This window comes from Pelobates fuscus, chromosome 3 (assembly GCF_036172605.1).
Source record: "Pelobates fuscus isolate aPelFus1 chromosome 3, aPelFus1.pri, whole genome shotgun sequence".
Lineage (NCBI taxonomy): Eukaryota > Metazoa > Chordata > Amphibia > Anura > Pelobatidae > Pelobates > Pelobates fuscus.
The window spans coordinates 33,452,372-34,605,804 of NC_086319.1; the positions used below are offsets into that span (position 1 = coordinate 33,452,372).

General features: G+C 40.9%; 7 protein-coding genes and 1 long non-coding RNA gene across 12 annotated transcripts in view; 3 read left to right on the forward strand and 5 right to left on the reverse strand.

Moving 5' to 3' along the window:
* The window catches only part of LOC134600717 (uncharacterized), a 92,085-nt gene extending 4,238 nt beyond the window's left edge, over positions 1-87,847 (reverse strand). The window contains exons 1-13 of the mRNA XM_063445102.1: positions 87,815-87,847; positions 85,272-85,497; positions 85,023-85,118; positions 76,709-76,792; positions 54,891-54,998; positions 50,270-50,354; positions 42,229-42,290; positions 36,876-37,064; positions 34,663-34,745; positions 29,430-29,542; positions 27,834-27,980; positions 22,231-22,333; positions 21,178-21,225 (exon numbers count right to left, since the gene is read on the reverse strand). Coding sequence (XP_063301172.1) covers positions 21,178-21,225; positions 22,231-22,333; positions 27,834-27,980; positions 29,430-29,542; positions 34,663-34,745; positions 36,876-37,064; positions 42,229-42,290; positions 50,270-50,354; positions 54,891-54,998; positions 76,709-76,792; positions 85,023-85,118; positions 85,272-85,286 — 1,133 coding nt within the window. The 5' untranslated portion in view covers positions 85,287-85,497; positions 87,815-87,847. The remainder of the gene's footprint in view (positions 1-21,177; positions 21,226-22,230; positions 22,334-27,833; positions 27,981-29,429; positions 29,543-34,662; positions 34,746-36,875; positions 37,065-42,228; positions 42,291-50,269; positions 50,355-54,890; positions 54,999-76,708; positions 76,793-85,022; positions 85,119-85,271; positions 85,498-87,814) is intronic.
* A 64,062-nt stretch (positions 87,848-151,909) lies between these two features.
* LOC134600718 (uncharacterized) lies at positions 151,910-167,440 on the reverse strand. Its single transcript, XR_010090357.1, has 3 exons — positions 167,253-167,440; positions 155,157-155,285; positions 151,910-151,974 (listed from the first exon to the last, which is right to left on the reverse strand). It is a non-coding gene; the product is annotated as an uncharacterized LOC134600718 (long non-coding RNA).
* A 10,287-nt stretch (positions 167,441-177,727) lies between these two features.
* On the reverse strand, positions 177,728-193,765 carry IFRD1 (interferon related developmental regulator 1). Of its 2 annotated transcripts, none has more exons than XM_063446877.1 (12): positions 193,451-193,765; positions 186,029-186,133; positions 185,854-185,935; positions 185,066-185,190; positions 184,076-184,233; positions 183,749-183,799; positions 183,504-183,667; positions 183,094-183,202; positions 180,342-180,476; positions 179,659-179,787; positions 179,186-179,281; positions 177,728-178,311 (listed from the first exon to the last, which is right to left on the reverse strand). In XM_063446877.1, exons 1-12 carry the CDS (start codon positions 193,485-193,487, stop codon positions 178,225-178,227), a joined length of 1,278 nt encoding a protein of 425 aa, XP_063302947.1. In that variant the 5' UTR covers positions 193,488-193,765; the 3' UTR covers positions 177,728-178,224. The 2 variants fall into 2 exon arrangements, with proteins under 2 accessions (XP_063302947.1, XP_063302948.1); XM_063446878.1 differs by lacking the exon at positions 193,451-193,765 and adding an exon at positions 188,644-188,708.
* A 1,919-nt stretch (positions 193,766-195,684) lies between these two features.
* Positions 195,685-277,565, forward strand: LOC134602220 (uncharacterized). 2 transcript variants are annotated; one of them, XM_063446882.1, is made up of 14 exons: positions 195,685-195,823; positions 218,321-218,570; positions 237,628-237,762; positions 237,862-237,924; positions 245,858-245,980; positions 248,167-248,280; positions 248,367-248,524; positions 249,842-250,484; positions 260,662-260,804; positions 266,947-267,007; positions 267,344-267,552; positions 269,379-269,565; positions 275,093-275,188; positions 277,002-277,565. In XM_063446882.1, exons 2-14 carry the CDS (start codon positions 218,355-218,357, stop codon positions 277,140-277,142), a joined length of 2,289 nt encoding a protein of 762 aa, XP_063302952.1. In that variant the 5' UTR covers positions 195,685-195,823; positions 218,321-218,354; the 3' UTR covers positions 277,143-277,565. The 2 variants fall into 2 exon arrangements, with proteins under 2 accessions (XP_063302952.1, XP_063302953.1); XM_063446883.1 differs by lacking the exon at positions 195,685-195,823 and adding an exon at positions 217,713-218,012.
* ZNF277 (zinc finger protein 277) lies at positions 277,542-342,680 on the reverse strand. Of its 2 annotated transcripts, none has more exons than XM_063446885.1 (12): positions 342,619-342,680; positions 316,832-317,036; positions 315,244-315,332; positions 305,938-306,020; positions 293,481-293,572; positions 291,303-291,413; positions 290,022-290,154; positions 284,686-284,753; positions 284,325-284,421; positions 283,710-283,752; positions 281,277-281,451; positions 277,542-278,060 (listed from the first exon to the last, which is right to left on the reverse strand). In XM_063446885.1, exons 1-12 carry the CDS (start codon positions 342,641-342,643, stop codon positions 277,874-277,876), a joined length of 1,308 nt encoding a protein of 435 aa, XP_063302955.1. In that variant the 5' UTR covers positions 342,644-342,680; the 3' UTR covers positions 277,542-277,873. The 2 variants fall into 2 exon arrangements, with proteins under 2 accessions (XP_063302955.1, XP_063302954.1); XM_063446884.1 differs by having other exon boundaries at positions 342,613-342,653.
* A 990-nt stretch (positions 342,681-343,670) lies between these two features.
* On the forward strand, positions 343,671-696,638 carry DOCK4 (dedicator of cytokinesis 4). Of its 2 annotated transcripts, XM_063446880.1 has the most exons (53): positions 343,671-344,804; positions 456,080-456,163; positions 458,053-458,093; positions 460,387-460,442; positions 473,931-474,027; positions 475,914-476,062; positions 484,402-484,486; positions 488,188-488,339; positions 510,508-510,589; positions 513,171-513,231; positions 514,035-514,167; positions 514,475-514,563; positions 526,690-526,815; positions 534,381-534,505; positions 536,594-536,756; positions 542,129-542,235; positions 543,859-544,015; positions 546,002-546,099; positions 546,195-546,278; positions 547,206-547,306; positions 550,094-550,175; positions 550,911-551,081; positions 580,474-580,666; positions 583,939-584,066; positions 586,089-586,223; positions 595,738-595,836; positions 608,881-608,975; positions 616,588-616,663; positions 619,337-619,437; positions 620,424-620,482; positions 621,365-621,513; positions 625,388-625,473; positions 632,418-632,444; positions 633,514-633,609; positions 640,080-640,140; positions 642,734-642,827; positions 644,391-644,539; positions 649,425-649,511; positions 650,067-650,171; positions 651,781-651,922; positions 653,544-653,710; positions 654,183-654,269; positions 658,835-659,011; positions 660,085-660,168; positions 663,696-663,815; positions 664,195-664,316; positions 670,182-670,302; positions 677,304-677,385; positions 677,809-677,918; positions 684,264-684,336; positions 690,369-690,482; positions 692,814-692,875; positions 695,095-696,638. In XM_063446880.1, exons 1-53 carry the CDS (start codon positions 344,768-344,770, stop codon positions 695,509-695,511), a joined length of 5,898 nt encoding a protein of 1,965 aa, XP_063302950.1. In that variant the 5' UTR covers positions 343,671-344,767; the 3' UTR covers positions 695,512-696,638. The 2 variants fall into 2 exon arrangements, with proteins under 2 accessions (XP_063302950.1, XP_063302951.1); XM_063446881.1 differs by lacking the exon at positions 632,418-632,444.
* LOC134600719 (electrogenic sodium bicarbonate cotransporter 1-like) lies at positions 576,088-579,239 on the reverse strand. Its single transcript, XM_063445103.1, has one exon. It carries the CDS (start codon positions 579,226-579,228, stop codon positions 576,259-576,261), a length of 2,970 nt encoding a protein of 989 aa, XP_063301173.1. The 5' UTR covers positions 579,229-579,239; the 3' UTR covers positions 576,088-576,258.
* Positions 696,639-1,151,758: 455,120 nt separating the features above from the next.
* LOC134600720 (C-C chemokine receptor type 5-like) overlaps positions 1,151,759-1,153,433 on the forward strand; it is an 18,826-nt gene continuing 17,151 nt past the window's right edge. The window contains exon 1 of the mRNA XM_063445104.1: positions 1,151,759-1,151,882. Coding sequence (XP_063301174.1) covers positions 1,151,873-1,151,882 — 10 coding nt within the window. The 5' untranslated portion in view covers positions 1,151,759-1,151,872. The remainder of the gene's footprint in view (positions 1,151,883-1,153,433) is intronic.

Sequence of the window (1,153,433 nt, forward strand, 5' to 3'; positions counted from 1 at the left end):
CAGTCATACCGCACAACACACGACGCTTACAGCATGACGCACCTAAAACAAACACCCCCACGACATCATTTCCTTACCCCATATCACCCACAGACACCCTGTAAAGCAACACCAAAACCACACACACGGCAACTCATACAGACTGGATGCACTCCGCTGACAGAGACCTTGCCTTAAAACAGATGTACTAGGATGTATGTTTTCTCCTCTCACTATCTCTGTGTCATGGATAATGCATCATAGCATCACAGTGATTACGTGTTTAAAAACTTATGTATAGGGAAGCTTCCTCTTGCTTTACTATATACCCATATGATCAGATTAAGCTAGACATGATTATCTAGTTTGTTTATGTTATGTTATTTTAATAAGAGGCAGCAAAAACAATGTGCAGCATAGTCAGCTAACAAGCTCAATCAACATGCATCTCACAGGGGCTAGCTAACATTTCACCGCTGAATATTACTTTAAGATTACTTTCTCTCCTTAACTAAGCTTTTGCTAGTAAGCAGTGAGCTTATCGGCACATTTTAGTTTTTATGCTACCCCAATTCAATTTAACTCAAAATTTGTATTATTCTTATTAACTATACTACAGTTATTATTATGACGGCAAAGATCACACTCGTCTGTTTGCCACTTCCAAGATTACCACAACTGCCACTCTGCATAATCTTTTATTGCAAACCATGAGTATATATCCTGTTTAAAGAAAAATGTGCAACTTAATCCTGTTATGATAGTACGTGTTTCACCATGCCTGCTCCTGCTATTGTGGCAGTGCAGGCCTGTTTGTAAACCCTCTTGCACGAAAAATAAAGAATTATAAAAAAAAAAAAAAACACTTCTTCATAAATGTGTATCAATTCAACTGTTAATAGCTCCTGACTGATTCCTCTTCTGTAACTGTCACTAGTCTAATACTATCCTTACCTTTTTGTGTCATTTTACCCCACTCCCTCTAGCATGTAAGCTCATTGAGCAGGTCCCTCAACCCCTCTGTTCCTGTGTGTCCAACTCGTCTGGTTACAATTACATGTCTGTTCGTCCACCCATTGTAAAGCGCTGCGGAATTCGATGGCGCTATATAAATAACATAATAATAAATAACATTATTATAAATAAGTTGTGAAAAATGAAATTAAATGAACAAATCCACATCTCTTTATCCTACGACTGGGCACGTCCATCTTGGGTTCCTGTCAATCGTTGTTATAAGCGCTGTCCTTTGCCCCTGGCAGTCAGTATAAAGAAATCATATAAAGGAGAATAAACATGATACAATATTTCTGTACTCCTTCAGCAATACTATGTGTTCCTTCAGCAATACGATGTGTGCCCCAGCATTGCCTGGACATAACTGGGTTGTCTTGACATTTGCAAAATATTTTATATAAATGTAAATGAAAGCAAAGTTAACATGAATGTTTAATTTTGTATTTTTTTTTTTTTATTTTTTTTTACATTTATGCAATGTTGTTCTTTCTAGAGAAGTTATGATTCCTTTTTAATGGGTTTTCTGGTAAAACAAAAATAAATAATAAAATGAGCACCTTGTTTTGTCAGAAGATATTTTATTTTGTGCAAAGAAAAATAATTTGTCAGAATAATTCACCAGGGAATGAACTGTCAAGAATTCAAAGCACATAAATAGATTAATGGGGAAACAATATCAGCTCTGTTTTTATTCAGCTAGTTTGGTCTAAAAGTTGAACTTCACTTTCAATTCCCAACCATTAACACTACAGCGAATAATCCTGTGGAGTTTATTCATTGAAAACCAAATTCTAATGGTCTAAAAGCCAAATGGCAACATTTAGGGCAAAAAAATGCTCGTTTGTAAAAAAATTCTCCAAATATCACTATTTGAATTTTAGTTTGGATTACGCAACTCAATGTTCAATTCACTATAGACTAGAGTGATTAAACCACTTTGTGTATATTTGCAGAGATTCCCAAGAGGGAAGTCTGTTTTGCCCGTATATATTTCATTTTTTCCACATAAATTGTTTGCAGATTGGAAAAAAAACCTTTGAAACTGGGTACATCCAAGTCATTTGCAGCATTCACTAATTGCTACTGAAAACAAATTGAATAAAAAGATAAAAACATTATAAAAGCTATATATATTGTTAAAAAATGACAGTGAATTGCAGGCCAATTCGCAATATGTATTCTTTTTTTATGTAGCTTGCTTATAATAGACCATCAGCTCTTGAAGATAATTTCTTATTCATTGGCGTTACATTATAGCTTCTAATGCTTGCAAAATCATCTTTCACTGTTACTGAGACTAAAAAGTCAATCTAAAAACAGCCTTAAATTATACTCTTAAATATCCTAAACTATTCAGAGAAGGCAATATCACGGAACACAATTTGCGGAGAGGCATTTGCGCTAGATAGAATTAGAATTTGTCTGAAAAGGTAAAGATAATAAGCTGTTGTCTCTTATCAAGGTAGCACAATGTCAGATGACTTTGCTACACAGAGCACTTTATCTCTTGTTGCAGAAAATAGATAGGCAATTGATAGTGCCACTTGCAGCAAATCAGAGACTTGAATTTGTCATTCATGAGACACAGAATATCCTTAAATAGCCTAGACTGAAGCCATTATTAACAGGGAAACATGGAATGAAATAAAATAAAATTTGCACTTATATATGGGAGTGGATAAAGCCAAATAGCCAAATAAATGTTTTATTTCTTTTTTTTTTGGTTCAACCCACAGACAGGACACAAGACAGCAAATAATATGGTCATCCATAGATATAGTATGATGTAAGTTATGGACTGAGTTTTTATATTAGAAGAGATAAACAAATAATGTTCGAATACACCTTGAATATTTATTACCTGGACTGTAGTATCATCATCCCTAACCTCAGGTAACATTTTACAGAAAAATGGACAATGTATGCTAGGGTACTGTAGAGTATAATGTGTTTCGTCAGTAAGCAAAAAACTAGATATTGTTATTAATAATACAATCAAATTGTAACGAGTATATACCCCTACACGCAGGATCCAGCCCTAACAGATGACAGTACAGAGGAGAGATACGTCTACCGGACCTTAGAGTGGCCGGACTCGACGTAATAGGATAAGACAGAGTCAGGAACGATCCGAGGTCAAGGGCACAAAGAGACAGCGTAAACGAAAACTAGCCGGGGACTGGTACACAGGAATCAGCAAGCCGGCAAACAGTACAGAATAGGATAAAGCGAAAACGAAGTCAGAATACAAAGCCAAGGTCAAATACGGAGAAACACAACTGAACACAACAAGCACTAAAGGGAACTGTAGCAGAAACCACGATAGGGCAAGGAACTAAGGGAAAAGGGTAAGTATAAGTAGCCTTCAAACTAATGTGATTGGCTCCTGTCACTTCCACTCCCCCAACAGGTAAGTGTATGGGGTGATTGGCATGACAGGAGCCAATGGGAGCCTTTTTGCAATTTAGGCTCCCACTGTCTCTTTAAGAGCGCGCCCGAGATTCGCGGCGCGCTCTTAGCTGCAGGCGGGACACGTGACCGCTTCTCGCGGTCACTGCCCGCCTTCCTGTCAGAACAGTCGGACGAGCCGCGCGCGGCTCGTGCAGCCGCAGGACCGCGCGCGGCTTGAAGAGAGGACCGCGTCCGGCCCCCGGATAAGGTAAGTACCGCTACAGTACCCCCCCCTGAGGACACGCCCTCCGGGCGGGCAGGACCAGGCCTGGCAGGAAAACGCGAATGGAAAGAACGTACAAGGCGGGGAGCATGAACAGCATCCGCAGAAATCCAACTGCGCTCCTCAGGCCCATAACCCTTCCAATGTACCAAGTACTGAAGCCGACCCCTAAGAAAACGAGAGTCAATAACAGCAGATACTTCGAACTCCTCATGACCCTCCACAGAGACAGGAGGGGGAGGGGGAGTATGCCGGGTATAGCGGTTGTGTACGTAAGGCTTCAACAAAGAGGTGTGAAATACATTGGGTATACGCAGATTCTTAGGCAGACCCAAGGCATAAGAAACGGGATTAACCTTATGTATAATGCGATAAGGACCAATGAAGCGGGGAGCCAATTTCATAGAAGGCACCCGGAGGCGAATATTCCGTGTGGAAAGCAAAACCCTGTCCCCCACAACATAGGAAGGAGCCGCTCTGCGATGCTTGTCAGCCTGAGCCTTCTGGCGGGCAGCAGAGTCCACCAAAGAACGCTGAACTTGCTCCCAAGTATTACGCAAACCAGCCAAATGCTCATCCAGAACTGGCATGCCCTGAGAGGAGAATGCAGCCGGAAGAACAACGGGATGCTGGCCATAGACAACGTAAAAAGGGCTTTTGCCGGAAGAATCATGAGTGGCATTATTCCGAGCAAATTCAGCCCAAGGAAGCAGGTCAGACCAATTGTCCTGATGGTGAGACACAAAACAACGGAGGTACTGCTCTAGAGACTGGTTGGCACGTTCAGCAGCTCCATTAGACTGGGGATGGTAAGCGGAAGAAAATGAGAGGGAAATACCCATCTCCGAACAAAAGGCTTTCCAGAACCTGGAAATAAATTGGCTACCCCTATCGGATACAATAGATAAGGGAATACCATGTAATCGAAACACTTCTCTAGCGAAGATAAGAGCCAATTCCTTGGAAGTGGGCAACTTGCGAAGAGACACAAAGTGAGCCATTTTGGAAAACCGATCTACTATCATTAGGATGACTGTGTTACCATTCGAAGGGGGTAATTCAACAATAAAATCCATTGATAGATTAGACCAAGGTCTCTCGGGAACGGGCAACGGATGCAACAGCCCACAAGGAACTCTACGAGAGGTTTTCATACATGCACAAGTAGTACAAGCACTTATATAGTCAGTAACATCCTTACGTAAGGTATCCCACCAGAAATACCGAGAAACGGCTGACACTGTTTTGGAAATACCAGGATGTCCAGCAGTCTTAGTATCGTGATAAAGTGACAGAATATCCCGTCTCTCGGGAATGTCAACGAACAATTTATCATTAGGCCTCTCGCTGGGTGCCATGCCTTGTTTCGCTTGTATGGCCTGCAAGAGGGACGAGGAAATAGACAATATAGTAGTTGCTATTATCCTGTCTGGGGGAATGACAGGAGTGACATCAATCTCCTGTTTGTCAATAGTCTCGAATTGTCTGGACAGAGCGTCCGCTTTAGTGTTCCGGTCACCTGGCCTATAGGTGATTATATAATTAAAATGAGACAAGAACAGTGACCACCTAGCCTGCCTTGAAGACAATCTTTTAGCTTCGCTAAGGTAGGATAGGTTCTTATGATCTGTAAATATGAGAATAGGATCCTTAGTTCCTTCTAGCAAATGTCTCCATTCTTTGAGTGCTAAAATGATAGCAAGGAGTTCGCGATTACCCACATCATAATTCCTCTCTGCCTTGGACATTTGTTTAGAAAAGAAGCCACAAGGATGCAATGGCTTGTCAGGAGACTCTCTTTGGGATAAGACAGCACCTACCCCTATATCGGAAGCATCAACCTCAAGTATATATGGCAATGAGGGGACAGGATGCTGTAAAATAGGGGCAGAGGCGAACGTAGTCTTAAGAAAGTCAAAAGCCTGAAGTGCCTCAGTAGACCAGACACGTGTATTGCCATCCTTTTTAGTCATACGAGTTATAGGCGCTACTATAGACGAAAAACCTTTGATAAAACGTCTATAATAATTAGAGAACCCCAGAAAACGCTGGATGGCTTTCAGACCTTGCGGCAGAGGCCATTCTATGACTGCAGCGAGCTTCTGGGGATCCATCCGAAAACCCTCGGCGGAAATCAAATACCCTAAAAACTGGACCTCGGACTGGTCGAATAGACATTTTTCTAATTTGCAATAAAGACCATTAGCAAGAAGGGTCTTCAGAACTGTTGTAACATGTCTGTGATGAGCGTGAATGTCTGTAGAATATATTAAAATGTCATCCAAGTACACAATAACAAATGAGTGAATAAAATCCCTTAAGACATCATTAATAAATTCTTGGAACACTGCTGGGGCATTGCAAAGCCCAAATGGCATGACGGTATACTCATAATGACCTGACCGAGTGTTAAAGGCTGTCTTCCATTCGTGGTCCTTTTTAATACGTATCAAATTGTATACTCCTCTAAGATCTAATTTGGTGAATACCGTAGCATGTTTGAGCCTGTCAAACAATTCTGTTATTAGAGGTATAGGGTAAGCATTTTTGATGGTGATCTTGTTAAGACCTCTATAATCAATGCAAGGTCTTAAATCACCTTCTTTCTTTGATACAAAGAAGAACCCCGCTCCAGCCGGAGAAGAGGATCTTCTAATAAATCCCTTGTCTAATGACTCTTTAATGTACTCCTCCATGACACGGTTTTCTTGAACCGATAGGGGGTACACCCTGCCCTTAGGAGGTATAGTACCAGGCAACAAATCAATAGCACAATCGTAGGGTCTGTGAGGCGGTAATTTGTCAGCCTCTCTTTTATCAAAGACAGTCTTTAAAGTTAAATACTGAGAGGGTATAGTCGTAGATAAAGGAGGAACAGTAGGAACGTTAATAGAATTCACAGGCGTGACTTCAATAGTACATGACTCATGGCAGGCTTCACTCCATGATTTTATCTGCCCTGTCTCCCAGTCAAAAATGGGATTGTGGGCACGTAACCATGGATACCCTAACACCAACTGTGAAGAGGGAGAGGTGATGACCTGGAACCGAATGGTTTCATAGTGTAGAACCCCTGTGTACATGTGTAGCGGTGCAGTCTCGTGAGTAACAACAGGAGATATCAATGGTCTACCATCTATGGCCTCAACGGCCAAGGGTATCTCCTTCTCTCTGATGGGAATATTGTTTCTCTTTACAAAACCAGAGTCTATAAAGTTCTCGGCTGCCCCAGAATCAACCAGGGCGTCTATGTTTTCAACTATACAACTCTCTCCCATATGTAAAGAAACAGGGAGAAGCAGTCGGTTAGGAGGCAAAGTAGGAGACTTAGAAATCACACCCAAGGCCAGTCCCCTATAAGGTCTTAGGTGCGAGAGTTTTCCGGGAGCAGAGGACACTCCTTTACCATATGGTCTCTCTTACCACAATATAGGCAGAGTCCCTCCCTTCTCCTATGTAATTTCTCAGTATCTGAGAGTTTGGCAACCCCTAATTGCATAGGTTCCTCTTCAGGTACTTTAACACTCTCCGGTATATTAACTCTGGGTTGAATAGGTGTAACAAAACGTCTATTCCTGTTCTTAGTATAGAGCCTGTCACGAATCCTATTATCTATATCGATGAGGTAGTCAATAAGGTCCTCTAAGGCAATAGGAAGCTCCTTAGCTGCTACCTCATCCAATATAGAGTCTGATAAACCTTCCATGAAGGCCGTAGTTAACCCATTATTGGTCCAATCGACCTGTGAGGCAAGGGTACGAAACTGTATAGCGTAATCAGCCACAGACCTAGAACCCTGTTTAACCCTCATTAATGCTCTAGCGGCATTCTTAGACCTTTTCATAGTATCAAAAGTTCTGCGAAAAGCTGTTAGGAAACTGTGAAAGTTATGCACCATAGGTCCATTAGCCTCCCAAATAGGGTTTGCCCATTCAAGTGCTTTGTCGGTAAGTTGGTGCATAAAGAACCCAACTTTAGACCTCTCTGTGGGAAATGAACGTGGATACATTTCAAAATGAAACTCTATTTGGTTAATGAACCCTCTGCATGTCTTAGAATCCCCTCCATACCTAGGAGGAGGCGTTAAATGTGCTGTAGCGTTAGGCATAGTCGATACTTCAGGAAGCAGGGGTGCAGGAGGGTTAGGTGCGGTTGCTGGAATGGTTCTAGCTAAGAGCGTCTGGAGAGCCTGAGCTATTTGATCCATACGGTGATCCTGCTCTACAAATCTAGCCTCATGGGTCGCCATCTGTTGAGCTAAATCTGCGGGGTCCATGGCCCTATCGTAATGTAACGAGTATATACCCCTACACGCAGGATCCAGCCCTAACAGATGACAGTACAGAGGAGAGATACGTCTACCGGACCTTAGAGTGGCCGGACTCGACGTAATAGGATAAGACAGAGTCAGGAACGATCCGAGGTCAAGGGCACAAAGAGACAGCGTAAACGAAAACTAGCCGGGGACTGGTACACAGGAATCAGCAAGCCGGCAAACAGTACAGAATAGGATAAAGCGAAAACGAAGTCAGAATACAAAGCCAAGGTCAAATACGGAGAAACACAACTGAACACAACAAGCACTAAAGGGAACTGTAGCAGAAACCACGATAGGGCAAGGAACTAAGGGAAAAGGGTAAGTATAAGTAGCCTTCAAACTAATGTGATTGGCTCCTGTCACTTCCACTCCCCCAACAGGTAAGTGTATGGGGTGATTGGCATGACAGGAGCCAATGGGAGCCTTTTTGCAATTTAGGCTCCCACTGTCTCTTTAAGAGCGCGCCCGAGATTCGCGGCGCGCTCTTAGCTGCAGGCGGGACACGTGACCGCTTCTCGCGGTCACTGCCCGCCTTCCTGTCAGAACAGTCGGACGAGCCGCGCGCGGCTCGTGCAGCCGCAGGACCGCGCGCGGCTTGAAGAGAGGACCGCGTCCGGCCCCCGGATAAGGTAAGTACCGCTACACAAATAGGGGGAGGTATGTATCACTCTGAGAGCATGATGATTGTCATCACTGTACAAAATTAAAGTAAAATATTAGGTGGTTGACAAGGAAATGTAAACAAACTTGTGGTATTCAAGTGGAACACGCAGTAGACCTCTATTCAGGGCTCAAGTAGTAGTCGGAGACCTTTGAGGAGAAAATGGGTTTATATTGGCCGGGTCCCAGTGGTGAGGTGACTTGGCTGTACGCGGTCCTACTTGTGCAAGTGAGTCCAATGGAAGACCAAAAGTGTCAAGAACTCCAGAACCAGACACGCTGAAAGAACACAGACACAGAAAGTGCTGTACCGGTCATTAGAGGACCGGGCTGAGCACACAGAGAGAAGTCAGTATACAAGTCAGAGGAAACCAGAGAGACAGAATAATCGATAAGACAAGCCGAGGTCAGGGGTTAGAGAGAGCAGGATAAACGATGAGACAAGACAAACTTTTGGTAACCAGATAATCAGACAAACGGACAGAGTATACGCGCTATTGGGATATCAAAAGACCACAACAGGGCAACAAGGAACGGAAGAGGTGAGGTTAAATATGTTTAGGGAGTTTCTGATTGGCTAGCTTCCAATCAGAATTAACTATCACACGTGGAATGTGTTTGGTCCTCCCACTGTGAGTAGTGACATTATCAACAAGCGCCAAGTCAGGTAGCTGACTCAGGCGCTTATTTAAGGATACTGCACGCTTGCATGCACCGTAATAAACACTGCTGGTAGGACTGAACATAACCACGATGGCGCGGAGGTATGGGAACCTGCTGCTCGCGGTGTTCGACACAGAGAAGTCGCAGGGTGTGGGTGCAAGAAGCCGCCGCTCGCGGCGGAAGATTAGCTGAGGGTAACGCGAGCGGTGAGCGGCCAGCAGAAGCAGCCACTCGCGGGGACCTGACAAAAAAGTTGCCAGAATTTCTGTCGCCCCCTGAAGATCCTGAATTGGGTATGAGGATTCACTATAGAGAACAAGTAGCATACGTGACATTCGCCAATATTTGATGTTGTGCGAATGAAGGAGAGATGTGAAATGTTGACACAACCTCCACAATGCCAGGGTACCACCAGATAAATCCGCATAGGAGGTAAGGGACATAGTCTGAAAGTTATAGGAAGAGTGACCCCTGATGGCAGCCAAGACTGCAGCTTTATCTCTGCTGCTCTGGAAACAAACCACCAAGTCTCTTGGCACTGTAGTTGGAGCTTTAACGAGTCTGGGGAGACATCAGGGAAGAAACCATGAAATCCTATGGCCCTGGTTTATCTAGGAGATAACAAAGCAACCACAAGGTTCCTCGGGAAGTGGAGCAACTCATCTTCTGAAATATCTGCTGAGATGCCCCTGATATTTAGATTATTGCTTCGTCGCATATCTTCAAGTGTAGAAAATGTTTGTTCAAATTTAGTGTGCTGTTGCTGCATCTCTCTCTTGTAGTGCTTTCTGTAGCAAAGTTATTTATTGCTTCAGGAGTCATGTTCCAGGGCCCCCAATCGACCTGTCAGGCCTGAATAGTTTTCTTGAGGTCCACCAAAAGCTCCTTCAAAATGGCGCTGGAGACGAGTCCAGCTTAGATGGTGCTGGCTTTGGCATATGTGGAGCAGGTATTTATTCGACCTCAGCTCCCAAGGACAAATCGTCTGACAGGTCAGAGCAATCTTCTGAGTAGGAAATCATTTGGGGCTCAAAAGTGCTATGTGCCTGCCGCAGGAGATCGACAATATTCATACTCAATTGCGGCTTCTTAGGCTTTTGTTTTTTAGTTTTATAACAGAAGCTGTATTAGCTGACCTGGGAGTCCCAAATTTTGGGTTAAAAAAGGTATAATGTTGATAGAATTAGGTATCCGTCACAGAGCTCACAGATCTTGCGACAATCCACTTCAGTAGCTAGAGTCTGTCCCCCCAGCACAGCCAAATTTGCATGCTTTTATGTTAAATCACTATGCATTCCCTCACTTTCATTCTAAACACTCTGCTAACAATACAAGAATAGTACAATACGAACAAACTGGCATACAACGAGCACTTGGCATTCTCAAGAGATTTGCTAAAATCTTTTAAGAGGAGCTGTGGGGTTTTTGAATACATCATGTATATTATTATTTTTTTTTAACATAACTCAGTTTTATGCATTTGGAAGTATATTAAAAAGGATTCTAGTTAGTGCTATCACACTGTTCACCGGATTGTGCGGTAGCGAAGTAAAAACACACTTGTCCTGCAGTGATGGCACTGTTTCGGTAAAGATTTTGGAAGAACTGATATTCAGATTATACTATGCACTATCTAGCACTATGTTACCTTCTACCCTGAGCCAGTATCCAATTTTTGTGTAAAGGATGAACAAATAAATAAAATGCTAAAATTCAATAAATTTTTAGAGGGGTTTGCTTGATATTTGATAATAATACTGACTTTCCCTAAGTAAAAGTGCACAATATTCTTTCCATATTTCAAATGAACAAGAACTCAGTAGGTCCTCTGCAAATACTAGAAATAGCTAGAAAAATCTTGTATCTGTTTCATGTGCAAATAAAAAAAAGTATATATCTGTCTTGTTTGCCCTTATTCAACTTTATGTTTTTTATTTTGTATTCAGTATTGGTGTGATGACAGCATCTGGTATTGCCACAATCTCTCACATCATCTTTGTGTCTATGTGTCTCCTTATATATTTTTTTTTCCCCATGTGTTTTTATTTATTTATTTATTAACTGCGGATTAGTCATACATTTAATGGCATTCGATTATATTTTGTTCATTTCTGCTAATCCTAATGGATATGATGCAGTTCTATTAAAGTTAAAGAGCTCTATAACTCTTTTCTTCATAGATCATAAAACATAAATACTGTGGGTATCTTAAAGAATTGAAAATTTGGGAAAAAACTAAAATTTAAAAAGAAAATACACACAATAGCAAAGGACTTAACCAAACCATCCTCCTAAATAGCAATTTCTTTAGTTCCAATAGATACATTCCATGGGTTAAAAACTCCTACCAAAAATTGATTATAAATTATGAAATCCCAGTGGATCAAATTAATTATCTTCTCACTCATATATCCACCATATTGTGCTTTATTCTGGGACAATAGTCAGTAACCATGACAACTTCAGCATTCATTTGTCAATCAACACACAATTATAAATTATGATTGGAAAGGAGAATTTAATAAGGTGTCTTTAATTCTGGATGAGAGAGTGGTTTTAGGTAGAACATGCGCAATGTAGACTCACTCCTGTCATCAAAATATGTTTTTCCCTGATATAAAGGAATGGTTAATAGCATACATTTCTCGGTGGAAAAGCAAGCATCAAAAACCCGACTTTTGTCAGGAACTACACAAGGCTGACTGCTCTCTTGCTTTTTCTTAACCCCTTAAGGACCAAACTTCTGGAATAAAAGGGAATCATGACATGTCACACATGTCATGTGTCCTTAAGGGGTTAAATATAGCACGGACCTCGATGTATACACATTTCAACAGACTATCTTTCCTTCAGGAAATCCTCAAAGAAGAAGGCAAATAAAAATACCCTGCATGCTACATTGATCACAGGATAAAACTGTTAAGGTGTTTTCATTTGTCCCAAAGCGAGTAATGCACATATTCCACAATCCCCCACTCACTTGGCAGGAACTTGCTGTATATACACCCTGTTCCAAATTATTATGCAAATTCTATTTAAGTGTCACAAAGATTAAATATTTTGTTTTTCAGTTTAACTCATGGATGGCATTGTGTCTCAGAGCTCTTTTGCTCACTGAAAACAATCTCGGACACCTGTGATAATTAGATTGCCAGGTGAGCCCAATTTAAGGAAAAACTACTAAAGGAGGGTGTTCCACATTATTAAGCAGAGCACCATTTTCATGCAATATGGGGAAGAAAAGGGATCTCTCTCCTGCCGAAAAGAGTGAAATAGTTCAATGCCTAGGAGGTATGAAAACATTAGATATTTCACGAAAACTTAAGCGTGATCATCGCACTATTAAGAGATTTGTGGCTGATTCAGAGCACAGACGGGTTTGTGCAGATAAAGGCACATTGAGGAAGATTTCTGCCAGATCCATGCTTCGGATCAAGAGAGCAGCTGCTAAAATACCATTACATAGCAGCAAGCAGATATTTGAAGCTGCTGGTGCCTCTGGAGTCCCATGGACATCAAGGTGTAGAGTCCTCCAGAGTCTTGCAACTGTGCATAAACCTTCTATTCGGCCACCACTAACCAATGCTCACAAGCAAAAATGGCTGCATTGGGCAGAAAAATACATGAAGACTAATTTTCAAACAGTCCTGTTCACTGATGAGTGCCGTGCAACCCTGGATGGTCCAGATGGATGGAGTAGTGGATGGTTGGTGGACGGCCACCCTGTTCCAACAAGGCTGCGACGTCAGGAAGGCGGTGGTGGAGTCATGTTTTGGGCCGGAATCATGGGAAGAGAGCTGGTTTGCCCCTTTAGGGTCCCCAAAGGTGTAAAGATGACCTCTGCAAAGTATGTGGAGTTTCTGACTGACCACTTTCTTCCCTGGTACAGAAGGAAGAACTATGCTTTCCGTAATAAAATCATCTTCATGCATGACAATGCACCATCTCATGCTGCAAAGAATACCTCTGCGTCAATGGCTGCTATGGGGATAAAAGGAGAGAAAGTCATGTTGTGGCCTCCATCCTACCCTGACCTTAATCCTATTGAGAACCTTTGGAGCATCCTCAAGCAAAAGATCTATGAGGTTGGGAGGCAGTTTATATCCAAACAGCAGCTCTGGGAGGCTATTCTGACATCTTGCAAACAAATTCAAGCAGAAACTGTCCAAAAACTCACAAGTTCAATGGATGCAAGACTTGTGAAGCTGCTATCAAATAAGGGGTCCTATGTTAAAATGTAACGTGACCTGTTAAAATGTTTAAAAAGTTAAAATGTTGGGGCGGGGCCGGGCCGCCAAGCTGGATGGTCGCAAGACAGACCAGCTCCTGCAAATTCTAAACCACTAAGCCACAAAACTACGACTTTTGGCCCTTATACCTACCGGCAACAGCGGCCCTCGATGGGCAGAGGGCACTGCATCCAGGGTGAGGCTAGCTCAACGAGTTTTAGTCCCCTGGGGAAGAAATCTCCGCTACCAAGCTGAGGCCTACCCGGCGGTGAGTGGAGCGGACGGCCGCCGCCCCACTATCCTGCCTACCAGCGCCCAGCCAGGAGCTCAGACCCTCGAGGACCAGCTCCGTTCCCCCCCCCCTCTGGACCGGCGGGGGTGATCCCGGTCCTCACCCTGGTGCCCCAACCGCTACGACAGAGATGGAGACTGAGGCCTAGCAGCGCTGCAAAACTGATCTGCAACCTAAGTGCCGACCCTAAGATGGCGGATGCCGCGCAAATCAGCACAAAGAACAGAGCGCATGAACGACGACCCACCGCAACCAACGTGGACCAGAAACACCAGCCGATCTGACTCCCACAAAAAACAGAGGCAAGCATACACCCTAGCACCCTAACGGGACACCTACCTCTGGCAGCTCCACACAAGCTCTCGGCTCCGTGAAGGAGATGGGCCAGGAACCGGCAGCAGAGCAAGGGGCACAGCAAGCCAGCGTTTGCCCGACAGCAGGATCCATCAGCCCGCACTCCGCGACACGCCACTCTCCGTACACGCCGGGGTCCAGGTCGATCGAGCTGGTTGCCACATATTACTCCCGGACTGCCAAGCAACACACGATACCCAACCCCGCGGGAGTCACAACACAGGCAGACTGTCTGACAATGGCGGGAACGCGCGGAGCCCACGGAGGGCATAAACTAAACAGTCACAAGCAGACTCTCTGAAAATGAACCTACTAGTCTTAACTTGTATTAAACGGAACATGGTAACATTGATATTTCACCTGCCATAAAGCGCCAACCTTACTAACTTCAGTCTTGTGTAGCTATGGGGGTCTAAGGGGTGATGTTATATCTTTTACTTCTAAAGCCTGTATCCAGCAAATAGTAACCAAAAATGCCTGCATGTAATCCAAGCTTGTACTTAATATACCAAAAAATGTGCACTGCCTAACAAACCCTAATTGTTATCTATGCTAAGAAGCTCCAGGAATGCCGTTGGGGTACCTAGAGCCAGTTTGTAATCCTTATCTGCACTGCAAAAAAAAAAAATTAAAAAAAAAAAAAAAAAGTTAAAATGTTGTTAGAAGTTTGATTGAAATAGCTTTTGATTTCAGTAAATATGCTGCAAACACAACAAATAACAATTTTCAGTTCTTTACAACCTATAAAGTGTTTTGAAACTTACTGTGCGAAATAATTTGGAACAGTGCATTGTAAGTTTTTTATGTTTAAAAAACTACTGCTATCATTAGGAGGTTTGTTCAATACAATTTGAATTGTACTCTTAATAGTTGATAACATGAGAATTATGCTGACTGTTATTTACATCGATTATTTAGGTAAATAAGAAAAATATAATTTGCATAATAATTTGGAACAGGGTGTAGATATGTTTGGCTTAGAGGGAGCTCCATTCTTTTTTTTAATAAATATAGTTAGGGAAATAGTAATGGTTGTAGCTTAGGGGCAGTTGTAGCCGCAGTAACACTCTAATACAATAGAAGAAGTGGAGAACTTGCCCGGAAAGTACAATCTAATTTCTTCCTTCTTTCCCCTGTTTCACATACTGGCTTGGGACCATGGCCAACAGCTTCAGGGGGGCAGCAGCGTTGACAATGGAGACCTTTTGATCTCCCTGCCGGTTAGTTGAGCAGCCGGTGCTCCAGCTTCATTAGGGAGTGCCTAGGCGCACGTCTATGGTGGGGACTTCATAAGTGGACTTCAGGGTGGATTCATAAGTCATTCAAGTTCTTATGGATGTCTCAGAAATCCTAACTTTCCCTTGTGATGTGTCTGCGTAGGATAAATGCTGCTGTGATATGTGCAATTTACTGCTGTTACAAGCACCAGAGTAAATGGAGACAAGGTGGATAAGTTTTTACAGCACTGACAGATTCCTTTCATGTGATAAAGATAAAACATTAGGCCAAAAATAAAAACTCTACCCTATCAATATCACTCCATTGCAGTGAGTCCCCAGGCTCTGCTACTTTACTTCAAGGCTCGTTAGGACTACAACCGTGATCTCAATGCATAATTTCGATGTAGCTGCTCCTCTAATAATGCAGTCATTTAATCTCATTACAAGACCTTCATGCACTCTCCTTTCTATTTTCACACAATCTGATGCTGCAGAAGCATATAGGCACAAACACACACATCATATGTGTCTATATGCTTGTAATCTGAAAAAATATGTAACACACGTATTTATATATATATCCATTGCAAACCGGCACTCAAGGGCCTTCTTTGCAAAAAAATCCTTTATTATGGCATGATGCCCAGCAAGTCCACATTTCAATTTATCTTGTAAACTTTCATGAGGATATAAAAGATATATAGATGCAATTTTTTTTTTTCAGATCACAATTCTGTATTTTCCAAACATCCAAGCGGCAGTCATCGCAAATGGCAGTTGCCCTCTCCTCTCTCACAGCACAGGTAGCTGGACCGTCTACCAAAGGCCATGCTCCAGTAATGACACACCTTAGTGGGCTTGATGGAGCTTCATGATGCAATTTGAAAAAGTTAAAAAGAAAATGCAGTCCCCACCCCCATTGGCCTCACTTCCTTGCCTTATAAAGGCACAACTCCACCCTGAGCTCCTTAGTGTTTGCCTGTCCTCAGGACCGATAGGTCAGGTAGCAGGGTTCTCTGCATGCCTTTGGCAGAATGTTAAGCTACTCACATTTCTCCCGGAAGGCTCCATCTGGCCTTTGAGAAGGATTGCTTGGCCTGGATGCTTGGCCTTCTTTTGTCACAGCTTATGGAATGCACGCCAAGCTCCCGTGTTCCACTACTTTTTCAAATCCATACAATCCATGTCGGGTGCTGGAACAGGCATAGTAGACGTGCAATTCGGACGAATTTCAGGCAATTCGGACATTCGGATACTTCCAAATGTCCGAATAGCTGAATTGCCGAATTTCCGAAGTTCCGAAGTTGCCGAAGTTCCGAAGCATAGTATTGCCGATGTACTAATGTACCTACCTTCCCAGAAGAATGAAGAATGTTACACTGTATACAAGTTTAAATAAAAAGTATACAAACATAGCCAGGATTCAGCTGTAAGCATTTGCAACACTTACAACAATCAATTCATATAAAATGTAAGTTACTTAGCCTGTCAATGGAATGACAGGAATGAATAAGTAGATAACTCCCTAATTCCCACGGTATTAGGGAGCTATCTACTAAAAGGCTGAAAGACCTAAATTGGTCTTTCAGCCAAATTTACTAATACTAAGTAAAGATTACTTAGTATTAGTAAATTATGCCACTACTCGCGGTATAATTTACTAATAGGCCCCCCCTATTATAATTTAGGGCCCCCTCCCACCGCTCGGGGGTGGGTACTGGGGGGGAGGGCAATAGGTCCCCCCCTTGAAGTAATTTAGAGCCCCGGTGGGGGCCAAGGGGGAAGGACAATAGGTCACCCCCCTTTTTTTTTTACTTTAGTGCCCCCTCCCGTCGCTCAGGGGAGGGGGCCGGGGGGAGGACAATAGGTCTCCCTTTTAGTTTAAAAGCCCCTACTCGCGTGGCATGGGTTATCTACTAAGCTGCTACAAGAGAAGTCCCGAAGTGTCGAAGTACCGAACCGAAGTTCCGAATTGCCGAAGTCCCGAATTTCGGAATGCCGAACCAAATTTTTTTCCACATGCACATCCCTAAGGCATAGGTGCATCGTACACACAGCTGACAGGCAATATAGGTGTAACACATCCTGGGAGTGGTGTTGCATTCCACTTAAAAATCGCAGAGTGCAATGCACATACACAAAACGATCTCTGCGTCTGGTGCAATTTTTTAATCTAAAGCCAAATCAAAGGATATTTAAACCCATCAGAAGCTATCTGTGACAGAATAGTTACCAGTGTGCTCTCGCCAGAGACCTATTGCTGTGACCAAGTTGCATTTACCTTAATCGTCTATGTTTCTTTCCTAAATAAGTTTAGTTTTAGCAGTATTTTTTTCTATTTACAGCCTATCTGGCCACATCATCTTCTGTGTGTTCCACCAGGTCATGTCCTACACACAGTGAGGCAGTTGGGCAGGGTTATTGATACACCTATTCCTTATGACTCTTCTGTCACTAAAAGCTTTTTTCCCTAAATAGTGTAAAAATTAGCTTAGCGTGATAGAGCTTCATGATGCAATTTGCATCACTCAGCACATGCCTGCCCACAAAGTACTCATCCTAAGTTACACTGCAAATACAGCATTCAGACGTTGAAACTCACATACCACATCACACATACACACTTCCCCACCACATTAGGTATCCTATAGTGTCATATAGTAATAATGTTTATTATAAATAAATATAAAGAGACATCATAAATACCTATTGCTGGCGTATCCACGCGGCATCAGGTGTTATCAGCTGGCCTGTACGCCTGTCAGGTATGGAAATCTGAAGGGCGTACTGTGCTTGCGCGTGGCCAAAGCTCTTATCAGCTGGCCTGTCTGTCCATCGAATATGGAAATCTGATGGACGCACTGTGCGTGCAAGCGACAGCCCCTGTTAAAAAAATAACCATTCTGGCTCACATTAAAGATTCATTAAAACAAAAAATATATGTGTGCCGCCAGTCACAGTTAATTAACCTCCCTACTCACTGATAACCCTTTTCCCTCCAGCCCCTGCCAGCCAACCTCGCTACCCACTGTTAACCCATTCACCTCCAGCCCTGTTAATCAATCTCCCTACCCACTGTTAACCCCTTCCCTGCCAGTATTATCCGTCCATCCCTCTGGTAACCTCTTCTCTGCCAGTCCCTATTATCCTCCCATCCCTTTGGTAACCCCTTTGAACGTATTAGCTTTAATTTAAGCTTAACATGTTTAGCTGCCTGGAATATCCCTTTAAAGAAGTGTTTGGTACACTTGTTTTAGTTAAGGCACCATTGAGCCCTATAAAAGGTATATACATACTGGGTGTATGTGAAATGTTCAATCAGGCATATTATTCCCAAAGTGTCAATTGTATGTCACATTTGGATTTTGTGCTCTGGAAAAGCTCATTACTAACTCAGAGTCTTTCTCACCCTACAGATACGAATAAGGTATATCAGGTGGGGATGGTATTATATGTGATTCAGGAGCCATCCACAGGCTCCTGTATGGTGGGTTTTCTATGTGAAATTGTCATCCTGCCCTGTGTTTTAACTTTGGTACATCCCTTTTGTGGGCGCATATTTCATTTTCCATAGTACAAGCGGGAGTCATGAGTTCCCTACCTTTCTACTATGGATCAAAAATAACATATATATATATCTCCTTTCAGTAGTATGTTATTTACTGGGGAGCTCAGGGTGGATTTTCACTTTATAAGGCTGGGAGGGGGGAGGAAGGGGAGGGAGAGACTAGGAGAGGGACTGCATTTTGATTTTTAACCTATTCAATGCTGTGACAGAGGACAACTACCATTTGTGATGACTGCTGCTTGGACTATTGAAATTTGAAATTTACGGTAAGTAAAATCTAGTTTTCAGTAGGTCGCCTTTTTGCTACAAAACCGTTCTATACCATTGCTCAATTTTCTGTTGTGTTGACTCATGTCCAATCAAGTACACATTCACACCTTGGGGCACATCAGCATGGTGTCAGCATATAAAAAATGAATTTTTAAATTGATTATTCTACATCCTTGGTAAAAGTAGTAATTAAAAAAGCAAAGCCCAAAGATAGAACCTGCATATAAATATTTTACATAAAACGTCTTGTTTTTTTAAGGTGCAATCAACACTTTCGGAAATTGTAACTAAAGAAAACATCTCTGATTTGTGTTTATGTTGTTTTCATGGGCTGGTCCATTGTATTTTAATTGTGTACTAAAGATTTAGAAAATCCAGTTCGGTCCTGGCACTACCAGGGCACTAGAGGAAGACAAACAGATACATTGTTTGTTTCTCCACCTATACTATTTTAAATGCCAGAAAAGTGCAGTGCTTAGCATAATGATCAACAAGCTGCCAAGATGGAGACATTTAATTCATTATAGCGCTAAATGCAGTAGTGTTGCATTTCTCTACATTCAATTTTGATTTTCTGGCATTAAAAAGATGCATTTGTTAAATATAGAGGATAAGTAAACAGCATATCAAAATCTGGGGTGACATAACTACAAAGAAGGTAGGAAAAATATTTTATAAAATATGTGTTTACTCTTTAAACCTCAAGTTATTAAACTTTATCCGTTTGTTGAAAGGTGATGCTCTATTTTTCACAAGAATTTGACACTTTAGGCAAATATAGCTGAACCGGAAAAATAGCTAAGTTGCAGATTGTTTTTTTCATCAATTTGTTTATTTTATCGTAAAATATGCAATACTCTTGGCAATGTAACCTAATTCCAGGTCTAGTGAATAACTCAATTTGAATAACACAGATGAGCCCTATGCATTGTGTTAATCTCTGGCACTCAATTACCATCTGAACTATACAGAGAATAATCTTTGAAGAGTTAATGTAGACAAACATGACTAATTAAGTTGATCACCTGGATTACTGTACGAACATGTCTTGGACTTACACAAAACATATTCCGGACGTCTGTTCGGCACGCTAAAATATACAGTAATCTAGAAAATAATTGGATTTTTTTTTTTGGTAATTTCCATCCCTTTCATTAACTAACATCTGTGCTGCAATGTTCAGGTTTGGCATTGTTTTCTATTTGGGTCAAATTATTTAGGTTCATGAATAATAGATGGAGCCGTTTCACGCTATTTTCATTCTATAGCTTAAGCGTGAATCTTATGCAAACCCATTGTCACAGAATTGTCTGTCTGTCAACTATGCATCATATTCTATTTTTCTGTATTAATGCAATTGACACAACACTCCACACTACTTATTATTCTTATCATTGTAAACGTCTTATTTTATGGGTATAAACAGCTGTGTTTATGCCTCTATGAATTTCCTGTTTCATTATGAATTTGTCACCATGCTGTGTTTGAACGATAGGCAGACCAAGACGTTGTGGCTACCAGCTGGTAAAAGATGGCTGCTATTGTAATAATGGTATTCGTCAAAACACTGGACATTTTTATTATAGCTGGGTGGACAGATTTTATATTCATGGGGTAAGTAAAACAATATATAAATTGTTTACGCAAAAAATTATTAATACTCTTTACAATTTTAATGTGGAGATGTAACAATAAATTAGAAAGAAATGATTACAAATATTAATGTAAAACAGGAGGTTAATAAGTACACTGTCTAAACAGACTTACAGTCTGTTGGTATAGCATTCACCAGTAAAGGTTTCTCCTGCAAATTATTTATTTGTATAATGCATTTTATGACCCTTTTAATTTAAACTCAGATACTTAACTTAATTTAAAAATTTTTTTTTTACATTTTCTTTGCCACAAAAAAATGAAATACTTTCTTATTTACCTTTCATACATTCTTGCTGGACTTCTATGATGGCTTGAAAGGAAACCGCTGGCAGAAAAAAAATAAAAATATATATATATATATATATATATATATATTACATTTTAAGAGTAAGATAAGAATCATTGATTATTTTTCTGATATAAAAATTAATTTTACTTGTTCCCTTAGCACCAATTTCTTATATAAACATATTATTTTCAGACATATTGACATTAAAGATTAAGAAGGAAAGCAACTAAATAATATTAAGTCAAGGAAAAAGATGCTTTTACAACCTTCTTGGACCTTGTCACTGAGACCCTTACAACGGAGACCCTTACAACGGAGACCCTTACAACGGAGACCCTTACAACGGAGACCCTTCAAGCTGTTTAAGGACTGTTTCAGTGTTGGTGCTTGTTGTCTCTTCCAGTCTGAGTTGGTCTGACAAATCAAAAGTTCATGGTTCCATCATTCCAACCCATGGGCACTCAACACATCAAGGTAAGTGTTAAACTGTCTCGTAAATGGTTTCACAGATTACAGATTCCCACTGGACAGTAATGTGTCTCAAACAAGTTTCATGATGTCCCGAGTAAGTTATGTTTCAAGCACTAGAAACTCAAAACTTTTAAGAATGTAACAATATTAAAGGTCGCCTCTACATTAAAATGTGGAACTTTTGGTCTAGAACAGAGTGTCTTGACATTCCGATGGACTGCCCATAATAAAGATTGTCCGTACACTTAATTGAAGCATTAGCTATTAACATGTCTACAATAACTTGTGTTTCAATCCAAATAACTGACTAAAAGATGATAAAATATCACAGTAATGACAGAAATAAATCAACTGATCAGTCTGCTGTGTTACATTAATATAAAGTAGATTAAAATACAACATGACACATTTTAGGAGCAATAAAGCAGAAATATATTTTGCCAGGGTTACCTGGCTACTGATCTAGAGACAAAAATCAGAGGTCTAATTTAGGACACTTTATTTAAAACATTAGAGCATCAGATAACAAAACTATATTATTATTAATTATTATTATTATTATTAACTTACCTGGATGAAAATGAATAATTTCTTTCTGATTCTGCTGTAACTGAACAGACAGCAGCTGTTTTAGCTAAGTGTTTACTTGAATATGTTTTTGGTCTGCAGAGCCCTATAAAGAAATTATAAGAAGTAAATTTTATAAAAAAAAAATAAAAAATTATAGAAAAAAAAAATTACTTAAAAATTAAGATCCTCCACCCAGAATAAAAAAAAAACAAAAAAAACATGATTTGGTATTTATTTATTCATTTATTTTACAGCATATCCATTAAAACAGACTTTTAAATCTGCCTTACCAGAAAAATAGATAAAGGATCATAACCCAATGTTTAACTGGAAATAGGAACAGGGTCTAATCCAGGTTTGTCAGGTCCTTGATTTTAGCATCATACAAACAACACAGAGCAAAATTTGACTACATATGTTATTTAATTGTTTTATTTGTGTGCCTTGGTTTGATGTCATTACTAAGTTCAAAGGTAGAGCTAAAAGAGAATCTATGTTTTATATATACACCACAGGGCAATATCTTAGAGTATTAGATACATGCCTTTATAGATGTAAACACATACAAACTACAAGCATATTCGGCACTTAAGACAAATGCAGAATTGAGGCTATGGGCTAGAAGGGAGGATAGGGCAGCACAGATGGAAAAGAGAATTTCAGCTGCCACCAGTGAGAGCCTTAATCCTACAAAAATCCATACAATACGAATAAACGTTATTTATAGTAAAAAAAAATTGTAATGTTAATGCAAGAAGACAGGCGGGTACAGACAACGGCCTTTTGCAGTTTGCAATTTGCACATCAAGAGGGCTTACTCATAGGTAACATCTAGCTTCTGCGTTTTTTTGTTGTACCAAACAAAGTGTATTAAAACTGCCTGGATTTTAATGTTGGGGCTCATTTTTCTACAGTTGCAATGTAAGAACAGGCACTAGCCAAATAGAGCTTCTTTTACGGTTTATATTTTGGTTTATTTTCATTCCAGAACATGGATCAAATCCCAGACAAACTGGACTTCCAGGGATTTAGTGCTTTGGCAATATAATTCATATACTCTCATTTAGAATGATCTCACATTATTAAACATGGGTCTGTACATTTGCAAGATGTCACCTTCACCCTTTGTAATTTTTGTACCATGTTCTGCAAGTATAGTTTGGGTTATTGTTGAAGCTGGCCATAGATCAAAGCATTATCTTGGGGGGAGGGAGCAATCTCTTCTCTAGATATCCACAACTCATCACTCACACAGGAAAACAAATTCACTGGTACTTATAGAGGCCAAAAGATTAGATATCTGACTAAACCTTGTAACAAACAATATTCAGAACTGGAGTTCTTCAGCACAAAGGGATCTGATTGTAAAGGTGGCCCTTGTCCCTTTCTGAAATATTGTGGTCCCTCACTGTGACATTTACATGTTTTTTTTTATAATTCGGATGATAAAATATATACCGTATATACTCGAGTATAAGCCGACCCGAATATAAGCCGAGGCCCCTAATTTTATCCCAAAAAACTGGGAAAACTTATTGACTCGAGTATAAGACTAGGGTGGGAAATGCAGCAGCTACTGGTAAATTTCTAAATAAAATTAGATCCTAAAAAAAATATATTAATTGAATATTTATTTACAGTGTGTGTATAATGAATGCAGCGTGTGCGTATGAGTGCAGCGTGTGTGTATGAGTGCAGCGTGTGTGTATGAGTGCAGCGTGTGTGTATGAGTGCAGTGTGTGTGTATGAGTGCAGTGTGTGTGTATGAGTGCAGTGTGTGTGCATGAATGCAGTGTGTGTGTGCATGAATGCAGTGTGTGTATGCAGTGTGTGCAGGGCCGGTGCAAGGATATTTGCCGCCGTAGGCAAAAAACATTTTGCCGCCCCCTCCCCCCCCATATGTCCTGACTTCCCCTCCTCCTCCCTCAGTGGTCCTTACCTCCCCACCCCCGTGTTCCTTCCCCCCCCCCCCCAGTGGTCCTGACTCACCCCTCCCCTAGTGGTCCTTATCCCACCCCCTCCCTCTCATAGTGGTCCTTATCCCCCCCCATCCCTCCCATAGTGGTCCATATCCCCCCCCATCCCTCCCATAGTGGTCCATATACCCCCCCTCCCTCCCATAGTGGTCTTTATACCCCCCCCTCCCTCCCATAGTGGTCCTTATCCCCCCCCTCTCCCTCCCATAGTGGTCCTTATACCCCCCCTCCCTCCCATCGTGGTCCTTATCCCCCCCCTCCCATAGTGGTCCTTATACCCCCCTCCCTCCCATAGTGGTCCTTATCCCCCCCTCCCTCCCATAGTGGTCCTTATCCCCCCCCTCCCTCCCATAGTGGTCCTTATCCCCCCCCCCCCTCCCATAGTGGTCCTTATCCCCCCCTCCCTCCCATAGTGGTCCTTATACCCCCCCTCCCTCCCATAGTGGTCCTTATACCTCTTTTTTTTTTGTTATTATTAATTTTTTATTATTATTTCTTATTTTTTTATTATATTTTTTTTTCGTCCCCCCTCCCTGCTTGATACATAGCAGGGAGGGGGGCTCCTTCCCTGGTGGTCCAGTGGCAGTTCAGTGAGGGGAGAGGGGGGGCTGGCAGAGCTGTACTTACCTTTCCTGCAGCTCCTGTCAGCTCTCTCCTCCTCCGCGCGGTCTGTGCAGCTCCCTCTGTCAGCTCCCAGTGTAAGTCTCGCGAGAGCCGCGGCTCTCGCGAGACTTACACTGGGAGCTGACCGAGGTGCTGAACGGACGGCGCGGAGGAGGAGAGAGCTGACCGGAGCTGCAGGAAAGGTAAGTACAGCTCTGCCAGCCCCCCTCTCCCCCCAGTCTGTATTATGGCAATGCAAATTGCCATAATACAGACTCTGACTCGAGTATAAGCCGAGTTGGGGTTTTTCAGCCCAAAAAATGGGCTGAAAAACTCGGCTTATACTCGAGTATATACGGTAGTTCGTCTATGGACTCCACTGACCTAATACATTGAAGATAATGACCACAATAACTCTTTGTTGTGCAACTACTTATAACCCCTACAAGCCATACAGAACGCCACAGCACATGTCAATATAGGAGAAAGGAAGGAACCTCATCTCAAGTAATTACATGGCTCTCCATCATGCATTGTGCATCCTTTAGACTTGTTACCATGGTGCACAGAACACAGTCTACCAGGAAAGATGAATGTATTTAATGCTCCCTCTAGACACATTAATTGGAAGGGGTTTGTAGAGGGGGGCAGGGGTTTTGTGGGAGGAGTATGGATTTATAGGGGTGGCAGGGTTTTTTTGGGTCGGTGGAAGGGGTTTGTAGAGGGGGGCAGGGGTTTTGTGGGGGGGAGCATGGATTTGAAGGGGCAGGACAGGGGGATTGTGGGGGGAGCAGGGATTTATAGGGGGTGACAGAGGTATTGTGGGAGGGTGGCAGGGGTTTGAAGACGGGAGCAGGGATTTGTAGGGGGTGGCAGGGGTTTTGTGAGGGCTGCACGTAAGTTTTGTGGGGGTGCAGGGGTTTGTAAAGAGGGGGGGCAGGGGGTCAGCAGATTTTCATTCTTAATGTATTTTGATATATATATATATATATATATTAATATCAAAATACACTTGGGAAAATTTTATATATATATATATATATATATATATATTATTGAAAACATAAAAAATCAATAGCAGGGGGTGAGGGGTGCCAATCACAGCATCCGCCCTGGGTGCCAAATACTCTAGGTACGCCCCTGGGCAGGGCCGTCTTTAACGTGGGGCAAACGTGGCAGCTGCCCCGGGCCCTGTCCCTGCTGGGGGGCCCAAGGCAGCTGCCCCGTTTGCCCTCTGCCTGCAAACTATAGGGGCCTATCGGGTGGCCCATGTACTTAGGGCCACCCGGTGGGCCTGTGTCAGCAGAGGCCCGGTCGGGTGCTGTGGCGCTTTAACAGTGTGACTGGGCCCTTGCTTTTCGGCAGCACTGGGAGAAAGTGACAGCGCACGTCACTTCCTTCCACAGAAACAGGAGCCGCGCGGGAGGAAGGAGCTGTTCTGGAGGGGGTCAGGCCGGGAGAGAGTGAGAGCTTAACTTCCAGCCACCCCAGCCAGCCCACTGGACCCCAGGGAAGCCACCCTCCAGGAAAAGGTAAGAAACTGGAGGGTGGTTATCAAATTTTGCATGAGTGTGTGTGTGTGTGTCAGTATGTATGTATGTATGTGTGTATGTCTGTCTGTCAGTGTATGTCTGTTAGTGTCCAGTATGTCTGTCAGTGTATCTGTATGTCTGTGTGTGTGAGAGTCTGTCAGTGTCTGTGTGGTTCAGTATGTATGTATGTGTGCATGTCTGTCAGTGTATGTGTGTATGTCTGTCAGTGTGTCAGTATGTATGTGTGTGTGTGAGTCTGTCAGTGTCTGTGTGGTTCAGTATGTATGTGTGTATGTGTGTTTCAGTATGGCTGTCTGTGTGTGTCAAAATGTCTGTATGTGTGTCTGTCTGTCAATGTCTGTGTGTATGTGTGTTTCAGTATGTCTGTCTGTCTGTGTGTATGTGTGCCAGAATGTCTGCCTGTGAATGTGTGCCAGTATGTCTGTCAGTGTGTCAGTATGTCTGTGTGTGAGTCTGTCAGTGTCTGTGTGAGTCTGTCAGTATGTCTGTGTGTGAGTCTGTCAGTATGTATGTGTGTATGTGTGTTTCAGTATGGCTGTCTGTGAGTGTCAAAATGTCTGTATGTGTGTATGTCTGTCAGTGTCTGTGTGTATGTGTGTTTCAGTATGTCTGTCTGTGTGTATGTGTGCCAGAATGTCTGTATGTCTGTCAGTGTGTCAGTATGTCTATGTGTGAGTCTGTCAGTGTCCGTGTGGTTCTGTATGTCTGTGTTTGTCAATATGTCTGTCAGTGTCTCTGTGTATGTGTGTATCAGTATGTCCGTCTGTCTGTGTGTGTATATGTGACAGTATGTTTGTTAGTGTATCTGTATGTCTGTGTGGGTGTGAGTCCGTCCGTGTCTGTGTGGTTCAGTATGTCTTTGTGTATGTGTGTTTCAGTATGGCTGTCTGTGTGTGAGTCTGTGTCAGTACGTCTGTCAGAATGTGTCTCTGTATCTGTATGTCGTCCATTTGTGTTTGTGTGTGTGTATCTGTATGTGTCAGTGTTTGTATCTGTATATCTGCATGTGTGTCAGGTTGTGTATCTGTGTGTCTGTATGTGTGTCAGTGTGTGTGTCGGTGTATCTATATGTAGTCAGTGTGTGTACCTTTGTATCTGCATGTATGTCAGTGTTTGTTTCTGTGTGTGTGTCAGTGTATCTATATGAAGTCTGTGTGTATCTGTATGTTCTTGTGTGTATCTATATGCAGTCAGTGTGTATCTGCATGTGTGTCAGGTAGTGTTTTTGTGTGTATCTATATGTAGTCAGGGGGCCCAAGTAAATGCTTTCCCAGAGTCCAATCAAAATTAAAGACGGCCCTGCACCTGGGTATTGCTATTGTAAAAGTAAATGAATGTATGATCTCTGAAGATGGAGCCAAGAACTGCTTCATTCTCCCCTCATCATTATGATCATGGAAGCTCTAACAAGGTACGATATTTAGAAAAGATCTCAGAAAACACAAAAAGAGTGAGCATCACAATAACTTACCCCTCATTTGTGATCTCAGGGCCTCACCATAGTTAATTCTCATTTCAAGTCCATACTTGTTTGAGTAAGTAGTTGCAAAGCCACAACGAAAAAAGGGCTTGCTTTGGACTCTATGACACACTCCCTTTTCTTCATTAGTCTGCTTTGCTGAGTGCACAATGAAAAATGTTTGATTGTTGTTGTATATAATTGAAATATAGTAAGTATTTTCCAATTTATTGAAAAACACTTTGAAATAAGTTTTAATTCCTAACAATTCGCATTTTACTAAATAACTTCAAGAGAAGTCCTGCTGATATGGAAGAATATATAGATTGTGGCACTGTTAAAATGAGCACTATGTTTTAGAGGGTAACTCCCAACCATCATAACCACTAAGCTTTGTTGGCACTGTTTACCAGTGATAGGGCAAACTGCTTTGCAATAGGTTGCCCTCTTACCTGTCTCAACCGCTAGGCGCCTGTTCTCTTCTCTAGAAGATTTACGTCATCCAGCTTCAGCAAAGCTGCGGAAGTCAGATGACGATCTTGACGCTCATTCCTTGGCTGAAAGTGTCATTGGACCGCTCTCAGCCAATGAAGGAGCTTCTGTGCATAGAAATATGCACAGAAATGATATTAAACAGCCTCAAACTCTAGTTCTGAGTTGGCTAATGACGCACCAATGACGCTAGGTTAAACCTCTTGGCAGCAGAGGGGTTAAACGCTGTATATTCAGACTACAGGCACCTTGGCCAATTCAATTATCATAGTGCTTGAAGTTCCCTTTAAATTGCGTCCTAAAGGAAAATAAAGAAAGGATTATATTATTTGTAGGGACAGTGAGTCTGGAGTCTGCTTCATGCCAGGCCCTCTCAGCCATTCACTGACCCAGTCCTAAGTATGAATTGATATGGCACAAGGTGGAAGTATTGTTTTGCCCGAGCATCTATGCTAAATGGCGAGTAAGCTGATAAGTCGTGATGTGTGACACGGAGCCCATAGACCACCGGCAACAGGTCCCACATTATAGTACCCTACAATATTCCTGCAACATTATGGCCTTGATTTAATATTTTTGGGTAATCTCATCCAATGATTTCATCTTTTTGTATAAACTTTTCAAATTATTTATTTCATATATAAACAAAAATATATAGATAGCAAAAGCTAAATAATAAAATATTTTTCAAAACAATAAATCATTTTAAAAAATTTCCCTAAAAATATAAAAAAAAACATTAAAAAAATGTACCCAAAAATATTAAATTGGGGCCTGCATTTCTTAATAAGTTAAAAATAGTCTCCACATATAGTCATTAATTTTACAGAACAATGGAAGGTTAATCATTAAACATAGTAATTGGACAAATGACTTTCAAAATAATTCAAAGTCAAAATAGCCGAGCTTGAAAGCAATATCCTGCTTTACTGAATAGGACATGATTTCCGGATCAGCTAGTTTGGCCTATATTTTGCAAACTGTTTGATTATTTATCACATTTCACTGTCTAGTGAATAGACTCTCACCCCCCCCCTAGGTTCATGTAACATTTATTGTCTTAGAAGACAAATTACTTTGCAGTTAGTTGTGCTGAAATCCAGATGATTTACTTACCATCGGCTGATGTGGTTCTCTTAGAATGGGTTAAAGCATCATGTACTGATACATCAGCGGGTGGTAGCCGTACAGCCATCACGGTGTGAGGCACATTTAGAGACCACAGAAACCTAGATTTAAAAAAAAAAAAAAAATAGAAAAAGAATTTACATCAAACTCGTAAAAAAAAATTAAAATAACAATTTTCGTGAAAAAGACAGCAAAGAAAAGCAGGATAACAAAAACATTGAAAAAACAGTTTGCAGCATGTCGTTAGGGAAAAGTTAAAATCTCATAATTAGCTGACGGAAGAAGAGTATGATATTAACTTTCAGAAACTGGAACGCAGTTATGAAATCGTTTAAACAAAGACAAACAGTGGAAAATAAGTATTACAGCGAAACATGGGGACCGGGGCAAGGAGATTTATCAAGGCACATCCAGATTCTATTCTGGGGCAAAGGGGCTCAATAAGGTGCAGCTACTATGGAAACCAACTTAACATTTGTTAACATTTAGCACTTTGTAGCCATAATATCACCTGGTTGCCTTTAAGGAAAGTATAGTATGTTACAGTTAGTATAGTATAGTATACTATAAAAGGTTAGCTATTTACTAAGATCAGATTTATACAGACTGCTTAAAAAAATTAGCCACATCTACTGTTTAAGTGGACAATATTATTTATGTAATGACTTGAACAGCTGTGTAAGTAAAATATAAGCAGACAAAATATATAATATAATTAAAATGAGGGAGGGAACTTAAACAAAGAAGCAGTCACGTAGTTATCCGATAATATAAGCTGTCTAGGGAGGAAGGTTGGAGAAACATGTAGGATCCTGCTACTAATCAGCAAATGGTCTCCCCTTTTCCCATAATCTGTATTCCCCTATTCTATCAGCTGCTGCGTGTTGAGGGCTAGCATAATATGCAATGGTCCTCCAAGGATTCTATTTACAAGACCTGTCTTGTCACCCATAGGGAGTAAGGTGAGTAAATATATGGAGCGAGGCTCCCCAGTAGTCACATTTCCTTTAATTTAAGATGGAGTTGTTGAAGTTATGAGCCATTCATTCATTCATTCATTCGTTTGTTCATTCATTCATTCATTCATCTGTTTTAAGTACACCTTTTAGAGTTGCTATTTATCAATTTCATCATATTTTTGGTTTGCCTCAATGTATTCCTGGTTTCTGCAGCAGGAGTAGAACTGAATTATACCCGTGGCAAATCATGTATTACCTGGCTATTGAAAATATTTCCGCTCTCACTGTGAGCAGATGTATTCACAGCCCCTTGGCACACTCTTTCCAGAGAAAATTATGATAAATAAGATCGAGTTGTTCTGCATGATCTCTGTGGCTTGGTTGCTAAGCACCACTTGCAGTTAAAATCATTTGAGTGATAAAGAGACAGTTAAAAAAAACAAAAAAACAAGGTACGCTCATCTCTGAAAAAGAAAACTAATACGTTTTGAAGTTGAAACTCGACATAGCGTGTGAAGATGAATTTTTATATGATTAAATACTCTAGTCTATTTTTTTATTGTTTTGTTAAGAGCCATTCCACCGAATGGGTGCCATTCCTGTCCCCAGGGCATTATATGTAAAATATGGATGGAAATTAACTATAAAATATGTTTTATTATTAAACAAAGCTTCCTGTACATTAATCTAACTGCAAATGTAAAAATAATAATTCAACTCAGGCAGGAAGGAAACAAATCAATGACCTCAGTGAGAGAGAAAAGCACAGACGTCACAGAACGTGGTGGGAGACTTACCATGGGATCAAGGAGAAGAAAGAATCTCTACAACCCTCGTCATCAAAGGGCCAGACATCCCTGATCCGACAGAGCTGTTTGGTGTGTTGCAAAAGACAGACACAACAATCAAGTTTTTTTTGTCAGCAAGGAAGTAGTTGAGAAAGCAGTTTTAGAGATGTCCAATGATGTTCTGTCCATTATGAGGATCCATCAGGCAGTGACTCTAACCCATGGAGAACTAACATAAAGGGATGTCAGCTGCTTGTGCAAGATGACACAAAGTCTGAACTGTGAGTGTTTTAATGCAATCAATAGATGCTCCCACATCACCCACAGATGTTCGGGGGCAAAATCCTGAAGTTGTTGGCAAATGGTGTGTGCTGAAGATCAAAGGTGATACTTTTGTGTCATCACAAATACAAATGAAACACATGTTGAGGTCCGTTGTATGCAAAAGATCGAGGTCGACAGGCTTTTATGGCTAGTTTGAAGACATTCTTTGGTGCTTGTTTAAGGACATTATGTGTATCATCCCACCCCCAAGGTCAATCACAGGTTGTCTCATAAAAAATTCTGAAAGAAATCTAGGCCGAACTAGAGACGGCTACTTAGAAGAGGTCAGTCAAGATTGTTTTCATGAGTCAAGCGGCACTGTCATGCCGAATCCCGTTTTTTTTTTTTAACCCCCCTCCCGCCTCCACTACATCCAAATGACCCCTTAGTCGGCCCCAAATGCCCCTAAGCCCCCCATATTACCTATGTATTAATCTTTATTTTCTGCCCCGATCTTTCTTCAGGGCGCTGCCATCTTTGTGTGGGTAGATGAAGTCCCTGTGGGACACGTCATCTGCCCATACTAGATAGTGCTGAGATTCCCGCACATGCCCAGTGAAACACCTGGACATGCGAACGTGAATTTCATCTATTCATTCATTCATCAGACAGACGAATGAATGAATAGAAGAATCAGACGAACAAACTAATACCGAGTATCAGTGTTCATTTGTTCGTTCAGTTTTTTACAAGGAGAGAGCTACCGGCACGCAGCTCCCTCCTTGTAATATGTAAAGATAGAAGCGGCAGGGAGCTGTGCTCCCCGACACTTCATAAGCCCCCAATGTCCTCCCACACTCTATGGGGGTCAATATGACCCCCATATTAGCATAAAGGAGATTAAAATCTCCCGAATGCCCCTACTCGCTATACCGCGAGTAGGGGCATGTCTACTAAACAGCCTGTGGCTGCTCACTGTAAAAAAAAACCCTACTATCCGGCCCCCACCCCTGCGTGGCGGGTGGGGGCCCTAAATAACAATAAGGGGGGGCGGACCTATTGTCCTCCCCCCCAGCCCCCACCCCTGAGCGGTGGGTGGGGGCCATTTTACTTTAGGGCCCCCACCCGTCGTTTAGGGGTGGGGGCCAATAGGTTTTTGTTGTTTTTTTACAGTGAGCAGCCACAGGCTGCTCACTGTTTACTAGACATGCCCCTACTCGCGGTTTAGCGAGTAAGGGCAGAAGTTACTAACACTAAGTAATCTTTACCAATTAATAAGTAATCTTTACCAATCTTTAACCAATTTAGGTCTTTCAGCCTTTTAGTAGATAGCTCCCTGATACCGTGGTAATTAGGGAGTTATCTACTAAGCGGCTGCAAGATGCAGCCGCGGCACGAATCAGATCGGAGTTTCATTCATTCAAATGAAATTCCGACACGAACAAAATGCCGAATTGCGTTCTAAAACAAACGAACATACTGTTCTCATTCAGTTAGAACGCAATTCGGCAGTTTTGGCTAAAATGACAGGAAGCATCGTGGGAACAGGGAGGAAAGGTAAGAATTATGGGAAAATTGCTCTGACCAGCGGAAATAAAGCACACTTTGCCTCTCCGCTGGTCAGAGCTGGTCAAGCGGAGGAAACCTCCATAAGGCAAAGAGTCCCTACTTTGTCTTATGATTTTAAAGAAAACTATAGGAGACAGGAAGAAAAAAAGAACAGATCCTGAGAGAGGGGGAGAAGAAGAAGATATTGAGGAAATGTAAGTTCAGCATGACAGTACCGCTTTAATGCAATTTGGCTAAAACACTGTTGGATGTAGTTTTCGCATCTACCCATCTGCATGTGAAATAGCATTTATAAGTCAAGAAGATTCAGTGTGGAAAAAAAGATAAAAAATGAAGTTTAATTTGGAAGATTTACAACAAGAAAATGGCACCGATTTGGTGGAATGACCCGTAAAGCAAATTAAATCAATATAAATGGCAGCTGAATTTTTTATAGAACACTGCTTGAACGCTATAATAAAAATAGCACAAGTTGCTGTTATAAAATCTGTAGCCAAAAAATTAAAGTATTTACTTCACGAAAACCTTTTTTCAAAATATTCCAAACACCGAATGGAATTTTACCGTCCTATTATGAGGCCTGGGCAGTCTTTGTTATGTCTCTGAAGCGATACAGTAAAACCGTGGAGAATGGCTAAGGAAGTAATATTTTATTTTAGCTGAAATGTGACCTGCTAGATGGCCTTCATGGTATATGTGTGCTACCGCTAGAAGGTAATAGCAGAGGAAAAGAATTACACAGAGGACATGAGAAATGATTATGCTGTTTAATTCATATTGACGCTTCACAATTCTAAAAAAAAATATTCTGCGTGCTTGGATACATATGGTAGATAGATAGATAGACAGACAGGCAGACGGACGGACGGATAGATGCATGCTATATTTCATTATTATTGCAATGTATGTTTGTTGTGATTAAGTGAATGGTGTTGTTTGTAAAGGTGTTTATATTTCTGCTAATTTCTTCAGAGAGGCATTTGACATTTAACCCCAGGGGGAGTACGTATCGTATGCAAAATAAATTAGTGTTTAGATGTGGCCCCTGGGGTGGAGCATTCGTAGATCAGGGCGGGCCAGAGCTCCACTCCTCAGTTTATATACACCTGGGAGATATAAGGTCCAGGCCAGGAACTGTCTTCCACCCATTGCTCAACCGCAGAAAGGGAAATAAAACTCTCCCTGGTAGACAGGTATGGGAGACCTTTGTTTCTCCTTCAACGGTTGGGAGCAGCAGGCTGACTTGTGACTGAGTACTGGAGTGCAGAGCGTTGACAAGAAGCAAGGTTGGTGAAACCTGTATTTTGTTTAAGTTTAATCTTCGATAGAGAGTGAATGGAATGTTAGTAAGAGCTCAGACGAGATAGGAATTTGTTTGCAGGGATTTCTGTTATATTATAATTTCTTTCATTTTGCTGCTGTCTCCTGAGCACATTTAAATAATAAAGTGCCTGAGTTTATGTTAGATCATAAGACTGCGCATGTTTATACCCTAGAGGACCGTGCTATTTGCAGTACAGGATCACCGTGCTTAATTGTGCCGTAACATTCTATAAAATGTCTCATACACATAATAATTTTCCTGGTTATTCACATGCTAAATAAACTGCATAACATGTTCTGCTGGCCAGCTGCACTCACCTGTCATAAAACAACAATATTTCAGGGCTGTTGAAATCCTTTACAGCCAGATACCTGCTGGAGCCACAGTGGATTTTCAGAGCCTAGAATTGTAGATGGAGACTGTGAGCAGAATTTATTTTGTATAGACAAACATCCAAACCTTCAGCAAACATGTTTATTTGCAGTAATGTAGAAATATAAAAATATATATATATATATATATCCTGAAGTGGTGTCCCTAACATATAATATTTCAAGAACTGGTAGCAATGTTTCTCTAGTCCACAGATACCACACTTCCAAGTTCTCCCATCGCTGATACAATTCCATACGACTTCTCAAGCTCTCTGCCTTGTGAAACCACTGGGTTCCTTACTTCTTGCAGTAACACCCTAACTCCTATCACATTTAGCTTCAGAATACGTTCCATTTGTATACTTGATGAATCCACACACTTTTCTGATACTACAATTATAATATCCCTTCCTAGTGTTAGCACTTGGCATCACAGCTTCAGCCATAGTACCGGTACATGGTACTTCTGCCTTTTACGTTAACATTTTAACTGCTGACTTTAAAATAAAATAGAAATGCATTCCTTTAATGGACACTCCAGACCCCTAAAGCACTTTAGCTTGCTGAAAAGCATTATGTATAAAGAATGTATCCTATTTGTTTTCATTTTGCAAAAAGTTCAGATTTCGAAAGGCACTTTTATAAATTATACAGGTTACACCACCCTCACTGTTCAAGCAGACAACAGGCCCTGTTTCTTCCTGGTTTGGTTATCTGTGATGCACTGAACTCAAGAGGCAGCAATTGCCCTGCCTTCCAAAGACTTCTCATTGAGCTTCATTGGGAAGTCTGTGATTGGACAGCCACAGAAAGTCTGGGCGGGGTTAGAAAAGGAGGGTTTACAAAGTCAGCAGACAAGAAATCTGCAGGTTTTGCAAGCTGCAAATGTATAATGAAATTCATGCAAGTTATCATTTGGGGTATATCTACTAAACTGTGATTTTTATTTTGTTTTTGGGAAGTGGAGTATTAAATAATACTACACCCCCTACATTGTATCCAGATATTTCCATATTGTTTTGCTCTGCCCAGTCTTTGATATTCCTTCCATTGCTTTATCAGACTTTCCTTGAGATTCCATCTCCGTAAATGTTCACTATAATAACAGAACGTCTAATACATTTTTTCAGATTCTTCTAATTAAATTTACTGTTTGCAAGTAAACCATCATGTCTTACTGTGCAACGTTATACATTATTACTGCAAAGAAAAAACAATAATGATAAACGTCTATTAAATTTGCCAGAGTTCTTGTCAAGCCAGAGATAGAAGCACAAGAAAAAAGTCATAAAACCAAGTGGAATTTTATACTGCGGAATTTTTGAAAATTGAATTTGTTTTTTTTTAAACTGACAGAATGCAAGACAGCTCAGCCAGAAGAAATGAGCAAAGGAAGCCATCGATCGCCAGGCATATGGCTTGCAATCCGTGTCTGCGAATTGAACTGGTGGCAATGTTCTGCAGCCAGGTGACAGGATACAATTAACCCTTCTTTGCTCTGGGTGTGAACTTTGAGTGACTATATGCACCTGTCTGAAAAGCAAATTAGCAATGAGGTCTCTGTACACTAAGAATGGGACAACGTGAAACAAAACATGTCCATGTTTTGTATACCAAGTGAAGCTACAATAATTATAACTGATGCATACAATCCCTAAAATGTCAGACTAAAACAAGATTCGTGAAGAAATGGATAACAAATGTAAAATCAGATTAAATATTTAAATAGATTAAATATTTGCTCTCACGTGTAATTTTCCAGGTCTGCACGCCTATTTAGGAGTTTGTTTTCCATTGAAAATGGGCAAATATTTTAGTGCCTTTTCAAATAAGTCTTACATTTCAGTTTTTAAATATTTGCAACTGATATGTGTGTTTGCATATCAGTTCAAATAGATATAACTAAAGTTATTCCAACGAAGCTATAAAATAAACCGAAGAAACATAAGTCATGATATCCTGTTCAGCCAGAAAAAGGGGAACTGCTGCATGGGTTGACAATCTCAAGGTTTATTGTACCATGGCTATCATTTATTTCGGATTTACATTGTCTCCAAAATGTCTCAGTGGCATTTTATTTCTATAACTTGCTTCACTGTTTTGTATCTCAGGTGAGGGACATGACAAATTATTAAGCACATCCGTAACACCGTTACCTTCTCTATCTTCTTATTACGTGCAGAACAGGTGCTGTCTTCCGACGCGATGCCTTTTTGGATGTTGTATTTTAAGATTCGTGAACACCAATGGAAAGGGTTCAGCCACAGACCGTGATTCAAATCCTTGATAGCTCTCTCTTCCTCGTGCAATGTATTCCAGACCAGAGCCCGGATGCAATAAACATCCTGAAAAAGGAAGTTAAAAAAAAAAACAATTTCAATAAAATGTTTGGTTTGCTTTGTTTCTCATTGTAGTGAATATTTCAAAGTGTGACCCTTTGCACAGAATAGAAATGCAGATGAACTGTGCTCTATATAGATAATACCATTTATCTTCAACGAGAGGCTACCTGTATATCGCCCAGACACTGTTTATTGAAAATGTAAAGTTAAAAGAAAAAAAAGTTTGCTGAAAATGTTTTTGTTTTTTTTCAGTTTATAAAAGTTCTTATTTCTGAAGAGTGTTGATTTCAGTATTAACACCCTCAAAAACACCTCCCCGTTGTCACTCGGATAGCCAGGGAGGAGTTCTCTGTTTCCATTAGCTCCCAAGAGTTAATGGAAGTAGCAGGCACACTGGGCTAGTGTGTGCGTTCATTCCCCACTGCTCAATGAGCTGTACTATAGCTCATTTAGAAGCATTTGAAAGCCAGATGAACTAGCGCTATAAGTACAGAGGCTTCTCAATGAGAAGTCTTTTATTGGCAAGTTGAGTTGTGGGCTTGCAAAGGCTGCAGACAGCAGATCGTCAGCTTTAGCAAACGGATTTATTTAATTCAACCCCCAAATAAAATGTACAGGAAAAAAATACCTATACATGTTTTTTTTATTTAGCAGTGTATCTACTAAATAAAATAGTGGGTGGGGGGGAGCGATTTCTCAAGAAATCTTTATGTAAAATATGTAATGTAGGCACTAGCACTGCTTGCAGGAACTGTCTCCAATTTTAGTATACTATTTAGAAAATAGCCTTGCACATGGTGAGAAAAATTCGACTTGGCCGAACCATTTTTTCTGAAAATAGATTTCGAGTAGGAAACTGAATCACAGGAACAAAAAAGTGAAAAAATGGACCGATCAGTATGTTACAAAATATATACATAATTATGTATACGTTTTGCAAAGTTATTTTACCGCAATTCGGTTCACAGATCATGTGAGTAAAAGTAACCAATAGAGGGAAGAACAGGAGTAGCAGAGAGAAACCAGTTCAGCTGGTTCAGCTGGTCCAGACACAAGGCGGCACAGACACCGGTGTCAACGCAGATCACAGCTGGACCTCAAGTGGTACTCGGGAGGTACAGAGGGGAATCCCACCAGTGGTGTATGCAGTGCATCGCCAACCTTTCCCCGGGTTCAGGGTCCTGAGACTCATCAACCCCATAAGGACTGTACTCTGCCCACGAGGGACATAAGCTGATTTGGGCTCCGGGCTCCGGGTGCCTCACCTTACTCTCTTGATGGTGTCAATATGGGGCAGCTGTAGTATTTCTGGCTTACATGCTGCTTTTGGCACACTATTTACTGATTATTATTGTCTCACTTTTAAAGGTCAACCCTCATCATTAGCACTAGCACTTGCTATTATTATTATTATTATTATTATTATTATTATTATTATTGTCTCAACAATAGGGGGGCCTCCTAGGGGAATTTTCTTGTTGTACTCTAAGCTTCTCTATCTTGTTTATTACTATTTAAAAAAAAAAGTGCTCATTTTGACATTCTATGCTCTATTTACAGCTATTACTATCGTATAACGCTATTCAGAATGTTTATGCTTGAATTTTATGCTTTATGAATTTAAAAAAAAAATGTAAAAGAAAAAAAGTACTTGGAAACCAGGGAGCTCAGACTACTGTGCTGTGAAGTACAAATCAATTTAAAGGTCAAAGTAAAAAACTGAAAGTTCAGTTGCTGTGCCTCCCTGCCTCCCCCTAGTGGTGCATTACATCTCGTGTTATTACCATACAGGAGAGGAAGAGCAGTGCAGACCTTTCCATTCCTCTTCAAGCAGGCAGTGTGACCAGTGGTGTATTCTGGTTTTGTGCTGCCCTAAGCATGACAAAACTCAGGCACCCCCCACCTTCCAAATGTCTCTCACTGATGCATGTGCTGACATACACTCACTTACAGAAACAGTCATTGTCACACCCACTGTTTAACCAACACACACTTTCAGTGAAACATACACATTCACAGACATACACACTTACTCATTCACAGTTACACACACGCACATTCACCAACAGACACACATATACACTAACTGACAAGATACACATGCATACTCTCTGACAGATGCTTACTCAGTGTCACACACACACACACACTGGGACACACATATACTCACTGACAGATACACATACATACACTCACTGACAGGCATATATACACTCAGTGTCAGACATACACATTCACTGACAGACACGGATACACATGCATACACAGACATTGACAAACACACATACACACTCACTGACAAACACACACTAACACACTCACAATTGTTTTTTGCTTACATTTTGGTGGATTTTCCCTGTGGTCCAGTGGGGCTGCTGCTGGCTGGGCTGGCAGGTGGTGGAGGAGACAGGCGCACAGTTCAGGCTGGTGTCGAGAGAGCTCTGATCCTCCTGTTCAGCTCCATCACGCACATCTCAGTGATGCTGGAGTGACGTCATATTCCGGCTCCAACATCTTTGCGGGTTGCGCAAGGGAACTGAGGAGATGCCAGTCTCAGGGGGGCCCTGAGGGGGCCAGCTGGCCAGCTCTCTTGCAAGAGGCTGGCAAGGCATTTGCCAGGGCGCTTAGGGGGCGGCTTTTTTTGCCACCCCCCGTGAAAGTTCCGCCCAAGGCAAATGTCTTGTCAGACATTTTTGCCTCCAGTGTGTCTGAAAACCAATACTACAGTGTGTGTTTTTTTTTTTTTTATGTATTTATTTATTTATTTATTATTTGTTTATTTTTTAAAATATAATTTACTTTAATTGGGAAAGTAAGAACGGAAGGGGGCTAGGAAAAGGTTACTGGATAGGGTAAGGGGACGGGGGCAAAGAAAAAGGATACTGGGGTACAAATGAGGAAACTGCAAAGGATGGAGATATGGCTGAATGAAGGTATGAATGGGAAGGGAGTTCTAGATATATCTAGAGAAATAAGAGATGGAGGTATCGCTGGGGAAAGAAGAAAGCTGGCGGTATTACTGAGGAAAGAATGAAGTTAGAGCTATGCCTGGGGAATGAGAAAAAAAGAGCTGGAATTATGCCTGGGGAGAGAGAATAGCTGGAGGTATGGCTGGGTGGACATGGAATTTAAGCTATGGCTGGGTGAACATGGAATTGGAGTTATGGCTGGGTGGAGGTGGAATTGGAGGTATGGCTGAGTGGACATGGAATTGGAGTTATGGCTGGGTGGAGGTGGAATTGGAGGTATGGCTGAGTGGACATGGAATTGGAGTTATGGCTGGGTGGACATAGAATTAGAGGTATGGCTGGGTGAACATGGAATTGGAGATATGACTGGGTGGACATGAAATCAGAGTTATGGCTCGGTGACATAGAATTTGAGATATGGCTGGATGAACATGGAATTAACCCCTTAAGGACACATGACATGTGTGACATGTCATGATTCCCTTTTATTCCAGAGGTTTGGTCCTTAAGGGGTTAAAGATATGACTGGGTGGAGGTGGAATTGGAGGTATGGTTGGGTGGACATGGAATTGGAGATATGGCTGGGTGGACATGGAATTGGAGGTATGCCTGGATGGACATGGAATTGGAGGTATACCTGGGTGGACACGGAAATGACATTATGGCTGGGTGGACATAGAATTAGAGGTATGGCTGGGTGAACATGGAATTGGAGATATGGCTGGGTGGACATGAAATTAGAGTTATGGCTCGGTGACATAGAATTTGAGATATGGCTGGATGAACATGGAATTAAAGATATGACTGGGTGGAGGTGGAATTGGAGGTATGGTTGGGTGGACATGGAATTGGAGATATGGCTGGGTGGACATGGAATTGGAGATATGGCTGGGTGGACATGGAATTAACCCCTTAAGGACACATGACATGTGTGACATGTCATGATTCCCTTTTATTCCAGAGGTTTGGTCCTTAAGGGGTTAAAGATATGACTGGGTGGAGGTGGAATTGGAGGTATGGTTGGGTGGACATGGAATTGGAGATATGGCTGGGTGGACATGGAATTGGAGGTATGCCTGGGTGGACATGGAATTGGAGGTATACCTGGGTGGACACGGAAATGACATTATGGCTGGGTGGACATAGAATTAGAGGTATGGCTGGGTGAACATGGAATTGGAGATATGGCTGGGTGGACATGAAATTAGAGTTATGGCTCGGTGACATAGAATTTGAGATATGGCTGGATGAACATGGAATTAAAGATATGACTGGGTGGAGGTGGAATTGGAGGTATGGTTGGGTGGACATGGAATTGGAGATATGGCTGGGTGGACATGGAATTGGAGATATGGCTGGGTGGACATGGAATTGGAGGTATGCCTGGGTGGACATGGAATTGGAGGTATGCCTGGGTGGACACGGAAATGACATTATGGCTGGGTGGACATTGGAGGTGAGTGGGCAAAGAATAGAGCTGGGGGAATGACTGAGAAGATAATTGAGCTAGAGGTATGGATAGGGAAAGAAGTGAACTTGAGGTATGAAAGGCAGGTGACTGGGGAGGGAAGAATGGGACTGTAGTTATGTTTGGAGAAGAGAAGGGGAAGTTTAGGGTGAGAGAATGTAGTGGCAAAAATATGTGTAAAATACATAAGAAGAGAAAATGGCAGGGAGAGGCCATATGAGGAGTCAAAATCTGAACAGCCCTGCACATACAGGCACTCCACTCAATTACACACATACTGACAGTCCTCTATTCCAATCCAGATACGCAGAAAATCCATGCATATATCTCTACATTCCATCCACTGACATTCCAAACAAATACATCTCTTTTATTTACATCCAAGCATACAAACATGAAAATCCACATAGTTACATGCCTGCATTGACACACAGTGACACTTTGCACAAATACACCTCTATATTCTGCAATATCTTGTGGGACTCTGTTTGTACCCATACATAAATAATATAACATTACAGAGCCCCGCTGTATTAATACACACTGTATAAAGGCATTTTCTTTAAAAAAAAAAAAAACAAGGTTAAAAAAAATCTTCCAGTGTCCCTCTCAAGACTGTGGTCTGGATTCACCCCTTTTATATACACATATATACATACAGAACATGCTGTTATGCTAGTTTACAATGTCGTTTCTCTCGATTCTCAAAAGTAATAATGAGCAAACCTACAGGATTGGAAATATCCAGAGCAATGGCCCTCTCAACGTCCTTCCGTGCTTCCTTCATTTCACCTAAAATTAATCAGTAAAGGTCCAATTAAATTAACATATCCTGGAAACATAAAGTATAACAAAATAAGAAAGTAGTATTATTATATAATATATTGCAATGTTTGAAGTATTTGGTGCACAAGACACATGCAAAAAAACTTGAACTAACTGAAAAGAATCTGTAAAAAAAATAGCTGTGAGCAAAGCAGGTACATACTTTTTCCTAAAAGATTCAAAGGAACACTATAGTGTTGGAAATATATTCCTGTATTCATAACACTATAGCAGGTGTAGGCAACCATCAGCACTCCAGATATTGTGGACGACATCTCCTCTCATGCTTTGCCAGCATTATGCCTGTAAGACCATTATGAGAGATGTTGTCCACAACATGTGGAAGACCAAAGGTTGTCTACCCCTGCCCTATAGTGTTCTCCTCAGTATTTAGATTCAGGGACCCCCTAAATCTAAGAGAAAAAAAGGGTATTACATACCCTGTATAAAAGATAATGTCTGTGCAACTGCCCAATCCCCTTCCCTCCACCTCACACCAACACTTCATCCTCTCATTCGATCCAGTGCTTCTCACAACGGAGCATTGGGAACATAACTGTTCCTCCAGTCAAATGCTCTTTATGGGAAGCATTTGAGGAGGTTAGCTGTGAGAGCTGAATCTGACTTGGTTCGTCCATGGAAGCTCCTCAAGTGGCTGTAAGGAAGACAGTCACTAGAGGTGCTTTTAGCTGTGCAGTGGAAGCATTGCCAATATTGATGCTGGAACGATGCACGGCGACATTTCTACCTGAGCAGAATCACTCTGCATCAAAATGGACACTAGAAGGACGCACAGTGTTACAGTGAGTGCAAGATCAATGCCAGGAAGGAACAGAAACCTGTCAAGTGGGAATAGGTGTGTGTGTGTATATCACTATAGACATGTTTGCACATGGGTGTATCTCTGTTTGTGAAAATATATAAATGTACAAAATCCAGCAATGCCACTCCTAAAATTGGGCTCTGGATCAGAATAGGCTTCAGTCAACTTCCTTAGATGAAGATCACTGCTAAAGGGGTGTGCATCACTTTGAGACAATTGTCCTATTAAAAGGCTTAGGCTTTGAATGAGAGAGTTACCTCACTCTGCAGACTAGAAAAAACAATTAAATGTGATTTAAAAAAAATATATTTTTAATTTTCTGCTTCTTCTTTCTTACAACTTTCACATTCCCTCCATAGGATGCACTGATCCAACCAATCAGTGACCTAGCCTCAGGAATGCTGAAAAAGTGCATTGGGCATGCCTGACAAATTTACACATTTGCAGTTGGAAAATCTTTTCACGTTGCAACTTCCTGAACATGGAAGAGGAACGCGAGGCTGATCAGTGTGATTCATGCTGGCTCTGGTTTGGGTTTCTCTTTCCTGTTGCTGCACAACAGAGCCCTGTTTCTGCCAACGGAGATGGGGATAGGTCAGCTGAGGAAAGTTTCTCCTAGTTGAGAGGTGTGCCCAACAATGCAATTTGACCAAGTTTTATAGTAAGTTTAAAAATGAAAATGTTTATTACACACTTTTCGAATATATTTATTTTGGTTAGTATATTTGTAATAATTGCTGGTTTAAAAAAATAATTGCAAAAGTACTTAACTAAACAGTACATAAGTACTGTACATAAATGTATAAATACATAAATTAAAAAACAGTAAAGTGTTCACAGTGCTAGTGAGTAATGACCCCACACTTAAACAAACATGAGATAATCTCCTTGTGATCTAATAAAAGGAAAAATATGACTTCATAGCATGGTATGTAGGGCAAAAAGTGATGTAAAACGATAGATATAAACCACTCACATGGCATAGGGCCGTAACCAGACTCTATATAGTTAGCTCCTTCATGGACTGATCTCATCACAGGTAATAGTGCAGATTATAGATACCAGCCAATATATCAAAAAAAGCATTCATTTATTTAATACCAAGCATAAAAACAATAAAAAAGGGCTATTAGCTTAATTAAGGTGAAGGAACAAGTGTAATATATACAATGATTTTCATAATTGGCTAGCCAGCTTAAAAAGGCACTAAAAAAACAAAACCGTACCGGAGTCTTTTGGTTTCTCTGAAGAAATAAATGTCTAGTGACTCCAATGTATAGCTTTCTAATAAGGTGGGATAGTGTGGCAGCCTTCCCAAAGACCTATTTGCTCTGGAACCTTACACAGCAAAATGTATAAACAGAATTAAATAATTGGAAAGCTGCTCAAATCTGTAATAAATAAATATAATAGCGAATAAATCCCTTTCAAATAAGATTGTAATTAACAAAATGCAGAGGAGTATGAAGGCTTTAGGGTATCTCCCCAGAAAGATTTGGGGGGCTGAAGTGCTCACTCCTTCAGCTGCGGAACTCCCGGACGCTCAACAAAAGGACTTCAGCCGGAGAAATGTATAAAACCATTTATTTTAACAGGTTAAAGTGCTGACGTACCAAATTAAAGTGCTCTTTGTTTTGGTACATCTGCACTTAAACCTGTTCAAATAAAAAAATAATTTGAACAATCTAATTGGGGAGGCACCCTAAAGCCTTCATACTCATCTGCACTTTGTGTGTGCAATGCTATTTGCAAGGGATTTTTTTACTTAACAGTGTTATACTATTGGGAATTTATATATATATATATATATATATATATATATATATATATATATATATATATTTTAGCTGTTTACTCATTATTTTGTTTTGTTTGTACAGAACCTTTAACAAGCCTATTTGAATTTACCAAGTGCTTTTATACGCATATTATTGCACGTGACAGTATGTAGGATAGGATATTCCCATAATAGTTTACAAACAAATAGTATAACGTTCATTCAGTGTAACACATGACAGGAAGTGAGGTAATATGTTCTCATGGTTACTGAAAAAATTAAAATGCCTAGAAATAATCAAGGTATATATCTACAGAACAAGTGTTTAATATAATCCATGTATCCATATTTGCAATTAAACATTATTATTCATCTGAGTAGGTTCTATATGTCATTTACCATTAAGTAACTCAGAAATGCAGACCACAAACTCAGAGAGACTATCGTGATTATTTACTAATGTGAGAATTCCCAGAAAGATAATTCACAATTAATTTCAAATTTAACAGGGTTATATACTAAAGTCAGAATTCAAATATAATTTCAAATTTAAGGTAAGAGTAGCCGACCTGACTTAGAGCATTTTTTCTATTCAGCTATTTTGACCTAAAAGGGACATAATAGTCGACAAAACAACTTTAGCTTAATGAAGCAGTTTTGGTGTATAAATAATGCCCCTGCAACCTCACTGCCCTTCTCTGCCATTTAGGAGGTAAATCACTTTGTTTATGCAGCCCTAGTCATACATCCCTGCATGTGACTTGCACAGCCTTACTAAAGACTTCCTGTAAAGAATCAACTAATGTTTACACTTCCTTTTTGAAAATTCTGTTTAATTTAGAATTTCTTATTTCCTGCTCTGTTAAAGCTTGGTTTTAGTCTTGATAAAGTATCTGAATAAGAAGAAACGCGTTGACTTTGTAATCCCACTTTCATTTGTTCCAGATCAAATGAGATTGCTCCTTTAAGGCAGACGCGGCCTTTTTTGAAGATACCAGCCGCCGCACACCACAAGATCTCGGCTTTGTGTGCTCCCCAGACGTGCACCCCCAGTACGGTACAGATTATACATACCGTATATGCTCGAGTATAAGCTGAGTTTTTCAGCACATTTTATGTGCTGAAAAACCCCAACTCGGCTTATACTCGAGTCAATTGTCTGTATTATGGCAGTTTACATTGCCATAATACAGACAATGGGGCTGTGTAGGAGGGGGCTGGCAGGGGGCTCTTACTTACCTCTCATGCAGCTCCTGTCAGCTCCCTCCGCCTCCGCGCCGGTCCGTTCAGCACCTCTGTCAGCTCCCAGTGTAAGTCTCGCGAGAGCCGCGGGGTCATAGTGCGGCCGCGAGACTTACACTGGGACTTACACTGGGAGCTGCACGGACTGGCATGGAGGAGGAGGGAGCTGACAGGAGAGGTAAGTAACAGCTCTGCCAGCCCCCCTCCTACACAGCCCATCCACTGGACCACCAGGGAGTGAGAGCCCCCCTCCCTGCCATGTATCAAGCAGGGAGGGGGGACGAAAAAAATAATAAAATAATAATAAAATAAAAAATAATAATTAAATCAAATAAAAAAAAATAATAAAAAAATTAAAATAATCAAAAAAAATAATAAAATTGCCCACCCCCCCACCAAGGCTCTGCAACATACACACACACTGCACTCATACACACACACACTGCACTCATACACACACACACACTGCACTCATACACACACACTGCACTCATATACACACACTGCACTCATACACACACACACTGCACTCATACACACACACTGCACTCATACACACTGCACTCATACACACACACTGCATTCATACACACACACTGCATTCATACACACACACTGCACTCATACGCACACTACACTCATACACACACTGCACTCATACACACACTGCATTCATACACAGACTGCGCTCATACACACACACTGCACTCATACACACACTTCACTCATACACACACTGCACTCATACACACACTGCATTCATACACACACTGCACTCATACACAGACACTGCATTCATACACAGACACTGCACTCATACACACACTGCATTCATACACACATGCTGCACTCATACACACACGCTGCACTCATACACACACTAGATTCATACACACACTGCATTCATTATATACACACACTGTAAATAAATATTCAATTAATATAATTTTTTTAGGATCTAATTTTATTTATAAATTTACCAGTAGCTGCTGCATTTCCCACCCTAGTCTTTTACTCGAGTCAATACGTTTTCCCAGTTTTTTGGGGTAAAATTAGGGGCCTCGGCTTATATTCGGGTCGGCTTATACTCGAGTATATACGGTAGCTCTTGTCTTATACACTCTAGCCCAGACGGCTGACTATATTAGGATTACAGAAGGTGCAGTTTGTATCATACATCTGAGTAGAGCTCGCTGAGGATTTTAGCTTTGACAATTTCCTTTTATCGTTTAAAACATCAGCATCCCTTGGACTGGTGTAGGGGGCCCCCCACAAACTCAATTTACTTGTGTGGTCCATTGCTGATTGTTATATATATATTATTTATTGGATGTTATCCCATTGCTATAACTGGTGTATTTGATTGATCTTTGAGGCTATTACATTAATGTCTTCTACTGTATTCATTTCACTGTAAATACTCGTTTATTGTTTTTGGGGGGTATATTTTACAGTTTAGCGCCTGCTGGCTTTTTTAGTCTCTGGCTCACATTTTTACCTACACTTGATACATTTACATCACACAGGCATTTGTTCTGTAGTTATTTTGACGGCATTCCAATTCGGATGCCACTGTGTTAATAATGTATCTTTGTTTGATCAGAACTATTATTGTTTTGAGCCGAGGTGTCTTTTATTCATCGATACTATTAAATATTGCTTTATATATATATATATATATATATATATATATATATCGTATTTATCGGCGTATAACACGCACTTTTTCTCCCTGAAAATAGGGGGCAAATGATGTGTGCGTGTTATACGCCGATATACCATATTTTTCGCTCCATAAGACGGACTTTTTTTCCCCTCAAAAGTGGAAATAGCTGGCTATATTAAATCAGCGATCTTTTCAGTCTCTTGATATGTTAATCTTGAGATCAGATTATTTCCTCAGCTATTCCCTGCTGTCATATCACCTACTAAGCAATTAGGGTTGCAGATTTACTAATTTAGTAGTGTTACAGACTGTTTTGTTTTTTTTAGTTTTTTAACTCTTCAGCTTATTATTGCTGTCTGATGAGACAGACTGTGAAATTAACTATCTAGCTCCGCTCTCTAGTCCGAAATATTACTGACAGTTACCAGCTTTTCATACTGGAGGGCTAGACGTCCTGTATCTGCATCACAGATCCGTCTAGTATGTACTTTTTAACCCACAGTTTTTTGGTGTTTATATCACAGCACACGCATATTTTGTTTAATAAAACTTTATTATTTTTTCTGTTCATCAAATAAGTATTGGTTTACCTGGTCTACAATAAGTCCATTGGCTACCTTGATATCCTATCTATGCAAATATTTGCATTATACATTAGATACATCATTTCTTGTCTTTTACAAAAGTGATTTCACTCCTAAATAGTAGAGAATTGAGCAGTGAAACGTCAGGGGCATGATCTATACACCAAAACTGCTTCATTAAGCTAAAGTTGTTTTGGTGACGATAGTGCCCCTTTAAATTCACTTTGATTCCACATTAAATTCTCTCTTTGGTGAATAACCCTGATAGTATTTATTTTGCAAACTGAAATTGCACGGCCCTGTGCGGCTTTAATTTTTATTGAAGAATATAACCCACTACAGAGAGCTTGAATATATTAAAAAGCTCAAAGGCACTAATTCACAGTGGACCTTTCAAGCTGTTTTATTGAGGAATATTAATGCGCCCGTCTTTATGATTATTGCAAAAAAATAAAAAAGTATTTGAAGTCTATCTCAGCTACAGTTGCTTTTTGTTAAGCTTTCTTTTTGTTTAGTGGCAACCTTATCTTAATCTGCTTCAGTTTGTGGTCTGGTAGTGTCAACACGCAAAATAAATAGTCAAGTACACCGATAACTAAACATATTCAGTGTTATTCACTAAACTGAGAATTTGAGGTGAATTCACACTGAATGTGATCAAAACAGCTGAACTGACAGAAAATCTTTAAGCCTGGTAGGTTTCAGTTCCGCTGCTTTGGCCTTAATTTGAAATCAATTCGGAAATCGCCTTGAATTCTCAATTTAGTAAATAAACCTGATTGTTTACTAATGAATCAGATGTTTGAACAACTCTTTCTCAGACAAGTAATAACTGCTCAATAAACATTAGCCCTCGGAATGGTAAGAATCACCTGGCATGCATATGTATATGTTTAAAGGATCACTATAGTGTCAGGAAAACAAACTGTCAGGAAAACCTTAGGTCCCCCCCACCCTCAGGGGCCCCCTCCATTGTCGCTGAAGGGGTTAAAACTCCTTCAGCCACCTACCTTAAACCAGTGCCGGGCTCCCTCGGCGCTGGTGACCTCTCCTCCCCCGCCAGCTCCCGAGTGAAGCGGAATGCGCAAGAGCCGCTCGCCCATTCAAACAGTCCATAGGAAAGCATTTCTCAATGCTTTCCTGTGGACGTTCTGCACGCTGGATGTGATTTTTGCATCCAGCGTCCGGGAAGCGCCTCTAGCGGCTGTCAGGAAGACAGCCACTAGAAGCTGGATTAACCCTGCAATGTAAACATAGCAGTTTCTCTGAAACTGCTATGTTTACATCTGAAGGGTTAAAACCTGGGGGACCTGGCACCCAGACCACTTCATTGAGCTGAAGTGGTCTGGGTGACTATAGTGTCCCTTTAACTCATGGGCAACAGGACAAATTAAATGGACCCACTAGGCTGGATAGCTTTATGAAGAAGTTTAAAAAAAAATAAAAAAATGAATGCAAAAAAAAGTTTCCTGCAAATATGCAGCTACTCCATTGACCTGGCAGATTATTCTCAGTTTACCCTGTAGTAGATTGTGGTAACTTGAAAAACGTGACTGGTGTTACATATTTGCTAAACATAAGGGATTAAGTAAACATACTATTAAAATTCTTGGGACGTGACAGTTGCCCATTTAAAAAGTGTCCTCAATATATTTATAATTTTATATTCAATATGCATCTTTTTTTTTAAGTGTTTATATTTATTATTAAAAATGATACCAGTAGATCTTGGCTTAAAAATTAATAAATACTTCAATCTTTTATGGGACTTTGAAATTCTAATATACAGGGCTATTAAAATGTATCAGAAGCAAGCAGGCATATTCATTTATTCCGAAATTGGTTTTACCTTACCACATTTCACAAGGGCGAATGCTCTTCTCGCTAATACTGGCGTTTCAAGGCAGGATCCGTTAATGCAGCCAACAGTACACACTTTCTGCAAAACGCATTTATCAAAGGTTATTTTATTACACAAATTAAACATTCCACCACAGCAATCACTTATAGCAAATACTCATATTTTAACTAATAATGGAAGTCTCTGGCTGTGGTCATTAGCCCCTAACGCCTTAGTTGTTACTTATTTCAAATTAAAATTCTAATTTTCCCCCCAGCAGGTACTGACTGGGGATGAATAACGACTCGCCCCACACCGACCGTGCATCATTTACTGCTGGATACTCCTATAATTGTATTGTATTTAAAAACATTGTAAACAGAGGGAGGGCATTTAATAGGGAATGAGGTTGGCAGCATGTTGAAATGAATCCATTTATTTAAAAAAGAGAAGATGAAAGAATAAAGCTTATAAATGGGGAAGAAGAGGATCCCATGAGTGCATGTGGAATGACTAATAATTGCGTAATAATGGGGAAAAAAGGATAGAACAAAAAATGCAATACCAATTTCTATGTACAAATAAAAAAGTGCTTTTATCTTCATCTTTAAATTGACATGGCAGACTGATGTTGTTGACCGCCATTTTCATGCATTACTTGGATTTTGCATTAACCAATATGCAAAAAGTACTTTGAATATACTGGGGGGGAAAACTTTCACATTTCACTCTAATTTGAGCTATTACCAAACCAGGAAGTGGTTCTGCCATCCCTGAAACGTCTATAGCTTTTAATAGAGGTGAGGGTTATTTACTATGAATCCCTGCTAAACAAGTATTTATGGGCATAGTGGGAACAGCCCTAGTTTTCAGATTACAATTCATAACAAATAATTCTATTTACAGACCATAGGTGGGGGGTGAAGGGGGTAGGCACACAAGATGGCTGGACATGCTTAATGGTAGCTCTTGCTAACTTGAATCTATCTTGAAAGCAATCTGCTTTAATCCTGCCACAGGTCAATAAGCAATAACCGCAGACTGCTCTTGGGGTCATGATCTCAGGGCCTCCCACGAGGTCCGAATCGAGTAGGCCTTTGAACACTTCTGGTCACAGCTCTAAGCCAAGCTTACCAAACAGGCGCAGAGACAAGCAGCTGTAGATGTCTCCTGACAGTCCACTGCAGCAACTGCATCGAGGCCTGCACCGAAGCACAATGCCGAGAAGCAGTACATGAAGAAGCGAAGAGGGAGGATGCAGAAGGCACCCTGACTCAGGAGACACCACCACACAATCCGCAGACGCATACGTTGTCCCAAGCGCAGCTCACACCCTCGGTTAGTGAGTAACAAGCCGCTGGCGAGAAAATCCCAAGACTCTGTCCGGACCATCAACGGCTTTCGGATGTGGGAGAACCCAGGGCTTGGCTTTGCTGGACACTGGTGCTGGTGGGGTAGCTATGCGGGGAAACAGTCTTTTAACACACCACCATGAAGGCTGAATTACTTAGTGGGCATAGGCTGACCACCCTTCTTGAGAGCAAGACTAGGCTACTACTCTCTTTGGGCCTCAGGTCTCAGGCTGGCAGTGTAGTGCACCCTGAACCATCATCCACCCACCTTACACTTTTCGTTGTTGACCACAAGACTGTTTAGCTCACATCTGTTTTTCTTAATAGATGGCACCATTGGTAACATAACCTACGGTAGCTTTGCATGATTTATATAACCACTTTTCTTTTCTTTATTAATACTACAAAAACTGTGCTGTATGCCACACTAAGGATTTATACTCTCTGTCATTATTCTACTTGTTGATGCTATTGTGGCAAGGCAAGCTTGTTTGTTATATCTGAAAGAAGGTGGACATATATAGTATAATTTGTGTTTTTAGGCCTGCAGCATGTATACTGTACTGAAAAGACACACATACTAATAGAATTTTGTGTTTAGATATCTTATTATTCAGGGCTTTAACGCTGATTAGATGATGCATTACTAAAAAGAAAAAATACATGTAAACAAAAATGATATTTCAGCAATTGGTTGAGTGGCAGTAAACTGTGCCAGTTTATAACAGTAACTGAACTTCTTCTTCCAGAACCTCTTTCACTTCTCCTGCCACGGCACCATATGTCAGATTATGTGATGTCATGTGATGTCTCTCCCTTGCCATCAAAGATCCTATTCCTGTGTCTCTGCCATTTCTGCCCTTGACAAGTGTAGTTCTGGCACTTTGGCAGAAATTGAAAATTGCCATTGTCTGGAATCTTTCCTGTGTTCCTGCATAGATTGGATATCAGGCCAGATGTCGAAGTACACATCCACCACTATACACATTCTATGGATTTTTAAATAAATCTAAATTCTCTTATTTTTTCCCCAGGCGTAGCTCGCAGCATTGATGGCCACAGAACTCCATAAGACCACAGTCACAAAGCTTGCTTGTTGAGGAGGGAAAGAAAAGAATTTAGAAACATACAAGAGGTAAGGGGGTAAGAGACAGAAGGAGTAACATGGTTTAAGGAACACACAAGAAAGTGAAAGGGTTTAAGAAACTAAGAGACACACAAGGTTGAAAGGAGGAGTGGGGGATTAAGAGAAACACACAAGAAGGGATGAAGATACACACAAAGGAATGAATAGGTACAAAAGTAACCCATGAAAATTTTAAAGGATGTGCCAACATACATTCCTACCCTGGGTGACAAGTGACCTAGTTGTGCTTCTGCATTTAGAACATGTTGCAGAGAACAGAAGAAGCAGATGATTCTTTGCAGGCTGAGATTTGTAGCATATGTTCAATATTCCCACTACTTAATTGTAAAATCGCATATCAAGCTTCATGTTGACATTTCTAGCAACACAGGTTTCGGAGCACTCAAGTCCAGCTGTTCATTGTGGTTAAGATTTTTTACATGGACAGTGGTACCAACTGCAATATAAATGCCTTCTATAGTTGACAATACATATTGCTGGTAAGATGTTCCTCAGAAGAAGCGGCAAATCTTTGGCTTATTAGAAATTATATGGAATAATTTGGTGGGTGTAAGAACTAGAACCTTCGGAGTCTTTATCTGTCCTCAATTAACCATTCAGCTAAAGGAATTATGAAAGAAAATGTCTTCTACATACTAGTGTGAGTCTTGGCCACATGTTAGCAGCTGTACACAGTGTAGAATGTTTTGAGTTGAATGGACAATTTGATTGCCTTTTATGTACGTCTTATTTTTTTTTCCTGAAATGATTACATGTAGGAAATTAGTCTGAACAGAAAGGCCACATGGACGAAACGTGAATTGCCCGAAAAACAAACAAAAAAGTTTCAGGAAAACAGATTTTGTTTTGGCCGTGCACAAGTCTACTGTTTACAGAATTTTTGTTCTTTAGTAAGATAACACATTGATTCACTCATCTTCGAAAAAAAGAAATAGATACTATATTTCATTAATATTCTGCTTGTGTAAAAAAGTCATATGGAAGTTACATGATGTAGGGATGCAGGCATCAACTCCGCTTCAAAAGACTAGATACTAAAGAGACAGTGCCTAAGGCATTGTACGATGTCTCCATTCACAAACTGTCACAGATTTGTCTATTTACTTTAATCAATGTCATTTTTAAGTATGAAAAATATTTAGTTTTTTTTTTTTTTTTATGCTAAAGTAATGGAAAGGCATCTGTATTTTTGCTTTACGTTGGGAATTCTACTTAACTTTTGCAGAAGATGATTTCTATCACAATACTGTAATATGTTGTGTCACCTGGAAGACTTACATGGTTATTTCCCAAAGTGACAATTCAAAGTGAATTCAAGGTGAATTTAAAATCTAAGGCCAGTGTAGCCAAACTCAAAGGATTCTACAATTTCAGCTACCTTTTACCTTAAATTCCCTGTAAGTCAAGGACTTATTATATGATAATATTACTAAGATGTTCTCTCATAACTTTCCTTAACGTTCCACCATTTCCCATGCGTGACATTTTAGGCTACTCACACTTTTAATCCTAGAGTTCTAATGTTTTCTCAAGCTTGTTTAACCAATTCAATATATGATATTCTTCCTCTAGACCAGGGATTCCCAGCCCAGTCATCAAGTACCCCCTACCAGTCCAGGATTTAGGGACTACCCTGTTGTGTCTAACATTTTATTTTTATTTTTTTATTATTATCTTTCTAAAAACACCTTAGACACAACTGGGCAATCCCTAAATCCTGGACTGTTATGGGGTACTTGAGGACTGGGTTGGGAACCACTGCTCGAGACTGTGGGTTCATGACCAGAACTACATTATGTAGTTAAATGTATCTGTTACATATTTGTCTCATTTGTTTATGTAATTTGGGCATTAAGTTCTCGTTAACCCACTAATGAGCCAAACATTTTACACATTGCTGACTGCTTATGCTATAGTTTTACAAATAAGCAGACCAACTTCTTTGTTGCCCGGCACTAACTCCTTTGGTCTGTGCAGAGCAGCATCTAGTTCAATTCTTCTTATAGAAACACATTGTGGACACAATTTGACAGCTATAAAAAAACATATATAACATAGATACTAGTAAAAAATAACCGATATAACATCTGTGAGTTTCAATAAAGGAGCACACGGTTAGTTCTGGATTAAACATACCTTTCCGATGTAAGACGCTTGCAACGCTTTGTTATACTGGTGTATGGCTTTTCTGTGTTGGTTTAAGTTCTGAAAAGCTATTCCTAAATGGATATAGCTTTCATAGAGCTGCGAAACACATAACATTTTCATTATTATTACTACATGTATAAACTCCCTTACTGATGTTGCAATCAGTCTTATCTTATCTTATTTACCAGTTACTGTCCTTACATCTCATCCCACTGTCAGTTTGTCCACTGGTTTCCTATATCCTTTAGCATTAAATTCAACATCCTGATTCTACAAGAGTTTCCCTGAACGTTCGTACCTTGCTAATCAGCAAATATGTCCCAATGTCCGTCACTCTGCTCTAATAATTACCTTTTCCTCCTTTCTCACACTAACTCCAATTTCTTCCAACATGACATACATGGGACTGCATTCCTTTGTCTCTAACTATTTAGGAACTTACTGAAAGCCAGCTTCTTTCAGGATGTTTTTCAGATAAGCATTTAATTCCTTTCTGTGTAATAGTCATCCCATTTGTTTTGTTGCGCTATTTGTCTTCATCCTATTACCTTCTTTATTTATTTCCATAAGTTATGTATTTATTAAAAGGGGCAACTATAGTGTCAGAAACACAAACGTGTAATTCTGAAACTATAGTTCTAAAATCTCATTTACTCACCTTTTTCCAGCATGGGGCTCCTTGCATATGGCACCACCCCTGTCCCACCTCTTTGGCTGATATCAGAATTGATGATCTCAGCCAATCACAATGCTTTCCCACAGGAAATCATTGGGTTGGCTTAGATCGTCAATTCTGATTATCTCAGCCAATGAGATGTGGTTGGGGGCAGAGACGAACACTGCCTTGGTCAGTTAGCATCTTCTAATTGCTATTATTATTATTTTATTATTTATATAGCGCCAGCAAAATTCCGTAGCGCTGTACAATGGGTGATAGAGATGAAATGAAAGTTCGGTATCTCTATGGGGAAAGTTCAGCATCTCTATTCAGAGCGTGGAGACGCTGAACATCAGTGCTACACACTGCACACTGTTTTTTTTGTTTTTTTGTAATTTAATAATATCATAAAGTGGCCCTTTGTAACCTCATACATCTGCTTGCCATTTTTTTGTCTTTATTGCAATAAAAAAAAAATATGCACATTAAATTTCAACGCTCATTAATTAGTTATTGTCTACTAGAACACTGGAATCAGTGACTACGTATATTGTTAATAGTGTATGAAACACTCAAGACAGCATATAGTGTACTTTCATACAGTCAGCAACGGCAATTAAAGAGAAAACGTTAACATAAGTAAAAAAAGTCAGAAAGAAGTTTGCTGATTATGTATTACTTGGGCCAAAGTCGGAAAAATTGCTTAACACAAATTATCCTGAAACTTGAGAGAGTCAAAGCAGAAATAGAATAGTGTTCGCATCCTTATTTGAATAAGCAAAATTAAACCATCCTAAAATACAAGCTAATGACGGAGAGATAAAAATAAAACTCCCCTGCAATACAGAAGACACGCACATATATATATTTTAACATTTTCTCTCCCTTGCCTTGAGCAATGATCAGTCCTACGTTTCTGTGGTTTTGCATCCCATCAAAATATGCAACAATTTTTTTTGTATTAAGCAGTTGAATTATATATGATGAACATGACCACGTTTATCTCTTGCACTTGCTAACTCAAATGATAAAGATTCCTGGATGTCCATTCAATATCCTGTATTAAAGGGACACTATAGTCACCTGAACAACTTTAGCTTAAAGGGACACTCCAGGCACCCAGACCACTTCTGCCCATTGGAGTGGTCTGGGTGCCAACTCCCACTACTCCTAACCCTGCAAGTGTAATTATTGCAGTTTTTTTTTAAACTGCAATAATTACCTTGCAGGGTTAACTCCACCTCTAGTGGCTGTCTATTGGACAGCCACTAGAGGGAACTTCCTGCTCTACAGCACAGGAAACCTGTGCTAGAGCGTCGCTGGATGTCCTAACGCTGTGTGAGGACCTCCAGCGTCGCTCAAATCCCTATAGGAAAGCATTGAAATTCATTTTCAATGCTTTCCTATGGGGAGACGTAATGCGCATGCGTGGCATTGCCGCGCATGCGCATTAGGTCTCCTCGGCCGGTGGGCGGGATCAGTCTCGCCCACCGGCCAACGCAATACAGAGGAGGAGCGTCGCGGAGGAGGAGACAGCGGCGAGAGACATCGCCGCTGCCTCAGGTAAGTGACTGAAGGGGTTTTCACCCCTTCAGTAACCGGGGATTGTGGTGTGGGAGGGAGAGGGACCCTCAAGTGCCAGGAAAATGGATCGTTTTCCTGGCACTGGAGTTTCCCTTTAATGAAGCCGTTTTGGTGTATAGAACATGCCCCTGCAGCCTCACTGCTCAATCCTCTGCCATTTAGGAGTTAAATCCCTTTGTTTATGAACCCTAGTCACACCTCCCTGCATGTGACTTGCACAGCCTTCCATAAACACTTCCTGTAAAGAGAGCCCTATTTAGGCTTTCTTTATTGCAAGTTCTGTTTAACCCCTTAAGGACACATGACATGTGTGACATGTCCTGATTCCCTTTTATTCCAGAAGTTTGGTCCTTAAGGGGTTCATTAAGATTTTCTTATCCCCTGCTATGTTAATAGCTTGCTAGACCCTGCAAGAGCCTCCTGTATGTGATTAAAGTTCAATTTAGAGATTGAGATTCAATTATTTAAGGTAAATTACATCTGTTTGAAAGTCAAACCAGTTTTTTTTTTCATGCAGGCTCTGTCAATCATAACCAGGGGAGGTGTGACTAGGGCTTCATAAACAGAAACAAAGTGATTTAACTCCTAAATGACAGTGAATTGAGCAGTGAGCATTGTGAGCATTAGCGCACCCCATAGGAAAGCATTGAAAACGATTTTCAATGCTTTCCCATGGGGAATTGAGCGACGCTGGAGGTCCTCACACAGCGTGAGGACGTCCAGCGACGCTCTAGCACAGAAAACCTCTGCTATAGAGCAGGAAGTTTCCTCTAGTGGCTGTCTGATAGGCAGCCACTAGGGGAGGACTTAACCCTGCAAGGTAATTATTGCAGTTTATAGAAAAACTGCAATAATTACACTTGCAGGGTTCAGGGTAGTGGGAGTTGGCACCCAGACCAATGGGCAGAAGTGGTCTGGGTGCCTACAGTGTCCCTTTAATACACTTTAGCTTATTAAGCATGATTTATTTGTCTCCCACATTTGGATTTAGTGTAGGACCCACCGATATTGTGGTACTGTGAAGTGGTGGGCTTAACACAATATGGCAACTGAATCCCCATATTTTGTCTTCTTAGGTGAATGAAGTACCCTGATAAGATTATTAGTGTTATGTGCGCGCCGTAATTTAATCTGTATCAAATCTTGAATCGGTGTCAGAATATATGATAACATATTGACTAGGCCATGTGGTCTTTATCAATTTAATAAAGACCAAGTGGTGGAATCAAAAAGTTATCATTGTTTATTCTGACTTCGATTAAAGATTTGATTTCCCATTCTAGTGCTCGGATCTGTTATTTTTGCATTGAATCTACTATGGGTTTTGTCACCCTTGGTCCACGGTCGCCCCACTCCCTATTTTGTGAGTTCCTTGTTCATTGATGATACTTGCTCTCTCTCTCTCTCTCTCTAATTTGTTCAATTAAGTTTAATTAACAAGGACCAACAATTCTCCAACTCAACAATTTTTCATGGGTTAGTGAATACAGCCCAAAGATTTATAAAATAAAATCACTCGATAGATAAAAGGTAACTATGTGTGCTAATGCGATTTATGATTCCTGTTCACTGTTATTACATAGTACGAGTATTATTTACCATACCTTTACAAACCTCAAACATAAATAATATTACATAATATATTCTGAGAATTATGAAAAAGTCAGTTCTAAACAAACTCTATCAACTTTAATTTAAAAAAAGAATGGAGCATTCAATCTTCTTACAAGTAAATCTCCGAAGGGAATGTTTGTTAGACATGAATTATTCATTAAATATATAAATAAAATAAAATAATGTAGAAATGTTTCTATCAGCGGAACATCTAAGCATGGTTCTGTCTGTCTTCTGTTGCTTTCATAATCCCTTCACCGCAGGAGGATCTTGTTATGAGAAAAGCATACTGTTCCAGCAGGGTAGGATCAAACCTAAGTAAAGCCATTTGCTGATCAGATTTTAAGTGACAGCATACGGATCTGTGTGTTTCCAATAGAGGATGGTAGTGTGAGCAGCCTGTAAAAGCCAATAAATGCCTTACAGTTACTATTTTACCGTCATGGGTTTGTTTTTCCAATCTACTGATAATCTTATGATTCTTGAGTCTACCTGACATAAATATGCACCCTTTCATTATTTTCGCAAATATGTACACGTTGATTTACTAAGCCACGCGGCCGCTGAAATCATTTATGCTCAGAAGTCAGTTTAAATGTCTTATTTACTATCGCGTCTTACAGCCTTCTGAGCAAAAATCAGCTTAGCCGGCTGATCTATTTGTCCAGCGTAGGTGCAGGCTTTACATTGTGCTGGGAAAATAGACATCTTCAAACCGTAAAAAGATTACATGCATAGATTTTGCAGGAACCCAGCATGTATCCAAGAGATAAAATTAACACATTATCGGTTCTGCAGTGGAATGCACGGAAAGGGAAAAGAAAATTGTCTGTGAGACAGCCGGACACTGACACAGTCAGTCTGTTCTCTCTCATACAAATAATACAATACACAAAAAGTGTGCTCCATACCCATTTCTATATGTTAACGGGTGAGACGATCCCCAGTTTTCTAGCTCTGAAAGGAGTTAATCCCATAGGGGTTTAACTCTTCATACCTAGGAGATTTGCAATTTATGAACCTTGGATAGGTTAACTATATATGTGCTCTTAAAGTGATACGTGCCGGACGATGTGAGAACCTTGTATGTGCTTAGAGAAAGCCAGTGACTTCACAATCCCAGCCACTGGCTTTCTCTAATTACATACAAGGTTCTCACATCGTCCGGCACGTTTTACTTTATATATGTTACTTTCATTTTCAGTGACACAGTAGAGTGTAGTTCACTGCTCCTTGCTCTGGCACTGAAAGGGTTAACTGTTGTGGCATTAATCTGGTCTCACTAGGCGTAGCATTTACACCACAAAATAAACATATAGTAAATAGTATACGGCATAGTTGTAACGAGTATATACCCCTACACGCAGGATCCAGCCTAACAGAAGACAGTACAGAGGAGAGATACGTCTACCGGACCTTAGAGTGGCCGGACTCGACGTAATAGGATAAGACAGAGTCAGGAACGATCCGAGGTCAAGGGCACAAAGAGACAGCGTAAACGAAAACTAGCCGGGGACTGGTACACAGGAATCAGCAAGCCGGCAAACAGTACAGAATAGGATAAAGCGAAAACGAAGTCAGAATACAAAGCCAAGGTCAAATACGGAGAAACACAACTGAACACAACAAGCACTAAAGGGAACTGTAGCAGAAACCACGATAGGGCAACGAACTAAGGGAAAAGGGTAAGTATAAGTAGCCTTCAAACTAATGTGATTGGCTCCTGTCACTTCCACTCCCCCAACAGGTAAGTGTATGGGGTGATTGGCATGACAGGAGCCAATGGGAGCCTTTTTGCAATTTAGGCTCCCACTGTCTCTTTAAGAGCGCGCCCGAGATTCGCGGCGCGCTCTTAGCTGCAGGCGGGACACGTGACCGCTTCTCGCGGTCACTGCCCGCCTTCCTGTCTGAACAGTCGGACGAGCCGCGCGCGGCTCGTGCAGCCGCAGGACCGCGCGCGGCTTGAAGAGAGGACCGCGTCCGGCCCCCGGATAAGGTAAGTACCGCTACAGTACCCCCCCCTGAGGACACGCCCTCCGGGCGGGCAGGACCAGGCATGGCAGGAAAACGCGAATGGAAAGAACGTACAAGGCGGGGAGCATGAACAGCATCCGCAGAAATCCAACTGCGCTCCTCAGGCCCATAACCCTTCCAATGTACCAAGTACTGAAGCCGACCCCTAAGAAAACGAGAGTCAATAACAGCAGATACTTCGAACTCCTCATGACCCTCCACAGAGACAGGAGGGGGAGGGGGAGTATGCCGGGTATAGCGGTTGCGTACGTAAGGCTTCAACAAAGAGGTGTGAAATACATTGGGTATACGCAGATTCTTAGGCAGACCCAAGGCATAAGAAACGGGATTAACCTTATGTATAATGCGATAAGGACCAATGAAGCGGGGAGCCAATTTCATAGAAGGCACCCGGAGGCGAATATTCCGTGTGGAAAGCAAAACCCTGTCCCCCACAACATAGGAAGGAGCCGCTCTGCGATGCTTGTCAGCCTGAGCCTTCTGGCGGGCAGCAGAGTCCACCAAAGAACGCTGAACCTGCTCCCAAGTATTACGCAAACCAGCCAAATGCTCATCCAGAACTGGCATGCCCTGAGAGGAGAATGCAGCCGGAAGAACAACGGGATGCTGGCCATAGACAACGTAAAAAGGGCTCTTGCCAGAAGAATCATGAGTGGCATTATTCCGAGCAAATTCAGCCCAAGGAAGCAGGTCAGACCAATTGTCCTGATGGTGAGACACAAAACAACGGAGGTACTGCTCAAGAGACTGGTTGGCACGTTCAGCAGCTCCATTAGACTGGGGATGGTAAGCGGAAGAAAATGAGAGGGAAATACCCATCTCCGAACAAAAAGCTTTCCAGAACCTGGAAATAAATTGGCTACCCCTATCGGATACAATAGATAAGGGAATACCATGTAATCGAAACACTTCTCTAGCGAAGATAAGAGCCAATTCCTTGGAAGTGGGCAACTTGCGAAGAGACACAAAGTGAGCCATTTTGGAAAACCGATCTACTATCATTAGGATGACTGTGTTACCATTCGAAGGGGGTAATTCAACAATAAAATCCATTGATAGATTAGACCAAGGTCTCTCGGGAACGGGCAACGGATGCAACAGCCCACAAGGAACTCTACGAGAGGTTTTCATACATGCACAAGTAGTACAAGCACTTATATAGTCAGTAACATCCTTACGTAAGGTATCCCACCAGAAATACCGAGAAACGGCTGACACTGTTTTGGAAATACCAGGATGTCCAGCAGTCTTAGTATCGTGATAAAGTGACAGAATATCCCGTCTCTCGGGAATGTCAACGAACAATTTATCATTAGGCCTCTCGCTGGGTGCCATGCCTTGTTTCGCTTGTATGGCCTGCAAGAGGGACGAGGAAATAGACAATATAGTAGTTGCTATTATCCTGTCTGGGGGAATGACAGGAGTGACATCAATCTCCTGTTTGTCAATAGTCTCGAATTGTCTGGACAGAGCGTCCGCTTTGGTGTTCCGGTCACCTGGCCTATAGGTGATTATATAATTAAAATGAGACAAGAACAGTGACCACCTAGCCTGCCTTGAAGACAATCTTTTAGCTTCGCTAAGGTAGGATAGGTTCTTATGATCTGTAAATATGAGAATAGGATCCTTAGTTCCTTCTAGCAAATGTCTCCATTCTTTGAGTGCTAAAATGATAGCAAGGAGTTCGCGATTACCCACATCATAATTCCTCTCTGCCTTGGACATTTGTTTAGAAAAGAAGCCACAAGGATGCAATGGCTTGTCAGGAGACTCTCTTTGGGATAAGACAGCACCTACCCCTATATCGGAAGCATCAACCTCAAGTATATATGGCAATGAGGGGACAGGATGCTGTAAAATAGGGGCAGAGGCGAACGTAGTTTTAAGAAAGTCAAAAGCCTGAAGTGCCTCAGTAGACCAGACACGTGTATTGCCATCCTTTTTAGTCATACGAGTAATAGGCGCTACTATAGACGAAAAACCTTTGATAAAACGTCTATAATAATTAGAGAAACCCAGAAAACGCTGGATGGCTTTCAGACCTTGCGGCAGAGGCCATTCTATGACTGCAGCGAGCTTCTGGGGATCCATCCGAAAACCCTCGGCGGAAATCAAATACCCTAAAAACTGGACCTCGGACTGGTCGAATAGACATTTTTCTAATTTGCAATAAAGACCATTAGCAAGAAGGGTCTTCAGAACTGTTGTAACATGTCTGTGATGAGCGTGAATGTCAGTAGAATATATTAAAATGTCATCCAAGTACACAATAACAAATGAGTGAATAAAGTCCCTTAAGACATCATTAATAAATTCTTGGAACACTGCTGGGGCATTGCAAAGCCCAAATGGCATGACGGTATACTCATAATGACCTGACCGAGTGTTAAAGGCTGTCTTCCATTCGTGGTCCTTTTTAATACGTATCAAATTGTATGCTCCTCTAAGATCTAATTTGGTGAATACCGTAGCATGTTTGAGCCTGTCAAACAATTCTGTTATTAGAGGTATAGGGTAAGCATTTTTGATGGTGATCTTGTTAAGACCTCTATAATCAATGCAAGGTCTTAAATCACCTTCTTTCTTTGATACAAAGAAGAACCCCGCTCCAGCCGGAGAAGAGGATCTTCTAATAAATCCCTTGTCTAATGACTCTTTAATGTACTCCTCCATGACACGGTTTTCTTGAACCGATAGGGGGTACACCCTGCCCTTAGGAGGTATAGTACCAGGCAACAAATCAATAGCACAATCGTAGGGTCTGTGAGGCGGTAATTTGTCAGCCTCTCTTTTATCAAAGACAGTCTTTAAAGTTAAATACTGAGAGGGTATTGTCGTAGATAAAGGAGGAACAGTAGGAACGTTAATAGAATTCACAGGCGTGACTTCAATAGTACATGACTCATGGCAGGCTTCACTCCATGATTTTATCTGCCCTGTCTCCCAGTCAAAAATGGGATTGTGGGCACGTAACCATGGATACCCTAACACCAACTGTGAAGAGGGAGAGGTGATGACCTGGAACCGAATGGTTTCATAGTGTAGAACCCCTGTGTACATGTGTAGCGGTGCAGTCTCGTGAGTGACAACAGGAGATATCAATGGTCTACCATCTATGGCCTCAACGGCCAAGGGTATCTCCTTCTCTCTGATGGGAATATTGTTTCTCTTTACAAAACCAGAGTCTATAAAGTTCTCGGCTGCCCCAGAATCAACCAGGGCGTCTATGTTTTCAACTATACAACTCTCTCCCATATGTAAAGAAACAGGGAGAAGCAGTCGGTTAGGAGGCAATGTAGGAGACTTAGAAATCACACCCAAGGCCAGTCCCCTATAAGGTCTTAGGTGCGAGAGTTTTCCGGGAGCAGAGGACACTCCTTTACCATATGGTCTCTCTTACCACAATATAGGCAGAGTCCCTCCCTTCTCCTATGTAATTTCTCAGTATCTGAGAGTTTGGCAACCCCTAATTGCATAGGTTCCTCTTCAGATACTTTAACACTCTCCGGTATATTAACTCTGGGTTGAATAGGTGTAACAAAACGTCTATTCCTGTTCTTAGTATAGAGCCTGTCACGAATCCTATTATCTATATCGATGAGGTAGTCAATAAGGTCCTCTAAGGCAATAGGAAGCTCCTTAGCTGCTACCTCATCCAATATAGAGTCTGATAAACCTTCCATGAAGGCCGTAGTTAACCCATTATTGGTCCAATCGACCTGTGAGGCAAGGGTACGAAACTGTATAGCGTAATCAGCCACAGACCTAGAACCCTGTTTAACCCTCATTAATGCTCTAGCGGCATTCTTAGACCTTTTCATAGTATCAAAAGTTCTGCGAAAAGCTGTTAGGAAACTGTGAAAGTTATGCACCATAGGTCCATTAGCCTCCCAAATAGGGTTTGCCCATTCAAGTGCTTTGTCGGTAAGTTGGTGCATAAAGAACCCAACTTTAGACCTCTCTGTGGGAAATGAACGTGGATACATTTCAAAATGAAACTCTATTTGGTTAATGAACCCTCTGCATGTCTTAGAATCCCCTCCATACCTAGGAGGAGGCGTTAAATGTGCTGTAGCGTTAGGCATAGTCGATACTTCAGGAAGCAGGGGTGCAGGAGGGTTAGGTGCGGTTGCTGGAATGGTTCTAGCTAAGAGCGTCTGGAGAGCCTGAGCTATTTGATCCATACGGTGATCCTGCTCTACAAATCTAGCCTCATGGGTCGCCATCTGTTGAGCTAAATCTGCGGGGTCCATGGCCCTATCGTAATGTAACGAGTATATACCCCTACACGCAGGATCCAGCCTAACAGAAGACAGTACAGAGGAGAGATACGTCTACCGGACCTTAGAGTGGCCGGACTCGACGTAATAGGATAAGACAGAGTCAGGAACGATCCGAGGTCAAGGGCACAAAGAGACAGCGTAAACGAAAACTAGCCGGGGACTGGTACACAGGAATCAGCAAGCCGGCAAACAGTACAGAATAGGATAAAGCGAAAACGAAGTCAGAATACAAAGCCAAGGTCAAATACGGAGAAACACAACTGAACACAACAAGCACTAAAGGGAACTGTAGCAGAAACGACGATAGGGCAACGAACTAAGGGAAAAGGGTAAGTATAAGTAGCCTTCAAACTAATGTGATTGGCTCCTGTCACTTCCACTCCCCCAACAGGTAAGTGTATGGGGTGATTGGCATGACAGGAGCCAATGGGAGCCTTTTTGCAATTTAGGCTCCCACTGTCTCTTTAAGAGCGCGCCCGAGATTCGCGGCGCGCTCTTAGCTGCAGGCGGGACACGTGACCGCTTCTCGCGGTCACTGCCCGCCTTCCTGTCTGAACAGTCGGACGAGCCGCGCGCGGCTCGTGCAGCCGCAGGACCGCGCGCGGCTTGAAGAGAGGACCGCGTCCGGCCCCCGGATAAGGTAAGTACCGCTACAATAGTGCACTATATGGTTTTTCTATGCAGCGCTCATATCCTTTTATTAACTGACGCCACAGCCAGGTTTATGTTAACACCCAAATCTTAGGTGTCTGTATATATGTATACTGTTCAAATAAAAGCACTCCAAGGATTTCTACTATGTTATATTTTTTGTCAATCTCTTTTTTTTTTTATTGAGGCTTATGAATGATAGACAGAGATAGAAATACAACAGTGACAATCGATAATAGCCTGTAGATATAAAGCATTTTTTTTATAATAAAATAAAATAAAAATAAAAATAGAAACACAAGTATATAGTTACATGAGTAGGATACTAGCAAACACATGTCAATAGGGTAAATTATGCTAGGCTAGTATGATAGCCTAGTGTAGATCTACAGCCTCTGAAATGTAGGTCAGCTATACAGGTTCATTCACCATATGGCAAATAGAAGTAAGAATAGAGGCCGAGTGTAAGAACATAGGACTATGATGAAAATTTAAATTAAAACTATAAGGCATAGGCACACATATAACATCAAATTAAAGTAAAACTAAATGCGTGCTGCTTGGTCTGTCCCTGAAATATTGCTCTTTTGAGTAAGCCAAGTCCCCAGAGTAGTCCATGCCGCTCATCCTATGCTAGTCCTAGAGGTTTTCAGTAAGAGCTCGGAGTAAGGGCCATGAAGCAGCTGCTGCTGGGCCCCACCAAGCTGTGAGTCCGCCATCATGACCAATTCGCTGTTTTTCTAGTCCCATATGGAGATGCAAATCCAGGAGCAGCTCTCAGAGGTATCATCTCGTCGCCGTCTCCTGGTCCCGCGGTCCTGGCAGCCACTCCGGGTAAAGGGATTCCTGTGTCTTTGCCGTTTCAAGCTTGAGGAAGTTTCCCCTCCTGCCCGTTTCCGAAAGGGCCTGAGTGGGATCGCAGCATGAACTCTCACTGTGTAACCAGGATGAGGATGGGAAGGCTGTTGTTGAGATTTCCCCAATCTTTATTTATTCACATAGAAGTTAACATGACGCTCTACAATTTTTGACGTTTCATTCCCAGTACGAGACTTTCCTCACGACAGACATATTTTTTATTTTATTGAATTCGGCTACATAGTTTTTCTTTTTTCATTAAAAAATGATTTAAGGGGGGCGGAGCCTGACAGCCAAGCAGAGCAGTCGCACAGTAAATGGGCTCCTGGGCTAAAAACCTAAAAACGGCTAAAACTATCGCAATTACCTACATACAACTGGCTTTTTAGCCCCAGTAACAGAGGTATGCAATGGAGACAACGCTAAATCGAGACCCTGAGCAACACTGGCGACCGCATCCAGAGGAGGGACCCGAGGCCTACCTGCGGCCTATCCGGGCGGCATGGGGGAGACGGCCGATCCCCCAGCCGGCTGGGGCCTGTTGCGCCGGGGGCCTGCCCAGAGCATCTTCTCCCCCCCCCACCGGTGGGGGTTATCCCGGCAACCAAAGCAAGTGACCTAAAGCAGAGGTACCAACCCCAGCACACAGACACAGCCGGGCCATAGACGCCCAAAATGGCGGACGCCATGAGGGATCAAGCACCCGAGTTCATCCTGCTCCCACTATCAGAAAAGATAGACCGACTTTTTGCGGACTTCTGGGCAAAAATAGACAGCCGCAGGGGCGACCCGGAGGGGGTCCCAGCGGCGTCAGCTCCATGGGACTCCACAATGAAGCCTACACAGACGACACAGACCCAGAGGGAGACCAGGAAAGCAGGGAGACGGAGGCGGGAAACCCGATGCAGGCCTCAGCACACCAACCCTCGACCATGGGTGAGTCACCCAAAGCCTAAACAGGGGCTCACCCTGGGACCCCCCCAGCACAGCAACCCTCATAAGCGCAAGCAGAAACAGTGGGCACTACGAACATCGGGCAATCACTCACCTCGACGACCACCACTCGCTCCTCAGCAATAGCCAGCAGCTCAGACAGAGCACAAAGTTGTAAGATGGCGGCGGAGGGCTCAGCACTCACCTCTCCCACGCAAAGCTAGAAAGCTGAGGAGATCGGTGAAGCCAAGACCCCCTCAGGTGCCCAACGTAACAGGGGTGACACTGCTCCAACGGCACGGCCCAGCAACTATACACGAAAACCACCGCCCCAGGTATGCAGACAAGGCCTCCAGAACAGGCATTGGCTGAAGCAGACTGGACTGACACGTTGCACGGCTCACAGCCTGTGACCCTGCTCATAATGCAGAGACTCTCATTACCCGGAGGCAACAACAGTTTACTAATTTTTTTAATTTTTTTTTTGTGAATATGATTTTTATTTTCGTTTTCATTTTCATCATGTAACGAGAGTTAGTCAACTGTATGCATTCTGGGACTCGCAGGTCTCCTTTTATACGGCAACTGGTGAGGCGCAGGCCTCTGAATCATTTATTTGTGTTCGGTTTCCGAGTTTTTAACTAATTTTAAATGTGTGACCAGAAGCCCAGTATATTTGTTTCCCTCTCTTATAGTATCATAATAATGTCTCCTGAATCCCTCCTGTATAGATGACAATGTATGCCACTCATAACTCTTACCTCGCATGTTCTGGTTACTTTTGTTTATTCTTAGGGAGAAGTAATGTTAAATCTGCTCCACCCTAGACCTAAGCAGTATAATTGTAAGCTAGAGAGCCCAGGAGACGTGGCCACATGCTTTAGTAAATACGCCCTAATATGCAATGTTCCTGTTTAGAGTCGGTTACCACACCTAGCCAATATACCTTGATCACAATAACTGTGTATGCTGTTAGTCTGGGTTAGATATATACGCCTCTAACTTAAAATGCAGCCTTGACAACGGGTGCCAGGCCTCGGTGGCTTAACCGCTATACATAACCTTTAATCCAATCTACTTAGCACGAGATGCAATCGACTAGTATCATATACACTAATCGCATAGTCAGCCTAGCTCGTCAGTTATGTTTAACCTAGATCAAAGTTTACAAGCTAATGTTTTACTTTATGTCTGACTAGTATCGTTTAAACAATGTGCAGTAATTACAAATGCCATACTGACGTTATACATATTACAAATGCGCTTGTCCAAGCTGTTGTGGCCTCATACAGGCCCGGACTGGCCATCGGGCACACCGGGCAAATGCCCGGTGTATGAAAGTGCTGAAACAGCACACTCAGCACTCTCACACACACCACTCTCACACACACCACTCTCACACCCATCATCCACAGCACTTTCACACTCAGCACTCTCATACACAGCACTCTCACACACAGCACGCTCACACACACATCACACTCATCACACAGCACTCTCACACACATCACACACAGCACTCTCAGCACTCTCACACACACATCACACTCAGCACTCTCACACACAGCACTCTCACACTCAGCACTCTCACACACAGCACTCTCACACACATCACACACAGCACTCTCACACACATCACACTCAGCACTCTCACACACAGCACTCTCACGCACACATCACACACAGCACTCTCACACACATCACACTCAGCACTCTCACACACAGCACTCTCACGCACACATCACACACAGCACTCTCCCACACAGCACTCTCACACTCAGCACTCTCACACACAGCACTGTCACACACAGCACTCTCACACACACATCACACACAGCACTCTCACACACACATCACACACAGCACTCTCACACACATCATACACAGCACCCACACACACAAATCACCCACAGCACCCTCACACACATCACACAGAACCCTCACACAAATCAATCACACACAGCACCCTCACACTCAGCACCCAAACACACAGCACCCACCGCACCCTCACACACATCACACCTCACATACACATACTGCACCCCTCACATACACACATAACCCCCCCCCGACACACTGCACCACACACATAGACATTACTTCCAAACATATTTATATAATATATATATTTTTATATATATATATATATATATATATATATATATATAATATTCACACACACACACTATAGCCTGTATGCACACTCTTGCTACATCCCTTATACACACATTCTCTAGCCACATATGCATTACATTACACCACAAACACAACACGACTAAAACCGACCTTATAACACAATACCACACCACAATCAGCTCACACACACAATGGCAGGCTCCAAAAACATGCACAATACTCTTTCCTGGCAGTGCAAGCATGTTATTAAATTTGCTTGCGCTGTGCAGAACAAATACAGGGCTTTTTTCTCATGCTAGAGCTCTTCAGCAGAGCTCTGCGCATGGTCTGCCCTGGAAGAGCATTGAACCAACATGCTCACTTTGAGAGGGGCCGTGTTTGTCATTAATGATGACAAAACACACTCTCTCTGCCCCGCCCCCTTCTTAGTGGGCCGCTGTGATAAAAAAATGCCCGGGCCGAATTTTTTTCCCAGTCCGGCCCTGGCCTCATAAGTTTACAAACTGATGTTTTAATTTGTTAGACCATAACCACTTAAAAAATGTGCAGTAATTATAAATGCCATACAGATGTTAAACATGTTACAAATGTGCTTGTCCTAGCTGTTGTGGCTATCCAAGCAAGATGTACAGCTCGCACAAACAAAAATAAAGAATACAAAAAAAAATAATTATTTAATCTCTACTACTGATCTGTTTATCACTTTGTCTGCGTAGTATGGTCCTTCAATGGTTATTTTGTCTTGACTGTCAGTGGTTGGCAACAACCTTCACTCAACAGCTGGTTCTAAGCCCTTATGCAATCCTGTAAACGTAGCTCTATTTACCTCACTTCAAACCATCCAACACAGCAATAATATACATTATAACCCATTTTCTGCCATCTTTCTTCAAAAACAACTCCAGTTCAGCAGAGCACTTTTAGTCTGTCTGCATGGCAAGCTTTTATGTAAGCTTGTATTAGATCTTTAGTGAGTTGGTGCTAGAAGGACTTCAATTCAAATTCAAAATGAGAAAATTGCAGGTGCACTAGAACCTTCTCACCGCATCCTATTTAATACACAGGATCTTGTTATTAACCGCCCTTAATGGCATTCTGATGCCCAACTATAATACAATCTCAATGCACATTTTTCATGTCAGTATGTGTAGGTGTGAGTTTCCCATGACCCAATTCTGTTCTCTATGCAAATCAATCCGACCCAACTCGGAATCTCTAAATCTATTACCAGGACAGAAATGATCATTCCGATTATGATTTTGTATTGTTGCAGCTGCAAGGCTGCGTAATAGCTGCGCTGTAAGTTGGCGCCATATAAATGCCAATAATACCAGTTCGCAATTATCTTCTATAAGAGTTTTAGTAACAATTATACATTCAAGAAACAATACTACAACTGAAACTGAGAAACTGTCTGACCCAAGGTACATGTATATGGCTGAAGGATACTGGCATAGTATAAAGGTTTTTTGTTTGGTTTTTTTTTAGATACCTCATTTTAAAAAAAATCTATTTCCTTTCAAAACTTGATGAAAGGATTGTTATATTAGAAGATGCTTTTTTTGTTTTTCTTTATGCAAGTCCTTTAATGGCGCACACAGCTATTTACTAAGTGAATTGTTGGGCATTCAAAGTCACTTCAAAGTGAAGGTCAAAATTGAGGTAAAATGGGCGAACTTGGGTAATTTTCAGCTATATTGACCTAAAATTCTAAATTCATTTTAAACTCCTGACAATTCATACGTTCAGGGCCGTCTTTAAGGAGGGGCAAACGGGGCAGCTGCCCTGGGCCCAGTTACTCATGGGGGGCCCAAAGCAGCTGCCCCGTGGGCCCCGCTGCCTGCAATAATTATTTTTTTAAAAAATATTTCCCTACCTTATGGGCCCGCGGTGCTAGTATTCCGGCTGCACCGGGGCCCGCGCACTAAGGGGGCCCACCGAGTGGCCCATACCCTTAGGGCCACCCAGTGAGCATGTTCCAGCAGGGGGCCGGTCGGCGCTGTGGCCCTTTAACAGCGCGACCGGGCCCTTGCCTAACGGCTGCATGGGAGGAAGTGACGTCCGCGAATCACTTCCTCCCACCTCACAGACATCGGGCAGCGCGGGAGGCTGCTGAGCCAGGATCCAGTGAGGAGGGGAGCAAGCAGAGCCAGACTCCCAACTACCCCAGCCAGCACACTGGACCCCAGGGAAGGAAGCCTCTTTCAAACGTAGGAAACTGAAGAGTGTCTGTCTGTGTGTGTGTGTGTGTGTGTGTGTCCGTATGTTTGTCTGTGTGTCAGTATGTCTGTCTGTGTGTGTCAGTATGTCTGTCTGTGTGTGTCAGTATGTGTGTGTGTGTGTCAGTATGTATGTCTGTGTGTGTCAGTATGTCTGTGTGTGTGTGTCAGTATGTATGTGTGTGTGTGTGTGTGTGTCAGTATGTCTGTGTGTGTGTCAGTATGTATGTCTGTGTGTGTGTCAGTATGTCTGTGTTTGTGTGTGTCAGTATGTCTGTGTGTGTGTGTGTGTGTGTGTCCGTATGTTTGTCTGTGTGTCAGTATGTCTGTCTGTGTGTGTCAGTATGTCTGTCTGTGTGTGTCAGTATGTGTGTGTGTGTGTGTCAGTATGTTTGTCTGTGTGTCAGTATGTATGTCTGTGTGTGTCAGTATGTCTGTGTGTGTGTGTCAGTATGTATGTGTGTGTGTGTGTCAGTATGTATGTGTGTGTGTGTGTGTGTGTCAGTATGTGTGTGTGTGTGTCAGTATGTCTGTGTGTGTGTCAGTATGTATGTCTGTGTGTGTGTCAGTATGTCTGTGTTTGTGTGTGTCAGTATGTCTGTGTGTGTGTGTGTGTGTGTCAGTATGTATGTGTGTGTGTCAGTATGTCTGTCTGTGTGTCAGTATGTCTGTGTGTCAGTATGTATGTCTGTGTGTGTGTGTCAGTATGTATGTGTGTGTGTCAGTATGTCTGTCTGTGTGTCAGTATGTATGTCTGTGTGTCAGTATGTATGTGTGTGTGTGTGTCAGTATGTATGTCTTTGTGTGTGTCAGTATGTCTGTGTGTGTGTCAGTATGTCTGTCAGTGTGTGTCAGTATGTCTGTCTGTGTGTGTCAGTATGTCTGTGTGTGTGTGTCAGTATGTTTGTCTGTGTGTCACTATGTATGTCTGTGTGTGTCAGTATGTCTGTGTGTGTGTCAGTATGTCTGTGTGTGTGTCAGTATGTATGTCTGTGTGTGTGTCAGTATGTCTGTGTGTGTGTCAGTATGTATGTCTGTGTGTGTGTGTGTCAGTATGTATGTGTGTGTGTGTCAGTATTTCTGTGTGTGTGTGTCAGTATGTATGTCTGTGTGTCATTATGTATGTGTGTGTGTCAGTATGTCTGTCTGTGTGTCAGTATGTCTGTGTGTCAGTATGTATGTCTCTCTGTGTGTGTGTCAGTATGTATGTGTGTGTGTCAGTATGTCTGTCTGTGTGTCAGTATGTATGTCTGTGTGTCAGTATGTATGTCTGTGTGTGTGTCAGTATGTATGTGTGTCTGTGTGTCAGTATGTATGTCTTTGTGTGTGTCAGTATGTCTGTGTGTGTCAGTATGTATGTATGTCTGTGTGTGTGTCAGTATGTATGTGTCAGTCAGTATATGTATGTGTGTCAGTTTGTGTGTCTTTGTGTGTGTCAGTATGTCTGTGTGTGTGTCAGTATGTTTGTCTGTGTGTCAGTATGTCTGTCTGTGTGTGTCAGTATGTCTGTCTGTGTGTGTCAGTATGTCTGTGTGTGTGTCAGTATGTTTGTCTGTGTGTCAGTATGTATGTCTGTGTGTGTCAGTATGTATGTGTGTGTGTCAGTATGTCTGTGTGTGTGTCAGTATGTATGTCTGTGTGTGTGTCAGTATGTCTGTGTGTGTGTGTCAGTATGTCTGTGTGTGTGTGTGTGTGTGTCAGTATGTCTGTGTGTGTGTGTGTGTGTCAGTATGTATGTCTGTGTGTCAGTATGTATGTCTGTGTGTGTGTGTCAGTATGTATGTGTGTGTGTCAGTATGTCTGTCTGTGTGTCAGTATGTATGTCTGTGTGTCAGTATGTATGTCTGTGTGTGTGTCAGTATGTATGTGTGTGTGTCAGTATGTATGTGTGTGTGTCAGTATGTATGTCTTTGTGTGTGTCAGTATGTCTGTGTGTGTCAGTATGTCTGTCAGTGTGTGTCAGTATGTCTGTCTGTGTGTGTCAGTATGTCTGTGTGTGTGTGTGTCAGTATGTTTTGTCTGTGTGTCACTATGTATGTCTGTGTGTGTCAGTATGTCTGTGTGTGTGTCAGTATGTCTGTGTGTGTGTCAGTATGTATGTCTGTGTGTGTGTCAGTATGTATGTGTGTGTGTGTCAGTATTTCTGTGTGTGTGTGTGTGTCAGTATGTATGTCTGTGTGTCATTATGTATGTGTGTGTGTCAGTATGTCTGTCTGTGTGTCAGTATGTCTGTCTGTGTGTCAGTATGTCTGTGTGTCAGTATGTATGTCTCTGTGTGTGTGTCAGTATGTATGTGTGTGTGTGTGTCAGTATGTCTGTCTGTGTGTCAGTATGTATGTCTGTGTGTCAGTATGTATGTGTGTCTGTGTGTCAGTATGTATGTGTGTCTGTGTGTCAGTATGTATGTCTTTGTGTGTCAGTATGTCTGTGTGTGTCAGTATGTATGTCTGTATGTATGTATGTCTGTGTGTGTGTCAGTATGTATGTGTCAGTCAGTATATGTATGTGTGTCAGTTTGTATGTCTTTGTGTGTGTCAGTATGTCTGTGTGTGTGTCAGTATGTTTGTCTGTGTGTCAGTATGTCTGTCTGTGTGTGTCAGTATGTCTGTCTGTGTGTGTCAGTATGTCTGTGTGTGTGTGTGTGTGTGTCAGTATGTTTGTCTGTGTGTGTCAGTATGTCTGTGTGTGTGTGTCAGTATGTCTGTGTGTGTGTGTCAGTATGTCTGTCTGTGTGTGTGTGTGTGTGTCAGTATGTCTGTGTGTGTGTCAGTATGTATGTCTGTGTGTGTGTCAGTATGTATGTCTGTGTGTCAGTATGTCTGTGTGTGTGTCAGTATGTCTGTCTGTGTGTCAGTATGTCTGTGTGTCAGTATGTATGTCTGTGTGTGTGTGTGTCAGTATGTATGTGTGTGTGTCAGTATGTCTGTCTGTGTGTCAGTATGTCTGTCTGTGTGTCAGTATGTATGTATGTGTGTGTGTCAGTATGTATGTCTTTGTGTGTGTCAGTATGTCTGTGTGTGTGTTAGTATGTCTCTGTGTGTGTGTCAGTATGTCTTTCTGTGTGTGTTAGTATGTCTGTCTGTGTGTGTCAGTATGTCTGTGTGTGTGTGTCAGTATGTTTGTCTGTGTGTCACTATGTATGTCTGTGTGTGTCAGTATGTCTGTGTGTGTGTGTCAGTATGTCTGTGTGTGTGTCAGTATGTATGTCTGTGTGTGTGTGTGTCAGTATGTCTGTGTGTGTGTGTGTCAGTATTTCTGTGTGTGTGTGTGTCAGTATGTATGTCTGTGTGTCAGTATGTATGTGTGTGTGTCAGTATGTCTGTCTGTGTGTCAGTATGTCTGTGTGTCAGTATGTATGTCTGTGTGTGTGTGTCAGTATGTATGTGTGTGTGTCAGTATGTCTGTCTGTGTGTCAGTATGTATGTCTGTGTGTCAGTATGTATGTCTGTGTGTGTGTCAGTATGTATGTGTGTGTGTGTCAGTATGTATGTCTTTGTGTGTGTCAGTATGTCTGTGTGTGTGTCAGTATGTATGTCTGTATGTATGTATGTCTGTGTGTGTCAGTATGTATGTGTCAGTCAGTATATGTCTGTGTGTCAGTTTGTATGTCTTTGTGTGTGTCAGTATGTCTGTGTGTGTGTCAGTATGTATGTATGTCTGTGTGTGTCAGTATGTATGTGTCAGTCAGTATATGTCTGTGTGTCAGTTTGTATGTCTGTGTGTGTGTCAGTATGTATGTCTGTGTGTATGTCAGTATGTCTGTGTGTGTCAGTTTGTGTGTCTGTATGTATGTCGGTGTGCCAGTCAGTATGTCTGTGTATGTGTCAGTATGTATGTCTGTCACAGTGTCAGTATGTCTCACAGTGTCAGTATGTCTGTCACAGTGTCTCTGTGTGTGTGTGTGTGTCAGTGTGTATCTGAATGTTGTCAGTATGTATGTATCTGTGTGTGTGCCAGTGTGTATACCTGTGCATGTATCTGTATGTAGCCAATGTGTGTATCTGCATGTGTGTCAGTGTTTGTATCTGCATTTGTCAGGTTATGTATCTGTGTGTCTGTATGTTGTCATTGTGTGTGTCTATGTATCTGTATGTTGTCAGTGTATCTGCGTGTGTGTCAGTGTGTGCATCTGTGTGTCTGCATGTGTGCCAGGTTGTATGTCTGTATGTGTGTGTGTCAGTGTGTGTAAATGTGTCTGTATAGCTGCATCTGTATGATTGTGTATATCTGTGTATCTGCAAGTGTTTCTGTGTGTATATGTGTATCACAGTGTGTGTGTTTGTGACAGTGCATGTGTATTTGTGCATACATCTCAGCATTCAACACTACACGCAAATACACACCTGCATTCAAACTTCAACACTACATATAAACACACCTCTTTTTTTAAACAACAAAATTATATATAAACACACCAGTGTATTCATAAACAAACACTACACATAAATGCATTGTTGCATTTAAATGCCATCTCCACATACAAACACACCCCTACATTCACACAAACATACTCCATACAAAAACATGCTTACACTCAAACACACAAATACTGCTCAGTGCTAAATACAACCCTGCATGCATGGGAAAATGGTAGCGCCCCAGCTGTCAAAGCATTGTTGGAGTTGCATGACAGACCGGGATCTACCTTTTGCCCCCTCTTGCCCCAAATAATTCATGCACCAGAGCCCTCTCTACTTTACGCCCGCCTCTGCGTTGGGGTGGGGGGGCATGGTTGCATGCCAGGGAGGGGACGACAGGGTTCAGGGGGCCCTGCATACGTTAGGGCTGTATTTCCCCAACACTGCTACCAAACTCTACATTTTTAATTCTAATTACCAGTTGGTTGTAACTAGGTTCCAGGTCCGCATTCTTGGAAAATATTTGTACGTTTTTCAGAAGTTTTCCATATTCTTCGACGGTCTATAAGTGATATAAAATTAGGAAAGACAATTTTAGGAATTCCATAAAAATAAATACATGACATTGTTACCTAAGTTTTAGATATCTTATTATTAGATATGCAAGGCAATTTATTTGTTCATATCTAAACATACAGTATATCTGTATACAGACACCCAGAGATTAAAGAGCTTACTAATTGAATGATTCATATTTGTAAATAAGTGGTCTAATATTCTGAGCCTGCCAATCACAAATGTAACAAAGGAGGATGGAGTGAAGATTTATTTTCTTGGTTCTAACATTTGTTTTTTAAAGTGCTACACCCGATTTATTGAAAAGCTGCACTCTTAAAGGGATACTCCAAGCAGAATAACAAAGTATGCCCTTTTGTACATGTTACAGTACATGTAGATCTGCCATATTTTGAAATACTTTCAGAAATATAGAATAAAGTTATGGATTTGAAGGCAATTTGTGACTGTGAAAGTAGCAGGCATGCTCACACCGCAAGGCTCAGCCAGAGAGCGTGAAACCAAAACAATGAAATGTATTCTTAAAAAAATGGGGAGCAGCAGCAGGAGTAATTTAATTTGAGAAAAAAAAACTACAAATTAGTAAAACCATACTAAATCAGTTAATCAATGTTGGTGGATGTGACACTGGCTAGGCAAGAGGAACTTTTTTTCTTTATTCACTGGACGATGACGAGTCCAAATGTCCCTGTCTAGTCGGCCTTGTCAACATCTGGCAGTATGTAGGTTTGTAGAAGTAGAGGAGTTGTCAGTGGTGGTAGGTAGTGAGAATCAGATACAATACCAGTAGACATGCTGCCTGCAGTAGTACTTAATTGTTCTGCTTCTTCCCTCAGTAATAAAGATTTGTGGTATCTTTTCAGATATAGATTCATACTTTGTACGTGTTCATACGGGCACTAGTGAGATGATCCACCACTCTCCCCCTACTGCAAATATCCCTTATTGGAGGCACACAAAGTGATCCTAAACTTTGCCTTGGCTCACTACATTATCCTCAACCCTTCACCTTGTGGCTGCTGAAGATGAGGGTAGATTATCATCAGTGGCAGTGGAGGCTGTTGCAAAACTAGCCTTTTGGTTTAATAATGCTAATGTAAAGGGTGGTGTTGGTGATGGTAATAATGACAATATATTGTGGTAGTGAATGCTTGTGGTAGTGGTTGCAGATGATGTTCCAATTGTGTCCATTGGATGAGAGAATTCAAAAGCAGATAAAGATGGACTTACACAAGGCGGAGAAGATGCATGATGAGACTGCACACTAGCTGAAGAAATTAGTGGACTGCTGCCTGTCTGTAGCGGAGTGCAATATTAAAATCCACGATCTCCGCTGGTTCCACAGGTAAATCCACAGTCAGCGCTCAAAAGTAAGGCAAGTCCCCAAATCCTCCCAATAACCGGACAAAACACAGTTTTGCCAATACTTGAAATGCCAATACTTGAGTTTTGGTCCTGGGGGTAGGCCACTTGGCCACGGCTTCAATTTTAGCCGGCTCGGGTTTCTGCTGCCCACACCCTACCCGGTGACCCAAATACTGCACCTCTGCCATCCCGATATGGCACTTACTGGGTTTCAGGGTTAGCCCTGCCTCCCCAATACGATCTAGGATGGCCCCTATATGCTGTAAGTGCTCCTCCCAGGTCTGGCTAAATATGGCAATGTCGTCTAAGTACGCACATGCATAACTTTGGAAACCGTCCAGTAGCCGATCTACCATCCGCTGAAAGGTTGCCGGAGCGTTCTTCATCCCGAATGGTATGACCCGAAATTGGTACAGGCCGACTTGGGGATGGCATCATCGGCTAGGGGAATTTGACAGTATCCCTTACACAGATCTATGGTAGTGAGATACTGGCCCCGGGCCATCTTATCTAGCAACTCGTCTATCCGGGGCATCGGGTAGGCATCAGACACGGTTTTGTCATTTAGCCTCCGGTAGTCGACGCAGAAACGCGTTGTGCCGTCCTTCTTAGGTACCAGCACTACCGGCGATGCCCAGGGGCTATCGGAGGGCTCGATAACCCCTAGCTGCAACATTTCGTCCAGCTCAGTCTTCATATGTGCCCTCACTGATTCGGGGACACGATATGGAGCCTGCCGCATAGGTAGCTGTCCCTGGGTTTCAACTCGGTGGGTGGCTAGCGGAGTGTACCCAGGTAAATTGGAGAAGGTAGCTCCTTTAGCTACAATCAGCGCTTGTACCTGGGCACGCTCTTGCGGGCTTAGCCGCTCCCCCAGTTGAACCCCCTTGGAGGGCTCTGTCTGTTCCTCCGGTTCTAAGAGGTCAGGTAGGGGCAGATTCTCTTGATCCTCCGAGGCAGAGGCGCATATCGCCGCCACATCCTCTATCCTCTCATGGTAGGGTTTGAGCATGTTCACGTGGAGCATGCGTCTTTTCCCTACCCCTGAGCAGTGGCCAATCACATAGGTGGTGTCACACTTCTGTTCCACCACCTGGTATGGGCCCTGCCAGATGGCCTGCAGCTTGTCTGTGCGGACTGGTTTTAAAATCAAAACCTTTTGTCCTACTTGAAAGCTGCGGTCTCTGGCCCCCCTATTGTACCAGCGGCGCTGGCGTTGTTGGGCCGCCTGGAGATTGGTGCGCACGGTCTGAGTTAGTGCCTCCAGTCGGTCCCTAAACTCCAGCACGTAAGATACAATAGGGGTCCCATCGGGACTACTCTCCCCCTCCCAGTGCTCCCGGATTAAGTCTAGCGGGCCCCGTACCCTCCTCCCAAACAGCAATTCAAATGGGGAAAACCCTGTGGACTCTTGGGGTACTTCTCTGTACGCGAACAGTAAATGGGGTAAAAACCTTTCCCAGTCTCTATGTGCCTCTCCAAATGTGCGGAGCATCTGTTTCAGTGTACCATTGAACCTTTCGCATAGGCCATTGGACTGGGGGTGGTACGCTGAATTTACTATCGGTTTAATGCCACATAGTTTCCATAATTGCTGGGTGACCTCCGCGGTAAACTGGGTGCCCCTATCGGATATGATCTCTTGGGGAAACCCTACCCTGGAGAATACCTTCATTAGGGCCTCTGCCACTGTTTCGGCATGAATATTGGAGAGGGCTATAGCCTCGGGATACCGGGTGGCATAGTCTACTACCGTTAAAATGTACTTTTTCCCGGAGGGACTGGGCTTTGGTAAGGGCCCCACTATATCTACGGCCACCCGACTAAAGGGTTCTTCGATGATGGGAAGGGGGCAGAGTTTGGCTTTATGGCGGTCTCCCCGCTTGCCTACCCGCTGGCAGATGTCACAGGACGTGCAGTACTGTCTCACGTCCTTAGAAATCCCTGGCCAGAAGAAGGCGTGGGTCAACCTATATCGAGTACGGGTCATCCCTAGATGTCCAGACAGGGGGATGTCGTGTGCAATCCTAAGTAATTCCTGCCTATACTTCTGGGGTACCACTAACTGTTTAGTGTTTACTGTGACCGACCCTCCTACTTCCCGTTCAGCAATGCGATACAGTAGCCCTTTTTCCCACGTGTATCGCTCCCCCTCTGACCCTGCCCGGTCAGTGTGTACCCGGTCCCTGTATATCTGTAGTGTGGGATCTGACTTCACCTCGGCCTCAAAACTTAGTCGGGGTATCCCAGGATAAACGTGTCGGGTGGGGGTCTTGGTCTCTTACCTGAGCCTCAGAGTGTGTTGGTGGAGCCATGGTGCGAGCCTGTTGCCGTGTGGTCACTGGATGGGCTTCCTGGTAGGGAGCCTGTGGGACAAAAGCAGAGGTCATCTGGCCCAAATCGTTCCCCAGAACAACATCTGCCGGTAAATTCTGCATTAGTCCCACTTCTACTGTCCCGTCTCCCGCACCCCAGTTCAAATGTACTTTCGCAGTGGGCAGTCGGTATACCGCTCCCCCGGCTACCCGGACTGCCACAGAGCCGCCAGTATGTGTCCCCTCGGAGACCAAATGGGGTGCTATCAGGGTTAAGGTAGCTCCCGAATCCCGCAGCCCCTGAACCTCTTTCCCCTCTAGGGTTACCAGCTGCCGGTGATGCTGCCGGTTATCGGTGGCTCGGACCGACATTACTTCATGTAATATACCCAGGGGTTCCTCTGCATGAACACTCCACAACTCCTGAGTGGTCGGTTCCCTTTGATAATGATGGGCAGCAGCCCTGGGTACCGGGTTTGGGCGCCCCTGATTCCAGGCGGGCTTGCCCCGGTTTTGGGTACATTCCCGGGCCATATGCCCCCATTGTTTGCAGGAGTGGCATTGGATGTTAGCCCGCCCGTTATACCTGGAAGGTGGAGGTAAATTCCCTTGGGAAGGACGAAACGGGGGGGCTGTGTGCGCTGGAGGTGGTATAGCGCTAGGTAGTCCTGTGGGTCGGGGGTAGCTTTTGGCTATAGGTCCATGGTGTCTCCGTGCATCAAAGTGTTGGTCGGCCAATCTAGCTGCTTCAGTTAGGGTGAGGGGTTTCCTGTCCCGCACCCATTCTTGTGTCTCAGGGGATAGTCCATTAAAAAACTGCTCCAACATCAGCTGGCGCAACCCTTCCATGGTGGTGGCTTGGCTGGCCTGTATCCACCCTTGGGAGGCCTGATCTAGTTTGGCGCCCATTCAGCGTGCGAATCTCGTTCTGGTTTGCGCAAGTTTCTGAACTTGCGTCGGTATGCCTCTGGAGTAATGGCATACCTCTCTAATATGGCTCGCTTCACCTTCTCGTAATCCTTGCTGTCCTCACTGGGCACAGCACGGTAGGCTTCGGCTGCCCGACCTGCTAGCTTGCCTGCTAGCAGTTGCACCCATACTGTCCGCTCTAACTCATGCAAATCACACAGTCTCTCAAAGTCCTGCAAGTACCCATCTATCTCGTCCTTTTCCTCGCAAAATGCTTTGAAGGCCTGATACGGGATTTTGGCTTTTACCGGGTTGTAGAGGGACCCGTTGCGGACTCTGCTCGAGCCAGTGTGTGCTGCGGGCTGTGTGCCATTACGTATTCCTGCACATTTGCCATCACCAGGTTCATCATGGCATCCGATACAGGCTGCGACAAAAATGCTAGCCTGGTCCTCATTTCTCTCTCATAGAGCGTTTCTTCCATAACTGCTGGGGGTGTAGCGCTGCGGCCTCGGTCTCCCTCCATCAGTTCGGCAATTAGGGTAGCCTTGGTTTTGTTGCTGGCTATCTTACCCCTGACTTCCAGCAGTTCCTTTAACGTTTGCTTCTTCAGCGTAGAATAATCTGTCTCCATTCACTTTCGGTAGTCAGTTCTTTCGCTGTATTCTGCTTGCCATTTCCTCTTCTTATTCGGCAGTTATAATTGCACGAATTGCGCTTTTCGGCTGTAAGGTTGGATCCCGTCGCTTACCACCAATTGTAGCGGAGTGCAATATTAAAATCCACGCTCTCCGCTGGTTCCACAGGTAAATCCACAGTCAGCGCTCAAAAGTAAGGCAAGTCCCCAAATCCTCCCAATAACCGGACGAAACACAGTTTGGGAGTCAACTAACTGGCTTTATTCACAGCTGGCATATTTATACAGTTCCCCATGCAAGGGGTTTCCATACAGTGAATCCAGGGGATTTCTCCCATCATGCAATGTAATTTTCCCAACAGGCTGTGCTGTACGAGAAGGATACTCCCACTAAAATGGACGATTAAGTGGATTATCCCCTCGTGCAGCAGAACTGACAATCTGTATTAAAATAAGTTTTTTACGTTTTATTCGACAGATTTAAGTGACCGAACGTTCGGTAGATAGCTGGGATCTGAGCGCATCTTTTGGGAGAATACCGCTCAGCTCCCAGCTGAACTGACCGAACGCCGCATAAAATACACTTAGCCATCGAGTTCGGTTTAAAACTACCGAACACCGATGGGGAACACAATGTGATGAGAGCGGAACTCCCGAACGCTCTGGAAGTCCGGCGGTGTTCGTATCATTGAGTAGCCGTTTTTAGTACCAGGCGCTTGACGACCGAACACCGCTGGAGAGACAAAGGATCCAAGATGGCCGACCGCCGCATGGTCGGTAGTCGAACGACGGCCACCTAGAAGAGCCTTTAACTACCGATTGCAACATTGTTGCAATCGGTTAATGAGCGCCACACGACTCTAAGTGTGTGGTCCACCTGGGGAGCCCGCATTCGGTTGGCGAACGGCCCGGATAGCCGCAATTCGTCAAACGAAGGGGTTGCGTGCTGGTAGCTTAGGGCTGCCAGCATGCGAACGGTCCTAGAGAATACACATACAATATAGAATATACAGTCCCCCCTTACAGCCTACGGACAACCTCGATATATCACAGTCCAGAAGTGGCTAGGTTTGCCACACTGTCCTTTCCAGACACTCCCCTTGTCATTCCTCTGGCTCATACTTGAGTTCATTCTAGGCCAGAGGTAAGTAAACTATGTCTGCAGTGGTGGGGGAAAGAGCCATATCATCACCAAACTCATAACCACCACCAATGCCAGACATTGTAAAGGTTGTCTCTGGTGGTAGCATCACACTTGACCCTGCTGATCTCTACTTTAATTGATATTTGGGGTTTTGGAAGGGCTAGTGCACATTGCCTCCTGAGTGGTGAATCGGACGTAACAGACATGCTACGCCTACTATCCTGAAGCGGAATACAACTACTTATAGTGGTGGTATTCCTGCTGGTGGTGGTGAAGATGTCCGCAGTCCTAATAGCCAAGGAAGAGGCGTTAAGTCACTGCGAGGCCATGGTGCTACTGCTGATGGTGGTTTGGGTGACATGACCCTTACCCTCCCGCAATTTCTCTTTTTAATTAGGATGTACCATTGATGATCAGTTTGTTTTTATTATTCAAATAAATTGGGCTATGAAAGTGTACTGTGCAATCAAACACACTTGTCCAGTAAACTACCACACACTGACTTGCAATTTGCAATACACAAACTGTGGCACTGAAGCACTGTGCAATTGCAATTCAAATCAATTGTCACTCTATCTCTCAAAAGGAATAAAAAAAAAAAAACACCTTTAGTGATGCTATACCCTGCCTGCAACATTACTAGTGCTGCTGCACACTGGTCTAAACACACAGAAAAAAAATTGCAAAGCACAAGCAGTGGCACTAACGCACACTGCAAGTCAAATAGTTCATCTCTCACACCAAATAAATTAAAAAAAAATCAGTTAAATAATTATATTTAAATAATTTAAATCAGTGTATCAAAGTTGGTGTAAATGGCATTGGCATGAGCTAGCACAGCACTAACCTAATCACCTACCAGTCTCACACTAAGTAGTAGCTTGTATCATGTAGCTCAATGATACAAGCTACTACTCTCACACCGGCACAATGTTGAAACATATAGGGTTTTTTGATCTGTGAATTAAATCAACTTTTTGTTGCTGTTCACTCACCATCAATCTTTTTTTGTTCATTATTTGTCTCTTTTCGCCACCTTTTCAATTGATAGGTGATACAGCCAACATCATTGGACGGTCCTCTTGTCCATCATGGCAAGCCCCCAAATCAGCTTCTTATCCATTCTGTCCTCTTTTTTCTGGTGCCATGAATGATACTCTCATTCATTAAACAAATTAAATGGCTCATTCGTTGCCCGTGTCGTTTATTTTGTGATACGTCCATATGGAGTTTCGAAGCCTCCCAAAATTTGGACTACTCGCTATTTGTTCAAAACTGAATGCACAAGTCTAGATTACATGAATTCTTCAAAAGTATCCAATTCACATGAAGTATCCCAAAAATTTACAGATATGAAATGGTATGGGTTTTGGTATTTTTGTTAATTTTCACTAGCTGTCTGATCAATTTTGATTCGAAGGAAGACCCAGGGCTTAACAGCTCCAATGAAATTCAAGGTGGGTGAAAATGAGGGAGAGAAAGGGGCGTACTCACGAAAATACTAATAAATCTAAATGGAAAAATGTTGGCAAAGATGTCTGATGGGGAACAATTCTCCAACTTTATATTATCCATTCTGATCTTAATTTGCTACAATTTGGAGCTTCAGTGTTTAGTGAATAAACCTGAAAGAAGGAAAAGTGGAGAGAGAAAAGAGAAGGTAGGGAGGGGTCAGACAATAGGTGGGTAGTAAGAGGCACTGTGGAGAGAGCAAGGTAGAGGTAGCAGGATTATTGGAGAGTAGAGAGGATAAAGTTAATGACAGATGGGGGAGTTTGTGCATTGCTCTGTGAGCAGAATGATTGGGAAACACAAAGTAGCAAATAATCAAAATTCAATACTCTACCTTGTCCCAGCACTTGCACCTCTCGCTGTATATGGCTGCACACAGGTAGTTTTGGACCTCACTCTCCATAATAGAGGATGGCTTCTGAAGAAGTATCTGGAGTAAAAATGTATTAGTGATAAAGTAGAAAGCGGGGAGGATTTGTTCAAGAATAAAGCTTGCAATCCAAGTCTTGTAAGAGAAGGTCAGTGATGTTATTGGCAGGTCAAAAATAAGGGAAGAGAAGAGGTTTTTAGAAAAAAATCTCACCTGGGGTACCTTCATTGAGAGTTCAGCCTTAATCTCAGTTAACAGAGGTAGATGGTCATTCGGCTCCTGGAGATGTTCTTATGCACTGCAGGTCCTGTGAGTTACTGACATTACAACGTCAACATTAATGGCAAATAAACTTCCAACGTCTCCATAGCAAGACTGAACACCAAACAGCTCACAGCGTGCCTCAACCCTGCCCTGGCCTGGTCACTGATTGATTTCACTGGGAACACAGAAAGAAAATGGACTTTGTTTGTTTTCTGTCTTACTTTAAGCCACAGTACACAACTAATTAATGACACTTCACTGGTCATCATCCAAAGGCCAATCTATGTAACATGCTCTCCTCAAAATAGAAGAGGTCAAATGTTCCTACATGAGTGGAGAATACAATGTCCTGTATAAAAGTAAATGCATTTGTTTTATTCATAAATGTGAAATAGTTGTACTATAGTGTATACTGCTTTTATAATTACTATTATTATTTATGTAGCGCCAACATTTCTCAAAGTGCTGTATGTTCGGAATATAAAAAAAAAAAAAAACTACAAACAAGAGAAGGTGTACAGAACAGTAGATCAAAAGGGTCCTGTTAAAATAATCTTACTTTCATTATTTTTATTATTATTTAGAATTTTGAACATGCCAATATATTAATTAGCTCTGCACAATATCAGATAATACAGGCATGCAATATACACATAATGGCTCAGAAAAGAAAGGCATACCTCCCAAAATTAGGCGACATTAATTCAGGACAGGGTGGTGAGCAGGTATCTAAAGGGACACCAGTGACAGCCATAAAGAAAGCAGATTGTCCCAAAGAAGTCAGCCTGCATTAAATGACCCCACACAGGGCAGACAATGCAAATCTGTATAGTCCCTTATGCAGACCTCATTAGGTGCTTGCTAGGGACAGTTCATATGGGTCACAGAGGACTGGACAGGACACAGAAATCAGAATATGTATTTATCTTTTATTGATTCATTATCTCATACATTTTTCAATATATCTCTATGAGGAGATTGGCCAGGGTGTCATTTGACTTGTTCCTTTCCTATGGGGAAGCATTGCGATTAGCTGAGATCAACACTTCTGATGATGTCAGCCAAGGAGTCAGATCAGGGGCAGAACCAGCACCTACACAGTGGAGTAAAGATAAGATTTTACAATACTTTAGGAGGGCAAGGGGAGGAAGCTGAGGGGGCTAGATATTGTTTTAAACACTATAGGGCCAGGAATACATGTTTGTGTTACTGACCCTATAATGTTTCTTTAAGCATTTGTCATCTGAAATTCCACACTAGGCTATCTAAAGCCAGCTATGATCATACTATCTCTTCTGACACACTGCGAATTGACCCCAGAGAATGAACGCTCTCTATCTAAAATCACGTGATGGAATACATTTTAGAAAAACATGTGTGGTTCATTTGAGGTAAATACCAATTACAGTGCATAAAAGCTTCTACACAAAAATGATAAAATATGATTAGAATATGTTATTTGTAAAATGTGAAGACATTAGTGTAAAAATCCACTGGGTGTGTTAAATGGAACAGTGATGAATTGTTAGCTACAGAGCATTTTATTTGCTAATAAATACACATAAATTAAATTAATGGCTTTGTGCACTGGAATACCACATTTAAATTCAGACAGTGCTATTTCTCAGTATAAATATGTATTAAGACAAAGAAAAAATATTTATTTTTTTAATTTTATTTTTTAACAAGTGTTCATCTTTGCTGGCTTTCCCACATTATGTGACAATGGCAATTAATTGCGTATGGTATTTTGTAGGTGACATATTTCCGAATCTAAGGTTAATGAAGGGTTGTTTATAGAACAGCTAGCTCCTTAGCAGATTAAGTGAATGCGCCTTGGTCATTTTTATTCTATTTTGTAGTTAGTTGAGAACAGATTGTGTTCAAACTAAATGTGAAAATATTACAATTTAAAATTTATTATACATAAAAGTCTGGTATTTCTTCATGCATGACAAGACACTTTATGCAAATAACCTCAATTAACATCCTTCCTATCCGGCTGCCTTGAAGCAAAACTTGGCAGGTGCAATGGAAGCACCATAACTACTGCAGCGTAATGTTCTGGTTATGTGGCAAGTGTCTCTGTTTATCAAAAACAAAACATTATATTCTTTTTTTTTTTCAAAAAAATATCTTGATAAAAAACTGTTCAAGTACGTGTCTTTGAGTGTCAGACCCTAAACACTTATTTTGATGAAAACGTTTCCTCTGCTGGTACCCACGGCCCAGACCGTCTGCTCCCTTCCAGATACTGTAAAAAATTTATTTCCTTATTATCTATCCACAGACGTCAAACCTCATGAAGCATTGAGAAGCTTTGAGTTCTGTTCTGAAAAATATGAATTATCTGCAAGATAATTGTGGCAGGACCTCTAATATTTTTCAAGGCATTTGGTGGGGTTGGTACCCAAAGACTTATTCACCATTATTACTATATACTCTGTAGTGGTTATAGTGCTTAGAGGTCCCCTTTAATTTAAACCACTTACGGCTGTCTGACCTGTGTCTCACTTAGAGGGTCATGTGCCGAATCATGAACTGTCAGAATTTAAACGTGAGATCAAAAGTGAATTTCAAATTTTAGACCAGACTAGCAGAACTGGAGCAAACTCAGTTTGGCTATTTTAGTCTAAAAATTGAAATTCACTTAGAAAGTACTTTTAATAATTGATTTTTCTTTTTTCTCCCAAAGAAGATAAGGTTGAAGGAAATCCATTGAAATGTCATAGGAGTGTCCTCGGGTACCGTGTTGATGTATATTGCAGCACATGAGTTATTAGCGAGTGCTTATCATTCATTGTTTTTCATATATAAGTAGCAGGCAGAGAGTTGTGAACAAATGCATGCTCAACTACATGGATCTATTACAGACTGGCGCTAATGCTTACAGCATTATCTGCCCTAACTACCCTGGTATAAGTATGAGATAAACCACTGCTGCTCAGCAAAGGATTATATGATACCGGCCGTGCTCATGTTGAAGCAAATCGGAGGACTTGATTGTAAGAGAACTTGCAATATTCGATGTGGAGTGTCCCTTTAATCTCCTCCTAATATTCCATCTGCAAACCAGGGTTCACGTTTTATGTCTCTCATCTCTCTCTCTGGCTTGCCAGTCACATCAAAAGATACCTCTCTTGCAACTGTCACTAGTCTAATACTCTCCTTACCTTTTGTGTCATTTTACCCCACTCCCTCTAGCATGTAAGCTCATTGAGCAGGGCCCTCAACCCCTCTGTTCCTGTGTGGCCAACTTGTCTGGTTACAATTACATGTTTGTTCGTCCACCCACTGTAAAGCGCTGCGGAATTTGTTGGCCTTATATAAATAATAATAATAATAATACATATGAGGAAATATATTGACTGGATGATCATCGTATTGTTTTGTCAGGTCTAACCAAGATGGAGATAAGCCCAGTTCAAGGTTATGGTTGGCTGTCACACATGGATACAAAGTGTGTGAAGGGAACGTTTTGTTTGAGTAATTGTCAAGGTCAGGCATGTGGCATACGTTTTCATTACGGCACGCCTCGGAGAAAGTAAACGTGTCATGTATTTATTGTGGTATTGCTTTCCTAAGGCATTGCTTGTGTTAAATTTACCATGTTCGACATTGGTTCTGTGTTGTTTTTTTTAAATGTATTTTACCAGCACTGAGAGCATGAAATTCTATTGATTTTATTATGATTATTGTTATGGGTTTTTTTTTTTTTGTAGTGTGTAAGATTTACAGCTCGTTTTATACTAGTGCGTAATTTGTGATTTTCAGCCGTACACTAGTAATATATTCTACCTCTTATCCACATTTAACACGCAGCATTTTACTGCTCGGCGGTTTGATGTATATGATGGTGTGTACGCGTGTGTTTCATCACACTGTCATATCTGTTGTTTTTCCTGTATAGTCTTCATGCACCCTGTCATGTATGTGTCATGTCGTACACTATTCATACACTTTAATACTTGTGCTAAAACTATAGAACTAGTCCAGCGAAAAGCTTTATCATGTTAATTTAACTCCGGCAGGAACTCTTAATATTTTATCAAATTCGCATGAATATATTTTACGTGTATGTCAAATACAACAATTACACCATTCATCACCTCATTGAAACTCAGCAGCTTTCCTAATTTTCCAATTCACTTTAATTTTCAATTTGAATGTTAATGTTTTCCTCCCTCATTACAGTTTGTTATTATTGCATGTATATAACATAACGGACTCTAATCGCTTCCCATTAATAAGACATTGTCTACGCTTCTATTAGCTAACAATGTGTTACCATCCATTTACCATTGTGAGTAAAAAAAATGTGTTTGAAATTTTGAATGCTCACAATAGTTTCTTTGCCCAAATGTCTTATAACAGCATTGTCTCCATTTAGATAACAGTCACAGGGCTCTGTCTTCCCTTCTGTGCACATTGTGAATAACATAATTACATTGAACTGAGTTGAAAATAGTCATTTTTCGAAATTACACCCATTACACATAATGCATCTTTTGCTTTTTTTATCCAATAGTCCAGCCTGGCCTTTCGGCAAAGAAAAATATGTAGTTAAATATTTTATGCAAATCTCCCAGTGCCAAGTAGAGATGTTACTCTCCGTAAGAGCTTAAATCGATGGAAATCTCAGTCAGGTTTTGAAATGCAAAATGCAGAATAAAATGATATCCAACAATGCACTCACACACTCCACTCATTCTGATCCCCAACAGAAAAGGGGCAATAGCGGTAGGACAGAAGAACCGATGGACAGGAGCACAAAGACGTGACTGTCTCACATAAAGCAGAGGTCATGGGAGATTTGTTGTATCACTAAACTGATCTATCATGGCAAATGGGAGAAATGCATTTGTCCTGGTGCTAGACGACCTGTTGTTGGTTAATCTGGAGCCCGGGTGCAGGGAGCTACTAACTCTTGTATACTTAGCAACTAAAGAAACCGGGTAGTGGGTGAAGTGCTTTAGGACAGAGTAGAAACACAAGATATGAATACCGAAAAGAAAATGGTTCCAGGACCTTAGATGCTAGAGTATGGCATGATTAGACCCAATCTGTAAGCTAGGGCAGTGGAGAAAGGTGACTAGTCCAGAGAACAAGCCAGTGGTCAAGTTACCAGTAAACAGGTATGGGTATTAGGAATGGCAGGATTTGTGCGGGGACTAATTTAGCACTGTGTTGGTTTGTGCATGAGCTGGTGGCCCATAAATGTTCTCAATGTTCTCAGGACTAGCCCACCTGGATATCTCTCAGTGGACTGTGATATCTGGGATTGACCAGGCTTACCTGTTATGATGAGCATGAATGATGTCCTTGGGGGTGTTTACAACTGAACACAAAGTGAGACAATATAGTGTTCATGACATTCATAACACAGCAAAGTTATAATTGGTGGAAATCTATAATATTTCTCTAGAGCTCTGTGAATTGTCTGTCATGCTGCACGAGTCAGTGCACAGGTCAATGCAGGGTGTCTCCAAACAAATTTCCAAATTTATTCCAAAAGCAAAAAAAAATAAAAAAAATAGATCAATACAAAAAAATTTATTTGGTAAACTAGAAAATGCTCACCATGAGCTCAGTAGAAAGAGACAGCAGACAAAGTATTTCCAGGTATGCTTGCTAACTGTACCTTCAGATGCTAATAACAGCCTAACATGTTTAGTGGGTCTCCACACTCTAACAAAGGCTCTTTAATAAAGTGTTTGCAGTCTTGAGCTCTCTTTGGGGGTACCATAAACAAACAAAATTCTAAGTGTGACAAACGCACCTTACCCTGGACGTTTACCATGAACTCCTGGAGGAGTGTGGAAGCTGGCCTCCTGCCCACCGACTGTGGGCCATATACATTGTGCCAAACTCACTATATTCCCTTCTGTTCGCAAGACATTTCTCTCCTAGTTCGTCGTATATAGTTTCCCAAACAGAAATACATTTCCCCAGTTCGGCAGTTACAATCTACCGAACACCAACCAACCCTGGCTCATTAACCACAAAGAAACCATAGACTTAAGTGCTCTCCCTGTGTGGCCACCGTTCGTATAACCAAGCAACACGTGCTGGAGAAAATGGTGGCCATCTTGTCGCACGAACGCAGGCAGCGGGACTTAGTCGTCGAGTGTCTGGAACTATAAGTCGGACACTCAACCTTGCGAACACCGGTAAATTCACACGAACACCTGCTTCTTTCCACAACAAGCCAGGGTAGCATTGTTCAGTAGGATTGTTCGCACGAACTAGGCGAACAATCGCTACCTATGAGTCAGGGAAACTGACAGTTTGTTCGTATTGGAACTCCCGAAAGGCTGTGTTCGTGGGATCTGAGCACTATTTGGACAACTTGGGTGCTCAGATCCAGGCTATCCGGGGATCTGATATTTGTAGGGTTTCCTATATGTGCTATATGTATTTTTAATATTTTATGTTTTATATTTTGTGACTCTAGTGCATGGGAGATAATTAGTTTAAGCAAAGTACACTAAATTATCTCCCAGACACAGAGACTCCTGGGCGTGTTGTGGGAGTGGTTTACTATGTTACTGCTATGTTACTGCTAGAGACCCCATGCTGGGAGTCTGTGTCTATAAGCCGGCCACTGGGCCATAATAAACTAGTCTTAAACCCTTCATCAAGTCTTGGCTGATGTTTGGGTAGCTCAGAGCTTTAATCACTGCTTCACTTCGGATTTGAGAGAGCTAGAGCTGATCTACTCAGTCGGAGTATAAGGGATCCGTTGGGATGGGATGTCTTGTACAATCAGATTATTTGTCTTGTTTCTATCTCACGGATGAATTTTTTAATTTATCATGAATTTAATCATTATGAATACACTGTTTTTGCACTCGAATATGTATATTTATGAATTTGGTGTGTAATTGACTGATTGTTTTTATTTAATTAATTAATTTTGCACATATTATGTTAATTGTGGTTATGGTTGACACCCTTTAAATAGGGTATTGTGACACGGAGGTGATAGCTTGATAAAGGCATCTGTGTAGGTCGAAACGTTGCAGCTTTTGTTTCAGTAAAGCTGCCTTCCTGCAGCAATCCTGAGTGCCTGGACCTAATTTATTTTATTTGTACATGACATCTGAGCCAAAGCTTGTCGGCCCTACTCTGGCACCTGAATAAGCATGATGGCTGGTATCAAAATGAAGACTAACCACTCAACCTCCCTTTTGTATTGCTGGAACGCGTCTTGAGAGCAGGGTCATAGTGTTTCGGTAAATGATTAATTAAAGGGGCACTCCATTGTTTCTCTATTAAACAACTATATAATAATAATAATAATAATAGTAATAATAATAATTAATAATAATTCACATTTGAAATTTTTGCATTTGCTGCAAATCCCCAGATTTTGCAGCACTAAACCATGAAACGACAGATGCTCACTTAAATGTGTATAGCACTACGAGACCTATTCCTTCGGCAGTTCTACACCGGACATATGAGGGTTTGTGAGACAACATGCAATTGTCAGCTTTCTGCTGTAAGAAGGCAAGAGCTGAAATACAATTCTCAGAACGTTCAGCATTACCTTTCTTGCAGAGAAAAGGTAACGGGTGTTACAGCAAGTGGCACACCCACAAACTAGATAAATGGCAACCACCACCGTGCTGAAAAAAAGAGTAAATAATAATTTAAAAAAAAGATAAAGCAATGCAATATATCATTTATATTTTTGCTAAATGATGCATCCATTGCTTAATGGAATATCTGTTAGTATGAATCTGTCATAACATTTTGCTCTCTGTAATGGAGGTGTCTAGCGTTTGATGTCTGCTGTTTCTGGCATGGGTAATAGGTGTCAAACCAGGTAACGCAGTAAGCATCAAGCACAATCATTGCAGTCTTAACAATCAAATTGTAAAGGGACACATTTTAACAGACTATAGGAATTAGTCCATACCTGTCTTAAACTGTCAGAGCCATGGATACGGAATACAAGGCGCACTAACAGTGACAGCCAAGGACGGTGAAACTTCGTGTGCCCTCTCAAATTAAAGCTAGACTTGTGCATGGCAAACTAATTTAGCACGTCTAAATTGATTCTTCCAGAAAAAAAACAAAAAAAACTTCTTACAAGTAAATTGTTTTTTTTTTTGGTTCAGATGAATTTCGTCCATAAGATCATTTTGGAAAAACCAATTCAGTTGCACAAAAATGGCATTAAAATGCACCTATTAGTCTAGTCTATTACCGTTCTGTATAATGGCAGCACAGAAAGACTCCATAGATTGTGATATGCGTGTGGATATGCTATGAAATTGGATTTTTAAAAATGGTATCAACATTTTAGATATTTATGTTCCATATTGCCTAGTATGTTCCCATGAGTCATTCTGAGATGTGCAGTTAAGGTTAATGTTTATGTGCTCTTAGCTGTAAAAATATCAATTCAAAGTAACTGCAAATACTCAAAACCATCACTCTTATTGCGAGAGATAAATATAATATAGAATAATGAGCAGACCAAACAAAAATTGTTCAGTTCACAAGAAGTAATGGATCTTTGGAATGTGAATCGATTTGCTACCCTGATGAGTGCAACATTGAACTGTTACAATTTATAGAAATGTAATGAGGTTGGTGCCACATTTCATATGGTTTGGATGTATAAATTCTGTCAAAATGAACTTGTTTCCAAGCAGGCTTGTCCATAGGGGGCTCTTGAGGCAGTACCCCACCAGTTTTTATGTGAGAAAAAAAAATATTTCAATCCGGGCACAGAGTCAGTTGCCCATGAGTGGCAACAAAATATAGGCCACTCTATTCAGGGGCCATCAGTGGCTCATAGCACCAGGGGGTTGGGTTGCAGTGCCCACTGGAGAGAGAAGCAAGAAGCCATTTTGGAAGTAACACAGAGAGCACAGTAGCTGCTCCTGGCCCCTGACAAATGTAAGGATAAACTATTATATTTTTCCCTCCCTCAATAGTGACTGCCTGAGGGCTGATTAAGCAAGGGAATTTACTCAAAAATATTATTAAATATAACTAATATATATAAAGCCAGTGAAGCTTGGAGCGGGAGACATTTCTGACACAGAGCACTGTGCTTCCTGTCACTAACAGTTTTAATAACTCCTACTGCACATATCCACCGTCTTCTTTAATGTGCTCAGTCACAATACAGCTGAGACCACTGGCTAGTTGAAAAGTTGAGAAGCTTTAAACTGCAGGACTGGAGCTGTGACTCTGAGGACTGATCTGATTCTGATTTGAATAACGTTATCAAAGCAAGATCACTACTGTAGATGAGATCATGTAAGGGAGAGTTAAGAGAGGGATGGGAAGATAGACACAAAGCGAGAGAGAGCTAGATCATTATACAGAGTCATGTACTGTGTAGGGATATCTTTATTGCAGCTCTGTGTAATACATTACAGTGATCCTGGTTGTGTGGGATAGGTATATTATCTCCTTATTGTAACCAGCTCTGTGTGCTACTTCTCTTTTTTTTTCTTAGCTCTGTTTGTGTTATGTTTCTCTCTGGATATTTTATAGATTTTGTATATTGTGCCCAGATTGTTTTCTTGTAATGTGCTCAGCTCTCTGTATTGTTTGAGTATCTCTCTACTGTATAGGGAGTTATACAATTCTGAGGGAGGAGTCTGAGCACCCACCATCTAAAAACTTCACCAGCCACTACTGCTTCCAAGATTTCTCTGTTTGTTTCAGACCATTCCTGTGGTCCTCACGAGGGCCTTCTCTGAATCCATGAATTTGGCACTGATCATGTATGCGTGGAAAAGATAAAGGCCTAGAATTAAAATGGGTCTTTTTGGTTGCCCCAAGGCCTTGGGGTGGTTGGAGATCCCTCAATCATTGGATACTACTGAGCAGCACATATGGCTCTGATTGTGGAATGACATTATGTACGTACACATAAGATTTGACCACACCTTGAGAGAATGATGATGGATGAGTTGATTCCAACTGTAGTATGGCTAGATGGCGGGGAAGTACCCGAGGCAGCTAGATCCCATCCGTACATAGGGGCCACTTTGGAGGTTTGGAACTCAATCCGAACTAGATTTGTCCTTTGCACAGTCAAAGGTCTCCTGTATCCTGTTGCACATAATCCATTCTTTACAGCTTTTAGTTTTCTTGGTAGAGTTGATAACTTGACAATTCATCACCTGACTAACATGGGGCAGTTGTCACCCCTAATGGACTTTCTTTATGATAGGGAGCTGACCCCTCTGGAAATCTTCCAGTTTTATCAGCGTAAACATGTTGACCACTTAATGCATCTTCAGGGAGACCAGCACAGGCCTCTCACAACCTTTTGGGCAGAGCCCTTGTGAGAGAATAGAAATTTACACTTTTCTAAATTAACCTGGTAACACCCCCATGGCTGTCAATCAAACACCCGGTCCTTTTACTTTCTGGTTTCGTTAGCTCAATGTAGCTGACCTCAAGAGGCAGCAATGGCCCAGAGCACCTGATTTACAAAGACTTCTCATTGAGATGAATTGGAAAGTCTGTGATTGGCGAGCCACAGAAATTCTGGGTGGGGTTAGAAGGGGAGGGCTTGCAAAGGCAGCAGACAAGAGAAATATAGGTTTTGCAAGATGATTTTAGAGATATCCCCAATGATAATATACATAATTAATTGCATACAAGTTTTAATTTGGGGGTATATCTGCTTGACAGTGATTTTTTTTACTTTATTTTGTATTTTGGCAGTGGAGTGTCCCTTTAAGCGCACATTGCTCAGACAATCACATGTAAAGTGTGCAATGTGCATAGTGAACCTTTTATCGTGCTCTGATGGAGTTGTTATAGCAATATTTTTTTTTCTTATTTCGCCCAAATCACAAAATGATAAACACAAAAGTGTGGTCAGTATCAGAGAAGGCATATATGATCACCATGCTGTATTTTGTTTAAGTGTAATCACAATACTTAACGGATGCTTATTCTTTGTAACATCCTAATCAGGTGAAGATTCCACAGGGAAGACAATTAATTCCCTGCTTATTTTGTTTTTATTATTTCAACATATAGCTATAGCTTTCCCCCATAATTCCATGAGATTTTTTCATCCTCCAGAGAAAATCTTAAAATATAGGTGTTTGTATCACCTCACCATCTAGATTGGGAGTGATACCATAGGTAGGTCTTCATTGAGTATAACACATAGTAAGGATTCTTTTTCAATTTAAAGGGATATTATGGGCACCAAAACAATTTCTGGTTTATAAAGCAGTTTTGGTGAATAGATCATGCCCCTGCTGTCTCACTGCTCAATTTTACGCTATTTAGGCATTAAATCACTTTTGCTTCTGTTTAGGCACCCTCAGCCACAGCTCCCATGGCTGCGACTGTCACAGCCTGCATGAAAAAATGGTTTCTGATCTGACTTACTCTAGAACTTTTTATCTCCTGCCCTGTAAATTGAACTTTAATCACACACAGAAGGCTCATGTGGGCTGTAGCAGGCTGTTAACAGAGCAAGAGATATGAAGTGATTATAATTTTTATGGTTATTAGTGGCATCTATATAGTGCCAACATATTATGGAGCGCTTTACAATAAATTCTAAATTAAACACACTGTGCAATAAAGGAAGTTTAAACGTTAGATCTATCTTTACATGAAATGTGTAGGGAGACTGTGTAAGTCACATGCAGAAATGTGTGACTGGGGCCTTTGTAGAAAATGTGTGTGTTGCACATATACATTGATGTGTGGGGACATGGAGGCCGATACAAGAAGTAGGAAAGGTTAATGAAACCAGATAGTAGACAATTTATCTCACTTGAAGTCATGACAATAAATCTGTTCAACATAAAGTTTATCTGGTGACTCCATCATTTCTTGTTCAAATAGTGACAGAAGTGAGATCACTGACAAATAATGTCTTTGACAATGACATTGCTTAAAACTGGCTGAAATTCAAGAGAGAGTGGGAAGTGTACATCAAAGCAAGACTTTCAAACAAATACAAAAAAGTACTAGGTTTTACTTCTCTCAATTCAGCTGGTTCGGATGCTCTAGGTAAATATGAGTCATTTCACTTTCAAGAGAGTGAGGACAATTTGATGAAATATTCTCACCAGAACAGAACATGACAATAGACAGACCATTTTGCTCAAAAACCTGACAAAGAATTTAGTCCTAGGTGGCCACATTGAGACTGCTGGCTAAAAAAATGTGATCTTGGTGCAAACAGATGAACTAATACGTGACAGAATTGTTTGTGGCCTCCACAATGATGTCGTTCGTGCTCCGTCATTGAGGGAAAAAGACCACACTGGATTCAGCCTTAAGAATAAGTATGTTGTTTGAGCTTCCTGAAAGGGCCACTAAGGAACTCAAAAGAGAGGCAGATTTGTTTGTGATGCAGCAGAATAAACGTAAATGCAGCAACTGCGGTGGTGAGCACGCTACTGAACTCAACAAGTGCCCGACTTTTAACAACATATGGTGTAACTCATTAAAAAAATTGTATCACTTTGTGAAGTGTTGTAAATCCAAGCCTCAGAATGCAGGTGCGTGGATAACTCCATCTAGTGGAACTAAAAAAAATGAAGTGGAAAGTGAGGATCACCAATTTAATTTTCATTGTGAAAAGGAGAACCTCATTGCAAATAAAGGAGAAATATTCACCACCCTCTCAACAACCTGAAACATGCAGGTCAAACTGAATATTGACACTGGTGCTAAATGCAATGTTATGTCTTCATCCACATTGCAGTGCATTGACCCCATTGCCCAAATATACCAGTCAAATAAAGTAAACCTGATAGTTTATGGCAGTCAAACAAATCAGACACTGGGCAGGGGGCATATCAGGGGGCAAGTTATTATTCCGCATAGTGGATAGAAATGTTAAAACCCTGTTAGGCTTACCGCCATGCGGTTAAATGTCATCCAAGTCAACTCAGAGGTACATGCTGTCCAATAACAGACTCCTGAGATGACTGAATATGAGGACCTGTTTTGTACTGACACCACTGGTAAGCTTCCAGTCATGTATCACATGTGCCTGGAAAAATCAGTGCATCCAACTATGTGTACCACCCCGAAGAATCCCACTGGCTATGAAATACAAAGTTGCCAAAGAGTTGGAAGAGTTGACTAGACTGAGCGTCATCTCAAAAGTGGAGTAGGCAACCACTGAGTGTCTGACATGGCAGCTGCAGTCAATAAAAATGGAACAGTAGTCACATGCATTAACCCTTTGTACACCTTAAGAAGGCTCTCCTGAGACCTCACCGTCCATTAAAGATTGTAGAGGAAGTGATTGATGATATACCACCGGCAATAGTCTTCAGCATTTTAGATGCTAAATATGGATTCGGGCAAATCCCTTTGGATGATATCATTAATGCTCATAACATTTATGACCCCTTTCAGAAGATGCAAATTTTTACCAATGCCATATGGGATTTCGACTGGAAGTGAAGTCGTTCAGAGATGCATGGAATAGCTCGGTACTGGACAGCAATGTTAAATAATTGTATACCGTATATCTCGATTTGAAGCTCTTATGTTGAGGAACACGACAAAGTTCAAATGCCTACTAGACTGTGTCACAGCCATCAATCTGCAGCTCAACCGGACTAAATGTCACCTTCTCACAGAAAAAGGTGCTAAGAATTATGGAAGTCATAGTCCAAAATGTAGTGTGAAAACAGGGATAGTTAATGTGGGAGAATGATTTGAATAATTTTATTGTAAATGAGATTTTGTAAAATGAACTGACAGAAAGTTCCTGAATAATACAAAAATGTCCAAGTAAACGAATCTGCTGGAGGTTTTTTTACTTCCGTTCTAAGTGATCTAAATTTTTCTTTTTCCAGCAACTATTTCCGCAATAATTTGTACAGGGTGTGGAAGTTTTAGAAATGCTTGCTATTGTTTATAGATTTTGTTTGTCGGTTCCTTTTTTATTTTTTTCTACACTATATGAATATTCATTTCAACCAGATGTTTTTTTGTCAAATATTCATGAGAGACTATGAAATTAGACTCATAATGTAGTTTAAAAAAATTTGCATACATTGTGACATTTAGAAATATTGAAGAAGAAAAAAAAAACAATTTCTCAAATTAATTGCTGTTTCATGTCTTTGAAAAGTACAGTAATACTTCACCTACTTTTCTTTTAACTGAAATCGCAGCATGAGATGTCTTAGAAAAAATTCAAAGTTACCAGTGACTGTACTTTGAGACTTTTTTTCAATCCTGTAACGGACTGTTTTGCACACAAGAGGTTCAAAACCGTTTAGGCGATATTCCCCTTTCCAATGCACAGGCAGCTACTGCAAGCACCAGTCTCCCGAACTGCAAACTACACGAATCCTCCAACTCCCGAGCAGGAAACACACGAACACTGGAAACAGCTGAACAGGAAAAGCATACAATCAGCTTACACTCCTGGCAATCAGCATACAATCCAATTCCCCCAATAACAAGACGACACTTCGTTTTGAGGTCAAGCAGAACTGACTGTACTAGCACATACAGTCTATTTTATTCCCAATCCACAAACATAGTACAACCCACAGGGTTTTACAGAACAACCAATCAATCCATACAATACACACAGACACTCCCACACAAAATCCTCCCCTCTGCCTGTGATATGATTACTGAACACAATGGGTAATCTCATTATCACAGGCAGAGGAATACAGTTTTTACACAATATTTATAACTTTTAAAATATACATGTCACAAACATAAAACATACATTTTCATAATCAGCATGCGGGAAATAAACACATCCTTTAGGACCGACCACAAGCACATTTTCATGCCCAAAACAGTTCCATAGATTTGGGCTGTGCAGTCGGTCTATTTCAGGCTGAAAAAATGACTAAGTCCCATTCGAACGAGCATTCGAATCTTCAAACGGGACTTAGTCTCTGCGGCTGCAAAATCACTGTGGGAGAAGGTAAGGCTCAGCGGTGTTCGCGGACTTGTGTAGCCGATTTCAGTTCCATGAATTTGGCTACACATACCGCTGACCGCATGGAATGAACCAAGATGGCCGCCGCCACGTGTTCATTTTTCGAATGGCGGCCACTTCAACTACTTCGGCACTTCGACGGCATTTGAAGTGCCAATTTAAAAGTACAAACCCTTTCTCTGGGAGTTAAAGGGCCAGCAGCAGCACAACAAAAATCTATTATACCCAAATCTTCTATTTCAAGGGCCAAACCTCCCAGGGACCACAATCACAGGGCAAGCAGTCTTCTCCAATGCACAGTGGCGAGGTTGGTTCCGCCACAGTCTATTTCAGGCTGAAAAAATGACTAAGTCGCGTTCGAATCTTCAAACGGGACTTAGTCTCTGCGGCTGCAAAATCATTGTGGGAGAAGGTAAGGCTCAGCGGTGTTCGCGGACTTGTGTAGCCGATTTCAGTTCCATGAATTTGGCTACACATACCGCTGACCGCATTGAATGAACAAAGATGGCCGCCGCCACATGTTCGTTTTTCGAATGGCGGCCACTTCGACTACTTCGGCACTTCGACGGCATTCGAAGTGCCAATTTAAAAGTACAAATCCTTTCTCTGGGAGTTAAAGAGTTAAAGGGCCAGCAGCAGCACAACAAAAATCCATTATGCCCAAATCTGTTATTTCAAGGGCCAAACTTCCCAGGGACCATAATCACAGGGCAAGAGGCTGGCAAGCAGTCCTCTCCAGGCACAAGTGGCGGGGCTGGTTCCGCCACAAATCCCAAGTGCAGTTTTAAAAAAATAAAAAATAAATAAAGAGTAGAGATATATTGTAAGAGACAAGACAGATCAGCTATGTAAGTTATTGCACATTAAAAATGCTTTTATTCAAATAAATTGTCGATCTTTTACCGTGCTAGATTTTTTTGCCCTAAAAGCAAAATCTTGCATATTTTAAAAATAATAAACTGAATATTATTTTTTATCGCTATGTGTGCGGAAAGATGACCATGTGCCCTAAACACAAAATTGTAGTGAACTTAAATCAATTTGTAAATTTTAAGTAAAAATCTCCAAGCTGTATTAATAAGATTGCAAATCTTTTCCAAAATCATCAATACGGTTAGCCACTTTTACAATTCACTTTTCAATTAAATTCAGTGTCTAGTAAATGCACAGCCGGGGGTTATCTTCACCTCAAAGATGCATTTTATCAAAACTTGACACCACAGCGTGACTGGTAATATTATACATTAAATAAGAAATGTAGAACTTTACCAAAATAAAAATACCCACTTGATGTAAAAAAAAATGCTAACCTTTTTAAAATGCATAATGTTGATATAATTTGCACCAGGCACCCAACACCTTGCCAGGAATGGGAACAACAACAAAATAAAAAAACATGGGAAAAATGTTATTGCACATATAGTACAGACATGTGCAGGGCTAGACATTTTGGCTCTGCTGAATATTTTTTTTCCTGAAGATGCCCAGATGTTGGTTTGGCTTGCCAAACAAACCAAAAAGATGCAAAAATGGGCCGTAGTTTTTGCTAAAAAAAAAAAACCTATTCATAACATAATATTGTGTATATATTTTGCAATACACTGATAGGGGCATTTTCAGATCAACTGAAAAAAGTAACCAATTCAGGTAGACACAGGAAGAGCAAAAAAAATCTATATTTATATAGTTGTTATGGTACTTTTTGAAAGTAAACCAAAATGTTCAAATGTCTATCTGTTCCTGTCCAAATCAATAAAATTAAATTGCGTATATACGCTGAAGTAATTAAGTCTGACACACAAGGTTCAGGTTAAAATAACTTCGAGAAAGTTTATTGGCAAGTGAAGAAAAAGCGGGCGCGCAGGCCCTTTTAAGAGGCATTTTGCGTCATCATTGATTATTAGAATATCAGCAAATAAACACCATCAATTGGATTAATTGTTAAGTGTCGGTGTTAGTGTCTTACCTATTGGTTCAAAAATAAAAAGGTTAGTCCCGTGCCCACCCATCAGAGGTGGGATTATTCTGGACACGGGTGGGGATAAGGGGGTCCTAAACGTCATTTTACACGGTCAATGATATCAGGCTTCATGTCCAGGTGCAAGGTCTCTTATGAATAGAACATTTCATTACTACTGTGTTCTCGTGGCCTTCAAACTATACTATCTTACAAATTCTAAGGAGTAGCCAGCAAGTCTTAAGGAGTAACCAGCACCTCCTGGTATTTGTCCTTGTAGAAAAACACAGTCTTTGTCTACTGTACTAATTGGGTTGGGAAGTTCAGTCACGTAATGTAGTTTTAAAATGAACAAGTTAAGTCATGAGGACAAAATGGAGGATTGAAAGAGTCAGGTTAGGGGGACAAAATGGAGGAGGAAGTCACAGTATAAAGTTAAAATGGAGTTAGTACAATAATTCAATACAAGTACAATAGTAATTTTTAATAATTCCACATCAGTCCCCCCTATGAAATGTTAGATTCTAAGAGATAAAAACTTTATTATGTTAGTATCAGAAGACGTGTTAACCCAAAGGCACAGAAACCCCGTGGCCGCTAGCTAGGTGTTAATGCAAAGTGCAAGTCTGTCCCTAGAGCTGACCCTAATAGGCTAACTCATCCATCAGTATGGCTCTCGAACACTTCACACCCACGGGTATCCCATGGCAGCTAACCCACCACTTCTCCGCACGGGGTCTTTACCATTCACTGACAGATGCTGTCCCTAAGCTAGTCCCTTCCTAGAATTCCTGCACTTTATCAACGAAAGGGAATGTTTGCAGCGGCAGACAGGGTGAATTGATGTCTTGGAATTCTTGGTCATCAACTTCGAGATGGGTGAAAGTGGGTGCCGCTTGGTCAACAGTCTTCATGAGGGATTTTCTCAGACATGGGAGGATACAACAAAAGAGAAGAGCAAAGATAAAAAGAAAAATTAGTATAGCCATACCAATCTGCATTAAAGCCTTTTGCCATCCTGTCATCCAACCAAACCATCTTTCCCAGGGATCTTTTATCCCAGAATTCCTTTTTAACTCTTCAGACAGGTCATTTAATTTTTCTATGGCTAATGTAACTTTACCATTAGGGCCTGTGTTTTCTGGGATATATGTACAACATGTCATGGTGTCGGGCAAAATTTTACAAACCCCTCCTTTCTCGGCTAAGATCATATCTAGGGCCATTCTATTCTGAAAAGTCATTTGGGATGTGGCCTGCAGCTGTTCGGCCAACCCCTGGAGGGCGTCTCTGGTGTAATTAACAAAACGCTGTTGGTTGTAATAAATATAATTTATCCAGTTTAAATTCTTGTTTGCGGTAACTATGGTAAAAATTGATTCAAATCCTACAGCAACCTCATCTCTTGCTTTAAACTCATTGGGTACCCCCCTAGGCACCCCAATGGCATCAATGTAAATGTGAGGGTCAAAACTTCCTTTTACTGGGGCTTCACGTTTAACCTTAGTGTGGCTGGGCTCATGGGTGTTGAGGTGTGTGTCAGAGATGATGTGTATAGGCATAATGGCCTTAGTCAAAGTACACTCCCCCCACCACTCTGTGTCCATTCTGGATCTTAACTGTAAATCCCCACACAACCAGTAAATATCTCCTAATGACCTAGAGTGATGCTGCAGTAAACGTACAGGAACAGTTCGATATGTAGCACAATATCCTTCGGGAAAGTTTCCCACAAATTTACCAATCCCATCGTCCATGGCATAGCAAGTGTAATTACCTTTATATATTGTAATACCATCTGGGGGTTTGACAACCTGGGTTAGGAGAGGATACTCCTTTGTCCATGCAATACATATGGACCTGTTAAAATTATATTGATAGGCGAAAAGGCTTAAAACACATTCTTCTATATCTACTGGTAGGATTAAAGGCACGGTACCCAGGTGAGGCCGGGCACCGCCACACACATAACATGCAGTTCTATTATGCTTATTAGCATTGTATTTCATCCATTCTAACCATAGATTTACATCATTAAAACCTGTTTCAGCGGCCATGGTATCTTCAAAAGTGGGGTTAGCAATGGCCATCATGTCTTGAAAGGTCTGGATATGAGGTTTTAATGGGTTAGGGACCATATGGGTGGCCCCTTGCCACTCAGAAGAGTTGCACATATCTTTAAGGTAGAAATGCCCTAACTTTTTATAGGAACCTTTTTTCCAATACATTCCCATCACATACTGGTCTGCATCTGTTGGGCTTGGATGCTCAATGTTAAGAATTAATTTCATTGGTGTACTCCCCCCAGGCTTTCTCAAAGTCATCCTCTGGAGGAGGGATCTACCATGATCATCTACTTTAGATACGGCACTTTTTGGTTTGTAACCCCAGGCAGGCCCGGCATTCCATCCCGCCGCCCCCCAATGGTCACAATTGTGCCCCCATTGCTTGTCAACTACACAAACATATGGGTCTTTCGAATGAGGGATATCTCTATAGATGCTCTGGATTTGTGGTGTGGGAAATGGGCATTCTACAATGTCACAGTAGTCAAAGGTATAAGTAGCCACCTGGGTGCACGATGAATTATACCAGAAGGTGTACCCACTAATGTCTTTGGTAATGGCTACTTGCTGGGCCTTCATAAGGCTAATTAAGGAGAAGATGTACCAGAGATACATGTTTGTGCGATATTCGCTTCCTCTGGGGCAGGAGATTTCTTGCAGTGGGAAGCGTGGACCCAATTTGGCCTACCGGCCAATTTGACGGAGGTTGCGGTAATCAGGAGAACTTGGAATGGACCGTCAAATCTTGGTTCTAGGGTATTTTTCCGCACAAACTTCTTGACCAGGACCCAATCTCCGGGAAGTAGGTTATGGGAACCTGTATCCAATTCGGGATCTGGAATTGAAGAGAAAACTTGGGCATGTATTTTGTTTAGGACATTTGCAAGTTCAGTTACATAGTCTACTAAAACATCTGATTGGAGTTGCAACTGCTGCGGATAATAACAACCTAGCCTGGGTGCTGTCCCAAATAGAACCTCATATGGGGACAGTGAATGCTTCCCTCTAGGTGTGTGTCTAACACTAAATAAAGCTATTGGTAGGCTTTCTGGCCAGGGCATCTTTGTTTCTTGTGACATTTTTAACATTCTGGTTTTTAGAGTGCCATTCATGCGCTCCACTTTACCACTACTTTGTGGGTGGTAAGGGGTATGGAAGGCTAGAGTCACCCCTAGGGCAGTCCAAATTTCTTTAGTCACAGTTGCTGTAAAGGCTGGGCCTTGATCACTCTCAATGACTTCTGGGAGTCCGAATCTACATACAATATCTGTAAGTAGGCGTCTTGCGGTTGTTTTTGCAGTGATATTGGCCACTGGGTAGGCTTCTGGCCAGCCTGAGAACATGTCCACTATTACTAGTGCATATTCATGGGGCCCACTCTTGGGCATTTGGATGTGGTCAATTTGAATCCGCTGGAAGGGGTACATGGGCTTTGCCAGGTGTTTCGCAGGTACTTTAACTGGTCTTCCTGGATTGCATTTTGTACAAATGACACAGGCCTTGCAGAAGCTATTGATCAATGTTGTGATTCCAGGTGCTTCATAATACTTCTGTATGAGGGCGGCCATCAATTCTTTTGACAGGTGTGCAGGCCCATGTGCCCATTGGACAACTGCTGGATACAAATTTCTGGGAAGACAAAATTTGAAGTTGTTGTAATATATTCCGTCCTTTTGGACAGCTCCTTTCTTTTTCCATTTCTGGATTTCTTCAGGAGTGACTGCAGCTTGCTGTTCTTGTAAAATTCGCAAATCAGTAGGAAGAGTTTGCAGAGCAAAAACAGGGACTTCTTCTTCTTCTTGTCCGGACACTTCTTCATCCACTTCCTGCAGATCCCTGGCCGCTAGCTTAGCAGCCTGATCAGCTAAATGGTTGCCCTTTGCTTCATCTGTATCCAATTTCCCATGGGCCTTGACTTTCAAAACGGCCACTTCTTCGGGAAGTAGGAGGGCATCCATTAGCTCCTTGATTGCAGTGCTGTGTTTGACTGGTGTACCGGCGGTGGTAAGAAATCCTCGTGTCTTCCAAATTAGGCCGAAGTCATGTGCCACACCCAGAGCATATCTTGAATCTGTATAGATGTTGGCACGTTTTCCTTCGGAAATTTTGCATGCTGAAGTCAGAGCCTGTAATTCAGCTTCCTGCGCAGACATTGCTGGCGGTAAGGATGATGATTTGATGACTTCGTCTGTTGTGGTTACGGCATATCCTGTGTGATATGTTCCTCCTTCATCGGCATATCTTGATCCATCCACAAACAGGGTAAAATCCTGATCTGGTAATGGATTCTCATGCACAGTTGGTAAGTGCACTGTTTCCATTTTCATCTGTTCAAAACAGTCATGAGGTGTTTCTGGGTCATAATCATTCTTTATGACCAGGTCTTGAAATTCCTTTTCCAGGAAATGGCGTGGCCATGCTTCCAGAAGGTCAGTTGTTGGGTATTTGGCAATACCATTTTCTTGTAGCTGTTCTTCATTCATGGTGGCCCATAGTTTTGCCATGGGCCCAAGATCGTTCCATGACCTTGTATTCAACTTGGTAACAGGAATATGTGGGATAGCGGTATCCCAATGGCGGTAGAGGTAGTTAAGTTGTTGAGGTAGCTGGACCAAGACCATGCTATTACCTTCAGAGTCACAATAGAAGTCTTGTGCAGTGAGCTTTACATCGGTCCAGTGGTAAAGCTCATCTTCATAGCAAGGTTCGGGAGTAATGTTTGGCTTGTACCACATGGTACAGAAGGCGTAATCCGGGCCTTCACAAAGAGGTGTCTCATCTTCATAAAATGACAAATGTGGATGCATGACTTTCTTGATACATCCACAGAGCAGGTAGATGTAGGTTTCATCTGTGATAAATCCATAATAGATACCCCCCTCAGGGAGTGGAAGAAGAGTGGACGGATTAAGCACTTGACATCTTTGGATGGAAATGTTATCAGGCAAAAGAAGATGACACTGTAGGCGCAGGTGTCTGGCTGGAGACACGTGCTTGAGCTGGACTTGGTTGATAATAGCAGAAATGTCATGAGGGGCCAAAACAACCAGAGGGTGGCCAAGGACCAGGTCCGAGGTTCTCTCAATGAGCTCTCTTGCGGCAAAAACAGCCCTGAGACAGGAAGGAGTCCCTCTGGCCACAATGTCTAGTTGACATGAGAAATATCCAATAGGCCTCTGGCGGCCTCTTAAGTCATTCGTTTGGGTGAGAACTCCTGTTGCGTGGCCTTGTCTTTCAGAGACAAATAATTTGAAGGGTTTGGAGTAGTCAGGTAGGCCCAAGGCAGGAGCAGAAGCAATGGCACGTTTTAAAGCACCGAAATTGTCCAGAGCTTCATTGGTCAGACAGAACGGGTCAGACTTAAGAGCATCATAGAGAGGTTGCATAAGCAGAGAGGCTTCTGGGATCCATGCTCTGCAGTAGGAAATGAGGCCTAGGAAGGCATGAAGAGACTTTGAAGTCCTTGGAGGTGGAATGTCCAGAACAGCCCTTACCCGGTCCCGAGTAAGATGTCTGGTACCTTGAGATAGGCAATGTCCAAGGAAGATCACCGAAGATTGACAGAATTGTAGCTTGATGAGTGAAGCTTTGCATCCTTGTTCTGCCAAATAGCAAAGGAGACTAATTGAGCAATTTTCAGTAGTGGGTATATCAGCTCCACAGAGTAACAAATCATCCACATACTGGAGCAGAACAACTTCTGGGTGCTCGGCTTGCCATGGGTCAAGGATGGTACCCATGGCCTTTGCAAATTGACTTGGAGAATTTTGTGCCCCTTGGGGCATGACAGTCCAGGTATACTGTTGCATCTCATGAGTGAAAGCAAACAGGTATTGACAGGATGGGTCCAGTGGAACACTGAAAAAGGCATTGGCCAGGTCAATAACTGTGAAGAATTTTGCAGATGGTGGGACTCCAGAGAGCAGAGTATGGGGATTTGGTACAAGAGGGGTGTCCAGGACGGTAGCTTCATTGACAGCACGGAGATCCTGAACCATCCTGTACTTCTCTGGCTCACCCTTTGGAGTTTTCTTTTTCACAGGAAATAACGGGGTGTTGCATTCAGATTTACATTTCACCAGGGCACCCTTCTCCAAGAGTGCCTTGATGTGGACAGAAATTGCAGCAGACTGTGCTGGTTTTAATGGATATTGTGGTTTTCTTGGTAACTTAGCTCCTGGAATGAGCTTTACCACCACAGGGGGAACATTTAGGTGACCTATGTCCTCTGGGCCTGAGGACCATAACTTGGCGGGCACCTGTGTTTTTAATTCCTCTGGGAAATTAGACCTTAATTCTGCTGCTCCCTCACGGGGCTTTTCTAAATGCAGCATCAGAGGCAAGGAGCACAGGGCTGAAGTATCTGATACAGATAGAGGTGTAAACATTTCTATCTGTCCATCCGGGGTAAAGGTGATGGATGCTTGCAGGCGTGAGAGAACATCAGCACCTAACAGGTTAATCGGGCATGTGGAGGATACTACAAAGCGAGCGAGCAGGCTAGAACCAACTCGTAGTGGAGTTGTTAAAGGGCTATGTCTCGGCTGGCCATCCACTCCAACACAAGAGACATCAATATTTGACAGGAAAGATGGGTCTGGCAGGTCTTGTTCTCGCAGAACACTACGGGCTGCACCTGTGTCAACAAGAAATGTGGTGGGGTGGCCTTCAATAGGCAAAGTCACTGTGGCAAGTGGCCCCCCTTTATCCCCTGTAGACACTGCCATTACAGGGGTTACAGACACAGGCTTGCCAGTTTCCTAATCATCCGGTTCTTCAACAATTGGAACCTTTTTCACGGTCTTGGGGCCTGGGGCAGGCTTGGAGAACTTTTTGGGTGCCCCTGGTTCCCTTATAGGTTCCGGGCAGTCACTTCTGTAGTGTCCCTGAGCTCCACAATTAAAACAAATTACATCCTCTAACTTGACTCCCTTGGTGCCAGAGGTGATGGGGGTAGCGCGGGCCACCATGAGGGGAGCTGGATTGGATCTCCTTGGGGTCTGAACAGATTCCAAACCTCTAGCAACTAGAAGCAGGGTATCCAGGGGAACAACCTTATATTCAGGGCGTGCAGCAATGATTCCCTTACGTATAGAGTCTTTAACACCTTGGACAAACGCACCTGACAGCATTTGTGAATGAATTTTGTCTGTAAGATCAAATCCCAAATCTGTAAACATTTGGTACAGTCTTGCATGGAACCTTTCTACTGATTCTCCTTTGTCTTGAATAACATCAGTGAGGCCAGCAGCCTGATCTGCAAGTTTGTCTTTAGCCCATTCTCTTAATTGGGTGCAAAAGGTTACCCCGGAGGGGTAATCAACATCACTGGAAAGTAGATCTGTACTGAGGTGACGGGCCATGCTCGGCCAGTATGCATCCCCTGCTTTAATAGCACAAATGCTCAGCAAATCACGCCATGCGGCGGAATAGGTCTTTTGAATTTGAACTATCCCTCGGTAAAAAGGCATAGGCTGTTTTTCTGGGTCGGGGAGCGATTTCATTAATGCGCTAGCTTGAGTGGGGTTAAAGGCAACATATTTAGGAGGGGTCCGTTCACCCCGGCCCTTGTGTCCAAAGGGATCATCGATGGAACGATGAGTTGAGGCTCCTGCGGCGGCTCCTGCAGCCTCCGACGAGTCCTGGGATGAACTATCTTCATCTCTCTCATCTAATTCTATGATCTGAGCTTTCTTTCGTGCAGGGCCCGGGTAAGGTGACAGGACCGGAGGATGAGCGGGGGTCCCAGATGCGGGGGTGGCTAGCGAGTCATAACCGGGGGATAGGTAGTCACCGGGAATTACCGGCATCAGGGCTGTACTGGGGGCCGCCATATTAGTGGCCGGAAAGGGTATTGTATTAGGGTTAAGGGAAGAAATGGCGGCCATGTTGGATGTGGGCACATCCGGAACAGACTGTGTCGGACTGGGCATGACCGGGACCTGGGGAGTGGCTTGGGGAAGGGGTAGTGGATATCCGGGATAGGGCAGAGTCATGGGATACGGGAAGGGGTAGGGCCAGGCTGGGGAGGGGAAGGAGGTGGGGTATTGGACTGGGGTGGAGATGGGAGGGGACGGAGAGGGATTGGTAGGGGTGGGTGGAAGGGGAGGAGTCGGGGCGAGGGTGGAAGAGGTGGTTAGTTGGGCGGATGAGGAGGGGAGGGGATCATGAACGGAGAGGGAGTGTAGGGAAGGAATGGCAGATGAAATGTTAGGGAGAGGTACAGCAGGTAGCGTAGGGATGGATGAGGATGATGGGAATGTTAGGGACGGGGAGGGGGAAAAGAAAGATCCATCAAAATTCAGGACCGGGCAAACAGGGGAGGTGGCGGGATGGGTGTTAGGAGGATTGGGAGTGGGGAACATAGTCAGCTGGCTATCACCCACTGCTGACTGAACCTTGGGGATAGACGTCCCCTGGGCGCCACTTTGGGGCGCTGGCTGAGGGTAGACCCCAGCAACACAATTCTGATGATACACAAACAATTTCACACCTTTGTGATTTATTTCTTCCTCAACCCAACCTTCTAGCTGAATAGCCTTCGCTACTCTGTACCATGCTTCAGCAGTCTTTAATAAACCATTATCTGTATGCTTGCCTTTCATTTCTGCCAGTAACTTGCGCCAACTTTCTGGTTGCAATCTTCCACATGTCGGTACAGCAATTTTACATACTTTTGCAATCTTTACAACACCTTTAACCATCTCCTCACCCTCTCTGTTTTCTACCAAATCACATGCTAACCAGCCCTTACTGGGCTTACCCAAATCCTGCCCCATAATCCCCCTACCCCTATACCAGCGTCCTAGATATAGAGAGAGAGAGAGAAAACTGAACAAGAACGTCTACAATGCTCGACTGCCACCCGAGAACCGTAGGACTTTCTCAGGTGCGTCTTCCCAAAACGTAGACTAGTCACTGAATCCGCCTACCCGGGGTGGTAGACACGGATTGGAGCGAGGTGAGAAGTGTGTGACCAATCACTTCTCTTTTAAGAGGAATGGGAGTGGATAGTATAATAATATAGGAAGTATAGAAAAGATGAAAGGCAAGGAAAATCCTTAGAGACAGACACAGGAGTTCATGAGACTCCTAATTAGACAAACAAGACAACAATATAATTGAAATACAGTGCATGCATCACAGTACAAATGAAATCAACAATAATCCCTTTCCTTTTACATGTGCTTACTCCAAAGTCACCTCCCTCAACCTCGTAGTGTCCCCGCTCGGAGAATGACTTCCTCAAGTCTCACTATCACAATTAAATAATCAGTGGACCTTCAACTCAACTAGAGCCGAATGGTCCGGGTCAGGACGTCCCCAACTCAACTAGAGCTGGATGGTCCGGGTCAGGACGTCCCCAACTCAACTAGAGCTGGATGGTCCGGGTCAGGACGTCCCCAACTCAACTAGAGCTGGATGGTCCGGGTCAGGACGTCCCCAACTCAACTAGAGCTGGATGGTCCGGGTCAGGACGTCCCCAACTCAACTAGAGCTGGATGGTCCGGGTCAGGACGTCCCCAACTCAACTAGAGCTGGATGGTCCGGGTCAGGACGTCCCCAACTCAACTAGAGCTGGATGGTCCGGGTCAGGACGTCCCCAACTCAACTAGAGCTGGATGGTCCGGGTCAGGACGTCCCCAACTCAACTAGAGCTGGATGGTCCGAAAGCGCACAGTGAAGCTAGCTAGGCTATCAAAGTGACACAAAATTGGATCACAGGAAACTATGATTCTACACAGATCCCACAGTTCCACAAACTTCTTTTTCCATACAGCCACAGCCACGAGGCTCCTAAAAGAAGTAAACAGGCAAAGAAGACCCCCAGGAACACATCCACAGGTCAACCCCCCTTTATCCCAAAAGGGGTAAAATACAAACAGACAGACAAACTGAAGACCCAGGCAAGTCCCCTCAGGTCCACCCCCCTTTATCCCAAAAAGGGGAAAACAAGCAAGACAGAACCCCAGGCAAATCCCCTGCAGGTCCACCCCCCCTTTATCTCAAAATGGGGAAACAGGCAAACAATTCAAACACACCCAGGCAACAGATAGACTAAAATGCAGGTAAACAAGTGGGTAACGAGGCACCGGGCAAGATATTACCTGTCTTTGATGTCCTCCCGGGAAGCAGTCACAGACACGTGGACGGGTCAATCAAAGGGGCCGGAACATACCGGTGGCTCTGCAGAAGTCTCTACCGTGTACCTGGAGGTGATCAATCTCCTTTCCTTCCCCCCGGATTCCTCCGTCCACCCTTGTCTTCCTTAGGACGGCTCACCGGCCGGACATAGCCCGATGCCCCACGTTGGGCGCCAAGTTGTTATGGTACTTTTTGAAAGTAAACCAAAATGTTCAAATGTCTATCTGTTCCTGTCCAAATCAATAAAATTAAATTGCGTATATACGCTGAAGTAATTAAGTCTGACACACAAGGTTCAGGTTAAAATAACTTCGAGAAAGTTTATTGGCAAGTGAAGAAAAAGCGGGCGCGCAGGCCCTTTTAAGAGGCATTTTGCGTCATCATTGATTATTAGAATATCAGCAAATAAACACCATCAATTGGATTAATTGTTAAGTGTCGGTGTTAGTGTCTTACCTATTGGTTCAAAAATAAAAAGGTTAGTCCCGTGCCCACCCATCAGAGGTGGGATTATTCTGGACACGGGTGGGGATAAGGGGGTCCTAAACGTCATTTTACACGGTCAATGATATCAGGCTTCATGTCCAGGTGCAAGGTCTCTTATGAATAGAACATTTCATTACTACTGTGTTCTCGTGGCCTTCAAACTATACTATCTTACAAATTCTAAGGAGTAGCCAGCAAGTCTTAAGGAGTAACCAGCACCTCCTGGTATTTGTCCTTGTAGAAAAACACAGTCTTTGTCTACTGTACTAATTGGGTTGGGAAGTTCAGTCACGTAATGTAGTTTTAAAATGAACAAGTTAAGTCATGAGGACAAAATGGAGGATTGAAAGAGTCAGGTTAGGGGGACAAAATGGAGGAGGAAGTCACAGTATAAAGTTAAAATGGAGTTAGTACAATAATTCAATACAAGTACAATAGTAATTTTTAATAATTCCACATCATAGTCATCAAAAATATACCATATAAATCTATATTTTTTTTATATTTCTCCTGTTTTATCCTCCTATGCAAATGTTAAAAGTAACTTTTAGTGCCTGTCCCTAAATATAGATTTATATATTTATATGGTATATATGGTATAATCATCTTCTTTTCCCATCAAACATTCAAAATATTCACACACACACAAATATTCTGCACTGCGTGGTACAGTTAGACTGTAATTCAGGTATATTTCATCTCAGAATTCAAACAGCCATTTAGCCCAAATTTGGCTAAATTGCAGTTTGGTCCTAAATGAACCCCAAATCTAACAGAATCCTCAATGAGCCAAATCTGGTTTCTCGGAGACACCTAGCAAAAAGATTCCCGTAAGATGTTAAGGATTTTCGACAAAGTGTGAATTGTCATAAATTCTATTTAACGTAATCTTCAAATGTAAGGCCAAATTTTGAGTAATCAATATTTTCAGTACTTGTATTTTGACTTAAAGGGTAATATTGACTTTCACAATTCTCTATTCACCATGTGAATAAAGGCAGCTGAGTGCACAATCAGAGACTTGTATTGCAGACCACAAGTAGAATTCCTAGCATTAGCAAATATTAACGGGTGAGTCTAGGGAACAAAAAACACATTAGCTTGATGGAGTGTAGCTATAAAGCAAAATTCTAAGTTTAAAATGCATATATTTTTTCACCAATTTTAAAACAAAGCAGTTAAAATTAAAAATGGGCATGTATTTATTTTTCAAAAATATTTTCCTTACTCCCTATAATCGTACCTCTCCTGCAACCAGGGCCGTCTTTAAGGAGGGGCAAAAGGGGCAGCTGCCCCAGGCCCAGTTACTCCTGGGGGCCCTAAGGAAGCTGCCCCATGGGCCCCCTGCAGCACCTGAGGTAATCAGGGGTCCCCAGCCCTTTAATACTGCTCCGGACCGGGCCCCTGTAATATGGGGGGTGGCTGACTACATACTCACAGCTAGCCCCCATCTCACACACTGCCCTGTGAGTCTCTTTGTTTCCCGGGCATGCTGGGAGGAAGTGAGGTCAGACCCTTCTCAGTGCCGCTGGGGAGGGGGCACACACCACACAGGGAATGCAAGCATTGTGGAGGAGAGGGACTGGGGCAGCTGAATGCAGACTCCCATCAGCCAGGGCCAGCAAGCTCCCACTGGACCCCAGGGAAGCCACCCCACTGTACCCAAAAGGTAAGGAGACAGGAGGGGGGCTAAATATGTTTTGTTTTTATTCATCAGACAATACTAACACCCATGTGTTGGTGTTTGTAATGAAACACACAGGGGATAACTACATGTTACAAATCCTAGAAGAACCTGACAGTTCCCTATTAAATATAAATAAATAAAACATTGACAAATATTTATTTTAACTATGTAAGAACAGAGTTGAGACATTATATTGGCCAAGGGTGTTGGGAGTTGCTATCCAGAAGCTGCTAGATTAAAATATGTAAATTGACACTTATATATGTGTGTGTACATGGGTCTCAGTAAGTGCGTGTATCTAGTTGTGTGTGTGTGTGTGTGTATCTGGCTGTGTTTGTGTCAGTGTGTGTGTGTGTATCTGGCTGTGTGTCAGTGTGTATGTATACCTGTGTATGTGTACTAGTGGGTCAGTGTGTATGTTTACCTGTGTGTATGTATGTGTCGGTGTGTAAGTCTCCATCTGAGTGTGTGGTAATGCATACATCCCAGCATTTTAATGCCAACACTGTACACAAATACACTCCTACATTCTATCACTAGCACTGTACACAAATACACCCCTGCATGTGTACCTCTGTGTATGTGTGTATCCGAGTGTGTGTACATATGTGTCGATGTGTGTGTGTGTGTGTGTGTCTCTGTGTGACTGTGCCAGTGTGTGTATGTTGATGTGTGTATCAAAGTGCATGTATCTGTGTGCCAAAGGGTGTGTATATGTGTATGTGTGTGTATATGCCAGTATGTGTCAAGGTGTTTATGTGTGTATCTGCGTATTAATGTGTATGTTTATATGTGTTAATATGTATGTACATACATCCCAGATCAAACAGAACATGGAAACACACCCATGCAAACACAAACATTACATATAAACAAACCTCTTTGCTGAAACACCAATACTACACACAAATGTACATATGCATTTAAAAGACAACACTACATCCAAACACACCAATGCATGCAAATGCAAACAATACATGCAAACACACCCCTTGTATTAAAACGCTAAAATTATATTAAAACATCAACTCTACAGACAAAAGCATGCCTGCATTTAAAAGCCAACACTACAGACAAACACACACCCCTGCATTCAAACGCAAACACTTCACACAAGTACACCTCTGCATTCCAATGGTAACAGCACATACAAATACACCCCTACATGCACACATACACTCTATACAAAAACATGCTTACCTTCAAATGCACAAACACTGCTCACAAATACAACCCTGCAAGGATTGTAGATCCCCAGCTGTCATAGCATTGCTTGACTTATATGAAAGATGGGGATTTCTCTTTTCTTCCCTCTTGCGATACAGGGAAGGCCTGAAAAATATTCTTGGGCACTCTATACATTAGTTCTGCTGCTTAGTTGGAGTTGAGGTTGTGATTGCATGCCCGGGAGGTGGGGGGCCAGAATCCAAGGGGCCCAGGCAAATGTTTGCCCAGGGTCCAATCAATATTAAAGACGGCCCTGCCTGCAAGTTGTGAAGCTAAGCTGATTCAACCCCTTTTTGCCCGGCACTAACTTCCTTGTTTTGTTTGACAGTGTACTATTATCTTCTATAAAAACGAAAATACATGACAATCTATACTATACTAATCTACATAACATTATTCCATCATTAAACAGGAAGTACTTTTGCTTCTTCCAGTGAAGTTTCTCCCTTCTAACTTAACTTTATCTAATTTCACACAGGAGGTGGCTTTGCACATCAGGCAATTAAGAGAGTGGGAGATAAGAACTTCTAAAGTGAACACACTCTGCAGTGTGAGAGACGACAGTAATTAAGTAAGACACAATGTACTCTTTGCATTTTTTATTCTCAACAACATTTCTGTAAAGGATGAACAAATAAATGAAAAGTAAGACATAAGTAACTCACAGCTTTTAGTTGTCACAATCTACGAAACACATTACTATTGTATCCTATGTTTAGGTTTGAAAAAAATGTTTGCTTTTTTTTCTTAAAAGAAGTTGCTAGTTGATGCGATTAAAGATGAGAGAAAGACCAGCAACTTGACAGGTACTGCACCTAATTGGCACTTAGTAGTATGTACTACGCTATTTAGTGAATAAACACCACATTGCATATCATTTTTATATTTTTTCTATATTTTTAACCTTGAAATTAATGCCCCAATTTAACTCCCTGTAGTAAGTTCACATTACATACATTGGATATCATAATAATGTTGAGTTAGTTTATTTGAATGTAGTCAATGACATTTTTTATGACAATTAGAGATATATTAAATTGGATCGCTCTTAAAAGCAAAAGCATTCGCAAACTTGGGGGGGTGGGGTGGAGGATAATAAATAATTTTTTAACATTATCTTACAGATCACAGTATTCATATAGTGAACTATTATCCTTACAGCTCTACTGTACAAATATTCATCTTTTCCAAATATTATTGAAGAATTGTTTGTGGGCGTTTGTAAATACCAGTGTGACCTATATTACAGAGTGATTTTGCTATTAGAGCTCAGAAATGGCATAGCAGGGAGAAAATAAGATAACAATCCAATTTGTGGCATTTTGTGTGATATTACCTTCTATACTTACCGCTCCGTGATCCTCTGTTAACTGCATTCGGCTTGAGTCATGGCGCAAATGCACCTTGATGATTTGCATTAACGTTTGATGAATATTAATCATAGCTTTTAGCTTATTTTCTGAGTAGCATGACCTGGAGACATCAACTTAAAAATTAAATGAGCGTTCGGGTTGAAGAAGTGACTAACATACTGATTAAAAAAAAAAAGAAAGTAAGATGAAAACTTTATGTAAAGCAAACAGAAAAATGTAGCATATGATGACAGTACATTTAATAAAGCACATATGAAGAACGTTTATATGGCTTTTAAAGTCACTATTACCCAACTTAAACAGCTCTGTCACCTTTTGGGGTGTTTTCATATTTTGCAAAGACCCAAATGGTGACTGCTCCGCTTGCATTCCAGTGGCCTTGGGTTGCATCTTCATCCACAAGGTCCTCTTCAGCTCCCTCATCTGCCAGTAGCCAACATCAGTCAACAATGGTGTCCTTGGAGGATCCCTGAACACCATGGAATCCTCCATAGAAAGAGACATTTCCCTCTAAGCCATCACTGGTGACAGTTCCGGGCTTGACAAGGCTTGACAAAATATAGCTCCAAATCTTTTGACTGAGTTGCATTTCATACCAAAATTATCTTTTTAAAATTCTAATTTCTTTGGTGGAGGGAAGGATATGACAGAGCCACTTCAATGTTACCTAGTTTATTGGCCTTAACAGGATGAAAAGCTAAGATTGCTCTGTCTGGAAACAAATCTGTGAATATTTAAGATACCACAGCTGCCACTTCTGTCTCAGGTAATTATTCAGCCATTGTATAGTTTTGTTTGAAATTATTATTTGTAGATTTATCAGCACTCACACCTATGGCTTCGCTCTTCACAGCTTTACATCTTTCTCTTTTCCCAACTAACGTACAAGATAATGATACATTTTTAACGTTCTCTCAGTTCGCTCTAAAACCTCTCAGCATTCGATGAAAATAATCAGTCCAAAGCAGCCCTCTTTAGAGGATTGCTCATTTAACTTCTGAATGGTACTATACTTTATTTCAATAATAAGAAATACTTTCACAAATATGAAAATGAATACCCCCTCCTCTGAGCAAGGCCTTAATTCTCCACCTTCTCTACCAAGCCACGCAGATACCTAACTAGCCTCTTGTTAAATGAGCTATTGTTCTGGGCAAAGTGATATCAATTCACCTGACCATTCAGTGGGTCAAATAGGCACAGTTTTTTGCACATCCAAACTCTCTTTTCAGAAACATTCCCAGAACCTTAGGATTTTACATAGCATTTTGGTAATGATTATTCATATCCCTTCAATTTGTCACAGGCTCACCTGCATATTGGTTTCAGTACATCCAAACCAACTCTCTCTCTTTATACAATAGTATGATAATATTGTTCGCTGTCCACTTCCTAACTCTCCTTTAAATGAATCATGCATCACATATCTGGAGGCAGTGTCCAGCCCTTACCTCTTTTTAGGAAAAGACGCTCTTACTGATCAACAAGTGTACAGGTATAAGGTTAACACAGTCACTGTTAATCCTCCCAGACGTGGCGAATCGCCCTGTTAGATATCTAATATTTCATATTTTAGTGGCTGCACTCTCACTACTTGCACGTAAATGGTTATCTACCTACATTACACAAACGAGTAAACTGGAAATTGCTAGAAAAGCCCCAATGTACAACCTCTTTTGGCAGATAGCCTGGAATATGTGGGATTCATCTCCTGGTGTGCCCCCATGATCAAGATACACCCTAAGATTTTTGGAATCTAGGCCCTTACATTGAGCCTGATATTGCTCTTATGAGCAACATAGCAGTAACCGATGGTACCCTCTCCCCTCCCATCCCCCCCCCCCATACTTCCCACCCCTCACCACTATACTTCCCACCCAGACACATTTGGCACATTTGGCACATTTTGACACGATCATGTGTGACGTGAGGTATCTTAAATCCTCTACAAAGATCGTGAACTGTGCAAGATGTATTAATAAAAAAAAAATGATTTGGAAAATATTTCCTACCTGGTGAAATACTTTATAGCCAATCCACATTACATAAAAACGACACTCTAAGGACTTCTTGGTAAAGAACACAAATTGCTAGTTATTTAGTCAACTTTCCAGTGTGACAGCACCGAGCTTTGTGTTCTTTATCAAGAAGTCCGTAGAGTGCCGTTTTGATGTTATATATATATATATTACTATTGATAAAGCGCCAACATATTCCGCTGTACAATGTGTGGACTAACAACAAGATGAGTTGAAAGCACCAAAACAGAGAGTGTTGGGTCCCCTGCTCAAACATGCCTACATTCTAGAGGGAGTGGGATAAAGTGGCCCAAGAGGTAAGGTGGGAGGGAGGGAATAGGATCAAGGGAACAAGTGTGTCAAGCTAAAATACTGCAGATACAGATCCTACCATTATGATCACTTCAAATCACTTTAACCCTTCAAAGGAAGGAACATAGCATATGGTGCCAGAAGTGCATCGCCAACCCCTCCCATCCCCATTGTATGGTTTTCGGCCTTGTGAGGGCTTAACTCGTCGGCTGAGAGTGATCATCTAACATTCTCAGGCAATGCGCTAGCCCTGAGCTTCTAGCTTTCCAGATGGCTGGTAGGATGAAGTGAGCAGCTGCCTAGGGACTTCCAATTAACATATATTCGTGTCAATCTTAACATAATATCCCTACTCAGATTATGCAACTTCTGTCATATGAACCTGGAGGAATATAAACTAAATGATATTTTACAGCAATAATAAGAGCAGCCATTAGAGGCATCCTTCTGCCATTTCTCACATTTTGTTGCTGTTACCTCAAGAAAAGGCAAAATCAACAAAACCCTGCACATTAAGATGCAGTAATCCTCAGGTACAAAGTCAAACCATTCTAAAATTATATAGCTCCTTACAAAAGGGGGGTGTGGGGTCGCCAGGACACTCCTGTCACCTTAACCACTACAGTGTGCTGTGGTGGTTATGGTGCTTGGGATGTTTATTTAAGAGGTTATTACAGTGGAACCTCGGAACTCGAACTTAATCCGTTCCAGAAGGCTGTTCGAGTCTCGACATGTTCGAGAACCGAATCAACATTTCCTGTAAGAATTAATGTAAAATTGATTAATCCGTTCCAGACCCCCAAAATTACAGCATTTTACATTTATATGTATGCACTAAAAATGCAGCGATCACTCTAATAATAAGCACCTTACATTTATTTGAGTGGTTCCTGCCTTACAACTTGCTAAAAATTTACTGTTGGCCATTATCACAATTATTTATAATAATTGTCTGACTTGAAAATGAGACATGGCTCTTTATTGTATGTTCAGGTACTGAAGATCATTTGTGTATCGAGACATTTGGCTCTTTGTTGTATGTTCGGGTACCGAGCCATTTTTAACTTATGGCTCTTTGTTGTATGTTCGGGTGCCGTAGATCGTTCGCGTACAGAGACATTTTTTACTCAAAATATTTGTTCGACTTCCGAATTGTTTGAGGACGGGACTGTTCGAGTTCCGCGGTTCCACTGTATTTTAGATCGTAACCATTCAGAGCTGCCGTCCACAGCCTAATGATTAAACTGGGCTAATACATAAAATAGATGTTACAAATGTATTGGTAATGTGTTAACTGCCACCACAAACGTATTTTAGCAATATTTTGTTCTATTTACTGTGTAATCACCATTCTAGTTTTCAACATTTTTATAATTTAGAAAATGAAGCAGAAGGGATGGAACCTCAGTTTAAGGCATAATAAATTGCTTTATAAAGGAATATAAAGGGTTTTTAATGTCCTGATTGCTTAGAATAACATTTAAGATGATAATCCTCTCTAGCATGGAGTAGAAGGCCCCTTTAGTCTCAATTACACCCTTTCCTCTTTATCTAAAACATCAGGAGATCTCCATCATATTCACTCTGGACAAATATAACTAGAGTTTAAATCCAGGATTGTATGAAAATTAATTTTCTCCTGTGCACAGAGAATCATTACTGTTATTATTTGTCTTGTTAATAAAGGTTTTATTTTACAATTAGGAAATGCATGCTGTTTAAATACACCGATGTTAGTGGCTGCGGCCTGCCACCTAGTGGAGACGTGTTTGCATGCTGTTTTTTATATTTCCTGGCTTTCACCCTAAATTTAATCTGATATCTAGCTGTATCTAGTTAAAAATAGCCAGTATCTAGCTGTATTTAGTTAAACATATCCAATATCTAGCTGTATCTAGTTAAACATATTGAGTATCTAGCTCAGGGGTAGTCAACCTTTTAATATCTACCAGACACTTTTTTATCTTTGTTGATGGTAAAATTTCCTTACCGCCCACCGGTCCCGCAGTAGCTAATTTTAGTGCAAGTGCAAGTGCACGTTTTATCTTAGAAAGTAGTTTAAAAAAAAAAAGTACTTGAATGTATTTATTTATTTTTCCTATTTTTCTATTTTCTATTCATCTTTTATCTAAGTGTGTGTGTGAAGCGTGCTGTGAGTGTGTTTGTGTGTGAAGGGTGCTGTGTATGTGTGTTTGCGTGTGAAGTGTGATGTGTGTGTGTGTGTGTGAGGTGCAAGGTGTGAGTGTGTAAAGGGGGCAGTGTGTGTGTAAGGGAGGCAATGTGTGTGTGAAGAGCACAGTGTGTGTGTGAATAGTACGGTGTGTGTGAAGAGTGCAGTGTGTGTGTGAAGGGTGCAGTGTGAGGGTGGTGCTGTGTGTGTGTGATGGGTGCTGTATGTGTGTGAAGGGTGGTGTGTGTGTGTGTGTGTGTGTGTGTAAGGTGCTGTGTGTGTTTGTGTGATAGGTGCAGTGTGTGTGAGAGGGCATTTTGTGTAAAGGGTGCAGTGTGTGTGTGAGGGGAGCTGTGTGTGTCTGAGGTGCAGTGTGTGTATTATAGGTGCTGTGTGTGTGTGTGAAGATGCTGTGTGTGTGTAGGGTTCAGTGTGTGAAGAGTGCAGTGTGTGTATGAGATGGCAGTGTGTGTGTGAGGGGGCAGTTTGTGTGATGGAAGCAGTGTGTTTGATGGGGTGCAGTGTGTGAGGGGTGCAGTGTGTGTATAATACGTGATGTGTATGTGAGAGGTGCTGTGTGTCTGTGAAAATAGTGTGTGTGTGTGTGTGTGTGTGTTTGTGTGTGAAGGGTGCAGTGTGTGTATTAGATGGCAGTGTGTGTGTATGTGAGGGGGCAGTGTGTGTGTGATGGGAGCAGTGTGTGTGATAAGAGCAGTGTGGGCAGTGTGTGAGTGAGGGGTGTAGTGTGTGTGTGTATGTGAAGGGTGCATTGGGTGCTGTGTGTAGGTGGGTGAGATGTGAAAGTCTATCTTAATGTCTCCATCTGCTTTCTTCTTACCTACCTTACCTTTTACCAGGGAGGGGGAACATAATACTAGAAGCCCTGGTTGTCCAGTAGTGGCATGTTCAATTTAGCCTGCAGCTCCTCTGGCTACAGGCTGACTCTCCTGTCCAATGGTGAGGAAAAATATGCAAACAAAAACAACAATATATGTGAACACAACCCAGTGAAAAAAATATATATGTGGTTCAAAGCAAACCAGGACTTCCCTTAATGTTTTAGGTGAAGTATCCCGATAACTCCCCGAAGACTTCCTCTTGTCTTCAATAGATATATGCACATAGAATAGGGGAAGATCTGCTAAATGTAAATACAATAAAGAAACATAGCGTTTAACTGTGTGGGGACTGGCACTGATTTATAGTTACAATTGGTCACTCACAGATTTGCAGAATTAAAAAGCCTTGAGTGGTATCTTTCAGTGTCCAATATGTTGTCCCTCCTCACATGTTCCTCACAGAGCAGAATGTATGTATCTCAAAAGAAAAAGATATATACACGAATGTAGTACACTTCCAGAGTTAGGTAAAAAAGTATTTAATGACTTACATATAAGTATAAAACAAACGGCTTGTCACCATACACGTCCTACGCGTTTCGTCCTAGGTGTGGACTTCCTCAGGGACTTGGTGCAGTAAAGTGCAAAAACGTAATAGCAGCATTCGTGTATATATCTTTTTCTTTTGAGATACATACATTCTGCTCTGTGAGGAACATGTGAGGAGAGACAACATATTGGACACTGAAAGATACCACTCAAGGCTTTTTAATTCTGCAAATCTGTGAGTGACCAATTGTAACTATAAATCAGTGCCAGTCCCCACACAGTTAAACGCTATGTTTCTTTATTGTATTTACATTTAGCCAGGGCCGGACTGGGGATACAAAGCAGCCCTGGAAAAAAATTTTATGCCAGCCCCATAAGTCACTGCGCAATATATTGTCGCATGTAACATGTAAGGCTATGTCTTGCCATGACAGATGATTGAGTAATATATATATATATATATATATATATATATATATATATATAGCTTTTTCTAATATAAAATATTGGTCCTTTCAGAGTAAAATGTTTAATTATACAGTAAGCATACTCACATGCAGACACTGACATCTCAATGACACACACAAGCTCATTGATACACACCTTCATAGACAAAGAATCTCACTGATATACATCAGCTCACAGACATAAAAACACAAGCTTACTCACTAGCAGGCACACACATGCAAGCAAGCTCGCTCACTCACTAGCAGACGCACACACACACACACACACACACACACACAGCTTAATGTCGTGGTACTGGTATCTATAGCATGTCTCTACAGGCTTTTCAACGTAAACACTAACTTTTCCGAGAAAAGGCAGTGTTTACATTGCTTCAAAGTGACACCGCTACTGACAGTCACTCAGACGGTCACTAGAGGTGCTTCCTGTGTCAGTGCAACTACATTCAGGGCCTCCACACTCTGTAGGTGCTGAACGTTCCCCATAGAGATACATTGATTCAATGCATCTCTATGAGGAGAGGCTGATTGGTGTAACATTTTGCAACCAATCCAATGGCAAAGCATTGGATTGGCTGAGATCATCAAGCTTGATGATCTTAGCCATAGAGGCAGGGCCAGGCGAGGGGAGACCAGCACGCTGCGTGGGGAAAAAAAAGGTGAGCAAAAACACTATTTTTAAACACACATATACACCATGACAGACACAGAAACACACATATACCATGACACACACACACACACACACACCATCACAGGCCATGACACAGACTGACCCACACACACACCATGACACAGACAGACAGACACACCATGACACACACGCACATATACCATGACACACACACCATGACACAGACAGACGCACACACACCATGACACAGACAGACGCACACACACCATGACACAGACAGACGCACACACACACACACACACACCATGATACACACACCATGACGGACAGACAGACACACACCCCATGACTGACAGACAGACACACACCCCATGACTGACAGACAGACACACACCCCATGACGGACAGACAGACACCCACCATGACGGACAGACAGACACCCACCATGACGGACAGACTGACACACTCACCATGACGGACAGACAGACACACACACACCATGACGGACAGACACACACACCATGACAGACAGACACACACACCATGACGGACAGACACACACACACACCATACAGACAGACACCATGACACAGACAGACACACACACCATGACAGACACACACACACACACACCATACAGACAGACACCATGACACAGACAGACACACACACACCATACAGACAGACACCATGACACAGACAGACACACACACACCATACAGACAGACACACACCATACAGACAGACACACCATAACACACATTAATACTACCTGCCAGGGGGTCGTGCAGTGCAGACGGCTGTCTGTGCTGGTGGCCGCTGGGGAACTTGTGCTGGAGTCTGGCGGCCGCTGGGGGAGGTCTGCTGGCGGCCGCTGGGGGTCTGGTACTGGCGGCCGCTGGGAGAGGTCTGCTGGCGGCCGCTGGGGGTCTGGTACTGGCGGCCGCTGGGGGTCTGGTACTGGCGGCCGCTGGGAGAGGTCTGCTGGCGGCCGCTGGGGGTCTGGTACTGGCGGCCGCTGGGAGAGGTCTGCTGGCGGCCGCTGGGGGAGCAGGCTGTTCTGTCTCTGCTCCCCCGCCCTCGCGCGCTTCTGCATGAGACCGGCGCCAGAATATGACGTCATATTCTGGCCGCGGTCTCATTAAGCGGCACGCTGGGGCGGGAGAGCAGAGACAGAACAGCCTACTCCCCCAGCGGCCGCCAGCAGACCTCTCCCAGCGGCCGCCAGTACCAGACCCCCAGAGGCCGCCAGCAGACCCAGGTGTCTGCCCGGCCCCAGGTGCCGACGGCCCACCGGGAAATTTCCCGGTATCCCGGTGGGCCAGTCCGGCCCTGCATTTAGCAGATCTTCCCCTATTCTATGTGCATATATCTATTGAAGACAAGAGGAAGTCTTCGGGGAGTTATCGGGATACTTCACCTAAAACATTAAGGGAAGTCCTGGTTTGCTTTGAACCACATATATATTTTTTTCACTGGGTTGTGTTCACATATATTGTTGTTTTTGTTTGCATATTTTTCCTCACCATTGTGACACAATCATCATGGCAACTCATTCATTTGCAAATATACAAAGAGGTAGAAATGTAAGATTTGAAAAAATGTTCCACCAAAATACAGACAATATCCCTTTAAGGGATTCTGATAATTACTACTTCACCAAATTAGAACGCCTAATGGTGAAAGAAACAAAAAAGTGGTGGGAAGATTCTTATTTAGAGGGTTATCTCAAAGAGGGATTAATCCCCAGAGGATTGAGAGTAGAGAAAATCCCAGCATGTGGCATAGAGAATGAGGAATTCCTAAGAAAATGGGACTCAATTTTAGACACATTCTCTCAAAACCTCATGAAATTAATAATTGAATTTGAAAAACAAGGTAGAGAACAAATAGAGCTAGACATAAAAACACTGGAATCTGAGGGTAGTCAAAACATAGAACCCAATAAATATAAAGAAAAGGAACAAGACATTTGCAATACAATTAACAATCTGGAAGAAAAAATTGCAGACACTAAAAATAACAAAATGAAAAGAGATAGACGAGACAAAACCTTTAATACTTTTTCCACTAGTAATAAAATTAAGAATAAACACAAACGATTTTTTGATAGAGATAATAGAAACTTCGAGATATCACAAAAAAACACCCATTTTAGAAAATTTGACACATATAAAAGAAATACCTCACCCATTCGAACAGGAAATTCCCCAATTAATCACACACGAAATTCACCTACTAAAATGAGGAGATTTACTAATAATTACACACGAAGTCCAATCATCACAAGACGAAAAACATTCACTACAAACATTGTCCCACAGACTCAAAATCCCACCAAACAAAGGGGAAGAAAAGAATCAATCTCCCCAAATCAATGTGACACTCCCCCTAGGAGATCCTATGCCCAAGCAACAAGAACCAATCTGGAACATCCAGACGAAAGGGAGGATCTTTTTTTAGAGGGAGGGACCCACAGGGATGGGAGAATAACCCAATTTTTCAAACCACGCCACAACCATCAGGGAATTACATCAGACATTCACCCAATTTCCCCCAAAAGAAAAAGAATAGAGGAGAACCCTCGGAGAGAGGACTCTCTAAGACAAAGACACTAGAGAAACACTATGGAATTTATAACAGATGTTGAGTTATGTGACACGGATTTGAAAGCCTTAATCAAAGGCCTCAAATTTGCACCAAATCAGAAAATGAATTTTTTCAACACCTACATTGATGTCCAGAAATACATCCGTAAAATGACACTCAAGAGATTCTTTTTAAAGAGAGAGATAGAAGAAAATACACTTACTAAAAGTTTAGATGAAACCAATTTAGAACAGAAACAATTTAAAAAGAAATCACATTTTTACCCAGTAGGAGATAGAGGTCTCTTCTTAGAAACATTTAACAGCATGGTATGCCATGACCTAGAAGAACTAGGAAAAGAAAAAAACTCAGGGGAAAATAAATATAATATGAGCAAAGAAGAATCAGCAAGCATAACAAAACTAAAAAAATGGACACCATAGTAATAAAAGAAGCTGATAAGGGGGGAGCCATAGTCATTATGACGAAAGAATATTATATGAATGAGGCATACAGAATTTTGGGAGACATAGAAACTTACATCAAACTCACAGGAGATCCAACAAAAAAATTTAACACCATCCTAGGACTCCTGTTGGACCAGGCTTATGAAAACAACATAATCTCTAAAAATAATAAGGAATACCTCTTTAATAATTTTCCAATCATACCCATTTTTTATTTTCTCCCCAAACTACACAAGAACCCAATAACACCCCCGGGGAGACCAATCATCAGCGGCATAAACTCTGTATCCGCTCACCTATCAGAATTTGTGGATCACCACCTTCAAAAATATGCGCAAGAAGCACCTTCTTACCTAAAAGACACTGCCCATGTCCTAAGAATTATGGAGAATATAATTTGGGAACATGACTATGTTTGGGTGACCCTAGATGTCACATCATTATATACAATAATAAAACATAAGAAAGGCTTGGGTGCAGTGGAACGAATTATGGAGAAAGATGAAAACATATCATCAAATTTTCAAAATTTCATCTTAAATAGTATCCATTACATCCTTAAACATAATTATTTTTTCTTTGATTCATTTTACCTCCAAACCACTGGCACAGCCATGGGGACCAGGTTCGCCCCCAGCTATGCAAACATATATATGCGGGATTGGGAATCCAACCACATATGGAGTGGGCATAGCTGGGTAGCGAACCTGGTCCTATGGAAGCGTTTTATTGATGACATTATTTTAATTTGGCAAGGACCACAGGACGATCTGTCATCATTCATAGATTACATTCACCGAAATGACTATGGTTTAAAGTTCACACATGAAGTTAACACCACCACCATTAATTTCCTTGATTTAAACCTCTTTGTAGAAAACAACCAGATCCAATCAAAATGTTTCTTTAAAAAAACTGAAGGTAACAGTTTTATCCATAGAAAAAGTTGCCACAAAGATAAATGGTTGGAAACCATACCGAAAAGCCAGCTAATACGAGTAAGAAGAAATTGCTCGAAAAATTCAGATTTTAGAGAACAGGCTGAGCATTTAAAAAACAAATTTGTGGCAAAAAAATATGAAACAACACTGTTAGACAAAGAAATTAAAGAAATAGGAAAAAAGAATAGAAGGGATCTGATAGCCCCTAACCCCAAAAGACATTTTAAGGATAACTATATTTTTTCTTTCACTACCCAATACAACACACAACACTGGAAAATAAAAAAGATCCTCAACAAACATTGGGACATTCTGCGTCAAGACCCCATTTTAGGTAAAGTTTTACCAAAAAAAACACCAGTGATTTTTAGGCGAACAAAAAACCTAAAAAATGTATTAGCCCCAAGCTATGCTCTAAAAATTCCACGTAAAAGTATAACCTCGAATATTAGTGGCTTCACCCCTTGCAATTCTTGTAAAGCCTGTAAAAATCAAAAATTTATACAAAAAAGAGATTTTACAAGCTTCACTACAAAAGAAAGATTTAAAATAAAATCTAATATTAATTGCAATACGAGGAATGTGGTCTATATGTTACAATGCCCCTGCGGGAAACAGTATGTGGGGAGAACATGTAGAAAACTAAAAGAGAGAATATTGGAACACCAAAACAATATTAGAAAGAAATCAATGAAACATATAGTACCACTACATTGCAACACTTGCAATAAATTTGACTGGCAGAGTTTTATGTTTTTGGGTGTTGAGCAGGTGGATCCATATTGGAGAGGAGGAAATTTGACCAAAAAACTCTCTCAAAGAGAGACTTTTTGGATCAGTAAATTAAAAACACTTCAACCTCTTGGTCTAAACTTAGACATTGATCTGTGGAGCTTTTTTGAAGACTAAATAAATTATCTTCTTTCCGTTTCTTGTGTAGTGTATGGGTATTATCACACTTCTCTCTCATTCGAAAAAATTGAAGATTCAAATCATATATTTTTTATTCTTAATTTCATTTTCACTCTATTTTCATTTTATTTTCACTTTATTTCCTACATCCCAACATCTTTATACATTTTTATTTTCATTTTATTTTCATTTTTACTTTTACTTTTATCTTTATCTTTATTTTTATATTTATTTTCATTTTTATTTTCATCTTTATTTCACTTTTAATTTTATTTTTTATTTTTATTTTATTTTTTATTTTTATTTTTTATTTTTTATTTTCACATTTATTTTTACATTTTTTATATTCATCGATATGTTTATATCCATTAGTAATTTTTATTACATATATTTTTTTACTCTTTGTTTATATTCATTTTTTATATCCTGGATTTCATTCAATTTAAAGACAAAATTAACTCCATCTACCTTTAAGTAGAAAGAGACAGAAGCGTGATACAAATGGGTCTCACTAATCACATCAATGTGTATAGATAATAAATATTGTATGACCAATGTACATTAGATAGTAGTAATATTGATATTTGTATTATATAAGATCTTCAAATAGTAAGAATGATATATGTATGGAAACTTAAGAATTGTATATATACACATGTAGAACAGTTGATTCATGTTTGTACATGAATCTTCATTTTTTATTACATTTTACTTTGTATAGCGAGATGTATCCATAAACCCTGTAATTACAGACTGTATTATGAATATAAATCGCAGTAGGAACATATATTCTTGCTTATTTTATTTCATTTATTCAGAGTAGTACCATCCAGAGTTCTCTTAACTGTTTTCTTTTTTCCCCACCCCAGTTTCCTTTATTCGCATACACATGTTCTGAGTTAACACGATAGAATAAGAGAGACTTGCAATGGCCGCGACCCACTTCCGGGTCTGTGAAACGCAAGATGGAACGCACACGTTGGACGTGATGACGTCATCAGGAGAAACATCGCGGCACACGTGATGACGTCACCGGGTTCCATGCCGCGAAAATCGAAAGCCAGCTGACGAACATTTGGGACTCATTGGGGATGTATATAAGGACTGGGAGGGGGAATATGCTTTATGCTGCTATTACGTTTTTGCACTTTACTGCACCAAGTCCCTGAGGAAGTCCACACCTAGGACGAAACGCGTAGGACGTGCATGGTGACAAGCCGTTTGTTTTATACTTATATGTAAGTCATTAAATACTTTTTTTACCTAACTCTGGAAGTGTACTACATTCGTGTATATATCTTTTTCTTTTGAGATACATACATTCTGCTCTGTGAGGAACATGTGAGGAGGGACAACATATTGGACACTGAAAGATACCACTCAAGGCTTTTTATTCTGCAAATCTGTGAGTGACCAATTGTAACTATAAATCAGTGCCAGTCCCCACACAGTTAAACGCTATGTTTCTTTATTGTATTTACATTTAGCAGATCTTCCCCTATTCTATGTGCACATGACTCTCCTGTCCTCCTGCGAGCACAGCACTGTATCGGAGTGTTGCCATGGTAACACGCGGCAATGCTCCGACCAGCCTGCTCGCGGGAGGAACACAGAGCATCCCAGGCTCTTCTCTCCCTCTGCTGGAACTAAGTGCCAGCGGGCTGGTGATCTTCTGAGCAGCCCAAGAGGGCTTACTGCAAAGCTGGCTCTGCATGGGCTGGCAGGGGATATGAAATTATCTCCTCTGACGACCTTGGTCAATGGCCATCAAGGCCCACCAGGCGTTTTCTGCAGAACCCACAATTGCCACTTGAAATCCCAAACCGCCCACTAGTGGGCAGTAGGGACAGGGTTGACTACCCATGATCTAGCTGTATCTAGTTAAACATATCAAGTATCTAGCTGTATCTAGTTAGAAATGTTAGACATGACTAGTATCTAGCTGTATCCAGTCAGTTTTACCCAGTATCTACCTGTATCTAGTTAGATTTACCCGGTATCTAGCTGTACTTAGTAAGATTTACCCGGTATCTAGCTGTACATAGTTAGATTTACCCAGTATCTAGCGGTATCTAGTTAGATTTACCCGGTATCTAGCTGTATCTAGTTAGATTTACCGGTTATCTAGCTGTATCTGTATTACATGGTATCTACCGGTATCTATTTAGATTTACCCATTATTTAGCTGTATCTAGTTAGATTTATCTGGTATCTAGCTGTATATAGTTAGATTTATCCGGTATCTATCTGTATTTAGTCTTATTTACTGAGTATCTAGCTATATCTGTATAGCCCGGTATCTAGCTGTATCTAGGTAGATTTACCCGGTATCTACCTGTATCTAGGTAGATTTACCCGGTATCTACCTGTATCTAGTTAGATTTACCCGGTATCTACCTGTATCTAGTTAGATTTACCCGTTATCTACCTGTATCTAGTTAGATTTACCCGGTATCTACCTTTATCTAGTTCGATTTCCCTGGTATGTAGCTGTATTTAGTTAGATTTACCCGGTATCAAGCTGTATCTAGTGTGATAAAGTGAAGGCAGAGAGGCCATTTAACCCCAGGGGGAGTATGTGTAGTTTGTGTTGTGAGCAACACTAAGCTAAGTTTAGTTATGGGCCCCTGGGGTGGAGCATTTGGAGAGCAGGGTGGGCCAATGCTCCACTCCACAGTTTAGTGTTTTTTGGAGAGACATAGATCCAGGCCAGGGTTTTTTGGACTGTCTCCAACCCACTACTCAGCTGCAGATAATCAGCTGTAGCAGTGGGAATAAACCCCTCCCTGCTAGGCAGGTAAAAGGGGGGGATTGCTGGCTTCCTACCAGGAAGCAGGTAGGAGAGAGGCTGTTCTCTCCAGAGAGAGAGTCAAGGGGACTAGGCACTGGGAGTGCAGAAAGGGAAGCAGTTAACCCCTTAAGGACACATGACATGTGTGACATGTCATGATTCCCTTTTATTCCAGAAGTTTGGTCCTTAAGGGGTTAAAGGACCACTATAGTGCCAGGAAAACATACTCGTTTTCCTGGCACTATAGTGCCCTGTGGGTGCCCCCACCCTCAGGGACCCCCTCCCGCCGGGCTCTGGAGAGAGGAAGGGGTTAAAACTTCTCCAGCGCTGGGCGGGGAGCTCTTCTCCTCCTCTCCTCCTCCTCTCCTCCCATTCGGCTGAATGCGCACGCGCGGCAAGAGCTGCGCGCGCATTCAGCCGGTCTCACAGGAAAGCATTATCATTGCTTTCCTATGGACGCTTGCGTGCTCTCACTGTGATTTTCACAGTGAGAATCACGGAAGCGCCTCTAGCGGCTGTCAGTGAGACAGCCACTAGAGGCTTTGAGGGCTGGATTAACCCATTTATACACATAGCAGTTTCTCTGAAACTGCTATGTTTATTAAAAAAAATGGGTTAACCCTAGCTGGACCTGGCACCCAGACCACTTCATTAAGCTGAAGTGGTCTGGGTGCCTAGAGTGGTCCTTTAAGGCTGGCTTGGACCACTGGGAGTGCAAAAGAAAAGCAGTCAAGGCTGGTTTGGAGCACTGGGAGTGCAGAAAGGGAAGCAGTCAAGGCTGGCTTGGAGCACTGGGAGTGCTGAGAGCGGACAAAGAACTAGGTTGGTGAAACCAATATTGTTTTGTTTTAGTTTAACCCCTGAGAGATAGGGAACCTAATGTTAGTTAGTGCTCAGACGAGCTAGGTTTTTGTTTATGGGGATTTGTGTTATATTTATGTTTTCATTTCATGCTGTCTCCTGTGTGGATTTACAAATAAAGTGCCTGCAGTATATGCAATTACAAGGACTGTGCCTGTTGTTTACCCTAGAGGACCGTGCTACCTGCAAACAAGGATCACACTAGTTAGATTTACCCGGTATCTAGCTGTATCTAGGTAGATTTACCTGGTATCTAGCTGTATCTAGTTAGATTTACCCGGTATCTACCTGTATCTAGTTAGATTTACCTGGTATCTAGCTGTATCTAGGTAGATTTACCTGGTATCTAGCTGTATCTAGTTAGATTTACCCGGTATCTACCTGTATCTAGTTAGATTTACCTGGTATAGCTGTATCTAGTTAGATTTACCCGTTATATTGCTGTATCTAGTTAGAAATTTTAGACATGACCAGTATCTAGCTGTATATAGTTAGATTTACCCGGTATCTAGGTGTATCTAGGTAGATTTACCCGGTATCTAGCTGTATCTTATTAGAAATGTTAGACATGACTAGTATCTAGCTGTATCTAGGTAGATTTACCCGGTATCTAGCTGTATCTGTATTACATGGTATCTAGCTGTATCTAGTTAGATTTACCAGTTATCTAGCTGTATCTAGTTAGATTTACCCAGTATCTACCTGTATTTAGTTAGATTTACCCGTTATCTAGCTGTATCTAGGTAGATTTACCTGGTATCTAGCTGTATCTAGTTGGATTTACCCGGTATCTAGCTGTATCTAGTTGGATTTACCTGGTATCTAGCTGTATATAGTTAGATTTACCCGTTATCTAGCTGTATTTGTATTACATGGTATCTAGCTGTATCTAGTTAGATTTACCAGTTATCTACCTGTATCTAGTTAGATTTACCCGTTATCTAGCTGTATCTAGTTAGATTTACCCGGTATCTAGCTGTATCTCGTTAGATTTACCCAGTATCTAGCTGTATCTAGGTAGATTTACCCAGTATCTAGCTGTATCTAGTTGGATTCACCCAGTATCTAGCTGTATCTAGTTGGATTCACCCAGTATCTAGCTGTATCTAGTTGGATTTACCCGGTATCTAGCTGTATCTAGTTGGATTTACCCTGTATCTAGCTGTATTTGGTTAGATTTACCCGGTATCTAGCTGTATATAGTTAGATCTACCCGGTATCTAGCTGTATCTGTATTACATGGTATCTAGCTGTATCTAGTTAGATTTACCAGTTATCTACCTGTATCTAGTTAGATTTACCCGTTATCTAGCTGTATCTAGTTAGATTTACCCGGTATCTAGCTGTATCTAGGTAGATTTACCCAGTATCTACCCGTTATCTAGCTGGATCTAGTTATATTTACCCGGTATCTAGCTGTATCTAGGTAGATTTACCCGGTATCTACCTGTATCTGGCTAGATTTACCCGTTATCTAGCTGGATCTAGTTAGATTTACCCTTTATTTAGCTGTATCTAGGTAGATTTCCCTGGTATCTAGCTGTATCTAGGTAGATTTCTCCATTATCTAGCTGTATCTAGTTAGATTTACCAGTTATCTACCTGTATCTAGTTAGATTTACCCGTTATCTAGCTGTATCTAGTTAGATTTACCCGGTATCTAGCTGTATCTCGTTAGATTTACCCAGTATCTAGCTGTATCTAGGTAGATTTACCCAGTATCTAGCTGTATCTAGTTGGATTCACCCAGTATCTAGCTGTATCTAGTTGGATTTACCCGGTATCTAGCTGTATCTAGTTGGATTTACCCTGTATCTAGCTGTATTTGGTTAGATTTACCCGGTATCTAGCTGTATATAGTTAGATCTACCCGGTATCTAGCTGTATCTGTATTACATGGTATCTACCTGTATCTAGTTAGATTTACCAGTTATCTACCTGTATCTAGTTAGATTTACCCGTTATCTAGCTGTATCTAGTTAGATTTACCCGGTATCTAGCTGTATCTAGGTAGATTTACCCAGTATCTACCCGTTATCTAGCTGGATCTAGTTATATTTACCCGGTATCTAGCTGTATCTAGGTAGATTTACCCGGTATCTACCTGTATCTGGTTAGATTTACCCGTTATCTAGCTGTATCTAGTTAGATTTACCCTTTATTTAGCTGTATCTAGGTAGATTTCCCTGGTATCTAGCTGTATCTAGGTAGATTTCTCCATTATCTAGCTGTATCTAGGTAGATTTACCCGGTATCCAGCTGTATCTAGGTAGATTTACCCGGTATCTAGCTGTATCTAGTTAGACTTATCTGGAATGTAGTTGTACCAAGTTAGACTTATCCCATATCTAGTTTTATCTAGTTACACTAATCCCGTATGTAGTTTTATCTAGTTAGACATATCCAGTATGCAGCTGTACTTAGTTAGCCTTATTCAGTATCTAGCTGGATCTAGTTAGATTTATCCAGTATCTATGTAACTGGATCTAGATGTACAATCAAAGTGTGTGAGTAAGCTATATAGGGGAGAGGTGAGACTGTGAATCGTGGTCTGGTTGTAAAGGGAGGAATTAGCCATATAGATGTAGAAGGCTTATGCCTTTTTAAAGAGATACATTTTAAATTACTTATATAAGGACTGGAAACTAGGGGAAGTTAAATTAAGGAAGGACTTGTGTAAGCAAAAATGCATTTGCCCACTATGAGCAAACTCTGGGGAAAATTTACATTGGATACAGAAATAAAGTTTCTTCAATGCTCCCATAACTCCCAGATCAACATGCAAATGACCACAGATATCATGTGTCGGACTCCATCTTGCTTTTCTGCAGATACCCTTAGCAACAGAGCATTATTTTAACCACAGTCTTTAAACCCAAAGCATTAATTGTCTACTAGGACCACTGACCGGTCCACTGTGGGATTCCGGTCACTGGTCCTTCATTCACCTATTCCTCATAACTCCTGGTTAAATTAACAACTCTGTTAGTATATGGATTGAATTTAAATCATTGCTTATTGAGAGACAATGTATTGGGCAGTTTTGTTCAATTATAGTAGACTCACAGCTTAGCGAAGAGCTCCCCAAGTACCATAAAATATTTTCATTACAGGCGTTGTCGAGGCATCTTTCTTTTCTCAAACTAGGGGATGACTCATAGAATTTTACTGCAGATTACAATTCGGTTGCAAAAAAAAAGAAAAAGAAAAGGCTGAGGTTGTTAATAAATTACTGTACTAAGAAAGCGAGCTATATTGCTTTTTTCGGATGATGAAAATTAAATGGTAAAGCATAAAACTGCATAGTATTTAAATTGTCTGTGGAAAGAACAAACCGATTTTTATAACGGTTAAGAAGTCTTTTATTGAGCCAATGAACTGTTTGTTTATTTACAGGATATAAATAGAACATTTGCTGCAGCTTGTCAATCAACATATATATAATTTCCTGTATACATAGTATAGAATTATAGCATAGAATTATAGCGTATAGCACAAGGAATCAGTGAGTGTCTCAGTTATTGTTATCGATCTATGAAAAGCAAGAATGCGGTATAGTGGGCCGTCTATGGGAAATCACAGTTCATGTGGATGAGCTTGACAGCCCAAAAAAGCAATGATGCCACTTGTTAATATCATTCTCAGCAGCCTATGCTCCTTTTTCACAATTTACAGGAATCCTGCAGGTGCATAAAAAAGTACGATCACCATGGTACAATATACTGATTTTTTAACTTGTTTTCTTATGATTGTTAATTTTTTATATATTTAATAAAAAGAGGTGGGATATAATTATACATGATATTAAAATCAGTGCATCCAGAATTCAAGAAAAATTGCTGAGTGCACAGTCTGTATCATACTAAACAAACGTTGTAACTCTAAAGGATAGAATAAGCCAGTTTTAGGACTTACTGTGGTCTGAGTTTCATGAAAAGCTGCGAATAAGGAAAATTATCTAGCTACCACATTTGTTATGGGTGAGGGAGGAGGAGAGACTGATGAAGAGCGTTTTGCAATTCTTAAGTTAATGGGACACGTCACCCAAACAACTTTAGCTTAATCAAGAAGTTTTGGTGTATAGATCATGCACCCGCGGTCACACTGCTCAATTCTCTGTCATTTATGAGTTAAATCACTTTGTTCATGCAGCCCAAGGCACACCTCCCTGTATGTGACTTACACAGCCTTTCTAAACACTTCCTGTAAAGAGTCATCTAATGTTTACACTTCCTTTATTGCAAATTATGTTTCATTTAGAAATTTGTATGTCCAGCTCTGTTAATAACTTGCTAGACCTTGGAGGAGCCTCCCTCCTATTTGTAATTAAAGTTTAATTTACAGAGCAGGATATAAAAATGTTTAAAGTGGGTAACATCTGATTGAAAGTAGAACCATTTTGTTTTCATGCAGGCTGTGTCAGTCACAGCCAGGGGAGGTGTGACTAGGGCTGCATAAACAGAAACAAAACTGATTTAAGTCCTAAATCGTAGTGAATTGAGCAGTAAGACTGCAGGGTCATGACCTATACACCAAACCTGCATCATTAAGATAAAGTTGTTTTTTTGTGACTACATTATCCCTTTAAGAAACAACTGGATAAAGTGCTTTGTTAAAAAGGTGTTACAAAAGGGAAAATGTCTGTAATGTTACACTAAGCACTAAATACCACACAACAAAATATACAAATATTAATTTTATTTTCCTTTCTCCCGTATCCCACTTTCCTTTCCCTACTACTTCACTATATCCTCTTTTCCTCCTGCCTGATGGCATCCTCTCCTCCTACCTCAGAGACAATATTGTCCACTTAACTGGTTTCTGTATGCTTCTCTTCAGATTTGTTCTTTGCTCATTAACGTCTGTGACTTTTTCTTCAAAGTTGTTTTTATCTAAGGTAAGTATCATCACTATCTGGGGCTGTTCCTACCCGGTGTATAGTTTATTGTTTCCTGTGACTATCACTTGTTTCTGCTTTGTACAATGTACAATTTTACACGAATAAAGATTTTCGAAAAAGAAAAAGAGCAAGCTATATTTTTATGATGACAGTGATGATTTGAAGGCGAGAAAGTCATGTGTGAAGTGAAGGACAGAGAGTCAAAAAAAATAATGTAAATAATAAAAAAAGTTAATTGTAATGGTGGCTCAGTAAAACTGGAAGAAAGAAATAAAGAAAATCTGTTTTGAAGAGAATCATTTCAACAAGCCTTTATTTTTCCTGATCAAGACAGCGTACAAGTAATTAGTGATACAATGGGAATATGAATGACATCAGCATATAAGGTGCCCTGCGTACCAAAACATGTCATAAAGTTGGCAAGAGATGTAGTGTGAGCTGAAAACAGAAGGGGGGCCAGAAATGCAACTTGAGGTACTCTAGATGAAATGGGTAGCAGGAGGGAGGTAATGCTAATTAAGGAAGAGCTGTAAGATTGCTGGCAAAGGTACGATGAGAGACAGAAATAAACAGAAATAAAGTGTCAAAGAGGCCAAAGTCATGGTGGCTTTGAAAGAAGTGCTTGGTCCTTAGTGATGAACATTGCTCAGATCAAGTACAGCTGGACCAGTGCCTCATGCAAGGTAGACTATGGAGGACACTATCAACCCTTAATACTGGACACTATAATTTTATTGTATTTTAACTACGTGTATATTTTTTAAACAATGTATCTTTAACCACTTTGTCATTGTAACATACCTGGGCATGCTTGTTCTTTATTATATGTGTGTATACATTTGTGTCTGTCTGTATGTATGTGTGTGTGTATATATATATATATATATATATATATATATATATGGCGAAACCAACCTCGCCACGTGTCCTTGGAGGGGGCTGATTGCCCGCCTCTTGCCTTTGGACTATGGACCAGACTTTATGGGAATGTGATACCCCAGATAGCCATACCATGGAGCCTATTCATATAATGAAAGACTATGGGAAAGACTTTAGCTCCATGGCAATTGTACTGTGTGAGTAGGATCTGCGCGCTATTCGGTAGTTTTGTGCGCGCAGATCCCAGCTATCTGGGGATAGGTGAAATGTCTGTGTTATGTGTAAATGTGCAACCATGTGGTTAATGGAGTCTGCCTCTAGTCCTGGATAATTGGATTACTTCTCCAATTAACTCCAGGGCAGAAGGGAGGAAACCAGGGTGCATTGTGGGGATGTTTTTCTGCCAGCCAGGAGGGACAAAAGATACTTTTAGTAACATTTGAACCCCTGGTCGGATTCATGCCATTTTTTAATATGTTGTTCCCCTGAATGGATTGATTGTGGATATGTATTTTTATGTGAATGTGATGTATGGTTTTAAAGTTATGAAAGTTGTGTAAAAGTATATTTTACACTGTATGCATAATGGGATTATGTGTCACACTAAGGGGAGGGGATGTGTGAGAGGTAACATCTATGTCATTGGTTCTTTTATGCCTCCCCCTGGGTGTGGCCTGTATGTGTGAGTTGGAAATAAAAGCCAGGCTGGATGAGCCAGTCCAGAGTTCCTGTTTAACCCTCAAAATGAAGTGTCGTCTCGTTCTTGGGGGGAATTGGATTGTAAGCTGACTGCCAGGAGTGTAAGCGGATTGTATGCTTTTCTTGTTCAGCTGTTCCAGTTCGGAGTGTTATCTTGTATCCAGTTCGGGAGTTTGGTGTTCTGCAGTAGCTGTGCCTGTCTCTCAAAAAGGGGATTATCGCCTAAACTGGGTTTTATCCTCTTGTAAGTGAAACGGTCCGTTACAATATATATATATATATATGTGTGTGTGTGTGTGTGTGTGTACGTGCTTATTCATACATAAATACATATATTTTGTAGTTTGTCTCGTTCTGCATGCTAAATGTAGTTGTTCCCTGCCTTACTCATCATTGTTGGTTTGTTAACTTAAATGTCATTCAACTATCTGCTTATCTCTAAAGACTTTCTCTGTTATTTCTGATCCCCCCCCCTTATTTTATTGATACCCACCCAAACGGTTTTGCTTGACCAATCCTCACCTCCTCTGTGCATTTCCGTTCCATTGTTTTAATGCAGGCCTTTTTTCACCCTGTCATCTCTGTCTTCCACAGTCTGAGTTTTAAAACGTTCCCTGCTGGAAACTAGAACATTGCTCAGAGGCCCGCCCACCCCTCCCTTTACCACCCTACCCCACCCCAAGCTCCTTGCTACATTTATAGATAGAATCTCACACACAACTTTAGATGATTAGAAATGACAGTTGCAAACATTGCCAGTAATCAGCTCACTCTTTCATTCCCTTTCCTCAAAGTGCCTACTCGTAGGAGTAATGCTCTATTACTGAGACCTCACTTGGAGTATTGTACACAGTACTGGAGACCCTATCTTCAGAAGGATATTGATACCTTAGAGAGAGTTCAAAGAAGGGCTACTAAACTGGTTCATGGATTGCAGGATAAAACTTACCAGGAAAGGTTAAAGGATCTTAACATGTATAGCTTGGAGGAAAGACGAGAAAGGGGGCATATGATAGAAACATTTAAATACATAAAGGGAATCAACACAGTAAAGGAGGAGACTATATTTAAAAGAAGAAAAACTACCACAACAAGAGGACATAGTCTTAAATTAGAGGGACAAAGGTTTAAAAATAATATCAGGAAGTATTACTTTACTGAGAGGGTAGTGGATGCATGGAATAGCCTTCCAGCTGAAGTGGTAGAGGTTAACACAGTAAAGGAGTTTAAGCATGCGTGGGATAGGCATAAGGCTATCCTAACTATAAGATAAGGCCAGGGACTAATGAAAGTATTTAGAAAACTGGGCAGACTAGATGGGCCGAATGGTTCTTATCTGCCGTCACATTCTATGTTTCTATGTTTCATCTCTTCTCCTTTTCTCTCATCTCCCTCAGCATCAAAATATCTCCTTACACCCACTTCCCTCAACAACACAATCACATTAACATTAATCCCTCTGTGCTTCACTCCCCCCTTCTCTCATCTCAAGCCCTGCACTCATTTCTCTATTCTCCCACCCATATAAAACCCATTCACACCTCCTTTCGCTATCTCTCCTCCTACTTCTAGCAGCTGGTGATGTCTCACCCATCCCGGGGCCCTTCACCTCGTCTGCTCACACTAAGACAACCAGAAACCACACAAACCTCATCCAAATACCCTGCAGTTTATCCTCCTCTACCAACTTTCAGTTTGCACTCTGGAACACCCGTTCAATCTATATTAATACTAAATCAACAGCTATACACGACCTTGTCATCTCTAACTCACTCACAATTTTGGCACTCACTGAGACCTGGCTGTCCCCCTCTGATACCACTACTCCGGCTTCTTTATGTTTCGGTGGACTACAATTCTCTCACACTCCCAGACTTGACTGTAAAGGAGGTGGTGTAGGCATCCTTCTCTCCCCTCAATGTACCTTTCAACCTGCCCTTTCCTTTACTTCCTTTGAAGGTCACACTGTCCGCCTTTTTAAGCCCATCATCTATCGCCCCCCCCCCCCCCCCCCCCCCAGTCATCCTAGACTATTCTTTGAACACTTTTCTTCCTGGCTACCCCACTTTCTATCCTCTAGCACTCCTTCCCTCATACTTGAAGACTTTATGATCCCAATACACAACCTCAACTGCCCTGATGCCTTCTGTCTGCTCTCTGTAACCTCCTCCTCTGGCCGCACGCAGTTGTCTACTTCAGAAACTCATACAGAAAGAAACACTCTTGACCTCATCTTCACCAATCTCTGTACAACCTCTAATCTCTCCACTGTTCCATTTCCTCTATCTGACCACCATCTACTAACATTTGACATCAGCATACCCCGTACCCAAATTTCACCACCTTCAACTCTCCAGTCTTGCAGAAACCTCAACTGCCTTGATCTCCAGCATTTCTCCACAAACTCCAAACTCACCTTTTACCCATCTCAAATCTAACTTGCCCTAACTCTGCAACCTCACTCTACAACTCCACTCTCTCCTCTCAACTCGACATCATGGCACCTCCTACATTTAAACTATTCCCTCGTATCTGATCCGCACTTTGTCTCCCTCTCTTGCTCTTCCTCTCAATCTTCCAATCTTACACTTAAACTATTCACATTTATATAAGTTCTTTTAGTTTTTTTCACATGTGTGGGTGTCCTTATGTCTAATACTAATAAGGTTGTACATTGCATTTCAAATCTTTTAACTGCTGTGAAATAGTAGATACTCTGTGGGTAATCCCTGTCGGCACCTGGCTGTCTTTATTTTGAGGTATGTTCCGACTTATTTTCGCTATTTAAATAAAAATAATAATTATTATTATAGAATAACACACAGCATTTGCTACAGGACTTAAATCATCTTGGAGTACACAAAGATCTAGTTCTGTTTGATATGACATTAATCATCTCCTTCGTAATTAGACGCAATTTACACATTTTTCCTTATAATCTAGAGGTTAAATAAGTTTATCAATGCTTGCGCTCATCTTTTCCTGCACATTTTTTTGCCTGGTTTCCTTAAGCACTTCACAGGCATTGAATTATTTATTAGTTTTACATGTTTTTTTATGAAATAATCCCATGCTGTTTGGTAATAATTTAAGACCAGCAAATCTAGTATTCTTGAATTTTAACCCTTATTGCAACAATTTTTGTATCCACTAAAAAAAAAAGCTTTAACAGTGAATAAGGTATTGTCTATATTATGTGACCACAATCAATATCTATAATATTCTATTGTCCTATATTCTAAATTCCTAACAACTTATTGCCTTTATCAGCTACAATAAGTCTTTCTGGTACATGCAACATATTTCATACTGATCCATACTGATATAATACTAAATATATTTATGTCCTTATAATTAGAGGTTACACATGACAAACTTGTAAATGATGTACTTGTTTTAAGATATGACAGTAGACTTTTTAAATTTTGTCTAAAAAAAAGACTGCAGTTTATTCTTCTAGAATAATTATCTGCTTGCAAAATTACTGAACGTTTACTAGTGTGTAAGATCAAGATGAAAAAGTAACGTGAAGGCGTTATATGAAAGGATAAATAAAAACACCTACCCTCATCTAAATGAGAGGGCTTTATCAAGGTGCGGTTGTTGTCATTCCTCGAAGTAGGGGATAAACATGAAGAGAGAAAAACACTAAAAAATTGTTTATGGTCAGAGTATAGAGCAGATTGGGGGAAATATCCTGAAAATAATGAAATCTTTAATAACAGTCATTTAAAAAAGACAAACAACAACAATACAGATTTAAAAACTCAGTGGTTACAAAACCCGTCCTCAAGGTAACCTTACCAGTCCAGGATTTAGGAAATGCCCACATGTGTTTAAAGTGTTTTCAGTAAAACAAAAAAACACAACTGGGTAATCTTTAAATTCTGGACTGGTAGGGATGCCTTGATGCCTGGTTTAGAAACAGCTGGGTTTGACCCATCAAATGGTTTGTTTCGTTTTTTTGTTTTTGTTATTTAAAATCAAATGTTGATGTGTATTTTTAACATGTGACTGTTAATAAAGATTTAATTGTTTCCAAGATTTTATTTTTTTCCCCTCTTCTCACTTTCTACCCTGGCCTTAAGACCAGGTGGGTTTTGTTTAGTTTTTTTGTTTTTTTCACTAATGTTTAAGGCTCCTTCACACGTGAGTGGTTCAAAAATAAAACTAAATTGCTGAGTTTTTCAAGTTCTTCCACGAGTTTGTCACCTCTTTCCAGCTTTCGAGACATTTCTGTGGCTGTAAAATTCATCTGCACTGCAAAAAAAAAAAATATTTCTAAAATGACATTCTTATATTATTCTTATCTTATATACAAAAATACTTTATCTATCTATCTATCTATCGATCGATCTATTGCAATGAAGCAATCGATTAATTTAGGTGTAGATGCCTCGAATGGCACTAAGAAAACAAGTGAATTAGCAGAAGAATACAGGGTAAAAAACTGTCCATATGATGGAAGGAAATGACACATAGGAAAAAGGGGGCCATAAATAACACAAAAAGGACAAGTATTGGTCAAATAGGGCAAAGGGATTCACAAGAGGGACAATAGAGGCCAAATAGGACACTTGAAGGAGCCTCAAGAAGGACTAAGGGCATGAAAAGGGACTGGACAAGATATTCACACAGATAGAGGAAGGTCGTCATTAAAGGGAACTTGTTGACACGTTTTGGATGAAACTTAGAAAAGGGAGGCCAATCAAGAGACAGGGGTCTAAATGAAAACATGGTTGTTGTTTAAAATGTTATTGTGATCCTGTCTTTTTATGTTGATGTGTGGTCGGTTACAAGTTGAATCTTCCTTCGTAGAGTGTAATACAGTTTACGTGGATGACAAGTTCACATTTATTTTTCATAAAATGTTTTATATGTAACTATTTGGGAGAATCATCAGTGGGTTTACACTGGAGTCACTTGATGAAGTCACCTGATGGTTGTTACTGTAAAGACACTGCTAAAACTTTTCAAATTAGGCCTCTTTTAAAGATTTTTTACTGTTCTGAAATTGGGTTTTAATTTCATACTGTACATGCATGTAAGCATGTTTTTGTTTTTTGTTTACGTTTTTTGTTTTGTTCGTCTAATTCTCTCTTTGCGTTTGCATACTTCCCAGTTAGACTCAGTTTGCCTTTTTTCTCTAAACAGAGCTTAGTGAAGGGATTGCTGGGTGGTAACTGAAGCAACCCTAACTTTGAAAGGTAGAAAGATGGGATTTGTATTGGGTGGATTGAGCAGAGCAAGAGAGGGTGCACTCACTGGCTAATCGAGCTAACACTCTTAACCCCTGAAGGACACATGACATGTCTGACATGTCATGATTCCCTTTTATTCCAGAAGTTTGGTCCTTAAGGGGTTATTAAACACTCTTACTTAGAGACGTAGATATACTATCTACGTTTCTAAGTAAGAGTGTTAGCTCGTTTAGCTGAATTAATGTGTATGAGAATAAATCTGTGGGCAAAGTCCTTGCTTGAATTATGTGTCAGAACAATATGTGAGCAGGTTTCGATTAATATAAGTGTAATCACTGACAGTTACACAACTCATCTGGACAATTGACCTAATTCCTTTAAATTACTAGTAAATTTAGGGACTTAACATGTACTTTAAAAGCAAATTAATAAAATATAATAAATAACCAGCATAATAATGAATTGTGTCCTCAAGATTCTATATAAACAAAGGGGGACATTTAGTGTTACTGTCCTTCTCACTCCAACTCATGCATAAGGAGAAGAATGCTAAATAATTGAGCAATTGTCTCGGGACTCCATACAAAATCACAGAGGAGCTGGTTATCTGATCTTCTCGCAGCACATGTGTTGAATATATTCTGCAAGAGTAAGCTTCATGAGTTTTTGTTCAACCTTATTAAAGGCACCACAATAACTTTAGCTTAATGAAATTGTTTTGGTGTATAGATCATGCCCCTTGCAGTCTTACTGCTCAGTTATTTGCAATTTAGGAGTTAAATCAATTTGTTTATCCAGGCCTAGTCACACCTATGCTAATTTCTCTCTAATTTATGCTTTCATCTTCCAAGTAAATCCATAACCCCTAACAGCAGTGTCCAGTGAAGCAGGAAGTCAATGGGCGGGATAAAAGGGTGTGCCACTGGCGTGAATCACATGACAAGACCTGCCAAAAGCGGTGATCATGCCCAAAAAGTTGGCATGTTTGTCCAAAGAATTGGAAGGTCAGCTTGGCATGAATGCATGTCAGGCTGCCTGCCAATCCTGCAGGCTGTCCAACTAAGGGCATACTATGCAGGCAGCACCTTGAGCTTGACATAAATGTGTCTAATGATGCGCTCACTCCCAGGGCCAGATTAAGAGCACACTGGGCCTGGTGCTGACAATTATGATGGGCCTACTTACGGAATCTTATCGACCAAAAACACTAAAACAGTCATTCCTCCCAAGCGTTATGTATCTGATGGAGATGGTGCTGGAGGGAAACTCATAGGATGCAGCTATAAGAAAAAAACATACTCTATGCTAATCTCTCTCTAATTTATGCTTTAATCTTTCAAGTAAATCCATAACCCCTAACAGCAGTGTCCAGTGAAGCAGGAAGTCAATGGGCGGGTTAAAAGGGTGGGCCACTGGTGCGAATCACGTGACTAGACCTGCCAAAAGGGGAGAACATGCCCAAAAAGGGGACATGTCTGTCCGAAGAATTTGAAGGACAGCCTGGCATGAATGCATGTCAGGCTGCCCGCCAATCCTGCAGGCTGTCCAGCTAAGGGCATACTATGCAGGCAGCACCCTGAGCTTGACATAAATGCATCTAATGATGCGCTCACTCCATGCTTTCTAAGGACTGTCCCCTAGAACTCGCCGGTCCACTTGTCTCCTTACCTTCTTACTAGCAGAAGTTCCTGGAATATAGTCTGAGACAGAGAAAAGGTGTATGTAGTGAGTGTAGAAGAAAGGGGACATGCCACAGTGTTAGAGAGACCAACGTCTGCATTACCTAAATTAATTTTATTGTCAGCCAGTCCACACAAGTTTTGTTCCCATACATCCCTCTTAACCTTCCAAACTTAAAGGGACACTATAGTCACCAGAACAACTACAGCTTATTGTATTTGTTCTGGTAAGTAGAATCATTCCATTCAGGCCTTTTGCAGTAAACACTGTCTTTTCAAAGAAAATAACTCCACTGGCCACTCCTTAGATGGCTGCTAGAGGTGCTTCCTGGGGCAGTACTGCCTAGTGTGCAGCACTGCCATTCAGTGTGTCCACCCTCTGCATGCAGACACTGAACTTTCCTCATAGAGATGCATTGATTCAATTTGTCTTGATGAGGAGATACTGATTGGCCAGGGCTATGTTGGACTTGTGCTGGCTCTGCCCCTGATCTGCCTAGTTGACAGTCTCAGCCAATCCTATGGGGAAGTATTGTAATTTGCTCAGACCACCACTTCTGATGATGTCAGCAGACAGTCAGTTCAGAGGCAGAGCCAGCAGCTGCAGACTTGAATACAAGTTATATTGTACTATACTTAGGGAGGCAAGAAGGGGCCAGGGTGGTGGTTTTAACATAATAGGGTCAGAAATACATGATTGTGTTCTTGACCCTATAGTGCTCCTTTAAGCAATAGTATGTGAAGAGTAGTTAGGGTTGCCACCTTTCTTGGAAAAAAATACCAGCCTTAATCATTTGTATAATCACAAGGAGTGACAGAGAAAATTCTATAAAATCACCAACAAACTACTCACAGTTTGATCTGCTGTATAGATGGATTGCTCCCAGTGTCTCAGTCTCGCAAGTCACCCAGTGTCTCAGTGTTCCTATGTACCACAGTGTCAGTGTCCCCATGTAGCCCAGTCCCCTAGTCTCCCAGTGTCTCAGTGTCCCCATTTCTCCCAGTGTCCCAATGTCTCAGTGTGTCCCAATGTCACTAGGATACTGGGGACACAGTGAGACATGGGGACACTGAGAGACATGGGGACACTGAAACATTTAGGGAAACTGGGAGACACTAGGCACACTGAGACACTAGGAACACAGACACTGGGAGACATGGGGACACTGAAACATTTGGGGACACTAAGACACTAGGGACACAGACACTGGGAGACTAGGGGACACTGGCTGGGAGACAGACACTTGGGGAGACATGGGGACAGTTGTGGACATAGATATGGGGACACTGGGACATATAGGGACACTAGGCACACTGAGAGACGTGGGACACAGACACTGGGAGACTTGGGGACACTGAGACACTAGGGACACTGGCTGGGGGACATGGGAACATAGTGTATCTGTGTCCCAATGTCTCAGTGTCTCCCAATGTCTCTATGTCTCACAGCATCCCCATGTGTCTCAGCATCCCCATGTGTCCCAGTGTCCCCTAGTGTCACAGTGTCCCCATGTTTTCCAGTGTCCTCAAGTGTCTCAGTGTTCCCAGGTCTCCCAGTGTCTGTGTCCCCCATGTGTCCTAGTGTCTCAGTGTCTCCTAGTGTCTGTGTCCCCTAGTGTCTCAGTGTCCCCATGTGTCCCCTAGTGTCTCAGTGTCCCCTAGTGTCTCAATGTCCCCATGTTTTCCAGTGTCCCCAAGTGTCTCAGTGTTCCCAGGTCTCCCAGTGTCTGTGTCCTAGTGTCTCAGTGTCCCCTAGTGTCTGTGTCCCCTAGTGTCTCAGTGTCCCCATATGTCCCCTAATGTCTCAGTGTCCCCATGTGTCCCCTAGTGTCTCAGTGTCCCCATGTGTCCCTGCTGCCTTTCCCCCCATCCCTCAGTTAGCTGAGCTGTGGAGCTGCTGTCTGGACTGTCTGGACTGTCTGGACCACGGATCAGTGAGTAGTAGAGAGAGGCAGGGATATGCTGTAACTTCTTATCCCTGTCTCTCTCCACACACAGTGACCCCCTACTGGCCGGTGCTGGTATTGCAGAGTAATCTCAATTTATTCTGAGAAAATTACCTGCATTTGTATTGCCGGTATTACTGCAATACCGGCACGGCCAGGCAGCCTCAAATACCGGCTGTGCCAGTAAAAAAACAGTCAGGTGGCAAAAAGGTAGTGTGTAAAAAAAAAAAAAAAAAAAAAAAAAGATAGTGTGTAAAAAAAAATATATATATATATATATTTTTTTTAAATGAGCCTATTACATGGGCCTGGGCCTGGAGCTGCAGCTCCATCAGCCCCTATGTTAATCCAGCCCTGCCATCTAGGTCCCTACGCTCTCCTGAAGACCTACGTCTAACCTCTGTTCGTACTCCTACCTCTGATGCTCACCTTAAAGACCTATCTAAGGCTGCACCGTTCCTATGAAACGCCCTTCCCCTCTCTGTAAGACTTTCACCAAATCTCCACTCCTTCAAAAAATCTTTTAAAACTTACTTCTTTAGGAAACCATATCAATTAAACTGTGAACAGCTTTCCCTCCCCGCACCCTGATTCCTCTCCTGAAACTTTCATCAAAACAAATCACTAAGCCATAAATAAACACTATCCTAGCAACCTACTTTTCTACCCTACCCTTACCTTTCGTGTCACTATACCCCACTCCCTCTAGCATGTAAGCTCATTGAGCAAGGCCCTCAATCCCTCTGTTCCTGTGTGTCCAACTCGTCTCGTTACATATACATTGCAGTTAGTCCACCCATTGTACAGCACTACGGAACTTGTTGGTGCTTTATAAATAATAATAATAATAATATCCTTCCAAGTGTAAGTCTTCTTTAATAATTCTTTAAAAACACCTTTCTTTCCAGATGGAAGTCTATACCTGCTATCCAAACCATTCACGCAGATTCTGATAAACATCTGCTTCTCACAAACAATTATCTCGCCTCAACCGTAATTTTAAATCAATATTAAACACTCATTCTGAAAATCTGAAAACAGATTAATAAAAACATTAAAAAAGATTCAACACAGTAACGAAGTGAAAAGGCTGTGTGCTCAGTGGTTCGCTATTAGTTTTGGGTATATTTACGATATTTAATGACTATTTATCTTCGTAAAGTGCAATGTAGGAGTTTTTCTGGTAATAGTTACCTGCTGTGCTCCGCTGATAAGACATGCTGGTAATTCAAGCTATTATTTAAACCAACCTTAGTTTAATTTAGCTCGGCCAGCGAATGACTTCCTGCCATCAGTTTAACAGCCGTTTAGCTGTGTGTTATTGTGTCCGCGTAGTGGAGGGGGTTCAGTTACTACTGCGATTTATTTTTATAGCGACTTGTAATAAGCCATATCTGCAGTATTACACAAAGCTGGCTTTATGCCCAGTACAGAAAAGAAGTTCAGCAAAGCCACAGCATCCCTGTCATTCAGCGGCTATATTTGGAAGATGCATGCCTACACACTGCCTTGTGTACAAGTAACTCAGTGCTTCAGCTCAGAATTGACATTTTTGCAATATTCACAGAAAATCCACACATTATCCCTGCGTTCAATCTCCTATTACTCTCGGTGCAGAAACAATGGCTATACTAAGCATCAGCCCAAATTCATAAACCAAGCAAAACCAACCTCCCCTCTCCCCCCCCCCCCCCCCCCCAAAAAAAAAAAAGTTAACTGCACACTATAACAAACCCCAAGTGTTAAAATATTTAGTTTGAAATTATTTGGATATTCTTCGTTGCTCCTTGTGTTAAATAAAAAGGTTGTATGTTTTTATGGTTTCTGACAAAATATGTTATGGGATGTTGCAATTTAACCCCTTAAGGACCAAACTTCTGGAATAAAAGGGAATCATGACATGTTACACATGTCATGGGTCCTTAAGGGGTTAAAAGGGCAGGTTTGTATTTCAGTGTAGGTTCATAAAACATATATGTGTATAGCTAATAAGCCGCATGCTCTCTATGGTAGATGGTTATTCAGTAAAGTGTCCGCATACAATTTTAGTTTGTAAAGGTTTGGACTGATATATATCCGGACTTGTTGCACGTCAATAGCTGTGTTCAATATTTGCAATTACAATTATTTATATAGTGCCAAAATATTCCTCAGCGCTGTACAATAGTAATCAAGACAAACATTTAATCCAAACAAAACATGTATGATATATGGTAAAGAGGGCCCTGCCTAAACAATCTTCTAACCTAAAGGGTAGTGTTTCAGTGAGTGTGTGTGTGTGTGTGTGTGTCAGTGAGAGTGTGCCAGTGAGTGTGTGTGTGTCAGTGAGTGTGCTTGTCAGTGTGTGTCTGCATGTGTGTCTGTGTGTGTGTCAGTGAGTGTGTCAGTGAGTGTGTGTGTCAGTGAAAGTGTGCTTCAGTGAGTGTGTTAGTGTGTGTGTGTGTCAGTGAGAGTGTATCAGTGTGTGTCAGTGAGGGTATGTCTGTGTGTGTGTCTGTGAGAGTGTGTCAGTGAGTGTGTGTGTCAGTGTGTGTGTGAGTCAGTGAGAGTGTGTGTCAGTGTGTGTGTGTGTGTCAGTGAGAGTATGTCAGTGTATGTGTAGAGAGCATAAGGGGGGGGGGGGGTCCGGCCCCTCTTTGATTTTTGCACCAGGGACATGTGATTCCAAGTTACACCCCTGTGCAGGAATAAATGAAACCCATACTTATAGAACTTTTTATCCTGAAATGTGATCATTTGGACTGTATTGATATTCTTATCCAGGAATAGGCACTTCTGCACTCCCGATGTTGTGGACTACATCTCCCCTAATGCTTTGCCAGCGTTATGGCTGTAAGTGCATTATGGGTGATGTAGTCCATACCACCAGGAGTGCCAAAGGTTGCCTACCCCTGTTACACTGTTTATACTAAACCTTATCGAATAGGGCTGTAACACACAATAGAAGGGTTCTACTCAAGGGCCCTATAGGTTCATTTATGTCACAGTTTAAGCATGCATAACATGGCAAGCACAGGTGTTATTTGGTATATTCAATAAGGAGGTGAAATGACACATTTACTAGTCAAGAAAGCGAAAGAAACAAGTAAATATTAGATTCACAGACTGCTCGGATCCTTGTGTAACGCCATAGTTTCTTGGCCTTTGATCCATCTGGCTGTAACATAACAGGCAGAGGTATAACAAAATAAAAAGCTCTTTCAGGTCGCTCAGTCTGTGTGAGGTTAGCAGCTACAATAGTCGGAGTGGTGTCATGATTGTGCTTGCTAGACAGCTGCACCACTCCCATACAAGAGTCGTAAAGATATTGCCATGGCCTTGACAGTAACGAACCTCTTCATTTCCTGACGGCTTGCTACTTTTAGTTTTTTAGCACAACCTATTGTTCTGGGTGTGCTTTTCCTATGAAATATGCTTCTACCTTGCTCTTACACTTTCTGTAATTCCTTGATGCATTTGTAACAAATAAAATATCTCTATTCTACCGTACAATTTTATCTCCTCTCCTCCTTTGTTCCATATTGAAACAGAAATTGACCATCTAAGTCTCACGATAGGTTACAATGTATTGATTTAAATGCCAAAGGTGGATAAGCAGTATAACTAGAAACACTTTATTTGGAGCATGCAGACATTTAATGTAATGTCCACAAATTACTAATGGCAACGTGTATAAAAGGGCCTCTGGACCCTAACCAGAGATGTCGCCTTTGGTGATGTTTGCAAGATAAAGACCCCTGAAAGTGACAAATCCATTTTAAGGAAAAAAAAATACTGAGCATTAAACTTACCTAACAAATACAGTACACATGATGACAGTATGATTGTGAGTACCAATGTCATGATAAGCACTGTCGTCTTCTCTTTCCGGAATCCTGACTAAGCACAACGGAGAGATCTCCTTCTTCAGACGATTCTACTAAAAACGGACAAATGGCACCATTACTTTTAAAGGAACAGAGTATTCGTGAGGTTAGTAAAAAAGTTCTAGTGCTAATTTTTAAAGAATTACCTTTTGCTCAACTAAATCCCTTGCTCAATTTTATTGATTGCCTTTGCTCTCAGAATAGACTAGCTGCCATGATAAACAGTTTTCTCTTATAGGAAACAATTTACTTACTTCTAAGATAGACTGTGTGACCAAATGCATACAGTTACATATTTACATTTTGTGCTGCCCGCCCAGACTGGTCTATGCACGCACCACAATGTACACCTTCTTCACAGTCTCACTTAAACTCTCTCCTTGTAAGTGTTTATGTAGTGTCTGTGAATGAGTATGTATGTGTGTATGTGAATAATGAATGGGAATGCGTTTGTATGTGTGTCATGTGTACATACATTATCATGGCAACTAGAATGGGAGTACTGGCATGGAGGTTTTTGTCAAACCATTGTTCTCGAAATTAAGAGTGGTAGATGTGTATGTGTCTGTTTGTAGGAGTGAGACAACAGGTAGGAATTGAGTAGAGCGTTTCCTAGCAAGGCAATGTGTGAATTTGTGAATTGGCTGGTGGCCTGTGCACTCAGTGCTTAATGGACCTGGATTGGACCACAGCAATATTTCCGAGTGGACTACAGTATCTGAGTCTGCTAGACTCCAGTAAGTGTGTATTATATACCTAAAGTTGTTTGTGACCACAGATTGAGATGAAACGCTGATCGTGACATACATAAGACATGCACTTGTTATTGGGGGCAATGGAGTCCGTGGGAAACAGTGTGTGCATTTCGTAGGCATGGATAGATCTGTGCATGTCCCATCATAGTGTGCCGGTCATAATGGTGGAAGTTGCAGGGATATTTATGATGTAACAGCTTGCAACTCCAGCAGTCTTTATCTGTCAAAAATGTGGCAAAATTTACATGAATAAGGGCCATCAACACTGAGACCTGTAAAAACTCAATTCATTTGTATTTGCCTGCAGGACAAAAGTTTCCAGCCCTGACTATGTGTGAGAATTAATATGAAAGTCTGCATGTAAGACATCTGTCAGATTAATTGTGAAGATATGACTATGTGTGTATTTTTCTTTTTTCTTAGTAACAAAGAAATATATATATAAAACAGTTCTGTCACTTAAGGATAAAATCTTTATGAAATAGTAATGTTGACTGAATTGAAGTTTCCTTGAAATTCCATTGCAAGTGAAAGATGTCAAAGCCGTGACAAAGCCATGTCTGACAAAAGTTAGACAAAAGGCTCAGCTTCTACTGTCAAGTTTTCTCAATTCACACCACACAGGTATGATGTGTGTACACACACACACACACACACACACACACACACACACACACACACTGGCTGTACATATGAACCCCTGCATTCACACACATGGAAATACTCCCCAGCATTCCAAAACACAAACATACACACTCTACACAAAAACAACCCTTTATCCACAAGCACATAACCATACACACAAATATACAAATACACCCTTTATTCACACACACTTACATAGAATTGCGTATGGGAATATGAGATGGTATAAGTAGTAACATGGCATGTGTGCCTTCGATAAGGAATATGGGATGTCATGACATGTTGGATAAGTTCGCAACGTATGCGTTCGGTTTCGGCTTTATTGCAGTTAGTCTAAATTTAGGCCAATCGGTAGTTTGACTGAGTTTTTATATATCTGCAAAATGCAATATAGAGGTATAACCGAGAAACTGACTAGCTCAATGGACAAGTGTGTTCCTTTGCTTCGGGATTCAAAGTTCTGCCCATGACCCCCCCCCCCAAAAAAAAAAGATAGGTAGGGGACAGTCACTAAATGCTGATTTTATTCACAGATTAAGTGAGAAGTGACCAACAGAGTGAAAAGAAAAAGGTGCAATAAATAATATATTTAATAAGTAAATATAATATATGGTTCTAGCTACTGCCAGCAAAATCCACCAGCTCAATCCACCTTATCATTATGCTGATCGAAACTAGCTCACAAATTGGACTGGATTGAGACCACCCAATCTAAGGAGCATAGGGCTTCCCTGTTTCTTCTATATAGTGTGAGTCCTATGTTCAGTCTCAAAACTCCTAACAAAAGGCCCTTATTTATTAAACTTTCCAATGTATTACCTGGTATTATTTGAGGATCCTGACAATAATTTTTCCAAAATGCATTTTTTTTTTACCTGTTTATTATTACATATTGTTTTCCTTTTATTTTAGTTTTGTTTTTCTAAAATTTTATACAGGCTTCTGTGATCACAGCGCTACGGAATATGATGGCGCTATATAAAAAATAAAATAATAAAAGCAAATAATAATAATAATAATAATAAGTATTGTAACCACACCAGCCATTGTATCTATTTGCTTTGATTAAGACAATAAAATGTTTTGAGGAAAAAGACAGATAGACAGTTAGATAAGCAGACAGATATAGATGATAGATCGATAGATAGATCGATAGATAGATAGATAGACAGACAGATATAGATGTTTTTACTGCTTTTACTACTTCTCTTGTTTCCACTATTGGTTACTTTGGAGAAAATCCAGATGAGCCGAACCATCGTATGAACAAGTGTCGCAGATCAAATTTCCTATTCTGAAAAAATGGTTTGGCCGAACGATATTTTTCCACCATGCACACATCTATTAACTTACATTCACTGCATGCTATATTATCCATCTCCAATGTCATGCCGTCTCATATCCCTTCCCAACACAACGTATCTTACCTCCACATTCCATGCCATCTTACCCGCCTTCTTAGACCCATACATTCTCTCATTCACTATGTCATTATCTTCCACCCCAATTTCCTCAACCTAACTTGTGCTATTGGTTTAATGAAAGCCACTTCCTATCACATTTATAATACAACTTTAATAAAAGTGATCTGTGTATGGAGCAGTAACTAGTGCTCACAAAGACTGTGGCAGTTAAGAGCAACCAAGGCCAGTTGGAGAGTGTCTAAGAAGGCACATGGGGCTAAGCAATAGCACATGTGAGGCTCCAGCCCACAAGCCCCACCCTTAGCAATACCACCAGGTAGGACTGAGGAGCAAAGTAGTTTATTAGTAGGTTCTATTATTCTAGCAACGTGCAATTTACCTGACTTTGTCCCCATTATGTAGTGCACTTACCTAATACATCTTGAGTGTCATTGGTACACAGTTTAAGTTTGTTTAAATTGTTTAGAGAATCAGCTACATACAGTTTTCTCTCTTCACTAATCTCCTGGAAGGTGATGTTCAAAGGTTTATTCATTATACCTAGAAGTTAAGCACTTTTGTGAAATTATCAGCAGCAATAAAAGGCAAGACACTGTAAATTAATAAAAATAAATTTCAAAATAGTTTCGTATTTATGGTATTTTGTTCCCATTAGTTTCTTTTTCTTTTGCATGTCATAATCTGTACACATTAGTGTATATTAGTATATTTGTCCAGATTTGGGGAGTATCACAATCCTAGAAGATGCATGTCCTTTGGTTGCTACAGGTAACATATTACAAGGAGCACATCACTCTTTTGCAGATAAAATGTTTTAAAAATCTGTATGCTGAGCCAGTAAGTGTTTGATTTTTCTCTTTACCCGGCCTAAACAGATACACAGACAACTTTGTGCAAAAGTATAAACATTATTGGAGTGTTTTCATCAAAAATATATTTAGTCATACGTACGCTATAGATTCATGTGCAGGGCTGGTTTAAAATTAGAAAAAAATCTAATTTGTATTGATTTATATCACTTTAGTATAAGCCTCTCATAAAGTTCAATTTAATTTTATTTCTTTTAAGTTTTCAATGTTGAATACTTTGTCCAAGAAGAGTCTAGGCTACATGATACAGAAAACATTTTTTTTTCAGTATAAATTCAGATGGGTAACTTAGGAGAGAAAATCCACAGTTCTCAAGGGGTACGCTGTCTTATTCTCAGCATGGCATACCCCTCTTATTTTGCAAATGGCAAAAATGTAAAAATACTGCTTTGTTTCCGAAAGGCACTACCTATCTATGAAGATAAACCCTTTGAAAATATATAACCTGTTTTTAAACTAAAAAAAAGCACAACATGATGAGATAATTATGTTATTATTTTAAAAGTGACGAGATATTTCACACTAATTCTTTATTGGTTTTAAGCAAACATTCAATTTGAAATACAATGTCGGTGACTGGTATATCCAAGCTTTATTGATCTACTATGGTCCTTCCAGATGCTTTATAAAAATATTAACATTTTGCTTCCTGAGATCTATAAGCAATATAACCAACATAATGCCTTAAAAGTAAATAAAGCTCTGGGGCCTGACGGTATCCACCCACGAGTACTTAAGGAGCTAAGTGGGGAAATAAGTGGACCTCTGTATTTAATTTTTCAAGATTCTTTTGTTTCAGGTATTGTACCGGAGGATTGGAGGAAGGCAGATGTTGTTCCTATATTTAAAAAGGGTTCAAAATCCTTGCCTGGAAATTATAGACCTGTGAGCTTAACTTCTGTGACTGGGAAATTATTTGAACGGCTATTAAGGGATAATATTCAGGAATTCATTGGGAAGAACTGTGTTATTAGCAATAATCAGCATGGTTTTATGAAACATAGGTCATGTCAAACTAACCTAATTGCATTCTACAAAGAAGTAAGTAGAAATATAGATCAGGGTGTTGCAGTGGATTTGATCTACTTGGATTTTGCCAAGGCATTTGATACGGTTCCTCACAATAGGTTAGTCTTCAAACTAAAAGAAATTGGTTTAGATGAATATTCTTGTTCTTGGGTAGAACATTGGCTTATGGATAGAGTACAACGAGTTGTCATAAATGGTAAATTTTCAAGCTGGACAAAAGTGGTAAGTGGTGTCCCTCAGGGTTCTGTTTTGGGACCGCTTCTATTTAACATATTTATAAATGATCTTGAAACGGGCATTGGAAGCCATGTATCAGTGTTTGCAGATGACACAAAACTTTGTAAAGTAATAAAATGTGAGCAGGATATTGCCTTGCTGCAGAGGGATTTGGATAGATTGGGGGACTGGGCACTAAAATGGCAGATGTATTTAAAATTTAATGTAGAAAAATGCAAAGTTATGCACTTCGGGGTTAAGAATGCACAAGCAATTTACACCCAAAATGGTAGTGAACTAGGGATAACCACACACGAGAAGGATTTGGGAATTGTTATAGACAATAAATTAGGTAGCAATATGCAATGTCAATCTACCGTTGCTAAGGCCAGTAAGGTTTTGTCGTGTATAAATTCTCGAGATGAAAATGTAATTTTGCCTCTTTATAAATCGCTGGTAAGACCACACCTTGAATATGCTGTGCAATTTTGGGCACCTGTTCTAAAGAAAGATATCATGGCACTAGAAAAAGTGCAGAGACGAGCTACAAAATTGATAAAAGGAATGGAGCATTTTAGTTATGAAGAAAGGTTAAAAAATTTAAATCTCTTTAGTTTGGAAAAACAGCGCCTGAGAGGGGATATGATAACATTATACAAATATATTTGGGGCCTGTACAAACCATTATCTGGAAATCTATTCATAAACAGGGCTATACATAGGACACAAGGTCACACATTTAGGCTTGAAGAAAGGAGATTTCATCTAAGGCAAAGAAAAGTTGTTTTACAGTAAGAGCAATAAGAATATGGAATTCTTTGCCTGAAAAGGTGGTTTTGTCAGAGTCTATACAGATGTTTAAACTTCAATTGGATAAATACTTGCAAAAACATAACATACAGGGATATGATTTCTAATTAGTGGGGTAATAGCTGCTTGATCCAAGGAGACATCTGACTGCTATTTTGGGGTCAAGAAGGAATTTTTTCCTAGTTTGTTGCAAAATTGGAAGCGCTTCAGACTGGGTTTTTTGCCTTCTTTTGGATCAACAGCAAAAGCATATGTGAAGAAGGCTGAACTTGATGGACCCAAGTCTCTTTTCAGCTATGTAACTATGTAACTTTGTTTCCAAAAGGTCTCCATTTGACGTGTAAAGGTCTATGGCACAGGACTTCATCTAAAGCAATTGTCACAATGTAATTAATGAGTGGCCGATGGCATCTAAGTATCATAAGAATCTATCGCGGTGAAACTTATATATTTCTTTATACTCAACATTATTTAAAGTTTTAAGATATCCTATTTGAACATTGACTGTCATTTATCAAACAAATAGAACTCATTCTGTTGATATGACTTAAAAGTCTAAATGTTATGGTGACTTTGAAATGTTTGATCCAGTGCTACTTGCACCATCTCCAAATGATATGACTACTTTGAAGTATTATTTGGATATGCATACATATTGATTGCTTTCATTTTCTTGACTGATTTGTTCTGCACACAAAAAGAGAGAAATTCTCAAGGCAAACAAGTTAATCTAGCACAAGCTTTGGGGAATATCAGGCTATCTGAAAGCAGTCAAGTGAAGCTACCATGACTGATGAAGCTATAGGCTTTTCGTGAGAGCTGTGGGTAAACATCAGAAACATATGGGAAAATCCGTGTGATTGATGCCAAGATCAAACTGATGTCGTCCAACGAGAGGAAGAAAAATGACATTATGAGATAATGGTGATTAGGAATTTATTCTGATAAATGGCAATATATATCAAGTAGAAAGACTTTAATCTGTTCATAGCTTTACTAAAATGCACTCTAAGCAGTGTGACAGTAATAAAAAGTAATATGTGAAATGATATATCAACAAATTGTTCTATTCTGCAGTGCTGTACGAGTTAGTATTTATTTATGCTCGTGTTTTTCGTCATTCTGCACGTTGATGCACTAGAACCTGATGCTGTTTAAACTGGCGCAGTAGCAAAGTTATGTCAAAAATGCAATTCACTAAGTGGGATAAGTTTCTGTCAATGCCTAATGTAAAGGTTTTTTTTTGGCTCACGAGAACTCAATAAGAAAGCACTGAAAATTGTGACATCTGTTGGTATATTTTATATGTTGTGGTTTCATTGGCACCAAAAAAAAAGGTTTACTGGAGTAAATGATGAGACTAGTGTGATCAGCCATAAGGTCTTACAAGGCAAGTAACGCCTGTAAAATGAATTATTCAGTGCCATTAAGTAGAGTAGAGTGATAGACTAACTTCCCCTGTGGCCCACTCTTCTGAGGCCTACGGGGGTTAATCCTTAAAGGATCTATTATTGAATCTGCCCTTGAACACCCAAATGCCTAGGCTCCTGGGTCATTATCTCGGTATTATGTAAGATGTTCCTGTTGATTTAATATTTGTATCTATGTGTACAGCTATATATAGTATATAAAAGCTATTCTCACCTTAAATGCACAGTCTGTGCGGAGCTCTATATGGGTGCAGATGGATTTTTTTTCTCCAATGCGTTTTCCTTCCTGTTTTTTTTTTTGCAAATGTAGTCTAGTTATTTTCTTGATGGGTTGATGAGTTGTAATATTTTTGTTATTATTTGTCCTCTTTTGGTTGAAGAAAGAAAACCACATAAAGAAGATCTTCAATCAAGACTTCAAATGACAAGTAGAAAAAAATTATTTTTACAAAATGCATTTCCTTGCCTCTATTGAATTTTATTAGTGTCTGAGGGATAAGTAGCAATATTTAGGTGTGGCTTGAGGTCCCCTCAAACAAAGGCAGGGGTTTCACCGCATGGGCTGAGCAGACTGGGTTCATGTCATTATAGTGGTTATTCTTATGGATTCATTTTATTAAGATGCCATAATAAGGCACAGGGTCTGGGCATCTCCTGGGGCTTTTAACAAGTCAACATTATAATCTGCCAGATCCTTTAATTGAGCCATTCATTGTAATAAGGTGGCCCTAGAGACTGAGCATCTTTTAGACCCCTTTTTATAATACACCACCTCACACCTTCCCCCCCTCCCCCCATCCCAACCACTGTGTGTATATCTGTGTGCCAGTGTGTGTGTGTGTATCTGTGTGTCAGATATACAACTGGCACATACAAGCACAGATGTACACACCTTGACACACACCGGCACATTAAAAAAAACAAAAACGGCACAATTGTAATTTTTTTTTCGGGGGTGGGGAGTTTTCCACGATGTTGATACACTATGTCAAAGGGTTCCACGGGAACAATTTATTGGGAACGCCTGAACTAGATAATACAGAGGAATTTCTCAGGATCACATAAGCATTATAATTTAGTGCTAGCGTACAAACATCTCCATACATGTGATAATAGAAAATGTGATACATGTATTAATACTGTTACTGTATAAAGAAATTACAGAAACATGCTCAGAATGGGGATAAATCTTCTACTCGTATTTGTGATTTTTTTTGTTTTGTTTTATTATTGAAAGTCTTTGTAAAAAAAAAGGTTACTGAGTTATAACAAGAAAATTGTATCAAGCAGCGTTATTACATCTATGGAGACATGGACACTTTGTCTTCAAAGCTTAGGAGGTCCTCAAGCAATTGCTCTCTTACTGGGGAGTTTATGTAGATAAAGCTTCATATTGGGTACTAATGACATGGGCTTGCATATATTTGGTATTTTCAGACATGAGGACCATGTGGGTCTATGACATTTTTATCATGCAGTATAGAATATGAAATAAAAAATAAGACTTTCTGTGTCTGCCCGATCCTGGTTACTGCGAGAACACAGGTGGGTTATGGTCCTGGTGCCTAAAAGGAAAAGTGGATGGAGAGTTCTGATGGTTCTGGCTGAAAGATTTTGTTCTCAACCAGTGAGTCAGAGCAAATACAGCAGAACCACTGAGGAAATTAAGATATAATTAAGAAAATGATTGCAATAGTAAAGGTCTTTTTTGTCATGTAGAGATCTGTAGCGCTTAGGGAAAATATTATAGTATTAGGTGGGAAGATTGGTGGTGGTTGTTGGGTAAGTAGGTCCAATATGAATACCTGTGAGTAAGAGGTGGTGAACTTAGAAAGCTAGATGCAAGACTAAGGTAGGATTGGTCCGTTCCAGAGAGGCCTGAATTCTACTTACAAGAAGCTCAAAAGAAAAGAACAGGGGAGCCACTTTGGGCATTAAATTGTCATGAACTGAAGAGCGATAGAGATGGCAGAATCCCAACTCAGGCTGAAGATGGATTCTAAAATCTTTGGACATATTCAGTATGTTCTTGCTTGCATACAATGACTGTTCTTTTTGGAATTATCTGACTCATGTGAAGCCAGGAATAAAGCAGATGCATATCACCAAAGAATCTCAAGACAACCACTTATTAGTAAAATGGCACTCCACATTCGAGTCTGAAATCAGAAAAACTGTCATGATTTTTATTTACCTCCTTTATCGTCCCCTTTTCTCCTGCCTTTGCTGCCTTTTTGAGTGATCACTCGTTATCCTACCAAAGATCTGCTCAGGTTAATTAAGGAGACGGGAACACTGCCGTGAAAGCTGCCCAGCCATGCACTCCTGATTTTGGGTTTTATAACTTCTAATTCCGACCCAAGAGCATTTAAAATTGCAAATAATAACAATAACAAAAATACATTCATAAAGAAAAATGTAAAGATTAAATAATGCTCTGGTTGCTAAAAGAAAAATCTAGAACAGATCAGGGCACCAAAACATACCTTTTTGTTTTCCAGTGACTACTTAACTGTCTTGTTACAGTTAGAATATTCGCTTCCTTCAGTAGGGTAGACGGGAATAATAAGAAACTATATAAATAAAAATGCTACAATAGGTATACGTTTTAAACATTCCAATCTGTAGTGGAAATGTTTCCTTGTGGATCTGGTGGGACATTTCTGTTTTATTTTTATTTTATATTAATGTTTAGTTTTGCTATTATCTGAGCCTCCGGAGATTTAGTGTGATAATTCATTTCTATTGTGAAATCTTGGTGTACAATATAACGAAGCCCAACTTTTTTCGGCAGATTTACATCAACTTTATTATGATTTAGCAGACAGGAAAGATTTAAAAGAAAATGTTTTCAAACTCTTTAAAGCAAACTGCATAAATTCATTGCGGATTATTGATTTTATCTTCGGCAAGCCGCCTCGCAGTAAATATTTAAGTCACATCCTTGAGTGAATTTATTTAGTAATAAATCTTGAAAACTAATATTATTCCTCAATTATTAGCAGACAACAATAATGGAAATGCTTGGAATAAAAATATAATAATCCTGAATGCATTTTATCTCTCCAATTTATTTCTTAGGAGGACCGCGTCTCATCCACAAACACAGGCTGGAGCATCGGCCCTATGAAATAATGAAACACGTACAGGAATATTTATTTTAATTTAAAATTTAAGGCCAAAGTAGCCAACTTGGAAAAAAAAAGTCCTCTATGCTTCCAATTCGGCTACTTTGGCCTTAAATTTTAAATTCACCTTGAATTTTCCAACAATTCTCACGTTAGTAAATATCACAGTCAGGGTTATTTATTTAAGTGAGAATTCAGAATGAATTCAAAGTTAATTTCAATAGTTCAAAGCTGACTTAGAGACTACTTTGACCTTAAAAATGCCCAATTCACTTTGGATTTACCTTGAAGTTTCATTTAGTGAACACTTACAGGGGTATTTACTAAAGGGAGAATTGAAAGTCAATTTCAAATTTCAGAATTCAAAGTCAATTTCAAATTTTAGAATTCAAAGCCAACTTTAAAATGGCAGGAGTCTGTATGTTCAGTCTTTCTGCTTGAAACGCTGTACACCTAGAGATATACTCCTGTTGTGTCCAGGCTGCCGAATGTCAATTCCGTGCAGATTATTGTATACGTCTGTTGTCAGCGCCCTCTGTGTGCTGGCAGCAGACGTGACAATCATGTTGTCTGTAAGGGGAAGCTAACTATCCTCTCACTTCCTTTCTAAATAAATAGAATTTTTTTGGTTTGTTTTTTTTTTTAATGAAAATTCTTCTCTGCCTTCTCACTCCCCATTAAGAGGAAAAACAAAAAACAAAAATCTCAGAGGCAAAAAAAAGATCTTGTATTGGAAGACAGAGAAGGGCCTGCCCCGACACTGGATTATAGGTAAGTTTAATAGCTTTTTTTGACTTAGTAAACTAAATCTACTAAGGAACATGCTAATATTAAAAATAAATATATATATATATGTATTTTTTTTAATGTATTTTTTAAATTCCTTATTTTATTCGTGCATAGGATAAACAAGCAGGTTTGCACTGCCGCACAGCTGGTGCAAACCGATCATCAGACAAAGTATAGCAGTTGTGTGATATCATAAAACATTGCACGTTTTTGTTATTGAGAATAAGCTAGATTAAACCTAATGCCTATATGTCATATAAGTGAGTTTGAAGTATTGAGGTATGTCATGGGTAACCTAGACATAAGGGTGTCTGAGCAAATCAGGTATCTTAAGTAGGTAACAAGCTAGGTGGTCGACTGTGAGAACTTGTGAGTGAAACCACTGGGGTGTGATTCACAAGATTGGAGGTATCTCTCAGTAGGTACAGGAAAATAAAACATAACAAAACATAGTATAAGGAGAAGACACAGCATGGTCTTAGCATCTTAATATAGCCTCGACAAGGTAAGTATTAGGCCCCTATCTGCCCAAGTGGTTCTAGCACACACAAGCCAGACCAGCTAATCTGAGCAGAAACAGTTATCATACATTTGTGTCCTGATAATAACATGTCATTAATGATACTGCCAAACAGGCTAGAAATTCACAGGGAAATAACAACTGAACTGGACACACTAGCATATTGCCGTACTGCCTATCTTATATACTGCATAAATTATATACTAAGGTAAGCCATAAAAGTAAACTAAGGCAAAAAATAAAAATAACAGCATTGTTGATGGTGAGGTATGAAGGTGTAGGTTGATGTGAGCCAGCAATAGGAATATCCTGGAATAGCACTGGTCATCTGCCCAACTGAGAGAGTCCCGTGTCAGCCAATGCCTAGATTCGGAAAGTCACTGAGAAGAACGGGAAGTGAGGCAAGACGGGAGTGAAGTAGGGCATCCATCCAGCCCCAGGCCGTGATGAAAGCCCACATCCTGTAGCCACGAACTCGGTTACAGGAAATGGCGATAGTTTCCAGTGGTACGTCGCCGCAAGCAGCCGTGTGTCCTCCGCCTCCATGGCCAATGCAATGGGAGTAGCTCCCCTCTGGCCCTCAGCCCAGTAAGGCCATATTTGGGTGACATAGAAGCTTGTGAGAATGTTTTGCCCAGAGGGGGCCCAGTCACCTCACCCCTCTCGTCTTCCTGCTTTTCTTTCTGGTTCGGAGTCTGTGCCATCTCAGAACGTGCTGCTAGTCATGCCCAGAAGCGAAAAACCTCATCTAAGTGTGATATCATGTGCTCAACTGTATCATGTTGGGCCTTCATGGGTTGTGACCGCTCACATGCATGAAGTGATGGCACATCCGCCATCTTTGTGCAGTATGTTGCTGTTGTGGTGCACTTGTGCAGAGTTGGTTGCTAGAAGGCAGCTGTGGTAAGTTGTGCAAGTCAGCGGGTCAGCGGGTACTGGGATAACCCCCACCGGTCCAAGGAAGGAGGCAGCTAGTTTCGGGGATCACACTTCCAGCCAGAGAGCCGGGAGAGCGGCCGACTCTCCTCGGCCCACACTCAAGTAGGCCGCAAAGCTTTGATTCGGGCAGGCCAGTGAAGGGGAAACTCACAAGAGGTATCCCCAGGTACACTGGTGCCTCAAGGGAATGAGGGTCAAGTACTGTGGTCCAAAAGATTCGAGTGGCCCGGGTATAATCCCTAGTTTCAGTGCCAGACACAGGAGCTCCTGCTGAGAATGTCTGGTCTGCTTGTCAGTCAGGCTCCGCCCCCAAATATATGTATTTTTAATGTCCGTGTTCTCTTTTAAATTGACTTTGTCAATTTATTTTATAATTATCCTCATATTGTTTCATCTAAAACTCCCCAGTTTTACACTTATCTCTTTCACCATGAACTTTAATTTTGTTTCATTAGATGCTACAGAATTGTATTCTGTAAACATGAGAAGGACAATCATCTGGACCTGTAAGAGTGCATATGTCTGATGGCTTGTGCGAGGGGGGATATGGTGTTCCGATAAGCTCAACGGCATGTTTGTCAAACTCAAAAATTCCCAGTTGCAGTTTACCACCAAAGATGACCCACCGAGATGGAATGTCTTCAAGGTGCGATCCGTCAGCGAGGTACTGCAATCAAAGGGCATGTACACTATTTAATGCATTAAATACCGTGACATAGGACCAAAAAAAAAAATGAGAAAAGAGGGCGTGACGAAAGAGAAAATAACCTGTCAATCAATGTGCGTAGAGTGACGGATTATGGGAAAATTAATTTGGCGACGAGGGTGAGAGCTTATGCTTTTGTTTTGGAGCAAAGAAGATCAAACACCACATGCAAACTCATACAATCTACGCATGCATAAAACGTGCAAAACACACAATGAACTTTAACACATGCATTATTTACTTCATGGAGAAACTCTGCACACTGCTTATAAATAACATACATTACACAGAGAGGCCAACACATCACATACATAGCACATATCACACTCTACACAGGTATTACGTACATCACACAATTCACATGCACAACAAAATCAGTTCCTATGCAAGTCACTGACTGCACACACACATAACACACATCACACTCATTATATCATGTGCATAGCACAGCATTCCACACATGCATTACACACCCATCATACACAAATCAAACACTAGACACGCAAACCGAACTACAGACACCATTTATCACATATGCACAGCACACATAATACAAATTAATAATGATCTTGCATAATCATCACCCACTCTAAACATGCATAATTCCAGTCAAATACACAGATCTCACACATATCAATATACATGTCAATTACAAATACCACACATCAATTTTACATATAACACACACACACACGCGAATCACATACATTACCTATATATCTCTATGGGCTGTGGATAAATCAACATATGTAATGCATATACTGTTTTCTTTTTTGGAGGAGGGAAAATAGTCTGCAAAGCCTAGGCAGCACACAATCAATATATGTTTTATATATAGATCACAGACCCTAATTTGGTGCTTGCACGATAGGTGCTGCTGTGCTAGCATGTAGTTATGTAACTGGTGTGAAACATATGGATGCAGAAATATATCAGTTTTCTATGTGAACCCAATCCCCCCCAGTGAATCTCAAAATGTGACAATATTTACAGAAATGGAATATTTCAGGGATTTAATACCGTTGGACAATGCATTTTCCAACCTATTCATTATTGTTGTGCTGTTTAGCTTGAATAAATTGAAGCAGTTAGCTAATGTTTATAACTACAGATAAAATGTCTCTCACCTATTTAAATTTTTTTTTAAATGCCAACAGAAAATAAAATTAAATTCAATTACAAATAATTAAAATTTATATAAATATATACATTAAATGTAAAAATTTAAATTACATAGATACTGTATTTTAGTGATCGTTCACAGTTTTACAGGAGTTGACATATGATCAAATCATTTTGAAAATATTGCATTATTAACAGTCCTTGCATTATTCGACTTAAGTCGTCAATCTGTGTTCGCCTTAATAAATTAGTAGGTTTGATAAAGAGAAGTACTCTTAAAACACAGTACTCTTAAAAAACAGTTAATCCTGTTCTATTGAGTGTATTCTAAATCCTAGCAAGAAAACAGTTCTTTTTATGTTCAAATAGAAGCTGAGGAATATAACGTCTCTTATAAATTAAAGTAAAGTTAGACGTGAACAATTTCAAAAGACTATCTTTCAATGAAAACACACACACGGGGCTTTTCAAAGTCTTTGTAAGTTTTAGGACAAAACAGGCACTCTGAAAAAAAATGATGGAATGGTTGACATTTTTCTTTAACTCTGTTTCTTTACAATTCCCAAGTGAATATATTCCAGCGTAAATCAGACGATTGTCTATTCTTTTAAAGATTAAAAAAATCTTGGAAATCTAATTTATAACTTTTTAAGTTTGCCTTCCGTCGTTGGGAGTGTTATAGAGAGATTTAGTTTAAAATATTTAACAACAGAAAATTCCAAATAAAAATATGCAAATTAGCTACTTGCAATTGTAACGTGTGAACACCCCTTAAGAATGCAACATCTCCTAAAATATAATTTAAGCACAATATACGGCAATTATTATAATATGTAAAGGAATATGCAATCACATCCTAGATACTTTCAACACACACATGAATAAGTAAACTCTGACATATCATTTTCCTTCTTCTATTTCTGGTACATGCAGAGTACAAAATACTTACCGTGTTGTAATGTAGTCTATTTTAGAATTGTGGGCGATCCAAAGTGTAAAAATAAATTTAAAGAAATTGCATAAAAATGCATAAACATAAACAAAAAAATGTAATGCAATTTATAGAATTAATGTAGACCTACTCATCTACTGTCAAACTATTTAATCTGCTACTCGCAAGCAATAGATGGTTTATTTCTGAACAAAACTCCCAGTGCCTCCAAAGTTATTAATAGACAGCCTGTAAGATCTCTCTGGAGTGCTTGTAATCATAAAACATGGACAGGACACAGGCATATAATCTTCACAAAAAGGTCCAGAAATAGATTTAGAAATATTTAGAAACTTTTGGCTGATAGACAATGCATTCCAGCCTAATTCAAATTTCATATACGTTTCTATGTTTGAAGATTTTTACAAAAAATAAATTATTTTAGAAAGGAGCTGTTATGTTCCAGGATTTTGATATTGTGTTTACCTATCCCTAAACTTAAGACATATGTATTTGGTGAAAACAAAAGGTGTGAAAAATAAAATTAGATGAGAAAATACAGTGTTTACATTGAAAGCTAGGAACACCTCCACTTGCAGTCACTCAGAGTGAACCAGAGGGACTTCGGAATTGATGGAGGCATAATATGCCTCCATCCACTCAGATCTGCTGTCAGCAGAGCACAGGGCAGCACTGTGCACAGCATCCTGTGATTCAGTGTCTCCTCCCTCTGCATGCAGACAGTGAACTTTCCTCATAGAGATTCATTGATTCAATTCATCTCTATGAGGAGATGCTGATTGGCCAGGGCTCTGTTTGAATCATGCTGGCTCTGCCCCGATCTGCCTCTTTGTCAGTCTTAGCCAATCCTATGGAGAAGCACTGTGATTGGATCAGGCTACCACATGTCAGCAGACTGCTTGTTTTTCTGAGTCTAACAGCATGCAGATTTACAGCTTCAGGCTTGAATACAGTAAGTGTTTACTATATTTATGGAGGCATGAGGGGCCCAGGGGGGGTATAGGGTGGTGTTAACACACCCATACATGTTTGTGTTCCTGACTCTATAGTGATCCTTTAAACAATATTTTTTTATTTCTTCTTTTAAGTAGCAATGTTTACCTTGGTTTTGCCTTTTCTGAACAGGATTAGTTTGTCATATGCTAAATCTTTAATATAAAACGTACAAAAAAGTTAAAACGAGTTCTAGGTGATGTTTAAAGTTTTATTCCTGGCTAATCATTGGCAGCTTTACAATAGGGTTAGGTCCGCCCACATGGCTATTAAGGACAGGAAAGAAATTATAAATAGGACATCCCCTCTGTGAGCCCCCAGTCTTTTTTCCTGTCCTCTTGGCTTTGGACAAGGTGTCAGGTAAATTGATTTACCTATATCCATTTATTATTTTAGTTTACCTTGGCCCAAGAGAGTTCAGCCTCTCTCTCATGGAAGCCCCTAGTATGTAACCACGTTTAAGGAACAGCCCCTGGGTTAAAGGGTATTCTTAGTTCCAGGAAACCCTGTGAAATACGCTGTGATCCTATGGGTAGCTGTGTATGAAGTGGTACCTGTCCAATTTTAGAAACTTAATTCTGCTATGATCCTATGGGTAGAGATATGACATGTGAAACATTTACAATATTTGGACTTTATTTATAAGATATTTCAAGGATTCTTTTCCTCCTACATCCTTTTTAATTCTGCTTCGTTTGTAATATATTATTTATTTATTATTATTATCTTATATTCTAAGATGGATTATATTATTTCTTTTATATGGGGGATCTCCTTTGAACTTTTGTTCTTACATTCTATTTTATAGTTTTTCTCTTACCTGCTTGCAGCTTCCAGCTCCATGCTTTGCCGCACTGATCCTCCATTTTGTTTGACGTCCTTTTATGATTTCCGCTTCCTTTCGGCAGAATTCGCCTTGCATCTTTGCGCATTTGGTTCCCGAATGCAAATTTTCTTCTCCGAAGGTAAGTTGTTTTTCAATATTTTCTCAAATAAATTTTTTTTCTATCATTTCCGTTAATTTCTACATTAAATCTTAATTTTCTTTAGCTGCCCTTATTTCGGCATCCAGATCTTCAAAGCGGTTCCCTTCTAGGCATTCAACGTAAGCTTTTTAGCCTTTTTTTAGCCAGGAAAAAGAGTGCAATCATAAGTATTCTTATTGGACTCTTTCACATATTTTGCAGTGTCCCTGACCATGTGCCATTAAAGGACCACTAGAGGCATCCAGACCACTTCAGCTCAATGAAGTGGTCTGAGTGTCAGGTCTGCTATGTTTACACTGAAGGTTAATCCAGCCTCTAGTGGCTGTCCCACTGACAGCCGCTAGAGGCGCTTCCGCGATTCTCACTGTAAAATTCATTTATACTACCATTCATTTGGTTTTAAATTTATATTATAGAAGGACGTTATCTTTTGGTTTTGACATAATAGATCTATAATTTCAAAACTGTGTCTTGGTTTTATGCAGGTTCTCTAATTTTTATTATCCATAACAAGATGGGTTTCTTATTTCCTACAAGAGTTTGTGTTGTATTAGTCTAGCCTTGTTCCTGATTACGGAGCCAGTACCTATACCCAGGCTCCTTTAAATGTGAGTGTTCTCTCTGTTATACTACATATTGGATTTCACTTTTTAGTATTTTACTTTTAATTGTACCCTTTGCTTTTTCGCCCTTTTACATGTACTCAACACCAAACCTTTAACCAAGTAACGTTTGGTAAGTTTTGTATTTGCTTTAGCGCTCCACTTACGGGTGTAGGTTTCTTTAACTTACACCGCTTTATATTTCTTATGATTGTCTTGTGGATAAGAGGATATTTCCACACAAGTGTATAGAGCTGCTTTCATTCTTATTATATTCACGTTTTAGTACTTATTGTCACACATATCCCTCAAGAGGGAAACTTTGGATTAGCCTTGTTCCTTCTCTAGGTTTTGCTATCATGGCCTTAATTCCTATCAGGCTCTATATTTCTCCAGGATATTTCAGACATTTGAAAGCCTGGGGGTTGCTGACCTAGAATCCTCTATGGTAAATTAACTTGTCTGAACAAATTTTATGACAATATCCTAATGATAACTTGTTTGGCTTTTCTAAAGTCTTCTAAGGTTTATGCAGCTCAATAATGGTTTTTATAACTATTAGCTGTTTTTGAACTCTGTCCCTCCCTCCATATATGCTGCTTGGGTATTCCCCATGAGTAAATGCTGCCATGATTGATCAGGAATAAGGAAAATTGGTTCATACTTAGTGATTTTCTTTTCCTAAACATTATTCATGGCAGCATTACGTTCCCACCCAACTTCTATAAGAGTTGTGAAGTTAGTTACAAAGACCTGCCTGATGGGGAGGGGAAGTCCTATTTATAATTTATTTCCTGTTGTAAACATCGAAGTGGGTGAAGCTAACCCTACTGTGATGCTGCCATGGCTGTATCCAGGGAAAGATAATTACGGTAAGTATGAGGACATTTTCTAAATTCATTAGTGTAAATTCCAGATAAGCATTGGTTTCCTTTTCAAAGCTGCCATATTCATTGTTTTAGTGCTACTTTGAAAATACGCTTTCTGGATCCTAACAGACGCTGGACGTCATCACGCTCTGCTTGAAGACATCCAGAGTCAGATTGTTCCCCATAGAAAAGCATTTATTCAATGCTTTCCCAAGAAGAGGATGTTGGAGGAGGTGAAGTCGCGACCCAGCACTAAGGGACAACGGTGCTGGGGTAAGGTAAGTAAATAAAGGGGCAGGGGTTCAAGGGAGGCAGAGAAATCTATAGTACCAGGAATACAGCTTTGTATTCCTGGCACTTATAGTATCCCTTTATCTGGGAGCAGCTGAAAGGGTTAGCATGTGGTATCAGCTGAAGTAGGCAGCAGCATTAAGGATAGCCAATCAAAACGTATTGGTCTTATATCTTTGGTAGATTTATAACATCTATGGTAAGCCTGATCAATAAGGATGTTTTTTTTTTTTTTTTAATAGAATGGTGACAGGGTGGTATAGAACCCTTAAACAACTTCATTCCCTTTATTCCCCTTGGCGAGTGCTGGAGGTGTCCGTGTGAAGCGGGCACTCAGGAACACGTATTGTGGCACTGTTTAGCCATTACTCCTTATTGGGAACAAGGTATTGCAGCTATATTTATTATAAATAAAACAAAAGTTCCTATTTTGTCCTCACCGTCTCCATTACAGGTACTATGGGGTTGGCCCAATGTCCTTTCTGAGATGTGTAAACTGCATTTGTTATAGATACTACTGGGAGAGGCTGATGCCTTGATCTCAACCTATTGGAAATGAATTCAAATACAGACGGTGGAGCAGTGGGTGTCGAAAAGTGGAACATGCTAGTGAAATGGTGGCATTACACTGGGGGGCTAGGGGTTGTAAACAAATATATTAAAATATGGGCCCCGGGGGCGGAGCCAGCTGAGGAACAGAGCAGACACGTTTTCCCTGAGCTCCGAGCAAAGTCAGCCTAAACACCTACTAAATTTGGTGAAAAAGGCGACTTTTGTTGACAAAACCCTTCATCAGTGGTGCAGGAAGAAGTATGGGTCGGAAAAATAAAATACCTAAAGGTGATTGGACCCCGACAAGCCGAAACATCGGTGAACTCCTGCGGGGAGCCCAGAGGGCCGCATGGGACAAGATGGCGCTGGAGGGAGACGAGACCTCTTACTCATCGGGAGACAACCCGTTCGACATGGGAGAGGAGCTACCCCACGATCCCTCAGCAAGCCCCGGCCGAGCCGGTAACTGCCGCCCAGCTAAAGGACATGCTCGCCGAGCTGCGAACGAACATGGCGTACTTCAAAACGGCGGTTGAAAATGCCACCGCACGGATCACACTCCTGGAGGCCACAACGAGCACACAGGACTCCAGACTCACCGTGGTAGAGAGCCAAATCGCTGAAATTATAAAGCTGCAACTGACTACCACGGAAAGAGTGGACGCCATGGAAGACCAAAAAAGGCGTTACAACGTTAAACTCCGCGGCATTCCAGACTCGATTGACCTGACGGACTTACCACATTATATCCGCAGGCTGCTCAGCACACTGCTACCACCCAAGGAGGCTAAAGCGGTGAGATTAGATTATTGCGCCTATTCCGTCTGCCGAAACCACCCACGGCCACATCCACAGACCTCATCATCCGATTTCAATCAATGTCTGATAAGGCCCTCCTGCAAAGGGGAAAGAGCCCATTACACTTTGAGGGCTCATCTCTAACGATGTTCCCAGACCTCACCCGGAACACCATTGCATGGCGCAGGTCACTGAGACCGCTACTGCAGCTTCTTCAATCAAAGAACGTTTCATACCGCTGGGGAACGCCTAAACAACTGATGTTCACCTACATGAACATTGCCTACAAGGCACGGAACTATGCAGAACTAGACACTCTCATGCGCAAGCTTGGAATCACAGGACTGCAGAGTGTGGCCGGTACGGGACTGACTCACTTGGACCCCTCTGCCATCGAGGAATTCATACCCCGCACGGCGAAACGCCCAGGGCCAGAGAGACTGACCTGAGGATGATAGCCCGTTTGGCTGCCCTTCCTTTTTGCATAAAGGACACTCGGGTTCCTTCCAACCCCACCACCGATGGACGCTCAGACACCTGACCTACCAGGCTCATTTGAACGTACTCTGTTCCCTAGCTGAATAAGTTTACCAAGTTGTTTTCTCATTTTATTTTGGTTCAATGTTTTTTTATGTCTTAATTTTGTTTCTCTAACGGCCAACATGCTCAGACTGTCACGAGCATTACCTACAACGAGTTAGCTCCCGTTAACACACACATCCTTTGCACTTCTAAGCATGGGCACACCGTGTAAGAAGCAACCCCCACCCCCCCCCCATCCTGCCCTAGACGACATTCTTACTGACACCAGGAGGGAGGTTACCCCTGACAGGGAACTACACGACCCACATCAGTGACAACACATATGCACCCTGGGGACAATACTAGACGAACCACGCTCCGACACCACTCTTTATTCACCTAAGCTGTTCACATAGACAGCCTTAAACGCACTGGCACAATACTTACCTTTTCTCACGCCTAGCTGACGCATAGGGAGTCTCGTTGTACCACTCTAGGATCCACTCACCCACTGTACAAGATTGTGACCCCCAAATGCTGTCATGCTGGCTGAGACCCTCTCACGTTTGACCTATTCTGTTTTTGACTTTTCAAAAAACCAAAACCAAAAAAAAAAAACAGTGCAGTATGAATAACCTACTTTATTTGAATGTGTGCCTCATTATTTATTTATTTATATATATATATATACACACATGCCTTTTGAAATTTGTCTACCTCCTACTGCATTGTCAAAAATAAATGTAAAAAAAAATATGGGCCCCTTGGTTGGATTATTGGAAAGAATATCTATGAGCAGGGCGATTATGGTAAATCTATTAAGGCGAATACCACACTTATCACTAAAGAGGTCCTATACAATTTGGTGTTACCGTGCACATTTATTTAACTGCAATATGAGATTAAAAATAATGCAATGTTGTATTAGTATTTTGAATACTTAGGCCGGTGTCATTCATTGTTTTTTTTTTTTTTTTTGGAGTAAAGCCACAATGAAGTATCATTAACAACTGATCTAGAATATATACAGTCAGATATATTTCTCATTACCTACCATCTATTCCGCCCCTCCCCCTCCTTCTGGCCCCTTGCTTAGTTTCTCTCCTTTTTGTCATCTGCTCCAGTAATATTATACACATTGTGAAGTGTACTTCTGTTGGATAATTGTTTTTTTTTTTTTTTTTTTTTTAATGCATAGTGAGATGGACTTTTTGCCCTCTATTGTAGTTTCTTGGAGAGGAAAAAAAACATATCAATGCAAATAGCAACTACAATGAGTTGTCGAAATTGCAGTGCTTAGAGTTTTTAGGTAGAGTCTTTCCGCACTGTTAAAAAGACTCAACCACATTGGGGGAGAGGGGACCACACAGCCGTAAGGTTCATAGAGATTCTACAACTAGAACATTATCCACTATTTTATCTGTCTGATAACAGACTTTTCCTGGCATACAGCAGCAGTACCTGTGGGTTTGTATCCTCTTGATGGACAAGCCGAATGTAAATAAGTAAATAAAAAATTTTAAGTAGTCCCTCCTACTTCCCCTCTAAAAATCTGGACTTTCCCTAGGACCGTCAGTATTCTTTCTTGTCCCATTTGGGATGGACACGCTGACTGTTCCTGGAAGTCTGGTGAGGCGCACAGGCTGCTGTCTGGGGGATTGGGCCAATAGCTAGGGGAGTTGGTGGATGTGTTGGGTTTCTAGATCAGGCGTCAGGGTTTCTGATAGGTAGTCGTGGGAGGGTCGGGAGTTGGGATGTGGGGAAGAGGTTAGAAAGCGAGGGGGAGGGAGAAGTAGAGAAAAATTAAATAAAAGGGGGGTGGGTTGGCAGTAATGGTGTTAGTTTGGGTGGGGGAGGGTTGTGTAATTGTGTTTGATGTGCTGGGTGTGTCATGGTCTTTTTAGCCTGTCTGTTCATTGATCCTGAGGTCCCATATTTTCTGCACGTGTTTAGTGGTATCATGTAGGATTGCTGAGAGTCTGTCGATCTCCACGGCCTCTAAAACTGGATCACTGCCTCACGTAGTGGGATAGTTTGCAGAACAGTGGGTCAACCAATGGCTCTTCTGTGCAATAATTCTTAAGACTTAGAGCAAATTTTGAAACCAGCAATACTTTGTTAAAAGTGGCACAATTACTTGAACTTCTTAGACAGACATTTATAGATTAAGTGAAATATAAAATGGTGAGAGCACTCTAAAATATTTAAAATTTACCAATACTTCATAGGGCTTATTCCTAAAAAATGAGATAAAAAGACCATAGGGTAACACAGTAAAACACTAATATTAAAACACCTCTTTTATGGTCAAACTCACATTTGTCTGAGTCACTTAAAAGCTGACTCAGACTAAACAGCAGAGAAGAGCATCTGTGTTGGTGGATGTCTGTTTAGAATTCGGGATACTTCCTTTAGTGCCACACGGTAACCACTCCAAAAGACCCAGGATGCAGGATCACTTTAAGGTTGCTTTATTTGCACATAACAAATTCAATAAAAAACAGGATAAGTCCACCAAGAATATCGCCACCTGACGCATTTCGGCCTTCTTCAGAAGCGGTGATTCTGCTCTTCTCCATTCTGTTGCTTTTAAATCTAAAGTTTTGGCGCCGTTTTCTCTCCCCTCCGGTAAAACACTTCCGCATTCGTCATCAGTACTCGACAGACCTGTTCGGCGCATCTGTTTGGCATCCTTGCGCCATGATGTTGGGGCGTGATAGTAATCCCAGGGGTTGCCGGCGGCCATCTTTGAAAGTCCGCTTGCAATACTATTTGCCAGGACTGTTCGTTCCAAAGTTCTTTTGGCAATAAATTCAATATTAAAATGTATATTTACACAAATGTTAGCATAAATAAGCAGGTTAGTTAGGTTACATCCCTCTATATAAATGAATAAAATAGTTAGATTACACAAGTAAAACTTATATATAGTACATATTAATACCATTTCAGCTTATGATGGATATACCCCAATCCTCCTAACAGAAAAAACGGGGGGAAAAAAGGGGGGGGAGGAAGGAAAAAAATTCAAGAAAAAGGGAGACATATCAGATAAAATATCATTAATATATTTAAAAATATTTTAAAATATGTTTAAAAAATTAAATATATTAATTACAAACATTAAATACACAAGTTTATTTCAAAGTCGGCGTTTAAGCCATTGGGTATCAGGGTATCTACATTAAAAATCCACCTCATCTCACTTTTACTGAGGAGGTTTTCTATGTCACCTCTCCAGTGGGTTTTAACTCCTATTCCTATAAATTCTATTCCACTGGCATTGCCACCATGGGCATCCAAAAAATGTTTGGATACACTGTTGTAAAAATTTCCGATTAATATTATAAATGTGTTCCCCAATACGGATTTTCAAAGCTCTTGACGTTTTTCCAATATATTGGTATCCGCAGGGACACGTAACCATATATAATATTTTTGGAATTGCATGTTAAAAATGATTCTTATATTCTTGTTTATTATGAATGAGGTGAATTTCGTGATATTCTTATTTTTATTAGTTCTTAAAGTGCACCCTCTACATGACATGCAATAATGAAAACCTCTCTCTTTTAAAAAACATTGACATTGGGTTATTATTCCTATTTTCTTTGTCTAAAAAACTCGTAGTTAAAACCTGTTTTAAAATTATATAGAGGGAAGTAACCTAACTAACCTGCTTATTTATGCTAACATTTGTGTAAATATACATTTTAATATTGAATTTATTGCCAAAAGAACTTTGGAACGAACAGTCCTGGCAAATAGTATTGCAAGTGGACTTTCAAAGATGGCCGCCGGCAACCCCTGGGATTACTATCACGCCCCGACGTCATGGCGCAAGGATGCCAAACAGATGCGCCAAACAGGTCTGTAGAGTACCGATGACGAATGCGGAAGTGTTTTACCGGAGGGGAGAGAAAACGGCGCCAAAACTTTAGATTTAAAAGCAACGGAATGGAGAAGAGCAGAATCACCGCTTCTGAAGAAGGCTGTAACGCCGAAACGCGTCAGGTGGCGATATTCTTGGTGGACTTATCCTGTTTATTGAATTTGTTATTTATGTGCAAATAAAGCAACCTTAAAGTGATCCTGCATCCTGGGTCTTTTGGAGTGGTTACCGTGTGGCACTAAAGGAAGTATCCCGAATTCTAAACAGACATCCACCAACACAGATGCTCTTCTCTGCTGTTTAGTCTGAGTCAGCTTTTAAGTGACTCAGACAAATGTGAGTTTGACCATAAAAGAGGTGTTTTAATATTAGTGTTTTACTGTATTACCCTATGGTCTTTTTATCTCATTTTTTAGGAATAAGCCCTATGAAGTATTGGTAAATTTTAAATATTTTAGAGTGCTCAACATTTTATATTTCACTTTGTCTCACTTGTATATGTGTTGAGTGGTGCACATAGGTGATAGCAGCACCAGATTTTGACTTTTCCCAACACTGTTTTTATTGTAATACATTTATAGATTGTTTATTGTATTGATTGGGTTCAAACATATAGATGCCTTATGCTTAAAGTCTAACCAAACTTCTAAATTAAAGAAAATTCAGCGTGACCATGCAAGATCCCCAAACATTGCTACTAAAAATGTTCATTTCTATAGTTTAATTAAGCTAAACTGTGTCAGCATGTAAAATAAGTAGGGAGGTGTTCTAGAAACAAACAGGAGGCCTCCATTACAATGGCTAGGATTGGGAATGAACAATCACAACTACAGGTTTCTATACCTTTGGTCACAGCCTTAGTCAGTTGGACCTGACCCAAACCTTAAACCTCCCCCTTGTAACCGGATGTTAGTTTAGTGTTACATGCTCAACAAAACAGACTTCAGATGGCCAAGGCAAGATTTTTATTAACACACAGCTGAACCTTTAAAAACAATCACACAGTGAAAATGCTAGTGCTGTGTTATTTGCAGTTTATACGAGGCTATTCACTATGCAGTCTCTCTTTAGAGATTTGGATCTGAATACAAGGTTATTTACAGTTAATGAGCTTTGTAATCGATTAAAATGTGTACACTACATTTTATAGTCATAAGTATATACAACACACACAAATACAGCTAATCACTGTGCATATGTATTTTATATTTACAGGGTTAGCAAGTTCCTGATCAGCGTGTAGTATGTGGGTAGCTTACATGTGTAAATATACCAATAGAAAAGTGATTAACACAATAAATAGAGCCAAGATCAGGTGACTAAAATTAGCAAGGGTCACTGGCATAGGAAACATCAATACTGCTTCACAAGGTAAATCACTTTACTTAAATGTATCACAAAAGTCTGAGCAACTAGGTTTATTTTGGGTGAATGTGCACACAAGCTGGATCCTATCCTGAATATTTAGAACTCGCCAACATCTGCTCTCTTGTCACGTAGCTTGCTTCTAGCCTTTGTGCGGGCTTTGAATGCAGCAGAGTTGTTCATGTGCTAATAAGAAAAAAAAATAGTTATTAAAAAAAAGTCACAGAACAGCACAAATACGATTCAGTATTTTTCTTCACTTTGGAAAAACACATTTTCATTAAAACTTTGTTTACTTTTTAAAACCTCTGTATGGAAAATTGTTCTCTGCAGACTACTATACTTGATTATGCAAATAGCGATACTTTTTTCCAGGCAGCAAAACAGCAAATTCAGCAGCTACTGAACAAATGCAAGTAGAAAGACAGATAAGATGGATAAGTCACCTTGGCTTTAGTTTACAAAAAAAATTTCAACAGGGTGCTGAAGACCGTTTTAAAAAAATATAGAAGAAGAAGTCTTTGAAATGGTATAGTAATGTTTGGAGTAAATAAAGGAAACCAGGTAGATCTTGATTCTACAGAGCCATCTGAAATGGGATGGCATAATTTAAGAGGTTACAGAATGTATTAAAAAGGTATTTGATATATTAACCCATGTGTTGTGCTTTTTTTAGTAGGTATGGGAGAGTATAACTGCCCATTGAAACATATTCTAGCACTAGGGGGATGAGTATAGAGCTTCAATCAAGTTCATCCACAATATTGTAACATGGGAAATAGAGACCAGTCCATCATGTCCAATGCCTTCTCTGAATGGAAAAGAATGGTCGAAGTTCCCGATGCTTTGCGTGTATAAGATACAAATACCACTTGATCTGAGTGAACCAGTTCCATTATGAGTGGCATAAGGTGGTTGGCTAGGATTTTTGTAAACCATTTCATATCAAGTTTAGAATGGTTTAGTTACATTTAAATTGGGATTCTTAGAGGCTTTAAATAAAACCATATAGGATTCACAGATCTCGTACGAGTTGATTGCCAGGATCTATAAAACTTACCCTTTCATCACGAGAAATTTTCATCTCCTCCATAGCAGCTTTATCCAAGAGCAAAGGAGGACCAAGTTCAAAAATACTGCGCAAGAACACATTTGTCTAAAGAGAAAAATACATAAAGTCCATATCAATGACATTCGAACAGTAAAGTCATGTTCAGACATTTAACACATTTTAGTTTGCTTTCAGGTTGTGCAATCTGACGGTTCTGTTAAACAGGTTTAGATCTTGTTATAAAATGGGCCCTTTGCATTTCAATAGAGTTTAATAAAGTATAAGGAAGAAGGTCTAGCATGTCTAGGTATTTCCTGGGATGGAAAATTACTTCAATGTACGTAACCCTGCAGCACAAGTTGTCACAGTTTCAAATCAGGACTATAAAATCACCTGGTGACCATTGTGGTCTTAAAGCAACAGGAAGAGCACAGCGAGGCTGCATGAATTGTTACTTTAATGGCCATATCATTTGTCCTTACCAGAAGATGATATTGCATGCCAGATCCAAACAACTCTTTGAATATGCTATATGTAAGCCTCTTCACCCAGCTGTCAATATGCATTCGCTCTCTTCCAAACCGAATTGATTCTGATGAAAAGTCACCTTCCTGTTAAGAAAAAAAAAAATGCTCTGTCAAGTCCAGATGTGATATTTAACACTTTTTGCAAAACTAAGCTGTTGAGGCAAGTGCTGAGGCATGGTCAGAGACCCCTCACTAGCTTCACTGTTTTCCATCACTATAGGGAACGTTTCCGCAAGGAGGACAGAGTTCGATATATTTGCAGAGTGCACTTTGAAATCTAGATGCTTTGTTTCAGATTAGGTTCCTTACAATCATTTTTGTTTTTATACATTTGAAACTAGGACAAACTAGTTCTCAGACGTCTAATTTTTAAACCAGTGTAATGCAAGAAGAGGAACAAAATTTCCTCTACATCAAAAGAGCACAAATTAAATGGTTACATTTTACACAATTTCAATCTTTTCCCAGAAGCAAAAATTATATGCAAAATCCCTTTTGATTAAAGGCTAGACAATTTACAGGCCAGGTTTTAGGTTTTATTTTTATTTAGAAACATAAGAAATTTGACAATTTATAAAAGTCGTTATATTTTAAAATAAGGATAAAAAAAAAAAAAAACAGTCTGACAGACACTCTACCTCAACTGCTTTAAGGACATCACGAAAGACAGATCTTTGCTTCCTTCTGTCTACTTTTGCCCGATGTTTATTGCAGTCTGTTGCAAGGGCTTTCAGTGTTTGAGTAAGAGGCTCCAAATCTTCATAGAAAAAGTCCTAGAAAATGGGAAAAAAAGTTAGTCCTGCACTCCATTTTGAATGCACATGCGTAAATACTAAGGGAAAGTGCACAACCACCACTAGAGTGTCCAGGGCTCTGGATTAAAGTATGACCCAACAGACTATAGGATTTCAAGTTCTTTATCAAATCACTATTTTTCAGAACAGTTTCAAAACCAAGAGGAGAGGTCAAGGGACCATAGATACTACATGCACATACTGGCATTACAGTACTATTAGGCTCCAGGTGGTGTCCTTTGGTTGTTAAAGCCATTTTAGCAGTTGACCAAAACAGGTAACCAGAGGCAGCCACAAAATTGTAAACTTGGAAGTTCACATGCGCACTAGCCAAATCAATTTCTTCCATATTTTCAATGCCATTTGGCTGAGCCATCAGCTGATGCATTCCGCCAATGAATGCTATCCAAATATGGATTAGATAAATTCATATTACACTTGTGGATAAACCTGGGTACTGCAGAGTTTTGGGTCAAACTGTTTGAAGACAGTTTAAGAATTGGAGATAGCATTCAACATTGAAGAAGCACTATCAGCATGTAGCAGTTATAGTGCCCAGACCACTCCTTTAATTAAATGTGCACTCATGATCTGTGAGAAGCACTGAAACATCTGGAAAATATGCAAAGTGATAAACCCAAAAATTTCTGATTGCTGGATGACCACACGTCTCCGTATTCAGAAACCATCCCACACATCTTTCCCACAGGCGCTGTCCATCTGGGCCAATGCGGATGTGTTTTACATGGAGCTCACAGTGCAGTTAGGAAAACAGGTCACCATGAGAACTGTTCAAGAACGCAAACGGCAAAAAGGTTAGCCAGTTTTCATGAAAACACTACCATCTAGAAGGCACTTCCTGCAACAAAGAAAAATAATCTGAGAAAAACACTTCTTTAAAGTTAAGCATACCAAGATCAAAACTGAGAAAACAGATGCCAGTCCTCAAACCAAAAGCCCCTGTACAATGCAACACAATAACAGCATGTCTTCATAAACAATTCAGTGATGATGAAAAGTTGAGACAGGGATCAAAATTTCCAGAGTTTATATCCAGCCCCCCATGAGGGGAAATTTGAGGGTGGGAAGGATAGCCTGGACTACTAGCTTAGGGATTGGGATAGGTAGAGGCACTTGCAGTTTAACCCCTTAAGGACACATGACATGTGTGACATGTCATGATTCCCTTTTATTATAGAAGTTTGGTCCTTAAGGGGTTAAAAGTCACCAGCCCTCTCCCAACTCTAGCACCATGCAGAGAGTACATCACATGCTGCAACAGTATGCATAGCCCACCACAGAGGAGAGAGGAATCACAAGTCCTTATCTCCACCATAAATGTAGATATGAAGAAAACTTGATACATGTTTTCTGTAATAAAGGTTTTAAAAATCAGAAGTTATGCTACCTACAGGAGTGCCTCTTCCTTTGCAGTTAATTTGTCCATTACCAGAGATCACACAGGAGGCAGTGGTGGGTAATTTAGAACAAACCTCCAAGTTTATGAATGTAACAAACTTCTAAGACATGACAATGTGAATGCAACATCCCACTTTGTGGTATTAAAGGTTTATAAAAAGGCATATTGGCATAGCCGGTATTATGAAAGTCAATTCTTATGCCATTTGCAGCATGTATTTTGTAAATGTATATTTGTATCTATTTTGTATACATGTTTAAAGGACTGTTGGTTTACATTCACAGCGATATTTGTTGTAACCAAGGTAGTTTAATTGCTATACATCTGGTAGATTGACATTGTTTTACTGTTCCCCAGCTCATTTAACTGCATGCTTTTTTTGGAAAACCAAAGTTTAAGAAAATAAAAAAAGAAAACCAAGTGTTTCAGAAAGTCACATTAATACTACATGCATGACAATACATTCAATGTTTAAAAACTAGCCGCACTAGATGCTTTCAATCACTAGCAAAGTGGTCCTCTTAATACCCTTCTGGTAAAATACTTTTTATCTGCTCTCATTCAGGTGGTATGGCATGTTTTAAAGGGAGCTTTAAAGTGACCAAAATTTAAACGTCCCATTGAAGTAATTATATAAATGTTTAGGAGTCCCCTGGTGCGCTCTTTATTCAGCATTAAACAGTTTTTCAACGTAATCTTAAACGAGAGTCCTCCGCAGCCCTAACCCTCTGTGCTGTGTGGGCAAATAAGGAAGCATTAGCAGAGGCAACTGAGCCGACAGCTTTCAGCCCACAGTCCCAACTGCGAGCAAGTGCCTGGGGCCTCCAGGCACCAACCAATCTAATGATATTCAATAGTTATAGCGCCTACAGTGTGTCCCTTTAAGCTGCCAAAAGTATATTCAATAACAAAATTGTTATTTTGGCAAACCATTTACAAATTCCACTTTAGAAATTTACAGCTATATAGCTCAGAAGACTAAAAAAGAAAAAAAGTAGGAAATGCAAAATTAAGCTAAAGCATAAATTACAAATGTGGCTTCCAGTAACTCAAGAGAAATGTTTTAATATTTAACTGTAGATCAGTGCCAATAAAGTTTACTTTATACAACAGATTTATAAGTTAGCACTAGGCTGATAACCCTGGTCAGTACATGCCAATAGATTAAGTACTTACTGCATCTGCTTCCCGTGCCAGCTCAAACAAGAGAGCCAGAGTCTCCCCAGCTGCAATCCTCATGTTCACATCATCACAAGATAACAGCCTTGGTAGTTTGTTCAGATGTCTGTTAAGAGTGAAACAGATTCATCAGCATGCAGAACGTTAAAATAAGACATTAAAAAAGTGTGAAGTATGACTTTTCAACAAGTTAAAGGCTTTCCTGGTGTAACTACCCCCCAAAATAATCTATATTAAGTAAATTGATCAAGAAATAAGGAGTTTAGGTAAAATCATGAGAAGGAAATGGCAGTGTATCAGGTAGCAGCAGTTGTGGATGACATGCTCGTTTCTATAACCTTTTTAAGCATTCTATAGAAGGTCATGGTGCTGCATCATTCCAGCATTTCAAGAAGCAGTTTACTTACATATCTAGTTTCTTCTTTACTTCACTGGTATGGCAGATAGTCAGCAACAGAGCCCACGATTGGAGAGCCTGGATGTGAAGTGCTGAACATTTATCAGCTCCATTTTCGGAATGATATTGCTTGGTGAAGACATTCTCCATGCATTCCATCGTGGAGTACAAATCCTGAAAATCACAATTCACACTTACTACAAGAACCCAACAGCAAGGACTCCCGCCCTACACATAATACAGCTCCGTTCTTACCTCAATATCATCACTGGCAATAAAGCAGCAAAGACCCAGATAGGTTGCACACTGTTGGGGAAAAGAAGTTGACTTACATTATTTTAAAGTTTGCTACAATAGAAGTGAACACACGTGAAGCATTTAAAAGTTTAAAGCGGCACAGTCACCCCATTAGAGGACTTTGCAAAGATCCAGCGGTGACATATCTGCAGGAGGGTGGATTTCTGTACTGGTCCCTTGTGGGAGGCAGTGAAGTATAAGAAATATTTAGCAGAAACCTTCCAATTCTAATTGAATGCAAGGCAGTTTAGTAATATGTAATGGTTGATTCAGAGCATTACTTACAGCTTGGCGTGCCTGGGTGTTTGCACTTCTGTCACAAATTATTGTTCTTTGAATTGGTGCCAGAGATCGGAAAACCTCCTCGCATTCGAGTCCTGCGCCAAGCTGACAACATAGAAGGCAAGCCAGAGATGCAGCCACGCACTGCTCTTCGCTTTTACCTGGAAACCGACACATGCAGGTTATTCTTCCACATAAAATACAGTGCAGCAACCGTTACTTTGCCAATGACAAAACTAAACAAAAAACACCCTGTTCTTCAAGTGTCATATTTCCCACTGTCCAGGTCCCAACATTCTCTAATGCAGGAGCACAGTTTGCAGATGTTCTCCATTAGGAGAAGGCACAAAGCAATGTAGATGAATACATGTGCTCCAAGTTAACTACCTAGAGAAAGCCATGGAGAATGACTGTTGGGGAGCTGCAAGTTATTGAGTGCAATGATGTCTCCCACGCAAAATCATTTCTCCCTTGAGGACCAGGTTAAATCTAGCTCTTCTGTCATACCTCCTTAGTCCACAAAGGCTTCAACACGTAGACTGTTCCTAAATGATCAATTAATTTTACCTTTATTTAGACTTAAAAAGTTATGCCATTAAATTACTTAGGCTGAAAGGACCACTCTAGGCACCCAGACCACTTCAGCTTAATGAAGTGGTCTGGGTGCCAGGTCCAGCTAGGGTTAACCCATTTTTTTTATAAAAACATAGCAGTTTCAGAGAATTGGTTAAGCCTTCCCCCTAATCCTCTAGTGGAGGAGGAGAGCTCCCCGCCCAGCACTGGAAAAAGGTAAGTTTTACCCCTTTTCAGAGCCGGGCGGGAGGGGGACCCTGAGGGTGGGGGCACCCTCAGGACACTATAGTGGTCCTTTAACGTGGACCTATTACAGGCAGGCAAAACAACAAGACAAAAAAAAGTCTTAACCATTAATCTGTCTTAATCTGTGACACCAAGGATATTTAATAGGAAGCAGTAAATTGGTTAAAATCTTACCTTTTTTCAAGCAACGCTCAATGCTATCGGTTAGTGTTATTCTCTGTTCTAGAATAAAGTCACTTAACAACTTGGACGACATCCCAACCTTCAATCCTTCAAGTGCAGCTTGTCTGGTCTTTGCACTAAAGGAAGTGGAAGAAAATTTGCAGTGTTTATTGCTGGTCCCATAGTAGCGCATATGTGTATGGCTAAATATTGCCCGTAACAAAAAAAACAAAACCCATACAAAAATAAAGTAATCAGATTATTTAGCCAGAAAGAATCTTAAACCTGAAGGTCTTTGATAGAGACATTTGCTAAAAGCTCCAATTCACCTCTAAAACTGGATATGAACATAAATATGAGTCTATTGCAATTTAAAATCATTTATAAGTTACAGTGTTCTAAAAGAAGGAATGCCACAGTTTGTCTCAAGTAAACCCCAATGAAAAACGTTGACCTGAACAAGCAATTTATAATTCTCATGCGCAGTTTCTAAACCTTCATTCTAAGAATTATAGTCAAAGTCAAGTAAAAAAAAAAAGGATGTAATGGATGCAGTCAAGATTCCATGACATCACTGAACAAGTGGGAACCTTCATTAAAAGTTCCCAACCACTTCATTAATAAGATGGAAGTTTCTAAACAGGATTGCTTCATTGTGGATGGAGATCAACATTATGTTTAAAAACCAACAATTCCAACTAGAGTTAATGAATGGAGCTGGAAAATTCTCTAAATATGCAGCTACATGAAAACTGAAAAGTGTTCTTGTGGGGTTTCTACAGATGAAGCAGATGTCATACCTCTTGTCCGTTGTGAGTTCAATTAGTCCTTTCATTTTGAATTCAAAGTCTTCCTGAGCTGCTTCTTCATCAACCTCTCCACCTACACGAGAAAGCATACAGATATGGTAAATTATAAAAAATGGAAGCCAAGGAATTTTTCTTCATTCCCCTTCCAATTATTTTTTAGACATACCATCTTCAGCAACGCTGGCCACATCGCTGAAACTACTACAGCGACTCATTGTTTCGATTGAGGATTCCTCATCACTAAACGGCTGTACATTTTTTGACCGGCCACCTAAAATTAAAAAAGAAAATTCAGAACAAAACACAAAGCTCTAGAATTTGATATGATAAAGGTTAGTCCCTTTATATAACAAGGACGAAAGGTTTTCAATGGTGTCAAGCTGCAGACTTCAGTAGGTTTAGGATAACGCCCATAAGTATCAGACAGCGTAAAGTGAAACTCGCTTCCTAGCCTTTTAACACATTTATCCCCTACATGTAACAAATTTGTAAAAAAACAACAACAAATAAACTTCACCCTGCAGCTGGGTGCTGCCATTTTAGCTGCCTGTCAATTGTTAATAGGATTGTCCTTTGCAGCTGGCAGTCAGCAAAAAAGTTTATATTTCTCATTTTAATGTGTGCCCTGGCTGTGCCAGGAGGGAACTGGTTTGTGAGGTTATTTGCTAAATCTTTAGCATCACAGGATTTACACAAGTTGCGTAACTTTCAATAATCACACATCAGAGGTGCCTAAACGTTAAACTACAACTCCCATGACCCTTGGTCATTCTAAGAGCATGCAAAGCATCATGGTACTCGTAGATCAACATCTAGGGATTACCTTTTGGGCACCTCTGGTCTATATTGAAGAGAAGGGACTGCTCCTTTCACACACCAAATTGCAGATACATTCACTACTCTAGCAAAATCCTGCAAATCTCCTGATTTGTGCAAACAAAAATGTGTGTTTTAATTCTATGAATACATTCCAACCAACTGGATTTTTTTAAATCATGGCAAGCTCTAGCACAGGGATGTCGAACATGCGGCCCCCCAGATGTTGCTGAACTACAACTCCCATGATTCCCTGGCTTATCTGTTTGATTGAAAGAATCATGGGAGTTGTAGTTCAGCAACATCTGGGGGGCTGCATGTTCGACATCCCTGCTCTAGCATGACCATTCCCATGTCCAACGATCGGACAATAGACAGGTTTCCATTTATGGTCTCTGGAGATATTACTGCAGAAACAGCTGACCCTGGCACATTTAGAAGAGGATAGCATCTTTGAACACTAGCCTTTGAATAATTAAACTATTGGCAATAACAATGCAAGCAATACACTTAGTGGGAATTTCACGTTTACCTGTAAAACTGGAATGTTTAGTCTAGACTTCAGCATATATTGGAGACACGTTCATTAAATAGCTGAGTGTTAGTTGCTGATTTGCATCATCCCTTAGCATTATCAGTTGTCATGCAGTATTGTAGTGGGCAGGAAGCACAGAGATAATGGCAAGCTAAGGTCATTTTAGCACATATCTACATATGCACACCCTGCACACAGTATGCAACTAGTAAAAACAGTGACATGTTAAGAGGTTTCTCAACATTCACTTTTAGTTAAAAATGTAGCTGCTTACAGTCTGACACCACCACATTGGGGCTAGTTATTCTTATAAAGACCCATCAATTGACTGCATTAGGACTGACCATCTTAAACTGGAATACTTTGTTACAGTCCATCATTAACAGTACTACATATGTAATTAGTATCTTAATGAATACATCTATTGTGGCCCATAGAAAACAGCCTGAGCAAACTTCAGAATTAGAATCCAATCCGCAATTCCAACCATTGCCAAGTCACTGTAACCTCTAGCATTAATACCATCAGTACACAAAGAAATATTAACACACTATGTACTTCATACAGCTACAAGATTTGCATGAATCCATCAAGCGTTCCTAGATTCTTATTTGTTGGGTTACTGTACTTGCAAAATATGACATTTAACAAATCAAGAAAACAGTTCAAAGAAGCTGCACTATGATAAATATAGCAAATTTAAAAAGGAGTCATTAGTCCACGTTTATGATCTAAAGGGTGTTTAGGTTTGAAGTCAAAGTGTTTTACATAGGAGTCGTTTGCTGACTAAGTGTACACACTAATCCAGGGTAAGAAGGCAAAAGCACTCATCAATATGCTGTAGTTCGTCACTAAACAGGTAATCGGAAAAATCTCAAAATACATTTCTGCATGTATTAAAGTCATGTTATCCGAAGAATTATACAGTTTCTCCTTAAAAACTAAAACTAGGTACAAAAAAGTAAACTAGTAACTTGTTAAAGAATTTCCTCTTTTCAAATGTTTTATTGAAAGTTTTAAATATGATAAAAAACAAACAATAATTACAACATCAAACAAACCAGGAAAAGGGGTAAAGATAAAAGTACTATTAGTCATCCAATACTATTTAAAAATAAATTTTAAGAAATTACCATTGGTAGTGCCTTACTTATTTAACAACCTTAATGCAGTGCAAAGTGAAATAAAAGAAATTTAAGACCAGTTTTTGGATTGGCCATACACCAAGTTTTTTTAAATAACCAATACTGTAATAGCCACGAACTGAAAAGGTAACACTTCTTGCTTTTTAATTCAAATTTTACATCCATATTCATGGCCATCCCAATTTGTAATTACCAATATTAAGATCAGCATAAGCTTTAGGTATCCTTAATGAGACCCACCAGGCATTTAAACAGCTGAGTAACGTTTAATTATTGCATACTCACATAGAGTTCATTCCAGTAAAGAGCTAGCTTCTGTCATCAACTATGAACACACACAAACTATGACAGGCACATCAGCTGTTAGCACCAAGCCCCTTTATCTCACCCAGTCAAAGAGCATGAGTAAGCAGACTAATGATTAGCAAGCATCTATACCGCTGCCTTAAAGGGACACCAAGCATCATAAACATTACATTGGTTATGGTGCCAACAGGCAGCCATCATTATACCTGGTTCAAAGTCAACTGTTTAGAAAGTGGTTATTGTACTTTGAATGGGTTTTCAAACATGAATGGCATTAAGAGACAGCACCCAATATCTGTAATATTAGCACTGGTTCAAGTAATATAGCTAGAAACACTGTTTATGTAGATGTGTTTTTAATTGCATCCCATAATAAATAAATAGAAGCCCTTAAGAAGGGGCTTCTACACTATAGGCACTCAGACCACTTAATCTCTTTAAAGTGGTCTGGGTGCACAGTCTGTCCCCTTAATCCTGCAATGTAAAACATTGTAGTTTTAGAGAAACATCAATGAATACATTGCAGGACTAAGATTGCCTTTAGTAGCAGTCTAGCACTAGCCACTAACGGTGCTTCCTGGAGGGTCACAGAGTTTGACTCTTAAGCAACACTATGTGCTCACGCTCTGCAAACCAGTCAGCTAATTGTCCTCAGACAATCGTCAGCCCTGCCCCACTCATGCAATAGTAGTAACCTAAACAAAGCAAGAAACACCAACATTACACCTTTAATGTTCTAGTGTTTCTTTGAAGGATGTAAAATAAATGTACAGATGTCAATGAAAACAAACTTTAGTGACCAGAACTACAACTTTATGAAGTTATAGCGTCTATAGCATGCCCCTGCAGGTGGTTTAATGTAAACACTACCCTTTCAGAGAAAAGCAGTGCTTGGAGACGCTAAACATTCCCCATAGAGTTTTACTGATTCAATGCATCTTTAGGAGATACTGATTGGCCAGTGCGGTGCTTAGCTGCACAAAAGCATGTATTGGCTGAGAGTCAATTTTGATGCTCTCAGCCAAGGAGGCTGATTGGGGCAGCACCAGCAGACCCACGCAGCGCTGGAATAAAGGTGAATAAACTCACCATTTAAATTAGACAGGCAGGCTGAGGGGCCACAGTTCTATTACAGCTATAGTGACAGGAATACACATTTGTCTTCACGTCACTGTTGTGTTCCTTTAAATGATGACACTCAATAAATTCTTATGACAAGCTTTTATGTCTGACTTTATGCACAAACGCTTATGGGATTCGGGATATTTTAACAGTTTTTGCCTAAGGACCTAGCGCAATATATTTTATTACCCACATCATGACAAGTAATTTATAAACACACGCACTTTTAGAGTTTTTCCCCCAAAGTAAGAATTTTATAGAATTCTAATGGAATTACCAGTTTAAGGCCAATACCACTGAGCTTCAAATATTCTCCTACATCACTACTTCAGCAATTCTGTTATTTTGACCTCCAACGTCCTATATTGGGCCTTGTAAATACTGCACATAATTCCCAGTTTAGCAAATAAACTGGATTGGTTCTCAGCCTATCTATTTCATTCATAGAGTCATAGGAGTTGTAGTTCAGCAACATCTTGAGGGCCCCCAATTACTTGTGAAATTAATTGCATGTTAAACCCTACTGATAGCACACAAAAGCAAAGATTAAGTAAGCAAAGTAGAAAATAGGTTTAATTAAAAAAAAAAACTAACTGATCAGAGCTGCTGCTTCAGAGATCAGCAGTGATGGGCAAGGAATATTATATATTAGCCCCATGTAAAGACATGACACATAAGGACAAGATACTATGACGATTTACACCTTATAGTAAAATAATACCATCATGTAAACGTTAAAAGAACACTAGTGTGTTCAGAATACAAAGTTTTATTCTAACCAGACTGTGTCCCTCTGCCACCCACCCCCTACACATCCATGTAAAGAGATTATATAAAGCATAAACACTTTCCTGACCTTTATCTATTCCATAGTGGTTTGAGATGCAGTTTTTTTTTAGCTGGATTAGGTCCCACCTACCCAGACGCCCGACTTTGAATTCCCCTGGTAAATCTATAATCTTTCCCATGACTTCTTGAATGTGTCACCAATAAGTGTGAAAAAGTTGTATTCCTAGCACTATAGTACCCTCTGTACCCACTCCCAAAGCTGAGAAAAGGCTAAAGACAATTTTGTCACTTCTTGATTTAAGTGCCGATGCCCCCTGGTGCTGGGCCATGCTCCGCCTGTCAACAGGCAGCGGAGGTGACCTAATGACCATGTTCTGCTATTGCATTAGGCCTTTCCTATAGGAAAGCATTGCATAAATGCTTTCTAAGGAGTTTTCAACACGCTGGATATCTTCAGACAGAATGTGAGGCCATTCAGTGCTGTTTCACCATGTCAAACTACATGAAACTGCAGGAAGTGCCTCTAGTGGCTGTCTGCTAGACACTGCAATGTAAACTTAGTTAATCTAAGACTTCAATGAGATGAAGTGGCCTGGGTGCAAATAGTGTCCCTTTAAATTTGATTTGGGATGGGGATAAAATTTGCATCTGAAAAAGGTATATTTACATACACTGAAGTTGACACTTATTTAGAAGCTATGCAATGATTTAAACGTTGCAGGACATTTATAACAGTTGGATGCATTGTTTAGGTCTGATGAAACTATACATTCAACTAGTTTTTGTTTGCTCATAATTTTCATTGATTCTGGACCTACACATGTTGCTTAAAGGACCACTATAGTGCCAGGAAAAGTAACTCATTTTCCTGGCACTATAGGGTCTCCCACCCTCAGGGCACCCCTCCTGCCGGGCTCTAGGGTGTGGAAGGGGTTAAACATACCTTTTCTCCACCGCCTCCTTTCCCGTGCGTATTCAGACAATCCATAGGAAAGCATTCTCAATGCTTTCCTATGGACGCTGGCGTCTTCTCACTGAAAATCACAGTGAGAAGCACCTGGATTAGCCCATAGGTAAACGGTTTCTCTAAAACTGCTCTGTTTACAGCAGAAAGGGTTATTCCTAGATGGACCTGGCACCCAGACCACTTCATTAAGCTGAAGTGGTCTAGGGTGCCTATAGTGGTCCTTTAACTACAACTCCCTTGATTCTCTGGCTATTTCATTCAAATAATCAAGGGAGGTTTAGTACTGAAAAACTAGAGCTCCCTCATTTAAAGTATAACTTCTAGGGTGAGATGGTGGTACAGGAAATCCATTTCCCTTAAATACATTCTATTCTGACAAGTGACCTACACAAATAAATAGTGCATGTGTCAGCCCCCTATATAAGCCACCAAGCTTCCCATTTAAAAAAAAAAAGAAAAAACATCTCCCAAAGAGAAAAATATGTCTCTTCCAAAAGGACACACTCCTGGTGAAAGGCATGACCATAACTTATATGGAATAGAATAAAAAAATCCCCTAAGGAAAAGGAAAGCAGAGACAAATCCTTTAATAAAATGACTTAAGGGGTTCTCACTGCTTTCCTCTTCATTGGGGTATTATTTTTCCATTTTAAACATCCCATTTCTCTGTGCAAGTATGAGGAAGAGTAGAACACGTTTCAAAGCTCTGGGCAGCATAACCACTACAGCTGATGATGCTGGGGCAAAAAGTATATCCATGCAAGTCAAGGAGTGTTTATAATGCTGCCTACCCTGGGATTTTACAATGCACTTTTTTAAACTTTTCCAATCTGCTGCTCTGTTAAAGTGACACAGGCACTAGAAACATTCCTGTTCATAAATATTGTAAAACACTACAGAATGTGTTGGCGCTATACAAACAGCAATAATAGATTTGATATAGTGCCTAGAGTCCCCTGGTACAATCCCTTTATTCAGTATTAAAAAGGATTTTGACAGAAACCCAAAAACGTTTCCACGCAACGTCATTAGTTACAAAAGACTTAATTTGCAAATTAGCAAAACAATCTATAGAGAAGGAAGTAGAACCCCAAATTGCACAAGCATGTGAAATGCATTTCTTATTTTAATTTTTTATTTTAAAGAGTCCATGCCCTGCTCCCCACATCCAAAAAAAGGAAAAATCTCTAATGCAATGCAGGTGTCAAAATAAGCATGTTTAGGTTTTTTTGATTTTATTTATTCTCTTTTAATAGCCGCAACCCACCCACAGATTTTTAATTCTCAAATTTTAAAAAGCCATAGATTGTATATTTCCAGTAATGAGTACAATGCTCTACAGTCTATAAATAACCAGTGTGGTCAGTGTCTCAGTGCGTGTCTGAGTATCAGTGAGTCAGAGCTGGGTATCAGCTGGGGAATGGAGCTGTATGTGCCAAGGTTATCAGCCATTGTATCCATATGGGGGCTAATGGAGCAGGGCTATACAAGGCCTGGATTAAAGGGCCCAGCCATGGCACACAGACCAACACTCCACGTCAGCAGCCCCAGCCAGGCTTGGTCCCTTTAAATCCTTCAATCCCCCCATGGCTCCTGCCTGACCCCCACCCTGGATCAATCTCAATCCCCCCTGGTGGGATCTGTAACGGACACCAAGCAGGAGCAGCTCATACATGGAGCCACGCCGGCCCTATCAGTAGCCAAACCCGCTGCTACTAGCCACAGGTCCCTCACACACGCCCGAATGCCGGTAAAGACCGGCTGGCCGGCGCGCACAGGCTCACGGGACTCGTAGTTCCGCCCAGGGAGCGCGGGCCACGCGAGTCTACCCACAGCATGGCGCGGCTGGACTACAACACCCGGCAGCCCCCGCAAACACCGCAATCAGGCCTTCCCCCCCTCACTTACCGGCGGCGCGGCTGCTCCTCTTCTTGGATTTCGGCATTTCGGGCCGGTCGGCGCTCGCCCCGCTCTCCCGGTGTGTGTCTGTCTGTCTGTCAGTCAGTCAGTCAGTCAGTGCGGGCCTCGGGCTCAGTAATAATCAGCCGATGGACGAACACTTTTTACTAAAGCGTCTCTCAGGGATGAGGTCTGAGTGTCCTATCGGCAGGGCTGCGGGACGATTGAACGCGGAGAAGGCGAGCGAATCTGCGGTGACTGGCTGTGAATCGGGACGACACATTTTATCTCTGAGAAACCTCGGGATTGATCGCAGCGCGCCACGGCTCGAGCATATATACCGCCAGCCCGCATGACGTCACCAGGGGGCGGGGGCAGGCGGGCGGCGTTACCAATCCGACCAATCGGAGACAGGCACCGAATCGGCCATCTTGTGTTTGGGAAAGCTGCCCACACAACAGTCAGGGTGGAAAATAAAATGGGGGGCCATTCAAACAAAATGAACTTTAGATTCAGACATTTTTTTTTATTATTATTATTTTTTTTCCTGTTTCTTTTCCAGTTTTGCTATTTTGGCTTTACATTTTTAAATTCACCTTTTGAATGAATAACCCTAAACATGAATTACACATTTTAGGCTTGGAGCTCTACAAATAGATAAACATAGCAGGACAATGTTTCCAATGTTGGCATATATACTGTACCGGGAAAGTCACCTTGAATACTCTAATAGGGTTATTTACTAAAATGAGAATTCAAAGTGAATTAAAACATATCTGACTTTATCGAATTTTTGGAAATTTGACTATTTTGACCATAACATTGAAATTCCACTTGAATTCACCTTGAAGTCTCACTTTGATGAATAACTCTGTAAAATGCATACTTTTAGAACTACCCTGATAGGTAGAAAATACTTGGTAAATTTCCCAAATTCAGCTGTTTCCTAAAAATTGCAGTCTTCTCAGTTCTCTGCAATTTATACTTGTTGGATAAAGTCCATGGAGAGGCGTTTGTTCAGAGGTGTAGCAGGGCTCTGAGGCACCTGGGTGGGCACAGTCTTTTATTTGTGCCCCCAACCTCCTCCCCCATGAAAAATGTAGGTTTCCCTGGCGTCCAAAGCCCACCCACCACTTTCTGATCCATACAATTACTAGCAGACTGGAGGGGGATGCACTGGCTCACAAGCACTACCCTATTTACACATTCACTGAAACACACCTATTAACACACAAACACTGGAACACAGACACTGACCCATGCAAGCACACACAGACAAACAATCTGTCCATACACACTGACATACTGATGTGCGCATGCACACACGCACTGGCATGTGTTATGTGTTATTATGTGTTATTCCGCAGTGCTTTACAATATGTGAAATTTAACAATAAATTAGACCATTACAAAATGTTACAAAAACAATAGGTTGATGAGGACCATTCTCAAACGAGCTTACAGTCTAGAGGTGTATGTAGGTATAGCCCATCTTAAAGGAGGTGCAATATATAAATATTATGTATACAGTATACTGATAGGTACATTTTGGTGCTATTTGGTTCACAGATCAAATGAGAACTAACCAACAGAGAAAAAAAGAGGAACAGTAAAAATAAATCTACATTTAAATATATGACACAAAAAATCAGACAAATCACAGTTTGTTTGAAACAGAATCCACGAGGTGTATCAACTGGATATACTCCAAGAGAGCACGGTCACAAACTGATACATTTTCTATTTAAATGTTGTTGTAAAAGCTATGGGGAGAGGACAACGAACTCCTTTAAAATAGATTTTGTTTTTCTAACATAAAATAATACATGATTTTAAAAGGAACATCCTAATGAGGACCCTCTAAGCCCACACCCCCACACACTTCTGGATTGGATCACCCCCGTACTCTGATTTCTATACCCATGATCACACTTGAATATGATTTTCACATACTGCCACGGGGCACGTTCAAACCCTAGTGACAAAACAGAAATTATAAACATTCTCCCACCCAAAAATAATTTTCCACATCTTTAGTGAAAAATCTGTTAGTTCTTATGTATTATGACACTAATGTAACAGTACTTGATATAGTCCCATATGCTTTATTCTAAGCAGCTCTATGTGCGTATACTATTGATATTCTGTTTAATCTCTGGGTGGAGTAACATCTCTAAGGCAACTTGGTGCCAGGAGACAGCACTATGAGAACCAGGTATAATAAACAGTTCTAACATTCCTGTATTGTCAACCAATTATAAAGGATGGTGCATAACTGCATTAAAGCCACGTTTTGTTACTTTCTTATTAGGTTTAATTTAAATGTATACAACTGGAGAGAAACGACAGGTGATCCTACAGTTTCAAGAAGAAGCTCCTAAGGTAAAAGTATAGAATTGCAAACTAATTATTTTGTGTTTTTTAAAAAATATGGGGCGGGGAGCAAATGTACCTGTATATGCTGTTAACTTAAAAGTAATGCTGGGGGTTCTGGACTGATAACATAAGAAAATTCAGTTTCATATAGTGATTATTGGAGACTGTAGCTACAAAGTATATATACAGACTGTCAGGGTAATTTACAACATCTGATTATATCAGATTAAAAGGGTCAGTCACTTCCCAGGAATTAGCATCACTAAATAAAACATTAAACGTTACTTATAGTTTGTGTTAACCTTCTTTTCACGAGATGTTTCATTTTCTTTTATATTCAGCTGAGTTTGAAAAAGTTGTATGGATCTGGATGTATTTCATGTAAATAGAATTGTTACTGCTATCTGACTTACAAAGTAAAATATATCCCCCCCCCCCCCCCATATGTTAAACTACAGATCAGGTCTATACCCAGCTGTTTTTGATAGGTCAAAGAGGTCCAACTCTGAATGTAATGTCCAGGAGCTTGTATTGCTTGTGGGCTCTACAGGTGACCTTTAATATACAATTAGTCTTCAAACAGGCTGATCAGGAATTACAACATGTATGCTAAGATATAACAGCAGGACTTCTTGGTTTTAGTAAAAGCAAAAAGGTGATTGTCATAATGTCTTACACATTGCACAAAATCCAAGTTTCATCTTTCATCCAATCACATAACCCGGTCACAAATACATGAGCATTGATGTACTGTTGGTCCAAAATGGAGATTTATTTTACTTTAATTGCTTTATTTACTTTTACAGTTTTCTTGGTATAGAATAGAATGTCATCAATGGATACATTGTATATATGTATGTATGTATGTATGTATATATATATATATATACATATACAGTGGGACCTCAGTTTACAAATTTAATGCGTTCTCCGAGACGTTTCTTATTGCGAAAAATTTGTAAACCAAAACGCGGTTTCTCATACAAAAGCATTGAAAACCAATTAATCCGTATTGGAGGTGAGAAAAAAAGTCAATATGAGCTGACATGGAAACCAACCCACAATGCAGAACACACAATAAAAGGCATGCAAATGACGAATCTCAGATCCCTACCTTTCCACAGCTTCAGAAATGCACCAAAAAGTCCCAAAACAACTGCAAACAATTTCCAGAATGGCTCCAAAACTCGATGCAAAAGCCGCACCAACATCTCCACACGCGACGCCATGTGCTACCCACAGGCTCCAGCATGCAGGGGGCGGTGCTATAAACCTGAAACTTGCCTTGTATTGCTAAACAAATTTGTAAACCGAGGCATTATTTTCAATGGATTTTCATTTGTAAACCGAAAATTATGTTAACCGAGGCGTTTGTAAACCGAGGTCCCACTGTATATATATATATAAAACAAGTAATCAATACATTTACAGGTTTGTTTTCTAATGTAATGTAGTTTAATTGTACTTTCATAATTTTCCAGTATATTATTATATAGAAATGGCTGGAACAACATACAACTAAATTAAAACGTCACCCCCTTCACCTTTATAAAATGTGCAGTTCTGCTCACCTTTCAAATCAATTAAGCCAGAATTAGGATTTACTTATTGGTTGGTGCTACAAACCTAGCATATGATGACCCTGGTACATGGGGTTTACATAACAGACTCCAGTTATACACATTTAAAGCGGCACTGTCATGCCGAACTTACCTTTCCTCAATCTCTTCCTCTTCTCCCCCTCTCTCGGGATCTGTTATTCTTTTCTTCCTGTCTTCTTTAGTTTTCTTTAAAATCATAAGACAAAGTAGGGACTCTTTGCCTTATGGAGGATTCCTCCGCTTGACCAGCTCTGACCAGCGGAGGAGCAAAGTGTGCTTCATTTCCGCTGGTCAGAGCAATTTTCCCATGACCCCTAGCTTTCCTCCCTGTTCCCACAATGCTTACTGTCAGTATTGCCGAACGTGCTGTCACTTAGAAAGAACGCCGGCAAAACTGCCGAACTGCATCCTAACAGAATGAGCACTGTTTCTCCATTGGTGTTAGGATGCAATTTGGTACTTTGTTTGTATCGGAATTTCATTCTAATGAATGAAACTCCGATCCTATTCATTGCCGCGGCTGCATCTTGCAGCCGCTTAGTAGATAACTCCCAAATTCCCACGGTATCAGGGAGCTATCTACTAAAAGGCTGAAATACCTAAATTGGTCTTTCAGCCAAATTTACTAATACTAAGTAAAGATTACTTAGTATTAGTAAATAATATGCCCCTACTCGCTATATCGCGAGTAGGGGCATGTGTAGTAAGCAGTGAGCAGCCTATAGCTGCTCACTGTAAAAAACAAAAAAACCTAATAACCCCCCCCCTGCGCGGCTGGTGTCCTGCCCTCACCCCTGCGCGGTGGGTGGGGGCCCTAAATAAAGATGGGGGGGACCTACTGTCCTCCCCCCTGACCCCCACCCCTGTGCGGTGGGTGGGGGCCCTAATAAAACAATAAGGGGGGGGGGGACCTACTGTCCTCCCCCCTGGCCCCCACCCCTGAGCGGTGGGTGGGGGCCCTAATAAAACAATAAGGGGGGACCTACTGTCCTCCCCCCCTGGCCCCCACCCCTGTGCAGTGGGTGGGGGCCCTAATAAAACAATAAGGGGGGGGGAACCTACTGTCCTCCCCCCTGGCCCCCACCCCTGCGCGGTGAGTGGGGGCCCTAATAAAACAATAAGGGGGGGGACCTACTGTCCTCCCCCCTGGCCCCCACCCCTGAGCGGTGTGTGGGGGCCCTAAATAAATATAGGTTACTAGGGGTCCCAAGCCCCTAGTCACCCCCCCCCCACCCAAAACAAACTATCCCCTACCTACCCCCCTCACCCTAAAAATAGTGAGGGGGGAATAAAATAACTAACCTGTAAAAAAAATAATTAAACTTTCCATTTGACGTCTTCTTTTTTCTAAAATCTTCTTTCTTCAGCCCCCAAAAAGGCCAAATAAAAATCCATCATACCCGTTGAACTAAAAATAAAATAAAAAACCCGAGCGCAAAAAAAAACCTGACAAAAAAAAAGAAAAAACCCGAGCGCAAAAAAAATAATCCATCATCACCCATGGAGGGCTCCGCGCAGACTGAGCTCCGCAGGGCGGGGGAAGGCTTATAAAGCCTTGCCCCGCCCTGGAATTAGGCTAAGAACACTCTGATTGGTGGGTTTAAGCCAATCAGAGTGCTCTTTGTCATTTTACACAGCGTGGGAAAATTCCAAAGAACTTTCCCACGCTGTGTAAAATGACACAGAGCACTGTGATTGGATGGCTTTCAAGCCATCCAATCACAGTGCTCTGTGTCATTTTACAAGCGTGGGGAAATTCTTTGGAATTTTCCCACGCTGTGTAAAATGACACAGAGCACTGTGATTGGCTGGCTTGAAATCCATCCAATCACAGTGCTCTGTGTCATGTTACACAGCGTGGGTGTCAGGATCGGGACAGGGATCCAACACGCAGAGTACAAACAGGTACAGGGTACGTATACGGACCTTAGAATGGCCGGACTAACGTAAGTAGTAAGTAAAGAATGGTCTAGAGACAAGCCGAGGTCGAGGGAACGAGAGAGCAGGTAAGCGAGAGACAAGCCGAGTCAAAGGGTAATAGAGGTAAACGAGGTAGAACAGACAAGCCGGGTCAAAACCAAAGAAACTAACAGAATACAAGAGCACTGAGTGACTAGACAAGCTAGAACCACGACAGGGCAATGAACAAATGTAGAAAGCCCTATTATATACCCTGGTTCCAAACAGGTAATCATGCCCCCGACGAATCCTCATTCGTGCTTGGGGCTTGATTGACAGATCGGGTTGGGTTGTCGTCATGACGTCGGCTACTGAACGCCGCGTCATAAAAGGAAGTGGATCCCTCGCGGCCGGCGTGTAAATGACCGAGGGAACCGCGAGGAACGAGTGATTCAACCCTTTTGCGAGGAAGAACGTCCAAGTGTCTCACCTCCACAGAGGTAGAGACAACAGGTACCCTGACAGTACCCCCCCCCCCCTCAGAAACGCCCACCGGGCGGAAGGAACCGGGACGAGATGGAAAACGGGAGTGAAAAGCCCTGCAGAGGCGAGGCGCATGCACATCCTCCTGAGGTATCCAAGACCTCTCCTCAGGACCATATCCCTTCCAATCAACCAGATATTGTAACTTCCCCCGGGAGATACGAGAATCGATGATGGAATTGATTTCATACTCCTCTTGTCCCTCAACCTGAACAGAGCGAGGAGAGGATGCAGTGGAGGAAAACTTGTTACATATTAGGGGTTTTAACAAGGAAACATGAAAGGAGTTAGGAATGCGTAAGGCAGATGGAAGAGCCAGACGATACGCAACTGGGTTAATTCGAGTCAGGACCTTGTAAGGTCCAATGTAACGAGGAGCGAATTTCATAGAAGGAACCTTCAAGCGAATGTTTTTGGTACTCAACCATACCCTGTCCCCTGGAACAAAGACTGGAGCCGCCCTTCTATGTTTATCAGCGTGTTTCTTGAACAACATGGAATTATGCAGAAGAATTTGTCGAGTCTGATCCCACAACTTCCTCAAATTGGCAACATGAACATCAACCGACGGTACTCCTTGGGAAGGAGAAACCGAGGGAAGAATGGAGGGATGAAAGCCATAATTCATGAAAAAGGGGCTAGAACGAGTAGAATCACAAACGAGATTGTTGTGTGCGAACTCTGCCCAAGGAATCAGACCAACCCAATCGTCCTGGTGTTCGGAAACGAAACAACGCAAATATTGTTCGATCTTTTGATTAGTGCGTTCAGCAGCTCCGTTAGACTGGGGATGATAGGCAGAAGAGAAATTCAATTTGATACCCATTTGAGAGCAGAATGACTTCCAAAAACGGGAAACAAATTGGGAACCTCTATCAGAAACAATTTCGGAAGGTATCCCATGTAAACGAAATATCTCTTTAGCGAATATCTCAGCCAATTCAGGAGAAGATGGAAGTTTAGGTAAGGGCACGAAATGAGCCATCTTAGTAAACCTGTCAACCACCGTGAGAATCACAGTCTGTTTTTTAGAAACAGGTAAATCGACAATGAAGTCCATAGCCAAACAGGTCCATGGTTTCTCGGGAATTTCCAAGGGATGCAAAAGCCCACATGGAAGCGTCTGAGGTCGTTTAGTCTTCATACAGACCTCACATGCTTCGACGAAATCCCTAATATCTTTACGTAAGGAGGGCCACCAGAAATCTTTGGCTATTAAGGAGCATGTCTTACGAATGCCAGGATGCCCAGCCACCTTACTATTGTGAAAGCATTGTAGCAATTCTAGTTGGAGTTCAGCAGGAACAAAATACCGTGACTCAGGACTCTGTCTAGGAGCCAGATGTTGTAGCTTCATAATCTCGGCAAGCAACGGAGAATGAATCCTGAGGCTAGTGTTGGAGATAATATTGCACTTGGGAACTATAGAAGACAAAACCGTCTCAGATATAGTAGAAGGTTCATGTTGGCGAGACAAAGCATCGGCCTTAGAGTTCTTAGAACCAGGTCTATAAGTGAGTACGTAATTGAAATGGGTGAGGAACAAGGACCAACGAGCTTGTCTGGCGGATAAGCGCTTGGCCTCCCCAATATAAGACAAGTTCTTGTGATCCGTCAGAATAGTAACAGGATGCAAGGTCCCCTCCAATAAATGTCTCCACTCCTTTAAAGCCATGATAACAGCTAGTAGTTCCCTGTCACCAATATCATATCTGCTTTCAGTCCCAGATAGTTTCTTGGAAAAAAAAACACATGGATGTAATGGTTTATCCACGCCTAACCTTTGAGACAAGATGGCACCTATACCTGTCTCTGAGGCGTCTACCTCGAGTAGGAAAGGTAAAGTTGTATCGGGGTGAACTAAAATTGGTGCAGAAGCAAAAAGTTCCTTAAGTGTCTTGAAGGCAACGAGAGCTTCAGTAGACCAAGTCTTAGTGTCAGCCCCCTGTCTGGTCATATTGGTAATAGGAGCAATAATGGAAGAGTATCCTTTAATGAAGCGCCTATAATAATTGGAGAATCCAATAAACCTCTGAATGGCCTTGAGACCCCTGGGTAATGGCCAATCCAAAATAGACTGGAGTTTATCCGGATCCATTTTAAAGCCTTCCCCAGAAATCACGTAACCAAGAAAGTTTATCTGAGATTGGTCAAAACTACATTTCTCCAATTTGCAGTACAACCCATGTTGTAGGAGTTTGCGCAATACCCTTCTGACTTGTCTGTGGTGGGTCTCAATTTCTCTAGAGTGTATTAGTATATCATCCAAATATACAATAACACAATCCTGTTGAAATTCCCTAAGAACTTCATTGATCAGATCCTGAAATACTGCCGGTGCATTACAGAGCCCAAAAGGCATTACCGTGTACTCATAGTGCCCATATCGAGTATTGAACGCTGTTTTCCACTCGTCTCCCTGCTGAATTTTCACCAAGTTATACGCCCCTCTGAGATCTAACTTGGTGAAAATCTTGGAACCCTTTAAACGATCAAAGAGCTCAGTAATCAAAGGGATTGGGTATGCATTTCTGATAGTTATTTTATTCAAACCTCGGTAATCAATGCAAGGCCTTAACGTGCCATCCTTCTTATTCACAAAAAAAAAAAACGGCCCCGGCAGGCGAGGATGATCTCCTAATGAATCCCTTGTCTAGATTCTCACGGATATACTCCTCTAAGACTAAGTTCTCCTTAGTGGATAAAGGATATACATTGCCCCTCGGAGGCATAGTACCAGGTAGGAGATTAATCTTGCAATCAAAGGACCTGTGTGGAGGTAAAGTATCAGCATTCTTCTTGTCAAAGACTGCCTTTAGATCTATATACCGAGATGGTATTTGTAAGTCTGTAGACTGGGTGGAGTTAACCGGTGTATTACCTACGCAAAGTGGTGAGACTTTCTGTAAACACCTGTCCTGGCAACCCTGACCCCATGAAGTTATCTCCCCTAGCTCCGGAGTCTATCAATGCCATAGTCTTTATTACTCCCTTCTCCCATGCTAAAGAAACAGGTAGTAAAAGCCTGTGATCTTTATAGTTGTGTATAGAGGACAAAATAGAAACACCCAAGGCCTGTCCTCTAGAGAAACTTAGGTGCGAGCGTTTCTCGGACGATTAGGACAATTTAGGCGAAGATGCCCTCTTACTCCACAATACATACACAACCCCTCCTTTCTCCTGTACTGTCTCTCTTCTTCTGAGAGGCGAGTATTGCCTATCTGCATAGGTTCAGAAAAAACTGGGATAGTGGTTTGAGGACTTTGAAATAAAGGAGCTAGTTTAAAGGAAGGTCTACGAATATTATCTCGAGTGTTCTGTCTCTCTCTTAAACGTTCGTCAATACGAGAAATAAAAGAAATTAAATCCTCCAAATTTTCAGGAAGCTCTCTAGTAGCCACCTCGTCTAGAATTACATCAGATAATCCGTTTACAAATACGTCTATATAGGCCTGTTCATTCCACTTAACTTCTGCCGCCAAAGACCTGAACTCTAGTGCATAATCCACAAGGGTTTGGTTATCTTGTCTAAGGCGCAATAGTAATCTAGCTGCATTGACCTTTCTACCTGGAGGGTCAAAAGTTCTTCTAAAAGCAGCGACAAAGGCATTATAATTATAGACTAACGGGTTATCATTCTCCCACAGAGGATTGGCCCATCTCAGAGCCTTATCAATGAGGAGTGTGATAATGAATCCAACCTTTGCCCTATCTGTAGGGTAAGAGCGAGGTTGTAATTCAAAATGAATACCAATTTGGTTTAAGAAACCACGGCACTTCTCCGGAGAACCACCATAACGTACAGGAGGTGTAATACGGGAAGAAGCACCTACAATGGCTACTTCTAGACCTGAACTTACAGAGGAGATGGACGTGGCTCGCATCTCTTCCGGTGGATTACTAGATCGAGATAATAAAGCTTGCAGCGCTAGAGCCATCTGGTCCATTCTGTGATCCATGGCATCAAATCTAGAATCGGAAGGACCAACCTGAGTGTTTGTACCTGCAGGATCCATTGGCCATGTCGTAATGTCAGGATCGGGACAGGGATCCAACACGCAGAGTACAAACAGGTACAGGGTACGTATACCGGACCTTAGAATGGCCGGACTAACGTAAGTAGTAAGTAAAGAATGGTCTAGAGACAAGCCGAGGTCGAGGGAACGAGAGAGCAGGTAAGCGAGAGACAAGCCGAGTCAAAGGGTAATAGAGGTAAACGAGGTAGAACAGACAAGCCGGGTCAAAACCAAAGAAACTAACAGAATACAAGAGCACTGAGTGACTAGACAAGCTAGAACCACGACAGGGCAATGAACAAATGTAGAAAGCCCTATTATATACCCTGGTTCCAAACAGGTAATCACGCCCCCGACGAATCCTCATTCGTGCTTGGGGCTTGATTGACAGATCGGGTTGGGTTGTCGTCATGACGTCGTCTACTGAACGCCGAGTCATAAAAGGAAGTGGATCCCTCGCGGCCGGCGTGTAAATGACCGAGGGAACCGCGAGGAACGAGTGATTCAACCCTTTTGCGAGGAAGAACGTCCAAGTGTCTCACCTCCACAGAGGTAGAGACAACAGGTACCCTGACAGTGGGAAAGTTATTTGGAATTTTCCCACGCTGTGTAAAATGACACAGAGCACTGTGATTGGATGGCTTGAAATCCATCCAATCACAGTGCTCTGTGTCATTTTACACAGCGTGGGAAAATTCCAAAGAACTTTCCCACGCTGTGTAACATGACACAGAGCACTGTGATTGGATGGATTTCAAGCCATCCAATCACAGTGCTCTGTGTCATTTTACAAGCGTGGGAAAATTCCAAAGAACTTTCCCACGCTTGTAAAATGACACGCTTGAAATCCATCCAATCACAGTGCTCTCTGTCATTTTACACAGCGTAGGAAAATTCCAAAGAACTTTCCCACGCTGTGTAAAATGACACAGAGCACTGTGATTGGATGGAGTTCAAGCCATCCAATCACAGTGCTCTGTGTCATTTTACAAGCGTGGGAAAATTCCAAAGAACTTTCCCACGCTTGTAAAATGACACAGAGCACTGTGATTGGATGGCTTGAAATCCATCCAATCACAGTGCTCTGTGTCATTTTGCAGCCAGGTCCCTCTACTTTTAACCCTGCAACTCATTTTTCACTGAGGGTTAATCCAGCCGCTAGTGGCTGTCTCATTTACAGCTGCTAGAGGCGCTTCCGCGCTTCTCACTGTGAAAATCACAGTGAGAAGACGCTGGACATCCATAGGAAAGCATTGAGAAATGTTTAGGGGGACCAAATGACCCTATAGTGCCAGGAAAACAAGTTTGTTTTCCTGGCACTATAGTGGTCCTTTAAGTGGGAACCTCTGTAAAGGGGGACTTTTCAAGCAGTAATTAACAGCAGAAAGTGGGAGAACTTGACCTGTTAATTATTTAACGCAATAAGCTGCAAGTCGCTTTGTTGCTGATGACGTTTAGATTTTCCCCTAAAGTACCCTGCATGCATATTAGGGACCTTTGGTACTATCTGAGTTGGAAAGTACCAAGAAATAAAAATGCAAGCACGTATAGATACACTACAATTTAAAGGTGAGGCCTGTCGCTATGTAAGAGACCTTCTAATTGCAATATAACATTCATTTGATTATCCTCTACATTGAAAAAAAATTAAACATGAAAGTGATGTATATAAATCCCATAGACATGTATAGTTTTGTTTTATACAGTATGTTTTGCATTTTGTTGCATATAAACCTTTTATGGTTGTCACTGAAGTAGTAAGCGATAAGACAATCTCTGATTGGAGATAAGTTCTATCTATCTCTTCACTACCGCTTATCTCTGAGCTGCATATCTACTTTACACCCAGATATAATATTGCACTCACCAATGTTAATTTTGGCAGCAATTTTCAATTTATTTTTAGTCATAAACTTTTGACTGAAAAGACATTTATTTTTATTTTTTCAAATGTTTTTTTATTTTATTATTAATCAAGATAGTACAACAGGATATAACATTTCATAAGACTAGCATGTTCCAATATTTTAACGATCACAATAGTTCAAGCAGTATATCAAGGCATATTATCGTGCTAATATTTATAACACAGAAACATATGTAAGTTTATATCTTGGGGACATATAGGAAATTATTTAATTTTTTTTTATATATATATATATATACAAATACAATCTGAGCAATTGAGATAGAGCTGGAGTGATGTGAAGAATCTGTGATGAATTACAGATAATGTAGAGTAACTCACAGATAATATCTTGTAGCAGGCACATAAAGGTTTCTTTATAGGGTATGAACCTTCTGTGGTAATTTCAATCCATAAACCATATGGAAAATGGAAGGAGATAAGCAAACATAGTGTATTCCTTTAAAAATTAAATAGCTTTATTTTCAAAATGCACTTACAACGTGGATTCTTTAAGCTTGCATATGATAGGATGTGTGTCCAGACTCAGGGTATGGCGAAACTTGATCCTCTGAGTTCGGTAACTATATAGCAGCTTCTTGGTCCACAAAACAGATAATAAAAATGAATAACAGAAAAAATACAATCAAATGAATAAATAAAAAGTCACTATGTCCTTCTCTCCTGGCCCTATGCATTTGGTCCTTCAAACGGACTTCCTCAGGGAAATCCGATCATGAATGCTGCTATGATGTGAATTACTTCCGTGTTTGTTGATTGCCGGCTTCTCTTCATGTTCCGATGTATTGGGCAGACTAGATGGGCCGAATGGTTCTTATCTGCCGTCACATTCTATGTTTCTATGTTTCTATTCTATGGGAAAGGGCAGAGGGATATGTGGAATAAAAAACATCTAATGATATAAAAATATAACAAAATATATTAAAAAAATACAAATATAAAAAATATATACCACATATAAAAGGATGTTCTAAAAAGAGGGTATTATAGGAAACAAACCATGTCAAAATCCACGTTGAGTCCAAAAGGGCTTAAAGTTTTCAACGTGAATATCCAATACCCTTCCCTCTGTCTTAATCTCACAGTTGCGTCCCCTCCTCTCTCATCTAAAGTGACCGTTCTAAGCCAGTGCACAAATTCTTTTTTAAATTAAAAGCAGGGCATGCATTACAGTGGACAGGTACAGAATGTGTTGTGATTTTCTTTCTAATATTGTTACAATGTTCTAAAAACCTTGTTTTTAAGGGTCTGGTTGTCCTCCCCACATATTGCATACCACATCCGCATGTTAATAGGTATATAGCAAAATCTGTTTTGCAATTAATATAATCATTTATTTCGAAGCATTTACCCGTTTGTTTACTTTTAAAACTTTTTGGGGGTAAAAATTGACACCCTTTACACTTGCCACATTTATAAAAACCCTTTTAAAATCGTTTTTTCTTTTTCACTACGTCTAAACGTACTCGGAGCTAATATGTTCTTAAAATTTCTACTTTTCTTAAAAATAATTTTGGGGGCTGGAGGTATTATATCCTGTAAAAAATTGTCCATTAATAAAAGTGGCCAGTGTCTTTTAATAATTTCTGTATTTTAAAAGCTTGTGCGTTATATTGGGTTATAAAAGAAAAGCCAAGTTCTTCCTTTTGGTTAGTATGGTTATTTTTTGTTTTGAGAAATTCATTCCTCTTTTTCTTCTTAATCAAATCTATTTCTTTATCTAGAAAGGATGAAGAATATCCTTTCTCTATAAATAATGTTTTGGGCCGGCCCTGACACCCCCTCATTCCAGAAAAATATTTCATTATCAAATGTATGCACACAGCTCAGCCACTGACAGAACAGAATTATCTGAACAGCAAAGCAGCCTGCATTAGAAGAAGTGGACACCAAGTGAGACATATAATAAGGACATCATTAGCTGTTTGTGGTTTCTCCAACTGTCTGCAGTCAGGCTGTGAATTAAAAGCAGCTCACTCACTGATGCTGGGACTAAGATGTGTTCGTACATTTGATAAGGAAGTCTTTCTGGCAGGGGTCAAGTCCTGGGGGGAAAAGTGTGGGAACTCACCCGAGATCCCTCCCCCCCCAAAGATACACTTGTATGGATAGACGCGCGCACGCACACACACATACTGATGACATTCATGCGCACACACTCTGACAGGCTCACACACAAATACACTCACAGACAAATACACACACACTCACAGACACACAGACAAACACACTCACAGAAAACCACTCACAGACAAAGATACATACACTCACAGACAAAGACACATACACACACTCACAGACACACACATACACTTCCAGACACTCACAGACAAACACTTCCAGACACACACACTTCCAGACACACACACGCACAGACAAACACACTAACAGCCACACACACACATAAGCTCACACTCACAGACACACACACTCCCAGAGAAAGATACATACACTCACAGACAAAGACACATACTCACACTTGCATACACTAACAGACAAACACACACACTTCAAAAACACACACTCACAGACAAACACACTAACAGCCACACACACACACACACTCCCAGACACACACTCACAAACAAAGATACATACACTCACAGACAAAGACATACACACACAAACACACACACTTCCAGACACACACACACTCACAGACAAACAAACACACTAACAGACACACACACATAAACTCACACTCCCAGACACACACACACAAACACTCCCAGACACACACACACACACATACACTCCCAAACATACATTTTTACAAAATGCTTAAATGTCCACCCAGCCTCCCTACCTGGAGAGCTGGCGTGGACTTGTCCCTGGGGTCCAGTGGGGCTAAAGCCCGGCGGGCGGCTGTGGTGGCTGATACACGCGGCGAGGCAGCTGCTGGTCTGTCTCATCTGCTCCCTTGCGGGCTGGGACATCATATTCCGGCTTCTGTAGACAGCGCGCGAGGGAGCAGAGGAGACAGACCAGCAGCTGCCTCGCCGCGTGTATCAGCCACCACAGCCGCCCGCCGGGCTTTAGCCCCACTGGACCCCATAACAGGGGGAACACGGGGGTTTCTGTAGGAGCAACGGGAACGGCGTTCCCGCTGTAAAAAAAAGTGCAGGAACGCCGTTCCCACGCGTTCCTGCAGGACTCGAGCCCTGCACACACTCATTCATTGACAGAGAGACACACACAAACACACTGACAGACACACACTAATAGTCACACACACACTAAATGACAAACAGACTCTCATTGATTTGACAGACACTTACAAACATACACTAACAGAAGCACATACACGCAAACATGCACTAACAGAAGCACATACACACACACGTGCATACACTAACAGAAGCACATACACTCATACGCACACACACATGCATACACTAACAGAAGCACATACACTCATACACACACACGTACATACGCTAACAGACGTAAATACACTCATACATACACACACACTGACACAAACACACACATACACTAACAGACATAAACTAACAGACATACACACACAGACTAACAGACATACACACACATAGACTAACAGACATACACACACACACACACACACTAACAGACATACACTAACAGACACATACATACACTAACATACACTAACAGACACACATACACTAACAGACACACATACACTAACAGACACACACATACACTAACAGACCTACACATACACTAACAGACATACACTTACAGACATACACACACATACATAGACTAACAGACATACACACACATCCACTAGCAGACATACACACACATACATACACATACACTAACAGACACACACACATACACTAACAGACATACACACATACACTAGCAGACATACACACACACATACATACACATACACTAACAGACATACACACATACACTAGCAGACATACACACACACACTAGCAGACATACACACACACATACATACACATACACACATACACTGACATACATATATAAAAATTACTAAAATTAACATTTCCCACCCACCCAGCCTCCCTACCTTTTAGGAAAGCTGGCATGGATGGGTCCCTGGGGTCCAGTGGGGCTGCAGTGAGGCGGGCTGCTCTCTCCCTGTCATGGGGGGGCCACCTGACTCTCCCCCCTCCCCCCGGCGGGCGGCTCAGCCTCTCTCTCTGTCACACGCGGCGAGGGAGCTGTGTCCTCTCTGCTCCCTCTCGCCGCGTGGGTTGTCTGCTGATGCAGGGAGCCGGAATATGACGTCATATTCCGGCTCCCTGCATCAGAAAACGGCACGCGTTGAGAGGGAGCAGAGAGGACACAGCTCCCTCGCCGCGTGTGACAGGGAGAGCGGCTGAGCCGCCCGCCGTGGGGAGGGGGGAGAGTCAGGTGGCCCCCCCATGACAGGGGGAACACAGGGAATTTGGGGGCGGCATTTTTTGCCGCCCCCTGAGTGCCTGCAGGGGGAACGGCGTTCCTCCTGTGAAAAAAGTGCAGGAACGCCGTTCCCAGGCGTTCCTGCAGGACTCGAGCCCTGCTTTCTGGCATGAGGAGGCATGGCTAAAGAGGCAGGCTTATGATGTGCTTGATGCTGACATTACCCAATTTGAAATGTAAGATTTTATATGTTTTTTTAATAAATAATACTTTGGATATATTTCTAAAATTGGTGTTTTGCCTGCTCTATTTCCCTCATATTTTGAGGTTCAAGCTCCAGCATTGTGGACTTCAGAGGAAACTCCTCCCTAAGCGCTTTTACCTGAGCCAGTTTATTCATTAACAGGCTCCAACCGATGTGAGTGGGACCATTAAGACTGCTGTATTTGATTTATTTTACACTGCAGTATTATACTATGACCTTTTTTGTTTATTATGTATAGGAGCTATGTTTATAGAGACCTATTACAATAAGGTATTTACCCTTATCTTATACATATACCTTGGGATATACCACTAATATATTACTGTGTGTATTTATCACGAGCGCTGCACACTTTCTTGTATTTTTGTGTTAGGCTTATGATGCAGCATTCTGCAAAACATAATTTTTTTCCAGCAAAAATTTTAAATGCAAAAAATTACAGCATATTAATGTGGCCAAAATCTATCAAATGCATTAAATCTGTATTGTTGCGCGAAGTGTCCCTTTAACATGTTTTCATATGTAATTCTGTCCCCAGAAGTAAAACACTTGGTCACTATGTTGCTGTATTCTATGCTTGTGTAGCTTAGATGTAATCAGTGGTGTATCCTGGTTTTGTGCTGCCCTAGGCAGGACAAAACTCAGGCGCCCCCCCGCGCCACCCCCACCCAACCCTTCCCCCCGCCCCGCCTTCTAAATACACACACACATTCACTGACAGATACGCATACACTAGCTAACAGAAACACACACTCGCTAACAGAAACACACACACACTAACAGACACACTCACACTCACTAACAGACACACACAGACACACACTAACAGACACACACTCACTAGCAGACACACACACTCACTAACAGACACACACACACTCACAGGCAAACACACTCACATTAACAGACACACACACACACTAACAGACACACACACACACACTCGCTAACAGAAACACACACACACTAACAGACACACTCACACTCACTAACAGACACACACAGACACACACTAACAGACACACACTCACTAGCAGACACACACACTCACTAACAGACACACACACACTCACAGGCAAACACACTCACATTAACAGACACACACACACACTAACAGACACACACGCACACTCACTAACAGACACACTCACTCACTGACACACACAGACACACACTAACAGACACACACACACACACACACACTAACAGACACACTCACTCACTGACACACACAGACACACACTAACAGACACACACACACACACACACACTAACAGACACACACACTCACTAACAGACACACTCACTCACTGACACACACAGACACACACTAACAGACACACACACACACTAACAGACACACTCACTCACTGACACACACACACACACACTAACAGACACACACACACACACACTAACAGACACACACACACTCACTCACATTAACACATTTGTTTTTTATTTACCCCTCCCCCCCCAGCCTCCTTACCTTTGGGAATGCTGGGGGGGGGGGAGGGGGTTCTCTTCCTCCCTGGGGGTCCAGTGGCTGCTGGGCGGGCGGTGCTGGCGGGCGGCTTGCAAGGGAGCACTTCCCCTGAGCACTCTGCTCAGCTCCCTCGCGCGCCGCAGAATGAGGCTGGGAGCCGGAATATGACGCGCGCGATGGAGCTGAGAAGAGTGCTCAGGGGAAGAGCTCCCTCGCAGGCCGCCCGCCAGCGCTGCATGTCAGTTAGCCGCAAGGCTAACAAGACATTTGCCCTGGGCATTTGGGGGCGGCTTTTTTTGCCGCCCCCTGGAAAATGCCACCCAAAGCAAATGCCTTGTTTGCCTCGCGGCTAAAACGTCCCTGGATGTAATCATGTTAATTATAAGTCCACATGTTAAAGGCATAATATAGTGCCAGGAATACAAAGCTGTATTCCTGGCACAATCGCTCCACCCGCGTCCCCCCTCTCTTGTCCTCCTCCCCCTCCGCATTAAAGGGTTAAATCCCCTTTATTTACTTACCTTATCCCAGCAATGTCCCTCGGTGCCCCACTCTGAAGTCCCGCGCGCGCATTAGACCTCCCCATAGAAAAGTATCAAACCCATCTCTAGTAACATAGCTGTTATCTATCGCCCCCCCTGGTTCCCTCGTCTGTCCCTCAACTATTTTTCTGCTTGGCTTCCCTACTTCCTTTTCAATAATATCCCTTCCCTAATTATCAGGGATTTCAACATTCCCATTAACCCACCCTTGACCTCAGTAGCTTCCAGACTCTTTTCTATTACCTCCTCCTTTGGCCTATCACAGTGGGCTAGTACTCCAACATGTAGCTGGCAATACCCTCGATCTTATTTTTCTAATGCATGCATTATCTCTAAGATCCACAACACTCCATTTCCTCTCTCAGATCACAAATTTGTTCTTGAGAGCCTGCTCACCCAACAGCCTCAACCTAACCCCCCTCAACTCTGAAGGGACCTGAATTCCAGCAACTCTCAGCTGATCTCCATTCCAAACTATCATTCATTCCTACCTTCTCCTGTCCCTCTCTGGCTAACTCCTCATATAATGCTACCCTCACCTCTGCCCTGGATGCTACAACCCTGCTCCAAATATGCACCTCAAGGAAGATGCACCTCCAACCTTGGCACTCTAAGTAGATCCACTACCTGCAGAGATGCTTCCATTTAGCTGAACGCTGCTGGAGGAAGTCCCGCACCTTGCCAGACTTCCTCCATTATAAATTGATTTTGTGTTCATACAGCACAGCCCACACCCTTGATAAACAATCCTAACTTTTCCTCTCTCATTAGCTCATGCTCACGCAATCTCAGGTGTCTCATTAATACCTTCAACATCTCAGAACAGGAGATTGCTGTGCTTCTCTTCTCCTCTCATCCTTCCACCTGTCCGCTTGATCCAGTACCTTCCCACCTTATCAGATCTCTCTCCCCTTGTCTTGTACAATCCTTAACACACAACCTAAACTGCTCTCTTTCCCTGCTCCCTTTAAGCATTCTACTGTTGTACCCATCCTAAAAAAGCCATCCCTAGACCCATCTTCCCCTTCCAACTATCGTCCCATATCTCTGCTTCCTTTTTCCTCACAGCTTCTAGAAAGACTTGTATGACTCACTTCCTAAATTCCAACTCCCTCCTTGAGCCTCTTCAATCTGGCTTTCACCCCTCCATTCTACTGAGACTGCTCTTATTAAAGTTACAATTGACCTAATCACAGCTAAATCCAAAGGTCACTACTCCATACTAATTCTTCTTGACCTCTCTGCCACCTTTGACATTGTGGATCATGTCCTTCTCGACACTCTTCAATCCCTCGGTCTCTGTGACACTGTCCTCTCGTGTTTCTCCTCCTATCTCTTCTAACGTTAGTTCTATGTCTCCTTTTGCAATGACACCTCTTCCTCTCGCCCTGCCTCAGTTGGAGTCCCCTAAGGATCTTTTCTTGGTCCCCTTCTGTTCTCTCTTTATACAGGGAGTGCAGAATTATTAGGCAAGTTGTATTTTTGAGGATTAATTTTATTATTGAACAACAACCATGTTCTCAATGAACCCAAAAAACTCATTAATATCAAAGCTGAATATTTTTGGAAGTAGTTTTTAGTTTGTTTTTAGTTATAGCTATTTTAGGGGGATATCTGTGTGTGCAGGTGACTATTACTGTGCATAATTATTAGGCAACTTAACAAAAAACAAATATATACCCATTTAAATTATTTATTTTTACCAGTGAAACCAATATAACATCTCAACATTCACAAATATACATTTCTGACATTCAAAAACATAACAAAAACAAATCAGTGACCAATATAGCCACCTTTCTTTGCAAGGACACTCAAAAGCCTGCCATCCATGGATTCTGTCAGTGTTTTGATCTGTTCACCATCAACATTGCGTGCAGCAGCAACCACAGCCTCCCAGACACTGTTCAGAGAGGTGTACTGTTTTCCCTCCTTGTAAATCTCACATTTGATGATGGACCACAGGTTCTCAATGGGGTTCAGATCAGGTGAACAAGGAGGCCATGTCATTAGATTTTCTTCTTTTATACCCTTTCTTGCCAGCCACGCTGTGGAGTACTTGGACGCGTGTGATGGAGCATTGTCCTGCATGAAAATCATGTTTTTCTTGAAGGATGCAGACTTCTTCCTGTACCACTGCTTGAAGAAGGTGTCTTCCAGAAACTGGCAGTAGGACTGGGAGTTGAGCTTGACTCCATCCTCAACCCGAAAAGGCCCCACAAGCTCATCTTTGATGATACCAGCCCAAACCAGTACTCCACCTCCACCTTGCTGGCGTCTGAGTCGGACTGGAGCTCTCTGCCCTTTACCAATCCATCCATCTGGCCCATCAAGACTCACTCTCATTTCATCAGTCCATAAAACCTTAGAAAAATCAGTCTTGAGATATTTCTTGCCCCAGTCTTGACGTTTCAGCTTGTGTGTCTTGTTCAGTGGTGGTCGTCTTTCAGCCTTTCTTACCTTGGCCATGTCTCTGAGTATTGCACACCTTGTGCTTTTGGGCACTCCAGTGATGTTGCAGCTCTGAAATATGGCCAAACTGGTGGCAAGTGGCATCTTGGCAGCTGCACGCTTGATTTTTCTCAGTTCATGGGCAGTTATTTTGCGCCTTGGTTTCTCCACACGCTTCTTGCGACCCTGTTGACTATTTTGAATGAAACGCTTGATTGTTCGATGATCACGCTTCAGAAGCTTTGCAATTTTAAGAGTGCTGCATCCCTCTGCAAGATATCTCACTATTTTTGACTTTTCTGAGCCTGTCAAGTCCTTCTTTTGACCCATTTTGCCAAAGGAAAGGAAGTTGCCTAATAATTATGCACACCTGATATAGGGTGTTGATGTCATTAGACCACACCCCTTCTCATTACAGAGATGCACATCACCTAATATGCTTAATTGGTAGTAGGCTTTCGAGCCTATACAGCTTGGAGTAAGACAACATGCATAAAGAGGACGATGTGGTCAAAATACTCATTTGCCTAATAATTCTGCACTCCCTGTACTGCCTGTGAAGAAAATGGACTTTATCCGACCTTTTCTTCTATGTTTATGTGTTTGCTAAATTTTTCTGCCTAAAATTGGTTATTAGTTCGGCAGTTTGAAACTACCGAACCCCGACCCCCTCCTGGCTTGTTATGTTCAAAAGTGCCGTTGATTAAGTGTTCCCTGGGTGGCCGCTGTTCGTATAGCCGAACGCCACGTGGAAAAGAAAACGGCGGCCATTTTGTTCGCACGAGGGGAGTCAGCGGGACTTGGTCGTCGAGTGTCTGGAACTAAAATCGGACACTCGACCGCACGAACCACCGCTGAAAACTACCGAACTCCCGCTTCTCCTACTTACCGAACAGCCAGACGAGCGGCATTCAGTAGTTATGTTCGTGCAGGCCAGGGGAACAATCGCTACTATGAGCCAGGAGGATCTATTCGGTATTTTGACCGCTTTTCGCCCTTTTGCCAATTGACCGACCACACACGCTGAATTCGTGGAACTGTTTTGGGCAGGAGCCTCGTGTGTGGTCGGTAAAACAGGACTTCCACACTTTTCAAGAACCCCTGAACCGATCTAGGTGAAATTTGGATATGTTTGTCTCCCAGATCGGGGCTATCAGGGGATATGTATTTTGTGGGGATACCTTGTGGGGAAAGTGTGTGCCCTTTGCCTGGAGATAATTGATTTATTCCTTAACTTATCTCAATATCTCCCAGGCAGAGGGAGGGCGTGTATTAGTGAAAAACTGTACAGTGATTGGTGAATGTATTTGTTTGTTATGGGACGTCTTCTTATGGGATTCCCCATAAAAGCCAGCCTGTTTCAATAAAGCTTAGTTCTGTTACACCCTTCATGAAGTCTGGGCTCATGTTTGGGAGGAATATTCTACTTACTGGGAAGGATTGTCTTGGAAGCTGTATTCATCTCTACCCCCATAATCACTAAGGCTCAGCTGTTGGGAAAGGAACAGAAGACCACAGTACCATAACCACTGCAGGTCTTAACACTGCCTCTCTTGGCAAACTCATTAACTCCTTTGGATTCTGCTACCACCTGTATACCAACGACACCCAGATATATTTCTCCTCTCCTGATCTCTCCTCAATGGTCCTACAACGTATCACTGCTTGCCTTTATTCAATCTCTGATTGGATGTCCTCCCGCTTTCTGAAGTTAAATCGCTCTTAAACTGAGCTTCTTATCTTCACCCCTCATAATGCTGATCCTCCTCCTTCGCTTTCCCTACAAGTTGATGGTACTTGCATCAGTCCAACCTTGCAAGCTCATTGTCTTGGTGTTATATTTGATCCTGTCCTCACCTTTGTGTCTCATATCCAGTATGTTGCTAAAACTTGTCGATACCACCTTAAAAACATTGCCCGCATCCGCCCATTTCTCAAGCAGCTTGTTCATGCTTTGGTAATCTCTCGCATGGATTACTGTAATTCTCTCCTAGTTGGTCTCCCCAGAAGCTGAACTGCCCCGCTACAATCAGTAATGAATGCTGTCGCAAGGCTGATCTTGCCCACCCGTTGTTCCTTCCATACCTTGCCCCTCTGTCGATCCTTACACTGGCTTCCTGTATCCTAAAGGTGTCAATTCAAAGTACTAACCCTTACCTATAAAGTTCTATCCAACTCTACCCCCTGTTACATTACTTCCCTGATTTATAGATATGCCCCTTCTCGGTCTCTCCGCTCTGCTGGTGACCTTCTCCTTTCCGCTGCTCACTGCCTCACTGTTAACTCACGCTTGCAGGACTTCTCGCGAGTGACTCCCTTCCTTTGGAACAGCCTGCCTACCCCCATCAGACTCTCCCCTAGTCTTCAATTGTTTAAGATGTCCCTCAAAACACATCTGTTCAAAAATGCTTCCAGAGTAACTTAGTTATGCTTATCCATATTGGTCTCTTACTCTCCTAAAGAGCCACACTCCACTCTGACCTCCAGTCCTGCTACTTTTCTTATTTGGTGGCTGTCACACTTGCTGCCCTGTTGTGTATTTGTACCCCACCTCCCCTAGACTGTAAGCTCGTTTGAGCAGGGTCCTCATCTACCTATTGTTCCTGTGTCACTGTGTAATTGTCTCATTTATTGTTAACCCCCCCCCCCCCCCTTCATAATATTGTAAAGCGCTGCGGAATTAGTTGGTGCTATATACATACCAATAATAATAATAAGAGTTTTTTCCTATGGGGAAAAATCTGACACTGAATGTCCTCACGCAGAGCCTGAGGACTTCCAGTGTCAGATACCTGACCAAAGGTCCTTTTCGATCCAGACAGCCACTGGAGGCGGACTTAGTGCTGCAATGTAATGAGCTGCAGTGGTTTTGGTGCTTATAGTGTCCCTTTAACTCAACTCCATGACAAAAAAAACCTTGATTACTTACCACGTACACTTAAGCAGCTCAAGGAAAATATCCGTGCAGAAATTCAAGCGCTGGAGCCTCAAACATTAACTAATTTAATGAACAAGGCAACTGAAAGAGATCGACTTTTTGAAGCTGTAAATGGATGAGATGTCATCTTCCGTACCTAGTCAAACAAATCTCTGTACGGTAAGCAATCATTGTATGAAATATCATTGAAATTGGTTCATTAATAAAAAACTAAAAAACGATTGACTCCTGAAACCCGACTGAATTTTAGCCCACCCTGTATTTGCAAAGTATTTAGAAAACAGGCATGAGCTTTATCTTCTCCAGCATTATCTATGCTTCTTTTTCTCTGATTAAAATTCTGATCTATACAGATTGTGCAGGATGTGTATTTTTTCATCATTGTGTAACTCACTGGGAGACAAAACAAACACATTCAGAATTTGTTTATTTAGATGTTTTAATGATCCACTGTTAATGTCTTTCAGCTATTTAATCAATATTCACTGTGTTACATAAAACATGGGTACTGGGGCTTCCAAAGGGCATTCAGCTGAGAAGCATGCATCAAGAGATAATGAGGACCTACCATCTGCTGTACTGAATGGTTCTGCATCCACCCTCGCTGATAACAATTCCATTGGAAAGCAGAGGACTCAATCAAAAGTGGAGGATGATGAGGTAGCAGAAGACATAGAACAAATGGTACAACATTTTAACAGACCAGAGGACACAGAGGTACGGTTAGTTCATTTAGAATGCATGTAGACAAGGTGTGTGCAGATCATATTATTCAAAAATATGATTTGTTTATCCACTTAGAAAAATATATAAAATTATTTGTGCTTTAAGGTTACACTTATTCAAGAAAGTTGGGTTTTTTAGGAGAACAAGATGTGGAAAAGGCCGAACATTTGTGACAACAATTTACGAAAAATTAGATGTCAAAGTTTTGGTGATATTTTGATAAATCTCACCCGGTTGTGACAAACTAAGGAATGAGAACAGAAACAAGACATTATAGGGTCCTTGTGGGGTACAATATAGATGGTGTTTAATTTCCCAAGAATCCAAAAAGAAATCGTCAAATGCATAAACTGTATACAACTAAACCAAGGTATTATACACAGTATGAAAAATGTTAGACATCTTGGATCTGTGTAAGAGGTGAAATTGAAACAAACTTTGTCAGTCTGATTTGAAACACAGATAGACTGCTGTACCAAGGGATTACACAGTAACTAAATGTTTGCCCAAAAAATGTAATTGTCATGGAGGGCAAGTTTAGGAATTCCACGAAAATCCTTTAGTCTTTTCTGCAAACATTGGAGGTGCACGTGCAAAATAAATTCAAAGTGCCCCTTTCGAACCTTTTTGCTAAATATCTGACATAAGCTGTTAACAATAGTAGACTAATTTTACCAACATTTTCTAACCTTTACCCTTATGTCTTACATCTGCTTACTAGTAAGCATTTGATTTTTGTTGTGACAATTTGTAAAAAGGTGCTTATACCCTGTTTTCCTGAAAATAAGAAATCCCCTGAAAATAAGCCCTAGCCTATATTCAGGGGATGCTCGTAATATAAGCCCTACCCCAAAAATAGGCCCTAGTTGCTAGTCACTAGTTCACAAATCCATATTCGGGCAGTTTCCCCGAACATAGATTAGCAGGATTCCATTCGCGAGTGAGCTAATATATGTTTGTGGAATTTTCCCCGAACATAGATTTGCAGGATTCCATTCGCGAGTGAACTGGTCTATGTTCGTGGGAATTAATACATTATATGCTCTGTTTATTACTTCTCAGCAGCGTCTGGACTCCACTGTGAAGTGGAGATCAATAGGTAAACCTATAGTTTGTGGTTGCACCCACTGAATGCCAGTGTGCAGAGACCCACTCCCATGTGTCTCATTCCCTCTCCCCCAATCTCATTCCCTCCCCCCAGCTCCTGCATGTGTCTCATTCCCTCCCCCCAGCTCCTGCATGTGTCCCATTCCCTCTGCCCCTCAGCCCCTCCATGTATCCTATTACATCTGCCCCATCAGTCCCTCCATGTGTCCCATACCCTCCCTCCCTCCTCCTTTCCATGTGTCCCATACCCTCCATCCTCCCCTACATGTGTCCCATACCCTCCCTTCTCCCCTACATGTGTCCCATACCCTCCCTCCTCCCCTACATGTGTCCCATACCCTCCCTCCTCACCTACATGTGACCCATACCCTCCCTCCCTCCTCCGCTACATGTGTCCCATAGCCACCCTCCTCTCCTCCATATGTCCCATACCCTCCCTCCTCCCCTACATGTGTCCCATACCCTCCCTCCTCCCCTACATGTGTCCCATACCATCCCTCCTCCCCTACATGTGTCCCATACCCTCCCTCCTCCCCTCCATGTGTCCCATACCCTCCCTCTCTCCCTCCTCCCCTCCATGTGTCCCATACCCTCCCTCTCTCACTCCTCCCCATCATGTGTCCCATTTATCCTTCTCTCCCCCCTCCCTCTCTCCCCAACCCCATCATGTGTTCTATTCCTACCTTCTTCTCGCCGCTGTTCCCGGTCTCACAGTGAGCACTTCCTCTCAGACTGCTCGGCCACACTACACGCAGGCAGGCAGGGCGCAGCATAGCTCTCCTGCCGGACACCCATTAACCGTGGACCTAAGCCAGTGCACCTGTGCACTGGCCCAAAAAGGTATCCAGGCGGCCCACGGTCACGGGGTGCCCGGCTGCGGCTGGGCCCCCTGGAGTGAGGAGCCCAGTTGCAGCAGTGACCCCTGCGACTGTGGTGGGTATGCCACTGCCATTGTGCCATCACCTGTGGTATTTACTAGGCTGGACACAATGTTTCCAGACTAGAAACTGGATCTTCTGTTAAAAATGTGTATATTATGTATATGCATCTTTTAATTTTTAATTGGGGGTACAACAGCTTGCAAAAGCTACAGATCTCTTGTCTGCAGCTTTTGCAAGCCCTCTCTTTCTAACCAAGCCAAGACTTTCTGTGGCTGTCCAATCACAGATTCCCAATGTAGCTAAATGACTAAAGCATGTCAATTTACCCTGAGCTATTTTTCCATTCACACTTGACCAGAAACACATTCGGCTGCAAAATATATTTATGCACATGTAAAGAAAGTCTCACAACAGAAAACACACATTTTTTAGTTTTCACCCCATTGAACCTTTACCTTACCCGTTCCCAGTGCTGCCATCAGAAATTTTGGGGCCCCTGACACAGCTCAAGGTCTGGGCCCCCCGGCGCCTGCACCCGAGTCCCCCCCCCCTGAGTCCGCCCACAGGGATGCAGTGTCTGCAGGGCCGGTGCAAGGATTTTTGCCGCCCTAGGCAAAAGTAAAGTTTGCCGCCCCCCCATGTGACATCACAGTGCCCCACCCATATGATCTGCCATGTTAACTAACACAGTGCTGCAGTGCTGCAGTGCCGCCGTGTTTACAATAAAAGGCCTGCAGGGACAGGCTATAGACACCAGAACCACTACATTAAGCTGCAGTGGTTCTGGGGACTATAGTGTCCCTTTAATGTGAGGTAAATTAAAGATTAGTGCCACGAATAATATACTAGATTGCCTACTTACAACCAGATGAGGATGATGATGGGCTTCAGCTGCCGTCTGGCTCCACTGGTCTGGTGTAGAACAGGCTCTCTGGAGGCGGTTTGTAACTGTGGTCACAAAAATCAATGTTCTGGGAGAACGAGAAGCAGCTCCATTTTTTGAGGGCCCTTTACACAGCTCAAGGTCTGGGTCCCAGGGTCCACCTTCATGTTCCACCAATGAGTTTGTTCACAGGGGTGTGTGTGTGTGTGTGGGGGGGGGATGTCCTGATGTGTGTAAGGAATGCATTGTGTGAATCTGTGTTTGTATGTGTAAGGGCTGCAAGGTGAGTTTGTGTATGTATGGGATGCAGTGTGTGTGTCTGTAAGGGATGCACTGAGTGTGTGGAAGGGGTGCATTGTGTGTTGCTGTGTGTTAGGGATGCATTGCTTGTGTATGTGTGTCTGTGTGTAATGCATTGTGTGTTTTTCTGTGTGCAAGGGGTGCATTGTGTGTGTGTGTGTGTGTGTGTGTGTGATGGATGTCAATCTCTCCCCCTACCCCGTCAATTTCCTTCTTCTCCCCCCCCTCCGATTTCCTTCTTCTCCCACTCCCTCTCATTTCCTTCTTCTCCCCCTCCCTCTCATTTCCTTCTTCTCCCCCTCCCTCTCATTTCCTTCTTCTCCCCCTCCCTCTCATTTCCTTCTTCTCCCCCTCCCTCTCATTGCCTTCTCCCCCCCTCCAATATCCTTCCTTCTCCCCCTCCAATTTCCTTCCTTCTCCCCCCTCCAATTTCCTTCCTTCTCCCCCCTCCAATTTCCTTCCTTCTCCCCCCCTCCAATTTCCTTCCTTATCCCCCCTCCAATTTCCTTCCTTCTCCCCCTCCAATTTCCTTCCTCTCCCCCCCTCCAATTTCCTTCCTCCCTCCCCCCTCCAATTTCCTTCCTCCCTCCCCCTCCAATTTCCTTCCTCCCTCCCCCCTCAAATTTCCTTCCTCTCCCCCCTCAAATTTCCTTCCTCTCCCCCCTCCCTCAAATTTCCTTCCTCTCCCCCCTCCCTCAAATTTCCTTCCTCTCCCCCCCTCAAATTTCCTTCCTCCCCCCTCAAATTTCCTCCCTACCTCTCCCCCCCTCAAAAGTCCTCCCTTCCTCTCCCCCCTCAAATGTCCTCCCTTCCTCTCCCCCTCCCTCAAATTTCCTCCCTTCCTCTCCCCCTCCCTCAAATTTCCTCCCTTCCTCTCCCCCCTCCCTCAAATTTCCTTCCTCCCCCCTCAAATTTCCTCCCTTCCTCTCCCCCCCTCAAATGTCCTCCCTTCCTCTCCCCCCCTCAAATGTCCTCCCTTCCTCTCCCCCTCCCTCAAATTTCCTCCCTTCCTCTCCCCCTCCCTCAAATTTCCTCCCTTCCTCTCCCCCTCCCTCAAATTTCCTCCCTTCCTCTCCCCCCTCCCTCAAATTTCCTCCCTTCCTCTCCCCCTCCCTCAAATTTCCTCCCTTCCTCTCCCCCTCCCTCAAATTTCCTCCCTTCCTCTCCCCCCTCAAATTCCTACCTCTCCCTCCCCTCCCTCAAATTTCCTTCCTCTCCCCCCCAAATTTCCTTCCTCTCCCCCCCAAATTTCCTACCTTCCTATCCCCCCCCAAATTTCCTTCCTCTCCCCCCCAAATTTCCTACCTTCCTCTCCCCCCTCAAATTTCCTACCTTCCTCTCCCCCCCAAATTTCCTTCCTCTCCCCCCATCAAATTTCCTCCCTTCCTCTCCCCCCCAAATTTCCTCCCTCCCTCTCCCCCCACTCCTCAAATTTCCTCCCTTCCCTCCCTCTCCCCCCACTCATTCAAATTTCCTCCCTCTCCCCCCCCACTCCCTCAAATTTCCTACCTTCCCTCCCTCTCCCCCCCACTCATTCAAATTTCCTCCCTCCCCCCTCCCTCTCCCCCCCACTCATTCATATTTCCTCCCTCCCCCCCTCCCTCAAATTTCCTGCCTTCCCTCTCCCCCCCACTCATTCAAATCCCCCCCCCACCCCCACCCACTCAAATTTCCTCCCTTCCCTCCCTCTCCCCCCCACTCATTCATATTTCCTCCCTCCCCCCCTCCCTCAAATTTCCTGCCTTCCCTCTCCCCCCCACCGCCACCCACCCACTCAAATTTCCTGACACCCGGTGACCCGGCGGGCGCGCGAGGGAGCACTCTCCTCTGAGTGCTTCCTCTTCAGCTCCCTCGCGCGCCGCGTACTGATGCCGGAGCTGGAAGATGACGTCATCTTCCGGCTCCGGCATCAGTACGGTGCGCGAGGGAGCTGAAGAGGAAGCACTCAGAGGAGAGAGCTCCCTTGCGCGCCCGCCGGGTGTCAGCAGGGCCAGCCTCTGGGGGGCCCTGAGGTGACCGGCTGCTGGGCCCCCCAGGAGAAGAGGCTGGCCCAGTGGGAACATACCCGGGTCGCAGGGCCCCCTGCGACCCGGTATGTTCCCACTGAATGTGGGGCCCGGACGACCTGAGCAGTCCGGGCCCCCCAGGACCGCCGGGCCCATGACAACCGTTGCGGTTGTCATGCCCTGATGGCGGCCCTGCCTGTTCCCCATTCCTTGGCTCCAGGAATGATTGTGTGACTGGACCATTGTTTTGTTAAACCCATTATAATTATCTTCTGTCTTTTGTGACCTTCTGGATTTCCTATAACAGAAAAAATAAAATGATGACACTAATGCCAATACACATATAAGTGAATGAAAGAAAATATAAAGTTGCAACCAATAAGTGTTACATCACTCAAAACACCAATTTAAAATCAATAATAATAAATCAGTGCACTAAACAATTGTACTTATGTAATTATACTATGTGTTTTCTTCATTCATGGAAAATACTATAAAGAAACAATCTTCATAGTGTAATACATATAGTATGTGTTCCACACCCCATTTTAGAGAAACTCAAAAATGTAGAGTGGTTCAGCGCTACTTCACATGGGGGGATCAGATAATTGGTATCCCAAATGCATTAGGACATTTACGGCGGGACATCTTAGATTCAACATTCTCTGTTGTTGTTTGCATATGATATCAAATATTAAGACTTTAAAATTTAAATACTACTCCAGACATGTGGGCTTATTTAAAGAGCTTTTCTCCACCCCCTTGTACCCGTTGTAGCTTATCTCACCGTTGCTGTCACTGGCAAAGTGGATCTTAACATGGTCACATACTGACTAGTAGTGTGGGAATTGCATTTTTAAGCCTTGCAATACACTACCTCTGCAGTCTTAGAACATACGATTTAGCAATGTACCACCAAACCCTCATATGTCATCAGGTCTCTTAGCCTAATATGGACACCAGGGATTCTTTAGGCGTTAGTTGACAGAATAATTAGATATAAAATCTTAATTTCAAGTTGTGACGAAAGTAACCTTGTCACTGGCTTTTGGAGGGGCCAGCCTCCTACCCTGTTATTATGGTCCTGTGACGAACTGAACCTGGTCACCGGTTCTTGGTGGGGCCTGCTGGCCAGCCTCTTGCCTCAGGACTATGGGCCCTGCAATATACCTTGCCTAATGTACTTTAAAAGGCTCTGTTTATGTGAAGTGTGTACTTCTGTACTCCAGACAGAGAGACCGACCATTAGCCCTAATTCTCTGGAACTTTTTTGGGCATGGGACCACGTGCACAGTGGGTCACAAATAAAACTTTCAGGAAATTCCTGAACCCCTGAACTGATCTGGGTGATTTTTCGATATGTTGGTCACCCAGATCAGGGCTATCAGAGGATATAACATTTGTGGGGTTTATGTATTTTTTAGGGTACTTTTGGGGTGTTTTTTCTGTGCTTGGAGATAATTAGATTAGATTAGTACAGTTCCTTATTCAATTATCTCCAAGGCAGAGGGGAGGGATTGTGTGTTTGTATATGGGAGTGTCGTGCATTTAACCATTGTTGTTATTGGTCTGTGACTTGGTGCTGCAGTTCCCCACAAGGTCCAGGTGGGAGTGCCCCTTGCATGGGGACTTGCATATAAGGCCAGTGGTGACTGCCATTAAACAGAATGCTTTACTCCTTCATGAAGTCTTGGCTCATGTTTGGGCTTGGGCGCTCGCAGGAATTTTTCCGGGGGGGGAGGCATAATTGTAATGACATCCATGCTTGGTCCCTTTATGACATTGTCATGAAAGGGAAGGAGCATAGTCATTATCACATGAAGCCAGGGTGAATAGCGTTTTCACAACTATGGTGTCAGAAATACATGTTTGTATTCCTGACACTATAGTGTTCATTTAAGCAAATTAGAGGAACATTCTGGTCACCATAACAACTTCATCTAAATGAAAATACTATGATGCCAGGAGGCCCCTGGGTGCTCTCTTTCCTTTAAGGGGTGAAACCGCTTTCAAATGGTTTAACCCCAAAAGGCTTCCTCCAGCTCCAGATCTCCAGGTTGCTTAGTGGTATTCGGCTTTTGAGTGTCAGGAAGTGCAGATTGACATCAGGCATGGGTGCCGCTGATTGGCTAGAGTGGTCAGCTGACGCTCTAAGCCAATCACTAGTTCCCGATTCATTACATTTTTTTAATTTTTATGAATGGGGAGCTACTGATTGGCTCAGAGTGCCAGCTAACCGTTGTAGCCAATCAGCGGCACCCCTACCTAGCAGCCCTCTGGGTTTCCTGACACTTTCCTGGGTTTCCTGACACTTATGTGAACACATTAACACTGATCTGTTTTTTACCTGGGGAGATGAGAAGGTACACAGTTTCCTGCCAGGCCCAGGTACCAAGGCCTTATGATGTGGTGTCCAGAATGAAGTGGAGGGATCACTTCACTTGTCCTTCCTGCTCCAATCTAATTTTCTTCTCCATTTGACACAGTCTTCTTTTTCTTCTGATACTGTCTTCTTTCCTCCTTGGCTCCTTCTGCTCCTTTACCTTTCTGCTTATTTTGCGCCCTTCTGCTCCTTTCTCTTTCTGATCCCTTTCTGCTCCTTGCAGACCCTTCCTTCTCCTTGCTGACCCTTCCTGCTTCTTGCTTCCCCTTTCTGCTCCTTGCTGCCCCTTTCTGCTCCTTGCAGACCCTTTCTGCGCCTTGCTGCCCCTTCCTCAGGGCCGGATTAACATAGGGGCTGATGGAGCTGCAGCTCCAGGCCCAGGCCCATGGAATAGGCCCATTGGTTTAAAAAAAAAAAAATTTTTTTTTTTTTTACACACTACTCTTAGGGTTGCCAGGTATTTCTCATGTATTTCTTAGGGTTGCCAGGTATTTCTCAGAAGTATTTCTCAGGTATTTGAGGCTGCCTAGCCGGTGCCGGTATTGCAGTAATACCGGCAATACAAATGTCTGTCTCAGTATAAACATAAATTATTCTGCAATACCAGCGCCGGCCAGTAGGGGTCGCTGTTTGTGTGGAGAGAGGCAGTGATAAGAAGTTACGGCATCTCCCTCCCTGCCTCTCTCTACTCACTGATCCGCGGGGGAGCAGCTCTGCACAGAGAGTCCAGACAGCAGCTCCAAGACATGGGGACACTGAGACATTGGGACACTGGGGAACATGGGGACCCTGAGCATGGACGTCCGCAGGAATTTTTCCGTGGGGGGGTGGGGAGGGCATAATTGTAATGACATCCATGCTTGGCCCCTTTTTGACAGTGTCATGAAAGGGAAGGAGCATAGTCATTTTCACATAAAGCAAGGATGAATAGCGTTTTCACAACTATGGTGTCAGGAATATATGTTTGTATTCCTGACACTATAGTGTTCCTTTCATCAAATTACAGGGACATTCTGGTCACCATAACAACTTTATCTAAATGAAAATGCTGTGATGCAAGGAGGCCCCTGGGTGCTCTTTCTTTGAAGGGGGGAAACCGCTCTCAAATGGTTTACCCCCAAAGGCTTCCTTCAGCTCCAGATCTCCAGGTCGCTCAGTGGTATTCGACTTCTGAAACAGAGTGTCAGGAAGTGCAGATTGACGTTGGGCATGGGTGCCGCTGATTGGCTAGAGTGGTCAGCTGACACTCTAAGCCAATCGCTAGTTCCCGATTCATAAAAATGTTTTACGTTTTTATGAATAGGGAGCTACTGATTGGCTTAGAGTGCTAGCTGACCAATCTAGCCAATCAGCGGCACCCCTACCCAGCGGCCTTCTGTGTTTCCTGACACTCAGTAAATAAAAGTGAACACATTAACACTGATATTGTTTGTTTTTACCTGGGGAGATGAGAAGGTACAAAGTTTCCCTGCCAGGCCCAGGTACCAACGCCTTATGATGTGGTGTCCAGAATGAAGTGCTCCAATCTCATTTTCTCCTCCTTCATTTGACACAGTCTTCTTTGTCTTCTGAGGCTCCTTCTGCTCCTTTACCTTTCTGCTACTTTCTGCTTATTTTGCGCCCTTCTGCTCCTTTCTCTTTCTGATCCCTTCCTGCTCCTTGATGGCCCTTCCTGCTTCTTGCAGACCCTTCCTGCTTCTTACTGCCCTTCCTGCTTCTTTCTGCCCCTCCCAGCTTCTTGCAGCCCCTTGCTGATCCTTTCTGTTCCTTCTGATTCTTCCTGCCCCTTCCTGCTCCTTGCTGCCCCTTCCTGCTCCTTGCAGACCCTTCCTGCTCCTTGCAGACCCTTCCTGCTCCTTGCAGACCCTTCCTGCTCCTTGCAGACTCTTCCTGCTTTTTGCAGACCCTTCCTACTCCTTTCTGCCCCTTCTTTCTCCTTGCTGCCCCTTCCTACTCCTAGCAGAACCTTACTACTCCTTGCTGACCCCTCCTGCCCCTTGCAGACCCTTCCTGCTCCTTGCAGACTCTTCCTGCTTTTTGCAGACCCTTCCTACTCCTTTCTGCCCCTTCTTTCTCCTTGCTGCCCCTTCCTACTCCTAGCAGACCCTTACTACTCCTTGCTGACCCCTCCTGCCCCTTGCAGACCCGTTCTACTCCTTGCTGACCCCGCCTGCTCCTTGCTGCCTCTTCCTACTCCATGCTGCCCCTTCCTACTCCATGCTTCCCCTTCCTACTCCATGCAGACCCTTCCTGCTCCTTGCAGACCCTTCCTGCTCCTTGCAGACAATTCCTGCTCCTTGCAGACCCTTCCTGCTCCCTCTTCCTACTCCTTGCTGCCTCTTCCTACTCCTTGCTGCCTCTTCCTACTCCTTGCTGCCTCTTCCTACTCCTTGCTGCCCCTTCCTGATCCTTGCTGCCCCTTCCTGATCCTTGCTGCCCCTTCCTGATCCTTGCTGCCTCTTCCTACTCCTTGCTGCCTCTTCCTACTCCTTGCTGCCTCTTCCTACTCCTTGCTGACCCCTCTTGGTCCTTGCAGACCCTTCCTACTCCTTGGTGACCCCTCCTGCTCCTTGCAGACCGTCCCTACCCCTTCCTGCTGCCCCTTCCTATTCCTTGCTGACCCCTCCTGCCTCTTGCAGACCCTTTCTACTCCTTGTTGACCCCTCCTGCTCCTTGCTGCTCCTTCTACTTTACCCTTGCTGACCCCTCCTGCCCCTTGCAGAACCTTTCTGCTCCTTCTACTTTACCTTCCTCTATGCGGTCTCCCTCACCCCCCATCCCTCACTTACCTGCTCTGTAGGCTGCCTCTGTGCTGCTCCCCTGCACTTTTAGTCATGAGAGAGTAGGGATAAGCTGTAGCTTCCTACTGGCCAGCGCTGGTATTGCACTGTATTCTCACACTAAAATGAAAAATAGCAGCACAAGCTGAAAAATCCGGGGGGGGGGGGAGGAGAGAGGCAAGTACCCCACTTTACCCTCCCCATTCGGCCGCCCATGACCCTGAGACACTAGGGACACAGTGGCCCCATGTCTCCCAGTGGCCCCTAGTCTGTGTCCCCATGTCTCCCAGCCACTGTCCCTAGTGGCTCAGTGGCCCCATGTCTCCCAGTGTCCCCATGTCTCTAAGTGTCCCCTAGTGTCCTACTGACATCACGACACTGGGAGACATGAGAACACAGACTCTAAGGGACACATGGGGATACAAACACTAGGCAACACTGGGCGACATGGGGACACTCAGAGGCATGGAGACACAGGGAGACACAGTGTCCCCTAGTATAAAAGAAAAAATCTCAGGCACTCACTGTGATAGCTTTAAGCAGGTTTATTGGACACCGCAACATTTTGACCTGTACCCAGGTTTTTATCAAGTCTCCAGTGTCCCCTATATATCACAGTGTCTCAGTGCCCCATGTCTCCCCGTGTCCCCTCGTGTCTGTCACCCAGTGTCCCCAAGAGTCTCAGATTTCCCAGGTCTCCCAGTGTTCCCTAGTATCTGTGTCCCCATGTCTCCCAGTGTCCCAATGTCTCTCAATGTCCCCTAGTGACATGGGGACACTGGGAGACCTGAGGACACAAACACTAAGGGACTGGGAGACATAGGGACACAGGCATTCCCCCTTTTTGTGTATGTTCGCCCTTTCGGCCGTTCTGGTTATGTGATTTGTGTCAGTAGCCCACCCTTTTACCACATCCATAGACTTCCTGCTTTACTGGACACTGCTGTTATGGGGTATGGGTTTACTTGAAAGATGAAAGCATGAGCATTAGCAAAGGGTATGTGTTTTCTCATAGTTGCATCCTATGAGTTTCCCTACAGCATCATCTCCATCAGATACATGACGCTTAGGAGGTAGGAATGTTTTAGTGTTGTTGGTCAATAAGATTTTGTAATTAGGCCCATCATAATTATCAGCACCAGGCCCACTGGGCTCTTAATCCGGCCCTGCCCTTCCTACTCCTTGCTGACCCCTCCTGCCCCTTGCTGCCCCTTCCTGTTTCTTACTGACCCCTCCTGCTCCTTGCTGACCCTTCCTGCTTCTTGCTGACCCCTCCTGCTCCTTGTTGACCCTTCCTGCTCCTTGCTGACCCTTTCTGCTCCTTGCTGACCCCTCCTGCTCCTTGCTGACCTTTCCTACCCCATCCTGCTTCTTGCTGCCCCTTCCACTCTTCCTATTCCTTGCTAATCCCTCCTGCCTCTTGCAGAACCTTTCTGCTCCTTCTACTTTACCTTCCTTTAGGCTCTCTCCCCCCCCCCCCCCATCCCTCACTTACCTGATCTGTAGGCTACACTCTGTGCTGCTCCCCTGCGGATGCAGTCAGGAGAAAGAAGCAGGGATAAGATGTAGCTTCCTATACCTGCCTTTCTCCATTCAAAGCATGGAGGTATTGCAGTTTATTATCACACAAATTAAAAATAGCAGCACAAGCTGAAAAATCCAGGTGGGAAGAGGGGGATCAAGTGCCCCCCCTTGCCCTCCCCTGCGGACGCCCATGTGTTTGGGGGATTGGAGAACTACATACACTCTGGGGATTGCTATAATCACAATACTCCCCTGAGTAAAATCACTAGCTCTTATAAGAGCTGTTCCTGCTACGCTCTCTGGACTAGGAGAGGTCTACCCACTGGAAGCTGTGTCCTGGTCTTGGGTCCAGGGTGGGTGGAGGACGGCGAGACCCCCAACCAAGCTGCGGCGGTTCGTGGGGTTTACGGTGGTTATGGTGTTCAAGTGCAGTGCGTATGGTGCTCGCAAGTACTAGGAAGCAGCGATTGATGGAGGTACTCGGCCGGTGTGCCAGGCAGTCCGTCACACAAGTGTTCCCCCTAACTATCATGGGTATTCCCCTCTTGTGTACCTACAACCCTAACCCCAAGGGCTTGTATGTAAACCCAAATCATAAAAAAAAACAAAAAAAAACAACCTTTCCGCACTATAATGATATTGTTCTGTTATGAATTCAGACCCAGTAAAGTACCACCCAAGTAAAACTTGTCGTTTTGAATTAATCATTTTTGGCAGCGTTTTCTGTAATGGATTCCATTAAAAAAATATAGCTCACTATGCTTCTGTGCTTCTGTTATGACAGTTTTCCAAATAACATATTGACTCAGCCTCTAACCATTTACCTGTTGTTTTTTGGCAATTGTTCTTCTTTTATTACAATATCATTTCAAGAAAAACAAATGAGAAAAACGACCATCTGTTATTTCCAATTCAGAATACTTATGTTCAACTTGCAGAAACATTCGGTCCGCATGATTTAGCAGTAAAACTTTTAGTTTTCACATACCCATAAAAATGCAAACTGCCGCAAATCCCCCATCTATATTCTGGGTATTAATATTTCAGAGAGCTCACTATTTAAATAAACGAGTCGGAAAAGAAATGCAGGTCACTCTGCAAGAGTAGAAAATAAGAATTCTTGCTGCTTAAAAAAAATAAAAAATAAATATATATATATTAGTATAGACAAACAGTGGTACGGGGATAATTTGTCTGTTAGGAGGCATAAACACAAACAAGGGATGTGCTTGATATTCCCAGATGCACCATATTGCCAAGCTAATTCCCCTCTATTTAGGTCACTACATGCAAGTACTACATTATCTGTTGAAGAGTAAGATTGTCCTTTATCTTTTTATCCCTACCTTAAAAATGTTTTTGTTTCATTATTACATTAATGTTAAAGGGACACTATAGTCACCTGAACAACTTTAGCTTAATGAAGCAGATTTGGTATATAGAACATGCCCCTGCAGCCTTACTGCTCAATCCTCTGCCATTTAGGAGTTAAATCCCTTTGTTTATGAACCTTAGTCACACCTCCCTGCATGTGACTTGCACAGCCTTCCATAAACACTTCATGTAAAGAGAGCCCTATTTAGGCTTTCTTTATTGCAAGTTCTGTTTAATTAAGATTTTCTTATCCCCTGCTATGTTAATAGCTTGCTAGACCCTGCAAGAGCCTCCTGTATGTGATTAAACATACAATTTAGAGATTGAGATACAATTATTTATGGTAAAATACATATGTTTGATCATAGCCAGGGGAGGTGTGGCTAGGGCTGCATAAACAGAAACAAAGTGATTTAACTCCTAAATGACAGTGAATTGAGCAATGAAATTGCAGGGGAATGATCTATACACTAAAACTGCTTTATTTAGCTAAATTAATTTAGGTGACTATAGTGTTCCTTTAAAGAAGCACTCCACTGAATGTATTTTTTTTTATATATATATTTGTATTTTATTGAAGGTTTTATCATTTTACATATCCACAACATAGTTACAGGATCATAATTCAAAAACAGAAATACACATTGAGGTAAAGGTGTTCAAAAGTAAATAAAGGTTAGGGTTACAATGTTTTATTACATAGAGAGGATTACATAATACAGTTTAAATAGTAAAATGCGTTGTTAGCGTGTGTCCGATGTAACTGGCATGGAGTGAGAGTGCATGTAGCGTGCACAAGTTCCTTGAATAATACTGTATTGTTTGCAATGATATAATAACAACAGTAACAAAAACAAACTTGTATAAACAAGAGAATAAAATGGCAGGGTTGACATGCGTGAGCCTCCATGATGAAGCTAAAGGTATAAGTGTAAGATGCATTGCGGGGGTTGGGCAATGGCCACCCTTTCTTCATGACTGTAGAAGCAGGGTGGGAGGGGGCGACTGTCCCACAGGGTCACAGGGTCGTGTTGGAGGACGATAGCATAGACAATTTTGGAGGTTGTCATAACAGATGCAACTAGCAAACAGGGATGATAAACTATATACATTTGGGGAAAGAAGCGCTAAGGCCCTGTCTCCCTTATGGTGGGTCACTGTGTGGCCTGCAACTTCTATTATCCAAATTATAAAGTGAAACCCAGTCTGCCCAAGTCGTTTTGGAATTGTTTAGTTTTAGTTGGTGAATCAAGGGACATACGTTCATATATGTACAATTGTTGGAACTTATCTTTGAGCTGCACGAGGGATGGTCATGGGTATACATGGGACTTCCCGTTTCCTGAGATCAGGATACTCTTTATTTGCAGGTAAAGGAATTTGTCTTGTTTGGGCCCTCCGGCCCTCAAGCAGGTGACACACCTGTGATATTCCTAGTTTTTGTCAGCCATCAAGAGACAACGTCTGAGTCGTTGCCTTAAGCACATTCAATGGAACCCTAGGGTAGAATTTAGATTTCCAACCCAACAGTGTCGTGAAGTTGTCCCAAGTTTCTAAAGTCAGCCCCGTTGGAGGCAATAGGCTGAGCTCAGGTCTGTGGAGGGGTAAGGGAGTCCACATGTAATCTATCATGGATTACCTGTGGAACTGATCCCCCTCTATATCCACCCATTGCACCTGTCCCTGGGGGGGGCATGAAGGGTAACTCGTGCTGCCAGTAAAGTAGCTTTGTAATATAGTCCTATGTTTGGGAGACCTACTCCTCCACTAGCTGGGTTTTCTGTAGGAGAGAGAAATGGATCCTATGTCTCTTTTCCCCCATATAAATTAGCTACATATTGATTATAGGGATTTGCAAAGTGAGCTGGAAATCTGTACTGGTAGGATTCGGAAAACATACAGTATGCGTGGTAATGTCATCCTTTTGAAGGGAATTAATTTTACCCAGCCAGGTAAGGTTGGCAGCTTACAATTTGAGAATGTCATTTTTGCACATTTGAATCAAGGGGACAAAGTTACATTTTATAATGCCTGCCAGGGAGGAAGTGATCTTAACCCCTAGGTAGGTGAGGGAGGAAGTCCTCCAATCGAAAGCGTGAGTGGCTCTCAATTGCATAACTTTCTCCTGAGTAAGCCCTATGGCCAGTGCCTGTGTAGTATCTTGGTTTAGGCGGTAGTGCGAAACCTCGCCGAAGTCCCTTAGTAAGGATAGGAGATGGGGGCAGGGCCAGATAGTGCTATGAAAACATCATTGTCAAAAAGGGCGAGGCAATAGTCCCTCTCCCACAATTTGATTCCTGTAATTTGTTGGTGATTTCTTATTTTTTGTGCAAATGGTTCTAGGGACAAGATGTAGAGTAGGGGGGGAGTGGGCAGCCCTGGCGGGTCCCGTTAGTAATGGGGGATGTGTTGGACAGGAAGCCCCCATAGGATACTTTAGTAGATGGGGTCGAGTATAGTGCCATAATCCCATTTTTGGTCTGCTAGGGGAAATTGAAGCTTGATGAGGACATGTCTCATATACAACCAGTTCAGTCTGTTGAAGGCCTTTTCCTCATCTAGTGCTAGGAAAAGGCCTTCAACCCCATTTACCTCCATTCCCGCTAAGATGTTCAGCAACTTTATAGAGTTGTCCGAGCCCTGCCTACCCCTTACAAAACCTGTTTGGTCGTTATGAATCAGTTTGGGTAGTAGTGGGTTTAATCTGTTGCTAATGAGTTTTGCATGAGTTTTCGCATTACCATTGAGCAGAGATATGGGCCTAAAATTCTTGCAATGAGTCGTTATGTGTCAATAAGTGGGCCACCAACATTTCCTTGGGAAGAGATCCCTTTTCTGCACTATGGTTGATTAGGGCCAGAAGGTGTAGAGATGATGCGGGAGAATGTGTGGTAGTAAATATTAGAGAGTCCTTCAGGGTCCGAAGCTTTAGGGGCTGCAAGTGAAGCAATCAGAGCGGAAGAGTTCCACTTCTGTAAAGGGGTTCATGAGGTACGCAATGTCGTCTGGGAGCATGGGGAGCTGTAAGTCTGAGAGAAAGGCCTCTATTCCATCAGTGGTCGGGGCAGGGTCGGGGAAGGGGTTTGTGTGTCCTCCCTCAGTGCACTGTAGTATTTTGCAAATTCGTTCACCAAGTGTTGTGGGTCTATGATCTTTTCCCCTTTAGAGTTTTCAAGGTAGGTGATCATGGAGGCGACAGATCTTTTTTTAAGCTGGCTAATTTGGCACCCTGAGGCAAAAAAGCCATGTTTCAATTTCCTAAGAAAGAAGGTTGTTTTAGATATTTCTTGGTCCCACTTTATGTGCCAGCCAAATTTGATCTATTGGAGAGTCAGGTACTATGTTTTCATTAAAGTAATTGTGCAAGTCTTTTACAATTTGCGATACTATGGCGGGGTCAGTAAGGTCAGTAAGGAGGTGTTCATTCAGCCTCCAGCTGCCCGAACCTCGGTTAGCAAACTGCTCCCTCAGGGATAGGGTGACCGAGGCATGGTCGGACCAGGTGATCAAGCCAATTTGGGAGTACTCCACTTTGGGGAAGGAGGTAGAGGGTATCAAAAACCAATTTATTTTAGAATAGCTATTGTGTGCAGCTGTGTAGCATGAGTAGTCCCGCTAATTTGGGTGTGACAACCGCCATGGGTCGATCAAGTTATGCGTCATAAGGGTTTGGCAAATGCGAGAAGATTGAGTAGCTCTTCATTTCAACCTACGGGCCACTAAGCTCCGATGCTGGGAAGAGTCCATCTTACTATCCAACATGAAACTGGTGTCGCCTCCAATAATCACCCCTTCCCCAAAGAGTATGCTGTGACCAGAGCAAAAACATTTCCCATAAATTCACACTGATTTTCATTAGGGCCATAGACATGAATGTGAAGGGATTATTATTTACATAGCACTGTAATACAATATACCGTCCCCTTTTGTCACTGATCTTCCGTACCAAGGAACAAGCAATCGATTTACTAATCAGAATGGATACACCCCTTTTCTTAGAGGCATAGCAAGCATGGAAGTCTATGAGAAACGCTTTAAAGTTATCCCCGGTATCCGTATGTTATTGCGTCTGTCCTTATCCTCATGATCGGCAACTTTTTCTTCCAGGTGTTTTAGCTTTTGTTCCAGCGAGGAGTACGCCTCCGCTAGGGTGTTGTGTGCATCAACCAACTCCTCAGTCTGCTCTTCTAGGTGCGCCATCTGGTCGCCCAGAGACTGGATGTTGGACCGAATGTCGGAGGCAATCTTTATGAGATCGGAGTGGAAGGTAGACTTCAGGTCAAGCAGGATAGTCTGCAGCGTAGCATTGGTGACAGGATTCACCAGTTCTGTGGCGCTGTGTGCTCCGTCGCTCAGATCAGATCAAATTTTCTGCCCGATTTCGATGCCATTGGTGTCAGGCAGTTGGTACCAACTCTTGATGCCGTTTTTGGTAGCTTATGCTGGTGCACCAGGCTGTGTAGTTAAACGTCCGTTCTCGTGTGCTGCTAGGACACGCCCCTCAAACAATATATTTTACATGCACAACGTGCAGCACTGACGTTCAGTGATTGCCCAGTGCGGCTTTGGCTCTGCCCCCACCCTGCCTCCTTTGCGGAGTATTGACGATATCAATACATGAAAGCATTGGATTGGCTGAGATCATTAGGCCTGATTATCTCCGCTAAGAAGTCAGAGCATGGGCGGGGCCAGAGCTTGCAGACCTGCACGGTGCTGTAATAAAGGTGAGTAAAATACTTATTTTGGGGAAGGAGGGAACACAGGTGGCCAGGGGGCCTAAATAGTGCTTTTAACACTACAGGGTCAGGAATACAGGTTTGTATTCCTGACCCTATAACGTTCCTTTAATTACATTTTATTCGTCTTATTCATTAAATTCATAGAAGAATAATTTTAGTGTTTGAATTTCTAATAAGAACAGTTGTGAAAGAATTTTATAGCCAGAAACAAAATGTATATAAACAGTTACTACAGTTTAAAGAGGCTGTTGTGAGTTTTATAGCTGTGGAGCTCTGTGTCTGTGATACACATTCTGAACTCTTGGAAAAGAGTGACATCACAAAAAGGGATGCCAATAAAGAGGGACTGTCTGTCTCTCGAAAAGAGAAACACTTGGGAGATACAATATTTAGTGTCATTCTAATTCCTTACTCTAATAGCACTAAACAAGCGAGTCAGTGATAAGTTATATTAATAAAGCCGATATGCCGAGTCAGCACAGAACACTAATAACTTGGGTGTAGCATCCCACTCCCTAACTTACTCATCTATGTAAAAATTACATTTATAGAGTATGAAATTAAACCGTAGGGTATTAAATATATTTCCTTTATTTTTTGCCTGTTAAAATAGTTGATTTTTTGTAATCGCTTTAAAATGTGTATAAACTCAAGTGTGAAATATCTAAAAAATAAATAAAATAAATAAAATGTATCCTGTAATACATTCACATACATTTCCTTTATCAAGGATGAAGTCAGGATACATATATATATATATACATATATATATATATATATATATATAAATGATACTGGCATTCTATGTTTCTGCCTTTGCTGTAATTCCCTAGGCTTTGCAGGTTCTGCAGTGTGCTCTGCTCTAACCAGTCTCCACCAATCGCAATGCTCCCCACATTTTGTATGGCAGTTCTGAGCCTGGTCCACAAATCCGTGCACTGAATGTATTTATGGGTGTAGCTGGCGTTTCTGAGAGTTGTAGTTCAGCTGTTGGACACAATTTCCTTTATAAGTATTCATAGTACTTTGACAATGAATTGTAATACATTCACATACATTTCCTTTATCAAGGATCAAGTCAGGATACAGAGAACACTCGAAACAGAAGACGTTTCACTGATGTTTGAGAGCTTTCTGCACAGAAATGGAACCCTTTACACCTGTTTCACTCAGAACGGAACCAGGATGTACTTTGATGACGAAAACGTAAAACAAATCATCTGGCTAAATGTTACATTTCCCTTAAACTACATGTTTAATGTTAAATGTTATTTTTTAAACTTTATTTTTTCCGTTTTATTTTAGGGTATTGTGCCATTTCCTGAGGAGCTATACGGTGAAGGAAAATTTATTAATACGCAAAACAAGGTATCTTTATACTTACTCACTATGCAACGCTGAATACTTTCAGTTATAGCTAATTTTATTAAACTTGCAAATCATATGCACCTTTTTACTAATTGCTCACAATTAAGTGTAATGCTATACCGTTGGTTTGAAATGTACATCACATGTGAATCTTGGTATTCCTATCCATTGGGGCAGAATGTGCCCTTAAAAAGACCCACATTTTTACATTTAATGGTATTCCTAAAAGACACAGGCGGCACTCACTATTTTAAAAAATATTCTCCAAAAGTGCTGTGTTCAAAATATGTCAAATGTAAGGATGGGATTGGGGTTCTTTGTACCTGGTGAAAAAATGGTTAATTGAAACACTGCCTTTTGTTTTTAATTTGGTGTAATGAAATCCACTTTGGGTAAGAATTTTGCCATGTATTTAGGGTTTCTCTTGCTACACATTATTGGGACTTGACAGAGTCTAGTTCTGCAGCACTGGAGGTGAAACTGTACAGCTAGGGTTGCCAAAATGTAGATCCATAGATGTTGCAGAGTTACAGCTCCCATCATGTACGGACAGTCCTAAGTCTGGCAAACCATGATGTGAATTGGAGCACTGTAACATATTGGTATCTGCTATATGATCCCTATTGTAGGATTACCGTTTGCAAGCACAGTGCATACCCACCCTATGTATAATATATGTCTGTGGTAGATCAAAATGTGCAGAAAATGACACAAGTGTGACTTTGGTACCATTGTCTTTACAATAGCAATCACACACAGTATAGAAGGCACGAGGTTCTATATGACTTTGTGCCAAGTGCATCACTTTATTACACAGTAAAATATCAGGAGGTATGAAACTCAAAGTCAAAATCTATGAGCTAAAGTGTGTGTGTGTTGGGGGTGGATGGGTTGGGGGAAGAGGGGCTGGCACGAGAATGCCCTATTTGCAAAATACAAGACATGGAGAAGACCCATTGAACTGTATGAAACTGAAACTGCAATTTCATTATAACGAACAGCAGATCGAATCACATATACCTGGTGCATAAACATGTACTTGGCATGTGTCAGTTGCACTGCTTTTATCGATGTGGCCCTTTTGGACAACTTCCCTTGTTTACGGCTTACTTTGGTGGAATTACATTTTAACCACACTTTAATTGTTAGCACATTGCATCATCCTAAAAGAATGAAAATATAGAAAACAAAATGGACGGGCCTCTCCACAAATCACTGGATGATGTTCAGTTTTCAAAATGTGGCTCTTTTAATTAAGTGTAAACCTTTTTAGGCTATTTATTAAATGCAAATTATTTCAACTAGCATCTGGCTGCCCAAATAACCTATAACTCTACACAGCCCTGGGTCCACATAACACCACCCCCACGTAAACCTATAACGATACTCCCCAAACAATATTCCTACATCCTGTACCAGAGAAATCTGGCTGCAATTCATCTGTGAATTGGTTAAATTATTGTCATATTATTGTCACTGTAGCAAATAGGTCCACCTGGAATAAGGAAGTATCCATTCAGCACAATGTAGTTAGCATTCAGTTGATGTAGAATACAGTGAACTTAACTGGAATTCCTGGCTAATCATGGCAGCATCACTTATGGGTAGCTCCTCCCTTAGCAGTCACAGGACAGGAATTAATTAGATTAATTAATTAGACTGATAGGTATAAAGAGTCCCTCCTCCCCTTACACCACAGTCTTTTTTCCTGTCCTTAGCAAGTTCTACAGGACTTTTTACTTTTTATTTTATGGCCACCTTCCTGCGTTTGTCGTGGGTTCGTTCCAAATGAAGTTCAGCCTCTCTTCATTTGAAGGACCCAGTAAACAGCCTGCATGAGCAGGACTAACTGGGTCAGGTTCAGAGTAAGTACTGAACTGCTGCGTGGGATGTATATCTAGTGTTTGAGGGAGACACTGTTCTAAGCTTCCTGGGGTTGGTTATCCTTAAAAATTTCCCCTTGTTCTGGAAGTGCCCCTAGTAATTGGGGTTGAAATCCCCCCCTTACCTTGCTGGCAGTGCTTTGGGGATCCATACTGCTGTCTGCCTAATGAAGGGTGCTGTTGTGTTCTATTGGGAGTTGTGTTTTCTTGCCTGCACGCCCTGGGTTGCCCCTGAGGGCTTTCTGGGAGTTGCTGTCCTTGTGGGGGCTGTGTTCAGCTCTTCCTCGGCCAGCGTTGCTGTTTTGCCGAGGTGTGCGTTCCAGCCGCGGAATTGCCGAACCCGGAAGTGCCTCGCGCCGGCCGCGAGGCTTGGAACGCATGGCGTGCGTTCCAGCGCTCTGCGCATGCGCGGACCGGGCGCAGAGGTATTTAAACAGGGGAATACTGACACTTGCCTGTCAGCTGTTCGGAACTTCTGATTTTCGGTCTGTATTTCGCCAGTTCTCCTTCTTGCTGTCTCCTGGCTGCCTGGAGTGTGTTTTCTGCCGTTATGAGGTAGGATTGCCTGTTTCCATGGTTTTTGCTGGGGGCTTTGGGTTTGCTTTCCAGTTTGCACTTTTGGACTTATTAGGAATGTGTTTCTGATTTGCCTTTGTTCCTTTTATAGTATGGATTCTCCCTCCGCCTCTGCTAGATCCCTCTCTAGAAAACATAGGTGAGCCATTTATTTTGTTCAGGGGGGGGGGGTTGTTAAAAGAGTGCCATGCTGAGCCTGTAATATATGTTATATATGGCTTTATTTCAGCCCCAGCAAACAGTTGGATTCTCCAGCGAGAAAATCCAGAGAAAAGACCAACAGATGCATCAATTGTTCATCACCTGCTCCACCTGGAAGGAACCTCTGCAGGGAATGCTTGTCGGAAGCGGCTAATGTCCCCAGTAAGACTTCACCGCAGGACGACCTTAAGCTTTGGATTTCCCGTGCAATTGCTGAGGGCTTTAAGTCTACCACGGGATGTGGCGGCCCTCCTAAGAGACGCAGAGCGGAACCTCAGTCTTCCAGCTCTGAGGAGGATCCGGACCTGTGGGAGGTCTCTGATGAGGGGGAGGAGGAGGCTGACTATGCCTCCAGGTCTCTGGACTCTAAGTCTGTGGATCGGCTTATTACCCTCCTCAGAGACACTCTTAGCCTCACGGAAGAGAAGTCTGAATTGAGAGAGGCTGACAGGTTCTTTGAGGATTTGAAACCTAATAGACCAACGTTGCCAGTGCATTCCTCTATAAAGGACATGATCCTTCAGGAGTGGAATAAGCCGGAGAGGAAGTCCACCTTGAAAAACAAGTTCGCAAGGACTTATCCTTATTCTACCATGGACTGCTGCCTTTGGAATTCGGTTCCCAAGGTTGATGCCGCAGTGATCCATATGGCTAAAAAGACCACGCTTCCTATAGACTCCATGGCATACTTAAGAGAACCTATGGAAAAGCGTATGGATGGTGACCTAATTAAAGCCTATCTGGCGCTACGGGCCTCACGAGTTTGGCTCGCTAATTTGGAGGAAGATATTGATCAAGGTGTCCGTAGAGAACATCTCCTGGGAAGTCGCAAGGATTTGTGCCTTGCTACTGAATTTTGCTCTGAAGCCTCCCTGGACATCACTCGCATGATTGCCAAAGGTATGGCCCTATCGGTGGCCTCCAGAAGGGCTTTATGGCTTCATTCCTGGGGGGCGGACTATGCCTCCAAAGCGTCCTTGTGTGGTCTACCGTTCCAAGGGGACCTCCTGTTTGGTAAGATCCTGGAGGATGCCATTCAGAAAGCGGCTGATGGGAAAAAAGCGTTTCTTCCACAAGTCAGCAGAAAGGGTTTTTCCTCCTCCTGGAAAACCAGGCGATTTAAGGATCGGTCCTTTCGGGACAGTAGAAGCTACAAGCCCGGAAGGGAGTATTCCAGGAACTCTTCGTGGAAGTCCTTCTCTCACTCCTCTTCCAATAAGGCTTCCAGAGGTAGAGGTGCCAGGACCTCCGGGAAGACCTTCTGAAGGTCCTCTGGCCCATCCGGGTACGGTGGGTGGAAGACTGCAGTTCTTTTACCCGGTGTGGGCCGCAAATGTCACAGACGAGTGGGTCACCTCAATCATAAAAGAAGGCTACAGGATAGAATTTTCCTCTCGTCCACGTGCTGCCCATTTCAGAAAATCAAAAGAAGGTGTTGGAGGAAGTCCCTTCTCACGAAAGATTCCAGGGGATGTATTCCACTGTGTTTTTGGCCCCAAAGCCCCAGGGAAAGTGGCGTCTCATCCTGAACCTAAAAGGAGTGAACGCCTTTCTAGACGTAAGGACATTCAAAATGGAATCCTTACAGACTATCCTAAAGTGCGTAAAAGCAGGAGATTGGATGACCTCCATAGACTTAAAAGACGCCTACTACCAAATCCCTGTAAACAGCAATTACATGCAGTTCCTTCGGTTCTGGGCTTTAGGAAGACATTTCCAATTCCGAGGGCTTCCGTTTGGTCTCAGCTTAGCGCCAAGGACTTTCTCGAAGGTCCTTGTCTCTCTGATTGCCGTCATAAGGATGAGAGGTATCGAGATATTCCATTACCTGGACGACATACTCATCGTAGGGCCTTCACAAGGAATAGTGGAGCTTCATACATTAATGGCAATGAACATCCTGCAAGATCACGGGTGGCTTCTCAACATAGAAAAAAGCTCCCTGATTCCATCTCAGACCATCGTGTTCCTCGGAGCGGTGATAAATACAATTTCTGCTCATGTGTTTTTGTCTCCAGAGAGGGTCATGAAGTTACAAGACAAAGTCAAGAAGCTCCAGGTTCTTGAAAAGGCCTCGGCAAGGGAAGTTATGAGTCTCCTGGGTTCTTTGACGTCTACGATAGGTTTGGTGAAGTGGGCCCAATGGAAGTTTCGCCCTGTACAGAGTTGTTTTCTTCTCCAGTTCGACAGAGAAAAAACGGATTGGGATCAGGAAATTTCTCTGCCCCTGCCAGTAAGAAGAGAGTTGGACTGGTGGAGGAACGGGAAGAACCTAGCAAAGGGTTTTCCCTTGGAAGAACCTCCGTGGACCGTTATTACGACGCATGCCAGTTCTTCTGGTTGGGGTGCCCACCTCGATTCCTCATGGACTCAAGGGTGGTGGACTCGAGAAGAAAGTCGGCTTCACTCGAACCTAAGAGAACTGCGAGCTGTTTCCAAGGCCATTCAGGTGTTCCTTCCAAAGATCAGGAATTCCTGGGTGTTGATCAAGACGGACAACCGAGCGGTGGCCTCTTATGTAAACATCCAGGGAGGCACAAGGAGCAAGCGGCTCTTAAAAGAGCTAGCTCCTCTAATGGTGATGGCCATGACCTATCTCCAGGGACTGAAGGCTATCTATCTCCCAGGCTCGGAGAACGTAGCGGCGGATTTTCTCAGCAGATCAGAAATTCTCCCGGGAGAATGGAAACTTCACCAGTCAGTTTTTGCTTGGATCACCCGTCGGTGGGGCATGCCCCAGATCGACCTGATGGCCTCGTTCAGGAATCGCCAGGTGGAGAATTACTACTCCCTCCACCCAGAGAGTCAGGCACTGGGCCAGGATGCTCTATCTCTTCCTTGGTCGTTCGATCTGGGGTATGCGTTCCCTCCCCTACCCATGATACCCAGGTTCCTGAGAAAAGTTTGGGCAGAAGGGAAAACGGTTATTGCCGTAATCCCGATTTGGCCTCGAAGGCCGTGGTTTCCCCTACTGTCAACGCTGAGCCAGGAACAGCCTCGGCCCCTGCCTATATTGAAGGATCTGCTAACGCAGGGTCCAATATCCCATCCTCATCCGGAACGCCTCAAATTGGGGGTGTGGGTCTTGAAAAAGAAAGACTTCAACAATTAGGCCTTTCAGAAGCAGTGGTCAATACTCTCTTACACTCAAGGAAGGCTTCTACGTCTTCATGCTACCATAGAATCTGGGATGTGTTTCAGGAATGGGCTTCGGCCAAGCGAGTTGACTTCATACGCCCTCGCAACACTGAAATCTTGGAGTTCCTGCAAGAAGGTCTGGATAAGGGTCTTAGCATCAGCACTCTTAAAGTTCAGTCTTCGGCCCTGTCAGCTTTGTGCAACACCTCTTGGTCATCAGACCCATTGATCTCCAGGTTCTTCAAGGCAGCTTTCAAGTTGAGACCACCTTCGAGATCCACTACCCCTCCTTGGGACCTTCCGCTTGTTCTCGACTACCTGACTGAGGATCTATTCGTTCCTCTTGAGAATTTGGATGCTGTCCTCCTAACTTACAAAACATTGTTCTTAGTAGCAATTACTTCCGCTAGGAGAATTTCAGAGATCAAGGCCTTCTCCACCCTGCCTTCTTGTCTCCAATTCTACCACAATAGGGTGTGCCTGAAACCTAATCCTGCATTTCTGCCTAAAGTGGTCTCTCGTTTCCATCTATCTCAAGAGGTGGTCCTGCCATCCTTCTACCCCAATCCATCTTCACCAGAGGAGATCAAGTGGCGACGTTTGGATGTCATGAACTGCCTGTCTATGTACCTTGAACGTTCTGCTCCTTACAGGAAAACTCACCAGCTTTTCGTTTTGCCTTCAGGGGCCAGGAGAGGTGAGGCAGCTTCTCTATCTACATTGAAGCGTTGGATTGCTCTTGTAATCAGAAAGGCTTATCTCAATAAAGATCGCTCTCCTCCACTGAAGATAAAGGCTCATTCAACCAGAGCATTGTCAACTTCCTGGGCTAATTGGGCAGAGGTTCCATACGATGACATTTGCAAGGCAGCCACCTGGTCTTCCCCGATGACGTTCATGAAACACTACAAACTTGATGTGGATGCTCCTTCCACCTCATTTGGGAAGAGTGTCTTGTCTACGGTTTCTTTGTCCCGTGGATATTATATTCAGTCATAGCATAATAATTTGTTCTGTGTGTTTTTATCATAATTTTATTCCCACCCTAATTTTGTGAGCTTGGGTATTACCCATAAGTGATGCTGTCATGATTAGCCAGGAATAGAGAAAATTTATGCCAAACTTACCGTAATTTTCTTTTCCTGGCTATTTCTCATGGCAGCATCAGGGTTCCCGCCCATTTTTTATTTTCAGCTTTATAATTGGACTGTGGTGTAAGGGGAGGAGGGACTCTTTATACCTATCAGTCTAATTAATTAATCTAATTAATTCCTGTCCTGTGACTGCTAAGGGAGGAGCTACCCATAAGTGATGCTGCCATGAGAAATAGCCAGGAAAAGAAAATTACGGTAAGTTTGGCATAAATTTTCTCTATTATACCAACCGAACTGGAAATTATATTTTGCTTCATCAAACTTGACATTTAATAATTAGACAGATGTAAAATAGTGTAGGGACCAAAATAGATCTTGCAAACACTCCTACATGACATTGGCTATCCCAAAAACAATGTCCACTTTCATCACAAAGATGTTTGTAATGGAAATTACTGGGGATTAGTGACCATGCCCCAGGGTTTACCAGTGGGATTCATCTGTTACAGTATATGTAAAAAAAATATCCATTGTAATGTAAGACATTTATAGGAAAGTAGGCACACAGGCTCATGTGTCTTCCTTTATAAGAGCAGGTGTATCTGTCAAAGTGTCTGATTCATATGTGTAATGCGAAGAGGAACTAAACAGTTGCACTGCTGTGACTCTGTAGGAATAATTTGATAAATGATCCAGTAATTCATGGTGCAGATGGATAGGGGGCTTCATTTTGCACTCGGCAAGACATTACTTAGCCCTTCCTAAAAATCCATCCGCGATATTCTATTCAAGCCTATACGCTTCTCTGTCTAATTAAGTTTTAGCTTATTTAATTAGCAATTATTTGGAAGAATTGCAAGGCAATGAAATGAAGACCCCCTCTTGTCGGGCATGTTTAAACTAATTTACCCAAGCTATTTATTTGTTTAAAAAAAAGCCACGCTCTATGAGTAATTAATTTAGAACGTTTATCAACTGTGCCAGTCCTCTTAGTAAACAAGCTTATGTACAATAATCTGCAATGTGTATTATGTTTTGCAGCCCGACAAAGCGGCTGGTGACATTAAACAAGATATTAACGGCAGCTCAGGTTATTTAGAAAATGAGCGCACCAGCTCCTTCTACATACCAGGAAAAGGAATGACTATGACATATATATTTGAGGTAGTATACTTTTTTTTTTTCTTTATTTTTTTTACTAATAATAATTTAGAAAAATGTTTTTAGGAAAGATCATTTTTACAAAGTACAGATCATTTTTTTAACCCTTTTACTGAATCTGCAATGAACAAAAATATAAATAGTAATTCTATCAGCCTATCAGACTATCTGTATATCTATCTATCTCAAATGGAAAGTAATGCCATTGAAGGGTTTTGGAGACCTTATAAGAAACTACAAGACCAAAGGTCGAATAGCTTATAAATGTCCCCGGACCCCCTGTGATGGCATTATTTTCCATTACATAACTTTTATATTACATTATATATTTAATAGCAACTAATAGAAACTAATAGCAATTTTGATTTAATCCATTTCAAACCTGACACTATCTCCAATCTGTGGTAGATATGATGCTTCAGTGAATATTGTACTTGTACATGATATAATCCAGAAAAGTAAATATTTAATAATGCTGTTAAACTTTAATCACCACTGCATAAACAAACCCCATTCTCCACTGTGTCAAGAGTGCGACGTACAGCCGAAATGTCGATCTTCTAAATCCTTTTGCAGCCCTAACCCAAAATAGAATCTTAGAAAAGCTGGTGAAATTCCCTTCCCAGATTATTTGTTAAACATTTTTAATAAAACCTATATAAATGTACGAAATTTTGTTTTTTGAAGTAGCTTTCCATTTTGGGAAATAAACAGTAATTTCGATGACCAGTATTCGCTGACACAACATCAACCGGAGCAATAAAGTATATTGAAAATGATCTTATTTTGTGCTTTTCCTTTTTGGCTACAAAGTAATAAAAACATTAATGTATGCATGTGCCAAAAAAACACTTATGAAAGTACATTACAACATAGAAAGTGTTTATAAAAAGCACCATAAGCACTACTTGCCACTGCAGTAGCTATGGTGCCATTAGGCTGTGGATGCTGTCTTTAACCGTGGGTGCGGTCTTTAATGGTTTGACCAAAACCAGGGATCCCTGGGGCAACACCAACCCTGCTGCCTGCTCGGATCTTCATCATTGATTTCATCCTTAGCCATTAATTGGCTGTCTGCATTAGCTGAACCATTCCATTCGCTTATACCAGTAGATATACTTTGTGTTTCTAATTTAGCTTTCTCGATATTTGTGGTTGAAAGTTAACTTTGGTCTGTTTCTCTTTGCTTGTGCTTGTTATTGTGACCTTGTGTTATTTTGTAAAAACACCAATTAAACTTTAATTACAACATTTCTATTTCTAATGCAGAAGTGAAACTATTGCATTAGCAATAGTCAAAGAGAAGGGCATGCCATGTGGACTTTCAGTTTTGCTTAATGTGCTTGATAATGCCTTGACTAAGAACCAAGGACAGAGCCATTACACCACATCAGTATATAGGGAATTAAGGTGCTTAGACTGCTTCCTTAAAGAGACAGCTTATTGTAGTTGTTCTGGTGAGTATATTCTGTCCCAGCAAGCATAGAAATGCAGTGTTTACATTACAGCCTAGGAACACCTCTAGTAACCACTCCTCAGGCGGCTACTAGAGGTGCTTCCTGGGTCATTGACACACAGTGTGCAGCAATGATATTCAGCATCTCCACATTCTGCATGGAGACGCTGAACTTTCCCCATTCAATGCATCTCTATGAGGAGATACTGATTGGCCAGGGCGGCGTTCGTCTCCACCCTGGCCCTCCTCCTTGGCTGAGTTCATCAAAATTGAAGATCACAGCAAATCCAATGCTTTTCTATGGGAAAGCATTGAGATTGGCTGAGATCATCAATTCTGATGATGTCAGCCAAGGAGGCGGACCAGGGGCAGAGCCAGCACCAGGAGACTTGCGCAGCACTGGAAATAAGGTAAGTTTTATAGTTATTTAAGTGGGGCAAGGTGGGACAAGGGGGGGATTGGTGCTTTTTTAACACTATAGGGTCATGAATACATGTGTGTTCCTGACGCTATAGTGTTCCTTTAAGTTGTATAGAAATATGATTGTTGTATAAATCAAATGGAACTGGAACTAAAGTTTTATTACAGCCTTCTTGAATTTAATAAAAAACAACAAAAAAAACTATATAACTAAACATATCTTTCTGTGAATTCATCAATGATTGAAAAACACTCTTCTTTCATAGAACTTAATTAATACCAGAGGTAAAGACATGTTTTTATGTGTTATTAGGAAAGAACAAATGTTTGCAAATATTTTGATAGTGATTCTGGTGCCTGGCTTATTTTACCCTTGCTTTGGGAAGCGAACATGGATTTTATAAAACACAGAGTGGAGCAAGTGAAGGTAAATCTATAGTATAATATTTTTATATAGTAGGAAATAATATTAACAAACACGGTTCTAATGGATCATTTTCTCACTTCCTATAGGACGCATTACCATCCATAACGGACTACAAGGAAATCCTGGCTGCACTAAGACTTTGTAATTATGATCCTGATGAAGTCATTTCGATGTTCTATGCCATGTTTGGGGACAGTCTGGCTGCCATACCTGAACAAAACATTGAATCATTGAATTTTACTCGGTATGCCCTGTCTAAATATATATATTTTTTTCCCGCACAGAATACATGAAACCAGTGCTAAATAAACTATCAAGAACGTCTGTTTAGCTTTTTCAAAAATCAGAAGGATTTTTGTTTGTATTTTTTTAAACTTGGCTACAAGTAAGGTTGTTCACTAAAAGTGTGAATCGTCTGGGATTCAAAGCCAATTCAATTAATTAAAAACTTTAGACCAACTTGTAAAAATTCAGCTATGTTTTTGGTTCAGTTATTTTGATCTAAAATTTGTAGTGCATTTTGAATCCTGATAAGTCACACTTTAGGAATTAACCCTATTTGTAGACTACCCGAATTGGGTGGGTGGGTGGATGGGAATTTTGAGGTGCTGCAAGAATTACTTGTGAGTTGCAAATTCAAACCCCATAAAAAGTCAAAACCCGTCTGTGAATGTAGTACACAGAGATAACTTTCATCATTATTTCGTGCAAACTTGTACTACATTAGTACTACATTTATTTGAAGTGACAAAGTTTTGTCACTTCAAATAAACTCTGCGTAAATATTCTACATCCCATTTCTCTTGGTCCAAAAAGATGTTCTCCCGTGGGAAAGACATGGTCATCTATCAAATACAATAATGTTTTTGCAATTAATGGTCGTGGAAAATGGATGAACAATAACCTTACTGGTCAACACAACTATAACAAACTATTTTGAAGGAATAGTTTAGATTATCCGGAGGTTAGATGTATTAAGGGAGTTCAAAAAGTAACAATATATTTGCTGTAAAAGTAAGTGGATTCTGCAAAAGCATATAAAAATGACCAAATGAGAGGCTTAGTAGGAAAGCACTTTAGGCGATTAGTTTGAAAACAGAAGAATGATATCTTTCTCTTTGCCTCATAATATTTAATACCTGTCCAGTGATGATTCCATTGTCCTCAAGTACCACCTACCAGTCCAGGATTTAGGGATTACCCTGTTGTGTCTAAAGTGAGTTTTTTTTTATCTTTCTTCCTAAAAAATACCTTAGACACAAATGTGTAATGCCTAAATCCTGGACTGTTGGGAGATACGTGAGGACTGGGTTGGGAACCACTGATACAGGACATCCTGTGTCTTAGGTTTGAATGTTGAGGTATATCTGCCTTGACGATATCCACCTCTCAATAAAGCCTAAGTGACGAGGAGTTCTTTTATCCCAAAATCTGATTGCATGAATTAATGGTGGGAATGTTTTAAAATTATTTATCTGTTCAAAAAGATGATAACACTTTCCCTGTTCTATAACACTGTTTTTTGTAAAAAAAAAAAAAAGGTTTCTTTTTCTGTTCAAAGGGATGTTTATGAAAAGGAAAGGCAGATTGAAAATTTAAAAAATAAATTGAAGGAGCGAGATAGAGACCTTGAAAATATGCGCTTAAAATGTAAACATCTAGAAGAAGAAAAGGATCATCTCATTCGTCGCACAGAGGTGTTACATGATCAGGTTGATCAGTTACAATCTGAACATGAAAAGTTCTTAAAGGAAATATCTGAAGTTCAAAGAAAAAGTTCAGAAACGCCTAATCCTGGTCCTAGCATATTACCTCTGAAAAAAGAAGTATTTTTAAAACTGATAAAAGAAGCCCATGAAATTAATGTTTGTAACCACCAGTTACGGGTGGTTGCTGTACATGATCTATCGGACATGGGTCAACAGTTGAAAAATGTTCAAAATCTAATGGTAAACATGAAAAAATCTAATCATGAGTTGGAGGCAATCCGTGCTCTTTATCAAAGGGAAACCCTGGAACGGAAATTACTTTATAACCAGCTTCAGGAACTTCGAGGGAATATTCGTGTGTTTTGCCGCTGCAGAAGAGATGATGGAAAAGGGGAACATCTAGCATTTCCTTCTGATGAAGACATTTTGGTAAATCATAATGGAAGCAAAAAGAGATTCCGATTTGATCAAGTCTTTCTGCCACAGTGTACTCAGGTAAGGCATTTTGAATTTGTGTCAATCTTAAGGGGACACTATAGTCACCAGAACAACTACAGCTTAATGTTTTTGTTCTGGTGAGTACAGTCAGTCACTGCAAGCAGTGTTTCCATTACTGCATAGGAACACCTCTAGTAGCCACTTGAGATGCTAGAAATGCTTCCTGGGTTAGTGCTGCACACTGTGCAGCACTGACATTCAGTGTCTCCATGCTCTGCATGGAGAACTACAGTTAGCTCCTGACAGAGTACCACTTTAAATAAAATGTAATAAAAAAATAAATACAATTATTTCTATGAGAATAGCTCATGTTCCCATGGGAAAATGGCTCCAGATAAGGTACAAACATTCATTCTACATTACAGCTGGCTCTCTGTATATGCTGTTAACATTAATGCTGGGCCTGATTGACTGAGATTGCTGCAATAGGTAAGGTTTTTTTTTTACTTTTAATGTTCTAAGGCAAATTCTGCATTTTGTTAGGATAGCACTAATTATGCAGCACTGTGTAAGTCTTTGAAGCTATTGATGTGCAAGTCTGCGAGCAATATTTTATGAGTTTGTGCAGCTACATAAGCTGGAGTAAGACTAAAATAGGCAGACATTTAAACCACTTAGCAACCCACTTTAAGCACCTGACACCAAAGTTCCTCTTGCTCTTTCAACCACTCTCTCCACCCACTGTACCATGGCAATGTGAGACTGTAGAGGTGTATTTGTATAGTGCGGCAGTGTGTGACATTTTCTTTGCACCATCTTCCCATTTTTCGCACTCCCTATTCTCTTTGCTTTCTATCCATTATCGCTGCACACCCGTTTTGTGCGCCACCTTTTTTGCATTAATTGTATAAATAGCAGTTATTGTTGTTATTAATATTTTATTATTTATATAGCGCCAGCAAATTCCATAGCGCTGTACAATAGGTGGACTAACAGACACGTAATTGTAACCAAACAAATGGATGCACCGGAACAGAGGGGTTGAGGGCCCTGCTCAATGAGCTTACATGCTAAAGGGAGTGGGGTATAGTGACACAAGGGGTATAAGTAGGGGTATTGAAATAGGTTGCTAGAAAAGTATTCACTGAGAAAGTATTTTTGACAGTTGCAGGAGAGGAGTAATGGGAGGTGGGTGAAAGCCTGCTAACAGTTTAATTTGATATGCTTTCCTGAAGAAGTGTGTTTTCAAAGCTTTTTTGAAGGAGTGGAGTCTCGGTGAAAGGGAAGGGAGTTCCACAGAGAAGGTGCAGCCCTGGAGAAGTCTTGGAGGCGAGCATCAGATGTGGGAGTATGGACAGAGGATAGGCGAAGGTCTTCGGCAGAGCAGAGGGGTCTCGACGGGACATATTTGTGTATTAGGGAGGATAGGTAGGTTGGAGCAGCATTATGTAGGGACTTGTAAGCAAGTTGAACCCTATATCTAACTGGAAGCCAATGTAGGGACTGAAAGGCATGGGAAGTGTCATCTAATAAATGATAATGAAAGCCAAAGGAGCTGATGAGTTTACCAAGGGAGGCAGTGTAGACTGAAAACAATAGGGGTCCAAGGACAGAACCTTGGGGAAAAGCAACAGAGAGGGGTTAGGGAGAAAAGGCAGAGCCAGAGAAAAAGGTAGGAGGAGCACCAGGAGAGAGCAGTATCTCGTAGTATCACTGAGATTAAGGAGAATGAGAAGAGGCTGTTGATGATCAACAGTGTCAAACTCAGCAGAAAGATCAAGGAGAATTAGGATAAAGTAATAGCCATGAGATTTAGCCGATAAAGTAATGGCCGCGAGAGTGCGGAGCGCGGAATCCAGACTGAAGCGGGTCAAGGAGAGAGTTTGATTCGAGGAAGTCTGTCAATCTCACATACACAACTCTCTCAAGGATCTTGGAGGCGATTGGCAGTAGCGATATAACGGCAGTAGTTGGATGGGGAGTTGGGGTCAAGGTTGGGCTTTTTCAGAATTGGCATTATAGTTGCATGCTTGAAAGGTGAAGGAAATGTGCTGGAGGGATTTAAAATTTTAGTGAGAGGAAGAGCAAGAGAGGGAGACAAAGTGAGGATGAGATTTGAGGAAATAGGATCAAGGGAACAGGTGGTGGGGTGGGAGGACCAGAGCAGAGCAGAAATCTCTTCCATTGTAGTAGGTGCAAATGAGCATAGAACAGTGGAGTGAGTGGGGTTGGGTGATGTATTGGAAGATGCATTAGAAGGGGAGGGAGAGTTGTTAGAGATCTCTTCCCTGATTGTAGAAATCTTCTTAGTGAAGTAAGTTGCAAAATTTGAGGCGGACAGAGTGGTAGGGGGAGCAACAGGGCAAAGGAGAGCATTAAAAGTGTGAAATAGGTATTTGGGTTGGCAGGATAGTGTGCTTATGAGGGTGTTGAAGTAATTTACTTTTGCAGAGGAAAGAGTCAGAGTGTAGGAGCACAGCATAAATTTATAGTGGAGGAAGTCCGGTGCAGAGTGAGACTTTCTCCAATAGGGTTCAGCAATTCTGAAACATTTTTTGAGGTATCGAGTCAGCTTGGTGTTCCGGGGTTGTAATTGGAAGCGCTTGCTGCGCTTAAATGTAGGAGGTGCCATGATGTCTAGTTGAGAGGAGACAGTGGAGTTATAGAGTGAGGTTGCAGAGTTAGGGCAAGTGAGATTTGAGATGGGTAAAAAGAGAAGTTGGAGTTTGATGGAGAAATGCTGGAGATCAAGGCAGTGGAGGTTTCTGCGAGACTGAAGAGTTGAGGGTGGTGAAATTTGGGTACGGGATATGCCGATTTCAAAGGTCAGCAGATGGTGGTCAGATAAAGGAAATGGAACATTGGAGAGATTAGAGGTGGTACAGAGATTGGTGAAGATGAGGTCAAGAGAGTTTCCTGCTGTATGAGTTGTTGAAGTAGACCACTGTTGTCAGGCCGAAGGAGGAGGTTACAGAGAGCAGATGGAAGGCATCAGGGCAGGTTGAGGTTGTTGATTGGGATGTTAAAGTCGGAAGGAGTGCTAGAGGAGAGAAAGTGGGGTAGCCAGGAAGAAAAGTGTTCAATGAATAGTCTAGGATGACCGGGGGGCAATAGATGATGGCAATTCTTAAAGGAGTGGGCTTAAACATGCGGACAGTGTGAACTTCAAAGGAAGTAAAGGATAGGGCAGGGGCAGGATAGGTTGAACGGTACATTGAGAGAAGGATTCGTACACCGCCTTTACAGTTGAGTCTGGGAGTGTGAGAGAATTGTAGTCCACCGAACCATAAAGAAACCGGAGTAGCGGTATCAGAGGGGGAAACCAGGTCTCAGTGAGTGCTAGTAGTGTGAGGGAATTAGAGATAAAGAGGTAATGTATGGCTGTTGATTTAATATTGCTACAGATGGAACGGGCGTTCCAGAGTGCACAGTGAATGTTGGTAGAGGAGGATAAACTGTAGGGTATGTGGATGAGGTTTGTGTGGTTTCTAGTTGTTTTAATGTGAGCAGACGAGGTGAAGGGCCCTGGGTTGGGAGAGATGTCACCAGCTGCTAGAAGTAAGGGGAGAAATAGTGATAGGAGGTGTGAATGGGTTTTATACGGGCGGGTTCTAGGATGAGATTGGGTGGGAGCAGGAGAGAAAGAATAGATAAATTAGTGCAGGGCATGAGATGAGAGAAGGGGGGAGTGTAGCAGAGATGGACTAACGTGGATGTGACTGTGTTGGTTTAGGGGTAGTTTCTTGGTCGGTGTGTTATCGGTTTGTTTCTTGGTCGGTCTAGGTGTTATTGTCGTGTGTCGATGTAATTTTCCCACGGTTACCACGAGAATGTTTTTATGGAGCCTCGCAATCTGGCGGTCAGCTTGTCCATAAGGTGGCATTCTTTAATTTAATTGAGTACTGCATGGTGGGTCGCATCCAGGTTTGGGCCAGGGCCCGTCTAGCTGCTAGGGTGATTTTGTTGATTTTGTTGATCAGCTGTTGTTCTGGTCTGGTCCAGCTGTCAGAGAGTTTTGCTAACAGAAATGTCCATGGGTTCAATTCGACCGGTCTGGATAGTATTTGGGATGCTAGTGTTTGGATGTCTTCCCAGAAAACTCTAACCTTGGGACAGAACCACCACATGTGAGTGTATGTCCCTTTTGCTCCACAGTACCGCCAGCAGAGGTCTGTGGGTATCTTTTTCATGTGGTGCAATTGCACCTGTGTGGTATACCACCGGAACATTGTTTTATAAGATTGTTCTTGCATTGTAATGCATACAGAGGTTTTTGAGTTGGCCTCCCAGATATCTTGCCAGTCTATACCCTCTAGTGTCTTTCCTAGTTCGGTTTCCCATTTATCAGTGTAGTGTAGGTTGCCCCAGTTTTTTTGTGGTGGAACAGAGGTGGGAGTGTAGTTGGGTGATCATGCCCTGTTGGTACTTCTCAGTGTGGCAGATTTGTTCGAAGAAGGTCGGTTTGGTTTCGGCGGCAGTTTTCACTGTCGTCTGGGTAGCGTAGTTTCGGAGTTGGAGGTATCTGTAGAAGTCAAATGGGGTTAGGGTGGCTCTAGTTTTTAGCTCCATGAAGGACACCACAGAGTCGCCTATGTATAATTGGTGGACTCTCTGGAGACCGGAGTATTCAAAGCCTCTGAAGTCTCTTGGTCTCATGGCCGGTATAAAGGCTCTGTTGTAGTATATCGGGGTGAGGGGAGAGGGTGAGGACATGAGTTCATATTTTAGGGCAAACCTGTCCCACAACTGTATGGAATTGGTGATGGATGGGCAGGCTGTACTTGGTAATGCTCTACGTTCCCTCAGGTCCATATATAGAATTGTGGAAGATCTGATTTACATAAGTCTACATAAGTAGGGACTTATGTAGATCTACATAAGTAGGGACTCCAGATCCACCCATCACCTAGTTTCTGCGGGGGGGGGGGGGGGGGGGGAGGGGGGTGCCATAGGGCTATTTGTGCTAATTGGGCCATAAGTTGTAGTAGTAGTGTGAGGTAATCCTAAGCCTCCTCTCCCCTTGGGGCGGTAGAGTATGTTGCGGGATACCCTGTGTCTTTTGTTCTGCCAGATGAATCGGTCTATTGCCTGTTGTAAGGGAGTGAGGTCTCGTTTTGTGATGGGAATGGGCAGGGCCTGGAACAGGAATACGATTCTGGGTAGAATATTCATTTGAACAGAGTGTATTCTCCCGATCCAGGAGATGGGTTTATCCACCCAGGTCTCCATGTCCGTTATGAGTGTGTTACTCATGGGCGTGTAATTTAGTTTATGTAAGGTAGAGGGATCCGCTGGTAGTTTAATGCCTAGATACGTGAGAGATGTAGGCGAAATGTGGAGGTGGTGGTCTAGGGTGATTTGGGCAATGTCCGCTTGAGAGATGTTCATAGGGAGTGCGCTGGATTTCTCCATGTTGACTTTGTAGCCTGAGATTGTGCCATAGGTCTGGAGGAGTGGGAGCAGTGCGTGCATGGATGGAATGGGGTTGGTCAGAGTGAGAAGGACATTTTCTGCATATCCAAAAACTATCCTTCTATCTTGCCTTCTATCTTGGCCCCTGAGATTGATGGGTGTTCCCTGATTGCCTGGAGGAGTGGTTCCAGGGTTAATACGAAAAGTAGGGGGGACAGTGGACATCCCTGTCGGGTACCGTTGCTTATGTTGAAAGGCGGGCATGTCGCTCCTGTAATTTTTATTTGTGCTGATATGTTAGTGTATAGTGCCCGGACTGCTGTAATGAATGGAGGGGGGAATTTTAAGTGATCCAGTAGCGCGAACATGTAGGGCCATTTTACGCGGTCAAAGTCTTTTTCGGCGTTTTGAGAGAGGATTAGTGATGGTGTTTTAGTTGTCGCTAGTGTCAAATTTATGTCTATGTTTCAGCGTGTGTTCTCAAAAAGTTGTCTACCTGGGATGAATCCTACCTGGTTGGCGTGGATTAAGTGTGATAGGAATGGGTTTAGGCATTTTCACTTTTTGATGTTATACATTGAACATTTTATTTTTATTTTTTATATTTTGTTTGTAACAAATATAAATTACTATAAGCTAGGGAAACCCCGATCCCTGCCCAAATGCTAAGTTTTCCTCCAATTATAATTTATATATTTATTTGTGTTTTTGCTAATGCAAGATAGCAAGTTTTGCTAAATGTGACAAATGATTTCCCCATCACTGCTCATTATGCAAAGTCATGAAGCCGCAGATAAAAGCCGTAATCTTACCTGTTCTCTTTTCTGCAGAAGTTTCGAATGTAAGAATACAAAATAGCTAACCACAATATCAATGGCTCATGTGTTTTATATATATACTGACTTTTAAACTTCTGAACACATCTGACCCTTGTATTCTGCTCTGTGGGGGTCTAATTTTACACCATAACCACTGCGCAGCAGGGATTTCTGGGACAAGTATTTTGTCTCCTTTGTCCCATAAAGATAAGTGGCGCTATAAAGAGCCATACAGCATCCAATTTTTATGGCACGAGAGGCCCAGAACCAACTACTTCTTAAGCTCCCTCAGCCTACCTCTGCTGCACACATTGGATAGAATTTATCCTGATAAGGTTATGGTGTACGTTTCACACTTTCAATGCGGCTGCAGAAGGGTCAGTCTCTTAGTGCCAGGGAAAGCATCATTTCTTTTGTCAAACCATTTTTGTTAAGCAGCCCGTAGGCTCATGGCACTATAACTCCTACACTGACCTGTGATTATCTTGCTGAGATGCCCATATCTATGTTTCAGGTTTAGTTAAGATTTAGGCAAAAGATACCGGTATAAGCATTGTAAAAAGGGAAGGCATTATTTAATATATCTCAAAAAATCGTAACCTGAAAAAAAAGCATTAACACACAGAGTTTATAATATTATATGCTGTATTTATAAGTATATACAGTTCTCGTTAAGGCTATAAATACAGCATGTTCGTATGCAGTTATACAGCATTACTTTATATGCTGTTTAATTGGGGTTGGGGAAGGCAAGAGTGTGTCGATTCAGTTCATAGATTCATCACCCACAGGTCAATTATGGTTACAGAACATTCCTCCCGTGAGAATTCTAGTCTAAAAACAACTGGCAGTTACAAACATATTTACTGCAGAGCTCATACCTGCGCTACACAATACAGCACGCACAGTGATTTTCTAAATTATAGCTTGTGTGGTCATTCGGTTACTCCGCATCTAATGTGATTAAGTCATTGCAAACATCACTGAAATAATCCTTTAGTTTTTTTCTTTTTACAAAAAAAAAACATGTTTGTGTACCGTTCGCTTGCTCTACTCAGGGCCGGATTAACATAGGGGCTGATGGAGCTGCAGCTCCAGGCCCAGGCCCATGGAATAGGCCCATTGATTTTCAAAAAAAATTTTTTTTTTTTTTTACATTTTTTTTTTTTTACACACTACGCTTAGGGTTGCCAGGTATTTCTCATGTATTTCTTAGGGTTGCCAGGTATTTCTCAGAAGTATTTCTCAGGTATTTGAGGCTTCCTAGCCGGTGCCGGTATTGCAGTAATACCGGCAATACAAATGTCTGTCTCAGTATAAACAGAGATTATTCTGCAGTACCAGCGCCGGCCAGTAGGGGCCGCTGTTTGTGTGGATAGAGGCAGTGATAAGAAGTTACGGCATCTCCCTCCCTGCCTCTCTCTACTCACTGATCCGCGGGGGAGCAGCTCTGCACAGAGAGTCCAGACAGCAGCTCCAAGACATGGGGATGCTGAGACATTGGGACACTGGGGAACATGGAGACCCTGAGACACTAGGGACACAGTGGCCCCATGTCTCGCAGTGGCCACTAGTCTGTGTCCCCATGTCTCCCAGCCACTGTCCCTAGTGTCTCAGTGGCCCCATGTCTCCCAGTGTTACCATGTGTCCCCATGTCTCTAAGTGTCCCCTAGTGTCCTAGTGACATTGGGACATTGGGAGACATGGGGACACAGACTCTAAGGGACACTGGAAGACATGGGGATACAAACATTAGGGAACACTGGGTGACATGGGGACACTGAGACACTAGGGGACAATGAGAGACATGGAAACACTGGGAGACACAAGGAGACATGGGGACACTGGGCGACTTTGAGACCTAGGAGACATGGGGCACTCCCAGTGTCCCCACATCTCCCAGCCAGTGTCCCTAGTATCTCAGTATCCCCATGTGTCCCTGGTGTCTGTAGTGTACCAGTGTCCCTAGTGTTTCCTAGTCTCCCAATGTCCCCTAGTCCCCCAATGTCCCCATGTCTCCTAGTGTCTCAGTGTCCCCTAGTATAAAAGAAAAAATCTCAGGCACTCACTGTAATAGATTTAGGCAGGTTTATTGGACACCGCAACGTTTCGACCTTTACCCAGGTCTTTATCAAGTCTCTAATGTCCCCTAGGTATCAGTGTCCCCTATGTATCAGAGTGTCTCAGTGCCCCATGTCTCTCAGTGCCCCATGTCTCTCAGTGCCCGTAGTGTCTGTGTCCCCTAGTATAAAATAAAAAAATCTCAGGCACTCACTGTGATAGCTTTAGGCAGGTTTATTGGACACTGCAACATTTTGACCCGTACCCAGGTCTTTATCAAGTCTCCAGTGCCCCCTACATATATCACAGTGTCTCAGTGCCCCATGTCTCCCAGTGTCCCCTCGTGTCCTAGTGACATGGGGACACTGGGAGACATGGGGACACAGACACTAAGGGACTGGGAGACATGGGGACACAGACATGCACCCTTTTTGTGTATGTTCGCCCTTTCGGACGTTCTGGTTATGTGATTTGTGGCAGTGGCCCACCCTTTTACCGCATCCATAGACTTCCTGCTTTACTGGACACTGCTGTTAGGGGGTATGGGTTTACTTGAAAGATGAAAGCGTGAGATTAGCAAAGGGTTTGTGTTTTCTCATAGTTGCATCCTATGAGTTTCCCTCCAGCACCATCTCCATCAGATACATGACGCTTAGGAGGTAGGACTGTTTTAGTCTTTTTGGTCAATAAGATTTTGTAATTAGGCCCATCATAATTATCAGCACCAGGCCCACTGGGCTCTTAATCCGGCCCTGGCTCTACTGAGCATTTTTCATCAGCTATTCCAGGATTGCCCAACTTAAGAAGTTAATGAAAACAACTGCAATTTTGTTAAGAATTATAGAGAGAAAAAAATAAAATGACTTATGTTAAACAGAATGATAGATTAGTAACTATATAACTTAAAATGATTTTTAAACTATTCACTACCAAGTTCTTTTCGATAATAACACGGGCACGGCAAATCATCGTAGAAAGTAAAAAGCAGTTTCATGTTTATATTTCCGTGTAGGGATATTAATAAATGAAATAATGTAAACATACACAATTTATTATTTTTCCTTTTTTCGTTCATTCTTTACAAAATTTCGGGGGTTAAAAGGTTTTACAGAGTCTAGAGTGTTTTCATAAAATAATAAATTAAATCATAGTCACACATAGGTGTGTGAAGTAGGTATGAGCAAATAAATGAATAACATTTTTCAAATCCTCTGATTACGGGTATTTGTAAAGAACATAGCAACATTTCTGACATTGCAGTATTGTAAAAAAATAAAATAAAAATAATACCACCAGAATGTAAAATTGGCTATATGTTGCCATTATTTCCACATACAGTGCCTTGCAAAAGTATTCACCCCCTGGGCATTTTTTGTGTTTTGTTGCCTCACAACCTGGAATTAACTTGGCTTGTTTGAGGATTTGCATCATTTAATTTACAGAACATGCCCACAACTTTGAAGATTTTTTTTTTTTTTTATTGTGAAGCAAACAACAAATAGGACAAAATAACAGAAAAAGTCAATGTGCATAACTATTCACTCCCCTAAAGTCGCTTTGGATAAGTCTCTATTAACTTGCCACATCTTATCACTGGGATTTTGGCCATTCCTCCTTGCAAAACTGCTCCAGCTCCTTCAAGTTGGATGGTTTGCGCTTGTGAACAGCAATCTTTAAGTCTGACCACAGATTTTCTATTGGATTGAGGTCTGAGCTTTGACTAGGTCATTCCAACATATTTACATGTTTCCCCTTACATGTTGCTTTAGCAGTGTGTTTGGGGTATTATTAGGCCCCGACATGTCTCCATGCTATTCTCATCCCTACCCTCTTGTGTTTTTTTAGATCCCATAGATGTATTTCAGCAGTGTCCCCAATGTATGTACCTTAAGAAAGCCATTCAGTGAACAATTCTAACACTACATGTTTCTCTTGTTTGATAGGAAGATGTGTATGAAGGGACTCTACCTATCATTAAGTCTTGTGCAGATGGTTACAATGTATGCATTCTGGCATATGGACAGACAGGGTCGGGAAAGACATACACTATGATGGGAAATGACCAAAAACCCGGTGTCAATATCAGGTGAGAATGTATGTGTTAAGGAACAATGACAATCTATACCTTCATGACAATATGTTCTGTTAGAATCCTATCTTGGAAACTGGAGTATCTCACTCATAACGACAGCTTGAGATGGGGCTGTGATATGGTATGTAAAAATGACAAAACATAAAATCAACTCAAATCACTCATAACCTTACATAATGAATAATTACATTTAAAAAGACAATCAGTAGAAGAAATAGTAAACATTTATAGTAAGCCAGATGACGCTCTCATTCCTTATAAATTATATACTATTTTCAGCTAAATAAAATTAAAATGTATTAAGTGTAATATAATCTAGCTTATGTAACACTTATAAATTGAAAACAATTGTGGAAAGTTTAGCATTAAATTAAACAATAAATATCACTAATAATGTATGTGGACATTCTACTCCTGCAATCTGCCATTTTCTTTTAAAATGTATTTTAATTGTCTGGTGGACCCCAGGTAAGTTTTAAACCATTCTTAAACATCTTAACTACTTACCCTGGGAGTCAAGCACGTCACATCTGGCTGCATAACCACTACAGCGGTACTGTTCCTTTAAAGAGTTGTCAATTTACATCACTATCCATTTCACTCCTGGCACAGCCAAGGTACACAATGCAAATGTGGAGGTGAAACTGGAACATTGATTCTGTTTTTCCTATTTTCTCTGTGTTCTGACTGACAGATATAAAGAGCAGAGTTTGGTTAGATAAGATGTTGGTTCCTAGCGTTGATAAAAAAATATGGCTTCACATCATGACGTATGGGTTCATCCCCAAAGTGTTGAAAGCAGCCCAAACAGAAGAAGGCAACATGTAGAGCCATCTGGACCTGTGGGACTGTACCCATCATCACAGGTGCACCTGCTGCAACTCTCATAGTGATATCACTGTGCTTTGGTAAAGTTTTATAAACTTGTCTGGAAAGATACAATGAAAAACTCTACCATAAACGTGATTAAGCAGATTTTGTGAAAAGTAATGATTCAGGCTAGATAGGAGTTAACCCTTTTGAGTGTTCATTAAATAACATGCTTTACGGTGACATTCCAGGCGTACGCACATACGTGCACACTGCCTCCTGGCATCTGATGGGTTAAATGCATAATTTAAGGCAGTCAGTAACAATTTTAGAGATCGACAACAGATAACTAGTTTATTAAAGGTGCCACAGGATTCATTATGGTTTCTGTTGCCAGGGGCTCCATCTGCTAATATATTCCCAGAAGGATTCTTTCTGCAGACAGGCCTGGCTCCCTGATGCTAAGATTGTTATTAAGAGCGGGAGAATGCTTGCAAAACAGAATAGAAAAAACAGAATCTTTTATATGCTAATTCCAAATGATGACTTCTACAGACTGACAGTAATTAAGCAGTTATAACAAAAATCATTCATAGTTGCAGACTGTGCATTTTACAGGTCAGTGTAAAGTTACGCACGTTTCACGATGACAGTGCTAATCGGGTAAATGAACATGACTGTAGTACTTTTGAACATGTTAATCTGGATATTATAGCAGCAGTGGGGCTTTTTATAGCAAAGTATGTTCATAACCCCACCTCTCATAGAGAAAGTTCTGCTAGACCTCTAAAATTAGGGCTCTGGAGAGTGGACAAGGGAATTTGTACATTTAAAGGGACACTCCAGGCACCCAGACCACTTCTGCCCATTGGAGTGGTCTGCGTGCCAACTCCCACTGCCCTTAACCCTGCAACTGTAATTATTGCAGTTTTTATAAACTGCAATAATTACCTTGCAGGGTTAAGTCCTCCCCTAGAGGGCACTTCCTGGTCCATAGCTCAGGTTTTCTGTGCTATAGCGTCGCTGGACGTCCTCACGCTGTGTGAGGACCTCCAGCGTCGCTAAAATCCCCATAGGAAAGCACTGAAAAGCATTTTCAATGCTTTCCTATGGAGAGGTCTAATGCGCATGCGCGGCATTGCCGTGCATGCGCATTAGGTCTCCCCAGCCGGCAGGCGAGATCAGTATCCCCCACCGGCTGATGTAATGAAGGGGAGGAGCGGCAGCGGACATGGGGGACATGTCGCTGCCTCTGGTAAGTGACTGAAGGGGTTTTCACCCCTTCAGCAACCGGGGATGAGAGGTGGGAGGGAGAGGGTACCTGCAGTGCCAGGAAAACGGATTGTTTCCTGGCACTGGAGAGTCCCTTTAAGGCCACACTGCGGAGCAAAGTTTTTTTTATATTTATATATATATATAAATACATTTTAAAAAATAGCGGACTTGGGAAACTGCAAAGCTATATGTCCTACAAACTCCAACTGGCCACCCTCTCAAAAAATACTGCCCTTAAAGGGCACCTGTCATGCCTCAAATAATGTATACTCATTAGATTGAGCATAAGATTTTATCAATACATAGATACATCTTTAAATACATAGATACATATTCTAAAATAGTTTCTTCTCCCAGCTGTCAGTCAATGCGTCGGTGTGCCGAGGCTTGACTGACTAGGGAAAGCACAAATTACTTCCCTCTCCTCTCTCTTTACATAGCAACTGAAGCACATATACTGCAGTTGCCATGGAAACACCCATGCCGGAGTTTCTCGCGCTTGCTAGGGAGTATAGGAACGGAGTGAAGTGATGTCAATCAGGTCAGATGCCGGCAACAAAGCCAGCGTGCCGACGTCTCTAACGAGACCCCCCTGCGTGGGGATGCGTCCCAAGCACGGCAAATCAAAGAAGGAGGAGGAGGAGCCTAGGTGGAGCAGAGGACGGCCAGGAGGTGGGTGTTATACGAAGAGTAGCAACCACGAAGAGGCGCTGGAATGGAGGAAAAGTGAGAATCTTTATATTTTACATTGAATACACCACATATCTTTATGTATTCAATGTATATCGGAGTGATTTCAGGTAAGTTGATTATCGCTTAACATCAAGCATTACTAAATGTACCCTGATCTACACATTCCATCTATGATGAGGCTGCCTGTAATGTTCCTTTAACCTTTCACCTTCAAATTCAAAGCCTGTACCAAGTAATTAAATATATTACTGAAACAGTAAGTTGTTTATTCTTCATTTTTGTATCAGCCAACAATAACAAAAGATCCAAGGCATCAGGTTAGATTAAAAGAAAATAATTCAATGTTTGCTGCTTTGATAATTAAATAATGTGATATAAACATCACTTAAAATATGTTCTAGATCAGGGGCAGGGGAGGGCTGGCACCCTTAGGCCTGGGGGGCAAATCCAGTCAAGTGGCCCATTGCACCAAGAGGAGAGTAAAAACACCTTTCCCATGTGATTGAAAGTGTGTGTGTGTGTGGGGGGGGGGGGGGGGGGGGGGGGGGGAGCAGTCACCTAAACAGACAATCAATGACAGGCACACACACTTGCTGATTTGGCACACACTAAAAAACACACACTCACTGACAGGCACACAGACACACACAGAAAGACACATTGTTACAGGCATACTGACTCAGACAGACAGACATACTGACACACACAGGCATACTGGCTGACACAGACAAATTGGCACACACACAGAGACATACTTGCATACTGACACACACACAGAGATACATACTGGTAGTCACACAGACACACACAGAAAGACACACTGTTACAGGCATACTGACTCAGACAGACAGACATACTGACACACACACACACAGGCATACTGGCTGACACACACACAGACAAACTGGCACACACATAGACAGACATGCTGACGCACACACAGACAGACATACAGGCACACACATAGACAGACATACTGATGCACACACACATACATACTGATGCGCACACACAGACATACTGACATACTGACGCACACACACAGACATACTGGCATACTGACGCTGACACACACAGACATACTGACACACACAGACATACTGATGCACACACACATACATACTGATGCGCACACACAGACATACTGACATACTAACGCACACACAGACATACTGACATACTGACGCACACACACACAGACATACTGGCATACTGACGCTGACACACACAGACATACTGACACACACAGACATACTGACACACACAGACATACTCATACACACAGACATACTCATACACACACCCCCAAACTTTACACTTTTAAAACCAGTGGACAGGGGCTGAGTAAGGGGACAGGGCTGTAGTGGGGGACAGGGGGTGGTAGTGGAGGGTATAAGCTGTAATTGGGGGTTTAGGAAATGTACGGGGGGATAGGGGCTGAAGCAAGTTGATGGCTACAATTTGGGAAAGGGGCTGTGGTGTGGGTAATATGGGTTGCAATTGGGGGAGAGGGGCTGTAGTGGGGATGTTATGGGGCTGTGGTGGGGGACATGGGGCTGAGGAAGGGGGCAGGAGCTGAGATGGGGGAAAGGAGCAGGGAAAGGGTGGGACAGGGGCTGACCAAGGGGACAGGGGCTGACCAAGGGGACAGGGGCTGAGGTAGGGGACAGGGGCTGACTAGGGGGACAGGGGCTGAGGAGGAGGGACATGGGGCTGATGAGGGGGGACAGGGGCTGAGGTAGGAGCTGACTAAGGGGACAGGGGCTGACGAAGGGTAGGTGGGGACAGGGGCTGAGCTGTGGACAGGGGCTGAGGTGGGGACAGGGGCTGAGATGGGGACAGTGGCTGAGGTGGGGACAGGGGCTGAGATGGGGACAGGGGCTGCGATGGGGACAGGGGCTGCGATGGGGACAGGGGCTGCGATGGGGACAGGGGCTGAGATGAGGACAGGGGCTGCGGTGGGGACAGGGGCTGAGATGGGGACAGGGGCTGAGATGGGGACAGGGGCTGAGGAGGGGACAGGGGCTTACTAAGGGGACAGGGGCTGAGGATGGGGTACAGGGGCTGAGGAGGGGGGACAGCGGCTGACTAAGGGGACAGGGCTGAGGAAGGGTGACAGGGGCTGAGGTAGGGGACAGGGGCTGAGGAGGGGACAGGGGCTGAGGAGGGGGCAGGGGCTGACTAAGGGGACAGGGACTGAGCAGGGGACAGGGCTGAGGAGGGGAATGAAAAAACACTAAAGTGTATTTCCCCCCTCCCCGAGTCTTACCTTAGGCCAGGGAGGGGTGGACAGCAGCCAACAGGAGCAGCAACCAGCAGCAGCCAGTGAAGTCGTCCTCTCCTGATGATGTCAGGAGGAGGGCCGTGACTTCCTCTGCTCTTCTCCCAGACTCCCCAGCGGTCCTGTGAGAAGAGCAGTGGAAGTCACGCCCCCTCCTCCTGACATCATCAGGAGAGGCCGGCCGACTCCACTGACTGCAGACGGCAGGAAGAGTGAGGTAAGTTGAAAAATCTGACTCCTCAGCCAGAAGCAGGGGATTCAGATTTTTCCTTTTTTTGCTGGGTGTGGGCGGCCCTGGGTTTAGGGCGGCCTGGGGGGCAATTGCCTCCCTGCCCCCCTTCCCAGCCCGCCCCTGATCAGGGGTGCCCACAAGGTAGATACCCAGATGTTGTAGAGCTACAACTCCAAAGATGTTTTGCATGTAATTTAAAATGACAGAGCATAATGGCAGCTGTAGTTTTAAAACATTTACCTTTTGGGTACCTCTGTTCTAGATCATTGTCACAAACAAGGATTCTGAGAGAGTTAATGGCAGCGAGTAAAGAAAGTGCTCAACTTTAAGTCGAAATAAAAGTGTGCTGTTTAATTCGTTGTCATAGTAAAGTGTAACATGCACAGGGGGGCAAGCTATAACTCTAAACCAAGTGCTTCTTTATTCAAAACCTTTATTTTACCTGTTTATTTCAACGATTTGATTTAATTCTGATGTGTGTAACCTCCACATCAGCTGCTCGTATGAAAGTGGTAAGATTCTCTTTGGTAAAATGGTCATAATTGATTTTACATCTCCAAAAAACAAAATCGGTCAGTACAACCTCAATATGAAAAGGGTCTGACCTACCGCACAGCCCATTGTCAGAGAAAATACGGTTCTGTTAACATATAACGTTTTCAACCAGTTGGCAGCAGTGGGATGAGATTTGTGTGAAAATATGACATTGTTTATATGGTTTTATTTATCAGAACAATTGCTGTAAAAAACACAAAAACAAACAAACAAACAAAAAAAAGCCTGTTTCCATATAAAGAACAAACCATGCCATTTCATCTTTTTTTTTTTTTTTTTAATGACCATAGGAGTATCAGGGAACTCCTACGCATTTGCCAAGAGAGGGAAAGAATTAAATACACCATTAAGGTAAGTTATAATGAATCCCATTGTTGTCATTTTTTTTTAAATCAATTGTTTTCTTTCTTTCCTTTCTTTTTTTTTTTTTTGAGTATATTCCAAAAATAGCTTAACTCAGTAGGGTACTTGCATAAATTCTGAATGAATGCCTTGGAAAACGTAGATCGCAAACTCTTTGAGTGTCAAGGTTGCTCTTTACTGGCATAGGTGATAGTGTGTCCAACAAAGAGTTTTGATTGGTTAAATTGAACCCCCACAATTAAAACAAAGGAATTTAAGAACTCCCTCTGGTTCAGTGGTAATCAAGGCCCTGCCCTGAATGTATATTTTTCAATAATTAATTAGATTTCAATGCTGGAAATTTACAATGAAACCCTGAGGGATCTTCTCTCACAAAATGGTAACACACAACTGGAGATCAGATCACAGGGGAAAACCGTTTTTATGCCTGGATTAACTGAAACGGAGGTACTGACGGAAAACGACATAAAAACGACCATGTCTCTGGGCGAGAAGAACAGGACAGTAGCATCAACCAAGATGAATACTGAAAGGTAATTTGGATTTTTTTTTTGGATATTGCGTGAAATATTTAAGTTAGTGGCATGGTTATTCAGAAAATATAAGTCACAAATAAAAAGCATTTGTGTTAAATAAATATAAAATTTATATTTTAAAGGTATTTTAAATAAAGACTTAGTATATTTTACAATTGTGCATGTTTTATTGGGAAAATTCAAACATGTTCATAGTGAGAGATCTAGACCAGTGTTCTCCAACCCAGTCCTCATGGACCACCAACAGTCCAGGTTTTGTCAGTATCTCCATTGAAATAAAATGGGGAAATACAGAAATCTTGGACTGTTGCTGGTTGATGAGGACTGGATTGAGGAACACTGATCTAGACCACCATAATTAATACATTTGAATTCATGGTTTTTTTAAGGCATATTTGGGATTGGGATCTTCTGAACTCCTAATTATACATTTTTTATTGTTCAGGTGAGAAAGGGAGCAGGTGTCTGAAGGTATTCCTTCACCCACCACCCTTGAGCAAAAGGAAGTGTCCTTTTATTTTAGAAGATCCTTTGGGCCAGCCATTTTTTTTATCAGGGACAGGGAAACAAGCAAGGGACAGCAATGGCTTTATCAATTCTTACAATGTTGTCCATGATGTAGACGTAGGAGATGCCATGCAAATTTTGCCATTTACAGTCAACAAATGTATCATGGGATTACAGGTTTATTCATAAGATTGAACCCCAGAAACAGAGAAATGTGTAATAATTAAGCTAAATGAACTAGTTTCATGAGTCTTTTTCTCATGCTATATTATCAGGTTATAAATATGTTTAGAAATGACATATCTGAACAACATTGCACATTAAATTCACATGAAACTGACAATATCTGTTGAATTGTGTCCAAATACACATAGCTGATACACGATTCTGGACTAGTGAGATAATGGTATACATGTGAAGTTGCGAGGTGCATATGTGATAAAAGTAAGATTAATAAACCATATACAGACAATTTTGAAAGGTTGGCTGTCATCATTATTCAGTGTAAACCACACATTATATCTGTTGATCAAAAATGTAGAAGAGTGACAATAGGATAATATATCTTATAGTAGGAAGATCCCAGGTGAATAAAACACATTCAAAACTGCTTAATTGTTGCAGATCCACCACACCCACATTCTAAATGATCTATATGCATTACAGCATAGAATATTGTCTTTTAAGGGTTAATCTAGGTTAAAATATAACCATATATTGTAAACCACTGCTTTTTGGCAGTAAAGATAGTAATAGCAAGACAATGGAAGTCGCATCTTCCTTTCCAGAGGAGTCAGCTTGTTAATCAAATTTTATTCCAACTTCGAATGGAAAAAGATTTACCGGTCTCCTCCATACATCTTATAAATAAACAAGACCAATACATTAATTGGATTCGAATTCTGGAAAATAAATGAATTGATTTCTAGTTTTCGATAGATAATTACATTACAGTGATGTTTTTTCTAATGTTTAGACTGACCATTGCCCATACTTATTCTGACAGCAGTTCTAAAATAAAGAATTTATCTTTTTATAAAGATATTCCCAGCTGTTTAGTTGGGGAATTAATCTTATACTCTAGATTAGAACAGTTGTAATAAATGCAAATTATATGTTGTTATTGTCACACTTGTTTTTGTCTTGTATGTAAACTGCACTAGTTTGTCATATGTACGATAAAATGAGAAAACATTTTTCAATAAAAAGATAAATGAAAATAAATAAATAAAATATAACCATATGATTGTATTGCATGATTAAAGACACAGAGAGGAGTCTTTGTCTGAGGATTCATTGGTTGCTTTCTCTTAAAGCTCACGTTCTCATCTCATGGTGATCTTACGAGTAAATGGGGTGGACAGTGTCTCCGGAGTTGTCTCTTCTGCAATGCTTACGTTATGTGACTTGGCTGGCTCTGAACGTATTTCTAAGACTGAAGCAACAGGCCAACGTTTGGTGGAGGCTGCAGCCATAAATAAGTCTCTGACTGCGTTGGGACAGGTATTGCTAGGCATTACTAGAAAACATTTTGTGAACACAGTTCAGATATTAAAGAGAACATGAAAAATCATGAGGTTTTAAATGTCAAGCAAAAAGTTCAAAGTAAATGCTACAAATATACAGATTTGTATTGTCTGTTAATTAATGTGCACCCTTCTGTGCTGATTTAAAGGGACACTATAATCACCAGAACCACTACATTATACTGTATTTGTTCTGGTGGGTAGAATCATTCCCTTCAGGCTTTTTGCAGTAAACACAGTCTTTTCAGAGAAAATACAGTGTTTACATTACAGCCTAGGGATACCTCCACTGGCCACTCCTCATATGGCTGGCATGGACAAAAAAAAATTGGTTCGGAAATTCGGATAAGTAAAAAAATTAGTCTGCTTCAGCAATTGAGACCAATGGCATTCGGTTTGGTTCGTCACTTCGGATATTCGTAAGCATCCAAATTTCAGAATGGCATGAAATTCGTATGAATGTACATTCGGGATGAAACGAATTGCACATGTCTACTTTATATAAACTATATAATATTTGGCTAAGGATGTTTGTCTGATGCAGTCATGTGCAGTAGAGACTGCGCGAGACTGCATTGGACAAAATTCCATGCCAGGCGGCGAGGGAGCAAAGTACTTACTGTACTCTTGCAGCACAGCTCCCTCACACGTTCTTCAGGGTCCGCTGGCAGCCACGATGTGACGCATACAGGATATTACGTCACTGAACAAAAGGAATTAGCTTATTGGTCAAGATTCCTGTCATCATTCACGTAATTTTCTCTCCCTCTCTCTTGTGTTGACTCTTTTCAGAAATCACTTTGGCACTTCTGAACTACCGAACTTCGGACATTCATAAGCATCCAAATGTCCGAATGGCATTAAATTCATACGAATGTACATTCTGACGAAACAAATTGCACATGTCTAGCTACTAGAGCTGCTTCCTGCGGCAGTGGTGCACAGTGTGTCTGACATTCAGTGTCCACCCTCTACCAGCAGACACTGAACTTTCCTCATAGAGATGCATTGATTTAATGTATCTCTATGAGGAGATGCTGATTGACCAGGGCTGTGTTTGGCTTGTGCTGGCTCTGATCTGCCTCAACAGTCTCAGACAATCCTATGGGAAAGCATTGTGATCGGCTCAGATAATCACTTCTGATGTCAGCCAACCATGCATATTAGGGGCAGAGCCAGCAGCTGCAGACCTGAATACAAGTACGATTTTACTATATTTAAGGGGCGAGGGAGGGGAGTAAGGAGGGATAGATGGTGATTTTAATACTATAGGGTCAGGAATACCTTTGTGTTCCTGACCCTATAGTGTTCCTTTAAAATACATTCATGCTTACCTGATAAATTAGTTTCCTTCTGGTTGTCACAGTCGGCAAATACCATATTTGTAGAGAAATGTCTTTTAATAAAGATATACACGTCATTTGGAGCTTTTACTAACTGCTGACCAAGTTGAGAAGAAAACTATACTTTAGTGATTTGTTTAACCCCTTAAGGACCAAACTTCTGGAATAAAAGGGAATCATGACATGTCACACATCCTTAAGGGGTTAAAAACAAACCTTTACTTTTGCTGCTTATTGTAACCGATCCCTGTACCCACAGGAACATGCTTATAGTGGCCTTTTTAGTACCTGTTTGAATCACTCACCACCACTCAGTACAACTGAAGCAAAAGGTGTACAAATCTGTCTGCATTTTCGTTTGTCACTTTATAAAATCTACAGCGTTATTCACTAAAATACAAATGGGCTCATGCTGGTTGGGGTAAAACCATTCATTAGGGTATGGATTCATTCACAATATGTACCAATATGCAGATTGTGCAGAGCATGCTCTGAATGGGCCTGAATTAGGTCAATATTTCAAACAGATCGATTACTTACCCTGTAACCACATGCATTCACCCACCAACCCATATGCTATCATCACCCATTCACATACATCCCCACACGGTTATACAAATGACATACAACACATGCACAATATAGGAGTGGACAAATAAACTGGGGATGGGGGGAGGAGGGGAAGGGACAGGCTAATTAGTGACACCAATAAAATGCTGCACCCAGATGTCACTGACACTTCGTTCACCCCCTCTCTGAGATAGCCATTCTATATTTAGTTGCGAAGATTCTGTAAGGAAGGTTTTACGTACATACGGTGTGAGAAGCAGTGTTATTTTTAGATATTCAGTATTTGTTTAATTTGGCTTGGTATGAAAGGTCTTCCAAATTACACTAAGCATTCTTGTAATTATCTAGGTAAACACAGTTGCAGGGTATCAGCATCTCAATCATCCAAGAATCTTGTGTTAAATTCTTATTTACCTTGTGAAATAGTGCCATCTAGTAACTTAATAATGTACAATTCTTTTTTTTTTTTTTTAAACCCTCATATGTTTAGACTATATTAATAGTTGTGATAGATGTGTGAATGTTTTTTTTAATTTTTTATTAATTTTTGTATTTTGATTAATTTAGTTTTTGGGGCCCCCTTATTTACAAAAAAAAGTGCAAAAAGCTATTAAATTAACCTATAATCCTTGAAGGGACACACTCCTTGCTGGTCCACAATCCTTATGATAACAGAGACCTATTACTGAGCTATGATCTTTATATCCAATCATTTTATTTATTTTTTCATAGAGAAGCATTAAATTCCGTACTTGTCTATGAGAAGCATTGGTCACATTTGATGTCATCATGCAGTGTGTGATGACACCAAATATGAAGACCTTTATATATATAAAAAAAAAAAAAAAGCCTTGAATACGGAAGCACTTCCGGTGTGATAGCGCCATGTTTTCAGCCAAATGTGAACAATGCTGTTTTTTTTTAGAAATGGCAATGTTTTACATTGTCCAAGAAAAAGGACAGGGTGTTTGAACCAAACTACTTTATTAATATTCTTAATTCTTTATTAATATTAATTTTAGTGCATTGAGTGTCTCTTTAAATATGAGAGGAGAAATGTTTCTGAATGAGGAAAACAGATGATGGCCCTTTAAAGTGAGCTGTCTACATGTTATTGTGTATATTTTACAGTCTCTGATTCAAATTCTGCCTCTAGTTACTAGCGAAGTGAAAAATGTATCATGCATATGTCAACAAATTCCAGATCTGATCCGAAGAGCCACACTGCGTTTGCAGCATTGTGAAAGCAAGATGTCATCTTTGCAAACCTTCTAAATTATAGATGGTGTGTTTGCATTCTCTTTTCTTTATACCCGTTTAATAATATAATGCTGTTTTACAACACACACTGGCATACAATTTGGTAAACTGAAAATCCAGCAAAACATTTGCTCATTCTTACCTTAAGCATGTGGCCTAGAGTGGGCATATTGCTCTTTGAAAGAGTATTCTACTGCACAATACCATCAAATAGACATCTCAAGAATTCTCTGTTTTCATATAGGAACAGAGAATGGTGATGAGCAAGATAAGGGTGTATTTTATGTGAAAAAAATACATGTTTAAGTAGATTACAATTGCCAAAATATAAAATGTTAATTGCTACAAAAAACAAAACAAAAAATATTGAGATGCTGAACTAAAAGATATACGATACAAAATAAATCGTGCACATGGTGTGCTGGAAACTCTCTGCACTGATCTAGCCAGGCAGAGCAAGGCTTGGCTCATTGGCTGAGAGCACTCAGCTGACTCAGTTAGTGGGCGCCGCACCCTGTCTAGGAACGTCTGGCTCTCTGGAATTAGTATTGGAGTTGGGAAGGAGAGCCAGCAGACCCCAATTAAGAAAATCAAACTATTCAAATGTTGATGGAATAATCTGACTCCTTACAAGGGGGGTCTGCCAGGGCACTCCAGAAACCATAACCACTACAGCACACAGAATTGGTGTAGGTATTCCATAATCATGTCCGGTTTATCCAGAAAGTATCCAGCCATGTAATATGAAAAATAGAGACATTTATTGAAAAATATACAAGAAACATTGTCCATAGGACAATGACGCCTCAGTCCCCCTTCAAAGTAGGCCCCTTGAGACCTCACACAGTTCTCCCAGTGTTTCTTTTTGTGAAAAGCCAGAAGTCGCAAGGAGTCAAATATGGGCTTTAGGGGGCTGAGTCACCTGGGTGATTTGTGTACACTTATTTGCACTGCACTCATTGTATCGTCCCCGAAAGCCATCTGAATAGTTTTCGCAGATGTATGGTGAGCAGAGAGTAGGCACAATTGGCCTATAAACACCATGCAAATATGAATTTAATTGAGATTGCTAATGTAGAACTTCCACATCAGAAATATGGCAAGCTTGAGTTGGGACACCAGTACCTTATGAACCCACCAGTTTTGGTCTAAAAGCTTCAAAAAAGGTTTGACCCTTACTAGAAAAATTCAATCAATACTTCATATATGAACGTATGTCCATAGATGGGACAACACAGGGTTCAACCTTTATGGAGACATGAAAACCATTGGTAGACTACTGTCTACATCCACCTAAAAGCTCTTTTTATATCAGCACCTTATATTACTAGGGTACTGACCCCCACCCCTCCTCACTAATGACAAAAAAATGTGTGACCCAGGCTTGGGAAATGCTGGACAAAACACTGGGACCAAATTGGTCTGGTGTGACCACGACAGGATAATATGGTGGCAATGGTAGGACACAATTAGACTACTCCACTGTTTCTCCTCCTCTCGTTGCATTAATGTTTCCACATGGAACATCACAATACCATAATTCAAGACACTTATAGACATCCCAAGCTCACTAGCACTGAGTGATATAATTAACAATCGACCGGTGACACTTGTACACATGCAATATTAACACTATGTATATATAAACCCATGTAGGTATTTGGTGTTGAAAGTACTATCTGTACAACAAGTCTAACATGCCAGGCCTTAACCTCTGTCCAGAATATATATTTAACTGTACTGTGGTGACAGTTTAAAGATATTGAGGAGATCTCACTCCTGTGAAAGGCGAGCATAGACTAAAAATATATCCATGGATGTACCAAGATTATGTTTTAAATGATAAACGCAAATTGTAGATAAAAAAAAGCAAAAAATAAAAGCTGGTGATAGGTAATTATTGCGAATTGAACAACAAACTTCATTTAAGTATGGTATTGTATATTGGTATTGAGCTGATAACGTAATGTTATTGCAAAACATTATAGATTTCTTTCTACCTCCCCTTTTAATTTCCTATATCCTTACACTACTTATAATAATAAAATACAAGGTTTGACCCAGAACCAAGGGATACTAGCAGTATAACCAATGCAATTATAGTTACATCCCCCCTCTCATAATATTGTAAAGTGCTATGGAATCTGTTGGCGCTATATAAATGGCAATAATAATAATAACTGCATGTAGTGATTATGGTGCTTAGACAGTCCCTTTAAATTAATACGTTACATAACAGAGTTTCAGGAATAAACTCGTATGCATACGAATCAGGATATTTTCTTACAACATTAATTTAGTCACATCCCCTTAATCACTATTTCTTCACAGGTGTTTACAGCATTGAAGAGTAACTCGCTACACGTACCTTACAGAAACTGTAAACTTACTCATCTTCTCCAGCCATCTCTTAGCGGCCACGCAAAGGTAAAATAACATTTAAACGGTAACACTTGTCTTTCTATCCTATGCTAATCAACAAATGACGTAACACATTCAATCCAAACAACATGTATACTTGTGGGAACTTTCGTTTTACACTGAAAAAAATAAAAAAATAAAAGTAACATTTTTAAATCTAAAATCTCATTTGACCTTTTTTGCTCCAGAGCGTTTTTTTTCCCTTTAGCCTATTGAATTTTTTTTTTGGCACCCCGTGTGTCCTTCTGCATATCTAGACCCACCTTCTTAGTCTACACTATATAGTAACCCTTGTGTATCAAAGTTTATGGCTGCATTCTAGTGGCAAGAGATGAATGCTTCGAAACACACTACAGGTATTCATTGCAGACAGCAATAATCAGCTATAGAGTGTTCCTTTAATGTCTAATAAACTACAAAACCTCAAATGTTGGCGATTCTGAGACTTGGTTACTTATACATTTTATGTTTCACACCGATTAGGGCACACAATGTATATTCAGATTTTATATTATTTTTATAGATTTTATATTATTTTATTAATGTATATTCAGATTTTATATTATTTTTAGAGATTTTATATTATTTTATTTCTGTATATTCAGATTTTATATTATTTATAGGTGTTGCCAATTCCACCTCACATTTCTTTCAGTATGCAAATGCTTTCTGATGTAACAGTTGAATTAGAGTCTTAGACACACATTATCTCATAATTTACTGCACTGCTACTCACGACCACTGGAGGGGCTATTGTACTCATAATTTGCACGCAAATATTTTCTGCTACAGTATAAACTAATAGCTGAGGGAAGGCTTATACAAATGGAAGAGGTTATTAAGAATCGTTCTTTAATTAGATCTTTATGGTCTACAATTTTAACGCCTACCAGACTAATGAATAATAGGGTTACTCTTTTATGTGTATACTTAAAAAATAATAATTATTATTTAGCATACTCGAATGGGCATTGCTAATCAGGTCCCCTCCATTACACAGTTAAAAATAAAGCAATAAATGGACTTAAAGTCCAGCACCAGACGAACCCACCCCCCACCTGGTCTGCCTGCCCCATCTGATATCACTGCCTACCTTGCATAGTCCAATCAAATGCTTCCTATTGCACGGCAGGGGGACAGGAAAACAACACACACCAAAATAGGCAGGGTAAACATATAGCGTTAGAAATACACATCTGAGAGAAACACTGGAAGCAGCCAGTAATGCACAGCTTTGAGGTGAGACACTGCAAGTTGTCTGATATGCACTGCTTAGAGGAGGGGAACTCCCACAAAATAGAATCTTAAATGGACGCTATAGGCACCCAGACCACTTCGGCTCATTGAAGTGTTCTGGGTGCAGTGTCCAGGTTCCTTAAGCCTGCAATAGTAATTATTGCAGTTTAAGCACCTTCAATAATCTACCAGACAACCACAATAGGGACTTCCGGGTGGTTAGGCGATTTTTGGGCGCCTGACGCTGGACATTCTCATGCTATGCATGAGGGCATCCAGTGTCACCTAAAACCCCATAGGAAAGTATTATAAGATGCTATCTATAGGGGAAGTTCTAATGCGAGCTGTGCATGCGCATTAGGAGCAGAGGAGGAGCCTGAATAAGCGCCCAGGGACATCGGCGCATGAATCAGTTAAGTGACAGATGGGGTTTTTAACCACTTCTGCACCGGCGAGGCACTATAGTTTCCCTTTAATAAACTTATTCAGATTCCAGAGTGTATCTTGGAAATGTGGGTGCTTTGCAATATTTTACTATATTCATAGGTTTGCATAAATATGGATTTCTTTATTATTATTTCAGGCATGTGTTTTTGTGAACATTAGTCCAGATATAAGAGATGTTGGAGAAACCTTAAGCTCACTTCAGTTCGGCTCATCAATTCAACAAATAGCTCTAGGCAAGCCCATTCAGAATACAGCCTCTGTGAAGCCTAGTCACTGACTACATGCACCCAGAAAACAAATCTATGCTGACAGGATGGAGTATGATGGCTCGGTCATACAGCAAGGAGACATTTTCTAATCAGATACCGTTGGTTTTATACATTGTGTAATTACCCCAGTAATTGATCTAACGCAGCTGCTGACAATGTAGTGAATGCTGGTGTCTCAGGATCAAGTCTTGAAGGAAATTAAATATACGACAGATAAAACACAGACACGAATATCAAAGAACTCCTTTTGTAACCTTATAGTTGTAAATGCATAATAACAAATTATATGCAAGAGGGTTTTGATTTCTTCTAACTAAAGAATGACAGTCTCAGAATATCCAGCTGTGCTAATGCAAATGCAGTATGACTGATAAAGAAATGTAAAAAATGAAAACGCAAAGCAGGTGTGACATTAAAATCTGTCATTTTAATTGGGTGACTGCTTTCTTGACGGCTATTCAGGCCTTGCTACCATGTGCTAGATTTAAGCTGCTGTAACCTGCACAGCAGGCAGTCTTGACTTTAAATGAATACATGTGCTATCAAATAATGATTCGGGCTAAATAAAGGTACACCCTCGTATGGGGTGTATCCCAGAGTGCAAATCAAGAGCACTGCAAAGCCAGGAAAATTTGCAGTGTTCTATTTCTCAACACAGGGATTGCTTTCATTGTTCGTTTTGTATGCCTCCTTCAAAGGCAAACAGAAGATTCCGCTCCGGAGTGCAGAACTTGCAGATTTAACTTCTCAAAGCTTTGTCACGTAGAAGCTGATTTAATACACTGGTCTGCCTGAGCTCTTCAAGCTTTGAAAGATCCTCTCCAATAACTGGGATGTCTTCATTTTCATTCTCCGCTGTGAGTTCTCCTTCGCTGTCAGACAGGGTGCACAAAAGGGAGTCATTTTCGTAGGTGGGAAAGTAATACCTGGATAATGAATAGAAATGATCATTTTCAGATTTCAACATTCTAAAGTTATATATTAATATTTGTTTATACTTGCCGATTTCATTATGATGTTTATTTTATCACTTGCGTTATAGTAAACCAAACGTGAAAACTGGGGTCATAAATTATCTTCTATAAATGGTTAAATTCAGTTTCTGAAAGCAGATGGTCTGGTTTTACTTCAATCACTGTCATCCAGATGAGTAGAGAGTTAATGATCTAGACCTCTGTAGAGACAGACCTCTGTTATGCCACAATTGCAGGGAAAGACAAATAAGCCTGGAAAGCTCGACAATTATTGGAAAAAAAAAAAGATATGAATGGCCAAACTATAGCTTTTGTAAACAAATTACTTCTTAATCTCCTTTATTAAACAAAATATAATTTGATGCACAATGCAATAGTGAAAAAGCTGCTAATTTGTTGGTCCTCTGTATAAGCACATTTAGCATAACCTGCATCACTGGTCAGAAAGCCAAGACTTCCTGCAGAAAGCACAGATTTTGGATTTAAAGGAACATTTTGAGCACCGGCATAATTTAAACTGTCTAGGTTACCAAAAATAAGCCTTATTTAATTGGCTTCTCTATAGCTCCCTGTGAGTGTGAATCTTATATTTATTTTTTCCCTGGGCGCTCGTTTTCACAAAATTCATAAAAAATGGACATAGAAGAACGAAATGACGGCACACAGATATTCTGGCACGAAGGAGAAACGATAATAAATATATGTAGAGCACCAACTTAGGAACAAAAGAAAATCAGGGAGGCATAGCCTTTTATAGTAATTCCAGCACCACCTAGGGAGCTCACATTAAAGCATGCCGTTTTCTGCAGTCAGAATGATATATTATTAAATCTATAAGTAGAATTGGATAACCAACTCTTAAATTTTTTTTTATATATTGAAAAATAGGACCTTAAAAGCTACAACAAATTTTCTGAAGGGTTCCTACAAGCACGAACTAAAGGCAAGTGGCAATGGAGGGAGAGTATGATTATTAGGATACAGGGGGCATAAGGAAAGGAAAACCAAAATAAATGAAATAAAAAAAACTAATTGAAAGGACCGCTGTAAGTGCATTGAATAGGTTTTGATATGTTTTGGCCTCATTTTTATGCTGTGTTGGCTGAGTCAGCTCAGCCATTGAGAGATCAGTGTGACCTGAGCTGCTCACTTGACCCCACCAGTACAGGCAACCAATGTCACCTTAATTATCTGTATAGTATGTCAAAACCATGCTAAGGGGAGTGGGTACCAATAATTAAAGGACTTGGTTTTAGACTGCAATGAAATCTGCAGCTTAGCTCCTGAGTATGTACTCAAAATATATCGTACAAGTAAGATGATTTGTGTAAAGAAGGAGCATGGCTAAAATTCTACGCTGCAAAACAAATAAAAAAAAAAAGATTTAACGAGCAAAAACACAAGAATATAAGGCCAAAATCTATCAAATGTATTTTCTCTATGTTGGTGCCGGAGTATGACTTGAGTGTCCTTCTCAAAGTGTATACAGTGACAACTGAATGGAGTCCCAAGGCGGTGTAGCCATTCGATGACCGCTAGTACCACCCCTAAAGACCTTGTGGATTGGTCTATGGTGCTTGACTATACCACTCTTCATTTCTGGACCCGCACTGAATGTATGATATCTGCCCTTGCAGCTTATAATAAACCCGTTAATGGTACAAGCGACAGTTTTGTGCACAATCGTTGGCATCTCGCTAGCAATCATAGAGGCCCTTACTGGAACTATTAAATTATAAATATCGAAACGCTCTTTCCTGAAGCATGTAAAGGGTCCATCAAAGTTGCTAGGCAGCAACATTTTACATTAATGCTAGTTCCGACAAGGATTGTCCACTTCCTTTCATCACATCATTATAGTGCGTACCCGCAAATCGTCTGCTGCATTTGTGTTATGAATATGGAGTCAGCTGTGAGACTCTCACTGCTGCTTAGAAAGTAAGAAACCAGCAAGCACGCCATTTAATGAGCTCTGACAGGGGACTGGATTACATTGCTTTTGAAACATTCATTATGGTTTTACAGCTTTCCGTTACATTCTGATATTATATATGCTTAACTTATCAAACCTTGTAATCGCTAATATGGAGATTAATAATGAATGCATTAAATGTGTAGAATCCAGCCTACTTTCTCTGGATACCAGTTTTTAATTAAAGCAATAATGGATTCAAGTAGTGGTAGTCTTTGTGACTATATATTGAACAGTGATGTCCGCTGTAATCCACTGAAGCAGACACGTTCACTTGAATTTTAAGGTTTGTTGTGGCCAACTGAATCAGGATCGTTCTAAAATATTCTTGGTGACTTCCCAATTATTTAAACCATTACATTTATTTAAAGAAACAAATTTCTTTAAATTAGTAATTCAAATAATTTAAAATAACTTTGCTGTACATTTATTATACACTTACAAATACCCAAGAATTAGGAGTTCTTAGTAAAGAGCCCTACTAGAAAAGAGGGCAAGAAATTTGGATTCTAAAAAGGAAACCATGAGTGGTATGCATATAATAAGAGTAAGGGGCTGCATTACAATGTCGAAGTGCAAAAGAGTACCCTTATACAAATGCATGGAAAACACAACCAATAGGTGTAGGGGTGTGTGTGTGTGTGTGTGTGTGTGTGCGCGCGCGTTTGTTTTTAGAATACATATAATACAGAGATGAAGATCTTTTGGAACCAAGAACAAAGCTTCCACTTAGTTCGAGCAAAGTTGTTACGAAACCAAAAGATTAGTCTTTGGCGATATAAGGCATCTTCACTAAAATACTCGTGTGTGCTCATATTTGCTTCTAAAAAGATTTAAAGTGGTGTAAGGCGGTCACTGGACATTTTACTACACAATGAATCCTAATAGAGAAACTTCAGCATATAGAGAATAGAGAAATCTCCAACACATATAGATGAAAATGTATACTTGCCTAAAACATGTCCTGTGACACAGTGCTTTCAAATGGAAATGGCATATGTAGCTGTTATCATGGAGCAGACATTTGAATTATAAGAATCTATAGATAAAAAGTGACGCCAAGCCATGCTTAGCATGACAGGTGCAATTTAAAAGACTGTGGGTGGGACCGCACGCCACTGTGTGTCAATGTGACTTGACAGGCCGTGGGTTGACATGACAGTGATTTAACAGGCCTGGCCAGCTGGATTACTTACTGTGGTTGGTCCCACAAAGATCTCTCAGGGAGAAGGCTTAAGTGTTTGTTTTCTTCCATATGTTTTATAAGTTCGGGTTTGGAAGGGAAGATCTCTTGGCAGCCATAACATCGACACTGATGGATCTGCCTTCTGATAAAGTTCACTAATTTGACTTGCTGATAGAACTTCAAACCTGTCAAGTTGAAAACAATACAAGACAGTGTGAGCACTGATCGGACTGCCAAAACTCAAACGGGCGCATCAAGGGCACGCACAGATAATACTAATGCAAATCAAGGTTGTTCTTTGTTAATTTTATTTAACAGAATGTGTAAGGATATCCTTATAAAACCCCTCGGCTTCTCTTCTGTAACACCTTCCTTCCTGATGTTAAAGAACGATGCAGAGAGATTATTGTACTAATTAAAACAGAAACAATGTGTAACAGAACGTATTTTACAGCATTTCATAAAAAGCTTGATACTAATCCTGCTGTGCGATCTTCCCGAGATGCGCAAGCTCACAGAACTGCACTTTAAATGGATTTTAGAACCCGTATATTTATATTATCTTGCATCCAATCATTTGCTATTCTTTCTCGTTTTTGTGAAAAATAATATGATGTACTAAAAGTTGAAAAATAAAATCTGACTAAAAAAACGCCCAATGTTTATCATGCCAGAACAGTGGCTTACCAATAAAATTACCATTAGCAAAAAAAAACCACAAGATCTATTTGAGTATATGAATTAAAATTCAAGAATTTTCTCCCCCCAAAACAGTTAACCTGCAGAGTGTTTTTTCTATATGATTTTTATTTTCATAACAGCAACTCTCTGAGAATGAACACTCTATAAGTAAATGGAAACAAATCCCCAACGACTTTTCAAGTAGCTTGCTAAGAACAGTGCATACTGCATTGAAGCAAGGTGCGTTAGTAGTGCAGAGTGGACAGGCAATGTATAAAAATAAGTGTCTAAAGCCAGCAGCAGAAAGATCTGTACTTCACACTGTCACCTATAAAAACACACACAAAAAATATAGATATACACTGCATTTTTTTAATGTTAAGGTCTGACAGTCCAATAAGAACAAGCTTGGCAATATATTGGATTTGCATTGAGCTCAATTTAACCAGAAGTACTCAAAGGACCTTTTCAGCTATACTTCCTCCTTCCTGTGCATTCACACACTGTAATGTGACAGGTGATGTGACCATATGCAATTGAGTCTGCCAGCCCATCTCACTGAGGGAAGCTGTGAGAAAACTGATCGCATCTGCACAAGAACTACTATCAGCTTAGGCGACAGTTCTAAGTGGTAAATAGGTTAGCTATCAAGTGCTGAACTACATATCCCACAAACGTGTGCCCAGCAGGTCTATGAAATATGCTCAGATATAATTTGTTTTGCATATTTTTGTTAATTATCTGAATAACACAGGGGTAGCCAAACAAAAGTTTTACCTTCAAGGCATCATGAGAGCATTCGTTCAGCTTCATATCTACTTCATGGTCACCCTGATACAATGTATTACAATAAAACAGGGTTCTACATCATAGGGTGGTTCTTTAAAATCTTTACGGCCAGTTAAGTAAAAATGTTTGGGAACTAAACAACAAACTGTAGACCAAAGTATTAGAACTGGTGAAGAAAAAAAATATATATTTATGTGTAGCCTCTTCTAATAGCAGGAGCTAAAAGTTTCTCTTTCCAGGAGCTGTGTGAGACTGTGAGAATGGATTCTTGACAAGCTTTCAGCCTTAACACTATAGTCCAATTTTTTTTAAGCTTAATTAAACTAAATTTAGCTTTGGTGTATAGATCATGCCTGTGCAGTCTCACTGCTCAATTTAGGAGTTAAATCACTTTGTTTATACAGCCCTAGTCACACACACGTGACTTGCACAGCCTTCCTAAACAGTTCCTGTAAAGAGACCTCTAATGTTTAAACTTAATTTATTGCACAGTCTGTTTAATGTAGAATGTCTTATCTCCTGCTCTGTTAATAGCATGCTAGACCCAGCAAGAGCTTCTTGTGAGTGATTAAAGTTCTAAAGCAAGTTAACATCTGGTTGAAAGTGAAACCATTCTTTTTTTTCACGCAGGCTGTGTCAGAAACAGCAAGGGGAGGTGTTGCTAGGGCGGCATGGACAGAAATAAAACAGACCTAACTCCTAAATGGTAAATAATTGATCAGTGAGACGACAGAGACATGATCTATACACCAAAGCTGCTTCATTAAGCTAAAGGTGTTGGATGCCTATAGTGTCTCTTTAGCCAGATACAGTTATAATAAAACACACCATGTTGATTAAATAATGGCAATTTGTATATATATCCAGTGCAAAAAAAAGAAAAAACACACACACAAAAAAAAACTATTTCCACTATAAACAGAAAAGGCAGTTCTTCAAGATTTGTGGCTCTTCAAGAAAGAAATTTACTTACCTAGATCTGACTTCATCTTGAGTAGATCAAATTGATGATTGTTCTGTGCAGAGAAGAGGCAATAAAGATCTAGTGAGTGTCACAAACAAAGCAATTCAGAGTGTTAACATATCTCAGTTCTGATACAGTCTATATTGGAAGTATTCAGGAGTATCTATTTACAATCTCATCAGAAAAGAAACACAGGCATTTCAGAAAGTCATGCAAAGCCTCTGGGTAATTAGTGCGTTTTATCTACAGGTCATGCTGTGCCCTGAATTTGTACACCAATTACCCAATTGGTGCCATTACATAGCCTTGCAAATATAGTCATTTAGCAGATGGGCTGTGCTAGAGTTTATTTAGAGAGATGGAGGGGTGTTTAATAGGTTTCCACATGGGAAAAATATGTAGGGCATATTTACAAACTTTATTCCTTGGAAAAATAATTAATTCAGATCACAGAAAAAAAAAAATATATAAATATAGGCCAAAACAGACATTTTTGCTGTGCTGTTTAATTACCTACATGGAAGTGAAACCCATAACCTACATATGTTGGATAGTTGCAATTTAGGAGATTTCTTGGGAATAAGATTAATTTGTTCCCGTATTCTCCCACACACACACACGCACCTTCATGTGGCAAAGTAATTTTTCAGTTGTTTCGGCCTGTTTTTCGCAAAACAAACAAACTGCACAAATGGGGTGCTCCTCCCAGTCAGACCAGTCTCTGAAATGGACCAAAAAAAAAAAAAAAACATTTCATTAGTAACTGTTTAGGCTGTGAAATAGACTACATTATAGCTTTAAAATTGGGTTTACAGAACTGTGAAAAACACAATTACATTCCATAAATGTAACATTGTAAAGCTTAATTAAAAAGTTAATAGAGACACTGTAGCCATTAAATACGAAAAACTGCAGCTAGCTCGCTTCTATTGCAATACACAACGCCTGATTGTACACAATAAGATATAAAAAAATATATTCATACTCCTCATTAGTGTCCACTAATTCACGATCATCTTCAGACTGCACATCCTCCCAACTCTTACCAAATTCCTAAAAAAACAGGACACGATAAAGCAAAAACAAAAGAAAAAGAAAGAGAGAAACAAAATTACATATAAGGTTAGACAATCATATTCTTCTACTTTGGGCCATATTTAATAAGTAAAAACTCCTTATTTCTTATGTTAGGCAAAATGTGTTACAAATGTGAACTCAACTTCACTCACTTATCTGAACAGCACCATATCACCTACCTTGGTTTATGGTTTACTCCAACCTGAGATGTTCCAGGCAAATTATGAGACTAGGATCCTGCATTTAAGGTGTCTACTGAGAAATTGACCAAAATCGCTTTCTTTGGCCATATTTAAGGAATCAAGATGACCATGTTAGCTTCGTTGCTGTATCTGTTAAGACCTATCTCTTTGCCTGTAGAACGTTTTGATACCTTACCGTTTCATTTAAAGATATATTGAGTCCCATGGAAAGGGTTGTAGAGTAGATGTTCATGGAACTTACTACAAAAGCTTTACGGTAACGGAGCCTCTGTAGCACATACTGTTTCTTAATTATCAAGCAGCCCAGATAGCCATACTGGCTCAGGTCAACATTACTGGCAACAAAAAGTAGCAGTGGTTCCCAAACACTCTGCACCCTATCTTGCCGCATTCTCTGAGACTCCGGAATAAATAAAGAGTGGTATACAGACCTCTCCCCCAGTGGGAACTATATTTATTGTACTGCTCTACAATCCATTGTTTCCTGTAGGTATAAAGGCCCACAGATTTTACCAAAAGCATACAATAGAAATTCACGGGCTCCCCACTACCAAGATTTGTGCTCTGTACAAGTACAGTCATATACACAAGAGTTCCCTTATGTATCAAGCACTTTCTATGAGATCACTTCACCTGGAAGCTTCACTGTTGCACATCAGGTCTGTCCTATATAGGTCCCATTAGTGACCTATTCCGCAGCATCTCATTATACTCACTTCTGAGAGGTTGGATTGACTTAAATAAGACTTTACATCAGGATGAATGGAAGGATATCTATGACAACATTCTGTACATAACATACTGTACATTAGTGAGGGTAAGTTGCTACAAGGTGATAGCGAGATAGTACTTTCATCATATCAGTTAAGAGCATATGTCCCAAGCATATGGTGTCTTCATGCTTTAGGGCAGCAATGGCGAACCTATGTCATGCGTGCCACAGCTGGCATGCCGAGCCCTCACTGTGAGCATGCAGCCATAGGTCGCCGGGGGGCACCAGATTTGAGTGATCCGGTAGGAGGGAAGGGCACAGCACTCCCCCTGACAGTCACTCTGAGTAGCATGGCCAGGCAGCGCGGACCGCGGTACAGGAACTTCTGTTTCCTGTACCCAGCCGGACTGAAAGAAGGTGCTCACAGAGAGCACTTCCTTTCAGTCCGGCTGGTTACAGGAAACAAAAGCTCCTGTACTGCGGTCCACGCTCCTCTCACACCTCACCCCTCTGTCAATCCTTACACTGGCTTCCTGTACCCTACAGGTGTCAATTTAAAATACTTACCCTTACCTATAAAGCACAAACCAACTCTAGCCCCTCTTACATTTCTTCACTGATTCATAGGTATACCCCCTCTCGGTTTCTCCGCTCTACTGCTCACGGGCGGCTCCTTTCCTTTAGAACAGCCTGCCTACCCCTGTCAGACTCTCCCCTAGTCTTCAATTCTTTAAGAAGTCCCTCAAAACCCATGTTTTCAGGATTGCTTATGGCCCCCAAGAGTAACTTCTATCTCTCAAACCTCCTCTCGCTCTCTCCTATAGGGTCACACTCCACTCTCACTTCCAGCTCTGCTACTTTCACACCATGTCTATTTGCTGTCTTCCTCAATACCCTTCCTATTGTGTTTTTATACCCCACCTCCTCTAGAATGTAAGTTCGTTTGAGCAGGGTCCTCAACTACCTATATTTCCTCTTACATTTTGTTATTGTCATTTGGTAAATTCCCCTTTTATTGTAAAGTGCTGTGGAATAAGCTGGCGCTATATAAATACCAATAATAATCCAATCTCAACATTTTACACATGGCAATGTGGCACAAATCTTAGTCCATGCCACGTTATCCTCACTCTGGGTTCCTTCTCATAACTAGGAATTGTATGGCTTCAGTACAACCACTTGTGTTCCATACAGATGATAATTAGTGATGTCGCGAACGTAAAATTTTCCGTTCGCAAATGGCGAACGCGAACTTCCGCAAATGTTCGCAAACGGGCAAACCACCATAGACTTCAATAGGCAGGCGAATTTTAAAACCCACAGGGACTCTTTCTGGCCACAATAGTGATGGAAAAGTTGTTTCAAGGGGACTAACACCTGGACTGTGGCATGCCGGAGTTTTGCATGGCAAAACTCCCATGGAAAATTACATAGTTGATGCAGAGTCTGGTTTTAATCCATAAAGGGCATAAATCACCTAACATTCCTAAATTGTTTGGAATAACGTGCTTTAAAACATCAGTATGATGTTGTATCGATCAGGTAGTGTAAGGGTTACGCCCGCTTCACAGTGACAGACCAAACTCCACGTTTAACGCACCACAAACAACCGCAAACAGTCCATTTGCACAACCACAAACTCCCCATTTGCACAAGGTTGGATACCAAGCTAGCCATGTCCCGTTCCTTGTCCTCACTGTCATTGAAGGTCTCTTCCTCCACCCAGCCACGTACAACACCAAAGGTCCCCGAAAGGTGACAACAAGCCCCATGTATTTTTTTTTTAAATGTACACTACTGTTACACCAGGTATGAGTTGCACTGGTGTGACACTGTGCCCTGGCAGGCCCTGAAACGCACACGTGTGAAGGAAACTGACTGCTATTATATTACAGTCAAAAAAGTTTTTTTTTTTTTTAAATGCAAGCTATTGTGACACCAGATATGAGTGGTGGCACTGGGCAAGTGGGCACAGCATATGCTGTGAGACTGACACACACGCTGGCAGGCAGGCCACTGCAATTAGATTACACAGAAAAAAAAAAAAAAGGAGACTGATGTTCTAGCCCTAAAAAGGGCTTTTTGGGGTGCTGTCCTTACAGCAAAGATCAGATGAGTCCTTCAGGACTGTAGTGGACACTGAATACACTAGCCGAACTATCGATTTCCCTATTAAATCAGCAGCAGCTACACTGTCCCTCCTCTCACTAAGAATGCAGCTTCCGGGGGGCGGGGCCTAGCTGTCATGGAGGAAAGACGCACTTCGTGTTAGCTCCCTCAATATCTCACTTTAAGCAGCTATCAACAAGCGAATTTCACCCCAGAAGGAGATGACCCAGCAATGTTGCTCCTACCTGACCGACCCGACATGCTTAATAGCGGTCAGCAACTCGAGTCTTACTTACCTCCGCGTGGCAAGTGTGGCCTGGTGCTCACCGGGCGGGAGAGGCGGCCGATCTCCCGATTCTGGGATGCCCAGGAGCAGCTACTTCCCGGCAGGAGCTCCGTTACCCCCCCCCTCGGACCGGTGGGGGTTATCCCGGTCCACCCCTGAGAGGCTGTCTGGAGCTAATGGACGCACAGAGCACAGCTGCCCAGGCTGACATACTCATCTGCGACTCTCCCAATATGGCGGCAGCCGCGTGTCCTCCTGGTACCAGCAAAGCATGGCAGGATATTGAGTCTAAGTTGGACAGACTCTTTAATCAATTTTGGAAGCAAATAACAAGCAGGAAGCCCCAACAAGCTCCACCACAGCCCCAACAGTCTCCACCACAGCTAAGCAAAGCAATCCCCATTACAATCCACCAACACAAAAGGCGTCGAAGACGGGACCGGAGGAACAAACAGAAATGCAGAGCCTGCCCCACGTCAAGCACTCGCCTCCACCTTAAGCCACCACAATCCCGCGCCGGACGTGAAGTACCACCGGGACAGATCCAACCACCCGACAAAACAAGCTTCCACCACCTCAAGCCGCGAACCCGGCACCCAGAGACTTCCCTTCGGTGTTCCAGGTATCAGGGACTCCCAGGGTCTGCACCTGGCGCCCAGAAGGGATCGGATGAGCACAAGCAGTAAACAGCAGCCTGCCAAGCATGTCCCACTATAGCCGATCCTCCACACCATGCCTTTGATCACATGAACTGCTCTCTGCACATTAACTAATCGTAAAGTAGCAAGCGTTTAAACATGTCATTATTTCACCTCCTAAAGAGTTTATTGTCGTAGTTCCTTACATGCCTTTACCTTAGCCGTTCATGTATTATGTTATTCACTAGTTTCATCCCATGGGGCGACTCACACTTGATTTATAACTAGTGGTGGAGCTGCGGATATAAATACACAGTTGATAACATGCAAGCTACACCCTAAACATGACAGCCATCTTTCACAACAATGTACTGCTATATACTCATACCCTCAGTGCAACTAGCCATGATATACGCACGTTCAGCCTAGCATGCTCAAATATAACACACTTCTGTCTAAAAAAAAGAAAAAAAAAATGCAGCTTCCGAATGAATCTAAAATGGATGCTGTCCAGGAGGTGGGAGGGTCTGGGAGGGAGGGTCTGCTGCTGATTAGCTGGAAAGCGTCTGCTGACTGTGAGGTACAGGGTCAAAATTTACTTAATGATGACGAATAGGGGGTGGACCGAACATCGCATATGTCCGCCGTCCGTGGCGAACGCGAACAAGCTATGTTCGCCAGGAACTATTCGCTGGTGAACCGTTCGGGACATCACTAATGATAATGATCTGTTTTTGGGAAGAACATGACAGCTCACACTGGTTTGCAGCTTTTTAACTTACTTTTTATAAAAAAACAAAAGACTTAGTTAATCTACTTTCTATACTTTTGGAGAGTGACAACCTCCTAAACCGAGAGAACACAAATCTGTAAATTTGCTTTTTCCTTGAATTAACTCTACTATCTAACAATGTATATTAGCTATCTCCAGATACCTACAGAAAGCGCCACTTAGCCTGTCAAAACTAGAATCAATTTCCAGCAATAGACCCTGGATGGAAATCTAGTTATTTACTGAAATTAAATCTTCATGGCTATTTTACACTACTTTATTCTTAACTAGAATGGTAAAATGTCCAGGTATGACCACCTCACGCACATTAACAAAGTTGATCATGAAAGAAACCAGGCCCTTGGAACAACCTTACATTACAAGTTAGTACATTACACAAAAAGAATAATCATTTCACATAGTGGTTAGATTGGTGAGACAAGAAATTACAGTGCATCAATATTGTAATGAAATTGGCTACATAATACGTCCACTCAGCGAGCACATCACAAAGCGATTCCTACCAAATAGTTAATGATGTAGAACTTGTCGTATTCATTATTCTTGGCATTGATTCTGCGATGTTGCTTTTTCCTCATGTGATCCTTTAGTGTATTTTTATCTCTAAAAGTTTTTTCACAGTACAGGCACTGCAGGCTAACAAATAGAAATAACGATAATTAAAAAAACAAACAAAAAATAAATCACGTTGTAGTTATACTCCCTCCCCCCGAACCCTAAGGTAAAAGCTCACGGTGATTTTAAACTGTAAGCTTAATTTTTTTAGGATCATACCTGAGCGAGATATCGAAACCTGACATGTTAAATATCTAACAAAACAGGAGCCCACCCCTGGGCATATCCATTGCAAGCATTGTTTCATTAATTGAAAGTCTTTTCTGTAACACCGCTTACTCAAATACCTAATTGTTATCAGAATGTTTTATTATCATAAACCATGCTTAGCAGCACACACCCATGCATCTTTCAACAGAAGGTTTTCTAATGACTGTCAAGCTTAAAATATGAATGTAACTATAGTTGATCCTATGATATTTTGTTTTAAAAGATATACATATGTTTAGATTCTATAACATACATATGTTTATACAACTGTTTTTCAAATGAGGATATTTCCTCAATGTTTGTTACCTTTTACCGATTTCTTTGTTTTTTTGTAAATCAATAAAAATTATATATTGAAAAAAACAAAAAAAAAAAATATTGATAGCAAATAAGAATTATATAGGGATATTTTTTTATAAAACATAATTATAGTTTCCCCAGAGATCAGATCAGAGTGGAACAGTGTTAATCAGCCAGAAGAAAAGAAGTGGTAAAGAAAACTTGCACTCTAAAGTCTTATGCAATAAATAAATAAAATCAGCATTACTTCGCTATGATCTCTCCTTGATGGCCAAAGTGTGAACCTCATAAATGTACATTCTATGCAGGTTTCAAACTGTGCCTCCAAGTTCCACTTAGTTACAATTTTTATTGAGGCAATATTGGACTGAATATATGTAAATACATGCAGGGCAGGGTCTCTTGATAAGAAAAGGTTTTCAACCCCCCACCGGCCCACTCCCAAACTCGCTACATGTTCCATTAAAACACAAACTCATTAAGAGTTTTATTAAAACAGACAAAGACTTTACATGTCGCTATACATTTTATGGTTTTCTAGAAATCTAAAGTGATTAATGCAGGATTATGTAACATGTTCTAAAGGCTACACATCAATGTAATAGACACTAAATGTGTCAAACAACCAAGTAGATAAACGAATGCAGCGATCTTCATACCTGTCCAATTTCGTTTGTAACGCATCTAAAAATTCATTGCAATGCACAATATTATCTGGCAGTCCAACGTTGAAAGAGTGCTCTGCATTCATGTGATTGAAAAGGTATGATCTACAAATAAAAAGAAATTGAAATACAAACTAACATTTCTCGATGACTGAATATTTTGTGCTGATGAGCACTTGTTAATATATAGATTAGTCACTGAACTGCCATTATCTTCTATAGCTCGATAAAATAGCAGCCAGTGATTAATCTATGAACACCTTAAATAAACGTATCAATGCCCCTTCTGTTATAACAGTTAAAAGAATGTAAGCTCATTGAGCAGGGCCCTTCACCTCTCTGTTCCTGTAAGTCCAATTGTCTGCTTAAAATTACATGTCTGTTAGTCCACCCAATGTACAGCGCTACGGAATGTGATGGCGCTATATAAATAATAAAATAATAATAATGTGTGCAATCTGACCTCTAAGTAAGTAAGCAAGTTAGGTATGTTGTTTTTTTTTTTTTTTTTTACCCTGAAAGGAATGCCAAGGATGCAAGCACTTGTATACCATTACTCTGCAGATGTTCTAGCATGTATGAGTGCACTCAGTACATCTTAGGGTGAAGCTATTATCCTAAACCCAGCTTTGGGGCGATTCTTTTTTTAAAGTAACTGATGGAACATTTGCTCCGGACTGATCCCACCCACACAGGCATTTCAGATCCAAAATGCCAACAGATTCCCCCTGCATGAAAGATGCAAGACAATATTATAAAGTACACCAGCGTTAATCTCGTATCGTAATCTTAAACGTATGATTTGATTGATGGGGAATTATATAACAACAGCCTTAGAAACTGTAATCAGCGCCTGTATCATTATGCTTTGGAAAAACCACCCCTTTAAAATGGCAGAACCGGACATTGCAATTCAATGTATTTCACACCACGGCAAGCTTGCCTTAAGAAATCCTTGCTGTCAGATGTAATGCACTGACTGCGCTGTTATACAGACCTTTCACATGGTTTTATTGTGGACATTCTATTAATAAATAAACTGTACAGTATAACGCATTGGGTTTGATTTAAAGTACATCTCTACTGCTGATACTGTAACCACTCGGACATTGCAAATTCCAAACAGGAGCACCTAAATTGGGATTATACTTTGCCACAATTAACCCTGGCAGAAGATTTTTCTCTGTGGACACATTTTGGGTTTGATTAAATTGATTTTTTTTCTTGTTTTACATTTGTTAAGGATTAACCCTATAAGTGCTAGGATAATTATTTGTATTGTTTTGTCAGTCATTGAAGAAAGTGCTTTTGATGCTATAGCCGCTAGAAATATATTTACATTTTACTCTTAACTATATTGCAGGTTAAAGGACCACTATAGGCACCCAGACCATTTCAGCTCAATGAAGTGGTCTGGGTGCCAGGTCCCTCTAGTTTTAACCCTGCAGCTGAAATGCTATGTTTCACTGAGGGTTAATCCAGCCTCTAGTGGCTGTCTCACAGACAGCCGCTAGAGGCGCTTCCGCGATTCTCACTGTGAACATCACAGTGAGAAGACGCTGGACGTCCATAGGAAAGCATTGAGTAATGCTTTCCTATGGGCGGTTTGAACGCGCGCGGCTCTTGCCGCGCATTCTCATTCGGATCTGACGCCAACAGGAAGAGGAGAGTTCCCCAAGCTCCAAGGGAGCCGGCGCTGGAGAAAGGTAAGTTGCTGAAGGGGTTTCAACCCCTAGCGGAAGGGGGGCCCTGAGGGTGGGGGGACCTAATGACCCTATAGTGCCAGGAAAATTAGTTTGTTTTCCTGGCACTATAGTGCTCCTTTAATTTGAACTTTCTTACTACTAGTTCTAATTTGTGCACTTTCTATAGCTTGTAATCAAGACATGCAGTAACCCCAGATAATTGTTTCAGAATTATTTTGGGCCTGGTCAGTGAGGTTAGTCAATAGCCAGTGAAGGACAAGTAAGCAGTAAGTCCACGTTTTGCCATAATTTCATGCAACAAAATAAACTCAGTAGAAATGTCAAATTACAGCAATTTGGGATACAGCTAGTGAACAAAAATAAAAATGGAGCAAGGGCGAACATTTAATTATTTCTTGTTTGTTAAGCATAGGAAGTCACAAAGAAAATGTAAAAGCATAAAATACATAAATCAATAAAGTCAAACCTGTTCCCTTTAAATTCCTCACTGCAAAACATACACAGCCGCTGAAAGCTTGTATCATATCTTTCATGCTGCTGTTGTTCCAAAATTTCTTTCTGTTAAAAATAAAAGAGTCAATATAAAGAAGTGTTATATAAAATGATATATAGCATGCGAAAACCATTTCCTATAAACAAGTATATATTCATACGCATGTCTAGGTGATAACAATAATCCTAATATGTCAAATGGATTGCATAGGGAATCATTAGAAAACTAAATTAAAGGGACAATGCAGGCAAAAAAATTAATAAAAAATAAAAACTGTTAAAAAAAAGTTTGTCTAGTAACAGGACAAAATGACAGCCAGGAAGAAGTAACAATGTTTATTTATTAAAATCTTAATATCTACTGAAATCCGCTAAATTAATAAAGGAAGACAAAAAGCTTCACACAAAGCATTTAAGCAAGATAAAATGCTTTAGGGCTCTGCCTCTGAATTGTCCGTTATTGTTATTTTTTGGGGTTGACCAACTACAGAAAGAAATCATAACAAAACAAAACAAATAATGGACATGTAATTTTATACATTATGTAAAAATATATTAAACTGAACTATTTACAAAATAAAATAAAACATATGACACAAAATGTAGATATTCATAAAGCAATTCAAGCTGAATTTTAAACACGGCGATTCCCTGAGCATTTTCTATCACCCCAATAATATCAAGTTCTATCAGTGAAAGTGTTAGATCTAAAAATCTGTAACTCAAGCCTTGCTTAAAATGCAGCTTCCATTCACGATCTCAGCAAGGGACCGAGGGAAAGAAAGAAAATTTGTCAGGCAGTTCACATTTACATTGTGTTTTCCTTCAAGCCAGCAACAGAGGAGGAACGCGCTTTGAACGGTTAGACTACTTCTCTGGCAAAGTAGGTTTATCAAGGAACCACTAACACAGTGAGAGTTAAAGTAACATTACCATGACTGCCAGGCTTTAGCACCATTGATGTGCGGTTAAACACTGTAGAACACCTATAGGCATGATCAAAAAAAAAAAAAATTAAAGTTGTTACAATAGGATATTTAAGGTATCACATTGTAAAGCCCCTCACGTAAATACACTTATTTCCTCATACAAACTGTTGAAATTTTTTTTCACATATATTGGCCATATTTGTCACTTTGCCAACAGAAGAAGAATAATTTGGAAATGTTACCACAGATTGTTGGGCCTAACGAGTGATATGCCTGTAGGAATAAAGAGGGCTTAATCACTAAAGTACAAATTGTCAGGAATGTAACCCTTTAAGTACAGCGGCAATTATCCAAATTCCAAACCAAAATCTAGAATTTGAGCAACCATAATTTACCTATTTCATATTAAAGGGACACTATATTCACTAGAACAACTATACAACTTATTGTAGTTGCTCTGGCGAGTATAGTCAGTCCCTGCATGCTTTTTTCAATGAACACTGTCTTTTCAGAGAAAAGGCAGTGTTTACATTACAGCCTAGCGATACCTCCCCTTACTCCACCTCCACTTTCCTCATAGAGATTGTAACGGATCGCCTGGCACCCCGACTTGGTACCTCCGTTAATGGATGCTCCTAGTGCTTCCTGAGGACTCCAAGCACTCTGGCAGACACCACAATCACCGAATCCGAGAAACCTTTTAAATTCTCCCAAGCATATGAATGCTGTAGACCATTGAATAGGAACCATACGAATAGGCTTGTACTCCTAGCAGTCAACTGGAACAGCATACAATAAATCCTTCCCCCAATAATGAGACGACACATCACTTTGAGGGTAAAACAGGAACTCTGGACTGGCTCATCCAGCCTGGCTTTTATTTCCAACTCACACATACAGGCCACACCCAGGGGGAGGCATAAAAGAACCAATGACATAGATGTTACCTCCCACACATCCCCCTCCCCTTAGTGTGACACATAATCCCATTATGCATACAGTGTAAAATATACTTTTACACAACTTTCATAACTTTAAAACCATACATCCCATTCACATAAAAATACATATCCACAATCAATCCATTCAGGGGAACAACATATTAAAAAAATGGCATGAATCCGACCAGGGGTTCAAAAGTTACTAAAAGTATCTTTTGTTCCTTTCTGGCTGGCAGAAAAACATCCCCACAATGCACCCTGGTTTCCTCCCTTCTGCCCTGGAGTTAATTGGAGAAGTAATCCAATTACCCAGGACTAAAGGCAGACTCCATTAACCACATGGTTGCAAAACAACATAAAACACTTTAAAATACATAAAGTCACATTTACACAGAACACACAGACATTTCACCTATCCCCAGATAGCTGGGATCTGCACGCACAAAACTACCGAATAGCGCGCAGATCCTACTCACACAGTACAATTGCCATGGAGCTAAAGTCTTTCCCATAGTCTTTCATTATATGAATAGGCTCCATGGTATGGCTATCTGGGGTATCACATTCCCATAAAGTCTGGTCCATAGTCCAAAGGCAAGCAATCAGCCCCCTCCAAGGACACGTGGCGAGGTCGGTTTCGCCACACTTCTCCCCTTTACCCCCCAGACTAACAGGGTACTTGACCTCCTGCCGGTCAGTGCCCTTGTTAGTCCAGCAGCCCACCCACAAGACAGAAACAGCAGAGCAGCCCACCCACAATAAACAGTTACTACACCTGGGTGAGGGAGAATCTTGTCCAGGTTCAGGTGCCTCACCACGGCTGTGTGGGGGACTGGTAGGCTGCCTTGGTAGGTTGCTGAGGGGGCAGAGACCAGCGGTACTCTGTCCTGTTGCCAGCACTACCACGGGAGTAGTCTGGTTGGAGCCTGGTTGCTGGAGACCGACTGTCTCCCCTTTAAATACACCGCTCTGCTGCTGGAGACCGACTGTCTCCCCTTGAGTTACACCGCTCTGCTGCTGGAGACCGACTGTCTCCCCTTGAGTTACACAGCTCTGCTGCTGGAGACAGACTGTCTCCCCTTTAAATACACCGCTCTGCTGCTGGAGACCGACTGTCTCCCCTTTAAATACACCACTCTGCTGCTGGAGACCGACTGTCTCCCCTTTAGTTACACAGCTCTGCTGCTGGAGACCGACTGTCTCCCCTTTAGTTACACAGCTCTGCTGCTGGAGACAGACTGTCTCCCCTTTGGCTAAACAGCCCTGTTGTGGGGGGGCAGGACCGACCGTCCCTACCCCCTGTGCTGGAAGTGCAGAGACCACGGTCCCATCTGCACAGGTGTGGGGCTTACAGTCTCCCCCTGGTACATTAAGCTGCCGCTGGGGAGAGGTGGTAACCAGCTCCTCTCCCATTAGAACACTCTGCCGCTGGGGAATGGAGACTGGGCTCTCTATTCCCTGTACATTAATGATCCGCCGCTGGGGAGAGGTGGTAACAATCTCCTCTCCCATGCATACTTCCCGTCTCTGCGGAGGGAGACCGACTGTCTCTCCTCCCAGCACAGAGTCCTGCTGTGGGGGAAAGGGGGCTGGGCTCTCTATTCCCTGCTGGATACTCTGCCGCTGGGGAATGGAGACCGGGCTCCCAATTCCCAACAAATCACACTGCCGCTGGGGAGGGAGGACGGCTCCTTCAGCTCCCTGTAACTTGGGCGCAGAGACCACGGTCCCATCTGCGCTGGTGTGGGGCTTACGGTCTCCCCTTGGTGGGTTAGGCTGCCGCTGGAGAGAGGGTGTAACAAGCTCCTCTCTCTGAACTGTAACCTGCCGCTGGGGATCTGGGCCGACTGCCCAGCATCCCTGTAGGGCCGGTAGAGAGACCTCGATCCCATCTCCACCTGCCATCTGTGGGTCTCTCCAGGACCAGTCTATGAGGTCCCCTACTTCTGCAACTGGTAGTGAAGCAGGGGGTACCTCTGCCGCGTTTTCCCAGCTATAGGCTAGCAGGTCTGGGTCTGCCACCCAGTTTTCCCGGTCTGCGTCCCTGCTCTGCGGCTGGCAGGAATTTAATAGTTCTACATAGTCCATCTCCAGCTCTCGTTCCATGGCAGCGAAACGGCGGAGGTCTTCTCCCAGTCCAATAGATCTCGGGCCCTGTATCATCTCACCTCGGTAATGAAAGATAGCCCAGTACCGTGACTCTGCTGGACTGCCGAAGTCGACATCCTCCACTAAGGCTTTCCACAACAGGCCAGGGCTTGTGTAGTTCTCCCCCTCTGGCTGGATGCCCTCTGCCCTCCACGTCTCTGGCTGGACAGTGCACCACCACAGTGCCCGGTATGAGGCGTCCAGGCTCAGTTCCCTTTCCACGAGGTACTCGAGTTGTCTTACCCGCTGCCCTCCAGGTTGATCTCCCAGAAGTGGCATCCGCCAGGCCATTTGTTCCTCCAACTGGTATGCGACACCAGGAAGGCGCTGCTGCCGTTGATACTGGACTTCCTCAAGGGCATCGTACCATAATTATTTCCGGGCATTATCTCTCCATTCTAATTCACTCTCTTCCTCAGGTGTGTGTTGCCCAGGGGTCTACGAACCCCATTTTCCCAAATCTTTGTGTAGACAGGGACGCTGTAGGCACACTAGCGTCGCCCTCAATTTGTAAATCCAAACGTACTGTGTCTCCGAGCTGCTTTACCTCGCACTAGGACGCCATCCCACCGCTTGCCACCAATGTAACGGATCGCCTGGCACCCCGACTTGGTACCTCCGTTAATGGATGCTCCTAGTGCTTCCTGAGGACTCCAAGCACTCTGGCAGACACCACAATCACCGAATCCGAGAAACCTTTTAAATTCTCCCAAGCATATGAATGCTGTAGACCATTGAATAGGAACCATACGAATAGGCTTGTACTCCTAGCAGTCAACTGGAACAGCATACAATAAATCCTTCCCCCAATAATGAGACGACACATCACTTTGAGGGTAAAACAGGAACTCTGGACTGGCTCATCCAGCCTGGCTTTTATTTCCAACTCACACATACAGGCCACACCCAGGGGGAGGCATAAAAGAACCAATGACATAGATGTTACCTCCCACACATCCCCTCCCCTTAGTGTGACACATAATCCCATTATGCATACAGTGTAAAATATACTTTTACACAACTTTCATAACTTTAAAACCATACATCCCATTCACATAAAAATACATATCCACAATCAATCCATTCAGGGGAACAACATGTTAAAAAAATGGCATGAATCCGACCAGGGGTTCAAAAGTTACTAAAAGTATCTTTTGTTCCTTTCTGGCTGGCAGAAAAACATCCCCACAATGCACCCTGGTTTCCTCCCTTCTGCCCTGGAGTTAATTGGAGAAGTAATCCAATTACCCAGGACTAAAGGCAGACTCCATTAACCACATGGTTGCAAAACAACATAAAACACTTTAAAATACATAAAGTCACATTTACACAGAACACACAGACATTTCACCTATCCCCAGATAGCTGGGATCTGCACGCACAAAACTACCGAATAGCGCGCAGATCCTACTCACACAGTACAATTGCCATGGAGCTAAAGTCTTTCCCATAGTCTTTCATTATATGAATAGGCTCCATGGTATGGCTATCTGGGGTATCACATTCCCATAAAGTCTGGTCCATAGTCCAAAGGCAAGAGGCGGGCAATCAGCCCCCTCCAAGGACACGTGGCGAGGTCGGTTTCGCCACAGAGATTCATTGATTCAATGCATCTCTATGAGGAGATGCTGATTGACCATGGCTGTGTTTGGCTTGTGCTGGCTCTGCCCCTGATCTGCCTGCTTGGCAATCTCAGCCGATCCAATGCTTGCCCATGGGAAAGCATTGTGATTGGCTCAGATCATCAATTCTGATGATGTCAGCCAAGGAGGCAGAGCCAGCTGCAGCAGACTGAAATAAAGGTAAGACTTTACTCTATCTAGGTGGGCAGGGAGCTAGATTGTGTTTTAACACAATTGGGTCAGGAATACATGTTTGTGTTCATTTAAGTGCTCCCATTTAAAGGCACACTATAGTCACCAAAACTACTTTAGCTTAATGAAGCCGGTTTAATGTATAGTTCATGATCCTGCAGTCTTACTGTTCAATTCTCTGCAATTTAGGAGTTAAATCCCTAGCCACACCTGCCCTGGCTGTGACTCGCACACAAAGAATAAAAAAAAAAAAAAAATGGTTTCACTTCAATTAGATGTAACTTACTTTAAAAGTTCTTACTGTCTGCTCTCTAAAGTGAACTTTAATCATACACAGGATGCTTCTGTTGGGTCTAGCAAGCTATCAACCGTGCAGCGGATAATACATTTTAAATTAAATAGAATTTGCAAAGAAGGAAGTATAAACATTAGCTGACTCTTTACAGGAAGTGTTTAGGGAGGCTGTGCAAGTCACATGCAGAGAGGTGTGACTAAGGTGCATAAACAAAGTGATTTAACTCCTAAATGAATGAGAATTGAGCAGTGAGGCTGCAGGGAAATGATTTATACACCAAAACTGCTTCAATAAGCTAAAGTTGTTTTGGTGACTATAGTGTCCCTTTAAATGCTCCCACACTTATTATATATCATTTTGTTCAGGAGAAATGGGGCTTTAATTTCAATCAAAAAAAAGTGTGAGATATTAAGAAATTGGGTTATTTTCCAAGTTCTGCATGGCATTTTATCTGTGAATGTCACAATACTGTTGGATTTCATGGATATCATTGCCAATATACATTTTCCCGCTCTAAATACTCATATTTGTGTTCAGCGGGTACAACAGTCTCAGAAGTACACAGTACCTCCATGGGCAAAACATGTTGCATGACCATTTCAGTCTTCATACCTGGAAATTTTGACTAAGTGACTTGCTGGGCCACCTTTGAAACAGTATTGCACCAATAATTTCCAACATTATGGCATACCATTTTCAAAAATAGGCAAGCCAAATTATTTCAAATTACGCATTTTAAGTTGTTTGGTCTAGCCACTTTATCACAAGTGCAGGCCCCATTTAGTTGTTATACTTTTATTTGTGTTTTTTCAACCACATGAATTCCATTTTCACAGAAAATATCAAAATCATGATGTGTTAAGTGCAATAAAGTCTAAATATTGTTATTTAACATTGGCTCATTGAAATAACAGTACTGGCTTTCCAGGTTTTTTTGTTTAACTTGACAAAGTGATTTTCTGGACTTTTGTTGCGCCTTTGAGGCAGTATGGCAGCTCAGGATGGAAAATTTCCCCCGTGATGGCATATCATTTTTGAAAGTAGGCATCCCAGGGTATTCCAAAATAGGTATTTTGAGGTGTTTGCTTTAGTGACTTTTTTAATTGCCGCGTGTAACATAAAACAGAGATAGGCCAAGGTCAGGGGATCCAGAAATCAGAGTAATCGATAAAATAAGCCAATAAGTTTCGACAGGCAGCTGACAAAGAGTAATCAGGGCAAGCCGAGGTCAGAAAACCAGAATAACATCACATACTGAGTGTTCTGAATTAATAGTTTAACTCTGTATGGAACACTTTAAAATATTCAACCATGCATAGGTCAGGTAGAGACAAGCAGTAAATGCAGTAATATGTAGAGTCCCTCCTAACTCCTTTTGTAGCAGACTCTACACTTTTTCTGGAGTGACTTTTTGTGGACTTCCACAGTGTCTTTGGACATCTTCACATTGACGAGGAATTATGGGGCTGGCAAAACAATATATTGGACAACAGCTCAGGGTGAACTCCAGGAAAGCGTACAGCTTCTTTGTACAGTATACAGAAATGATATACTGCAGTCTTGTTAAGGTAGGTGACAACTTTTTTTATACCAGGTCTTTGTTTTACGGTGAACCGGATATAGCTGAATACACTTGTCCAACAAATCTACTCCCCCCCATACACTTGCTGTATTCAACAATGCACTTTGGCTTCTTGATTTGTGCATTGCTTCTGCGGACTGACACGGGTACTGTGCTCTTATCATGAAGTGTGGACAGCATGTACAAGTCCTTTCTGGCCTAAATGGCCAGCACCTCTTTATGGCGCAAAGAAGTGGTTGTGCCTTTGCATATTTTTTTAACTTCTGAGGGAAACCGTTACGGTACTATGCCCCATACGCTATTAAAACCTATGCCGTTTAGAACTTAATGACAAGTGCTAAGGGCGTTATCGAGTTAAAGTAAAATTAAAATTTTAGGCTGAAGATAGCTGAATTGAAAACAAAGTTGACTTTTTTTTTTTCCTCAACTCTAAAATTTGACTAAAATTTTAAGTTTACTTTGAATTCCCAACAATTCACACTTTACTGAATAGTTACTTCCTGACCATGAATCCCTAACTAAGGCAGCGGTAACCAATCTGGGTACTCCAGGGGTCTGTGAACTACCTTCCCATTATGCCTTTCCAACATACTTGAAAAGGCCGTAAAAAAAGAAAAACCAAAACAAAACATTGTATACTGAGTAGGCTAGCAATGATCACAAAGTGATGCACGCAAATTAATTCAGCAATAAGTCCAGCAAGATACCTGGAAAATATGGTGCTTAAGTCACACCAGTATCCTAGCATTTGTATACATTACATATACCCCATTCCACAACATGTAAGAAAAATAAAGCATGGAAAAAATCAATGCATTATGCAAGATCATTCACATTTATTTCCAGCAATTAAGTCTGTTGTTTCTAGTTCAGCCACTTCCTCTGAGACATTATTACGATCTGCATGATTTTTCCAGAAAAACACACATTTGGGAACTAAAAGATTATAGAACAAATGGCACCTGGCAAGACGGCCTTTAGAGTTCCGAAGCTGCTGTAATTTGTAATATTAGCTACTGGCTAGGAAAGAAGCAATATCGCAGGTGAACAGCAGATGGAGTCATCAGAACTTTAAAAAAAATAATTTAAAAAAATGCACAAGCGCCTACAAAAGCATTAGTTGAAAGGTTCTATTTGATCTATTTTAATATTCACTGGACTAAAATATAAATGTAAAAAATATGCTTGCAGTTGTCATAGAACTCAATACAAATACGAAAACGTTGAAGATTTTGTTCGAGGGATCTTCTTCCTGCAGAGTAGGTTGGTGTGTTCATAATGTGTCCAGAGACTATGGACCCTCAGCAGTAACTGGGTTAACCTAATGAAAGGGATTAGTAGGATTACGAATTGTGAACTCAAGAGTGCGGCACTCACCACCGCCCAACCGTACAGCCCAGTGGAATTTGTTGGCGCTTCATGAATGGCAATTAAGATAACTGGAGCATCAATTAGCATATACAAAACAAGCATGCTGGGTAGGCAATGTCTAGATTCAGCAACAGCACAGATTAGTATTGCTCTCTGTTTTAACATTACAGTTCTAAAATATTGCAGAAGGTTTAACTGGGTTCCATATAGTGTGTGATTTGTTAACCCCAAGGAATGGGTGTTAACATTCTAAAATAATATTTGCTTAAAGGACTTTAATTTCATCTTTCTGTAAAAGGATAAGAAAGTTCTTTTTTGGGACAATTATTAAGAGTAAAATCTTTCTGTTACTTTTATTCTGGTGTAAAAAAAAGTGTAGGTTCAACAACTCCCATATGTTTGAATGGGAAAATCACAGATTTTAAACCGGACACTGAATGCATCCAGCAGATTGGTGCATATTTGGTCTGGTTGACCGAATTCCAACCAGGATTGGCTTTAGTAAATATAACCTCTGTAACGGTTTACAAAAATTCAAGCAAGAGTTTAATACTCACCAGCCAACGTAAAGTCAATTTGATACTTTTCTATGCACAAACATTGATTACTCCATTTGCTTGAAATATAAGAAACTGAGGCCTTTTCTAAATATTTTACGATTGCACACCACTTTGTAGGCAGTGTTCTGAATGCCTTGAACTATTATAGAAGTAAGTTACATACCCTATTATGATTAAAACAATAGGTAGACACATCATTTCTCCATTTCCAAACATTGTATTATCTCATTTGTGGACGCCCTAGAAATTAAAGGATTACTCCAACCTCTATGACCATTTCTGCTTTTTGAAGTGCTCATAGTGGTAGGAGTCTGGATGTCAAAGGGAGGAAGGAGTTCCTGTTTCCCCTCCTTCCCACATGGATAGCAGCACTCTGTAATACCTTCCTCTATCTATCTTGTTATTAACTTTTTAATTTTTTATTTTTTTTAAATTCCCCACCCTCCCTCTCTCCCGTCCTTCACCATCTCAAAACACACACCTGAGCCAGTGAAATAGTCCAATCAACATACCGTACCTCTCCTATCTGCAGAGTTTCTTCAGATTTCCTCTTAACTATATAAATCTCCCTCTAGAAGCAATGGACGCGATTTTGGTCTTTGCTATTACTGTAATTTCATTACATGATTTATGCTCAATTATCCTATGTTTTTTTGCCATTTTGACAACTTAACCCCATAATAATTAATAATCCATTGCCATCCAAAAACATGTATCACTTGCGGATTTTAGAGTTCCATATTTGAAAAACTGCCTTCTAAATTATGTACCATCAACGTCTGACTGATATGGACAACACAAACATCTTAAGGTCGGATTGACCATCAATGTTCGAGGAACACGATCTGGGATGCACAGAATCCACTTAACGGTCCATGCACGGCCTCAGACTATGGAATCACGGTCCCACCAATTCTACAGGTTTCTCTGAACATGCAGCCAAGCTTTTAGAATGTCCTAAGAAAAGATTCAAAGAACCTATGAATTACCCTGAACAATGTACCACTATACCAACTACAATACATTTCCCACTAAAAGGACACCCTTGTTTATAGGCTTTAGGAAACATCGCAAGAAATAGCTATTTTTCCTGTATCTAGCTCAACTCTTGATTTGCCATTATAATTAAGTACAAGTGTGTAACGCTGAAATGTACAATATTCACAAAATACAACATAACGGAAGTTTAAAACAAATCTTAAAAAATAAAACAGAACTAAAGTATTCTCTTTTTCAAGATAGAGGTTCCTGCTGACTGCTCAAAAAATGAGCTGTCTGTTGCTATAGGCAACCAAATTTGGCTAGACAGCTTCCACTATACTGAAACTGGATGCAGCTGGCTACAATTTAATGAAGAACTAGAATATATTTGACTAGAAGACATGGTTGTTAAATTGTGAAGCTGAGGCCGAGGTGTGAGGTGTAAATAATGTATGCTTGGCTGGTGCAGACTGCTTGCATTAAGTACTGTGAATTGTCAAGTTTACCAGCATAAGGTTTCATAAGCACATAGCGTAGCAAATGCAAATGTATGATTTGTAGGACAGAGTATTAAATAAAAATTAAGTAAAAATTTTTGGTTGGCGACCCTTTAATATGCTTTCAACCTAACTGAAGAGACAGTCCAAGCACCATCAACCCTTAGAATCTGGTAAAATCAATAAGCCCTGCCTCTCCTCACTCTGTGACAGCATAAGGAAGCAGAGATTCACTCTGACCAATACAAGATCATGTACACACTGTGTGCATATACTGTACTACTGCTTTGCTACTTTAGCTGTCTACGAAAGAGCCTACAATAATGCGTGTCTGTGTAAAGCTCAATTTCTGGATATAATATCTATGAAAACACTAGGTTAGTTTATAGTAAAGGTCTGACGGAGTGAAATATCACTTATGAAAGGTTAGGGGAGTATGTAACATCATAGTGAGGAATTGTTTCCCTAATGGTGTTAAGATGCAGGGAGGAAAATTATTAGCTCACTTTTAGAGACGTTAAAGTTAAATTTATTGGTGAGACATTCAAGAAGTCATGGCAAAGAATATGGATTTACCAGGGGAATCAGAACTCGAACGACTGTTCAGCTAAGAACTCTATCACAAACAACTATGGAACAGAAAAGGTCAGGAAAGTATTGGTAATCAAGAACATCATTAGGGGGGAGAGACACTGTTTAGTTTCTGTGGAAAAGCAAACTGGAGGTCTCAGAGAATCTAGGATGAAGAAGTCCAACAGGATACATACAAGTTACTGCATTCACGGAGTCCTATCTACACTCACTTTTTTCCCTTCCATCTTCCCATGCGAAAATAGCGTTCAAACAGTATTTTTAGGTCTAGAAAGGTTTCATGGAAAAATAAAGAATACCTCTTTAACAAAGCATTGGAGACAGTGATACAACCATATACTAAATTTGCAACTTCCAATCTTCCAAATTTTATCGGCATGTCAAATGTTGCCTAATTAGATTGTAAAGGTTATAAGACAGATCTGATTAAAAACAACAAATACTGTGTACCTCAAGCTATAAGGCCAACTGCAAAATACATGTGTTTTCCCCAAATGTACAGGCTTGATGCATTATTCTACACACACATAATTTAATACCATATACCAACTCCTTTCCTCTTCAACACAGACCAACGAAGTGTGACGAATGTATCCAAGCGTTCAGTGCAGCTTTGGCAACCCGCAGCTGTGTTAGTGACAGGTAGAAGGTGCTTTGAATGTTAGTTTTGTAGCAGGCTGTTCCGCCATGATGTAAAACGTGGCATATATTAATCCACTTACCAGCCTCTCTTGCTGCAGCTGTTCCCGAAGAATCCGGTCCTCGGGTAAAACATCACAAAGAAGAAAATAGTCTTCTTGCTGGTCTAGTACAAAGATTGAGGTTACAGTTAAGAACTATTTAAAGTCACGGGCCCAGGTTTGCAGTTCACACAGTGAAGATTAGAAATATGACATTTACGCTTCAGTTTGTGCTTATCTGCTCGCAAACTATTTACAGGACGCTTGAAAGCAAGGAACATCTCCTGGTAAAAACACTCTGAATAAATAGATAAAAACAGCTATTGCCATTGCTTCAAACTTAAGAAACACATTATTGGCAAAGCTTTAAGTGTCAACAGAATTATTATTATTTAGAATCTCTATTTAATACATTTGCATAATTCCACTGGAAAAAACACATATCAAGTGGTTAGGAATAGATGGCGGTGTCCAAAACAGGTGATTACTCCGAATGCTGGGGAAAAACACACATTACCATATTCATATGCAGTCTAATAAAATAATATGCATAGATTAATAATAACATGTGTGCACAGCACTGAAGGCATGCGCATAAAATTTGCTAACAAGCTATATTCAACGCATAGAGATCAGGAGCGACACAGTGCTGGGACCTGTGTAACGCTCATGGTGTCCATGAAATCGCTTAAAACACCAAGAAAACCCATGATGAGAGACTTGTACCTGGAAAAGGAGAAAAGCTATCCCAAATATGTAGTAAAAGAATAATTTATTAAATATCAGTGTAAATGTATAAGCGTTTCTTCAATACAGAAATCAGAGCAAAACCATAGGCTGACCACTATCCAACTGTGTATGCCAGCGATTCCTATGGGACCCAACATTGCGTCCATGTGTTCTTTTAGTGCATCTCCAGGGGTTGGAATATAGACTCCAGGTAACTGTCAAAACAGGCTACTTATTGTGGCATCACGTTTTTTCAGACCAATATAACAAAGGGGAGAATCTAGTAAAAGAGCTGTTTGGCCCCCGTCTTATTTGTCTGTTTGTTTTTAGAACTTTATGTTTAAAGGGACACTATAGTCACCTGAATAACTTTAGCTTAATGAAGCAGCTTTGGTGTATAGAACATGCCCCTGCAGCCTCACTGCTCAATTCTCTGCCATTTAGGAGTTAAATCTCTTTGTTTATGAACCCTAGTCACACCTTCCTGCATGTGACTTGCACAGCCTTCCATAAACTCTTCCTGTAAAGAGAGCCTTATTTAGGCTTTCTTTATTGCAAGTTCTGTTTAATTAAGATTTTCTCATCCCCTGCTATGTTAATAGCTTGCTAGACCCTGCAAGAGTCTCCTGTATGTGATTAAAGTTCAATTTAGAGATTGAGATACAATTATTTAAGGTAAATTACATCTGTTTGAAAGTGAAACCAGTTTTTTTTTTCATGCAGGCTCTGTCAATCTTAGCCAGGGAAGGTGTGGCTAGGGCTGCATAAACAGAAACAAAGTGATTTAACTCCTAAATGACAGTGAATTGAGCAGTGAAATTGCAGGGGAATGATCTATACACTAAAACTGCTTTATTAAGCTAAAGTAATTTAGGTGACTATAGTGTTCCTTTAAATTTCAGATGAGGGCTCCAAGTTAATTTTACAATCGAAGAAAGCAATGGTAATAAGTAGTACATAATTTGGGCTTTGTTAAGAACCACTGGTATCTCCCTCTCCCCCAATTTGCAAACACATTCAATAATAGATACTTAAATTACAGGGTGAGCCTTGTGGTCTCCTATTGCTGTCCTAAGGTAAATAGTCATATCATTTTTTAACGGTTCTCCTGATGCCTCGACCCAATCTCTATTTCAGAAATATTTCCTTCCGCAACAGATATATCAAGAATAGTTACCCTTCACACAAGATATTTCTAATTTCGTCCCTGTATCAGTTGAAGCGCTTGTTCAATTAATGTCTTCTAAAAACCAGACAGAATTGATGCCACTAAAGTGGAAGTAGGAACTTCTGTATTAGTGGTTTAAGAAATGGAGGTTGGACTGGAGCTGTACAGCTAACTGTGAAACGGTTAAAAAATTTTGGTTACTTACTGTGGGATGGCTGCAGTGGACTCCTGCCACCATAACCACTACAGCAGGTTATGGTGTGTGGACTGCTCATTTAATACTATTCTTATTTACTTACTTACTGCCTGAGAAAATCATCTGATTTTTTTTTATTTTTTTTATTTTGGAAAATAGAGATAGTACTGCTGTAATGGGAAAATTATTAACAGTTAAAGGAACACTCCACTAAATATATATATAGCCTATCGTGATGGCAAGTCGGACAAGCCAGTGGCCCGACATTTCCTAGAATCTCAACATCATTTGACCTCATTAAGATGTGTAGCAATTGAACATATTCCTTCTCTTACACAGGGGGAAGGGGGATAGAGCCAAACTCCTGTTACAACGGGAAGCTTATTGGATATGGCAATTGGAAACCATGTCCCCGAAGGGTTTGAATGAAAAGTGCTCATTTTCAGCATTCCTATAGTTACACCATGCCCTTCATATCAGATGGTCAACAGGTTTAGTAATAATCATATCATCGTCCTTTCTTTTCCTACATACCTATATGACCCCATACTTAAGATAAATATGGTTAGCAGAATTTTAATATTAGAGGCCCTTCCTTATATATAGTTTATTTTTTTCGTATTCTTTAGACCAATTTTCTTAGTTTTAAAATCATTTTCTTGAAGGACTAATTATATTTGTACTTACTTTACTTCAGGGGAACTAGGAGTGTCTTCTTACTTATATAGCCTATACTGTACTTAATATGACTCACATATAGTGACAGATCTGTATATCAATATTTTATGACATCTGTCTACATTATTACATATTTTTTTCACTTACTCACTTTATATTTTTGATTTTGAGACACACATTTTGCACCAATAGAAGAGATTTGTTCAATTCATTATATATATATATATATATATATATATATATATATATATATATATTTACATTTATGTAATTATTGCCTCTAGGTATATTTGTATTCATATGCCTATATTCTTTATCAATATTCCTGCTGTATAGCAGTAGTTGATGGCTCTGATTTAGCCATCATGATAATATTTCACTGAACAGTATTAATTTTTTATCTCTACTTATCATATCTTTTTTATTATTTTTCACATTTTATATGTCATATTCACTATGTAAATATTGTCTTGCTCTTTATATCTTCAGATATCTATTCACTATCTTTGGCGTGATCTTTCTACCTAATGCTTATTTATTTGGAGTATACCTCTTGGTAACTGCAGACTTTATTCTTATATAGAGTCCTCTCTGTTTTATTTAAAGGGACTCTATAGTCAACATATAAAAGCAAGAAAGACAGGTCCCCCAGCCTTCCTTCTTGCTTTTATATGTACTTTCTGCCAAAAAAAATATTTGAGTTTTTTTTATATTTAAAACTTACCTCCGTTCCAGCGCCGAGCTCCCAGCCATGCCGCGCCCCCTTTTTCGTCAAAACGACGAAATCGCGGGGCCCAATAGGACGCTTCTCTGAGAGAAGCATCATCGCGCTGTGGTGCGCATGCGCGGCTTCGCGCTGCACCAATCGCGTTCTTCATAGAGTGGCATTGAATGCCGCCCTATGAAGACGCTCAGCGCCTCTACCGCGCATGTGCGCGGAATGCGCGTTCGCAGGCTGAGCTGTCTGACTGACAGCTCAGCTCGCTGTCTATGCCTGCCCCCTCCTACATCCTGTTAGATCGGTGTTCAGATCAGATTCTGAACACCGGCAAGGCAAAGGCAGCAGCAGCCACTACACTGCAGAAAACCATTTAAAAAAAACTTAATTTAATAGATATATATCCCCTAACATTAAATCTAATACTATTTACTGTGTATACACACTAATATATATTGCACACGTTTAAAAAAAAAAAAAAAACAGTATATGAAGTGTGTGTGCAATATATATATATATATATATATATATATATATATATATATAGTGTGTATACACAGTAAATACACTTTATGTGCATTGTATTTATATATATTGCACACACACTTCATATACTGTTTTTTTACACGTTTGCAATATATATATATATGAGCGGCGGGTGGGGGCCCTAAAATTAACAATAAGGGGGGGACCTATTGTCCCCTCCCCCCAGCCCCCACCCCTGAGCGGTGGGTGGGGGCCCTAAAAATACCAATAGGGGGGGACCTACTGTCCTCCCCCGGCCCCCTCCCCTGAGCGTTGGGTGGGGGCCCTAAAAATAACAATAAGGAGGGGACCTATTGTCCCCCCCCGGCCCCCACCCCTGAGTGGTGGGTGGGGGCCCTAAAATTAACAATAAGGGGGGGGACCTATTTCCCCCCCCGGCCCCCACCCCTGAGCGGTGGGTGGGGGCCCTAAAAATAACAATAGGGGGGGACCTACTGCCCCCCTCCCCCCGGCCCCCGCCCCTGAGCGGTGGGTGAGGGCCCTAAAAATAACAATAAGGGGGGGAGCTATTGTTCCCCCCGGCCCCCACCCCTGAGCGGTGGGTGGGGGCCCTAAATACAAAGGGGGGGGGGGACCCTAGTCACCCCCCCTTCCAAAAAAAAAAAAAATTCTCCCAACCTACCCCCCTCTCCCTAAAAATAATGAGGGGGGGGACCTTTAACTAAAAACCTGAAAAAAAATAAATAAGATAAAAACAACTTACCATTCGTTGTTTTCTTTCTTCCAAAATCTTCTTTCTTCAGCCCCCAAAAAGGCCAAATAAAAAACCATAATAACCGACGAAATTAAAAAAAAAAAAAATCCATGTTCACCCATGGAGGGCTCCGGGCAGACTGAGCACTGCAGGGCGGGGGAAGGCTTATAAAGCCTTGCCACGCCCTGCAATTAGGCTAAGAACACTCTGATTGGCTGGTTTAAGCCAATCAGAGTGCTCTGTCATTTTACACAGCGTGGGAAAATTCCAAAGAAGTTCAATTTTCCCACGCTGTGTAAAATGACACAGAGCACTGTGATTGGATGGATTTCAAGCCATCCAATCACAGTGCTCTGTGTCATTTTACACAGCGTGGGAAAGTTCTTTGGAATTTTCCCACGCTGTGTAAAATGACAACGAGCACTCTGATTGTCTTAAACCAGCCAATCAGAGTGTTCTTAGCCTAATTGCAGGGCGTGGCAAGGCTTTATAAGCCTTCCCCGCCCTGCAGAGCTCAGTCTGCGCGGAGCCCTCCATGGGTGAACATGGATTTTTTTTTTTGCGTTTTTTTTTTTTTTTTATTGCGTCGGTTATTATGGTAAGTTGTTTTTATCTCTTTTTTTTTTATTTTACAGGTTTTTAGTTAAAGGTCCCCACCTCAGTATTTTTACGGGTGAGGGGGGTAGGTAGGGAGATTTTTTTTGGGGGGGGGTGACTAGGGCCCCCTCCCCCCTTTGTATTTAGGGCCCCCACCCACCGCTCAGGGGTGGGGGCCGGCGGGGAAAGTAGGTCCCATCCTTATTGTTAATTTTAGGGCCCCCACCCGCCGCCCAGGGGTGGGGGCCGGGGGGGGGGACAGTAGGTCCCCCCCTTATTTTTAATTTTAGGGCCCCCACCCGCCGCCCAGGGGTGGGGTCCGGGGGGGGAAAGGAGAGTAGGTCTCCTCCCCCCCCCCTTCAACCACTATTGTGGCCAGAAAGAGTCCCTGTGGGTCCTCCTCTTCGGTCTTCAGCTGTCAGCTCAAGCCACTCCCACAGCAGAGCTGACAGCCTCAGCACACAAAGCGCGTTCACAGTGCTTTGTGTGCTGATAGCCCGTCTGAAGTATTCACCCATGCGTGAATACGTCAGACGTGAACGAGGCCTTTTTAGGGCCTCTGAACTCGGAAGTCCCTCTGGTGGCCGTCTGATTGACTGCAACAAGAGGTGTTCCAAGCTTCCAATGTAAACACTGCATTTTCTCAGAAAATACAGTGCTTACAAGAAAAAGGCTGCAGGGAGCTGTAGCACTCACCTGAACAACCTCATTAAGCTGAAGTTGTTCAGGTGACTATAGTGTCCCTTTAATGTTAAATCAACTCCTTTCCCTTTTAGCTTGTTTTTTCTTCCCTTTAGCCCCTGTTCACATGCCGGTTGCTACGGCGACGCCCTGTTGTTGATTGTTTTGCACTTTGCAAACAGGCTTATTTTGGTCCATATGAGACACCGTAATTTGGTGATTCAACCAATGGGACGTAAGCGTCCCTGGTTGCCCCAGTAACGTAGTTGTCAAGCCAATGAAATTAGCCTCAGATGATTAACTGACCAGGAAGTACCTTTGAAATTAATGGGCGGGCATAGTAAACTCGGTGGCTGAAGGCAATGAAAACCAGCTGATTGTATGTACCACATGATTACATGTCCTATATACCGTATATACTCGAGTATAAGCCGACCCGGATATAAGCCGAGGCCCCTAATTCTACCCCAAAAAACTGGGAAAACTTATTGACTCGAGTATAAGACTAGGGTGGGAAATGCAGCAGCTACTGGTAAATTTCTAAATAAAATTAGATCCTAAGAAAAATATATTAATTGAATATTTATTTACAGTGTGTGTATAATGAATGCAGTGTGTGTGTGTGTATGTGTGCAGTGTGTGTATGTGTGTGTGTATGAGTGCAGTGTGTGTGTGTATGAGTGCAGTGTGTGTGTGTGTGTATGTGTGCAGTGTGTGTGTATGTGTATGTGTATGAGTGCAGTGTGTGTGTGTGTGTGTGTGTGTGTGTGTGTGTGTTGCAGTGGTGGGGGGGGCAATTTTATTATTTGATTTTTTTTATTTATGATTATTTTTTTTTATTTTTTTTATATTTTTTTTCATTATTATTTCTTATTATTATATTTTATTTAATTATTATTATTTTTTTTATTTTTTTTCTCCCCCCCTCCCTGCTTGATACATGGCAGGAAGGGGGGCTCTCCTTCCCTGGTGGTCCAGCATTGGCAGTTCAGTGGGGGGGCTGTGGGGGCTGCAGAGAGCGTTACTTACCTCTCCTGCAGCTCCTGTCAGCTCTCTCCTCCTCCGCGCCGTCCGGTCAGCTCTTCTGTCAGCTCCCACTGTAAGTCTCGCGAGAGCCGTGGCTCTCGCGAGATTTACACTGGGAGCAGACCGAGGTGCTGAACGGACGGCGCGGAGGAGGAGAGAGCTGACAGGAGCTGCAGGAACGGTAAGTATGATCTCTGTAGCCCCCACAGCCCCCAGTCTGTATTATGGCAATGCAAATTGCCATAATACAGACTATTGACTCGAGTATAAGCCGAGTTGGGGTTTTTCAGCACAAAAAATGTGCTGAAAAACTCAGCTTATACTCGAGTATATACGGTAAGTCTTTTCAGTTTTATGAATGTTTGCGTCCTGATGAAAGCTCCCCAGTGGAGCTGAAACGTCGAATTTTTCTTCCGCAATAAATGGAGAAGTTATCTTCTGGAAAACCTCGAGTGCCGGTATTTTCACTTTGTATATATTTAGTAGATATATCCCTCCAAAGAAAACACATTTCTTTTTTTCTGCATGTTTTTTTTCAGCGTGTACATGAAAAAGCAGCATGTAAAAGCTGCAGCCCTGTTGTCTGCAGTTTTTGCTAAGCCCTTCCCTTTTTCCCAGAATACACCAATCAAAGGCTTCTCACTGAGAAGCCTATGTCCCGGAGCAGCTAATTCACGCTCACACAATCGTGGCTTTCCATAGCTTCTCAAGGAGGTGTACTGTACCACACCTGCTGCTTTCTATAGCTCTTTGGAGCCAATGAAAATAAATAAAAAATCTCCCTAGCTTTCAGACAGCTGGTGAGTCGTTTCAGCAACATTTCACAAAAGTGCTGATTTCTATTGGGCGAAAAAAAAAAAAGTCAGTATTTTTTTAAACGGTTACAAATATGACAGATTCCAGACACCAAGTGTCTGGAGTATTCCTTTAACAATAACCATAAGAAATTTTAACCAGGAAGAATATATTTAGGCTGCACTACTTTTTAAGTACCACCTGGGGTCTAAATGTTATTTGCACAAGCAAACCAATATTAATTTTAAAGTAGGTCACAAACTGTATAATAGAATGGACTGTAAGAGGACACGGGAGATGGAAGAATTACAGGCAGCTAGGCGATCTTTCAAAGACACCCAGTGGATACATTCCTGCCGCTGAGAGATGTGATAATATAATAACCAATCTGTCTGAACAGTCTTCTCCCAGAATTAAAGGAATTCACATGCAATATGAATATTTTGGCAGGAAAAGTCAATTTATAGAGATAATTTTTATGCAAGGTTGCATACCATACCCCCACCCCCACCATTCCTCTTAAAGGGACACTATAGGCACCCAGACCATTTCATCTCATTAGTGTTCCTTTAACCATGCAATGTAAAAAATTGCAGTTTTAGAGAAAAAGCAATGTTTACCTTGCAGGGTTAATGACTGCCTGTAGAGGCCATCTCTAAAACAGTGCACTTCCTGCAGTTTCAAGGAGTTTGACTTTGTGACATGACGCTTTGCATGAGAACGTCAAGCAAAACTCCATACCTAAGTATTGATTGAGTCCATGCTTTCCTACGAGGAAATCCCAAATGCGTGTGTGGCAGACATCAGTAGAGGAGGAGCGCAACCCAGCGCCGAAGAACATCGGTGCTGGAATCAGGTAAGTGAAAGAAAGTAGTGTTGTTTTTTTTAACCATTTCATGGATGGTGGGGGCGCAGGAGTAGAGCAACACAATAGTGTTAGGAATACAAAGATATATTTCTAACACTAAAGAGTTCCTTTAATTTTGCTTTGGTTTTGGAAACTTCCATTGAAAGTGATGTGTTGCCTAGGCCCTACCTCATGTTACTTGGTCTAACCTCACCTGTCTATCTTTCATTAACCCACTTCAAAAGCAAAATTATTTTGCAGTATAAAACCTAATCCACAATGTCTCACTCACCCTCGTTTATGACAAACAGCCTGTAGATGATATAATAAATGTGAAAGTGGCTGAAAATGTACACTCATGCCCTGCAAACAGTAAAGGAAGTTTCAATGGGTCATACCATCCCTACAGTCAGGGGGAGGGTGGAAGTGACTGTAGTATACCAGATTGAAGATAATTTTTTAAAGGATAAACGATTAAGCGAAAAATAAAAATTTAGTACAATTTTTATACTTGTCCACAAAGCAATATTTACACAAAATTGCTGTGTTCTAATATATTTATATGCTAGCTATGCATCCCTTCTGTCACATAAATGTTTTGCTAATATTTTTTCAATAAAATAAAATAAAAATAAATAAAAAAAGATCAGTAGTTAAGTGTTCAAGCGCTTACCTAATGAAGCTTCAGAATTGGTCCTGATCACAGAACAGAAGTCAGTAATTGGCTGCTCTGAAAATCTTTTCTTCCAATAAAAACAGTACCTGGAAAACCAAATGCATGCACATTTATTAAAGCAGTTCTGTCACCAAAAACTTACGGTATCTAATCTGCTGCGATATAGATATCAGTGTCTGAATTTCTTTTTATTTTGTTCCTGAATGCTCTATTTTTTATATTATATATAAAGAAAACTAGGGACTACATTTCTTTATGCATATCAATCAAGTTGACAATGAGCAGAGCCTAAGCATGGTTCTTTTTCAGATGCCAATCAAACCCACAAGAAAAGGAAAACCAAAAGTAAAGAAAAATTAAAAGACACTTATCTCTGATTGTAACAAAGCGTACTTATTGCCAGTTTTAGGGGTTTTACAGGTCACAACCCCAGAAAAGAAAAAATACGGTACCAAATAACTACACTGCCGGAATAGCCATAAGAAAAGAAATACTATGTGTAAATATATAAAACTATATATATATTTGTATACACACACAAGTGTGAATAAGTGTGGAAAAATAATGCCATTGAATGGCTCTGGAGACATCATTATAAACAACAAGACCAAAGTATTACCTTAATAAATGCTTCACCATTATGTACCTTCAACCGCTTAAGGACACATGACATGTGTGACATGTCATGATTCCCTTTTATTCCAGAAGGTTGGTCCTTAAGGGGATAAAACTCCATGATATTTTTAGATTAGGGTTAGTGTAAGTTGTAAGACAGTGTAGGGGTTAGTGAAAGGGTAGTATAAGTCATAGAGTTAGTTTTGTGTAGAGTTGTGGCTTGGCGCAGTTTAGTGGTTAAGGGTTTACGATACTGTAAATTAGTGTGAGTAGAAACACACTCAGAACCTTTAACATCACAACTGTCTGAGAGGCTGGGAGAAATCCTTACCAGAGATGGTGTAGCCAGCAGTTTTCTTAAACAGCCTTTAAGAAGTATCTGCCACCACAGTATACTGATACAGCCCACGCCAACACAATTCATTTAGCCCTGCTGTAGGCAAATGTCAGGGCTGCTGGGAAAAAGCTTCTCCACAGCCCCTTAGTGTGTCACTTTGTACGCTTCCTCTAATAATGTCTTATTCCCCCCAGCCCCTACGTGTGTCTCTTTTTTACTTTCTACAGTCACTCCAAGTCTCTCTCTCCTCACGCTGCTTTGTGGTCTCATTCCGTACTCTCAGCGAGCAGCTTCCTGTCACACTGGGTAGAGGACACAGAAGATCCTCCACCGTGGTCCGTGCGGACATGCTACAAGTAGCAACTGTCTGTGGGCCACTCTCCAGCCGGTCACCTGGATATTGCAACCCCCAGGCCGGTAAGCCCAAAGGCACATGTGCCGCCTTAGGATGGACAGGGACAATGCTTAAATTAGATGCTTCAATGAGATGAAGTAGTCTGAGTGCCTATAGTGTCCCCTTAAGAAGCAATGACACATTTGGGTCAGGATTTGCCTAAACACTGTGTTTACATTGTCAAGTAACTCAAAAACATCTGAACTAAGATTTATTTATTTTTTACATTTTGAAATTACCTCTTGAAATTTGCGATCAGTTTAACATCGGCTATGACGAGCTGGTGCTGCATAATCAGGTGTTTCAAAAGATCATTCTGCTGATCCGTCTGGTAAGATTGTTCACAGAACAAGCACGGCATCACCTGAACAGCATTTCCTGCTGAAGTTACGGCACTTGGACTTTCTGGCAATGACAAGGGCTCCAAAATACAATCCTTACGGTCTGAAAAACAATTCAAATAGCACATTTATTTAAAGTGTACTGTCATCGCCCCATCCCAAATGAGTGTTTCATACATATAAACATTTTATAAAATATTCACATTTCAATGACATTCCAACACATTCAAAATATACTATGAAAAATGTTGTACTAACTTGTCCTAGTATTTTCCTACGCTTGACAAAAGAAGGAGCTCCCTTTTGTCAAGCCTTGTCAAGTTAAAGGCTCTGTCTATGAAGAATCCTGCACCCTCCTCCATAGACCGCAGTGCATCAATAAAAAAAAATAAAAAAAGAAAAGCTGGAATAATGATGGTACTTCCCACAGAGCAGGATCCAGGTGTACTCTAAGATGTGGACACAGTGGCTGGTTTCGGATTTTAGAGCAGACTTTCTATGAATGCTCTTATGATGCTTACATATGGATTTCCTAATGGCTAGGATTCTCGTTCCTATGGGTATACTTATTCCACATAAACTTGGGCATACCCGTAACCCTCTGTCTCTCCCTACCCCCTTGGTTTCCGGGTTGCCGCACTGCTACTATTATTTCCTTTTTTTGTATGATCATTCTAAAAAATCTAGGCTGCTAGAACACTTACTATGGTATACCTTCCATGCTTACGTATCACCAGATTGCACTAAATGTGACTGCCTTCGATACGCTCTACTCATACATCCAGTAAGCCTAGGGTATTAAGTGACCCTTAATCAGTGATGATTTGGTTGCACTATTTTATTTTTTCTTATACTGTGTTATGTTCCTGTTCACCAAGTACAATTATATCACTTTGTAACAGCACTACGCAAATATACCACTTGGCTTCTATTTATTTGTATTGTGTAAAGCTTGTGAACAATTATTTCAACTCTTGTAAAACCTCAATAGTGTTTTAGTGTTGAATTAATTGCAGGGTGGGTTTATGTCATGCAGTATCAAACATGGTGTAGGATCCATTATGGAAAAGGGACACTGCAAGCACCATAACCACAGCCTGTAGGAGTGCATTGGTGCATCGGTAAGATGTCAGTCCATTTTAGCATTAACATCTAAACCTGGCTAAAAGGTTTGCACCTGACATTTTCAGCCCTAATGTATCCAGGCATGGGGGTGATCTTATTTCAGCGACAGGTTTTGCAAATCGCTGCAGTTATAACATACTACGCAGGGACTCACTGATTGGGAATGGTTATGATATTTGGAATCATTTTGAGTTCTCTGCAAATATTTTTCTAAATAAGACTGGGCATGTGTAACTCTTACCTTAACAATAAAAAAAAATAAAAAAATCTTGGTAACAGATTGTTTCTACATAACAAATGTTTGTGTCATGATGGATTCCACTTAAATAGATCCATCATGCATGCTGTCGCATTTGATTTCTTGCATGGCTGAGCTGAAATGCAACCGGTTCTAAAAACCGTAAGAGAAGAATTGCTAGAAATATTTCAAAAACCCATATTTGTTCTAGAAATCTGTTCCTGCTCCTGTCCAGCTGTACTATGCCATGTGGAGCAGGGATTGCAAACATGTTTGTTTCTGCAATTAATTAGACGGTAGGAATTATATCCCTGCTTGGAAAGCAGACTCCTGACTTCAAAGTGCTCTGCATGAGGCTCCTCCGCAGGCCATCTTTTCAGTGTGGAGCTAATTGGATGACAGTCACCGAAAGTCAGGAAAGGTCAGATGACAAACTGAATGTGCCATAAGGTATACAATATATAGCATTTCACTAAGCTAGGGGGAAAAAAACAAAAGCCATCAAATAGTGCGATGACTTGAGTCCCCAAATTGTGTCCCAATACTATTTCAATAGGTCTCCAATGGTTCAAACAGGCAAGTTATATAAAATAAGGCCCTGGGCAACTGCCCACAATAAATTGGTTCCAGTGGCAGCATGGCCTTTGGAGACCCCTTTGACATTAGGAATAGTATACTTTTCAGAAAAAGAATGGTCACTGTTTAAAAAGGAATATGTTGCACTTAAGTGTGGCACAGGATTATTCGCTAAAGTTTAAAATTCACATAATGTAACATTTTAGGCTCTACATAGAAACATGGTGACTTAAAAAAAATCTCTCTAATTTGGCCTATAATTTCAAATTAACTTTGAAATCACACTCTAGTGAATAAGCCTGAGTTGTCTGGAAATGTAAACACAGTAACTGGCATTGCAAGATATATATCTGAATACGTGATTGGTACTACACAAATAATCATCAGAAAGAACACTTTCGGGAGCGTGACTCCTGTCAGATACAATATATCTCTTTAAATTACTAACCCAACTTTACATTTATTTTGTATTAGGTTAGAAAGTTAGGTTAAAGCTTTTTACATTAAAGTAACATTATAGGGTCAGGAACACAAATGTATTCCTGACCCTATTGAGTTAAAACCAAAATCTAGCCCCCAAGACACCCCCTAAATATAGTAAAATATTACTTTTGTTCAAGTCTGCAGCTGTGGTTCTGCCTGCTTGGCTGACATTATCTGAAGAGTTGTTCTGAGCCAATCACAATGCTTCCCCATGGGATTGGCTGATACTGTCAAGGAGGCAGATCAGGGGCAGAGACAGCACAAGTCAAACATAGCCTTGGCCAATCAGCATCTCCTGATAGAGATGAATTTAATCAATTGATCTCTATGAGGAAAGTTCAGTGTCTGCATGCAGACTTCCGGCTTCACTGGACACTGCTGTTAGGGGGTATGGATTTAATTGAAAGATGAAAGCATAAATTAGAGAGATATTAGCATAGGGTATGTGTTTTCTTATAGCTGCATCCTTTGAGATTCCCTCGAACACCATCTTCATCAGATACATGACGATTGGGAGGTATGATTGTTTGAGTGTTTTTGGTCGATAAGAGTCTGTAATTAGGCCCATCATAATTGTCAGTACCAGGCCTACTGGCTCTTAATTTGGTCCTGTTTACCCGTGCTAGTGACCGAGGTAAAATGTAGAAATATGCTTGCGTACACAGAAGATTTCAGGATAACTGGTCCACTTTGACGTTTGCCCATTCATATTTCCACCAGACTCACTTTGAACCACATGTGTTTTTAAAACCAGTATACAATCACAGATCAGAAAGATACACAGTATCTCACCATCCACAAGATACGCCGATGACAAGCCTCCTTCAGGGAGCTATGCATTCAATACATTGTGCTGGTGAAAAATTGTGCAAGTTACATATTAGCGTAAAGATGGCATCTACTTTGTCAAAGACAATCCAAGCAATCTGATGTGGCAACTCAACAAGGTTGATGCCCGGCCACAAATAATATATACAGCACATGCAGAACACACACTGCTCTGGACATCTTCGTAGCAGAAGTGTACAGCTCTAGTTTTTTAACGTTAAATAGTGACATTGTGTTCGCTATTATTTGATGCTACAATCTTTGATCTTTCCTTTGAGACAAAAAAAAGCAATGCAAAAGCAGTTTTCTCTAGAATGAATGGCAATACTCAATCTATATTAAAACACATTCGATAAGATAGAAATAGCTTACGTTATACTTCACAGGAGATGCTTTTACTGGGCTATAGTAACAGGTAGCATCTAATAGTCTTCATTAGCTATATATAACACGTTTTCACTGCGTGGGAGCAATAGTTGATGATTTATCATTAGAGCAAAGATGTGTTGCTATGGGGAGCTAAAGAACTGTCAACAGGCAAACCACAGAAAAATGCGAGAAACTTCAATAAACAATTAGGACTGACAGTTTTTAGCATTCTGAAAATGCTCCATGCCTCTATGCAACCACAAGGCCTTACAAGCCATTAACGTTTGCCAATGAATTCAACTGAACTGCAAGTAAATGCATAGTTTAAAGGTTCTGATAATCCTCACAGACCATCATAAAAACTACAAAGAACGACAACAGAGGTGGCTACATGCTAGGAAAAGTGTAATGTCCTGCAGTTCATTTTTGCATAAGCAGACTCCAATAGAAGGGGATTTTCATCTGTCCCAGTGTCTCTGCACATAGTTGTTTAGAACTGCAGAGATTTACAAAAAATGCTGCAATTATTATAAGACTGACTCTTCACTGGTGGCAGGGATTTTTATTTCCATTTTTGCGGTCCAAATTGTGAGTATGGCACACATACCCAATGCAAGTACCTATCACCCCTGTCTGGTCCACAAAGGGACCCCAAGCTGTGGATGTGTACACACTGGAGAATGCACCATGAATAAACTGTGTAAACCAAGCATGTCAAACTCAAAGTCTAGCACGGCCCAAATAAACAAGGTTTAAGTTTATGTGGGCAGCAAAAAACTAAGAAATAAAAAATTTAATTTTCATAGAAACTTATTTTGAAAAGTACAGTATATATATATATATATATATATATATATATATATATATATATAAAAACAGCATCCCCTTCTAGTAAACCACAGCTCCCCCTCTACACTGAATCCCAGTCCCCCCCTTCTAGCCAACAAGCAGACTCCACTCACATTGCCACTGCCAGTATGTGACTCCGGAGTTCGGCCTCTGGTATACCCCAAATGGAGCCGTCCACAGCCTGTGCCAAAGCGGATCCTCCCGCTACTTCTTGAAACCCTGTGAAGGTGAAGCACGTTGAAAATCACATTGGAATGTGATGTGGCATTGCGTGCCTCCGTGCACCTCCAGGTCTTCCACTGTCCACCGCGGCCATCGCAACACTGACTGACACACACACACACTCACTGACAGACAGACAGACAGACACACATCCACACATTCTTGCACATACTCACATCATTGTATTTATCCATTGGGTCCAGTGGGGATCTTCTATCTAGAAATCTCGTTCCTGCTCCTCTCTGCTCCCTCACATGCGCAGTTTGCAGTTTAGTGCTGCCAGGTGCCGGTATATGACGTCATATTCCAGCACCCGTCATCACTACAGATGGCGCATGCAGAGGAGCAGTGAGGAGCAGTGAGGAGCAGGAAGACTGAACTCCCTCGCTGCCGCCAGGGACCTCTCCTCTCCGGCCGGGTTAATTTTAGCAGAATAGGCACCTACAATGTGTAGAAAGCAGGTGCCTACTCTGCTTTAACACTAAACATGTACTCGCAGCTCGCTGGGCCGCAAAGATACCATCGTGGGGCGCGAGTTTGACATGCCTGGTGCAGCTTATTCCGCTGCTCTTTCAATCAAATTTGATTAGTTCTGTTTCTGCCTAAAATTAGAGACTGCGCAAAGGTGATCCATGCATTATTACCGGTTTACTACAGTAAATAATTGCACGGATGGCGTCACCAGATCATCTTTTACAGAGTTTGAAAATATGATCTGCCAGTTTGGGTAACAATCTCATCCACATATACTGAATACCACTGCATAATAGTCGCCACCCTGGTTTTTTAGTCGAAAAATTGGTTCAAATCCAATTCATCATGTTATAGTCGCATAAATGACCATTGCTGTTTTTGTTAAAAACTGATGGCAAACATCCTACTGATCTCATACTTAAGATCATTATTACCCATCAGTTTATTGTATTCTCGTGCATTTTATTTACGCAAGGCATTAGGAATGTGTATGGTCTTAGTTAAAACGACAGGAGGACAGGGATCAGCATCACAATTGGAAAACAGGGATCAGGATCGGAGTTCTTGTAATAAACTCTGATCATGTAATATGCATGTTCTCAGCAACTATAATATTATCAGCAACTATTAAAAAGCTGTTAAAAAATACAAATAAAGGTTCACATAATGGTTGCACACCGCATTATGGTCGCACCCCCGTTTTTGAGAAAGGAATTAGGCATAAAATCAGCGACTGTTATGCGTTAAAATATGGTAATTTAAAGTGATTAAAAAAACTGCATAAGTGTTAAAGAGGCAGTGAAAGACACGATGCTGATTTGCATAAATATTTGTAATTGGTTTTCAGAAAAAAAACAAAAAAACAAACGTTATTTAGGTTAAGCGAGCACCGTTTACTATTATTCAACACAGAGCTACTTATACCTAGTGAGAATAAAGCTGCCCATATTCTTCTAGTTTCAGGGATTGTTTTCAAACACTGCATGCCATAGACAAACCACCTTCTGCACATAGCTAGGTCCTCTTGGTGTGATTATTTAAAAAAAAGTGCTAATAGTATATGGAGATTCCTAAAAACCTTTATTTCCCACAGCGTACTAAACAATGTCTGACATGTAGATTGGAAGATATCCTTTCTGGAGGCGATATTACTAACAAAGCGACCATGTGTTATATATAGAATTTACAACAACTTGGCAAAGGATAAAACTTGTCAAGTATTTAAGAAACCACATAGAAAAATATGTACAAGGTGCAAAGTGGTACAAGGCGTCTTGATATGGAAAACCACTATGTGTTGCGGTTTGAACTATGATGGCAACATCTTGAAATGAGATAACTATTATCTTGTATTTGTATCTGAGGTGGCTCAAAATATAACCTTAACCCCTTAAGGACCAAACTTCTGGAATAAAAGGGAATCATGACATGTCACACATGTCATGTGTCCTTAAGGGGTTAAAGGGACACTATAGTCACCAGAACCACTACAGCTCAATGTAGTGGTTCTGGTATTTACAGCCTGTTCCTGCAGGGTAAACACGGTCTATTCAGGGAAAAGGCAGTGTTTACATTGCTGGCTAGTAACATCTCTAGTGGTAGTCACTAGATGGACACTAGAGGTGCTTCTTGGGTCAATAATACACTGTGTGCAGCACTGTTTCACGATTCGCATGGAGGCACTGAACATTCACCTTCAAGATGCACTGATTCAATGTATCTCTAGTAGATGCGGATTGGCACGGCACAGCGTTTTGCCACTCACTGCATGGTTTCCTATAGGAAAGCATTGAATTGGATTGATGATCTCAGCCATGGAGGCGGCCTTGAAAGGTCACTATAGTGTTTCCTTAAATGAAAAGCTGTAACACATTTTAATCTCACAACATTCTTTTAAGAACAGTCTCTAGAACTTAAAAGAACACTATAGGGTCAGGAACACAAACATGTATTCCTGACCCTATAGGGTTAAACCCCCCATTTAGGTGGCTTGTCCTCCCCTTAGAAAGGGTTAAAATGAGAGTTTACTCTCCACTGGACCACCAGGGATGGCACATGGCAGCAAGGATCCCCCCTCCCTACATAAGTTCAGAAGGGAGGGGAGATATTTACTAATATGCCCCCACCTCCACAATTACTCCAAACATACAGCACCTACACACATACAGCACACACACAGCACACACACACAGCACACTCACACATACAGTACACTATCCGCACCCTCACAAACACACACAGCACCTTTACAAACACACAACACCCTTACACACAGCACACTAACAGCACTCACACAAACAGCACCCTCACAGGACAAACACACACAAACAGCACCCTCACAAACACACACCAACACCCTCACCCACACATTACACTAACAGCACCCTCACACACACACATCACACTAACAGCACTTGCACACACACACAGCAGTGTATGTATGTGTGTGTGTGTGTATATATATATATATATATATATATATATATATATACACACACACACACACACACACACATATACATGTGGCGTATGTTTGTGCTTTAGGGTGCACACCCTGATGCAATAGGTTGCGCACGCCTATGACTACACTGTTTCTGTGGAACTAACTTTCCTTCTCCGTTAGACTTTCACCTAGTCTCCACTTCTTCTTAAAAAAAAAAATATTGAAAACTCACTTCTTCAGGAAAGCATATCAATTAAACTGTCAACAGCTTTCCCTCACCACACCCTGATTCCTCTCCTGCAAATGTCACATAACATTTTTTTTTAAACACTATGCCCTCAATGAATACTACTGTAGCAACCTACTTTTCTACCCTACATTTACCTTTTGTATCACTCTACCCCACTCCCTCTAACATGTAAGCTCACTGTGCAGAGCCTTCAACCCCATCTGGTTACAAATTCACATCTGTTAGTCCATCCATTGTACAGTGCTGCGTTATCTGTTGCAGCTTCATAAAGGATAATAATAATAATCAAAATCATAATAATGGTGCTTGAAGTGTTCTTTTAAGGCTTACCAGTTGCTTCTATCTTGTGATACATACACCACCAAATGATTTTTTTGTCGTTACTGCACCTTGACACTAACCTTCTAGATCTGCTAAACTCTGTCAAGTCGTTTAGTCTACCAACTAAAATGGTGTTTTACTCACAATTGTCTGCAGTGGTCTATAACCAAAAAGGTTATTTCTAATTGCAGAGCTCACTTTTGGCTTCTTGCTTCATAATGTACCACACTTGGTTTTTGCTACACCTAATATTATGCTTACGACTTGGACCTACATATTTTGAGATTTCGCTTTCATTATGGCCTGCTGAGAAACATTACTAAGCATTATGACCATTTCATTTTTCTGAAGTGGTTTTGGTACAAAGACCCCATCCATACAGCCTTTCAAAAATAATTTTCACTCTAAAAATAAAAGTTTTGTATGTGCCACCTCTCTGGGCTGTCAATCAGCAAGCGGGTATATACTCTTTCTTTGTGGCGTGTGTAATACTTGTGTCTAACATCACACTAACTCCAGACGCAGTGGCCAAGCAGCACAGTTTCACTCTATGGTTATGACACATTGTTTGGTAATGCTTTGCTTACAATAGAAAACTATTTGACTGGACAATGCCAAACACTATTAAAGGGACACTTCAGACACCATAACAACCACAATGAAGTTTTTCTAGTGTAAGGAGTTTGCAGGTGCCAGCTTACCTCAAGTGGTTAGACCCCCAAGTCTGTTAAACCCCCAAGTCTTCAATCTGGAACCCATCAACTTTGCCCCTGAACTTCTGCTCTAGTCAGCTTACGCCCTCAGACTATAAGTAGCCCCCCCATTCACAAAACTGAGTAAAAAAGGTACTTTTTCACTCTAGTTTGTGAATAGGAAGCTACTGGCAGGCTGAGGCCTCAGCTTATAAGTGGCGCATGGTCAGAAGTTTCCCGATTGAAGCCTCGGACTGGAATGGAAGTTAATAAATACATATTTTGTTTTGGAAAAATGTATTATATGCATAAAAAAAATAAAATGTATAATAATATTCATTTTCGGACATAGCGTTTCTGTTTAAAGGTACTGATTCTTCTGATGCTGATACAACAACAATGCTCGCTACGACTGATGCAGCTCTAAGAGCTGAAGAAAGAAGATGGTGGTATCTGCGAGAGAGAGAGATCTTCTTATTCTACCATATGATAAATATTAATGACAATTAATTACAGAAATATATTTTGTATCAAAGTTAGAATAACAACTACATTTTTTCAACAACATTTAAGTAGGCATCCTCTTTTCCAGCTAAGGTGTGCTATACCAGTTAACCACATCCTTTAACTACAAAGTTTTATATACATATCACACCTCCGCGAAGACCCCTTTTTAACAAACCAAACGGCAGTGTATTGAGGTTTGGCGCTATAACCGCAACAATTGCCCCACAACACATATTGTTCCAAGACCATCCTATTATCATCAATTATAAAGCACCAACAAGTTTTGCAGAGTTTGATATTTTAAAGTAAATGGTGTAATTACAAAACCTATTGTGGCAGATATACAGATTGACGTTAGATTTTAAAAGTCAACATTGCAACCTTACATTATCAGATACCGCATGGAAAACAGGCCACAAATATCCTAATATGATGGACTCACAGGTCCAGGCAGAAAACACACATTCTTAATAACTTGCCTCACATACTACAAGCCTTTTCCCATCATGATCAATCAACTCTAAACTGAGACAAAGAGTATCCAGGGTAGTATAAGAATGCTGTAATCAATAAAGTTGTAAAGTTAGAGCTCTACACACATATAGACTGCACAAACCATAACAGACAACTTCCTGGATCCAAATGGACTGAGGAAGCCTCCACAATCAGGTTGCATACAGTAGACCATGCACCCAGCTTACATCAAGGAAAATATTTATATTCTTTCTGGAGGCGATATTACTAACAAAGCAACCATGTGTTATATATAGAATTTACAACAACTTGGCAAAGGATAAAACTTGTCAAGTATTTAAGAAACCACATAGAAAAATATGTACAAGGTGCAAAGTGGTACAAGGCGTCTTGATATGGAAAACCACCATGTGTTGCGGTTTGAAATGACTGTATACTATGATGGCAACATCTTGAAATGAGATAACTATTATCTTGTATTTGTATCTGAGGTGGCTCAAAATATAACCTTAAAGGGACACTATAGTCACCAGAACCACTACAGCTCAATGTAGTGGTTCTGGTATTTACAGCCTGTTCCTGCAGGGTAAACACGGTCTATTCAGGGAAAAGGCAGTGTTTACATTGCTGGCTAGTAACATCTCTAGTGGTAGTCACTCAGATGGCCACAAGGGGTGCTTCTTGGGTCAATAATACACTGTGTGCAGCACTGTTTCACGATTCGCATGGAGGCACTGAACATTCACCTTCAAGATGCACTGATTCAATGTATCTCTAGTAGATGCGGATTGGCACGGCACAGCGTTTTGCCACTCACTGCATGGTTTCCTATAGGAAAGCATTGAATTGGATTGATGATCTCAGCCATGGAGGCGGCCTTGAAAGGTCACTATAGAGTTTCCTTAAATGAAAAGCTGTAACACATTCTAATCTCACAACATTCTTTTAAGAACAGTCTCTAGAACTTAAAAGAACACTATAGGGTCAGGAACACAAAGATGTATTCCTGACCCTATAGGGTTAAACCCCCCATTTAGGTGGCTTGTCCTCCCCATAGAAAGGGTTAAAATGTACCTTATTTCCAGTATGCAGGCACTGGTCCTACCCCATTCCGTTTCTTTGGCTGAGATCATCAGAATTGATGATCTCAGCCAATCTAATGCTTTCCCACAGGGAAAGCATTTGATTGGCAGAGATCATCAAGGTGGCTTGGTGGTGCCAAACGTCGGCCTGGCCAATCAGCATCTCCTCATAGAGATGCATTGATTCAATACATCTCTTTAAGGAAAGTTCATGAAGATGCTGAACGCTCCAGCAAGCACCTGGCAATGTTTATGAATATATATTGCATGCTCAAAAATCATTTTACTCACTTAAGACCACTTCATCCTAATGAAGTGGTCTGGGTGCACCGGTCCTGTCATTTTAACTATTCAATGTAAAAAAATGTAATTCTGTAGAAACGGCAATGTTTACATTGAAGGGTTAAATACACCTTTAGTCGTTGTTTTCCTGACCACCACTAGAGGTACTTCCGCCCCTGGAACAAACTCGGTTCTACAATCAGAGCCTGCTCATTGCAGCATTTGATTTGAGGAGTGCGGCATTAGGTCGCGCATGCGTATCTCATTCATGGACGAGATTGTGGAAGACGTCAGCAGGCATTCTGACATCTTTGAAAGCAGAGCAGGCAGCTGCAGTAGACAAGCATCGGGGCTGAAAATGAAGTGAGTTATAGGACGCTGCACATGGGCTGTCAGGTTGCAGCGTTACCACTATATAAGTGCAGTCACTGAGGATAGGCCTGTCCACACCAGTTTCAATTTCATATCTACAAATGTTGGGGGGCATGCAGTTTGTCATAAAATCATGATATGGTGCCCACAGATTCACAGCAATACAATATTATATTCCAATTAGCTAGACAGCAGATAAGGGGCAAGGCTGTAGGCACTGGGTGATCCTCGTTTTTTGTCAAACTGCTCCAAAATAATATTCCACAATCCAGGGAGGTTAACACAGGCTGACTATTTACAATGTAATCACTACAGGTTACAGTGCATAGTGTTCATTTAAATAGAGGGATAAGGCTTTCCCACATGCCAATACAGCTTTATTATTATGAGTGCATTGACACTTCACACAAGAAATACACAACAACATTCAATGTCACACATGCGGTTACACAGAAGCACAAACACTGTTGCATTTGTGCACACATACAATGATAAGACACACAAATAAGACCCCAATAAACCCTGCATTAAACATACAGACATCCCACAATAAATTCAGACATCATACAAGATAAAAAGGAGATATTCTAAGTTACACACGAGCAGCTAGATTACAATAATGGATGACAACTGACAGAAATTTTAGCATTCATACATTATGAATCGAGGGTTTCCATGAAAAAAGGTAAGGGCAACAGTCACTTAGCCGATCACAGTCAACTATTTTAAAGACTGAAGTAGAAGCAATAAATTAAAATGCTTCTAAAAGGTTCCCTGGATCTGTGCTTTGGGTAATTTTCATCGGAGAAGAACAAGTCTCATTAGAAGTTGACCGAGTGTTCTGCTGTTGCCTTGGAGCTTTCTGCCTTGTTACACATAAGAGAACAAATTACTGGAAAGATGAGAAAAATGATAAAAACAGACTTGTGTTGCTTTGCCATAGAACAGCTAGCTCCCTGTCTTAAGGGAACAGTATAGTGTTAGGTATACAAACATGTATTGCTAACGCTATAGTGTCCTGCTAACTATATACCGTCAAAATTATTCAACCCCAATCAGGTTTATGGTCAAAATGTACACACTTTCAGCTCTTTGCAATGAACAAATCAAACAAAAGCTATTGAAATAGCTAAACACAATGGATTCTTCAAGTGGTTTCCCTAAATTAAACTTATAATGAATTCTCCAGTCTCAAAATTATTCAACCACTTCATGGCAAACATTTCTAGTACTTTGTAGAGCACCCTTTTACTGTTATGACTTGCTGCAAACAAGATACATAGCCAGGCACCAGCTTCTGTCAGTGTTCCAGACGAATTTTAGCCCATTGCTCATGGTCTCCAGTTCAGCATGCTACAACCGCCTTCTTCAAATGTCACCAGAGATTTTCTATGGGGTTTAACTCAGATGACTGTAATGGCCAGGATAGAGTTTTCCAGGACTACTTCTTCAACCAAGCCTTGGTGGAATTTGAGGTATGCATGGGATCATTGTCTTGCTGGAATGTCCAATGACGCCCAAGCTTCAGCTTCCTCACAGACGGCAGGACATTCTAGGATTTCCTGATACTTCAATGAATCCATCTTGCCTTCCACATAAATCACGTTTTCAGTGTCAGAAGATGCAAAGCAGCCCCAGAGTATCACAGAGCCACCACCGTGCTTAACTGTAGGCACACCAATGATCTAATGGGCAAAAAAAATCCAGTTTTGTTTAATCAATCCACAGGACAGAATTCCAAAACTTCTGAGGCTTATTTATATGATTTTAAAGCATATTGGAACGGACGTTTGGAGTTCTGGCATTTAAACCTTCTGTATTTAGTACACGCTTTACTGTGCTCACTGAAACCTCAGTGCCTGTTGCCACCAAGTCTTGTTGCAGGTCATTTGAAGGTTTTTCACAACATGCCTTCTCAGAAATCTGGTTTTAGCTATCGATAGCTTTCTTTTTCTGCCACCATTCAGGTAGTGTAACCACTGTTCCTTCAACTTTGAACGTGCGAACTATGCTTCCAACGGTGTCTCTAGAAACATTCATTGCCTTCGCTATCTTTTTGTATCCGGTTCTTTGTTTGTGAAGGACGATGATCTCTTCTCTTAACTTGGTGAACCATTCTTTTGAAGTATCCCTTTTTCTTAAATGCTGACACTCAACAAACCCCTAGCCAGTTTAGGTGTTTCAAGTGTTCCAGTTCAAGTACACCTGGGGCAACGAATGAAGCCCTTGATTACTTGAATCAGGTGTGCTTGAGACAACACCTGTTTTGCATATGTGTGCTGGTATTCTATTCAGGGGGTTGAATAATTTTGAAACTGGGGAAGTCATAAGTTGCATTTTCAGTTAAATTTAGGGAAACCACTTGAACCATGTGTTGTGTCGAGCTACTTAAATTGCTTTTGTTTGATTTGCTCCTTGCAAACAGCTGATAGTCTGTAAATTTTGAGAATAAACCTGAATAATTATTGACAACTGTACGTGCTCCCCCACTCCACCCTGCCATTTGAGGGTTTGAAAGGCGAGTATTACTTAACTTTCAGACTACACCAGTGATGGCTAACCCTGACACCATAAATTGTTTCTGGACTACATTTCCAATGATGCTCAGCTGGCTTTTAGAGTCTAAAGGCTAGCTGAGCATTATGGGAAATGTAGTCCAGAAACAATTGATGGTGTCAAGGTTAGCCATCACTGGCCTACACCATGCTGCTCTCCTAGCTGCTGATCTACCTCTAGAATGTGCCAATCAAATGCTGCTTTTATGATTTTCTTGATAGGATTGGTGCTTCTTTGATTTCTTATCAGGGCAGGCCCCGCTCCTAGTTTTCAGTAGTGCAAGGATGACACAGGAAGTGGAGTTGGAACAATGACCAATTTGTCATGGCAGTATGAACTACCAGGAGCCTTGATGTTGGTACTTGCTCACACATGGTTCCCTGTTGCTGAATTTATTCTAAAGGCAGATGCTCAGATCCAGCATCATTCACTAACCAGCAAGCCTAGCTATGGTCTTCTTCACCTGGTGGCTGAGCGTTAAATGGAAACTCTAGGCACCCTAAGTATTTAATTTAAATAAAATGGTTATGGTGTCAAGAGGGTCTCTTTAAGTTAACATCCCCATCCACTGTGGCTCACTACGGTTTGTTTTCACACTCACCTATGATAAGTGGTAGAGTGGAAATAATTATCACTACATTTCACCAAAGGCACATTTTCTTACTAAAGGCAATGAATATGAATATATACATACAAATGACACAAAGTATCAGTCAAATAATCTCACTGTTACAAATGCAGTCCTTTACTTGAATTATAGATTTTTGCAACCATCTATAGTGACACTACATCAATGACAGTAACATTTGATGAAAAGTGAAACTATATAATTTATTCATGACAATCTTTATAATTACTAGCCTGTAAGAGACGGTAAACGTTTTTACATGACTTTTTCCTTCTGTAATATAACAAACGCTATTTATAGATTCCAAGTAACTGGCATTTATTTTTACACTTAGATGTCGTTTTTACCATTATGGTACTTCTAGTTTGTTAACCCTGTAAGTGAAACTGACGTTCGGCAAAACAACAATGTTTTCATTTCAGGGTTTAAAGGGACACTATAGTCACCAGAACACCTACAGCTTAATGTAGTTGTTCTGGTGAGTATAATCATTGCCTTCATTTCATGCAAACACTGTCTTTTCAGAATCATTGCCGCTAGGGACACCTCCAAGTGGCCACTGGAGGGGCTTCCTGGCCCAGTGCTGCACGGTAGGCAGCACTGCCATTCAGCATCTCCACGCTCTGCATGGGGAAGCTGAATTTTCCTCATAGAGATGCATTGATTCAATGCATCTCTATGAGGAGGTGTTGATTGACCAAAATGGCATTTGACCCCGCCCCCTGTCGGTTTTAGCCAATCCAATACTTTCTCTATGGGAAAGCACTAGATTGGCTAAAAATCGGCAAATCTGATGACACCAAGGGGGCAGGGCCAGTGCCTGGCGCTGGAAATAAGGCAAGTTTTAAATGCTTTTAAAGGGGCTGAGGGAGGGCAAGCCACCTAAACAGTGGGTTTAACACTATAGGGTCAGGAATACATGTTTGTGTTCCTGACCCTATAGTGTTCCTTAAAGGGAAACTCCAGTGCCAGAAAAACGATCCGTTTTTCTGGCACTGGAGGGTCCCTCTCCCTCCCACCCACCAATCCCCGGTTACTGAAGGGGTGAAAACCCCTTCAGTCACTTACCTGGGACAGCGGCGATGTCCCTCGCCGCTGTCTCCGCCTCCGCGACGCTCCTCCTAATGATTACGTCGGCCGGTGGGCGAGACTAATCTCGCTCACCGGCCGAGGAGACCTAATGCGCATGTGCGGAAATGCCGCACATGCGCATTACGTCTCCCCATAGGAAAGCATTGAAAAATCATTTCAATGCTTTCCTATGGGTTTTTGAGCGACGCTGGAGGTCCTCACACAGCGTGAGGACGTCCAGCGACGCTCTAGCACAGGAAACCTGTGCTAGAACCCAGGAAGTGACCTCTAGTGGCTGTCTAATAGACAGCCACTAGAGGTGGAGTTAACCCTGCAATGTAAATATTGCAGTTTATGAAAAACTGCAATAATTACACTTGCAGGGTTAAGGGTAGTGGGAGTTGGCACCCAGACCACTCCAAAGGGCAGAAGTGGTCTGGGTGCCTGGAGTGTCCCTTTAAATCACTCTAGTAGATGTCACTCAGGCAGCCGCTAGCTGCGTTTTCTCTTTAAGAGCTAGGCAAAATACTGCTATTTTAAAAACATGGTCTCAGAGAGACCATCTGATTGTCACAGAGTGTGATTCTTCTGTCCATGTGTGCTATAGTCTCCCTATGGGAAAGCATTGGATTGGCTGAGATGGATGATCTCAGTCAACGAGATGGAGCTTCCCTGCTGGGACCGGCACTGTGTGGCACGCTGTAGTGTTTTTTTTAAGGGACTGGAGGATAGGTGAATATCTGATGGCTTTGGGTAGGGAATTCCATAGGAATGGGGAACCCCCTCCAAAAAGTTCTGCAGATCAGAACAGATAAGAGAGAGTCGGTTGCAGAGCGAAAGGAATGAGAAGGGGTGCAGTTATCAGAAGGAGAAAACACCCACTGACAGCATTAACAATCTCTTGCAGTCAATCAGCAACGGCTTCCTTCATCCTAAAATTACTTTATCTGCAAAAATGTTATTCTCTAACGTGAGAAGTGTAGGCAATTCAAAGTGAATTTTAAATTAAAGGCCATGATAGCCAAACTGGAATCATAGCAGACTCGTCCAATCTTTTGCCTATCTTGGCCTTAAATTTCAAATTAATTTTCAATTCCTGCAAATTCTCATTTTACTGCATAACTCTTTAAATAAACTAGCTCATCTGCCCACATCACAAGGTTAAGCTATGCCAATTCAAGTGCATTTGCATTTGCACACACTATAAAAACTACACAACCTTACAGTTTTCCACTATGTGCAGCCACAATTTTATTAAAGACACGGAGGCTCCTATTATGCTTCTCTTTCTTTAATTCTCCCTCAGCAGCGAAGAGAGATATATGCAAAAGAGATAAAAAAGAACAAATAACATAAGCATATTGACAGTGCTATCCTGGGTATCCACCCCCTTAGTATATAAGGTGTAGCACTTCCTGTTTCTTCCTCTTTCTTCGCTGCTCCCTCAGGAGATAAGTACACCTTTTATCTATAATGTGCTCTGGTGGGATTTTTCTGTTATTGTGCTGTATATAACCCGTTTTTTTACTTATATTGGGATAGACTTTAACGTTTATTCCCCTTTTTTCCCACTAGTTTACTCCATTATCTGTTTTTTACTGTGCCTTTACTATATCTCTTGTGTGACCGTGTTGCCCTCCCTTCCACCTTTGGGCTTATCTGTTTTCGCTCCCTCCCGCCCCCCCCCCGGTCACTCCATACTGGTTTCGCCGACGGGACTCCACTGTCTCCCCCACGGCGCTTCCCGGCACTATTTTCAGCACCGGCGGCCGGACCTACTTTCGGCCGCGCGGCGATTTCACTTTACTTTCGTTTTCGCCGCTCGCGAGCAGCGCGCATGCGCGGTAGCTCGCGGCGGCCATTTTATTGGTTTCTGGTCGCCGGGTATGGCGGCGGCCATCTTATGATCCGTTTATCGTGCTTTGGTTCGTTCTTGCACGCTGATTTTGATCCTCTCATCTCTCCAGGCGGGTACAGTGTCTTCCTAACCTTTTATTCTTTGGAGCTACCCTCCATCTCCCTGTACCTTCCCATCTTGTACCTGGGTTAATCAATCCTAGTACTCTAGTTCACCTTTTAGCTTCATTTGTTATTTTCTCACTTGCATTCATCCTGCTACCATGCAATCTGGGGATAAACTCCCTGGCAAACTTAGCCCCTCTATGGCCAATGCTATCCCTGACCCCATAGTTGACCCTGGGGTCATGGGCTCGGAAGAATTTCAATGCCTCCTGGACACCACCATGTCCAACTCTATTTCTAAGGCCATATCATCAGCCATGGGAGCTATGTCCTCTACCATCTCAGACTCCATCGCACAAGCGCTCAGGCAGGTCCAGCCCCACACTACCCCTGCCTTGACTCATACCCCCCCTGAGGGGACCTTGTCAGGACGCAAGGCTTCAGGCAAACGCAAGCACTCACAAGACCCCCCCCCCATGCAGGTTGACCCTGCTCTGATTGACACGCCTCAGGCTGTCCATGATGGCGCGCAACAACCGCGCAATAGAGCTTCTGGGCGAGCTACGGCTACCAGAGACTGGAAACGGGCAAGAGCCCAAGATATACTGTCTGATTCAGACGAGGAGGGGGAAGAGGGGTCTGACGTCCCGTACTCTGATCCGTACGAGGACGAGCTCTCAGAGGGCGAAGGCCTGCAGGGTAAACAATTCCCCTTGGCGCCAACACGTACCTCGGCGCACTCAGAGGCGCCCGGGGCAGAGCCTACAGGCGACCCTAAAGAGGTTCCGCTATTTGACCCTGACAACTTGAGACACCCACGCTCTGCTGAGTGGGAACCACCCGTACACATCGCCCAATACCTGGCCCTCAGGGTACGCAAGTCCCTCTCTCAGGAGGGCCGTAATAAGTTGAGAGCGGAATGCCCCCGACCCATTATACCTGATGCTGTGGCAAAAACCCCAGAAGTGGACCCCCAATTAGTCCAGTTTCTAGCCAAAACCGGCTGGAAACCTAGAAGGGGATTGGACTATTCCCTCCGTAATTGTCAGGACAAGTTCCTAGACACCCTGGGTCCTGTCACTAAACTGTATGAACTGCTGGAAGCAGCTCAGTCGGGTGAGGCACTATTAGACTTTGAGGTGGCATTTGGCTGGCTCCAACGCCTGGTCTGCATGATTGCAAACGCCAATACTGCCATGTCAACGGAGCGCAGGAAGGCTATCCTGATGAAAATTGAGCCCAAACTGGCGAGCATGGCCTCCACTGAGCCAGGGGCCGCGGCTAAGGGTCTATTATTCGGCGAATCATTCGTCAAAGACCTAGGCTCCTATGTCAAAACCTTCACGGCTCTGGATAAAGCCCAATCATCCATAAAAAGGGTCTTCCACCAAAAGGTTTTCGGTGGGGCCGGTAGAGGTAGGAGCCGTCTACCCGGCCGCAATCCCCGAGGTTTCTCCAGACCGGGCAGAGGCTCCTTCAACACACAGAGGCAAAGCCAGGAACGTTCATATACACCATTCTTCCCCTCTCGAGGAAGAGCTTGGAATGCCCGCGGCGGCAGAGGTACAACCCCAGGAAAACGCCCTTATGGTGAGTACGATTTTTCCCCATTTTTCCCATATAAATGTGGGGGGCAGGTTGGCTTTGTTCACACAGACTTGGGCCACAATCACATCCGACAGCTGGGTGTTACAGACTGTAGAGGGTTACCACCTAGAACTGACGGGTCTTCCCTTTCAGGAATCCCCTCCACGGGTACCACACATGCCACAGTCACACCGCGACCTCATCTCCGCAGAGATCGAGGTCCTTCACAACAAAAATGCCATAGAGGAAATCCCTCTAGATACCCCAGGTTTTGTAAGCAACCTGTTTTTAGTACCAAAGAAAGGCGGGGGTGTCCGCCCGGTTATCAACCTAAGACCCCTCAATGCCTTTATCCGATACCATCATTTCAAAATGGAGGGCATTCACTGCCTCCGAGACCTCCTTCTCCCAGGAGACTGGATGGTGAAACTCGATCTGCAAGATGCGTATCTCACGATCCCGATAACTCCTACACACAGGAACCTATTACAATTCCAATGGGACACAAGGAAGTGGCGCTTCTGCTGCCTTCCCTTTGGTCTATCCTCCGCCCCCTGGTGCTTTACGAAAGTATTGAAACCAGTGGTTACATTCCTCAGATTACACGGAATTCGTCTCATCATCTACCTAGACGATATCCTCATACTGTCAGAAACGAGATCCCTTCTACTATCACATCTGTCGTGGACTCTGCACCTCCTACAGAACCTAGGCTTCCTAGTGAATTGGGAGAAATCGGTACTACAACCATCTCAGCGGATGGAATTCCTGGGATTCCGAGTCGATTCGGTACAACAAATTCTATGTCTCCCTGCGGACAAGATGGCCAGCATCAAGAAGGAGATCAGGAAGATAAGACACCGTCCAAATATCTCCCTGAGACAACTAGCCCGAGTAATCGGATTACTAGCGGCCTCCATACAGGCGATCTTCCCGGGACCACTCCACTATCGGGCGTTACAACGCCTGAAAGCTTCTTGCCTACGGAACGGGCAGTCGTACGAGTCCAACATCACTCTAGACGAGGAATCCAAGGAGGAGTTGGACTGGTGGTTGACCCACATGGAAGCATGGAACGGACGAGCGATCTTCGGTTCCACTCCGGATATAATAATAGAGTCGGATGCGAGCTTACATGGCTGGGGCGCGCGCTGCGGCTCCATCCCCACAGGAGGCAGATGGTCAGTAGACGAATCGTTCCTCCACATAAACTCACTGGAACTACTGGCAGCCTCATTTGCCATACGCAGCCTCACTCCCAGGAGCGCCTCTTGCTCAATCCTCCTCAAGTTGGACAATATCTCGGCGGTCAGGTACATAAACCATCTGGGAGGTACCAAATCACGCATCCTGGCGGTTTTAGCTCGAGACTTCTGGCATTACTGCTTACAAAACAATGTGTCGGTGACCGCGGAGCACATACCAGGCCTAGACAATTACGCCGCGGACTGGAACTCCAGATACCTGAGGGATCTGGGGGATTGGAGACTCCAACCGAAGGTCTTTTCCAAGATCGCACGGCTATGGGGTCCATTGAGTGTGGATCTCTTTGCATCCAGACTGAACACACAACTTCCGCAATTTTTCAGCTGGCGACCGGATCCGGAAGCCTTGGCAACAGATGCCTTTCTTCAAGACTGGACCGGGGGACGAGCATACGCCTTTCCCCCGTTCAACCTGATTGCTCGGACTCTGGCGTACATTCGACGGTTCAAAGCAACAGTAGTTTTGATAACACCATGCTGGAGATCTCAACCCTGGTTCCCTCACCTTCTGGAAATGGCAATCGATTTCCCACATCTACTGCCGGATCACACGTCCCTGTTAACCAATCCGGATGGGGAGAACCACGACCTGATAGAACGGGGAATACTCCGTCTCATGGCATGGCTCCTTTCAGGGGACCCTGGGAAATCAGGGAAGTTTCGAGAACAACTACCCAACTTTTGGCGAACGCATGGGCACCAGGAACTCGGCGCACATATGCTGCGGCATGGAGAGTTTGGTCCGATTGGTGCCTGGAAAAATCAGTGGATCCCATATCAGCTCCTGTGAAGACAGTACTAGACTTTCTCACTCATTTATTCGAATCGGGCAAGGCGTTCCGTACAGTCAACATCTACAGATCGGCTATCTCGGCTGGTCACAATAATGTAGACGGAAGTCCTCTCGGACAGAACCCCCTGATCTGTCGCCTGCTCAAAGGCATACGTTTTGCACGGCCTCCAAAATCCAGATACGGGTCCTTTTGGGATGTCAACATTGTGTTCAAATTCTTAGAAGAGTGGCCCGACAACTCGGCACTATCACTTAAACATTTATCCGCTAAATTGCTCATGATTTTATGCTTACTATCCTGTAAACGAGTATCAGATGTACGAGCCTTAGACTGGCAAGCCCGCACATTCACTCCGGAGGGGGTGTCATTTGATATTTCACGAAGAACTAAATCAGCGACTAAGCATGTTTTCTATCCACGCCTCCCGAACCAACAAAAGCTGTGCCCAGTACTGTGCTTGAAAGAATACGAATCCCGTACTTCTTCCCTCCGACCACCAAACGAAGGCCCATTGTTTATTTCTCTGAAAAAACCGCACCTCCCGGTATCTACACCTACGCTTGCCCGTTGGGCCAAGTGGTTATTAGCTTCAGCAGGGATAGACGTAACAGTTTTCTCGGCCCACTCGGTGAGAGGTGCTATGGCTTCTAAAGCATCGACGATAGGATGTCGATTAGAGGATATCCTGAAGGCCGCAGACTGGTCTACGGAATCCACATTCCGGAATTTCTACTTTAAACCAATCCAACATTTTTCGGAAAGAGTTATTGCTCAGCTTTGAAAGAGCATAATAGGAGCCTCCGTGTCTTTAATAAAATTCCTAGATTTTACTATTAACATGACGTAAAGTCATGATTTTATTAAAGACACGGAGGCGAGTATTATTCCCTTCCCGCCCTCCCTGGGTGGAGGGATTGGATTTAGCAAGGATATCGACCTCGAGCGGATGTAACCGTAAGTTCAAACTGCCTTTTGCAGGTTTTCCTACATCCTTCAGGTAAGTGGCTCTACGTGCTACTGTGGACATAATCTGATAGATATTTAGGTTTGACGACATGACTATAATGCTGTACACATTAGTTATAACTGTTGTGGGGGTATATGATACAACCAGTCATCAACCGAATATTACCATATTTTCTCCTTTCATTTTAGCCTGAATTATACTGTCATGGTGTTGAAGTACCGTTACTAAGTTCTACAGTCCATCATCAAAGAATGGAATTTTGACTACCGCCCACTGTTCCTGTTCGGGCCAAGTTTATCGTTCAGTTATGGATCTGGTCTTCGGATCGCAGAAGAAAGAGGAAGAAACAGGAAGTGCTACACCTTATATACTAAGGGGGTGGATACCCAGGATAGCACTGTCAATATGCTTATGTTATTTGTTCTTTTTTATCTCTTTTGCATATATCTCTCTTCGCTGCTGAGGGAGAATTAAAGAAAGAGAAGCATAATACTCGCCTCCGTGTCTTTAATAAAATCATGACTTTACGTCATGTTAATAGTAAAATCTAGGAATTAGAATTCATAAAAAAATAAAAAATAAACCCCAGGATTGTGATGAAGTGATTTGGCAGGGTAGTCAAAGTTGCCCCATAGTTTCTATTGCCAAGTGCAGGGTCTTCATTTATGCCTTTTCATGAAATAAAAACAACTGCCATATAGCAAACTACATATTCTCAAACTGCTGGGCAGGCGATTAAAGGATGTGTTCAGCACTTCATCTAAAAGCAAGTGTAAGGCCAGTGTGTTGGAATGCATTTTTGCTACTTCCTGGCCCAGAGGATTAGCAGAAAACTCAGCTGAAGTGTTACTCCAAGCACCAGGGCCGCCATCAGGGCATGACAACCATAACGGTTGTCATGGGCCCGGCGGTCCCTGAGCCCCACATTCATTATGTGCACATATATATATTTATATAGCGATTTTCGCTATATATATGTGCACAGAGGGCCCCCTGCTACCTGTACAATGAAGAGGGGGCCCAGCAGCACACTCTGTCCTCCTTTCCAGCTGCTCTCTGTCTTACTTTCCTGCACCCTGCGGCCGCCAGAGCGTTGCCACGGGTTACTATGGCAACGCTCCGCATAGCACGCAGGCCTGTCTCGTGAGAGTTAGTCAGAGAGGAGCTGGAAAGGAAAACAATGTGTGCTGCTGGGCCCCCTCTTCAATGTACCGAGGCTGGCTCCCTCCACCATGCCACTGGATCAACACGGTAAGAACCAGGGAGGGGGGAATAAAATTGAAATATACACAAATAAATAAATAAAATAATACTCCCCTCCCCCCTATTTTACACACACACACTGAATCCTTACAAGCACACTCTGCACTACACACACACACTACATTCACTAAACACACTACTTTCACTACATTCACTAAACACACTCTGCACTACACATACACTACATTCACTAAACACGCTCTGCACTCACTATAAACACTACATTTACTAAACACACTCTGCACTACATTCACTAAACACACTTTGCTCTACACACACACACTACATTCACTATACACATTTTGCTCTACACACACACACACTACATTCACTATACACATTTTGCTCTACACACACACACTACATTCACTATACACATTTTGCACTACACACACACACACACACACACTACATTCACTATACACATTTTGCACTACACACACACACACACTACATTCACTAAACACACTCTGCACTACACATACACTACATTCACTATACACTCTCTGCACTCACTACAAACACTACATTCACTAAACACATTTTGCACTACACACACACTACATTCACTAAACACACTTTACACTACACACACACACACACTACATTCACTATACACACGTTTCACTCACTACACACTACATTTACTAAACACACACGCTACATTCACTAAACACACTTTGCACTCACTACAAACACACTACATTCACTATACACACTACATCCACTACAAAAACACACACTCTGCATTCACTATACACACACCTACATTCACTACACACACACCTACATTCACTACACACACTCTGCATCTAATGCATGCATACAAACATTAAATACATTACACAAAACGTACAATCTGCATCCACGACACACACACTGCATCCACTATACACACTGCATCCATGACACACTGACACACACACTGCATCCACCACACACATTCTACATCCACTATACACACACACACACACACTTTATCCTTGTGGGCGGACTCGGGGCTGGCCCCGGGGGCCCAGATCTTGAGCTGTGTCAGGGGCCCTAAAATTTCTGATGGCAGCCCTGCCAAGCACCATAACCACGTCAAGTCACAATCAGATAAACTGTTGCGCCCTGAGACAAGTAATTCCCTTGTGAATTTGTATTAAAAAGATCAGCTTCATTTCACGACTATAATGAACAAATAAACAAAATTGTATCAAAAATAATATAAAATAAAAGTTACAGAAATATGTATATAATCAAAACAGAGATCCGGGTACACGGTGGAAGGTGGAAAGAAAATGCAAGTATCTGGCTGCCCTTCACGTATACCCAGACGTCTTCTGATGGTTCAAAGATCCAGTCTGTACAGTATTTGTCAGCGTGAAACGCCACCTATGGCTCTTGTCAATAAGCTGGAAACTTTGCTTCCAGATTGGCTAGATACATTTTATTCAAACTTTATAACCACTTCTTACCACCATACCGCATGCATGGGGCTGCAGTGCAAGCACGGTCAGCAATTAGCATACCACCCAAGTTTTTAAATTTGCAAAGTGCAACTCTTTCATTTTAGGGGTGTGATTGGTGGTGTGGCCAGGGGCAGAGCTACTCTGAGAAATACATTTTAGGGGATTTACTAATGACAATTTGTAGCTACAATGTAATTTAGAACAAAAACAATGTATCTTATTTACACAGACTGATTTCTAAACACATTTATTGTTGTTTAAAGACACCTTATTGTGAATATTATTGCTGTGGAGCTCTGTTACACACTAACAATATGGAGCTCCTAGAAAAGAGAGACAGAGGGATTTGTGCTAATAATAGGGACTGTCTCTCCTACATAGGGACACTTGGGTGGTGTTATTGGCTCTCCCCTTGTAAGCTGTATGGCACTGACACTGTGTGCCCCTTTAAGACCATGGCCCCCATTGCTAGCCAGCAGCCAATTCCCGGACTGTGCCAGTGCCCGCAAAGAGCTGCTGCCCATGGCATGCCGACTGGCACCAACAAGTACCTGAGCTGCTGGAGGCCGCGGCCATATTGTCCTCGCTTCCGCGTGCACCAAAGAGTGGGCGGGGCGACGGCAGAAATAAAAAACAAAAGGCAGGTTTCTGCTCTCTCTCGCTAGGACACGCCCCCGGCAATCCCTGATTGGTTCCTATCTTGCGGGCTACTGCGCTTACTGACGCGTGACGTCAGATAAGCCCGCCCACAGATTTGCATAGCCTGGGTCTCCCGGCGTGCATAGCGGTGACAGCCGCTGTCCACACGAACTACGTTTCCCGGCATGCCCCGCGCGGGCAGCTGCTGCCCGCAGCGTTGGTTTAAGACACCGGTTCCTCAGAACAATGAATGCGCTGTGTGAGCAGACTGCGATAGCGGCACTCCGACAGCAGGGCGCATGCTCGCATCCCAGCCACACGGGGCAAGGGCACTAGGCTGTGCTCCACTGACAGAGCGGTGACAGGCACGGAGCAGGGAGCACTGAATGCAGAATACACACTCACTGACTGACTGACTGGCACTCACACTCACTGACTGCCACTCACTCACACTGACTGACTGGAGAATACACACTCACTAAATGCAGAATACACACTGACTGACTGGCACTCACACTCACTGACTGGAGAATACACACTGACTGGAGAATACACACTGACTGACTGGCACTCACTCACACTCACTGACTGGAGAATACACACTGACTGACTGGCACTCACACTCACTGACTGGAGAATACACACTGACTGACTGGCACACACTCACACTCACTGATTGGAGAATACACACTGACTGACTGGCACTCACTCACACTCACTGACTGGAGAATACACACTGACTGACTGGCACTCACACTCACTGATTGGCACTCACAATCACTGACTGGCACTCACTCACACTGACTGACTGGCACTCACACTCACTGACTGGCACTCACTCACGCTCACTGACTGGCATTCACTGCCTCACACTCACTGACTGGCACTCACTGACTGGAGAATACACACTCACTGACTGGCACTCACACTCACTGACCGGCACTCAGACTCACTGACTGGAGAATACACACTCACTGACTGGCACTCACTGACAGGCATTCACTGCCTGACACTCACACTCACTGCCTGGGTCTGATTCCAGGGGTAGCCGGCCACACAGACAGATACCCAGACAGAGGGTGAGCTGAGTGTGGCAGCATACCAGGCATTAGTCAATTGGAGGGCTACCCTCATTCACAGGGCAGCAGCTGGCACCGCTGGCACACTCTGCCACCAGCCTTCCTGAAGGAAAAGTGGGCACCTTCACTGGCAGCTCTTCTTCTCCTGCACCAGTCACTCATAGCTGGTATCTCAACACCGTGCCACCACCAACAGCATTCAGTGCCCACACAAGGACCATCATCACTACCCACTCAGGGACCTTCATCCAGTGAACACACAGGGACCATAATCACTACCCACACACGGACCATCTTCACTACCCACACAGGGGATTTTCTTACAGTGCCCACCTAAGGGAGTACTTGCATCCAGTGCCCACACAGGTGACCTGCATACAGTGCCACACAGGAGTACTGCGTCCAGTGCCCACACAAGGACCTTTACCTAGTGCCCGTTTAGAGACAATCATCACTATCCACACAGGGACCATCATCAGAGCCCTCAGGGGATATTCTTACAGTGCCCACCCAGGGCAGGACCTGCATCCAATGCCCACCTAGGGCAGGACCTACATCCACTGCCCAACCAGAGGACTTGTATCCAGTGCCCACCCAGAGGACCCGCATCCAATGCCCACCTAGGGTAGGACCTACATCCAGTGCCCAACCAGAGGACTTGTATCCAGTGCCCATCCAGAGGACCCGCATCCAGTGCCCACCCAGGGGACCTCAAACCTGTGCCCACCCAGACCTGCCGCCAGGATCAGGCTGGATTGTATGAGCTGATCCCCGCTTTCCTCTCAGCACCTCTGCCTGCGGGGTGGAGGATACAGGCACCCACTACCCTCGGTTACTGACAGAAGGGGGGATTTAAACACAAAGGCAGGCTGGAGGTGGGGAGAGGAGGAAGCTCTGGCTCTGTCACTGCTCCTCAGGAGGGGGATGATGCTGAGCTGCTGCCTGCCTTGAGCCTCAGCAAACAAGCTGCTACCCTGCAAACATGTGGATCCCCACTGAGCACGAGAAATACGGCGTGGGTGAGTGTGCACTCACTGGGTCATCTTCCCAAGCTCCCCCTGTGACCCTCTTACCCTCCCTCCCCGGCTGCTTTATTCCTGTTTACTGCCATGCAGCAAATCAATTGCATTCAATGGGGGGATGACACAAATAGCTGCACTGATTGCTGTCTGCATGCATTAAAAGTCCCAAGCATTGAGATCAGCACTTCTACTCACTGAATGCATGGGGGATCTGGGTGCACAAGTAAACATTCTTATTAATTCTAATATTCCTGTTTCTAGAATCTAGATTATTATATTGCTACATTGTATGCATGTGTGGATGTTATGGCTGCAAGGCATTGCACAGTAGGCATTTGAATTGCAGCCAGGACTAAATCAGGCAATATTCCCCCAGTATATACATTTATATGTAATTCAGGCCATCTGAGTATCTCTCCATGTCAGCTGTCATTCCTAAGGAACATTCCTGCAGAAGCTTAGCTGATACATTAATGATGTATGTTCTGGTCTCTGGAACTTTAATGACTATATAAACAAAGGCTGTATGGGGGGCTGGTAGGGGATGGATATTAACTGATCTGGTATATTGAGATTGTTTGACAAATAGAAATGGCAGGGGGGTGTTTGCTAACCCACTACTGTAAGCTGTACCTTGTTTAGCAGAGAGAGTAATTGGATTTACGGTGCAGATTGTAGGAGTCTCACTTTTTTTTTGTTTTATCTCTATTTACCAAAAACCTGAACGTTAAACCCTGACAATATATTTTTGTTTTGAATGATTCACCATTAACACCAAACTTTTGCTTTTTTTTTCTTGTATAATCAAAACAATAGTGTCTTTTGTACTAGATGTTATTTGTGTTTATGCTTTGCTATCACCCTGTTATCATTTTTTGCACATTCCATTTATATGTTGTGGCTTCCAAAAAGATAAATCTGTAATAAAAAAAAAAAATGTTTTTATGTAATGAATCTTGCTTTTTTAAAATGATTTATTTTCATTTTTAGCTTTTATCTATGTTGCCTGCTGTCATCCATCTGCTTTTGCCTGTGTATAATTCTATGTATATATATTCACATCCTGTCTGTACCTTTTCCGTGGCATGTTTGTCCTTGAGATTCTGTACGTGGCCTAACAACTTGGCTGTCTTTCATTTTATAGATTGTTTATAACATGGAATTTGCACAGAAATATAAATTTGCTTGCCTTAGGCGATTGAAAATTAGTGTTTTCTCTCAACCAAGTGCCCCCTACTACAGTTTCTTTGTATCCATCTCTTTTCGCCTTTTGTTATTGCTTTTGTTTGTTTGTGCTGAGGGAAGTATTGTGATTGTTGACATGATGTGAGGTCTTCCATGGCACGTCATTTTCTAAGCACCGCCTGACTCTGTCAGCGAATGGACCTCTGAAACCATCACAAGCATCTTTTGTACCTCGTGGTACATATTATCCGAATATATTACTGCTTGCTTTAGTAGGGGAAACAATGGCTGTATATCAATTTGCTAGTCCCATGCCCCATTAATTTTTGTGGCGCTATAGCGGTTAATCGTGTCTGAAGATAATATACAGATATTGTCAATATCCACTGCTCCAATTCTGTTGAGCTCAAGCCATCTGCTTTCTTTTGTTTTGTTTTGTTTTTTATTCTTTTTTTATTGTCGCTTTGTGATGTTTTTTTTTTCTAATCCAGGGTTGTTTTGTTTGTTTGTATTATGAACTAGAATAGAAAAAAAAATATTCTCTTTTAGCTGCTAACTTTGATTACATTTAGTTTGTTTTTCTCTTTTTTAACTTTAAAACACAGAATTGTTTCTTCTTTACCTCTAAGTCCATATTATTTAACAGTCACAACCGAGAAATCATGCAAATAGTTGTCTGTTACTTACATCTTTGTTTCACAACAGCATATCTTATAATTGGACCAAAATTATGTGTGTGTGTATGTATATATATATATATATGTATATATATATATATATATATATATATATATATACCTACATACATACATACACGTGGTATATGCAATAAAAAGCTTAGTTTTGAGAAATAGATTTAAGGAGAAAAACAAAACAAAAATATTGGTGCATGCACTTTAGAAAAGGAGTTGAGTTTTCGGTTGTGAAGCTGCAGTGTACATATGATTCACATTTAATGATATCGTGAGGATTCCAAAAATAGCCCCGTTTGAACTTACTGGTTGTTTGCTTTTAATCATTTGTTATTTTAATGTTTTGCATTACGTAGTCTGTCACCAGTAATTTCTGGTTTACCACACGACAGCAATAAATACAATTCTGTAACATTAGTTTTATCGAACATATGAAGGAAATAACATTAATTTATTTGCATGGCTTTCAATTTTACTATATTAGTGCCAATATGACAGCTAAACAGCTGTCTCTTCTTCGCTAAACTGGTGTGGAACGTTTCCTACTAATTGCACGTTTTGGGCCCGTATATCTGATCTGCAATAAAAGAGCCGAGTTTCAGATACTGTCAACTTGGCTGTTTTGACCTAACATGTACAATCTTCTTGACAGTTCTCAACAACTCCTGATGTGATGTGTAATCTTCAATATATTGCTTCATCTCTTCGCTACGGTGAGAGTAGTAACCGCACAAATAGAGGGAGCTGTAATCTCTTTGGCGCCATTGATTCTGCATATCAGACCTTTTACACCTCTATTATCCATTCTAAATATATGCTTTAACGTTTTAAAATGTTAATATGATTTGGACGATTGCGGTTTAACAATTTTTACCCAATAAATACAATTTTTTGTTTCTCATACTAAATTTATTTATGTATCAGCCCCCTTTTACGTCACACTTTGCATGCGGTTATGCAGAAAGTTTATTGAAGTGCGCACTAGCGCAGTGAAAGATAGGAGGAAAATCATATGGGTTCCTGATCTGAAGCAGATTAAATTGTTTATTTGATTGTTTATATAAATAGTAGCTACCAGCACACATTGCTCTAATTGCTAGCAATTGTATATATTTTATGTATAAAAATATGGTCCATCTTGAACCTGTCAATTAACAATTGGCATAGAGTCCCTGCCACAAGTTCAGTGATGAGAGAGCAGGAGAACCCTCTGACAGGCGTTATCCTGGTCTGTGTCACAGCAGCTGCAGTGCATCCACTGTAGTTGCTGTAATTATTATCCCTCTAGGAGTCACATTTGGCAATTTGCTAGAGGAATAAAGATTTGCAGTGGCAGTAGGTGATGTTCTCACAGGGAAGACAGCATTTACATTTTAAAATGGAGGAACTTACTGCTTTGGGAGGTGTTCACAAACAGGGACAATACATTTAGAATGGAGTGAGGCATAGGCAGAACTGAGGGGTGAGGGTTACATAAGTAAGGAGGTAAATAGTTGGTTAAGAATTAAAACAACAATGATTTACATACTAACACTGTGATAAATTGCATTTACTGTTTAAATTGATGTTGTCAGTTAAAAGTAAATCTGTCGTGTCACATTAAGCCTATATGTTTTCTGACATTTGGAGATCCATTGATCAGTAGATATTTTATTTATAAGCTATATTCTGACATTTAGAGTACCATCGATTGGTAAATTCATGTTTTATTATAAAATAGCACAATAAACTCTCCAGGCACCCAAGGTGTTAACGCCGCAGGCAGTTTCAATTGAACAAAAGGAACAGCAACGTTTCGACCTGCTAAGAGGTCTTTGTCAAGCTTCACATCATAAAAAAAAACCATGAGCTTTGGTTCTATGAGCCAATACTGCAGAACGCAATGCCATTTTATAATAAAACAATATTGCAAAAATGGTGATAGGAGGCGCACTCAATCCCAGCAGCCACCCAGTGCTCCGAAGCAGGACCAGCAATCCCACAACTACAAAGTTTCTTGTGCTGCTTTGTAGTTGTGGGATTGCTGGTCCTGCTTCGGAGCACCAGGTGGCTGCTGGGATTGAGTGTGGCTCCTATCACCATTTTTGCAATATTGTTTTATTATATATTGACATTGCGTTCTGCAGTATTGGCTCACAGAACCAAAGCTCATGGTTTTTGACGATGGCAAAGTTATTCCTTTATTGCAGGATCAACTCTACATTTCACCCTAACCAGGCTTTAAAAGCTTTGAGCACTTTACATTAAACAGCACAATTCCTTGTGAATATATTCAGACGAGAAGGAGCTGTCTGGTATATTTGGTGCTGCTTGTATGTGAAATCTGTTTTGTGACTGGCCAGCTGTTTGTTTGGAGCATTATACAGCCTAACTACTACAATCTGTTTGATACTTAGCTAGACGTTATCGGAGAAACTTCCAGACCAGAACCAGCACCATGCTGATCCACAAGGTCAAAACTGCAGTCCATGGCTGGATTCTGGTCACTTTTGATTTCATTTGGGTAATAACCAAATGTTTTTGTTTAAAACAAGCTGTGTTTTGAAACAATGGCTATTGCTATTAGTATCTGCAGAAATACAGTACAAAAGCTTAAAACAGGATGCCTGTCTGTGCTCATTTGCATGTCAAGCTGGGAACTCTGGGAGAGAACATTGACTTCTCGAGCTCCTGTACTCAAGAAGGACTTATAGTCCAACTTGAGATATATAGGTGATGCATGACAGTAAATTCTCATATTTTTTGACTTTGCCATATTTTGTACAATTCATCTCTTCACTAAGAGATCTATGTGGCAAGTTATTTTATTTACTTTACAGTTGGATCACTTATATTCAGGGTTACATACTAAGCTACAATTGTTGTTGATTAACCAAGGAAGTTCACATTTTAGGGTGAAATAAATTAGCTGGAAACCGCAGGATTTTATTTAATTTCCCCCAAAAATGTTTTAACTACCTTGTCAATTCCCAATAGATCCTGGTTTAGTGCATAATCCTAAAGTGTTAATTCTCAGCAAATTCAAAGTTAAAGGGACACGGTAGGCACCCAGACAGCAACATCTCTATAAAGTGTGATGGGTGCCATGTCCCCCTTATTTTAACTCTGAAGCTGAGAACATTGCTGTTCTACAGAATGGCAATGTTTTCATTGCAGGGTTTAAATGTCTCTAGTGGGTGTCACACAGACGGCCGCTAGAGGCGCTTCTAAGGAAATAGAAGAGTAAAGCTCTGCTCTTTCTATCAGATGGTCTCAGAGAGACATTTTGATTGGTGCATCGTGGCATTTTGCTGTGCATGCGCACTAGCCTTTCAATACTTTTCTATGGGAAAGCATTGGATTGTCTGTGACCATCGATCTTAATCATGGAGGAGGCATTTCCATGCGGAGATCAGCTCTGTGAGGGAGAAAAGGTAAATAAAAGTACTGTTGTTTTTTTTCCCCCCTGCAGATGGGAGACAGTCACCTAAACAGCCACCAGGGCACTATAGTGTTAGGAATACACATTTGTATTCCTAATGCTATCGTGTTCCTTTAATGTAACATTTTAGGCCATAATAGAAAAACTGAAAACTTTCTCCAGCCTAACTATGCTTTTATTTTGGCTACTGCAGACTCAAATTTACATTTCACTTTGAATTCCTGACAATTAAAGCTTTCCTATAGACTGTAAGCTCGTTTGAGCAGGGTCCTCTTCCACCTATCGTTCCTGTAATTGTCCTATTTATAGCTAAATCCCCCCTCTAATAATATTGTAAAGCGCTACGGAATCTGTTGGAGCTATATAAATGGCAATAATAAATAAATACTGAAATAGGGAATAACCCACAAAGACTAATTGCACTGTAATTGCTACACAGAGTTATGGAGTGCAGAATTTCCCTTCAAGTTTGCATTCTTTTACGTGTTATGCCCTCTTCAACTATCCCATACTTCCAGATGGTGTCTTAAACATATTTCTTTTGAAGTTGGGACACTAAAATATACTTGCTGTTTCCAAGAATATGCAGCTGCCATTGATGTGTTGGTAGGTTTCTTCATCTAAATAGGAAACATTAAAATATAAAAACTGTAACAGATAATTGCTCTGAAAATGAGAAATCTTCATTTCTTTTCATTGGAAGTCTGTACTTCTGTTTATAGAATTACCTTTTGTTACCACATTTGCTATTCCTATCATGGATTGAAAAATTGGATACACAGACACCGCGTCCACAGGAAGTATAAACTCAGGACGGATTTTTCTTAAAAGTACAGATGCTTCATGAAACAGAGAATAATTATATCTGTATGTACCATTTTTACATTTTATTTTTAGAGCATTTTATTTAAGGTGCTTTTGAAATAAAACAAAAATACATCATGATTTTATTTTTAATGTAATCTTGGTAGTCACTGGCTGACTGGCGCTTCTGTGCTGTATATTCTCTTGAGTCAAAACAGGTTATTAGTGGTGTTTGCCGAATTCCCCTGAAGTTACACAGATACATATATTGATATAGCTAGTTTTCCAGCTCAAATAAGAGAAAACAGGGTATACAGACACAGGTTTACAGAGAGACATTATAATCTCACATATTCGATTTAATCACCAAGTTAATGGCTTGCAGTGATGTCTCAATCCCACCATTCCAAACCTTGTCATCAGCCGTTTTACAGTCATCCACTTGGTACAAAAAGGGTCCATTAAAAGATCACTATACTGCTAGGAAAACAAACTCGATTTCCTGACACTAAACCATCCTTAGGACCCCCCACCCTCAGGGCTGACCTCCCGTGGCACTGAATGGGTTAAAACCCCTTCAGTTACTTACATTAATCCAGCACCGGGCTCCCTCAGTGCTGGTGACCTCTCAACCCACTCCGACATCGGCTCCTGAGTGGAGCGGAATGCGCATGCGAGGCAAGAGCCGCGTGCTCATTCAAACAGTCCATAGGAAAGCCTTTCTCAATGCATTCCTATGGACGTTCTGCACGCTGGATGCGAATTTCGCATCCAGAGTCGCAGAAGCGCCTCTAGCGGCTGTCAGGAAGACAGCCACTAGAGGTTGGATTAACCCTACAATGTAAACATAGCAGTTTCTCTGAAACTGCTGTTTACATCTGAAGGGTTAAAACCTGGGGGACCTGGCACCCAGATCACTTCATTGAGCTGAAGCGGTGTGGGTGACTATAGTGTCCCTTTAAGTACTCAGGTTTAAGCAATCACAGCCCTACTGAAAATAATTATTGCCTCTGTAAGAGGATCATCAGACACTCAGTGAACTCAACACCAACATTTTTTAAACACTTTTCTAACCATTAATCAGTACCCTAAATATTTCTGTTTGTATGTAAACAGAATGAGCACATGCAAAAAACTCCCCTGACTTGATGACGTGTAGAAACAGTGTTATAACTAACTTGTCAATTACTGAAACATTCCTAAAATATTATTGAATACCACCTATTTGAAACACACACACTGCAATGTCCATATGGATCATAATAGTCTAAAGGCACATCTGTCACCTATTACAATCATCAATGCACTCGACTGTGCATTGAAAGTGGAAATCCGCGTAAAAGAGCCATTGTTTAACTTTTTATTTATTTTTGCTGTTGTTTTTAACATTTTATTGAGGTCAACATTGAGGAAAATCATGACTTAGGCCCGGTTTTAAAGCAATAATGCTTTATAACTTCTCCTCTAGAATGTAAGCTCATTGAGCAGGGCCCCCCACCTCTCTGTTCCTGTACGTCGAGTTGTCTGGTTACAGTTACATGTCTGTTAGTTCACCCATTGTACAGCGCTACGGAATCTGATGGCGCTATATAAATAATAATAATAATAACTTCGGCATCGCCAGCAGTTAAATAGTCCATATATTTTGAATTGTGATCTGCTTGAAAACGGTCATGTGAATCTGGCTGTAAGTCTGACAGTGGTATTGATCAGATACTGACTTTGTAATCCAGGGTAAATACTCTGCAGTAAATCATAAGATATTTGGAATTCTAAGCTGGCTCCTAAACTATGGAGGAGAACAAATGTTGCTGAGCTGAGTATAAAGTTTTGCTCCAGTTATGGTCCAAAGCACGTCTGTCAGGGCAAGTCTCCCATTTGCCTGCATGTAAACGAGAGGCTGGTCACGTCAAAGTTTAACATATTGTATTGGAAGGTGCTACAATGAGGAGGTGGAGTATTTGATCAACATTTTATCTATATAGTGGAATATTTTTGGAAATTGTTTGTATTGTAATTTAACACTTGGGGAAAAAGCAAGCTGTTCTGAAAAAGCAGAGCCTCGGTTATCATTGCGTGGTAAGAGGCTTGACTCTCTGATGTCCTGTTGTCAAGCACCTGAGATACAGGTGAATACATGATAAAGAGGTTTTTCACTAAATTGGGAATTGTGAACAATGGTATAAGGAAATTGAAAACATTTAGTTCAAAATAACCTAAACCTAAAATTTAAAAAACAATACTCCAATGTTAGAAACCAATACATTTATTCCTAACCTTGGAGTGTTCCTTTAAATGCATCACAATGCGTTTCATTTGGTGGAAGACAATTATTTTGCCTGGTGGAATTAGTCAATGAAACGATAAAACAGCCATTTCATTGTGTAGCGAGAGGAAGCTTCACACCTGTGGCTTCTAGATTCACATCAAAACAATTTTCAAGATTTTTTTTTAACGGTCTGCTTGCTGCAAGTGATATTACCAGAGACTTGGGTCTTGCAAATAGAAATTGGCTGAATGCAGTTTGGCATGATTACCCTTCTAAAAAAAGGGTTTTCACTTTAAAGCAGCATTAATGATTTATTCTGAAAGTCTTGAGACTTTTTCTACACATTAACTCAGAATATTGTTTGGGATGGCTGAAAGGGGCACTCCAAGCACCATAAGTACCACAGCTCATTGTAGTGGTATGGTGCAATGCATCTTTGGATGCTATCCCTCCAGTTTTCATATTTTTTGGAGCAATACGTAAAAAAAACAACAAAAAAAAAAAACAACAAGGCTCTCTGCAGATCTCAAAATCTGGCTCCTCTGCAACTATTTGGATAGTGCAAAAGATTTGCTTCCACATTGTTTGTCCAAAACTATCCTACTTTGGACGGAAAATATAAACTGCAAACTTAGGCCCCCAGTATTAAGGCACTGTTATCAGAAATTTAAACATCAGATTGCTCTTTAAAACTGCTAAATCGCTTTACGACTTTTCTTTTTAAATCTGTTTGGTCATTTGTATTTTATATGACATATTTTATCGTTTTGTTTTTTTTTTTTGTTTCATTTTTATAGTTTTTTTTTTTTTTTTTTTTTTTATATTTAGCTTTTGCTTTTCTGCATAGCAGGCAGTTCAATGTATTATTTTTACTGTTTCCTGCCCCGTGGAAACCTTTTCTGACTGGCGGCAATAAATGCGTGCCAAGGTTTTGAAAATCAGGATTGTGAGATTAATACCAGTGTGTTGAAAAGCTGTCTCTATGTTAGTTACTGATAAAATTTCATAACTTTGGAAGATGGCAAAATATACATCTGTTTGGAGAATTGTATTAGACTGAGATTACGGACATACTTTTTGTTAGTGACAGTGTCACTTTAAATATGCTTCAGGTAATATGAATCAATATTGTATAGCTGATAACTTATTGTATGATCGGCTTAGTATTGGCAGATTTATCCTTCTATGTTTTAGGATTTAATATAAAGAGAGTTGTTGATTTTGCCTTTACGTTTGTTCAGAGGACCCTGACATGGAGTCACTTAAAGCAGTAGAAAAATAATGCCCTTGTGTTTCTTCCATGTTATATTTTCATTTATTTAAAAAAAATTTCAACAGTTTAACACAAAATGTGCGCTTGTTCAGAATTTTCAGGCATCCATAGGGCTCCAAAGATTAGTTGTTATTACACTGCTGCTAGTATATAAAGTGCTTTAAATAACTGTAAATGAAATGCTCCTATCCAGTGCTTTGATAGGCGGTGTGTTCCCCAATATAATTTAAGAGGGATCTTTTTGAGAAACTATCAATGTTTAATTTGGCAGACGACCCATATTGTTACTGTAGCATGCACAGTTGGCATTATTCCAGCTGTTGATGGAATACCTTGACAGTTACCACAGTAACTACTGTGTGGATTTGTTCCTATGGGAACTAGTCTTCCATTGAGCCTAACTGTAGGCAATGCTTCCACCCCCATACTGCTCATTGTGAGACGGAAGCATCACTATTGGGGGGGGAAGAAAAAAAGTACAACAAAAAAATGGACGGTAAACTCAGATTAAGAGGAATTAAATCTCTGTCCAATGATTTTTTCTTTCTTACTGTTAATATTCCCCAGGTTTCAATCTGGTTTTGGTAGTATGTCTTGTGTAAATGATAGGCTTTATGTTTCTTGGATGTTAGTCTGCATCTTTTAAGTGTCTGCTTCTTTTTGTGATGTGTTATGTGTTTTGTTTGTTACATTTGATATGCTTTTGGGAAATGATCTATAAGTTAAACCACTGTGGCTACACTCAAACTGAAACCGTTTCAATACATTTCTGAATTTAGGAAACATCATCTCTTTTTTCCCCCTTCACTATTGGTGTTATTTAGTAAGACAATACACAGGCTCTGTTGTTATGAACCTGAGATGATAAAGTTATTTTATTTTTCCTTATAGTATCTATTATTCTACGAATCCTGTGGCTTTCTCACTTTTCAATTTGAATTTTGAGATTCCACATAAACAGGGTGTTTGTGTGGTCAGCCAGCAATGTGTGAAATTCATTGTGTAAATAAATACATAATTTTTTTCAAGACACATTTCACAGATAAGCAGATTACTTCACAGTAATCTATTTTTACCTCCCAACCTTTCTAACAGCCAAATTAGAAGGAATGAGTTTGTGATTGTCAGGGAGAATATTTACATAACTCAATCGTATATTGATAACCATTTATGTAATTGGATACACCATTTAATTTACAAACTGATTATTATTATTTATTTTTTCTTTACAAAACTAATTTATAAAATCACCAGGAGATGGAAAGAAAGGAAAATGTGATAATTTTGCTGCTCTCACTTTAACCCCTTATATCTCAGTCATGATGAAAGAATGCAATTTGCCTGTCTACCTTTGGATGCTAGTTATTTGGGATAAACTACATTGTCAGGCTCCTCCTGGTTGCTAGATTGTTCTGGAGACAAAGTGGGGACCAATCATGTGTACCATCTGATAGGGCGGACCTTTTTATTTGAAATATTATTTGTGTTTAATTGCTTATTGACGCTGCATACATTGTTCATAAGATCCTGTCCTAATTGTAAACATAAAATAAATGTTTTTGCAATAGCGCATTCCGAGGCAGACAGGAAACAAGAAGACTCACTTGCGTTGCTTCCAAATTTCTTGTGCCCCAGAAAATAGGTTTGGCAATACACTTGCAACTTACCAGTACCTTGCACCAAACCTGGGCGATGCTTATCTAAACGTCTTTTATGCTGTGAGGCATGTTAGTTTTTCTCATGGCTGTAAAGGAACACTCCAGGCATCGTTGATTGAAGTGGTTATGGTGCTTGGAGTGTTTCTCTAATGTCAGAATGTTCCTAGAAATAGCTTTTGGAGAATTTGTGCATGCTCCCATGTGTGATGGACGTTTGTTTTATTGTAGTGATGTCTGAAGAAGGAAAGCAATGAATAAAAAACAAGCAGCATTTCTTTTTGAATATTTGATCTTGGCTGAGAAACCTTCGGCACTGACATACATCATGATTTACTTCATTTGCTCCAGAAATACATTAAAATGCATATCTCCTCTGTTTTTATAACATTGCCTGATGGTTGTAAAAGAAGTGTAAGATAAATACGTGTGTTCTAACCTTCTGTATCTCACACACACACTTTGAATTCTCACTGTAGTGACCAACCCTGTAAATGTCCTTATTAGAATGAATTAGAATTAAAAGAAGCCTTTTTAGACACAATGTGTCCAGTCATAATCATAACAAAGTCATTTGGTATATTATATATATATATACATATATATATATATATATATATATATATATATATATATATATATATATATATATATATATATATACCTTAAGTGGAACGCTATAAATGTTGAGGAATTACCTCACAGGGTCTTGATTGGGTCGTATACATCACATACAGATATGGAAGATAATAATATATAATATAGTGCAGATTGTAAAACACTTGTGCAATTTCAAATGAGGTAGATAAATGGATCATTTACATTTTCTAGAGCCTATGTTTTGGCTCTGTAAATTGGACCGGTATGCATCCCACCACTATTTCCTGCTAAAAAATTTCTCTGGGAAGATAAAAACAATAGGAACATCCAATGTGTAGTATGTAGTATTGGATGTTCCTATTGTTTTTATAATAATTAATTAATAATAATAATGAATTAATGCGATTTTACAGCAGAGAAGAATTAAAGGAACATTGTAGGTACATAATCACTTTAACCGGCCATGGTGCCTGGAATGTTGGTCTGGTGCCTGGAGTGTTGGTCTGGTACTTGGAGTCTGGAGATTTAACCACTCAAGAATTAACATTATTAGAAAAAGGCTTAAAATTCGCTCCGACTACTGGGATAAAACCTTTTGACCTCTTTTTGGACAACCAAAAATTTCTAAAGAAGCTAACAATAAAACGTTTTTTTGAAAAACGCAATTTGAGTAAAACAAATGAGAATTTTCCGCTTACACATATAGACACCACAGATATATCCGAAGGTCCCTTAGAGGACTGTCCCAATGTTTTTTCATCTTTGAAAAGAAGGTCCAATTTTTATCCATCGCATGAAAAAGGAAAGTATTTGGAGGTATTTAATGATTTAGTTCAGAATGACCTCGATAAAATCCATTGGAAACATAGCGACTCTAAACACAATTTAACTAATAGAGAAAGACAGGCTCTCAATCACCTAAAAAAGAATCATAATTTAGTCATAAAAGAGGCCGATAAAGGGGGGGGGGCGGTCATCATGAGCAGAACATACTATATGCAGGAAGCCTACAGAATTCTAAAGGATGAATCCACCTATAAAAAACTTGTACAAAACCCCACCAAGTCCTTTTTGGAGGATCTTAGAGCTTTACTCCAAATAGGTCTAGATCAAGGGATTATTTCTCCCAAAGAATTTCAGTATATCTTCAATCCAACATGTAAGATAGCGATTTTTTATTTCCTTCCTAAGATCCACAAGTGTTTGACGACCCCTCCAGGTCGGCCAATCATTAGTGGGATCAACTCATTATCTTGTAACCTTTCCGAATATGTGGATTTTTTCCTTAAGCCTTTTGTTTCTTTATGTCCTTCCTTTATAAAAGACACCACTCATATTCTCCAAACTTTACAATCTTTTACCTGGAAATCTTCCTATATACTAGCCACGGTGGATGTTACCTCCCTGTACTCCAATATCCCCCATATTAAGGGTTTGGAGGTTATCAGGGACGTTCTAATCCAACAACATACTTTAAGTTCCAAGCAAGTTGATTTTTTGGTGTCCTGCATTCATTTTGTTTTAACCAAGAACTTTTTTTGGTTTGATTCGAATTTTTATTTACAGCAGTGTGGCGTCGCCATGGGGACGAGGTTTGCCCCCAGTTTTGCGAACTTATATGTATCCCATTGGGAGGATTCATGCATCCAATTGGGACCACATCCGGGGGGTAGCCTCGTCCTATGGCGACGCTACATTGATGACGTGCTCATTATCTGGGAGGGAGAGGAACAAGGTTTGAAGAATTTTATTGATACTATCAATTCAAATCAATACAACCTAAACTTTACTTTTAATATTAGTACCACTACCATAGATTTCTTGGACCTAACTCTATACATAGAAAATGAGATTCTCCATACCAAAACTTTCTTTAAGAAGACCGATTGTAATACCGCTATAAAAAAGACTAGTTTACACCATCCAATATGGCTCAATAATGTCCCAAAGGGCCAAATAACTAGAATGAGGAGAAATTGTTCTAATGTACAGATGTTCGAAGAACAATCAAAAATAATACAAAACAGATATGTTGAAAAAGGTTATAATGCAGATCAAATAGAAAAAGATATTATAAAAATAAAAAATAGAGAACGTGCAGAATTTTTAAAGGATAAAGATAAAAATAAGAATAAAACCATAGGATGTAAAAATCAAACTACTGACGGCTATAGGGAGTTTGCCTTCATTACGAAGTATAGTTCTCAGGCTAAAAGAATTGAAAAAGTTCTCAAAAAACATTGGGCCATCTTGAAAAAAGACGACATCTTAGGAGATAAGATACCAGAAAAACCTGTAGTCATATATAGAAAAGCAGACAATTTAAAAAATAAATTAGCACCTAGTCTTTTACCAAATTTGTTGAAAAGTCCAAAATTGAATTTTCTCCAGTCACAAAAGACGCCAGGCTTTCATAAATGTGGGGCATGTTCCACATGCACCCACCAAAAAAGAAGGACTATATCCTTTACAGGATCTTACACTAACCAAACATATAACATAAAGAAATTTGTACACTGCACATCCACATACGTAATTTATCTTTTACAATGTGGATGTGGTGCCCAGTATGTGGGTAGGACCATCAGAACTTTGCACACTCGCCTTCGAGAACACTTTAACAATATTAGGACACATAAGGTGGAACATAGTGTCCCTAATCATTGCAACTCCTGTAGTTTGTTTCAATGGTCGACCTTCGTCGCCATTGGAATAGATCAGGTCACAACAAATTGGAGAGGAGGAAGTAAAACTAGTGACCTAGCTAGGAAAGAAGCCTTCTGGATCTACACGTTAAATACCCTAAATATGGGCCTCAACCAGGATATTGATCTAGGGGGGCTTTTGTAGTCTATATAATATAGTGATTCTTTTGAGACATTTTTAGTTTTTTAGGGTATATTTTGGTTTTATGCATCTAGTATGACTATTATTCTGTATTGTCTTTGTATTTTATTGTGTTAGTTTTTGGATGTATTTGGGACACCTATATATTTATATTTGTACTTTTATTTAATATGTATGGTTTACTGATGGTTTTTTCTTGTTCTTGTTTCCATTTTTTATTATTATTTTTATTCCTTCCGTTTTTATTTATTCTTTGTCCCTCATTTTTTGTTCCCCCCCCGTTTGTTGGGCTTGAGCCCATACAGTCTTTATCTGTTTCCATTAGTGTTCCGTAGTTCCGCCCTGGGCGCTCGGCTTTTCGCTGCAACCTTTTGGTTGCCGGAATTGCCGTGCGTTCCACGGTGGAACGCGGAAGCGTTTTCAGTCCTAAGTGATAGGACGGCAAGCGTTCCACAGTGGAACGCGGAAATAGCTCTTCCTTACACAGACGGCCGGAACACGTCATCACGTCCGGCCAATCAACAACCGGCAAACACGAAACCCGGAAGTAGGTTCTCCGGTTCGCGGCAAAACGAAAGACCTTGAAGCCCTATATAAAGAAAGGACTATAGGACGTTACTGCATATCCCTGAAGAAGTCTAGAAGACGAAACGCGTTGGATACCAGCTAGAGACTTTTATATGTTTTTGGCTTTGCTTTTTATTGTTTATTTTACCACAGAGGGATTCCGTTTTTCTCCTGGGTACCACTTGTTTAGTGGAGACAAGCTGCTTTTACCTTTTATTGATGTAAGTGCATTTTGTACTAATAAATTCTCTTTTTTACTGCAATACTGCTCTATATATCTTTTTGCCTTTGAGGATTGGAGGTCTTTGCATATGCTGCTATACTACATCGCATACCCATCCTGAAGGAAACGCGGTTTTGTAGACATACCCTTTGGAAGGGAGACAGGCGCTGATCTCCAGTATAATCTTATATCCTGGAAATTGTTGTGTCATTTTATACACAGGTCGTATTTTTATGATATTTGCTCTGCTACCCCTTTAATCTGTACGGTCACTTGTTGGTGCAGTACAGATTTTCCCCTTTGTTATTATTTTTTGGGTGTATGTGAGGTACACTTTTGGGTGTTTAGCATTGCTCTTTGGTTCTTTTGGGATAAAATACAGTACATTTCTCTTTTTTATATCTTGGAGTCTGGAGTGTTGGTCTGGTACTTGGAGTCTGGAGTGTTGGTCTGGTACTTGGAGTCTGGAGTGTTGGTCTGGTACTTGGAGTCTGGAGTGTTGGTCTGGTACTTGGAGTCTGGAGTGTTGGTCTGGTAATTGGAGTCTGGAGTGATGGTCTGGTACTTGGAGTCTTGAGTGTTTGTTGGTCTGATGCCTGGAGTGTTGGTTTGGTACTTGGAGTCTGGAGTGTTGGTTTGGTACTTGGAGTCTGGAGTGTTGGTTTGGTACTTGGAGTCTGGAGTGTTGGTTTGGTACTTGGAGTCTGGAGTGTTGGTTTGGTACTTGGAGTCTGGAGTGTTGGTTTGGTACTTGGAGTCTGGAGTGTTGGTCTGGTACCTGGAGTCTGGAGTGTTGGTCTGGTACCTGGAGTCTGGAGAGTTGGTCTGGTACCTGGAGTCTGGAGAGTTGGTCTGGTACCTGGAGTCTGGAGAGTTGGTCTGGTACCTGGAGTCTGGAGAGTTGGTCTGGTACCTGGAGTCTGGAGAGTTGGTCTGGTACCTGGAGTCTGGAGAGTTGGTCTGGTACCTGGAGTCTGGAGAGTTGGTCTGGTACCTGGAGTCTGGAGAGTTGGTCTGGTACCTGGAGTCTGGAGAGTTGGTCTGGTACCTGGAGTCTGGAGAGTTGGTCTGGTACCTGGAGTCTGGAGTGTTGGTCTGGTACCTGGAGTCTGGAGTGTTTGTTGGTCTGGAGTCTGGAGTCTGGAGTGTTTGTTGGTCTGGTACCTGGAGTCTGGAGTGTTGGTCTGGTACCTGGAGTCTGGAGTGTTGGTCTGGTACCTGGAGTCTGGAGTCTGGAGTGTTGGTCTGGTACCTGGAGTTTGGAGTGTTGGTCTGCTACCTGGAGTCTGGAGTGTTGGTCTGGTACCTGGAGTCTGGAGTGTTGGTCTGCTACTTGGAGTCTGGAGTGTTGGTCTGGTACCTGAAGTCTGGAGTGTTGGTCTGGTACCTGAAGTCTGGAGTGTTTGTTGGTCTGGAGTCTGGAGTGTTGGGTCCCACATCACAAGTAAAGGTTTAAGGTCACCAGCTGCTTAAAATCTGGCTGCCGATGATGAAATGGTGAAGCAGGAGACAGAATTATGCTTCCATCGTACGCCATACCAATTCATACCAGAGATTGGAGTTGTGTCTGGCTGAGAGTGCTCAGCTGACATTTTCAGCCAGTCACTGCCAATGGTATGGCATGGAGCAAAGCATAACCCCTCCATTTCCATATCGTAATTGGAGGCTGGGTTTCAGGCTGCAAAGGACCAAGAATCTCTGCCAAATAGTGAGTAAACTATTTAGTAGTGCTGTGGACCCCCGGACTCTACGCAATTCTTATAAGTGGTTATGATGCCTAAAGTATTCCTTTATGATCTCACAACACCATATGATGGTTACAAATTGCCTCCCGCCATCTCCCCCTCCCCCCCACTTCATTCTTCATACATAGTAAGTGAGACCAAGCTAATTGCATGTTTCCAGAGCCCTGCCTAACTCCTGGGCCCTAGGTGGCCACCTAAGGTTGCCTTACTGTTAAATCCGTCAAGCTCTGTGCTACATTCTTTTAGATGTTTCACATGATGCACCAGTGTTTGTCATCTTTTTTTTTTTTCAAACTTTGTTTTTTTTTTTTGTGTGTGTTGAGCTTCGTATTCATTGTACTATTATTTAGAAAGCCACTGATACTCTTCAAAGTAGTTACTATAATACTAATTATGTTTTCAAACATTTCTGTGGTTGTTTGTCTTAAAGAAATAGGCAGGATGAGTCAAAAGTCAGGCGCTAACAAGATACCTGTAAGAAGCTTAATGTTAGATTATTCTAATTACCATTACGTGACAACGGGTGTGCCAGTGAGGTACATTGCACTACTACTAATCAGCTACTACTTATCTTTTTGTTAGGTGCATATTTAAAATGTCCCATAAAACGCATATACAGTGATTTTAGAAGGTTCTGACTGTGGATTACAACTGCCATTGTTCTGCTATTATCACAAACAGATCTAATAATAGTTGGAGTCTGCACCTTGCCCAGCTTTGTTCCAGAGCAAGCAGGATAGCTTTTTAAGATAGCTTTCAGGGTGTTGAAAAAAAAAAAGTCTTAAAAAGATTTCAGGCTGCCTGTTCATAAGGCCAACGGCGCTCAACAGGAAGCCCATAGCAGTTAGCCTACTTAATAGGAGGAAGCAGGAAGTATCGTTTTCCTGCATAGTGATGCTCCTTTTAAAAAAACAAATGGCAGGGGCCAACCTCTACATTCTTTTCTGTCACAGCCATTTATAACCATGCAAGATTCTAAATCGCAAACTATATTTAGCATTTACTGCTCCTTTTATATCAGAACAATATATCAGCCAATGTATCTAATACCAACGTATTTTATAGATTCCAACGCTCCATTTCCTAACTTAATATAAATGAATGATTAAAAGGTCCTCAGCCGTTCAATGTCTCCAGACCTTATGTCGGTGTTTGTAAAAATGTGTGCCTGTATCTTTTATATTTATTTTGTAGTTTGTGTGGCGGTCTCCATCTCTTGTTTGCAGACTGGGAAAGCATTTGAAATGTGTAATCGGTTTCAGCCTTGTGTGGCATTAATTGCTGTGATAACATTTCCTCTGCCAAATGCTTTGGATCTCCCCCCTTTTCGTCCTTGCTATTTCTGTCTCGATGTCCCTGCATGACACAGATGTTGCGCCACTCTCTGTCTGTCTCTCTATTTCTTTGTGTGTGTGTGTCTTTCTCTCTCTCTCTCTCTCTCTCTCTCTCTCTCTGTGAACCTTACATTATGGCTTAGAACAACACCCCCCACCATAAAAATATCCTTTGTTGTTCTGATATAGAGGAAACTCTCAAATATGTCCGCTTCCCTTTGTAATTTTATGCCAGAATTGCCCTCCTTTATGCAACATGCTAATGTAGCATTTATGGCATTTCTAATTCTCAGTTGTTCATATGGGATCCTTTTGGGAAATCGGGCACATCAGAGAAGCATCAATGCTTCAGGTATCTGAGAGAGATGCTGCCATGTTCTGAATGTTAATAAAAACAATCTCAAAACCAGCTGGATTATCATCATTTTTCTTAACTATCCTGAAATCTCTGCTTCGGTTTCCTCTTGTAGCTTCCTCAACACAGGACATTTTCATTGCTGCCACTTTTCTGACCTCCTCAGCTGTGCGTGCCGTCACATATGCATGACAGCACAACTGTAGAGGATAGATAATCTTTATCATTTTGATCCAATTCGGCAGATAGTGTGAACTGTGAACTAAACCTTCCATCCGTTCTTGCCGATATTGAATTAAGAAAAGAAAACAAAAAAAAACGTGTGCAGATTCATGTTAGCTCCCTATATTTTTGGAAGTGAGTTCCTAGCAGGTTACTCCCATCTTTCTGGCTAGACATGTGTTAAAGGGAGATATAAGAGAGCGTAGGTGTAGCTTCGTCAAGCGGTCATCGTGTTCTTGTTCAATGCGGAGACTACGTAGTCTTTGTTCTTGGATAAGTGCCATAAAACTTGATACCCGTCAGACACAGGTCATACACGAGCAGCTTCAGAACTCCCAAGTGGAACTGAGAAGCAAGGTGGTTCATGTAGATAAATTACACCATTGCAGAAAGCTCACAATCTGAGATATAACAGACTCCATTAATGTGGCAGACCTGTTACAATTTCATAGATATCTATTTGCCTCCTTATGCTTCACAAGAGGATGCGGGCAATTGTTTTTAACGATTCCTATTGTATATCTGTAAAACTTATATATGTCATAGACCTCTATGACAAAGGATTGACTGACAGAGTAGGGCAGAACTTTCCTACATGCGGTTCTTAGGCTCTTCAGCACAGCAACCACAACCATGACTGTATTGGCATCACGGAGGAGTAGTCTCCTTTTTGAGAAGGTTGTTCCAAAGCAGGGCAAATAAAATCAGAATGTGGGCAGCAAACAAGTGGCACAAAAATATAATCACCAATTCATAAGCTGGGTGGGAGCGGATTTCCACTAAAGCGGACCTGTCACTGTAAACAGGGTATCGTCATATCAGGGTTTTTTATCCGCCTATATTATTTGTTCCTTCCTAGTCCTGCGTGGCTCCGGGTGGTTGGTGGGAGGAAGTTACCAGGGCAGTCACTTCCTCCCAGCGTCTGTGAGCATCAGAGGGGGCCCTGTCATGCTGTTAAAGTGCAACACTCACCGGGCCCCCTGGAGATTCATTTCCATCAGGTGGCCCTAACAGCATGGGCCACCCGAGGGGTTACACCGCGTGGGCCGGGACCGCAACACCTGGGTGCGGCTGGGCACCCAATCGCAGGGGTCCGCTGGGCGTCTGGGCCCCCTGGAGTGACGGGCCCAGTCGCAGCTGCCAATCCTGCGACAGCGGTAGTTCCACCACTGCATATTGCTATATTTTAACTTTGTGTCAGTTACTGCTATAAACTGAGCCCTTAAAAAGCATTTGCACTTTTCTGTCCGCATTGAAAAAGCACAAATAGAGAAACAATTGGGGTTACATACAAAGAGTAATAGCTGGGTGAAATTCTAAAAGTGGAGCAATCAGTAGAAACATTCCATTGGTTTCCATGGCAACTATTCCACCTTTCGAACTTTGTCTCAGAGTTGCTCTTTATACAGAAAACACAATGTCTCCTCCTCCATTTCTGTGTGTGCCATGGCTGTTTCAGGAATGAACCGAACTACGATGCATTAATATACATTTAATAGAAGACTGAGCACTAAATGAAAAGGGTTAACACAAGATAATGGTGATTTTCAGTGTTTTAGTAGTGTAATTTTCAGAAAAGTTTTAGTTAGTCTTTAAGTGGGTCATCATTTTGGTGCTACCGTCTAAAATATATTGGGTTCTGTTTTTTTTTACCTCTGAGACATTTTAACAAATACAAATGCAAGGCATTCACCCCAGATTTGTTGGTAGGGTGCCAGCACCTGCTTTCTCTGTACATGTCAAACATCAGGTTTGAAGTAAACAAGTCTGTATTATTTAGTCATTCAGCTGTCAAGTTTTCTTTCAAATTGTGCATTCATGAAAAAACATCAGGTTTTTTTTTTTGCTGTCTATTTTGCCAAGATATAGAATACATCTGAATAATTTCTCTAATACATCTATATTCGTTCCCATGACTTACACTGAGAAGTTTAAAATCTAAATTTGAATTTTCTACAAATTTTAAAATTTTTAACTCCAAATCTCTTTCAAACATATCCTGTTTCTTGGCTGTTTAAAGGCTCCCAAAGCCTTTAAGACAGGACTATTGATATGTCACAGCCAGACTATTGCATTATTATGGGGGCACAAGTGGACCTTAAAGAGTCCCAGTATACACTGATCCCAGTTTTTAGGTGGTCTTGAATTTCAATTGAGAACTCCCTTTCCTTTTCCGTTAGATGCTCACCCAGTCTCCACTCCTTACAAACATCATTAAAAACTCACTTTTTCACAAAAGCGTATCAATTAAACTGTTAATGGCTCCAAACAGATTCCTCTCCTGCAACTGTCATTTAAAAAAAAAAAAAAAAAAAAACACACACACTAAGTCTTCAGTGAATATTATTCTACCAATCTACTTCCCTAATACTTCCCTTACCTTTTGTGTCACTATAACACACTCCATCTAACATGTAAGCTCATTGAGCAGGGCCCTCAACCCCTCTGTTACTGTGTGTCCAACCTGTCTGGTTACAATTACATGTTTGTTAGTCCCCCCAGTGTAAATCACTATGGAATTTGTTGGCGCTATATAGATATAATATTGATAATAATAATTATGACACCCTGAAATAAAGCATTTTGAAACATTTATCCCGACACTAATAAGCAGAGCCATATAGTGTCCAGGAGAAATGTTTGCCATTTTTTTTTACACAAGTAAATTGTGTGACTTGAGGAGTCAGACTGAGGAATGTAACTGAGTTTGAATTTGTGGTCCTTGCGAACCTTTAACTTCAATATGTTACCATTTGACATATAATTGTTACATATACCGTATATACTCAGTATAAGCCGAGTTTTTCTGCACATTTTTTGTGCTGAAAAAACCCAACTCGGCTTATACTCGAGTCAGTGTCTGTATTATGGCAATTTACATTGCCATAATACAGACTGGGGGCTGGCAGCGAGCGCTTACCTCTCCTGCAGCTTCTGTCAGCTCCCTTCTCCTCCGCTCTTACACACACACTGCACTCACACACACACTGCACTCACACACACTGCACTCATACACACACACTGCACTCATACACACACTGCACTCATAAACACACTGCACTCATACACACACTGCACTCATACTGTCAGGATCCCGCGGGCGGCTGCGAGGGGAGGCTGCAATCCGCTCGCGGCACTCACCCTCCAGCCGTCCACGGTCCCCTTCCTGCCAGGTGTTCGGCGGGCGGCATCCTCCCAGCCACGGGTGCCGCCCGCGTCTTCTTCCGGGTCCCCCAGTGGCAGCATGCATGACGCTGCACGCTGGGAGACCGGCCAATTTGTTACACGCCGGGGTCAGTCACCTGACCCGGCGTTAAAGGCACAGTGCCTCAATCACAGTGGGAGGTTTAGATATCTCCCACGTGTGATTGTTAATTCTGATTGGAAATTAGCCAATCAGAATTAACCTTCTGGTTTATATACTTACCTTTCCTGTTCCTCCCTGCCCTGTTGTGGTCTTTGCTTTATAGTATTGATTCTGAACGTGTGATTTCTGGTTACGTACTCTCTGGCTTGTTATACTGACTTTGTGACTTTCTCCTACCCTTTGACCTCGGCTTGTTTCTCGTTATTCTGTTTTCTGGTTCCCCTTACTCGGCTTGTCTCCTGACTATTCTGTGTGTGCTTAGCCCGGCCACTCTAAGGACCGGTACTGCACACTTTCTGTGTGTGTGTCTGTGTGTATGTTAGCGTGTTGGGTTCCCCGAATCGTGACATTACAACAGGGCCATAATGGAACCTGCTGACATACCACAGCTCCTAGTTAATCAGGAGGCTAGAATGGATGGCTTGGACCACCGTATGGATCAGTTTGCTCAAGCTTTGCAAACCATACTGGCTCGCACTGCACACTTGCAGCCTGCCGTTCAGGAGGTTGCTGCTGCTGTGCCCGAGCCCATTCCCACTCCGGCACCCGTTCCTGCTCATGTAGTGCATATGACGCCGCCACAGCGCTACAGCGGTGACCCGGCATTGTGTCGTGGTTTCCTCAACCAAATCGACATCCATTTGGTGATGAATCCACGTTCCTATCCCACTGACAGATCTAAAATAGCCTTTTTGATAAACCACTTGTCAGGGAGAGCTTTAGCATGGGCTAATCCCATGTGGGAGAATGCTTCCCCAATGTCCTTTGCAGACTTTTTGACCGCTTTCAAACGCACATTTGATCAACCCGGCAGGGTTGCTTCTGCTGGCAAAGCTCTGCTTAGGGTCCGACAGGTTAACAGATCTGTAGCGGATTACACTATCGAATTCCGCACTCTAGCAGCTGAGGTGGTTTGGAATAATGATGCCCTCGTTACAGCCTTTCAGGAGGGTTTGGCCGCTTACATCCTGGACGAAATAGCCTCCAGGGAATTGCCTGTCCTTCTGGATGATCTTATAGATTATATCATCCGTATTGATAATCGTATTAGAGAGAGACGTAGTCAGAGGCGTATGTATACTCAGATGTTACCTGCTTTACCCAGTACTGCGTTACTGGCATTACCCCCTTCTAGCCAACCTCCCCCTGAAACCTTGCAATTGGGTGTTACTGGGTTAACTGAGGTAGAAAAATCATACCGAAGAAGGGAAGGGTTATGCCTTTACTGTGGGAAAAGGGGACATCTTCTAAGAACCTGCCCTGAATTGCGGGGAAAACTGCAGCACCCAAGGCCTATAGAGGGGTCGGCCTCGGGTGTTATGTCGTTTACCCCTCACGTCCCCATTACTAGACCGTTTATTACGGTTACCCTTTTTGTTGGTAATACTACCGTGATTACCAAAGCCTTGATAGATTCAGGGGCTGCTGACAATCTTATGGATGAGAGTTTTGCTAAAACCGCATCTTTGACTCTGATCCAAAAGGTCACTCCCTTGGCTGTGGAGGCCATAGATGGTAGACCACTGGAGAAACCTCTGGTGACCCATGAGACCAAAGAACTGGTTATGTCTGTGGGTGCCTTGCACAAGGAAAGATTGTCCTTTCAAATAATCAACTCCCCTACAGCCTCTGTCGTTTTGGGCTTCCCCTGGTTGGTTAAACACAATCCGATGATTGATTGGGGTTGTTTGGAGATTCTCTCCTGGGGGAAATCTTGTCAAAGGGAATGTATGACTCGTGTTTGTCCTGTTGGCTTGCTTAATGTACCCACAGCCAAACCACTTTCTGTTTATGTTCCTCCTGTGTATGCGGACCTAGCTAGGGTGTTTGAAAAAAGGGAGGCAGACAAACTACCCCCGCACCGTGAATATGATTGTGCCATAAACCTCTTACCTGGTACTATGCCACCTAGGGGTAAGGTATACCCTCTTTCTGAAAAAGAGAACCAGGTAATGGAGGAGTACATACAGGAAGCCTTAAGTAAAGGTTTTATCAGAAGGTCCTCCTCTCCTGCTGGGGCTGGTTTCTTTTTTGTTGCAAAAAAGGAGGGTGACCTACGGCCTTGTATAGACTACAGGGGCCTGAACAATATAACGATCAAAAACGCCTACCCTATTCCCCTCATCACGGAGTTGTTTGACCGGGTCAAAGGTTCTAAATACTTCACTAAATTAGACCTCAGGGGGGCTTATAACCTTGTTCGTATAAAGGAGAATGATGAGTGGAAAACAGCATTCAATACACGTAGCGGACATTACGAGTATCTAGTCATGCCTTTTGGACTGTGTAATGCTCCCGCTGTGTTTCAGGACCTCATAAACGATGTCCTCAGGGATCTATTGCATGTCTGTGCCGTGGTGTACCTTGACGACATCCTTGTATATTCCCCTGATTTGCAGACACATCATAATCATGTTAGGATGGTGCTTAAAAGGTTATTACAGAACGGACTTTATTGTAAATTGGAAAAATGTTTGTTCGATCAGACCTCGGTGCAATTTCTAGGATATATAATTTCCGAACAGGGTTTCAGTATGGATCCTGCTAAGTTAGAAGCCATACTATCCTGGCCGCTTCCCCAAGGACTTAAGGCTATCCAGCGTTTTATAGGATTTGCCAACTATTACAGGAAATTTATAAGAAACTTTTCACCACTTATCTCCCCTATAACGAAGCTGACTAAGAAAGGTCTACACCCTAGGGTTTGGACTCCTGAAGCCCTTAAGGCCTTCGACACTCTCAAGAAGGCATTTGCCTCTGCTCCAGTACTACGCCACCCTGATCCTTCTCTTCCCTTTGTTATGGAAGTGGACGCTTCTGAATCAGGCGTGGGAGCAGTACTGTCACAGAGGTCATCGTATGACGAACCCCTCCATCCCTGTTGCTACTTTTCAAAAAGGTTATCTGATCCAGAAAAAAATTACGATGTTGGGAACAGGGAACTATTAGCTATTGTGTTAGCTTTTAAGGAATGGAGGTACTTATTAGAGGGTTCTAGACACAAAGTTATGGTCATAACAGATCATAAGAACCTCTCCTATATAGCTGATGCTAGAAGGTTGTCCGCCCGGCAGGCTAGATGGTCTCTATTTCTTTCACGCTTCCAATACGTGATTACCTATAGACCTGGTTGCCGTAATGCCAAAGCTGACGCTATCTCTCGACAGTATGAACCTCTAGAATCTGTTAACCCGACCCCTGAACCTATTGTACCTGCGTCTCAGATAATAGCTGCTACCCGTTTGGTTGTTTCATCTCTTGTTCTTGATAATATTAAGACATACCAAACTCAAGCACCCCCTGAGACGCCTGTCGGCAGACTATACGTTAAAGTGAATGACAGAAAGAAGTTGTTAACTTTATTTCACACCGCCAAAACTGCTGGTCATCCGGGGGTTACCAAGACTTATAAGGGCCTCCTTCAACAGTTCTGGTGGCCTTCACTCAAGCGAGACGTAGTAGATTTTGTGCAGGCTTGTCGGGTCTGTACGCAGTGTAAGTCCCCTAATGTGAGACCCCAGGGTCCCCTGATGCCTCTATCGATACCCAAGAAACCATGGACCCACTTATCCATGGATTTTATTGTAGACCTTCCTCCTTCCGATGGTCAGACAGTGATATTAACTGTGACGGATAGGTTCTCTAAAATGGCGCACTTTATTCCGCTTAAGAAACTACCTTCTGCGATTCAGCTTGCTCAGGTGTTTGCCAAGGAAGTGTTCCGCTTGCATGGGGTACCTGAGGATATTGTATCTGACAGGGGTCCTCAATTTGTCTCTCGGTTTTGGAGGGGTTTTTGTGCTGAGATGGGGGTCTCCTTGTCGTTTACTTCCTCCTATCACCCGCAATCTAATGGTGCAGCCGAACGTGCTAATCAGTCTGTGGAATTGTATTTGCGCTGCTTCACTAATGCGCACCAGGATGACTGGTCTCGCCTCCTTCCGTGGGCTGAATTTGCCAGGAATACGGTGTCTCATTCGTCTACTGGCTTAAGTCCTTTTGAGGTTGCTTATGGGTTTCGGCCTTCCGTCCTTCCCGGTGCGTTCTCCGACAAGGGAATGCCCGCTTTGGACCAGCACCTCGCCTCTTTGCGGAAGATGTGGGATCAGGTCCATGTTGCGCTGTCCCGTTCAGCGGCTGCTCAGAAGAAGTTTGCTGATCGCCATAGGGGTGCGGCCCCTTCCTATGTTCCGGGTGATAGGGTATGGTTGTCCTCGAGGAACCTCCGCCTCAAGGTTCCCTCGATGAAGTTCGCCCCCAGGTTCCTTGGTCCCTACAAGGTGTTACGTAGGGTTAACCCCGTTTCCTACTCCCTGGACTTGCCCTCTTCCATGCGCATTCCGAACACGTTTCACGTTTCGCTTTTGAAGCCCTTGCTTTGCAACAGGTTCTCTCGTCCCCTCGGGCGGCCTGTTTCCCCTCGCGCTGTCCCCAGTGATGTGTACGAAGTGGCTGCCCTTCTCGACTCTCGTGTTTCTAGGGGTCGGCTGCAATATCTGGTGGATTGGAAGGGGTACGGCCCTGAGGAGCGATCTTGGGTTTCGTGCTCTGATCTGCATGCTCCCTCTTTGGTCCGCTCCTTTCATGCCCGGTTTCCTTTGAAGCCTTCAGCTTCCCGCCCTCTGGGCAGTCTTCGAGGGGGGGGTAATGTCAGGATCCCGCGGGCGGCTGCGAGGGGAGGCTGCAATCCGCTCGCGGCACTCACCCTCCAGCCGTCCACGGTCCCCTTCCTGCCAGGTGTTCGGCGGGCGGCATCCTCCCAGCCACGGGTGCCGCCCGCGTCTTCTTCCGGGTCCCCCAGTGGCAGCATGCATGACGCTGCACGCTGGGAGACCGGCCAATTTGTTACACGCCGGGGTCAGTCACCTGACCCGGCGTTAAAGGCACAGTGCCTCAATCACAGTGGGAGGTTTAGATATCTCCCACGTGTGATTGTTAATTCTGATTGGAAATTAGCCAATCAGAATTAACCTTCTGGTTTATATACTTACCTTTCCTGTTCCTCCCTGCCCTGTTGTGGTCTTTGCTTTATAGTATTGATTCTGAACGTGTGATTTCTGGTTACGTACTCTCTGGCTTGTTATACTGACTTTGTGACTTTCTCCTACCCTTTGACCTCGGCTTGTTTCTCGTTATTCTGTTTTCTGGTTCCCCTTACTCGGCTTGTCTCCTGACTATTCTGTGTGTGCTTAGCCCGGCCACTCTAAGGACCGGTACTGCACACTTTCTGTGTGTGTGTCTGTGTGTATGTTAGCGTGTTGGGTTCCCCGAATCGTGACACATACACACACACACTGCACTCATACACACACACTGCACTCATACACACACACTGCACTCATACACACACACTGCACTCTTACATACACACTGCACTCACACACACACTGCACTCATACACACACTGCACTCATACACACACACTGCACTCATACACACACTGCACTCATACACACATACACTGCACTCATACACACACACTGCACTCATACACACACACTGCATTCATACACACTGCACTCATACACACACACTGCACTCATACACACACACTGCACTCTTACACACACACTGCACTCTTACACACATACTGCACTCATACACACACACTGCACTCATACACACACACACTGCACTCATACACACACACTCAGGGCCGGCCCTAGGCCCTAAGGCGCCCTGTGCAAAAAATCTTCACAGCGCCTCCCCCCCCCCATCATACCCCTTTATCCATGTACTGTGTGTGTCAATAGGTGTGTAGTGTAGTGGTAGCTGGGGGAGCAGTGGCAGTGTAGTGGTAGGTAGGGGATCAGGGGGCACAGTCGTGGTAGGTGGGGGATCAGGGGGCACAATGGTGGTAGGTGGGGGACCAGGTGGCAAAGTGGTGGTAGCTGTGGGAGCAAGGGTAATGTATTGGTAGGTGGGGGAGCAGAGGTAAAGTAGTGGTGGGTGGGGGAACATGGGGCACAATGGGGGAGAAGGGGTATTGTAGTGATAGGTAGGAGAGCAGGGGCACAGTGGGTAACTGGGGGAGCAGGGGTAGTGTAGTTGTAGGTTGGAGAGCAGGGTCACAGTGGGTAACTGGGGGAGCAGAGGCACAGTGGGAAGGTGGAGGAGCAGGGGCACAGAGGGTAGCTGGGGGAGAGGGGGCACAGTGGTAGTAGCTGGGGGAGAAAGGGCACAGTGGTAGTAGCTGGGGGAGAGGGGGCACAGTGGTGGTAGCTGGGGGAGCAAGGGGCACTGATAGGCTAGGTGGGGGGGAGGGGCACTGTGTGGAGTGGGGGGAGCAGGGGCACAGTTAGGCTAGGTGGGGAAGCAGGGGGCACAGTGGGTAGCTGGCGGAGCAGGGGGCACAGTGGGTAGGTAGGGAGCAGGGGCACAGATAGGCTAGGTGGGGGGCAGGGGGCACAGTTAGGCTAGGTGGGGAGCAGGGGCACTGTGGGTAGCTGGGGAGCAGGGGCACAGTTAGGCTAGGTGGGGAAGCAGGGGGCACAGTGGGTAGCTGGGGGAGCAGGGGCACAGTTAAGCTAGCTGGGGGTGAGAAGGCACAGCGGTGGTAGCTGGGAGAGTGGGGGCACAGTGGTGGTAGCTGGAGCACAGTGGTGGTAGCTGAGGAGCAAGGGGCACAACGGGTAGGTGGGGGAGCAAGGGGCACAGTGAGTAGGTGGGCGAGTAAGGGGCACAGTGGGTAGGTGGGGCATAGTGGGTAGGTGGGGGAGCATGGGGGCATAGTTAGGCTAGGTGGGCAGCAGGGGCACAGTGGGTAGCTGGGGGAGCAGGAGCATAGTTAGGCTAGGTGGGGAAGCAGGGGGCACAGTGGGTAGCTGGGGCGCAGTGCACAGATAAGCTTGCTGGGGGCGAGGGGGCACAGCGGTGGTAGCTGGGCTAGAGGGGGCACAGTGGTGGTAGCTGGGGAGAGAGGGCACAATGGTGGTAGCTGGGAAGCAAGGGGCACAGCGGGTAGGTGGGGAAGCAAGGGGCACAGTGTGTAGGTGGGAGAGCAAGGGGCACAGTTATGGTAGCTAGGGCACAGTGGATAGGTGGGGGAGCAATGGGCACAGTTAGGGTAGGTGGGGAAGCAGGGGGCACAGTTAGGGTAGGTGGGGAGCAGGAGGCACAGTTAGGGTAGGTGGTGGGCAGGGGGCACAGTTAGGGTAGGTGGGGAGCAGGGGGCACAGTTAGAGTAGGTGGGGGCAGGGGGCACAGTTAGGGTAGGAGGGAGCAGGGGGCACAGTTAGAGTAGGTGGGGAGCAGGGGGCACAGTTAGGGTAGGAGGGAGCAGGGGGCACAGTTAGAGTAGGTGGGGAGCAGGGGGCACAGTTAGGGTAGGGGGAGCAGGGGGCACAGTTAGAGTAGGTGGGGAGCAGGGAGCTCTGTTAGGGTAGGGGGAGCAGGGGGCACAGTTAGAGTAGGTGGGGAGCAGGGGGCACAGTTAGAGTAGGTGGGGATCAGAGGGCAAAGTTAGGGTAGGGGGGAGCAGGGGGCACAGTTTGAGTAGGTGGGGAGCAGGGGGCACAGTTAGGGTAGGTGGTGGGCAGGGGGCACAGTTAGAGTTGGTGGGGAGCAGGGGGCACAGTTAGAGTAGGTGGGGAGCAGGGGGCACAGTTAGGGTAGGGGGGAGCAGGGGGCACAGTTAGGGTAGGGGGGAGCAGGGGGCACGGTTAGGGTGGATGGGGGAGCAGGGGGCAGTGTGGTGGTAGATGGGGGAACAGGAACTCCTTCCTGCTTCCCCTAACTTACCAGAGGGTTCTGCTGCCTGTAGCTCCGCCCCGCTTCCCTCCGATCGGCGTTTAACCCCGCCCCCTTTCTCTCACTGAGATCCGAGTGGGGAGTCTGGGGACTATCAGTGAGGGCAGCATTAAGAGGCAGGGGGGCGGAGCGCGGCCACGCAACACAGCGCAGCCTGTATTAGGGGAGAGCTCTGAGCTCTCCTTCACAGGCTGTCACTAGGAGACAGTGCGAGCTGTGTCAGCCACAGGGCGCCCCCTGGTCCATGGCACCCTGTGCGGCCGCACAGCTCGCACACCCCTAAGGCCGGCCCTGCACACACTGCACTCATACACACACACTGCACTCATACACACACACTGCATTCATACACACTGCACTCATACACACACACACTGCACTCTTACACACACACTGCATTCATACACACTGCACTCATACACACACACTGCACTCTTACACACACACTGCACTCTTACACACACACTGCACTCTTACACACACACTGCACTCATACACACACTGCACTCATACACACACACTGCACTCATACACACACACACTGCACTCATACACGCACACTGCACTCATACACACACTGCACTCATACACACACTGCACTCATACACACACACTGCACTCATACACACACTGCACTCATACACACACTGCATTCTCATACACAAACACACTGCACTCATACACACACACTGCACTCATACACACACACTGTAAATAAATATTAAATTAATATAATTTTTTTTAGGATCTAATTTTATTTAGAGATTTACCAGTAGCTGCTGCATTTCTCACCCTAGTCTTATACTCGAGTCAATACGTATATTTTCCGTTATGTTTTGAATTGCATACAAACCTCTTACCTGTCTCTGTTTTTCCTGTGTTCTTTTGCCCTTAGTTGTAACAAATATCTTGTTTAGTCGTCCAGAATTCACGAACTGAAAGCGAACCTGTGTAAAAATTATATACCGTAAGTCCATGTTAAGCGATAAGCCCACTTTAAATATAATTATAGGACAGTGTGATAATACATTGACTTCCAGTCCTTACATTGATGTAGTTTTTATTTGTTACTGTTTAGGTAGATGGAGAGATCAGCAAATCTTTATGTAAAATGAATCTCATAGAACTTGCGTACCTTTCTCTATTTCACTATGACTATTTGGGTTTATAGAAAGCACCATAGCGAAACAAGAGAAACCGAGAATGCTTGGATGCAGTTAGTGATGCACATCCTGTACTAAAACAGAATCATCAATGTTGCTGACATCGTAAACATGTTGAGTACTTTATTCCAACTGTTTCTTAAAACCATAGTAGCATACATTAACCAGTATTAGAGTAAAGTTTGTCAATATCTATTTTTTTTTTACAAGATCTATAGGATAGAAATCTAAAAATGGTTCAATTTCCGGAGCTCCACAATCTGGAGTCACCTTTTACCCCCTTGGTGCTTTACCTTAAATAGTTACTCCAGGCACCATGACCATGTCACTGATTTGAAGTAGTCTACGTGCTTCGGGTCCAAGGTGTGTGAGGACAACCTTGCACTTCAAAAAATGGATTTGTAAAATTAAACGTTTTAGAAAAGAAAGGCTGCAGAGAAAGTTTCTTTGCATCCTAACGCCTTCAGACCAAAATGGTTCCAAAAGTACGCATCCAACGATACAAAAGGCAGTGATGGTACATTTTCAAGGGGTTCTGTCAACAGCAATAGTCTATGCACCATTATAAAGTATTTAAAAGAATTGTCATGGTTACTCACTAACGTGAGAATTCAAAGTGAATTTAAAATTTAAGGCCAAAGTAGTTGACTTGAAAGCAAAGCTAACTTAGAGAATTTTTCCAGTTCGACTCTTTGACCTTTAGTTTAAAGTGAACCTGTTGTGAAAAAAAAACAACTTACCTGAAATCTCTCACATATACATTATATACCCCATGTATATTAAAGGGACACTATAGTCACCTGAACAACTTCAGCTTAATGAGGTTGTTCAGGAGAGTGCTACAGCTACCCGGAGCCTTTTTCTTGTAAGCACTGTATTTTCTGAGAAAATGCAGTGTTTACATTGGAAGCTTGGAACACCTCTTGTTGCAGTCAATCAGACGGCCACCAGAGGGACTTCCGAGTTCAGAGGCCCTAAAAAGGCCTCTCGTCCGATGCATTCTGGGTGAATGCATCAGACGGGCTATCAGCACACAAAGCACTGTGAACAGGGACGCTTACGGTCCACAATAGTGGTTGAAGGGGGGGGGGGGGAGACCTACTCTCCTCCCCCCCCCGGCCCCCACCGCTGTGCGGCGGGTGGGGGCCCTAAAATTATCAATAAGGGGGGGGACCTACTGTCCCCCCCGGCCCCCACCCCTGTGCGGCGGGTGGGGGCCCTAAAATTATCAATAAGGGGGGGACCTATTGTCCCCCCCCGGCCCCCACCCCTGAGCGGTGGGTGGGGGCCCTAAAATTATCGATAAGGGGGGGGACCTACTGTCCCCCCCCGGCCCCCACCCCTGTGCGGCGGGTGGGGGCCCTAAAATTATCAATAAGGGGGGGACCTACTGTCCCCCCCCCGGCCCCCACCCCTGTGCGGCGGGTGGGGGCCCTAAAATGATCAATAAGGGGGGGGACCTATTGTCCCCCCCCGGCCCCCACCCCTGAGCGGTGGGTGGGGGCCCTAAAATTATCAATAAGGGGGGACCTACTGTCCCCCCCGGCCCCCACCCCTGAGCGGTGGGTGGGGGCCCTAAATACAAAGGGGGGGGGACCCTAGTTAACCCTCCCCCCCCCCCCAAAAAAAAAAAATTATCTCCCTACCTACCCCCCTCACCCTAAAAATAATGAGGGGGGAACATTAACTAAAAACCTGTAAAAAAAAAAAAAAGAGATAAAAAAAACTTACCATTCGATGTTTTCTTTCTTCTAAAATCTTCTTTCTTCAGCCCAAAAAAGGCCAAATAAAAATCCATAATAACCGACGCAATTAAAAAAAAAAAAAAAAAAAAAACGAGCGCCAAAAAAATAATCCATCTTCACCCATGGAGGGCTCCGCGCAGACTGAGCTCCGCAGGGTGGGGAAGGCTTATAAAGCCTTGCCCCGCCCTGCAATTAGGCTAAGAACACTCTGATTGGTGGGTTTAAACCAATCAGAGTGCTCTTTGTCATTTTACAAGCGTGGGAAAGTTCTTTGGAATTTTCCCACGCTTGTAAAATGACACAGAGCACTGTGATTGGATGGATTTCAAGCCATCCAATCACAGTGCTCTGTGTCATTTTACAAGCGTGGGAAAGTTCTTTGGAATTTTCCCACGCTTGTAAAATGACACAGAGCACTGTGATTGGATGGCTTGAAACCCATCCAATCACAGTGCTCTGTGTCATTTTACAAGCGTGGGAAAATTCCAAAGAACTTTCCCACGCTTGTAAAATGACACAGAGCACTGTGATTGGATGGCTTGAAACCCATCCAATCACAGTGCTCTGTGTCATTTTACAAGCGTGGGAAAATTCCAAAGAACTTTCCCACGCTTGTAAAATGACACAGAGCACTGTGATTGGATGGCTTGAAACTGTCAGGGTACCTGAGGTCTCTACCTCTGAGAGGGGTAGAGACTTAGTTGTTTATCCGTCTAGACACGCCATATCTTCCGTTCCTCGCGGTCCATCCAGTCATTCTAACGCTGGCCGCAAGGGATCCGCTTCCTTTTCTAACATGACGCTCGATACGTGACGTCTTGACGCTATCCCGAGCGACCTGCCACTCTGTTGGCTTTATCCTATCAGCACTCAGCTGAGGCGTGCCTTCTCTCCGGACTCAGGGTATTTAAGCTTGCTTCACTCGTCAGCTCATTGCCCTGTCGTGGTTCTAGCTTGTCTAGTCACTCAGTGCTCTCGTATTCTAGTATTCTCTTTGGTTTTGACCCGGCTTGTTGTACTATTCTGCTTACCTCTGTTATCCCTCTGACCCGGCTTGTCTCTCGCTTACCTGTCTTCTCGTTCCCTCGACCTCGGCTTGTCTCTGACTATTCTCTGTACGTTAGTCCGGCCATTCTAAGGCCCGGTATACGTACCTTCCTACTGTTAGTACTCTGCGTGTTGGATCCCTGTCCCGATCCTGACAGAAACCCATCCAATCACAGTGCTCTGTGTCATTTTACAAGCGTGGGAAAATTCCAAAGAACTTTCCCACGCTTGTAAAATGACACAGAGCACTGTGATTGGATGGCTTGAAACCCATCCAATCACAGTGCTCTGTGTCATTTTACAAGCGTGGGAAAATTCCAAAGAACTTTCCCACGCTTGTAAAATGACAAAGAGCACTCTGATTGGCTCAAACCCACCAATCAGAGTGTTCTTAGCCTAATTGCAGGGCGGGGCAAGGCTTTATAAGCCTTCCCCCGCCCTGCGGAGCTCAGTCTGCGCGGAGCCCTCCATGGGTGAAGATGGATTATTTTTTTTTGCGCTCGTTTTTTTTTTTTTTTTTTTTTTAATTGCGTCGGTTATTATGGATTTTTATTTGGCCTTTTTTGGGGTTGAAGAAAGAAGATTTTAGAAGAAAGAAAACATCGAATGGTAAGTTGATTTTATCTCATTTTTTCTTTTTTACAGGTTTTTAGTTAATGGTCCCCCCTCATTATTTTTAGGGTGAGGGGGGTAGGTAGGGAGATAATTTTTTTTTGGGGGGGGGGGAGGGTTAACTAGGGTCCCCCCCCTTTGTATTTAGGGCCCCCACCCACCGCTCAGGGGTGGGGGCCGGGGGGGACAGTAGGTCCCCCCTTATTGATAATTTTAGGGCCCCCACCCACCGCTCAGGGGTGGGGGCCGGGGGGGGACAATAGGTCCCCCCCTTATTGATCATTTTAGGGCCCCCACCCGCCGCACAGGGGTGGGGGCCTGGGGGGGACAGTAGGTCCCCCCCTTATTGATAATTTTAGGGCCCCCACCCGCCGCACAGGGGTGGGGGCCGGGGGGGACAGTAGGTCCCCCCCTTATCGATAATTTTAGGGCCCCCACCCACCGCTCAGGGGTGGGGGCCGGGGGGGGGACAGTAGGTCCCCCCCTCATTGATAATTTTAGGGCCCCCACCCGCCGCTCAGGGGTGGGGGCCGGGGGGGGCAATAGGTCCCCCCCTTATCGATAATTTTAGGGCCCCCACCCACCGCTCAGGGGTGGGGGCCGGGGGGGGACAGTAGGTCCCCCCCTCATTGATAATTGTAGGGCCCCCACCCGCCGCTCAGGGGTGGGGGCCGGGGGGGGGACAGTAGGTCCCCCCCTTATTGATAATTGTAGGGCCCCCACCCGCCGCTCAGGGGTGGGGGCCGGGGGGGGGACAGTAGCCCCCCCCCCTTATCGATAATTTTAGGGCCCCCACCCGCCGCACAGGGGTGGGGGCCGGGGGGGACAGTAGGTCCCCCCCCTTATTGACAATTTTAGAAAGCGAGCTGAGCTGTCAGTCAGACAGCTCAGCTCGCGAACGCGCATTCCGCGCACATGCGCGGTAAAGCGCTCAGGTTCTTCATAGGGCGGCATTCAATGCCGCTCTATGAAGAACGCGATTGGTCCAGCGCGAAGCCGTCCCATTGGGCCCCGCGATTTCGTCATTTTGACGAAAAAGGGGGCGCGGCCTAGCGGGGAGCTCGGCGCTGGAACGGAGGTAAGTTTTTAATATAAAAACACCGAATTTTTTTTTTAATCAATGAAAGTTCATATAAAAGCAAGAAGGAAGGCTGGGGAACCTGTCTTTCTTGCTTTTATATGGTGACTATAGAGTCCCTTTAACGATACATGGTGTATTCAATGTAAAATATAAAGATTTACTGACATTTACTCTGCTCCAATGCAGCTTCGTGGGTGTTACTCTTAATGTAACACCCCCATCTTGGCCGCCCTCCGCTCCACCTCTGCTCCTTCTGAAGTCTTCTTTGATGTGCCCTGCTTGGGACGCAGTTTGAAACACTAACATATATCCAAGTAGCAATTTCAGCTGAAATTACATGAAAATAACAATCAATTTATTTGCATTATTGCTTTAAACTCAATTTATAGAATACATTTTCAGGGGAGTGGGCCACTTTCAGGCTGATATAGTGCACTGGCCTCTAACATGTATGTAGGATGTAGTGTTTAATATAATACATTTATTGGTAAAGGATCTATTAATTATTCTCACTGTTTGAGAAAAATGTGGTTCGTGTTACGCTGCAAATTGAGTGAGTTCTAAGCAAAGAAGGAAAAACAAAGCAGGAGGGAAAAAATATATTTATTTACCAGCAACAGTTACCTTGACATGACAACATAAAATAAAATGTCATTAATCTGCCAAGACATGTTTTGAGTATAGAAATTATTCGCTCTGGGCTTGTCTTATTCACCCTGCACATTTATTGACTTGGGTTGTTCTCTACGGAACCTCACAGTTGCAGGGTTATTTATTAACCTGGTTTAAGTGTTGGAAGTTGACCAGTGAATTTCAAAGTTAAGGTCAATATAGCTGGATTGGGGAAAAAAAAAATCTAATTTGGTTATTGTGGCCAACAATTTTGAAATTCACCATTCATTTCCTAACAAATTCTTGCTCAGTGAATAATCTTTAATGGTTTAATCTTGTAATGCTTCCGAAATCAGCAACTTCTTAGAACAGCATGCCTTCAATCTAGTGTCAAAACCAAGCGCACCCTGCGGACCTTTATTTCTCCAATGATATTGTCTGTCACCAGCAGACACCAAATATTCTCAGATCTGACATTAGCTGATAACGCCACTATTTAATTTCTGTTACGTTTGCTGTTTTTCAAGCTGAAATGCCGAACATACAGATTCCAAGCACCATCACCACTTCAAATCACTGAAGTGGTCATGGTGTTTGCAATAGCCCTTTGATAACATTTCTAAGATAAACCAAGATCAGATAGCAAAGTGAGTGTGATTAAAGGGTTACTCCAACCACCATTATTATTTCCTCTCTCCCCTCACCGGCTCACAGCGTGCATGTGCTCTGAGCTGGTGAAACAGTCCAGTCAAATGCTTCTCCATGCTCTATGAGAAGCATTTGAATGGACCTTCCAGTGGCTGCAGTGACATGAAGTGGTAGTAGAAAGCCATGCCGGGAGCTTTGCAAAATGCTGGGTCTCAGGCAAGTTATTGCTAACATTATTTTAGGGTTAGGGGGAGGCTAAAGCAAAATGCCCAGTAGGCCATTATGTAAGGAAACAAACATATATAAAAAAAAAGGTTTGGGGTAACCCTTTAAACCCTGTTTAAACCTCAGACCCATTTTTTTTTACCCAGCAAGCAGTAAAAACAAATTATAAAAGACTTTGGTGCATAAATCAATTGAAAATGAATAAGAAACAAAGTATTTACATAGAAACTCTTGAAAGTACATAAAAGTTCACATCAAGAAGGCTTCATTGAGAAAGCACTTTGTTAGTCTAAGCAAACAGGCAAGAGAGCAAATATAACATTAACGATGAAAGACTATATTGTTTTAAAATTGCGGTCTCTCCACACCCTTTGAGAAATATTCCACTGTGGCAGTTAATTTGCATTTTCAGACCTCTTTAAAATTAAACGTCTGATGTCCTCAAACCACTAACTGTATGCACTGCTACATAAAATGCTCTGTGACATCCTACAGCAACAAGAACCTACTCGCCTTTCTTGCTGTTTCACGAAGGGATCTTCCTAAATGTATTCTTTGTGATAACTCAAGCTAGAAGAGGAAGCATTGTCTCATTCTTAATGTCTCTATTTAACTTGGCACATAATAAATGTTTACGTATGATGCGTACGAGAAGGCTTGGGGGTATAATTGTAACAATGTAAATGTCAGCGATAGCAGAAGGAAAAAAAAAAAAAAACAACAACAATTTTCTGTCTGCAATAAGACTGCAAGTGCCAGAGCTCTGTTATCCTTGAGAGGCTACCGTGATTATTTTTAACTAATTAGAAAAAGCGCTGGTAGCCTGACACTTCTGCGACAAGATGATCCCGTACTGGGCTGCATTGTAGCGCTGAACACACTATTCATCTTAACAGGCAGCATCCGCAGTCGTTCATGTTTTATTTCTATAATATTCAAGCAGGGCACCTCTTTCCTGAAATGTATTGCTGAATAAGAATTGCTCTGTTGCGGCTCTTTACATCCCGATAAATAACATTGCTTCGCAACTTTTTGTCGGGATGTCTAGCAGCAAGCAAGATTAAGGAAACACTCTAAGCACCATAACCACTACAGTCCTATTAACCACTATACACACTACAATAGACACTTTGACAACTTACCTGGGGTCCAAAGGAGCTGGAATCTCCTTCTCCACCGGTATTTGCTGAATTATGGAGCTTCCAGGGGTACAGCAGGGGGTGGCCAGCGCACAGTGAACCCCCAGGTAACTTGTCATACTACTCACAAGCAGTTTGACTACTGACCTGCGAGGGCGCCAGTGCACTCCTGGCAGTATAAACTCTACAGTGGGCTGTAGTGGTGTTGGTGCTTGGCGTGTTAAAACAGACGTGATTTATTGAGCTAAGCAGGGCTTGCTAGTATTATTGCTGGGCATCCCACATGGTTACACTTTACTTAGCACCTACGTCTTATTTCGATTTGTTTTTTCAATTGCTTATAAAGCTGACTAAGAAGTGTTTGGTCACAGTCGGCTTGTGCTTAGATAATTAAAGCGTTACATCATGGTGGGTCAAGCAATTTAGCTTAAAAGTTAACATCAAGCTCGTATCGGATTTAATTGGATTGTTGCATTAGCATTGCATGCTTAGTGTGTTTGGGAAGGCGTGTTTATGCTTTTATTAAAGATATTAAGTTCATACTCCATCAGTAATCATAAGTATTGTATCCATACTGCTTCTACTTTTTAAGAAAGTGGCTGCTGCTAACTCTGAACTTTACATTACAATATATAACATTTGCTTCTTAAACAGACACAAAAGGTAAAATTATAGTGTTGCTGGATTGATGTAAAATGGACATGCACTTATTAGATATATGCCAGTGCACATAGACTCTCTCCAGAAAGCTAATTGGGGTTTGTACATGCGCATTCAGAATCCTCATGTACACTCATCAGCGGTGGTTGTTTTGGGGCTATTTTGCATTATCCCCCATACAGGGAAAGGTTCTCGTTCTTCCGTTTTTTGTTGTTGTTGAGTTATTCACTATTTCATGATTTTCAAAAATTTAAGGTGAACTTTAAATGAATCAAATTCCTTTCCCTTAAAACAGACAAATTGAAAAGATTTTAAGTATTTTTTTTTGTGTGGCTTTAATGGCCTACAATTTGTGGTTCACTTAGAATTCTCTGTGAACGAAGTAGCAGGCTTCCCCGTCGTCCCGATTTTGGCAGGACAGTCCCTATTTCATCACTTAGGGCACTAAGACCATGCAGCGGGCGTAGAAACCGTGCTCTTTGCATGCTCCGCTCTTGGTGAGCCAGCCTGCTTGTTTGACAGACGGACTGACCAGCCAGATCTGTGGGCTGATTCACCCCCTTTCTGGGCGTGACTGTCCCCTTTAGGAAGCAACTGTGATCTGCTTTGCATCACTAGCCTGCTCCCTTTTAATCTTGCATGTTGGTATCCTTATAGCTGGTATGAAGTAGTTGCAGGTTGTCGCTGATCCAACAGTCTACCATGGTAGATCCTAGCAGGCCACAAATACATGTAAAGAAATTCCTTGATAAATTATTTGATTGTGTCTTCATTTTCAAGGGAATTATGGTCACTCCCCCCCCCCCCCCCACAAAAAATACAAAATTAACGCCAAAATAGTCGAGTTGCAACTATCGCATAGTTGGAGAATTTTTCCAAAATCTTTGTACATTATTTTTCCCAATACCCTAATTTTATGATTGAAGGGTTATTAGTTCTTTTTATTATTATTATTATTATTATTATTATTTAGATTACTATGGATAAGGGAAGTAAACCACTACCATGTAGCGCCTAGCGAAGTTTGGCATTACTGGTATAGGTGAACTTACCCAGTAACTTACCCAGTAAGGCGGACAATGGAACGCCTGACGCGCGTTTCAGTGCCCTTACTAGCACCTTTGTCAGAGGCCAGAAACGTGCGTCAGGTGTTCCATTGTCCGCCTTTGGACATCACTTTTTGCCCACATATTTCACAATATGGCACTATAATGGATTACTTGTATTTGTTCTATGTTTAAATAGATAGGTTTATTTCTCTACCACTACTAGTTAGCCAAGTGGATGTAGTGGATTATATACAGTTATTAACAATGTTGCTATCTAGACTGTTACTAGTCTGTCAAGCAGCTTTTTGCTACTTTTTTCCTGCATACCCGCTCTGACTATCTGCTCTGTCTATAGATATGCCGTGGGCACTCTAAGCTCCACGATATCTATAGTCTCTTTCCTTATTTCTCTGATATGTCATGTTTATATTTTTGATACTATTATATTAGTCCATATTATATATATTCTTTGGGACCCTCTTTGTAGGTATTTAGTATCTCTACTATTTAGAGGATTCATTTAGTGGTAGTTTATTGGGTTTTTACTCATACATCAATTCCCCCTCTTTTCTTATTAAGATAGAGCTATTATATATAACAGAGAACACTTAGAGCATGATCTATTAAAGCTCAATTCAATGTACTATTCTGTCTATATATACTCATATATAAATACTATGGGTATTTGATAATATATTTTTTTTATCTATTTTTTAGTTTTATTGTCACCGGGAGATTTACACACATTTTTATTTTTTAATTATATATATATATATATATATTTTTGTTTGACTACTTCACTATCTGAAGATATATGCAGTTTGATACATCTGCTTCTTATATTTAGAGTACATCACAATTGTTAACTTAAATTAGGTTTTTACAAGTATAAAATAATAACTAATACTAATAAAAAAGAAATAAAAAAAAATTATATATCTTTTGGAAGAAAAAAAAAAAAATTGCCAGTGGAAGAATCTGTCCAGAATTGTGACTTTAACACACAATGCATACTTTGCTTAATGCCAACTGTTTTTCATTAGGCTTTTCCATTGTTCGTCCGTTTCCTTTGTCCCTCCTGTTATTTCCTTTTGGTGGTCTGCACTAGAGTAAAATCATCATTTTACCACCAACATTTTCTTCAGTCATGTTACTATTACCAGGCAACATTAAACCATGTTAGTTTGCTGCCTTTAAATCAAAGGAGAGTTGTTGGGGCTTTCCCCCCAGCCTTTTGATATAGTTGCTGTTGCTTATAGGTGCCATACTTTTGCATAAAATTGGTTAAAGTCGTGTCTTAATATAGTTGCCAGCTAATAAATATAACCCATGAAGCAGCACCTGTGCGTTCAGCTTTGTTCAAGGAGAGGCGGAAACATAACCTTCGTTACAGAGAAAGAGGAGTTTTTCGTTCTTACTTTGTGAAACGATTCTAGCACAATTAAGGGCATATATAGTTTGTGTGCAATTGGCGAGTGAAAGTTCAGAGCTGGCACATAGCAAAACAACTACGACGGACGCGCACATATTCTTGTCCTGGCTGGTTGTAAATCACAATTCATGGCTTCTGAGTGAGGACTGTGCCTATCAATGTATCATTACCAAAAGGTCATTATGGAAAGGGACCTGCCAAGTCAATTTCCATGAGTAATTTCATTTTATCCTATATTGAGTTCAGTTGAGTTCCCCTGGGAGGGAGTATATAGTATGGCCCAACATAATTGCTTTATAGTCAGGCTTACATTCTCGTTGACTGATAAGGGGCGTTTGTATTAGAACAATGTAGTAATATATTCATTTAGTAAATAATTGCTACTGACAGTAAATTGCAAAATGGTAAACATTTATTTTATTTAGTTACAATTTTGTTCAGTACTAATTTATTTGTGCAATGTAGTTCAGTTATGTTTAACCTTAAAAGATAAATACTTTTACAGGTATGTAACTGTATGTAATAGACCCCCTCTGTTCTTGTATTTTAATCTCATTCGGGTTTGTTCTTCTTCAGGAATACTGAATTTAGCCCATTCTTCTTCTTATAATTACTTTTAAACTACCAACTTATTTGGGTCTTATTTATATTGACTGCTAATGAGTCAGACTCGAATTGCAATATCCTTGACCTAAATTTGTTGACCTTGGACCTTACTTTGCTTCTGTATTACAAGTATTACTCAAACTTAAAGGGTCAGTCTCAGCAGCTGAACCATTTTCACTTAATAAATTAATTTTGGTGTATAGATCATGCTCCTGCAGTCTCACTCCTCAAATCCCTACTATTTACAAGTTAAAGCTGATCTGTCGTCACACGGAATGACCAAGGGGTCAATGCATCTGCCAGCCATTTTAGAATCCTGAGATCGACTCACAGTGCCTCTAGTCTTCTTTCAATTTTCTAAGATGTCGGCACCCAGAAATGTTATTCTTAAAGACCCTGTATGCACGCGTCCAGCTATGGGCACACTAAAACTGACCTCAAGTAACTTTTGTGATTGTCCGAAAGTCAACATTGAGGAGCAGAGACGCACCACTACGGAATGTGACGGGGTGCTGTAGGGAGGTAAGTACCTGGATTCAGGGCCAATGACAAAGTTGACAAAGGCCGTGGAGTTTTACTAAAGCTTCACCCTTTGTCAACTTTATTCAACCCTTAAATTATACATAAGGAAAGATAGTCCCTTGTTTTCCTTATGTATAACTGTGAATATAAACATATTGAAAAAATGATAGGGGGTATCTTAGGGGGGTTAGAATATGCTAACAATAAAAAAAAAATGACATATCTATTTTTATATCTGCAGCCCATGCCACACCTCCCCTGGCTAAGATACACACAGAATCCTGGCACATTTCCTAAAAATATCTGTTCATAAAACAGAGTGTACTTCTATTTAGTTTAGATGTCCTTATCTCCTGCTCTAATAAGTGCCTGGTAATGCCAACAAATAGCAGTGCTACCAGCTTATCAAGAGGGATTAGATAATTAAATAGAAGTTATTAAAAGCTACAATTACAATTGTTGATCTTGTTTTAACAAAACATGTTAGACATACGGAAACAGTAGGTAAAGAAGGCCATGCCCAAACAGGCTTCTAATTCTTCTATTTATTTTTTTAATAGCTTCTAATCATGTTCACTGTGTCCACAGTGCTTCTCTGTGAGAAGCATTTGATTGAACAAAGGAAGTTAGTGCTAGGAAAAAGAGAGAGGTTCAGCTTAGCTGCAGAAAAAGGAAGATTATATAAATATAGGAAAACCTGTAGGTAACTCCACATTGCCGTCCATACACCCCATGGGGACGACTAAATTCAGGAGAACCCGCGGGCCCGCAACCCTTCTATTCAGAATGGAGAGATCCATGGATACATGGCAAGGGCTCCTTATAAGGCTGGGGACGATGATGCGAGGATTTGGAAGCATTGTGGCTCAATCTATGATTAAAAGTAGAATATACATCAATATTTACCCTGAGTTAGAGAACGGTGGAAAATAATCTGGAGTGGGTCTGACCTTTCTGACATGGCCTGGTATAGTGACTACCTGTCTGTTGTGGGCTGCATGTGGCTTGGATGACTGTTAATACTTGCTTAGTAAGCAGAGCAGGGATATGATATCATGCTCAGCGTTTTCTTGTATTATGCTTTTCTTTATTTTTGTATACCTTTACCCTGTTTTCGCACACCCAGTGGTACTAAAGCTTTTTGGTATTAGCTATATACCTTAATTGCTTCAGCTTAATAATGTACAACCTGAAGCTGACATATCTGACCAGATGGATTTCCACTTCACTGGGTTTATGGGAGTATCATGAACTGTAAAACGTGATTCACATTATCCAGCAGTCAATAACAGAAATCCCTAGGCAAACACACAGCAATATTAAACAAAAGGCTTCATTTATAGTAGTGGCCACGGAGTGATGGGCAATGCCAAGATGCATACCGTTAATTTCACGTAAATAATCTAAAACAAAGATTTTTCCAAAATAAATAAAGATGCAGTTGGCAGACTCCTGGTGCTCCCAGAAACAAATAAATTGTGACGAAAGATGAAATCTTAATTGAATTGCTTTATAAGCATGTCAAAACCACAAGTCCGTATGATACAGATGGACATGGTGAGAGCACTCCAAGTGTAGGCAGACTTAGAACCAAGCAATCTGGCTTTTATCCAAATGCTTTGTCCATTTACCTGTCTGTACATCAGACTCTCTTTTTTTGCCGTTTCAAGGGAATCATTTTTATGTCTTTGTAGAATGGGGTGCACATGCGTAAATAGGGATACTTGTGTCTTTGGATTAATTACAGTAGTTGCTGCGTGATGTCCCAGATGTTTATTTAGGAGACTTCTATGATGTCTTCGGCATTAACTGCCCAGTGGTAAGACAATGTCTAATGGTTGCACGAGGATTTAAGGGGCAAATGCCCCCTGGTTTATGGATCATTATTGATGTGAAAAGGCAGCAGACGTTCTGTTAATAGAGAATACACCCAACTTTATTGATCCCACACAGCTGCCTGTTCTGTCCTTGGGGTAAGCAAATGTAACAATGATCTAGTAATTAACTCCTGATTTCTAATTACAAGCGTGTGATGGTTTGTAAATAGTTTGCATACTGTATACAGTGCAAAACATTTATTTTTCTGTCAAAAACTGGTTTCAATTGGCCACAGTAATTGATAATTAAATAATTTTCAGAAAGGACAATATTTTACCAATAGAGCGAGGGTATATTAGACAGATCATGAAAAAATAATATATTCTTAATTTAGCATTGAGCAAGATGTACGTCTTTTTTTTTTTCCTTTTGAATCACTGCCTCATTCCTTTCATTCATTTTCCAATGAATTGTATCAAATCATTGTATTATGCTGGGCTGTTCTTAAGTAGAAAGATGATTTTACAGAACCAAGATTGCATGTAAAATCTTGGTCTCTTCCTAAATGATTTTGAAAGTACTGGATCAATACATAAGGCAGGGTTGTTCAACCTTCGGCACTCCAGATGTTGTAGACTACATCTCTCATAATGTTCTTAGAACCATAATGCTGGCAGAGCATCAGGAGAGATGTAGTCCACAACATCTGAAGTGCCAAAAGTTTCCTACCCCTGCCCTAAAAGTTACAGATCCTGCAAAATAGGGACTTTAATTAATGAGCATCTTTTTAAGACTTGTCTAATTTAGCTATTTCTGGAATGCTTAAAGGGACACTCCAGGCACCAAAACAACTTTATCTAAATGATCATACATAGTTACATAGGCTGAAAATAGATGTGTCCACCAATTTCTGCCTTTCTCACATCTGTGTTTTGCTGTTGATCCAAAAGAAGGCAAAAAAAAAAAAACAGTTTTGAAGCACTTCCAATTTTGCAACAAACTAGGAGGCCCACAGGCACTCTTACCTCTAGGCGTTAAACTGTTCCTGAATGGTTTAACCCCAAAGTTGCCTCCAATGATGATGTCCCCTTCTCCTCCGTTGTAGCGGGCCTCCTAGCAACCCTACTGACTGACCTTGCTCAGCCCTGTCCTTCCCTAAAGGGGGACAGTTAAAATACCGAAAGACCCTTTTCCCACCCAGTAATCGGACGACACACAGTTCTGCGGGTAGAACAACAACTTCCTTGACCACATGCGGCTTTATACTTTCCCCATGCAAGGGGTGGATCACATATAATGACAATGTCCCCTCCCAGAGGTTGTATAACGGAACTGGAACCCCATTCCCTTTGTCCCCTGTTCCTGTCACTCCATGTCCCCAAAGAGTGTCCCCACCAATTTCAGGGACCCCCAGAACGGTGCCCCTGGGTGAAACCAAGCAAGGGAAGCGTCTCCTTTCGGGACACAAATGCTCCCCCCGGCTGCTACTTGTCTATATGAACGGCGGCCACACAGTGGAGCACTCATTAATTACTTCACACTTATGTTACAAGTTGTCAACGTTCTAATTGATTGATGCGAACATTCCAAGGGGCACTGGGGAGGTCCTCATTTGGGAACAGAACGAGGTGGTGAGCAATTCCAAATGGCCGCCATCCAGGGGAGGCATGCACCGAGGCTCCCCTTGCGGTATGTGGTTTTTGCACCTTATTACAAGGTGCGAAGAATGCATTCACTTCGTGTAGGCCCTCCGGAATGGGGAGCAGGCACATTCATACGAAAAGTACAGGAAAATACACAAAATATAACACTGTAATTCACGAACAGGCAGCAGTCCCGCCACATCTGTCAACATCCGACTTCTGAATTTTCACATTTAGGAAGTGTGGAGTGCCGTCGGGCAGGGGTGCTGCTGATTGGCTGAGAGTGGTTATCTGATGCTCTCAGCCGATCAGTGATTCCCATTCACTAAACTGACTTGCAAAGAAATGTACCTTTTTGCAAGCCAGTTTAGTAAATGGGGAGTCACTGATTGGCTGAGATTGTGCTGACCGCCAATCAGTGTCAACCTTGCCCGGCAGCACTCCACTGAAGCCGGATGTGACCAGGTAGGAGGGGACAGCACCGCTGGAGGCAACTATTCGAGAATGGTTTAACCTCTAGGGGTAAGAGTGCCTGCAGGGGCCTCCTGGCACCATAACAACTTTACTTAGGTGAGGTAAATCCAGCACTGGCATCTTTCATCCATACACACACTACTTTAATGTGTTTTTTTTTTTACTGTTTAATAGTGTCATGTTACTCTGAAAAATTCCAAACGAAAGTCTTTTATTTAAGTCCATGGAAGATGCAAAATGCTGTCTGTATCTGAACAGTAGTTAAATGTCACAGCTTTGTGACACAAAAGCAAATCCAGTAAGGATTTTTCTCATTATTTAGAGATCCAGTCAACCATGAATTTCAAAATTGGACTCATCGTTCCATAAGATTTTAAGTCACTGGTTGACGCCTCCTGCATCATGGTATTTTACACAGTGCAAGCTCAATTTTCTAGCTTCAACATGCTGTGCAGCAATATTTCTTGAAATGTTTTCTATTGGTTGAAGTGTACTTTGTACTTTTAGATCACAGCGTCTGATTCTGAGCAAGGGCTTTGCTGTATCTCCAATAGTTATTTTTGTCTCTCAACTACTGCCATACACATGAGACAGAAAAGTTAATTTTTTTTCTTCTTCTTTTTTTCTTCTTCAAATTATGTTTTCAGTCTTCTACTGACCTTTAGTTTAGTTTTGCATTCTGGTGAGGCTACACAGAATTATTACAATTATTTATATAGTGCCAACAGATTCAGTGATGCTGTACAATAGGTAAACAAGACAAACATTTATTTCTAACAAAACATGTTTGACAAATGTGAACAATAGGTGAAGAGGGCCCTGCCAAAACAAGCTTAACCCCTTAATGGTCGTTAACGACCTCGGACGTACCTGGTACGTCCAATAGTAAATCACCACTTACCTGATCGCTGGTGATCCACCGCCGGCGACTGCAATCCTGGGCTCTGCCTGGGAGCTCAGGTAGACCCTCACTGCCCGATCCAGCCCTCCCATGCCATGTGTTCACGGGGTCCTTGCGATCACATGGCCGGAACAGCTGGCTTGTGCAGTGCCTGCAGGGGGCCTATTTGAGCTCTCAGGCAGTCCCCCTAATGCCTGCAGAAACATTTTACAAAGTTTGTAAAACTTAAATAAAATTTTAAAAAGTAAATAAAAGTACTTAGATCATATATATATGTACTCTTATATACACATGCATAACTCATTATTAAAAGTGTATTTTAATATACACTTAGAATAATGTTACATTTATATATATATATATATATATATATATATATATAATAATCCTTTAATAAATTGAATTTAAAAAAAAAAAATATTTAAAAAAAATTATATACCGGTTTAAATTTCTTCTAACTGTATTTTGATATCAATACACATATATATTAAAATCAAAATATATTTAGAATAATGTTATAAATACATTTAATCTAAAGAATGCAGACTTACACATTCAAATATTCAGTGATGCTCTACAATAGGTAAACAAGACAAACATTTATTTCTAACAAAACATGTTTGACATATGAGAACAATAGGTGAAGAGGGCCCTGCCAAAAAAAGCTTAAAACCTAAAGAATGCGGACTTAAACATTAAGTAAATATATAAATATATTTTCATGTTGTGTTTTTTTTTTTTTGCAACTTCACACTGCACCTTTCACCGAATCTCCAATATGACCTGCACAGCATGTTACTCTTACAGGTAACATGATGGCCTATATATTTAAAAATATATGTAATTTTACTCCCAGACTAGATCCTTTAATATAAAGAAATGTAAACCCTAATCTCAATCCATCACTTCCAATCAGTGTTTGATTGGGGCTTTTTTTCAGACAATATTACTTGACAATCCAAATATTATAAATTTTTTATCTGTCAATAACATTGCCAAAGAAAACATAAAGCAGGGCTTAAAGGAGCACTATAGTGTCAGGAACAAGGTGTCCTGTCTCCCTTTGAAAAGGTATATTATTCATCTTTTTTGCAGCGTGGCAGCGGTTTCGCTGTGGCTGGTCATGCCACATTCTGCTTCCATGGCTGAGATCATCAAATTTGATGATCTCAACCAATCCAATCATTTCCCATAGGAAAGCATTGGGAGGCTATTGCGCATGCCCTCCAAAATGCCGCGGTGCACCAGTCTGAGTGACTGCCACTAGAGGTTCTGAGGCTGTAATGTAAACTTTTCTCTGAAAGGCAGTTTTTAAATTATAAAGATTGCAGGGACAGACTATAGACACCAGAGCCACAACATTAAGCTGTAGTTGTTCTGGTGACTATAGTGTCCCTTTAACTCTCAAAAGGGTGAGTTTTTTATGATAACCACAAACACATTTTGTTGCAGGCATAATTGTCGAGATAAGCAATGATAATAGGTGATGTGTCTGCCATTAACCTGTTACAAATGGAAACTGAGATATTTGTGGTCCTTGTGGGGTTGCAGGCAGCTCTCTATCTGAAGTAGTGGAGGCAGAAAGCGACCCCAGATATCAAGTCAAACTATTCTAAAATGGTTTGAACAATTACATTGGGGGTACAAGAGCAATCCTGGCACCATAACAGCTACTGTGCACTGTAGTGGTTATGGTGCTTGGAGTATTTCATTAACAGCTCATCAGAAGCTGTCGACATGCCAATAATTAGCCATATTGTGATCAGACCCATATTTTGTGTACAGGTTTATCTTCCTGTTGTGCGCAGACATATATTTTACCATAAGCATAGAAATAATAATTTTGTAGTAAGTGGGTAATAACATCTAAAAGCCATCATAATATGATTTATGGAAAATGGTTACATATTGCCATGTTTGGGTAATGGGAAATAAAACATGGAGATAAGACGATTTACTTGTTTATTTTTTATATCCTGTTAATATCGATTGCTGTTCTCTTAGAAAGTGTTGGTTAATGTCCATGCCTAGGGACAGTATAACTGGTGTACAGAGATTCTGCTCTTGACATTGTTCTGCTGCATTACCCAAGATGCGTAAATGTCATGAGCGAGCTGTTGATATTGTTTAAGCAGTCGAAGGAGAATAGGCTTGCGTCTCAAGCTGCTTCCACCCTGGGGGAAATCTCTCCCTTCTATTAAGCTCTCCCTATGAATAAAGCATTAGAGTACCAGATCAATCTTTATTCATTCAATGGCCTGTAATTTCAAAGCTTTAACACAATAACATGTGTTAATGGAATCAAGAATGTTGGTATTTTGTTACCAAGGTAGTAAACTGTAACTGCTTTTTTAGCTTTTGTAAATTCACCTTCTGCTTCCTTTTCAAAGCATATCTTTGTACCATAGTCTGTTTCTGTATCATGTAGATGTATTGGTGTAATTTAGCATAAATGCGTCTCTGAATAATTTGTGTAAATCTAGTTTCAACCTTTGACGCAACATTCCATTAACCAATTATGGGCTAGATTTTTTATTACAGTGGCTCAACCTTGAATAATTAATTTCCAATCATGTAATTAGGGGTATTTAACAAGATACTCTCCTTTTATATAGTAAATTTTTTTTTGCTTCATACATCACTATATATATTTTTTCATTATTATTTTCTGATTAAATTAAATGGAAAGTAAAACATGAAAGTAACTCAAAGAATTATGAGGTCTGTTTTTAATATTTATTGTTTGTAGCTTACTCTTTGGATCACCTACCTCAAAGGTGGTTCTCATTACCCCCTCCCATGGTCTCTACCTTGCTTTCTGGCCCAACTATGACTCTGGTATTCCAAGTTCATCACCTGGATAGTCCCTCACTAAATGTAAGTCTGCTCTTTGCTTACCTTTAAAGTGGTTATGTTAGCATCTGAGGTCTTTGCATAATGTGCCAAGACCCTCGATGGTGACCACTCTGTTAACCAATTGGTGGCCGAGGGGTTCAGAGAAAGGTGAGTTATACTTACCTTAACCTGTCATCCTGACAGTCCTCTCCATCTTCTGCCATTTCAGTGACCAGGAACCAACGTCAGTTGTAAACTATTGCAAATACAACCTGAAGTCTGTAGAGGATCCATTCGTGGTGACAGCGGAGGGGTTGATAAGCTTTGAGAAAAGGCTGCTCACCTTTTGTCAAACTTTGTCAAGCTTATGAAATATACTAAGGCTAAATAATGCCTACTTTGTCATAGTATCTTTTGATTGGGCTGGAACTTCAATGAAATGCTAACACAGTCAATGTGAATGTTTCATAAAGATATTTTCTTCTGATGGGGTATGAGGGTGGTGACAGATTCACTTTTTTTTTTTTTTAAATAGTATTTATTTAAAATATTTTTTTTCATAAGAGACAATACAAAACAACAATTACATACAAATGGTAGGAAACATTACTGCCATTTGGAGGATATATCAGTGGGAATTTTCTTTACACATTTCGCTAACCAAAAACAAGACAATACATTTAACTTACATATCTACTTATACAAGACAATGCAGCAAAGGAGAGAGGAGAAAATGCATATCGAGTAAAACTGTATATCTTATATTATCCAAAGTATAGACAATCTAACAATGTTTCCCTTTGAATTTGTAATAAAGTTAATTTTGACAGACATTTTCGTCCAAATAGTTACTTTTTTACTTGATTTCTGTTTATTCAACATCAATTCCATTTTGATCTGAAACTTAAGCTGGGTGACAGATTGACTTTAAGAACCTTGTAGCATATATGATTGCCTGACTATGCCATGTGAGGACAAGCAATATTTTCTCATGACACGTCCAGTATGTTCCAATATTCTTCAGCCCTGTTGGTCAAGGTCCATATTATGTTTCAGTCCATTGTCTTGGTCCAGCTCTATCCTTGCTTCTTTTCTTACTTCTGTTTGTAGTCATGTAGAACAATCTAGTGAAGTCATGCCATACAAATAATCATGTTGGTAAATAGCAATACCTCAGCATCCAGGCTCCACACTAGACTAGAGGTGTTTTATTTTTAATTGAAGACACGATCATCACAAAACTATACAATACAGAAGGAGCAAGATAAAAATGTATGTTAAAAACAATTAAATGACTGAAAACATTTGTAGACATCCTCACACATTGAGGGGGCATTACCTCAAATCCAGATTTATAGCAAAGAGAACAGTCTGGGCACTCAGTGGTTAATCCATTGCAGACTTTTTTGGAGATGAAAAGTCAAGTTTTTGGCGTAAATTAATTTTTGTTGTCTCACAAAATCTGCATTGGATTAACCAAATAGTGCCCTGACCTTTGTCTTTCCAAAAACAAAATCCAAGTCACAGGAAAGCCCTAGTCTGCAATAATTAAAACCAGGTATCCATTGTGGACTTTAAACGATCTTCACAATTGGATAACTGTTGAAAAATACTGCATTCTGGAATTTTGCAATCACGCCGATTGTGAAGAAAATGTATTATTTTTCAAATAACAAAAGTAAAACCCAAACATGACCTACATATTATTACTACGTGTAATTGATACATTGATTTCATTGTTGCCACTTTTGTGGCCAAAGCGTTTCTTTTCTTCCTCTGGAATACCAGCATATGTCGTCTTCCTCATTTAGCTCGGAAATGTTTTTTCTCTGGAAAACCCATAGTAGTATAAGTGATAGGAATGTTAATGACGACCTTCCCCCCTCCATCTGGAAGAAAAACAAGATTTGCTGGCACAGGCATAAAAGGGACATTCACTCTACCACATACAGTTTGATATTGTTCCACAGTAACCTTTTTCTATTTCGATTTAATTTACTCCACCTATACAATGCTAATACCAATTGTAGCCAGCCTAAAAAAAAAATGAATTGCCTATCTTTACTGGATACATATTATTTATGGGAAGCCTTCACCAAATAGATACCAATATTGTTGCTATTAAAACCACCTTAACAATGGTAGGAATAGTAAATGTGTAAGCCAATTAAAATTATTATTTAATTTTTTTTTTACATATTTAATTATTTATTTAGTTTTTTGTTTTTGTTACTCATACATACATTTACATACATTACATAATGTTTACTATTAAGCGCTTCATACTCTATATGTTTCATAATATAGACATTATTCTTTCATTTCTTAATTTTCCCCTCTTTCTCCCCATTTTCTTCTTCTTTTCCTCTTCACAAATATACTTTTGCCTTTTTGGATCTTATGATTTTACATCGTTATATCCCTATTTTATTGTATGGGGCGTAACTTTAGATATGTATATGTGTATATACAAAATTATACACATCTAAAATTAAACATACACTGCACGATGATGAGACAAAACCAAAAAAAAAAAATAATAAATAACACAGCATCATATTTTTTATATTAACCTTATTTCGTTGTTACACACCTCCATGTATTTTTATTCTATCTCTCTTTTGATCTTTTTTACCCATTTATCCATCTTTGATCATTTTTGTTTCTTATATTAAAATATCTGTTTATACCTTGCTCCATTTCGCATTGATTTATAATTTGGGAACATTCTAGATCATTTTAATGGGTCATAGTACCATTTATTTATTAGTTTGTATTGTGTCTCTATTAAATTAAGGCAGTGGATGTCCTTTTTTTTTTTTGTTTCAGCATTTTTACCCAATCTTTCCAATTTCTGTTTATCTGTAATTCTGTATTCCAGGATTTTATTGATAGTATAAAGATTTGATCTCCATATAAAGAAATTAGACGTGTTGCTTTTGTTACCATCTTGCTACTATTTTCATGATTTAGTAATTGAATAAAGTATTTAATTCAATCACTAAAAAAATGTATTCTATAAGTTGTTAAGAAATTCCTAACTCTTATAAGAAACACTTTCCTTTAAAGGTAAACTCGTCTGTTCTCTCAAATGTTGAAATGTTTTTATTGTGTTATTTCCAATAGAAATAAGTGGGGGCTCTTAAACTGAATGCGGAACCTATTGCCCGCCCGGCCCCCACCCCTGAGCGGCGGGTGGGGGCCCTAAATGACAATGGGGGGGGGGAACTTTTGTCTTCCCCCTGGGCCCCACCCCTGAGTGGCACAGGGGTGGGGGCTGGGGGGGGGAGAACACTAGTTCCCCCCCATTTTCATTTAAGACCCCCACCCACCACTCAGGGGTGATGGGTGGGGGCCAAGGAAGACCCTATGTCCCCCTTTTTACTTTTATAGCCCCCACTCGCGGGGCACGGATGGGGGCTCAGGGGTGAAACTCACCCCGCCCCCCCAGTTAATAGATGCCCCACTGTAGGGGCATTTGTAAGGAGGGGGGATTTTTTTCTTTTTTACAACAGTGAGCAGCCACTGGCTGCTCACGGTTTAGTAAACATACCCCTACTCACAGCATAACGAGTAGAGGCATTTGGGAGATTTTAATCTCCCTTATGCTATTATGGGGGTCTTATTGAACCCCATCGAGTGAGGGAGGACACTGCGCCCTGCCGCTTCTATTTTTACATATAACAAGGAGGGAGCTGCGTGCCAGTAGCTCCCTCCTTGTAATAAAACAAACAAACAAACTTCGTTCATTCGTTTGAAATTTCTATTCATTTATTCGTCTGTCTGACGAATTAATGAATAGATGAAATTCCCGTTCGCATGCCCAAGTGCTTAATTGGGCATGCGCAGGAATTTCACAGCGCTATCTAGTGTGGGCAGATGTTGTGTCCCACAGGGCTTTCATCTACCCACACAAAGATGTCGGCGCCCAGGACCTAGGTCTGGGCAGAAAATAAAGTTTGCTTAGGGGCATTTGGGGGGAACTAGGGGCACAATTAGATGTAGTGGAGTCGGGAGGGGGGTTAAAAAAAATGGGATTCGGCCATGACAGTGCCACTTTAACTTGTTTTTTATTGAGGTTCCAGAAAATCCCATTGATGTCTTCTACTTGCATACTAGCTGTTTCTATATAGTACCATGGTTCATCTCTGACTTCTTTTCTTAAAGTATTTATAATATGATGTATTCCACATGAATCCCTAGCCTGAAATATGTTAGGAAAACCCAACCCAATTTAATTTTAAAGGGCTACTCCAAGCATGTAGACCACTTGGTGGTTTGATGTGTCTATGGTAAAAGCACACTGTAAGTACAGAGTTTCATACTGATACATTGCATATACCTGGATATTCGGTGTTGCTGCTGGAATTCCACATACAGCAGTTTTTATTGCCCAACATGAAATGAGTGTTCCGGGCTTGCTAATGTTAATTCTGTGCATTTTCATTGCACAGAGGTTCATTCATTGGCTGAGAGTGTTCAGATGGCGAATGAATGAACTATATGATTGCATTCCTGCTTCTGTAGCTCTGAATAAGCTGGCTGCCGGTTCAGCTGGGCTGACACAAGACGTGATGCCCGTCGAGACCCAGGTAAAATGAAAATCATTGCAAAAAGATTTGCCTCCTTGCTGGGGATCAGCACCAGGGTAATCCTGCTGTAGTGGTTATGAAACTCGAAATAACATTTTGAATTAAAATTGCAGCCTGGCATATAGCTCCAGCGGTGTATTTGTCGCCCCCACTTACTCATGCCCTAATGGTACTTGTTCTCTTGTGGAAATCCCCCAGAGGAGAGTGGAACTTGTATGACCCCTGCAATCACATACCAGATTCTGTGACTAGTCTCTTTCAGGAATAAACATCACTGAGACTATATAAGCTCGTAGAAGCTGCACACTGTTTAAATTAGCTGGCACTGCATTTATATCTCTGAAGCTTTCACAAGCACCATCTACTGATACGTTCTGTGATTTCTGCAAATTGCAGCATTTATAATTTACTGAAGGAAGTGAGGCAGGACAGGATGGACTCCTTGCAACATTTCCATGGTGCTTAGAATGTCCCGTTGAATCTTTTAGTCATTCTCTGAAGCTAAACACGTATTCGAAGAATATAAATGATTATATTTAAACACTAGATTTTCAAGGTGAGAAACGCATCTCTAAGCACTTGTGAGTGTCAATTGGTAGCGTTTCAGCGTATTCTCAAGCTCAATGATCTTGCATGCTAATCATGCATATTTATGATGGTGTCTCTCGAAGAACTGATGTGAAAAATACTTACTCCACTCTGTATTTTACTGAATCTATTTATGCCACTAATTTGAATTCTCAGTGGATGTGATTACACTTCCAAGCAGTTTCTGCGTAAACTACTTTTTTTCTGTGTGACAAAATGAGAGGTGGTTTAAATGTGCAAAAAATGACTACTTTGCAATTCAGTATATCGATTCACAAAGTGAAAAGAGTGCTGTTTGGAAATACAAACAATGATAATAAGTATCAAGTTAATACAACATTGTATCAGTGTAGCAAAACAAGGAAAATGATTCATAAGGCCTGTTCGCCTTCGTCACTCATTGTCATTCGGTAAGTCAAATTGAATGTCCAAAAATACCATTATACAGACAGCATTATTTCAGCTTAAACCTTTTCTGTCGAAAGGAAATATATGCCATCCCTTTGTTTTCGTGTGTTTATTTAAATCCTAGGAAGCTTAATGCTGAGTTATGCTATATTTCTGCATTGTGAAGGACAAATAAACCAGCTGGCAGTGTCTGCAACTGCACATGATGCGGAATATGTATATGTACTAAAAAAAGTGCTTTGTACTCAGTGAATCTAATAAATCAATGTCTTGTTAGTAGTATAGTGCATGGCTATCAATGGCCAAATTGGGGGTGTGACTGGGGGTGCGGTCATTTCAGGTTCTTTTTAGGTAACGTAATGGTCATTTATGTAAAAGACTGACTCATTGTTCTTAAGAAAGATCTTGTTAAGGTTATTGTTTTATACATGTTATAGGTCCAACACATGGCTGTCTATTACTGTGAAGCTCTGCGATACATTTATGCACTTTACATTACTGAGATTTTTATTGATGCAGTGCTTGCTGATCCTCCCATACACATCACATTACTATGAATTTAACTGGCGTAGAGTTTGCTGATCCTCCCATACACCTCACTTTACTGTAAATGAAATGTACACTATGCCTCAAAGGACATTGTACACAAAAAGAGGTGGAATACCTTCAAGGATGGTCTTCAACTTTACCAAGACTCACTGTGTGTCTTTTTGTTTCAAATATCTACTTAGACGAGCAGTTTATTGCATGGGGTGTCTAGGAGACCTTTGGTTAGAATTCAAAAATGACTCAGACCTGAATCTCATTCTAAAACATGATTTTTGTATTTCCTTTCAAACTATGCAATTTAAATTCTGCTGTGCTTGTGGTTCTCCATTGCTTGAAATATTAATTTCCGTACACTCGTACCCTAGGTAACATCATATTTTTTATTCAGTAAATCTTCTTTTTTAGGAATTTAGGACTCATCTTAAAGGTTACCTGAGCAAAATGCAGGTGTGTGCTGGTATTCTTTGTTGTTGTGGTTCAACCAAAACCAACATTCGACGAATTGGAAATGTTTCTATTACGTTCTAGTGGGTATACCGACAAACCCTAGAATCTTGGTTTAAGATCTGGGCTGGGAACCTGTGTTAAGTAAGTAACTAACTGAATTTGCTCAAGTACATTCTCCTTTACTTTCAATGGTAACTCAGAATCTGAGCTCAGTGGAACCTTGTTGCACTAGCATTGATGTTGGGTCCATGCAATCCATTTGCATTGGCCTCAAATCATGCTCTCTCGCTGGAGTTTGGACTTTAATAGCGTACAACCATATCTTCATAATGAGCTTTTTTTATTTTAATATATTATTTTTTGTTGTTGTTGTGTTTGTGTCTGTGAATCTTTAGTTATTAATTATCAATTCTCTGTTGGGATTAATTAGCAAACTCATAAATCTCTCCCAATGGTTTTGCTGGTGCAAAGCACCACAAGGTACCCCTGTTTAATGGGGGCAATTTAACATGTTAACATTTGTATGTTTTCTTTTGAGAATTGTGTGTCTTGCTTTCCCTTTTCTGATGTTTCATTCATGATAGTAGACACCAGCCACTTGTTCGTCTTTGATGAAATGCTCCAGTGTATTCATGTATAAACAACGTTCTTGTTGTCCAGTGTCACTGGAACCTCGAGGTGCACAATGATTTGACTTCTTGGTGTATTTAGAAGCAGTAAGTTCTTTAGTGTATGAGTTCTGTGTTCCCTAGAGATTCACAGCCAGTCAGCTGTTTTTGTTCCCCTTTCCATGCTTGTGGCTCTTTCCTTCCTTCCTCTCCCCATCACCATGCCTTTTTCTTTAATTTTACTGCAAACAGCTGCTTTCACTTCCTTTTTATTTAATATGTAGGAGACTGAACATAACTGACTTTTGATAACTCTCCGCATTATTAGTAAAACTTGGTATTTTTTCTAAGGGTCTCTTTTTTTAAAAGTAACATTTATGCAGGCATGTTAAGGTCACACAAACATGTAAATAGTTTTGGAATAGAAAACGAATATAGAAATATTAATAAGTAAATTATATGGAATAGCCGTACATAAATGTTCTGGACAATCTGGACATTATCATTGCACAATCTGCTGACTCTTGGGTGTTGCTCAGTCAAACAATTTTTAAACGGAAAATGCTTTTAAAAGTGATTACATGTATAAAAAAATTATAGTCATACTTCTCTCATATTGCTTTGGCAGGTGGTCACCTGGTTTTACCAGTATTTGCTTCCTCATACAAATTAATTATTTGCCCTTATGTAGACCAGTGCCTGGGGAAAGCACTATGAGAGAGTCTTTGCACCAAAACCACTACAGTCAGCTATAATAGTAGTAGGTTTGATGCTTAGAGTGACCTTTTGAAAACTACGTGTTGCACACAAGAGCTCTGTTGACTGTGTTTTCACAATAATTTGGGAATAAACACAAATATCGTTGTCCCATTCTTTTTTATTATTATTATTAGATATTTGTTGTGCATACAATACAATGATGGCATTGACAATGTAGTGAGTGTCTTCATATTAAAGGCATAATGAATACAATTGCATGGTTTACAGCAATACTAAACAAAACCGCACATTTTCCTTTTTCTAAATATGAACTTGTTTTGTCTGGTTAGCATTGGTTTAAAGACAATGTAAGCACCTCATTGAGCATCACGGGTATAGTACAGAATAACAGTAGTAAAACTTGTAAAACTTGAAGGATAACGGTGTAGGTATCTATGTCACACAGTGTGTATGTTGAACTGGTATGTGGTGTGGGTGGTCGAGATTACCAGTAAGGTCCATTCCACCGGTCCTGGGAAACTTGACCATATAATGTACTTGGATCTGAGATCAACGGTAGCGTCCATTGACTCTTTCATAGTATGTTAATTGCCATATTAGTTGCTGTATCCTTCCCCCTATGGGGCTCAATTCAGTGTTGTGGGGAATATTCTGGTCTCTTGGTCTACATAGGGTGCAAATACGTTAAAGACTCTTGCAGGGTCCCTGATGTTGAAGACAGAGCAAATGGAACAATAAACCAGAGTGGGTCGTTGTCCCGTTCTTTTATGTCCTACTCATATTTCTATTGGTTCTAGAAGCAGTATTAGCAAGAGTGCCAAAGCTTACGTTCTAAATGATCAGTTTGCCCAGCCACTGTAAAAACTCCGGGAACTTAAATATCCGGTTAATGTTTCCATGATTTAAAACACTACTGAGTTTAATGTTCCTTTTAATTGCTTTTTAAAGTCCTCGAAGCTCAGATTAACTCATGACTGATTCCATAACATACTACAAAATCCTGACCTGGTACTGGCTTCTTGAAGTCTGGCCAGAAAATCTTACCTTTAGTCTGATGCACTTTTATGTGTTTCCTCTTGGTGAAAAGGTGACTGGGTCAGCAGCAAGCATTTTAGACTATTATTTTTAAGTCTTTATATCTGCCAGGCCTGAGCATTTGTCGGCTCCTGAAAGATAACCTCATTAAGTGAAAAGACACACTCACCTTTTGTCTCAAATACATTTTGTTTCATTTGCTTTTTTTTTTTTTTTTAATGAGAGAAATGTACTGAAACTGAAAACCATCTTTTTCTCTAGGGAATTTTTTTTGTTGTTGAACTTTTGATGTAGTCACCCCTATCTAGAAAAAAAAAAATACAATGGAACATTTCTGTCTTGTAACTTAAGAGAATTCAGAGGGAACCCTATCATTTTTTTTTTTTTTACTGTGAAATCGATGTTTTGTTACCGTTGCAGCACTGTGATTTTTTTGATTTTTTTTTTTTTACTTTCGGATCATGCATTTCTCTTGATGATAACCAATGTTATTATATTAAAGTATTTGTGTCACGGAATAACTGAAATATTTATGTGATCTAGAATAGCAATAAACTAGCACAGCCCTCTTTCTCTCAGCTATGCTCACGTTACTTGGTTTAATTGATGCTGTATGATAGCATCATGTTCTGTGATCATGTAAGCGATGTCAATAGGATTATTTAACACCTGGTTATTTATATGTACTTACCAGTAAAATAAAGATAATTCAATTATCTTCTACTTGGGTTTTAGTCACATTTATTGTCACCCCGAGAGGAAATGAGTCATAATCTCTAAAGAATAGTCACGATCCATTTGGTAATATGATAATTCCAAGAAGTTTTATAAATAATTCTTGATCTTTTTTTTATTGTAGTTATAAACTGGATTAAAACAATAACTAGATAACCTGTACCGTGAGGGTAAGTGTATAGAGCTCATGGTCAGAATCTCAGTCCTAGAAGGAGTCCAGCTCTGGCAGTGGACCTTGGAAGGGAGTGATCATGTGAGAGCACTGGAATAGAGTAGATAAAGTCCAAGTCAGTTGTCTATGTTACATGCAAAAGAGGCAACAAAGAAGTATTAAGAATGTTATTACATCCTCCGTCCTCCATCCTTTCATCTAATGTATAGTTGTTGATGATTTATCTGGCATGGGTCCAGCAGTGCTTTGTCAACCCCCACCATTCATCATACCCGATATCAGTCAGGTGGAAACTGCATAAACTCCTTCCTTTTACATTTCCCATGTGTGGGCTGGCCTTGCGTGGAACTAAAATAATTGAAGGGGTCCACGGACCCCCTAAAATCAAGACAGGAAATTCCCACACCTCAATTTTGAAAGAGTATGTGTTAAAGAATGTGAACGATTAAGCAGGTAGACTTGTTTGGCTCGTAGCTATGTGGCTCGCAAATCTGTGTTCCTAACACTATAGTATCTCTCTCCCTAGTAGTATTAAATCCTGTATTTGCAAAAATATATATTTTAAAAAAATTATGTTTTTATCTTATGCCAATGCAGAGACTGTCTCGGTGCTGCTAACCTCTCCTCCTATAACAATGTCATAGAGGAGGCCCTTCCTCCTCCGTGAGGTTCCTATCCAGTTTTTCTCATTGGAGTGTAGCGCATACATTCAACATTCCCTACAGGAAAGCACTGAGTCAATTCTTTCCGTGTCACGTGATCAAGTTTTACACGGCCTGTGCCTCAGAAGTACTGTACCTCTAATGGCTGTCAGTATATGATATCTCTTTAGAGAGGGAGATTACCTTGCAATGTAAACAGTGCAGTGTTTGACATTGTCTGGGTAAGGGAACAGGGACACTGTACCCAGACCAGTTCATTGAAATGAAGTGATCTGGTTGACTATATTGTCCTTTTAATATATTTGTCTAGTTTGCCATGAATAGTGTCATGCCAATTGTTATAGGATGCCAGGGGATGGCTAGTACCATGTCATGAATATTGTCACTCCTAAAATATAACTCTGGATACCCAGAACCATTGGTACTAAAAGATCAATGTATCTACTCCTCAATATATGAAAATGTGAGGTAGGGCTTCCATAACAATGTTTTATAATAAAAAGGACACGGGGGTTTTGTGGCTTCATATAGCCATTGAACTAGATTCAAATTTTCTTTCATCTTTTCTTTTTTTTAACTCTCAAATTGTGTGAGATTTTAATTGTGTTCTTAATATTTGTCTACATTATTGAGATTATTCATGAAAAGGATGTCGAATCTCCTTTTTTTTCAGAGATTATCTTCCTGTATAAATCTTGTTACCTGTATTAATTAACCTGTTAGGCAATACTGTTGTTCTAAGTGTGAAGATCGAGAATAATTTTTTTAACACTTTTTTTTTCTATGAAGTGTAGCAGCTTTGGTTGCCATGGCAATAACATTTCTATGCATACAGTAATTTTGTTGTACTTACATGAACCCTTTAGTGCCTCACCGTATAAGTAGTCAGTTTGGTGAAAAATAGATGATAATCATTACAGAATGATATATTTAGATAGATATTATGATGTGCAGTTTTGTTTATAAATATTTAGTGATCGAAGGAAAACGTGACTTTTATAATTCTGTCTCACCTCTGTACTTGAGTATTTAATTAATACATATTTTGACATCAATTTACAGAACTTTATCTTTTTACATTTTTAGAAAATCACATCTGCACTGTTCACTGTGCATACTATTTTATTTGGCAATTGCACACATCTCCTATTGGGTATGCAGAACAATTCTATGGTGCTATTATTCTAAATTCCCTTATATTCTGGTTAAAGGGCAACTGTCAAGTCACAGGATTTTAAATATTATGTTTACATATCCTCTAAATTTAAGAAATATGTATTTTTTTAGCTGTGAAAAAATGTTATTATAATTAGAAATCCACACCTCTATCCTGCAAATGGGCAACTCCGTCTTGGCTCAATGTCAATATCTGTATAATTTTTGTATTTTCCACCGGGCAGTCAGCATAGAGAAAGCATTGAGAAGTGGATACATACAACAATGTGTATCCTGGCTGTTCATGGACTGAATAGGAATGTGATACAATTTGCTAAATCTTTAAATATACATTTAAAACAAAACAGAGCGAACCCAACATTTCAAATAGACAAACAGGGACACCTTAATTTTTGGAGTGGAAATGGGGATGTGGCCAGGGGGATGGGCTGTTCTGAATTTACAATGTAATATAGAACAAGATCAATGTATCTTATTTACATAATAAGTACCAGACAATGAGGATCCAGGTCCACAGGCAAAAGGATCTGTCAATCGCCAACAGCAACAGTAAAACAATTAGTCTTGCTCAATTCTAATCTAAATAACGTGAACCTTTATTAATGGTGTCAAATAAACAAGGGGGCTTTTCAAACGGCTGTGTGGGGCAGAAATGTCCCCCGTTTATGTGACATCATTAAGGATCAACTTATTTTGAGTAGGGCTGTACTGGAGTCCTTATTTCTATTATACCTTACACAGATTGTTTTCTAAACACCTTATTTGTAGTTTAAGGGCGCATTACTGTGAGTAACATCATTGTGGAACTTTGGTATTAATTCGGACAAACCAAACATGCAGAGTCAAAAATAAACAGAACTATAATTCCTTGGAACCAGAGAAAAATAGATGGGTGCATTGGCGCTATTGGTCAGAGAAGCAACTACTCCAAAGTGCCTAAGAATCACCAAAAAGCACTATAGATATACATCCAAAAATGAAACAGAATTTGAGGGAGGTGCAAGAGATGAACAAGTGTTATACTTATATTGGGTGAATCTCAGGATCAACCTAAAAATACAAAGGTATACATAGCATAATACTGTAACACTTTTAAATAAAAATAAATCGGAGGTAATGGGTCACTCACGATCTGTAGAGCCTTCGAAAGCAGGCTCTAACTATGAAGGCTTTTGAATAATAAGCTTATTCAAGCTCTCTCCACTGATATTTGGTAGCAAGATACTTCTCCCACACCCTGAATACCACAGCAGAATTCAATTGAATAGAAAAGTTTTTACTTTCATAAAAAAAAGGCAATAAAACAGAGCACAACGCGTTTCAACCGTAACAGGTCTTCCTCAGGTGCATAATCTGACAAATACATTTCATTCTAATTTATACATACAGATGAATTAAACAATCCGAAACACATGTTAATTGGAAAACCATATATGGTCTTTCCGTTTAACCTCCGCCATATTGGGAAGGTCAAAATTCGCATTTCCTACAAAAACTACTACAGTGCACATGTATTAAACATTATAAGCATCATTACACAATATATTATATATGGACATTCTTGCCAGTACTGTATATTTGTTCGATCTTCTTATTTTTTACGGCTTTCGTGGACTCTTTTTTCTCTCATCTCCCTCTATCCGGGACTCCAAGATGGCGGTGGGGTGACTTCCTGTTGTTCTGACGTCATCACGCCGCTGTGGTTAGTTTCAGCGTTTGGACGTACTACGTGATCGGAAGGATCATCATATTACATTCTTTGATGCAAAATAGGAAGTCCTTTATGAAAAAATGCCATTTTGGAAACTGGCATGAAGTCCTCATAATTTTAACTATTAAAAAGGAAACTAATGAATAAAAATAGATTAATAATAACATATACCTAAACTAATTGCATAAAAAATAAAATAAAATTATTATACAAACTTCCCATAATAAGGAGAGGTTAAATTTAATCATATCAGTTTGAAAATATATATATTAAATGTTTGAATTAAATAAAATTAAATTAGAGCTGCCATCTCGAAATCCACATTGAGTCTGCCTGGAGACAAAGTCTCCAAATTAAATATCCATCTCATCTCACAACGATTTAGAGCGGACTCAACGTGGCCCCCTCTCCAATGACAGCTAATTTTTTGAATTGCATGGAAGGTAAGCCCTGTGGGGTCTCCTTCATGGACATTAAGAAAATGAGAAGACACATTATGTTTTAGAAAACCTCTCCTTATATTATAAATGTGCTCACGTATCCTTGTCTTAAGGCTCCTAGATGTTCTGCCTACATATTGCAGCCCACAAGGACACGTGAGCAAATACACCACATTTAGCTGTCATTGGAGAGGGGGCCACGTTGAGTCCGCTCTAAATCGTTGTGAGATGAGATGGATATTTAATTTGGAGACTTTGTCTCCGGGCGGACTCAATGTGGACTTCGAGATGGCAGCTCTAATTTAATTTTATTTAATATTCCCCATGAGTGCTGTTAAATTTTACCCGGTGTGTGCTTAATTGCTCCTTGTGAATGGTAATATGATGTCTCTATTGTCATTAATAGCATTGCTTTGCCTAAGGTTCCCCACCCCTAAAGTGCTTGTGATACCTTGCTCTACGCACATTTGGCTGGTACTTATTACATAGTGATGGGAGCAGCTGTTGTCATTATATAAGAAGCTAACTTAAAGGGATCCTATAGTGCCAGGAAAACAAAGTAGTTTTCCTGGCACTATAGAGTTAATAGGTCCCTCCCTCGGGGCTCCCCTCCCGCGGTACTGAAGGGGTTAAGACCCCTTCAGCCACTTACCTGAAATTAGCACTGATGTCCCTCGGCGCTGGGTCAGGCTCTGCCCATGCTTCTCCCCGCCAACATCAGCCGGCCAGGGAGACCTAATGCGCACGCGCGGCAATGGCTGCGCATGCATTAGACCTCCCAATAGGAAAGCATTATTCAATGCTTTCCTATGGGGAAAATCTGTTGCTGGAGGTCCGTGAGAACGTCCAGTGTCAGATAACAGACCAAAAGACAGTTTGAATTCTGGAAGCCCTCTAGTGGCTGTCTGTTAGACAGCCACTGAGGACAGACTGAGAGCTGCAATGTAAACTAAGTGCAAAAGGGTCACAGCACCCAGACTACTTCAATTAGCTGAAGTGGTCTGAGTGCCTACAGTGTGCCTTAAATAAATCAATCAAGCAATTTTGTGTTTCAGAGACTGGTATCCTGTTCATGAAACAGATCTAACCCACAAACCATTCCACAGACTAACAATTTCTATTCCCATCTCTTTGTGCAGTAAATAGATTTCATATTTTGTTAAAGTCTACAGGATTCCTAAATAGATCTTGGGTCATGTGCTATAATTTTCCCACACAAGTGGATGTTTTTTCATATAAAGGACATTAAAATTGCAACAACAATGACTACGCACAAAGTGTAATATGTCTCCAGTTCTGTTTTATTATTCGAGGACCACTCTTTATTGCATCGAGTACCTGATTTAATGAAAGCTTCCCACGTTCATCTGTCTTCGTATTGTGTCTTGTTTCCCTGTTAAAACGGTACATTAATCTTTCTAAAAGAAGTTATTATGTTTATCTCGAAAATGTTCAAATAAGATAATCTTAAAAAAAATAATACCATCTAATGTGAGAATAATTATAAAAAATGGAACCGTGGTATCCATGCGGCCAAATATTGAACATCAATTTGTAGAGGCACTGTTGGGCAAAATGACTGTAATCAATATGGGTGACCATAGCTGACTCTGTTGTGACACAGTTAATATCTGTTAGCGCAGTGATTTATTTCACATTAACACTTGGAGCTGTCCAATTCAATGGAATTATTGCTTCTCCTTCAGTCAAAATGAATCACTGCTGTATTATCGATCCATTTTACTCAGCACCATTTAAACCCGCCTCATACACATCACGTGAGTGCTGACTGTATTCGTTAACTCTTTTGCTGTTTTACTGTTTTTGCTTTGCACCTACCAGAATACAGTGTGTGTGTGTATAAATATAAATATATTGAATAATCTTGAGGCTGTAAAAGTCACTATAAGTTGCACTTTCAGTTGAATTTGATGAAACCACTTAAAACATTTGTTATTTTGAGCTATTTCAATTGCTTTTGTTTGATTTGTTCATTGCAAACAACTGAAAATCTGTAAGTTTTGACAAACTACCTGATTTTCAGTGGGGGTTGAATAATTTTGATTACAACTGCAGTGTAGAATATAACCTACCATGTGGCATATGTAATAGTAATAAGTACCACTCACGTGGCTATATGGATACTCCACTAAGGTGGCCACTTCACGGGCCTGGATGATTCACAAATGGTCCACAGAAAGCGGACACAAGCAGGTACTCTAAGAAGTATATATTATTTGTTACAAATTTTGCAGAGTAACACAATGAAATTAAGTAAAAATATTGATGTGCCAGTTAAAAGATAAAAAAAAATCACCACTGATTGTCCCACAGGACACAACGCGTTTTAGGTAACTTAAGGTGCTCATCTTCAGATGCAGGCTAGTCAAAACATGTTGTGTCCTGTAGGCTGGTCAGTGGTGAGATGTTTATATATAGCCTTTAGGAGAGTATATATTTTTGTATACCTATGTTATTTGTTATCCTGTGGGGTTGACTACTTTATACATTTTGCTTGTTTTTGTTTTCATTTTTTGGTTGTGAGATCCATTGTATTGTTTAGCACTGCATGTGCACTTTGTTGTTAAATTTACAAAAAGCAGCTGAGCACGGATCTGTTTTTTTGTACTAGGTCCAACTTTGACACACTGCGTAAAACTCTTCAGGGTGTTGTTGGTATTTTATTGGATAGATATTTAAACACATTTGACAATCCGGAATGGAGAAAAACAATTGAAAGTAATTTATCGAATTCTATGACTGGTTATATTATTTAAAACAAATTATTATTGTCAACCTGACGTTTTGAAAAACAGATCTTGCAGATGAGCTTCTGAGCTTGGACCAGTGTTGCTACAGTGCCATAGATGTGGTGTATTTACATTTTTGCAAAAATGTGTGGTACAGAGTCGCACAGCAATTCATTATTAAAAGGAGGCTAGGTGACTGCTTTATGGCCCCCCTCTCTGCTTAGATAATCTTTATGCCTCGAAAGAAAGCTGGTTAACAAACAGGAAGTAGAAAGCAGTTTTAAATGAATTTCCATTGTTATTTAAATTTTACAATTTTAACTTAGGGCATTGCTTTTTATGCAACATATTGATGACAATGAACTTGGCATTAAAGTCAACGTTTCACATTTTGAGGGTGTCTCCAAAAGTTGTAAGTTTGTACAACACTCTGCATTTAGTCTTTAAAGAGAAGTTTTAAATATTTGGTAAACTGGGTGAAAAAGTGGCAGGTATAAAGGGATCCATTTGGCAAAGTAAAAACAACCCACACTACTTGTTTTCTCAAATTCAGTCACACATGGGGAGTCCTGAATTAAATATATTTTTGTGCGTGGGTACTTTTAGACTGAAAAGAAAATATGCATGTGGAAGGATTTTGAAAATGCTATTTTGACACTACATAAACAATTGTGTTTCATGTTGTTAATTTTGAAAGTGTTCAGAGAAAATTAATAAAGGGAACAATTATATTATAAAGTGTGTCTATTGAAATTCAGTTCTGATTGCATTAAATAAGTAGCATATGAGATGATTTTATTACAATGTTGAAATATATTCAAGTCCAGTACAAGTCAAGTCAAGTCAAGTCCAGTACAAAGAGCATGTTTGATGCAATTTGTTTTCTTGTTGACAAGGAATTAACGAGAACGAAACAGTTCTACGTTGAACCAATGAAAGGGCATTCTTTGCAAAGAAGAAGCAGTGTGGTGATGGCACGCTATGTGCCTGTCAACTGTCTGTCACATGTGACCTGTTTTTATTCATCTGGGTCAGTACAAAAAGGAATTATTTGCACATTTCTAACTCGATTTGCTTTATTATTTTTTTTGATTGATTAAACATGGAATTGCAGAGAACCGACAATATAATAGCAAACCTTGCACCAAAATAAACAAGTTGTTTTGTTGGCAGAAATTCGCCTTTTTCTGGTCTATTCTTCATAATTTCTGTTTTTAACATATAACCATCTCTGACACAGCTCCTGTAGTTCTATAGAACTCTGGGATATTTGCGGAAACATTATTTCTCTAGTCTCTATGCCCAAGAAGGGTTTCTGATAGTTCAAATTGAGATATGCAGGTAATGCATAGCAGTATTCGTTTGTATCTGCACTATAGGGTTTTATTGTGTTTGATCTCATATTTGATATCATCACAAGCTTGTGGTGTGTTTGTCCGTATATAGTCTTATATATTTATATTTCAAAAGTGTTGGCAGAGTTGGTACAATGGTGGTCTTAAATATATCCAACGTCATAAGTTTGACTTACAGAAACAAGAGATGGTGTGGTTTTTGCTCAAAATAGCTTATCTCTCAGGATAAGATATCTCCACAAAATACCATTATTCCATATACCTGCTGCTTGTTGAAGTTGCTAGCCACAACCCCGATCTGTCCCGCCCTAAGGCCTCTGACGATAGGCCAGTATCCCAGGCGGCTGTAAGGCCACGAGAAAAACCCACCAATTGCAGCAGAAAGGGCAGTATCCTTGTGCCCTTTCTGCTGTACTATCAGGCAGCCCAAGGTCGTTGGTGCTAGCGACTTACAGAGCATCTACACAACTGTCAGCCTGCAAAAAGGTAGCTGATTCTATTCTCAGAGGCTCTTTGATATTATTGAATTAAAACACACAGGCATAATTATATTTTATGCTTATCATTTATTGTATGTAACTGAAGCTTGACCTGTAATTTCAAACAGGACTTCCTAATCAAAACTAAGAATAAACATCTAGCCAGGATGTAAACAAGGTCTTAGAACTTCCTATTACGTAGTTATAAACAAGAGCAATCCTAAATTCAATGCACTAACTGCCCAGAGAGCATTTCATGTTGTCTGCTCTAAAATTTAACACAAGGGGACTACCCTACATTATTTGTTACCTTTTTTATTAAAATTAGAATGCGGACTATATTAGAACAAATGAAATTCCACCTTTTGACAAAAAGTTAGAAAAGCCTGTTTCCTTGCAGAACACAGTCTAAAGAAGTTCAGAAAAGCATTCTGTATGTTGACATTAATTAACATTCACCAAGCGTAGGGTTAGAAGGAGAACGAGGGAGCCGGACTGTTTGTGAGGTAGTCATGGAGAGATCTCCAATTTTGTTTCAGGACTTTCTTTCAAAAACATTGTTATAAAATAAAAGACCCACAAATGGAAAGAGAAATCCAATGACCATTATGAATTTCGGGAGCTTCTTTTAGTTAAAGCAGTGTGTGCTAACAATATCCTTCCAGGATTTGTGATTGTAGAGAGAATCACAATATGTTTTTTTTTTTTTTTAACAGTTGGAAATCTAGAATAGGAAATGGGAAAACGTCATTAAAATCAGCCAAGCTTTGACAAGTCGCCATTCATATTTCCCACTTTGTATGTGAAGAAGGGAATTAACCGGCATGTGAGAGACATTTGTTGCTTCCAGATTGGTTGATCCTTCTTAACCATGTAAAGGGGCACTCTAATGCCTCGTTTCCACTGAGCGTATCGGTTCAGGTCGGTACAGTTTGGAAGGTTTAGAATGGTCCAGCCCATTCTGGTGAGCGTTTCCACTGCAAGTCAGACCTTCTGGGGCCATGCGGGGTTTATAAAAAATGCTCTTCCTGTCCACCAAGCAATGGATTGTATAGTAGCTCCGCCCTAACCGAACCGTTCCATTTTCTATGGCCCTACATCTGAAGCAGGACCCTGAATGGATCGGTACGGTTCACTTATATGGACTACTTTCATAATGGAAACACCCAAAATAGCGAACCGTACCGTACCGAACCGAACCGATCCGCTCAGTGTAAACGAGGCATAAGTGATGTAGATTAATTTAGAAATAAACAAATATGTTTAAATGTCTATCTGTTCCTGTCCAAATCTGAGATGATTAAATTGCGTATACGCAGAAGTAAGCTCACACTGACACATGGAGTTCAGGTTAAAAGCACTTCAGAAAATTTAATACAATCTGGTAGGAAAACAGTTGTGCAGATCTTTTTAAAAGCAAAATGACATCATCATTGAATATCAGATAATAACAAATAAACATCATTGATTGGATTAAACATTATGTGACTAACTTCGTGTCCACCCACCAATATTATTAATTGGCTCAGGGGTTTGAGTGACCAGCTAGGTGTCCTCCCACCGGGAGGTGGTATTGTTCTGGACAAGGGTGTGGACAGAAGGCTCAGGCGCCATCTTTCCCAGCATGAGGTTTACTCGGTGGAAAGGGGGGCTTGAGCGTCATTTTACACAGTCAGTGATATCAGGCCTCATGTCCAGGTGCAAGGTCTCTTATGAATAGAACATTTCATTACTACTGTGTTCTCGTGGCCTTCAAACTATACTATCTTACAAGTCCTAAGGAGTAGCCGGCAAGTCTTAAGGAGTAGCCAGCACCTCCTGGTACTTGTCCTTGTAGGAAACACGGTCTTTGTCTACTGTATTAATTGGGTTGAGAAGTTCAGTCACGTAAGGTAGTTTTGAAATGAACAAGTTAAGTCATGAGGACAAAATGGAGGATTTGAAGAAGTCAGGTTAGGAGGACAAAATGGAGGATTGTCACAATATAAGGTTAAAATGGAGTTAGTACAATAATTCAATACAAGTACAATAATAATTTTTAATAATTCCACATCAGTCCCCCCTATGAAATGTTAGATTCTAAGAGATAAAACTTTATTATGTTAGTATCAGAAGACGTGTTAACCCAAAGGCACAAAAATGACTGGAGTAACGGTTCTCAAAGTCTTCTTAGTTCTTCAGAGGGACATCATAAATAGACAAGCTTACATTACCATATGGACTTGTGTTATCTGGAATATAGGCACAAGTAGTCATGGTGACAGGTAAACGTTGTTGGTTGCAATAGATATAATAAATGCAAATCAAAATATTATTATTATTATTATTAGCAGTGACGGTTGGGAAAATGGACTCAAACTTTCCTTTTACTGCAAAATCATCTGGTACCCCCCTTGGCACACCTATGGCATCAATATATATATATCAATCAAACTTTCCCTTTAGAGGGGTGCTCCTCTTTATGTTCTGAAGCATGAATGTGGTGTGTCAAGAGTACCTTGTCATGTATTATGTGTATGGACATAATAACCTTGGCTAGGGCGCATTTGCTTATGCATTGTAGTATTAAACCTGTCCCACGCTACATCAGCGTAGGTGGACTCGGATCATTTAGTCAATATTAATATCACCACAAACTCAGGATGGGCAAATAATCCTGAGGAAGCTTGGCGTTTGGATCTCTTTAGCTTCACGAGGTCTCCTTTTGGGGTCCTCGGCTTTCCATCGATGGCAGGTGGTCAGGCATTATTATGGCCATCAAACACCTACTTGCTGGTATCTTTTTATTTAACAAGTCATTTTTTCTTTAGAGTCAAAAGTGTGTCAAAATCAACAAATGTTACTTCTCATGTTGCAGAGATAGAGAGAGTCTTGAATCTGGGACAATGAATCCACTGAGTGATCTCTGCAACTTTCACAATGCATTACTGGGTATATGGTCTTGGATGTCACATTGATGACCGGCTAGGCTTCTGGCCATCCTGACAAAATGTCTATGATAACTAGTGCATATTTGACCCAGTAGCTCTTTGTCATCTGGATTCTTGAAAGGGATATTGAGAGTTAGCTAGGTGCTTAGGGGTATTTTAGAGATCAAAGAGTTCATGAGGATCTTGGATAGGTATAAAGTTCCATGGGCTCACTGCCCAGTACATGTTTTTGGGTAAACAGAGCTTAAGAGCGTTGGAGTACAGCCCGTCTTCAAGGGTTGCCCCTTTCTGTTTTTCCAGCTTTGTATTTCTTCAGGGTCAGCAGCTGCTTGTCATTCTGTCAGAAGCTTGAGATCTGTAGGTAGGATCTACATGGTGAGTATAGAAGTTTCTTTAGCGGACACCCTTCTGTCCACTTCCCTTGGTGCACTTGTGGCTTGGTTGGCAGCTTTTAGTCAGCTGAGTGGTGCTTCTTATCTTCCAGATTGATCCAAAATAATGTGCTGCACCCAGGGCATGTCTTGAGTCAGTGTAGATATTGGCATGTCTTCCTTCAGGCATTTTGTATGCCACTGAGAAGGCTGTCAATTCAGCGTCTTGAGCAGATGTGAGTGAGGAAAGTGAAGGTGCTTGACGTACCTGATCTTCTGTAGCAACAGCAAATCCAGTATGGTACCTTTCCTCTTTATCCGCAAACAGAGTGGAGTTAGGATCTGGTAAAGCTACTGCATGCTCTGTTGAAAGGTGTCTTGTTTCTTCTTTCATCTGTTCAAAGCAGCCATGAGGAGCAGTAGAAGAGGTTTCCTCACCTATTTCTGTGTGAGATTGGGGGGTATTTGTCTTTCTATTCACAGTTCTCTTGCTGTCCCCCCTCTGTAGAGATTTGTAAATTGAATGTTCATGTTTTGTTCTAATGAGTCAGGTTCCTTTCATGAGATTTCTGGGGACTTAGTGTAGAAAAAACATGAGGGACAGCCACCTCCCTTACAGGTGTCTTACTTCCATGGGAATCTGGGTCAGGACCGCACTATTTCCTTGAGAGTGCCCAAAACAGTTCTTTCATGTCTGAATAATTTTAATTTTTCGTTAGTGTGGTATTCCCCCCTGGGAAGTGGCGGAAGAGTGGCCAGAGCAACTTTTCTTCAAAATATAATGTTGTCAGGTAGAGGCAGAGTCGTCTATGAGTGGAGGAAATTGGTAAGGAATAAGAAGGGAGGAAGCATATAAAGGATACAGATATGGTGGTGGGGAGATGGAAGAATGAGTAGCGGATAGAGTGAGAGGGAAGAAGGTGGAGTAGGAGGAGGAGAAGGAGGAGTAGAGGAGAAGTAGGAGGAGAGAGGAGAAGGTGGAGTGGAAGGAGAAAGTGGAGTAGAGGGAGGAGTAGGAGGAGGAGTAGAGGGGAAGTAGGAGGAGAGAGGAGAAGGTGGAGTAGAGGGAGGAGTAGGAGGAGAAGGAGGAGTAGAGGGGAAGTAGGAGGAGAGAGGAGAAGGTGGAGTAGAGGGAGGAGTAGGAGGAGAAAGTGGAGTAGAGGGAGGAGTAGGAAGAAGAAGGAGGAGTAAGAGCAGGAAGAAGGAGTAGGAGGAGGAGAAGGTGGAGTAGAGGGAGGAGTAGGAGGAGGAGTAGAGGAGAAGTAGGAGGAGAGAGGAGAAGGTGGAGTAGAGGGAGGAGTAGGAGGAGGAGTAGAGGAGAAGTAGGAGGAGAGAGGAGAAGGTGGAGTATAGGGAGGAGTAGGAGGAGGAGAAGAGGAGAAGTAGGAGGAGAGAGGAGAAGGTGGAGTAGAGGAAGGGGTAGGAGGAGAAAGTGGAGTAGAGGGAGGAGTAGGAAGAGGGGGGGGAGTAAGAGCAGGAAGGAGGAGTAGGAGGAGGAGAAGGTGGAGTAGAGGAGGGGCAGTAGGGGAAAGTGGGGGACTGCAGATGAAGGGGAGGGATTGGTGGGAGGAATAAGCGGGGGTGGGTAGGTAAGGGAGCAGACAGGTGATGTAGCAATGGAGGAGACATCAGAAATCAAGACTAGGTAGAAATGCAATGGAGGCTGCAAATAGCCCATGTACAACAACTATTAACTGGCCCTATGCTTTCCCTAGAGAAAAATAATAAAAGGCTAACATGCTCATCTTGTCTCCACAAGCCTCGAACGTTTCACTCCCATGGGTGGCCCATGATGGCTTGCCCACCACTTCTCCACACGGGGTCTTGTGCCCGCGGAGACAGACGCTATCCCTGACTCTAGTTCTTAATTTAATAATTTATATCTAACATCTCAAAATGTAATTTCTACTTATATCACAAATATACATTATCACAATTTTATGTCTCGTAAATGGGATAAAGTTTATTCTACTCTTCACTGATAATGTATCTTTAAAACATACGAAATAGACAAATAACATTGTCTTCTGGAAAATAAATGGAAAAGATAATGGAGATTTTGTTAAGCTTATAAATGGCTATACATTAATTCACATTTCTTGTACTCCAGTTTCTGGCTGTTAATGACAATGTACAATGTAATAGAGCAGCAGGGAATGCTAGCAGAATGCTTGGTTGCATTGGGAGAGGTATTAGCAGTAGGAAGAGGGAAATGCTCATGCCATTGTACGGAACACTGGTGGGACCTTACTTAGAGTACTGGATACAGTACTGGAGACCATATCTTCAGAAGGATATGGATACCTTAGAGAGAGTTCAAAGAAGGGCTACTAAACTGGTTCATGGATTGCAGGGTAAAATTCACCAGGAAAGGTTAAAGGATCTTGACAGGTATAGCTTGGTGAAAAGACGAGACAGGGGAAATATGATAAAAGCATTTTTAAATACATAAAGGGAAACAACACAGTAAAAGTGGAGACTATATTTAAAAGAAGGAAAACTACCATAACAAGAGGACATAGTCTCAAAAATAGAGGGACCAAGGTTTAAAAATAATATCAGGAAGTATTACATTACTGAGAGGGTAGTGGATGCATGGAATAGCCTTCCAACTGGAGTGGTAGAGGTTAACTCAGTAGAAGTGTTTTAAGCATGCGTGGGATAGGCACTTGCTGCTAGTAACAGATCTAGAATTAATATACTATAATGCCCAAAGTCTCAATTCCTACGCATATGCAATAATAAAATATCTGGGCTTACAACAAAAATTATGTTAGTCAGTCTTTAAACTTGGCTTATTCATTTGTTCAAGAAATCTTGGTTTATTAGAACTTTCTTTTAGTAAATGTTCTTTAAGATAACCCTTCTTTCAGCATGTTATCAATCTTTGTACACAAAGCTAAAACACACTTGTTACTTATACGTGAAACGATAGACATATATATTCTATCTACATATTAACCAATACTTGTCACAGACACCTTCCTGACACAGGGAAACTAATAGCAGGATAATCCTAGTAACCGTAACCTTTTTGTTCATAATATATGGGAATTAAGGAAGACAGCATGTCTTTAAGATAGGATGAGCATGACACAATACACGGGCGGAAAATAAATAAATAAATAAATAAAATAAATAAATAAACTCACGGAATGCAAACAATATACCTACAGCCATTAATCACTTTTCCTCTTCACAATCTAGCTTAACAACTTTGCATATTCCCTCTATCCACATTGCATAGTAATGCAACAAATCACACTTGCCTTTACATTTTTAACTCGTCCAAATAATTCTCTATTCCTGCATCAGATTCACTTTCCTAACCTTCGTAATAAACACTGAGCTACATCCCTGGCTCCTTATCTTATACAACAGTCTTGGAGAAAATACTTTGTTCCATTGCTAAATCTTATCATTAGTTTCTGAATAATTTTACTGAACGCAGAACTGAAAAACCAGGAATGTCACCCCTCCCTCTCCCCCCTCGCGTCTCACAGAAGGCAAGGAGAGAGCCAGCATGAAGTTTTTTAACCATGTCAGCGCTGGAAAGACAGTTACGTTACAATTATTGCAAAAGCAAAGAGACACAAAAACACAACATTTAATAATACTCTTCAGTGAAACTCAATACAAAACCCCCACCCTCTACCAGGGTAATGGCTAACACAAAATACAAAAACAATTATTATAATATACATACATTCTTAACCCTTTGTGATCTAGTTCTTCCTCAGCCCTACCTTCCTGCTGAATAGCATTGCTACTCTGTACCAGTAAGCTTGCTTTCTTCTCTGTCAGTAATCTACCACATGAAGGCACAGCAATTTTACACACTTTAGCAATCTCTATCTTCAACTAGATCACACGCGCTAGCCAGCCTTTATTGGGCTTTTCTAACCCTGTTCCATTCCCCTCCTATACAGGCGTCCCAGATATAGGGGGAAAAGGTTTTAAACAGTGTCTACAATGGTGGACTGACACTCGAGAGGGGTGGATCCCCCCCCAGTGCGTCTTCCCAAAACGTAGACTAGTCACTAATTGGAGGTGAGAAGTGTGTGACCAATCACTTCTCTCACAATAGAAATAGGAGAGGATAGAATAATAATATAGGAAGTATAGAAAAGGGAAAAGGCAAGGAAAAATCCTTAGAGACAGACACAGGAGTTCATGAGACTCCTAATTAAACAGACAAGACAACAATACAATTGAAATACAGTGCATGCATTACAGTTCAAATGAAATCAACAATAATCCCTTTCCTTCTACATGTGCTTACTCCAAAGTCACCTTTCTCAACCTCGTAGTGTCCCCGCTCGGAGAACGACTTTCATAAGTCTCACTACCAGCGGCCACGGAAAACAACTGACACCGGTCCGAGTTCCGTCAGCCTCCCTCTACTCTGCAGTCCACAAGAATGTGGCCACGTCTATCCTCACTCCCGTAATGCCCCTATAAAACCCACTTTATAAGTCTCACTACCACGTGATGTGAAAAACAAGCAATACCTGCCTGAATTCCCCCAGGAAACAAAGTCCCCTGCCACAAGGCTAAGTCTCCTACCACAATTAAATAATCAGTGGACCTTCAGCTCAACTAGAGCCGAAGGGTCCGGGTCAGGACGTCCCCAACTCAACTAGAGCTGGATGGTCCGGGTCAGGACGTCCCCAACTCAACTAGAGCTGGATGGTCCGGGTCAGGACGTCCCCAACTCAACTAGAGCTGGATAGTCCGAACGCGCACAGTGAAGCTAGCTAGGCTATCAAAGTGACACAAAATTGGATCACAGGAAACTATGATTCTACACAGATCCCACAGTTCCACAAACTTCTTTTTCCTTACAGCCACAGCCACGAGGCTCCTAAAAGAAGTAAACAGGCAAAGAAGACCCCCCAGGAACACATCCACGGGTCAACCCCCCTTTTTCCTTACAACCACAGCACCGTGGTTCCTAAAAGAGGTAAAACAGGCAACAGAAGACCCCCAGGAACGAATCCACAGGTCCACCCCCCTTTATCCCAAAAGGGGTAAAATACAAACAGATAGACAGACACACTGAAGACCCAGGCAAATCCCCTCAGGTCCACCCCCCTTTATCCCAAAAAGGGGAAAACAAGCAAGACAGAACCCCAGGCAAATCCCCTGCAGGTCCACCCCCCCTTTATCTCAAAATGGGGAAACAGGCAAACAATTCAAACACAATTCAAACACACCCAGGCAACAGATAGACTAAAATGCAGGTAAACAAGTGAGTAACGAGACACCGGGCAAGATATTACCTGTCTTTGATGTCCTCCCGGGAAGCAGTCACAGACACGTGGACGGGTCAATCAAAGGGGCCGGAACGTACCGGTGGCTCTGCAGAAGTCTCTACCGTGTATCTGGAGGTGATCAATCTCCCTTCCTTCCCCCTGGATTCCTCCGTCCACCCTTGTCTTCCTTAGGACGGCTCACCGGCCGGACATAGCCCGATGCCCCACGTTGGGCGCCAAGTTGATGTAGATTAATTTAGAAATAAACAAATATGTTTAAATGTCTATCTGTTCCTGTCCAAATCTGAGATGATTAAATTGCGTATACGCAGAAGTAAGCTCACACTGACACATGGAGTTCAGGTTAAAAGCACTTCAGAAAATTTAATACAATCTGGTAGGAAAACAGTTGTGCAGATCTTTTTAAAAGCAAAATGACATCATCATTGAATATCAGATAATAACAAATAAACATCATTGATTGGATTAAACATTATGTGACTAACTTCGTGTCCACCCACCAATATTATTAATTGGCTCAGGGGTTTGAGTGACCAGCTAGGTGTCCTCCCACCGGGAGGTGGTATTGTTCTGGACAAGGGTGTGGACAGAAGGCTCAGGCGCCATCTTTCCCAGCATGAGGTTTACTCGGTGGAAAGGGGGGCTTGAGCGTCATTTTACACAGTCAGTGATATCAGGCCTCATGTCCAGGTGCAAGGTCTCTTATGAATAGAACATTTCATTACTACTGTGTTCTCGTGGCCTTCAAACTATACTATCTTACAAGTCCTAAGGAGTAGCCGGCAAGTCTTAAGGAGTAGCCAGCACCTCCTGGTACTTGTCCTTGTAGGAAACACGGTCTTTGTCTACTGTATTAATTGGGTTGAGAAGTTCAGTCACGTAAGGTAGTTTTGAAATGAACAAGTTAAGTCATGAGGACAAAATGGAGGATTTGAAGAAGTCAGGTTAGGAGGACAAAATGGAGGATTGTCACAATATAAGGTTAAAATGGAGTTAGTACAATAATTCAATACAAGTACAATAATAATTTTTAATAATTCCACATCATAAGTACCATAACTACACAGCACGCTGTAGTTTTTTTTGGTTCCAGGATTCCCCTTGTGCTGTTCCATGATAAGAAGCCCAAATATTTTTGCATGGCTAGAAACTTATCTGGGTTCCCTGGGTGACTACTTTATGGCCCTCCTCCCCTGGTGCTGTTCCATGATAAGCAGCACAAATATTTTTGCATGACTAGAAACTTATCTGGGTTCCCTGGGTGACTACTTTATGGCCCTCCTCCCCTGGTGCTGTTCCATGATAAGCAGCCCAAATATTTTTGCATGGCTAGAAACTTATCTGGGTTCCCTGGGTGACTACTTTATGGCCCTCCTCTCTGCTAGAGTTAAAATGGAGGTTCCCCTAATGTAATAATTGTATCAATTTGTTCCCTATTTGGACTTAATTCATGTGCTGAGAGTTTCAGTTGATTGTCTCAGACAATTAACATTTTCCAAATGTGGCAGATGATGAACTAAAGGCATCCATTTAGGTGCTATAGGTTAATGTTAAAGTACCTGAAAAATGTTAGTTTCATTATTGTGCAATGATGCCAAGGAATTTTTTAAAAGCTATTTAAATTTAAAGAGATTGCAATTATATAATATTTTTATTGTATTTATAATTGTGGCGAAATATACCAGCTTTTGAGAATTGTTTTCATAGTAAAGAAGAATTTAGAATTTAGAAGAATTAAAGAAGTATCCTGAGCTGCTCTCCTAAATGTTCCTTAAAGCATTTATAAGAGATGATCACAATTATCAAATATCTTTATTCTCCCGAGATGCACATTTTGAGACAGGAAATGTTTGCAGTAAGTTATTTCACTCTGTCCAATGGCCTTGGATTACCTAGGTATCTTTATTTTTTTATGTATGGTATAGATTCTTAGTACAAAAAAAAAATTCACGGGAATCGGTGCAAAGCCGGATAGCCCCTTGTTGTGGGTGTGTGTTTCTTTTCTTCTCTCTTTCTTCCTCTACCCTTCTTCTTCCTCTACCTCTCTCCCACCTGTCCCAGGCCGACTACAGGTTGATCTCCTCTATGTTAACAACGAATGGTTACTCATTACCTTGGAAATCTTAGAAGTATACTGAGCTACATACATGCTCTTATTCCTAGCCCCATTGTTCTAATGCTTAAGTTATTTGCCTAACTGAATTGTTATGATACCTATTGCATTTGTTGTGAACATTTGTTATATCAATAAAAGCTGAATGAATAAAAATAAATAGCCAAAAATGCGCAAAAAATGAAGCTCCATTCTAAAATCCCTACTTAATTAACTTGTTAATTGAGGAAAAACTGCATGTTAAGAGTGAGATACTGAAATAGTTGGCTTATTGTAGCTGTGGCCTTGTGTATCATCAAGAAGGACATACTTTAGAATGGAGAGGTGGGTCTTAGAATGCAGGATTTAAATGCAGAATTCTGGAAAAAAAAGCCCAGCTCAAATTTAACATGGTAAGATACTATAAAACATGTAAACGTTGTATTGGTGTGTAGAGTGCCCATTTAAGAACAATTGGCCTATGGTTTTTAGGGCAATATAATGTTATATCTAATAATATATTGGATCAAACTTTCATACATATGAAAAGATACAACTGAAAGATGAGTAAAGTGAAATTCTATGTCATAACTGACAGACGAACAGCAAATAACATAGCGCTCCATTTCAGATACAAAATTGCTAGATATGTTTCCCTAAAGAAAGCGGAGAAAAGGGCAATAAGACGTTATGGCATTAATTAGATGCAATTTGCAGCAATATTTTTCCTTCCTTGTCAACAAGGTTCCAAGTCGATCAGTTGATATTAAACTCTTTCTGAAAAACGATACTTTATAACGTACCAACATATGACATGGCACTGTGCCATTGACACAGAGCGTATGTAGTGACATATCAACTTTATAAACAGTGGAAGAATGTAGCGAGTGGAGTCCTCTGTTATTACAGATACAATTCTAACAATATGTAACAAGCTCTACATTAGTGACATAAAAACATTGTCACATTTCTAACATCATGTATTGCATTCATTTTGAATTTGCTCACCATCCTGTGCTTTAACAGATGGATCTAACAGATTCTTAGTATCGTATGCACATTAAAACCATATTAGCAGTCTCATCGTTCTACTGAAACATTTTAGAGGGGGGAAAAAAAATCTGACCAATGCAGATTTCGTGATTACTGATCAATTAGATGACTGTAGTTTTCCCACGATGTAGAACACTCTTAAACTGCTGTATATTTAAATAGATTGGCAAGAGACAGCATACTATGCAATCCCTTAACATACCAGATATCAGTATTAGATTTGTAAGAGGCCATAAGAGTTACACTATGCATTTAATTATTAATGATTATCCATAGAACAGACATCAATATATTTGTTGATACATGGCCACTTCATCTCAGTGAAGTACTCTGGGTGCATTAACTCTTCCATGTTAACCCTGCAGTATAAAACGTTGCAGTTTTAAAAACAAACAAACAAAACAAAAAACGGCATTGTTTACATTGCAGGGTTGAATGCACCTTCTAGCGGCTTTCTGCCCGTGACATAAGGCTACCAAATTCATATTGAGGATTCTGCAGGCAAAATTCAGTTGAACAGAGCAAATACTTTGTTAGACAGCAAACTGAGAAAGTGGAAGGTTTTATATGAGTTACTTGGGAAAATTCCAGTCCAATTAAACTGTTTAATAGGTTGAAATGTTTACATTGCCAAAACGTGGTCTTTTTCGGACCTCACTCTCCGAGGAGTTCATGTCACATGCTATTTCTCCCCCATCTCTCTACTGTTTCTTTGTCAGACAAGATGTAAGTTTAATATGTGGATGCACAAACTAATAGCTTTGTCCGAGGACACAATCTCGCCTGACTGGATCTCACTGACAGCACACGAGAAAGCTGTGTCTGCACGCTCCATAGACAGACATGGCTTCAAAACCCTTCTTTGCACTCCCATTTTGATTCAGAGCATTGGGCAGATGTGATATAACATCACAAAGTGCCACTGCTTTGACACAACACAGACACACAGGATTTGGGTAATCTGTCAGGAATTCAAAGTGAATTTCAAAATTTAATTTCAAATAGCCAAATTTGAAAATTTCAAGTCAAACCAACTTTCAGTTCTTCTCTTTTGGCCTTAAATTTCAAATGTACTTTAAATTCCTGGCAATTCTCACTTTGGTAAATAGCCACAGTGTTTGTCTGATCGTTTGTCTATTTATGTATCTGTCCGTCATTCTGTCTTTGTAAAAGGATATCTTTATTTCTTGATCTATCAGTATGCTAATGCAATACGAATCAGGAGGCCAGCTCTGGGGCTATTACAATAGAATAAGAGAACGGGAAATATTGTAAGCTTCTCTGAAATATTAAATGCAACCATAAACACAGTAGTTTTTTTCCTGTGTGCATATGCTGTTGAGTACCTAATGATCAAAGTGAACTAAGGTAATTAGAATGGTAGTTAGGCTAGGTGGGATGCCCTAGGAAAGCAATCTCTCTGTACTCCCTGCTGCTAGGCAGAAATGGATGCAGCATCCCGCCTGAATCACAGATGTCCTTATGTCGCCTTACTCCTCCCTTGGGACTTTTTCTTAAGATTTCCTATGAGCAAAACATCTTAATGTATTCCTTTAAGTATACAGCTCAAATTTCATGCCTTACAGTTAACATGACATCGGTTCTTAGTAACTGGGACATATTCATTATATTAAAAAAAAAATAGTATAAACATATTACTCTGCAAAGAGCTGTAATTATATCACAGTTTGCTGTGGACTATTGCAAGCAGCAATTACTGCTCGTTAAGACATTTGAAGATACACGTTTAAAGTTTCACTGGACCAGTAGTTGCATTTCATTTTACACAATGTATTCTCGTACAATTGGTACCGCTAAAGAGTGAAAATAGTTTTCTTTTAAATGGAAAACTGTAGTGAAAAACTAAATTTGGAAATTTGTTGCATATGTCAATGTTTTTCAAAGTGGTAATGGTTGTAGGAGTTTAGTGAAAATCATATTGGGGCTCCCTGTGGGGAATTTGAAGATGCTGCACGCCCTCATGCAAAGCGTGAGGATGCCCATTATCATTTCACGGAGTCAAACTCTGTTTAAATGCAGGAAGTGGCGCTAGTGGCTGTTTAGTAGACAGCCACTAGAGGCAGTCTTAACCCTGAAATCTAAACATTTCTATTTCTCTGAATTGTTTTACATTGCAAGGTTAAGGGGGCATAGACACTGCATCCAGACACTTTAATGAGATGAAGTGGTCTGTGTGCATATACTGTCCCTTTAAGTCCCTTTAAAGGACCACTCTAGGCACCCAGACCACTTCACCTTAATGAAGTGGTCTGGGTGCCAGGTCCAGCTAGGGTTAACCCATTTTGTTTTTATAAACCTAGCAGTTTCAGAGAAACTGCTATGTTTATAAATGGGTTAATCCAGCCCTCAAATCCTCTAGTGGCTGGCTCATTGACAGCTGCTAGAGGCGCTTGTAAGCCATAATCATCGCACTTATGACAAATCACGGTTTGAGCTATCTTGCTTTGCATGTAATGCGTCTATCTCATATATTAGTTTCCCCTTTTACGTTGCATTACTGAAATAAATGAACTTTTGCACGATATTCTAATTTTTCGAGTATCACCTGTATTTAATCACAGAGACAGATACAAATATAAACATGCAACAAAAAACTATTTATATATAATTTGATATATAGAATATACAAGATGAAACATGTAATACAAAACTGTATAAAAATATACCAATGATTTATTGTCCTATTGGTATTGCATATAGATCCAAACATAAGTGTGCTTGTAAGCTGTTTAGGAAAAAAATATATAATGTAATTATTTGGTTCTTGGTGCCCGGTTAGTGAATTAGCCTGACCTTTCTAAGGACTGGTAACATTCCTCTCGATCTCTTCTCCTTCCTCTACTACCAGATCTTGTCTTACACCTAACAAAGAGAGTTACTCTCTAATGCCTACACCGCCTGTCCATAGCGGATTCATATAAAATGTTGCTATATTGATCGGGCACTAGTAGGACTACACATTTAAATTTGTTCTTTGAAACAATTTGCTGTATTTTAGATCTCTACTTTTCTTAAAGGAATACTCAATTTTTTAGTTTATTTAGAATGCCCTATTGGGTGTTGTGTGGTCACACCCTTATATTTAAAAAAAAAATACAAACCTTGGTTATACAAGCATAAACTTACCTGCAATCCTTGGCTGGTCAAAGTTCCTCTCGCTGGTCTCCATGCCCTGTCTGTTTTTGACTCAGAGAGCAAACCATTTTGGCAAAAAACGGGATAAAAAAAAAAAAACAACTCAAAACACATTAAGGGTTGGTGGGAGGCAGGCTGATATAGGTCTGAAATAAGGAAAGAAGAAAGGGGACTTATAGACTTCCCCCTGCAGACACGCTCCCAGTGTTGCCTACAAAGGTAAAAGCTGATTACATCTGTTGCCAGCGCACAGTGCCAACTCAGAGCAGATATTATTCTTGCACAGATTTAACATTAGGCAGCCCAGAGCAGAGTCACTTGTGTGGGGGCGTAACTAGCACCTGGCACAAAATGGCAGATATCTCCGAATGTAAAGTGTTTCAAGCATAAACGCCGTACATACAGATTCCTTGCCCCTTGACCACTTGTAAAAGCAGAAGTGGTAATGGAAGCCGGATTAACCCTTTCATAAAGATCTCTTCTTTATCTCTTATTTTATCTCATTCCAGGATTTCCAGTTCCAGTCTTTTACATTTACAGAACTGATATGCTGTGCTACTATTATACTATCAGTTTACAGTCCATTGTAGTGTAACACTATCAACTCAAGGAATCATGTAACTATAGTGCAAGGAATACTAAAACATGTTTTAAATATTTAGGTCCCTGGCCCCCTTCAAATTGCATGGGAAGGTGATTTACTCACCTTTCACTCATGACGCGATTGGCCCCACCTGGCTCCGCCTGGCAATCTTGATGATCTCAACCAATCCAATGCTTTCCCATAGGAAACCCATAGGAAAGCATTGGGAGGCCATTGCACATGCACGGCAAAATGCTGCGCTGTGCCAATAAGCATCTCTTCATCGATGCATTAAATCAATGTTCTCTAAAAATACATCATTTACAGTGCTCAGCCTGCAGGAACAGGTGGTAGGTGTAGTGGTTCTGGTGCCTACAAGTGTTCCTTTAAGGAAAATGAATATGTCACCCAATATAAGAACAGCTGGTGCTCAGACTCACACCTCAAATCTCTAACCACATTATTTGGCAGGCAGAGACTCGAATATAACTAGTAATATAGTTAGGGAGCTTTCGTAAAGATAATTAATTGAAAACAGCCATCTAAAACCAAAAAAAAGCATGTTTTCTTTCCAGCTTCATTTCTTAGCTGCCTTCTTTAATATCGTTTAATAATGCATGCCTTCTTGTCATATCTTCCAAACAAGGCAATTAAGACTCAAGTGACAACTATCTAAATGCTTTTAATTATACGCAGTTTAGGAGCGCTAACGTGAATAATGAATATTATGGTTTTGGCCTGGATGATGGCAAAAAGCTGCACAGTTTAGCTATTTATCACTTTTAGCTGTCAAACAGTGTTTAAAGGGTCATGAAGTCACTTTTTACAAAGCTATAAAGGAACGCTAAAGTCACCCAGATCATTTCATCTCAATGAATTGATCTGGGTGCAGTCTCCGTGTCCTTTTAACTCCACAATGGAAAACATTGCAGTTTTGTAGAAAGTGCAATGGTTGCATTGCAGAGTTAAGTCCACCTCTAATGCCTTTTATACTGACAGACACTTGAGGTGCATCCGCTGCACTGAGTGGTCACATTCCATTGCAGCCTTCATAGGAATGCATTGATTAAATTCTTTCTTATGGGAAAATGTTATGCTTCCGCGACACTCGCTGCAAATACGCATCAGGTCCCGAGTAGCATTGGATTGGATCTGCATCGAATGCATCTTCCAGGACATTGCGGGAGGAGGAGAGGTAAGTAACGAGCTTAATTTAATAAAAAAAAATTAACACATGGAGGAAGGGGTGACCTATCAAACTAGGTACTTTATAGACTCTAGCCTTTTTTATGAAGTTAAAATTACATTTAATAATATGTCTTAATTGTACCTGAAAATAAGTGTTGAGCAAACAGAGTAAAACTTTGGTTCTCCGATATATATAGTTTAACCCGTTCTGTGGTTAACTAGATGGGTTATAAAAGGCCAACTACATGAGAGACTGGTGGTCAGCTTTTATCCTTATAGATGTTTCCCTATGTGACCTTGCATGTAACAGAAGACTCTTATATTCACTGCAGGGCCACCGAGAGCTTCCCACTGCTGCACACTTACTCTCCAATTGGTGGCCATGCAGCATGTGATTGCTCAAAGAGTGATCATTGTACATCTTATAGCAGTTCGGGAGCACAAATAAAGCACTGGCTGGTCGATATGGAAGTGTGGGTAAAATCACTTCTTTGCCTGGATCTGATACCAGTGCTTCATGTGCCCATGGAGAGCAGGCATTGCTCTTAACCATGTTGCTTGCTGTCAGCCTCTGCTGCAGCCTCTTGGCAACAGTGGAGACACTGACCAGGCAGGGAATGGTGGCAACTGATGTGCCAGTTGGGATCTCTGAGGTACCTTGCCTCCTTCCATTGAATAAATATCCCTAACAGTAATGTAAGTCTTAAAGAAAGTGGTAGGGTTGACTGTTCCTACATTTAGGGTTACTGTGTTATGGTTAGCTAGAGTTTACCGTTAGTTGCACTCGTTACAATGTAATTTATTATAGTCAAAACCAAGATTTATTTCCCCCCCCCTTATTAATTTATGTGGTGCAAATACACATTTCATATCAGAAGAGAGCTCTATGTTCCTCTAAAATGCAATATGTATGTTTGTTTTATTTATTTGTACACAAGCTCGAAGAATGCTGATTTAAGTAAGAGAAATGGAAACACAGTTCTAATTTTTCCTGGTCTCCTGTGAGAAAAATAAAATAAAAATTGGGACTAAAAAGGTTAAAGAAAAGCTGCCCATTAACTGGATCAAGTCACAACATATCTTCTTTTTTTTTTTCCCCAAGGACAAAAACTCTTCTAGCTAAAACAAGATAAAAACTGTGCTGTTCCTTTTTTAACCACATATTAAATCATATCTTCCTTATCTGACAATTTATTAATCATAAAGTCCCATGCATGACACATCCTACCTTCCTCTTTCTTGTATATAAGAAGACCTCAGAATAAAGACACGATATTGAAATATACAAATCTTTCCCAAACATGTAAAAACTTCCTCTTGCATTGTCACGGGTTCACTTTCCACTGTTTTTCTGAAAGTATCTAATTTCATTGATCACAGTTATCTGTTTGCTCTTTGATCACACGATAATGTCCTGCCAGGTACCACTTTTCTATTATGTTGTTGTGTTGTTGAGATGAAATAAAGGTTCATCTTCTGAAACATGTCTTCAGTTCCACAGTCTTAAAACTAACTGTGGCTCAGGTTCCTCTTATGATTGCTTGACCTGAAATGATAAGGAAATTTGACGTCTGCCTTGATTTTCCCAGGATAGTCCATCATTTTTTACTCCATACTTTCTATTAAAATATTCGAGGATCTGTCCTGCATTACAAATAATGTTTGTGGTTACCTGCACTACTAAAATCTGGTCAAGCACAAAGTAAGTTCAGCAACTCCTGGGCAGCCCCCAAGCAATTATTAATGTTCTGAATGTAGTGCCAGACTCGAGTGAGGATGTTTGCGGGGTGTGTTGTTGTCACTTTGGCACTTACTGACCATAATGACCACTGGACAGTGGACATCAATCTATAAAAGTTCTTTTTATTATACATCGCAGCCTTTGGGAGGTCCTTAAGAGATGTGCTAGATGAAGGAGGAAATGCTGTAAGTGAACCAAACAGTTACACAGTCTGACTGCTGTGTGTAGATTTTTCAAGGAACACAGCAGTTCACTCTGGAGGGACTGACATTAATCAGCACCAAGAACCCCCAATAGCTAGGGGACGATAAACATTACAGTATTGCAAAGTAATATATATTCAGAACTCACAGTTTCCACTTGCCCCTAGCCTTTGAGTAATGGAAATGTATCTGTGGTTAGTGGAAATTCAGCCCAGACAAGTGTGCCGCAGATCACGCACTGCCTGTAAGGATCTTTATTGGTGTTTGAAAGCAGCAGTTTTATAACATAGGCTATATGGCGGCTAATATCTATGGCCATCAAAGTGGCATTTGTATTCCTGGCACTACAGTATCCCTTTAACCTTCGTATACCATACATATGAACCACATTTTCTAGCATTACTACAATGAAAAAGGTCTTAATTTCATTATCGGATGCACCCATGTGATGATGATGATGATGATAATAATAATTACATAGTAGATCTTCTGCTGTTATCTTTGCTTACAGCTGCGTTAATATCACAACTGTTGCTTTTACAGAAAGTAAAAAAGATATTTAAAGGAACTGTGAACCCCAGTAAATGCTCTGGAATGGTTTACTGGAGTAAAATATGCAGCAAAGGTAAGAGTAAAAATACACTTGCCTCTGTTGCAGTTTTATGCGATCGGTGCCACCATTCCTGCCTACGATATGCTCCGAGTAGGCATGCTGCATTCTCCTCTGCATGGACGCACAGTTACTGGTCACATTCAAGAAATTGTGAGACATTTGGAATTTGCATCATACCAGGACAGCCTTGGCTTGCAAACCCAAATAAAACAAAAAATAGAATAATTTTATTTATTTATTCTATATAATCTAAAACTTTTAGCCAAAACGACGTTTCCTCTTTAACCCCCTTAAGGACCAAACTTCTGGAATAAAAGGGGATCATGACGTGTCACACATGTCATGTGTCCTTAAGGGGTTAAGGGGTTAAAGCAACACGTACACTTTATAGATAAATAGATACATATATAAGTATATAATATTTAAATGGAAGGGACCATCACTGAAGGTTCACTCTGGTACCTTCAAAGCATTCTTCAATATTTGGTATTACAAATACCTGCTGTTATTTGTAGAAACTGTTTGCAGACAAGATTAGCTTTAGGTAACCAGAGAGGTTTTGTATAAGTATAGCCTGTAGGGATCTTGCAACCTTGATCCATTTAACCTCTTGCCATCCAGTGAAATTTCATATGCCCATATCAATCTAACATACCTCTTCCAATGCTGGCATTGAAGGACCTACTTCTTTGAAATAAGAAGTTCCTTACTGTCAGACTGATGCTAAATATGTTTGGGTGTTTAATACTATTGTGGGGTATTTATTACCTTGTTATGACTGCATGGAATGTCATGGCTTAACCCCTTAATGACACAACTTCTGGAATAAAAGGGAATCATGACGGAATATATCCGTCGTCTGTCTTTAAGGGGTTAAGGGGTGCAACTAGACAGATATAGAGCTTTCACAGTGTCCTTGTTCAAGGATTCCTCTAAAAGTACATACCTCTGTCTACTCAATGTTTTGTTGCAAATAAATGTCTGTTGGCTATTTTCTACTGGCGTCCTTTTTTACTGGAAGGCTGCGACATTGATATATTGCATTTTGTGTCATAAAAGGATTTGTTCGTCATTATTCCCACTCATGATTGCCAGGCTCTTGCAGTCATAACATTTCATGTTTATGGGTGGCACATGAAAATTGCTGGCCTAAAGTATGTATCAAGGGGTGAAAAACATTTATGCTTCAAGGGGTGATATACATTAACTAATCAAGGCAATTTCTTGACAAACTTAGAACTTGTTTTAACTCATTATATGAAAGGGTTACTCTAAGTTATGTTTTCAGGCAAATTGTTTAGTGGGTATAAAATAACTTGACTAATGACGTTTTGTTTGTTTGAACACCATGCAGGTTGTTCTGAGTGTTTCTGGCTTTCCCCATTTAGGGGAGGTAATCTGACATATTGATTATGGATTGCCCATACGAGTGGGAGCAGTCTGACCTGCAAATATATAGGTTCCATCTGCAATGACACACTGGGCCTAAATCTAGTTTGAAACTTTGTAGGTTTCAAATTAGATTTAGGCCATGCCACTGAGTTTTTATCCATTCTAAGTGTTGTTATATAGTCTGTTTTGACCTGAATGCTTATTCAGAGAGTCTCCAAGTCTAAGGGGCAATCCATATATGGATTCCTTGCTCTCTATGACTAGACGAGTATCCGGTACACCTCAATGAGAAAACCATATGAAGGCTGACATTATTTTATAGACATAGTGTATACCTTGTGCTGATAGTAACTGACAATATGACCATTCTGGACTGTCCTGTGGGTAGGAACAGACTGATTTACAAATGGGATATGTTTGTTTAAAAGCACATGTGACGTGAGCAAAAATTGAAGAACTGAATGTGGTCTTTCTAAGGGAAAGCCAACAAAATTTTTGACAATTCTCCATGTTCTCATAAATTCTTTTTAGACCTGATCTTTCATTGATCTCCTTCCAGTGACATATGAATGATACATGTAGAATTAAAATATGTCCTGAAAACATGGCTGATCTGGCATTTTAACACTCCGCTTATCTGCAGTGTGCAGTCTACTAAAATGTAAAGTGTGCTTTGGTGTTTAGAACTCTTTGGATGTATTTTCATTGAACCATCCAAAAGCAGATTGTTTTCATACATGAGCTATAAAATTGTGTTGCCAATATCTGAGCCTCCAAGTACTACTGTTGGGCTGTATTTTATAATTTCGCTGTCTTTCTTTTAAGCATACAATGTAAAGGTGAACTCTCTTTAAATAGCAGATTGCTATGCTGTAATCTCACGCCAGGCTGTGTTTCACGGGAAGATGTGCTTTTAACATATTTGTGTGTAGTCTTTCTAATTAAGAGTGTCATGGTCTTAATTACTCATTCAAGGAGTATTAGAAAATGTTAGTGTGGCATGCTGCGAATGCTTAATTAGCAAATTAGATTTGTAACAAATGAAATGTTAGTGCAATTGCCATCTGACCTATTTGCAAGAATTGTCTGTGCTCTTGAACAGTTTGTTAGCTCTGTTTCCAAGATCTACGGTCGTGATCACGAAAAAAGTCAGATTTGCTTTTTGAATTATTATAATATGTCCACAAAATAGGATCTAAGTCGCTGGTCACAGAATCCTGCTGCAGTGTTGTGGGTGTTTTTTTTTTTATCTCTACCAAGTACCCAAATTATCCAAAAATCCAAACTAGCATCACATGGTTGTCCTTAAAGGACCCTCTGCCAGCAAGGAATGTGCTTCTTTTTTGCCCAACAGCAGCTCTACAGAACCCTGCTAACAAGTAGGACATTCTAGGTCAGGATTTCAGTTTTAAAAGGACACAGCCACCTAGAGACCCCTTTGTTAATGCATAATATAGATAATACATTTTAAAAAATATATATGAAACAATATCTTAAAAATAAAAACATATTTCTGTTTTGGCTGTTATGGGAAATGTTTTTGAAAATATTGTATATAAATACAGTTTCCCAGTTTATTGAATAACCAAGCAAGAAGTGTTAAAGCAGCTGGGAAAAGCAGGGCACGGGTCCTAAATCGGGGTGTAAATATGTGTCTCAAGGTCTGACCGACCAACAGATCCCTGGTAGATTGCCCTAATGTTCTTTATGGGTCATATTCTACCTGATGCAAAAGTTTTTCTGTGATGTAAAACCCCTTACCGAGGAGTTCAGAGAGAAGGATGTTTCATGTATGATGTTACCAAAAATTAGAAAGAAGAAGCCTGTTATGCATAATTGCATAATAATTTTTTAGAGACAAGACTTTTGTATCAGTTGATATATCTTCAGTGGAAGCACCTAAAGTGCAATACTGTTTGTGATAAGCAGTACCAGATTAAGAGCCCATTGGGCCTGGTGCTGACAATTGTGATGGACCTAATTACAGAATCTTATCGACCGAAAACACTAAAAGTCATACCTACCAAGCGTCATGTATCTGGCGGAGATGGTGCTGGAGGGCAACTCACAGGATATAGCTTTTAAAAAACACATACCCTATGCTAATCTCTCTCTTTCATCGTTCAAGTAAATCCATATCCTCTAACAGCAGTGTCTGGTTAAACAGAATGTCAGTGGGTGGGGTAAAAAGGTGGGCCACTGATGCGAGTCACATAACCAGAACCACCCAAAGGGACGAACATGTCAAAAAAGAGGGCAAACCCTTGTCACAGTGCTAGAGAGACTAAAGCAGCAAGAGCATTTGCATAGTGCAATTTCATGGTCCGGCAATCCATACACGTTTTGTTCCTCTACATCCCTCTTAATTTTCCATACTTAAGCAAGAGCATGTGAAGAGTAGTATTTTTTTTTTTTAAATGTGCCTATTCCATAGGCATGGGCCTGGAGCTGAAGCTCCATCAGCCCCTATGTTAATCCGCATTCAAAGATTTAGCCAATTCGAGAAGAAGGTCTGGGAACTAAAATATTGTCACTTTTTATGGCAGATTATACTGCCCATTTATATAGAGTAAAACAAGTGGAAGCAAACTATCTTATAGTTCTTTATTTGTTCTAATTCTGTGTTCATTCTCTGCCAGGTCAGTATCTGTAAATTCAAGTTCCCTAGACATTACCAACATTATTAATATTTTGTGGTTTTTGATTACCTGACAGGCCGTGCATGCAAAATAAAAATAGCCTGTTGTAAGCGTGGTTTCTTAGGCTGAAGAAGAAGCGTTCGTTGGTCCAGACCGCAAAGAACAAGCATGGTATCCCATACAAAAATCTTTCCTTCAGTAGGAAAATCGTAAGTTGGTTAATCCATTTTTAGAGTCTGTTATCCTCATTGCCCATCAATGGCAAGTGCAGAAAGCTATCATTTACAGAAGGTAAAAAAAATAATCTGTGATATTTAGAGATGTCTTCAGTCATATCAGCAAAAGGTCATTCTAATGAAATATTACCGGGTCTTTTCTCCAAAGTGTGAATTTTCAGGAATTCAGAATGAGTTCAGTGGTGGTTTTTACATTTTAGGGCAAAATAGCTGATATGAAAACAAATATAATTGACATGGAGATTTTTCCCCCCAATTGGGCTCTTACATCCTAAAATTTTCAATTCACTTTTAATAGTACTAATAAAAACACTGTTAATTCAATTTTTTGATTTATAAGATTATTGGCTGTAAGCATGTTAGATAGTGATAAGCATATCTCCATGACCACTTTGTTTGACATGATTTTGAACTTTTTCCTTCATTGCCTACCACTGTTAGCAATACGTCTAAGATGTTGGCAGAGTCAGCCGAGCACTCTTGAAAGAGTTCAGACATAAAGCAGGTCATTAATTATGCAATTGAATTATACCAACAATGAAACATTCTGTGTCTGTAAAAACACAAACAAAAAAAACCCCTATAAAATTATAAATATAATAAAATGGTATATATACTTCCTATCATAAAGACTCAATTTTATACTTGTTCTTTAGAAGGACACATAAAATGATATATTTTTGTGGCTGACTTTTTATGATGTTTATACGAGTAGCTCAATAGTTAGAATACGGCTGTTTGGAGTAGCTATAAACCCAATTTTTTTTTCTTCTTTTTTACATCTCCGGGATGTATGATGATGTTTCATTCACTGCTCTGCCCGATGTCACTGGTTCAGTGAGCGAAACAGCAACATATATTCCAAAGATAAAAAAAAATAAAATGGTTTTCTGCTCCGTCAAACAGCAACATTCTAACCATCAATCTACTCGTATCAACATAAGTTAACCACAAAATAGTACAGATGGAACAATGGCCAGTGACCTGATATTGCCCAAATCAGAATAAAGTCATGGTAACCACCATCTATAAAATACAAACTTCCTGGGATAATGAATTTAAAATTAGATATGTTCCATGACTTTCACATATATTTATAAAAGAGGACAGAATTATTTATAAAGTAATTCTTCATTGAAGCATCGGGCACAGGTAAATTACAAACGAAGAAACAAAGAGTAAAAGAGAGATTTGGTAAAAAAAAAATTAAGTGTCACATAAAAGATTTAGAATGTAACAACAGTACAATAAATTATTATAGGGAGATATTACAACCCAAATACTCAATTGTCCAATTTTAGTGTTAATTATGACAAAATCTCCACTACTACATTCTCTAAAATCTTCCAACCCGTTTAAATTTGCTTTTGCGCACGTGAAACATCTTGGCGTTAACCTTACTCCTAAGTTCCAAGGTCTTTTTACTTGTGACTATTACCCATTTCTACATTATCTTTGACAGAACCTTTCAAAGTGGAATAAATGCTTTCCTATGGGGGTTTTCAAGATGGTGGGCATCCTTATCCAGTTAAACTCTGTGTAAATGCAGGAAGCACCTCTAGTGGTTGTGTGATAGACAGCCACTAGAGGCAGTCTTAACCCTAAAATATAAACATTGCAGTTTTTTTCTGAATGGTTTTACATTGCAGAGCTAAGGGGAAAGGGACACTGCACCCATACCAATTCAGTGAGATGAAGTGGTCTGGGTGCCTATAGTGGCTATTACTTTTTTATTTACCCTGCCTGTCTGCTTGGAACGAGAACAGAGGCTCGGTTTTATCATCTTTCCAAATAATTCAATAGTGTTAGAATAATTTTCCAAATGATTTATCTCCACAGCTGACAATTAAAGTCTGTGAAATTTCGTAGATACATAATTTGGAACGTTTTTTTGTTTGTATTTTATAGTATTGAATCATTTGAAAAGCTGATTAAATTGAGGCCCTATTTTTCGTCTTACTTGTTAATCTTAGGTTGCTGGAACTAACTATCGATTGTAATCCATATAATGCATTGTGTTTGTATTGTGTTTGTGCATTGTATTTTGTGTGTAGGATTACCTACTAGGTATATAATCCACAGTACACATGTTTCTCAGTTTTGGTTTTAGTTTGTTTCAGTAACCTTAAATATCTACTACACACAACACCGCCTTTACTGGATAAAGTAAATTTTTTGTTTAGATTTTACATGAACCTTGTTCATTGATCTTGACTCATCCATGTCAACATTGCGCATTAACTTTCACTGACCTTGGTGCCTGAATTTGCTTACTTTTGGAGCGTGCACTGTGCATGGTGTTTGTTGACTGTACTTTTGAAAAGGTTAATAAAAATGTGTATTATAGCTCCCTATAATTAAAAAAAAAAAAAAAAAGCAATGATTTTAAAGATTTACAAGTTTGTGAAAGAGTAGTCGATCATTAAGGCGACTGGCACATTCTGGGAAATGTAAATAAAGCATTTTATTTTTTCATTTTAATGTTTTGGCTTTCCTTTAATAGGTAACCAATGATTAATCATTTAATAATATATTTGCTGATATTTCAGCTGATATATTTGAAATTGGATCTAATTCCACACTTTCAGTAAAAAATATCTTCAGCCGCACAGATTTAAAATTAAATGCTTTTATAAAAAAAAAAAATGTAAAAAAAATTCTAAAGGCAATAATCATGTTTGGAATAATCCCTGGCATTGAGATCAGTAAAACTAAATCAGGATTATCTTTATTCGTCTTTCAGTTTGAAAATCCGTTTATTGCAATTAATGATTTAAAAAAGGTTATAAATGTTGTTTATTTAAAAAATGTATCTACTTAGAATGCTAATATTTATAAACATAGTTTAATTAAACACCACCTTAAAAAACAATCCAATATTTAACAAATGGTGACACTTTCTGATTCAATCCAACTCATGTCTATAGTAAATGAATTAACTATCTGGGTTATTTGCATAACCCTACACATTGCTTCTTAAAATATGCCAACATTTTCTAAGCTTACATTGACCTATTTATATTTAAGTGGGAGAAATCTCTTCATGATATATTCCACTTGATTTTAAAGATACAGTAATATGCAAAATTTGATATCTGTGAATTTGGAAGCCAAACTGGCCTGCCTTTTTACAAACTGAAGAAAGCATATTGTACGAAACTTCAAATTTAACTCCATCCATCCCTGGCTATTCTAACAACCTATTTTTATATTTACACTTTGATTATCCTTGCATGTTTAATGTGTAGTTTGTGCTGCTTTATTATACATAATACATTTTCTAATTTTTTTTTATTCATTACTTTCTTTTTGCTTTAAATACTTCTTACCATTAGCAACAAATATTTTGAAGAGGCTTTAGAAAATAGCAACTTGGCCTACCACCACACAGTTAGCTTTGTTCCAAGATTTCTCAATTGAAAAACATGTTTATGTACCAGAATATTGTACATAATAAAACGTATTCAAAATGTGAATGGGACTGCTGGTGTATTTGTTATTATATAGTATACAAAGAATGCAAAGTTTATCTTAAAATACCCAACTGGAACATTTTTCCATTTTCCTATTTTTGTTTCCTAAAATTGGGTGTAAAATGTTGGATAATTCAGGGGGAGTCAAGAGAATCTCTAATTGAAAGAAATAGTCTAGCATTAGAATAATGCTCTAGCATTAGAACATAAGAGTTTTATACTAGTTCATTTGATTCAACACCCCCAGAATCAGTGCATCTTTATGGAGAGCATTCAACATCTCCATGCAGTGTGAGGAGACACTGAACATAGGTCCTGCTGTTTTGGCACAACTGCATTGAGGAAGTCCCTCTAGTGACTATCCACATGACTGCTTCTAGATGTAAACACTGCCGCAGAAAAGGCAGCATTTACACTGCTGACCCTGCAGGGACAATTTATTTGTCCCAGAACCATTATATTAAACCATTATATTATTAGTCATTCTGGTGCTTGTAGTGTCCAAAGCATAAGATATCAGTAACATAGCATTTGGTGTAGTCAAGCCAATAGCCAGATTGAAGGAATATCTCTGGGACACATTCAGAGTTATTGTGATGATAAATAAATGTGACATATGGTAAGTGACACTGCATAAGATAAAGGAACTATACTGAAATCACTAGTTGTCTGTATGAGAGGCCAGTAAAGCAAGAGTCGGAATATATGATATTGTCATGTTATAAGGACGTTTCTCAGGATTATGTGAAAAATGGAAATATGGTATAACAGACATAAGTAAATGAACACACTAGCTGACAATCCAAGATTATTAACTTGGTTTAGCAAGAGTCCTTTTTTACCTCTTGTTTCTGCAAATGTTATTTAGTTTGTAAATAACTTGCTGTTTTATATCCCCATTGTAAAATTGTTTAAAAATGGTAGAAAGGTCCATTAGGCTTATAAAAGAACAAAACACAAAACAAGAAACAGAAGAAAAAACACAACACACAATGTTTGCAAAATGTAACACAGGCTAGAATACCAAAAAGTGCAGGAGTTGTGGAATACTGCAATAATAATAACAATACTTCTGGCACTCTTGTTTAATCGTAACCTTGGCAGTACTTATATACCGTGTGTAAAAGTCCAGATTGAGGATAAAAGTGCAATTTTGTTTCTTGTAGTCTTGCCAAGCTGCAGTCCTATTTAAATGTCAGAGTTGCTGACTAATATTTGTCATTCCTAACATGTATGTGCATTCTTCCACTGCTGAATATGTTGATTGATGTAATTGTTTGTTATATGTATTTATTATACAGTCTCCATTATTTTTACTCCTTAATTTTGCAGAACCTTTGAGAGCCCCTCCATGCTTACAGCTGTGTGCCACCACCCTAAGGGAACAGCTGAAATTCTTTTGAGATGTTGGGAGGGCAGGAGTATGTACAACGTCACACTGACATAAACATAGACACAAACTCCTAGCTTACTTACATTCCTTGGCATGCTTAGGATATGCGTCTGTCTGCAGTAGACATTTCTGAATTCCTTTACAGAATCATAGTACTGTATTGCTGTCTAAATATAATACTTGTGGAAGTAGGTTTTCCTATTACAACGGCACACGAGAGTATGGCTAGGTCTGTGACGCCCTTTATCTGTTATTTTCCCCTCTCCGTGACCCTTTTATTAATAAGCTCCAACATATTTTGCAGCATTGGACAATCGGGGGGTTTAAACACAAACATATACAAAAGGAATCGAGAACTCTGCCCATGAGCTCCGATCTAGCTTTTAAAACCCTTCTATACTCATATATGTTGATTAAGGAACATGCAAAAATTAATGAAAATGAATTCAATGTAAAAAAATTTCAATATAAAATAGTTTCAAATACTTGGATGAGTGTTGGATAATCTTTCCGTTGCCACTATTCTGGCCTTAATCTTGGTAATTTCTTATTAAGTTTGCTTTTTAGTAAAAAAAAAAAAAAAAAAAAATAGTTTGTTCCACTACGCACAGAGTAGATATTTTATCACAACTAGGAATTTTAGACCAAAAAAGCTGTTGTCTAATTCAACAATTTTGACCTAAAATTTGTAGTTCTGTTGTTATCCCTCCACATTTTGCATTTAGTAAATATCCCCTGCTTATCTATTTCTGCTTACCTAGAATGATAGAATGTAGCCTGCAAGGGAACCCAATGAGGTTTTAAAGGACGTGCTCTCTTTGTTCTCTTACATTTTACATCCCAATCTGATGGGGAACCTCTAGCCTCTTGCTGGGTGAATGAAATTCTTATGGCACCATGTTTGTTCCCTGAGTCGGCTGCAGCTGCCCACATTTTCTTCTGTTAGCGAGAGCTGGCAGAATGTCTATAATATTGGCTGAGTTTTAAGTGAACTTAAATCTTCATGGAACGAAGACCATCTTGGCCCGAGTGCAAACCAGAAAACCTGGCACCTTCACTAAGATGTTGGTCGACAACATGATTCGATCGTGCTGCTTTTTCCTCGGGAGGTTAGATACTCTGGCAGAGGCTTCTGACTTGCCTTATGCTTACCTAGTCCTTAGAGTATAACCCTCGGGGGTTTCCACATGCTCTTTGTATTTTCCTTTTAGGTATTTTTAACAGTCATGTAATGGCAATAAACATTCACTAATACAATGTGTGTCATGTGTTTCTATGCACGATGCTTTTAGGTACCATCTTGCATAGATCCCTATTTAGCACTAGAAACATAGAAAGTAAGTTATTTGTTGTGCTACATTTAAAAGACCACTCAAGTCACCCTGACCACTTCATTGTGTGGAAATGGTCTTAGTACAGTGGTCCTTTTTAACCCTGCAATACAAGACATTGCCACTAGAGGCACTTCCACTCTACTGACCCTGTAAAACATAGTCACATGACATTGCAGCTCATAGGAAATAGCATTGCTTTCATATGAAGAATTCTTATGAGGAGCTTTGGATTGGACCAGTGATCAAGGAAGCAATGCCTACTAGAGAGGATTGGGTAACTTGGAAAGGTGGCGATATGTCACTGTTAGAGTAGGGGTCTTAAAATTTTCTTCCGGATTCATACCCTAGGTGCTTCGGGAACCTAGCAATGTCCCTGATAGGAGCTTTGTTATAGACCGTGTTGTGTTGCGTTCCAAAGCTCTTTTTTATCTGACTCTGTTTCCTAAAATATATGGAAGGTAAAGGGCACCTGTCATGCCTCAAACAACTTTGGATTGAGCATAAGATGTTACCTATAGATTTTGTTCGCGTTTTGCTAGCAAATGTATAGATTAGGGTGGAAAAAATATTTATAAATAGTTTTTTCTACCAGCTGTCAGTCAATGCTTCGGCGTGCCAAGGCATTAATTGACAAGAGAGAGCAGAAAAGACCTTCCACAGGAAGTCCCTCTGTTCTCCTCTCATGTGCTGATGTTGCTCTGGAGGCGCCGGCTAGTAAGTATAGAAGCAAAGTGAATGCTAGTAGCGAAGCTAGAGTGCCAACATCACTGACAAGATTTGCCCTGCTTGGGAATGCGTTCCAAGCAGGGTAAATAAAAGAAGAAAAGAGGTGGTGCAGAAGAGGAGTGGAGGATGATCTGGAGATGGGTGTTACACGAATAGTAACTCTTACGAAGCATGAAGATGGCGATGCTGGAACAGAGGAAACATTTGTAAATCTTTATATTTTACATTTAAATACACCATGATATCTTTGTGATATATGGTGTATATAATGTATATGGGAGCAAATTAAGGTAAGCAAAATAATTGATAACAGGTTTACTTTAACTCTTTAATGGTCAGATGTTCTAGTTTGCTGTCATTACAGTGTACTCCGTAAAGACCCTATGCCAACATAGAATGCTCTGCAAGGTGGTTGATGTCAGTGTGGTTTTCTTGCACATGCGCAGATCATCACAGGGATCTTCCCGCATATGCTAAATTGACACTCTTCTACTGGATGCCACATAAGAAAATGATTATGATGTCGATCGTTGATTTATTTAGATCATAATTTGGATTGGATATTCTTGCAAAGCTTTAAAATGTGCCAGTGACACGTTTTTAAACGTATCACAAACTAGCCATTTATCTTAATAAAACGTGGGGGAAAAAACTTAAACATTGTTCACCACAAAACATGGTCAGTTTTTCAATAAAGATTTATATTTATTAAACATTCTAAAGTGACAGGTCCATACCTCCCTAGTCCAGCATCCAGAGAAGGCAGATGCCGGTGGAAGGGAGGTACAGGGGACAGGGCCAGTGATGTGATCGTGTTACTGGCACCACCGCCAACCTGGCAGGTTATGCCCTCCAGGCTGCCTGCCAATCATTCAGGCGTGTCCACTGAGGGCAGACCTTGAAAGGAGCACTATTTTGGTACTCTCTGCAGGGTCCAAGTGCTCTGAACTTGTTGGGGACTGCTCCATGTTGTCTCCAAAAGCAGGACACCAGAGAACTAAGTGGGGCGGCAGAACAGGACCCGATAATTGGGACTGTCCTGACTAATTTGGGAAAGTTGGGAGGCCTGCCTTAATCATAGCAATATCACATGTAACTGACATATATTCCATTATATCACATTATTGTTTTTTGACAATCTCGTTTTTATTGAAAGATTTTAGCACAGGATTTACAAGTAATAGAGTGAAAATATAGGTTATACAGTAGGAATAAAGATATGCATATAAAACAAGGAAAGTTCCCTGACCTATTGTTGACCGGTAAAAAAGTTTGTAATGAGCACAATGCCAATAAAAATTAAATTAGAATCATACCTTCAATCTTTCCAAACCATACATTGTGCGAATGGGTCCATTATTAAAGGACCATTATAGGCACCCAGACCACTTCAGATTAATGAAGTGGTCTGGGTGCCAGGTCCAGCTAGATTTAACCCTTTTTTCTATAAACATAGCAGTTTCAGAGAAACTATGGACTGGCTGAATGCGGCGCTGGAGAAAGCGGTAAATTTAACCCCTTCCACCCCCTAGAGCTCGGCGGGAGGGGGGCTCTGAGAGTGGGGGCACCCTCAGGGCACTATAGTGGTCCTTTAAGTTTAGGTTATTCTGCATGACTGATCAGAACTGATCTAGTTTAATTTGCATATTTTTTTTTATGTAAAAATGTGTAAACTTATTCCCATGTCCTACAATCGCATCTTAGTGGATCATTTAAAGCTATTACTGAAGTGCCCTGTATTACAACCAATACATGTTAATTACTAATTTCAGTATTTTGTATTTACAATAACAATATAATGAAATTACAAATTATATGCTTTTCCTTCTAAATATTCCATTTAATTATCTAAAACTATTAAACCTCAGTTTTCTACTGGTATTGAAATAAAATTGTACACTCCTTTATAGATATATACATATAGATATGTTTTTCCCCCTAAATGGCTGCTTTTAGTTAATGGCAAATTAAAGAAATGTAAGCAATAATACACTTTTTTATGTCATATTTTTATCTTTGGCGTAGACTGTATAATGTTGCCTGGCAACAATGCCCACTACAGACATTTCACAGAGCTAGGTTTGCATGCTTAAACCCGATGATTAACGTTACAGCATAAGCAATTTAACGATATGTAAGATAAATTCTAAGTGCGGAATAAAAACAGCTGCATTTTTTAAAAATACATCAGGTCTTGATTTAAATGAAAACCAACTTAAACTGTCTTGACGCCCGAGTTCCTAAATGTTTTTAAAGTGTATATGCTATGTGGGAGGTTTTTTTTTTAGTGTGCTTTTTTTATATATATATATATATATATATATATATATATATATATAAAAAAATTGTGTTTGCCATATGAGTGTAAGTAACTATTATTATTTAATTTATTTTATGTTTTATTCATAAAGCGCCAGCAAGTTCTTCCAGGCTTTTTAATGAACCAAGTTAATCAACCAGTTAATATTAAGAGAATCTAACCAAGTATATATATATATAACATGAGTTTCTATTCTGTATTCTGATATTGAAGTTGTGGTTGGCCCTGTTCCTGTTATGCAGTCTTGCAATTAACAAATAGGTTTATTTAAAGATTATGTTAAAGATAAGATCATATATAATATTACACTCATATAGCATTCTCATAGCAAATAATCAATCACACTGTTAATGTTAAGATATCTACATTCAAACACATTAGGGACTAGAGATAAATAGACCCTGTTTTACCTTTAACCCCTTAGGGACCAAACTTCTGGAATAAAAGGGAATCATGACATGTCACACATGTCATGTGCCCTTAACCCCTTGAGGACGCAGGACGGTTCAGGACCGTCATCGGCATTTTTGCGTTGCCGACCGACGACGGTCCTGAACCGTCCTAAATTTAAAATGTACTTACCCGATCGCCGTCGTTCCCCCGGCGGCGATCGGCGGTGCTCCCGGTGTGGGGAGACTGCCTGCAGCCCAGACAGTCTCCCCATGGCGGTTTAGGACCCCTGGGGCCATGTGATCGCCCAACAGGGCGACCACATGGTCACAATAGGTGTCCTAGACTCTGCCTGCAGGGGGACTGTCTGTGCTGACAGGCAGTCTCCCTGCTGCTGTAAAATCATAAAAAAATGTAAAGTTATAGTTAATAAAAAAAAAAATATTATGATATATGTGTATATATATGATATATAGACATATATTATACCTATATAATATATGTCTATATATCATATATATAATGTCATGCTAAGTGTATTTTTATATTAATATGTACATATATTAATATAAAAATACACTTATAATTAATTTGCACACGTATATATATAATATATATAATAACTATATATATTGTATATATATATTATTATAAAATACGAATAATAAATAATTTAAATTAAATTAAAAAAATTAAAAATAATAATAAAAAATTGAAAATAAATTATATATCTATACGAAATTTTATTCTAACTGTATTTTGATATTAATATATATATATTTATATCAAAATACACTTAGAATGAAATTGTATATATATCTATGTATATTTAAATAAATAAAAAGAATGCGAACTATTCATATGTCGATATACAAAATTACATAAATAATGATATAAATATACACGTAGACTTCAAATATATAAATATGCATATATATTTAAATTCTACGTGCGTATTTAGGTAATATTTTTACATAATTAAGTTATTTTATTGATTGCAATTTAAGGGACCTGCCTGCCAACCCAGGCCGAAAGACCAGAGAATTTAATTTGCTATCACTGTATTTTACCCTGTAACGTTCTACGACACCCTAAAACATGTACATGGGGGGTACTGTTTTACTCGGGAGACTTCGCTGAACACAAATATTAGTGATTCAAAACAGTAAAACATATCACAGCGATGATATTGTCAGTGAAAGTGACTTTTTTTGCATTTTTCACACACAAACAGCACTTTTACTGATGATATAATTGTTGTGATACATTTTCCAGTTTTGAAACACTAATATTTGTGTTCAGCAAAGTCTCCTGAGTAGAACAGGACCCCCCATGTACAGGTTTTATAGCGTTTTTGAAAGTTACAGGGTCAAATATATAGGTCAAATATTTTTACATTGAAAATGGCCAGGTTGGTTACGTTGCCTTTGAGAGCATATGGTAGCCCAGGAATGAGAATTACCCCCATGATGGCATACCATTTGCAAAAGAAGACAACCCAAGGTATTGCAAATGGGGTAAGTCCAGTCGTTTTTAGTAACCACTTAGTCACAAACACTGGCCAAAATTAGCGTTCAATTTAGTTTTTTACTTTTTTCACACACAAACAAATATGAACGCTAACTTTGGCCAATGTTTGCGACTAAGTGGCTACTAAAAAAGTCTGGACATACCCCATATTGAATACCCTGGGTTGTCTACTTGTAAAAAAATATGTACATGTGGGGTGTTATTTAGCAATTTATGACAGATAATAGTGTTACAATGTCACTATTGATACATTTTAAAAATGTATGTTTTGAAACCGCAATATCCTACTTGTACTTATAGCCCTATAACATGCAAAAAAATAGCAAAAAGCATGTAAACACTGGGTATTTTTGAACTCAGGACAACATTTTGAATCTATTTAGCAGTTTTTTTCATTCGCTTTTGTAGATGAGTAAAAGATTTTTCACATAAAATTCAAAAAACGTGTATTTTTTTCAATTTTTCATCATATTTTTTCCTTTTTTTTTAAATTAAATTAGATGAGATTATATAAATAATGGTATGTAAAGAAAGCCCCTTTTGTCCTGAAAAAAACAATATATAATTTGTATGGGAACAGTAAATGAGAGAGCGGAAAATTACAGTTAAACACAAACACCACAAAAGTGTCAAAAAGATGCCTGGTCGCAAATGTACAACATCGCAAAAAAAGTCCAGTCCTTAAGGGGTTAAGGGGTTAAACCGCAGTCCATAGAATATTTACTGTTTACAAGTGCCGTAGCTTGGTAAAACTAAGGTTTTGCAGGAGCCACTTTGAGCTCTATAAAGTGTGAGTGCTTTAGCAGTACTTACTTCTAATCTAGAGAACTAAGTCAAGGCAGTAAAGACATAAAAAAAAAATACCATTACTCAATACCTATGAAATTACATAAGCTAATCATTTAGAGAAGGTTTCAAAGTGTCTGGTTAAAATTTGAGGACCGGAGTCTGGACAGATTTCTATCAGAGGGATGAAAAAAATCATTTTCTTAGATATACCACTCTTGTCCAGATATGTCACTATTATCATCCAAAAGTGACTAAATTCCAGTTTTCAAAATCATAGTTCTCCTTTTCTACTACTGGTTGATAAGTAAGGTGTGATGGAAAGTGACTGGCAGAAACTCGGAAAGCTTTGGCCTTGAGGGATTGGTCACTAACTTTGTCACATATAACATACGTCCCAGTCTCTTTGTACCTTCCAGTCCTAAGAACTCCAAAAAGAGACTGCTTACTGGACTACATGTTTAAAAGTGTAAACGTTAGACTTGACTATGCATAAAACATAATGTTGAAAATAATTCGGCTGTTGCTTTATGAGCTCAGTGTTCTTACCGTTCTGGTGAAATGAGGGATTTTTCTAATGAAAGTGTACACCTGTATTCTAACGCTTAACACCTGGGATCAATAAATGCTGCAGGGCTTTTATTAAGCTCTAACAGAAACAGCTGTTTCCCAGTTGCCAGCCAGATGCAGTGGTTGCGCTTTCTGAAGTCCTCTGTGTCTGCATGGAGCCTGGGGCCACGTTGTGGACTATCCAGGGTTCAGGGAGCAACATATGGTTACGCTTGAAATATTGGAATATTTAACGTGGTCGTTTAATATTTAACGTGGCCGTTTGCTGAGCCAAACAAGGAGCTTGCACGTATTTCTTCTTCCAACCATTCTTGACACCGTGCCTTGAAATTAAGTTTTACCAAAAGCAAATTTCAGTGTCTCTGTGCCCCTGGCTACAACAACTTGTCTGACAGTTTAAAAACCACAAATCTCTGTAAAATTCATAAATCAGATTAATGAACTGCAAGCGTCTTAATAAATAACGAAAAAAAATTAAAAAGTATGTATTCCCAGCAACTCCCTTCGAATAGTGGCACCCCAGGTAGCCATACATGTTGCAATTTGTAGTTTAGAGTTTAATAAACCGCCTTTTCTTTAGTTCTTATTAAAATTGTATTGATATGCTTCACCTGCCTTCATTTATTCCTCTATTTCAAACTTCCCAGTTTTTCATCCATTATAGCTGTGTGATCCTAAAAGGAACATTCAAGAGCAGATCCAAACTAAAGAGGGGCAACTTCTGGATTTTGTAACATATTTTAAAAGGTGGAGTAATATGTTCACACAAATACACAAATTTACAAATATGCACCTGGTGACTCGATCTAAATGAAGTTGTTATGGTGTCAGTTGTTATGGCTTGATAAAGTTGCACTTCTTTCCAAGCCAGTTTTGTGAATGGGGAGTCACTGATTGACTGTCCTCAACCAATCTGCGGCACCCCTGCCAGCAACACTCCAGATGCTACCTAGGTGGTGCTGAGAGCAAAGCTGGAGTAAACTTTGGAATTTAGACTGTTTGAGAACGGTTTAAACCCCTGAAGGTAAGAGGGCTCCGTGGGCCTACTGTCACCATAACAACTTTTCTTAGTTTAAGTTGTTTCGGTTCCTGGAGTGTACCTTTAACCAGTGGTGGCACTTGCAAATTAGATGCAGGCATTTGGGGATGGAGTGGGGGTGACCATGAAGTTAGCCCCTTTTCCCAGCCAGACATACATTCCCCTGATTTCTCGGGGGGAAACGTTTGCCCCAGTTCTCTTCCCTGGATCCACTACTGGTCTAATTGAGCTCTTTTACAAAGACAAAATGTGACATCAATGGGGGCTAATAACAACATCAGGCGTGAGAGCCACTCATTTTATTTTCTGTTAAACAGCGCCCTGTGTAGGGGGCAAGTGATTTAGATTGGTATATCCATATAGAGAGGTGAAAAGGATGATAGTTGCTCAAACCATCAACTGTTGATAAGCGCAACATCTATCACCTGATATACCTGCTACTTATTAAATATATTTTTTCATGAATTTGTTCTGCAGTTGCTGTTAAAAATATATTTATATTTCTAGATTTTACCGTAACAACCTCACTGTCTAATTAAACTTTTAATGTTGCACAACATTTTCTGTTTATGTATAATTTAAGTTATAAAGAATTTACACCCAACATAGCTGGAATTACTGAAGGAAAACTACTCTTCACTAAACACTACATTTGAATTCTGCTCAGTTCTCAGAAATAGTTCTAAGCCGATAAGGCTCCTGCAGGTTTCACATGGATCTCATTGCTGCTTTTTGACTTGTCTGAACCGAATAGTAAACAAATTTATCTGCTTGAAGACAAAATAAAAATACACTGCTAAGGTATGATTTAAAGGACCACTATACCACGAGTATGTTTCCCTGTCCCACTCCCGTGGCGCTGAGGGGGGAGGAGGGGGTTAATCCCTTACCTTTTTTTTCCAGCGCTGGGCTCCCTCAGGGCTGGGGACTCTCCTCCCTCTTCTGACGTCCCTGGCTGAATGCACATGCGCGGCAAGAGCCGCGCGCATTCAGCAAGTCCACAGGAAAGCATTCTCAATGCTTTCCTATGGACGCTGGCGTCTTCTCACTGTGAAAATCACAGTGAGAAGCGTGGAAGCGCCTCTAGCGGCTGTCAATGAGACAGCCACTTGAGGCTGGATTAACCCATTTGTAAACATAGCAGTTTCTCTGACCTGGCACCCAGACCACTTCATTAAGCTGAAGTGGTCTGGGTGCCTATAGTGGTCCTTTAAGGTAGAGAGGGGGAACTTAGGGTTGGGGTATCATTATAGGTAGTGTAAGGGGGTTGTTGGTTGTTAGTTTAGAGGGATTAATGTTTAAGGTGCAAGTCCTCTGGTTGGAATTAGAGGAATTTGACCAAGAAAATGAAGGGAATTCCCTCCAATAACCATTGGAGTAACTAAATAACCTCCATTTGTTTAACTATACATAGGGATTTAGAAGAGAGTGCAGGTAACTTTTTCTTTGGTTTTTACTGTATGTATTTGGGGCTGATGTGTACTGTGGTCGTTGCTGCTGCCCAGGAGTGATGGGAGTGAGCACCGGACTTGATTTTTTTGTTTTTTTGTAAAAGAAGGGGATGCTGATACAATTTGACTTTGAATAGTATCAACAAAGCTATTTAAGGATTTGGTTAATTTTAACATCTCACTGAATGCAGGGCCGTTTGAAGGAATATGGGGGCCCCAAGCAAAATGGACATGGAGGCCCCCCTCCCCCCCAGTGCAAATACTGCTGTTGCATATAATGTGCATAAAATGTGAACATTTTCAACAATTGAACATTTGCAAAAAACACCACTGTACCATAAAATCAAATATACATTAAAAAAGTGCACAATAACTAAATCCAATACTTAAAACACACACACACACACACACACACACACACACACACACACACTAACAGACACACACACACTCACATTAACATTTTTCAGTTCTCAAAAACATGTGCAAATTATCTAAAACTGCTCCCCCGTGTCCTTCTTACTCCCCCTCCCTGTGTCCTTCTTACTCCCCCTCCCTGTGTCCTTCTTACTACCCCCTCCCCCTCCATGTGTCCTTCTTACTACCCTCACCCCTTCCCCCTTCCCCCCCTCCCTGTGTCCTTCTTACTCCCCCCTATCCTTCTTACTCCCCCCTCCCCCTCCCTGTGTCCTTCTTACTCCCCTCCCCCCTCCCTATGTTCTTTTTACTCCCCCATGTTTTTTTTACTCCCCCCTCCCAATGTTTATTTTGCTCCCCCTCCCCCTCCCCAGGTTTTTTTTACTCCCCCCTCCCCCCTTTCCTTCTCTGTAGCGTGGCCGAGCTCTTTTTCCTCCTGGCTTTCAGTCCGGCCGTGTACCGCGCGGTAACAGGAGATTCAGTTTTCTGTTCCCGGCCGAACTGAAAGGAAGTGAGCACTCAGTTCCTGTTCCCGGCCGGATTGACAGTCAGGAGGAAGAGGAGCTCGTCCACGCTACAGGGAAGGGGAGGTGACAAGAGAGGAATGCTGCAGCCGCCTGAGGCTCTCTATAGAGCGCTCAGGCGCCTGCAGCCTTATAGTAAGCACCGGCTCTGCTTGGGGCCCTGGGCCAGCTCGGGGCCCCAAGCAATTGCTTGGTTTGCCTGCCTGGTAGCGACGGGCCTGACTGAATGGCATAACATGGCACGTCAAATATGACTGAAATAAAATATATTACGGCCCCAACGTAATAATTTCTAACAAGCTTCCTTCCCACCTGTTGAATAGTTTTGTGTAGATTGAATGAAAGCAGAACGGTTGTTACTCTGTCAGATAAAGTACAGTTGTATGAAATAAAGAGGAATACAAATGAAAGATTATTTTGGGACTGCTCTGAAATTTGAAGAATATGTGCTCACCAGATGTAAACATGAGAGGGATCTATCACTTGATGGATGGGTAGAGTTATAACAATATAGTTGTTTGAAGAGAACACAAACAAAACAAGTTCCCTACATAGAAAGGGAAAAAATCATGCATATGCAATGTCAATTGGCGGCTGATGCAAAAATTACACATCCTGAGATATTTGTAATTGTGGTGTTCCAGGCTGGCAATGTCAATTTTTTCTGCATAAAATACACCTGTTGTCAGCGTGCACTGCACCATGCGACAGCCATGAAAATCTTCCCAGAGCGCCTGCAATGGGAAGCTAGCTCTCCCCTTCCACCCTGCCAATCGGTGGGGTAACGTGGGGGGCCACAGGAGCGGTTGCATTGAAAGTAGTTATTGCAAATAAAAAATAGAATTCCCTTCCCCTCACACAGAAAATCTTCCAATGTTTGAACATTCTACACAGTTTTTCAACATGACATGGCAAATAAACATTACCTCGTAACATTTTACAGTATTTTGCTTGGTAATTACAGCCATACTGTCTATCATGTAATCCTTATTAGTGAATTAAGTAGTCTCCGTGATGTTTGTGACATTGATAGTTGTGTTGCGTACATGAGGTGGAACATACCGCTAATTTTGGATGTTTTACCTTTTATACATTTGGGAGTTATGGTATCCGAACACTGTCCATTGGACTTCTGAACGAGGGGCCACACTGGTACCCCATTAGAACGTTCTAACCTAGTAACTTAAGTGCGAAACCGCAAGGAAAGTAATTAATGAATGCTTCCACTGCATGGCCCCATTTCGTATAACTGAATGCACATGGTCTCCAAAACATGGCCAGCGCAGTTGTTCGTTGAGTGCCTGGAACTCTTTTCGGCTAGGCAATCGCACGAACCCTGGTAAAGGTTATTCTGCTGCCTGTTCTATTTCCCGACCAAATATGTGAACAATGTTCGGGAGATGGGAACTACCGACTGGGGGGAGCATTCATACACCGAAATCAAGAGAATCCCTTGCAAGGTTTTCGCACAGGAACCCCTGAACAGAGACCGAACTGGGCATCTATTTCCCTGGAACAGTTTTGTGCTATCCCCTCGTATCCGGACGGTCAAAACTTGATACTTGGCCAGACTGTACCTTTAGATCAGAGCTATCCAGGCATGTTTTTTGTGGGGTTCCTAGTTATGATGGGGGTACATTTGGGGTACTGTATATTTTGTATCAGTTTTTTGTACCTGAGAAATAATTGCATTATAGTTTTTCTCACTCAATTATCTGTCAGACACAAAGGACCATGGAAAGAAAACCCCGTAGTGTTGTATTGGAGATCCCGTGATAGGGATCTGTGCATAAAAGCCGTGGATCTGCTACAGTACATTTTAAAATCCATCTGACTCCTAAAGTGATGTGTATAGATTATTTGACTTGTGCACAACAGAACATGTTGGTTCAAAATAAATTTAGTTTTGGCTTAAACATTTTTTGCCATCAGTCGATTCGTAGTGAGCTATCTAATAAACACGAGCTCTGTAATTTGGTACTCTTAAATATGGTAATCTTACATAAGGGCTCCAATTTAATGAATTTACAAGAATGAGCTAAGAAAGGAATATTGTATGAAAGAATTAAGTTGATAGCACGATTTCTTCATTGGTCCATTCTTCCAATGAGGTGTTCGTAAAATCGTAATTTGGCCGAATGACCAAATGAGTCATCTTATGTCCTGATTTCGATTCTTACAAAAATGAATGCCCAAGTCCACTTATTCCATAAACATCAATACTGTGCAGAGTGTAGTGACAAAATGCATTGTTGTGCTGATCGTATGGTTTGATTAGCATTGTGGAGAGTTGCTGTCATAGCTTGCACTTTAGAAAGGATTTTCTTGAGATACCTAAAAATCATCACTTTCACTCTTTCCATTATTTGAGATCGATGAGTGTTTGGTGATGTCTATTTATAATGATTTACGTGGCTAAATAATGTTACCAATATAATAAGTGTATCTAGGGTTAGTGGTATCAGTGGAGAGCAAGCACAATTGCTAGCCACTTGATAGTCAACACTCTTGTAAAGTTGTTATTTAAGTTTTTGGAGATGGGCCAGGAATTGCTGAGAGTCTGAGTGCAAGGTATTTTTTAAACCATAAACTTAGCACTGATGCCACACCTTGTCATGCTTATAGTAACACTTTAATTTAGGTCTATATTGTGTCCCTCTACCAGGGCAATGCTTGATCATAAGATAAACCAGAGAGCAAGGATAATATATGATTTATCAAATATTTAAATAAGTTTTCTTCCCAGCATCACGTTTATTTGTTTTTAAAATTATTCTGACCTTATATAGTTCATAGAATAATTCAGATGATTTTATTTAACATTTTATTTTACATTTTATTTAAAGTTTTTCTTTCTGCAAAAACAAATGTCTTATATTTCATTATGTTTATTTTCCAGTGGTTGCCAGCTTTCGGGGGACAGTTCCACATGGTTTAACCTTGGAGATTGGGGACACAGTTCAAATTTTAGAAAAATGCGATGGTAAGTACCCACACATGTCTCAAACGTCTATATGGAACAGCTAACTCCAAGGTAGAGAGAAAGATGTAGAGACAGATTATGCAGAGATAGATCGAGGTCGGGACTGTTTTGGGAAATTTTAAGTGATTTGCTAAACATTGATGCAACAGAAATTAAATTTAGAAAAAGAGCAATGTACCTTATTTAGACAGGCTGGTTTCGAAACACGTTTATTGTAATCTAAAGACATGTTACTTGGAGTATTCTTGGTGTGGAGGTCTGTTATATACTCAGACACACCAACAATATGGAGCTCATAGAAAATAAATCAGGGACATAGGGACTGCTCATCCTAAATAGGGACAGTGGGGAGGTATGCCACATACATAGCCATGTTCTGTAGATATCCATCTATAAATATAGGTTAAACGGCGCACTCTTACTATGATGCTCTTTTGCAGGCAGTGCGATTTGCACGCCATTGTCTCTGCATGCACAGAGTTAATGTCTGCCCTCTGGGTTTGTCATATGTAGCATTTGCCTGAAAAGATGAAAGGAGAGCTTTGCAGGTTTTTGGCAGCAGAGGGGCTTTACTTGACTGCTGTCTTTGTGGATAGTTAATTTGCTAGTCTTCTTTGCAGGCAGTAAAAAAGATTGATCTGTGAAGTGGAAGCCTCCCAGGCTGTGGCAGGAATGGTAGCTGTAGTATATTCTGTATGACGATTGGAAGGGGGTGCAGGGTTTGTGCTGTACGTTTATGTGGACAAGCTGTGAAGCATGCAGTAGTTATTTTATATTGCCAAGAAAAAGATAAAACCAGACAAAAATGAACTGATGTTGAGCTAAGCAGTATTTGTTCTACAGGTCCTACGGGTTATGTTTTTGAAGGTAATCTTCAAGGCTCGCCCACTGTACCTGCAGGATTTTCTTGGACATATTTGTTTGTGTCCATCGTTGTTTAGGTCAATCTAAAAAGCTCGTTTGTATTAATCCCTTGATGACAAACAATATAACATTGTTCTCTTTGAGATTTATATTCCAGAATGGAATTAAAGATTTGCATGGGTAAATGGTCAATAAACAGAACATTCCATGCTAGTGGTAAGGTCTTTTGGGACCAGATTTTCATGACTGCAAAGTTAAAAACATGTTTACCTATTGGGTAATAACAGGTTCATCTTCCTGAGGCTTGCAAAGAGCAATGTGAATCCCTCGCTGCAGGAAGTTTAAATAGATGCGTATTGAAGGGTTAATCCAAACACCATGACCACTTCAGTGATTTTAAGTGGTCGTGGTTCCTGAAGTCTGTTTGCGTAGCGTTTTGCTATAAAATGCTGCACATACTTGGTTTAACCACTCTGTTGCTGGCGTTGTAACTCCATTTCTGGCAGCGTCAGAACTCTGGGCTTGCTGATGTCAGTTCTGTGCAAATTAGCAGTCAGCTGAAGCTCTCAGTCTCTGAAAGGCGACAGTCGAGGCTTCCTGCTTTGTATGTAGAAGCGTGTCACTGGGCCACCAGGGAGCATTGGATGCCCATGGGGACCCAGTACACAAATCTGAAATGTGTTAGCAATTGTAATGTGTGTTTGGTAAAGAATGGATTTATTTATTTATTGTTTTCAATATTTAAAAAAAAAAAAAAAAATAGGTACTGGTGAATGATTTGGAATCATGCTTAAGCCTTTTACAGCTAATTAATAATAAATTCTACTTTTTGTGCCCAAAAAATTACTTGCCATCCCTAACAAACCAAACATTTTCTGGATCCTTCTGCAGCTACACTAGGATTTCTAAGTCATGCTGTATGGCCAGTTACAAAATAAATTAGGCACACAGAGTCCCACAAATTACTAAAGCAATCTGTATATTTTACTATAAAATACATTATTCTTTTTTTTGTTTTTCTACAGGCTGGTACAGAGGTTTTGCCCTGAAAAACCCAAATATGAAGGTACTGTATCCTTGTTTAGAAGTTACACTTGATATCAACATCTCAAAACTTTTTCTTTTTAATTTACTTTGCAATCTCTTATACACTTTGTGTACTCTGATGAATACTCCACGTATTTTATATAGGTTTAGCAGAAAAGTATCAGATAAAATATCCTGGTAAAATGGATTTCATAAGAAATGTCCAAGGTGGATGGTTCCAATATCTATTTTAACCCTGTGATTTCCATAGGCTTGACCTCGTAAAGGGGTTTTCAGCCAGTTCAGTGAATGTTCTGCAATGTATTGGAACTGAAAACCTTTAAAGTGAGCCTACGAAATAATTTAATACACAAAATGTGACAATACGGCCAATGATACATTTCATCGACAATTTATTTTAATTGTATCGTTAATAATCATTAAAGGATACTAGAGAGAGAACTATCCATCTCTCCCTATTCTTTCAAACAAATACATGATGTTGGCACTCTGCAAGGGGATAGTTGCAGGTATTGAGGTCACCCTCTAAATAAACCTCCAAAAATATAATCAAATAATTGAAGAAATACTGTACTCAAAGTACTGCAAAAAAAGTTAATCAAAACTTATATTTCCATTACAAATGGAAGGGGGAAAACACAGAGTTACTATGTACACTCATAAAGCCCATAAATCACTAAATCCATACCTATAGTTGCATTAGAATGGCTGTATACAAATTTATCAGAAAAAGCTTAAATCAATAAACAATCAACAAGTAATTGATACAAAGAAGATCATAATCACAGGTAATGACTCCATTGGATCCACCCACTGACTCATTAAAGTAGAGTATGTGTACACACAGGCTAATGCAAAAATGCAAAAAAAAAAAAAACAATACTGAAAAAATAATTATAATACTAATAATACAATAAAATAAAAAAATAGAAATAGGCAAAAGTAAAAAAGAAACAAAGAAATAAAATATGTATGTATCAAGTCCACTTGCTAGAATGGATATAGATGATCCATATGGATAATAATGGGAAAAAAAACTGTATAAAAAGAAAAGAAAAAATGAATGATACCAAAAAAAAGGGGAAAGGCAAAAAGTTGCTGAAATGGTTGGATCTCAACCCTCTGTATAGATAATCAGTCCTCATCAATTGGAAAGTTCATGAATAATGAACACTGGAGATTATCACTTGATGATCCCTGGATGATTGCTGGAGTCCGGCAGTAGTCCTGGGCTCGGGCAGAGGTACAGGTGACTTGTCGGCCGTAGGCTGTCCGCTCGGGACCACATTGTCCCTTTGAAGGCCCTAGTCTCCCTATTCTTTATACATTTTGCTCTATTGCAACATGTAATTATTACCAAAGATATTATTGTGAGACATCTCTTGCCTTCCTTTACCACCTCTTCTAGTGCTGCCAAGTCCATCAGTTTTCTTAAATACATTTTGTTTCTTTGGATAGGGCCTAAAAAAAAAATATCGTATCTAGACAAACAGGGTGGGTTGGGCAACCTTAACTACACCCGTATGAAAACAAGATATTTCTCCAACTTTGCCTTATCTCTGGAACTCACTTTCACGTGACCTCTTAAGCCCCTTGGCGATTTGATATATTAAAGATGCCTATGACTAAATCATCTAACGACAACTGAATTACTGATAATTCTCATCTTATTCAATAATCTTGTTGTGTTTTAAGGTCCTTCATTCCCTAAGGACCATAAGCTTTGGGGAGAGTATAGTCATTACTACCGTTTGTACTTATTTGTCTATAAAATTGAATTGGTATATTGCATAAAACCATGGATACATTGTTGCCACGTCATCAATAGAACATTGTTTAAACGCCATTTACCAGATTTTATGAAAAAGAATGTAGATCATGACATCCATATCACTGGTTATAAAGGAAGTAATAATAATGCCTATATTTGGGGATTCACCCATATCTATTAAATAAGACGTGTACTGTCTGGTTTTATAGTGACTTCCTCATTATTTTGCCATTTGTTATTTAATGAGATACGTAGTATGTCATTAGTTATTGAGGAGGTAATACATATACCAGTATTATGGAAATTTCTGTATTTATTGAATAACGTTTTTACTGTTCGATTATGTTACTGCTTCCTCATTCTTTGATCATAAAGGACTTACCCATAGGCCCAATATCCTTATCTGTATCTACATGTATCGTTCTCACCATTTACATTTTTCTCCTCTGCAATAAGGTCTGTCACGCGTGATGCCAACGATAAAATCTGTTCCATTATGTGCAGAACTGATATGATCTCTTGTCTCTTCTTTATGGCGCAGGGAATTTTTCCTTCCAGTTACGTGCACCTCAAGAATGCTTGCGTGAAGAACAAAGGGTAGGTGTATTCTATGTGAACACATAATCATTTTCATCGGGATTATGATGGCTTTTGAGAGCCTTGACATGCATTTTATTCTTGTACGTCATTGTCAAAGGTATTTTGTTTCACACTTGTAAAAAAAAAAAAACAGTAAGTATGAGTCAAATTTGCCCACCAGCAGTTAGACTATGCAGCTCTATCTATGAATCACATTGTGTTTTTACTTGCACAGCTCATGACAGATGGGAGAAGGAACTCTTTTGATGAATATATTACGAGCTGCTACTTCTGCATAACGATTTAATTTTTTTATTTTTTTTATTTCACTACACCCATATGGTATTAAACATATGAAGTATGTGCATGCTGTTTATATAAATTGCACCTGGACTGAAAATTCTACAGGGAGTGTGAATCAATTGAAATATTTCAAAACAACGGTAAAGGTCGAGTAAACCAGAGAAAACTATTAAAGCGTGAGAATAATTTCTTTTCCTGTTTTCCTTGAAACTTTTTACTTGAGCAGACTTGCAGGAGTAGTGGTTAAGAGCGGCAATGCTACTGAAACAAATAAGTGTTATAAAATTATACCAATAAAAAAATAACAAAGTCCATATTCAAAATACTTTTCTTGAGGCAATTAGAGGGGCAATGAAGTAGTATTTTTTAATTGCATCACTACAGTCTCAATGTGTTATTTTGACTAATATGTTATATTTCTAAAGTGAAATAGACAACACTTACTACATAATGCCCTGGGCAAAATAGAAAATAAACAGATACATAACAAAAGGAACCTGATTTGTTTCAAACCTTCAAGATGTCTATGGGTACTAAATGTCCAAAGCTTCATTTCAACATCAGTTTTGCACCAAATCCAAAAATGCTGGTGAACCACATATTTTTACTATAGCAATCTGATTGTACATTAACATTGTGTCAACACAAAGTAGCAGCGTATCAACAGACTGCCTACAGGTAAATACAATCTTAGGTGTTAATGAATTATGACTTGTGTAAAGCAAGTCTCTTCCAAAAAAATAAAAATAGTTCTCTATTTAATTTCTTTTTCATTTTATTTTATTTCTGTCGTTTACATAAACAATCAAACACGTGCATTCCATAACATCTATACATTACAGAATATATTCTGCAATGACGTGTTAGAACCAATACATTTGCAGTGGTTAAAATGTTTTCTAATGAGAACACCTATCTGTATCTCCATATTGATTGTCTCATTAAATGACTTGTCGTACAAGTGCTGAGTTATTGGAAAGCTTAGTAACATACTCTGAATGGAGTGTACTGATAAGCCATTAGCCTTCTATCTATGACTTCTCGTTCCCTTTCACAAAGTGATCTATCCCTGATGGATATTTAGCCTTTGATTGATTTTACATACTGTAGAGTAACTCACAACTAATGCTCTAGTTAGAAAACATGAGACATACATTTGCACAAACACAGATACACACATTTACAAATTCGATAGAGTGACACATACCTACTTCTACACCCAAGCGTACACAGATTTATACATTTGCATAAATACAGATACCTATATACCTATACCCAGATACACACAGATACATAGACAACAGCAAGGCAATATCCTGCTCACATTTTATTACTTTACAAAGTTTTGTGTCATCTGCAAACACTGATACATGGCTTGCAATGCCCATTTCAAGATCATTTATAAATATGTTAAATAGAAGCGGTCCCAAAACAGAACCCTGAGGGACACCACTTACCACTTTTGTCCAGCTTGAAAAGTTACCATTTATGACAACTCACTGTACTCAATCCTTAAGCCAATGTTCTATCCAAGAACAAGAATATTTTTAACTAGACCAATTTCTTTTAGTTTGAAGACTAACCTATTGTGAGGAACCGTATCAAATGCCTTGGCAAAATCCAAGTAGATCACATCCACTGCAACGCCCTGATCTATATTTCTACTTACTTCTTCGTAGAATGCAATTAGGTTAGTTTGACATGACCTATGTTTCATAAAACCATGCTCTAGTTGTCGAGTGGCATTGAAATAGAGTCCCGATGTCATGAATATCTATACTCGCAACTGCAGTGGGGTTCTGTGAGTACCGACACATCTTAAGTACATTGTACCAAGAAGGGTATAGCTAGCTATACACTCTGCTATAGAGCTTCTTGTCGCACGTAGCTGCAGGCTGGCGGAGGCCTTTACACCCGGGTCTGTTGTCTAGCAGCAGGTTGATAGAAAAAAGGCATTAATCAATAACGGATAATAACTCACAGATTTTACTATTAACATGATGTAAAGTCATGATTTTATTAATGACACGGAGGCGAGCATTATGCTGCACTCTTTCTTTATTTCCCTCGGCAGCAAAGAAAAATAACATTAAATCAGTATAAAAAGAAACCAGTAAATAACATGAGATGTATATCTTCCTAGCAACAGGAACAGCCAATCAGCATCCTCTTCATAGCATAATAGGTGGTATCCAGTATACTACTTCCTCTTTCTTGCGATCCAGAAAAAGGACAGCAAATCCAAATGAACAGGGGGGCTCCACTAAGAGGGTATGCGAGCCCTAACCTGGACTTTGAAGTCAAGCTGAAAGAGAGAGGAAAACATGGTAATATCCAAGTATAAAACTGGATTTATGCATAAAATTGCATTACATGGAATATCAGATATATACACACAACATGAAATTCAGTTTAGTCAAACCTTAAGCTCTTGACAGTCATTAACAAGGATAAAACCCAGTATTTAAAAAAGACTTACCATGAAGTCAACTTACCAAGAGAAGACCAAACCTCCAGGGATGGGAGGGAGGGATAATAATCGCTTCTGTGTCATTATTAAAATCATGACTTTACATCATGTTAATAGTAAAATCTGTGTATTTAATTAAGACATGGAGGCTCCTATTATGCTAGTTTAAAGCTGTGAAATTATGTTTCATGTGAAGTGGTGAATGGGTATAAAGTAGAAATCATGGAATGTAGACTCTCATAATATCCTCCAAGCGACAACCAATTGAGGAAGCCGAATGAGGCGCAACACATAGGTATCAATACCTGCTAGAGACATAATGTATTTGACCCACTGGGCTACGGTAGAGGTAGACACCGGAAGACATGACTTTTGGAAGGAGATGAAGAGTTCCTGTTTCAAAGGATTCCGTAACGTAGTGGGACGAAGTTCATACTCCCATAAGCATGCAACAGGGCAAAGAAGAGATCTATCATGGAAATCTGGATAAAAAAGGGTTTTTGTCCTCCGAGAAATGTCAAAGAGGACACCTTCTGGAGTAAAGGGACGAGCAACCACATCAAGAGCTTGTACATCAGAAACCCTCTTGCAAGAAAACAAATTCAAGACAATAGAGACATCCCACAAGATAGAGTATTGTGGTAAGGGTGGATGAGCAAAACAAATTCCTCAGAGAAGTCAACATAGGACAGGATGTCAACCGATATGCGTTCCATTGGAACTTTGATGACCAGCTAAAACGGACAATCGGTAAGGTCGGCAAGGTTCACAGTGCAATAGGCTTTACCTTCATCATACATAGAAGTCAGAAAATGGAGGACATACATAAAAGGAGCCGATATACAATCCAAATTTAATCTGCAGATTTATAAGCCTGTCTTATGTTGGGTACCCATGCGCCCTCGATAAGTCGGAGAGTTGATTGCGGAACTCCCTCGACCGACCAAAGTGCCCTGAAATCAACCACACCATGAGATGCAGGAGACTTTGGAGAACAAGGGGATGAGGCAGACCGTATCCTGAAGAAGGCACTCGAGAGGTGGAAGTAGACGTGGAAGGTCTATAGCCATCTCCTGAAGAGGAGAGAACCATGGTTGGGACAGCAATAGAGGAGCCACTGTCACCAGGATGCGGGATTGGCCACATAGATGGAAAAGGCAATGGGCAATCAGTGCAAAGGGCAGAAAAGTGTAATTCCTTGAAGAAGACCAATCGTAGGAGAAAGCATTTGTAGCCAGTGCTGTCGGATCTGGTCTCCAAATGAGGGAAGTTGAGCATACAAACGAGAAGCAAAAAGGTCTATTTCCAATAGACCCCATAGGTTCCAGATGTCTTGGAAGACCGTGGAATCCAAATGCCAATCTCTGAGGTGGCATGCATACCAATCCGCCGTAGTGCTGGAGAGACTTTGAATGTATTCTGCCGTGACTGAAATGCTGTGCATCAGGCAAAATTGACAGAAATTGCGAACCATGTAGGTCAGAATTTAGTATTTTGTGCCTCCAGGTGATTGATGTAGCGGACAGCTGACATGTGCTCCATCTTCAAAAGAATAGCATATTGGACTTGAGTTGGGGAGAAACTGCGGACTGCAAAGGATCCGGCCAGAAGGTCCAAACAATTGATGTGGAGTATCGATTCCAGATCTGATCATCTGCCCCTGGTGGATTTGATGATCAAATCTGGATCTGTATAGAATATGGTGCGTTCATTCCAACCTTCCATGTGAAGAAACCACCATTGGAGTCCATTCTTCGCTTCTGAGTCCAGAGTTAACGTATCTGTGTATTATGCGCTGCCCTTGAGATGAAGCTTGTAATCGTTGTATTATGCGTATGTGTCGTTGTGTCGATAGCCAAGAGGACCTGGAAAAATGGCCAGTATAGATGCCGCTAGAAGGCCTATAATTCTCAACAGTTGTTTGAGAGTTGAGAGGTTTCTAGTGTTCGCCTATCTCCTTATTGATATTGGCTAATTTTGCCATCGTAAGGTGTAGAGTTTGAATGGTAGAATCGACAATAACCCAATAAAACCTAGGGATTTCATTTGTTGCATGGGATCAGTAAGCCTAGGTTCTCTAACAGAGTCAAAGTCCATGCAAGGTGTGTCCAGATTAATTGAATAGACTGAGTCAGAATAAAAAGGCTGTCTAAATATATTATAAGATGTACTCCTCGACTCGCAGGGCGACCATAGGTTTCATGAGCCAAAGATAGTCCGAATGGGAGGCACCTGAACCTCTATTTCCTGCCCTGCCATGTGAACTGCAGGACGTTCTTGATCTTGGTGGAATCTCAATGTGGAACTGCAATTGGCACTGTGAGCTAAGCATCCTACAGATCCAATTTGGCTATCCAATCTGCTGGTTGGAGAAGATCCCTTAAACAATGCACTCCTTCCATCTTGGAAGTGCGGATATGCCTCATAACCGTTGAGCGGTCTCAAATCTATCAATGGACGGACACCTTTGCCTTTTTTGGGTGGAAACCAAGAAAAGGTTGCTCATGTAACCCAGGGTATGAGCCAAAATCTCTACGATGGCTTGTTTGCGCATCAGTCAGGTCTGCATCTCGTTGGGAAAAAACAATTTCCCTCAATGGGGAACATTAAACAGGTAGAGAAAGGAAGGCTATGCCATACCCTTTCACAGTGTGAAGAACCTGAGCATCTGATGAAATCCACTATCAGCATGGAAGAATGGAGATTGTGAAGACTTACCATAAGGTCTTCATCCTGAAGGAGCACTTTTTAGGCCACTAACAACGCAGGGTCGACCACATTGGGGTAAAAAGGTTTGTATAGTGCATTGTTCAAAGAAATTGGCTCGACCAGTATAAGAGCCTTGGTTCTGTCTAAAAGAACTTCTGTTTATTCAGCCGGACAGATGGCTCTTGGCTTTTCTGGCCCCAGTAAAAACTCTAGGATTAAATAGCTTGTGCATCTTGGATTGCGCTTTATCTAGAGCAGTCAATGTGTGGAGAAAGGAGCTGTATTCTTTCACAAAGTTGTCCCCAAAGAAAAAAACTTTTGCTTGTGTGTCCGGCTCGTTCAGAGCCATAGTTACATGTTTGGGCTCAATCTTGAGCAAGATCAATTTGCGGAATTCTGTGGCAACCGCAGTGTTGGCGTTGCCAACTTAACAGATCACTCTCTGGATCCAACCACTTAAGGTGGTACGATCTAATTCTAGATAATCATCTACTGCTTCAAAGATCTTGGCTGCTGGGCCCAAGATGTCCAGGATTTTATCTTGACAGTTTTGCAATGAAAAATCTAAGCCTTTAGTAGGCTTCCTCCTGTCTTACTCAGGAATTGAATGATCTTAGGATCGAGTGTTTTACATGCGTCACCAGGGACTGTTCGGCGTGGACATTCAGCCCGCAATTTATTTTACTTTGCCTTTTCAAAAGGCTTGCATACTTTGGATGCAATATACTTGGCTACGTGATCTGAGGAGACCACTGGGTGACATTGGTCATCCGGTTCGAATAGGAGTTCACCTTGAGGGTCCAAGATCTTATCGTTGTCCGCTGAGGCAGCATGATTTACCTCAATCTTGGTAGGTTTAATAGGACACGTATCCCATGCGGGATTAGCATCCTCTCCAGCAGTAATTTCAGAATCAGGATCAGAGAGATACTCTGAATCCTCCATAAAGAACTCAGGTAACTCCTCCTCAATATCAGTTGGGAGTTTGCCCTTTTCCAAAGTCTAGTCTATTTTGCCTGGCTAGTGGCTCTTTTGCACCATCCGTGACATGTATGGCACTGTGTTTAGCCTTCTATGAGGCCTTGCAGCCAGGCTGAAACAGCGAAGGTGTGAGTATTGGTACTGCCACCTGAGTAGTCGGCTGAGCCAATCTCTGTGCCTGTAACAGGGCCTGGGAAAATATCTGTCAAAGTGAATAGGACATAACCCCTATCACTGACACCATGTCATTGCTTTTGACATGGAAGTGTCAATTAAAGCCTGCATATAAGCAGGAGCAGTAAAATCAGCAGAAAAAAAATCAGCCTCATCTCCAGAGATACCTGGAGAGACAACTAAAGCAATCTGCATGTTTGCTGTTATCCCAGAAGGCACAGAAAGATCCTGTCAGACTGCATCATAAATATACAAACACGCCTAAGGGAATGAATAAAGTAAAATAATACCTAAAGGAAAGGACTGAGTAACCCTCAAGTAAAAAATAAATAAACAGGGTAAGGGAATGACAGTAATCACAATAGTGAAATAAAATAGCAATTGTAATAGGAAAACATAGGAGCTGTCCGGCCGCCACTATAACTAAACCCCAACTTAGATTTCTGGCAGTAGGGGTCAGAGTGGCGGCCAGACAGATGAATGAAGGAAAAAAAAACGTGTGATAGCGCTATGCAGGGAATAAAGATCCTTAAAGACGTCCCTGAGCCCCAACTGATGGTAATCTTGGGGCCAGGGAGGTCAGAGGGGAAATAACTTATCAAAGGATATACAATAAAGCATATAACTGAAGCAAATGTAGTAAATAAATCGAATTAAGTTAAAACTAAGTAACTAAATATATTTATAAATATGAATATTATAAAGATGTAATAACTATAATAATAATAACAACTATATATTAACCACAGTAATGATATGAATAAAAGTAAAAGATCCCACAGTTAAGAAGCGTAGGACCCAGTGTCACTTAACTGAGGGAGCAGCAAAGAAAGAGGAAGTAGTACACTGGACACCGCCTATTATGCTATGAAGATGAAGCTGTTCCTGTTGCTAGGAAGATATACATCTCATGTTATTTACTGGTTTCCTTTTATACTGATTTAATGTTGTTTTTCTTAGTTGCTGAGGTAAATAAAGAAAGAGGGCAGCATAAAATCTTAATAAAATCTGAAGCCAAATCCAGCAAGCGGAAGAAAAAAAAAAGAAAATCATGTGAAAATCAAGACAATGACTACAAAGCAACTAGAAATAATGTCTGGTCAGAGTGGCTGTTAGGCTCCACCCCCCACCCCGCATACATCATATTTTGATCTTTATTAAAAAACTCAACAAAAGTGACTTTACCACAATAAATAGAAAAATAGGTTTTTCAATTCCTAATTAGTTGAGGCGTTTCTCTATACAGCCCTATTGGCTGTGTTTTAATGAGAAACAAGATCTCCATATCTTTGCCGCTCGTCCTCTGGCTAATGGGAGGCTTTATTTTCCTTCACAGCATCATTCTGAAAAAGTCTTAAACATATTTATTGAGGTGGAATGTACTCTGCAATATCAGTTTATATATCAGTGTGTCAGTGGGCTGTGTATGTCATTGCATACATCATTAAATATATCCCGTTACCTTCATCCAAAGCCAAAGTTTTATCTTTCAATAAATTGCCATCCACAGGAAATTCAAAGTGCCGCTCTTATCTCAGAATGAGCTTGAATACTACATGTAACGGACCGTTTTGCTCACCAGAGGTTAAAACCGTTTAGGCGATATTCCCCTTTCCAGACTGTAAGCACCAATCTCCCGAACTGCAAACTACACGAATCCTGGAAACAGCTGAACAGGAAAAACCATACGAAAGGTTTACACTCCTGGGAGTCAGCATACAATCCAATTCTCCCAATAACGAGACGACACTTCGTTTTGAGGGTTAAGCAGAATCTGACTGTACTGGCACATACAGCCTCTTTTATTCCCAATCCACAAACATAGTACAGCCCACAGGGTTTTACAGAACAACCAATCAATGCGTACAATACACACAGACACTCCCACACAAAATCCTCCCCTCTGCCTGTGATATGATTACTGAACACAATGGGTAATATAATTATCACAAGCAGAGGAATACAGTTTATTAAAACATATCACAGGGACCCCAAAACATGCAATAACCCCATATATATCCTTGGAACCGGGGGATCTGGGTGAACCACATATCCAAAATTCACCCAGATCTGTTCAGTAGTTTGGAAGATACAGTTTAATGCAGATTCCGCAGAACATATACAGATTATAGCTAGTACCTACTCAACTTAACCTCTTAAAAATGTGCAAGTAATATCTAAATGTCCTAAATGTGTTTCAATGCATGATATGATATCCAGCTCATCAATTGCTTTTGGGACATGACAAGCATATATGTAATGATGATATGCACAACAAAAAATAAATAAAATAAAAAATAATAACTGTATAATGTGTCCCCTGCAGGGCCGGTGCAAGGATTTTTGCCGCCCTAGGCAAAAAAAAATGTGCCACCCCCCCCCCCATATGTCCTGCCCACCATGTGACATCACAATGCCCCGCTCATATGCTCTGCCATATGGGCCAACGTCAGTCTGCACAAAGTGTCTTTTATCTGAAAAGACAGTGTGTTTACATTAAAAAGCCTACAGGCACAGGCTGTAGACACCAGAACCACTAAATTAAGCTGTAGTGCTTCTGGTAACTATAGTATCCATTTAATGTGAGGTAAATTAGAGATTAGTGCCACTAATAATATATTGGATTGCCTACTTACCACCAGATGAGGACAATAGGCTGATGATGGGCTCAGTCTGGCTCCACAGATCTGGTGTAGAACAGGAAGCAGCGCCATTTTTTGGGGCCCCTTACACAGCTCAAGGTCTGGGCCCCCAGGGCTTGACCGTGAGTATGCCTACAATGCCCACACATAAATCAACCTACATGGCCCACCCATGAGTTCTCTCACAGGTAGTGGAGTGTATGTGTGTAGGGGATGTTTTATGTGTTATTGTAGAGGATGTAATGTGTGTGTTCTTATAGTTTATAGGGATACCAATTTGTGTAAGGGATGTAGTGTGTATAGTGGATGCAGTGTGTGTTTGCGTGTAAGGAATGCATTGTATGTTTCTGTGTGTGTGTGTGTGTAAGGGATGCAAGGTGTGTTTCTGTGTATGTAATTGAATGCAGTGTGTGTCTGTAAGGGGTGCATTGAGTGTGTAAGAGATGCATTTTGTTTCTGTGTGTAAGAGAATGAGTGTTTGTGTGAGCGTAAGGGATGCATTGTGTGTTTCGGGTGTGTCTGTGTGTAAGGATGCATTGTATGTTTCTGTGTGTGTGGGGGAGGGGATGAATTGTGTATGTGTGTAGTGTAAAAGAGAGGGGTTGTGGGGTAGGATAGGGACAGAGAGGGGAGCAGCTCTTTATTTTTTAATTTTTTAAATGTCATAGTGCTCTCCCCTCCTGTCAATTAGTGATTTCCCCTTCCCTCCTGTCCCTCAGTGTTCTCCATTGGCCCCCTGTCCCTCTGCAGTCCCCCCTTGGTGGTCTTCTCACTCCCCCCTCCCCCTCTTAGTGGTTCTCACTCCCCCTCCCCCTCTTATTGGTCCTCCCTCCCTCAGTGGTCCTCCCTTCCCCCCCCTTTGGTGGCCCTTCCCCTCTTCCCCCCTTAGTGGTCCTCCCTCTGGCAAACCCCTAGTGGACCTTCCCCCCTCCTCCCTCAGTGGTCCTTACTCCCCCCCTCTTCCCCAGTGGTCCTTACTGCCCCCCTCCTCCCCCAGTGTTCCTTAGTGTCCCCCCCCTCCTCGCCCAGTGATCCTTAGTGTCCCCTCCTCCCCCAGTGGTCCTTAGTCCCCTCCCCCCTTAGTGGTCCTTAGTCCCCTCCCCTCTTCCCCAGTGGTCCTTAGTCCCCCTTCCTTCTCCCCAGTGGTCCTTAGTCCCCCCCCTCATCCCCCAGTGATCCTTAGTGTCCCCTCCCCCTCCTCCCCCAGTGGTCCTTAGTCCCCCCCTCCTCCCCCAGTGGTCCTTAGTCCCCCCCTTTTCCCCCAGTGGTCCTTAGTCCCCCCTCCTCCCCCAGTGGTCCTTAGTTCCCCCCCTCCTCCCCCAGTGGTCCTCCCCCCCTCCTCCCCCAGTGGTCCTTAGTGTCCCTCCTCCCCCAGTGGTCCTTAGTGTCCCCCCTGCCTAATCCCCCAGTGGTCCTTAGTCCCTCCCTCCTCCCCCCAGTGATCCTTAGTCCCCCCCCTCCTCCCCCAGTGATCCTTAGTGTCCCCTCCACCCCTTGTGGTCCTTAGTCCCCTCCACCCCCCTTGTGGTCCTTAGCTTAGGTCCCCCCCTCCTGCTCCCACCCAGTGGTCCTAAGTGTCCCCCCTTCCTCCTCCCCCAGTGGTCCTTACCCTCCTGCCAATGTAGCGTGGCCGGGCGGCGCGGAACACGGGACAGGAACCTTTGTTTCCTGTACCCGGCCGTCGGCGGACTGAAAGGAAGTGAGCACTTCCTGTCAGTCCGCCGGTGGCCGGGTACAGGAAACAGAGGTACCTGTCCCGCGTTCCGCGCCGCCCGGCCACGCTACATTGAGAGACCGGCAGGAGGGAGCGCTCTGCGCTTCCCTCCTGCCGGTCACTCAAATCCGGCTGCCCCTGCACAGCAGTGCTGCGCCGCCTGGGGCTTGTTAAAGCGCTCAGGCGGCGCAGCATGAGGAGACGCACCGGTGATGACCGGGTGCAGGGATCCGGTGCCCCCTGCTAAGTTGCGCCCTAGGCGGCTGCCTAGGTCGCCTTACAGGTGGCGCCGGCCCTGGTGCCCTGTATAGTTTAAAACTACTGCACGATGTCTTTGTGCACCAAATACCGGCGAGATGGCACCGTGTAGAAAAGTCACAACAGTGTCTGTGAGTTAAAATGGCAGCCATCCATTGTTCTCACCATGTGCTTCTGATACATGAAATGGTGGCCACCCAGTAACTCCACAGTATGTCCCCAGATGGTTCTTAAAGGGCCAGTAGCAGCATACTACAATACAACATGCCCATCAGTTATTTCAAGGGCCAAACCTCCCAGGGACCATAATCACAGGGCAAGAGGCTGGCAAGCAGTCCTCTCCAGGCACAAGTGGCGGGCTGGTTCCGCCACACTACATAATACAGGGCTTTAATCTAAAGAAACTTGCTGAACTAAGTGCAGTCTTTAAAATACATTGCCGAATATTAATACCAACTTCCTTTAACCCCTTAAGGACACATGACATGTGTGACATGTCATGATTCCCTTTTATTCCAGAAGTTTGGTCCTTAAGGGGTTAAAGCTGCTCATGGGGAAAAGATTTGAATACGCTACTAGTCAATAGCCAAGTGGGGTCTGAAGGAGCTAGTTTTGCATCAAAAGATTTTCTTTACTGCCTGGACTGCCTGGACTGCCTGGACTGCCTGGACCTTAAAAAATGCCCCAAGGATCATGTGCTTGCCCCATTGGATTGACTGTCAAATGGATTGACAAATGGATTAATATAGTGCATATCTACACAAGAGAACACAGTATATTGTGTGCCCCTACTGATTTCCCTTTGTTGTGTTGTAGACTTTTTTAAAGGGATGATAATAGTTTGATTTCAATTGTTTAAAATAATTTTATGTGAAAATGCCACGTTCATAGATAGATATGTAAACTCTAGTCACCTTATTAAAGCAGATCCCAGTTACCATCTGAATTGTTGCCAGAAGCAGGACATGCTGGACATTTGTGAACGTTCGGCTGCTGAATAAAAATGTGTACTTGCAACAAAAGAGACTCAAGGCACTGAACTTATATTACTGGATATGAAAAAACGAAATCTCGACAGCCCTCATTTAATAATGGCATCGAGAAATTCGATCAACCTGCAGCAGCTTTAATAAAATATGTGCTCATGGGTTAGTAGATTATCTTTGCACATACCGCGTGTCGAGAGCCAAAGTAACATTTTAGTTTTTAATTCCACTCGTGTATTATGTAAATAATATTATGTAAATATGTTAATATAGACTTCATTTTGGGAAATTAGGATTGTCGTCTGTCGTCAGGCAAGGACAGAGGCATTATTAATGTGAAGACTTTATTCTACATTCTATTTAATGTGTCCACAGCTAATCTATGGTTTGGCACATTTCACAAAATTCTATAGCCCGCACACATACATGGCGGCCAGCAGATAAATGCAAACTCCACAAACTGAAAGCCATTAAGGTTTAGCAAAGTTATGTTCTTTTGTATAAATAATTTGTGAAAACATGCTATTGACCTGTTATGATCTTAATTCCCCTCAGAGAACACAATAGGGTCTGCTACCACTCCTGGAGCACCATGGAAGGGTTTCGCAGTCCCTTTGGAGTATTCAAATAATTCAAATTCTAAAGGCTTCACAAAGTAGTGCAAATAAGATGTAAGAATGTTATTCAGGATCAGGTTAACAAAATTATATACAACATTTCGTCATCAAGCCTTAAACTTAATTCAATCTGAGAGCTATTTTGTTCTAAAATATTTTGTATGTAACTTTACATACAAGTTAAATAGCATTATTCATTTGGTTCATATCATCACTTGAATATATATACACTGAAGCTTAAGTAATATAGTTGGTCTTTTGCATCTCCTAGTGGTGGAAAGTAAAGTATGATCTGCAGATCCTTGTAGTTCATACATGGTGGACTACAGCAGGAGTTACATATCGAAAAGTTTTCAAAATCTTGAACAATCACGATTAGAACCTATGGAATTTTGTTGCTTATTCATTTGTATTCTGTGGTGATTGTGCCACTTTTAGAACTCTGACCCACTTTCCTGGAACTTTTTAAAATCACCTTCACCATTCTGGTCCGTCTTGTATAGCTGATTTTCTTGATTTCTTACATTGCTAGAAGTGTCATCTCACCCATTATAGTAGTTTTGGTGGTGATAATGGATAACTATTGATGCACTATGGTAAATTATAGCATACTTATTACATTAAAATACATTTGTTTTCTCTCTGTCCAAAGGCAATTCGAGATGGTGGTACCTACAGAAGATGCGGTTATTACAGAGATGACTTCTACGCTGAGAGACTGGGGCACAATGTGGAAGCAGCTTTATGTGGTGAGAGAAATTAATCAAGTATCCTCCATAATCTTATTGTTGAGGCCAAAGTAACAAAATGATACATATTGGAGGAAGGACATTGTTCAATCTGGCTCAGTTTCCTTTTATTTGTTGTCAAACATGTAGTGTTGGATTGTGAACTATTGCCTGTCTCAACATTACAAAACACCTGTGCTAAGGCTGCAATGATCTATGTGTAAGATTATTTTTAAATGAATGTGTCTGCCTTTAAAATTGGATCCACCTAAATGTTCACAAACAATTGATTTGGGGTCTAGAAGACCAACATGTCCAATCCTGAGAATTACATGCATTCTACGAACATTTACATAAAACGCTGTGATCAAAAAAATAGAAAATATTTCGGGAATCAGGAAATGTGACATCACATTAGTGATAGAAGAAGTGCTCGTGGCCCTGTGTATATGAATATGAATGAATATATAAATCATCTAACAGTTAACATAATACATGTTTAATGTTTATAGTTTTACATGTTCCAAAGACTGCAGTGGAATATTTAGACAAGTAATAGTGTTCTGTGGTATTGCGTTTATTACATAGTTCTGTATGAAACATGTTGATAAGATAGCACTATCTTTTTTAGAATTCTCTGTTAAACTTTTGTTGAAGGGTTCGGAACATGGATCTGCAGTAGAAGCATTATCAATTATAAATAAGTGAACAAGACTGTTTGATATTATATAGGAATATTGTTATAGTTTTCCACCACACTCGCAGCAGTGCTCTGGTGTAGCAGTTATCATCATGGGTGAAGGCTCCTGATGAAAAAGAGCTTGTCATGTCTAAACAGCATGGACGTCTAAAACCTTGAAAAATATGGATTATGACAATCCCATTTGCTTAGGATAGAGTTACTCTTACTTATAGGGCAATAAGACACACCCATGAGTGGTTTTATGACACAATGTGAGTTCATTTTCAAGTTCAGGTAGAACATTAACTTTTAGTTGAAGAAGATTTCAATGAATTATCCCTCTTTCATGTAATTCTGCTACTAATCTGTTGGAATGACCAATCCTGTTGGTTGCATCCAATCTCTGGATTTTAGGACTATGAATGCCTAGCATTGGTGTTGTCTATAATGCACTTGAAACTAAGTTAGAGACTCATCTTACTTTAAAAAAAACCTCTTTCTGACAACCTCATATTTATTATTTGCACACCACCTGTGCACCTAATTTCTCATTGGGCTTTGGCGACATGACATGGGATATGTAGACAATCTTGCAAGTTGTACCCGGCAACTTAGAAATATTCAGTATGATTGGGAAGCACATGTGACTGGCCACAGAATTTCATTGTTGTATTTTAAATCTCCCTTTTGTAGCTTCTGTATGTCTATAATTGCATCTCTAAATTGCTATTTGTCTAAGTCTAGCTCATTCAGGGTTTAAATGACGCAATGTTTTGGAGAAAGCCATGTGCGTCAGTGTCTCTTGGCAGAAAAAGTATTGTTCTTTGATCTTGGTGCTCATATACCTCTGATGTTCCCATTTAGGTTATACTCTTACCATTTATTCTGACCTTATGTGATTGAAACATGTGTTGGTTAATGGTTCTTTCCCTTTCATAACGTTGAAAATGCTTTGCTTGTGGTATGATGTGTGTTTTGATTCCGAAGGATTTTTCACTACATGTAATTGATCAAATGTTTTAAAAACATAATTTTTGCTTATTTTTTGAACCATAATAGAAAAAGTAAAGGATGAAAATGTTTTGTTGCTAGGACACATTATTTTCAACTCTCTTATGGATGCACCTATTGGGCACCAGACTAAATGCTGTGAAGTCTAAGCTAGTTACTCTTTGAATGATGCAATTTCCAACTGCCTTGTTTTCTGTTTCTGTATTTATGCTAGAAAAATGAAGGAGACCTTTTCCACCGCCTGGGGCATATCATGAACGAGATATTGGACCTACGAAGGCAGGTTCTTGTTGGACATCTGACTCATGATCGAATGAAGGACGTCAAGCGGCACATCACTGCTCGCCTGGACTGGGGAAACGAGTGGGTAACATATAATAATATCCATTTGTATCAGACACTTTAACTGAGCTCTGTCCTTTCAGTACCTGTCACCAATGTGGATGCTTTATTTGAAAGATGAAAATTCAGCAAGACCATAGATAACGAATGCAAAGGTTTTTAACACCTTTGGTTAATGCACATAGGAAAGTAATTGCTCAGGCTGAAATGTTCTTACCATTAGCCAAAGCCGACAGCTGAGCTATTACATTATAAGTGCAATTCATATTCCTCTTCAGCAACACTTAAAGATAACCTGTCTGCGACAGTTCATATTCTAATAATTGTAATGTATACTTTGTTAAGTCGTACAAGATTCTGTTTCCTGTATGTTCCAGTTCCTTTTGGAATTTTTCCTTAATGTTGTCTTTATTTATATCACCCGTTGCCACATTTCTACACATTCACTAACTGCACTGGTTTGCTAAAGTCTGTCATGATAGACTTTAGGTGGTACGTAGAAGTTCAGCCAAGAGCATACATGTGACTTTAATGAGGCAGTGCTGTCTTGTAGTCAACTTGTTTTACCTTCAGCCACTGACATTACTGTTCTGTGGAGTCATGTGCTTTATTAAGTGGGTCAGGTTATAGTCTGGGGCTTCACTGCAAGAGATCTACGTACAAGGGAGAATGTTCAAAATCTGTCTGTCACACCTACTGAGCAACCAATATTGTGTCACAGCATGAGTTTTACATATTGTTTTTTTTCCTTCTTTCCTTACTCCGAGTGTCAGGAAGTGATTAATAATGCCAAGTCCGCTCTGTAGTCCATACCTCCCAACTATCCTTATTTTCGTCCCAAATCTCTCTGCCCCCCTTATCTCCATCCTAAAGTGCCTTTAAACGACAATAAAAGTGTTTAGAAATCAGTCTGTGTAAATAAGAAATCCCGTTCTTGTTCTAAATTCCATTTTAGTTTGACAAATTGTTATTAGTAAGTCACCTAAAATTTCTCAGAATTCTTAAATTGTAGAAAATTGAGCAGTGAGACTGTAGGGACATGATATATATGCCACAACAGCATCATTAAGCTAAAATTGTTTTGGTGCCTATAGTGTCCTTTACAAGGACAATATTGTGTTAGCAAAACAAGTCTGGACAAATCTGTCCTTTCCGGGTCCCCCTTACCACCATTTCCAATAGAAATGTAATAAATAAAATATTTGCCAACCTATTTATAGCCCTGAGGCTCCCTCTTCTTTGTTGGAATGCCCAATGCTGTTGGTTGCATCCTATCCCTGGATTTTAGGACTAGCATGGATGTTGTCTATAATTCACTTGAAACTAAGTTAGAGACACATCTTACTGTCTCTACCTCACGTCATGGAGGCACTGTTTTCTCGCTCGGTGATGATCCGATCTAATGCTCCTCATAGAGAGGCATTGGGGGTCTAATGAAGATGAGCGGCAAGCACCACACACCCATTCAGAATTCCCTGTAGGAAAGCTTTGAATCAATGTACAGTATTTCTATGAAACCTCTGCATATGGTGACTGAGCTTTAATCGGTCAGTGCAGTGGAAGCGCCTCTAGTGGCTGCCGTACTGATAACCATCTCCAATAACTTTTTCTAATGAAATGCTCTGTTTTCTTGTGGACCTTTCAGGTGGACTCATTTATTTTTCATTCTTTATTTAAGGAAAGATAGAAAATATATGCACATTGCAGGTTAATAAGAATTCGAATCATCCCACCTGTTTTATAATTATAATACAAAATAAAAAGAGTAAAATGAGATGATAAAATTCAATGAAATTAAACATTCTGTCAAGAATCTTACGTAATGGTGTCAGGTGGTCTTTACTGCACAGAAGCCATACCTATGGTACATGTTAAAATGTCACTGGTCAAGTGAATGAATTGCGTTTCTAAACCTGTTTGCATACATATTTCTGTTTTAACAGTTATATTCCTACAGTCAATTTAAATTGAATTAATTAGTTTTGAATCCAAAGCCCTACTTTTTACAGTAGTATCAAACAATCTGTGATAAATTAGTTTTAAGATGTTAAAATAAGCATTAGTTAATGCATCGCTAAAGGCAAAATTAATCAATATATTTTTAAGTTTCAGAATTATAAAACATTTATATACCATATCTAATAATGTATATGTGCCATTTGTATTTCTTATGACAAAGGTTTATATGTCATAACCATAAATAATTAATTTACACAATACATGTATAAAATATTCTGTTCATAACCATAAATATTTCATATGCAGAAAACACGTATACAGTATAATATCTAGACTTGTGCAAAATTTGTTTCAGCTGGCCCATCTGCATCAAAATCCTGAATAAATGTATCCACTTGAGATTTTACCTGTGGAGTCGTATAGATTTAATTATGACTCCACAGTTAAATCTTGAATGAATAGAATCTTATTATTATTATTTTTTTTTATTATTGCAATTTTGTTGTGAATGCGTTTTGTATTTCGTTCGGGCATTTCGTTTGATATTCATAGACACGGTAAAACATGCAGCATATATTATACAATCCCATTTTTTTTAACTGAACAAATTAAAATTAAACAAATTAAAAATAGAAATAAAAACTAAATTAGTGAAGGAGTGTGAGGTTTCCTAATGGTCTGGACATCGTGACTCAGGATACTGGTGGAAGGTTTTCTTCAACAGTCATGTTCGATCTGTGTCACACGCTCAGGAATCTGAACTGTTGGCTTTAATTATTGCAATATAAAAGGTAACAGTTTAACCCCTTAAGGACCAAACTTCTGGAATAAAATGGAATCATGACATGTCAGACATGTCATGTGTCCTTAAGGGGTTAAACATGTATAAAACAAACAATAAAAAAGGTAACAGTTTAAACATGTCTAAAACATCTCAATCTCTCCATTGTGAATAACATAGTAAGATTTTGGGTATGGGAGATGTTAGATTGCCTCTACCTGTCATATGATTAACTGAGTAAGGGGTTACGACCAGGTACTAGTTCAGCTAAATACCAGTCTGAGAACTCCAATGTATTGTTTACAGTGTTTTTGAAAGAGGTCTCCAGTGTGTGAATGTAATGTTTCAATATCCAGATTAACTCTTGAACCATTTATTCTTTATTCTTCAATATGTTGATCCTAACCATCTTAGAAAGATGGTGGAGTTTGGTTAAGAAAAATAAAAGGGGGGGGAGGGGCAGTGTTTGGTTGGTTCCAGTACTGTAGAATGGTCATGAGTTCTACACTGATGTAAATAGTCCAAAAGGAGCCAAATTGAGAAAAATGGTAGATTATGTTTTTTGAAAAACCATGTAACTGTACTCCGGAACATTATATGGACAATCCCAGAAACCATATCTGTGGCATCTGAAGGGAATTTAAAACAAGTTGCTGACTCTTTATTTCCCATTGAAAATAATTTGAGGGGTGTATAATAAGCATGGTGTAGTATTTTTGGGGTTATTTCATAGTATGTGATGAATGGGAGGAATTTGACTAGATTTGCATATTGTTTGAGAAGGTCATTGATGGTCAAATCAGGGAGGTGTTGCAGCCACTGTGATGGGCTAGTTTTTATGGTATGATGAATAGATTCTTTCACGTGAGGATTAAAAGGATTTTGATTTGGACAAACCGCCCAAAACTCATTTTTGCACAAGTCTGATAATAGGTCCTTCTCCAGGTGTGCAAATGTATATGTTTTTTCTTTTGTTTAACTATGTATCTAATTATTTCCTTCTTACGTGTATATTTATAATATCACAGTTAAATAAAGGCTCAAGTGTAAAGTGCTATGATGTGAAAATGTCTGCAAATGCATTTATTTTTATGTGGAAGCAGCAGAAATGATTGGATTAATGGGGCGTTCATTTAGCAGATGGTATATTCCTGTTCTGCGCCAAAGCAATATGGCTAATCGGATACACAGCTATTTTAGTTTTACCACTGGGTTCATGTCTGTTTAAATTCACTGTTATCGTAAATGGAGGTCACATCATCCCCAAGTTTCACATATAGCAAAGAATGAAGGAAATCACTAATTATCTTTATGGATTTAGCCATTTTAAAAATGTTGCAGTGCCACTTTGTCCAGTCGGATGTAAAACACAGAATAATATGTACTTACCAACAGTAATTATACGTTTAATGAAATCAAATGTTTGTTTCTAGGTCCATGTGACTTTGCCACTTGCATAAATAGCTTATAAATAGCTCATAAAATTATTATCAGATTTACCCTGTCCTGTAATCGGAGTTCCACACATTGACCCTGTTACAGTTTGTCCCTTTGTAGCAATTTGAATATTTAGCAGGTATGCATAGTGTTTTTATACCGTATGAAGATCAGAGAGATAGCTCACAGACTACTGCTCCTGCTTCAGTAGCTCTAGCACCTGTTCAAACATCGGAACAGCAATGCTATCTTAGCCTTTCTTCCCTAAAAGGTTATTCACCTACAATCCAGTGTTCAGACCATCTCCTAACCGCAGCTGGACGTCACCCCAATCCAGTGCTTCTCATAAAGAAGTCTTGGTATCCTGAGGCACATTGCTTACATTGATTCTCTATGAGAACCCCTCACTAAACTTGTGCAACCACTTTGTTCAAAAATAATATATATATATATATTGTTTTTTGTTGGGCCGAATTTCGTCCAAATGGCAGTTCAGCTAGGCCGAATTTTGTCATTGAAAAAAAGATTTAGGAAAACAAATCAGATGAAACAAAAGGGCATGAAAATTGACCAATTCGTGAACTGCAATAATATATAGATAATATAAATATAATGGATATATTTCGTAGCTTTCTGATTGGTGCATTTTATGCCATTTGGTTCACAGGTCAAGTAAGGAAAAAGTAACCAATAGAGGGAGAACGAAAAGGAGCAGTAAAAAAATATATATTTATATGTTTATATTATGAATATAGATTTATTTTCATTTTTTCTTGCTCCTAATTTTTTTCTCTTAATTGGTCACTTCTCGCTTCATCTTTGGTTAAAATCAATATTTTCAGGGTTATTCAATAAAGTGAGAATTCAAAGTGAATTAAAAGTGAATTTCAAATTTAGGGCCAAAGGAGCCAAACCGGATTCCAGTTCAGATATTTGACCTTAAAATTTAAAATTCACTTTGAATTTACTTTAAATCCCACTTTAGTGAATAAACCTGTTAGTGGCTGTCCCCTACCCATCAATCATCTTTGTATGGAATTCGGAATCACAAATAAACACCAACATGCGTGATGCGGCTACATTTCTGAGTTTGGGAATTTGTATGATCTCCCGAATTAGCCCAAATAAGGACAAACTGCAGTTTGTAACAAAACAAATCTTCAAGTGAAGCCCTCAATTCTACTATGAGCAAATGTTCAAAGTGAGTGAGGAGGGCCACGCTCTCTTGATTGACAGCCGAGCTGATAAAACTTTAAAAAAAAAAAAAAAAAAAAATGAATAGAAAAGACAATTTCTCTTATTTTATTTTTTTTTTTATAAAATAAGACAAAGGGGACTCCCATTTCTATATAACAAGCTTTTATACTGTATGTGTTTCGAGTGTTCCTTTATTCATTTATAGATTAATACATTTTTTGTGTTTTTTTTAAGGTTATATAACATAATCATTTAATATAAATCTAAATAAAAAATACTAAGCATTTTAACATTGTGCTACAATATACTTATTTTAATACATTGTTTGTATTTTCTATTGTTTGCTTTAATTTACAAGCAATCAGACCAAACAAATCCTTTTCCCGACAAGTCAGGTTTCTTTCTCCCCCACTGAAAAAAAACAGTCATATTGTTTACCGACTGGCCGGTTTATTTCATGGTAAAGAAATCTATTGTAATCTTAAAGTCTTCTTTCCAGTGTTAATGACAGACGAACAGATGGGAAATGTTAGTCATTATTTTTATACGCCAATAGTATAGATATAGTTTCCCAGGCTCGTGCTGGGCTTGAGCTAGCTTTGGTACAGCTCCCCCTAGGATGCAAAATGCATTATTAATGTGACTGTTACAAAATTGAATGTCAGTCTAGAGGGTCCTTGTATTAATCTTGATATGAAATGTAATTTTTTTTTTTACACAGCATTAAAGTGCTTACCTTTGTTTTTTATTCTTGTTCTTTTGATTCAATATTTTATTTAATGGCAGCCAATTACAGACTAGCACACAACACAGAAATTACAATTAGCATTGTATTTGTGTTATATATATTTTTATATTTCTTTTCATTTTACAATTTGACGTCACCTTGTTTATGCTTGTGAAATTAAAAATTGGGAAATACATTTGCAGCATGTCATACCAATAAATAACTTTGCAGTATTTTCAAACTTAAATATATTTTTATGAATATGATAACTCAAGGATTACTCAATAAGAGTGACTCTGTAACAGTATTAAAACAGAACTGTCACGGTAAGAGAAATGACAGTTCCTCATTCCTTTACTCCGGTAAGTGCTTTTTCAGTATTTACAGGGGCAATTAAAGCATCCGATGTTAGTAAAATGCTACTTAAAGGAATACTGTAAACACCAAAATAACTGTAGATTAATTAAGTTGTTTTGGTGTTTAGGTCATGTCCCTAAAGTCTTTTTACTCAATTCTCTGCTGTTTAGGAGTTAAGTAACTTTGATTAAACAGCCCTAGCCACACCTTCCCTGGCTGTTATTCACACGGGCTCTCTACACACTTCCTGGAAAATAACTTAAAGAATGTTTAAATGTCTGTTATTGCACAGTGAGTTTAATTCAGCAATCTGCATAGTAGAGCTTATAGCACAGCAGCATTCCGTGTGCGATTGAAGTTCAGTAAACAGACAGCCTTGGTTAAGAGCCGTCTTCCTGCTTCGGACTCCTTTTTGATCTTTCTTTACTTTCTTGGACCAGCAGATGGGACTTTTCCTTATCCAACCCCCTTTCTTTTTTCCCTTTCTACCTCAATTTCTTTCCTTATATCTCCTTATGTCTCCTTATGTTTTTTTTTTTTTTTTGCCGCGTGTGCATTAGGCTTTCCCCATAGGAAAGCATTGAATCAATGCTTTCCTATGGGGCTTTTAAACATTCCTGGTGTCCTCATGCAGTGCTTGAGGACATCCCGCATCTTAATACAAGAAGTGACTCTAGTGGCATTGCAGTTTCTCTAAAAGGGCCGCTTCTTTCTCCCTAACGGAGTTTTACTCCATAAAATTACATTGCATGTCCTTACTCTTTGCATTGGGGATGTCTAATGTCTTCTAATTACTCATAGCAATGCATTGATTTAATGCACGTGTGGCACACATGGGTATTTAGTTCCCCCATCACCATGACGTTAAGAGAGAAGGTAAAGGGGTAAGTGTAAAATGTGTTATTAACCCTTTCAAACTCATGGGAGGGCTATTAAAGTAGGGAAACAGGTTTATATTCCTAACGCTATATTTCAAACGAATAGAGGTTTATATTCCTAACACTATAGCGGTAATTATAGGGTTCTTTTAATTAGAGACAGTTATAAGTTGTATGGTTTAGATTAGAAGCCACTGTAGTACAAAACATCTATTTAAAGGGACACTATAGTCACCAGAACAACTACAGCTTAATGTAGTTGTTCTGGTGAGTATAATCATTGTATGCAGGCATTTTCATGCAAACACTGCCCCTAGGGACACCTCCAAGTGGCCACTCCTAAGGCCACTGGAGCTGCTTCCTGACTCAGTGCTGCAAATTATGCAGCACTGCCATTCAGCGTCTATACGCTCTGCATGAGGACGCTGAATTTACCTCATAGAGATGCATCGACTCAATGTATCTCTATGAGTAGGTGCTGATTGGCCAAAACAGCATTTGGCCCATTGGGAAAGCATTGGATTGGCTAAAAATCGTCAATTCTGATGATGTCACCAAGGGACCCGCGCGGCGCTGGAAATAAGGTAAGTTTGAATTCCTTTTAAGGGTGGGTTTAGCACTATAGGGTCAGAATACATGTTTGTGTACCTGACCCTATAGTGTTCCTTTAATACTCTTTGTTTTATGACACTTTGAAGAAAGAGGAAAAAAAGAAAACATGTGCAGTCATATATAAGTGTTTTAAGCTTCAAGATCTAATTGTGAATAGTAGAAAAAAGATTTGAAAATAGTCATGTCATCAATTCTGGTGCATGCTTCACTTTGTGGCTGATACAAATGGTTAAAAGCATCTAATAAACTCTGTAATTGGCCTCACTTAGGGAGATTTTTCTATTTATAATCCCTGTTGGTTAAGGTTTTAAAGCTATAGACATTTTTAGTGCACCACCTATGTTTGATATAATTTTAACATTAAGCCTGTCTCGCACATTTTTAAATTAACCTTTTTTGGTTTATTTTACAGGCAACTGGGTCTAGATTTAGTTCCAAGAAAAGAATTTGCAATGGTTGATCCAGAGGAAATAAGTGTTACGGAGTTATACCGACTGGTAAGTTGATTTTGTATTTTCCTGGTCTATAGTTATATATAATTTCCATGGCAACTTGATTACTGTATAGGCTTGGGCATTTATTCCAAAAGTAATTAGATTTTTATTAAATATACTGTTTGTGACAAATGGTTAAAGGATCAGAGTATAGATGGATAACCCTTATATGTTAGCACCAGACTTTAATGTCTGTAAGTGATAGAAAACTCTTGAATCCTTAACATTCTAACAGAAATGGTCACTGTATTAATGCAGAGTTGAATGAGCAAATAAACTGCAGCTAGTACCCTTTGGCAGGGCTGGGTATATAAATAAAATGTGTTTATTTAACGTGAAAACCCTTAGTTCAGTTGGTTTCCTCTTTTATGGCAAACGTACTCCGTTCTAAAATATATTTTTGTAACTTTTGCAAGTACAGCATAAATGTGGTTACACTGTGCTTGACTTTAGTCGTAGTGACATGAATGAGTGCTGTGTAGCCAAACCACGGCATTCATGCTCATAAATAGATCAGTTGAGGTAGGAATGGTAACATCTCTTAGACCACAAAGGCCCTACTTTGGTTCCCCTTTTGTGAAACAGAATTTTAATGCTATGTGCATCCTGTTCACATGCTCTCCACCTGGAAGCTCTTGCACCATGAAAAGTGGAGTCTGAAGCTTCCTTTCAAACAGAGATGTGCATCCACATTTATTTTTTGTAAATAAGTCTTTATAGAGATTTTCAGAAGCTCCAAGAGGAACAGATGAACAATTGCTCAAATAAAGGTATAAGGAAACGTTGTACAACACATAAGTCAATAGACGTAAAGAGAAACCAAATGTTCACAAAGAACAAAGTACAATAAGGAATTGAAAAATCATGGCAGAGAGCTGCCAGGAGTAAGAGGAGAAAGAGGGGAAAACAATTTAGAATGGGGAGATAAAATCAGGGTAAAGGATAAGGTTCTGCTGCAGAAGGGGTCACGTCAAAAGGTTTCCAGTGAAACAAGCCAAGAGCCACCCAACAGTGTCTAACAATCATCAGATGTCATCACCACTAGCCTACATAAGTGGGCCGTGTACATCTGGATACGGTCCATGGTGCCAGATATTAACTCATCCATACATCCACGTTTCTAACACTTTAGTAAGGACAGTCTTCCTGTTATTGCATAAAATAACTTTTAGTACAATTTTAGTGTTCCCCTAAGTCTTTTAATTATCTGCTGGAGCAGACACATTTTACAAGCACCAGTGCTAATATTGCTGTAAATCATATCTCATAAATAATCTCATCAATTTATTACAGCTGTTTTATTTTCTTCCCATTCACCCATCTATTGTTCTCATTTTGAAGTAGATGGACACATTGTAGTTAAGCAGTGAGCTGCATCATCGAGACTTGAAACTTGCACCATTTTTCATCATAGTCTATACTCTGCCGCTAACCGCAGACTGAGTCAAATTATTTTACCTTCATTCTGGAATGGAGGACTCCAATGTTCTATGTGAACATACGTTCAAATGGATAACATTTTGAAACGTTGTAGCAAATCCATCTTGCACATATTTTTTCAACATAGGATGAAAAGACAAGTTACATTTTTGAGCCCTTGACTATTGTGCTACTTAGCAGGGAATCAGCTTGGAAAATAACCCGTTTTTCTGACCTGGGACACATGCACTATAAAATACGTTGTCACTTTATAAAATGATGATGGAATTAATCATCTGTCTGCATGTGTGTGACTTCTTTGTCTCTGTCTCCATTCATTTTATTGCCATTTTGTAGCTTAATTAAAGTTTTAAAATGTGGATAAAATACAGCGTCTTTTTTTTTTTTTCTTTAATCAGCCCAGAACTGAAATCCATTAGCCACACTATTATCAACTAGATATATTCCAATATGTATGTGCATGGTACAAAGATGCACAATATGCAAATATACATTTTGCCGCCCCCTCCCCCCCCAAAAAAATGTATCTTCACCTGTGTGCCTTGTAACCCCTCTTTTGCATTTCTTACCCCCTTTAGTGTTACCTATCCCCTGTTGAATGTGTTATCCCTGTGTGTGTTACACCCCCTTTAGTGTATTATATCATCATTTAGTTTCTTACACCCCCCTGTGTCTCTTACTTGCCCACCAGACCCTTTCTGTGTCACTGTGCTCTAGTGTGGGGGATAGGGGAGAATTGTGTGGAATAGGGACTTTATTATTATTATTATTAAAATATATATATATATATATAGCTCCAACAAATTCTGTAGCGCTGTACAATAGGGCTTTAGTAGGCGGATAGGGGCAGTACTGTCTGTGTGGGACTAGGGCTTTAGTCAAGGGGAGATAGGATTAGTATTGGGGAATAGAGGCAGTATTGTGGGGGGCATAGGGACTTTAGCGAAGAGGGAATAGGGGCAGTATTGTGGGGGATTGGGGCCTTATTGTGATGGGACAGGGGCCGTATTGTCACAGATTGATTCTTTAGTATGGGGACAGGGCCCATATTGTGGGGGATTGATTCTTTAGTGTGGGGTAGAAATGGGCAGTATTATAGGGGATTGGGGCATTAGTGGTAGGGTTAGGAACAGTATTGTGGGGAATGAGGATATAGTGTGGTGGGATATGGACAGTATTGTGTGGGTCAGGTGCATGCGTGGGGGAGTTAGGAACAGTATTGTGGGGTTTGAGTCTATGGTGGGGGGCACAGGAACATTATTGTGGGATCTTGAGCTATGGTGGGGGGATTGTAACAGTATTGTGGGATTTTGGAGCTTTAGTGGGTGGGGCAAAAGCAGTATTGTGGGGCACTGGGGCTATGTTGGGGGGTTGGAACAGTTTTGAGGGACAGGACAGTATTGTGGGGGACATGGGCTATGGTGGGAGGGGATTAGGGGGCAAAATTGTGGGGGACTGGGAGAAAGGAACAGTATTGTTGAGTACTGGGGGGATATGAACAGTATGGGGGTAGGGCAGCATTATAGGGGACTGGGACTATTGTGGGGGTAAGGGAACAGGGGCAGTATTGTAAGGAACACACACAGGCGCCCTGTAGAGGTCCTGGGAGCTGGAATATGACATCATATTCCAGCTCCCAGTAACTCTACAGGGCGAACAAGGGAGCTATACAGGAAATGCGGATCTGGATCAGAGCTCCCTCGTGTGCCCTCTCCTCCTGCGCTGGTACTGGCGCTCGGCCACGCTAAAGTAAATGACCATTAGGAGAGGAGTGCTGTGCACTTCTCTCCTGCCGGTCAACTGGATATTTGTGCTCCCCGGGCCAGAGTGCCCTAAGGTGGCCGCCTGTGCCGCCTTATGGTAGCTCTGACCCTGCTTACAATCTTTGACTATTTGAGGTAGGCAGATATATATCGTTAGGAGTCTTGCCCAGGAACACTTTTAAGGCAATGACAATACCACTGCTTTAAGCAGCCAATACTTATAATGATATTAAATGATACCTACAACTACATACAATTTCATACAGAATTACTTTACTGCTACAGTTGTTCAAGTTTAAATGGAGTGTGTGTGTTAAACTAGTAATTTGTCTTTCTATGCTGTATTGCTTGTTTTGGCCATTCACAGCTGTACTTTGGGTCTGTTAGAACACCATGTTGCTTCTTCAGTTAACAGTGATCACTACCCTAGTGTGTCTGGGATTTGTATGTACTATCTCTTTTTCACATACCATTCTTTTGAACCCTGGTGTATTTGCACAGATGGAACACAGACATCGAAAAAAGGATACACCGGTACCAGCTAGCAGCCACCATCTCTTTGTTCAGATGAAAAGTTTAATGTGTTCTAATCTGGGAGAGGAACTGGAAGTCATCTTTTCACTATATGACAGCAAAGAAAATCGACCAATAAGGTAAACTGCTTTATACGAATAGGTTGTCCTTGGTGAAAGGAGTGAACTCCGGCGCCAAAGTACTGTTTTGGAATTCATTTCATGAACCATGGGTGCTTCTCATTAACTTCATAGGTGTCATATAAGCGGACCCTCAACCCAAATGATTGTTAAGCACATAAAATATCAAGACATTCTGTTCTTTCACTAAACCTGTTGTCTGAAGATGCCCTTGTTTACAAACGTGTGAGTTGGTAGTTTATTTAATATTTATTATCATTGATTTAATTTAATGGGAGGAAGGAATATCCATCAAAGCTAACCTTTCATGATCCAGTGATGGTGTTAGTTAACAACCCAGCAACAGAGAGAGAGAGACTAATAACATGAACCATAGGGATTTCCTAGATCGGTTCCTTACTGTCCATGTGAAGATGCTAGGAGTCTGTACATGGAGCTGAATTGCTAAAGAAAATTAAAAATGATAGAAGTTTGGAGTTTGATTTTGTAACCGAAGCATGACTAACACTGACTCAAAGTCTGAAAACCTATGCATAATACATTTGAAACATAAAATATCAAAGCTCTGAGAAATCTGCACATGAAAGAGTAAAGTTATTCTGCTCAGCAAATGTCAAAATGCCTGGTCAAATTTCCTTTATTTTCACCTGAGAATTTCTAAATATATATATTTTTTTAATTATCAAAACATGTAGAGAATCATTCATTGAATTGCTGAAAGAGTGACTGTTGCTTGCTTCTTTAGAAGGACATCTGTTACTTGTCATGATCTTTCAGTTGCTTGTTTGTTAAGTCTCTCACCATCAAAGCGGTCTAGCTGTAATCACAGCCATGCTGTTCAAGAATATTGAGTCCAAGGAGATGTAGCAGGAACCTGTTTTATCTTAGCCGTATTGCCCAAGAACATTTATCTGCATCTTGTCTTATGTTAGCTACATGGTCAAAGAAGATTAGCTGGAGCACGGCAGACGTTAGCCATGTTACCCAAGAACATTTAGCTGGAGAACGTCCTATTGTCCATGTTGTCTATGAAGCAGTGGAGTCTCGTCAATAGGGGCACTTGGGGCAGCCCCGACCAGTTTTTATGCGTGGAAAACAATCATTTGCATTATTATTTTGTTGTTTATATAGCGTCATCAAATTCCGCAGCGCTTTACAATGGGTGGACGAACAGACATGTAGTAACCAGACAAGTTGGACACACAGGAACAGAGGGTTTACATAGTTACATAGTTACATAGCTGAAAAGAGACTTGCGTCCATCAAGTTCAGCCTTCCTCACATATGCTTTTGCTGTTGATCCAAAAGAAGGCAAAAAAACAGTCTGAAGAGCTTCCAATTTTGCAACAAGCTAGGAAAAAAATTCCTTCTTGACCCCAAAATAGCAGTCAGATGTCTCCTTGGATCAAGCAGCTATTACCCCACTAATTAGAAATGATATCCCTGTATGTTATGTTTTTGCAAGTATTTATCCAATTGCAGTTTAAACATCTGTATAGACTCTGACAAAACCACCTCTTCAAGCAAAGAATTCCATATCCTTATTGCTCTTACTGTAAAAAAAAAAATTACAGTAGTTTAGAAACACTAAGGTTCCTTTTCCGTTAGGGAAAAAATAGTGTCTCTTTAATTCTATAATAGGTTTCATTTCTGCAGGGTCCCTCCCTCCACATTGGTAGCTCTATGGAGAAGCTTGCTTGCAAGCATCTTGGCATTAAAAAAAAAAAAAAAGGTCTGTTTTAAAACTTGACCTGTTTCAGCAGGTTTCTGCACATGCCTAGTGTCCTTCAAGAAGGAATTTCTGGAATTTCTATTGAGTTGCCCATGAAGCTGCCCATGAAGTGTAGGCATGGTATTGGCCTCTCTATTTAGGGGACTTCATTGGCTGATAGCACCAGGGGGTAGGGTTACAGTGCGATAGCTCATCAGCAGCTCCTGGCCCCTGCCAAATGTAAGTATATTATCTTATTTCTCTCTCCCAATAGTCCTAGTTACTGCCTTTAAATATAATAATATATAATTAATATATATAAAGCCAGGGTAGGACATTGACATTCTGACCATTAGATAAATATCTTAAAAATGGCAGTAAGAATAGAATGTTAGTAATAATTAATGGATCCTAAATGCAAAGACAAAAATAAATGGTTCAGAATAAATAACAGCTAGCAAAATGAAAGAAAGCGTATACTGGCATAAAATATGTTGTACAAAATACAAAAAGTACCAAAAAGGTAAATGTTATTGAAAACAGTAAACATCTTGGCTGAATTTGAGATCTTCCCAATATTAATGTTTAGGCCTGATTTTCTTCCGCTTGAATGCCATTTCTTTGTGTGGATGTGAATTAGAGAACTGTGTCATTCTCCCTCTGAGATATTGTCATACAGCATTCCCATATTTCACTCCCAGCCTTCGGCTTACAATGTATTTCAGTGCTCTATATCGGTATATGAGAATGTGGTGGACCTGTCATATTAAAAACCTCACATTTTTTCTAATGTTGTCTTTAACCGAAGCAATGGTTATTTGTTGACTTTTCTGTCCCTTCAAAATCCATAAATTACCTGTAGTAATTCTCACATTTTACTATGGGTCACATCCATCCTGTGCCTTCTTCTCATAAGTGTGAAACTTCCTGGTTGTGTTTATTGATACTACATGAGTATTATATAATAAATCATAAAAACATCATCAGAGTTAGATAGTAGAATGTGCAAAGGTCAGCTTTGTGGATGCTTGCTGTATAACCGCTATTACAATGTATATATTTTATTAGCATGGTCATTGATGACAGACTGATAATTCACACACGCAGCTCATGCAGTTGACACGTTATGTATGTACATTTTGTTAGCTTCCTCCTGTTCATGATTGCGTGTGCATATTAACCTCATTCATTTTGACGGGTTTATTACTGGAAACTGCTTCACTTTCTGAAGTCACACCCCCGACATTATGTCCCTTATGAATGTATAAATTGTACAGTTATACTAAAATCCTTGACATTACAAAAACAAACAAACCAAAAAAAAGAACAATCTGAAAAAGCATTACAATTCCTTTTTAATTAAAGATTAAAATATTAAAAGTCAAGCTCACGCTACCCACTGATTTGAGAAAAACCAAAAAAAAATCTAAATTGATACTGACTGCTGTTTTAATTGCCTTTTTTGTTCCTGTCTCATTTGCTTATTTTTGCTGTCACTGCATGTGGAGGAGGTTTTGTTATGTTTAAATGTCTTTTTATGAGACAGAAGACCCTCAACTGTGAGCATTCAGTCAATGCTTGTGATCGCTGGTATGGTGGTCAGAATGAGAGCAGGCAATTCCCTTGCACAATTTATTTGATCAGAAACAGCAGTTAAATTGTATTTGTGCGGAGATATGTGGTGAATGGTGATTGCATTGAGTGGGCTCAGAACATAAATTTGTTGTTCTTTTTAATTTAATGTGTTGTTGAGAACATAAGTGCTTAAACACAATGCAAGCTTCAGAGCTTTCAAAATGAAGTGATGTTTATTTTCTAGTAGCAATGTAACCAACGGACCTCACTTCATAACAAGATTTTGTTTCAAGTATTACTGTGATTTATGCCCTGAATGTTCTTTGATTAATTGCAGTTTTTAATCAGATTTTGTAACGTATTGAAGGCAGACAACTTTAGAGGCTGTCACGCACTAGCTTCCTATTGCAATCCTGCAATATTTGCAGGACTGATGCTTGGAGTCTCTTACGTTCTGCGCGAAGACTTTGATCGCTGCCATAGAGATGCATTGATCTAATGTACCTCTGTGAGGAGATGTTGATGATATCACACATGCGCAATAGCCCCTAATGCTTCTTTATCGGGAAGCATTGTTTTGGTTGAGATCACTGTTGGTGATGAACTTGGCAGGGAAGGCACTTTGACCATGGAGAGACCAGCACAGAGACTGAAAAATAATAAGTAATCTTCTTCATTTTATGCTTACAGGGAAGCCAAGGAATCTAAGCTTTCAGGAGAACACTCTAATATTAGAAATACAACCATGTATGGAAACAACCAAGACTGGTCATACCAGCTACATATTTAATATAGCCATAGGTGGGCAGGGAGCCAAATATCCTATGGTCCACTAGCATACATGGTTGTGTCCTGCAGCCTCATACAATTCTTCTGTGGATTAAAAGAGTGGGCAGTTGTTCCCATACATGTTTATGTTTCTAATATTAGAGTGTTCTCCTGAAAGTTTAGATTCCTTGGCTTCCCTGTAAGTATAAAATGAAGAAGATTACTTGGCTGTCTCTCAGAAGTGAAGCAGGAGGTGGGATTTGTGCAGAATCTTCAGCACTATATCGGTTTGTTGGCTGGTAGCCCGCCATCTCAGTGTTTTCCAGGCAAAAGAGTGACCTACCTGGATATTTCATTGTTAACTGTAGTATCTGGGGCTCAATCAGGTGCCAGAATATGATGAGTATGTGTGATGACCCTGGAAATGTTTACAAGTGGCCATCGGGTGAGATGAGCTTCATAAACCAAGCCTGTAGTCATTGATGGCAAGACAGTTGCACAAAAAAGTGTCTGTGCCTTTTAGCCATCCATAGATCTCTGTGAATGCTTCCTTATCCAGCACTGGTCATATTGATGGAGGTTGCAGGGATATAAGCGAAGAAAATTACATACATGTTGATAAGTTGGTGACCTACAAATAGGAGCCTAACAGAGTGGGATGAATGGCCCCAACCTAATCCTCCTTAGCCCACACAGCATTGGGGAAGCCAAGTTCTCTAGGGCCCACTTGGGTTAGGGCCCTGTTAGCTCTCCAGGATAAAGTCCTAGGAAGCCTCATGCAGCTGATAAGTATCTCCATAGTTCCTGGAACAGCCTACAGCCTCTGCCCTCCTGTCCATCCAATTTGGACTTCTCATGTTGACTTTCCCAGTCCACGCAAATTTTGTTCAGTTTCCAGTTTCATTGAGTTGTAGATTTTTATGTTCCCCACACTTTATCTATTTGATGTCTAGTGCAGGATTTGTTTAAAGGGACACTATAGCCGCCAGAACAACTACACACATGCAATAGCCTTCCAATGCTTTCCTATTGGAGAGTATTGGATTGGCTGGGATCGTCAATTCTAATGATCTCAGCCAAGAAGGTGGAGCAGGGGCGGAGCCAGTGGCAAAGCTGTAAAAAAGGTAAGTTTTAACTCTATTTAAGGGATGGGACACACACACACACACACACATCTAAAATGTTTATTTTAACACTATACAGTCAGAAAGACAAGTTTGTATTCCTGACCCTATAGTGTTCCTTTAAATGTACTTTATCACTGCTGCTTATCATGGTGGGCATGCCTTCTTTCAAGTATTTGGATAAATCTGCACTAGAAGGAAGTTTGTTCTTCAGAAAATCTTTTTTACTCATGTTCTCCTGTGTACGATATGGCTACTTAGTTAGAATTTTTAAGATTGGAGGAACCATGCTGCCGGCACTGAGAATGTTGGGTACATCCATTGTTATATTGCAGTAAATAATTCATTAATTTCCATAATTGGAATATTGGTACATTCATTTTAGTATTTTGTTTGACATGTTTTCTTTTCCCTTAATAGGGGTAGCAGCAGCACATATTGTGATAGTTTGTTTCAGTCCAATCCAGACTTTAGATGCTCAGATTTTGTTTGGAAAAGCTGTATTTTTTCCGTTTTTTAAGACGTCCCCATGTATAAGACGACCCCTATTTTTTTTAGCCCAAAATTAAAAAATTAAAATTTTTAACATCAAATAGAACAACTTTGATATATTAGATGTGACTTCTGAGGAGAACAACACACTTCTGATTCTCATGCTTCCCCTGTGCTAAGATACTCTGTAAGGTTAATGGCTTCATAGTGCATGCTGGGAGACTACAGCTCCCACAATACACCTGGTGGTGTGAGGACATGCTGGGACATCACAGCATCACAGCAGTATTCCCTCTGCTCCATGATCTCCATTTCCTCGACCATAAATATAAATAGAAAGCAAGACAATACTGAGGTGGAGCAAACCTTAATATGGCTGCTCCTTTTATGGTGTGGCATGTCTCTGGAGCTCCATTGGTGGTAAGGGCTGAAGTCTGCTGCAGCTTCAATGCATATAGGGACCTCTTCCTCCTTGAAACAGGATTCAGAAGTGGATCAGTAGGAGGGAAGCCAGGTATATGTGTGGGCCGTGGCACACTAAAACGCGACAGGTGCCATCTTGGCTTAGGCCCCACGCACTTGTGGGGTTATTATAACCCGTGCAGTGACATTCCGTGTATAAGATGACCCCCAATTTTAGACTAAAAAAAATTTAGAAAACAAAACAGTCTTATACACAGAAAAACATTGTTCAGACTATGGAGCACTACACAATCCACAATTGCAATTGTGAAAAATTTAAATGCAACCATTACCATAGATCAGAGGTAGGCAACCTTTGGCATGCCAGATGTTTTGGACTACATCCCCCATAATGCTCTTAAACCCATAATGTTGGCAAAGCATCATGGGAGGTGTAGTCCAAAACATCTGCAGTGCGGAAGGTTGCCAATGCCTGCCATACAGGGAGTGCAGAATTATTAGGCAAGTTGTATTTTTGAGGATTAATTTTATTTTTGAACAACAACCATGTTCTCAATGAACCCAAAAAACTCATTAATATCAAAGCTGAATATTTTTGGAAGTAGTTTTTAGTTTGTTTTTAGTTATAGCTATTTTAGGGGGATATCTGTGTGTGCAGGTGACTATTACTGTGCATAATTATTAGGCAACTTAACAAAAAACAAATATATACCCATTTCAATTATCTATTTTTACCAGTGAAACCAATATAACATCTCAACATTCACAAATATACATTTCTGACATTCAAAAACATAACAAAAACAAATCAGTGACCAATATAGCCACCTTTCTTTGCAAGGACACTCAAAAGCCTGCCATCCATGGATTCTGTCAGTGTTTTGATCTGTTCACCATCAACATTGCGTGCAGCAGCAACCACAGCCTCCCAGACACTGTTCAGAGAGGTGTACTGTTTTCCCTCCTTGTAAATCTCACATTTGATGATGGACCACAGGTTCTCAATGGGGTTCAGATCAGGTGAACAAGGAGGCCATGTCATTAGATTTTCTTCTTTTATACCCTTTCTTGCCAGCCACGCTGTGGAGTACTTGGACGCGTGTGATGGAGCATTGTCCTGCACGAAAATCTGTTTTTTCTTGAAGGATGCAGACTTCTTCCTGTACCACTGCTTGAAGAAGGTGTCTTCCAGAAACTGGCAGTAGGACTGGGAGTTGAGCTTGACTCCATCCTCAACCCGAAAAGGCCCCACAAGCTCATCTTTGATGATACCAGCCCAAACCAGTACTCCACCTCCACCTTGCTGGCGTCTGAGTCGGACTGGAGCTCTCTGCCCTTTACCAATCCAGCCACGGGCCCATCCATCTGGCCCATCAAGACTCACTCTCATTTCATCAGTCCATAAAACCTTAGAAAAATCAGTCTTGAGATATTTCTTGGCCCAGTCTTGACGTTTCAGCTTGTGTGTCTTGTTCAGTGGTGGTCGTCTTTCAGCCTTTCTTACCTTGGCCATGTCTCTGAGTATTGCACACCTTGTGCTTTTGGGCACTCCAGTGATGTTGCAGCTCTGAAATATGGCCAAACTGGTGGCAAGTGGCATCTTGGCAGCTGCACGCTTGACTTTTCTCAGTTCATGGGCAGTTATTTTGCGCCTTGGTTTCTCCACACGCTTCTTGCGACCCTGTTGACTATTTTGAATGAAACGCTTGATTGTTCGATGATCACGCTTCAGAAGCTTTGCAATTTTAAGAGTGCTGCATCCCTCTGCAAGATATCTCACTATTTTTGACTTTTCTGAGCCTGTCAAGTCCTTCTTTTGACCCATTTTGCCAAAGGAAAGGAAGTTGCCTAATAATTATGCACACCTGATATAGGGTGTTGATGTCATTAGACCACACCCCTTCTCATTACAGAGATGCACATCACCTAATATGCTTAATTGGTAGTAGGCTTTCGAGCCTATACAGCTTGGAGTAAGACAACATGCATAAAGAGGATGATGTGGTCAAAATACTCATTTGCCTAATAATTCTGCACTCCCTGTAGATCATCTAAATGACACCCAGGAGTTCCTTCACAGTATTTAGAACCTGTGAACACTTACTAGCTGCACATTCATTTTATGATCACTAACCACAGACAATACTAGAATGTCGCAAGAGTACAGCAGGTTACAGTAGTTTAGTGTCTACGTCCACTACTTGTGACTATGATGAGTTTTAGAGTTTCCTGAACTTTACCTTGATACATGCTAAAGCCCTTGGCAATCTTTAAAAATACAGATTTACTTTTCCAGCATTTTGAAATATTTCCAAATCACTGTTGCGAATGTCTTTAGAGACTGCAAGCAGCTTATTCAAGTCAAAACCGAGAAAGGACACATTTTTTACACAAGAGAAACCTGTCAGATTGTGAGAACAAAATCCCTTGGGACATCTTTGGAAAATCCATTTCAGATTTTAAAAAATGACACTGTACTTGAACTAGCAGACACTTTGATTTAGAATTTGGTTTATGAAAAAGCTGTGTGTGTGTGTGTGTGTGTGTATGTAAATAAATAAATATATATATACAAATATACACACACACACACCTGTGTATGTATATATATAAATATATACATGCCTCAAATTAGACATAACATTGGGGAAGATGTGATTTAAGTGACTTTGTGACAAGTTGGTTGTGACGAGACCAATCTCGCCACTGTGCATTGGAGGAGCCTGGTTGCCCGCCTGCTGCCTTTAGACTATGGCCCCATGTTGAAACGCTTGATTTTCCCCTGCAAAGACATGAAAGCCGGGTCATTCGGTGCTTGCCCTGTTTGATCGGTGATACCCCAGATAGCTATGCCATGGAGCCCATTCTTATAATGAAAGACTATGGGAAAGACTTTGGCTCCATGGCAATTGAACTGTATGTGTGTGGTCTGAGCGCCATTCAGTACTAATGTGTGCTCAGACCTAAGCTATCTGGGGGATATGTTGCATGTCTGTATTTTATGTAATAAATGTAACCTTGTGTATTTTATTGTATTTTACTGTCTTTTTACTGCCATGTGCTTAATGGAGTTTTGCCTCTGTCCTTGGAGATAATTGGATTACTTCCCAATTATCTCCAGGATAGAAGACTCTGTGTAACTGGTTTTGGGCAGAAAAGCCATGCTTCAGTTGGTCACAAAGGACTACGATCTATCTTTTGAACCACTGGACCAATTTGTATGATTTTGACGTATGTTTGTATTTGGAGTATGCTGAAATGTATGTGTTATGTGAATGTGATGCATACTTTTAAAGTTATAAATAATGTGGAAAAACTGTATTTCTCTGCTTGTGATTATTACATTACCCATTGTGTAAGGTAATTGTATCACAGGCAGAGGGGAGGATTTTGTGTGGGAGTGTCTGAGTGTATTGTACGTGTTTATTGGTTGTTTTCCAAAACCCTGTGGGTGGTACTAATGTGTATATAAGAACAATAAACCCACAGCTCTGTCTGTTCACTGCTTGACCCTCAATATGGAGCCTTGTCTCGTTCTTGGGGGGATTTATGGTATGCTGTTCCAGTTTGTCTGCTAGGAGTGTAAACCTATTCATATGGTTTTTCCTATTCGGCCGTTTACAGCATTCGTTTGGTTCCGGTTCAGCTGTTTAAAGCATTGAAATGCTTTTCCGGTTCGGAGGATTGGGGTCTACAGTAGCTGCCTGTATATCTGGAAGGGAATATCTCCTAAACGGCTTTTAACCCCTTTTATGCCCGGGGTGCCGTTACATTGGTGATTTACAAAAACTGATGAGGGAGTTTCGGAGTCAACAATCCGTAAAGTTTACAGAATGGGGTGAAAAATGGGGTGAAAAGTGTATAAAATGTAATGGTAGATTTTCTCTCATTTTCAAATATTTTTTGAGGTACAGATGACATTGTTTTTTTAAATCTCAGAAAAATAAAAAAGTGAGTTAGTGCTCTTTAGAGATGAAACCTTAAGGGACCAGAAAACAGGGAGGACAAAACCCTACCCTATTACCGTCTCTTAGGTAAGGGATGGTCACCTAGACTGGGTAGAAAGGGGGTAACCCTGGGTTTTAGCCACTTTTTCACTCACGATTTGAGCACTCTGCACAGATGATTTGTCACTTATTTAAACTCTTGGAACCTTTTCTAATGTTAGTTTGAGCTGAGATTAGAACACCCTCGAAGGTGTTTCCTTAGGAGTATAGGGTTTAGCATAGAGAGTGTTTGTTTGCTGGGAGTCTATAAGTGGGGGGAGAGGTTTATATTATATGGTTGGTTTTTTGATACCTTACCTAAACGTTTATATATGCTTATGCATTTACCTCTCTCCTTTATTTCTCCCCTCCTCTCTTATTGCTTGTACACCCTTAGCCAGAGCACTATTTAGTTTATCTCCTTTCTATTTTAGAAAGGTAGCTCTCTTAGTAGGCTATTAATTAGCCACTTCCATTTCGTGCCTGGCCTCTCCTCTTTCCTCTCTGTCTCTCTCTATTTAGACTGGTTACCATTAGTTTTTATTTTATTTTAAGTGAGCACTCTGCACAGATGATTTGACACTTATTCAAACTCTTGGAACCTTTTCTAATGTTAGTTTGAGCTGAGTTTAGAACACCCTCAAAGGTGTTTCTTTAGGAGTATAGGGTTTAGCATAGAGAGTGTTTGTTTGCTGGGAGTCTATAAGTGGGGGGAGAGGTTTATATTATATGGTTGGTTTTTTGATACCTTACCTAAACGTTTATATATGCTTATGCATTTACCTCTCTCCTTTATTTCTCCCCTCCTCTCTTATTGTTTGTACACCCTTAGCCAGAGCACTATTTAGTTAATCTCCTTTCTATTTTAGAAAGGTAGCTCTCTTAGTAGGCTATTAATTAGCCACTTCTATTTCGTGCCTGGCCTCTCCTCTTTCCTCTCTGTCTCTCTCTATTTAGACTGGTTACCATTAGTTTTTATTTTATTTTAAGTCTGGTGTATTTTTCTATTATAGATAAGTCTGGATTGGAACACCCTTGAAGGTGTTTCCCAGGAGTATAGGGTTGGAACACTAAGGGTGACTACTTGTGGAGGAGTTTACTATATGTGGGGCTATATGAATGTGAGATTATGATCCATACATTCCATTACCCACTACTCTCCACCCATATGAGTGTTTCTATACCCTTAGCCCAAGCATCATTGAGTCATTATTATTTTTCTTTTCTTTTTAGAAGGATTATATACAGTAGGCTATTATTTAGCCACCTATCTCTATTTTTGATGGTGGGTTATTCCTCTTAACTGACTCTATCTATTTAGATTGGTATTTATGTATACATTGTATTATATACCTTAATAAAGTTATTTATTATTTTCTTTCCTGTTAACATTTACTATTGGAATTGGACTGGGTAATTGTCCTCATGGTTGTCTCTTAGTTAGTGCTCTTTAGAGTACATGCAATTTATGTAACTATGGAATTGGAATTACATGCTATCTGTTTCAATAAACATAAACATATAGATAAACCAATAATATCCTTTTGTTTCCTTTTAAGTATTAATCTGACATAATGTAACATTTTCAGTTGAAAATACCTGCTTTCAATACTTCAAGACGATTTTCTGTTAAAAAAATATATAGACCCCCCAAAATATTTGTTGAATACTTATACATAAATGTATTTCATTCAGGTAACTATTTACCATATAAACTCCAAGTAACTTTAACACAGTTAAATGCTTGTCTCAGAACTGACTTTACACGAGAGGGAAAAAAACAAAAAACGATGAACTGCTTCATATTGATTGGATAAACCACGTGACATGAAAATTATCCCAAGTGCTGGGAACTTAATTGATTATTAATCACCAGTAGCAGAGGACATTTTCTATAAAGCTTACAAGTAAACCAGACACAGATAGATTGGACACTTGGGAAAGCAGGATTTAAGGATGCCTTAAGTGACCACAATTAAAACAATGGTTGAGCAAATATATATTACAGTAGTGTGGTTGTAGACCTTAAAGGGCCACTATAATGCCAGGAAAACATACTAGTTTTCCTGGCTCTCTAGGGTCCTTGGGTCCCCCACACCCTCTGGGTCCCCCTCCCGCCGGTCTCTAGGGTGAGGAAGGGGTTAAATCCCTACCTTTTTCCAGCGCCGGGCTCCCTCGGCGCTGGGGAATCTCCTCCTCCTTCTGCTGTCATCGGCTGAATGCACATGTGCGGCAAGAGACGCCCGCGCATTCAGCCAGTCTCATAGGAAAGCATTCTCAATGAGACATTGAGAATTCTCAATTTAAGAGGCAGAGCTACACACCAGAAATCAGCACTGCAAGGGAGTAAAGGTAATTAAATTATCTTTTTAAAAACTGGCAGCGGTGCCCGGTCACCTAAATGGTAATTAAACCACTATAGAATTAGGAATGCACATTTGTACTCTATAGTTTTCTTTTAAATACATTTTTAAACTGCCTTCTTTCACTGAGATGATCTCAGCCAATGCAATGATTCCAATACAGCATTGGAAGGCTAGTAGGCATGTGTGGCAATCGCCTTCTCCTCATTAAGATGCATTGACTCAGTGTATCTCTATGGGGAATGTTTGGCAGAATGTGAGGATGCCAAACATCAGACCTTCAATCTCCATAAAGTCTCACTCACTCTCATTTGTACTCTAGGAAAGATTATCATCTAGAAGAGGAACACATTTCTCTGCCATAAGCCACTGGTGACTGATATAAGACCTGCAAGTTTGCAAAAAATGTAAGCTCACCCCTTGCTTCCAAACAGTAAAGGAAGTTTTAATGAGTATTATCTTCACTAATGTCAGCGAGTTGGGAGGAGGAAATGGACTCTATCATTTCACTGTTAGCATTGTATTAGCCTTCCAGAGATTGATAAGCATCACTATAGCCATCTTAAATACATTTTTTTTTTTTTTAAATAATTGATTTGACTGTTTTACTGTATGTTGGCATTATGCTCAAATATATACCCACAACATCGGCATCCTGATAAGCGCATCAATTGCTCTGCCAAAAGGGGGAGGGGCCAGCTATCAACGGGTGGGTCAGCCCAAAGAATAGGCAGGTCAGCCTTGCATGAATACGTACCAAGCTGTCTGCTTATCGCACTGAGGGCAGACCATGCAGGGATCACTGTTTCAGCACTCTCTGCAGGGACCTATTGCACTCGTATTATGAATTTTAGGGACAAAGTGATTAGTGATTAAAGTTTAGAAGGCAGGGCAGGACTTTAAAATAGGGACTGTCCTGATTTAATCGGGACTCTTGGTGGGTGTACATTATTTTTATATTCTGTTGCCATTTTTAGTAAGCTGTACCACTAGTAATGCTTGTAGGATCTTTATAAATACCTATAAGCAGGCATTTGACCATTTTTATTTATCTTTTTTTTCTAACATCTACTGTATGTGAAAAAAAAAATATTTTGCTTTTTTACTAACATTTCAGACCCTGTGGTCAATATTTAAAGATAAAGGACACTATATACTTTGTAAAGCATTGCATATGAATTTGAATGCCCATGTGATGTGTATAGGATTTTATCGAACTGAGAATATGTATATGTGCCTCTATTTGTCCTAGCAAAGAAAAGCAGTAAAATCTATCTGAATTCCAAGTCAATTTAACGTCTTACTTGCATATAACAAAATGTAAAAACCCTGAATTAACCCTTAAATTAAAAGTGCCCTGGTTTTAATAATTATCTGTCATGGCATTTTGCCCATTATTTTAATATACTGTGTCGGCTATGTAAGCATATTTAATATTTTTGTATTAGTACTTTGCAGTACTGTCCCTTTAATTACATTTCAAATGGAGATTTCCTAAAACACTTCTAGTTTTAAGCCCATCAAGAACTGCTTTTGACATGATTTCTTTACACTCTCATTTGCTTTTGAAGCGTAAAAAAAACTGTTGTCTGAAGAGGTTTGAGGTCGGACATAGCTAAGCTTGCTCGAGAGCATGACTGACTCTACCACTTAATCTTGTCATTCCTGCCACGTTTTAGTGGACAGCCTATTTGTATGTTTGTGAAGCGTGACTAACCAGTGTTAAAGATTATGCCAAATGTTTCCAACTGTATATCAAAGAGTTGCCTTTTCCAGACGTACAAAAAGACATGACATCTAATGTGACTATAAATATGCAAAGAATGCTTTTGGGAGACAAGGCCCAATATGCCTTTTTTTTTCCCCTGTAGCTGGATACTTATAACCATTTGAACGCCATTGTGTTGCACAGATGTAACGTACTCCAAGAACACATTTTTGGAAGTACGCAGCCTGTGAATCTATAGCCCCACCGAATGGAATAGAAATAGGCAAAGCAGAGTATGTTGACACTATATTAATAGAAGAAATAATCCTAAGACAATAATTATTTATTCTTGTCTTAATAAATGACACTGATCAAAGAGTAAGAGCAAGCATCAGTTATAGAACATACCTCCCAAAATTGGGAGGTGTGAATGCAAAATGTTAGGTCGCAAGTGGGTATGTCAGTTAAGGTTGTCTGCTGTTTCTGACTGGATGGCTGCCCACTTCCTTAACCCCTTAAGGACACATGACATGTGTGACATGTCATGATTCCATTTTATTACAGAAGTTTGGTCCTTAAGGGGTTAAACTAAACTTGACCAAAACTGAAATTCTGGTCTTTCCTCCCTCAAGTGTTGTTACTCCTGTGTCTGTCTCCCTCCAAGTCAACGGTGCTACCATCAGCTCCACCACGCAGGCTCGCTGCCTAGGTGTTCTCTTTGACTCCAACCTCTCCTTCAAGCCTCATGTTCAATCTATCGCCAAATCCTGTCATTTCCATCTCAAAAACATTGCGCGCATCCGCCCCTACTTAACGCCAGATGCGACTAAGGTGTTGGTCCATTCCACTGTCCTTTCTCGTCTTGACTACTGTAATCCGCTTCTCAGTGGTCTTACGTGCTCCCAACTTGTGCCGTTACAGTCCATAATGAATGCGGCGGCGAGGCTCATATTCCTGTCCGCCCGCACCTCCCATGCCTCACCCTTTTGTCAGTCCCTACATTGGCTTCCTATAAAATATAGAGCTCAATTTAAAATTCTGGTTCTTGCTTTCAAATCTCTACATAATGCTGCTCCCACCTATCTATCCTCCCTTATACACAAGTATGTCCCGTCTAGGCCCTTACGATCTGCTGAAGACTTACGTCTATCTTCTGTCCGTACTCCCACCTCTGATGCTCGCCTTCAAGATTTCTCGAGGACTGCACCATTCCTGTGGAACTCGCTTCCCTCCTCCGTTAGATGCTCACCCAGTCTCCACTCAAATCTTTAAAAACCCACTTCTTCATAAAAGCGTATCAATTAAACTGTTAATAGCTCCCAACTAATACCTATTCTGCAACTGTCACTAGTCTAATACTATCCTTACCTTTTGTGTCATTTTACCCCACTCCCTCTAGCATGTAAGCTCATTGAGCAGGGCCCTCAACCCCTCTGTTCCTGTGTGTCCAACTTGTCTGGTTACAACTACATGTCTGTTCGTCCACCCATTGTAAAGCGCTGCGGAATTTGACGGCGCTCTATAAATATCATAATAATAATAATAATAATAATAAGGTGCCAAGGGACGGGTCTACAAAAAATAAATTCAAACTGTCATCTACTTTTACCAGCCACAATTGGAAAAGACCAGTCCCAAAGCACAATTGAAGTGCTTACATATAGACTAAATGCTCAGAGTTTAGTTTGCGAAGGCTCACATGTCTAATGAGATGGTTTAGTCACCTGGAATAGCAGGCCTAAATTCAGAATTGTCCTGCCGAATCTGGGACGTGTGTGATGCATGACTATAAAAGTGAATACCTAAAGGGACACTAAAGGCACCCAGTCCACTTCTTCTCAATGAATTGTTGTGTTTACACTTCTCCTGTCATTTTAACCCCACAAGATTAAACAAACCTCTACCTGATAGCAACTAAAGATGCTTCAGCTGCAATAGCAGAGTCAGGCTCGCTTATTCAATTAAATGCTTCTCGTATAAATCATTTGTTTGGAGTAACGCGTCGAATTGCTGTGCATGCGCACTAGATTTCCCATGCTTTCCAATGCATGATTGATGATTTCATCCAGGGAGGCATGCTGCAGGTTGGAGACTGGCTCTGCAAGGATACAATAGTGATTTAAAAAGCATTTTTATTGCACATTCTGGTGATGGTGATGCAGTAACCTAAACAGTTAGGAGGACACTATAGCATGAATATATATGCTGTAGTGTTCCTTTAATGAGTATTCTTTGCTTGCCCCGGTTTATTAATTTATTTTTGAAGGATGGTTATTTACTTGTTTATATTGAAAAGCAGTCAAATATGTTTCCATTCTACTGCCTGAATCTTGACATGAAGCCTGTCACAGTAAACATCTCATTGATTTTTGGTTTTGTAACGTTTTAATAATTCATGCAATTCAATCTGGATTCTGCTGAATGTATCTATTAGTGAAATGATATGTGATAATATACAGAGCTGTTTCTGCCAAGCACTTTTTTTATTTTGTTTTAAACAACACTAGTGTATGATTTATTTGAATGGTGAAATAAACAACTGGAACGCAATTGAATGATAAAACACAAATTCTGTATACAGGTTGCAGTCTGGACGTGTAAATTATTTTAAATTTGAGTACATTTGGGTTAGATATATATTTTTAAATTGTATGGTAATTTTTTTCTTTCACTATTTTGGACTGGTCATGAAATATTTGCATACCAGCAGAAATACGGGTTTTGTCACATACAGTAAATGTCGCTAAAGTAGAATTCGATCCAAGTACCCTACTTTTTGGTATAAGTAAGGAGCCAGATGGCATTTTTAGTAATGCAGTTTTATCAAAATGCCAGCAGACTGCATTGATTGACAATGAGCTCTATTCTCACAACTCTCTGGTTGTTAGAATGAATGCATTTAATTTATAATGCTAACTTGTTTACTGTATCAAAGAAGTGATACAGTTCGTTTGAAAATATTTAAAAGGGAACTACAGTGCAGTGTAGTTGTTATGGTGTATGGTCCTAAATCTGTTTAATAACAAACTGTTTAGGAATGGTTTTACATCTGCTGACTGCCACTTCCGTGGCTGTATTTATAATGCTGAATTTAGTGCTTTATGTTTTAAAATATTGTCCAAAATGGATGATTTGGTGGGTTATTGGTTGTGCTGGGTTGGGCTAAAGGGATTGCTTAAGGAAACAAAATGAAACTTGGGTACCGTCATTTGTTTCTATAGACTCTGTGCTGCTGTTCCTGAATTGAGGCTTTATGGGTTAAATTAGCATTTTCCTTGAAATAAAAATGTAAAAATTTGTATATGTGATTTTGGTAGTGACGGGGTTATGAGTTATCACCATATCACACTGATAAACCAAAGTGATACAATAAGAGCCGTCTTTGACATATACCAGGAATGGATTGTATTAAAAGGAAACTACAGTGCAGTGTAGTTGTTATGGTGTATGGTCCGCTGCATTTCTCCTTCCCTTAATAAATCCATATATGTGTAAGCTCAAAAAAAAACCAACAAAAGTATCACTGTGGATTGGTGTATGTTTCAATACCTATCGTTAAGTAAACAATGTCTTTGTTTTTCTTTTAAAGGAGCAAACATTTATAATGTTGAAGCATTGGTGAATCTCCTGGGCCCCATTGTTTACTACTTTCATATAAAAAAAAAATGATTATTATTATTTTTTTTTTTAAAAGAGCCAATTTAACCTCTAAACCAGCAGCGTGAGTGTCTCTTTGCCGGCGATTTCTCTGCCCTCTGGGATGCGATCAGTAATGATGATTCCTTGGCCAGTAGAATGTCTCTTTTAGCGTAGTCAGATTGACAGCTGAGAGGGTTCTATTTAGCACATTCATAAAAGGGCAGATTCCTCTTGAAATTGTCACGTTTACAAAGTGTGAAAGCGAGGACACCTTGTCAACCCCCAAAGCACTTCAGCTAATAGGAATGCTTTAGGGGAGGAGTGACAGTATGCTACTTTTATGATGGTTTACTGTCCGAAATGGTGTGAGGCAACATGGAAGTTGTTGTACAACAAGATCTGGGGGTCTACCATTTCTCCAGCCCTGCTTTATGGGTGTTGAATTGTTCCTTTAATAAAGTATGCCTAATTATCTGTTTATTTATTGCCTGGTTTTAATTTGCACGATCTTGGCTTGACACTTATGTTAAGGAAGCAGAGAAATGTTCTATCAATTGCAACAGAATAAGGTCTAATATCATCCCAACCCACAGGTGAAGAAGAAACATTGGATGCTTTTTTAGACAACTCAAATTCATCCAACACAGGACCTACATCATCACCATCAACTCCAAGAGTTTAAATCTGTCCGTTTAAATCCATTACAGAGCAGTGCTGAAATATTCTTAACATGCTCCGCATACAATATCCAGGATTTCTTTGCTGGATATCTTATTCATTAAACCTCTTCTGGACCAATGATTCGTGAGGGCTGTTATTAATAACACAGGATTGTCCCCTTAGCTTGGCTGTGAAGGAGTTAAATAAATCAGGAAATGCATCTGTTATTTTACATAAGAAAAGTATGCAATGTTTTGAGGTAGAATGATGGCATGTGTAATATTTTACTTTGTGATGTAAACTGTGTTCCCATACTTTTAAAGAAACACTATAGCATTAGGAATGTAATTGGTGCCTGTTGGGTGTCATGGTGACTGGCCCACATCTAAAAAGTAGGAGAACTAATATTTTGATTACCTTTTCTCCGTGGGGAAGTTCTGCCTTCTCAAAATCAATGATCTCAGCCAATCCAGTGTTTTCCCATAGAAAAGCATTGGAAGACCAGTGTGCATGCGCAGCAAAATGCATTTGACTCTTAGACCTTCTGAAATAGCAGAGTTTTACTCTGAAGCGCCTGTAGTAACCGACATTAGCCACTAGAGGCATGTAAACCCTGCGATAAAAACATTGCCTTTCCTGTGCATTGGCAATGTGTATAGCCACAGGATTGAAACGTAGGGGACATGGCACCCAGACCACTTCATTGAGATGAAGTAGTCTGTGTGCCTATAGTGTCCCTTCAAATAGTTTCCCATTATTTAAGAAATAAATGGGTTAACTCCAGTTTGGAAGACACCTCTCATTTGTTATTATGAAAGAATCTTTAGTGCTAAAATCCCTTGCTGACCTGCTTAGGTTAATCTCTTCAGCATTAGTTATTTTCCTATCTTTTTTATTTTTTATTTTTTTTCTTCTCAACAGCTCAATATGCAGCACATTTTACAAGACAAACATATTACGTTATGCAGATATATGCAGTCTGAAATGCCAAAATCACTCTGCTGAATGCATGCAGCTATAGGTGGTCCTGTTGCTCTCCTGTTTTGTGTGAGAGTGTCTATTTAATAAGCAGCGCTTATGATCTCACACTTGGTCTCATAATCCGTCTGAAATGCCATCTTGAGCTTAATACTAAAGGCACTTCCCAATATATTAAATGGCTAAAGACAAAGAGAGACATGCTTGTTTTAAGATGGTATATTTGGAGATTTAGCTATATAGAGAATTACACATAATATTTGGGTGCATAACTATGTATATGTTTCACTACGCTATTGAGAAGCCTAGACATTCTTTGTATTGAAACAAATTAATCTGTAAACCCAACTATGGCAATTTAATACAATTGTGTTTTATTGCTGTGATACGCTGTGATACTGTTATATAAACTAAAGTTATCTGGGGGGATCTGTGATGCACTCATGCACACTGCAAACTGCAAATAGCTGTAGCCTTGTGCATCTCTCTGATACACTCACATTGGACATTGAAATTTTTTTTGTCTGTTCATCCTTAGTGTTAGTGTCAGTTTTTTTAGGTTACCCTAGAAAACATTTAGGGCTTCCTCTTTGCTTTAAAACCAAGCCACTTATTAGAAATGAAGGCTAATAATAATATTAGAGTCCCCAAACATGATTGGGGACTTGATTAGGAAAATTAGGTCCCTCCATTTATTAATTTAATTTTCCCCAAATGCTGCCTATAAGTGAGGGCTGGGGCGCGGGATGGGGGCAGGGTTTAAAAGGTCCTCCTCCAGTGTAACTTTCATTATAATTTTAGGCCCAACCTGCTAACCATGGGTTAATTAGAGCCCCCTTGTACTCTCTTATCATGATACTTACCTGTTCAATGCCTTAGAAGTGCCCCTCTTCACAGGTCACACGGAATGCACCACATTTTTATTACCGTGGCAGCTTGTCCTCACATGCAGCATAGTGAGTGGGGTAATGGGTTAGGTGTATAGCCTCCCTTGTTCTAATATTGGGGTCATATTGACCCCCTAGGCTTTTTTAAAACTATTTGGCCACTGCCTGCTAGCCAGGCATCAGGCTGAAGTGGTTTTGATACCAGGAGCACCCTGTCCTGGTCCCTGCAGGAGACCAACTCCAGCTTCTTCTGAAACCTGGAGCCGGCCTAATCACCATTCATTGGCTGAGAATGCCAGCTGACCTCTTTCAGCCAGTTAATGGCAAAAAGTACAATACAAATTTGTGCAGAATTGACATTAGTCAGCCCAAAACTCTAGCTGATGACACCCCAATGACACCCCAATTAAACTTGGTATGTGCAGCATTTCACAGCGAACTGCTGCACATACAGACTCAATCAAATCACTGAAGTGGTCATGGTGTTTAGAGTAACCCTTTAATTTCCCCTTGCACTTGTTTTTCATACAAAATGTCATCTTCATATGTTGGAATCTTTCCATTACAACTTTTTCTTTCACGTTTCCTCTCCCAATACCTTTATATTCTCTATAATGAGTGAATTCATATTTCAGTTTACTCAACAATAACCATTTTAGAGCATGGATTTCACCTATCCTTTGTTATTGTATATGCTATCCTTGATCACGCCTTCTCTACAAACTCTATGCGTTTGCGAGCTACTTGTGGAAGGAGTCAGGTAATTGATTGACAGCTGTCTTTATGGCCTAGATCAAAGATGATCAAACTCTAGCTAAGCTTGCTCCAGGCACACTTTAAGTGAGCTGCATACAATTATCCATGATATTATTCCATGCTTTGTGTGGACATTTAACCCCTTAAGGACTGTGGGCGTGCTATGCCGTCCTTGGGGACAGGGCTCTAAACGCCGGGGGGCGACATAGCACATCCACGCCATCCACGGCACTTACCTGCTCGCCGGCTATCCCATGCCGGTGATCGTGAAGAGGGGACTTACCTGGCACCCCAGGGAGTCCCCCTGCTGCCGATCTGGCCCTCCTGGGCCATGTGATCGCGAGGTCTACAATTTACAAAGTATATATGCAATGGCTTTTCCAATACCTGTGACAGGTATTACAGGTCCACTACTTTACTGCTTTTATGCAATAATAGTTTTGTTGATAGAACAGCCCTACTTGTTTTATGTCTCATTTATTTGTTAGTTGTCAAATATCTGATTGTGAGCTTTTTTTTTTTCAGAATAGGCTACGAAAAATCACTTTATATCTGTGTATAACTCAATGAATAGTAGCATGAGAAAACATACATTTATTTAAAGATATTCAATTCTAACCAGTTGTGTATCTTTGCCATGGGGCTGTACTTACCCTCATAAATATGACAACTCTAAATGTGAATTGTATATCACTGCGTATCTTTTGGTTCCATAATCATATTTTGAGGAAGCTCGTTGCTCGCAATGTATGTATTGTACAAACTGAAATAAACACTTACATTTCATCCCAGGTCATACACTATGGGAATAGATGTACAAGTCCTTTGCTAAATATTTTATTTCTGTGTACATTTCCCATGTATTCATTCAGCCGTTCATTCCAGACTTATTAAAAGTGACCTAAACAGTCAAAATACACACTAAAAAAACTGGTAAATCAACGGTATATTAATTATTTCTTTAATCCTTCCTGTGCCCTAAAAAAAGTAATTTTTTCAAAAATGTTAAAGTCTGCAATGTGAAATATGAGCTGAAATGGACTTTGCGCGTAAGGTATATTAATTATACTTTGCATTATATTTTCATTTTCTTTCCAGCGAAAGATTCTTTGTCAGACTGAATAGAAACGGCCTGCCAAAATCTCCAGAGAAGACCGAGAGATACACTTCTCTATTCAATGTAAGTACGCTGCTTTGGCATGTGTTAATATTTCCCCCAATTTTATACTAAAATATTTCTGTTAAGCAAGCATTACGTTGTAGAACATTTTAGTTAATTAAAGGATATCGGACGCCTTATGACAATCACTATTGTTACTGCCGTTGCAAAGACTGAATTATATACCTTTCATATCAGCAGTCGACACCAATATATTTCATTATAGTTCTTTCCCGTTCTGGATTTTATGACTAATAGATTGAGAAATATGTCCTGGATGGCTTTCATCCACAGAATGAAGACACCTTCTAATATAAATCTTTAAATTGGCTGAATTGCAGTTAGACATGTTTGACGTGATTGACAGATATTGCCCAGATTTTGGTTTTCAAAGTATGTTCCTGGAGGACTTTTTGGTTGTTCCGGGAGAAGACTGTAAGGACTGAGAAAATTAGACTTTTTCCACTTTTACTTTTGACAAATTGAAAACTTGATTTCTATTTTCCCCAAGGAATAAAGATTTCTTTTGAAATTAATTCCATGTTTACACTCCAAGTATATGTTTTAGAATTAAAAAGGATGACATTTGTCAAGGTAACATTGCAGCAATTCTGCTACAAATTGTTAAATGTCACAATCCACAGAAATAAATCCATTGGTTACTATGGTGATTGGTCAGCGCATTGCCTTGTTATACTTTGATCATACTTGTCTTTATTAGTTATTCGGAGACTAGAGAATGCTAGTCATTTTCTCTCTCTCTTTTTCAAAAGGCTCATATAGTTTTTGAATTCTGTAGTGCATGGATGGGGATGTCATCGGTGCAATTTACCCTCTATCCCCTCATTATGAACAGGGAATAATGCACGGTAAATTTTGGGGCTCTAATGTTTGGCACAACTGGGACATACATGTCTTAGTCTGCAAGAGATTATTTGGAGTTACATTCCAGATCTAAATTAATGACGACTTTGGAAATAGCTTATGACAGGGACTCCAAATTCCATTGATCTTAGGTAGTAGTGAGATATGTATGTCCAAGTGCTTCATTAACTGTATCAGGCTCGTTCATCCTTTAAGATGTGGATAAGAGAGTCAGCTTCAAGTAAGTACGTCTGTTGGTGGACGTATCACCACGCCGCACTGATAAGTCCTCCAACAAATGTAAAGATTAAAAGTTAGACTTGCCTGAACCGCATATGCCTACTCTATGTTGACTCCTTGAAATGGTTATACCCATAATTCATGTAAAAAGTGCCATTCGGGAGTAGATGTTCACACTAGCAGCTTCTTGAATTTGCATCATGATGGTGGTATTTCTGGTGTGGAGTACTAGGTGTGTGTTGTATATAAAGTAAAATACCTTTTTTTTTTTTTATACATTTGCTAGCCATTGGGCAAACACAATGTATAGATGGAATTCTTGGAGCTACAAATTTGAGACTTTTATTCCCTTGACTTGGTTCTTGTAGGTTTTTATGCCCCACGTCCCCACGTCCAGTAGACAGCCACTAGAGGAGGAGTTAACCCTTCAAGGTAATTATTGCAGTTTATAAAAAAACTGCAATAATTAAGCTTGCAGGCTTAAGAGTAGTGGGAGATGGCACCCAGATCACAGCAATGGGCAGAAGTGGTCTGGGTGCCTGGAGTGTCCCTTTAAAGGAATTTACAAACATGTATTCCTGACACTATAGTGTTAAAATTACTATTTAGGAGACTGCGCCTCCATCCCCTGTGTAGTAAAAAGATATGTAAACTCACCTTTTTTGCCCCAATCAACATTGCATCTTAGAGATGACAGTCTGTAGACATTAGAACAATTACATTAAGCTGTAGTGGTTCTAGTGACTATAGTGTCCCTTTAAAATGGACGTTATTGTAATGATTACCATTCAGCAGGCACAACCATATGTTTTAAGTTGACCTTCATGTAATAGTTTCAAAACTACCACTACTGATTTCTCATTTAATGATAAAGGACTCCCCAAGCTAGATTTCTACCTATTGTTTAATGAAAGATATAGTTCATGCATTACCAATATCTGCAAAAAAAAAATGCATTACAATATAATAATAAAAAATAAACTCAAAGATTTGTATATCCTACATTTGCTGTAATGCTGCAGACTTTGTAGCCTCTGCAGTGAGCTCTACCGATTGCTTTGTCTATTGTATTGTCGGTGTTTTCAATTGTAGAATGCTCTGTGTATAAACTACAGTAATGAATCATCAACTTAATTTGCCATTGTACAATTTAATTAATATATTCAGAACTCATAAATGCTCTGCTAAATATTTAATGACAAGCCAACGCGTCTATGTTTTCGTTTTCAGACCATTTAAAAACTGCAAATATATATACATTCTCCAAAATATTTGTACATACAGAATTATTAAACATAATCTGAAAGGAAGCTGTATTTTGGTTGATAACTCTGGAAGTGCTAATCGTGTCGCTATGGTAACTTATATATGAAATAGTGTTAATATGATAAGCTGCATGATTCATCACCCATTTTAATTTCAAATATGTATTTTTATTTGAAAGCACTGTAGGAAAAGACCAAAGTATTTATAATTTGTATTTTTTTTTTTTTTTCAGGACTTGAGCTCAAGTGACCTTCGTAAAGATATTTTCATCACTATACACATAATCAGAATCGGTAAGTAGTAACAAAAAAAACGTTGTACTGTTTATATAGCGCCCCCATAGTCTGCAGCTAGGTACAATACAAATAAAAACAAAACACACAAACAAATACCATAGACTTTAAGGTTGCAAAGACTATATTAAAATCTAAGGAAACAGATAGATGGCCATTTTCTTCTAACATGCACTTGTTTCTGTAATTTAAACTATAATTATTAGCTGCTAATTAAGCTGATTATCTTCACATATATACCAATTAGCAGTGATTATGCCATTAATTCTCTACATTTAGAAATGATTTTGTAAAATTTCTGCATGAAGGTAAATTTAGCTGGTGTAAAGTTAAAGGAGTACTAGAGTGACAGGAATGGAAATATGTATTCCTGTCACTATAGCTGTGAAAGCGATGCTTAGGTCCCAGGCCCCTCTGTCACGAAGGTAAAAGGTGAGTTGGGTCCATGATGACTGGCTCCACCCACACTCCATTCCCTTGGCTGAGATCATTAAAATTGACGATCTCAGCCAATCCGATGTTTTCCCATAGGAAAGCGATGGGAGGCTATTGCGCATGCGGGACACAACACCATACTGCACCAATGGATCGATGCTCCTCTATGGGGAACGTTCAGCGCCTCCATGCAGAGCTTCTCTGGAAAAGCATTGTTTACATTAAAATGAAAACATTTTGACTTGGATTTAAAATTCTATTTTTTATTTTTAATAGAGGCTTCTTTTGTTCTTTTCCCCTTTTCTCTTTTGTTCTTGTTCTTTTTCCCTAATGTCGTTTGTGTCTGATATGTATAATTTTTGCTGAAGGTCGAATGGGTGCGGGAGAAAAGAAGAATTCATGTAATGTGCAGTATCGACGGCCGTTCGGGTGTGCAGCTCTCAGTATTGCTGATCTCCTCACCGGGGAGTCAAAAGATGACCTCATCTTAAAAGTGTATATGTAAGACCATCTTCATTTAATATGTTTTCATAATCCTTGGGTATAATATTTATGTAATCCTACGGTTTATCAGTTTGGTTATAGCGCAAATATGATTAAAATTATTATCTTGAGGTCATTTTAAAGTCTGTTCTTGGATAGTTCTGACACTTTACATATTAACTTTTTTATTGCAATTTATTTATTTTAACGTGCAAAAAAGTTAATAAAGCTGATAATTGACATAATTGGGGAGATTATTCCCTAGATGTATTGTTACATGAGATAGCACAGTTAAACATGCAGCGCTTTATATTTCATGTTCTAGGTGTAACACTGAAAGTGACTGGTATCAGATTCATGAGAATATCATCAAGAAATTGAATGCCCGCTACAATCTCACTGGTTCTAATACAGGTGAGTGTCAGTTTTGATGATCTTACCGTTATTACATAGTTCTATTTAGACATCCTCATAAAAGATGGAAAAATAACGAATTAGTACCCGGAATATAACTAGAACAGTTCAAAAAAATCCAATATTGAAGTAAGTAGATATTGAAATGTTGGGTTTGATTACTTAGGTTTTAATGGATCTAATTACTGCTGCAAACATTTCTGGAGCAAAATGGTTTATTGTATTAGCCGTGTTTTTAATTACCACTTTTATTGCACTTTTAACAGAACGAATCATTGCCAATAGAAAGCTCATTAGCCAGCATGAATTTTCAATATTGCTGGGTGGCTTAATATGCAGGCATATCTATTATATGGAAATAATTCTTACAGTGCTGCATCGCGCATTGTAATCATAAGTAGCTCATGAACTAAGGCTTCCCAATGTATTAGATTTTAGAAGTGTTTCACACCAAAAACACAGGTATATACCCGCTGAACTCTGATCTGCAGTATATCGAAATCTAAATTAGGAGTTTAGTGAATAAGTCCCTACGAAATAACTAAGGCAGGAATCCAGTGCTAAATAATCCAGTGCAGAATAAAATGTTGCCCCTTGTGTTAGGAGAGTTTCAAAAGGTTGTATGCAATGAAATAAGGTTGTATGCAATGAAATAAGGTTGTATGCAATGAAAGGTTGTAGGCCCTCTGCTGCAGAGGGGCTAGAATCAGAAGAGATGATATGAAAGTTGACTGTTGGGTGTATGTGAGAAACGGCTACATTACAGAAAGGCTGATAACTTTAAAAGCCTTCCATCCAAGGTTTCAAGAACGTAACAGTAAAATAATTATGTACGTCTGGATTTACGACTATCGGAAAGAATATATAAACAGTAGTAGAGCCCCCTGCTACCCCTTTTCCTATAATACATTCCTAATACCATAGAAATGAATAGTAAAGTTCCCCTTCGTATATATGCCCAAAGTGTCTGTTTACACAAAGGGGAAGATTTATCAATGTATCTTGTCCTAAAACTGAATTTTTAAAAAGTAGAGCATTCATCATGGCTCTTAGTTTAACCAACAAGCACTTCCCATTGGAGTTTACTCCATAATTTTCCAAATCTCAAAAGTCTGATAACTCTTCTCCAGAGTATCTTTATAATGTGGAAGAAAACTTCCAAATTATGGGAATTGTATACATTAGTGATACACTGATGTATCTTCCAACATTTTAAATTGGCAAAGACGGACCTTTTAATGGGGGTGTGTTGCCAGGGGCAGGGCTGTTCTGAGAAGTTACAAGTGACTTACTAATAACAATTTATACAACTAAACTGTAATGAAAGCAAGAAGAGCAGAGGGATTTGTGCCCAAAATAGGGACTGTTCCTCCTAAATAGGGACTGTTGGGAAGTATGCACTAGGGATTTTCTAGAAAGAGAGAATTTGGAGGAAAATACTGAATGTGGAGCAAGTGGCATGGAGACGGTTGATGCTGACATTTAGAATTTTGTGCCAGAATTTCTCTGTGTACCTACCCACACAAGGTGGAGGTGGGTTGAGGCAATCACCGCATCCCTGTAGTTAATTTTATACACCCTCGCAAATGCTCTTTGGGAGGACCCTGGCTCGCAACACCTGGCTTTTTTATTATTATCATTTTACTTTTTTTGTTATCACTATTATTATTACACCAAGTGTCCAGTGGCAGTTCAATGAATAATGAATGCTAACCTTAACATCAGAAATTATGATTCACAACTACATTTCCCAGAATGCTTATTATGGGAAATTTAGGACCGTGCGGTCCTGACTAAGGTAACCTTCATTGTGTTAAAATATAGTCGGCTCTGCAAAGAATTGCTGTGTTGTTGCCAGGCTGCGTGACTGGTGAGAATACAAACAGCGGTGAGTAATGGATTGATTGGTAAATGGCCTTTTTTCCCCTGCCTTGAAAAGTGTTAGCAGGAGAAATGTTAAGACTTCTGTATGATCACGCTGAGATGTCTCCAGCACTATTTTCTCCCAGGGTAAGTTGTAAAGTGAACGTTTATGATCCAATATTCTTGTTTTATTGTCAGACTGTGAAGATGGGCAGAAGAACTACACACTGAAGGTTATTGCTTGTAGAGTCTTTAGAGGTCATGGAAAATTGCAAAAATAATATACCTTCCCTGGCCAGACGCTTGCCCATCTTCTCAATCATTCCAACATTCTTCACCTGCTTGTTTTACCTACATTAAAGGCCTATAATGATACAATTATCCTTCTGGCATGGACAGAAGAGTCGGAAGCCAGCTTTAATGCACATTCACTCTTGTTTTGAGCATAATTGGATAAAACACAAAAGCAGAAATCCTTTTTTTCCCCTTGTTGTGAATATAAGCAAGGTTTGGCTCTGCAACCACGCAGATCTACAATTCCTGTTACATTCAGACACACCGCCAGATGAGTTAGAAGTTGGGTGTACTCAAAGCAATGTGTCCTTTTTAATCATATTTTTATTGCAACATGAGATAAGGGGAAAAATAAATGCATTTTTGATAACTGCATGTTTTCTCACTTGGCAGAATTAATCCAATTTTGTTTGTGTCGCACAAAGCAGGTGAAAAGCGATTTGACATGTTTAATGGTACCTTGTCCAAAGCTCTTCCATAAAACACTTTATAAGAAGCAAAGATTGGTGACGATTTGCTTATCTTTGTCTTTACACTAATTGCCCAGAAATATGCCCCAAATAATCCTAATGAGTGGATTTTTTTTTATGAAAGCCATCGCTGACAGATTTGTAACATCATGCAAACACTTATGGAATCTCGGACACTTTTTGACAGTTCTGTGGTCCATATGGCAAAATTGATTGGCTGGCATTAGATTGGCACTGCTCCAATATGCTCCAATACTAAATTTCAGTTTTGATAAAGCTGCCCAATATACCGTAGGTGTTGTCATTGTTATGTGGAAGTCTTTAGATGCACCAACAGCTCGGCCTTGAAATGGTTGGCCCGCACCCATTAAGAACAATAATTGTAAGAATTCTCTGTCCTTGGTTGGAGCATTCAATGATGATTTCCCAGTTACTCTGGAAGGCCAAGGGACACAATGCTAAGCTTTTGGGTGGAGTGGGGTAAAGCTCACTTCCACTGAACTACAAAGCAGTGAAAATGTAATTTGGAGAGATCACTCCTCACCTCACCACATATGAGTCTGCCAGGTTTGGTGGATGCCAATAGAATGCTATCTGCAAAGTTCTGAAACATTGCGAATATGGAGACATGGCCAATGTTTCCAAATTGTCTTTGTCAGATCTCCAACTGGAGACTGTATTTGTAATTCATGTACAGGTCTTCCAATAATTACCCCCGCCTTTGTCTTCTCCCAAAATGTGGATCAGTTCACATATAAAGTAACTGTTATACAGTGATGGGTGATGCAGAAATGAACAAACTGTTTATCATTAGTGATGTCGCGAACATAACATTTTTGGTTGGCGAACGCGAACTTCTGCAAATGTTCGCGAACGGGCAAACCGGGCGGACCGCCATAGACTTCAATAGGCAGGCAAATTTTAAAACCCACAGGGACTCTTTCTTGCCACAATAGTGATGGAAAAGTTGTTTCAAGGGGACTAACACCTGGACTGTGGCATGCCGGAGGGGGATCCATGGCAAAACTCCCATGGAAAATTACATAGATGATGCATGTCCTCCCCCCTGGCTTCCACCCCTGAGCGGTGGGTGGGGGCCCTGGATAAGAATGGTGGGGGGGACCTACCATCCTCCCCCCCGGCCCCCACCCCTGAGCGGTGGGTGGGGGCCCTAAAAAAACAATAAGGGGGGGACCTACTGTCCCCCCCGGCCCCCACCCCTGAGCGGTGGTTGGGGGCCCTAAATAAAGATAGGGGGGGACCTACTGTCCTCCCCCCGGCCCCCACCCCTGAGCGGTGGGTGGGGGCCCTAAATAAAGAGAGGGGGGACCTACTGTCCTCCCCCCGGCCCCCACCCCTGAGCGGTGGGTGGGGGCGCTAAATAAAGAGAGGGGGGGTGGACCTACTGTCCTCCCCCCGGCCCTAGATAAGAATGGTGGGGGGGACCTACCATCCTCCCCCCAGCCCCCACCCCTGAGCGGTGGGTGGGGGCCCTAAAAAAACAATAAGGGGGGACCTACTGTCCCCCCCGCTGCCCCCACCCCTGAGCGGCGGGTGGGGGCCCTAAATTAAAATCCCCCCCCCAATCAAGGTGACTAGGGTTCCCAAGCCCCTAGTCACCCCCCCACCTCCACCCAAATCAAACAATCCCCTACCTACCCCCCTCACCCTTAAAATAGTGAGGGGGGAATAAAATAAATAACCTGTAAAAAAAATTAAACTTACCATTTGACATCTTCTTTTTTCTAAAATCTTCACTTTTCAGCCCCAAAAAAGGCCAAATAAAAAGCCATCATACCCGACGAACTAAAAATTAAATAAAAAACCCGAGCGCAAAAAAAAAACCTGACGAAAAAGAAAAAAACCCGAGCTCAAAAAAATAATCCATCTTCACCCATGGAGGGCTCCGCGCAGACTGAGCTACGCAGGGCTGGGAAGGCTCATAAGCCTTGCCCTGCCCTGCAATTAGGCTAAGAACACTCTGATTGGTGGGTTTAAGCCAATCAGAGTGCTCTTTGTAATTTTACAAGGCGTGGGAAAGTTCTTTGGAATTTTCCCACGCTCTGTAAAATTACACAGAGCACTGTGATTGGATTGCTTGAAAACCATCCAATCACAGTGCTCTGTGTCATTTTACACAGCGTGGGAAAGTTCTTTGGAATTTTCCCACACTGTGTAAAATGACACAGAGCACTGTGATTGGATGGCTTGAAAACCATCCAATCACAGTGCTCTGTGTCATTTTACACACCGTGGGAAAGTTCTTTGGAATTTTCCCACACTGTGTAAAATGACACAGAGCACTGTGATTGGATGGATTTCAAGCCATCCAATCACAGTGCTCTGTGTCATTTTACACAGCGTGGGAAAGTTCTTTGGAATTTTCCCACGCTGTGTAAAATGACACAGAGCACTGTGATTGGATGGTTTTCAATTCCAAAGAACTTTCCCACGCTGTGTAAAATGACAAAGAGCACTCTGGTTGGCTTAAACCCACCAATCAGAGTGTTCTTAGCCTAATTGCGGGGCGGGGCAAGGCTTATAAGCCTTCCCCCGCCCTGCGGAGCTTTTTTTTTGTGCTCGTGGTTTTTTTATTTTATTTTAAGTTCGACGGGTATGATGGCTTTTTATTTGGCCTTTTTTGGGGCTGATAAATGAAGACTTTAGAAAAAAGAAGACGTCAAATGGTAAGTTAATTTTTTTTTTACAGGTTAGTTATTTTATTCCCCCCTCACTATTTTTAGGGTGAGGGTTGTAGGTAGGGGATAGTTTGATTTGGGTGGGGGGGGGGGGGGGTGACTAGGGGCTTGGTACCCCTAGTCACCTTGATTGGGTGGGGTGGGATTTTCATTTAGGGCCCGCACCCGCCGCTCAGGGGTGGGGGCCGGGGGGGGACAGTAGGTCCCCCCTTATTGTTTTTGTTAGGGCCCCTACCCAATGCTCAGGGGTGGGGGCCGTGGAGGAGGACGGTAGGTCGTCCCCCCACCATTCTTATCTAGGACCCCCACCCACTGCTCAGGGGTGGAGGCCGGGGGGAGGACAGTAGGTCCCCCCTCTCTTTATTTCAGGCCCCCACCCACCTCTCAGGGGTGGGGCCAAGGGGGAGGACAGTAGGTCCCCCCCTTATTGTTTTTTAGGGCCCCAACCCACCGCTCAGGGGTGTGGGCCGGGGGAGAAGACGGTAGGTCCCCCCCACCATTCTTATTTAGGGCCCCCACCCACTGCTCAGGGGTGGGGGCCGGGGGGAGGACTGTAGGTCGCCCCCCCTATCTTTATTTAGGGCCCCCATCCACCGCTCAGGGGGGAGGACAGTATGTCCCCCCTTATTGTTTTTTAGGGCCCCCACCCACTGCTCAGGGGTGGGGGCCAGGGGGTTAGGACGGTAGGTTGTCCCCAACCATTCTTATCTAGGGCCCCCACCCACTGCTCAGGGGTGGGGGCCGGGGGGAGGACAGTAGGTCGTCGTTGTCCCCTATCTTTATTTAGGGCCCCAACCCACCGCTTAGGGGTGGGGGACGGGGGGGAGGACAGTAGGTCCCCCCCTTATTGTTTTTTTAGGGCCCCCACCCACTGCTCAGGGGTGGGGGCCGGGGGGAGGATGGTAGGTCCCCCCCCCACCATTCTTATCTAGGGCCCCCACCCACTGCTCAGGGGTGGGGGCCGGGGAGAGGACTGTAGGTTGTCCCCCCCATCTTTATTTAGGGCCCCCACCGCTCAGGGGTGGGGGCCAGGGGGGAGGACAGTAGGTCCCCCCTTATTGTTTTTTTAGGGCCCCCACCCACCGCTCAGGGGTGGGGGCCAGGGGGAGGACGGTAGGTCACCCCCCACCTTTCTTATCTAGGGCCCCTACCCACTGCTCAGGGGTGGGGGCTGGGGGGAGGACAGTAGGTCGTCCCCCCCTATCTTTATTTAGGGCCCCCACCAGCCGCGCAACGGGGGGGAGGTTATTAGTTTTTTTTCTTTACAGTGAGCAGCCACAGGCCACAGTGAGCAGCCACAGCCACAGGCTGCTCACTGCTTACTAGACATGCCCCTACTCGCAGTATAGCAAGTAGGGGCATATTATTTACTAATACTAAGTAATCTTTAGGTTACTGGCTATGGGGGGGGGGGATAATGTATAATAAACACAGGTTACTGGCTATGGGGGGATAATGTATAATAAACACAGGTTACTGGCTATGGAGGGATAATGTATAATAAACACAGGTTACTGGCTATGGGAGGATAATGTATAATAAACACAGGTTAATGGCTATGGGGGATAATGTATAATAAACACAGGTTACTGGCTATGGGAGGGATAATGTATAATAAACACAGGTTACTGGCTATGGAGGGGATAATGTATAATAAACACAGGTTACTGGCTATGGGGTGGATAATGTATAATAAACACAGGTTACTGGCTATGGGATGATAATGTATAATAAACACAGGTTACTGGCTATGGGGAGGATAATGTATAATAAACACAGGTTACTGGCTATGGGAGGATAATGTATAATAAACACAGGTTACTGGCTATGGGGGATAATGTATAATAAACACAGGTTACTGGCTATGGGGGGATAATGTATAATAAACACAGGTTACTGGCTATGGGAGGATAATGTATAATAAACACAGGTTACTGGCTATGGGGGGGATAATGTATAATAAACACAAACACAAAAAACAAATAATACAAAAAAAAAATGAATGCAGCTTCAGAATTAATCTAAATTGTATGCTGTCTAGGAGGGAGGGTCTGCTGCTGATTGGCTGGAATGTGTCTGCTGACTGTGAGGTACAGGGTCAAAGTTTACTCAATGATGACGAATAGGGGGCGGACCGAACATCGCATACGCGAACATGCTATGTTTGCCGGGAACTATTCGCCAGCTAACCGTTCGGGACATCACTATTTATCATTTAACCAGTGATAGAATTATTGTTTCCAGTGCCATTCTGCTTATACACAAGGGATGATAACATTGATTTCAGCAGCAGGATTATTGTTAAGACTTATTCATCGATTTTTATCTAGAGAGAATGGTAAGGTTTAACTGCAGACTAATAGGCATTGCACTTTAAAATTAATTGGAACTAAGGTGTCTGATAATCATTAACATGCTAGATAGTGTTGGGCTTTTGTAATCAGTGCTGTTATTTATACTACTATTGTTCTGCTCTCTAACAGTATTTTAAATTATTAATTTCCAAATGATCTATTTGGTAATAGTGTGTACTGGAGAGGTTAATAAAAGCAGATCATTTTTGTTCTTTAAATATGGATTATTTATTTTATTTTTCTTGTTTTGTTATAATGTTATATGTGGTTTGTTATGTTTCCTAAGGATCTTTTTATATAACTGTATAGCATTTCTGTATCTTGTGGTGTGCATAGGCTAGCTGGTTTAAAATTTTAGATTTTGATCTTAGAGATATTCCATGATTTTCCATTGATAGTTTGCACACATAAACCAGAGAGAAGTAAGTGAAAAAAAGATAGAAAGTCATGGACTGAGGGGGGAACAATCTTTTCACTTGGCTTTTGATGAGCTGTTGTTTTGAAGGTCACATTGACCTCATTGTGTAACTTATCTGTTTTGTGCTTTTCATATAGGTTTTATTTTGGAAAGAATGCTTTCACTTTGAACATTTTCTATAAACTAAGCCTGCCTTATTTTTTTTTTTTTCATGTTACAGTTTGACTTTTAGGGTTCATCAGGGCTTAATATTATATTGTCCAGAGGAAAAGCATTTTATACACCCCATTTAACATCTATCATATCACCCACTAAGTCATATGGGAGATAGCTACTTTTCCAGTTTCGTAATTCAACACTCTTTACAAGCTGCAAGAATGAAATGTGTTGTTGACATGGAGCTGATTTAATTTATAGTACATTAGGGGTAACCGCTGAGGGAATATAGACTGCCTTGAAGGATATCCACGTTTCTAGTTCTTCGGTAATGCATGTTGCTGGTCTCGTCTACGATTTACAGCTAATGAAGAGAACATAAAATAACAATACTGAGTAAAATCAAACAGTTTAAGTGCTGGATTTATATACTAAATGGTGAGCTGCCTTCTATGAAGCTGCCCTCATATAGACTATCAATCAGGTATGCTAACATAGTTTAAGCAGCATGAGAAATAGTAGTTCAGGTGATTGTCTCCACAATTTGTCCCAGTGATGAGTCCTTGTGGAACTCCATGTGGAAACCAATTCTGGAGAAAAATCCATAGAAGTGTGGCAACGATCACTGATACCAGTGGAATTTCCCTGTTTATACCTCATTTTGAGAACCTTTCCCTTGAATTGGATTGTAATTTAAACTCCTTTTTAATGCAAAATTTAAGCTTGCCACATGGACATTTTATTGTATCAGTGGTGTATTATCATGAGTAACATTTGAGTTCTTTGTTATTATTATTATTATTGGTTATTATTTATATAGCGCCAGATTATTCCGCAGCACTTTACAATAAGAGGGGAATTTACCAAATGAGACAATAACAAAATGTAACAGGAACAATAGGTGGTTGAGGACCCTGCTCAAATTAGTTTATAATCTAGAGGAGTTGTGGAATAAAAAACACAATAGGTAGGGTATTGAGGGAGACAGCAAATAGACATGGTGGAAAAGTAGCAGAACTGGAGGTAAGAGTGGAGTGTGGCCCTTTAGGAGAGAGCAAGAGGAAGGTTTGAGAGATAGAAGTTACTCTTGGAGGCCATTAGCAACTTAGAGTGGGCGTACCCATGAATCAGTGAAGAAATGTAAGAGGGACTAGAGTTGGTTACGACTTTATAGGTAAGGGTTAGTATTTTAAATTGACACCTGTAGGGTACAGGAAGCCAGTGTAAGGATTGACAGAGGAATGAGATGTGAGAGGAGCGACAGGAGAGAAAGATTAGCCTGGCAGCAGTATTCATCACAGATTGAAGAGGGACAGTACGGCTTCAAGGGAAACCAATTAGGAGGGAATTACAGTAGTCCATGCAAGAGATTACTAGAGCATAAACAAGCTCCTTGGCAGCATCTTGCGTAAGAAAGGGGCGTATGCGGGCAATGTTTTTAAGCTGGAATCGACAGGTTTTAGCAACAGACTGGACATGAGGTGCAAAGGTGAGACCAGGTTAAAAAATGACACAAAGACAGCGGGCTTAAAAGGATGGGGTGAGGCAGGTACCGTCAACCTGCAGGGAGAGTGAAGGAGGAGGATCAGTGTTATGTGGAGGAAAAATAAGAGAGATTAAGTTTCAGAAAGCGGGAGGACATCCAATCAGAGATAGAAGAGAGGCAATTGGTGACACGTTGTAGCACAGCAGGGGACAGGGGAGGGGAGGTATATCTGGGTGTCATCGGCATACAGGTGGTAGTGGAATCCATATGAATTAATGAGTTTGCCAAGAGAGGCAGTATAGAGAAAGAACAAAAGGGGGCCAAGAACTGAACCTTGAGGTACTCCGACGTGGAGAGGAGGTGTCGTTGGAAAAAGATACACTGAAGGAGCGTTGGGAGAGATAGGAGGAGAACCGTGAGAGGGCTGTGTCACAGAGACCAAGAGATTGAAGAGTTAGGAGAAGGAGGCATTGATCAACAGTGTCAAAGGTAGCAGAGAGGTCAAGAAGAATTAGTATGGAGTAGTGGCCTTTGGATTTAGCTGCGATTAGGTCATTTGTAACTTTAATTAGAGTAGTCTCATTAGAGTGGAGGGGGCGAAAGCTATATTGAAGAGGATCGAGGAGGGAGTTGGAATTTAGGAAGTGAGTCATAAAAGTCTTTCTAGAAGTTTTGAGGAAAAAGGAAGCAGGGATATGGGACGATAGTTGGAAGGGGAAGACCGGTCTAGGGATGGGTTTTTTAGGATGGGTACGACAGTAGCATGCTTAAGGGGAGCAGGGAAATACCAGATGAGAGAGCAATTTAGGATGTGTGTTAAGGATGGTACAAGAGATGAAAAGTCGGATTGTTTAGCAAGGGTGGGGGCTGTGCTATATGAAGATGCCAAAGGCCAATGCAAGCATGTATGTATTGCATATCTAGAATCCACTGTACATTATTCTATTAATGGACATATAGTGTCAGAAATGCAAGCAAGTATTCCTGACACTGTAGTGCCTTTTCTCTGAACAGTTTACTGTTTACATTGAAAAGCCTGCAGGGACATTCTATATACACCAGAACCACTACATTAAGCTATAGTGGTTCTGGTTATTATAGTATCCCTTTGACTAAAACAATAAGTTATACCCTTAACAAACTCCTCATTGATTTATTACCATATTTAGGAACATTTGTTCAGTGTCATATAGTTTGATTCCTCATTCCTCTTCCTGGATTGGAAGGAAGGCAGTCAGTCATAAAAAGAGTAGATGCTTATGTATTATATGGTCATGATTGACTAGAAAGTGAAGAGGGATTGTGGGCCAGTTGTGAAGTGACTAGAATCAAGCAGACATGCCCTGCAGTGAGAACCGAGCAATGTGACTAAGACTCAGCAATCACTAGTCCTACCCTGAGCCATGTTACATAGAAACATAGAAAGTGACAGCAGATAAGAACCATTCGGCCCATCTAGTCTGCCCAATTTTCTAAATACTTTCATTAGTCCCTGGCCTTATCTTATAGCTAGGACAGCCTTGTGCCTATCCCATGCATGCTTAAACTCTTTTTCTGTGTTAACTTCTACCACTTCCGCTGGAAGGCTATTCCATGCATCCACTACTCTCTATGTAAAATAACATAATGTTAAAAGAAAATAGAACACTCCACACACTTAATACACATTCAATATTTTCAGGTTTCTTTTCTGCAGGACCTCTGTCCCTTAGACAGTGACCTTATTGGACAGTATTACATCAAGTACAAAAAGGCAAACTTTATATAATTAGCTCCATTGTAACCTTCTTACAGACTATGTGCCTGACTCTGATCACCAGTGTGAAATCAGAGACTTTCAAACAAACATAGGATGTTTCTAACATTAGCCCTTTTGTACTCTATGGATGTTCTAGTGTAAGGCACAGAAGGCTCTAGCATGGAACTATTGCTATTTAAGCCGACTGTGTGATTTTTCTTTGACTATACATTAAGCACATATGTAGGTGCAATTTTTATTTCTCAAGGTGCTCGTTATGTCTTATTTCCACCTACTGTGTGGGTTCATTATTTTTCCGAGCTGGTTTATTGAAAGCCACATTTCAGCTATTTTGATATCTTTACTTTTCTCACAAGAGTCACTCCGTAATTAACTTGTATACAGCTTCATAGTCTGCTTATTAATTTGAAAACCATTCAGAAAACGCTTTACCTGCCTGTCATGCCAGCTGGAATTACCATAGGGGTTGTCTGTATAATCCACCATGGGGGTTGACAGCCCTTTACTAATTCCTTTTATTTGGCAAGCTATAGGCTGCTTACAGAGTAAGTATCAATGATGCAAATAGCCATAAAAAGTATTGAGAATGTTCAGCTTCTGAGCCTGTCTCCTGCTCTTTGATTCTAGGTCTGGCTGTTTCCCTTCAGCTGTTGCATGGAGACATTGAACAAATTAGGAGAGATTATTCCTCTTTGTTTACCCGTGGGGTCTCGATAACAAGAAAGCTTGGCTTCTCTGATGTTATTATGCCTGGTAAGTAAAAAAAAAAGACGAAACGGTAAAAAGGTGAATTTCAATTTCTGCCACTGCTTCTCAGAAATTGTAATCAGAACTCCTAAGTAGTGTGCTTGAGTATGTTTTATTTTTTATTTTTATTATTATTATTTTTTATCCTATAGGACAAGAATGGACAAGTACCCACAGTTATTATGTTACATTAGTGTGACAAAGCATTATGGGAGTTGTAGTACTTCATTGCAGGGGAATGGGAAAACTTTGTTTCTTAAAATATATTCTTTCACTATTGTTCTCAAATATTTACTTTCAACAGGCCTTTTGTATCATGGTTTATAATTGTTATAAATGCTTTGCATGAATTTCAAAAGTAGCAGATTTGATTTGAGTTAATTAACCCCTTAAGGACACATGACATGTGTGACATGTCATGACTCCCTTTTATTCCAGAAGTTTGGTCCTTAAGGGGTTAAAGTTTATGCTAGCTTTAGTGTACTAATAATCTTAATTTTAATAATGACAGGAGGTGAGTATTTTGCATTATCTTCCTTTACTACTCCATAGCAGCAAAGACATATAAAGAAAAAAAGGAACCAATCAGAGACAGGCAGAGAGTATAAGATACACATTCCACTGAGTCACTTCCTCTTGATAACGGCGACATCACAAGTCACACAATCAACCGAAGAACCATACGGAATAACGAAGACAGTTCAAATTCCCTCTTGATAACGGCGACATCACAAGTCACATAATCAACCGAAGAACCATACGGAATAACGAAGACAGTTCAAATTCCCTCTTGATAACGGCGACATCACAAGTCACACAATCAACCGAAGAACCATACGGAATAACGAAGACAGTTCAAATTCCCTCTTGATAACGGCGACATCACAAGTCACATAATCAACCGAAGAACCGTACGGAATAACGAAGACAGTTCAAATTCCCTCTTGATAACGGCGACATCACAAGTCACACAATCAACCGAAGAACCATACGGAATAACGAAGACAGTTCAAATTCCAATAACGATAAAGAACGGTTGGATTCATTCAAAACTGGGAACAACGAATATACTTGTATGCTTGATGTAGAAGATCTCTTTATGTATTTTAAGCTGAAAGAGACCGAGAGCGTTAGTGATCTAAAATATAGACCTAAGAGTAACCCTCACATAAAAGGTGTGCAATCATTTGGTACTATCACAATCTATCGTGATCTATAAAATTTAACCTACGTACCATAATATAGCTACCTAATATAGAATATCTATACAAATATCAACTACCGGATATACTCGAGTATAAGCCGACCCGAATATAAGCCGAGGCCCCTAATTTTACCCCCAAAAACTGGGAAAACTTATTGACTCGAGTATAAGACTAGGGTGGGAAATGCAGCAGCTGCTGGTAAATTTCTAAATAAAATTAGATCCTTAAAAAATTATGTTAATTGAATATTTATTTACAGTGTGTGTATATAATGAATGCAGTGTGTGTATGAGAATGCAGTGTGTGTATGAGAATGCAGTGTGTGTATGAGAATGCAGTGTGTGTGTATGAGTGCAGTGTGTATATGAATGCAGTGTGTGTATATGAATGCAGTGTGTGTGTATGAGTGCAGTGTGTATGAGTGCAGTGTGTGTGTATGAGAATGCTGTGTATGAGTGCAGTGTGTGTATGAGTGCAGTGTGTGTATGAGTGCAGTGTGTGTATGAGTGCAGTGTGTGTATGAGTGCAGTGTGTGTATGAGTGCAGTGTGTGTGTATGAATGCTGTGTGTGTGTATGAATGCTGTGTGTATGAGTGCAGTGTGTGTATGAGAATGCTGTGTGTATGAGTGCAGTGTGTATGTATGAATGCAGTGTGTGTGTGTATGAGTGCAGTGTGTGTATGAGTGCAGTGTGTGTATGAATGCTGTGTGTGTGTATGAATGCTGTGTGTATGAGTGCAGTGTGTGTATGAGAATGCTGTGTGTATGAATGCAGTGTGTGTGTGTATGAGTGCAGTGTGTGTGTGTATGAGTGCAGTGTGTATGAGTGCAGTGTGTGTGTATGAGAATGCTGTGTGTATGAGTGCAGTGTGTGTGTATGAATGCAGTGTGTGTGTGTATGAGTGCAGTGTGTGTGTGTATGAATGCAGTGTGTGTGTGTATGAGTGCAGTGTGTGTGTGTATGAGTGCAGTGTGTGTATGTGTGTGTGTAATGCAGAGTGTGATGCAGAGCCTTGGTGGGGGGGTGGGCATTTTTATTTTTTAATTATTATTTTAATATTTTTTTTGTTTCATTACATTTTTTTATTATTATAATTTTTTTTATTTTATTATAATTTTTTATTTATTATTTTTATTTTATTTTATTATTTTTATTTTTTTTATTATTATTGCTATATATACATTTTTTCGTCCCCCCTCCCTGCTTGCTAGCTGGCCAGGGAGGGGGGCTCTCCTTCCCTGGTGGTCCAGTGGATGGGCACTGTGTAGGAGGGGGCTGTGGGGGCTGCAGAGAGATGTTACTTACCTTTCCTGCAGCTCCTGTCAGTTCTCTCCTCCTCCGCCGGTCCGTTCAGCACCTCGGTCAGCTCCCAGTGTAACTCTCGCGAGATTTACACTGTGAGCTGACAGAAGAGCTGAACGGACCGGCGGAGGAGGAGAGAGCTGACAGGAGCTGCAGGAAAGGTAAGTAACATCTCTCTGCAGCCCCCACAGCCCCAGTCTGTATTATGGCAATGCAAATTGCCATAATACAGACAATTGACTCGAGTATAAGCCGAGTTGGGTTTTTTCAGCACAAAAAATGTGCTGAAAAACTCGGCTTATACTCGAGTATATACGGTATATATGAAAAACAACCCCAACTTTCCATCTAGAGTGAAAACAGTCAATAACATAGTCACAAGAAAACAACCAGTACCATATTGATAACATACATCACCTACCTGGAGATGCGAACCCACCTGAATGGAAGGAAAATTCAGTGGGGGGGAAGGGAGAAATACTCGCCTCCTGTCATTATTAAAATTAATATTATTAAAGCTAGCATCATCTTTCATTTTATCAGATGCCTCATCCGTTAGGGTCAGAACCTGGGTGTGTGGCCCGACAGCATCAAGGAGCTTATACTGGGCTCCCTTGATCCCTTTCTCGACCCCTTTCCTTTGGTCTCTACCCCCTAGTGCCAGGAAGGCCAGCATCATCTGGTCAAAATCTGGGGTATAGGCGACTTTATCCGGAGTGCACTCTGATCTCAGCCGCTTGTGGACCTTCTTGTACAGTGCCTTTGTAGCCAGAAGTGCATGTGTCCAATCTCCCGAGCATGAGTGGTGAATGCTTCTCGGGTCAAACAGCGTCGGTCCGTGGTATTAAAAAAAAGAGTTTGCCATCCGACTGCGCTGAAACCAGCTCTTCCTCCACATCACCCACATGCTGGGCTCACCCCTAAAGGTCTCCTTCACAAAGGAGTTGGGAGTGCTTGCCATTCATCGAAAAACGATAGTGATGGTGGGAGCTCCTCATCCGAGGAAGTGTCATAAGTTGGAGGGTTTACAGGTCGTTTACGTTTTCCCTTCTTTAGGGGAGCTTTACCCTTAGTGGGTTTTGATTTTTGACCCTTCGCCTATCCAGTGGCGCTCATTGGAAGAGGAGTCGGACTCCTCCGAGATGTCTCTCTGTTGGGAGTCTTGAGTGGCAGGAACGCCTTGGCTGAGGCCTTCTCCACAGAAGTGGCAACTGCCGCATGGATTACTGCCTGGAGGTCTCAGGGCATCTGAGTCTTCCATTATTAACACCCAGTATACTTGGGACTCACCAAATAGATTTGTGAGTAAATAGGCAAATTGGTAGCAGGTGTTATGGTGGTCAAGAATGCGACCCATAGTAATGTATGTGTAGGCAACGCTGGGGGTCAACCAGGTAAAAAGGAGACTGCAAGCACAGCTCCACTCGGAAGCGGTATATGGGGGCTCACCCCAAACCGGATTACTAGATATGAAGCTGACTGGCTGAACCATCCCTAGGTTAATACTAACCTTGACAGGTCCCTGTAGCAGACAAGGTGAACAGTAGCCAATTTCTGCACCAATTCCAATATATATATCTGTAATAATTTGGCTCACCAAGTAATAATACAACCTCCAGGAGTACATCCTGTAGGGAGGTACGGTGGCACAGACAGGCCAATCATATGAGCTGTTGCAGTGACAGACAGATCAAATAGACAATATTTTCCGGCAAGGTAAGGTACCAGGGTATGTGACAATATGATGGGGGGCTCACCCCCAGTAATATTAGTATAGAAGTATTCCAGTAAAAACAGCAGCTAGCATAAGCTAGGATACATTTATGAATCAGGCAACCGGCAAGGGTTAAATGACCGCAGAGGATCTCGCAAGGCTCGACCCAAGGTGGCGCGGGAAATCTGTCAAACGGTCGCTTGAAATAAAGCGAACAGCGACAGAACAGTAATACAGGAAAAAACTGAACAGAGGAAAAAATGAACCACCCAAAGGGAAACCACGTAACACTAAGGATGTGCGTTTGGAAGTAGAATGGTCCAAAGGTTCGACCAGGAAGGAATACAACCCACCGAACGTGCATTGGTTTTAATACGCGTTCTGTAGATTAAAGGTCAAAAACAGGCGTACGCGAACGCACAAACCCGTGCAAGCGCCTGATAGAAAATACAAACTGCCCAGCGAACATAACTATACGCATTCAATTGAAAAGGAGAGACTAGACAAACGCGGGCGCACATCCTCACCATCAGATAAAACTCTAAACAAATACATATACAGTAAGAAAATAAATACATCAATCAAGTAAATAAGTAAAATTAAGTAAATATAACAAGACAAGCCAACAAAGTGTAGACACACAATATTCTGACCTGACTTGTGATGGAGCAGCGATCCTCCCAAGAGGCTCCGTTCCCCATCCTATGGACCAGCGGGGGTTTTCCCAGTCCACACCGATCTGGCTCACAAGCTGCTACAAGCCCCTGCAGCCTCCTGCAGCCCACATCTCACCTGCACTGGGCACGGCAAAATTGCGTCCGACGACCATATTTTCAGGCTCACGCCTCCTCAGCATTTACATGAGCGATCAGACGCCATACTCCAACGTTTCTGGGAGAAGCTGGAACAGCGCGCTCCCCAACTACCCCCTAATCATGGCAGGGATGCAAAGAGGAATGGGGCTACGGGGCAGAACAATCCCTTCCTGGGTGCAGCGACACGCCAAGCACCCACTACACGTGCCACGTGCCCATCAAGATGTCATGAGGAAATCCCCTCCGAGGCATTGACCACACCGCCCAAATGTCACCCGCCGCTGGCGGCGGACGACCACCAGGACTCTGCAGCGCCCAAAAAGGGAGAGACCTGGTCTCACTGAGCACCTGAGTCTGTAGCCCACGGATGCCGACCTTATACAAGGCATGGAGCAGGGAAGAGGCCTCCCGCCACCTACGACTAGGTATCCGCTCCCATGAAGCCCAGCAGAGGAATCGGCTGACACGAGAATCCAAGTCCTGAGCTCCTCCCACCAAGCCAACTAACTCACTAAAGCTGACTCAAACCCTTTGACTATTCATTCTGCCGTTATCTGCCACTGAGTTAAGGCATTGATTGGAGAGGGACTTGTCATATCGGATCCACGGTTGGAAGTTGTTTAACATCCTTGCTTGACTGGCCCCTGCATGATAGTTAATAATTGGCCATATTGAAGGGCCTAGAATCAGCACAGTCCGCAATGTCCCTGTCCCTCACTTTGTTGGGCCTTGCTATGCCGTTACCTGATTTTGCGCTGACATAGAGCAGGGCGTCAGTAATAATGCCAACCTGCATACTTAGCCTGTTTTAATGCCAGTTCTGTTACTTCCACATAGCCTAGTACCTGACTTACAAGCAGCATGTTAATTTACATTCCTTTTCCTCTGTAGACATGAATGCCTTATACGACATTGTAGGTTTCACAGAGCGCAGTTTAGCATACTGTACAAGGCTACAGTTACAAGCATGCTTTATCATATCACCCTTATCTAACACACCTCTCGAGTTTACCCGCTTAGTCTTAGTCAATGTCGTAGGCGTAGCTTGCAATTAGTAACTAAAAATTGTGCTGTTATTGCATGTCATGACACTGTTTATTTTGTATTTTCTCACTAGCTTTCGCCTGGTGTTGTGGCAACAAAAGCTTGTTTGTACATCTAAGCACTGCAAAAATAAAGATTGAGAACAAAAAAAAAAAGATTTGAAAATATTTGTCTTGTTCACAATGAATGTAAAAAGGCTTCTTTGTGTGCTGGAAACAAGAAAATGTTAAACAGAAAATTAAAACATAAAGATAATGAAGCCACAGTAATTGAAAGCAACTATAGTGGTGGTGGACGTAGACTCAATTTTATTACCCACAGTCTGAGAAATGTATGTGTCACTATCTTGCAGTGCACAAGGTTTCATCAGTTCTGAGAATCAATACTTCTTCCATTGTAAAGTAAACTTTGATTCATGTACTACCTGTAAATAAAATGTACGGTATTCCATTTTGCTGAGAATAAACCAGCTTATTGTTTAGTATACATTTTACAGAGGTTAAAGCTAAGTTTTTAGCTGAAATGTAAAATCCATGTAGCTATACCTAATATTCTCTTAAAGGCACACTCTAGGCATTATAGCAACATCATCGAATGGAAGTGCTCATGGTGCGTGGAGCCTTCTCGTGCTGTCCCATGGTTCACTGCTAAAATGTTTTCAAATGGTTTAACACTGAATGAGGGTCCGTGGGCAACTGTATTCTGTCCCTATGTGTTGAAATGCATCCACATTATCTCAAGCAGCAATGGAAGGCAGTCCTAGGCTAACACTTAGTTGCCCTTTGCATGGGTAACCTCACCCATTCAAAAAGGATTTAAGGGAGGCGGCGCTACAGGACTCCCAGCAAATCCCTCTGATCTCTCTCCTCTGACTAATGTCAGCAGGGGGCTTGCATGATCCAATTACAGACTTCTCGTAGATTGTGATTGGACTGCGTGAGCCTCTGAAGTGGAGGGGGGAGGTCAGGAATTCGAATAAAATAAAACCCCATCAAACCAAAATACAAGCAAAGGAGGGAGGGGAGGTATCGCACAGTGGTAGGGAGGGAGGAAGTTAAAAGCAGCCTCCCCTTTCAGACACTCTGCTTGCAAGTGAGAAAATCATTACGTCAGTTACCTGCGCGCTGTGCAGAATTGACATACAGGAAACCTGGAACAGAGTCAAACGTCGCCGGTGGTTTAAGTAGCCCTCGGCATGCAAGTCCAAATAAGTCTGGATGTGCAGTGTATCAAGCAGTAAGACTCCTGTAGTGGTCATGGTGGTTGAAGTAACCCTTTAATATCAAACTAATGCAGAATATGTGTGTCCAATATAAGCATTAAGTCAATACACTTTTCTTGTGTGATGCTAGGGTAGAATGTGAATAAGTATGTGATAAGTGTATACAGTGAGCCTTTATCACAGTGGCATGTGCTTATTTATAACATGTTTGCAGTTATTTCCAACCTTTCTGTGTGGCAGTATTAGACCCAATTTATATTTCTTTCAGGTGAAATGAGGAATGACCTTTATATCACCATAGAAAAGGGAGAGTATGAAAAAGGAGGTAAAAGTGTGGCTAGGAACGTACAAGTAACATTGGTCATTGTCGGCAATGATGGTCAAATCCTAAAGGTAACTAACATTAATTGGCTATTTGTTTAATGTCATCATATAGATATTTAAAATCTGGCCCATTGATTTCTAGAAAGGCAATGTGATATTTTAGCACGGATGACACTTTAATCATTAAAGGGATTTTAAACTGAGCAATTTTCTGTGCAATAATGAGCCAGCTGCAGTCATATGAAGCTAGTGAGTCTTTTCTAAATATACGATTAACTGAACAAGAATCCAGTCTGTATCCAGTCACTATTGTAACAATTCTAGAAGGTCCAATACCAGAGCTCGAAGGTGAATATCGTATAGCTCTTTCATTAAACCAATAAGTGAAAGCCTCCATAAATATTTGTTTTTAATGTCACATCCAAGCAATTCTCGGTGGAGATTTACAAAATTATTTATATAGGCACAATGATACAATCTGAATCCTCTACACAAACACACACACACACACACACGATCTCCTATACATACTCTGTGTCCTTTACACACACACTGCACCACCTACACACATTCCTGACATACAAACTCTGGATCACCTATGCACACACCACATTCCTTGTAAGCAAACACATACTACATTCTCTAAACACACACTATCTACAACCCCTACACAGACTACATCACCTATACACACACTACAGCCCATATGTACACACTCGTTACATCCCCTATACACACACTCTCTACAGCCCCTAGCCACACATATTACACCACAAACACAAATCAAATCGACCTATTTACGCAATACCACACCACAATCAGTTCACTCTACACACACGCAATCCTACAAGCAGGCTCCAAACACATGCACGATACACTTTCCTGGCCCTTTTGTCCTCTGGTATCCCACTTCTGGAGACACCAGAGACAAGTTACAAGCAAACACAGTGCAAGCATGTTATTAAATGCACTGCGCAGAAAAAATACAGGGCCTTTTTCTCATGCTAGAGCTCTTCAGTGGGGCTCTGTGCATTGAACCAACATGCTCACTTTGAGATGGGGCGTGCTTGTCATTAGAGATGACAAAACACACCCTCTCTGGCCCCGCCCCCTTCGCAGGGGGACGCTTTGATTAAAAATTGCCCGGGCTGAATTTTTTTCCCAGTCCGGCTTGTATGGTACACATGCATTCCCTGCTTCAAATAAACATTATGCTAATATTTTACAATTTAAAAGTGCTCAGTAACGAAGGGGTTAAGTATCTGTTTTTTTTGTTTTGATTTTTAATCTGTGATTCTCAGACCAATCATCAAATACCGCCAATAGCATCCCGTGAAAACATTCCAATGGATAAAAATGAGGGTGTGAATGGAGGGGAGGTTAAAGGACTGGTTCTAGAACTGGTTTAATAATTTCTAAATACATGTAATATATAGTTTAGATAAATGCTCGTGACGCTCTGGTATAAATTTAAATGGACCAATCAAGCTGGGCTCCTAGAAAAGAGGGTCACAAAGGTGTTTACATTCCAAAGAGAGACTTTTCCTCAGCTAACACACTTTAATTCTCTTTCATTGAGGATATCATTTAAACTTTTTTTGTTGGTGATAAAATCATTATTCAAAATGGTTTATCTCAAAGTGTAGTTTAGGGCACCAGTTGTCTCCAGAGCCTTTTAGATTGTACAAATGAGTAGTGTGATTTTGTTTGAAACAGAGAAACGTGTATACACAAGGTACACATTGTGATCTAGATATAACACAGTCTCTTGCATAGAAATGTCTCCTATTTCTTAGCTTGTTTTATATTCTAATAAAAATGTATCTTTAAATAAATCCCAGCTCTTTATACGTACATATCTTGATAAAGAAATGTCCTTCCATTAAATTAATTTCAGAAATGTTTTAATAAAATAGAACACTGACAGACAGCAGGCATAATATACTTCTGTATGTGTCACTTTAATGGATATCTATATGGAATACTGGTTGCTTTAGCCATTGTGGACCCAATTTATTTTTCATTGTTTTCTATAAAACAGCACATATTAATGATACCGTAATATATTACTTGCTGCTAAAACTTTAATGTAACTCTTATTTACCTTTCCTATTTCTATGTCTGACTTCTTAATTGTTTTCTTCTCTTTTTTTCCAGGATTACATTTCCCTTGGTTCTGGAGAACCGAACGCCAACGAGTATCATTCATTTGTGTTGTATCACAATAACAGTCCCAGGTGGGCTGAGCTGCTAAAGCTACCTGTCCCTGTGGATAAATTTAGAGGCGGACACATACGATTTGAGTTCCGGCATTGTTCCAGTAAGACTTGCTCTTAATTTTTAACATTTGGTTTATTTTGTGCATTGCCAGTTAAGGTTACTATAGGTAACTTTTTAAATAATTAGGAAAATTCACTGTATATTACAATTATGTCAGCTTAACAATTCTTTTTGCAAGTTTGTTTCATGTGAATTCTATATTTTCAGAAACCCTATTGTCAATAGGAGAACCAACCTCACATACCATGCAGGTTCTACCAGTGTGATTCTATAGAATTGAGAGCTCCACTAAGAATTATTAGTTACATCACATTCTTGGAGATCCTTTGTGATAAATACTAGTTTGTAAATAGTAGTTTACAAATAGAAGTATTGGTTTCTTTTTTTCATTGGGGTTTGCTGACATGATATGTTTTGACTTGAATGTCCATTATCTTGGTAAAAAAATGTGCCTGACTGCAACCCAAGATCACTTAGTGAAATCATTAATATCCGACAAGCTCAGGTTTCTGTAGACATATTCAAAAGATCACTTTTAGTATTTTGGTAGCAGAGTTTCCTCTGAGTTTAGCAACTTGGGCAACAGATATGAAAAGTCCATTTGAAAATTCAACCCCCAGACTTCTCTAAGTATGGTTTGGTAAATCCCCACCTCTTAACTTAAAGAGAATGGACAATTTAGAGACTAGGTTGAGGAAAGTTAAAGGTACTCTCCAGTGCCAGGAAAACATATCGGTTTTCCTGGCACTGCAGGACCCTACAGTGCCCCTCTCCATCCCGCCTGCCACCCCAAGTTGCTGAAGGGGTTAAAAACCCCTTCAGTGACTTACCAGAGGGGGGACCTAATAGGCATGCGTGGCAATGGCCGCGCATGCGCATTAGACCTCCCCATAGGAAAGCATTATTCAGTGCTTTCCTATAGGGATTTCGGTGACGCTTTTTGTGTTTTAAGAAGCCGGAAGTCCCTCTAGTGGCTGTCTGATAGATAGCCACTAGAGGAGGACTTAACCCTGCAAGGTAATTATTGCAGTTTATAAAAACTGCAATAATTACACTTGCAGGGTTAAGGGTGGTGGGAGTTGGCACCCAGACCACTCCAATGGGCAGAAGAGGTCTGGGTGCCTGGATTGTCCCTTTAATTAACAATGTGTTTATATCATTTTATTTATATTAGAGTGCAAGCTTTGAATACTAGCTATTTATTTTATCTAGACAACTTGTTTTGTATAAGTAGAGCTGAACGTTTTTCGTTTCTACTTTTATTGTGAACTAAATATCTAGGAATTAAAATTGTCAGAAGGAAAAGTAAGTTAGATAAAAAAAAAAAAAAAACACTTCCCCACTTCCAGTTTACTGGACTAAGAATATACTGTAATTACCAATGGTTTATTTTGTATCATCCTGCTATATTTATCTGTGGTTTCGTATTGTGGAGAAGATTTTAGAAATAAGGACAAAACACTGAAGCCCAAGTTTTTTGTTTCTTTATTCCAGTAAATGAGAAGTTACAGTGACAATGAAATATTGTTTCTTTCCTAAATACTTATTCGCTTGTATTCATTTGTATTGACGGGAAAGTCTATGAATCAACCAATTCATATAGGCATTTCGCCCAGTGTTCTAGCAGGATTAGTAAAGTGCTTTATTGAAGTCTTGATCTCTTGTTCTTTTAAAGGGAACTCCAGTCCTCTAAAGAACTTGACACTGCGTCTTATTTTAGAAAAAATAATGTAATTGAATACTCCAAACAACCAATCAGAAAGCAGTGAGGGTTTCCTTTCCCAATCACTTTCAATGCTTGTTCACAAAGGAAGGACAATGCTTCTCTTAGAAAATCATTAGATGCAATGCTTCTCTATGTAAGAGAAGCAGATCAAGTGCTTGTCGTACATATGCAATGTGTCTCAATGCATCTGGCTGACAGAATCTGAGCTGCAGTAAAGAGACTCTCCCAAGCTGAAATAATTGTGAGTTTACTTGCTTTTTATGCCTAAATAGAAAGGGACAGTAATATAAACAGAGCAATTAAAAAATGGAAAAAGGTGAGGCGGTGTCAAAGAGACTGTCTTGGCTCTGGAGTGAAATTGTGTTTATTTTATTAATGAAAGGGGGAACCTTAACACCCCACTTGTAATAATAAATATAGGACAGAAAATTTGCAAAAAATGTATATGTTTATACAGTGTCACCAAAAATAAAGTTTACACAACACCGGTGCTCAAATTCTTTGAGCAGGGAGTTCTATGGTCTCTAAAGTAAATATTTTTCTACATTTAAGCTCAAAAGTGAATATATATTGGAATAAAAGTTCAGAAAGAGGGCAACCTCATACAGGTATGAGTTGTTTTGCAAACTGTATGCATCACTGTATGGATCACTGTAACCAATCATTAATGACTCAAGGAAGTTTATTCAATAAATGTCAAACTCTAGCAAATCAAATATCTCAATGGCAAAATTTGAGAAAAATTCTCCAACTTGCCAAGCTTGCCAGTTTTAGTCTACGTGTCTACGTTTTACCATTTGGATTGCCATTTGGAGTTCAGTTTGGTACAGTTTGGAGTTTAGTGAATAAACCTCATAGTCTCAATTGGTATAACTTGAAAATGAATTAAAGAGAATGTTTAGGTTACAAACTGCATTTGTTTTCAATCCATTTATACAATGCAAAATATACAGCTATTAGTTTTTAAAAATATAATTTTTAACTGCCTAAAATCCTACCTTTTTTTAGCTTGGAACATGTTTCTTCTGCTGAGATGGTCCACTCCCTTTTGCCCGGCACAGAGTACCTTGTTTGTGTTGAGCGTCGTCCAATAAATGCACTTCGGACACAGGGAGCATGTTGTAACATATTTTGAACATTTACTCAAATAATAGTTGTGTGAATATACACATTTGAAAACTATAAAAATTGATATTACTAACATATATATTATTTCAGAACATTATTAAAAAAAATGTGCTTATAAATTATATCACAAAAAATATAAATACAACAATAACTGTAGCTTCTCTGATGCTGTCAAGTCGAGGTCCACAGGCCTTGATGTTCTTTTTGGCTTGTGATATCTTAATCTCTCACAGGATGTTACTAGTTGGGGGCAAAGCTTTATGTGGCCTTTAGAAGGCAGTTATAAATTATACATATACCCTCCTCCCATACGTCCCCGCCCCCCATAACTCTACCCCACACATGTACCCGCCCCCCCACACATGCAGACAAACAGATACACACGCAGACACACACACAGACACACATACATACAAACACACATACACACAAACACACATACATACATACATACAGACACACATACACACAGACACACACATACATACACACACACATACAAACAGAGACCCGATAGGGCTGCCAGGCACCCTGGAGTGACAGGTCCGATTGCAGCTGCGACCCCCGTGACTGCGGTAGTTCCGCCAGTGTATGTAGGGCCGGCGCGTCCATAAGGCGGCACAGGCGGTCGCCTTAGGGCGCACCGGCTCCGGGGGCGCAAAATTTCAGTGACCGGCAGGAGGGAAGCTCTCCCTCCTGCCAGGCCACCATCTCGACCCCCGGCGCGGCTGTGCTGTGATCAGACGCGGCGAGGGAGCTCTAATCTCACCACTCTGCTCCCTCGCACGCTGTCTGCTGATGCCGTGGGAGCCGGAATATGACGTCATATTCCGGGTCCCGCGGTATCAGCAGACAGTGCGTGAGGGAGCAGAGCGGTGAGATTAGAGCTCCCTCGCCGTCTGATCACAGCACTGCCGCACGCCACCCAGCAGCCACACTGGACCCCAGGGAATGACTCCTCATCCACACCAGATCTCCAGGTAGGGAGGCTGGGTGGAAAATGTTTATTAAAATAATGAGTGAGTGTATGTGATGTGTATGTGTGTGAGTGAGTGTGAGTGTGTGTGTGTGTGAGTGTGTGTGTGAGTGTGTGTGTGTCAGTGAGTGACTGTGTGTGAGTGTGTGTGAGTGAGTGTGTGACTGTCTGTGTGTCAGTGAGTGACTGTGTGTGAGTGTGTATGTGTGCCTGTGAGTGAGTGTGTATGTGTGTGCGAGTGTATGTGTGTCTGTGAGTGACTGTATTTGTGTCTGAGTGACTGTCTGTGAGTGACTGTGAGTGTGTGCGTGAGTAAGTGTATGTGTGTCTGTGAGTGAGTGAGTGTGTGTGAGTGAGTGTATGTGTGTGAGTGTGTGTGTGTGTGTCTGTGAGTGATTATATGAGTGTGTGTGTCTGTGAGTGATTGTATGAATGTTGCATGTGAGTGTATGAGTGTGTCAGTGTATGTGTGTGTCTGTCAGTGTGTGTGAGTGTCTGTCAAATCAGTGAGAGTATCTTTGTCATTGAGTCTGTGTCTGACTATCAGTGTGTCTGTCATTGAGTGTCAATCAGTGTGTGTGTGTCAATGAATGAGTGTGTGTCAGATCAGTGAGTCTGTGTGTTTGTCATTGAGTGTGTGTGACTGTCAGAAGAACACTAAGGGATAGGGAAGGGAGGGGACCAATAATGGACGGGGAGAGGGGCTGGTTAAGAGGCACATAGGTGAAGATGTTATTTGGGGGGGGCGGCAAAATACATCTTTGTCTATGTACCCAAAAATCCTTGCACCGGCCCTGAGTATATGCACTTCAGTTGATGTGATTTTCAGTGCTTAGATGTACTCGTTAACGAATATGATGATCATCAATGAGTGGGGTGATTTTTTTTTTATTTATTGTCATTTTGAAAATTAAACTAAAATCAGCATTACAATCTTAAAGGAAAATGTTTTGAGCTAGCCAATAACTTTTTCTGACCTTATTGTACTTCACTGATGAATCTATAGAATTGTAATATTTATATAAAAATTTTAAAAAATATAAAATGGTCACGAAGACATGTAGGGGATTAAATAAGTAATATCCACCAGCAATGCTATTTATTTACACAATTGCATTTTAACTTATTTCTATATGCTGCTTTTTCAAACATCTGTTGCCGCCATGCAAACTTTTTTATCTGTAACATTAACGGATTCCTTTTAACGTTCTATACTAGATAAAAATATATCCCAGTCTCTCAGAAGGCAGGCTTTGTAGAAGGAGCACTGAGAGCCATTTATAGTAAACTTTTACATTTGTTTGTTAATATATTAGATACTAGCCTGATTCAACATCTTCCATTACATATAAGAGCTGCCTTTGTGAGTTTTTTAAAACTTTTCAGATGAAGAGAACGTTATCTGCTATTAACTGAATGAAAACGCAAAGATTTATATTTATCCACCACGAATGTGAAAGACGAACCTTTCGAAAAAACAAAAAAAACAGCAATTTTTAAACTGCTCTTTATTCAATGCAAGGCCATTTTGAATACATTATATCGATGTTTCCAAGTAATACTCGTGTTTATATTATTTCAGCAAAAGAGAAGGGTGAGAAGAAGTTATTTGGCTTTTCTTTCATGCCTCTCATGCAAGAAGATGGCAGAACATTTCCTGATGGAACCCATGAGCTTATCGTACATAAGGTAACATACCAGCAACGATTAATTTTGTTTTTTGGTTTTGATGGATTTGGTGGCTTTTTCTGTGTATGTTTAGGGACCTTGGACCCTTTTCAATGCCTTTTTATAATAAAGACACTTAGCAGTAATTTATTAAAGGAACACTATAGGGTCAGGAATATAAACTTGTATTCCTGACCCTATAGTGTTAAAACCACCATCTAGCCTCCAGGGTCACCGCCTAAATATAGTCCAATTGTACTTGTATTCAAGTATGCAGGTGCTGCTTCCCGAGCAGCCTGCTTGGCCGACATCATCAGAAGTGATTCTGTGAGCCAATCACAATGCTGTCACATATCATCAGGAGGCAGATCAGGGGCAGAGCCAGTACAAGTCAAACACAGCCCTGGCCAATCAGCATCTCCTCGTAGAGATGTATTGAATCAATGTATCTTTATGAGGAAAGTTCAGTGTCTCTATGCAGAGGGTGGAAAAACTGAACGGCAGTGCTGCACACTAGGAAGCAACTCTAGGAGCCATCTAAGGAGTGGCCAGTGGAGTTATCACTAGGCTGTAATGTAAACACTGCTTTTTCTCTGAAAAGACAGTGTTTACTGCAAAAAGCCTGAAGGGAATGATTCTACTCACCAGAACAAATACAATAAACTGTAGTTGTTCTGGTAACTATAGTGTCCCCTTAATAATAAAGTTAAATAGATATTTATGGTAGACTACAAAATATTTAAACTGTTGTAAGGACTACTTGTACATTACCTACAGTCAAACACACTAGACCATAATGAGTTTTAACACTGGCTTACATTTTCCATCATATGAAATGTTTACTTGTATAGAAATGAAAGCACCCAGAGCCCAAAAAATGTGTCTGGAGCTTGTCTATGTATTTGTGGCTTTTATACCACAATGAAATACTAATGCCTGCATATGCAGCCTGTTTATTATTCTATATGCAGAAATTCAAAGGAGAAAGTTGCCGATATGACATTGCAAAATTATTGCTATGTAAATAGTTACTCCTGGACTCTCATTGTTTTTGGCTGAGCAGCACATACAAAGTAACGACCTGCAGAATTTTCAGGAAGCCTTGTATTTTTCGAATACGGGAGAAAATTAAAGTATAAAACTGCTTGTTCATAAGAGGGTACTAAGACTGAAATGTGGTAAACTCTTGGATGTTGCACATTGACATCCACCATCATCGTGAATACCTGTTAATGGATTTTATCATGAGTCTCAATAATAATATGGTGTATGCTATATTTTATAAGCATAGTTTACCGATAAATTATTCCATTTGTGCAGACCTGCTTGGCCATCTTGCCATGTTACCTACCAACCTGGCCCACATAGCTAATCCTAATTGTCGTTATGTTATTAATGTGAATGGAATTTTTCCACATGAGTCCCACCTCAACTCACCTCTACCCCCCCCCCCCCCCCCCATATTACCTCTCATGCTTATCAAACTTGATGGTAATCCAGGTGGGGAACTGTTCAAAAGCCATTATAATGGCTATAATGACTAAATAAAACATGAAACTAAAATGCATTATGGAAGGGATTATTTTCAGTATCTGCCCTTTTCTAGTCATTTTTGCTGTTCATATTTGGCTTTCTCCTTTACAGTGTGAAGAAAATACCACCTTCCAAGATCCATGTCGCTACCTCAAACTACCCTTTTTGAAAGGAAATCAACATGGAAATAATAATCAGGCCATTAAAAATACAAAAGAGTCTTTTTGGATAAGCTCATTCCTTTGTTCTACTAAACTGACACAAAATGGTATGGAGTCAAAAAGGAATAATCTTGAAATATTAATTCCGTTCTTGTCGGAATGCCATCTTTGCACACCTTTGTACTGGCTTGATCAAAGCCTTTTGTGTGTCTAGACTGACAGTATGAACATTTAGAACTTTTATTTTGTGACATTTTTATCCCCGTTACCTTAGAAACAAAGGCACATTAGATTGTGCAGCATACCTAATTAACAGAGTATTATTAAACAATAAAAATGTGGTTGTACATACATTCACCGACCCACACACCACCAGAAAGTATATACAGGCATACTCCACTTTACATACACTCACTTTAAGTACACTCACGAGTACAGACATTCCCGCGCCTCTTCTGTCTGTGAGTGGACAGGAAATGGAAGGTTCTATTCTCGCCCGGTCCAGCTCAGTTCAGTGTAATTTCACACCTTCTGACATGGCACAGGTTAATCATCTCAAATTTATAATGTCTACTCCTAGCTGAACATATATATATATTTTTTCTGCCCCTCCATTGTCCATATTCTGCAGTCGGCACCATCCAGTGAAAGCGTTTACCCTGCCATTTTCTATAACTATGACTTAGCAGCTTAGCTGCATCAGCCACAATTCTGAGGATTCAAAGTTAAACCATAAATGCTTAAAGTGATGAAGAGGTGTTTCTAAACAAAGTGTGCAACTAAGCTGCTAACAAATACAAATTTGGCACTGTATTGACATAAAATGACCAAGTGGGCAGGTTTATATTACTTTTCCTCCCAGTTTAAGGTTGTCAGATGAGTAAAACATTAAAGATAAATGGTACAATCTGGAATGAGATTTTTCTTTTTACTTTTTGTTTTAACCGAATAAAAGCCCACTGGAAATCACTAAATAAATCACTGGAAATAAAATCACTGGAAATCTGCAGTTGCAGTATCAGTTATGCCTGTAAATTACTATTGCAATGCAGTACATGCATTGGGATGGGAAAAAGGTACATACTCTGGTCCCATTGTGTACTTAAAAGTGGGGTTTGCCTGTATGCTACATTATATCATGTAATGAATGTACATTCCACAATTGTGGGTTATCACCAGTGAGCCTTACTGCATCATTTCTAAAATCAAACTTGGTTATTCGGTGTGAATTTGGGGGAATTTAATTATTTTATTTTTTTCGTTTGTGAAAATTTATAAACTAGAACAATTCACCAAGTTGTGTGTTTTCTGTTTGGTTGTTGTTGAATGAACCTTAAATTCCTGATAGTGACACTTTAGTTAGTAAACATGCAATAGATAATGGGATAAAGATTATTTTAATTGAAATTATGCCTTTGACCTTTCAGCTTTTTTTTTTTAATAGAAAATATACTTGTATGTAGGCTGTCTGTCACTACCCTAGGATTAAATCAAACAACTGATAATTTATGAAAACACAAGTAAATTACGGTTATTTGTAGGCAAAAGATTAAAACCGCAAAGTGATAAATTATAAAAACAAAATCCAGAAATTGAATATTTTTAGATTGCATTACTCTAACCATAACCATAACCTGTATAAACTGAAAGACGATGTATAATGCCAGTTTATGACTGCAAGGTTGTATCATTCATTGTATCATGCACTTTGTATTATGAATGATGCATTATGTACTGCAGTGTTAATACAGTAATCATCATTGTGATATGCTAAGTGATCTAATTATTTTTTTTTTTTTTTTTAGCATATCACTATGATGATTATTGTGATTCTGTTGCACACACTTCACATTCCGTGCCTACTTCATAACCACTTGTCATGTAAACACCTGCACCATCCATTCAGATAAACTAGCATTTTACTCTCTATTCCTAATTACAAAGAAAGCTTTAAAAATATCTGCTCTCTCTGATTAAATGTTAAGTTCAATGTTTGCGAGCGTTTATTTTATTTGCAGGATATTTACACATGTTTTTTGTGATGACGTGTCTGTTTTCCACCCTCTATATTTTATGTGTCTTTCACACCCTAGGGGATATGCTCGACCTCTTAAAGTGGAGAATGCACCCAGAAAAAATCCCAGGCTGTCTGTCTAAGGTAAAAGAGATTGATGGATCAGAGATAGTCAAGGTGAGTAGCATTTTAAGATTTTTAGATTGTTCCTGCTTCTCTATTGAACCTTTCTGTAAGAACATATCTCACTTACTCTCTCTCTCTCTCTGCAGTTTCTACAAGATACACTGGACACCTTGTTTGGAATTTTAGATGAAAGTTCTCAAAAATATGCCTCTAAAGTGTTTGATTGCCTGGTAAGTGACTTGTCTTAGTTCTGGTTTTAGTTAAATTGTTCTTAAGTTATTGTTTTTAAACAGTAGAGTTTGTGCAAGAACTTTTTTTTTTTTTTTATTCTTTATTTTTGCAATGACATCAGGTAAAACATGTTGTGCAGGTTGGCTCGTACAAGAGCCTAGTGGCATTTTAAGATAACAGTAAGAGATTATACGGATGGTAAGGTAAACATCCTAGGCTAAAGCGTTGGTCTCATCAGTTTACATTTCATCCAGCGTCATTGTTTTTATACAAACATTGAGTATAAACAGTTTACCTTTTATTATAAAACAGTGGGCCGGAGTACCGGTTATCTCGGGCAAGAACTTTTTTAACTTAGGTATTTTGGTCCTTAAAAGTGCAATGAATATAACTAAATATACCTACATGGTTTTATGTGAATTAGCACACAGAGAGATGGGTCAAAGTTATGAGACTGAACAACATGTCATTTAAGTAGAGCAAGAAACACCTATGTAACAGAAAGTTGATGGAATGATTTCAAAATCGTTACTGTGTTCTGATTAGCTGCTTGTCAGACAGAATTCAAATGGTGTTCATTGATCAGAAAATGAACAGTTGATGAGTAACTAATGCCAGCTGTAAAATATATACTCCTTCATAATTTACAAAACAAATAAGAAAGACAAGTCTCAGAACTTTGTTTATCTAATGGCAAGACATTAATTCCCTTTTTAACCAATTGCAATAAACACTTCTCTAAACAAGGACTTAGGAATTTGGCACGCAAAGTTTCTGTAGTATTGTGGGGGTTCTCAGCTTTTATTGAATTACGTGTCATGTAGGTCTACCTTACGTGATAATTACATAGCTATATCTGTAGACCTGTCATGTCATTATCAACCCAAATCTACAAGCCCACTCTGCTTTTTTTTTTACATATGTAGGTGTATATAATTAACTTACTTCAGGACAGCAAATTTCAGCATTTTAAACCAGTTATGGACACGTATATAGAAGGACATTTTGCCGGTGCACTTGCTTACAGGTAAAGTATGGCTTGTCAAATCTCCAGTTTGTTAATAATAGACTGCATAATGATATGCCATTTTTTAAAATATGTCATAAGAAATTGCATGGTTTAGAATGATGGCCAATTTAGTTCCTATTTTTACTGCAGTAATATATTAGGGATTTGTCGAGCTTAATCCTCATGATTAGAAAGTGATGTAAAAAAATATGGAAAAAAATAAGCTTCTAAAATACAAGTGTTTATTCAGTAAACACCACTGACTTTTTTTCTTCAGCCCGAAAAAAAGTCCACATAAAAATCCATAGTGCAACCATTAAAATAAAGAGAGAACCACTCAGGAAAAAAAAAAATCCTGACGAAAAAATAATTACTCTTCACCCTGTGGGAAGACCGAGCTTGCAGGGCAGCAAAAGCCTCTATAATTGCACACTGTGCAATTTGAGTCAGATCATTCTGATTGGTTACCTTCTGAGACAACCAATCAGATTGTTCTGGCAGGTAAATTTCAAAGATGACGCTATGTCTCCCTATTATTATTTGTAGATGAGACGACAATCTTAGGGAATATAAATCCACTTGCTCAGATTAAGGTTCATATAATCTAAATGCATAAAATATGGAACATTAAATGTAAGGAAAAAAATAACTTATTACCTGTTTTTATTTGACTAATTGAAATGCTACTCATTTCACAACTGTGTATATAACTGATAGAGATCTAACCAGCTAATTACTTAGATTGTATATTTGAATCTCTAAAACAAGAAAGAAACGTGTTTTTCCAATCATATGTAATTTTACTAATGTAAGGGTGATTTCAGAGCTCAAATTCAGAATTTTGAGTTACGTAGTTATTTTTCATCTTTACAAAATTGCACAAACACAGGTACATACACTAAAAACACAGTTACAGTGACAAATACCTACATCTGCACAGATTCTTTCATACGGCAAAATGTAAATATATACACCTACTCACTTTTGTTGCCAACGGTTTAGACATTAATGGCTGTGTGTTGAGTTATTTTGAGGGGACAGCTAATTTACACAGTTATACAGGCTGTACACTTACTACTTTACATTGTAGCCAAGTGTCATTTCTTCAGTGTTGTCACATGAAAAGATATACTACAATATTTACAAAAAGGTGAGGGGTGTACTCATTTTTGTGACATACTGGACATCGAGATAACTGCATAGACATATACAACCAAACACATGTATAAATACACATATTAATGAATACAACATTACTACAGTCACTTGGTGGAGGTGGTCATTTATTTAGTCCCTTCTACTGGCCAGACAAAAAGGCTCCTGACATCTCGGCAGCAGAATTTATTTGTCATGGTGATCCACTAATGGTGTAATTGAACTTTTCCTCCCATTAAGTACAGAAGTACACTAGAGATCATGCAAACATTCTTTGGTTACAACATCAATATCTAAAATCAATAGACAGATACGTTGTTTTCTACCTGGCTTTTCCATTACATATTTGAGTATTATTCTGTTAACATGTATACTGTGTACATTAACTTTTTACTTTGTTGCTGGCATGTCTTATAGTCCTGTGTTGTGTGACAGCAGTTTGAACAGGTGGTGTTGGTGTATGCCTCTTCAAATTGCAACTTCATATTTCTTTTATTTAATATCCACTAAGTCTCCAGAAAGCACAGTAGGAAGTAGGAAACAGCTGTAGGTAATTAAGAGCATACGTTGAGGTCTATTGTTCATTATCTCATGCTGGCTTAATAGCACATAATAATGATTTAAAGAAAAAAAATCTTTTGAGATAACCACAATTGCTCAGTGTGTATGGTGTTATATGTATATTACGTTATAGCATTTAGTACGTAATTTTTATACATCTGATTTAGCACGCTGGTTAATGATCTTCTCTATATGGACACATTTTAATTTATGTTCTTAAGTATATTTTTTTTACCAAAAGAGAACATAGAGACTTTCCAGGCTTGGTTAATGCTACAAAACGTCTTTATTAAAAAATTAAATATTAAGATAATCAATTTCCAAAATTCCAAGACAATACAATTCTGAAATCTGCTTTGATGATTAAACATCTTTAGTTGGTTTACCTCTTGGTACAATGTTCTTGCCAAGGAATTGAGCTTTTATCCTTTCAATGTCAACAGAATAACTAATATTGACCTTGGTTATCATAATGTTCTTTTTACCCTTTGTTGATTTGTTTAAGAGGACCAACACTTACCCAGCACTGAGAACGGTTTCCATGCATTCAAGCAACTTGTCTTCTCCGTGAGATCATGTTGGCCCATTTATCTCGGTATAGGTAGGGGCAAGAGGTTAACATGAGGTGGTAGGAAAGCACATCATGAGTGTTTACCATAATTAAAACCAGCTAATTTCACAAAATGTGTAACCATATACTCAGCGATAAAAACTAAATTGCTATTTTCTGGTTTATCATTGCTTAGTGAGTATGTTTTCCCAAAACCTGAGTACATCCATGTTGGACTATATTATCTGAATGTGGAATATAAATTCTGGCAATGTGTTGCCTTCCCCATCAAAGAATTGAATATCCCTGCAATTGTAGCATATGATATATGTGTTTTGTTGAATTCTCTAGTGAGCTATACATTTTTGTTGTTTTGTTTGTTGTTCTGTTTCTTCTTTTTGAGTGATAATAAACACTTTTTTAAAATTAAAATTTCTTGACATTTGGCAACAGGGAAAATATCATAAACCCGGCAGCCAATTCACAGGGCTCTCTGTTTGCATGATGTCATAACTTATCCATCTCCCTTGACATTTCAGGGACCTCATAAAAGTGCTGAAATGGTATATTGATAGAATAATTGAAGCTGAACGACAGGAGCATATCCAGGAGGTGCTGAAGGTAATAAAGATAACACTCTAGGATTAATTGTATCCTCAAGTTCATTTTTATACCAGCAGAACATTAATATTCTGATTCACGTTGTAACGCTTTGATGTGATGGTAATAGGATAATAGTCCGATTTAGGTGTACTAAGAATTACAGGTGGTTGCATAACTAAGTCACCTGGGTCTAAAACTTAGTCAAGTAGTTTGTGACTTGAAATTAGGATATAAGCACTTAATTTAAATTATCTTTAACCTATTGAGAAAATACACAATGGCTATAAATTGTAGTGGAGAACCAACAGTGACAACATCTCTTGGAAATGTTTGGGGTGCTAGGGAAGAAATAACCAGAGGAAAGCGAAAATAATAAGTGTGTTGCTAATGGAGTGGAAGCCTAAGGCTGGGCTTCTACCAGCAGACATTAAGGTCTTGATTTCCTATTTTGGATAACCGTTTCAAGTAACTTAATTTTTTAGATAAACATTTACACAACTTTTTTTTTCAAACTATTTTCAAACTATTAGAATATCAAAAAAATAGATTATGTATAAATAATATATCAACAGATGGAAAAAAAATGAAAACATATTTCAAGATATTAAATAATTTTAAAGTTTATCCAAAAATATTAAATCATTTACAAAGCTTATCCAAAAATACTAAATTGAAACCTGTTTCATAAAATCTTAAGATTTTGCTCTGTTGATTAAAGTAAATAATGACTTTTTTTTTACATTGTATGTGTAGGCCCAGGAATACATATTTAAGTACATCGTACAGTCCCGCAAGCTGTTTTCTCTTGCCACTGGGGGACAGAACGAGGAAGAATTCCGATGCTGTATCCAAGAACTTCTTATGTCCATCCGATTCTTTCTGTCTCAGCAAAGCAAAGGGGCCAATGCTTTATCGCAGTCTCAGGTAAGCAGGGACACTTTAAAGATGTACTGGTTTTATTCTATTATTATTATTATTATTATTTTTTACTTAACCCCTTAAGGAAACAGCTTCAGAAGCTGGACATATCCTTAAGGACACAAGCAATTTTTGCATTTTTTGCTGTTTGTGTTCAACTACAATTTGCATCTCTAATGTATTGTACCAACACATATTCTATACAGTTTTTAGACAACAAAAAGGGCTTTAATTTGATGTGACATATACATATATAAATTCTCATTTATTAAAAAAAAAATGCAAAATAATGTGGAAGAAAACAAGTTTTGGCAATAATAATGTGTGCATAATATGTCCATCTTAGGAAAAGTAATTCCAAATCAATTCATTTATGTGTCTTAATTTACAAAGTACATAATATGTGTAGGATTTCAGTTTATTTTGAAAGTTACAGGTCACAAACTACAAGGTCTAAAATAAAATTTTAATGTGAAACAATTTTAGAAGTTGGTATGTTTGTCTTGGAAGTTTAATACCCATTACAGGAAACAAAATTGCCACACAAAAGTATATATTTATATAAAGTAGACATCACAGGCTATTTACCTAAGGTTAGTTTGGCACTTTTTGCGTAGCCATTTCACCGCCAATCTCTGCTAAATATTGGAGTAAAATTGTGTTTTTTCTCTATTTTGGCATATACACATATAACAAGGTTTTTGTAATGTGTATCTCGTAAACCTAGTGTGTGCTATCCCTGTACAGAACCCCATATTGTGTTCAGCTATATCTGCTGAGTACAACAATACCCCTATTCTATACCTTTGCCCCTATTCTGTGAAGCTACAATGCCATATAACAGACCATGCTATTTCAGTTTCTATAGTTGGAATTTTCATAGATGGTCATATGTCTGATTTTGTGGCATTATAGCCATTTGACTGTTCAAATAACCCCACAAAGGCCTTCCATTTGAGAAAGAAGACACTCCAGGGTATGTTATTAGGCATATATTATACCTTAACTTGCCACCATTTTTTCACCAATTTATTTCAAATTTTGTGGTGCTTTTTAATTTTTTTTACATACATGTTGCATTTTCGCTGGGTATTTCTTACATTTGATAAGTGCCACTGTCATAAATCCCCCCCCCCCCCCCCAAGTATGCTCAGTTACCTCTTCGGAGTAAAACAATATGCCCAATGTATGACCCAGACACTATTTTGTGAAGTTACAGTGCTGTGAAAGAGACGTGATAAGTTCAGGTTTTTAAGTGTGAGTTTTAATGGGTCCGTATTCTATTTTTAAATATGTTAGCAGGCTGCTTTTTCCAACTACCCCATAAAGGCATACTATTTCTTAAAGAAGCCCGAGGGTATTTCAAAGGCAAATTTTGAACCTTAGCGTGGGATCATTTTTCCTTTAGCTTGTATCAAGTGTAGTCGTAATAAGCATTTTTTTTTCTGCCTTGACACACAGTGAGTTTGTACTGTATATTTTGCAAACCTTATGTGTGCTACGGCTTTATAATACTTTATATGTTGCTCAGCTATGTTGTCTGAGTACAGCAATACCCCCGTATGGACCTTTGCCAGGTATATGTGGACGTTGAAGGGGCACATTTCACACACAGCCATTGTAGTTTTTTTCCAACTTTTACGCTCTGTTGTTACCCCACTTTGGAGTTTTTTTAGCAAGCTATATATTCCAACTATCCCATAAAAGCATACTATTTCTTAAAGAAGACATCCCAGGGTATTTCAAAAGGCATATTTTTAACCTCAGCGGGGGATCATTTGAAAGTGATATGGAGACACACTACAGGAAGATTAGACAATCAGTGGTTAATTTTAATTTTGGACGGAAATTTTCCGTCCAGCGTCCTTAAGGGGAGTGCTGCAATGACGGAAAATTTCCGCCCAGCGTCCTTAAGGGGTTAAATATAATTGTCTAGTGATCACAAGAGATTGCGTAAATTCTAAATCTTGAATTAATGGAAAATATTGTCAAAATGGTTCTAGAGGTATCACAAACCATGACATTAAAGGTGTAACCATTTTGAATTCTTGCCATTACGTGATACGATTATTTTTTTAAAAATACAGTACATGTTTAAGAAAAAGTGTTCAAGATGCACATTCATTTTCACAGCAATGCTTAATGATACCCTCATTGACACCTCACAAATCATACATTAATATGTCACAGTAACTCTCCCATCCTCTGCAACTTCACATGGTTAAAGTGGTTAACAGGTTGCTTGCCTAAGGATTTGAACGGAGATATGCTTTTTGACTTAGTATTCCAGAAATCTTAACCAGGAGCAATTCATGAATGTTATTTGGTAAAGGGGTGCCTTGTTGCTTTAATTCGAAACAAAGAGTTAATCCAAGCACCATGACCACTTACGTGATTTGAAGTGGTCATGGTGCCTGGAATCTGTATTTTCAGCATTTTACTATGAAACGCTGCATGTACAGAGTTTAACCCTTTTGCTGCCGGAGGTGTAACTCAACCTCCAGCAGTACTATTGAGGAGCCTTCAGCCAGCCTTGAACAAGGTCAATTGGTCAGTTCTGTACGTATTTCTATACGCAGAGTTGCATTCATTGGCCAACAGGGAGTTCAGCTGATGCTCTCAGCCAATGAATGGCCAGCAGGATCTGCACCCAGATTTTGTAGTTCTGCAGAAGCTGGATGCAGGAAACAGCCATAAAGGACATTTGGTGTTGGAAAACTGCCCCATTTGCCCAAAGTTGCTTAGGATGAACATGGGTCTTTGACAAGCCTAAGCAGACTCTTTTAGAGAGTAGGAGAGGGGATGGGGGATTGTATGCTGAGGGTTAAACTCACAGCAAGTCCCTACAGGGATGAAGGGATTCTAAACACAATTATGTTGTTGGTATGCATTACTTGGAATAATTTACACATATGAGATCATCCCTGTAAATAACTGAGTTGTAAACATGATCTTCCTGAAAATAATAATAATATGACTTACAAAACATCTGCTTCATGGATTATCGTGACACTCCACGTACCAGAATAACTTTAGCTTATTTAAAGCAATTTTGGTGTATAGATCATGCCGCTGCAGTCTTACTGCTAAATTCTCTGCCATTTAGGTCTTAAATCACTTTTGTATTTGTTTAAAAAGGGTTTCTTTTTCAATCCGATCTTACAGCACAGCAAATTTGCTTTAGAAGTTCTTATCTCCTGCCCTATTTTTTAAACTTTAATCACTTACAGGAGACTCCTGAAGACAATATCTGGCTAGTAACAGAGAAGGAAGTAAGAACTTCTAAATTAAACACATTGTGCTATAAGTGAAGCAAAACAATACTTTAAAAAAAAATTGTCTTTTCAGGAAGTGTGTGGGGGGTGTAAGTCACAGACAAGGAGGTGTAACTAGGACTGCAATTATTTAATACAGTTTAATGCAGTTATTTAACTCGTACATGCCAGAGAACTAAGCAGTGAGACTGCAGGAGCATTATTATATTTCTATACCAAAACCACTTAATGAAAGTAATGTTGTGTTGGTCCTTAGATGTCTTATTTGTAGTTTGTACACAGCTTGTGAATCCATATCATCTTATTTACAGCAATGCTCTACCTGCACATGTTTCTCATGTTTGCAGGAAGTTGAAGCGTAGACGTGTTTAATTTAAATGTTTGCATTATGGTTTCCAAACATTATTGCACCCTGTCTTCTTCGGGACAGTTTTACATCACATTAGCTGAGATTACCCACAAAATTAGATAAATGTATGTTTTTTATTCTTAAATAAAATCATAATTCTAATGTTTGCCGAGGTTTGTCAACCAGAACCAGAACCACAATTCTACTTTTTTTACCCTCATCTCACATCTACGTCAATCATCGTTCTCGTGATAATAACCAGGTTTCTTTTCCATCTTGACCATGATTGATAGCAAGCAGTTTCTCTTCTCATTCTTCTTCTACAAATACGACAACCTTTACAAAGGACAAGAAAAGACAATTGGGAGAGGAACTGATTGCCACCATTCATAGTAGAGATTAAAAAAAGGCAAATTTACTTGTTCTATTTCTGTTCCATTATCTGTTTAGTTCTATTGTACACATGAATAGAACTAAATTTAATAGTTACTCCAACCAAAAATCAGTGTTGTAAGAAAACACTAGTTTTGGTCAGAATAACCCTTCCGATACTAGTCTTCTCCCCCAAACAACAAATTTTTCTCTGTTCCAGCGTCATGACCAATTTCCCCCTGCAGCCTGATTCTCCTAAACAGGTGGTCGAATATCAGGTGCCAGATGCCAAACATGCACAGAATTACGCCAGCCCAGGACTCCTGTTGCAGAGGTGGAATTACACCTCAGACAGCAGAGGTACTAAACTCTATATGTGCAAAGTTTCATAGCAACTTGCTGCACATACAGACTCCAGGCACCATGACCGGTTTGAAGCAGTGAAGTGGTTATGGTGGTTGGAGTAACTCTTTAAGGCTGTGGTGGTGATGGCACAGGTTACTACATCACGATTCAAGTTACACAATTGTAAATTGTATAGCATATACAACAAGCCTTTTAAATAAGACTGACTACTTCACTACACATGTGATATGCCGCTGATAAAGTAGGAATCCTCTATAAAACGCGTTAGGCTGATCGCTACAGTCCAGAAAAAACACAAAGTGCTCTGTGAATATATAGGTCCTTAGGTACAGTTATAAAAATATAACAAGTTCACACGCTACTACACTCAGGTGGATATCACCCTATTCCACCCCAAATGTGAGAGCAAACAATAAAAAACAAGAAGGTCCTGGACCATTGGACATAGTCCACTTATACCCCTGACGTTATTACACGATTAGTCCCCTTTTTTTCCCTCCATTTTACAGCTTAATCCCTACGTCCCAACAAAGGGAAGGTGTATCCTATAGTACACCTTACACGCTCCCCTTCTCTGGTTGGTGTGTTGTACACCTTCCTGTTTTTGATAGTTTGATCGCTACAGTGTCTCCAGTGACACACACACTATGTCATCTAACAGTGAAATGTTTGCTGGAACCCGGTCCTGGATTCCATCTATCAAAGGTTAGAATTCAAGCCAACATTCAACCTGCAGGGCACCAGAGGACCACATTTTCTGCTGGCACGGAGACCAACTGCTAAGGAGAGTTTTACTCCCGATGTGCCGGTTTATACCTGGAATTCTGCTCACTTTTATTTGCAATAAAGTATCTGTTTTTAATGATAAACACTATGTTTTGCTGTGCTTTTTTACAGATCCGATACATATAGGCATGCGCAGCCTATTGCATTAGGACGGACACCCTAAAGCACAAATGTACATGCCGTGTGTATAGGTATATAAATATATATATATATATATATATATAAAATGTTCAAGGTCTGGCACTCTACCTTTAAGGATGATTCGTCAAAAAAAGCCTCGGTGCTGCAAAGCGTAGATACATATACGAGATGTAGGAAGAGCACTCCAGAGGTCTTGTTCAAAGGTATTTATTTGGTGAAAAAAGTCTATCGACGTTTCGACCTTACGGTCTTTATCAAGATACAAAAGCAAGTGAAGGCAGTGGCAATATATAAGCAAACCAATAAAAAACATGATCACTAACCTGAAAAAGCTGTGTATCCCCATACCATGTGTGAACACCAGAGTGTGATAATGAATAAAACCGGAGTGTTCCTGTCCGTAACTGATGACGTCACAGGAGTGCGACCGGAAGTCATCGTGTAAGTGTATCTAGGTAACCTAGGTTACCAATCCGTGAATATCCAAATAAGTGAATGAATGGAATGGCAAATAAAGAAATATGGATCAGAGGTTAAAATGCTAATACTAATACTGGATAATTCTAAATAAATATGTAATATGTATGTATGAATTAATCTTATACCGACAGAGGATACAGAGCATGAATACAAGCGGAGGAGATGAGCTGTAAACATAGAAACCAGTGGATAGAGTAGAAAGGGTCAAATATGTGTATGACCTGAAAATAGACATGTATGTAGTGAAGCAGCAAAAATAATAAATACACTAATAAATACGAACTGAACTGTGCAGACTGGCAACGTGACCAAGAGCAGACCCGTGGCACCGAGGTCTAGAAAAACGTGAAAAGTAATGAATAGATAAATGACAAACAAGGTATGAAAGAGTAAGATGATATGGTAAAGAATCACAGAAGGAACGAGGTGTGTACCAAGATGTGTATATGAAAAGAAGAAAGTGGGGAAAGGCGGATATACGCCTGGATACTATGAAAGTTAGAAGAGTAAAGGTGTGGAAGGCTCTAATGAGAGAGATGTGTACTGACCTGGGTATAGATAATCATATATATAGTCTGTAGACTGATATCCAGTATTTGTGTGCATGGATAGTAACCATGCTATCCAAACTAAATCGGCTATCCAGCCCAAAGCAACTGAGCGAGAAGAGTAGAGCACAGAATTCATACATATGGTCCAATTACAATACTAGACCATAGATGGACATCAGGATATGTTATAATAGATCGCTTCAAAAAATATTCTAAATCTATGTACAGAAAACATAATGTCAAAATTCAAGAATATTCAAAATATTCAAAAATATTTACAAAGGTTGTGTCCGAGGGATATGCTCAGCGGGTGTCCAAAAAAGCATTGAAGGAAACATATTCATTCAGGCCTCTAGGGTGTAGAGTGTCAAGTGTTTTAATCCAGTATGTCTCCCTTTGGAGCAAGATCCTAGAGCGATCACCCCCCCTGGACAGGGGGGGGATATGATCAATGGCCATGAATTTGAGAGTGGGTAGCCGATGGTTCATCTCTAAGAAGTGCTTGGCCACTGGTTTATCCGTCTTGCTGTCCCTAAATGCAGTCATAATACCTGATCGGTGTCCTCGCATTCTATCACGTACAGTGAGATCAGTTTTCCCCACGTAGTGTAGTCCACATGGACAAGATATCAGGTAAACTACGTGGGTGGTGAGACACGTGATATGGTGTTTGATGGAGTAACGCTTTCCTGAATGAGGATGGGCGAATGAAGAGCCAGTGAGCATATGGCCACATGTCACACAATTGGCACATTTAAAGCATCCAGTCTTGTTATGGATTTTCGATGTCTCGTACTGTTCAGGACGGTCACTTTTGACTAAAATATCCCTAAGCGTTCGGTTCCGTTTGAATGCAATACGGGGTGGATGGGAAAAGGCAGAGTGTAGTGTAGGATCAGAGGATACCGCACAGAAATATTGAGACAACTATCGGATACAACTACATACAAGAAAATCGCCTTTGACCCTACTACAACCATTATACAGAAATTACAAGCATTGGTCAATAGAGGTGTTACGGCCGGCTGGCTGGAGGATCAAACGGCTAACTATCTGATGGATTTACATCCTAAAATTCCTTTATTGTACACTTTACCAAAAGTTCATAAAGATGCGCAAAACCCTCCCGGACGCCCTATCGTCTCTGCCAAACGAGGAGTGTTGGAACCGCTTGCTAAATTTATTGACCAACACTGCAAAATACCTACTCTATCGATACCCACATGTCTTAAAGACACACAAGATCTCCTCTCTCAACTCAAATTGATTACCCTCCCTGATGGTCCGATTACCCTGGCCACTGTAGATGTGAAAAATCTATACACGATTATCCCTCATTCTGAAGGGGTGGATGCCATGAGACAGATACTCAGTCGATCTGATCTATACAACGGACCCCCCATCGAATTCCTTTTGGAATGCCTTGAATTTACGTTAAATAACAATTATTTTCGTTTTGAGAAATTCTTCTACATCCAACAAACGGGGACTGCGATGGGATCGGCCATAGCTCCTAACTATGCTAATAGCTATATGTACTCATATGAACAGAAGCACATCTTGTCGAAATATCAACCGAACCTCATTTTATACCGGAGATATGTGGATGATATCCTTATGCTATGGGCAGGCTCACCTTCATCGTTTGAAAAGATGATCCAGGAGCTTAACATGCTCAACTCCCCGGTGCGTCTCAGCCACTGCTGTAGCATCGAGAGGATCCAGTTCCTAGATGTGGAAATTTATCGTTCCCAGCAATCTATTGGCTACACTCTATTCAAGAAAAGCTCTGATCGGAATACGTTTTTACACGCCACCAGCTTTCACCCTGGAGCACTTAAAAGATCACTGCCGATCTCACAGTTCCTTAGAGTCCTCAGGAACAATTCTGATCCTAACAACACCAGAGTGCAGATTTCTGCCATGCAATCAGCATTTTTGAAAAGAGGATATTCTCATCCGATACTGAAACGTTCCTTGGATAGAGCGATGATGATCCACAACAAGTCAGAGGTACGATCTAGGATACCAGACAACAAACCAAAGATTGTCACATTACCCTTGCTATATCACACGGCCAGTGACCAAATGGCAAAATCCATCCGTAAGAGATGGGATTTATTATCCTCTGATCCTACACTACACTCTGCCTTTTCCCATCCACCCCGTATTGCATTCAAACGGAACCGAACGCTTAGGGATATTTTAGTCAAAAGTGACCGTCCTGAACAGTACGAGACATCGAAAATCCATAACAAGACTGGATGCTTTAAATGTGCCAATTGTGTGACATGTGGCCATATGCTCACTGGCTCTTCATTCGCCCATCCTCATTCAGGAAAGCGTTACTCCATCAAACACCATATCACGTGTCTCACCACCCACGTAGTTTACCTGATATCTTGTCCATGTGGACTACACTACGTGGGGAAAACTGATCTCACTGTACGTGATAGAATGCGAGGACACCGATCAGGTATTATGACTGCATTTAGGGACAGCAAGACGGATAAACCAGTGGCCAAGCACTTCTTAGAGATGAACCATCGGCTACCCACTCTCAAATTCATGGCCATTGATCATATCCCCCCCCTGTCCAGGGGGGGTGATCGCTCTAGGATCTTGCTCCAAAGGGAGACATACTGGATTAAAACACTTGACACTCTACACCCTAGAGGCCTGAATGAATATGTTTCCTTCAATGCTTTTTTGGACACCCGCTGAGCATATCCCTCGGACACAACCTTTGTAAATATTTTTGAATATTTTGAATATTCTTGAATTTTGACATTATGTTTTCTGTACATAGATTTAGAATATTTTTTGAAGCGATCTATTATAACATATCCTGATGTCCATCTATGGTCTAGTATTGTAATTGGACCATATGTATGAATTCTGTGCTCTACTCTTCTCGCTCAGTTGCTTTGGGCTGGATAGCCGATTTAGTTTGGATAGCATGGTTACTATCCATGCACACAAATACTGGATATCAGTCTACAGACTATATATATGATTATCTATACCCAGGTCAGTACACATCTCTCTCATTAGAGCCTTCCACACCTTTACTCTTCTAACTTTCATAGTATCCAGGCGTATATCCGCCTTTCCCCACTTTCTTCTTTTCATATACACATCTTGGTACACACCTCGTTCCTTCTGTGATTCTTTACCATATCATCTTACTCTTTCATACCTTGTTTGTCATTTATCTATTCATTACTTTTCACGTTTTTCTAGACCTCGGTGCCACGGGTCTGCTCTTGGTCACGTTGCCAGTCTGCACAGTTCAGTTCGTATTTATTAGTGTATTTATTATTTTTGCTGCTTCACTACATACATGTCTATTTTCAGGTCATACACATATTTGACCCTTTCTACTCTATCCACTGGTTTCTATGTTTACAGCTCATCTCCTCCGCTTGTATTCATGCTCTGTATCCTCTGTCGGTATAAGATTAATTCATACATACATATTACATATTTATTTAGAATTATCCAGTATTAGTATTAGCATTTTAACCTCTGATCCATATTTCTTTATTTGCCATTCCATTCATTCACTTATTTGGATATTCACGGATTGGTAACCTAGGTTACCTAGATACACTTACACGATGACTTCCGGTCGCACTCCTGTGACGTCATCAGTTACGGACAGGAACACTCCGGTTTTATTCATTATCACACTCTGGTGTTCACACATGGTATGGGGATACACAGCTTTTTCAGGTTAGTGATCATGTTTTTTATTGGTTTGCTTATATATTGCCACTGCCTTCACTTGCTTTTGTATCTTGATAAAGACCGTAAGGTCGAAACGTCGATAGACTTTTTTCACCAAATAAATACCTTTGAACAAGACCTCTGGAGTGCTCTTCCTACATCTCGTATATATATATATATATATATACACATACACAAATACACTATTGCATGCATACATACACAGACCCACACTCATATAAATATCAGTACAAACAAACATTAAAAAAACATATTAAACTTATTTTTATTAAATAAGCATTTAGCAATGTAAACAAACATTTTCAATTTTTAAACTTAATGGCTGGTTTCCCCAGTCAAAAAATATTTTGTGTTTCAGGACAAGTAGATTGGGCTACCACTGTAATCCATTGGATCAGGGTTTGAGAAATTTGTTTAGAATCTAGGAGCCAGCTAAAAAAGTTAGGAGCCAGAACAAAATGCTGTGTTGTCTAGAGCCTGTACCTGCAGACCTTTCAATGTAAACACCGCCTTTTCAGAAAAAAAGCAGTGGTAACATTGCCGGCTAGTAACAGTCACACACACTGACAAGCTATTGCTAGTACTAATCACTCAATCTGAATTTGGCACTTCCTGACAACAATGAACAAAGTGCAGATAAAATCTATGTTTGTTTGTTTTTATTATTGAATTAAGTCTGAATGTGAACAGACCTGTTTGGGTTCTTCTGCCAACATTATACACACAATGTAGGGAAAATGTATTTTGTGTTAAAACACTAGTGAAGTTTAGGTGTGAAGCGGAGGTGTAGTTTCAGATGACCAGCAGAGCATACTTCTTCAAATGCTCAATGCGTTTCGCTTCTCATGATACCCTGTGCAAGTACCCATGGTTGTAGGCTGACAGCAGAGCATCATGGGGCATTTTGAGTTTGAAAATATTGATTAGTGTTTGTAAAAAACTTGTAAGTGTTGTAAAAAAAACTTCAGGATATGCAGATACTTCAGTATTATAATATACTGTATATTACTGCCGTATTGGTAAACTTTGCAGCAAGTTTTTCCCAACACTAACCATGTTACCTGGAAGTAGGTTTCTTCACTTTCACCCCTGATGAAGACTTGCTCTGAGTTGTGGTTTTCATATCAGTCTGATTTGCTTTCTGTAAATTTAGACCAACAAAAATGTTTATCCATTTACTACCGGTCACTACAAGTTATCTGCATTTTCCTACAGCTGCATTTAGCAACAGAATTGGAATCCCATTGATTCTTCGTAAGAGGCTGCAGATTTGCAGCCCAGGAGTAGTGGGAGTTTGAGCACAGGGCTTAATTTGTTTGTAATATAGTTTGTATTTGCTTTTGTAGTACAAAGCCATGTTACAATGCTGCAAGGCAGGATCTCTGCCTGCTGCTTGAGTTTAGCTTTAATGAACAAACCAGTTGTCTGATTGAAAGCCAGAGGGTGTAACCAGGTTAATTCACAAAAGTGTGAATTTTAATTGAAATCTGCACTTTTTATAAAAAGAAAAAAAAAAAAGATAGAGAATACACTCTTCACATATACAGCACTTAAACAAGCTGACTTGTGTTACAGATCTTTGGTGGTCTTTTTTTTTTTTAGTTAAAATTGGGAAGGTTGCCACTCCGACATCTCCACCGGCGGGCAGCAAATGGGGGCAAGCAGCGCTGGCATAGTGGGGAAGCCGGCAGGCTCCCTCTTCACTAATATGGGGCCCAGCTCATTCCTTGACATTACATTGTCCCGGAATGAAGGTGCACGGGGCCCGGGACAGACCCTCATAATGCAGGACTGTCCTGGGCGATCCGGGACACGTAGGCACCCTAGATTCAGGTGTGTCCAGGCACACCCAGCACACCCGGTGCGCACGCCTGTGCCGATACATTGTGTATATTCAAGTGGTCCACTATCTCTTAGAATATACAATCAGGACTCTGTTATGGACATTGATTTTATGGAACTGTTTATAGCTCTGGTTTTCATAGGAGGTAGGAGTGCAAAGGCTAGCCCTGTTTTATATATATATATATATATATATATATATATATAATTTTTTCCCTCTTCAATTATCTTCAACAAATGCATTCTACTGTTTCTACTTCAATATTCAGTTATTCAGCGATTTATCTCTTTAATTGTCATTAAATATTCTGTCTGTTCTGACAATGGAACCTTTTAATTAGACATATTCAGCTTCTCTTTTGCTGCTAGTATGTCTGATAACTCATCACATGACATCATGAAAAAATTGTTATGCCACGGGGGTGTGGAATAGCTCACATTATACCAGTGGGGAACAAATTTAGACTAAACCAACACTCAGGAAAATAAACACATCACATTGCTGGTTGGTTGTTCTACTTATTATTATTATTATTATTATTGGTATTTAGTCCACATCTCTTTATAATATTATAAAAAGGGAACATTTAAGTATAATGCCTGCCCTATACACTATGTATAGCTAGTGTATGCTAGCCTATTTCCTCTAATTCATATGTCATATCGATGCCAAATTGTGCTAGAAGCATACATCTCACATCATTACATGTCTGACATTGTTATCTAACAGTTAAGCATGAATAGTTCTATCTGCATTGCCTAACCATACCTCCCAAGTGTCCCTATTTAGGGGGGACAATCCCTATTTTGGGCCTAAATCCCTCAGTTAATCTTTTCTGTACTAATATCCCTCTTTTCTAGGAGCTCCATATTGTTGGTATGTCTGAGTGTATAACAGAGCTCCACGGCAATAATATTCACAGTAATGTGTCTTTAAACTACAGTAAATGTGTTTAGGAATCAGTCTGTAAAAACGTTCTTGTTATAAATTACATTTTATTTGCTTTCATTTGTATTAGTAAGTCACCTAAAATCTTTCAGAGCTGTCCCGTCCCTGGCCTTACCCCCAGCTCACACCTGTAAAATTGAAGTGTTCCTTTATGTCCATTTGAAATATTGGGAGTCATGGCTATCCGATGTTTAGTTTCCCCACATTGTATAAGCCCAAGCAGAAGTCCAGTCAATAATTCCCCAATGGGGAGCTGCAGGCACCACTCAGATTGTATGGAGCAAGTATGTTTGAAACCAACCCTTCTGTTTATTTACCTCCATGATTTTCTAGCATTCCTCTACTTGTGTTTCCTGCTTCAATACTCTGTTTATAGATGTGTAAACAAACATAAACTTAATTGAATTCAAAACAATCTTGCTCATTTTCTCTAATATATCCTTATCCTTCCTCATTCATCTACAGTTGTAATCAATTGTTCCACTATTTAACACCCATTGAAAATCAGGTTTATTCTCAAAATTTACTGACTTTCAGCTGTTTGCAATGAACAAATCCAACAAAAGCAATTGAAATAGCTCAACATAATGAGTGATTTAAGTAGTTTCCCCAAATTCAACTGAAAGTCTCAAATGTATTCAACCCCCTGAATAGAATCCCTCACAACAGCACAAATATACAAAACATACACAGAAACTCACTCACTGACAGACAAACACACACACACACACACACACACACACACGCAGAAACTCACTGACAGACACACAGACACTCACTAACAGACACACACACACACACACACTGACACTCACTGACAGACACACACACAGGCAGACACTCACTGACTGACACACACTGACAGTAAAACACACACACACTCACTGACAGACACACACACACACACACACACAGGCAGACACTCACAGACACACACACAAAGGCAGACACTCACTGACAGACAGACACACACACATTCACCAACAGTCAAACACTCACACACTCACTGACACAGACTCCGACATCCAGCCTACTTACCTCTTTGGGGTCCAGTGTTGGGCAGCTTCTCACTCCTCCAGCGCACTGTTTAGTATGCAGTGGCCAGAATGACATCATATTCCAGCTCCTGGCGTCACAGAGGCCGCGTGAGGGAAGAGTGGGAAGCTGCAAGAAGAGCCTCCCTCGCCACCCACACTGCCGCTTGCCTGCCTGCCCTCTCTACTCCACCGGCATTCATTGGCAGAGCAGGCAGCTGCCATCAGGGTAAGCAGGGGCCTGCTCTGCCATACCGAAAAACAGTCAGCTTTGGGGGCGCCCTGAGACGGCCATATGGCCACCTCCTGGGCCTGCTGTGACAAGTCTCCTCCGGGCGCCCTCATTTTCAGGCGCCTGGAGGATCGGAAATATCCTGGTGGGCGCCCCCAGCAAGCCAGTGCTCTAGGCAAATGCCTAGTTCGCCTAACAGTGGTGCCGACCCTGACAGGTGTTGTCTCAAGCACACCTGATGCAACTAATCATGGACTTCATTAGTTACACCAGGTGTGCTTGAGCTGAAATACCTGAACTGGAAAGGGTGTAGTCTACAAAGTTAAGAGAAGAGGTCATCGCCTCTCACAATCAAGGAACATGATAAAAAAAGATAGTGAAGGCACTGAATGTTCTTAGAGACACCGTTGAAAGCATAATTCGCAAGTTCAATGTTGAAGGAACAGTGGTTACACTACCTGTAACCTGGACGGGGCAGAAAAATGGAAGCTATTAATGGATGCAATGGGATTTCTGAGAAGGCAGGTTATGAAAAACTCTCAAGTGACTGCACAAGACCTGCAGCACGACTTGGTTTCAACAGGCACTGAGGTTATAGTGAGCACAGTAAGGCTCGTACTAAACACAGAAGGTTTCCATGCCAGAACTCCAAGACGTACACCACTAGTGACACAAAAGCACAAGAAAAGGTGGCTCCAATATGGTCAAAATCATATAAATAACAAGATTTGGGATTTTGTTCTGTGGAACGATAAAACTAAACTGGAACTTTTCGTCCCAATGGATCAGCAGTATGTCTGAAGGAAGAAGCATGAAGCAAAAAGCATGCATATTTAAAATAAAATACTCGAGAACCATATTACAAGATCCGGTACTAGGTCGAAAATTACCAGAATATACACAAGTTATTTAAAATAACTTCCCCGGCGTCCTTTGTACTCACCGTGTCGCCGCTGGTCCCCCGCTGGCGGTCGGGAGTCCAGGCAGTCCCCCTCCGGCAAATTCACCATTACGGGACATGTAATCTCCGGATCCTCGCGATCACATGGCAGGAATGGTAGAGCTATGAGAACTAGAGGTATGTCCAGTCTTTTGTAGTTGCCACTTAGTCACAAACACTGGCCAAAATTTGCATTTAATTTTTATTTTTTTTGCATTTTTCACACACATACAATATGAACACTAACTTTGACCAGTGTTTTTGAGTAAGTAGCTACTTAAAAAAACTTGACATACTTTTGTGAATGATATGTTATCATGGGGGTAATTCTTATTTCTGGGCTACCATGCGGTCTCAAAGCATCAGTTAGGCGACCAAAAATCACCTAGCCACCAGGAAGTGCCTCTAGTGGCTGTCTGGTTGACAACCACTTGAGGCAGTCTTAGTCCTGCAATCTAATCACTGCAGTTTCCATAGTGGGACTGGGACACTGCACCCAGACCACTTCAATGAGCTGAAGTGGTCTGGGTAACTATAGTGTCCCTTTAACTGGGCTAAACAATTTCCCACACTAATTTGGTGGCAATGGTTGTGGTGTATGTATGTCAATACGTATGGATGTGTAACCCCTGGACTTCATATTGGACTGTCAAACTTTGCTTCCTTAACAGACTATTCAATGCAATTCTACATATTCTTGCTTTAAAAGAACACTATATAGCTTTAGGAATGTAAGCATATATTCCTAACACTATAATGTCCTGCTCTCTATCTAGGTGTCCCACTGCCATGTAAGGGTTTGAAAGGTGAGCATTACTTACCTTTCATCCCACACTGTGCTTCATTACCCATAATCCCATTCTATTCTGTATGATGCTGTCTCATTTATTTTCATATTTTTTTTTAAATATCCCTTTACAAATGTTGCTATTATTTTAAGAAGTCAATTTTATTTTTTATAACTTCATGCTAAGCTTGTATTTACCTCTGAACTCACCCCCATAATACACTTCTCTATCTTATCTGAAGACTCATTTTTTTTTTTTTGTAATAACCAGAAAATAGTTTTCGATTGAAGACACCCAGATGTTTCAAACATCTGTCCATGTACTGCCATGTGCTGCGTTGTACGAAGAACATATGCTTTAGGGACACATGCTCAAAATACATTAAAGTAAAATTCTTAATTTTTTTATAAAAATGGGACATTGGATAGCTTATTTTTCTATGTATATATTCATTTATATCTTTAATCACCGGTTGTTAAAACATAAATATCATCAGTTAAGATCTGATCTTTATTGTATGATTTGATTTTTTTTATAAGCTAGGCTGCCTTTCTGATATATTGCTGGAAAAGTTCATCCTCATAGCGAGGTTCAGGGTTGATGGTTGGTTTGTACCACATGGTGCAAAAAGCATATTCAGGCCCGTCACAGGGAGGTAGATTGGGAAGCAGTTTTGCCAGGGTGTGTGTAAGAAGTAGGACATATCCTTCATCCATGATGAATCCATAATAGGTACCCCCCTCAGGGAGTGGCAAAGGAGTGGACGGGTTTAGAACCTGGCATCTTTGGAGGGTGACGTTGTCAGGTAGCAGAAGACGACACTGGAGTCGAAGGTGTCTGGCAGCTGTGACATGTTTGATTTGGACTTGGTTGATTATTGCAGAAATGTCATGAGGTGCCAAGACAGTAAGAGGGTGACCAAGAACCAGGTCCCCAGTACAGTCAATAAGTTCTTGAGCTGCAAAGACAGCACGAAGGCAGGAAGGGGTGCCTCTGGCTACGATATCTAGCGGACAGGAGAAGAATCCAATAGGCCTCTGACGTCCGCCAGGACCATGTGGTTGAGTGAGGACTCCCGTAGCATGGCCTTGTCTTTCAGACACAAACAATTTTAAAGGCTTGTCATAATTTGGTAGGCCAAGAGCAGGGGCAGAGGCAATTGCTCGCTGAAGAGTGTAGAAGTTTTCAAGTGCCTCTGGTGACAGGCAGAAGGGGTCCGATTTGAGAGCGTCATACAAGGGTTGCATGAGCAGAGAGGCCTCAGGGATCCAGGCTCTTTGGAGGTGTAATGGCCAACACTGCTCTGACACGGTCACGTGTGAGGTGTCTGGTGCCATGTGACAGGCAGTGGCCTAGGAAGATCACAGTAGGCTGACAGAATTGAAGTTTGATGAGAGACGCCTTGCATCCTTGATCTGCAAGATAACAGAGGAGATCCAGAGAGCATTTTTCAGTTATGGGAACATCATCTCCACAAAGGAGCAAGTCATCTACATATTGGAGTAGGACAACCTCTGGATGGTCAGACTGCCAGGGGTCAAGGATGATACTCATTGCTTTTGCAAATTGGCTTGGGGAATTCTGTGCCCCTTGGGGCATAATAGTCCATGTATATTGTTGTTTTTCATGTGTGAAGGCAAACAGGTATTGACAGCTTTGTTCCAGCGGAACACTGAAGAATGCATTGGCTAGGTCAATCACTGTGAAGTATTTGGCAGAAGGTGGAACGCCAGAGAGGAGTGTGTGCGGATTTGGCACAATTGGGGTGTCCAGGACTGTTGCCTCATTCACTGCTCTGAGGTCCTGGACCATTCGGTATTTCTCTGGTTCACCCTTGGGTGTCTTCTTTTTCACAGGAAACAATGGAGTATTACATGGAGATTCACATTTAACAAGAGCCCCTTTCTCCAGCAGTGCTTGGACTTGCTTGGTAATGGCTGCTGCTTGGGCAGGTTTCAATGGATATTGAGACTTTCTTGGTAGCTTTGCCCCTGGGATGAGTTTGACCATTACTGGTGGGACCTTCAGATGGCCTATGTCTTCTGGGCCCGTGGACCACAAAGTCTTAGGGACAGTGTTCATTAGAGATGCAGGGAAATTTTCTCTCATGCCTTCTGCATAATCCTGTGGTGTCTCTAGGTGAAGCATCAGAGGTAAGGAACACAAGGCTGATGTATCTGAATCAGAGAGGGCTGAAGATAATTCCACTTGGCCATCAGGTGTGAAAGTGATTAATGCCTGTAGGCGGGAAGGTACATCAGCACCTAACAGGTTAATGGGACATGTGGATGACACCACAAAACGGGCAAGCAGTCTAGGGCAGCTGCCAACCCGCAAAGGAGTAGTTAATGGGCTTTGTCTTGGAAGACCATCCACTCCCACACAGGAGACATCAATATTGGACAAAAAGGAAGAATCAGGCAGGTCTTGTTCTTGCAGAACACTTCGGGCTGCACCTGTATCAACAAGGAATGTGGTGGGGTGGCCTTCAATGGGTAAAGTGACAGTGGCTAATGGCCCCCCTTGTTCCCCTGCAGATACTGCCATAACAGGGGTTAATGATACAGGCTTGCCAATATCCTAGTCTTCTTGGGCTGAATCAAGTGAAGGAGGTGCCGGGGCCTTAGTGGTAGATTTGGGCCTGTTCGATCTTTGGGGCTTAAGGAGTGCAGGACACTCACTTCTAAAATGGCCTTTTTTTCCACAGTTGAAGCAGATTCCATCTGCAGGCTTAGTGCCTTTGGGGATGGGTGGACGTGAAGTGGCACTCCTCCGGCTGGGGCTGCCGGTGTACTAAGGGTTGGTGGAAGGAGATCATTCGGAAGGACCGGCATAAGAGGTGCTGTGCTACTGGGGGACGCCATATTGGAGGCGTGGAAGGAAGTGAGGAAGTGGCTGCCATGTTGGATGTGGGCAGGAGGTGTGGGCATGGTAAGGGCAGAAGGGCCAACCTCCTTTTGTACTAGGAGCCATTTTCTTTTAGGGTGTTCCAACATTACACCATATCATAGCTTAATAAAATAAATCAGAGAAGCAACATTCTGTTCTGCAAAAATGAAATACTAAACTATGAACAGACTCTCTAGAAATATGTACTTGAAGATAGCATGATGCAAGATAAACTCACGGAATTCAACCAATTTACCTACAGCCATTAATCACTTCACATACTAACTTAACAACTTTGCATATTCCCTCTATCCACATTGCATAGTATTGCAACAAATCACACTTGCCTTTACATTTTTAACTCGTCCAAATAATTCTCTATTCTTGCATCAGAATCATTCCTAACCTTCGTAATCAACACTGAGCTACATCCCCGACTCCCTATCTTATACACCAGTCTTGGAGAAAATACAGCCTCAGAAAGGTGGAATGTATTCTTGTGAGCTAGTCTCCCACACGATCCTCACTGCCTTATCACAAAACACAAAATATATATATATATATATATAAAGCGCTACGGAATCTGTTGGCGTCATATAAATGGCAACAACAATAACAATATACAAACCCTAGAAACCTCTTATACGACACATCACTACTTAACCATCCTATCAACTTCTATTAAAATAATAAAATACACAATTAGAATATTTCCTAGCAAAAATTCCATTGCTAAGTCTTATCAGTAGTTTCTGAATAACTCTCACTGAACACAAAACTGAAAACCAGGAATGTCACCCCTCCCTCTCCCCCTCTCGCGTCTCACAGAAGGCAAGGAGGGAGGGGTGAGGAGAGAGCCAGCATTAATTTTTTTTAACCATGTCAGCGCTGGAAGGACAGTTACGTTACAATTATTGCGAGCAAAGAGACACAAAAATCAATCTCTTCCTCAACCCAACCTTCCTGCTGAATAACTCTTGCTACTCTTCTCTGTCAGTAGTCTGCGCCAGCTCTCTGGCTGTAATCTACCACATGAAGGTACAGCAATTCCACACACTTTAGCAATCTTATCAACCTTTTTAACCATCTCTTCCCCTTCTCTATCCTCTACCAAATCACACGCAAACCACCCCTTACTGGGCTTTCCTAATTTCTGTCCCATATCCTCTATATAAGGCGTCCCAGATATAGAGAGAGACAGAGGCAGAGAGAGAGAGAGACAGAGAGAGACAGAGAGACAGAGAGACAGAGAGAGGGAGAGAGAGACAGAGAGACAGGAGGGGAAAGTGTAAATAGTACAGAGAGTAAGACAAAAGTAAACACAGGAATCTGTGTGACAGACAATTTAAGACAACATTTCAAGTAAAATACAGTGCATGCATCACAGTTCAAATAAGTTCAACAGTTCAAACAGGGTTAACAAAAATCCCTTTCCTTACACGTGTGGCAAAAGCCACCTAACTCAATCCCGTAGTACACCTGCAGACCCTCCCGCAAGTACCACTACCACGTGGTGATGGAGACAGCAATACCAGCCTGAATCCACCTGCCACAAAAAATAAACTGGAACACCCAGCGTCAGCGCTCGAGGCTGCAGTGTTCCACCTCTCTGCACACAACAAGCAGAGTAAAGTGATGTCCAATGAGGCTAGCAGTCAAAGTGACACTTATGGGAAACCCCCAGGAGGCAGTGAGTCTACACCCCTCCACAGGTTCCCCCCCTCTTTTTCCATACTGCTGTAGCTACTCGGCACCTAAAAGAGGAAAACAGGCAGACAGAAGATCCCCAGGAAAACTTCCACAGATCCACCCCCCTTTTTCCTTACAACCACAGCCACGTGGTTCCTAAAAGGGGTAAACAGGCAATCACTCAACCCGGGCACATACTAGAGACAAAACAAACCAAACACACTCAGGCAACAGATAGTCAACAGGTAAGGTATAGGGGTCTCTGGGCAAGATATTACCTGACTTTGATGTCCTCTTGGCAGCCGATCTCAGACGCTGAGGCAGGTAAATCACAGGGGCTGGAACATACCGGACAGGTGCACTCTACCGTGTATTTAGAGGTGATCAATCTCCTTCCTTCCCCCAGGATTAACCTACCCCACGTCTTCTCGGACGGCTGTCCTAGCAGGGCATAACCCAGCCCCCACGTTGATGCGCCAAAATGATAAAGTATTCTTTTAAGCAAACAAATATGTTTGAATGACTATCTGTTCCTGTCCAAATCTGAGATGATTAAATTGCATATACGCAGAAGTAATTCACACTGACACATGCAGTTCAGGTTAAAATAACTTCAGAAAATTTAATGGCATCTGGTAAAAAGCAGGCTTGCAAGCTCTTTTAAAGGCAAAATTACATCATTGTAAAATCAAGATAAAAAGTAAGAAAACATTGTCAATTGGCTAAAGGTGTAAAGTGGTCAGTCAAATGCCCTCCCTGTTGGGTGTTACGTCTTACGTCATAACTAACGTCATGATGAGCTCCTCCAGGTTTCAGCGCCATCTTTGCTGGCACGAGGGAGCTTTCTCGATGGGGGGGGGGGGGGGGGGGGGGGGGGGGCTTGGCAGTTTTCCATAAGGAGTGACTGGTACCTTAGTCTTTTCAAGGTTAGCATCTTGAGGCTTCTTTAGCAATTATACATTCTATCAAGGCTATCTGCTACAGTGTTTCATTGAATCAGAAGATTCTAGCACTTTCTGCTGACATGCTGTTTCTACGAACAAAGGAATCTTGTAAAGCTTAAACTATGAGGCCTGAGAATATAGTATTAAAGGGGCCCAGTAAGGATTATATAGTTTATAAGGGGCCTATTAATGGTTATAGGTTATAAGGGGTCTAATAATTCTACAACACACTCAGGGCCGGTGCTACCATAAGGCGGCACATGGGGCTGCCTTAGGGTGCACTGGTCCTAGGGGCGCAAATAAGTCCGGGTGACCGGCAGGAGGTGGGAGCACAGAGAGCCCCTCTCCTAACTGTCACTTAATGTTGCCATGACAAATTTACTTGCTGCTGTACGTTGATGCTGGTGCCGGCCATGGGAGGGGAAAAATATACAGTGCAGCCTAGTGGGGGTTGGTAGCTGAGAGGAGCAGCCGTGGCCAAACGCGTTATGAGCTAAAGGCCGCTGGGATACATGACGTCTAATCCCGGCAGCCGAGCGCTCTCGAAAAAGAATGGCAGCTTTTATAGAGCAGCAACATCTGGTGGGACCCCTTTTTAATGGTAAAATACAATAAGTGCATGTGTATATATGAGCCTCTGTGTGTGTTAGAGCTTCTGTGTGTGTGTGTGTGTTAGAGCCTTTGTGTGTTTGTAAGAGCCTGTGTTTGTGTGTGTGTGTGTAAGAGCCAGTGTGTGAGTTCTGTGTATGAGCAAGTGTGTGAGTTGCATGTATGAGCAAGTGAGTATGTATATGAGCCAGTGACTGTGTGTTTGTATGTAAACAAGTAGCCAGGGTATGTGTGTCTGTGACCCAGTGAGTATGCCCAAGTATGAGCCAGTAAGTGCATGTGTTTAGGATTAGGAAAACGTTCTCATTGAAAGTATAGTATAGTGGAGTATGGGTCAGTGAGCGATAGTGTGTGAGAGGGTTTCCATTCCTATATGCTACAGAGAGGAGTAAGAAAATCAGAGGGGGTAGAGAGACATAATGGGGGTGAAACACAGACTAGGGCAAAGGAGATAAGTTATATTAAAGTGGAATGAAAAAAAGGGAAAAGAGAAACAATAAGGCAGCAAGAGGCACAAAAGGGACAAAAGAATGGTTAAGCTAGGCAAAAGGGGGTTGAATAGACTACACAGGTGTAGACCAATATTGAGGGCAGCAAAATGCGTCTTTGCCTGTGTAGGCAAACATCCTTGCACCGGCCTTGAGTACACTAAAAAGAGGGCAGGGGTCTAACATCAAGTAGAAATAATTAACATCTGCCAAAGCCATTCTCCTCCCTACAATGCAAATTAATACATGTTTAGGATCTTGTGGACGTGTGTGTTACTAGAAAAAGACCACCGTTTGTCCCATCTTCTTAGTTTTCCCATGGTAAATGGGGAGAGTCTGACATTACGCTTCCTCAAAAGATTTTGCTGGAATCTGCAGAACTTCTTATAAATCAGAGGGATTGCTATATCTACTTACTCCAAATGTGAAGGATATGAAGAGTATAAATGGTCAAGAGGCAATGACACAGTCTCACCTCTTTCTTCTATCCTATGCCATGGGCTAGGAAGGTCATACTGATGTTGGACTAGAGGTTCACCAAGGACGTAATGTTAGCTTCATATTACAGACCATGGGATAACCAATGGCACTATTAATGTGACACCCTCTATCTAATATTAATACTATGATACCCTCTACCAATAGAGTACCACTCCATCAATAGAGGGCCACTGGATGCCCCGTACCCTGTTTCTAAGTCTTTAAACCACCAACTCCTTTAGCTGTGAGGCTTTTAGGCTGTAACCTGGTAATGTTTTTTTTTTTCTCTTCTGTAGATTTTTATGAGTGGATTTTTAGCAGCATGTGCATCATTTTACTTAAAAATAATGTGTCTTAGTACATTTATTGTGAATTTTGCTATTCACATTACCTATAAACGTTTTTCTGCTGTTGTAGCACCACAAATAGCCTTATGATGTTATTTTAACAGAGGCTATAATAAGATAGCTGAACACTTTTCATATTTTTTTTTTATCTTACATTTGTAGTCTTTAGAAAGCATAATTTATCCTTAGATGATCCAATCATGGTGAAAATCACCATTACACTCAGGATACAGAGCATGTCTTACTACTCAAGGTGAAACATGCCAGCCTACAGTAGAATTTGTAAAAAACAAAAAAACAAAAACAAAAGAAGGTTCTTTTTTTGTCATTGACTGCTCAAAAAAATGTGGTTATGCAACATTTTTACAAATGGCTCTCAGTAGCTGAATGAATACAGTAAAGAGGGTTTAGCACAATTTAAAAGAAACAAACAAAAAAAAACTATTGTATGGGCAACAACACCTTACATACCCTTTGTTGAATGTAAGCACTTTAGTGTTGAAATTCATAATGACATTGCAGATTTATGTCTTGAGAAGGGGCAAATACAGGACCAAGCTTTGTGTAATCAAATCAAATTAAGGCAGGAACACCTTATGACATACAATGACAATATGTACAAAATGCCTGATCATGTTATGAAGATAAAGTATTTGAGAAGAGTCATGACAGACAAGGTATCAAAGTCATACATTTGTCCATGAAACTGTTATGTGGACTTTATCAACGTGTTTCTTAACTCCTGGTATGGGACATAATTGAGTCCTCAAGCTATTTTTGTAAGTTCCCATTGGATGGAACAGATACACAATAAATAGTTTAGTGTTGCAGTACTGACTTACCTTGGTCCAATGGCAGGGACATTGATAAGTGGCAAAAACACCAGGGACTTTAATAGTCCACGTCATGACCTCTTCTACTCTGTATTTGTTTTCTATTCCATCTCTCTATTTTGTGTGTTAATGCATTACAATTTGAAGTGTTGTTTTTATCTCAGTAATGCAGATTGTAACAGTGAACGAGGAAAAACACCTCCAATTGCTTGTTTTTTTTCTGTTTTTGTTTTTTATGAGCACACATTTTATTAACATTTTCATGCGTTTATTTGGCAAGCAAAAATTTTATAAACGTTTCTATATTCTTAGTAAAATGCTAGCTATAAATAACATATCAGGAGCTACCATTAAGACATACATAATTTAAGATATGAAATAAAATTAGCTTTGTATCTTCATAAACATTCTTACACTACCAACCAAGACTTTGTCAGAGTTATTTTCTAAACTTTTAAGCAATAATGAAAATGTTATGCCAAACGTGCTGAAAGTGAAAAAGGTCGGCTAAATTTCCAGCTCAGTTATCTTGGCCTAAAAATAACATTTCCTGGCACATTTCAGAATTTTAAAGAATTTCAAATTTCAATTTCAGTGATTTAGCATGTATCTCAGATTATAAAACAATTTAATTAAATGAGAAAGAAAAAATACTTTAATATAAAAAAAAACATTGTAATTATTTTGTAACATTTACTCACATAACACAATCTCTGTTATTCCCTACTGCATAAAAACTAGAAATGCTTACCTAATAGTAAAGGGATACTAAATATATAAATATAAATAAGATCTAACACCCAACAGAGCACCGACTCTATTTTTTTTTATTTTATTTTTTTATAATATTTAAAAGGTTTCTTGTTAATTATTTGTTCTACTTTTGAAAAACATTGAAGTTTACTTTAATTTCAGGCACTGATTTATTAAATATCACAGAAGGAAGAGAAACCAAACTTACATATTCTTCATGTATCAATCGAGATTCAGTATAGTTATCACAAGTATTTCTTCTGTTTATCCAGTTATTTCTTCAGACACAATCACATTTACAAATTCACTGAAATGTTAATTTCTGGGTTTTTTCCTTGATATTTTAATTCCGACGTTTCACTATCACTTGAATCGATGTCCTCCATTTTTGACTCTGCTTCCTTTCTATTATTCTGCGGTAGAATATCATCCAGCCAACTTAGTTCGTATTGAGAAAAAATCCATTCCATTGCCTTCCGTATACCAGCAAGAGCTAACAGCATCAAAGGGAAAATAATAGCAGCCACAGTTGATTTCAAAATCCATAAAATGGCTAGACACAATACCTGAATTAGAGTGAATAAATGAACTTTTTGTAAAGGAACATGTCGAAGGTAAATGTTGTCAGGTTGATGTTTTGATGGAATAAATAGCAACTGTAGTCGATCCATGAATTGTATACTGCCTAATGCAGCTACACCCATTTGAAGGAAAATTCCATATAATACAGGCATGGGAATATACTTAAGTACTGGTGAAAGAAACACTGACGTACCAGTTAGGATGAACACAGCTAGTCCAGTAACTCTTTGTTCGCGGATCCCCAAGAATGTGGGCTGTTCTCCTGGAGCAGTTTGAGTTGTTTCCATTTTTAAGCTGTTCATATGTGCAAGAGATATCACTGTTGCTGAGACGTACCATGGTAGACCCATGAATGAAGTTAGAATGATTAATATAGCAATGCAAAAGAAATCCAGATGAAGACCAGCGCCTTTCTTTAACTTATATTCTTTGCGGTTAAGAATTACAGCCGTGATTTGCTGGTCCATAAAAACAAGGATAGTGATCAAAATTGCCGGTATACCAGAGAGTAAACATACCCACCAAGGATTTGCCCCAAATGGAAACACAACCCAACTCCTGTTGGGGTTCGTTGGCTTAAATTCATTTGGCACAGTAAGTTTTGGAGTTTCTAATCCACAGATGAAGTCAATTGCGCAGAAAATCAGGATTGTCAAAATCACTGAAAAATCTGCAGTTAGTTTTCTTATCGATGAGGATAGAAATCTGCTGTTTTGGAAGCTCTTCAATGATGATACGCAGAAAAATGTTCCAAAGAATAGGAGTATAGACATGAGATAAATATCAGGCACATAGTTGCAATTATTTCCTTCCAGATGTCCTTTAAAGTCCTTGCACAAACTTTGTGTGAATTGGGCCCAATCTAAAAAATCAGAGTTTGTGTGTGCTGAAGAATTAATAATCCTGTATTCCATTCTATCAATTGAAGAATCATTACCTCCATCAGGAAGAATGCACGCACAGCTGTTCTGTGTTACATTATTTAAACGGTATTGCCAGTTGATAGGAAATTGATCAGCTAGGTTCATCATTTTCTTTATTGCATCATAAATGAATATAAAGCTTATAAGTGCACAAAAACTTTCTTCTGTAAAACGGGTAAAATATTGTACCAAGAAACTAGCCTCAGTAGCCACCAATATGAGGCAGTAAAATGCCACCCAGAGTCCAATCCAAAGTCGAAATTCTAAGTATTCAAGTTGATAATCTTTGCTAAAGTTATACAACAGCCTCTCAAAAACCAGGACTGGGCCTGTACTGCTTAGTATGGTAAGTGGCTGTCCAGAAAACAGACAAAATAATGCCCCAGTGATTGCAGTACCAAGGAAATTTTCAATGACTCCCTGCATATTGTCAGTAGCATCTCCTAGCATGCCACCAAATGTGATTGCATTTGTAGCAGTTGCTAAATAAATAAATATTATAGTTGAGAGACACTGTATATTAAGAGCATCATAGAAATCACTCCAGTACCATGGCGCTTTCCTCCTTAAATCTTTCACAAGGCCCCCAAAGAACTTTCCCGTTTTTTTAAGTTCTTCACTGACATGTGGGTGTCCATGTGGACTCTGGCTGTTTCCATTACAATATGATTTAGATTCACGTAGTAGATTCGATTTTCTTTTTTGTGGCGAAGGAAGAAATTTAGGTGGCTGGATGCGCACGGTAGGATCCGATTTGCCAGGTGGCAAAACAGTGAGTTCATCTAGAAAGTCATCAATGCCCGCTATTAGCGCCTCTTTCGTTAAAGCACTGTATGCAATTTTCCTGAAGAGCTCATCTGTGAGTAAAGTAGCAATGGCTCTCCCAATCTCATGATATGTTTTACTTTTTTTTCTTGGACCCAAAAGGATGAAAATAAACCTGCTAGGCAGAGCAACTTCATTTAAAGAGCCAAGTACAACTGCCTCTTTCAGTCTAATAAATGAAGCAAAAGGCTTTTCCAAAAAGTCCACTTCCCCAACAAGTATATTCGCTGCTTCTGTTCCTGTGGGTATCTTCTTTCTAAATTTGTTTTTTAACTGCTCTTTTAAGGGCTTTTCTGAAAATTCAACTGTTGCACCTTTCTGGGTTTTGTTACCATTGCATGATGATAGATTGTCTGCAACTGTTCTTATCCATGACTTCTGAGTTTGATGGACGTGCTTTTGATTGAGAATATAAGATATTTTTTTCTTCTCTTCTTGATTTATTGAATTTCTGGCAATTTTAAGATTCATTACATTTTCCACAATGTCTTTAAAAGTACTGCTTTCTGTGTCCAATAAAATAGTTCCTTTTTCGATGCTTGTTCTCAGTTCAAACAAACTATGTAAGGTCAGTGTGGTAACATGGGGTTTACTCCATCTGTTAGCTCCATCTTCTGTCTTCTCTTCAAATTTAATCCACCTTGCTGTTTCTCTCCATTCTACATCTTCCTGCATGGTAACAAGTTCATTTAACTGGGTAAACAACAATGGATACATATCTTCATATTCCTCTTCTTCTGACTCACCCAGCATAAATCCATGTATTTCTGCTGCCGAGGAAATCCTAGGGCTAAAAATGCTACGATTTGCAGATTGAGAAATAATAATGGAACTTCTGCTCCTCATACCTTCTGATCGACCACAGCTTCTGTTATCAAATTGTGTTGCGTTTGTTTGTTGATAAGTGAGAAATCCTTCATTCTCTTCCAATTTCATTTTGTGTGCTAGGTTGAAGATTGCAAAATATGTATGAAGAGTTGTAAGCCAGTGTTCAGTTTATATATCATAGGGCTGTGTTCTAAATAGTCTTTCTCAAGTTTACTCTAAACATAGATGAGTAAACTCAAAACACACATTACAAATGTTAAGAAAAAAAAGCATGTCTTTTCTAACGAGATCAAGCTGGAACCTGTAAAGTTTTGCTAGTACAGTAACTCACTAGTAAAATGTAACAAAAAAAATAACAAAATATTTGAAGTGGTAATTTATCCCCTTAAAGGGACACTCTAGTCACCAGAACAACTACAGTTTAATGTAGTTGTCCTGGTGAGTATAATCATTATATGCAGGCATTTTTATGCAAACACTGCCTTTTCGGAGGCCCCTAGGGACACCTTCAAGTGGCCACTCCTCAGATGGCCACTGGAGGGGTTTCCTGGCTCAGTGCTGCACAGTAGGCAGCACTGCCGTTCAGCGTCTCCACTCTCTGCATGGGGACGCTGAATTTTCCTCATAGAGAGGCATTATTTGCTGGACGGAAATTTTCCACCAATAAGGACACAGGATGGAAAATTTCCGTCCAATACTAAAATTAATCCCAGATTGCCACAATCTCAGCAATCGTGAGGTTAATGTTCCTGCAGTGTGCCTCTGTGTCTGAGGCACCCAATTTCCCATTTTTTTTATATAAGGCTTGGGGCTGACAATGAAACAATGCTAAAATTAGACCCAGGGCTTTTCAGGAGCCAACTTTGGACTCCAACACAGGTAAGTCTTTGTGCAATGGACACTCTCTGACACTAGAAAGAGTCCAGAGTCCAACAAGTATATGCTATCTAAATTGGATAATGGATTAATGTTACTTTTAAAGTGGCAGAATGGATTGCTGGGCTAATGCCATAATAATGGTCACTGGCAAAAATGTCAAGAACTGTTGCTTTATCAAGTCTAAATAATTTAAGCCTGATAAAAAAAAATTATATTTTTTGCATCTACATCACAGGACTATACAGATATAGATATACTTTAAATAAACGGCAAAATTAAATGTCTAAAAATACATTTCCAATCAGTAGTGACACAGACATTCATGAAATGATTTTTAAAATTACGGTAGTAATTTTTTGTTTGAGTGGCTACATTGTAATGCGTTTATATTCTACATCTTCTAAACATGTTAGATTTTAATTTTTTAATTCCTATATCTTTACTTGTTTGTTTCTTATTTCCACTTTGCTCCAGGCAATCTTTCTGAATTCTTTCCCGGCTGTGTACTCGGAGTTGTTGAAACTCTTTGATGTTCGAGAAGTTGCGAACTTGGTGCATGATACTCTAGGTAGTTTGCCAACAATCATGCATGCAGATGACTCTCTCCAAGACATAAAACTTCAGTGCATTGCGAAGACAGTGGAAAGTGAACTCTACAGTACTCCTGGTAATGAGAAAACCATCTTATGTATCCGATACCCTGTACATATTTGTAGTCCAATGTATTCTACAATGAAAATAAGGGTTAAGCATAACATTTCTAATGTAACACAACTAGCTCTTACATAAGTATAATATAATAACCTAATTACCTAAAAATGGGTACTAGCAGGGCCGGCCTGGGGATACAAAGCAGGGGCCTGGAAAACAATCTATGCCAGCCCCCTAAGTCATTGCGCCATGTATTGGTCACGTGTAATTCGTACGGCTATGTCTTGCCACCCTAGATGATTGAGTACTATATAAATATATATATATATATATATATATATATATATGACTCAATCATCTGGGGTGGCAAGACATAGCCCCTTACATATTATTGGTTAATATATATGTATTTTTTTTTTTGTAATATAAAATATTGGTCCTTTCAGAGTAAAACATTTAATTATACAGTAAGCATACTCACATGCAGACACAGACAATCTCACTGACACACACAAGCTCATTGATACACTACCTAATAGACAAACAATAACACTGATATACATAAGCTCATTGACATAAATGCACAAGGTTACAAATGCACACAAATAGGCTCACTGACAGACAATCTCACTGACACACAAAAACGTAGTACAGACAAACTCTGACACACACAAGCTTACTACAGACAAGCTCACACACACACACACACACACACAAACACGCTCAATCACTAGCAAGCACACACACACACACACACACACGTGCTCACTCACTAGCAGACACACACACACATAGACAAGCTCTTTCACTAGCAGGCACACACACAAGCTTACTCACTAGCAGGCACACACACACACACACACACACACACACAACCTCACTCACTAGCAGACACACATACACAAGCTCTCTCACTAGCAGGCACACACACAATCTCTCTCACTAGCAGACACACACACACACACAGACAAGTTCACTCACTAGCAGACACACACACACACAGACAAGCTCACTCACTAGCAGGCACACACACACACACACACACAGACAAGCTCACTCACTAGCAGGCACACACACAGACAAGCCCACTCACTATGTCAGGCACACACACACACACACAGACAAGCTCACTCACTAGCAGGCACACATGCACACACACACACACACACACACTCACAGACCAGCTCACTTACTAGCAGGCACACACAGACATGCTCACTCACTAGCAGGCACACACACACACACACACAATCACTGTCATGGCTGAAGCTTACCTGGCACTGGTAGGTGTAAATTTTGTAGCCTCTTCCTTCCAGCGAGCACCATGTGGGAGGCGGAGCTATGTTCAGGAGGTGGGGCTTGTGTGCGGACAGACTGACAGGTCTCCCTCCGGCCGCAGGCAGCCTAATTGCGGCCCTCTTTACTCCCCTCGGACTGACACAGTCTGGCACAGTCCGAGGGGAAAATTATTTAAATGAAATTAGCCAGGATGATCAGGGCTGTCAGCTCGGCCCAAGGTGCCGTGGCCCCCCTGGGAAATTTCCCAGTATCCCCGTGGGCCAGTCTAGCCCTGGTACTAGTTCTACACAGTAGATGTGATCCAGTTATTTCCCTGCCATTCTGCATATTCCTTTATCTGAACTGTGATAATATCTTTGGGTCAGTACTGGGTTGGAATCTACTGCCTGTGGGTCATCAATCCTCTGGAACGATTGAATCATGTAATATGTTGGATTGATCAAATACGAATTTTAGACAAGGCCCGAAATATTTGCACACACATATATTTATTTCACGGCCTGTAAATCTATAAATAATTAAATAATTAATTTAATCTAATCTAATAATAATTAATTTAAACACTTGTTCCGAAGGATGGAAATTAAACATACCATATTAGAGTTTTTCATTTATCTTCCATGTAGTTACCATTTGGGGTACATTTTTGTTTTATATGTGTCTTTATTTGTACCCTTTCTATAATTATAAGAGGGTGATTAACTGAAAATAATTAGCAGATATTACTGGCAAGGAATTCTTTATGAGTGATTATATACATGGCAAATTTCGCACACGTCTTGGTAGAAGTAATAAGTAATCTGTTCATCTGGTGACCTCAGCATGGGTGATCGTCTCTCTGATACGGTAAATTCATTGTAGCACAACGCAGTGATTGTTTATCTGGGAGACTGCAGGCAAATATAAAAGTATAGTCATGAAAATTAGGATTTCGTTGAGCAGTGGTCAGGATTAGTGATTTCTATTAAAGTACCACCATAAATCAAAGCCAAACTCCTGCTCAAGCTATTACCCTGTCCCTCCGAGCACCCTCCTTTGTTTTATTAATCTGTTTCAACTAAGTGACTTTAATAGCTTGCTGAGACTTCCTTTGCAACCCCCTTAGCATTTAATATTAAAACTGCTAATATATACTTAGAAAAATATAAGTTTAAGAGAGACAAATAACTACATTTATAAAATGATTTACATGATATAAACATGATACTTTCCAATTTTTTTTATATCATGTTTACGTACCCCTTATATTGAACACATAATTTATTTGCGAGAAATTAAAAATAACATTTATTGTTGAAATCCTTGCTATATTATGCAGCAACTGGACGCCACGATCTTTTCTCCCTGTCAGTCATTGATGCAAGCTCTGTTCTTTGCACCAGGCATTTAGCATAGAGAAAACAACATTGTTTAAAATTTTTCTCCTTTTTATATAGATTGATATAGATATAGATGAGTACTATGGGGTTAAAAACAAGCAAACAAACAAACTATGGGATCTCTAGGACCCACTCAAGGATACACTCTCCCTTACCCACCCTGTGTGCAGGAAAAAGGACACATTTTCAAACTGAGGGCTCTTTTATTTCGGAACGCAATGGGCTGCAGTGTAAGAGTTAAAGATTTTAGTCACTCACTCACTTCGTGCATGTGGGGTGAAGGGAGGTAAGGGAGCTGGTCCTGCCTTCCTACTAATTATTAACTGGCTCTGGGAACCCCAACACGGACTCTTCCTTTCATTCCAGATGTTACTTGTTGAACATTATTACAAATCTTGTTCTTGACAGCTGGAATGCTGAAGTTAAGTCATCACTGATTAGCAATAAAATATTTTATGCACGTAAATGGACATGTCCCAAAAGTATCATTGTTCTATAACTGCTTTATACTGAGATACTGTAAACAAAGCTTAATGCCCCAAGCTCAGTTATGAACCTGTTGATGACTGTTACTGACCCATGGTATTAATCACACGGTTTCTTTTCCCAGATTCACGGTTTATTCTGCTGCCTGTCGTCCTGCACCACCTCCACATGCATTTGCAAGAGCAGAGAGATCTTGTCATGTGCGCACGTATCCTTAGCAACATGTTTTGTCTAAGCAAGAAAACCAGCTCAGTAAGTAACTGCAGCATTTATTACATACCTTAACATATAGCGTGATCTACATAAACTCCCACAGCCAGGCTTGAAAACATGTCGAGTATAGAACGTTGTGTTTGAGCAGTGACGGCTAATCTTGGCATCCCAGTTGTTTTGTACTACAGGCATCTGGCTGGGCATCATGGGAAATGTATCTCAAAAACATCTGGGGTGCTAAAGAAAGGCATTGCAGATTCTTCTTGTAACTAAATAAAATTGATTAGATGCTGGTGTCGCATGACTCCCTGTCATGCTCCGCGAGCATGATTCATTGCTGTATTGTAAACAAAAATATTTGTAATAAATGTAATGTGTGTAGTGAATACATGGAATGATTACATAACAGGGATGATTTGACTGATTTACTGCACTGGAAGGGTTCATTTGGCTTCCCCTGCTAGAGGAATGCACCATTTCTCAGATCACAGAAAAACTGTGTCCCTCTGGCCAGGTGTGAAACATTGCACCCATTGACATTCATGTGTGCATTTCTTCAGAGATGCCTTTTGCATCTCTGCTACAGTAAAGGCTGATGCCCTTTTGATCTGCTAATCGGCAGAAGCCAGGAGGCAATTTTTCTTCTAAGAATCATGTTAAAAAAAACCAATAATTATAATCCAATGGTTAATAATTGTGTTTCCTGACATATATATTCATAATGCTGAGGGTATTCCCTGCAAAAGAAGTCCAAACATTAAAAGCCGTTTGGGGGACCCAGTTATTCACAGACAAGTCTTGTGAGATATCTCTGGAATGGAGGAATTATATGCACAGGGAACTTTGTCTAATTATTTTATATAAACCTGTGTTGCATCATCCAAAAGTGAGAAGGGACGTGTCAGCAAATGGTTAAGTTTATTAAGAGACACATTTCATATTTTTGATTTCATAAATAATTTGCTACATTTTGTTTTGTTTGTTTTGTTTAAACTGATTTGTTGGGGTAACTCCTTTTGTAAAATGCCTTGGTGGTGGCAGCGTTTAATACTAGTGATAATTGTGAGTAGTGTTAAGAGGGATTTTTTTATTATCATTTTGCATCTAGTGCAGGCAAATAGTGATTTTATTGGCCACTTAACGAAGTCACGTGCCAGCTTGGAGTAGTGGCATCCGTGACTCTCCTATTGCAGTTCTCCATTTACTTTAGATAGCCAAAACTAATTGTACGTCTTTGATTCCTTATATTGTGGCTGTCAGCCAGCCATTAGAGACAAGTCTTTCTTAAGACCTTTTGTTTTCCAAGGTCTTGATGTTTGGAGTAGTCACATAAAACATGATGATGCCAAGCTCATCTAGTTATGTGTCCGATGCCGCAATGCTTGGATTTAATGCTTCCTTATGAGAAGCATTGGATTTTGTGAAACATGGTGATTGCTGTACATGCATTCCATGTCTTTAATGCTTTCTGTATGAAAAACATTGGGTTTGACAAAAAAAAAAATCATAAAAGTGATGACTGACTTCACAGAAACTTCAATAAATGTTACAAGAAGTCTGAATCTACACTTTACTAAATTTAAGTGTCATGGCAATTGTAAACTTCTGTTTTTTTATAACAATCTAAATGAACATTATAAACATGTATATATTTATTTTTAACTTTAGAGTGTTCTTTTAATATATATATATATATGTATGTATATATATATATATATATATATATATATATATATCCAGTGTGTTTCTGTTGTAGCTTTTTGTTTGCATTAAGTGTAGAGAGGTCTATTCACAAGGGGTGAGTTGTTTATGCCAATGCAGCAGAGGTGAGAAAAAGTTGAATATTATTTTTCCGACTCTATTTTTATCCATAGTTTTGTAAATCTGTTGTCAAGTCATTACAACTTACTGTATATTGAATAGACCCCCACAGCAAAACATCTGTAGCAGTATTAGTTTGATGCAGAACATCTCACTTTAAACGTTAAGCCTTTGCAAATGCTCCTTCAGGTTCAGTGGAATCCCGCTCATCACACACTCTGTCTCTTTGACATATTTCAGGAGAAATCTGCCATGAAGGAAATTGATGTGATCGTGAACAGCCTGCTGGACATGCTACTGAGAACTATATTAGAGATTACAAGTAGACCGCAGCCATCGGACCCTGTAATGCGACTCCAGTTTCAGGATGTTACTGTAAGTGATAGTGTTTGATGATTGCTGCTGCAGAGGGAGACTGCTATAGATTGCATAAACCAGTAATAGCTAAAAGTTTCACCCCCAGATGTTTCTCAACTACAGTTCCCTATATACACAGCAAGCATTACAATCAGAATCTTTTGGAAGAAGATCTTTCAAAACAAAACAGGTGCTATTCTGTGTGTAAAGTGTTGAGAGGTATTCTGTTGGGTTTAGCCCTTTGCCCCAGAATAGTTCCAGTGTTTTGGCTTGATAAATCTCTCCTCTGTAGTTCTACGTTTAGCCATCATTTCTGTTTACTATATACCTTTTGAAAGTGAAGTTACATGTATAGTCACTGGGACTGATTTGTCAAAGAGTTCTAGGATTGAATTGGATTCTCAAATGACTTCTTTCTTGGCTAAAATAGAACATTAACTGAGAATTTATCTTTTTAAATGTGAAGTATAGTACAGTTTAAATTGTGTCTTCCAACAGTCCCTGGCCTTCATTCAAAATTCATTTCTCTCTTTATCATAGGCTTTAATCACCGGGGCTTAAAAAAAATTCTAAAATATCCTCTAAAACTCTAGTTATAAATCTTGTGGAAAAAAGCAAAGGCTACAAATTTCTGACTGTCTACTAGATAAGTGAGCAACACAAATATATCCAATAGTGGTTTGAAAAGGATAGAACTTCATGTATAAAAAATGTTTTATGATTGTCCATGACCTTGATTTAAAGAAACACTATAGTGTTAGAAATGCAAACATTTATTCCTAAAGCTATAATGTTCTACTTCCTATTTATTTTCAGAGCCCACCTAAATTTATAAAAAAAAAATAGATTACCAACCCCTTTTCCAGGCCTGATACTCACTCCTTGCAGCCTCGTGCTCTAACTACCATAACATGTTCATGGAGCTGTCTCCTGTTTGTCTTTTCGTCCAAGTCAATGTTCTCGTAGAGAAGTATTGGGGTTGAGAAATGCATGTGAGGAAAGTGCCATGCTCTTCTAATTAAATGCTTCTCGCAGCAAAGCACTGAATCCTGTGCTTCCCTGTGATAAGCATTAGAGGACATTCAATATCTTCATGGAATGCGAGAAGACACTACACTTCACAGAATCGAGTCTGACTCATAGGAGCGGAAGAACTGCCCTACCTTAAAAATGGCAATATTTTACATTGCAAGATAATAAACTAGCATCTGGGACCTTATACCCCTGTACCTCCACTCATGGGCATTGGATGGGGGGGTTAGAAATAAAGAATGAGGGGGTGAACAGTGATCTGATAACCCTACAGTGGGTCTCCAATTACAATAATAAAGCAGTGAGGACAAGGGGCTGTAACTAAAATAAAAAAGCGGTGGTGGGGGGCGGGGGGCATAGTGCCCCCCTGATCCCCATGGGTGGTGAGTGTTAGCTATTTATTAACAGCCGGGTGACCTATTATCCTCCCCAGCCCCATCCGTGGGTGGCGGTGGGGCATAATAATGAACTATACAAGGGAAGTCGATATACGATTGTCTAGCCCACACATTTTGGACAGTGTTAACAAAAGTAACCCACTCAAATACCTTACCTACCCACTAATATTTGTAAGGAGGGGCCAAATAACTAAATTAGATGACTTCTTTCTTCTTGAAACTTTTTTTTCAACCACAAAAAAAGGCCAAAAACCCATAAAAAAATCAATGTTGCTATTAAAATTTTTAGAAATGGACTGGATCACAACAAAACAAAGTGATGACAAATGAAAAAAAAGTGACACAATAATAAACAATCCATGTTCCCATTGAGGACTCCACACCAACTGAACTTGTATGGGTCCTTATAAGGGCTTTCCCGTGCTGTGCAATCTCAGGCATATCGCACTGATTGGTTAGTTTGTAAGCCAACCAATCAGAGCGTTCTGACAGGAAAGTCTTTCCTCTTGTTACCCCTCCTTTTTTGTTACTTATAGTATACTTGTATGTGTGTATATATAGAGAGAAAAATGCTGCATACATGGTGCACGTTTATTAAAACTATGCTTTAATGAAACAAAAACAGTGGTAAAAAATTGTAATCAACATTTTGATCCCACTGTGTGTTTTTAAGATCAAGTGTATGAATAAGATAAAGTGGATGAAACAGTAACATTATATAGAGAGCAAATAAATAAAATATGCTCCCTAATATGTTAGCACTATTTATACATACACTTGATCTTGAAAAAGTCCTGGTGGGCTTGAAATGTTGTTTTTGCATTAATGAACAGTTTGTCAAACGAGTGCACCCCTTTTGTTGCATTTTTCTATGTTATACGCAAAGCAATTTCTTATATTTTGTCTTTCGGAAATAGAGTGCCAAAACTATTGTTTGTATATATGTATATGATATATATATATATATTAGATTTTACAAGCAGCTACTTTGAGGTCCAAATTTGTATTAACCTAACAGAGTAGTTTGCTATTTACATTTGTAAATTAGTATATTTCCAATGGGGTATTGTATGCAATAAAAAAACAAAAACAAACCAGTGAGTCCCATTTCACCTATACACACGGTTTACCCAAGAATATACCGTATATACTCGAGTATAAGTCGAGTTTTTCAGCACATTTTTTGTGCTGAAAAACCCCAACTCGACTTATACTCGAGTCAATGTCTGTATTATGGCAATTTATATTGCCATAATACAGACTGGGGGCTGGCTGGAAGCTCTTACTTACCTCTCCTGCAGCTCCTGTCAGCTCCCTTCTCCTCCGCGTTGGTCCGGTCAGCTCCCTCTGCAAGTCCCAGTGTAAGTCTCGCGAGAGCCGCGGGGTCAAAGCGTGGCCGCGAGAGTTACACCGGGACTTGCAGAGGGAGCTGACCGGACCGGCGCAGAGGAGAAGGGAGCTGACAGGAGCTGCAGGAGAGGTAAGTAAATGCTTCCTGCCAGCCCCCTCCTACACAGTGCACACCACTGGACCACCAGGCCAGCTAACAAGCAAGGAGGGGGGACGAAAAAATAAATAAAAATTTAAATAATAAAATATTAATAATAATAAAAAATAATAATAAAATGGAAAAAATATTAATATAACAAAAAAAATATTACAATTATAATAATTAGGGATTATTCTAGCCTCGGTGAGGGAATAATCTAAATTTTATTAAAGACAGGAGGCGAATATTTGCTTTACCTTCTTTACTGAAACCTCCAGCAGCAAAGAAACAGTTAACAGAACTTTTCAAAACAACCAATCAGAACAAAGCAACAGTAGTATAAAACCCCTAAGCAGGCTCTTCCACTTCCTCTTTCTTTGATGAGGTCGAGCAGGAGAGCAAGGAAACCAACGAATCCACCTTGAAGCAGACACATCCAGAGAAATAATCTTCAAGCCCAGAGAGAAAATAGATTACACTGCAAGAAAAAGGAAAACATCGTGAAAGTAAACTGTCAAGGCAAGATGTCATATCCATACAATATCACTTGCACATTATAATACCTGATGAATAAACAAAGTCTACAGATCTTATGAAGACCTAGTATCTAGTATGTACCTAAACTAAAAGGCATGGACGAAACATAATTACAACACAAACATGATGAATAAAAATGCACACAGACAATCACTAAATAATAGAAATAACCTTTATTATGTAAAACAATGCATTCACAAAACATAACAATATCCCCAATTAATTATAAGACCCAAATCCAGGGAGGGAACGTAAGAAAAGGGCGGGAAATATTCGCCTCCTGTCTTTAATAAAATTTAGATTATTCCCTCACCGAGGCTAGAATAATCCCTAATTTTATGGCAGGACAGGAGGCTTCATATTTGCAATTTTAACGCCCAAATAGTAGAACCAGAAGCAATATGACATAGGACTGAAATGAAAGGAGAATGGAAAACCCATACCCTAAACCAAGCAGCGGTGTATAGAAAATGCAGAAACAGATCAAAACGTCCGTACGCAGAAATCAACAGCTGTCCATGAGTAGACGGAGGAAAGAACCAGATCCTGGATCTACATGGTCGTGTACAACCTGTCAGAGCCGTGGCCTATCCGGAGAGTAGGGGTACAACACAGAGGACGAATAGAAATGAAATATGTCTGGAGCAGAAACCGATGTACTGAACGGCAAGAAGGAAGAAGACACTACGTCGATACCATGACGTCAGAACGTCATGAAATACAAGATGCACTGGGGAAAACCGTAAGCGGAAAAACTGGCGCAAGGCAAGTCCTTGTCATCAGGTCATTCCTCAAGGAAATGCAGAACACACGATACCACTAGACTCGAGGAATAGCAAGAGATAGGGCTCCTGTAAGGTATACTCCTCTTGGTAGACTGCAGACCACGAGATCCTTACCAATGCCAGAATCTTGCGAAAACGCACATGAGTCGTCCTCTAGCTGACATAGGACGTGAATGGCCCCATACGATCCTACCCTGAGAGGGCAACTCAGCCAGACAATGGGGACAGCCATAAGGACCCAAACATCTCTCCCGACACCAGTCATGGCAGGCTACCCCTGTGGATCCCACACAGGACCTGGAGACAGGTAGTCGTAGATTGCCTTCCCATGGCAAACTCCAGCAAAAGGGGAAAGCACGGAGGACTCCTCCAAAGTGGTGTGGCCAGGCGAAACGACACTCCCAGGAATTCAGTCTGAAGCAAAGCCTGAAGTATCCTGGAAGTAAACAGAATGTGTACGCCCCGAAGGAGACCAAGCTTGGAAAACGCGTCCCTCGCCTTGCTGAGGGTCCGGCAGCCAGCTGGAGAACCGCTCCAGTATGGCAGTTCGTACCGAATTTAATCATGCCAGTAGTCGAGACCCCGGAGGGTGAGGCAACCAATCATTGGGGTCTCTCCATGGTCGGATGAAGCCGTCCGCCACATGAGTGTCTCGTCCCGCAGACATTGTCACAAATGATGAATACTTGTCCAGACGCTATAGATAGCGATCCTACGTGAGATCCGACTGCAGTCCAAAGTGGGCAACCAGTGATAAGTCCAGGCCGGAAGGTAGCGAGCAGTACCACTTCCCCTGGGAAAGCTGTAAACGTTGAACAAACCTGCAGGTAGTTCCATGCAGTTGGCGTGAAGAGGTTCCTCCTTTGAACTCCAGAGTCCAGGCCAAAGTTGGTTGGGGTCCGAAACTCCTAGGTAGGCCAGGTCCCCCTATGTCGGAGTAATCAAAGTTTTAGATGATCTTCATCCGAATGTCACATGCTTCGGCTATACCAGGCCGAGGACCCGAGAAAGCGTCATGTTGGAGCGGCTGATAGTACCGAATCCTGGAGGTATGGCCTCGATGGCGAACAACTGGTCAATCGACCGGGTTGGGCCCCTAAGTGTGACCCGCAGGTTGCGGAGCATACGACGGGCATTTTCCTTGAAGACAGACATCTTGGTCCTCGGGTGGCGGAGCATGCCTGGACCGAATATCCTATGAAAGACCAGAAACTGGGTTGACTGGGAGCGAGTCAGAGTCAATATGTCTATGTTGATGGCAAATCCATGTGGGTTTCTCTCATGTCCAGTTGAGGGAGAGAACCAATCATCCACGCCGAGCAGCTCTGAGGGAATGAGTGCCCTCCGTCTCAAAGTGTCCACAGGCGACATATGCATTGGGAGCATGTACGATGGGGATGGGGCGGGAGTCCACTCCTCCGCACACTTCGCCCAGCATGGCAACTTCGGAATGGACGCCTCTTTGGTCATGCGCATTGCTCCTGGAACGGTCCAAGATTCTGTAACCTTGATCCCCGTTTTGCGGCTCTCAGGGGTAGAAACCAACTAGGTGATACCTATAAGTCATATAGGTACATTCCAAAACGGAATTTAGTATTATTCGCTTTCCAAGCTGTAACGCGCCATTTGTCCCGAGGAAACATCTGTGTCCGCGTGTCATCGACATCCAGTGGTTAGTCCCGGATAGAGTGCAAACCCTGTATCAGGTGTCTGCGGGGACCTTTCCGGACTCCGTCATGAAGACTGATCCTCTAGATGAATCCATCCGTTAGCCAACGCGTACCAGGGGTGCTCGGTGTAGCGTCTAGGATGGCCGGTGGAGTGTCCCCTGTAGGGTACCGATGGTTTCTGGCAGTGAGGTCAGCGGGGTGGCATGAGGACAGGACAAGTGACCTTCTGGGCACGGGAGATTTGTCCTTTAGTCGTGATTGCATAACTGTCATAGAGGTAACACTGTTGGAGTGATACCTGGTGAGGCCGGCTGGGGGTCACCCAGCGTGCAAGAGGGGGTCACCCAACAAGCACAAGCATATTATGCAGTATAGGCCAGCAGGGGAGGGGGTCACCCTCAGTCTTAACATAATCGGACACTGTAGGTACAGTAGTGCCGTAGTGGTTGGCCTTCAGACGTGATTGCATAACTGCCATGGAGGTAACACTGTCTGAGTGATACCTGGTGCGGCCAGCTGGGGGTCACCCAGCGTGCAAGAGGGGGTCACCCAACAAGCACAAGCATACTATGCAGTATAGGCCAACAGAGGAGGGGGTCACCCTCAGTCTGAATATAAATCGGACACTGGAGGTACAGTAGTGCCGTAGTGGTTGGCCTTCAGACGTGATTGCATAACTGCCATAGAGGTAACACTGTCTGAGTGATACCTGGTGCGGCCAGCTGGGGGTCACCCAGCGTGCAAGAGGGGGTCACCCAACAAGCACAAGCATACTATGCAGTATAGGCCAACAGAGGAGGGGGTCACCCTCAGTCTGAATATAATCGGACACTGGAGGTACAGTAGTGCCGTAGTGGTTGGCCTTCAGACGTGATTGCATAACTGCCATAGAGGTAACACTGTCTGAGTGATACCTGGTGCGGCCAGCTGGGGGTCACCCAGCGTGCAAGAGGGGGTCACCCAACAAGCACAAGCATACTATGCAGTATAGGCCAACAGAGGAGGGGGTCACCCTCAGTCTGAATATAATCGGACACTGGAGGTACAGTAGTGCCGTAGTGGTTGGCCTTCAGACGTGATTGCATAACTGCCATAGAGGTAACACTGCCTGAGTGATACCTGGTGCGGCCAGCTGGGGGTCACCCAGCGTGCAAGAGGGGGTCACCCAACAAGCACAAGCATACTATGCAGTATAGGCCAGCAGGGGAGGGGGTCACCCTCAGTCTGAACATAATCGGACACTGTAGGTACAGTAGTGCTGTAGTGGTTAGCCGTATAATAATAAAGTAGCCAGACATTGCCAGTCCAGCAGTGCAGACGGCAGGAGGGGGTCACCCTCATATAACCATAACCGGGCATTGCAGGTCCAGCAGGGCTGTAGGTAAGAGGGGGTCACCCTCAGGGTGGTATCATAGAGGTCTGTACACCCAGTAGTGCGGGGGTCCCTCTCATTACGGTTATGACAGGACTGTATGTGGGGTCGGTTAGCCCCCCTGAGGGGTAGAAGGGTCCATACAGCTAGAAGCTGATGCACAGCCACAGACCACACAGGCATAATAATAATAAGATACATTTGAAGTGTATGTATAGTGGAGAATTTTAAGCCCCTTGCAGGAAGGGCAGCAAAACCTTGGCAGGGGAGCTAGGTGCTGAAAACAGACCATATAATGTTTGTTGAGAGAAAGGCTTGATTAGCATATATCACATGTGGCATAGTCTTGTTACACAATGATTTTTAAACAAAAATATTTATTTGAGCAGTAATACCCCTGTAAATCTAAGATTCTCCTTAGTAGCAAAAGGTGTGGCAAGCTTACTGCTAGGGTAGAGAACCTAGTCACATTGCATCAGACATCATAGTAAGCTGCAGTGTGAGCTGTGAGAGTGCCTGGGACAGATCCTGCTATCCAGGATCTGTCACACATGCAGCATGTGAGACAGGCACAGTAAGTAGGGGGATAGCTGAAATATTGGGCTATCTCCCCTTGTATAGGGAGAGGGAAGGCTGGCCACATGGCCAGCAGGTAGCAGGGCAGCTCGGTGGGTGAGACCGGGCTGTATGCAATGCATGGAGCCCATGCGGCTCCAACAAAATGGCCGCCACGGCTCCAACAAAATGGCCGCCGCAGCACTGCCACGGTTGAAAAAGTCGCTCAGCAAGCGGCCAGGGGCCGCGGGGAGCAGGTGGGGAATAAGGGAGAAAGGGTATGGGCTACAGAGCCCAGCAGGGGGACCCAGGGAGGGGAAACAGAGTACAGGCAGAGTAAAAGCATTAAAGCAGGGACATCCAGTCCCCATGCAGCAGAGAGAGAAAACTGCATGCTACATAGCATGGAGTGGTATAGGAAATAACACAGAATAAACTGCCTAGCTAAACCCAGCATGAGACTGCCTAGCTAAACACAGCATGAGACTGCCTAGCTAAACACAGCATGAGACTGCCTAGCTAAACACAGCATGAGACTGCCTAGCTAAACACAGCATGAGACTGCCTAGCTGAAGCCAGCAAAAGACTGCCTAGATAAACACAGCAATAAACTGTTAAAATAAATTCAGCAAGAAGCCTGCCTAAATAAATGCAGCAATTAAGCTGCTAAAACAAACCTAGTAAATAGACTGATTAAACAGACTGTTCAAATAAGCAAGCAGCATGTAGGATAGAAAAACAACCCAGAGCAGAGACAACTCTGAGTTGGTGAGTGCTCACCTGGAGGCAGCAGCAAAGAAAGAGGAAGTGGAAGAGCCTGCTTAGGGGTTTTATACTACTGTTGCTTTGTTCTGATTGGTTGTTTTGAAAAGTTCTGTTAACTGTTTCTTTGCTGCTGGAGGTTTCAGTAAAGAAGGTAAAGCAAATATGAAGCCTCCTGTCCTGCCATAAAATTAAAAAAAATAATAAAAATGCCCACCCCCCACCAAGGCTCTGCATCACACTCTGCATCACGCACACACTGCCCTCATACACACACACTGCACTCATACACACACACTGCACTCATACACACACACTGCACTCACTCACACACACACACTTCATACACACACACACTGCATTCATACACACACTGCATTCATACACACACACACACACACTGCATTCATTATATACACACTGCATTCATTATATACACACACTGTAAATAAATATTCAATTAATATAATTTTTTTAGGATCTAATTTTATATAGAAATTTACCAGTAGCTGCTGCATTTCCCACCCTAGTCTTATACTCGAGTCAATAAGTTTTCCCAGTTTTTTTGTGTAAAATTAGGGGCCTCGGCTTATATTCGGGTCGGCTTATACTCGAATATATACGGTAGACTTTCTCAGTCTGCTACATTCTTGAATGCCTCACAGAAATTGTTGTGTGTTGGAATTTGTTTTCATAGAATATAAAATTGTCCTAGTGGAATTAAACGTATTCTCAAATAATCTGGGAAAACTACATAAGGCCCAGAATTGTAGGAGCCAACAATAGCGACTTAACGCAATATCTTTTTGATTTTAATTGAAGTCATTCATGGACAGATCTGTAAAATGACAAACGTTCGTACTTACTGGGTGTCATTAAATAATCTATGTCATAATAATTCATTGAGTTTTGATTTTATCATTATCTCGCAGGGTGAGTTTGTGGCTTCTTTATTATCACTTTTGCGACAAATGACAGACAGGCATTACCAGCAACTTCTGGACAGCTTCAACACAAAGGAAGAACTTCGGGTAAGTCAACTTTTATTTTAATTTTTTTCTGGTTCCTTATTTTACTATTAAAATTAAAGCAAACATTAATTAATTTAATCTGTTATTTTATAGTCACAATTCAGTGAATACAATTATGAACTGATCAGATCAGAACAGGTTATCCAATTATTGCAGATAAATAGAATATTTTATTAATGCATCTCCAAGTTAGGAATCCCTCTTCAACTCCGAAAACAATGGAAAATGAAAGCTATTCAAGGCCGCAATTTAATATTTTTGTAAAAGCTTGTCAAATAATTTAATATATTTGTATAAACTTTTCCACATATATTTTTAAAAAATATTTAAAATATCAATAATATATAATATATAAAATGTATATTATATATTAAAATATTACAATATTTTTTCAACATGTTAAATCGCTTTAAAAGTTGACCAAAATATATAAAATCATTTGAAAAGCTTATACAAAAATGAGAATAGGTTTTGGAATTTAAGTCTCATGTACATAAGTAATATCCCACAATCCCAAAGTCGGTTAATCAAACCTAATTATACAACAGAATCATTTAGCTTTTCAGACTGCATAGATCAAAAACATTTAGGAAGCCTACCCCAACAGCAGCACTACCACACTCTCAAAGCATCAGATCACTTTTAACAGGAACTTTATAAAACACATTCACTAGGTAGAAAGAGGCTTGGAAGCCATATCCTACTCATCTGAAGCCACCTCCTCATTGGAGTCCCAATAGAAATTTCCTGACCTAGCCTCATCCTCCTCACTGACATCAGACTCTGAAAGTTCTGTGCTCTTTTGTGTGGTGGTATCGTGCCATCTTTGATCGTTGCTGAACTGTCCATCTGTACCGTAGTTACCCTGTCATCTGATAGTAAGGCCAACAAATGTTTAGTTTTCATCTGCATCTTCAGGCTTAGGCACTGCTATCCCACGGGCCTGGGAGTAGGCAAGAGCTAGTTGTTGGGCATGCTTGAGCAATAGACTAGGATATGAAGGAGGACATAGCTGCCATCACAGACACCAGGGCTCTATTGATGGACTTTGACAATGTGGAATCCAGTAAAATCTGGAATACTTCAGATGCCAAAGGAGTGATATCTTCTCCACACCTGGGGATAGGGGAGCCCATCAACTGAAAATCCGGCAGATGAGCCATCACCACCAGACTGTACAGTGACAAGTGAGACACTAAATCTAGGGAGAAATAATCAAGTAGAGAGTTCACACCCAGCATACATGAAGCCCAGCAGTCACAGTGTAAATATACCCTGGCAGTTAATTACCGATTACCTGACTGAACTCTAAATGGTAGAAGGTGAAATCAGCAAACAGAAACACTCACAACACAAGGGGAGGAAAGGGAAAGGAGCGGTTGGTCTGCCACCAGAGAGAAAGGAGAATTTGCGCTCTATTCAGGCCTTGTTAGGCTCTGAGCGTGCTTCTACACGTATACCACCAGAAATATAGCAGCTGCAAACACAACTGCATGTGCACAGTGGGCGAGAAGCAAAATGGCTGATGCGATTCGCGAGTGCACCTGCACAGTAACCCAAGCAGACCGAAATTAGCCGCAGTAGAGAAAAGAAGAAGACTCCAGGGGAAAGAGGAGACTCTCTGTGACTCTCTGCACTCCTCAGTAGATGAAGGGGCACGTGGACAATTAATTAAAGAAGGACAAAACACCCTATAGCGATGTCCTACTGCCTGCAAGCAGTGTAAGATGCAAATAATATAAAGGAGAAGGCAAATAACCCAAATAGAACTACAGTAAAACCTAATTAAAAAACAGAGATACTTAACTGGTCTGAGGGAGCAGCAAAGAAAGTGGGAGTGTGCTGTTGCATTATATATTATGCTGTTTGATTGGTTTATGTGGTGCTAAGCAATTTGGGTTAACTCTTTCATATGTTTTTTCTCATTGTTTTTTTCTTTATTGCTAAGGGAATAGTGGGAAAATAAAAAGCAGAATAGGAGCCTGCATGTCTTAATAAAACAGGGGTTTTGTTTGTATTCATTACCAACACATATTACCATTGCTGCTACTGTATCAACAGTGCTGCACTAAAACTGTTTTTCGTACCTTTGGAACTTTCCTTCTCATTGTTTCAGAGATCTCCCCCCTTTAATATAAACAGACGTACTAAAATGGTTTAAAGAAGCATTAAACTTTTATTTTACCTATTGCTTCTTTCATAGGAGCTAAAATATGTTTGTTGCCAAAATGCTGTAAAACGGATGTGCGTCTTTGTAGATCCACGCTGTTTTCCTTTGCCCACACTCAAAGCTGTCTGACAGCTGAATCGGCTGGGGACATGAGCTGTCAGCATTAGTTTGTGCTCCGGCCAATCAACAGAGGCTGTTTGTGAATTTAGAGTCTCTCATTGCTATTTCAGTAAGTGGCGCCTGTTTTGCAATGAGATTGATACCGGGGGATGAAGATTCCATTCTATCTGTTCTGTATTAAACAGACAAAGTTATTCACTATAGTGGGACATGTCAGAAACTAAACTAAATAAATTTAAAGTGAATTTCAAATTATATCCTAAAATATCCAAACTGGAAAAGATCTGCAAGTCAGCTGTATTTCTCATTGTTGCTAGCTTGGTCTAAAATCCGAATTGTTTTACATCTAATAAAGTTGTTCTGCCATCAGAATTCTTCATGAAAGAAAACAAATTACATCAGTCCACAATCAGTGAAGTAGACGTGATTTATTCAGCTGTTTTCCAACCCTCCTGGGTCTTTGCCAAGCTTGACCAAAACCCACAGGGATTGAAACTTGCTGGGTTCGATTTTTGGGCTAAAACACGCCTGTTCCACTTCTGGTCTTTGTGGTCCTTTCATGGTTAATGTATTGCATACCGGTGTGGTGTTGATCTAATCAGAAATATTATACACCCTTTATATTGCATGTGAAAAACTGTCCATATAAGTGGTTTCTGACCTTTTCTATTTGTAAACCTCTTGTTTATACATTGTATAGAGGTTGTTATTTTCTTATACAAAGTGAGATAAAAGATTTCCAGTTAGCCTTGACCATGTATGGAGCAGAGCACCGTCAGATAGTTTGAGGAATCATTTGCCGTATCCTGCACAATGGGTTGCTGTGAGCTATTCTGCAAATCCCAGCAATCTGATTGGCCGCTGATATCTGCAGCCTATTTTTTTATAAGTTGCTGTCAATGAAACTTTGAACATTGTGATTCAAGTCTAAGATTCACATTGAAACACTGAAAGATGATTCAGCCGCACTTCTTATAGCTAGACTACATAAAAACAACAAGCATCTATTTGCATTTTTCTAAAACCAATTTATTGAAAAAAAAAGATTTAAATTGCAGTACAACTTTAAAAAAATAAATACAATCTTTGATATGATTTTAATTCATATTATAATTTGCAACTTCAAATGTATCTGAGTAATTGCCACAATAAAAATGTATAAAAGACATGCTGCTGCTGGAAAGGATGAAAGATGGCTGCCTGGCCACCAGCAACATCCTCCAGTGACAGTGAGGTGATCGATCCACAGCAACAGGCTTTTGTCTTACTTGGTCATTCCTTGTGATAGCCGGAGGGAAAGAGAAAAAATATGCAGCGTGCACACCTTCCAGGGCCACCGAGGGCCGGCCGGCAAAGTTATGTAACAACACCTTGTGAACGTCTGCAAGGAAAACAGGAGAAAATGTCATCACATAAACATCGTGGGGCTTACTCAGTTAAGTGTGAGTCAATGACTGAGTTTGCAAAAGTTAAGCCACGATGTTATTCAACTTTCAATTGTAAGGAATTTTCAAAAGAACTGTACATTTTAGAACATAATTGTCGAGTTAGAAAATAGGCTAATTGGTGATTTTCTTCTATTTTGTACCACCATCATCTATATTTACCATTTAATTGTGAAATGTTCTTACCTTGTTCCTTAACCCCTTAAGGACACATGACGTGTGTGACACGTCATGATTCCCTTTTATTCCAGAAGTTTGGTCATTAAGGGGTTAAGAAAAGCAATTGTTTGCCTCCCGGCTGAACGAGAATGGATGTTTCTGAGATTGTAAAAAAAAAATAGTTTTAGGGTGAAGCATTTTTTTGCCTTGCCTGTTTTAACTAAACTGGAGAGCTTTGGAAAAAGCTACATGTATACCTCACGCATGATGTCACTCAACAGATAATAAAAATGAATCCATACATAGCGCTACCAAATGTAGAAATAATATTTTATTTCTATGATTTGGTATTAACCCTTACTTATCTGCTGTTGTCATACTGGTAAAATCAATAATTATGGTTGCTACAATGGATGTAAAAGGCACCGTGTCATGCCACATGTGGACGAAAGTGAATGCACTTTGAAGAACCCTTGTAAATCTCTTTCCACAGTTTATCATTTATCAGCTTATCTGGCTTGGATAGCAGTGTTTATATTTGCTAACACAGGAAGGTCCAATCGTTTGGCGATGTCCAGTTGCATCTGGAAAACCTTTAACTGTTCATCTCTTTGTTCTTGGGTGGGGGCAAGCCATGGAGTGAAATCCAATCTGCACAGAAACACGAAATGCTACATAGTAACATTGGACATCACCCATCGGTTACAAACTAAAGCACAACACTAGCTTTACAGAAGATTTTTTTTTTTAAAGGACACTATAGTGTTAGAAATACAAAGTGTATAGGGGGGGGGGGGGCTGACCGGGGAGCTGAGCAGACACGCTTTCTGTGAGCTCCCGAGCCTGGGCCCGATTTTCGGCGGAAAACGGAGGAAAACTCACCCAAATTGGTCCTTCAACCCACCGCAACTGGCACTGTGAAAGCAGGGGTACAGAAGGAAACCTCACAAACTCTACAAACCCGCTGGGAATATGGGCCGGGAACTTGGGGCCTATAACGCATGGTGGTGGGAAGAGACGGACGATCTCCCGACTCGCCAAACCAAGCGGCACCTGAAGCATCGGGCCTCCCTACCCCCTCCTCCCCGGACCAGTGGGGGTTATGATGGTCCATACAAGCATGTACCTTAAACTTAAATCGACTGCAATTGTTGAAGACAACCAAGAGCATGAAACACAAAGACAAGCAGACGCTCATAAAATGGCAACCTCCGACCAAACTACAGAGCATACTCCCACCCAGCCTCTACACGAGCGTCTAGATACACTGCTCAGCCGGTTCTGGGAGAAGCTGGAAAGACGGATGGCACATCAAACCTTCAAACACCGAGAAAAGATGAGGCAGATCCAGGCTGCAAGGCAGAGCGGGCAGACCCTGGGAAAAGCCGCCACGCACCGACGGGCGGAACACCCATCCAGGCAGGAGAACATTAGGAGACTCCGACCACACCGCAGGAGAGCCGCCCGCCGCTGGTGGCGGACAACCTCCAGGGCCCTCCACAGCGCCCATCATGGGAAAGCCCCGACCCCGAGAGGCAACCGAGTCTGTGGCCACAAGGTACCAACCCCACATGATGCCGGGAATAAGGGAGAAGCCCCCTGCTGCAACCTCATCCACTCCTCACTGACCCACCTGAAAACTATGCCGGAAATCCTTTCCAAAGGGAGCCAAAGCGGCCTACACTTACCCAGTCGCACAAGCAGAGCCACCAGAACGGGCATAGGGTGAGGCAACCCGAATTCATACAGGCCGCGGCCCGTGACCAATAACTCAGCCCACAACGCAGAGACTAAACTATTAATCACCCGAACTATAGACTCTAATCCATCCTCACAAATCACTGTAGTGCCGCAGCATGCTTCCACACTATACCACACACCTGTGTTACTTTCATTGTCATGCAATGTCCCAACCCACTCTTGCTTGAGACTGTGATTTTTATCAATATGCAGCAGTAAAATAATCATAACGCAATAGCTTGTTTTAACTACCTTAATGACTGGCAAAGGCACACCAGCTGACTCACGGTTTAACCTACTTGGTATTGTACAGTTGGAATATTAAGATTAGTTCATGCACTGTTACTTTAGCATGCTACATACTGGATTTTATAACCTAAAACCTGAATTACCATGCTACAGTTTAAATTTAAAATAAGGCATCGTTACCCTGGAAATAATACGTAATGGACATTCATAAGCCGCAGATAGGTCTATTCTGTACAGTTACGTTTATGTATATTTTGGTTAGTTACCTTGCAATCACATGTTTACTACCTACATAGGGTATCGGCAGGTTACTTCACACTGAATAGCTATCTCATAAGGTTCTAGACACACTGCACTCAGACGATCCCAACGTCTTAACTATTGAATAGCATGACAGTTTCTGCACTGTATCTACATTGACAGCTGGGCTCCAAGCATGGCTCTAGTATTGTGGTAGTAACTTAACATAACCGTTGTTCGCTTACCTTTAAAATGCTTTATATATGTTTTCGTTAATCTACTTAACAAACCAACAAAAAATGTGGCATTACTAAACAAGGAAATGTATCTACCTAACACTAACGATGTATTGAACCCATGCTGTGAACAAACCGTACATTTCCCTTTTCTTTTTTCTGTATCCCATCTCATATGTCGCAATAAAACAAAGATTGGGAAAAAAAAATTATGAAAGAGTTTGCTGAATATTTAGGCTTTATTGTATTTCATAATTTATTAGTTAAGAATGAGGTTTTCATATTTTCATTTTGTATGTAGTTAGGATAACTCACAGACCATTAAAAATTCACGGAGAGAATTGTAAAGCTTGCCTAGGACTGTAAACTCAGATAATTTAAGATGCTATCCATGTATTTTTTATTTTATAAGCATACGTTCTTCAATTATGCTAGCTTCATAATACACTTTAAATATTCTGAACTTCACTTAACACAGATTTCGACTTTGTCCCTAAAGATTCTTTAATTGCTTGATGCAGAATTCTCTTTAGTTTGCTGGTTAAGCCATCAAACCTTCGGAGAGTGGGACTTCTTTTGAAGTCATGCAGACACATTTTTTAAATGTATATGTACAGCCTAGAGAAAGCTAGCATAGCTTCTGTATGTATTTAAGGGAAACGGTATGTCTTTGGGACAAAATCTACGTAGAGAACATACATTGCTATGGTTCCTTGTGAGTTCATATTTAAATATGTAGTTATGGCATATTCCTGCACTGTCATAACCGGTTTTCAACTGCAGTGGGAGTAAACTGGTACAACTTGTCATTTATTATTATTTATAAAACATAAACAAAAATTTGGGAGCTATGTACCATTGTCACAATACTAAAAGGAAGGCATTGTAGACAGTTCAATACATACTTAAACAGACTGGTACACATGTGAAGGATATCACTAGCTGTGAGAGCCTAAAGTCTAGCATGCACACCACTTTATACAAAGAGAAAGATGGGCTGTGACGTTACAACCTAAAAAAAATAAAGAGGAATGAAACTAATGGTAGCATCCTTTGGATGTGTTAAAGGAATGATCTCCAAAACTCACTCATCATGAATAAAACAATAATCACAAAATGTTCTACTTTGAACAGGAACCCAAGTGCCATACTTAAAGGAACACTATAGGGTCAGGAACACAAGTATGTATTCCTGACCCTCTAGTGTTTAACCCACCATTTAGGTGGCTTGCCCCCCCCCTTAGCTCCCCTATAAAAGTTTAAAACTCACCTGATTTCCATTGCCGCGCGGGTCTGCTGGTGCTCGCTCCGCTCCATTTGTGACATCATCAAAATGGCAGATTTTTAGCCAATCCAATGCTTTCCCATAGGACATTAATGGCTGTGTGTTGAGATATTTTGAGGGGACAGCAAATTTACACTGTTATACATGCTGTACACTTACTACTTTACATTGTAGCAGAGGTCAAACCAAAAAATCTAATGCATTAAAATTGTATTGGTGCTTGGAGTGTCCTTTCACATTAAGAGCAAGTTCTAACTGCTGTGAGACGAGGTACAATCTAACTAACCATGCAGATTTTAACAAGCACTTACGAATGAGTTGAATAAAACATTCACATTTAGTCCAAATGGTGATGCAGATTGCAAAGTAAAGATCCCGAACGTCCAATACCTTCCACTAGATAGTAGAGGCATGATGTCCATTACTGTGATGCATAATGTAGGCAGCTGATGTTCCAGTTCTAAAAAGTGTTTTGCAGCTAGTTTTTCTCTTGTTTGTCCCTGAAAACAGTCTGGATATTCAACCTATGTTCTTGTATTTTTTTTCGGGGTTAGATTAGTTTTACTCTCATAACTCATCTCACACAGACATGTGATGATGTAAGGCACATATTTAGTTATGCATGTCGGAATGAAGTTGTCATAGTGAGAGGAGGTCCCTGGTGCCGGCTTACCTGAATTTATTAAACTGTAAATAAATGGTTTAACTCTAATGTCTTTAAAATTGAGCCCAATCACTCTGCTCATTCACTTCTTTCCACTCTGAACCTTGGACTGGACGCCACTGGTAGGCTGAGAGTGTCAGTAGATCCCTATTTACGAAACAAAGTGATTAATTCCACAGAGATTAATTCCAATGAATTTGTTTTGGGGCCCAGAGTGGTCCTTTAAAGGATACATATGGTTGCAGTTGACGCAACCTAGGCAACCTGGGTTGTCCTCTTTCATGAGACTGTGAGTTATAGCAGTTAATTGATTATGACGGAGAAAGAATTTCATTTTACAAAAAGTGCCGATTTGAAAAGAAATTGGTAAATTTATAAATCGACCTTGTTAATCCTCTCTGGCTAGAATTCACACAACTGGTCCTGTTACCTCCTGGTTTGTGGAGCTAAACCCAAGAGGTAGCAATTGCTCAGAGCTCACTCATTAAGCTGCATTTGGGAAATCTGTGATTGGACAGCCACAGAAAGTCTGGGTGGGGATAGAAGGGGAGGGATTGCAAGGCTTCAGACAAGCGATCTAAAGCTTTTGCAAACTGTTTTTAGATATAACCCAATGTAAAAAATATGATTAATTGCATACACTTTTTAGTGGCATATAGCTACAGAACAGTGTTTTTATTTTTTACATGTTTTTATTTGGACTGTTGAGGATCCTTTTAAGGGTCTGTTCACAATTATAATTAATCATAGGAAGTGCTATGGACGTGTCAGAGATTTTCTGATCTCTAATTAGGATACATCAGTTTAGTTTGATGGGTTAATTAGCCATGAGCCAGCAGTAGAATTAATTATGTTTAAAAATCAGTGGTATGAAGGTAAAAAACAATATTCCATTTTGCTGTGCTTCGTGGCTCTCTTATTTTACAATGTTTGCACTTTTACTATTTGGGGAAGTGTTCTTTCCTTGCCAACCACCAAGACGTGCAGATAATAGACAATGTAGTTACAAAGAAGTAATTTGCTGGTTAATGTAAGCAATCATGAAAAATGTTCCCTTGTTTCATGGTCATAGTTGTAAAACATAATGCTAGATCATAATTAGATTTTTATATATTATAACCAGATAGAATTAGATATTGATATATTTATATTCACTTGATGTCCACATAATTTCGGTCATTTTTTAATTAGTGAAGAATCAGAAGTACAGTATACAGTATTCTTTAAACAAGCTTTTTCTTTGCAGTGCTTTTTTATTAGACATCTGTTGATAGCGTCCGTAGCCAAAATAAAAGAATACCCCACCCAGCATGAGTCCCCACTCTTTTATCCAGAAAGAAAAAGGACAGTTAATTTAAGAAAGCCATGGATGTGCTTTTTACTCTGAGAAATATCTACTAATGAGCAGAACATCTAGTACAAGCACTCAAGTGATGCCAAAGGCCTAGCAGAACAACGGAGAACATGTCTGTATCACCATATGTCCATGTTGGATTTCAGATCCATCATGATAAAGCATTTTGCTCTAGCACTAATAAATAATAAAGCAATTAAAAACCAAGGGGAATATCTTGTTTCTGCTGATAGCCTTCCCACATCACACACTTATAAAAAATACTATGATGCAAGTGTCCTTAGGAAACCAGGGAAGTCTGAATTGTGACCTTCTCTTATCTGGTGGGCTAGAGGTGTCATCACCATGATAAATCATGTAGTACTTCTTCCCCTTTCACCTCCTGTGTGGTGCGATAAGAGGTAGTATATATATTCCATGTATGTACAGAATGTCAAGGTCCCTGGTCCTACATGAACCCTAGTTACTTAATGTGAAATAACACCTTCCCCGTAAAAATGTTTCCCTCTATTCACCACTTTCCCAATAACAACTATTTGGAAATGGTTAAACCGTAAAGGTTAGGATGGAATAGGACTGAATAGGAAGGAACATGTAGCTTTCCTTTTATTTTCTGATTAGCTTAGAAAATTACCCCTAACATATGTGGATAGGAAGGAGTGTAGGTACCATCTTGCAATTCCTGTTTAACTATTTAATGCTCACTCTTACTCACATGTGCAACTATGTGTAAGATATTTCCTGGTCAGTGGGAGTTCTAAAGCTCCCTGTCCATTTTTAAAGTGATTATTTTACACATTTATAGATCTGTACCAATCGGGGGTATTTTCTGATCCTGAAGAATGTATTTAAAATCTGTAGTGATTATGGTGTCCTTTCAGCACCAGATCTCCTTTCATCGTCTATTTTTTATCTTTCTTTCTACTGATCACTGCAATAAAACTGATTCTGTCTGATGGGAGTGCTAGCTAATAATAAACAGACACAAATTTTTGCATAAAATATGTTACTTGATAGTAATATTTCAATTATTCAAATTAAAAACAATATAATTGAGCAGAACAATCCACAGGTGTTTGGGAAGTACTAAGTTGTATATAGAAGTAACAAGACCATCATATTCATATTTATTATTATCTAATTTCATGGAATTAAGTGTCTTTATGGTGTGTTATGGCAATAAACAAAATACTGACAAGCTTTGTCAACTGTTTGCAAATGATGCGCCTGTCCACCACGAAGACATGTATTTTATATTCTATATAGAGCGTTCAGAAGGTTTATGCAAAACGGGCCATCGAGTGAAATTTTCATGATTCAGACTGAACTGCTGTGTTCTGTTTAAGTATAGTCTACCTAGACTGACTGCAGATCTAAATCCCTAGTGATGTATAGGTCTATAGTATATAGCTGCAAGCCATGATCATCTAGGGTCCAGGAGAGGTTAGATTGATTTGACAGTTTATGAAATTTTCTTTGGTTGCCTGCAGGCCTCGTGAACAAGCTGAATAATAAAAAATGACACATCATTTTTAAAGGTTAAAATTCTGTTGAAAGGTTAAACTAGTATTATATATTTTTTTCTAAATAATTCTATGTGCCATTAATAGAACAGCATAGTTTAAAGCTTACCGTTCATGGAACTTACAACTTTTTCTTATATTAACGAACATAAAATTGTATTTACTCAAATGTATAGATTTTTAAATAAAATACTAAATAAAAAAAAGTAATCGCTATTGAAGCCAAAATGTATAAATAATGTACTGTGGAAAATCTGCATAAATATTTTGGATTTATCTTAGTAGCCATTTTTCCACGTCTCGACTTGCTGTAAAGCCTCTCAGAAACTAATAATGAATATTTTAAAGAGACACTATAGTCACTTAAACAACTTTAGCTTAATTAAGCAATTTTGGTGTATAGATCATGTCTCTTAATTTTACTGATCAATCCTCTGCCACTTGGGAGTCAAATCACATTGTTTATGCAGCCCTAGTCACACTTCCCTACATGTGACTTACACAACTTTCCTAAACACTTCCTGTAAAGAGTCATCTAATGTTTACACTTCCTTTATTGCAAACTCTTTTTAATTTAGAATGGCTTCTCTCCTGCTCTGTTAATAGCTTGTTAGAACCTGCAGGAGCCTCCTATGTGTGAATAAAGTTCAATTTACAATTTACAGAGCAGGAAATAAAAACTTTAAAGTAAGTTAACATGCAATTGAAAATGAAACCATTTTGTTTTCATGCAGGCTCTGGCAATTACAGCCAGGAGAGGTGTGGCTAGGGTTGCATAAACCAAAACCGAAAAATGTTTTAACTCCTAAATAGCAGTGAATTGAGCAATGAGACTGCAGAGGCATGATCTACACACAAACACTGCTTCATTAAGCTAAAGTTGTTTTTTTGACTAAAGTGTCCCTTTAATTACAAATCTTACTGCTTCAATCAGCTAAGCAAAATATGTATGAACCACAAATCAATTACCTCTTTTCAAATGAGGACATTCCATCAGTCTAAATAGAAATATTGTGCAAACGGCCTCTTACACATTACGTATGTAGGTATCTAGGCACAGATCCCCTCAGACTATATATTTAGGCTCCTTATCTTCAATATAAACAGTATTCAATGTGTCTGTGTCTATTGATACCATCTTTCATTTAATCCTAAACTTTTGGGCTAATTGTAAATCTTGTGATAATTCTCTTTTATTATTTTGGAGATAAATTACATAGTTACATAGTTACATAGCTGAAAAGAGACTTGCGCCCATCAAGTTCAGCCTTCCTCACATTTGTTTTTTGCTGTTGATCCAAAAGAAGGCAAAAAACCCAGTTTGAAGCACAATTTTGCAACAAACTAGGAAAAAAAATCCTTCTTGACCCCAGAATGGCAGTCAGATTTATCAATGGCAGTCAGATTTATTTATAAATCATTCCTCCATAACTTTTTCATTTTGTAGATTTCTGAGTAGTGATGTCCCGAACAGTTCGCCGGGAACCGTTCGCCGGCGAACATAGCGTGTTCGCGGTTGCGAACACGCGTGATGTTAGGTCCGCCCCTATTCGTCATCATTGAGTAAACTTTGACCCTGTACCTCACAGTCAGCAGACACATTCCAGCCAATCAGCAGCAGACCCTCCCTCCCAGACCCTCCCACCTCCATGACGAATAGGGGGCAGACCGAACATCGCGTGTGTTCGTGACCGCGAACACGCTATGTTCGCCAGCGAACGGTTCCTGGCGAACTGTTCGGGACATCACTATCTCTGAGTAAAACAAAGAAACTTACAATCTCTTGTGCCTATTTTATGTAAAATATGTAATTTATTATGGTTGTATTGTTTACAAGTTGTTCCTTTCTTTGTGTCTAGGACTTTTTGCTGCAGATTTTCACAGTCTTTAGGATTCTTATCAGACCGGAGATGTTTCCAAAAGATTGGACTGTGATGCGATTTGTTGCAAACAAGTAAGATTCTGTTTGGCATCGTTACAATCAGTACAGAAGTGCTATAGTTTTTAGTAATGATGTATATACTCGCTCAGCTAGATATTGTATTTTATTTATTAAGGATTTGTTTCCAAAGTATTCTGGTTTCTCACGGTTCTCTCATTTTCATCCCATAGAAATGTTTTGAATTCCAAAATAAAAAAATAAAATAATAATAATATTGGCATAAATATATAATAGTAGGCAGAGGATGTTTCAGTTTTGCATTGTCATGCCTGTTTGTCCATGTATGTTGGGTGAAATGTGTAGGATGTCGATATAGGGCACATATTGCATAGAAATAATTGTAGTTTTTATTTCATTAAGTGTATTCGGCTATAAATTACGGAGAGATGTTTTTTTCAAGTCACGAGTTTACTCACTATAGAGAGGATTGTTGAGAAATTACAATAGTTTCTCCAGTATTAGGTCAAAGTAGGCTTGCCGGAAAAACAGCTGAAGTTAGAGAACAAATTAAAAAAATAACTCATTCCTGTGTATGATACATTCAGGTAACGTTAAATAATACAGGTTATGTTTTGGTTTTAGTATAGCAGGATCCTTTTGGAGAAACAAAATAAAACGGGGATAGCCTGTACCCTTTTGGCTACACAAATTGTGCCTAAGCCTGGCAGGACTTTTTGTGCTGAAGTATACAGCCCTCTATTTATATTAAAGACAATTAGGGTGGAGTGCCGCCTTCTTTTATAGTTTGTGTATAGAATGAAAAGACTTGTTTTACTCAAGGGGGCTTACTGATCTCTCTGAACTGGGCCAATACGGTAGATTTGCCTTACATGCATGTGTCAATATTTGTAGAGAATATGCTGGTTGTGTCTCTCCCACTGGACCTTTTATCTCTATGAACATGTAAATATGAACCTCTGCATGGAGTGAAAGACAATAGTCTTTCTACTGGACCAATAAGAAAGCAACTAACCAGCATACTGATACTAAATCCGGATGTGCACGACCCAGGCAAGATGTCAAACTGTGCTAAAATGGTCCAGCGTCAGATACCGGACCAAAGGTCTGTTTTAATCCAGGAAGCCCTCTTGTGGCTGTCTGGTAGACAGTCACTGTGAGCAGACTTAGAGCTGCAATGTAAGACCCCAGACCACTTCAATGAGCTGGACAAATGTATTATCCAATTTATTGGACAAATTGGACATATCCTGTCTACTAAATGTATACAATAATGCAAAGGATTAGAAAGTGAGAAATAAAACATACCGGTAGATATGCCCATGAGTACCGGTTTGTACGTTTATTTAGGAGAACACTGGTGCTCCCCCCTTGACTTGTGTCTGTAGGAAAATGTTAGCATTGCAGTCGTTAAGACACGCCATTTGCCTTGCTGAATATGCAGACATATTTCAAATATTTTTATTTTGACATGTTTGTTATATTTGTCTATACTTAAAATGTACTTGTGAAATATATTTTCATACGTAGGTAGTTGGGGGATTCTAAATATTGTGTCCGTTACATCAAATGTTTGGCAAGCTTCCATTTATTCTGCATCTGTCCAATGTTATTAGCATTACTGAATCTGCTCAGTAGGATGTATGTCTGCTGGAAGTAGAATGTGAGTTCTCTTTAGAAGTGAACTGCGTGATGCTATTTTGCATCTTTTAGGAACAATATACTATGAATCATCATTTTATTTTTGTAGTTGCATGGCATGGGGCAGCTACTGTGCTATCCTAAATATAGCTTACACTGTTTAGCAGAAAAGGAACCGTTTCATTATGGAAAAGTATTGAAAAATGTGCCATCAAAGACAAAACACTTTCCAACAGCTATTGAATGGCAAATTGGAATGTAGCTTAAAAGTGGTTAAATGTTAGATACTCCGCTCTACATGGACGATTACTTGGTCGGATCCCGCCCCATTAATTTTGACGTTATTGATCCCGAACCTCCCTAGCCCAGCAACTCAATGGAAACTCAATGATTTAATTTTAAATAACCCTGACACAGTTGCACAAATACGGGAAATAGCTACCAATTACTTTATAGAAAACACAAGATCGGACACCACACCAATCATGACCTTTGGAACACATAAGGCAGTCCTTAGGGGAGAATTTATTCGTATAGCAGCGTCCCTAAAATGTAAGAGGGAACAAAAGATCTCTCAACTCACGGAAGATATTAAAGCTCTTGAAGACGACCATCAGGGCACCTCCTCCCTAGAGAGATATAAACAAATCTTAGCCAAAAGGACTGAATTAACGACTTTACTTTCCCTACATGCCAAGCGCAAATTATCCCTCACCAAGAACTTATATTATACCCAGCGAGGCAAAGCTGGAAAATTGTTAGCACAATCCCTACAAAAAAAAAAGACAATCCCCCTTCATCTCAGAAATCAAATCAAAAAAGGGCACGCTCACATGCCACATGCCAGACATCATTAAAGCATTCCACGAATTTTACACACACCTGTATAACCTGAGTGATTGACACCCAAACGCAGATGACATTATCGGATTTCTAAAACCTAGGATCAAACGTACTCTCCCCCCATTGACACATCCTTTCTAGACAAACCCATCACGATAGATGAATTCATACAAACTGTAAAGACTATCCCCCAAGGTAAGAGCCCAGGCCCAGACGGTTACACTGGGAAATACTACAAGGTTATGGCCCAAACATTAGCCCAACACTTCGTGAATGCCTTTAACACATCCAAACTCTCTTCCACCATCCCAAAATCAACACTAGAAGCCACCATAACGCTGATTCCCAAACCTGGCAAAGACCCCACACTATGTGGGTGTTATAGACCTATATCACTTATAAACACGGACTTAAAAATCCTTACGAAAATTATGGCCAATAGACTCAAACCTCTTCTGCTGGGCCTTATCCATCAAGACCAGGCAGGCTTTGTCCCGAATAGAGAGGCAAAAAACAATACTACGAAAATTCTAAATCTCATTCATTGGGCACAGAACGATAAAACCCACAGTGCCCTCCTTGCCATAGATGCCGAAAAGGCATTTGACAGAGTCAGTTGGGCCCTGCTGTCACACACAATACAGCAGCTCGGATTCGGCCCGAGGTGGCTGGATTGGCTGAGCGCCATATATTCTCTCCCGACAGCTCGGCTCCGAGTCAATGGGCAATTATCAACTCCGGTGACCATAACAAATGGCACGAGACAGGGTTGTCCTCTCTCTCCGATCCTATTCATCCCAGTTTTAGAACCCTTCCTCCAGGGGATCAGGGACAATGAGAATATTCAAAGGTTTCAAATTAACCAACATGAATATAAAATTACTGCATACGCAGATGACCTTTTATTTACCATATCTAACCCTGCCTCAACGCTGGCTGCCATTATATCGGAAATGGAGACATATAGCAAGGTCTCTAACTTCCAAGCGAATCTTGCTAAATGTGAACTACTCTCATCTACTCAACTAATACCTTAAACAAGTTATTACAAGACAAGTTTAGCTTCAGTTGGGCACCCAATTCTATTAAATACTTAGGGGTTCATATCCCACAGGACTTAAACTCCATCTACCATCTTAACTTCCCCCCATTAATTTCCTCCATCACCAATGATTTACAAAAATGGCACAAACCTCAATTTGAGTGGCTATGTAGAATCAACATAATCAAAATGAACCTTCTCCCCAGGCTGCTTTACCCTATACAGACACTCCCGGTCTCATTGCCAAATACATTTTTTAACACAATTAGATCCCTATTCACAAAATACATATGGGCCAACAACCCACCCCGCCTGGCGCGAGCGACTCTAATCAAAAGTTTAGAAAAAGGGTGACGGAACCTGCCTGACATAGATTTGTATCACACGGCGACTCATTTACACAGAATTTACGAATGGACAAGGGATGTCCCAAACCATCAATGGGCAGTAATTGAAAGCTCCTTTTCGGAGTCCCCGCTGTCAGCATGCCTCTGGTTACAAACGCACCCCTCACTGCCACAATTGAGTGCCACAATTGAGACTTCTTGGCACACATCCCACAATTTCACCGACCTTAAAGATTTGGCACAAATTACTTAATACAACCGACATTGCTCCTTCCCCTTCACCATTATACCCGATTGCTCACAATCCTCTCCTCCAAAGGGGCTCCTTCAGTAATGTATTTGCGCATTATCCCAATGGCTCTAAACTACAATTAAAAGATGTCATTTACACAGGGAAATTAAAACATCTTGAACAGCTCACGAGTCACACAACTCATACAGGGAACCAATTATTTCATTATCGTCAATTATCACACTTTGTCGCATCTCAACAACTCCCACTTAAAGCAGACAGACAACTAACAAAATTTGAACTATTGTGCTCTACTCATTCGATCTCAAAAAAGATTCTATCGACCATGTACTCATTAATAAGGGAGTTACGGGACACAGAGTTACCAAACTACACCTCTAAATGGACAACTGAACTACAATTAGCTTTCACCCCCCATCAATGGCAAACAATCCTCTTGACCGCCCAAAAATCCTCCACTTCCCTTGCAGTACGAGAAAGTAACTTTAAACGGATATTTTGCTGGCACTACACACCAACCAAAATTCACAGCGCTTCACCAGACCTATGCTGGAGATGCGGTCAGGGATCGGTTCACCATGCCCACATCTGGTGGCAATGCCCTTTGATTGCCAAATTTTGGAACAGGATCCAAAAAATCGTACAACACATTCTACAGACCAATATCCCACTAGCTCCTGACAACTACATTTTTCTTTTACCAACACCGGGCTTGCAGAAACACGAAAAAGACTTATTCAATCACCTAGCTATGGCCGCCTCCCAGTTGGTTCCCACACATTGGAAGCTACAAAAAGCTCCCTCCATGAGGGAATGGATTCAGAGAGTAGAGAATACTAAACTGATGGAAGAACTGACACACGCCAGATAGGGTAATATGACTAAATTCACCAGGATTTGGAAACCTTGGGCAGAGTTTATCAACACCAACCAAACAATGTAACTCATAGATAACCATTTACACGCAGAACTCAACTCGACAAATTCGAAACACACTACAGATACGACTACCCACAACCCAAACACACACAAAATCATTCAACCTCCACGGAGTAATTCCGTACAACAAACTGACACCTCTTTTTAAGTATTTTTAAGTTTTATTCTTTAAATAAACACGAGCTGATATCAATAACCACGTAATTAGACTATAGATTAAATTCCTTACAAGTAGACGAATTCACTAAGACAACAATTAGCGACTTATACTACACCCCTATACTATACCAATCTACCAAGGCAAAAGATCGCCTTACAGACCCAATTCCAGACCAAAACCTGAACTTATCTTTACAATATATTGAGGTAGATATAAGTTACTAATCTTAATCTTCAAACTTCAGTATTGCAAATACGTACATTTCACGCACTCTATTCCAATGCTGTCATTTTTGTTTCAATCTCAGCTTTCAAATCTATGTATAGCTCCAATGTTAAGAAATTCTAACGCACTCCACATGTCTTCGCATTGTAAACTGTTTAATATACTGTTTTTGTATGGTAACCTATTTTTGAACGTACCTCATTGTTTTGCTGTACATTATTGGTTGTATCTGTACCAATTTTTTTATGCTTCCGATATTTACACCCATGTATGTAACACTGTTATATTAAAGTGAAAACAATAAAAAAACTTTAAATAAAAAAATAAAAAATGTTAGATACTCTGTTTTTAATATAATTGACAGTTTTATTGGGCAAATATCTGTAGAATATATTATTTTGCTAAATAATTCTAAAATCTTTACTTGTGTATGCATCTTAATCCTATTGTTCTACATGAGAGTTGTATTCTCTGTTATTTTTTAATATTTCAAATCGGTTTGAAGGTATAGTATAGGTGTTAAATGTTTATTACAAGCACCATGACCAATTCAGTGAATGAAGTAGTCATGGTGCCTTGATTTTGTATGACTACATTGCGCATACGGAATTTTAAATCTCTGCTACCAGAGGTGTAGCTCCACCTCTGGAAGTGTCATTGCGTCATCATTAGCCAGCCTCGAGCAATAGTTCCGGGATGACTACTGTAAATTCTGTGCAAATTTTCATTCAGTCAACTGATGTTCTCAGCCAGTGACTGGCAACTGGAATGGCATCCAGCTTCTGCACCTCATCAGTGCTAAAAAAAGACCAGGAAAACAGGGACCCAGAAAAGGAGGCAAACCATTATTACATCTTTTGTTCCATTACCAGGAAACCGGGCAAAGGTACTCCTATCATCATAACTGCTACAGTAGACTGTAGTGGTTATTATGCTTGGATTAATCCTTTAAAAGTACACTCCAAGTACCATAACCACTTATGATAACTATTTGAGTTTGTGACACATGCAGCTCCCCTGTCCTTTGTCTTTTTGCATGTGTTTCTTTATAACAGTAGTTATAACGTTCATATTTTATTTACATTTTTTTTATTGTCATACTAAATGATATCAATGTTGATTCAGAAGAAAAATAAAATATCTATCTGAAAATATTTTATGTAAAGTTTGTGTACACAAAGTAAGAGGGAAATAATCGTCTATGGAAGGCATCGAATAAATACCAAGTTAACTCTCACCAGATGTGTGGAAAAAGCCCTTGTCAGCAAAGATTTGTTGCTATTAAGATATAATATTTTTTGAAAGGGGAACAACTGGTTTGGTTTAGTTTAATATAAAATCGGTGTACCAGATGTGCTAAATACATGCAGGTCCCAATCACTGATCAAAGCTTAAGACTTGATTGATTTTGCTATTAGTATGCTATCCGGAAGAACGGTTGATATCTTCTCATTTTGTAATGTGGCAATTGTGCCAAAATTAGCAATTTGACCTCTTGTCATGTGGAGAAGAGCATTTATTCTAAACCATGCCCCCAAGGAGGAAGAAGGCTCTTCTAATTCAATGTTAAGGAGTGAATTAGCTTTGCCACTCATGCGACCAATTAAAAAGTCAAAATCGAATGCTATTCAGCTATATACAGAGCTCTGATTACCATTTCCTGCAGCTGCTCTGTGTCGCATCATGCCAACTGGAGGCCATGCGCGTCATCACATGGGCATAAGAGATGCTCTCAGGATCAGGTTGGCTTGATTAAACATGAAAGAGAACAAATATTAACCAGTTGTCACAGCAAATAGCTGCTTAGATACATAAATATCCAGATGTATTTCCTGTTCTAGGTTAGCCACTAAAATAATATTTGTCCAATTGACTTGGCCTTGCTATCTTACGTCTTGCTACCTTCATGCATTCAAAGTTGTTGTAAATACAGTCTCTAATATAAAAAAATCAATTGAGGTAAATTAACATTATTCTTTTTACTGCCGGATGGTTAGATCTCTTATGGAAATGTAATTGATTTCAAATTTTATAACATGTGTTTTTGTTTTGTTGTTTTTTGTTTTTTATTAGGACCGATTTGGTATTTAGATGTACTTTCTTCTTTTAACATGCTATTATATTATATATATATATATATATATATATATATATATATATATATATATATATATATATATATACTGTTTTCTAAATAATTTTTTTTTGGTTTTCAGTGTCATCATTACAACAGTTCTGTATCTTTCTGATGCTCTTCGCAAAAACTTTTTAAATGAAAGTTTTGATTATAAGGTACGTCCTTTATCATTTGTGATTAAAAGAACAAAAATAGCAAATTGATTTTGCTTATTATTATTATTATTATTATTATTATTATGATTAAATATCCCCTGAATCCTGTCTTCCTAGTCAGCCTGTGCATACATTTCAACACACACACACACACACATATAGTACTTTCTCTTGAGCAGAATGTATGTGGGGACACGTGTTGGGTTGCTGCTTGTGATGTTGAATGTATGTGGGGACACGTGTTGGGACGCTGCTTGTGATGTTAAATATATGTGGGGACACGTGTTGGGTTGCTGCTTGTGATGTTGAATGTATGTGGGGACACGTGTTGGGACGCTGCTTGTGATGTTAAATATATGTGGGGACACGTGTTGGGTTGCTGCTTGTGATGTTGAATGTATGTGGGGACACGTGTTGGGACGCTGCTTGTGATGTTAAATATATGTGGGGACACGTGTTGGGTTGCTGCTTGTGATGTTGAATGTATGTGGGGACACGTGTTGGGACGCTGCTTGTGATGTTAAATATATGTGGGGACACGTGTTGGGTTGCTGCTTGTGATGTTGAATGTATGTGGGGACACGTGTTGGGACGCTGCTTGTGATGTTAAATATATGTGGGGACACGTGTTGGGTTGCTGCTTGTGATGTTGAATGTATGTGGGGACACGTGTTGGGACGCTGCTTGTGATGTTAAATATATGTGGGGACACGTGTTGGGACGCTGCTTGTGATGTTGAATGTATGTGGGGACACATGCGGGGGACACTACTTGTGGTATTGTGTTAAGGGAGGCTGCTTGTGTTATTACATGTTTGTAGGCACCTAGCTTGTGGGGTTGAGCTGAAAGGGTAGGTGCTGTTGTTTGCATGTGGGTAGGCTTTATAGTGGGGGGAATAAGGGCTGTAGTGTGTGAGGGGTTTGTGGAGGGGGGAATAGTTGCTATAGCATGTGATAATAGAGGTGGAATGGGGTGTGCATGTGGCAGGATAGAGGCTGTAGTGTGCATGGGGGTATGTGCAGTAATGTGTTTGTTTGTGGATGATAGGGGCTAGATTGTGTGTGATAGGTTGCAGTGTGGAGATATAGGGGCTGTAGTGTAGCATGTAGAGGAAGATAGGGACTGTAGTGTAGGAGGATGGGGCTGTAATGGTAGGGGGTTGGTGGACTGTAGAACAGTGGGTAGAGACTGTAGTGTAGAGAGAGATGGGCACTTTCTTGTGGGAGGATGGGTCGGTACTGTACAGTTAGAGGCTGTAGTGTACAGGTTAGAGGCTGTTGTGTAAGGGATTGGGCTTTGTAGTGAAGGGAGGTTGGGGGTTTTAGTTGTAATGTGGGAGGATAGGGTAGGGGATAGAGGCTATAGTGTAATGCGAGATAGAGGTTGTAGTTTGGGGAAAGGTTATGTAGTGTAGAGGTGTGGGAGGTAACTGGGGTGTGTAACATAGTGGAGGACTGGGACTATAGAGTATGGGGCAGGGGCTCTCTGTTTGTGGGACATTAAAAAAAAAAAACGTGTTAAAAATTAATGCATTTTATTTTTCCTTCTTCTTACTTATCATGAGGAAAGGTGTAAAGTTTTTTTCTGGTGGTCCAGAATTACCCTCGGCTGGTGCAGACACTGCGTGGTCAGTGCTGTGCTCCCTGGGCAGGCACTAGTAAATATTCAGAGTACTGCCACGGCAAAGCTTTGATCCACTCCAGGGAGCACTAAGCTCTCCCACAATACAATCTTCCTGGCACCTACTTTGCAGACCACTGGTCTGCTGGCATCAGAGACTAGCTGTCTCTGAAACTGCTGTGGTGCCCCATAAGACAGGCACCCAGTGGTGCCTCTGCTTGGCAGCTTTAGTATGCAGGACATTTTGAGGGAGCGGTGGTAAGTACTGCTTCCTCATGCTCTCTTTGGCCACAGAACTCCTCAACTGACTTCATCTGACACCTAAACAGAGTGCCTTTGGGGTGTATGACCTGTGTGGTTGCCATGGTGCCCTGTGCGGCCGCACAGCTTGTAAACCCGGATTTGCGGATTGCTGTTAGTTAGATCAATTGTCATGCATTATGGGTGAAACAATATCCCTTCAGGCAAACTGTGATTTAAAGGAATTCTCCAGTGACAGGAAAACATATCCTGCAGTGCCCCTCTCCCTCCCACCCCCCATCCCATGTTGCTGAAGGGATTAAACCCCGGAGAGACATTGGTGCTGGGTCAGGCTCCGCCCACCCTCCTCCCGCGCCGACATAAGCCGGCAGGGAAGACCTAACGCGCATGTGCGTCAATGGCAGAAGTGGTCTGGAGTATCCCTTTAAGGAATCTTTTTTTTTTTTATGTTTAAGTTGCCAAATTAGGATGAATTCGTTTGTTTTATGGCATGTATTAAAAATAAAAACTAGAAAAGCTCAGGCATACTTTTACAGAAAATGCAAAAAATATATATATTTATTTAGAGCAATTCTGGGCTAATTTCTAAAAGTGGAATTATCAACTGAAACATTCAAATGGTTTCCATGGTGACTGCTAAACTTGCACAACTTTACCCTTGAATGCTTTTTCTACAAAACTTTGGATGTGTCATTAAATATAGATTAATAACATTTTACTATAAAAAAATACAATTAAAAAATAACTAAGTACAAAACCCATGTGTGACTCCATTATATTTTTGCCCTATAGATTTGGGACTCCTACTTTTACTTGGCTGTGATTTTTATAAACCAGTCATGCTTGCAGTTAGAAATGTTTACACCATCCAAAATGAAGAAAGTCCTGGAGAAGTAAGTGTTTTGTGTTTTTATCTGTGTTTGTGGAGTACACAAAAATGTAGCACTGGTTTTATCTACTTTGTTAATGATAAGCTTTCATTCTTTGATGTTCAGGATATTAAGCATTTGCTATGAGAAAATTCTTCAATGTGTAATATTCTCTGCCTTTGAATAATCTTTTTTTTTTTCCCTACTGGATTGTGCCTTTTTCCGAGTTTGTCAGTGTATTGTATATATGAGTGTTTACCAGATCTCTTGTAAGATTTTTATGAACTCGAGTTCATGTAAGTAGTCTATCCTTCTGGGACCCAGCCATTAACTTGTGTCCTCTGTACTGGACAGTTCGTCCACATGCACCTCCTTTTATTCTTTTGAGCTACTCTATCAATCTCTGCTGTATTGTAAAGAGGACATTGTAGGACTTCCGGTGATATGTCAAGTGAAAGGCTAGGATGCTGGGAGCTTCCTTTTCCGTTTCTTCAAAATGAGAGAAGGCAAAAATAACCAGCCCGCCAGAGAGTAGTAAAAGTTACTTTTTTTCAGATATAAAAACTGGAGATACGTTCTTGAAGAATTAAATATCTTTACATTAGACAAAGTCATAGGTAAAACGTAGACTATTTGAAGTCTAAGATGCCATCAAGAGAAAGTATGTGTAGAATCATGATGGGTGATTTTGAAGGGTACATGTTTTGTAATTAGTATGTGAGACAGACTTTTCTATGCATGCCAGTTAATTGTTATTTTTCCTTAATTTGAAGAACTTCGTTCAGTTACGCTCACGAATTACAATAATGCTATGTTACATTACATCTGTATCTCAACTCAGGGCGACAAAGATTGTCACAGAACAGCTGCCAAAAGAGTAGGCTGAATGTGAAGTTAATGTTAAACTTGTTTTAATCACAAAAGTTATATATGTCACCAGGCAATGCATGTATATTGTAAGGCATCTTATGGTTGTCATGTGTAAAACTCTTTTCTGTTCTTTATTTAAGATATGGAGACATGCGTGTAACGATGGGATGTGAAATCTTCAGCATGTGGCAAAATTTAGGTGAGATAAATTGCTACATATTGCACAATGCATTGGACGTAGAAGAATGATGTAATCTACTCTTTGAAACACCCATATGCCTGTTTTATTTTCTATGGTGCTCTGTGGGTTTATAATTTGATATTTTACTATTGGTTTGTAAACCAGTATATAATAATAAATTCAATGTACTAATAATTTCCAATATAACTGTTATGTAAGAATTTGTTTTGCAAGTTAAGCCTGATGGTCACTCTTTTATCTGTGTGATTTAGTTAGCGTTAGCCTCTTTACTTTAATATGATAATAAAACAGGTGATGGGACTTAGAACTAACTAGTGCTTCAGAGATAATGCTCTATGTATTTCATGTCTTAGAGTAGCTAAATATTGACAGTTACTAGCATAGATACCAGACATTCATGTTTTTCTTAACTTTAGGTTATTGAAGTGGTTAATAGATCTTGCCACTGTAGTCTCAATGCTAAATTATCTAAAGTTAAGTATTTAGAAGTTAAATCACCCTGTTTATGTAGCCCTAGCCACACCTCCTCTGGCAGAAACTCACATAGCTTCCTTACACACTTCCTGAAAAAGAAGTAAAAAAAAATTCAGCTTCCCTTTAGCAGGGAAAGGTGAGTACTACTTTCCCTCGCAGGAGCTGACTTCTTCTTCTGGACGGTCCTTTTCTGGTCCTGGTATGATAGAACAGAGGTCTATGGAGGTTCCCGCAAGACCGTGGGAATCTATATTTTAGTTCGGATTTTGTATTTAATTTTTGGCACCAGAGATTTTTTTTGGGGGGCAAACAACAGGTATTGAATGTTCTACTATTCTCAGAAGTAATTTCCTTAAAATGTGAGTTACAAATTATTTATTGTAGAGCTATAACATTTTCTTTCAGGAGAGCACAAGCTACATTTTATCCCAGCTTTGATTGGTCCATTTTTGGAGGTAACACTGATACCCCAGCCAGACCTTCGGAATGTTATGATACCTATTTTCCATGATATGATGGACTGGGAACAGAGAAGGAGTGGCAACTTCAAACAGGTACTTGAAATCTGGGTAACACCAAGCTTAGATAGCAAACTAATTCCAGCTTGTTGGGTACAGATAATCAATCTGGTCAAATTAATGAGGCAAGACAAAAGAAAAAGAAAGTTTTCGTCAGATTAGCTGATTAATGTGTTTTACCTTAATAAACTTCTGGCAGTGTTTCTTACATTCTAGATAGATCCTTACTATACTAGCAAATGTATGGCAATTTAGCCACTGCAACATCAGTGTGTTAAGCTCCAGAAATGTTGAATTAATCCCAAGATTTTCGAAAAGCTCAGTCTTTTTTTGGTGCTCTTAGCTTCACAGGTGTTCATTAAGAAATGCAACATACAATATGGATAATTTGTAGTGTGCAATAGTTTTCAATTATACTCATTAACTAAACTATGTGATTTAAAGTAAAAAGCAATCAAACCAAAAATAGACGGTTTATCATATCAGTATCCCCCCACCCCCAAATTTTTTAAATTACTAGAAACCAGCAACAAATTCAGTAAATGTTGTTTTGTGATAACTTTCCAGTACCTCTAATAACTATGGTATAGAAATCATGAAACTTTGTATGTCAGGGTTTCACTTACCACAAACTGGTCCTACCTAATCCCCTAAGGTACACTTACCACAAACTGATCCTACCTTCATTGCCTGGTCCTCCCTTCATCCTTTGAGGTACAAGCAGTGTCCATCATCTGGTTGGGTCCCTACTGGGCTGGCCACATCACTTTTAAGAATAATGGGTTATGGCAGCTTCCATAAAGGCCACATGTATCTCTTCATGGGATATGACTGTGTTACATATACATAGGGGCATGGCTTACGTGGCACACATGTGGCATGATTACAAATATTGGTAGCGTGGTCAACCAATATAACAAAGAAATACACCTTATACACACACTTATATACAATGATACTTATCAGTGGTAGGTGAAATACAGCCTCCCTCAGATCGCTCCCAGCTAGCAATCAACTTCAATACCAATATATACAAAACACAACGAGGGAACCGGCTGGTAGCCTAAATTGAGATAAATACAAAAACAAAATATAGTGTAATAAAGTTTGACAGAAATATCATTTGCGCAATATGAAATGCACTCACAGGATCTTGGACAGTTCAGGCATATATGGTGCCTCCCCTGATGGTATGGGGGGCTGGGGGGAATTCCCCTGGACACTTCCCTGGATCTTTCCACCAAAAAGCAGGACTCCGGGTGAAGGTATGAAAAAGCGGCTTTAATTTTCAATAAAATATATAAAAAATAAATACAATAGAGGTCCTTTGGTAGCGTGGTGTTGACAAGTTGGCCTCATGCTCTCTGCCCCATCAAGTAAGCACATATCTGCTCTTCATGGTGTAAGCAGGTAAATATAACGTGTGCTCTATTTTAGTTTCCTTTCCCAAGCCTTCTATTCTCTCATATGTTTATTGTCTACCAGGCCTGACTTTAAACTGTTGCCTGACCACATTTATGGATTAAACCTTTGTATTTTACCTTGAAAATACTTTTCTGTATTGTGTATTATCCTGGTGCACAAGCTACCAGTCATGATACCACTTCCTGAGGCCAACTGCAACAACCCTGACAGTATAGCAATGATTTATCTCATTAGCAAACAAAAACATGCAATTGATTAAAAAGAAAAAAAAAGTGGTAAACTGAAGCAAGACTCAGTGGTAATCCCAGAGCTGAATTAAGCTAATAAACATAATATTAGAGCAAAGTAACCTGTATTTATTTTGACCAAACATTTTTGACACTCCAATACGTTTTCCATTTTTCAGCTCAGAAGCATGTTAAGTGTTCCAAGTATTTTTGCAGCTCCCACTCGATTTTTCTCCTGCTGCTTCGAACCATTTCACTACACCCACCATCATGCTGCTCCATAGGAACATCGATTTGAAACATTGTTTAATGCTCACAAAATAAATGACTTTGATTTCTTTGCAGGATCAGTGGAGTTAACCCTTGAACTGATCCTCTTAATAGGTCGTCTGAGCATTTACGTAGGCATTCTTTGAAGAAGTAATTCGTAGGTTCTCAAAATAACAGTTATTTTCCAAATTTTTGGTCTAAGCTTTAGAATATTCCTACTTGCTAAACCAGCAGCACGTTCAGGGACTTCAAATGTGAAAATGACCCCTATTTGTTCCTTTTTGGAGACAGATTAATTATAATGGGTTTTCCCATGTCTGACACCTTAATCGAAGTAGCTCAAAACTATTGAAGACTCCAGACAGTGCTACGTTTGTGTGTTTTTCTGATTTGCTCTTAAAATGGGATTTCCACTGGTGTAATTACAACTTTACCTCGTTTTCTTTATGTAGCACATATTATACAATCAATAAAATCACAGAGATTCCTTTTCCCTCTCATGGAAGAGTGGAGCCCATCATGGCCCATTCTAAGTTGTGCCATTTCTTAGAAAGGACTTTATTAGTTATTTTTTTTAGTAATGCCACCTCTTTATATGCTCCTCGTGTTACATCCATCCTGGCAATACAGTTAATTTATAAAAAATGTATCCCAAATGTGATCCTTCTTGTGACAGACAAAGTATGTATGTAGGAGTAATTTAATAGAAAATGCTTAAATACAATATCATTCACAAAGTCCTCGGGTAATTTACAAGCCACTGGACTTCTAATAAACTTGCATGATAATGTACCGAGAGAAAATTACTCCTACTTACATGACTTTAGTAAATAGAACAAAGAACAAGGCTATGGATGAATTCTTTGCTGATTGTCCTTATGAATTTTTTATGGTATTCAAGGTATCACAATTGTGCACCTATCTATATGGTCCATAGTTTAAGAACACTGCTTAAGCAATCCTACAGATTAGAGAAAGTTGGGTTTTGGTTACTGAAGGTAACAATGTAATGGGTTGATGAAGTTTAGTGGTACACACTTTCATATAAGAAGAGAGGATAACAGCCAGATGTACTGCTAGCATCCAGGAATACTTTATTTATATAAAACTAAACTGCTTTACATGAATTGGAAGATCTGAATAGCTTCAATGACTAAGTAAGGTTAGATGAGACTGGGAGTGCTTGTAAGGTGTGCCTTAGATATATACTGTAGTTGTTTTGATGGACATTAATTAGTGAATTGATATTGTGGGTTTTAAAAGGTATTTATTTACAAGGTGTGGAAACCAAACAAGAATCCCACGGGGTGTTGTAGAGCATTGCTTACAATTAGTGGGCTCTGGAGAAGTCTTGTGAGTTAGAATTAAAGGCGGAAATAAGAACAGTATATATCGTAAATGATTAAAACACAGAATGGTTAGGAAGTTTCCAGTCTGGTATAAAATGGTGCAATATGACACAAAATACACGTGTCTGTAAACTAAAATGACTTAATAATAGTCTTGCACCATGCAGGCTCTATATCGTTGTTTTTTTAAAAAGCTCCTGTCATGTTTGACACCCACCTGCATTATAGAGGAAAACATGGACTATTAGCAGAGAACATTAGAAAGGAATGTGCCGAAATGTGCTCTACATGAGAACAAGCCCTGCAGTTAAAATTAAAGCAATCTACTTGGGCTGCACTTTTTTCTTTCTATTTTTTTAATTTTTATTTGCAGTTTGAATCCATATATAGCTAGCTGCCTTAGCAGCAGCAATTGCTAATGTTACCCAGCCTGTAGTTTAAAGTCACATTGCTCTGTGACAATTAGTCCTGATAGCATTCCAATGCAACGTTAGCAGCTTAACACGAGTGACAATGTGACCTATCAATAAGAGAACAGAACGCAAGCCTGAATCCGATTGACAAGAACACGCAGTTATACTGAGCCCTGAAGGAATTCTTGCAGAATGAGACACAGCATCTTTTATGCATCTTTTTAAGGTGGAAGCAAAGCTAATTGACAAATTGGATAGCCTGATGTCTGAAGGAAAGGGGGACGAAACGTATCGGGAGCTCTTCAACAGTATGTAAGTATTCAATTGAAATCATTATTCACCCGATTGAGATGCATGCAACCAAATATTCATTATAAAACAATGCCTTTTTCATTTTTTTCCTTAAATTTATGATTACTGCTCCATCAGGCTAAATGTGTTAATTAAGTCTGTATACGTTGCTGTGTTGTGCGCCCCGTGATTGTAGATTGCTGTGTTTATCTGTTAAGGAGTAATGCATTATTGAAAGAGATAGATATAGATGCTTATGTGTGGGTGGAGAGTTGGCGTGTAGTGTTTTGAGGATAAGGTAAGACAGGTAACCACAGATGCTTCATCAAATGTTTTTCTCTACAGATTTAAATACAGTAATGACGATTAACAAAAATATTTTTGCATCTCATAAAAATCTTTCAGCTGTTTAGGACTTTTTTTATGCAACGCTATTTTACTACAATCAGAGGTGACCATAATGAATGCATCATAATATATGTATTTTTTGTGTGTGTCTATATACATATGTACATATATATGAGCTTGCAGCTGTTGTTTATTTTTTTGCTGTTTTACGCAAATAACCACCTTCTAGGTTCTTGATGAGCATATCTATTTTCTTCCCTGCATCTCCAACAGTTTTGTTGAGATCCTTATCACTCGATTCATTGTATACAGTACATAAAATCTCTGTTCTGCTGTTGCTGCTGCCTTCTTATGCATTGCAAGGGATACTGTTCTTAGGAAGATTATTTTCTAAAAATTAGAACTGCTAATGACCCAATGTTAGATAAGCAGGCTTTTTTCATCACTTTTATTGACTATACTTATCGAGTCAAATAAGATTGTGTAGGTCCATATCAACTATCATGGGAAGATGTGTAAGGAGCAAATGGATAGAACACGGGCAGGCAACCTGCATTCCAGATGTTGTGGACTACTGGACTACATTTGTATAGGAGATGGAGTCTGCAACATATGGATTGCTGAAGGCTGCCTACTCCTGGGGTAGACACTCACTGGCCAACCACTTAAGGAATGTGTCTTCGTTGTCCACCGTATATGGTGCCATTCTTTTAAAGTCTTGCTAACTGATCATTTTTAATGCAGACTTTGAGCTGACATTTATTGTTAAACTTTCGAAGAATATTCCTGGAGAACTCATAAAATGCCACATTTTTTTTGGTAGCGGAAACTAATGTATGTCATAATGGAGTTTAATATAAACCGTATAAAATATTTGTATTCTAACATCACTTTATGTTAGCTGCCCACACTGTATCCTGATATACTATCCAGAGGGTAGTTATTGACAACAGCCCATCATGTGGGTAATTATAAGCACATTTGAAAAAGAGAGAATGATACATTATGTCAAGGGTATGCTAAAGCATATTGAGAAATGTATGAAGGCTGTTCAGAGACCATTTACATTTCTGCTGCAATCTGTTTTACTTCCCTTGTTCCTGAATATGAAACGGCTCTGGGTCTGATAGTGGGACAAATCTTCATAATTGACTATTTCTGCATTATCATAAATGTCTTGTTGCAATCAGCAGGTGAAGCCGGAGAGCATTTTCTGTTTTTTTTGATAACTATAATTCTGGGCACATTTATGAGAAATTCTTTATTAGCTATTACAACTTCCTGAAATCTACTAGTTCACGTTTTGCAGTGAAAATAAGTAAAAATGTTGTACGATTTCTTAGTTTTCCATCTTCTGATTTCTTCAGATGGGTCAAAATGGTAGTTTATTAAAAACACGAAAAAAAAGAAAAAAAATAATATTAATTTAAACATACACTTGTCGTGTAGAGATAAGCATATTTATAGAGATTTAAATATATACAATATAATGTATGCAACTATTAGCCATGCAACTTCCTATTTTACTGAAATTGCTGTAGAAAATATGCTTTATTTAGGTGGCTTTCATTCGTTTAATCTAATTTCTGTATTTTCGAGTCACTTACCACAATTTGATTTCAAGCTGTATAAGAAAATCCCTAGCAGTCAAATTTTATATTAACTTTATTAATTATGTTTCTTCTTTTAAGTTAAAGGGACACTATAGTCACCCAAACCACTTTGGTTCAATGAAGTGGTTTGGATGTGCATTGGTAATGCCGCTTTAACCCTGCAATGTAAAACAGTGCAGTTTTTTAGAAGCTGCAATGCTGACATTGCTGGATTAAGTCCATCTCTTCTTGAGATGCTTTCTCCTCCAGACCAAGTAAAACTCTAGAGTTTGGCCAGGCATGTGCATCTCCAATCCATTGCTTTTTTTATGAGAAGCAATGGATTGGAGGATATCGCAGGTGATGTCACCTTGGATGGTGACATTACTGAAGGTGGAGACTGAGGTTGCAGCAGAGCAGTCCCAGTACAAACGGTAGTGGACAGAAGAGAACCTCTAGTCCCGAAATTAGGATTGTTATTTTTGGGACTACAGGTTCCATTTAAATGCAGTGGGTCATGGAAACTACAGAGCAGTAATTAGAATGGTGGACATAAGGATTGCGGCAAAAGGGGGATTTTTATTTAGAAGACCTCCCAACATTTAAAATGTACAAAGACGGACTTTAATTTTAGGGGTGTGAGTGAGAATGTGTGGCCATGGACAGGGCTGCTCTGAGACATTTTTGATGACTTGCTAATAATAATATATGCAAATTAAATGTATTTTAGATCTAGAACAACGTATCTTATTTAAAAAGACTGATTTCTAAACACATTTATTGTAGTTTAAAAACACATTAATGTGAGTACTTTTGCTGTGAAACTCTTTTATGCACTCTCATAGGCGAAAAAAATGGAGCTCATAGAAGAGAGGGAATTTAGAAAAGAAAAGAGGTACAGGGGGCTTGGATCTAAAATAGGGACATTTGGGAGGAACATTTACTGTTCAGTCCATTTTTAGTCTCAAAGGTTTACAGAGAAGAGTTCGTGAATCATGCAAAAGTGTAGAGTGCATTTGGATTTAGTTAATTTCAGCCTCTTTTTAACTCTATCAGCAAAAAGCAACTGATAATAATTTTATTTTTTTTCTAAATTTGTCTGGATGTAATGCCAGGTGAAATTCAAGCAGCAGAACCTGATAAACACGTCGGCAACTCAAGAAAAAATGAAAAGTGCATCGTTAGTCATGAAAAAAGAAATTAAAAAAAAAGGCCAGCGGGTGTCAATATAATCAGTGTATTAGTATATTTTAAAATCTCCCACTTGCCCCATTTGCCATGCTGCGGCGGTTCACTGTCATCAAAGAATAGGGAACGGGCAGCGATTGCTGCTATTGATTAACTCTAATCGAGGCTTTTGCTGTTACAATATGTCACAATGATTGACTTTGTAGTTCTAGTGGCGAACACAAAAAGTATACAGTGTTAAGTGTAGTGAGATATTGTTACTGTGCAGGTGCATATACCCCATTCCTATAATCTATATCGGGCATTAACATTTATTGTTCAGTCCATTTTATAATGAGAAGTTCTAAGCAGGCTTTCTTCCTGTAAAGAACACAGAGTTTCAAATAAAGTTTGGAGAACAGTTTTTTTTTTATTTTTTATATGTAAGCCGAATGAGAGTTTGTGATCTAACCACACACCAAGATAGGAACTTATTATGGCCAGGTTGTTAATAATACAATGTGCATGCCTTTGTTGGTTCTCCACAAATCTTATTATGGCATTGTGTTGCAGGCATGTATACTATGTTCCCCCTATATATAGTGACTTGCGTTACATTTTTTTTTTTTTTGCACAGTTTTTTTACCCTTACATTTACAAAGGGTTAATCTGTAAACAGCTTTAGAGTAATGATTTGGAATAATGTTTGATGGTGATACCTCACTACATTAATGTTGGTATTTCTGATCATGTTTAAAGGATCACTATAATGTCAGGAAAACAAACTTGTTTTCCTGACACTATATAATCCTTAGGTCCCCCCCTTGCTCAGGGCTCCCCTCCCGCTGGGCTGAAGGGGTTAAAACTCCTTCAGCCACTTACCTTTATCCAGCGCCGGGCTCCCTCAGCACTTGTGACCTCTCCTTCCCCTCCGACGTCAGCTCCCGACTGGAGCCAAATGCGCGGCCAGAACCGCGCGCACATTAAAAACGCCCATAGGAAAGCATTACTCAATGCTTTCCTATAGACGTTCTGTGTGCTCAATGCGATTTTCGCATTGAGCCTCAGGGAAGCACCTCTAGCGGCTGTTAGGAAGACAGACATTAGAGGCTTGATTAACCCTGCAATGTAAACAAAGCAGTTTCTGAAAGTGTTATGTTTTCAGCTGCAGGGTTAAAACCTGGGGGACCTGAAGTGGTCTGGGTGACTATAGTGGTCATTTGAACAGCTCTTTTTAAACAGTCTTCATCGTTATATATAGTTAAATAGGTTTGAAAGAGCAGTGTCATGTTAGCATGATGTTATTTTATTGATTTTTGTACATAAGTATATGATATATGAGGAATCTAAAATAGTTCAAGAGCAGCTCAGATCTAGGAAGGGACAAATGGAAAATTGGGTTGACAGTGAAAGTGAAGGAGCAAATCAGAGGAGTACCCACCATCTCATACCGCTTATAACTGTTGCAAAATTGTAGGACTGTAGGTTTTCCTGATGTTTTAGCCTTCAGTGAAAATCTGCTAGGCAGAAACCACCACTCACATTAGGGATGACCATGAGAAAGAGTTTCAGGTATAACAGTATCCATCGTGGTGAAGTTGTTCTTTTCAGAATTAGTAAAATCCATGCAATTCTGATGCAAAAGGCATGGATATTATGAGCAAAAGCCCCTCGAAGTGCTCAAGAAGCCATCCATGGATTTCTCATGGATTATCATGTACAGGTCAATTTCATGGACATCGTGAATGGATCTAAATTACAAAGTATTACTTCAAGATGTAGATTACATGCATTGTGAGGGATGGCATCTTAATCATGTGAGTGCAAATGTCATCTTTCAAAGGCTTTAATTACTTTGGAATTATTTAAAATCTATTTCTTTGTCTATACATACTTACAAATCAAATATTTAAGTAATTGTCTAGGTTACACAAAATGCATATTACTTGTATTGGGAGAATGCAATTAAAAACATGCATTCATTAGTTTTTCCGAATTTCCTTCCTAACTGCCTATAATCTTACCGTTTTAGCTGAAGAATTTGCTCCTTTTTGTCAAGCACAAACTTTATTGTTCGTGCTATACAGTGTCCAGTCAAATATTTCGTCTAGGAAAACATTTTCTAAACATGGTGCAAATATAAAATTTTATAAACATGTATTTAAATGAAAGTTTAGTTAATCTAACCTAAACACATTTGAAAGCTATACAAACATACATGAAGATAGATATTACAAAAAATAATAATAATATTTTACATAATTAAATAGTGAATATCTTACAAATTGTATGAAAAAAATACAATTACGTAGTGTAAATGGTCCCATGAAGATGCTTGTTTGATGCTGTCTAGAGGACTGCAGGCTTAAAAAGTCTTCTTTCTTCCTGGGAGAATGTCCACAGGCTCTTGTGTTATCCTCAGTCTTAGTGTAAGATAATTATCTTATCTCACACAGCAGGCTGCTGGCACAGGATACAGTTTCATGTAGATACAGTCATTTAACAGAACCCTGAATGCTTCACAGCTATGAGCAGGGAGATGAGAAGGGTCCCCAATCATCTGCATGTCCTAAAGTAAACACTCTGTGTACTGATACGGAACATAAGATAGAAAAACAATTGATATATAATTTTAGGAAGTTTGAAGAGTATTGTGTGATTGATAGCAAAGGGAGGTGTGGCTAATGCAGAGAATTGAGCAATGGGTCTGCTGGGGTTTTATTAAGCACAAGTGGTTTTGGTGTTCAGATTTGCTCTTTAAATAATCAACATGATATATTCTTGTCACAAAAGACCAATCAATATATGTTATTCAGACATCACGTTTGCTCATTATTTGGCTATGTAAGCTAATATAACAAATAGGTTATTCAAGTATAAATTAAATGTAAACACACAATAAACATATCATATGAAAACAAATGTTTTATTATATGCACGGTCAATTCATATTACAAGGGACCAATCAATATGGGTTAATGAAAAGTAAACAAAACATTTGTTCAGTATTCAGTTTATCTAAACTAATATAATAAGGAAAGCAGAAATTAATTGTAACGCACATGAAACATCTCACTTGAAAGGTAATAACTGTGCTAGCTGTAATTGAATGGAAACAAAAGATCACTAATATATCTATATATATACATATTATGAATTTCTTTGAAGTATAGATTTTGAGTCCTTTGTTTATCAGGGATAGTAGTGCTTTAACAATGCCATTACGGAACGTTCACCTAGGTTGGCAGGGTGTGTATAATAACATCTGGGCACTGCCAGTTGAACAGCAGTGGTTTAGACTAGTCATTTTTCTCCATTGTGTGTTAGACCTCAGTTCCATAATTCTAGTGGTGTCGAGAATGGGCATCCTTTTTCTAGATCTTATCCACAACGAAAGGGAAGAGAAATTGATATTGATTAATTGAAATAACTGGGACTGTTATTACAAGACTTACTGTGATTATAGCATTTTTATCACCAAAAAGGTGAAACAGAAATGTTTTAATTTCCCGGGCTTTCATCATTATCTTCAGATTTTGGATTTTGGTTTTGTAATTCTAGTGAGAACTCTGGCCCTTTATATTTATCTCACAAACTGAAATGATTGTTTCAAAATCACTTCAGTGAGAACAGTAAAACTATATAAACATGTAAGATTGTGTTCTCTCCCCCCCCAAAAAAACCCACATTTGAATATCGTCTGACATTTGTAATATTTTTTTCTTTTTAATCCTAACTTTTTTTTCCTTTTAACAAATTCATATTTCATGTCTTTTATTTACAAGCTTTGAATGTGTTTTTTTATTTTCCTTTTGTGGATAATCTGACATTATTTTTTGTCAATGCTTCCTGGATTAGAATTCCTCTATTCGGTCCCTACCCTAGGTAAGATACAATTAACCTGATGCTGTTACGTAATAATCTCAAGGTTTTGGGATTGTAAGATTCTCTGTGGGCATCTGGACGAATTTACAAAATGTACTGCAAGCGTTGTTTGTGAATATAACATGCAATAATACTTGAAAGATTAGAAATGGATAGCTGGAAGGTATTTATAAACAAGGCACCATCGGAAGACTAGAAAAAATTGCATGTACCATGCACAACTGTGACATAAGAAGAATATTACTGATAAACCTGGATGTTTCTTTATAACCTTAAAATTCTTGTTGTGGAAGCTTTTCTACCATTGTAATTGTGGTGTATATATTTTGGATAATGACCAAGACACAGCACAAAGCAGGCCAAAACAAGCACTCACTGTAGAGTAAAAATCTTTTATTGGCTGTAAACAAAAAAGCAACACAGGGAATCAACCCTAAAGCATTTCAGATCACTAGTACCTTAACCATAGGAATAAGAATACATTTTTACTTCTAACTTTATTGCATCATGCATCCATATATGAACCATCGTTTTCAAGGCTCGAGCGACATCAACTGATCAATTTCCAGTCTTTTCTTGCAAAAACATATAATATATAAACATATAACATATAACATATAAACATATAATATAACATATAAACATAAACATATAAACAGGCACTTGCATGATGTGTAGTCTATGTATGAATATTTTGGAGTTTGTGCCTTGTTTATACCTAACTTCCTAAGTATAAAATATCAACTGGCCCTTAAATGATAAAAACAAACAAGCAGAACAATCTATAAAAAACCACCGTTTATCTCCTAATTCTGCCTTTAAAAGTTTGTCTAAAACATTTGAATATAAAATTGATACCATTAATTAATTAATATGTTACTGCTTATATATTCCCGTTGTCCCAGTGTAGTAATACCCTCGGTATAATTTCTGCATAAATATATGCTGTTATAAAAAACAGAAAAGTAAATTTTCTTAAACTACGAATATTTAAATACATATCTACACATATCCACTTTTTACTCTGCTACCAAATCACCCATTTATTTATTCATTTATTTTCTTTCAGTTTATTAAAGAAAATTGAGCGGGAGACATGGCGAGAAAGCGGAGTGTCACTAATTGCCACTGTCACACGACTAATGGAAAGGTTGCTGGACTACAGGTGAGAGGCCGATAATTGCACCTGACTTAAATAAAAATAACGAGGTTTTAATTACAGTATATGATCATACGCTGCAAAAGACTGCCACCATTAACAAAGTATCCCTGGCAGGTCATAGTCCATACCAAGCTAATGACTGTTCTTATAAGATTAACCTACTTACATGGGACATCTAACCTCTTGGGCTTTAAAGGTTTAAATACAGCTTGCATTGAGACACCTGTGACAAAGAGGGGTACTATCATTGACCTGTGACAGAAAGGCTTATTGATCAGACTCCAATATAATATATATAATAGAAATTGAAAGGCTGCACTGACCAAAACATACGTTATAAGGTATAAGGGTGCTTCTTTGTCAAATATAAATATATAGCGCTACAAACACAGGGCTTATTCACTGATAAAGCATACTCTAATTTATTCAGTGCCATCTCAAACATATAAAACATTCAGGTATCACTGCAACATGTGGGTCCTAGTCATGGAACTTTATCAAGCACAGTGACTGTAGAATGTTGGAAATACAAATTACTGATAAATTGGATATGCTAGTTAGGCCAAGACGTGTAAGTGCACTATTTATCAGCTTATTTATTGGCTCTTTATTACCAATGATTGATAATACTTATATGTCTCAATATATCATTACAAATAATAAAAATATTATAGATAGTAAATAGGCTCTTCAAGCTGACATAACGTACAGTGAGATTTTTCCTTTCTTTTTTTGTAAACACATCTCACATTTTTGTAATTGTCAGTTAAAACAGGATAATTGTCTGTTAAATGTGACGGTGTAGAACAGATCAGATTAACATAGTAAGTCTTCACGTTAATGACAGTCAGCAGCTATTCCTGTATCTCCTGATTCATGTCTTATACTTTACAATCATAATCTTTCTATTTGCTTGAGAGAAGTCAGTTTCCACAGGTGCAATAAGTGACATTTTCTGAAACGGCAATGTTCTAAGCAGTCTAATCTCTATCTCAAAATGTTCCCATCAACTCTGATGTTAAGATCATGAAAGTATTATCACTTGTTGCATTCCCAGAATTGTTCTTCAGTGTTTTGCATATATTTATCTTTTCAGAATATTTGAATTGTCCTTTCATCTATTGAGTTTCAGATTAAGCGAGCTTCATTTCTCTCCTTTCTGGAGCTTCAAAGAGTAACAAACTTGTTTTTTGGTTCATATAGTGGCCCTCAATAACTGGCACACCTTTACCAAATCTAAATACGTTCTGAGGAGTCCTGATGGGTTGCCCATTACGTGGATCGCAAAGTATATACAATCACCAGATTTTTCTTTAAGCAGTAACTATGGCAACATACAAAAATGTGCATATTAAACAGGTCTAAAATGGAAATAAGAATACCTGTAAATAAGCAGGTAAACCTAGGCAACAGATTATTATGCATGAAACGTGGGACACAAATTCAACAATCCCCTTACTGACCTTTGCTCAATCTTAGAATGGGCACTCCAGCTTGCTGTAGTCGTTATGGTTTCAGGAGCGCCCTGGCACTTCTGCACCTGGGGTCCACGTCCACCACTAACACCAGGGACCCACCCAGAAGTTCTTATGTAGGAACTTCTAGTAGCTTTTCTGAGTGAAGTCCATTTCAAAGCTTAGGAGAGCTAATGGAAGCATTTGTCTGTCATTAGGAGGCAGGGAGCACTGCCTGTGAACCCAAGGTATTAAGTCAAACCAATATAAAACAGTTTGACGACTTACAATAGGGGAGAACAAGGACACTCTTCACACCATAGAAAGAAAGAGTTTAGGCGCTCACTAAAAAAAACAAAAGGCAGCAGTGAACCTGCAGGACTTCCCAATGCCTGCTATATGGTGAACAGAAAGGTGAAAATAAAAACAGTGGTAAACCGCACCAAAAATATTCAAATAATAATATCATACATACATATCGTTCTTGAGTGATACAGCATGTAGAAACCTCAAAACAGATAAGAGTAATAAAATAATAATAGTGCAGTATGTTTAAAGATATTATGGGTGGTGTAGTTATAAACAGAATAAACTGTAGATAAAAGGTAAACTCACACTTTGCAGAGCTGCTAATCCCCGTCTTAGGATCTGAAGATATTGGGATGTCCAAACTCGGCAGTCATATATATAAAAAAAATATAAACTCGGCAGTCATAAAAAAAAATACACAAACCAATGGTACAGTATCCCAAACCAAAAGTTGTATAAGAAAATAGAGGTATCCTACTTACAGTGTCCAGAGCAATGACTTGCTCTGGTGATGATAGCTTGTGGTGGTATGATCCCCACCAAAGGATATGTGGATGTAACAGGAAACTTGCAGCACCAGGAAATATGTAGAAGCCAAAGGATTTGGGTAAAAAGCTTCAATTTATTTCACAAAATATATTAAAAAACATGGATATAAAAAAATATACATAAAGCATGTAAGATAGCTTTAAGTCCTTCCCTTGACGCGTTTCGCCCGGGTTTGGGCTTTATCAAAAATGTGGGTGTCCTTGGCATTCCGCCCGGTTTATATAGGGGGTATTGATTCATCAATGTCGATCAGATGTGGTGCTGTTCTTCCTGTTTCCTGTTTGGTCGCGGGCGTCGACCGGAAATGATGCACCGCGACCACTGATGCATGATGGAAGATGTAGTTCATGCATATGTCTGTGGTGATAATAGTATTAGGTCGCGGCCGTCAACCGGAAACCGGAAGTGACGTGCCGCGAATTCCAATGGTTGCTGGGATCTGTAGTCTCTTAAGGCAACCATATTGAAATACATATTAAGAGGGCATAAATGCAATTAAATCTATTAACATTTTGTGTGGAGTGTGCAAAACATAGCATATAGTGATTACTCAATATGGGAGAAGCAGATTCTAATAGTCTATTGAGATAACTTTCTGGGAAATGTTTTATAAATAAAAAACTTTTTTAAATTAAAAACATACTTAATTACTTATTAAATATATATTATGTCTATGAGGAGCCATATTTGATAGGAACCATAGAATCATGTTTCTCTCAATATATAAAAACAGCCAATGTAGGAAATAACCATAACTGTGAGATGGGAATAATATAAAAAGAGAAAGGAAGCTCAAAAGAAAAAATTACTTCCACTAAAAAGAAAAAGAAAAAGATAGAATAGTAATTACTTTGGTAATAAAATGATGAATTTAGTATAAGGGATAGGAATATATAAAAAACATATATATATATATATATATATAAATTGTAAATTGAAAAAGTTATTATAAAAAGTTAAAAAGGTCGAATTCTGCATTTAATCATTTAGGGTGTAACGTATCCAAATAATACACCCATTCTATCTCTTTTTTGCCCAATCTTTTAATCATATCTCCACCTCTCCAGTATTGAGACATCTTGGTGATACCCATAAATGTTAGCTTGTGAGGATTATTATTGTGCATTTCAAAATGAGATGATACTAGGTGATTTTTAAAACCTTTTTCAATATTTCTACAATGTTCCTCTATTCGGGTTTTTAAAGGTCTTAAATGCCCTATCTATATTGGTTATTCTCTCTATGGTTTCTTCTATACCTTTTTTGTCGTATCCCTTTTCAATGAATTTTTCTTTCATTTCTTTCGCCTGGATTTTAAAGATTTCTTTATCTGAACAATTCCTTTTTAATCTTAGAAGTTGGCTTTTAGGAATACTGTTTAGCCAACTTTTATGATGACAACTATCTGTCTCAATAAAATTATTAACGTGAACCTCTTTAAAGTGTGTTTTAGTGCATAATATGTTATTGTTGATGTATATGTCTAAATCCAAAAAAGTAACATTAGTTTGACTAAAATCAGCTTTTAAAATGATACCATCATCGTTTTTATTTAAAAACTCTATGAATAGTTTGGCTGTTTGAAGTGGACCCTTCCATATAAATAGAAGGTCGTCTATGGCTTGGTAGAGAACCTGGTTGCCTACTTCCGATACATAGACTACCTTCTATTTATATGGAATTTATTTTTATTTTTTTTATTTATTAAACATTTCCCAGAAAGTTATCTAAGTAGACTATTAGAATCTGCTTCTCCCATATTGAGTAATCACTATATGCTATGTTTTGCACACTCCACACAAAATGTAAATAGATTTTATTGCATTTATGCCCTCTTAATATGTATTTCAATATGGTTGCCTTAAGAGATTACAGATCCCAGCAAACATTGGAATTCGCGGCACGTCACTTCCGGTTTCTGGTTGACGTCCGCGACCTAATTCTATTATCACCACGGACATATGCATGAACTACATCTTCCATCATGCATCAGTGGTCGCGGCGCGTCATTTCCGGGTGCTGCTGGTTTCCTGTTACATCCACATATCCTTTGGTGGGGATCATACCACCACAAGCTATCATCACCAGAGCAAGTCATTGCTCTGGACACTATAAGTAGGATACCTACATTTTCTTATACAACTTTTGGTTTGTGATACTGTACCATTGGTTTGTGTATTTTGTTTTTTCCCCCCATATATATGACTGCCGAGTTTGGACATCCCAATATCTTCAGATCCTAAGACGGGGATTGTACCGTACAGGCGCTATACAGCAGAGCTCTTAGCAGCTCTGCAAAGTGTGAGTTTGCCTTTTATCTACAGTTTATTCTGTTTATAACTACACCACCAATAATATCTTTAAACATACTGCACTATTATTATTTTTATTACTCTTATCTGTTTTGAGGTTTCTACATGCTGTATCACTCAAGAACGATATGTATGTATGATATGATTATTTGAATATTTTTCGTGCGGTTTATCACTGTTTTTATTTTCACATTACTCTTCACACCATAACCATTACAGCAAGCCAACCCCACTGACATGGTATACTCACCTCTTTATCCAGAACCCCATCGTTGTGAAGATAGACCGATGAATTATCAGACCTAGGGCACAACTGGTTTCCTCATGTTTATATATGTTGATGAAAACGCTTTGTCTGCAATGTGTGTGGACAGATTTAATATAAAATACACTGCACAAAAATTAAGACTGATGATTAGTTATGTTGTGGGATACTGATATAATGACTGACAGTCAGAGAGTTAATTTCTAAAGGGAATAGTTAACAAAGGAATAAACTCATTTAAATTAAATTTCTTTACTTGTGACTATATTGTCAGTTCCAGATAACTAAACTCTCTACTGTTGGGTATTTTCACAAAGCTCAAATAGCAGCATTTGGTACAAATTTGAGCTGAATGCCATACAAAGCATAGATATTAACTATGTAAAAAACAACAATTAGATTATTCACTAAAGTTTGATCTGTTGGAATTCAGAATAGATATTAAACTATAGATTAGAATAGCTGTATTGGAAAAGCTCTCTAAGTCTGCCAGGGTCTCAAATCAGCTATTTCAGACAAAAAATGTAAATTCACTTTTCTTCTCAATAATTCATCACACTTAGCGAATAACCTTGTCAATGTGCGTTTTACCCAAGCCTTCACTAAGTCGTTGTAAAAACAAAACAAAGCACTCTTTCAGTTTTTTTTAGCAAAGACCTATTTCTTGTGAACTATTATCTTGTATTAGCTGCAGTCGTCATGGTTAAAATGATAATCTGATATTCAAATACAATGTAAAAGATTATTTTACCTTATGTTATGTTACACAGATATAGATTTTTTTTATTTTTTTTTACATCTTTATAATGATTAGGTCACTGAATAGTACGTACCTCTCAACGTTTAAAATGGACAAAGAGTGACATTGTAGTTTTAGGGGTGTGAGTGGTGTGTGGCCAGGAACTGGGCTGTTCTAAGAAATTTTAGATGACTTACTATCAAGATCAAGAACAATGTATGTTATTTAAACATACTGATTTCTAAACACATTTATTGTAGTTTAAAGACATATTACTGTGAGTATTACTGCTGTGGAGCTCTGTTATACACTCAGACACACCAACAATATGCATCACTAAAAAGATGGATGTTAGGATAGAAAAGGGACAGAGGAATTTCGGCCCACAATAGGGACTGTCCCTACATGAGTACATTGGATATACCATTTTTTGTACTTACACTTATCGGTGTATATAGGGGCTCGTTGTTACTATTATTTACCTTGTCTGTGCTCCACTTATAAATCTGTTTTTTATTTGTATCGTAAGTGTGCTGGAGTGGTTATCTGGAGGTACAGCACTTAAGTGTGTAGCAGCATTGTCACTTACTGGTATACACCATTTTGCATGTTTGTTTATTTTTTGCACTTTTAAAGGAGACATTTTAGTTAGTTAGTTTAGCCATTTTTCTCTGCCCCTTTGAATGCCTTTTTAGTGCTTTTTACAATATTTTAAACTGTAGATATGATATTATACTCATGTTGCATTTGGGAGCTGATTTGGTCCATGATATATCTATGCTAGCTGTTTGCCAATAGTGTAAATCCATTCACCTTTTCTTAATTTAAAATTCTTTTCATTTCAGGGATTGTATGAAAATGGGGGAGGTTGACGGGAAAAAGATCGGCTGCACGGTTAGCCTGCTGGTAGGATATTCATTTTTCGTTCTTTACTTCTCCTTCTAAATGTACTCTTGCACTGATTTGTACACCATGGCATTTTCCATCCTATTTCACATGCATTCATTTTATCACCTTGTTAAAAGTTGCAACGTTAGCACAGAGCTTGAAATAAAAATGAAATAAATATATACAGAGAGAGAGAAAAAACAACCCGTAATGATCTAAAATAAGAGCATTTCCTGCAGTTAGAGAATAGCTGAAGCAAATCTATTTTGTCCTTCTAACCCAGGCAATTACTACCGAGCGGACCATTCAAAGCCTCGAGTTCTTTAATATGCTAACAATATGCTGTAGCAAACCGTACTCCGTGAAAAGGTTAAGTTGTGAACTTGTCTAAAATAATGAGATGCTGTTGCAGCCGTCATAGTGGCAACAGCAGGACTTGACATCTGAGCGGGGTTTGTTATATTTAGCAATCAAGCAACATTTACCATAAAGCCCATGAGGCCTCTCTTAAAGGTACTTCACACTTTGACATTGACAAGATTGCGGCCTATTGTAAAACAAAGCAGCTTATTAACCCAAACCTCCTCAGGTTCTTGTCCGTGCCGAGTTTCTCTATGTTCAAGATCAATATCTTGTAGCCAGGTTTATGTTCTTTGTTGACACTATCAATCATTTACCAACAAATCAACAATTTAACAACTCGATTCTCGCAGTATTGTGGATAACTGTTCTTTGCAGGTCACAAAACTACAATTGCACTAAAATTATCTGTGAGACCAGCAATATTTTAGCTATTGTATAATGTACTGTAATGTAATTTCAATACAGATTACGCCACACTATTATCTTAACAGCAGCAAACTCGCATCCCTGGTACTGCGATTTGCTAAATTGAGAATGTTGGTTACCCCGTCATTAACTTATTCACTGAGTGTTTTACTGGGAAGACTAATTTTGGTTTTATTCACTTAATCTGGAATTGTGGAGCGCTAACAAGAAGCCAAAATTGCAGTCTGATATTTTTCCACTGAGAAATCCGTAAGACATTCCTCTTTTTTCCATAATTTCACATAAAGCAAGTTCCATACTATACAATAACATTTAAAAACAAACAAACATGCAAAGAAACAAACATTGGTTTCCACAGTTGCAATGCCCGTGTTGGGACAGCAGTGTTTAAGCTTAACACAGATATTTTTAGACAACAGCAATTATTACATGTTACAATGCCAATTTTAACTTCATTTTTGGGTTTATCCGTTAAAAATGTTTTTCAATAAAAAAGTAATCCAGGAAGACGTAATACTCAAGTTCATTAACTGCCCCAGTGAATTTAGTGAGGGATCTTGAAGTTTAGGGTTACTTTTTTCAGTCAAATATTCAGCTAGCTCTTGACAACTAAATGACTAAACAGTGAGTCCATCAAATTTGTTGACCCAAGTATGGGCTATGTAGTTTGCTCTGAATATGTGACCTAATCAATCTCACAATTTAACTGATATATGTTACATTACACGTCAGTATTCATCAACCATTTACTGAATGACAAAGCTATCATTGGTATTCTTTATGTTTGTAAAATGCATTTTACTAAAGGCTTCAGGAGAATCATGATTAATATACAGTGGGACCTCGGTTTACGAATTTAATGCGTTCTCCGGGACGTTTCTTATTGTGAAAAATTTGTAAACATAGGAATGCATTGAAAATCAATTAATCCGTTCTGAAGGTCAGAAAAAAGTAAAAATGAGCTAGCATGGAAACCAACCCACAATGCAGAAAACACAGTATAAGGTATGCAAACGACAAAGCTCAGCTCCCTACCTTTCCACAGCTTGGTAAATGCACCAAAAAGTCCCCAAACAACTGCAAACAGTTTCCAAAATAGCTCCCAAACTCAATGCAAAAGCCGCTCCAACACCTCCACACTCGACGCCACGTGCTACCCACAGGCTCCAGCATGCAGGAGGCGGTGCTGTAAACCTTCCAGGTGCAATGCATCCTGGGAAAACTAGCTTTGTATTGCGAAACAAATTTGTAAACCGAGGCATTATTTTCAGTGGATTTTCATTTGTAAACCGAAAATTATGTTAACCGAGGCATTTGTAAACCGAGGTACCACTGTAGTTTACTAACATTGGGATGCCTAGAAAATAGGTGTACAATTTAAAGATAACCTAGACCAGGGATAGGCAACCTTCGGCACTCCAGATATTGTTGACTACATCCCCCATAATGCTCTTACTCCCATAATGCTACAAAGCATCATGGGAGGTGTAGTCCAAAACATCTGCAGTGCCGAAAGTTGCCTATGCCTGACCTAGACAGTGTAGTTCATAAATATCTTGATAAGGGTAGCTATAACTGTATGATATTAAGTAATAAGAATATTAATGTTGCCTTTTTTTAAAGCACCACAGATTTTTTTTCCTTTTTGTTTTGTCTTTGGAAATTATGGTATCGTTACTCAACTCATGAATGTTTTATACGTGTTTTTTTTTTACTATAGTATAACATGTGACTTTGCATTTTTATTTATATATCAAAGTCAATACGCAGAATTCTCTCAAAACAATATTTATTTTTGTGGTATTGTAATTACTTTTTGCAGAACTTCTACAAAACCGAGTTGAACAAAGAAGAAATGTACATACGCTACATCCACAAACTCTATGATCTGCACATGAAAGCACAAAATTTCACAGGTAAGCCAATACCTTGAGCAAAGTGCCTCCCAACTATTCCTGGAATACTTTTTGACTACTGGAAAATAATATATTTACTGCCAAATAACACTCATTTACATTGATTCTCAAGGGTTTTTAACACCTTCCCACCCAATAATGTGTATTCATGAGATGTCTTGTACTTTGCATTATTTAAAAAAATATCCCATAAATGCCAACTTATGTTCACTCTTTGCTCCAGTGTTGGTTCTAACTTTATTGGGGGAAAAAAATCCAACAGGGTTCCAGTTTTTTCCTCTACATCTCAGCAGGGGGACTATAAATGCTGACCCCCTTCTCAATCCTTCTACTCTGTATGGCGACTGTTTTACGTCAAACTTCTAAGCTGGATTCTAGCAGCTTGAAAAGTAGGGGAGAAAAGGTTATGAGTAGTGCGAGCATACTGCAGAGGTAGTGTGTAATATAATAATAGAAGCCTAAAGTAAACCTGATTGGTGAAACTGTGCTTCATGTCCTCATAATGCAATCAACTGACATTTTTATGAAGCTGTATTCTTCAGTAATGCCATGAGTTTTCCCACCAATAGACATAAACTGTGTTCTTGAACACATTTTTGAACACAAAAATACATTCCTGGTTTCTATATTCTAATGGCGCCTTTTTGAAGTTTTGCATAATACGGTATACTGCATAAAATCTCCAGAACATGTTATCTCCCAAAATATGTTTAAAGGATACATTAATAAATCAACAACTAAGATTTTGAACATTTACTTAATTATATTGGTTAGGTATCCTTGAAGAACAATCTGTGCATGCCGTTATTATTTTATCACATATGTGAAAAAAAAACATGGTTTTCTGGTATACTTATTTGATACGAAATTGACAGTGTAGGGATTATGCGTGCAAACGTTGACCTACATCGAGTGTCTCAAGGTTGAAATGCAGTATTTTTTTTTTTATTTACTACAATCTCATAGGATTTCTCTTTAAACTGTGACTTGTCATGGACTGAACAGGTCATTTAATTTTTTTTTACCAAAATAGCTGAGCTACATAAAAAATATATAGCTGGTAAATTGAGTTTGTTTTTTTTGGCCTACACTTTTAATTTCTGTAGTCAGCTCTAAAAAAAAAAAAAAAAAGAAGTTTAGTATATATTCCCAACAATCTTTATGGCCATATTTTCTTGGTCTTCAACTTCGCAATCACTTCTTAATTTGTTGCTAGAATAGAGACCTAATCTTAGAATGTAATCACTTAACAAATAGAAATGGATTGCAACTTTTAGACAGAAAGTTCTCATTCGGGAAAATTTCCAACCCCGCTATTGTGACAACTTTTATCCTAATTTCTCCAATTTCACGTCAATTCACTGTATACTCTATTAACATCCCATTCTTTAGTACCGTATAATGAACTTTATAATTAAGAATGGGGTTTAAAGCTGACAGGGTCTTGCATTTTTGGTGATTTGTGTTTGTGTGTGAAAGCAGGGCTCTGAATTGCTGAGGTTTTATTCTTTCACATAACTCTGATATTTCATGTTACCCCTTTCTTTAATTTGTTTACACCAGAGGCTGCTTACACTCTTCTTCTCTATGACGAATTACTGGAATGGTCTGATCGTCCTTTAAGAGAATTCCTCACATACCCAATGCAAACTGAATGGCAGCGAAAGGAGTATCTTCACATGACTATTATCCAGAACTTTGATAGGGGCAAGGTAAGTGTAAATTGTATCCATATTTGATCTGCATTCACATATTTACTTGAAGCTTGCTATGTTAATGAGAGCCGCAAAATGTTTTTTATTATAAGAATATTAAGAAAATGTGTTCACATATATGGGAGTACATTTGCAAACATCACTGGGTAACCTAGAGCCTTCCAGCTGAAGTGGTAGAGGTTAACACAGTGAAGGAGTTTAAGCATCGTGGGATAGGCATAATGCTGTCCTAACTATAAGATAAGGCCAGGGACTAATGAAAGTATTTAGAAAATCGGACAGACTAGATGAGCCGAATGGTTCTCATCTGCCGTCACATTCTATGTTTCTCTGATAGGATTGGCTAATAACGTAATGATCACTTGGTATTATTGCACTCAATCTCCAACATGGCTCAGTTAATACGGTTTGCCTCAGAATTCTAAGATATCTAGATTAGCAATAACTAGAAAAGTAGCTTTTATATATACAGTATCTCACAAAAGTAAGTACACACCTTACATTTTTATAAATATTTTATTATATCTTTTCATGTGACAACATTTAGGAAATGACACTTTGCTACAATGTAAAGTAGTAAGTGTACAGCCTGTATAACAGTGTGAATTTGCTGTCCCCTCCAAATAACGCAACACACAGCCATTAAGTAGAAATGTCCAAATTGGGCCTAATTAGCCATTTTACCTCCGCGGTGTCATGTAACTCGTTAGTGTTAAAAGGTATCAGGTATAAATGTAGAGCAGGTGTGTTAAATTTGATGTTATAGCTCTCATACTGGTCACTGGAAGTTCAACATGGCACTTCATGGCAAAGAACTCTCTGAGGATCTAAAAAAAAAAGAATTGTTGCTCTACATAAAGATGGCCTAGGCTATAAGAAGATTGCCAAGACCCTGAAACTGAGCTGCAGCATGGAGGGCAAGACCATACAGCGGTTTCACAGGACAGGTTCCACTCAGAACAGGCCTCACCATGGTCGACCCAAGAATTTGAGTGCACGTGCTCAGTGTCTGCCTGTGTGTGTGTGGCTGTCTGCCTGTGTGTGTGTAACTGCCTATGTGTGACTGACTGGGCAGACTAGATGGGCTTAATGGTTCTTATCTGCCGTCACATTCTATGTCTGTGTGTGTGTGTTTGTGTGTGGCTGTCTGTGTGTGACTGCCTGCGTGTGTTTGTGTGTGTGCGTGTGTATGGCTGTCTGCCTGTGTGTGACAGGGTGTGTGGGAAGGGGGAAGGAGTGGGGGGAAGGGAGGGGGGGGGCGCTGTGAAGATTTTTCGCACAGGGCGCCCAAAGGCCTAAGGCCGGCCCTGAGAGCATGATCCCCTCCCTTCAGAGACTGGGCCGCATGGCAGTATTCCAACATGATAACGACCCAAAACAATCCTCCAAGACAACCACTGCCTTGCTAAAGAAGCTGAAGGTAAAGATGATGGACTGGCCAAGCATGTCTCCAGACCTAAACCCTATTGAGCATCTGTGGGGCATCTTCAAACGGAAGGTGGTGGAGTGCAACATCTCTAACATCCACCAGCTCCATGGTGTCGTCATGGAGAAGTGGAAGAGGACTCCAGTGGCAACCTGTGAAGCTCTGGTGAACTCCATGCCCATGAGGGTCAAGGCACTGCTGGAAAATAATGGTGGCCACACAAAATATTTGCACTTTGGGCCCAAGTTTGACATTTCCACCTAGGTGTGTACTCACTTTTGTTGCCAACGGTTTAGACATTAATGGCTGTGTGTTGAGTTATATTGAGGGAATATTTACACTGTTATACAGGCTGTACACTTACTACTTTAGATTGTAGCAGAGTGTAATTTCTTCAGTGTTGTCACATGAAAGGATATAATAAAATATTTACAAAAATGTGAGGGGTGTACTCACTTTTGTGAGATAGAGTGTGTGTGTGTGTGTGTGTGTGTGTATATACATACATACCAGAAGATTTGTAGTGGGGGGAAAAGTGTGGATGAGAACCCCTTCCACCTGAAGTAAGTGGATAGTTAATAAGATAATTAATACATTGCTAAACACAAATGCACACACCAGTCAAGCCATAAGACTTGCTTTTCCCACAGAAATCTCACTTTAACAGTGCTCTCACTACTGCAAGGGTTTCTGGGTAGGCATATGCAAATGAGCTCAACAAAGAACACCATTTTTGCCTCATTTCCACTTTATAATGGATTCCTTGGAATATGTCTCTGCTGTATACAACAGCTTTGATACACAACTCAGGAAGAGGAGCAAAGCCAGTGAACCACAAATGGACAGCTGTTTCGTTGTTAATGCAACTCATCAGCATGATTGCTATGGAGGCTTGGCGTTACTTGTTAAGTACATACACTCTTTTGGTATGTACTTTGCAAAATCCTGCAGATATGCAGCCTATCACCCTCCCATCCAAGTCCTCCTTTATAAGCCTGATCCGTCAGTTCCATTCCTCTTCCATTGGTTCCAATGCTTATTCTCAAATCGTGGCCCACCTTCCCACCTGTGAGTGCATTCTTAGTTGCAAAGTTTACCTATTTATACTGTATTATACTATATCATCATTTAGAGAAACATCATGTAGAGTTTGTCTTATAGGACACCAGAAACCTTCCATCTGTTTACTGCAGAGGCCCAATATAATCTTCTAAGTTGTGCTATTTGCGCTATTTGCCATTCTGACATATTCTATTAGTTAAGATATGCAATAAAACAGCTAATATAATTTTCAGCTGTGTTATCATTTTATTATAATTATAAAAATGGTTTATTGCATGCATTAAAAATTAGCTGCAGCAATTTATCACATCTCATTTTGCTAGAAATAGAAGTATACGGGAAGTGTAATAGGTTGACAAGTTCAACTGTTGGGGATAAGGTTTATTGCATGCGATAAACTTTATTTAATCAAGATTATTTTATGAATGTTTGGGTCTGGTGAAGCAGACCAGCCACTGATCTGACTGTATTTTTCTTTTGTATGGCTGTGAGTGGGGTTTATATAAATACATGTCTGGGCTGTCAATGCTATTCAGCTACAACAAAGTATACTCACTATCTTAGAGGTGGCATAAAGGGAACACTTGTTAGTGGTCTTATTCTACACCGGGCTTAGGCCGATGGGCAGTAATTAACTGGTAACTCTGCTCACATGTTTCTTCCTCCATTCCCTTGTGATGATCTGGTGTATCATTACAAAAATAGATTAGTTATAAGGTTAAAATATAAGATAATAATGATAAAAATAATCATGGTTATTATTATTATTATTATTATTATTAATATTTGTTATCTGCTAGAAAAAGGAAGGAGCCTCAGGTTCTCTTTAATAACCAATAAAAAGACATACCTTGTCTGGATGGCTTGTACCCAGGTATGGTGAGTCATCCAACTTGAAAATAAAATGCAAACACTCCAAAGATAAAACTCTTCCTTTACTGTAGCATGATACATTTAAAATAACAAAAAAGAAAGCCCAACACTGCAAAGAAGATCAATTTAGAAAAGCCACAAAAAAATAAATACAAAAAACCCTGGCTCTACTCATCACTCCTTATGCGTTTCATGCTAAACAAGCACTTAGTCATAGGTGATTCATCCTCCACATTAACTTCTCTCTATTGAATAGCTCAAAGACACTACTGTTTTAAGAATGGGGCAGCAGATGGCAAATTCACTTGAGTTGTAGTAAAATTGCAACTCATAGGCTATCTAAGTATCATATGGTATATGTTCCTGCTACAAATATGGTTATACCATTCACACCTTCTGTAAAGGAAAAATACGTATTACTTACTTAATCCAATATTGTCAATGTATGTTCTTGTAATCCTAATTATCTACCCATGGGGTGAGCTACTATGAAAAAAAAAAAACACCTTCAATACAAGAGGCAACATTAAATAAAGGAAGATATCCTCCCCCAACAATTAGATCCCAATGATGGCCTTCAAATCAAAGAGCGCTTTATCTCTTAACATTCCGATTGTCTGGAACAAATGTTGGCCAAAATATTCAAGCTGTAAATATATTTGTTAGAGAATGTTTCCAATTTGGATTCGTTATCCTGAAACTCATAATTCCCTGGACATTTATCCACAATTTACTTATTGGTGAACAAAACAACTTAGTATTTCTATTTTGTCCAAATACACTGTTAAATACCATGTATTTTTCTTCTTTAAATTGTCCTTCGCCAATGTTAAGATGAAGTAAAAATATCCTTCATAGAGTTATGAAATAAAAAACTTTTAGCTATGCTATAACCAGTTTTACTTTTTTGGGTGCTTAACAAAACAAGCCTTTGTATTAAAAGGTTACTCCAAGCATCATGACCACTGTAGTGATTTAAAGTGGTCATGGTGCCTGGAATCTGTATGTGCAGCACTTAGCCAAGTTTAACACTCTCAGTCAATGAATGACCCGCAGCTGGAGCACCAGGGGGGCATTGGAACCTGGCAGGGACCCAGTTAAGGAAGCAAAACATTGCTAAGCCATTTGCCCCATCACTGGGAAACCCGGCCAGGGTACTACTGGCATCAGAACCACTACAGCTTGAAATAACCCATTAAATATTTTTGTCTTAACCAACAACTAGAGAAAAAATTGTAATTATTCTATACACGTGTAACAATCCTATAATTGTACTCTTGAAGTTTAAGCATGTAGTCTTCATTAATTGCATCCTTAATGATGACTGTTAAAATACTTTGGGGTATTTAAATCATACAGCTAATTGTTGAATATGATGGCCCTTTTGACAGTATGTGAAGATATGAGGTACTGCCTAAATAGAGTGGCACTAATTTGAATTAATTTGCACATAGAACACAACACTAATGCAAACCATTTAATTGCATTCACACTGAACGATTATTTTTTTTTGTGTTGCAGTGTTGGGAAAATGGAATAATTCTCTGCAGGAAACTTGCCGAGCAATATGAAAATTACTATGACTACCGAAATCTCAGCAAGATGAGGGTAATTTCTCTAAACCATTTAATTTGCTTTTGACTGTAATTTATGCTTCATAACTTTAAATATGTTCTTTAGAATTTATTTACCTGTGCTTTATGTTCGTGTTTTATAAATAAAAAAATAAAAAAGTCTGATACAATTCATTATATTGATATGAAACAATTATAAATCTTCTGTTATATAATCATGAGATTTTTATTGGTGACTTATCATATACAATCCTGCCCCTGTTCCCCATTCAAAAAACATTTGAATAAAAAAACACCTACAAGCACTGTAAATGACTATAATATTGTATCAATGTACACCCAATCCAAAATATTCCATATAAAATCAAATGACATGTTTTATATTTTTACACCTTTAATGGATTCTAGTAATGATTATATATTGTTTCAGTAAAATTTTCTTGCTTCCACTTTGTTACTTTTTAAATGACTTACTTTTTAAATGACTGCTAGTAAATGTAAGAATGAGACAAGTATGGACAGATGTCTTTTCAAATGATGCGAGTCAAATATTTGTATCACTTATATTCTGTTTTCAATTTTCTAACAGATGATGGAAGCATCTCTGTATGATAAAATTATGGATCAACAGCGTTTGGAGCCGGAGTTTTTTAGAGTTGGATTCTATGGCAAAAAATTCCCATTTTTCTTGAGAGTAAGTATTAAGTAATGAAGGGGTATCCCCTCATAAAATTTTAAGTGAAAGATCTTTTCACCTGGGATGTTTACATTTAGTTTTCAGACTGTCTGTGTATCACAAGAAAGACTTAAAATTATTTTTAATATGCCGCTATTGTTGGCTCTGTAAAGACAATGCCCGCTTAAGAAGGCAACCAAACTTCAATATTACTAAAACTATTTAAAATGTGATGTTAAGACGTTTCCTTATTAAATGCATACTCTTAAGATCTCTTTGTGGCAGGTTAATCTATATCTATATCTGCATGTTTTTAAAACAGAACGACTTGGAAATCTGCAGGTTTTGCTGTCTGTGGATTTAAGACTTTATGAAGTTTGCCATTGTTGAAGATTGATACTTGAACATTTACTAATGAATAGAGAATATTGTCCGTGGATATGAAGACAATATTATAAATGGCTATTTGGGGTTTTCTAAAATATAGAAGTTAAAGTAGAGTGAACCAGTTAAACTTAGAAGACTTTCAGAACAAATACCACTAAACTGAAAGGAAAACAAAAAAGACTTACAAAAAGGGACACATCTGTCTGATGCAGAAATATTGTCTTGAGATGTTTTATTGTGATACGCTTTAATTGGGCCATAGTGAGCACTTTGAATGAAATGGATCATTGGGACTTATGTGCTTAACCAGCTGCCTGATGGAAAGGTAAAAATTACCCAGACCGAGCCAGACACAGATATAAATAACCTTTCATTCATGGGTGACAATGGTATTTAGATGTCGCCGATGCCTTTAAGAATAATCAGTAAATTCAAGTGCAGCAAAAATCTGCTCTTCGTTTTGGTTGGCATTAACACTTTTACAACAAACTAAGTTAAATTAATATGGTCTGCTTTATAAAAAATATATACCTCTCCAATGTATGCCCAGTGTACCCCAATTTTTAAAATTGTATCATCTATCTTTTATCTTGATACTGGGCTGTCATAATTGTTCATAAATTCTATACATTTGGCGTAGAATAAAATATAAGCTACAATACAATAATAACAGAGAAAAACATTGAGAGTGGAAAATAAATGCAATAATCACACTCACAAACCAAAATTGATTGTAGGCATATCATAAAGATTGTAGAAACCTCAGGACTTGTGAAGCATCATGGCAAATAAGGAGGAAAAGAAATAAAAAATAATAGTGCAGAGTATCTCAGTCAAATAGACACTTTAATATAAAGACGCACTTACAGAATTGAAGTGGAAAACAGACACATCATATAAAATGGTTCAATCACAGGATCCCAGAAACAGAAAAACTGGAAAAAACGGCATACAAATAAAAAACAAATAAAAACAGATAAAACTCTGCACTTATCAAAACGGCCCTACGCCGTTATTATTGTATTGTAGATTATCTTTTTTTCTACATTATTTTGGGGCTGTGAGGAGTCCTTATCTACAGTACTTATAGTACAAGGGTAATTGTTTTAGAATTTTTTCTACCTATTGCCCACTAAGTGTGTGTTTTATCCACTATCTGGTGTATCTGTACATTTTGTATTTGGTTATTTGCCGTAGAATGGTGGTTACCATAAGCTAACCGACTTGTTTGTACTTTTAGAACAAGGAATTTGTTTGTCGTGGACATGATTACGAGAGGCTGGAGGCTTTTCAGCAGCGCATGCTTAGTGAATTTCCACATGCTATTGCAATGCAGCATGCCAACCAGCCCGATGAAACAATCTTTCAAGCAGAAGCACAATGTATCCTTTGAATATTAGGAATCCGAGGGCTTCATGCTTCTCCTCCAGATGAGATGATACATCGTAACTAATCACAAAGCTCTGCCTCTGTTTCCGCAGCCATTATATACCTATCAGTGTCATTGTCTTGATGAGCAACGTTTTTCTCTTCTTTTGATTTACTCCAGGTACAGATCATTACTAATCAATGATTGGAGTAGAATCTGCCATTAATGTAATATAAATGAATGCATTTTCTTTATTTCAATAGATTACACTCATGAAATGAATGTATTAAGAGACATATTATTTTAATCCAGTGCCTAACAATCTAACACCATACGAATCATGTAGTGGGGTGTTTTAACTAAACTGGACTACATGGAGAATGTATCTTTCTCTCTGCCTTCTGTACAACATGGTGTGTGACATCTCGCACTGTGATTTAAAAGACAAAATTCACTATGTCACTCGTCGTTAAAGGAACACTATAGTCACCTAAATTACTTTAGCTAAATAAAGCAGTTTTAGTGTATAGATCATTCCCCTGCAATTTCACTGCTCAATTCACTGTCATTTAGGAGTTAAATCACTTTGTTTCTGTTTATGCAGCCCTAGTCACACCTCCCCTGGCTATGATTGACAGAGCCTGCATGAAAAATAAACTGGTTTCACTTTCAAACAGATGTAATTTACCTTATAATTGTATCTCAATCTCTAAATTGAACTTTAATCACATACAGGAGGCTCTTGCAGGGTCTAGCAAGCTATTAACTTAGCAGGGGATAAGAAAATCTTAATTAAACAGAACTTGCAATAAAGAAAGCCTAAATAGGGTTCTCTTTACAGGAAGTGTTTATGGAAGGCTGTGCAAGTCACATGCAGGGAGGTGTGACTAGGGTTCATAAACAAAGGGATTTAACTCCTAAATGGCAGAGGATTGCGCAGTGAGGCTGCAGGGGCATGTTCTATACACCAAAACTGCTTCATTAAGCTAAAGTTGTTCAGGTGACTATAGTGTCCCTTTAACCCCTTAACCCCTTAAGGACACATGACATGTGTGACATGTCATGATTCCCTTTTATTAAGAAGTTTGGTCCTTAAGGGGTTAAGGACACATGGCATGTGTGACATGTCATGATTCCCTTTTATTCCAGAAGTTTGGTCCTTAAGGGGTTAAGCAATTTGACTAACTACTCTGGGAGGGCACCAGCGCACTCCTGGCACTTTAACCTCTACAACAGGATGTAGTAATTATGGTGCTTTAATTTTTTTTTATTTAATCTGAAGGTAGCACTGTCCTGCCATTCTTGAGATTAGTAGGGGTTATTTTAAAAAAGCAACATTCTGTCTTCCCAGTCCCTGTTTTGGGATAGCATTATCAGAAGACTGTTGGGAGTTAAATTCTCTTGTAGCAACTGCTGTTTGCACCTTCTGCCATTAATCCAATTCTTCTGCCATTATTGATATGTAGGGGGAAGACATATAAGTAATGGATATTGAAAAATCTGTTAATATCAAAGATACTTAAGGCTGAAGCATGTGTATAATATTTTATAGGTTTAATATAGGTTTATTTGAGAGCAGTATTCGTGATGATTATCTTCTTAGCTTTATGGATTGTCCTTAACCTTGTACTAAGATTTGCAGATCTATGCAGTAACCCCGATACCAGAGACTCAGGAAGTTTTGCAAAGAGACGGCATTCCTGATAACATCAAAAGCTTTTACAAAGTCAATCATATCTGGAGATTCAGATATGATCGGCCATTTCACAAAGGGACCAAGGATAAAGAAAATGAATTTAAGGTATCTGTCCACTGCTGTGGAAAATTGTTACCCTTTCTAAATAAAATAATAATTTACAATATTTGGTGTTAATTTAATGGATTCACAGAATTTTAAAGAGGGAGTTACAACACAAATTTCCATTTAATTTGCAAGTTGTTTCATGTTATTTTAAAAGTAACAGCATGGTACATGTATTTTTCTGTTATGCTTATTTAAAAAAAAAAAAATAAAAAAAACATTTTTTTTTACACATGTGCATTTTGTTTAGTTTTGCGCACAGTAGCAGAATATATTGGTATTTAATAAACTAATTATTCACAATGTAAGAAATTTAAAAAACATTTTAATTTTCACACTGGTCTCCTGTAAGTAATCTTTGTATGTTAATGAATGTGTGTGTGTACTGCGTGTAGTAGACAGCCATCTAATTATGTGCTACATTAAATCAAAGTGTCCGTTATTAAGTAAATAATGCCTGTGTTTATTTAAGAGTCTCTGGGTAGAAAGAACTGCGTTGACCCTGGTGCAAAGTTTGCCTGGTATTTCTCGTTGGTTTGAAGTAGAAAAACGGGAAGTGGTGAGTACTGGTATAACCGATGGGAAACATTTGTCTTCCGAAAGTTTGGTTGTGTTTCTGTATTAATGTAATATTCTTTTCCATTTGCTGACTGTTATCATGAAAGGTTTTTAAGTTCCTATTTTATTTAAGTTTCACACTGCACTTTTTAGGCTTGTTTTCTGTATTTCTGTATTTCTGCTTGCTTTTCTTACTTACCCATCCTATCTTGCCTTTATGATCTTGTGGCTACTCTTTAATTGTATCTTGCCTTCAGCTTCTGACTGCTGTTTCTTCCTTTCTTTCTCCTTTATTATGTCTCTTTTCTTTTCATTTCTCCTTTGTCTATTTGCCGACTGTTCCTTGATTCTTTAGCTCTTTTCATTTCTATTGTTACTATATCTTCAATCCTGCTTCCTGTCACTGTATCACCTTTATTCTATCTTATCTGCCTTCTTTCTCTTTCTAAGTCACCTTTCTTCATCTTTCCACTGTTTATCCTTACCTTTCTCATTTTTTTATTTTTTATTTCCATAGTATTTTTTATTCTACCACCTTTCTTCATTCCCACCCCTCCTATTGCCTCCACTATTTATACTGCTTCTTGTTACCGATGCTGTTTTATTTCTTTATCTACTCTGTTTGTATTGTTCTTCAATCTCCCTCGCACTTCTATCTTGGCATTGTCCTTCCTCAATTCTGAACCCCTTTCTTTCCTCCATTGAGCCTTTTTCTAGCCACTTTCCTTTATTCTGACTAGGTTAATCTGTTTTATAGTCTGTAAGTCAGACATTTACTAGCCTGGTGGCCATATATGCATTAGAGATGATATCCCAGTCCAATTTTTATTACAACAAATAAGGTGAAATAGCAGTTTCAAGAGTCTAGAAAACAATGATATCTGTGAAGAGATAACCACGTGACGGACAGAATCTATCGATTGGCAACATTCTAGATTTAGATTTTTACAGATATTGCAGAAGTAAAATTCTGCATTGCCCCATGGCGGCAGTTGATTTGAACCCTGGGTGCCTTGAGAGACCCATTTTTTTGAAAAAGAAAGATAAGAAAAAACAAGCAAAGCCAAAAAACAAAACACTTGAAACTAACTTGACAAAACCAATACTTGCATCATAACTACTACAATAACCGGTAGTTGTCATGATGCTTAATGTTGTTTACTTTGTTGCTTTAAAATATTCTATGTGAATGCTTGGGAATCTCCTCTATCACTTTGCACAAATAGATTATGTGTAGCATGCGTTTTCGGTAAACTAAGCATTCATTGTGCATTTAGAGTTTTTAATTAAATTTTAGCCTCCCTCTTATTGCAGGCATCTTATGCCTGAATTGTTTTCTAATAAAACCAAACTCTATTATCCAGTTGTTTAACATAAGGTAGATTAAAGAAAAGTGTTTTTTTATTTTCTCATTAGTTTTTAGTACCAACACTCAGTGGCCACTTTATTAGGTACACATTATTTCTACTGTGTATCCTACTATTTTTTTTTTTTTATTTTTTTTTTAAACCTAGAACAGAGAAGAGGAGGATTGAGGGCACACGTGGAACATGCGTTTCTCAGTAGTCGTGCAACCATAAATACCAAAACACATACACAATACAGATAAAAAAATAAATCATACACAAAAACATTACAGTTCTAAATTTCACAAAGTTACCGTAAATACTCGTGTATAAGTCGATCTCATGTATAAGTCGAGTGCAGTTTTGTGACCAACAATTGTGAAATATGCTATGCCTCGTGGATACGTCGAGGGTAAAACTTGGGGCTATGACATTCTGTGATTTTTATAATTATATACACACACACTCATACAAACACACACACTACATTATATACACACACACTCATACAAACACACACTCTGCATTATACACACACACTCATACAAACAATCTGCATTATACACACACACTCATACAAACACACACTCTGCATTATATACACACACACTCTGTGTGTATATAATGCAGAGTGTATGTTTGTGTGAATGCAGAGTGTGTGTGTGTGTGTGTATAATGCAGAGTGTGTTTGTATGAGTGTGTGTGTTTGTATGAGTGTGTGTGTTTGTATGAGTGTGTGTGTATATAATGCAGTGTGTGTGTTTGTATGAGTGTGTGTGCATATAATGTAGTGTGTGTGTTTGTATGAGTGTGTGTGTATATAATTATAAAAATCACAGAATTTCATAGCCCCAAGTTTTCAATTTTTTTTATTTTAGTATTATTATTATTATTTTTTTTAAATTTTAACATTTAAATGATTTTTTATTGTAATATATATATATTTTTTATTATTATTTTTTTTTGTCCCCCCTCCCTGCTTGTTAGGGAGGGGGGCTCTCATTCCCTGGTGGTCCGGTGGATGGGCTGTGTAGGAGGGGGGCTGGCAGCGAGCTGTTACTTACCTTTCCTGCAGCTCCCTTCTCCTCCGTGCCGGTCAGCTCCCTTCTCCTCCCCTGTAAGTCTCGCGGTGTGAGTGCCGCGTGGAGCGTTGCCATGGTAACCTGTGGCAATGCTCTGACCCCGCGGCTCTTGCGAGACTTACAGTGGAGGAGAAGGGAGCTGACCGGAACGCAGGAGAAGGGAGCTGACAGGAGCTGCAGGAAAGGTAACTTACAGCTCACTGCCAGCCCCCAACAGGACTGCCGGGCTTGTTATGAGCTGGGCGGTCCTGGTCTGTATTATGGCAATGTAAGTTGCCATAATACAGACACTGACTCGAGTATAAGTCGAGTGGGGGTTTTTCAGCACAAAAAAATTGCTGAAAAACTCGACTTATACTCGAGTATATACGGTACTTAAAATCACCTATCTTAGCAAACAAATGTGGGATTCATATGGCCATATAGTGGGGGCAGCAGGGGCAGAGGGACACTTTAGTGTTAGAAATACATCTTTGTATTCCTAATACTAAATCATCCCTTTAACCCCTTAAGGACCAAACTTCTGGAATAAAAGGGAATCATGACATGTCACACATGTCATGTGTCCTTAAGGGGTTAAATTGAAACTGTGATAAAAAAAGTTAACACAATTGCACAATTCCAATTGATCTTAAAGACACAACTATATAAACAATGCTGAAAATACAGTTAAGAAAAGAAAAACGTAGAACATAATGCTAATCCCTTATAATGTGCATTTGATTAGCAAAATAAATGAAGCTGTACCACCCTACTGAGCACAAATGTCTCCTGTAAATGTAATTCTATAGAATAATTGTCACCTTAAGCAGACAGCAAACAGATTCAATCCTATAGTTAAAGTCCCCTAGTTCTTAAAATCACTGAAAGTAGTATACCAGTCCAGATGTATATTTAATACCATGTATAGATTAACATATGCTGTAAATAAGCAATCCACATGTTTGTAAGCAATGGAATATTGTGGAACAATCTGTATCTAAAGTACCCACATCATGGCAAAGGTATAAATGCACTCAGAGCAAAGTGTTCCAAGGACAGAAATCTGCAGTCTTAAAATTAATGCATTATTTTGCCTCATTTAATCCCAATGTTCAACGATCTGGTAAACTTCATTGACATGTAAATTTCTGGAAATCAGCATTTTCTGGGAAATTGAAATTAATCATAATTCTGTAGAACATATTGCTGATCTTGAAGTGTTGACATCTATTTTATAAATAAAATTAACAGGAATTAAACAAAATTAACAGACACAAAAAGGCTGACCGTTTAAAGATATCAGTTCCAGTGAGTAGGATTGTTTAAACTGAAATTTGACACGACCCTGATGGCCAGCATATGCAGAGTTGTTATTATTATTATTGGTCTTTATATAGCACCAACGTATTCCACCGCGCTTTACAATATTATGAAAAGGGGAAATTTAACAATAAATGAGACAATTACAAAATGCTGCATGATCAACCGGTAGAGGAGGACCCTGCTCAGAAGAGCTTACAGTCTAGAGGATGTTCATTAACCCCTTAAGGACACATTACATGTGTGTCATGGCATGATTCCCTTTTATAACAGAAGTTTGGCCCTTAAGGGGTTAAAGATGAATTGGGAGAGTTGGGAATATAAAGTAAATTCAAGTTCAATTTAAAATTATAGACTTATATAGACAAACTGGAAATGTTTCTAGCCAAACTGGAAATATTTATAGCCAAAGTGGAAAAACAAATTTCAAATGTCAACACATTTTTTTTTTTCAGGTTTGGCCCAATTGAGATATACTTTGAGTTCCTTGAATTCCAAGCAATTCACAATTTAGTGAATATCATTGACAGTATATTCTAGAAATGTCCTTGACTCAATTTTCAAAGTACAGAAAGTTTATTTAAATTACAAGCAAACGATTCTGGCAACCAGCTACAGCCATTGAAAGGATGGGAGTATATTGTGAACTGAATGTTTTGTGCCTGGGGCTTACTTGTGCCTGGAGTTCAATTCTAACATCGAATTAAACATTGGCCAATCTTTTGTGCTTAGTCTTGCAACAGTTATTGAACAAGATGAACAGTTTGGAAAAGTACTCAAAATGGATCAACCAGTTATTTTAATATTTAATATGATCTTTGTACGTATTGTTTTAGGTTGAAATGAGTCCTCTTGAAAATGCAATTGAAGTATTGGAAAATAAAAACCAGCAGCTGCGAACACTGATTGGTCAGTGCCAAACCCGGCAGATGCAGAACATAAACCCACTTACGATGTGTCTGAATGGAGTCATAGATGCTGCAGTTAACGGTGGTGTTTCTAGGTATCAGGAGGTAAGAATTAACACAAGTAAATTCGTCTTTCTTAGGCTTTTTATTTGTTTTCACCTGGCAACATTTATTAAAATTCTTATTACATTTTAAAGAGGACACAAGCATTCTTCTTAGCACAATAAAACATTACTTGTTGTTTTTTTTGCCACCCTTTGGTCCTAGGCGTTGGACATATTTTCTGATGAGGGTAGGTCAATCTGACCCAGTCAAATCAGCAATGGCCCAACATCCCCCAGACTTGTCAAGGTGCTAGACCAGGAATCTGACTTATTCTAAATGTGTTGAGGTCCACCTACCTTCATTAATGCCCATACAGGGTTACATACTAAAGAGACAATTGTGGGGAATACAAAATTAATTTCAAATTTAAGGTAGCTGAACTGGAAAAATACTACAAGTTAACTATGCCTCCAGTTTCGATACTTTAGCTTTAAATTTCAAAATCAAATTGAATTCACTTTGAGTTCCCCACAATTGTCACTTTAATAAAAACCCAGTAAATGTTCAGGACAATTTAAAAGACAGCTTATGGGAAATACTAGTATTAACTGTTACATTATGCATAGAAACGGAAAAAAGCAGAAACCTAATATGAATGGCTTGTTCATAGGATCATGGCTCTTCCATGATCCGGAGTATGAAACCCATCATAATGATATAAAGATGGCCATTTGGACCACATAAAAGCACTTATTCTATTGGATGTTGACTGGAACATACGCTCTCATCATATTGTTCTTACCTGTACACAAAGTATTCTAGTGAGAGTCTAGCAATCTAATATTTACAGCAGTGTAATTTAATGGGATATGATAAACTTAGAGAACCGATAAATAGATGGTTTAAAGGAACACTATAGCAATAGGAGCATGATAAAGAATATGTAATGTATTCAAATAACACGAGTTACATATTAATGCCATGACCATACATTTTTTGGCTCTCTGTATTTCTGTGTTTAGTGTAGATGAAACATAAAACACATTGTAAGTCTGACTTGGCCCTGTGTTATATGCGAAAAGTGATTTATCTATCTGTCCATATCTTACCATGCCCTGCTTTGTTCTATTTAGGCATTCTTTGTGAAGGACTATATCTTCAAGCACCCTGAGGATGGAGACAAGATCACACGCTTGAGAGAACTGATGCTTGAACAGGTAAAACATAACACTAAACACTAAAATGGAAATGAAAACAGTTGGACTAAATGATTAATTTACATTGTGGTTTACATAAAAACAATATCTTCAAGAATACATTACGGGAGCAAAATATTCTTAATTGAATGTTTACTTAATCCAAGTGGATTCTGATTGCATTTCCTCTACCATTCAGCAGGATACATGCTTAAATTACATTTAAAGGACAAAAGAAAGGCTTGTAGATGCTACTAGTAGAAATATCAGACCGTCTCTTGTATTGAATATTACCTGTTTATATTTAGCCTTGTAAGAGGATCACTGATGATGGCTGAGAGTTTTAGGAGCTGTAGAATGTTTACTAGCTGCAATCCAACAGTCCTTGAGTCCTGCGTTTTGTCATGCACAGTACATACACAGTACATACTCGACAAAACACATTTAGAAATATTTTTGCTAAACTAGAATAATTTAATGGGATTTAAACAGGATCATTAGTTAATTTCATCACTGAAATGAATCATCTATGTAGATGAAGCAACCACTTTTCCTTTCTTTGAGGACTGAGAAATGTTTTGTTTTGCAAATCCCTATCCTATGAGAGAAAGATTAATGGCAAGCTCTGACCCCCCTCCTCCAAGATTAATCTATTTTATAGAATGTACTAAAGACCCAAAGGACAGTGGTAATCAGAAAAGCCCAGTCTATCAATATCCCCATTAATCCACCAGCAGACCTGGAATATTGCTATATCCTGCATTTGTGGTGGTCCACAAGTATTCCAAAGCTAGAGTGACTCAGGAAAGTCTCTAAAACTTAAAAGGAACATTCCACTGCCCCTCAAAAAAAGATTTTAAAAAAAATGTTTTAAAAAAAATTCACTGTTTAGTATGAAAGCTTGCATGCATTAAATTATGCATTTGTTTTTACTTGGGGTATATCTTGCAGCAGCTTGCAAGATCTGAAAACCTCTTATCTGCAGCCTTTGCAAGCCCCTCTGCCCAGACTTTCTGTAGCTGTCCAATCACAATTATAATGCAGCTCAATGAGATGTCTATGCAAGACAGGAGCTCTGGGCAGTTGTCTGTATCTTGAGTTTAGCTAAACAACCAGGAACTAACAGGACCCATTGTCTGATTAACAGTGAACGGGGTGTAAAAAGATTTATTTATAAAAGGACTATATTCTATTAAAATCTGTACTATTTTTAAAATTAAAAAAGAGGATACACGCTTCAAGCATGATGAATCTCCTCCTCTTGATGAAAGTCGTAGCATCCCCAGAAGTTCATTTTTGTTTCTCATCATCATTGAGATACAGCTGATATCTCACTTGATGCAGTAAGCAATAGTTCATTGTCTGGCTTACCCTCTAGACTTAGGGAGACATTAAGAATAGCAAAAGCTGCGAGACCGGCTACAACATAAGATATTAAAATAAGCTAGAACAGAGTGCAAGAGAATAATAAGAACAGACACATTTGTTTTAGTTAATTTATACCTTACAGAGGAAGGTTGCATATCAGACTGATCACATGCCTGTGGGTAGTCCAGAAACTGTTTTGTACAAGAGAAACAACAACCCCATACAATACAACACGTAAATTACTAATAACACAAACATCTCCTTCACCTTCTTATATATGTAGTAGACTGCTTAGAATTATTATTATTATTTTTTAACAATGGTTAACACAAGTAACAGTCTTGTGATTGTAAAGGTGGATATTTTGTGCTATTTAATGAAGTTATATTGTTACCTTACACTTTTGAGGCCTAGGTTGCATTTTGAAATGATGTAACTAATAATAAACCATTTGAAACCATTTGGCATTCCTTCAAATGGGCTGTTCCAGTTCCCAAATGCTGAATTACATTGTGTCAAGAAAAATAACTATTTTCAAGTCATGTCACTGTTTTGCTTTACATTGCTTCTATTTCCCTCCACATGCCTTATTTTCAAGCTACTGAGAATTGTTCTCTGTGACACAATAAGCTTCCAGTCGATGTACCGCAAACAAAATGTCTCCTAGGAGTGATTATTCTTTGTGGGCAGTAGCGAAGCCTGCACGGATGAAAAAGCTTCTCTGTGTCTGTTGAGTCCAAAAAGCTTTTATTAACCAATTCAAATACACTCAGAAGGAAATTGTTTTCCAAGAAAGTCATTACATTTAAGTATGTTCCCTTACAGGAATTTATTTTCTTCTGTTATATAGTGTGCGTTTTGTACATGATGAGTGGATTTTGCTATTACTGAATATACTAAATGCTATACTAAATCTAATGGTTGTTTAAAAATAAAGAAAATAAAAAAAATGAAAAAAATAGACTGTGGCTACTGATAAAACTATTATGGCAGTCCCCACTGATTCTGGATCTAAACACTAAATATAATTACAATTGAATACAGGAACAAAATAGTCTATATTGCTATGCTTCATAAATTCTCATTTACTCACGGCATTCTGGAATCAGACCAAAAAGTCACATGGAGATGAGCATATGCTAGATGTGTATGAACAAAAGCAATATATGCTGAATATTCTTTTTACATGCTGTTTGGTACAAGCGTTGGCACTTAAAAGATCACCAAAAGTCGCAGCTGTTTAGAAATAACTTGCTTTTATTAGTGCTCACCTTGAGCTTGTAGAAAATAGCCCACATTTTTTTTAAGTTACAGACTATTTTCAGTGTCGCCAGATCTCAGTGTCGCCAGATTATTGTCTGAGAGGCACCCTGTCGGTATCAGTTTGTGCGTTCAGCTCAATGCCGGAGGGTTTTTACGAATGCAGTCCTTTTTGTGTATCTTTATTGATATACACAAAGCAAGTCCTCTAATACCTTACCACAGTGCTCCTTTCATATATTATTCCTGAATGGAGAGGCACTATAGTCACCAGCACTGACATTCAGCGTCTCATCGCTCTGCATGGAGATGCTAAACTTTCCCCAGCGTTGCATTGATTCAATGCATCTCTATGAGAAGATGCTGATTGGCTAGCGGGATGTTTGACTCTGCACCCCACCCTGCATCCTTTGTTAAGATCAACAGAATTGACAATCTCAGCCAATTCAATGCTTTTCTATGGATCCCGAGAACACGGATCGTGGGCAGGGCCAGCACTGACAGATTTGCACACCGCTGGAATAAAGGAATGTTTTTAAGTTATTTAAGGGTGTTTTCAACAATATAGGATCAGGAATACATGTTTGTATTCCTGACCCTATAGTGTCCTATTAAGCATCTGCAGTATCACACAGAGAATATATGTCATGAAGCATAACTTAGTGAATTAGAGTGTTATGACAAATTATTCTAGAATCAATCCTCTTTAATCCATGTACATGATTCGTCTAATTATGTTAATGTTACTTGTTTATTTCTTATTGCCTTGAAACCATACAGATCTACTGTGTGACCAAGAGTTTATATCATGAATTTGTGTTAATTCTTAATCGAACTTAGCTAAAGCTGTTAAATAATTCATCTGTAGGGAACAAAAAAGCAAAGTAAAGATTTAACTCAATTTGTCATTTGTTTTTAAGGCCCAGATTTTAGAGTTTGGTTTAGCTGTGCACGAGAAATTTGTTCCTCAAGATATGAGACCTTTACATAAGAAGATGGTGGACCAGTTCTTTGTAATGAAGTCAAGTTTGGGAATCCAGGTAGGAAAATAACTCTTTTTTCATAATGACTGATAATATTTGGATATTCATGTGGCTTAAAACAATACAATTTAACAAACTGAGCAACAGTGACATCTTTTGGTTATTAAGGTTCAATACATCTGACTTTTTAAAAACAGGCTTCCATATATAATCATATAACGTGTCAGAACCTGATGTTGCCGTGTTTATGATCAATGTTAAAGGACAGTTTGAAGTACAATGTCCACTTACTGGCCATGTGTTTGTCTGCTTTTACATTGTTACTGTTTGTGTGTTTGTTCTGGATCTAAGACAGGGTTTTGACCTGTAAAGGCATCACCTTGCACAAATGTAGATTGTGTGTTTTTTCCTAATAATTTTTTTATCGAACTATCAGGATTTCTCCGCTTGTGTACCACCTAGTCCTGTAAATTTCCCCAATGGAAGCCCTCGCATACCTAGAAATTCAGCACCTGCTATTTTGGGGCCCGATGCAGCCAGGGTGGTACCTAGAAGAAGGTAAAGTACCAAAAACATTATTTGTGCCATCACATGGAGATTTACCTTTACCTAAAGAATTTCTTGAGAATTCATTTTTTTATATTAAGAGAATTGTATCCTCCTTGTCTAGAATATATATGTATTTATAGTGCAAATTGGATTAGCCATATTAGTCCAGTAGACAAGATGCCAAATTACCAGAGTATTGTAGTATGCAATGATACCTTTTTTGTTGGACTAACATAATATTTCAAAGACAGAGAGTTTTCCTCTCTTTTTTAGGTCTGAAGCAATACTGATTAACATATAAATACAGAATGGTGACCGCACTCACAGGACTTGAAAAAGTAATACTTAACTTGTATTGATTCATCATTAAAAGAATGGTCGATGTTTCAGTCCCACCAAGGGGACTTGAATCAAGACAAGTAAAACTTGTTTTTTTATTTGTCCTGATGAAAGTGCCCTTGGTGGGACTGAAACGTCAACCATTCTTTTAATGATGAATCAATACAAGTTAAGTATTACTTTTTCAAGTCCTGTGAGTGCAGTCACCATTCTGTATTTTTGTATTTTTGATTGACCAGAATTTTTGAGTGACATTACCTGGAGTGCAAACCCCTTTGGGGATATATATATATATATATATTTATATATATATATATATATATATATATATATATATATATAAACACAATATCATCACAAAAGTAAAAAAAAACACTGTTTAAAAAAAAAATAAGAAGCTGAACAGATAAATCAGTAATATATGTTTTGGTGACAGTAGCTCCTCATTTAATTAGAATTTTGATGCCCTGGGAGTTCTACAGTATCCAGCTTTGATGCAGTAATCAGATGCCTGCAAGCTAATGTTCTGCTTCTGTACTCCTCTGAGCTAATCAGTGCCCGATTCTTCTTCTTTGGAATACATACATTGAAGTGTACAGTGCCACTAGCATTACTTTAATCTGACCATAATACATTACTGTCCTCCTTATATGTCATGCACGTTATTCCCGAAATTATTGCGCTGTACTTAAGCCTTGGTTTAATATTTTTGGATAAGCCTTTCAAATGATCACAATCTGTTAGCAAAACTTTGCAAATTATTTATCTACAAAAGTCACAATTAACCCCTTAAGGACCGCTGACGGTTCAGGACCGTCAGCGGTAAAACGTGCGTTTGGACCGCTGACGGTCCTGAACCGTCATAACGGTTTTGGGCTACTTACCTGATCGCCGTCGGTCCCACGGCGGCGATCAGCTCTCCTCCCGGTCCAGGGGGGTTGCCTGTCTGCCCGGGCAGTCCCCCCTCGGCAGATCAGGACCCCACGGCCATGTGATCACTCGATCACATGACCGCAATAGGGGTCTGTGTATCTGCCTGCAGGGGGACTGTCTGTGCTGACAGGCAGTCTCCCTGCATCTGTAAAATCAAAAATAAAGTGTAAAAAAAAAATCTGTGTAAAAAAATAATAATATGTGTATATATATATGCTATATATACATGTATTATATCTATATATACCTATATATAATATATGTATATATATCATATATATATAATGTCACACTAAGTGTATTTTTATATTTATATATACGTATATAATTATAAAAATACACTTATATTTAAATTACACACGAATATATACAATATATATAATAACTATATACCGTATATACTCGAGTATAAGCCGAGTTTTTCAGCCCATTTTTTGGGCTGAAAAACCCCAACTTGGCTTATACTCGAGTCAAGGTCTGTATTATGGCAATTTGCATTGCCATAATACAGACTGGGGGGAGAGGGGGGCTGGCAGAGCTGTACTTACCTGTTCTGCAGCTCCTGTCAGCTCTCTCCTCCTCTGCGCCGTCCGGTCAGCACCTCGGTCAGCTCCCAGTGTAAATCTCGCGAGAGCCGCGGCTCTCGCGAGATTTACACTGTGAGCTGACAGAAGAGAAGAACGGACGGCGCAGAGGAGGAAAGAGCTGACAGGAGCTGCAGAACAGGTAAGTACAGCTCTGCCAGCCCCCCTCTCCCCCCCCACTGAACTGCCACTGGACCACCAGGGAAGGAGAGCCCCCCTCCCTGCCATATATCAAGCAGGGAGGGGGGACGAAAAAAAAATATATAAATTAAATAAGAAATAATAAAAAAATAATAATAATAAAATAAAAATTAATAATAACAAAAAAAAGGGGTATAAGGACCACTATGGGAGGGGGGGGGTATAAGGACCACTATGGGAGGGGGGGGGATAAGGACCGCTATGGGAGGGAGGGGGGGTATAAGACCACTATGGGAGGGAGGGGGGGATAAGGACCACTATGGGAGGGAGGGGGGGGATAAGGACCACTATGGGAGGGAGGGGGGGGATAAGGACCACTATGGGAGGGAGGGGGGGATAAGGACCACTATGGGAGGGAGGGGGGGATAAGGACCACTATGGGAGGGAGGGGGGGATAAGGACCACTATGGGAGGGAGGGGGGGGGATAAGGACCACTATGGGAGGGAGGGGGGTATAAGGACCACTATGGGAGGGGGGGGGGGTAAGGACCACTATGGGAGGGAGGGGGGGATAAGGACCACTATTGGAGGGAGGGGGGTATAAGGACCACTATGGGAGGGAGGGGGGGTATAAGGACCACTATGGGAGGGGGTGGGATAAGGACCACTATGGGAGGGACGGGGGTATAAGGACCACTATGGGAGGGAGGGGGGGTATATGGACCACTATGGGAGGGATGGGGGGGATAAGGAACACTATGGGAGGGAGAAGGGGGATAAGGACCACTATGAGAGGGAGGGGGTGGGATAAGGACCACTAGGGGAGGGGAGGGTAAGGACCACTAGGGGAGGGGTGAGTCAGGACCACTGGGGGGGGGGGGGTGAAGGAACACGGGGGTGGGGAGGTAAGGACCACTGAGGGAGGAGGAGGGGAAGTCAGGACATATGGGGAGGGAGGGGGCGGCAAAATGTTTTTTGCCTACGGCGGCAAATATCCTTGCACCGGCCCTGCACACACTGCATTCATACACACACACACTGCATTCATGCACACACACACTGCACTCATACACACACTGCACTCATACACACATGCTGCACTCATACACACACACATACGCACACACTGCATTCATTATACACACACTGTAAATAAATATTCAATTAATATATTTTTTTTAGGATCTAATTTTATTTAGAAATTTACCAGTAGCTGCTGCATTTCCCACCCTAGTCTTATACTCGAGTCAATAAGTTTTCCCAGTTTTTTGGGATAAAATTAGGGGCCTCGGCTTATATTCGGGTCGGCTTATACTCGAGTATATACGGTATATGGTATATATATATATTATTATAAAATACAAATAATATGTTAATAAAAATAAATAACAAAAAATAAAAATAATTTTTAATAATTAAAAAAAAATTATATATATATATTCAGTTTTATTCTAACAGTATTTTGATATTGATATATATATATATTTATATCAAAATACACTTAGAATGTAATGATATATATATCTATGTATAAATAAATAAATAAAAATAATACGAAATATACATATGTCCACATACATAATTACATAAATAATTTCATAAATATACACGTAGACGTCAAATATATAAATATGTATATATATTAAAATTCTACGTGCATATTTATGTAATATTTTTACCTAATTAAGTAATTTTAATGATTGCAATTTGAGGGACCTGCCTGCCAACCCAGGCCAAAAGTCCAGATAATTTAATTTGCTAGCACTGTGTTTAACCCTGTAACTTTCTATGACACCCTAAATCCTTTACATGGGGGTACTGTTTTACTCGGGAGACTTCGCTGAACACAAATATTAGTGTTTCAAAACAGTAAAACATATCACAGCGATGATATTGTCAGTGAAAGTGAAGTTTTTTGCATTTTTCACACACAAACAGCTCTTTCACTGAGGATATTATTGCTGTGATATATTTTACTGTTCTGATACACTAATATTTGTGTTCAGCGAAGTCTCCTGAGTATAACAGTACCCCACATGTAGAGGTTTTATAGTGTTTGTGAAAGTTACAGGGTCAAATATAAGGCTTGATTTTACTTTTTTTTTTTTATTGAAATTTGTCAGATTGGTTAGGTTGCCTTTGAGAGCGTATGGTAGCCAAGGAATGAGAATTAGCCCCATGATGGCATACCATTTGCAAAAGAAGACAACCCAAGGTATTGCAAATGGGGTATGTTCAGCTTTTTTTAGTAGCCACTTAGTCACAAACACCGGCCAAAGTTAGCGTTTTTTGCATTTTTAACACACAAACAAATATAAATGCTAACTTTGGCCAGTGTTTGTGACTAGGTGGCTACTAAAAAAGACTGGACATACCCCATTTTGAATACCCTGGGTTGTCTACTTTAAAAAATATGTACATGTTAGGTGTGTTTCGGGGATTTATGACAGATAACGGTGTAACAATGTCACTATTGATACATTTAAAATATATATATATTGAAACAGCAATTTCCTACTTGTATTTATAGGCCTATAACTTGCAAAAAAAAGCAATAAAGCATGTAAACACTGGGTGTTTTTAAACTCGGGACAAAATGTTGAATCTGTTTAGCAGTTTTTTTCATTAGCTTTTGTAGATAAGTAAAAGATTTTTCAAGTAAAAGTCCAAAAACATGTTTTTTTTTTATTTTTCACCATATTTTATTATTTTTTTTAAATACAATATATGACATAATATAAATACTGGTATGTAAAGAAAGCCCTTCTTGTCGTGAAAAAAACAATATATAACTTGTATGGGAACCGTAAATGAGAGAGCGGAAAATTACAGCTAAACACAAACACCACAAAAGTGTTAAAACTGCTCTGGTCCTTAACGTACAAACATCGCAAAAACAGGCCGGTCCTGAAGGGGTTAAAGTACATGGGAATTTATGTAGATACATAATTTAAAAAGTTATTTTTTTCTGACTGTGATGATTTGAAAAGCGCATCCAAAAATATTTAATTAAGACCTAAATGAAATTATTAAGTGGGGCTATTTATTTTTTTGTGGAGAACTGACAAAGGCTTTGGTGATTAAGCTATCCCACACATGAACAGAACCATATTACCCTTACGTTCAGGAGCCAAAAGAGTTTGCTACATTACCAGAACAAATGTCTAGCCCGAGTTGGTGACTTTGGCAAACAGCTTTATCAACTTTTCCAAATGATTCCTTCTTGTGCATTTTAAGTCCTGTTACAGGAAAATAACGGACCCAAATGCACAACACAAAAATGCACGTATCAATTATGTCCTAAATGTCAGCTTTAGAAAAGCTTAAAGAAACATAGAAATATCAATGTCCAACACAGTAGGTTAATGAAGGTAACTTATTATCATCAATACTGCTGCCGATAAACTTTCACTCTCAGCCTATTATATAGCTGCAAAATCTACAAGATCAGCATTTTAAAAAATTTTTATCTCTGAGTCTTGGCCTATAGAGTTAATGAGCTCATTAATAGGCCTGATCAATAATATTTTCTAACTTCGGTGTCAACACCACCAGAAAAAAAGTCTGTCATTTTTATATTGTGATCTCATTGAAAAATACTCACATGGACTTAACAAAACAAAAAACAAAACCAATCATACCAGACGAATACTGCCACTGGATTGGCATCAGAGCCAAAGCAGGAGAATGTTTCCAAGGCTTTTTTTTTTATCTAAATATGTGATTACTCTGGGATGTCTTCCTTTTTAAATGATTTAATTATCTTCTTAAACATATAGAAAAGCCAAACTGAAATTAAACCTGAGATGTTGTATATGCAGAGATATATAAATCTCTATGACATGTGGTTCCTATTTTATTCCTTTTTGTCTCACAGTCCATTAAGTTATCCAGCAGTCAACAGATACTCCTCTTCATCGCTTTCCTCTCAAGCATCGGCGGAGGTTAGCAACCTGACGGGGCAATCAGAGAGCTCGGATGAAGTGTTTCACATGCAGGTAAGTTACATTTTTAAATTATCCGAGAATATGATATCGTAAGGTAAAAAACAACTTTATACTTGCCATGTTTAATGTTAAGAGTACTAGGTTCCAAAATGTAGACTTCTGGGACACAGTCCTTTTTTTCTTTTTAAACCTGGTGCTCTTGTTAACCACAAATTATTTAAGCATTAAAAACCATAAACCACATAATAAACAGAAGAATTAAATAAATAACAAATGCATTTACATATAGTAAGTGCCACACAATAAGAATGAGTGCTGCTTGAATATAATGTGCTTATAGAGTAAGTACAGCTGTCTGACTTGAGCCAGGTATCTGTATTACAAAGGACACAGCCGCATGCAAATATGCTCGCACCCCTCAATAACTGTCTTCCTTGTTATAATGCATTTTATGTGCCATGCAGGAGTGGGTGTTATTTTATACACTCCCTCAAATGAGATGAAATTGCAAACTGGATTTCTAACTGAGCAATTTGTTTCTCAGCTGGGTGAATATTGGCACAAGAGGGTACACGAAGATCGATGGGGTTTATTTCAATAAAAAAAAAATCTAAAACAAAACAAACAAACCAGCAACGTTTATGTACAAGCATGATAATGAAGGGATTTTAGCACTCTACAATATACTACAAGTACTCTACAAAATATATTTACGTTGTTCCTTGTTTTTAAGAGGAGAGTACTGTTGCTTCATTTCCTTCCTAGAGCTTCACTCTTACTATTTAACCTTTGATTTCTTCCATGTAATTGGGCTGTGGTTATATGACGATAAAACCCACACGGGCTTGCAAAAGCATAACTCATTCCAGGTTTTTACCAGAAATCTTTACTGGTTAGAAATTTTAAATTCTTACACATTTTTTTTTACATATACAGTGGGACCTCAGTTTACAAATGACTCAGTTAACATAATTTTCGGTTTACAAATGAAAATCCATTGTAAATAATGCCTCGATTTACAATTTGTTTTTGCTATACAAAGCAAGTTTCCCAGGACGCATTGCACCTGGGAGGTTTATAGCACCGCCCCCTGCATGCTGGAACCTGTGGGTAGCACATGGTGTCGAGTGTGGAGGTGTTGGAGCGCCTTTTGCATCTAGTTTTGGAGCCATTCTGGAAATTGTTTGCAGTTGTTTTTGAACTTTTTGGTGCGTTTCTCAAGCTGTGGAAACGTAGGGAGCTGAACGTTGTTGTTTGCATGCCTTTTATTGTGTGTTCTGCATTGTGGGTTGGTTTCCATGCCAGCTCATTTTTACTTTTTTTCTGACCTCCAGAACGGATTAATTAGTTTTCAATGCATTCCTATGGGAAACCGCGTTTCGGATTACAAATTTTTCGCAATAAGAAACGTCTCAGAGAACGCATTAAATTCATAAACCGAGGTCCCACTGTAATAAACTATAGCTTTCAAACATTACAATAGTTTGACTTAAAATGCTCATTAAATTAGTTTACCGTTATGCTCTCCCAGCACAATATACCTGTAATTGAGTATTCCTTTTTTATAAAGAATCTCTCTAAATGAAGAACTGAGAAGTGACTGCAGCACATGAATAAGAAAACCAACTAACAAACAAACCAACAACAACAAAAAATATATGCAGTACTTGAACACTTGTCACTTTGTCCTGGCCATTGGTGATGCTAATGTATTCAGTTGTGTATGCAGTCACACACATTTAGAAGCAGCAACTAACTGTGCTTAAAAATATCTGCCAATATTCCTACCTAGGTTGTTTCTATAGTAACCTTAGCCATGCGTTTCAAAGAATAGAGAATATTTGCATAGAGTACTCTAAATGCTAGCGTTCACTAAGCAGCGGTGAAAACATTTTACAATTAACAATTAACCCTTAAAACTCAACATATTCTATAGCGTGACTCACTCATCAAATCACTGTATTAGTCTATTACATTTTACATTATATTCTTGACATCTCTAATAGTGTGGGTGTATGTGTGGTGTACTATTCTCATGTTATATGTTAGAATGAAATCCGTAATGCAGACTACTAGACAGTTTGAAGTAAATGAATTCTATATTAATTATTATCCCATGGCCTTTACTATAACTAGTATTAAAACACAGGATTGTTGGGGCACGTTTAATACATATGTTCTTCATTTCCTGGACTTGTGTTAACTAAATCTTAATTCACTATTTGTCCATCAAATTAATGTTTGTATGCGTACAACAGAACAGATAACACAGGTTTGGGGTACAGTCTTTGTAAATAAATGGTAATCCATGCCACAGATTATTCATATTAGGCATCTTATACACATAGAATGAATAGGACTATCTATACACATAGAATGTGTATAGATAGTCCTATTCAATGGTTTGCCCACCACTATGAGAGTGTAGAGACAGAGTATAAAACACTGAATGTAAGATCCCCAACAAGTGCTGTCTACCTATACACATCTAAAGTACAAGATAGAAGGTAAAAACTACCACAACAAGAGGACATAGTCTTAATTTAGAGGGGCAAAGGTTTAAAAATAATATCAGGAAGTATTACTTTACTGAGAGGGTAGTGGATGCATGGAATAGCCTTCCAGCTGAAGTGGTAGAGCTTAACAGAGTAAAGGAGTTTAAGCATGCGTGGGATAGGCATAAGGCTATCCTAACTATAAGATAAGGCCAGGGACTAATGAAAGTATTTAGAAAATTGGGCAGACTAGATGGGCCGAATGGTTCTTATCTGCCGTCACATTCTATGTTTCTATGGTTCTATCTTATCATAGCCAGTTAATAGGCCACAAATCCAGGTTTGATTCTTGCTTTTTCTATTTTTTTTTTTTTTTTTTTAACGGCTGTTTCTATATTATCATATCAGCTAGGTTTCTTATAATTCTCAGAAGAAACCCATTAAAACAAGGTAGATAGTCAGTCTTTTAAATATAAAATGTATTGTAGCAGAAGATGGGCTTCCACCGCGATCGCATGTATCATATTTTTTTTTAGGATTTTCTATCTCGATTATAGAGTTACACATTTCTGCTATATCTTTTAAAAAGAGTTAAATGGTTACTTCAAGCACCAAAACCACTTTGATGATTTGAGTCGGCTTGTGCAGCGTTTTACCGTGAAACGCTGCACATACAGAGTTTAATCTGTTTGTTGCCGAAGGTGTAATTCCACCTTTGGCATCATCATTAGGGCCAGTAGTGTATTTTGGATTAGTGCTCTCCTAGGCATTACGAAACTCAGGCTCTTCCTGTTTAAGACCAACACGCACTTTGGTTGACAGACACAAACCCTTACTAATGCATGCACTGACAGATACACAGTAAGATAAATAGACAGGGGTGGCACGCTACTCATTCCATGCTCCAAACTACTGCACTAGCCTCAACAGAGGAGGATCTAGTTGCTGGGAGAACTCGATGTCTTTATTAGAAGAGTGGTAAGTTATTGCTTTAAAAAAAATTAAAAAATAAAATTGGGGGAGGAAGGTGGGAAGACGATGCAGGTCACTAAGGGTTACTTTGACCAACAACTGTTTTTTTTTTGTCAAACACTATTTTTGGTTGGAGTAAGCATTTAAAGACGAATATATTGTATCTCAGTGTTTCTATTTTCATTGCTTTTATGATAAAGTTTAGATTAGAAAATTATATCAATCTTGGTATATAACATTTTAGTTTTGAAAGAAATGAAGCAATCTGCATGAGCTCTATGTAATGCCCCTTGCCACCTTAAATAAAAGCAACAACTGCGTGTCTGTGAACAGAGCATGTGTTTGTAACGAACTTACACGGAATAAATAACTTTATTTTTGAACTTAAATAGTTTAAAGATATGTAAATAAAATATATATACTATATGTATTAATACTACTGTAACAGGGTAATGTCAGGAAAAAACTTAAGTGCAGTCTCTCTGAACAGTTTATCAAGGGATTGACAGGTATTTACAAGAAATTCAGGGAATATTGGCTTTTTATGGGGTGAATGTTGGGAGATAATGGGAGAGACTAGAGAAAAATTAAGGAATTGCAAGGAAGATGGGTATGCCACTGTGAAGGAACTATAAAACAAATAGGTGACCATGGAAGAGGATCAGTGATGATGTGAGGAGTTTCTGGAGTCATTCGACCAGGAAGATGTAGGTAGAGCTCTAGAGTGTAGGAGAGCCAACTATGATGATTTACCGTAGGTAGTGTCATAGAGAAATCTTGAGAAATGGGATGCAAGGGAGATTAATGGAGTTAAATTAAGATGATAAACTGCAATGAAAGAGAACTGATAGGAAGGAGAAAAATGGTGGAGATAAGATGTAGCTTTATTTTTTGAGCAAATCATTGCCATTGTATTTTTCATTGCCCAATTTTTATAATTTATGTGCTGTTTTTATTAAAAAAAAATATATGTGAAACTGTTACATCCCACCATCCCCTTGTTATTCTGGCCATAAAAAATGAGAAATGTATTTTGTGAATTTTGTGGGCATAGATTGAAAGGTACCGTATTTATCGGCGTATAACACGCACTTTTTCTCCCTGAAAATAGGGGGCAAATGATGTGTGCGTGTTATACGCCGATATACCATATTTTTCGCTCCATAAGACGCACTTTTTTTCTCCTTAAAAATGAGGGGACATGTCTGTGCGTCTTATGGAGCGAATGTGAAGGTTTACTTACCTGTCTTGAAGCGTGGGCCGGTGTTCAGCGCGCACCGCGGTACTGGAACTTCAATTTCAGGTTCCGGTTTCCGGCGGGACTGAAAGGAAGTGCGCACTCAGTGTGCACACTTCCTTTCAGTCCCGCCGGAAACCGGAACCTGAAATTGAAGTTCCTGTACCGCGATGCGCGCTGTGAAGCCGGCCCACACTTCAAGACAGGTAAGTAATTATGGGACAAGGGGAGGGAAAGTGCACTATGGGACAAGGGGAGGGGAGGACACTATGGGAGGGGGGGAGAACACTATGGGATGAGGGGGGGACACTATGGGAGGGGGGAGAATACTATGGAAAGGGGGGGAAAACTATGGAATGATGGGGCGGAACACTATGGGAGGGGTTGAAATTTCCTGAAACTTCCTTCTTAAAATGAGGTGCGTGTTATACGCCGGTGCGTGTTATACGCCAATAAATACGGTATTTAAATTATCAGTTGCCATGGCTTCATAGTTTGTGTCTTTAGAACATAGTACAAACTATAATAACTTCACAGGCATGTTTCTCGTACTTAAAGGGTTACTCCAATCAAAATCCTGTGTTTTCATAAAACACTGATTTGGTTAGAGTAACTTATTCTGAGGTGGTTCCCCCACGAAACTTTAAAAAAATAAAAAAATAAAACCTTAATCAAATCCAGAACTGAAAACAAGTTCTCCCTGAAGCCAGATCCTCCTTGGCTGCTGTCATTCCCACTCGCCGGAGGGGGATTGAGGTTGGGGTGGATGGACTTGCGTGTAAGGCAGCGGCGGCGTGGGGGAGTGTGCCTCCATTGGACCTTCTGGCATCAGAAAGCTGTGCGTGTTATGGTCAGGTGCCAATTTTGCACAGAATTGACATTAGCCAACCTCGAAATCTTGTTCTGAGCTGGAGAATGATGCTACTGGAAGGGTAGTTATACCAATGGCAGCTAATTATGTATGTGCAGCATTTCAAAGCAAATTGATGCACACACAGATTCCTGGTACCATTACCTCTTCAATTCAATTTAACAGAGCAAAATGTCACAGAAGGTACACTTCATAAACCTAGGATGGCAGGAAGAGGTCTCCACCTCTATGTCCCCAGATTGCAGAAACAAATAAAATTCCTCAGTCCAAATTGGACTTAACATGGAGTTTTCTTTTGCAGCCATAAAATTGACCCTCTAGATACCATAACCACTTTACCCAGACGTCAAAACGTTGCAAGATGAGCAATATAGCTGAATAAACTCCTATACAGCACAATTTGGATTAATATTTTTTCATTACTTAACATATCCTTGTTTGAAGTAATCAACTCAGCAGTTTACAGAATATTACCTATATATATATATATACTATATATATTTAAAATGTTTAAAAATATTCTCACTGTTTTCACCCAAGTACTAGAAACAGATTAGTCCAGCTAAGTACCTAACATATAAACTTCTTATCTAGCAAGTGGCCCCCAGTAACTGCTTATTTCCAAACACTAATAATATATCTGAAACTAAATAGGTGTTCCATCAGAAATTGCCTCTGGGGTAGTCATACTAAAGATCTGAAACATTTTATTGCCAGAAACAAATTAAACTGCTTATTATAAGCTGTGTGCAAGAAATAGAAAAAAAAAAATCTCATTAAACCTGCATTAAATATTTTGGCATCCACAGTGCGTATTGAGTTCAATAAAGATTGCAAAACATGTATATCTAGTTATATATATATATATATATATAGTCATATATATGTATATCTAGTAATAAGTATAATATTAAAATAACAGCAGTGATGGTAACTCAGACCTCAGTTCTTAAATATAATATTATAATTTGAAAACTAGAGGGAGCCTGCCATAGCCGAGGACTTTAACGTATCCATGAACAGGAAGTGGGGTTTAAAATAAAACGAGACAGAGTCCCCAGAATTAACCGATAACTAAGTTTCACTACATGTAGACCTTTTGAGAAGAAAAAAAAAACACGCTGTGAAATAAAACGAATTACATTTGCTTTGAATTAAAGGGACACTATAGTCCCCAGAGCAACTAAAGCTTAGTAGTTGTAGTTTTTCTGATGTCTGTAGCCTGTCCCTGCAGACTTTTTAATGTAAATACTGCATTTTCATTATGCAAAATCTGCATTTAATGATGACAGTTTATACTGATTAAATCTGATTAAATCTGATTAAATCAGTATTGTTTATGAATAGATATGTAAACATTGCTCTATGTTCGTGTGTTAGATAAATCCATCTATAGGTGTGTATGTAGACTATGAATCTCCAGTGTATTGATATGGCCCGTGTTTTGTTCAATTATTATATGTTATTTGAATTCCAGCCAAGTCCGTCTACCTCAAGTTTAAGCTCCACACATTCCGCCTCACCAAATGTGACCAGTTCGGCTCCATCAAGTGCCAGAGGTATTAGACGTTTACGTAGTTTTGTGTTTATTGTCGGTTTTTGTTGTTGTTGTTTGTTTTTGTTGTGCTTGCTGTGCAAAGTTCTACTGGATTATGTTGTAAGTGGTCAAAATTTGCATTGATATAACACTTTTTTTATATTAACCCGTTGAGTTAACCACGTTGGTGCCAATGACATGCATTATCCCTGGTTCTCAAGGCGTTAAACACAAAACGTACCCCGCACTCCTATAGTGCATAATTTCTTAATTTAAAGAATTACCTGCTCCCAATTAGTGTATTCACTCAGCACATATCCAGCTCATTTGCAGCCTTAATCTCCCATCGCAGATTTCACATCTTAAAACCAATATAGCACAATTAGACAGACATTTTATTTTGTTATCTGTACTGCTGTATTGATTGCTTTGTCTTCTGTTTTAGCTTCCCCACTGCTATCTGACAAACACAAGCATTCCAGAGAAAATCCCTGCCTTTCCCCAAGAGAGAGACCCTGCAGTGCGATATTTCCAATTCCAGCAGAACCTCCCCAGGTAGTCAGCCTAAAGTCAGCCCAACTGACAGTGTGCGCTTTTGAAGATAACCCTCTGAACAATCAGAGCTAGATAAAAGAAGTTAAGAAGGTTCAATGCTGCTAAATGCAAAAGGTTACTTAAAATATCGCAGCTGTGTTTCGTAAAGTTCTACAATGACTGGTAAACACCACTTCTCCTCGCGATGTAGATATTTTGGGTCGCCTGGTAATGGAGAATGAAAAATGACAATGTTTATTATTTGCCTAAAACACATCATTAGAGCTATCAGACAGCCACAAGAGGTACTTCCTCATTGAAAGGAATCTCTGGGCACCATAAGAACTTCAAATTAAGTGAAGTGGTGTTATGGAGACAGGCTCAGGCACTGAGTGTAATGGTGTTATGGAGACAGGCTCAGGCACTGAGTGTAGTGGTGTTATGGAGACAGGCTCAGGCACTGAGGGTAGTGGTGTTATGGAGACGGGCTCAGGCACTGAGGGTAGTGGTGTTATAGAGACAGGCTCAGGCACTGAGTGTAATGGTGTTATGGAGACAGGCTCAGGCACTGAGGGTAGTGGTGTTATAGAGACAGGCTCAGGCACTGAAGATAGTGCTGTTATAGAGACAGGCTTGGAGACTATGGTGAGGCCTAATAGAAAGGGGGATTCTATCACAAGAGGTGTGGAGCTGGACAATAGTGGTCTTGTGGGATATCTTTCTGGAGCTACTGCTCTCCGAGACAGGAAACGTATTTGTAATATTGTTAAAGGACCACTCTAGGCACCCAGACCACTTCAGCTTAATGAAGTGGTCTGGGTACCAGGTCCAGCTAGGGTTAACCCAATTTTTTATAAACATAGCAGTTTCAGAGAAACTGCTATGTTTATAAATTGGTTAAGCCTTCCTCCTAATCCTCTAGGTGCTGTCTCATTGACAGCCGCTAGAGGCGCTTGCGTGATTCTCACTGTGAAAATCACAGTGAGAGCACGCAAGCGTCCATAGGAAAGCATTGTAAATGCTTTCCTATGCGACCGGCTGAATGCGCGCGCAGCTCTTGCCGCGCGTGCACATTCAGCCGACGGGGCGGAGAGGAGGAGGAGAGCTCCCCGCCCAGCACTGGAAAAAGGTAAGTTTTACCCCTTTTCCCCTTTCCAGAGCCGGGCGGGAGGGGGACCCTGAGGGTGGGGGCACCCTCAGGGCACTCTAGTGCTAGGAAAACGAGTATGTTTTCTTGGCACTAGAGTGGTCCTTTAAGCGAGCAATGAATTGGATGTACTTGTCCATCTAGGGACAAGGGCTTGCAATGAGGTTTCAGAGGTATAGGAAGTTTTTTGTGTTTTTGCCAATGATATACGGCAGGTTGCTTCCACACTGTCATTCTCTGAAGTTCTGCCTGTGCATAACACTCAGAACGACAGGCAGATGCGTGTTAGGGACTTTAGCTTGTGGCTTGGTGAATGCTGTCGGGAGCAAGGATTTAGCTTCATTTCCATTGAATGGAAATAAACTGTATAAAAAGGATAGTTTGCATCTTTTTCAAAAGGGAACAAATGTTCTCAGTGAGCAGTTCAGAGGTTTTGCTAGGATGTATTTAAACTAGGAGGGGGGAGGGGGGCAAAAGGGTGATAAAACATTAATCCAGTTGCCCCCAAAAACAAGGACAGAAGGTGCCTTTAGCAAGTGTGTTAAAAAATGATAAGCCTAGAGTCATGTCTACTAATGCTTGCAGTTTATGGAATAAGATCCATGAACTTGTGGCAATAATGGCAACTGATAATGTAGATTTAGTCACTGTTACTGAGACAGTGTATAATGAGAAAAATGACTGGAACATAACAATACCAGGATACTCTTTATATAGAAAAGACAGGGAAGGCAACAAAGGGGAGTGGTGGCTCTGTATGTGAAGGATAGCATAAAATCTAGCCTAATAAAAGTTAGTGAGGCGAACATAGAGTCCGTTTGGGTTACGTTAGAATTTGGTAATCACACAGTAACTCATGTAGGTGTGATTCATAGGCCCCCAGGACAAACAGAAGAGTTAGATAATCTACTAGTTGAGGAAATAGCTAAAATGACAATGAAGGGGGAAGTTATCATCATGGGTGACTTTAATCTTCCTTATGTGAACTGGAAAACCAAAATAGCTGCTTGTGCCAGGAGCACACATATTCAAAACTCCCTACTGGGATTGTCTCTAAAACAAGTCGTTAAGGAGCCAACTTGTAAAGAGGCCATATTAGATTTAGTGTTAACAAATGGAGATTTGGTATCAGATATTACTGTAGGTGAAATTTTAGGATCCAGTGATCATCAATCAGTGTGGTTTAATATAAGAACAGTGACTGAGTCACACCACACAAAAACAAAAGTTTTAGACTTTAGAAAAACAGACTTTTCTAAAATTAGAATATGTGTAAATGAGTCATTATCAGACTGGAGCAATGGAGTCCAAGAGAAATGGGATTTTTTTTAAAGTTGCACTGCTGAAGTCAACAGAAAATTACATTAGGCTTATCAGTAAAAGCAAAAAAATTAAGAAACCACTGTGGTACTCCGCAGATATTGCCAAAATAGTAAAAAGCATTTTAGTAATTACAAAAAAAAAGATAGATGGACAGATCTATAAGATTAAGCAGAAAGAGGCTAAGCAAGTTACAAGAGCTTGCAAATCACACACAGAAGAGAAAATAGCACAGTTAGTAAATAAAGGGGAGAAAACATTTTTTAGGTGCATAAATGAGAAAAGGAAAGTAACACAAGGATTAGTTAGATTAAAAGCAAAATAAGGAATGTATGTAGAAGACGGTAAAGGTCTAGCTGACTGCCTCAATTAATATTTTTGCTCAGCATTTACAGATGAAAATGAAGGAAAGGGGCCTCAGTTAGGAAAAAGGACAAAGGAGTAATTTGTTATATGTGAGTTTACAGAGGAAGAGGCTCTATTTCAACTGTCAAAAGTAAGGAGAAATAAGTCAATGGGACCTGATGGAATTAAAAGAGCTTAGTGGTGTACTAGCAAAACCATTAACAGATTTATTTAACCAATCATTGTTAACAGGAGTAGTCCCAGAAGATTGGAAGTTAGCAAATGGTGTTCCCATTTACAAGAAAGGTAGTAGGGAGGAGTTGAGCAACTATAGGCCAGAAAGCCTTACTTCAGTAGTGGAGGAAGTAATGGAAACCATGTTAAAGGATAGGATTGTTGAACATCTAAAATAACATGGATTTCAAGATCAGAGACAACATGGGTTTACTTTAGGGAAATCATGCCAAACTAATCTTATTGATTTTTTTGATTGGGTAACTAAAATAATAGATCAGGGTAGTGCAGTAGACACTGCTTACCTAGATTTCAGTAAGGGTTTTGACACTATTGCTCATAGAAGGCTTATCAATAAACTGCAATCTTTAAGTTTGGATTCCAATATTGTTGAATGGGTGAGGCAGTGACCGAGTGACAGGCAACAGAGGGTTGTAGTCAATGGAGTATATTTGAAGCATGGTCTTGTCACCAGTGGGGTACCTCAGGGATCTGTACTTGGACCTATTCTCTTTAATAGTTTTAGATTTAAAAGAAGAAAAACTACCACAACAAGAGGACATAGTCCTAAATTAGAGGGGCAAAGGTTTAAAAATGATATCATTAAAGGGACACTATAGTCACCTAAATTACTTTAGCTATATAAAGCCGTTTTAGTATATAGATCATTCCCCCTGCAATTTCACTGCTCAATTCACTGTAATTTAGGAGTTAAATCACTTTGTTTCTGTTTATGCAGCCCTAGCCACACCTCCCTTGGCTATGATTGACAGAGCCTGCATGAAAAAAAAAAACACTGGTTTCACTTTCAAACAGATGTAATTTACCCTAAATAATTGTATCTCAATCTCTAAATGGAACTTTAATCACATACAGGAGGCTCTTGCAGGGTCGAACCGCCCAATTTAATAAACGCCGAGGTCAGCCACCTGCCTCAATCACAGTGGGAGGTCTAGATATCTCCCACGTGTGATTGTTAATTCTGATTGGAAATTATCCAATCAGAATTAACCTATGGATTTAAATACTTACCTTTCCTGTTTCTCTCTGCCCTGTTGTGGTCTTTCCTTGCTAGTATTGCTACTGAACTTGTGTTTCTGGTTGCGTACTCTCTGGCTTGTTTATCTGACTTTGTGACTTTCTCCTACCCTTTGACCGCGGCTTGTTTCTCGTTATTCTGTCTTCTGGTTCCCCTTACTCGGCTTGTCTCCTGACTATTCTTTGTGTGCTTAGCCCGGCCACTCTAAGGTCCGGTACTGCACCTTTTAACTCCTAAATGGCAGAGGATTGAGCAGTGAGGCTGCAGGGGCATGTTCTATACACCAAAACTGCTTCATTAAGCTAAAGTTGTTCAGGTGACTATAGTGTCCCTTTAAGTATTACTTTACTGAGAGGGCAGTGGATGCATGGAATAGACAGAAGTGGTAGAGGTTAACACAGTAAAGGAGTTTAAACATGCGTGGGATAGGCATAAGGCTATCATAGATATAAGATAAGGCCAGGGACTAATGAAAGTATTTAGAAAATTGGGCATACTAGATGGGCCAAATGGTTCTTATCTGCTGTCACATTCCATGTTTCTATGGTGCCAGCAGGTCCTTGGCGCTGGATTACCTTTAGGGGTTGAGCTGTTCACAAATGGTTTAACCCTAATGTCTCTTCACCAGCACAGTTTAACTCTGCCCCTTCAACATCTGCTTTCTGAATTACTTCTGAAAGGGAAGCCTCTGCACTGAATGGATTAGAGCGATCAGAACAGCTTAAGAAACCCATGTATGTTTCTCAAGCCATACATTTTGTTTGTCTCTATTTTTCAGGTCCATCTTGGAGTATTATGTCATTATTTTTAACAAAACAAATGGATGAAAGTTTGAGTTGACCTCACCTCGAATCAAACATGTGACTCTGAGATAATGTAGCTGGAGTTCCACTTGACTATCTCATAGATTATTTAATAGGTTATTTTATATGGTCAATTAAAAATAATAATGCCAAGTACATATTATTATTTTTTTTCCACCTGTACTTTTATGCAAGAGGCGATTTTAAAATGCTAGGCTTATTGTATTCAGAAAGCAAATGAAATTGAATTCTTTGATATAAATAATGACTGTTCAGTGCTCTGTTTATTCAGAGAGAAATCAGTTCCCATGCTGCCAGCTCCTCTACTAATTTTGTTGAAAAATATCCTTTTTTTCCGTCTTTTATATTTTAAGAACAAGTATTTACATTGATTGATGCTTTCTGATATCCTAGCTATAGTGTTCTGATAATGGTGTGTTAGAAAAGAATAAAAATGTAATAAAACATAATCATCTTTATTAACACATTTGAAAGCACCAATTATAATGAAACCTTATTTTTTTCTCCTATTTTTCAATGTTGTTTGAATCTAAACTATTACATTATAAACTACTTTCCGTGAAATATAAATTTAAAATGTTCATTAGCAATTTGTTGAGTGACTAAAAAATTTACTTACGTTGCATTAATAGCTGATATGTTAAACCTACTGTTCTTGAAACAACTGGTATGAGGAGAAAGGAAAAGCATTGTATTTAATTTGAAACAAAATAAAATAAAGTAAGTAAATGTAGCTAATATTTATGTAGTAATAGTATCTGCTACAACATAAAAATTATAGTGTTGAATTAAGATCAGTCATGTACTGGTGATTAGAATCTAACAGCGAGTGTTTTTTTTTTTTTTTTTATAATTTTCTGATTGCGTATTGTATTTATCTTTACTGAAACCTCTCTGTCTGCCGTCATATTGATTATGCTGATACTAACAAATTTATCACAACAAACATGCTTTCATAGAAAAACAAATTACGAAATTGTAAGACTTTTCTGCTAATTGTACATATAATTGTAGTGTTTTATCAATGTACAGAAACGGCTGTAAATTGTTATTGTCATTTAAAAGACAGGTAGAAGTGTCACTCTTGGAAGAAAAATGTTGCACACATTTTGTCATTTTTTTAATTTTTGTGAAATGTCTCTGTTGAATGTTAAACATGAAGTTATGCAAGAGTCCTTTCATAAATATTTAGTGCTTTATTTGGGTATGCGATTACTACTGTGTGGTGTATGAAGTGGTTTTCGCCATTTTACTAATCACTGTGTCACCTCTTGGAAGCTCCCTGTAAACTTTGCAATCACAATCTGAAAATGAATGCACCTTTTTATACATTTCATTGAAAGTTATTTCACTGGTCAAAAACCAAGACATGTCACTGATTTTGCCGTCTGCAAACATGGTTGAAGGCCATGAACATATGCTGATTAACTTTCTGTGCCCATTGTCATATTTTATAGAGAGGGTTGTTTAACCACATTGGAGAAAACATGTTGCCTCGTAGTGATCCAAATCTTTCTGCACCTGAAAAAGGTAACGTTTACAGGATTAATATATTAATTTATTCATTATTTATTCAATATTCTTATTTATTTTTTAAATACACTTTCACTAAAGTATGAAATGCCAAGTGAATTTCAAACTTCAGGCCAAAATAGTCGAAATTTGGGATGACCCAAAGTTTGGCCATTTTGGCTTACATTTTAAAATTCACTTTGAAATCCCATTTCAATTGTTGAGAGTTTGTGAGTAACCCTTTCTATTGAGCAAAAATGAATGCGATAATGTTGGAGAAATATGTTGGCTGCATTGTATATATTATAGGACTATGAATGTGAAAAACACTGATTTTGTAAGATGCTTGACATTAGTGCAAGAAGTACAAGGCCCCCAGTTAAAGGAATACTCTAAGCACCAGAACAACTACAGCTTAATGAATCAGTTTTAGTGTTTAGATCACACCCCTGCAGGCTCACTGCTCAATTCTCTACCATTTAGAAGTTAAATCACTTTGTTTATGCAGCCCAAGTCACACCTCCCTGCATGTGACTTACACAACCTTCCTAAACACTTCCTATAAAGTGAGATCTAATGTTTAAACTTTCTTTGTTTATGGAGCTCTAGCCTCTGGGTTTGACTTACACAGCCTGCAGGGAAAACATGGTTCCATTTCCAATCACACTGCGTTTACTTTAGATTCTTTTTCTCCTGCTCTATAAATTGAAGTTTAATCACACAAATAAGGTTCTAGAAGGCTATTAACAGAGCATGAGATAATAAATTCTAAATTAAACACACGGTGCAATCTCATTTTACTTGAAATGTTTAGCAAGTCCTATAGGTCACAGCCGAGGGAGGTGTTGCTGGGGCTGCATAAACAAAATGTTTTAACTCCTAAATTGAAGGAAACTAAGCAGTTAAACTCCAGGGGCATGATCTATACACTAAAACAATTACATTAAGAAAAAAAAGTTTGGGTTTTTACAGTGTCCCTTCAATGGTAAATTGTATAGGTTATATGAGAGTATATTTTTTCTTCAGTATGTAAAGCAAAATTATGTAAAAAGGAAAAAAAAGAAAGACATAAGACAAGACAAGGCTACAGTGAAAGTAAATAAGGCTGTGAAAAAGTGTGTGTGTGTGTGTGTGTGTGTGTGTGTATGTGTGTGTGTGTATGTGTGTGTGTGTGCGTTTCTTATTCCTTGACTATATGCAGGGCATTCCTGATGCACACAAGTATAATAAAACAAATATATTAAAAATATTTGATTTCATGAATAGGTTGGAAGTGCGCAGATTGCTTTGTCTTCTCTCACAATTGCCTTTTCCATTCATAAATATACTTCAGGAAGCTTTATAAAGCTGCTACCTTTTTACACAATCATTGCCCACAGTGATTATCCCATAATTCACCACTGAAAGGCCTTGCTTTGTACCAATATCTCAACTGCGTTTATGATCTAGCTGAATAAAATAAAGGACATTATTTTAGTGCAAAATTATCTTAATTACTAATCGCTTACCTGCGTAATTTCACTTTCGAATAAAGCATTTTTAAGATAAGACCCATATTCTTGGCATGGGTACTGATATTCTCAGAGGTAAATTGGGTTTAATTGATGCAGCTGTGTTTTAAAGTAATTTTTATTTTTTTCTAATTACTTGATTGAATAATTTTACTGACTATCATGGAGTAGCAAGACCTTTATATAATCATGAAAAAGTAACATATATCGACTTGGTGTGTTATACTTTTTCTTTCTCATCTGCTAAACGAGAATGTAGCAAGTAAATTCTATCCAAAATGAAGGTATCGTTCTGCAATTATGTTGCATAGCAAAGCATGTTCTGTAAGCCTCTGAGGTAACATCCTCGGACATATGACTTAAAGTGTGAATTGCTCTGAAATTAAAGTGGATTAAAAATGAGTTTCACATTTTAGGTCACAATGGCCCAATTGGAAAATCGTGCAAGTTATCTATGTTTGAATCCTACTATTTTGTCCTAGAATTTAAAATGTACATGTAGTTCTCCTTGTATTTCTTACAAGTCCACACTTGTAGTAAATCCCATGTCTCACATCATCCGCACTGTGTAAAATGGCACAATTTGAAACTAACAAGCCACACTGTGATAATAAAAAAGCTGCAGTTTCACTTCTTACTTCTGCAATGTTTAAAACCCATTTGAAACATATTTGCAACAGGATTTAAATTTTTAACAATGTTTCTTCATAGTTATTCTCTTTGTCTGATTGCAGTGGCCTCAGCTTATTCGAAAAGTGTATAGGCATCAGACCTCTACTAAGCCGCAATGTATTAAAACAGAAAGTGAAGCAAGATGAATAGTAGAATAAAATTATACTATGCAGTTAAAAATTGTATCCCTGTTAAAAAAATGCATAATCTATTTTCTGGGTGAACTATCTAATATTTAGGGGCTTTGTGCTTTTTCCTATCTGTCTCCACATTTGCGCAAACAATAGTCAGGTGGCTTTCTGTAACCTTCAATCTGGGATTTAATAAAAAAAAACCCTGTAAAGCTCCCCCTTCCCCCTTCTATTTTTGTCAGTTACGCTTGCCATTTCCTCGGAGACAAGGCTCCCAAACCATTAATGCATTCCAGTCTTTTATATGCTCCTTACCCTGTTTCCCTTTATGTCCTAAACCCATTGTTTCCAGACTGCACCAGTGATTGCTCCAGTGATTATCCACAGCAGTGTAAATTTAGTCCTAATTGCAAAGGCCTTTTTGCAAAGGGCAATATATTGCAAAGGGCAATATGTTGTCATTCGGACAGACTATACAGATTCCTACCAGCAGTCTCTACCAGGGCAAGGGGAAATGTTTTAATTTTCACTGACCTTCCCATTTACTGGTTCAGTTCTTCTGTGGGCAACAAATGAGGAAACCAAAATTGAAAGGCTTTATGTAGGGTGATGGGCCCACAGGAACCACCATAGTAACACCACTGGGTTCACTCCTGTCTCTCTCTTTGAAAGTGAGAAATACTGTCTGGATGTAGAGATGTCGCGAACATACAATTTTCCGTTCGCGAATGGCGAACGGGAATTTCCGCAAATGTTCGCGAACGGGCAAACCGGGCGAACCGCCATAGACTTCAATAGGCAGGCGAATTTTAAAACCCACAGGGACTCTTTCTGGCCACAATAGTGATGGAAAAGTTGTTTCAAGGGGACTAACACCTGGACTGTGGCATGCCGGAGGGGGATCCATGGCAAAACTCCCATGGAAAATTACATAGTTGATGCAGAGTCTGGTTTTAATCCATAAAGGGCATAAATCACCTAACATTCCTAAATTGTTTGGAATAACGTGCTTTAAAACATCAGGTATAATGTTGTATCGATCAGGTAGTGTAAGGGTTACGCCCGCTTCACATTGACAGACCAATCTCCCCGTTTAACGCACCGCAAACAACCGCAAACAGTCCATTTGCGCAACCGCAAACTCCCCATTTGCACAAGGTTGGATACCAAGCTAGCCATGTCCCGTTCCTTGTCCTCGCTGATGTCATTGAAGGTCTCTTCCTCCACCCAGCCACGTACAACACCAGGGGTCCCCGAAAGGTGACAACAAGCCCCCTGGGACGCCTGCTGTATTTGGTCTTCCACCTCCTCAAAGTCACCTTCCTCCTCTGACTCCTCTTCTTCAGACTCCTCTCTCTGTGTTGCCTCTCTCTGCGTTATTATAAGGTGTGTTAAGTAGTACTATTCCTATCAGTTTAATCCCTGTTACATCCCCTATCAGGGGACGTGTATATGGCATCGATTTTAGGAACCGGGAGATGGAAAAATATGCTTGGTTGTTCCTCCAACTTCAAATTTGGGGGACTGCACGTGTAATCTAATGAGCCACCAGATAGGAGTGGTGGCACTGGGCAAGTGGGCACAATATACGCTGTGAGCCTGACACACACGCTGGCAGGCAGGCAGGCAACTGCAATTAGATTACACAGGAAAAAAAAAGCAGACTGATGTTCTAGCCCTAAAAAGGGCTTTTTGGGGTGCTGTCCTTACAGCAGAGATAAGATGAGTCCTTCAGGACTGTAGTGGACACTGAATACACTAGCCTAGCTATCGATTTCCCTATTAAATCAGCAGCAGCTACACTGTCCCTCCTCTCACTGAGAATGCAGCTTCCAGGTGGCGGGGCCTAGCTGTCATGGAGGAAAGACACACTTCGTGTGAGCTCCTTCAATATCTCACTTTAAGCAGCTATCAACAAGCGAATTTCACCCCAGAAGGGGATGACCCAGCAATGTTGCTCCTACCTGACCGACCCGACATGTTTAATAGCGATCAGCAACTCGATAGAGTCTTGCTTACCTCCGCGTGGCAAGTGTGGCCTGGTGCTCACCTGGTGGGAGAGGCGGCCGATCTCTCGATCCTGGGATGCCCAGGAGCAGCTACTTCCCGGCAGGAGCTCCGTTACCCCCCCTCGGACCAGTGGGGGTTATCCCGGTCCACCCCTGAGAGGCTGTCTAGAGCTAATGGACGCACAGAGCACAGCCGCCCAGGCTGACATACTCATCTGCGACTCTCCCAATATGGCGGCAGCCGCGTGTCCTCCTGGTACCAGCAAAGCATGGCAGGATATTGCATGGACAGACTCTTTAATCAATTCTGGAAGCAAATAACAAGCAGGTAGCCCCAACAAGCTCCACCACAGCTAAGCGAAGCAGTCCCCATTAACCCCTTAAGGACACATGACATGTGTGACATGTCATGATTCCCTTTTATTCCAGAAGTTTGGTCCGGAGGAACAAACAGAAATGCAGAGCCTGCCCCACGTCAAGCACTCGCCTCCACCTCAAGCCACCACAATCCCGCACCGGACGTGAAGCACCACCGGGACAGATCCGACCACCTCACAAAACAAGCTTCCACCACCTCAAGCCGCGAACCCGGCACTCAGCCAGAGACTTGCCTTTGTTGTTCCAGGTATCAGGGACTCCCAGGGTCTGCACCTGGCGCCCAGAAGGGATCGGATGAGCACAAGCAGTAAACAGCAGCCTGCCAAGCATGTCCCACTATAGCCGATCCTCCACACCATGCCTTTGATCACATGAACTGCTCTCTGCACATTAACTAATCGTAAAGTAGCAAGCATTTAAACATGTCATTATTTCACTTCCTAAAGAGTTTATTGTCGTAGTTCCTTACATGCCTTTACCTTAACCGTTCATGTATTATGTTATTCACTAGTCTCATCTCATGGGGCAACTCACACTTGATTTATAACTAGTGGTGGAGCTGCTGATATAAATACACAGTTGATAATGTGCAAGCTACACCCTAAACATGACAGCCATCTTTCACAACAATGTACTGCTATATACTCATACCCTCAGTGCAACTAGCCATGATATACGCATGTTCAGCCTAGCATGCTCAAATATAACACACTTCTGTCTAAAAAAAAGAAAAAGAAAAAAAGAATGCAGCTTCCGAATGAATCTAAAATGGATGCTGTCCAGGAGGTGGGAGGGTCTGGGAGGGAGGGTCTGCTGCTGATTGGCTGGAATGTGTCTGCTGACTGTGAGGTACAGGGTCAAAGTTTACTCAATGATGACGAATAAGGGGCGGACCGAACATCGCATACGTTCGCCTTCCGTGGCGAACGCGAACAAGCTATGTTCGCCAGGAACTATTCGCCAGCAAACTATTTGTGACATTTGGGACATTTTGTCCCTATCTCAGTGACCCCTGCTCACTCATTTTTCATTTAAATTATGAATAGAATCTTCATCAGATGAAACGAAAATATAAACGAAACATGCAAGCTTGCATGAGTGGCATCACATGAATTCATATTAATTTGTATTAATATGAATTAATAAACATGTGCTTGTATGATTTCATACATGCGCAATTACTATAAAATCCACAATTATTTGTAGGTAAGTATAATTATACATCATATTGAATATTTATTTAAAGTAGATGGTTAATGTTTACTAGGCTTTACTGTAACTAAAATAGTGTATTATGCAACAATAAGATTAAAAGTATTAGGTTTAAAGATTTTTTGTTTGTTTTACAGCAGTGAATACAGCACCAAGCAGTTGGAGTTTGGACAGTGGTAAAGAGGCCAAAAACATGTCAGAAAGTGGAAGACACATGACTCCGCCTGTGCCACCAAGAACAATGCAGGGGGGTATGTCTGCTTTGTTTCAAGCTCACTTGTTATAATAAGACAAAATGAGCAGAGACTTGGGTCTGTTCTTGTGTCATTAAAAGTAAAAAAAAAAAATGTTTTAAACACAGGTTGCAGAGCCTGCCCCTGAAAAAGACAAAAGCAGAAGTTGCCATACCTCCTTGTGCCCATTACCTTTGATTCCCACACCTTCCTGTGGCCATTACTATTCCCGCACAAAACTCTACGAGCTTGTTGCCATTCCCGCCCACACCTCCCTGTGGCCATTAATGATGCAAATACCTTCCTGTGCCTATTATCATTGATGCCCACACCTCCCTGTGGCTTTTACCATTCCTGCCCACAACTCCACATGCCTGTTACCATTCCCACCCACACCTCTCTGTGGCCTTTACCATTCCCATCCGTACCTCCCTGTGGCCATTAACATTCCCATCTATACCTCCCTGTGGCCTTTACCATACCCACTTATACCTCCCTGTGGCCATTACCATTCCTGCTTATACCTCCCTGTGGCCATTACCATTCCCGCCCATACCTCCATGTGACCATTAACATTCCTGCCCACACCTCTACATGCCTGTTATAATTCCTGCCCACACCTCCTTGTGGCTATTACCATTCTCACCCATACCTCCCTGTGGCCATTACCATTCCTACCTATACCTCCCTGTGGCCATTACCATTCCCACCCATACCTCCCTGTGGCCATTACCATTCCCGCCCATACCTCCCTGTGGCCATTACCATTCCCACCCATACCTCCCTGTGGCCATTACCATTCCCGCCCATACCTCCATGTGACCCATACCTTTCCCGCCCATACCTCCACGCGCCTGTTACCATTCCCAACAACACCTCCACATGCCTGTTATCATTCCTGCCCACACCTCCTTGTGGAGAATACTATTCACGCCCATACCATTATTATTCCTGCCCTATTCCTATACTCCTCTATACACATTCACTATGAATAAGTATGCAGAGCAAGAGAAGTAGCTGTAGGAGAGGTCTATTGTCCTTCCCATGTCATTCAGTTTTGGCTAATGACTTTGTCAGTTATACAAACAATTGAGGGGAGGAATGATACGTTTTTTTCCATAACTCCACATGCCTTTTACCATTCCCACTCACACCTCCCTGTGGCCATTACCATTCCTGGCCACACCTCTCTGTGGCCATTACCATTCCCACCCATACCTTCCTGTGGCCATTACCATTCCTGCCCATACCTTCCTGTGGCCATTACCATTCCTGCCCATACCTCCCTGTGGCCATTAGCATTCCCACCCATACCTTCCTGTGGCCATTACCATTCCCGCCCATACTTTCCTGTGACTATTACCATTCCCGCCCACACCTCCATATGCCTGTTATCATTCCTGCCCACACCTCCTTGTGGCCATTACCATTGCCACCCATACCTCCCTGTGGCCATTACCATTCCCACCCATACCTTCCTGTGGCCATTACCATTCCCGCTCATACCTTCACATGCCTGTTATTATTCCCACCAACACCTCCACTTGCCTGTTATCATTCCCGCCCACACCTCCTTGTGGAGATTACTATTCACGCCCATACCATTATTATTCCTGCCCTATTCCTATACTCCTCTATACGCATTCACTATGAATAAGTATGCAGAGCAGGAGAAGTAGCTGTAGGAGAGAGGTCTATTGTCCTTCCCATGTCATTCAGTTTTGGCTGATGACTTAGTCCTTTATACAAACAAATGAGGGGAGGAATGATACATTTTTTTTCTTGTATCATTTAAATACAAGTTGTGTGTACCATTACAGGTATATTTTAACCTGTGTGTAAATGAATAATAGGGAAGAGGTTAACAGGTAAAAAAGACAAGTGATGATCTCAGTAGGCTATATAGTACTTCACTGTAAGTAAGGCAATAAACATATCTCGTTTACAGTAAGCAATTGCTTTTCCTGTAATGATCAATCACGAAATGAGTTGGACAGATGCAGAATAGAATCCTTGACTCAATCTGTGACTGCCACTGAAGTCTGTATCGGGAACAATTAAAACATTAATGTAATACCCTCATCAATCCATAAACAGCCTTTACACATTACGTATTACTCTCCCTTTTATTTAAATTAAGATGTGAGAACCTGTTTAAATGATCCAGTTTAACAACCCTGTATTGATCAGTTAATGACATCTGATTGCCAAGTAGCAGCAATATGTGTGTAAAATGAATTACTTCTACCATCTGCATTAAGGGTTTGGTACCTCATTATTTATTAGCCTGTATCAATGAGGTGGGAAGTTACCCTGTAACCCTTTAAATAGTATATTGTGTTATTACAGCTTCTCCAGCCAGGAATATAGCAGCTGTATCCCCGTCTATGATGGGACGATCGCCGATGAAGGTAAAACTGCCTGCTCTGCTAATGCTTTGTAAAACTTACTGATTTTCAAAAAGTAAAAATAATAAATCCTACATTAATAGTTTCTTATCACTATTAAAAGTTTTCTGTGTTTTTCCCATATACATAAAATGATAACCAACAGATTTATGCACATTACAGAGTACATTACTAAAAAACGGGAATGTTGAAAATTTCTAAGAAATTGCTAATTTTTTAGACAAATATTGCAAATACTTCAATTTTAGCTAGTTTGGTGTAAAATTAGCACATTTGTCAATTCTCAATCTTCACAATAACCATGTTTTACGCTAAATTACTTATTACGTTTTAATAATATGACTCAAGATTTACAGCAATATATTTCTTAAGGTTTGCGCCAGTTCCTTAATTTTAAGGTTTCATAATATGTCTGGTTATAAACATTAAATAGCCTTTCTAGACTAAAACATTATCTATATAGCCAGTAGAGGGCGATCTTACACAACAAATGTAACCAGTTGATCATTTTCATCCACTGGCTTTAAAATTCGAAACAGTTTCATATTTTCCTGAAAGATAATTGAGATGGCAAAGCGTTCTCTGCATTTATTGTGAGAGAGAAATTAATAAGGCTGGTCACTGATTACTGTGTGATATAAAACTGGAATGTAGAAGCTGGCAGGGTGTAAGCAGACATACCAACAAATAATTATTTCCTCTGCTGCTGCAGATTGAAATCCTTTGTAACAGCTGGAAGACATGCTTTAATGGAAATAAAACTGGCAGTTTGAGATTGGAAATCTGGGTGTATAAGGACAGGATTTACTTTAATAGAATCACCTAGTATTACAAATTGCATCGGCATAAACACACACGCGGGGAGAGAGAGAACGAAAGAGAAGCTAGATCTGCTTCCAGGTGAGACTTTGGACATCGCTGTCCAGAAGAGGGCAGCGATAGGAACATCTAAAATACTGCACGGAACCCTCAGACTCCCAGGCCTCTGCTAGAGGACCCGAGAATGGGGAATAAACTAAAATATACTAAAATATCACCAAGAGGTGTACAAAAGCATTTTATTCAAACCTCTTTTTTTAGTTTGGTATAAGTTGAAGTGTTAAGGACTGGCTGAAATGTCTTAATGGTCAATGACATACTATATATCACAAAACAGAAAAGTGCTGGTGCGCATACATATGTATAGAACCCCTCAAGTGTTGAGAAGTATTTACAAACAGATAATACAGTGCAAGCAAGTGTGATCCCTTATAGGGTGTCTACAAGCCCAGGTGTATATGTGTGTATACTTATAGCCTGTTACACTGTACAATTGATATCTGTTATTAAGGAGACAAAAGAAGGGGGAGGGAACAGAGAAGGCACTCCTAGTGAAATACAATTTAAACTAAGATAAACTGTCTCTTTAAGAATGCAACTCACAAATGTAGAGTGGTATGAGCCCCACTCTAAGCTATCTCGCCCAGGGAGGATCAGCCCCTGGGGGACGTGGGATCTGATAAATGCTCCTGCGACTCCAGTGTCAGGCAAAAAACATTTATTAAAAATAAAAACAACTGATAGTCAAATAGTAAAAAGCACAGTCCAGCTGCAGCTCACCACACCATGGGGAGTTTGATAACAGTTTAAGTGTAATCTCTCTCCTTCTGGGGCCGGTCCTGCTGGCTGGTGTGTGTATTCAGTTCACTTCCTTGTATCCCGATCACCAGGTCACGTGACGCGTTTCGTCCCGCCTCTTGGGACTTTCTCAAACGAGACATACTATACATGCCAATAATGATTTAATGATGTAACAACCTGGCCTTTAGGTTATTAAACATATCAAGTAGTGGGAGTTTTGGTCCTTGTTGAAATGCTGTATGAATGCATTATAGAGTCACCATACCTTCATTGTTATTTTCATTTTTTTTCCTGAGCATATTATGGCGGAATCAAATATAGATCGAGAAATGTATGTGTATAAAGTTAGTGTATCCCCCTTAAGGTGGTTGCCCAACCCCAGTTCATTAAGGGTTTAAAAAATTCCATAATATATGTCTAATGTTTTTCACCTTCTCATCCTTTTTTACTTGTTGATGGTTGTGTTTATATGTGTTTTGTCAACCCTTAAGAACCAATGTTATGCCAGGCATTTCTCAATATAAAGGGATATACTTTGCCTGAGATTAAATGTCAAAGGTAGCTTTTTATAACTAACCTCTCTCGTTTCCCCCCCCCCCCAGGGTTCAATGCAGTCGTTTACCCCATCTCCCGTAGACTGCCATCCATCCAGCCTCATGTCTAATTCTCCAGTCTTGTCAGGAAGCTGTAGTAGTGGCATTTCATCGCTCAGTCGCTGCAGCATTTCAGAAATCTCGGGTTTCGAAACTCAGTTCTACGACCAATCTCTTCCTGGTTATGGCATACCCGAAGAGACAGTGAAGAAAGAAAGCAAGACCCCACCACCCTACAGTGTGTATGAAAGGACTTTAAGACGCCCTGTTCCCGTACCTCAATGCCTTTCTATTCCTGCCCCTATTGATCCACCAGCTTTACCACCCAAACCGGGTCCAGTTCGTCCTACCAATCTGGAGAATGGCAAAAGGACCGACCCTCTCCAACGACCTAGACCTTTCCCACGGAAAGTTTCTCAGTTGTAATACATTTTGCATTTTCATTTTAATGCCATGAACAGACTTTCTCATTAATTTTATAACAATTAACAAATAACCCTTAGGGGTCATATGATTAAGAACTGCAGAAGGGTTACATACACTTAATGAAAGTGTGGGCACTTTAATTGTTTACTATTTGATTCCCTAATTAAGGAAGTGAAGTGTTTTATTTTTTATTATTGTTTTGCACATTATTTTAGGAAAATTAATTCAGGATTAACTTGACATGAGGCACTTTTTTGATCACATAATGGAAAAAGAAAAGAAGCACATAACATTTCCTAACGTGCTATTTTTGGACTATCGGTTTAATATTCCATAGGATTTTTTTCAACGTTTTTTTTTTCTTTTTTTTCCCCACCTTTTATGTAGGTATATTCATAAATTGTTTCATTCCAAAACAATGGCAGAATATGCCTTCTTTTTTAATACTTGATATACATAATTTTTAAGTATAAATGTCAGGCACTTTAACAAACCATCCAACAATTCCAAATTTGTCATGCATGCTAACCCCATATTTAGAATACCATTTGACTTTATCTATTGTTTATAAAATGAGGTGGGGCATTTTTACATTTTGAAGATGCATGCATAATGTGCATAGTTCTCTTTAGGCTATGATAATTTGTGTGCTGCAGTTTGTGCATTTTGTATTGTCAGGGGCGATTTGTGTTGCTTTGAGGATTTGTGTTTTAAGAATACATACATAAACAAAATCAAATAAGGAAACCATTAAAGAACAAACATATATTTTCTCGAGATTCTAATTACATGGCTGCCAGCCATTTTAGATCCTGCCTTTGATGTAATTTAGTGATATAAAGTGTTTGAGTTGCTTTGGTGCTGCAAATATTTTTTTTAATTGTTTAACTTTTCTCCTTCGCTTTAAAGTACTTTATCTTCTATCTGAGTACCTCCGAAAAAAGATATTTCCATATTACATGTTTAAATTTGCTCTAATTTCTAGAGTGATGTCTAGTTAGCCCTGAACATTAAAACATGTTTTTTTTTTTCTTCTGATTTTTTTTTCAGGACTAGGTAACATATAACCCACATGTGTTTTTATCCAGATTTCCTTATCGATTTACAATTTCATCAGTGTGTGAGGCTTTTAACTTGTATGAGCCCTTCCAAATACAAGTTACCAGCAAGCCTATATTTAAGAATGATTATTGTGTGCCAATGTGTATCAACATCACCTAAATAAACAATTTCTCAGAAAAAAAATAAAAATTGGTCAGAATGCCAACAGATAACATTTGTTCTGCGTTCAGAGACTATACTGATACGGTCATGAAATGAAACGCCACCTCTAATATCACATTATATAATTAACTCAGCCCACTGTTCAAAGTGCCTTGCATTTGCTCACTGGTTGCAGCCCCCTCAGTCTAAATTAAAGCGTACTTGCATTTTTCTATAAAACTCTTATGATACGGAAAGGATTGTTGAGCTAACAGAAACATAAAAATGTGTCCTGCACTACGTCAAGCAATAGAAGTATTCAACTGCAGTATTTCATGTAGTTTTGGGTGGACTGCCTATACAAGACATTACTCTTTTGAATGATATTAAACAAAATACGCTCCTGTCCAGTAGTTCAGTATCGTGCATGTTGGGCGCGATGCATGGATTTGTTAAAAACACTTAAAATATTTTTTTTTTTAAAAAAGCTGTCTTCTGTGCCCTCCCTAATTACATTTTGATAACTGATTGTATATATATTCTTATATGATCGCTAATTTGGCTAAGGAAAAAGTAACTCAGTGGTCTTTGCAAATAGATGAAAGCCCTATATTGTTTACTGTTTGTATATATTTATATAAATATATGATGTATAGGATCTTTGTAAATTAAATTTTAAACAGACTTCAATTTGTTTTCTGTTTTATTTAGTTTTTTTTTTTTTTTTGGTTTCTGTTTTTGGTTTTGTTGATGTTGTCGTGGAAAATTTGCCACTCTCTCCAAATTCACCAAATAACCATTCTGTCTTGTTGGTGTTCATTTCATGTCCGCAGTAAAGGCACTTTCACACCATCATCATCATTAGTAACTACTAAATGACCAATGATGGCACGTGGAAGGATGTCATCATAAAAATCTAATGTTCAAAAAATTCTTTCACTATTATTATAGTCTATGGTGCTAAACTAAAATTCCACAATGGCTCTGGGTCTTTAGACGCTAGAATATAATTTAATACATATTATTTAACCGAGTTAAATAAAAGGCAGTATTTGGCACAACAGAACGAAATAGACTGAACACTGGATACGTTTTAGCTTATATTTGTGCACAAAAGCATTTAAGTACATCACAGATCTTTCGAGTGCTGATATATACTAATGAGAGAAAATTACAACACATTTTGTAACGAAATGGCAGCTATTCACTTATTATAACATTGTGATAATAAATAACTTATATAATAAGAAAACAATATAACAATAAAAATTGCTTCTATCCAAAATATTATTTGCACCCTCCACTACAGCACAAAATGCTCTAGATAATTTAATCAACCACAATTACCATATTTCTTTATATCAACCACAATTACCACACCAAAATTTGTGTGTGCCTATATATTATTACGTTACCCAGAAATGTATGTGCATATCAATAGAGAATAATGCAGTATATTGAATTTTAAAAAGTGGAAACTGAGGAAATATGCTAAATGATAACTAGTAATTAAATACCGTTTTGTTAGTCCAGATACTCCAAAAGCCCTTATTTCAAGTATGCCACAAAAACATGTATCAGAAAACATAGGGGGTGAGAGAGGAGGCGACGGTGAGTAATTCGATGAAATATAAAGTGAATTTTTATTTACTGCAAGGCCACTATAATAACAGTGAATAATCTATTATTAGAATTGCATGGTAATTATTGCACTTAAATCTAGCAAAAAATAAGCTATGGAATGTCAAATGATCATGATATTCCCTTGGAAAAGAAAATGAGGACTACGATAGTTCTTATGATCTTAACTAACAAAGCACACATTTTTTTGCATTGGTAATATCAATTGTTAAATAAGTGATTCATTGTTTTTAAAGGTTTGGGTTTCTTCCTATTAAATACCCCCTACTTTGTGATACAATAAATTAGGTATTTAGCAAAATTCTGCTTTACCACTGCAATTCTGACAAGTCTTAGAAAAAGCAAAAGAAGTGTCTTTGTTGTTACTGCTGCACTCTCAATGTTTTTATTATTTTTCAAACACTGAGTTTATATAGATATATTTGAAGATTTATATTTTGCAGTGAGCAATAACTGTGTTCACGTTATCTTTTTGAGAGTTTGAGACACTTCACAGTTCTGTAACTCCCAAAGGTCTAAGTTCCCATGAATCCACATAAAGGGCCAAAGAGGCACGTCACCTACTCAACTCTTTAATCTGTTTTCCATCTGACTTTCAAACATTTATACCCTACATTTGTATCATTAAAAATCTATTTATTTAGCATATTTCTCATAAATCCTTTTTGATTTGCACCGTAATAAGAAAAACATCCACCTTATTACAAAAGTTGTTGGACTAAGGTATATTGACGATGTTTGTGTGTTTACATTTTATTATCACATACTTTAGTGCAGACATTATGTTGTGCCTTCACTATTTAAGCTCCATTCACTCATCATCTTTCCTAAAAACATGGGGATCACTTTTTTTCTTGATTATTTTTATTAAGTTGATTTGTTATATGCTTAGACCAATTATTATGCCACCTGTTCTAGATCTAACGCACTTGTACTGCTACTTTTGATGTATCTTTGCTTGCAATTTATGACAATTTACAGAATAGTTATGCATTTAAACCCTCCAGTTCAAATGAAGACATATTTCCCTTTTTTGCTGGGAAGTTAATTTTAGTAAAACCTGTATTTTGCTTTTACAGACCATTTGATTGAAAAAGAATGACCACTTTTTATATTTTTCCCGATAAAACATTAGCAGGTGTATATGCTGCTGAGTGGTTATTGACGTTTTCTATAGTAAATGTTCAAGTATTTTTGTACATAACTGGTTAACTTTAATAAGATATTCCATTATCTTAAATTAAAAAGCTCAAACATGCATATGCATTATGATTGTGATAATTATGCCAAATACTTTATGCATTGAAAAAGGATTTGTACATATGTGCTTTTTAAACAATAATTCAGCCATATTGACTTTACAGTTTTGAATGTCAAAAGAAAATATATGGTAAAAAAAAATATTTATGTTTTAGTAAAAAAAAAAAAAAAAACACAAAAAAATTAAACTTACTGAAAAAAAAAACCACAGGAATATTAGCTTTGTATCTGGCGATTTTGCAGTTTGGATTTTTTAGAATTGGTTGTGGCTTTGGAATATAACATATTGTGTTTGTAACATACATTAACAGATGTAAAAGACAAGAAGAATATACGTTGGTATGCCCATGTCTACATGCAAATAAACTTGTATACAGAAGCATTTGCCCTCAATTTAACTCTTGGCATTGCATCATTATAAACAACTGATTTGATTTCTCTGTGTAGTTTAGTTGATATGTTGTACAGTGTTTGACCACGGTATTAAAAAAAAGTGTTTATTTGCTTCTGCGGTCTTTCTATTTTTTGGCAACCAGCAGAATTGTTAAATTTAATATATGCGTGTATTACTGGAGTCATACTTGCAGTATAACTCATATGATATTCTCATAGCCAGATGTTCATATCAGTGGCTGCAGCAATGGAACAAACTGAAATAAAGTGACTTGATTACTATGTATCTTGCTTCTTCTATTTTGTGTTTCTTTCTTTTGATCTAATTCCCATTTGAACATGTATTCAGGAGCCAATTTCCTAATGAGATCCTCAAGCCTGGGCAGCAGGGGTAGGCAACCTTCAGCACTCCAGATATTGTGGACTAAATCTCTCATGATGCATTGCCAGCGTGTTGGCTCTAAGAGCATTATGGGAGATGTAGTCCACGACATCTGGAGTACCGAAGGTTGCCCACCCCTGGCCTAGTGTGACATGATGAAGGTGGTTGCAGATGCTATTTGGTTTACTTTTCTTTTTACAAATGTTCTTTTTAAATATGTAAGTTTAAGGAGAGGTTTTCTATCAAAATCCAATTCAGTCTCCTCTGAAACAGGCAAGGGAAACAGCTCAGTGTCACTAGGTTCTCCACAGCCCCTTCATTTCTATTACTGCCATGAGATTGGTTGCAGAGCATGGAACTGCTATGTTGATTATGTCCTGGAGCCCATAATGGTGGTGAAGAGCAGCATACATTCTAAAGATACATGTCTTTGTCACCCCCACACCTTCTTTGTGTCTCTTTGTCATCCCAGCCCCTCTGTGTGTCTCCTTTTTCCCATGCCCAGTGTGTCTCTTTGTTCCCCAGCCCCTCTGTGTGTCTCTTTGTCCCTCCCTCAGCCCCTATGTGTGCCTTATTCTCAACCCAGCCCCTCTGTGTGTCTTTTTGTACTCCCCAGCCTCTCAGTGTGTTTCTTTGTCTTCCCCAACTGATCTGTGTTTCTCTTTGTCCCCCTAGCCCATCTATGTGTCTTTGTCTTGCCCCCAGCCCCTCAGTGTGTCTAATTTTCAACCCAGTCCCTCACTGTGTGTCTCTTTGTCATCGTACCCAGCCCCTCTGTGTGCCTCTTTGTCCCCCCAAGCCTTCTGTGTGTCTTATTCTCAATTCATCCCCTCCTGCCGGTCACTCAGGGACTGCATGCCCCGCTGGTGCACCCTTGGCGGCTGCTTAGTTTGCCAAGCCAGTATAAATCTTTATGTATCTGATAGTTCAAGTCATGCATACTTTAAAAAGTCTTCAAAATTGCAAATGTAGGGAAACCTTTAATTGGTAATATACAATATTTAAAAACAATCTAATTATGAAACTGAAATAATACATTCAGTAACAAATCTATTGAATCTCTACAGCCTATTCATATGAAAGACTACAGAAATTCTCTTATATTAACAAAGATTGTTTTTTGTACTGATCAATGATACAGTTGATATGAATTTCTGTTTCAGGATTTGTGAGTGAACCATTTGTCCTTTGCATTTTCTGTTCATTATAACTAACCACAGTAACATGCTATTTAGTTCTGCAGCTATAAATGTCTCCTTATGAAAAGAACCAAGGATGTGGGAACAAAGAAGGCTGTTGCAGCACACCTTACAGCTATATAATTCTTTTACATGTCATTATGTTTGCATATTTACTTTTATATTTTCCCCAGTTTATGCTATGGTTTGCACCTCCTTTCCTTCCAACACCTCTCACCCTCAAAAAACAAAATAAAACAAAACATCAACACACACACACACAAACAAAAACAAAAACAAAACACTTTTCATGTTTTCATGTAGAACAACAATAAATTAGCTGGGAAAAAAGCTTTTTGGAAACATTTTTCTTTACAGATAGCTTAGGTATAAATATGAGATCTCCCCATGAGTCTCAGTTTAGCAAATAAAATCTAAAGTAATTTATCAACTAAACCTAAATTGGCGTAAACTAAACACTGAGATATCGAAACTGTCCAAGGTGAGACTATTTCTGAATTTCAGAATTGTTTTTCCAGATCAGCTAATTTTGCATGAATTTTTTATTATTTAGTTCTTGGTTTGCTACAGTTCGGAGTTTAGTGTGTGCTCCCTTAATGTTATCATATAGCTTTGCAAGTCTTATTTAAAATATCCGACATTTATTATATTCATGGTAGTAGGTCCATACTTTGTGTTCTTGTCTGGCGGGTTTCAATGAGAGATCCCTGAAATAAACAATTATCTATTTGACCTAGTACATTACTACATGAAAAAGAAAAATCGCCCCAATCCTTCCTTTGGACCTGCTGTCCTAATGGTGATTCAGCCGAAGCTCCAATCCTTCAGTAAGCTTTAATGGCTAGCACTTTTCATTTGCTGTCAGCAGTAAATATATTCAATTGCTACTTTCAACCATGTAGCTTGCCATTAGTGACCGACCTCTGGAATAGAATTGATCCAGTTCTGACATTAGTCTTTGCTGGATCTAGGTTGGATAAAAAGAAGGATAAGCAGCTCTTCAAGGTTTGCAAAAGCTTTCATGATCCAAGCCGAAGTCTTGAGGTTATTTTTCTATCTAAGAGTGGTAATTGAAGCTACAATTTGGGAAATGTGTTTAAAATAAAGGACAAACCGCAAAAAAACTCAGTATTAAGTTAAAACTCACAGTAGATGATTGTTGCTGCTCTGCAACAATATATTTGCAACTATAGGCATACCTAACTTGTGTTTTCTTCTAACACAATATATTTAATCTATCCATAAACACAGAAAGAAATCTTCTGGTGATAAATACTTTTTATAAAATCAAAGACCTGGACCTCCAAATAAAAGATGACTGGTTTACCCATATACGTACATAACAGAAATTGCAACGTCTCAACTTGGCCTAACCCAAGATCTGAACTTGGTGACATCACTTGCAAACGGGGGACCCATTAATATGTCTGTTAAATCTCAATTTGGTTAAATCTTATAGGGATTTTAGCATTTCAGTGGACAGGATAGTATTCACAGCTGAACTCCACTTGAAACACAGCGTGAACGTAAGGAATTATAAATATACTTTGTAACTAGTGGAAACACGAGTCAGCATTGAATACTTATTAATAGTAGTTATGATTTTATATAGATTATTTCAAGCTGTTGGGGAACTACTGTCAGTATACATGTTTATGTGTCAACAACCCTACTCAAAAAATCTTATGGTGTAAAGAAAATTAGATGACCAATATTTTGAAAAAATAAAAGATTAAAATCTATATCTACCGATCAGTTCTACATATGGTATGAAACGTAGGGGTTGTAGAACACGAATTCATGATGAGGGACGTGGCAAATGCCAGACCGTAAAAAAACAAGATATTACTTTCTTTTTTTTTTTCTTTTTTTATTCTACAGATGGGTCACTGTGTCAACTACTAAGTTACTACAATGGAAAATATCATGTTTTAAAAGTTTAAAAAGTATATGGTTAAAAATTACCTTTAGCTGCTCGCAAAATAAATTGTAAGAGTAAACTGTTGATTGGAACAATATTAATGAGGCTCTCTATATACCATAATCACTAGATATTATTGTATTGATTATAGTGGTATAAGCACCGTACAACGAGCACTGTGAGTTCTGCAGGTGAGTCAGCCAGTGCGGTCTAGCATTGCCATCCAATAATAGACATCTTAGTTTTATATGAGAGACTAAAGAAAAGATGGAGCATTTTGGGCAAAAAGAGAGAGCCTTTTTATTATAAAAAAATTACATAAATAAATAGTTTGATGGAAAATCATGGGTCTACACCCAAAGATTAATTTCAACATACCTACCGCAAAGAGCTGTAGTGGTTATAGTGAGAGTGCTGGTCCCTTAAAGCCTGCAGAGGAAATAGCAGAGGAATAACAAAAAAATAAAGTCATGTCCAAGCTTTGTCCCACACGTTTGCTTCCTGGACCACTGACCTAGTTTGCTTCTTATACCGGGGGTTATTATCTACTTTGAAGCCAGACTTCGGATTGATTAAACCTGCTTATTCTTAATATAATTAAATCATATTTCCTTGTTTTACTGCTTTGGTTTTTATAATTTTCAGCGCAGCGAGCAGCTTCCAGAACACTGTTTACTATTTCTTTTGTTTATTGTATCGCATCTGCTTCTTAATTTCATACAATGCTGATAACAATAAAACATTTTAACAATTATATGAATCAACTTTTAATTTGCAAATGCAACTCTCCTCGATGTGTTTTAATTACTTTTAACATGTCCTTCTGTATTGCAATACATACTACTTCGTTGGTATACCCATTTCTTAAATCATATTTGTACTTACTAGGTTTCTGTACAGCAGGGGTAGACACAGGTACATTCTCATTTGTAATTAAACTACAACTCCCATAATCCTTTCCATCCATAAGATTGGGAAAGCATCATGGGAGCTGTAATTCTACAGTAGCCAATAATCTATTTTTGGACACCCCTGTTATACGATTGTGTATTATATTCAAAATAACTGTTTTTAGTTTGAAGCAGCCATGGGGCTGGGGCTGTTCTGAGAAATTTTAGGTGACTTACTAACAAGAAGACATCCTATGTTATTCACTTAACTCCACATTTTACAAATGAATCTGTATTCATTTTCTATTGGAAAAACTGAGGTGAAAATGGCTAATTTGGAAAAGTTTTGCTTCAATTTTGCCATACCAAATTAATTTGTGAAAAATCTGAGTTTAGTTAATAGTTTTAAAAAGGGAAGTCTCTGAGGTTGTGGAACAAAATTTAAAGTTACCGTAAGTCAATAATGATACATAAAATAAGAGTTGGTGGTAGAGCAGGAGTGTTTGGGCGAGAAGGAGAAATAGAAAACGCGTACGAGTGAGCGATCGGGGAAAGACGAGGAGAACAATTGGAGAAAGAGAGGGTTATGTGGAGAGTAAGATCATTGGGGCAATTTCAAAGGAACACATATGAGGGAGAAATGAATGAATAGAGGGGAATGGAGAAAGATGAAGAGAGGTAGATTGAAATTGGAAACACAGTACACAAACACTCAAACACATGCACACAAAATACCCACACATGCACACAAAATACCCACACATGCACACTAAAAGGTCACACAAATATGCTCCTGCATGGACGTTGGCCCTCTATACCATCTACACAAATACATCCATCATTCACATGTAGTCACTAACACTTCACACAAATATGATACATAGACATTGCCATTCAGCCACATACACCAATCCGGTCATATTCCCTTATCCACCCAGTCAGATAGTCCCATCTCACCTTCCAGTCATACCCACTCATCATGTCACATTCATGCACTTGCCCACATAACATGTCACCTACCCCCACCCACCTTGCACTTATTACCATCAAGCCACCCGACTTGTCATAATTACCATTCAGTCATGGTGATTCCATCCAAACTAATCACATCACATTCATCAGCTAATCACATACCCTAAACTAGTCACATTCATCCATCCATCCAATCACATACCCCAAACTAGTCACATCTATCCAATCACACACCCCACATTAGCCACATTCATCCATCCAATCACATACCCCAAACTAGTCACATCTATCCAATCACACACCCCACATTAGCCACATTCATCCATCCAATCACATACCCCAAACTAGTCACATCTATCCAATCACACACCCCACATTAGTCATATTCATCAGCCAATCACATACCCCAAACTAGTCACATTCATCATCCAATGACATACAACAAACTTCATATATATGACGTCCTGGGGTGTACTGGGGAAGCTGGCCTTGAGGCAGCAGAAAGAGTAAATCCGCCCCTGAAAATTCTTGAAAACTGAGAGCCATCGCAATGCATCTTTCCTGGTAAAATATGTCTTAACCCCTTAAGGACCAAACTTCTGAAATAAAAGGGAATCATGACATGTCACACATGTCATGTGTCCTTAAGGGGTTAAATAAAATAAAGAATCCAAATCTATAGTTCTGGAACATTACAGATGCAGCAGCTAGGTTGGCTATCACTGCTGTACTGGAATGAGTAATAGATAATTGCTATTTAGAATGTAAATGTGTGTTCTGACTCTTTGTTCATCCTAAACCACTGCTTTCCCCGATGGTGAACAATTATTCAGGAGATTAACGCAAATCTGATAACTGTTCTGTGATGTACTCGATAGTTTTTCTTTTAATCATAGATTGAAACCTGTATTTTCGGTTAAACCATGGATTAAGCTGCTTGCAGCTGTACACTATCCTATTTAAATAGCCATGGTGTTTACAAGAGAATGTAGGTGTCAAAAAGCAAATACAATCTTTAAATACAATCATTAGGTTTAAAACCAGTGAAAAATAAAGATTACTTATAGAACCTCTTTATATTTAGAAAGTTCCATTTCTGCTTATTTAGACATTATTATTCAGCTTGGACGACAATTAGAAAACTCAAATCAATTATCTATTTGTCTGTCTATCTATCTACTTGTCTGTCTGTCTGTCTATCATCTATCTGTCTATCTATATGTCTGTCTGTCTGTCTGTCTGTCTGTCTGTCTATCTATCTATCTGTCTGTCTGTCTGTCTTTTAAATTATTTATTTTATTTGTGCATAGTGGGAACAAGCATGTCTGCACTGCCACAATAGCTGGTGAAAGCAAATATGTAGACATATTTTAACATTGGTGAGGCATTGAAAAACATTGCACATTTTTTGTTTGAAAAACAGAATATGTAACAAGTTGTGTTAAACAATAACCAGGCTTATACGCAGGGGTCAAGTCCTGGGGAATAAAGTGTGGGAACTCACTCAAGTTCCACCCTCACCCCACCACCAGCATATATAAACGCGTACACACACACTCAGGTGCACACATACACTCACAGACACACACACTCACAGACACACACACACACACTCACAGACTCACAGACACTCACACATACTCTCACAGACACATACACTCACAGACACACAGACACACACATACATACACTCCCAGACACACACACACATACATACATTCAGACACACACACACACTCCCAGACACATACACATACACTCAGACACACACTCCCAGACACACACACATACATACACTCCCAGACACATACACACACACACACACACACACTCCCAGACACACACACACACTCCCAGACACACACACACACTCCCAGACACATACACACACACACTCACAGACACACACATACACACATACACTCACAGACATACACATACACACACACACACACACACACACACTCCCAGACACATACACTCACAGACACACACATACACACATACATACACACACATACATAAACTCACAGACACACACATACATACATACATACATACACTCAGACAGACACATATACACACACACACACACACACTCCCAGACACATACACATACACACACACACACATACACTCACAGACACACACACATACACTCACAGACACACACTCCCAGACACATACACACACATTCCCAGACACATACACACACTCCCAGACACACACACACTCACATACACACACACACTCACAGACACATACACACACTCACAGACATACACACATACACTCACAGACACACACACATACACTCACAGACACACACACACACACATACACACTCACAGACACACACACACACACACACTCCCAGACAAATACACACACACACACATACACATACTCACAGACACACACACACACACACACTCACAGACACATACACACACTCACAGACATACACACATACACTCACAGACACACACACATACACTCACAGACACACACACACATACACACTCACAGACACACACACACACACACACTCCCAGACAAATACACACACACACACATACACATACTCACAGACACACACACACACTCACACTCCCAGACACATACACACACACATACACTCACAGACATCTACCTGGACAGCTGGCGTGGACCTGTCCCTGGGGTCCAGTGGGGCTTCAGTGTGGCCGGCTCTTGTCTCGCTGTCAAACGCGGCGAGGGAGCTGTGTTCTCTCTGCTCCCTCTCGCCGCGCGGGCTGTCTACTGATGCCGGGAGCCGGAAATGACGTCATATTCCGGCTCCCAGCATCAGCAAATGGCGCGCGCCGAGAGGGAGCAGAGAGAACACAGCTCTCTCGCCGCGTCTGACAGCAAGACAAGAGCCGGCCGGGGGGGTCCTTCAGGTGGCCATTAGGCCACCTCTTGGGCCCCCCATGACAGGGGGAACACGGGGGCATTTGGTGGCGGCATTTTTTTGCCGCCCCCTGAGTGCCTGCAGGACCAAAAACGGGAACGGCGTTCCTGCTCTAAAAAAAGTGCAGGAACGCCGTTCCCACGTGTTCCTGCAGGACTCGAGCCCTGCTTATACGTTTTGACTATCTATCTATCTACCTGATTAAAAAATACTGTATCCATCCATCCATCCATCAATCTAAATAGGTAACATGGTGTCTTGCAGCAGAATAACTATATATTTCTTTCAATCTGTACATTTGTGAATTATTGATTCTGGCCATAAATGTTAGCAGTCTTTCCAAAAAAAAGACCCTCGCTAAATGGTCAACCACTTCACATAGCTTTGGACCTATAAATACCTTGTTTAGATTGCTCTATAAGGCAGGGGACCCAAATAACAGGAGCGCCTGGGACAGGATGTTTTAGAACTTTGCATTGATGGGTATCGTGTCCTATATGCTTTATTGAGTCCCTTTATACATATACCTGCTACTGTATGGAACAAAGGTGGCAAAAGGAACATGAAATATATATATTTTGGCCCCTGTGGTGAGAGCCTGTGTGCCACAGGAAGGAAGCTGAGCTATACTCTGTATTTGGTGTAAATTTGAGAGATATTTTTGTATCTCTGTTTTCCTGTAACAATGTTGAAATGCTTTGTATGATCTGTTGTGGTAAGGTATATAATTGAAGACAATCTAAGCTCTGCCTGTTCACATGTCTTTCCTCCGCCGTAGTCTGACACGAATCTTGTATTTTATTGTAAAACTTTTTTAAAATATTACGAGTTTTATAACCCTTTCGCCATTGACAATGCAGCTTTATCTCATTTCTAAATCGCAGGGATTTTTATATAGGAATAAAAAAAATCACAAAAATGATTAAGTTATCAAATACACAATACTGCATCAAAATTGCAGTTATACAAAATATTCTTAATGAGGAGCCGCACACTGCGAAAATTGAAAACAGCAGGCGTTTTTTACAAATCTATTTGTTTTAAAAAAAATCACTTTTTACAAATCGCTGTTTTCTAAAACACCCAGCTAAATGATCTTTCTCACAGGGTGTTAATGATGACCTAAATTCCAGCTAAATGGTTTTTCATTTTGCTATTTGTATGGGATTGGCAAACATAGTGCTCTCGTGAACATTTCTTAAAGCTGGATGGCATAAGACTCAAGTTGAACCCCAGTGTATTGTTTAGCATAAACTACAATGCAAATTGAAACAAAATAAGCAACATCTACTGTTCCCGAGGTCTCTATCGACAAGTCTAATCCATCTGTGGCATTTGTGCTTAATAGACTCGTATGCAGCCAGCTAGACTTTACCCACTTTCACACTGCTTTAAAAAATTAAAAATTCATTGCTTTTCTAACAGGTTTAGTGTTTCATTCCAAGTGATGCTCTTATGTGTGATGAATCGGAATGGTTTTATTTACAGGAAGTTGTTTCCAGGTCATGCCCAATTCTGTGGAGTCCGAAATGTGTTTATAGAATCTCTAGAAAAAAAAAAAGAAGAAACCGCTGATATAAAGTATCTCTCTCTGAAATGAAGTCTGTCTTGCAAATTGCATTTTTGTTTTTAACCCCTGCACTCCTAACGCTAACACAATTATCTGAAGGGGTTAAAACGCTCTTGGGCGGTTTAATTGCACAGGTTGCTCTCTGTACGTATCGTTTTTATGAATGGGCAACTAGTGATTGTCTTAGAGAGCCATCTAACAGCTCTAGCCAAACAGCGGCGGCCCTGCCCGCCGGCACTATGCGCTTCCTGAAACTCAATTGAAGAAGCTGAATGCAGCTGGGGAAATGGAGATCCTGAAGTTGTTATAGTGCCCATACAGTTTCTGATTTTCCCCATGCAGAGAGCTTTATTTTTATGCTGGGGCCTCTGTCTGTCCCTTTGGTTGGATCAGAAGCACGCAATGCTCTTTATTCTACAGTTACGTGGTTTTATCCAGCTAAATGTATTTACTTTATGTGAGTATTCAACACACAGTATTATTTTAACATCCTGGTGGTATTTTTGGGAAGTTGTATTTCCAAACTTATTATTATCTTCCTTACAAATGAGCTAAACGGTAATTTAACCATTTCTATTAATTTATTTTTGGCACACCTTCTAAACATAACAAAAAACTATTATTTTGTTTGTGTTTATTAATCAGATGCTGAATGAAATATTAAAAGATCATGGCATTCTATATATAATCTATCAGATAATATGAGAAACGTTTGCCATTGATGTGTTCTGGAGTCTTTATAATAAACTATGAGACATCCATCACGAGTGGAATGTCTTCAGAACCCTGATATATCATTATTGATGCTTCATTCTTCACCATTCAACTAGTAGATGCTCAGGTCTCAAACCTATATTATTTTTATATCACACCGATCCATCCCATAAGGGCAGGTCTCAAATACTGTCAAGAGATACAGCAACAGTAAGATGATCATTTTGGCTTTCTTTGGGCCTCGTTGGGAAGGTGGAGCCGCCATCTTGGCTGAGGGCGGTATTCTCTTAATGAAGTTGTGAGGAAGTGACGGGCTCTTACGTATTCCCAAGCTGCCCATAGTACAGGGGCCCGGTCAGCAATAACAATTGGGTGGCCGTAAGTACATGGGCCATCCGATGGGCCCTCAAAATGTGTGAGACCCGATGCAGCTGCAGTAATTCTGCCACTATATATATATATTGAATATCAATGATACACACAATATTTTATTGTCATTTCAAAGAATCTCAGTTCCTTGTTATTTCTTTCAGCATGTTGTTTGACAAGCCTACCCAGATATAAACAGCTTGGGCCATCAGTTATGCACCTTTATTGGTATCATTCCAGAAGAAACTGACAAAGAAGTATATGCTAACTCAGCATGCATTAGTCTTCATCCTGTATACATCCCCATGATCAAAGACTTAACAGAAAAGTGCCGTCATAAACATCCCTCTCGAAAACAAAGCTCTATGATCATTTCCAGCTCAAAAATCCAAGGTAAACTTCACTTTTATTCTACTTATCATTTAGAAGATTCAAGGAAGATTCGTTGTTTCCATAAATAGAGAAGACAAACTGTACTTTGCCGGCGTTATTTCAATGCATTGTGCAAGAAATGATTTTCATTGTCCTTAAAAACAATCAACAATCAAAAACTATAATCGTCTTAAAATACACAAACAAAAAAGACCATCACTGTTCACACATTATATTGTTTTTATCAAAGTAAACTGAATATCACGTGATGTAATTACGTAGATTCTATTTTTGTAATATGCAGAACAAGGCCGTACCAAGGGAAGGAACATATGGTTTAATTAGTTGCTGGATTTGTACTTCATTATTGCCCAAGTTGTTTTTACAAACTGCTTGATTTAACTTGTCATTTCAGCTTAAGCAATTTAGATAGCTTTGCCTGATCTACAGCTTCCTTGGCTTGCACATCAATTAGACTGTCTACAGGCAGCCGATAGTCTGAAGCTATATAATGGACATTAATGAAATCAGGGTCGTATTTCTCAAGCAATTCGTGATAAGGATATAACAGCGATATGTTAGTCTATGCACTAAGTTATAGTTTGTCATCTGGGCAGCAGAAGAATTTTCCAGGGAAGGACAGCTGAATATTAGAATGCTAAAATAATGTAAAAGGCATTGTTATTTATGTTTACAATTCCATAAAGTTTACCCTCTTACAAAACTTTAACCCTTCTGCCACCTTTGCTTTCCTTTCTGGTACAATTGAGATCCCATGCAGTAAATCAATAATTGTTGTAGGAATCTACCGCCCACCTAGTTCCCTAGTCCATTCCCTTTCTGACATAGCCCATCTTATTAGTGAAACCATAACTCAAAACCCAAAAAGTGAACTGTTGGTCTTTGGAGATTTTAATATTGATTGGCTGAATTTTAAAAATAATTAATCTCCTCCCCAACTTGCATAAACATTAAAAGCCATAACCATACCCTGCTTGATTGGATTCTCTCCACTTCTCCTGATAGATTCAAGGAGGCAGGTGTTCTCACTAACAGTTTCACTTACCACTGCTTAGTGCATAAATAAAGACTACTAAATCCCCTCCCAAGGTTAAAATCACCAGGTCCTTTAAAAAATTGAATCTTGAATCCTTTTTAAGTGACATCAAGAACCTCCCATTGCACCGATTAAACATTATCCCAGATCTAGACTGTGCTGTTGATTTCTTTCAATCCAGATTCCTACAAGTTTGGAATTTACATTCCCCGCTGCGTAAGGTGAGAGTAAAAGGAGCACATATGAACTGGATCACAGCTGACCTCATCCAAATGTACCAGTTTCGGGATTCTTTGTAGTCAAAGTTCAAGCATACTGGCTCTATGAATAATTACTGTGCATATTGATAATGGCAAAATATATGCACACAATAAACAAAATTGGAGACCCAATATAGACAAGTTTATTTTTAGACCTGTACCTATTAGTGTCATTAAAAAAACACCTAAATGGGGGCGGGGCCGGACCGCCGAGCGGAGCGGTCGCAGGGAAGATCAGCTCCCGCACACAATGACCCTATAAGCCCACTACTACTACAGATTAAACTCATCCAACGTACCCATCACTGCGACCCTCGATGGATGGGGGCCACCGGACCGGGGAGAGGCTTGCCTGATGGGTTTTAGTCCCCCGGAGGAGAGTTCTCTGCCGCAACGGGTGGGAGCTCTCTGGGCGGTGGGTGGAGTGGACGGCCGCCGCTCCACTATGCTGCCACCCGGAGCCCGATAGCCACGCTGCACTGGAACGGACCTGGCCCTGATCCCCCCCCCCATGGACTGGGGGGGTAATCCCGGTCCGCACCCCGTGGCCGCACTCAGAGTCCTCGCAGAGACGGCCGGAATCTAAGATGGCGAAGGCCGCGTGTGACAACATTGCCTCATGGCGCCTGACACAGACTGCCGATCCCCGCAGAACAGACATGCCAGGCACCTCACAGTGAGTAGGCAGAGCGGGGCCCCTAAGAGACACCTACCCCCAGTGGCAGATGGGAGAAGGAGGGGGGAGAGGCACAGCGAAAAGCGGCACCATAGCTACTACCACCTGCGCCATGCGCAGAGCTACTTTCCCTCTGCCAGAACCGAGGGCCGGAGCCCTAAACACAACGCCCCCCCCCCATCAATCAACCCACCAAACAGCATCCCATATCCAGCAGCAGCCCAAGACCACCAACAAGCCACGACTATGGACACGCAGCAGGATGGGGAAAGGCCCATGGAGGGAGAACAACAAGCTACAGATCAAGGGGACTATGGGCGAATATGCCTCACGTGAGCAACCTAATGTCACCTCATGCACCCACATTTAAGGACTTCCACATGCCAAGCCGAGGCCGATATACCGGCAACAACCATCATGGACAGGCTCAGAGACGCTAACTGCTGATTATCCACTACAGTCTCTATGCCTCCCGTACCATGTGGGGACCACGGAGTGCTTGAGGACTGATATTGCATGTCACTGATGACCTCTTCCTTACCCTCATGACAGCAGACATGTCTCCTCATATGTACACAGCCTGGGGGAACACTCTCACATTAAACGACTACACAAGGCCGTATCCATGCATACAACACAGCGCTATACTCGACCACTTATTGCTATGCACACATGGGAGTACCAGTATCTGATGGCCCGGGGGGACTGATTTCAAGCGCTGACTCACTATATGCTTACACCAAGTTCACACAAGCGACACATACTCGACTATATATCGTGACAATATAAAAATGTGCACAGTAACTCTATGCTATGCCTCTTAACTTAACAACCTATGTATAACAATGAGTGTATGCCGTTGGGGCACTGCAAATGTAATCGCATCTGCTTATCTCTTGCACGCAAAAATAAAGAATAAAAAAAAACAAAAAAAAAAACACCTAAATAATCTAAAAATTAAAAACCAGTCTGGACCTGATCAAATCCCAGCAATGCTGTTGAAGCTCAGTGCGCCGGCAATTGCTAAACCTGTCGCAACTCTAATTAACAAATCCTTGGTGTCTGGATACATACCCAAACTTTGGAAGACTGCGAGAGTAGTGCCTATCCATAAAAGTGGTGACACTACTTTGGTTTCTAACTATCGCCCAATATCATTGCTCCCAGTATTGTCAAAAATCTAAGAAAAATGTGTCCATAAGAAACTATGTGAGTACTACCAAAAATCAAACTATCTGACCCCTGATCAATCGGGCTTTCGCCAGAATCACTCCACTACAACTGCCCTCTTAAAAGTTTTCAATGACATCCAAACTGGCATGGAACAAGGAGACCTAACTGGAGCTATTTTCCTTGATTTTTCAAAGCCCTTTGACACAGTAGACCACGACATTCTACTGCACAAACTCAAAAACTCAGGTATTGGTGATTGTTCGCTAACCTGGTTTCAATCGTATGTATCAGATCGCTATGTGTCCATTTCTGACAGCGACTCCCTCCCTCTCCCAGTCACGTGTGGTATTCCCCAAGGCTCCATTCTCAGCCCCCTACTATTTACATTATTTCTAAATGATCTGCCTAATGTCTGCAAATCCTCAAATGTACACATGTACGCAGACGACACAGTAATCTATGCGAGCAAATCCAATCTACCGCAGCTTGAGATTGTGCTCCAAGACCAGTTTACAGAGGTAGAAAAGTGGATCGCAAAAAACAAACTGTTCCTAAACACTGACAAAACTGTCACAATGATCTTTGGAACAGTACCTAAATTACACAAATTACACAATTCCCACCTATCCATCGAAACAAATTCAAATGGCACACTGACCACAGTCCACTCTTCCAAATACTTGGGTATGTTGTTAGACCCCAATCTATCTTTTGACCTCCACATAGAAAAGCTTGCATCTAAACTTCATCCAAAACTAGGTGCCCTGTACAGAAACAAATCCTGTCTAAGCCCTACAGTAAAGGAAAAGATTGTACAGCAAATGCTGATGCCAATCATTGATTATGGGGGTGTAGTATATGCATCTGCATCGCAATCCCACATTAATAAACTCAACACATTGTATAACTCGTTCTGCCGATTTGTGCTACAATGTAATTACAGGACTCACCATTGTGACATGCTAAAAGAACTAAACTGGCTGTCGCTGGAATCCAGACGCACCCTTCATCTTTCCAGTCTTGTGTTTAAGAGCTTTTCTGGGAAACTCCCACCCTACCTGAACAAAATGCTTTCCCCAGCTGTTCCCACCTCCTATAACCTCCGATCCAGTACCAACACTTTACTTAGTCTACCTCAATACAAAAAGAAAGCAGCTTGATCCTCCTTCTCCTACAGAGCACCACACTTGTGAAACGACCTCCTGCAAAATTTAACCCCTTCAGGATGGAGTCAATAGTGCACGTTCTGATCAAAACAAAACGTAAACAAAAACTGGAATTTGCGCTATATGTCTGTTCACCCGTAGTTCACCTCTTTCATATTAAATGCACCCACATTTATTATATATCATTTTGTTCAGGAGAAACAGGGATTTCATTTAATATCAAATATTTATATATGAAACATAATTTATTATGAATAAAATAAAAAAAACTGTGAGAAATTTTATTTTTATTTTTTTTAAATTGTAGTTCTGCCTCACAGCCTTTTAGCTGTAAATGTCATAATACTGTTAGGTTTTACTGCAAAAAATGCACATATTTGTAATCAGCGGTGTCTAACGAGTACAACAGTACCCCCCATTAACAGGGTTTATGGTGTTTTGGAAAGTTACAGGGTCAAATATAGAACGTTCCATTTTCAAATTGAAATTTGCCAGATTAGTAATGTTACTTTTGAGACGGTGTGGTAGCCCAGGGATGAGAATTACCCCCATAATGGCATACCATTTGAAAAAGTAGACAAGCTAAGGTATTGAAAGTGGGGTATGTTTAGTGTTTTTAGTAGCCACTTAGTCACAAACACTGGCCAAAGTTAGCGTTCATATTTGTTTTTGTGTGAAAAAAGCAAAAAACTAATATTTGGCCAGTGTTTGTGACTAAGTGGCTACTAAGAAAGACTGGACATACCCCACTTGCAATACCTCGGGTTGTCTACTTTTGTAAATGGTATGCCATCATGAGGGTAATTCTCATTCCTGGGCTACCATACGCTCTCAAAGGTAACATAACCAATCTGGCAATCTGTCGGGAGACTTCACTAAACACAAATATTAGTGTTTTAAAACAGTAACACATATTACAACAATAATATAGTCCATAAAAGTGCTGTTCGTTTGTAAAAAATGCAAAAAACTTCACTTTTACTTAAAATATCATCGTTGTAATACACTAATATTTGAGTTCAGCGAAGTCTCCCGAGTAAAACAGTACCCCCTATGTACAGGTTTTATGGTGTCTTGGAGAGTTACAGGGTCAAATATAGTGCTTGTGAATTAAATTCTCTGCACTTTCTCCCTGTGTTGTCAGGCATGTCAATCAAATTTTAATTAATAAAATCACATAATTATGTTAAAAGATTATTTAAATATACACGTAAAATTTTATTATATATGCATTTATAGGTATTTAAATTCTACGTGTATACTAATGTAATCGTTTATGTAATTATATGTATTTATCTATATATATATATATTTGCGGTTATTTGTATTTTATATATAGATAGATATATATAGAATGTCATTCTAAGTGTATTTTGTTACCAATATATATATATATATATATATATATATATATTAATAACAAAATACAGTTAGAATGAAATTACATATGAATATATAATTTATATAAAATTTTGTTTCAATAATTTATTTATTTATTTTATTATTTTATTTATTTATTATTGTAATTATACATATATATATATAATATATGTGTATATATCTATTATATATATAATATATACATATTATATATATGTAACATCATTCTAAGTGTATTTTAATATTAATATATATATATACTAATATTAATATTAAAATACACTTTGTATGACGTTACATATATATAATATGTATATATTATATATATATATACATAATTATATATATAAAAATACTTTTACTTTATTTTAAACATGTTTCATTATTATTTTTTTACACTACCTACCAGCAGGGGGACTGTCTGATATTTTAGACAGTCCCCCTGCTGGCAGATCCACAGCCAGCTATAGGGGTCCATGTGATCACTCTTTGAGAGCGATCACATGGCTCCCGGGGGCCTGATTTTCCGGGGGAGGGCTGCCTGGGCTGTCAGGCAGCCCTCCAGAAGAGGATCGCGGCGGAGGTGAGTACATCTCTCCTCCTGGGGGCTTAAGCCGTTACGGCGTTCTATGCCGCCGCAACGGCTTTAAAGCCCTTTAAAGCCGGGACGGCATAGAACGCCGTAACGGCGTTAAGGGGTTAAAATCTTCCCTAAGCCTAAAGTCCTTTAAGAGATCCCTCCCTACATACCTCAAAACAGAATGCACCTGTCATGGTTGATTATATATTTCCTACCTGTTCTATGTTAGATTTGTATATATTGTGTATTAATGTTGTTTTTGTATTTTATTGTACCCTAATGTAACAATGCAATGTTTTGTGGACCCAGGACATACTTGAAAACGAGAGAAATCTCAATGTATCTTTCCTGGTAAAATATTTGATAAATAAATTAAATAAATAAATAAATAATGTCTATGCTCGAAGTTGTTGTAATTAGTGTGACTGTAGAAGTCGATATACAAATGATGCATTTGCAGTGCGATAACTGTGCAGTGCCCACTGTTGACCAAATGGAAATGTGTAAATTTACATAATGTTGGAGTGCAAGTTAGTGCAACCAGACAAGCAGTTAAATATATACGCTGATCATCCACAACATTAAAACCACCCACAGGGCAAGTGAATAATATTGATATCGATTAAATGGCAAGGGGTGGGAAATATTAGCCAGCAAGTGATCAGTGAATTCTTGAATTTCGTGTGCTGGAAAAAGGAAAAATGGGCAAGAGAAAAGTTCTAATTGACTTTGACAAGTACCACATAGTGATAGCTACACGGCTGGGTCAAAACATCTCCAAAATGTCAAGTCTTGTGGGGAGCAGTGGTTAGTAAAAGTGGTGCAAGGAAAAACATGGGGCCCCAAGGCCCATTAATGCACATGGGGAGCATAGGCTAGCCCATCTGGTCTAATCACAAACCTAATTTTTCCGTAATTGAAAAGTATGAGAACACACAGTATTCTGCTGGAAAACCTTGGATTCATTCATGTGAATGTTACTTTGACCTACCCAGAGATTGTTTCAGACCTTATACACCTCTTGACAGCAGTGGTGCTCATTGATGGCAGTGCCCTCTTTCAGCAGGATAAATCACCGTTCCACACTGCAAAAAATGTTCAGGAATGATTTGAGGAACATGACAATCGGTTCAAGCTGTTGCCCATTTCTCAATCGGATTGAACATCTGTGGGATGTGATGGAACAACAAATGCAATCCATAGATGCATTTCATTTATGATTTATTGCAGCACTTAAAAGGAATTGGTTTTTTTTCACATCACTTGTAAACTACCAAGAAAAAAAAACATACAAATGTAATCACTAAAAAAAAACTAATTGTATTAAAATTAAAACTGAATTGCAGAATTTAGGTAAATTTAGCTAAATTTGCTAAACTCTGCCATATTCACTGTAACGGCACCCCCAGGCATAAAGGGGTTAACCCACAGTTTAGTTGATCTTCCCCTTCCAGAGATACAGGCACAGCTACTGCAGAACACCAAACTCCCGAACTGGTTACAAGGGAATGCTCCAACCTCCCAAACTGGATACAAAATAGCACTCCAAACTCCCAAACCGGAACCATACAAATAGCTGCTAGCAGACGAACAGGAAAAGCCTGCTCGGTATTTATGCAGGTCTTTCACCTGGTGGACACTCCCCTAGGAGACCAGATGGAAGACTGGGACACAAATGGTAAAATTACCAATCACAGGCATACAGGGTTAAAACACTCCCACAGTACATTACAATCCCTCCCCTCTATCCTGGAGATAATTGGGAAGTAATCCAATTATCCCCAAGGACAGAGGCAAAACTCTATTAACCACATGGTTACAATAAAACACTAAAATACAATAAAATACATAATGTTACATTTGTCACATAAAATATATACATGTAACCCATCCCCAGATAGCTGGGATCTGAGCGCACAAAAGTACCGAAAAGCGCTCAGATCCTATGCACACAGTCCAATTGCCGTGGAGTTAAAGTGTTCACAAAGTCTGTCCTCCATACAAATAGACTCCACGGGGAAATGCTGTTCATACGATTTAAACTACTGAATGGTACCGGTTAAATGACCGACTGTAGAAGCAAGGAGGCTGACGGCTCAGCGGTGTTCGCGCAAATAAGTGTCCGTTTCTAGTTCCATAGTTTGGGCGCTGAACACCGCTGGCCGTTCGGGACTTTAAAATGGCCGCCGCCACGTGTTCAGCAAACGAACAAAGGCCACCCAGTATTCGTCAATTAAGCTGCGGTTAACCGCAGCTTCTGGGAGGTCAATTGATGGCACACTCCAGCTCCCAGGTGGTCCAGTCATTCGTGTGTTAGTTCGGTAGATTGAATCTACCGACCGCCAGGCAGAAAGGCACGAACATGCCTTTTCTGCAAGGGAAAAGAAGGCTTTTTAACATGGGGCCATAGTCCAGAGGCAACAGGCGGGCAACCAGGCTCCTCTAATGCAATGTGGCGAGATTGGTCTTGTTACATCTCTCCCCTTTTCCAAACAGACTAACAGGGTATCTGACCTCCTGCCGGTCAGTGCCCTTGTTAGTCCAGCAGCCCACCCACAAAACACAATCAGTAATACAGCCCACCCACAATAACTGGTTACTACACCTGGGTAGAGGAGAAACTTGTCCATGTCCAGGTGCCCCACCATGGCTGTGTGGGTGACTGGTAAGCTGGTGGGTTGCTGAGTGGGCAGAGACCAGCGGTACTCTGCCCTGGTGCCAGCACTACCACGGGAGTAGTCTGGTTGGAGCCTGGTTGCTGGAGGGGGAGACCGACTGTCTCCCCTTTAGATACACAGCTCTGCTGCTGAAGGGGGAGACTGACTGTCTCCCCTTTAGATACACAGCTCTGCTGCTGAAGGGGGAGACCGACTGTCTCCCCTTTAGATGCACAGCTCTGCTGCCGGAGGGGGAGACCGACTGTCTCCCCTTTGGCTAAACAGCCCTGTCGCTGGGGGGCAGGACTGACCCCCTGTGCTGTAAGTGCAGAGGCCACGGTCCCATCTGCACGATTGTGGGGCTTACTGTCTCCCCCTGGTACATTAAGCTGCCGCTGGAGAGAGGGGGTAACAAGCTCCTCTCCCATATATACTTCCAGCCGCGGGGGAGGGAGACTGACTGTCTCCGCTCCCAATACAGAGTCCTGCCACTGGGGAATAGAGACTGGGCTCCCAATTCCCAATAAATCATACTGCTGCTGGGGAATGGAGACTGGGCTCCCAATTCCCTGCAATTCACTCTGCTGCTGGGGGACAGGAGCAACTATCTCTGCCCCTTGTAACTCATCCTGCCGCTGGGGAATGGAGACTGGGCTCCCAATTCCCAATAAATCATACTGCTGCTGGGGAATAGAGACTGGGCTCCCAATTCCCTGCAATTTACTCTGCTGCTGGGGGACAGGAGCAACTATCCCTGCCCCCTGTAACTCAGCCTGCCGCTGGGGAATGGAGACTGGGCTCCCAATTCCCAATAAATCATACTACCGCTGGGGAATGGAGACTGGGCTCCCAATTCTATGCCGGACCGGTGGAGAGACCTCAGTCCCATCTCCACCGGCCACCTGGGGTTCTTCCCAGTAAACTGTTACTATTTCGTCCCAGCTGAATTGGTCGGTCTCTGGGTCTGTCACTCTGCTCTCCTGCTGAGCCTTTTAACTGCATTGGAACAGCTGCTGATAGCCCTGTTCCAGCTCCATCTCCCGGGTCACCAGGTGGACCAGGTCTTGCTCAATTTCGTGAGTGTCGTCCCAGTCATACCTGCTCTCCCTCCATTCAAAGAGATCACTGAACCGGGCTTGTGTAGGGCTCCCAAACTCGGGCTCTGAAAAAAAACCGCAGCTTCTGGGGGGTCAATTGATGGCACACTCCAGCTCCCAGGTGGTCCAGTCATTCGTGTGTTAGTTCGGTAGATTGAATCTACCAACCGCCGGGCAGAAAGGCACGAACAAGCCTTTTCTGCAGGGGAAAATAAGGCTTTTTAACATGGGGCCATAGTCCAGAGGCAACAGGCGGGCAACCAGGCTCCTCCAATGCAATGTGGCGAGATTGGTCTCGTCACATTTACACACTTTGTTTTAGCCTGAATTTTGCAATTCACTGTTAAATCAAAGCCTCAAACTTGATTGTAAATACATTCCCAGTGTTCTTAGGAAAAAACAACAACCCACAGTCTGTATTTTTATTGTCCAGGGTTTTGTCCTTGGTCCCCCTACTGTTCTTTATATATGCTACCTCCCTTAGTAAACTCATCAGCTTCCAATATCACTTCTATGCGGATGACAAGCAAATCTCTCTGTCCTCTTCTGATCTCTCACAGTCCCTCTTGATTCATGTCTCTGACTGCCTTTCTCGGATATTTCTAACTGGATGGCTGCTTATGGCCTTAACCTGTCCACAATAGAACTTCTCATCTTTCCTGCCTCAAGTATTACTTCTTCCATGTCTGTCTCATACAAGTCAACGGCACTACTCGCTCACTGCCAGGTGTGTGTTTTTTTCACTTCAACTTGTTTTTCACCCCTTATGTCCAATCAATTGCTTCCATCTCAAAAACATCCCTTGCATCCAACCCTATCTAAAGCTTGATGCAGCTAAGTTGTTGGTAAATGCATCTTCTCATGCCATAACTAATGCATTCTGCTTCTCAGTAGAAGCCGAGCTGGCCCCGTTACAGTCTATAATGAATGCAACTGTGAGGCTCGTCTTCCTATCTGTCTGCTTCTCCCATGCCTCCCATCTCTGTCAGTCTTTACAATGGCTAATATTTAGAGCTCAATTTAAAATTCTGGTACTTGCTTACAAATCTCTACATAACGCTGCTCCTATCTTCCTATCCTCACTAATACACAATTAAATTAAACTTAAAAGCTTTTCCCCTTGTACCTTGGTACCATACTTGGTAAAACCAACTCTTCATTTTAAACTATCTAGAAACCTACTTTCCAGTTTCCCCCTGGACAACTTGGGAAGGGGAACATGACTGCTGACCATGCGTAGTGAGCTGGATTAAAAAGGAAAGAAAATAACCCCCTTGCGGGGATAAATTAAGTGTGTCCAGATCGTATCTCAATAGGGGATAACCCTTGTATTATATACAGAAAGAGAGAAAATGATAGTGTAAATCAAAGACCATAGGTCTAGGAAACACTGGTGAGATACAGATCTCAGTTGTCTGTTAAAATTAATAATCTTTAATTAGGTATACATAATCATGAACAAAAAGATAATGAAAGTAATCAAAAAAAAAGAAAAAAAAAATATTATATAGAAAAACGCACCCAGAGGGTGAGAGAGGAGATCTTAAGGGGCTCAGGGAGCTATGGGAAGGGTATAAACATCGGTAAGTGCTAGTATAGATGTATACCTCACTAATAGGAAATATAGGTGGGAGAGACCAGTGACTACTAGTGTTAACAGCTGGTGTATATACAATTTCTTACACCTTGAAACGGGTAAGAAAAGAGTATACTAATATGTCACACTGGCCATAGGCGTGCGCACGGGGTGTGCCGGGTGTGCCTGGGCACACCCTAATCCCCGCGGCACGTCTATAGATTGTCCTGCAGGAACAGCACTGTTATTTGAGCAGGAACGCTGTTCCTGCAGGCACTCAGCGCAACTTAATGTCCCCCTTCCTCCCCCTGTGTCCCCCCTGTCCTTATTAGCCTCTCTCTCCATATCAGCCGCGGCGAGGGAGCTGTGAGCTGTGTGCTCTCTGCTTCCTCTCGCCGCGCGCTGTTTGCTGATGCTGGGAGCCGGAATATGACATCATATTCCGGCTCCCAGCTACTGTAGACAGCCCGCGCGGCGAGAGGGAGCAGAGAGCACACAGCTCACAGCTCACAGCTCCCTCACCGCGGCTGATATGGAGAGAGAGGCTGATAAGGAGAGAGGCGCCCGCCCCACTGGACCCCAGGGACAAGTCCATGCCAGCACTCCAGGTAGGGAGGCTGGGTGGACAATTTTTTTTTTTTATTAAAAAAATAATAATTTGTGAATGTGTGTCTGTATGTGTGTGTGTGTGTGTCTGTGAGTGTGTGTGTGTGTCTGTATGTGTGTGTGTGTGTGTGTGTGTGTGTGTGTCTGTATGTGTGAGTGTATGTGTGTGTGTGTGTGTGTGTGTGTGTGAATGTGTGTGTGTGAGTGTATGTGAGTGTGTGTGTGTGTGTGTCTGTTAATGTCTGTGAGTGTCTGTGTGTGTGTCTGTGAGAGTATGTGTTTGTAAGTGTGTGTGTGTCTGTATGTGTGAGTGTATGTGTGTGTGTGTGTGTGTGTGTGTGTGTGTGTGTGTGAATGTGTGTGTGTCTGTGAATGTGTGTGTGTGAGTGTATGTGAGTGTGTGTGTGTGTGTCTGTTAATGTCTGTGAGTGTATGTGTGTGTGTGTGTGTATGTGTGTGAATATATGTGTGTGTCTGTAAGTGTGTGTGTGTGTCTGTGAATGTATGTGTGTGTGTGCCTGTAAGTGTGTGTGTGTGTGTGTGTGTCTGTGAATGTATGTGTGAGTGTATGTAATTGTATGTATGTGTCTGTGAATATATGTGTGTGTACGCGTATATATATATATATATATATATATATATATATATATACACACACACACACACACACACACACACGTGTATATTATTTTTTTTGAGATCTCCCCTGTCGGCTCATGCAGAGCTGGCGCTATCTGAGTGCCGGCTCTGCTCTTAGCCTCCATGGGCCGGCGGGGAGATCAACGATGTACCTCACCAGCCACAGCAGCATGGAGGGAGGAAGGAGAGGACCCGGGGAGCTCTAGACAGAAGCTCCGCCAGGTTCCTCTCGCGAGATCTGAGCTTTGCCGCGGCAATGCTCAGATCTCGCGAGAGTGAACTCTAGCCCCGCAGGCTAGAGTTCACTCTCCCTTGGACAGCAAGGATCCCCCTCCCTACATAAGGTAAGAAGGGAGGGGGGTTATTTACTAATCTGCCCCCACCTTCACAATCCCTCCAAACATACAGCACCCACACACACATACAGCACCCACACACACACACACACAGCACCTACACACATACAGCAACCTAACACAAACAGCACCCTCACATACACAGACATACACAGACACCCTCACATACACAGCACACAAACAGCACCCTCACACACACAGCACACAAACAGCACCCACACACATACAGCACCCACACACACAGCACACATACAGCACCCTCACACACAGAGCATCTTCACACACACACACACACACACAGCACACAAAGAGCACCCTCACAAACACACACACAGCACCCTTACAAACACACAGCACACTAACAGCACCCTCACAAACACATACAGCACCCTCACACAAACAGCACACTCACACACAGCACACTAACAGCACCCTCACAAATACACGACACAAACAGCACCCTCACACACACATATCACACAAACAGCACCCTCACACACAGCACACTACCCACATAGCACACCACACACACACACACACACACATCAGTATATGTATGTGTGTGTATGTGTATATATATATATATATACATGCGCCGTGTGTTTGTGCTTTAGGGTGCACACCGTAATGCAATTGGCTGCGCACGCCTATGACACTGGCTAATGAATGCCAAACAGAACCACAAGACGTGTAGTCATTTCGAGGTATAGAGACATTAAAGCCTAAAAAAATGGTTACACTAGAGGGTACTGTAACAAGCAGTGTTACATAATCACTCATATAAACACAGGTAAATTACTAAGTGCAAGTAGGACAATCCCCCAATAGAGGGCGGACAGCATATACAATATAGAGCTGGTCCTACAGAGGCACTCAGATACTGACAAATAGTGCAGAGAGAAACCTCCGGTTCAAGAGTAGCAATTACTACTTAGGAGACTTGAATGTCCCCCTTGTAGGTATTACCGGAAAAGTACTGCTTGAAACTAGCCCCAGTGCTGTATACACTGACTGGTCAAAGTAGGACTAATATTGCAGCATATCACACTCTGTCTGTACTAGCAGAAAATCATCAGCTACTGACAAATAATGCAAAGAAAAACCTCCGGTTCAAGAGTAGCAATTACTAATTAGGAGACTTGAATGTCCCCCTTGTAGGTATTACCGGAAAAGTACTGCTTGAAACTAGCCCCAGTGCTGTATACACTGACTGGTCAAAGTAGGACTAATATTGCAGCATATCACACTCTGTCTGTACTAGCAGAAAATCATCAGCTACTGACAAATAGTGCAAAGAAAAACCTCCGGTTCAAGAGTAGCAATTACTAATTAGGAGACTTGAATGTCCCCCTTGTAGGTATTACCGGAACAGTACTGCTTGAAACTAGCCCCAGTGCTGTATACACTGACTGGTCAAAGTAGGACAAATATTGCAGTATATCAGACTATGTCTGTTCTAGCAGAAAATCGTCAGCTAATCATAGTCATAGTACTGCTCCCTTATTCCCTCCAAAATTCTCCATACAGGCCCCAGCTCCTCTTATCCTAATACAACACCCCAAACAGTGTGAAGTGAAAGATTATTAATTTTAACAGACAACTGAGATCTGTATCTCACCAGTGTTTCCTAGACCTATGGTCTTTGATTTACACTATCATTTTCTCTGGATTAAAAAGGATACAAATGTTGCAAATGTCAGTTTTGTAAGATGCTAGGGGAGGGGACTCACCAGTCAGCAGAGACAAGCGACAGGAACAGACTGACTTTGGCGGTATCCTGGACAGCGCAAAAGAAAAGGTTAAGGTCAAGAGTCGCTTTGATGACAAGTGCCGGTTGCCTAGGCTTATGGAGAAAGATTGGGGGAACTGTCTGTTGGGTAACTGCTAAACAGCTGACAGGGTTGGATAATGTTGATGTTAAAGTTAAAAATTTAATAAAGCTGTGGCCGTTGCTCTTATCCACTAAGAAGGTGTCTGCTGTGTTATTGTACATGAAATACATCCTATCCTACCTCTTGTGTTCTTTACCCCACTCCCTTTAGAATGTAAGTTAGTTTGAGGGTTAAATGGGTTAAAATGTATAACAAGATGGTTCTTAGATCCGGTTAGACTGGCCCATATTTACCCAAGTTTATCCCCATAATTCTTCAATATGTGGTGGTAGTGGAATATAGTGGCCACTTTGTGGAGATTCTGGATCCAAAAATGGCTATACCAAATGAAAACTGGCTACAATGAACAACATTGAAACTGTGTTATAAATTTTGCTTTGTCACACGGTTATGTATAGATCACATTTGGTGAAATAGGATTCGTGACTTATGAAAATACAGTTTATTCAGAATATGAGGAGTTAATTGCTAACACTTCCTGCACATAATAATTTATTGCTCCCATTTTAAACATAGTTAAGTTCCATAACCTCACTCTATGAGCCAATGCAATTCAATTTATTGAAGATAACTCTAAATGTTTTTTCTTTGCCTTTCTTGTATATTCCTTTCTTTGAAGCAACCATCCACTCCTAATATCACTTGTTATGTATTCATTGATTTTTACACCTCTTTATAAATATCATTTCACGAGTGTACTTAATAGTGTATTTGTTTTGTCTTGTTGTGTCTTATTGATGTGTCTGAATTGATTGATTTTATCATATTCTTTTTGTCTGTATCCTGTAATTCACCAAGGATGTTTATTTTTTCTTTGATTTAAAAAAATAAAATAAAAAAATATGTGTTAGACATTTTTACAAATATAGAACCAGGAAGAGGAAGCACAAGTTACTTGTTTCTAAGAGATGTAATAATGAATGTATGTGTATAGACTTATATAAGTGTATATTTTTATAATTGTATATATGATCTAGTTAATAATATATAATGCTTTCTATTTCTGTACATGGACAATCTCTCACAATATTTTTTATTTAATCCTCTGTTTTAGTTCGTGCTTAAATTTCTTTCTAATTTCCCTTGTATTATACTGTATTATTATCTTTTGCATATTTTATTCTTGTTAATTATCTTTTTTTTTTTTACCGGTTGGCCTTAATATAGTGGTGTCTTGTATGTTTAAGGAGGTAGGTGGTTATTGCGGTTGTTAAATCTGACAGATTATACCAGATATATGTAGTAGAGAATGACAAGTTGATCCTAATCATTTTTTCAATTCACAAGTTTATATATATATATATATATATATATATATATTTAATAAAAGCCTTCAGTTGAAAAAACTGTTAGGATTGACGTTATAATTTTTTTAATATTATATACGTGTTTTAGACCGGTGTTTTATTGGATTTACATTGTTGTTTCACTTTTCTTTTGTGCTGCAGCATTAACTGTTAATTTCTATATGTGGTTCTGTATTTTTATTTATTTTATTTAATTTACTGTAGAAGTACATATAGTTAAAGTTGCAAACAGCGCTGACGTTGATGTTTATTTTAATGCATTTAAAATATGCAAACATTTAAAAAGCAACATCTAAATCCTTATTGAGGCTTATTGAGGCTTTATGTATGGCAGTATGACAGTGAAGGTAATTTGTTTTCATATGTCCAAGTTGTGATTTGATAACCTGATGGCAATCAGAAAAAATGCTAAACTCATAATACGTACATTAACTATAGTGTTGCACAAAACCCCAGATTTTATCTGACAGTCTCTATTTAATACATTGCATATTACAATTAGCACTATTTTTAACACATCTGTAATATGCAATGATTTCATATTAAATGAATATGTAAAATTCCTTTGAATTATAGTAGTATTGGTGAGACATCTATCATTAAGGGTCTAATTGTAATCAATATTTATAACTAAATTCAGTCCTCACATCATGGAAATGAGTTAAATCAAATAAGAATTTTCTCACGCAATCTCAATGCATTGGAATTCTTGCGATCCATATATCTGCCGTAGAGACAATACAGTAAAGCACCTTTTATTCTGACAATAGAATCAATAAGTTGATTTCAATAATAAATCACTTTCAGTGTGTTCAGTGGTGACGTATCGCACAAAGCCTCGATGAGTCTTAAACAGATGTTAGATTTGTTAAAGGTGCTAAAAATGTCTGCAGTAGACAGTGATGTTTTCTCACAATTTTTTTATTCAGAATACATATTTAATGCTCCTTGAAATGACATCTTATTTGGTATTTATAAATATTGTTCTACCACTGGCCAAAGCAGAAAGCTCTATTTGATTCTGGCTGGGAAACAGTTGCTGATTACACCTCTCGTTGCTCAAGGCAAATGTACAAGAGGGGACTAAATGTCATGGCACGCACACAATCTGTCTGGGAGCTAGTAGAAGGATTTAACTTGAACTTTTAATAAGTTCTCAATGTAAAAATATTCTGTAGAAAAGCATCCAACTACAGATGAATTACCAGTTAATACATGATTCGCAGATTTGTACTTTTTGGTTATTCCACCATGAGGTCCAAATATGGATAAGCTTTTTGACTATAAATACTATGACTATACAAAAAGTCCTGCGCTCAAACTCTCAAACTACTCCTGGGTGGCAGCAATGACACATCAGTCCCAATACAGCGCAGGACTTACCTAATAGGTTTGCCTTTACGTGGCAGGTGAGCTTACACTTAGATGGCCACTGGAGTGGTACTAAAAACCTCCAGCTATTTAAACATGCATAGCAATTTGTGGTAGTGCGTAAGTAACTCTTTTCTTGGGTTTTTATTATAAATAGTATAAACCCAAAGCAGGGAAACCAACGTTTCAAAGGTAGAGAATATCAGTTCAAAGGGCCCTTATCACAGTGATTGCAGGTGTAGTCGTGTTGCAGGGTCCTAATACAAAGAGAAAGGTGATAACGCACAAACACAGTAATATTTTTTACCTTTTTACATGTAAAAATGTAGGTCCAATTCACAGTTATAGTTATTTAACTGTGGACCCTGTATGCAATATTTTAGTCAACAGTTAAAGAACTATAACTGTCAATTGGACCTACATTTTACGTGTAAAAGGGTAAAAAAAATATCACTGTGTTTGTGCGCTATCACCTTTCTCTTTGTTTGTGGTTTCTATTTGGAGTGTATTGTGTGACTATACACTGAGGTGGTAAAAGCTGCACCAGTTTGTGTTTTTTAAGTTTAGTGCCTGATTCCCCTTCTACTGTTTGTGTGTTCTTTGCAAGGTCCTTATGTTTATTTGTCTTGCTATATTCTTACTAGGAACAAGGTATACTACAATGATAACAAAATATATATGTTTTTAAAGTTAGTGTTACTTTGTTGGTTTAGATGTCTGCCTAGTTTGCTACCAGTTTAAAAAATTAAACAAAATAAAAAATCCAATCCAATCCAACGTGTTCTCCATATTCAGCCTGATCATGATTTGTAGGATAATGCTGAATATGAGGGCATTTATGTTGTCTAAGAAAGGGACAGACAGACAACCCTATTCACCAACGCTACAACATTAAGATGTAGTGGTTTTGGTACACAGAGTGCCCATTTCAGGAATGTATGTTCAGCAGGTACCAAACTAAATTGAGTGCTCTCAGGGCCGGTGCTAGGATTTTCAACTACACAGGAGAAGATACATTGTGCCACCCCTTCACCCCCAAATATGCATATACTACATTTACACAGAGGCTCCACCTACAAACACAAAGATTATCGCTTTGGAACTTCTTATAACGCATTCATGCAACACAATACTTTGCATGAAGGACACATATACTGCAGATCTGTAGTTTCATCTGCCCTTCTCTGCATTTCCTAGAATCCCTCGCTGTGCTCTTGTGTTCCTGGCCTGCGTGCCGACATGGTGACACAAATCATGGACAATTGCATCGTTTGCAACACCCAATTACGTTTTGGAACCATGGTAGTGACAATAATGACATCATATCCACTAATGCAATAAAATACTAATCTTGACCACTGTTCAATGGCCTTTTGTGGTTTCCACTATCCCAATAGAACATCAATGATTTAATAGTGTTTCTCTGGTATTTTGACTGGGGCTGTCCTGACTATTCTGATCTCTGTTACTCTTTGACTCAGCTCTGTCTATAGTTTTTTTTTTTTAATAATCTGCCCTTGAGTTTTGACTTGGTATTGTCATGTATAAAAAGGGGCATTAACTCTTCGACTGATAATATAATTTTGCCTCTTTATAAATCAGACCACATCTTGAATATGCTGTGCAATATTTGGGCACTTGTTCCAAAGAATGATATTATTACTCTAAAAAAAGCACAGAGGCGGGCTACAAAATTAATAAAAGGAATGAATAATTTTGGATATTTATTTATTTTATTTATTACTGCTATTTATGAAGCGCCAACAGATTCTGCAGCACTGTACAATTAGTGGAGAACGTACAATATACACAGACAAATACAAGAGGTAGAGAGAGCCCTGCCTGTAAGCTGATATCTAGCCAATGAAGCTCTTTTATACAAAGTGCTTAGCTAGATGGCCCGTGAGCTTACAATCAAAAGGATACCATGGGGATTTGAGACAAGAGGTAGCAGGGAAAGTTTGGAGGTGATGGCTGAAAGAGTTAACAGAGAAGCAGCTATTGGCAAAATATAAAGGGAATGAAGAGGTAATTGAGTGAGAATCTCAAACAGCTGGTGGGATATGCTATATATTTAGGGGGAGCCTGGGTGGGCAGTTGGGAGAAAAAAATGCAGCTCTTAACTGAGTTTCAGTGTGAAGTGAGGCCTGAAGAACAGAGAAGGAGATTGAACAGTCATATGAAGGTATTTACAGCTGGGAGGAGAATAGGAAAGAGAGAGGGGAGGGGGAGGGGAGGAGGGTAGAGTAGCCATGTGTTATTTACTATTGAAATGTTTAGCAACCAAATTCGATCACCCAAAATATTAATATGGTTAATAAGAAAGGTTAACAAATTTAAACCTCTTTAGTTTAGAAAAACAAAGCATCAGAGAAGATATGATAACATTATACAAACATATCAAGGGCCAATACAAACCATTGTCTGGAAATCTATTCACAAGCAGTACTATACATAGGACACAAGGTTACTTGTTTAGACTGGAAGAAAGGAGATTTAGTCTAAGGCAAAGGAAAGGTTTCTTTTTAAATTAAGAACAAAAAGGATGTGGGATTCTCTGCTTGAAGAAGTGGTTTTATTAGAGTCTGCACAGAAGTTTAAACAGCAATTAGATGCATACTTCTATAATATTCAAGGATATCATTTTGCAATTGTAGCGTAATAGCTTCTTGATCCAAGGATAAATTTGACTGCCATTCTGGGGTGGAATTTTTTCCTTGTTTGTTGCAAAAGTTGAAGTGCTTCAAACTGGGGTTTTGCCTTCTTATGGCTCAACAGCAAAACAACAGATGTGATGAAGGCTGAACTTGATAGACACATGTCTCTTTTCAAAGAAAAGAAAATGTTACTTGCGCTTTTTCCTTAATCCCTATGTATATTTAGACAAATGGAGGTCATTTAGTTGCTCCAATGGCCATTGGAGGGATGCCCGCCTGCCAACGTCAAGGCAGACCCCCCCTAAGCGGGTCCTAACACTGACCCTTCAGCCTGCTTCCTTGAGCTTCTGGCAAAGATATCTCTAATGAGACAGAAAGGGGTATTTTTTTATATACACCCCTTTACTTATTAACCCTTAATAGGGAACACATGGGATGGGTAGCAGCATTGTAACCAGGCTGTGTGATACAAAGTAAATACAAATACAAAATGAGAAGTCCTGCGCTAAAGCAGCAAGGACTACAACACACATCAGCCCCAATATATAGTAAAAACCAAAGAAAAGAAAATGTTACTTGCGCTTTTTCCTTAATCCCTATGTATATTTAGACAAATGGAGGTCATTTAGTTGCTCCAATGGCCATTGGAGGGATGCCCGCCTGCCAACGTCAAGGCAGACCCCTCCTAAGCGGGTCCTAACACTGACCCTTCAGCCTGCTTCCTTGAGCTTAGGGGGGGTCTGCCTTGACGTTGGCAGGCGGGCATCCCTCCAATGGCCACTGGAGCAACTAAATGACCTCCATTTGTCTAAATATACATAGGGATTAAGGAAAAAGCGCAAGTAACATTTTCTTTTCTTTGGTTTTTACTATATATTGGGGCTGATGTGTGTTGTAGTCCTTGCTGCTTTAGCGCAGGACTTCTCATTTTGTATTTGTATTTACTTTGTATCACACAGCCTGGTTACAATGCTGCTACCCATCCCATGTGTTCCCTATTAAGGGTTAATAAGTAAAGGGGTGTATATAAAAAAATACCCCTTTCTGTCTCATTAGAGATATCTTTGCCAGAAGCTCAAGGAAGCAGGCTGAAGGGTCAGTGTTAGGACCCGCTTAGGGGGGGTCTGCCTTGACGTTGGCAGGCGGGCATCCCTCCAATGGCCATTGGAGCAACTAAATGACCTCCATTTGTCTAAATATACATAGGGATTAAGGAAAAAGCGCAAGTAACATTTTCTTTTCTTTGGTTTTTACTATATATTGGGGCTGATGTGTGTTGTAGTCCTTGCTGCTTTAGCGCAGGACTTCTCATTTTGTACATGTCTCTTTTCAGCCTGTGTAACTATTTAACATCTTAGGACTGGTAATACACTCACTATCCTGTCCATGCTACATAGGTTAGGTGTTGGTTTAAGCTCTGTGTTTTCAGTCCTTTTGTTTTATGTCAAAATCTTAAAACAAAAGAAAAATGCAGAATCAGGAATGGAAGGCCAAATATTGAACACTTTTAGGAAATCACCAAATATAACTACTATAATCTCAGTGATATTCAATGGGGGGCACATTAGCCATGAAAACATGTAATGTTTAGTAAACAGAAAACTATGTAAAACAAACTCACAAATAGATTGCCAAAAACATAAAAATGTGCAGAAACTCCTATTCCCTGTATCCTGTCGGAGCAAAAAAGTCTGACAAGAAGATGAAATGAGAAGTGCTGCTGATTATCAGTCTTCCTCTTGCTAGATTGAAAAACTATTTTTGTTTTTGGACTCTATGATTGTGGTACTAAACCAGTTGAAAGTATTTGTGGATGCTTGCTACCTTGCTTGCTCCCTCTGCTGGACCAGGGTTTCTACATAAATGTCCCTCGTGCTTGCAGAGCCATTCACAAACAAAAACAAACAAGCAAACAAAAATATATAATCCTCTAGTAAATTTTGAAAAAAAGTTGTCTGGACAAAGGTCCTGTTTATCCCTATCTGTGGGATGTGCCGGTAAATGAAAATGTACCTGTTGGGAATTGAGAACACCACACATAAGGATTAAATTGGAAACAAAATATGAAAACAGAATGCTGTATTGTGCCAAGAGACAACGTTAAGCAATGGGGAGGGCAAAAGCTGAACACTAACTGACGTGTTATGTCTGTGGGTCAGAGACCTCATCCAAAACTTCCCACAATTACCAATTCATTCAAAGACAAATTCTTTTTGCAGTTTTTTTGTTTTTTTAACAATTTATCTAAAAATTCATGTACTTCTCCAATCTCATAATTCATTGCTGCTTCAAAGATAGAATGAATGTATTGATTGAAAAGTTCAATACACCACAGGCTTAAAAATCTTAAATAGATTAGCTATTGGACTTACTCACAGTTTGTCTTTTAAAAGTATAAAAAAGAATCGATTGGCAGAGTTTTATAAGAACTCGGGCTCTGCTTTGTTTCCTGTGGTCTAACTATTCGGAAAAAACGTTAAATCCTCACAATTTAAATTGTGGAATAAAACGTAAGTTTTATGCACAAAAGGTCTTATGAAGAAATATTTTCTTTACTTTCTGAAGAAAGGTGATGTAATTGAGCCATTTTTATTTTGCAATGGTTAGGGGAAAGCTAAAGTGCAAGTTGTAAAAACAACTATTAAATATATTATGCATCATGAACACTCATACATTTAGATAGTTTTTAAGCTGCAGGCAGGAGCCCTAATATTTACCATTAAAGAAGCCCTGGGATGTGGAACACTAATTACATTTTCAGTTCAGGGAAAGTAGTATTGGATGGAGATAAAGCGAATAAAAGGAACACAACAAAATAAGACGTAAATATAGATGCGATTTAAAGCTTGAAAGCATATAAAAATAAAACGATGTAAAAGAAGGCTCCAAAACAGAATAAACATAAAAGAATCCACGTAAGATATAAATTGTATTTTATTAGTTTCTCTGAAAAGAACTTCATGAAAACTGCAGTTAAGTTTGACTAACATGTGGTGGGATTTATTTGTCTATAGGATGATATAAATGCAAGGATATACTTGTTGTTGTGCACAAATAGAGGACTATACCAAATTTTTGCACTTTTAACTCTGCCATTTAATATTGTTTGATATAGCTGGCAATTACTACTTCTGTGAATGGATAGCTTAAGTCAAAACCCTCCCTTACCACTCTCATATTGGCCAAAGTCTGATGGCTAATTTGGAGTTTCTCACCGACATCAGCTGAGCGGCAGCATGGTACTTTTGCGGTCAGGGGAGTCCGATTTTTCATCTAATCTTCCGAAAATGGGTTTATATTGACCACGGAGAAAGTGCTGTAAAGAAGACCTGTAGTGGTTATAGTACTAAGAGTGAGCCCTTTAAAACTAAATTAATCAAGTTGTAAAAATCAAAGAATGATAAACAAAAAAGCTCAAGTCTTTATTATAAAATAATGTAAACAACAACAATTGTGCTTATTAACCCATTAAGACCGGAGGGCGTACTATTACGTCCTTTTAAAAGCGGCTCTAATAGTAGTAATAGTACGCCCTCTGTTTTTTTGTAACTTACCCGGTCGCCGGCGATCCCACAACGACGGCGATCACGGTTGGGGGGACTCCCAGGGAGCCCCCCGCGACACGTCTGCTCTCTTCAGCCCCCCACCCCGGCCATGTGAGAGTGAGGTCCTTACGAGGACCTCACAATCACATGGCCGGTATAGCTGGCTGCAGCAATGCCAGCAGGGGGACTAACTGTAATGACAGTTAGTCCCCCTGCTGGCTGAAAATCAAATTAAAATAAGTTCAAATAAGTGTAAAAAAAAAAAATATATACTTAGATCATATATATATATATATTATATATATATGATCTAAGTATATATATACACATATACACACACACACATACACCGTCTAGGTGTATTTTAATATTAATATATATATAATTATATATATATATATATTAATATCAAATTACACGTAGACTGATACTGATTAAATATATATATAATTATTGTTATATATATATTTATATATAATATAAAAAAAATATATGTAAATACGTAAAAAAATAAATTAAAAAAATAATTAAAAATAAAAATATTAAAAAATATATAGATGTGTTTTATTTAGTTCAAACTGTATTGTGATATTAATATATATATATATATATATATATATATATATTTATATCAAAATACACGTAGAATGAAATAATATATATATCTATATACATAAATATATACGTATATATCACAATATATATACCTATATATAAATAAAAATATTTAAAAAAAATTATATATACCGTATATACTCGAGTATAAGCCGAGTTTTTCAGCACATTTTTTGTGCTGAAAAACCCCAACTCGGCTTATACTCGAGTCAATAGTCTGTATTATGGCAATTTGCATTGCCATAATACAGACTGGGGGCTGTGGGGGCTGGCAGAGCTGTAACTTACCTGTCCTGCAGCTCCTGTCAGCTCCCTTCTCCTCCGCGACGTCCGTTCAGCACCTCGGTCAGCTCCCAGTGTAAGTCTCGCGAGAGCCGCGGCTCTCGCAAGACTTACAGTGGGAGCTGACAGAAGAGCTGACCGGATGGCGCGGAGGAGGAGGGAGCTGACAGGAGCTGCAGGACAGGTAAGTAAACTCTCTGCCAGCCCCCCTCTCCCCCCACTGAACTGCCAATGCTGGACCACCAGGGAAGGAGAGCCCCCCTCCCTGCCATATATCAAGCAGGGAGGGGGGACGAAAAAAATATATATTAATAACAATAATGAAATTAAATAATAATAAAATAATAATAATAATGAAATTAAATAAAAATAATAATAAATAATAATAAAAAAAATTAAAATAATTAAAAAAAAATAAAATAATAAAATTTTTTTTTTAAAAAAATTGCCCACCCCCCACCAAGGCTCTGCAACACACACACACACACACACACACATACCCACACACTGCACTCATACACACACTGCACTCATACACACACACTGCACTCATACACACACACTGCACTCATACCCACACTGCACTCATACCCACACTGCACTCATACACACACACTGCACTCATACACCCACACTGCACTCATACACACACTGCACTCATACACACACACTGCATTCGTACACACACTGCACTCATACACACACACTGCATTCATACACACACACACTGCACTCATACACACACTGCATTCATACACTCACACTGCATTCATACACACACACTGCATTCATTATACACACACTGTAAATAAATATTCAATTAATATATTTTTTTTAGGATCTAATTTTATTTAGAAATTTACCAGTAGCTGCTGCATTTCCCACCCTAGTCTTATACTCGAGTCAATAAGTTTTCCCAGTTTTTTGGGATAAAATTAGGGGCCTCGGCTTATATTCAGGTCGGCTTATACTCGAGTATATACGGTATATATATACGTATATATACACATATGTATATATATATATATACATATATTAATTCTACACATATATTTATGTAATAATTTTACATAATTAGGTATCCTAATTAATTACAATTAGCGGGACCTGCCTGACAACCCATGCCGAAAGTATAGGGAATTTAATTTGCTAGCACTATATTTAACCCTATAACTTTCCAAGACACCATAAAACCTGTACATGGGGGGGGGGTACTGTTTTACTCGGGAGACTTCGCTGAACACAAATATTAGTGTTTCAAAACAGTAAAATGTATAACAACGATGATATCGCCAGTAAAAGTGAAGTTTTTGCATTTTTCATGCACAAACATCACTTACACGGACGATATTATTGCTGCAATACTTTTTACTGTTTTGAAACACAAATATTTGTGTTCATTGTGTTCAGCGAAGTCTCCCGAGTACAACAGTACCCCTCATGTACAGGTTTTATTGTGTTTTAAAAAATTACAGCGTCAAATATTAGGCTTGTGTTTAATTTTTTTCACATTAAAATTCGCCAGATTGCTTACATTGCCTTTATGACCCTATGGTAGCCCAAGAATGAAAATTACCCCTATGATGGCATACTATTTGCAATAGTAGACAACCCAAGGTATTGCAAATGGGGTATGTCCAGTGTTTTTTAGTAGCCACTTAGTGACAAACACTGGCCAAAATTGGCGTTTTTTGCATTTTTCACACACAAACAAATACTAACGCTAACTTTGGCAAGTGTTTGTGACCAAATGGTTACTAAAAAAGACTGGACATACCCCATTTGCAATACCTTGGGTCGTCTACTATTGCAAATGGTATGCCATTATGGGTGTAAATGTATTTCCTGGGCTACTATACAGTCTCAAAGGCAACGTAACCAATCTGGCGTATTTCAATTTCAAATGTAACGTGCTATATTTGACCCTGTAACTTCCCAAAACACCATAAAACCTGTACATAGGGGGTACTGTTTTACACGTGAGACTTTGCTGAATACAAATATGTGTATTTTATTGCAGTAAAAGCAAACAGTATTATGACATTGACAGTTAAAATGTCATGTAGAACTAAAAAAATCTTATTTTCTCCCATTTTTTTCATATTAAATTATGTTTCATAGCTAAATATTTGATATTAAATGAAAGCCCTGTTTCCCCTGAATAAAATGATATATAATAAGGGGGGGTGCATTTAATATGAAAGAGGTGAATTACGGTTGGACAGACATATAGCGCAAATGCCAGGTTTTGTTTACATTTTGTTTCGTTCACAACTTGTACATTTGGCTGCGGTGTTAAGGGGTTAATACTTGATTGCCAAAACAAAGCCATTCAGTCACAGTGCATCATCTGGCTGGCTTTTTGACATCATTAGTAAAGTCGCTAGGAAACTTTTGCAGGAATGGAACGTATCACAGGATGCATTGCATGTGCTTGACTTTCCAATCTAATCAATCAATCAATCAATCAATCAATCACAATGCAGAATACTCTCTGGACACTTTTTAGAGCCTCAGCTATTGGGTCATAGAGTCACAGTATACAGTTGCAAGAAAAAGTATGTGAACCCTTTGGAATGATATGGATTTCTGCACAAATTGGTCATAAAATGTGATCTGATCATCATCTAAGTCACAACAATAGACAATCACAATCTGCTTAAACTAATAACACACAAAGAATGAAATGTTGCCATGTTTTTATTGACCACACCATGTAAACATTCACAGTGCAGGCGGAAAAAGTATGTGAACCCCTAGACTAATGACATCTCCAGGAGCTAATTGGAGTGAGATGTCAGCCAACTTGAATCCAATCAATGAGATGAGATTGGAGGTGCTGGTTACAGCTGCCCTGCCCTATAAAAAACACACACCAGTTCTGGGTTTGCTTTTCACAAGAAGCATTGCCTGATGTGAATGATGCCTCGCACAAAAGAGCTCTCAGAAGACCTACGATTAAGAATTGTTGACTTGCATAAAGCTGGAAAGGGTTATAAAAGTATCTCCAAAAGCCTTGCTGTTCATCAGTCCATGGTAAGACAAATTGTCTATAAATAGAGAAGGTTCAGCACTGCTGCTACTCTCCCTAGGATGGGCTGTCCTGTAAAGATGACTGCAAGAGCACAGTGCAGACTGCTCAATGAGGTGAAGAAGAATCCTAGAGTGTCAGCTAAAGACTTACAAAAGTCACTGGCAAATGCTAACATCCCTGTTAGCGAATCTACAATACGTAAAACACTAAACAAGAATGGATTTCATGGGAGAATACCACAGAGGAAGCCACTGCTGTCCAAACAAAACATTGCTGCACGTTTACAGTTTGCACAAGAGCACCTGGATGTTCCACAGCAGTACTGGCAAAATATTCTGTGGACAGATGAAACCAAAGTTGAGTTGTTTGGAAGAAACACACAACACTATGTGTGGCGAGAAAGAGGCACAGCACACCAACATCAAAAGCTCATCCCAACTGTAAAGTATGGTGGTGGGGGCATCATGGTTTGGGGCTGCTTTGCTGCGTCAGGGCCTGGACGGATTGCTATCATCGAAGGAAAAATTAATTCCCAAGTTTATCAAGACATTTTGCAGGAGAACTTAAGGACATCTGTTTACCAGCTGAAGCGCAACAGAAGATGGGTGTTGCAACAGGACAATGACCCAAAGCATAGAAGTAAATCAACAACAGAATGGCTTAAACAGAAGAAAATACGTCTTCTGAAGTGGCCCAGTCAGAGTCCTGACCTCAACCCGATTGAGATGCTGTGGCATGACCTCAAGAAAGCGATTCACACCAGACATCCCAAGAATATTGCTGAACTGAAACAGTTCTGTAAAGAGGAATGGTCAAGAATTACTCCTGACCGTTGTGCACGTCTGATCTGCAACTACAGGAAATGTTTGGTTGAAGTTATTGCTGCCAACGGAGGTTCAACCAGTTATTAAATCCAAGGGTTCACATACTTTTTCCACCTGCATTGTGAATGTTTACATGGTGTGTGCAATAAAAACATGGCAACATTTCATTCTTTGTGTGTTATTAGTCTAAGCAGACTGTGATTGTCTATTGTTGTGACTTAGAGGATGATCAGATCACATTTTATGACCAATTTGTGCAGAAATCCATATCATTCCAAAGAGTTCACATACTTTTTCTTGCAACTGTATATTTTAAATGACCAATCAATATAGTTGATGAAGAATATATTGGTTTCGTTTTTGGGTTATTATTAATTATTATTATTATTAATTATTATTATTATTATTATTATTATTATTATTATTATTATTATTATTTGCAATATAAAAGCTATATGCTGCATGGTATAGCAATCATTTTTTAGGGACCATTTTTACCTAATGTTCTCTTTCTCCAGACCTGCTTATGCTATAGTTCTAGAATTGCATAAATTTTCATTCATTTGCATTTTTTGAGCATTAAACTATGGGACAACTGGTTCAGGTCCTGATATCTGCAATAACTGTAGATGTGCTGTGTCCATGCTCTCATCCCCCCCTGTAGTTGTTTGTGGATGTAGTTTTATTGTTGTGTTTTTAACTGTTCCTTTTTATTTTATTACTAGATTAATTTGACCCAAAAGAGAGCCACAGGTACTTTAAATTTATGGAGCAGGTGAACTGGGCATTGTCTGGTCCTCTAGTCATTAGACTTGGGGTTCATGAGTATCAGGGTAAAGCAGACTCAGACTTGTTGCAAATAAGACCATTAAGGTAAAGATGAACTTATCTTCTATTGAAAGGAGGACCACATTTAATAATAGGTCAGCATCCCAAAACTCCAGTCACTATTTGCCATATCCACCAAAACCCTAAGCCCAGCCAATTCATAATTACATATACACACAAAATTACTCCAGTCTAGACTATCAATTGACTCAATCCCACATACTCAAAGATCAGACAAATCTGCCCAGTTCAGTCCATCAGCTGATCAACTAAAATCTAAATCTCTATTTCCTTGAAATGATTAAGGAGTGTAAAAGTAATGTTCAGTAAGCTCGATAATTTATATTCGTCACGTTTGGACTTCATTATAAACTTTTAACCTTGACCCTGCAAAGTGACACTTGGTTTATAATTGACTTTTATTGTAATACTGGCTTTTTCTTCTTTATTGCCCGGTGTACTGAACTCATTCTGATTGACTTTTCTTCTAGTCCAGTATTTCCCTACCCAGTCATCAAAGCCCACCACTGATCAAGGCTCCTTCTTCTGCACTGTATAGACATCCAATGCTGTTGCACAAACCTTAGATTGCAACCTATGATGGTGTACAGCTTTTGTACCAAGGGCAAATCCATTTGTCGATTCTTGCCAACAAGTGACATCTCTAAAGCAAAATTATATCTATTTATATGGGGAAAACATTGTGTTTTCACTGATTAAACTTAATTTATTAGGTAGCTCGCAATTTAACCACATTTAACCAATTTCATTATTTATTTTAAAGTTGGCTGAAAGTCATTTAAAATAATTTTTACATTAATCAATATCGCATTGACTTCTAAAAATATGGAGTCAAGGCATATATAATTTTGAATGTATTATCAATTCATTTAAAATGAGAAACCACACCAGTTTTCTTTTAGTGACATTTCCTGTGTATTTATCAAAGCCAAGCATTAGTGCCGTATTGACATTTAGCTGATATTGATATACAGTATTATATATCCCAGACTCTAGACACATTGACTGCTGCTCAAAGAATTATTTGTTCCAAGTACTAAAAGTATTAGCTCACTGTGAAAATTAATGCAAAAATAATCCTGTCAGTTTGAAATAGCATTTCCAAGCCTACGTTTAAAGCAAAAACATGTTGGTACTTTGCCTTTCTCTGTACGTTGTGGATTGCATCTATACTTCTCAAGATAATCCAAGGTAGTATCTACTTTCAAACTGCTATGTAACAATGTATATAGTGATGTCGCGAACACAACATTTTCGGTTCGCGAACGGCGAATGGGAACTTCCGCAAACGTTCGCGAACTGGCGAACCGGGCGAAACGCCATTGGCTTCAATGGGCAGGCGAATTTTAAAACCCACAGGGACTCTTTCTGGCCACAAAAGTGATGGAAAAGTTGTTTCAAGGGGACTAACACCTGGACTGTGGCATGCCAGAGGGGGATCCATGGCAAAACTCCCATGGAAAATTACACAGTTGATGCAGAGTCTGGTTTTAATCCATAAAGGGCATAAATCACCTAACATTCCTAAATCACAATGGATATGGATTGACACCTGACATATGACAAATTGACACCTTGACATATGGATTGACACCTGTCCTCAGAGACCCTGATACACACTGACACAGAGCAGAATAGGGACTGTTCCCCTACATAGGGTCACTTGGCAGATATGGATTGACACCTGTCCTCAGAGACCATGATACACACTGACACAGAGCAGAATAGAGACTGTTCCTCCTACATAGGGTCACTTGGCAGATATGGATTGACACCTGTCCTCAGAGATCATGATACACACTGACACAGAGCAGAATAGAGACTGTTCCCCCTACATAGGGTCACTTGGCAGATATGGATTGACACCTGTCCTCAGAGCCCCTGATACACACTGACACAGAGCAGAATAGGGACTGTTCCCCCTACATAGGGTCACTTGGCAGATATGGATTGACACCTGTCCTCAGAGCCCCTGATACACACTGACACAGAGCAGAATAGGGACTGTGCCCCCTACATAGGGTCACTTGGCAGGTATGGATTGACACCTGTCCTCAGAGATCATGATACACACTGACACAGAGCAGAATAGAGACTGTTCCCCCTACATAGGGTCACTTGGCAGATTTGGATTGGCACCTGTCCTCAGGGACCCTGATACACACTGACACAGAGCAGAATAGGGACTGTTCCCCCTACATAGGGTCACTTGGCAGATTTTGATTGACACCTGTCCTCAGGGACCCTTATACACACTGACACAGGGCAGAATAGGGACTGTTCCTTCTACATAGAGTCACTTGGCAGGTATAGATTGACACCTGTCCTCAGGGACCCTGATACACACTGACACAGAGCAGAATAGGGACTGTTCCCCCTACATAGGGTAACTTGGCAGATTTGGATTGACACCTGTCCTCAGGGACCCTGATACACACTGACACAGGGCAGAATAGGGACTGTTCCTTCTAGATAGGGTCACTTTGCAGATATGGATTGACACTGTCCACAAGGACAAGCTGCAGGCTTCCTGGCAGGGCCCAGACAAGGTGGTAGAGCAGGTTTGTGATACCACCTTTGTGATCGGTGCGGTCACAGGCACGGGAGGCAAGCGCATGCTCCATGTGAACATGCTCAAGCCATACCACGAGCGCACAGAAGAGGTAACCGCGATCTGTGCACCTGCCACTGAAGATTATGATAATTTGCCACTCCCAGATCTCCTAGACCAAGAGGGCCAGAGCGGAGACCTGGGAGAAGTACAGTTAGGAGAATGGTTAGACCTCCAGGAGCGAACCCAGGTCCAAAGACTAATCCAGGACAAGGGGGCCACATTTTCCAACCTACCTGGGTACACTCCTTTAACCACTCACAAAGTTGAAACCCTAGACCAGACCCCCCTTTGCCAAACCGCCTATCGCATACCCGAAGCAGTTAAAGAAAATATGCGGAAAGAAATTGAGGAAATGATGCAGTTAGGGGTGATAGAACACTCTGACAGCCCCTGGGCCTCCCCGGTAGTACTAGTACCAAAACGGGACGGCACGACCTGTTTCTGTGTAGACTACCGGAGGCTAAACGATAAAACAACCTCAGACGCCTACCCTATGCCCCGGATAGACGAGGTTCTAGACAAAATTGCCAGAGGCCAGTACCTCACCACAATAGATCTGTGCAAGGGGTACTGGCAAATTCCATTAGCCGAGGACGCCATCCACAAGTCGGCATTTGTCACCCCGTTTGGCCTGTATCAGTTTAAGGTCATGCCATTCGGGATGAAGAATGCCCCGGCTAACTTTCAGAGGATGGTAGATCGGCTACTGGATGGGTTTCAGGAGTATGCCTGCGCCTACTTGGATGATATAGCAATTTTTAGCTGCTCCTGGCCCGAACACCTGACCTACATAGGAGCCGTACTAGACCGGATTAGGGAGGCCGGACTGACCCTAAAGCCCAGTAAGTGCCATATAGGAATGGCAGAAGTTCAATACTTAGGGCACAGAGTCGGGAGCCTGCTACAGAAACCAGAACCCGCTAAAATAGAGGCAGTCGCCAAGTGGCCAACCCCCCGCACTAAAACCCAGGTCCTCGCATTCCTGGGTACCACAGGGTACTACGGGAAATTCGTAGCTAATTACAGCACCCTAGCTAAACCTCTCACGGATCTAACACGTAAAAACCTCCCCAAGATAGTAGTATGGGCCCCAGAGTGTGAACAGGCCTTCCAACAGCTCAAGACGGCGCTCATTAAATCACCTGTACTTTCTGCTCCTGATTAGTGATGTACCGAACTGTTCGCTGGCGAATAGTTCCCGGCGAACATAGCGTGTTCGCATTCGCCACTGCGGGCGAACACATGGGCGGTTCGATCCGCCCCCTATTCGTCATCATTGAGCAAACTTTGACCCTGTGCCTCACGGTCAGCAGACACATTCCAGCAAATTAGCAGCAGACCCTCCCTTCCACACCCTCCCACCTCCCTCCCAGCATCCATTTTAGATTCATTCTGAAGCTGCATGCTTAGTGAGAGGAGGGAAAGTGTAGCTGCTGTTCATTAGATAGGGAAATTGATAGCTAGGCTAGGGTATTCAGTGTCCACTACAGTCCTGAAGGACTCATCTGATCTCTGCTGTAAGAACAGCACCCCAAAAAGTCCTTTTTAGGACTAGAACATCAGTCTGCTTTTATTTTTATTTTTTTTCTGTGTAATGTAATTGCAGTTGCCTGCCTGTCAGCTTCTGTGTCAGGCTCCCAGTGCATACTGTGCCCATTTGCCCAGTGCCACCACTCATATCTGGTGTCACAATAGCTTAAGCTTGACATTTAAAAATATTTTTTTTTTCACTGTAATAGATTGAAGAGCATTTAGTTGTCTGCCAGCTTCTGTGTCAGGCTCAGTGGATACTGTGCCCATTTGCCCAGTGCCACCACTCATATCTGGTGTCACAATAGCTTAAGCTTGACATTTAAAAAGAAAAAAATGTTTTTCACTGTAATAGATTGAAGAGCAGTTAGTTGTCTGCCAGCTTCTGTGTCAGGCTCAGTGGATACTGTGCCCATTTGCCCAGTGCCACCACTCATATCTGGTGTCACAATAGCTTAAGCTTGACATTTAAAAAGAAAAAAATGTTTTTCACTGTAATAGATTGAAGAGCAGTTAGTTGTCTGCCAGCTTCTGTGTCAGGCTCAGTGGATACTGTGCCCATTTGCCCAGTGCCACCACTCATATCTGGTGTCACAATAGCTTAAGCTTGACATTTAAAAAGAAAAAACATTTTTTCACTGTAATAGATTGAAGAGCAGTTAGTTGTCTGCCAGCTTCTGTGTCAGGCTCAGTGGATACTGTGCCCATTTGCCCAGTGCCACCACTCAGATCTGGTGTCACAATAGCTTAAGCTTGACATTTAAAAAGAAAAAATTTTTTTTCACTGTAATAGATTGAAGAGCAGTTAGTTGTCTGCCAGCTTCTGTGTCAGGCTCAGTGGATACTGTGCCCATTTGCCCAGTGCCACCACTCATATCTGGTGTGACTATAGCGTGCCTTTAAAATCAAAAAAAGTGTTTCACTGTAAGCTAGTAGCAGTTAGTTGTCTGCAAGCGTCTGGGTGTCAGGCCTTCAGCGTGTGCTCTGCCAACCTCAGCAAGTGTAATTTGCCACTCATATCTGGTGTCTGTATAGCGTGCTTTTACAAAGCAAAAAAGTTTTTCAGTGTAAGCTAATAGAAGTCAGTGTCCTTCAAGCTGGTGTGTCAGGCCTTCAGCGTGTACTCTGCTGTTATGGTCGTGACTTAAATATGAATATTAATTTAATAATATATATAATAATTAAGCAACAAATAAAAACATTACTATTTTTTTAGAGTTCGGTATTATGGTTTATTATATAATAGGAAATACACAAAACATTGTAGTATTAAATGTATATTTAATATAATTATAATAACAATTAAACAAATGCTAGCAGAATGTCAATTTACTACAATAATTACACAATACAAAACTACAACATATTACTTACACGGCTCCAGCCTGTTTGGCTGGAGCTATACAGTCAGCTACATGTTCAATCAATGCAAGCAAAGGGAAAAAAATGACTGAATTCCTCCTACTATTTGGTTTTATCCAGAAAGTAGGCTGGCCTGTGATGTCACTGCCAGAAGCACATGAGTTAGCACACTGACCCCTAGTGGTGCCTCTAAAGCATTAAGCTCATTATGCTTTACTGACATCTAGTGGTGCGTCTAAAGCATTAAGCTCATTATGCTTTTTTATGACAAAAAGTCATTAATTAATAAATACCATTACATCTGCCAACCTCAGCAAGTGTACTTTGCCACTCATATCTGGTGTCTCTATAGCGTGCATTTAAAACCCAAAAACTTTTTTCACTGTAATAGATTGAAGAGCAGTTAGTTGTCTGCCAGCTTCTGTGTCAGGCTCAGTGGATACTGTGCCCATTTGCCCAGTGCCACCACTCATATCTGGTGTCACAATAGCTTAAGCTTGACATTTAAAAATATATGTTTTTCACTGTAATAGATTGAAGAGCATTTAGTTGTCTGCCAGCTTCAATGTCAGGCTCAGTGGATACTGTGCCCATTTGCCCAGTGCCACCACTCATATCTGGTGTCACAATAGCTTACGCTTGACATTTAAAAAGAAAAAACATTTTTTCACTGTAATAGATTGAAGAGCAGTTAGTTGTCTACCAGCTTCTGTGTCAGGCTCAGTGGATACTGTGCCCATTTGCCCAGTGCCACCACTCATATCTGGTGTCACAATAGCTTAAGCTTGACATTTAAAAATATTTTTTTTTCACTGTAATAGATTGAAGAGCAGTTAGTTGTCTGCCAGCTTCTGTGTCAGGCTCAGTGGATACTGTGCCCATTTGCCCAGTGCCACCACTCACATCTGGTGTGACTATAGCATGCCTTTAAAAACAAAAAAAAGTGTTTCACTGTAAGCTAATAGCAGTTAGTTGTCTGCAAGCGTCTGGGTGTCAGGCCTTCAGCGTGTGCTCTGCCAACCTCAGCAAGTGTACTTTGCCACTCATATCTGGTGTCTCTATAGCGTGCCTTTACAATGAAAAAACTTTTTTCACTGTTATAGATTGAATAGCAGTTAGTTGTCTTCAAGCGGGTGTGTCAGGCCTACAGCGTGTACTCTGCAGACCTCTGCCATTGCACATTACCACTCATATCTGGTGTCACAATAGCGTGCATTTAAAACCAAAAAACTTTTTTTCACTGTTATAGATTGAATAGCAGTTAGTTGTCTTCAAGCGGGTGTGTCAGGCCTACAGTGTGTACTCTGCAGACCTCTGCCATTGCACATTGCCACTCATATCTGGTGTCACAATAGCGTGCATTTAAAACCAAAAAACTTTTTTCACTGTTATAGATTGAATAGCAGTTAGTTGTCTTCAAGCGGGTGTGTCAGGCCTACAGCGTGTACTCTGCAGACCTCTGCCATTGCACATTGCCACTCATATCTGGTGTCACAATAGCGTGCATTGAAAACCAAAAAACTTTTTTCACTGTTATAGATTGAATAGCAGTTAGTTGTCTTCAAGCGGGTGTGTCAGGCCTACAGCGTGTACTCTGCAGACCTCTGCCATTGCACATTGCCACTCATATCTGGTGTCACAATAGCGTGCATTTAAAACCAAAAAACTTTTTTCACTGTTATAGATTGAATAGCAGTTAGTTGTCTTCAAGAGGGTGTGTCAGGCCTACAGCGTGTACTCTGCAGACCTCTGCCATTGCACATTGCCACTCATATCTGGTGTCACAATAGCGTGCATTTAAAACCAAAAAACTTTTTTCACTGTTATAGATTGAATAGCAGTTAGTTGTCTTCAAGCGGGTGTGTCAGGCCTACAGCGTGTACTCTGCAGACCTCTGCCATTGCACATTGCCACTCATATCTGGTGTCACAATAGCGTGCATTTAAAACCAAAAAACTTTTTTCACTGTTATAGATTGAATAGCAGTTAGTTGTCTTCAAGCGGGTGTGTCAGGCCTACAGCGTGTACTCTGCAGACCTCTGCCATTGCACATTGCCACTCATATCTGGTGTCACAATAGCATGCATTTAAAACCAAAAAACTTTTTTCACTGTTATAGATTGAATAGCAGTTAGTTGTCTTCAAGAGGGTGTGTCAGGCCTACAGCGTGTACTCTGCAGACCTCTGCCATTGCACATTGCCACTCATATCTGGTGTCACAATAGCGTGCATTTAAAACCCACAATCTTTTTTCACTGTTATAGATTGAAAGGCAGGTAGTTGTCTTCAAGCGGGTGTGTCAGGCCTACAGCGTGTACTCTGCAGACCTCTGCCATTGCACATTGCCACTCATATCTGGTGTCACAATAGCATGCATTTAAAACCCAAAAACTTTTTTCACTGTTATAGATTGAATAGCAGTTAGTTGTCTTCAAGCGGGTGTGTCAGGCCTACAGCGTGTACTCTGCAGACCTCTGCCATTGCACATTGCCACTCATATCTGGTGTCACAATAGCGTGCATTTAAAACCCAAAAACTTTTTTCACTGTTATAGATTGAATAGCAGTTAGTTGTCTTCAAGCGGGTGTGTCAGGCCTACAGCGTGTACTCTGCAGACCTCTTCCATTGCACATTGCCACTCATATCTGGTGTCACAATAGCGTGCATTTAAAACCCAAAAACTTTTTTCACTGTTATAGATTGAATAGCAGTTAGTTGTCTTCAAGCGGGTGTGTCAGGCCTACAGCGTGTACTCTGCAGACCTCTGCCAGTGCACATTGCCACTCATATCTGGTCTCACAGTAGCTTGCACGCATAGTACCACTAATCCCCCAAAAAATGACAGGCAGAGGCAGGCTACCCCGCAGGGGCCATCGTGGTTGTGGTGCTGTGATTCCCTTTGGCCCTATAATAATGCCCAGTTTTCAGCGGCCACGTACCCTGAACTTGAAAAGTTCTGAGGACATAGTTGACTGGCTAACACAGGACACCCAATCATCTACAGCTTCCGCTCGGAACCTTGACACACCATCCTCCTCCAGCTTAGCTTCAGGCACCTCTCAAGATACCACTCACCCGCCTGCCGCCACCACCAAAACTAGCACCACAGCCGCTTTACTTGGTATGTCAGAGGAGTTATTCACACATCCGTTTGAAGAAATTAGTGATGCGCAACCATTATTGCCAGAGGATGTAGATAACAGGGATATGTCTCAGGCAGGCAGCATTACACACATGGATGTACGGTGTGATGATGATGATGTTGTACCCGCTGCTGCTTCCTTTGCTGAGTTGTTAGATACAAGTAAAGTGGTTGATGATGACGATGCGTCCATGGATGTCACGTGGGTGCCCGCTCGGCAAGAAGAAGAACAGGACGAAAGTTCAGATGGGGAGACAGAGAGGAGGAGGAGGAGACGATTTGGAAGCAGGGGGAGGTCGTCGCAAGGAGCTAGTGGCACAGTCAGCACTCCAATCAACGCATGCGGTGTCCACCACCAGAATGCCGTCATTGCAGAGCTCAACAGTGTGCCATTTTTTTTGTGTGTCTGCCTCTGACAACAGCGATGCCATTTGCAACCTGTGCCAAAAGAAACTGAGTCGTGGGAAGTCCAACACCCACCTAGGTACAACTGCTTTGCGTAGGCACATGATCGCACATCACAAACGTCTATGGGATCAACCCATGAGTACAAGCAGCACGCAAACTCTAAGCCGCCATCCTCCTCCTGGTCCAGCATCTTCAGCCACATCAACCACTGCTTTCCAACTTGCCCCCTCTCAACCATCCACCATTACGTCTCCCGCCTTGAGCAGTTCCCGCTCATCTGCCCACAGTCATGTGTCTGTCAAGGACATGTTTGAGCGTAAGAAGCCAATGTCAGAAAGTCACCCCCTTGCCCAGCGTCTGACAGCTGGCTTGTCTGAACTATTAGCCCGCCAGCTTTTACCATACAAGCTGGTGGAGTGTGAGGCATTCAAAAATGTTGTAGCTATTGGGACATCGCAGTGGAAGGTACCTGGCCGAAATTTCTTTTCACAAAAGGCAATCCCCAACCTGTACTCGATTGTGCAAAAGGAAGTAATGGCATGTCTGGCACACAGTGTTGGGGCAAGGGTTCATCTGACCACTGATACCTGGTCTGCAAAGCATGGTCAGGGCCGGTATATCACCTACACTGCGCATTGGGTAAACCTGCTGACTGCTGCCAAGCATGGAATGCATGGCTCTGCAGAGGAGTTGATGACACCGCCACGACTTGCAGGCAGGCCTGCTGCCACCTCCTCTACTCCTCCTACTCCATCCTCTTCCATAACCTCCTCGGCTGAGTCCTCTTCTGCTGCTGCATCTTGCTCCACATCAACAGCATCCCCCCCCCAGCTCCCCAGGTACTTTTACACATCCCGGATACGGCAGTGTCATGCCGTCTTGGGTTTGACTTTCTTGAAAGCAGAGAGTCACACCGGACAAGCACTCCTGTCCGCCCTGAACGCACAGGTGGAAAAGTGTCTGACTCCGCAGCAACTGGATATCAGCAAAGTGGTTTGTGATAACGGAAAAAATTTGTTAGCGGCATTGAAGTTGGGCAAGTTGACACATGTGCCGTGCATGGCACATGTGTGTAATCTGATTGTACAACGCTTTGTGCATATGTACATAGGCTTACTGGACGTCCTGAAGCAGGCCAGGAAGGTGTGAAGCCATTTCAGGCGTTCCTACACGGCCATGGCGCACTTTTCCGATATCCAGCAGCAAAACAACATGCCAGTGAGGCGCTTGATTTGCGACAGCCCGACACGTTGGAATTCAACACTCCTAATGTTTGACCGCCTGCTCCAATAAGAAAAAGCCGTTAATGAATATTTGTATGACCGGGGTTCTAGGACAGACTCTGGGGAGCTGGGAATTTTTTTGCCACGTTACTGGACGCTCATGCGCAATGCCTGTAGGCTCATGCGTCCTTTTGAAGAGGTGACAAACCTAGTCAGTCGCACCGAAGGCACCATCAGCGACGTCATACCATTTGTTTTTCTTCCTGGAGCGTGTGCCCTTCGAAGAGTGCTGGATCAGGCCGTAGATGAGCGTGAAGAGGAAGAGTTGTGGTCACCATCACCACCAGAAACAGCCTTATCAGCATCGCTTGCTGGACCTGCGGCAACGCTGGAAGAGGATTGTGAGGAAGAGGAGTCAGAGGAGGAATGTGGGTTTGAGGAGGAGGAGAAAGACCAACCACAACAGGCATCCCAGGGTGCTCATTGTCACCTATCTGGTACCCGTGGTGTTGTACGTGGCTGGGGGGAAGAACATACCTTCATTGACATCACTGAGGAGGAAGAACGGGAAATGAGTAGCTCGGCATCCAACCTTGTGCAAATGGGGTCTTTCATGCTGTCCTGCCTGTTGAGGGACCCTCGTATAAAAAGGCTGAAGGAGAACGACCTGTACTGGGTGTCCACGCTACTAGACCCCCGGTATAAGCAGAAAGTGCCTGAAATGTTACCGAATTACAAGTCGGAAAGGATGCAGCATTTGTAAAATAAATTAAAAAGTATGCTTTACACAGCGTATAAGGGTGATGTCATAGAACAACGGGAATCTAACAGGGGAAGAGGTGGAAGTCATCCTCCTCCTCCCACGACCACGCCATATCTGCCAAGTGACCCTATGTAGGGGGAACAGTCCCTATTCTGCTCTGTGTCAGTGTGTATCAGGGATCCTTAGGATAGGTGTCAATCCATATCTGCCAAGTGACCCGATGTAGGGGGAACAGTCCCTATTCTGCTCTGTGTCAGTGTGTATCAGGGTCTCTGAGGACAGGTGTCAATCCATATGTCAAGGTGTCAATATGTCATATGTCAGGTGTCAATCCATATCCATTGCGATTTAAGAATGTTAGGTGATTTCTGCCCTTTATGGATTAAAACCAGACTCTGCATCAACTGTGTAATTTCCCATGGGAGTTTTGCCATGGATCCCCCTCCGGCATGCCACAGTCCAGGTGTTAGTCCTCTTGAAACAACTTTTCCATCACTTTTGTGGCCAGAAACAGTCCCTGTGGGTTTTGAAATTCGCCTGCCAATTGAAGTCAATGGCGGTTCGCCCGGTTCGCCGGTTCGCGAACGTTTGCGGAAGTTCCCGTTCGCGAACCAAAAATTTTGTGTTAGCGACATCACTACTCCTGATCCAACTAAACGCTTTCTCGTCCATAAAGACACTTCTATGTTTGGATTGGGAGCAGTACTGAGCCAAGTCGGAGCAGATGGCAGCGAGCAACCCGGGGCTTATCTAAGCCGGAAACTTTTGGCCAGGGAAGTAGATACACTGCCATTGAAAAAGAGTGCCTGGCGGTGGTGTGGGCCCTCAAAAAACTGCAACCTTACTTGTATGGACAACCGTTTACCTTACTCACAGATCACAACCCGTTGGTGTGGCTGAACAGGGCGTCAGGAGACAATGCCAGGCTGTTGCGCTGGAGTTTGGCGCTACAGCCTTTTGACTTTACAAGTCACTATCACCCTGGGAAGCAAAATGGCAATGCTGATGGGTTATCCAGACAAACAGACCTTGAACAGTGATCTGTGAGTACTCTTCCGGACATCCCCAAGCCAATCCTGGCCTGCTTTAGTACGTCCTGTAAGCCTGGGTACTTATGCACAAAGCATTGTACGATGAGATTACACACATGTGCCATGCACGGCACATGTGTCAACCCTGGCTAAATTCAATGCCGCCAACAAATTTCTTACATTGTCACAAACCACTTTGCCGATCTCCAGTTGGTGCGGAGTCAGCCACTTTTCCACCTGTGCGTTCAGGGTGGACAGGAGTGCTGGTCCGGTGTGACTCTCTGCTTTCAAGCAAGTCAAACCCAAGACGGCATGACACTGCCGTATCCGGGATGTGGAATAGTACCTGGGGAGCTGGGGGGCTGCCGTTGATGTGGAGCAAGACGCAGCAGCACAAGAGGACTCAGCCGAGGAGGTTATGGAAGAGGATGGAGTAGGAGGAGTAGAGGAGGTGGCAGCAGGCCTGCCTGCAAGTCGTGGCGGTGTCACCAACTCCTCTGCAGAGCCACGCATTCCATGCTTGGCAGCCATCAGCAGATTTACCCAATGCGCAGTGTAGGTGGTATACCTGCCCTGACCATGCTTTGCAGACCAGGTATCAGTGGTCAGATGGACCCTTGCCCCAACACTGTGTGCCAGACATGCCATTACTTCCTTTTGCACAATCGAGTACAGGTTGGGGATTGCCTTTTGTGAAAAGAAATTTCATCCGGGTACCTTCCACTGCGGTGTCCCAATAGCTACAAATTTTTTGAACGCCTCAGACTCCACCATCTTGTATGGTAAAAGCTGGCGGGCTAATAGTTCAGACAAGCCAGCTGTCAGACGCTGGGCAAGGGGGTGACTTTCTGACATTGGCTTCTTACGCTCAAACATGTCCTTGATAGACACCTGACTGTGGGCAGATGAGCGGGAACTGCTCAAGGCGAGAGACGGAGTGGCGGATGGTTGATATTGGACAAGGAGGACAGCAGTGGTTGACGTGGCTGAAGATGCTGGACCAGGAGGAGGATGGCGGCTTTGAGTTTGCGTGCTGCTTGTACTCATGTGTTGATCCCATAGGCATTTGTGATGTGTGATCATTAGTGATGTCACGAACATAAAATTTTCGGTTTGCGAACGGCGAACGCGAACTTCCGCAAAAGTTCGCGAATGGGCGAACCGAGCGAACCGCCATAGACTTTAATGGGCAGGCGATTTTTAAAACCCACAGGGACTCTTTCTGGCCACAATAGTGATGGAAAAGTTGTTTCAAGGGGACTAACACCTGCACTGTGGCATGCCGGAGGGGGATCCATGGCAAAACTCCCATGGAAAATGACATAGTTGATGCAGAGTCTGGTTTTAATCCATAAAGGGCATAAATCACCTAACATTCCTAAATTGTTTGGAATAATGTGCTTTAAAACATCAGGTATGATGTTGTATCGATCAGGTAGTGTAAGGGTTACGCCCGCTTCAAAGTGACAGACCAAACTCCCCGTTTAACACACCGCAAACAACCGCAAACAGTCCATTTGCACAACCGCAAACTCCCCATTTGCACATGTTTTAGTGCAAACTAGTCTAACTACTAATATAGTTGAAACATGCTACTTTTATTCACGCCAGACAACCATGCAGGCCAGACTAACAAAAATGCCAGGGCCAATCATAGATAACCACCTCAGATAGTAACATGGCTCCCTCTTATACAGAGTAAACATGGCTCCCTCTATATACAGAGTAACATGGCTCCCTCTATATACAGTGTAACATGGCACCACTCTATATACAGAGTAACATGGCTCCCTCTATATACAGTGTAAATATGGCTCCTCTCTATATACAGAGTAACATGGCTTCCCTCTATATACCGTGTAAACACGGCTCCCTCTATATACAGAATAACATGGCTCCCTCTATATACAGAGTAACATGGCTCCTTCTATATACAGAGTAACATGGCTTCCCTCTATATACCATGTAAACACGGCTCCCTCTATATACAGTGTAAACATGGCTCCTCTCTATATACAGAGTAACATGGCTTCCCTCTATATACCGTGTAAACATGGCTCCCTCTATATACAGAATAACATGGCTCCCTCTATATACAGGGTAACATGGCTTCCCTCTATATACCGTGTAAACATGGCTCCCTCTATATACAGAGTAACATGGCTCCTTCTATATACAGAGTAACATGGCTTCCCTCTATATACCATGTAAACACGGCTCCCTCTATATACAGTGTAAACATGGCTCCTCTCTATATAAAGAGTAACATGGCTTCCCTCTATATACCGTGTAAACATGGCTCCCTCTATATACAGAATAACATGGCTCCCTCTATATACAGGGTAACATGGCTTCCCTCTATATACCGTGTAAACATGGCTCCCTCTATATACAGAATAACATGGCTCCCTCTATATACAGAGTAACATGGCTCCCCTCTATATACAGTGTAAACATGGCTCCTCTCTATATATAGAGTAACATGGCTCCCTCTATATACAGTGTAAACATGACTCCTCTCTATATACAGAGTAACATGGCTCCCCTCTATATACAGAGTAACATGGCTCCCTCTATATAAAGAGTAACATGGCTTCCCTCTATATACCGTGTAAACATGGCTCCCTCTATATACAGAATAACATGGCTCCCTCTATATACAGAGTAACATGGCTCCCTCTATATACAGTGTAAACATGGCTCCTCTCTATATACAGAGTAACATGGCTCCCTCTATATACAGTGTAAACATGGCTCCTCTCTATATACAGAGTAACATGGCTCCCCTCTATATACAGAGTAACATGGCTCCCTCTATATACAGAGTAACATGGCTTCCCTCTATATACCGTGTAAACATGGCTCCCTCTATATACAGAATAACATGGCTCCCTCTATATACAGAGTTACATGGCTCCCCTCTATATACAGTGTAAAGATGGCTCCTCTCTATATACAGAGTAACATGGCTCCCTCTATATACAGTGTAAACATGGCTCATCTCTATATATAGAGTAACATGGCTCCCCTCTATATACAGAGTAACATGGCTCCCTCTATATACAGAGTAACATGGCTTCCCTCTATATACTGTGTAAACATGGCTCCCTCTATATACAGAATAACATGGCTCTCTCTATATACAGAGTAACATGGCTCCCCTCTATATACAGTGTAACATGGCTCCCTCTATATACAGAGTAACATGGCTCCCCTCTATATACAGTGTAAACATAGCTCCTCTCTATATACAGAGTAACATGGCTCCCTCTATATACAGTGTAAACATGGCTCCTCTCTATATACAGAGTAACATGGCGTCCCTCTATATACCGTGTAAACATGGCTCCCTCTATATACAGAGTAACATGGCTCCCTCTATATACAGAATAACATGGCTCCCTCTATATACATAGTAACATGGCTCCCTCTATATACAGAGTAACATGGCTCCCTCTATATACAGAATAACATGGCTCCCTCTATATACATAGTAACATGGCTCCCTCTATATACAGAGTAACATGGCTCCCTCTATATACAGAATAACATGGCTCCCTCTATATACAGAGTAACATGGCTCCCTCTATATACAGTGTAAACATGGCTCCTCTAATTTTCACCTGCTGGAAGATCCCCTAACACTCACCTCTTCTAATCATATCTGAAGTTTATTATCTTCCTGTGTCATTTCTTTCTTACATCACTGTTTTGCCTGTTACCCCCACCCAACACTCTGATACGCTGTTTGAATTGGAGTATCTTTGTCTATTGTCATATATTTTTTCTTCAGTATATATTAATGAGGATCCTATGGCAAGAGATATGCAAATGATTGCTGCAAACAACTTGCAGATAACATGTGATTGATAACTCGAGACAAGGTGCTACAGCAGTTAAAGAAAATGTATGTAAATAAAGCTCTGGGGCCTGACGGTAATCACCCAAAAGTACTTAAGCAGCTCAGTGGGGAAATAAGTGAACCTCTGTATTCAATCTTTCAAGATTCTTTTGTATCAGGTATTGTACCGGAGAATTGGAGGAGGCAGATGTCGTTCCTATATTTAAAAAGGGTTCAAAATCCTTGCCTGGAAATTATAGACCTGTGAGCTTAACTTCTGTGACTGGGAAAATATTTAAACGGCTATTAAGGGATAATATTCAGGAATTCATTGGGAAGAACTGTATTATTAGCAAAAATCAGCATGGTTTTATGAAACATAGGTCATGTCAAACTAACCTAATTGCATTCTACGAAGAAGTAAGTAGAAATATAGATCAGGGTGTTGCAGTGGATGTGATCTACTTGGATTTTGCCAAGGCATTTGATACGGTTCCTCACAATAGGTTAGTCTTCAAACTAAAATAAATTGGTCTAGATGAATATTCTTGTTCTTGGGTAAGGATAGAGTACAATGGGTTGTCATTAACGGTAAATTTTCAGGCTGGACAAAAGTGGTAAGTGGTGTCCCTCAGGGTTCTATTTTTGGACCGCTTCTATTTAACATATTTATAAATTATCTTGAAATAGGCATTGAAAGTCATGTTTCAGTGTCTGCAGATGACACCAAACTTTGTAAAGTAATAAAATGTGAGCAGGATATTGCTTTGCTGCAGAGGGATTTAGATAGATTAAGGGACTGGCACTAAAATGGCAGATGAAATTTAATGTAGAGAATTGCAAAGTTATGCACTTCGGGTTGAAGAATGCACAAGCAACTTACACCCTAAATGGTGTTGAATTACGGATAACCACACACGAGAAGGATTTGGGAATTGTTATAGACAACAAATTAGGCAGCAGTATGCAATGTCAATCTGCAGTAGCTAAGGCCAGTAAGGATTTGTCATGTATAAATAGGGTTATACATTCTCAGGATGAAAATATAATTTTGCCTCTTTATAAGCCCACACCTTGAATATGCTGTGCAATTTTGGGCACCTGTTCTAAAGATGGATATCATGGCACTAGAAAAAGCGCAGAGACAAGCTAAACAATTGATAAAAGGAATGGAGCATTTTAGTTATGAAGAAAGGTTAAACAATTTAAATCTCTTTAGTTTGAAAAAACGGTGCTTGAGAGGGGATTTGATAACATTATACATTCGGGGTCAGTACAAACCATTATCTGGAAATCTATTCATAAACAGGGCTATACATAGGACATGGGTTCACTCATTTAAGCTGGAAGAAAGGAGATTTCATCTAAGGCAAAGAAAAGTTTTTTTTACAGTAAGAGCAATAAGGATATGGAATTCTCTGCCTGAAGAGGTGGTTTTGTTATAGTCTATACAGATGTTTAAACAGCAATTGGATAAATACTTCCAAAAACATAACATGCAGGGATATAATTTCTAATTAGTGGGGTAATAGCTGCTTGATCCAAGGAGATATCTGACTGTTATTTATGGATCAAGAAGGAATTTTTCCCTAGTTTGTTGCAAAATTGGAAACATTTCAGACTGGGTTTTTTGTTTCTTCTTTTGGTTCAATAGAAAAAACATATGTTAGAAAGGCTGAACTTGATGGACGCAAGCCTCTTTTTATTTCTTTGACACAAGTCTCTCTCTATTTTCTTTGTTAGTGCATACTATTATATATACCTAATGTGAAATTCTAAAGTTCTGCTAAATATATTGGCACTACAAATAGATATTAATACTTACAAATGTTAAAAATGCTAAGTTTTCCAAGCAAGTAAGAATCCTCCCCCCCCCCTCTTCCCCCCCCCCCCCCCCCCGCACCCAAATGAGCCTTTAAATATCCAAAAAGCACATGGTCAGACTGAAATTCACCACCACACATGAGTCTCCTATTATTAATTTCTGGAGTATTTTGCTTTCTTAGTAGGGTATTTATATAAATTTATACAATAAACCTACAGATATAGCTAAGATTTTACACAACAGATGGTGTCACATGTTTATGACCCATAAAGCATTTCCAAAAAGCCAGTTTACTTGTGTAAAAAGAAAAGTGTCTGATACAGTTAAATGTGAAGTACAATTGAAGAGCTTAGAGTTAAGGCCAAACGATTTGCACATAAAACATATCACCGAATACTGTTCAAGGTTAACCACTAGAGTGAGGATTGTCAGGTAGTAGCATAATAATGGAGGAGAGGCGACAGGGGCAGTCCGCCAGGGGTTACAGTAGCTAGAGAGTGACAGGTGGCATGGCGATGCTTACAGCACCCCTTCCCTGCATTGCCTCTAAATGTAGTGTGACCGAGCGAAGTGTGGCAGAGGGTGCATGCTACCCTGCCCAGTGTGCAATTAGAGTAAGGACATCTGAGTGGAGGTTGCTGGGAAATGACATTCAGCTGTATCCCCGCCTCTCTGGCCTCACTGAACACTATTTCCTGTAGACTGGCATAGGGATATATGGCAAGTCCATATTCTGCCGTTGGCAGATCTTTGACCACATTTCTCTAATAGAGAGATGGAACAAAGCGGTTGGAGAAGCACACAGGGGATAAAATTGGAGTTCTATTCACACAAGAGGTAAAAACAGGGCATTAAGAGGCACAGGGGGTACGGGGATTAAAAGGCACACAAAAGTTTAAAGGAGGTTAAGAGAGAGAAAATGAGTGGTTAAAAAATACACCAGTAGATGGCACACAAGGTATAAAGGGGTGGCCCAGAAGATGTTATGGGAGTTAAAAGGCACATCAGGGGTAAAAAAAATAGATAAGAGGTACACAAATGCTAAAGAGAGAAAATAGGGGAAAGATGGGATAAAGCACACAATAGGATAGGAGACACATTCTTGGGGGTAAGGTTCAATTCAAAGTGAATTTCAGACACAATTCAAAGTGAATTTCAGATTAAAGGTCAGTGCTTCAGTTGCATTGGCTTTAAAGCTGAAGTTCACTCTGAATACCTGACAATTCTCACTTTAGTGACTAGCCCTGAGTTGGCTAAAGAGAACATTTCTAAGGTAGAAATAAAAAAACGTTAGAAATCCCAATGAGTAGAGAAGAACACCTTAACTGGTACCTATATTACCTAATTTGCAAGTCAAAGATTCTCATTTGTTAAAATAACTAAAAAAAAACACTGGAAAATTGTGACACAAATTCACCTTGAGATTTCTGAATTCAATAACTTTCCTATGCCTGCGAATAATAGACGCTGTAAAATTGTGAGAAAAGTTAGTTAGAGCAAATTTGCCCCCCTCCCCAAAGTAGAGTAAAACATATAAAACGATTTGTCCCTAAGAAAGGTAATCTCCCTCGTGTGAGCTTCATCTCATGTGACTCATTGTTTAAAAGTGGTACATTTTATCATCTCAGAAACACTAACAATGTGAAATCACGATTATATCAGTTGAGATTCATCCTAAATTGTTTACATTTTAACATGTACATGTGTTTTTGTTTTTACGTAGGTGAAACAATACAAAAACTAACACAAAAACTAAAAACCCACTATGGGCGCACACAAATATGAGTTTCCATTCTCAGGTTATCTGCAGCATACATTAAAATTTCAAACTATTGAACAAATTTCAGAATTAAGACGAGGAGTTGAGCGAGTTAAAAGGTTAAAAGAATGAGAGGCATTCTGAATGTAACAATTGGATGCCCTCCAACCCAGAGTCCTGAATTTAGAATGAGCTGTCTTTTATGTAATAAATATTTTATGATATTGTTTATTTATATTCCAATCTTTTGTTTCTTTTTTTTTACAGCTCTGGCATTGTATTTTGGCCACTTCACAACACAGGGTGCAATTTGTACATCTTCACATATGGACACTATGGTGATTACATAAATATTTTGGGGTGCCATTTTATCATTGTCCGATATTTTTTTTTGTGTAATTCTGCCTTTATAAAGTTCTCAACGTGAGCTGCTCACTGTTTGATCTAGGCATTCCTGTTTCCGCATGTATTACTCTGTCATTTTCATTTCATTCTTTGCACTATAATATCGGATACCTTTACCTTATAGAACCTAGACTTTGGCTATTTACTAAATTGAAAGATGGACACAAACCTTTATGTCTGAAACTCATTTAATAGTGATTAGCATTTTGGCACAACGTTTCATAAAATTAATAACTTTTTTTAATTTCTTGTGTCTGCTTTGGTATGTCTCCACCCTTAGCTACAAATTTTCATGATATTATTCACTGTTGAATGATTGAGATAGTTCAAATATGCGTTTTCCCTTTGGTTATGCACCTTTTCATTATACACATCAGCATGTTATTTTATTCAGAGTTTATTGAACCATGGAGAGCATCACATTAAAGCAAAGTTGAGGTAAACCATATATTATTAATATGATAGTGAGACATATTAAAGGGACACTGTAGGCACCCAGAACACTTCAGCTAATTGAAGTGGTCTGGTTACAGTGTCCCTATTCCCCTTTCCCCTATTCCCTATTCCCCTTAATGCTGCAAGTTAAACATTACAGTTCCAGAGAAACTGCAATGTTTACATTGCAGCACTATGTCAGCCTCTAGTGGCGGTCTATCAGACAGCCAATAGAGGGCTTCCTGGTTTGTAACGGACCTTTGGTCTTGTATATGATGCTGGACATGCTCACACTCTGCATGAGGACCTCCAACGTCAGTTTTTTCCCCATAGGAAAGCATTGATTCAATGCTTTCCTTTGGGGAGGCCTAATGCGTGCGCTGCATTTTCCTGCGAATGCACATTAGAGCCCGGGACAGAGGAGGAGGAAGAGCTTTGACCCAGCGCCGAGTGACATCAGCGCTGGGATACGGTGAGTAAATAAAGTGTTTTTATCCCTTTATTCACTGGGGACGGATGCGGGCGAGGGAGTGGGGAGGCAGGGGGAGAAATAGTGCCAGGAATACAGCTTTATATTCCGGGCACTATAGTATCCCTTTAAGTAAAGTGATAGTGCTAATATTGTAACAGAAGTCATTAATATTCCAAATGTATGGTATTAATAACATCTAGTGAAGGATAACAAAGACCTTTCCAGATAATGGAATGGAGTGAGTACACAAGCAGTAAAGTTAGAATTTGGGAAGGATGTAGAAGGCCACTGTTAGAAAAGGGAAGGTGGAGGGATAGTGGGAGAGAGAAAGCAAAAAAATAAGGAAAAAAAAACCCTCACATCTACTAATTAAAGTCTTGGACTGCGGGTTTCCTGCAAAGGAGAGATGGAGGTGAGTTGGTTAGGAAAGAGCAGAGGGCTGCTTGACTATAGTTATATTTTTACAGGATAGTTATATTTTTACATTTTCTGTTTTCAATTTGAATATACCTTTGCACATATATATGTACCTCAGATGTGTGTATAAGTTTGTTTACAAAGAATCAAGTTATCTATGACGTGTGGGACATCATAGACTATGTTAAATCGTTTTACATTTCAATCTCTCCCTATACTAAGGTCCACTTCAGAGAAGGGGACATCCTCAGACACCCATAAATATATGATGATGATGTTGATTGATGATGATTGATTAAGATATATCCCTAGATGAATTTCTGAGAGATATTTGTCCTTCTAAAAAGTATTTTGGTTTATTAATATTACCACCTTTTAATTTGAACGTCAGAAGTGCTGCTAATACTAATAAAAGATACTTTTTTTTTCCACTGAAGGCGTGTTGCTATGGTAACATGGCACGCGGGATTCTCAAAAAGTTATTTGAATACCATCCACATAATAGATATATCTAAGCAAACACACCAAAGGGATATGTGATATAACCTTTCCGTACATTAAGACTTCATGAAAAAGATTCCCTTAGATATCCATTTAGAAACGTCTTATACATAGAGGTGCTGATAATGAATGATTAAGATGTCTGGTAGCAATTTGCCTCTTTTAAAGTTTTTATTTCATTTCGTATCATTTAATAAGCACCTTTTTACTCAAGTGCAGTTAGTACTAACAGAAAAGACTCTTCTTGAGTTGAAGGGATTAATATGTGTTACTGTGGCAACACAGTATATAGAGTTATCGGGGAAAGAATTTTAAAACCAATAACACAATGTGCCTATTTGAATAAATATACAAAATGTTGCTAGTTAATAACTTCTAGCATCTAAAATATCCTTTTTTTTTAATAGGGAATCTCTCTGGAAACCAATTAGAAGATCACCCACCTAAAATGTTATGATTTTAGGGCGAAATTTGTTTTGTGGATTTAGCCGAAGAAAACTACACAGAAATATTATACTCTGTGTTAGGTTCAGTTTGAGGCTTCCAATATAAGAGGTACCAAGCTGAAGGCTTTACAGCCAACTGGTAAGATACTATTGATATGTCTAAAGGATTTTATCATATGTGAGAGTCCAATTTTTATTTATGTTTCCAATAAAATAATTGGTACTGATATACTACTCAATAGGTGGCCTATATGTCTCTCCAACTGCCCATCATTATCATTACATGTACATTATATGGAGAAAACAAACAATCCCCGCATATTTGTGCAATCTCTGATCACTTCACTACATTCTTAATGGTATTAACCTTGAAGGACACTCTCAAGCTAAGTCTTATATATCATATTGATAGGTTAAGACTTTTTTTTTATCTCAAGATTGCTGCCTCTAGTGGACTTGTCTATATCACACTTTTTTCAATACAGACTTAAATTAAACTTTATCACTCCCAGTGGCCATATAGGGCTAAGACTGGTGGTTATTCATGATATTATACCACTAGAGATCCATATCATATAGCTCTAGGAAGGAATGATATTAAATATTATTTATTTCTTTCTTTCATACATATTTTCAATTATCTTTGTCTAATTTAATATACATCAACCCTAAGGTCTAGTTATAACTTTTCATGTAATTACCTCTAATTAATTAATTATGATTGTGTAATTCTGATTGGTTTTAATATTCCTGCCTCTGGGGTTTGTGCTTTGTCTTATAAACAAGTACATATTTTATAATTGCACTATCTTGTGACAATTGAAGATGATTGTATTTCTTGTTTTTTTGCACTCCTGCAATCCATGCTTGAGTTATAATTGACTTCCTGACACATGATACATTGTACCTTTAAAACTTGCAACGTTTACTGATGTGTGAGGCTTGCGAAAAATTTGTTGGAGCTGAAATGTCACCTTGAGGAGGCAAAATAAAAGTACCATAACACAATATTCAAATGTCTGGTCTGTTCTGGAAGCATATGGTCGGAGTGGCGCTCTGGACTTTGTTGCCCAGGGTGAGTGATGAAACAGTATGTGTCACTATTCTATCTTGGTTTCAATACCCAAAGTTCTACATTCACTGTCAATGCAGTTTTTCCTAGTATCCAAAGATCTAGGCTTTCCATTAGATTGTGACATGTATGAGCTCTTTTTAATGGATAGTGAACTGTTCCCAATTGTATTTACATAACTAATCTCCAAATATAGCCCCAGACTACCTTTAGTGACTATCCACATTGTGATTTTAGGACAAATTAGTTAGTTTTCGTGATGTTAGACACTCCTAGCCCGGTGAATAAACTGCTCTGTGTTATTAGGCATATGGCAGACACAATTGTTAATCTCACCAAAATAATCTTCACATATGATCATTGGGCATTGGAAGGAGATACAAGAAGTAACATGTCAAGAACATTAATATGTAGGTATCAAAATACTTTAATAGTGAAATCTTTAAATTAACTTTTACGTAAAGTGATCTAAATCTATAGACTTATATAGACGTATTGAAAGAAGGAAAAATCGATATTATAGCAGCATCCCAATGACCCTAGCTTTTCAATCAAACTCACATACAGATTTGAACAACAATAAAAGAAAACCGCGCCCTTATTTTGATACGAACATACGTACTCAAGTCCTTTTGGCCTTACAATTTCAACGGTATTGTCAGGGTACCTGTCGTCTCTACCTCTGAGGAGGTGAGACACTTGGACGTTCTTCCTCCCAAAAGGGTTGAATCACTTATTCCTCGCGGTTCTCCCGGTCGTTTACACGCCGGCCGCGAGGTATCCACTTCCTTTTATGACGCGGCGCTCAGTAGCCGACGTCATGACGACAACCCGTCCCGACCTGTCAATCAAGTCCTGAGCACGAATGAGGACTCGTCGGGGGCGTGATTACCTATCTGGAACCAGGGTATAAAGTAGGGCTTTCTACATTTGTTCATTGCCCTGTCGTGGTTCTAGCTTGTCTAGTCACTCAGTGCTCTTGTTATATTCTGTCTCTTTGGTTTTGACCCGACTTGTTTGTTATACCTCGCTTACCTCTATTACCCTTGACTCGGCTTGTCTCTCGCTTACCTGCTCTCTCGTTCCTTCGACCTCGGCTTGTCTCTAGACCATTCTTTACTTTCACCTACGTTAGTCCGGCCATTCTAAGGTCCGGTATACGTACCTATTACCTGTTTGTACTCTGCGTGTTGGATCCCTGTCCCGATCCTGACATTACGACAGGGCCATGGATCCTGCAGGTACAAACACTCAGGTTGGTTCTTCCGACTCTAGGTTTGACGCCATGGATCACAGAATGGACCAGATGGCTCTAGCGCTGCAGGCCTTATTATCTCGTTCTAGTAATCCACCAGAGGAGATGCGAGCTACGTCCATCTCTCCTGTAAGTTCAGGTCTAGAAGTAGCCACTGTAGGTGCTCCCGTATTACCCCTCCTGTACGTTATGGGGGTTCCCCGGAGAAGTGTCGTGGTTTCTTAAACCAAATTGGTATTCATTTTGAATTACAACCCCGCTCCTACCCTACAGATAGGGCGAAGGTTGGATTCATTATCACTCTACTCATTGATAAAGCTCTGAGATGGGCCAATCCTCTGTGGGAGAATGATAACCCGTTAGTCTATAATTATAATGCTTTTGTCGCTGCTTTTAGAAGAACGTTTGACCCTCCAGGTAGAAGGGTCAATGCAGCTAGATTACTGTTGCGCCTTAGACAAGATAACCGAACCCTTGTGGATTATGCACTAGAGTTCAGGTCATTGGCGGCAGAAGTTAAGTGGAATGAACAGGCTTATATAGACGTATTTTTAAACGGATTATCAGATGTAATTCTAGACGAGGTTGCTACTAGAGAGCTCCCTGAAAATTTAGAGGATTTAATTTCTTTCATTTCTCGTATTGATGAACGTTTAAGAGAGAGACAGAACACTCGAGATAGTACTCGTAGATCTTCCTTTAAACTTGCTCCCTTATTTCAAAATTCTCAATCCACAATTCCAGTTTTTTCAGAACCTATGCAGATAGGCAATACTCGCCTCTCAGAAGAGGAGAGACAGTACAGGAGAAGGAAGGGGTTGTGTATGTATTGTGGAGTAAGAGGGCATCTACGCCTAAATTGTCCTAATCGCCCGGGAAACGCTCGCACCTAAGTTTCTCTAGAGGACAGGCCTTGGGTGTTTCTATTTTGTCCTCTATACACAATTATAAAGAGCACAGACTTTTGCTACCTGTTTCTTTAGCTTGGGAGAAGGAAGTACTAAAAACTATGGCATTGATAGATTCCGGAGCTGCTGAGAGCTTTATCGACCAAGTTTTTGTTACTAAACACTCTATCCCATCCCAGCTAAGGGACACTCCTTTGGCCGTTGAGGCTATTGATGGTAGACCATTGTCTGAACCTGTTATTTCTCGTGAGACCATACCTGTTAACTTGACTGTTGGTATCTTACACGAGGAGGTTATATCTCTTATGCTTATATCGTCTCCTTCTGTTCCTATAGTCCTGGGGTATCCATGGTTAAAGAAACATAACCCTATTATTGATTGGGAACTAGGGGAGATAACCTCATGGGGTCAGGGTTGCCAGAGCAGTTGCTTACAGAAAGTCTCACCACTTTGCTTAGTTAATACACCGGTTAATTCTACCCAGTCTACAGATATGCAAATACCGCCCCTGTACCTGGATTTAAGGGCAGTTTTTGACAAGAAGAATGCTGATACTTTACCTCCACACAGGTCCTTTGATTGTAAGATTAACCTTCTACCTGGTACTATGCCTCCGAGGGGCAATGTATATCCTTTATCCACTAAAGAGAACTTAGTCTTAGAGGAGTACATCCGTGAGAACCTAGACAAAGGATTCATTAGGAGATCCTCCTCCCCTGCCGGGGCAGGTTTTTGTTTTGTGAATAAGAAGGATGGCACGTTAATACCTTGCATTGATTATCGAGGTTTGAATAAAATAACTATTAGAAATGCATACCCGATTCCTCTGATTACTGAGCTCTTTGATCGTTTAAAGGGTTCCAAGATTTTCACCAAGTTAGATCTCAGAGGGGCGTATAACTTGGTGAGAATTCAGCAGGGAGACGAGTGGAAAACAGCGTTCAATACCCGTTATGGGCATTATGAGTACACGGTAATGCCCTTTGGGCTTTGTAATGCACCGGCTGTATTTCAGGATCTGATCAATGAAGTTCTTAGGGAATTTCAACATGATTGTGTTATTGTATATTTGGATGATATACTAATACACTCTAGAGAAATTGAGACCCACCACAGACAAGTCAGAAGGGTATTGCGCAAACTCCTACAACATGGGTTGTACTGCAAATTGGAGAAATGGTAGTTTTGACCAATCTCAGATAAACTTTCTTGGTTATAGCTTCCACCTATTCACCCGTGGAAAATATCAGTAAAAACTTAGCTTTTTTCGGATACTTGCTTCCCTCTAGTCACCTCCCAACTTGGTGACCATATACAACTATTGCAAACTACAAATCGACCAGGGATTCAGCTTGTATCACTAGAACATAAGCATACAACACAACATAGTGTAATACAGTTAGATTAAAATATTCATTTTATCTTTCAAGGTTGCACTCACAAATTGATGGATTTTTTCAAGCCCTCAGGTTGCCTCCCCTGTAGTTTGGGGGGTTCCTTCTTTTGTCTGGTTGCCACGCCAAGTCCAAATTTAGGAAGTCCACACACTCCCAATGGTTGGTAAAAAAAGGAAATTTATTGGCTTTAAAAGTATAAAAATCAAATCATAAAATGATACTACTGGTCCTACGCGTTTCGTCTCCCTTGGGAAACTTCCTCAGGGACCAAGTATCAAATTTCAATTAAAACACACAATTTACATACACTGTCAAAACATCAAGTGTACAAATAAGCCTCTTATTTATACACTTATTTGTACACTTGATGTTTTGACAGTGTATGTAAATTGTGTGTTTTAATTGAAATTTGATACTTGGTCCCTGAGGAAGTTTCCCAAGGGAGACGAAACGCGTAGGACCAGTAGTATCATTTTATGATTTGATTTTTATACTTTTAAAGCCAATAAATTTCCTTTTTTTACCAACCATTGGGAGTGTGTGGACTTCCTAAATTTGGAGTTGGCGTGGCAACCAGACAAAAGAAGGAACCCCCCAAACTACAGGGGAGGCAACCTGAGGGCTTGAAAAAATCCATCAATTTGTGAGTGCAACCTTGAAAGATAAAATGAATATTTTAATCTAACTGTATTACACTATGTTGTGTTGTATGCTTATGTTCTAGTGATACAAGCTGAATCCCTGGTCGATTTGTAGTTTGCAAACTTTCTTGGTTACGTGATTTCTGGGGAAGGCTTTAAGATGGATCCGGATAAACTCCAATCTATTTTAGATTGGCCATTACCCAGGGGTCTCAAGGCCATTCAGAGGTTTATTGGATTCTCCAATTATTATAGGCGCTTCATTAAAGGATACTCTTCTATTATTGCTCCTATTACTAATATGACCAAACAGGGGGTTGACACTAAGAATTGGTCTACTGAAGCTCTCGTTGCTTTCAAAACACTCAAGGAACTTTTTGCTTCTGCACCAATTTTAGTTCACCCCGATACGACTTTGCCTTTTCTACTCGAAGTAGACGCCTCAGAGACAGGTATAGGTGCTATCTTGTCTCAAAGGTTAGGTGTGGATAAACCGTTACATCCATGTGTTTTTTTTTCCAAGAAATTATCTGGGCCTGAAAGCAGATATGACATCGGTGACAGGGAACTACTAGCTGTTATCATGGCTTTGAAGGAGTGGAGACATTTATTGGAAGGGACTTTACATCCTGTTACTATTTTGACGGATCACAAGAACTTGTCCTATATTGGGGAGGCTAAACGCTTGTCCGCCAGGCAAGCTCGTTGGTCCTTGTTCCTCACTCATTTCAATTACGTGCTCACTTATAGACCTGGTTCTAAGAACTCTAAGGCCGATGCTTTGTCTCGCCAACATGAGCCTTCTACTATATCTGAGACGGTTTTGTCTTCTATAGTTCCCAAGTGTAATATTATCGCCAACATGAGCCTCAGGATTCATTCTCCGTTGCTTGCCGAGATCATGAAGTTACAACATCTGGCTCCTAGACAGGGTCCCGGGGCACGGTATTTTGTTCCTCCTGAACTACAACGGGAGCTATTAGAATGCTTTCACAACAGTAAGGTGGCTGGGCATCCTGGCATTCGCAAGACGTGTTCCCTAATATCTAAAGATTTCTGGTGGCCTTCATTACGTAAAGATATTAGGGATTTTGTTGAAGCATGTGAGGTCTGTATGAAGACTAAATGACCTCAGACACTTCCATGTGGGTTTTTGCATCCCTTGGAAATCCCCGAGAAACCATGGACCTGTTTGGCCATGGACTTCATTGTAGATTTACCTGTTTCTAAAAAACAGACTGTGATTCTCACGGTGGTTGACAGGTTTACTAAGATGGCACATTTCGTGCCCTTACCTAAACTTCCATCTTCCCCTGAATTGGCTGAGATATTCGCAAGAGAGATTTTTCGGTTACATGGGATACCTTCCGAAATTGTTTCCGATAGAGGTTCCCAATTTATTTCCCGTTTTTGGAAATCATTCTGTTCTCAAATGGGTATCAAATTGAATTTCTCTTCTGCCTATCATCCTCAGTCTAACGGAGCTGCTGAACGCACCAACCAAAAGATTGAACAATATTTGCGTTGTTTTGTTTCCGAACACCAGGACGATTGGGTTGGTCTGATTCCTTGGGCAGAGTTTGCACACAACAATCTCGTTTGTGATTCTACTCGTTCTAGCCCCTTTTTCATGAATTATGGCTTTCATCCTTCCATTCTTCCCTCGGTTTCTCCTTCCCAAGGGGTACCGTCGGTTGATGTTCATGTTGCCAATTTGAGGAAGTTGTGGGATCAGACTCGACAAATTCTTCTGCATAACTCTATGTTGTTCAAGAAACACGCTGATAAGCATAGAAGGGCGGCTCCAGTCTTTGTTCCAGGTGATAGAGTATGGTTGAGTACCAAAAACATTCGCTTAAAGGTTCCTTCTATGAAGTTCGCTCCTCGTTACATTGGTCCTTACAAGGTTCTGACTCGAATTAACCCAGTTGCGTATCGTCTGGCTCTTCCATCTGTCTTACGCATTCCTAACTCCTTTCATGTTTCCTTGTTGAAACCTCTAGTATGTAACAAGTTTTCCTCCACTGTATCCTCCCCTCGCCCTGTTCAGGTTGAGGGACAGGAGGAATATGAAATTAACTCCATCATCGATTCTCGAATCTCTAGGGGGAAGTTACAATATCTGGTTGATTGGAAAGGATATGGACCTGAGGAGAGGTCTTGGGTACCTCAGGAGGATGTGCATGCGCCTCGCCTCCGTAGGGCTTTTCACTCCTGTTTTCCATCTCGTCCCGGTTCCTTCCGCCCGGTGGGCATTTCTGAGAGGGGGGGTACTGTCAGGGTACCTGTCGTCTCTACCTCTGAGGAGGTGAGACACTTGGACGTTCTTCCTCCCAAAAGGGTTGAATCACTCATTCCTCGCGGTTCTCCCGGTCGTTTACACGCCGGCCGCGAGGTATCCACTTCCTTTTATGACGCGGCGCTCAGTAGCCGACATCATGACGGCAACCCGTCCCGACCTGTCAATCAAGTCCTGAGCACGAATGAGGACTCGTCGGGGGCGTGATTACCTATCTGGAACCAGGGTATAAAGTAGGGCTTTCTACATTTGTTCATTGCCCTGTCGTGGTTCTAGCTTGTCTAGTCACTCAGTGCTCTTGTTATATTCTGTCTCTTTGGTTTTGACCCGGCTTGTTTGTTATACCTCGCTTACCTCTATTACCCTTGACTCGGCTTGTCTCTCGCTTACCTGCTCTCTCGTTCCTTCGACCTCGGCTTGTCTCTAGACCATTCTTTACTTTCACCTACGTTAGTCCGGCCATTCTAAGGTCCAGTATACGTACCTATTACCTGTTTGTACTCTGCGTGTTGGATCCCTGTCCCGATCCTGACAGGTATACCTCAAAAAAAGAAGAATATACAAAATAATAGTGTAATCCTGTGGGTAATCCAAGAGTAATAAAGAAATATATGGTTATACACTCACATTTGGCAGAGCTAAATACAGAGCTCTGCTGTTTTAGCGCATAGACGGAATGATCCCCGTCCTAGGATATATGTGAAGTAGTCCACGTCTTGATGGTCTCAAACAGAAAAAACAGACAGGAATATCCACATAGTGTAGTAAATACCAATATTAATATGGGTGATAAGTGAATAGAAAGTATCGTACTCACATTTACCAGAGCGTACCTCACTCTAGTTAGTAGCGCATAGGTGGTATGCGGTACGCTCTGGTAAATGTGAGTACGATACTTTCTATTCACTTATCACCCATATTAATATTGGTATTTACTACACTATGTGGATATTCCTGTCTGTTTTTTCTGTTTGAGACCATCAAGACGTGGACTACTTCACATATATCCTAGGACAGGGATCATTCCGTCTCTGCGCTAAAACAGCAGAGCTCTGTATTTAGCTCTGCCAAATGTGAGTGTATAACCATATATTTCTTTATTACTCTTGGATTACCCACAGGGTTTCACTATTATTTTGTATATTCTTCTTTTTTTGAGGTATACCGTTGAAATTGTAAGGCCAAAAGGACTTGAGTACGTATGTTCGTATCAAAATAAGGGCGCGGTTTTCTTTTATTGTTGTTCACTATTGTTTTCTCATAAGGTGGGGAATCCTTGTGCTGATCACTGCTGCCCATCTTATATCACTTGTTACACTATAGTGAGCGCCTATATTCTGTTTGTTTTGTATCTCACATACAGATTTCCTCTCCTCATCAGAAGAGCATCATGCTACACCCATTTATATCTGAGAAGGGTGATTGTGGTTCTACTAGCTTTATTTATTGCAAGAACTTCATCTGGCGAATTTACAAGTGCTGAAGACTGATGGTTTAGCAATCCCCTAGCCCAGGCATAGGCAACCTTCGGCACTGCAAATGTTTTGGACTACACCTCCCATAATGCTTTGCCAGCATTATGGGTGTAAGAGCATTATGGGGGATGTAGTCCACAACATCTGGAGTGCCGAAGGTTGCCTATCCCTGCCCTAGCTACTAGCACTGTGAACAGTTAACCCCCTACCTTCCTTTATGGAATCCTTTTACTGCTATAGAATGCTTTAAAAAATAATAATAATAATAATTCTGAGCAACAGTAATGTTTATGTTTATCAGTCAGGATGACTCTAGTGGCTGCCCATTGGACTATCAACCAGAGAGTCAAAAGAGGCACTTTCTAGTGAAGACTTCAGTAACTTCCAAACACTCTAAGTGCTTCTCATACAGAAACACTTCCTTCAGCATTTCTCTATGATACACCTCTGACTGGCTGAGCATGGCTATTGCTGTGCATGCCCAGTAGATCCCTAATGCTCTGAGAAGATCTGAAAAGCTTTAGACTGGAACTAAGATCATCTGGAAAAAAATCATCTCAGAAGTGGGCGAGTGGCTGTCCTGTGCCCAATTTCATGTTTTGTTTTGACTGTTAGAGTGTTCCTTTAAGAATGTGATGGACTTGTTTCAGCTGATGGGGACCCACTAGCACATGCTTGGGACACAGAAGTTGGTTCCATAGGAGTTAATAAAAACTTTTGTAGTTTTATACCCAAATTTATATATTAGAAACATTTTGAGCAAAGAAAAAACAAAATTGTAGAGAGTCGTTTTATTGCACAAGTGATAAAATCTAACCTACGTTCCCCCCACCCCCCAAACAATCGATAAGAGAATAGCCACAACATCTTTTATATATATCTTCAAGTAATTCAAAAACGCGGCTCCTGCCATAGATTTTTTGGGATTTTCAATTTCAATCAATTAAACTAAAAAAATGCATTGCCAGGATGTTTCGATCTCGCATAAAATTTCTGTAGATGAGCTGACAAAATGCAAGAAGTATGACGATGTTGAAAGGAAACCTAGGAATGAGTACAGCCATATTTCTTTACAAGATGCCAAAGAAAGTCGGTTACTGCTTGAGGATATAACTTACCAATATTTATAATCTTTAAATTTACAAGTTGATCTTCTGTAGAGTATACTTATTTACCTAAGTGTGAAACCATAAACACACCAAATAACTCATAAATATACTGTAATAAAATGTATCTAGAAAAAAGACCAAGGGAAAAGCATAATAATAAACTCAAATGCTGTAATGCTGTTTAAGAGCCTCTGTAGAAGGATAATACATTTTTTTCAATGACATAAAAGCATTGCTTGTATTATTCAGTTTTTCCATAAAATGTTTAAAAGGCAATCTGTGCAATCTGTACTTGGGCTGTTCACAAAATATACGTGTTCTGAAGCTTAATCGCAAAACAAAATATTTTGTATTAATGTCAAATATTCATTTTTTTTTTAATAAGAGCTCAATAAAGAAAATCCCTCAAAATAAGATAAATGCTAAACCGTGAGATAATATTTAATTATATCATATCTCAATCAGTTTTCCTGCGTAGGCGTAATAATAGTTTATTCCCTAAACTGATCATTTTAAAGAAATAAACCAGGAAGTTAATCAAACAAACAAAAACAAAAAACTCCAACTCAGCTCATGTCTAGCTCTGGTAATTTGGCCAAAAAATCCCACAATTCTCTTTTTTCTAGTTAGGTCATCTTGATATTGGTTATATAGTACCACCACTGTTTGGGATTTGTACACTGTTAGAAAATATTTTCCACCTTTAGCATTTGTTACAAAAAAAAAATCAAGATGTCTACACAGGTTTAAGTGATATAAAATACTGATCTGCTTGTATAAGAATAAAAAGTGAGTGAAAAAAAACTTTCATTATAAAGTGATTTCTCTTTTCACAAGTACACTATTATCTGCCATATTAAACTGGAGTTTGAATCAGGGCATCACACTGGGTATAAAGATTTTTCCATGTGTTTAAGATTAGCCTTCATTATTATAAAGACAAGGAGAGGGCGTATAGAAGACGAGATGAACATGGTGAGATGGGGAAGATAAAGCAATTACAGCCCCATACAAATAAACACACATTTACAAAAATTGTAGAAAATTATAGATATAAGATTTCAGCAAACCATCTTTATTGTAGTATCTAACTTAAAGGCAACACATCTGATACAATTGGTTCAGATTCTGTACTACAATAAAATGACTTACTGAAGTCCTGATTCTACATTCCGTGCTTCCACATGTGTTTGCTACGTTTTTTGGGGGGTTTATCTTGAAGATAGATCTCTGGACAAGGAAGAGAGACCAGCCACAGACACAGGTACATAATGGACAATGTAGCAAACGCCAATGGAGTACCATTCAATTCATTGTATTTATTTTAAGGCCAATTACCCTTACCTTATTTTTAATTGTCCTCGTCTGTTTTATGCAATGTGTTGTTTTTACAGCAAAGAAACACATTTGTCAAACATGGAATTATCGTAATTGAGCCTTCATGGTACCTTTCACTTTGACGAATCCCAACAAGCCCATTTTTAGCAGGCAATTACATGTGGATGCCACGCACAATTTCAATTTGTTTCATTCACTGTATAGAAACAATTACATTTAATTTCACACGCAAAACAGTTACATAAAAAAGTACAATCAAATCTTTTCTCTATAGAAAAGTAAATAAAGCATTCTTACCTGAAGTAGCTAAACAGCTCTTTGTGAAAGTAAAATTTCAAAAGCCAAATGCAGGCTTGGGGGAGTGGAGACTGGAGTGGAGGAAACGTTGGGGTTAAACCGTTTGAGAATTGTTTAATCTGTAAAGGTGGGAGTCTTCCCGGGGGAAACTTCAATTAAGTGAAGTTGTTATGGTGACGTAAAGTGTTCCTTTAAGCATAGGCATGCACAGCCTATTGCATAAGGGTGTGCACCCTAAAGCACAAACACACACGCCGCGTATATATATATATATATATATATATATATATATATACATACATACACACACACACACATACATTGCTGTGTGTGTGAGGGCACTGTGTGAGTGTAAGGGTGCTGCGTTTCTGTGTTTGTGAGGGTGGTGTGTGTGTGTGTGTAAGGGTGCTGTGTGTGTGTGAGAGTGCTGTTAGTGTGTGTGTGTGTGTGTGTGTGTGTGTGAGGGCACTGTGTGTGTGTGTGAGTGTGTGTGTATGTGTAAGGGTGCTGTGTGTGTGAGGGCACTGTTAGTGTGTGTGAGTGTGTGTGTATGTGTAAGGGTGCTGTGTGTAAGGGTGCTTTGTGTGAGGGTGCTGTGTGTGTAAGGGGGCTGTGTGTGTGTGTGTGTGAAGGGTGCTGGTAGTGTGTGCTGTGTGTGTGTATGTGTAAGGGTGCTGTTTGCGTTAGGGTTCTGTGTGTGTAAGGGTGCTGTATGTGTGAGGGTGCTGTTAGTGTGAAGGTGTTCTTAGTGTGAGGGTGCTGTTTGTGTGTGTGTGTGTGTGTGCTGTGTGTGTATGTGTAAGGGTGATGTATATGTGTGGGTGCTGTTAGTGTGAGGGTGCTGTTAGTGTGTGTGTGCTGTGTAAGGGTGCTGTGTGGGTGCTGTTTGTGTGTATTGTGTGGAGGTGGGGAGGGACCATTTAGGAAATAACCGTGCTGCTGCCATCCCTGGTGGTCCAGTGGTGAGTGAACTCTAGCCTGCGGGGCTAGAGTTCACTCTCGTGAGATCTGTGCGTTGCCACGGCAGCGCTCCAACCTCACGAGAGGAACCCGGCGGAGCTGCTGGCTAGAGCACCCCGGGTCCTCTCCTGTCTCCCTCCCTGCCTGTGGGCCGGTGAGAGAGATATCTGGTCTCCCTCACCGGCCCATGGAGGCACATAGCGCGGGCCGCACCCGGCACACCCCGTGCGCACGCCTATGCCTTTAAGTTTTTGACTAGTCTGAAAATGAATGCACATGCCTAGCATAGACATATTGATACCGGAGAAACTGACGGAAGCCAAGCACAGAGAGATGGACACAGGTTTCTTCAGGAAGGAAGAGATTCTTTATTGGATCACCGATCGGGACTCAGAGGGACTAGCGTCACCAAAATACAGCAAAGTCTGAGTACTGAATACATAGAGTACATTCCTTATATAGCACTGTAGCTCCTCCCACAATTAACTACACCCACACATACCCTTAACCTATTTAATAAATAGAGTCTAAACTCATCCATCCGGTCTAACCACGTGGCTCATCTGATACAAAGGAGAGGGACGCGTAATTCCAGTTCTTACATTCCTGCACCTGGTCAGTACAGTGATAACAGTATCTTAGCTACGTGTAATTAACTAACTGATACTACAAACACATATACATACATATGCCTTGTGGCAATCTTAGCCTGCTAAACTTGTATTTTACTGGAATTACATCACATTCCCCCCTTTGATGCCTCTGATATTTCACAATTACTTGAGGCATCACTTAACCTTGGTTTGCATATACCTCAGGTTACCATGAACCAGACCAGACTTATCTTATGATGTGAATCTTTTAACACTCATCTTCCTGCATTGGTTCTCCTTGATCTAGAGCCTTATACTTATATATCGCCATTATCTGTGCAGCAGCCTTCCTCTCTGCTATACTTCCTATCAGGCTTTGCACAGACCTAACTACTAAGGGTATAAGACACGGTAGGAGTAGACACAACAGTAAAATCAGTAGGACTCCACCTACCACTGCCTTAAGCCCTCCAAACCACTCATACCAGCTACCAAACCAACTACTTGGATTGTACCCTTTCCATACCTGAGTAGGCACATGCACTAGTTTAACCATATGGCTAGTAAGCTCAGCTATTGCTTGCCCTTCGTCATCTATTTGAAGACAGCAATTGCTCAGGTTAAACTTCCCACATACACCTCCCTCTACTGCCAAAAGGTAATCCAAGGCTAATCTATTTTGGTACACTGCTGTCCTCATCCTGGTATTATGCTTCGCTAGAAGATTGAGTGCTTGTGAGGTCTCATTAGTAATAATCTCAACCACCGCCTGTAATCTTATAATACGGTTGAGCATATAAATTGGGGTTCTATAACCAAAGGTACCATCTTCTGCCCACGTGGCTGGCCCATAATAATCTATGATACGCTGGGGAGGCCATTCATTATCTTCCCAGGTGCCTATCTCTAAGGGTCCCCTTTTCTTCCTATGATTCACATCATACACTTTAACACCTAAAGTCTCACCTGTTTCAATCGGTAACAAGAAGAAGGATGGTTTGAGCATACCCAACACACATGCCCCTTCCCAGTCCTGTGGCAACTCCGAATAGGCTTTCTTACCACAGATCCAGTACAAATTTGCTGGGGCTCTCCAGGTAGATGTGATGGATAAATCAAACCACACATCCTTTAAACTGGCATATCTAGCAAACGGGTTAGATGGTTCTGAGACATTTGAAGCCGACCACCAAGTTGTATTTTTAGTATCATCATCATAAGCTTTTTGCCCTAGACAAGTTAATTCTCCTACAGAAGTATTATACATTATTCCTTTCCTTGCTATGCAAACATAACCTATGATGGAGGTCTTTAATCTCCACTCAGATTTACCTCTAACACTCAAATGATAATCGGCTTGTGTAGATATTAGTTGGTCAACTGCCTCAGAACCGGACATTACCTCCTTTGCTTCCCAAGGCCATTGGTCTCCCATGTTAGTACCTCCACACACATAGCAGTTGGTAACATTAAGACTACCGGCAATACTTTCAGCTAGGTCAATGAACAGGTTTTTAGCGTTATGGGGGATCTTATTATCTATACTCATCTCTTCATAAAAGGAATGGTATACTTGATGAGTCTGGGAGGATACCGTATCAGTCTCTATTCCTATAAACAATAATGTCCCAGGATCTAAACCCGTCCCGTATATCTGAAACCCAAATAAATTTCCATACTTATCTAGGAACTTGTCGGGGTTATTAATAAGTATATGGACTGGGTTGCATTCCATAGACTTACAATAAGGGCTAGTCGGCAACTTAGTCACTATCATGTCTTTATCTACTGTCTGTCCCCAAGTCGCCCACCCCACACAAGACCAATATGGACAAAAGTTATAGTCTTTATTGGGGCATCTAGGACTCACATATTTATTTTTACTACTGGGACAAATATATTTATCATTAGACCCATACGTCCTCTCCCATCTAAGATCCCCACATACATTCCACGGTTTTCTACCACTTGATATCGCCTTACATGCATCAAATAGCAGAACACCCGAAGAATGTACGGATTCTAACACCGTCTTATTAATTAGGGTCCCCTGAGGATCTCCATTCCTGAGAGTCAACCAAATTGTACGAGGTTGATACTCTGGACTGAAGCACTTAGGTTCTCCTACTCCTAAATGGCACACACTATAGTCTATATTTAGGTATCTACATCTTGATACCTCTCCTTTACATTCGTATTGTGAATGCCAAATTAGGGTTTGGGAAATATGGTTACCTGTTCTCGTAGTCTTAATGCATACCTCACAGCTAGGAGTGTCGGTACCTCTACCTTCCTGAATATAAAAACACATATAAATAAACACAATCAAAAGCACATCTTTCGCCGTCATCCTCAGTCTTCGTCCGTGCGATGGAACCTCAGCTTCCAGGATGTGAGGGCTGCAGGGAATGGAGTTCTGCTCGTCTTCACAGGTGTCCCTTCGAGACTTTCCTGGCTTATACACTATGTGTTGGTAAGCGGACAGGCTTTATTATGGCCTTCTCACTCACACCTGTAACAATAAAATTTGTAATCCACAATAATTCCTCGTTACTCCGACTGAGTAGTGCGTTTCAACCGGATCTTGCAGGGATTCTCTGGATCTGCTGTAATTTGCCAAGAATCGACTGCTGCTGGTTTAACCCTGGAGTGATGTATCCACGGAGTTACTTCGGCTACTTTTATCGCTGTAGGGGTAGACAAAAGAACAACATAAGGACCTCTCCACTTGGGCCCTAACGGTACATTATTCCACTCTTTAATCCACACTTGGTCTCCTGGATGATAACTATGAACAGGGGGATAAATATTCACAGGTAATCTATCTTGTACCCATTTCTGTACCTCCTCCATAGTCTTACCCAACTCTACAACCTGCTGCCGGGTAATTCCTTCTCCCAACTGACTCAAGTCCCCCCTTAAGTTACCAAGTACGGGAGGTGGTCGCCCATACATGATTTCAAAAGGAGAGAGGCCCATCCTTCTGGTAGGGGTACTGCGGATTCGCAATAAAGCTATGGGTAAGAGAACGTTCCACTTAAGTTGGGTTTCCTGACACATTTTAGCCAACTGGTTCTTTATAGTTCTATTCATTCTCTCTACCTTACCAGAACTCTGGGGTCTATATGCAGTATGAAGCCTCCACTTTATACCAAGCATATGAGTCAGTTGTTGTAGGCACTGATGAACAAAAGCTGGACCATTGTCCGATCCTATAGAACAGGGTAGTCCATATCGGGGTATTATTTCTCGTAGCAGGAATCTTACAACTTCTCCTGCTTTCTCTGTACGAGTAGGACATGCTTCTACCCAGCCTGAATAGGTGCACACAATTACCAACAGGTAACGATGTCCACCCGATTTAGGCATTACTGTAAAGTCTATTTGTAGATCGGACATGGGGAGTCCCCCCATAAACTGGACTCCTGGTGGCTTTACTGGTCCTTGTCTTGCATTATTCTTAGCACACGTTACACATCTGCGTACAATGGCCTGAGTCAAGTTGGACAATCTTGGTATGTAGAAATGTTTCCTGAGAGATTCTTCAGTACTGTCTCTCCCAGAATGTGTCCCGTTGTGATAATTTTGGACAATTTCTACCGCTAGTGATGCTGGTATGACTATTCTTCCATCTTCTAGCTGATACCACTTGTTCTCCAAATACTTTCCCGGTTCAGTCTTTAACCACTCCTCTTCTTGAGCTGTATAAACTGGAGTCCATTGGGACAGTGGAGTTGGTATAAGAGCAGCTATATGCCCCACATACTCCTGTCTTCCTGATTCAGCAGCACGCTTAGCTGCACTATCTGCCATCCGATTTCCCTTGGTTACATCACCATCTCCTCTCAGATGCGCTCGACAATGTATGATACCGACTTCTTTCGGCTCCCACACTGCTTCCAATAGTTGTAGGATTTCAGCTGCGTACTTGATTTCTTTGCCTTCTGAATTCAGTAGTCCTCTTTCTTTATACAAAGCTCCGTGGGCATGAGTGGTTAAAAACGCATACTTAGAGTCCGTATAGATATTTACTCTTAAACCTTCAGCCAATTGTAACGCTCGTGTTAGTGCTATTAATTCTGCCTTTTGTGCTGATGTTCCTTTCGCCAGTGGCCGAGCTTCTATCACCTTGTCTATTGTTGTCACTGCATATCCTGCATAGCGGATCCCTTCTTTCACATAACTACTGCCGTCGGTGTAATATTGAACATCGGGGTTCTGGATGGGAAAATCACGAAGATCTGGTCTACTTGAAAATACTTCATCCATTACTTCCAAACAATCATGTTGACTTTCAGTAGGTTGCGGCAAAAGGGTAGCTGGATTTAAGGTGTTTACAGTCTCTAAATGCACTCTTGGGTTTTCACACAACATTGCTTGATACTTGGTCATACGGCTGTTACTAAACCAATGATTTCCTTTGTAATCCAACAACGTCTGTACTGCATGTGGGACTCGTACATAAAGTTCTTGACCCAGAGTGAGTTTATCGGCTTCAGCTACTAGCAGGGCGGCTGCAGCTACGGCTCTTAGACAAGGTGGAAGTCCGCTGGCCACTGCATCCAGTTGCTTAGACATGTAGGCAACAGGTCTTTGCCATGATCCCAAGTACTGTGTCAATACTCCCACAGCCATTCTTCTTTGCTCGTGTACATATAAGTAGAATGGTCGTGTGTGATCAGGTAGACCTAATGCTGGGGCACTCATCAAAGCCTTCTTCACATCTTCAAATGCCGTTTGCTGTTCTTGGGTCCATAAGAAGGGGTCGTGCTCTGTACCTTTGATGGCTGCGTACAGAGGTTTTGCCAGTATCGCATAGCTGGGAATCCATATCCTACAGAAGCCTGCTGCCCCCAAGAATTCTCGCACTTGTCTTCTATTCTTGGGTATTGGTATTTGGCAGACAGCTTCTTTTCTCTCTGGCCCCATAATCCTTTGACCTTCAGAGATATGGAATCCCAGATACTTGACAGTTGGCAAACACAACTGAGCCTTCTTCCTGGACACCTTGTATCCTGCCTTCCAGAGAATATGTAGTAGATCGTGCGTTGCTTGCTGACATTTTTCTTTTGTAACTGCTGCTATCAACAAGTCATCTACATATTGTAACAATACACATTCTCCTGGGATAGACTCGAAATCCAGTAGATCTTGACTTAGAGCTGAACCAAATAGGGTAGGTGAATTTTTAAACCCTTGGGGCAGTCTTGTCCAAGTCATTTGGCGTTTTGAGCCCGTTACAGCGTTCTCCCATTGGAAAGCGAAAATACATTGGCTTTCTGCGGCAATTCGGAGGCAAAAGAAGGCATCTTTGAGATCTAAGACTGTGAAGTAAGTAGCCCCGCCCGGAATTAAAGCAAGCAGGTTATATGGATTGGGTACAACTGGATGTATGCTAACAACCGCATCATTGACTGCTCTTAAGTCCTGTACAGGTCGATACTCATCTGTACCGGGCTTTTGAACAGGCAGCAATGGGGTGTTCCAGGGGGAAGTACAGAATTTTAGGATACCATACCGTATGAACTTATCCAGATAGGATTGGATGTTCTTCTTAGCCTTCTGCGGAATGTGATATTGTCTTAGGCTCACTGGATAAACCCCATGTTTCAGTTCAATTTTTATTGGTGGAATATTGCGGGCCAGTCCTGGTGGGTTGTTCTCTGCCCAAACTCCTGGTATGTTAAACAATGTCTCATCACTCCTAGGGTTTTGGCTAGTCAACACTGTATAAAGTCGCCACTCTTCTTCCTTTGGTACGGATAAAGTCATAATACCTGAAGGTCCATTAAACTTTAAGGATGTTGTTCCATTTGGTAGGAACGTAATCTGCGCTTGTAATTTTGATAGCATATCACGTCCCAGCAATTGGACTGGACATTCAGGCATATAAAGGAATTGGTGTTTTACTACGTGGCCTCCCAATGTACAGAGTCGACTTTTAAGAACCGGTTTTTCAGCACTTCTTCCAGTTGCTCCTATCACAGTAATAGTCCTTCCAGATGGAGGAGCAACTAGATTAGTCACCACTGAATGTTCAGCACCAGTGTCGATCATGAACGCACTCCTTTTCCCCCCTATTGATACATCGACCATAGGCTCCGCTCGACCAAGGGGGATGGAGCCCGGTCGGTATCAATAGTCCTCCATGACAGTGTCAGCCAATCCTACAAAGTCCCTACCTTCTCTATCGCGGGACCTTTGCGCTGCTGGAATATACCTGTCTTCCCTAACACTTCCTCTGTTCCCATTACTCCCTCTATAACCATTACTCCCTCCGGGGCCTCCTCTACCTCTCGCTCTACCTCTAAAGTTTCCGTAGCCTGCCCTGGGTTGGTCTCTCTCGTACTGCTCTCTTTGCGGACATTCGTTCCTCCAATGCCCTTCTTCCTTGCAATACGCGCATTGATCCCTACTCAAAGGCTCCCTACTCCATCTATTATTGCCTCTATCTGGGCCCCGTTTATCTACGCCTGCGATCGCTACCGCTAGCATATCAGCCTTTTTACGCATCTTGCGCTCTTCCTCTTTCTTACTTTCTGTATCCCTGTTCATATAGACCTTATTTGCTACCTCCATTAGTTGGGTGATGGACATACCTGCAAACCCTTCTAACTTTTGTAGCTTGCGCTTAATATCTCCGTATGCTTGGCTGACAAAGGCGGAGTTAACCATTCGGGAATTGTCTGCGTCTTCCGGATTAAAGGGGGTATACAAGCGGTATGCCTCCAATAATCGGTCATAAAAGACACTGGGCGCTTCATCGCTTTTCTGGATCACCTCAACTGTCTTCGACATGTTAATGGCTTTCTTTCCTCCGGCTTTCATGCCAGCAATTATAGCGTCTCTATAGGCTCTGAGTTGAACCATATCAGCACCATTTACGTTCCAATCGGGATCGGTGTTGGGATAGTGTGTCGCGGCCCATGCTGCTGGATTGGCTTGGTTCAAAGCACGGGCTCTATCCTCTAATGCTTTAATGGCTGCTTGATTTATTCTTGTCCTTTCCTCATTGTTAAATAAAGTCATTAGTAACTGCTGGCAATCAGCCCATGTCGGATTATGCGTCTGTACTATTGAGGTGAACAGATCAGTCATAGCTTGTGGTTTCTCAGTATACGAGGAATTATGGGTCTTCCAGTTTAAAAGATCGGTTGTGGTAAATGGGACATATACGAAGACTGGGTCAGCGTGTGCCATTTGACCTGCGGCATCGATATAAGCTGACCCGGGATTCAGACGAAGAGGCATCTGATAGTGCTTTAATTGTTGGGCACCAGTCAACTGTCGGGTTTGGATGGGGCTACGTAGAGAGGCGTCAGTCATGGGTTCCGGTCGGGGAGAGATAGGGTATGGGGATGTGGGAGGTCGGTTTTGGGAAAAGGTCGTAAATAAAACACTTCGAGCCGAGCTAGATGAAGCTTGACCGGAAGTCTGAAGTGGCGCCAAATCAGGATATTCGTTTCTAATGGGGGTGGATTCTGGTTCCGGAAGGGGAGATTTAGTACGAGGGGGGGTGGATCCTGTACTGGAGGAGGAAGCGGAAGTGGATGAGGGTAATGAGGGGAGGGGTGCAGGACTTCCTGCGTTTGCGTCACTTCTTCTTAACGGAAAGTAAGGGGGCGGCAAAGGGATCTCGGACTCAGGGGGCGTGTCCAAAATGGGCCTAACACCAGTCCTAGTGGACGAGCAAGTCCTAGCTACCATGAGGCGACACTGCTCCTCGTGGCATGTCTGGAGCCATTTTGGCGAGTCATTTACGGCCTGTCTCCAACAGTCAATATAAGGAAACTGGCCGTAAAGTTCAGGCCTACCCGATACAGCCACGTGTAAGCGCTGTACCAGAGTTGGATCCAAACTGCCACGTGGCGGCCATGCCGCAACCAAAGTAGGCCACTCCCTAGTACACAAAGTGACCAAACGTACAGGAGACATCTTTACCCCAAAATCACAAACTTTGAATCCCTTTTTAAAATTCTTAACCATACATCCTAAGGGATCCGGAATCGTTGACTGCGACGCACCCATACTTAACAATGGAACGTCGTCGACAACGAATACTATACACGCGTACTATTCAACAGTCACACCCGTTTCCTCTGGCAACAGCACCACGTGGTACGGTTACCAAGTGAAACGTACACAATAACAATAAACACTCAGGGAATTCCCGTACACACACAGCTGTTACACCAGTCACTATATAATCAATATTATGCCCTTTGGCGTAACTATACAGTCACCCACGCTATAATTCTCTATATACGAATTACCCGTCTATAACACACCCCAGTAACATCGTCTTTTACAAATAGCGGTTACAGTACGATTAGCATAGGTCAAAGCACAAGTTAAGGTCACAATACAATTATTAGTGGTTATGGTGTTAAACATGCAATGGACAACAATGATTAGTACTTATTATATAATGTCAGTAAATATACAGGGTTATGGTACCGTGCACTATAATACAGCAACACACTATTAACACTCTCGCTAGACGGCTGAGCTCGCGCTATCTAACAAGATATACACTTTACTAAAACAATCGTTAACACATTTACAATTCCCAACTAAACTATTGGCCAGTACCTTGAATGGACTACCTAAAACTATATACACCCGTTTTGGTTAGCCACACTGCCCAATCACCACATATATAGCGAGCTAGAGAACCGAATTTACACAGGCGCCTCTTAGTCGCACTATCAAAAGTCTAGTGGGTTCCAAATTTACACGCCTTCCCACTTAGCCCAGATAGGATGAGAACTAGCGAACCGAATTTACACAGGCGCCGCTTAGTCTCCCGGTCCCTCCGACCTAGCGAACGTAATATACACCCTAGAACGCTAGTCTAGACAAGACACCGGTGTCCGGCTAGGGCTATTTACACCAGGACCCCGCCTGACTAACCAAATCAAACGGTCTGACTAAAGAGCGTTCGATCGAGCGGTGCGCCTTCGCTCCTTCCCTCCGACAGAGGGGGCAGATACACAGATTCAAAACCCCTTTGGGCCTACCGCACAATCGGTATACCCCTAGTGGGTCCTGCCGTCTAAAACAGCAGTTGTCTTACCTCCTCGTTCCTGAACCTGAGTTCACACTCATCGACGGGGACACCCCAGCACTTCTCACGTAGAGGCCGATGATCTCCTGGACAACAGACCAGTGGCGCCGAGACGAAGGGAGGTCCACGCAGAAGTTCAGGGGTGCAGCCATAGAGAACGTGGGCAAAGATAGACCGTCTCACGCCTCTGCCTCTCAGCTACCGTTGAACGATGAGCTTCCCGGCCAATGCACCAAATGATACCGGAGAAACTGACGGAAGCCAAGCACAGAGAGATGGACACAGGTTTCTTCAGGAAGGAAGAGATTCTTTATTGGATCACCGATCGGGACTCAGAGGGACTAGCGTCACCAAAATACAGCAAAGTCTGAGTACTGAATACATAGAGTACATTCCTTATATAGCACTGTAGCTCCTCCCACAATTAACTACACCCACACATACCCTTAACCTATTTAATAAATAGAGTCTAAACTCATCCATCCGGTCTAACCACGTGGCTCATCTGATACAAAGGAGAGGGACGCGTAATTCCAGTTCTTACATTCCTGCACCTGGTCAGTACAGTGATAACAGTATCTTAGCTACGTGTAATTAACTAACTGATACTACAAACACATATACATACATATGCCTTGTGGCAATCTTAGCCTGCTAAACTTGTATTTTACTGGAATTACATCACAATATGGGTAGAGACAGCTGCAAATTAGGGGTTTCTGGTAAATAAATCATTGCAAACTTTCTTTGGTTCTAGGGTAGCTTCTAGATTTTAGGTAATCACATAGATAGATAGATAGATAGATAGATAGATAGATAGATAGACAGCGAGAGAGAGAGAGAGAATTCTATATGTATAAATTATTTTAAACTTGAACACATATATGTCAGCTCAATGTTTCTCTGGTATAAGGTGTTACCACCATTTATATCTTACTCCTGATCTTCACAAATAGAGGTGTGAAAAGACGTTGCTATTATCACATGTTTCATGCATTATGAGTCATATATGCTTTTCAGTTTTCCAGTATTTTTTAAATTTTGCTTCCTTCTCTGCAAACACATTTTTGCAGCACAAATTAATAATAAAACCACATATGTTCCTATAATCTCAACAGCCATCAATCATATCAGATTAACACTCTAACATTGAAAAGAAATGTATATTTACTCCTTTACTCCTTTACATATAGAGTATGCCCTCCCGTAAAAACAAAACAAAACTATTTCTTTTTTTTTCTACTCACCAGTAATCCAGCACTGGGCTGTCTTCTGTTGGGCAGCTGCCTCTCCTCTTTTGAGATAATAATTGGATCTCTGATCTAATCCCATGTAATAAAGACCTACTGAGCAATCTATTGAATCCAACCTGTTTCTTTGAGAAGTCTTCCAAGTGTTTTGCACAACAAACATGAAGACTTTTAATTATTGAAAGTCTTCACTGGGAATTGCCTCTAGTGACTGTCTGAATGATAGACACTAAAGGCATTCGAACACAAACACAGCATTTGTCAGACTGCATGGACTACATTAAGATGTAGTGATTTTGGTGTTTAAACTATCTCTCTAAAGTTAACAAACAAGTTCAAAACCACATCTGGAGTTTTTCAAACATTTAGCCCCATTTAGAATTTATCTCAAAAACCATTGAACACATCTTTTTCAGACCAAAAAACACACTGTATTTATGTTTGCCTGGTTATGATCTATGTATGGTAAATATGTCAACATAAGAAAAAGGGTGCGCTGTGTCTTTAAGACAAAAAAGTGTGCAATATTTTTTTAAGACATATTCCAGTGCTTGGGGTAATTCACAGTTTCTATATTATAGGTGTAATATTATCCTATGCACACGTGTAAATACACAAAAGTGCAAAAGTGCAAATATCTCTGATATATCAGTGCTAGAGTGTTTTGTGTTGCTTATACTTATAAAGCACTTGAGTGGGCAAATCCTATTTGGGAGGCTAATGGACCTATGGTGCATAATTTCAATAGTTTCCTTATGGCTTTTCGTAGAACTTTTGACACAACTAAAAGGTCAAAGAATGCCGCTAGAACATTAATGAGAATTAAACAGGGTTCTAGGTCTGTTGCTGACTATGCCATTCAGTTTTGTACCCTTGTTTCACAGGTAGATTGGACCAACAATGGGCTAACTACTGCATTCATGGAAGGTTTATCAGACACTATATTGGATGAGGTAGCAGCTAGGGAGCTTCCTATTGCATTAGAGGACCTTATTGACTACCTCATTGATATAGATAACAGGATTCATGACAGGGTCTATACCAAAAATATGAATAGACGTTTGGTTACACCTATTAACCCCAGAGTTGATAAACCTGAGATTGTCAAAAAGAAATATTGCACACTTTTTTGTCTTAAAGACACAGCGCGCCCTTTTTCTTATGTTGTCGTATTTTGAGTGTTTTATGAGCTATTGCACTTTATAAGGGAGCTGCTTTTAAAGTTTTAAGGTTTTTTTTGTATACCAGCATTTACGATTTTAGACGTGTATTGAGCACCTTCTGTTACTTTTCTCTATGGTAAATATGTGATAACAATTTTTTTTTTTCTTCGCACTTTCCTTGTGTTCCTCATAAAAAAAGATGGATTATTCGCAAAAGCATGGATGCCTTGCACAGACCTTTTTTATTACCAAAAGAAAACAAAATTGTCAGGGATTGGATCTAGTGTCCTACAGTATCTCTTACAGCCTAAAGCTCAAAGACTGTGAAACCTATATCATGAAAGTCCACATTTATCCACATTCCCTTTACCAATTACACTTTGCTAGAGAATGCAATTAAGCAAGTGTGTTATAGCTCAACATGTTCATTCTCACTGACTTTGCAAATGACTCCATGAATCTTGTTTTTGACTGCTTTGTTTTCAGGAGTGCTACATTGCCAGGGTAAGCAAAATTCACATAAAAGTCAAGAACAATCCTCTCCACGGATTTCACAGTATTGACGGCACAAATATCACATTCAAAATGCACGACACGAAAATTCAATCTCATACACCTTGTTTTGAAAAAAAAAAGTAAAAAAAAGTTGGTTAGAGTAATCTACAAGCTGGTCCCTCTGTAAAAGAGAGGAAAAAAAAGGAAATAAAACGAAGGTCAAGTTTTTACAGCAGCTGTGTGATGTCACTTCCCCTCGTTGTAGTGGGAGGAATTTCCCAGAGAAGGTTCTGAAGGGAGGACATATCTTTAAATATGCACCGATTTAACTTTTGTTCCAGACTGGCTAATGTCGCTGCCTTAAGCAGTTACAGACCAGGCAGCAATGCACTTTAACTCTTTGCATGCATACAGACTTCAAGTACTAGGACCACTTCAAACTACTGAAGTGGTCATGGCGATTTGAGTAACCCTTGATTTGTGAGGTTTATTAACACCTCAAACTCTGCAGTATGATTTCCAAGGTTAATAGGAGAGGCCCAGAAATAATGATGGCAGTCTCAAATCTCGGTTTCAACCCAGGAGTGGAACTTTCTTAATTCACAGGAAATCTGCGTTGTGTGCCAAACTGCGAATTATGTCTCTACTGTATTCCATCATGTAATCACACACTGTGCAATGCAGTATTTAAAAATGTGATGTCTCCATTCAAATAGAATATCTATTACCGTATATACTCATTTTTTGTGCTGAAAAACCCCAACTCGGCTTATACTCGAGTCAATGTCTGTATTATGGCAATTTGCATTGCCATAATACAGACTGGGGCTGTGGGGGCTGCAGACAGGGCCGGTGCTAGGATTTTTAGTTACACAGGCGAAGATGCATTTTGGCGCCCCCAACCCTCATTAAAAAAAAAAAATGCATCTTCACCTGTGTGTCTTTCCTCCCAAGCCACAGGCACACAGGCATCATTTTTCAGTCACACAGTCAAAGTCATACAGGTACACTGTCATACAAAGACAGAAATAATCATACAGAGACATACAGATACATACAGTCAGAGACATACAAGCAGAGATATACATGCATACAGAGACATGCAGGCATATAAAGACATACATGCATACAGAGGCATACCGTCATACAGACACATACATACAGACAGGCATTCAGAAACATACATACAAAGACATTCAGGCACATACATACAGACATACAGGCATAAAGAAACATACATACAGAGACATACAGGCATGCAGACACATACATACATACAGAGGCATACCGTCATACAGACACATACAGAGGCATACCGTCATACAGACACATACATACATACAAAGACATACAGGCATACAGAGACACACACATACGTACATACAGAGACATAAAGGCATACAGTTACATACATGCATACAGAGACATATATACAGACATTCAGAGACAAACATACATCCAGTTACATACATGCATACAGAGACATACAGAAACATACGTACAAGACATACAGACACATACATACATACAGAGGCATACCGTCATACAGATACATACATACAGACAGGCTTACAGAAAAATACATACTCACACACACAAACTCACAGACACATACTCGAACACACACACACTGACAGACACACATACACACACACACTGACAGACACACACAAACTCACAGACACATACTCGAACACACACACACTGACAGACACACATACACCCACACACACACTGACAGAAACACACACACACACACACACACTCACTGACAGACACACACACACTGACAGACACACACACACTCACTCACACACACACTCACTGACAGACACACACACACTCACTCACACACACACACTGACAGACACACACAAACTCACACTCACGTGCACACACACAGTAATTAATTATCTAAATTAAATGTAAATTTCCCACCCAGCCTCCCTACCTGGAGTGCTGGCGTGGGTCTTTCATTGGTGGTCCAGTGGGGCTGCTGGGAGGCGTGCGGCTGCAGTTGATTAGGAGGAGGCGGCGAGGGAGCTCTCTGATCTCTCCGACCGGCTCCCTCGCAGGCTGTTTTCTGATGCCGCGGGAGCCGGAATATGACGTCATATTCCGGCTCCCGCGGCATCAGCAAAAGGCGCGCACAGGGCCGGACTGGGAACTAAAAGCAGCCCTGGAAAAAAATTCTATACCAGCCCAATAATGCGTCGCGCCAGCATAGTGTGCTGATATAGAGGGTGAAAAAATAACTTAAAATTGAAAACTATTACTCCAGCGAAAGAACGCATATAGGGCTTCAAAATAAACAAAGGAGCGCTTTTATTTTAAGCAGACATTCATTTGCATGTAATCAATGTTTCTGTACAACTAATTTAGCCTATTAAGGACATTTTAGTACTGAGATTGAAATGGTGAATGTATGCGGTTGCACAACTGAAAAGAAAAATTAAGTTATCTTGCTCATTTTGAAGTCCTATGGGTACGCTCTTCACTTTGAATATGTTATTGTGCATGAGTATGCAACTAGCAACAAGACTGGGCCAATACGTGCTCATTACAAATATGTATATATTAATGACATTTATATGTGTATTATGCATATATAAATGTATATTAATATACATACATGTATATTACACACATCAATATACATGCATATATATATATATGTGTGTGTGTGTATTACTGTCAGGATCACATCAATTACGTCAATTACTTTTACCTTGTTTAGTGTATCGTCTCCTTTTTGTCTCTTACAGCGACCCTTGTGTTTCTTTTACTTCATCCCAGTCCCTGTGTGTTTCTTTTTACCCTTCTCCAGCCTCTGTATGTCTCTTTCCCCCAGCCCCTTTGTCTCTTTCTCCCTTTCCAAATCTCATCTGTGTGTCTCTTTCTAACTCCAGACTCTGTGTGCCTCTTTCTCTTCTCCCAGCCACTCTGTGTCTCTTTTCCCCCAGCCCAGTGTTTCCTCCAACAAATCTTGTGTTACTTTGTTCCCCTTCCCTTCTGTATGTCTTTGTTCCCCCAACAAACCTTCTGTGTCTCTGTCTCCCCTCTCCTCCATGTGTCTGTCTTCCCACTCTCCTCCCTGTGTCTCTCTTCCCAGTCTCCACCCGTGTCTCTCTCTCTTACCCCTCTGTCTCTTTGCCCCCTTCCCCTGTCTCTATTACCCCTCTGTCTCTTTGTCCCTCCATCCCCTGTGTCTCTCTATTACCCCTCTGTCCTTTTTTACCCCCTTCCCTGGTGTCTCTCTATTACCCCTCTGTCTCTGTGTCCCCCATTCCCCTGTGTCTCTCTATTACTCTTTGTCCCCCTATCTCCTGTGTCTCTCTATTACCCCTCTCTTTGACCCCCCCATATCCTGTGTCTCTCTATTACCCCTCTCTTTGTCCCCCATTCCCCTGTGTCTCTCCATTCCCCCTCTCTTTGTCCACCCATCCCTGTGTCTCTCCATTACCCCTCTCTTTCCCCCCATTCCCTGTGTCTCTCTATTACCCCTCTCTTTGTCCCCCTTCCCCATGTCTCACCATTACCCCTCTCTTTGTCCCCTCTTCCCCTGTGTCTCTCCATTACCCCTCTCTTTGTCCCCATTCCCATGTCTCTCCATTATCCCTCTCTGTGTCCCCTTTCCCCTGTCTCTCCATTACCCCTCTCTTTGTCCCCCTTCCCATGTCTCTCCATTACCCCTCTCTTTGTCCCCCTTACCATGTCTCTCCATTACCCCTCTCTTTGTCCCCCTTACCATGTCTCTCTATTACCCCTCTCTTTGTCCCCCTTACCATGGCTCTCCATTACCCCTCTCTTTGTCCCCCTTCCCCTGTCTCTCCATTACCCCTCTCTTTGTCCCCCTTCCCCTGTCTCTCCATTACCCCTCTCTTTGTTCCCCTTCCCCTGTCTCTACATTACCCCTCTCTTTGTCCCCCCTTTCCCTGAGTTTTTACTTCTCTGTTTGTGTTCTGCTGTCTGCCCATTGTCACAGGAGGACTGAGGGAGGGGGCGGAGCTAACTACCAAGCTCCCTCGTGGTTCCCATAATTCCTAGCACAGCCACATCATAGAGTAATCCCTACTCTATGATGTGGCTGTGCTAGGAATTATGGGAACCGCGAGGGAGCTTGGTAGTTAGCTCCGCCCCCTTCCTCAGTCCTCCTGTGCTGACAGCTATGCTGCTGTCAGTATCAGTGAGTGTGCTGCTGCATCGCTTAGGCGGCCGCCCGGCACACTCACTGAAACTGACAGCAGCATAGCTGTCAGCAGAGGAGATGGGGCCGCCGGCCGCAAGGTAAGTATACACCCTCAGAGTGTGCCGCCGGACTGGCCACCCGGCGGCACCCACATGCGGCCAGCGGCCGCGATATTCTTAAAAACGGCTGCAGGGCTCCCTCTCTATAGGGAGTAAGAGCTCTGCAGCCCCCAGGTGCCGCGGCCCACCGGGAAATTTCCCGGTATCCCGGTGGGCCAGTCCGGCCCTGGGCGCGCGAGGGAGCCGGTCAGAGAGATCAGAGAGCTCCCTCGCCGCCTCCTCCTAATCAACTGAAGCCGCACGCCTCCCAGCAGCTCCGGGGATCCAGGAGGTGACCAGGCAGGAGGGAGCACTTCCCTCCTGCCGGTCACTGGAATTTTGCGCCCCCAGAGCCGGTGCACCCTAAGGCGGCCGCCTGTGCCGCCTTATGGACGCGCCGGCCCTGGCTGCAGAGCGTTTACTTACCTCTCCTGCAGCTCCTGTCAGCTCCCTTTTCCTCCTTGCTGGTCTGTTCAGCACCTCAGTCAGCTCCCAGTGTAAGTCTCGCGAGAGCCGCGGGGTCATAGTGCGGCTCTCGCGAGACTTACACTTTGAGCTGACAGAGGAGCTGCACGGACCGTCGCGGAGGAGAAAGGAGCTGACAGGAGCTGCAGGAGAGGTAAGTAAACTCTCTGCCAGCCCCCCTCCTCCCCCACTGAACTACCAATGCCACTGGACCACCAGGGAAGGAGAGCCCCCCTCCCTGCCATGTATCAAGCAGGGAGGGGGGACGAAAAAAAAATTCATAATAAAATAAAATATGAATAAAATAAAAAATAATCCAACAAAAAATTATTAAAATAATAATAATAAAAATAATAATACAAATGCCCACCCCCCACCAATGCTCTGCATCACACTCTGCATCACACACACACACACACTGCACTCATACACACTCACACTGCATTCATACACACACACACTGCACTCATACACACACACACTGCATGCATACACACACACTGCATTCATACACACACACTGCACTCATACACACACACTGCATTCAAACACACACACTGTACTCATACACACACACTGCATTCATACATACACACTGCACTCATACACACACACACTGCAGTCATACACACTGCACTCACACACACTGCACTCATACACACACACTGCACTCATACACACACACTGCACTCATACACACACTGCACTCATATACACACACACTGCATTCATATACACACACACTGCATTCATTATATGCACACACTGTAAATAAATATTCAATTAATATAATTTTTTAGGATCTAATTTTATTTAGAAATTTACCAGTAGCTGCTGCATTTCCCACCCTAGTCATATACTCGAGTCAATAAGTTTTCCCAGTTTTTTGGGGTAAAATTAGGGGCCTCGGCTTATATTCGGGTCTGCTTATACCCGAGTATATACGGTATGTATCTCATGCATATATATTTCTACGTCAAATAAAAAAGTCAGATTTTGAAACATATAGTTACATAGCTGAAAAGAGACTTGCGGTCTTCAAGTTCAGCCTTCCTCACATATGTTTTTGCTGTTGATCCAAAAGAAGGCAACAAACCTAATCTGAAGTGCTTCCAATTTTGCAACAAACTAGGAAAACATTTGTTCTTGACCCTAAAATAGCAGTCAGATGTCTCCTTGGATCAAGCAGCTATTACCCAACTAATTAGAAATTATATCCCTGTATGTTTTGTTTTTGCAAGTATTTATCCAATTGCAGTTTAAACATCTGTATAGACTCTGACAAAACCACCTCTTCAGGCAGAGAATTCCATATCCTTATTGCTCTTACTGTAAAAAACCTTTTCTTTGCCTTAGATGAAATCTCCTTTCTTCCAGCCTAAATGTGTGACCTCGTGTCCTATGTATATCCCTGTTTATGAATAGATTTCCAGATAAAGGTTTGTACTGGCCCCAAATATATTTGTATAATGTTATCATATCCCCTCTCAGGCGCCGTTTTTCCAGACTAAACAGATTTAAATTTTTTAACCTTTCAAAATGCTCCATTCCGTTTATAAATTTTGTAGCTCGTCTCTGCACTTTTTCTAGTGCCATGATATCTTTCTTTAGAACAGGTGCCCAAAATTGCACAGCATATTCAAGGTGTGGTCTTACCAGTGATTTATAAAGAGGCAAAATTATATTTTCATCCTGAGAATTTATGCCCCTATTTATACATGACAAAACCTTACTGGCCTTAGCAACTGCAGATTGACATTGCATATTGCTGTTTAATTTGTTGTCTATAACAATTCCCAAATCCTTCTCATGTGTGGTTATCCCTAATTCACTACCATTTAGGGTGTAAATTGCGTCTGCATTCTTAACCCCGAAGTGCATAGCTTTGCATTTCTCTACGTTAAATTTAATTTGTCATTTTAGTGCCCAGTCCCCCAATCTATCCAAATCCCTCTGCAGCAAAGCAATATCCTGGTCACATTTTATTACTTTACAAAGTTTTGTGTCATCTGCAAACACTGATACATGGCTTTCAATACCTATTTCAAGATCATTTATAAATATGTTAAATAAAAGCGGTCCCAAAACAGAACCCTGAGGGACACCACTTACCACTTTTGTCCAGCCTGAAAATTTACCATTAATGACAACTCGTTGTACTCTATCCTTGAGCCAATGTTCTACCCAACAACAAGAATATTCATCTAGACCAATTTCTTTTAGTTTGAAGACTAACCTATTGTGAGGAACCATATCAAATGCCATGGCAAAATCCAAGTAGATCACATCCACTGCAACACCCTGATCTATACTTCTACTTACTTCTTCGTAGAATGCAATTAGGTTAGTTTGACATGACCTATGTTTCATAAAACCATGCTGATTATTCCTAATAAAAAAGTTCTTCCCAATGAATTCCTGAATATTATCCCTTAATAGCCCTTCAAATATTTTCCCAGTCACAGACGTTAAGCTCACATGTCTATAATTTCCAGGCAAGGATTTTGAACCCTTTTTAAATATAGGAACAACATCTGCCTTCCTCCAATCCTCCGGTACAATACCTGAAACAAAAGAATCTTGAAAAATGAAATACAGAGGTTCACTTGTTTCCCCACTTAGCTCCTTAAGTACTCGTGGGTGAATACCATCAGGCCCCAGAGCTTTATTTACATTAATTTTCTTTAATAGCTGTAGCACCTTGTCTCTAGTAATCCAATCACAAGATATCTGCAAGTTTTTTGCAGCAATCATTTGCATATATCTTGCCATAGGATCCTCATTAATATATACTGAAGAAAAATAGTTATTTAAAATTTCTGCTTTTTCCTGGTCTTCATTAGCTAACAAACCTGTGTACCTACACTTTCAGTTTAGTTTTTTTTAGAATTGATGTACTTGAAAACATTTTTGGGGTTGGTTTTGCTTTCTTTGGTTATTAATTTCTCATTTTCTAGTTTAGCCACTTTAATTGCCTTTTTGCAAGCATTATTGGCTTCCTTTTATCTTATATAGGATGCCTCTGATTTGTCCGATTTAAATGCTTTAAATGCCCTTTTCTTATTTTTAATCTCTTGTTTTACTTCTCTACTAAGCCACATTGGTTTTAATTTGTTTCTTTTATATTTATTACCCAATGGTACATACTGAGAAATGCACCTTTCTAATATTTGTTTGAATAGTTTCCATTTATCAGTGTTTTTATCACTAAGGAGTTTATGCCAGTCGATATGTTGTAGAGCTGCCCTAATCTTATTGAAATTGGCTTTTTTTAAATTATACGTTTTAGTGTACCCCACATGCATTTGCTTTTTTGAGTTTATTTAAAAAATTACCATATTGTCATCACTATTTCCCAAATACTCCCCTACTTGAATGTTGGTTAAAAGATCAACATTGTTTGTTATAACGAGATCCAGACAAGCATCCTTTCTAGTTGGTGCTTGTACCAATTGTGACATAAAGGTGTCATTTAACACATTTAAAAACCTGAATCCCCTTGCTGAAGTACTAGTCCCTCTATCCCAATTTATCTCTGGGTAATTAAAATCTCCAATAATTAACGTGTTACTCCGATTTGCAGCTTTCCCAATTTGCTCTAACAGCAGTTCTTCCTCATTAATATTTACATTAGGTGGTTTATAACATATCCCAACCAATAAATTATTTCCCTTTGTTTGCCCCAAGCAGATATCTACTCATAAAGCTTCCACATTTTCCTCGTCACACTCCACATGCCTAGGATTTGACTTTAACTCATGGTTGACATACAAACATACCCCACCACCCTTCTTGTTTTTCCTATCCTTCCTAAATAACATGTACCCATTTAAGTTAACTGCCCAGTCATGTGTCTCATCCCACCATGTTTCTGTTATTTCTATTATATCGTATTGTTTAGTGTATGCTATTGCCTCTAGTTCCCCCATTTTGTTATATAGGCTCCTTGCATTAGTAAGCATACATTTAATATTATCATGAGTCATTTGTACTTTTTGTATATTATCAATATTACATACCTCCTCTGTTCTGAGCTTTCCCCTCCCCCCATCTCCATCCCCATTGTTCTGAGCTAAAGCCCATCTCCTTTCTATCCTATCTCCATATTCTAGATTTCTTTGATCCTCCCCCCCTACTACTAGTTTAAAATTTTCTCCAACCTTCTAGCCATCCTTATCCATTAGACCTTCTTCCGTTTAGGTGCAATCCATCACGACTATACAGGTTGTATCCAAAGCGCAAAATCGGCCCAGTGCTCTAAAAACCCCAAACCCTCTTTCCTGCACCAAGATTTCAGCCATGTATTGACCTCTAATCTCCTGCTTCCTTTCTGCTGTAGCGCGCGGCACAGGTAACATTTCTGAAAATATTACCTTGGAGGTCCTTTTCTTTAGCTTACTTCCTAGATCCCTGAACTCATTCTTTAGGACCTTCCATTTTCCTCTGACTTTGTCATTGGTACCAATATGGACCATGACAGCTGGGTCATCCCCAGCCCCTCCCAATAATCCCTCCACTCTGTTGGCAACATGCCGGACCCGAGCACCCAGGAGACAACAAACTGTTCGGTTGAGTAGATCAGAGTGGCAGATTACCCTATCTACCCTCTTAATAATAGAGTCCCCTACCACCACAACCTGTCTAGACTTCCTTACCCTAAACAACCTTATCTGATAAATATTTCTGCGAAATTAAAGAGTTAATGGTTATTTTGTAACTGTACATTTTTGTATTTTTCTTTTAAAATAATTATTAGATGATTCACAAATGTTCTTCTTTTTTATATGAACATTTTCTCTCATTGCTACTCTTCCCACATCCTTGAGCTCTGCACTTCATAATATAAATCAAGCTGGAATATATTTCGCTTATCCATTAGATCATTTTATTATAGCATTTGTTCCACTATATCCAATAGAACGAGCCATTAGAGAGCTTCTAGGGTGAATGACGTGACAATTTGTATTCAATCCAAGATCCAAAATAGGTGTTTAATTGTTACGATAGGAAACAGATTAGCATACAATAAAATGCCTTCAAAAGTATCATAAATGACAGCAGATGGTGAGGTCAGCTTCATAGCTACATGGATCTAATTAGACTTTTTTTTCCATACTGTAAGGTATAACAGCTGTCAAATTTTTTCCCAATTTTTAACTGATCATCTCCAGTAAACCTGTCAGAAGGAGCATTGCCAAAAACATCTGCTATGATCAGATAATCTTAGCTAATTAGAAAACCAAATAGAATATCAGAGAAAAATATTCCAGACGAGACCTAGAATAAACATCACTACATTAAGAAATTTAAGGCAATGACATTTTGTCAGTTCTGATATTTAAATCGTCGTTCCTGTTTATTAATTTAAATGCCAGCGGCTGGCTGGAATAGTGTATGCTAACAAATTGTAGACAAATTCTAGACCGTTAAATCAAAAAATGTACCCTGGAGAAATGGTATGTATGTTTGAACAATAAATATTGTTTAACACGTATTACCCTCAAGGAACTTTGTCGTCTTTTGTAAAGACAATATGTTTGGTTGAGTTGACAACTGACTTGTAAAATCTAGGTTGAAATAGCCACATTGGGGAAAAAAACAGTTTGGGGAATTTTGCAAGTCAGTTGACTGAAATTCAGATTTCAATCGCCAGAGCCGGCAAGGGAGGATTTGTAGCGTAGTACATAGAAATTTGCCATCATCTGTCTGAATTTGCTATCCTATCACAATCCCTATTCTCCGTCATCTACATCACAGATGAGAAACTAATGCTTGACTCTGTGATCGGAAGCCTTGAACCTGGAGACAGGATTGGGAGAGAGATAAATGCTGAGACTGAAAGACATGTTTCTACCCTGTTTCATTCCTCCCAAAAATCTGATCTGGGGATAATTGGGTGGGCAAGGTCCTGAGGGGGCCTTGCCATTGACACCACCCATGTAACCAATAGGTAAATTTTCCTACTATTTGGTTTACAAATCAAGTGAGAAAACATAACCAATAGAGAGAAATAAAGGAGAACCATAAACAAATTTGTAAGATATATTTATTAAATATATAATCTATAAATATTTTTACTGCTTCTGCTTTGTTCCCTCTATGGGTTACTTCTCACTTAATCTGTGAATAAAATCAACATTTAGTGACTGTCCATAATTATCAATAATTTGCTTCCCACCAATCATCTCTTTTTTTTGGTGCCGTAGACAGAGCTTGGAATCATGAATCAAGCTAAACTCTTCATCCACCATCTGGTTAGTTTGTTTTGTGATTTGTTAGTATGCCGATTCAGTGTTAAAGAAAAATTTGGACAAATGGCAAATAATTTTAAACCAAGCTCACACGTCTTATTATAACTTTTTCACAACAATACAGGGAGTGAAGACAGTACAAGACACAACGAGGCAAAATGGTACAAAAAGGAAAGGAACACCCTGGCCGTAACCCTGAAATCCAGCATGTAAACAATTTTAAACAAAATGTAAAAGGAGATGGCCCATAATCTCACAATCTAAAGCTATATGTGTGTATATGTCTGTATCTATGTGTAAGTGTCTGCATATATGTGAATGAATGGTTGTTTGAGTGTTTGCATGTGTGTACGGTTTGTCTGCCGTAATAATCCTTGTATATATGGGGATTTATCCATTGCAGCCTGACTGCCTTAACAGCATAAATATATATTTAGATTTCACACACACAGATATACAATATATTTACATGCAACCGCCCAACACCCACATAAACATTACCTTATTAACAAGGTACAAATCCATGACATGCCTTCTGGAACTGATAGTTCAATGGCGATCATGTGTGTAAGATTTCAGGAATTGGTGTTCAACTTAAGTGGTTTGAGCTATAGAGGGTCAGTGGACAGGAGAATACTTATTCTTTCTGCATCTCACCCATGTAATATAGTGTGAAATTAAGATATGCCAGTCCCCTGGTTCAACTCATACTAACTGGACCTGCCCAAACTAATGGATCTCTGAAACAAAGTGTTTAAAAATAATACCTTCATCCTATGATGATGTGACTTAATTCACATAAAAACAAACACACACATAACAAACAACACTGAAAATATACTCCAAGAAATACAAAAAGTAGTTAATGGTTTCTAGCTGGTGACTGGTCGGCTCCAAACTGAGTAAAATTCACATGACAGAGATGCATCACAGACCCCAGCAATCAGTTCATATATTTATAGCTGCAACCAGAGAAAAGTGTAAAGGGACACTATAGTCATCAGAAAAACTACAGCTTATTGCATTTGTCCTATCAGACTTTTTGCAGTAAACAACATCTTTTCAGAGAAAATGCAGTGTTTACATTACAGCCTAGGGATACCTCCACTGGCCACTCTGTAGATGGCTACTAAATGTGTTTCCTGGGTCAGTGCTGCACAGTGTGACTGACATTCAGTGTCTCCATCCTCTGCATGGAGACACTGAACTTTCCTCATAGATATGCATTGAGTCAATGCATCTCTATGAGGAGATGCTGATTGGCATGGGCTTTGTTTGACTTGTGCTGGCTTTGCTCCTGATCTGCCTCCTTGACAGTCTCAGCCAATCCTATGGTGAAGCATTGTGATTGTCTCAGACCACCACTTCTAATGATGTCAGCAGACAGCAGGCAGGTCAGAGGCAGACAGGGGCAGAGCCAGCAGCTGCAGACTTGAATACAAGTAAAATATATATATATATATATATATATATATATATATATATATTTAGGGAGGCAGAAATGTGCCAGGGGGGCTAGATGTCGGTTCAAATACTATAGGGTCAGGAATACATTTTTGTGTTCCTGACAATATAGTGTTCCTTTAACTTTTTGCACCATCTAATTACAGAGTAATGCTAGTTTCTTGACATAATGCAAAACATGCACTTAAATATAGAAAAACAAACAAATAAATAAATAAGTCAATGCTTCACAATAATAATAAAAAGCAACAAACTTATCCTAGGTGTTAAGATATAATCCGAAGGTGCTCTTAATATTGTTCATGTCCATGATACATTAAAGTTGTTGTATCTCCTCTTCCAATGGAATGTGGAACTGTGAAGTGCTAAACATGTGTGTGATGTTACAAAATGCAAATATAAAAGACAGCGCAAGATGTAAAACACAATAATAGTAAACAAACTATATAACAAGCAAACAAGCAATATACGTCACTAAAATAAGCAGCTATACACCAAGTAAAAATCCCAAGGTTTACAAACAGATAAAATCCAACAATATGTGTAAGCGCTTAGTAGATACACCCCTATGGCACGATTAGCCTAGAGGTAACTACTACAGATAATATACAAATATAAAATATATAAGGTGAAATACTAGAGTATATATTAAGCCAATTCGAGAGTATATAGTTCTGGGTATAATCAGGGTGGGTTACCAGCAATGTTCCAAGTGTCCAAATCCAGTATCGCTCGTCTCCTGATTAACAAGTAAAAGTTGTATCCACTTTTCAAAAGATACAAAGAGAACAATATAGTGCAACACTGTATTTATTTCATGCAAAGGTGACCCCCTCATTGGCCATTTGGAACTCTGACTTCAGAATATTGTGATACTTGTCTCCAGTCAGTTAGTCTACCAGTCCGTGCACATGGTACAGATCTGCCGCCCGGATCCAGGGATGAGCAGTCTTCATCTGGAAGGGTGCTGGGACCGGGTACCACTGTATGTCGGTGGTTCCAAAGAGCAAAAGGCCACTCACGTATCAACGCATTTTGCCCGCTCTTTTCTGGCTTTGTCAAGATAGTGCGGCAGCATAAACACCTTTTAAATACCGGCTAGCTGCGAAGTCTTGAAAGGGACCATGTCTCCTCAAATTCCATCCGTTTGGAAATACCTTTAAATTGGCAGCTAGTTTATCATATATTACTCTTAAATTTTCTAATTAAATGACAAAATGAATTAAACATACAAGTGTAGATAAACATTAACAATTCATTATTTTAAATGTAAATAAGGATTTAATAGATGTAGAATTCACAACCCATAAATCTATCCATTAGAGATCAGTGTAAAATAGACTCACCCCAAATGTTTATTCTAAATGAATGATGTGCAATTGGGGGAATCACTTGCAAAAAAATAATAAATAAAAATTGTCCACATAAAAAGGTTTTTTAAATATATACTGAACAGTTAGATAGGTGAGTAACCATAGAAAGGAACACTTTAAAAATTGTGATTTTGATCTTCCCTGTATAACCTAAACTATGGATAAAGATTTAAATATTGTACATAAACCAAAAACTGACAAACTCAAAAAAGGACATACAAGATCATAAAACTTATTTACCCTCATAAATAGTGTAAAAAAACTCCGATCCAGTACCAGCACGGTATTTAGCATACCACAATACAAAAATAAAGTGGCTTGATCCTCATTTTCCTACAGAGCACCACAATTATGGAATAACCTCAGGGACACAGTCAAATCATTCAATCTAAAATCCTAAAATCTATAGTAACATACCTCAGCACAGAATGCATCTGTCATGGTTTACTCTATTTATTACCTGTTATGTGTTAAATTTATATATGTGTGTATGTGTATATATATATATATATATATGTATATATATTGTATATTTTAGTTTTTTTTTTAAATATTATATTGTACCCTATTGTAGCAATGCAGTGTTTGTAGGCCTAGGACATACGTGAAAACAAGAGAAATCTCAATATATCCTTCCTGATAAAAATTGTATAAATAAAATAAATATGCTGAATTAATGAAGTTCTTAGATGATAATAGGCAGCTGATGATGGAAGAAAAGCACTTTAAATGACTGATTATTATGCAGGCAAGGGATTCTTATGCAGGCACCCTTAGTTTATACATCGAAGGGTGCAGGTGAAAGTGTGATGCACTATGTTATACATGCAGAGACTGCCATTAAATAATTAAGACATGTGGGATAAATGTTCAGTGATGTATTGCTGATTGTGAAGATTCTGAAAGGTTTGTCTGAATTATTTAAACTGTTTTCTATTCATATTACACAGAGTAATGGAAAGTACATTTTATAGATTGGTAAACACAGCTGAGAATTTTTGAAAAAACTCAGAAATACAGTACTAGCTCAAATGATGTTAGAGTGATGATAATGTGACTCCTAGAGTTAAGATGAAGGATGACTCTAAAATTGTCGGTTACAATTGTGGCCAAACATTACACAGGGCCAATACTTACTCAGTCAAAATGGCAGCCAGTCACCGTGGGGTAATTTCTGTAGGAGCCAAACACACAAAGTTGCAGACTGTAGGCACAAGAAGAGAGATAATGTTAAACAAGCTGCAGTGATAACAACAATGATAACAGAAACTTTAAAATTAGAGATGACCAACTTGATGGGTTATTACCAAACGGGCTAATGGTCTTTACAGTGGCAACATCCCTCATTAGTACTGGCATCGAAAAGTTGAAACGTTTTCAAAATACCTTTAAACCAGAGAAACATGGTGCATACGGACTTAGCAGTCCCTTAGTATCACAAGCCAGAGATTGTTTCAAATATGCCATGGCAATCATTGATGGCTACTCAGGAGCAGTGTTTGTATACTTTTTGAAAAATAAGAATGATGCTGTGTTCGCTGCTGAAAAGTTCATTGCTGACACAGCACCCTATGGAAACATAAATGCATAAGATCTGACAATGATACGGAGAGTTTTCGGTTACTACTAACCAAGCAAGATATTAGGTATGAGACCTTAGCACCTTCATCACTGCTGAGAGAATCTTGAGAACACTATCTGGAATGGCAAGAGATCTCTTGATTGAAAGTAAATTGCCAAAGAAATTATGGCCATATGCAGTAATGACCGCTGTTCAGATCCCTAAAAGACGCTTTAATAACGGTCTAGTAAAAATTCCATGTTATCTGCCAATGGGCAAAATACCTAACCTTTCTAAAATAGCGTCATCAGTTTGATATTAACCCTGAGGACAGAACCCAGATAATCTAGGCAGCATAAATACTACAGAGTGTCCATTTGGAGTTAATGTTGTTGCTTGATTGCTGCTTGATTGATGGTTGAGATCACCCAGCTGGCATTTAGGAGTTGTGAGGAAAAAATAACGTCATGTGTCCTTAAGGGGTTAAATAGAGTAAACAGCATAGAACCAGATTTTAAAATGTAATTTATGGTTTTATTTGGTGAACTAAACCACAAAAGATCCTTCCTTAGATATTCTCCATATTTACCTTTGTTTATTTTACATGCAGTTTTCTTTTTACTTATATGATGCTAGATCCATATCTAATCTATCTTCATTCTTCTGTAAGCATCCTGCATTGTTTCTCAAGAAGCGATGGGTAGAATTACTTTGAACTTTGCAACACAAAATAATAAGGAGACTAATGAGAGTACATAATACAGAATATTGTATTTTACAACCAATTTAATTACAAAGATGACAAAATGCATAATGTGTGTCCAGATGGGGCATTGAAAGAAAATAAAATTACATGTGAACACGTGCTATCAGAATATATTTTCCATTAGTCATAGAACCAGTAGTAAATATATTAATAGATTCCTTTTGCAGAGTTTGTTCAAAAGACCATTTTCTAAGAAGTTTTATTGTTAAATTGCATTTCAGTACGCAAGCATCTTATACCGATGAGTATTATTTTTCTACAATTATCTCTGATGCATGCACAGCAGCATAAAATTACATTTATACATGTTTCTAGAATGTTATATTAATGCAACTGAGATAAATGATTTATCTTTTCTATCTATTGCTCAAAAAGCCCATTGCATTATATGTACTTGTCAATAGGGTATTTGCAATCAGAGTGTGATCAGGTTTGATATTTCATTTAAAAAACAAAACAAAAAAACAAACAAACAAAAACCAGCAGACTGCTTAATAGTGATGTTGCGAACATAAAATTTTCGGTTCGCGGACGGGCGAACCGCAGGCGAATTTTAAAACCCACAGGGACTCTTTCTGGCCACAATAGTGATGAAGAAGTTGTTTCAAGGGGACTAACACCTGGACTGTGGCATGCTGGAGGGGGATCCATGGCAAAACTCCCATGGAAAATTACATAGTTGATGCAGAGTCTGGTTTTAATCCATAAAGGGCATAAATCACCTAACATTCCTAAATTGTTTGGAATAACGTGCTTTAAAACATCAGGTATAATGTTGTATCGATCAGGTAGTGTAAGGGTTATGCCCGCTTCACAGTGACAGACCAAACTCCCTGTTTAACGCACCGCAAACAACCGCAAACAGTCCATTTGCACAACCGCAAACTCCCCATTTGCACAAGGTTGGATACCAAGCTAGCCATGTCCCGTTCCTTGTCCTTACTGATGTCATTGAAGGTCTCTCTTCCTCCACCCAGGAAGCGGGAGATGAAAAATATGCTTGTTCGGTCCTCCTACTTCAAATTTGGGGCACTGCGCGTGCAATCTAATGTGCCACCAGATAGGAGTGGTGTGTTAAGTAGTACTATTCCTATCAGTTTAATCCCTGTTACGTCCCCTATCAGGGGACGTGTATATAAGGCATCGATTTAAGAAGCGGGAGATGGAAAAAGATGCTTGGTTGGTCCTCCTACTTAAAATTTGGGGCACTGTGCGTGCAATCTAATGTGCCACCAGATAGGAGTGGTGTGTTAAGTAGTACTATTCCTATCAGTTTAATCCCTGTTACGTACCCTATCAGGGGACGTGTATATAAGGCATCGATTTTAGGAAGCGGGAGATGGAAAAAGATGCTTGGTCGGTCCTCCTACTTCAAATTTGGGGCACTGCGCGTGCAATCTAATGTGCCACCAGATAGGAGTGGTGTGTTAAGTAGTCCCCCCTCATCAGGCCTTTTTCTTCGAATGTATCGCCCACTGTCAGTCCCTTTGGGATCCATCCCTCATTCATCTTAATAAAGGTGAGGTAATCTAGACTTTTTTGACCTAGGCGACTTCTCTTCTCAGTAACAATACCTCCTGCTGCACTGAAGGCCCTTTCTGACAGGACACTTGAAGCAGGGCAGGCCAGAAGTTCTATCGCAAATTGGGATAGCTCAGGCCACAGGTCAAGCCTGCACACACAGTAGTCAAGGGGTTCATCGCTCCTCAGAGTGTCGATATCTGCAGTTAAGGCGAGGTAGTCTGCTACCTGTCGGTCGAGTCGTTCTCTGAGGGTGGACCCCGAAGGGCTGTGGCGATGCGTAGGACTTAAAAAGCTCTGCATGTCCTCCATCAACAACACGTCTGTAAAGCATCCTGTCCTTGCCGGCGTGGTCATGGGAGGAGGAGGATTACTTTCACCTCTTCCCCTGTTAGATTCCCGTTGTGTTGTGACATCACCCTTATACGCTGTGTAAAGCATACTTTTTAATTGATTTTGGAACTGCTGCAACCTTTCTGACTTGCCGTAATTCGGTAATATTTCAGGCTCTTTCTGCTTATACCGGGGGTCTAGTAGCGTGGACACCCAGTACAGGTCGTTCTCCTTCAGCCTTTTTATACGAGGGTCCCTCAACAGGCACGACAGCATGAAAGACCCCATTTGCACAAGGTTGGATGCCAAAATACTCATGTCCTGTTCCTCGTCCTCAGTGATCTCTCTGAAGGTATGTTCTTCCCCCCAGCCACGTACAACACCACGGGTACCAGATAGGTGACAACGAGCACCCTGGGATGCCTGTTGTGGTTGGTCTTCCTCCTCCTCCTCAAACCCACATTCCTCCTCTGACTCCGCTTCCTCACAATCCTCTTCCAGCGTTGCCGCAGGTCCAGCAAGTGATGCTGATAAGACTGTTTCTGGTGGTGATGGTGACCACAACTCTTCCTCTTCACGCTCATCTACGGCCTGATCCAGCACTCTTCGCAGGGCACACTCCAGGAATAAAAACAAATGGTATGATGTCGCTGATGGTGCCTTCGGTGTGACTGACTAGGTTTGTCACCTCCTCAAAAGGACGCAAGAGCCTACAGGCATTGCGCATGAGCGTCCAGTAACGTGGCAAAAAAAATCCCAGCTCCGCAGAGGCTGTCCTAGCACCCCGCTCATACAAATACTTGTTAACGTCTTTTTCTTGTTGGAGCAGGCGGTCGAACATTAGGAGTGTTGAATTCCAACATGTCGGGGTGTCGCAAATCAAGTGCCTCACTGGTATGTTGTTTCGCCGCTGGATATCGGAAAAGTGCACCATGGCCGTGTATGAACGCCTGAAATGGCAACACACCTTCCTGGCCTGCTTAAGGACGTCCTGTAAGCCTGGGTACTTATGCACTATGCGTTGTACGATCAGATTACACACATGTGCCATGCACGGCACATGTGTCAACTTGCCCAAATGCAATGCCGCCAACAAATTTCTTCCATTGTCACAAACCACTTTGCCGATCTCCAGTTGGTGCGGAGTCAGCCACTGATCCACCTGTGCGTTCAGGGCGGACAGGAGTGCTGGTCCGGTGTGACTCTCTGCTTTCAGGCAAGTCAACCCCAAGATGGCGTTACACTGCCGTATCCGGGATGTGGAATAGTACCTGGGGAGCTGGGGGGGGTGCCGTTGATGTGGAGCAAGATGCAGCAGCAGAAGAGGACTCAGCCGAGGAGGTTATGGAAGAGGATGGAGTAGGAGGAGTAGCGGAGGTGGCAGCAGGCCTGCCTGCAAGTCGTGGTGGTGTCACCAACTCCTCTGCAGAGCAACGCATTCCATGCTTGGCAGCCGTCAGCAGGTTTACCCAATGCGCAGTGTAGGTGATATACCTGCCTTGACCATGCTTTGCAGACCAGGTATCAGTGGTCAGATGGACCCTTACCCCAACACTGTGTGCCAGACATGCCATTACTTCCTTTGCACAATTGAGTACAAGTTGGGGATTGCCTTTTGTGCAAAGAAATTTCGGCCGGGTACCTTCCACTGTGGTGTCCCAATAGCTACACATTTTTTGAACGCCTCAGACTCCACCAGCTTGTATGGTAAAAGCTGGCGGGCTAAGAGTTCAGTCAAGCCAGCTGTCAGACGCCGGGCAAGGGGGTGACTTTGTGACATTGGCTTCTTACGCTCAAACATGTCCTTGACAGACACCTGACTGTGGGCAGATGAGCAGGAACTGCTCAAGGCGAGAGACGGAGTGGCGGATGGTTGAGAGGGGGAAGGAGGACAGTAGTGGTTAACGTGGCTGAAGATGCTGGACCAGGAGGAGGATGGCGGCTTTGAGTTTGTGTGCTGCTTGTACTCATGTGTTGATCCCATAGGCGTTTGTGATGTGCGATCATGGGCCTTCGCAAAGCAGTTGTACCTAGGTGGGTGTTGGACTTCCCACGACTCAGTTTCTTTTGGCACAGGTTGCAAATGGCATCGCTGTTGTCAGAGGCAGACACACAAAAAAAATGCCACACTGCTGAGCTCTACAATGACGGCATTCTGGTGGTGGCAACAGCATGCGTTGATTGGCGTGCTGTCTGGCTGACCTCGGGTGCCGATGCATGCTGTCTGACTGTGCCACTAGCTCCTTGCGATGACCTCCCCCTGCTTCCAACTCGTCTCCTCCTCCTCCTCCTCTCTGTCTCCCCATCTGAACTTTCCCCCTGTTCTTCTTCTCTTCTAGCGGGCACCCACGTGACATCCACGGACGCATCGTCATCATCAACCGCTTCACTTGTATCTGACAACTCAGAAAAGGAAGCAGCAGCGGGTACAACATCATCATCATCACACCGTACGTGTGTAATGCTGCCTGACTGAGACATATCCCTGTTATCTACATCCTCTGGCAATAATGGTTGCACATCACTCATTTCTTCCAACTGATGTGTAAATAACTCCTCTGACAGATCAAGTGAAGCGGCTGTGGTGCTAGTGTTGGTGGTGGTGGCAGGCAGGCGAGTGGTAACTTGAGATGTGCCCGAAGCTAAGCTGGAGGAGGATGGTGCGTCAAGGTTCCGAACGGAAGCTGTAGAAGATTGGGTGTCCTGTGTTAGCCAGTCAACTATGTCCTCAGAACTTTTCAAGTTCAGGGTACGTGGCCTCTGAACACTGGGCATTATTCTAGGGCCAAATGGAATCACAGCACCATGACCACGATGGCCCCTGCGGGGTGGCCTGCCTCTGCTTGTCATTTTTTTTTGGATTAGTGGTACTATGCGTGCAAGCTACTGTGACAACAGATATGAGTGGCACTGGTGTGACACTGTGTCCTGGCAGGCCCTGAAACGCACACTCGTGAAGGAAACTGACTGCTATTATATTACAGTCCAAAAAGTTTTTTTTTTTTTTTTTTTACAAATTCGTATTTTATTGAGTTTTCAAAGTATGAAACTGAGGGGGATACAGAAAGGAAAAGGGGAGGGGGGTATCCATAAACATACATATCCAAGTTTTATGCTATGGTAGAAACAGAGAATTCGTTACAATTGTGGTATTCTACAGACATAGTCAATTATACAAGCGTAATATAGTAGAGACATAGTACATTGCGTGATTGTTGATGCAGAAACATTTTAGATCTAGTTGCGACAAAGCCAGAGATTAAAATATCAGTTGCTAAAACACATATTAGCCACAAGTGAGCAGGTTGAGGGGATTTATGGAGAGAACCCATGAATAGATTCGTTGTAACACTTAACAGCATACAATGTTCAGCGTAACATATAAGGACTAAAAGCATAATATGCTAGCGAGTTGCTCCGCACCTACAGGTTAAATGTGGGTACATAGTGTTTACATAAAAAGATAACGCATTTTAACGGAAAATCGACATTCAAAACATAAGATTGCGATCAGGAAAATACACCTGTCTGGAAACGCCATGTGTATATGGCCTTATAAATGGTATTTAACGGCGGGGTTGAAACTGACAAGGATGAGCAACCTTTTGTTATCAGTTATGTATTGTACGCCAGGTTTATGGGTAAGGCTTACTCTCTGTGTAGTACCAACTGGATCTGTACGGCAGATCATTAGGAGCTGTGATTTTCGGCTATATAACGGTTCCATCTTAGCCAGTTATTGTGTGCTATGTCTCTACGTTTGGTCGTAGAGGAGGTTAAGGTTTCATGTTTCAAAAATTGTTGTATTTTGTGGTGTAACTGTTTTGGTGACGGGCAAATCTGTTGCTTCCAGTGGCAGGCAATAAGGTTCCTTGCAGCCAGGATTAGCATAATTAACAGGTGTTTGTCCTGTGGAGGGACCTGATCGGAAAATATTAGGAATATAGTGTTGGTGGGTGTAAGTATTTCCCTTAAAAGTCCCATGTAGTCACCCAGATGTTGGACCTCCGCCCACAGTGGTAGGATAGTGGGACATTCCCACCAGATATGACTCATATTTCCCATCCCATAAGTACATCGCCAGCAAGTTAGTGGGCTATTCGGATAAATCTTATGTAGCTTGTGTGGGGTGAGATACCATCGATACACTAATTTCTTATGCGCCTCTACATGTGTATAGCATGATGTTACACCTTTGAGTGCACCAAGTGATTGCAACCATTGGTCATTAGTGAATTGTGGGTGACCTTCTTTATGCCATTGGGTCGCAAAAGCAAAACTCGTCAGGGGAGGATGCTGCTGCAATGCGGCGTACCCTAAGGATAAAGCTTTTGGCCTAAGTGGTGCTTTGTGGCACCTATTGTACATGGCTATAAGCTCCGTGTTCAGAGTGTTATCCCCTTGGCTTGGTTTATGTACCCTGTCTATAATTATGCTTTTAAGTTGGAGGTACGGGAATATATAGCTTGACGGTAGAGCATACTTAAGTTGGAGATCAGGGAACGGCACTATGGTCCCATTTCGGTACACATCATTTATATGTGAGATGCCCTTTTCTTTCCATTTGTGGAAAAACAACCATGGTGATATGGACTGAAGAGCTGTTATCGGGGCCCACGGGGAGAATTGTGTAGTGTTCGTACGTTTTTTGTGGAGGTAATCCCACATCTGGATCGTGAGTTTGGATGTAGGAAGCACCGAGGTATTTTTATCCCTGAGGTGTTTGGGCGTCCATAGCATGTCTGCTACTGAGGAGTTTGGGGAGTAGCTGTTTTCCATATCTACCCATTGAAATAGATGTGACGGGGCGTGCAGTTTTATTGCTGCTTCTAGGATCGCAGCTTTGTGATAAAGTGCAATGTTAGGGAGGCCCAATCCCCCTTTGTTTGCCTGCCTTTGTAAAAGCACACTTGGAAGGCGTGGTTTCTTGTTATTCCATATGTAGGTGTTTATAAGGCGTTGAAGTTGTTTGCTTAGTGATGGTGCTAAAGGGAGATGCAGCATCCTAAATACATACAGAACTTTGGGAAGGACCACCATTTTTACAGCATTAATTTTCCCAAGCCAAGACAACCTCACATCTTTCCATTTGCGCAATGTGTGTAGGCAGAGGTTCGGGAGTTGGGATAAATTGAGGGTACTGATTCCTCTAAGTGTGGGTGCAATTTTTACTCCTAAGTACATAACATGTGTGGTTCTCCAGTCAAATTTGTGTTGTTGTTTTAGCGATTGTACTAACTCGTGCTGTAGCTGAATTGGTAGAGCTTGGGTCTTTAATTGGTTCAGTTTATAGTACGAGACTCTGCTATATTCTTCGAGGGTAGTTATGAGATAGGACAAAGATTCAACGGGGTCCGCCAGAGTTATGAAAATATCATCAGCGAACATAGCCAGTTTGAATTAGTCTGTTCCCACCCGTATCCCTCTAATGTGGGTATGGTTCCTTATCATGTGTGCTAAGGGCTCGAGGGAGAGCACAAATAGCAATGGAGACAATGGGCATCCCTGTCTCGTCCCATTTGAGATGGTGAAGGGGCTCGAGACAAAGCCTGCATTTGTGACTCTGGCTGAAGGCTGTCGATACAATGCCATGATCCCCTTTATAAAAGAGGATGGAAAACCATATTTAAGCATCACTTGTTCCATGTAGTACCAGTTCAGTCTATCGAAGGCCTTCTCCGCGTCCAGCGCTAAGAGAAGACCCTCCAATCTGTTTGTATCCATATGGGCTAATATATTTAGAATTTTTCTAGTGTTATCTGATCCTTGCCTCGATTTAATAAAGCCTGATTGGTCATTATGTACAATGCGTGTTAAGATCCCTTTCAGTCTCTCCGCTATAAGTTTTGCGTATATCTTAGTGTCACAGTTCAAAAGGGATATAGGTCGAAAATTCGGGCATATGACTGCAGGTTTGCCTGGCTTCGGCAATGTGGAGATATGCGCTTGAAGCATCTCTTTAGGCATACAACCGTTAGTGTAACAGTGATTTATAAGCCGGGTCATATGTGGGAGTAATGCTTTCGTAAACGTTTGATAGTACAGGTTTGTAAACCCGTCTGGGCCTGGAGATTTATGTGTGGGCAGATTTTTTATCACTGCCGCTACTTCTGATTCTGTGAATTCGCTCGTGACCAGTGCTATTTCCTCGTCTGTGAGAGTAGGTAAGGTCATTTTGGATAAAAACTCTTGGACTTGGGCGGGGGTGGGGACATGTGTACCCTCTGAGTCTTTGAGGTTGTACAACGTACTATAATATTTAGCGAATTCATCCACAATGTTTTGCGGGTGCAGTATTTTTTGTTTGTCGGCTGTTAGGAGGTAGGCTATTTTGGCATTCGGTGAACGCTCTTTAAGTTTCGCCGCTAGTGTAGCGCCTGATCTATTACCATGCACAAAAAATTTATGTCGGAATTTGTGTAAAATATAATTAGTTTTTTCTGTCTCTATATCGCTTAATTGTGTTTGAAGAGATTTAAGAGTTTCATAGTGGTCTTGGGAAGGGTTCGACTTGTTCGTGTGAGTTAACTCCGTTATTCGTTGTATGAGGTTTGTATATTTAGCAGTTCTCTGCTTATTCCTATAGCTGGCGTGTTTGATTAAATTACCCCTGATTACGGCCTTGTGGGCCTGCCAGTTCGTGGCTATGGATGTCTCATTTGCATCATTTATATCAAAGAAGGTGTGGATATTGTCTTCAATGCTTTTGACTATGTGTGGGTCGTGTAATAACGTTTCGTTGAGTCTCCATGTGCCTTGACCCTTGTGTGGGAAGTGTTCCTGTATTGTGAGTAACACAGGTGCATGGTCTGACCATGTCATTATCCCTATCTGTGAATTGATAATTTTTCGGGTCAGAGCAGTGGGTATCAAAAACCTATCTATTCGGGGGGCGGGGCCGGACCGCCATGCTGACCGGTCGCATGCTGGAGAGGCTCCTGAGGGAATCAGCCCCATACGCTGAAAAATGCAGCTAATAAGCTTATAATGAATAACGACAACACTGCTTGGCTGTCGGTGATGCAGCAGACCCCGAGATCGGGAGTTTTTGGAGCCCGGGAGGGCGAAAAAAAAGACTTTGGTGTCTGCGGCCTAATCGAGGAAGAGGCGGGGTGGACGGCCGCCATCCTGCTTTCTCCCCCGGCTATCACACACCGGCTCTCTGATGTGGTCCTGGTCCCGTTCCCCCCCCCCTGGACCGGTGGGGGTTATCCCGGTCCCCACTGGAGGGCCCGCGGCAGCGGGGAAAGGAACACTACAACTTAATCTCCCGCACTCTGCAGCTAAAATGGCCGCCACCTATGCCACCACGGGAAAGCCAGCTCTGAGCAGCCTGCAAGAGGAATCCCTACAGAGGCTGTGGAAATCCACTACTACAGGTCTTGCACTCACGGGCTCCAAGGAGCAGAAAGACCTGCAGCTGATTGGCAGCACCCACTCGCACCCCAGCACAGACTCTCCAACGACCACTCACCTAAACCGAGAGCCTCGAGGAGGGAAAAGCCTCACGTCGTTGCCAGACATCTGGGTGGACACGCCTGCGGACTCTGATGCCGACTCCAGATAGAGCTCGATCGGAGGATGCCAGAAACGAACTTGTGATACAACCTGCAGAGCCAAACTAGCAGGGTATACCACTATACTGGGACGCCTTTCCTATCACCCTTAGCCAAGACGATGGAGGGAGGGAGCAGAGGGGTAACCCAGACAAGCTAATATGTAGATGTGCCTTTAGCATTAACCTTTGTCTCCCTGTGTAGCGGGTCCCCAGAAGCATACTCACTAAGTACCTATCTAACCTAGTTGCTACTCCTACATTACTCTACTACTTAAAACAGGCTTAGGCTCCTACACACGTTTGGGTTAACAATCTAGCATAAAGTATGTAGCAAGCCTACTAATCGACGTTTACATGTAATTTGAAATTCCTGTGTTTACCGTATGTTAAGTACTTGTCAGAGCGGGCACCCCAGCATATCAATGGGCATGCTTTTTTTTTTTTTTTTTTTTTTTACAAATTCGTATTTTATTGAGTTTTCAAAGTATGAAACTGAGGGGGATACAGAAAGGAAAAGGGGAGGGGGGTATCCATAAACATACATATCCAAGTTTTATGCTATGGTATAAACAGAGAATTCGTTACAATTGTGGTATTCTACAGACATAGTCAATTATACAAGCGTAATATAGTAGAGACATAGTACATTGCGTGATTGTTGATGCAGAAACATTTTAGATCTAGTTGCGACAAAGCCAGAGATTAAAATATCAGTTGCTAAAACACATATTAGCCACAAGTGAGCAGGTTGAGGGGATTTATGGAGAGAACCCATGAATAGATTCGTTGTAACACTTAACAGCATAAAATGTTCAGCGTAACATATAAGGACTAAAAGCATAATATGCTAGCGAGTTGCTCCGCACCTACAGGTTAAATGTGGGTACATAGTGTTTACATAAAAAGATAACGCATTTTAACGGAAAATCGACATTCAAAACATAAGATTGCGATCAGGAAAATACACCTGTCTGGAAACGCCATGTGTATATGGCCTTATAAATGGTATTTAACGGCGGGGTTGAAACTGACAAGGATGAGCAACCTTTTGTTATCAGTTATGTATTGTACGCCAGGTTTATGGGTAAGGCTTACTCTCTGTGTAGTACCAACTGGATCTGTACGGCAGATCATTAGGAGCTGTGATTTTCGGCTATATAACGGTTCCATCTTAGCCAGTTATTGTGTGCTATGTCTCTACGTTTGGTCGTAGAGGAGGTTAAGGTTTCATGTTTCAAAAATTGTTGTATTTTGTGGTGTAACTGTTTTGGTGACGGGCAAATCTGTTGCTTCCAGTGGCAGGCAATAAGGTTCCTTGCAGCCAGGATTAGCATAATTAACAGGTGTTTGTCCTGTGGAGGGACCTGATCGGAAAATATTAGGAATATAGTGTTGGTGGGTGTAAGTATTTCCCTTAAAAGTCCCATGTAGTCACCCAGATGTTGGACCTCCGCCCACAGTGGTAGGATAGTGGGACATTCCCACCAGATATGACTCATATTTCCCATCCCATAAGTACATCGCCAGCAAGTTAGTGGGCTATTCGGATAAATCTTATGTAGCTTGTGTGGGGTGAGATACCATCGATACACTAATTTCTTATGCGCCTCTACATGTGTATAGCATGATGTTACACCTTTGAGTGCACCAAGTGATTGCAACCATTGGTCATTAGTGAATTGTGGGTGACCTTCTTTATGCCATTGGGTCGCAAAAGCAAAACTCGTCAGGGGAGGATGCTGCTGCAATGCGGCGTACCCTAAGGATAAAGCTTTTGGCCTAAGTGGTGCTTTGTGGCACCTATTGTACATGGCTATAAGCTCCGTGTTCAGAGTGTTATCCCCTTGGCTTGGTTTATGTACCCTGTCTATAATTATGCTTTTAAGTTGGAGGTACGGGAATATATAGCTTGACGGTAGAGCATACTTAAGTTGGAGATCAGGGAATGGCACTATGGTCCCATTTCGGTACACATCATTTATATGTGAGATGCCCTTTTCTTTCCATTTGTGGAAAAACAACCATGGTGATATGGACTGAAGAGCTGTTATCGGGGCCCACGGGGAGAATTGTGTAGTGTTCGTACGTTTTTTGTGGAGGTAATCCCACATCTGGATCGTGAGTTTGGATGTAGGAAGCACCGAGGTATTTTTATCCCTGAGGTGTTTGGGCGTCCATAGCATGTCTGCTACTGAGGAGTTTGGGGAGTAGCTGTTTTCCATATCTACCCATTGAAATAGATGTGACGGGGCGTGCAGTTTTATTGCTGCTTCTAGGATCGCAGCTTTGTGATAAAGTGCAATGTTAGGGAGGCCCAATCCCCCTTTGTTTGCCTGCCTTTGTAAAAGCACACTTGGAAGGCGTGGTTTCTTGTTATTCCATATGTAGGTGTTTATAAGGCGTTGAAGTTGTTTGCTTAGTGATGGTGCTAAAGGGAGATGCAGCATCCTAAATACATACAGAAATTTGGGAAGGACCACCATTTTTACAGCATTAATTTTCCCAAGCCAAGACAACCTCACATCTTTCCATTTGCGCAATGTGTGTAGGCAGAGGTTCGGGAGTTGGGATAAATTGAGGGTACTGATTCCTCTAAGTGTGGGTGCAATTTTTACTCCTAAGTACATAACATGTGTGGTTCTCCAGTCAAATTTGTGTTGTTGTTTTAGCGATTGTACTAACTCGTGCTGTAGCTGAATTGGTAGAGCTTGGGTCTTTAATTGGTTCAGTTTATAGTACGAGACTCTGCTATATTCTTCGAGGGTAGTTATGAGATAGGACAAAGATTCAACGGGGTCCGCCAGAGTTATGAAAATATCATCAGCGAACATAGCCAGTTTGAATTCGTCTGTTCCCACCCGTATCCCTCTAATGTGGGTATGGTTCCTTATCATGTGTGCTAAGGGCTCGAGGGAGAGCACAAATAGCAATGGAGACAATGGGCATCCCTGTCTCGTCCCATTTGAGATGGTGAAGGGGCTCGAGACAAAGCCTGCATTTGTGACTCTGGCTGAAGGCTGTCGATACAATGCCATGATCCCCTTTATAAAAGAGGATGGAAAACCATATTTAAGCATCACTTGTTCCATGTAGTACCAGTTCAGTCTATCGAAGGCCTTCTCCGCGTCCAGCGCTAAGAGAAGACCCTCCAATCTGTTTGTATCCATATGGGCTAATATATTTAGAATTTTTCTAGTGTTATCTGATCCTTGCCTCGATTTAATAAAGCCTGATTGGTCATTATGTACAATGCGTGTTAAGATCCCTTTCAGTCTCTCCGCTATAAGTTTTGCGTATATCTTAGTGTCACAGTTCAAAAGGGATATAGGTCGAAAATTCGGGCATATGACTGCAGGTTTGCCTGGCTTCGGCAATGTGGAGATATGCGCTTGAAGCATCTCTTTAGGCATACAACCGTTAGTGTAACAGTGATTTATAAGCCGGGTCATATGTGGGAGTAATGCTTTCGTAAACGTTTGATAGTACAGGTTTGTAAACCCGTCTGGGCCTGGAGATTTATGTGTGGGCAGATTTTTTATCACTGCCGCTACTTCTGATTCTGTGAATTCGCTCGTGACCAGTGCTATTTCCTCGTCTGTGAGAGTAGGTAAGGTCATTTTGGATAAAAACTCTTGGACTTGGGCGGGGGTGGGGACATGTGTACCCTCTGAGTCTTTGAGGTTGTACAACGTACTATAATATTTAGCGAATTCATCCACAATGTTTTGCGGGTGCAGTATTTTTTGTTTGTCGGCTGTTAGGAGGTAGGCTATTTTGGCATTCGGTGAACGCTCTTTAAGTTTCGCCGCTAGTGTAGCGCCTGATCTATTACCATGCACAAAAAATTTATGTCGGAATTTGTGTAAAATATAATTAGTTTTTTCTGTCTCTATATCGCTTAATTGTGTTTGAAGAGATTTAAGAGTTTCATAGTGGTCTTGGGAAGGGTTCGACTTGTTCGTGTGAGTTAACTCCGTTATTCGTTGTATGAGGTTTGTATATTTAGCAGTTCTCTGCTTATTCCTATAGCTGGCGTGTTTGATTAAATTACCCCTGATTACGGCCTTGTGGGCCTGCCAGTTCGTGGCTATGGATGTCTCATTTGCATCATTTATATCAAAGAAGGTGTGGATATTGTCTTCAATGCTTTTGACTATGTGTGGGTCGTGTAATAACGTTTCGTTGAGTCTCCATGTGCCTTGACCCTTGTGTGGGAAGTGTTCCTGTATTGTGAGTAACACAGGTGCATGGTCTGACCATGTCATTATCCCTATCTGTGAATTGATAATTTTTCGGGTCAGAGCAGTGGGTATCAAAAACCTATCTATTCGGGGGGCGGGGCCGGACCGCCATGCTGACCGGTCGCATGCTGGAGAGGCTCCTGAGGGAATCAGCCCCATACGCTGAAAAATGCAGCTAATAAGCTTATAATGAATAACGACAACACTGCTTGGCTGTCGGTGATGCAGCAGACCCCGAGATCGGGAGTTTTTGGAGCCCGGGAGGGCGAAAAAAAAGACTTTGGTGTCTGCGGCCTAATCGAGGAAGAGGCGGGGTGGACGGCCGCCATCCTGCTTTCTCCCCCGGCTATCACACACCGGCTCTCTGATGTGGTCCTGGTCCCGTTCCCCCCCCCCTGGACCGGTGGGGGTTATCCCGGTCCCCACTGGAGGGCCCGCAGCAGCGGGGAAAGGAACACTACAACTTAATCTCCCGCACTCTGCAGCTAAAATGGCCGCCACCTATGCCACCACGGGAAAGCCAGCTCTGAGCAGCCTGCAAGAGGAATCCCTACAGAGGCTGTGGAAATCCACTACTACAGGTCTTGCACTCACGGGCTCCAAGGAGCAGAAAGACCTGCAGCTGATTGGCAGCACCCACTCGCACCCCAGCACAGACTCTCCAACGACCACTCACCTAAACCGAGAGCCTCGAGGAGGGAAAAGCCTTACGTCGTTGCCATACATCTGGGTGGACACGCCTGCGGACTCTGATGCCGACTCCAGATAGAGCTCGATCGGAGGATGCCAGAAACGAACTTGTGATACAACCTGCAGAGCCAAACTAGCAGGGTATACCACTATACTGGGACGCCTTTCCTATCACCCTTAGCCAAGACGATGGAGGGAGGGAGCAGAGGGGTAACCCAGACAAGCTAATATGTAGATGTGCCTTTAGCATTAACCTTTGTCTCCCTGTGTAGCGGGTCCCCAGAAGCATACTCACTAAGTACCTATCTAACCTAGTTGCTACTCCTACATTACTCTACTACTTAAAACAGGCTTAGGCTCCTACACACGTTTGGGTTAACAATCTAGCATAAAGTATGTAGCAAGCCTACTAATCGACGTTTACATGTAATTTGAAATTCCTGTGTTTACCGTATGTTAAGTACTTGTCAGAGCGGGCACCCCAGCATATCAATGGGCATGCTTTTTTTTTTTTTTTTTTTTTTTACAAATTCGTATTTTATTGAGTTTTCAAAGTATGAAACTGAGGGGGATACAGAAAGGAAAAGGGGAGGGGGGTATCCATAAACATACATATCCAAGTTTTATGCTATGGTAGAAACAGAGAATTCGTTACAATTGTGGTATTCTACAGACATAGTCAATTATACAAGCGTAATATAGTAGAGACATAGTACATTGCGTGATTGTTGATGCAGAAACATTTTAGATCTAGTTGCGACAAAGCCAGAGATTAAAATATCAGTTGCTAAAACACATATTAGCCACAAGTGAGCAGGTTGAGGGGATTTATGGAGAGAACCCATGAATAGATTCGTTGTAACACTTAACAGCATACAATGTTCAGCGTAACATATAAGGACTAAAAGCATAATATGCTAGCGAGTTGCTCCGCACCTACAGGTTAAATGTGGGTACATAGTGTTTACATAAAAAGATAACGCATTTTAACGGAAAATCGACATTCAAAACATAAGATTGCGATCAGGAAAATACACCTGTCTGGAAACGCCATGTGTATATGGCCTTATAAATGGTATTTAACGGCGGGGTTGAAACTGACAAGGATGAGCAACCTTTTGTTATCAGTTATGTATTGTACGCCAGGTTTATGGGTAAGGCTTACTCTCTGTGTAGTACCAACTGGATCTGTACGGCAGATCATTAGGAGCTGTGATTTTCGGCTATATAACGGTTCCATCTTAGCCAGTTATTGTGTGCTATGTCTCTACGTTTGGTCGTAGAGGAGGTTAAGGTTTCATGTTTCAAAAATTGTTGTATTTTGTGGTGTAACTGTTTTGGTGACGGGCAAATCTGTTGCTTCCAGTGGCAGGCAATAAGGTTCCTTGCAGCCAGGATTAGCATAATTAACAGGTGTTTGTCCTGTGGAGGGACCTGATCGGAAAATATTAGGAATATAGTGTTGGTGGGTGTAAGTATTTCCCTTAAAAGTCCCATGTAGTCACCCAGATGTTGGACCTCCGCCCACAGTGGTAGGATAGTGGGACATTCCCACCAGATATGACTCATATTTCCCATCCCATAAGTACATCGCCAGCAAGTTAGTGGGCTATTCGGATAAATCTTATGTAGCTTGTGTGGGGTGAGATACCATCGATACACTAATTTCTTATGCGCCTCTACATGTGTATAGCATGATGTTACACCTTTGAGTGCACCAAGTGATTGCAACCATTGGTCATTAGTGAATTGTGGGTGACCTTCTTTATGCCATTGGGTCGCAAAAGCAAAACTCGTCAGGGGAGGATGCTGCTGCAATGCGGCGTACCCTAAGGATAAAGCTTTTGGCCTAAGTGGTGCTTTGTGGCACCTATTGTACATGGCTATAAGCTCCGTGTTCAGAGTGTTATCCCCTTGGCTTGGTTTATGTACCCTGTCTATAATTATGCTTTTAAGTTGGAGGTACGGGAATATATAGCTTGACGGTAGAGCATACTTAAGTTGGAGATCAGGGAACGGCACTATGGTCCCATTTCGGTACACATCATTTATATGTGAGATGCCCTTTTCTTTCCATTTGTGGAAAAACAACCATGGTGATATGGACTGAAGAGCTGTTATCGGGGCCCACGGGGAGAATTGTGTAGTGTTCGTACGTTTTTTGTGGAGGTAATCCCACATCTGGATCGTGAGTTTGGATGTAGGAAGCACCGAGGTATTTTTATCCCTGAGGTGTTTGGGCGTCCATAGCATGTCTGCTACTGAGGAGTTTGGGGAGTAGCTGTTTTCCATATCTACCCATTGAAATAGATGTGACGGGGCGTGCAGTTTTATTGCTGCTTCTAGGATCGCAGCTTTGTGATAAAGTGCAATGTTAGGGAGGCCCAATCCCCCTTTGTTTGCCTGCCTTTGTAAAAGCACACTTGGAAGGCGTGGTTTCTTGTTATTCCATATGTAGGTGTTTATAAGGCGTTGAAGTTGTTTGCTTAGTGATGGTGCTAAAGGGAGATGCAGCATCCTAAATACATACAGAACTTTGGGAAGGACCACCATTTTTACAGCATTAATTTTCCCAAGCCAAGACAACCTCACATCTTTCCATTTGCGCAATGTGTGTAGGCAGAGGTTCGGGAGTTGGGATAAATTGAGGGTACTGATTCCTCTAAGTGTGGGTGCAATTTTTACTCCTAAGTACATAACATGTGTGGTTCTCCAGTCAAATTTGTGTTGTTGTTTTAGCGATTGTACTAACTCGTGCTGTAGCTGAATTGGTAGAGCTTGGGTCTTTAATTGGTTCAGTTTATAGTACGAGACTCTGCTATATTCTTCGAGGGTAGTTATGAGATAGGACAAAGATTCAACGGGGTCCGCCAGAGTTATGAAAATATCATCAGCGAACATAGCCAGTTTGAATTCGTCTGTTCCCACCCGTATCCCTCTAATGTGGGTATGGTTCCTTATCATGTGTGCTAAGGGCTCGAGGGAGAGCACAAATAGCAATGGAGACAATGGGCATCCCTGTCTCGTCCCATTTGAGATGGTGAAGGGGCTCGAGACAAAGCCTGCATTTGTGACTCTGGCTGAAGGCTGTCGATACAATGCCATGATCCCCTTTATAAAAGAGGATGGAAAACCATATTTAAGCATCACTTGTTCCATGTAGTACCAGTTCAGTCTATCGAAGGCCTTCTCCGCGTCCAGCGCTAAGAGAAGACCCTCCAATCTGTTTGTATCCATATGGGCTAATATATTTAGAATTTTTCTAGTGTTATCTGATCCTTGCCTCGATTTAATAAAGCCTGATTGGTCATTATGTACAATGCGTGTTAAGATCCCTTTCAGTCTCTCCGCTATAAGTTTTGCGTATATATTAGTGTCACAGTTCAAAAGGGATATAGGTCGAAAATTCGGGCATATGACTGCAGGTTTGCCTGGCTTCGGCAATGTGGAGATATGCGCTTGAAGCATCTCTTTAGGCATACAACCGTTAGTGTAACAGTGATTTATAAGCCGGGTCATATGTGGGAGTAATGCTTTCGTAAACGTTTGATAGTACAGGTTTGTAAACCCGTCTGGGCCTGGAGATTTATGTGTGGGCAGATTTTTTATCACTGCCGCTACTTCTGATTCTGTGAATTCGCTCGTGACCAGTGCTATTTCCTCGTCTGTGAGAGTAGGTAAGGTCATTTTGGATAAAAACTCTTGGACTTGGGCGGGGGTGGGGACATGTGTACCCTCTGAGTCTTTGAGGTTGTACAACGTACTATAATATTTAGCGAATTCATCCACAATGTTTTGCGGGTGCAGTATTTTTTGTTTGTCAGCTGTTAGGAGGTAGGCTATTTTGGCATTCGGTGAACGCTCTTTAAGTTTCGCCGCTAGTGTAGCGCCTGATCTATTACCATGCACAAAAAATTTATGTCGGAATTTGTGTAAAATATAATTAGTTTTTTCTGTCTCTATATCGCTTAATTGTGTTTGAAGAGATTTAAGAGTTTCATAGTGGTCTTGGGAAGGGTTCGACTTGTTCGTGTGAGTTAACTCCGTTATTCGTTGTATGAGGTTTGTATATTTAGCAGTTCTCTGCTTATTCCTATAGCTGGCGTGTTTGATTAAATTACCCCTGATTACGGCCTTGTGGGCCTGCCAGTTCGTGGCTATGGATGTCTCATTTGCATCATTTATATCAAAGAAGGTGTGGATATTGTCTTCAATGCTTTTGACTATGTGTGGGTCGTGTAATAACGTTTCGTTGAGTCTCCATGTGCCTTGACCCTTGTGTGGGAAGTGTTCCTGTATTGTGAGTAACACAGGTGCATGGTCTGACCATGTCATTATCCCTATCTGTGAATTGATAATTTTTCGGGTCAGAGCAGTGGGTATCAAAAACCTATCTATTCGGGGGGCGGGGCCGGACCGCCATGCTGACCGGTCGCATGCTGGAGAGGCTCCTGAGGGAATCAGCCCCATACGCTGAAAAATGCAGCTAATAAGCTTATAATGAATAACGACAACACTGCTTGGCTGTCGGTGATGCAGCAGACCCCGAGATCGGGAGTTTTTGGAGCCCGGGAGGGCGAAAAAAAAGACTTTGGTGTCTGCGGCCTAATCGAGGAAGAGGCGGGGTGGACGGCCGCCATCCTGCTTTCTCCCCCGGCTATCACACACCGGCTCTCTGATGTGGTCCTGGTCCCGTTCCCCCCCCCCTGGACCGGTGGGGGTTATCCCGGTCCCCACTGGAGGGCCCGCGGCAGCGGGGAAAGGAACACTACAACTTAATCTCCCGCACTCTGCAGCTAAAATGGCCGCCACCTATGCCACCACGGGAAAGCCAGCTCTGAGCAGCCTGCAAGAGGAATCCCTACAGAGGCTGTGGAAATCCACTACTACAGGTCTTGCACTCACGGGCTCCAAGGAGCAGAAAGACCTGCAGCTGATTGGCAGCACCCACTCGCACCCCAGCACAGACTCTCCAACGACCACTCACCTAAACCGAGAGCCTCGAGGAGGGAAAAGCCTCACGTCGTTGCCAGACATCTGGGTGGACACGCCTGCGGACTCTGATGCCGACTCCAGATAGAGCTCGATCGGAGGATGCCAGAAACGAACTTGTGATACAACCTGCAGAGCCAAACTAGCAGGGTATACCACTATACTGGGACGCCTTTCCTATCACCCTTAGCCAAGACGATGGAGGGAGGGAGCAGAGGGGTAACCCAGACAAGCTAATATGTAGATGTGCCTTTAGCATTAACCTTTGTCTCCCTGTGTAGCGGGTCCCCAGAAGCATACTCACTAAGTACCTATCTAACCTAGTTGCTACTCCTACATTACTCTACTACTTAAAACAGGCTTAGGCTCCTACACACGTTTGGGTTAACAATCTAGCATAAAGTATGTAGCAAGCCTACTAATCGACGTTTACATGTAATTTGAAATTCCTGTGTTTACCGTATGTTAAGTACTTGTCAGAGCGGGCACCCCAGCATATCAATGGGCATGCTTTTTTTTTTTTTTTTTTTTTTTACAAATTCGTATTTTATTGAGTTTTCAAAGTATGAAACTGAGGGGGATACAGAAAGGAAAAGGGGAGGGGGGTATCCATAAACATACATATCCAAGTTTTATGCTATGGTAGAAACAGAGAATTCGTTACAATTGTGGTATTCTACAGACATAGTCAATTATACAAGCGTAATATAGTAGAGACATAGTACATTGCGTGATTGTTGATGCAGAAACATTTTAGATCTAGTTGCGACAAAGCCAGAGATTAAAATATCAGTTGCTAAAACACATATTAGCCACAAGTGAGCAGGTTGAGGGGATTTATGGAGAGAACCCATGAATAGATTCGTTGTAACACTTAACAGCATACAATGTTCAGCGTAACATATAAGGACTAAAAGCATAATATGCTAGCGAGTTGCTCCGCACCTACAGGTTAAATGTGGGTACATAGTGTTTACATAAAAAGATAACGCATTTTAACGGAAAATCGACATTCAAAACATAAGATTGCGATCAGGAAAATACACCTGTCTGGAAACGCCATGTGTATATGGCCTTATAAATGGTATTTAACGGCGGGGTTGAAACTGACAAGGATGAGCAACCTTTTGTTATCAGTTATGTATTGTACGCCAGGTTTATGGGTAAGGCTTACTCTCTGTGTAGTACCAACTGGATCTGTACGGCAGATCATTAGGAGCTGTGATTTTCGGCTATATAACGGTTCCATCTTAGCCAGTTATTGTGTGCTATGTCTCTACGTTTGGTCGTAGAGGAGGTTAAGGTTTCATGTTTCAAAAATTGTTGTATTTTGTGGTGTAACTGTTTTGGTGACGGGCAAATCTGTTGCTTCCAGTGGCAGGCAATAAGGTTCCTTGCAGCCAGGATTAGCATAATTAACAGGTGTTTGTCCTGTGGAGGGACCTGATCGGAAAATATTAGGAATATAGTGTTGGTGGGTGTAAGTATTTCCCTTAAAAGTCCCATGTAGTCACCCAGATGTTGGACCTCCGCCCACAGTGGTAGGATAGTGGGACATTCCCACCAGATATGACTCATATTTCCCATCCCATAAGTACATCGCCAGCAAGTTAGTGGGCTATTCGGATAAATCTTATGTAGCTTGTGTGGGGTGAGATACCATCGATACACTAATTTCTTATGCGCCTCTACATGTGTATAGCATGATGTTACACCTTTGAGTGCACCAAGTGATTGCAACCATTGGTCATTAGTGAATTGTGGGTGACCTTCTTTATGCCATTGGGTCGCAAAAGCAAAACTCGTCAGGGGAGGATGCTGCTGCAATGCGGCGTACCCTAAGGATAAAGCTTTTGGCCTAAGTGGTGCTTTGTGGCACCTATTGTACATGGCTATAAGCTCCGTGTTCAGAGTGTTATCCCCTTGGCTTGGTTTATGTACCCTGTCTATAATTATGCTTTTAAGTTGGAGGTACGGGAATATATAGCTTGACGGTAGAGCATACTTAAGTTGGAGATCAGGGAACGGCACTATGGTCCCATTTCGGTACACATCATTTATATGTGAGATGCCCTTTTCTTTCCATTTGTGGAAAAACAACCATGGTGATATGGACTGAAGAGCTGTTATCGGGGCCCACGGGGAGAATTGTGTAGTGTTCGTACGTTTTTTGTGGAGGTAATCCCACATCTGGATCGTGAGTTTGGATGTAGGAAGCACCGAGGTATTTTTATCCCTGAGGTGTTTGGGCGTCCATAGCATGTCTGCTACTGAGGAGTTTGGGGAGTAGCTGTTTTCCATATCTACCCATTGAAATAGATGTGACGGGGCGTGCAGTTTTATTGCTGCTTCTAGGATCGCAGCTTTGTGATAAAGTGCAATGTTAGGGAGGCCCAATCCCCCTTTGTTTGCCTGCCTTTGTAAAAGCACACTTGGAAGGCGTGGTTTCTTGTTATTCCATATGTAGGTGTTTATAAGGCGTTGAAGTTGTTTGCTTAGTGATGGTGCTAAAGGGAGATGCAGCATCCTAAATACATACAGAACTTTGGGAAGGACCACCATTTTTACAGCATTAATTTTCCCAAGCCAAGACAACCTCACATCTTTCCATTTGCGCAATGTGTGTAGGCAGAGGTTCGGGAGTTGGGATAAATTGAGGGTACTGATTCCTCTAAGTGTGGGTGCAATTTTTACTCCTAAGTACATAACATGTGTGGTTCTCCAGTCAAATTTGTGTTGTTGTTTTAGCGATTGTACTAACTCGTGCTGTAGCTGAATTGGTAGAGCTTGGGTCTTTAATTGGTTCAGTTTATAGTACGAGACTCTGCTATATTCTTCGAGGGTAGTTATGAGATAGGACAAAGATTCAACGGGGTCCGCCAGAGTTATGAAAATATCATCAGCGAACATAGCCAGTTTGAATTCGTCTGTTCCCACCCATATCCCTCTAATGTGGGTATGGTTCCTTATCATGTGTGCTAAGGGCTCGAGGGAGAGCACAAATAGCAATGGAGACAATGGGCATCCCTGTCTCGTCCCATTTGAGATGGTGAAGGGGCTCGAGACAAAGCCTGCATTTGTGACTCTGGCTGAAGGCTGTCGATACAATGCCATGATCCCCTTTATAAAAGAGGATGGAAAACCATATTTAAGCATCACTTGTTCCATGTAGTACCAGTTCAGTCTATCGAAGGCCTTCTCCGCGTCCAGCGCTAAGAGAAGACCCTCCAATCTGTTTGTATCCATATGGGCTAATATATTTAGAATTTTTCTAGTGTTATCTGATCCTTGCCTCGATTTAATAAAGCCTGATTGGTCATTATGTACAATGCGTGTTAAGATCCCTTTCAGTCTCTCCGCTATAAGTTTTGCGTATATCTTAGTGTCACAGTTCAAAAGGGATATAGGTCGAAAATTCGGGCATATGACTGCAGGTTTGCCTGGCTTCGGCAATGTGGAGATATGCGCTTGAAGCATCTCTTTAGGCATACAACCGTTAGTGTAACAGTGATTTATAAGCCGGGTCATATGTGGGAGTAATGCTTTCGTAAACGTTTGATAGTACAGGTTTGTAAACCCGTCTGGGCCTGGAGATTTATGTGTGGGCAGATTTTTTATCACTGCCGCTACTTCTGATTCTGTGAATTCGCTCGTGACCAGTGCTATTTCCTCGTCTGTGAGAGTAGGTAAGGTCATTTTGGATAAAAACTCTTGGACTTGGGCGGGGGTGGGGACATGTGTACCCTCTGAGTCTTTGAGGTTGTACAACGTACTATAATATTTAGCGAATTCATCCACAATGTTTTGCGGGTGCAGTATTTTTTGTTTGTCGGCTGTTAGGAGGTAGGCTATTTTGGCATTCGGTGAACGCTCTTTAAGTTTCGCCGCTAGTGTAGCGCCTGATCTATTACCATGCACAAAAAATTTATGTCGGAATTTGTGTAAAATATAATTAGTTTTTTCTGTCTCTATATCGCTTAATTGTGTTTGAAGAGATTTAAGAGTTTCATAGTGGTCTTGGGAAGGGTTCGACTTGTTCGTGTGAGTTAACTCCGTTATTCGTTGTATGAGGTTTGTATATTTAGCAGTTCTCTGCTTATTCCTATAGCTGGCGTGTTTGATTAAATTACCCCTGATTACGGCCTTGTGGGCCTGCCAGTTCGTGGCTATGGATGTCTCATTTGCATCATTTATATCAAAGAAGGTGTGGATATTGTCTTCAATGCTTTTGACTATGTGTGGGTCGTGTAATAACGTTTCGTTGAGTCTCCATGTGCCTTGACCCTTGTGTGGGAAGTGTTCCTGTATTGTGAGTAACACAGGTGCATGGTCTGACCATGTCATTATCCCTATCTGTGAATTGATAATTTTTCGGGTCAGAGCAGTGGGTATCAAAAACCTATCTATTCGGGGGGCGGGGCCGGACCGCCATGCTGACCGGTCGCATGCTGGAGAGGCTCCTGAGGGAATCAGCCCCATACGCTGAAAAATGCAGCTAATAAGCTTATAATGAATAACAACAACACTGCTTGGCTGTCGGTGATGCAGCAGACCCCGAGATCGGGAGTTTTTGGAGCCCGGGAGGGCGAAAAAAAAGACTTTGGTGTCTGCGGCCTAATCGAGGAAGAGGCGGGGTGGACGGCCGCCATCCTGCTTTCTCCCCCGGCTATCACACACCGGCTCTCTGATGTGGTCCTGGTCCCGTTCCCCCCCCCCTGGACCGGTGGGGGTTATCCCGGTCCCCACTGGAGGGCCCGCGGCAGCGGGGAAAGGAACACTACAACTTAATCTCCCGCACTCTGCAGCTAAAATGGCCGCCACCTATGCCACCACGGGAAAGCCAGCTCTGAGCAGCCTGCAAGAGGAATCCCTACAGAGGCTGTGGAAATCCACTACTACAGGTCTTGCACTCACGGGCTCCAAGGAGCAGAAAGACCTGCAGCTGATTGGCAGCACCCACTCGCACCCCAGCACAGACTCTCCAACGACCACTCACCTAAACCGAGAGCCTCGAGGAGGGAAAAGCCTCACGTCGTTGCCAGACATCTGGGTGGACACGCCTGCGGACTCTGATGCCGACTCCAGATAGAGCTCGATCGGAGGATGCCAGAAACGAACTTGTGATACAACCTGCAGAGCCAAACTAGCAGGGTATACCACTATACTGGGACGCCTTTCCTATCACCCTTAGCCAAGACGATGGAGGGAGGGAGCAGAGGGGTAACCCAGACAAGCTAATATGTAGATGTGCCTTTAGCATTAACCTTTGTCTCCCTGTGTAGCGGGTCCCCAGAAGCATACTCACTAAGTACCTATCTAACCTAGTTGCTACTCCTACATTACTCTACTACTTAAAACAGGCTTAGGCTCCTACACACGTTTGGGTTAACAATCTAGCATAAAGTATGTAGCAAGCCTACTAATCGACGTTTACATGTAATTTGAAATTCCTGTGTTTACCGTATGTTAAGTACTTGTCAGAGCGGGCACCCCAGCATATCAATGGGCATGCTTTTTTTTTTTTTTTTTACAAATTCGTATTTTATTGAGTTTTCAAAGTATGAAACTGAGGGGGATACAGAAAGGAAAAGGGGAGGGGGGTATCCATAAACATACATATCCAAGTTTTATGCTATGGTAGAAACAGAGAATTCGTTACAATTGTGGTATTCTACAGACATAGTCAATTATACAAGCGTAATATAGTAGAGACATAGTACATTGCGTGATTGTTGATGCAGAAACATTTTAGATCTAGTTGCGACAAAGCCAGAGATTAAAATATCAGTTGCTAAAACACATATTAGCCACAAGTGAGCAGGTTGAGGGGATTTATGGAGAGAACCCATGAATAGATTCGTTGTAACACTTAACAGCATACAATGTTCAGCGTAACATATAAGGACTAAAAGCATAATATGCTAGCGAGTTGCTCCGCACCTACAGGTTAAATGTGGGTACATAGTGTTTACATAAAAAGATAACGCATTTTAACGGAAAATCGACATTCAAAACATAAGATTGCGATCAGGAAAATACACCTGTCTGGAAACGCCATGTGTATATGGCCTTATAAATGGTATTTAACGGCGGGGTTGAAACTGACAAGGATGAGCAACCTTTTGTTATCAGTTATGTATTGTACGCCAGGTTTATGGGTAAGGCTTACTCTCTGTGTAGTACCAACTGGATCTGTACGGCAGATCATTAGGAGCTGTGATTTTCGGCTATATAACGGTTCCATCTTAGCCAGTTATTGTGTGCTATGTCTCTACGTTTGGTCGTAGAGGAGGTTAAGGTTTCATGTTTCAAAAATTGTTGTATTTTGTGGTGTAACTGTTTTGGTGACGGGCAAATCTGTTGCTTCCAGTGGCAGGCAATAAGGTTCCTTGCAGCCAGGATTAGCATAATTAACAGGTGTTTGTCCTGTGGAGGGACCTGATCGGAAAATATTAGGAATATAGTGTTGGTGGGTGTAAGTATTTCCCTTAAAAGTCCCATGTAGTCACCCAGATGTTGGACCTCCGCCCACAGTGGTAGGATAGTGGGACATTCCCACCAGATATGACTCATATTTCCCATCCCATAAGTACATCGCCAGCAAGTTAGTGGGCTATTCGGATAAATCTTATGTAGCTTGTGTGGGGTGAGATACCATCGATACACTAATTTCTTATGCGCCTCTACATGTGTATAGCATGATGTTACACCTTTGAGTGCACCAAGTGATTGCAACCATTGGTCATTAGTGAATTGTGGGTGACCTTCTTTATGCCATTGGGTCGCAAAAGCAAAACTCGTCAGGGGAGGATGCTGCTGCAATGCGGCGTACCCTAAGGATAAAGCTTTTGGCCTAAGTGGTGCTTTGTGGCACCTATTGTACATGGCTATAAGCTCCGTGTTCAGAGTGTTATCCCCTTGGCTTGGTTTATGTACCCTGTCTATAATTATGCTTTTAAGTTGGAGGTACGGGAATATATAGCTTGACGGTAGAGCATACTTAAGTTGGAGATCAGGGAACGGCACTATGGTCCCATTTCGGTACACATCATTTATATGTGAGATGCCCTTTTCTTTCCATTTGTGGAAAAACAACCATGGTGATATGGACTGAAGAGCTGTTATCGGGGCCCACGGGGAGAATTGTGTAGTGTTCGTACGTTTTTTGTGGAGGTAATCCCACATCTGGATCGTGAGTTTGGATGTAGGAAGCACCGAGGTATTTTTATCCCTGAGGTGTTTGGGCGTCCATAGCATGTCTGCTACTGAGGAGTTTGGGGAGTAGCTGTTTTCCATATCTACCCATTGAAATAGATGTGACGGGGCGTGCAGTTTTATTGCTGCTTCTAGGATCGCAGCTTTGTGATAAAGTGCAATGTTAGGGAGGCCCAATCCCCCTTTGTTTGCCTGCCTTTGTAAAAGCACACTTGGAAGGCGTGGTTTCTTGTTATTCCATATGTAGGTGTTTATAAGGCGTTGAAGTTGTTTGCTTAGTGATGGTGCTAAAGGGAGATGCAGCATCCTAAATACATACAGAACTTTGGGAAGGACCACCATTTTTACAGCATTAATTTTCCCAAGCCAAGACAACCTCACATCTTTCCATTTGCGCAATGTGTGTAGGCAGAGGTTCGGGAGTTGGGATAAATTGAGGGTACTGATTCCTCTAAGTGTGGGTGCAATTTTTACTCCTAAGTACATAACATGTGTGGTTCTCCAGTCAAATTTGTGTTGTTGTTTTAGCGATTGTACTAACTCGTGCTGTAGCTGAATTGGTAGAGCTTGGGTCTTTAATTGGTTCAGTTTATAGTACGAGACTCTGCTATATTCTTCGAGGGTAGTTATGAGATAGGACAAAGATTCAACGGGGTCCGCCAGAGTTATGAAAATATCATCAGCGAACATAGCCAGTTTGAATTCGTCTGTTCCCACCCGTATCCCTCTAATGTGGGTATGGTTCCTTATCATGTGTGCTAAGGGCTCGAGGGAGAGCACAAATAGCAATGGAGACAATGGGCATCCCTGTCTCGTCCCATTTGAGATGGTGAAGGGGCTCGAGACAAAGCCTGCATTTGTGACTCTGGCTGAAGGCTGTCGATACAATGCCATGATCCCCTTTATAAAAGAGGATGGAAAACCATATTTAAGCATCACTTGTTCCATGTAGTACCAGTTCAGTCTATCGAAGGCCTTCTCCGCGTCCAGCGCTAAGAGAAGACCCTCCAATCTGTTTGTATCCATATGGGCTAATATATTTAGAATTTTTCTAGTGTTATCTGATCCTTGCCTCGATTTAATAAAGCCTGATTGGTCATTATGTACAATGCGTGTTAAGATCCCTTTCAGTCTCTCCGCTATAAGTTTTGCGTATATCTTAGTGTCACAGTTCAAAAGGGATATAGGTCGAAAATTCGGGCATATGACTGCAGGTTTGCCTGGCTTCGGCAATGTGGAGATATGCGCTTGAAGCATCTCTTTAGGCATACAACCGTTAGTGTAACAGTGATTTATAAGCCGGGTCATATGTGGGAGTAATGCTTTCGTAAACGTTTGATAGTACAGGTTTGTAAACCCGTCTGGGCCTGGAGATTTATGTGTGGGCAGATTTTTTATCACTGCCGCTACTTCTGATTCTGTGAATTCGCTCGTGACCAGTGCTATTTCCTCGTCTGTGAGAGTAGGTAAGGTCATTTTGGATAAAAACTCTTGGACTTGGGCGGGGGTGGGGACATGTGTACCCTCTGAGTCTTTGAGGTTGTACAACGTACTATAATATTTAGCGAATTCATCCACAATGTTTTGCGGGTGCAGTATTTTTTGTTTGTCGGCTGTTAGGAGGTAGGCTATTTTGGCATTCGGTGAACGCTCTTTAAGTTTCGCCGCTAGTGTAGCGCCTGATCTATTACCATGCACAAAAAATTTATGTCGGAATTTGTGTAAAATATAATTAGTTTTTTCTGTCTCTATATCGCTTAATTGTGTTTGAAGAGATTTAAGAGTTTCATAGTGGTCTTGGGAAGGGTTCGACTTGTTCGTGTGAGTTAACTCCGTTATTCGTTGTATGAGGTTTGTATATTTAGCAGTTCTCTGCTTATTCCTATAGCTGGCGTGTTTGATTAAATTACCCCTGATTACGGCCTTGTGGGCCTGCCAGTTCGTGGCTATGGATGTCTCATTTGCATCATTTATATCAAAGAAGGTGTGGATATTGTCTTCAATGCTTTTGACTATGTGTGGGTCGTGTAATAACGTTTCGTTGAGTCTCCATGTGCCTTGACCCTTGTGTGGGAAGTGTTCCTGTATTGTGAGTAACACAGGTGCATGGTCTGACCATGTCATTATCCCTATCTGTGAATTGATAATTTTTCGGGTCAGAGCAGTGGGTATCAAAAACCTATCTATTCGGGGGGCGGGGCCGGACCGCCATGCTGACCGGTCGCATGCTGGAGAGGCTCCTGAGGGAATCAGCCCCATACGCTGAAAAATGCAGCTAATAAGCTTATAATGAATAACGACAACACTGCTTGGCTGTCGGTGATGCAGCAGACCCCGAGATCGGGAGTTTTTGGAGCCCGGGAGGGCGAAAAAAAAGACTTTGGTGTCTGCGGCCTAATCGAGGAAGAGGCGGGGTGGACGGCCGCCATCCTGCTTTCTCCCCCGGCTATCACACACCGGCTCTCTGATGTGGTCCTGGTCCCGTTCCCCCCCCCCTGGACCGGTGGGGGTTATCCCGGTCCCCACTGGAGGGCCCGCGGCAGCGGGGAAAGGAACACTACAACTTAATCTCCCGCACTCTGCAGCTAAAATGGCCGCCACCTATGCCACCACGGGAAAGCCAGCTCTGAGCAGCCTGCAAGAGGAATCCCTACAGAGGCTGTGGAAATCCACTACTACAGGTCTTGCACTCACGGGCTCCAAGGAGCAGAAAGACCTGCAGCTGATTGGCAGCACCCACTCGCACCCCAGCACAGACTCTCCAACGACCACTCACCTAAACCGAGAGCCTCGAGGAGGGAAAAGCCTCACGTCGTTGCCAGACATCTGGGTGGACACGCCTGCGGACTCTGATGCCGACTCCAGATAGAGCTCGATCGGAGGATGCCAGAAACGAACTTGTGATACAACCTGCAGAGCCAAACTAGCAGGGTATACCACTATACTGGGACGCCTTTCCTATCACCCTTAGCCAAGACGATGGAGGGAGGGAGCAGAGGGGTAACCCAGACAAGCTAATATGTAGATGTGCCTTTAGCATTAACCTTTGTCTCCCTGTGTAGCGGGTCCCCAGAAGCATACTCACTAAGTACCTATCTAACCTAGTTGCTACTCCTACATTACTCTACTACTTAAAACAGGCTTAGGCTCCTACACACGTTTGGGTTAACAATCTAGCATAAAGTATGTAGCAAGCCTACTAATCGACGTTTACATGTAATTTGAAATTCCTGTGTTTACCGTATGTTAAGTACTTGTCAGAGCGGGCACCCCAGCATATCAATGGGCATGCTTTTTTTTTTTTTTTTTTTTTTTACAAATTCGTATTTTATTGAGTTTTCAAAGTATGAAACTGAGGGGGATACAGAAAGGAAAAGGGGAGGGGGGTATCCATAAACATACATATCCAAGTTTTATGCTATGGTAGAAACAGAGAATTCGTTACAATTGTGGTATTCTACAGACATAGTCAATTATACAAGCGTAATATAGTAGAGACATAGTACATTGCGTGATTGTTGATGCAGAAACATTTTAGATCTAGTTGCGACAAAGCCAGAGATTAAAATATCAGTTGCTAAAACACATATTAGCCACAAGTGAGCAGGTTGAGGGGATTTATGGAGAGAACCCATGAATAGATTCGTTGTAACACTTAACAGCATACAATGTTCAGCGTAACATATAAGGACTAAAAGCATAATATGCTAGCGAGTTGCTCCGCACCTACAGGTTAAATGTGGGTACATAGTGTTTACATAAAAAGATAACGCATTTTAACGGAAAATCGACATTCAAAACATAAGATTGCGATCAGGAAAATACACCTGTCTGGAAACGCCATGTGTATATGGCCTTATAAATGGTATTTAACGGCGGGGTTGAAACTGACAAGGATGAGCAACCTTTTGTTATCAGTTATGTATTGTACGCCAGGTTTATGGGTAAGGCTTACTCTCTGTGTAGTACCAACTGGATCTGTACGGCAGATCATTAGGAGCTGTGATTTTCGGCTATATAACGGTTCCATCTTAGCCAGTTATTGTGTGCTATGTCTCTACGTTTGGTCGTAGAGGAGGTTAAGGTTTCATGTTTCAAAAATTGTTGTATTTTGTGGTGTAACTGTTTTGGTGACGGGCAAATCTGTTGCTTCCAGTGGCAGGCAATAAGGTTCTTTGCAGCCAGGATTAGCATAATTAACAGGTGTTTGTCCTGTGGAGGGACCTGATCGGAAAATATTAGGAATATAGTGTTGGTGGGTGTAAGTATTTCCCTTAAAAGTCCCATGTAGTCACCCAGATGTTGGACCTCCGCCCACAGTGGTAGGATAGTGGGACATTCCCACCAGATATGACTCATATTTCCCATCCCATAAGTACATCGCCAGCAAGTTAGTGGGCTATTCGGATAAATCTTATGTAGCTTGTGTGGGGTGAGATACCATCGATACACTAATTTCTTATGCGCCTCTACATGTGTATAGCATGATGTTACACCTTTGAGTGCACCAAGTGATTGCAACCATTGGTCATTAGTGAATTGTGGGTGACCTTCTTTATGCCATTGGGTCGCAAAAGCAAAACTCGTCAGGGGAGGATGCTGCTGCAATGCGGCGTACCCTAAGGATAAAGCTTTTGGCCTAAGTGGTGCTTTGTGGCACCTATTGTACATGGCTATAAGCTCCGTGTTCAGAGTGTTATCCCCTTGGCTTGGTTTATGTACCCTGTCTATAATTATGCTTTTAAGTTGGAGGTACGGGAATATATAGCTTGACGGTAGAGCATACTTAAGTTGGAGATCAGGGAACGGCACTATGGTCCCATTTTGGTACACATCATTTATATGTGAGATGCCCTTTTCTTTCCATTTGTGGAAAAACAACCATGGTGATATGGACTGAAGAGCTGTTATCGGGGCCCACGGGGAGAATTGTGTAGTGTTCGTACGTTTTTTGTGGAGGTAATCCCACATCTGGATCGTGAGTTTGGATGTAGGAAGCACCGAGGTATTTTTATCCCTGAGGTGTTTGGGCGTCCATAGCATGTCTGCTACTGAGGAGTTTGGGGAGTAGCTGTTTTCCATATCTACCCATTGAAATAGATGTGACGGGGCGTGCAGTTTTATTGCTGCTTCTAGGATCGCAGCTTTGTGATAAAGTGCAATGTTAGGGAGGCCCAATCCCCCTTTGTTTGCCTGCCTTTGTAAAAGCACACTTGGAAGGCGTGGTTTCTTGTTATTCCATATGTAGGTGTTTATAAGGCGTTGAAGTTGTTTGCTTAGTGATGGTGCTAAAGGGAGATGCAGCATCCTAAATACATACAGAACTTTGGGAAGGACCACCATTTTTACAGCATTAATTTTCCCAAGCCAAGACAACCTCACATCTTTCCATTTGCGCAATGTGTGTAGGCAGAGGTTCGGGAGTTGGGATAAATTGAGGGTACTGATTCCTCTAAGTGTGGGTGCAATTTTTACTCCTAAGTACATAACATGTGTGGTTCTCCAGTCAAATTTGTGTTGTTGTTTTAGCGATTGTACTAACTCGTGCTGTAGCTGAATTGGTAGAGCTTGGGTCTTTAATTGGTTCAGTTTATAGTACGAGACTCTGCTATATTCTTCGAGGGTAGTTATGAGATAGGACAAAGATTCAACGGGGTCCGCCAGAGTTATGAAAATATCATCAGCGAACATAGCCAGTTTGAATTCGTCTGTTCCCACCCGTATCCCTCTAATGTGGGTATGGTTCCTTATCATGTGTGCTAAGGGCTCGAGGGAGAGCACAAATAGCAATGGAGACAATGGGCATCCCTGTCTCGTCCCATTTGAGATGGTGAAGGGGCTCGAGACAAAGCCTGCATTTGTGACTCTGGCTGAAGGCTGTCGATACAATGCCATGATCCCCTTTATAAAAGAGGATGGAAAACCATATTTAAGCATCACTTGTTCCATGTAGTACCAGTTCAGTCTATCGAAGGCCTTCTCCGCGTCCAGCGCTAAGAGAAGACCCTCCAATCTGTTTGTATCCATATGGGCTAATATATTTAGAATTTTTCTAGTGTTATCTGATCCTTGCCTCGATTTAATAAAGCCTGATTGGTCATTATGTACAATGCGTGTTAAGATCCCTTTCAGTCTCTCCGCTATAAGTTTTGCGTATATCTTAGTGTCACAGTTCAAAAGGGATATAGGTCGAAAATTCGGGCATATGACTGCAGGTTTGCCTGGCTTCGGCAATGTGGAGATATGCGCTTGAAGCATCTCTTTAGGCATACAACCGTTAGTGTAACAGTGATTTATAAGCCGGGTCATATGTGGGAGTAATGCTTTCGTAAACGTTTGATAGTACAGGTTTGTAAACCCGTCTGGGCCTGGAGATTTATGTGTGGGCAGATTTTTTATCACTGCCGCTACTTCTGATTCTGTGAATTCGCTCGTGACCAGTGCTATTTCCTCGTCTGTGAGAGTAGGTAAGGTCATTTTGGATAAAAACTCTTGGACTTGGGCGGGGGTGGGGACATGTGTACCCTCTGAGTCTTTGAGGTTGTACAACGTACTATAATATTTAGCGAATTCATCCACAATGTTTTGCGGGTGCAGTATTTTTTGTTTGTCGGCTGTTAGGAGGTAGGCTATTTTGGCATTCGGTGAACGCTCTTTAAGTTTCGCCGCTAGTGTAGCGCCTGATCTATTACCATGCACAAAAAATTTATGTCGGAATTTGTGTAAAATATAATTAGTTTTTTCTGTCTCTATATCGCTTAATTGTGTTTGAAGAGATTTAAGAGTTTCATAGTGGTCTTGGGAAGGGTTCGACTTGTTCGTGTGAGTTAACTCCGTTATTCGTTGTATGAGGTTTGTATATTTAGCAGTTCTCTGCTTATTCCTATAGCTGGCGTGTTTGATTAAATTACCCCTGATTACGGCCTTGTGGGCCTGCCAGTTCGTGGCTATGGATGTCTCATTTGCATCATTTATATCAAAGAAGGTGTGGATATTGTCTTCAATGCTTTTGACTATGTGTGGGTCGTGTAATAACGTTTCGTTGAGTCTCCATGTGCCTTGACCCTTGTGTGGGAAGTGTTCCTGTATTGTGAGTAACACAGGTGCATGGTCTGACCATGTCATTATCCCTATCTGTGAATTGATAATTTTTCGGGTCAGAGCAGTGGGTATCAAAAACCTATCTATTCGGGGGGCGGGGCCGGACCGCCATGCTGACCGGTCGCATGCTGGAGAGGCTCCTGAGGGAATCAGCCCCATACGCTGAAAAATGCAGCTAATAAGCTTATAATGAATAACGACAACACTGCTTGGCTGTCGGTGATGCAGCAGACCCCGAGATCGGGAGTTTTTGGAGCCCGGGAGGGCGAAAAAAAAGACTTTGGTGTCTGCGGCCTAATCGAGGAAGAGGCGGGGTGGACGGCCGCCATCCTGCTTTCTCCCCCGGCTATCACACACCGGCTCTCTGATGTGGTCCTGGTCCCGTTCCCCCCCCCCCGGACCGGTGGGGGTTATCCCGGTCCCCACTGGAGGGCCCGCGGCAGCGGGGAAAGGAACACTACAACTTAATCTCCCGCACTCTGCAGCTAAAATGGCCGCCACCTATGCCACCACGGGAAAGCCAGCTCTGAGCAGCCTGCAAGAGGAATCCCTACAGAGGCTGTGGAAATCCACTACTACAGGTCTTGCACTCACGGGCTCCAAGGAGCAGAAAGACCTGCAGCTGATTGGCAGCACCCACTCGCACCCCAGCACAGACTCTCCAACGACCACTCACCTAAACCGAGAGCCTCGAGGAGGGAAAAGCCTCACGTCGTTGCCAGACATCTGGGTGGACACGCCTGCGGACTCTGATGCCGACTCCAGATAGAGCTCGATCGGAGGATGCCAGAAACGAACTTGTGATACAACCTGCAGAGCCAAACTAGCAGGGTATACCACTATACTGGGACGCCTTTCCTATCACCCTTAGCCAAGACGATGGAGGGAGGGAGCAGAGGGGTAACCCAGACAAGCTAATATGTAGATGTGCCTTTAGCATTAACCTTTGTCTCCCTGTGTAGCGGGTCCCCAGAAGCATACTCACTAAGTACCTATCTAACCTAGTTGCTACTCCTACATTACTCTACTACTTAAAACAGGCTTAGGCTCCTACACACGTTTGGGTTAACAATCTAGCATAAAGTATGTAGCAAGCCTACTAATCGACGTTTACATGTAATTTGAAATTCCTGTGTTTACCGTATGTTAAGTACTTGTCAGAGCGGGCACCCCAGCATATCAATGGGCATCTTTCATGTTTAAATCGAATGACCGACTATGCTCTTCTAGACAATAATGTTAATATGTACCAGCGTGTTTTACACTCTCAAAAAAAAAAATGTGCTGTTTTAGGCAAATGTCATACCAATGCTTGTTATCGTGTTTCACACTGAAGGCTTCCTAATGTTGTTGTGACATTGTGAGCATACCTGTATTCTTTCAAAAGTACATCAAAAATAAAGAATTAAAAAAAAAAAAACAAAAAAAAACAAAAAAAAAACCTATCTATTCTGGAGTATGAATTGTATACTTGCGAATGAAAGGTAAAATCCTTTTCAGAGGGATGTAGTATCCTCCATATATCTATAAGGCCTGCATCATTGATCGTCTGGCGTATTTGCTGTGTAAGGAGAGTACGTTTTCGTGAGGTCGTTCGATTTACACTGTGTGCGGAGGTTGTGTCGGCATTGCTGTCGAGAATAAAATTAGTGTCACCACCTATGATTAGATTCGTGCAGGTGAATCTACGAGCTAGGGATATAATTTTGGACAGAAAGTCTTTTTGATTGTTATGCGGGCCATATATATTCAGTAGTGTGTATGGTTCTTCATTTATAGTGCAACATAGTAAAAGGAACCTGCCTTCTTTGTCTTTAATTGTTTTTTGGAGCTTAAAGGTAACATCCTTGTGTATCAGAATAGAGACGCCCCTCTTTTTCTTCGTGTACCCAGAATGGAACCCTAGGGGGAATTGTGTGGAGGTGAATTTGGGCATTTTGGTTTTAAGGAAGTGGGTTTCTTGAAAAAACGCAATTTGGGCTTTAAATTTAGTAGCTTCAGCCAGGGCCAGTCTCCTTTTATGAGGGGTGTTAAGACCCTTAGCATTTAGCGAAAATATAGTTAGGGTCGTCATCTGTAGGCGTTAGAAGCCGCTGAAGGTGCTAGAATGTGCCGTAGGAGATTATTGAGTAGACACCAGTCATGGGTGACAATGTGACAATGTGTTACCTCTGCATATATGTTGCCTGGTATGTCGGGCCTTGTACAAAAAAGTCCAAAATTGGCTGTAATATGGGTTTTACACCATGGGTTATTTCTGTGGGTACAATTATAGTGTGTGCACATCAAGTGTGGTCGATGTGGTTGAACAACATACCCTATTTTCATTGTGTGCCTTTTGACTTGGAAGCTTAAAGTCGTATCTGGATACCTCGGGGGATTCAGGGAGGGGGGGGAAGGGTATAGGTTAAACCAATGCTCGAAAGCAACTATATACAACATGGTTGGCAGATCTGAAGCGACTGCCATCTTGTAGAGGTATGCGGCTCTGTGGAGCCAAATGGGGGGAGGGTATACGTTATACATGTTTTACCCTACTTTCTCGAGCTCGCTATATTCTCGGATTTAAGTTACTTATCACAACCCTGCAAATATTGTTAACAGACATAGGAAAAACTAAAAGCATATGTCAACAAAAACTATACAATAAATCAATACAATCTCTAAATATAAATACTACGATTAAGCAGTTGTACATGCTCACGTATCTTCAGGTGATGTTTGCGAAAATACAGGTTAGCTGTACCGGAGAATATGAGAAATGTCCTTCACTTGTGATTGGATATTGTGAACCAGTCTTTGGATACCATCTTTGGTGGTTGGCGGTGAGTCCCAACCTCGGTGTCCCGTTCATGCGCAGGTATAGGGAGATTCCATTCTTCGAGAAGATGGATGCCTTCTTGTACTGTGCGGACTTGATGTTCCACCCCATTCTTTCTTATTATTAGGCGGGTGGGGTACCCCCATTTGTATTGGATTCCTGCATTCCGCAGAGCTGCTGTGAAGGGCGTAAATGCCTTGCGTTTCGCTAATGTAGCCGCTGATAGGTCAGTAAACAGTTGAATACCCGCAAATTTGTCTGGTAATGTGCCCGGGTTCCTCGCTGCCCTCATAATTTTTTCTTTGGCCACAAAATAGTGTACCCGCGTTAGCACATCTCGCGGAGCGGTGGAGGCCAGAAACTTAGGGCGCGGTAGTCGGTGTATCCTGTCCAGGTGCAGTTCTTCTTCCTTGAGGTCTGGGCATAAAGTTTTGAAAAGTTCCGTGGTGAAGTTTTGGAGCTCAGTGGGAATAATCTCTTCTGGGATACCGCGCAGGCGGACATTGTTCCGTCTGTCGCGGTCTTCATGATCCGCTACTTTCGCCTCGAGCGCATTCAGTCTCGTGTCAAATGCTTCATAGCCTGAGGCTAGGTTGTTGTGTGCAGCGATTATTTCTTCCGTCTTTTCTTCCAATTGGGAAGTGCGTTCACATATCGCTTTTATGTCCGCGCGGACATCTCTGGCCAATTTAGAAAATTCAGCCTGCAGATTATTCTGGAGTTCTTGCATCATTCGGTGCATGGCAGTTTCTGATGCCGGCATCGTGGGATCTAGTGAAATTGAGGTGCTGTCACTCCGTTCAGAGTAAGCTGTAGGGGAGTTGGGGCCTTCGGCGCCATTTTGAGGCTTACCTCGCGGTGGTGTGAGTGCCGCGATTCTCAATTCCGCCGGTCGAAGTTTCGTTTTTTTTGCTGATCGGTGTGACATGGTCGGTGTAGAGCTCACCAGTGCTGGTATGAGTGGGTTTTTTCTTCGGGTATGCTATTATAATCGCTGTATTGTGGTTACCCCCGACGGAGCTGATCTCTCACGCGTCCAGTTCCGTGAGTAGCCAGGCCACGCCCCCTAAGTTTTGTTTTTTTTAAATGCAAGCTATTGTGACACCAGATATGAGTGAGTGGTGGCACTGGGCAGGCCCTGAAACGCACACTAGTGAAGGAAACTGACTGCTATTATATTACAGTCCAAAAAGTTTAGTTTTTGTAAATGCAAGCTATTGGGACAACAGTGAGTGAGTTGTGGCACTGGGCAAGTGGGCACAGTATACGCTGTGAGCCTGACACACACGCTGGCAGACAACTAACTGCTATTTAATCTATTACAGTCAAAAAAAAAATATTTTTTTTAAATGTACACTACTGTTACACCAGATATGAGTTGCACTGGTGTGACACAGTGCCCTGGCAGGCCCTGAAACGCACACTCGTGAAGGAAACTGACTGCTATTATATTACAGTCCAAAAAGTTTTTTTTTTTAAATGCAAGCTATTGTGACACCAGTGAGTGAGTGGTGGCACTGGGCAAGTGGGCACAGTATACGCAGTGAGCCTGACACACAGGCTGGCAGGCAGGCAACTACAATTACATTACACACACAACAAAAGCAGACTGATATTCTAGCCCTAAAAAGGGCGTTTTGGGGTGCTGTCCTTACAGCAGAGAGCAGATGAGTCCTTCAGGACTGTAGTAGACACTGAATACACTAGCCTAGCTATCAATTTCCCTATCAAATCAGCAGCAGCTACACTGTCCCTACTTTCACTAAGAATGCAGCTTCACAATGAATATAAAATGGATGCTGTCCAGGAGGTGGGAGGGTCTGGGAGGGAGGGTCTGCTGCTCATTGGCTGGAATGTGTCTGCTGACTGTGAGGTACAGGCAGGGTCAAAGTTTACTCAATGATGACGAATAGGGGGCGGACCGAACAGCGCATGTGTTCGCCATCCGTGGCGAACACGAACAAGCGATGTTCGCCAGGAACTATTCGCCAGTGAACAGTTCGGGACATCACTACTGCTTAAACCCACATACTAATTTAATTGTTTGTATTTACACAGAAAGTAACATCTATAGGTTTGATGTTTGCAATTAGAGGGGAAAAAAACTTCACTGGTGATGGCATTTAAGGAGGACACAAGAAGGGACTCTGACACTGTTATGCCTTATCTAATCAGTCTAAATCAGGGGTTCCCAACCCAGTCCTCAAGTACCCACTAACAGTCCAGGATGTAGGGGTTACTCTGTTGTGTCTAAAGTGTTTTTTTTTCTTTCTTTCTAAAAACACCTTAGGCACAACTGGGTAATCCCTAAATCCTGGACTGTTAGGAGTTACTTGAGGACTGGGTTGTAAACAATGGTCTAAATCATCAACTTTCCAGCATCATTCCTTTTGATATAAAATCTTCCTCTTCTTTTATGGACATCTCAACTCGTTCTTCATCTTCGCCTTCTCTTCATAGACTTCATTTCTTTCTTTCTATTTAACTCAACACCTCAATTCATCTTCAAGGTTAATTCCCATTTCCCTCAGTGACACCTTCATCAGCAGAGGCACAGAGTGGACAATTTTCAAAAATATTAAATGCAAACAAGGTCTATATTGTGAGCACCTTGCCTCACAGACAGGGGCGTACCTAAAACATTTGGCACCCGGGGCGGGTCCTATTTTTGTCACCCCTCTCTCCCCCCCAACTTTAAATGTAAAAAAAAAAAAGTAATGTATTTAGCACTGAGCAGTGTTTGTGTGTGACTGTATGCATGTTTTTGTATGGAGTATGTGTGAGTGAATGTAGGGGTGTGTTTGTATGTAGTGTTGGTGTTTGAATGCAAGCATGTATTTGTGTGTTGTGTGATATTTGAATGCAGTGATGTGGTTATATATAATGGTGGGGTTTGCATGTTGTGTTGACGTTGAAATGCATGAGTGTATTTGTGTGTAGTGTTGGCGAGATTTTGAGATGTATGCACATATACACATACACGGACATACACACATGCAGATACATATACACACACACAGAAACACTGTGCTCTGCATGCTGGCATCTGACAATACATTTGCATATAATTCACATTAGCCACCTGACACCTCTTAACTTCGATCTTTGTTTAGCAGATAACTCCCCTATTTGCTATCCTTATGTGGGCTTGCTATATTTAAGGACACCAAATAAGGGAACTATCTGCTAAACAGCACCCTCATTTGGTATCTTTAAATATGGAAATCTCGCATACGGGCACCAATTCAGGGAATTATCTACTAAACAGCTAAAGGATCAAAATTAAAAAAGCCCTTTTCTTATTTTCAGTTGTTTAGTAGATAAATCCCTTATTAGTTATCCTTATATTAGATTGCAATATTTAAGGACACCAAATAAGGGAGCTATCTACTAAACACATACACAGAGATACACACAATCACACACATAATCACAGACAGGGCTGGCCTTAGGGGTGTGCGAGCTGTGCGGCCGCACAGGGCGCCATGGTGCAGGGGGCGCCCTGCGGCCGCATAGCTCACACGGCATGTCTGTAAGCCGCAATGCTAACAAGACATTTGCCTTGGGCGGCATTTTCCAGAGGGCGGCAAACAGACATGCCTGGCTGCTGGGCGGGCGGGCGGGCGGCCGGCGAGGGAGCACTTCCCCTGAGCTGTTTGCTCAGCTCCCTCGCCGGCTGCAGAGTGAGGCTGGGAGGCGGAGCCGGAATATGACGTCATATTCCGGCTCCCAGCCTCACTCTGCGGCGCGCGAGGGAGCTGAGCAAACAGCTCAGGGGAAGTGCTCCCTCGCCGGCCGGCCGACCACCCAGCCCAGCAGCCACTGGACCACCAGGGAGGAAGAGACCCCCCCAGCATTCCCAAAGGTAAGGAGGCTGGGGGGGGTGTCTAAATAAATTTAAAAAAATGTGTTAATGTGGGTGAGTGTGTGTGTGTGTGTATGTTAGTGTGTGTATGTTAGTGTGTGTGTCTGTGTCTGTTAGTGTGTGTGTGTATGTTAGTGTGTGTGTGTGTGTCTGTTAGTGTGTGTGTGTGTGTGTGTGTGTGTGTATGTTAGTGTGTGTCTGTGTATGTTAGTGTGTGTCTGTTAGTGTATGTGTATGTGTGTATGTTAGTGTGTGTCTGTGTATGTTAGTGTGTGTCTGTGTCTGTTAGTGTGTCTGTGTCTGTTAGTGTGTGTCTGTGAGTGTGTTTGTCTGTTAGTGAGTGTGTGTGTCTGACTGTGTGTGTGTGGCTGTCTGCCTGTGTGTGTGTGACTGTTTGCCTATGTTTGTGTGTGTGTGAGACTGTCTGCGCGTGTGTGTGTGTGTGACTGTTTGCGTGTGTGTGTGTGACTGTCTGCCAGTGTGTGTGTGTGTCTGTCTGTCTGTGTGTGGCTGTCTGACAGTGTGTGTTTGTCTGTGTGTGTTTGACTGTTTGTCTGTGTGTGTGTGACTGTGTGTGTGTGTGTGGCTGTTTGCCTCTGTGTGTTTGGCTGTCTGCCTGTGTGTTTGTGTGTGGCTGTGTGTGTGGCTGTCTGCCTGTGTGTGTGTGTGTGTTTGTGTGTGACTGCCTATGTGTGACTGTCTGGGCAGACTAGATGGGCCGAATGGTTCTTATCTGCCGTCACATTCTATGTCTGTGTGTGTGTTTGTGTGTGGCTGTCTGCCTGCCTGTGTGTGTGTGTGTGACAGGGTGTGTGGGAAGGGGTAAGGAGTGGGGGGGGGCGCTGTGAAGATTTTTTGCACAGGGCGCCCAAATGCCTAAGGCCGGCCCTGATCACAGATATACACAAACACAATCACAGACCCACACACAATCTCATACACACACAAACATTACATACATACACACATTTAATAAATAAGAGGTCCACCCAGCCTCCCTACCTTGCTCTAGAAGGGCTGGAGTGGATCCTCAGTCCCTGGTGGTCAGTGGTTGCTGCTGGGATCTCTGTGCTCTTCCTGCACAGGTCCCTCGCACGCCCTATATGACGCAGAGGTTGCGATGACACTGCAGGGCGAAGACCGTCAGACACAGTCAGATGAACACAGTCCCACACACAGTCACTGGCAGACAGTCACACATACACACACACAGTCACACACATACACATGCACGCAATCACATGCAGGTAGTCACACAGTCAAACAGTCACACTTACACACACACAGTCGCAGACAGTCACACACATACACACACACACACACACACACAATCCCAGGCAGGCAGACAGTCACACACACACACACACACACACAAACACAATCACAGGAAGACAGTCACAAATACACACACAGTCACAGACAGTCACACACAATCACAGGCAGACAGTCTCACACACACACACACACACACACACACACACACCATCACAGGCAGATGGTCTCTCACACAGTCACAGACAGTCACCAAATAAGGGAGCTATCTACTAAACACATACACAGAGATACACACAATCACTCACATAATCACAGATATACACAAACACAATCATAGGCAGGCAGTCACACATACACACAATCACAGGCAGACAGTTACACACACACAATTACAGGAAGACAGTCACACATACACACACACACACAGTCACAGACAGACAGTCACACACATACACACACAGACAGTCACACACACACACACACACAGACACACACACACACATAAAGTCACACACACAGTCTCACACACACACACACACACACACACACACACACACACACACATACAGTCACAGACAGTCACACACACAGACAGTCACACACACAGTCACAGACAGACAGTCACACACAAACACAGTCACAGACAGACAGTCACACACACACATACACACACAGAGTTACGCGGACAATCACACACACACACAGAGTCACGCAGACAATCACACACACACACACACACACAGAGTCACACAGACAATCACAGGCAGTCACTAACACAGTCACAGATATCACACACACAGAGTCAAAGACAGTCACAATCACAGTTACACACTCTTTCACTTACAGTAAGCTTGTGCTGGAGGAGGAGTGGATTCAGTCCCTCCTGTGCTGTAGTTGGGGAAGCAGGGACTCCTTCCTGCTTCCCCTCTGTGTGCAGCAGTATGAGGCTGCATGTAGCTCCGCCCCCACGGCCGTTCTAGCTCCGTCCCCAACTCGCCGTGCAGCCAGATCTCCTGCTCCTGCTTCCAGCCCCTGCGTGTGTGAGCTTTGTCGGCTGCCCGGTGCCCCTGCTGCTATGGCACCCGGTGCAGCCATACAGCTCACTGAACTCCCAAGCCTGGCCAGCCCTGGTAGCACCCCCCTGCCTGATGGCACCCGGGGCGGACCACCCCCCTCCCTACCCCTTAGTACGCCACTGCTCACAGAAGAACTTTGGCTGCCTTTGATAACAGTTTGCCAGCTACTCAGTTGGCAACATTAAAAATAAAACAGCAATTATAATTATTATTATTATAAAAAATAAATAAATACAGGTCTCTGCTTTTTATCTACTTTTTGACTATACTGGGATTATATGTTCTCCCCACTTTTGTATTTGTCCAGGTATCCAGTCTTTTTACATTTTATTATTATTAAAGTATATTTAACAGTTATAGCATCTCTATATATTCTACAGCACATTAGAAAAAGCATTCAACACACATATATCAGACAAACAGAACAAGACAACAGAAGCAAGAAGTAAAGAGGCTCCTGCTCAGATGATCTTGTAATTTTGAGGGCATGAAGTATAAGTACAAAGGAAGTACGGAGATCTGTTTTAATTATCGTGTTTCCGAAAAATAAATTCTACAGGGTCATTTCATTAGACACTTCCAATTCCATTCCATCTCCACTGGACCGGGGAGAGCAGTGAGGTACAGTAAACAACTTACTGCGTGAAGCCTGAAACCTGGGTGAATATAATAATTGTCCTCCAAAAAATGGTGATTCACTGAAATAGTATGCGGATAAATCATTGGATTCCCACCGACTTAGAGGCACATTCATTGAAATGTGAAAAGTTGGAAAGTCAAAACGATATTGTTCTCTTAGATACACATTATCTGATGAGCCAGCTTTACAGAGTAGCACTGCCAACAGAGTACCTCTAAAGACATCTGCACCTTTGTCACTGCAGACACCTACAGGCATTTTTATCAGGGGATATAAAAATTATTTTATGTTAGGAATCCATGTGAACATTCCTTATCATGTAAACTAACATATGGGAGAAAGTGCATCAAATATGCATACATCAGAAACCGTTGTTAATACGGTGGCTAATGAGATTTTACATTTATCCCCTGAACAGATTTGTTCATTTCACTAGCTGTGCCATTTATATGGAAGGTTGCAGGATGATTTCAAATGGAAAAAAAAAAAGATAAATGGAATATTTTCTACAGCCGTCCAAGTAACCGGATCAGTGTTGCTATGGTAACAGCTTCCAGGAAACACTTTAGTTGCCATCCAAGTCAAAGATTTAGTATTTGACAAATTCAGTTTTCTTCCTATCTGAGATATAAAAAGGCACCTGCAATTTTGGGTGTTAGATAAGCCCTTTCCAACTGAACCATGTCATATTAAAAAAACAGTAGTCTGTCCAGGAAAAAAGGCTGTACACTCGGAACAAAGACAAGAGCAGTTTTATGATGCTCAAACTTTTATTGGTGTTGTGGAATATTTCAGGGTAGAATTCTACCAATGGATTTGTATTGACAGCATCGCAGTTGGCGTTACTTTATATGAAAAAGTAAAAACGGGAAGTTTGTTTAAAAAAAAACACAACAAAGGAAAAAGTAAACCTGCAATTTTAATCAGCATAAATTTCTTCTCCTCTCTTCTGTAAATGGCGTACAGATGCTTTTTAGAAAATACTGCCTTATACCTAAGTGTTCATTAAGTTCATTGAAACCCCCACAAAGGTTTAACTGACCACCAGTAAGCTTTTTCACTGACTTATGACGTATTGCTTATATATTCTTTAATAAGGTAGGGTCAATATGTCAGTCTTCACAGGGTCTTCTCCAAATCTCTCCTTGACTCAAGTGAAGCACCGATCTCCCTGAACAGCTGCATTGTATCTGCTTTTCATTAGACGGGTAACTTTGTTGTACAATTTTTATTGGTTTTTAAACTGTGATTTTTTTTTTTTTACAAAAATAGCATAAAAACCACACACAGGACTATTTACTAAAATGATAAGGAATACAAAGTGAATATCAGATTCATGGCCACAACAATTCACTGAACAACTCTAGCCCCTCTTATATCTCCTCACAGATCCATAGGTATGTCCCTTCTCGGTCTCTCCGCACTGCCCGTGACCACCTCCTGTCCGTTGTCCGCACTCGTACGGCCAACTCGCGCTTGCAGGACTTCTCACGGGCGGCTCCCTTCCTATGGAATAGCCTGCCTACCGCCATCAGACTCTCCCCTAGTCTTGCATCTTTTAAGAAGTGCCTTAAAACCCATCTCTTTAGGAAAGCTTATGGCCTCCAAGACTAACCCTTACCTCACATACCTGTCTCTTGCCCTCTCCTAAAGGGCAGCCCACCTTATTTGATTTTAAATTCCTGTCCTAATGTGTTTTACACCCCACCTCCTATAGAATGTAAGCTCGTTTGAGCAGGGTCCTCTTCAACCTATTGTTCCTGTAAGTTTATTTGTAATTGTCCTATTTATAGTTAAATCCCCCTCTCATAATATTGTAAAGCACTACGGAATCTGTTGGCGCTATATAAATGGCAATAATAAATAAAATAAATAAATACATACAAAAACAAGCTCAGATACACACACTGACACACAGATACACACACTGACACACATAAACACACACTGAGGCACAGATATATACACACACACTCAGATACACACAGTGACATACACACACTCAGATGCACACACTGACACACAGATACACACACTGGCAGATACACACACGTGTCGTAATTTTTATATTTGCAGCCACCCTCCCGCTATGTCTTTTGTCTGCAGGAATATGACTTGCTTAAAATGCTGCTTGATGAGGCTGATCTGTGGAGGGTCTGCAGCAGCTCGCTCCCCGTTGGTGCCTCTCTCTTGATCCAGTGGTGTACTCTCTATATCTGGAAGGAAGTGACCCTACGTACACTCTGAAAGGGCCTCATTGCCTGACCAATAGCTAAATTGGGTGGCCATTTTGGATTGGCAAAATCATGAAGGAACCCCAGTTTTACCAATTGGTAAATGCTGTACTAAAATAATATTATCAAAGGGCATAAATAATAATAAACAGAGAATAAAACATTAAAAGTGGGTGGGAGAGGAGGAGAAGGTAACTGTTGGTCACTAGAGAGTTAATGAAGGAAAGGAATAAAACCTTGCCAGAAAAGGTGAACAATTTATGGTTGAGTGCATAACGCAACCAAGGGATTAATCTGGTAAAGTAATTGGTGAATGTTGTCAGGGTACATGTAGCATACCTCCCAGCATTTCAAATGCACCTTGAGAGCCACTTTACTATTAGCGGTGAGTGATGGTGTGGCTAGTGGTGTGGCTGTTCCAAGATTTTTTAGGTGAATTACTTATAACAATTTATGCAATCAAAATGTAATTTAGAATAGGGGCAATGTAGCTTTTTTTTTTTTCAGACTGGTTCCTAACACATTTACTTTAGTTTAACTCATTAGGACATGATTTTGAGGCAGAGATATTCAGTTTATTTAGGAAGATATCTACTTGACAACTGAAAGATCGAAATATTTTTTATTTATTTTTTTTATTTTGGTCTTTCAGCTGCTTAATAGATTTCTCTCTAATGTGGTATCCTTATGTGGGATTGCTTAAATATGACAATCCCACATGAGGAAACCAAATTAGAGACTTATCTACTTTCTAAAGCAAAGAAAGATTTGCTGACGACTACACCATTTTATTCGTCCACATGGAAATTCTCAACGAATAATATTTGCCAAATTTCATCCAAAACAAACTGACGATTTAACAAAACTGATTTTGGACAAAACAAAATAGATTTTTGTTCAAAATCATTCAGACAAACCGATCATGGTGGTGAAACGTCATTTTTATGGCTTTCTCAATACTTGTTCAAGTAAAATTAAGATCACCATGACATTTGATTTAAAATAATTTGCTCTTTTGGGACATTTTATTTGTGAGATCTGATAACCGACTCTAAATTAATTTATTTGGGAAGCCTCTTGATAAGAACAAGGTTTTGCATTACACCACCTTTCATCCTCCCTTGACCTGTAAGACCTCACCTAAGAGCCAGTACATGAGAGTGAAAATTATAGTTTATCAGGCAGATAAAGCTAATCAACAACTTGAAGAAATGACAGAGAGGTTTAGGGAATGTGGATATCCTTCTAAACTCTTGGCAGAGCAGCTGACTGAAGCAAAGGACAAAGGAAGAGAGGAGTTATCTTACCTAAGGTCTCAAGGCATAGAGACATTAGAGTTGCTTGTTTCACAGTTTGGGACTTTGTCTCCTGGCATAAGAAAAAGCATTAACTAAAACACTGGCATATATTGACTGAATGTCACCCAGGGATCCTGATTTTACCAACCATCAATAATGGGCATGCTTATAAAACATACCCATCATTGAGGGACAATGTAGATTTACCTATGTGGAACAACGTTGGTACATAACAGAAGTGGGGTAACTTTCCTTGCTACAATGGTGTCTCCTTTCATTCCATAATTCCAGCAGGTAAATTTTTATCATCCACCTAATAGAAAAAAAGTCCATTGATAAACACCTTTTAATGTGCAATACAACATTATTAGATTACATTTTCAAGGTCCAATGTGGGCTTTTATCTGTAGGCAAACACCTCAGAAGATCAAAGAAAGGTTCTCTGAGCACAAGTACACTATCTGTATGGGTCTTATTAACCTACCGATACCAGCTCATCTTAATTTATTCAGGCACGATATTTTCCAACTTAAAACAAATCCCTGAGACAACTAGGAGAAGTGATAGAACAAAAAAAAATTACTGAGGAGGGAGGCTCTTTGCATTAGAGAATAATATACGCTGAGCCCCAAAGGACTTAATCTAGCATATAATGTATTAACATTGATCTGAATACGTTTGTTTGTATCTGATTGTTTTATTATGAATATCATTTTAATAGTTCTATAGATACTATTTGACGTATGCTTTGTGATTTTATCTTTGCAGATAACTCTTGTGATTGGTTGGTACTGGGTCAAAATTTCAAGTTATCGTTATATGAGCACTTCCTTTAACCCTTCTTTAGTTATCGGCACTTTCTACTCATTTGCGCATTATTAAGCAGTAAAAAATGCAAAAGACAGAATTTTTAAATTATAGACATTTGATGTATTTTGCGTAATATTTCATATTTTTACACTGGAGCACTTTGGCACTTTATTGGTTGTCAATATTAACCTTTCTTTTTCTAGTGAATGAATTATTTGTTCTAATGAATTCATTAGTTTTTTCTAATTAATTACCTTTTTGTAATTGATATATTTTATGAGATTAATATAATCATACGTCCTTGTACATTATTTATTAAAATTGCTTATGAATATTTATGATGCAATATCACTGATTGTGTAACTTGTTTTTTGCACACTTTTAATTGTATTATAAATTGGGAAATATTCTTGCCCTTATTCTGACAATTAGTTTGTCTTATTCCTTTAATTAGATTATGACCCAGCTGCGATGATCACAATCTTGTGTTTATTTATAAGATTAATGTTTATGGTGAAGTAAATATGTTTGGGCCCATGTGCTATGCTGCTTTCAATGTAATCTGTACAAGTTCAGAAAATTAATGAGCATTTATAATTAATAACACTTTTTTTTTGTAAATGTTATGAATTTCAATATATTTGACAGTGAAGGTGTTCATTTATTTATTGTTTTATTTTATTATTTCAATATGTATTTAAATATATTAAATATAGTGTAAACATGTTTTTTTTCTGTCTGTGACGTCTCCATGGTTACCGAATACTCTATATGCAATGTTAGGGCTTTTTTTTTTTTTGACTCATCTCTATGGTGACGAGTCGGTTGAATGGAAATCTCATGTCACCATATTTTTTGCGTGGGCATGTGCGCTATGTCAACATGTTTCACTACCTCACTTACTTCCGTTAATCTTGGCACATCGTCTAGTCGGGATGATGCACAGAGTAAGCATATAATGCAAATGATTTGTCTCTTGATATTCTCTATATATAGCATTTTTGCACATTGTGGGGTTAGCTTGTTGTTATATGTATATAGAGGTTTTGCCGGCCTTGGTACATTTTTTTTCCTTGGCTGATGAATATAGAGAAGTGCGGTTCCTGCTCTTGTGCTAACAAAAAAAAACACTGGGTTTTGTCCATATAGACAAAATTCTGTGAAGATGTTCAGATTCTGACTGGAATGGCTATTGTCCTATTTACAAAATCCAAATCCGGTTGGAATTTAGTCAGTCCGACCAAAAAGGCTGTTTGTATACGGTGTCCAGATTAAAAGTAGTGCTTTTGTATCTGAACCCTATGCAAAGTAAATAATTCTGAATATTCATAAAGCACCACTTTAAAAAAACAAAACAAAAAAAACCCCTGAATGCATCTGGCATAATGAACGTTTGCAAATTATCGTTCACTTTTTGCAAGTGAACAATAATTTGAAGGACATCCCGCAGGTGGGGACATTTCTACCAAACAGCGATTGCTGCCCAGGCGCTAGAAAGGCTGCATCCCATAAGTAAGGGAACCGAAAAATAGCAATGGGGGGGACTATGAAATCAAAAACAGTAAAGGTTGTGGTTCTTACCTATGGTAGCTAGCTACTATCACCTTATGCCAAGTCACATAACAAAACACAATTAAAGTGAACAGAAAAAATAATAATGAGGGTTGAGGGCGCACAATAAAGTCATATTATCAACTACTGGAATACAAATTCAACCTGAAATATAAATAAACATGGTAGACCATAGTGTGGTATATTACATATCGTTAACACATATGTATATTTTATACATTTAACTCACATGTGGCTGAGCCTATTATAGCAGGTTCAGACTTAGATTAAATGTTCCTGGATCCAATAATACATTTTCAGCAAAATTGTGTAAAAAGTCACTTTAAAACTTTAAAACACTATTTATTTGCTAACATGTTCAAATAAAATCCAACAAAGAATCAATTTCTCTTCACACTAATGTGGTTTGACAACAATGTCTTTCTCAAAGCAGATATATTGATTCTTTCTGTTGAAGGAACTGTTTACACAATTTGCTGAATACGTATTATTGGATCCAGGAACATTTCATCTATTGGAGAATTCATATTTGAGCCCTTAAGTAATACTATACAATACTAGGCTCAGCCACATGTGAGTTGAATTTATGGAATATACATATATGTTATAGATATGTAATATACCACACTATGGTGTGCCATTTTTATTTGTATGTATTTGTATCTTAGGCTGAATTAGTATGTCAGTACTTGGTGATATTACTTTACTGTGTGCCCTCACCCACTATTATTAAAGGGAGGAACTACTTCCATCGAGCACTTACCCATGGGCATCAAGTTTTGGAATTTAAATTAAAGTCCTACCCATGGCCAGTGGGTAGGGGATAATAAAAAAATAAAAAATAGGGGGAGTGGGGCATCCTAATTATCCACTGGGCTACCACCCATAGGCAGTGGATGGGGAATCTATTTATAATATCGGGTAACTAGTGTCTCCACCCCCAGCCTTCTCCCATTGACGGAAGGTGGTGGCTACTAATATTATACAATAGGGGTGGGTATATTATTATCCCCTCACCAAATAGATGACATTGCCCCCCCCCCCTCTGGTGGCTAGGGGTCTTCAAGCCCATTGTCATCCACCATTGATATAAACGTAGCTTACACCCCAATAATAGTCACCCCAATAATAGTGAGGGGCAATAAAACCAACACCTGTAAAAAAAATATGTTTACCATTAGAAGTCATTTTTTCTTCTAAATTTTATTTTCTTTAGCCCCCCAAAAAAGGCTAGATCAAAATCCATAATAATGTAACACAACTATTGAAAAAAAAAACACAATTTGCCAAAATAAAACTAAAATAATCTGATGCAACAAAACGTAATCCATCTTTCTCTGTGCAGAATTCAAGGTGGTAAAAGACTTTAAAGGGACTCTATAGTCACCATATAAAAGCAAGAAAGACAGGTCCCCCAGCCTTCCTTCTTGCTTTTATATGTACTTTCATTCATTAAAAAAAAATTTCGAGGTGTTTTTATATAAAAAACTTACCTCCGTTCCAGCGCCGAGCTCCCCGCTAGGCCGCGCCCCCTTTTTCGTCAAAATGACGAAATCGCGGGGCCCAATAGGACGCTTCTCACAGAGAAGCGTCATAGCGATGTGGTGCGCATGCGCGGCTTCGCGCTGCACCAATCGCGTTCTTCATAGAGCGGCATTGAATGCCGCCCTATGAAGAACCTGAGCGCTTTACCGCGCATGTGCGCGGAATGCGCGTTCGCGAGCTGAGCTGTCTGACTGACAGCTCAGCTCGCTTTCTAAAATTCCTGTGCGGCGGGTGGGGGCCCTACATTTATCAATGAGGGGGGGGGACCTACTGTCCCCCCCCGGCCCTCACCCCTGAGCGGCGGGTGGGGGCCCTAAAATTATCAATGAGGGGGGGGACCTACTGTCCCCCTCCCGGCCCCCACCCCTGTGCGGCGGGTGGGGGCCCTAAAATTATCAATGGGGGGGGGACCTACTGTCCCCCTCCCGGCCCCCACCCCTGAGCGGCGGGTGGGGGCCCTAAAATTATCGATAAGGGGGGGACCTACTGTCCCCCCCCGGCCCCCACCCCTGAGCGGCGGGTGGGGGCCCTAAAATTCTCAATAAGGGGGGGGACCTACTGTCCCCACCCCCGGCCCCCACCCCTGAGCGTCGGGTGGGGGCCCTAAAATTATCAATAAGGGGGGACCTATTGTCCCCCCCAGCCCCCAGCCCTGAGCGGCCCTAAATACAAAGGAGGTGGGGGACCCTAGTTAACCCTCCCCCCCAAAAAAAAAATATCTCCCTACCTATAATGAGGGGGGACCATTAACTAAAAACCTGTAAAAAAGAAAAAATGAGATAAAATCAACTTACCATTCGATGTTTTCTTTCTTCTAAAATCTTCTTTCTTCAGCCCCAAAAAAGGCCAAATAAAAATCCATAATAACCGACGCAATTAAAAAAAAAAAAAAAAAACGAGCGCAAAAAAAATAATCCATCTTCACCCATGGAGGGCTCCGCGCAGACTGAGCTCCGCAGGGCGGGGGAAGGCTTATAAAGCCTTGCCCCGCCCTGCAATTAGGCTAAGAACACTCTGATTGGTGGGTTTAAGCCAATCAGAGTGCTCTTTGTCATTTTACAAGCGTGGGAAAGTTCTTTGGAATTTTCCCACGCTTGTAAAATGACACAGAGCACTGTGATTGGATGGATTTCAAGCCATCCAATCACAGTGCTCTGTGTCATTTTACAAGCGTGGGAAAATTCCAAAGAACTTTCCCACGCTTGTAAAATGACAAAGAGCACTGTGATTGGATGGATTTCAAGCCATCCAATCACAGTGCTCTGTGTCATTTTACAAGCGTGGGAAAATTCCAATGAACTTTCCCACGCTTGTAAAATGACACAGAGCACTGTGATTGGATGGCTTGAAACCCATCCAATCACAGTGCTCTGTGTCATTTTACAAGCGTGGGAAAATTCCAAAGAACTTTCCCACGCTTGTAAAATGACAAAGAGCACTGTGATTGGATGGCTTGAAATCCATCCAATCACAGTGCTCTGTGTCATTTTACAAGCGTGGGAAAATTCCAAAGAACTTTCCCACGCTTGTAAAATGACAAAGAGCACTGTGATTGGATGGCTTGAAATCCATCCAATCACAGTGCTCTGTGTCATTTTACAAGCGTGGGAAAATTCCAAAGAACTTTCCCACGCTTGTGAAATGACAAAGAGCACTCTGATTGGTTTAAACCCACCAATCAGAGTGTTCTTAGCCTAATTGCAGGGCAGGGCAAGGCTTTATAAGCCTTCCCCCGCCCTGCGGAGCTCAGTCTGCGCGGAGCCCTCCATGGGTGAAGATGGATTATTTTTTTTGCGCTCGTTTTTTTTTTTAATTGCGTCGGTTATTATGGATTTTTATTTGGCCTTTTTGGGGGCTGAAGAAAGAAGATTTTAGAAGAAAGAAAACATCGAATGGTAAGTTTTTTTTATCTCTTTTTTTTTTTACAGGTTTTTAGTTAATGTCCCCCCCTCATTATTTTTAGGGTGAGGGGGGTAGGTAGGGAGATAATTTTTTTTTGGGGGGGAGGGTTAACTAGGGTCCCCCCCTTTGTATTTAGGGCCCCCACCCACCGCTCAGGGGTGGGGGCCGAGGGGGACAATAGGTCCCCCCCTTATTGATAATTTTAGGGCCCCCACCCGCCGCACAGGGGTGGGGGCCGGGGGGGACAGTAGGTCCCCCCCCTTATTGATCATTTTAGGGCCCCCACCCACCGCTCAGGGGTGGGGGCCGGGGGGGACAATAGGTCCACCCCTTATTGATAATTTTAGGGTCCCCACCCGCCGCACAGGGGTGGGGGCCGGGGGGGACAGTAGGTCCCCCCCCTTATTGATCAATTTAGGGCCCCCACCCACCGCTCAGGGGTGGGGGCCGGGGGGACAATAGGTCCCCCCCTTATTGATAATTTTAGGGCCCCCACTGCCGCACAGGGGTGGGGGCCGGGGGGGGGCAGTAGGTCCCCCCCTTATCGATAATTTTAGGGCCCCCACCCGCCGCACAGGGGTGGGGGCCGGGGGGGGACAGTAGGTCCCCCCCTCATTGATAATTTTAGGGCCCCCACCCGCCGCACAGGGGTGGGGGCCGGGGGGGGGACAGTAGCCCCCCCCCTTATCAATAATTTTAGGGCCCCCACCCACCGCTCAGGGGTGGGGGCCGGGGGGGGGGGGAAGGAGAGTAGGTCCCCCCCCCCCCTTCAACCACTATTGTGGACAGTAAGCGTCCCTGTGGATTCGGGCTTCAGCTGTCAGCTGAAGCTGAAGCTGTCAGCTGAAGCCACGCCCACAGCAGTGTTGATAGGCTATCAGCACACAAAGCGCGTTCACAGTGCTTTGTGTGCTGATAGCCCGTCTGATGTATTCACCCAGAATGCATCGGACGAGAGGCCTTTTTAGGGCCTCTGAACTCGGAAGTCCCTCTGGTGGCCGTCTGATTGACTGCAACAAGAGGTGTTCCAAGCTTTCAATGTAAACACTGCATTTTCTCAGAAAATACAGTGCTTACAAGAAAAAGGCTCCGGGTAGCTGTAGCACTCACCTGAACAACCTCATTAAGCTGAAGTTGTTCAGGTGACTATAGTGTCCCTTTAAGGTTTCCCATGCAGTCCCATCACTATGCCTCCTCACTATGCCAGAGAGCCTTGTTTTCAATGCTTGTGAAGTCTAGACCTGATAAATACAAATTAACATCACGACAATGTCCTAAAATTGACACATATCTGTATAATAAATGACATATCTCTGTAGAATATATATGCAATGGTACATTTAGATCTGACATAAGACAATGAAATGTTTATTTCTTGCTTAGGATCATTTGATGGCTTGAATCATATTGTGCAACAAGTGTTAAGAGTTTTACTGACACGCACGCAAAAATTGAGAGTTTTAAAGAACAGAAATAACACAGCTTTAATCAAATAAAAAAACTATTCACATTTGTAATAGATAATTACATTTTTGAACACTGTTGGCACCTGGTAAAGTAACATTCAGTTGAAACAGTTCACTTAATTTACCTTTTCTTTATTCATTGTAGTACATTAATTAGAGTTATTATTCTGCATGATATGCTATAATACATTATTTATGGAACATTAGTATTCAATAATCAAATGTTTTCAAACAGTTGAGCACTGGATTTCTAAAGCAGAGACCATGGTGCACACTGCCAATAAATTAATAGGTGCATTTTTACGAGGCAGACCATATCAGATCTCATGGTCGAGTTTTGTGCTGCACTTATATCATGTTAAGGACCTATTTTCTTCTTAAGAAGATCATGCTAATAGAGCAGGAGCACATCTAATGATCCAGACAACAGGGAACAAAATGAGAATGGTGGGACAGGATCCTTTTTTTCATTTAGTTTGGTTTTATTAAATATAGGTAGGATTTTTACATTTCAGATTAACAGTTTTCTGAACATCAAATTGGGCTCTAGCACAACCAACATCAGATACAGGCATGTCTAGGGTGCTGTCCATGTCAAATGTGAACACAAATATAGACATATCAGATATCAATGGTGCCATTCTGTTTTACCCCAGGATTCTTTTAAACAAATATTAAATATTTAGCACGGCATATCAAAATCCAGTTCAGTCCAGGCATAGCTAGGACACAAAATGCAAATGGAGATGAAAGCAGAAAAGAAAAACATGTGATGATGACAGGAAAACAAGATGGAGGCACTCAGTTCCATGATAGAGGAGTATATAACAGTGTGGATTTCTACATTAATTTGTATTTTTTCAACCTCACAAACTCATGTTTGTTAAATTTAAGGGATTAGAAAAACATAATATTACAAAAATCAAGAAGTAAATTTCCCCTTTAAGTGATTTGTAACGATGCTATCAGCATTTCAATCTGCAGACAATACAATTTTTTTGTGGCTTTTCTGATGGCCTCTGTGCCCAAGCTTCATTAAAATATTATACTTCATTTTACAAAATAAAACTTGAAAAACTGCTAAAGAAGTTTGGGCTGTCTAGTAAGAGGAGGTCTGGATTTCTCCCTTTCTTTGAACCGCATATCAAAATGTTTGCATCTGAAATTATATCAGGTCCTTTGCCCATGTACATTACTTAAGCAGTGTGTGATAGAACAGTGGGATTGAATTCTCTCCATTCTGACAAATTAACCTTTGAAAATGCAGAACTATGGAACGTAGGTTGACTGATAATTACATGAATTACGACAGGTAAAATAAAAGAAGTCAATGAAAATAACAGAAAACTAAACCAAAGAAGGCTTCGTCTGTCCTCTCTGGGCACTGACTCTGGCTGGACTCTGGCAGAAATGGCATCAGTTGTCAGAACCCAAATGCAAGCAGAGTTGTAGCACTTTGGTATGTCCAGGAGTTGCTTTGCCCTCTGTGGCTTGGCTGCTTGGGAGGTTGCAGAATATTTCACTCGTGTGGGGAGACTTGATAGCAGGTCACTCCTGGCCGCCTCCTTTAAGAGATAATCTGTAAGCATCCGCCGAACAAAGGTCCACTCCGTGACCAGATCCACCAAACTTCATCTGCTATGAATCCCTTTGCCTGCTCTGGGAGTGCCCAGTTTCAATACGGGCCCATGCACCTCACTCCTCAAGAGCTGTCGGTTCGGTCTCCTCTGACTCAGGTGCGCCCTTCTTGAGCTTGTAACCATGGGCCGGATCAGAGGGCATCGGGGAGAACCCTATACTTGTGAGTATATTTTATTTATATTTAATACTCATCTTTTATATACTGAGAGCCCTATTTTTTATAAACCTTGGAGCACTGAATTAACCAGGCCGGACTGACGGACGCACTTCTCCAGTATATCCTTTAGCGGGGATTATACCGCTACACGTCCTTTATCCCAGATCTGGTTAGAGCTCTCACAAATGTGAGTGTAATATCTTCCTTTTATCAATTTTACCATTGGATTTGAACTATATTACACTATTGGCTGCCTGTCATGTTTTCTTTTTGTCTTCACATATACGGATATTTTAACAATCCGGACGGATCGACTCCCGAGGACTGCACCCCCACTCTATCCAGATATATCAGTGAGACTTTTTATATGACTTTTTATTAACCTCCACACTCATTATATTTTATATTCCAACTGACCTTCTTTTATTTTTATTCTGTTGTCTTAAGTGAGACTTTTTATCATCTATATAGGCCTACTTGTTGTTGTTTTTCCATTTAGACCATTTGGCCTGGTTTATATTTGTTATAGACTACTGCCTTTAGCCCTTAGCGCAGCCCTTACCCCCTTCACCACTTCTAGCTTGTCTTTTAAGGGTGTTGAGGGAGTCCCTTTTTGGGGTTACTGCTTATTACCCTGTTATTTAGCGTTGATTCTTCCCCCCCTGCTCTTAAAGAGTGTGTCCAGCTTGGACACAACTCTGGACATTGCTCCTTGGAAATTGAGCGTGGCTGCATCCGTCATTTTAGGTGTTCCACTTGTTATGCAGTTGGTACTTGCGGCAACATTGCACATCCCCGGTGGAGTAAGTGAGCCACTAAGGTGAAAACCTGGATCACCTCTGCCAGTCAAGAGGGGAGGAGTGGGGCTGCAGCTTGTTATTGCCGCAGATCAGCCTTAGACGCCCCAGGAGATCTGCACTTTAGCAGGTGTTAAAATTAGGTAAATACAACATCAGCTGAACAACAACATATGACATATTACACTGTGTCATGATTTATTTAACAAAAATAAAGCCAAAAGGCAGCCAGATAATATCAGCGTCAGATACAGGAACAAACCATTTCTTGGCAATAAAGTGAGAACATAGATCTGCTTGATTGCTACTACAACACCAAATCCAATGAAAGTGGCTATAAGAAACATATAATTGCGCTAATATAAAGAGTCCAATACACTGCCAAACAAAATATAATGGGAAAAAAAAGGTCTAAAAGATAAAAATATTCTTTAGACAGTTGCAATCAAACTCTTATTATACTAAATCATTCATGAGTGACTTTGTACATTCTTTTATGAAAATGAAAATGTTTTATCTATTTTAGAAGTTCAGTGATGATAAACTAAAAAATGCATTAACAAATACAACACATCTTTACAAATATTTGAAGGTAAGAAGGGATCCAAATAGCATTACTCCATATGCTCAGACACCCTCCGAGACTCATTATAATCCTTGAACCTTTTGTGCGTGAGTTCTTGAAGCCAGATAATACCGCCCGCCATCTGCTTTTATCTCTGCGATACATTATGCAAACACGTTTGTACTCTGACCTATAATGTACAAGTGGTTGACTGATGTTTTTTTTTTTTTTTTTTTTTTATCTTTCTGGCCATTCTAGACAACTTAATTTCAAATAGGATGCAAAGGGGAAAAAAGCAAAAAAAAAAAACTACCCAAACCCTTCCCACCCAACACGATGATTAATGGACGTAACGTTACAGCATACAATGCAAGGTTAACAACAACACACAGATGTAAGACACAAATGTTGAATAGTAAAATGTTGCTGGTCATTGATAAAACAAAGGTCAAATCCCTAAACATTGTGCATCAAATACCTAGAATGAAATACGATATGCTTCAAGCACCCAAGCCAATGGTTAAAATGGAATCTACAGGAATAAGATGAGGTAGACTATGTTTACATAGATAGCGTTCATGAGAGCAATATGTTTTCTAAAAGGTTTGCTGTCATTTCTGTAATGTTCTTTCACAAGGCAAAGTGCATTCACCTTGGTTGCTGGGTAACAGCCTTGGTTTTCGATTGGAAAGTTCAGAGAGATCTTACAACCTCATATTAAGAAGATGCTGAAGTGAAAAGAGGAATGATAAAACGCAATGTCAATTCATACTTGGGTACTGATTTATCAGCCTTGGCTAAGCAAAGCTTTGGCAGAACTCATTTGGGACTCAATTATTTCTTAGGGAACTTGTGGGAAAAATATTTCTCACTGGACATCGTCTATAAACCAAAAGGAAAAAGTGTGCTTCCAACACATCTACTGTGAAACGATTATGATTACGGTTTCTTACATTTCATGAAACACAATCTAGCACTTCACACCTGAGAGAGCTTTTGACACAGCAGAAGGCGATGACAGTGATTGGCAGAGATGGATAATTTGGAAAAGTAGCTAAGGGAAAGGTTTGAAGATTTTTTTTAAAAAATACAAACTTATATGGGTCCCTGAAGACTACGAAAAAGTCGAATGTCATATTTGAATAGCGTGTATTTATATACATTGCGTTCACTGATAAATTATATTTATGTACATACATTTTAAGGATACGATTTCCCATTTCCACATATCCAGAAAGATACATTTGTTTAATCTGAAAGATAAATACAAATAATCAAATTCCTTATAAAGACTAATCTATTTACAACCTAAAGCTTAATTGTAGACGAGAATCTTATTTAGATACAAATGAGGGACTCGATTGCAGTGACCGAAATTATTTAGGTCGTGTTTTCCTTTATGGTGCTAAGATTTTATAGAAATAATGAAAATGTAATTACAGAAAAAAATAGTTTAACAATATCATATAATATAATATTTTATTTTGCTAATATATGTGCTGGAATAAAATGGGGGTGGATAGGTGGGCATACCAGGAAGTAGTGGCAGACAGCTGAATTTTTGTCAAGTTCTGGAGAGCTATGCTAAATCACTAGCCATCCAACCCGGTTGTTTATAAAAACCTACATTTGCAAAATTTAGCATATTGCCATTTTTTTCCTCATGCCACTCTCAACATGCTCATTGTCAAAAAGTCTCCACGTGAACTGCTCATATGCCAATATTCTGAAATGACACATATAAGATGGCTGCCACTCACACAAGCAGTAAAATTGGTATAAAACTGAAAAACATTTAATTCAGAAGATTGTTTATAGCCCTATCCCTTTCTAGGGCTGGTGCAAGGATTTATGGCTACACAGGCAAAGATGCATTTTGCTGCTCCCCCTTAAAACAAAATGTGCCTTCACCTGTGTATCTTGTAACCCCCTTTTGGGAGAGGGGGACAGGGGAGCATGGACTGAGGGAGGGGGACAGGGGCTAAGGAGGGGGACAGGGGCTGAGGAAGAGGGAGAGAGGCTCAGGAAGATGGACAGGGGCTGAGATAGGGGGACAGAGCTGAGTAGGGGAGCAGGTCTAAGCATGGGGACAGGGGTTGGGAAGAGGGATGGGGCTGTGTAAGGGGACCGAGGCTGAGGAAGAGGGATAGGAGCTGAGGAAGGGGGACAGGGGCTGAGGAAGGGGGACAGGGCCTGAGGATGGGGACAGGGGCTGAGGAGGGGGGCAGGGGCTGAGGAGGGGGACAGGGGCTGAGGAAGGGGACAGGGGCTGAGGAGTGGGACAGTGGCAAAGGAGGGGGGCAGGGCTGAGGAGGGGGACAGGGGCTGTGTAAGGGGACAGAGGCTGAGGAAGGAGACAGGGGCTCAGGAAGGGGGACAGGGCTGAGAAAGGGGGACAGGGCCTGAGTAGGGGGACAGCGGTTGAGTAGCGGGACAGCGGCTGAGTAGGGGGACAGAGGCTGAGAAAGGGGGACAGCAGCTGAGAAAGGGGACAGGGGCTGATGAAAGGAGACAGGGGTTGAGGAAGTAGGATAAAAAAAAGCCTGAAAGTGTATTCCCTCCCCCCCTCTGAGGCTTAGCTTGGGCCAGGGATGGGTGGGACAGAATCTGGAGTCTGTCTGCAGTCAGTGAAGTCAGCCGGCCTCTCCTGATGATGTCAGCAGGGTGCGTGACTTTCTCTGCTCTTCTCCCAGACTCTTCAGCGGTCCTGGGAGAAGAGCAGGGGAAGTCATGCCCCCTCCTCCTGACATCAATAGGAGAGGCATGTCGACTTCCCTGGCTGCAGGCTGCAGGGAGAGACAGGTAATTAGAAAAATCCAGTGGCAGGGGATTCAGATTTTTGCACCCCCCTCCACTGGCACCCTAAGGCAACCGCTTGTGCCGCCTTATGGATGCGCCAGCCTTCTCCCTATCCCTATCATGAACCTGGTAAAAAAAAATTATTTAAATTTACTTAAATGAAAAATAATTATTCTGAACATAATACAGTATAATAAAACTAATCCATAGTATATATGCTGTAGAGAGATGAAATCACATCACTGGATCCTCTCCAAAATGGCGGACCCGGTGGGTTCACCCGATTAACTGGCAGGTTTACATGGTGTGAATACATACATGCCTGTCAATGCCTGCAGAATGCCTGTCAATCCCAAAGGCCGACCCACTGAGGGCAGACCCTGCAGGAAGTGGTCTTTCTTCTTCATTTACCTTATATGCTGTGGGGTAGATAGTCATACATAAAATAAGAAATAATATATAGATATTGCCAGGTAAGTATTAATTCCTTGAGTTTTTTTCCAAGTAAAACAATCACAGAGCAGGGAAAGGTGTTTCAATTTGTATTAATATATTCATTGGGCCATTGGTGGAACTAACATAGGGGCCTATTGGAAGGGTGGCCAAAATGTGGATCTACATGTGTTGTGCAACTCCCATAATGCTTTGCCAGCTGGGGATCTACCATTTGTCCATCCTTGTACTTAGCACTGAGCAGTGTTTGCATGTTTGGATGTGATCATGTTTTTATGTGGAGTATGTGCGGAGAAGTAAATCTAGAAGTGTGTTCTATTGTAGTGTTGGCGTTTGAATGCAGGCATGCATATATGTGTAGTGTTGATCGTTTAAAGTGGCACTGTCACCCCACCCATTGAAATATGAGTATTTCATAAGGATGAAATTTGAATGCAGGAGTCTATTTGTGTGTAGTGCTGAGATGTATCAAATCTATCTGTCTTCCCCTGATCCCTCCCTGCCCCTCTTGACTAGTGTCTTACTGCCTCTCTGCTATTTCTAACTGGATGGCTGCCCACTTCCTTAAGCTCAATTTGTCCAAAAGAGAACATGTCTCAAGTGTTGCTACTCCCGTTTCTGTCTCCCTCCACGTTAATGATGCTACCATCAACTCCACCACACAGGCTTACTGCATAGCTGTTCTCTTTGCCTTCAATCTCTCCTTCACCCCTCATGTCCAGTCAACAAATTCTGCCACTTCCATTTCAAAAATATTGCGAGCATCCGCTCCTACTTAACGCCGGATGCGGCTGGTCCATGCCACTGTCCTCTCTTGCCTTGACTCAGTGGCCTTACGTGCTTCCAACTTGCCCCATTGCAGTCTATAATGAATCCCACCTATCTATCCTCTCTAATACACAAGTATGTCCCGTATAGGCCCCTACACTATGCCGAAGACCTACGTCTATCCTCTGTTAGTACTCACACCTCTGATGCTCGCATTCAAGACTTCTCTAGGGCTATTCCTGTGGAATTCCTCCCTTCCCTTTTCTGTTAGACACTCACCCAGTTTCCACTCCTTCAAAAAATCATTAAAAACTCACTTTTTCATGAAAACATATCCATTAAACTGTTAATGGCTCCCACTGATTCATCTCCTGCAACTGTCAATTAAAAAAAAAGTCAACATAAAGTTTGTATTGAATACTATTCTACCAATCAACTTCACTAATACTTCCCTTACCTTTTGTGTCCCTTTACCCCACTCCCTCTAGCATGTAAGCTCATGGAGCAGGGCCCTCAACCCCTCTGTTTCTGTGCATCAAACTTGCCTGGTTACAATTACATGTTTTTTAGTCCACCCACTGTAAAGCACTATGGAATTTGTTAGCACTATATAAATATAATAATAATAATAATTTATTCCACACAGACACACCGATACCAAAAAAGCATACACACACAAATACTCACACTGACAAACATGCAGATACACAGACACACACACTGACACAGATACACAGACACACATAAACACACTGACTAACTTGCAGATACACAGACACACACTGACAAACATTCAAATATACAGACACACAGATACACATACTAACACACATACAGATACACTAAATATAAATATAAATATACACACAATGACTTACATACAGATACACAGATACACACATTGACCCACATACACAGACATACAGGTGCACAAATTGACACACATGTAGAGACACAGACACTCAGATACAAACACTGACACACAAACAGATACAGAGACACACATATACACATATACAGATGCACTGACAGACATACAGACAGGCACACAGATACAAACACTGACACCCATACTGATAACATACAGATACACAGACACACTGATACACACACTGACAAACATACAGATATCCAAACAAACAAACAAACACACATGCTTCCTACTTCTTTGGTGAAGGAGGGTGGCATCCCTGGGGTCCAGTCTGCTAGCTGTGGCCTTTTTTGAATTATGGGCTTGCTCTCCTGGTGCCCCTCTCCCCTCTGCCCACTCCTCTGCTCTGTCCTCCTCCTTGCTCCTCTGTGATAGCTTGGAGGAAGTGACAGGTTCTCCTTTCCTTTTGGTGCTGCCGGTATGATAGGGACCTAGTTGAGCTGTTTAAAGGCTGCAGTGTCCGACTGGGCCCCTGGTGACACACGCCCAGTTGGTGCCGAGTCCTCTCTGTGCCATAACATTTGCAATCATAAACAGATGTTATGGTGCTTAGACAAACTCTTTAACGAAGGCTACTAAAACCTGAAATGTACTTTATTTGTCTCCATTTAGCCAGTGTATTTATACAGAGACTGCCAAGCTTCATTCTACTGATAATTTGCAGTTATACATGTCATTATGTTTTGCTAAGGGTTTGCGGCTCCATTATACTATGCTCCCCTCCCCCATCTTCCAGGCTCTTAGCAACATTGCAGTTTAGGAAACAGAACGCTGGAGATTGTTTGCAAATATTAGGCAAGTGGCTCATTATCCAGTGTGCATTTGTGTATTTCAGGAAGCATGAACCTTTGATGGTCTCTAAGGGCCGGAGCAGAAAATCCCTGCTCAAAGCCATTTCTCTAATTGAATTAGAAGTCACTACAAGGTTTACTGGGAACACTCAACCATTTTAGTTTGCTTATGGTTCCAGTCAGTTTAATTAAATCCACAGCTTTATCAGCCACACGGTTATTAGCTCTGTCATCATGCTGGTTTACAGCAATCCTTCCTTTCTGAGCACATTGCAGCTACGGTAATAACAGAATAGTCTCAGTGAGGGTTCTGATATTTATACCTTGTAGAATGTGAACGTTAATAATTTAATTATTGTCATATTTTCTATTGGTATGAAGGAAATTATTTAGTATAGTATGCTTGCATCCTCCATATAATGTATCTTAAAGCTCTGGGAGCATAAGGAAATTGCAATTGCGATTTGACAAGGGTTTCCAATTCTGTGAGATAAAAAAAAGATATCAAACCAAGGTTTCCAGTTTAGCTTTCTTCGGCTTAAAATGGAAACTTCCCTGGTCAGTTGCCAGTAACCATGTAAGTCTTGCACAAAACACGAGAACTAAGATGAAAAAGTTAATTAAGAGTGAAACTTTACCAAGAAATGCTACAGCCACTAAACCACATCATAGGAGCACTACAAACACCAGAACCACTATAGCATGCTGTATTGGTTATGGTGCCAAAATTGCCCTAACACTCCCTGATGTAAGTAATTAAACTGTTTGCTAACGGCTTCACTTCTTACATGGAGCCAACCACACACCAATCCCTGCATTCAGGAGTGAGAGCTTGATGTTTCTATTAGGAGATTCTGTTAACTCTGAGTTCTGCGGTGCAGGGACAGCTTATTGGCTGAGAGCATGAGAGGATGCCCTCAGCCAATGAGCTAAGCCCTGCTCATCCAGGGGAAAAGCAGTGAAGAAAGCCTCTGGCTGGAGAGGCAGGGTGGCGACCAGAAATCAAACCAAATAGTTTTGACTACTTATAACGGGGGATGGTGTATTGGGGCACTGCTTCCTGCCTCTCTGTAGCGGATGTTTTCTTCACTGTAGTGATTATGGTGCTTGGAATGTTTCTTTAATACAGCCAATAGTTCTCCCATGCATTAAGCATGTGTCTGAAAAATGTTAGGGTCTAATTTTATAGGAAGTATACAATTATCCAGGAGTAAGCTTTGTTAATGTTTTTGTGTTCTTTCTGTTTTTTTTTTTTAAAGAAAATAAATAGCTTTTCAGTTAATAAAAAAAAAAAAAAAGAACCCAAAGCAAAACAAACAAAAAAAGCAACAGAAATTAGATAGCACGGGAAATGGTAGAAAAATAATATGTCCCCACCTCAGCACTCAATTAAAAAAAAAATATATATATATATAGCTATATCAGCTTATATCAGTGCAGGTAACTATGTATGTTATGAGTCAAAGAACCTGTGGTTTGAGCAAAATATTAATATCTGAGGACCAAGGATGTGGTTAACACATTTTCATTAAACTCAAATGTCTATTTTTTCTTCCACATTAATTTTTTTCTCGAAGTGAAAACTAAATTAGAAACTGCAACATGATCAAAAAAACTATTGTACATTTTAGAAAAATGAAAAATAATTAAAAACACAAAAATCCTGTTCAGGCATGTTCAAATGTTTAAATAATTTTTTTTTGTAAATATGTGTTTATTGAGATGTTATGTTCAGTTAGTCAATTTTGAGTAGACATTAAGTGGGACACGCAGGTCCCGGCGATCAAAACATCAACGGTAACATGCAAAAACTGTTAGTTATCTTTCCAATTGAGGCGACACGCAGGTCACCTCTGAACACGAGCATATCATCATTAATTAACGTTAATTATCATCATTAACTGTCAACATGTTAACATTCTGTTTTCTGTTTTCCCTCCCCCCATACCGACCCCCCCCCCCCGCCGACCCCCCCCCCACCCCCCACCCCCCGTGTGCGGCCACTCAGATCTCGGGGAGAGCCATTGGAAGTGACAAGTGGGGCCATTGAGCGTAATATCCATAGCTTTTCACAGAGGGATGTGTCGAGAGATACATACTCTAGGTGTCTGTTTAGCGACCTATCCACCCTTAACATACACCAGGGTCTAATGATGTTAGGTGCAAGACTTGGTTCGGAGCTCGGAGAGTGGGTCCAGCATTTCGAGTATGGGCCTATATATCCCTACTTGAGCTTGGGTTGGTAGGTATCAGGTTGCAGTTGTGGTGGGAATGGCAGTACAGGACACAGTTTACTACTAGGCTGGGTCAGGGGTTAGCTGTCACGGTCCAATTACCATGTGTTCTCTTGGGTGCATGAGGCACCCGCTCCCCCAACCCCCTCCCCGGTAGCCGTCGATGGGAATCATGTGGTGCCTTGAGGTAGTTCTGCGTTTGGGAGTTGATATGGCTCACCAGTGGTTTGTTCATGAGTGCTGCTGGTACCAGGGTGTCCATTGTAGAGAGCGGGGCTAGAGTAGCGTCTGTGGACCCCCTGCTCCCCTATTCGTCCCTGCCATCTAAGTGGTAGCTGTCGGGTCATGCGTTCCCTGTGGTCCATAGCCAGTATGTTCCCGCTATCCACCTGTCTGCTAAGGTACCCAGCGTCTGGGGAGTCATCTCTGGGCCAGTCTTGCTTCGGGTGTATGTGTGGGTGTCAATTTAGGTGGTCATAGGTGCTGGTATGTGCATGTGGTGGTAGGTGTGGTGTGCGTCCCAGATGTACCTCTCCTTGTCTCTCCATCCGCCCGCCCTCCCCCGTGCGGCTCCGTGTGGTGTCAGTCTCTCTTGTGTTGCATCGGTTGTCAGTGTGTGTGTATTCTATATTATAAGAAAATAGTTATCTCCCTACACGCGTTGCATGCAATTCTGGTTACTCTGTGCGCTGATAGCGTTCCCTTAACCCCGTCCCCCGAATATCCATTCCCACCCGTGGTGAGGTCTCCGCTCCGGTCACATCGGGGTCCTTGCCCACCTGTCCCCTGGCGAGGATATGGCAGATCAGTGGGGAGGTAGGGAAGTTGTATCAGGCAAGCCCGGGCCCCGTATTCCCACATCCCTTCAGTCATCATCTGTGTGTTGCGAGCGGTAGAGGAACCAGGGTCCCCATTGATCTGCATGCTTTTCTTGTTTGCCCAGCAGGTTGGCTATTATGGATTCAGCTTTTTGGATGTCGTCCACTTTACGTCTCCATTGTCCGATCGTCGGCGGGTGCGTCTTCTTCCAGAGCAGTGGTATCAGTATCTTCGCCGCGTTCAAGAGGTGTCGAAGGATCGACTTTCTATAAGCTGAGAGCGATTTGTCCGTGTGGTGCAGTAGGACTAGGTCTGCCGTCAGGTTCTGAGGTTCGCCTAGTATCTTTCGTATTTCGTCTCCAACATTCACCCAGTATGGCTTAATACCGTCGCATTCCCACCAGATATGTTGGAGGGTCCCGGTCTCAGTCTCGCATCTCCAGCATGTGTTTGGAATTTCTGGGCTGATTCGGTGTAGCAGAGATGGGGTGCGGTACCAGTGAGATAGCAACTTGTAGTTCGTCTCCTGGTATTGTGAGCTAGAAGAGCTCTTATGTTGCAGCAATAGTACTTGCTCCCATTGACTTTCTGTGTATTCTCTGTCCAGTGCGTCTTCCCAGCGCCTCTTGAAGGTATCTTTCCTTTCCCTCTCTCCTGTCGCCAGTCGCTGGTACATTGTGGAGACTGTACCTTCCGCCTCGGGTGTCTGGAAGCATAACTGTTCAAACCACGTTAAGTCCCTGTGCAGTCTAGTTCTATGCGGCAAGTTGTGATAGAAGTGTTTAAGTTGGGCATAATGAAATTGGTGCATCAACGTGGGTCTCTCTATTTCCGATATGTCCTGTAGCGTCTTCATCCCCCTGTCTGTGATCGCCATATGTAGTGGTATGAATCCGTCTTGGTTTGGTAGCGGCCATGCTGGAGGCGGTATTCCGTCGCCTATGTAAGTGTTATGGGCAATGGGGATCAGGGGGCTCGGGGTAGGTGAGATATAGGAAGTTTGTCTCAGTCGGGTCCATGTCCTAAGAGTCTGGGTGATTGGCGAGTCCTCCCCGAGGTCCTTCTTAGCGTCTGCTTCCTTGTACCATAGGAAGAGGTGTAAGTGGTTGTCCGCTAATTCCCGGCTTAAGGAGGTCCACCGTTTGTGAGGGGACGCCAAGTGCAAGTCTCTGATGCGTTGTAGAACCGTGGCTTGGTAGTACTTGTGGAGGTTCGGCAGGGCAAGTCCTCCCCACGGTTTGGGAAGGCAGAGTGTGTCATGTTTGATCCTGGCTCTCTCTCCCTTCCATATGTATCTGAGGAACGCTGAGCGGAGGGTTTTAAAGAATGCCGGTGGGATTGTGCGAGGTATGGTGTGGAACTTATATAATATCCTCGGTAGGATGTTCATTTTAATGACTGCTATACGACCTTGCCAGGAGATGTGGTTGAAGTTCCATCTCTTAAGGTCGTCAAGGATGTCTGTCAGGAGGGGTGTGTAGTTTTGTGCGTATATATCTCTAGCTTCAGGTGTGACCCGGAGCCCGAGATATGTCATATATTCCGTGCACCAGTGGAACGGAAACTGGTGTTGCAGGGTGGCGCATTCCTCTCCCCTGACCGTCACATTCAAGACCTCGCATTTGGGCAGGTTGAGCTTTAGCCCCGATAGTGTACCATATAACCTGAATTCGCTCATAAGTAGTGGGAGCGACTCAAGGGGTTCGGCTAAGAAGAACAGCATATCATCCGCGTAGGCGGCTACCTTGTGTTCCTGAGTCTTATGCGTAAGGCCCAGGATCCGGGGGTTGTTGCGGATTTTGTCGAGGAACGGTTCCAGGGTGAGTGCGAACAGAAGTGGCGAGAGTGGGCACCCTTGCCTGGTTCCGTTCCGAATCTCGAAACTGTCCGTGAGGGCTCCATTCACCCTGACTCTGGCATTAGGTTGATGGTACAGCGTCTGGATCCAGGTCATCATTCCCTCTCCGACACCGACCCTCCTCAGTGTCTCCATCATGAAGTGCCAGTTCACCCTGTCAAATGCTTTTTCCGCATCCGTGGATAGTAAAAGTAGCTTCTTCTGTAGGTGTTTCGCCAGGTGTTGTAGCATGAAGAGCCGGAGCGTACTATCTCTGGCTTCTCTGCCCGGGATGAAGCCTGTCTGATCAGGGTGGACTAGTCTAGGCATGAAGGCCTGCAGACGGAGGGAGAGTATCTTCGAGAAGAGTTTTATGTCGGTGTTGATGAGGGAGATTGGGCGGTAGTTACCCACCTGTTCCGTGTTCTTCCCCGGTTTAGGTATCACTGTGATCGTTGCCGCCAGGGATTCCTTATGAAAGGAAGCTCCATCACGTAGGTTGTTAAGGGCTTTTACTAGTCTCGGTATTAGGTCATCGCTAAATTTTTTGTAGTATTCCACCGGGAACCCGTCCGGGCCCGGTGTCTTACCGTTTTTTGCCGATTTTAGGGCCAGCTTAAGTTCCCCCTCAGTGATGGGCGCTTCAAGACCCTCCGCTTCTTCCGGGGTGAGGGCGTCTGGGTTGAACTCTTGTAGGTAATTGGTGGTGTCAATTCTCTTCTGTGCGGTACTGGTGTCACCATCTGTTGCAGGGGTGTTGTATAGTTGTGAGTAGTACACCCTGAATTCGTTGGCGATATCATCTGGGAATTGTGTAAGCTTGCCCTGTCTAGTGCGCAGGGTGTGTACTTGCGCCTGCTTCTGCGGTCCCCTGAGCATTTGGGCGAGAAGTTTGCCCCCCTTGTTAGCATGCGTGTAAAAGAATGCCTTTGAGCGTTGCACTTGTCTCATGTGATTACGTTCCAGGATGTCTGTGAGTTGTTTCCTTTTCAGGGTCAGCTCACGGTAAGTTGGGTCGTGTTGGGTTCTTTTATGCATCTGTTCCAGGTCTGCTATCTGTCTGGTGAGGTCTTTAATCTGTGTGCCTGCCTCCCTCTTTTTTTGCGTGGCCATTCTGATGAGGTGGCCCCTCAGAACACTTGTGTGCGCCTCCCAGATGGTCATGTCTGAAACGTCCTCTGTGGAGTTCTCCTCGAAGTATCGACGAATGTGATCCGCGATCAACGTTCTCGACGGTACATCTTGGAGTAAGGTGTCATTGAGTCTCCAAGTCATCCTAGCTGGGCGGTAAAGTGGTGATTCCAGTTCTATCCTCACTTCACTGTGGTCCGACCAGGGGGTCGAGAGGATGTCAGCCTTTCGGAGGAATGTGAGTCCTTCCTGTTGTACGCATAAGTAGTCGATCCGGGAATACCTATGGTGTAGCGTGGAGTAATAGGTGTAGTCCCGGTCTGTAGGATGGAGCGCCCTCCACGCGTCTGTCAGGCGAAGCGCTCTGAGGGATCTTCGAATAGTTTGCAGGGCTGAGTCAGGGACACTACTCCGTCCCATGGATGTATCGACCAGAGGATCTAATGGGACGTTGAGGTCGCCTCCCATTATCAGCACTCCTTCCGTGAAGTTGGCTAACTTTCTCAGTGTCCTGCGGAGGAAGCTGGCTTGTCCCGAGTTCGGGGTGTATATGTTTGCTACTGTATACGTCCTACCCGCCAGGAGTCCTTTAATGAAGACGTATCTGCCATCGCCATCCGACAGATGGTCTGTGGGCACGAACTGGAGGTTAGCTGCGATCAGGATAGCTGTCCCCGTTTTTCGCATTGTGGGGTGATTGCTATAGAAGTTTAGTGGGTAGTGTCGGATCTTGAGCAGCGAGTTTGCCTCCACCCTCAGGTGAGTCTCCTGCAGGAGAGCAAACGAAACGTGTTGTCTCTTGAGGGTTCTCAAGAGGTGTGATCTCTTTTCAGGGGTGTTGAGGCCCCTGCAGTTCTGCGTCGTAATGATCAGGGGTGCCGGAGAGTAGGCCATTGTCGTGTCCCACTCGTTGGTCAGCTGTAAGCGGTCCACTCCGTGACTCCAGCCAGGGGTCTCCCCCTCTTGTGTGCGGGAACGGGGCCGGGGCCTGCCGGATCAGTCGCCGTAGGGCGGCAGGGAGAAAGAACGGGAGCAAGGGGAAGGAGGGAGAGCACAGAGGGGGGAGAGAGAGGCAGGAGGGGGGGGGCGGGGGGCCAGGTGAGCACCCCCCGGGGCGTCCAGCGAAGAGTTAGAGCGCTATGGGTATGAGGTCCCTCGTGACACAGCGTCACAGTCGTAAAACGTCTGCGGGTGTGTCTCTGTAGGCGCTTGTGTGTCTACCTGTGTTTGGTTGTCCCCTGGAGTGTGTGTGGGTGATTAGTCGTGTGTGGTGGTGGGGGTGTGTGTGTGGCAGTTATGTAGGGTGTGTCTGTGTGTGTGTGTATACCAACTTATGTAGTAGGTGTTGGTGGACCCTTCTGTATAGGATGTGGTCCCGTGTAACTGGGTGGGTGTCCAGAGCCGTACCACTACACGGTATGTACCAGAGTAGCCGCGGCTGTGGCCCCCTCAGTGGTTCTGGTTTACACGGGCTTGGTTCTTGCCTACGCCAAGTCGAAGTGGTTTGCGGGTGTGTCTGGAAGTCTCAGGTGGATTACCTGTCCCGCTGAAAATATAGCGTTTCGTGTGCACTTTGTTGCTGGTGTTACTAGCGGTTATGTACTCTCCCTTTGGGTCTGGGTCAGCACTATCTAAAATTGCGTTAGTAGAGTCTCCCCCGTCCGGTGGTCCAGGCTCTGCAGAGTCTCATAACCAGTCAGCTCTCAGGTGGCATCGGGCAAGTCAGAGTCAGTCAGGTTAGTTGTAGGTTAAGCGCAGGTCGTTACAGTTCATCGTCGTCATGGTGGTGGGGTGCGTCTTCTAGGAGTCGGTCAGTGACAATGGGCGTGATTCCTGGGTGCCTGTCTCTGCAGTGCGAGTGCGGTCTGAAGTGTGGGGTAGTCCGCGTTAAGAGTTGGGTGGTTGAGGCGTTTAAGCTAAGTCAGGGATGTGTGTCCGGGGTTTCACTGGGTTTCAACTCTCCATATATGGTACCTGTCTTATCTAGTGATCCCTAGACTTTCCTGTGCTAAGTACAGTGCTCAGTGGGCCCTGTGTTATACAACCATCTTTCCCATCATTACACATTTTCGTCCTCTCCCACCCGCCTCAAGCAGTTTTCCCTGTCAACATTCAACATTACCCCGATCCCCCCCCCACATTCTCAGTCCTCCAGTAGAGCCTGGAGTAGCTTCGGGTTGTACCCCCAGTTTGGCGGTGATCCGGGTGCAGTGTCACTACAGTATTAAGCGGCAAGGTCCCATTCCCCAACTTTCTCCCCCCCTCCCAAGAAGCGTCTAGGATCCCTCCCCTTCCATTCAATAGTGCCAAACTGTCAATGTCTCAGTGGTGCGTAAGTGCCCCTGACCACTTCAGGTGAGGGAGATGTCGTCGGGTGGGTGGCAACAGTCCGCAGGGAGTCAGTCCATGCCAGCATCTGTAGCGTGTGGTTTAGGCGAGTAAAGTCAATAGTCTCGGGTCAAAGTCAATACTTGTCAGTATAATAACATAAATGTACTTAGCTGTCACGTTCTCAGTCGCAAGGATGCCCCTTTCCTACCAGCCGGGGGAGACGCCAGGTCGTCCACTTCAGTGCCAATTCGTTAGTCAGCCTGCTGGGCCGGGTTGCGTGGCCGGTGCGCCGGCGGTCTGTGCGGCGATTCCTCTCTGCGGCGTCGTGCAAGTCTTTGTGCCATCGGGCCAGGGCGTGGTTCTGTCGGCCTCAGGATCCAGTCTTCTACCTCCGTAGGCGGCAGGCCTAGTCGCCTTAGGAATATCGGCACTTCCTCAGGCCACCGGATCGGGAACCATTCGTTATCATGGCGGGCCAGTAAGCTAAAGGGGAAGCCCCATTTATAGGGGATGTTGCGGCTCCTCAGAAGTTGGGTTACCGGCCGGAGTGCCCTGCGGGCCTCAAGAGTGAGGGGTGACAGGTCCTGGTAGAGGGCCACTTCTGAGCCTTGAAACGGCCAGGACTGTTTGGAGCGGGCCTTGGACATTATCAGTTCTTTTATTTTGAATTCACGCAGGCAGCAAATAATGTCTCTGGGAGAATTGTCAATGTTTCTCGGTCTTGTGGCCCTGTGAGCTCTGTCGAATAGGATATGTTGCGGTGCATCCGGGCCTAATATACCTTTGAAGAGGGCAGTGAGTATAGCCTCTACGTCTTCCTCTCCGTTGGATTCAGGGAGGTTGCGAACTCTTATATTAGATCTGCGCCCTCTGTTATCCAGATCTTCAGCTTGTCTTCTAAGGTGCAGAAGGATAGTCCCCTGTCGGGTAATGGCTAGGTTATTTGCTTCTATGCGGCTAGACATTGCCTGTTCTGAGGCCTCCAGGGCTTGAATGCGGTTACCTTGCGCTGCCAATTCGTTTCCTAAGATGGCGACCTCCGCTCTAATTGCCTCATGGAGCGTGTCCAAGGTACTTTTGAGGTCGTCCTTCATGGTTGCAGTAAGGGCCCTGATATCGGCTCTTATGTCCGCTAGGGATAGCGCATGGGGTTCCGTCTCCGGCGGTGAGCACTGGCCGTCGGCCATTTTGGGGCCTTGTGCGCCGCGTGGCTGGCTGCTCGGTGTTTGCAGGTAGCCGTCCAGGGAACCGGCGTGCGGGCTGTTCAGCGGTCTCCTGGGGGTCTGGTGGGTGTCTGCCCGTTTGGTGCGCCCCATCGGGAGAGTATTGCGGCGTTTAGTGCTGCTTACAATGCTGCGCGGGTCGGAGCTCCGAAGTTAAGCGGCCATCTCCGACGGCTTCCAGGCCACGCCCCCAAATGTTTAAATAATTTAATTTTTATATTGCACTTGTCCAGTGACAATCAAATGGAAATGCAGAGTGGGCAACATAATACATAACACAGACACAATAAATTCACACTTAATAAATTCACACATCAATATTTTCATTTTAATTGGGCTAAGGTCATAACACTATATTTTTGGGGAAAATGAATAACCACTAAATATAAATTTACACGATAGTGGTTATGGTGCCATCAGTGCCCCGCCCCCAATGTAAGTAAGGCAAACTGTTTTATTACTGTATCATTTGTTACCTGGTATATGCCGGGCACTGCTCCCCACCTCCATTACAGTTCAATAAGAGATGGAACTTTTGTTCTTCTGAACTAAGTCCTGCAGTGAGCTGTAGTGTAGGTGGGAAGCCGTGCAGGGCAGAAGTTTAGAATGGTATGACTCTTTACAATATAGAGGTTGGAGTGCCGGGGCACTCTTTTACTTTTATCAAATCCATTGGTGATGAAGAATCCCAGAATTGTTGGAGGACAGTTAGGATTCAGAAGGTATACATTGTATAAGTACTGTGGAATAAGTTGGCACTATATAAATGCCAAAAATAATAAAAATAATAATATAGCCAGCACCTCTGATTTATTTGAAAAACAATTTGCTCTTATTTCTTTAGATACATTTGTTACATCCATGGTAATGAGAAGGAAAGAGTGTGGGGCCTTTTATCAAAAGAACGACACAATTGTTCCCTATTGATGATCATCTTCTAAGGTAGATTACATGTGTGATAAGCAGTAATAACACGTAATTTAGATTATCACTAAATTATAATGAAAGATGAAATAAACTATTTAGATATAATATTTCCAAGCTCTGGGAAGTCTAAAAACGGAATGTGAAGGCAGCATGGCTGATGTGGAGTTCTATTAATGGCATGTGAAATGACATGTCTGAAACATGGACACTACATGTGCATAGCCTGCAATGACTTTACACAGCCACAAGAATATTTAAAGCCACACATGTAAAAGCAAGGCCCAACCGGGGCCCCTAACTGGGCCAGCTATGCCCTGACTGTAATAACGTGGCCCCTGATTGGAATTTATTGGCCCCTGATCCAGGTCGGAACTACTTAACTTTTGGTTTGAACAATGTGGCATGGATTAGAACAATCTGGCCTCTGATCAGGGCAACTTGGTCCTCATGGGGCAGTGATCAAAACAGGAGATAGTGATAACAACACACACAGAGCCAGGCAGGAAAAAGAACAGAGACTTTTGAAGGAACTGTAAGCATGCTCTCGATTTCCCCCAGCGGAGCCACCTTCCTGCATGCAAAAGGTATATAAACTGAATGCTGGTTAAAATATTCATATAGTAGTGTATAGGTGTGCGTGTGCAGTAGTGGGTGCATCTATGTGTATACCAATGTGTGCATCAGTTAGTGTGGAAATGTGTATCTGTGTGTTTTGGCCGTCTCCACTTGTGTTTGGACTTTGTGTTTGTGTATGTGGCAGTATACATGTTTGTGTGTGGCAGTGTGCATTCATATGCATGTCAATATGTATCTGTGTGCGAGGCAATGTATGTCTGGGAGTGTGTTTTTGTGTGTAGTACTGTATATCAATGTTTCTTTGCGTGAGTTTGGAAGTGACAATTTGTGTGTTAGTGTGTGTCTGTGAGTGCATATGTCTGTATTAGTCTGGAAATGGCTGAGCATCTGTAAGAATGTATCTGTGTGTGGGTATGTCTGGGAATGTGGGTCTGTGAGTGGGTATCTCTGGGAATGTGTGTCTGTGAGTGGGTATCTCTGGGAATGTGTGTCTGTGAGTGGGTATCTCTGGGAATGTGTGTCTGTGAGTGGGTATCTCTGAGAATGTGTGCCTGTGATTGGGTATGTCTGGGAATGTGGGTCTGTGAGTGGGTATCTCTGAGAATGTGTGTCTGTGAGTTGATATCTCTGGGAATGTGTGTCTGTGAGATGGTATCTGGGTGCAGCCAGATCTGCAGTTGTGTGCCAAAGGGGCCACACAAAATTGATTTGTAAGAAGCCCTATGATTTCTGCAGGCAGCCCTTACATTAGACACAGCATGCTACAGTGGTATGAAGTCTCTTTGAATCTGTATATCAGGCTTAGAATGTTACAGCTGATATGAAGTCTCTGGATCTGTATATCAGGCACAGCACGGCACAGCTCATATGAAGTCTCTGGATCTGTATATTAGACACAGCATGGTACGGCTCATACAAAGGCCCTGGATCTGTATACTAAACACAGCATGCTACAGCTGACATGCGCTATACAGACTTTTATATCAGGAGAAATAACAGACTTGATAACAGCTTTTTGTATTTTAAAAAAAATAAAAAAAGCTATTATAGGAATTAATACTATTGCTACTGTTTACAATCCACAAACCACAATATAGCGCAGATAAATAACATGATGTTGTACCACTTCCTCAATCTTCTGTGCTTTCACTAATTCTCAGTAAGACGAGTAGACTTAAGTTCCTTAAATTCTGATAATGTCCTGAGGCAGTTGATAGAAAAATCGAAGCCAGATAGAAACAAAGGTTAAATACTTCATGTAAGCAGGTGATAAGACAGCCTACTGCACTAAAGCATCTCAGCTCAACAACCCTAAATGAGAAACACGCTGAAAGATGAATATCAGAAAGCTACAAACTCTGAATGTGATCGTTCTGCAGAATGTGGGCCCTGATTATATACAAGGACATAATAAATGTACATTATTTTATTTAATAACAGTAATTGTACAGTCTGTACTAGCAAATCCATTATTCTCTCCATAAAGGGTTACTCCAAGCAATATGGCTACTTCACTGACTTGAAGTGGTTATGGTGTCTGGAGTGTATCTACGTAGAATTTCACTATAGAACTCTGCAAATATAGAGTTTAACGCCTCTGCTGCCGGTGTGTGAGTGTTGGACTTATGCCAACTTCTTAATTGTTATTTCATCATCATTAACCAGCCCAGAACAACAGTCCTGGGTGGCTTATATTAATTCTGTGCAAATTAGTGGTCTGTCTTTAATGTTGTCTACAGACAGTCAATGGATGCAATGGGGGCGGGTGGGGTGCGGAGGCAGGGAGGAAGGGTAGCATGTCCTCCCCTTAGCTTAGACATGGAGGAGGGGGGATGTCAGTGGGGGAGGCTGAGGGAGAACTGAGGGAGATTTAGCTATCTTTTTTATTTTTGTTTGAGTCAGAATCACACTCTATGTAGAGATACTGACTTAATGCATCTTCATGAGGAAATCCTGATTGATCACAGTGCGGTAATAGCTATGCCTGCCCCCAACACCCCCCTATGGGGCAATAGACTGGCTGACTTTTTTTTAAAATTCACTCTGAGGGGGGCTGAATCTAAACTGATATTTCAATACTACTACAAGCTTGTATTCCTATCACTATATTGTTCCTTTAAATTTAGTGCCTTGTGTGTGAATACAGGAGTGGGTTTGCATTTAGTGTATCTTCAAGCCAGTGGCGTACATACCAGGGTCGCAGGGGTCGCGGCTGCGACCGGGCCCGGCCCACCAGGGGGCCCGGCCGCCCCTGCGACCCGGTTTGTACCCACAGGGCCAGCCTCTTCTGCTGGGGGGCCCAGGAGCCGGCCACCTCCAGGCCCCCCGAGGCTGGCCCTGCTGTCACCCGGCTGGCGGGCGCGCGAGGGAGCACTGTCCCCTGAGTGCTCCCTCTTCAGCTCCCTCGCGCACCGCACTGAAACCGGAGCCGGAAGATGACGTCATCTTCCGGCTCCGGTATCAGTACGCGGCGCGCGAGGGAGCTGAAGAGGGAGCACCCAGGGGACAGTGCTCCCTCGCGCGCCCGCCAGCCGGGTAACAGCAGGCCCAGCAACACCACTGGACCCCAGGGAATCCCCCCAGCTCTCACACAGGTAAGGAGGCTGGGGGGATTAAATTTAAAAAAAAACCAGAAAAAACGTGTGTGTGTGTTTAGTGAGTGTGTTAGCGAGTGTGTGTGAGTGTGTGTTAGTGAGTGTGTTAGTGTTAGTGAGAGTGGTAGTGAGTGAGTGTTAGTGAGAGTGTTAGTGAGTGTGTTAATGTGAGTGTGTTAGTGTTAGTGAGTGTGTTAGTGTTAGTGAGTGTGTTAGTGTTAGTGAGTGTGTTAGTGTTAGTGAGTGTGTTAGTGAGAGTGTGAGTGAGTGTGTTAATGTGAGTGTGTTAGTGTTAGTGAGTGTGTTAGTGAGTGTGTTAATGTGAGTGTGTTAGTGAGTGTGTTAGTGAGTGTGTTAGTGAGTGTGTTAGTGTGTGTGTGTGTTAGTGAGAGAGTGTGTTAGTGAGTGTGTTAGTGTTAGTGTGAGTGTGTTAGTGTGAGTGTGTTAGTGTGAGTGTGTTAGTGTGAGTGTGTTAGTGTGAGTGATTGTGTTAGTGATTGTGTTAGTGAGTGTGTTAGTGAGTGTGTTAGCGAGTGTGTTAGCAAGTGTGTTAGCGAGTGTGTTAGCGAGTGTGTTAGTGAGTGTGTTAGTGAGTGTGTTAGTGAGTGTGTTAGTGAGTGTGTTAGTGAGTGTGTTAGTGTTAGTGAGTGTGTTAGTGTTAGTGAGTGTGTTAGTGTGTGTTAGTGTTAGTGTGAGTGAGTGTGAGTGAGTGTGTTAGTGAGTGTGTGAGTGAGTGTGTTAGTGAGTGTGTTAGTGAGTGTGTTAGTGAGTGTGTTAGTGAGTGTGTTAGTGTGAGTGATTGTGTTAGTGAGTGTGTTAGTGTGAGTGATTGTGTTAGTGAGTGTGTTAGTTTTAGAGTGTGTTAGTGTTAGAACAAACGTGTGTGTGTGTTTAGTGAGTGTGTTAGCGAGTGTGTGTGAGTGTGTGTTAGTGAGTGTGTTAGTGTTAGTGAGAGTGGTAGTGAGTGAGTGTTAGTGAGAGTGTTAGTGAGTGTGTTAATGTGAGTGTGTTAGTGTTAGTGAGTGTGTTAGTGTTAGTGAGTGTGTTAGTGTTAGTGAGTGTGTTAGTGTTAGTGAGTGTGTTAGTGAGAGTGTGAGTGAGTGTGTTAATGTGAGTGTGTTAGTGTTAGTGAGTGTGTTAGTGAGTGTGTTAATGTGAGTGTGTTAGTGAGTGTGTTAGTGAGTGTGTTAGTGAGTGTGTTAGTGTGTGTGTGTGTTAGTGAGAGAGTGTGTTAGTGAGTGTGTTAGTGTTAGTGTGAGTGTGTTAGTGTGAGTGTGTTAGTGTGAGTGTGTTAGTGTGAGTGTGTTAGTGTGAGTGTGTTAGTGTGAGTGATTGTGTTAGTGATTGTGTTAGTGAGTGTGTTAGTGAGTGTGTTAGTGAGTGTGTTAGCGAGTGTGTTAGCGAGTGTGTTAGCGAGTGTGTTAGTGTGTTAGTGAGTGTGTTAGTGAGTGTGTTAGTGAGTGTGTTAGTGAGTGTGTTAGTGAGTGTGTTAGTGAGTGTGTTAGTGTTAGTGAGTGTGTTAGTGTGTGTTAGTGTTAGTTTGTGTGTGTGTGAGTGAGTGAGTGTGAGTGAGTGTGAGTGAGTGTGTTAGTGAGTGTGTGAGTGAGTGTGTTAGTGAGTGTGTTAGTGAGTGTGTTAGTGAGTGTGTTAGTGTGAGTGATTGTGTTAGTGAGTGTGTTAGTGTGAGTGATTGTGTTAGTGAGTGTGTTAGTTTTAGAGTGTGTTAGTGTTAGTGTGTGTGTCTGTTACTGAGTATGTTTGTGTGCGTCTGTCACTGAGTGTGTGTCTGTCAGTAAATGTGTGCGTCTGTTCATGAGAGTGTGTGTGTGTGTGTCTAAAGCACTTACCTTTCTCCAGCGCCGGGCTCCCTTGGCGCTGGGGATCTCTCCGTCCCGATCCGCCTCTCAGCTCCGAATGCACATGCGTGGCAAGAGCCACGCGCGCATTCAAACCGCCCATATAGGAAAGCATTACTCAATGCTTTCGTATGGACGTTCAGCGTCTTCTCACTGTGATTTTCACAGTGAGAATCGCAGAAAATCCTCTAGTGGCTGTCAATGAGACAGCCACTAGAGATGGATTAACCCTCAGTGAAACATAGCAGTTTCTCTGAAACTGCTATGTTTTCAGCTACAGGGTTAAAACTAGAGAGACCTGGCACCCAGACCACTTCATTGAGCTGATTTGATCTGGGTGTCTGTAGTGGTCCTTTAAGTGTATGTGTTTATGCATGCACTGGCGTACATACCGCGGTCGCACGGGTCGCAGCCCTGTGACCAGGTGCCCGCCCGCCATGTGTTGCGGCCCCAGCCCGCGCAGAGTAAGCGCGGGGGGGGGGGGGGGGCCCACAGATCAGTTTTCGCACCGGGGCCCCATGGGTTGTGTGTACGCCACTGCTTCAAGCTGATTTTTGCTTTCAGCATTCTACTGAAAACATTCTAAATGAAGTTACCACTGATATAATTGTTAAAGGAAATCTGTTATGAAAGGTTCACATTAACTAAAATTTACCCTACAGGCATTGCATATATAATTTGTCATAGAAATAAATTATGTATTCAAAGCATTTTTTAAAATAAGGACATTACTTACTTTAAGTACAGTGCCACCATTGTCCCAGCTCAGTAGATATTCCATTATCTATTGCTTTCAAATCTCTACATAATGCTGCTCCCACCTATCTATCCTCCCTAATACACAAGTATGTCCCGTCTAGGCCCCTACGCTCTGCCAAAGACCGGCGTCTATCCTCTGTTCATACTCCCACCTCTGATGCTTGCCTTCAAGACTTGTCTAGGGCTGCACCATTCCTATGGAATTCACTTTCCTCCTCTGTTAGATGCTCACCCATTCTCCACTCCTTCAAAAAAAATCATTAAAAACCCACTTCTTCAGGACTTCCGGTTGAACACTGAAGCCTTGAACGGGGAAAAAGCGTGAAAAACCCCCTCCCTTCACAACCCAATTGACCAGCAACCACCCCAAGCATTAATGGGGAGAAAGGGGAAAAAATTGATACCCCAAAAACCCACATCGGGACTTACGATCGGAGAGTAATGGAGGCAGACACGTGGAGCCTCTGACACAATCATGGCGGCTCAACACGGTGGGTGCTCCGATTTCTCCGAGGACTTGTCCGACGAGGAAGAGAGGGGACTAGTACGGCTTCCTAACCCACCACAAACGGCACAGCGCTGTGACAGAGTGCAAGACACAGAGCCGATCACCATAGTGGTCCTGAAGACATTACTGGCGGACCTGAAGCACAGCTTCCACAAGGACATTACTGCCCTCCGAGCAGATTTGAAAGGCCTGACAGGCCGCATCTCCAAACTAAGAAGCTCCTCACAATCCCAGGCCCAGGATGTTGCCACACTGCAACACACAGTACGAGCCTTAGAACAGCAAAACAGGCAATACGAACATCGCCTTGCGGCGCTCGAGGACGCCAGGCGGGCCTCCAACATCAAAATCAGGGGAGTCAGGGAGGACGTAGCAGAGGCCGACCTACCTTCTCTAATGCAGCGCATGATACAAGAAATACTGCCTCGTAGTCAGCAGCCGACAATCACCCCGGAGAGGGTCTTCAGAATCCCTAAACCAGCAAACGCTCCGACTACAGCATCAAGAGATGTAATCCTGACACTCCACAACAGCGGCCATAAGGTAGCGATCTTATCAGCCCTCCAAGGCAAGACCCCCTTCCGCTTTGATAACATGGACCTCACACTTTATTCGGACCTCTCCAACAGCACCCTGGCCTGGCGCAGGTCGCTGCGGCCACTCACCTCGATTCTACGTACCCGCAAGATTGACTACCGCTGGCGGGCACCCAGGACATTGACGGTCCAACAAGGGTCAACCCTACACAGCATTCAGGACATCAAAGATGCCCGGCCTTCCTCCGACTCCTGGACCTACCTCACGACTTGCTGCCTCCGATTGGAGAGACCACCAGGGACAATAACGGCTCCCCCAACTGCACCCATACATGGGACCTAGAACGGGTCGCACCTTTCATCCCCCAAAGCTCCACGCCGGACGCATACTCGGCAGTCACGACATAGAGACACAGAGACATTCACCTGTCTGGGCCCTAGACTCACCACACAGTATTGCAGGAGATTGCCAAGTCTCAAAGTTCTACTGCCACCCAGAAGGGACCCTTCAAGGCCTACAAGAGCCTGTGAACTTATCATTTTTACCATGACACATATAATACGTGAATATGCCAGTTGTTTTTCTTGTTTTTTCTCTTGTTTTTTCTTTTTATTATGCTTCATGCTGATGTCCGATAATTTGACGGACATTAGGTCCTAAGCAACACCCTCTAGTTAAAATATATGCTCACTGTAGCACCTACAACCCTTCTATAGCACAGTCTTTATAGGAGACAGCGGATAGAACCCCGCACTGCTTGTGCCGTCCTAGTTTTAGCCATGTTGCTCAGTTATTGTGTTATCACTTTTACGACTACTCACTAGGACGTCACATATCGACCCAGCGGTAACTATCTGATGCCACCTAGTCGATCAACCAGATGTTAATTTTCTAACTAGACAATATGCCCACACTGTTCAGCGTAATGCTAATACTTCACTCCTACTATAGGGGCGTAGCGAGAATGCCCGTGCACATGAGAGGCGTCACACATAACTGTAATATCCCCACTAAGCTACAGGACCCCGCAAGGCAACTGGGCTTCCAGATTAAACCCCTCTATCGACCAGCCTCCTGGGCCTAACTGTCCAGCCAGGCTATGCACCGCTGCTGTTTCCTTGCAACTAGCAAGGAATGCCAACTAGCAAGCATGCCTACTGTTATAACGGGATTTGCCCCTAATGGCCACCGCCCCAGTTTCCCTAGTTTTTCACCAGGTCTCGGACCTAATGACTAGACCAACCATACCGTGACTCAAGGCTAAAATTAATTATCTGTACCCTTATGGATATGGGGCCATATCCAGGAGCTTACATGTTTTTCTTTTCATGGCAATGCCACAACAATCTTATGCCCATCTGACATATAAGGAGATCAGCACAGTATCCAAGATATGACCATTCACGGCCGCAGTACAGATAAACCCATATTGTTTTTGCTCAGCTACTTTGCATGCATACCTTTATTAACTTATTAATATTGGCTTGATTAGAGTAAAAGTAACATGATCAGGCTCTCATAGGCCAGCCTTAGCCTGTATTGATCCGTTTACCCATTTTTAAACGCTAAAGGTACCCACCTAGGATCTAAACATGACAGTTCCTAGTGCCTACAGGCCAGTCTTGGGTTAAAGTATTCTGCTGGTGTATCTTTAATGACTGTAAAGCTAAATCTTACCTATGTTATCTTTAACCAGACCCGTAAACTGGTATATATCTGACTAACATCTGACACAGCATAATAACTTATTACGTAAAAAGCAATAACGATGTTATTATAGGTTAGGTTTTTGACTTACCTGGGCAATGTACATCGTTACGATTTATGTCCTTACCTGGGAAAAATGGGTGCAAGATGACACATTGCAGCCTGGTACACTCTAACCCTCCGCCGTATGTCCCACTCTACACTCTTACATATAGTACACAATGTACCTGGCACATAGCCTCGCTCCCTCCGAACCATTATGGGCAATAACATAATATTTGTTGGTACATACAACATCCCATCTCACAGCACATTAGGCCATTCTAAGTTAGTATTATATAAGCAGCGTTTACCCATGTTAATCGTCTAATTGTACTTAAAATATGTTATCTCCTATTTTAGCTGAATATCACCCCGTTGGAACAGATGTGTAGATAAGCATGCTAATTATATAAAATGGTGCGAATCCTCACGCCGCTGATCACTATCTGTGATTCCTGTGACACGCTGTTGTGGCGTTTGTTAATATGTCTGTAACCCCCCGCACAACAAAAATAAAGAATTAAAAAAAAAAAAAAAACACTTCTTCATAAAGGAGTAACAATTAAACCGATTCCTCTCTTGCAACTGTCATTAGTCTAATACTATCCTGACCTTTTGTGTTACTTTACCCTACTCCCTCAAGCATGTAAGCTCATTTAGCAGGGCCCTCAATCCCTCTGTTCATGTGTGTCCAACTTGTCTGGTTACAACTACATGTCTGTTCGTCCACCCACTGTAAAGTCCTTTGTTGGCGCTATATAAATAAAATAATAATAATAATAATTACTTTAGCAACCACCTCGACATTTGTCCCTCTCTGCTTTGATTTTTTTCCCAAACCTCCTTTATGGAACAGATAAACTGGCTTCAAGAAGCTCTATCTAGGGAGTAACCAAACCAGAAAGCATGAGGACCACCGGATGGAGGGTTCTCCTGCTCTCCCTCTCAGTCACTTCTTTGGCATAGAGGCCTATGTTGAGTTAACTGACAGGTTTTGAGAGGACCTACTTTTAAGTAAGGTTTCTTCCAATCTGTTGCTTTGCTAGCAATTCTGCTTTTACAAGATATAGATTACATTTATTTTACTAGTGAATCAAATAAATGAGTTTAAAAGCTAGCTAGCTAGCAAATTAAAAGGGACAGTTGGAGACATTCCCAGTCATTCTTTAGGCCATTGAGGTCCAGATTACCCAAATGATACTCTGGTCTTGGTTAGAAGATACATAGTCGTAGCTAATGTCCTACGCAGCATGCTAACATTTCCTTAGCAGGACCCACTATACATGCATACACTGAATGCTTATTTTACAACCCTTGCAGTGTAGTAGGGACATTCCCTTCTATTATGACCTTTAATACAATTTTCCAGTATCTGACATTAGTCAATGTAAAATGGAGTTACATAACAATAGTAAAGTAACCGAAATACTGCAACTAAACATTTTCACCCGGTGTATTGCTGAACCAGTAGTATGAAATAGACAGCTTGTTCTTTAATTCTAAAGAGCAAAAATACTACAAAGTAATGCTTATTTATGTCAGCCATGTAATGCTTTTCTGCTTGAGGGTAATATAAATAAACTCTTACACCTAATCTGTCAAACGTAACACATTGTCCCTACTTCATTTATATAAGTCATTTGAGCACAGAAATGTGCTTTCAATCATGTTAAATTGTGTCTCGGTTTTATTTGTGCCAAGCAAGTTTTTAATTCTAGCTTCCGGTCACGTACAACAAATAGAAAGAACAAATGTATTAAATTCCGCTGATGCCTCAAATTCAAACATATCTAAACAAAATAAAAGACAAAACAGAAGTCTATGAGGTCTTGGATTCATATTCAGGAGAAGTCAGAAATAATAGAAGAGAGAGAAGGATCCAGCCGTGATCCCCAGTAATAAGGTCCAAAGTATAATACCTATAAAGGTACCATATACCTCATTTTTGGTGGGAGAAATTGAGGTATAAGGCACCTTTATAGATATTATAGCTGGAGAGAGGTATTGGACCTCACTGCTGGGGAACAGGGTTGGATTGCTTTAGCTCCAGGGCCATTAAATAAGTCTATTGATCCCAATTAAAAAAAAAAATCCCTACTCCCCAGTTCCCCAGTGGAGTGTTGGGACTAGTTCCCCATAGGAGTGTTGGAACTTAGGAGGAATGCAGGAGAACAAATCTACTGTGGACTATAGCTGGTTAGAAAATAGTTAACTAGGGCCGGTCCTGGGGGAAGTGTGGACCATTGAGGTGCTCTGTATATATGTGGAATAGGCAGTTTAGGAAGGATGCACTGCTTGAGGAATCCAATGTTTAATCAAAAACCTACAAAAAGCGGCTTATTGAAATGAGGTAGAATTAAAGATTTTGGATGTCACTTATAAAAGACTTTCTTAAAAATGTTCTTAAAAATTCAAATTAAGGAATATATTCAATATGCAATGATAAGAAAAAAAAGGTGCAAAACTCTGGAGAAAATAACTTTCATAATGAATATAACGTTGTGGAACAAGAAATAAAAATGATATACACAATGTATTGGGGATGTTTAGAACAGTAAAGATTATTAGCTGGTCAAGGGAGCATCAGATGTAGTTTTCAAAACAACAGATATCATAAAGTAATAAATAAACACGATCATCAGAATGTGCCTAAGGAAAGTCTCCAGGCAAAAGTCTCCAAGAACTTGGAAAAAAAGAAAAGAAAAAAAAAGAAAACAAAATTGTATTTTTCTGAAACAAAACTGCATAAGGCAAAACAGCAGTAAGTCCCTGAACTAAAACTTATAAACTTTCTTTAGATGTTGCAACAGTTAAAAATACTGTTCAGGCCCGTAGACATATGGATCATTTCTAAAAAAGAAGCATGGAATCTGTCAAATAATTATCTATCTATCTATCTATCTATCTATCTATCTATCTATCTATCTGTGTCTATATATCTATCTATCTATCTATCTATCTATCTGTGTCTATCTATCTATCTATCTATGTCTATCTATCTATCTATCTATCTATATGTGTCTATATATCTATCTATCTATCCATCTATCTATCTATCTATCTATCTGTGTCTATCTATCTATCTATCTATCTATCTATCTATCTGTGTCTATCTATCTATCTATCCATCTATCTATCTATCTATCTATGTCTATCTATCTATCTATCTATCTATCTATGTCTATCTATCTATCTATCTATCTATCTATCTATCTGTGTCTATCTATCTATCTATGTCTATCTATCTATCTATCTATCTATCTATCTATCTATCTGTGTCTATCTATCTATCTATCTATCTATCTATCTATCTATCTATCTATATATCTGTGTCTATCTATCTATCTATCTATCCATCTATCTATCTATGTCTATCTATCTATCTATCTATCTATCTATCTGTGTCTATCTATCTATCTATCTATCTAGGTCTATCTATCTATCTATCTATCTATCTATCTATCTATCTATCTATCTAATTGTCTGTCTGTCCGCCTGGCTGTCTGTATGTCTGTCTGTCTGAGCTGCACACTATCTTAAAAATAAATCAAATTTAGGAAAAATAACAATGAAGAAAAATGAGTTTATTAAAATCACATCACTGTTTGGGCTTTCAATTACATTATAAGACTAGACGTTAATGTTATCCGTATACTTTGTCAATCCTGAGTGTTTGAAATGCTGAAAGGATGAGCTGAGTTGATGTTGCTGGGAATTAAACGTATTATGTTGAACTAGTACAGTAAGTGCCCTATCAACTATTCATCTCCCTAGCTGTATATTGAACAGATGCATTTAAAACAGGCTATGACCAATGTACACATGTTTCCAATGCATGTGGTGGATCCTCCTGCAATAAGGAAGCTGCTTCTGATAATGACATTTTTATTTTTCTTTGAACTAATCGATGGTAACTTCTGAAATCAGCTTGAGAGATGGTACGTCAGGTAGACCAGACCAACTCCAGTAAACTTAAATGATCACTCCAACCATGAAACCCTTTATGAGTAGGTGCCCTCCTAAAACATTAAAAACACAAACAAACAACAAACACTAACAGGGTTATTTACTAAAGAGAGCATGCAAAGTGATTTTAAACTGAATTTCCAATATAAGGCCAGATTTGCTGAAATGAAAGTATGGATCAACCTTCAAAACATTTTCAGTTCAACTATTTGCACTTAACATTTAAAATCCACTTTGAATTCACCTTAAATCCTCACTGTAGTGCAGCTGGAGATACCAGTTTGGGACATCAGATGTTATGTGACTACACTCGGCCAGCATATGGTTTCCTGAGCAAAAACCAGTGGTCCAGCTGCCAGGGACAAAAAGTAATTCCGTATGAATGTAACAGTATTATAGAAGTAAGGTGGCAGCTGCAAGACTGTAGTGGGACCCAGGCAAGTTGCCACGTAGTTCAAAAATGGTTTGACAGGGTGCCAGGGTACTGGCATTATTATCACTATATCAACTTGCAGTGGTCATGGTATTTGAAGGGTCATGGTATTTGAAGGGTCATTATTATAGCTTGGGAATCTCTTTCATTGATATCATATAATGCCGAGCTCATAATGCCTGTCTACTCCCCGGACTAGATTAGTGGCTGGTTACATGAGGCTCAGTGCATTACACAACAAAAAATACATTGAGACATCTTTCATAGACTGAGCAACCCATTCTTATTTATCATTGTGTTTCTAGCATAGAATATGCCGTTACTCTAACATAAATAAATAACTATATATCATGATATAAAAAATCTGGAACCTAAAAGCTGAAAGAGCAAAAAAAAAAAATGAATTCCGTACGGACCAACACACTTAATTTTTTACACAAAATTATGTTTTGGACTTAAAGAAGAAGATTAAAACGAAACAAAATGGAAATGTTAATTGAGATAGAAGTTCTGATCGTACTTGTGGAATAGATTAATTTTCTTCGTGCAAAGAAGCAAACCCAGCAGATTATTCAAAACGCTCTCTTGTATGTTAGAATGATTTATGTTGTACACTTGAAAGATGATGGGGGCGAAGGAGGGAGCAAGATGGTCAGCATGTTGCCTTTCATTGATAAGCAATGAACCACTATAGGAACTCTCCATAGTCTTAACTTCAAGCTAGTTCTGTGTGATCTCTGAGAGTTTGATTTCTAATAAGCCCCTTAGACTACCAGCAGTGTTGTGCTCTCATTATCCAGTCTCTCGCTGTGTTTGAAATTAAAATTTCTGTCAAAAAGAACGGGACATTTTTACATACGTAGCTGCATCTTGTGCAGACACTTCAGTCTTAATTACAGATTGCAACCTAGTGGTGTCCTCCAACATCTTAGAAGATAATAAGTGGATAAGAGGACCTCATGTTCACTTTCTAGACTCGACACTGTCACTGCTATGGATTCGATACGTGGCATGCGCTTCTGCTGTGTTCTATAGGCTATGTAAACCCTTTAAAAAAGAAACAAAGGTAGAAGAGCATTTCATTTAACAAATTATTCCAGACTTCCTTTATTTATTTTGCATTTTGCTTTCTGCATATAAATTCCGAATGTGCTTTTCACCCAGAGATGTAAACTTTTCCATCATTTCATCTAGCAACATGCTATTAATGAGAACACAAATGCTTATTTGCTTCAGAAACAGGGGAGAAAAAACAGAGAAACAGCTGCTGTTGCTGTGAAGTAGTGATTTTGTTTTTACATTCATTATATGTTTATTTTTCTAAATGAAACAGCTAACTAATTCTGTACAATTCCTAACTCTGTAACTCTGTCTGCTTGTTGAATTAGCTAGAAAATCTTTATGTATGGCCATAACAGCTCATATTTAATTAAATATCATAATAAAACTCTAATATACATTAATGCCACATGTATAACTTATCAGTTTGAACTGTTGACATTATGCAATTCTTACCTATCAAATTGCATATCTATATATAGAGCCAATTGCTTGAGAAATACCAGATTCTTGGTAGGTATTGTATCACAAAGTCACAAACACTTTACGTACATAAAAATTACACTGTAACAGAATGGACAGTAGACAAGTAAGCATGGTAAAGTATGAGGAAAACCTATATACATGCATAGTTACATAGCTGGAATGAGACATGCGTCCATCCAGTGCAGCCTTTGTCACATGTGCTTTTGTCGTTGATCCAAAAGTAGGCAATAGTTTAAAGCTCTTTTTCAATTTTGCAGCCAACTAGTAAAAAAAATCCTTCTTGACTCCAGTATCAATAAGCTATTACCCAGAAATTAAAAATCATCTCCTTGAATATTATGTTTTCGCAAGTATTCATCCAGTTGCTGTTGAAACATCTGTACATACTCTGATAAAACCACATCTTCAAACAGATAATTCCACACCCTTATTGTTCTTGTTGTTAAAAAAAACAAAACTTTGACTTAGGCTAAATCTCCTTTTTTACCAGTCTAAATGTGTGACAACGTGTCCTATGAATAGAATTTCCAGACAATGGCTTGTATTGGCCCAAAAATATTTCTATCATATCCCCTCTGAGGAGCCCTTGCTCTACAGTGCAATGTTTTTTTTTTTACCTAAGCCATACTATCTTATCTCATTAGAAGAGATGGTCTTACCATTGGTTTATAAAGAGACAAAGTTATATTTTGATCTTGATAATTAATGCCCCTTTTATACATGACAATGCCTTACTGGCCTTAGCAACTACTGATGGACATTGCACATTGTTGCCTAGTTTGTTGTCTTTAACAATTCCTAAATCCTTCTTGTGTGCTGTTGCTGTTATTCCAAATTCACTAATGTCTACCTACCCATTTCACCAAGTTGCTTGTGCATTCTCTACCCTGAAGTGCATAACAGTGCATTTTTCTACATTATATTTCAACTGCCATTTGGGTGCCGAATCTAAATCCATCTGCAGCAAAGTAATATCCTGCTCAAATTGTATTACTTCACAGAGTTTTGTGTCATCTGCAAACACTGAAACAAGACTTTCAATGACTATTTCAAGATCATTTATAAATGTGTTAAATAGAAGTGATCACAGAACAGAAGCTGTACCAATAACTGTTGGATGGATAGCAAACTAATCCTGCCTTCTGGTGCAATAATGCCTTGGGATGTATGTGCTTGAATATCAGACTATCAGTGTTAGTCAGTACATATATGTTTGCCAGTATATCAGTCTGTATGTATCCTTCTGTGTTTCAATCTGTGTGTGCACGTCAATCCTTATATTAGTGTTTGACTTATAAATTGGACTTGACATCAGTTAGAATAGCGGGGTAAAAGCAATCTCAAGCTGTAAAAGCTCAAAAAAAAATATTATATTGAAATGTAGTTTTTTTCTCAAAAAAATATAGAAATATAAAACAAATTATAAAGGATAAAAAAAAGATAGAAAATGGTTACTCGCGTGTTACTAAAGTAAAGGTCAAGGCTGGGATTCCAACAAGTGTTTGTGTTAGGGTAATGTATGGGTTATGGGAAATGTTGCCGTGTTAATCATGATAAGTGGTGTTTATACTTCTAGACATTAGCTATTCTAGCTGTCGATACATCAGCTCAGAAGAGAACTAAAAATAAAATGGTGGCTGTTGCCACCCTGGAGTGTAACATCCACAAATATAAGGGTTTGTCTGAGATTAGGGGCCCCTGTAGTGCTAGCTGGTGAACTGTGTGCCACTTCTCTTACATTGCAGTGTAAGGGGACAGGGACACTGCACCCAGACCACTTCAATGAGATGAAGTGGGCTGAGTGCCTACAGTGTCCCCTTATCAAAGCTGATTGTGAGCTTTTGATTGTGAGCTTTTCCAAATGTCCAACTTCGATCACAGTGTGGAGTTGAGCCATTACAAGGAGATCATCCTCTCATCCTGCAATCAGCCAGTAGATGGCACTCATACAGTGCTCTTTACTGTGTGAGCAGGAAATCCATATTCGGTTAAGGTTAGAGGTAGAAATAGGGTTAGTTTTAGGGTAGGGTTAGCGTTAGGGTTCGTGTAACAATGACTAATGATGGCTTAGGATTAATGCTGTTTTAGGGCTATGGATAGTGTAGGATTAAGATTAGGGTTAAGATAAGGTGGGGAGGGGGGGGGGCAAAATTAGTGTTAGCATAAAGTTAGAGGTGGGGTTAGTATAGAGTTTGGGATATTGTTAGCATTGGGTTAGAATTAACTACCAAAATATTAGATCCTAGAGATATAAGGCATTTAACAATCACGACTGATATGGGAACAAATTTGAGTTATTTTTCTTTAGTTGCACTTGTTGTGTAAAATTATTATAAGCAAAAAAAGTTTTTTCCCAGTTGTAACATTTTATTCATAATTAATTTTATGTTAGGTAAACATATGGGATATTAAAAGAAAGCCCTTTATGTCCTTTAGTAAATAATACATAATATATTTGGATGCATTTAAAGAGAAACCTTAGAATACAGTGGAACAAACATATAACACAAACTCTAGGTTTTGTTTCGAATTAGAAGTTGGAAAATTGCCTCCGTTCTTATGGGGTTTAGTAGACGTTGTCCCTGTTGCACTGAACTGGTTAAAGTAGAATAATAAAACTGTCTGTCTTGTACATTATTTTATTATGTGATTTATTTCACCCCTCAAGCGTGTGCAAAAGGAAGGCAAAAAGTTGTTTCTCAATTTCTGTTTCTATCAGATTTGTTTTGGGTCAACTCTAGCTAAATAATTTTTTTTATCTTGTAGTAAGTTTATAGTCCCTGTAGGTATCTCTCTACTGAAACCAGTGTGCTTTTCCTTTTTCTTTCTCACTGAAACTTCATCTTGGCAAACACACTCTTGTTGTTCCATCTTTTAAACGTACAATAGATTGGAAGAGGAAGAAAAGACATCAGGGAAAAAATTTTGAGTTTTATCTTTTTTTTTATGTAAAAAAAAATAAATAAATAAAGTATTCTTCCATTTTTACCTTTCTTTCAATTTGTGTGGAAGAAATGACTCCGATCTAATGCTTTTAACGTGGTGAAGCATTCAGAATAATGGAGTTCACCGAAGGGCAACGCATTTTTGGTTAATGTAAGCTGAAGTTTTCAATACTCTTTGTTGTTGTTTATAATTGTAACTTTGTTTTACAATAGAACTGTGAAATTCTTTTTTTGAATTTGACAATTTTTATTTCTTTTTTCAGGAGAAAAATAGATGGGGGGTGGGGTACAGAAGGGAAGAGGGGAAAAAAACATTGCCTGATACATTATGGAGCAATATTATACAGTGAGTTCAGTTGCCATACATTAGGAATCTCATTTACATAACTATGCAGACTATGACTTATATGCTAAACCATTCAACAATTGTGGTCTTGGCCTGGTTCTTCTAACCCTTTGATGTCACTTAATGAGTGATGCCTATGTAGATACGGCAGTAGCATACATGGCTGGTGTTGGGGTGAATATGGTCCAGACTGTTATCTTTTGTTCGTGGTTTCTTTTTTTTTTGAGTCTGACAAGTTTTATTTTTTGTAACAGGGGATGGGGGGGTACAGAAAGGAAAAGGTTAGGCATATTTTGAGACATCATTGACCATTGCCATTTGTTAAGTTTAACGTCTGTCATACTTGCAGCTGTATGGAGTAGAGTAGTTATGTTAATAATCGGCTATGTTGTTTCCACATATCGTGTGGGTCTGTCAGGCTTGGGTAGGGTATGGTGCGTGGTAGTGGGTCCTGGTTAAAGGAGGGCCAGGAGGTAGCCTGTGCCTCAGTTATTATCGTATGCCGTTGCGAGTCCAGTTATTGTGGGGCGGGAAAGAGGGGGAGGGATGTGGGTGAGGCAAGAGAAGGAGGGGGTGGGGGGTGGGAGGGTAGCAGTGGAGTTTGATAGTGCCTTGCTGGCTACGTGGTATGTTGTGCTTGTGATTGGCTGTATGCTGGGTGTGTGTTTCGTGTTTCCCTAGGGTATGGTGGTGTAATTTCCAATCGAGGAAAGTCTGTACTTGGTTCTTGTATGAGCTAGTTTCATATTGTGGAGGAGTCTGGTTGGGTTTTGTCCCATAGTTCCCATGCTTTTTGCCAGTAGTCGTTTCCTTGTTTCCCTTTTCTTACCAGGGTTTCATATGTTTTGGTGGAGTTTATCGTTGTAATGCATTGGTTTATCGTCGGAGTGGATGTTTTTTTCCATTGGCGGCTGATGAGTGTAAGAGCAGCAATTATGATGTGGTACCTTAAGTATCGAAGGTGCAGGTGAGGCGTTTGCGGTAGCAGGAGGAGTAAAAATATTTCTGGCGAGGCATTGAGGTGCACTCCGGTACAGTGTTGTATGAGGCTTGTGATTCTGGGCCAGAAACTCCCAAGTGACGGGCATTGCCACCAGATATGTATCATGGTGCCCCTGTGAGCAGTGCACCTCCAGCATGTGTCTGAGGCGTCCGGATAACTGTGTTTAAGTTTGGTGGGTACCAGGTACCATCTGTACAGCAATTTACGTGCGAGTTCTGTGTGAGTTGTAGAGAGGGTCATCTTCTTGTGAGCTCGGTAAATATGCTGCCATTGTTCATCATTGAGTTGGTATCCGAAGTCCCGTTCCCATGCAGTTTTGAAGGATGGCGGTTTTATTTGGGGAGACATATGCTCTGAGGCGTATATTGTGGATATAAGTTTTGTTGCTGGTGCAGCTTTTGTACATATTCGTAGTATTTTTATCCAGTGTGCATTCGCCTTGCTAAGTTGTGGTAAGTCGTGCTGGGCGAGGGTCCAGGACTTCATTTGTCTGTAGGAGAAGGTCGCAGTGCTTGGTAGTTTGAATTCCGCTTGGAGAATTGGTAGTGGTTTAAGGTCGTTTCCCTGCATTATTTGGGACATAGTGTTAACTCCATGTCTGTGCCAGAGTTTATAGTTGAAGTCTGGGATTAGGAGCCGTAGCGCTTCCAATGGGAGTGCTGGCGAGAGCGTCGCTGTCGCCCCCATCTTCTTTCGATAGGTGTTCCATATGGATAGGGTTATTGCCGTTGTAGGTAGCAGCTCAGAGGGTTTTGGTCTGTTCTGTTTTGGCAGCCATGCTAGGAGAGGTATGGAGAGTCCCTGCGCATGGGATCTCTCAATTACAGCCCATGCCGGGAGATCGTGTCGGTGCGTGAGTGTGATGAGGGGCGCTATGTGGGCGGCTTTATAGTAACTTATAATGTCAGGGAGACCCATACCGCCTTGGGTGGGAGGTCTGTATAGGGTCGTTCTGGCTACTCTCGGTTTTTTGTGGTCCCATATGTAATTTGTCAGGGTGGTTTGTAGATCCATGAGGTATTGCTTTGGCAGTTTAATTGGGAGTGTGCGGAATAGATACTGAATTTTTGGCATTACTATCATTTTTAACGCTGCTATTCGGCCTGTCCAAGATACATATTTGCCTTTCCAGCTTTGCAGGAGGTTTTTGACTTCCGTGTGTAGCTTTACATAGTTTGCTTTGTATAATGTGTTCGTGGTGGGTGTGAGGTTGACCCCCAGGAATTTGATGTGGTCTTGTCTCCAGTCATAGTTGAAAGTGGTTTGTAAGTTTCTCAAGGTGGGGGACGGGATATTTATTCCTAGCGCTAGGGTCTTTGCAATATTCAATTTGTAGTAAGAGCAGAGGCTATATTGGGAGAGGAGTTTATGGAAGTTGGGCAATGATATATGTGGCTGTTCGAGGGTTAGGAGGATATCATCAGCAAAAAGGGACAATTTGTATTCTGCTTCTCGTATTTTAATCCCATGTATGTCAGGGTGTTCCCGGATTAATTGGGCTAGGGGTTCCAATGCAAGGATGTAAAGTAGCGGGGAGAGTGGCAAGCCTTGTCTTGAGCCATTGGAGATATCGAACGGTTTAGATATAAATCCCCCGTTTACCACTCTGGCCGTTGGGGAGGAGTATAGGGCATTAACTAGTGATATAAACTGATTCGGGAAGCCAAATTTCTGTAGGACTGAGAGTAGAAAGGGCCAGTGTAGCCTATCGAAGGCTTTTTCTGCGTCCAATGATAGTAGTACGCTGGGGGTTGATTGATGTTGTATCTCATATAGTATGTTTAGGGTTTTCCTTGTGCCATCTGAGCCCTGTCTGCCTCCTACAAAACCCACTTGGTCGCCGCCTATAATCGTAGGGATTATACGTGTGAGCCTGTTTGAAAAGATTTTGGCCAATATTTTAATATCTGTATTTAACAGGGATATGGGCCGTAGGTTTTGGCATTTGTTAGGTGGTTTCCCTGGTTTGGGGAGGGTTGCGACATGCGCCATGAGCATCTCCTTTGGCAATGTTCCTATCTGTAGCGCATGGTGGAAGACTTTTTGTAGATGTGGGGCTAGTGCAGGGGCAAAGTGTTTGTAATAAGCATTAGATAGGCCATCTGGGCCTGGTGACTTCCCAGGTGGGAGGGAGTGGATGGTGTCTAGTATTTCTGTCGTTGTTATAGGTTGTTTGAGAGCATCTTGTTGTTCGCTTGTGAGTGTGGGCAGAGTGACCGAGGTCAGAAAGTTCCTTATCTCTGGCATTCCTGGTTGGTGTAGTGTTGGGTCTGTTTTGAGGTTATAGAGGGAATGATAATAGTCTGCCATGTTGTCGTTTATGTCTTGAGGGTTATGGAGCTTTTCACCTTTGCTTGTGAGAAGGAAGGGGATTTTGGAGTTGGCTTGTTTTTGTCTGAGCATATTAGATAGATGTTTCCCTGCCTTGTTGCCTTGGGTGTACATGGTCATTTTCAGTTTGGTAAGGATGTGTACTGTCTTTTCTAGTGATCTGACATTGATTTGGTTGGTGATGTCTTTAATGCTTGCTGCAGATATGTCTGACGGATTCAGGAGGTGTTTTGCTGTGACATCTCGTAGTCTCCTAAGGAGGTCTATATGTGTTCGGTTGCGTTGACGGTGGAGGTAGGAGGCTCGGCTTATCAAGTGGCCTCTCATAACGGCTTTGTCAGACTGAGATGGGCGATACTTCTGGACTGTCATTTAGCTGGAAGTAGCTTTCTAGATTTCCAGCTAGGCTTGCCGTATATGTATTGTCGTATAGTAGGGTGTCGTTGAGACGCCATGGTGGTTTCCCTCTGTGCTGGTAGTGGCTGTGCACGGTGAGGGTCACTGGAGCGTGATCAGACCATACAATACTTCCGATGTTACATTCCTCCATTTGTGGGAGTAATGTGCCTGATATGAGGATATGGTCAATTCTGGAATGGGTTTTGTGTACATGCGAGTAGAATGTGTATTCTCTTGCTGAGGGGTGCATCGTTCTCCATGCGCCATAGAGACCATACTCTTGTATAAGTTTTGTGAGTGCTTTGTTCGTATTGTTGAGTCTGAGGTGTCTGCTTGAAGCAGTGGGTATCGTAGAGTCAATACGAGAGTCCATGGTATGGTTAAGATCCCCGCATATGATCAGGGGGTTTGCTATGTCGTTCGGTATTTTATTTAAGATTTTATGTAAGAAGTTACGTTGTTGGTCGTTTGGACTATAGAGGCTCACTATGGTCATTGGGCTGTTATTTATGATACAGTGGAGGATCACATATCTGCCCTGGCTATCTCTTTTAACCTGGAGTGGTTCTACCGTCAATGAGTTGTGTAGTAAAATGGAAGCACCTCTGGATTTTGACGTGTGTGTTGCATGGTATTGTACCGGGTAATCCCTAGTTGCGAAAGTGGGGGTCCGGTTGGTAACAAAGTGGGTTTCCTGTATACAGACTATGTCTGCTTTAGCTTTCTTCAAGTCTTCTAGGAGGATGCGCCTCTTATGGGGGGTGTTGAGGCCTTTGGCGTTGTGTGAGTATACAAGCATGTTAATTATGGTGATGTGTGTTACTGAGATCGTGTTGTCACGTAGCCAGGGGGTGAGTATTGCTCAGTGGTGTTGCTAAGCAGCGTGGGGTAGGCGCAGTGGGGGGGGGGGTTATGGGGATGTGCGGGGAGGGTGTACAGGAGACCTGTAGTGTTGGTACTCTGGTCGTACCGTGGGGTGTTGGAAGTAGTTTTCCAATTGGGTGGCTGGTTGGGCTCCGGAGTAAGGTTGGGCTGAAACCTTCGGTGTGAGGGCGAGGTAGGTATGTTTTAAACAATCATTAAACAAGAAACATAACAGTAACATAAACATTTTAGGAGGCATGCAAGATTGCTCAGAGTATACACGCATTGATGTGAGGAAGCCATGGTAATTAAAAGCTTGCTTGCGGTTTCAGTCCGGAAAAAATCAATATTGTGGGAGCCCATGTGCCGGAGCAATTCACTGAGCGGCCATCTTGCTCGGCGGTCAGCCACGCCCCCCAGAACTGTGAAATTCTAAAGGTACTGGAAAAGATATATGCAAAACAATATAAACTTGTTCATTGACCCAAGTTTGCTTTTTCTTGTAAAATTGAAGAACTACCTTTGAATATTCACTATCAAATCTTTTATATGAATAGACTTTACATTATCCCTTTCTTTACCTGGTTTACTCGTGTAGATCAAATAGTTGGACTCTTTTTTTTTAGCTGGCTGATTAGTTGACATCCATTGGACAAAACAGTATTTACTATATACCCATTGTACAGCACTACGGAATCTGATGGCGCTATATAAATAATAACATAATAATAATAATAATAATATATATTGTTGTTCAAAAGTGTCTGAAATGTAAATAGTATAAATATGCAAAACTGAATGCTTCATTTATTAATTCACAATAAACATAAATATTGAGAAAGAAAGATAATTCAATTATTCTCCACCCATCCCCTCTCCTCCTTAATTGTTCCCTATTTTTTTCTAGTACTTCGATTAAGGTTTTAAACTGATCTAGACTGTCTCATCATTGTTAAAAAAAAAAAATGTAAGCACCGACATCTTTCAAGCGCTGGAAATTTTATTTCCATCTGTTTTGTGTGTAAACATTTTAAAAAAAAAGGATACGATTAAAATATATGGCCTGAAACTGGTGTAAAAGTTGATATGGACCCAAGACATATTTAAAAACAAGAGAAATCTCAATGTATCTTTCCTGGTAAAATATTTTATAAAAAAACAAACAAACAAACAAAAAAAAACACGTTTTTTCTACACGGTACATGAGGCAAAATGGTATCAATAAAATTGGTCAGATACACTACTTATGGATAAATATAAGGGACCTGAGAAAAATTATGATCATCCGCTTGTCAAGATTTGAGCTGAAATGGAGAATACATATTAGCATCAGGGTCCTGTTCTATGCAGGGCTTTGTAGGCTGTTTTTGCAGATTGCAAAGAAGCCCTGTACAGATGACGAGTGTAAGAATGGAAGTTGACAGTATTTACTGTTTTTGCTTACTCTGTTGAGTGATCTGCACTGCAGAGGAGGTGAAGACGTTGGGATTTATGTGTTAAATTTACATTAGCATGGAATTTAGCCAATCAATATGTGGGTTTAGGAGTGAAGTAGTTACTTTATAAACCGTAGCAACCTTTCTATATGTTGTGTTACTTTTCAAACATTGCAGACATTTTCAAGATTTTTTTTAGCATGGTTTTCAACTCACCTGCCACTATTACTGGAAATTTAAATTATCTTCAAAGCCACCCCCAATTTCCTGTATTTTTTTAATTTATTTTTTTTAAAGCTAAGCATGCCACTTTCGCTTTTCAGATGCTAAAATACCAGAAATCAGAAGTTCTGCGATTAACCGGATGAAGATTTTAAACAAGCAGTTTTGTTTTTGTAAGATATGTTCTGGGTGACCTGTTTTTGCAAATTGTGCATTCTTGATGAACAATTCAAAGATATACTTATGACAAGTTAATATCTAGATGTTTAATACAATCGTAATGTAAACAAATAGAATTAGCATTGGGGTGAGATGTTGGCTTCCTTTTTTCTTGTTAAAGCATGTGGTCTTGGGTCAAAAGGACCAAGAGATGGCACTGTTTCACAAATAATAGCTACAAACAATTAAAGAGTGAAAATGTAAGCATTTGAAAGACAATGTCAAAACATGGGCAAGTGTCAAATATACACAAATTCCTTCTTCTAGTATAATAATTTAAGGGCATTTATTCTGCAGCGTGTCTATAAAATCCTGAATGCACCACTTGCAATCTGAACATTCTAACCTTCATAAATTTGTGCAGTCATGCCCTATGTATTGTGCTTAGCGTGTTTATTTATTGGAATCTGAAATTCAATGCCTTTTCATTATAATATTTGTGCATATGCAACACACTATGTGTTATTTGAATGATGGTAAAGGGATATTTGTGAGTATTGCATTATTAGAACAATGAATTCTTTCGGTATATATTAGAATGAGTTAACTGTATGTTCTCGCTGTATACCTGGTGAAGCTCAAATGCTGTTTCAAACCCTCAATGTATCTAGTGCTTTGCAGAATGAATTATCCCCTTGAGTCTTCATTACTATTTTGTCTTTAGTTTTACAAGGTTATTTTGACACTTAGCTTGTGATGGACAGAATGCACAGCCATCTGGAATAGGTGGCAAGAATCATGCTGGGACTGTGTTTGTCTTCTCACGCCTTACCATTGAGAAACACATTGCATTATAAAATAATTTACATTTGCATGAAAACAATAGTACATGCATAGCTGTCAACATTCTTGAATTTGTCAGGACAGTCCTAAATCTGATTTCTTCCACCCTTTGTTTTTTATTTGATGGCCCACTCCTAGGATTATTAGAGAAAAGACAACATAAAGCACACTTAAATCACTTCATTCTAAATCACTATGTGATTTTCCTAGGCAGTTTGGACCCATATGTGATGTTTTTAAGGATGGTCTGTATACAGGCAGCCCTAGTTAACTGCACTGAAAGGCTGCGAACATCTCTGCCCAAATATGTGTTGTGATGAAGCAATTTCTTTTACAGCAACAAGTGACAGTAATCAATATTTTACAAAATGAATAAATTACAAAAAGTGTCCATGATGTCTTTAGATATCCTACACTACAGCATGTATGACTGTTTTTTATTTCTTGAGAGGAAAAACGTAACCTGTTACGGATAAATGACTATGTGATCATGTTTATCTGATCTGTAAAGGCTCTAAGTGAGAATTTAAGTCCGTACTCATTATTTATACCCGTGTGTACTAAATAATTAGAACAAAATAAAGTTAGCGTAATATCTATACAGATCAGATTGTCAACACAGGTAGGGATAGCATTGGCCAATAATGCTTTTGTATTTAAATGAGACAAATAAACCTTGAATTGTAAAATGGGCCAAACCCAAGAGTTAAAATGCAAGCCCAACATAGGGAGTTTTGTCACAACTCTGTTGTTCTACAGTTATTGGCATTTATTTTCTGAAACAATACTCCAGAAATACTCAATTATTGGCAAAAACAAACACACACACAAACAAAATAAAATAAATAAATAAATTGATGGACGGATGTTGTGGCGGAACCAGCCTCACCACTGGGCATTGGAAAAGGCTGATTGCCAGCCTCCACTACCTGAATAGCAAGACTGGTTCATTTGCATATTCAGGTAGATTTGCATATTGCTAATTCTGCAGACACGTGAGATATTTTCTGTAAATTATTGTCTCCCCCACCTCTTTAAAAATATGCCATTGTGTTATAATAAGTCACTGTATGTTGCCTGCTATGATTTGACTGCTTGTAATTTTATTGAGTTTTCACAGCAATGTTAATGAAATGACCATATGGTCTAGTCCCAAGTAAAATAAAGTTTTAGACAGTTCTTCTTCACCCTCAATCAAGAGTCCTGTCTCTTATTGGGGGGATTGCTATATAACTACAAGGGATTGCAATGCTCTGCATGCTCCCTTGGATAATCACTTCTAAGCTCCTTAACCCCTTAAGGACCACACTTCTGGAATAAAAGGGAATCATGACATGTCACACATGTCATGTGTCCTTAAGGGGTTAAAGAGCTTGTTCCCGTCTTGCTCTCGAAAGGAGTCTATGGTGGTTATGGTGTCGGCTGGAGTGCTTGGAGCCCTCAGAAAGCGCTAGGAGCATCCTTCAACTGAGGTACCCAGTCGGGGTACTGGGCGGTCTATTACAGATGTGTGTATGAAACCAATAAAGATTTTACCTAGGTGAGGTTTCCCAGTATTAAGAAATCAAAATTGTATTTCAAGCCATTCAGGAACGCTTTATATATTTAGTCATCTTTAAAAAAATAAATAAGACACATTTTGGAATGACTGTTTTGTCCTCATTCCACAAATCGGGAACTCAGATATTACTATATATGGGAATGCTATAAGAGTTGTCATATTGGTAGTGGGGACGTGTATGGGTGCAAGTCCTGTTATAAAAGTGGGTGAGCTTTTGAACTTTGTAGTATTTTTACGTTGTGTCTGTTTAGACTTCTCTCTCTGTACATCCTCTGATTTGCATGGCTGGTCCAAAAGAGAGCTGAAAAAATAATTGACAGAAAGGCAAGATTTAACTTTTTATACCAAAGCAAATAAATATTTGTTAAATATATACATTTTTTTAAATAATATTAAAAAATGTAGGAAGTGAAAGTTGCCTTAAAGGACAACTGTCATGAAATTTGAACTTCTCATGTTCAATGTTTATTACAGTTAAGGGACCTTAATGATTTTTCTTTTAATTATGCACAGTAATGTTTTGAGAAAATGTTACTTTTTTATTTGGCTAAGCAGCCTTGTTGGGACAGACTATTGTTATTTGACCAAGTGCTGCTCAACCTAACGTACCTGCTGCTGCCGGGTCACACAAAGCAATCACATCAGTAGGCAAGTTAAGCTGAGCAACTAGGCCGAGCAGCAGTAGATTCTGACTCAAGATGGTGGCTCAGATAGATAAAAAGTGATTTTTTTTTTATTATAAAAGACAATAGACATAGTTAAAAAAGAATATTAATCATGTCTTATTAACTGTAATAAACTTATAAAAAACAAGAAATGAAACTATGACAACAGTTGCCCTTTAAGTAACTAAAAAAAGAGAGAGGGATGGGGTGTGCATTAGACAGTGTTGGTTGTTTTATTTTCTTAGAAAATGTAATTTTAAAATCACCACATACATTTCTGTTACTTTGTCAGCAACTGGAGGAACTTGTGACTTGTGTGAAATACTGTTTAATTCAAGTCTCACAACTGATTACACCCACCTTTGAGATTGGAAAGATTTTAATTAAGGGAAGTGTCGGTTGCAATGCATATAATTTTGTGTGTGATTAGGGTTTTTTTTTTTTTTTATTTGCACCATTTTAAATAAAATTCATCAACACTATGACCATATTGATATTTAGACAAATAATTTTGTATGCGGGTTTCTGATCTGATTAAAGTACCTATCTCCTAACACTGTTGGATTTTTCGATTTCCAAATCAGGCGATTAAAACAATAGTTTTTTTTCTATATCAGCATGCGGGGGTTTTCATTAAATGGTGCTTTATTGAGGGTTGACAAGGAAATTGCTAAATTTAGACTAAAACAGTCCAGTTGTTTTAAAAACTGTAACTAGTAATTCACTAAACTGTAAAATTGCAATTTGGTTTCATGGAAGAACATGTGCTATTATGGGGCAAAATGGGACAAACAACCAAACAGTCAGCATTTAATTTTAAATTTAATACACATATACAGACTTTATTATACACACATGCACACACAGATTCTACCGATGCACAAGCTTTAACACATGCAGTCTGGTGTAGAGACAGTGGGGTATGATAGTTACATAGAAACATAGAAACATAGAATGTGACGGCAGATAAGAACCATTCGGCCCATCTAGTCTGCCCAATTTTCTAAATACCTTATATTATAGTTAGGATAGCCTTATGCCTATCCCACGCATGCTTAAACTCCCTCACTGTGTTAACTTCTACCACTTCAGCTGGAAGGCTATTCCATGCATCCACTACCCTCTCAGTAAAGTAATACTTCCTATATTGTTTTTAAACCTTTGCCCCTCTAATTAAAGACTATGTCATAGTTAGGATGATGATAACAGAGGGGAATGGAGTCTGGCTAAATAAAGACAACATTGGTGAACAGAGACACGTGCAATTTGAATCTGGACACTGATAAAAGAAAGGAAGAGGGATATTTTCAGACATACATGGTAAAAAGCTTGAAAAACTGATCAGAAGTAAAGCATAGACATTGTTATTGATGTAAATGAATATTGTAGTTGGAAACCACTGATTTTAATAACCATGAAGGTAATTCACCAAAATAGTGCATGACAGTAATTCACAAACTGGGAATTGTTTGAAATTTACTAGAACTTCACATTTGAGGCCAAATTAGTCAAGCTGGCAATTTTGGCTTTCCTATTTAAATCCCTTCAATTTCTAGTGTAGTGAATAACATAGACTTTGTAACAATGCTGCTAAGTTGATATTGTTTAGAAAGTGTTCATCTATTAACATCTGTGTTTCAGAAAACAAATGTTAAGAAGCAGAAATTCTCTGGTTGTTGGCAAACACGACTCTGGCACCTTGGTTTATATTGTTCTTTCATCCAAGAATAGTGAATGTTATGGTAGAGCTGAGAAATTGTTTCACATATCTTCATTGTTTACCATGGGCACAGAACTTACAGTAGGTCAAGGCTGGAACATAAACATGTACATAATTAGCATGCTTGTGTGTATTTCAATGTTATGGCTATATGAGTGCCATGGAGATGCTCATAGGCCAATTACAGATTTAACATTTGCTACAATATACATTTCACACCTATATGGCTACATTTGCAACAACACCGTGTGTAGATTTTATGACAAGCATTTGCTAGCATATTTTTATAGCATAATAAACGCGTGATTGGATATTTGCATTTCTATTTTCCGAAACAGAATGAGAACACGCTTTTGTTTTAGAATTTTCACAATGCTAATTTCACAGCAATTTAAAAAGCAATTTTTTTTTTTTTTTTTATGGAGGGGTCTACACGGTCTTAAAGGGTCCCTTAAGCTGTAACAATTTTGCATGATTGCAAAGTTTATGGTACAGAGAGCATCCTGCAGCCACTGTGTAAAGATTTGTAAAAAGCTCCTCTGGGATAGACACAGCAATGGAGAAATCCTTTGTTGTGTCAATTTAATACAACCTTTCTATGCAGATAGAGGGCTGTTAACTGTAGGGCAGGGGAGGGGGTGCACAGAAAACTCCCCTCTTGCCAGAGCAGGCTCTTGCCTCTCCTATGCTATTGCATTCCCTATAGTGATGCTGGGAGCTGGCATCTGACATCACCAAAGTATTGGCAATAGAACAAGAAGCTGTGCAGTCAGTGCACAGAGAGATCAAAGCTGCAAACCACAGGAGTGCATGGATAATAGTTTAAATAAATAATGTGCGTCCGAATGTGTGAGAGTATGTATCTGTATGTGTTTATGGGAGTATGAATCTAAAGTATGTATCTGTATGTGTTTATGGGAGTATGAATCTAAAGTATGTATCTGTATGTGTGTATGGGAGTATGAATCTAAAGTATGTATCTGTATGTGTGTATGGGAGTATGAATCTAAAGTATGTATCTGTATGTGTGTATGGGAGTATGAATCTGAGTATGTATCTGTATGTGTGTATGGGAGTATGAATCTGAGTATGTATCTGTATGTGTGTATGGGAGTATGAATCTAAAGTATGTATCTGTATGTGCGTGTGTATGGGAATATGAATCTAAAGTATGTATCTGTACGTGTGTATGGGAGTATGAATCTAAAGTGTGTATCTGTATGTGCGTGTGTATGGGAGTATGAATTTAAGGAAGGAAGTATGTATCTGTACGTGTGTATGGGAGTATGTATCTGTGCGTGTGTGTGTATTTATGGGAGTATGAATCTGAGTATGTATCTGTTTGTGTGTATGGGAGTATGAATCTAAAGTATGTATCTGTACGTGTGTATGGGAGTATGAATCTTAACTATGTATCTGTATGTGTGTGTGTATTGGAATATGAATCTGAGTATGTATCTGTACATGTGTATGGGAGTATGAATCTGAGTATGTATCTGTACGTGTGTATGGGAGTATGAATCTGAGTATGTATCTGTACGTGTGTGTGTGTGTGTGTATGGGAGTATGAGTCTGAGTATGTATCTGTACGTGTGTATGGGAGTATGAATCTGAGTATGTATCTGTACGTGTGTGTGTGTATGGGAGTATGAGTCTGAGTATATATCTGTACGTGTGTATGGGAGTATGAATCTGAGTATGTATCTGTACGTGTGTATGAGAGTATGCCTCTTAACTATGTATCTGTATGTGTGTGTGTGTATTGGAATATTAATTTGAGTATGTATCTGTACGTGTGTATGGGAGTATGAATCTTAACTATGTATCTGTATGTGTGTGTGTATTGGAATATGAATCTGAGTATGTATCTGTACATGTGTATGGGAGTATGAATCTGAGTATGTATCTGTACGTGTGTATGGGAGTATGAATCTGAGTATGTATCTGTACGTGTGTGTGTGTGTGTGTATGGGAGTATGAGTCTGAGTATGTATCTGTACGTGTGTATGGGAGTATGAATCTGAGTATGTATCTGTACGTGTGTGTGTGTATGGGAGTATGAGTCTGAGTATATATCTGTACGTGTGTATGGGAGTATGAATCTGAGTATGTATCTGTACGTGTGTATGAGAGTATGCCTCTTAACTATGTATCTGTATGTGTGTGTGTGTATTGGAATATTAATTTGAGTATGTATCTGTACGTGTGTATGGGAGTATGAATCTTAACTATGTATCTGTATGTGTGTGTGTATTGGAATATTAATCTGAGTATGTATCTGTACATGTGTATGGGAGTATGAATCTAAATATGTATCTGTACGTGTGTGTGTATGGAAGTATGAGTCTGAGTATATATCTGTATGTATGAGTGTGAATACGTATGTATACATGTATGTGAGTGTGTGCGTATATGAATGTGTGTGTCTAAGCATCTCTGTGAGTCACAGAAAGAATAAAGTAAAACTATATAGACAAAAGAAAAGAGGTGTGGGGCACATGCTTCTCATACCTTTGGTCAGGCACCCACTGTGCTTGGTAGTTTGTAAATGTGTATAATTATAGGTGTAAATGTTCTTTATTCACTTGTCCTGATGAAAGTTTTGATTTTAAACAAACATTGACCATTTGAAAATAAAAGTCAAGTTTTATTTTGAAGACTCATGAGTGCTGACTATATATATATATATACACATTGTTTTCCTCACCCCTCTGGGTGCTATTTAATGTATTCCTTATTTTTGGGTCTTCTCCAAGAGGCTTCAGAGTCTGTGGGTTCCTTCTGAATGTCTGTATGCTAGCTGTTCCTAGAACTGTACTCTTCTTGACAGAGATCTCAGATGTCCCACAAGGAAACTGTTGAAGCTTCATGCATACTCGTGTTCAAAAGCTTTGGGTCAGTTAGAAATGTCCTGATTTTAGAAAGAAAATATTTTTTTTTTGTCCATTAAAATAACAGCAAATTCATCAGAAGTACAACTTCCAGTAGCTGGAAACTGCTGATTTTAATAGAATATCTACATAGGTGTATAGAGGCTCATTATCAGCAACCATCAGTCCTGTGTTTCAATAGCACGTGGTGTTTGTTAATCCAAGTTTGTTTATCATGTAAAAAGGGCTTATTAATCATTAGAAAACCATTTTGCAATTCTGCCAGTACAGCTGAAAATGGTTGTGTTTAATACAAAAAAAAAGCAATAAAACTGACCTTTATTAGACTAGCTGAGTTTCTGGAGCATCAGCAATTGTGAGTTCGTTTACAGGCTCAAGATGGCCAGAAAGAATATTCTTCTGAAACTTGACAGTCTATTCTTGTTCAGAGAAATTAAGTTTATTCCGTGCAAGAAAATGCCAAGAAAACGAAGATCTCGTGCTTCAAACTATAGCGTAAACTGTCTCTATGGTGAATCAAATGCGGAGTGTGAGACCACAGTGCACAACTGAGCAAATGAACATGCTTGCCCATTGCTCACGTTGTTTGTTCGGTTATATGTCCAAATGGCACTTTGAAGTTACAGAATTCAGACTACTCTCCGATGAGCCTAAATTCTGATGAATTGTAATGTCCAAAAATGAGTGCACAATTTTATTTATATATATATATATATATATATATATATATATATATATATATATATATAATACAAACAATCCTGCATTCTTTGTATTCCACAGTTCATTGCCTGGTGTTTGTCACCAAAAATAAAACAACTTTTATTGCTCAAAAGGAAAAATATTGATGTTTCAGTTTGGTCTAACAAACTTTCTAACACACTTTCATCAGGATAAGCATTAGTATAAATCTCCAGACATTTGATACCATAAACAATAATGCATCAACTCATCTCACCCAGATGCGAGTTGTTCATAGGACGCCCAGACCGGAATGCATGCGGGAAGTTGCCCCCGTGGGAGCACGTCACAACGCGATCACCTGCGCTGTTACATGTCCCAAGGTCGTCGGTAGGGCAAGAAAACAACATCAACAATACTTAAAAACACAATAAAATAAAAACAGCAATTGCAGGACTGAACAGCCCTTTGAGCACATGTAGTAGATACAGCAATAACAAAGGTGGCAAACTAGTCTACCGAATGATACAGTCTACCCTTAACCCCTTAAGGACACATGGCGGAAATATTCCGTCATGATTCCCTTTTATTTCTAAAGTTGTGTCCTTAAGGGGTTAAATTAGAGTGTACCGATATAAAGTCTTCTGGCTTCTGCTTTCCAGCACAGGTAAGCAGTTTCCTGGAGGACGCAGTGCAATGTGCTTCCAATTAGGGAAACATCTTAAGGAAACCAAGATGGATATTCCAACTCCTTACATTGACATTCTGTCCTTTCTTGCGTAGAAATAATTCTTCACGCATTCTTACAGGGACAGCTTGAAATTCTCACAAACAAACAATTGCAATTAGTTAATGGATATCACAACTGGAGTGCACCAATTCCACAAACATCTGGGAACTACTTTCAACCTCTACCTGAAAAAATTAAGAATTCATAGAAATTCTAAAATTAACCCCACCACATAGACTTAACAGAGCCTAACCAGCAGGCATTTTTGTATAAAGAGCCTAGATTTTGAGATATCGACATGACTCATTCGCAGATAGAGTTCTATAGTCAACAAAAAATTTGAAAGTTACATTTCCAGCGCCTTACTAATGGCCTGTGATGTCAAAAATATGTTTTTTTTTACATTTAATTTTTAATTTTAAAGTGTTTGGGGTGGTTTTGGCACGGACTCTTCCGGTGTGTGGATCTGTACAGCTACTATTTTGATTTCTGTTTTAAATAAGTCATTATTTTCTAGTGACTTACTGCTTAATCTTCAGAATAAAATGTGCCAAACTGCGAGGGACAACGTAAGATCTAGAATCTCTGAAGATCTGCCAAGTGTAGTTTATTTCCCTCTTTTCAACCAAATGGTATCAACAAATTAAAATGACAATTAGCATTACACAGACACAATTCCTAATTGGAATTAACATTTATTCATTGCGTTGTGGGAAAACAGATTGACTTGGGCTTGTGATTTGTAAAGAATTCTGACATAAGAATTTAAAAGGATTATTAACCAATGTCCCTTAGGGGTTGCTTTCCAATCAAGCATTAACTGCCTTTAATGTGATTACCTTCTCACACTCAGTCACATACATATTCCTTAAAGGGGTGCTGTCAGCCATATGAGAAATTGCCATCAATTGTAGGTATTAAAAATATAACTACCTGAAAATTGCTTCCAACTCTCGTAACACTGTGTCCTTGAATCTTATATTTACAAAGGAGAGCATGATATGAATTGTGGGGTGCCAATGATTGTCACAGCTTTATCTGGGGTAAGGGGGGTATGCCGAACCCAAATTGGGAGGAGCACTGCTGAATTATTGATACATCTACACAAACTCAGACACACAAACATAATACCTACAAAATACCTAAACACCTTTAGGCATGCTGTCACCTCAATGATACTGAATGTCCTGCTTCCTGCTCGATAAAGGCCCCCTTTCTTCTGTTTGGGTCACAGGCCTTTCATTTTTTATAACAACTTGATTGTAGGAGTTTAAGGACAGAATGGGGGGGGTGAGGGGGGGGAGCTCTAGCTCCCCTCCAGAAATAAAAGGAGAGTATGGCTATGCGACCACCTGCGCACATCCTACATAGCTGTAGTCTTACTGACTAGAGAAGTCAAAACTTAAGAATTCTCTCGTCATGAAGACTAGAGATATAAACACAACAATTTGTAAAGAATGTTTAATATACGCTCATATAGGGTAGGCATGTTGCTGCTTCTCAGGACATAATAATTTTATCTTCACCAGGAAAGGAAAACTGGGCTATCCTTTCAGTTTTGCTGCATTCTTTGCTGTTTCTTTGGATGTGATATTTACTTTATGTCTACTATCAATGTATGATTACATCAATCTCATCACGTACAATGTCCCTCCCCTAAAGGGGCCATGTCCAGACTGCCCAGCTGACCAACCAATCACATCAACTCCTGGTTTAACGTTTACCCATTGGATTAAAATGGCCTGAATTTTACTTTTAAGTGTACCGTGAGAGTAGTTAGACACTCGCTCATGGTGCCTTTTCAAAACCGGGCTGCAGGTGATCAGGAGGACTGAGAAAAATAAAACGTCTCATGTGACATGATAGGTCTACTAAACTGAGCTTGGGAATTTTTTAGAATCTACTATTCTCACATATGAATTCTCTATAAAATATTGGATGCACATATTAAACACCCACTTTCAACCCGATTCACGGTTTAATGATCAAAGACAAAGAAGAAGGTAAGAATAAAAAATATAGCAGAAGACAAATTGATTAAATTCACATTTTGAATCATATAGTATGCATTTCGTTGTAATTACTAGCTTATAATGTACCCCTCTATAGATTTAACCCTTTATCCCTAGAAGTTAGTTATATAAACAAATTTTACAGTGCATTAGCTTGTTTTAAAATTGTCCTCTTTCTGCCGGCAAACTTGTTTCGGTCAAAATGTGTATTTGTCAATTTTGGCTGAATCTGTTTAATTGCCAATTTCTGTTGAATCATTCAATATTGTTGGATAAGCTTTTCGAATGATTTATTATTATTGTCTAAACTTTTAAAATGACTTTTTCAAAATAAGAAAAATGACCAAACAATTATTATATTTAAAAACATATATCAATATATAAAAAAACTATCAAACTATCACAACATTAAAATATGTTTCAAAATATTAAATAATATTAAAAGCTTATCCAAAACTATTAAATCGATGGCCTTTGCCTTTTGAATTTCCATAATGTGTTGCATCTAGACAGATAAAAATCCAGACCACATTTACAGAATTATTCACTAGCTTGAGATTCAATGTGAGTTGATTCAAAGTGAATTTCAAAGTCACAATAGCTGAACTGAAAGCATAGTTGATTTTTTTTCTAGTTCGGCTGCATTTGCCTTAAATTTGAAAATCCCTATGAATTCCCATTTTTTAAAACAACCCTGTTCGTCTAATTCGGAGGCATTAATAAATAAGGACATTAATACACCTTAAGAACAATGTCTGCATGTTGCATTTTAAATGCCCCTGTATAGTACTGTTTTATGTTTGATAATCTGGACCAGAGGCATGCAGACTTTAGTGAACCATATTTGTGACTAAACTCACTACTTATGATTGTCATGACAGGTGTTTAAGTAAGTTTCCTAGACACAGAACAAGTAATTGTTTTATGTCTTTTTTAATTTGTATAATGGGGAACATGGTGCGTGTTGTGGTTCAAAATGCATCAGGAACCATGAGATTGCATTATTTTCTAAAACACACTCCAGAACTATTTTTCAATCAGTTATTTTTGTTTTGTATGGTAGGGATCAAAGTGCATGCTAGGGTAGGGTTTTTTTCAATGTTTGCGTAGAAACATGCATTTCAGGGCTGGCTGGGATGACGTGCTGAAAACCATTATCCCTCAGAAACCCACTATTATATTTAGAGGTGCTCTGAGTCTTAAAACCTGCCTCAGTTGGTGGGAAGAGATTACAAGGAGATTGTTTTAGATTTTCTAAAGCTCTCTGTAATTTAATCTAATATACCCAACCTTCCGCAAACTAGATTGATAAATTGGGGTATAATGGACCAACTAATATATTAATGCAATTTGAAACCCTTTCAATCATTGGCCCACAAATTCCAACGACCAAACTCTGAAATCTTCAGAGTCAAGTACTTTCTTCTAAATCATCTGATTCAAGCAAATAAAAATGTTTCTAAGGCATTAAAGAAGATTCTCTCTAATGAAGTTGTCCCAAAGATACTAGCAAAAGCAATAGACTTAATTAGAACTATAAATTACTCTGCCCAGAAGACACAATCGGGAAAAAAAAAGCTTAACTGTGAACTAGACCATCGAGAATGGTGTTAAGCTTTTAACATCACTCGTAAACAGGTTCAGTGTTTGAATCTAGGTGAAACCAACTATAAAGTTATAAATACGTGGTATCTGGTTCTGACCAGACTAGCACAGATGTACCCGAGTGCATCTCCCTGGCATTGTGGGTTTAAAGAAGGTACTTACCTATTTGGTGGAGCTGTGCATTTATTCAGAAAGTTTTAGATGCTCTTTTTAAATAAATAAATATATATAGTGGTGGGGAAAAAGTGTGGATGAAAATCCCTTCCACCTGAAATAAGTGGATAGTTAAAGCAATGTTAAACACAAATACACACACCAGGCAAGCCATAAGACTTGCTTTTACCACAGAAATCTCATTTTAACAGTGCTCTCACTACTGCAAGGGATTCTGGGTAGGTGTATGCAAATGAACTCAACAACAAACCACATTTTTGCCTCATAATTCTACTTTATACATGGATTCCTTGGAGTATGTATCTGTTGCATACAACAGCCTTGAAACAGAACTCAGGAAGAGGTGCAATGCCAGTGAACCACTCATGGACAGCTGTTTCATTGTTACTGGCTTGCTATGGAGGCTTGGCGATACTTGTTAAGTACATCCTGAGTTGTGTTTCAAAGCTGTTGTATGCAGCAAACTCATACTCCAAGGAATGTATAAAGTGAAATTATGAGGCAAACATGTTGTTCTTTGTTAAACTAATTTGCATATGCCTACCCAGAATTCCTTGCAGTAGTGAGAGCACTGTTAAAGTGAGATTTCTGTGGTAAAAGCAAGTCGTATGGCTTGCCTGGTGTGTGTATTTAACATTGCATTAACTATTAATATATATATATATATATATATATTTTTTTTTTTTATATATTTATATTAAGACCACCATAATAATAGAGAAGACTACTCAAACTGCATTATTTCACATGCATTGGCCCAATATGACACATAAGCAGAAGAGTTTTCTTATTTATTGTTTTATTGCCTACAAGATCACATTAGCACATAATTGAAAACAAGCATGGGAATTACCATGGGAATTAATTGAAGCTCAATTACTTTTACAGCTAAAGATGAAAAAGAGATTTAAGTATTCCTTTTTTTTTTTGAACGCCCCAAGAAGACACGATATGTGGCAGTACAATCCACAATAAAGGCTTAGTGAGATAGAATTAAATTAAAGCCCGTTTAGCATATTTTACTAGGTTACCTGTCGCCTCTCTCCCCTTCGACACAGAAGACTTTGTATTTTTGTGTAATATATTTCAATGTAACAACCATTTGCACGAGTTGCTTACTGTTTGTATTTGTGTATGTAACTTTTCTATGCGGATATGTGTTTTCCTGTGTATGTTTTATATATTTGTAAAAAAACAAAAAAAACTTTAACCCCTTATGACCGGAGGGCGTACTATTACGTCCTTTTAAAAGCGTCTCTAAACGCCGCAGGGCGTAATAGTACGCCCTCCGGTTTTTTGTAACTTACCCGGTCGCCGGCGATCCCACGCCGGCGATCGCGGTTGGGGGGACTCCCAGGGAGCCCCCCGCAGCACGGCCGCCCTCCAGGAGCCCTCCCGGCCATGTGAGAGTGAGGTCCTTGCGAGGACCTCACAATCACATGGCCGGGTTAGCTGCCTGCTGCATTGTCAGCAGGGGGACCAACTGTAATGACGTTGGTCCCCCTGCTGGCTGAAAATCAAATACAAAAATGTTAAAACAGTGTAAAAATAAATAAATTATATACTTAGATCATATATATATATTAAATATATATGATCTAAGTATATATATACACATATACATACACACACATACACCGTCTAGGTGTATTTTAATATTAATATATATATATAATTATATATATATATTAATATCAAATTACACATAGACTGATACTGATTAAATATATATATATATATATATATATAAATATTGTTATATATATATTTATAAATAATATAAAAAAAATATGTAAATACGTAAAAAAATAAATAATAATTAAAAATAAAATATTAAAAAATAAATAGATGTGTTTTAATTCGTTCTAACTGTATTGTGATATTAATATATATATATATATTTATATCAAAATACACTTATAACGAAATAATATATATATCTATATACATAAATATATACGTATATATCACTATATATATATACCTATATATAAATGAAAATATTAAAAAAAATTATATATATATACGTATATATACACATATGTATATATATACATATATTAATTCAACACATATATTTATGTAATAATTTTACATAATTAGGTATCCTAATTAATTACAATTAGCGGGACCTGCCTGACAACCCATGCCGAAAGTAAAGGGAATTTAATTTGCTAGCACTATATTTAACCCTATAACTTTCCAAGACACCATAAAACCTGTACATGGGGGGTACTGTTTTACTCGGGAGACTTCGCTGAACACAAATATTAGTGTTTCAAAACAGTAAAATGTATTACAACGATGATATCGCCAGTAAAAGTGACGGTTTTTGCATTTTTCACGCACAAACAGCACTTACACGGACGATATTATTGCTGCAATACTTTTTACTGTTTTGAAACACAAATATTTGTGTTCAGCGAAGTCTCCCGAGTACAACAGTACCCCTCATGTACAGGTTTTATGGTGTTTTCAAAAATTACAGCGTCAAATATAAGGCTTGTGTTTCATTTTTTTCACTTTAAAATTCGCCAGATTGCTTACGTTGCCTTTATGACCCTATGGTAGCCCAAGAATGAAAATTACCCCTATGATGGCATACTATTTGCAATAGTAGACAACCCAAGGTATTGCAAATGGGGTATGTCCAGTCTTTTTTAGTAGCCACTTAGTCACAAACACTGGACAAAATTGGCGTATTTTGCATTTTTCACACACAAACAAATACTAACGCTAACTTTGGCCAGTGTTTGTGACCAAATGGCTACTAAAAAAGACTGGACATACCCCATTTGCAATACCTTGGGCCGTTTACTATTGCAAATGGTATGCCATTATGGATGTAAATTTATTTCCTGGGCTACTATACAGTCTCAAAGGCAACGTAACCAATCTGGCGAATTTCAATTTCAAATGTAACACACTATATTTGACCCTGTAACTTCCCAAAACACCATAAAACCTGTACATAGGGGGTACTGTTTTACACGGGCGACTTTGCTGAATACAAATATGTGTATTTTATTGCAGTAAAAGCAAACAGTATTATGACATTGACAGTTAAAATGTCATGTAGAACTAAAAAAATGAAAAAAAAATCTTATTTTCTCCCATTTTTTCATATTAAATTATGTTTCATAGCTAAATATTTGATATTAAATTAAAGCCCTGTTTCCCCTGAATAAAATGATATATAATAAGGGTGGGTGCATTTAATATGAAAGAGGTGAATTACGGTTGGACAGACATATAGCGCAAATGCCAGGTTTTGTTTACATTTTGTTTCGTTCACAACTTGTATATTTGGCTGCGGTGTTAAGGGGTTAATAAAGATAATATAAAAAAACAACAACAACCTGCCTCACTAAGAACTACACTTGAAAAGGTGACACAAAAACAAACTTTTTATCTAATAAAAATGTTACGAATTCCACTGTGGCGAAAGCCACTTCGCCACTGGGGTTTGCCAGCCTTTTACCATGTGACTATGTCCCCTTTAATTTACTGTGGTTAAGAGACCCTATTTGTGCCCATTGAGACTTTGGACAATGGTACATCGTACTTTCGAAGTGGTTCGAAGTGCTACTTCGAGCCACCGAACAGCCAGACCACACACAGGTGGAGTGTGCAGCCTATTTACCTCCAAGGCTGGTAGTTAACCGCAGCCAAAATGACGAACGGCTGGGTGGTCGCCATTCATATAGTTGAATACGTGGCGCCGGCCATCTTGTTTAGTCGAACGTGTTCAGCTGTGTTTTATCGTCGAGTTCATGGAACTCAAATTGGACACGCGATGGCACGACCACCGCTGAACAGTTACCTTCCATGGAACTTCGGCTATTCGAATGGGAGTCAAACGGCATTCAGTGAGTCGAAGCCCATGAACAAGGGACTCATACATACTATGTTTATCAACCATGTTCGGTAATTCGAATGGTATTTCGACTGTTTGAAATAGACCGGCCGCAGAGCCTTATTCTCTGGAACTGTTTTGGGCATCAAACCATGCATGCGGTCGGTCAAAAAGAGACTTCTGGAAATTTCCTGAACCCCTGCTCTGATCTGGGTGATTTTTGGATATGTTGTTCACCCAAATCAGGGCTATCAGTGGATGTTGTCTTTTGGGGTACTTATTATACTTTATAAAGATATGTGTTTTTCTGCCTGGAGATAATTGAGTTACATACAGGACTTGACTCAATTATCTCCCAGGATGAGGGGAGGGATTGTGTATAATGTGTGGGAGTGTCACCTACTGTATTGCATTATCATTGACTTGTAACAATTGTCATCCTGTCCCCACAAGGTCCATGTGGGTGTTCCCCTTTCATGGGGACTTGCATAAAAGGCCAGTGTGGCACCATTCAAATTCAGTTCTACTTCACCCTCAACTCGTAGCTTGGTCTCATGATTGTAGGTTAACATCTATCCAGCTATCACTACTAGCTATTTTAAGAGCTTTACAGCTATTAGGAATTACAGATAGTGAAAAAAGTGACAAGTGCTCTCTATCCAATAAAGCAGCTATTCACCAACAAGGAGTTCCTTTTACCTTGTGAACAATAGAACAAAACAAGCAAGTAAATTAGGTGGACAGCGCTAAGAATTATTATAATAAAATCATACATACACAGGTAGCAGCAGATTTCACAATTATGTGTCTTACTCTTAAAAAAAAAGGGAAATAAAAGTACAATGATAGTGCAGTATGTTATGAATAATATGGTTATAAAGATATATTCCAAAGGGGCATTCACGTTTTCCATTTTGAATAAGGGCAAAAGTCCAGTAAACTAAGTGATAGTAGTGCCATTTTGGATAAGGGCAAAAGTCCAGTAAACCAAGTCTGTACTTCTGGTTTCAGGTCATTCGTTACATCACTTCCGGTTTGGTGGGTATCTCCATAATGGTGTATACAGGAAGTGATGGTAACGCCATTTTGGATAATGGCAAAAGTCCAAGAGGGGTTAATATAAAAGTAAATTAAAACAACAAATCAAGGTGTAATCTTGCAGACTGTGTATGTATGATTTTATTATAATAATTCCACCTAATTTACTTGCTTGTATTAGGAATTACAGGTCGGCTTGGAGGTCCATGGAGAAATACTGCAGCACTGCTCTGACTAAGGGAAAAGGACGTCTCTGGCGGTAAATACCCCTTCTCACTCTAGGTAACCGTTACATCCACATCAAACAGAACAAAATAGACATAAACTTAAGGATCTTAATGCATGCAATCCCAAAAATGACATATATTTATTAAAGTGCCCTTGTGGGCTCCAATATGTGGGTATGACATCAAGATGTTTAACAATCCGTACAGGGGAGCACTGCTGTAACATAACTAAAGGCTTCAAAAAATCACTCTTTATCTTTGAAATGCACAAGAACAACCTTAAAGTTCGAAAGGTCACCGCAATTCAAAAATGCCAAAAATCATGAAGGGTGGTGACATTAAATAGATGCTTTATAGAAGCAATGAATTGGGAATTGGTGGATCTCCAGCTGGCATAGCATTGTGGGAGTTGTACGACAGATGGGGATCTACCTTTTGGTCACCCTTGCACTAGAGGGGAGCCCAAAACTATTTCTTGCACTAGGGGCCTCTCTACATTAGTTCTGCCACTGACATGGATGCTGTATTATGGCCTGCATAACAATCTCTCACTTTCTTTGTCCCTGCTAGGGTTATATCTATTAAAACAATAGTAATTTTATAAAGTCACATGACATGCCATTTTGACTCGTGTCACATGAGCTTGTTTTTCTTTTTCTACAGCTCACTGTACTACATTACATTACTACACGTCCTTTATACATACAGCAGCACTTTCTCTATTATGGAAATTATATCTAAATTACACAGTGTCAGGCAGGCCCAGAGTGTCAGGCAGGCCCAGACCGGTGGGCCGCAATGGTCATGGGCTGAAGCCAGTAGGCGAGATTCTCTGGGTTCCCCTGCTGGCCCAGGCAGGTCCGATACTTTCCAAAGTATGCTGTATGCCTCACACAGATATCCCTCTCTGGTCTATAGCTTTGACAGCCAGCAGGGGAGAGGAGAGGTCCCGGGGGCTCTACGTTTTAGCTTTGCTGGGTTCTTCCTCACGCGATGTCGGAACATTGTTGTGATTACCAATTTCACAAGAGCCCCAGGAGCTGCTGATTAGAGTTCACTTACCACCGAAGGGATTTACCACTGGACCACCAGGAAGCAATGTCCCCCCTTCCTGAGCAAATGTAAGAAGGAAGAGGGGATATACGTTTATTTTTTAATTAAAAAATGCAAAATATATTTACCTTACTCCTCCCAACACACACACTGCACCCTTCACATACACTGCACCCCTCACACACACACACTGCATCCCTCACATACACAAATGGCACTCTTCACACACACACACTGCACCGCTCACATACACACTGCGCCCTTCACACACACACACACACACACTGCACCCCCTGAAAGCAAACTCACTACATTCCCAAAAAACACTCTTTACAACCCCTACACACACTACATCACCTATACACACACATACACTACAGCCCCTATGCACACACTCTCTACATTCCCTATACACACTATGCCCCCAAAACACACACTCTCACTCTCTACAAGCCCTTGTGCTTGTCATTGAGAGACAAAACATTTCCTCCCTGGCCTCACCTTCTTTTCAGTAGGTTGCTGTGATTCAGAAACATGTTTTTCCAAGTCTGGCCCTGGAGTCAGTCTTTGTTAAGATGTGGAACACAAATAGAGATAAAATAACACACTTGTAGTGAAGCTGTTGGTTTAGAAAAGGCTGTTGCAGGAGTAGTTTAACTGCAGAGGAGTTTAATCCAGTTTGAGGTGCAAATTCCCTTGGGCAGAAATTCAAGTTCAATTCAGATCTGAGTTCAGGGTTTGACAAGGTGACATAGTCGGTTATACTAGCAAGGTTGGTAAAAACTGAATATTGAAGAGTAAGCTCAGGGACATGTGCTTCACCATTCAGTAGCAACAGAATAACTAAGCCACACAACTGTTACACCGTTGTTAGCACATGTTAAGTGGAAGTGTGGCCACATTAAATGAGGAAGTTGGCGCTAATGAAGACATAATGGAACGATCGTGGTCTGAGGGAGAGGTGAGTTTAAGGTTTAGAGATTACCGAGTTGTATCTAAGGTGATTAAAAAAAAAAAAAAAAACACCTTAGACACCACTGGGTAATCCCTAAATCCTTGACTGATAGGGGTGCCTTGAGGACTGTTTTGGGAACCACTGGTTATCATGATTTACTACATGATCGTATGATCACGATCACGTGACCAATAATGTCATTTTATAGCAATTTTCTAATTTTTTTTGTCCTAGAAGTCCAACTGTGCTGGGCACCTCTGTAATTTATTTGATAAAGCGTATTGTATAAGTGAAACATGTTGTGGATTCTTTTATTTGATATTAATTTTGACTTATATTCATATTGGATCTGGCCATAGACTTTTGTTTGTTGTTTTATCATTTTTATTTTTTGTTCCTGGCATCCGTTGCAAATTGTACTGCAGATTCTTGAACACCTGATCCTCGGTGGGTACCATACCACCTATGCTGAAAGCGCTGAACAATTCGGCTGCTCTTATAAATATTCTTTGTTTACTCATATTGTGCTTTCTCTTTTTCATATTTATACTTACACCGTTGAAGAGGCTGTAACAAGTGTACATCCCTAAGGTGGGGATTATATCACCCTATGCCTAAATCATTGCTCATGAGAAGTAAGCTCCCCTTGTGAATGCACTTCCAATTTAATTTACTTACTCTGAAGTTACCATATCACACTATTGTTTTTTCTTCTCTCCTTTGTTTATTATGATATATCCATCAGTGAATACCACCTTAGTTATACACAAGACACATGGATCCATATGTGGGGGTAATACATGGAACACTGTTTAGTCTGGAGCTAATTTGAAGCTACAAAACATGTGAATCATACATTTTTCGTTGCACATTCTCCATTTATTGAAAAATACTGCACCATCTGATTCTCTTCTATAAGATGAGTCCTGTAAGAAGTAAGACCACTTGGTGAAAAGTGAAAATTCTGGACTCCAGACCTTTTTTTTTATAATTTTCCACTTTAATACATTATATATATGACACTAAGTGCAAACTAATTGTAGTAGCCCCTTTCCAGTGTTTGCTGCTGTTGGTAAGCTATTATCTAATTATTTAGTACTTGTTCACCTGTATTGTTTGCTTTACAAAAAATGTTATTTCTGCCTTGCATTGTAAAATTTCTTGCATGTCTGTTATATATTTTCTCCCCTTTTTTTAAATTGTATTTATTGATTTGCTGAACAGGTTAGATCGGTGGGCTGTTGCTGCCTTTGCACTGCCCTGTCTCACCTTTGCAGGGTTTATTTTAATCCTTCCCCTTCTTCACTGTCGGTTTCCCATCCCCTATCCAATCCAGCCCCATGCACTTTAGCGCATGCGAACACCATTAGCACACAATTCAGTCTTACTTCGATTTATGTCACGCGAATGTCATTTGCACACAATTTGGCCATAATTACTTTTGGGCCATAGCTGTGCCATTTTGATTAAGGGCAATGTGATAGTTGAGGTTGCACCTACCATGTGGCCGCCAGTTTGATCTTCTGCAATATTTCCTGCTTTTTTCTGGTGCTCTCGTCGCTCATTAGAGCACGGAAATTCATTTGATTGGTTCCTACAACTTCTGGCCTGTTGAATCCTGAGAGAACACTGGCTGAGTTAGCTTGCGATTTTACTACTGCCTTTGATTCTGCCTATAACAGACAGACAGACAGACAGTGGCCAAATACAACATTTGGCCTTGAGGTATAATAGATAAATGTGAAGAGGTGCTCAAGAAGTGAACATAAAATCAAAATAGCTGCAATAACTCCCTAAAAACTGATTTCTCCACAACAGTATTAATGATAAAAAACAACAAACTGTAGGGGTGCGCTTAAAATAATAGTTTTGAGAATACTTATCAAAAAATATCAGTCTTCCAATAAGAACAAAAGAAAGTAAAAGAGAAAATATATAATACACAATATAGTGCAGATCAGATGTGATAATAACCATATAGAGTAGCTTAAAATGTCTCCAGATCACTGTATATTATATTAATAAAGGTACCGCGGCCAACAGCACACTATAATAAAGATGTATCTATAAAGGATACTAAAAACAACGATGGAATGTAATAGAAATATAAATAAATGGATCTGTAAAGGGTGCTTAAATAAAAGTGGAATACAATGGCAACATAAAGATGACAAAGATAGCTAGAGAATCTTTTGACAGATGATGCAGAAAAAAAAAAGAAAAGAATAGTGGATTCCAGAGCAGGATCAAAATAATAGTATAAAATGCCAAAGATACTGGTAACACCAGCCACTTAAAGAAAATAGAGCCCAGCCTGGACTCTAATGTATATACACAGCCTGGATAAGCTTGCAAAATATCCAATCCACTTCGATATGCTGTCTCCCTGTGAGTCCTGTAACTGCTATTCTCATATAAGCAGCAAGAAGAGGATGCCGACAGGAGGTGAAGTGTAGACACCAGTTTATGCACATATTTCATAAAACAATAAAGAGTGAGTAGAATTATAAAACCAAATGGATAGAGCAAGAGCTAGGAGGGAATGGTGCAACTGTGCCGAATGCAATGTTTTGGCAGAGACACTGAATCAGCATTGCTAATTAGCGTGAATAGCAGTTTCAGAGATCACAGGCTGACAGCATATTGAAGTGGATTGTATCTTGAAGCTTTTGCTGGCTTATCCAGGCTGTGTACATACATTAGAGTTGAGGTTGGGCTCTATTTCCCTTATGTGGCTGATATTAAAAGTATTGTTGCAAATATATATCATTATTTTGATTACCTGCTCTGGAATCCAATTTTTTGTTTTTTTGCATCATCTATATAGAGATTCTCTCCCTATATTTGTCATCATTATTATTTAAGTACTCATAAATCAGCAATTATTTATATTGCTATTACACTTCATCGTTGTTCTTGGTCTTTTATAGATACATCTTTATTAATGGTCCCATTACCTTTATTAATAAAGTAGGCAGTTATCTGGAAACCTTTTTAAGCTACTTCGACTTAAGGGTCTGTAAGCCATTAGATAAAGCCACCTGGGACAAACTTCCCCTACGGTCCTGGATTTTGTGTGTGTTATCTTAGAGGTGGATCCTAATATTGCTCAGTTTCTGAGCAAATCTGGTTGAAAAGCCAAAAATGGGCTGGAGTTTTCACTACACAACTAGCAGTAAAAGGTCCTGCCCATTTTTGGCTCTAATACTAAAATGTTCAGAATGGTGGAATTGGCCCTGTCTGATGGAACACCTGTTGATTTACATGCCGTCAGAGGCTGGATGCAGCGTTCCATTTGTCTCATCGGCTATGCCAACATGACCTTGGCAACTGAGAGACACAAGTCCATTTTATTAAATATTGAGCCAAAGTTGGTGAATTTTACCATGTTTGAACCTGGCCCACAAGTCAAAGGTCTCCTATGTGGAGATAATTTCATGAAGGAACTTGGTTCCTACATGTTAAACAAAGTACAGGCTAATATGAAAAAAGCTATTTTCTAAGACACAAATTAGCAGCTTGAAAACTCTCATGTGTGGTTAACCCCCTCACCAAAATAAATAATGCACATATAAGTGAAAAACACCCATGGAAAGTGGAATACTCCACTTTCTTTTAGTTTTAGTTTTGTAACTTATGTGTGCATTATTTATTGGTGAGCGTTTTTGAACGTCTAATTTGTGTCTAGGTATTTAAGTGCTTTTTTGTACATTACACCTTTAATGTTTATAATATGAAAAAAACATTAACTTCCAAGGTTTTGGGTGAAGCTGGCTGAGCTTGGGGCGGCTGGGGCCATCTGGCTGGCCGTTTTTCCAGAGGTTCCTTCAAGGAAACCAAGGTCCCTCCTTTTTCCTGATCTGTTGTCAACCATGGCAGAATTGCGGAGCCCGAGGAGCCTCCAATGGCAGACATCCTTATGGTAAGCTTAACTGTGTCTTCCCCTTCTTCCCTAACAAAAGTGGGTGGCAGAATTGCTCCTCTTTTAGTGTGTGGACAGCTTTGATGAACAATGCCTGGATTCTGCAAACTGTTTGGAGATACTATATAGAATTTGTATCCCTGCCAATTCAGAGGTTTTATGTGCACAGAATTTCCTTTTCAGCCCCAGATGAAGTGCTTGTAAATCTGGAGATACAGGCTCTATGAGAGTATGGAGCCATTGAAGAGGCTCCCCAATCTACTTCAGGATTAACAATCAAGGTTTTTTTTTTGTTTTCAAGAAATATGGTGGGTTAAGGCTTTGCAACAAAGGAGTTTGAATAAACCTCTGCCCAATGATTGCATTCATGGCTTACCACCACTTTAAAATAGAGGGCATAGATTGCCGGCAGGAAACACTTCAAGTAAAGGACTGGATGGTTAAACTTGACATTAAAGGAGATTCACATACCTCCCATTTAGCCTCTGGTATTGGGACCATGGTGCTTCACGATACTTCTGAAACCAGTGATTGACTTCCTTCGCAACAGAGGAGTTTGAATGATCATCGATTTGGACCACTTGCTAATTTCCTCACAAAATGCTCTCATACTCCGACATCATCTTTCTTGGACTGTGATATTGCTACAAAATCTAGGTTTTCTGATCAGTTTGGGAAAAATCAGTGCTTGTTCCTACCCAAATTAAGAATTCTTGAATAGTGATGTTGCGAACACGAAATGTTCGGTTGGCGAACAGGAACTTCCGCATTTTCGGTTCCGCGAACCAGGCGAACCACCATTGACTTCAATGGGCAGGCAAATTTTAAAACCCACAGGGACTCTTTCTGGCCACAAAAGTGATGGAAAAGTTGTTTCAAGAGGACTAACACCTGGGCTGTGGCATGCCGGAGGGCGGATTCATGGCAAAACTCCCATGGAAAATTACACAGTTGATGCAGAGTCTGGTTTTAATCCATAAAGGGCAGAAATCACCTAACATTCCTAAATCACAATGGATATGGATTGACACCTGACATATGGATTGACACCTGTCCTCAGAGACCCTGATACACACTGACACAGAGCAGAATAGGGACTGTTCCCCCTATATAGGGTCAATTGACAGATATGGATTGACACCTATCCTAAGGATCCCTGATACACACTGACACAGAACAGAATAGGGACTGTTCCCCTACATAGGGTCACTTGGCAGATATGGATTGACACAAATCCTAAGGATCCCTGATACACACTGACACAGAACAGAATAGGGACTGTTCCCCCTACATAGGGTCCCTTGGCAGATATGGATTGACACCTATCCTAAGGATCCCTGATGCAAACTGACACAGAGCAGAATAGGGGTTGTTCCTCCTACATAGGGTCACTTGGCAGATATGGATTGACACCTGTCCTCAGAGACCATGATACACACTGACACAGAGCAGAATAGAGACTGTTCCTTCTACATAGGGTCACTTGGCAGATATGGATTGACACCTATCCTAAGGATCCCTGATACACACTGACACAGAGCAGAATAGAGACTGTTCCCCCTACATATGGTCACTTGGCAGATATGGCGTGGTTGTGGGAGGAGGAGGATGACTTTCATCTCTTCCCCTGTTAGATTCCAGTTGTGCTGTGACATCACCCTTATACGCTGTGTAAAGCATACTTTTTAATTTATTTTGCAAATGCTGCATCCTTTCTGACTTGTAATTTGGTAACATTTCCGCCACTGTCTGCTTATACCGGGGGTCTAGTAGCATGGACACCCAGTACAGGTCGTTCTCCTTCAGCCTTTTTATACGAGGGTCCCTCAACAGGCACAATAGCATGAAAGACCCCATTTGCACAAGGTTGGATGCCGAGCTACTCAATTCCCTCCTCAGTGATGTCAATGAAGGTATGTTCTTCCCCCCAGCCACGTACAACACCACGGGTACCATCTAGGTGACAACGAGCATCCTGGGATGCCTGTTGTGGTTGGTCTTCCTCCTCCTCCTCCTCAAAGCCACATTCCTCCTCTGACTCCTCTTCCTCACAATCCTCTTCCAGCGTTGCCGCAGGTCCAGCAAGCGATGCTGATAAGGCTGTTTCTGGTGGTGATGGTGACCACAACTCTTCCTCTTCCTCTTCACGCTCATCTACGGCCTGATCCAGCACTCTTCGCAGGGCACGCTCCAGGAAGAAAACAAATGGTATGATGTCGCTGATGGTGACTTCGGTGCGACTGACTAGGTTTGTCACCTCTTCAAAAGGACGCATGAGCCTACAGGCATTGCGCATGAGCGTCCAGTAACGTGGCAAAAAAAATCCCAGCTCCCCAGAGGCTGTCCTAGCACCCTGGTCATACAAATATTCATTAACGGCTTTTTCTTGGAGCAGGCGGTCGAACATTAGCAGTGTTGAATTCCAATGTGTCGGGCTGTCGCAAAACAAGCGCCTCACTGGCATGTTGTTTCACCGCTGATATCTGCAAAGTGCGCCATGGCCGTGTAGGAATGCCTGGAATGGCCACACACCTTCCTGGCCTGCTTCAGGACGTCCTGTAAGCCTGTGTAATTATGCACAAAGCGTTGTACGATCAGATTACACACATGTGCTATGCACGGCACGTGTCAACTTGCCCAACTTCAATGCCGCCAACAAATTTGTTCCGTTGTCACAAACCACTTTGCCAATATCCAGTTGCTGCGGAGTCAGCCACTTTTCCACCTGTGCGTTCAGGGTGGACAGGAGTGTTTGTCCAGTGTGACTCTTTGCTTTCAAGCAAGTCAAACCCAAGACGGCGTGACACTGCCGTATCCGGGATGTGGAATAGTACCTGGGGAGCTGGGGGGTGCCGTTGATGTGGAGCAAGACGCAGCAGCACAAGAGGACTCAGCCGAGGAGGTTATGGAAGAGGATGGAGTAGGAGGAGTAGAGGAGGTGGCAGCAGACCTGCATGCAGGTCGTGGCGGTGTCACCAACTCCTCTGCAGAGCCACGCATTCCATACTTGGCAGCCGTCAGCAGGTTTACCCAATGCGCAGTGTAGGTGATATACCTGCCCTGACCATGCTTTGCAGACCAGGTATCAGTGGTCAGATGGACCCTTGCCCCAACACTGTGTGCCAGACATGCCATTACTTCCTTTTGCACAATCGAGTACAGGTTGGGGATTGCTTTTTGTGAAAATAAATTTCGTCCGGGTACCTTCCACTGCGGTGTCCCAATAGCTACAAATTTTTTGAACGCCTCAGACTCCACCAGCTTGTATGGTAAAAGTGTCCTAACTACTGAAGTGAGAAGTCGCATGGCCACCGAGTTCCGCACCAATACAACCCTAAACATCGATTTTCAACCTCCGACCAAACCTGCCCAGAGAAGACCCCAACACCTACCAGCACACCATGGGGCGGAAAACCAAAAAACTAAAACCTGAACCCCAACGGTCGGGAATACACATTGGCGAGCTATGGAAGCAGGCCGCAGAAGCCTCGAATTCCAAGATAGCGTCCCTCCACGGTGGATGTTCTGATTTTTATGATGACGAGGAAGGGGTTACCACCCCGACCCAGCAGCAACCACCACCGGCTCAAATGCAGCCCAAACCACCTGCTACACGCTCCACACCTGTCAGCATGGAGGCCATAAGAGAGCTGATGGCGGATCACCACAGTAAAATAGCGGCAGATGTGGCATCAATCCGAGAGACCTTGCAGGGCTTGAGCGGCCTGCTGGGAACTGTGGAGGGAACCACAGACACCCAAAAAGTCCAAACATCAGAGCTGCAACACGAGGTCTGAGAACTTAGGAGGCAACACCAACTCAATGAGCTGAGATTTGCAGCATTGGAGGATAAGCGCAGCTTAAAACACCTGAAGATCAGGGGTATAGCGGACAGTATTCCGGACGCCAAGCTACCTCACCTCATCAGGAGGCTCCTAACAGCGTTGCTCAACCCGAAACCAGCCAAAGCAGTAGCTCTTGATGGCATATTCCGCCTTCCTAAGCCCACAAAAGCCCCAAGCACGGACACACGAGACGTCATCGCACGGTTCCAGACCCTAACAGACAAATTGGCAGTCCTGGCAGCCGTCAGGGAACACCCGACATACCTCTTCGAACAGATGAGCCTCACATTCTACTCAGATATCTCGGGGGCGACTATGGCATGGAGGAGAACCCTGCAACAGTTCACCTCCCTCCTGCGCATGCAGAAAATCAAGTACCGCTGGGGCCCAGCGCATACTCTGCAGGTTACCAAGGATGACGCCAGGCATACCGTACGCAACATGCAGGAGGCAGAGGGAATCCTGGGGCAACTGGGTCTCCCCCCGGACTCGCTACGCACATCGAAGCCTCCAACAAACTCCACGCTCCCTCCATATTGGGGCAACGCCGAGGCTCCAACATTTGTCCCTAGAAACCTAGCCGGGACATCATGTGCAATGTGGCAAACCCAGCCACTTCTGACTTATATGTATCGTATGCTGTCCATAGGCTGAATGTATACTGCAAGTCGTTACCTGTGATAATGCTATGTACAGCCGTTCGCCGTACGAATGTGGGCTCCCCAGGTAGACCACACCTTCACCAGTCGTGTGGCACCAAGTAACCGAGTGCATCCCGGTTGCAATCGGTATTTCAAGGCTCTCCTAGGTGGCCGCCGATCGGCTACCGACCATGCGGCGGTTGGCCATCTTGGATCCTTTGTCTCTGCAGCGGTGTTCGGTCGTCGAGAGCCTGGAACGGAAAACGGCTACTCGATGAGTGAACACCGCTGGACTTTCAGAGCGTTCGGGAGTCCCGCGTTCGGTGCATTCTATGCCCTGTACTTATTCGGTACTTTTAAAACCACTTTAATGTTTTATCGTATTATGTGCGGCGTTCGGTCAATTCAGCTGGGATCGGAGCGGTATTCTCCCAAGGTGTGCGCCCCGACCCCAGCTATCTACCGAACGTTCCATTATTATAAAGTACCGAGTATTGTGTGAATTGTGTATTTTAAGGTCAATTGTCGGTTTTGCTGCACGAGGAGATAATCCACTTAAGCGTCCATTTTGGTAGGAGTATCCTTCTCGTGCAGCAATGCCTGTTGGGAAAGTCGCAGGGTATGTTGGGAGAAATCCCCTGGAATTACTGTCTGGAAACCCCTTGCATGGGGAACTGTATAAATATGCTACCTGTGAATAAACCGAGTTAGTTGACTCCCAAACTGTGTTTCGTCCGGTTATTGGGAGGATGGGGAATATTGCCGTGCTTTCTGTCTTGACTGTGGATTTCCTGAGGATACCAACGGATATCGTGGACTAATATACTGCGTTCCGTAACAATTGGTGGCAAGCGACGGGATCCGAACCTTACAGCCGAAAAACGGAGTTCGTGTAACTGGAACTACCGAACGAGGAAAGCAAAGGCAATTCGTATGGAGATTGACTATACCATACTGAAGCGACAGACGTTAAAGGAACTACTGGAAGCCAGAGGGAAAGTAGCCAGCAGCAAAAACAAGGCGACAATCATTGCCGAGCTGATGGAGGGAGACCAAGCCCGCAGCGCTACCCCCCCGGTAGTTATGGAGGAAACGCTCTATGAAAGAGAAATGAGGACCAGGCTAGCGTTTTTGCCGCAACCGATATCAGATGCCATGTTAAATATGGTAATGGCAAATGTGCAGGAATATGTTATGGCACACAGCCCGCAACACACCCTGGCTCGAACCGAGTCAAACCCAGGGTCCCTCTACAACCCAGTAAAGCCCAAGATCCCGTACCAGGCCTTCAGGGCTTTTTGCGAGGAAAAGGACGAGATAGACGGGTACTTGCAGGACTTTGAAAGACTGTGTGATCTGCATGAGCTAGAACGGTCCGTATGGGTGCAACTGCTAGCAAGCAAACTAGCAGGTCGGGCAGCCGAAGCGTACCGTGCTGTACCCAGTGAGGACAGCAAAGATTATGCCAAAGTAAAGCGTGCAATCTTGGAGAGGTATGCCATTACCCCAGAGGCATACCGGCGCAAGTTCCGACACTTACGCAAACCAGAGCGAGATTCGCACGCAGAATGGGCACACAAATTGGATCAAGCCTCCCAAGGGTGGATCCAGGCCAGCAACGCCACCACCATGGAGGAATTACGCCAGCTGATGTTGCTGGAACAATTTTTTAATGGATTATCCCCGGAGACGCAAGAATGGGTACGGGATAGGAAACCCCTTACCCTAACGGAAGCGGCTAGATTGGCCGATCAACATTTTGATGCCCGGAGACCCCAGGGACCCGTAGCCAAAAGCTACTCCCGACCCCCAGGACTACCTAGCGCTACCACACCCCTAGCGCCCACCGCTGCCCCGTTCCGTCCCTCCCAAGGACAGATACCGCCACCGTCCAGATACAACGGGCGGGCCAACATCCAATGCCATTCCTGCAAACAATGGGGGCATATGGCCCGAGAGTGCACCCAGAATCGCAGCAGGCCCACCTGGAATCAGGGCCGTCCAAACCCCGCACCCAGGGCGGCTGCTCACCATTACCAGAGGGACCCCGCCACTCAGGATTTATGGAGTGTGCAGGCGGAGGAACCTCTGGGCATATTGCACGAAGTCATGTCGGTCCGAGCCACTGATAACCGGCAACATCACCGACAACTGGTAACTCTTGAGGGAACCGAAGTGCAGGGTCTGCGAGATTCGGGAGCTACCTTAACCCTGGTAGCCCCCCATTTGGTTTCGGAGGGCACGCATACCGGCGGATCTGTGGCCGTTCGGGTAGCCGGGGGAGCTGTATACCGACTACCCACGGCGAAAGTACATTTGAACTGGGGTGCGGGAGAGGGGACAGTAGAAGTGGGACTAATGCAGAACTTACCAGCAGATGTTGTGTTAGGGAATGATTTGGGTCAGATGACCTCTGCCTTTGTTCCACAGGCACCCTACCAGGAAGCCCATCCAGTAACCACACGGCAACAGGCACGCACCACGGCTACACCGATACACTCTGAGGCTCAGGTAAGAGACCACGACCCTCCCCCGACTTCCATATCCTGGGATACCCCGACTACCTTTATCACCGAAGTACAGACCGATCCCACTCTACAAGTCTATAGGGACCGGGCACAAGCCGTCCAGGCCGGGCTAGAGGGGGAGCATTACACGTGGGAGAAAGAGTTACTGTACCGTATCACGGCCAAAGACGTGGGGGCGTCCGTCACTTTGACGAACAAACAACTAGTGGTACCCCGGAAGTATAGGCAGGAGCTGCTCAGAATTGCTCACGATATCCCCTTATCAGGACACCTAGGGATGACCCGTACCCGGTACCGCCTAACGCACGCGTTTTTATGGCCCGGAATCTCACAGGATGTGCGACAATATTGCACGTCCTGCGACGTCTGCCAGAGAGTAGGAAAACGAGGGGATCGCCACAAGGCCAAGTTATGCCCCCTTCCCATTATCGCCGAACCCTTCAGCAGGGTCGCAGTAGATATAGTAGGGCCCCTGCCAAAACCCAGTCCTTCTGGGAAGAAATACATTTTAACTGTGGTGGACTACGCCACCCGATATCCCGAAGCGGTAGCCCTCTCTAACATTCACGCTGAAACCGTGGCGGAAGCTCTAATAAAAGTATTTTCCCGAGTAGGGTTCCCCCAGGAGATAATATCTGACCGGGGCACCCAATTTACTGCTGAGGTTACCCAACAGATGTGGAAAGTGTGTGGCATTAAGCCCATAGTCAATTCAGCCTACCACCCCCAGTCCAATGGACTATGTGAACGCTTCAATGGGACGCTGAAGCAGATGCTTCGGACGTTCGGGGAAACCCACAAAGACTGGGAGAGATTTCTACCTCACCTGCTCTTTGCGTATAGAGAGGTTCCCCAAGAATCGACCGGGTTCTCCCCATTCGAACTACTGTTCGGGAGAAGAGTACGGGGACCTTTAAACTTAATTAGGGAGCACTGGGAGGGGGAGAGTATCGCTAGCGAAACCCCTATAGTATCGTATGTACTGGAGTTCCGAGACCGACTGGAGGCGCTAACCCAGGCCGTACACACCAACCTCCAGGCGGCCCAACAACGTCAGCGGCGATGGTACGATAGGGGAGCCAGAGACCGCAGCTTTCAAGTGGGGCAGAAGGTTTTAATTTTAAAACCTGTCCGCACAGATAAGCTGCAGGCCATCTGGCAAGGCCCATACCAGGTAGTGGAGCAGCGATGCGACACTACCTATGTGATTGGCCCCTGCTCCGGGGTAGGGAAGAGACGCATGCTTCACGTCAACCTGCTCAAACCCTACCACGAGCGGATAGAGGATGTGACGGCAATCTGTGCCTCAGCCCTGGAAGATCAGGAGAACTTACCACTACCTGATCTGCTAGAACAGGAAGAGCCGGTAGAGCCCTCCCGGGGGGTTCAACTGGGGGAGCGGCTAAGCCCTCGCGAGCGTGCCCAGATACAGGCGCTGATCGTAGCTAAAGGGGCTACGTTCTCTAATTTACCTGGGTACACTCCGCTGGCCACCCACCGAGTTGAAACCCCAGGACAGCTACCTATGCGGCAGGCACCATATAGGGTCCCGGAATCAGTCCGGACTCATATGAAGGCCGAGCTGGATGAAATGCTGCAGTTAGGGGTTATCGAACCCTCAGATAGCCCCTGGGCATCACCGGTAGTCCTGGTGCCTAAAAAGGACGGCACGACCCGATTCTGCGTTGACTACCGGAGGCTGAATGACAAGACCGTGTCTGACGCCTACCCGATGCCCCATATAGACGAACTGCTAGATAAAATGGCACGGGGCCAGTATCTCACTACAATTGACTTATGTAAGGGATACTGGCAGATTCCTTTAGCCGATGATGCCATCCCCAAGTCGGCGTTTGTCACCCCGTTTGGCCTGTACCAGTTCAAGGTCATGCCCTTCGGGATGAAAAACGCTCCGGCTACTTTTCAGCGGATGGTAGATCGACTACTGGACGGCTTCCAGGACTATGCCTGTGCCTACCTGGACGACATAGCCATCTTCAGCCAGACTTGGGAAGATCACCTCCAACATATAGGGGCGATCCTAGATCGTATTGGGGGAGCGGGGTTAACGCTGAAACCGAGTAAGTGCCACATAGGGATGGCCGAGGTGCAGTATCTAGGACACCGAGTAGGGTGTGGGCAGCAGAGACCCGAGCCAGCCAAAATTGAGGCCGTGGCCAAGTGGCCTACCCCCAGGACCAAAACCCAGGTGCTAGCGTTTCTAGGGACTGCAGGGTATTATAGGAAATTTGTACCCGACTACAGTACCCTGGCCAAACCCCTGACGGACCTGACCAAAAAGAACCTTCCCCGACTGGTTGTCTGGGCCCCAGAGTGTGAGCAGGCATTCCAACAGCTCAAGACCGCACTAACTAATGCTCCTGTGTTAATGGCTCCTGATCCAACTAAAAGATTTCTTGTCCACACAGACGCTTCAATGTTTGGATTGGGGGCAGTGCTGAGCCAAGTGGGAGCCGATGGCAGAGAACATCCCGTAGCCTACTTAAGCCGCAAGTTATTACCCCGCGAAGTAAGCTACGCCGCCATTGAGAAAGAATGCCTGGCCGTGGTGTGGGCCCTTAAAAAGTTACAGCCGTATTTGTATGGACAACCTTTTTCCTTACTCACAGATCATAACCCGTTGGTATGGCTAAACCGTGTATCTGGAGACAATGCCCGGCTGTTGCGCTGGAGTTTGGCGCTGCAGCCCTTTGACTTTACCATCCACTACCGACCAGGAAAACAAAACGGTAACGCCGACGGGTTATCCAGACAAACAGAATTAGAAAAATGATCTGTGAGTACTCCCCCGGACATCCCCAAGCCGATCCGTTGGGATCAGACTGTGTATGCCGGCTTGGTTCTGGGGGAGCATTGTGGCAAACCCAGCCACTTCTGACTTATATGTATCGTATGTTGTCCATAGGCTGAATGTATACTGCAAGTCGTTACCTGTGATAATGCTATGTACAGCCGTTCGCCGTACGAATGTGGGCTCCCCAGGTAGACCACACCTTCACCAGTCGTGTGGCACCAAGTAACCGAGTGCATCCCGGTTGCAATCGGTATTTCAAGGCTCTCCTAGGTGGCCGCCGATCGGCTACCGACCATGCGGCGGTCGGCCATCTTGGATCCTTTGTCTCTGCAGCGGTGTTCGGTCGTCGAGAGCCTGGAACGGAAAACGGCTACTCGATGAGTGAACACAGCTGGACTTTCAGAGCGTTCGGGAGTCCCGCGTTCGGTGCATTCTATGCCCTGTACTTATTCGGTACTTTTAAAACCACTTTAATGTTTTATCGTATTATGTGCGGCGTTCGGTCAATTCAGCTGGGATCGGAGCGGTATTCTCCCAAGGTGTGCGCCCCGACCCCAGCTATCTACCGAACGTTCCATTATTATAAAGTACCGAGTATTGTGTGAATTGTGTATTTTAAGGTCAATTGTCGGTTTTGCTGCACGAGGAGATAATCCACTTAAGCGTCCATTTTGGTAGGAGTATCCTTCTCGTGCAGCAATGCCTGTTGGGAAAGTCGCAGGGTATGTTGGGAGAAATCCCCTGGAATTACTGTCTGGAAACCCCTTGCATGGGGAACTGTATAAATATGCTACCTGTGAATAAACCGAGTTAGTTGACTCCCAAACTGTGTTTCGTCCGGTTATTGGGAGGATGGGGAATATTGCCGTGCTTTCTGTCTTGACTGTGGATTTCCTGAGGATACCAACGGATATCGTGGACTAATATACTGCGTTCCGTAACATGCAACTGGAATGGAAAACGGGACTAACAGGTCAACGCTGCTTACAGAGACTCTCAGGTCATTGATCGTGTCAAGAGGAGGGGAACAACTTCAAAAATAGATTCCTGGCAAATTCTGAAAAAAAACGTGCAAACATGAATCCTGAAAGTACAGAAAGACAAAACCACAAGAAGATTTTTTTGAAGACTACAAATAGCTGTGTGATATAATGTAGAAACATTTTAGCCAGTACTTCCTTTAGATATTGCACTGAATATAGTAAACTCTGTAGTATGTTAGTTTTAGTTGCCAGAAAAGCTAAATAATTTTCACATTTGGTAGATAGCTTGTGTGTGCTAATATTCATACTTGCATTTTGAATTTTAAGGCAGTATTTCTTTTTTATAAGCAGATTTTGATATTTTTGTATCTTTTTAAACATATATTTTCTCAAGCCGCTTTGATAGATTAACATTTCTTTATTTTATTAATCAACGTGCTTAATCGTATAGGTGTACTAATTTCCAGTATATCTAAAAATGTTTTACATATTTTCGGATTTTAATTGCCATGTGTACCTTTCGTATGCCCATGTGAAACGTTTTACCATTTACGGCCCAGAGTGGAGTCATTTAAACAGATCATACCTCGAGTGCAGAGTGCGTTTAATCCGACTCGTTAATGTTAGTTATTCACTAAGCTTAGTGAAAACATAGTTGGCTTAAATATGTTTTCGATTCAAGTTCTTGTGCCCCACAGTTCAAATTAACATTCAAATTACAATTCATGACAGATCACACAAGTGAATAGCCCTGCCAATGTTGTCTCAGAATTTTTTTGGTATCTAAGAAGAAATAAAAATGCATATCAACGAAAAATGCTTTTCCTAGCTGTTATGGTATTGAAAGCCAGCTGTGATTTCCCTATGCACAATTAGCAATGCTAACTGCTTTATGACGCCCCCTAGCTGTGTACACATAGTTTAACTTTTATAAGTATTATTCCAACTAGGTACTACTATACTAATCATCAGTCAGCTGTTAACTACTTTTCAATGCTTTTCCTGTGCCTAGTCAGGGTAACAAGATCTTTGAATATTTTATACTATAGTTAGCGATGTTACATTTGTATTCAAGTGTCCTAGATCAGTTAGATAAGCCAGTGCCTAGATTGAATGCTCCATAAAGTTTATAACGCATTGTGCCGCCAAGGTTTCGTTAGACCACATATTAATTGTATACTCAGTGTAATGTTTAAATGTGGACAATCTCGACATAAATAACTAAAAAATGTGCACGGATTTATGAAAACCCCATTGTTAAAAATGTTGATGATCAGCGTGAGGAATGCTATTGGGGCACCACATGCCTGCTGTTATGATTTTTTGCACTGCAAAAAAAAAGAGTAAAAAAAAAAAAAGCTGGTGGGCTAATAGTTCGGACAAGCCAGCTGTCAGATGCTGGGCAAGGGGGTGACTTTCTGACATTGGCTTCTTACGCTCAAACATGTCCTTGACAGACACCTGAGTGTGGGCAGATGAGCGGGAACTGCTCAAGGCGAGAGACGGAGTGGCGGATGGTTGAGAGGGGGCAAGGAGGAGAGCAGTGGTTGACGTGGCTGAAGATGCTGGACCAGGAGGAGGATGGAGGCTTTGAGTTTGTGTGATGCTTGTACTCATGTGTTGATCCCATAGGCGTTTGTGATGTGCGATCATGTGCCTACGCAAAGCAGTTGTACCTAGGTGGGTGTTGGACTTCCCACAACTCAGTTTCTTTTGGCACAGGTTGCAAATGGCATCGCTGTTGTCAGAGGCAGACACACAAAAAAAATGCCACACTGCTGATCTCTGCAATGACGGCATTCTGGTGGTGGACACAGCATGCGTTGATAGGCGTGCTGTCGGGCTGACCCCGGGTGCCGATGCATGCTGTCTGACTGTGGCACTAGCTCCTTGCGACGACCTCCCCCTGCTTCCAACTCGTCTCCTCCTCTGTCTCCCCATCTGAACTTTCGTCCTGTTCTTCTTCTTGCCGAGCGGGCACCCACGTGACATCCATGGACGCATCGTCATCATCAACTGCTTCACTTGTATCTGACAACTCAGCAAAGGAAGCAGCAGCGGGTACAACATCATCATCATCACACCATGCGTCCATGTGTGTAATGCTGCCTGCCTGAGACATATCCCTGTTATCTACATCCTCTGGCAATAATGGTTGCGCATCACTCATTTCTTCAAACGGATGGGTGAATAACTCCTCTGACATACCGAGTGAAGCGGCTGTAGGGCTAGTGTTGGTGGTGGCGGCAGGCGGGTGAGTGGTATCTTGAGAGGTGCCCGAAGCTAAGCTGGAGGAGGATGGTGTATCAAGGCTCCGAGCGGAAGCTGTAGAAGATTGGGTGTCCTGTGTTAGCCAGTCAACTATGTCCTCAGAACTTTTCAGGGTTCAGGGTATGTGGCCTCTGAAAACTGGGCATTATTCTAGGGCCAAAGGGAATCACAGCACCATGACCACGATGGCCCCAGCGGGGTGGCCTGCCTCTTTCTGTCATTTTTTTTTTTTGATTAGTGGTACTATGCGTGCAAGCTACTGTGAGACCAGATATGAGTGGCACTGTGCAGTGCCAGAGGTTGGCAGAGTACACGCTGTTGGCCTGACACACCCGCTTGAAGACAAGTAACTGCTATTCAATCTATAACAGTGAAAAAAGTTTTTGTTTTTTAATGCACGCTATTATGACACCAAATATGAGTGGCAAAGTGGACTGGCAGAGGTTGGCAGAGTACACGCTGAAGGTCTGACACACCAGCTTGAAGGACACTGACTGCTATTAGCTTACAGTGAAAAACTTTTTTTCTTTTTAAAGGCACGCTATTGTCACACCAGATATGAGTGGCAAAGTGCACTTGCAGAGGTTGGCAGAGTACACGCTGAAGGCCTGACACCCAGACGCTTGCAGACAACTAACTGCTCTTCAATCTATTACAGTGAAAACATTTTTTTTGTTTTTAAATGTCAAGCTTAAGCTATTGTGACACCAGATATGAGTGGTGACACTGGGCAAGTGGGCACAGTATCCACTGTGAGCCTGACACAGAAGCTGGCAGACAACTAACTGCTATTAGCTTACAGTGAAAAACGTTTTTCTTTTTAAAGGCACGCTATAGAGACACCAGATATGAGTGGCAAAGTGCACTTGCAGAGGTTGGCAGAGTACACACTGAAGGTCTGACACACCAGCTTGAAGGACACTGACTGCTATTATCGTACAGTGAAAAACTTTTTTGCTTTTTAAAGGCATGCTATAGTGACACCAGATATGAGTGGCAAAGTGCACTTGCAAAGGTTGGCAGAGTACACGCTGAGGGCCTGACATCCGCTTTAAGGACACTGACTGCTATTAGCTTACAGTGAAAAACGTTTTTTTCTTTTTAAAGGCACGCTATAGTCACACCAGATATGAGTGGCAAAGTGCACTTGCAGAGGTTGGCAGAGTACACGCTGAAGGGAAGGCCTGACACCCAGACGCTTGCAGACAACTAACTGCTATCAGCTTACAGTGAAAAATGTTTTTTTCTTTTTAAAAGCACGCTATGGAGACACCAGATATGAGTGGCAAAGTGCACTTGCAGAGGTTGGCAGAATACACGCTGAAGGCCTGACACCCGCTTTAAGGACACTGACTGGTATTAGCTTACAGTGAAAAACTTTTTTCTTTTTAAAGGCACGCTATAGAGACACCAGATGTGAGTGGCAGAGTACACGCTGAAGGCCTGACACCCAGACGCTTGTAGACAACTAACTGCTATTCAATCTATTACAGTGAAAACATTTTTTTTCTTTTTAAATGTCAAGCTTAAGCTATTGTGACACCAGATATGAGTGGTGATACTGGGCAAGTGGGCACAGTATCCACTGTGAGCCTGACACAGAAGCTGGCAGGCAGGCAACTGCAATTAGATTACACAGGAAAAAAAAGCAGACTGATGTTCTAGCCCTAAAAAGGGCTTTTTGGGGTGCTGTTCTTACAGCAGAGATCAGATGAGTCCTTCAGGACTGTAGTGGACACTGAATACCCTAGCCTAGCTATCAATTTCCCTATCTAATGAGCAGCAGCTACACTTTCCCTCCTCTATCTAAGAATGCAGCTTCAGAATGAATCTAAAATGGATGCTGTAAGGGAGGTGGGAGGGTCTGGAAGGGAGGGTCTGCTGCTAATTTGCTGGAATGTGTCTGCTGACCATGAGGCACAGGGTCAAAGTTTGCTCAATGATGATGCATAGGAGGCGGATCGAAGTGCGCATGTGTTCGCCCGCCGCGGCGAACGCGAACACGCTATGTTCGCCAGGAACTATTCGCCAGCGAATAGTTCGGTACATCACTATTCTTGAACCATTCAACAGGGTGATTGTCCTCGTTTCCACTTTAATCCAATGCATCTTTCTAGTGCCTTTTCACTACCGGCCCTTTAACATCTCAAGACCCGACACCTGCGACTGGGGATCTCTTACTCAGACACCATACCTCTCGACTATGACGTCAAGGAGGAACTCTTGGTGGATATAACACATGGAGACTTGGAATAGATGTGCCATTTTTGTCACCAGTCAGTATGCCTTATTGGGGTATGAACAGTGATACTATATCCATAGTCTGGAGGAGATCTCCTCAAGAGAATTTGTTTCACATCGATTGCCTTAAGCTCCTTTTAGTGGGGTCCTGTTCCCTTCACAGTCTAGTTGGGGCCTCTACCAATATTTCCATTTCATTGAAGCTGAACAATATTTCCTCAGGGAGGTATATAAATCCCCTTAAAGGTACCCGGGTTAAACGTTTTGTCAAAAGTGCCTGGACTGCAACATATTAGTACAGGCAGAATACATTCCAAGGATGTCTAACGTTGTGGCAGAATGAAATGTCCAATCTTATGGCGGATTGAATTCTTGATATCTGAGAGGTTCCAGCAATTGGCTGCTAGACAACCTTAACTGCAGACACTAATGAGACCTTTGGACATGGTCCTGTTTGCCTCTCATTTGAACACTAATCTTCTCCATTTCTACAGCTGAAGACTGGACTCAAACTTCCTTTGCAGTGGATGCTTTCCTACAACACCTTATCGACACTATGCGTTACCTCCATTTTCACTGTCACCTGTGATGCTATCAAACATCATTGGTTCTTGTCACGCCATTCTGGACTTTATCGACACAACCCTGGTTTCCAATGGTCCTAGAGATGTCCATTGGCACACCCTTCCAACCCAGATCTTCTTTTGGATATAGATGGGATTTCTCACCCCATCCTACTTCATGGTCATATTTAATTCTCAGCTAGACTACTTTCTATAGACCATGGCACATGTGTGACATTTGAGTTTCAATCTCTTGGGCTCCAGAAACACATTGATCCTACCTCTCTGCCTGGAATTCTTGGACTGGTTGGACTGGTGGACTGGTTGACTGGCCGAACAACAGATGGATCCCATTTCAGCCCCTTTGACTTACATCCTCCTTTTACTCACTCTGCTTTCTGATAACAATTTGGCCTATAACCTGTGAATTTCTACCGATTTTAGCTGGTTATCAGGTTTTTGGTGGTTTCCTGTCAGGAAATCTCTTGATTTGTAAACTGCTTCATGGTATTCAGTTTGCATGTCCTCCGCAACCTAGATATACTACAATTTGGGATGTCAACATTGTCCTTCATTTTAATCTTGCATATATAACGCTAAGTTGTCTCTTTGGCAATTTTCTGTAAAATTGTTTATGCTGTTTTGTTTAATCTCTTGTAAATGCGTCTCCGCTGTTTAGGCTCTCGACATCGCTACAAGTTCTTACATGCCGTATGATGTTTCCTTTATTATTTCCCAAAGAACAAAAACATCTATAAAGTCAGTTTTTTATCTTAGTTTCCCACACAAGTTGCAATTGTGTCCAGTACCCTGCCTCAGAGAATACAAAGCGCTTACAAGACTTCCTGTGATACTGTCAGGGTACCTGAGGCCTCTACCTCCGAGAGAGGTAGAGACTTAGTCGTTCATCCATCCGGACGGCCTGATTTCCCTCTTTCTCGCGGTCCATCCGGTCATGCAAAGCCGGCCGCGAGGGAGTGACTCCCTTTTATAGCATGACGCCCGGAAGTCGACGTCAGGACGTCAACCCGGAACGACCTGTCACTCAATTGGTTCAGGACCAATCAGGACTCGTCGGAGGTGTGTCTACTTATCTGAACAGGGCATTTAACAGTGCTTCTTTCATTAGCTCATTGCCCTGTCGTGGTTCTAGCTTGTTCTAGTCACTCAGTGCTCGTGTTTTCTAGTTATCCCTTTTGGTTTTGACCCGGCTTGTTTGCTCTTCTCTGCTTATCTCTGTTACCCTTGATTCGGCTTGTCTACCGCTTACCTGTCTTCTGTTACCCTCGATCTCGGCTTGTCTTTGACCATTCTCTACTGTACTACTTACGTTAGTCCGGCCATTCTAAGGTCCGGTATACGTATCTGGCTACTGTTTGTACTCTGCGTGTTGGATCCCTGTCCCGATCCTGACATTACGACAGGGCCAATGGATCCTGCAAGTGCAAACAGTCAGCTTGGTTCTCCTGATCCTAGGTTTGAAGCCATGGATCAGATGGCGCTAGCACTACAGGCGTTATTATCTCGTGCCAATAATCCACCAGAGGAGTTACGTACTACTCCTATCTCTCCTGTAGGTTCAGGCCTAGAGGTAGCCACTGTAGGTGCTTCTTCTCGCATTACCCCACCAGTACGTTATGGTGGTGCTCCTGAGAAGTGTCGTGGGTTTTTAAACCAAATTAGTATCCACTTTGAATTGCAACCTCGCTCCTATCCTATGGATAGGGCAAAGGTGGGATTTATTATCACCTTACTCATTGAGAAGGCTCTGAGATGGGCCAATCCACTATGGGAGAACGATAACCCGTTAGTATATAACTATAACGCATTTGTAGCTGCTTTTAGAAGAACTTTTGACCCTCCAGGTAGAAAGGTTAATGCAGCCAGATTACTGTTACGCTTGAGACAGGAGAACCGAACACTTGTGGATTATGCACTAGAGTTCAGGTCTCTGGCGTCAGAGGTCAAGTGGAATGAGCAGGCGTATATGGACGTATTTTTGAATGGGCTATCAGTTGTAATCCTTGACGAGGTTGCTACTAGAGAACTTCCTGAGAATTTAGAGGATTTAATTTCGTTCATTTCTCGTATAGATGAACGTTTAAGAGAGAGACAGAACACTCGAGAGAGGAACCGGAGACCTTCCTTTAGGTTAGCTCCCGCATTTCCAAGTCCTGACTCCACGGTCTCATTGCTCCCTGAACCTATGCAGATAGGCTATACCCGCCTCTCTGAGGAGGAGAGACAGTACAGGAGAAGGGAGGGGTTATGTATGTACTGTGGAGCCAGAGGTCATTTACTCTCGAACTGTCCTAACCGCCCGGGAAACGCTCGCACCTAAGTTTCTCTAGAGGACAGGCCTTGGGTGTTTCTATTTTGTCCTCTACTTCTAATTATAAAGATCACAGGCTTCTGCTACCAGTTTCCTTAACCTGGGAGAAGGAAGTAGTAAAGGCTATGGCCTTGATAGATTCCGGAGCTGCTGAGAGCTTTATCAACCAAGTTTTTGTTACCAAACACGCTATCCCATCCCAGTTAAGGGAGACACCCTTGGCCGTTGAGGCCATAGATGGTAGACCTTTACTGGACCCCGTTATCTTTCGTGAGACCATACCCATTAACTTAAATGTTGGTATCCTACACGTGGAGAATTTATCTCTTATGCTCATTTCGTCCCCTTCTGTTCCCATAGTTCTGGGGTATCCATGGTTGAAGAGACATAACCCTATTATCGATTGGGAGTTAGGGGAGATACTCTCGTGGGGTCAGAGCTGCCAGGAGAGGTGTTTACGCAAGGTTTCTCCATTGGCTAATATTAATACACCAGGTAGTTCTACTCAGTCCACAGAGAAACAGATACCGTCCCTGTACCAAGACTTAAAGGCAGTATTCGACAAGAAGAATGCCGATTCATTACCTCCACATAGGTCATTTGATTGTAAAATTAAGCTTCTACCTGGTACTATGCCCCCGAGGGGTAATGTATATCCTTTATCTGTTCAGGAGAACTCTGTTCTAGAGGAATATATTCGTGAGAATTTAGAGAAAGGATTCATTAGGAGGTCTTCTTCTCCTGCCGGGGCTGGGTTTTTTTTCGTTAAAAAGAAGGATGGCACGCTGAGGCCTTGTATTGATTACCGAGGTTTGAATAAAATAACTATCAGAAATGCCTATCCTATCCCATTGATTACCGAGTTGTTTTATCGTCTTAAGGGCTCCAAAATCTTCACCAAATTAGATCTCAGAGGGGCATATAATTTGGTGAGAATCCAGCATGGACACGAGTGGATGACGGCGTTCAATACTCGGTATGGCCATTATGAATACACAGTTATGCCATTTGGACTTTGCAATGCTCCTGCAGTATTTCAGGATTTGATTAATGAGGTACTTAGGGAGTTTCAACATGATTGTGTTATTGTCTACCTGGACGACATACTGATACACTCTAGGGAGATTGAGACTCACCATAGACAAGTCAGAAAGGTACTACACAAACTTCTGCAACATGGTCTATACTGTAAATTGGAGAAATGCAGCTTTGACCAGTCGCAGATAGACTTTCTTGGTTACGTGATTTCTGGGGAAGGCTTTAAAATGGACCCTGACAAACTCCAATCTATTTTAGATTGGCCGTTGCCTAAAGGACTCAAGGCTATTCAGAGGTTTATTGGTTTTTCCAACTATTATAGGCGCTTCATTAAGGGATACTCTTCTATCATCTCGCCTATTACCAATATGACCAAACAAGGGGCTGATACTAAGACTTGGTCTACTGAGGCTCTTGTTGCTTTCAAGACTCTCAAAGAACTTTTTGCTTCTGCTCCCATTCTAGTCCACCCTGATACGACTCTGCCGTTCTTACTCGAGGTCGATGCCTCTGAGACGGGAGTTGGTGCTGTTCTGTCTCAAAGGTTAGGGGTGGACAAACCGTTACACCCTTGTGGTTTCTTCTCTAAGAAATTATCTGGGCCTGAAAGCAGATATGACATCGGCGATAGGGAACTGTTAGCGGTCATTAAGGCTTTAAAGGAGTGGAGACATTTACTAGAAGGGACATTACACCCTGTTACTATTTTAACGGATCATAAGAACTTGTCTTATATTGGGGAGGCTAAGCGCCTGTCCGCCAGGCAAGCTCGTTGGTCCTTGTTCCTCACTCACTTTAATTATGTACTTACTTATAGACCTGGTTCTAAGAACTCTAAAGCCGATGCTTTGTCTCGTCAATATGAACCGTTCACTATAACTGAGCCAGTCCTTTCCTCGATAGTTCCTAAGGGTAACATCAATCTCAGGATTCACTCTCCGTTGCTTACTGAGATCATGAAATTACAGCATCTTGCGCCCAAACAGACTCCTGGGGATCGACACTTCGTTCCCGCCACTCTCCAACTAGAAGTGTTACGCTGTTTCCATAACAGCAAGGTGGTTGGGCATCCTGGCATTCGCAAGACGTATGCTTTGATCTCTAAAGATTTCTGGTGGCCTGATTTACGTAAAGATATTAAAGAATTCATCGGGGCGTGTGAAGTTTGTACCAAGAATAAGCAACCTCATTCGCTCCCATGCGGATTTCTGCACCCTTTAGAGGTTCCTGAAAAGCCATGGTCCTGTTTGGCTATGGACTTCATTGTTGATTTGCCTATCTCTAAAAAGCAGACTGTTATCCTCACTGTGGTGGACAGATTTACTAAGATGGCTCACTTCATTCCCTTACCTAAACTCCCATCTTCGCCCGAATTAGCAGAGATATTCGCTAGGGAGATCTTCCGTTTACATGGGATACCTTCCCAAATTGTATCTGACAGAGGTTCCCAATTTGTTTCCCATTTTTGGAAATCCTTCTGCTCTCAACTAGGCATCAAATTGAATTTTTCTTCTGCCTACCATCCTCAGTCCAATGGAGCTGCTGAACGCACCAACCAAAAGGTTGAACAATATCTACGTTGTTTCGTTTCTGAACACCAGGACGATTGGGTCGGTTTGATTCCTTGGGCGGAGTTTGCACACAACAATCTCGTTTGTGATTCTACGCATTCTAGCCCCTTCTTCATGAATTATGGCTTTCATCCTTCCATTCTTCCTTCGGAGTCTTCTTCCCAAGGGGTACCATCTGTTGATGTCCATGTTGCCAATTTAAGGAAGTTGTGGGACCAGACTCGACAAATTCTTCTGCACAATTCTATGCTGGTGAAAAAACACGCTGACAAACGTAGAAGGGCAGCACCGGTGTTTGTTCCAGGCGATAGAGTATGGTTAAGTACTAGAAACATTCGGTTAAAAGTGCCTTCCATGAAGTTCGCTCCTCGGTATATTGGACCTTACAGGGTGTTGGCTCAAATTAACCCAGTTGCGTATCGTCTAGCTTTGCCTACTACCTTACGCATTCCTAACTCGTTCCATGTTTCGTTGCTGAAACCACTAGTTTGTAACAGATTCTCCTCCACGATCGCCCCTCCTCGCTCTGTTCAGGTGGAGGGTCAGGAGGAGTATGAGGTCAATTCCATCGTCGATTCTCGAATCTCCCGGGGGAGAGTACAATATCTGGTCGATTGGAAAGGATATGGTCCTGAGGAGAGAAGTTGGGTACCTCAGGAGGATGTTCATGCTCCCCGTCTCCGCAGGGCATTTCACTCTCGCTTCCCTTCTCGTCCTGGTTCCTTCCGCCCGGTGGGCGTATCTGAGAGGGGGGGTACTGTCAGGGTACCTGAGGCCTCTACCTCCGAGAGAGGTAGAGACTTAGTCGTTCATCCATCCGGACGGCCTGATTTCCCTCTTTCTCGCGGTCCATCCGGTCATGCAAAGCCGGCCGCGAGGGAGTGACTCCCTTTTATAGCATGACGCCCGGAAGTCGACGTCAGGACGTCAACCCGGAACGACCTGTCACTCAATTGGTTCAGGACCAATCAGGACTCGTCGGAGGTGTGTCTACTTATCTGAACAGGGCATTTAACAGTGCTTCTTTCATTAGCTCATTGCCCTGTCGTGGTTCTAGCTTGTTCTAGTCACTCAGTGCTCGTGTTTTCTAGTTATCCCTTTTGGTTTTGACCCGGCTTGTTTGCTCTTCTCTGCTTATCTCTGTTACCCTTGATTCGGCTTGTCTACCGCTTACCTGTCTTCTGTTACCCTCGATCTCGGCTTGTCTTTGACCATTCTCTACTGTACTACTTACGTTAGTCCGGCCATTCTAAGGTCCGGTATACGTATCTGGCTACTGTTTGTACTCTGCGTGTTGGATCCCTGTCCCGATCCTGACATTACGACAGGGCCAATGGATCCTGCAAGTGCAAACAGTCAGCTTGGTTCTCCTGATCCTAGGTTTGAAGCCATGGATCACAGAATGGATCAGATGGCGCTAGCACTACAGGCGTTATTATCTCGTGCCAATAATCCACCAGAGGAGTTACGTACTACTCCTATCTCTCCTGTAGGTTCAGGCCTAGAGGTAGCCACTGTAGGTGCTTCTTCTCGCATTACCCCACCAGTACGTTATGGTGGTGCTCCTGAGAAGTGTCGTGGGTTTTTAAACCAAATTAGTATCCACTTTGAATTGCAACCTCGCTCCTATCCTATGGATAGGGCAAAGGTGGGATTTATTATCACCTTACTCATTGAGAAGGCTCTGAGATGGGCCAATCCACTATGGGAGAACGATAACCCGTTAGTATATAACTATAACGCATTTGTAGCTGCTTTTAGAAGAACTTTTGACCCTCCAGGTAGAAAGGTTAATGCAGCCAGATTACTGTTACGCTTGAGACAGGAGAACCGAACACTTGTGGATTATGCACTAGAGTTCAGGTCTCTGGCGTCAGAGGTCAAGTGGAATGAGCAGGCGTATATGGACGTATTTTTGAATGGGCTATCAGTTGTAATCCTTGACGAGGTTGCTACTAGAGAACTTCCTGAGAATTTAGAGGATTTAATTTCGTTCATTTCTCGTATAGATGAACGTTTAAGAGAGAGACAGAACACTCGAGAGAGGAACCGGAGACCTTCCTTTAGGTTAGCTCCCGCATTTCCAAGTCCTGACTCCACGGTCTCATTGCTCCCTGAACCTATGCAGATAGGCTATACCCGCCTCTCTGAGGAGGAGAGACAGTACAGGAGAAGGGAGGGGTTATGTATGTACTGTGGAGCCAGAGGTCATTTACTCTCGAACTGTCCTAACCGCCCGGGAAACGCTCGCACCTAAGTTTCTCTAGAGGACAGGCCTTGGGTGTTTCTATTTTGTCCTCTACTTCTAATTATAAAGATCACAGGCTTCTGCTACCAGTTTCCTTAACCTGGGAGAAGGAAGTAGTAAAGGCTATGGCCTTGATAGATTCCGGAGCTGCTGAGAGCTTTATCAACCAAGTTTTTGTTACCAAACACGCTATCCCATCCCAGTTAAGGGAGACACCCTTGGCCGTTGAGGCCATAGATGGTAGACCATTACTGGACCCCGTTATCTTTCGTGAGACCATACCCATTAACTTAAATGTTGGTATCCTACACGTGGAGAATTTATCTCTTATGCTCATTTCGTCCCCTTCTGTTCCCATAGTTCTGGGGTATCCATGGTTGAAGAGACATAACCCTATTATCGATTGGGAGTTAGGGGAGATACTCTCGTGGGGTCAGAGCTGCCAGGAGAGGTGTTTACGCAAGGTTTCTCCATTGGCTAATATTAATACACCAGGTAGTTCTACTCAGTCCACAGAGAAACAGATACCGTCCCTGTACCAAGACTTAAAGGCAGTATTCGACAAGAAGAATGCCGATTCATTACCTCCACACAGGTCATTTGATTGTAAAATTAAGCTTCTACCTGGTACTATGCCCCCGAGGGGTAATGTATATCCTTTATCTGTTCAGGAGAACTCTGTTCTAGAGGAATATATTCGTGAGAATTTAGAGAAAGGATTCATTAGGAGGTCTTCTTCTCCTGCCGGGGCTGGGTTTTTTTTCGTTAAAAAGAAGGATGGCACGCTGAGGCCTTGTATTGATTACCGAGGTTTGAATAAAATAACTATCAGAAATGCCTATCCTATCCCATTGATTACCGAGTTGTTTTATCGTCTTAAGGGCTCCAAAATCTTCACCAAATTAGATCTCAGAGGGGCATATAATTTGGTGAGAATCCAGCATGGACACGAGTGGATGACGGCGTTCAATACTCGGTATGGCCATTATGAATACACAGTTATGCCATTTGGACTTTGCAATGCTCCTGCAGTATTTCAGGATTTGATTAATGAGGTACTTAGGGAGTTTCAACATGATTGTGTTATTGTCTACCTGGACGACATACTGATACACTCTAGGGAGATTGAGACTCACCATAGACAAGTCAGAAAGGTACTACACAAACTTCTGCAACATGGTCTATACTGTAAATTGGAGAAATGCAGCTTTGACCAGTCGCAGATAGACTTTCTTGGTTACGTGATTTCTGGGGAAGGCTTTAAAATGGACCCTGACAAACTCCAATCTATTTTAGATTGGCCGTTGCCTAAAGGACTCAAGGCTATTCAGAGGTTTATTGGTTTTTCCAACTATTATAGGCGCTTCATTAAGGGATACTCTTCTATCATCTCGCCTATTACCAATATGACCAAACAAGGGGCTGATACTAAGACTTGGTCTACTGAGGCTCTTGTTGCTTTCAAGACTCTCAAAGAACTTTTTGCTTCTGCTCCCATTCTAGTCCACCCTGATACGACTCTGCCGTTCTTACTCGAGGTCGATGCCTCTGAGACGGGAGTTGGTGCTGTTCTGTCTCAAAGGTTAGGGGTGGACAAACCGTTACACCCTTGTGGTTTCTTCTCTAAGAAATTATCTGGGCCTGAAAGCAGATATGACATCGGCGATAGGGAACTGTTAGCGGTCATTAAGGCTTTAAAGGAGTGGAGACATTTACTAGAAGGGACATTACACCCTGTTACTATTTTAACGGATCATAAGAACTTGTCTTATATTGGGGAGGCTAAGCGCCTGTCCGCCAGGCAAGCTCGTTGGTCCTTGTTCCTCACTCACTTTAATTATGTACTTACTTATAGACCTGGTTCTAAGAACTCTAAAGCCGATGCTTTGTCTCGTCAATATGAACCGTTCACTATAACTGAGCCAGTCCTTTCCTCGATAGTTCCTAAGGGTAACATCAATCTCAGGATTCACTCTCCGTTGCTTACTGAGATCATGAAATTACAGCATCTTGCGCCCAAACAGACTCCTGGGGATCGACACTTCGTTCCCGCCACTCTCCAACTAGAAGTGTTACGCTGTTTCCATAACAGCAAGGTGGTTGGGCATCCTGGCATTCGCAAGACGTATGCTTTGATCTCTAAAGATTTCTGGTGGCCTGATTTACGTAAAGATATTAAAGAATTCATCGGGGCGTGTGAAGTTTGTACCAAGAATAAGCAACCTCATTCGCTCCCATGCGGATTTCTGCACCCTTTAGAGGTTCCTGAAAAGCCATGGTCCTGTTTGGCTATGGACTTCATTGTTGATTTGCCTATCTCTAAAAAGCAGACTGTTATCCTCACTGTGGTGGACAGATTTACTAAGATGGCTCACTTCATTCCCTTACCTAAACTCCCATCTTCGCCCGAATTAGCAGAGATATTCGCTAGGGAGATCTTCCGTTTACATGGGATACCTTCCCAAATTGTATCTGACAGAGGTTCCCAATTTGTTTCCCATTTTTGGAAATCCTTCTGCTCTCAACTAGGCATCAAATTGAATTTTTCTTCTGCCTACCATCCTCAGTCCAATGGAGCTGCTGAACGCACCAACCAAAAGGTTGAACAATATCTACGTTGTTTCGTTTCTGAACACCAGGACGATTGGGTCGGTTTGATTCCTTGGGCGGAGTTTGCACACAACAATCTCGTTTGTGATTCTACGCATTCTAGCCCCTTCTTCATGAATTATGGCTTTCATCCTTCCATTCTTCCTTCGGAGTCTTCTTCCCAAGGGGTACCATCTGTTGATGTCCATGTTGCCAATTTAAGGAAGTTGTGGGACCAGACTCGACAAATTCTTCTGCACAATTCTATGCTGGTGAAAAAACACGCTGACAAACGTAGAAGGGCAGCACCGGTGTTTGTTCCAGGCGATAGAGTATGGTTAAGTACTAGAAACATTCGGTTAAAAGTGCCTTCCATGAAGTTCGCTCCTCGGTATATTGGACCTTACAGGGTGTTGGCTCAAATTAACCCAGTTGCGTATCATCTAGCTTTGCCTACTACCTTACGCATTCCTAACTCGTTCCATGTTTCGTTGCTGAAACCACTAGTTTGTAACAGATTCTCCTCCACGATCGCCCCTCCTCGCTCTGTTCAGGTGGAGGGTCAGGAGGAGTATGAGGTCAATTCCATCGTCGATTCTCGAATCTCCCGGGGGAGAGTACAATATCTGGTCGATTGGAAAGGATATGGTCCTGAGGAGAGAAGTTGGGTACCTCAGGAGGATGTTCATGCTCCCCGTCTCCGCAGGGCATTTCACTCTCGCTTCCCTTCTCGTCCTGGTTCCTTCCGCCCGGTGGGCGTATCTGAGAGGGGGGGTACTGTCAGGGTACCTGAGGCCTCTACCTCCGAGAGAGGTAGAGACTTAGTCGTTCATCCATCCGGACGGCCTGATTTCCCTCTTTCTCGCGGTCCATCCGGTCATGCAAAGCCGGCCGCGAGGGAGTGACTCCCTTTTATAGCATGACGCCTGGAAGTCGACGTCAGGACGTCAACCCGGAACGACCTGTCACTCAATTGGTTCAGGACCAATCAGGACTCGTCGGAGGTGTGTCTACTTATCTGAACAGGGCATTTAACAGTGCTTCTTTCATTAGCTCATTGCCCTGTCGTGGTTCTAGCTTGTTCTAGTCACTCAGTGCTCGTGTTTTCTAGTTATCCCTTTTGGTTTTGACCCGGCTTGTTTGCTCTTCTCTGCTTATCTCTGTTACCCTTGATTCGGCTTGTCTACCACTTACCTGTCTTCTGTTACCCTCGATCTCGGCTTGTCTTTGACCATTCTCTACTGTACTACTTACGTTAGTCCGGCCATTCTAAGGTCCGGTATACGTATCTGGCTACTGTTTGTACTCTGCGTGTTGGATCCCTGTCCCGATCCTGACATTACGACAGGGCCAATGGATCCTGCAAGTGCAAACAGTCAGCTTGGTTCTCCTGATCCTAGGTTTGAAGCCATGGATCACAGAATGGATCAGATGGCGCTAGCACTACAGGCGTTATTATCTCGTGCCAATAATCCACCAGAGGAGTTACGTACTACTCCTATCTCTCCTGTAGGTTCAGGCCTAGAGGTAGCCACTGTAGGTGCTTCTTCTCGCATTACCCCACCAGTACGTTATGGTGGTGCTCCTGAGAAGTGTCGTGGGTTTTTAAACCAAATTAGTATCCACTTTGAATTGCAACCTCGCTCCTATCCTATGGATAGGGCAAAGGTGGGATTTATTATCACCTTACTCATTGAGAAGGCTCTGAGATGGGCCAATCCACTATGGGAGAACGATAACCCGTTAGTATATAACTATAACGCATTTGTAGCTGCTTTTAGAAGAACTTTTGACCCTCCAGGTAGAAAGGTTAATGCAGCCAGATTACTGTTACGCTTGAGACAGGAGAACCGAACACTTGTGGATTATGCACTAGAGTTCAGGTCTCTGGCGTCAGAGGTCAAGTGGAATGAGCAGGCGTATATGGACGTATTTTTGAATGGGCTATCAGTTGTAATCCTTGACGAGGTTGCTACTAGAGAACTTCCTGAGAATTTAGAGGATTTAATTTCGTTCATTTCTCGTATAGATGAACGTTTAAGAGAGAGACAGAACACTCGAGAGAGGAACCGGAGACCTTCCTTTAGGTTAGCTCCCGCATTTCCAAGTCCTGACTCCACGGTCTCATTGCTCCCTGAACCTATGCAGATAGGCTATACCCGCCTCTCTGAGGAGGAGAGACAGTACAGGAGAAGGGAGGGGTTATGTATGTACTGTGGAGCCAGAGGTCATTTACTCTCGAACTGTCCTAACCGCCCGGGAAACGCTCGCACCTAAGTTTCTCTAGAGGACAGGCCTTGGGTGTTTCTATTTTGTCCTCTACTTCTAATTATAAAGATCACAGGCTTCTGCTACCAGTTTCCTTAACCTGGGAGAAGGAAGTAGTAAAGGCTATGGCCTTGATAGATTCCGGAGCTGCTGAGAGCTTTATCAACCAAGTTTTTGTTACCAAACACGCTATCCCATCCCAGTTAAGGGAGACACCCTTGGCCGTTGAGGCCATAGATGGTAGACCATTACTGGACCCCGTTATCTTTCGTGAGACCATACCCATTAACTTAAATGTTGGTATCCTACACGTGGAGAATTTATCTCTTATGCTCATTTCGTCCCCTTCTGTTCCCATAGTTCTGGGGTATCCATGGTTGAAGAGACATAACCCTATTATCGATTGGGAGTTAGGGGAGATACTCTCGTGGGGTCAGAGCTGCCAGGAGAGGTGTTTACGCAAGGTTTCTCCATTGGCTAATATTAATACACCAGGTAGTTCTACTCAGTCCACAGAGAAACAGATACCGTCCCTGTACCAAGACTTAAAGGCAGTATTCGACAAGAAGAATGCCGATTCATTACCTCCACACAGGTCATTTGATTGTAAAATTAAGCTTCTACCTGGTACTATGCCCCCGAGGGGTAATGTATATCCTTTATCTGTTCAGGAGAACTCTGTTCTAGAGGAATATATTCGTGAGAATTTAGAGAAAGGATTCATTAGGAGGTCTTCTTCTCCTGCCGGGGCTGGGTTTTTTTTCGTTAAAAAGAAGGATGGCACGCTGAGGCCTTGTATTGATTACCGAGGTTTGAATAAAATAACTATCAGAAATGCCTATCCTATCCCATTGATTACCGAGTTGTTTGATCGTCTTAAGGGCTCCAAAATCTTCACCAAATTAGATCTCAGAGGGGCATATCATTTGGTGAGAATCCAGCATGGACACGAGTGGATGACGGCGTTCAATACTCGGTATGGCCATTATGAATACACAGTTATGCCATTTGGACTTTGCAATGCTCCTGCAGTATTTCAGGATTTGATTAATGAGGTACTTAGGGAGTTTCAACATGATTGTGTTATTGTCTACCTGGACGACATACTGATACACTCTAGGGAGATTGAGACTCACCATAGACAAGTCAGAAAGGTACTACACAAACTTCTGCAACATGGTCTATACTGTAAATTGGAGAAATGCAGCTTTGACCAGTCGCAGATAGACTTTCTTGGTTACGTGATTTCTGGGGAAGGCTTTAAAATGGACCCTGACAAACTCCAATCTATTTTAGATTGGCCGTTGCCTAAAGGACTCAAGGCTATTCAGAGGTTTATTGGTTTTTCCAACTATTATAGGCGCTTCATTAAGGGATACTCTTCTATCATCTCGCCTATTACCAATATGACCAAACAAGGGGCTGATACTAAGACTTGGTCTACTGAGGCTCTTGTTGCTTTCAAGACTCTCAAAGAACTTTTTGCTTCTGCTCCCATTCTAGTCCACCCTGATACGACTCTGCCGTTCTTACTCGAGGTCGATGCCTCTGAGACGGGAGTTGGTGCTGTTCTGTCTCAAAGGTTAGGGGTGGACAAACCGTTACACCCTTGTGGTTTCTTCTCTAAGAAATTATCTGGGCCTGAAAGCAGATATGACATCGGCGATAGGGAACTGTTAGCGGTCATTAAGGCTTTAAAGGAGTGGAGACATTTACTAGAAGGGACATTACACCCTGTTACTATTTTAACGGATCATAAGAACTTGTCTTATATTGGGGAGGCCAAGCGCCTGTCCGCCAGGCAAGCTCGTTGGTCCTTGTTCCTCACTCACTTTAATTATGTACTTACTTATAGACCTGGTTCTAAGAACTCTAAAGCCGATGCTTTGTCTCGTCAATATGAACCGTTCACTATAACTGAGCCAGTCCTTTCCTCGATAGTTCCTAAGGGTAACATCAATCTCAGGATTCACTCTCCGTTGCTTACTGAGATCATGAAATTACAGCATCTTGCGCCCAAACAGACTCCTGGGGATCGACACTTCGTTCCCGCCACTCTCCAACTAGAAGTGTTACGCTGTTTCCATAACAGCAAGGTGGTTGGGCATCCTGGCATTCGCAAGACGTATGCTTTGATCTCTAAAGATTTCTGGTGGCCTGATTTACGTAAAGATATTAAAGAATTCATCGGGGCGTGTGAAGTTTGTACCAAGAATAAGCAACCTCATTCGCTCCCATGCGGATTTCTGCACCCTTTAGAGGTTCCTGAAAAGCCATGGTCCTGTTTGGCTATGGACTTCATTGTTGATTTGCCTATCTCTAAAAAGCAGACTGTTATCCTCACTGTGGTGGACAGATTTACTAAGATGGCTCACTTCATTCCCTTACCTAAACTCCCATCTTCGCCCGAATTAGCAGAGATATTCGCTAGGGAGATCTTCCGTTTACATGGGATACCTTCCCAAATTGTATCTGACAGAGGTTCCCAATTTGTTTCCCATTTTTGGAAATCCTTCTGCTCTCAACTAGGCATCAAATTGAATTTTTCTTCTGCCTACCATCCTCAGTCCAATGGAGCTGCTGAACGCACCAACCAAAAGGTTGAACAATATCTACGTTGTTTCGTTTCTGAACACCAGGACGATTGGGTCGGTTTGATTCCTTGGGCGGAGTTTGCACACAACAATCTCGTTTGTGATTCTACGCATTCTAGCCCCTTCTTCATGAATTATGGCTTTCATCCTTCCATTCTTCCTTCGGAGTCTTCTTCCCAAGGGGTACCATCTGTTGATGTCCATGTTGCCAATTTAAGGAAGTTGTGGGACCAGACTCGACAAATTCTTCTGCACAATTCTATGCTGGTGAAAAAACACGCTGACAAACGTAGAAGGGCAGCACCGGTGTTTGTTCCAGGCGATAGAGTATGGTTAAGTACTAGAAACATTCGGTTAAAAGTGCCTTCCATGAAGTTCGCTCCTCGGTATATTGGACCTTACAGGGTGTTGGCTCAAATTAACCCAGTTGCGTATCGTCTAGCTTTGCCTACTACCTTACGCATTCCTAACTCGTTCCATGTTTCGTTGCTGAAACCACTAGTTTGTAACAGATTCTCCTCCACGATCGCCCCTCCTCGCTCTGTTCAGGTGGAGGGTCAGGAGGAGTATGAGGTCAATTGCATCGTCGATTCTCGAATCTCCCGGGGGAGAGTACAATATCTGGTCGATTGGAAAGGATATGGTCCTGAGGAGAGAAGTTGGGTACCTCAGGAGGATGTTCATGCTCCCCGTCTCCGCAGGGCATTTCACTCTCGCTTCCCTTCTCGTCCTGGTTCCTTCCGCCCGGTGGGCGTATCTGAGAGGGGGGGTACTGTCAGGGTACCTGAGGCCTCTACCTCCGAGAGAGGTAGAGACTTAGTCGTTCATCCATCCGGACGGCCTGATTTCCCTCTTTCTCGCGGTCCATCCGGTCATGCAAAGCCGGCCGCGAGGGAGTGACTCCCTTTTATAGCATGACGCCCGGAAGTCGACGTCAGGACGTCAACCCGGAACGACCTGTCACTCAATTGGTTCAGGACCAATCAGGACTCGTCGGAGGTGTGTCTACTTATCTGAACAGGGCATTTAACAGTGCTTCTTTCATTAGCTCATTGCCCTGTCGTGGTTCTAGCTTGTTCTAGTCACTCAGTGCTCGTGTTTTCTAGTTATCCCTTTTGGTTTTGACCCGGCTTGTTTGCTCTTCTCTGCTTATCTCTGTTACCCTTGATTCGGCTTGTCTACCACTTACCTGTCTTCTGTTACCCTCGATCTCGGCTTGTCTTTGACCATTCTCTACTGTACTACTTACGTTAGTCCGGCCATTCTAAGGTCCGGTATACGTATCTGGCTACTGTTTGTACTCTGCGTGTTGGATCCCTGTCCCGATCCTGACATTACGACAGGGCCAATGGATCCTGCAAGTGCAAACAGTCAGCTTGGTTCTCCTGATCCTAGGTTTGAAGCCATGGATCACAGAATGGATCAGATGGCGCTAGCACTACAGGCGTTATTATCTCGTGCCAATAATCCACCAGAGGAGTTACGTACTACTCCTATCTCTCCTGTAGGTTCAGGCCTAGAGGTAGCCACTGTAGGTGCTTCTTCTCGCATTACCCCACCAGTACGTTATGGTGGTGCTCCTGAGAAGTGTCGTGGGTTTTTAAACCAAATTAGTATCCACTTTGAATTGCAACCTCGCTCCTATCCTATGGATAGGGCAAAGGTGGGATTTATTATCACCTTACTCATTGAGAAGGCTCTGAGATGGGCCAATCCACTATGGGAGAACGATAACCCGTTAGTATATAACTATAACGCATTTGTAGCTGCTTTTAGAAGAACTTTTGACCCTCCAGGTAGAAAGGTTAATGCAGCCAGATTACTGTTACGCTTGAGACAGGAGAACCGAACACTTGTGGATTATGCACTAGAGTTCAGGTCTCTGGCGTCAGAGGTCAAGTGGAATGAGCAGGCGTATATGGACGTATTTTTGAATGGGCTATCAGTTGTAATCCTTGACGAGGTTGCTACTAGAGAACTTCCTGAGAATTTAGAGGATTTAATTTAGTTCATTTCTCGTATAGATGAACGTTTAAGAGAGAGACAGAACACTCGAGAGAGGAACCGGAGACCTTCCTTTAGGTTAGCTCCCGCATTTCCAAGTCCTGACTCCACGGTCTCATTGCTCCCTGAACCTATGCAGATAGGCTATACCCGCCTCTCTGAGGAGGAGAGACAGTACAGGAGAAGGGAGGGGTTATGTATGTACTGTGGAGCCAGAGGTCATTTACTCTCGAACTGTCCTAACCGCCCGGGAAACGCTCGCACCTAAGTTTCTCTAGAGGACAGGCCTTGGGTGTTTCTATTTTGTCCTCTACTTCTAATTATAAAGATCACAGGCTTCTGCTACCAGTTTCCTTAACCTGGGAGAAGGAAGTAGTAAAGGCTATGGCCTTGATAGATTCCGGAGCTGCTGAGAGCTTTATCAACCAAGTTTTTGTTACCAAACACGCTATCCCATCCCAGTTAAGGGAGACACCCTTGGCCGTTGAGGCCATAGATGGTAGACCATTACTGGACCCCGTTATCTTTCGTGAGACCATACCCATTAACTTAAATGTTGGTATCCTACACGTGGAGAATTTATCTCTTATGCTCATTTCGTCCCCTTCTGTTCCCATAGTTCTGGGGTATCCATGGTTGAAGAGACATAACCCTATTATCGATTGGGAGTTAGGGGAGATACTCTCGTGGGGTCAGAGCTGCCAGGAGAGGTGTTTACGCAAGGTTTCTCCATTGGCTAATATTAATACACCAGGTAGTTCTACTCAGTCCACAGAGAAACAGATACCGTCCCTGTACCAAGACTTAAAGGCAGTATTCGACAAGAAGAATGCCGATTCATTACCTCCACACAGGTCATTTGATTGTAAAATTAAGCTTCTACCTGGTACTATGCCCCCGAGGGGTAATGTATATCCTTTATCTGTTCAGGAGAACTCTGTTCTAGAGGAATATATTCGTGAGAATTTAGAGAAAGGATTCATTAGGAGGTCTTCTTATCCTGCCGGGGCTGGGTTTTTTTTCGTTAAAAAGAAGGATGGCACGCTGAGGCCTTGTATTGATTACCGAGGTTTGAATAAAATAACTATCAGAAATGCCTATCCTATCCCATTGATTACCGAGTTGTTTGATCGTCTTAAGGGCTCCAAAATCTTCACCAAATTAGATCTCAGAGGGGCATATCATTTGGTGAGAATCCAGCATGGACACGAGTGGATGACGGCGTTCAATACTCGGTATGGCCATTATGAATACACAGTTATGCCATTTGGACTTTGCAATGCTCCTGCAGTATTTCAGGATTTGATTAATGAGGTACTTAGGGAGTTTCAACATGATTGTGTTATTGTCTACCTGGACGACATACTGATACACTCTAGGGAGATTGAGACTCACCATAGACAAGTCAGAAAGGTACTACACAAACTTCTGCAACATGGTCTATACTGTAAATTGGAGAAATGCAGCTTTGACCAGTCGCAGATAGACTTTCTTGGTTACGTGATTTCTGGGGAAGGCTTTAAAATGGACCCTGACAAACTCCAATCTATTTTAGATTGGCCGTTGCCTAAAGGACTCAAGGCTATTCAGAGGTTTATTGGTTTTTCCAACTATTATAGGCGCTTCATTAAGGGATACTCTTCTATCATCTCGCCTATTACCAATATGACCAAACAAGGGGCTGATACTAAGACTTGGTCTACTGAGGCTCTTGTTGCTTTCAAGACTCTCAAAGAACTTTTTGCTTCTGCTCCCATTCTAGTCCACCCTGATACGACTCTGCCGTTCTTACTCGAGGTCGATGCCTCTGAGACGGGAGTTGGTGCTGTTCTGTCTCAAAGGTTAGGGGTGGACAAACCGTTACACCCTTGTGGTTTCTTCTCCAAGAAATTATCTGGGCCTGAAAGCAGATATGACATCGGCGATAGGGAACTGTTAGCGGTCATTAAGGCTTTAAAGGAGTGGAGACATTTACTAGAAGGGACATTACACCCTGTTACTATTTTAACGGATCATAAGAACTTGTCTTATATTGGGGAGGCCAAGCGCCTGTCCGCCAGGCAAGCTCGTTGGTCCTTGTTCCTCACTCACTTTAATTATGTACTTACTTATAGACCTGGTTCTAAGAACTCTAAAGCCGATGCTTTGTCTCGTCAATATGAACCGTTCACTATAACTGAGCCAGTCCTTTCCTCGATAGTTCCTAAGGGTAACATCAATCTCAGGATTCACTCTCCATTGCTTACTGAGATCATGAAATTACAGCATCTTGCGCCCAAACAGACTCCTGGGGATCGACACTTCGTTCCCGCCACTCTCCAACTAGAAGTGTTACGCTGTTTCCATAACAGCAAGGTGGTTGGGCATCCTGGCATTCGCAAGACGTATGCTTTGATCTCTAAAGATTTCTGGTGGCCTGATTTACGTAAAGATATTAAAGAATTCATCGGGGCGTGTGAAGTTTGTACCAAGAATAAGTAACCTCATTCGCTCCCATGCGGATTTCTGCACCCTTTAGAGGTTCCTGAAAAGCCATGGTCCTGTTTGGCTATGGACTTCATTGTTGATTTGCCTATCTCTAAAAAGCAGACTGTTATCCTCACTGTGGTGGACAGATTTACTAAGATGGCTCACTTCATTCCCTTACCTAAACTCCCATCTTCGCCCGAATTAGCAGAGATATTCGCTAGGGAGATCTTCCGTTTACATGGGATACCTTCCCAAATTGTATCTGACAGAGGTTCCCAATTTGTTTCCCATTTTTGGAAATCCTTCTGCTCTCAACTAGGCATCAAATTGAATTTTTCTTCTGCCTACCATCCTCAGTCCAATGGAGCTGCTGAACGCACCAACCAAAAGGTTGAACAATATCTACGTTGTTTCGTTTCTGAACACCAGGACGATTGGGTCGGTTTGATTCCTTGGGCGGAGTTTGCACACAACAATCTCGTTTGTGATTCTACGCATTCTAGCCCCTTCTTCATGAATTATGGCTTTCATCCTTCCATTCTTCCTTCGGAGTCTTCTTCCCAAGGGGTACCATCTGTTGATGTCCATGTTGCCAATTTAAGGAAGTTGTGGGACCAGACTCGACAAATTCTTCTGCACAATTCTATGCTGGTGAAAAAACACGCTGACAAACTTAGAAGGGCAGCACCGGTGTTTGTTCCAGGCGATAGAGTATGGTTAAGTACTAGAAACATTCGGTTAAAAGTGCCTTCCATGAAGTTCGCTCCTCGGTATATTGGACCTTACAGGGTGTTGGCTCAAATTAACCCAGTTGCGTATCGTCTAGCTTTGCCTACTACCTTACGCATTCCTAACTCGTTCCATGTTTCGTTGCTGAAACCACTAGTTTGTAACAGATTCTCCTCCACGATCGCCCCTCCTCGCTCTGTTCAGGTGGAGGGTCAGGAGGAGTATGAGGTCAATTGCATCGTCGATTCTCGAATCTCCCGGGGGAGAGTACAATATCTGGTCGATTGGAAAGGATATGGTCCTGAGGAGAGAAGTTGGGTACCTCAGGAGGATGTTCATGCTCCCCGTCTCCGCAGGGCATTTCACTCTCGCTTCCCTTCTCGTCCTGGTTCCTTCCGCCCGGTGGGCGTATCTGAGAGGGGGGGTACTGTCAGGGTACCTGAGGCCTCTACCTCCGAGAGAGGTAGAGACTTAGTCGTTCATCCATCCGGACGGCCTGATTTCCCTCTTTCTCGCGGTCCATCCGGTCATGCAAAGCCGGCCGCGAGGGAGTGACTCCCTTTTATAGCATGACGCCCGGAAGTCGACGTCAGGACGTCAACCCGGAACGACCTGTCACTCAATTGGTTCAGGACCAATCAGGACTCGTCGGAGGTGTGTCTACTTATCTGAACAGGGCATTTAACAGTGCTTCTTTCATTAGCTCATTGCCCTGTCGTGGTTCTAGCTTGTTCTAGTCACTCAGTGCTCGTGTTTTCTAGTTATCCCTTTTGGTTTTGACCCGGCTTGTTTGCTCTTCTCTGCTTATCTCTGTTACCCTTGATTCGGCTTGTCTACCACTTACCTGTCTTCTGTTACCCTCGATCTCGGCTTGTCTTTGACCATTCTCTACTGTACTACTTACGTTAGTCCGGCCATTCTAAGGTCCGGTATACGTATCTGGCTACTGTTTGTACTCTGCGTGTTGGATCCCTGTCCCGATCCTGACATTACGACAGGGCCAATGGATCCTGCAAGTGCAAACAGTCAGCTTGGTTCTCCTGATCCTAGGTTTGAAGCCATGGATCACAGAATGGATCAGATGGCGCTAGCACTACAGGCGTTATTATCTCGTGCCAATAATCCACCAGAGGAGTTACGTACTACTCCTATCTCTCCTGTAGGTTCAGGCCTAGAGGTAGCCACTGTAGGTGCTTCTTCTCGCATTACCCCACCAGTACGTTATGGTGGTGCTCCTGAGAAGTGTCGTGGGTTTTTAAACCAAATTAGTATCCACTTTGAATTGCAACCTCGCTCCTATCCTATGGATAGGGCAAAGGTGGGATTTATTATCACCTTACTCATTGAGAAGGCTCTGAGATGGGCCAATCCACTATGGGAGAACGATAACCCGTTAGTATATAACTATAACGCATTTGTAGCTGCTTTTAGAAGAACTTTTGACCCTCCAGGTAGAAAGGTTAATGCAGCCAGATTACTGTTACGCTTGAGACAGGAGAACCGAACACTTGTGGATTATGCACTAGAGTTCAGGTCTCTGGCGTCAGAGGTCAAGTGGAATGAGCAGGCGTATATGGACGTATTTTTGAATGGGCTATCAGTTGTAATCCTTGACGAGGTTGCTACTAGAGAACTTCCTGAGAATTTAGAGGATTTAATTTAGTTCATTTCTCGTATAGATGAACGTTTAAGAGAGAGACAGAACACTCGAGAGAGGAACCGGAGACCTTCCTTTAGGTTAGCTCCCGCATTTCCAAGTCCTGACTCCACGGTCTCATTGCTCCCTGAACCTATGCAGATAGGCTATACCCGCCTCTCTGAGGAGGAGAGACAGTACAGGAGAAGGGAGGGGTTATGTATGTACTGTGGAGCCAGAGGTCATTTACTCTCGAACTGTCCTAACCGCCCGGGAAACGCTCGCACCTAAGTTTCTCTAGAGGACAGGCCTTGGGTGTTTCTATTTTGTCCTCTACTTCTAATTATAAAGATCACAGGCTTCTGCTACCAGTTTCCTTAACCTGGGAGAAGGAAGTAGTAAAGGCTATGGCCTTGATAGATTCCGGAGCTGCTGAGAGCTTTATCAACCAAGTTTTTGTTACCAAACACGCTATCCCATCCCAGTTAAGGGAGACACCCTTGGCCGTTGAGGCCATAGATGGTAGACCATTACTGGACCCCGTTATCTTTCGTGAGACCATACCCATTAACTTAAATGTTGGTATCCTACACGTGGAGAATTTATCTCTTATGCTCATTTCGTCCCCTTCTGTTCCCATAGTTCTGGGGTATCCATGGTTGAAGAGACATAACCCTATTATCGATTGGGAGTTAGGGGAGATACTCTCGTGGGGTCAGAGCTGCCAGGAGAGGTGTTTACGCAAGGTTTCTCCATTGGCTAATATTAATACACCAGGTAGTTCTACTCAGTCCACAGAGAAACAGATACCGTCCCTGTACCAAGACTTAAAGGCAGTATTCGACAAGAAGAATGCCGATTCATTACCTCCACACAGGTCATTTGATTGTAAAATTAAGCTTCTACCTGGTACTATGCCCCCGAGGGGTAATGTATATCCTTTATCTGTTCAGGAGAACTCTGTTCTAGAGGAATATATTCGTGAGAATTTAGAGAAAGGATTCATTAGGAGGTCTTCTTATCCTGCCGGGGCTGGGTTTTTTTTCGTTAAAAAGAAGGATGGCACGCTGAGGCCTTGTATTGATTACCGAGGTTTGAATAAAATAACTATCAGAAATGCCTATCCTATCCCATTGATTACCGAGTTGTTTGATCGTCTTAAGGGCTCCAAAATCTTCACCAAATTAGATCTCAGAGGGGCATATCATTTGGTGAGAATCCAGCATGGACACGAGTGGATGACGGCGTTCAATACTCGGTATGGCCATTATGAATACACAGTTATGCCATTTGGACTTTGCAATGCTCCTGCAGTATTTCAGGATTTGATTAATGAGGTACTTAGGGAGTTTCAACATGATTGTGTTATTGTCTACCTGGACGACATACTGATACACTCTAGGGAGATTGAGACTCACCATAGACAAGTCAGAAAGGTACTACACAAACTTCTGCAACATGGTCTATACTGTAAATTGGAGAAATGCAGCTTTGACCAGTCGCAGATAGACTTTCTTGGTTACGTGATTTCTGGGGAAGGCTTTAAAATGGACCCTGACAAACTCCAATCTATTTTAGATTGGCCGTTGCCTAAAGGACTCAAGGCTATTCAGAGGTTTATTGGTTTTTCCAACTATTATAGGCGCTTCATTAAGGGATACTCTTCTATCATCTCGCCTATTACCAATATGACCAAACAAGGGGCTGATACTAAGACTTGGTCTACTGAGGCTCTTGTTGCTTTCAAGACTCTCAAAGAACTTTTTGCTTCTGCTCCCATTCTAGTCCACCCTGATACGACTCTGCCGTTCTTACTCGAGGTCGATGCCTCTGAGACGGGAGTTGGTGCTGTTCTGTCTCAAAGGTTAGGGGTGGACAAACCGTTACACCCTTGTGGTTTCTTCTCCAAGAAATTATCTGGGCCTGAAAGCAGATATGACATCGGCGATAGGGAACTGTTAGCGGTCATTAAGGCTTTAAAGGAGTGGAGACATTTACTAGAAGGGACATTACACCCTGTTACTATTTTAACGGATCATAAGAACTTGTCTTATATTGGGGAGGCCAAGCGCCTGTCCGCCAGGCAAGCTCGTTGGTCCTTGTTCCTCACTCACTTTAATTATGTACTTACTTATAGACCTGGTTCTAAGAACTCTAAAGCCGATGCTTTGTCTCGTCAATATGAACCGTTCACTATAACTGAGCCAGTCCTTTCCTCGATAGTTCCTAAGGGTAACATCAATCTCAGGATTCACTCTCCATTGCTTACTGAGATCATGAAATTACAGCATCTTGCGCCCAAACAGACTCCTGGGGATCGACACTTCGTTCCCGCCACTCTCCAACTAGAAGTGTTACGCTGTTTCCATAACAGCAAGGTGGTTGGGCATCCTGGCATTCGCAAGACGTATGCTTTGATCTCTAAAGATTTCTGGTGGCCTGATTTACGTAAAGATATTAAAGAATTCATCGGGGCGTGTGAAGTTTGTACCAAGAATAAGCAACCTCATTCGCTCCCATGCGGATTTCTGCACCCTTTAGAGGTTCCTGAAAAGCCATGGTCCTGTTTGGCTATGGACTTCATTGTTGATTTGCCTATCTCTAAAAAGCAGACTGTTATCCTCACTGTGGTGGACAGATTTACTAAGATGGCTCACTTCATTCCCTTACCTAAACTCCCATCTTCGCCCGAATTAGCAGAGATATTCGCTAGGGAGATCTTCCGTTTACATGGGATACCTTCCCAAATTGTATCTGACAGAGGTTCCCAATTTGTTTCCCATTTTTGGAAATCCTTCTGCTCTCAACTAGGCATCAAATTGAATTTTTCTTCTGCCTACCATCCTCAGTCCAATGGAGCTGCTGAACGCACCAACCAAAAGGTTGAACAATATCTACGTTGTTTCGTTTCTGAACACCAGGACGATTGGGTCGGTTTGATTCCTTGGGCGGAGTTTGCACACAACAATCTCGTTTGTGATTCTACGCATTCTAGCCCCTTCTTCATGAATTATGGCTTTCATCCTTCCATTCTTCCTTCGGAGTCTTCTTCCCAAGGGGTACCATCTGTTGATGTCCATGTTGCCAATTTAAGGAAGTTGTGGGACCAGACTCGACAAATTCTTCTGCACAATTCTATGCTGGTGAAAAAACACGCTGACAAACGTAGAAGGGCAGCACCGGTGTTTGTTCCAGGCGATAGAGTATGGTTAAGTACTAGAAACATTCGGTTAAAAGTGCCTTCCATGAAGTTCGCTCCTCGGTATATTGGACCTTACAGGGTGTTGGCTCAAATTAACCCAGTTGCGTATCGTCTAGCTTTGCCTACTACCTTACGCATTCCTAACTCGTTCCATGTTTCGTTGCTGAAACCACTAGTTTGTAACAGATTCTCCTCCACGATCGCCCCTCCTCGCTCTGTTCAGGTGGAGGGTCAGGAGGAGTATGAGGTCAATTGCATCGTCGATTCTCGAATCTCCCGGGGGAGAGTACAATATCTGGTCGATTGGAAAGGATATGGTCCTGAGGAGAGAAGTTGGGTACCTCAGGAGGATGTTCATGCTCCCCGTCTCCGCAGGGCATTTCACTCTCGCTTCCCTTCTCGTCCTGGTTCCTTCCGCCCGGTGGGCGTATCTGAGAGGGGGGGTACTGTCAGGGTACCTGAGGCCTCTACCTCCGAGAGAGGTAGAGACTTAGTCGTTCATCCATCCGGACGGCCTGATTTCCCTCTTTCTCGCGGTCCATCCGGTCATGCAAAGCCGGCCGCGAGGGAGTGACTCCCTTTTATAGCATGACGCCCGGAAGTCGACGTCAGGACGTCAACCCGGAACGACCTGTCACTCAATTGGTTCAGGACCAATCAGGACTCGTCGGAGGTGTGTCTACTTATCTGAACAGGGCATTTAACAGTGCTTCTTTCATTAGCTCATTGCCCTGTCGTGGTTCTAGCTTGTTCTAGTCACTCAGTGCTCGTGTTTTCTAGTTATCCCTTTTGGTTTTGACCCGGCTTGTTTGCTCTTCTCTGCTTATCTCTGTTACCCTTGATTCGGCTTGTCTACCACTTACCTGTCTTCTGTTACCCTCGATCTCGGCTTGTCTTTGACCATTCTCTACTGTACTACTTACGTTAGTCCGGCCATTCTAAGGTCCGGTATACGTATCTGGCTACTGTTTGTACTCTGCGTGTTGGATCCCTGTCCCGATCCTGACAGATACCTCTTGCCCACACTTGTTTTTAGCTTTACTAAACCTCATCAGCCACTATCCACAGTTACTCTTACATGATAGATAAAATGGATTATGACATTGGCTGGGATTCATACTCCTGTGTTCAGTCTTCAGACCGCATTCTATGTGAGGTTCCATCTCTTCCTAAGCATTTTCTTTAGGTTGTCATCTTTAAGGCCTTCTGAAGGCTGCAGATTGATCTTCGGAATCCACATTCAGGGAGTTTTACTTCAGACTAACTTCACATTTTATGTCTTTGGTTATTTTACAGCTTGGACATAGCAAATATAAGCCTTTGTGTCTTTTTTTAAATGTGATATTTGTTTTTTCTTTTCGATTATTTATTGCATTGTATCCTCGAGGTAATGATGCCTTAATGATCTTTTACATTCTCTTTTACTTTTTAGTTTGAACTCTCAAGTAAATTTACTGAAGATTGGTTCCAACTGAACTTGTATTTCTTTGTCACCTTATTGATTCAGAAGACTGAATGTAGCAGATGTGTAACGGGTGCACTGCAGGACCAAGTAAATTGTCAAACTATGCTAAAATGATTTGAAATGTTCCAATGGGGTAACCCCAGGATATTCCTGGTGCCATAAACACTACAGCAATATGTAGAGGTTATGGTGCTTGATGTGTTCCATTAATATCAAAGGGTAAAGGGGAGGTTTCCCAGAGATTTCCATCAGGGTTAGCTCAGGCAGAGAGCTTCCAGTTAACTATTGCCAATGTTAAGACAGAGAGCAGTGACCAGCAGACCCCAGGTAAGAAGCCAATCCATTCTAAAGCAGTTTGACTGCTTACAATGGAGGGGGAACACCAGGGCACTCCTGTCACCATAACCATTACAGTGAGCTGTAGTGGTTATAATGCTTGTTTTGTTCCTTTAAGAAGAAAGGCTGCTTGTAGATACTTGTTAATTATTTGTGTGGCATATTGCATATTCTAGTCACATTAGATATGGGTGTCTGCATTGAGCATAACAAATTGTACCAAACAGTCACATAGTTTTCTTTGTCTGAGAATTCTGGAATGTGGTTGCAAATAAAGAGGGTCTTCCTAAGTTTACTTATTTGGCCAGGGTTTTATCTAAAAGGTCTGATGCCATTATAGTTATAACAATAAAGAATAGTGGAAAAAGGGCTCTATCTCTTCCTTCCCATGTCTAGCAATTACCATCTGCTGTTGAATATCCATCATCTTGTAACATCCTTTATGATTTTATTATATATTAGTAATTATAAGCAGAATAATCCTAAAGAAAACTCCAATCTGATGCTTATTGGTGTTTCTAACTGACAGGAGAATTATAAAATATGTATATTAAGATCATAGCGAGCTACCCCAAAGAAAAGAAGTTAGAAAATACATTTATATTACAAGAAGTGTTTTTTTACACAGGACATAGAATAAGTATATTCCAACAGTTGGGAGTTATCAATGGAAATGTGAAAACGTCTCATGAAACGCACAAAAGAAGAATATTGTACAAACAGAATAACTTCAAGGAATGGGAGATAAAAGATCTGATGATGGCAAAACAGGTTAAAATGCCTGAGGCAACATAGACTTCTGTTGGTTGTAAACTGCTTCATGCTCCCACCTATACTGCTTGGCTTCTATCTAGAGGGTGTTTGCCTGCTCATAGCAGAATATATTGCCTAGAAAAAAGACTTTCAAATCCTAAACTAGAAAGTGAAAAGTCTTGACTGTTCAGTTAACTATTTCTTTAATGAAAGGTTGGAAGATTCATGAATAGATGGCCTCACCTCAGATCAGGTAAATGATATCACTTGTAGATGAAACAGTCCACGATAGAGAGTGAGATACAGAATGGTTAATCAAGAGGACATCGTAAGAGTCAGCTCCAAAGGTCAAATATTCAAGCAGACCAGCTTCAATTCACAGTTGTATAGGTCCAGGTCAGAAAATCCAACCATCGGAAGACAGCGGAAGACGTCATTTTACAGTTATAGATGATAGAGTGCAGTCTTGAAATTACACAGTCAGGATTATTCCCTAAAGGGAGAATTTAAAACAAATGCAAATTGAATTTCAAATTAAAGAGTACATTGACATTGAAAGGATACTATAGACATCAAAACAAATTTAGCTTAACCCCTTAACCGCTTAAGGACCAGACTGTTTTTGCGATGTTGTACATTTGCGACCAGGCCTCTTTTTACACTTTTGTGGTGTTTGTGTTTAGCTGTAATTTTCCGTTCTCTCATTTACTGTTCCCATACAAATTATATATTGTTTTTTTCAGGACAAAAAGGGCTTTCTTTACATACCATTATTTATATAATCGCATGTAATTTAATTTTAAAAAAATATGATAAAAAAACTTTAAAAAATACATGTTTTTTGACTTTTACTTGAAAAATCTTTTACTCATCTACAAAAGCGAATGAAAAAACTGCTAAATAGATTCAGAATTTTGTCCTGAGTTTAAAAATACCCAGTGTTTACATGCTTTTTTGCTTTTTTTTGCAAGTTATAGGGCTATAAGTACAAGTAGGATATTGCGGTTTCAAAACATACATTTTTTAAATTTATCAATAGTGACATTGTACCGCTATTATATGTCATAAATCTCTAATAACATCCCACATGTATTTTTATATTTTTTTAAATAGACAACCCAGGGTATTCAATATGGGGTATGTCCAGTCTTTTTTAGTAGCCACTTAGTCACAAACACTGGCCAAAGTTAGCGTTCATATTTGTTTGTGTGTGAAAAAAGTAAAAAACTAAATTGAACGCTAACTTTGGCCAGTGTTTGTGACTAAGTGGTTACTAAAAAAGACTGGACATACCCCATTTGCAATACCTTGGGTTGTCTTCTTTTGCAAATGGTATGCCATCATGGGGGTAATTCTCATTCCTGGGCTACCATACGCTCTCAAAGGCAACGTAACCAACCTGGCCATTTTCAATGTAAAAATATTTGACCCATATATTTGACCCTGTAACTTTCAAAAACGCTATAAAACCTGTACATGGGGGTACTGTTATACTCATGAGACTTTGCTGAACACAAATATTAGTGTTTCAAAACTGGAAAATGTATCACAACAATTATATCATCAGTAAAAGTGCTGTTTGTGTGTGAAAAATGCAAAAAAAAGTCACTTTCACTGACAATATCATCGCTGTGATATGTTTTACTGTTTTGAATCACTAATATTTGTGTTCAGCGAAGTCTCCCGAGTAAAACAGTACCCCCCATGTACAGGTTTTAGGGTGTCGTAGAACATTACAGGGTAAAATACAGTGATAGCAAATTAAATTCTCTGGACTTTCGGCCTGGGTTGGCTGGCAGGTCCCTTAAATTGCAATCAATAAAATAACTTAATTATGTAAAAATATTACATAAATACGCACGTAGAATTTAAATATATATGCATATTTATATATTTGAAGTCTACGTGTATATTTATATAATTATGTATGTAATTTTGTATATGGACATATGAATAGTTCGTATTCTTTTTATTTATTTATATATAGATAGATATATATACAATTTCATTCTAAGTGTATTTTGAGATATATATATATATATATATATATATATATATATTAATATCAAAATACAGTTAGAATAAAGTTTCGTATAGATATAGTATTTTTTTTAAATGTTATTAATATTTTTACATGTTTAATTTAATTTAAATTACTTATTATTTGTATTTTATAATAATATATATATACAATATATATAGTTATTATATATATTATATATATATACGTGTGTAATTTAATTATAAGTGTATTTTTATATTAATATATGTACATATTAATATAAAAATACACTTAGCATGACATTATATATATATATATATATATATATGATATATAGACATATATATTATATAGGTATAATATATGTCTATATATCATATATATATATATATATATATATATATATATATATATGTCTATATATCATATATATATATATATATATATATATATATATATATATATACACATATATAATAATAATTTTTTTTATTAACTTTAACTTTATTTTTTTTATGATTTTACAAATGCAGGGAGACTGCCTGTCAGCACAGACAGTCCCCCTGTAGGCAGACACATGGACACCTATTGTGACATTGTGATCACATGGCCACAGGGGTCCTAATTCGCCATGGGGAGACTGTCTGGGCTGCAGGCAGTCTCCCCACAACGGGAGCACCGCCGATCGCTGCCGGGGGAACGACGGCGATCGGGTAAGTACATCTTAAATTTAGGACGGTTCAGGACCGTCGTCGGTCGGCAATGGAAAAATGCCGATGACGGTCCTGAACCGTCGTCCGTCCTTAAGGGGTTAATTGTATGGGTGTTCCTGGGTTGTAGTTTGGGATGGGAAATATTAAGCGATTTACTCATTACAATTTGTACAACTAAAAAGTAATTTAGAACAATAATAATGAATCTAATTTCTATGGACTGATTTCTAAACACATGTATAATAGTTTAAAGACCCATTACTCTAAACATTATTGCATTAGATCCCTGTGATATGCTCAAACACACCAACAAAACTTGAAAAGAGGGACATTAAGATAGAAAAGAGGGACCGAGGAATTTGGACACAACACAGAAACTGTCCCTCATAGGGACACCTAAGAGGTTTTTAATAAGCAAGACTTTACATTTAGGGATACTTTGAAGGGGAGATTGAAGATAATAAACAAAATCCAAAAGGATACGCAAAGACAATGTAAGGCTTCACAAAGAGGTGGAGCTGTGTGAAGAGCTATGAGTAAGGAGATGTCTGGGAGGATCATTCATCACACACTAAAATAGGATAATTGGTACATGGAGACACTTAAAGTGAAAGAATGAGTTGCAGTAAGTGATATGGGAAATAATGTAAAAATGTTTAGTAGCATTTTGTTTATAAATAAATTAATAAAATCATTATTTTTCAAAATTGCAAGCTTGTTGGATATAGTTAATGGTGATTCCATTGACCTGAAGGGAATTAGATTTTTGAGTGATTGAGTTTGAGGATACAGAAAGTCACCCGGTGTGAAACAGATTAAAAGCAAGGGTTCACAGAATTCAAGTGATAAGGAAAAAGATAAAGAGAAGGAATATGTTTTTGATTGTAATCAACATACACGCTACTGGATTGTGATTGATATTGAGGGACTACATTTAGTGATAATGCAGGGGTAACTTTAGAGTAGTTCCAGTAAAATGATCGAAAAGTCTGTTTCAAGAGGTTCAAGCAGAGTTGGAATTGATTACGGGAGTTAGGTAGGTGTTAGACTGGGAGTTGGATCAAGAATGGATGTTTTTAGATTTGGTTTTCTAATGATATCTATAAAGTGAGAAAAATAGTCAAATGATAGTGAAAGAGACACTCTAAGCACCAAAATAACTTTAGGAAGTTTATAGTGAGGCTGTGTGAGCCACGGTCAAGGGAGGTGTGACTAGGGTTGCATAAACAAAGGGTTTAAATGTCTATATGTCACAAAATTGATCAGTGAGACTACAGGGGTATGATCTATACACAAAACTGCTTTATTAAGCTAAAGTAATTTTGGTTCTTAGAGTATCTATTTTATTATGTTACAATTGTGAAGATCGAAGAGATGTGGTTGGTGTGAAGAAATGAAAGATGGTTTAGGTACGCAAGAGAAGAGCTTGAAGGTCAACAAAGAAATGCCATAGATCAGGAGAGCTAAGATTCCTGCTGGGTGCAAATCATTAGGTATACGAAGCCATGTGAAGAGCACATTAATATTTAAAATTATCTTGAGCTAGTAGACTACAGTGCCCGGATAGAATATTGATTACAGCTGGATTTTCCTTTCTGCCACTACATTGGCAACGTGAGAAAACTTCTTCCAATGTACGAACTTCTGGTAGATGCACAGTTTCTATTTTTTGGACTTATAAAAATTTAGAGGAGGACACACAATACAGGTTCAGGGGACTTTTAGTGACTTACAGGGTTATTCACTAAAGTGTGAATTAAAAGTGAATTTTAAATTAAGGTAAAAATAATTTGGGAAAAAAAAATCTCTGCTTTCACTTTAGCTACTTTGGTCTTAATTTTGAAATTCACTTTGTACTCTCAGTAAATAACCCACTGTGAGTTTTCCCTGTCCTCCTATTTTTTTTACTGGTCAATATCCATTTATGTTCAACTTGCTTTTTTTTGTACGTTTGACAATTTACTTGGTTGTATACACTGGGTTACAATCAAGAATACGCCTCCCTCATGTATTGTTGATTACATGTATTTATAAGCAGTTTTTACATGATCATTTTGACATTTTATATAACATAATTAGAGTATTGTTTGCGTAAATTTGGATTAGAATAATGGACAATACATTTTAGCCATTTGTACTTATATTAGTACGCTCTTTTGATTTGTTATAAAAGATGTTATTGTTTTGCCTTGTTGAAACTTGATTATTAGAGTTTGAGCATTTTTCCAAGTTTATGCTGTTTTCTCTGGCCTTTTTGCTAATTATGACCTATTTTTGGTAGTTATGGCACACTGCGGCTATATGTGGTATAGCCATAGCAGCTTTATACAACCAGGTAGATAAATCTTCTAGAAATTTGACATTTGCAAACTTTTAACAATGCAATAGTCAGAATCACTGTATACGTGCGTTCCATTTGAAAATGTATTAAATCCTATTTCTTCAATCACACTTGCAATACACGTATAATAGACTGCCCTTTCTGTTTTCTTTATATATTTATCTGTTTCCCACTTAGAATCTCAAAATTAGGTTTATAGAAATATACTAGAATTCTACTGTATTCTAGTCTGCAATAAAAACGCATTCATCTATCTTCTAGTCTAGTGTATTACAAAGAAGACAATGGGAATTTGCTGACATGTAAAAGATAAAAGAACACCTTGCATTCCCAATTGTTACTGACCAAGTATGAGATACACTTTTTAAGCAGAATTCTTTTTTTGGGAATTTATACAAAATATGCCACCTTTTTGTTTTATAAACGTTGGATATATTTGCCAGATTTAATTCTATTGCCGTCCTCCGATATACTTCCATTTTTTTGCTAGGCTTTTAGATCTTAGGATGAATTTGCTGCCTTAAATTATAAATGTATAGATCAATGTATAGATCAAATTATACAGTTGAAATTCTGCAATGATAAGTTCATTACAGTAAGTTACTCTGGTTTCAAAAGTTTGTTCCATACAAATCAAAACTATGTTTTTGCTTCCTTTACTTGACCTTGTGTCCAATAACAGAGGCTATTGTGAGTTCTGTGTTGACTACATCACATGTTCATCCATGGCCAATGACCTGAAAACTGAATATCACAATGATTTTAGAGGAAGATCAAGGTAAGACTGGAGGAATCCAACCACTTCTTGTTTGTGACTTAAGTCACTAATTGGTACATTTATATACATATATATTCATATTTGTTCTTAACAAATGATTTTCTTTAATGGCTTCTTAATATCATGCGTTATAGTCACCCAGATCACTTCATCTCTCTGTATGACAACCACAAGGGGCACTTCTGCTGCGCTGACCGAATAAAACTAATGTGATGCAGAAGTCCCATAGGAAAGCATTGATTTGATACTTTCCTATGAGGAAGCTTGAAGCTTGTGCATTAGATCCTCAATACTCATCAATGAGGAGCATTGGATTGGACAGTGGTGGCAGAAGAGACCATGCCTCCTCCATGAAGTCATTGGAGGTAGGAAGCTAAACAGCACCTAGGAAGCCTCAGCGCTGGAAAAAGGTAAAGAAAGTTTCGTTTTTTTTCTAATTTTTACTGCAAATCAGGGGGATCTTTGTATAGTTATGGAGAAAGATACTATAGTATTAGGAATAGAGTTTGCAGGTGGAAAAAGTTGAACTGATATTTATATTTTCTTTTTATTCATCTGGAGGATCCCATCAAAATATTTTTTACTCCAATAAAATCCTCAAATACCAAACAATTCTTGACAAATTGGAATAGGAGGTAGGTTAGATAGCTGTCCCATCAGGTCCATAGAACCTTGGGGCAGATGTGCCCACACCCAAGGGGGAAAGGGCATGCATTTTAACACTTGATGTATCATATGTTTTTAAGTAATGTGTGGTCAAAGACTATCAAAGCATCATTATGAAAACTGTAGTTCTACAACCGATGGGGATCTGTCATTAGTTTATCCCTGCTAGGGAGATTTGTCATTCTATAAGTTTTTTTTTGTTGATGGCTATTAAGAAAGTGCTGATACTGTTATGGTAAGTAAGAACTATATTAGTATAACGACTGTATTGTTAGTTTGATTTTAAAATGTGATCAGTGATGAGTATGGTAATGTTTTAACATATTAACATTGTTATTTTATTGCAGCTAAGTTACCTATTTGTCTTAAGTGAATAAAGGACTATAGGTTGTTAATTTAATTGAAACATCAAATAGTTAACTTTAGCAGTGGTGTGCCCTGTATCACTAGGCCAGAGTTAATGCTAAATCTGTTGTCGGATTGTGTGCTGTGTTGTTAAATATACAATTCTATTGTTAATATGCTTTCTTGAAAGGCGATGTAGCTCAATGGTTGGCCTTTTGCCAAAACTATGATTTGGCTTTTGTGCAAATTAATGTCAGGCTGTGCCATTGCTCTGCTATATTGCATGTTTGCAATACAAGCCTAGCAGCACATGCACTCCAACCTCCAGAGGCAAACACTTTTGGGGAAGTTTTTCAGCCAGGTATTGAGAAATTATAACCAATGGAATTTTAAATAAAAACAAAATGTTCCACTATGTGTATAGTTTATTCAGTGTTATGCAGAGTATGGCATATTGTATTACTGAACATGTTTAGTGCTCTGCTTTTATACATGTATACACTTGCTTACATAGCATTGTTTAATCAACACATTATTTTGTATATGAAAATGCATAAACTATACCATCATCAATATACTGAATTTGGAAAAATTCAAATTTCATTTTTCACTAACTGAAGAAATAGAATTGTTTAGTGTATTGCCTTTATCTATATCTCATGCTTGAAATATCTATTTGGTTTGCTTCTCATATGTCTAAATATTGTATACTTGCATATAGGCATCTCAGCCAATCTGCATCACTGAAAAACGTGTGATTTAGAAAAATATGTATATAGTTTACAAAGAGTCTGTGTATTCTATATAGATGCATGGCTCTCAACTCTCCTCGGCCAAGGGTCCTTTCCTACTTCCTACTTTAATTCACCAGTGTCCAGCATTTGGAGGCACCAGGGAACTGTATTTGAGCAGCACAAGTAAATATTTCTAGAAAGTACATCCCCAGGCTATTAAACTAAGAACATTTTTACACTTTTTATTTAACCATTTGATCACAAACCTAGGTCAAAATATTTAACAGTTTGTAGGATTTTTTTTCATATTTTTTCTTTTGGTGAAAATTCAGAGACCACTGGTGTCCCATTAATGTAGACCCTCCATATTTGTATTCTGCTACTGTTCTCAAGTATAGAGATACCCCACCCATATACCTTTTCCGCAAATCCAACCCCTAATACAAACCTTAATGCTACCCATAATTAAACCCATAATCTAACCCCTAATCCTATTTCTAAAACATACGCTATGTCACGGCTTACTTTGGTTGGAGTCCAAAGTGCAGATATGTATGCTCACCCTAGCAGATCAACACAGCCCATGGTAACCAGGTAAGAAGCTACCTGAGCTGTGATTTTTTGCACGGGGCTTAGGCAGGAACAGTAACCAGGTACGAGGAAAGAGACAAGGGCAAATCCAGAAGAGTAGTCAGGCACGGTATCAAAAAGGTCAGGGAAGGCGGCAAACAGGCAATAATGTAGATTCCACAAGCAGGGGTCACAAGCCAAGTCAGTCTTAGGCAACAGGAAACATGAAACAACGAACTGACACTGCCCACAGGGAGAGGCAGTGTTATATATCTGGAATAATGATCCATCTGCCTCAGGTGGACTTAGATTGAGAGGTAGGAGCCACTGGTGAAGTCCAGCCCCCTAGTGCTGCAGACAATGCCAGATAAACAAAGCTAGATCCATAAGTAATGAAGTGGCACCTGTGGGGCGACCATGCATGGCCGTCTGGATGGCACGGTGAGAACCGTGACACCCTAATTAAATCCCTTAGCCCCTTAGAGGGATTCTCTCTGCTAACATCAATATCACACAGAGAACTCTTTGTACGGTGTGATGACAGCAAGAATCTGTTGAAAGATTTGGTGTCCTGTAACTTTTGGCTTTTCTTAAAACTGAAATAACCTTTAAAAGGGAAGAAATACGACGAGGCAGCTGATTCCAAAAAAGGATTTTGCAGAGTGTTTTCAACAGTAAGAGATACTGGGAGAACTGCTTGAAGCTCCAAGGTGCCTACTATGAAGGTAAATGATGCATCCTTGTCCTATGTAAAATGTTTCTTGTATCTCCTTATATAAATGTATCTATTTTTAATATTACATGGCTGGATACTTTCTGAACAGACCTCGTATTTGATTTACGTGTTTTCATCACATGTATCATCTTTAATATTGCTGTACAGTTTAACATAAACAATAAAAAAAAAAAATAATCAGTCCATATGAAGATTTTTTTCCCATTTGCCTCTGTTACAAACTCTGCTCTAAATCAAGCATACCCTAGTGCAGCTGCTGCAGTCATTTTATGCAGGGAGACATGAACCCAGCCTCTCAATAAAGCATGCATCAAAAGACATGGAATTCCAATATTCATTCATATTTCTGTTTTAACATGAGCTGACTTGCATTGGGTGTTCCATAGAGTAATACATTGATGAATGAGTAAGTAGGCAGAAGAAAATACTATCTGCATTGGGAAAAACACGGTTACACTGGATTAAATTACACCGAAAACTATGAGCCAGTGAGTGATAGGCAAGGTGTGTGCTTTAATAACACACGCAAAGGCAAATCTCATCCCTCATCAGTACTAAAGCTAGCCAACATGGAAGTTCTAATACTGGATTGAAAGTAAAGGTTTAGTGGATACAGTAATACATTGTGTGATATATAAGGAGGTCAAAATGTCAGAAAACAGTAGAGATGGCAATGTTTGTATTTAGATGGAAATAAAATATGTAATACACAATCCCTTTTTCTGTTTGTCATTATAATACTTTCCCCTCTACGTGTCTGTCCTGCTACTTAGGTACAGTGAGCCTTAGCAGTGAAATCATAGAAGGTGATGTCATGCTGTGATGTCATAAATGTTGTTGCAACTGTACCTGCTTGAACATTCAATATTCTCCCAGATGTATCAGCGGCTCTGGCAGAGCTTCACACTGTATCTCAATGGCATTGACGTCTATGCCTCAACTCAATGAGTCTGAAGATTTGGAGCTTGACAACCATCAATGTGAGGAGCATAAAATTTTGCATAGCTACTTAGTAGTCGTTTTTACCAAATCCTGGAATATCTAAGCTTTAGATGCACTGGGAAGATTGTAACAGGAAAGGAGAGAGGAATAGTACCTATCTTATGTATATATTTCAGTTTGTATATTCTGCCGGACAGTCTGTCTGTCCTGCTTATCTGTGTGTTTTCCTCTCCTTCCTGTCATCTGTCTGTCGGTTTGTCTGTGTATCAATTTAAATAACTTCCATTACCTCACTCTCTCTCATCCCCACCGCTCCCCTCCTTAAACCCTCCCACCCCTCCTCTTCCCTCCCTCACCCTCCCCACCCTTTCTCTCCTCACCCCACCCTTTATCTCCCCTCCCTCACCCTCCATCGCTCCCCTCCTCTGGTATTTGCCTCTTAACACCCAGAGGGAAGAACAGTCCTTCAAGCCATGGTTCCCCAGAGGTTTCCTCCACAGGGTTTTTTTCCTCTCCTGAGTGCTGAAGAATGACTCTTCGTGAGTCCAGAGGATCCCCACATCTTGGCTATTTTCTGGCCAAATATTTTAGGAGTTTTAAGATCTATTTTGTCCCCTAGATATTTTATCTCCATAAATTTAGTAAAATATATAAAAAATATATATATTTATGATATGTTGATTTTTTTTTATAATTTGGGAAATTGCATGGTTGGATATGGAAGGAGCGGGATGAAATCTGATGCGAGTAGAGTGCAACCAATTTCAACTGCTGGTGTAGAGTTTGGTCAGATGAAGCAGAAGCCTTCATAGGAAACAGTCAATGCTTTCCTATGGGGAAACTTAGATGCATTGGATTGGACATCATCTAGAAAGCCATGCCTCCTCTATGATGACGTGGGAGGCAAAGTGGGAAGCAGTGCCAATAAAGCCTTGGTACTCTAATAAAGGTGAGCAGGATGCTTTATAATTTTTAGATCTAATGAGGGAAAGATTTGTAAAGATTAACATACAGCCAATAGGAAGAAAGGACATTACAAAGGGAGTAGAGGTACAGTAGGTACTGCTGGCAGAATTTGTTGGTACTTCCCAAATTCCTACTCTCATTGAAAGGAACAACCCAAGCCTCCTAATTACTTCAGCTCAGTGCAGTGGTGATGGTCCTGATGCCCCTTCATCCCCCACAATACTCATTATAAAACAAAAGAATGAGAGAGAATAACAGAATCTTTGGAGAAAGAGAATGCGGTTTGTGAACTAAACACTGAATTACAGTTAAATGACAAGTGTATTACAGTAGTTACAAAAATTATTAAATTATAGATGCTGCACTTTGTAAATAAAATATTTCTAGTCAAAACAATCAGACAGGACGCTATTTTGATAAGGAATATTTTGAGATCGGGTGATATGAACATTTAAACTGTACATTTTTTATGAATAGTTTTAATTAGATTTCTTGATGTTTTGAACACATTTTAAGTTGTTTTTTATTGATATTGTTGGACATTTTATATCTGCTCTATTTGAGGCTGCAGAGATATTGTTTTAGAAATGTTGTAAGCGCAACCCCCCTCAATGTTTGATGTTTTGCATTCATAGCCTAACTAACTGCGAGCCAATGATTTCCCAAGGAAGGCAATGTGTATCATTTGTGCATAGGACAACGCCAGGGTTATTTACTTAAGTGAGAATTTAATGTGAATGCAAAGGAAATTTCAAGTTAAAGGTCAGATCAGCTGAACTGAGAGCAAATCTAATTTAAAGATTTTTTCCAGTTTGTGTACTTTGAGCTTAAATTTGAAATTTACTTTAAATAACCCTGCCAGTTTCTGATGTCACAAAGAACGGTAAGTAAGAGACAGTAAAAATCCCTCTGAGAAGCAGACTCAGCATATCTGATGTCTATAATCAGACTCGGTGGTTTTCACATATTAACAGCTTCCCATTAATCACTACTAAAATCAGTCGGTCTGTGAGTCTCTTTGATTATTAGTTATTTATAAATTACTCATTTTAAACTTTTACCCAAAAAGTAAATAGCAAGAGTCTACAGTGCACCAACTAACAGGGGTGGTTTAAAAAAAAAAAAAAAAAAAAAATCAAATGGTAATCTTCTTTAAGCGCACCTGCGGATGGGCCTCCACGTAGATATAGTGTCATAAATTATTTATTTTCAGGAATGAAAATTAGGTTGATCCTTTACTAAACATTTGATAAGCTCAATGCATTCCTTTTTTTCTATGCTGTTTATCCAACAACAAAAAATATGAAAAAATAACTTGAAAAATTACTCATTGAGTCCAAAATTTCAATCAGATCAACATGCAGTTGACCCATATATTAGCTATTATATCCTTGAATAATCTCGTTTTCTAAAAAGCTGATTTATTAAAAAAAACAACAGAACCTGGTAAAACCTCCTCCTTACAGGAATCCTCCAGGCATGAAAACTACTACAGTGTGCTGTAGTGGTTATGGTTCCAGGAGTGCCCTGATGCCTCCCTATTTTATGTAGTCAAATTGTTTCAGAAATGTTTGACATGGGGTTTTAGATTCTTCTGACCTTTGGGCATACATTGATAGAGGACCAGACATCCCCATACGAAAGACCTTAGGCAGTACAGACATGAAGAGCCTACCAGACATTATGGGAGAGAACAGGCCAGACGCCTCTTCATCAATTTCGCCACACTCAATTGTGGCACTACTATAGGCAGATGCACAACAGATCTCAACTACACTGTGATCTCACATGGTTTAAAGACACCTGCGAGAAGGGCACACCATTAGAGAAAACGGTCTTGCTACTTTACCAACACCTACTGGTGGGAAATAAAAACACCAAGACAACCTTCAAGAGGCTATGGGAGGAGATGCTGGGCACAACGTTCACGGATGCCCTTCCAGGGCAGGGATACTAAAGTATAATGGAACCGGAGATAAGCATATGTGCCCCTGAAACATATGTAAGTGCGTGGCTACAAGAAATGTGTGTTTTGACCCAATGGTTTGTGAACCTTCTCTGATACCAGTACCCATGTGCTCTAACTCCCACTGGTTGGGCAGATAATGAGGCAGTAGGGATTGCTCCCACTAAGTAAGTGTCATGGAGGGTTGGCCCGAACGGGGTAGATGGTGGTGACCCCGAACGCATGATAAGCAGCCTACACAAGATGCATCAGGGAACAGGGGACATTTTAACCGCCACCTCAAGAGTAGTACGGTTCACTTTGTGCATATACTGATGTATGTTTTTCTTTTACAACCGCTGATATTCAATTGCAATCTCTTACTCTACATCCAGGGGAATTTGTAATGCTATATCTAAATTTTGGAGCCTGCACACTCCCCTTGTTTCCTTACATTTCCTTATTCTAAAAAAACTCAAAAAAAAAATGAATCTTCTGACCTGGGGTGCACCAAACTCTGCTCTCTACCTCCTTTCAGCAGCCAGGAGATCTGAACGTTCTTGTATAGGACCTTCTGTTAGCTTCTCTGAGTTAAGCCCTGCAGTCAGAATATTGCTTTCAGCCAATGGGCTAAGACCACCAGGCTTAGCTCAGACAGAGAGCTTTCATCTCTTTTGCAGGCTGTGGCGGAGGTGGGGATAGGTGCTCGGTGGCCCTAGGTAAGCAGTCAAACAATTCTAAAATGTTTTGGCTACTTACATTAGAGAGGCACCACCACCACCTGTAGTGGTTATAGTACTTGGAGTGTTACTTTAATAATATCTGTAGGACCTTTACCTTTGCTGTAGGTAAAATCTTCTCTCTTCAAATCTCAGTTAATAATATATTATGCTTTATACACTACTATTATTGAATAAGTTATTGGAGAGAAGACTGCATCTTTAAACCAGGTGCTTTTAATGTATATACATCCCGATGCCAAAAAAAGAATCCATCTTCACCCAATGAGGGCTCTGTACAGACGTAGCTCCACCGGGCAAGAAAAGGCTTATAAAGCCTTCCCATTCCCACGCCCTGCAATTTGACTTAGAGCGCTCCGATTGTTTTGAGCTCTGACAGGTTATTCTTGAGCCTTACCTGCAGTAGGTTGTCACTGGAGAGCCCCACTCGCCACTCATGGGTAGGGGCTGAACTAGTGTCCCCCTGTTTAGTTTAATGGTCCCCACTGCTTCTATTTTTACATATTACAAGGAGGGAGCCGTGAGCAGGTAGCTCCCTCCTTGTAATAAACTGACAAGTTTGAAGACCATTCGTTCTTTGCAATTTCTATTCGTTCATGCGTCTTTCTGATGAATGAACGAATAGCTAAAATTCCTGCCCGAATTTCCGTTATGGTATGCCATGATGAAAGTAATTTTCATTCCTGGGTTTCCATACGGTCTTCAAAGCAATATAGGCCCAGCAAACCAACCTGGCAAATTTCAATGTGTGAAAACTGAAATGGGCAAGCTCTTTATTTGACCCTGTAACTCTCCAAAACACCATGAAACCTGTACATGGGTGGCTTCGTTGTACTTGCGGGACATTACATCATACAAATATGTGTGTTTTTTGCATTAAAAGCTAACCGTATAATGACATTTACAATTAAAATGCCATGCAGAACTTGGAAAATAAATGTATTAATTTCTCACATGCTTAGATTTAAATTATATTAAATTGTGCTCCATATATAAATATTTGATGTTACATGAAAGCCCTGTTTCTCCTGAATAAAATTATATATAATAAGTGTGGATGCACTTAATATGAAAGAGGTAAATTATGGTTGAACAGACATTTAGCGCAAATTCCAGGTTTTCCTTTTCTTCCGTTTTGATTAATTAGCACAATGATAATTAGCAGTGTTAATTTTGGCGGCAGATTTCAATTTAGTTTTAGTCGTAGTCTTTTGACTAAAAATCCATTTTATTTTTAGTTGTATGTTGGTCATCTGAATTGTTTTAGTTTTAGTCTACTAAATCTCCAGTAGATTTTAGTAAACACGACTAAACTCTTATGTTTATTTAAAAGCCTCTACCTGTCTCTTTTGCCCCTTCCCCAGTCCCTCTGTGTCTCTTTGATTCCCCCTACCTCTCATGTATCTCAATCCCCCAGCCCCCCATGTGTCTCATTTCTCTCCTCCCTCCCCGATGTGTCTCACCTGCCAGAGTTAATGATGGCAGCTATTTTTAATCTAGTTTTAGTCATAGTCATAGTGTTTTAACTTAAAATCCATTGAGTTTTACTATCCCAGCAGTGAAATGGTTTAACCCCTTAAGGACACATGACATGTGTGAAATGTCATGATTCCCTTTTATTCCAAAAGTTTGGTCCTTAATGGGTTAAACTCAACATCCACAGCCAGACCTTTCCTTCAGTAAAATTAGGGATTATTCTAGCTTTAGTGACTGAATAATCTAAATTTTATTAACGACAGGAGGCGAATATTTGCTTTGTGCTTTATCTTTCTTTACTGAACCTCCCAGCAGCAAAGGAACAGTTAACAGTAATGTAAAAAGTTCAACCAATCAGATAGTATAACAGTATTATATGATGTCATCAAACTCCTCCCATATCCTCTTTCTTGCTGTGGTCGATGATATGTCTGTGTCAACCGTGTAAACTGTAACGATGAACTGCGGACTAAGTTGGAGTCCTGAAGTAGTCAACATGTGGAATCTTCAGCGTGCTTGAAGGAGCCGTATATACAAAGGTAGGTATTTTTCACACTAAGGGAATAGAGAAAAGATGTGAGAGTATAGGTTCTCATACTAGGTGAATGCAATTTATGGCATGTATGTTAAGAACAAATTTTAGTTACTCTTTGAATATAATATTGAATATTTCAAACACTAGATTAGAAGTGTTATGGCGTGAACCTATGGCAGATAGTGTATAAAGTGTATGTAACCAGTAGACTGGAATGCATAGTAACTTACCTGGGTGGGTGTTAGAAAGTGAAAATAAAGAAGGAGGGGAAAATATTCGCCTCCTGTCGTTAATAAAATTTAGATTATTCAGTCACTAAAGCTAGAATAATCCCTAATTTTATGGCAAGACAGGAGGCTTCATATTTGCTGTTTTAACGCTCCTATATGATAGAAGATGCAGCATGTGTCATAGGTTTGAAATAAAATGTACGGAATGTGGCTTCTCCTCTGACTGAATATGCGCCCAAATTTGAGTCAATGCCTGCTTGCGCTAGTATCCATCTGATCCACCGTGCAACGGTGGGTGCGGATACCGGTTTGTGTGGTTTTACATAAGACACGAGGAGGGGTCCCGTAGGGGGGCGTAGAGTGGTGGTGGCATCTAAATAATGCCTTACGCAGAGTGCCACGCAGAGTGACTGTCTATTAGGAAAGTAAGGTAGAATACGGAGGAAGAATTCGTTTTGTGATGTGTGAAACTTAACGCCTTCAGGCGAGAAGACTACTGCGTGGGGATCAAATACTCGGATATCCGAGACCCTACGGAAGGATACCAGGCATAGGAATAAGGCCAGTTTGGCCGAAAGTTGACGTAGCGACACATTTTCATTAGCGGTCCAGGATTCTAAAAGGGAAAAGACTTGAGTGATATCCCAGAAACAGGAGTATTTAGGAAGAGGGGGTCTGGCTAACCTGATCCCTCGTAAAAGTCTACAGACTGAAGGATGTTTCCCTATTGACGCATTGTCAATGGGATGCAGAGATAGTGGATCTATAGACATTAATTGATCGATAGGATTTACCTTGATCAAATAGGGTAGACAGAAAATTTAGGATGATCGTCAGAGGTGCTGAAAAGGGATCGGTGTCCCATTCCAAACACCAACTGACCCATGTCTTCCATGCAGCGATGTAAGCTCGACTTGTGCCTGGGGCCCAGGAGTCCCATAGGAGAGCCTGAGTTGTCTCCAAAAGTCCTGAGACGTTCCAAGATCCCCTGAAATGGTCCAAGCTACAAGCTGGAGCTGGTCCTGAAGGACGAGTGGGTGAAAGGGCCCTGTTGGGTTCCTGAGGATGTCGGGTGATCGAGGTAGAAGAATTGGATAGTTCACTGATAATTCTAACAGGGTTGGAAACCAAGTCTGGGTTCTCCTTAGTGGAGTGACAATGACTATCGTCACTATTAGGGCTTTAACCCGGTAGAGAGTGCGTTGGATCATGGAGAAAGGTGGGAACGCATAGGCTCCTGTCTCCGGCCAAGAATGTAGAAAGGCATCGACTGACCATGACTGGGGTATGGGAGCCAGCTGATAAAGGCTTCCGTCTGGCGGTTCAGACGGGATGCAAACAGGTCCAGTGTAAGGGGCCCGCGAATGCAATGACTTTGGTGGAACACGCGGGGGTCTAATTGCCAGTCGCTTACATCCCTCCAATGGCGAGAGAACCAATCCGCGACTAGGTTGTCTGTGCCCGGAAGATATTCTGCTCTGATAGATAAGTTCCGTTCTAGACAGAATTGGTAAAGATCTTTGGTCAGATCGGATAGTAGCTTGGATCGGGAGCCTCCTAACCGATTCGCAGAGACGTTGTCCATGCACAGTACTAGTGAACAGTTGAAACAGTCTTTCGCGAAACTGCGAATTGTGAAAGATCCTGTAATCAATTCCAAACATTTGATGTGCAGTGCTTGTTCGGATGGGGACCAAAGTCCCCCTGTGGACCCTTGGGCGCATGTGGCGCCCCATCCCAGGAGACTGCCATCGGATTCCAGAATGAAATCTGGTTGTGGTCCGAAGATGGCTTTGCCATTCCAGGCTTCCATATTGTGAAGCCACCAGTGAAGTTCTATACGAACTTCGTCTGTCAGTTGGATGTACTGATCGTAGGAGGTGGAACAGTGTAGGTAGTATGTCTTGAGCCGTTGCATGGCTCGGTAGTGTAAAGGTCCTGGGTAAATGGCTTGGATAGAGGCGGACAGTAGGCCTATAGTATGGGCCAGATCGCGTAAGCGAATCTGATGGGTTAATAACAATTTGCAAATGTCTTGTGCCATTATCAGGATGTCATCCAAATATATGATGGATCGAATCCCCTGTGATCGGAGTAGCGCCATCACTGGTTTCATCAGTTTCGTGAAACATCATGGTGCGGAGCATAGTCCGAACGGGAGGCATGTGAATTGCCAGATTTCTTCTTGCCAGAGGAATTGAAGGAAAGCTCGATGGTTGCGAGCAATAGGAACTGTGAGGTATGCGTCTTTGAGATCGAAGCTGGAGAACCAATCTCCCACGCAAAGGAGGTCCCTGAGTAGATGGATGCCCTCCATCTTGAAGTGGCGATACCTGACAAAGTGATTCAGGTTTTTTTAAGTTGATAATTGGGCGTAGGTCTCCAGTTTTTTGTGGCCAAAAAAATGTTGCTTAGAAAAGTATGCGGGAAAGGGGATTTCTCTATTGGCCCTTTTTTTACTAGCTTGTGCAGTTCGGTTTGTAGTGTCAGGTTGTCTGCTGCAGACATCTGTAGTGGTGTAGGTGGGGTGTCCTGGAAGGGGTGGAAAGGAAATCTATTTGAACCCTTGGACTGTATGTAGGATCCATAGATCCTGAGAAAGTAATTCCCACTGTTGGAAAACTGGTTAATCGGCCTGACTGAGAACGAAAAACCCTGCACAAGGAGGATTGGGCCTTATTTAGGGTGGTGAGCACCGCTACATGTTTGGAAAGGTCTTTCATGAACGAGTCCCCAAACAGTAATCCATTGCCTCTGGTCCCAGTTCTCGGGAGCTCAGATCGGCTAATTTTGCATCCAGTTTGTACAGTGCCGCCTAGCGTCTCTCGGTGGACATGGCCACATTAGCGTTGCCTAGTAAGCATAAGGCTCTCTGGGCCCACACTCTAACTGTGTTTGGGTCAAATCTGGCGTGAGAGCTACCTTGTTTGGAATGGTCGGTCGAGGGCACTCGGCTCTGAGTTTTGCCCTAATTTCTTTGTCCAGTGGTTTGCATAATCACATTTTACAAAAGTTGGAAATGTGCTCTGGTGGAGCCCATTCTGCCGACCGTGGGTGTCTGATGACCCTGGGGTCAAATAAAGGAACACCCGAAGCATCCAGAAGGATGTCTGAATCGGGTCCTTTTGATTAGGTAGTATAGCATCTAGATCTTTATGTGTGAGAAAGGTTTCCTTGACAAATTCCGATGGGGTATCCCCTAGCGCATTCGCCGAGGGGTCCTCTCAGAATATCCAAGGAAATAATTGTCAACCCCGTCTAACGTGTGGGATGTAGACCCTCTAAGGGGTTAAAGTTAGCTTGAACGGGGCGAGTGGCAATCAATTTTTGGGACTTGGCAAGAGCCTTGCCCTTGCCTGCAGACCTACTCTCCCCTTTCCAGGGGCGTTTGCGTGTAACCTCCTGATCCGAGGGTTGAGAGTCCTCGGAATCAGAGAGTTGACGTGCAGTAGGGGTGACTTCGGCCGAAGTCTTCTCATGAAAGGCTGCTAATGCCTTGGGGATGGAATCTGCAATGGTTGAAACCAACCAGGCTCTGAGTACCTGGGATATAGCGGGCTCATTATTGTCAGACATGGTATGTCTTAGAGCGGTTGCCAAACAGTTAAGTATATTAATTTGAAAGAATGGAGTTGAATGGGGTTCACCCAAAATTATTTCAGAGTATAGATGGGGGTCACCCAAAATATTTGTGTAGTTTAATACGTAGGCGGCACTCAATATTTAGTGGGGTTGTCCACTAAAATATACACAAGTGGGTTGTACCACTATGATAGTAAACAGTGGGGTTAACCACTTAATTATAACCATAGACAGTGGGGTTCACCACTGAGTAGTAATAAAGTGTTGTATCACTTAATTATAGTGTATTTGTATAAGGGGGTCACCCTTAACAGTAATATTGGTGTTAAAACACCTTAAGAATTGATATTACAGTGTTGTATCACTTTAATTATAGTGCATTTGTATAAGGGGGTCACCCTTAACAGTAATCTTGGTGTTAAAACACCTTAAGAATTGATATTAAAGTGTTGTATCACTTTAATTATAGTGTATTTGTATAAGGGGGTCACCCTTAACAGTAATATTGGTGTTAAAAACACCTTAAGAATTGATATTAAAGTGTTGTATCACTTTAATTATAGTGCATTTGTATAAGGGGGTCACCCTTAATAGTAATATTGGTGTTAAAACACCTTAAGAATTGATATTAAAGTGTTGTATCACTTTAATTATAGTGTATTTGTATAAGGGGGTCACCCTTAACAGTAATATTGGTGTTAAAAACACCTTAAGAATTGATATTAAAGACACTCAATATAATGAAGTGGCAGATAATAAAATGGTGGGGGTCACCCACAAAGCCTTCCTTTATTTAGTAACAACAATGATAATACAGCAGGTGTTGGAAAAAATCCTGAGAAGGAAATAAAAGGGGGGAAAAAATCACTAAAAGAAATTAAGGTATTAGCACTTTAAGGTGCTATAAACAGAAGAGGAAAATAGTACTTACCAGATCCGAAGTCAGGCGAGTTGATCGCTGCTCTGGTGACTGGAACGCGAATAAAATGGCCGCCGCCAGCAAAAGGGCGGGAAACAATGCACTTGCTAAGTGCTGATGCGAACGGGCGGGGTAACGCGAGGGCGCGAAACTGAGAATAGTAAAAAGCAGTAATGAGTCGCAGGAGGAAATTGACAAAGTAGTCCAAGATTGAATAGAATGAAATTAAAATAAATAGAGCATAAATGTTTCCACATAAAGTGTTGTTAAAGTGATAAGTGAATAAAGTGTTAAAGGTATATGACCATTGTAATACATTTTTTAATTGAAATAGTGTATTAAAGGTTAAATGATACAGCAATATAATTGGAGTAGACTCACCTGGGAGGCAAGCAGCAAAGAAAGAGGATATGGGAGGAGTTTGATGACATCATATAATACTGTTATACTATCTGATTGGTTGAACTTTTTACATTACTGTTAACTGTTCCTTTGCTGCTGGGAGGTTCAGTAAAGAAAGATAAAGCACAAAGCAAATATGAAGCCTCCTGTCTTGCCATAAAATTAATGGTTCATGATCTTCACACTTCACATTAATCCCCTGAATGCTGGCCTCATTTTAGATAATGCAGACCTTGCATTGTTTCAGCAACTCAATATTAAACTTCTCACAAAATATCTATTGTCTGCTATGCATATGCTGTAGGAATCACTAGTTTTACAGGAGAGGTAGAAAGGATGCTTTTTTCTGGTCTACAGCTAATTTGTGGGCTATTAGACAGCTGAGCTATAAATTAACAGTTTAGTGATGACTAATCATCATTCACCATCTCAGTAATTCCAATTATTTTATAATGTTCATTCACAGCAATCATTTCTGGCTCATCTATTTCACTGAAAAGACTTATTGACTTTTAAAGCATGTATTTATTAGTTTCATGCCATTTTATTTAAAAGTGAAATATGAATACACCTTAGCATGTAGCAAAACACAGTATCAATGGTGATTGCAAGCCAGATTCTATATGTAGTACTTCTGTAATTTATATAACTTGTACATTTTCTGCATTCGCTGTTCGGTATTCCTCCTGAGCAGCATGACCCTTTACAGCTGCCCCTATTAATTAGTGTTTTTTCATCACAGAATCTCCCTGGTCTGGTGGAAGCTTCACATAGAAGTCCTTGACTGAATATCTAGTTAAAAATCTATGGTCCCTTTGGCCATATACATTCTGCGGTATCCACAGCCAACATACCACAGAAGACAGCTCAACAATAAGACTATGTCATCATTCATGAATGAAGGGCCCCGTGGGTATGTAGGACGTACAAGTCCTTGGTAGACAGAGCAACAGTGCAAATGATAGGTTGGACTAACCTTCGGTGTTTGTCTTATATCATCTACACCTATACAAGATAAATGTGTTGCATTTGTGACAATTATACTATTACCAATACTGCCATGGAATAAACAGCACTCCTAGTAGCCTTTAGAGATACCCTCAAGATATACTTGATACCACCAGTATTCCTGACTCTATTATAGAACAAGCAGTCCTTTCAACAGTAGACGATACACAAAGGATCAAGGAAATTTCTCCATTCTCTGGGATGGCCAAAATTTAGAGGAGATGTCCACTTCAACAAAATATATGAATTCAGTACTCTGTGGCTGAATGCGTACAGATCTAATACTGGAACCCTTCCAAATTATTAACTTTCCGAATGCCTGATAAAAGTTCTACTTACCCGAGTTCTACTTTCTCCGTTAATTATTTTTTAATAACTTCTCTATTTCCTAGTTAAAAACTAGTATAAAGTTTGCCTAAAGCATTGGAGACTTTCTGTTTTAGAAACATTGTGTGTATATATGTTATGCATGGATTTCATTATTTAGATTCCATCGAAACAGAAGCATCAAGTCACCCAGTATTACCATGCATATATCATTTCAGCATGGCAATTTGAGTATGAAGTATGAAGTTTCATTTTGAACAGTAAAAGTGAATGCATGCCTTGCACTATTCTTTGAACTTACATTTCATCCAGGACACTAGTTTTTTTGACAAATTTTAGATTTAGAGAGCTTGGTGGGTGTAAATCGTTCCTTTTGCTGACCCATAGATAAAGTGTGTACCACCGAGGCTGGAATACTCGAAGAAATTACAGCAATATAACACCCATTGCACAGACTTGGTCCAAAATGACTCATAAAAACCGAGGTAGACTATAAAGATACGGGCAATGAATGGCTATGGCATTCTGAATTGGCTAATACATCAGTAATTCATTATGAAATGTAGCAGACCTTTCCATCTGGCTGTACGCAGGAGTGTCATCAATTTTTTTTAAACAAGGTATTATGCATTACAGATACACACTATTCTTTCTGTGTTAATTTATTCTATTTACCAAATTACTGACTATCATTACCTGCATATACTTTTACTTTAATGTTGTTAAATATTTGATTAAAATTGTATGAAAAGGTTCTACATAATCAATACACAAATGAACAATAAAATAAATGGAATTCCGAAATGAGGGACAAATGTTAGTCAAACTATTACTTTATTATTGCATTGGAATTAAACGTAGATAAAGTGCCAAGACACAGCAAAGAAGTACTGCGTTCTTTACTCCGTGGAGAGGTCACACAAAAAATATTGTAAAAGATTGGAATAAAACAATGTAAACCATAGAACATTTTCTATACAAAAAAATTAGGAGCCAGGGAGAAAATGCAATCATGTGTCACAGATATTGCAACTCACTGTGAATTTAAAGGAACACTACAGCGTTAGAAATCTAAAACTGTGTTCCAAACGCTGTAGTATGCCCCTGTCCCTAACTTCAAGTCCCCACCCTGAGCTCAAACGGTTAAAAAACCCTTTTAACACTTACCATAATTTCATCGCTCCAGACCCTTGCGCTGATTCCGTCTACTCCTTCCGCGATTTCACGCTGAAAGAAGACCTAATTGCATTCATATTGGAGCTTTCGCCCAGGAATGCTTTGAATCAATGCTTTCCTATGAGGATTTTAAAGACTTTCAAGAAGTTAAAACTCTGTGAGAACACAGCCACTTGAGGTTGTCTCAACCCTGCAAAGTAAACATTACAGTTTCTCTGAAACAGCAGTGTTTTTACTTACAGGGTTAAGAGATAGGGGTAGTGCAACCAGGCCACTTCAATCAGATGAAGTGGTCTGGGTGCCGATAGTGTCCCTTTAATTATATAAAGGACTTATTGACATTCATCTTTCTGTCTGTTAACACTTACACCAACTGGCCTACTCAATATAGGAATGTCTGTATCAATGGTAAAACATTTTTATTATTATATAGTTATTATATAGTATATAGTCTAATAGGACAAAGACAGGAAATTTGCTGAGTGACAGCGAGAGTTGAATGAAACACCTAACAACATGATGTGTAACACCTCAATAAAGATGACTGAATACTGAAGGTAAATCTTAGTAGAAACTCAATCAAGAAGTGGAAAGGCTGATATAGATCAACAGGATAGATTATAATGTCCATGTGGTCAGATAATATGAATATATGAAGTCTGCAATTAAAATGCACAATCCAAAATGTAATTTCATTTAGAGAAAGATGTAGAAAATATCTGGCTAATTTTGGAGAAATTCAGGCTTAAAATGGCTAGAATGCAATTTCCTTACCTTTAACAGTAATAGGTGGCTGAAAGATCAGGTTGTAGTGTTTAATAAATACTAATACATCATTATTATTTTTGTCAAAATTGCTTAACAGTGCTGGGATACATGTCAACATTTAATTTTAAAGAAATCCCAACACTGTTAAGCAATTCTGACAAAAGTAATAATAATGTATTAGTATTTATTAAACGTGAAACATTACTGGACTCACATTGTGTAAAGTGTACAATGTGCAGGTAGAACCAACCAGAATGTCTGCGGGTAGGTTTTCTCTTTGACATAAGACATTCACGACAGATGGCGGCAGACATAGGTATGTTCTTGTACCTATTGATAATATATGTACATTCACAGGAAGAGGGTACTGATGTTAGCATCCCCTGAGATCTTCCACAGGATTACATTCGGTATTATCTTGGAATGGTGAGCAACACTTATATGTCGAATATAAAATGCAAGGTATTTAATACAGACAAGAACAGAGAAGAGAGGACCACGCTCATCCGCACAACTTTACAGAAGTCACATTATGCAGCTTGCCTATAAGTATGCGTATATTCGAGTGGAGATTAATCATTAAGTTTATAACAGAAATGAGTTGTTACTACAGCAAGATATAATCTGTTGGATTTAGCTGTAATACCCGAAGGTCTGAAAACATAATACATTCTACACATACATATACAGAAAGATGGTTGCAAACAGCATGTGGGTGTGTACACAGGTTTGGAATGAGCAATCAGCCTTAGATATGAACATGTATAAAGAACGGCAGTATGTTCCAGTCTTGAGAAAATATACATTACATCCACAAGATTCTCTGGAAAAGTGCTGTGTGAAAGTTACTGTACGAGTATTAAGTGGGAAGTCAATGGGTGGTTTATAATAGATTTGAGCATAGCGGAAAAAAATAGTTTTGCCGAATTACATATTTCTGAAAATGAAGTTGAATTTGGGACCTTTGACACTTGTTGAGCTAATTGTTCGGTTTGTCCGAATATGATTAATGAAAATTATTTGGGGAAAAGATCTGTAAGAACCAAAAAGGGTGCAAAGATCAGTGTACTGTAAACTATATATTTTAAATAAATATATATATATATACAATACCACATGTCCCGCACACACAGCTCCCGGTCCCGTTAATGCCTCGGTGCAGTCTCTGGCCTTCATATATAGTACCTTGATGGACTTGGTATGTATTACAAAGTTGCTTTTTATTTCAGCAACAAACAATCACATGCATAATGTCAGTGTCAACGTTTCAGTCCAACAGGACTTTTATGGAGGTCTTGATAAAAGTCCTGTTGGACTGAAATGTGTACATATATATATATATAGATCGATATATTGCAGTACACTTTCCCACCATTCGGATCACAGATGAAGTAAGAAAAAGTAATCAATATAGGGAAAAAAATGAGAAAAAGTTAAATATATATATATATATTTATTAAAAAAATAAAAAATACATTTCTTATCATTTTACTTGATCTTTAAAAAAATTAACAATTAGTGGCTGTCCAGTAGCAATAACTCATCTATTGTCCCTGTGAATCAGCTCTTTTTCTGGCGCTATAGATGGAAGTCCAAATACTGAATCAAATAGCATATTCGGCATTTGCTCTAGTCGTTTGCTCATTTATACATCCGTATGGTACTTCAGAGATATTTCAGATCAGAAACTCATAGACTCTTGTAGGACTGAATAAATGATTAGTCAAATTCAAAGAATTCATCCAAACAGCCGATCGGCTTCAATTCAGACAAATTACAATTTGGCAGAAATCGAGTGCACAAGTCTATCTATTAACTTTTTTATTATTCAGATTTTGGGATGTGGTCTGTTTTAAAGGACAACTGTCATCTCAACATTAAGTTTTAATTAAATGATCCTTTCATCAAATTTTGAAAGAAAATGAAGTATATGTAATAAAAAAAAATTAAAAAAACCATCATCTCTACCTTTAGTATATGACAGGATTCTTGGCCGTACACACGCACCTTGGGTCAGACAGTGTTTTTTACATTTAGTTGGTCTGATGATGTCACTGCACCATGCAAGGTATGAAGCAGGGAAGACCATAGAGACTAACTGTCGGTATTGAAACACTGTCGGACCCAAGGTGCATGTATATTGCTCACACATCTAGTCATACACTAAACTTAAGGATGAGTTTTTCTCATTTTTATTTAAAAATATACCTTGTTTAACAAATATTCTATTTCCTTTTAAAACTTGATGAAAGGATCATTATATTAAAATATTATGTTGAGGTGACAGTAGCTCCTGATGGAAACCATACCAAAAAACTATCTAAAAATTTAAAAGATGACCATTGTATTTGTAAATAACATATAACTAGTCTAGACATTCCAATTTCAGCAAAGTTTGCAGGAAGGCAACCTAAGAGAAAGGGGAAGTAAGCCACCACAGATATCTAATTGTAACTAACAGCTGGAAGGGGTAAGGATAAAATAGGGGGCAAGTTGTGTCAACACCAACGACAAGCATGCTCCCCTCAAAGTGAGCATGTTAATTCAATGCTCTTTCAAGGCAGTCCATGTGCAGAGGCCTACTGAAGAGCTCTCGTATGAAAAAATACCCTGAATTTGTTATGCACAGAAAATGTAATTACATGCGCATGGGTTTGTAGGGTGCATGTGGGATTGCACATATGAGAGCGAGCTTTTTCGGGTGTGGTGTTTTGTGAATCGGGGCTGTAGTTTATGTGTATGTATAGATAATGTAGTGTTTGTGTACGGGCTTTAGAAAGTGTGTTCCCAAAGTGTGGGTCGCGACCCACCGGTGGGTCGCAGAGCGATTTCCAATGGGTCGCGTTGACCCATGCATGTAGGGCCGCCAAGTACTCAGGAATGCAGAGTGATTAGTCAGGCTCCCGGTCCGTGACCGCGGGCCCGACACAGTCTGCCCAGCACCTCCGGTCTGCAGTTCCGCCGGGTGCAGAGCTGCAGACCATGTGATAGAAGTCTCGCGAGCACCCATACCGTTACCATGGCAACACTCTGGGAGCTCGCCAGACTTTTATTACACTGTCTGCAGTTCTGCACCCGGAGGAGCTGCAGACCAGAGAGGTAACCCACCAGACCACCAGCGACACTGGACCACCAGGGATGTTGAAGGTGAGATGGGAGAAATGCATTTATCATAAACTTTATTGGCCCACTCCATTCCTTCTTATCATTGGCCAAAACCCTGGGGGTTTTATAGTATTTTGTGACTCCAGCCTGTAGCTCCTACTTCTCGTGAGTATACTAGAAATGTGATGTACCAGAAATGTTCTGTACGTGACGGAGGTGCAGGTCTAGAGATTCCCAGGTCCTCCTCTGTAATACCCAAAAATGTCCTGTGCTTGCTGGCCGTGAAGGCACACAGCAAGGCTGACACTTGAATAGTGCCTGGCCTTGCATGGGCCAATTGGGGAGATCCTTTCATATCCCATCAGCCTTGGCTCGTGGCCATCACAGCCCACCAGGCATTTTTACCAGTTTGCACAATGGCCAGTCTGGGCCTGTGCACAATGTTAAACTGTAGTGGCTTTGGTGCTTAGAGCGTTGCTTTAAAATTAACATTTAAATGGGGAAAAATGGACGCCCAACAAGTGTCAACCGTAACTCTATCTATCTGGAGGGCAACTTACAATCAAAATGAATGTGCATTTTTAAAAATGTATTTTCATTATCATTTCTAATGGATTTTTTTTTTTTTTACTTATTACATACACTTTATAAATATCACCTACATTGCTAAATATAATTTAATATTTAATAAATATCAAATGTAATTTATTGTGTATATAATACGATGTCATCTACACCAAGGAAAAATGCTGCATTAAGAGAATACATCTACAAGATCTTAAGATTTAACTGCAACATATTATTTATTTATTTATTTATTTATTTATAAAATATTTTACCAGGAAAGATATGTTGAGATTTCTCTCGTTTTCAAGTATGTCCTGGGTCCACACAACATTGCATCATTACAATAGGGTACAATAAAATACAAAAACAATATTAATACACAATATATACAACATTTTACATAGAATAGGCAAGAAATATATAATCAACCATGGCAGGTGCATTCCGTTTCGAGGTATGTAGAGAGGGATCTCTTAAAGGACTTTAGGCTTAGGGAAGATTTTAAATTGTGCGGGAGGTCGTTCCACAATTGTGGTGCGCTGCAGGAGAAGGAGGATCGGGCTGCTTTCTTTTTGTATTGAGATAGACTAAATAAAGTGCTGGCACTGGATGGGAGATTATAGGAGGTGGGAAAGGCTGGGGAGAACATTCTGCTCAGGTAGGGTGGGAGTTTCCCAGAAAAGCTCTTAAACACAAGGCTGGAAAGATGAAGCGTGCATCTGGATTCCAGCGACAGCCAGTTTAGTTCTTTTAGCATGTCACAATGGTGAGTCCTGTAATTACATTGTAGCACAAATCGGCAGAACGAGTTATACAATGTATTGAGTTTATTAATGTGGGATTGCGATGCAGATGCATAAACTACATCCCCATAATCAATTATTGGCATCGGCATTTGCTGTACAATCTTTCCCTTTACTGTAGGACTTAGGCAGGATTTGTTTATGTACAGGGCACCTAGTTTTGGATAAATATCTAAAAAATATGTAAAAATATATAATAGTAAATAGACTACTATTGCTACGAGTGCAGCTAATATAGATTTGGCTATGTACATTCAAATTAGCATTACATAGAAAGTGATATGTGGAGAGCACAGGCTCTTATTAAATATGTTTCTTTGCTCTTTAATGCCGATTTACAATAAGGATTAATATGCAGTGACAACACCTTTTCTTTTCTCTATAATGAAAACAAAAGTGGATTTAAACTTCCCTGGGGCTTAAAACAATAGAAAGGCTTTGGTGAGCATGCAGTCAAGTCAGGATCAATAGGTTAAAAAAGATACAACGGGAGACTTAAAATGAAGTATAAAGGAACATGTAACATCTAACGTAAAGACCTATGACTTTGTATTTGCATTTCTTAGACTTTTTCTCTCTGCCCTTCTGCCTTCCTAAAACGGAATTTTGAGGATTTGCCTAATGAGAAGCCAGCTGTCACATATTCTGATTGTTTTAAGGAACTGCCCTGTCATCTCTGCTTATTCAGCTGAACAAGAAGCCAACCTATGTTTATTTATGTGATGGCTGTAAGAAATATAGACCACAGTCACTTGAGCATAATATCTATCGCAATAAGCACGTTTGGTTCATTTTCCATCAGTTTAATGTTTAAAGCAACAACGTTCTGATTTTTTGAAGTTTAAATTGGCACTGCGGAATTAGTTGGCGCTATATAAATACCAATAATAATAATAATAATAATAATAATAAATTTAAAAAAATCAGTTCATTATCTTTACATTCAGTGCATTTTAATCAAAACTATATATTTGTCTGTCTCTTTCCCATTTGTTAATTTTTCAATAATGCCATTTCATACCTCCTAAGTGTAGGATGGACAGTCCCTATTTTGGACCAAAATCTCTCTGCCCCTCTTTTCTATCCTAGTGTCCTTTTTTTGTTAGGAGCTCCATATTTTCTTGTGTTTGAACATATAGCAGGGCAGACTAGATGGACCAAACAGTTCGTATATGCCTTCACATTCTATCTTTCTATGAGTATGGAGTCATTCCAAAGAGTTTAAGATGGTATATTAGTTTTATTTCTTTAACATGTGCTGTCTCTTTAAATGCTGATTTACATCTCACCATATTCAACACACTCTTTGCAAATCTCTTATCATTTAGTGAAACTTTTTTTAAGAACATCAATTTATTCTTATTTGTTTTGGCTGCAAAGAGGTGTCATCCGGATTCACACATCTCTTCCTTTGTATAAACACTGACAGTAGCCACCTAATTATATTCTACTATCTGATTGTTATGGTAATAGTGGCTTTGTTAACACTTGCAGATTTGTGGCCCGATGGCCTTCTGCTTCTACTTTGTTTTGTGCATGCTGTTTTTTTTTTGGGTGGAAATGAGGCAAATCATTCTTCTTTAATTTTTTTTGAATTTAATATTTATGATGTGTTAATTATCCTTGCTGAATGAAGCACGTGGCCCAGATCCACTGAGTTCTTGAATGCAAAATATTTGGTGTTTGTGTATATCTATATATGATAGGTATACCATTTAAAACAGCATATTTAAACAGATATTTTGGTGGTTATAATTGTCATGATAATGTCCCTACCGCCTAATCAGCCACTTGGGTCTGCAGATTGAGGCCGTTAAGTGGCCATTAGGCTTTTCCGTGTTTGTCCCATGGCAGTGTAGTGGTTGCCATTCCTAGCATGCATAATGGGCGATGCTGTAGAAAGTCTTTTGGGAATCCTCGCTAAGCAGACGTAAACCAACTTGCAATTTTATGCAGAAATAGCAGATTTGATTATTTTTATTTTTTTTACATAAGCTATAGTCACAGCATTATAGTCACAACATTTTACAAGTTATTTTAGCCTGAATCGTGCAATGTAGCTATTATTTCACCATCATTTATTGCTTCATTATAAACCCCCATGTAATTTAAAGAATCCCACTAATTAATTGTACTGTTATATAATCCACTTGGAGCTTCCCAGCAATGCACTGAAATAATCCAAACACAGAACTCTACTTTTAATTCATGTGTATGGTCCTACTATGGACTTCAGCATTTTCATTTTAAAAAAATGATTGCTTCTAGGCCACTGAGGCAAATTACTGCTTCATCGCAGATTCTCCAACTTCCTGATAGGGACTCTCTAAGCATCTAATGTAGGGTTTCTGGTGTATAGAGTCTGTTGCTTCAGTTTTCTAAGAAAGGGCAGTGTTTGCATTGCTTCCTAAGGACACCTCTCAGTCACTCAGACAGCCACTAGAGCAGGCTTCCCCAAACTCCAGCCCTCCAGATGTTGCTGAACTACAACTCCCATGATTCTCAGCCTATCTATTTCATTCATAGAATCATGGGAGTTGTAGTTTCAGCAACATCTGGAGGGCCAGAGTTTGGGAAGCCTGCACTAGATGGACTTCCTAGTGCAGTCCTACAATCTTTGCACGACCAACATTTCGCATCTTCACAAACTGTGTGAGGACACTAAATGCTCCTCCAACAGAGATGCTGATTGGTGCAATGAGGCATGCGCACTATCTCACCAATCCTTCCCTGTGATGATCTAAGCCAAAGGGAGCAGTGGCAGCCACGCCAAAAGCAGCTCATTAGGGAATATAAAGTGAATTAATCTGTGGAAGAGGTGGCTTAATGTAACTATGTTTGTATTCCTAACATTATAACATTAAAGTAATAAGCAAGAATCTAAGTTATTAAAACTGCTTTAAAAGTATGTACATGAAAAGTGACACAAAACCACATTACCTGCTGTAAAACCACGTGAAAAGGACAGGGTTTTCATGTAGTGATTTGCCAATAACACTGAACACTTTCTTAATGTCAGTGATTTCTTGATTTTTCTAAGTTTTAATGACAGACGAACATATCAGGTGAATTATGACATTATAACCACAATGTATCCAACAATTAGTAATTTAACAAACAACCCTGTTTGTGAGAACATTGCACATACAGAAACACATTATGTTGAACAATTAGTTAAACAAACCTTTATGAAAGCAGGTTAGTTAAAAGAAAAGAACAATGTGGTTGGCAAGTAACACAGCTAAATATTTTACTCTATAAATAACACAGTTTCGAGTAAGCATGGTAGGTATTGCATCTATTATCATAGAGCAGCAATTAGAAAGATATATAGACCTACACACGGAGAGACAAATTATAATTACATCCACAGCGAAAATATCATAATAGAGTAATGGTCTAATTCTCTGTAATAGAGTTATTAATCAGCGCATTAGGTACATCCAGAAATGTCAGACATTTTCAAGATAATGCCGTGCGAAAATCAGTTGATGAAAATATGATTCACACATCATTGAAACTCTATAAGCTGGACATGTTTAGCGGTCATTTGATATATCTAAGAGCACTTCCTCATCTGAAGGGTTTAAATAGAATCCTAACATGTGGATCTACAAATGAATACTCTTGAAATGAAAGAACTTTTCAACACCTCTCAGCCTATGTCGAAAAGTGATGGAAGCTAATGAAATATTGGTAATGTCCAAAAAATATTATTTTTGTATCTTCTTAAGGTTCTATGTTTGTCCCACATTGTCTATGATGTATTGTGGACATTGTGCATTGTGATGAGGTAGACTACAAATATTAAAAACTTGTTCTTACATCTTTTATGTATTGTTTAGAAATAAATATCGAAGCAATAAAGCCTCTACATTTCAGGAAAGGAGTTCCAGACAGTTGAGAGACCATTAGTGATGCATTTCAGGAGTTAAGAGGTCGAAGAGGAGTTGAATATCTCAGTATCAACCATGTGCAGATGGTACTGTCATCCAAAGAAACAAATACACTTGCCATGAGAAGCAGTATAAGATGAAACAGGGTTATGTACTGAGTCTTGGAGGACTCCAACTGAAATGGGTGGTGATTGAACAGAACTAATAAAGAGTGACTTTTGGATCCAACAGCGATTAAAATATCACTTTGGCTAGATCTGTCAGATTACTTAGGTCAGAGAATGAGAATGAGTTTGAAGAGAGTCAAGAAAGGAGTTGGAAAATAGAAAGTATGGTAAAAAACAAGTGGTTTGAGAATGCCTTGGGAGAGAGAAAGAGAGAGATTTAGGATATGGAACAACACTCGAGGAAAGAAATGAAATATAGGTTTTATTTTTACTGGAAACACAATAAAGACCTGGTTCTAAGTTGGAATTGTCAAAAGACACATGTGATTTCATGACCATTAATAGCTTCTGTGATAGACAATATAACTAAAGATGTAACAAAGTATTTTATAATTCTGGGTATTCAGGAGATTACTCATGACATGAAAACAACTTGACATTTCATCATATTAAATTGATTGATATGTGTAAACGCTACCGTTTTAACTTTCTCGCACACATTGCAATTATCATTAAGCTTTACATTCAGCATTAAACTCATCCAGCATTATTTAGGGTTTTCCATAATGCACCACTGTTTTCAAAAACGCGTCATCATTTATTTTTTCGCAAAGTCCTTTTCCTTGTCTGAATTACATATACTTATGCACTTGAAAGCAATATATGATTTCACCAGTGTTTCATTGTACACATTGAATTGCATTACTTTCCCAAAAAAATAATCTGTTGCCTTCACATTTATATTACCGGATATTGAACAAAAATGAAAAAGCCGTCCCAGGCTTTTAGCGTCTAATTTCTGTTGTAGCACGAAAAAGTCAGCAGAAATTACAGTGCAGTTGCAATATAGCCATTGCCATAGATAAGTACATACGCAAAGATATTTACATATTGTTTTGAACATTTTTGGTGCATGGCTGGAATTGTTGTAGCACATCTATGAGGCACTAAAATACTTTTTTTTTTATGGCCCCACCTAATGTCATGCATTACCAGTGACAGACTTTACATTGCTGACATACAAACTTTTTAACCTTAACCCCTTTAGTCCTATTTTAATTTCTTTCATAAGGAGATACGGAAAACAAACTGTGTAGAACAGATTGACAATGGAACAGAAAACCGTTCCAAACTTCATGCTTATAAACTGTTATTTTCAGCCTGTATCCAGCCCTATTCTCATTGTAGAAGTTGAAGAGCCACGTTTTGGAATTCCAAAAGTAATTGCCGACTCTATGATTTATTATTTTTGTATTTTATCTGGAAACTATTGTGTACTCAAGCAATGATTTTTCTAAACACAAGGTTAATGAAGCATTCTACAGCAATGTTATCTTTTAACCATAAGAAATAGGAGTTGAAGTGTCTATTATTGTGCTTATTGTTCTTCAAAGGTAGGATGTGTGAACTCTCCTACTGCAGGTTTTAAAGCTGGTGGAAAATACAAAGTTCTAGAATAAAAGTAATTAAAAAAAAATATTTATTTTATTTATTTATTTATATTTATAAATTATTTTACCAGGAAGGATACATTGAGATTTCTCTCGTTTTCAAGTATGTCCTGGGTCCACAAAACATTGCACTGATACAGAAGGGTACAATAAAATACAAAAACTATATTAATACACAATGTATACAAAAAATTTTTTTTCCAGTGTTTAGTTTTTATTGACAAATTTATCATAATAACAAGCAGTGGGGTACAGAAGGGAAGAAAGGGAAGGGTAAAGATGCATTGTGTACATAACATATGGAAAGCAGACAGTGTCATTATACAATTATACTGAGAAATACAAGTAAATTACACGTAAGTTAAGGACAAGTTGAGGTCCAAGTACAGCAACACAGCAACATGCACCGCATAGAAACTGATTCTTAGACTATGCTTGCGGAAGTAAGTAGTGGCGACAGTTAGATATATCCATTGTTGCATATAAGAGGTACATACATACCAAGAATACAGTATATTGACGATGACCATACTACTCATAATTATACAAAGTGCATTAGAACATATTCATGGAATTGATGATATATGCATTTCGTCTTATGCGGAGATATGATAGCATCAGAGAATGCAGTAGCCTGTTGAAGTGTATTGCATAGTATGTCCAAGACAACGCACCCTTTGGTGTGTACGTCGTATGAGAAGTCGCATTAGTAGTATTATGTTATTATTAATATTATTATTGCTATAATTATTACTATTGCTATTACCCCATACGGAGATGAGGCATGAGTGGTAGCCTTATGGGCAGCCAGTGTAGCGGAGTCATATTGTGGGGTTTTGAGTCCTAGGGTTTAGATAATCATAAAGGAGAGGGCTCTGATTTGTATTTATTATGCCCGGGTGGCTGTACTATGTACATGTTATCCTAGTGTAGAGTGTCCGCTCAATAATTTGGATCGGATTGGTTAGGGAGCAACTAACTAGTGTAGGCTGTGTTAAGCGTTTAAGTAACTTACATTTAAAGAATGAATAAGTATGAGCTAATTCCAAGATTTAGCATATCGCATCGCATTGGGTTGTACTGAGATGCGAAGTTTCACGTATCTTTGATCATGAAAGGGATAAAAGACAGATAGGGTACTAAGAGTATAGAGTAACACGGTGTTATAGGACTGGAAAGGAAAAGTAGGATAGGGAAAGTAGGACAGGAAGGGAGCCACCATAATTTGACATACATGTGCAGGGGGTATTCTATATGTGGGGGAGCGTCAGATCAATTTAGTGAATTGTTTGTAGATAGAATCCCAGTTTTCCCACTGTTTATTGAATTTGGACAAGTCTCCTCTCTTAGCCCATTCCTTCTCATGACAGTAAATAGTGTTGACTTTATTGATAAATTCTTGCAGAGAGGGAATGTTGTTGCTTTTCCAGTGAGTTGCGATACATAGTTTTGCAGCTATTAGGATATTAATGATCGCTGCTCTTAAAGGGGTGCAGAATAATTCGGGTAATAGGTGGAGTAAACAACCTGCTGGGTTTAGAAGTACTTGCATACCGTAAAGGGAGTGTATAACATTCTTCACATAGTACCAAAAGGTTTGAAGTTTCGGGCAGGCCCAAAAGATGTGTAAGAGTGAGCCTATACCTTTGTTGCATCTCCAACATGTGGGGATGGAATTAGGGTAAATTTTGTTTAGTCTAGTAGGAACTAGGTACCACCTCATTAGTACTTTGAAGTACGCTTCCCATAGAGTGGAGCATTTAGTAGATTTTTTGGTAGATGATATGGCTGTGAGCCAATCTTGTATATGAAATTCTTCGCCCAGATCTCGTTCCCATTTGATCATATAGGGAAGTTTAACAGAGATATGATCTCCTGACTGTGCTAGGTAGCATAGTTTGAGAAATTTCTGCGGGAGACGAGATTTGGAAGACATGTAGCAAGTGTGGCCTATTAGGCTTAGTGATGATAGATCTAGATGTGTGAGAGCAGCAGTGTTTATTATATGTTTCACCCTTAAGTAAAGGAATATATCTCGCTGTGGCAAGTTGTGAGTGGTTTGTAAGTCAGGGAAGGTTCGAAGGCCTGTAGAGTCAAATAAAGAATATACGTGAGTCAAGCCATGTAATGGCCAGTGGTTTATGGGAAGGTCTGGTGATATTGAAGTAAGAACTTTTAGAGGGGCTAGGTAGAGTAGTTCATCTTTGGATCATAATGTTGTACTCCATGAGTTCCAAGAACGTAGGAGAAATTTTGTGCTTGGTAAAAGAGACGTGGAAGTATGGCTACCTTTGGACCACAATACGTTGATGGGATGTTACCACAAGCTTGTTCCAGTTTGAGCCAAATCGGGTTAGATTTGTTTGTCATAATGTTCAAACTCTGTGCTAGAGAGGAGGCCTTATAATATTTATTAATATTGGGGACGCCTAACCCTCCCCGATGGATAGGGCGCCATAAGGAGTGGAGTGCGACTCTTGGGGGTTTTCTACTCCAGATATGTGCATTTAGGACGGTTTGGAATTTAGTAAGGATAGAGTTCGGGATAGTGATGGGTAAAGTGCGGAATAGGTAAAGTATGTGAGGTAGTGCCATCATTTTGATCGAATTGATCCTACCTATCCAAGAGGTGTTCATTTTGTCCCATTGTCTTAATTGAGTTGAGATTTTTTGCAGGACCGCTTCATGGTTCTCTTTTATGGTTTGTGATTTCGATTGGGTTAATTTAATGCCCAGGTAGGTTATGGAGGTCTTGCGCCAATCGAAGGGGAATTGCGATTTTAGGGTATCGATTAACCGAGGAGCTAAATTCAGCGGAAGTATCTGGGTTTTAGTGATGTTATTTTTGTAAAATGAAATCGTGCCATACATATTGAGAGTTCTTAGAAGGTAAGGAATGGAAGCAGACGGGTGTTTCAAAAAAATAATAATATCGTCCGCAAATACGGCAAGCTTTTTCTCTCCAGCAGGGGTGTGAAGGCCTGGCAGTAAGGGATCGTTTTTAATTGTGCGAATGAGGGGCTCCAAGCAAAGAATAAATATTAGGGGGGATAAGGGACAGCCCTGCCTTGTTCCATTGGAAATATTAAAGTTAATAGATGAGAACCCAGTATTGAAAACTTTTGCGGATGGCATGGAATAGAGGGCCATAATGCTAGTAAGAAAGAGATCAGAGAAGCCAAAGGCTTTTAGGGTGGCCGACATATAAGACCAGTTCAGGCGGTCGAAGGCCTTTTCTGCGTCAAGGGCCATGAGGACCCCGGATTGGTGATGGCGGGTGGCCCAGTCTATCAGATCCATACAGAATCTGGTGTTATCGCCCACCTGTTTGCCTGGCACGAAGCCCGCTTGCTCTTCAGAGACCAAATTTGATAATAAGTTTTTTAATCTATTAGCTAATAATTTTGCGTACAATTTCACGTCTGCGTTTAGCAGAGATATTGGGCGTAGATTTCCACAAGTTGTGGGAGATTTGTTAGGTTTGGGTAGGGTAATGATATATGCTTCTAACATTTCCTTCGGGAAGCTGCCTACTTTTTGTATTGTGTTAAAGAGTTTTGTGATGTGTGGAGTGAGTTGTGGTTCCATTTTAATATAGTAATAGTTGGAAAGTCCGTCAGGGCCTGGGGCTTTATGCTTCGGTAGGGACTTTATGGCTATGGACACTTCGTGTTCCGTGAATGGGGCGGACAGTTGATCATTTTGTTGTGGTGTAATTTGTGGAAGTGAGATATTTTGTAGAAACGCCTCTATGTCTTGGTTGCTCGGAATGCTTGTGTTTTTGTCTAAATTGTAAAGATCATTGTAGAATGATGATAATTCGTTGACTATGTCTATGGGATTAAATAATTTTGTGTTCGATTTGGAGAGAATGTACGGGATTTTTGTTTGGAGGTATTTGGATTTTAGTTGATTGGCTAATAACTTGCCGGCCTTATTGCCTAGAGTATAGAATCTTTGCTGGAATTTTACTGCCTTATTGGCGAAATCTTCATTTTGAAGGTTCAATATTTGTTCGCGTATTATCGTGATTTGTTTCGTGGTGGAATGGGAGGGTTTGTTGGAGTTTTCTAATGTTGTAAGTTGTCGATGAAGTGAATCATTTAGATTGCTAGCTATTTTCTTTTTAGTGGAGCCTAGTTTGATGAATGTTCCTCTTAATACGACTTTGTGCGCTAGCCATTGGGTTTCTGTGGATGTGTCGGTAGTGGTATTGTTAGTAAAATAATCTTGTATTTCTAAGGCAATTTTTCTCACGTTATCAGGTGAGTCAAGGATGGACTCATTTAAGCGCCAAGTACCTCGGCCTTTTGAAGGGTATGGTACTGCTATGGTGATAATAATCGGTGCATGGTCGGACCAAGTACGTTGACCTATGGTTTGGTCCAGGAGATGAGGTAGGGTTGATTTATCGAGTAAACATAAGTTTATCCTTGTATATGTCAGGTGGACTGGAGAAAAAAAAGTAAAATCTTTGGCTGCGGGGAATAGATTTCTCCAGGTGTCAAAAAGATCATGCGAGAAAATTAGGTTTGAGAACAGTTTACTATTATGAATGGTGAGTTTGTTAGGTTTTTGATTATTGACTCGTTGGATATCAAGTGAGGGATCAAGTGTGCAGTTACAGTCACCACAAATTATGACATGACCGTGTTTTAGGGTGGATATCTTTTTTATGGCCTTAATGAGAAAGGAGAATTGAGCGTCATTAGGAGCATAAAGGGAGGAGATCATAACTTGAATGCCATTAAGTTCACCAACTAAAATAAGCAGCCTGCCTGTAGGGTCAGCGTATTGTCTAATGGGGGTGAACACCCAATCTTTGTGAAATATAATTGCCACTCCTTTATATTTATTTGGTGCGTAGGCATGGTACTCTGTAGGATATTTGGATGATTTTAAATGAGGTGGATTGTCTTTGCAAAAGTGTGTCTCTTGGAGGCATACTATGGCAGCCTCAGAATTGTGCATATCTCTTAGCACTTGACTTCTTTTGTACGGGCTGTTTAGTCCTTTTACATTAAGGGAGAGGATTTTCATCGTGTTAGTCATCATCGTGGGTAGTTAAGGCTTGCGAATCGTGGAGCGATCGTAGTGAGTTGTTAGGAATGTTCCGGGTCTACGTAAGTTACTGTTCACAATGAAGGTTCTCAGTATCGGGGTTTGAAAGTAGATGTTGAAAAGTACTGTCCCCAGAGGGTACGCTTTGATACATAGGAGGAGTGCAGGGAGAAAGTAGGGGAGGGGTGACAACATTAACGGGGTAACTATATACACATTCATTTTCTCTGAATAGAAAATGTAAAGTGGCCATTTTCAGACACTAGGAGTGTCTCAAGTGATGACCAGGGGGGTGAAAGAGTTCTTGCAACCTGGTGTTAATGATTCTAGAGTGAATGAATAACTGCAAGGAAGTCATTACAATATATCTTAGTAAACATGAGAAAAATTCTTGCATGTATAAATCGTCTTATAATTTATCTTGACCACATGAACGAGTGTGAAAGTAGCATAATATGTTCTATTGAAGCGTGAGCTTGCCAGCGGTAGTGCGGCTAGGGCCCTGAGTGCTAGGTGTATAGTACGTGGAGTCCCAATGATAAATAGGTTGGAGTGTGGGTGGGTAGCAGGGAATGCTTATACAGCGTCGGATGCTTACCATAACTTGCAAACAAATAGTGACTGAAACAATCGTTAGGTTAGGATGGTTCGCAGTAGCCAGCTGCTTATAGTTGCAGGTACCGAATAGCGTGTGAAGTAGCCGCGAAGCACATCCAGCACGCTATCCATATGCGTTGCATAGTTCTTAAAATAAGAGTTATAAACAATGAGAATAAACAATATTAGAGACATAACAATATATTGTTAGCAATATATACATTTTGCAGTTAAGTTTGAAACACGAGCTGGAGGTGTGTATTGTCAAGATCAGGGCACTATGTGTGATTCAAGAAGGATTCGCCAAAATAGGATAGCCACGTAGATGGCAAGTGTTGTGGGGTAAATATCTATCAACGAATATTTACATTGCATGCGAAACGTGCTTTCCACTAAGTGGATAGGGAGCACAACTATCGTTGGTGCTTTGTGACCATCTGCTTAAAATTAAGGGTATCAATTAACGTATATAATAACCATGTGACATATGTACAACGTTATCTATAAGCGTATCTTAGAACTTAAAATAATAGGATATAAGTAATGAGAATAAACAATAGTAGGGACATTCAATAAATCGTATGCTGTATATACACTTATCAGTTAAACTGAAAGCACGGGCTAGAAGTGTGTATAGACAGGATTAGGGCAATACGTGCGATTTAGAAGGGATTTATGAAATAGGATGGCCATACAAGTGGCGAGTGTCGTGGGGTGAGTACCTGTCGCCAGACATTTACATTGCCTGCGAAGCGTTTTTCCCACAATTGTGGATAGGGAGCACAGAAAATAGTGATGCGCTTCGATCATCCACTACCGTTAAGGGTAACAATCAACGTATGTAACAATCATATAACACACGTTTAGCGCTGTCCACAAACATATCATAACTCAAGAAATAATAATTAATAAACATCAATAGAGACATAACATTGAGATATTTTCAAGGTATACAATTACCAATTGGGTATTAACCATCTCGTCCGCAACAAAGGAATTGCGTTAAGATAAATATCGTGGGTATGGAATTCCGGTTGCATACGCAGCAAGGATAATCATTATACAAATATATAGCTAAGGCATGTGCGTAGTAACCGGAGGGAATTTATGAAGTAGGCGAGCCGTAAAGATGGCGAATGTTGTGAGATATTTACTTGTCGCCAGATAGATAGAGTGCATGTGGATTATATTTTCCACAGACGGGCAGTATTAGGTATTGTCAGGGTACCTGTGGTCTCTACCTCCGAAAGAGGTAGAGACTTAGCTGTTCCTCCATCCAGACGGTCTATCCGGTCATGCTAGGCCGGTCATGCTAGGCCGCGGTCTATCCGGTCATGCTAGGCCGGCCGCGAGGGAGTGACTGCCTTTTACAGCATCTAGGCAGGAAGTAGTCATCAGGACACTCCCCCGGAATGACCTGTCAGTCAATTGTTGCAGGACCAATCAGGACGCCTCGGAGGCGTGGTTACTGCTCTGAACAGGGTATTTAACAGAGCTTCTTTCATTAGCTCATTGCCCTGTCGTGGTTCTAGCTTGTTCTAGTCACTCAGTGCTTGTGTATTCTATTATTCCTTTTGGTTTTGACCCGGCTTGTTTACCTTACTCTGCTATTCTCTGTTACCCTTGATTCGGCTTGTCTCTCGCTTACCTGTCTTCTGTTACCCTCGACCTCGGCTTGTCTTTGACCATTCTATACTGTACTACTTACGTTAGTCCGGCCATTCTAAGGTCCGGTATACGTATCTGGCTACTGTTTGTACTCTGCGTGTTGGATCCCTGTCCCGATCCTGACATTACGACAGGGCCAATGGATCCTGCAAGTACAAACAGTCAGCTGGCTTCTCCTGATCCTAGGTTTGAAGCCATGGATCACAGAAGGGATCAGATGGCGCTTGCGCTCCAGGCTCTATTAACTCGTGCCAATAACCCACCAGAGGAGATACGTAATACCCCTGTTTCTCCTGTCGGGTCAGGTCTAGAGGTAGCCACAGTGGGTGCTTCTTCTAGCATTACCCCCCCAGTACGCTATGGTGGGGCTCCTGAGAAGTGTCGGGGTTTTTTAAACCAAATTAGTATCCACTTTGAATTGCAACCTCGCTCTTATCCTACAGATAGGGCAAAGGTAGGATTTATTATCACCCTACTTATTGAGAAAGCTCTGAGATGGGCCAACCCACTATGGGAGAACGATAACCCATTAGTTTATAACTATAACGCATTTGTAGCTGCTTTTAGAAGAACATTTGACCCTCCAGGTAGAAGGGTTAATGCAGCCAGACTACTGTTGCGCCTGAGACAGGAGAACCGAACACTGGTGGATTATGCACTAGAGTTCAGGTCTCTGGCGGCAGAAGTCAAGTGGAATGAGCAGGCGTATATGGATGTATTTTTGAATGGCCTATCTGATGTAATCCTTGATGAGGTTGCTACCAGAGAACTCCCTGAGAATTTAGAGGATTTAATTTCGTTCATTTCTCGTATAGATGAACGTTTAAGAGAGAGACAGAACACTCGAGAGAGGAACCGGAGACCTTCTTTTAGGTTAGCTCCCGCTTTTCCAAGTCCTGACTCCACGGTATCTTTGCTTACTGAACCTATGCAGATAGGGTATACCCGCCTCTCTGAGGAGGAAAGACAGTACAGGAGAAGAGAGGGTTTGTGTATGTATTGTGGAGCCAAGGGTCATTTACTCTCGAACTGTTCTAACCGCCCGGGAAACGCTCGCACCTAAGTCTCTCTAGAGGACAGGCCTTGGGTGTTTCTATTTTGTCCTCTACTCCTAATTATAAAGATCACAGGCTTCTGCTACCAGTTTCCTTAACTTGGGGGAAGGAAGTAGTAAGGGCTATGGCATTGATAGATTCCGGTGCTGCTGAGAATTTTATCGACCAAGCCTTTGCTAGTAAAAACAATTTCCCATCCCAGCTAAGGGAGACACCCTTGGCCGTTGAGGCCATAGATGGTAGACCACTACTAGACCCTGTTATCTTTCGTGAGACCATACCCATTAATTTAAATGTTGGTATCCTACACACGGAGAATTTATCTCTTATGCTCATTTCGTCTCCTTCCGTTCCCATAGTTCTGGGGTACCCATGGTTGAAGCAACATAACCCTATTATCGATTGGGAGTTAGGGGAGATACTCTCGTGGGGCCAGGGCTGCCAGGATCGGTGTTTGTGCAAGGTTTCTCCATTAGCTAATGTTAACATACCGGAGAATCCTACTCAGTCCACAGAAAGACAAATACCAGACCTTTACCTAGACTTAAGGGCAGTGTTTGACAAGAAGAATGCCGATTCTTTGCCGCCACACAGGTCATTTGACTGTAAAATTAAGCTTCTACCCGGGACTATGCCTCCGAGGGGCCATGTATATCCTTTGTCTGTTCAGGAAAACTCGGTTCTAGAGGAGTATATTCGGGAGAATTTAGAAAAGGGATTCATCAGGAGGTCTTCGTCTCCGGCCGGGGCTGGGTTCTTTTTCATTAAGAAGAAGGATGGCACGCTGAGACCTTGTATCGATTACCGAGGCTTGAATAAAATAACTGTCAGAAATGCCTATCCTATCCCACTGATTACCGAGTTATTTGATCGTCTTAAGGGCTCCAAAATCTTCACCAAGTTAGATCTCAGAGGGGCTTACAATTTGGTGAGAATCCAGCAAGGTCACGAGTGGATGACGGCATTCAATACCCGGTATGGCCATTACGAATACACTGTTATGCCATTTGGACTATGCAATGCTCCTGCAGTATTTCAAGATTTGATTAATGAGGTACTTAGGGAGTTTCAGCATGATTGTGTTATTGTTTACCTGGACGACATACTAATACACTCTAAGGAGATTGAGACTCACCATAGACAGGTCAGAAAGGTATTACACAAGCTGCTGCAACGTGGTCTATATTGCAAATTGGAGTGCAAAGTGCAGTTTTGATCAGTCTCAGGTAGACTTTCTTGCATACGTGATTTCTGGGGAAGGTTTTAAAATGGATCCTGTAAAACTCCAATCTATTTTAGACTGGCCTTTGCCCAAAGGACTCAAGGCTATCCAAAGGTTTATTGGTTTTTCCAACTACTATAGGCGCTTCATTAAAGGATACTCCTCTATCATTGCGCCTATTACCAATATGACCAAACAAGGGGCTGATACTAAGTTCTGGTCTAAGGAAGCTCTTGGTGCTTTCAAGACTCTCAAGGAACTTTTTTCCTTGGCTCCCATTCTAGTCCATCCTGATACGACTCTGCCTTTCTTGCTCGAGGTCGATGCCTCTGAGACAGCAGTTGGGGCTGTTCTGTCTCAAAGGTTAGGGGTGGATAAACCGTTACACCCTTGTGGTTTCTTCTCTAAGAAATTTTCTGGGCCTGAGAGCAGATATGACATCGGGGAAAGGGAACTGTTAGCAGTCATTAAAGCCTTAAAGGAGTGGAGACATTTGTTGGAGGGGACCCTACACCCTATTACGATTTTGACGGACCACAAAAACTTGTCCTATATTGGGGAGGCTAAGCGCTTATCCTCTAGACAAGCTCGTTGGTCCTTATTCCTGACTCACTTCAATTATGTACTGACTTACAGACCTGGTTCTAAAAACTCTAAAGCCGATGCATTATCTCGCCAATATGAACCTTCTACTGTACCTGAACCAGTTCTTTCTTCTATAGTTCCGAAATGCAATATCATTGCTAATACGAATCTCAGGATTCATTCTCCATTACTGGCCGAGATCATTAAGTTGCAACATCTAGCACCTAAACAGACTCCTGCGGGCCGTCATTTCGTTCCTCCTGCTCTTCAACTGGAACTTTTACAGTGTTTACATAATAGCAAGATGGCGGGACATCCTGGTATTCACAAAACTTACGCGTTGATCTCTAAGGACTTCTGGTGGCCTGCTTTACGGAGGGATATTGAGGAGTTCATCGCTGCATGTGAAGTTTGTACTAAAACCAAACAACCCCATACGCTTCCATGTGGATTCCTGCACCCCTTGGAGGTTCCAGAAAAACCATGGTCCTGTTTGGCCATGGACTTTATTGTCGATCTACCTATCTCTAAAAGACAGACTGTTATCCTCACCGTGGTTGACAGGTTTACTAAGATGGCACACTTCATTCCCCTGCCTAAACTCCCGTCTTCTCCCGAATTGGCAGAGATATTCGCTAAGGAGATTTTTCGCCTACATGGGATACCCTCTCAAATTGTATCGGACAGAGGCTCCCAATTTGTTTCCCGCTTTTGGAGGTCCTTCTGCTCTCAACTTGGTATTAAATTAAACTTTTCTTCTGCCTATCATCCTCAGTCTAACGGAGCTGCTGAACGTACCAACCAGAAAATTGAACAATATTTACGATGCTTTGTTTCTGAACACCAGGATGATTGGGTCGGTTTGATTCCTTGGGCGGAGTTTGCACACAACAATCTCGTTTGCGATTCTACTCATTCAAGCCCCTTCTTCATGAATTATGGTTTTCATCCGTCTATTCTTCCTTCGGATTCTCCTTCCCAGGGGGTGCCGTCGGTTGATGTTCATGTTGCCAATTTGAGGAAGTTGTGGGATCAAACTCGACAAATCCTTGTGCACAACTCTATGTTGGTCAAGAAACACGCTGATAAACGTAGAAGGGCGGCTCCGGTCTTTGTTCCAGGTGATAGGGTATGGCTGAGCACGAGGAACATCCGTTTAAAAGTGCCCTCCATGAAGTTCGCTCCTCGTTATATTGGACCCTACAGGGTGCTGACCCGTATCAATCCAGTTGCGTATCGTTTAGCTCTTCCTAATACCTTACGCATCCCGAACTCGTTTCACGTTTCATTGCTGAAACCACTCATATGTAACAGATTTTCCTCCACAATAGCCCCTCCTTGCTCCGTTCAGGTGGAGGGTCAGGAGGAGTATGAGGTTAACTCTATTATTGATTCTCGAATCTCCCGGGGGAGAGTACAATATCTGGTTGATTGGAAAGGATATGGTCCTGAGGAGAGGAGTTGGGTACCTCAGGAGGATGTTCATGCTCCCCGTCTCCGCAGGGCGTATCACTCTCGCTTCCCATCTCGTCCTGGTTCATTCCGCCCGGTGGGCGTATCTGAGAGGGGGGGTACTGTCAGGGTACCTGTGGTCTCTACCTCCGAAAGAGGTAGAGACTTAGCTGTTCCTCCATCCAGACGGTCTGATGGCTCCCTTCCCCGCGGTCTATCCGGTCATGCTACTGTTTGTACTCTGCGTGTTGGATCCCTGTCCCGATCCTGACAGGTATTTACTGTGGAAATAGTTGTTAAGTTTGGTAGTGACTTGTGAAATGATAGTATAGATGCGTGCCTAGCTACAAAAAGTGTGTAGGTTCGCAATTACCGATTGGTAGAGGCGGATATAAGTAAAAAGTAAAATCAGTTGGGGGAAATGAAACATTAAAAGAAAGTAATGCACGACAGATCATATTATACTTTGGTGTCACAAAAGTAATACTTAGTCTCATCGCGACTTATAACTGGAAATAGATTGGTAGTTCATGTGTTGTGAACCGGCAAACCCGCCATCTTCCATTCCATTTGAAGTCGTCTTGGAGAACAGCTTCTGGACGGAGATTTGAACGGAGCTGCATTGGAGTTGGTCCAAAGGCCCCACTTAATGAGGAGTTTCATACCTTCTTCCGGTTCGTTGATTACGTGTGTTCTGTCTTGCCGCCATATCAGAATCTTTGTGGGATATCCCCATCTATAAGAAACTTTATTGTTGCGTAAAGTTTTGGTGACAGGTAAAAATTCCTTCCTTCTTGCCATGGTAGTGGCTGATAAATCAGCATACAAGGAAATTTGTTGGTAGGGGTCCGGGAGAGTACCAGCTTTCCGGGCCGCGTTTAGTAGAGCGTCTTTGTGTGTGAAGTAGTGGAACTTCACTATGACATCCTTAGGGACGTCTCCAGACATGCGGGCCGGGCGCGGTAGCCTGTGCATGCGATCGAAGGCCCAAGCAGAGTCTGGTAACTCCGGGACCAGGGATTTGCATACAGAAAGTATGAAGGCTGGTAGAGTGTCGTGAGGCACATCGTCCGGGATGCCCCTGAACCGAACATTCTGTCTTCTCGACCTATCTTCTAGGTCAGCCAATTTAAATTTGAGCGTGGTGTTTTCTTCCGAAATCTTTTGTAGCTTGTCGGCCATTTCGTTGTGGGCTAAGCAGATTTCGTCGGATCTTTGTTCTAGTTGACACGTTCTGTCACCTAGAGCCGAGATTTCTTTCCTTAAATCCCGATCAATCTTCAGAAAGTCCTGTCGTATAGTTGAACGAAGTTCTTGCAGCATTCTATGCAAGCTGCGATCTGTGACCATGGTGTCAGAAAGTTTTGATGAGGTCGATTCGCAATCAGAGTTAGCTTCAGATGCGATATCCATGTCGCCGCCATCTTGAATTTCTCTGCGACGTTCTTTTTTCTTGTTTTTTTTTGCCATGTCGGGCAATTTCAGTTGCTTGGGGGGAGACATTGGTACAAGTTGTCTCTTTGGGGATTTTGCAGTCAAAATTTGGCAGTTATCGCTATCGTTGTCGCTCGTTAGGTTAGCAAGTCGACGGAGCTCTCAATCCATGCGACTGCTCTCGCCGGAAGTCAGACACGCCCCTATGTATACAAAATTTAACATAGAACGGGTAGAAAATATATAATGAACCATGACAGGTGCATTCTGTTCTGAGGTATGTAGAGAGGGATCTCTTAAAGAATTTTAGGCTTGGGAAGATTTGAAAGTATGCGGGAGGTCGTTCCATAATTGCGGTTCTCAGTATGAAAAGGAGATAGACTAAAGGAGGTAGACTAAATAAAGTGCTGGTACTGGATCGGAGGTTATAGGAAGTGGGAACAGCCGGGGAGAGCATTCTGCTCAGGTAAGGTGGGAGCTTCTCAGAAAAGCTCTTAAACACAAGGCTGGAAAGATGAAGGGTCCATCTGGATTCCAGCGACAACCGGTTTAGTTCTTTTAGCATGTCACAATGGTGGGTCCCGTAATTACAATGTAGCACAAATCGGCAGAACAAGTTCTTTGTTAAAAATACACGTCTTAGTGCAGAAAAGGAATGTATTGAAATCAAATAATCAAGGAGACAGAGTATTGTGTATGTATATTAATGAGATAATGTACATACCATAATGATTTAGACAAATATAATTTACCTAGTTACCGAGGCTCAGCAGACCTGGCACGGAATTGCATGCAAAATAAGTAAGTAAGTATAAACTACACAGACTTTTTAGATTTATAAGCCTTATTATATCAATGCGCCTTTACAATGATGACCTGCTGCTTCACATCACAGCATTTTATTCCAGTAAAATAATTAGAAATTGAGCGAACCAATGCCCAATAATAGACTGTAGAATTTTGTCTTTAGTGCTGGCTTACTTTTGATGCTAGAAAAAGCATTACTCAGATTTCAGCTTTATTACATCAATGCAAAGCATATTGAAAATGGTTTCTAACATATAGTTGCACATTGAGAAGAAGAAACACCATGGCGACAATGCGCAAGTTCCAATAAGCAGATCAGAGAGCTTGTTTTTGATTTAGACGTTCTGTGTTTCCAACATCCTCGTTGTTGTTAAGAAGGACTTTCTTTGCACCTACCACTGTCTTGTAGAGGCCACAAAAAGTCCTTAAAGCCACATGGGTTTCTAAATGGTACCACTCACCTTGGATGTAAACTGGCACTTCCAATAACCATGGAGCTATCTTTGTGCAAAAAAAGATCTGAGTTGTTTGCACAAATGTTCACAATTCCATATGCCCTTTGAAGGGTCAGATATATCATAAAATATTACTCTTTCATTAGATATAAAGTCACAATTACATAGAGAAGGTTGGTTGTCAATGTGGATTCATGTACACTTTACCGTAATACATTAACAAACAACAGAACAGAATGTATGTCAAATAAACTAAACAATAACTTTTTAAAATTAAATATATATATGAGCCAATCAAAGTAGAGTTTGCTTTCTAAATAAAAAAAATAAATTTAGTTTACACGAAAAAATACATTGACTATCTCCAGTTATTTATTGCTGCTGAAGAATTATTATGTAATCTGGTTTCATTTTTTTATTTTTTTTTCTATTCACAAATGAACTGGATTGATCCTTCAATCACCATATGCATGTAGTGTCCAATCATTATGATGTGCATAAACAAATGCAGCCTGGGGAGAACATAGACAATGTAAATTGAATGGTAGAGAAAACTCTTGAACTGAGCTTCTAATCTAGTAATTACATAACATTGCTATTGTCTGTCTATTCTGTCACGGGCACAAATTAAATGAGAAAAAAGCTCCCTCAGATAGACTTTCTGTTTTTAAATAATTTCTGCCTTTATCCACATCAAATATTGAAAAATAGGATAATTTATAAAACATTACAAAATATGACCTTGACCTTGTAGGCTCTCAACAGGAAACATCAGTTGATTGTATTTCTTCATTTTGTATACAATGGAGTGCTTAGCTACTGTATATGAAGGTATAACATTCATGCTAAAATAAATGAATTAATATGTTTTGCTAATTATTCTTCAATTAAAACATCCAAGCCAAGTCAAGATAAATGCTAGAGAACAGTGAGATGTTCCAAGTACTTTTGGGATCTAGAGCAGATCTTCCTATACTCCAAGTAATGGGAGTACTAAACTATACTGATCTCTGGATTCTGTTTTTAGAACTTTCCTTTTTCTAACCTCGGTAGCTGGTATATTTGTGAATGTACGTATATATTTATACACACACACACACACACATCCACGATCCTAACACTCAAGTTCCTCAGTTTTATAGCTGCCCCGGTGCCAACTCCAGCCACAATATACAAAAACAAGAAGAGTGCACTCTTGATAAAAGTCTCTGGTGACTGAAACGTTGATTTTCAATTGTGCTGAATAAAAGCATCAACCTTATTTTCTTACCAGACCCCTGAGTGACACAGGCTGTAAAAAGACTTGAGTCCTATATAATGTATATCTTGTTTTTCAGTACTCTTTAATTACAGATAGTAATTACATGTACAGAACAAAGAATATTAGATGTAAAGCAAGTATGACCAAATAATATGTATAATACATGCTATAGCTTAGAATATAAGCTTCTGATGCCACTGTAGTGGTTATGGTGTCAGGAGTGCCCTGGCACCCTCCCAGGGTAAGTAGGCAAACCATTTCCAAATTGTTTGCTTGACAACTCATCTGGAGTCTGCAGCACACAGAAGTAGTGATGAGGTTTGGAGTGTTCCTTTAACACTTTGCAATTGAGTCATTTTTGCTTTTGCTGTGTGTGGATAAATATATAAATGTAGGGGAAGTACTGACTGGAACATTGGCATACACCCAAACTTGAGCAATGGTGACGTTAGGTTTTATTTTATATTCATTTAACATTGCATTGCAGTCCAAAAACTAAACCAGCCATGCATAAAGGTTCGGGGAAAGGATGCAGACTCCTCCGCATATGAGTAGATGGATTCAAATCTTTTCCAATATATCAAATATTCACATGCTTTCTACACTGCCCATACATTTACCAGAAAAGCCTTAGTCCTATTATGAGAAAGGAAACATGTGGACCTAAAACAAAATCTAATGTATGCCATTACATTGAGAGCAAGAAGCAACAAAGCAACACGTACCTTCTCAACACATCACACTTCAAATATCTCTGCATAAACCCACCAGAATTATTACCATTGACAAATGAGAAGCTTAGGTACAGCAGTAAATACCAAAACAAATGTAGAGGCCAGGTACACTCTCTAAAAAAACTGAACATTACTAAACAACTAAAAATCTGTTAAAACCCGAGATTACTTTTGACAAATCCATTTTTAACCAGTGCTCCTGTAAGTGGCAATGCTATTGTTTTTACCTGTTTACATATTTGAATTGCTTCCACCTGCAGTTGTTCATCTAAAGTATAGCTATTAGAATGACATAGGTTGCTCTACGATTTAACTAAACAGAACCAGTTGTCTCAAACTCCTTCCTTAAGAGAACAAATTATAAATATAACCTGTAAAATTAATGAAAAAAAATCAGCTTGGTTACTACTTAAAAAAAAAAAAAACTATAGCAACCCATCATGTTCAAGGTAACTGAGCTAATACACTTTTGTTACAAAGCTTGACTTATAAAGTCTCTGCATCTGCTGAAAAAGTGATGATTACACTTGGAGATTTGTTTCAGGCCAAATGCTAAGGCTGAATTTGGGCTGAACGACTCTTCACCAAAAAAAAATGAATTCCAAACATCCCATTGACCTAATCTCAAAGAAACCTAAATGGTCAATGATTGAGACGTTTCAGGTTGCCTCAGGATTCCATCTTTACATTGCTCTTTGCCAGTATTAGCAACCATCAGTCATATAGTTACAATAAAAACCTCGGAAGTGCTAGGGCTAATTCGGCATCTGCTAGCCAGAGACACTATGGGTGGAAGGAGCAGGCTATTTAATAATAAATACCTATGGACTTCTCGGGGGTTATTAAATGTGACAGGTGGGTGGACAAGACAACGTCAAAGCAATTGTCAACAATTACATCAGCTGTTACATCTTGTGGGAAAATTCCCATGCAATGAAATCACTTCTCTCAAGACTTGGCTGGCAGAATGCTCTAATTGGTTGGCTTACATAGCATTAGGCTGTTTTAACATTTCCATTAGTTGCTTCTCTAATTATGGATTTTAGTTTAACCTCTTTGGGGACTGAAGAAAATAACAGTTTGAACAAAAGAAGACTTCTGATGGTAAGAATATATTTTTGTAAGTTTGTAGGTATTAGTAGATATGGTTTATCTTTATTATTTTGTAATTTGTATTTTATTGTTTTTCACAACTGTAAAACAGTAGGAGAGGGGACGGGGGAGTACAGAAGGAAAGGGGGGGGGGTATTCACAATTCCAGTCATTGTTACAATTTTCCACAAGGTTATACAACATTATACAGTACAGTGAGTAACGATACAATGGGTTACACTTTTCCCAGTTTAGTTTCATTATCCAATTATATATCTCCTGACAAGTGGGCCCCTGTCTGCTGTGTTGCTTTCCTGCGGTACCTGCGGCCGGTAGTGTGTTGGGTTTGTAGGTTACATATCTCATATGTCACATGTCTCCTGTGGTTCCAACCTCCCATCCCACACCCGTTCCCTCGAACCCATTAAATCTTGCCCATCTTGTGGTTGTGCTCCCTAACTTGGGGTGTCCCTTCTCCACTTACGCCACCGTTCCCACGTTTCCTTTTGTCTGTGTTTTTCTGGGTATGTCTTTATAAACCATGTTTCGTAAATTAGTTGCCTATCTATGTCTTGAACATAGTGGGAACTGTGGGGGGTTGTGGGTTTTTCCAGTTCCTTGCTATCAGTTTTTGTGCAGTTAGTAAGATATGGCACATTAGTTATCTTAACGGTGTGGGTATACCATTAGGGTAATCTAGTAATAGGAAGGTTGTGGGTTCAAAGGGCAAGGTCGTGTTGGTGACATCTATGATGAGTTCATGTACCTCCTTCCAGTACCGAACTAGGCGAGGGCAACGCCAACAGATGTGGATGACTGACCCTACCTCCTGTTTACATCTCCAACATGTTGGTTGTGTGTGCGGGTATAGTTTGTGTAACCGGGCTGGTACCATGTACCACCTATATATTGTTTTCTGGTGTTGTTCTATTAGTGGAGCAGATTTGATCAAACTTCTCATAGAGGAAATAATGCGTTTCCATCGGTTTTCGGTGATTGTGGTCTGCAAGTCTAAGTTCCAATTATCTGCCTGTTTTGAACTATGAAAGGGTTGGTAGACTAGGAGATGCTTGTAGCATTCGGATAATTGTTTGAAATTTGGGGGGAGTTTACCCGCTATCCCGATCCGTTCCCAAGGTGTGAGCGCCTGTGGTGAGTGACTAGTTTCTGTCCTGTCTTTGTTTTTACGACTCAAAAAGGATTTGAGTTGGAGGTGGGAAAATTGCAATGTGTTTGGGAGGTCATATGTGGAACGGAGTTTCGAGAAATCTATTAGTTTGCCCGCTTCAAAGACATGAGACAGGTGTGTGGCCCCCTGTTCCTTCCACGGCGTAGTGTGGAAAGTTGGGATGCAATAAGTTATGGCCTCTATGGGTGTTGCTAGGGAGAGTGGTTTAGCCACTTCAAATTTGTGTCTGTGTATATCCCATAGTTGCATTGCCAGTTTAAGTTGTGTAGGCATGTGTGGGGTGCCCGGTCTAGTTTTCTTGTCCAGTCATATCAAGTTCATAGTGGTAAAGGGTCTAATTGCTAAATTTTCCATCGCCACCCACTGTGGTTGGTTGTCTTTATTGAGATGTGTCAGGAGGGAAGTCAGCACTGCTGCCTGGTAGTAGGTTTTTACATTTGGGAATGCCATTCCACCTTGCCTTGGGGCATACAGTATCTTGTTAGAAATTCTTGCCCTCCCTGCCCCCCAGGTAAATTGTACCAGTTTTGAGTGTATGGCCTTGAAATAGGATTGTGGTGCCCGTAGGGGGAGGTTCCTAAAAAGGTATTGTAATTTCGGGATAATGGACATTTTGATTGCTATTACAAGTTCTGTCCATGTTAGAAATAGTTGTCCCCAGTTACGTAAAATTGTTGTGCAGGCATTGCAGACCCTAGAGTAGTTGGTTGGGAACATGTCAGCGACGTTTCTAGTAAACGTTAACCCTAGGTATTGTATATCGTTTCTTCGCCATTCAAAGTGGTAGTCTGTGCGTAGGTGTGCTAGCATTTGTGGGTCTAATCGGAGCCCCAGCGCTTGGGTTTTGCTGGCGTTGAGGGAATAGTACAACATATTCCCGTATTCTTTGATTATCTGCATTATGTGAATTAAGGATTTTTCAGGTTGGGAAATGTACAGGAGGATATCATCTGCAAATGCACCCACTTTTATCTGTTGGCCATGCCAGTTTATACCACTTATGTCTGGGTGGGTTCTGATCATTGTGAGCAGGGGTTCTAGGACTAGCACATAGAGCAGTGGGGACAAGGGACACCCCTGGCTCGTGCCGTTCGTGATCTGAAATGGGTCCGACTTAAAGCCTGCTTGTAGCACCTGTGCTGTAGGTTGTGAGTAGAGTGCGAAAATCTGTTGGATGAACTGTTGGGGAAAGCCATATGCCGCTAGCACCTGTCGGAGGAAAGTCCAGCCCAGGCGGTCAAACGCTTTTTCTGCGTCTAAAGCTAGAAGTAGTCCACCTGGGCCAGACCCTCTCAATTTCTCCATCACTAAAGATAGTTTTCGGGTGTTATCTAAACCCTGTCTCCCCACCAAAAATTCAGTTTGGTCGTCTTTGATTAGCGAGGGTAGGATCGGGGCCAGTCTAGTAGCTATAATTTTTGCGTATATTTTCACGTCTGTGTTTAGTAATGAGATGGGGTGAAAATTTTTACATTGGTCTGGGGGTTTACCAGGCTTGGGTAAGGTAACTATCGTCGCTAAGAGCATCTCAGGCGGGAGTTCCCCAGTGTCCGTCGCTGTCTGGAATACCTGCACTAAGTGTGGGGCCAGTATGTCTGCAAATGTTTTATAGTACGAGTTTGGTAGGCTGTCTGCTCCCGGGGATTTTACCGTGGGAAGATGTGCAATGGTTTGGGTCACCTCTTCCAGGGTGACGGGCTTGAGTATCGATTCGAGTTGGTTTGGGGTCACCGTGGGGAGAGGTACGTGGGACAGGTAGCCCCGATGGACCTTTCTTCCAAGGGGGGAATTTTGGGTCATCTTTAAGGTTGTACAATTTAGAATAGTATGTTGCAAATTCTTTGGTAATATCTTGGGGGTTCTGTATTTTATCTCCTTTTGGCCCTTGCAGGTAAGGTATTTTGGAGGCTGCCAATTTTTACCTTAGTCTGTTAGCAAGGTATTTGGTGGCTTTCCCGCTATGGTGGTAAGAGGTTTCCCTCATTCTGTGTAGGAAATGTGCGTTTTTTTGCGGCTTGTAGTTCAGTAAGCCTGTCAGTTACTGTTTGGATTTGATTCGCAAGTGACTGGGATGGGGATATTTTATTTTTGGTGGTCAGGACTACCAGTTGTTTCAGGTATTCTAACAGGGACTGTTGACCTCGTTTTTTAATATGCGAGGATCTTCTGATGAAAAGGCCTCGCACCACTGCCTTGTGAGCTGACCACACTGTTGACCCTGCCACTTCTCCCGTGGAGTTTGCGCGAAAGTAGTCAGCAAGGTCTGTCTTCACTTGGTCTACAAAAGAGTGGTCATGCAAGAGGGATTCGTTTAATCTCCATGTCCCTTTGCCTTTAAATTGGAATGAGTCATATAAGATTAGGAACACTGTGGGCAGTGGTCGGACCAGGTAATGTCTCCCATGGTACAAGTGGAGACCACCCAGGAAGAAAAGGTGGGGGGGTGGTTATGAACCTATTTGAGGGGGTTGAAAATTACTCTTCCATCCTCATTGTTTTATTATATAGACTCCCCCACCCACTGCACATATGTGAGGACCAGGAGGGACACTTAGTCCAACCTTTGAATATTATAATTAGTGCCCTTGGGTGGGGACCGGGAAAGACATTAGGTCTCCCCTTAAATATTATTATTATTAGGTCCCCCACCCACCACCAATGGTGGGGAGAGGAGGGGGTAAATACATTAGTTCCTCCCTTCTGAATTTTATTATTATGGCCTCCATTCACCAATTATAGGTGGGTGCTGAGGGAACACTAGGTTTTACCCCACTTAAATTATTATAACCCCCAGCAGCTGACCATGGGTGCAGGCTGGGGTTCACATTAGGGTGCACCACTCTTCATTTAGTAAAAAGCCTCCATCCCTTTGCCATAGGTGGGGGCAGTGATCTATCCACTTTGCATAATTTAATTTAAAGTCCCTCACCCAATACCTATGTCCCCCTGGTATTTTACAGGTGCTATCCCCATGGAATGGAGCCTTTCTAGTGCCTGGGAAGCCATGGCTGCCCAATCACTAGTTTAAAATATTTAGTAGATATGTCCACACCAGCAGCATAGCAGATTGGGGCATAGGGAGGTGCTACCAAAGGTTATGTTACTATTCTCCTGCTGGCTACTAGAGCTGCCAGTGGGTAAATAGTTTGCATCTTTTTATAAATCCGAGCTTGATTTTGAAGATTTGGTCCACATGAAGATATCTGGTCAAATTTAGACTGTCCATGGCCTGGGTTGCAAAATCTGGACATTGCTGAATAGCATGAACAATACCTGAACAATATTTTGTGGTGAAGAACATCTGATTTGAATTTCAGTTTAAATCTGATTGGCTGCTTTAGATTTGATTTTAAGTGTCTCTCCTGTGTCCTCTTAAACACAGGGCTTCCAAAATCTGTAAATTTCCTAACAGGCATACTGAATACATTTACATACCCATTTGAACGTTCCGCTGTAGTGTTTCATATAAACACCAGTGATATTAAGACAATAATGACCCTTTCAAATGCTTCTGCAAAGTCTGTTTTTTTTGGTAGCATGAAACGGAATCTATATTAATAATTTGTATAATGTTGTATTGCAATTGAACAAATATTTGCAGGATATACTAGAAAAACAATATGAATCAGAAGATGTTTTCATCTTTGCACAGAACGCTCCATTAATATTTCAATAAACAGATATTTCTTTGCAAGGCCATTAACCTTCATTATAACAGCTTTACTATCTGGCTCCCTTTATGTGGGATGCTAGGATTGTGGTACAACCCAGTTTTACACATAACAAAGAAGACATGTCTCAGAAGCCAACCTAGATGATCCTGAGTCAACAACAGGCCGAGATAATTAAAGAATCAAATATCACCATTAAAATTTCAGCATACTTCAGCAGTTTAGCTTTTACACTTATGCTATTGTGGGATTTTAATATGCTAATTCACATGAGTAATATTTTCATGTACATTTAATTTTTTTTTTTATAGCAGTGACGTTACACATGCTCTATATTCTTAATAGTGTTTATTTATCAAGTACAAAAAAAATAACAATTAATTGTCGCTATGGTTACTTACTCATTTAAGATTTTCTTTTTCTGCTGACTTGCACATACCTCTCTAGACATTATTTCTGTTAAATGACTGGGTAACGTTAATATTTATTCATTGATATGATTGTGTTTCATGTTCCCATTGGTTTCCTAAACCCTTCTTTAATAACTTTTACCTGTATAATTGTCTAGGGAGAAAATAAGCAGCTGCTTACCTTATTCAGTGTGAATTTATCATTTAATATATTTCTCATGCTGGCAAATGCCAGAGTTTATTAACTGCTCTTCAACCTAACTCTTCATAAATGGAGCATATAAGAATTGTGCCTCAGGCAACATACAGGTCAACCAGTGGGTCACCAAGGGAGGCGAGAAAACAAAATGTGAACCTAATGACGAGATATGACTGTATAGGCAATTAAAAGGACACTCCAGGCTGGATCTGAACCCTCCCTTCTTGGTTACATATTATGAAAAAAATACAATTTTAAAAAGATGCAAAAAAAGAAATTAAAAAGAAGAGAAACAGTTTCATCAGGCTAAATTGTCCTCTTTCCTTGCACATCTCTAGCATCTCCAGGGACCGTGAATTGGTGCAATAGGAGAGCTAAGTATTTCCCATTATATTCCTGCCAAGTACAGCACTCAATCGTAGTTTCATTCATGAAAAGAGAGAGCAGTTTCTGCTTTTTTTTTTTTTTTTTTTTTTTAACAGAAAAGCCTTCCTTGTTTTTTTTCTTTTAGGAAACAAGGCATGACAGAAGACGAGGCAGGCTTTTCATTGAAAGCTATTGGAGAACCTACAATATACAATGGAAATCTCTATACAAATGCTCTAGCTAGTAGAGGAAACATAGCTTTCCCCATGGAGTCATTGAGTAAGAGTCGGTTTGTTTCAGCGAAAGGCAGAAAAATGGGAACATGAAAGCTCCATTAACCATAACCTACTCACAGAGAATCAGTGATAAAGGTGCTTTTAGTGTCCCCTTAACTTGAAGGAACACCCATGCACAATAACCACTACAGAGCGCGATAGTGGTGATGATGCCAGGAGTGCCTTGGCACCCGACCAGTGTTAGCAGTAATTCATTTTAGAATAGTATATTTTTTTACCTGGGTTTTACAAGGTACCACTTCACACGTTCACTACAGTCAACAGAAACCGGAAGCTCTATGTCTAAGCTAAGCTCAACCAATGAAATTGCTCTGTAGTGGTTGGAGTGTTTGGTGTTGGGGTAATATAGCATCCCTTTAAATATTAAGTCCAATGTTCCATTATATGGTTCAATGTGAGCAAAGGTCACAAAACTCTTAAATGAGCATTATAGTGGCATTATAGTGTCAGGAATACAAATGTGTATTCCTGACAATATAGGTATAAGTACCCATTTTGCCTCCCGGCACCCCCTTACCTCTAGTTCAAAAGCTAATTAACTCACCTTTTTCCAACACAATGCAGATCTTCTTGCAGCTGACCACACCCACCATCCACCCATTTGATGATCTCAACCAATCTAAAGCTTTCCAATATAAAAAGCATTGGGAGGTTATTACATATGCACGACAAAATGAAGCACTTTGCCAGTCAGTAAAGATGTATTGACTTAATGCATCTCTGTGGGGAAAGTTCAGCACCCCCAGGGAGAACATGGAGATGCTGAACATCATTGTGATTGACTGCCACTGGAGATGTCCCTAGGCAGCAATATAAACACTGCATTTTCTCTGAATTAACCCATTCCCTACCTCGGACGTACCAGGTACATCCGACAAAAAATGTCAGTTAACAACCTCGGACGTACCTGGTACATCCGATAGCAAATAGCCACTTACCTGATCGCTGGCAATCCCCTGCCGGCGATCGCGATCCTGGGGTCGCTCAGGCAGACGCCCACTGCCTGATCCAGCCCTCCCGTGCCATGATTGCGGGGTCCTAGCTATCACATGGCTGGAATAGCCAGCTTGTGCAATGCCTGCAGGGGGCCTGCCTGAGCTCTCCCCCTTATGCCTGCAGAAAAGTTTTACAAAGTCTGCAAAAATTAAATAAAAGTTTAAAAAAGTAAATAAAAGTACTTAGATCATATCTGGCAAATTTCAAATTTCAATGCACAAAAATAGAAAAGGGGAAAGCCCTACATTTGACCCCTGTAACTTTGCAAAAACCCATAAAACATGTACATTGGGGGCACTGTTGTACTCAGGAGATGTTGCTCACACATATTGGGGTGTTCTTTGTCAGTAACACATAACAGGAACTGACAATCCATGCCTAAATTACAATGTGAGAGAAAAATAACACAAAAAAATGACTACCCAAACGTTTGACAAAGACTGGTGGTAGAATTAGTGCATGGAAAGTGTTAATACCCTAGGCCATCATGTTTTAAAAATGTATGGTTTGATGGGGGTAAATTACATTGGCCGGCTTCAAAAATGTCCCAAATAGGACATGGGTGCATGATGACCAGCTGAGAAAACCCCAAGTTGGAAAACTGGAATGCACACCCTCCAAATAAGGTCTTTTAGCCCCAAGAGAACCCGACACACCTATACATGGGTGGTATCACTGTACTCAGGAGATGTTGCTGAACACATATTGGGGTGTTCTTTGGCAGCAACTCTTAAAGTTCTCAGTACATATATTCTTAAATTGCTAAATTTTTACATTTGGCATAGATTGGTCGTAAAATAGTTGCATGAAAAGAGCATGAAAAGAGCTGAAATACCCCAAGTTTAATACCTTAGGTTGTCTTCTTTTAAAAATATTTACATGTGAAGCGTTATTCAGGGATTCCTGATTGATATCAGTGTTACAATGTAACTTGCGTTAATTTTGAAAAAAGAAAAATGGTTTGGAAATAGCAAAGTGCTACTTGTACTTATAGCCCTATAACCTGTAGAAAAAAGCTAAGAACATGTTAATAGTGATGTACCGAACTGTCCGCCGGCGAACAGTTCCCGGCGAAATTAGCGTGTTCGCGTTCGCCGCGGCGGGCGGACACATGCACAGTTCGATCCGCCCCCTATTCGTCATCATTGGGCAAACTTTGACCCTGTGCCTCTCGGTCAGCAGACACATTCCAGCCAATCAGCAGCACTCCCTCCCTTCCACACCCTCCAACCTCCCTCCCAGCATCCATTTTCGATTCATTCGGAAGATGCATGCTTAGTGAGAGGAGGGAAAGTTTAGCTGCTGCTGATTAGATAGGGAAATTGATAGCTAGGGTAGGGTATTCAGTGTCCACTACAATCCTGAAGGACTCATCTGATCTCTGCTGTAAGGACAGCACCCCAAAAAGCCCTTTTTAGGGCTATAACATCAGGCTGCTTTTTTTTTTTTTCCTGTGTAATGTAATTGCAGGTGCCTTCCTGCCAGCTTCTGTGTGAGGTTCACATTGGATACTGTGCCTATTTGCCCAGTGCCACCACTCATATCTGTTTTAACAATAGGTTAAGCTTTACATTTAAAATAAATATTTTTTTTTCACTGTAATAGAAGAGCAGTTGCCTGCCTGCCAGCTTCTGTGTGAGGTTGGATGCCTTGCCCATTTGCACAGTCAGTGCCACCACTCATATCTGTTTTAACAATTGGTTAAGCTTTAGATTTAAAATAAATATATTTTTTTTCACTGTAATAGAAGAGCAGTTGCCTGCCTGCCAGCTTCTGTGTCAGGTTGGATGCCTTGCCCATTTGCACAGTCAGTGCCACCACTCATATCTGTTTTAACAATTGGTTAAGCTTTAGATTTTAAAGAAATCATTTTTTTCACTGTAATAGAAGAGCAGTTGCCTGCCTGCCAGCTTCTGTGTGAGGTTGGATGTCTTGCCCATTTGCACAGTCAGTGCCACCACTCATATCTGTTTTAACAATTGGTTAAGCTTTAGATTTTAAATAAATAATTTTTTTCACTGTAATAGAAGAGCAGTTGCCTGCCTGCCAGCTTCTGTGTGAGGTTCACATTGGATACTGTGCCCACTAGCCCAGTGCCACCACTCATATCTGTTTTAACAATTGGTTAAGCTTTAGATTTAAAATAAATATTTTTTTTTCACTGTAATAGAAGAGCAGTTAGTTGTCTGCAAGCGTCTGTGTTTCAGGCCTACTTCAGCGTGTGCTCTGCAGACCTGTGCCAGCGTGCTTTGACAGTTGCCAATCATATCTTGTGTCTCTATAGCGTGCTTTTACAACCAAAATTTTGTTTCCACTGTAATAGAAGAGCAGTTGCATGCCTGCCAGCTTCTGTGTGAGGTTCACATTGGATACTGTGCCCACTAGCCCAGTGCCACCACTCATATCTGTTTTAACAATTGGTTAAGCTTTAGATTTAAAATAAATATTTTTTTTTCACTGTAATAGAAGAGCAGTTAGTTGTCTGCAAGCGTCTGTGTTTCAGGCCTACTTCAGCGTGTGCTCTGCAGACCTGTGCCAGCGTGCTTTGACAGTTGCCAATCATATCTGGTGTCTCTTTAGCGTGCTTTTACAAAGAAAAAAGGTTTCCAGTGTAAGCTAATAGCAGACAGTCAGTGTCCTTCAAGCGGCTCTGTCAGGCCTTCCTTCAGCGTGTGCCCTGCACAACCCTGCCAGCGTGCTTTGACAGTTGCCACTCATATCTTGTGTCTCTATAGCGTGCTTTTACAACCAAAATTTTGTTTCCACTGTAATAGAAGAGCAGTTGCCTGCCTGCCAGCTTCTGTGTGAGGTTCACATTGGATACTGTGCCCACTAGCCCAGTGCCACCACTCATATCTGTTTTAACAATTGGTTAAGCTTTAGATTTAAAATAAATATTTTTTTTCACTGTAATAGAAGAGCAGTTAGTTGTCTGCAAGCGTCTGGGTGTCAGGCCTACTTCAGCGTGTGCTCTGCAGACCTGTGCCAGCGTGCTTTGACAGTTGCCACTCATATCTTGTGTCTCTATAGCGTGCTTTTACAAAGAAAAAAGGTTTCCAGTGTAAGCTAATAGCAGACAGTCAGTGTCCTTCAAGCGGCTCTGTCAGGCCTTCCTTCAGCGTGTGCCCTGCACAACCCTGCCAGCGTGCTTTGACAGTTGCCACTCATATCTTGTGTCTCTATAGCGTGCTTTTACAACCAAAATTTTGTTTCCACTGTAATAGAAGAGCAGTTGCCTGCCTGCCAGCTTCTGTGTGAGGTTCACATTGGATACTGTGCCCACTAGCCCAGTGCCACCACTCATATCTGTTTTAACAATTGGTTAAGCTTTAGATTTAAAATAAATATTTTTTTTCACTGTAATAGAAGATCAGTTAGTTGTCTGCAAGCGTCTGGGTGTCAGGCCTACTTCAGCGTGTGCTCTGTAGACCTGTTCCAGCGTGCTTTGACAGTTGCCAATCATATTTGGTGTCTCTATAGCGTGCTTTTAAAACCAAAATTTATTTTTCACTGTTATAGATTGAATAGCAGTTACTTGTCTTCAAGCGGGTGTCTCAGGCCTACAGTGTGTGCTCTGCAGAACTGTTCCAGTGCACATTGCAAATCATATCTGGTGTCTCTATAGCGTGCTTTTAAAACCAAAATTTGTTTTTCACTGTTATAGATTGAATAGCAGTTACTTGTCTTCAAGCGGATCTGTCAGTCCTTCCTTCAGCGTGTGCTCTGCAGAACTGTTCCAGTGCACATTGCCAATCATATCTGGTGTCTCTATAGCGTGCTTTTAAAACCAAAATTTATTTTTCACTGTTATAGATTGAATAGCAGTTACTTGTCTTCAAGCGGGTGTCTCAGGCCTACAGTGTGTGCTCTGCAGAACTGTTACAGTTCACATTGCCAATCATATCTGGTCTCACAGTAGCTTGCACGCATAGTACCACTAATCCCCAAAAAATGACAGGCAGGCCACCCCACAGGGGCCGTCGTGGTCGTGGTGCTGTGATTCCCTTTTGCCCTAGAATAATGCCCAGTTTTCAGAAGCCACGTACCCTGAACTTGAAAAGTTCTGAGGACTTAGTTGACTGGCTAACACAGGACACCCAATCTTGTACAGCCTCCGCTCGGAACCTTGACGCACCATCCTCCTCCAGCTTGGCTTCAGGCACCTCTCAAGATAGCACTCACCCACCTGCCGCCACCACCAAAACTAGCACCACAGCCGCTTTACTTGGTATGTCAGAGGAGTTATTCACACACCCGTTTGAAGAAATGAGTGATGCGCAACCATTATTGCTAGAGGATGTAGATAACAGGGATATGTCTCAGGCAGGCAGCATTAAACACATGGAGGTACGGTGTGATGATGATGATGTTGTACCCGCTGCTGCTTCCTTTCCTGAGTTGTCAGATACAAGCGAAGCGGTTGATGATGACGATGCGTCCATGGATGTCACGTGGGTGCCCGCTCGGCAAGAAGAAGAACAGGGCGAAAGTTCAGATGGGGAGACAGAGAGGAGGAGGAGGAGACGAGTTGGAAGCAGGGGGGGGTCGTCGCAAGGAGCTAGTGGCACAGTCAGACAGCATGCATCGGCACCCGGGGTCAGCCCGACAGCACGCCAATCAACGCATGCTGTGTCCACCACCAGAATGCCGTCATTGCAGAGCTCAGCAGTGTGGCATTTTTTTTTGTGTGTCTGCCTCGGACAACAGCGATGCCATTTGCAACCTGTGCCAAAGGAAACTGAGTCGGGGGAGGTCCAACACCCACCTAGGTACAACTGCTTTGCGTAGGCACATGATCTCACATCACAAACGCCTATGGGATCAACACATGAGTACAAGCAGCACGCCTACTCTAAGCCGCCATCCTCCTCCTGGTCCAGCATCTTCAGCCACGTCAACCACTGCTGTCCTTCTTGCCCCCTCTCAACCATCCGCCACTCCGTCTCCCGCCTTGAGCAGTTCCCGCTCATCTGCCCACAGTCATGTGTCTGTCAAGGACATGTTTGAGCGTAAGAAGCCAATGTCACCAAGTCACCCCCTTGCCCAGCGTCTGACAGCTGGCTTGTCCGAACTATTAGCCCGCCAGATTTTACCATACAATCTGGTTGAGTCTGAGGCGTTCAAAAAATGTGTAGCTATTGGGACACCGCAGTGGAAGGTACCCGGCCGGAATTTCTTTTCACAAAAGGCAATCCCCAACTTGTACTCGATTGTGCAAAAGGAAGTCATGGCATGTCTGGCACACAGTGTTGGGGCAAGGGTCCATCTGACCACTGATACCTGGTCTGCAAAGCATGGTCAGGGCAGGTATATCACCTACACTGCGCATTGGGTAAACCTGCTGACGGCTGACAAGCAAGGAATGCGTGGCATTGCAGAGGAGTTGGTGACACCGCCACGAATTGCAGGCAGTCCTGCTGCCACCTCCTCTACTCCTCCTACTCCATCCTCTTCCATAACCTCCTCGGCTGAGTCCTCTTGTGCCGCTGCTTCTTGCTCCACATCAACGGCACCCCCCCAGCTCCCCAGGTACTATTCCACATCCCGGATACGGCAGTGTCACGCCGTCTTGGGTTTGACTTGCTTGAAAGCAGAGAGTCACACCGGACAAGCACTCCTGTCCGCCCTGAACGCACAGGTGGAAAAGTGGCTGACTCCGCAGCAACTGGATATCGGCAAAGTGGTGTGTGACAACGGAAAATTTTTTATAGCGGCATTGAAGTTGGGCAAGTTGACACATGTGCCGTGCATGGCACATGTGTGTAATCTGATCGTACAACGCTTTGTGCATAAGTACACAGGCTTACAGGACGTCCTGAAGCAGGCCAGGAAGGTGTGTGGCCATTTCAGGCGTTCCTACACGGCCATGGCTCACTTTGCCGATATCCAGCGGCGAAACAACATGCCAGTGAGGCGCTTGATTTGCGACAGCCCTACACGTTGGAATTCAACACTCCTAATGTTCGACCGCGTGCTCCAACAAGAAAAAGCTGTTAATGAATATTTGTATGACCGGGGTGCTAGGACAGCCTCTGGGGAGCTGGGAATTTTTTTGCCACGTTACTGGACGCTCATGCGCAATGCCTGTAGGCTCATGCGTCCTTTTGAGGAGGTGACAAACCTAGTCAGTCGCACCAAAGGCACCATCAGTGACATCATACCATTTGTTTTCTTCATGGAGCGTGCCCTGCGAAGAGTGCTGGATCAGGCTGTAGATGAGCGTGAAGAGGAAGAGGAAGAGTTGTGGTCACCATCACCACCAGAAACAGCCTTATCAGCATCGCTTGCTGGACCTGCGGCAACGCTGGAAGAGGATTGTGAGGAAGAGGAGTCAGAGGAGGATTGTAGCTTTGAGGAGGAGGAGGAGGAGCAAGACCAAACACAACAGGCATCCCAGGGTGCTCGTTGTCACCTATCTGGTACCCGTGGTGTTGTACGTGGCTGGGGGGAAGAACATACCTTCATTGACATCACTGAGGAGGAGGAACGGGAATTGAGTAGCTCGGCATCCAACCTTGTGCAAATGGGGTCTTTCATGCTATTGTGCCTGTTGAGGGACCCTCGTATAAAAAGGCTGAAGGAGAACGACCTGTACTGGGTGTCCATGCTACTAGACCCCCGGTATAAGCAGACAGTGGCGGAAATGTTACCAAATTACAAGTCAGAAAGGATGCAGCATTTGCAAAATAAATTAAAAAGTATGCATTACACAGCGTATAAGGGTGATGTCACAGCACAACGGGAATCTAACAGGGGGAGAGGTGGAAGTCATCCTCCTCCTCCTCCTCCTCCCACGACCACGCCAGCAAGGACAGGACGCTTTAAAGACGTGTTGTTGATGGAGGACATGCGGACCTTTTTAAGTCCTATGCATCGCCACAGTCCTTAGGGATCCACCCTCAGAGAGTGACTCGACCGACAGGTAGCAGACTACCTCGCCTTAACTGCAGATATCGACACTCTGAGGAGCGATGAACCCCTTGACTACTGGGTGTGCAGGCTTGACCTGTGGCCTGAGCTATCCCAATTTGCGATAGATCTTCTGGCCTGCCCCGCTTCAAGTGTCCTGTCAGAAAGGCCTTCAGTGCAGCAGGAGGTATTGTCACTGAGAAGAGAAGTCGCCTAGGTCAAAAAAGTCTAGATTACCTCACCTTTATTAAGATGAATGAGGGTTGGATCCCGAAGGGACTGACACTGGGCGATACATTCGCTTAAAAAAGGCCTGATGAGATGAGCTGCCTTGGGCTAAAAATGGTCCACACGCTGCTGTATTTTAGCTCTGAATGACGTTTGACTTGCGTGACTTATCCGCCACCAACTAGGGTTCAAGCCGCCATGTTTTAGGGCACTTTCTGCCTGTGAAACAAACATCAATTTTTCTGGCCGCTGCTACAGCAGCGGCTGCAACAATACCAAATTTTTCAGGCATGTGTACATGCCTAATTTTTAGGCCCACTGGTGCAGCACTGTGGCTTCAAAAACCAAACCAAAAATTAAAATCCTCCAAGATGGCACCAATATACCAGTGGTCTAAGCATCTTCCCACCTTGGCCTAAAAAGGGGAGGTGATTCAACAATTAAAAATCTCTGCCATTTACACGTCCACTGATAGGAGACGCGGAAGGTATTAAACTGATATGAACAATACTCCATTCCTATCAGTAGGTCCGTCCCATTGTGATTTATGCCCCCCACCCACCGCGCAGGGGTGGGGGCCGAGGGGGGAGGACAGTAGGTCACCCCATTGTGATTTATGGCCCCCACCCACCGCGCAGGGGTTGGGGAGGACAGTAGCTCCCCCCAGTGTGTATCAGGGGCTTTGAGGACAGGTGTCAATCCATACCTGCCAAATGACCCTATGTAGGGGGAACAGTCCCTATTCTGCTCTGTGTCAGTGTGTATCAGGGGTTTTGAGGACAGGTGTCAATCCATATCTGCCAAGTGACCCTATGTAGGAGGAACAGTCCCTATTCTGCTCTGTGTCAGTGTGTATCAGGGGTTTTGAGGACAGGTGTCAATCCATATCTGCCAAGTGACCCTATGTAGGGGGAACAGTCTCTATTCTGCTCTGTGTCAGTGTGTATCATGGTCTCTGTGGACGGTGAACAGTCTCTATTCTGCTCTGTGTCAGTGTGTATCAGGGGTTTTGAGGACAGGTGTCAATCCATATCTGCCAAGTGACCCTATGTAGGGGGAACAGTCTCTATTCTGCTCTGTGTCAGTGTGTATCAGGGATCATTAGGATAGGTGTCAATCCATATCTGCCAAGTGACCCTATGTAGGGGGAACAGTCTCTATTCTGCTCTGTGTCAGTGTGTATCAGGGGTTTTGAGGACAGGTGTCAATCCATATCTGCCAAGTGACCCTATGTAGGGGGAACAGTCTCTATTCTGCTCTGTGTCAGTGTGTATCAGGGATCATTAGGATAGGTGTCAATCCATATCTGCCAAGTGACCCTATGTAGGGGGAACAGTCTCTATTCTGCTCTGTGTCAGTGTGTATCAGGGGTTTTGAGGACAGGTGTCAATCCATATCTGCCAAGTGACCCTATGTAGGGGGCAGAGGCGGCTCTAGACTTTATGAGGCCTTAGGCGAAACGCAAACATGAGGCCCCACTAACAAAAAAGTGTCACATATACACATTGATGCGCTGTCTACCTGTGTATGTGCCTGAGAGTGTGTCTGACAGAGAGTATCCTTGTGTGTCTGAATGTATGTCTCTGTGAGCATGTTTGCGTTTTTGTCTGAGACCCTATGTGTATGGGGTAGCTGCTTGAAGTGTGTTGTGTGTGTATGGGGGGTGATGGTGAGAGGGGGGTGATGGTGAGAGGGAGAAGGGGTGCGATGGTGAGAGGGAGAGGGGGTGCGATGGTGAGAGGGAGAGGGGGTGAGAGGGAGCGGGGGTGCGATGGTGAGAGGGAGCGGGGGTGCGATGGTGAGAGGGTGCGGGGGTAATGTGAGAGTGAGGGGGGTAAAGTGAGAGTGAGAGGGGGTAATGTGAGAGTGAGAGGGGGTAATGTGAGAGTGAGAGGGGTTAATGTGAGAGTGAGAGGGGGTAATGTGAAAGTGAGAGGGGGTAATGTGAGAGGGGGTGATGTGAGAAGGAGGGGGTGATGGTGAGTGGGGTGAGGCTGAGGGTGGTGATGGAGGGTGATGCTGAGGGTGGTGAGGGGGTGATGCTGACGGTGGTGGGGGGGTGATGCTGAGGGTGGTGGGGGGGTGATGCTGAGGGTGGTGGGGGGTGATGCTGAGGGTGGCAGGGGGGTGATGCTGAGGGTGGCGGGGTGATGCTGAGGGTGGCAGGGGGGTGATGCTGAGGGTGGTGGGGGGTGATGCTGAGGGTGGTGGGGGTGGTGAGGCTGAGGGGGGTGGTGAGGCTGAGGGTGGTGGGGGGTGGTGAGGCTGAGGGTGGTGGGGGGTGAGGCTGAGGGTGGTGAGGCTGAGGGGGGTGATGCTGAGGGGGTGGGGGGAGTGATGCTGAGGGTGGTGGTGATGCTGAGGGTGGTGGGGGTGGTGAGGCTGAGGGTGGGGGGTGAGGCTGAGGGTGGTAATGGTGAGGGTAGGGGGGTGAGGCTGAGGGTGGTGGGGGGTGATGGTGAGGGTGGGGGGTGAGGCTGAGGGTGGTGGGGGGTGATGGTGAGGGTGGTGGGGGTGGTGATGCTGAGGGTGGTGAGGGGTGATGGTTGGTGATGGGGGTGGTGAGGCTGTGGGGCGTGAGGGTGAGGCTGGGGGTGGTGATGGTGGTGGGGGTGAGGCTTAGGGTGGTGGGGGGTGATGGTGAGGCTGGTGGGGGTGAGGCTGAGGGTGGTGGGGTGTGAGGCTGAGGGTGGTGGGGGGTGAGGCTGAGGGTGGGGGGGTGAGGCTGAGGGTGGTGGGGTGTGAGGCTGAGGGTGGTGGGGTGTGAGGCTGAGGGTGGTGGGGTGTGAGGCTGAGAGTGGTGGGGGGTGATGCTGAGGGTGGTGGGGGGTGAGGCTGAGGGTGGGGGGTGAGGCTGAGGGTGGTGGGGGGTGAGGATGGGGGGGTGAGGGTGGGGGGGTAAGGCTGAGGGTGGTGGGGGGTGATGGTGAGTGAGGCTGAGGGGGGTGGGGTGGTGATGGTGAGGGTAGGTGGGGTGAGGCTGAGGGTGATGGGGGAGATGGTAAGGGTGGGGGCGTGAGGCTGAGGGTGGTGGGGGTGATGGTGAGGGGGGTGAGGCTGTGGGTGGTGGGGGGTGATGGTGAGGGTGGTGGGGGTGATGGTGAGTGAGGCTGAGGGTGGTGATGGTGAGGGGGGTGAGCCTGAGGGTGGTGGGGGTGATGGTGAGGGTGGGGGGGTGAGGCTGAGGGTGGTGGGGGTGATGGTGAGTGAGGCTGAGGGTGGTGATGGTGGGGGGGTGAGGCTGAGCGTGGTGGGGGTGATGGTGAGGGTGGGGGGGTGATGGTGAGTGAGGCTGAGGGTGATGGTTGGTGATGTGGGGGGTACGGCTGGGGGTGGTGGTGATGGTGGTGGGGGGTGATGGGGAGGGAGATCCTACCTTTCCCTGGTGGTCCAGTGGGCTCCCTGGTGGTCCGGTGGCCATTACTTCCGGTCTGCAGCTCCGCAAAGCTGCAGACCGTGTAATCTCGCGAGATTTCAGAGCGTTGCCGTGGTAACCCGCGGCAACGCTCTGATTGGCCAATTCTCGCGAGTCACATGGTCTGCAGCTCTGCACACTGCGGAGCTGCAGACCAGTGTCTGCGGTGGCTGGCCGGCAGCCAGGAGGGGCCTCGCACCCGGCGGCATACCAGGCAAGCCACCGGGCCCCCTCCTGGTGTCAGGTCCTCGGTCACTGCCCGAGGACCTGACACACTCTGCCCACAGGCGGTTTAGGCGGCCCCGAGGCCCCAGCCAGCGCGAGGCCTTAGGCGGCCGCCTAAACCGCCTAATTAGAGAGCCGCCTCTGGTAGGGGGAACAGGATCTATTCTGCTCTGTGTCAGTGTGTATCAGGGATCATTAGGATAGGTGTCAATCCATATCTGCCAAGTGACCCTATGTAGGGGGAACAGTCTCTATTCTGCTCTGTGTCAGTGTGTATCAGGGGTTTTGAGGACAGGTGTCAATCCATATCTGCCAAGTGACCCTATGTAGGGGGAACAGTCTCTATTCTGCTCTGTGTCAGTGTGTATCAGGGATCATTAGGATAGGTGTCAATCCATATCTGCCAAGTGACCCTATGTAGGGGGAACAGTCTCTATTCTGCTCTGTGTCAGTGTGTATCATGGTCTCTGTGGACGGTGAACAGTCTCTTTTCTGCTCTGTGTCAGTGTGTATCAGGGGTTTTGAGGACAGGTGTCAATCCATATCTGCCAAGTGACCCTATGTAGGGGGAACAGTCTCTATTCTGCTCTGTGTCAGTGTGTATCATGGTCTCTGTGGACGGTGAACAGTCTCTATTCTGCTCTGTGTCAGTGTGTATCATGGTCTCTGTGGACGGTGAACAGTCTCTATTCTGCTCTGTGTCAGTGTGTATCAGGGGTTTTGAGGACAGGTGTCAATCCATATCTGCAAGTGACCCTATGTAGGGGTAACAGTCCCTATTCTGCGCTGTGTCAGTGTGTATCATGGTCTCTGTGGACAGGGAACAGTCTCTATTCTGCTCTGTGTCAGTGTGTATCAGGGCTGGGCTTTGAGGACAGGTGTCAATGTTAGGTGATTTCTGCCCTTTATGGATTAAAAGCAGACTCTGCATCAACTGTGCAATTTTCCATGGGAGTTTTGCCATGGATCCCCCTCTGGCATGCCACAGTCCAGGTGTTAGTCCCCTTGAAACAACTTTTCCATCACTATTGTGGCCAGAAAGAGTCCCTGTTGTTTTTAAAATTCGCCTGCCCATTGAAGTCAATGGCGGTTCGCGCGGTTCGCGCGGTTCGCGCGGTTCGCCGGTTCGCGAACATTTGCGGAAGTTCGCGTTCGCTGTTCGCGAACCGAAAATTTCGGGTTCGCGACAACACTACATGTTAACATTGGTATTTCTAAACTAAGGACAACATTTAGAAAATATTTATCGTTGGTTGTTTTTGGCGGTTGTAGATGAGCAACAGATTTTGGGGGTCAAAGTTAGAAAAAAGTGGTTTTTTTTTAATTCTTTCATCATATTTTATAAAAAATTTTATAGTAAATTATATGATATGATGAAAATAATGGTATCTTTAGAAAGACCATTTAATGATGAAAAAAATGGTAAATAATATGTGTGGGTACAGTAAATGAGTAAGAGGAAAATTACAGCTAAACACAAACACCGCAGAAATGTAAAAACAGCCCTGGTCCCAAACGGTATAAAAATGTAAAAGCGGTCTGGTCACTAAGGGGTTAAAAAACATGCAGGAACAGGCTATAAACACCAGAACCACTACATTAAACTATAATTGTTTTGGTGACTATAGTGTCCCTCTAAATTAGTATTTATGCTATTACTCCAACACAGGAAGGTTATGTTCTAGGTGCCCTGTTTTCTGTTTGTTTTCTGTTCATGTGATTTAAAAAATCCTGGAGGTGTAGCATAGCTATTACATTTTTGATTGTGTTTAATGAAAATCTAGGTAGTATTAACAAATAAGCCATTTATGTGTTGAAGTAAAAAAAAATACCTTCTGTGAGCAGCCAGTTACTTGGTCTGAGTTCTGAGCTTCTAATTTTTTTTTAAGGTTTTAGCAACACTATAGAGTTTAGACAAAAGACAAACTTTAGATGACGTTTGAGGACATTAAATTATTCTGCTCATTGCCAAAAAGGAAAAAAAAAAAGAACATTCTATTCTTATCATTCTATGTGCTTCAAACAACTTTATCTAAGAACATACCTTGATGCGGAAGTTGTAGATTTTAATCTTTTCCGGTTACACTAAAGCAATTTTTGACTAGCTATCAAGAGCTAACCTTTTAAGTGAAAATGATTTACTGCTATGACAAAAAAAAGTTCATCGTATATCATGTTTATCTAATAAGAAAGTTAATCTGTATATTTCTTAATCAAGGTTTTCTTATGATCCATGCATTTTAAAAAACTACTCGACTTTTGTTATATTTTTTTCGGTCCCCCTTACTTTCTTTAACCCCTTAAGGACCAAACTTCTGGAATAAAAGGGAATCATGACATGTCACACATGTCATGTGTCCTTAAGGGGTTAAACATAAATGCAAAACCTGAAAATGTAAATGAAACTTATAACATTTCTCCAGTTTAATCAGATTATTGCATTTTTCCCATTAGTGAAATAAATTGTAGCAATATGCTATTCCAGCAGTAATGATAGCATATTTGATTTTGTTGAGAAAACTTGGTGAAGCCAAGAACCCGAAGGTCATAAAATTTACAAAGAAGAAGGGAAGATCCACAATGTCAAACGGAGGACAAGCATTAGTACAGCGACTTTTGAATTGAATACACACAAAATCTCAAGTAATTTTGGTTTTAGAAGCTGTAGCAGGGTTTAAGTATCACTTATGGAAACTACTCAGTAGCTGGATGGCAATGAAAATGAGGGAACAATTTGGTCCAACTGAAGACACTCAATACAAATATACTTTTTGTTCTCCATTTTGTTATGATCTGCCATGTTATGACACAAGTCCAAAGCTGTTCTGCTTTATAGGTGAATCAATCATATCAATTCACTGTGCTTCGTGTCAGCTGAACATGTACGCTTGAGTCTTCAAGTGCAGCTGAACTAACACCAAATACTATTTATATTTTAACTCTGAACCACTAGCAGACAGTTAACATCTTTATTTGCGACCTGCATATCTGTGTTTTGATCTGGCTACTGTAAGATTTATTCTAATTTCTGGTATCTTAAATTCTGGTATTCTCTCTTCTCTTTGCTTTGAAATTTCATTGGCCTTGGCTTGTTAATGAATCCTCTCTGTATACACGTTTCATGTTTCCTCTCTATAAGCACTATTTTAAGCCCGGCCACCCCTAAAATTCCATAATACGCTGATGCTCATTTACTCATGTCAGGAAGCAAGGATTGGTTACTAGACTTAAACTGTTTTGGGGGTTAGAACGTATATTTGAAAGACTCAATTTGTAAATCATCAAGAGTTATACAATGACGTCTGTGTTTCATACTGCAAATAGTTTGAAAGCATTAAAAATAAGACAATGGGATGGCCAAAACTGTAACTTGGTTATTCATATTTCGAACCGGTTCTTAACAGGGTTGTATTTTCTACAGTTCTATCACACATTCAGACCTTAAATCTGAGTCATATCTCCAACAACCATTTGCAACCTTTAATAGGTTTGAAAAGTATTTCAATTGTGTAATCTTCTCAATCTCAATAGTTCTATTCAGTCCTCTCTGTAGCTGAAACATCCTGCCAAACGTGTGAAGCAGTTCCTGAGAAGTTATACATCACACAATGAGTGTTAATTCGCGTAACAGCAAATTGTGAGGTGCTGACAATGGAATTGTAAATACTGAGCTGAAAGTTGGAGAACGTTCAAACGTGCTTAACTTTGCTATACCATTGAGCACAAACCAATAAGCACAATATCCTGTTAATTGAATAGACCATGTGCAGCATACTGGGTTCCAGAATGGAACCGGTTAATTGCTGTGCATCGTAACAACAACCAGAGGAAGTGCCAGCTCATTCCCCATGCTCTCATTATGATAAATTACCAGTTACATCAAACTGTGCTTAATTACACACAGCCCCTATATCATGTGTAATGATCTCTGTGTTGTCACATTATAACAAGGATTTTAGGTTACACATCGGCATTCTTTTTTCTTCTTAAATGTCAGTAAGCACAATATACCTGGAATTATCGGCCTAGTCCTTACTCACAGCACGTATAACACTTTTAATGCATGACTATGTGATAGTACTTCTTCTTCTCACGTGACGGATACAGTATCTTCTAAAGGTTTTTATTTGTATTTATTGGAGAGATGGGAAAGAGCGACAATGAGATAGAATGACAAAAGGGAGAGTGATTCTCTTGAGAGGCAAGGAAGAAGTAACAAGTCGAGGGAGAGAATGACATTGGGAGAGCATAATGCAGAGTATTAGAGTGACGTTAAGTACATGGTAATAGAGGTAGAGAACAACGCAAACAGGAGTAGAGAAACACAGATTGTATGATCTTATTAGTGACGCTGATTGACACTGAGACTTGGAGAGAAAGAGCATCCGTGGGTGAAAGACAGCAAGGTTGTCACCAGAACAGAGAGATATGAAGAGTGAAAGAGAGACACAGATAAACAGTGTAGACGTGAATGGAAGAAGGAACTGACAACATGTCCACAGTCTTGTTACTATGGGAAATGGTGGTATAATAATCTACATCATATATAATGTACAAGGTTAAGCTTTAGTTTTGGAGAAAAATGAGTGACGCTTTTGAAAGAATAACCAAACATGGCTACTCTCTCTTTCACTAGTTTGTTGTGCTTCAAAGTGGTATTAGATATTTTTGTTAACGTGATGCTATGTCTCTATATTTTAGGTAGTAGCCTATATTACCAGTTGCAGTAACCATTTGATAGCATTTTCTGACTTTCAGTCTGAATCTTGTGACATTTTTAAAGTGATCACAATCTACGCAGATTAAATCAGAAAATGTCATATTTTAACCCCTTAAGGACACATGACATGTGTGACATGTCATGATTCCCTTTTATTCTAGAAGTTTGGTCCTTAAGGGGTTAATCCCAATCTGGAAATCTATTGATACATAGGACTATACATAGGACACAAAGTCACCCATTTAGACTGGAAGAAAGCAGATTTAGTCTAGTGCAAATTAACAAGGTCTTTTTTACAGTAAGAACAAGGATCACAGCCTGTACAGATATTTAAACAGCAACTAGAGGAATTATTGCAAAAACATTATATTCTGGGATATTTTTGATCCATGAAAAGAACTGACTACCATTCTGGGGTAGAGGAGGAATTTTTTCCCCTAGACTTTTGCAAAATTGGAGTGTGTGTGACGAGACCAATCTCGCCACTGTGCATTGGAAGAGCCTGGTTGCCTGCCTGCTGCCTTTTGACTATGGACCGGCATTTAAATACTTTATTTTCCTATGCAGAAAGATCTATTCATGTATTTCTGCCCGGGCGTTCTATCTACCGAACAAACAGCCGTCTGGCCTCCCAGGAGCCGCGGTTAGCTGGCAGGCGCAGTTAATTGGCTGCCCAGAAGCCGGCGAGCACCGCCAATAGACCACCCAGTAGCTGCGGTTAACCGCAGCTTAATTGACTATACCGGGTGGCCGTGGCTATGCATACTGAACACTGGATGGCAGCAGTCTGCAGTTCACACGTGGCCGGTTCATTCACGGATTTACTGAATGAACTCATTTAACCCAGATAGCTATGTCATGGAGCCTATTCGTGTAATAAAAGACTTTGGCTCCATGGCAATTGAACTGTATGTGTGTGGTCTGAGCGCCATTCAATAAAGATGTGCGCTCAGACCTAAGCTATCTGGGGATCTGTTGCATGTCTGTATTTTATGTAATAAATGTAACCTTTTGTATTTTATTGTATTTTACTGTCTTTTTACTGCCATGTGCTTAATGGAGTTTTGCCTCTGTCCTTGGAGATAATTGGATTACTTCCCAATTATCTCCAGGATAGAGAAGAGGGATTGTGATGTCATTATGGGAGTGTTTTACTGTGTATTACGTGTTTATTGGTTGTTTTACAATATCCTGTGGGTGGTACTAATGTTTATGTGGCGGAACCAACCTCGCCACTGGGCATTGGAGAAGCCTGTTTGCCCGCCTCCTGCCTGCTGACTATGGCCCCTGGGAGATTTGACCCTTTAAATACAGGATTTGGGCATGTTGTATTGTATTATGCTGCTACTGGCCCTTTAAGAACCATCTGGGGACATACTGTGGAGTTACTGGGTGGCCACCATTTCATGTATCAGAGGCACATGGTGAGAACAATGGATGAAGCACATGGTGAGAACAATGGATGGCGGCCATTTTAACTCACAGACACTGTTGTGACTTTTCTACACAATGCCATCTCGCTGGTATTTGGTGCACAAAGACATTGTGCAGTAGTTTTAAACTATACAACAGGGGACACATTATACAGTAATTATTTTTTATATAATGTTCTGCGGAATCGGCATTAAACTGTATCTTCCAAACTACTGAACGGATCTGGGTGAATTTTGGATATGTGGTTCACCCAGATCCCCCGGTTCTGAGGATATACGGGTTATTGCATGTTTTGGGTTCCCTGTGATATGTTTTATAAAACTGTATTTCTCTGTCTGTGACAATTATATTTCCCATTGTGTTCAGTAATCATATCACAGGCAGAGGGTAGGAGTTTGTGTGGGAGTGTCTGTGTGTATTGTACGGATTGATTGGTTGTTCTGTAAAACCCTGTGGGCAGTACTAAGTTTGTGGATTGGGAATAAAAGAGGCTGTATGTGCCAGTACAGTCAGTTCTGCTTGACCCTCAACACGAAGTGTCGTTATTGGGGGAATTGGATGGTATGCTGATTGCCAGGAGTGTAAGCTGATTGTATGCTTTTCCTTTTCAGCTGTTTACAGCATTCATATGCTTGAGAGCATTCATATGCTTCTCCGGTTTGGTGGTTGTGGTGTCTGCTGCAGTGCTTGGAGGCCTCAGGAAGCGCTAGGAGCATCCATAGTGATGTCGCGAACATAGAATTTTCGGTTCGCGAACGGCGGACGCGAACGTCCGCAAATGTTCGCGAACCGGCGAACCGTGCGAACCGCCATAGCCTTCAATAGGCAGGCAAATTTTAAAACCCACAATAGTGGTTGAAGGGGGGGAGGAGACCTACTCTCCTTCCCCCCCCGGCCCCCACCCCTGGGTTCGGGTGGGGGCCATAATGATAATGAGGGGGGGGGACCTACTGTCCTCCGCCCCCGGCCCCCACCCCTGTGCGGCGGGTGGGGGCCATAATGATAATGAGGGGGGGGGCTACTGTCCCCCCCCGGCCCCCACCCCTGGGTGGCGGGTGGGGGCCATAAAGATAATGAGGGGGGGCTACTGTCCCCCCCCCGGCCCCCACCCCTGGGCGGCGGGTGGGGGCCATAAAGATAATGAGGGGGGACCTACTGTCCTCCCCCTCTCCGGCCCCCACCCCTGGGCGGCGGGTGGGGGCCATAAAGATAATGAGGGGGGGACCTACTGTCCTCCCCCCGGCCCCCACCCCTGGGCGGTGGGTGGGGGCCCTAAAATTAACAATAAGGGGGGACCTAATGTCCCCCCCGGCCCCCACCCCTGGGCGGTGGGTGGGGGCCCTAAAATTAACAATAAGGGGGGGACCTATTGTCCCCCCCGGCCCCCACCCCTGAGCGGTGGGTGGGGGCCCTAAAATTAACAATAAGGGGGGGACCTATTGTTCCCCCCGGCCCCCACCCCTGAGCGGTGGGTGGGGGCCCTAAAATTAACAATAAGGGGGGGACCTATTGTCCCCCCCTGGCCCCCACCCCTGAGCGGTGGGTGGGGGCCCTAAAATTAACAATAAGGGGGGGACCTATTGTCCCCCCCCCCGGCCCCCACCCCTGAGCGGTGGGTGGGGGCCCTAAATACAAAGGGAGGGGGGGTGCCCCTGTTAACCCTCCCCCCCCCAAAAAAAAAGATCTACCTACCTTTAACTAAAACCCTGTAAAAAAAATAGATAAAAACAACTTACCATTTGATGTTTTCTTTCTTCTACAATCTTCTTTTTTCAGCCCCAAAAAAGGCCACAGGCTGCTCACTGTTTAATAGACATGCCCCTACTCGCGGTATTGCGAGTAGGGGCACAATTTACTAATACTAAGTAATTTTTACTTAGTATTAGTAAATTAATAGGGGGCGGACCGAACATCGCATATGTTCGCCCGCCGTGGCGAACGCGGACACGCTAAGTTCGCCGGGAACTATTCGCCGGCGAACAGTTCGGTACATCACTTAGCATCCATCAACGGAGGTACCCAGTCGGGGTGCCCGTCGATCCGTTACAATTTAAGAATGTGTATATAAGAACAATAAACCCACAGCTCTGTCTGTTCCTGCTTGATCCTAAACACGGAGCCTTGTCTCGTTCTTGGGGGTGAGGGGGTTTATTGTATGCTGTTCCAGTTCGACTGCTAGGAGTGTAAACCTTTCGTATGGTTTTTCGTATTCGGCTGTTTAGAGCATTCATATGCTTCTCCGGTTCAGTGGATTGGTGTCTACTGTAGCTGCCTGTATATCTGGAAGGGAATATCTCCTAAACGGCTGTTAACCCCTTTTACGCCTGGGGGTGCCGTTACAGTGTGCATCAAATTGAGGCTTTTTTTTGCTTTCCTTTTGGATCAACAGCAAAAACAGACAAGAGATAGGCTCATTTTTATAGATGCAAGTCTTTTTACGGCCTACATAACTGTCACCATGTAACCATGAATTCTTTGTAATCTCGCAATTTTGAGTTGATAGATTAATGAGAAAAAAATTAATGCTTTAAAGTTGTTTGATTTTATCATAGGCTGAAGGTTACAGAGAGCCAAGGGTACTGATGATATGAATATGTGATAGGTGTCATTAAAGAAACACCCTAAAGTACCATAACCACTACTGCTCACTGTAGTGGTTATGGTGACAAGAGTTCCCTGGTGACCCCATTGTAAGTAGTCAAAGCATTTGTCTAGAGAGCATTTCTCTGAAGCTCCTAAGCATCATTGACTGATAACTTGAAATTAGGATTCTTTTCAAAATATGGGATCCTCTTCGAACTACAGCTAAATACACCTTAATATGCAGTCACTCCTTTTTGTTTTACTTCTTACGTGCCATTAAATATTTGTTTAACACTTAAGTTTAATAATACAACTGAGTATTCATTGTTAATAATAACTAATGTTATTAATTTTAGTGATTTCTTGATATTTACTACTAAATTTAAAACATAAGATAATTGAGTTTGATTTTTTTTTGTCTTTTTAATTTCTTTTCTACTTCTCTACTATGAGAATTACTAATTGATTTATTTTGAGTGTTTTATTCTTATTTTGACATATTCCTGAACAATTAGTTGGACTAATGTGCTTCAATGCCTCATAATCAAAGTTTTTTTTTTCCAGTTTCTGAAAAATACTGGTCCCTTGTCTCAGTTGTGGTTAATTTCACATCACAATAATTTGAATTACCTCCCTTCCCAGAGGTGCATACATTAAAAATATGTATCACATGATAGCATTTCAACATTGGAGCAATTCTACACAGTTAATGCCTTCATTATTACACAAATAGGCAAATGGGGAGCTAGTATAAATATTCCATGGCTGTCATTAAAAAAATAAAAAAATAAAAAATAAATTCACATAGAATATACAACTGGAAGACATGGTAGAGACTAATTATGTGAATTAAAACTTGGAGTATAGTCCACCTATGTCCTCTGTGGTAGGCAAATTCCAGAACAGTGCTTTTGCTTTTAGATAAGAAATTAGGTCAGATGGGACTTTTGAATATTAATAGTCATCGATTTTTTTTCTAGTATCTAATTCTTAACTAAAATGATAACAATTTATCTGAAACATAACTGAATATCGATCTATTTACATAAGTGTGGAACACAACTGCCTCAAAAGGTTACTCCAATCATCAGAACTACTAAAACCAGCTGCAGGGGTAATGACTTGATTACCCGGTAATGGGACAAACTGTTTAGCAATGGTTTAGCCTCTTGCATGGGTCTCCACAAGACTACAATGCTGATTGTTGATCCAGTGATTCGCTTCCAGTCATAGAAGCCCGAAGCCATGGCTGTTGCTATTTATTGGCTGTGAACGTGATCTCACAGAATACAATTCTGAGGTACAGAACTGACATTTCTAGGACAGAACTCTAGTTCTTCAAATCCTTGAAGTGGTTGTGGTGTTTGGAGTAACCTTTTAAGTATGTTACCAATGCACTGAAACATTGTAAGCCTAAGTTGTATAGGTAGTATAAACATTATCAGTGTTATTGACTAGAGTGAGAATTGTCAGAAATTTAAAGCGAAGTCAAAGTGCATTCCAAATTTAAAGGGACACTAGAGTCACCAGAACAACTAACCCCTCTGTTCCTGTGCGCCCATTTGTCTGGTGACAATTACGTGTCTGTTAGTCCACCCATTGTAAAGTGCTACGGAATTTGCGGGCACTATATAAATAATATAATAATAATAATATAGCTTACTGTATTTGTTCTGCTGAGTATATTCACTCCCTTCAGGCTTTTTGCAGTAAACACTGTCTTTTCAGAAAGAAAGGTAGTGTTTACATTACAGCCTGGGGATACCCACTGGCCACTCTGCAGATGCCTGCTAGAGGTGCTTACTGGGGCAGTGCTGCACAGTGAAGCAGCACTGCCATTCAGTGTCTCCACCCTCTGCATGGAGACACCGGACTTTCCTCATAGATATGCATTGATTCAATGCATCTCTATGAGGAGATGCTGATTGGCCAGGGCTGTGTTTGACTTGTGCTGGCTCTGCCCCTGATCTGCCTCTTTGGCAATCTTAGACAATCCAATACTTTCCTATGAGAAAGCATTTTGACTGGCTTTGATCAACACTTTTGATGATGTCGGCCAAGCAGGCAGAGCAGGGGCAGAGCTAGCTTCACCAGACTGAAATAAAGATACAATTTTACTATATTTAGGGGCGCATGGGGGGCAGGGGGACAGGCTAGATAGTGTTCCTTGAAGGCCAAAGTAGACAAAATTGAAAGATAGCTAGCTGTTACGGACCGTTTCAGCATAAAAGGGAAAAAATCCATTTAGGCGATAATCCCCTTTTCCCAAACAAGGCACAGCTACTATAAAAGCACCAAAACTCACGAATTCGGATATAAATGAATGCACCAAACTCCCGAACTGCATACAAGGGAATAAGGTAGCACTCCAGCTGGAACCTCACAAATAGCTGCTAGCAGATGAATAGGAAAAGCAGACATCAGCTTACACTCCTTAGCAATCAATCTCCAACAGCATACAGTGAATCCCCCCAAGAACGAGACAAGGCTCCGTGTTGAGGGTCAAGCAGTGGTCTGAGGTGCTGGGGCACCCAGCCTGGTTTTTATTACATGAGTACACATACAGGCCACACCCAGGGGGAGGCATAAAATAACCAATGACATAGATGTTACATCCCACACATCCCCTCCCCTTAGTGTGACACATAATCCCATTATGCATACAGTTCAAAATATACTTTTACACAACTTTCATAACTTTAAAACCATACATCACATTCACATAAAAATACATATCCTCAATCAATCCATTCAGGGGAACAACATATTAAAAAATGGCATGAATCAGACCAGGGGTTCAAAAGTTAGTAAAAGTATCTTTTATTCCCCCTGGCTCAAACAGTAAAAGTAAAACATCCCCACAATGCATCCTGGCTTCCTCCCTTCTGCCCTGGAGATAATTGGAGAAGGAATCTAATTATCCAGGACTAGAGGCAGACTCCATTAACCACATGGTTGCAAAACAACATAAAACTCTTTAAAATACATAAAGTCACATTTTATACATTAAACACAGACATTTAACATATCCCCAGATAGCTCAGGTCTGCGTGCACATTATTAGGTGAATGGCACGCAGACCACACAAATACAGTTTAATTGCCATGGAGCCAAAGTCTTTCCCATAGTCTTTCATTATATGAATAGGCTCCATGGCATAGCCATCTGGGGGGTATCACTGCTCACACAGGGCAAGCACCGAATGGCCCCACTGTATTTAAAGGGCCAGAATGAGTGACATGCACTCTGTTAGGGCCGAATACTGTTTGTAAAGGGCCCAATCTCCCAGGGCCATAGTCCAAAGGCAGCAGGCGGGCAACCAGGCTCCTCCAATACAATGTGGCGAGATTGGTTTCGTCACACTAGCATTTTTCCAGTGGCTATTTTGGCCTTAATTTTAAAATGCACTTTGAATTCTCATTGAATTCCTAATAATTCTCACTTGAGTAAATAACCGTATGTATGCTGTAATGATGATACTTAATGATTGTAAACTACAGTAATGAAGGCGTTAATATTCTTTTATTGCCTGAGGTTCTTTGCAAAAAAAACCCTCACAGTTATATTTAAGAAATAACGATTCATTTAATAGTATTATAGATCGTAAAAGTATCACTGGTGTGAATCTACATTAGTTTTAGAGGTGTAATTTTCATAAATGAGCAATTTCTATTTGTTTTTTAAACAAACTCAAAACAACTGTTTTTATAGATTAACATTAATCAATATCAGATGGTTATCATTTCCTTTAATATACTATACAAATAAAACTCTCAGCTAAATAGCCTAATCAATTAAACAAAACACACATTAAAATGATCTGTTAACAAAATTATGTTGAATTACTATGGTATCCTGGTACAGTAAGGGGAAAGAAGTCATTTCTTCATATACCATTTTTTTTTCCTTCTTCATCAAGTCTTTAAACATAGAAACGCCAGATGGGGAAAAGGTAATACTCATTTTGCAACATGCTGTGTCTATAAAGTTCTCGGTTGCATTGTTACAAATACAGTGAAATGTTCCCTCTGGCTGATTAACTATTTTCTTGACCTTGTCACTATTTTTACAGCAATGATTTAAAACAGTTTTACGCTTTTTAAAATTTATTCTGAACCAGCTAATTGCTTTTTTTTTTTTTATGTATCTAATCTTTTATGTGTTGGTTTATTTTTGTGTATTAACCTACTGGCATTCTTACATAGGTTCATTTTTAGTTGTTCTGTTCTCTCAACCTGTGGATAGATTAATTATCAGAAACAAGGGGAACAGTCAACACAAAAATGATGAAATGAATGGCACCTTTGATGTTATGAAGTTATGTGTGGGTGTGAAATCTTATATTATTACAAATATATTGATTCATATCTCATTGTATAAAATAATTACTTATTAGAGTTTGCAGGAATCGATGACCTGCAAACTTTCTTTGTCCTAGGGATAAGCATAACCACCTAGCAAAGCCAGTGTGTATGTGGCAGCCTCCCAGAGAAATATTTTGCCGCGCTAAAAACGCTTGTCCTGTGCTCCTGCAGAGCAACAGCGTTTTAGCCAATCAGGTGATCAGGACAGCCGTGTAGCTCGCGGCAGCCCTGGTCACCTCAGATTTTAAAATCGTGATACTGCAGATGGCCAGAGACAAAGAAACCCCCTAATGTAGGATAGGTATCAATGTACATCGTACTAAAGATAATAAAGGAAAAGAGCACCACTGACAATGTAAGGGGGGAGGGTAACAATAATTTATTTACTCAACCAAACATGAACTTACTCCTATGAAAGGGTTATGTCAACAGAGTGGAAAGGCAATGTAATAAAGTAACAATAACTAAGAAACACTTCTGAAATACTGACCGTTAATGGTAACATATGAAAATGTAACAAAACAATCTTTGATCATGAAGGTGACAATCAAAACAGAGAAAATATTAGAAATAACAGATAAATATTAGTATAGTATAACACATAATCAAAGAGCTTCTGGAAGAAGTTTCTTAATCTCCAGAACTATTTAGGAGGGTCCTTGGCTTGGTGATACTGTCAGGGTAGCCGGTTGTAATCTGTAAAGATAAACAGAATAAATATAAATAAATATAAGTGAAAAAGAAAACAAACACACAAAATTACTTTAATTAGAAGATTTCCAAACCAGAGAAATACCCTGCTGCCACCAGGCAATAGAAATAAACCTGGGGAGGGAGGGATGGGCGCTTTGCTAGGTGGTTATGCTTATCCCTAAAACAAAGAAGGTTTGCAGGTCATCGATTCCTGCAAACTCTAGTTTGTCCCTCCGGGAGGCATAACCACCTAGCAAAGCTAGTGGGTTGAATAGCAAGCACTTGGTGGTGGTCCTAAGGAACTGTAAACGTTCCACTTCAGTTGGCCTCCAGTAAAACTTAACAAAAGTCTTACTGGAAGACCATCTTGCAGCTTTAAGGATAATAGGAAGAGGAAGGCCTCTCACTGCTGCTTTTGAAGCTGAGGCCCCTCTGATAGAATGACCCTTAAAAACCGTGAAATCAATACCCGCTGCAGACATAGCGAACAGTATCCAACCCCTGATTGTGTTAACCTTAGCTGGCCGAAAAGGTTTTCTGGAGGTGATAAGTAATTACGTAAAGTCTTGTCTGACTGGGGCAGAAAGACTCAAGTATGAATTTAACAAATTAACTAAGCATAAACTCAGCTCAGCAGAATCCTGCACCAAATCTAGTTCTACAGGACCCGGGAAAATATGGGAAGTCTTCTGTCTCCCTTTAAGGATGACATGAAATCCCCCAGGAGTTCTAGACAACCATGGTTCGACAATATTTAGCTGGGTTAATTCTGAGCCTCTAGCTGCCAGAGCTAAAGCTAGAAGGGATGCCAATTTAATCGCCGTCCATCTTAGGTCAATCTGGTCATTATCCAAACAATTAAGGTAGTTTAATAACAGGTCCACATCCCAAGTGGAAGTGTATCTCGGAGTAAAAGGCCGGCAGACTGATAGCCCTTTGAGTAACCTGAGATTAAGGATTAGAAAATTAAATCTAGAACCATACGTCTTAATCGTACTGACTGCTAACCTGGAATGATATTTGAGCATGAGGAATTCCAAAGCTAAGGGAATTGTGTCAGATTCATGGGGTATAAATGTATATTATAGGTATCAAACAACTTTAGCTTAATTATGCAGTTTGGGCTATGAATAATGCAGCTGCAGTCTCATTTAACTGCCATTTAGGAGTTAAATCAATTTTGTTTCTGTTTATGGAGCCCTAGCCACACCTCCTTTGGCTATGACTCACACAGTCTGCCATAAAAATGGTTTCATTTTCAATCAGATATTAATTTGCTTTAGAAGCTTTTGTCTCTTGCTCTGTAATTGAACTATAGTCACAGACATGAGGCTCTTGCGGAGTCTGGAAGTATAGTAATAGAGCATGAGATAAGAACTTCTAAATGAGACAGAATGTAAAGGAATTTCAAACAGCAGATCTCCCTTTCCAGAAAGTGTTATAAAGTTACAGGCAAGGAGGTGCTGTATAAAGTGATTCAATGCCTAATTGGCAAAAAATTGAGCAGTGAGACTGCAAGGGCATGATTTTTACACCAAAACTGCATAATTAAAGAGATACTATAGGCACCTAGACCACTTCAGCTTATTGCAGTGACCTTGTCCTCTTAACCTTGCAATGTTAATTATTAACAACTTTGTATTCCTAACACTAGTATCCCTTTAAGTTAAAGTTTTTTTGATGCCTATAGTATTCCTTTAAGGCTGAGGGTGTCAGAGCAATGCAAAGATGATAGCTCACTCAGACCTAGCCCAGCTTTCACAGACTCAGGTAGCCACCACTCTTTGTAGCCCCAGAGCCCTGACTGCCAATCAAACATGCAGGCAGTTGATCTTCCTTATTTGGATCAATGTTGTCCAACTTGTATCTGTGCACTTGGACATCTGTGACTGAGCTAAACAACCATGTGTGGACAGCGCAGATAGTATCGGCTATATGTAAACTGATCACAGCCATGGTATGACTGCTGTTGGTTCACACAGAGCAAGTCCAATCATCCTACCTATACCATATATTTACACACCACAATTCAGTGCTGACTAAGTGTCTATGGAGGAGCGTGTCTTCCTGGTTTGCTATCTACTGTGAGTGCAGTAGGACACATGAAACAGTGCTTCTATGAAAAATTTGCTCATGTGCTAGTCTTTTTTTACGAGTTATGCGAGTACTATTAACACATTCAGGGTTAAATAATATTAATCTAAAAATCTTTGCGTAAATGCCCCAGCGTCCTGTGGCTCCCAGGCAGCTTTTGCTACAGATATCATAGTGCTACATAATGTTTCTTTACTTGGCTGCAGCAACAAAGAGATACAAAGAGACTGCAGCAACAAGCAGAGGATAACTTGGAGAGAGCACTCAGCATGATCCATCGTCTCACCTGAGAGAAATGACTGGCATGTCTACCCTTCCTGATGATGTGACTCCTGAATCACTGTAAATGATACATAATAGATACTGAATTCAGTGCAACATCACCATCGGTGCTATTTACTAAAACAAGAAATCAAATTGAATTTAAATTTAAGGTCAAATTAGCCAGAATGAAAACATTCTATAAGTCTGTTATGCTTTCAATTTGTTACGTTGGCTTTAAACGTGACAGACTTTACATTCTTACTTTACTGACTAACCCTGACAATCTGTTTAATACAACTTGCATACATTTGTGAATAGAGTTATCATCTGTACACCTGGGGCCTTAGTAATCATTTTCATGTAACCATGAGTTGTGTTTCCATTGATCACTTGAATTTCAGGTGTTACTAATTCATGTCTGCGGTTATATTCAGCAAAACATTAGCCCAAGACAAAGCTCATGTACTTTACTGGGAGTTTTATTTGCAAGCATCTCATGACTAAACTGGAATTGATGTATTTTAATGTTCTCATTGAGATTCATTCCAATTAATAAAATGTGAAATCTGTACATTACAAAAGAATTATAAGTGTCTTAACACTCCAAAACAACCGAATGGGATAGCAGCTGTTTGTCAAAAATCAGTTTTTCAGTAAAACATGTTTTGCATGTAGTGTTTGTTTTAATAAAGCAACACTTGTTTTGAATATTAGGTATGTGGGTGTATATGCTAATGTTTTTTGATTGATCAGGCAATTAGTTTGACATGTTATTGCCATACAGTGCAGATGGCTGTCAGTGTAATGGCCGGATTGTAAGATAAGCAGAGTTAATGATAATTCATCACAGGAGTATTGAAGTGCATTGGTTTTAGAATAAATGCTACCTGGAACCTGCTTTGGGCGTCTGTCATTAGAACTGTTAAGAATTAGGATTAATTTACAGTTGTGTACGAGTAAAATTAAAAACCTGCTCATTACAGAGGTGGGGGGGGGGGGGGAGGGAGGGAAGGGGGGCTTCTCAGGATAAATGTCAAATTGATTTATGTCCTAATTTAAAATGTAGTCAAATTACCGATGTGGAGAAGATACTAAGAGTAAAATGTTTTTGTGATTTGTACTTATTGTGTTCAAAGAAATAAGAAGGCTGACATAATAATTAAATAGTGAAATAAACCAGCTTTGTGCTTACACCAGACATTATTCTTATTATATGGAGTGTGCTTTTAACATACGGCGGTGAAGCAAACTGGACAGAATCATTGCCTTAGTCATGTCAGGATGTTTGGAAAAATGTTTAATTAATGCCCAGCGCAATATTCCGGAATGCATCTGTGTGGCAAGATAATGTGTGCTATCAGCGGAAGGAATCTGACAGCAAAGGGTGTTCAAGGGTATAGGAGATAACCTCTAATCTGCTCTATCTTTAGATCAATAGAAAACCTTATGAAATGCTTCTCCTTCCCTCCCATCATTGCTGGCAGGCAATGAAGCAGGACATTTTCTGATTCCCTCGGTTGCAGGTGGCGAATTTAACAAGACTTATTAGCTGTCTAAACCTAAATGTCTATACCAGCTTCTTTAAAATTAGTGCCATTTCACTGTGCCTTTGTGACTACACCATATACAGACGCTCATACATATTTCAGCGGTGAAAGTTGAAAGCGGAAAATATGTGCGATTATGCGTGGCCTGTGGAGAAGCTACCATGACAGACACCATTATTTGGAAGTGCTTTGGCTCTGTACAGTTTTTACATCTCACTCGTCGTTCATTGCCTTTTCCAGTGCGTCAGAGAGATATTGCACTAGTGCTAAAGAAGCCAACGTATGACCTTTACCGAGGCATGCATAAAGTTTCATTGTAGACTTCATTAGGGAATCTAATGATTTTCTGTCCATGCGCTATTGGTTTTTTATTTTTATTTTTTTTTGTAGAGCCATTTGTTGATAGATAGGACCTTAATAATACTGCTGAAAACAGTTTTGAATTGTACTGAATAAATAGTCTTCTGGTCCATTCTGCTCTTGGTTTTCTTTAAGTTGACCACAATAAATATTAGAAAACATAGCTTCCGGTAGCCAGTGTAAAAATTAAACATTTCACTGGTGATGGTAGGTTAAATTCATGTTTTATGTAAAATTAATTCCAAATACTTTAAATTATCACTAAGTGACCAGCATGTGCACACTCCCAAATAGTGTGCAAGTCTTACTTTGCAGTGAAATAGTGTAATAATAGCATTTTCCTGAACGGTTATTTTTTTTTTAAATGCACTACTAGGCACATATAAATATTGATATAATGAAAGTTAAAACGTTTTTTTTTTCATTTGCATCAGCATTGTGTGCAGAATATGTTGTGTGTTAAAGTCCTGTCATCTGAAAACATAGTAGCATTATCAAGTACACTGACCAGCCACAACATTAAAAACCACCTGCTTAATATAATGTAAGTGCCCTTTTGCTCTGATGCATTGAGGAATGGACTCCACAAGACATCTGAACATGTTCTGTGGTATCTAAAACCAAGACATTATCAGCAGATCCTATAAGTCCCACAAATAGCAAGTTGGGGTAACCTTGAATCTGATTTGTTGTTCCAGCACATTGCACAGATGCTCAATCAGATTGAGATCTGGGGAATTTGGAGTCTAAGGCAACACCTTGACCTTTTTGTCATGTTCCTCAAAGCATTCCTGAACAATTGTTGCTTTATCTTGCTGACACCACTGCCATCAGCGAACACCATTGCAATGAATGGGTGTACATGGTCTGCAATAACCTCTAGGTAGGTGGTACGTGTCAAAGTAACATCCTCCAGAATGCCAGGACAAAAGGTTTCCTAGCAGAGCATTGCCAGAAATGTACATTGCATCCACCAGCTTAAGAGCCGAAATGTCAGGGTTTACATTTCTCCTGCTCTTTGTCAGTATACTTTTTTTATGGGTGTTTGTAATTAGCACTTTGTTACTATTGTGGTATTGGTACTATTTATTTGGTATGCTCTATTCTATGCACTTTTGTTCTGTCAAAGTTACTTGATGTATTTCTTCAATGCACGAATTAATGTTTTTTTATGTGCAAACCTTGGTGTGCCTTGGGTTCATTACTATATTTATTGTGTGTGTATATATATATCCGGTGTGGGAACGGATTTTGTGTCCCCTAAAGAGCACCTAGTACTTTTTATACCACATTACTTCTCACCCACTTTCAGTTGATCTTTTCTTATAATTATATATTCAAACAACACACATGCACCCGGCTATCATCCTGATTTAAAAGAAAACATGATTCAGACCATGCAACCTTCTTCCACTGATCCATGGTCCAATTTTGATGCTCATATCCCCATGTCATCATGGACACTCTCACCGGTCTTTTCTGAAACCTTTTTAACATGGACAGCATTACATTTTTCATCAATCTGAGCTACTGTAGTTCTTCTGTGTGATTGGACAAGACTGGGTATCCTTCGCTCCCCACATGCATCAATGAGCCTTGGATGCCTATGACCATAATAAGTAGCCCTTACTTGCATCACTTTTGATATTCACTAACCCCTACATAATGGGAACACCCCAAAAGACATGCCGTTTTGGAGATGCTCTGACCCAGTCGTCTAACCATCACTATATGGCCCTTGTCAAAGTCACCCAGATATTTTTGCTTCGCCATTTTTCCTGCTTTCAGCACATTAAATTTAAGACCTAACTGTTCACTTACTTCTTACTATATCCCACCCCGTGACAGTTGTCATTGTATATAAAAAATACCCCTTTCTGTCTCCTTAGAGATATCTTTGCCAGAAGCTCAAGGAAGCAGGCTGAAGGGTCAGTGTTAGGACCCGCTTAGGGGGGTCTGCCTTGACGTTGGCAGGCGGGCATTCCTTCCAATGGCCATTGGAGCAACTAAATGACCTCCATTTGTCTAAATATACATAGGGATTAAGGAGAAAGTGCAAGTAACATTTTCTTTTCTTTGGTTTTTACTATATATTGGGGCTGATGTGTGTTGTAGTCCTTGCTGCTTAAGCGCAGGACTTCTCTTTTTGTAGTTGTCATTGTAACAATATAAAAAATGTTATTCACTTCACCTGTCCGTGGTATTAATGTTGTGGATGATCAGTGTAGCAAGTGGTGGTTGTCTCGTAAAAATAAAAATAATGAATAACATGAATATTAAATTAATCCTGCTGCAGTTGTTTCCCCTTATTCATATAAAAAAAATAATCTGTTTTAATAACAATTAGGTCCACTCAGTCTTCCTCATCTTATCTTGAAAGGGAAAACTGGAATGGTACTGCATCCCTGGTGTCCATGGATGTGTCTCTCTTCTCTGTATTGTTGCCAGGACTTGGTGACGTCAAATCCCGGCTCAGGCAACAGTACAGAGCATGCAAGAGAGTTGGGAAATCAATATAAATTGGCCCAGCTTCTCCTTTAGAGCCCCACACTGCAGCCTCTTCTTTAAACAGCTGGAGAGCAGACACCTGTTGCATGGCACCCCACGATCAAGCTGAAAATACACAGGTGCCTGATGTGGTGGATGGGGAGTGTGCAGTGCACCCCACTGTCCCCTTTAGTTTGCCACTCCCCACCCCCCAGCTGTTTATGTCTGTGTTTCTCCCAGCTTTGCATATCTGTGTCTCCTGCTTTGTGTGTGCCTGTGGCTCCCATATTTCTGTGTCTCCCTGCTTAGTGTGCCTGTCTCCCAGATTTCTGTGTCTCCCTGCTTAGTGTACCTGTCTCCCAGATTTACAAATAATATACTAGATTGCCTACTTACAACCAGATGAAGATGCTGATGGACTCTAGCTGCAGTTTGGCTCCACTGGTCTGGTGTAGAACAGGATCTCTGGAGGCTGTTTGTAACTGTGGTCACAAAAATCAATGTTCTGGGAGACCGGGAAGCAGCATAATTTTTTGGAGACCCTTACACAGCTCAAGGTCTGGACTCCAGGGCCCGACGGTGGTGAGTATGCCCATAAGGCACACCCATAAGTCCACCTATATGTTCTATCCATGAGTTCGCTCACAGGGAGTGGAGTGTATAAGGGATGTGTTATGTGTTATTGTAGAGGATCTAATGTGTGTGCTTATGGAATGTAGTGTATAGGGATACTAGTTTGTGTAGGTGATGCAGTGTGTTTGTGTAGTGGAAGCAGTGTGTGTTTGTGTATAAGCAATGCATTGTGTGTTTCTGGTTGTGTAAGGGATGCATTGTGTGAATCTGTTTGTATGCATAAGGGATGCAAGGGATGCACGGTGTGTGTCTGTAAGTGTGTGCATTGAGTGTGTGTAAGAAATGCATTGTGTTTCTGTGTGTATGTAAGAGAAGCAGTGTGTGTGTTTGCATGTGTGTGTAAGGGATGCATTGTCTTTGTGTGTAAGGGTTGCATTGTGTGTGTGTGTGTGTAATGGATGCATTGCGTGTTTCTCTGTGTGTATAGAAGCATGTTGTGTTTTTGTTAGTGTAGGGATGCATTTTGTGTTTCTGTGTATGTATAGGGATGCATTGTGTGTGTGTGCGTGTAGTGTGAAAGAGCTCCCTGTCCTGCCCCCTGTCATATAGAGCTCCCCCTTGTGTCCATTAGAGCTCCCCCTGCCCCTTAATGGTCTCTCCTCTCCCCCCACCCTCCCCTAGCAGTCTCTTCTCACACCCACCCACCCTCCTTGTGTATTTCTCAAACCCACCCTCCCTCCCTGTGTTCTTCTCTGCCACCTACCCTCCCTGTGTTCTCCTCACTAACCCTTCTCCTCACCCCCTCTCCCTGTGTTCTTCTCACTCCCCCCTGTGTTCTTCTCACTCTCCCTCTCCCTGTGTTCTTCTCACCTCCCCCTCCCTGTGTTCTCCTCACCCCCTCCCTGTGTTCTTCTTACTCCCCCACCCTCCTTCCTGTGTTCTTCTTACTCCCCCCGTTTTCTTCTTACTCCCCCCCTGTGTTCCTCTTACCCCCCCTCTTCTTCTTACTCCCCCCATTCTTCTTACTCCCCCCTCTTCTTCTTACTCCTCCCTCTTCTTTGTACTCCTCCCTTCCCCCTGTTTTCTTCTTACTCCCCCTCCCCTCTTCTTCTTACTCCCCGTCCCCCCTTCTTCTTACTCCCCCCTCCCCTCTTCTTCTTACTCCCCCTCCCCCTCTTCTTCTTACTCGACCCCTCTTCTTCTTACGCCCCCCTTCTTCTTACTCCCCCCTTCCCTCTTCTTCTTACTCCCCCCTTCCCTCTTCTTCTTACTCCCCCTCACCCCTTCTTCTTACTGCCCCACTCCCCCTGTTTTCTTCTTACTCCCCCCGTTTTCTTCTTACTCCCCCCTCTTCTTCCTACTCCCCTCCCCTTGTTTTCTTCTTACTCCCCCTCCCCCTGTTTTCTTCTTACTCCCCCCTTTCTTACTCCCCCCCTGCCCCAGTTCTTCTTACTACCCCCCTCTCCCTGTGTTCTCCACACCTCCCCTTCCCATTTAAAGGGCCGGGGATGGGGGCGCCTAGTTCGCCTTATCGGAAGTGCCCGCCCTGCTCCCTGCTTAGTGTGCCTGTCTCCCAGATTTCTGTTTCTCCCTGCTTAATGTGCCTGTCTCCCAGATTTCTGTGTCCACAAGTTTGTGTGTCTTTCCTCTCTAGCATTTATTTTCAAGGTTTTATTGAAAGTTTGCATTCATTTGCAACGAATACCATGTACATATATTTGTCCATCATGAATTTGTGCAATATCACAATTATGGTCTTCTCATGGTCAGTGGTCATTGCCTGCACACAACCCAGGGAAACACTAGAAAAACAATAGCAATTAGAAATGTTAAAGGATTTTGGCCACATCCCCAAACCTGCAGAAGCCTTGTGTTTTGCTGGAAATTATTAAACAAAAAGAGTAAATACTCATATGACTATACACCCGAGTTAGAAATGATAAGAGCAATAGGTGGACTTTGGAAAAGTTCCCCAGGCTTCTCTGTCCCTCATCTTAGGTCACTTGCCATTTTCTGTGTACCTCAGTTTTTTGTGTTTCTCAAGTGTCTTCTGTGATGTCTAACTTACGCTACCCCTTGCTTTCTGTATTCCAAAGCCATCTGTCTCCCCAGCCTTTTGTGCCCTAAAGCCCTTAATATAAGCAGCTCTCTCTGTCTCCCAGTCTGCTATGTGCTTCATCCTTTACTGTACCCCACATTTTTTTGTCCTCCAGTTTTCTCAGCTGTGAATATGGCTGCAGGAAACTTAACCGCAGGCTAACAGGAAAAACCTGGTGTAGCTTTTAAGATTATATATTTCACTGGTTGATTAATGAGGAAAATAAACCATATTTTAACATATTCTACCAATAGAGTCCCTAGTGATGATACATAATTTTGTCTGTAGAAAACAGCCTGCTTTAATGTATGTTGGATAAAATGGGCTGGGGTTATGAGATGCTCATTTTGTTCCTACATTGATGCATGCACTTTAAAAAAATATATTTTATTTTTCACTCCATCCAATGCCTATGGAGGCTCAGACCTATTTATTTATGTATTCATTTATCTACCGCTGATATGAAATTGTTGATAAATAGACACCATATAATGTATTAAATTAAGTTTAATTTTAATTTAAAGGCTCTGAAAAAGTTATTGTATCTGTGGTCTTGGAGGAGGTGGGGGGGGGGGAGAGGGAATATTTCCTATTATTAGTTATGCAAATCGGATGATTTGTTTCGAAACGTTGTTTGAAATTTGTTACCAGGGCAATAAACCTTATTCATTAAACAATATATTGTAGCCATGAGAGAGTAGTAATGAAAATGAAAACCTAATTTCATTTAGGGCAAAATCAGTGATTTAGTAAAATATTCCAATCCAGCTAATCACAATTTATGTCAATTCACTGATTAATAAATAAACCCTTTTGAGTCTCAAATGGCATAGGGTGAAATTTTTTTTGTTCATGTCTTATCGGGAAATGAAATATACAAAGTCTTCTGACACACTTGCCACCTTTCATTTTCCAAAACCCAGTGTTTAAAGTAAATAAAGAGTTTAGCGCTAGTATCTCCTGATCTATTTAAAGATTGTGGCTGCTTCACAAACCATGTACATGTTTCTCAAAACACAGCTGTGGTTTCACAAGCAGACAATATTTAATTTAACACACGTCAAAGATCTAAGGCATACCTCCAAACATTTCAAAGCGACAAATAAGAACACTTTAATTTTAGGGGAGTGAATGAGGTTGGGGCTTTTTTGAGAAATATTAGGTGACTTACTAATAACAATTTATGAAACTAAAATGTATGCAGAGCAATAATAGTCTTATCTATACAGACTGATTTTAAACACATTTATTGTAGTTTAAAGACACATTACCTGTAGTATAATTGCTGTGGAGGCAGAGGCGTAACTAGAACTCCTGAGGCCCCGGTGCGAAAATAGTCTACCTCCACCTCATGTGCCTGCCCCCCACACATGCAGTCAAACAGATACACATACATGACACACACATGTACACACACACATACATTTAAACACACATACACACACACATACAGACACACAAACACACGCATACATACAGACACACATATAAACACATACAGACACACAAACACACGCATACATACAGACACACATACAAACACATACAGACACACAAACACAGGCATACATACAGACACACACACAAACACAGAGCCCCTTCCTTCCATACAGACATACATACACACACACATACATACACACAGACATGTAGGCACATACATACATACATACACACATACATACATACAGTCACACACACACATACACATACACACAGACACATACAGACACACACACACATACACACAGACACACATACACAGACACACACAGACACACATACACACACACAGAGACACATAAATACAGAAACACATGCAAAATGTTCAAGTCACCCACCTGTTTCCTACCTTTTAGGTGCACAAGGGTGACATTTCTTCGGGTCCAGTGGCTCACACTAATGAGCCACTCTGAATCCCTCCTCTCTTCCTCCTGCGCAATGTGATTGAAGAGAGGAAGTGACCGGGGCTGTCACTTACTCTCTGTGCTCTGATGTCATCAAAGGGGGCCCGGTTGCGCTGTTAGAGTGCCGCAGCGCTGACCGGGTCCCCAGAAATTAATTTTAATCGGGTGGCTTTAACAGCATGGGCCACCCGATGTGCCCGTTTTAATGTGCGATCTCAGAGGTTAAACCACGCAGGCCAGGGCCGCAACACATGGCCGGCGGGCACCTCAGTCACAGGGGTTGACAAGGTGGCCGGGTTCCCTGGAGTGATGGGCCCAGTCGACCCCTGTGACCGCGGTAGTTCCGCCACTGTGTGGAGGTCTGTTACCTGCTCATCTCACTCAAGTGGCTATGGTGTCTGGAGTCCCTTGGAGCCATCCCCAAATTCATTGTTAAATTATTTTTGAACGGTTTAAACATTCCAGGCCCCCTATAATTATATGGCTAAGGCAATGTTATGCTCTGCCTGATACCATGTTAAATTCATAAAAGACACCACAGGGAGAAGAAGACTGAGCGCAATCCACAGGTGAGGCAAAAATAAAGGGGCATGCTAGGTATTATAACATTTAAGGCACCGGTCATCTGTCAAGTCTTTTACGAATCTTGCTGTGTCAGGCTCTCAGGGTTTGCCTAAGTTAGATAGTAGTTACATAACAATATAGGTTGAAAAAAGACTCAAGTACATTGACTTAAAAAACATATTTTTCTGCAAGTTATCCAAAAGACTGCAAACAAACAATAGGAAGCAATTATGCTACAAATTGGGGAAACTATCCTCCTTGACTTTATAATGGCAAAATGGATTTCAACTTGGATCAACAACCCACTTCCATGTTAATTATATCCTTTAACATTCAGGTTTTGTTTTTAAACATACAGAATTTGATAAGACAACCTCTTTGGGTAGAGAATGCCACATATTGTTCTTACTGTAAAGCAGGGCTGTCCAAACTGCGGCCCCCCAGATGTTGCTAAACTCCCATGATTCTTTCAATTAAAAAGACAGAGAGGGAATTGTGGGAGTTGTAGTTCAGCAACATCTGGGGAGCCGCAGGTTGGACAGCCCTGCTGTGAATAAACCTTGCCCCTGCTGAAGCAACTTGGGTAACATCCTGTCTGTTGTATACTCCTGCTAAAAAAACAGGTTAAACCTTGCAGTTTGTACTTTATATATTTGTATAGTGCAATCATATCTTATACTTACTATAGAAAATAAATGCATTATGTTTAGCCTTTCTTCATAACTAATTTTTTCCATCCACCTTATTAGTTTTTTAGCTTGCCTCTGCACTTTTAAGGTTTTAAAAAATATGTCTTTAAAAATGGTGCCCAAATTGCACTGCATATTCAAGGTGACGTCTTACCATTGATTTATAAAGAGGCAAAATGATAATTTCATTACGTGAATCAATATCCCTTTTTTTTATACATTAGAGGCCCTTAATAGTCTCTGCAATGGCAATCCGACACTGTACACTGTTGCCTAGTTTGTCATTTATAATTAATCCCACATCCTTTTCATTTATAATTATCCCTAACTCAACTGCATTTAATGGCACCCAGACCTCTTCATCTCAATGAAGTAGTCTGGGTGCCACGTCCCTGTAGGTTTAAGCATGCAGCAGAAAACATCGCTGTAGAGCAAGAACGGCAATGTTTACAGTGTAGAATTTAGATCCCTCTGGTGGCTGTCTCATTGATAGCCATTAGAGGTGCATCTGCAGATATAGCTGAGGGACATGCAGCAATTTTTATTTTTATTAGATGGTCTCAAAATATCCATAGATGTAAAATCTGACATTTCTGCTAGAAAATCGGTGATGCATAGTATTGCATCAAGAGGACAAAATAAGCATACAACATTTCGGCCTGTTGGCCTTGATCATGTAAGACCATCTGATCATCTAAAAATTGAGACCATCTGATTGGTGTAGTGCAGCATTTTGCCATGCATGAACACTAGCCTCCCAATGCTTTCCTAATGTAAATTATGTCAATTAATTGTTTCATTTGATTGGAACACTTGTTTGTTAATTATGCACCATACTTATAGGTCATGTTTGTAACACTGTGGTAGCTTGACAAAGACCCTGCTGGGTCGAAACGTTGCTGTTGTTTTGCTATAAAGAAAGCTGCTATTATGTCTTTTATCCTTGAGTGCCTGGATCCAAATTTATTTTCTAAGCTTTCATAGTAACTTTTTGCATGGAACTGTATCACATGCCTTAGCAAAATCCAAGTACATCTCATCCACTGGAACACCCTTATCCATATATCAATATCTTTATAGAACATATTTAAGTTATTTTAGCATGACCAGTCTTTCATAAAACCACATGTATTCCTGCTAATGGTATTGTAGTTCAAAATGAATTCTTAAATACTATCCCTTACCAGTAGGTCATATAATCTCCCAGCAACATATGTTAAGCCCACAAGTCTTAAGGATAAGCTTTTGAACCCTCTTTTAATATAGACAACATATCTATTTCTTCTCTAATTCTCTGGTACGATTCCTGAAAGAAAGGAATGCTGAAAGATTAAGAACATACAATGTGGATATTTCTACACTAAGTTCCAAAGCTACTCATGGGTGAATACCATCAGGCCATGATACTTTGTTTACAATATAATTTTTGTAATTGATGTAGCTTTGTCTTTATCCTGTGATAATCAAGCAACAGTTGCAAATCTACAACCATGGATTAGACAAATGGTATAATATAATGTGGAAGTTCATACTACCTCATACAAGGTTTAGATAGTATTATAATTGTCATCAATTTAAAGTTGATGTACGTTTTTGTGATAATGCAAAAGTAAGAACGTCCACTTAATCAGGCCAACTCACAGAAAGGACTGGGGTCACCTGACTCAGCAAAGTGAGAGATAATACTTTCTTAAAATAGTTTGACATATTGCCAGTAGATGGTGCCCAGCGACTGTTGACAACATAACCATTATAGTTCACAGTAGTGGTTATGATGCCTAGAGTGTACATTTAATATTTGTCCTAGGCAAAATAATCATAGACACATTTTATGATTTTCATATAAATATTATTAAACTGCATTTACATTACAAAAAACAAACTTTTTATTTAAATCTTTGCACACATTATGCTAAATTAATGTTTTTGTTTTCTTTTTAATAAATACAGAAAGTAGGTCTTTTGTAGATTAGTAGAAAATGACTACAACTTGTAATTATATTAACTTTAATTGTGAAGAGATTACTTAGTAATTGGAAGATGCACTATGTTCTGTCGTAAAGCCTAATTTGGCACATACATCAAAAGTAAAAGTAGATTGATTAACTACTTTGAAAGTACATACCTGGATTGAGGGGAGTGTTCCATGCACAGTAAATTAAAACAAATAAACATATGCCTTTGAAGTGAGTGCATTGTATTATAGTATTTTGTACTTTAACTGTTTGGGAATAGAATGGAAATAATCTCAATATAAGCAGAAGGTTATAATGGATATGATATTTGTTAAAATATGATATGTGATTTCAAAGTGAATTTGACATTTTAAGATATAATAGTCACATTCTAAATATTTTCCAAGAAAGCTATGTATTTACTTTGGCTAATTTGGCATAAAACATACCTCCCGAGTAGGGACGGATTTCCCATTAGATAGATAGACACCCAAGTAGACAGAGTAGACACTATCCCATCTATCCATTCATCCATATATCTACCCATCCATCCATCCATCCATCCATCCATGTAGTGGCAGAACTAATGTAGTGAGGGCCCTGGTTCAATGCATTTTTTGAGCCCTCCTTTACTGCAAGGGTGGCCAAGAGGTAGAACCAAATCTGTCATACAACTCCCATGGTACTATGAACGCTTGGGATCTGCTATTTGTCCACCCTTCAGGGTTGTATTTATGACCATTGTTTGTGTTTTTGAATGTAATCCTGTTTTAGTATGGAGTATGAATGCATGTAGAGGTGTATTTGTATGTACTGTTGCCACTGGACTGGAATGCAATGTTGTACTACTATGTAATGTTTAATTAAACACAGGAATGCATTTGTATGTAGTTTTAGCTTTTTAATGCAAGTGCACTTGTGTGTAGTGTTGGTGTTTGAATGAAGGATTGCATAAACTTTTGGCATTTTTGTATAGAGGTGTGTTTGCATGTAGTGTTGGTGTTTGATTGCTGGGATACAAGCACATATATACATACACTGCCACATACATACATACATAGTTATGCAGATACACATAAACATTAACACACACTGCCACAGATACACACACTGACACATTGACACAAATACATACCCTTACATACACAAACACAGATACACACATATAAACATATATATGTATTTATTTATAAAATATTTTACCATACATATATACACACTGACACATACACACTCACACACAAACATATACACACACAGAAATATGCTGACAAATACACACTCAAACACATAGACAAATAGACACACACATTGACTCATATACACTGACACACAGACACATATACACTCAGATACACACATTGACACACACACTCACATACAGACGCTGACAAATACACACTCACATAAACACATACGCTCTCACACACAGACACATACACACACTGACACATACACACACTGACACATACACAAACTGGCACATACACAAACTGACACACACACACTGACTGACACATATACACTCACATACACACTCAGATACACACACTGAAACTTACACGCTCAGAAACATACACACACACCGATATACACACTGACACATACACACTTACTCACTCACAGACAGGGGCGTACCTAGAGCATTTGGCACCCGGGGCGGGTCCTATTTTTGGCACTCTCCCCCCCCCCCAACTTTAAAATGTAAAAAGCAACCACAATTCTTTTTTTTTTTTATGTATTTAGTATTAAGCAGTGTTTATGCTTTTAAATGTAAGCATGTTTTTGTATGGAGTATGTTTGAGTGAATGTAGGATGTGTGTCTGTATGTGGTGTTGGCGTTTGAATGCAGGCATGCATTTTTATGTAGTGTGGTTTTTGAAGGCAGTGGTGTGGTTATATATAATGGTGACGTTGAAATGCAGGGTTGTATTTGTGTGTAGTGTTGGCGAGATTCTGAGATGTATGCACATATACACATACACACACCTAAATACACACTGACACACATGCAGATACATAGACACATAGGAACAATATATAGGGGGTAAGATACCACAATCCAAACTGGGGGGGGGGGCACTAAAACTTTTCACTAAGGGATGGGGTAATGTGCTGCCATTGGCAGCATGCAGTGCACGTTGGCATCAGTCAACAAATTTGCATATAATTCACATTAGCCACCCAGATTTCTTGTTCGTGGGCTAGCTGACTTCCTTAACGTCGATCTTTGTTTATCAGATAACTCCCTTATTTGCTATCCTTATGTGGGATTGCCATATTTAGGGACACCAAATAAGGATAAGGGAGCCATCTGCTAAACAGAACCCTAATTTGGTATCTTTAAATATGGAAATCTCCCATAAGGACACCAATTTAGAGAATTATCAACTAAACAGCTAAAAGATGAATTAAAAAAAAAAAAACCTTTTCCTAATTTCAGTTGTTTAGTAGATAACGCCCTTATTTGTTATCCTTATGTGGGATTGCAATATTTAAGGACACCAAATAAGGGAGCTATGTACCAAACACATACACATTTATATACACACACAATAACACAATAGGTGTATGTCTGTGTGTATATCTGTGATTGTGTGTGTGTATGTATATATATATACACGTGTGTATGTATATGATGTTTGCGTGTGTATATCTAATTATGTGTGTTTGTAATTGTATGTGTGTGGGTCTGTGATTGTATATGTCTGTGTTTATGTGTGTGGTTGTGTGTGTATCTCTGTAGTTAAGTGTGTTGTGTGTATATATATATGTGTGTATATATATATATATATATATATATATACACACACACACACACACACTTAACTACAGAGATACATATGTGTGTATATATATATATATATATATATATATATATACACACACACACACACACACACACACTTAACTACAGAGATAAACACACAACCACACACATAAACACATACATACACAATCACAGACCCACACACATACAATTACAAACACACATAATTAGATATACACACGCAAACATCACATACATGCACACATTTAATAATTAAGAGGTCCACCCAGCCTCCCTACCTTGCTCTGGGAGGGCTAGAGTGGATCCTCAGTCCCTGGTAGTCAGTGGTTGCTGCTGGGATCTCTGTGCTCTTCATGCACACGTCCCTTGCACATCCTGTAATATGACGCCGATGCTTGGATGATGTTATGTGCCGACTCACTGCAGGGCGAAGACAGTCAGATACAGTCAGATGTACACAGTTATACGCATATACTGTCAAATACAGCCACATGCACACTGTACCAAACACATAGTCACTTGCACACTGTCAAACGCACAGCTGCAGGCAGACAGTAACACACACAGTTACAGACCGACAGTCACACACACAGCTACAGGCAGACAGTCACACACACACAGCTACAGGCAGACAGTCACACACACACACACACAGTCTCACACACACACAATTACAGGCAGACTGTAACATAGTTACAGGCAGCACACAGTCACACACACTCAGTGACATGCAGACAGTCCCAGGTAGACAATCACAGGCAGACATTCATACATACAGGCACAGGCAGACAGTCACACACACAGTCACCAAAAGTCAGTCAGTCTCATGCACAGTCACAGGCAGACATTCACACACACAGGCACAGGCAGACAGTCAGAGACGTAGTCACAGTTAGACAGCCACAGGCAGACATTCACACACAGTCACAGATAGCCACAGGCAGACATTCACACACAGTCACAGATAGCCACAGGCAGACATTCACACACAGTCACAGATAGCCACGGGCAGACATTCACACACAGTCACAGATAGCCACGGGCAGGCATTCACACACAGTCACAGATAGCCACAGGCAGGCATTCACACACAGTCACAGATAGTCACAGGCAGACATTCACACACACAGTCACAGATAGTCACAGGCAGACATTCACACACACAGTCACAGATAGTCACAGGCAGACATTCACACACACAGTCACAGATAGTCACAGGCAGACATTCACACACACAGTCACAGATAGTCACAGGCAGACATTCACACACACAGTCACAGATAGTCACAGGCAGACATTCACACACACAGTCACAGATAGTCACAGGCAGACATTCACACACACAGTCACAGATAGTCACAGGCAGACATTCACACACACAGTCACAGATAGTCACAGGCAGACATTCACACACACAGTCACAGATAGTCACAGGCAGACATTCACACACACAGTCACAGATAGTCACAGGCAGACATTCACACACACACAGTCACAGATAGTCACAGGAAGACATTCACACACATTCACAGACACAGGCAGACATTCACACACATTCACAGACACAGGCAGACATTCACACACAGTCACAGGCAGACATTCACACACAGTCACAGACAGTCATAGGCAGACATTCACACACAGTCACAGACAGTCACAGGCAGACATTCACTCACAGACACAGTCGCAGGCAGACATTCACACACATTCACAGACAGTCACAGGCAGACATTCACACACAGTCACAGACAGTCACAGGCAGACATTCACACACAGTCACAGACAGTCACAGGCAGACATTCACACACAGTCACAGACAGTCAAAGGCAGGGATTCACACACAGTCACAGATAGTCACAGGCAGTGGCGTACGTACCGCGGTCGCAGGGGTCGCAGCTGTGACCGGGCACGGCACTCCAGGGGGCCCGGCCGCCCTGCGGCCCCCCGCGACTGGGTAGCAGCTGCCATGCTTTGCGGCCCCGGCGGCAAACCGCCGGGGCCGCATGTTAAGGGGCCACCTGATGGACATGGATTGTAAGGGGCTCGGTCTGCGCTGAGCGCTTTAAGAGCGCGACCGGACCCCCTGTGATGAGATCATCACACGCTGGGAGGAAGTGACCGCACGTCACTCCTCCCAGCATACTGAGAGCCCGCGCGGAAGGAAACAGAAAGGAGGAGGAAGTCAGAGTGAGAACTCTGACTCCCATCAGGCTGAGCCACCACTGGACCCCAGGGAAATCACACATGGTAGGAAACATTTTGTGTCTCTGTATGTGTGTATGTATGTGTGTCTGTGTGTATCCGTATGTATGTCTGTGTGTGTGTGTATGTGTGTGTCTGTCTCTTTGTGTGTGTGTATCCGTATGTATGTCTGTGACTCTGTGTTTGTATGTATGTGTGTGACTCTGTGTTTGTATGTATGTGTGTGTCTCTGTGTGTATGTTTGTCTGTGTCTTTGTCTCTGTATGTGTGTGTGTATGTGTTTATGTATGTGTGTGTCTGTGTCTCTGTATGTGTGTATGATTGTATGTGTGTATCTCTGTATGTGTGTATGTGTGTATGTGTGTGTCTGTCTCTGTATGTGTGTATCTGTATGTATGGCTGTGTATGTATGTGTGTGTCTGTGTCTCTGTATGTATGTGTCTGCATGTGTGTATGTATGTGTCTGTCGGGGGTGTGTGAATGTGTCTGTATGTATGTGTCGGGGGGGGGGAAGGACCCACAGTCAGGGGGGAGAGGGTCAGGGTAGGGGGGGCACTGGTCACAGGCAGACACACAGTCACAGACAGTCACAGGCAGACATTCACACACAGTCACAGACAGTCAAAGGCAGGGATTCACACACACAGTCACAAGCAGTCTCTCTCTCTCTCTCTCTCGTCCAGTCAGTGAGTCCCTGGTGTGTTGGAGTTGGGGAAGCACCGACACATCTTTTTGTCGAACTACTCAGCATGATACACAGGATGACACACATAGACTTGCTAAACTACATCATTGTTTGTTCTCATAAGTGCCGTGGGAGCTATTCCTTCAATTCCAGGGCTCAAGTGAACCATAATGCTTACAAGCTGGATGGCTATAAGGTAAAAACATGTGTGTATATTTAATTCCGACAGCATTTTTTTTTCTTGTAAACATACCAAGCTATCCTGTTCTCGCTAATACTATGTGCTGAGGGCTTCAAAGGGACTTTCAATGTAAGTGAAATAAAAGTACCCAGATGAGAACGTGCCCTTTTTTTTAGAGTAGATTCAGATAATCTGACTGTTGGAAAATAGATTGAAAACAAAAGCTGCTTGCTATTTAGCACCATAAGTACTACAATGGTCTTTTGATGTTCTTTTAATTCAATTTATTTGAAGGAATGTTAATGGTGATAATTAAAAAATAACTTAAAACCAAACATGTAGTGAAAATACAAGTTCATTTGGCTAACATTATTATCCCTTTGAAGTTCACACTGTCTGCATATTTAAGCCCACCCCTTTAAAAATTGTCATTATCTATCGCCCCCCTTGTCATCGGAGACTATTCATTGGACACTTTTCTTCCTGGCTACCTCACTTTCTCTCCTCTAGCACTCCTTCCCTCATACTTGGGGACTTTAACATCCCAATCAACAACCTCAACTGCCCGGATGCCTCCCGTCTGCTCTCTGTAACCTCCTCCTTCGGCCTCATACAGTGGTCTACTTCAGGAACTCGTACAGCAGGAAACACTCTTGACTTCATCTTCACCAAGCTCTGTACTACCTCTAATCTCTCCAAAGTTCCATTTCCTCTATCTGACCACCATCTGCTGACCTTTGACATCAGCATTGCCCATACCCAAATTTCACCACCCTCAACTCTCCAATCTCGCAGAAACCTCCACTGCCTTTATTGCCAGCATTTCTCCACCAAACTCCAAGCTCTCCTTTTACCTATCTCAAATCTCACCTGCCCTAACTCTGCAACCTCACTCTACAACTCCACTCTCTCCTCTTAACGAGACATCATGGCACTTCCTACATTTAAAAGCAGCAAGCATTCCCAATTACAACTCTGGCACACCAAGCTGACCCGATATATCACACAAAATGTTCCAGAACTGCTGAACACTGTTGGAGAAAGTCTCACTCTGCACCTGACTTTCTCCACTATAAATTTATGCTGTGCTTCTACAACACCCTCACCCTCAACACCCTCAAAAGCAATTGACAAAAGGCATCCCAGAAAGGAGTTACAATCCAGTGTGCTGGGGGTACAACTAGCCCCACAATTAACAGTAACTCAATCTTCAAGCAGAAACACTGCAAATACTATCTATTACCACCATGATCACGTCAAATCACTGAAATGCTTTAAGTCATTTGAAAAGCTTATCCGCCATATTAAATTGAGGCTTTTGTAAGTGTTAACAGTATACGGGTACATTCATAAAATAAATACAAATGACAAAACTGACGCAAAAATAGTCATGACTGTAGTTGAGTTGGAGAATTTTTCATATTCATATTTAGTTTGTAAAAATTCAATTAGTGAAAACTCCTGTATAATGTATTTTTTTTTTATTTACTTTTTACTTAATAATAACAAAGTATTAAACCAGGAAATGTACATTCAGATTACTCTGGTTTTCAAGTACGTCATGTATGGAGATTATTTTAATGTATTCACATAAATCACATGTGAATTTGTTTTCGTCACTATGGTAAAAAAGGCTAAAGGGCCAACGTAAACATGTAAGAATTGTATAAAAGGTATTGGCAGTGAGTTAACATTACATAATGGGCAAATCAGACCAGCTTTTTAAAGAAAAAAGCCAAATCTATAGAGCAACTCACAACTGGAAAATCTATTTCTCAAAAAGTGAACGCATGGTGCGAGATTGCCAGGATCAATTGATATTTAGACTATAATAGGATCCCAAGAGTTTAAACGTACACAATAATCCAACAAGTAATAAAGGATGATGCCTCTTAGCTGGAAGAATGGCATACTATTGCTCCCTGAGCTTAATGCTGCTAATTGTCTGAAAGAAAACATGAAGATCTTTGACTGGATATAGAGAAAATATATAACAACTTATTGATCTTTAATGATTCAACAGCTCTGTTTGAATTAAACAAAAACATCAAAGCTAAATAAATATAAGTGGTAAGACGTTATAGCAGAAGGAAACCCACAAAATGTAATCATGGCAAAAATGATTATGGGAACTATTAAAGGTACAGAAATATGTCCCGCGTTAAAAATAAATACGTAAAAAATAAATAAATACAAATAATCCAATAAATAAAAAAAACTTTATGTTTTCTTTTTTATTATTTTAGTTTATTATTCGAAGGTACACATGTGTAGAATTCTAACAAAATAAAGACAGTGACTAGATAACAAGGTTGTCAAAAATCTAGTGCTACTGTTCAAAATGGGGAGGAAATAAAAGAAGAAAATATATATAAAAAATAAGATTGCGTAACAAAAATAATTTATCAAACTTTTCTTTATGTAAATGTCATCTTGCATTATTGGGCAAGGCCATGTTCTATATTTTACTTTCTCGAAAACAGAAAAAATGTGAAGAAATGTGTAATCTTATTGTTTTTGAGAACGACAGGTATAATATATAGAGTGCACATATTAGTGGGATTGTTGGGTGTTTTGTGTTTTTGTTTTCATAAATTGTTTTACTTGTAGATGTTCTTTCAGAAGAATTAAGAGCAACATCTGCAACAGCTACTAGTCTGCAACAGATGTAGGAAGACAAGCTGGTAAAGTTTTGTCTATCTGCAGATCCTGTGTGCGTTTGTGTCTGTCTGTCTCTTCCTGTGTGACCCAAGTTGTATGTGTATGCCTACATGGGGGCATCATCCTTTGACTCATCAAAGCTATATTTCATTTTTTTTTCACTGGAAACGGAAAATAAATGTATCCCCAATTTTCATAACACACAATAAAAAAAAACAAAAAGAAAAAAACAAATTTCTTGTGAACCTTTCTTTTGCAAATCTTGTGTATATTTCTAATTTTGTAGTGTATAGCTTAAGATTCTATGTTTCTAGATGCCACACATGTTGTTAAACTATTTCTCCTTAAATTGTTTGAATCAGAGAATGCCAACAGTGTTCTTCTTTTCTTGCTTTTTCCATTATAAGAAGCGGATTGACAACCATCTTTTTCTGAAACGACACAACCTTCTCTCTGAACCACATAAACATACACCCTTTTGTTCATTATATTTACAGAGAAGGGGTAATACATTAGCATCTTCATACAACAAACACTTCTGAAGCCATTCTTCAAACATTACCCTGTGTACCTCACTTTTATAGTACTTGTTTTCCTATGCAAGTTATGTAACTTTGTCCAACCTGTGAACTATACTGTATGTGTGTTTTAAATGATACAGTAGTGTAAAGCAGGTATCTCAATCTCTGCCCCCACCACCATTCCCACCTACAGATGTTGATGACCTACAACTCAAAGAATTATTGGGATCCAGAGAATCATGTGAGTTGTACTTCAGCAACATCTGGATGACCTGAGTTTGAGATGCCTGGTGTGACCATATATTGGCAAAAACATGTTTGCTTCTTCTGAAATAGTTTCCATTAAATGCTTGCAACAATAGTTTAATGGAAATGATAATGACTTGACAAATCAATAGAATTAAATTATAGCTATATTGTCTATAATGATATTTGTGTTTCTGGTTTTTAATTTTGTGTCACATTGTTAGTTTGTTGAAGTGGTCTGGGTGCACTGTCCCTATTGCACTTAGTGCTGTAATGTTAACCCCTTAGTGACCAGACCGCTTTTAAATTTTCTTACCATTTGGGACCAGGGCTGTTTTTACATTACAGCGAAGTTTGTGTTTAGTTGTAATTTTCCTCTTACTCATTTACTGTACCCACACATATTATATACAGTTTTTCTCGCAATGAAATGGTCTTTCTAAAGATACCATTATTTTCATCATATCGTATAATTTACTATAAACAAAATTATAAAATATAATGAAAAGATTTTAAAAAAAAAAACACCTTTTCTAACTTTGACCTTCAAAATCTGTTACGCATCCACAACCGCCAAAAACCACCCATGACAAAGTTTCTAAATTTTGTCCTGACTTTAGAAATACCCAATGTTAACATGTTCTTAGCTTTTTTTTTTGCATGTTATAAGGCAATAAGTACAAGTAGCACTTTGCTATTTGCAAACCATTTTGTTTTCTAAATTAATGCAAGTTACATTGTAACACTGATATCTGTCAGGAATCCCTGAATAACCCTTCACATGTATATATTTTTTAAAAGAAGACAACCTAATGTATTAAACTTGGGGTATTTTGATTCTTTTCATGCAACTATTTTACCACCAATCTATGCCAAATGTAAAAACAAATAAAATAATTGGTGATTGTTTTGACACACATAGCAATTTATCAATACATGTACTGAGAACTTTAAGGGTTACTGCCAAAGAACACCCCAATATGTGTTCAGCAACATCTCCTGAGTACAGTAATACCACCCATGTATAGGTGTGTCATGTTCTCTGGAGGCTAAAAGACCTGATTTGGAGGGTGCGCATTCCAGCTTTTCACCTTTTTAATTTTCACAGCTGGTCATCATGCACCCATGTCCTATTTGGGCCATTTTTGAAGCCGGCCAATGTAATTTACTAACATCAAACCATATATTTTTGAAAAGTAGACACTTTAGGTCTTAGGCTTAGGGTATTTTAACACTTGCCATGCAAATGTAGGGCTTTCCCCTTTTCCATGTTTGCACATTGAAATTTGCCAGATTGCTTTGCTGGGCCTATGTTGCCTTTGAGACCGTATGGCAGCCCAGGAATGAAAATTAACCCCATTATGGCATACCATTTGTAAAAGTATCCAGTCTTTTTTAGTAGCCACTTAATCACAAACCCTGGCCAAAAACATAAAATTTATATTTGTTTTTTTTTTTCACACATAAACTGCCATTTCACCGATTTATATTATTAATCAGTATAATACATTTTATTGCGCTAAAAAACTCATATTTGTGTAGAGCAATGTCTCACAAGTACAACAGTATCCCTCAAGTACAGGTTTTATGGTGATTTGGAAAGTTACAGGGTCAAACATTAGATTTGCCAATTTTTGTTTGTAAATTGTTATTTTACAAATTGGCTATGTTGCCTTTGAGACGGTATGGAAGCCCATAAATGAAAATGAACCCCATCATGACATACCATTTAATAAAGTAAACAACTCAGGGTATTCGAAATGGGGTATGTCCAGTCTTTTGTATTAGCCACAAACACTTGCCAAAGTTAGTGTTCATATTTGTTTTTTGCATTTTACATATAAACTGCCAATTAAATTATCTGGACTGTCTGCCTGGGTTGTCAGGCAGGTCCCTCAAATTATAATGAATAAAAATCAAATCATTATATATATATAAGCATTGAGCATGGAGGGTGGGGTGTGCAAGGGAGGAAGAGGGGGGGAGTAGAGAGAGCAATAGCATTAGAGAATGTATCCAACTGGCCCATTCTGAAAAAATAATAACCTCCTTGGTTACTTAATCAACCCAAATTTAATTAATCAATTAGTGCCAATACACCAAAGCTCAATTACTGGCATTCCTTTTGAAATTAAAAATTACTTATATAGAACATTACCATAAATCTGGTATCAAGCACAAAGTCTCTACAGGCAGCACACTGTGTTGAGTTTGATAGACATTTCAGAAAGGATGAGAAAAGAGTTGAGATTTAGCAGTCTAGAAAGGAATACAAAGCATTTTAAGTCCCTTGGAATTGAGCAAACCTCAGTGATATGTTTAAGGCCGTAAGGCCTGTATTTGTGGGAGGAGTTAGCGTTCCTATATAACGCTACTCCCCCCTTCCTACCTTGCCGTACGCAAGCTGTTCACTGGTCCTCCTCAATGACCTCGCACTTCCGGTTTACGGCCCACGTCACGCCAGTTCAGAGCTTCCCCCTCCGTTTGGGGAAACTCAGCCGAAGCACTGCCAGCGCCGGAACACTGAACAGTGAACGTCCAGCCGAACATCCGGGTCTCCCCTCCGCCGCACTTCCGGTCCCGGGCGTACGCACGCTGTTCACCTCCGGATATCCTCGCCTTCCCTTGGCAGCCGGACTCCCGGTTCCAGTCAGCGCTCCTCCGCTCCTGTCAACCACTTTGCTTTCCCGCAGTCAGCACCTTCCGTTCGTACTGTCACAAGTACCGTCTAACAAATCAACACCAGGTAATCGGCGAGAATGGCCACTTTCAGGCTGTTCCCGCCGTTCAACGCTTTCAATTTTACGTTCTTCTCATTACACACGAACAAACAGCCACAAGACCTGCAATCCCAGGTTCCTTTTAGCAGAATATTCATTACATTTACATGTTAATTCTTGATTTTACTGTTTATGTGGTTAAAGATTAAGCAATGCCTGTTCAATGCAGTATATAGTGTATGCTTACACCAGTCAATCACTGTGACAATCTATGTAACATTTATACAATTGCTGTAACAGGAATCAAATTCTGCCAGTGTCGGGCTTTGGCCTAATGATGACAGAAATATTTATACTTGTGGACATGTACAATGATCTGTCTATGTCTTCATATGATAGCCTCCTGCTGTCGCTTTCCAGTTCCGCCCCTTATAAGTATTACTACATAGTACAGTCCCCTGGGACTCCCTCGGTTGGTCTGGTTAACATACCTGCATAACATCACTTAATAATCGATGTACTATGTATGCCCATTCCCTCTTTACAATCCTATAATTGTTGGTATACTCGGCATGTCACCCCTAACACTATATTACTCCCTGTTACCCTTGTCTTACATAAATCCACCATGCATCATTATTATTGATAGTTCTTACACTGCCAGAGGGCCGCTGGATTAACTACCAATACCCTGTCATCAAGCTTCTAACTAATAGCAGCATCTGGCAATCAACGTAAGCCATGCATGTACTGTTTATTTGGGTCAAGTTAATCTAAATAATGAAACGCTGTCTGTGTTGGTTTATTCTATCTACCAGATTGCACTGCACTTGTGCAACTCCTGTTATACATGTATCGAATTACCTCAGGTTCAGGCGTTACCGCCATTGGTCATACCCCGATATATACGATTAATGTTGCTTACTGTCATTTGTTATCATTAGACAATTACTAGTTCGCTATTGTCGCCTATTTCTATCAGGTACCATTAAGTTTCATCCACATTTCAAACGACTGCCTCGACAGGGCCACGTTTGTTACACGATGGGGTATCGAACCATCAAAACACAATTACTATTTGTTTCATTTTGTCATCTGCTAGCAGTAGACAATTACTGGTTCGCTATTGCCGCCTGTTTCTATCTGGTATAAATGTGTTTTCGTTCACATTTCCTACAATTGTTACACAATTGGCCTTTGTTAAACGATTTTCACCTGTTTCTATCAGGTTTGGTTTCATTGTGTTTCCAAACAACTGCCTCTACTAGGCCACGTTACATGTTTGGGGTACGGGGGCTTGATTCCTGCCTTGCCTCGTCAGGCCACGGCTCCACTCCACAACTCTTCATTCGTACTCACTACCCGTAACAATCGTTTTGCTACTCACTACCTTGCTAATTTCACCCTCCTCTCTCCGTCAGCTGCTACGACGTTTTCTTGGCACAACGCCTTCATTCATCTCCTTTCAGGCTTCTGTAGTAACCATCACGAGAATCTTCAGCACCCTCAGGGTCTATCGATACTGCACTATCAGCTATATCTCCATAGTACTTCACTATACTGCACATTATTTTCCTTCCCTCGACTTCGGTTCCTTCTTCTTTCTTCCTCCTTTCTCTCCCTTCTTTTCCTCTGTCTCTATCTGGGAATATCTGGGTACCTATCATTTACTACAACTTGGGTTTCCAAGCACGTTACGTTACCCCCTTATCAAGCCCCCGTCTAGGGTCAGAGAACTGGCTATCTAGGGTTAGGAGCTGGCCTTAGCTGTACAACGTAGCTGGTCCCGCGAGGCCAACTCCCCAATCTCAACACGGAGATTTTCGCCCCTCGGCCCAAATCATAGTTAGTGCCTCGCATTCACCCACCTATCGGGTTTATAGTTAGGGCCTCACCTGACACGGCCACACGTTTTTGGATCTTTACTGTCACCGAGAGGCCACCACCCCGCCACCACGCTAGTGGCTCGAGCCCCACGCCCAAATCATAGGTAGAGCCTCTCACCAGCCGCTTGGCTACTAGCAGGGCCTCACTTGTCACGGGGTAGTGAGCTTTTCGCTTCGGCACTAGTTAGCCAGCCAGTTCTATTTTACTTAACCGTATTGTTGTTGTTTGAATTCATTGTTGTTGTCATGTTTTTTTTTTTTCCAGGATGTCCTACAAACGCAACGTCAGACGAGGGATTGCAGCATTTTAGGGCCGACTATCCATGAGTCGCTCAGTCTCGTACCTCACCCAACTCACATCTCTCAGGCATAATCCGCATTTTGGCATCCCCTTCCGGTCACTCGGCTGTTGGGGCTCGACACAAGTTTTCATCTAGAACATTATTCGTTTGCTCTAAGATACATATGACAGAATCGTGACATTCTTCCAAGAATCAGTGGGGCATGACTTCCACTGGCATACTGATCACCCTGTAGTCTTTTCTACATTTTTGCCACCTTTTATTCAAACCTTCATATGTACATGATCGCACTATTCCGAACTGACATACACGTTTCTGACAAGCCTTTCAAACCATACCCCATTTTTTACACAAGATATCAGAGATAATTGGTTTATCGCTTCACAGTAACGTACGTACACAGATGGGAATACCGGGCAGTATCAGACTCCCAAAAACAGCATTCGCGCCACACAACCAGGTCTTAAATCTATGTGCCTGCAACCATACAAGGGTTTGGGAACCCTACAACTCCACGATCATAACTAATCAGACAGGTAAGTCATGTCTCACCAAGGAAAATTTAAGAAGGTACAAACACTACACCGCGTCACGTCAACGTTCGAACCAGACAATCGAGACACTTGACCTACTAATCATTCCCTAACTACTTCTAAATACGATTCTACATTCACACTCCTGTCATTAGAGTAAGTAGGACCACTGGCTTCTATTTTCACATCCATTCTATAAGAACGACATCCAGTAGCAGTACGCCGGAACAAACAATTAGAGGCACTAGGAATCGGCTATATATTATACAGGAACATTCCCAACGCAGGAGTAGCAAGACAACGGATTTCATATAGTGCTATAAGTGTGTTTTTCTGGCATTTCCTTTTGCCCTCTTTTTCAGGCCTACCCTCTACGTCGGTTCCGGCACACCACACCGACTTAATTCCAATAACAAGGTACTTCACTATACGATATTAACCGACCACAAGTTTAAGGCCGTAAGGCCTGTATTTGTGGGAGGAGTTAGCGTTCCTATATAACGCTACTCCCCCCTTCCTACCTTGCCGTACGCAAGCTGTTCACCCCACCCACCTCTCCCTCTTATACAATTCATTCAGGGGGGCCCTCTTTTTCAGGCCTACCCTCTACGTCGGTTCCGGCACACCACACCGACTTAATTCCAATAACAAGGTACTTCACTATACGATATTAACCGACCACAAATATCTTTAACTACCATTGGCCCATAAGGCACACTCCAAACACAACAGCAACATATATTTCTTGTTATTGTGCTAGACCAGTGCTGTCCAACCTGTGGGCCCCCCAGATGTTGCTGAACTACAACTCCCATGATTCTTTCAATGAAACAGATAGCCAGGGAATCATGGGAGTTGTAGTTCAGCAAAATCTAGGGGGCTGCAGGTTGGACAGCCCTGTGCTAGACGGTCTCCCCATCTATATAGTTTTAGTCTTATGACTGCAGTAGTTTGCAGTACATGCAGCTATATGCCTCACTTGTATTAAAATATTTTGCAGGAAAGCATTGTGTCAAAGTGCTCATATGAGTATTTGTACTATGTAGAGCCGTGGTTCCCAACCCAGTCCTTAAGTACCCCCTAAAAAGCCAGGATTTATGGATTACCCAGTTGTGTCTAAGGTGTTTTTAGAAGAAGAAAAAAAAAAAACACTTTAGACACAACAGGGTAATCCCTAAATCCTGGACTGGTAGGGGGTACTTGAGGACTGAATTGGGAACCCCTGATCTAGAGGATGCAAAGAAGGAGATTCTAGGGACCTTTAATCCAGTTGCCACCTTTGTATAATAGAATGCTAACGATTGGACTGCAACTTCCAGGAAACACCTGCGATGTCCATATAGCACCATGGTGTTATATGTACATACACTTACTAAGCACCAGCTTCAAAGTTTACAAAATGTTATAGTTTCTAAAAGCAGAACTTGTATGGCCAAAATAATGGAGGTTTCGTTACAGTATTTGATCATACATTGCATTAGCCTGCCACAAAGTCAATGTATCCCATTCTTGGCACGTCCTATCCTAGCAACCTAAAGCCTGCTCTTATGAGATTAACCCACTTACTTGGGAAGTCCTTCCTCCTTGGACTCGCTGCGGGGAGGAGTGCAAATTCATGGAATCTTCCAAATATATATATAAAACAAAGTGGGCTAAATTCACCTTAGCATGCATACATTGTAAGGTGTAAGTAGGTGCTGCTGGGGCTATATATATATATATATATATATATATATATATATATATATATATAGATGAACGAAAAAAGCCAGCACTCTAAAAATTTCTTAGATTTATTCCAGCAATAAGTCAACGTTTCAGTTCATATAAGAACCTTCCTCAGGACATAAATTAATATTCACAATATTGACTGTATATTAGAAAAATAACTCACTTACCCAGACCTCGATCACCTATGTGCCGGCGTGTACTGATCGCCACTGCGCATGCGCGACTAGGCTCCGCCCCCAATTGACATAATTTTCGGGTGCCGTGTGTCCAATCACCTGTGTAACTACCTCCAATACTCATGCGCGGTTAGGATCCGCCCCCAAGCGTCATTGCTACCGGGTATGGAGACTCTGTATCCATGGTGACCCTTGTAAATAAACCATCACCGTGTAAATAAAGACAGATGAATGAATGTGCATAGTGTGTATTCTATTAACAATATTTTTTATCCTTCATCATAAGGCTATATGTCAATTACAAATAGTGCATAATAAAGTGCATGAAGATTTAGCAAATCACCGGGTTAAATTCCCTGGTATATAAAATATTATTAAGTAAAATATTATTAATTAAAGTGACAGTGCATCTCCTAGAAAGTGTCAGTGCCAAAGTGAAAAAAAAATTTTGTGAGAAAAATCTGTGAAAAAAAGTGCCCAATGTCTGCCAATAATCAGACAACTAGTTGCAACCAAGATGCATTATTACACTATATTAATATGTCACAACTATACATTTAAAGTGCATAAAAATATCTGCACATAAAAAAACTTTTTTAGGAAAAGTCCACATAAATTTAATGTTAAAGAAACAAACGTTACTAGAGCCAACTTGTGTTCCTAAATGGGAGAGAAAGCATGCAAATATTATTATTATTATGTTCTAGGTCTGGAAGAATAAACATAAGAAACAGAATAAAAAATATTTAATTGCAGGGACCATTTCAATGGACTACCATTTCCATGAAGATCCAAAGCATATTTCTATATTAAATAAAAATCAAAATAGCTCTCTTATTGTAAATTCTATCCTTTAGATTTATTTTTCTTTGCCCCATATAAACGAGCAATTTGATCAAAATCATATATATATATTATTCTCAATCACGGGGTATACTTTAGACCACCGTACCTCTAATGAGGACAAAGGATATTGCTATAAGGATACAGAAAGTCATAACCAAGAAATAATTGTTAAAAACTGGCATATTAGAAAAAATGTTTACAACCTAGGCTTATATCTCATTAGGGATCTATATAAATGGCATATAAGTCAATTTTTCATTGAGTCCCATAGGTGCAATGGTGTCTAGTTCCCGAATCCATAAGGTCTCTCTTTGTAGCAATAAAATAGCTTGATTCCCTCCCCTTCGTGAGACGGGTACATGATCAATGGCTACGCATTTCAATGTGGATAATGGATGCTTGAATTCCAAAAAATGCCATGCCACCGGTTTATCTGTATTTCCGTCACAAATTGCTATCCTTATACTGGATCTATGTCCACGGATTCATTCACATAATTGTGTTTCCATCTTTCCAACATAATTTAATCTGCATGGACATGACAATTTATAGCTCACATGATCTGTTTTACATGTGATTCGATGTCTGATAGAGTATTTCTTACTGGTATGAGGGTGATCGAATGATTTGGTGGGAATGAGGTGTCCACAAATGCACACCCCAGGCACCTGACACATCCAGGGTTGAGGAATTTTTTCTGGTCTGACAAATAACTCTGTTCAGGATCTGTATGGACCAATAGGTCTTGTAAATTCCTCTCTCTCTTGTAACATATCAAATGCTTCTGTTGAAAAATAACTGGTAAAGATGGATCTCCAGTCAAGATGTTCCAATTATCCCTCACTACTGCTGACAATTTTTTACTTGCTGTGTTATACTTCATCGGAAGGGTTAATCTCAGTGGTTCCTGTTGACCAGAAATCTTTGGTCTCTCTTTTATAGCAAATCTAGCTCTTGTTAAAGCAGTATCCAGGATAAATCGGTTATAACCCCTGGATAAAAATTTTTTGTACATATCATCAATTTGTTTCTCAGCGTATTCGGCAAGTGAGTTGTTCCTGAACACTCTCAAAAATTGAGTGAACGGCAAAGATTTTTTGATATGTGCAGGATGCGCACTGGTTGCATGGAGGATGGTGTTTCGATCCGTCGGTTTAGAAAAAAGGCGGTGCTCCAACTTTTGATTTCGGATAAATATTTCAAGATCCAAGTATTGCACTACTTTAGTGTCGATGTTCTCTGTCAACTTGATTGGACTGGGGAGTTGGTTAATGTACTGTACAAAATCTCTCGCTTCCTCTACTGTGCCTCTCCATAGTATCAGGATATCATCAATGAAGCATGCGTATTTAATGATCTTATTTGAAAAAGGTTTTAAAATATTTTCCTCCTCAAATATGTGCATATACGCATTGGCATACATGGGTGCCATTGCCGCACCCATGGATGTTCCCGACTTTTGCATATACCATTCGGTTTCAAACCTGAAATAATTCTGTTGCAAAGTTTACAACAGCAACTCCATAACAAATTCAATGGGGGGGTCCTTTATAGTGTATTGAGTTGGACAACGTTTGCCTCATAGCTTCGACTCCTTCCTCGTGGGGGATAACTGTATAAAGACTTTGTACGTCTAAAGTCATAAGTACTAGATTATCTGGAATATTTTCAATCATCTCTAGGGACAAAATCAGATCCTGAGTGTCCTTGATACACGTAGGTAAATTTTCCACTGTTTTTTTGAAAAGGTAATCGATGTATTTGGCTATAGGTTTAAGGACCCCTCCTGTAGCAGAGACTATCGGGCGTCCTGGAGGTGACTGCAGATTTTTATGTATTTTGGGCAAAGTATATATTATCTGGGTTCTTGGGTTACTTTCTTTAGAAAATTAAACAAATCCAGATCAATATGGCCCGCTAATAGACCCATCTCTAATACATCTTCAATTCTCCTCATCACCTCCAATGTGGAATCATGTGGCAAAGGACTGTATGTATTAAGGTCTCCCAGTTGTCTTTTGATCTCCTGAGAATAGTCTTTGTAATTCAGGATGACAATACCCTCTCCCTTATCCGCTGGTCTCAAGACAATTGAGGGATCATTAGCCAGATCTTTAATTAATTGATGTTGTTCTTTCGATGTATTGCTATGTTGGATTCCATGGTCCTTCATAGTATTCTCCGTACCTGTCCTCAATTCTGTTAAAAAAGTTTTAATAGTGGGCTGGCTTTGTGGAGGATCAAACGAGCTATTAATCCTGGATTTTGGTGGTGATGGTGTAGGGTCTTGTGCCTGTTTACCTTTGGCAAAAAATTCCTTAAGTCTGAGTGTGCGTCCAAACGTAAACATATCCACTTCCCACTGAAATGTATTAGGCTGTGTAGTGGGGATAAATGATAGTCCTTTACTCAGGATGTCAATTTCAGGGTTTGTTAACTTTCTGTTTGATAAATTAAAGACAGGGGTCACTGACGCATTGGTGGTTTGCCTCTTGGACCAGTGTGGATGGCCCTTTTGGCCTCTCGTGGTGCCACTCCGCTTCCGTTTTTGTTTTTGCTCCTTGTTGTAGCTCCCACCATATCTTTCATCGATCCCTCTAGTTCTAAAAAATGAGTTGGTCTAGATGTCTGGGTGTTCTCTGTTTCTGAGGCTGATTCGCCCGATGTGACGTCAATCGTATGAATATTAGGTTTGACTATTCTTTTCCTCATCCTTCTTGGTTTTGGACGTCTGTCACCAGCTAACCATCTATAAACTTGGTGTTCCGTGTAGTCTTGGTGGACTCTATCTTGCTTTTGCCTTTTGAACTTAATAAATTGATTTTTATATTTCAAGCATTCTTCTGCCAATTTCAATGAAACACCTTCCTGTGTGTTCAATATTATGGCATGTTGATTTTCCAATTCCAGGATTTTTCTTCGGATTTCAATAAGGTCTGAAATTATGTCCATATACCATGACCATGGTGTTATATGTACATACACTTACTAAGCACCAGCTTCAAAGTTTACAAAATGTTATAGTTTCTAAAAACAGAACTTGTATGGCCAAAATAATGGAGGTTTCGTTACAGTATTTGATCATACATTTTATCAGCCTGCCACAAAGTCAATGTATCCCATTCTTGGCATGTCCTATCCTAGCAACCTAAAGCCTGCTCTTATGAGATTAACCCACTTACTTGGGAAGTCCTTCCTCCTTGGACTCTCTGCAGGGAGGAGTGCAAATTCATGGAATCTTCCAAATATATTTATAAAACTAAGAGGGCTAAATTCACCTTAGCATGCATACATTGTAAGGTGTAAGTAGGTGCTGCTGGGGATATATATATATATATATATATATATATATATATATATATATATATATATATTTATACACAAATTGATTTTTTCACCCCTCCTGGGTGATATGTTCATTCCTCATTCTCGGGTCCTCTACCATAGGCCTGGGAGTTTGAGGGATCTGCACAATAATTTAGCTGTTCCTAGTACTGAACTCTTCTGGACAGCGATCTCAGATGTCCCACCTGGAATCTGTTGAAGCCACTCCCCCAACTTGGGAGTCACAGCCTTGAGTGCTCCTATCACAACTGGGACTACTATTACCTTCACTTTTAACATTCTTCAGTTCTTGCTATTTTTCAATCTTCTCATGTTCTTTCTTCCTGATGTTATAGTCACTGGGTATTGCCACATCCACCACTACTGCCGTCTTTTTTGTCTACCACCACGATGTCCGTCTGGATTTATAAGTCCCACATGATCTTGGCCCTCTTCTCAACTACCCTTTGTGGTGTCTCCCATCTGAACTTAGGAAAGTCCAGCCCATATTCTGTGCAGATGTCTTGCTAGACAATCCCAGCAACGTGTTTGTGCATCTCAGTGAATGCTGTTCCTGCTAGCATCTTGCAACTGGACACTATGTGCTGGATTGTTTCGGAGGCCTCTTTGCACAGTCTGCACATTGAGTCTTGCCTGGTGTGGTAGATCCCTGCTTCTATTGATCTGGTGCTGAGTGCCTGTTCCTGTCCTGGTAGGATTAATGCCTCAGTTCTGTATTTCAGTCCTACCTTTTCCAACCACTAGTAGGATTTTGTCATGTGAGCCACATCCACTATTTGCCGGTAGTACACCCCATGGAGTGGTTTGCTTTGCCATGGAATCTCCTCCTTTTCTGCATCCTGTATCTGCTGAAGTCTCTGGCATTCCCTTAGCAGTTCATTTTTGGGAGCCATCTTCATGATGTACTTGTGGATGCTCTTTGTTTCATCCAGGACTGTGGCCTTGACACTCATCAGTCCCCGACCTTACGGCTGGTGTCCATGTCTGGGAGCTGGATTTCATTTGGAATCCTCAATTCATAGTGAGTAGTTTCTGGGTTTTGACATGCATGGTGACCAGTTCTTCTCTTGGCAAGGTTAATATTCCAGCTGGGTACCTAATGAATGGTAGGGCATATGTATTGATGGATTGGATCTTGTTCTTGCCATTGAGTTGAGACTTCAGGACCTGTCTGACTCTCTCGAGGTACTTGGATGTTGCTATCCTACTTGCCTCTTCCTCGTGGTTGCCATGTGCTTGTGCCCTTTCCCGGCATCAGAGTTGTCGGTGGTGGTATTCAGCAGCCTGAACAACTTTGCTTGCCTGGCAATAGCCGGGAATGGAATATTCCATCTGTAGAGCTCAGCAGTAATACGCAGAATAGTCCATGATCTGGGGGAAGATGGACTTGGTGCATCCTACCCATGACCTGACGGGGGTGCTGGGAAGGGACAGTTCCTCTGCAACTTCGGGAACCTGAGACATATATAAATATATTACCCTTAGTGTGAAACTTACTGGTACTGGCAGACTAGCTATTACCAAACAGTGAAAAAATTCCACTAAAAGGATGACAGGTGAAGCACTGCTAGTTGCCAAGTGGCTTGAGAGGCTCTAACTATGTGTTGGCCTGAGGGGATTTTGTGGCCACCGAACGTTGTGGCAGGATGTTGGCCTCTCGGTGACAATCAAAGCAGAAGATGGGAGTGACAGGTGAGGCCCTCTCTATGCAATCATGTGAGGCGAATAACTATGCGTTGGACCGATGGGTGTATAGCTCAGAGTATGAGGATGTGTGTTGGCCTCGCGGGACCACTAGCCTATGGCATAGAAGCTGAAAAATATACACTATTGGACACCTGGATCCCTAACAGCCAGTAACATCTACTAATAGGGGACTACTACATTTGTATATGATACATAAATGTTGAACCTGAGGTTGTAAAAGTCTGAAATGTTGATTCACAGTAGAAGTATAGTAGGGGGAGTAGTAAGGTACAGCAACATAAAGATGAGAAACGTAGGATAGTATCTGAGAATGTAGAAATACGTGTGGGCCACATCGTGGACTCAAGTAATTTAAAGGTAACCTACCCAAATTGCTAGATATGAGGTGAAATGGGCAAATGCTGACACGAAATGATGAGCACCTCGTGACTTGAAAAGGCCCGACAGAGAGTGCCATCTAAACAGAGTGAAACATGACCATAAACAACTGAGGATAGTTTAAGGATATAGAATAATTACTAAACAAAATGTGACCAACCTAAAAGTCACAAGTTTGATGAGCTGCCAAATGGCAGGAACAATTGACACAGCTTATTAGTCCTTGAACGAACCTGCAAATATAATATGAACAACATATATAGATGTAACCAATAGCAGGTTTAGCACGTGAATATATCCAATATAACCTAAAGCCTGCCACCAAGATAATACTTAACTTACAACAATTAAATTCAAACTACAATACCACACTTTACCAGTAGGGGGATTCTTAACCTGAAAATATTAGACTAACATATAGCCAAATTTCATATCAATTCATATAACCTATGTGACTTTAGAAAAATGAAAAACAATTGGGAGTAATCGCACGAACACCCTATGCCACAACAAGGTGTTTGTGTGTTACCAATATGTTTAACAAACAACTGTTTGCACAAATTGACCAACACTTAAGAATATTATGGATCGGTTACTATATGTGAAGGGAGCCGAACGAGGTATGTAAGCAAGTGTATGTGCGAGCAGGCACGAAAACAGCATGCAAAGGAAACATATGAAACGGTAAGTAATGAAATAGACCCTAACCGGGATGATGCCACAATGGCTTTGGCCTAACTTATGGTTCAGTGAACACTTCCGGGTCAGACTCCGCGCAAGCTAAAGGAGGAAGCGGGCTGAAAACGTTCGGTAAAGTCAGTTAAGCGGAACAATAACTGCACAATGGACAGGCCAGGAAACCAGGACCACGAGGATACAGGTAAGCTCTGCAACATGGCGACTTGTGAGTGACTGGAAGTAGTCACACTCAACTCGCCAGACCAATAACGGTATGTGAGAGAGGATTGGAGGCCCTTATAAAGGGGACCCAAGCCCCTCCCACAACTACAGGCCCAGCCTTTAATATATATATATATATATATATATATATATATATATATATATATATATATATATATATATACATATATATATATATATGTATATCTATATCTTATATATCTAGATTGTTTCATTGTATTTGTGTGTCTTTTTTGTATTTTATTGTGTATTTTCATATGATATATTTTAGCATTAATTTAATAAGAAATGTTCTTTAAGTGTGCGCCTCTTTGTTTCTATCTCCTCACACTTTTTGAGCTCTATCTGCAAAAAAAATCTACTTTTGAAGGTCTCTTGGGAGATCTAAATCTGTCCCCTAACCACAACTAAACTCTACTGCATGACAGAAAACTGAAGACATTTTTTCTTCTGTTGAAATATGGTGTTTATGATATGTGACATACATGTCATACCTTTCAAAGGCACTACAGTTCTTTCAGTGCATCTATAATTGACCTTTTTTAACATATCAAAAAAAAAAATCAAAATGTCACTGAATCTACAGTAGGTCATGTAATTATTTCAGTAGTCAAATCTGTAAAACAGCATAAATCGCCATACCTGATAATATTATTATTTTTGGCATTTATAGCGCACCAACATATTCCACATTGCTTTACAATATTATAAGAAGGGGGTAATTTAACAATAAATGACAATTACAAAATGTTACTGGAACAATAGGTTGATGGGGACCCCGCTCAAACAAGCTTACAGTTTAGAGGAGGTGGTGTATAAAATCACAATAGAAAGGGCATCGATGGGGATAGCAACCAAACAATAAGGTGGGAATGCAACAGAAATGGAGGTGAAAGTGGAGTGTGGTCCTTTAGGAAAAAGCAAGAGAAAGGGTTTGAGAGATAGAAGTTACTTAGGAGGCCATAAGCTTTCCTGAAATGATGAGTTTTGAGGGACTTCTAAAATGATTGAAGACTAGGGGAGAGTCTGACTGGGTAGGAAGGCTGTTCCAAAGGAAAGGAGCCGCCTGCGGGAAGTCCTGCAAGCAGTTAGGGTGCGAGCAGTGGACAGGAGAATGTTACCGGAAAAGTGGGTAGAGTGAGAAGGGGCATACCTACAAATTAGTGAAGACATATAACAGGAGCTTTTCTATTTGTTTTGTTTAAAGTATGCATTGGTATTTTGAATTGACTACTATAGGATACAGGATGCCAATATTAGGGTTGACACAGGGGCAAGGTATGAGAGGAGCAACAGGAGAGAAAAATCAGCCTGGCGGCAGTATTCATGATAGACTGCAATAAGGCTGTAGGTTTTGGGGAGACTAATTAGGAGATAATTACAGTAATCAATGCAAGGAATGACTAGAGCATGAACAAGCTCCTTTAGCAGCATCTTGGGAGTAAGGGGCAGATGCAGACAAAGTCACCATTATTTATATATATATATTAATGATAAGTAATGTATTTATTAAGCTTAAATAAACTATTCTAACTAATCTTTATTAAAATTTGTTTTAAAGAAGTGATATAAAGTTTTTCTTCACTGCAGTTTCTGTCCTCGGGCACTTACTAAAAGCCCACATTTTAAAACCAACTGATTGTTAAAATATGGTTTATTGCCATTCCTCCGAAAAAAAAAAGAAAAAAAAAAAACTAATCTTTTCAATTCCTTCAATCTAAAAAAAAGTTTTTATCTTTCTTCTTTGACTCTTTTCTGACAATGAAACAATTTCAAATGTTATAGGTTACTATTTGATTCTGCAAAACTCACTTGTCAAGTGATTGTGCTAAACTCTAGAAACTCTCTAGAAAGTTAATGTATAAATGGTGTCTAAATCATTCAGGCTTGGTAAAATGGATAGAAATTCTTAAAGGACTTGTTCCTGCACAGGTACTTTGAAACATATGTAGTATGGTGGTGTACCCTTAGAAAGATATGTTTTACAAAGACAATGATAATATAGAAACAGCTGCACATATTGATTATTATGCTTATAGATCTCAAATTTCTAGCTCTATCTGTTCCGGCCATTTTTGTTATACCAGAGTAGCCTCTATATACGCATTCAAGCCACTTCAGTGGTTATGATAGTATGAGTAGTTAGCCATCTTACTTGGCCCTGCACTGGGTCTCTGGGTCCCCCCTGAAGCATGGTTAACGACTTTCTTCAAAAGCTGGTTGTCGATCCTGCCACTCAAATATTGGCTGATAGTATCAACTAACCTCTCTCAGACAATAAATTCATTCTGTGCATCACATCTGAGCAGAATTGATATTAGCTAGACTAGGACCCTAGTATCTAAGGTATGATGATACATAAGGATGCTGCCAGAGGAGGTGGGGTATACCTCATGCAGCAAAAAAGTTAAACTGATCATACACACTCCAGGCACCATAAGCACTTCTAACCACTGAAGTGGTCATGGTGATTTCAGTAACCATTTAATCATCTTTTTTCTGGCCTCTCTATTCTCATTTGAACTCACCTATACTATCTTTGAAATAGATCCCACAATATTCTCTCTATGCACAATGTTGCTTTATATGTTTATATTGTTTTGTTTGGCTATAACAGTGCTCCTCAACCCTCTCCTCAAGGCACACCTAACAGTCCAGGGATTACCAAGGTGTTCCTAAGGCAGGCTTCCTCAAACTCCGGCCCTCCAGATGTTGCACAACTACAACTACCATGATTCTCAGCCTATTTTTTTCATTCATAGAATCCTGGGAGTTGTAGTTCAGCAACATCTGGAGGGCCATAGTTTGGGGAAGCCTGTTCTAAGGTGTTTACAAAAAAACACACACAAAAAAACACACACCTTAGACTCTAAAGGTTTTTTTTTTCTTTTTCTAAACACCTTAGACACACCTGGGTAATCCCTAAATCCTGGACTGTTAGGTGTGCCTTGAGGAGAGGGTTGAGGAGCACTGGGCTATATCACAGTATCTTTTTCCTTATCTACATACATTATCTGTAAACCCCTGTTGTATTTTCATGCAATTAACATTAAAACATAATTTTACCACATGACAGGAGGCTTCATATTTGCATATCTTTCTTTACTGAAAACTCCAGCAGCATAGAAACAGTAACAACCAATCAGAGAAAAGATATGGTGCCCATAAAAGGCCCTGTCTATGACATCACTTCCTCTTTCTTTGCTGCTCCAGCCATCAACAGGTCAGAGTAATTTTACCTCTCTGGTTTATGTATATTATTGTCTATATTATTATATATTGGCTTTATTATTATACATTGTCTATATTATTGTCTATATTATATTGTCTTTTATTGTATTATTGCTGTTTTTTCTTATTTTTGTTATTGTAGTATTACTGTCTTTTTCTTATTTTTATTATTGTATTATTTCAGTTTTTTTCTTATTCACCCCTATCTACCTATACCTGTCCCCCTCCTGTTTTTCTCTTACTCAGTCGCCCTGTTACTTTGCTTTTTCGGGCTGACAGTCCGCGGGCGTCACGGCTGTTCGTGCCGCGTTCGCCGCGCGGACCTGCCCTTATTGACACAGGGGGCTGGGTGGGGACGGGTGGAGGGTAGCCGGGGTTAGAATTTTGTTTGCCGCCTTTTTTCCCTCCCCGCTCGCAGCCGCGAGCGGGTAGCTTTCACTCACGCGGCCGGCGGCCATCTTGGTTCTCGCGGCTCGCGAGACCCGCGACGGCCGCCTCTCCTTACACTCGGCGGTTCGGGAATCACCCGATCGCCGCAACGTAATTGGGGGACCCCCCCTCAGGGACCCCCCCCCTCTTCTTAGTCTCAGCAGGGATGGTTTAGGTGACATGCTGTTTGCCTGCAAGCAAACAGAGCTATTTTAGCTATATGCAACTTCGAACCCCATTAGGGGCACACATGAAATACTCAATGGTTTTAATTAGAAGGTTTAAATGGGATTAAGTGAAACTATTTTTTTTAGATGTATCACCTGTTTCCCATAACCAACAAGGTCATTTACTGGCAATAAAGCAGGATATATATATAAGGACCTTTTATCAAATATTTGTATATAACATTCATTATCTATGTTAAAATGTAATCAATTAGCTTAATAAGGTGTCCTATTTTACCTATATTCCAGTTTATAAGGTACAAATTTAAGTTTGGGGCAGGCACAATCGAGTTTCTTTGGTATGAAGGCTGTACTATATATATATACATACCTTAACTGACATACTGCCTCGCTGGTCCCTGCAGGGACACATGCAACGTTATTTCCCCTCAGGGGATCACATCCTGCTATACCCTTCAAAGGGAATATTATACTGATTACCCGGCACAGGGTTATATTACATTACTGTACCCAAGGGTGCAAACTTTATGTGGGTGTCCTCTGGGTACTTTTTCATGGCACACCACCTGGGGTGACCCCCCAGATATGCATGCAAGGGCGCTGACGGCCCATTTCAATTGATGTGGTTGTCCTCTGATTGCCACGGCACACCACCCGGGGTGAACCCCGATGATGTGCACAAGGGCCTGTATTTTTCAAGAGATAAACACATACAGCCCTGATTTCACTGACTACGTGCATATACAGCCCTCTCACTGCCTGTCAGTTTACTTTAAAGCAACAGTACCATGCTGGATACGGTTTGACGGCAGGACCACTAAGGAAACTGAATGTACTGCGTAGCACCCTTCACAGGGAGACATATATGTATATTTACGGTGCCTAGTGTACATATTGAACGTGGGTGTCCTCTGGGTTATTTTTTACATGGCTCACCACCTGGGGTGACCCCCAGATATGCATGCAATACTTGCAAGGTACCAATAATTATGATGTGGGTGTCCTCTGGGTACTTTTTCATGGCACACCACCTGGGGTGACCCCCCAGATATGCATGCGAGGTCACTGACAGACCATTACCTTGATGTGGGTGTCCTCTGGGTTACCATGGCACACCACCTGGGATGAACCCAACCGAACAGACGTGGGTCCTGCGGTTGCAGACCTTATGGAAACGGGCCCCACGCGCCTCTATAATCAGCCTGTATAATTTAATACCGTACATACAGCTCTGGCGTACATTTGTGGTGGACCCGGCTAACCTGACCAAACACCACTACCAGTCAGTCGCGCCTGCCCCGCGGCTCTCAGGAGCCAGATTAAACTAATAGAGGTGAACCCTCTACCCGTGGCACAGGTATTCATACTCTCAAACCATTTTACCCGGGTGATGCCCAGTTCTACCAGGAGTCTAGCACCCCTACGTGCTGATCCTCAAACACTACTCCCACTGACTACCACTGTCTCCAAACAGGACGGGAATGAGCCATGGTGGACACTCGACCTTCCCAAGATTTCTAGACAATGACAAACGCCGCTGTAGCGGCCTCAGTGGAGAAGGTTTCTGTTATGGGCTCTGCCCCACACCGCTTGATGGAGGACACTTCCTCGAAGTACGTTAAGGAAATCTGACTCTGTGACAGCGGCCGAGGCAGAGATAGCAATAGCGGCACTACACCAGAGTGGCCAAAGACGGACCGTTCCTGGATGAACACTATTGGCTGCGCAACCTTCTGGGGATGGAGGTATGCGCACGCTTCAAGGCCAAATACCCCAGACCACTGCTACCAGACAAAGTGGTAGTTGCGCCCGAGCTCAATAGATGACGTACTATGCGGCGACAGACACAATTCTGTTCTGGCGCGCGTCAACAACACATTATGGGACTTAGGAACGACAAGAATTCGGCCCAAAAGCACAAGGCCTACTATTTGGCGTATTGTTCATGGCAGAACTCAAGGAGCACATAAATCTATTCAAGTCTTCCCTACGGGGAAAGATGTTTTTGGGAGGACTGGTCGGTAGCGGAACCGAACCGCCAGCCGCTTCTGGGCGACAGGTTCCAGATCGTATACACAGTCCTCATATATTTTCTTACTCGCTTCTCTACTAGTGAGTCGACCTACGTAGCTAACTGTTTCCAATTTTTACGACCGACAGCCTCTCTCTGTTTTACGGAATTGGGAGACGATTACCAAAGTCACCGGGGTTCTCCAGACACTACAAGGCTATGTCATAGAATTTTTTTATCACAGCCGTTCAGGTCGCCCTTTCGCCCCCATTACACATGCTGGCGGAACTGGAACGCCTCGTGGACCAAGAAATCCACAACCTTTTTTCAAGAAGGACGCACTCCAATATGCACCGGAGGGGAAGGCTTCCTCAGCTAATGTTTTCCTGGTCAAGCAGAAGCCAGGAGGCTACATCAATGGAACTCCTACGTGGTATACAAACACTTCAAGATGGGGGATATTCATCTTCTACAAGACCTCCTAAGCGATAACTACTGGTTTACACATTGGGTAGTACACAAACAAAGATCGCTTCTCCATCTGAGTTGGGCCAATTCCTCGGTTTCGACATCGGCTTGGAGAACCACGTTCCGCGTCGGTCTAGGGCAAAGATCGCCTCTATAATGATAGAGGTCAGACTCACTCTAAGGTTGGATACGATTCCTCTCGGGATACTCGCCGGATTGAGGGATTCCTCTCCTCCTTCATACAAGCGATATTCCCTGGCCCACTACACTACAGGCCATGCAACAGCTGATGGCGAGATACGTACGCACCGGCCACTCTTACGACCACTGGATCTCACTGTCAGCAGAAATGAGGATGGAATTTCGATGGTGATTATTTCACATACAAACTTGAATTGGCTGAACGGTCCTTGACTCTTCCTCCGGATGCGAAGCGGTGGATGTACCCTACAAACGTGTCCCAGCCGTTCTCCACAATAGCAAGGGTGCTTCGATACACACGTACCCACAAGATATCGCTCCTGCTCATGACACCCCTCGGGCAGATCAACCGCGGTTCCCGGATCGCCTGGGGATGTCTCGCGAAGACCATCTACTACTCCCTGACTTTCCTCTTCTTCCGACGGGACCGCGAGGGGAAGCTCACTCCCTTGTCAGGGAAGGACAACTGGCACTAGTGGCCTGGACGGTTTCAGGGGCTCCTGGTCAGTCCACGACCTATTGCATCAACTGAATCCTATGGGGCTCGTAGGCTCCCGACTCCAGGAAATGCTATATTTCTGCCTGGTCGGCCTGGAGTGATTGGTGGGTGGAAAGGGATTCCGACCCCTTTACCGCACCTGTCACGCTGATCCTTACTATCTGTCACTCCTGGTCTCGTGGGGCGGTCATATCGATCCCTCAACGTGATCGGATCCGCCATATCGGTGGCGCACGTTCCGGTACAGGGCGGACCAGTAGGTCAAGATCCACGGGGTTGTCGACTACTACGGGGTGCCGAATTATCGAGATCCGGCACCCAAGTATTCACACCTCTGGCAGGTGGACGTGGTGCTGTGATTCCTTGAGGGAATAGCAGGACAATCCTTACTTGTCACGGAAACAACTTTCAGCCAAACTAGCCCTCTTGTTATGCCTCGTCTTATTTAGACGGGTGACGGACGTTAGGGCTTTCGATATGAATGGTTTTCTCTATGACACCTGAGGGGATTACCTTTACCATATCGAGACGAACTAAGTCCAGTTCATCTTCGGTGTCATACCCATACTTTGTGTCAGACACCAAACTAGGTGTGGTCGGAACGCTAATGGAGTATACCGAAATCATTCCCCCTTCGTATTCATGCAACGGGTCTACTCCTGACTTCTTACGTGGAACCTCATGGAGAGGTGCCTACCGCTACACTGGCCAGATGGAGCCGCTGGCTATTGCACCTGGCGGGCGTCGAACCTTTTTCGGAGCCCACTCGGTCAAGGGAGCGGTGGCCCCACAAGTTCTTTTTCGGACGACGCTTCCCTAACCGACACTACACGATGCGCAGTTTGAGCGCGAGAGGGTACGTTTAGAACGCTCTGTTTCAGCAAACATCTCATACTTCCTTCACACTGGTCAATTCTAAGCTTTAAAAATGCAAATATGAAGCCTCCTGTCATGTGGTAAAATTGAAGATTATACTAGCTTTAGTGTACTAATAATCTTAATTTTAGTAATGACAGGAGGCGAATATTTCCCACCCTATAGGATCCCTCCCATGTTTTCTCGTGTTGAACAGAATATACACTTTATGTTCAGGAAGGTAAGTACGTTATGGTTGTATGTTTGCTACTTAGATATGTGGCTTGAGAGACTTGTATAGGTTGAATAATTAGACATGTACCTTGAATTATGTTGTATTTATAGATTCTTAAATATCATTGCTTTAGAATTAATATATATGGATATGTTACTCATTCTAGTATCCATTGGTATATCAGATTCTTAATGTTTATTGTATGCGGACAAGTTATCACGCCAGAGTCCTTTCACCTTTTTCTTATTCTTACAGCGTGAACGTCTTCTCCTCAAGACAAAGACTCACCTCCCATAACTCTATATCACGGAACTACTGGAGTTGATTATTCTACTATGTTGTGGAACTGTTGAAGTAATATGATTATGTTTATTGTTGCTATTTATTGTTTCGCTTCAAAGAAAGAGGAAGTGATGTCATAGACAGGGCCTTTTATGGGCACCATATCTTTTCTCTGATTGGTTGTTACCAGGGCCGGACTGGGATAAAAATTCGGCCCGGGCATTTTTTTTATCACAGCGGCCCACTAAGAAGGGGGCGGGGCAGAGAGGGTGTGTTTTGTCATCACTAACGACAAACACGCCCCCTCTCAAAGTGCAGGCCAGGGCAGACCATGCGCAGAGCTCTGCTAAAGAGCTCTAGCATGAGAAAAAATCCCTGTATTAGTTCTGCACAGTGCAAGCAAATTTAATAACATGCTTGCACTGTGTTTCCTTGCAACTTGTCTCTGGTGTCTCTATAAATGGATACCAGGAGACAAAAAGGCCAGGAAAGAGTATTGTGCATGTGTTTGGAGCCTGCTTGTGGTATTGTGTGTGTGTATAGAGTGAGCCGATTGTGGTGTGGTATTATGTAATAAGGTCGGTTTTAGTCGTGTTGTGTTTGTGGTGTAATGTAATGCATATGTGGCTAGGGGCTGTAGAGAATGTGTGTATAGGGGATGTAGCAAGTGTGTGTGTGTGTGTGTATAGGTGATGCAGTGTTTGTAGAGAGTGTGTGTTTAGGGGTGTAGTATGTGTTTGCTTACAAGGAATCTAGTGTGTGTATAGGGGATCCAGAGTGTGTATGTCAGGAATGTAGTGTGTGTGTGTGTATATATATATATATATATATATATATATATATATATATATATATATATATATATATATATATATATATGTATGTATACATATATGTATGTACATATGTTTGGAAGTATTGTGTATGTGTGTGGTGCAGTGTGTTGGGGAGGTTCTGTGTGTATGTGAGGGGTGCAGCATGTGTGTATGATGGATGCTGTGTGTGATGTGTGTGAGGGTGCTGTGTATGATGTGTTTTGTGATAGTGCTGATTGTGATGTGTGTGTGAGTGCGATGTGAGTGAGAGTGCCGAGTGTGATAGTGCTGTGGATAATGTGTGTGAGGTGTGAGGGTGCTGTGTGTGAGGGTGCCGAGTGTGATAGTGCTGTGTGTGATGTGTTTTGTGATAGTGCTGAGTGTGATGTGTGTGTGAGTGCCGAGTGTGATAGTGCTGTGTATGATGTGTGTGATAGTGCTGAGTGTGATGTGTGTGTGAGTGCTGAGTGTGATAGTGCTGTGTATGATGTGTGTGATAGTGCTGAGTGTGATAGTGCTGTGGATGATGTGTGTGAGTACTGAGGGTGATGTGTGTGAGGGTGCCGAGTGTGATAGTGCAGTGGATGATGTGTCTGAGAGTGCTGAGGGTGATAGTGCTGTGGATGATGTGTCTGAGAGTGCTGAGGGTGATAGTGCTGTGGATGATGTGTGTGAGAGTGCTGAGGGTGATAGTGCTGTGGATGATGTGTGTGAGAGTGCTGAGGGTGATAGTGCTGTGGATGATGTGTGTGAGAGTGCTGAGGGTGATAGTGCTGTGGATGATGTGTCTGAGAGTGCTGAGGGTGATGTGTGTGAGAGTGCTGAGGGTGATAGTGCTGTGGATGATGTGTGTGAGAGTGCTGAGGGTGATAGTGCTGTGGATGATGTGTGTGATAGTGCTGAGGGTGATGTGTGTGAGTGCTGTGTGTGAGAGTGCTGTGTGTAAATGTTATGTATTGTGTTAAATAAGCAGGCATTATGTCCCCCCCCCTCCCTTCTTACCTTTTAGCCTGGGAGGGGGGGACCGGCATGGTGGTATCTGGGAGGGGGTTCAGTCACTCGCCCAGCATCCCTGGTGGTCCTCGTGGTGAGTGAATTCTAGCCTACAGGCTAGAGTTCACTCTTGCGAGATCCGGTCGTTGCCATGGCAACGCGCCGGATCTCGCGAGCGGAACCCGGCGGAGCTGCAAGATAGAGCTCCGCCGGGTCCTCTCTCTCCCTCCCTTCCTCCCCAGCCGCAGGTCTATGAAAGTGGGCCGGTGAGGGAGATCTTTGATCTCCCCACCGGCCCGTCGTGGCAAACAGCGGGGCCGGCGCTCGGATAGTGCCGGCCCTGCAAAGACCGGCAGGGGAGATCCTGGGACCTTCCCCTGCCGCCCTCGGCCCATGGCCACCGCGGCCCACCGGGCATTTGCCCGGTGTGCCCGATGGCCAGTCCGGGCCTGGTTGTTACTGTTTCTATGCTGCTGGAGTTTTCAGTAAAGAAAGATATGCAAATATTCGCCTCCTGTCATTACTAAAATTAAGATTATTAGTACACTAAAGCTAGTATAATCTTCAATTAAGGAGTAACTACATCAATTTTATTGAAATACCAGGTATTTTCCACTATGCAACCACACAGCTATGTAAAACTTCTCTAAATAAACACCCTGTACGAACAATGACATGTTGCTATATCTCCCCTCCGTTTCCGAGGATAATTTATTCTTTCTCCTTTAACATTTATTTACACGATTCCAAAAGGTAAATAAGAATGAACATGAACATTTAATCGAGACAGCAAGAGACACCTTGCGACACCTCTAGACACAGGGACAGAAAAGGTTATTTTCTATCCACTAGGTGCTAGCGTGAATAGATTTATTCCATCAGCTGCATTTGTTATTGTGTCAGCAATCAAGATGAATATTTAGAGAGGATAAAGGATGTGTGAAGATGGATATCAAGCCTTGCTTGAAATGCTCAAATCGGTATCACCTGATAGAAAAAAATGACCGTCGAGGGTGACACAGCAAGACTTATTTGTAATAGTTCAACAGGCTACATTTAGATTATCTTCTCTACATATGAAATTGGCCAAGATTATTATCAGCTGCAGCTAGACATATTATCAAAATAATAAATGAAATTGCAATACATTTTAGATGGTCATTAGAGATTTTCCTCGACCATGTAACCTTACCCAACTGTCCTTCTTTAAGCTGAAATGCTACGTACTGATTTAAGTGCTTTAATTATTACATCAATGTTCACAGCTTTGTCAAGTCACGGGGTATAGCCAAACCAAATGACAGTGTTATTATTTTTTTTATTTTTTTTATAGACTAATACAACACCTTTTGTTGTTGTGACATTTAAACCTGTCAGAGTTCAGTGACCTAAATAAGTGGCATTTCAGGACTTGTGGCAAAAAAGGATGACATTTTAGAAGAGAGGATATAACTTAAATAGACAGAACGCATTTACAGGAAACAATTTAAAAAAATAAAGGATAAAATGGCAAGAAAGTGTCCAAAGTGTTTTAAAGACTTGTTGAAAATATTGTAGGACTGAACGTATGATAGAGATGTCATCATCACAGAACAATATTCATAGAATGGTATACTGTATAATAATATGCATGTATTAAAGGAACACTGTAGCATTAAGAATACAAACCTGTATGCCTAACAATACAGTGCACCTGTCCCCAGTTATTTACAGTCCCCATCCCCCACATGAGCAGAAAAAAAGAATACAAGTTTTACTTATCTTTTTCCACTGTGTTGGCTCCCTCAGCATAGCTCATTTCACTGCCTCCCACTGAGTTGGCATGGGTTCTTCGGCGATGGTCCAGACTAGTGCTTCTCATAGTGGATGAACTAATAATGTCAAGATTTGAGGCATGCTGAGAGAAAACCCAAAACATTTACTGGGTATGTATCACTTATATGCTTAGTCTGATATCACCAGCTGGCTTTGATTAGCCCATCAGACCCTGTGCACAATAAATACATACCTATGTAGTGTGTGGTCTCCTTGTGCTGTCCTTGGGTAACAGCATCAAGGGGTAGATTCATATCCAAGTGATTGCTACTAAAATATATGCTTCTCTATTGGATTGTTCGACAAGGCATTACATCATTTTCTTCCATCAGGATAATTGTTTTCTTTTTTCATTTCTAATTGTTACATTAGCTGTGGAGAACTTCTCGACTTTATCTAGATAGCAGAAGGTTATTTAGAATATTTCACTTTAATCATATTGAATTAAGCAGTGGAAGAGAACCATACAGTTTAAATAAGGACCACCTCTATTTATCTTACGTTGTCTCCAGCAGGGCTGGACTGGCCCACCGGGATACCGGGAAATTTCCTGGTGGGCCGTCGGCACCTGGGGCCGGGGTGACCTGCGGCCGCAGGGAGAACTTGAAAGGCGGCCGCAGGGGAAGCTCTTCATGAGGCCGCTGGGGGAGCAGGCTCTTCTGTCTCTGCTCCCCCTCCCTCGCGCACTAGAAAGAGACCGGGGCCGGAATATGACGTCATATTCCGGCTCCGGTCTCATTAAGCTGCGCGCGAGGGAGGGGGAGCAGAGCCAGAAGAGCCTGCTCCCCCAGCGGCCTCATGAAGAGCTTCCCCTGCGGCCGCCTTTCAAGTTCTCCCTGCGGCCGCCTTTCAAGTTCTCCCTGCGGCCGCCAGCACAGCTATCAGTCTGCCCACCCACAGGTACCAAAAACTATGTGTGTCATGCTGTGTGTGTGTGTGTCTGTGTCATGCTGTGTGTGTGTGTGTCTGTGTCATGCTGTGTGTGTGTGTGTCTGTGTCATGCTGTGTGTGTGTCTGTCTGTGTCATGCTGTGTGTGTGTGTCTGTCTGTGTGTGTGTGTGTCTGTCTGTCATGCTGTGTGTCTGTCTGTGTCATGCTGTGTGTCTGTCTGTCATGCTGTGTGTCTGTCTGTCATGCTGTGTGTCTGTCTGTCATGCTGTGTGTCTGTCTGTCATGCTGTGTGTCTGTCATGCGGTGTGTGTGTGTGTCTGTATCAGGCTGTGTGTCTGTCTGTGTCATCGTGTGTGTGTCTGTCTGTGTCATCGTGTGTGTGTGTGTGTCTGTCTGTGTCATGCTGTGTGTGTGTCTGTCTGTGTCATGCTGTGTGTGTGTCTGTCCGTGTCATGCTGTGTGTTTCTGTCTGTGTCATGCTGTGTGTGTCTGTTTGTGTCATGCTGTGCCGTGTGTGTGTGTGTGTGTCACGGGGGGTCTGTATCATGGTGTGTGTCTGTCATGGTGTGTGTCTGTCATGTGGGTGTGTCTGTCATGGTGTGTGTGTGTCATGCTGTGTGTGTGTGTCTGTCTGTGTCATGCTGTGTGTGTGTCTGTCTGTGCCATGCTGTGTGTGTGTGTGTGTCTGTCTGTGTCATGCTGTGTGTGTCTGTTTGTGTCATGTTGTGTCGTGTGTGTGTCACGGGGGGTCTGTATCATGGTGTGTGTCTGTCATGGTGTGTGTGTCTGTCTGTGTCATGCGGTGTGTGGGTGTCTGTCTGTGTCATGCGGTGTGTGTGTCTGTCTGTCATGCAGTGTGTGTGTGTCATGCAGTGTGTGTGTGTCATGCAGTGTGTGTGTGTCTGTCTGTGTCATGCAGTGTGTGTGTCTGTCTGTGTCATGCGGTGTGTGTGTCTGTCTGTGTCATGCTGTGTGTGTCTGTCTGTGTCATGCTGTGTGTGTGTGTCTGTCTGTGTCATGCTGTGTGTGTGTGTCTGTCTGTGTCATGCTGCGTGTGTGTGTATGTCTCTCATGCTGTGTGTGTCTGTTTGTGTCATGCTGTGTCGTGTGTGTGTGTGTCACGGGGGGGTCTGTATCATGGTGTGTGTCTGTCATGGTGTGTCTGTGTCTTGCTGTGTGTGTCTGTGTCATGCAGTGTGTGTGTGTCTGTCTGTGTCATGCGGTGTGTGTCTGTCTTTGTCATGCGGTGTGTGTCTGTCTGTGTCATACGGTGTGTGTGTGTGTCTGTCTGTCATGCGGTGTGTGTGTGTCTTGCTGTGTGTCTGTCTGTGTCATGCTGTGTGTGTCTGTTTGTGTCATGCTGTGTCGTGTGTATCTGTATCATGGTGTGTGTCTGTCTGTGTCATGTGGTGTGTCTGTGTCTTGCTGTGTGTCTGTCTGTGTCATGCAGTGTGTGTCTGTCTGTGTCATGCGGTGTGTCTGTGTCTTGCTGTGTGTCTGTCTGTGTCTTGCTGTGTGTCTGTCTGTGTCATGCAGTGTGTGTGTGTGTCTGTCATGCTGTGTGTCTGTTTGTCATGCTGTGTGTCTGTGTCATGCTGTGTGTGTGTCTGTGTCATGCTGTGTGTGTGTCTGTCTGTGTTACGCTGTGTGTGTGTGTCTGTCTGTGTTACGCTGTGTGTGTGTGTCTGTATGTGTCATGCTGTGTGTCTGTCTGTGTCGTCTGTGTCAGGGTGTGTCTGTATCATGGTGTGTGTGTCTGTATCATGGTGTGTGTGTCTGTCATGGTGTGTGTGTGTGTGTGTGTGTCACTCGTGGTGTCTGTGTGTGTTTTTAAAAAACTCACCTTTTTTTTCTTTTCCCCCACGTCGTGCTGGTCTCTGCCTTTATGACTGAGATCATCAAGCTTGATGATCTCAGCCAATCCGCACTGACACAGGAAGCGCCTCTAGTGACCGTCTGAGTGTCTGTCACTAGAGGTGTCACTAGGAAGCAATGTAAACACTGCCTTTTCTCTGCAAAGTCAGTGTTTACATTTAAAAGCCTGCAGGGAGAGGCTATAGACACCAGAACCACTACATTAAGCTGTGTGTGTGTGCGCCTGCTAGTGAGCTTGCTTGCTTGCAGGTGTATGTGTGTGTGTGTGTGTGTGCCTGCTAGTGAGTGAGCTTGTGTTTTTTATGTCAATGAGCTTATGTATATTAGTGAAATTGTTTGTCTATGAGGCTGTGTATCAATGAGCTTGTGTGTGTCAGTGAGATTGTCTGTGTCTGCATGTGAGTATGCTTACTGTATAATTAAATGTTTTACTCTGAAAGGACCAATATATTATATTAGAAAAAGCAATATATATATATATACACATACATATATATACACATACATATATATATATATAAAAAAAAAGATCCAACCTCTGGCACTCAACCTCCAATAGTAATAATCCACAGACTTATACCCGGGTGCATCCCAGCAGACATATAAACCAAAAATTGAAGACAGGAGCACTCTCTGGGAATTTCAAATTTGTATTATCAAAAAATCACCACCTCTACATCAACGTTTCGACCCTTCTGGGCCTTTATCAAGATAATAACAGTGTCAAAAAATGCCTATATATACAGTGAAAATAAATGTATAACTTACCCCATCTGTGTGAAAAGTTTTCTATCCACTTCTGTGTTCCGTGACTGTGCGCATGCGTATGAACGTGTATCCGTGCGTAATGACATGATCACAGTGCGACCCGGTGCGCCTGCGTGTGTACGTGCAATAGTGCGTGCTGACGTAATAATAACGCGCACCGGACACCTACTGTGTCTAAACAACCGTTCCCATGGATACACCTCCGTGACATGCGTGTTACAAGGAGGAGAGAAATACTTAGTCCAGAATAGACCAGCCAAGGATTAGGTAAATATATAAGCCGAGGAAATCATACAATACAATTAGTTACCCATGCTAAAACCATGACTGTACAACTGCCCTAGGTCCTAAAATCAAACCTAGATAGAGTGAGAAATGTGCCAACAAAATATGTTCCAGAATCTATAACTAAGAAAGAAAAATGTGTGTATATATCTATAAAAACCCTAAATCTTCTATGTGAGCCTGTGTGTCCAGTGTAAATCAGTGTAAAGTGTATGTACAAAGACTAGTAGTCTATGTAAAAAAAATAGTGGTGTAAACCCAATGAAATCGGTACCAATCCAATCCGGTGCCCCACACACCCCAGTGACAATCTAATGTACCAATCTAAAGCCCCCTCCTAACCCAACCCTAGTGACAAGGTGAGTGACGGTGTCTAGGTCTAATAAATTAACAAAGGCTAGATGTAACAAACGTAAAGCATATCATAAAGATATATAAAAAATCACCATACAAAATCCAACATATACAGCCTCAGTCCATCCTGCCATCCTGCCGACTGATGTTAAGTCACTAACAAAAATTATTTATTAAATCGCTCTCTACCCTACATCCAGGATAGTGCTTCATAAAAATGTAGTCAACTGCACATATTGACGAATGTCTGCCGTCAAACAACTAATGTGTTAACGAGTATCCAAAAATGAACTGAACGATATGTACTCATTGAGCCCTTTGGGCTGAACAGTGTCCAATTGTCTGATCCAAAATGTCTCTCTCTGTAATAACAATCTGGAACGATCTCCACCTCTCGGTAAAAACGGTATTCTGTCTATGGCAATAAATTTGAGTGTAGGCAACCTATGATTGTATTGCAGGAAGTGTTTCGCCACCGGGTTTTCCGTCTTTCCATCTCGAAATGCTGTTGTAATGGCCGATCTATGACCTCTGATCCTATCCCTTAGAGTCAAATCCGTTTTACCAACGTAAAATAAACCACAAGGACACGAAATTAAATATACAACATGATCTGTCAAACATGTTATATAATGCGATATTTTGTAACGCTTGCCAGAATGTGGATGAACAAAGGATGAACCAGTGAGCATGTGTCCACATGTGACACAGCCTGGACAACGAAAACATCCCTTTCTCTCTGATATAATAGTAACCAACTTGTCTCGTGGTAGATCCGTTCTCATCAGCAAATCTTTGAGGTTCCTATTTCTGACGTATGATACTCTGGGGGTATTAGAAAAAATTGTGCTTAAGGTTGTATCCGTTGATAGAATATCCCAATGTCTTCTAATGCCGAATGGAATCTCATAGGTATAGTGATCTGGGTCTTAACCGTGCGAGAAGTGCCTTTTCCAAAAATGTTTTCGTTGTCCAGGCTGTGTCACATGTGGACACATGCTCACTGGTTCATCCTTTGTTCATCCACATTCTGGCAAGCGTTACAAAATATTGCATTATATAACATGTTTGACAGATCATGTTGTATATTTAATTTCGTGTCCTTGTGGTTTATTTTACGTTGGTAAAACGGATTTGACTCTAAGGGATAGGATCAGAGGTCATAGATCTGCCATTACAACAGCATTTCGAGATGGAAAGACGGAAAAACCGGTGGCGAAACACTTCCTGCAATACAATCATAGGTTGCCTACACTCAAATTTATTGCCATAGACAGAATACCGTTTTTACCCAGAGGTGGAGATCGTTCCAGATTGTTATTACAGAGAGAGACATTTTGGATCAGACAATTGGACACTGTTCAGCCCAAAGGGCTCAATGAGTACATATCGTTCAGTTCATTTTTGGATACTCGTTAACACATTAGTTGTTTAACGGCAGACATTTGTCAATATGTTCAGTTGACTACATTTTTATGAAGCACTATCCTGGATGTATTGTAGAGAGCGATTTAATAAATTATTTTTGTTAGTGACTTAACATCAGTCGGCAGGATGGCAGGATGGACTGAGGCTGTATATGTTGGATTTTGTATGGTGATTTTTTATATATCTTTATGATATGCTTTACGTTTGTTACATCTAGCCTTTGTTAATTTATTAGACCTAGACACCGTCACTCACCTTGTCACTAGGGTTGGGTTAGGAGGGGGCTTTAGATTGGTACATTAGATTGTCACTGGGGTGTGTGGGGCACCGGATTGGATTGGTACCGATTTCATTGGGTTTACACCACTATTTTTTTTACATAGACTACTAGTCTTTGTACATACACTTTACACTGATTTACACTGGACACACAGGCTCACATAGAAGATTTAGGGTTTTTATAGATATATACACACATTTTTCTTTCTTAGTTATAGATTCTGGAACATATTTTGTTGGCACATTTCTCACTCTATCTAGGTTTGATTTTAGGACCTAGGGCAGTTGTACAGTCATGGTTTTAGCATGGGTAACTAATTTCCTCGGCTTATATATTTACTTAATCCTTGGCTGGTCTATTCTGGACTAAGTATTTCTCTCCTCCTTGTAACACGCATGTCACGGAGGTGTATCCATGGGAACGGTTGTTTAGACACAGTAGGTGTCCGGTGCGTGTTATTATTACTTCAGCACGCACTATTGCACGTACACACGCAGGCGCACCGGGTCGCACTTTGATCACGTCATTACGCACGGATACACGTTCATACGCATGCGCACAGTCACGGAACACGGAAGTGGATAGAAAACTTTTCACACAGATGGGGTAAGTTATACATCTATTTTCACTGTATATATAGGCATTTTTTGACACTGTTATTATCTTGATAAAGGCCCAGAAGGGTCGAAACATTGATGTAGAAGTGGTGATTTTTTGATAATACAAATTTGAAATTCCCAGAGAGTGCTCCTGTCTTCAATTTTTGGTTTATATATATATATATATATATATATTGCAACAATATATGGCGCAATGACTTATGGGGCTGGCATAGATTTTTTTTTCCAGGGCTGCTATGTATCCCCAGTCCGGCCCTGGTCTCCAGGACTGATTTACATCCTACAAAGACTTTTCTGTTGTTCATACATAACGTTTATATTCCTGGGCTCCCTTGTGTGCCATTACATCTCTGCAGAGAGACAGTGCAGCTGAGAGATGGGAGCAATGAGGCCACTCAAGAAACTGGTTGTTTAAAGGCAGCAATAGCAAACTGCAAACCCTTGCACTTTATAGATAATTGATATACCTGAACATAAAGGGTTATTTCTACCAATATGACCGCTTGTGCTTTGTGAAGGTTTCATGGTGGTAGGAGTCTGTATGTGCAGTGTTTTCCGCTTGAAATCCTGCACCTTCTGAGATATATGCACTTGTGTGCTGTGAGCTAGTTACACCCCCAGAACACATGACTTTGGCAACAAGGAACTCTCCTTTGGACTGTTGAATGTCAATAATGTCAACAGTGCCATATGGATGTAATAGCTCCTCCCTTGCGGGCAGTGTCTGCAAGTGGAAACATGAATGCCTCATCCCTTCCACCTCCATTGAAGCTCTCCCCTCATCCCTATACCTTCCTTGAGTTTTTTTATTTTACTATCTCCTCCCAACTTGTCTCCTACCCAATTCCCTGTCACCCCCCTCTTAATGGCTTAGAGTATGTAAATGTGATATGAGCTGGTTAATCTGTCCAATGAAAAGAAGACTTTGTTTGGACCTTGCGACATCTTCCATGACTTCAGAAAAGGAGTAGAAAGTGGTGTTTGGTGCTTCATCCCTATCTGGATTTCAGTTAAATCATTGCTTTATTTTGATCACTAATTTAGCATTTATGGGTGCAGGGAATAGTGCTCAATAGGGCATCATGACTACAACAAAAGTAGTCTAAAATAGGTTGGTGTAATCCTTAAATATATCTGCACATTGTAAGCACATACAGACATTACTATTGCAACCCAACCTGGACACCAATGATAGACTGAGACCTTCAGTCTGTCTCATCGGTTCAGGCCGGGCAGATTCACATCTGATAATGTAGAATTTTAGTTTTTTTTACAGTAATTAATTTAATCAGTGTAATTAAAGAGGGTACATAGTGGACTTGAACTTTCTCCCAGTCTTAAGCAATACCAACATGGACTAATAAAGTAAAGCATAAATTATTTGCATTTTTGGTCACAAATCCCAATGGGATGTACACAATTTTAACATATTTGCAGTACATTGCATTCAATTTATATAGCGCAGGCCATAGATTATGTATCTAAGGTGTTAGTGACACACAGTTTAAACACTGTTTCTTTAGGTGTCTGTGTGCTTTAAAAGAAAGTCAAATATTAAGTACCTGTTCAAAGTGAAACTGCATATTATGCTGTCATTTTGAGACGTGTGTTTTGGGGGTTGAGGTTGGTTAAGGAAGTTCAATTATTCACCAGCTTTCACTTTTCATCATCCAATTGTTACATGTAGCCACAAAGGACACGGTTCTTATCAAGTTAGAAAAAGCATATGAAAAAAAATCCTTTGTTTGCTGTTACAAAGCCCAGATACAGTAGATGTATTCTGAAGTTCCCAAGTTAGCTATCAACAAATACTGTGCATAAGAAACTCATATTACTGTAGGTCACTGAATTCATTTTTAAAATGCCAATTGACAGCATTTCTATTGGGGATTTTCAGACTGCTATCTAGCAAAGCACAAATATGGAAAAAAAAATCTAATTTGTAGTACAGAGGCTGCCAAATATGAACTGGAGTTTTCCTTGACTGTATTTAAATTCTGTTAAATGATAATAGCAGACAGATGCAACCTATCGCCATTTTTGTCTACTGACTGTTAAGAAGGAATTGTAGATATATTCTTCTGACTTATCGTAACTCGATTGGCTCTCAACATTAAATGCTCTCAGTATTAATAAATAATTACCACCTCTGTGTACTTTATGATTGCAGGACAATCTACCAGGCTACCCCTTAGAATAAGTGCTCAAAAAGGGTCGGCAGTGCATCCTGCAAGATTTATAATTGCTGAGGTTTCCAAGTCTACCTTACTGACTGAGTCACCCGCTGTGCCCCTCATCGCTGATCCTCAGATTACAGTATAGTTAACCTGCAGGAAACTGCTTACTGACTCCTAACACAGTTTTTCCTACTAGTTGACTTTTTGAACCATTCCATTCCTGCTGATGCCAAATGACAGATGCCAAATCTTTGAGGTTTATCCAGTGATCTTTTTTTTGTTCCCTTGAACTCAATCTGTATGTGAGAACACTTGCTGAATTAGAAAAACAGCAGGTGTTCCCAGTTCAAGTGCTCCTGTCCACCCTAGACTCTTTTTAAGCTAGCTGCTCCTGTCCTTGTTTATGTCTATATTAAACAGATCTCTTGCACTGAAGTTCCTGTTCCTGCTACTAATAGTGCAGGAGTGATTGCTTTCAGAGTGAAGTTAATAATCATAGAATTGTGAACAATATATTTACAAAACGTATTCATTCATTTATTAAAATACCACTCCTGGCACCATAAACAAAAACACTACATCCTCTGGTACTCAGCACCAGATCAATAGAAATGGGGATTTACAGCACTAGGTAAGACCCAAGGTGCATAATGTACAAAGATGCCTCATAGACAATCCGGATCATGGTAGCCAGGTGCAGGATGTTATCAGGAACAGCAAACACTGAGAGGCACAACCAAGTTGCTGAGGCTTTAAAACATCTGCAAAGAATATGGACTGAACCTGCAAAAATCCAAATGGTAGGTACCACAAAGGAACACGAGAACGTGGACAAAGGTGGCTGAAAGAATAGCTGGTAATTATGTGGAATGGGAAGGAATTAGTAGTGCCGGTTGTGATGGGAGCACTAGGGGCTGTGACATCCAAGTTGGGAGAGTGACTTTAGCAAATTCCAGGTGGGACACCTGAGAACGCTATCTTGAAGAGTGCAGTTCGAGGAACAGCTAAAATACTGTTCAGAGCCCTCAGATTCCCAGGCCTCTGGCAGAGATACCACCTGGAGAGGTAAGGAAACGGGGTTAATTCAGAAAATATTTCGATCCCTGCATTTTTTCCAAAGCTTTGCACACTTAGATTTGTGTAGTTTCTGCCATTCACCTCTGCAGATTCTCTCAAAGTCTGTCAAGTTGGATGGGGACTGTTGGTAGACAGCAATTTTCAGGTTTCTCCAGAGATGTCCAATAGGGTCCAAGACAAGGTGGCGCCTCTCAAAGGACATTCACAGACCTGTTCTAAAGCCACTCCTGTATTGTCTTGGCTATGTGTTTACGGTTATTTGTATGTTGAAAGGCAAAACGTCTGCACATTCTGAGGTCTTGAACATTCTGGACCAGGTTTTCATTAAGGAAATTCCCATATTTTGCACATTCAACTTTTCCCAGTCCCTGTAAGTGAAACCCCCTCCCAAAACATTAGGATAGTATTGCAGAGGTGATGAGCGATGTCTGCTTTCCTCCAGACAGGACACTATGAATTGAGGACATACTGTATTGTACTCTATTTTATTAAACCAAAGAATCTTGTTTCGCTGTCTAAGAGTGATATTTTCATGTGTCTTGCAGTGTGGAAAGGCTTAAGTCTGGCCTATCTGCCAAAAAAGCCAGCTGGATGAAGTGTTGCAGTGACAGTTGTACTTCAGCCATCTCCACACCCTTTCACCCACCTCCACAGATGATCTCTGGAGCTTACAAAGAGTGACCATCAGGTTCTTGGTCATCTCTCTTGCCGAGACACTTTTCCCCAACAGCTCATTTTGGCCATGTATGAATCTTCTTTAAATCTTTGAAAAATAAATGATTGCAAAATGAGAGTACTCATTCTTAACTAGAAGCCCAAGCCTAAAACTTGTTTGAGAAAATTTAAGGAGAACATCTTATCCAGAGTATATTGTTGGTTTGCATGTGTAGACAGAACGTGTCTCTGGCACTTTATTACCTTATTCCTTCAATGCTTCAATTGCCTTCCAGTAACCAGCATTTTGACAGTAAGCAGGGTTTTGACAGTACTGAGTGAATATATCCATAGATGTATTTTCTGAATTTTTCCAAAGAATGTGTATGATGTAAAAACAAAAAATGTGTATGATGTAAAAACATGCTGGTTCACTTTGGCGAGATCAAAAACTTCACATAAAATGTTTTATGAAGGAAGAACCTTACCAAATTGTGCAAGATGTTATCAGGAACAGCAAACACTGAGAGGCACAACCAAGTTGCTGCTATTGAGTACTGGAACATCTGCACAAAATATGGGCTGAATCTGATGTAGTGGTACTTACCCTCACCAGGGGCCGGGCGAGGTCCTCCTTTTCCGCCGCACGCCGTCCTACTTCTGAAGGGGAGGCGTGCACGGACCGCGAGAAGCAGCCACGTGACCCGCCTGGTACTGGGAGCGCGCCGCGCATAGCGGGCGTGCATTTAAAGGGACAGCGGGAGCAAAAAAATAAAAAGGTCTCCCATTGGCCCATGTCATTCCACATTCCCCATACTCTCATGTATTGGGGCGTGGATATGACAAGGGCCAATCAAATCAATCTAATAGGTATTTATACTAACCTTTCCCTAAGCTCCCTGCCCTATTGTGGTTTCTGGTTCAGTTCCCTTTAGTGCTTGTATCGTTCAGTTGTGGTTTTTGATGCTAGACCTTGGCTTTGTTCCTGACTCCGTTTTCTCTTTATCCCTGCTTGTCTTGCTCGCCGGTTTGCTCTCCTGTGTACCAGTCCTTGGCTTGTTCTAGTTTACGCTGTCTCTCTGTACCCTTGACCTCGGCTCGTTCTGGACTCTGTCTTTTCTTGTCCTCGTCAAGTCCAGCCATTCTAAGGTCCGGTAAGACGTATCTTGTTTTCTTGCCTCTAGACTATCTGGACTATTCTTGCGTGTTGGGGTATATTACCGTGACACCTGACAAAATCCAGATGGTTACCCTCTGACTTAGTTTACCCTCCGGCTCAGTATTATTAAAGTCTTTTGTAGCAAGGTAGCCTTCATTATCAATGGCTATCTAACTTGTATAAAGTAAAATCTCATTAAGATTGCATTTCATTTTTAATTAGTTATACTATGTTGCATGACAGCCACAAAGTAAAACCTTACAGCCAGTGGTTTATGAAAAACTGTCAATTGGGTGCAAGTTATGCCAAAAGCATTCTAATCAGTGTGTGAAATGTACACAGTTCAAGTGATTGATTGTTTCCCAAAATACACGTGTGCATTAAAGAGGGATTTCAATGTTTAAATTGGTAACTGTGAAATAGGAAGCACAATGTTGTGACAGTTTTAAACGTGTAACAGTAATGATTTATAGGGAATTGGGTGATGAATCATATGCATTAGGCACCAATTAATTGAATAGAGCTCTTTAAGGCGCTAAAACACTAATATTGTTGCCTGTTTTTGAGAATAAAAACTTTTAACTTGTAACAGACTGACTTTATTACTCTGTCTGCTTTGGTTCCCTAATGACTATTGAATTCCCTTTACAACAATATCTGTATAGGATTTTTCTCATTACTTCCATGGGACCTGGTAAATCCAATAAAATGGATAGCAAGTTGCAAAAAAATTGTATCTTTTTTGTAGACACAAAGTAGCACAATATTCAGCTCACAATAACATCTGTACATGAATCACGTAGACACAATATATCGACCAATTTCCTTTTTTTTTATATACAAACAGAGAGGAATTTTAGCAAAGACTGTTCAGAGAACTTGTGTCAATTTTGTGGCTCTAAAAAGGGTCAATTACATTTTAGCTGCATCAATAAAGCGTTACTGTGGCCAAATCCTACTCTACCCATTGCATATAGCCCATCTTTGTATGATATTATCATTATTAGCATTTATATAGAGCCAACTTATTCTGCAGAAAGAGGAAATTGGAGTGGTGAAGAAGGCCACGCTCAAACAAGCTCACAATCTATAAAGATTTTGATGTAGTTGGATATTTATAATTAGGCATCTGTCCCATGGACACTTTCTAATGAGGTGCTTACATTACCATGGATCTAACCAGTCACAACACATTCTCATACAGTGCAGCTAGGTTGTATGGATAATGATTAAGTATAAATGATATCCCAAGCAGAATAGACGAGCTTTAGGTGCTGGGGAAACATCAGTTTTTGGCAAAAGGCTTTAACTTTACAACAATAGCTCCCTAAACCTTGAAATTATCTGTTTTTGTTATGGTGCTTGGAGAATCCCTTTAAATAGACACAGTCCCATTGACCACCTCAGGACAGTAAAAATGCAGTGGTGATTGATGAGAATTCAAGTTTCTGGAACACTAGACCGCATTGTCCACAGTATATTTATGATCTGGCTATTTTAGGCTGAATACTATCATTCCGATTTTAATTTGATACAATTTAGGGAGTAGTGAATAAACTGTGATTTAACCAACCATCACAGTAAAGTAAACCAATAATAGAAAATAGTACTAACATGTACAATAACCATTTTCAATACCCTTTTAAATATTCAACACAACATATGCAGTTATTTACATGATTATGAAATTATTTTTTATTTAATTAATTTTAGAATAACCAGACCGCTGCAGTGCATCTTCACCAGTAGCCATTGAAAGCCATGATAAGCTATTTATTTTCTCACATACATGATTATTCACTTAACTGTGCACTTGCTTATATCTCCTCCCTCATTACCAGATATGTTCCAACCCAGTTTTATTACTCTGCCAATGGCCTATTACTATCATGTACTCACACCCCAGACTCCCACCTGCAGGACTTTTCCAGGGCTGCCGCTTATTGAATGCCCACCCATGTCACATTCTACTCTACCTATCTCTAAAGTCCTTCAAAATCACTTCTTTAGAGAATACTATCAGTTCTTGCCTCAAATCCTAATCCCTTCCTATGTGTCTGCCATAATACAATCTTGTGCCTTTTTCCCCTTCCCCAACCTCTCTGTATGTCTCTTACTGCCCCAGCCACTTTTGTATGTCTCCGTCTTTTTCTCCCCCCACCAGCCACCTTTATATGTCTCTTCCCACCCAACCCCTTTTTGTGTCTTTTTCTCCTCTTCCACAGCCCTGTGTATGTTTGTCTCTTTCTCAGCCCCGCTGTGTGTGTCTTTCACCCCTTTTCCAATCTCTTTTGTGTGTCTCTCTATCCCCTTCCCCAGTCTATATGTGTGCCTCTTTCCCCCTCTAGCCCATCTGTGTGCCTCTTTCTCTTAAACAGCCCCTTTTGTATTTCCTTTATGTTATGTCTCTTACCCGCAGCTTTTCTATCTGTCTCTTTATCCCCTTTCCCCAGCTCCTATGTGTGTCTCGTTTTCCCTTTCCCCAACCCCTCTGTGTTTCTTTTCCTCCCCTCACAGACCCTTTTGAATGTCTTTGCCCTCCCAGACCCTTTTTTGTGTCTTTTTCTCCCCTCACAGTCCATTTTGTATATTTCATCCCCCACAAGCCCTCTGTGTGTCTCTTTCTCCTTTTCCCCAGTATCCCCTCTCTTTGTTGTCTCTTCGCTCTCTCCCCTACTGTGCCAGCTTACCTCTATTTTGTAGCGTGGCCACATGAAATGCAGTAGAGGATGTTCTGTATCCTCTACCTAGTCTGACAGGAAATTGCTCAAAGCGAACACTTCCGGTCAGACCCTGGAGTTGCTGCCAATCCTGCCAAATAGTTGTGCTGTTCCTGACCTTCCAATAATTTCAGGTATATACAGATCATTAGATTCCCTCACATCCATTTGTGTAGTTACCCCTCACCCTGGGTTTTCTATCACTGTTGCTTTCTGGAGCTTTTGTTTCATAGATGGACAGTTTCTATTGTGCCCACTGCCTTAGTAGTCATTTCCTGATAACTCCCATTCATTTTAATTGGAATAACTTCCAATTTTGGGAGACATTTTTATAGGATTATGCTGACTTGGAGTGAAAGAGTGGGAGCCAGTTGGGTTGAAGTGATTGTGAAACATAGCTGGCTGTGGAAGGGATACTGACAAAACCTGAAACTAATCATAAAGGTGCATTAATCTAGAGTTAATTTATTTCATTTAGGTATCCACTACACTGTATTTGCTATTATCTGTACTATATGAAAAGTCACAAAATGAGAACGTAAATCACTCTGAGATTATAAATGTTAAAAATAGTCCATTAAGTCCATTAAGATCCATTAAGATCTGATGTATAAAAATCTTTGTATAAGTCTATTTAGATATTATCATACAGACACAAAGGAAAAATGAGACGAAATGGATCAGGCTTAGATTTTGTTATGTGCACATATCCCTCTATGTATTCTTTTTGTAGGTAAGGAGATGAATAATCTGCTTTTGTTGCTTCACTAACTCTTAATTGTATGGGAGCTCATCTGTTCAGTCTGCATTGCAATCTCTCATTGAAAGATTGATCCATGTTTCAGTAAAGTGCTATCCTTCAGATAAACTCTCTTATGTCTATGGTAGCAGAGGTAATAATAAAGAATTGAAGGTACCAAATGGATTGTCAGGTTCAATTAAGTTCACACATGTATTTTTCTTTTTGTATTAGTAGTAGTAGTATTAGTTGAGGCCTGTATAGGTTGACATAATTCTGGAATTAGGAAAAAAATGTCTAAGGACATATTCCATTGGAGATGCACCAGTAAATTCTTAAAAATTCCCGTAGTTATCGGGGATAAGCCCCCATTAGTGGTTTGGGAAATCCCAACCTGGAAGCTCAAATGCTCCATGGAGTGTAGCGGCCGTTCATCGGAGGAATCTCTGACATCAAATGCAGTATTGGGCCTGCTCTCTGCATGCGGTATCCAAAACCAATCTTCAATAGCAATGGAGTAACACAGACAATCCGGTTTCATTTTTTTTTATTTGCGTCCAATAAACAATGTGCCCCTACTGAAAAAGGTTAAAGGTGAGTAAAGTCCTTCAAATTTGGCCTAGAAATACAGTGTTTAGTAAAGATTATACTAGAGCACACTAGGTTTGCAACTGCACAGTTCAAGTGTGAGCTCCCCCGACTTCTTAGACATTTTATAAGGCTTAATAAACACCACCATGGGTAAGTATATTTTTTAAAATATTTCAGTTTAAAGATGGAATCCATTGGTATCCTCCAGCTTATTTATACAGTATTTTTACTGCAATCATGTTCCAATTTGATTAAGTGATATAAAGTTGATTTTCCATGTAAGCCTTTTCAAGCTTTTCTCCTTCAAAATGTGCTTATGAACTATCTAGTTAGCGGGAACTTGTTTAGTGTTTAGCATACTGTATGCATTCACACTTGTAGAAGAGAAATGACATGCATGAATATAGTGCATTTTAATTAGTAATTTCCATAACCAAGGGATGTTGGAATGATCAGGAGTATATGCAATGAGGAAAGAGAATCAAATGATTGTGAAGAGGAGGACTGAAGGACAGACATAAGTCAACTAGACTTATCCGACAATCACCTTTTCTGAATCTCTGTTGTGGTATTGCTGGCCATCAATCATGATGCAGTCTATTAATTGAACTATATCCATGGATCTACCTTGAACAAATAATTGAAAGCCAGCTATCCAACTTTTTGACAATGATTTTAATGAGTTACAATGCAGTAGTTATTTACAGTTGTTGTTTAGCGAACATGAGTTTGTTATATGCTCACATACTTAATGACCAGTAGGATTTCAGAAGAGATGAAGGTCTGAGGCACTTTCTGATGTCCATGAAAAAGAAGGGGGTTATCAGATTTATTTGTGAGCCTGCAAAAGGGCAACGCTCAGATAAAAAGCTTTAATTTAACCTTATAAAACCAATTATATACCATTTATATTAGGATGTAATGGGATATATTTAAGCTCTAGTCAAAAAGGTGTTAAAATAGTAAATGTACACTTTTAAAGAATTCTCTCTAAAAAAAGCATAACATTGGTAAAGACCAACCATGGGGTGTGTCAAGATAATATCTACCATCAGCTCTCTTAACCCCTTAAGGACACACGACATGTGTGACATGTCATGATTCCCTTTTATTCCAGAAGTTTGGTCCTTAAGGGGTTAAACAACCTAATTTTTTACCCTAGCATACAAGCAGAACTTAAAATACTGCAAAACAGCTGACCAGTTCTAGAGAAGCTCTTGTCCTACACCTAACTTTCTTTACTATAAATGTATACAATATGAGTACAGTTTTATCCTCTCCCGTCCCATCAAAACAACTTAAACACCCTTATATCCACCATGCCTTGTGATTCCAAACATTTGATCTCTGTCTCCCTTTTCATACATTACCAAAATATTAATTCTCAAACTGTTTCTCTCTGACCTAGTATGTTCTTCTCAATCCTATTTTTAAAATGTCCTACCTTGACCCAAACGCTCCATTCAAGTACCATCCCATTCATCTACTAGATTTGACTCCAAATGGATTTAATGGATCAGAGTTATTAACGTTCCCTGTTTTATCCACTTATGTCTAGTTTCTGCTCTTCGCATTCTACAGTAATGACTAATGACTTAATTGGTGATAAATCCAAAGGTTGCTATTTTGATGCCGATAATCACCAACAAATTCTTCTCGCTCTTTATAAAACTGTTGATATATGTTATTCTGCTCTTTAGTGGCACTCCTATTGCCTGTCCCAACACTTTTTTGGGGGCCTCTTTCCTTCTCCGAGTCTTTTGGCAGCAAATCATCTTTTGGCAGCAAACTGTTTCTACTGATAGTCTCCAAGTTTCTGTTCTTGTCTCCTTTTTCTTTGTAATCTATACTGATTCTCTCGGGATCTAATTAGTTGCTTTGGATTTCAGTATCACAGTATCACCTTTTGTGCTCAGGTTTTAGAACATTGTAAATACACATGATAAAGTATTTTCATCTTAAATTAAAATGCACATAACATTTGCCTTTTCTGTAATTTATTATATGGGATATATGGGCCACAGAGTTGCCAGAGTTAACATGAAATAACAGTATCCATATGTTTATGTATATAATTTCTATATTTTACAATATTAAGTTATGTGTGTTTTTGTTTTTCTTTTGTCATTTTATGTAGTCTTCTTATCCTCTGTTTTTGTAATGGAAAAATGTAAATATTTTTCTAAAAAATAAAATAAATACTATGAGCTTGTTTAAACAGAACCTCAGCACCTTTGCATCTGTGTGCACAACTTATCCAAATATAATTATTTGTCTATCTATTGTACAATGCTACGAACATGTCTTTGTTTCATAAATAATAATAACAACCATATCAAAATCACACATCTCATATATCAAAAAGAGGCATCTCTTGTGGCAATTTCACATTTGTCTGTTTACATTTCTCTTTTATTTTTCCGCAGGGATTTTTCTGATATTCCATTTGTTTGTTATTGAAAACACAACATTCTATTATGTCTTCGGATTGTGCCGAGCTATCAGAACTAAACCTGTAACGTACAACTGCTTGATACTGCAGAATATTTATATTTCAAGGGTGATGGTAGCATTAATTATTCCATTTTCCTAATGACCATGAGGTTAATGGCCCACTGGAGGAGCTGAACAAAAGCTGTGGCAGCACATTACAGATAATGACTTTTTCTGAGAGGAATATTTCTGTAATAACCTACTTACACTTACTAGGTCAGACATTCCTGTCTTTTTCCATCTCTTGTTTATCTGTGGTATTTTGGTTCTTGTCATCTTTTATGGCTCCTTCTTTTCCCAAGGTGTTTTATAATGCATTCAATGTAATTGACTCGCATATAAAACTGTGGCTAAAGGGCTGTTGATGGAAAATGTTCATAAAAAGCAATATTGTAATATACTGTAAAGGATAGCACCTCTGCACTTGCTAATGCTGCTCAAAGTGCAGCTTAAGTGCTAGTTTCTATGCCATGCTTTGATGTGGATACTTTCTTTCGCAGCCCTCTTTGTAATAATCATGATGCTAGCTGTAAGGCACATATGTTGAATGTAGACTATAATAAAGGTGTTTAGTTGAACTCAAACCAGTTGTTTTTCACAGAGACACACAAGACACTATTTTCACTAACATGTAACAATGCTGGTGAAAATTTGATTTGAATGTTAGTAACTGCGAAAAAGGAGGGAGACATTAACCTGTACCTACCTACATCTACACTGTGGCATTAACCTTAGTAACGGTCAGAGATTCTGTATCTGGTGCACAGCACTAGATGATTCACAATCCTCCTATACTGTAAATACATTAGGTGAGATTGCCTTTTTTATATTAATCGCTTACTGATGAAAGGAGTGTGAAATCCCATCCTAAAAAAGTGACTTTTCCCCTCTTTGCAAAGTAGATTCAATCCCTCTGTGTTTTATAGAGAGTAATAAGAATGCTAAAAGATCTCCCCATTAAATTATAAAAGAAGTCACTTGCTATGTGAACACTATTACCATCCTGATTATGTGATTATGTGGAGATTAATGGGGTAACTGATGACCCCTCACTCAAATGAGGGGTCTCATGCCCCCAAAAATAAACAAAGAAGAGGATAGGGCTCTTTAAGAGCGAACAGCCACTCTATAAAACATTGCTCAGAAGGGAAGTAAGTTACGTGATCACATTTGTAATGCTGATTACCTGCATCCCATGACATGATACCACCGTGCCCCACTTTCTCTTGTACTACCACATTGAAGAGGTACCAGCATGTTTTGAAACATCCTCATTGTATGTATTGTTACTATGCAGTGCATTGTGATGTCACATGGAGCCTGTAGGTGACTTAATTAGTACAACGAGAAGGGCTCATTCGATACTTCCTAATTATGATTTGACATCACCCAAAAGGTGATGTTAAATCATATCATGGCAGATGGCACTGAGTTGTTTTCACATTTCAGGACTGATAAAGATGATTACACGATAGCAAAGGGTATAGTACATCCCTACTTATAAATATAGAATTGCATAGATTATGAGCAATCCTTATTGCTGCACAATGTATTATTATTATTGGTATTTATATAGCGCCAACTAATTCCGCAGCGATTTACAATATTATAAAAGGGGGGACATTTACAATAAATGAGACAATTATACAGTGACACAGGAACAATAGGTATATGCTTAAACGAACTTACAGTCTAGAGGAGGTGGGGTACGAAAACAAAACAGGGCAGCAAGGGTGACAGCCCCCAAACAAGGTGGAAAAGTAGCAGGACTGGAGGTCAGAGTGGAGTGTGGCTCTTTAGGAGCGCAAGACACAGATATGGATAGGTATAGATAAGTTACTCTGGGAGTCCATTAGCATTTCTGAACACATGTGTTTGAGGGACTTTTTAAACAATTGAAGACTAGGGGAGAGTCTGATGGGGGTAGGCAGGCTCTTCCAAAGGAAGGGAAATGTTACAGGAACAATAGGTAGATGAGGACCCTGCTGAAATGAGCTTACAGTCTAGAGGAGGTGGGAAGTACAAATGATGTAATTATAACTGTAGCCTGTATGATCAGACTTTATTTCCGCACAGTAATACATGTTATGTGATGGTCAGTCTGTTGATACATTGCAGTGTGTGTAAAGTTCAAGCTTAATTTCTGCACAGTCACAATATCTGTATAACTGTTATGGTTGTCGGTCTGAATATAAGATGAAACGGACATCGTCAGTACTATGTACTGCGCAGATATACGATTGTCAGAAAGTCTGAACAGCACCATAGCATAATGATCCAGAATAATGTACACAGGACAAATGTCTGCTACCATTTTAATATCGGAGGATGAATGGATTCGAACAGCGGAGGATAAATAGATTGTAACAGTGGAGGAAAATAGATTGTAACAGTAGAGGATGGAGGTTGGGATTACGTACGGCAGATGTCAACTGGAGTTACTGTTAGCATTAAGAGTGGGTAACCAATGTAACTGTCCTAAGGGTTTAACTACAATTTGAGAGTAGTAATTGCTCATAATTTCTCAAATCAAAGCTGTAAGCAGTAAATGAAATAACATGCAGGGAAAGAATTAAATAACGCATGATTTTCACGAGAAGGCAAATAAATGACTATATCATATTAAATGAAATAAATAAAGAAAACCATATTAATTTTGCTGTAACCAGTTAGAACAAAAGACAGATATCTATGTTGTAACTATAATAATTCAAAATGAAATGAGTTCAAAGAAAACAGCCATCTGAAGAGTGGACAGTGTAGTTTCTCTGAAAAGACAGTGTTTACTGCAAAAAGCCTGAAAGGAATATTCACCAGAAAAAATACAATAAGCTGTAGCAGTTCTGGTGACTATAGTGTCCCTTTAACTGTGCATGAAACAAAAAAAGATCATTAATACAAGAGTAAGGGATGATCATATTACTGTCAGTTACATTGATGTCAAAACTATTAATATTACAGTATAGAAATAAATCTCCCCTAGGGGCTGCTCCATCATAATATATATCATTAATTAAGGATCTAAATCCAGGTACCAGCTATAAAACATCCCCCCTTTCAGGACTGTAAATATTCTTAACATTCATATGTCTTTTCTTGCCAGGTTTTCAAGCTTGTAACGGAGCTGGTGCACTTTTGTGCTCTCATTTTTTTTAACCAAAAATCAGTACATTTATTTACTTGTATATTTAACTAAAACTCAGCATTTTCTGTGTCTAGCGTAATATTCAGCAATATTGAATTGAGAAATGCCAGGATAATTAACCTCTCAGGGGAGATTTGTAGCCTGTCACGCACAGATGCAGGCTGCTGGATTTTCATTACATAAACTCCAGTCCGTGATGTTAACTGGTGTTTAATGATCGTGAAATTCTTCCGCATTGTACATTTAACTCCATGGTTTAATATCTTGATTTAGTGTATATTTTTCCAAAAGTAATGTCAGGATTATCGTCTATTTATACCAAGATGAATTCTCTAATAATAATAATAAAAAAACACACGCTGTGCTGCGCTGTGACTCTAACAAGTTATTTATTACATCAGAAATTACAGAGAATTGACCACAGAACTGTTAATTTTAACCCAAGAATCAAAGACCGGGATCAGCTAATGTTAGAGAATATTTAAAGTTTGGTTATTTTGGACATAAATTTGCAGTTCCCTTGTCAATTTGCCACAATCCCCTGTTTGATGAATTAATGTCTAAGTATGCAAAATAAAATGACAGCAAATGTCATCATAAGATAAGGGCACACCAATGACCTGTCCAGGGTCAGCAACAACAATATCAACTACCCCAGGTCCCACTAGATAGTGTTCATGTGTTCCTTTTCCAGGAGGAGTACACTTTATAGATTTAAAACATTCTGTCAAAGCATCAAGTGTTAATAAACCCGCACATTAGTGCTGTGTTTACAAGAACTCACTGGCATTACGCTTTTTAACAACAAAGAAGTTTAGAGATTTGCATACAGGGAAAAGAAAGGTAAGGTTAGAGGGGAAGATAGGGTAAGGCTACTAGGATCTGTATTAGACTTAATTACATTACATAGTTACATAGTTACATAGTTACATAGTTACATAGCTGAAAAGAGACTTGCGTCCATCAAGTTCAGTCTTCCTCTCATATGTTTTTGGTGTTGATCCAAAAGAAGGCAAAAAACCTAGTCTGAAGCACAGCTAATTTTGCAACAAACTAGGAAAAAAATCCTTCTTGACCCCAATAGGGCAGTCAGATATCTCTTTGGATCAAGCAGCTATTACCCCACTAATTAGAAATGATATCCCTGTATGTTATGTTTTTGCAAGTATTTATCCAATTGCTTTTTAAACATCTGTATGGACTCTGATAAAACCACCTCTTCAGGCAGAGAATTCCACATCCTGATAGTTCTTACTGTAAAAAAACATTTTCTTTGCCTTAGATTAAATCTAATTTCTTCCAGCCTAAATGCATGACCTTGTGTCCTATGTATAGCCCTGTTTATGAATAGATTTCCAGACAATGGTTTGTACTGGCCCTGGATAAATTTGTATAATGCTATCATATCCCCTCTGAGGCCTTACTGGCCTTAGCAACTTCAGATTGACATTGCATATTGCTGCCTAATTTGTTGTCTCTAACAATTCCCAAATCCTTCTCGTGTGTGGTTAACCCTAATTCAATACCATTTAGGGTGTAAGTTGCTTGTGCATTTTTTACCCCGAAGTGCATAACTTTGCATTTCTCTACATTAAATTTAATCTGCCATTTTAGTGCCCAGTCCCCAATCTATCTAAATCCCACTGCAGCAAAGCAATATCCTGCTCACATTTTATTACTTTACAAAGTAATTGTGTCATCAAAGTTTTGTGTCATCTGCAAACACTAAAACATGGCTTTCAATGCCTAATGCAAGAACATTTATAAATATGTTAAATAGAAGCGGTTCCAAAACAGAACCCTGAGAAACACCACTTACCACTTTTGTACAGCTTGAAAATTTACCGTTAATGACAACACGTTGTACTCTATCCTTAAGCCAATGTTCTACCCAAGAAAAGTAACAAATCAAAGAACACGGTGTAATTAATATCAAGAAAGTTAAGTGGGCAGCAACATACATATACAAGCGACTTAATTTGAGTGTAAGCTCACGATATAGAATGCATGTGCGCTCCTAAATAAACTGTAAAAATAACCAAAATTTATACAAATATAAATATATTTATTACTAAATAATAAATCAATAGATAGCTAGATAGATCTATAATTGATTGATAATAACAGGATAAAATAAATGAATAAAATGGTACAAATCCTAATGGTAGAGGATATCACAGTAAGTGTTCCACACACCAAAAACTTTTTATACAATATAGTATGATATAATGTAGCTATCTAGATATGCAAAAAACACACAATGATATGAAAATGAAACAAAATATAAATGAGAGAACTCAATAAAAGTACCTTACCTCGGTGGGGGCCCCCACCGAGGTGTAAGCAAGAGGAGTACTAGGGAGCAGGACGAGATCCGACGTGTGAGGTGTGTAGTGCTAAACCGCGGTCGGTGCCTTCAAAAAAGACCGCGGTGTATGGAGACCGGCCAGCAGCAAAACACGCTTCAAGTTGATACTCACGGGGAATCCTGCACCCGACCTCCTCCTACAACAGCTGATCAGGGTGTCGGACTAACAGCTGCGGCTTATCGACGCGTTTCGTCCCGCCCACGGGACTTTCTCAAGATGCAGAAACAGCCACAGTTCGAACTTTAAATACACCCATCAATTAGCCAGCCTAGCATAGAACTCAGAGCTCCATCAGCTGTTATGAATAACAAGAATATTCATCTAGACCAATTTCTTTTAGTTTGAAGACTAACCTATTGTGAGGAACCGTATCAAATGCCTTGGCAAAATCTAAGTAGATCACATCCACTGCAACACCCTGATCTATACTTCTACTTTCTTCTTTTTAGAATGCAATTAAGTTAGTTTGACATGACCTTTGTTTCATAAAACCATGCTGATTATTGCTAATACCAAAGTTCTTCACAATGAATTCCTGCATATTATCCCTTAACAGCCCTTCAAATATTTTCCCTGTCACAGAAGTTAAGCTCATGTCTATAATTTCCAGGAAAGGATTTTAAAACCTTTTTAAATATAGGAACAACATCTGCCTTCCTCCAATTCTCTGGTACAATACCTGAAACTTCTGCATGTCAGAAAAAGTTGTTTCATGCAAACCACTTCATCTAAAAACAAACAGAAAAACAGTTTGGGACAGAAGAATTTGGGTCATGTGGTAGTTCAGCTTGTCATATATATAGGCAGTATCTCACAAAAGTGAGTACATCCCTCACATTTTTGTAAATATTTTATTATATATTTTCATGTAACAACACTGAAGAAGTAACACTCTGCTACAATGTAAAGTAGTAAGTGTACAGCCTGTACAACAGTGTAAATTTGCTGTCCCCTCAAAATAACTCAACACACAGCCATTAATGTCTAAACCGTGGGCAACCAAAGTGAGTAACCCCTAAGTCGAAATGTCCAAATTGGCCCAATTAGCCATTTTCCCTCCCCGGTGTCATGTGACTCGTTAGAGTTACAAGGTCTCAGGTGTGAATGGGGAGCAGTTGTGTTAAATTTGGTGTTTTAACTCTCACATTCTCTCATACTGGTCACTGGAAGTTCAACATGGCACCTCATGGCAAAGAACTCTCTGAGGATCTGAAAAAAATGAATTGTTACTCTACATAAAGATGGCCTATGCTATAAGAAGATTGCCAAGACCCTGAAACTGAGCTGCAGCACGGTGGGCAAGACCATACAGTGGTTTCACAGGACAGGTTCCACTCAGAATAGGCCTTACCATGGTCCACCAAAGAAGTTGAGTGCACGTGCTCAGCGTCATATCCAGAGGTTGTCTTTGGGAACTAAATGTATGAGTGCTGCCAGCATTGCTGCAAAGGTTAAAGGCGTTGGGGGGTCAACCTGTCAGTGCTCAGACCATATGCTGCACACTGTATCAAATTGGTCTGCATGGCTGTCGTCCCAGAAGGAAGCCTCTTCTAAAGATGATGCACAAGAAAGCCCGCAAACAGTTTGCTGAAGACAAGTAGACTAAGGATAATACTGGTGCTGTTAAGCTCAGGTTTAACTGTATTATTCTAGGTAATTTATTTTTATTATATTTTATTTTGATCAAATTATTCCTTGAATTTATCATTTTTGGCAAATATTTGTTTGTATGTAAATGGCAATTTTAATACATTTAGTTGGAGGAGGGAGAGGAGCTCATTTTTAAGTTGACACTAGGGAAAGTGCTCATTTGTTTTGTGATTTATTTTGGACATTCTATTTTTTGGTTAGGACACACACACACCAAATCAGTAGATTTGGCAACAGCTAGTTAATATGATATAAGAGCTGGGCAACAAGAACATATATATGTATATATATATATATATATATATATATATATATATATATATATATATATATATATATATATATATATATATATATTATACCTTGTTCGAGTCAGGGTATTAGAGAACCCCTGTCCTATCCATAATGTATGTCACAAGGGCATTGTGTTTGCCTGCTCCTGGTATAGTAACTACCCCATGTGGGTTGATGGGGGAGGAAAAACAAGCTTCGTACCCTAAGAATGATATTTCCTAAGAACACCACCAGCCTTGCAAATAGTGATGGGGAGTAACATGCCTATGGATCCCTTGGCTTTTATGGGATTTTTAAGGACCCCAGCAACACTGTTTTCCAGATGAGGAATTAATCATACAACAGATTTATAGAGGCGTCGGTTTCACAACTGCCTGCTAATGTGATGTATTTGATGTTAATTTGATTATACAGAAGATAATATGTAATACAAGTTCTACTCTTATATACTTTTTGCCAGAAAGCTGTTCTCCTTTGGGGCACTAGTGTACTCTTAGAAATTCAGAAACTAACATTCATTTAAAAATTGGGACATTTCCAAATTGCAATTTGTTTTAAATAAGGAGTTTTTTTCCACTGTCGATATATATTTTATGTGAAGGTAAGGTAGGTAGTTGTGTGGAAAATAACACTGTTAAGTTTGAAGTTGTGTAGCTGTGTAGTCTCTTGTTTATTTGTTTTTAGTCGTATTCCTTAACAAACAATATACCGTACATGAGTTGGATGAACAAGTATTTTCTTTGCACAAATAGATCCTTAAATCTAAATCTTTGTGACAGTGCACGGATTAGTGACACAATATACTTCAGGTCTGCAAAATTAGAAAACATGACAAGCTGTCACAGTGACACAAGGCTGTTGTAAAACCTATTTTGTGCCAGAATGAGCAATAAGGAAATGATGCCTCCAATTGTATAATAAGAAGTTGTGATTAGGCCTCCTGGCACACAGAAACCTTTACTTATTCCACACTCAAAAGACAGTTGTTCAGAGGCACCGATTTAAAACTGGCAGTGTGGCACCTAACTGGCCCCTGTTTGCCATGTACTGGCCTTCTCCTTTAACTCTTTCATTTGAAAATAAAATTAATACATATGCCTTCTTATCCACATCTCTATTCTAAACCGCAACTTTAGATTTAAACAGTTTTCATTCTGGACTACCTAACAAGTAAGTTATCATACAGTAAATTAACTCTTAGTGAGTAACTGAAATTGTTTTCCCATATCAATTATTTGGTAGAAACAATCAGACCCCAGTTATATTCCCACAAAGAGGTATCAGCATAGTTGTATGGTCTTCCCCAGTGGAATAAATGTCCCTTTGATAGAGTCTAATTGATTAATTTCAAAATTAACTTTACTAATAATTATATCACACTTGAAAAATGGATCCATGAAATATAGCTTAGAAAACTTAGAATAGCTTAGAAAATAGAAAACCTAATGTGTATACATAGTTTGTGACTTGGCCAAACATGTTAAGTTTGTTTTTTAACATCAATAACATCTACAGCATTAAAATCAGTAAAAAAAAAAAAAAAAAGGCTGTAACATGCAAATATATTAAATATATATTATATGTGAGCAAGTGTGTTAAATTAAATGCTGTCAAAAAATTTTTCTGATAAACTGTCTGACGCTTCTCATATCTGATATACTTATACATTTTTTTCTCATTTATTCCTAGTAAATTGGCATTATAGGCACTTATTTCTGTTTTTTCTCCTCATTTGGATTACTTCTTAGTTTTATTTACGTCAGATTTTGGTTTTGCTCAAAAATTTTGAATTTAAAAAAAAATGCTTTCGCCAAGAGCCACGATATAATGTTGCTGGGTTAAAAATCATGGGAGCTACAGTCCACAGCACTGTGAAGGCAGGTACCACCTAATTCTAAGCACTCCAACTCTAGCCCTAAACCCTCCTAAATGCAAGTACACCTAATTCCAGACCCCTCCACCCCCAAATCATAACCTACCCAAATTCTAACCCAACCTCTCACCATACCAACTTTACCTTCCATCCCCCATTAGTACCATCATCATTAAAATAATTCTGCTGTAAATGCTGTAATGAATGTACCAACATTATTGTTATGCTGTAAGTTGCAGCGGCATTTAAACATTTCTTGTTAGATGAAGATGTTTTCAATATATATCTAGTAACCTGCATTTTGCCAGTTTGGCCCTCAGCAGCATTTCTCTTGACAGATGTCTATTATCATGTAAAAGACTTGCTCATGTTTAGTTTGTACGAGGTGGAAACAGTGCTTATAGATATTTAGTTCTTTGCTAATGTGTGTTAGTTTTATCAGCTGGTGTTAAAACAATGTTACCCTAAGGAGAGACAGATAATTGCAGATTGTTTGCACTGAATTATTGCCTACTTTGGCCTGTCTTAGCCAATAAGTAGCTCCCCATTCATAAAAAAATGGTATGCACCTTTTTTATGAATGGGGAGCTACTAATTAGCTTAGAGCATCAGCTGAACGCTCTCATCAATCAGTGGCTCCCTCTCCTGGCAGCACTCCACACTTAATGTGACTCGGTTTCAGAAGCACTGAGGAACCTGGAGACCGGCACTGGAGACAGCATTTGGGGTAAAACCCTTCATAAATGGATTAATCCCTTAAGGTAAGAGAGTGCCCAGGGGGAATCCCAGCAACATAACAAATTTACTTATCTGAATGTTCCTTTAGTAAATATGACAATACAAAGAATCATGTGACTGTGCGGTATGTTTGATAGTGCCAGACCTGGTTGTTTCTGCATAACATAATCGTTTGACCTCCTGGGATGTTCAGTGTAGCAGAACCCCTTTTGGCTGTCCCATCTATTTCTTTTATTGTTGGCACTTCAGAGTTTTTCCTGTGCCTGGAGTATACAGAATTACATACAACTATATGTGGCCATATTTTGTTTGGTATAAGGATATACCAGCTTGCATGTGAACGACTAAATTCACCATACGAACAAAGTACCGAACAACCGGACCACCCTGATGTGAAGAATGGATGTAATTTACCTCCCTGATTGCTTTTCATATTCCCTTGCACGTACGAACACGCTGCTACATTCCCTGGGTGGCCGCCATTTCGGCAGCCGAACACGTGGTGGCGGCCATCTTAAACCCGCGAACAGCGGTGTTTGGTCGTCGAGTGTCTGGAACTCAAAACGGACACTCGACTAACCGAACACCGCTAAGACCTCCAGGGCTTCAGAAAACACTGATGGAAATGCATGAACGGACCGTTGTTCGGTAGGATGAATCCCACGAACTAGGTGATTCATCTGCTTACCGACTTAACTATGGATGGTACAGCCTTTCGGGACTTTTGAGGCATGAACTGAGACCGACCGCAGGGCCAGATCTCATGGAACTATTTTCGGCTACCTTACCCATGCGGTCGGTCAATACTTTACCTTCCCATAACTCCCGAACCCCTGGTCTGATCTGGGTGATTTTTGGATATGTTCTTTACCCAGATCAGGATTAAAGGTGTATCTCACATATTTGGGGTACATCTAAGAAGTGGGGAAAAATATGCATTGTATAATTGTGTTAACTGTTAATCTAAGGGGAGGAGATGTGTGGGAGGTAACGTCTATGGGATTGGTTACTGTACTAATTGTGGTGAATCCCTCCCTTGCATGGGAGAATCTCATAAAAGCAGGAATGTTGCTATTAAACTTCAGTTCTACTCCTGATACTGTGTGTCATCCAGTGATTGGGAAAGGTGATGGGATACTATTGGATTTTATTGCTGATTGTGCTGGATATTCTCTTGGATTTATTACTTGTTCCTGCATCCTCTTAATATATTAGTGGAGTTCAGCTGTGGGAAATCAGCTGTCCGCTACATTCAGTATTCTAGCATTTGCAAAGAATGTTGTAAACAGAACAGAGCATCCTGTAAGTAACAGTTCTCTGAGCAATACGTGCTGTAAATGAGTTCGGTCAGAGAAGAATAGCCAGGGTCATTGAAGCCTTCAGAAGGTCACAAGCACTAAAACAAAAATTATTATTTTAAAAAGGTTAGACAGGCAATCACCAGAACAAAATTATCAAAGGTTGAACATTTACCTAATTTAATGAATCTTGATTTTTACTGCAAAATTATAAAGTAGAGGTTCACAATTTGGTGTAAACCACATTTATCCATCAATAAACCATGCCTTGTTTCAATATTACAGACTGGTTGTGGTACTCATTAAATCTCTTAATACTGAGCATTATCTGAACAATACAGCACACATTAGCAGGGTTAGTTAACAATGCAAACTCACTTATGGCAAAAGTATGCCTATTTGTAAATGGATTGCACCATCATGCCAAAAAAAAAAAGCTCCATAATCACATGATCCTACCAATGGCTTCAGTTTAGTTCAGTACTCTATGGAATACTTCAGTTCCGTTTACTCCAGTACTCTCTAATCAAGAAGAGTACTTTCAGAATGAGATAGTAGGAGGAACATAAATATGGTCAATATACCTTCAGTGACTGGTAGTTCTATCAAAACATCATGGTTCAAATCCTTAATGAGTATTTCAAACTGCAAACAATCCGGTCTGTTCTGATGGTAACTGGGATTCTCTCTGGTACTAGATAGGTCTACCTAGTATAGTGGCTAATGAATGTGCATTCATAAGCAAACTTGTACTTCATTTGTAGAAATGTTATGCTCTTTTGTTTACAAAAGATTTGTTTTCTAGTTGTGAGAGAGTTTTCATAGTAGACACCCTATAGACGCATACAAATCTGCCACAAACTTATACTTTATTTTAAATGGTTGATTGAATACAGGAATTTAAAAACATCAGAGGAGAGAACTGCATTATAGTTTATCTATATACACAACATTCACGGAAGAATGGTTCATTGTAAATATAGTGTATTGTAATAGGTACTAATTTGCATTTTGTCCTCCTTTTCCTCCTACATGGCTATATGATTAAGTAAATGATTTTTTCTCCCTAAGCCAAGTAATTGTTTCATTTGCATTTTGTTGCATTGTTTCAAATCTTAGGAATTCAAAAAAATTGCGATCTTTTAGCCAAAATGATAACGACATTTATGACATTATATGGAGGTCCAATGGCTGTAGAAGGAAAACAATAAAAAAAAGTCAATTGTTGGACTTTTTATATTAATTCAGTTCATTTGGGACTGATTTATAATAAATAAATTTCAAGAGATACTACACTATTTGACTTGGTCAGTAGTCACTTGGTATAATTCCTGTCCAATAGGTAGTTATAGTTATCCCCACAGCTCTATCACATGTTCTCTACCCCATCCATCATTATATAAGCCCATCATATGCATCACTTGTATAATACTGAGGACCATCACCAATACCTTACAACTGTAGCAGAAACATTCACAAAGAACAGACATTGCCAATCATCATTACCGCAGGAGTTCATTATGCTCCAACTTTTTCCTAACCTGCTTAAAGGGACACTATAGTCACCAGAACAACTACAGTTTATTGTATTTATTCTGGTGAGTATAATCAGTCCTTTCAGGCTTTTTGCAGTAAACACTGAAATTTCAGAGAAAAGGCATTGTTTACGTTACAGCCTAGGGATACCTCCACTGGCCACTCCTTAGATGACTACTAGAATTGCTTCCTGGGGCAGTGAAGCACAGTGTGGGGGCAGATGGTGTTTTCAACACTATAGGATCAGGAATACATGTTTCTGTTTGGTCAGGTTCCCTGGTTTTCTACTCCAGATGCAAGGTTGAATTTTATTTCTCAATAGTATATACAACAGGTTCATCAGTGTCTCCAACACTCCCACTTGTATCTAAAAAAAATGCTCTATTCCCTGGGTTACACTAAGTGCAGTCTAGTCTTCACGTACTGCAAGATTTATTGTAAGAGCTAAATAATGTATTTTATTCCTTGCTTACAGTCTACATGTTCTTGGCAGTTCATCCTAATCCTACTAGGATAGATCTCCTCTGGCAGAAATGTGAATGGAAATATCTCATTAAATAATACATAGGTGCCCATGCTCAATTGCGATATTTCATTGCCCTCAACACATTTGTTCATACTAGAATGGAAGCATATCTCCTAAAGTAGAAATGATTTGTTGTGTAACGTGAAATGTCTTGAATATGTGAAAGTATATGACGTACGAACATATGGCAGATATTATGACAATGCCATTTATGTTGTGAGTGAGTGTCCTCAAAGGACTTTACACTTTGTCATTAGATTTAGTGTATTAGCATTTTGTTAAACTATAATAAATACATAAATAAATTAATTAAAGGGTTTCTATAGTGTAAAGAATACAAAGCTATATTCCTTGCACTATACTTCGCTCTGCTACCCTCCCTTGCACCCCTCCGGCACTGTAAGGTTTAATACACCCTTATTGTCCTCACCCAATTACAGCGCCGATCTTCTTCAGTGCTGGGTCGGCGTTCCGCCTCCTCTGGCTTCACCTGATGGTTAATGGGGCTAATAGAGTCACTAAATGTGATTTTATTCATAGATCAAGTAAGAAGTGTCCCACAGAGGGAAAAGTGTGGATTTTGTTTACTGCTCCTCCCGTTATCCCTCTATTGATAACCTTTTCTCATTTTATCTCTGAACCAAATGGCAGGAACATGCTCATCAGCTTACTGCAAAATACATTATGCATAAGTTTTGCAGTACACTGATTGCCCCATTTTTGTGGCCTCTTGGTTCATCTGATTTGTTTCCGGAATCAGTTTTTCGCTACAGAAATTCTATCCAACAGAACCGCTATTTGGCTAAAATTCATCTGATCAAAATTTTTTCAATTTAATAAAAAAAACGTATCAACCAATCGAAATTTTCTCACCACGCACAAGCTTGTTTTACAGTTAACCCCTGGCTGTATAACGGCAGCGCTGAAGGGATCTCCAGACTTCTTTTACTGCATTATGTATCTACTTTTTACTACAGATAAAGAAAGAATGAAAAGCCAGAAACATTCATATTCTTAATATTTGCATTTTCTTGTGGTTTAAACTGGCTCTTCCAAACAAAATCATCTGCATTGGTCACAACGGGCTTTCCTGACGAGTGAAAATTGGTTGTTGACATCCTAGTTGGTTTGTCTTCTTATCAATGCAGAGCTTATTATAGGTGATTATTATAGGTAAACTGACTATTGTTTGGTTAGATAAAATTAATATACAATGACATAAACAGAATGGAATTAAGTACATTAATAAATATTTTAGACATGGTGCTACTTCAAAAAAATAAACTTATATTTTCAAAGCAATATCTAGCATTAAAAGTGTTTTGAAAGTATTATATTCGGAAGAGTGCAAGGCACAGCACATTTTGAAGAGTTAGGCATAATAAATCTATTTGATTAAGTAAAGCAAATAGGATTTGTTTTTTAAATGACACATTTTGCATAAGAGTGGGCTACATTCTGTTGTCAAAGATTCTCTTATAATAAACTATTGTTTTACTGTCTACTGGGTTATATATGTTTTTGTTTGCTAAGGAATGCACAATTTATCAAATTAATGTCCATTTAACTGGTTCGGAATGTCATTTATTTAGTGATCTTTTGGCATGTTCACTGAAGTTTGTCAGATTAACATTTTTCGTTCCCATCCTTGATAATATATACCAATTCCATTGAGACATGCATGTGGGAAGCGATATCCAATTTATATTGTACTCTGTCTCATTAAGCTTCATCTGTTAATAATCACAGGCTTAAAATTACGGAATAAGGTTGTGGATGCGTAGATACATTTACCCGTTCTAAATCTGTAGTTATAGTTTATCTGTTTATTTCTAAAGACGCTCTCAATGCACTCATCTTAGGTCGACTGGGACAGTCGCGGAATAGAGAGGTATGTCCCTAGTCTGAGATATATGTAAGTACATGTAAGATTGCTTTCCTGCTCTGTGTAATAAAGCCCGGCTGACTTCTTGCTGCCGACTTCTTTCCACCCCCCCAACCCCCCGCTGGGCCAGTGGAGGTTATTCACTCCACTGGGATTGCCAAGTGCAAATCTCCTGTGTGGCTCAAAGAAAGCTCCAACTTGCCTGCATCAAAAGTAAACTGTGCCAAGATGGCGGACACAGCCACTCCTCACTCACGCAGCTTATCCAGACATCAGCCTGGCACCATCCAAAGCACCCTGAAGAAGATCAACTAAATATTTGAATGCTTCTGGGTAGCCCTGGAAGAAAGGGCTCAAACATCACCTCGCACCATGGACTTACCTCTACTCCGTCGGGCCGTGTCACAGCCTCCACGGTCCAACCAGCTGCCCGGAACAACTTGATAGGGCCCCCTGCACGGGTTCCCGGATGGGTGCTGCAGAAGAAAAGATGTAAGTGGCTGCAGGGTCTTGCCTCAACGCCATGGTACCTCACCCAAAACCAGGGAGGTGAATTCCCTAACTCGCGAAGCATCCCACAAAGCTCAGTGGCCTGTCACACACTTACCCAGCTACGCTGGCCTCGCGACCAGTAATCACAAGCTTCTACCTGAGGAGAGGATGCCTGCAGTTGGGGGGGGGGCTCTTGGGTTGTACCACTACTTGGGCATGGTTGAAGGACTTCATCATCATGGCTGACAGTGGCCGAGGCAGGTACTCTCCCCCTTTGGGAATCGGCTGACTGATTCTCACACCATGCTGCCAACTCAGCTGTCTCATTCCAGACCACGCTAAGCAACCTCCATGCACTGTTTTGCTGTTTGATTTTTATGTTTAGGAATAGCTTAGCTCCACTAGCCATATGCAGTTGTTTATTTTCGTAAAAATTAAGTTGAACTGCGTTATGTTCTTTTTACTATTTTTCAGCACGTGTCCTTATAATTTTGAAGTATCTCTTGTAAAAGGCCCAGCTATGCATGCTTCTTCTGCCAACACGTTAAACCTGGCCGGGCACAGCCACGCTGCAATGTTTTAGGGCCCAGTGGTTACTAACCTCACCATTGGCATTGTTTATATTATTTTGGTTCTTTACTGTTTTGACTATGTTATGCCTTTTTATGCTTTAATGATACGTGGGTGACTGCTGACTATTTCTGTTCTCAAACTCACACCGTTCGGAGTCTTGTTTTTTTATTAACCTACTAACCCCCCCAACCCCTGCTATCCCCTTGGTTAGGGGCCCACCTCACTTGGTGCACATGCCTTGATACGGACACCCACATTGCTACAAGCATGGGCTGACTAATCTAGAACCTCACCAACTCATCGTGCTGCGCACCTTTAAACCACTACATGTTTCAAGCATGACCTTATAACCAAATATGCTGTCCAGTAACAAATTGTACCTCTACCGCTCAGGTATATGACCTATGTCACAGCATAAATTGATTCTCTCTCCATACAGGGTCCAAAAACCACTAGTTTTATGCTTACCACTTTATGCACTTCAGACACATTACTGCTCTGTTGTCCCCTGTTTTGCATAATTTTGTTTTTTATAAAAAAAAAGATTGGGTGCAATTACAACTAATGTATGCTCCTGTACACAATTTTGCATACTTGAACATGACGTACCGCAAAAATAAAGAATTAAAAAAAAAAAAAAAAAACTGAAGGAGTCCTTACGTGTTTCTTTTAAGTGTCAGGGGCACTTTTCTTATCTGCTGTCTGCATTGCCGGTCTGTCAGCAGCCATTTCCTTGCAGTGTAAGTTGATCCCTGTTGGGAGACACCTTCGATCATGTACACATACTAAAACTGGAAATTTGTTCATGATCCTGAAGAAGGACATTTCAGAGCATCCAAGACCTAATGTATTGTACGTCAACTGTCCTTCAGGGTTCCCACTTCTAAGAAGAAGACTGTAATGCCATGGGTGCAGGAGGTTTACTTAATTACAACTGAGATGCATATATTCATATGACGATCCATTTGGAATTTGCTTTACTAGACCAGTACTACAAGTTTATCTCCTTAGAGTATGATGATGGTTGACATGTAATTTCAGTTCATGTACCGGGCTAATCAAAATTAAGTTGTTATTTCCTGAGGTTCAACTCAGAAGTTTTGCTTCACTTGCTCTCAACATAATATTTTCTGGATCCTTTCTAGTTAAAAAGGCTTTAGCTACCACTCTTGCCAATTGTCTGAAGTCCATGATCTGGCTAATTAGCCTCCCAATGACAAGGTCACTGATTATGCTACTCAGTGTTGGCTACCTCTTGAGCTTTTCATCATGAAAATTACATGGACAAATCTGCAAGCCAGCCACTTTGTTGTCCTTGCATACATTTTTAAAATGTAATAATTTAATTTTTGAATCTATTATTGCTACTTTTGACAGGAATGTACTAAATGCAGTTTTTATTTTGTCCTTGTCCCTATCTATCTTACTTTTGAGGTTTTCTAATGTCCTGCTTTACTTGTTAATAATATTCCACTTGTTAAGACTTGTGGGCTTTCATTAATCAAGAAAGTTTTCAAATGGTGTAAATCCACAAGGTCTCATCGTTCATTGGGTGCCTTGGCTTGTGCTTCAACTATCACAACATGTAGGTTCTCAATGTAGAAGAAGACACTGATTTTGATTTTCCACTTGTGGGTAAGTGAAATGGTGTCTGTAGAAAACTCTGTAAGATTACTTTTCTTTGGCTTCTGAAAAAGTTAATTCAATCATCAATCAATTTACATTGATGGGAGAACCTCATATTCTGGTATTGTTAGAAAAACTCTAAAAGTTAAATCAACTCTACATTTACACAACTGTAGTTTGAAAACATGATATATCAGAAAGCAAGAAAATAAATAGTTTAAAAAAAACAACAACTATATATACAGAATAAAAGGAAGTTTTATACTGTGCAATAGTGTTGGCTTATGGAAGTTGTTTATCACGTGAATGTCATGAAATGCGTTGCATTTAGTGGGTGCTGTGTCATGTAGGTTTTCAGTAAAATGTGGATTATGTTTTTGAAAATGTAGAAGTGAACAAGAATTCTATGTTTCTACTACACTAGATGAGTCGGCAACCCATTGGCATTTAAAAGTGGTCTTTATTTTAGTCCATAATAGCTTTAAAGAACAAGTCACCATTTTGATGGACATAAAAAATTTATATAACAAATAGCACATCAATTAATATAAGTCGAGGCTCATCTATTGCTATGGTAAGTCGAGGTTCATCTATTGCTATGGTAAGTACTGATGATAAGTGTGTATTAGGAAAAAAAGTAAAAAATAAGTAATCAGTTGTGACCTTTAAAGAAAAAGATACAACATAATAGAGTTAAAATGAACAACACCGCGCTAATACAAGTTGCGGATCTACAAGTTGGTATTATTGCGCAAATGGGTCGTTAATAGAAATTGCACTCACAGGATGTCTGTCATAACTATATCTGCAGTTTATTCCTTCCCCTTTATTTGTGACGGGAGATGGGGCAGAGCAGAGAGGCCAAGCTACTAATCAAGATTTTTTTTTCAAGATCATTTTTTATGAAATGTTACATCATTGGACTTGGTGAGTATAGATCCCTCAGATGTGCTTAGCCTGCTCTAAAGGAATTTCTGATGCCTCCTATTGGATTTCCATTAGACTGCAAGGTTGCCCTTGCTGGAGATGTGTTTTCCTTTACAACAAAGTATCTTAATGCCTCGACATACGTTTAATTTAAATGAAATAATGACAATTAAGTAACTTTCTTGCAACATCATTGTCAGGAGAGTACCATTCAGCCTGTAAACCATCACTTTAGGTTTGTGCATGAATTTTCACTATGCTATGGTGGGAGAGACTACATATTTAATTTGAGAGTCCTTAAAAACCGAAGAACTGAATCAAGCTGTAGAAAATCATGCAAATACCTCAACAATGTCCAAGCGAGGTATGTTAAATGAGTGTTCTACTATGAAATCAAAACACTTTCAATTATACTGATGAAAAACCATGCCTAGCCCCCATTTCCAGGCTAATTTAATTACTGTGCAAAATGCTGGTGTTTATTTGATCTAATGCTTGTGAAAATAATTAAATCCAAGGCCTCACAACGATTCAGGTTAATGCAGTTGACACCGTTTTGGTGTGTTAAAGCACATACCCAAAGTGCAGAGAATTAATTTCATATTGTTAATATAACAATTAACCATGGTTAAGGATTGCAGGAATTAGCATGGTCTTAACTGTGTTAATGGTCACGTTTATAAGCTATGGCTGATTTAGTTTCATCAGTTCTTTGCCAATTGAATCTTTTGTTTGTTTGTTTGAAAGCTAAACAACTCACCTAGCATTCATACTTTGCATTTATTTCTATGTTTATTGTGCATTCGTAAAGCAGAGAGTTTTAATTTAATTTTCATTTTTTTACAAATTTATATTTTTCTTTTTGGATGATTTAAAAAAAAAAAAAAAAAACTATAGACCTATCTATGCACATTTTCCGGTTTAACAATAAATTACTGTACTTTTAAATGCATGTGTTTTGACTAGTTTCACATTTGTGGTTGAATCAGAAGATGTCAACGATTAAAAACAAACAAACAAAACACCTAAAGTATATGTGGTTAACATATACATAAAACTGGATATGTGAGAATAAAAATATATGTACATTCTCGAGGGACATTTGTTGTAATTTGTTATTATTGTTTACAATAAAAGATTAGACATTTCACTAGGTATTAGGATGTGTCTCTAGTAGCTGTCAGTGGTTGGCATCCAGTAGAGCTGTGTTTATTGCCCAATGCAAACATTTGGAACAGGGTCTAGGTAACGAAACCACTTCATTAACATGTCGGTACAGGTGTGAACTGAAGAAATTAGTAAGTCTTTAGCAAAGCAAATAGTTTGCAATGGAACATGCTATTAGGGTGGATATGTGCGTGAAATATAAACTGCCTATTGAGCCAGTCCGTGACTCCCCTGCAAGGCAGCAACTCTAGTAGCTAATGGAGCCCACCCATGCCTTTTTTTGTGGGTGGCGTGATTGTTACACTAACTGCAGCCCAACCCACAAAAAAAGACACGGGTGGGTTCCATTGGCTGCTAGAGTTGCTGCCATCTGGGGGGCATCACCAGTGGGCTTAATAAGCAGTTAACATTGCAGGGGCGCCTGAGCAGCCTTTTTGGGTGATTTTTTTTTTCCATCCCCCTGCTAAATAGTGCCACATAAGGCAAATGACTTCTTAGACTCCTGATAGACACAGCATTGTCTACTATCTAATATATGAACAATGAGATGCATTTGTGGCAATTATTCGGTATCATTAAACATTTCACCATGGACTTAAATGATTAATGCCTTTAAATGAACAATTATTAGAAAATTTACCTCATGCACTTTACAGATAATGCATTAACATATACAAAACAAATTTAAAGTGAAAAAAATATTTACCTCCTACACACCCAAGAATAACTGCTTACTGCTGCTTGTAGACATCTCTCTCATGAAGAAGAGACTTTTTAACATACTTCCCAACATTTCAAATGAGCAAAAAGGGAAATTTTAATTTTAAGGTGTGCCAGGGGCAGGGCTGTTCATTTTTGTGTGACTTACAAAATATGTTTGTAACTAAAGTATAATTTAGAACAAGAACAATGTGTCTTATTTAGATATAATGATTTCTAAACCCAAATATTGCAGTTTAAAGACAAATTAATGTTATTGCTATTAGACACACCAACCACATAGAGCTCATAGAAAAGAGGGATATTAACCCCTTAAGGACACATGACGGAAATATTCCATCATGATTCCCTTTTATTTCATAAGTTGTGTCCTTAAGGGGTTCAGTTAGAAAAGAGGGACAGAGGGATTTGGGCCCAGCATAGGGACTGTCCCTCTTTAAAAGGGATACTTGGGAGTTATGCTACCGGTTAGAAGCCTCTTATTCTGGTCTGATGCTATCTCATAAATCTATAAGAAGCATAACTTTATGGGACAAGTAATTTAATACCAACCCACGGATCTACTCATCACATAGTGTGAGTGGAACTACTTTCAATAGATATTACCCATCATTTTATTCGCTGCTTGGTTTACTTGATTGAACTAGGCTTTGCACAGCAGACCCCTTTGCTGCCATCTGTAGGTATAAGAGAGAGATTTTTCCTACTTGTGTGTACAGTGTATGAAAACCCCTTTCTTAACTTTGTCATAGCCAGAGGTCTTATTTATAGCACGCTCCTCTGCCTGGTCTATAAGTGGAGCTTATTAGAGCAGATGGTAACAGTCTAATCTGCCCTGGGTGCTAAATACCCTTGGTGCACATCTGTTCATAACAGTAAATCCTTTAACCACGACTCTTGGTCAGTGAAATGTTATTGTTATGAGCTGATCATTATATAACTGGCAATAATAATAATAATAATAATAATAATAATAATAATAATAATAATAATAATTATCACTGTTACAATGACTTTACTATAAGCTGTAAATGTGCACTGTTGATTCTAAAGAAAGAAGGAAGTGATAAAATGCTATATGAAAATTAACTAGTAATATACAGCAGGTGTGAGTGTATCACATCAAATAGCAATAAAACTCACATTAATTTGCAGTGCATGTGAGAGCCTATTACAGCTCCACTTCAAGGTACTAACAGTAATATGCGAAGTGTGTGATTGTATCATATAGGTATAAAATAGTTTTATCATTATAGAGAGAGATGATTACACAAAGAATTTACGCAATCTTTAGTAGCGCATTAGGGGAGTAGGTAACTGTATGTTTATAGTAAGGGCTTGAGGGTACTTTAAAAGGACATGCATCATGGACAATATCTTTTAAACCAGCAAGCAAACACACTTACACATATATGCAAAATTAAAAAAAAACAAGAAAAGTTTCAAAAGTATGCAATAAATATTATCAACATTCTAAAAACGTTGTCAGTTTCCTTTGTCTAGCACACCTCTGAGCAAGGGGAGTTTGTTCAACATCCCTCCCCCTCTTACCCGTCTTTCACACAAGCACTTATCCACCTATTTCAATTTCCTGTGAACTAGCTCTAGCTTTGCATGAAAAAATTATGTGTAAACTCATGACTTTTGCACAAAAACGATGCTAAGAGTCAGGGAAACAATGGCAAACTGATTCTCTGCATACAGAAAAGGCAGAGCAAGTGTAACAATTGATTGTGTGTATGTATGTACGTACGTATGTGTGTGTGTGTGTGTATATATATATATATAGTAAAATTAATTAAGTTTGGCTGCACACATGGTCTGTTGAATAAATGGTTCCTTTATTAATAAATCATAATGTCCATAGGTGAAGAGATTGACGTATCAGTATCCTGATCCATGATCCTCTCCATGATCCTGATGTAAGTCAATGTAAGGGATTGAAACATCGATCTCTTTATCTATTATGATTAATTAATAAAGGAACCATTTATTTAACAGACCATGAGTGCAGCCAAACTTTATTCATTTTATTGGAGATCCACTGCCTTTTGGACTGACACCTGTCATTGTATATAGTTTGTTTAGCCTGAGTGCGAGGACTTTACCTGTTCTTTTCTTTATATAAAAAGTCTGGAAACCTGCACTCCAGAGTGTTGAAAGGAATTTTGGCCCGGTGCTGGTCTGCAAGATTATCCAAACTGTATCTAGAAGACTGAACTCCAAGGACTTCAAAGTAAGGTAAAGTAAAACTTAACTTTTATTCAGCAGATGCTGTGCAAGCAAAGAATCAACATTTCAGTTCTAACTCAAACCTTCTTCGGGATATATCCTGTAGGTAGCATCCTCTGGTGGGAGTAGAATCCAACCTCTTCACAGAGGGTTGATGAAGATGCCCATTGGTCTACAGTTTATTGCCAACACTTCAAGCTGAGCCAAGTTCTAGTGAACCCCAAATAATAAACAAAGACTTCTAATTTGATTAAACGTGTGTCCCGCTATCCCCCTTTTATATATATATATAACGGTTCGTGGATTTTTGGGGGCTGCAGCCAAGATTGATTCTTTGCATCGCTAAAAAGGTAACTTTAGTGCTAACTACACAAGGGGGGAATAATGATACAATTGTAAGTCAACTAAATATTTTTTTATAGTCTTTTTTTTTATATGTTTACTGCATACTAGTTTTTCATTCTCTTTCTGTTTATATGGATGTTCTTTTAACATTCAGCAATAGCTTACACCATGTAGTAGACATGTCAGGATATAATGGATCACCTGAAAGTAATCTCTTTTTTTAGGCACTTTTTCCACTGACATGGATGTTAAATCCCCTCCTGCTTGAATGGTAAGCTTGATCGGTTCTTCACTTTTTATTCAGTATGCAGGATCAGAGAGTTGACACGAATGTACATCAACATAGGTGATCATTGCTGAGCCATGACAGCTCTAATCTGCAATATTTAATGAACAATTTGTAAATTGCTATATGACCTCTTTGTTAAATTGTTTTGACATGGTTTTAAGAGAATCTTTTTCATATTATACTTGGCACAAAAAAAGATATCCAACAATACACAGGTAAGTACACATCATTCCCCAGTGTAGTGGCAGGATAATCATAATCCCTTGATGTTTTAATAAATCATATGACAATGACTTAGCTACAAGAGGAGCAGCTGTCCTCACCTACTCAAGGCTAAGAAGTCAAAAGTGCTTTGTGCTTGATATAAGCTACAGTACTGATAAAATTGAGACAGACAGCTTGTCATCCTCCCTTTATTTAAAATATGCATGAAAAATTTCAATGTGCCGTTTGAGGAATTACAGAACAAAAAAAAGTAAGATGATGCATTACTGCAGCACACATTAATGCCATGCGACAAGCAATCAACAGGAAACGGTAAGATTCTAAATATGGAATAAGTTTTTTTTTAGAAATTGAAACACTGAAATGTTTGAACATCCCTGGCAAAGAGAACTAGAGAAACATACTTGTGTGAATAAAGAGACAAACCAATCTAGAGTTAATATCTATATTTTGAATCAATTTTATATTTAATACATTGAAAAATAAATTATATATATATATATATATATATATTTATACTAAAATAATTTTACTCTTATTACATCTAGTGCTAAAGATGTCACTGCTTCTGGCAGTCTGACTGATTAAAGATTGTCAGATTCCAAAGACCGTGAACTTTGATGTAGCATCCTCTGTTGGTTAAAGACTGGTTATGTGTGTTGACTCGTATTTGCATATATTTGAATACGTGTGAAATTCAGACAGAAAGCTTTGGGATAAGTTTCCACGATGATGCCCTGCGTGACAATTATTTACAATGCTGTTGCCTTTATGTTTTATTATATGTTTAAGTTTTATCTACAGTTTTGAATACCTCACAAAAAGTTAAATGTAGCACTGATTAAGGTTAGTCCCAGTTTAAAAATAAAGAATTTGTCCAGTTCCTTTTGGAACAGTGTCTAAATGGAACATGGCTCTGGATGATAGACCTGGGTACCTCTAGAGACTGGAGCTTATTACTGGGACATCCTTTATCTTATATAGAAGCAACTGGATATTTTTATTCTATGTTTTTGTTTTTATATTTAAAGTTGCAATAAATGTATGTATTTTAAACCAAGTCCCATCAGCTTCTAACTTCATCTTGCTGCTAAAGAAGGGCAGGTGCCCCCCTCTAGAGGTACCCAGGTCTATCATCCAGAGCCAGGTTCTCATTGGCTCAGGAAAAGGTGAGCACAACCATAACCACTGTGTTTTTTTACTTTGGTTGAAACGTAATACACTAGGAAGTCTCCCTTTCACTCTCCTTTGAGGAAATCCATTCCAGGCAAAAGGGTGCAGTGTCTCCATACGATACTACTGTGCAAGTGATTTGTGCCTGTCCCTTTAAGGCTCTGATCAATGTGAGTTTGACTACTTGAATTATCACCAAAATACATTATCACCTGTGGATTTACACTATATTGTGTTTTTTTTTTTGTTTCCTTTATATGTACTGATATTCACCTGAGATTTAACCCCATTTTAGGGTAAGTTTATACCTTTAGCGCTCCACTCATTTGATTAGTAGAGTCTGGATGTTATATCCAGATTATACTTGGCTCACTTTGGTTAATTACTATAATTAGTGGTGATAAGAGAGTATCCACTAGAGTGTGTAGCTGCTTATTTCTAACTCGATTACATTTGTAAGCGCACTATACACAGTAATCACCAATCTGTGTGTTATGTTTGACCATAATGCATAGAGCCACGTTTGGCGAAAACCAAACATAGCATATCAGCACAAACACCTCATACCACCTGTCAAGCACAGTGGTGGATAGTTGCTGATTAAACTTTGTTTGCAGCCACAGGACCTGGGAACCTTGCAGTTATTTAGTAGACCATGGACTCCTCTGTCTACCAAAATATTCTAGCGTCAAATGTGAGGCCCTCTGTCCAGCTCACAACGACGTGAGAGACCTATAAAGTCATACAGAAAATGATTACTTCAAGTTATTGCTGTTAAAGATGGTTCTACAAGTTATTGAATCAGAAGGTGTACTTGATTTTTCACACATGGCTTCTCTAGCTTGGCATTATTTTTGTTTAAGAAATCCTGACACAATAGAATATGTCATGTGTTGTTGGTCATCTGAGGTTGTATCTACCTAAATTTTAAGACCTGCTAAGAAACAGATAATTGTTATTATGTCCTGGTATGTAAAACCATAGAATTCAAAGAGAGTGTTCTTTTTCCCATGACTGTATATAGATTACAAAATGCTCAGTTTCTGGTGGTGTTTATATTTGTATCCAGAAGACCTGAAAATAAAGAGGTTAATAAAAAAATAAAAAAATGAATACAATATAAATTTGAATTTCCATTTTTACTGATTATTTTAAATTACACAATTAAACTGCCTATTAAAATGTTATGTACTCCAATTGTTCCTACACAACCTAAGGTTATATGTGCAATGTAGTTTCCAGGAAAAGCTACTTCAATTTATTAAGCCATATTTAATGCTGCGTGCATAGTATAACCTGTTGTTAATCATGGTTACTGGAGAAGTTTTTTCACCAACAGTTTAAGTTCGGTCATTAAGAACTAATGTCCGAAAAGCCCCATGGATACATAAAACTCTACAAATAGGACGGGGCAAAAGCATACAGCTGTTTGTCTCGGGGCAGCAAAGATTATTGTTGATGTCAGATTTGATACAAACTAAAATATTTTAAAGCTAATGGGAACATATTTTTATTTTATAATTTTCCTATTATCTAGAGATTTTTTTTTTTTGCTTTTTTGGGAGGGGGGGGGGGTGATATTGACTAAAGTCAGACAATTGCTTAAAAGCTGCAAGGATGTCTGGATTTTGCTGCCCAGATAGACCCATGTGCAGCCAGATGATTTGCCCCTGAGGCATCATCCCGTTATTTATCATTGTCCAGATTTTCCAATTCAGACCCCCGAATGTGTCTGCTTTTGGTTTGGATTTCTTCTAGAATGTACGTTGCTGCATGTCTGAAATCCAGACCCGAATGCTGCAAATCCAAGCCCAGTTTTTTTTTTTTTTTAAATCCAGAACTCTTTTCCTGCTGTCAGTGTCATCTTTCAGAGGGAAACAGTTTAAAATTCCCAGTGGAGCTTGGGTTAATTACGTGACTGCTGGCCAGCAATTTCTAGTCAGTTGCCACATTAAATCTTCCTGTGCCACCACCTATCATTCGGGGATATCTACTAAATGTTTAATGCTAGAGACTGGCCAGCTGTAAAATAATAGGAGGGACACGCTGGTGTGCATTGGGTGGAGACTTTAAAATGGCCTTCATGGCCACCCATGGTGAGGACTGGTGGGTACACTCGGTCCTCCCTCTTATTTAAAGCAGCCCTTACCTGATGCGACTGAGCAGCACTGTCTCCTCAGTTGTCATTTTTAAACATTTTGTATACATACAGATGGCGTATTTGGAGGCAAAATACCTTTATTTAGTAATATGGGAGTTGTATTGACCCCCATAGGGTTTTTATTTATTCATTTTACTTTTTCAATATGGCAGCTGGCTAGCAAGTGCTTGTCAGCTAACACATACGGTAATTAACCCTTATGTGTCCAAGTTTTTTATGAACTATTTGCAAATAGTTCTTAAAAAGCAACTGAATGATAATTTGTGGACGAGCATCCTGCTGGATGCATTTGGTTTATCTTTGGCTGCCATGAGTTGATAAATCTTTGTTTTCTTCACTTTCAATTGGTTTGAATGCGAATATTAGTGATTTTCTGAATGCTTCCAAATTTGCAGAATTGGTCAGACAGACTGATCCTGATTGCATTTGGCATTAGTGAATCTTTGAATTGATAATGCCCACAAAATCCAGTGCTTTGCAAATTATCATTCACTTGCACGATTATTCACTAAACACCGAATTTTGTCTAGATGGACGAATTCTGTCTGCAATGGCAATTCTTACATTTACTATAGATAAATATGGTCAGAATTCGGTTTGCCTGATCAAGTCTGCTGCAATCACCTGGATGCATTCGGTGTCCAGATTAAAATCAGTGCGTTTGCATCTGAACCCCATACAAAGCAAAATATTCAAGAAAAATTCACAAAGCAACGGTATTAATACAATTCTGAACCAAATGCATTCTGCATGATGAACATTCACAAATTATCATTCACTTGCAGGGTTATTTGCCACTGTTCATTATGCCGGATGTTTTCTGAATAATCCTATTTGTTACAAAACACGTAGCACTATGGAATGTAAACTGTATGTACTCAGCTATATGGTTTCTAGGTTACAAATTTATTGGTTATAGATTGCTGGTATGAGTCACAATAGGAATTATTTAGAAAGCTAAAAATTGTGGAATAATAGTAAATTAATTGATTCGCTTTAAAATACATCTGACTAGTGACAAAAGAGAGCTGCAGAACTTTCTGCAGGTAGTTCTCAAGCAGTCCAGAGAATCTGCTCTAGTTGCTTGATAAGCTCTCTAGCAAGCACGTCTCATGCTTGCTAGAGAAACATGAGAAGAGTGACACACTACTTTCTGACATCGATGATTGACACTGAAGACAGAGTCTTGATATCATGAAATATCATAATATCTTTAGTATGTCCCACGATTCTTTTATAGAGCCATCCCATCACCTACTGGCTACAGTAGGCAAGGAGTGTCGGCAAGGAGTGAACAGTGACCCATCCATCCTTCATTAATGAAGTTTAAGCTCCCATCTGAAGCTATCTGAGTGAGGACAAAGGGATGACAAGTCCTTCTGGTAATTTACATGCCCATAGCTACTCACTTTTAAGATATATGCCACCACTAAAAGCATTATAGGTGGGGCCATTAGGGAGTTGTTAATTATACTATACTATATATTATACTAATATAGGGGTTATATTGACCTCATAGCCTTTTTTTTTGTACTTTAAACTGGCGGCCGGCTTGCATGTGTTGTCCACCCTGCACATGGTTATCCCTTACACCGATGAGGTAGCCACATAATTTTAGTTTTTTACAATCTAAATGCCAATTTTCAGCATCTAGGCTTGGATTTTAACCCACCAGATCTGGATTTCAGCTGGCTGACAGCTTTTGGTTATTTGAAATATGGTCCATATTCATGCACACTTTGATCATCCTTGGCAAAATCTGGAGAAAATTCAATCTTAAAAACACTATCCACATTTTGCAGTCTGAAACCTCCTGTACTGCAGTGAATGCTTTTGCTCTATCTGGTATTGGGCCATTCAACGTTAAGAGAGTAAACCTGTTAGTAATGAAATATATCATTTATCTCTATGCAGTGGTAGAACTACTGTGATTGCACAGGAGCCCAGAGCACTAGGGGAGTCTAGCACAGGGCCATGAGTTCCACCACTCATTTGATGCAACTAGCAATGACCCTTATCGCTGGCCTGAAGCAGTGCACAGAAGCACAGTCAGGGGCTCCAGCCTCCTTCTTTCTCTCAGAGAAAGAAGCAAGGGCTGGACCAACCTACTGGGCCACAGTGAGATCTGAGTGACTACTCATCTTGGAGTTGGCTTCCAAGTTTCCACGACACCACACCCTTGGGAACCCTGCATTCCCTCTGGAACACATGGTTATGAAGAGTGCTCACACTCGTGCAGCATCCTGGTTGCACGAGGCTCTGTGCTGGGACGATGTCCCTGTCGCAGAGGGTAAAGAACTGGAATGGAGGGTGGAGATCTGAACTGAATTATGGAAAGAAATCCTCGATTAGATTCGACCCTTTCGGCGTAATTTCCTCCCAACTACAAAACATCGGCACTGGGAGCAACTCGAGTTGCAGATGTCATTCATGGAAGAGCAGCGCCTGGATGAATGAATAAGGGAACTCAAGGTGCTTGTAAGGAGGGGAGTGTGGCTGTATGAGTCATACCAGGCCTTGTAGTGGCATATGATCGAGCTATGCCCGTGGCTGGTCGATGCTGACTGTATCAAGGAGGAAGACTACGATGGCCCTGGTCTTTTATGGGAGTCTTTTGAGGACAATATAGAATTCAGAAGCCCGGATGCTTCTCGCCTCGGGAGCATCCGGGATGATTGGGAAGATCTATTGGACCTCTCAGAGGTAACGGAGCTGGAGCCAGATCTGCCTTTTCTGGCTACCCTGGAGTAGGAGCTCGAGCAGGACTATGTGTGCCTGGTTTACTGTATACAGCCGCAGGCCTCAGAAATGGGTGTGTTTATGGACTTTGAACTGAATTATGGAAAGAGATCCTCAAAGAGATTTATAAGTGTCTAGGATGCAAAGTGGGCAGACTTACTCGGTCAAAGTACCGGAGCACTGTCACAATTATATTTAAACTCATCCCTGCATTTAAAAAACAACTCTACACATAAATACATTCTTCATTCAAACACCAACACTACATAAAAACACACTCCAACATTCCCACAAACACACCATACAAAAACATACCTACAATCAAGCATACAAACATTCTTCAGTGTTAAACATGGGAAGACGGTTAAGCACCAGCTGGCAAAGCATTGTGGAAACAGATATGGATCTACTTTTTGTCCACCCCTGCAATTGGGTGCAACCAAAAAAAATCTTGCACCAAGGCCCTCTATGCCTTAGTTCCACCACTGTCTCTATGATAAATTGTATATTTGTTGCGCAGTGTCAGTTTAGCCATTTTGAGTGTACCTGTCACCAGAGATATATTTTAAAATAGACATTTTAAGATTTTAAGGGAAATTACTAGAGCAATGCTTTTCCACATAAATAAATCACTGATTCTAAGAAGTATCACTAAGATATGATATGTTCATGCTTATACATTTTGAAACTACTATTTATTGTTAATATATGACAGGAAGTCTGTTTATTTTTTTTCTTCCCCTGTTACTGAGGTAGGCGTGATCACTATCTAAGTTTAAGTATAGAAAAGCAAAAAATAAGAAAAACAACCTTAAAACCCAGTGGCTCAAGAGGATGTCACTACAGATAACTTTAGCAAATGTGGCTGTGTGAGACCCATGAAGAGGATTTTACTCCTTGGTTACCCCTGCTTTAATTCCTAATTTTAAAGATTGTTACTACGTCATGACTTCTTGTAAGTATGTTACGATACGTGCCTTTTATTAATGAATATTTCTACTTTGGTTTGCACTTTTCAAATATACTATAGCAGGGCTATTTACTAAAGTGGGAATTCAAAGTGAATTTCATATTTAATCACAGAGTAGCCGTACTGAAAGCAGTGCTGATTTAAATTTAAAATTCATTTGGAATTCACCTTGAATTCTCACTTCAGTAAGTAACTGTGTTGTGACTGTACATGCGTTTTTGTTGTTTTTGTTTTAGCAATCACCTTGCTTTATTTGTGATATTAGAAATGTGATAGCTTTGGAAGGCTGGATTAGCAATCCTGCTTTAACTGATGCTCTTTGTTTTCATTGCATGATAGATTCAGTGAAGGTTTGTTATTAGGAGCAGTTATGGGCAATGTTTTATAAGTGGAGAAATCAACATGATAACAATTCGAATGATCCTGCTGGGTGCTTAATTTTTAGAACTAGGCTCTAGGATAAGTCTTAAGGAAAAAAGTAATACAATTTCTCTGTTGGATTAGAGTATTAATAGGTGTCCATTTAGTATCTTAGAAAAGGACATTTTTTTAAAAATTAATGACTACTGACAAATTTATGATTATTACATGCTAACACAAATTTTAAAGGAACATTTCAAACATTACACTCACTATAGCATTCTGCCCTGTCACCCCATTCCTTTTCCTCTACATTGTTAATAGTCAAACCATTTTAGAATGGTTTCACTTCTTACTTGGGGTCTGGTGGGTGCTGCTCCCTGCCTCTACTACTAAGCATGAGCTTTCGTTAGCTCTCCTAGGCTAAGCCTTGCAGTGTGGTCCTTGCTCATTTGCTGAGAACATCTATCTCCATCACAAAGCTTCTGTCTGTCCATCATTAGCAGAGGAGTTGGGGAGAAGCACATGACAGAACCCATATACAAAGTCAAACCTTTCTAAAATGGAGTGACTGCTTCCAATGGGAGTGCCAGGGCACTCCTGGTTTCAAAATCACAACAACATGCTGTAGTGTTAACGATGCTTACAGTGTGCCTTTAAAGTTGTATGTATTGATATTTTAGCTGAGAACGATTTTTGGCTGCAAGATACGTGGTCATTATATAATAGAATCTTATTTTTCAGGCTTAGATAACATAGGTCTGAAAGCAGAAAATGAAACATGACTATGAGTTTTTCCATGGGTACTAACACACTGATGTAGGTATTTTTATACATTTTGTCTAAAAAATAATTAAATGTGTGAGCAATATGGAGACTACATTTTAATCTACTTCATTCCTTGCTCATTGTTATTATATATGTTTCTTTGGCACAATTACTTTATATATGACCTGTAACCCACTGGCAATTGGCACCTATTTAGTAAAAATAAAGAAACATGCTAGTAGAATTGATCATAGTGTTGCTTGACACTTTGGGGTCATGTAGAAAAATTGATGCATTCGCTTTTACATTTGTGCCAGTTTTGCACGAATGCACCATTTTCATTCTATAAAAAAAGTAACTTTTTTCCCTGCCTTTTCTCTAACGTGCGACAATAATTCATCTTTAAAC

Excerpts from the sequence above, each read along its gene's own strand:
- LOC134602220 (XM_063446882.1), top strand. The coding sequence starts at position 218,355 with ATGGGTACTGGGGCTTCCAAAGGGCATTCAGCTGAGAAGCATGCATCA. Across the intron at positions 245,981-248,166 it reads CTATGACATATATATTTGAG|GAAAGAACAAATGTTTGCAA; the intron begins GTAGTATACTTT and ends ATGTGTTATTAG. Across the intron at positions 248,525-249,841 it reads GAATCATTGAATTTTACTCG|GGATGTTTATGAAAAGGAAA; the intron begins GTATGCCCTGTC and ends TTCTGTTCAAAG.
- DOCK4 (XM_063446880.1), top strand. The coding sequence starts at position 344,768 with ATGTGGATCCCCACTGAGCACGAGAAATACGGCGTGG. Across the intron at positions 595,837-608,880 it reads ACACAAAGGAAGAACTTCGG|GACTTTTTGCTGCAGATTTT; the intron begins GTAAGTCAACTT and ends CTTTGTGTCTAG. Across the intron at positions 650,172-651,780 it reads AATTCCCATTTTTCTTGAGA|AACAAGGAATTTGTTTGTCG; the intron begins GTAAGTATTAAG and ends TTGTACTTTTAG.
- IFRD1 (XM_063446877.1), bottom strand. The coding sequence starts at position 193,487 with ATGCCGAAATCCAAGAAGAGGAGCAGCCGCGCCGCCG. Across the intron at positions 185,936-186,028 it reads GGCCAGCGTTGCTGAAGATG|GTGGAGAGGTTGATGAAGAA; the intron begins GTATGTCTAAAA and ends TTTCTCGTGTAG. Across the intron at positions 183,203-183,503 it reads GTAAAGAAGAAACTAGATAT|ACATCTGAACAAACTACCAA; the intron begins GTAAGTAAACTG and ends CACTCTTAACAG.
- ZNF277 (XM_063446884.1), bottom strand. The coding sequence starts at position 342,643 with ATGGCCGCGGCCTCCAGCAGCTCAGGTACTT. Across the intron at positions 284,422-284,685 it reads TTAGTGGACACTAATGAGGA|AGACTGGTCTGACTGGGAGG; the intron begins GTATGAATATAT and ends GGTCCATTTCAG. Across the intron at positions 281,452-283,709 it reads CAAGATGAAGTCAGATCTAG|GTTTGAAGTTCTATCAGCAA; the intron begins GTAAGTAAATTT and ends TCAACTTGACAG.
- LOC134600719 (XM_063445103.1), bottom strand. The coding sequence starts at position 579,228 with ATGAAATTGGAAGAGAATGAAGGATTTCTCACTTATCAACAAACAAAC.